The sequence below is a fragment of the Pongo abelii genome, chromosome 6 (assembly GCF_028885655.2).
Source record: "Pongo abelii isolate AG06213 chromosome 6, NHGRI_mPonAbe1-v2.0_pri, whole genome shotgun sequence".
NCBI classification, from domain to species: Eukaryota; Metazoa; Chordata; class Mammalia; order Primates; family Hominidae; genus Pongo; species Pongo abelii.
In genome coordinates this window covers 49,873,535-51,026,967 of record NC_071991.2, presented here as the reverse complement: position 1 = coordinate 51,026,967, position 1,153,433 = coordinate 49,873,535, and the positions used below count along the sequence as shown (strand labels likewise).

General features: G+C 39.3%; 4 protein-coding genes, 3 long non-coding RNA genes, 1 other non-coding gene and 3 pseudogenes across 21 annotated transcripts; 5 read left to right on the top strand and 6 right to left on the bottom strand.

Moving 5' to 3' along the window:
* Positions 1 to 21,198: 21,198 nt before the first annotated feature.
* On the top strand, positions 21,199 to 270,511 carry BMPER (BMP binding endothelial regulator). 2 transcript variants are annotated; one of them, XM_024250401.3, is made up of 15 exons: positions 21,199 to 21,919; positions 22,999 to 23,084; positions 53,698 to 53,797; positions 82,852 to 82,934; positions 86,732 to 86,822; positions 91,090 to 91,172; positions 162,383 to 162,482; positions 167,995 to 168,104; positions 171,303 to 171,443; positions 174,201 to 174,305; positions 178,147 to 178,192; positions 194,996 to 195,325; positions 201,901 to 202,237; positions 259,214 to 259,344; positions 269,114 to 270,511. In XM_024250401.3, the coding sequence occupies exons 1-15, from the start codon at positions 21,787 to 21,789 to the stop codon at positions 269,293 to 269,295; spliced, it is 2,058 nt and encodes a 685-aa protein (XP_024106169.2). In that variant the 5' UTR covers positions 21,199 to 21,786; the 3' UTR covers positions 269,296 to 270,511. The 2 variants fall into 2 exon arrangements, with proteins under 2 accessions (XP_024106169.2, XP_063582095.1); XM_063726025.1 differs by lacking the exons at positions 162,383 to 162,482; positions 167,995 to 168,104 and having other exon boundaries at positions 21,678 to 21,919.
* LOC134761703 (uncharacterized) lies at positions 48,676 to 49,449 on the top strand. The gene has a single exon (XM_063725811.1). It carries the CDS (start codon positions 48,676 to 48,678, stop codon positions 49,447 to 49,449), a length of 774 nt encoding a protein of 257 aa, XP_063581881.1.
* On the bottom strand, positions 208,370 to 212,447 carry LOC129060342 (uncharacterized). The gene is made up of 3 exons (XR_008526953.1): positions 212,198 to 212,447; positions 211,126 to 211,499; positions 208,370 to 208,989 (listed from the first exon to the last, which is right to left on the bottom strand). It is a non-coding gene; the product is annotated as an uncharacterized LOC129060342 (long non-coding RNA).
* Positions 270,512 to 294,742: 24,231 nt separating the features above from the next.
* Positions 294,743 to 295,767, bottom strand: LOC129060259 (histone-lysine N-methyltransferase SETMAR-like; annotated as a pseudogene).
* Positions 295,768 to 403,422: 107,655 nt separating this feature from the next.
* LOC112134555 (U6 spliceosomal RNA) lies at positions 403,423 to 403,525 on the bottom strand. Its single transcript, XR_002915956.1, has one exon. It is a non-coding gene; the product is annotated as a U6 spliceosomal RNA (small nuclear RNA).
* A 44,060-nt stretch (positions 403,526 to 447,585) lies between these two features.
* LOC112134320 (uncharacterized) lies at positions 447,586 to 875,127 on the bottom strand. Its single transcript, XR_002915759.2, has 5 exons — positions 874,929 to 875,127; positions 835,193 to 835,272; positions 665,806 to 665,955; positions 519,676 to 519,769; positions 447,586 to 451,915 (listed from the first exon to the last, which is right to left on the bottom strand). It is a non-coding gene; the product is annotated as an uncharacterized LOC112134320 (long non-coding RNA).
* NPSR1 (neuropeptide S receptor 1) lies at positions 761,910 to 995,430 on the top strand. 5 transcript variants are annotated; one of them, XM_024249779.2, is made up of 9 exons: positions 761,910 to 762,251; positions 791,229 to 791,361; positions 895,024 to 895,094; positions 927,823 to 927,916; positions 944,402 to 944,603; positions 951,535 to 951,611; positions 962,079 to 962,165; positions 965,679 to 965,859; positions 995,174 to 995,430. In XM_024249779.2, exons 1-9 carry the CDS (start codon positions 762,105 to 762,107, stop codon positions 995,280 to 995,282), a joined length of 1,101 nt encoding a protein of 366 aa, XP_024105547.2. In that variant the 5' UTR covers positions 761,910 to 762,104; the 3' UTR covers positions 995,283 to 995,430. The 5 variants fall into 5 exon arrangements, with proteins under 5 accessions (XP_024105547.2, XP_024105546.2, XP_002818110.3 ...); XM_024249778.2 differs by having other exon boundaries at positions 894,991 to 895,094; XM_002818064.4 differs by lacking the exon at positions 995,174 to 995,430 and adding an exon at positions 966,761 to 967,175 and having other exon boundaries at positions 894,991 to 895,094.
* LOC134761702 (condensin complex subunit 1-like) lies at positions 866,922 to 869,765 on the bottom strand (annotated as a pseudogene).
* Positions 995,431 to 1,030,989: 35,559 nt separating the features above from the next.
* On the bottom strand, positions 1,030,990 to 1,149,275 carry LOC100462595 (protein C-mannosyl-transferase DPY19L1). Of its 8 annotated transcripts, none has more exons than XR_008526949.2 (24): positions 1,148,886 to 1,149,267; positions 1,128,231 to 1,128,255; positions 1,127,538 to 1,127,625; positions 1,123,414 to 1,123,551; positions 1,121,177 to 1,121,297; positions 1,120,315 to 1,120,408; positions 1,099,787 to 1,099,844; positions 1,083,337 to 1,083,428; positions 1,079,251 to 1,079,350; positions 1,076,767 to 1,076,844; positions 1,067,604 to 1,067,690; positions 1,064,929 to 1,064,988; positions 1,064,319 to 1,064,399; positions 1,059,407 to 1,059,508; positions 1,057,232 to 1,057,303; positions 1,055,263 to 1,055,312; positions 1,052,098 to 1,052,122; positions 1,051,248 to 1,051,367; positions 1,049,674 to 1,049,848; positions 1,048,803 to 1,048,902; positions 1,047,526 to 1,047,651; positions 1,040,992 to 1,041,244; positions 1,035,289 to 1,035,402; positions 1,030,990 to 1,031,216 (listed from the first exon to the last, which is right to left on the bottom strand). XR_008526949.2 is itself a non-coding variant. In XM_063726024.1 (23 exons), exons 1-22 carry the CDS (start codon positions 1,149,181 to 1,149,183, stop codon positions 1,041,088 to 1,041,090), a joined length of 2,247 nt encoding a protein of 748 aa, XP_063582094.1. In that variant the 5' UTR covers positions 1,149,184 to 1,149,267; the 3' UTR covers positions 1,034,920 to 1,035,402; positions 1,041,051 to 1,041,087. The 8 variants fall into 8 exon arrangements, 4 of the variants coding, with proteins under 4 accessions (XP_063582094.1, XP_024105375.1, XP_054415302.1 ...); XR_008526950.2 differs by having other exon boundaries at positions 1,041,051 to 1,041,244; XR_010140848.1 differs by lacking the exon at positions 1,067,604 to 1,067,690.
* LOC129060341 (uncharacterized) lies at positions 1,048,849 to 1,067,662 on the top strand. Of its 2 annotated transcripts, none has more exons than XR_008526952.2 (3): positions 1,048,849 to 1,048,987; positions 1,051,592 to 1,051,789; positions 1,067,450 to 1,067,662. It is a non-coding gene; the product is annotated as an uncharacterized LOC129060341 (long non-coding RNA). The 2 variants fall into 2 exon arrangements; XR_008526951.2 differs by having other exon boundaries at positions 1,048,850 to 1,048,944.
* On the top strand, positions 1,136,444 to 1,138,580 carry LOC100462233 (zinc finger protein 737-like; annotated as a pseudogene).
* Positions 1,149,276 to 1,153,433: the final 4,158 nt, after the last annotated feature.

Sequence of the window (1,153,433 nt, the reverse complement as noted above, 5' to 3'; positions counted from 1 at the left end):
ACCCACTTGGCCCTCACTCACCACCAGAAGTTGTGGGTCCTCCCACGTGGCTGCATTCTCTGGCCCTGCCACAGCACTTTAACACCCACTGACATTTAAGGCCACCCCACCATCCCCCCACCAAACACACATGGAGTCTGTTGAAGGATCCTGCTTAATTTATCTTTAGGTTCCTGGGGCTGGTCACATGGTCAGGCACATAATACATGCTCATTAAGTGCTCGGTGAAAGGATAGGTGAATAAACCCATGCAGGCATGGGGTAATGTAAGAAAAAAGATGACACCTTCAACCTCTTGTTGTTCTCTAAAAGAAGCTGGAGGAAGAAACAGGAGGGAGGAAGCCCATTCAAGTTTCTGGCCAGCCTTTTCCCAGGGGCTGTGTCTCCTCGCTTGGTTTCAGGAATGTAAATACTGGAAGTATAGTTCAGATTCCTTTCACTGGTAAATAACTTCTTCCACTAAAAAAGAAAAAAAAAGGAAGACGGAAAACTGACAGTCATTGGAGGGGAGTGATTTTTGCTGGGCTGCCAGGGAACATGTTTGTGGCTGTGATGAGTATTTGGGCAAAGACCCTACACAGAGGGCTGGGATCACTTAAGGCCTACCCTATTTGGGGGGAGAATTTTTGAAAGCTTTTTTTTTCCTTGCGAGAAAGACTTACACCCCAGCAGCTGCTGTCATGCTACTGCCAGTTTAGTCCTGAGTAAGAAACCCCCAGGCTTTGACACAATTACCTCTCTTGCTCCTTCTCCACAAAGGCTAGAAATTGAGTCCCAGTCCCACAGTAAGGGGGATGTTCCTTCTAGCACGCAAGTGTCAGCTTCCCCACCAGGGGGCTGGAGCCAGCCTGGGGCTGACATATTTACCCAGGCCTCCAGGCAAGGCAGCCGACTGTGACGCGGAGCTGCCCCCTGCCTAACCTAAGCTGTCCTGCTGGCTTTCTTCTCAAGGATCAGGTAAGCCACACTATCTCCAAGCAACCTCCCCTCACAAAAGACTGAGATAGTTGAATTTTCATGGTGGGAGACTGGGAAATTGGGAATGGTTATTGATGGGAGAGGTGTATGAGATGGAGCTGGGAAGAAAGTTCTGGATCTTTAGTAGAATGAACTTTGCTCATTTCAGGGAAGCCCATGATATATGAAGGGGAATTAGGGGGTGGAACAGGACAAGGAAGGGAATTAGCCTTCACAAGAGCCTGGTGTGGTAGTGCTGCTTTATATGTATAATCTCACTTAATCTACCCCAATTCCCAAAAGACTTGCATTACTATCTGTGGTACACATATGCCAAAACTGAGCTTAAGAGGGGCCAAGAAACAGCCTCAGGCACCACAGTTATTAGGTTGGTGCAAAAGTAATTGCCGTTTTTGCTCTTAAAAGTGATGACACAATCGCAATTGCTTTTGCATCAACCTAGTAGGCATGGGGGCCAGGGTGTGAATGTGATCTGTTTGCACCAAGACTATGAACAAAGTATAAGGAGTAGGAAGATAGTTTAAAAATGAAATAAAATAGAATGGTGCTAGAACAGTTTAAAATCAGGTCAGCTTACATTTCCTAAGTGGCTTTTCTCTGCTGGGCTTCATCCCATTTAATCCCAATAAAACTACCATAGGAAATTTCAGTGGAAAACTGAGATTCAAAGAGATCACTCTACTTGTCCACAGTCAGAGGGCTCAGCATTCGCAGAGTCAAGACTTAAAATTTGGCGGCAGGAATTCTAACCACTGTGGTAAGGCAGGGAGGAACGCATGTCTGCTGTGACACACAGGAACAAGAGAAAAGGAGAATGGGACTGCACACTCTGATGAACCATTAGGAAAATAATGCCCTCTCAAAGGCGTCAAGTTAGGTGGGGCAGAATCCACAGGGTTTCAGAAAATAAGTGAGGGGAAGAGAGGAGGAGAGGAAAAGGAGCCTGGATGCCTGCTACAGTTCCTAGCACCTTCCCACTCTCCTCCCAGATCCCAGGGTAAGTGCAAGCTTCCCAAATGCCAGGATATTTTAAGCTCTGCTGTGGCAGTTTTAAACATGAACACACATTATTTGACACTTGTCTCAGTGAGAGGGGGTTTTATGTCCTTGCCCGTTGAGTCGATGTGGGCTTGCGACTTGCTTATTTATAACCAAGAAAATGCAGCAGAAATGACAGCAAGGTTTCTCAGGCTCGGTCAGAAGAGTCAATGCAGCTTCCACCTTTAGAGGCCTGAGCTTCTGTGTGAGAAATCTGACTACCACAGGGCTGCCATGCCTTGAGGAAGCCCAGGTCACATGCAGAGGTCATGCATTGGCTAACAGCCCCAAGTGAGGTCCCAACCAACAGCAACCATAAACCACTAGACATGAGTGAAGGATTTTCCAGATGATTCCAGTCCACAGCTGTCAGGCCACAACACCACCCTCAGCCCTGTCTTTGTTTCTTCTCAGTCCAGGCCCCAGACATCATGGAGCAGAGACAAGCTATACTACTGTGCCCTATTAGGATTCCCAGCACACAGAACCCACGAACATAACAAATTGGTAGTTCGATGCCACTAAGTTTTGGGGTGGCAGCAATCGTCACCAGAACACCATCTCACTTCATTTATTTTTTTGGGAGGAGCTATATTCCCTCCCTCGTCCCCCAAGGTGGGAAAGACAAGCTTTTACTTTTCAATAAACTGTGGTGGATACACATGGTGACAGTCCTCCACAGTCTACGTGGGCTGATTGCAGTGGCATTCTTTCATGAGGATGCTTTCAGCCTGGCTAAAATGAGCCAGCTGCTTTACAACTGTCCCTCCTATCTGGGTTACCAGGTCCCACTCCCAGCCTCTTGCCCATTCTTCACTTCCAGCTGACGGCTCCTCACCCCTCCCCTGCCTTTCCCATTGGGATGGCAGATGCCTTTCTTAAGTATTCAGCCCCCAGGGCGAAAGCTACCAGTCAACTCTAGAGCCATTTACGCAGTTCATGGTAGTTCACGCCTCCATTCACCACAACCCCTGGAAGCAGCTACTGGCTCCTGGAGTCTCGCCTTTTGTGAAAGTGGCTGAGTATGAAACCACTGCAGTGAGAATCTATCTGGCTTAGGTTCTATCCTACTGGCGCAATTCCACGGTGGTTAAAATTCTTCAAAGAGCTAGGTGAGCTCATTTCTCCTAAATTAGTGCCTGATAGGAAATCTTTCATTTTCCCAGCACAAAGTTCATTATGGTGCCCCAGTGCTCACTTATTATTAGCATCCCTTTCAGCTACTAAACAGAGAAGAAAGTTTAGAGTCCAAATCAGGCTTTTCTTGCTCTCTTTTATCTTCTTTTTTCTGAGTTGACGCTGAAAACTAGCATCTTCCCTGCATGATGTGCCAGTAAGATTTTGGATCTACATAGATTAACATCTTTCTACTAACAGTTAGTGCCCTCACCACATTACATTAACTGCCTGAGCCCAAGTTTCCTTATCTGAAATATGCAGATGTTAATTCTTACCCAGGGTTACTGTGAAGATGGACTGAGATAACACTGATAGCCAAGCCTGCCAGAGGTTACGCTAGTTGAAGGAGGTGGTCAAAGATCTTACTATTTTTCTTGTGGTTGCTATTGTTTGTGGTTATCTTTCAGCAAATTTGATTGGCTCTACCTTCCAAATAAACTCCAAATCTAGCCACTTCTTACCACCTCGCCTGCCAATCACCTGGTACTCTCCTGTCTGGTCTCCTGATTTCATCCTAGGTGCCTTGTACCTCTGCACACAGGAGCCAGAATAATCTTGTTAAATCTTGCCATGTCATCAATCCCAGACTACAAACCCTTCAATCACTTCCCTTCTAACAGTTTTTATAAACGCTCGTTTCAAAACTTGGCCTACAAGTTTTTAGCTGTGGCCTACGAGTCTGTGCAAGATGGGACTCTTAGTACATGTATACCTTGACCTTTTTCTCCTCTTTCTTCTTCTCTCTCCCTTTTTGCTATTCCTCAAATAGCACACACCTGCCTTAGAAACTTTACACTTTCTGTTTCTCAGCCAGAGAATGTACAGCTTGTGCCTTTACTTCCCTCCAGGCTTGCCTCAAATGCCATCCCCTCAATGAGTTCTTCCCTGACCGTCCTATTTAAAATAGTTTCCACTGCCTCTTTTCTGCTTTAATTTTTGGCAGTTGGTCACTTTTTTTTAATTTATAAGGCTTAATTTATTGTGTATTTCCCCCAACTAGAATATAAGCCCCATTAGAGCAAGGATTGTTATCTCTTTTGTTCATTGTTGTGTTTCCAGTACCTAAAACAGTACCTAGCATATAATAGAGCCTCAAGTTTAAGGTGGAATTGACCACAGAACATAGAACTAACTCACTTAGCTGTTTGCTAATGTTTTATCTTTTTTTTTTTTTTTTGGGGGGGAGACAGTGTTTCACTTCTGTTGCCCAGGCTGGAGTGCAGTGGCACGATCACGGCTCATTGCAACCTCGACTTCCCGGGCTCAGGTGATTCTCCTGCCTCAGCCTCCTGTGTAGCTGGGACTACAGGCGTGTACAACCACACCTGGCTAATTTTTTGTATTTTTAATAGAGACAGGTTTTAGCCATGTAGCCCAGGCTGATCTCAAACTCCTAACCTCAAGCAGTCTGCCCGCCTTGGCCTCTTGAAGTGCTGGGATTACAGGCATGAGCCAGGGCCCCTGGCCCTGCTAATGTTTTATCTTAATGCAAATAACTCCTGTACAATCACTGCATCATCAACAGTTTTGTTTGACAACATTGCCACTGTGCTGCCCTTTTCTAGCTTGAGAACATGCTAGTAATAAATGCCGTGAGTAAAAATCCAGCTGAAGTCAAAGGATGCAGAAATAATAAGGCCTGGGTCTTCTACTTGTTGGTTTAGAAGGCCCCAAAGAACCAAGGGGAGACTCTCATTTTCAGGACTGGCTATATAATTTGCAGGGCCTGGTGCAAAAAGAAAATGTGGGGATGGCCTCTTGTTCAAAGTTATTAAGAATATCAACACAGCAGTGGTAAAGCAGTAAACCAAAATGAGGGCCCTGTGACAGCACAGATCACACCACCAAAACGCTGGTCCTGCTCATTTTCTACAACTGTGTACACACACACACATTTGCATCCAGTAAAAACAATCTTAGCAGATTTGCTTATTTAATGAACTTTATCCACATTATCTCTTCAAATTGCCAGGAGGCTGGAAAAATTAAGGGTTTTCACCATGCCAAAAGTCCACTGGTATTCAGGCTTCAAAATTTTTTTTCTTTTTTTTTTTCATTTTTGTTTTCAAAGGGATTGTGAGACAACTGCAGTTTTAGTGCAGGAAGATTAAAAGTTATCTGAATTATTGTCCCTACCCCTTGGGACAATACATCACAATCTTACTGTGCAGACAGTGCTAAGTGCTGAAGACAGAAGTGTTCAAGGAGAGGAGCAGAGGGAAGCAGGAGTTCCTGCTTCATTTCTGGTCCACTGACTATTACCCATGGTCTCACCATCAGCATCAGCAGCAATCTTTGGCTTACTGGTTTGCAAATATAGACGAGCCTAAGAGAGTGAGGAGGAGGCTGAGGCATGGCCCAGGGTGGAGGCAGAGCCTGGGGACCAGAAGCCATCAGATAATTTAGTTAATGATGGTGATACCTACTAGACTATGCTAAGGAATTACTGGGCAAGTCAGCTCCCTTCCTTGGAATTTATTTTCTTCATCTTTCAAAGAAAGACCATACTGTTCAGAGGTTATTTTTGAATATTAACCAGACTTCAAACATTCTCTTGCATTTTGATTTTTTTGGAGTTAGGGATTATAAAAAACATAAGCCACTGGGCCCCTTTATTTACATTTCCCTGAAAAACAAAGAGAAGCCTTTTGCGTATTTTCATAACAGGTCTGTCTCAACATCTTAAATTAAAAAATGACCTGTTCTTTGGCTCTGAATATGGTTTGGATGATTAAGTCTGCTTCTAGGCTCTCCCATGAATATTTTTAAAAATGTAATTGCAAAAATCACAGTTGAATGTAAGGAATATGTAACAGAAACACATTATTTAAACCCTAAGGTTTCCAGATTTTTAGAAAATTCCGAAGATGAGATGATTTGGCTACCAAAGTTTTAAAAGTATTAAACGAAAATATTGAAACATTAGTTCAACATTTCAATGCCGATTTATCACAAAGCAAACGGATTTGAGCCTATGGAGATCTTTCTTGCAAGACTTCAAAGTCTTTTTGTAAAGTTAACTAAAATAAATCCATACACTATTTTAAAAATTCTATCTACACTTAAATCTTAAGATGAGTTGCTTTTTGTAGGTCCGAAGTAACTCATTTGTATGAGAAGACATATGACCATTTATATTTACAAGAGTAAACTTTTCTTCGCTTTCATTTTTGTCTTTGATATGGGCTGTTAACAACATTTCAAGGTAGCTTGGCTTGTAGTGATTGCTTAAATGTGTTCATTAAACTGTGGGCATCAGTTTAATATGAAGAAAAATGTCACAGGGTACTAGAGCCTGGTATTGACATAAGAATTCTGTACTCAGCTAAACATGTTTGGTTTCTCTGGTTCTACACCGGGTTCTCACAAAAGTAGAACCAACTTTCATTTTGACCATTCTGATTGTACCATTGTCAGAGGAGGAAGAAAACTTGCTCTAGGAGTGGGAAACTGGGGCAGGAATTGCCTTGTTCTGTACAACCTTAACAAAATTGCTGCACTTTTTAGGGAAGGCTAGCCGAGCACAGGAATTCCTTTCCCTGAAGAAAAATCCACAAGAGAAGCTGAGTTATCTGTGATTAAGGAATCAGGCTAAGTTGGGTTACCTTAATGGCCCCCTAGCCTGGTTCATCTATCTCTGCCAGGCCAGCTCTCCCTGCATCCCAGAGCACAAGACCAGTTTCTATCCTGGCTCAGGCTGTGATTCTCCTTTTTTAAGATTCTAGGATCTACCAAGACCCTCCTCTTCTGATCTTCATATTCTTTCTTTAAATGTGTTAATGTTCTCTCCTCAGGTCTCCACCTCTCAGTCTCCTTGAGGGGATTTTATATCTCTGCTTAGATTATGTATGGCTCCTATAGAGTTTTGAAGGCTCAGAGGGTCACCTGGTCACCCTGTTTCCAAGTTCAGATGAGGGTTGCAGGCAGAGGGTCCCACTTCTGTACCTGAGACATGCCTGACAGGGGTTTTAAAGACTTCATTCTTGAATTATGTTAAATTCGGGTCTAGACCCCAAAATAATCATTGTTTTTGAAATAAAACCTATTGGGTTGAATCATTGGATATTGCCAATATTCAACTTTCTTTTTTTTTTTTTTTTACAAATATGGTCGATTCATATGGCTTTACCTAATATACCTAATACTGCAAAATGTTTTGAGACATCAATGTAGAAATATTGAAAGACTTTTGTTTAATCTTTTTATTGTATGTTTCATGTCCCCTAATGCTTTTCCCTGTACCCTGCATACCTGTACTAAGACTACACATCCTCACACATAAACAAGCACACACATGACTTATTCTTCTGCGACCTTCTAGAGTTAAGAAGTCAGATGACAATGAGGTGACACATTTGCATGAATGAAAGGCTCAGGAAGTTCTACTCACAACACTCTTGTCCTTTGTTCAGGATATCCACCCCTCCTCAGCTCCACACCCCCACTTCTAAGCTCTGCCAGAAATCATGTTATTAGCTTCAAAGCGATGAAGACAACGTCATCCAACAGGCTTGGTGGCAGGCTGCCTGCATATGGAACAAGCCCCAACTTTGAGTCACAGAGATCTGGCTTCTGCATTTGATTTGATTATTTCTTGGTGGGTGATCTTGGGCAAGTTACTTCGCCACAGTGTATTTCCATTTTCTTATATGTAAGATAGGGATAATAACATCTACTTGATAGAGTTGAGGGGGCCAAATGAGATAATGTATGTAAAGTGCCTGAAATGGTGCCTAAGACATATATAATAGGTGTTCCAAACTAATGTGAGAGCAAAGCAAGAAAATGGAATTTCCTACTTCCTGGACCTTCTAGCCTCCATACCTACCCATATTGCATGTGGCTCAGAAATCAAAGAGCTGCTTAACTTGGAGAGACACGTGGCCTGGGACAGTGGGTGCCTTAGTGGTAGGCAGTTAGGTGAGTGAGTCATGGCTGGCAGCTGCTTTGGGAAAGGAAACTTATAGCTCAAGAGGCACAGAAGTAGTGTTGTGGCATTAGTGACATTTGGACTGTTCCCTCAGGGTATTTAGGATTTAGACATCCCCTAGAGGCCAGTACAGTCTCACTAAATTTTCTGCCATGATGGAAATGTGCAAAAATCTGCACTATCCAAAATGTGGCTACTGAGCACTTAAAATGTGGCTAGTGTGGTGGAGGAGAGAATTTAAAATTTAATTTTAATGCATAAAGTCATGTGTGGCTGTTGGTTACAGTATTGGCCATCTCAAAACTAGGCAGAGGAAACAGCAAAAGTGAATCATAAGAGCAGAAAGTCTTGGAGCAGACATGGGTCATCTGCTGGTGATATAGCTTGGCTGAAGCATAGGCTGTGGGAAGGCAATGGGAGAGAGATGTGAGGCCAATTCTGCCAGCTTAAAGAGTTTAAATGTTCTTTTCTAGGCAATAGGAGCTACAGAGGGTTTGTGAGCAAGGGAGTTACACCATGTGGCTCTACTTCAGTGTGGTTAATCTAATAGGAGGTAGGGGAGTGGAGTCTCTCTGATGAGACCAGATAGAGGCTGGAAAGGGAAACACTTAGAAGTCTTACTACAAAAAACCAGGTGGAGCTCTCACAGCATGCTGGGCATTGTGCAAACAGCTCTAGCTTGTTTATTGTTGGTTAAGTTGCATGCCTTCAAGTAAGCACAAAAATAAAAATCAGAATCAAGATGTTTGTTTTTTAATGGGCAAAGCCCATTAAAAATGTATTTGCCTTCACTATACCACTGTTTTAAGTCTCCTGGGGGGAAGAAAGGAAAGCCGGCTTCCTCTGGCACCGTAATGAGATAGATGACAGAACTGACACCTAGATTGGGCCTTGATGTTAATCTGGCTGGATGTGGCTTTTCTCATGACTTGATAGGACTCTTTTTTCTTTCCACATGCATTTCTGAATGAGACCTCCTACTTTGTTTCCAGACCCAAAGCCTTCTACCGTCTTACTGCCTTGATGAAAGCCCAAATGATGCCATTGCAGAGCCCAGTAGTTTGATTATTTGTGGACCAGTAGAGTTATTGTCTGCATTTGAGGAACTCTCCAGAAAGGTAGAGATACATTTTCTCCTTGAGATCTCTTCAATTTGCAGGCAATTACATGATGGCTTCCTCTCCCCGATCCCTTTGATAATCTTCCCTTGAGGGGCACTTCAAGAATCAGGCTGCCTGGGTTGGAACCCTGGCTTACTGTTTGAGTTTGTGCAAGTTACTGACATACCACCTGCCTCACGGTCTGGTTTTAAAGACTTAGTGAGTTAAGGTACCCAAAGTGCTTAGAGCTGTGCAAGACACTTCCTGCATATAGGTTTATAATTATTATTACTAACCAACAATTATGTGTACACCTGCCTTGACCTACCAGTTTGCAGTGCGGTACGGGCAGGAGTACTCTAAGGTGGGAAGAAGCAGCAACTATCAAAAGACCATTTACAATATTTGGGTGTGAATCTAAAGGAATTGATAGCCCAGTACTGCGGCTCAAGCCTGTAATCCCAGTGCTTTGGGAGGTCGAGGTGGGAGGATTACTTGAGCCCAGGAGTTCCAGGCTGCAGTGAGCTATGATTGCACCACTGCACTCCAGTTTGGGTGACAGCTGGCAAAGAAGCCATAGAAATGCTAAAAATGCAGAGGAGTTAAGCTGGAAGGGAAGGGGAGAGGATATCTTTCCAGGAACTGGAAAGCACAGTTTTTATATGCGTGGGAGCAAAATTTGCACTTTCAGGCAGATGACCCCGGCTTAACCACTGTCAGGGGCGCAGCAGGCGCTTCTTGAATTGCTGCAACCGGGGCTGTGCACTCCGGCGGTCCCAGTGCTGCCACCTACAGGGTCTGCGAGGCAGAGCGCGCCGCCCTCGTGTCTCTCGGAGTCTGGGTGCTGGGCAGGAAGAGCAGGACCAATACGCTCTTCACCAGCCGTGCCATTAGCTCCTTTCTCTCACAGGCTTTGAATGCATCTGCCCCTAGACACAACAGTTCTGGGACACATTTCTAAACATTATTACTAAAAGGGGGGATAAAGAAAGAAAATAAGACAAAGTTCCACACCCAGAAGAGAAAGTGCACATCGACATGTCACCATGTGCTGGGTGATGAGTTGGTGGTTTGGCATACGTTATTGCATTTAGTCCACAAAATAGATATCATCAATATTGTCATCCACGCTACAAGGGAGGTTAAAGAATCCAATACACAATTGTTTGGAGCCCGGGCCACTCCAATTCTGAGGTCTGTATATGTCAGAACACACTACTTGACTTAAATTATTTTTCTATCTTTCCTAAGTATAAAAGCACACATAATTAAGTTGACCAAACACGATCTTTGCACATGGTAAATGCCTCTTACCTTGACCTCTTGCTTTAAAAGCTGAGACATTTCTAATGGAGATGTTTTAGCAGATATAGTCAGTTACATAAGTGAGTCAGCTTCTTCTATGCCAGGGCCTAAATCTTTGTCCATTAGTACATTATTTTTTATTTATTCAAGCCAACTTGAATGAATTAGTGTTGGAGATAAAAATACCAAACAAGCTGCCCTTTCTGGCTTTTACTAACTCAAACTCTCTATTAACTAATTGACATCTGGGCACACTTGTACTACAAATTAATCATCCTATGGTAGTAGCAGTGCTTCTCAAGCTTTAAAGTACACACCAATAACCCAGGAATCTTGTTAAAATGCAGGTTTGGATTCAACCAGTCTGGAATGGGGTCTGAGATTCTGCAATCTCCCCAGTGATGTAGACGCTCCTGGTTCAGGAAACACATTTTGAGTTTCAAGGAGTTAGAAGATCTTGAAGTTCTTTTGAATCAGCAAAATAAATTTTAGTTGGTTTGCATATTAATTAACTATGCATGCAATTAAATTATAATTTATTACTAATTATATTTTATTGTTTTCTAATGCTTTGAAAGTCAGTAAACTGTATATTCCACTTGCATATGTCATAATAGCAAAGACATGGAATCAACCTAAATGCCCATCAATGATAAACTAGATAAAGAAAATGTGGCACATACACACCATGGAATACTATGCAGCCATAAACAAGAATGAGATCATGTCCTTTGCAGGGACCTGGATGGAGCTGGAGGCCATTATCCTTAGCAAAGTAACAGACGAACAAAAAAGCAAATACCACATATTCTCCCTTGTAAGTGGGAGCTAAATGATGAGAACACATGGACGCATAGATGGGGACAACATACAATGGGGCCTGTCGGAGGTTGGAGGGTGGGAGGAGGGAGAGGATCAGGAAAAATAACTAATGAGTACTAGGCGTAATACCGGGGTGATGGAATAATCTGTACAACAAACCCCCATGACATAAGTTTACCTATGTAAGAAACTGCACGTGTACCCCTGAACTTAATATAAAACAACCTTTTTTAACCCATTACGACATTGAAGTTACCAGAACATTCTATTCTTTCATCTAGGCTGGATTACCATGTGTTATCTTTAAGAACTCTGTGGCTTGAAGGAATTTTGCCTTCAATCAAAGAGTAATTTAGGCACCATGAGAATTACTTTCCAAACTATAAGGGAAAGTAATGACTATACTAACAACAAGTTGTCAAAATTAAACTTCCAATTTTTCAGGTTTTTCAAGCCCACTCTTTTGCCCCTGAGGGAATTAACTGCACAGAAGACTAGATGAGGAGACACTGTGGCCCACTTTAAAACCAAGATGGCAATCCCATATCACCTAGATCTTGGGGGTTCATTAATGCTTACACTTATCAGTCTCCAGATGTTCATGGGCAAAAAGTAACACATTCGCAGATGATACAGAGCAAACACTTATTATGATGCCCAAAGAACAAAAGCTATTGGTAGCAGTGAAGAATAAAGTGACCCACAAATAGGCTGCTATTTACTTGTTTGTTTTGTCTGGGGCCCATTTAATTGCATCTGTTCGCACTACAATAGCTAATGCCCAGCCATTATTTCCATCACAAACCTCACTGGGAATGAGAAATGCAACAGAATGAGATCCTTCTCATGAAATTGACTTTTTTCCTCCATCAGTTAAAATATTCAGCAAAGGTGTTGGGTTCTCCCCAACTCCTTTCCATTTACACAAATAAAAAATATATATACATTTAAATGGTTAAAGGCCATTTTAAAAACATAAATGGCTGCCTTATATGTTTTAGAGAATATAGTGTCTTAAATTAGAGAAGTGGAAACTGTGGGACTTTAATGTGAACAAAATGAATGTATGGCAAATTTAATGGGAATAAGGTACCTGCATGCATGCAGTAGTTTTCAATAAATGTGTATGTATTGAATTGAAGGGCCTTAGGATTGATTGCTAGGTTTGCCTAGCAAAGACTGACACGGACTGTGAAGATAAGGGCAGGCTCCAGCATGGAGAAAGAGGCTGCTGACATCCATGCCCTGTGATCTCAGGGATCCAGCAAGGCCAGCCTTTCCTGCTCTCTTTCTTCCTCTGCAGTTCTCGTTCTAGTGCCTAAAAAATGTCTACATATAGCCTTAGTCCTTTAAGTGGAGGCATTGCTTATAACAGATGCTATAGTACCTAGATGTTGGCTGTATTGATTTTGCAATATTATTATTATTGTCAATAATATCTATGCTGACCAACATTTACTCAGGGTCACCCATGTGGCAGACTTCAGGAAGAGAGGAAAACTCCTCAACTCAAGTTTTAAAAATCCAGGGGAAGAGCTGAGGTCACATTCCAAATCCTGGAACAATAAATGTGGTCAGAGAGATGAGAGGCTGTGATTGGCCCAGCATGGACCTTCCGACTTCTGTGTTTGCTGGAAGTGTGTTTGGGAATGGGGAGTACAATGATTGGCAGAGTTCACTAAGACCACACATTTTGAGGAATGTTTCCTAAAGAAGGTGCATGCTCTTCTGGAAAAAAATCATACACACCACAGCTTTGGGCAAGTTCTTAATTTATTTGAATTTCAGTAGGATTGTCTGTAAATGGAGAAGTTGGATTAGATGCTTTTTGAGGGTTCTTTAATATCTAAAAGTCTCTAGTTTTGTTGCCTTCTAAAATATAACATTATATAAAATAATTTCATATTCATCCCTGACAAGCAAGCAGAGGTGATACTATCTCATCATATTGGGTGGGAAAATTGAGGCTCACAAAGTTAATTAACTGGCCTGAAATCATTAGAATGTCAAGTGGCAAAATTAGGACTAGATATTAAGTCACTGGATTAGTTCCAAAGAATTCTCTTGGAATGCTTCCTACATTAGTGAAATTAGTTTTATTCATTCCTTAATGACCACTAACTGATCCAACTAGTGGTTAGCTGCTATAAAGTAAGCTAGGGTTGATGAGATAGTTTTGATAAATTAAATCTTGGGCATTTGAATTTATTATTTTGCTGCCTTCTGAGATATTCTGAAGTTGTTCATTAATGTGATGTCTTTCTAATGGGAGATACTGTAAAGCATGACTCAGGGAAGGAAAAGCTACTCAGAATTCAAGCTGAAGGAGACTGCTTTTAGGAAAACATTGAGGTAAAACATGGGAGGAACTGATTATGGTCTTCCAGCTCCCAGACACTTGATATTATACCACAAGGCTGATAGCGGTCAAATAAGTCACTGTTGTTTGTTTTAGGATTTCTCTAAATAAATATTTATAACACACGATCAATGAAATCTAGAAAGTCAATGGGATGTGTTTTATTTTTAATAGACCTACTTTAATTGTACATTCTCTCATCTACAAATATCTATTAAGGTAACTAAGAAATAGCTTAGAGGTCCTAATGGTTCGCTCTCTTTGTTATTCTACATTATATAAGTTTAGCATCAAAAACATTAAGTCCAAAAGAGAAAACAATCTTTAATTAAGAATTACAAAAATATAATTCAAAAGCCTTAATACACATGCCTTTGGTCTGCTAGTTAGTGAATTTATTCTTAGTGAAATAAATATGAGTATTAGAAAGATGTTCACTGAAGCATCTTTTATAGTAGTAAAAAGTTGGAAATGACCTAGGTGGGAGATTATTTAAGAGGATTATAGTACCTTCATCACATAGAATATGATATAGTTGTTAAAAATGATACTGTCAAAGACAAAAACATTCACAATAACTTAACCAATAAAAGCATGAGCTCAGGAATTAGCCTACCTGGTTTCTGATTCCAGCTCAACCAATTCCCCATTGTGTGAACTTGGACAATTTCTTACCTTTTGTGTTTAATTTTGCTTGTGTATTCAATGGGGCTGATGATAGTACCTACCTCATAGTACTGCTGGGTGAGATGAGGTGATGTATGTAAACTGTTCAGCAAAAATCCAGACACAACGATAAGATTATAAAACAGGAGAATGTTTTGTTTTTGCTAATCTGTATTTCCAACTTTTTGGCCAAATGATTATATGTTAATTTGGTAGCAAATAAGAAAATATGAAAGTTTTTTATTTAAACATGTTTTAAAAATTTTAATTATGGTAAAATAAATGTAACATAAAATTTACCATCTTAGCTGTTTGTTGTTGTTGTTGTTGTTTGTTTTTTGTTTTTTGAGATGGAGTTTCACTCTTGTTGCCCAAGCTGGAGTGCAATGGCGTGATCTCTGCTCACCGCAACCTCCGCCTCCTGGGTTCAAGCGATTCTCCTGCCTCAGCCTCCCGAGTAGCTGGGATTACAGGCATGTGCCACCATGCCTGGCTGATTTTTGTATTTTTTTAGTAGAGACAGGGTTTCTCCATGTTGGTCAGGCTGGTCTCGAACTCCTGACCTCAGGTGATCCACCCCGCCTCAGCCTCCCAAAGTGCTGGAATTACAGGCGACAGCCACCTCACCCCGCCCATCTTAACTGTTTTTAAGCATACAATTAGTACTGTTAAATACTTTCACATATTGTGCAATCAATCTCCAGAACTCTTTTCATCTTGCAAAACTAAAACTCTGCCCATTAGACAACTCCTCATTCCTCCCTCCCTGCAGTTCCTGGCAATGACCTTTCTTCTTTTTGTCTCTGAATTTGCTACTGTAGGTGCCTCATATAAGTGGATCACGCAGTATTTGTCTTTTGGTGATTGGCTTATTTCACTTAGCATAATGTCCTTAAGTTTCATCAATGTTGTAGTATGTGTCAGGATTTCCTTCCTTTTTAAGGCTGAATAATATTTCATAGTATATCCTCACCACATGTTGTTACTCATTCATCCCTTGAGGGGGACACTTGGGTTGCTTCCACATTTTGGCTACCACGAATAATGCTGCTATGAACATGGTTGTACAGATATCTGAAAGTTTTTTTTTTTTTTAAATAAAGAACATTGGAAGTTCCCCTAAATGTTATAAGATAGATGTAAATTACATAAGATACTTATATCTTGTAAGATATTTTTCTTGGCTCTGAAAGTGCCTGAAACATTAATAAATACAAAAATATGTTAATTAATTAACACAGGTAGCTATTTACTGAGCACTTATTTCTTGTCTTTGGTATGTGCTAAATGCTTCAGACGATTTAAGGTTTAGCTGCCAAGTAACAAAACACACACACACACACACACTAACAAGCATTAAAACAATGTAGGTGTTACTTTTCCCCTCACATTCAGGAAAGCCAGAGGCATTAGCCCAGGCTTCCATTGCACTCCATGGTGTCAGAGTCTAATCTCATTTCTTGTCTGCCATTTGCCAGAGGCATTTTTCCCAAGGTATCCCCAGGGGAACGATTTTGCTGGAGCCTTGCTTGCATTATCATGTCTGTATTCCAGCCATCAGATTGGAGGAAGAGAAGAAGAAAAAGCATGGCCTTCCTTTAGTGACATTTCTCCATTTCTATCCCATTGGCCAGAAGTTAGTCATGGGATCACTACTACCTGTATGAAAGACTAAGAAAAATGATCTTCATTGCTGAGAGCCATATACACTGCACAAACTGGGGGGTTCTATCTTGAGAAAGAAGGAAAGACTAGATGTTGGGAGACAGCTGGGAGTCTCTGCCAGAGCAGCCATACATGTTAAATATCAACCTGGTAGTATACATCCCTACGTAAGTAAAGTTGAACTGTTTCTGAGTCTATAGATAATCTTGAATGATAATTCTGCAGTAATGTTGATTGCTCTCTCCTCTGTTGATGTTTACTCCAACGAGATCAACTTAAAGTCTTGAAGCAGGAGAGCTTAAAATAGAAGAGCTAGTGAAACCTAGAACAATAGGAGTGAGGCATTAGCTTAGTATTCTGGTACCCTGGGTTGGTCTTGAGATCTCCTTGGCCAGCCCTCACTTCGGATAGATGGGGCTGCAGCTTTGGTGCCATTGAAGCTGGTGATTAGGTAAGCTTGTTTTGGGGAGTGACTTCTGGATGGAATGTGGAGAAGAGAACTTTTTTTCAAAGATCATTATCTATGAATTGGCAACACTGGTGCCTCCCTGACAATGAAGCCAAATTTATATCTGATTTTTATAACTTCCAATATCAAAATGACTTATGTATTCAGCAAGCCCCTGAAGATGAATCAGTACATAGAAATATTTTGGAGGTTTTGATGGAAATTGTTAAAATCTTTGTTTTAACTATGTAACTTCATTTTATTTTAGTTGTATGACTAGAGAATTTGTGACACTCCAAACCAGTTAGTTTGGCTCATGGACATTGAAATGAACGAGTACTGTGTGAAACAGCAAACATTACTCCATTACTCACAGCATACCATTGTCCTTGAGGCAGGGATTGGGATGGGGTCAGGGCCAGGGAAAGAATAAAGGGGGCTTTTGAAGGGGGCTTTATTTATTACAATATTAATTTTAAAAAAACATAGTAATTTTGTTATTTCCATGCAAGTGTGTTTAAAAATGTCACTTTCCTATCATCCTCATCAAAATGCCCTGCTTTAGAAATAAACTCTGTAATAAGTACAATTATATAAAAAGAATCTTAAGGCTACAAAGAATGAAGAAAAATGATTAAGTAAGAAAAGATCAGGCTAATGATTTAATAATTTAATTTTAATAATTATCATTTATATAAATCATACTATATCATGGGAATGATACTTTTATCATTGTCCCCACTCCCTTCTATCTCCTCCAAAAAATGTCATTTCTGAGTGTCTTATTTTTTGGAATGGCATTAAAGCCTCAGGCAGAATCTAGAGGACTTCTCACCAGCTTCAATGGTACCCACCCCTCTCTGAAACTAAGCGAACCTGTAGCAAAGCCTAGAAGAGAAGTGCAATTCTTCAACGTTTTAGCCGAGTGACTTCAGAATAAATTCAGTTTAACCAGTGAGCTAAGTTGTGGTCTGCTTTTTATGGTGTTACAACTTGTATTCTTGGTACCAGTTTAGTTCAATAAATATTTGAGTACTTATTTCACCAACTCTGTAATTTTAATTTGCATCATATCTAAAATATTCAGTGGTCCTTTCCTATAATTCTTATGACTCATAATCTAAGAAGGCAAAACATTTATAATGGTAAACATCATGATCAGGGAGCCAGAGGAACCCTGTTTAAATGGATTATGCCATTAACTAGTTGTGTGACTCTGGGCAAATCATTTACTCCTTAGTCTTTAGATTTCTCATTTTTAGAGTGAAAGGGGCAGGGAGTTGGTTTATATGATGTCTAAGATCTCCAGTGCTTTAAATAAATAGTTAAAGTGGCATTTCTACTTTCAACCCAAGAAGAATCATATAGCCATAGCTAAAGAGGTTGAGAATAATGATTCATGTAGAGAATCCACTCCATCACCTTCAAACACATGAAGGTGGAAATGGTGCTCTCCAGTATTACATTGACCACATGTTTAGATTGCTGAATACACCTGCAGAAAAAAATTCCATTCTAAAGAAATGCAGTCTGGTTGTTTCAAAGAAAAATTAGGCACTTACTCTATGGTAGATTTCCTGTTGGTCACCCTGGAGTGAATCCTTCAAGAACCACCTGTACATTTCTCCTTATCTCCAAGCCTCCCAACAGCTCCAGCTCAGTGGGCAGATAGGGCCAATGGAATTCTTGTTCCTTGTTCTCTTTGTAAACCCTGAGTCTCTCTGCTGTTACTCCCTGCTGTGCCCAGGCTGCCCTTCCCTCACTGGAGCCTGCCTCTTCATTCAAAGCTCAGTTTGGAATGCCACCTCCTCCAGGAAGCTTAATCTCCTCTTTGAAATTTCCACGGCATAGTATCTTCTCTTCTTACCTTCACTTCTACCTTTTACTGTATTCATTATAAACATAGTTTATCCCCCTTACTAGACTGTAAGATCCTTGGTAGCATAATCCTTTATCTTTATCAAGTGTAAATGCCTTTTTTAAGGTGTAACTTTCTCAAGTTTATGAAATACCTTGCACCCTGCCCTAGTGGTAGGTATCACAATCTCTTTACCCTGTTTCCTTTGGGAAGGGTCTATTGGTTTCTATTTTTAGGAAGCTGGGTTGATGTGATTTCTCTAGAAGCATCTTTCAGACTTGAATCCATGTGACTAAGTTGTATGTTCAGTTGAATTTTTCGGTGAGAATTTAGCATCATAGTTTTGAGAGGAGATGAAGAAAGTTGCTCTTACCACAGGCCTGGCCCCTTTTAATCTGATTAGGTTTCACAGTTTATTTTCCAGAGAAAGAGATGAGACAGAGTTTTGTCTAATTGAGACTGGGACAGGCCCAGAGTTAAATATTGGTCTTTGGGCCCCATCATCTCTTTCCCCTTGAAAGATGTCATAAGCAGACCCAAACACACATATTTTTTTCCTCATTTTGATTTCAGCCAAAGCCATTTTGGGATTTGGATGGTACCACTATTTATTTAGTTAAACTGTGAAGGCAGATCTATGTGCTTTTCAGTGCAGGCATTCTTTTTTCTTTTTGACCCAGGAATATCTCCGTTTTGTGTAGACAGAGACCAGTTGTTAGCTGATAGACTATCACTTGAAGGGGTGGTGGCAGCAGTAGATGCATGGGAAAACATCTTGATAAGGCCTTGGAGAAAAGGCTGCTCTTTCGGAAGCAGGGCCCATTTGCCAAGAAGGCAGCAAGGAAAATCGCTGGTGGCAGAGGCTTGTAACAAACAGGAAGAAGAGACAGGTTTGCCAAAGGCTTCTGTGCATTTTTCCCCTTCGCAAACTTTCAGACAGATGAAAATGTTTTTAAGGTGGTTTTTGGGTTTGCACCTACAGGGAGAGTTCCAGTGCATTCCAAAGCATCATGCTGCACATTATGGAAATACCACGCACAGCTAGATTCTGTCATAAAGAAATTTGTCATGCAAATTCTGAGGATGTTTGGCTGGTGTCAGGGAGGGAAGGCATATCAAAGTAACTTAGGCACACTCTTCAAATGTCTTGCAATTTCATAGTATGCATTTATCCAAATTTATGGCTAAGGCAACAAAAGGTCTCCCAGCTTCCTTATTCTTCAGCTTTCCATAATTAAATTATGATAAACAACTTTATCTAAAAGCCTCATCCAGGGACAATCTTTTTAGATAGAGGAGATAGTGGTTTCAACTGATTGTACTTATCTGCAGCAATAAAGTTTTCTATTTATTTGATTTTTAATTTTAATTTTATTTATTTTTTAATGAGTCCCTGGGAAGTAAGGCTGGATTTAGAGATTTTTCTCTTTTTGCATATTATCTTTATGATTAGTAAATACATAAACACACTGGTTTCCGAGAAGCTGTCTGGCCATGGCTTTATTTGGGTGGGGGGAGGGAGGGAAGGAATCACACATCAGCCTTCTCTTTCAATTTAAATTTTACAGTAAGAATCTATTTTGGGAGGGAAATGGAGCATGCTAAGCTAATGACAGCTTTCCCTTCTCTTATTTTTCCCACGTCAGAGCAACGTGCTCGGATCAGCTCCTCCGTGTGTCGCGATGTTGGCAATGTTGCACTAATTAAGTGAAGTCTCCAAATCACTCGAAAAAACGAATAAAATAAACAGTCAACGAGGCAGGGAAGGGTTAAGGTGAAGCTAGATTAAACCTGTCAGCAAACAGACTCATTTATTTTCAAAGCTATAGTTTCCACAATGGAAACAACCCACTTTGCCTGGAGACCCTTAGGTCCGTTCCGTGGGGACCCGGTTTCAACTCTTGGACAGAGGAAGTCGGTGGTCCACCGTAAGCTCAAGGACAGCTAGCTGATCGTCAGGTCCCAACACTTGCCAAGCGTCCCTCACTCCCACCTCGCGCCTTCGTACTTTGGTTACAAAAATTATCTTTGCGATTGCACCCCTTTTGAGTAGAGGGTGCCACTGCGTGGGCAGGAGGCGACGATTCAGCAGGGGGATCACAGGAGCTGACTCCCGGACACCCGGTGTTCCAGAGGCGAGAGGGCGCAGCCGGGCTGAGGGAGCGACGGAGCTCCGAGCTGCAGAGGCCGCCGCGCGGCGGCCCCAGCCAGAGATTAGCGGCGGGGAGGGGGTCCCTCCCTCTTTTCGGGTGAATGAATGATTAGTCAAACACCACCTCCCCGCCCCGGTCCGCCGGAGATTGGAAGAGAAGAGTCGCGGAGCGACTGTTCATTTTTTAAGGGCGAAAGGCGTTTGCCTCGGTACGTTTTTAAATCGACCTTGTGTGTGTTTCAACTTCGGTCATCCCTAGTGTCAGGACGCGCAGACAGATAAGCACAGAACACAGATCTCTAAGGCCACTTGCCCCTCTGTCCGCTCAGCCCCCTGAGTTCGCTGTCGCGCCCCCGCCAGAGGGAAGCAAAGCAGGGCATGAAAAGTTGCGGGGGCCCTACTGCCCCGGGTGTGTCGCTCCTTCCCAAAGCTGGGGCACCTGGGAGCGAGCAGGGTGGTGGGGCGCCCCTGCGTCCCGTTTGCTGCTCCCTGGCAGGATTGGGGCACCCGGGCCTGAGCCCTAGTGATGCGGCATCCCCGGGGCTCCCCCAAGAAAGGGAGGAGGCGCCGCGCTCGCCCGACAGTGGAGACGTGCCTTCCCGGCTCTGGTCCGCGCCCCGGGGCCGTGGCCTCCCTGGAGGGACTGGGGAACTGGACGCTGGGCCGAGAGAGTTCCCGCTGCAGCTATCGCGCAGTCCCTCCTGCGCCCGGGCGCCCCCAGCGGGTTCCGGGAGGCGCCCGGTGAGCCCACGTCTCTCGCGGCGGAGCGAGCGCGCTCCGGGCGGGCCGAGAGCCGGCGGGGCTGGCAGGAGGTGGGGAGTGCGGGAGTGGAGGACGCTGCGGCAGCGACAGCGACAGCCCCCGGAGCAGTAGCGGCAGCCCGGGCGGCGGCTGAGCGGCAGTGCGCAGTCAGGAGCTCCGCAGCTCCTCTCAGTCTATCTCCGGCGGCCGCAACACCCTCTCCTTCTGGCCCCCTCTCCGGCGCGGAGGGGCTGACTGCTAAGCCATTGCAAGCAACTCCCTCAAAAAAAAAAAAAAAAAAAAAAAGCCGCATCGGAGGAGCCTGGCCGCAGGACCCCTCCTCCCCGGGCGCCCCCCACCCCTCGCCTCTCCCCCCGCCCTCCCTCACACCCCCCCGCCCCCCAGCTCCCGGGCGCCCGCCTCCCTCCTTCGCCGACTGTCTCCCGACACGCCGGCTGAGAGCCCTTTTTGACTGCGAGCTGCGGCAGCTGAGCAGAGGCGGCGGCGCGGGACCTGCATTCGCCAGGGATTCCCTCCAGGTGACGATGCTCTGGTTCTCCGGCGTCGGGGCTCTGGCTGAGCGTTACTGCCGGCGCTCGCCTGGGATTACCTGCTGCGTCTTGCTGCTACTCAATTGCTCGGGGGTCCCCATGTCTCTGGCTTCCTCCTTCTTGACAGGTAGGGGAGGGGGCGGGAGGGACCGGCCCTCCGGGACGCCGGTTTGGTACCTGGGAAAGGTGGCGCTGGCTTGCCCCGGGGATGGGAGGGTGGGGAGCGCGCACCTTGGCGCTTGCCCTGCGCTGGTCGATGGGGATGAAGCAAAGCCGCCGGGAGGGCTGGGAAGGCTGGGAGTAGGTGAAGAGGTTGCGGGCTGAGAGGCTGTTGCCTTCAATGTAGTAATAATAGACATTCTTCTATTTGAATTTGAGAAATTATTTTATTTATTTTTAATGTTTTCCTTAACTTTTATTTTAATCTTTATCTCTCTCTGTAGAACTCAGGAAAAAAATTTGTGCAGTTTTCCGCACATCTTCCTTTCTCATCTTTGGGGTTCCAATACATCCACTGTGCTAGGAGTGCTTTTTAAAGCACTGGCTCTCAAGACCTTGAATTTAAAGAAACTATCATTTAAAAAGGGCACTAATAGCCGGATATAATAATTATATGTTTTCAGGCAGGTGAAGACCTCAGCTGCTATCCTGAAGGACATACTTTACTGACACCTGGTGCAGAAAAGAAAATATCGAGTCAATTTCTAAGAGAAGGGAAAAGAGGATTGCGTTTCAAAAAGTGATTTAAACCTAAGACAATGCGAGACAGATCCATAGAAAGGCCTGTTCATTGTCACAGTTCTGAGTTTTGGTCAATTTAAAATCTGCCCCAATTTGAGGTTTTTTGTTTGTTTGTTTGTTTGTTTTTTGCCTATGGGGCTGTGTGCTTCGTTGAAATATCTTCATAAAGGAGGAGCGTTATTAAAAATCCAGTGAAATACTTGGAATTGTGCTTAGACCATCTGAGAACAGATAATTTATCTCTATATCATAGTCTTTTCTTTTCTGAACCTGTTTAAATAAAATTATTGAAAATGGAGTTTGGGGGGAGGGGTTTTGCTTTGGTGAATTTAATAATTTAAACCACATTAAGAATTCTGAAGTTTGGGTAAAGGTTTCAAAAAGGATTAGTGTAAAAATGTTAAATGTTGAAATCATGCTACTAAGCTAACTTTAAATGAAACATTTTTTCCCTCTGAATTTCAGGTTCTGTTGCAAAATGTGAAAATGAAGGTGAAGTCCTCCAGATACCATTTATCACGGACAACCCTTGCATAATGTGTGTCTGCTTGGTAAGTGTGGAGATCAGGTAATATGAACTCAATTGCTCTCTCTGATAAGGTGAATCCATTAAATGTGGTAATATAACCAGATCTTACAAATTGTCTTTATCATTACAAAATTGCACATAACTGTACATAGTTTGTGAGTTGAATCCAGTTAATTTCTGAGTTTTATGGACTTTGGCAATTTCCATTTCATCCAGCTGGAAATTCTTATCTTTGACATCATCCTTATAGACGTAAATTTCAGATAGGCTTTGTATGACGTCTCAGTGAAAATTACAGTTTGTAATATCTGTTTCCAGTAATGATTACTACAACCAAATCCTTGGGACAACAAAACTTTCTGTGTTGGTTCAGTCATCTAAGCTCAGTGGGAAAATGATGAGATAAGATTTAAGTATGAAGGTCAGGAATAAGGTATGCGACAAAGGGAAAGAGAGGTGACAGCCACAAAAAACAAACATGAGGACAAGATGTAATTCTGGATTTCTTTCTTGGGTTTCTTTGCCTGTTATACCCTAAACTCTCAAATACTGTCTTTATTTCTTATTTGGAAGCGTCAGTGGGAAAGGACAATTCCATCCTTAACAGAGAATGACGCTTGGCTGTCAGCTGCTTAGTTAACACTATCAGTGGTTAGAAGACTTAAAAAATAATTTGTTTCCATTTATTTTAGTTTAGTAGTTAATGATAAGTCTAATAAGTAACCACTTGGGGGAGATTAAGTAATGTGAATAAGAATTTCTGAGATGAAATATAGACCTACAAGATAAACAGTTTTGCTTAGGAGTGTTTTACATGCCAATCACTTTTGGCAAAATTTGATTAGAAACTACACATGATAAAACCTTGTTGGAAATACATTAGGGCAGTCAAATGCAAAGCCCCAAAATGATAGAGGACTACTTGTTACTAGATCAGCATGCTGTGTGGAACTGGAGAAGGAATTCATTTCGGTTTAGGCAAAAGCCAAGCCATCTGAGTCTATACTACCTAAACTTTTTCATGACAAGAGTTGAGGTCAATGTTTTGAAGTGATAAATGGGTGAAGGTAAATGGCTGTATCAAATGATTATCAGGTTCGGAAGACTAAGGAAATCAACAGAAACAAGTAAAAACACACTGTGTTTGCTGACACAATAAATATTGCTGCCTAATAAAACAGAGCTGAGAGAGGGTGTATTATGATTGCATATTTATGGGTTGCCGTGTTCATTGATGATCTTTTACTAAATAACTTGTTGAAAAGAAGCTTTCAGTTTAAATTTTGACTCAGTTGTAGATTTATAAATGCAGTGTGTGTGTATGTGTGTTTAATCTTCCTTTTTTATTTTTCTTACCTGTATAATGTGAGCAAATTATTTTATCTTAATCTATTAAGATTTCAGAGGAAATTACTGTGACCAAGTAATATTTAAATATGCTGAGAGCTTCGCATATAAATATATTGTTTTTCACTTCAGCAATATTACTACTTATAAAGTTTATGTATGTAGTTTGAGTTTTGTTAACTGTTCCCAAATAACATTATGAGAAATTCTCCCCATAGCATTCCCCCCTTTTCAGTACTCCTACCCCTGCTAAAAATAGTGCCTTTCTCTGAAAGTGGAGACTTAGTGATAAGAAGATAGATGTTAGAGTCCTGCAGTTTTGAAGGTAAAGAGTAAATCTGAAAAGATGCATCAGTTGGAATTCAAGTGGGAGTGATATTTATTACAGAAAAGTATCAATTAAATTCAGAAGGGCAGTAGGTTTATTTATGTCTTCAACATTTAAGTAACAGTTGTAGGTATCTGCCTTGGGTGAGTGCTGTCAGAAATCCTTTCTAAATATGTAATATTAGGACTTTGGCTATTAGCTTCACCCATTGCAGAGCTCTTTCATTGGCCGAAAGGCTCAGTGATATGTTATTATGACCTTTGCAGGGGTTTAGAATTATGGGGTCCAAGTTGTCACAGTCATTGCTGCTTCCTAAACATTTGTGATGACTTGGTAAAATGGAGTAATAATAGATGGATGATCACTTATCTCTTTGTATAACACGCTTGTACATTTCCACGAACCCACTGCAGTTCATGGATTTCAAAGCACTCCAGACAGCCAGGAAGCTACTTGGCATTTTTGTACCTAGGCTGGAAGGTAGACATATTTAGCAAATTGATAATAATAGCAATGGTAAACATTTATGTTTACTATTTTTATTTTATTTTATTTTTGCTTGTAGGGCCTCATCTAAGCCTGCATTATTTCACTTAAAACTCCTTTGGGGCTTTTACCTTTATTTTACAGATGAGGAAACTGAGGCGTAGCGGACTAAGTAGCTTGTGAAGGTTGCATTGGAGTAAATAGTGGAGCTGAAACTATCTCAGTTTTGTCTGCCTCTAGAGCACATGCCTATAACCATAAGAAACAGCCTATTTGTTGAGTTAAAGATGTGAGAAAGTAAGGAGAAAATAGAAAGAACGTCCAAATTATTTTACCTTTTGGCGTTCCTTGGGTTATTTTGTTTTTTCTTTTGAGTCTTTCGGGAGTTCAGTTAGTTGACATTTGTTAATCGCATTATATGAAGGAAAATCTCGTGACAATTTCAGTTGACCTGCAGGGAGCGTTAGTGGTTAGCTGGTTTTATGTATGTACATTAAGAGGGTATGTAATAGTCTCAACTGTACTTTGGATAAAGAAAATAGTCATATTTAGTTTGTGTTGGTCCAGCCTTTTGGCAGAAAGTTACCTAAGGCTGAGTATAAGCTCATATCTTATTTCATAACATGTACAAAAAAAAAAAAAAAAAAAGAAAGAGAGAAAAAGCTAACGTCAACGTATGCTTAAAAAAGATGTAAAATGTTACAGTTGGGAGGAAATAGGTGGCACAAAGTCCTGTATATAATTACAGAGTAAAAGCTTAAAAAACCCCACAAAAATCAACTTGGCCTGATTTAAACTTTTAAGCTGTGAAATGTTTCAAAGGTTGGAGTGAGCTCATTTCTGTGGAGTTTTTGAGGATGACAGTGGGTGCAGTGGCCACTGTAAGCAGAGCCGAATAATTTTATTCTCATTTATCATCCTCTGCGTAGACCTGAGCATCTTGCCAGAACCAGTCCCAGTCCAAGAATAACTGGTTTGTTAGCTGGTGATGGAATCTCGTTTTAAAGTGTGTGGCCCAAAAAGCTTCAGTTCATCTATTTAAGGGGGTAGGTGAGAAGTTGGATCATGGTCCTAAAATCTAGGGAACTGGGTAGGCAGTTTAGATTAAACTGCATGTGCTTTATTGTTTAGTCAGAAAGCAAAGCATAACTTTTCCCCACCTTACAAAATGGTCTTTTATGGGGCCGAGGAAAGGAGGCCAACACTTATTACTGTTTTTGTATGATATTTTCCCTGCTTTCTTGCTAGAATTATTTTTCCCATAATGTCTAGGAAAACACGTTGGTGCCTGCCCTGGAGTACAGCTGAGAAGAGAGCCAGCCACACCTAGATAAATGAAATTGAAGCCATTCTCTGATCTTTGGGACATCCCTAGGTCCACCAAGCACACATGAGAAGTGGTGCTTGATCTTCTCAGCCTTTTCCACCTAACTGTAGAATAGGAGGACATGGCGGGAGCCAGTGAGTTGGGCCCAGTACTGGAAACCTGAGAAAACTTTGGAGGCTGGGACTCAGAAAACCCGAAGTCAGAGCTTAGTTTGGCATACATTTTGTTCAGCAAAAAACATTATTCTGAGGTTGAAATTTCCTCTTTAAAATCCAGAGGTGCAATGTAGAAATGGACCCTTTGCTCATAAAAAGCAGCATGAAATTCAATGTTACAAGAATCAGGGCTCCACCTGTCTTGGAGCCAACCAAATAGTGAAGACAGACAGACCTTGTCTGCTGTCTTCTACTTTTTTAATCACAAAAATCTAATATCGCCGAACAAGGAGCTCCCAGCATCTTGGATTCTTTCTGGTGCCTTATCTCCATAAAATCCTCATGTTCTTCATTGTTCAAATTAACTGGCTGGAGAATAGATATCTATTATCTAAACAAGTGTTAGGCACATGTTTGAGGATAAGGGAGATAACATTGCATGAGGATTCAATTCATGTGTGTGTGCATGTATGAAACAGAGAGAGAGAAGATATAAAGTAGGCCAGATGTGTTCAGAGAGGTACTGCACTCAGTATATGCACAAATACATAGATTGCCATGCATTTTCCAAGTTGTTTCAGGTCATTTCTAGACTTTGGATGCTCACTAAGGAAGCAATCAGATTTATTTATTTTTACTCTGTTTAGAAGGTGATGTGACCAATTACCTTTCAACAGAACAATTTTTAGGAAAGGTAACAGTTAATGTATAGGATTGTGTCGGCAAATTCACAAAGACTAGTTCTGAGAGTTATTCTTGTCCATGCTTTATTCAGGCTCAGAGAAGTACAGCAAATCTCGTGAGATCACACAGTTACTAAGAGACAGAACTGGGATGTGAAGTCAGTTCCTTCTTTGCTAAACCAGAGTTTCCCTCTGCTGGAAACGTTTACTACTTAAAAACTTCTACAGATACCTTCAGAGCTTCAGAGAGTCCTTTCAACCTGCACAGAGCTAATGTAGGCTCTCTATGGAGGCAGTTATAGTGGTTTTGATCTTGCAACCCAAACCGTCTAGAATTTGGAGAGCCCTTCCAAGAAAGACATGGGTTTTGGCTGGCATCATAACATTTTGGCAAAGAACTTTGGCCCAGACATCAGACAGTCTTGGGTTAAAATCAAACTGGTGGTGAAGTTGAGACAACTACCTCACCTTTCCAAACCTCAGTTTCTTCATCTGGAGAGTGGGATGGATGTCAACATCTAGTTCACAGAGTTGCTACGTGAATTAAATGAGATGTAGCACATAAAGTTTGACCTGGGGCTTGGCATAGAGTAAACACTCTGGAATGATTTTTTATTGCTGTTGTTGATGATGGCATTATTTTAAAAATTCTTATTTCCTCACATGGAATAGGATGCAAAGTTTCAAAAAAAATGATAAAAGGGACGACGGACGAGACATAGGGATAATGATGGCAAACCCACCCATTGTTATGCATGAACAAGGTTTGTCAGAAATGTTTAGTGAGTTTTTCTGTCCCTCCAGGCTTGGACTGGGCTGATCTAGGCTGCTTCCTTATTGGTCCAGTGATCCCAGTGATATTTGGGCCCTGGTGTAAGTTTTCCCCTCACTTTCCATTAAACATAAAAAACAAACAAACAAAAACAAACAAAAAAACCCAACTTTCTCTGGAAGAGGGGCCTGCTTTCTTGCAGAGTATTTACATCTCTATGCCTGTGGGGTCACCTTCACTTGTACTTTTATTGGCAGAGAGATTGGGTTGGGACTTGGGAGCGCTGTAATTCTGGAAAAACTGCCTAGTGGCCTGGCATCATGGGGATTTTCCTGGCCCGCTTTGTGGAAGGCTCTCGACCCCTTTCCAGACCTGAGTATGTTTTTGTTGCCTACTTACTCACTGCTCCCCTTCCCCATCCCATTTCAAACACTGTTTATTTTGTTTTGAGGCACTGGACTTGACTGTGGGTATCAACAGTAAATTGTGTTTTAAGTGTAGGAAATAATGTTGAGGAAAGAGAGCCCTTCCCCAGACTAGAATGCAAATAGGGGGAGGGCAGTAGAATAGGAGATAATGGGAAAAGTCAGGCAAGGCAAAATGATGGAAAAAGAAAACTAGTTAATATGAATTTGTTGGGTAAATAAAGGATATCAGTTTTTCACACCCTCTTCTATGGCCCTTCTGTATAAATGATGATATATTGAGTCCTTTGTGCTATAAAAGAATATGAGTAACACCACCTTTCATGGCAGTGGAAGGTCAAGTGTGCTTGTTGAATTTAGTGAAGATCAGCAAATGAGCTGGGTGTATATTTTAAGACCTGTTGATTCCCAGCTCTAATTCTATAAAACACCACTCAAGGCACTAGGGATAGCAGGTTATAAATTCAATAATGTTATTCTTTCTCCTTCTTTCCACACTTCATCCCCTCTTCCATTTTATTTTATTATTTTTAGCCCTTTCTGTGTTTGAAGCATTGTGCTGGCTGGGGACCTTTGAGGAGACAAAGACCAACAGGACAGATTCTTGCCCACAGCCTAATGGGGGAGACGAACACATATATAAATAAGAAATTTTATAGGAGTGACAGAAAAGCACTGTAATAGACTCAAACCCATGTACTAAGGGGGCTGCCAGTGAATTCTGACTAGGGTATCTGGGACCATGATGTGGGAGGAGAGATGATCCATGTAAAGCCTTGTTGGAGGAAGGACACAAAGAGAGTGTGCTTGGGACTGTGGAAATGGCAGCGTCTATTGTGCCCAAAGCTGTGATGGAGCTGCAGTTAGAAATCTCCATGGGAACCAGCATGGGGAGCATCTTAAATGTAATAATAAGGATATCGGTTCCATTCATGTAACTGGGAGGAGCCATTTAATATTTTTGTGCAAACACATGACACAATAAAATAAATTTTATATAAAGGTCTCTAGGAGCTTTTGTACGGGATATACAGAGTGTGAAGAGGCTGAAGTTTGGATAACAGACTGCAGGGATGTTGTGTGGTCAGGTGAGAGCAAGCAGCCTGGAGTAGGGGTGGGCAGTGGGAATGGAAAGAAGGTGTTGGGATAAACCAATGTTGCCCAGTCTTTTGAATTTCTTTGACTACATTCCAGTTCTAGAGTATTTACGTGAATACCAAAGGTATTGAAAAAAATAGAATATTTTGATAGAAAGACTCCAAACCATGCCCAACAAGACACAGTTGCTAAAATGCAGCAGTAATTACAGTGGAGTGATTGGTAGCACAGCCACTTTGCTTGTCACTTGGTGTCTCTAGAGCAGGGCACTGCTACTTGAATAGAGTAGTTCTCTTCCCAGAGCTCACTCTCGAAATTATATTTGGGGCACCAGCTCTCTCCTCTTACTCACAGTGACACCCTGCCTTACACTGCTGCATGATCCATTTGGTAAATTATTCAGTCTGGTAGGTATGTTCATGATAGTAACGTATGCTCAGTTTTAGCAGAATTTTTTTTTTTTTTTTTTTTTTTTGAGATGGAGTCTCGCTCAGTTGCCCAGGCTGGAGTGCAGTGGCATGATCTTGGCTCACTGCAAGCTCCGCCTCCCAGGTTCACACCATTCTCCTGCCTCAGCTTCCTGAGTAGCTGGGACTGCAGGCACCTGCCACTATGCCCGGCTAATTTTTTTGTATTTTTAGTAGAGACGGGGTTTCACCATGTTAGCCAGGATGGTCTCGATCTCCTGACCTTGTGATCCGCCCGCCTTGGCCTCCCAAAGTGCTGGGATTACAGGCGTGAGCCACCGTGCCTGGCCTTTAGCACAATTTTTATACATTAATCAGGATTGGGTGGCTCACCTTTAAAAAGTGCACCAACGTGCCATGACATTGAGAACCACTAGTCTTGCAGATGTGTTTTGGAGCCCACGTTTATAGCCTTGGCAAGAAAATAGATGGCAGAGGTGAGAGATGGGAAAAGCTGAAGGGAATTTTGAGAAGTCTAGCCAATGTCACAGACACTGTAGGAAGAGAAGGGGTCATATGGGTGAGCGGGTAGTAATCAGTTTAGATGTAATGTGTTGGGCTTGATAGACCTTCAAGGTAGAAAAGCCATGTAGGCTCTTAAAAGATTGTGAGTTCAGTATAGAGAAATCAGGACTAGAGGTTAGCAATTTGTTACCTGTCTGCATAGAAATAAACTTCAAAACTTTGAGAATAAATTATTTGCCTTGGGGAGGGGTCTAAATTGAGATTTTAAAAAAATGGGCCTATAATATTAACTAGAAGAAGGGTTATATCTAAGAGAAGGATAGAAAAGGAGAAACCTATGAAAGAGATGGAAAAATTATAGAGACAAGAGGAGAACCAGGAAGGCACATGCCAAGGCAGAAGACTTTTGAAGAAGACAAAGACTAGTGGCATTAAACATTGCAAAGAACTGGAAGATTCTAGGAGATTGTCAAAGAAGGAACTTTCTCATCTTCTTGGACTATTTGAAACAATGAACAATGGTCCCTTCCCCCCAGACCCTGCGTATTTGCACATGGGATTGAATTGATCATAGATGAGATTCAGTGGATCCCCAGCTGGCAGGAATCCAAAACTAAGATTGCTGTAGGGATTTTGAAAATTTAATGCAAAAATCACAAATTTTCCAAACTTTGACTTTAAAAGATCTTAACAAAAGTGAATAAATACCACATGAAATTTTAAAAGGTACCCAAACAAAACTAATTTCACGGATAACAGTAATATGCTTTTTGCAAACGTCATTGGAATGTTTCTATAGTTAAATGTAAAATGGACCAGGCCACATTGAGGGATTTTTTATTAGGAATAAAAGCAACAATATAAAATAGTCTGACTAATATAAAAACTTACTATTATAAACTTTTAAGTTTGCTCTATTAAACTGTTAATGATGCTTTAAAAATATTATGATATAATTTAATGTCTTAAATTCTAGGTCTTCAGGTAAGATATTTTCTTTTCTCATGAAATGTTTAAAGCCCATTTTGTCAGTGAAGTGCAGCTGTGGTGTGGGGGCCTGAATGTATGTCTGAATGTACGGGTTTGAGTCTCACCTGGTTGCCTGGTAGCTGTGCACCACTGAGCAGACACCTTACCCTCTCTGAGCCTTCCTCGTGAAGTCCGGGACAAGTCTCAGTGGTATGTGCCCTTCAGCCAACTTAAGTGGTTGGCTGTGGGCATTAACTGGGGTGATGGGAATGGGTTAAAGGCCAAGATGCATGTGAAAGCTGTTTGTGAACAGTGTAAATGAAATTGTTATTAAGGGCAAGAACTTGAATAGAAGAAAGTGAAGTGTATGCCATAAACCACTTTTCAGCAACTACTTCAGTGAATATATTCTTTGGGAATGATAGCTTAGTGGTTCTCATTTCTACCCTTTAATAGTTGTATGGCTTTATGTAAATTGCCTAACATTTCTATATCTCAACATCTCTATCTTCATCATGAGGCTCTTGTCAGAATTGTAAGTTACAGCACGAAAAATTCTCAAAACATGGTCTGGGCTGTGGTCAGCACTTTAGAAATGATAGCTACTTCCACCATTGAAGTGTCATGGAATGACTGCCTTTGCCATACTTTAAATTAAGTGGACTGTATTTATGGCAATTTATTGTCAACACCTATGAAATGTGTTTATTCTGAATTTTTCTCAGGGTAGACAATGGAAGGTCAGAAGAGGTGACTGCTGCTTTTCTGTTAAAGATGGGAAACCCTGGTACTGTTTGGGGCTTAGGAAGATGGGTTGCTCCTCTATTTTTTCTTTTCAAAGCTTCACCTGCTTAACTCATGCCAGTTTACAAACAACGAATCACAGTGTTGTTGTCTCAGTGAGGCCCAGTTGTCCTCTGCAGTCCTTGCCATTAAATCAGGAAGTGGCAGGTAGGAGGCAAAAATGTCAAACTAGTGACCAGTGGGCCTGCTGAGCCTGAAGCTTCTGAGTCCTCTCCATTTTAAAGAGTGTGATGTGGCCAGCATCCTGCTTTCCAGCAAACCACAGGCACTAGTGCATACCTGTGGGATCGGGCCTCCTTCTAGAAAGGGCAAGCCCAGATGAACTGGTGTGACTGGATTTGGACATGTGGGCCCTGCACATTCATACAGCCTTCTGTGCTTGGGACTAGAAGTCCTGCCAACTCCTCTAAGAGCCTGCTTCTTCTTCTTCTCGGTAATAGCATGTTCTGCCTTGTAGTGTAGTGAGTTGGGCGAATTCACATCTTAAGGGATGGTGTCTTAAAGTGTAAGAACCTCGTCGTGGTCATCTCCGTCAGCTCCATAGCTTCAGCAAGAGGTCCACAACCTTGGGACTTGAGTGGGAGTTAGACTGGAGTTTCCTGTTTATAGTTGGGGTTGTTAACACTTGGGATAGCTCCCCCCCAGAATGGAACTCCAAGTTCCAAAACATGATTCTCCCAGAAAGTTTATCACAGAAGGTCAACCTCCTCTATAAAAGACATCCTAAATAGTCATTACATAAACACTGTCTTTTTTTTGAAAGGAATGTAATCACATTTGAAAATATAAGATCATATTGATATTTACATCTGCTCTTATTTGTGATAAAAGGAACATTCCCTTTTATAGAAGCAGACTGTTGTCAAAAGCAGAAATGTCCCCAACAAGGCAGGAGGTATAGACAAGGAAGGTTCTGGGACGATCTGACTTCCACTTTCAAAAAGTCACAATGAAAAATGTCTCCCGATCCCTGGAGCTGGCATTCTCCAGTCACTTCCAGCCCCTTTCAGTGAGGCTAACTCTGAAATCTTGACACAAGCCTTCATGTTTATATTAGGTTTTGGATGTTAGCTCCCTTGGCTTCTGGGAGCTGACTCTGTTGAAAATTATGTTTTTCTTTTAAGGACAAAGGCTTTATTGTATGTACACGTCGTGTAGTGTAATGAGCTTTCTTTCTTTTTTTTAATGTTAGGTAATGGGTGGTACTAACCTACCTCTGCCAAATGAGAAGTTCAAAGATCTGTAAACTGACGGGCAATTATAAGGTTTCACGCAGGTAACTCAGCAAGAGAAAATGAGAGGGCGGGATGGGTGGCATCTTTACTGACCACAGCATGTCCCCCAAATGCCCTGCTTCAAGGGAATAGACATAACATGACTCTGAGTGAGGATCTGCAGATAAATGATGGTACCCAGAGACACTTCAAAGAGAAGGATAGAATACAAATAAGGAAGATAATGATCATTGCATTTTAACTTATGAAAACACACCTTTCCAAAACAACTCTTGTATTCTTGGTCACATATATAGTATTTGACCAGATGATTTTTCATGGCTGCTAATGCTGTCAGCATAGGCCAAGCACCCTATTTTTAGACTCTGTGTGGTCAGTTGGCCACTCTGGTGGCACTACTGGCCTCTTTGGCTGTGGGTGACCTCAGAAAGGCTATTTTTAGTAGGGACAGCTTGGCCCATGGAAAGGAGGTATGAAAACCCAAAGCTGCTCTTCCATTTCTTTGGGCCTCTATAAGAAACATTTTTAGCATCTTTTATTTTTATTTTTATTTTTTGTAGAGACAGGGTCTCACTATCACCAGGGCTGGTCTCAAACTCCTGGCCTCAAGTGATCCTCCTGCCTTGGCCTCCCAAAGTGCTGGGATTACATTAGTGAGCCACCACACCTGGCCAAGATCTTGATCTTAATTTCTTCCCCCTTTCTCCTTTTAAAAACCTATTTTCTGAGGTTCCTCTTTGAGGCATGTCTACGGACTGTAGCAATAACATGAATGAATGACATTTTCATTCTTCGCCGTGTTGATTGCTCCATGTCTTATTAAGAGATACTGGGGGATCCAGTTTCCATTATTTTCTAATTGAACAGCGCCATTTGTGCCAAGATACTAAAATTGCTCCCCCTTTGCTCAGAAGGCAGAGGCTGCTCTGCATCAGTGGCCTGTGGGGCTTGCAGCTTCTGCCTCCAATAAAGCCTGCCTCATTCTGTTCCTTTACTGCCCAGAAATTCATGAATTCCAGAGACACTCACAGCCTGCTGGGTCTCTCCTGCTTTGTGGATTTATGGTGTAAAAGCAGTAGCATCAAGACATTCACATAACAGTGTTTTTTTGGTCTCAGGGGAACACTATTTTCCTGAATGAGAGAACATGAAAGATGAAGCAGATATTCTCTCACTTGGGAGCCGCTATGCCAAAACAGTTAAGGTCTTGCCATGGGCTTGTGTTTATGCCCCTTGGGGAGAATGGGGCCCATTAGACTTGAGTTGTGGTAATTTCCTGTTTTCAAGCACATGTGAAACAATGATTCTGGTGCCCAGTGGGACCCACCAGAGGTCAGCTAGCTGCAGCTCCATTAGCACATAGATGAGTACCAGGATGAAATTCCTTGTCCCTTAGAGGTGACTCAAATCAGAAGTTGTGGAAGAGCTGGCTGGCAGGGAAGGGGGCAGGAATCTACCCTTTTTGTGCATCTCATTAGTCTGGGGTGGCTTCTGTTGGAGGAACCAGCCCTTTTATCTCCCTGCTGGGATGTGCTGGAAATGCATGTACCAGATGGTGTTGCTTCCTTTTCCTCCATGGGTGCATGTGTGTGTAGGGGAATTGTTAAAAACTGTGAATTTTTTTTCTGTTTCATGTAAACCATATACTGACCAAGGGCAAAAAAAGTTTTCTTAAGTTACTTTGCATGCTAATGGGTCATGTTACAGAAATCTAGAGTCCCCAGATTTTAGAGTTATGAAATTTGTGATAGTTGTCTGATGTTGACCTATAGGAGCAGCAGTTTTATGTGGTTCAACCTAATGTATGCTTTGAGGACTTTTAGACTTTTTCAAGGAAGATATTTATCCTCCAGGTTATTGCAAGGGATATATAATCCTCCAGGTTATTGCAATGTACCTGAATGAGGGGGTATTTAAATTGAGTGAATTTGCACTGGGTTCATAAACTAAAGCCGAAATGTGGTATCATAGTAAAATGCCTCTCAATCTGTGAACCTCCAACTCTGAATTAATGGGCTGTTCTGTATATCCTCAAGACCCCTCTGAGGGTGGTGGGACAGTGGGGGAGGGAGGGGAGAAGCAGCGCTTAGCTTAGGTGGGGAGCACATGGTAGGAGCTCTGCAGGAAATGTGGGAATGGCATTGCAGGACTGGAGTAGGCAAATGATTGATTGATGGTCATTAAACTCAGCACACATTTATTGAGCATTTATGTTAATAATATCCTGAGGCACTGCAAGACAGGAGCAATGCTTTTTACATGAACAGAAGGGGATTAAATTATGGTTGAGATAGTTTTGAAGTTAGATGTCTTTTATTGCTTTAAAGTTCTTTGAAAATTGATTAACTTATGCAAGCCAGAGATATTAACTCTTGTTTGGAATATTTGATTAGTCAGAGCAACCTGTTAGTCCTTGACTGTGCTAGATTTTATAAGATTATGTATCTGTGTACATATATATATGTATTTATATAACATTTGGATAATGGTTTTAGTTTGGAAACTACCCTGTATCATTAGAATCTTAGATGAAAGTGTGAATGAATGTGTGATGAAACTAATAGTTGTGTATGTGTGCTGGGGGCCCATAAAATGGAGCCTGAACACTAGTGACAAGGGACACACAATTCTGTTGCCCGATGTATCCCCTTCCCTGAGCCTCTGCCCCTTCCTGCCTCAAGTAGCCAATTTGGCTACTTGTCTTCTCTCACACAGTTGTAGGTCGTTAACAAGCCAGTGGTTAGAATTCTGCCTTTAGTTTCTTCTGTTCTCCCACCAGGGACCCAGCAGTGGTGGCTCTCAGATTTTAATGTGTGTAAGAACCACCAGCGAAGGCTAAAAAATGTAGATTTCCTGTGTCCTGGTCCAGAGATCCTGATGGAGTAGATCTGGCTGGCTCCTGTGCAGACAAGGGAAACTCCATTTTTTTTTTTTTTTTTTTTTTTTGAGACAGAGTCTTGCTCTATGGCCCAGGCTGGAATACGGTGGTGCGATCTCAGCTCACTGCAACTTCCACCTCCTGGGTTCAAGTGATTCTCCTGCCTCAGCCTCCTAAGAAGCTGGGATTACAGGTGCACACCACCATGCCCGGCTAATTTTTGTATTTTTAGTAGAGACGGGGTTCCACCATGTTGGTCAGGCTGGTCTCGAACTCCTGACCTTGTGATCTGTCCACCTCAGCCCCCCAAAGTGCTGGGATTACAGGCATGAACCACCGCATCTGGCCAGAAAGCTCCATTTTTAATAAACCCTTCCAGTGACTTTTATGCAGTGGCCAATTTTTGAAACACTCTTTCCACCTGACATGTAATGGAAAGAGAAGGGTTTATGAATATAAACATAAACATATATGTTTATATTTAAATCTTGGTTAGGTACAGTTGAAATTCTGTTATTGGTGTAAAACTTTATAATAGGTCAACTATCATTTACATAATGTTGCTTTCGTGGAACTTTTACACAATTATCTTGCACATTAGGTGTCTTTATTGAAGTGTTCTTTTCCTATTCATGTCATCTTTATCAAACCTCCTTTAGTCACCCAATCAGAATGAACTCACTTGTTCCTTGAAGACTTTATGTTGGTTACTTTTTTATTATAACCCTTACTCCTCTCTCCTCTAAATTTTTATTGATTAGTTACATGACTTTCTCTTCTACTGGACTTGAAGCTTCAGGGTAGGAATAGCATCTAATTCTCATGATCAAAATATCTAGAACAGTGCCTTGCAAACTTTAAGTCTTAATAGATATTTTGTGAACAAACACTGTATTCATAAGCTGGGGATAGTCCAAACTTCATTTTCCCCAAAGCCACCCTGTGAGGTAGGGCCGGCATTCTTAAGAAACCAGTTTCATAGTTGAGCTCACTAAGGCTCAGAAAAGAAAAAGCAAGGCGAAAGTCCTACAGCGAGAGTTGGGACTGCAATTCAAGTACCAGAATTCTGTCCAATCCCAGGCAGACTTCACAGAGCTCTCTTTCAGAGAATGCCACCTAACCACAAGGGTTGAGAGAATACCCCCCGGGGTCAGTGAGAGAGACCCAGCAAATAGCTTCCCTGCGGATTATGTTTTCAACAGTCCTTGCAGTCCAATTAGGTAGGGTCCTGCCTGGTGCCTTTGGGTGGGACAGGCTGACCTGCTGGGCTGCTGCCAGTCTCTTCATGGGATGGATTCCCACAGGGATACACTCTGTTTCCTGTGGTCTTTCTGGGATGGGTAGCAGCTGCAGGACAAAGCTGATGTGACATTATGTTTGTTGCTTCTTCAGCGTTGGCCAACTAGATGGAGCAATCTGACACAAAACCCAGGGTTTTATGACTGACCTAGTGGGCCAGCCGCATCTGGAGGAACCAGATGCAAACAACGCAGAGTTGAGGGCCAGGTCAAGCGGGATCCAGCTCCCCACTTCACCCCAACCCCTTTGACTCCTCAAAACCTCTGCAAGAAGCTGTTTCCTTCGGCTGGCAACTTACAGCCAGCAGGTTCCTTCCTTGTGCAGAATAAAGCCATTCTGGGAAATTTTAGTTTTCTGCTCTCCCTTTTGCTGCCCTGTTTCTGCCCACACCTTTCTTTCCCTGCTGAGGGAGAGTGTAAAGTCAAGCCAACCAGGCTCTGATTCCCATCACCTTCACAGAATTCCGGTCATGTTGCTGGACAGTTTCCCATACTTTAAATGGGAATCCTTTAAACTTAGTTTTTTTTAATTAGCCTGGCATTCCATTGTTCCAGGGATTCATCTCCATCCTTATTATTTTTTACCATGTTATTTTCTTTCTTTGTCATTAGTGCAGAAATTCCATGATGTCACCATTCCCCAAGTTTCATGTCTAGTTTTTCTCAGTCTCAGCTTTTAATTCTTGAGTTCAGCCTGATACTGAAATATACAAAAGGCATTACAGCAGGCTGGCTGTTCCTTCTCCACGCAGCATGGCGGTTAGACATTTGTAGGGACGAGCTAGTCCAACTCACCTTATTTTGTTGTTGTTGTTCTGTTTTGTTTTGTGTTAGGCTTTTAGAATCCTGAAGTCATGGTTTTTAGTTTCGGTCTCTAGTGATAAGCAGAAAAGAGGGATGAGGAAGGGGCTTTACTGGCCCAACCAGAAATAGAAACTAAGAACCCATGACTGTATTCTTTCCCTTGGACACCCCTCAGTGTGCCATGTGGAACTGCTGTCTAGGCAAAACTGGATGATCTGGTGGAGAGCTGGTGGAGACCCACCTGTGATCTTGATCAAAGGCTCAAGAGAAGGATTGCTGGGGTTAGCTAACGGGCTAGCTTGGAGCAGTGTCAAGTGTTCAGGTGGGTGTTAGTAAATATTTTTTTTTTACTAATGATGATGTGCTGATATAATTTAGCCTGGTGAAGATGATGCCCAGGGGAAACTTTAACAACCTTCTAATATGTGGGAAGGAAATATTATGTTGAAAGTACAGAGAGGAGTACTAATCCCAAAATTGCAACACATTGCTAGCTTGTTTCTCCATTGACCTCTGTCTCTTACTCGCTTCCAGAGTGAGTCCCAAGATGGTTGTGGGGTCTCTTGGCTTCTCTGCTTCTTGGCCAGTGCCTGCCTGTATGTGTAGACTCTTCCCTAGATCCTTGAATCTTAGTTACCCTGCTGTAGATGAATATCACGGTCCTAGCTTTGAGCCACATTTTTTGGCATGAGACATTATAAGAGGCCTCTGACTGTGGACTCTGTTCACTCCCAGGCTTTGGCTTCAGGACTCAGTATAATAGAGAAGAAAAACTTAAACTGAGAGATTTTCCCTTTCCCTTTTTTTCTATTACTCCCAAGTGTTTAATGTCCCCTCTGCCCCACATACCTATCTGTAATACTCACCCAGCCTTTGGTCACTAAGCTCTAGTGGCTCTATGCCCTCTTCTGTGGGGACATTGGTCGTACAACTTTTCCCTGGAATTCTTAGCTCTTCTAGCCAACCAGAATTTTCCTAAACTTAAGTCAAATCAGATTTCCTCTGAGACGTAGGTTGGAAGGTGTGATAATTAGTAGTAGTGGGAGTAAGGAGTGGCCAGCAGTAGTCTAGGCAGCCTCTCCTGTGAGCCTCAAATAGTGGGTAGCAACCCTCCCATCCTGGGGTATCTTGGTCCCTAAAATACCTGGCACAGTGGCAGGTGCTGATAGAAGGTGACCTCTGGTCGTCACTGAATTAATGTAATGACCGCAGCCAGGGTCACTTACAGTTGTTCATGCACATATTTATGTGTCTGTGTGGGTAAGGGCTCATACATATGGCGCTCTCTCAGCGTTTGTGTGATGGACTTATAAGAATTATGTTTTATTGGTGTATTTTTCTTTTTGGTGGATCTTCCTTATCTTTTCAAACTTTAAATATTGGAGGGTCCCAGGATTCAGCCAAGACGTTTTCTCTATTTATATTCATACCCTGAGCAATTTTATACAGATCCATTGCCTAAAACCACTGGTATGCTGATAGTTTCCACATTTATGTTCCCACACCCCCACCTCCAGTCCAGCTGCATCTGTCCACATGTCTACCTGGTGTCTCCACGTGGATGTTGAGCAGGCATCTCAAACTGAAAATGGCCTGAATGGAGATCTCCTTTGTCACCACTCCTTAAACCTAGTTTGCTCCAGCCAGTGACATAAGCTGCATGGCTCCATTTTTTCAGGCCATCCATCAACCATGGGGTCCTGGATTCGTCTTTCTCTTACATCCCATGTTCAATTCATTAGCAACTCTTGTCAGTATGGTCTTGAAAATACGTTGGATTATTTCTAACTACCTGTTACTGCTCTTGACTTCGGACAATATGTTATCAACCAGTGACCATTTGAAAGTATACAAATTATTTGACATACTTGAGCAAAATCTTCCCGTGGCTTCTCCTCTCACCCGGAATCCAGACTGAAGAATAACCACTGCCTACACGGCCCTGTGCGCTGCGACTCCGGACGCCATCTTGGCCTCAGCTCCCAAAGCAACCTCCCCTCTCACTGTGCTCCAGCTGCGGGCTGGGCTCCTCCTCACTCCTACGGGATACCCAACCCCCTCTCCACTGGAGCTTTGCTCTTTCCAGTGCCTGGAGCACACATATCCAATATATTGACGTATTCTCCTTCCTTCACTGAGGTGTAGGAGTAAATGTCTCCTTAATAGAGCGTCTTTTCTTTCTTTTTTTTTTTTGAGGGGGGAGGACGGAGTCTTGCTCTGTCGCCCAGGCTGGAGTGCAATGGCGCAATCTTGGCTCACTGCAACCTCTGCCTCCCGGGCTCAAGCGATTCTCCTGCCTCAACTTCCTGAGTAGCTGGGATTACAGGCACGCGCCACCACCTAATTTTTGTATTTTCAGTAGAGACAGGGTTTCATCATGTTGCCCAGGCTGGTCTTGAACTCCTAACCTCAGGTGATCCACCTGCTTTGGTCTCCCAAAGTGCTGGGATTACAGGCGTGAGCCACTGCGCCTGGCCTAAAGGATCTTTTTCTGATCACTGTTCCCAACAGCCTCACACCTTGTTATTCTGTTCCCCTGTCCCGCTTGATTTTCTCAGAGCCCTCCCCAGTGCCCATGAGATCATGCGTGGGTGTGTTCCCTGCAGGCGTCCCTGCTAGAACGTCAGCGCTGTAGGGACATGGCCCTCCCATGTTCATTCGTACCCTCAGTACCTGGGACAATGCTGCGCTCATTCAGTGCATATTTGTTGGGCAAATTCATCTTTGCTATTGGGTTTAATTTTTTGATTTGGTAATTTGAAGATCTAACTATTTCTCTTCCCCAAAATAAATGATGAACTTTTCTTTGTACTCTAAACTTTGCCTTTTCTGTCATGATGACTTGCCCTTTCTATAACTTACATTATTTTGGGTATCATGTTTGATGGTGGGAAAACTAAACAAATCCACAGAAAGATGAAAAGTTGTCTCCAATGAGCACTAATGTAATCATAACAAACTGTGCAATGAGCAATATAATTCTAGAATAAAATTATTTCCTATAGAAAACTGTTTTTTAAAAATAGATATTACCACTCATGGTGGACTTGGTAGCATGATAATTATTGGTTTTAGAATGTAAGTTAAAATCCAGTATGTTATGTTTTATATTTTACCTAAAACATAGATGAAAGACTAGCAAAGTGTGTTAAATATTACAATTTCATAGAGCAAGAAAATCATGGCACAAGATAAGCACCCCTTATTTTCCTGTGATATATGTGAAACAAACTGTTCTATTGCTCAAAATACCAAGTGAGGTTGCTATACTTCACTTGGAGCGCACTGGAATGTCATCAAAGAAGGAGATTCATTTGTGAATTGTCAATCCCAAAATGCTGACAGATGTAGGTCAAATTCTGTCTCAGTGAGATAATTGTATAACAGAACTTTTTAAAGGCTCATTTCAGTGGGCCACGTAGTGTCTAAAGAACAAAGAAACTTTGGATGATTTCAGGGAGTTTGTGGCAGTGGAATTTGGTCAAAACTGACAATTCCTGCCTCGCGTCTGAGCTCTGAGCTGGTAACCAGCACTTCTCGCCCCTCGTGTTGCAACATGGGAGGTGCCTGTGCTGTGTTTATGCTTTAGTCTCTCTCCCTTTTGGATTGTAAGCTCTTTTAGGGCAGAAGATGTGTCTGATTCATATTTTCTGTTCCCATCAAAACCTGGCATAGTACCTGGCCTGCCGTAGGGGCTCAAAAATATTAGTTAAACAGATTCGTGGATTTTTGGTCAGATAGATCTGAAATCTGCAGTGATTAACCTGCAGAAAAATCCAAGTTTATAGCCCCATGCCACATGTTTCTAATAGCCATTTGTTTTTCTGCAGAAACTTTTGCCTTATTTTAGATATGCTAAAGCTTCTGGAAGCCGTTTTGTGATGGAACCCTTGTTAAAATTAATGATTAAGGGTTCTAATTATGGTTGATATTTTCCTTTAAAAAATGGGGACATGTTGTGAATCCCTTCAGCAACAAGTTTATGTTGATAATATTTTGTGTGTAATTGGCCACTCTCATTTCTTTATAACACCTTAATCTCAGAAATGCATTATGTGCAAATCTGGCTTTCTTTGATGGTTTAATGAGTTTGCAAATGGACACTAGTGGATTAAAATTACATTCTAAACCAAGGAAATAAATCTGTGGCTTCTCCAGTTTTTTTCTGACATCTGCATGTGACCCTTGGGAAAGCTTTGGTGAAGAGAACACAGTGTTAATGGCCTTGGTGAATGAGTCAGACAAACCTTAGCTCACAGAATTGCCTTCACACAGGGGACGCTGTCCAAGGCTGACATTTTCAGTTCTGCGAACTTCTAGCCAGCTAGAGAGCTCCTATTCCCTTGCTTCCCTACCTGACATTACTTGGGCTAACTGGACAACCTCTGTAGTTGGTACCAATGTAAATATAGCCTGGGAGCAGAGATCGTTCCAGCAACTGAGATGGCAACCCGCTCTTACTGTTACCCAGAGGGAGGACTGCAGGATCCAGCTCTAAAGCTGATCTGCTTTTCGTCCCAGGGGTACCTTTGAAAGGCTCTGTGATTGCTGGTGGTCAGGGTCAATTGTGCAGATGTCTTTAAGAGTGTCTCACTGGTGACCAGAAAGTTACTTTGTCAAAATGACAGATGGGCTGTGAGCGGCTCCTCCGCCCTGCCTATTCCCATGGATGTCAGCTCCATTTACTTGTCAAGATCAGGTATTTTTGTAACTCCCAACAGCGCGTGGGCTTTCACGGGGCAATCCGTGAAAAATCTTCTGTTTCATTGGCTCTGTGGCTTGTTGTTGACCCACAGGAATGAGGGACACCTGAGGACCTGGTGGGTTCACGGTAGGTACGTTATCCAGGAAGGAGACATGTGCTGATGACAAGAGTGACAACCTTCCAGGGCTGGCCTCACAAAGATATGGTTTTGCAACCACCAATTGCCAAGGGAATCTAAGACATTTTGTTTCTGTGATTTGTACGTGCTCACTCTTCTTCTACCCTTGACAGAGAGTCATTTCTTTACATAATTAAAAGGAAAATTGAGTCATCTTTCTTTTGATACCAGACAGCCCATCTTCCTATATTGCAGTAAGTCAAGAAAGGGACCATCAAAATAATATCTCCAGCTATCACCTTCTTTAATGTCAGGTCTCGAGCTTTCCTATGGAGTTACCTAATATTATTACCACTTTTAAACTCTTTACCCCCACTCCCTACTCCCTCCAAAATCCCTGTTAACCTGGCCAGAAGATTCTGCACTGTCACCCCAGGACTGGAAAGCCCCACTAATGCCTTCTGAGCCCCAGATCCTACAGGTAGTTGGAGTTGGACCCCCAAAATGTGGTTCATCATCTTCTACTTAGTTCAAAAGAACTCACCAGAAAGGTATAAAAATATTCATAGAATTTCATCGCCCCTTTCCTTTTTGTTTTCCTTTTGTGCAGAGGAAGAAGCAGATTTATTATTCATCATGTGCTGAAGGGCGCCCAGCAGTGTAAAATAACCAGAGGTGTTGAGGAGGCAGCCGGGCCTCCTGCGTGCGAAGCCGCATTGCTTTTCAGGGCTTCCTTCTCCCTCACCCCTGGCCTGCAAATTCTTCCCAGGAGTCTTTTGGAAGTGTTCTCTGCAGCACTGACCCCATCCCACATCCCAGCTGTTGGAGTCTCTTCTGTTAGGAAGAGAGAAGGGTTGACTGAGGCATTTGGGCCCAGTAAAGGCAGGACGCCACCATGAACCCTCTCGGTTCACACGCCTGGCAGAGTGAGATGCAACCTCCCTGTTGGTTTTTTGGTTTGCTTTTGGGAACTGAGCACGGTGGCAGAGCTGCATCTGTGGCAGGGCCCATGGGGCTCGATCCCTGGCTCTGCGTGTTCCCTCCATTCCAGTTACCCAAATGTGCTGTTGCCAGCAGACCCTTTGCTTATACGATGTGCAGTCTAATAAAAAACAGGCAGTGCTACTCTCTTTTGGGCTACTATTTTTATTTGGTGGTTGTTTTTTTTGTGTTCTGCCATCTCTAATGTTTTGGTTCTATTTCAAAATATGATTAAACAGAATGAGGAGCTGTTTGACACTGCCCTGTTTTAAATCAGACTTCTGCTTGAGCAGCCAGGACACTCTAATGGCCTGTGTTTCTTTGTTCTGTGAGTTTCTTGAAAAAGCCAAAAAAAAAAAAAAAAAAAAAAAAAAAGCCAGACCTAAATCCTTAAACAGAATAGGACCCAAAACAATCCCTCCAACAAACTAAAGCCCATTAAAAAAAGTGGAAGAGTTAGGTAACGTAAATATCAGAAGGGCCTCCTTATTAATCCCCCATTGCCTCTGCTGGCACGTGTCATATTTTCAAGGTATAGGATCAGGAGAACACTGTCATTTAGTGATGTATTAGGGCCATATATCATCAGAACATCGTCTTTGTAGGGGATATGGGTACTAAAAGACACGATTCTGGCCAGACAGAACCGCAGGGGGTCTTACTTCTTTCCTCCACCCCCCTGCCTTTTTCTTTAATCTCCCTCTGTTTTGTGTTGCAGAGAAGTGAATTTCTTCATGGGATATGACTTGTTGCAAAATAATCGGGGGGCCCCAGTGGGCTTCATAAAGTCTTTTTAAATGTTTGGGCTTCAAGGGCAGCTTTGTTCAGAGTTTGCACTGTGAGCTGGGCCAGAGGAGGCGGTGTTTGCCAGGGCCTGGGTCTCTGGGGTAAAGACTCGTTGAGCCTAGACAGGAGGGAAAAAGAATAACACTCCCAGATGGAGTGCAATGAATTGCGTGATGTTCTTGCAAGACATTTTAACATTAAGTCTACAAAATTATGGCCGTGGGATGCTGCAAGCCTCCCAGGAGAGTACACCCTTCTGCTCAAATCAAAGAAGAAATGAGAGGACTTGGCAGGTTCGGGTCCAGGTTTTGGTCAGCCTTGCAAATGACCAGGCACTCAGCGACTGGGACTTGTTTTGAGTTTTTAAGTCAGAGACTTAATCTGTCTTTCCTAAAAGGCACTCTTTTTACTTCTGTGTTCAAAATGAAACCATAAAGCACCAAGGTTTATAAAGGTCTGAAAATGGGGTGCTTAACAAAGGCAAACATTTAAATTCTTAGCTGAAAGGGAAAGGTGGCTCATTTAGCCTCTAAATGAAGCTATATAGCATAGTGATGAAATCATAGGCTTTGATATCAGAGTCCTGGGTTTGAATCTCTGCCCTGGCTAGCTATGTAAACCTGGGTGAGCCGTTTAACCTCTCCATGCCTCAGTTTACTTACCTATAAGATGTGGTGGGAGGTAAATCAGTGCCTTCTTCAGGCTTGTTTGCAAAGGTTAAATGACAAAATACACAAAACATGTTCAGCATGGTGGGGCATATAATAGATTTTCTATAAATGTCAGGTGTTATTATTCTTAATAGTTCAGCAACCTGCCTGGAAAAACAGTATGTTACTTCATTGTTTGGTTAGAGATGGATCAGCTTTGTTTGTGGCCCTGACTATGGAAGGGATTTGCAAAAGCAGTGGAGGTTGGGCTTGCAGAAAGGTCTGGAAATGCCACTTTACATTAAAGGCTTGAGGTATATTGTGCAAAGGCCACAGTTGACACCTCCCATCTGTTGGACTAAACTCAGTTGGGAAAGAGGTCTTGGGTGAAACCATTTCTTTCAGCTGGGGAGTTTGGGTTCTTTTCCCTTTCAGCTTCATGTTCTTCATTGTAGAAATGGTTTTCTTCATGTTGTCTTTCTATTTTTTTTCAAGTTCTGTTGAGTTGAGAGACATGACCCAGAGCCTTGGACTTGTACACTTAGGGTTTGTGGCTGACCAAACTGCCTTTTATTTTTTTCTTCCAGATATTTCTGTGTAAGCGTTATGGGGAAGTTAATTTTACTATCAGTAATGAAGAATGAGCAAGCAAAAGCTTAATTAAAATAATAAATCATCAATCAAATTTAATACTGCCATTGGCAACCACTGGGCTATCTCAGGGCCCCCCTACCCATGCTCCATTATTATTTTCCAAGAGACTGAGAACAGACTTTGTCCAAAGGAGACAGGCTGGAGCAGGTACAAGCTTGCATTCTCTCCTGTCTGTGAGTTCATGCTCGTTTGCTCAGGATTTCCCCTGACCGAATGTTCTAGAGAGGTCATCACTTCATTTTACAATTTCCAATGATCAGAACTGCTGATAAGCAATGAAATCTCACTGGGTTCAGTGGCTCACAGCTGTAATCCCAGCACTTTGGGAGGCCGAGGTGGAGGATCACTTGAACCCAGGAGTTTGAGACCAGCCTGGGAAACATAGTGAGACCTTGTGTCTACAAAAAAATAAAAATAAAAATAAATTAGCAAGGCGGGTGGTGCATGCCTGTAGTCCCAGCTACTTCTGGAGGCTGAGATGGGAGATCGTTTGAGTTTGGGAGGTTGAGGCTGCAGTGAGCCATGATTGTGCCACTGCATTCCAGCCTGGGTGATGGAGCAAGACCCTGTCTCAAAGAAAAGCAATGAAATCTTGCCCCTTTGGGTCTTTGGTTGCTGCCAACACACTTCTTCTTTCAGCTTTTGTTTCCGTCTCTTCATTCTAGAACCTTGGCTTAAAGTCTGGTCTGCTTACCCAAGTCCTGGGTAATCCCTTCCATGGCACCTCTCATAGGTTACCTTGTACTAGGGCAGAAACGTGGCAGGAGACCTCGCCTGTTTGGCCCAGGTGGCCTGTCCAGAAAATTTGCAGACTAGCTTAACTACGTACTAGTCTATTCCTAAAGTCTTAACAGCCTATTGGAGCTAACCTAATTTGAATATGATACTTCTGTACATTTTAGTGCTGTGCCTTACAAACTAACCTTCCCAGCTGATCCCATAAGCCAGGCTGGGAACTGAGTTCTGTTCCCAGGTCCACTGCTAGCTGCCTCTTTGAGGGACCTGAGACAGCCTCATTGTGTGCCATTTCTCCATCTGCAAATCTTAAGAAACCTGTGAGGATTAATGAAATAATGTCTACAGAGATCTTTAGAAGAAAGGTGCTACGTAAACCTGAAGTATTAGTCTTCTGTTTATGAGAAGTGGTATAATATTGCCTGGGAGAAATTGTGACCTGTGTTCAAAAGGGCTAAAAAGTTCTCTTTGGCTCTTTGGGATCTGGAATTGGGTTACAATGGGGATACTTCAAGGAGAAGTTGACCTCTTTGACTTCATACATAGAGAGACTAGAAATTCCAATGAGAATATACATGCTGATGTGGGATCAGCTTCCCTTGCTCCCTCCTCCTTGGGGCACTTGAAACAAGACATCCATATTCCTAACAACAAATTCCTATTTGAGCCATCTTGAGACACTCCACATGGAACACTATTGTGTAAGTTCTCTGATAATAAAAATTTGAGTAAGCATCAAAGTGTCCTATTTGTGCTCAGCAATGGTGATGGCTTTCGAATCAAGGTGAAGTTCTCTTTCGTGCTTCTCACTGTGCCAGAAGTTACATGGCAGTGTTTGTGTGATCTGCTGTTGTCTGTTGTCTTATTTTCCCCAAGAGCTTGTAGGTTTCTGGAGACTAGGAACCTTGCTGCATGATTTCTGTCTCCCTCCCGCAGCAATGAGTATAGTGATACGTGTGCCAAGGCTTTGTTTTTCAGCTTTGGAGTCTCCACTGCTAAGCAACTTTCCCTCTCAGAGTCACCAGGCTGGGGCATCTATCCCAGGAAATTGGCTATTTGGGATGAATGTGGGTCTACCCCCAGGGGTATTTGTATTTTGGCGGGGAATTCTTGAAGGCAGGAAAATCTGTAAGCTCCTCCCCAAAAAAGACTACCGGGATGGAATAATAGGGGACTCCGCCGCTTTATTCCCAGCAGTCACACTACCTGGCCCATGTGCTTCATTGACATATTGAGCATTGTTCACTTGGGCAGAAAAAAATACCACAACCTCACAGTCTTCTTGGTTTCCTGAAAAAAGATCTGTCACTTTGAATTTGCTAGTTTGCCAAATGACAGCTGTTTGCCTCCCAGGCAGGCTTTGCTGTCATCAGAGACAGGGATGGAGGGAAAATAATGCCATCGTCTAGGGGAAGGGTCTTGTGTTGATCTGCCACCTTCAACATGGCTAACCAAATGGACGATCAGCAGGCAGACACGAGGTATTTTCATTTTCACTCTTATTTCAAGAGATTTGTGATGGTGTTTCATAGTCTAAAAATGAAGGATCCGCCCGCAGACATTTCTCCTTCCACTACCCTCATCATATTAGCTGCTGCGTTTTCCTCTCCAGATTTTGATTCTATTATTTTTTATTATAAACGAAAGGTCAAGGAATACTTTTCGTATTCCATATTAGTATTGGTTCTGGAAGAATCTTTGAAAAAAAAATACGTTCAAGACATTGGGGCTTGGAATAGAACACAAGCATCTCAAAAGCACGTTTTTCTGATTGAGGAAAGCACACAAGAAGGTTTTACAGTGGTGCTCTGCTGTCTTCTCTGTACCCCTCCGCCCTACGCTCATGGGAGAGCTCATTTCCCTCTCCACCAGACACTGGGAAATACTCCCAAGGCTCTGGCGATCTCAGGGCTGCAATTCCTGAGACCGGGGACTCTGTGCTGCCATCTCGTGGCAAATCTCAGACACAGCAAGGTGGCTGCCGGAATCCTGTTTGAACTTGGCTTGCGGCGGGAGCTGTGGTTTGGCTCAAATCCTTATAGAGCTTTGTTGCCAGTCATGTTGATTTTTAAAAAATGTTTTACTCCCTATGCCCCCCTTTTAGTTTTTCATGTTGGCACTTCATTTAATGTGCCTCCAGAGGCTACGTTTTGGGTTTGGATGTATTTGATCAATGTTAAAGAATCGGTTAACTATCTTCCTGAAAGAAGGCGGTAATGCAGACAGACGCCTTTGACCAAAGGTAGACCACTGGCTGGCAACCCTAGGAAGAGGGACACACGGGAGACTGAGAATGAAAGATGCAGTGAGGTTTATTGCTCTTATTCATTGGTTAGGTTTTTTTTTTTTTTTTTTTTTTTTTTTGAGTATTCTGACCTTTTCCTTGAGTGTATTTTTGCTACCATTTCTCTTGTTTAGATCTGGAGAGACTCAAACTCAAGCTGGGATTTGGGGAAATGTGTTTGAGGATGCCAGTCTGGCTTTCAGAGGCATGATAGGCACATCTCTGTTGATATCCAAATTGGGACAACTTTCCTTGTTACCAGAAAACAGCTGGTGTCTGCAGACCCTCCCATGGTTGGCCATGACACAGGCCCCTGGAGTTGCTCTGCTCACGTTAGAGAGTTCCTGTCTGGAGCTACCAGGAAGGCACCAATCTCCCCTGGGGCCTGAGGGCAGGATCATTATTTTGTTCTCTTCTGCATTCTGAATGCCTAGGAAGTCGCAAAGTAAGGCATTTAAATGACAGGCCTCTATTTGTATTCCAGATCTGTGTCTTGGGTGACCCTGGGCAAGTTTCCTAACTTTGATCCCTCCTCTGTAAGATGGCCATCATTGGGAATTTTTGGTGAAAAAAATGCACATAAGATTCTTAGCACAGAGCCTGAACACACAGAGAATGAGTTCAGTAAGTGTGAGCCAGTATTAGAAAATGTTTCTTGAATGAAGATGTGAACGGAATGAGCCCTGACCTTGAGTCACAGTGGTGACACGTAGTGCATGTGGGGATGAGGCAGCCCAGGGGGTGAGGGAGTCCTGAAGGCATGGCTTTGCGTGTGCCACTTCTCACCAGAGCCACTGGCTCAAGAACAAGTGTTTTTGTCTCTTGGCAAAATTGGGAAAGTGAATGGAGTGGTCTTAATTAACCTGTGTTTGAATTTACTCTGTAGCTGCTGGACTCAATTAAGAAAATGGAGGAATCAAGCTCTCACCAGCAATTCCCTGAGCTTTTAAATTTTTTTCTTGGAAGGCCCAGGATTCCAAAGACTACTCCACATTCACACCAATCAGACACCAGGGCAATGATCAGATATGGCAGTTCTGTACCAATGTGACCGTTGATAGAATATTTAAAAACTCCCAGTGTAATCAGAGGGGGAAGAAACCCACTAAACCTACAGCTAGGGTTTAGGTTTGTTCTATGTGTGTGTACAAAAAAAAAAAAAAAAAAAATCCAGATGTGAATCTACAAACCATCTGGTTGGAATAACTTTTGTGCTGGACTGTAATTACAAGCTATTTATTATGAATCTTGGGATCCTGTTATGGATTTTGACTGGCTCCCAGGTTTCTAAGTCAGCAGAATTCCTATATTTAAGCGAGTGTGTGCCTTCCTATTTATCAGATCCCAGATTGTGTCATCACTTTGACTGCCCCGAGAGCTTTGAACTCTCTGTATCTGAAGATTCTTCCCTTCAGAGAGGAGATGCGCTTGGGAGTGGCCCTTGGCTAAGGCCGCAGCCAGGTTGCAGCCAGTTTTGCTGCATGCATAAAGCCATATAGTCCTGGTAACAGAAGCTCTGTTAATGAAGTTCTTTCACAATTCTCCTGGGGTGGGAGAGTCGGTATAAAATATAGCTTGCAAGAACTACGCTTTTCAAAACGAAGTCACTGTCAACAATACCAGCAGCATACATACCTGGTGGCTATCTTTGATGACTTCCGTGGGAGTTGGGAGAGATTATTAATTTTTAAAAAATATGTCTCTTTATTTTGAATGGTGACCGTAACAATGTATGACCTTTGTAGTTTAAGAAAAAATTATAAAAATAAATCTAAGGGCTGTGCCTTATAGTTAGCCTTGATGCCACCATTATCATGGAGAAAAGGGGGTGAGGGAAGGAGTTCTGTGGAGCGTGAGGCCAGTATGCTTGGCTTCAGATTGTAGGTCTGCTGTTCACAAAGGGACTGTGGACAGCTCCTTATCCCAGCTCAGCCCCAGTGGCCACAGAAATACTCTCCCCTGACGGCAGTGGTTCTCAACCCTAGCTGAACATTGGAATTACCTGGGAGCTTGGACAAATACCCATGCTTGGTCCTTAGATTAACCAGATCTGAGCTTCAGGGGGTGGGAGACTGTGGCAGTCTTTGTTAAGAACTCCACAGGGGGTTCTAATGTGCAGCTAAGGATGAGGGCCACTGTCTCACAGGATTTTAAGAGTAAATGAGGTCAGTCCCTTGAGGGCACTTACCATGTAACAGATCCCAAAAAAAGAAAGAGAGAAAGAGACAGAGAGAGAGAGAGAAGGAGAAAGAGAGAGAGAGAGACTGGATGACTCAGGTCACCCTCCCATCATAAGGACAACCAGTAAATGAAGAAACAAAACAGCAGCAGCAGCCCCTGCAGGTGCGGGGTGCAGGTGGCTGTGGATTGATGTCCTTTCTCTGGGTGTCAGACAAGTCCTAAGACAGTTTCAGGAGAATATTCACCACATTAATTCCAGTGTTCCTTAACAGAAATGAGTGTCGTTTTCTATATGTGCCATTCAGTGGACAAGTTTGAGCAACACCGGTCGTGGCTTATTGTTTCTGTGCCTCAGTTGGCCTTGCAAAAGCCACGAGGGCAGGGAAATAACAGGGCTGATATGGAAACAGCTGTGGGCAGGGCAAGGCCCAACCCTCCCTGTAGAACTCACTTTCAGGCAGTCGTGACTGTGAGTCAGAGGGAATGGGGTTCTGGGACTCACAGATGTTCTGATCTTTGAAAGGAGAGGGGATGGCAACGTGGATTTATTTTAGAATTAGACCCTGGGAGCATCTTAAGCTCTGGAATTCCCAGGGAATTTCAGGGCAGCATAGAAGGTGGACACATTTTATTTTGGAACTGCCTTGGGGTTGGACTGTGGTGCACGAGCTTGGCTTGGGCTCCCAGACTCCAACACACACACACACACACACACACACACACACACACACAAGCTCGCAGGCGCATATGCACATGCACATGCACACACACATACACCTGCAGGCTCGCATGTGTCTCCTTGGTTCTGAGCAAGAAATAGTGAGATCTTCAGAGTCTCATGACATGGAGGTATACTGGGTACACTTGAGAATCTTCTCAAATTTGTTATCAGGGCTGAGTTTGATTTTCTTCTTTATTAATACATATTCCAAGAGAGTTCTAGGTTCATTTCAAGGTGAGCAGAGCCGGCCAGTTGCTCCTCTCCAACCTGCCCCCAGATGAGGCACTGGTAGTGCTTGCTGTTATCCAGGGAAGGGCATAGGTATGCACACATTTATGTCTTCATCTTGAGTTCCATCTCTCCCTCTGGAAAGCTGGGTAATCTTGGAAAAGTCAGCTACCTTCTCTGAGCAGCAGTTTTCTTGTTTGCAAAATGGGGATAACGATACTGACCTCACAGAATTTTAGTGAGAATGAAAGCCACATCACGTGGCATGTGGTCGCCACTTGATAAATCTCACATTTTGTTGAATTTTTTGAGACAGTATTTTTGGTTCAGGTGCATACAATCCATATACAAACAGGCATATCCATCATGTTTGTATCTTCTTTAAGACATTTTAACAGCTAACCTTTCGGGAAAAAACCAAAGATGCAAATGTTCACCACACGTTCATTAGCATAAGTGCTAATATAACACAGCTGTCCCACAGCTACAAAACACTGACGTCCATGTCTCTGCTTGGTATGTAGAATATTATTTTTTCTTTTACCAAGCCGATCCAATATTCAACTTTGTCATTATTTGAGTTGGAACTTTAGATTGCTGCATTTTAATGCACTCTACTATTAAGGATTGTTGGACGGCCATGTGAAAATATTTTTGTTCTCACGATGCAGTCCTGGCCCAGGTAGCCCAACAGGCAAAATATGGTTTACACAAATATTATTGTTTCTGTAGTGTGTACTAAAAAGAAACCTTAGAATCTGAAGGAGCGGGAGAGAACTTCTCCCTTGGCAATCGGTTATCTAGGTGAAGCTGGCTTTGTAAAAGAAGGGACTTTTCATCTCCTCTCATCTGACTCTGATCTCCAAAGTCCTGTGTTCTTGGATGGGTATTTCTGTTTCAGAGATAGCAAAATCCTATTTGCTCTCACAGCGTTTTCTTGCCAAGTGAAGGCCAGATAAGAGTGGGGCTCGGAAAACCTCTGTGGTGTGTTAGGATTTGGGGAATTCTGTTTGATGTTTATTTCAAATGTCTCATGTCTCTTTTTGTCTAGAACAAGGAAGTGACATGTAAGAGAGAGAAGTGCCCCGTGCTGTCCCGAGACTGTGCCCTGGCCGTCAAGCAGAGGGGAGCCTGTTGTGAACAGTGCAAAGGTGATTGATGTCTTGGCCGTCTTCTCTCCTGGCTGCTGCTTCAGGCATTTTTATTTCTCTTTCTCTCACCTTTCTTTTCACTCAGCTCTTGGCTGGGGTGCACATGGGTGGGGAGGAGAAGTAGGGTGTGTGTGTGTGTATGTTTGTGTGTATGCGTGTGTCTGGGGCTGGAAGGAAGGGGGCTCTCCTGGAGGAGGGATGAAAGTATGTGAGCATCTTCATATTTGGTTTATTTTCTAAGGCAGGTTGTTAAAATGTCGTAGAGAAGAGTCAACCACCATGCCCCTGCATATTTGTACACGTGCACATGAGCATATTTTGTCAACAAGTTTCAACACTCAGTTTTTCCAGGCTCCACACTCACCCTGCCCACCTCTGCCAGAGAACTCTTTTAGCCTGTATTTTATCATTTTGGTCCTCATTAAAATTTTCCTTTCCTTCCAAATTAGATCTAAGTCCCTCCACCTGTCTTTGAAGCATCTCTAACGTCTCCTTACTCCAGCCTCATTTTCCATCACCCTCCAGCCCCATGCTCCATCTGGAATGTGCTGTTCCCAGTCTCACCTCTCTCTTGGCCTTAGTGCGGGTCTTTTTTCCCAACCTGTCCAGGTGCTGCCTGTGCTCAAGGTGCTCAGCCCTCATCTGCCACGTTCCCCTTTAGATTTCTATGGCCTCCAGAAGCCCACATGGATACCGCAGTGGTGTGATTTTCCCCCTCTGTGGTTTCATGTAAATCGTCAGCTCCCTGGGGATTTCACACCGTGTATATGTCAATAGCGCTTCACAGTGTGGGGCCACGCAGGAGGCAACATTAGCCCAGTGTTCAGGGTGTGGGCTCTGGAGTCACCCTGCCGAGTCAGAATCCAAGTTTACTGGGTGGCAGAGTGTTCCCCAAATTTCACATCTACTTGGAAGCTCAGAATGTGACCTTGTTTGGAACTAGGCCCTTTGCAGATATAGTTAATTAAGATGGAGTCATGCTGAATTTGGATGGCCCCAAATCCAATGTGACTGGTGTCTTTATAAGAAGAGGAAGAAACAGAGACAGACAGAGACACACAAAGAGTGGCAGAAGCTGGAGTGATGCTGCCACCAGCCTAGGAGTGCCCAGGGCCACCAGGATCTAGGAAAGGCAAGGGGTGATTCTTCCCAAGAGCCTTCGGAGGGAGCATGCCCTGCTGACACCTTAATCTTGGTCTTCTGGTTTCCAGAACTGTGAGACAATAAATGTCTATTGTCCTAAGCCTCAGGAAACTCATCCACCACATTTCCATGTGAGTAGGGGGAGACATGTACCCTTTCTTGATCTCATCACCTCATTTGTTAAGTGAGGACAGCAGGTTGGGCATGGTGGCTCACACCTGTAATACCAGCACTTTGGGAGGCCAAGGTGGGTGGATTACTTTAGGTCAGGAGTTCAAGACCAGCCTGGCCAACATGATGAAACCCTGTCTCTACTAAAAATAGAAAAATTAGCCAGGTGTGGTGGTGGGTGCCTGTATTCCCAGTACTGGGGAGGCTGAAGCAGGAGAATCACTTGAACCCAGGAGGCAGAGGTTGCAGTGAGCCAGGATTGCACCACTGCACTCCAGCCTGGGTGACGGAGCAAGACTCCATCTCAAAAAACAAAAAAACAAAAAAAAAAAAGAGAAAAAACGAGGACAATTGTGTTGGAGGGACCAACATGGAAAGATGCATTCACCATACTGCATGTCAACATCTCTCAGGTAATAGAAGCATTACTGGTGCCCTTCGCATGCTTGACAAGCTTTCGGTTTGCTTCTCCATGATTGGTTGTGCAGAAGGGAGCTTTCTTATGCTGTAGTGTGTAGCCTTCTTTCCTTCTTGACCTGCTAATTCCTTTATCACCACTCTTTCCTCCTCTTATCTTAATCTTTCAAGGGAAAGAGATACCCAAGACAAACACATTTCCTGAACATTCTTTTTGGGCTTAAGATGATAAGCCTCTTCTAACCAATCTGGACCCAAGAATAGGCCAGTGAGTGCAGTGTCCTGAGTTCTCTTTCTGATGGAAATCCCAGCGCATTTGGGGGGAGGTCAAGAATCTTGCCCTGCCCTAAGGTGGACCTTCATGACGGGGACTTTTGAATGGGTGATAGAGTTTGGCTTTGTGTCCCCACCCAAATCTCTTCTTGAATTGTAATCCCTATATGTCAAGGGAGAGACCAGGTGGAGGTAATTGAATCATGGGGGTGGTTTCCGCTATGCTGTTCTCTTGCTATTCACAAGATCTGATGGTTTTATAAGGGTCTCTTCCCCCTTTGCTTGGCACTTCTCCTTCCTGCCACCTTGTGAAGAAGGTGTCTTGCTTGCCCTTCACCTTTCGCCAAGATTGTAAGTTTCCTGAGGCCTCCCCAGCCATGCTGAAGTGTGAGTCAATTAAACCCCTCTCCTTTATAAATTACCCAGTCTTGGGCAGTTCTATGTAGCAGTGTGAAAATGAACTAATACAGTGAGTCTGACTTTTCAGGGGCCCTGGGGTGGATGTTAATATGCACCCTTTGTTTTCTCTCTTTCTACCTCATAATACAGTGCTTGTCTCAAGGGTTTTAAGGGACACAGTCCTGTTCACTCTTAAATACTGGAGACTCCCAGTATTTTGGTGAGTTTTTTTTTTTTATTGGAATTGTAACTTATGCTCATAGGAGAAGCCTCAAAAAATAGTCTAAACTGTGAAAAAGCAGGAAAAAAATACAGTCTCACCATCCAGGAACAACAATTGCTATCATTTGATATATTTATTTCTGTATTTTCCCATGTAAAAGTGTTTACAGGGTTGATATATTGCTACCCATATTGCATTATTTATATTTTTTCCTACTTAACATTAGGGCATAACATCTCTGTTATTGGGACATATTGTTCTTAATAGATGCATAAGATTCTGTTGTAAGAGTGTACCAACATTCATTTGGTCGTTTCTCCACATTTTTGGGCAGTTAGGTTATACCTTGGTTTTTAGCTTTGAATGTGAGTAAAGGCAAGAAGCTAAAACCAAAGAGCCTTGTGTAGTAAAGGAATAAGGACTGGAGGGAGACCCTTGGGAGGGCATTCCCCGAGGCCCCTCAGATCTGAGTGTTCACCCAATCTGGGTTTGGCCTCCCAAGGAATCCCAGTAAACCTCTCTGTAACTCTTTTGCATTCTGCATTCATATAGGAGAAAACAACAACAACAAAACAACAACAGATCAGTGGGTAGCAGAAATTCTGAGACAGCAGTAGCAGCTGCATTTCTGATAAGTCCTCTAACAAGAACCTGCATGCTCATGCTGAAGCTTTTGACTGTTCTTGCTCAATGAGAGTGATTTACTGAGGAATCATAGTAATGCAGAAGTTTGCTGATAATACTTTACTTTAGAACTAAATAATGTCTAGGCATGACTATCTCAGGGTCAAAGAATTTATATATATTATATATATTTATATATAATAGAATTTATATATATTATGTATTATAGATTTATATATAATAGAATTCATATGTATTATATATTATATATTTATATATAATTTATGTATATTATATATTTATATATAATATAATTTTTGTATATTATATATTTATATATAATATAATTTTTGTATATTATATATTTATATGTAATTTATATGTAATATATTTACATATAATTTATATATTATATATTTATATATAATATATTTACATATAATTTATATATTAAATATTTATATATAATGTAATTATATATAATATAATTTATATATGTTAGAAATAAAAATATAATTTTAATATAAATATATATTTATATTATATATATTTTTATATATGTAACATAATACGCAATGGAGTCTCCTTAGCAAAGAAATGGAGCCTTGTTTTTTCAGATCATTTAACAGTGGTTCCCAACCTTTTTGGCATCAGGGATCAGTTTCATGGAAGACCATTTTTCCATGGACCGGGGTGGGGGGATGGTTTTGGGATGATTCAAATGTATTACATTTATTTCACACTTTGTTTCTATTATTATTACATCGTAATGTGTAATATATAACTCACCATAATGTAGAATCACTGAGAGCCCTTAGCTTGTTTTCCTGTAAGTAGATGGTCCCATCTAGGGTTGATGGGAGACAGTGACAGATCTTTAGGCATTAGATTCTCATAAAGAGTGCACACTTAGATGACTCGCATGTGCAGTTCACAAAGGGTTTGCGCTTCCATGAGAATCTAATGCTGCAGCTGATCTGACAGGAGGTGGAGCTCAGGCGGTAATATGAGCGATGGGGATCAGCTGTAAATACAGATGAAGCTTCGCTCATTTGCCCACCTCTCACCTCCTGATGTGTGGCTCAGTTCCTTACAAGGTACAGACCAGTACAGGTCCGTGGCCCAGGCAGGGGTTGCGGACCCTTGACTTAACACATTGTAACAGGAGCACTGATAGACTGAATTCTCCTGTATTTTGAATGGTATCTGCATTCAGAGGTAATACCTTTTGCAATTTTTAAAGCTGCTCACCAGGCTGTGTGGTCAGGTCTCTTGTGGAGGTGCACACAGCGTGTACCTAACATAGTGCAGTGGGTGCCAGGCAGAATGGGTGCAGGGTATGACTCTATCAGCAAGCATATGGGAAGGTGAAATTTAGTATTGTTCGTGGATGACCAATAGTGAAAGCTTACTAGATGCTTCAGGTTACCCTTGAATATTGTTTCTTGTTTGTTTGTTCTTCCTTTTACTTGAGGGAATGTGTATAAACAGTGTTTCTCAAAATGTAACGGATCACAGAAGCAGCAGTTAGAATGCAGATTCCTGGGGCTTGCCCAATATAATAGTAGTCAGCAAGATGATCATCCTTTTCATCAAAACAGCAGCAGGTAGTACTCCTGGTGGTACTTGCTTGGAGCCAGGCACTGAATCCTCACAAGGTCAGCCCCACTTTACAGATGGAAAAATGGTGACACTGAGAGCCTTAGTGACTTTCCCAATATCACAGAGCTAGTAAGTGACAGAGATGGGAGACAGACCCATGTGGTCTCACCATTAGGCTTGCAGGCCTGCTGTATCAGCAGCACCTAGCCTGGGCCCCTGACTGTATATTTTTAAGCCTCCACTGAGACCCTTATGCAGACAGGCTTGAGGACCACAGCTATCAGACAAACAACGGAAAGGAAAAGAGAGGGTCGGCCTCCCTGATGGAGAAATGAGAACCACATCCCACAGCTTTTAGGGGCTGATAGTCATTACCTATCCTGGTCAATATACTTGAGAAAAATCAAGCATGAGACCATGTAGGTGTGAGAAATCTCTTTACCTTTTGTAGTGGGAGGCCATGTTTTCTCTCTGGCCCTTTGCTGTCTTCTTATTTTGAAAATCACTAGAATGATTAAAAAAGAAATAAAGGAAAACAGCAGATAATGACCAAGAAAACATCACTCTGATGTTGAAGTGCTGGGGAATGCTTATTGGAAGTCTATTCCAGTTATTCAATTGTGTAAGTAAATGGGAGTGGGGGGACTTGAACCCCAAGAACTGGCTCACTTCCTCCCATGATTTGTTGGAACTTTCTTTTCTTTTTCCCTTCTGACTTCTCTCTCTTTCTCCTTTCCTTCCTTGGCACAGTTATGTTTAATTTTAAATTTAATTAAACACTACATTAATATATTAATGTACTAAAAAAGTTAAACAAGAAAGGAGAAAGAAGTTCTTTCTGAGCCTGTGAAACCCACTCTGCTCAGAAATAACAACTGTTACCAATTTATTGTGTGTTTTCCAGACCTTTTTCAGTTTATTACATGTATATGTAATTTTGTCTGTGTACTTTTATTTTTACATAAATGGAAAGAAATGGTCTTTTGCAGTTTGCTTTGGCCAAACCACCCCCCCACCCCGCAATATCAAAACACAAAAAACCTAAAAATCAACAACAATGTGACTTAGGAATTTTCCCAGGCCAGTTCATGCTTTTTCAACTCTTGTATGGATTCCATAGTATAGATATAGAGTAATTCATTTAACACCTCCCTATTGATAGCCGTTTAGATTTTCAGTTTTTGCAAGCTGCAGGGAACCAGCTTGTCACTCCTGTCAGGCCCATGTGTGTCTGTTTCTTAAGGACAGAGACCTAGAAATCACAGTGTTGGGAGAAAAGGTGTGCATGTGTCAAATTATGATGGACATTTTTACTAAACGTCTCCAAAAAAGACAAGGCTATTCTCTTTCCCTCTTCCCTGAGAGTTTTTAAGCCCTTTCTCCATAAAAGATGATAGGGAAAGCTGGTGTCACACGTGGCAAAATTTAGACCTGTTTGGATATCTTTGCCTTCCCTCATTTCCATTCCATCTAATGGATTCCCCCACTTCAGACTGCAACATTCACACTCCTGACCCAGTTCTCTCCTGCTCTGAATTTCCCCATATTACCAGGGATATGTTCCTCCCCCTTTTGGTGGTTTGGTGAGAAGTGGTATCAAGCTCCATTTAAAGAGCCTAACTGAGTGCCATCAATTGCTGTTGTGTTTTCTACAATAAAGTGTAGAAAGCACTGACAGTTGTCAACAAGTTAACACTTAAATGGTAGTGTTTTCACAGAATTTGGTCCAGTATTGCAGAACTTCAGTGACAGAATGGACTAAATTTAGAATATAGGCTAGATGAAGAATGTGGGGAATGTTTTACTGGCCTCTTATTTTTAAGAATGATTTTTTTCTTCTATTTTTATTTATTTTTTAATTAGTTATTGTTATTATTATTATTATTGAGACAGGTCTCGCTCTGTCACCCAGGCTGGAGTGCAGTAGCGTGATCTCAACACACTGCAACCTCCGCCTCCTGTGTCCAAGTGATTCTCATGCCTCAGCCTCCCAAGTAGCTGGGATTACAGGTGTGTGCCACAATGCCCAGCAATTTTTTTGTATTTTTAGTAGAGATGAGGTTTCACTGTGTTGGCCAGGCTCATTTCCAACTCCTGGCCTCAAGTGATCCACCCACGTTGGCCTCCCAAAGTGCTGGGATTACAGTCATGAGCCACAGTGCCCAGCCTAAGAATGATTTTCTCAATGGGAAATATTGTTATCATCTTTGTTATCCTAATCATAAAACATATTCTGCATTAGAAACCTTTGAAATAGCTCAGAAATTTTTAATTTTTTTGTTTGTTTTGAAACTTCTAATACAGGGAAAGTATGAGAGAAGAAGGCATGTTATCATCTCATTTTTTTCTTGGTTAGTCTCTTAAGAAATTTGGGTTATTTAAAATTCCTCATATTCTATAGTTGAGTTTCTATTTATAGTTTATTCTATGTGTACTTATCTATGTGAGCTACTTCTATAATTAATGTGCATAGTTTATTTGTAATTACATGGAACGTCATTTTATTCCTTTGAATAATTATAGAAGTTTATATATATCATAAATTGGTCTTTACTACTATGCTCATTCTTTATGGGTCTTCATAGGTCATTCCTATTCTTTAAAGGCCAGGATGCTGATCAGAATACAGGTCCTCAGAGATGACATTGTTCCCGCAGGCAAACATAATTTTATGACAGAGTCTCGCTCTGTCACCCAGGCTGGAGTGCAGTGGCACGATCCCGGCTCACTGCAAGCCCCGCCTCCTGGGTTCACGCCATTCTCCTGCCTCAGCCTCCTGAGTAGCTGGGACTACAGACGCCTGCCAACACGCCTGGCTAATTTTTTGTATTTTTAGTAGAGACGGGGTTTCACCGTGTTAGCCAGGATGGTCTCAATCTCCTGGCCTCGTGATCCGCCCACCTTGGCCTCCCAAAGTGCTGAGATTACAGGCCTGAGCCACCGCGCCCGGACTTTTTTTTTTTGTTTTTGGTTGAGACGGAGTTCCACTCTATCACTCAGGCTGTAGTGCAGTGGTGCAATCTTGGCTCACTGAAACCTTTGACTCCTGGATTCAAGTGATTCTCTTGCCTCAGCCTCCTAAGCAGCTGGGATTACAGGTGCCTGCCACCAGGCAGGCTAATTTTTTTGTATTTTTAGTAGAGACGGGGTTTCGCCATGTTGACCAGGCTGATCTTGAACTCCTGATCTCAGGTGATCCACCCGCCTCGGCCTCCCAAAGTGCTGGGATTACAGCTGTGAGCCACCGTCCCTGGCCAGTGTTACTGCTTTTATCTACCAAGAGCTCTCATCCTGAGGCTCATGAAAGCTGTGGCATCCAACTGTCTGTCCATGTAGTATTGTTGAAGCACTGCGGATTGTGAGGTGTGATTATCTGGTTGATTTTAAGACCTTTACCTCCATCTGTTATCTTCATGAAGTACCAGAAGGACTTATGTTACCCATAGCTGGATACCAAGTTATTTGGTTTATGCTCACCACTAAGTCTTCACAACAGTGAGGTAATTTCTGTCTTATTTTGCATATGAGGAAAATGAGGGCCTGGGGAAGTTCAGTCATTCATCTGCCAAGGTGTTAGTGACCCAGGATCAAGCAGAGGGTGACCATATCCTCAAAGGCTTGCTTCATTAAGGGGACACAGAGAAGTACCATCTGGTTGGGAAGTTCTCTGGGGAAGGCATGCCTGAGTGCAGAGGGAAGGTGTTTTAGTCCATTCCCACATTGCCATAAGGAAATACCCAAGACTGGGTAACTTATAAAGAAAAGAGGTTTAGTTGATTCAGCATGGCTAGGAGGGCCTCAGGAAACTTACAATCATGGCAGAAAGCACCTCTTCGCAGGGCAGTAGGAGAGAGAATGAGAGCCAGCAGGGGAAATGCCAGACACTTATAAAACCATCAGATCTCGTGAGAACTCACTATCATGAGAACAACATGGGGGAAACTGCCTCCATGATTCAATTACTTCCCACTGGGTCTCTCCCATGACATGTGAGGATTATGGGCATTACAATTCAAGATAAGATTTGGGTAGGAACACAGCCAAACCGTATCAGAAGTGAAGGAGGATAGCTAGCAGGCAAGAAGTCAGGGATGTGCCTGGGAAGGCTTTCCAGAAAAGCAATGCGTTTTTATGAACAAGTAAAAGGTAATCACATTCAAAAAGGGCTGCTCTGCACAAAGCTCCTGGGTGAAGGTTCTGGCACACACAAAGGCATGACATAGGTCTTAGTCATTGCCTGCCACTCAAAATCACCTGGGGAACTTGTTAAGGTACCACTTTCTAGGCTTCCTTGAATTAAACAAATCTGATTTAAAACAAATCTGTAATAAGTTTTTGTTTGTTTGTTGATTGTTTGAGGAGGAGTAGAGGGGTCACACAAAAAGATAACAGAATCCTATCACGACTTTTATTTATTTTCCTCCAAAAAAGATGCTGATATTGAAAAGGCAATGGTAGGAGAGTACATCTGCTTAAGGACAGAAATATGAAAACTCGTAGTTCAAACGTATTCTTAGAAAGGCTTTGTGTGTGCATGCATTTGTGTTCCTGTTTTCTTTAATTGCATTGCTCATATGTTCCATTCGTTTATTAATTTAACAATTATTTGTGAATCCACGGGCCAGGTATTTATAGAATAGTGCTGCTTACCAAATTGTCCTTAGCTTTTATGAAGCCAGAATATTCTTTAAAACAGAAAAGTAAGTAAATTATAACTAATTTCTCTCAGGCAAATATTTCAGTGTGCTTTTGAGATTATTTTTATGCTAATAATAATTACACATTTTTATCCAAATAGCCTAACAACTGGGCAGAAGATTAATCTAATTTGAAAAAACTCAATATTGTTTGATGAAAACAAATGAGATCATCGGGAGTCAAACAGATGGTTTTGGCAGCTTTTCTGTATTTACTTGGACTGAAAATCACCCTTTAATGTAGGGTTCTTTCATGAACAATAATGTGTTTGTTATCTGAATATATGTTTGCTATTAGTAGATCATAAATGAATAAGGTGTGTTTCAGACATTTATAGGTCAAGTTCCATCTTCTTTCCTCATATGGAGCATGAAATATTAATTGTCCACAAGAGTTTGATGAAGGATTGAAAAAAAAGTCTTTCATTTGTCAAGTGGAGTTTATTTTCTGTAACCTTTTCTTTTCTTTGATTTTTCTGTGTTTTGTCTTGTTTTTCTATGGGTTATGATCCCATGGGTTGCATTTTTTAATAGATTAACTTTTATATTTGATTTTTAAAATCCTATGATGTCTCATGAAAAGAAAAAGGCAAAATATAAATATTTGCACATCAATTTCCAAAATGAGGTCAACTGCCCTAGGTTCTGATAAATAAGAGTTAAAGAGCAAAACATGCATGGTGAAATTTAAGAGAATTGAGCTCATGTCTATAGACCAATTACTGACCAATGTAAAGGGGGACTATGAATAATGGTAATAGATTAAGCATTATTAATTATAGGTTGCCTTTTCTATAGTACAAGGTCATGAATAAGGGACCTCTTCTCAGTGCTGCTTTGGAATGACCTGGAAGATGATCATGCCTTTCAGAATATTGCTATGTGGTTGTTTTGGAGGGAGCCAGCTACTTACCATATATAGAAATAAACATTAAAAAAAACTCATATATGAAAATAATGACGCTTTCTGTGTTGACAGAGTGAATTGTTTTATTGTTGAAATGTTTTAAGATGGAAAGATTGAGTTAGCCATGTGCCGATCTGGTTGCTTACTTTTAACCAAACTTAGTTTGACAATCATAACCGTGCATTGTCTGCTGCTCAAACAAAAGAATGGTTCTTTCCTCAACCTCTGCTTTCCTTTCTTTTAGACATGGCCAAATTCTCTGGTAGTTATTATATCTAATCAACCTGGATGCTGTTTGCCCCAGGTTTTGCCTCCCAAGTAAGAAATGAGTTGCCTTCCCCTAAAAGGTCTGCTAATCATGTAAACTATACTGTGAAAGAGTTTTAGAGAATACTTTGGAAGAGAAAACAATCCTCCAATCTTAGGCTTTCAGAGATAGAGTTGTATTCAGCCCTGAGGTGGTGGTGATTACTCTTCTGATTTAGCAGATGGGAAAACTTACATGATGAGAGAGATTGTACAATTGCTCAAAGGCAGAGGGGGTCTTCTGACTCCCACTGTCCCATTCTTCTTGCTTGGCATATAATATGGTTTGTCTCTGTGTCCCCACCCAAATCTCATGTTGAATTGTGATCTTCAGTGTTGGAGGAGGCACCTGGTGGGAGGTGATTGGATCATGAAGGTGGATTTCCTGCTTACTGTTCTCATGATAGTGAGTGAGTTCTCACGAGATCTGGTTGTTTAAAATTGTGTGGCACTTCTCCCTTTGTTCTGTCTCCCGCTGGCCATGTGAAGATGGTGCCTGCTTCCTCTTTGCCTTCCGCCATGATCGTAAGTTTCCTAAGGCCTTCCCAGCCATGCCTTCTGTACAACTGGAGGAACTGTAAGTGAATTAAAACTCTTTTCTTTATAAACTACCCAGTCTTAGGTATTTCTTTATAGTAATGTGGGAATGGACTAATACAGTATCATACTGCCTGTGAGATAAGCAGGAAGGAGGGGAGATGAGTTGTGATGGCTCTAGAGATAAACGAGAGAGAAAGAGAGAGAGAAAGTGAGAGAGAGAGAGAGAGAGAAATGAACTCGGCAGTTCTTCACCCAGGCACAGCCCCCTTCTCCCTCTAGGACTGATTATAGTCTGGGTGGACCAACAATTTCAAAGAAAGTATGTAGGCAGAGAGGCTTTTGGAGGTGACTGACAACATGTAGCTTAGGAACCAGTGGCTTTTCTTACTAATTGTCCTTTATCTGGGAACCCTCAACTCAATTTTTTTTTCCTCACTAGTACTCATGACTGCTTATTACTGCAGCAGTGTTCCAGTGAGACAATTGAGATGAGCTTTGCTCTTATGTGTGTATGTGTGTGCTTGGCTGCATACAATATCTTAAATAGGTCATGCAATTACACACTTAAAAGCACCCAAAAATATCTATAGTAAAAGTAAGTTTCCCTCCCACTCTTGACCCCAGTGACTTTGTCCTGGAGACAATCTTTGTACCAGGTTCTTGGGATCCTTCCAGAGCCAGCCTCTGCATACTTTCTCTCTGTGTGTGCATATTTCATTTCTTTGTGTGTGTGTGTGTGTGTGTGTGTGTGTGTTCCATTTCTAACCAAATACAAGTCTATAGCTTTACTCTTAGCTAATTTAATGCTGAGACTCTAACCTGTCACTTAAAACATCTTTGGAGATGGCATTCCCTCCCCAGCATTGAGCTACTCACTTCCCGTGCCACTGTGGTTTTTTTTCCATGATTTTGCGCTTAAGAGAATTTCTCACATGCTTCTTGATGAAAGTTGTTAGATTCTGGAAAGCTTGCATAGACATTTTAACCTATGCAGTTTAACTAATTTTATCCACCTGGCCTCAGAAATTTGAGTGGAGGTTGTTAATGCATTTTTCAAGACAAGAAAAAAACAAGACAAAAAAACAAGAGGGATTTCTTTCCCCTGCTCTTTTTCTCTAACCAAAAAAAGACGCATAAAATGTTACAGTTCATAGATTGGCTACCCATAATATAAACCAGGCTATTTTGGCATTTCAATAAAAATGACCCTACTTGTTTAAAAGGACCTTGTTAACATTAAAATCATACTTCACAAAAAGCTGTTTTTGTTGTTCAAATTAGTAAGGAAACTTAGAGATCAGCTTTCCTTGTCAAATTTGTCTCAACCCATTTATTCCTGGGCTTTGTTTTATAGATTTTGTAGACTTTTGGAAGGCAGTTTAAGGGGCAAGTTTGTGGTTGCCTTTAAGTTAGAAGATTAGATTTCTAAGGCTTGCTGTGGACTTCTGGTGCATCCATTTTCACTTTCTAAAGTGGGCCAAGTTGCAAATGTTCCTGGCCATGGTGGAGGAGGGTGGTAGTTCTGGTCTCCCTGATGTCTCATATGCAAAGTGCCTGACAGCCATATCAGAATGGGGGTAGTCTCAGAGGCTCCCAGACTCACAGAGCTTCCTTCTGCTGCTGATGGCCAGTGTACTAATTTTCTATTGATAGACAACAAGCTATGACAAACTTAACAGCCTAAAATAACATCATTTATTAACCCACAGTTTCTGTGGGTTGGGGCTCTAGGCACAGCTTAGCTGGGTCTCACAAGCCTGCAATTAAGATGTCATCTAGGGCTGGTCTCATCTGAGGCTCAGGGTCCTCTTCTAAGCTCGTGTGGCTGTTGGCAGAATTCAGTTCCTTGCAGCTGCACAGTGGCCTCCTTCTTCAAAGCCAGCAAGAGAGGACCTTTATGGCTTGTAGACCCTTTTTAAGGCTCACTTAGTAGGTCAGGCCCACTCAGGATAATAACTCAAGTTACACCTGCACAATTTCTGGTTACAGCCTAATCACGGGAGTGACATCCATCACATTCACAGGTTTTGCCCACACTCAAGGGAAGGATTGCACAAAGTAGGTGTATCAGGGGTTGGATACATCTTAGAATTCTACCAACCATACCTAGAGCAGCTTTGGGACACATGGTAAGTAGAAGCATCTATCGAGAATGATACTTATAGCTAGAAGATAGCTTGCCGAATCAGTGCACATAGTACAAGCTAGCAAACGCTTGCTTGCTTTTGGCCATTCCCTCTCCTCCTCTGGTTAGGTGGCCACCAAGCCCTGCAAGATCTGGGTCTTGCTCTCCCCTGTCTCCCCATCTTCTTCTGCACTTCTCCTGGTGGGATTTTTTTTTTTTTAGATGGATTCTCTCTCTGTTGCCCAGGCTGGAGTGCAATGGCAGGATCTTGGCTCACTGCAACCTCTGCCTCCCAGGTTCAGTGGATTTTCCTGCCTCAGTCTTCCAAGTAACTGGGACTACAGGCATGCACCACCACGCCAAGCTAATTTTTGTATTTTTAGTAGAGATGGGTTTTCACCATGTTGGCCAGGCTGGTCTTGAACTCCTGACCTCAAGTGATCTACCTGCCTTGGCCTCCTGAAGTGCTGGGATAACAGATGTGAGCCACTGTACCTGGACAGGAGGCTTTCTTCTGTTTCTCTCAATGTTTTGTGCTCACTTCCTGCTGTGGAATTTTGAACATACTCTAACCTTTGCTTGGAGTGCTTTTCTACCCTATGTTGTAGAGCTGACTGACCCATTTTTTAGATTTCACTTTGGACATTCCTTCCTGGCATCCATGGGTACTTGTTGTACAATTAAGTATCTTTTCTTCTTAACACTAACCTCAATTGTGATTCAGCATTTTGATTTTCTGGAACTCCTGCTAAACTGGAAGTTTTGGGAGGGTAGGGATGATAGTATTTTCAGCTCTGATCACTGTGCCTGGTACAGACTGGCTGTCCCCTGAATATATGTTGGATAAAAGGGAATAAGAGAAAGATGGGAAAATTGGAACTAAGTTTCAATCTTCCTAGTTCAGCATGTGTCTCATGATGTCATGAGCATATTTAGTGTAGTACTGTTGACTCACATTAAATGATTGCAACTGTTCCTGGCCATCGTGGATGAGGATGGTAGTTGAAGTTGAGTGAGAGTGATAGGGAGAGAATGAGAATGGATAAATAGGGATGAAAAATTACTGAATGTCTACCGAGTTCTAGGCCCTTGATATTTTATTGTTCCTTCTTTGAATTCCATAGAGGTTAAAAAAGATAATTAAAACCGCCACAGCTTAAGTATATTTTCATATGGTAGTGGCTGTAGTATAGTATAGTACTAATAAACTTACTGGTCACCTAAATGTCATTTTTAGTAGATCTTTCATTGTTTTGTGCAAAGCCACCAGTAATATTCTGCAATTAGGACTTCAGATTTCCAAGGTACCATAATTTTGATGTGATTATCTGCTTTCTTTTATAACATCATATAGAATGAACCTTTAATGTAGCTTTGGGTTTTCTGCAGCTGCTCTTAAAATGATTCTACGACTGCTTATAGCGTACCTATCATGAAGAGTAAACTGCTCAGCACTTTAAGATGATTTTTCCCCCTCCTGTCTTGTAGTATATTTCACCGTGAGAATAAAATCACAGTGATGCTTATCATCTCAAAATGTTTTGGAACCAAAACATTCTTATATCCTCTGAGGCTTCTAATGACATTGTTTCATGGAGGACCATAAGGCTGAGAGAATAAAGTGAGGTATTCTAGGTAGAAACTTGGGGTGCATCATCAGAAACCCCGGGAAAGGAATGATTTGACACCGAAGCCCCTGCAGCCTGTCTAGGTTCTCTTTTATTTGCTGCTTAAATTCAGCAACTCTGAAACTGAAAGTATGTCCATATATGTGACATGCATCTATTGAGGAAGATGCATGAGTGTGCAGGCATCTGATTGTTATTTTAAAAATGATCATGATGCTGAATGGTAAATGTTCCTACTGGACTTTGATCAGAGAATACTCTTGTAGTTTCTTCAGAAGTTGATTCCTTTTTTTTTCTTCTTAGAATTAAATGTTCTATATTTCTTTTGGAGAGGAACCTTATCTTAGAGCTAATGTGTGTTGACTTAGAAATCTGTCTGCTAGAGAGATTGATGTTTAACAAGACTAATATGATAATGAAGGTGAACAATGTACATTGGTATGTTCATGAACTTGAGTGCCTCCTTCTCTCAGTATGAGCTTATTTACACCAGAGCCAGCTAATTATGTTTCTAGTAGGTTGGTGGTTGGAGGGCTGAAGATGTTTATCTGCAGACATGCTTGGGCATTGACTGGGTGATGCTGAACACGTGAGGCAGTCCTCTGTCTGAGAGTGTCCAGGCATTCTCTGAACCTGCACTGTGAGTTTTTAATATGTTGGGTTCCGGGAACTGTGGCATGGCCACCTTGATGAGGCTGTGAATGCAGAAGCAAGGCAAACATCTTCAAACCTCCAGAGGCAAGGCCACACAGAGAAGCTGAAGGCAAAAGTCTGGCCTGGTTAATATATTCAGACATCTAGACAGGGAACTTCTAAGCCTCGCAGCCTGAGCATTGTATAATAGTCATAAAGACCCTCAGTTATTTGAAGAATGAAGTGAAAAGAAGACAGGACTTGGAAGTAGATGGGGAATCAATTATTGACTCTGCCACTTCTAGTTACTTGACCTTGGCCAAGACATTTCTTTCAGAACCTTTGTTTTCCCCTTTGTATCATGCAGGGGCTGGACTAGATTAGTGGGTCCCGAACCTGCTTGTGTCTTGGAATTGCCAGGACTGCTTGTAAAATACTCAGATGCCTGAGCCCTACTCCAGACCAAATGAATCATAATTCCCAATGAGTGAGGCCCAGGCAACTGTGTTCCTTTTTATGGCAAGACACACATAACATAAAATTTACCATTTTGATCATTTTAAAATATACAATTTGATGGCATTAAGTACATTCACATTGTTGAGCAACTATTACCACTATCTATTTCTAGAACTTTTTCATCATCTCAAACTGAAACTCTGTACCCATTAAACAATATCTTCTCTTTCTCTCCTCCCCTCAGCCCTTGATAGCCTGCATTTCACTTTCTGTCTTTATGAATTTGCCTATTTTAGGTACCGCATATACGTGCAGTCAGACAATATTTGTTCTTTTGTGTCTGGCTTCTGTCACTTAGCATAATGTCTTCAAGGTTTATCCATGTTGTAGCGGGTATTAGAATTTTATTTCTTAAAAGGGTAGATAATAGCCCATTGTATGAATATACTGCATTTTGTTTATCCACTCATTTGTTGGTAGACATTTGTGTTGATTCCACTGGGCATCTATATTCTGAATTAGCCCCCTAGGTGGTTCTGATGTTCAGCAGGCTTGGGAGCCCCTGGAATGAATGTTCTCCTGGTTAAATGATGTGTTGTATATACCAAGTTTAGGAGAAGGAGAGCTGGACATAATGCCATAAACTGAAAATATGTGACTGTTAGTATGCTTAAGTATTTTTATCTAGGTATATGGGATTAACAGCATGACCTCTAATGCTAATAAAATACCCTAAACTCTACCCGAAAGTTCATGGTCTCCTGTTAGGAAGATAAAAGGTTTCACAGAGCCACTGGCATCTAATGTTAAAATATATAGTACTATAAACCATGATGTGCTGAAGTGGTTATCTTCCCAACACTGTTTTTGTTGATATCATGTTAGTTGCCAGGAATGACCACGGTGGAAGTATTCATACCTTGGAAATCAGAATGCATTTCAAAGTCAGGGCTTTTTCCTCTTAGAGAGCTGGCTGTTAAATATGGGCAGCACACCACTGACTACAAGCCAGGTGCTTGATACTTCTCTTCTTTTTAACAAGAGTTACTAACGAAAGAAATATAATTTAAAAGTATAAGCCTTTGTTGATAAACTAAAATTCAGAAATCAATGGTTGCTCTGAGGTTCAGGGAGTGCAGGAGATTCCAGTACAGCTCCCATGAGTGCCTGCTTTAGTTCCAGCTTGGATGAGGTGTGGGCTTATGGTGTGGAGGTTTCTCCTCATTCCTCTCCTGGTGTGATCCCATGGGTCAGTAGCTGCTTTTCTTGACAGATATTTGGCAGTCTCTTCCACAGTTCCTGCCCATAGGTTAAGGCCTTTATCAAAATTTTCTTTTTTTTTTGAGATGGGGTTTCACTCTTGTTGCCCAGGCTAGAGTGCAATGGCGTGATCTTGGCTCACCACAACCTCCGCCTGCTGGGTTCAAGTGATTCTCCTGCCTCAGCCTCCTGAGTAGCTGGGATTACAGGTGCCTGCTACCACACCTGTCTAATTTTGTATTTTTAGTAGAGACAGGGTTTCTCCATGTTGGTCAGGCTGGTCTCGAACTCTCGACCTCAGGTGATTCGCCCGCCTCAGACTCTCAAAGTGCTGGGATTACAGGCTTGAGCCACCGTGCCTGGCCAAGGCCTTTATCAATTTTGTCCTGTTTTTAGAATGGGCGAATTTTTCTCTTTAATGCACTTATCTACCCATGCTTCAAATGTAACAAAGAACCCCTCTGATCTCATGGCATGAAATCAGAGGCAGCCACACAGACTTCCAGAAGACTCTGTACAATGTTGCGCTGTTGAATCAGACGTTTCTTCTGCTGGCTGCACAGTTCTAAAATCATCCCAAGCAAATGAGTCTCAGCTCAGACTTTCCAGCAAAGAGCCTAGGTAAAAGAGGTGGCAGATAAGAAGAAAAATATGGGTGCAGGAATGTGTGTTTTCACAGACCCCCTAGGAATGCCCTTAGTCCTTGGACTACTCGTGGAAAAACGCTTCCCAAAAGTGTACTTGGCAAACATAGGCCGGCTTCATCCCACAGTGAAAGAGGCTTCTCAATGAGGCATAGATCAAGTCTGATATTTCCATATAAGTAATTTTTAAAATGGTCTAAAAAGCACCTAGCAGGGGTATTTTGTAGACATAGACAAGCTTATTCTAAAATTTGCATAAAAAGGCAAAGGACCTAGAATAGCTGAAACAATCTTGAAACACAAGAATACAGTGAGAGGAATCGGTCTACCCAATTTCAAAGTGTGTAGTACAGCTACAGTAATAAAGACAACATGGCATGGACAGAAGGATGGACACACAGATCGGCAGAATAGAACGGAGAACCTGGACTAAGACAGAAATATATCCACCTGATTTTTAACAAAATGCCAAAGCAATGTGATGGAAGAAGGCTAGCTTTTTAAACACATGGCGCTGGAGCAGTGAGCTGTTCATAGACAAACAAACAAACAAACAAACAAAAAACACAAAAAATCAAACACCTCAACTAAACTTTATACATCATATGATTAGGTCAAAATTAATCACAAACTTAGATGTGAAATGGAAAACTGTAAAACTCGTAGAAAACGTATGTAGGAGAATATTTTGGACCTAGAGCTAGGCAGAGTTTTCAGACTTGACACCAAAAGCACTGTTCATAAAAACGAAAAATTGATAAATTTACCTCATCAATATAACAATCATTTGTTTTGTGGAAGCTTTGTGAGGATAACAAAAAATCTAATTAGAAATAGGCAAAAGATATGAAGAGACATTTCATCAGAGTATATACAGGTGGCAATGAAGCACATAAAAAGATGTTTAACATCATTAGCTATCAGGAAAATGCAGTTAAAACTACAATAAAATATTAATTAACCTATCAATATAGCTAAAAATATAAACATCAAACCCTTGGACAACATGGGTTTGAACTCTGTGAGTCCACTCACACGCAGATCTTTTTCAATAAAAATTATACCCAAGTGTCCCTGCCTCTCCTGTTTCCCCTTCCACCTCCTCCACCTCCTCCACTTTGTCCACCTCTTCCACCCCTGAGACAGCAAGACCAACCACTCCCCTTCCTCCGCCTACGTTAATGTGATGAGGATGAAGACACGTATGATTATCCACTTCGACTTAATGAATAGTAAATACGTTTTCTCTTCCTTATGACTTTCTCAATAACATTTTCTTTTCTCTAGCTTACTTTAGTAAGAATACATGTATAATACACATAACATACAAAATATGTGTATATCAACTATGTTATTGGTAAGGCTTCTGGTCAGCAGTAGGCTATTAGTAGGTACGTTTTTGGGGAATGAAAAGTTATATTGAATTTTTGACTTCAAGAGGGTTGATCAAGGGTCAACTGTAGAGTGATAACACCAAATGGCTGGCAAAGACATGGAAAATCTCTCATACATTGCTGGTGAAAATGTCAAATGATTGTTTAGCCACCCTGGAAGTCGGTATGGCAGTTTCTTAAAGAACTAGACATACACTTACCACATGACCCAGTAATTGCACTCTTGAGCATTTTTGCCAGTGAAACAAAAACTTGTGTTCACACAAAGTCCTGCTGTGATGAATAAATGTTCATCACAGCTTTATTGGTAAAAGGTAAAAAACTGGAAACAACCCAGATGCCCTTCAGTAGGTGAGTGGTTAAACCAACTGTGGTATATCCATACCAAGGAATGGTATGGATACTCAGCAATAAAAAGGAACAAACAATTGATACATGCAACAACTTGGTTGGAGCTCAGGAGAATTATTCAGAGAGAAAAGAGTCAACCTCAAAAGGCTACATAGTAGATGATTCCTTTAATATTCTGGAATAACAAAATTATAGAAATGGAGAACTGACTAGTGGTTGCCAGGGATTAGAGACAGAGGCAAGAAGTAGACTGAGTGTTGCTATAAATGAATAGCCTGAGGGAGTCTTGTGATAAAACAATTTTGTATGTTATGTGGTTACAAGAATGTACACGTAATAAAACTGCACAGAAACACACACACACCCAGACAGACACAAATGAGTGCATGTAAAACTGGTAAAATCTGAATAAGCTTTGTGGTTTGCACAATTGTCAATTTCCTTGTTTTGCTGCTGTCCTGTAGTTATACAAGAGTTAACACTGGAGGAGGTTGAGCAAAGGGTGCATAGAACCTCCCTGTATATTTGTTTGCACCTTTCTGTGAATCTATATTTCAGAATTAAAAATAAAAGATAAAGAGTGATGGTGGAATATTTTTGACAATTTTTCCTGATGAGCCCTGAACACTCTAGTTAATCCACCAGAAAGTTTACATTAAGTAATATGTTTTCTAAAGTATAAAAATCATGCAGGATAATGCATTAGTGACACAGATGGTGTTTCATACGTGTGTGGTAGATAATGCATTTATTCTTTACACTGTCACTGATGTCTTTGAAGTTACTCTGAGGAAACAGAGGGTTCTATTCTTGATTTTTTGTCTATAGCCACCGTAATTTTCCTTATGAGGTTGTTGGTTGTTTGCTGTCTTTAAATAAATCTTATTTTCTTAGGCTGCTACTATGCACCCCAGACTAGAAACATGTTCCTATTATGAAATGCATTAAGGGAGAAAAATCCTTGTTGCAACTTTTTGTACATCACCCATCATTCTTGTATTTGCTCTCTTCTTAGCATAAACACTTCTAAATATGGGAGTGCCTATTGCTCAGGGCTGAATCCCATTGCAAAACATGTTCTTATTATGAAAAATGTATGAATTCACCTGTGGATGTTTGAAGTTGATGCTTTGAGCCCTCATCATTTGTTGCTTCCTAATGTTGAAAGGCCCAAGGCTTAGCATAGTTGGTAGCCAAATGTAAATACATTTAGAACAGAGTTCAAACATAAATCCTCAACATCAGCTCTTACCACTCCAGCCACAAAATCTGCATGTAACCTTAAATACTGGCTTTGTACCACCATTGGAACATCCTTTTAAAGTATCATTGAAAGGCAGCATGCCATCTTCCCCAGGGACAACATTTTTACTACTGAAGCTATCACTTTCTGAGCTCCTTCTTTGTGTCTAGTACAACTCAAATAGTGAATGGAACGTGGCTTTTAGAGTAAGGCAGAAGAGTGGCCATTTGTTCCCAAAGTAATTGCACTTTTTTGAAGCTTGGTTCCCTCATTTCTAAATACTGGGGGTAAAATGTTATCTGTTGTGGAGTTAGATGTGCTACCTTTGTGTTATGAGGTCCTTGTTATGTGTTCTATAGTGCTAATATGGTTTGGCTCTGTGTCCCCACCCAAATCTCACTTTGAATTGTGATAATCCCCATGTGTCAAGGGTGGGGCCAGGTGGAGATAATTGAATGGTGGGGGCAGTTTCCCTCATACTGTTCTCTTATGGTAGTGAATAAGTCTCACAAGTTACGCTGGTTTTATAAAGAGGAGTTCCCCTGGACACGCTCTCTCTCCTGCCGCCATGTGAGAAGTCCTTTTGCTCTTCCTTTATCTTCCACCATAGTTGTGAGGCCTCCCCAGCCCTGTGGAACTGTGAGTCCATTAAACTTCTTTTCATTACACATTACCCAGTCTCGTGTATGTCTTTATTAGCAGTATGAGAACAGACTAATACAAGTGCTTTTATGAGAATAAAATTAAGTCCTATGTGAAAACTCTAAGTTCAATGCCTCACCTATAATAATTATGCAATTATTTAAATTTTCTTTCCTTTTTTCCCTTTTTCCTGTTGGAAGATTATTTGTATAATATTTTTCAAATTGTTTTTGGTACCTCATCTTTGGAGGTGGCTTTCAGTGACATTTTCATGCCTTATAATCTCACAGGACTGTCTCTCCTGGTGTAATATTATTTTCCTTCTTTCTCCATTTTTGTTCAGCATGAGCTCAACTTAGTTCTTCCTTCTTTGCCTGTTGAGAGGCAATGAGGGCTGACTGCTTGACAGTGGGGTGCTGAGGATAGGATGGTTTTTGCAGTGGGATTCAGCCCTGAGCAATAGGCACTCCCATATTTAGAAGTGTTTATGCTAAGAAGAGAGCAAATGCAAGAATGGTGGATGATGTATAAAAAGTTGTGGCAAGGATTTTTCTCCCTTAATGCATTGCATATTCCCTTTATTGTATTAATTATATGAAAAATTCAAAAGCATATTTTATTGACTAGAATCCCAGTTTATTTGTGGTTCATAGAATGTATTGTATTACCTTACGGTCAATGGCAGATACTGTATCTATTATGATACTATAAAGTTATGCGACTGAGCCACAATTTCATCACTTTACAGTCTCCAGTAAACTCAAAGATTAGAAATCCAAGCAAGTCATGTGGAAGTTTTTTTTTCTTCTTTTATACTGGTGAAGTCAGTTGAATTTGCAAGTGATTCACTGTATTCATCTGAAATTTCTGCATATTTGGGGTTTATTCATTAAATCATCAAAAATTAAGTGAAATAGCTTTCTATCATTTTTTCTATGGTCAATTATTTCATTTCAATCATGTATTGAATTCCTAATTGGAAGCAAAACTAAAAAAGCAATGAAAACAATTTTGTGGTGAGGGAGCACACACTACTATTTAAGAACTCAGTTCATGGGCCTGATTCTTTCTCTTGGGACTGAGGAAATGGTTTGGCTATAAAATTCCCATTAGCCAAAAATAAGCACAATTGCCTCCAGGATTCATGGTAGGTACAGCCTTGAAGAGTAATAAAAGCCTGTTTTAAATGAAGTCTTAAGGATACTGTTTAAGCCCTAGAATGGATAGTCAGATTTTATGTTTATCCCTTTTGATTATACTTCCATATGTTTCTGGAGAACAGTGTCTGAAAAGTGGTTCATTAAAAAAATTGTATTGGGCTGGGGTAATTTGGGGCTTATTGACCAAGTCCAGGGGAGCAGGGGTGCCCTATCAGGTGGCCTGGAAGCAGCAGAGCATGGCAGACCTGTCTGCTCTGTTTCCTTGTGCCATGTGGCATGAAATGACTTCAAAGACTCCCAGTTTGGTTTAATTTAAAGAAATATGACTGTTTGTGTGCTTATTAAAAAAATAGTTGCGAATAAACCAGTAGTTAGGGAATCAAAATAGATTTTGAAAGGAAAAGGCACTCTACTGAAAGTTCACTTATCTGAATAGCTCCAAGAAAGCTTTCCTGTTTCTGGAAGAGGAGTTGAATGGGACCACATACCCAAGAGACAACAGGAGATCCAGTGAATGTCACCCTTTCTATGTTCTATTTTTGTAGTTTGTAGGAATAGCTGTATGTTGGTGCCTACTATTTTTTACCAATGAAATTAAACATTTATCAAGTCCTTCCCACAAACAAAGGGACTTGGAATTCACATTGTGCATGGAGAAAGAACACAGGAGCATACCCTGAGTGGAGAAGTTTCATGGAAGGCTTCCTAGAGACTATGATTTTAAGCTGAGTCTTGAAAAAGGATGAGTTAGGCAAGGAAGGAAAGTTTGGGTGACCTAGGTTTCCTTGTGGGGTAATGGAGAAGGAGAAAATGGATGAGATTCAGGCTTTTCAATAAGGGACCAGCATGTGCAAAATCGCAGGTTGAGATCTTCTGGCCATGTTTTGGAGAATTCTAAGTACAGCTTCTCTGCAATGGAGGTAGTACAAGTTTGGGAACAGCAGAATAGAGGATGAAGAGGTGAGTTGAGGCCAGGACCGGGATATCTTTGATGTTTACAGTAAAGGTTCATGGTTTTCAATCCTGGCTACATGTTAGATTCCTCTTCCACTTCCTACGTTTGGAAACTCTGATCCAATTTGTCTAGAATAAAAGGGCTAGGGGTGGGTGCCTGGTCTATACCTCAGCCAGTCTGTGCACCGTTCATCATTGTGAATGACATGAGCAGGCCAGAAAGAGCACACGGTGACAGCCGTGTAGGAGGATGGCTTAAGAAAGGTCCCTACAACAGCCAGGAGAAACAGTCAGTGAGCCTGTTGCAATAGTCCAGGCAGGCAAGAAATAACCAGCAGCTTAGCTGAGGCTGGAGTAGAGAGGTTGGAGAGGTAACTGGGAGAGAGCATCTAGAAGGTGTGGGAGGGCATTGAAGAAGGAAAGCCTGGTCAGCCCTCCACAAAGACGCTCCAGACAATAACGACTGAGTGTCTTTTGCTTGGGCCCTTAGAAGGCAGCTGTAGCGCAAGAGAGTAAAGTTTTAGTGGAGGGACGGTGGGGTCAGAAGCCAGATTGCCTTAGTTGAGGAACTTGAACATGCATTCAGAAGCTTGTGAGTTCATTGTGAAGGTAACCCCAGGCAATGACATGGAGTTCTAGGGATGAAGGGAAAGAACTGGAAAGGTAGGTTGGAGGCATGTTGTGAAGGCTTTGGGTACCAGGGGGCAAGTTATTCATAATGGTAAGATCCAGTTCTTTGCCATTTGACTGATGTTAATGTGAAAAATGAGAGGATTAAGACTAAATGGGAGAAACTAGGCACAGCTAAGGCTCATTAGAAGGCCAATGCCATTTTTTATGGTCCTGATGATTTTTAACAGCTATTTTAACAACAGAATGATGAAAATGTGTGGTATTCTTTCTCCCTTGGGATAATGTGGCCACTGAAAAAGGTCAGAACTAATAGGAAAAATGAGTTTTATTGCTTAACTGTGGATTCAATTAATTTGTGCTCTTCCTGTTTTCATTGCCCTGTTTTCTCAGTTGGCTAAGCCAAGCTTCTCTACAAGAATATGAATGTTAGGACAAATACTCTGGAGTTCTTTCCCACCCTGAAAATAATTAACGTAAAAAAGCCAAAATATATACCAAAGAAAAGTGTAGCTGGTTTAGGCTCATTGTTGTATTATTTTAGATGTAAGGAGGAACCATATTGAGCTTTGTGTGATGGTTTAAATCAGGGTTTTTCAGCCTTGGCACAATCAAAATATTGAGCTGGTTAATTCTTGGTGTGTATTGTAGGATGTTTAGCATCATCCCTGGCCTCTACCCATTAGATGCCTATAGCATTCCATATCTTCCAGCTGTGATAACTCAAGATGTCTCCTAATGTTGCCCAGAGTCCCCTGGGTAGGGCTTAGGGTGAAAGGCAAAATCACCCTCACTTGAGAACTGCTGGTTTAAAGATATGGTAGTGATTTTATCAGAAAATTACCACACCTCCCACTGCAGTACTGATGGTTTTATTGAAGCTTATAAAATCTCAAATGCTTTTTGTCACTAGAAGAAAACTAATGAATGTTTATAAATCCCTTGTAGGGAGTTTCTTTTAAATATTTAAAGAAAAAAAAAAGCTACTTTACTGGTTGCTGCATATTTACCTGACCAGTCATCTAATTATTCCAGTCACTTACTCTTTTATTTAATTACTAGATCTGCTATGATTTAATTTTATATGGACAAATCCTAGTTTTATTCCTGGGCCATGAAGTCCTCAAAGCAAAGGATATTATGCTGAATTAGAAAATGCTAAAATAATACTAGCAATTTAGACCTGGATGTAAAAATGTAATTTTCACATGGCACCTGGATTCTAGTGTTAGTTTCATATCTAGTTTCTTCTAATTTGGAGTAAGCCTTTTAGCCTTTTTGTGCAAATTTTCTCATCTGTAAAAAGAAGGAGATAAACTATAATATCTGTAAGTTTGCTTCTATTCTAAACGTCAACACTTGAATATATTTATATTATTTCATTGAGTTGTTCCTCCTGCTCCCATAATATACCTCTCAATGCAATTAAACCCATAATGTGTCCCAGAATGTGGTCCATGGTGCTGGTCTACAATAAGTTGTGTACAAAAATGGACAGTAAACAGAAACGTTTAATATAATTTGGTAGTGTATTCTGTGCCTATTACATGTAGTAATAAAAGTTGGGCTTATATTTTGTCTCTTTGAAATTCAGTTTTTTCTAGTAAGCCACTTTTGTTATATTTTATAAAAGTATCAGTCCACACTGGATTAAAAAACAAAAACAAAGGCTGGGCGCGGTGGCTCATGCCTGTAATCCCAGCACTTTGGGAAGCAGAGACAGGCAGATCTCTTGAGGTCAGGAGTTTGAGACCAGCCTGGCCAACATGGTGAAACCCTGTCTCTACTAAAAATACAAAAATTAGCTGGGCGTGGTGGCAGGTGCCTGTAATCCCAGCTACTCAGGAGGCTGAGGCAGGAGAATCACTTGAACCTGGGAGGTGGAGGTTGCAGTAAGCCGAGATCACGCCATCACACTCTAGCCTGGGAGACAAGAGCAAAACTCCATCTCAAAACAAAAAACAAAAAACGAAAACAAAACTGGTCTCTCACTAGAGGGAGTTTGGGAAGCAATGCCTGGATGTATGATGGAAAATTTTGTGTGCATCTCTTTCTACCATGGCCAATAAGAGATAGTATATTCCATCTCTCTGGAATTTAAATAAAAATAGGGCAAGATATTGTCTGTTTACCCTATTAGCGTAAAGTTGGTGGCAAACAGAATTAATTGTAAAGAAATTTATCTAACAGAAAATAAGAAGTCATTTATTTTTGGAGTACATATAAGGTTTTCTTTGATTGTACCTATATCTGAGTCTTCATTTAGCTCGTTAGTTTCATGAATTAAAATAACATGTTTATCTTAGAACATAAACCCAAAGAGCGATGAGAATGTCCTTTCTTTAATTATCTTTTTTTCTGAGAGTCCTTACATATGAAATCCATTCTAATGCTTGATATACTGAAGTCTCCATAAGTAGTTGATTGTAGTGAGGGTAGGTGAAGAAGGAAAAGGTGTGGATTACATATACTAAAGAGATTTTCACAGATGTTTTGGAGTCTATTCAGTCACTCAGATTCATCCATCATTTGAGAAAATCTGTTATATGGACTCAGATGTGATAGAATGACACATAAACAAGGGTGGTTAAGCAATGGAGTGCTTCACAATGTGACCTTCATCCAATTTTCCAGTATTATTGTCCAATCTTTCTTTATGTGGTAAATTACGGTGGAGGAACAAGGCTTCCCACTGACAGTTATTTGAAGCAGAAAACACTGTTGGGTTCCTTGCACTGTGGACCATTTATTCCAATACCTTTTATCCCATAAAGAGTGGAATAATCCAGACAGCCTGGTGCTCCTCCTGGGAGCCCTTTGCATATGACCTGGCATTGCTTGGGAATAGCCTCTTAACCCTGGCCCACATGGATTTTGTAGTACACTTCCTCCTCTAAAACAAAAAAGGCAAGATCTTTGCTTGCACTATTAGCAGCAAAAAATCACCCTTTCTTTCAGTTTTTTTAATTCAGATAATGAAAATATATAACATATTCAGAAACTCCACTGGCAGACTTGGCAGGCGTTTCATATTTACTTGGACTTAACATGAATTGGATTTGGTTCTCTGATTTCCCCGCCTCCATCTCTCGGAACAAGTTATTTATTATCTGAATGAGTCTGTGTTAGTGGATCAGACATTCACATGGCACGTCTCTTGTAAGTGCGTTTGTTCAGTAAGATTTATGCTAGCCCAAATTGTTTTATATTGGTTTTCATTGTTGAAAATTTACTGTATTCATTCTCGATTTGGCGTAAGTATTTGTAGTGTGCTAGGGGTTCCTGTGGTTGAACATTTTATCTCTGTAACACTTCATGCAAAGGAAATTAAAAAATATATAGTGAAAGCATTTCCCTAATGTGTTTCCAATCAGCTGTGTACTTTAGTAATTTCATTTGTAGGAACTACAGAGCAGAGTATTACTGAGCCCTTTTCAATCATTCATAATTCTTTGGGAATTCAGATCATAGTTCCAAGTTTATGAAAACATCTATTGAATTTTTTCTAAGTCCTTTGTTATTCTGCTTGAATGTATTAACAGGGATTTTTTTTTTTTTTTAACCACAGCATTATCTAAAAGTTCTCCTGGAAGGAGTGAGTCTCTTTTCTGTCTTGGACAAGAAAAACTTGATGTGAATTGAGGTTGATTAGCTTGCCAGAAATCAGTCATTGAAACAGAGAGCCAGGTCCTTTTATTTCTGCATTATCACGTGTGTGTTCCTTCTTCTGTACTTTTTGTATTAAGCAATCCAGACTATGTATTGGTAAATCTCTTTGCCTAGTGGGCTTCTAAGGATACAGTGACTATAGGCATCGCCAAGTGCATCTTCCTAGATCATGTAACCCACAGTGTGGAAGGTTATTTGTAGAAACTGACTCAAGACCTAGGCTGTGATTTCCACACTATTGTTTCTTTGGCCTTTTTCCACAGAGACTCAAGCTAACTGGCTTATTTCTTCTTTTGAGGATCTCTGGCCTTTGACTTCTGTTTCTGCCAATTAATAAACATGTGATAATCCATACTTGGGTAGTTTCAGATTCGCTTAGTCTAATTTACTACCTAAAAGTAATATAAAAAGTAAGTATGAAATCATAGCTCTTAGAATTGGAGGTAAGAGTTGGAAGGTTTTATCTAGTGAAGACAGTAGCTCATCAACAATCTTAGATGGGTATAGAATTTTGCGTTCAAGTCCTATATTTTAATTTTCTGCTTTTATTTTCTATCATGTTTTAAGCTTCACTTTTGATCTTGAGTTAATTTAATCTCATGTAAGATCCCTTTTCATAGCGGTGTTTTTAGCTCTGTTACTCCTCATACATCATTAGGCATAAATCAAGTCACGAGGTTATACATTTTGGCCATGAGAGTTCATCAGTCTATGACTTTGCACTTGATAATATAATCCAGGAGGTTAATCTTCTCAGTAGTCAATGAATTAATGTAAGTGAATGTCAAGTGGATACTTAGAAGGCTTAGTTGTGTTTTGGGGGAAAAATAGCCAAAGAGCATGGTGGTTCTTGTGATCGCTAATCTGGGCTTAGAGAACATAACTTATTTTGCTCCAAAAGGTAAAAGAAACCCATATCCATTCTTGGCCTTTCTTCCTGCTTCTGTGTCTCCTGTCTAGGTTGCACCTATGAAGGAAATACCTATAACAGCTCCTTCAAATGGCAGAGCCCGGCTGAGCCTTGTGTTCTACTCCAGTGCCAGGTAAAGTTCAATTATTTCTCTCTCCAGTAAAAAGGAATCCATAGAGTCCTCTTTAGTCACCCCTTCACACAACATAGAACAAAACCCTAAAAAGGCCAAACAGAAATGAAAAAAACAATGAAAAAGCAACTGTATCCTTGTGTGTACTTACTGTGACATTCACCACAACGAGACAGGTGCAGCATAGATATTGTGTAGAACTTGCTTCCAGAAACACACAGCGGAATTGTCCACCATTGTTAAATTGTGCCTGGGAAAACTCCGGGAAGATGCACGTGTCCTTGGGGAAAATTCATGTCTTCCTGTGAAGTCATCTTTGAGCAAAACATGAATTCCTCTTAGCAGAAAGGGGGTATTGTTAAAGGATGTATGTTTCCCTTCTTTGATTTAGAAAGATTTTGAACTGGATCCAATCTGTAAACTATTACATTGAAGCAATTAGTATACTGTAACTCGATGATTTCAACCTGACAAATTAAAAAACCACCAATTCAGCAACTAGGGAGTCCACTGTGGCTGATCCTTATTGAACTCTGAAAAGAGCAGTGATTCCACATGGCTCTAACCCCATCAGGTGTTAAACACACCAAGATAAACTAAAGCAGAAATGAAAAGCCTAAATTTTCAAACTCCTCCTTTAAAAAAACAAGCAAGCAAAAACTTTTTATAAATAATCTGTCACAAATTATGCTCATCTAATTTTGACAAAACTTAAAAATTCTTCTTTGTAGAAAAGGCGCTGTTAAATCATTTTATCCCTAACCCCATTTCGTTGTCCAAGGATATGCTTTTGCATGTAAAGGAAATTGAAAGGTTAGTATAATAATGGATATTTCTCTTCACTCTTATCTTAAGCATAGTGACATTTAGTTTACTGAAATCTAAATTTTAGGTAGTTATGTTCCTATTATATGCCATGACAGGTATGCTCATTCGTAAGACCTTCAGCTATTTATTCAGTTAAATATTCAGCTTATTTATATAGGAAATCTGTTGTTTGTTAAAATAAGTAGTAGGTAAACACATATAAATAATACATTATTAAGTCAACAAATATTTGCTGGATTTTTATTCCAGGTTGCAGGTTCAATCAGTGTCATACTGCAAAGAGATGAGAGAAATAAGTTTCCATAACATCAAAATCCCACATTTGTTTCAAAATTTATACCACTTCACCAATGCCCTGCCTCTTGACCAGCAAAATTTCTACTCTTTGGTAGAGCACTAAGAAAACCAAAGCCATGGTTACAGTGCTAAACAAGACAATCACATATCCTCTGGAGTCTAGCATAGTATTCCTATGTAACAGTCAGAGGTTTTGAAGATCCTTAAGTTGCATGGACCAGCCATGGGTGAATTTTGCTGCCTTTGGATGAAGACTTTGTTTAAATTAAGTGGAAGCTATTATATGGGAGGGACTATTTTGTTGACTGAATAACACATTAAGCCATTATCCATTGTTAACCCTGAAACTCCAATTGCCTAGCATCTCTGGTCAGTAGGGCCCAGAAAGAGTGATGCAGGAATCTCTAATTACTGTTGAAAGAGATCTTAAAGTCCAGCAGCCTTGGAAGTCAGGAGATGCTGACCTGTAAAATGAGGAAGAGAAAGTGGGTGTTACCTATCCAAGAGGAAGTTTGCCTTTCATTTTTTCCTCCTTTCTAAAACCTTGCCTGTACCCTGCTAGCCAGGATAATATTTTATTCAATATGCAGAAAAGCAACCTGCGGTGAAGGGACCTACCAAAGGCTGCTCCTTTGCTCAGCTGGGACCTTCCCTTTCCTGACTTGCTTCCTTCTTTAGGTATGAGACCTCATCTTGGAATGCAGGAAATTACCATTTATTGGCACCTGTCAGGGAAGTCTTCTTGCTTCTCTGCAGAATGACACAATGGCAACCTCTCTTTGCATGCTCTTCTTTTCTCAGGGCACAAAATCAGTAGCAGAGGATACAGTGTAGGGCAGTAGGTGAAATATGGATTCTGCCACTCACATAACTTGCTACTTAACCTCACTGTACCTATAAAACAGAAGTAGTTTTAACTACCTATAAAACAGAAATAGTACTCTCTTCAGGGATAGTTGTAAGCAGAAAGCCAAACTGTTAAAAATGCTTCTGGTAGAGTGCCTGCATGGACTGGATGCAACAAGGTCTCAGACAGATGACAGGAAGTCTAATGATCTGGCCTAGTTCCATTTGAATTGAATTCTACCTGTTTCTTATATCTTCCTACCAAGGGAGCTCTGATGGTGAGAAATTTACCTTTATTTTCCTGCTTTTAATTTCTTATGGGAAGAGGAAAATTTGAAGATCATGGACAGGAAATTCATGCTGGGAACTAACCTGAATCCTCCATCTGGATTGCAGATACTAAAGAAAAATCGATTTGGGGCCATGCATAGCTTTTTGCATTGCTTCAGTTATGTAACTAAAGCATGGATCTTTTTGTGATGTTATATATTGCTAGTACTTTAGTTGTTTTTTTCTTTCCCATGTGATTTAAGCCATAACCAATTCTCCAGTGAGTGGAAACCTCAGGCCTGACACGATATGAAAATATTTAGGATGTAGCCCTCCTTGTTGGGTTGAGATGATGTGGTAGCAGACACGATGTAAAAAAAATGACCTAATTGTTAATTTGTTATATTTGTTTTCATCCTGTGCCACCCATCCCATCACAGACAACAACAAAAACCAAACCGAAAATGAAACACAAATCCATTTACAAAATGGGTAGAGAATCTGGAGAAAGCCCTTCAAAGGCCAACTCTGAAAATTAATTCTAAAAATATTTCAGTTGAAATTAAGGTGATATTAGAGTCCCAATATCAATTTGCAAATGACTCACTTAATGGTTTTTTTTTTTTTTTTTTGAGACAGAGTCTCACTCTGTCGTCCAGGCTGGAGTGCAGTGGCGCAGTCTCGGCTCACTGCGAGCTCCGCCTCCTGGGTTCACACCATTCTCCTGCCTCAGCCTCCTGAGTAGCTGGGACTACAGGCGCCTGCCACCACGCCCGGCTAATTTTTTGTATTTTTAGTAGAGACGGGGTTTCACCGTGTTAGCCAGGATCTCCTGGTTAGCCAGCCTCGATCTCCTGACCTCGTGATCCGCCCACCTCAGCCTCCCAAAGTGCTGGGATTACAGGCGTGAGCCACTGCGCCCGGCCACTTGATTTTATTATTAAGCCCTAAAGTCCCTATTTTGACATATATAATGTGAACTTAAAAATAGTTTTGTCCAATCCCTTCCTTTGATGCTTGAGGAAAACTGAGACCCAGGCTCTGTGTGAGGCAGAGTGACAGTTCTAAGATTGCAGAGCTGGCCTAGTTATTTCTAGAAGGTTGGTAAGGATTTAGGATCTCCAGGTGCTAGTCTGGGTTAAGATGCTTATACGCTGTGCCTCACCATTAATGGCTTGACGTGAATAACAATGATAGAAAGTACAGGAAGTGTGGAAAACCTAAAACAATTGTGAATGAGCAGCTAGATTCTGTTGGGTACTTACTGACAGCAAGAAGGTCTTAAAAACTAGATTTAAAAGGAAGCAAGAAATTAGGGCCAAAGAGAAAGTAAAGACAGGAGAAAATAAGAGGTGACAGATTTGCACTGAGTTCTACAGCATTGATTGGAGTGAGCCTGGATCTTACCTCGTTGGTGTCTCATACCTCTCGCCCTGACACCCACCAAGCCTTGTGGTTTTTGTGCTTGAGCACTTCTCCTACTTAGGTCACTTTCCAAAAGTAGTAACTCTGGGGGAATTCTGGGCTGACTTTGCTTGTGGTGTTCTGTGTTTCAGGAGGGCGTTGTCACAGAGTCTGAGGTGCGCTGTGTTGTTCATTGTAAAAACCCTTTGGAGCATCTGGGAATGTGCTGCCCCACATGTCCAGGTAACGTTCTCAGGAAGGGGAGGCTGGAAATCTCTGTGTGTTCTCTCAGGAATGCATGAATATCCCAACCCCTCTTGTTGGAAATTTTCCTCACTTTACATCTGTGTACCTAATGGGTTTAGAGAGAGAGCTCCTTTGCGTAGAAATATCCGCTTGGCCGCCTGGGTGTGCCCAGCATGAATGCAATGTGCTGGAGGTCCTGGCATGGGGTTCTCCAGGCTCCGAGGCCTGCTTTCCACTCCACAGGGCCACAGGTAATGCTTATTTTGGAAGAAAAGGCTGTGGCTTTCTCTGGCTTCCAGAAATGTCTTTTTACTGCTTCATATTGCAAAATCCTGGCCAGAGCTCGCCGTGGTGATGAGGTGACCAGATGTTTTCTGAAAACTGAGAGCTGTGTCCCTAAGTGAATTTAGCTTAGGGTTTTGCTGGTCTCAGTTTTCCATGTGGTTCAACAAGGTGGACCCTCTGTCTTTTTTAGAGGGCCCTGCTTCCTAGCTGACAGCAAAAGGATCTTTCCTTTGCAGCGGCTGGAACGTTTCCTTTTACTTTTCTGAACAGGATTACAAAGGCCTCCTGCATCTTTTCCTGCCCTTACATACAAGCCTGGGGCTTTTGAGGTGAGAGATTTTTTTCTGATCTCTTAAGCCACTGGCCAATAGTCTCCAACAGGTGTTCTGCATTTTGGGTTTTTTTTTTTTTTTTTTCCTGAGTGCTTTTCCTCAAGAGTGGTGATACGACTACTGCTTTGCTTTTGAGGTTAATCTCCAAAGGGCCTTCTGTTCTTGGAAACTTCCTGTGAAGTGGCTAAGGTACCACTGGACGCTCTGCAGAGATGAGCTCCTGCTCCATTCTCAGGCACCTGTCACTTTCCTCCATGCAGTCTCAAAGACATGGTCCCTTTCAGAGTTCAGCCTTTTCTCACCCTTGAATGACAAGGATAGCCAGCTTCCACTTACGTCTAATCCTCCTCAGCTCCCTGGGCTGTCTTTATTCAGCCTCTTTTTCACACTGGGATTTCTGTAAAGTTTGTATTGTTCATGAGCTTACATGAAAGCCAAAAACTGGTTGAAAGTAAAATTATTTTATCCATTATCCAGTTGTTTTGTGTCTATCAAGCAGAGACTGCTTGAGTGCTTTTCCCTCTAAATGCATTGAAAGGTTTGTATTGCCTAACCGTATCCTTAAATGCCTACAGGAACTTTATTCAATGAGATCAGTAGTTGTCCAAGCTGCACACCAGAGTCACCGAAAATCCTTAAAAAAATCGATCTTGATCAAGCTGCATCCCAGACCAATTCCATCAGAATCTCTGAGGAACACTCGGGTCTGAGATCTCCCAGATAATTTCTATACACAGCCAACCCTGACATTGATAACAGAGCATATTTTATACACCACATAGATTTAAAAATATCATAACTCTTAAATATGAGTTCAGTTGTGTTGAGTAGACTGTTGCTTTATTATTATTTTTTTTATTTTTATTTTTTGAGATGGAGTCTTGCTCTGTCGCCCAGGCTGAAGTACAGTGGTGTGATCTCGGCTTACTGCAACCTCTGCCTCCCTGGTTCACGCCATTCTCCTGCCTCAGCCTCCCGAGTAGCTGGGACTACAGGCGCCCGCCACCATGCCCGGCTAATTTTTTTGTATTTTTAGTAGAGACGGGGTTTCACCATGTTAGTCAGGATGGTCTCGATCTCCTGACCTCATGATCCACCCACCTCAGCCTCCCAAAGTGCTGGGATTACAGGCATGAGCCACTATGCCCGGCCGACTGTTGCTTTATTGACACAGAATCAACTCAGAGCTGCCCTCTCCTCATAACCATGGGATCCGTCATGGACCAACAATAATGAAATGGAACACTTCAAGCCCAAGACCTCTCACCCTGTAGAACATTCTCCTCACTTAGGAGATAGTCATATTTTCAGGCTGCCTTTGAAACTGTGGGTACACAAACAGCAGAGCGATCTGTTTCAGCAGTTGAAGTTACATTTGAGCCATTGCTTCTTCCAGTCTCTTTTTGGTTGAGTTTCTAGGAAGGAAGGGGCTGAACTCCATGACTGCTCATATTACAGAGCTAAGTCCTCACAGCCATCCACTGTTTACACAAGAAGAAATTAGGCCCACCGAGAGTAAGCACCTGCCTGAGGTCCATGAGTGAGTAAGGGCCAAAGGTGGGGTTGGGATCCGGCCCCTCCTCTTTTCTGGCCACCATAGGGCACTACCTCCCATGCCTGCACACACCGCGAGAATTGAGAAGCTTAGGTCCAGGTGTTCTGGGAGGCAAATCTTTAAGAATTGGCATGCCAGTGCCACCCACCAGCCCCCTGACACTTGGGCAGGCTCTGTGTCCTTAGTTACGGGATCATGAATCAATTTCATTCCCTCTCCTTAATTCCAAAGGCCAACTTTTGGGATGCAAATTGGAGGATCCAGAAGGAACTGTATCCACAAGGCATTATCTTTTGTCTTGTGAGGGAGGCTTCAGGCAAATCTAGGGAGGGAGAGTCAAGAGAAGCCTTGGGTATCTTCCTTGGTCACTCAGAAAGACTGGCATTGATCAGGGAATGATATTCTGCGTAATGACAGACACGTAGTCTGTGGTCAGTTTCTTCCCGAAGCAGATTTTAGGGCATTCTTGGTCGACTGCTCCTTCCATTTCATTGGGCTCTTTGCTCAGGAATGGTGGGTTGTGATGGAAACAGTTTGCATAGAATTTTCATTTAAAATTCCCTTAAGTGGTCAAGTGTAGATTGTTGTAGTTAATCTGGCAATCTGTGTGAATATCAGTGGTGCAAACCTGTATGAAAGAATTAAAGCTGCCTTGTTGGAAGTGCACCTTAAAGAGAGATGAGTGGACATCTGCCATAGTAACAGTGCTGAGATACAGCCACTAGGAGGGCCCCACACTTACCAAGCCTTCCGGCATCACTGAGAATACCAAGGAGCTGGTTGATCGCTAACTCTGCATGTCAGTAGCACACAGATCTTATGCCTGGGGCATTTTTTAGACCACAGTTTCACTTGGTAATGCAACTTCAGGCTCAGTAGCACTTGTCTGCGTGTCTTCCATTTAACAAAGGGCTCTGTATCCAGCTTAAGATGAATAAGGTCAGTGGCCAGATCAGGTGGATGTAATGCCCATTCTTCTTTGTTAGTAACCAGCTGCTCCAAGAGCTTGGTGGGTTCTGCAGATGGCTTTAGCTGGCAGGCCTTGAACACTCATTCTCAGGGGTGTGGAGCAGTCTTTCACAAGACCCTGCTTTGGCTAAGTTTTGCCCACTGCTAGCTTTGCTCCCAGCACTGTCTTCCATGGAGAAAGTGACCTCAGTTGTCCTGGTCCAGCACCTTGTGAGGTCAGTCCTGAGGAAAGTAGCTTTGCTGTTAACTCATAGTTATCCCATGGCCTGTGTGATGTGGGGCTCCTGTCTGGTCTGTGCATCATACCATTTATGACCTCTCTTTGGAATCTGGCAGTGTCCTGGGCATCTTTCTGAATAGGGAACACCTCCTGGGTTTTGGTCCTATTATTAGCTCAAACTTGGAGGGGGCTACAGTCCCTTTAACAGAGAGCATGGGGCTGAAAACCCATGTGATACCTCCTGTCCTGCCTCTGCCCTTTCTTGCCTTTGTACCTGGCCCTCTGAACAGTGCAGCAGATGGGTCAGAACTGATTTTGAATTCTAGCTCTGCCACCTGCCAGCTGGGGTGAGTTACTTTCCCCTCTGAGCCATGTTTTCCTTATCTGTGAAAAGAGTGATGAAAGTCCCTACTTTGTAGGATCATTGGGGATGTGGAGTGAGATCGGGGTACCTAGGACGTGGTAGAGACTGTGCCATTCTTAGGTACTCATTGAATGGGGACCCTGGTGTCATCTGCTCTGAGCTCATCGTTGACTTCTCTCCCTTGGCCTTACATCTCTCTCCTCTGGCCCCCCTGGTTTTGGTCCCTCTGGCAGTGGGCAGCATGATCACCATGCAACTCCCGGACCCCATGCATGGCTCTCTATGGTGCACTGCTCCCCCTTGGGCTGACCTGGGTTCCACTGTCTTATTTGTTTTCCAGCATCTTTGGGGTTTCGGGTCCCATGCCCACCGTTTGCCTCCATTTTTTTCTTTTCACTATGCAGCAATCTTGTCCACTGATTGAAGAGGACACTCAGCTGTGTGGAGGTGGGCACTGGATGAACTGTGGATAGAAGGATTGTGTCAGGTTGAACAACAATGGCTGTTGCCCTAATTCTAAACTCTTGTCTGCTTTCCAGGGTGTGTGTTTGAAGGTGTGCAGTATCAAGAAGGGGAGGAATTTCAGCCGGAAGGAAGCAAATGTACCAAGTGTTCCTGCACTGTAAGTCCTGCTGTGGATGTTCCCAGGGTGTCCTTTGGGCAAAGCCTGCTTGTACTCACCAAGAGCACCCCTGGTCTCTACAGCCTCTCCCTCGTCTCCTCTCTGGGGAAAAGTCAGTCCCTCCTGATGTGGAGCCGAGGGAAAAGCTCATCCACCTGGCTCAGCGCTACTGACATTCTGGGCTGGGAAATTCTTCTTCATGGGCCTGTCCTGTGCATTGCAGGGTATTTAGCAAGGTCCCCTGGCTCCACCAACTGGATGCCAGTAAACCCCTCCAGCTATATCACCACCAATGTCTGCAGACCACCCAATGGGCCATGGAGGGCAAACTTGCTCCCGATTGAGGAACTCCGCTCTGAAGCATGAGGAAGAGAGGCTGCCTTTCCTCCACGTGCCTCCTTTTTAGGGGGAAAGCATGGATTTTCTGTTCCTCAGGGGCTGAGGAGCTTCTTGCTGAGGCAGCTGCTTGGTTCTTCGGTGCAGCCAAATAAGAAGCATTGGGGACAAACACAGCTTGCTTCTGTGCATCCTGAGGAGTGAGAACCTGGTTTAAGGGCTGATCATTTACAGGTTGCAGAGTGGATAGGAGGAAATCGCCTGAAATGGTGGGTTCAGGGCAGAGGAGGAATCAGTGAGACAAAGTCACAGGCTTGTCTTTCTAAGCATTGCTGAATTCTAAGCCATATACTAACGATCTCTCCAGCATGCTTAGATATAAAAAAGAACTTGGCACATGCTACAATTGTAAAGGGATCTTTTTAATTAATATATGTTAAATTTAGGGTGAAATCAGTGGTGGTGGTAGTGACAGGGAATCTAGTCTTAACCAGCTGCTCCAAGTTATTTACAGTAGGGAGTTAGTACAACCATCTATTTTTTTAAGCTTTTAATCTGTTATAATAAAGAACATACATTTTCCAAGTCACTTGTGACTCAGTATGCATCTCAGAATATTAAAAGAAAAATACATGGGGAACTCTAGCATCCTAATTTCTTTTTTTTTTTTTTTTTTTTTTTTTGTAATTATTATTATTATTATTATTATTATACTTTAGGTTTTATGGTACATGTGCCCAATGTGCAGGTAAGTTACATATGTATACATGTGCCATGCTGGTGCACTGCACCCACCAACTTGTCATCTAGCATTAGGTATATTTCCCAATGTTATCCCTCCCCCCTCCCCCCAACCCACAACAGTCCCTGAAGTGTGATGTTCCCCTTCCTGTGTCCATGTGTTCTCATTGTTCAATTCCCACCTATGAGTGAGAATATGCGGTGTTTGGTTTTTTGTTCTTGCGATAGTTTACTGAGAATGATGATTTCCAATTTCATCCATGTCCCTACAAAGGACATGAACTCATCATTTCTTATGGCTGCATAGTATTCCATGGTGTAGATGTGCCACATTTTCTTAATCCAGTCTATCATTGTTGGACATTTGGGTTGGTTCCAAGTCTTTGCTATTGTGAATAATGCGGCAATAAACATACGTGTGCATGTGTCTTTATAGCAGCATGATTTATAGTCCTTTGGGTATATACCCAGTAATGGGATGGCTGGGTCGAATGGAATTTCTAGTTCTAGATCCCTGAGGAATCGCCACACTGACTTCCACAAGGGTTGAACTAGTTTACAGTCCCACCAACAGTGTAAAAGTGTTCCTATTTCTCCACATCCTCTCCAGCACCTGTTGTTTCCTGACTTTTTAATGATCGCCATTCTAACTGGTGTGAGATGGTATCTCATTGTGGTTTTGATTTGCATTTCTCTGATGGCCAGTGATGGTGAGCATTTTTTCATGTGTCTTTTGGCTGCATAAATGTCTTCTTTTGAGAAGTGTCTGTTCATGTCCTTCGCCCACTTTTTGATGGGGTTGTTTGTTTTTTTCTTGTAAATTTGTTGGAGTTCATTGTAGATTCTGGATATTAGCCCTTTGTCAGATGAGTAGGTTGCGAAAATTTTCTCCCATTTTGTAGGTTGCCTGTTCACTCTGATGGTAGTTTCCTTTGCTGTGCAGAAGCTCTTTAGTTTAATTAGATCCCATTTGTCAATTTTGGCTTTTGTTGCCATTGCTTTTGGTGTTTTAGACATGAAGTCCTTGCCCATGCCTATGTCCTGAATGGTATTGCCTAGGTTTTCTTCTAGGGTTTTTATGGTTTTAGGTCTAACATTTAAGTCTTTAATCCATCTTGAATTGATTTTTGTATAAGGTGTAAGGAAGGGATCCAGTTTCAGCTTTCTACATATGGCTAGCCAGTTTTCCCAGCACCATTTATTAAATAGGGAATCCTTTCCCCATTTCTTGTTTTTCTCAGGTTTGTCAAAGATCAGATGGTTGTAGATATGTGGCATTATTTCTGACGGCTCTGTTCTGTTCCATTGATCTATATCTCTGTTTTGGTACCAGTACCATGCTGTTTTGGTTACTGTAGCCTTGTAGTATAGTTTGAAGTCAGGTAGCGTGATGCCTCCAGCTTTGTTCTTTTGGCTTAGGATTGACTTGGCGATGCGGGCTCTTTTTTGGTTCCATATGAACTTTAAAGTAGTTTTTTCCAATTCTGTGAAGAAAGTCATTGGTAGCTTGATGGGGATGGCATTGAATCTGTAAATTACCTTGGGAAGGATGGCCATTTTCATGATATTGATTCTTCCTACCCATGAGCATGGAATGTTCTTCCATTTGTTTGTATCCTCTTTTATTTCCTTGAGCAGTGGTTTGTAGTTCTCCTTGAAGAGGTCTTTCACATCCCTTGTAAGTTGGATTCCTAGGTATTTTATTCTCTTTGAAGCAATTGTGAATGGGAGTTCACTCATGATTTGGCTCTCTGTTTGTCTGTTATTGATGTATAAGAATGCTTGTGATTTTTGCACATTGATTTTGTATCCTGAGACTTTGCTGAAGTTGCTTATCAGCTTAAGGAGATTTTGGGCTGAGACAATGGGGTTTTCTAGATATACTATCATGTCATCTGCAAACAGGGACAATTTGACTTCCTCTTTTCCTAACTGAATACCCTTGATTTCCTTCTCCTGCCTAATTGCCCTGGCCAGAACTTCCAACACTATGTTGAATAGAAGTGGCGAGAGAGGGCATCCCTGTCTTGTGCCAGTTTTCAAAGGGAATGCTTTCAGTTTTTGCCCATTCAGTATGATATTGGCTGTGGGTTTGTCATAAATAGCTCTTATTATTTTGAGATACGTCCCATCAATTCCTAATTTATTGAGAGTTTTTAGCATGAAGGGTTGTTGAATTTTGTCAAAGGCCTTTTCTGCATCTATTGAGATAATCATGTGGTTTTTGTCTTTGGTTCTGTTTATATGCTGGATTACATTTATTGATTTGCGTATATTGAACCAGCCTTGCATCCCAGGGATGAAGCCCACTTGATCATGGTGGATAAGCTTTTTGATGTGCTGCTGGATTCTGTTTGCCAGTATTTTATTGAGGATTTTTGCATCAATGTTCATCAAGGATATTGGTCTAAAATTCTCTTTTTTTGTTGTGTCTCTGCCAGGCTTTGGTATCAGGATGATGCTGGCCTCATAAAATGAGTTAGGGAGGATTCCCTCTTTTTCTATTGATTGGAATAGTTTCAGAAGGAATGGTACCAGCTCCTCCTTGTACCTCTGGTAGAATTCGGCTGTGAACCCATCTGGTCCTGGACTTTTTTTGGTTGGTAAGCTATTGATTATTGCCATAATTTCAGCTCCTGTTATTGGTCTATTCAGAGATTGAACTTCTTCTTGGTTTAGTCTTGGGAGGGTGTATGTGTTGAGGAATTTATCCATTTCTTCTAGATTTTCTAGTTTATTTGCATAGAGGTGTTTGTAATATTCTCTGATGGTAGTTTGTATTTCTGTGGGATCGGTGGTGATATCCCCTTTATCATTTTTTATTGCATCTATTTGATTGTTCTCTCTTTTTTTCTTTATTAATCTTGCTAGCGGTCTATCAATTTTGTTGATCCTTTCAAAAAACCAGCTCCTGGATTCATTGATTTTTTGAAGGGTTTTTTGTGTCTCTATTTCCTTCAGTTCTGCTCTGATTTTAGTTATTTCTTGCCTTCTGCTAGCTTTTGAATGTGTTTGCTCTTGCTTTTCTAGTTCTTTTAATTGTGATGTTAGGGTGTCAATTTTGGATCTTTCCTGCTTTCTCTTGTGGGCATTTAGTGCTATAAATTTCCCTCTACACACTGCTTTGAATGCATCCCAGAGATTCTGGTATGTTGTGTCTTGGTTCTCGTTGGTTTCAAAGAACATCTTTATTTCTGCCTTCATTTCGTTATGTACCCAGTAGTCATTCAGGAGCAGGTTGTTCAGTTTCCACGTAGTTGAGCGGTTTTGAGTGAGATTCTTAATCCTGAGTTCTAGCTTGATTGCACTGTGATCTGAGAGACAGTTTGTTACAATTTCTGTTCTTTTACATTTATTGAGGAGAGCTTTACTTCCAAGGATATGGTCAATTTTGGAATAGGTGTGGTGTGGTGCTGAAAAAAATGTATATTCTGTTGATTTGGGGTGGAGAGTTCTGTAGATGTCTATTAGGTCTGCTTGGTGCAGAGCTGAGTTCAATTCCTGGGTATCCTTGTTGACTTTCTGTCTCGTTGATCTGTCTAATGTTGACAGTGGGGTGTTAAAGTCTCCCATTATTAATGTGTGGGAGTCTAAGTCTCTTTGTAGGTCACTCAGGACTTGCTTTATGAATCTGGGTGCTCCTGTATTGGGTGCATATATATTTAGGATAGTTAGCTCTTCTTGTTGAATTAATCCCTTTACCATTATGTAATGGCCTTCTTTGTCTCTTTTGATCTTTGTTGGTTTAAAGACTGTTTTATCAGAGACTAGGATTGCAACCCCTGCCTTTTTTTGTTTTCCATTTGCTTGGTAGATCTTCCTCCATCCTTTTATTTTGAGCCTATGTGTGTCTCTGCACGTGAGATGGGTTTCCTGAATACAGCACACTGATGGGTCTTGAGTCTTTATCCAATTTGCCAGTCTGTGTCTTTTAATTGGACCATTTAGTCCATTTACATTTAAAGTTAATATTGTTATGTGTGAATTTGATCCTGTCATTATGATGTTAGCTCGATGTTTTGCTCGTTAGTTGATGCAGTCTCTTCCTAGTCTCAATGGTCTTTACATTTCGGTATGATTTTGCAGTGGCTGGTACCGGTTGTGCCTTTCCATGTTTAGCGCTTCCTTCAAGAGCTCTTTTAGGGCAGGCCTGGTGGTGACAAAATCTCTCAGCATTTGCTTGTCTGTAAAGTATTTTATTTCTCCTTCACTTATGAAGCTTAGTTTGGCAGGATATGAAATTCTGGGTTGAAAATTCTTTTCTTTAAGAATGTTGAATATTGGCCCCCACTCTCTTCTGGCTTGTAGGGTTTCTGCCGAGAGATCCGCTGTTAGTCTGATGGGCTTCCCTTTGATGGTAACCCGTCCTTTCTCTCTGGCTGCCCTTAACATTTTTTCCTTCATTTCAACTTTGGTGAATCTGACAATTATGTGTCTTGGAGTTGCTCTTCTCGAAGAGTATCTTTGTGGCGTTCTCTGTATTTCCTGAATCTGAATGTTGGCCTGCCTTGCTAGATTGGGGAAGTTCTCCTGGATAATATCCTGCAGAGTGTTTTCCAACTTGTTTCCATTCTCCCCATCACTTTCAGGTACACCAATCAGACGTAGATTTGGTCTTTTCACATAGTCCCACATTTCTTGGAGGCTTTGCTCATTTCTTTTTATTCTTTTTTCTCTAAACTTCCCTTCTCGCTTCATTTCATTCATTTCATCTTCCAGGGCTGATACCCTTTCTTCCATTTGATCGCATCGGCTCCTGAGGCTTCTGCATTCTTCACGTAGTTCTCGAGCCTTGGTTTTCAGCTCCATCAGCTCCTTTAAGCACTTCTCTGTATTGGTTATTCTAGTTATACATTCTTCTAAATTTTTTTCAAAGTTTTCAACTTCTTTGCCTTTGGATTGAATATCCTCCCGTAGCTCGGAGTAATTTGATCGTCTGAAGCCTTCTTCTCTCAGCTCGTCAAAGTCATTCTCCATCCAGCTTTGTTCCGTTGCTGGTGAGGAACTGCGTTCCTTTGGAGGAGGAGAGGTACTCTGGTTTTTAGAGTTTCCAGTTTTTCTGCTCTGTTTTTTCCCCATCTTTGTGGTTTTATCTACTTTTGGTCTTTGATGATGGTGATGTACAGATGGGTTTTTGGTGTGGATGTCCTTTCTGTTAGTTTTCCTTCTAACAGACAGAACCCTCAGCTGCAGGTCTGTTGGAGTACCTGGCCGGCCGTGTGAGGTGTCAGTCTGCCCCTGCTGGGGGGTGCCTCCCAGTTAGGCTGCTCGGGGGTCAGGGGTCAGGGACCCACTTGAGGAGGCAGTCAGCCCGTTCTCAGATCTCCAGCTGCGTGCTGGGAGAACCACTGCTCTCCTCACAGCTGTCAGACAGGGACATTTAAGTCTGCAGAGGTTACTGCTGTCTTTTTGTTTGTCTGTGCCCTGCCCCCAGAGGTGGAGCCTACAGAGGCAGGCAGGCCTCCTTGAGCTGTGGTGGGCTCCACCCAGTTCAAGCTTCCAGGCTGCTTTGTTTACCTAAGCGAGCCTGGGCAATGGCGGGCGCCCCTCCCCCAGCCTCGCTGCCGACTTGCTGCTTGATCTCAGACTGCTGTGCTAGCAATCAGCAAGACTCCGTGGGCGTAGGACCCTCTGAGCCAGGTGCGGGCTATACTCTCCTGGGGCACCGTTTCCTAAGCCCGTCGGAAAAGCACAGTATTCGGGTGGGAGTGGCCCGATTTTCCAGGTGCCGTCTGTCACCCCTGGAAGGGGAACTCCCTGACCCCTTGCGCTTCCCGAGTGAGGCAATGCCTCGCCCCTGCTTCGGCTGGCGCACGGTGCACTCACCCACTGACCTGCGCCCACTGTCTGGCACTCCCTCGTGAGATGAACACGGTACCTCAGATGGAAGTGCAGAAATCACCCGTCTTCTGCGTCGCTCGCGCTGGGAGCTGTAGACCGGAGCTGTTCCTATTCGGCCATCTTGGCTCCTCCCCTAGCATCCTAATTTCACCAAAGCAGAATCATATTTGGATCATCATAAATCATAACATTTGTCATTTCTCTACATGTCTTTTCGAAAATCTTTCCTCCTTCCTTCAGCACACATGCACCCAACATAGAGAATACAGATTAGAGGAAATATGACCAAGTGTGATGGCTTTTGTATGGGGGAGAAGGAGGTAAAAAAGGAAGGGAGGGAGGAAGAGAGTATATATGTATATCTCTATATATCTAGATATAAAACATATGTAATATACATAATATACATCGGGTATATAATAATATATAAAAAATACAAAGTAATGTACTCACGAAAATGAGCATGAGCTTGCATATTCCAACTCAACCTCCGTGTTGTTCCTCTCCTGCTAATTGTGACTAAATAGCTTTATTTTTTATTTTTTTATTTTTTGAGACAGAGTCTTGCTCTGTCTCCCAGGCTGGAGTGCAGTGCCACTATGTCAGCTCACTGCAGCCTCTGACTCCCAGGTTCAAGTGATTCTCCTGCCTTAGCCTCCCAAGTAGCTGGGATTACAGGTGTGTGCCACCAGGCCTGGCTAATTTTTGTATTTTTAGTAGAAATGGGGTTCCACCATGTCAGCCAGGCTGGTCTCGAACTCCTGACCTCAAGTGATCTACCCACCTCAGCCTCCCAAAGTGCTGGGATTACAGGTGTGAGCCGCTATGCCTGGCCTAAATAGTTTTATTTTTATGTAAATGATTTATGTAAATAATATTTGTCATTAAATATTACCCATTTCTCAATTTTATTTCTTCCATGCTGTAAACTATAAAGCTTTCTGACAATTTTTAAAAAATAATCTTATGCTTTTGGGAGTAGACTGAGGAAAAACAAGGCATATTTCAATAGGAAATTATAAATGTGCATCTGAATGAATTGCCTTTCCAGGTAAAGGTGTGCCAAGGTCAGGCAGCTGAGCCTCCTTGGAGAGGAAATTTAGAAGGTGGTAAAGAGAATGGAAAGTTCCTACAGCTGTACCAATGACAGCCAGCCAGAGCTATCCAGTGGTGGAACTGGAAATGAGCTTAGAGATGATATGTACAGGGGTCACCAACCAAAATATACTGCAGGCATTCTGATTTCATATGTTTTTAAACACAATGAATGATGAATGAAACACTAAGTTTTTCTGCCTAGTGAGTTCTTGCCAGACCTAGAGTCTATTCCTTTCTCATATCCTTATATTCTAATTTCATATATTCCTGTATTCTGTCTAGTTTTCTGCACTGCCATCCTCAGCACTCAAAGGGCAACTAATGACTTTGATTATGTTCCCGATATCAGCCTTTAGATTAATAGAATAAATGGGAGAGACAATGGAGTTCTTGCTTGAAGGTAGGACATTTGTGTGTCAGCTTGGGTATGGGGAATGTCATAAGAGCAGTTTTTCTTTTATGAACACACACATTTGAGGTATAAGCTTTTTTGTAGCTTGTTGGTAAAATAATCTGGTTTTTAATATTCTTTCATGTTTGCTATCTTTTGATGGAGTACACTAAAAAAAAAAAAGTAATGTCTTGGCAGCAAATGGCCCTCTCTTGAGAATGGTAACTGTGGAGATGTTCACTTTAGAATGGAATATTCCAAATGCATGGCCTGGAGGCATGGAGTTTAGGAGGCATGGAGTTTGCCAGTGTTGCCCAGGCAGCCTGCTTGGAAGCTTTGGCATGTGAGGTGTGTGCAGGTGTGAGGTGCCATCTTGCATGAGAGGGCAAAGCTGGAGAAGGGCTTTAGACAGGACCTGTGCAAGGCCAAATGCCCCACTGAGGAGGCTACCAGAGGGGTGTTCATAATGTTAGGCTGCAGCTTCCCCTGTACAAATGAAGACTGCATATAATAACCTGTTGTGCTTTGGTAAAAATAGAAAGATGTATATATAGAGAAATATAAACATATTATGCATTTGAGCATGTATATAATATTTATGTGACTATATATTTGTATATCTCTATATCTATAATTGCATGTATCTATATACACATATATAAAAATATATAAAAACATGCCTATAAATACAAATGCAAACATACACATTTCTCAGATACTTCTCAACACATTTCTAACATACACATGTTTAAGATTGGATGCCCCAGAAACAGACCCTAAGATAAGTATATATGTGTAAGTAGTTTATTTGGGAGATGCAGAAGGCTCTGGCAGAAGAGTGTGGAGGGGAGACAAGGATAAAGAAGCAGCCAGTTGAGGGAATGTCACCAAGTGCTATGGTCTGAATGTCCCCCAAAATTCATGGGTTGAAACTTATTCGCCATTGTGGTGGCATTAAGAGGTAGATTATTTAGGAGGTGATTAAGCCACGAAGTCTCTGCTCTCATGAATGGCCAAGTGTCCTTATATAAGGGCTTGAGGGAGGAAGTTCATCTCTCTTGCCCTTCTGTCACTCCCGCCATGTAAGGACACAGTGTTCCTCTCCTTTGGAGATTGCAGCAACAAGGCGCCATCTTGGAAGCAGAGACAGCAAGCCCTCACAGACACCAAACCAGCCAGCACCTTGATCTTGGACTTCCCGGCATTCAGAACTGTGAGAAAAAAATTCCTCTTCTTTATAAGTTACCCAGTCTCAGATATTTTGTTATAATAGTACAAATAGACTTTGACACCATGTGAGCTACCATTGTGTGTGACCAGAGCTTAGACTTGCTGGGGAAAGTCTGGAAGCCAGTGTAAAATTCATACCTCAGAATGTTTTCACTGAAGGAGTGAGAGAACTGAAATATCTACACACCAACTCCAACCAGGGTTTGGTTGAGGACTGCTCCCTGGAGATCTTGATTGGGTAGCATTTCCAGCCTGCCCCTCAAGTGGCAAAGTGGTCTTTAGCAGCAAGAGAAGAAACACAAAAACAGATACTTCTCAACTTACGGTGGAGTCATGCTCTGATAAATGCATTGTAAGTTGAAGATATCTTAAGTTAAAAATGCATTTAACACACCTAACCTACTGAACACCGTAGCTTAGCCTAGCCTGTCTTCAGCATGCTCAGAACATTTATATTAGCATATGGTTGGACAAAATCATCTAACACAAAGCCTATTTTATAATAAAGTATTGAATAGCTCATTAAACTTCTTGAAAACTATACTTAAAGTGGAAAGCAGAATGGTTGTATGAGTACTAAAAAGTACATATTCTACTGAATGCGTATCGTTTAAGTCAAAATATCATCACGGACTAACTGTACTGGCAGTTAGAAGTGTGGGCATGTGCACACACCCAAGTGGTAAGGGTGAGAGGATGTGGGTAGGGCAGCGACAGAGTCAGCTACAACATATATATGTGTGCATATGTGTCCATATATATGCATGTAAACATCTGTACATTCATATATTTGTGAATATGTATACGTATATGTGCATAAGCATATGCATACACGCACATGCATACACACGTTTGGAATACTAAACCATTAGCTTTTTCCCAAGCCTATTACTCTGTTTTGCCTCCAGTCCTTTGCTCATGCTGCTACCCTGTCTGTAATTCCTTTCTTCTGCTTGTTTACCTGGTGAATGCTTGATCTTTCCAAGTCTGTTATCGCCACCCCCCTGCAACTGCCTGAGAACTTGATTCCCCCAAGGAGAAGCAACTGTTTTCTCTTTTGTATTCCTGAGGCTCCATGGCTCTCATTTGCTGTAGCTTTCCTGCCATCTTTCCCTCCCTCCTCCTCTGTGCTTAGCACCACTGGCAGGTGCTCAGCAATGTTGGCACCCTTCTTCTTTCCTATTGCTGTCTTTTGATGTAGTACATTAAGAAAGAGTAATGTTTCCTCTTCCATCCTGAGACTTCTGCCCTTCCAAGCTGGCTAGCCTATTCTCGTCTGGGACAGTAAATCTGGTCAGATATCCCCTTATCACTAGCTTACTGTTTGCCTTGGGGGCACACCCTAGGGAGTTGTGTGTGTGTGTGAAGCATCCCTCGGGGGTATTATCCAGCTCCAATGGATGAACTGCAAACTCTTCATGGTGTTCCCACTGGCAAGTGGCTTGTATACGCCATGTGGCTTGCATTTGAGGTCCAACGCACTTAGTTACACTCTCTGAATTTGTGAAAATCTGTGTACTGATGTTTTTGTGATGTGGTGATAGAGGCAGACCACCAGGAAGACACTCGTCTTATTGAGATGGATTCCTAAGATAACGAAACAAATGCCTCACACATGATTGTACATCTTGGTTTCAGCTGGTCCATCTCTATGGCATTCCAGACAGTTGAGAACACGATAACGTTTGAGGATTATCTGGAGAGGATTTCACAACCTTTTGCTCTTATCCATTCCAGAAGCAGACCTAACATTTTTAGGTGTGACTATCGTCGTGACTCACTCAGAAAACGCGGTGCTTTCTTATCATTTGTTAAACTGCATCATCCCTGTTTACCCATTATAGAAATAAAAGAGCCAAGAGAATCACTTCTTCAGAGTCCCGATATTCATCAGTGGAGTGACAGCTTGAGTTCCGTTAGCTGTTCCATATAGTGCTCTGAGTCATACCAGAGTGCATTCTTTATGAGATGTGTTCAGTGCTAATAAGCACTATATTCATGTTTAAATGGAAAGAGGATTCTTTCCTAACACCGAAGCAAAGAATAGTTTATAAAGTATACTGAGTTGGTTAAAGCACACCTTGGCTTCCTACCTGCTTAACTGTATGGCAAACAGCTTTGTGTGCCTTTGTTCAGTCAACTTTTCAGGAAACAGGATGGTGGCAGTTGGCACAGACATTTCTGTAAAACCTGTCTTCAATGTTGTGAGACTAAAGACCAAGGTGCCAATAAGAGATGTTTGTGTTCTTTTTACCAAACTATTTTAAGAACCCTAGGGGTTCAGTGTTCCTGGAAATTGCTTATGGGAGGGAGTATAGCCCACAGAGTGGTAGGATGCTTTTAAAAGAGCAGCAAGTCCTCTGTCTGTAAAACCAGCCAAATTAACCGGCCAAGATCAATTACTTTTGCTGACAAAGGCGTATTAAGTTCAGAGGATTTTTACCAATAAACATGGGTTGTTAATGGGCTGTCTGTGATGAAGGAGCTGTGCTTTATTGGCTCTTAGAAGCCCTGAAGTCCATAAACACCTTTGCTCTCACTTACACTTTAGATATTGCAAAGTGCTGTCTCCCAGGGAAAATGAAACTCCAAGGAAGCGTATTTGAAGAAAGCAAAGAAAATGGAGATCCTCATGGCTTCCCTGTCTCTTACACTGGATTCTTGAAGATGTTCTGAGCAGCCAGGCAGGGTCCAGCCTCTGTTAACCTCTGTGACCTCATCACTGACCCTCATCCTTGTCCTCTCTGCTCTGGCCACTCTGGCCTTCACACAGAACCTCTCCATCCTTGCTACACAAAGGGAGGACTCCCACCAGCAACGTGGGCCTCCCCTGTGAGCTCATTAGAAATGCAGCATCCCTGTCCCTCTTCCAGGCCCACTGAATTGACATCTGCAGTTCCACATGATCCCAGAGGTTCATTTGCTAAATAAAGTTTGAGAAGCGCTGGTCTCATATCTCATGGCTTTTACCTAGGCTGCCTTTTCCTTTTCTTCCCATTTCTCCTCCTTCCCATCGCTCCTATACCTAGACAGTCTCCGCCCACTCATCCAGCACTGCAAAGCCCAGACATTTCGTCTTTAGGGAAGCTTGTTCTGATTCCCAAGACCAGATCACTTCCTGTTGGGAAACTCTTTTATAGCACCCCATACTTTACACTCCAAACATCTAAAATGATTTGTAATTAGATATTTTTGTTTGTGATGGTTTTATTTAACTCCATCCATTAGGGTAAAATGGTGACTGTATCTTCTGTGCTTGGCACATAATGGGTATACATAATAATTTGCTGAATTCATGAACAAATGGATGCTGGTTTTTACTTTCCTTCTTTTCCCCCACTGCTTCTCCTCTCTCTCTGCTACTTTCCCCACCCACACCAAACATTTAGTCTTTACCAGTTCGGCAGAGAATAGAGAGATGCACGTCATCGTGGATGAGCTCAGAAAGGAAGAGGGATTCATTTCAGCTGCTGTAGAGCTTATGATAAATTGTTTGGTATGGAATGTGTATGACTTCCCTGAGAATGTCTTGTTTGAAAAGTGTTCCTAAGCCTCAAAGATCCCCACAAGTTCTGGTGGCAGGAAGCTGCGGTGGCAGGAAGCAGTCACCAACAATCAGGGCCACTCACTGTGGCAGAGCTTTTAAAAGAGGAGAATCCACTATCCTCAGAGTTGACCTTGCTCTGAAGTATATGGGAGACATGACTGACCTCCTCCTGTTCCAGTGTCTCCAGCTCAGATCGCAGTTCTCTGTAATAGAAAGCAAAGAGATGCCTCATCATTTCTGTGGTCACATGGTGCCCAACTGTGCTGTTTCTCCTTTGACATGGGGACTTGGGAACTTCGATGCCTGAACCCTCTCTCATGCCCTCTGCCTTACTTGCAATAATATGTGCAATTTGATGCATTTTAGTCATAAGCTGTCATTATATCTTCCCTGTCCACAGGGAGAAATTTGGCTACATCTGGGCAATAAATTGGAGAATTGAGCAATTATTGAGCAAATTAGATCAATGTGGGCAGTTTATCTAACTAGTGTGGGCCAAAAAGCCCCAGAGGAGTTTTCAAAACTAGTCTGAAATATTGGTGTAATTGCTGCAGTGTTCCATTTTGCACTATGGATGTACCATCACCCTGAGGACAAAAAGGTCTTGATTTTGAACAGTCAACTGAAAAAAAAAAGTTTTCTTAAAGGGCTGGATAGCACTTGGCCACTAGGAGGGGCCTTCAACTTGCTTAGAAAAGTAGCTGGTGTTCTGCTTGTTTTGTGACTGGACAATGAGCTTGTGAATCTTGGTGTTTTATGTGAGAAAGAATCTGAATAGTTGTGGTTTACCTGTCAGCCAAGGCTTCTAGCGGAAGGTCTATTGTAATGCCATTGTCATTAGATTGAATCCATAAATGCACAACTATTGTTATGGGATATCAAATTCTGGTTTCTTGAAAATACCACCAAAATGACCTGTGTATAAGGCAAAGCTGAATTAATTGCCTACCATAGTCATTGATCATTACCTAGATAAAGCTTTAGTAGCTTTTTGGAAGAAAGAGGGCAAAGGTGGGATGAGGTTTTAGAGGATCTGGCTTAAGAGGGGTCATTCAGTGTGAGGGCTTGATTTGGACTGGGAAAATTTCATAGTATGTTAGTTTAGAGTTGCAGAAAACAGTAAGGCAAGAGCTTCAAATCACATCTTAAAACATTCAAGAGCATAGTTGAGTTATCTGTGTTACTAGACTGTACTTTCAGCAAGTTGAGTACTTTTAGCAAGTTCTTGAAACCAGTAGGGGGCTCAATTTTTTTTATATTAAAAATATTGGGAATAATTGTTCTATATTTTAAATTCTACCTCATCCTGGACTTAAATGTTTTCAGGACAAATCCTAAATTTTAACCCTCATGTATGTTTTTATTTTAATGGCTTATAAGATTCCTTATGATTATTTCTTTATATAATTTGTTTGTAGCTGAAATATTCTGTAAAGCTGTTTTTCTACACAGGGAGACACTGACTTCATATTGAGCACAACAGGGAAAAAAGTTGGAAAAGAAAGTTTTTCTTTGACATTTGAGCATTTATATGAAAATGCATAGTTTGAAAAGAAATCCACAAATGATTTATTTACAGAGGAATTATTGATAATAGTTATTATTACTGAATGTGTACCCTGTGCCAGGTACATATAGTATATAATGTTAATTTTCACAATTGTTCTGCAACCTAGGAGGTCTTAGCTTCTTTTTTGTTTAAAAATAAACAAACAAACAAACAAAAACCCAAGCTGCTGAGAAGTTTAATAGCTTGCCTAAAGTCAAAAAGCTAGCAAGAACTGAAGCCCTAAACTGCCTGATTATAATGCTACATGCCATTTTTGTCTGTCTATCCTCTCCCTGTACCAACCAGTGTAATTTTGAGATATTATCTATAATTGTTGTTGGATATTTGAAACTGGGAAATGGCATTTGAGTCTATGGAGTGAAGAACGACCAGCCATTTTGAGGGAGAAATAATGGTGATGCAAACGTTGGGGAAAAAACTCCAAATCTGGTACAAGAAATATTAACACAATAAAAGAATAAATTACGCTTCCTCTCTCCAAAGTTCACACGTCTAAGCAAGTTTAAACTCATACCAGATTTCAGCCTTGGGCATTGAGGCTAAGCATTTGTCACCATAATGCCAGTGTGGATGAAGAACACATATCTGTTACCCTCAGGTAAGTTGGAAAATTGAGACATAATCTATAATGCATCTCCTTACCAAGAAAATATGCATAAACAAAGAAAATGTGATAGTTTCTGGGCAGAGCCACCCTCATTGCCTCAGTGCCCAAAAATAGATAAAAATAAATGTTTATCCAGCCGGGTTCAGTGGCTCATGCCTGTAATCCTAGCACTTTGGGAGGCTGAGGTGGGTGGATCACGAGGTCAGGAGTTCGAGACCAGCCTGACCAATATGGTGAAACCCTGTCTCTACTAAAAATACAAAAATTAGCTGGGCATGGTGGTGCATGCCTGTAATCCCAGCTATTCAAGAGGCTGAGGCAGAAGAATCGCTTCAATCCGGAAGTGGAAGTTGCAGTGAGCCGAGATCATGCCACTGCACTCCAGCCTGAGCAACAGAGCAAGAGTCCGTCTCAAAAAAAAAGAAGTGTTTATCCAGTGGGCTTATCTCTCCCTTGCAGTGGTCCACTGAAGTTTAAGCATTAATTGTGATAGCTTTCTTGGAGATTTTATGGAGGAGTTGGGTTCACTTAGACATAGCTTTCAGTGTTCTGTGAATGTAACTTTATCCTGCTGGTAGATGGAAGGAGAAATTGTGTCATTGCTTTTGAAGTTACTTTCTCTTATCTGTCTAAGAAGCAGATGTGTTTATAGATTTGAGTGAAATTTGGAATAGGGATTAGAGTTGGTAGAAGAATTAACTCAATTGCTTAAGTCTCAGTTCGTTGTATCCTTGAAAAGATCATTCCTTTAATTTTCTTCTTCATCCTTTTATTTTCTCTAAGGTCTGTCAAATTATGAATTCCTTTTATCCCCTAAAAATCCTAGAACAGATATGGATTTTACTAAATGCTGAAGACTTTTTTTAACTATCTGTCCATTCCTCTTTCCATCTTTATCTCTGTCTTGCCTGTACAGCCAGTCAGTCCTTTGTTAGCTTAACCATGTTTGAGTGTCTGTTTTGTGTTACACACTATGTTAGGCCCTGAGCATTCAAAAATGAAGAGGAATTCACTTTTCCTTTTCAGCCAGATACAATCTATTGACTTGTGAAAATAAAACCATAATGCAGCCTTTCTTGTGCCATATATAAAGCATTGTATGATAATTTCAAAAGGCTAGATATATTGAGAAATGAAAATAATTGTATAACTCAAGGATAACTACTGTTAATATGATTTAACACATTTCCTTCTAACTTTTTTCCTCCATATGTACATATAATTCTGTAGGTAGTTTTATATCCTTGTTATTTTCATTTAACATTATATTGTGAATATGTCTCCATTTCATGAAAAAGTTGAGAATACTTTTAATAGCTACATAATATTTCCATAAAACCATAATTTCATCATTTTGTGTTATTAAAAATTAACATTTTCAGTTTTTACTATTTTGAATAATGTGACAGATATCTTTGAAAATTAATCTTTTTTGTTTCTCTGATTATTTCTTTGGCTAAGTTCTATAATTAGTGGGTCAAAGAATCAAATATCTTAAAGGGTGTGTGTGTGTTACTGAAGTACTTCAAATCAGTGTCTTAATTCCCACTCCAATAAGCAGTATACAGGTGTATACTATATATTTCCTGTACCATAACTATTTTCCGTTTGGGAATCTTGTTTTCATGGCATTTGGCTTCTGAAACTGAGCATTTTCTATATGTTTATCAGCCATTTGTGTTTTTTTCTGTAAATTGCCTGTGTTTTTATTTCTAATGTTTCTATTGGGTAGTTAAAGTTTTATTGAAGTTTATACGTGTATGAAGGATCTTAATCCTCGGCTAGATATGTTAAAATGCATTTAAAAACACTGAAACTGCTTTGTGTGCCATTTGACCTTAGTATGCATATGGCATGGTAGATAATTACATAGTTTGCTAAAATCCCACATCTTCTTCCAATCTTTACCCCTCAAATCTTGATCCAAATATATTAAAAAACAGAAAAGTGAGTCAGCATTGTCAGTTCCCACATTTATTTTGTCCAAGACTTTCCATTATTTAAGCTTCTCCTTTTCCATCTCTAACTCCTTCATTTTGAGATTGCAACCTTCTGTACCTGCTCCCATACTGATATGAGTCATTCTTTTGAGCTTCTATAGTGCTTCCTCTTGTACTCATGGCTCTGCAGCCTCCTAACCTCCCTAGTCTTCTCTCTTTCCTTCTTGGCTCAGAAAGAGAACTATCCAGTATCCCCCTACTCTCCAAGCCTGGTTCTTATTTGGGCTCCTCTGCCCATCTCTTTCTACTTTTCCTAGGATGTTGTTCTGGGTTTCAGATTTTAAATTCCTAGTAGACATGTATAATGTACCTCACAGCTTGAGTACAGTGTCTTACACATAGGAAACAGTGAATATTTGGCTAAATAACTAGTCTTATACCTGTTGATTTGAGTATCCATGTTCTTGAAAATGAGTTATACAATCTAGAACTTTTCTACCTTCCTACTTGAGTCTTGATGCCCATCTTGAAGGCAGTAGGAAAATATTCACGGTTTTAATGAGCATGGTTACATGAAAGATTCATGATAAATCTGTAGAGGAAGAGGCTCCAACCACAACCATTGCAAAAAGCTGGTAAGGAGACTTAAGAGTAGCTATGTAAAGAGGATGGAACGGGGGATGAGCTCAGGGGACAGCAAGTCTAAGAATGTATCATTCTGTGTTGTGGGAGGACGAGAATGGAAATATTCATTAATGAAAATAAAAGAAATATCCTTTTTTTGTCAACAAAATAGGATAAAATATTAGTCTCAGAGTACTTTAGGACATTTCCAGAACTGTCTGATCTTTTTCTCCATTATTAGCCAGATAACTTCATTTAAACAGAGTTTGGTACCTCTGGGCCTGTGGCTTTCCTTGCTCCTTTGTTCGTTTGTGCTTCATGGCTCCCCTCCCCTCCTGTGCCCTTCCGTTCCTTCTCCTTCCCTGCCTGCTTCCACTTCCCTGTCCCTGGTCCTACTTGAGCTTCCCCTCTTCCATTCCCATCAGGCGCTCTGCACGATAGCCTGGTATTAGTAAAGTACCATGAGTCATTTTCATTGCTATCTTGGTCTCTCCTCAAATAACTATCCCAGAATTTTGCACACACTAGATATTCGGGAAATATCTTTTGAATGAATTGATTACACATTTTGGCACCTTTTAAATGTCATTCAAATGTTCGATTTGAAGGGTGGCAGTGCTCTTGTGGGCCTGTGAATGGCTTCAATTACCACCATTCCCTCAGAGTGGAATTTTAAATGGTACCACTTGTTTGGTGTGTGAGCTGTGATGTGTTTGCATCTCAGGGAGCCACAATCCTCCCTAAAGATTGGAGGGTACTGAAACACAAACACACAAGGAGAAGAGTACTTCCTCTGCACCGTCCAACATTCCCTTCTCAAGCCCATCTCTGAGCCTATACTGAGTCATACGCAGTGACTCATCCTTCTGAAATCCACCTAAGATCTCCAGCTGTGGTTTAGAAGAGCCAACTTGAAATACTGAGCAGACTTTGTTGTTTGGAGAGGACACGGCCTCCGTGATCTGGGTGCACCTTCCATATAAGGGGCCCCATGGCAGGTATAAGTGACCAGGAGTCAGCTCCAGTGTCAAACCTATCTATCACAGAATCCTACTACTTTTTTTTTTTTTCCTCTTGTGCCTCTCTTCTGTTCTCTGTGATACACAGAGTCAGACAATGTGATCATCATTAACCACATTATGTTCCAGATGTTAAATTACAAAACTATGTGAGGACTTTTTAAACCTCTGACTATTGCTAGAATTAAACAACAGGAAAAAACTTGATATTCATAATGAATAAAAAGGAAAACTATAGTTTATCCATGCCATTCTCTTTAGGCAAAAGGAGGAAGGTACCTGTTTCATTTTTGGCTTGATTAAATATAAATGTGTAATGTAGTCAAGCGTTAACAAAAGCAATTACTCACTATGAAGGAGTATCTTTTGGTCATATTTTAAGAACTAACATTTAATAATAGAAAAGTTACTTTTTAACTTCAAAATGAATATGAAAAATTACTCTCACTACATTATTCATACTGATACATATCTTAATTTTTTTCATGCTGTCATTTTATGAAACAAGTGTTTAGTATCCTTTCACATATTGGATTATAGGGCTGTGTTGACTTTAGGGATCTTTTCCCCACCAGTTGGGGTGATGAATATGATTGGCAAATGCTAGGAGTGACTCTTTTTTGACATTGATGGGAAATGCATTTCTTTTCAGTGTCAAGTTCAAGAACAGGAGAGGGAGGGGACTCTTGAGAATTTTGGGTTTTGTTATTAGGTTTTCAGCATCCATAATATTCATAAACAATAGACACAGCTGTCTTTAATAACTAAGCCCACTAACTGAATGGACAGAACATATGCCCAGAAAAACATTAGATTGTAAGAGAATTTTTTTTTCCAACACAGAAATTTTCAGAGATTGAAGCAAGATTTCATTTATAACCAAACTGTGTGTTTATCTCAAACTTCTATCATTAAGTAAAATAATTTGACCAAGGTCTAGGAAAAATGCAGTGAAGAGTTTGGTATTTTTAAAAGTTTTGCCTTTGCTGTTAGATTGTTCTGATTGGCTTTAGGGCATGATGATGGATTCTATGTGCCATGGGGGGATTGTTGTGAACAAAAGGCCACTGTCCTGGGAGTGAGGAGACCTGTGGTCCCGTCCTACCTCTACCGTGGGCTAGTTATGTCACCTGGAACCTTCCCACTTACCTCTTTGGGACTCAGTTTCCCCATCAGTAAAATAACGACTTGTTAGAATCTTTTCAGTTCTACAATTCTATAATATCCCAATTCAGAAAGGGCCTTTACTTTCCCAGGAAGCAAATTATCTGACTGACTCTAAATACCAGTTAATAGAAAACTTTTTTCTTATAGGTCACTGATACATTTTAAAATGTACATCTTAAAATTTACTTTTGAATTTTTATACTGTAAAATTTACTCTTTTTTGGGACATGGGAGTTTTTATAAATGCAGTCATATACATTTTTAAATAGTCAATATTATCATAAATTATATTTAAAGATGCAAAAAGTCTTTACTTATGATTGTGGCCATGGTACAGCTTATTGTATTAAAAAACTAAAAAGACTCTTACATAATAAAGTTTCTCTGAAATACTAAGACATGTATGGTACCTCATATGTATCTAGGATAAAGAGCAAGAGGCTCTCATCCATTTTGGAGGACATGAAGTTCTTCACTTATGAGACGGATTTGTGGGTTCTGTTTGCAGAAATACAATTAGAGGTGGAGGAAGCTTTCCTTTTCCTCCTGAAAGCAAGGAGAAGACAATAAAATAGGACAATGTTGAGAGCCAGGATGAGACCTCCTGTTGCAAGGCTCTATCACGGATGCTGCTGAATGGGTGGACCTTATATTTCTATGCTTGTTATACAATCTTATATTCCTAAACTCAGAAATGGAAAGGCATTCCAGTAGCATGATATGCCTCCACATTAGCATAAAACCAGGCCATGTAAGATTGATGATTTTTGGAGGAGCTTTGAGGTTCTCTAAGGAGACAGAGTCCCCTGCTGTTTTTGGCAGCACTGGTTCCATGAGGCCTGTGCAGATGTTAAGGTGTTGCTTCCTTCTCTGTGTTAATCCTTGTTGCTTCCCCATTTCAGGTATTGTCCAAATGTTGTACAAAAGAGGCTTGAATTTTCTATGAGTTGGGGTCCCATGTTCAGAGTCTTACAGTCAGGGGCCGCCTCACAAGTTCCATATATTCTACCTGGGATCTGGCCCCACTGAGGCCAGGGTGCCCTGGTGGGTGGAACATGGTTTCTGGAGTTGGTCAGACAGGGATTCCATTCAGCTCTGCTCCTCGAGCAAATAAGTGTACAGCTCCAAGCTTCACTTTCCTCATTTATAAAATGGGGGTACTGCTTCTTGGCAAACAATACCCAGGAACCTTCTGTTCTCTTCCTCCATCTCTAACATGGTTGCTGCAGCAAATAGGACCTATGAAGCTATTTCATGCATAAAGAGCTTTATGCAAAACAAAAAAGTTAAGATCCCTTGCTTCTCAATGTAGAAATGAGAGTCACTTTCAGTAAAACTGTAGGGCTTTGCAGCCCCAGAGAGTCCCACCCCCATTTTTTTTTTTTTTAAATAAAAGAAGTCCCAGATGGTTGTGAGGATTTTATGGAATAATACATGCTGTGCCTGCTAGCCAGCATCTACTAGGTGACTCCTTTTCCTGCATAGCTGAGTGATTTTTAGCTGTCATATTTTTTATGGTTACCTGCTTAAATTCACTCTTTAGGATACTCACTTTTATATCAAACCCAAATATTTTAAGCCTAAGTTTTCTGGTTTGGTTTACTGAGGAGAAACCTACCAAATGGCTTCTTGCTGTCAACAATTATTGCCCTTCATACAGAAGGCTATGCATAGGGAGATAGTGTTTTGCAGTCTGAATCATTTCTTCATGTAAGTAGCGAATGCACTTTATTTAATACCTGTTTATGATGGGAATGTCTACCACCATTCTAGTAATATTCTAATCTTGCACTGTCTGGTAGAAATATGGTGTGAGCCACATATGCAATTTTTAATTTTCTGGTAGCTGCATTACTGTAAGTTTTTAAAAAGTTGAATTAATTTTGCATTAAAATAAGTTTAAAAAGGTGAGTAATTTTCATAATACACCATACCTAACCCCATATACCCAAAATATTATTGTTTTAACATGTAATCATTATAAAAATATTAATGGGATATCTTACATTCTCTTTATTTTTGTACTAAGACTTTAAATTCCAGTGTGTATTTCTCACTTACAGCATTCTTATTTCAGGCTAACCACATTTCCAATGCTCAATCGCACATGTGGCTGGTGGCTACCATATTGGACAGTGCAAGTGTAACCAATCTTGAGGGATAAGGAAGGAGCAGGTCTTATGTTCATGCTCAGCGGGACCCTCCCTCCTCCCTCCCACTTAATGCCATCACATCCCATGTTGATATTCTCTACCCAGTTGGTACTGATATTGTGTGGAGAGATCAGGATGAAAGTGAAAGTGAAAGTTAATTACCCGCCAGAGTGATCTTTTCTAAGTGTCATGTCCCCCTCTGCTTCAGATTTTCTAATGGCATCATCTATTATTTTTCCAAGTTAAAGCCAGAGCTCCCCTCTGCCCTCAACCTTATCTTCCAAGACTCTCCCTCTGATATGGTTTAGCCCTGTGTCCCCACCCAAATCTCATCTTGAATTGTAATCCAAGTTGTAATCCCCACGTGTTGAAGGAGGGACCTGGTGGGAGGTGATTGAATGATGGATGCAATTTCCCCCATGATACTCTCGTGATAGTGAGTTCTTACAAGACCTGGTTGTTCGATAGTGTGTGGCACTTCCCTCTTCGTGCTCTCTGTCTCCTGCTGCCTTGTGAAGAAGGTGCTTGCTTCTCCTTCATCTTCTGCCATGATTGCAGGTTTCCTGAGGCCTCCTCAGCCATGTAGAAGTGTGAGTCAATTAAACCTCTTTCCTCTATAAATTACCCAGTCTTGGGTATTTCTTTATAGCAGTGTGAAAACGGAGTAATATACCCTCGTATACTTTTTCCAGACCCTCTGGGCTCCCTGCTGTTCCTTGAATGTGTCAGACATGTTCTCACCTCAGTTCTTTTGTATTTGAATATTTGAATGTTCTGCCTGGAAGACTCTTCCCCAGATGCCCTCGTATCTGACTTCTTCAGCTCCTTGAAGGAAATGAAGGAGCCAGATATGCTTGAATGTCACCTGCTTAGTGACGTTTTTCCTATTAAAATGGTAACCCTGCTTCGCTCCTAAATCCCCCTGCCACCAGGTACTCCCTACTAAACTGACTTGTTTATTTTTCCCCATTGCTTATTTATCACCCGCTGATGTGCTTTTTTCATTTTGTCTTTCTTTTCTTTCTCTGCCCTGGTAGAATACAAGCTCCATTAGGACTGGGACATTGTTTTGTTCATTGCTGTATCTCCATGACCTAAAATGGAACTTAGCACATTGTAGGTGCTCAACAAATATTTGCTTAGTGAATGAATGAACAAATACCAAGCATTTGATATTTCTAAAGACACGAAATTCCAATCACAGTATTTATCAACAGTTGATTAACATTTGGGAAAGTCCTGAATTCCATTCTATTACCCAAGATAAATGGAGTTACCTTGCTCAGTTTGGAAAACACTATCAAACTGTCTGTGCGTTATCCTTGTTCTGGTTTGGAAAACTCTCTAATGGGCCCTTCTATGGTGTCCAGGTTAGCTAGACTTTGGTGGGAATCTGGTCATTGCCCTCAAACACCAGTACTGCTTGCTTTTAAATGGTGACTTGTTGGAATGTCAGAGCAGACTCTAATTTGTGAGTTCTTGAATGCTTTTCCTTCTTTGGAAGTGAATACTCTGGAATTCTCAAAACTTAGGCCCTCTCAAGTTGAAGATTTACTGGGGGCAGATTGGATTACCTCCTCTAACTTTACAAATCCACAAACACTTCAAACAAACCTCTCCCGTTCAGTTTCAGCAGACTCCCCGAGAACGTTGTGAACAAGAACACAGGGTCAAGGCTGAACGGTGAGCAGGGCTGTTGTTGTTGGCTGGATCTGTGTAGGGAGCAGCCCTAACCATGGCTTTGTGCAGCCAAACAGTGTGATGTGATCCCCCGGCTGCCGAAGGCCTGGCAGACAACAGAGTCTGGAGCAGTGGCTGACCTGCTCATCAGAGGAGAGGCCAGTCTAATTTAGAAGCCAAACAACTTTCTTTTGTCTTACTTGTTTTTCTTCCAAGAAGGTGAAGTTTTGAAGGCCTCAGCAGGAGAGAAGCCTCTAGTGTTGGGAAGGCTGTCTCAGGATTTCATGACTTGCAGTATGGAGGTGAGCAAGGAGCTCTCAACATCTCTTTCTTCCCTGCCCGCGTGCTCTGAGCCCCTGAACCTAAAGCTGGCAATGACCGTAAAGAGATTTCATGCGAAGTCATTCTTTCTAGCAGTGCGGTGCTTCGCACCATTCTCTTACATGTTCCCAGAGAGGAAATTAAACCCTTGTACACAGCTTTAGAGTCAAAATTCAAAATGGCAGTTTCTAGGTGCTGGTTCCCTTTTGACTTCACTTTACCTTCCTGGGCACTGAGGACTCCATGAGCTTTGTCTTCAGAGATGTGCAACTTGGTGAATGAGAACTTAGAATTCTAAGTCAAGAAGATCTTGCAGCTAGTTTAAAAAAATGGTAAGGTAGCTTTGAATTAAACCCAACAATTTCAAGCTTTAAAAAGATGTGTTCTACCCATAAAAATAATCAGATATAGGAAGACTTGTTTGTGAACTTTATTTTTAGTAGGAAATAATTTTTGTATGTTCAAATTTTGATTAATGTGGAACAGGCTTTACGTTATTTACTGGTTTGTACTGTTATAGCATTTATAGAAGATATAGTTTGACCACAACTTCTGAATTCATTCAGATAAAGTATATTTTGCCTCATATCAGTTTCTCCTTTCTCTCAGAGCCTTTCCTTCTGGGACCTTCAGTCCAGAGCTGATAATCTAAATAAGAGGGTATCCATACTGTTGGCTGCTCAGTTTCTGACCTTCCCACGATCCTAGTTGAATGAGTCCAAATGAGTTTGAAAGGCTGGAGTTGAATTCTGCATAAACCTGAGGCTTGGGAATGATGACAAGGCTTGAGGGAGGGCAGGGAGGCCATAGAGAGCACATCTTATCCTCCAGGCTTTTCTTTCTTACCTTCCCTCAATTCCTTCTTCTAAATACCTCTTTGATTTCTCCCCCTCCTCAGAACTTAAAAGGCCACCATACTCAGAAATGAGGTGGAGACCTCATCAAACCCTCTAGGGGAGAGTGCTGTAACCAGAGCCTAATGATCAAAATAGAGTTTTATATTTGTTTGTCACAATTTGGCTAACATCTGTGTTCATTTTTCTGACCTACTAAATGGCGCATCTGTAATTCTTTTCTCCAACAAACTCATGAATCACGTAATAATCACATGTTGAGTGCACAGGCTGGAGAAGAGAAGGTGAAAAGAAGGGTTAGGAACAGTGTGACCAAATTATGTTCAAAAAGGAGCTATGTGGTTCAACCATCCCAAGTCTCTAGTGTCCTTGTGACTCTGGCATGTTTTAGTGTGGGAGTGCAACCATTCATTCATTCATTCATTCATTCATTCAATGTTATAAAAGAAAAAAAAGAAATTTGGACGGTGGTTTTAGATGAAGATAAATGAAAGAGATGATCCTGGATTGAAAAAAAATACTATAAAAGATATTAGGACAGTTGGGGAAATTTGAAGGTTGACTATACATTAGATGATAGTACTACATTAATATTAAATTTCCTGAGTGTGTATTATGTTGTGGTTATAAAAGAAAAGAAAAATATTTTTAACCCTAAGAGATACAGTCTTAATTAGGGGTAAGGTATCTACAAAGGAGTCTTAAATGGTTCAAGAAAAAGTCACTCTTTCTCTCTTCCTCTCTTTCTGTCTCTCTCTCCCAGCAGAGAGAGGGAAAAGTATTAAAGTATTAAAAAATATTAAAAACTGCTGATTCTAGGTGAAGGACATTTGGGTGTGCATGGTACCATATTTTAAGTTTCTGAAGGTTTGAAACTTTTCAAAATTAAATGTTAGTGAAAAAATAGAAAGTTGTTGCAAAGGTATTTCTTGTCATCTTATCGGCCAATGGGATATAGCCCATTTCACCATTAAGTATGATGCTAGTTGTGGATTTTTTTGTAGATGCCTTTATCATGTCACGAAAGTTCCTCTTATTTTTAGTTAGTTGAGTAGTTTGAACATGAACAGGTGCTGGATTTTGTCAAATGCATTTTCTGCATCTATTGAGATGATCATGTGGTTTTTGTCCTTTTTTGTATTAACATGATGCTTTATATTAATTTATTTTCATATTTTAAACCAATCTTACATTTCTGCAATAACTCTCACATACTATATCTTTTTTATATATTGTTGCACTCAATTTGCTAGTATTTTGTTGAAGACTTTTGTATCTATATTCATAAAGTGTTTGATCTGTAGGGTTTTTTGTGATATCTTTTTTTTTTTTGTATCAGGTTAATAATGGCTTCATAGAACAGGGTGGGAAGTGTTCTCTTATTTTTTGGAAAACTTTGTGAAGGATTTGTGTTAATTGTTTAAACATTTGATAGAATTCAACAGTAAAGCTACCTGGGCCTGGGCTTTTCTTCATGGGAAGTTTTTTGAATACTTATTAAATTTCTTCATATGGCATGAGTATGAGTCTATTCAGATATTTAAAATTTTTCTTCTTGAGTCAGATTCAGTAGTTTGTGTGTTTCTAGGAATTTGTCCATTTCATGTAGGTTTTCTAATTTGTTGGCATACAATTGTTCATAATAGTCCCTCATAATCTTTCACTTTTCTACAGTCAGCAGCAATATTCTTGCTTCAATTCTGATTTTAGTAATTTGAATCTGCTTTCTGTTTTTTTTTTTTTCTGTTCAGTCTAGTTAATGGTTTGTCAATTTTGTTGAAATTTTAAAAGAAACTACTTTTGGTTTCATCGAATTCTGTTTTTCTATTCTCGATTTCACATATTTCCATTCTAGTCTTCATCATTTTCTTTCTTCTGATGACTTTAAGGTTTAGTTACTATTCTTTTACTAATTTCTTAAGTGGAAGGTTAAGTCATTGAGTTGAGATTGTTTGCGTTTTTAAAATATAAGTGTTTACAGGTATGCATTTCTCTCTAAGTACTATTTTGGTTATATCCCATAAGTGTTTTTATTTTCATTCATCTAAAAGAATTTTCTAATTTCTTTTGTCATGTCTTTTTTTACTTACCAGTTTTGGGAATGTGTTGTTTGATTTCTATGTATTTTTGAATTTCCCAAATTTCCTTCTTTTATTGACTTTCAATTTTATTCTTTTGAAATTAGAGAACATATTTTTATTATTTAAATCTTTAAAAATTTATTAAGACTTGTTTTATGGCCAAATATATGGTGTATTGTGGAGAATGTTTTATGTGTATTTGAGAAGAGTGTGTATTTTGTTGTTTTAGAGTGGAGTGTTCTCTGTAGACAGATGACCTCTGACTTAATGACTGTTCAACTTATGATTTTAGGACTTTATGATGGTAAGAAAATGATACACATTTTGTAGAAACTGTACTTCTAATACCTATACAATCATTCTGTTTTTTACTTTCAGTATAGTATTCAATAAGTTACATGAGATATTTAATATTTTATTATAAAATAGGCTTTGGGTTATATGATTTTTCCCAACTGTAGGCTAATGTAAATGTTCTTAGTATGATTAAGGTAGGCTCAGGCTAAGCTATGAAGTTTGGTAGGTTGTATTAAATGCATTTTTAATGATTTTCAACTTATGATTGCTTTATTGGGATATAATCCCATCATAAGTTGAGAAGCATCTTTGTATCTGTTAGGCCTACTTGATTAACAGTGTTTTTCAAGTCTTCTATTTCCTTGTTAATATTCTGCTTAGTTGTTCTATCCATTATTGAAAGTACAGTATTGAATTCTCAAATTATTTTTGTTGTTTCTTTCTTCAATTCTTTCAGTTTTTGCTTCATATATGTTAGGCCTCTTTTAAGTGCATATATGTTTATAATTATTATGTCTTCCTGATGGCCTTTTATTATAGTAAAATGTCTTTCTTTGTCTCTAGCAACAATTTTTGTCTTAAAGACTTTTTTGTTTGATGATACTATAGTCCTTACTGCTCTCTTTCAGTTACTTTGCATAGTATATCTTTCTTCTATCCTTTTACTTTCAACTTACTTGTTTCTTTGAATCTAAAGTGTGTCTCTTATGGACAGTATATAGTTTTATCCTGCTTTAAAAAAAATCAATTCTGCCAGTCTCTGCTTTTTGATTGGAATATTTGGTCCATTTACATTTAATGTAATTTTTGATAAGATAGGATTTTTATCTGATGTTTTGCTGGTTTTTGTGTGTCTTATGTCTTTTTTGTTCTGCATTTCCTCCATTACTATCATATTTTGTGTTAAGTAGAAATTTTCTAGTATACTATTTTAATTCTAATATAAATTTCTAGTATAAATGTGTGTACACACACACATATACACACACACACACGTATATACACACATACATATATGTAAACAAAAAGAGAATGTTATTTTTTAGTGGTTGACCTGGAAATTCTGGTTAACATCCTAATTTAAGATAATCCAGTTCAGATTTATACCAATTTAATTTTAACAATACAGAAAAACTTTGTTCCAATATATCTCTATTTCTCACTTCCTTTCTACTATTACTGTTATACAAATCACATCTCTATGTATTATAAACCATCAACACAGTTTTATAGTTTTGTATTATGCAGTTTCCTTTAAATCCTGTAGAAAAAAAATTAAACACTCTCTTTTATATTTACCTATGTAGTCACCTCTAATGGCATTCTTTATTTGATTAATGTCTGCTTATTTCAGCCTAGAGGAGTCCCTTTAGTATTTTTATGTAGGGCATATCTGCTAGTAATGAATTCTGTTAATTTTTATTTACTTGGTAATGTCTTAATTTCTCCTTTGTTTTGCAACAACAGTTTTGTTGCATGTAGTTAACATACATGTTGATTTATAGTTTATTCTTTCACCAGTTTGAATATGCTCTGTCCTTAGTGGTTTTGATGATGGATCAGCTATTTTATTGATGCTCTCTTGTATATAATGAGTTAGTTTTCTCTTGCTGCTTTCAACATTTTCTGTCTTTCCACATTTCGCTATGATGTGTCCACATATGAATTTCTTTCACTTTATTCTGCTTGAAGTTTATTGAATTTCTTGGATGTACAGATTAATGTTTTCATTAAATTTGGAAATGTTTTGGCTATTATTCTTCAAATATTCATTCAGCCCCTTTTTCCTGTTTCCTTCCAGGATATAATCTTTGGCATGTTAGTACACTTAGTAGCGTTCCACACATCTCTGAGGCTCATTTTTCTCCACTCTTTTTCCTTTCTGTTCCTTGGACTAAATAATGTCAAATGTTTTGTCCTCAAATTCATTTATTCTTTCTTCTGCCAATTCGATCTGCTGTTGAACTCCTGCAGGGAGTTTTCATTACAGTTATTCTATTTCTCAATTCTAGTATTCTAGTTACTTCTTTTTGATACCTTTTTACTGGTATTCTTTAATTAGATGTGATTCTTATACTTTTATTTTTCTTTAGACTTTCTTTATTTAGTTCTTTGAACATTTATAATAGCTGGTTTAAAGTCTTTCTCTAATAAGTCCAACCTCAGGGCTTTCACAAAGACAATTTATATTGCTTACTTTATGTGTCGTCAAGTAAACTTCCCTGTTTTTTTGCATATCTCATTTTTTGTTTTTGCTGTTGTTTTTGTTGAAAACTGGATGCATTTATAATAACGTAATATAGCAAGTCTGAAAAATCGTATTTTCTCATTACCCCAGTTTGTTATTGCTGTTTGTTTCTGTGGTTATCATTGTTGCTGTTCATCAAGTGACTTTCTTAAACTTATTCTGTAAAGTCTGTATTCTCTGTCTTGTGTGGCCAGTGACTCTGCTTGGTTAGTTCAATGGTCAGCTATTGACTGGATAGAGATTTCCGTAAATGTCTTGAACCAGTACGACTCCCAACCTTTGCTAAAGGGCTCTGTATGAGGGGCATGTTTTCAAAATTCCAGTGGCAAGTTTACAACCCTGCTTATCCTTCACTTTTGGATTGCACAGAGCCTCAAGATTAGCCAGCAATAAGAGTTTTGAGCCTTCTTAGGTGTTTCTTGGGCATGCATGGTGCCTTGCACAGTTATGTGACCTTCTGGATCCCAGGGTTACGTAGGAGCTTCTCAAAGCCCCCTATAGACATCCTTAAATATTTTAGTCAGTATCTTGTTAACTCCTGCTTTAATGCTGCTTCAGGTAGCTGCAATATTAAACAATTATCACTGATAGTTTTTAACAAATGCACTGGGGTTAGGACAGAGTGACTCTGAGTGAGAGATAAATAATGACAAGTTCTGAGAGTGGAGCTTTTCAGCAAGCTGACAGGTAAAACAGTGACAGTACCCTGGGGATGGGACTTTTAGGGAGCTCTGAATCCATTCTTCTTTCTCTAGTGGCTTCTAGGTTGGTGGATTTCAAAGCTACTATGATTGTTAAGCTATTGCTTTTTAAATCTATTGTAACACTGGGTAGAGAGGGACAAGATTAATGTAAGTTAAAATATCTCAAAGCTTGTTATTCTCATTGAGATTCTCTTATTTTTTCTCAATACACACCTCAGATTTTTGCCTTCTTTTAACTTTGAGAGCTCTGAGAATGTTGACTTTTTAAATTTCTTTTATTTTTATTTTTAGAGATGACGTCCCACTCTGTCATGCAGGCTGGAGTACAATGGTGGGATCATAGCTCAATGCAGCCTTGAACTTCTGGACTCAAGCAACCCTTCTGCCTCAGCCTATTTTATTTTTTGCAGAGATGGGAGTCTCACTTTGTTGCCCAGTCTTGTCTCAAACTCCTGGCTTCAAGTGATTCTCCCACTTTGGCCTCCCAAAGTGCTGGGATTACAGGTGTGAGCCACTGCTCTTGGCCTGACAATGTTGATTTTGATAATTGTTGACAGTGTTCTTAATGCTTTATGGAGGAATGGCTTTTTGGAAGTCTTTACTCTACTGTTCTAGAAATTATAAGTCCTTCAAAATCACTTTATGTTATTTTTGCACTTATTTTATCAATTATTTAAGTGCTAGGAAAGCTCTTGAGGTTAAATCTTTCCTTGTGTTCTTAAATTTTTTCCTAAGATAATACATTTAAAAAATATACTTGCTAGCTCAATGGATATTAATATTCTTGAATTTTTTGTAATGCCTTGGCAATTTGCTTTCCACAAAGATTCTCTTCATTTACATTGTAGCCATTATTTGTAAAGGGGTATTCCTCTGCATGCTTGACAACTCTAGATATTATAATATGTATTACTTTACTATTATGAATTAGAAAATATCGAGTTCTAATTCCACCCTTTGTAAAAAAAAATTAAATAAACTGCTCTAACAACTAAGATAATGGCCAAAAATATGATCGAAATAGGAATTTTTTTTCTAAAATAATTATTGTATCTTTTTTCATTTAGAAATCTATACACAATGCTAATTTCACTTTAAAAGCCTTAGAAAAATAAAGATAAACTATGAAGAGTTTTTAAATTCTGAGAGAGATTTTGGTTTATGTCTTCTTAAGGACTAGGTTTTACTGTGTATTACTGAATCCCTAAAATTATCTTGCATTTTTGGCTAGGTTTTAGTGGAAAGGAAACACCTTCCTAAACTCTATCATTTGCCAAAAAAGAGGAATAATAATGATAAAACCAGAAAGCAAAGCCTATGCAAGCAATCAGAGCAAAATTTGATGTGTACTCCAGAAGTCAAAATTGCTAATTTGTGATATTCTCTCTTGAGTGAAGCTGCTGCTTCCAGGAGCAGGAGGTGCTTTTTAGGAAGCATATTGTGCTTAACTAGCAATAGGCCAGTGGTTTGACAGTTGAGCTTTGCTTAGTCACCAGGAACCCTCAGGAGATAATGCTATTTTACTTGCAAACAGAGATGTTTCAGTTATGGACGTCTGTGTATTGTAGTTTATCTCTTTCTCTTTGCGATGCAATTTGAGAGAAGTTCATGAATTTGGTGGCCATAGTTTGATCTGTAGTGCAAATTAGCATAGCTATCAAAGTAATCAATCTGTGTTTTCGTGTGACTGTTTTTCTCTACCAGAAATGGAGAACAGGACAGAATGAAGGAGATTTGAGGAGCACGTCAGGCTAAATGTCTCTCATTCACCTATTTCAAAGTGGATCAGCCCCTCTCTGCCAATGCACCTTCCTAGTATAATTTTCTGAGAATCTTTTTCCAGGTTAGGTTAGAATTCAGTGAATGGCAGAATTCAATGAGTGAATGAGGGCAGTAAACCTTGCCTTCCCATAACTAATTCAATGGATTCCTTAACATCACTAAAATAAGATAAAATCATAGGACCTTAGCATTGAAAAGGACATTGAGATAATCTTAGTGATCTTGGGCAAGTTGCTTAATCGTAGATGAATTTTCTTATTTATGAAATGAGGGGATTGCGATAGTCAATGATTCTCAACTTTTCCTATACTTTGCTCTTAAGGGGCTTTGAATCTTTAGGCATATTGTATTAAAATCAAAATTTTAATTTTATTTTTAAAGGGATTTCACATGCACATGTACATTCCTAAGCTGCCAGATAATAAATGGTGAAAATACAGGCTTCTACCCACCAGTATTGCTTAGTCTCTTAAATTTCTCTGGAGGTAATCACAATTGACAGATTTTTCTGTATTCTCCCACAGATCGTCCATGAATTTACAGCCATAAGCATGCTCATTCCTTTTACCTATCCTTACAAATGGTAGTATTCTATATGTTCTGTTCTGTGTCATTTTTTCACTTAATTATACATCTTGGATGTTGTTCCAAATCAGTGTGTATAAGAGCTGCCTCATTTTTTTAAATGGCTGCATGTTATTCCATTGATAGATACAGGATAATTTACTCATAGATATAGGGGTAATTTATTATGCATGTAAGTATACATTTTTCTAATTTTTTCTATTATAAACAATGATATAATTAGTATAGATTTGAATCTGTTTCATTTCTGGATATATTTCTTTAGGATTAATCCTAGAACTAGAGTTATTGGCCTTTTGTGACATGTGTGACATTTCTCAATTTGTCACTGTTGATTCTGTAGTAGTCTTTTCTCACGCAGATATTTTAATTTTAAGTTGTTAAATTCAACCACTTTTCTTTAACACCTTCTGGATTTAGTGTCACTATTAGAAAGCCTTTCCCACTTTGAGATAAAAAAAATTTCCCAGTTTTTTTTTCAATTATTTTGATGGTTTTACATTAATAATATGTTTCTCATAGTTTTATGATTTTCCAGAATTTTCCTGATATTTTTGAAGGAGGTCATGTTTGGACTTTCCATATAAATCAACATATCACCTAACAATAATAGTAATTTTTACTTCTACTGATATATGTTTTAATTCTTGTAAAACTGCTGGATAGCCCCTCAAGAATGACATTAAATGTTACCGGTGTCTTTCTCAAGTTGTTCCTAACTTGAATGGCAATGTCCCAATGTTTCTCTATCACGCACGGGACTGGCTTGGAGTTGATATAGATAGCATCTTGTTAAGCAAGTATCCACTCAGCCCTACTTTCTTTTTTTATTTACTTTTTTTCTTTTTAATTATTATTTCTTTTGAGAAGGGCCTCACTCTGTTGCTGAGGCTGCAGCGCAGTGGTGCAATCATAGCTCACTGTAACATTGAACTCCCGGGCACAGGAGATTCTCCCACCTCAGCCTCCTGAGTAGCCATTGTGCCTGGCTAACTTTGTACATTTTTTGTAGAGATGGGGTCTCACTATGTTGCCCAGGCTAGTCTCAAATTCCTGGCCTCAAATGATCCTCCTGCCTTGACCTCTCAAAGTCCTGGGATTATAGGTGTGAGCTACTGTACCCAGCATTTTTTTTTAAATTTTAGATGATCCTTCTACTTCAGCCTCCCAAGTAGCTGGGACTACAACCATGTGCCACCAAGCCCAGCTTCAACCCTATTTTATTAAAAGTAAAATTAACATAGTAAGACAGAATTTTTGAAAGTGTCTTTATTATTATACTTTTTCTTGAATGCATATTAGAATGTTCTGAGATTAGACCTTATTCTTTCTGAACTATTAGGGGCCATGAGATTAAATAACCTTCATAAACCTACTCAGATTATGTTTTATAAGGGTGCTCTATTAGTGGAAGGGAGGACTTGCTTTTGGGGAAGAGTCTCCGCTTGTTCTAGTAAGGACCACCTTGGCAGTTGCATACAAGACTGGTGTATTGGCCTTATTGTCCACCTCAAAATGCAAGTAGCAGACTTAGCTGTTGGGGAATATCATTACTACACATATAATAAAAACTAATGCTTAATATGAAAAATAAATATAATTATGGAAAAGAGTATCCTGTGGATAAAACTGTATAAATGTGAGAGAGAGGTGGCATTCTGCTGCTCTTTTGGAAGAGGGGAGGCATCCTTGGATAAAGGAAAGAGATACAATTTAAAAACAAAAAAACCATTGTCAACTAAGGCTAAGATTTCCAAGTCTCCTCTTTTGGCTTGTTCAGCAAGTTTCAGGCTTTATCTCTAGACTTCTCAAAACATTTTTCTTCAACAGCATCACTTTGCTTGTGTCTCTAGGCTTGTACTGTGATTCTGTGTTGACTAGCTACTTATACATAAGAGCAAGAAAGTGACCGTCTTATATTTTTGTTGAAATAAGACAATGATAGAAGGAAGGTGATCTTCTAGGTAATTAGGATGAGATACCATGTTTTTCCCAGCTTCCTCCTTCCTTATGCCAGTGTCAGTGGGTTAAACAATTACTTCCAGCTCCAAATACTTTTATTTATCCACTATCCCTCATATGTCTTATAAACCACACTCTCCTTCAAACCTGCCATGTCTTCTCACCTCCAGGACTCAGAACATGGGATGTCTTATGTTTCAAGTCATTTTCTTCTATTCCTTTTCTATTCATTTTTGAAATTTAGCTCAGATGTCATCTCCTACGATGTCTTTTCTGGTCACCCTAATGACTTACTCCTTCCTCTATATGTAGTTTGAGCATAGTTCATTATTAACACCTATCACATGGTTGTGTAATTATGTTTTTAGGAGTGTAGATGAGATAGTCAAAAGTAGACTTGTATGGTTTAACTTATTAATTTAGTTATGCATACATATTTAAAATCACTTGTTGTATGAGATGATATTTAGGGAACATTGCCATTTTCCATTCTTACATTTTGTAAAACAATTTCATTCACACTAATCATATGCAACTTTATCATTAATCTTTGACATCACTTGTGCTACTCTTTGAATCATCAAATATGATTTTCCAAAGTAAACCATCTTCATTTCCATTTAGGTTGCTTGAGATCCAGTATTTTTTAAATCAATGCATGATTGCTATTGTCACAAGTATCCACTGATATAACATTAGGGAGACTGGTTTCTCCTTTCACCTCTAGGGTTATATTCATGAGTTTCATAATGTAACTACATGCTATACTACTTCTTAATATGATCTTTCAAAGGTTTGCATGGGATGATATTCTACATTTATGAAATCTGAACTTTTGCTCTAGGAATAATTGTCATGTCCATGTTAAATTTCTTTTCTTTTTTAATGATTCCATTGGGTGACTGTGCTTAGTGTTAATTGATATGTATTCAGCCTAACAGGTTTTTCTGAAATAGTGATTTGGTGTTCAGAGTTAAATAATTTAGAAAATGCCTTTTTAATTTGTGAGATTTGTGAATACTTGAATTTAAGAGGAATTTCCTTTTCCAAAGTTTAAGTTCTGGTTAAAAAACAAAAACCTCCTCAATTTATTTTGGGCATATATGGTGTTTTCTCTGAGAGTGGAATTTGTCTTAAGTTTATTTTTATACAGGTCCTGATTCTAGTAAGGCTACCTGTTAGAAAATAAGATTACTGTAAGCAGCAACCTGGGATCTAGTTGCAATACTTCTTAGACTATAATGTGCCTAGTAATCATCTGAGGATATTGTGAACTTGCAGATTTTGACTCAGTAGGTCTGGGGCGAGGCCCGAGATTCTGTATTTCTACCAAGTTTCCAGGTGTTATCAGTGTTGCTGGTTCATAGGCCATACTTTGACTAGCAAGGACGAGGAATAATGCTGCATCTTTAGGAATTTATTAGAAACTTGTTTGGCTTCCTGTAAAGGTATCACTGGAAGGAAATAAAAAGCATATTTTGTATATGCAAAATTTCACAATACTCCACTGGGCTCACTCATCTTCATACCGCTCTCTATGGAAGATGAGTAAAAATTTCCATTAAAGGAAAACTTTTAAACCAGAATATAAATAGGGCTTTGCTGCTTTCAGTTGGTCAGGGCAAAAAAAAAAAAAAAAAAAAAAAAAAAAGAAAGAAAAAAGAAACAAAGAAAGCAAATTTACGCTGTACCTTGAAATTCTTTTGAATAAGAAGAACAAGCACATTCCAGAAACCTGGACCCATCTTAGAAAAGACCATTACTTTGCTAGGATTTTTACATTGTTGGAGACGTGAAAAATGAAAGCCAAATTCAAATTGCAGCCCAGAACTCAGTGCTTGAGATTTTTAAGCCAGTAATATTTTCCCTGTAAAATCTCCTTGGAAAGGCTTTCAGATTTGAGTCAGCTAGGGTGAACCCATTTTCTGAAATTTTGTTTCTGGAAGCATTTAATTGAAAAGAAAAACCCCAAGAATGCATCCAGAGTTGAATGTCATGCAGCAATTGGGAAAGCCTCAAAATAGCAACAATGAGAATAAATGAAGCCAAATGAAATCTGCAAATTATTAAGATAAAATTGGTAAGGGGCATAGAAACTTAATAAGAAGGAAATAAGAGAAATCAGTTTTCCAATACAAACTCTATACCGAGAGATTGCACAAAGGAGAATAGGGAACAAGAAACTTCTGTAAGCTAAAAAGATAGCAGAGGCTAAAATTTCACAGAGACTAGATGACTCTCATTTCAGTTTGATTTCCTATGAGGGATTTCGTGTTTAAAAATCTCATTTAAATTGTAGTCTTCAATGCAACCTCTTACAACTTCTAACAAAAATAATCCCCCCAAACATCAAAGGATATACTCTCAAGAGTTCTGAAAACTGGGATAGGTAGAAACCAAATGTTGGTATCCAGAAGGAATTGGCATTAGTCATAGGGCAAATAGGTCTTAGTTAAGGAAACTGACTCACTTTTCAGTTTATCACATATTTAATTTTCCTTTGTTTAAGCTGTCTGCCAAAAAAGAGCAGAAGATATTTAGTAATTCCTGTTCCTTTTCCTATTACCTGACACACACATACTCACAGAAAACCAGACACAATTTTTTTCTATACCCCTTCTTAGAGTGCAGTTGGGTGAGATGGAGAGGTACACACCATCTCAAAACCTGGGAAAAATAAAACCAAAGAAAATATCAATAATACTAATAGAAGAATTAAACCAGCATCAACCTATACCAACAAACTACTCATATAATAATAACACCAAATCAAATGATTGAGGAAATATGAACAAAAGCTTAGAAAAGACTCATGAAGGAAAATCAAAGATATCAATTATAACCATAAATCTAATTGGGTTAAATAATTAGTTAAACAGTTGTCTTCAAAGACAATCTCAAGTGGAATCAATGTGAAAACTCTAACCATCTGTTGTTTCTATGTGATATTAAAAAATATAAAAACCTACTAGCTCACATGTTTTTGAAAGGGCAGCATCTTTTGTACCATTGTTTTGGCTGTCAGACTTCTGGAATCCCCAGATGTTTCAGCCCAGAAACCCTGGCTCAACAACAGGCAGACATTGCTAAAAAGACCCAAAGATCTAAAACTTGCATGCAGAACATGTACTCAATCCCTTCTGGGCTCCAGCAGCCCCAGCTCATCTCTGCTTGATGCTTCTCAGGTACCATAATGGAATCATGATCATACTCCACTAGCCCTGTTTCTCTAAAGTTCCCTGTCTCAGTCAGTGGCACAACTCTCCATTCTCTTTAAAGCCAGAGGCTTGGGAATTACATTTGGAACCTGCTTCTTCTGTCCTGTCCCCCACTCACTGAGTCCTGTAGAGTTTGTATCATCAGTATTTCTTGAATCTGTGGCTCCTCAACTCTACTACTTCCACCCTAGATCAAGCTTCTATTGTCTCTCAGTTGATCTCCAGCGAAGGCGTCCTAACCGATCTCCTTCTCTGTACTATAATTTATTTTATCTTTAAAATTTTAATAGTGAGAGCTCTTATTTTGCATTCTTTTTAAAAATAGCTCTCTTGAAATATAATTTACATATCATAAAATTCACTTGATGTAAGTGTACAATTCCATGATTTTAAAAGTAAATTTAGAGTTGCGAAACCATTACCAAAATTCTACATTCCTTGAGGGTTGATCAGACATAGGTTTGATTTTCTACGAAGACTCCGTCATAGTTGGTCTCATGAGCTTCCATCAGGAGGCACCTAATGCCTGGTTGTACCTATTTTTGTGAGGTTAAGTTTGATTTGTGGGTTCAGGTGTTAGCATGACCCACCCATTTTAAGTTTCTCATCAACCTTCCCCCTATGAGTTATAGCAGCCATCAATGGTTATTGCCTACAGCCAGACCGAAGCTGCTATGAACTTTTTTCCTCTTTTTACCCAAAGAGCTTTTAAAAATGAAAATCTAATCATGTCCTCCTTCTGCTTAAAACATGTAAAGTCTTGCTGTAGCTCCATCTTCTTTCCCTCACCACTTAATAAATACAGTTTTGTGGGATTCTTTCATTGCCTCTTCTCTGATTACTTTGCCCATCAGGGTAAGGACTTCTCTGTAACTGCTCATCACTGAAAACCTAAAACAGTGCTGTGAAATACTAGAGCTCATTTACTACTTATTGAATAGATGAAATCAGTGGATAAGCAATTAATTAAATGAAAGGATGATCATAGCACCTATAAAAAAGGCACATTGTGGGTTGCTGTTTTCTTCCTTCTTTAATGTGGGGACACATGGGAAAGGCAAGTAGAGGAGATCAACCCAAAAGGAGGTGGTTTTGGAAGATTCTGGGTGTTTTTGACAATGGGTCAGTGAGGTCAGAGACGTGGAGCAGCACAGAGAAGAGACAGCAGAGGAGAAACTTCCTTGAATGCATACTAAGGCATTAATACTGAGAGAGCAAAGAGAGGAGAGATATCCTTCAAACAAGATGTCTGTGCCCTGTGAATGCGTGCGAGGCCACCCTGTGTCCCATTTCAATGGCCTTGAAGGCATCATTGTGATGTGATAGATTCCAGCCTATCAAAGCAGTCCATTCATCCCTGTAGGTCTGTTGAGTCTCCTGGTCTTACTGTACGATACTGTGCCTGGCCAGGACCGTGGAGTGTGGAATTTCCTCCCCATCTGGGGAGATTCAGGCCCTGAAAACATCTATAGTATAAGAGTTCTTGTTTGGGCAACTTAAGATTTTATAGGAAATTGGGGAATTGAGGTTGTAAGTAAACCTCGAAAGCCTTCATAAATATTTTATATGTTCACTAAATAAAATAGTGAAGTCAGCACAATAGAGAGAATATCTGTATATTTACACACCTTTCATTAGGAAGGATAGGCATCAAATGATCCATTTTCTTTTGTCATTAATTTTAGCTTACTGGCATATTTTTAGTGTTTCCCTCATTTTAAAACGATGCTTACAAACTTGTTTTGTTTTCTTACCTGTAATATGCACACTCAGTAGGGTTTCTGCCCTCTGTGATGTCCCTTCTTCTAGGGGGGAGGCTGAATATTGAATACTCTTGTGATTTCATAATAAAGAGTCTCTCATTTCATGCTTCTTATGTTATGACTGGATGTATTCTGAAGATTCATCCAAATGTGGATTGAAATTCTTCTAGATAAAAGAACAAATATACCAAAGTAAAGGTGAGTCGACTGTTACACAGAAGTTAAGAAAACTGGATTCTGGAGCCACACTACCTGGGTTTGAATTCAAATTCCATCCCTCTTTTCCTGTGTGACCTTGGACAAGTTACTCAACTACTCTGTGCTTTTGCTTCCTCATCTGTAAAATAGAACAATAATAATAATACTTCACAGTGTTGAGTGAAGATCAGATGATTTGTTAAAAGCTCTTAGAAGAGTAACCTAATACAAAGTAAAATGTATAAAAGTGAAAATTGTTAAGATTGAAGTTATCAATGAAGTAAATCTATGCCTATGAGAATTCCACCTATGGAAATTTGAGGTTAGGGAGGGATGACTACTGTTCCTAATAGCTGGCATATGCACATGGACACAAGCAGCCCCACAGTTGCTGCCTGTGACAGAGCTTCCAACTTTCTGTTGGTGAGATGAAAAGAGCAGAAAGCAACAAAGCTTGGTCAGTTGTAAAAGGGAAAATGCACATTCCCTGTGCAGTTGAGCACATGAAAAACTTGATCTGTCAGAGTAATATCAGTTTTTCTTCATTGTCTGCTAATTCTGTCCAGAAAGGACATCTGTTGATGGAGCCCTCAAAACTGGAACAATGTTATGGGACTGAAGAATGGGGCATATTTCCTGAATCTAGAGCTCCTGGACCTTGTTCTGAGCAATGTGGCTCACGCTGAGAGATCTGAGCATGTGCCTCCACCTCAGCCACAATGCTCCTGAAAAATAGCATATGTTTTAGGAGACTGTAGAGTAGCATTTTTGGAATCGTGACTTTGGTTCTTCATTCAAATAGGACATTGGAAAGCTAGTACAAAAGACAGACAGAGAAAGAGAGAGAGAGAGGAAGAGAGAGAGCAAGAGAGAGAGAGAGAGACTGAGAGACAGAGAGAGACTGAGAGAGAGAGAAGCACTGTCAGGTTTTAAGGCTTTTACAGAAAACTCCATCAGGACCACAGTCTATCCCCAATCCTATGTATTGTGCTGATGAAAACTTTTGGGTGGCATTTATCATTTATCCCACATATATTTTATCCTCTCTCCAGGAAAATAATGCGATGTTTGCCAATTACCTTACTGAAATAAAGAGACAGCACAGCTGCACAGCTCAAAGATCCTTTGATCCGTAGTAACTAACTATATGAAACAGTCTTGAGAGGGTTTGGGGCTGTGATTGGTTCTTGAATAATTCTTGCAAGTGCCCACAATCCCTTTACTTTCTTTCCCAAATGTTCAAATCTACCTGTGTAATGCAAGGCCTGAAAACTTTCTAAAGCAAATGGTTAAACTCAGTAGTCTGAAATTTCCAAAATTCACCTTTCCCTTCTCTTTTAAAATTAGGATAGTACTGATCCTTGGCCTGTCTCTGGGACTTTTTCAACTCTTTATGATTTCTCAGATTCTTGACTGCATTTTAAGATCACACCTGCAATTTCTTTTTGTTCCTGGGGTGGAATTACTGAATTTGAACCAATACTTGAATTTATTTTAAGTGATTGGATTGTCTTTTTATCACCTCACCTGTATTGGATGTTAAGTTGTTCATAATATATCAACCTCTGCAGTTCCTAATTTTACAGTTTTATTTGAGTAACTCCCTCATACAAAACACTTCAGTTTGTTTTGTAACTGCCCTGACAAACCCATTTTTCCAAAAGGAAAAACCTTTTTCTGTGGGGGTGGAAGCAATGGGACCATTTATTGTTTAACACACATTTATTGTAAACTCGGAATTTTCAGGTAAAATGTTGGTGTTAGTCAATGTTGTTGTTGTTTTATCAGAAGGAACACAAATCAACTTGGTTTTAAATCAGAAATCAACTTGATATTAAACCCACAAGGAATTTGGGGGACATTACTGAGTTTGGGTGAAGCATGGCCTCTTTAGAAACTAGAACCAGGAAATGGAAAATTGTCAGCATTTTCTTGGAAGGCCAGTCACACCAGATGGCTTTTTTTGTTGACTATGCTGGTTCCATAGAGTGAGTTAGGTAGTGGTCTCTGATGAAGACTGATCATCTGAACTTGAGGAGAGTCTGGTTCGGTAGGTGTGTAGTGGCTTTCAGAACCAAGAAATTTTAAAATGCTGCCTTGTCATGCTAATGATGAGTGTATTGGTCTGTTATGAGTCACACTTCTAGTAAAGACACACCCGAGACTGGGTAATTTATAAAGGAAAGAGGTTTAATTGACTTGCGGTTCCTCATGGCTGTGGGGGCCTCACAATCATGGTGGAAGGTGAATGAGGACTCACGTCTTACATGGTGGCAGGCAAAAGAGAGCTTGTGCAGGAGAGCTCCCATTTATAAAACCATCAGATCTCATGAGCCTGATTCACTATCATGAGAACAGCATGGAAACGACCCACCCTCATGATTCAATTACCTACCACTGGGTCCCTCCCATGGCATGTGGGAATTATGGGAGCTACAGTTCAAGATGAGATTTGGATGGGGACACAACAAAAATATCAATGAGCCATGTTTGAGAGCCATTGAATTAAACAGTTATTCTCAAACTTTAATCCCCTGAGTGCTTTTTAACACACACATTACTGAACCTTCACCCTGAGTCTCTGTTCAGTAGTTCTAGGGCAGGGCGTGAGAATCTACATTTCAAGGAGTTCCCAAGTAATGCTGAGGCTGCTGGTCCATGCTTTAGGAATCACTTATCTAAAGGGAGAGCCAGCTGTTGATTGGCATAGAAGCCTGAGTGTCTTACTTATTGTTTTCTAAATTTTCATCTTATCACCACCTGTGTTACTCTCTCCTTGGGAGATCCCAGGCTCTTTGGTGGAGATCCCTCCACCAAAAATACGTAAACTTGTCCAAAAAAAAAAAATAGCCCGTAGTTGAGTTTTGTGAATAAGTATTGGGCAAGGGTGCATTACTTCAACGTGGCCTAAAAATCCACTACTTATCCTGTCAGTGCTGCCATCCAAAACCAATGTCTGTGAGCTGAGCTGCATTGATTGAATTTGAAGTCGTCAGCCACCACATCCAGTTTTTACCCTTCAACTTTACTTGCTAGAAGAAAATAGAGGACCTAATGGTTTGAAGGCTCTAATTATGGGCTGTAGAAAAGTAGGTGACTTCAAAGAGGAGATCTGGGAACATAAGGAAACGTTTTCTCTCTTAGCAACCACATGGAAACCTGCTTCCTCTGTCCCTCTTCACTCCAACTGCTCTAAAATATAAAGAGAAGTTGCCCCTTTAGCACATATTGAGAAGCTTTATATGGTTCTAGTCTTTCAAAGTAAAAATGGGCAAGCAGATATCTAGCACTGAAGGTAGACTTAGTTTTACAAGCTTCAGATCCTCATTTAGAAAAGCTGTACATGAATCTTATCGTCACCTTCAAAAGGGCCTGGCAAAATTCTGCACGCCTCGCAAAAGTTGAGAGATGAAACTGGACACCAAGACGAGTCGGCTGTGTCCCATTTTTCATTTCCAGTCTGAAATGTGGCTTGCACTTGGTGAATGCTTCGAGTTTCTGATCTTTTTAACACAGGTCTGCCTTGACTTTTCTGCCTTGACTTTATCACAAATAATTCCTGAGATGCTTCATGCTGGAGAGGAACCATGTTACAGTGGAATTTTGCCTTGGAAGTTGTCTCACTTTTCCCATGTAAATCTGGAAGATGAAAGACAAATTTCCAGGAGATAAAATCACAAAACAAAATGGAAAAAAAGAAAGAAAAAAATAAAAGAAAAAAAAATGTGGTTTATGTCACATGTTTCTTGCCTCACCTTGGAATTGAAATGGGCTGCTTGCCTTGATTCAGAGTGGGGTTTGCTGCAGCTGTGCAGCAAGAAATACCCCAGTACCTGATATCCTTGTAAAATCTTCTTCAGTGCTTGGGATGGGAAAAGACAACTGCAAGTTTCCAAAGGACTGATGAGCAATAACCCCACAGATGTATGACTTGCTTGACAACTTATTTAATTACTCCCTGGAAGATGATGATCTTTGGGGAATGAGCATCTTGCTTTGGAGATCGAATTGCCTGCAGGATTACATCACTGTGTCTAAAATGTAGCTTTGGAGAAACTGAAAGAGAACATTCCTTTCTTCCTTCAGCTTCCAAACAGTTTGCATACAGTGGAGGCTTAGGTTCTAATTCTTTAATAAATCACACCATATAGACAGCTACAATTCAGAGGAAACTGTACATGTTAGCAGGCTAGGAGCCATTCTCTTGTCAGAGGGCCAGGATCAAGGGCTTCACTACCTAAGACTGAATCTCGTCTCAGTACCTCCAGATTTTACTTCTGGGAATCAAGACACATTAGAAATATTTTTTCCCTCCTCTGATCTGCATCATTTATACGCCCAACCTCAACACAGTCCTTGGAGAATGAGCTCATGCAGCCTTCATAGCAAGCTGCCTGATGTTGCTGAGTTTGGTCTCCTCTTTGAAGTGATGATGTCACAGATACAAAAGCATCTCTCTCATATCTGATGGAGTTTAGGCAGCAAGGACCATTCATCTGTTTACTTATTCATTTTGCAAATACATGTGGAGCTCTACTGTGGGGCACATCTTGAGTCACATGCTGGAGTACCATTGTGGATGGGACAGACGTGGCTCCAGCTTCATGGAGCTGTAGTGAAGAATGGAAGTCAACACACTAGCAATTACAGAGTAGCATATAAAGGACTGTAAAGAGGTGTGAAGTACTTCAGAAGCTCTACACATGAGTGATTGGTGCTCCAGAGGCTAGGAGAATGTGTCACCCACACTTCACAGGAGGGGATCTGGCTATAGTTGGGGATGGAGGAAGCTGTTCTGTAAGGTTTTTTTAGAAGATTTTTTTTTTCCAGGCTGAAATCTGGAAAATGCCAGAGGAATGTGGATACACCAAAGGAAAGAAGGATTTGAAAGGGAAGTGAGGGAACAGCATGTACAAAGGCTCAGGGCCCAGAGGAAAGATGAAATGTCCCAGTAAGTGATTTAGAATGAATAGAGTGAACAGTGGAAGCAAGACGTAGGGTAAGAAGGCAGAAGATTTCCTTACTGACTTATTTTATCCTGAGGGCAGACAGGAGCCACTAAAAGATTTAATCCATGAAAAAATCTGATCAGACTTCCCTGCAGTATAAACCGTGGATATGGAAGTAAAATAATGGCAAATGTGTTCAGTGTTTCCTGCCTACTGGACATCTGGTATAGAAATAAGTTGGCAGTTAGCTTTAAGGGATGGGGGCAGGGTCTTACCTGGAGTTACAGATTTGGGAGATCTTCAACCTGTTTCACATCCAAAGGTGTAGATGACAATCACCTTTGGAAGTATGTGCAGATCAGAAATGATTAAATTCTAGTGGTAAGAATTCCATGGGATGCTTGCTGAAATGAAGGTTCCTGAGCCCCACTCCAGAGATTTTGATCCTGAAGTTCTGGGTACATCATGGGAATCTGCATTTTATCCAAATTCCCCATGTGCTTCTAATGTACATGGTTTGTGGATCAGATTTGGAGAAAATAAAACATAGGAGTAAAAGGTGAAGTAGTCCTGGGAGAGAATTTGAAGAGCAGGATGACTGTACTGAATTATACAGGATTATTTCCTTAGGGAAGTGTCTGCTGAGTCCCAGCAGACAAGAGCGCTAGTTAGTAGTGGACAAAATAAGGATAGGGAAAGCAATTATGAGCGTACTTTGCAGGCAGCTTGGGGTCTTTCAATGAGATTTAACAGGACGAATTTCTTAACACACACATGCACACACACATGCACACACACATATGCATATGTTATAGGGTGTGTGTATAAAGAGAGAGGCTTAAAATAAATAAAAGGTTAGTTTAAGTGGCCTTCTCCATTCCAGTTTCTTAACTGCTTTATAAATACTCACAACTGATGTAGGAGGAGATGCTTCACAAACCTTGATGCAATAGAAAATCACTGACTTGTAGAAGAAATGGCTTTTTATTTGGACAAAGTTAATGGAAGTACGAGAAGAGCATTTTTTATAAGTTTTGAAACTTTTGGAAAAATATTTTAGGATGCCTAGTTCTTTAACTGAGTTATAACCACTGATGTTTGTTATCCCATGAATTCTTTGGCAACACTGAATGATCAATTGTAATGAAAATTTCCTTTATCTAATTAAGTGAGACTAATTGTCTTATGCCACTGTTGTAATAACATGGTTTTAAAAAAATATTCTAAATATTCCCTCAATTAAAAGATTTTAATCTGACTTACTGAATTCAAATCTAATCAAAATGAGTAATTTTTATGTAGTCATGATGTTGTAATAACATGGTTTTAAAAAAATATTCTAAATATTCCCTCAATTAAAAGATTTTAATCTGACTTACTGAATTCAAATCTAATCAAAATGAGTAATTTTTATGTAGTCATGACCCTAAGAAGAAGTATTTATTGGTCCTATATATGCCAGGGACTGTTTAGGAAGGTTTAAAGCAAGATACTTTGCTTAGTTTTCACAGAAACCTTTGCATTACCACTGTCAGATGAGGCAATTGTACCTATGGTCACACAACAATTAAATGACCCAGCTTGAATTGGAACCAAAGTCTGGCTCCAAAGTAAATTATCAAAGAATTTGTGGGAGAATTGTGACTCATATTCAGTTTCTAATGCTTTACTGAAGGCAACAGATTACCATCTTTTCCCACTGGCTTATATTCATGGGATAGAAACATAAAGGATATCTAGCAGGTATCTTCTTGATACCTCATTCCTGGGGAGATGATTATCCTAAGAAAATACCAAGTTGTCCAAGCTCTACTCATCACTTCGTACTTGGTGCCTCCATCCATCTCTCCATCCATTGAATATTTATTGAGTGCAACATGATGCAAAATCTTGAAATGTAGCAGAAAACAGAGATGAGTCCCTTCTCTCGGGGAACTTATTTTCTTATGGACTGTGCAGACTCCTGCACTGTGATGGCAGTGATGAAGTTCCAGTGACCAACAAGTAGTATAAGAATTTGTGGTGAAGACCTTTCTCAAAAAATTTAATAATTGTTCTGCTCCATGGAGCTTATCAATCATGGCTTCTGGAGGCATCTTGGCTTCATGAAAGCTGTCCCAGTTGGGTAGAAATTCCCACAGCCCTTTCGTCACATGATGGGCCTTTTAGGAATTCTTTCCAAACTACAAGGTTCTGGAAGCTGCTTTAATTTGGAAAATATTAGACTTGAAACTAAAACAATTCCCACTTAGTAAGATTTACTATCTTTGCCTCATTTTGCTGGTGATGCTCTGCAGGGGGCTTCTTCTAGGGATCATTTCTCATGTTTTGCCTTCCCTCGTCCTGTGCCAGCTTTGGGGGAATTCCCAGTGAGGAATGTTGCTCAGGCAACCTCTTTCCCCATTTCTACAGCCTCTTAGGGCAGAAAAACTCTTGAATCCACATGGAAATGGAGACTTTAAAATATTTGAGACTTTAAAACATTCAAGGAAGAATCTGAACTTGTTCATAAAAGTTTTCTCTGTCAGGAAACTTCAACTCAGTATTTAATTCAAGTCTTTTTTTGAGGCTCTACAGGACACATACTGAACCCTTGTTACAGGCAACTTTCTGAGTTCTACTGCTCAGCCTGGAATAAGAAAGAGCCTGTGAGGGTAATTTAGATTTGGCTTCACTTAACAAGATTATGACTTGTTGAACCAATCCCTTTAAGGTTTGCCAAAAAAAAAAAAAAAAAAAAGGAAGAGGAGAAGAGGCAGAAAAGGATTTATCATATTGGCAAAATGTTCAAGCAACGCCTTCCTTTTCCCTGCAGTGACCCAGAGTTTGTCTCAGATACAGTAGTTGCCTCATGCTCTCCAGGGTGATGCTGTGACGGATCATCCTTCTGGGCTTCCTGTTGGAAGTAAAAAGCGGACAGTAACATATCTCCTGTCATGGAGGTTGACACATGATCTGAGGGAGTTTAAGCCAATTGGGAATGCTCTTTGAAATGAGCAGTAAAATGAATTAAGACTATTTGAGAAGGCTACAGGGAAGGGTAGAACCTGAAGAATCTTGGGCTCCATTGTACTCGAGAAACATCTTCTCATGAAAGTGGCATCGCTTTGCACATAGCCAAGTTAATCTCCTTCACGTTGTAGGCCTTCAAATTTTCCCAAGTGACACAGAAGAAACAATGGCTTTGTGATAGATAACTTGTTGACCCTGCTCATAGCAGGATCCACTGCTGTCACAGTGTGTCCTCTAAGGCTCGTCTTCATACATCTTGGGGAACCCAGACTCTTCAGGTAAGAAATGTTCTTATTATAACCCTGGACTGTGAAAGAAAGAGGTCTGATGGCACTAGGGTGACAAAGATTTAGCTTACTCAGTGTGGGAAATAAATCTAGTGTCACAGGGTTGTGTGCCTTTCTGTGTTTTCTTGCTGAAAGAGGAGAACCACTGCCACAGTGGCTGAGGGATGTTAGTCATAGAATCTGCTCCTCTGAGCTATCTGTCCTTCCCCCATGCTTGTCCTGTTCTCTGTCTCTCTCCATGTTTCTGTCTTTGCTGTCCTGAGTACATTCCTCCCAACTTCCAGTATCCTTTGCCAAATGTTTAAATCATATTCAAGTCTCCTGAGGAGGGCCTAAATGTATGAACTCCAACTCCTATTATAGAAATCTGACATAAAGATTGGATAAAGAGAAAGTACAGGAGTTTCCAGAGAATACTGGACTATGCCTCCTCCTGTAACACTTTCATAGGAATTGTGTGGCTATCATAAAAAACATTTGAAGTGTTCCAAGTTATGTTTAGAATCCATTTGTGATCACTTGGGTTTAATTAGTGATTTTGCCTATTTTATTAAGAGGGAAGTTTCTTTTGTATGTCTTTATTCACTTAATGAAGCAGACCACTGAGAATTTAAGATGTAAAAGAATGTTGGTAGACTCTGTCTTCTGTTAAAGTATGCCAAAGTTGAAAAAAAAACAGCCTCCCTTGATTCCAATGGTTATTTTTCAAGAAGAACCATCTTACTACCATAGATTAATGGAAATTGGATAGAAATCCTAGTCTGGATAAGATAAAAATCTGACGAGTATTTTACTTTCTTTATTTTTAATGGATTTTTATTTTTTCAGTTAAATTAATATGTGTGGGTGGATCACTTGAGGTCAGGATTTCAATACCAGTCTGATCAACATGGTTTTGAAACCCTGCATCTACGAAAAATACAAAAATTAGCTGGGCATGGTGGCACGTGCCTGTAATCCCAGCTACTGGGAAGGCTGAGGAAGGAGAACTGCTTGAACCCAGGAGGCAGAGGTTGTAGTGAGCTGAGATTGCACCACTGCATTTCAGCCTGGGTGACAGAGCGAAACTCTGTCTCAAAAAAAAAAAATTATATATATATATATATATATGTATATATATATATATATATATATATGTTGGGGAGGGGTATGGTAAAAAAAAAATCAAATAGTGCTAAAAGTTTATGATGAAACCAGTAATGTCCTATTCCTCTAATCTTTGTTTCTCATAGGTATCCTGTTCCTCATAGGTGACCAATTCCAATGCTTTTAGCTGTTTCTTCTGATGTCTTTCTCCATATCACTCAATTCTATGCATGTACTGCTCTTTCTTGATGTATCAGTTTAGATATGACCTGTAGACTTCCTATAGTGGTAGAGAGGAATTATTTTAGCTCTTTTGCATTTTATTCTCCTTACTGACCTCATTATCTTGATATGTCACATTCTGATACTAATGCTAATAATAATACAAATCCTGAATATGCAAGTGTGTATCAAAATCCCAGGCTCTGCACTCAGATTCTCATACAGTAAGTACAAGGTGAATTCATTTTATGCAATAAACTTGTTTTTAGGGAGTGACTTGGATAATTCTGATGCAGGTACCCAAAGAAAGAAAGTTTCTCAAATAGGAGAAACTTGGGCTTAAAGTTTTGCTCTTGATTCTTTGCTAGGTGTCAGGTAATACAGAATTTTCAGAATTGTCAAGGATATAAATCTGTAGTAACTTGTAAGCAATGATTCAGGAGTTCTATCTTAATGAATAAATAAAAGGAATCTGTAGACTTCACGCAAATTTTTTGTATATAGTCATATAATTGCTGTTTATAAACAAGCTTGAAAGTGGTTTGTTCTTCCTTAAACACAGCAAACATGGTCCTTCCAAGACAGTTTGCCATAAACTTTAACTTGACCTTTTAATCAAATGATTTGTAATATTTTAAATGATATCTGAATTGCTTCCTTTGATTTTTAAATATACATTTTCATTTGCCTGGGAGGCTGTGGGGAAGGAAGTAGAGGGTAGGTTCTGCAAGTTGAAGTTCAATCAAGCACAGGGGCAGGCACACAGGAGAAAGACCTCCACAGCCCAGCTTCAGGCAAATGGTGGGTGTCTGGGGCCTGAGATGATATAGAGGATCCCAGGAGGGCTGAGCCTTCTTTTAGGAGCCGAGAGTGCATGGTATTCACACATCCAGCAAGGCAAGTGTCAGATCCTCTTTAGGAAGTTCTAGCTGCAAGAAGGAGGATCTACCCTTTAGTCTGTGATTCAGGGGCACAGAGAGCAGTGGTTGTAGGTCTTGGATGCTAGGCAATTAAGTGTTCAATGACTAAAGGAGTGACTGAGGCAGAAATCCAGCCTTAAAGCATGAGCCAGTGTGGGTGAGAAGAGATCAGGAGACTCAATTAGCACTTAGTACTCATTACAGGTCTCAGGCATGTTTGCTCATGAACCAGATTTGTGGAATAGCAGGGGAGCCTGGAGTGTGTTCTTGTGCTGCATTCCTAAAAGGACAAGCGCTGGATATAGAGCCCCAGGATATTTTTAAACTGCCTGTTAGTTTTTTGCATTTATTCAGAAGGTGGAACAGGTCTATCAGTTGACTTGTCCAGCTCCAGCTCCAGGGAGTGTGTGAGGGCAGGGTCAGGGCAATGAGTTGGTCTGGAAGCTGATACCTGTGGTCAGGAGCTGTCAGGATGAGGGCTGAAGAACTCTTTTGGAGTTTCAGGAACAATTCTGGACTCCCTACTTTGGGTTCAGCATTAGAATAGTCCTTTGTGGCCTGGCATGGTAAAAAGGATAATTCGGGATCCAGTCCCTCTGGTGAGCTGGGATGAGGGTAATGGGGTTGAGACTGGGTGATCCTCTTTCTTTAGCCCTGATTAGTCTGGAAACTAGGTTTAGGTTGTGGCTCTGGGGAGCTGGATTTGGATCAGTGGTGGGGAACAGGATTAGGGACAGTCAGGGGGATGAGGCAAAAGGATGACTTTATTGGACAACACAGACATTCAACTATCATCATTGTCATGCATCACAGGTTTTCCATTGGATTATTTCCTCTTCGTGGATCAACTTAATGCAAAGATTAAGTAGGTTTTGCAATGAGGGGAATATGGAAACTTCTCATGCAGTTTTCTTCGGATCAGACCTCTAAGCAAGCAGCTGAAAAGCCATGTTGTTGACTTCAGCACTCCAGGTCTGATTCTTTTAGTTCCTGGGTTACTTAAAACAATGACCGTCTTCTGAGGATGCACTGCTTAAAGCATACTGGGGAAGGAATAGCGGGCTTCTCAGGGCCATCAGATTGATTACAAGAATTCAGAGTTACTAAAATGAAAATGGCCACTGTGTTTATTTATACAAGCGCTTTGTTGGTCTTCTAAGTTGAAGTTGATGACAGATGTGTTTTTAGAGAAAAAGTGCAAACTCCAGAGACATAAGCATCTGTTCTTTCTCAGCCTTGCCTCTTAGGCTCATACTTCATTTTTTACCCACACAACAGGCTTTATTTCTTTCTACTGAATACCTGAAAATGTGGGTGTAAATGATTAATATGGATTCTTGATAGTTTTACTGGAACAAAACTCATGTTTTCTGGCTTTGATGTCCCATATTTGGCTGGCTCCGTGGGTAGCTATTGACTTCCTCTTCCTTGCCTTGTAGCCTATATGGCATCGCAGTCTGCAAAGTGAGCTTGCTAATGTAAGTGGTGATGTATGGTGTTTCCCTGGGACCGTAGAGTTCATTTGCATGACCCAAATGTGCTGCTAAACTTTGGTTTGCTTATCATGGTTATGAGAATTACTGCATGGAGGTAGACTTCAAGAATGTAAAAGTCAAAACATTTATATAAGTCAGCAGTTCTCAAAGTGTGGTCAGTGGACCCTTGGGAGTCCCCAAGACAGTTCCAGGGGGTTCACAAGGTAAAAACTATTTTTATTATAACACAAAGACACTATTTGCCTTTTTGACTATGTTCACATTTGCTCCGATGGTGAGTAAAAGTGCTGGAGTCAGCACAGAGCAAGACAATGACATGAAGTGTACTAGTTGTCATTTGTTATTCACCACTGTGTACTTTCAGTAGCAAAGAGAAAGAAAAATGCCATTTTTCACTTAAAAATCTCCTAGATGAAACTAAAAATTATTAGTGTTTATTAAATCTTACTCTTGAATATACCCCATTTAAACATGAGAAGTATGCAAAAAAAATTGATTGCATATTGAAATTCAGTGAATGTCTAGGGGAAAAACACTTATGTGTTTATTTGAGTTGTGAACTGAACCAACCGCTATTTTCATGGAATTCCATTTTTACTTGAAAGCATGATTTGACAGACAAATTATGGTTATTAAGAATTGAGTACTTGGCAGACATTTTCTCAAAAAATTTTTAAAAAATGAGCATGTCATTTCAAGGAAAACAAGTGGCAGTATTTGTTGCCAGTGATAAAATTTGAGCTTTCAAGTGAAAATTCAAATTTTGGAAAATTTTTATCTCCTTTGTGAGCTTGACAGCTCTATAATACTCATATAATTCTCTGAAAAGATGCTATTAAAAATGTGATTTATTTTTGATATTTTATAATGAAGTATACCAATATTTGAAAGATCTGCCCAAAACAATATATTCCACATGACTGATGCATGCTGTTACAAAAAATAATGCATGGGTAGAATATCCACTCAAAGTACAAGATAGAGCAATACATTTTAATATAACAGAGAATGGTTCATTGATATGGTTTTATATTGGTATAATATCAAAGAAGAGTACCCACAATTATATAAAATTGATATTAAAATCCTCCTCTATTTTAAAACTACATTTCTGTGTTTAGGTTGGGTTTTCTCTTGATGCTACACCCAAAACAACATATTGCAATAAACTGAATGAAACAAATAGGAAAATCCAATGTCTTTTATTAAGCGAGACATTAAAGAAATTTGCAAAAATTTAAAACTATTCCGTACTTCTCACTATTTTTTTTGTTTTGGAAAATACAGTTATTTTTCATTAAATTGGTTATTTATGTTAGCATGAAGTGGGTTTTTGTTATTTAAAAGGAACACTTAAAAATTTCTCAGTTTTATTTCTAATATAGTAAACATCAATCTGTAGATAAGATATAACTCAAGTCAACCAAAACTCTTTGGTAGGTTCAATAATTTTTAAGAGAGTAAAGGGATCCCGAGATTAAAAAATTTGAAAACCAATAGTCTAAGCTATACTTTTCATATGTGATGGCATCAACTAAGAATTCATATCTAGTTTACATACAGTCCAAATCATTTTTTCTTTTTTTCTGTTTTTTTTTTTTTTTTGTAGCATTACCATTGTCCTTTGGTTTCTTCGTATTTGTCCAGAAATGTCCATAAGATGTCTTTGCTGGTCCTCAATCTTGATGCTCCCAGATATGCACATTGTGTACCTAGGAGGAGGCACTAACCATGGGTTCTACTCACCAGAAGCAGAATAGAGGAGCCTGTGTACAGTAAACACAAATTGCCAGTGTCTTTTCTATCTGGCCAACTCCTCCATGTGGAGAGATGGACAGCTAAGCTGAAGACATGGCAATTAGCATATTGCCATGAATGATTTAGGCTGAATGATTCTACATGAAGCCTTTCTTATCTAAAGACAGAATTAGAATTTGGAAAAGTGATTATGAGTTTATGATGAAGAATATTGTCATCATGGAATATTAAATGGACAATAAAATGTTAATTATGAAAAATGAAAAGTGCATGCTGAGATTTCAAGTAGGGAAGATAGAATACTCAATGGTATTGCAGTCTGTCAACAAAAACTTGTGACTATTTCTTAGAAAAAAACATTGTGCTAGACACTGGGATATGGTGGTGAGCAATTGACACAGTCTTTGACTATAGATATAAAATTGTTTGTGCATGTTGTGCCAAATTTGAAGATCAAAAGTGAAAATGAAAATAGATGATTGGGAAAGCTGGTTCAAACCTCTCATATTTTTTCAAATTAATGTCTTTTGTTGATATTATTTTAATTTCAGCGTTGGGGGACCAGGCTAGAGATGGGAGTGAAATTCATGCAATTCAGCAGTCTCCACCCCTGCCTCATCAGAAGAGCATGGCCCACATGGAGGAGAGGCAAAAGGAAGGGTGCTAGTTCTTGCTGCTCCCAGCTTGTCCTTGTCTAATCCTAAAGCTCCTGCTTTACTGTTTTCCTTGTTTACTCAGCTCCTTGACCCAAACCAACCCAGTCTCAGCCTCACTTGTGGCCCTATGAGGTCCCTGCTAAAGAGACCTACATGGGGTAAACAAGTTTTTTCTTTGGATCTTTATTTCTGCCATTGCCACCTACTGAGGATTCTATAAGGGATCTATTTGTTTCAAATGTATCACTTTTTTAAGGCCTCCCAGAGACAGGACTAAAAGGCAAAGTTTGCTAGGCTGAAAAAGACAGGAGAAAGACCTGGCTAAAATATTCCTCAGGATAGCCTACAAATACCCCTTTTAAAGGCGAGGAAACCACATATCCCACACAATATTCCTGGGGAATTTGTAGCCAGCTATGTTTTCAGAGGATGTGGGAGGTAGAGTTTTTATACTATGGTTATTTATAAATATTCCAGAAATGCTAGACATTGGTAGGGTGACCTGGTTTATAGAATTGGAAAAGGGCCATGTTGAAACCCAGAATTCTTTTCTTTTTTCTATAGTTAAATGAATAAAAGTTCCAAAAATTCAATTCAGTCCTGAGCAGGAATCTTGATGTAGCTTGTATTGACAAGAGTGGTTTTTGGAATTCATAAAAATATAATCTTAAATGGAATTAGAAGACCATATTATTTGATATCATATATATATAGATGGGAAGAAAAAGGTTTTGGGGCATACGATCGATTGCTCAATATATAGACTTGTTTAACTAATAATTGTCAGCAAGAAATTTGCCTCAAGGAGGAAGAAGCATACAGCTATAGATCCTTAGGAAAGGCCTATAGTAGTAAAATTGAAGTTGATCAGCATTTTCCAAATTGTGTTTCCCTTTATATCACACCAGAATATGTTCAAGTGCCATGGCAAAAGGGTTCTATGGTCAAATAAGTTTGAGAAACACCATATCCTGTATTTCCCCAATGGAATATCCATATTTGTTAAAAGATTTTAAAAAGCCCTCAATGAAGGAACCTATTTAACTTTGTTTAACCCAACATTACTCATTTCTTTGTAGAAGTCTTGTGTCATGGAAGCACTGTTAACATCTTATTAAACAGGGTTCTCTGAAGTACTAGTTTAGAAGATGCTGCAGGAGATTATTGATAGAAATTACATTGATTTTTTTTTTTTTTTGAGATGAGGTCTTCTCTGTTGCCCCAGCTGGAGTGCAGTGGTGCAATCATAGCTCACTATATAATCTGGACTTCTGAGCTCAAATGATCCTCCCACCTCAGCCTCTTGAGTAGCTGAGACTACAGGCACTGCCACCATACTTGTCTAATTTTTTATTTGTTGTGGAGACAGGGTCTCGCTATGTTGCCCAGCTGGTATCAAACTCCTGTTCTCAATTGATCCTTCTACCTTGGCCTCCCAAAGTGCTGGGATTATAGGCCTGAGACACTGTGCCTCTCCATACATTGATTTTTTTGATGGAAAGATTTGGCTAATCTGAGCTACTTGTGTCTCTGAGGAAGACTGAGGTGAATGTTGGCATGTGTCAGTAAGGAATTCTCAGTCTTTCACGTTAGGTCAAGTCCTTCATGTGGACAAAAGGACAGCCAGGCTGGGAATATGACAATTAGCTGGAAGAATTCTGTGTGCAAAAGTCACAGTTATCTATTTCATCCTTCCTTCTAGACCTCAGATGGATTGTGGTTACTGCATCCATCAATGTTGTTTTTTTCTTTCAGAAAAGACATTTTAAAAATGGTAATAGTGGCCTACTATATCTGTGGGGTTGCCTCACACGTTAATAGGGAACACCAGTCTATTTGTGTCATTGGTAAAGGATGCGTGTCAGCATGTGCTGTATTTCACAGTGAGATGAAATGATTATCCTCCAGCCTCCAAACAAACCCCTCCTTAGGAAAACAAACACTTGCAAGTTTATTTTATAAAATCTGTGTTGAACTTATATAAATATATTGTGACAGCAGCTGTCATACCGCATATATCAAGAAAATGCTTTGAAACTTTATGCAAATACATGGGTGATGTATACACTACTGTACACCCCAAAGACTACCCATGTGTTCTTGGTGCCAAGGAAAACACAAATGTTCTCCTAACTTTTCAGAGGAAAAGTCACCACAGCTCTGTACCTTTCATAGCCCCGTTCTCTTGGCCATTGAAATATACTTTGACTGGCTAAACCCAAAGACAGTGAGGTGGGGAAGAGGGTGCCAGAGGTTCATTTTTAATTGATAACACTTACAGAGCAAGCACTGTGCCGGGCACTTTAAGCACATTGTTGCATGTAATTTTCACAACAGCTTTGTGAGGAAAATAGCATTGTTTAGAGATAAAATAACCAAGACTCCAGTTAAATAAACTGCCCAAGGTCACTCATTTATCATTTTATGGAGCTGCATGGCATTTAAAATTAATTTGACCATATATTTACATACACATATAAATATATCTTATATATATAAATATATCGTATATATGTGTGTATATATATATAAAATAGCTAACATTTATTGAGCATTTACTATGTGTCAGGCACTGAATCAAAAGCTTTACCTCAGTTGTCCTATTCTTTGCATGAACTCTATGAGACTGAATACTATTGTTCTTCCCAATTTACAAATGAAAAAATTGAAGCTTAGGAGAAGTTAATTAACTTTGGTGCAAAGTAGCAAGGAATAGAACTGGGAATCTGAAGGAGCTCTTAATCCGATGAGTTTGCTCCCTTAATCATATGTGTTTCCAGCTTTCCTCCTTGATTTAGAATCTGGAACTATTTCCTGGTTTGTATTGAGTTTAAGGCATAGATCTTCTCGTGTCATCAGGAACTGGGGTTTCCATAACATTTTAAAGTCATTATTTTTCCTCAAAGTTTTGATTCATCACCCATTATCTGGAGTATGGTATAAGTTCCGCATGCATGGATATTGTTATTTCTACAAATCGAATGATAGAGAAGATTTGGAGTCTTCAAGAGAATTTTGGTGCAGACACCTCACATATAAGTATTGGATGAAAGAAATGTCCTCTTTACACAGATTTATAGCTTTTTGCTCATACTATTGGGCTACATGGGTAACTGTGTACCCTTTGGAGTTCGGAATGTTTGAGAAGAGAATCCTTTAATATTTTTACCATGAACAATTTTGTTTCAAACACTGCTCCTTTCATTCCCAAGTTTTAAGAATGCTTCTGCTTTTTAAAGTAAAATTCATCAGACCCTCCAAGAAATATTAATGTTGAACACTTTGCTCTAGTGGTTGCCCATTTCCCTACCATGGCATGTTTTATTAGTGTTGGAGTGAGAACAACCATTTTCCAGTAGGACTGATTCTAGAGAGTGGGCCACTTTTCATCTCACAGTTAGAGGCTGGGAGGATTTGGGAAAGAGGGAACAAGAATTAATTCTCAAGGTGGCAACAGGCCAAACCAGGTCAAAGGCTCAGTAGATCATACTCTTTGTCCTAGACCACTGGAAACATTTTCCTAAAACAAAAACACCAAATGGTCATTGTATACGGAAGTCCACACAATGCATTTTAGGCAAAGTATATAATATAAATGGGAGCTATTTTCTACCTCAAGAATTTTTGGAAGGAGGATGGAAACCTTTTGTCTTAGAGTTTCATTCACAGAGTCCATAAACACTTATCAGGTAGCCACTTATAACACAAAACATTTAATGTGCCATCTAAATATTAAGAGAAATACTTCACTGAAAGGACAATATCCATAATTCACAGACTTGGGAATGTGCAGGACATTCTTCACATCAAAAATATGTTCAGCCACTCGGAGCTAGCAATGTTCTGATCATGAGTTGATTATGCACATTAAGTTACTTGTTTATATCAGTTCTCTGAACTTGGCAACCACATGTAGTACCAATGGATGAGGCTCTTTATAAATAATATAGACCACCTTAAGAAGTGATTTTCTGGATTTCCTGGTTAAAAAAAAGCTAAGTGTTCAGCCTTTAGTGTGTAAGCTTTCACTTAATCTGCCTATTTTTAAGACACTACCATCAACTTTAAGTTAGGCTGGTAGAATAAAATGATGATCTTTCTGAACTGCTATGTCTCTTAATTCTAGACATTTGCCCCAAGAATATTCCCCTTCAATACTGGTCTTTGAAGAGAGCCCTGGGCATTTTCTGAGGGACTTGCCCTTGGCCATTGGCCACAGAAGCCTTGACATCTCTTTTAAGTAGATTGGGCATTCCTGGATTTCTAATCAAAGGTGGCCTTCCACTTGTCTTCCATTGTCTTCACAGGATTGTCTTTGGTTTTTAGTGCGACATTTAGGGTACTTCTGGTAGGCCCTTAAACTTCTATCCTTCTAGTTATGGTCTTGAAAAAAAAAAGTCCTGAACTGCTGTCCTTTTCTGTATCATTATCTGAAACAGGGTACTAACTAAGAATGTTCAGGTAGAATTTTCTTCAATTTAACTGGTTTAGACTTGTGTTTCTCCATCCTTCTTGAGAAAGACCTTTGGGCTTAAGCATGTTGTCACAGTTACAGAGCTGTTGTCCACTCAGACCTCACCCATGATCATAAGCTTTCCATCCAGCCATGGCCTCACTGAGGTGCGACTCCCTTCTGGCCTCTCAGCATGTTTTGGCCAAGATTACAAGACAATGCTTCTGAACCTGGCCTAATATTATTCCAGGAGAACTTCAATTTAATATAACTTATTGGCCAAACACTTCTTCTTTCTGCCTGGCCAATACGTGAATCAATTTGTCAGAGAATATGCCTTGTGGATTTGTGCTATACTGCCAAATGCTGAGCATTGCTGACATAGATAATCTTTTGGTAGGAAGATGGAGAGTCTTCCTAGAAAGTTGGAGTTCATGATAGAGGAAATGCCACTTTCCTGAGCCGGAAAAGATTCTCTCTTTTGCCATGTCTGTCTGCTGTTGTTCCCTCTGTTTGATGTTGCCACCATTTTCCCAAGCACTTTGGTTCTCAGCCTGGCACAGCCACTACTTCCACCATCTTTGCACATTTCAGCTAGTGTCCTGGAGGCCTCAGATGACAAAGCAGTGTGGAAGTCTCCACTGAAGTGGCAAGGGCAAATATCACTTTCCTTTTTCTGTGTTTTACTCAATTATAGGACACCTAAATCAGTAGGGCCTATACTTGAATCTCACAAAGATTTTAGTTAAACAATTCTTTTGTGCTTTTACTTTCAGTAAAAGATTTCTTTCTTTCTTTCTTCTCTAGGACAATACAGGCATCTGTGGTACTGAACTTGGGATGATGTGAGTGACAGATGCCAAGTTATATTGGTGATAGCATGTTCCTTCTGTCAGGCACAGTCAGTAGGTGATTCTCTTGTTGTTCATCTCTTCCTCCCTCAGGGTGGATTTTCTCTCAGGAGAAGCCGACGGGTGAACCTCTCCCTTTCGCTGGACCTGCCTAGACATGTCAGAACACTAGCTTTGGCTCATGCTGGGACCCACCACCACAGCTGCTGCCAACAGACTGTACACTTATTTTTCTTTGATCATATATGGCCTAGATTAGGATCGTCCCAAGAGCTTGCCAAGATTGGGTTGCAGCCTGTCTCAAAACACAAACTTAAAATTGTTTGACAAGACCAATACCCGGGAGCATCATGAGTTTGAATGAATAGTGCCGGAAACCTCTAGTCCCTCTGCACAGTGTACCTTGATGGAGGCCACGGAGTGTTTACTATAGAACTTCACGACATTGTACTTACAACATTTTAGATTTTGTTAAAATTTTAGGAAATTGCCACCTGATACAAATTAGAGAACTGCACATAACAATGGATACCAAATAGATATTTTGGATTTTTTTCATTTAAAGACCATAGTGTCTGACATACAGAAACTCAAATATATATTGAAAGCGTGAACAAAAAGGATGCCGTGACTTCAATTGCTATTTAGAAATTAAAATGAAGTTTAAATGTAATCTTATTTTTCCATAGCATGTTCAGGCATACTAAGGAAAACCTCAAAGACTTCTGAGTATAATTTTGTCAATACAGTGAGAGAGATTCAGGTATATCTTAATTAAGAGTCATTCATGTCAAGATAACAGATATTTTTTGTACCTCAAGGAACCTCAATGGAGCACAAACATTTTTGAGTTATTTTCAGCTTTAACTGACAACCCAACAAGAAGGCGTTTAACTGAAAACCAAACACTTCTGATGTTACTCTGGCCTCACTGTGTGGCTAGGCACTGTGGAAGACAGAAGAAATATTAATGAATATGGCTTCTGCCCTCTGTGAACTTTCAACCTAGTTTGGGACAAACGATAAACCCATATGAAGCATTGTGGGAACAAAATAAAACAATATAAACTATTTTAGGTAGCCAGAACTTAAAGGTCAACAGAAAGGTTTAGGAAAACAGTTCATTGGTGATGTCTTGGGTTTCCGTCTCTGCAGTTCAGTATTTGTAGAAGTCTTGAGCAGTCAAAGGCCTCCCTTCGGCTTTCTTCTTAGTGCCTATCCAATGTTGTTGTGATGTAGACAGCCTGGGGAACATGAAAAAATGCCCTTTCTCCTGCATAATGGTGTTATTTCCTTCCTTTTAGGAATGGCTCATAACTCATAGGAGGTGTGAGTTCTAAATGATTGTTCTTTTCATCTCCCTGGAAGTGGGCCAGGCTGTAGATAAAGCGTTTGATGTGTCAGCAGTAGGCTTGTAACAGCTTTGACTACTTCCATGATGATGAAAGTTTGAACTTTGATAAAAATGGCAAGAAAAGGAAAAGGGCTCATTTTCTTCCTTTCACTTTTTTTTTTTGTTTGTTTGTTTCTGGGCAGCAGTTGAGAAACATCCTACCAGGGTGGTCTGCGAGGTCTCCAGGAATCTGAAATATCAGGAGGTGTTCTCCTGTGGATTTACTTGTTTATTTATTGATCGTTTCAGAGAGGGAACACCCAGGCTCAGAGGCATGGCAGGAGCTGGCTGTCAGGGCCCTTATCAGTAGGCCCCGCCTCTCCTCCAGTTTCAGCTCAGTTAGCCCTGGAAGGGGAAAGACCTTGCTGGGGGCAGATCACTGAGATCACTGAGACCTTGCTGGGGGCAGATCACAGCTGTCATTCAGTACCTGCTTCCCCACACCACACAATCCAGGGCTGCAAATCTACTCAGACTCCCAGAGCTTTGCCTCTCCTCTCGGTTCCCAGGGCATTTGTTCAGAGATCTCATCTGAGCTTGGGCCTATAGGGTGGACTTATCTTCCTCATTCTAAAATAGACAAAGAGGAAAGTAAAATATCTGTTGGAATTTTTACTTTCAACTGGACACCCAGAACCAGTTGGAATTTGCCTCAAATGATATCGCAGTCTTTCATCAGTGATTTGTGTGTCTACTTGAGTGGAAAGCCTGAGTTGGTAGAAGGAGAAGAATTTCTAAATTTTCTTTTTCAAAGAAAAAACGTAAAAGAAAAACAAACACATGAACAAACAAACAAGGAAAACTGCCATTCAGCTAAGTGGCAGGAAGAGCTAAGATCAAGGACTCCAAGGGGAAGATGAGGCCAATTTTGCCTTTAAAAATGAGACTTAAGCAAACACAATAACCAAATCCCCTTTTCAAACGTGACCGGGCAGTGTGGCTCACACCTGTAATTGTTGTGCTTTGGGAGGTTGAGGCAGGAAGATTGCTTGAGGCTGAGAGTTTGAGGTCACAGTGAACTGTGATTGTGCCACTGCACTCCAGCCTGGGTGAGAGAGACATGTTGTCTCTTAAAAACAAACAAACAAAAAAGGAATTAGTGGAACTATGGTAAAGACATTTCCGTCATGTATTTATTTAATACTCTAATATTTACTTTATGAAATTATGATCTTTGGCTCTGCCCCTATATGCAGTTGAAGTTCAACACTGTCTCCATAGCCAGGCTGGACCTGCTCACTTGTGCAGCTGTAGAAAGAAGGCATCTAGCTGTGCTATCCACAGGCTGAGGCCTCGCAGTGCCTGCTCTGTAACCCCTCCACCGAGACCAGTTGAGGCATTTTTCTATAAGAATCTTGAAATATAGCAAACATGGTTAAACTCTTTGGGAGTCATCTAGCTGACCATGAGAGGACATTGATGTCCCTACAGGGCTCTGTAGCCTGGGCCAGAGGGTGCCTGACCGAGTCCCACAGCTTAGTGGGAACTTCAACTTAAGGGGTTGGTGCTGGCCAACAAGACTGGCATAGTGCTCCTGAAAAGACCTGTTGGCAACAAGGACAGTTTTCTTACTTCATTAACACCGAAAGTTGCTCCTGAAGCTGTCCATCAGTGCTTATAATTTGCCTATGACAAAAGGAGAGGGCGAATAAGACGAAAACATTGGATTGTCTGGTTTGAATTTCACCTTCTAACTAGACATGGGTGCAGGAAGAAGAAAAAATAAGTGGATGTGAACTTACTCAGATCGCAAGCCATATGACCAGGATTTAAATCGAGCTTCTTGGCTATCTTTTCCTTTTGGAAAATATTGGAAACACTAGCTTTTTTGGTGAGGTGTGTTGTAGTCACATTAGGCCTGAAATATGACATTTGGAACTACACAGAGAAATTAAATGTCATTTATTTAATAATAATTAGGGTAGGCAGAATAATGCATCCCCTGGCCCCAAGATGTCCATGTCCTAATCTCCAAAACCTGTGAAGGTGACCTTACATGCCACAAGAGACTTTGCAGAAGGAATTAAGTTAAGGACCTTGCGATGGAGAGGTGACCCTGGGTTCTTTGAGTGGGCTGCCCACTTGCAATAGTCTTTATAAAACGGAAGCAGGAGGGTCAGAGTCAGAGGAGATGTGATGACGAGCAGAGAGTGCAGTTAGAGGGAGGTCTGAAGGTGCTGCACTGATAGCTTTGAAGGTGGAGGAGGGGGCCATCAGCCATGGAAGGCAGGCTGCCTCTGGAAGCTGGAGAAGGCAAGGAAACAGATTCTTCTCTAGAGCCTCCAGAAGGAATGCAGCATGCTGATACCTGGATTTTAGCCCCGTGAAACTGATTCCAGACTTCTGACTGTAAGAAAATAAGTGTGTGTTGTTTTAAGCCACTCCATTTGTAACTTATCATAGCAGCAATAGAAAACTTAAGAAAATGATATAAACAATAATAACAATAATGCAATTATACTTAGAAACATTAATTGGTTTGCAAAATAAGAGGAATTTGTTTCAGGCTTGGTTCTCAAGACAGGGCATTAGTTCATAGTTCTCTTAATAGGTTGTGAAGTACAAAAGGGTTTTTGTTTTTGTCAGCCCCATAGACCCTTTCTCAGGGGTCTTTGTTTGCTATTTTTATGGGACAAAATAAGTGTCTTCATCGAGCTTGCTGACATGTTCTTGAATATCTATGTATAGAATCAGAGTTGAGTTTTATTTCATCACTTGGATACCAAAACTCATATGTAGCCATATGTCCAGGTTTTGGGGGTCAGAAAGCTTCCAAGATCCTCACGAATTTTTATGATAAAGCCTGCATTGGTTTCAGCACAGACTCCTTGGAGAAGCACAGTTCTACCCTGTCAGCTCTGATCACAGCTCTGTCTCCACCCACACTGCTTCTCGCTGATCTCTTCCTTCACAAGCCTGAAGAAAAGTGGCTTCCAGCCACCAGGGAAGTGAATTGAGGCCTGTTCTTCTCTCACTGAGAACTGCTCCACTTGAAAAATGGGCTTCATCCTTCAGAACACTTGTCTTGAGCACATGTTAGAAGCTATGATGTGTGCTAGCTGCTGGGGGAATGAATAAGATAAATAAGCTTTAAGTCTTACTTACTGGAAGCTCATGCCAGTGAAGCATTTGGCAAAGCACAGTGCCTTGGACAGAGGCATTGAATTCATCCACGAAAGTTATTAAAAATGCACGTTCCTGGACTGTGGTTTGAGGAATCATTGGCCTAGTACTCTAGTTCTCAACTGGAGGTGATTTCGTTTCCCAGGGGACATTTGGCATTGTCTGGAGACATGCTTCATTGTCACAGTCAGAGGATGAAGGGTGCCACTGCCATCTAGCAGGTAGAGGCCAGGGATGCTGCTGTACATCCTACAATGCATAGAATAGCCTCTGAAGCAAATAATCACCTGACCCCAAATGTCAGGAGTGTGAAGGTTGAGGAACTCTAATCTAGTGGGTAAGACACACACACACACACACACACACACACACACAATTATACCACTGTGGTGTATACATGCCCAGATGTATCCTACTATAGTGTGTGTATATGTATATGTATATGTATATGTATATGTATATGTATATATGTGTGTATATCTATATAAATACCTCTGTTAATGTATTTAAAGTATTATATGCTCTGGGGCAGTAAGTGCACTGCCCTCTAGCTTTGTCTGAGAAATCTAGGGTGGGCTGAAAGCTGAGTTCCCACACTTGGCAGCTCAACAGGAACACATCTTGTATCAGTCAAGGTCTCATCAGGAGGCATAAACCATACCAGTTATTTGAAAATAGAGGATTAAATATAAAGAACTATTAACTACGTAACTGAATGGCAAAAAGGGAATTCTAAGTTATTGTGGCGATGCCACCTACTAGATGAAACCACCACCTCTGGGGTCGGGGAACAATGGGATGAGAGTAGAATTATTAAAACTTAGAGGAGGGGCTATGTGGAACTGAAATTCAGACTTCTGAGGAGGGGGTGCCAGCTGGCTGGAGTAGAATGTTGAGAAGAAGCTGGTTTTACTTGCATGAAATGTTGGAAAACCTCTAAACTGGGTTCAGTTGCTGATGTGGGAAGGAAGGGCTGCTGCCTGGTGAAGAAGCATTAATGGGGACAGGAGGCCAAGGAAAACAAACAGAAGGAACCAGTCCCTTGTCTGGTGCCCCTATAGGCAGAGCTTATCTTGAACTAAGCTAGCAAAGCAGAAATGTGGCATGCAGAGCCTCAGCTTCAGCACCAGAAGGCAAAGTGCGAATTAGGATGTGTGGATTTGGAGTCCGGAGACAATAGCTTAGTGACTGAGATATAGTTGCAGCTTTAGTAAAATAGAGATGCCTGGGTTCTGCATCAGAATCTTGGACATGAAGCCGTCAATAATTTTTTTTTTTTTTTGCAAGAGTCCTATGGGTGATTCTGACCCACTGTCTAGATTGAGCACCCTGAATAGAATGAGGAGCCACTCAAAGTTTTAAAGCATGGAAATGGCCCATTATTATTTGTAGATTCAAAAGCAAATTCTTTCAATTGAGTGGAAGAGGCGAGTAAAGGGCCTGTGTTGGTGGATTATAAATTAGCTATGGGGATGGTGAACACTTTGTCTTCTTCCTAAGAGCAGGAAGAAGTCCCAGACTTTCAGATTTCCATATTAGGGGCATCTTGTTTAAGATGTAAAAGAGGGAGAGAAGGAAAGAGGGGAGGTGGGAGGAGAAGACAACATAAAAGGAAAAAGCCCTGGAGGCAAAAAGTGGATGCATAATTGGGATTTTATCTAAGTAAATAACAAAAATGTGGACAATATATTTTATCTAAGCCATTTTGATAAAAAGCAGACATAAAGCTACAACCAACATCTACCAGGGAAGACACAAGAGACGTCTAGAAGGAGAGAAAGTTCTGGCCATCGCTTTGATTATACTTCACACTCCAGCTGAGAAATTGTGCTGTGGTCTTTGGAAGGAAAGGCCCTATTAGATGGAAATAACTCAGCTTGGATGTTAGAACTAAATTTACATTTCAACCCTGCCACTTACTTGTTGGGTGGCAGATTTTCTGAGCAATTTCCTTAAGGCTTAGAGGCTCATTCTCTGCTGTAGGGGTGACAAAAGCATGCCCACAGGGTCTGGAGACTTACGTAAAAAGATAAAAGTACCTAAGCACAGTACCTGGCACAACCCAGGCTTGTCACTCACTACCTATTGGAGGTGTCCTCTCTCCCCTTGTCTACTCTGCTACTGTCCCCTCAGTCTGCCACCTCATCTGCTGTCCCTCTTCTGCTTTGATTTGTAGATTAGACTATTCTTTGCAGACCAAGAACAGGGAAAACCAAATCCGAAAATCTTTACTTCAGGAAGTTAAGTGTCATGCTCTGGAAACTTAGCCAGATACAGTTCTAGGCCAAAGGAAGGCATGGCTAAGGACATTCATGTTTTTTGGTGAAGCTTTTTGACCCAATTTGTAATTCAGAGTGGTTGCTTTGCTCACATATCAGCTTTTCATCACAGACTGATGTGATGTAAGATTGTGGACCACACTTAAATCCTTTGCACTCAAGATGTGTTTCTCCCCTACAGTGGCCCTCCAACTTCTCTCTCTTTTCTTCCCACTTTCATCTCAGAAGCAACTCTAGAGAAAAAATAGAGAACTCTATTTTTTTCCCCAAAGAATTTGGCATAGGAAAAATTGCTCTAGAATGTGGAAGAGTGTAGCTGAGTCATTGTAACAGGTTAGCACTGCACTACTCTGCTCCCAGCCTCTTGCTGGGAGCCAAGCTCTGCTCCTGGTTGGGAGATGAGTGCCACATCACATGCTACAAGGTGGTTTTCAGCCCTCAAGTCTCACTGGGCACTCAGCTGTTGGAGAAGCATCCTGTACGCACATGGCTGTTGTTTTATTGCCTTGAACTCATCACTATATTCAGGAAGATAGGTTTTTATTATGCCACAAAACTGCTGCTCTAGGTAAACTTTTACATAAAGCAATTGTGTTCTTAATGGAATCATCCAAAACAAAAATAAAGGGGCAGAAATAGACTTGGCATAGGTTTCAGATCTTTTTTTAAAAAAAATAGCTAATTTTTGAGAGAAGCACTTGGATATGCAATTTGAACAAATGACCATCTCTAAAGAACAAAATTACCTTTCTAAGGAAAGGCAGATGATGAAAATTATGACACACAAGTACAATGAAAGTTCCTAGCATTTCTTTTCTTGCTGACCAGATAAGAATACAGTCATTTGTCCTTATGTATTTTAACCACTTAGGAATTTTCAAACATTTAACAAATACATGAGACATAGTTTTCAACTATGCTTATAGGCATCCTACCAGCTTTACATGCTGAAATTGAATGTTGCTTGTTGATGTATTAACACCAACAAACAGTTAGTACCTAAAATGTGCAAAACACAAGGCTAGAATGTGTAAAACCCAATAAAACACAACGGTAAGTGGGTGAGACAGCCCAGAACTATGCCTGGGCTTAGTTGTCATCAGCATCCTGTAGTTAAAGTGATCTGAAATACTCATTCAGATTCTAGAGCTCATTCTATGTGGTAGCTCTGCCTTTCATTCACTAATTTTTTACTGAGGTTTTGTTTCATTGCTCTTCTGAAGGATAGAAGGCACAGAGGACTGGCCCCTACCTCCAAGACAGTTTAGCTTGGGAGTAAAGTCAATGTCTCCTTAAGGGATTGAGCCTTTATGTATGTGCCAAAGATTATGTATTTGTGTGCCCCAAATACAGGAGTATAGATGAGAACAGAGACATAGAAAGATGAAGGAGGTTACTAGGAACTGAAGGCTCTAGAAGACTTCACAGGTGAGAAGAGGCTTGAAATTGACCTTGAATGAAGCAGGATTTTGAAAGGGGTTAATGATGGGGGTGGGGTTGTGAGAGATGGGAAAGAGGTATGTTTAACGAAGATGGAAACCATAATTTATGTTTGGGGGCCATAAAGAAACTCTCTCTTTATGCTGGAGTTGGGAGAAAAGAAGATTGGAGAAGAGATTATGGAATGTTTTGACAAAATAGGCTAATGAGATAATAAAGAACTGATGCATCTGAATAATGTAACAAAATGTATTTCTTGCTTATTTCACAGTTCATTGCAGGGATCTGGCAGGTAGACTTCCATGTGGTAACCCAGGGAACCAGACTCTTTCAATTTTTTGTAAAGTTCATGATGCCTTCTGCATTTAGCTGGCCATCCGTCTAGTAGAGAGAAAGAGTGAGAGCATGGAGAATTGATGTAGACCTATAAGTGTTTTGTATTATTTCCATCCATCTCCCATTGGCTAGCATTCAGTCATATGGGCACATCTCACTGCAAGAGAGTCTGGGAAATGTAGCATAGCACTGTCAAGAGAAAAAGGCAACCGATTTTGGTGAACACATGATCTATATTATATTGGCTTTTAGCTCGAGTGGGTTGAACTTTATCCTGGACGAAGTGGTAGGTCATCATCAACCTTAGCAGGGGTGGGGCATGCTCATGGGTCATATACACTCCTTAAAGGGGATGATTTTTGTCTTATATTCACTGCTGTATCCCCAGGATATTATAGGCCTTCAACAAATGTTTGATAAAATAATGGAATGATGGATAGATGCTGGAAAGAAGGCCTGGTCACATTGAACCTTCCAGGATGGATTAGTGAAAGAGAGTTGAGGCAGAGAAGCCAATCAGAAAGCTACTGTGATCATCTGATAGTACATTTACAGTAGGAATTTGTTCAGTTTTAGAAGCAGAAATGTTTACTTCTGTGATTTTACTCTCTTAGCCTACAGCATAGCCACAGATTATAGTTTAATCAGATTCCCTGCTGAGTTGAAATCTTAGAAGCAGGTTGTGAGCTGCAACTGTGTTCCTAGGAAGGGCCTGGACTTTCTTTGGAGGCATTAATTGGAATGCAGCCTCTGGACTTGGGCTTTGCCACAATACTGCAAACCAAACAAAATAAAACTTGACTAAACCAGCAAACCCAGATTGGAGTTCAAGTTACTTTAACGGACTCTTGGGAAGCACAAACTGCAGTTGTATTATGTACGCAAAATTTGCTCTTTGACCTTATTGTAAGGAAAATTACTTCAGTACACATAATCTTTTGCCAGCTTTCCAAAGCATTGGATGAGTTACTCTTTTGCAATTGTGCAATATTTTTTAAATTTCAATTTTAAAATATGCTTGAAAAATAGATGCTGATCCAACAAGAACACAGAATATGAATGAAAAGAATGTGTTCTCTGTGCACCTACAAGAGGCCAGTACATAGGCAACCTTGTGTGGCCCGAGGCTTCAGGATTTTAGGAAGTTGCTTGCAGATGAATTTCTTTGAAATTAAAAGCTAAGGGCAGCATCTTGGGTCCTCCCTCTTGTGCTTCATGTCTAAGCTGGGGCTGACCCCAGGGCCTGGCCACGATTCAGGTTACATGCTCCTGAAGTCTGATGAAAGGCCTCTAACTTTAATATTATGCAGAGTTGAGTGAGGAATCTCAGAGCAGCCTGGGATTCTCGGGAGATTTTTAGTGATTCTTGTTGATTTGGAAATAATGTAAAAACAACAGAAGAGCTTTTTCTGGTATTTTCGCATGTTCTCTATTGGTTTGGGGGAAGAATCCAACATTAAAGAGGCGAAAAAAATAGCAAATATTTTAAAAGATATATAACATGCCCTCCCCTTTTCATCCATCCCCACCAAAAAATAAACTGTTGTAATAAAAATGGCAAGAACAGGAAGGGAAAACAGAAACAACAGGCGGCCGCAGTGTGCTGTGATGGGAACGGACAGGTCCCTGGTGGCTGAGGCTAACTCTGCTGTGGCCAGAAAGGAGTGGGGAAGGTGTGAGGAAATGCATCATATGGAATCTTTCCCTTGCGGGGTCCACAGCTCTTTGAGCTGTGAGTTTCTCGTTTCCTGAGGCCTCTTGAGATATAAATTATGCACTCAAGACAAGGAACCTGCAGGTACTAGTTTGGTTTCTAGCTCAAATCCCAGAGAAGCTAATTCATTGAAATTCCATTTGCTGAGTGATCTATTTACCAAATTCACTGATTTTCTTAAAAAAGAAAAGAAAAGAAAACCTCAATTATTTATACATTTTCATAGCAATTTCTATTGCATAGGATAGTTTTCACATCAGCTTTGCCCGTTTGTTGGACGTAAATCAACTGGAAAACCTTTTTATTTCTACCCCAGCTTTCTGAATATGAAGTTACAACTTAACTGGAGCTGGGGAAGCAGGCACCTCTGGTGAGGGATAGGAGGGGAAGTCGTCAGACTATATCCTTAGGCAAGGAAGAGGGGATGCTGAGGTTAAACCAGGAGGGCAGTGGATGTTGGAGGTGTGGAGTGCTGGAGAACAGAAAGGGTCAAGAATGAGAATGAGGGAGCAGGGAAAATATTCAGAGACTCCAAAACTTCTCCAAATAGGTTTCTGAGACTCTGCCAGTTCTTCTCATATCAATCTTTATAATCTTGTAATTAATTAGTGAAAACAGATTCGGATAGCTTGGTGAATTCAGTGAAATAGTTCTTCTGAATATGGGCTTTCAGTATATCCATTTTCAGCAGGTTGGCCACTTCATCTGCCTGGAACCTCCTTGAGCCATTTTAGCAGCACCTTCCAGCTGTGGCAGATACTGAAGCCTTCCTGGAGGAAGATGTCTGCAGAACCTGTAGAAAGATGGGTGTCTGGAAGATAGGAAAAGTGTCAAAATGCCAAAGTGTTCATTTGCTTGCTTGACAGGGTAGAAAGAGAAGGCAGTGACCTATTAGGATGGTCCACTCATCCTGGTTTGCATGAAACTTTCCTGGTTTTAGTACTCAAAGTTTCCAATCCCAAGCAAACAGAGACAGTTTTGGTCATCCTATACCTACTGTAAGGGTGGTTTGAGATGGAAAAAAGATAAAGAAAAGTGGTGGTGGGTGAGAGGAGGTGATGCTGGAATCACCTCCTCAAAGACAGTCTTTTTGCAGCTGCAATTTGTAAGGCCTACAGGGAAGATCAAAAGATGCTTGGGGAAAATCACATGGGCCTGAGCAGTCATTCCAGGGACCTAATACTAGGGAATGGCCTTAGGTTTGTTCTAGATATCTTGGTTATACAATCTACATGCACTTACTTTTCTAAATATGCTTTTTTTTCTCTCTTTTCTTAGGGAGGCAGGACACAATGTGTGAGAGAAGTCTGTCCCATTCTCTCCTGTCCCCAGCACCTTAGTCACATACCCCCAGGACAGTGCTGCCCCAAATGTTTGGGTGAGTTACTATTTTCAGGTCAAAGAACAATGTAATTTCTTCTCAAAGTTTCTGCTGGGAGTGTTTATCCACGTTGTTGTTTTGAGATTCTCAAGTTGTCCTATTTTGTGGCTTGTTAGAGACAACTACCTCTTCTAATTACAGAAGTGGAAGGTGTGTACAGTGTTTGCTTCTTAACGGAGGCCTCCAGGGAGGCTTCTCTCTTGTCCTCACTTGCATCTGTAACTGGGTACACCAGAAGACCTGGGATAATTCTCCCCTGTGGTGAGAAAGTGTCGAAGAAACTATCTTTAATAGGGCATATGCCTATTAACAGGAACATGTTTTAAAGATATTTGAAGTAAACCCATAGAGGAATATAGACTAGTGTTACTTTCAGAGTCAAAACCATGCAGGAAGAAACACATGCAAGAAAATGAGAGTTTTGGAAGGAAATAGTGAATAATAGCCAACAGAAAGAGAGTATGTTCTCTTTCTTATTGAACATTTAATAGGTATTAGGCACCATGCTAGGCACTTTATATTTTTTTTCTCATTTTATCTTCTCAAGAAGCTGTGAAATGTAGGTACTAAGCATATAATTCCTATGTGTAATGCAGGTGCTATTGTTAGTTTTATTATACTGAAAAGGAAGTAGATTCCTAGATGGTAGCCCAGCCAGTGGGTTGTGGATTTGATATCCTACCACAAATCTGTGTGATTCCTGAGCCCAGCTCTAACCTGCTGCAGCTCACCTTCCCTGGTGTCACAAGAGGGCTGCATGCACGGTGCCAGCTGAAAAGGGACAACTTATGATGGATATTTTCTAGAGCAGGAGGTTCTTTGGCTTTTGCTTATATGCTACCTACTTCTTCTTCTTCTTTTTTGTTTTTTTATTTTTATTTTTATTTTTTTGAGACGGAGTCTTGCTCTGTTGCCAGGCTGGGTACAGTGGTGTGATCTTGGCTCACTGCAACCTCCACCTCCTGGGTTCAAGTGATTCTTGTGCTTCAGCCTCCCAAGTAGCTGGGACTACAGGCACGTGCCACCACACCCAGCTAATTTTTGTATTTTTAGTAGAGACAGGGTTTCGTCATGTTGGCCTGGATGGTCTCGATCTCCTGACCTTGTGATCCACCCAACTCAGCCTCCCAAAGTGCTGGGATTACAGGCGTGAGCCACCACGCCCAGCCTATGATACCTTCTTAATGATTCCTGGGCCCTTGAGCTAGTTGAGGTCAGACTATTAAGTTTCAAATAAATATGGTGGCTTGAGCCACCACGCAAATACAACAAAAGCTCCAGCAACCTCCTTAGAATCTCCAGGGATCCTTGAGGGGCTAATATTTTCCCTAATTGCCTCTGGCTTGGTGTTTCTGCTCCTGCTATTTCTCTTGATTTTCTTTCCTTCCTTCCTCCCTCCCTCCCTCCCTCCGTCCCTCCCTTCCTCCTTCCTTCCTTCCCTCCTTCCTTCCTTCATTCCTTCCTTCCTTTCTTCCTCGCTTTCTTGCTTTCTTGCTTTCTTTCTCTTTCTATCATTTTGTCCTTTTAGAGGCATCTCCCCTCAAGTCTGTTTACATCTGTGATGGAGAGCAGATTTCCCTGAGGGTTTGCAGGCAATAAGAGTGATTATTTTACACAGAAGCATATTGAACAACATAAAATGGGATATTAAGCGCTCTCATTCTTAAAAGGTCTTAGTTGTTTTGCCTTTGGGAGAATTTTACTGATTGTCCCTTCTATTTGAGCTCCAGCCTCCTGTCAGTTAATGCCCATGCCTTTTCCTCAAATCCTCTCTCCTTTCTTTCAGAGTTTACTGTCTTCAACTCTGAAACAACCTGTTGATTTATTTTTCTCTTTCCCAAATTAGCACAGCCATACCATGAAGTCTGTTTTTTTATGAGCAAGTTGACAAATAAAGGTATTTTGTTAAACTAGTAGCTTTCTCCTCTTTTATGGCTTCTTCTGCTAACTTCATCTAACAATGCTTGCCTTCCTGCTACACACACACAGACACACATACACCTGCTACACACACATACACACACACACACGTTTAAAGTAAATGTGAAACAGAAGAACAAAGAAGAATTGCTTAGACATGCCTGATTAAAGACATTTTCACTTCTATGTGTTCTGTTTGGGTTGCCAGTGTTTGTCAGTGTCCCTAGAATAGGGTTAGCCAGTTCAGTGTGACACACATCATCATGCTGTGGGCCATGGTTGAAGCAGTGGCCACTTAAGCAGGAAAGCCATTGCAAAGGAGGTGGTATTTGGGTCTGGCCCCAAAGATAAGTAAGCTTGATTAATGCTTTGAAGCTGGTACTGTGGATATGCTGGGTCAACTCAGAAGCTTCCCATATGAGCAACAGCTATTGTATTGAATGCAGGTTTTTCTGTTCATTTATGGTTATAAGGCATACTACAAAAGGAACAATACGTTTTGAGAAACTTGAAAATCTCTTTTTTGGTTGGGCTAGACCCCCGTGGAATGACATGGAAATGTCTTAAGTCAGGCTGTACACAAAGTCTCTGAACCACTCCCTTGAATGTTTTATCTTATGTTGGACCATGATGACTTTGGGATTAAGGTAAGATTTTATGCTCTTTGAGGGTAAAAACAAACATCCCCACACAACAAGAAACAAAGACAAAAAAGCAAACAAACACTATGATGCTTTCTAGATGCTGAAATCTTAGTCTAATTATGATTGGGTGCTGTTTTGCTCTTAAATTTTCCCTTGGGCAGGGTTCGTTCACATGATATACCTCTGCCTTTTGCATTACAACATTCCTTTCCTCGTTTTCCTCATTCTCAATGGAGAGTCTCAGCACAGGTCAGTGTACACAGAGCAGCACCCAGTGCACTCTAATTGACACAGCCCAGGTTCATATTTGAATTATATCACCTCTAATAATCATAATACATACCGTCTGCCATTTATTGAGGGTGTGTAATGAACATCAGGCACTGCTCCAAGGGCTTTATATTTACAATTTTAGGTAAAATTTTCATTTTAGTGAGGAAGAATTTAAGCGATTGGTCACATTTGTTCAGGGGGATAAGCACATTGAAGAGTCTGTTTGTCAATCAGTCAATAAATCAATTGAGCAGTAGACCCATCCAGCCATTCCTCCACCTGTGGAACAATATTGCCTGCTATAATGGTAGTATAGGCAACAGGCTATGGGAATGCAGAAAGGGGGTTAATAACTCTAAGAGGTAGAAGGGCCTCTGCAGAAACAATGTGGAGCTCAGCCATGAAGAAGGTGCATTTTGATTGGTGGAGGATGAAGCTTCTACACAGAGCTCTGTATCTATCTATTCATTTATCTTCTGCCTTTTGCCAGCAAGGGTTTAAGACCACTTACAAAATACATGAAGCACATGTAGATAAAGGATAGTAAAAAGGCAAACCAGATTATCACAATTTAAAAAAATTACTCAACTGAAGCAGAGATGTTTTAGATTATTAAAGGACAGAAATACATCTCTGATGGACTGATTAAAAGGATGATAATGTTTAAAGCAGTGAAAAATGACTTCACCATCATTTTTATCGTAAATACAAAAAGTAACTGCTCATTCATATTTCTTATTATAATGTCCTAAAACTACGGTGCAATTAGACAGAAGTGATTATAATGGGATGGGCAAAATCTATGTGATCCAGGCTGTGCACAGCTTTCTGATGCTTCAGGGTAAACCTATTTGGGTTCCTTAGAGGAATATTTAGGGAAAGAATGAATTTTTTTATTTTGCAGATAATCCTTTCATTTAGTATGTCAGTTCTTAGGAAGTTCAAGAGACTCAAGATCTGGGTGTGCACATAATACCTGTGTTAGTTGGGGAATTAACAATCATCATGCTAAATCATGCCTAGCCATGAAAGAGTTTTTGGTTGTATGCTTTAATATTAACACCATAGTTAGAGGTAGTGACATGGCAATGTGGTATTGATTATGCCATTTTATAAGTGAAGTCAGTGAGGCCTGGAGAAATCATACTCAATGGTCACGAGGGAGTCCATATGTAAGATCCAAATTATAACTCACTTCCACCTTTTGAGGGCCAACAAGTTTGCTCTTGGTGGTGAGAACCAAACTAATGATTTAGTTCTGCATCTATATTGTATCCTGGCCTTGAGGTTGGCTATGACAGGAAGATAGCATGTTTTTCTTGACTCCTACTAACAGTTATTCCAACAATTCTAATTCTGAGAACAGTATTTAGTATGTTTAGGTATTTTGAGCATTTCATTGGGCCTACTGATAAACAGAAATTGCTATTAATCTTTTACAAGAAGAAAGAGTGGTATGAATAGAAATTTGGTCAGTGAACATGAATTAACTTAGTCTTTAATTAAAGTAACATTGCAGAGATGTTTTAATGTGCTTCAAAGAGTAGAAACTCAATTATTAAAAGAAAGGAGGAAATTAGATTGTACTCTTTATTTGGGATTGCTGTTTTTGTCCTTTTGTTCACCAATCCAGTCCTTACATTAGGGAAAACCAAGCCAGTTCTACAGAGATACTATGCCTATGAAAGGCTGGACACTCGACATGTGCCTCTGTGTGCCCTTTGAGTTAGCTTCACCCTTTATTCCTTTATGTAATTTCATAACTGAAATGCTATCTTAGTCTGTTTAGACTACTCTAATAAAATACTATAAACTCTGTAGCTTGTAAACAACAGAAATTTATCTCTCACAGTCTTGGAGGCTGGGAAGTCCAAGAACAAGGTGCTAGCAGATTTGCTGTTTGGCTCATAGATGGTGTCTTCTTACTTTGTTGTCACGTCGTGGTGAGGGTTTTCTCTGGAGCCTCTTTTATAAGGGCACTAATCTAAGTCATGAGAGCTTTGCTCTCCTGACCTAATCACCTTTCAAAAGCCCCACCTCCTAATACCATTACATTGGTGATTAGAATTTACCCTATGAATTTTGTGGAGACACAAATGTTCAAACCATAGCAAACAATATTTCATTAGTTCCTTTCGCTCATTTGAGACCTTCTTGAGATCTTGATTCCTCCTACCTCCACCCACCTCCCCCACTGCCCATACCCAATTTTTAGATAATTTTACTCATTCTTTAACAAGCTCCTCAGGCATTATAACTTCTAAGAATTCTTCTCTGACCTGCCAATTCCCACAGTTTCTAGATCGTCTTTTTTCCAGAACTTACCTTACTGTTGTATTGAAACAGCCTTTGATGAGTTTGCCCTTTCACTAGACTGTGAGCTCCATGAGAGGAGCTCATGTCTTAGTGATTTTAGTTCACTGTGATGAACACATTATAGATTTGTTGAACTTACAAGCTTCATTGTGGAATCACTCTTTTTTAACAAACATTATCCAAACTAATGACTCCTGGGGATCCTTTAGGCCTGTCTGACCCAAGGCTCTATTTTTGTGCTCCAGACTTACCTGGTCTTATGAGAATGTATAATGGACCTATGATGGAATCGCTGATGACAAAATGGGACATCCCCGATTCTGTCTTACTTACACTGTGCTTCTGTTTCTCTCTAGGTCAGAGGAAAGTGTTTGATCTCCCTTTTGGGAGCTGCCTCTTTCGAAGTGATGTTTATGACAATGGATCCTCATTTCTGTATGATAACTGTACAGCTTGCACCTGCAGGGTAAGGCAGTTCTGAGAGGCTGTGGTATAGCAATGATAGGGTTTGGGTTTCAGTGTTAACATCACAGCCATAGCCAAAGCCAATAGTGTATTACATATACACCATATACACCATCGTTAATGCCATTTTACAAGGAAAATCACACTCAAGGTCACCAAGAACTTACACATAGGATCCACACTATAGCTCAATCATCTTCTAAGGACCAAGAAGTTAGCTCCTTGTAGTGAGAATCAGGCTCCAAGGGCCTGTTCTGAGGATTTTCTAAAATCAGACAAATACATATGGCAGTGCCCTCTGGCTCTAATTATCCAAGATGAATTCTCTAACACACCTGGCAATAAAAATTGCTTTTAATCACATTCAAAAGAAGAGAAAGGCATGGATTTACAGTTCATCACAAAGATAAACCTGGCAGTTTAGGAAGAGAGTATTTATGTGTTGTTTATTGTATCATGTCTTATTTGAAGCTTTGCTCATTTTTCTCAAAAGGCAACCAGAAATCTAATTACTGCTAAAGAAAGAATTCCACAGCTTCAGAATTTTAAAGGGACACACATCACACATTCATAGAATGTACTTATGCAGTAATTTATTTTGGAAACCAAGAAGAAATACATTTATCAGGGAGGAATTTAGGATTATTCATTAGTGAGTTAATGAATCACATCTGTCTGACAAGTTTAGAATACACTTTGGTGGTGATGGTTGTTGTTGTTTGTTTTTAATAGTTAAAGGTCTGGAGAGGGAAAGAGGGGAGCTCTACTCAATGTCAGCTATGAGTCAATAGCTGGGATTAGAGCTCAGTAGTTCTTGATTACATGCTTTGTTCAGTAGCATACACCACTTCAGGAGGTGGTTGGTTAAGGGCTGAACTGTCCGTTCCCCTGAGCACCAAACATGGAGTAATTCCTAAGCCTGAGAATACCTTACCGAAGCTTTTTCCTCCTCCCATGGTTTGTGTTATCCTATGCTAAACGTAGAGCACCCCCTTCTTGCCTTGGCCTTCATCCTCAGGACTTTTCCTCTCCACTAAGAATTTCGCAGGAGATAGCTTCCCCTTGGGGATACTGAGCCTTTGATGAAACATATCACATTCCCAATTCCCTTGCTCACAGGAAAGCCTGGCATCCCATGAATAGGAGTTAGTTATACTTGCCATGCTTTGGGTTCATGGGTTCCTTGAGAGATGATTAGGTAATACATCTCAGTGTGTAGCAGGAAGTATAATTAATACTCTTCCTCCAAAAGGGTGTTTTACTAGAGTATGAATTCACAGTCATCTTGGGGATATTAAATGCTTGAAAAATCAAGCTGCAATCATTTTGATTAATCAGTATTACTTTCTGTCTGCTTTGAGCTTCCCTTTTTAGCATCCCCATCCAGTGTTTCTTATGATTTCCATGGCAGGTGCAGGAACCTGTTGAATACGATTTAATACAGTTGGCTCTTCGACAATGTGGGTGTCGGGCATTGATTCCCTGTACTATTGAAAATCCATGTCTAATTTTTGACTTCTTAAAGACTTAACTAATATCCTACTATTGACTGAAAGCCTTACCAATCATATAAACAGTCAATTAACACATATTTTGTATTTTCTATGTATTACATACTGTATTCTTATAACGAAGTAAGCTAGAGAAAAGAAAATGTTATTTAAAAGATCATAAGGAAGAGAAAATATATTCACTATTTAATAAGTGGAAATTGATTATCATAAAGGTCTTCATCTTCTTTGCATTGTGTAAGCCGAAGAGGAGGAGGGGTTGGTCTTGTCTCAGGGGTAGAAGAGGCAGAGGAAGTGGAAGGGGAGGCAGGAAAGGCAGGCACACTTGATGTAACTTCTATTGAAAAAATTTCTGAGTGTAAGTGGACCCATGCAGTTCAAATCTATGTTGCTCAAGTGTCAATTGTAGTTTTCTGCATGCAGGATGGTTTCAGATCTCTGTGCCTTCAAATTTGACAATTTCTCTACCAGCAACGTTATTACCATCTTTAAATTTGATTAGCAGATGCTTCTTCATCCACAACAGCCTATCTCAGCTGTCATACAACCTGAGAGGCTTTCCTGGCTTACCTGGATAGGTAACTTTCCCCTTGTCTTTGCTATCTTTACACCTTTGCTAGTTCTGTTTGCCACATTATAATTGCAATTTGCTTGATTACACAGTTATCTCCTTTCTTACATTGTGAAGAACCCCTTGAGGACAGGAGTACATTTATCCATCTCTGTATTTGTATTCTCATTGCTTAACACAGTGCTAGGTACCACAGTCTAATGATATGTACATAAAGCATGCTCTCTCTCTCCACACACGCATACACACACATACACAATGAAAGCAGGGAGATCTATGGTGAAACATGCATTGTTTGAGAGCTAGGGAGTGCCCTTGTTTTTAAACAGGAAATCAGGATATGCAGTTTGACAAAGGATTATTTTTTTTCCAATTGAAGTTGGTTTATAATAATTTCTATGTGCCAGGTATTTTACATTTAAGAGGCACAGTAAACCTGAGAAACAATAGGCAGAAGAGCACTTTTTTTTTGAAATCAAATCATACTTCTTTAACTTACAGGTGATATAAACTCTTCACCTTCAGTGGATAAGTGGCCTGGTCAAAGTCACTCCACTACATTAGAGCTCTGGAACGCAGGTCCAGTTTTGAAACTGCTGGTTCAGTTCCTTGGTGAGCACAGAACACACTTGAGGAATCTTGTCCTGAGGTGGTGCCTTTGCTCTTAACTTTTACCCTCTGACCAAAGATATCGTACCTTTACGTTAAGCTCCAAAAGGTGGCATAAAGCCATGGAGGAGACCCAAGAGAGCACTATTAGTGCAGGTTGCAAAGAGGTAGAGGGCAGGAAGAAGGAAACTGGTGGTTCGTGGGGAGCTGGGCAGTCTTGCCACATGCTGGTGGAGTGGGCTCATCAGTCTCTGGAACGTGAAATCATAAATCCTTGGGAGGTAGGGGTTACGTGCCATAGTTTCCATAGTGCCCTCATATTCTAGTCTAGATACTTAATCAACAAATCACATTTTGAAGTGAATGAAAGATTTATTGCAATAAATTAAAATACGGTACCTTACAGACTTTGACACAGATAGTTATGGGTTATGAAAGGAAGGCCAGGTAGGATGTTTGGTAGAGGTGAAAATCATTTTTAATTTCTATTTTGCCTTTGGGCCCCCAGGACTCTACTGTGGTTTGCAAGAAGAAGTGCTCCCACCCTGGTGGCTGTGACCAAGGCCGGGAGGGCTGTTGTGAAGAGTGCCTCCTACGAGTGCCCCCAGAAGATATCAAAGTGTGCAAATTTGGCAACAAGATTTTCCGGGTATGTCATGAGACAGGCACATGGGAACTCCTGTATTACTACGCTGACAATTAAAAAGCTCCAGACATGAGGCAGATTGGGTTATCCCATAATTTCTATATACATATACAAATGTATTTGTGTGCATATATTAATAGAATGTATTTATATTACCGTATGTTTTATATATATATATAGTTAGAATCAAGTGCAGATGGGGCAGAGAATCAACCGTCTGAAAGATGTTTTTCTTGACTATGTTTTTGCTGAAATATGTTAAGCCTGTAAAACCTGCCTGAATATCTAGGAGTACCTCGTCTCGTTGGAGATGCCCAGTGACACTTGTCAAGGTGATGATCTTTGTCAAGATCCTGATGTATCTATACAGCTTGATGCTTTTAGGAATTTTTCACAAAGCTACCTTTGCAAAGAAAAATTTTCTCATTTGGAAGATATTCAGATAAGGATGTTAATAGTGTGTGTAGTTGAGCCAGGTGAGAGAGCTCTGCCCAGCTGAATGGAAAAGGTTGTCTTTTGGCCATCTGTTACCAATCTCAGGTGTATTTTACATTATTCTCTGAGGACCCCAAGTGGGAAACAGTGCAATGGCCATTTAAACTTCAAAATGCAAGATGGTTGGCTTTGTCCAAAGTACCTCCTATCTAGTCCATTTTCCCTAGGGGTGAAAGGAGTCAAATCACTCTGTACCGAAGCTGTCACCTCATGATATCCATGAGAATCAAGACCCACATAAACAAGTCAGTTGTGGTAGCTCTGCAGGCTTGCTGCACTGAGCCAGACTTCCTATCACACTGAAGTAGTTGGAGGGAGAGGTCTTGGTTCTGATGGAATAGTAAGAAGACATGAGGTGTTGCATGGTCTCACTTATAAGTGGGAGCCAAATGATGGGATCACATGGACATGGGAGGGGAACAACACACACTAGGGCCTGTTGGGGGGTAGGGTGGACGGAGGGAGAGTATTAGAAAGGATGGCTAATGCATGCTGGGCTTAATAACTAGGTGATGGGTTGATAGGTGGAGTAAACCACTATGGCACACGTTTACTTATGTAACAAACATGCACATCCTGCACATGTACCCCAGAACTAAAAATAAAATAAAATAAATTAAAAAAGAGAAAACAATTGAGGACAAAAAAAGACATGAGGTGTCATGCCCAGTGAAGGGGGAGGCATGTGTGTTGTGTTTACACCAGACTTTCAGAGATGCTCATATGTCCTCTTGATATAAAGTCTCCTCCTCCTCTGTCTCCAGAACACCCAGATGAAATAGCCTCACTCTCACCATGGTGCTGTGTGCAATGCACTTTTGCACTTTCTTTTTTTTTTTTTTTTAGGATGGAGTCTCGCTCTGTCGCCCAGGCTGGAGTGCAGTGGTGTGATCTTAGATCACTGCAACCTCCACCTCCCGGGTTCAAGTGATTCCCCTGCCTCAGACTCCTGAGTAGCTGGGATTACAGGTGCATGCCACCATGCCTGGCTAATTTTTGTGTTTTTAGTAGAGATGGGGTTTTGCCATGTTGGTCAGGCTGATCTCGAACTCCCGACCTTGTGATCCACCCTCCTTGGCCTCCCAAAGTGCTGGGATTACAGGCGTGAGCCACCACGCCTGGCCGCAATAAACTTGTAAGTCACCTTGTAAAAATGGTTCCTTTAAATGACTGAGGCTTAAAATAATTCATGGAGACATGGGTTCCTAGAAATGTGTACTCAGAGAACTTAGAACAGTCAGGTGTCCTTTAAGGCAGGTTCAGTTAGGTCTTTCTCTCTTGAAAGGCACTAGAGGGTAGACAGTTCTTAAAATAGCTTCAAAAAGTCAGGACGGGAAAGAGGCGGGGGAGTCATCAAATATCTCAACTGTTTCTGTTTTTAACAAAAATCTGCTGCTTGGATCTGCAAGCTCAGGAAGGAATCCTTGTTTTGTTTTCAGCCCAACTCTGTTGTCTGTGATCTTTTTTACCCACAAGCAAGGATGCACATCCCTGCCTGTCCTCCAGAGGTACAAGGGCTTTTTGTGGTATTTGGCCTTCACAGATTATACCTTTCATGAGTGAAAGAAATTCCTCAAATAGCTCTTTCTGTCGGAGCAAGGATCTAGTCTAGGAAATGTGTCCCAAAATGCTGCCCTGCATTTTGAGAGGAGAGGACTAGATAGGCAGGGACAGGATATCCGTGGCACTTGGAGTCTTCTCTCTGAGCTCTGCATTTTCAGTGGCTTGCCCATCAAGTGTCTGTCTAAGCACTGGGAGTCGTTTGAGTTAGCCTCTCTTTTATGCATGTCCCGTATGGGCCAGAACCATGGCACATCTGGTAATTAACCACCTCTGGACATCTCAATTAACTATTGGTGCTTGGGACGGCTTAAATATTTTAGTCTTATCAAACAGGAAAATTAGATTTCTGTCATTGTATCATGTATGAAAATTCATGCTTGGTTTTCCCCCAGGGTGGAACTAAGTAAACAATGCATGACAACAAGTCATAAATATGACTTGGTTAAACACACAATAATTATTTTTATATCCGGGGGGGGGAACACACACACACACACACACACACTTGCACACAATCTGAAATCTTCACTAATCTTTATCTTAAATCAGTTGGGTGTAGACAGACACCTGAGTCATTTAGTCTAATGATGGCATCCCTCACTCAGGGCAAGAAATGCTTTCCTCCATGGAGAGATTACAGTCTGTTGCCTCAATTCCTGTCAGCCTCCAGCTGCTGACAGGATCCTGTGCCCTCTCTTGTAGGATGGAGAGATGTGGTCCTCTATCAATTGTACCATCTGTGCTTGTGTGAAAGGCAGGACGGAGTGTCGCAATAAGCAGTGCATTCCCATCAGTAGCTGCCCACAGGTATGTTTGGAACACAGATTGACTTTACCTTAGTGTCCTGAGAAATGTCCTGTGTGTGGCACCATTGCATGCCATCTTCCAAACACAGACTCCAGCTCCCCCAAAGCCTGTACATTCCTGACTAGCCAAATGCCCCTCGCAAAGTTTGCTCATTCTTCTTGCAGATTTTATCCTTGCATGAAAATAGCTCTTGCTTTGCTCTTGTCCCAATTCTGATTTCTTATTGACATCTCCCATTCATTCTGTAAAACTTCTCCAACTCCTGCAAGATCTCTTTCTTTGTTTTCTTTTGCCAGGTTTTGTTTAACATCGTAACTGTCTTTTGCCTTTTCATCTTTTCTCTCCCTTGTCAAATCAGAGCTTTCCTCTTTTAGCCATTCAAAGTAATATGTGGTTGTTTATTAATACTTCCCCAAGGGGGTTCTCCTGCCTCACAGCACCCCCCAATTTCTTTGCTGAAGTTTTCTCTTTCTAATCCTGGCCTCCATTGTAGCCCCAAATGGAAATAGCGTCCTTATGGAAATATCTCTTTTCAAAAACCCATAGCTCCAGCACACTGAATAAAGCAACCATTATCTTCTAAAGCATGAGGTTCATTGAATTCACCTCAGCAACTTGAAACCTTTTAAAGTTTTATACATTTTGGGAAAATGTCAAACCTATTCAGCACCTTCCCATGAATGAAAAAATATATCCATATATTCAGGACATGTCCTCCCTTCTCTGTTATAGACAGCTTTTAATTTTATTCACATCTGTTATTATTATAAACAAAAGTTGCTGTTTTTACTTGACTGCCAAATAAGGCACAAAAAAACAACAGCTGTTGCTATTGCACAACTGAATAAAGAGGAGAGGAAAAAAAGAAAAAAAAAACCCTAATTAGTCTTGCTTTAAAAAGCCTCAGACATAAAACTGAAAGCCTCCCATAAAAGAAAAAAAAAAAGAAGATACAATAAGTAGACTTGAACACGGTCTGCTTATAAATATTCATTGGGAAAAATGGGATCACATCATTATGCCAGTCCTCCGGGAACCCTCGTTGCTAATGAACTCTTGCAGCACATGTTAGTAATAATGGGCTTCCTTATTCTACAAGACAAAAACAGGATGCTGTGCCAACCTGGTGGCTCAAGTAACTAGCCTCAGCAGGCCGCCATGGAGTTTCCAGCTTCACTTGAATTCTGCCACTTGTAGCTGGATTGATAGTTTTCACTGTGCTCTTGCTGGGGGAGGGGAGGGCGGGGGGAGGTCAACGTTCTTTATGTCACTGGTGTCTCATTAGCCTTTCATCATTGTGGACCACATTTGGGCCAGGGGCATCCATCCCTCCAAGCAGAGGCCTTTCCCTGCCCCACCCACCCCCTCCACGCCTTGTCAAAGCTTGTTGGTGCCCCTGCCAAGGCCCCTGCCTCAGGGGCCACATTTCTGTTTCTAGGCTTCCTTCCAACCACTCCTCCAGTTCACACTTTCCCTTCTCAGGGGCCAGCAGGAGGTCTTTGGAAGATAACTCAGCTCTATCTACCATGGAAATCTTGTGAAAAACTTACTTCCCCTCCCCTACATTGCCTGGGAAAATTTTGAAAAAAAAAAAAAAGAGAGAGAGAGAGAGGAGGAGCTTGTATTCCCTGTTCTGTCTTTCCTGGCTACTGCATATCTCTTTTTCCAGATGTAAATGTTTCTTGTGGGAGAAGGGTTTCATGATTGGATTCCCTGTCTATCCTGCCCCCCCTGCCCCATCCTGCAACTCCCCCAGAGGCAAAGGAGTGCCATTTGTGAGAAGGGCTATGAGGGCTGCAGTGGGGACTGGGTCATCAGGACACTGTCATCTCTCCATCTCTAATACGTACTGAGATTTTATAGTCACAACACTAATCTCATTTAATGCTAACATCACCCCTCTGAGGTGGGTGCTATTTCTAGATCCTGCTTATGGAAGAGCCTGCAGCATGACCAGAGTCTTACAGCTAATTGCATATTACACAGGTGCTCTGACTTTACAGCTTGTACCTGATTTATTCCCCCATCTAATTTAGTGATATCATCACTGCCACTTTCATTTTCTGAAGATGAGAGATGGAAGTTTCCACTGAGATGTGGATGTCGGGAATCGTAATCACATTTGGTTGGGGCCTTGGCTTTAAGGTGGCTCTGCCGCGTTGGGATAAAGCACCTTAATCCTCTTGGGGCCGTCATTCCCTGGGCCTGAGCTGACCTCATTTGGCTTCATCTGCAACTGCTTTCAGTCTTGAGAAACCAAAGAGACCCCTGTGCCAAATTGCAATTGACAGCAGAGCTCTAGGCAATGAAAATATGTTGTGATGCCCCCACACTATGGGATGGCTGGCTGGGGCTGAGTTTTAAGTCTCGCTCAAAGTTGTCAAAACCTTTGATGTATCATTTTAGGCCTAGCTGATGCAAAAACAAATCAGACCTGATTAAAGATCTTCAATACTTAACCAGAATCCTTTAAGTCAATCTTTTTCTTTTTGAGTACTTAAGCCTACTGTTGATGGAAATGACCAGTAGTGAGTGAGTGAATGAGCAGTGTGTGAGCCATGTGGCTTTGACATGAGCCTTGGCAACCTCTCCGTGGTCTCTGTTTCCTTACTTCCCTGTAAACAGGGGATAAGGACAACTGCATGTGGAGGGTTATTGTGAAATTTAAATGATAAAGTATGAAGAATGCATAGCACTCAGTCTAGTGTATAGCAGATAATAAATATTAAATTAGCTTCAAGAGAAAGGACTCAAGGAGACAAAACTGCAGTGGGAAGAAAATGTCCTTTAGGGTCAGACAAAATTAGTTTGATTTTTGGTTCTACTACCCTTGTGTTGCATGACATCAATTTCTTCACCTATAAAAAGGGAAATACTCAGCTCATAAGGTTCTCGTGCATCTTAATAACAGTGATTATAAAATCTCTAATGTTCATTAAATCTTAAGAGGTCATAAGTGTTAAATCCTTATCACTAACCCAACGTTACCACATAAGTAAAATATCGAATAAGATGTTTGTTATATAGCAAGTGCTCCCTAAATGTTAAACTTCTTCTACATTTCTTTTTCTCTGTGATTAACCACTGAGTCAGAGATAAGACAGCTGATTTTCTGATATGAGTCCTGAGAATACGTCACCTCTTTTAAATGTCATGCATTAAAAAAACTTAAAAGATGTGCAATGTAGGAAATTGCAGTGTATTTCCAGAAAGGTAATGGAGAACTACTCAGTGTTTCAAAATTCTCAGCTTCCTTGGCTTTGAGTGCATAACAGTGATTCAACATGGATAACATACCAGTTTCTGAAACAAGAAATCTGACTGAATTTGATCTGTAGCACAGATATTGCCCATATCCATAGTGCTGATGATTCCTGAGCTTGGATTACAGTTTATTGTTTAAGCTTCTCCAATAAGCAAAGACAGAAAGAAGGTCTTGTAGGAATCGATAGGTTGACAGATAATTCTCATTTTTATGTGTGTGCCCTTGGTCTCTAAAGGGCTAGATTTGGATATCAATGAAAAGGTTGAGTCCAGACTGTCTTCATCTTCCTTCCATGTGAGAAAAATCACACTAGTGAGCCCTTTAGGTATTATATTTCTTGGAGGATAAAAAACAGGAAAGCTTACTGAAGGACTTTGCCTGGCCTTAGAACCTGATACTTGAAACTTCATTTTCACCATCTTCATCACCATCTGGGCGTTGAGTTCAAATACAGCTTGGACTGATTTCATTGGTTTATCTTGTATTAGATTTTAAAAAGATATTTGTCCTCAGCAGATCCTGTTTTTTTTTTTTTTTTTTAAACATTAACTTTGTATTTGTGTTTCTTCTGATTAGGGCAAAATTCTCAACAGAAAAGGATGCTGTCCTATTTGCACTGAAAGTAAGTTTATTCCTTTGAAAATGTGCTATTAGTATTTGTTTTGCATCTTATAGTGCAACAAGAAAAATAGGGGTGTATGTTTCCCACACATTTTATTTTTGTAGGTATATATAGGATGGGATCATCTCACCTCCCTACAGCCACTTTAAGTCAATTGTAATTCTCCCACAGAAGTACAATTGAGACAAATATAGATACTTCCATCAGAATTTGTTGCTATGAGAAATTAAGAAGATAAATGGTTTGATTAGGTTTTAAAAAGGACCAGATAACTTAATGTGCATTTTAACTGCTAATAGCATTTGTAGTCATAGCGGTTAAGATAATGCTATCCGGTAAAACCAAACATTATACAAAGTCTAGGAGGGGCTTTCCTTCTCCCATTATAAAGCCAAACAGCTGCACTTCCTGCTCCCTCACCCCACCCCCACCTCATCACCACGTCACCTGGGTGCATCCAGTCTTTCTGTTGGCAAAGAGAAAACAAGAAGTCATCAGGCTGATGGTTTTGCCATCCTATTATAGTCACGCGTCACTTAACAGGATGTGAAATGCCTTCTGAGAAATGCATCCTTAGGCGATTTTGTTGTTGTGTGAATATCATAGAGTGCACTTACACAAACCTAGATGGTATAATCAGCTACACACCTAGCCTATATGGTATAGCCTGTGGCTCCTGGGCTACAAACTTGTATAGCATGTCGCTATACTGAATATTGTAGGCAATTGTAGCACATGGTAAGTATTTGTGTATCTAAGTAGAAAAGGTATAGTAAAAATACAGTATTATATTCCTATGGGACCACAGTCCTATATGTGGTCCATCATTGACCAAAATGTTGTTGTGTGATTCATGACTATTTTTAACTGTATTCTTGAAAGTTTCTTCTAAGCATGGCCTATTCTGAAAGCCGTCTGAAACTGTACTACTGAACATACAGACAGAGCATAGCAATAGCTTCATATCATCCCCACATGTAGACACATGCCTAGATCTATTAGCAAATTGCCATTTTAGTCCTCCTGAAATTCATATGGTTTTGAGATAGCTTCCTGGAGTGTTTTACTGAAAGAGAAGTATTAGTAATGTTACTGTCAAATTAGTTCCCATGTATGATAAGTAGGATTAACAAAGTCATAAAGTCTATCAGTATGTTTTCGGAGCCAGTTATGTTTACAGAAGTGGTCTGGAAGACAGTTGAAAGCAGCTTTCACATGGGCACAGGTTTGTTCTTTCCACTTCTCTAAAATAGAGTTTATATTACTAGAATTACTAGACTCTGTTTTTTTTTTAATAGATTAGTGCCTTTGGACAATTGATATGCAGAGTCACTATATGTATGTGTGTGTGTATTTATATAAAACTATTAAATACAATATTTATCTACTATATATGTTACTATTTTTAGAAGCAGAGAGCTATTAAACAGTTACATATTGGATAAAATGCTGATTGAATGAATGAAAATGTAATTATAGATTTAATAAAAAAAGGTTTACTTTAAAGATAATGAAGTACATAAAATAACTCAAAGGAGGCCAATGAAGTACGACTTAGTAGAGAATAATGCAGGAAGACAAATTAGCTATGATTAACACACCAGTTGATTTAAAAACACGTGTACAATCTAGTGCATTTAATCATCCTCCCAGAAACCCTGAGGAAACTTTGTTTATGGATGGTTCAGAGGCTGCCTTCCAGTTAATTCCTTTCTGGATGAGCAGAATAGAGTCTACATTGATGAAGTTTTCCTCTGTATCCATGTAAATGCAGATGTTTGCATTTCCCCATAAAGTGTCTTCCAGTTGAAGCAGAGACAGACCTCATAGGAATGCCTCTTATTTTCCAGTTAACTCTTTCAATTTGCATGAGCACAGACTCATTACATCTGCCAATCACATTGCTGTCAGGCAGGATCACTGCTTACCAGCTTCATAAAAACATATGACCAGCCAGGCGCAGAGCCTCATGCCTGTAATCCCATGCCTGTAATCGGGAGGCTGAGGAGGGTGGATCACTTAAGGGCAGCAGTTTGAGACCAGCCTGACCAACTAGGTGAAACCCCATCTCTACTAAAAGTACAAAAATTAGCTGGGCGTGGTGGTGTGCGCCTGAAATCCCAGCTACTCAGGAGGCTGAGGCACAAGAATAGCTTGAATTTGGGAGGCAGAGGTTGCAGTGAACCAAGATCATGCCACTGCACTCCAGCCTAGATGACAGAGCAAGACTCTGTCTCAAAAAAAAGAAAAAAAAAATTACCAATCTTGTAAGAAACAGTCTAAATCTTGAATTATCTGACTTTATTTTGCAAGGATCAAACAGGTGATTATTGAGATAGTTGAGAGAAAAGCTACATTATGTTATTAGTTTATTCATTATGAGCTGGACTTTCCATATCTAGAAAACTGGTGACATTGTAAAGAAAAAGAAAAGAATACAAATGGAAGGAAAGATATTATAAAATAGAAGCAAGCTTTAAACTGGTTATATTAAGTACCATATTGTGTTAACCATGTGAGCGAATGAGCTCATGCCTTCTATCACTGAGAGAGGCAATTGGCAAGGGAGAAAGCCAACCAGCTGGAGGGGCACCGGGAGGACAGTGACTCTGCACCTGCATAGAGCAGGTCAGTCAGTGCTGGAAGAGCCCAGGCATGTGGTTCTCTGTCCAAGTCTCAATTATATCATCAGATGGCTATTTCTCAATTTCCTTTGGTGTTCTTTCCATCTGTTTACTCTCTCCTCTCCAGCAGTTCTTCCATCATTGCTGTAAAACGCATTCTATTTGGTGAGGCTTATTTGTTCAGATTGAGTTAAGAGATGGGATGACTTCCAATTTTTAAGCAATGCCCAGTTTTTCATAACACATTCAGGTAGATTTATTCTTATGTCCTTTAGCTGTGGCTTCGAGACCTCCTACTTTGAAATTTCTTTGTCATTATATCCAGGATTCAGAACAAACTTTTGGGCACATTTTTAACTCCTTTGTAAATTGTGAAAGCTCTGTTGATATACGGATTTCTAGAGTAGAGAAAGCGAGGATGAAACTACAAAAAAGTCTAGTGTTTTCTAAATCCAGAAAAACAACTAATTTATATCTTATTAAAACACATACACTCTCTCCCTCTCTCTCGGACGCACACACACACACACACACACACACACTCTCTCTCTCTCTCTCTCTCTGTCTCTCCATGATGTTACTGCAGAGTTTTCAACCTCAGTCTTACTGAGAGTTTGGCCAGATCATTCTCTGTTGTGGGGCTGCCCTGTGCATTGCAGGTCTTTAGCAGCACCCCTGGCCTCTAACCACTAAATGCCAGTAGCATCCCCTGCAAGGTTGTGACAACCAAAAATGTCTCCAGACATTGCCAAATGTCCCCTGGGGAGCAAAATTACCCCTCATTGGGTGCCACAGGCATTCCAAATAGAGGAAACAGCATGGGTGAATGCAGACATGAGCACCTGTGATACTAGTAGCAATAACTGACCCTTGGCACCTGTGGATTAGATGCAGTAGGAGAGTAAAGTGAGACTAGAAGCCTCTGGGTTTAATTGAATATGTTTCTGTATTTTAATTCTCTAACCCTGCAAAAAATTATGAAGGCCTAATTATATCTTGAATGATTTTAAAAAGTTACTATCTTTGCTTTTGTTGCTAGGAAGCTAAAAATAAATTTGTACTCCACCTCTAAAAGCATGCAGGTTTTGAGTAATAAGTTTACTCCTGACTTCATCATATATGTCCACTCTTAACGTGTTTTCAACTATTAACTTTGTATGTCTGTAAGCTACTTCCAGCCCTTCTCTGAAAGGAGGCAAGAAGACCTCCATGCACACATACATGCATACATCAATTAAATGGATTGATTACAGAGCTGCACATACTTTCCAATTTATTTTGGTTACCAGTGGTAGCTAAATGAGTGTTGCATTATTTCCAACAGTAGTGGCATTACATTGTCTGTTTCTAAAATCCCACAGAATTTCTCCTTTATTGCCTGGGTTAGTCTTAATCTTCGTAGTGTTTGGGGGCTGTCTCAGATCCCTGAAGGGAGTAACGAAGAGGAAACTTGAAGTACATGTATAGATAGAACATTCTTATGGGCCTCTCCTTACAACAGTCAGCAGTAATGGTAATTTACAATTATGTAAGTAAGAAATAATAGAGGAGGCACAACACCATTGTCCTCCCCACAGTAGGACAGTTTTTGCAGGGTTGGCCTGAAGGAGCAATGATGATTCTCTCAAAATAGGGGAAGGAACAAAGGTCCTCTTAAAATCAGACCTGAAGGAAGTACGAAAAGCATTGCTGTCTTTTCATAACGTGGAACAGCCTCTCTTTCTCCCTTTCCAACTGAAAAGAATTAGATTTGATTTTGATGATTTATTTAAAATAAAATATTTGAAAGCTTTATAAAGCTTTCTTGTAAATGCTGTTTCTTGCCAAAGTGTGAGGCTCTAGCCTTAAGCCAGTCTGGACTTGCCTCAGCTGGGCAAACATGAGCACGGGGTAGGTGCCAGGGAGGCCACTTGCCTGTTTTGTGTGTAGCATTTTGTTTATGCAAAATGTTGTTTTACTGTGTGTTGGCAAATAGTAGGTGGAATCTTGACCTAACCACCCAACAGAGACCTGAATCAGATAAATTCTTTGCTGGCAGGATATCTGTTTTCTGACATGGAAATAATACATAGGGTCAAAGTTGTCACTAATAAGAAAGGTGCATGTGAGGTGTATATAGAGAAAGAGAGGGAGAGAGGGATGGAGAGGGGGCAGAGAGAGACTGAGATTGACAGATTGAGTGTATGAGAAAATTTAATCTCTCAGCCATCTACAAAAGCAGAGACAAAGGCAGCCCAGACGTGCATGCCCAGTCCCTGGTGTCATAGGTTCATTAAGCTGTACCTGTAGCTTCATCAGACCTAACCATCAGAATCCCAGCTTAAAACACAAGTTCACGATTACGTAACACTGAGGCTGATTGAATATGCCGAGCACAGATGTGCATTTAATTGAAATAACCTCAACTACATGTCCCACAAGTAACAGGAAATATCAAATTTCAGCAGCTCAGGGTGAGAGGAGGCTCACAGTTGCCGGGTGACTTTTTAAACCCCCCAGGGTTAGTTTCCAGCTGTGTGCAGGCTGCATTGGTGTGCCTGCTCTCCTAGGAGCCCTGCCTGCTGCCTACACCCACCGCAGCCACTCGTTTTGGCACATCTGATGTAAGCCCTCTGGGATGCGTACAGGTAGCTCCAATTAAACAGAGTGGCTGTAGGAGGAGGAGACTATAATAACAATTTCATTTATTTCCCTAGGAAAAAAACCATAATGAAACAGTAACCTAGGGGCCCATTTTATGAGAAATCTCCACTGACAGAGGTTCTGCAAATTAGTGATTCTGTGTTTGAGCAAGGTTTCTGGCCTCCAGGGCTATAAGCAACTCCAGGTCCCTTAACACCAAGAGTCTGTCCTTAACTCAGGAAAGCAAGGAAATTCGAAACCAGAGCTCAAGATGATTGTAGAATAAGAATTTGTGGTGTTGACTTTAGCCCTGCGAAGGAGGTGTTAAGCTAAGTGGCCACTGAAGTTTCTGCTCCAGCATCTGGAGTCAGGCCTGACACTTCCTCAGGCCCAAACAGCAGACAGGGATGGCAAATAAAACCGACTGTACCACACATGGTGGCTGGGAGATCCCACACCCGTAGAAGCCACGCTGGAAGGAGCATGAGGAAATCAGTTTGTTTTCTGTTTTATATGCTGTTCTGCTCTAAGGGATACTGTTACTTTAATTTTTCTTGCTGTAAATTAGTACAGAGTTGAAGGAGACTGAAGTTATTAGGAATCACCTTTTCTCTACCATCTATTGTCCATTCCCACAGGGTGTTAGTACTCAGTAAGTCCTTGATAAGTGATTATTTGATGAATTAACAATCACCACCGTCATCATCCACAGATAACAATAATAGCAATAATAACAACAGTAGTACCAGCAGCAGCAGCAGCAGCTAATATTTATTTGGCATCTGCCGTCTCTAAACACTATCTTGGGCAGTCTCATTTGGTTTCATTTGATTATCACAGCCGTCTTGTGGTCAAATAGTGCTGTTAGCTCCATTTTACAGTTGAGGGAACTGAGGCTTAGAGGTTAAGAAGGATGCTCAAGATAATTGTGGAGCCTGAATTTCAACCAGGTAGCTGGCCCGAAAGCTTGGTCTGGAATTACTTCCCTTAGCTTCTTTGTCATTTTGTACAGTTTGATAACCAGTTGAAGTTAAGAAGGGGAAGAGAAGGTCTGGAGGGCTTTGCAACTTGTAAGCATTGGAGACTGGTGAAGGACCTTAAGAGGAATTTCCAATTAACAGTGTTGTCCCTCCAACCACACCTTGGTGGAAATGGAGACTCAAGTCCCCAGGCTTTCTTCTACTGTGGCATCTCCGTCTTTCTGCTCAAGAACAGAGAAGTGGTGGTTGGTATGCTCTGAGCTCACTGACAAATCAAACTGGCTTGGTTTTCCATTTTGTTTGTTTTCCATGTCTACTAGTTTTTCCAGTTTTTTTTTCTCATGGTAATTCAAGTTACTGGGGTCAAGTGAAGATCTCCCCAGATTTTCTTTTCAAGTACATATAGTTTTGAACTTGAAATAACTCTGTATATAATTTTCACCAGGAATGGGTAAGAGCAGAGTTGCCCTGCCTTTGGAGCTCATCACCATTTTAGCATCAGGAAATTTGTAAGTGAAGGGACCTTAATATGAGGTCAAACCTCTCACTTCACAGGTGAGGAGACTGAGACTCACAGCAGTACTATCTGAAAGAGCTGGGATGAGGACTTGCATATTTTTAAAAATCTCCTGATCCAGTATTCATTCTGCAGGCCTCCCTGGATTTTTGCTTGGGAAAGCTATTTTTAATACAGGTGTAGCATTATGACATAATTCAATTAAAAGCTAGTTTCTTGCTTAATTTCCAAAGAATGCATTTTATATAGAAAAAGATATGTGAATTCATTATTAGACATCTGGTACAATGTAGCCAAGGCTGCCATGTTGAATCTCAGGAAAGTTGCAAGTATCCAGTTTTGACTGAGGGTATGTGTGACGGAAACTCTTTGGTAATGATACACCTAAAATACAGCTGAACGACAAAACAAATGAACAATAGAAACCCCAAGCTGTGAAACTTAAAAAATACGCTTGGTGGGAAGTACTGTATAACTAATTATACATTACTATATGCAGAGCTGAGGCAGATTTATTTCTCTTTGGAGGTCACATCTCCTATGAGCAAAATAAAAGCAACAAAAATTGCTCCTTCTGCCGCCTCTGCAATTGCTCCTATAACTAACAGCGACTTATTGAACATTAGTCCATATCAGTCAGGTATTGTGATAAATGCTGTCCATTTTGCCATTTAATCCTTACCATGTTCCTATGAATTAGAAGCCGTCGTTAGCCTGAAGGTGAAAGAAATTAAATAGTTTGTGGTCAGCTAATACACTGGCCTACGAGACTCCAAAGCCCAAACTTTTACGCACTATTCTCTGTTCTCTATTGACTGCATTTGTATTCATTTTGGAGGTTCGCTTCCAAACAGATATGGGGTTTGCCAATTACTTTTTTTTTACATGACTAGTGGCTTCTACTCACAAGTGGTTGTATTTACTCACTTTTAAAAACTTACCTACATTTATGAGATCACTTTAAGCTCTTCAGTCTCTTGGGTTACAATACTTCAGTTGTAACCTTTGCTGGGAGTATGGAGAGATGACTCATTAGCTGTGCTATGCATGGCCCTTTGATGTGAAATTCATATTCATGAATGCTGTCATTCTTTCTCCTTATCTCTGTTCCCTTCCGCGTTAGTAGTCTCTGCCCTCACTCATTGCTCCACCCCTCTTCTCTGACTTCCCATATCCTTCTTTAGTGCAAGTATCTGTCGTTTTACTTTTAGCTTTTTCATCTTGTAAACCCACAGCTCCACTTTCATGGTGCCCTTTCTGTACTTTCTCACTCTGGTTTCAGATTTGTTTAAGCTTTGAGGTCCTTAACATATCACTTCTTAACAAGATGCTAATGTGGTAGATCTCAGCTTCTTGGAGAACACGTTCTTCTTTCAAATTACTGCATTTGAATTTTGTTAATAGTTTCTACCTTTGACTCCCCCAGTTATTTGAGCTGGGAGTTGGATGGAGGGGCTAATGGCTGTTTCCAATCCCTATTTGTTGACTGAATTCTGGCGCCCCCATATCCCAGCTGCACAAGATTTGAGCCTTAATGTTATTTCTCATACTTTTGGCATTTCTCCCCCATGTTGCTAATCAATCATCAGGTTTGCTTGATTGTGTCTTTGTGATGTTTTTCAAATAAATACTTTCCTTGCCATTCCCATGGCAGCTGGACACTAATCCTATTGCTTGCATGTAATCTCCATCTCTCTTCTCCTTCACCCCTTTTTGCACACCCTTGTCGGAACCCAAACTTGGCTTTCACGGAAACCTGCACCAGCTTCCTTCACTTGCGGTTGGTTTCCCAGAGTTTGTTTTATAAAACACTAGTGCTGAGGGATAATAATGAGTAATATTTTCAAAACAAGGTTCTGTGATTAAATACACTCAGGAAATGCTGGGTCAAGTAAACTTAAATGTGTTTCCTTACTGCAGAATTCTCAGAGCCCTTAATATGCTGATGTGCATGGTGAAAGAGGTTGGAGTATAGAGTGCCGCCCAAACTAATTTGAGTGGCAGAGCTTTTTTTTCTTTTTTTTTTTTAATTTCTACTTATTTTGGCAGAGCAACAGGCAGGATTGATGTTTCACAGGAAACACATCAAGAAATGCTGGTTGTTTGGGATACATTTAAACTTCTCAGGCTGGCAATAAATCTCAGGCCAATTTATTTAGACAACTTGGGTGTCTCGTATCTCCCGAAGCAGCTCTGCACTCTGGTCCGATTGGCCTCCTGATCTTCTTGTATAAGCTGCCCTCTTATCCATGTCCGTGACTTTATTTACATTCTTCTTTTGGCCTAGAAGGCTTACTTCATTCTAGCCCCAAATCTGTATTTTATGTCTTTTATAGACTACCTCAATTTACATTGTCTTTTCAACAAATCTATGCTTTCTAAGTTCGTTACAGTCTTACTCAAACCCATTTTAGCCAGCACTAGATAACTATTTGCTAGATTTGCATAACATTTATAATAAGGAAATGAATAATGACTACTCTGAGTATCTCTTATGTTCTTGGCGGCTTTGCAATGCTATCTTTATAATCACCCTGCAAGGTAATTGTTCTTAGAGTCATGTTATAGGCAAACAAATTGAGGTTATGTAGGTAGTTTGTGCATGATTTTGTAAGCCTTAAGTGGCAAAATCAGGATTCAAACACAAGACTCTTCAAAGCAATAATATGCTCAATGTCTGCCAAGCTCCAAGGAGGCTTTAAAGCTGGAAGCCAGGTTAACTTGGAGTTGTGAAACCCATCTCTTTAGCTCAGATATACAGTTCTCTCAATTGATAAATAAAAACTTCTGGCTTAAATAGAGAAGAAGATGTTTTAAGGTCAGATCTTGGATAGTGAGAGTGGCAAAAATGCATCTTCTGTATGAACTGCATATTAACATTCAGTGAGCTTTTGGCATTCTGGAAGGTGCTCTGGAGGACATGAATGAAAAGTTGATATGGACCCTGAGCTCAGAAACATTTAATGTAGTTGGGGAGATGAAATAGAGACACATTAAATAAGAGAATCATATATTATCGTTTATAATTAGCTTATAGATAGGTGTTCCCAGACTCCTAGGACAGCATTGATCAGTCTTTTGACAGGGTCTCTATGAACCTCTACATTTGAGAGGATTCGAGTGTCTACACATTTCTTCAGATTATCAAAGAGCTCTGTGACCCTAGCTAGTTAACAAGTTTGCAGGATGCTGTGGGGAAAGGAATGGCCTTGAAGCCACAGTGTCTTGGGTTGGATTCCATCTTATAACTATTGGCCAAGTAACCATGGGCAACAAGGCAACTTCTTCAAACTCATTGCTAAAAAATTAGAGTATGAATATACAATGTGCACAGACATAGTGAGGATGAAAGGGGATAGTGAGGATGAAAGGGGATACTGAAAATACAGAAAGCATCTGGCATGGTACTTGGCATACACTAGTTATTTTATACTAGCCACGCTGGATTGCTAAGTGTACTAGTTACCTATGGCTGCAGATGACAAATTACCACTCACTGGTTTAACACAGCACGAATGCATTGTTTTACAGTTCTGGAGGTCAGAAGTCTGAAAAGGGTCTCAGGGGGCTAAAATCGAGGTGTCAGTAGGGCTGTGTTTCTTCTGAATGCCCTAGGGGAGAAAATAGTTTTTTTTGTTGTTGTTGTTGTTTTTTTCCTTTTCCAGCTTCTGAAGGTTGCCCACATTCCTTGGCTCCTGACCCCTTCCTCCAGCTTAAAACTTGCAAACAGCAGGTTGAGTCCCTTTCACACTGTAAGGCCCATGCACCTGCCTTCCTCTTTCGCTAAGGGCCCTTGTGAATACATTCACCTCTTTCAGAAGTGCCCATCTTGAGATCAGCTGATTAGCAACCTTAATTCCATTTGCAAACTTAATTCCCTCTTGCCATGTAAATAACATAGTCACAGATTCTGGGCGTTAGGAGGTGGACATGTTTGGGGGTCCATTATTCTGCCAGCCACTCTTGGTCATATTAGGCATTAGAGGTAAGTTCTTTTCCCATGTTGTTCTGATTCTGATTTAGCTTTTTGATTTTAACAGTAATTTTTAGTGGGGTAGGTTATCTCTATTCAAATGGAGAAATTGGACTTCCATGAATTTGAATTTCTCAGCTAGCTTTCTTGGCACCAGACATAGATCCCCCATAATGTTCCTGACTTTTCAGAATTTTTTTCCTAATGGTCTCTTTATTCTGAGAGCATTCATTAATTATTCAGTTAATCGATTAGGCGATTTTGGTTACCTGCTGTATGTGTCATTACACTGAACTATTTTAGTAAGTTCAGTGTGGGCAATTTTTTTTCACCAAAATATGTTCTCAAATTAATTAACTAACTCATTCATTCAACAGATATTTATTGATACATAATATGTGTTACAGCAGTAATATTTTTTGAGTAATTAAAAAAAGAATCCATGTATTACATATATACCATTATATTTTGCTTAATGGTAGGAATATGTTCTGAGAAGTGCATCATTAGGCAATTTTGCCATTATTCGAACATCATAGAGTGCACTTACACAAACCTAGGCTAAATGGCACACCCTATTGCTGCTAGGCTACAAACCTGTACAGTACGAATACTGTAGGCAATGATAATATGATGGCAAGTATTTTTGTATCTAAATACATCTAAACATAGAAAAGCTGCAGTAAAAATACAGTATTATAATCTTATGGGACCACTGTCACTCATGTGGTTTATTGTTGATGGAAACGTCATTATGAGGCATGTGTCTACCTGTAGACCCTTCTGTATACATGGCAGTGTGCCAGGCACTGAAGGGTACACATAAAACTTACATGGAGTTTAAGGTCTGGCTTAGAAGTTAAGAATATGCTAAAACTACAAGCTAAGGAAGAAAATGATATATCATAAGCAGGCTATGGGTTTGGTACACCATATTTTTGACCCCTAAAAGGAAAAACATAGTGTGACTACAAGATAGAGTATTTGAAATTAAGACTGTCCCAGAACATCTGGGCTATGTGGTCAGTTTTGCTTTTGAAATTTAGAGGAAATAGACGACTTTGGCTGAGGCACCAGGGGCATTGCTGTGGGAAGCTGGCATTGGGCCGGGAGCTGAAGGATGCGTGTACTGTGAACTGTGAGGGAATGCTGGGCAGGCATGGGCCATTGCAGGGCCCAGGTGAGGGGGGGCCAGCACTGGGCTCCATGGCAGAGGCCTGGATGGTAGCACTGGCTGTGGGTTTGGACGTGTTTTAGGTGAGATCTTGTAGTTAGGGGCTGCTTACTTTGTTTGCTCTTTTGTTTCAAATTGGTGAGCTCATGGAATTATGGAAAACATGTGAAAGCAAATTCATAACATTTAACAATGTACCTACACAATATTTCTTGAAATCAGTTTTTTATGTACAGATCGGTTACTATTTCTGGTGGATTACAGGTTGGTGGAAAGTGACCTACTCCTCTCTTTTCCACCCACACCCCCATACGTGTTAGATTGTTTCCCATTTAAGAGGCCAAGGAAGGCACCCAGGTGCCACGTGGTGGATCATGTGCTGACCCTTAGGTCCCTTTTGGCCCAACAGCTCTCAGTGACATTCTGTGCAAGATGGGGGGCTTCTGAATGGAGAAGTTCGAGTCCTTCTGGGTCGCACCACAGCCTCTTTCTATCAGAGGCCTCCATCACTGTTCAGGCACGGCCTAGACAAACAGCCTTTCCTGATTCTTCACTCAAGCTTGGCATCATCACGATGCTTACCTTTCTGGGATTCCTGGAGCCCCTGCATGACACAGTGACCTCATGGGGCCTGTTTCCCTGCAGTTTGGGCTGAAAAGATTTAAAGCCATGTTTTTTTATGTGTTGAGCTTCCTCATGGTTGGAGCATTATTTCTGGAAATGCAGTGATCCGTATAGTAGCAAAGTATGATGAGCTGGAGAGACCTTTTTCTTTGCTGAAGTAATGGACTAAGGATAGAAGTTCCATTCTGTGCTTTCAAAGTGAAAAAACATTTTAAAGACTGGAGAAACCTTACGACATGTTAAGTAAAAAATAGAAAATCAAATTTCGTGTACAGAATTATCGTAACTATGTTCAAATAAATACATGCACAAAATTATAAACAGTGGCTGTTTCTTATTGGCAGAAACATGAATGATGCTTTTTTCCCCCTTCCTTATGCTTTTATGTTTTTGTTTTGTGGTGTTTGGGGGGAGTAGGATTAGAGTTTACTCAGTTTCTATTATTTTTTTTTTAGAACATGTGATTGTATAATTTTCCCTTAATTTTCTTTGACAGAAGTTTTGAAAATAATCACTGCTCTCAGAAGAAAGGCATTTCATTGGAATAAATACATCCATGACATAAATAAATGTACCTGATGTGGTTAGGAGAAAAGTATTGGCACTATAATTTCAGAGGCAGTGTGACTCTTATTTCTTATAACAATCTTATTAAGGTATGGAACATCAAAGTGGTATGTCTTTAATCCAGTATTTTTTAAACTTTCAAAGCAAATATTCTCTTTCCAAAAGTATACATAGTCATTGTAAACAATGAAATGTAAGTGTAAATAATAGTGCAAATACACATAAACAAGAAAGAGGAAAAGAAATGTCACACATAATTCTATTACCTTAGAGAAAAAACACTCACCCCTATTATCTGGTTTTGTACACTTCTGATCTTTTTTCCCCCTTTACCTGTGCATTTGTATCCATATATTGAAAACAACTCAAAACAAAAATGAGATCTAATGGTTCGATCTACAGGACTATGAAAAAATGTGCCACCAGTCATAAGCTGGCATCTTTCTCCCCATCTTCTGACTTACGCATATTCAAACAAGGTTAGTTTCAGGATGGTCTGTTTCTGTAGCCTCCCTCCCTCTGCCTGTCATGCCAAGCTTTCCAAAAGAGTGTGACTGGACATCTGGACGTGTTGGACTGAAGCTCATTTCACTGGGTCCACTGGAAAAAAATTATATGAAGATGCTGTGTTCATTTCTGTCCCCTAAGTGTTCTCGAGCCTTTTCCTTTTGCAGCCAGGCAGATTCTTGTAACACTGAGAATTCTCACTTACAGACACTCTCTAGTGCACGTGTTCACTGCGCCTGCAGGATCTGGCATAGGGACCTTGAGGTGCCAGGAAAAAGGGCCAAGGTTTCAAAATTATTTTAGTTCATGATACAAATGTCCCCAAATGCAACACATGGTTTCCAGGCATCTTCACAGTCATGATATTTTGTTGGCCTTGTCAATATTGCTGTCACACAGAAAAATCATCCCGATTTCCAAACCCTTCTCTTCCATAAGTTAGGGCCTCTTGAAAAATATCTTTCCTGACAGCCCTGTTCACACATGTTTTCCCTTGCCCAGAGTCTCCCTGGACATTCTTCATTGCTTCCCGCCCAGCTATGAGCAAGCTCAGGCTTCCCCAGAATCACTTGAGGCAGTAGATCTTCTGTTGCTTCTATGAAGACTTGCTTTGTCATGTAATTGGCGTTATCTACAAGTGCCCACAGTTTGACTCTAAAAAACAAAACAAAAAATAACAACAAATCAAAAACAGAAAAGCATAAGAAAGAAAATAATGTCACTTATGGCTCTTCCACCAAGGAATAACCACTGTTTTCAATTTTGGGGTGTGTATGTTTTGGCGGGGGTTGTGCATATTAATTTTAACATAGTTAAGATTATCCTGTACATATAATTTTGTTTCTGATTTTTCACTTAACATGTCATAAGCATTTCCTCAGTCATGAAGATTATTCACAAACTTTTTCAGTGACTAGATCATAGTTCATTTTATGGATTCTATTACAAAGTGCTCAGCTGTTTGTTTAATATTGGGAGACAATCTGAATACCAATTTTCTGATGATGCATCCATGATCAGCAGGCATGTAGAAGAGTGTTAGGGTATGTGATGAGTTTTCTGCAACTGTTAGCTATTAGTGCTTTAATTAATGATAATTTTAATGTAATTGGTGTCCCTGGTACAAGGAGAAGATTGCTACAGGAGAGTATGGGCAGCAGGTCGTGGACATTCCCTGTGCTTGCTCTCCACTGAGAGAGGACTTCCTCAGGAGTATAATTTCAAAACCTTAGGAGGTACCTTGGCCTTTCCAAGCTGAGGTCCATCTGTAGCATGCTCAAAAGCTCAAAAACGTTGGTTGGTCTGGGCACTCTTGCTGAGAAGGTGGAGTTAAGGACCTGGAAAAGTCCTTCTCTTGACTGGGTGCATCTGGTCATCAGGTTACTGTGTAGTCCTTTTGTGGCACATGTTGGTATTACTTCCGAACTGTCATTCTCCTGATGCCACTTGGGGTACCAAAGAACTGCCTTGTTCTCCCTCAACCAAAAAGCGACATTTTCATGGCCAGGGAGAGATTCCATTTCATGGCCAGGGAGAGAGAATGTGGGGGGAAATGTGAGATAGGATGATTTTGGAAGTAATCACATGGAGAAAGGACTGATAAATGCACTCTGAAGAGGTTAGATAGCTGGGAACTAGTTGAGAAGATACGGAGTTAGGAAGGTGGGAAGAGGGTAAAATGTGAAGCAACACACCGTGTAAAATTGGAGTCAGGAGGAAAAGCGACCAAGAAAGGAATAAGAAAGGAACAGAAAGGGAGGGTGAATTTGAGTATTACTGCTGAGCTTTCAAAATGTGTCTCTCCTACCTACTTCTTCCACCCTCCACCCTGAGGAGTGCCTTTTATATATTCTTTAAAGTATTTGTTCATTGAAATTCTCATAAATGCCAAACTTTTCTTTTACAGTTTCTATTAAATGTTGACAAGAAAAACTAATTTAGAACAAGAAATTAATTTATTAAGTTCCAAATGTATGTGCTTTGTATGGAGTCATATGAAATTGACATATAAAATGACATAATATATCATAACATAAAGCAACATTACTCTCCAAACACTTTAGAAATTAAAAGCAAATGTTTCCATTGGATCCCCCTGGTGCTATCAGATCAGCTGGCACATCCTTCCTCTGTCTTGACTCAATTCTTCCATTAGATATTCTGAGAAATTACTTATATGACATTCTCATATTCTTGACCTGGTATTTTTATTCTGGTTATTATTCTTGATCTGGCTATTATTCTAGTGTTGAGTGGAAATTGTGCTTTTTATTATTATTTTTAATTATTTGGGCTACTATCTCTAAATGGATTCCTCATTTCCTGATTGTTTCATGCCTTTTTGAAAACAGATAAAATATATTTACATGCAGAACAAACGAACGCCAAGATTTGTTTTAAAAAATAAACAATATTTAATTTTCTATAGAAATCTTAGGGCTGCCCTAAAGTGTAAAACTTTACTTTGATCTCATAAGTATTTGAATTAATGATATTTCAGAATGATGACTTTACTGGAATGTCTTAACTGTACTAAATTACATTTTGTAACTTATTTTTCATCCAGTTTTAGATCGTGGTCCTTAGATCAAAACATAGGAATTTTTGGAAAACATATAAAGACTATCTGTAAATATTATTAGCAATTTGCTTCCTGACACTATTAAACTTGTGTCTGTTTGGCAGTTCTATTGATTTATCCTATGTAAATACAAGGGTGTTGAGTATCAGTTTTCCTTAAGAGCATGAGAAACATTTAGTACACCATGTTTCTAATTTTTTTGAATTAGTTAAATGGAAATCATGCTAATGTCTTGGTGTATTGACATTGATGTTGCTGCCATTTGTTTATTTATATACTTACTTTGCTCTTGTATGTGTGGGTTGTGAAGTAAGGCCAGTTCTTAGTTATCTTAGTTCAGTTTCTTCATTCCCTACGTTAAGACCGTGGAAACATATCTAGGCTACAAAATAGGCGTGCTTTGAAAATTCAGAGGTTTTAAAATGACTTTCAAGTATAAAAGAACCAGAAGTATTCTGAGTATTCTGTGAGGTTTGGCACGAACCTTTAAAAATAACTTTTTTTTTTTTTTTTAAGTTGATTTCCCTTAGTGCATCTCTGCTAAGGCCTCCCCTTACCCAGCAGGTGCCCCTGATTTCTCTGTGAATCCTTGGCTTGGTTTGTGACCCGGCTTTTGTCTCTCACTCCTCCGCAGAGCCCGGCGTTTGCACGGTGTTTGGAGATCCCCACTACAACACTTTTGACGGTCGGACATTTAACTTTCAGGGGACGTGTCAGTACGTTTTGACAAAAGACTGCTCCTCCCCTGCCTCGCCCTTCCAGGTGCTGGTGAAGAACGACGCCCGCCGGACACGCTCCTTCTCGTGGACCAAGTCGGTGGAGCTGGTGCTGGGCGAGAGCAGGGTCAGCCTGCAGCAGCACCTCACCGTGCGCTGGAACGGCTCACGCATCGCTCTCCCCTGCCGCGCGCCGCACTTCCACATCGACCTGGATGGCTACCTCTTGAAAGTGACCACCAAAGCAGGTGGGGCGTCTGTGGCCTCCCTCTTGCTCTAGCCTCCGCCTCACTTACCCGTTCAGCAGCACTGCTCGGTTAGAGCACTCAGGAGATGTGGTTCCTCCTCCGAGGAAAAACCCAAGGCAGAGCCAGGTTCCAACTGCGGGACTTGCCTCATCCCCACTCACAGGGAAGGCACACCCTGAAGATGCCACAAACAGCTGGAGACATTCGGACCATATGGAGTCTTGCAATTGGATGCCAGTCCCACCAGTCTTGCAATCTTCCCACATCCAGGACCTTTCCATCCTCTGTCTAAAAATAGCAGCTGTACTCTCCACATAACCCCTCTCTCAAGTTTTGTTGCTCTTTTAGGCCATCGATGCCTAGCTTGGAATCGTCAGTGTCTCCCAGCTCAGCTAGCTATATGCAGTTTCACATCTGGGAGAAATAGTGTTTCTGTGTTAGCATCTGTCCAAGTCTTTGCAGCGGAGTCCTCAAAAGTAAACAGCTTAGTATCAGTGATGTTCAAAAGAAACATAAATGTCCACAGCAGAAGGGCTTGTTCTTGGCAAACTCTGGTATGCAGGAGTAGCCATATCCCACGTGGCTGTTCTATGCCACTGAGGCCCCTTCTTTCTCAGCAGCGCATGGTGCTGTAGGCTCACTGGTCTCTGCCTTTTCACTCCAAGAGCAGATATATTCCCCCTTGGGCCAAATTATTTTTGACTGCCAGTGGTCCACGAGGCTCAAACTCTTGTCTGTTGTTTGCTACCTAAGAACGGCATTTTAGAAGCAGAACTCAGTTCTTGAATGTCAGCCCCAGAGCATAAATTCAGCTCATTTTCACACTTTGTATATCATGTATGGTTCCTTCCATGGTACCTTTGGTTAATATATATCTTTTGTCAGTTGGATATTGCACTGCCTTTCTCTTGGCATACTCTGTTTTTTTTTCAAAGCATGATACTTTTAAGGAAATCAGTGTATTTCTTGATGTTTGCATTGATAAGAATTTAACAAGTGTGAAAGTATCAGTTGGATTCCCATTTCTTTAGGTAATGAAACATTTGACAAAGCAGGCACTTTTCAGGGGCTATAGAGACTGTTTTTACCATACCTTCAGAACCCTGGCAATTACTTCAATTCAAGCCAAAAGGTATTTTGATAAGTTGATTTGAGCTTATGGAATGCCAGCTTAGCTAAACAAAGGCAGGAAACCAAGAAGCAGCCCAGGGAACTTTTAGTTAGAGTATACGTTTTCAGTGACAGAATGTTAAGTATTAATATACTGGAACATTTTAAAAAGGGGAAAAGGTTCCTATTCTTTATTTCACAGTTGTGAGAGATCTACTCATTCAAGTTTAGCAGGATTAGTCCTGCTCAGAAAATTCACACACCTGCTCTTATATCCAAAAGACATGGCGTTCTGTAAATGTAGGCCCCAGGACATTCCTTTCAAGGAGGCAAAGTTTTTTGGCTCCCTGTAAAGTGTGCATAAGATGACCCATTATTACACGGCACTAATTAAAAGCACCTTGACTATTTGCAAGCTAGCTGAACACAATAGATTCTACTGATACGGAAATTATTAGTCAACCACAGCCTAGTTCTCAAAGAGATCTTGAGTACTTTAAGATTACTAACAGCCTAAGAGGTTCGATAGTGTTCCATTCGCAGCTGACACAACCTTATGGAATAAATGTGCTCTTTACAAAGATTCCATGTTATAAAAATGAGCAAAAGGATGAGGCTAAGAGAATAATAATAGATCATAAATGCCGTAATTAGATTAGTGAATTTAACTGTTCTGTGCCTTGAACTCAGTTTTACAATTTCTTTTATTTTTTTCCATCTCTCTTTCAAAGATGCAAGTAATTTTCATGGCACTCAATACCCAGCTGAACAATTTCCTGTAGCACACGAATCACACAAGCCCTCTGCTTCCTAGAGAATAATTCTATTCCTCTGGGCATTGAACTTACTTTACACTTATTCTTTGAATGAAACAATTCTATATCCAGACAATGGTGTTTTCCACCTTAGTCTTTCCATCTCAGTTTGAACTACCCTTTAGGGATATTATCTTTTTACCACCTATTGATTATGTATTTAAAATATCACAGCATTTCCTTTGAGTGTTCCATAGATTTAAAAAAAAATTTATAAGCTCATGTGATCAAAGGGCACTTTCTTCAAAATAGCAAGTTTCTTCAAAAACTCAAGCCTGCAGCTGGAAGATGGGAGATGGGAGGAATGACTCTTTGACCCTGTGGTTTATGTACTCCGCACTTACGATGGGATCATTTGGCAGGGTAACACAGGTGGCTGTGTAGTTTGGGTGGAATTAGGCTGTAGTTGCTTAGCTAATATAAAAAGCAGGGTAGAACTAAGGCTTAGTAGCTCAAGAGAGCATTGCCCACTTCCACCACACACTCCCACCCCAACTCTTGACACTTAGCAAATAATTTTAAAATATTTCCTTTCTACCATCTGTTCACTTTATCAACTTTACCTGAAAAGATTACGTCACATCTACCTGAAAGCATTAACACATGGAGAGCATGGCTTTTTACTTTATTTTTAGTAGAGCTTTACACTTGGTGAACCCAGAGAATACATCCTACCTTCCCCTTTCTTTGGTGTAAAATTTCAATAGAAAAACTATCAATTTGTAAACCTCACTATGGTATAGCTACAAATTTTGTACCTCCTCTCTCCTTTTTGCACATTCTCTCTCCTTTCAGTGGACAACAGCAAAAGCAACAATAACAACCAGGAAACAAACAACGCAAAACAACAATATCCACAAAATTAAACAAAACCCACAAAAAACCGAACTAGTGGTCTGGAGCTAGGTCACCTATTTGAAGGGGGAAGAATAAGTTGGTAAAGCACTCACTAGTAAGAAGGGAAAATTGGAAGGCCCTTCCTGCAGTGGAAGGAATGTGGCTGCTGCTCGCATCCCCAGATGAGACATATGCTTCAGCTTTAGCCTTCTGACTCTGCCAGTTATTGCTACCCAATTTCCCATGCAGAGAATGGAAAAACTCATCCCAGCTGCAGGAAGGACTATCACCAGCCTCTCAAAGCCTTCCATGAAGTTTTCATCTCGTAAGATGCCTATTTAAAATATTATTTGGAAGAGCAGTTCCCTCAATTACAACTTATTAGGTTTTTTTTTTTGTTTTGCCTTTCACTACTGTAATCTACTTTGTATGGATTTTGCTCATGTAGAGGGTAAAAATATCCATGCAAACACATATGTAAATGATATAGCCAGACAAAGGCATCTGTAGTAGAGTAAGTCATCCCTTCACAATGTGAAGCCTAGCATTGGTCTGTGAAAAATCTTCTTAATGTAATAATAACAAGGAGAAAAAGGAAGACAGGAGAGTGAATTACAAATTATTCTCTTACTTTGGGGATCGTGTTTTATGAGTGGGATGTCATGAGTTTTGAGAAGGGTTTACTGGAAACACGGCAGATCTGCATCTTTCAAAGTGTATGGACCACCAGTCCACTGCAAGGAAAGAACACAGTCATTCACTGTGAGTTGAATTCCCATGAACTCAGTTGCCCCAAGTCTCAAATTTAGTATATCATTGTCAGTAGTAAAGACATTGGAAATCCCTGGTGTGTACATTCTCAACGATTTGTGGTGCTTAGAAGAACAGTATTTGCCTACTGTCTAGGAAAGAGATTTGTAGTTTGGAAAATTTTGCAACATGGAAAATCTTCAGAATTATGCTGTAAAAGTTAGACTTTGTATGGAATTGATTTTCTCCCCTCATCTTTCTTGCTGGGCAGCTGCCTGGCTACAGGCTTGTGAGGTCAAGTTTCTTCAATACCTGACAGAGTGTATTACAAATCATCTTATGGTTTGCTTGTCTTCTTTCAAAATGGCTGTTTCAGTGTCTTGACAAGCATGAAACTCACAATGTCTTTGGCTTCACAGATTCAGTGTATCACTGTTACCAGGGTAATTCATTTATTTACTGAGTACATACTATGTGCTATATAATGTGTTAGATGATAGGGTATGAAGAAATAGAATTCATTTTCTATGATAGTTGTAGCTGCCAGAGTTGACATGGTCTTCTCACAGAGATCCACATGGGAGGTCAGCCCAGCCTGTGGGTTTCTAGCCGTATGTCCCTTCTCTCATACCTGGTCCCATCACTGTCTTCTCCTTATCAAATTATTCCCCAAAGAGACTTTCCTATGGCTCTCTGTCTTCTTTATCTAAGTCTATTTAATTTCTTTTCTGAACTCAGACTCTTCTCTCAACCAAGAAATCTCTAAAATTTTTTTTTATCTAAGCATGTTTCTATTTCTTCCATTGACCGTACAGTGATTTCCCTATGGGTCTTTCCATTTATTTCCTGAGAAACCCAGTTTTAGACTGTGGGTTATTCTACCAGTATCTCTCTTTGAAGTAACTCTTGTGGCAGTTGTATGACCTACTCATAGGAATGCTATCTGTCAGCCTTCTCTCCTCTTGGACTACATCCAAACTTTGGGTGTATTGGCTTAGGAGTCTTACTTCTGGGTGTTTCTTCATGATCTTCCACACATCACTCTGATGTTGCTGCCTTATGCCAATTTCATATCTAGACAAGATCGTCTCTCTCTCTTCTTCCCTCCCACACTTCCTCTCACTATTTCTCTTGTCCCATCACCACCTCATCTTCCAACTTCTGAACATTTGCTCATCAGCTTAATCTTGATCTTTCAGGAACAAAAAGCCTTTCAGGAGGAAAGTCATTTTGCTCTTTCCAGTAGCTCAAAACAGGCAAAATGAAAAATGTTTTTGTCAGGATCACAAGAGGAAAGATTTAAAAAAAAAAAAAAAAAAAAAAAGGCCGCATGCAGTGGCTCATGCCTGTAATCCCAGTGTTTTGGGAAGCCAAGGTGGATGGATTGCCTGAGCTCAAGAGTTCGAGACCAGCCTGGCCAACAGAGTGAAACCCCGTCTCTAAAATACAAAAAATTAGCTGAACATGGTGGCTGGCACTTGTAGTCCCAGCTACTCGGGAGGCTGAGGCAGGAGAATTGCTTGAACCCGGGAGGTGGAGGTTGCAGTTAGCTGAGATCGCACCACTGCACTCCAGCCTGGGCAACAGAGCAACACTGTCTAAAAAACAAACAAACAAACAAAACACGTGGACACATGGGGTAAGTGGGCAGAGACCATTCTGTTAAAAAGAGGCTTCCTCAGTGGGTGCCAGTCTTTGGAGACAGAGAGTGAATAAGGAGAAGTCCCAGGGCCGAAATATACCTTGATCCACCGTAGATGTTTCCTGGTGTCCATGCCACAGGTGGCCACTTGCATTCACTAGTACAGAGTTCACCCATTCACTGGGAAGACTCAGGCACTGCCAGGGTGTTGCCAGAACAGTAAGAAAACACACATTTGAGACATAAACAAAAACTCTGACTAGAAAAGTTTGTCATTTGTTTTGGGTTGAACCTCAGAAGACTTTTCATGAAGGTCTCTCCTTTCTTTTATGGGTGGTATCTTCACACACAGTGTCAGAGTGGATATGACAGCATTTCTTCTTGACCTTCTAGTCAGATGTATCTATGCTGTGTGACAGCATAACATGGCTGTTCTACCTGTGACATAAAAATTCCACCATTCAGAAGGGTCATTGGCCAGTGTGGCTCCTGGAAGTCTTGGTTCAGCATGTCTGGAGGTATATGCATACTTTCAGATAATTTCTTCAACATTTTAGATAGCCAACTTAGGAAACCAAGAAGGGGCTAAGTTCTCTACATTCTGGAGTAAAGAGAATTTCCTTGATGAACCAGCAGTACTGGCCTGCTGATATATGCACAAGAAGAACTCTTGCCCATGGCCTGATAGCCTCCACCACCACCTGAAATGTTGAACCTTTTGAGCAAAACCAGAAAGGAGGCCTGAGGAATAGCAATTAGAAGGGTTTCACAACAACTCAACCCCAAATCCCAAGAAATGTTAATCAAACAGTGTCCATGCCTCAGGAATGGTTGTAAAATAATGAGGGAGCAAATGTTTTCGTTATATCAGTGTTGCCTTTGAAGGGGATATATTCAGAAACTAAATATTGATTGCTTTAATATTCTCATTGTAGGAAATGATTTGGAAATTTTCCTTTGGCATTGGGGGAATAATTACATGGTGGAATTTCTGGCTGTAAATAATTGCATTAAAAAACAATCATCTTTTTTTTTCCATTTGCACATTGTAGTAGTCATTAGATAAATGAAGGCATGATTTGGACCAACATGATTACTTTAGGAAAAGGGAAAAATATAAACCCTAGAATAGGATGATCAAGGGATAGTCATCTATAGGTCAAACCAGGGGTACATAGGATGTTATCAGGACAAACTTTATACTGTTTAAAAATTCTAAGCTCCAACCAGCAAATGACTCCTATAGTTTCACACATTACTCACTATAGTGAGATTAAGAGGTAACCAAGAATTTGGACCAACCCTTGGTGCTCCTTGTTGGAGGACAGTCAGTCATATGTTCTGTGTAAGGATGTATACATTTGGGAATTATTAGTGCGTTAATGAGTGATTTATTTCCTTTTCCTCTCCTCCTCCTCTAGGTTTGGAAATATCTTGGGATGGAGACAGTTTTGTAGAAGTCATGGCTGCCCCGCATCTCAAGGGCAAGCTCTGTGGTCTTTGTGGCAACTACAATGGACATAAACGTGATGACTTAATTGGTGGAGATGGAAACTTCAAGTTTGATGTGGATGGCTTTGCTGAGTCTTGGAGGGTGGAGTCCAATAAGTTCTGCAACAGACCTCAGAGAAAGCCAGTGCCTGAACTGTGTCAAGGGACAGTCAAGGTAAAGCTCCGGGCCCATCGAGAATGCCAGAAGCTCAAATCCTGGGAGTTTCAGACCTGCCACTCGACTGTGGACTACGCCACTTTCTACCGGTAAGTACAGTGTTCTGGGGGATGGGTTTGGGTTGCAGACCAATAATAGACTTGACCTTGGAACATGGTATATGAAATCTCTTGTTGTGCAGGACAAAGGCTCAAAACCCAGGGTAAACATCGTCTTGCTGTCCAGGAGCTGATCTCATCTTGAATCAGCCCCATTCTATGTCCCAAATTGGGAAATTCCAAGAAGTATTTCAGAGCGATGTCCTCCAGGCAATTCCATGCTTTTATAGGTCTGCACGTTTACTGGAAAGCTGGCTACACTGCAGAGTTTTCCCAGGTGTTAGCTTAACTCTAAGATTGAGGAGGGCTTCCCAAATTCTGGCCTAAACCACAGTAGTACAAGGCAGAGCTGGTTCCCCTAAATGAAATCTCAAGTCACTTGGCTGCCTTTGGGTGTTTGAATGAGTCTGGTTATTCTACCTGAGGAAGAGTTTAGGTCTGCCTTATGGTCTAGCCCAAATCAAATGTGCACATGGAAAATAAGGAAGCAAAATGAGAATTCTTTGGATCTTGGCCAACTGTGAGACTTCACGTCCAGAATCAGATGACAGTAGAAACAGGGCTTGAGGATGGAGGGAGGAAGGACTCTTATTAAGGATCAGGACTCCATGACCTTTTCTAACTCTGTTTAACCCCCTTCCACGCAAAGCAACTGGTTACAAAGGAGACTTGGATTTGACTTCCACACTGCAAGGTTGCGTTTCTGAGTTGATGAGTTTGGCCTGGGTGTACTTCCATTTACTACACAATTCCATGGGTTCAAGAGCTGTGGCTGCCTATAACTTTAACCACTGTGAGTGTGGGAGGAAACACAAGATGAACACAGCCCAAAAGGCCTTGTTTAAGTGATTTGCCTGTGCCTCTTAAAATCAGAAAACTCCTGTGGTCTGAAGCCACAGAGAGGTTATTTTTACTCTTTAATGGCCACCAGTTTATTTCCACTAGTTCTCATTAAATATGATTTTTTTAATTTGATCTTTGGACATAAAAGATAAAGTTCTATAAAGGCGGCTCGAAGTGGGGTGGAAAAAAGACTGTCACTGTCATCACAAATCCCCGAACATGGCTGCATGTGCCAAACCATTTGGCTCCAAGTCATGGGTTTAGCTCCTTCAAGCCATTTTCCTGTTATAATTTGAATTCTCTGGGTCCCTTCTTTCTCCTCTCTGAACCACCCCTAGACTGACCTCTTGTCTAGTGAAACTGAGGGATCTTAACGTGAGACTTTGCAGTGAGTTAAACAGCTAGATAGACAAATCTGGCTTTATTTGGAATCTAAAAACCCTCACTTGAAGGTCTGATGGAAAGCAGTAGAATATAGCAATTAAGAACTTTATGGTGCCCCAGGATTCAAAATCCAGCCCAACTATGCAACCTAAAACAATGACCTAAGCTCTCTAAACCTCACCTTACTTATCTGTGAAGTGGGGATAATGAAAGAACCTACCTTGAAGAGTTGCCATCCAGATTCAGTAAGATTATGAACATGAATGCATGTGCTTAACACAATACCTGCACATAGTCAGTGCTCTATAATTGCTGCCATCATTTCTTCCATGATTAATTAAGTAATGAAGAAGAGTAAGATCTCTTTTGGAAGCTCCTCTATCCTGTTTGCAAATTTGGATTGGGCCCTTCTCTGCTTAAAATAGAGTGGAAAGGCTGTGCTTCTCCCAGGGCCAAGCAGCCTACACCTTTGATTTTTATCCCATTTCAAAGGAATGTATTGAAAACAAAAATTGGAGAGAAGGTCTGAAGAGATTAGTTCCTTTTTTGAATATCTATGCCTTTTGCCTTCGGTGATTTATTTAGTGTTTTGATTTCTGGACTGCAACAGAAACATGATGAGCGCTTCAACAGAAGTTATGAATGATGACTTGGACACTTATGAATAAAGAGCATTGGATTCCTTAAGTGGCCAGGCAAATGCTTCCCTTCTGCCCTTAATGATTCTACAGCATCTACAATGGAGGATGCTTATCTGTGTAAAGGGCTTGATGCCCTGAGGATGCTTATCTGTGTAAAGGGCTTGATGCCCTGAGTTGGGCAGCTCATGAGAATGCTCTTGGGATCTTTGTGCATGGAGATTTAGAGGCCAGGATGTGGTGGGAAGCGGGCTTGTGCTCTCCTGATCAGTGTCATTGTGTCATGGTAGAGTGCCCTTCCACAGTGGGCCACTTCTTCCCGGATAGGGCGGAGGAGCTCAGGAAGGAGAGCTGGGCAATTCTGCCTGCCTCGCCCTCTGCTGGTGATCTCACAGTCCAACAGGAGGATGCACCTTCATGAATCTGAAAGGGAGAGTGACCAGTGTTGGCCAGATCCTGTTTCTCACCCTTATTTCCAAGGGCATGTGTGGCAGAAGAAGAAAATAAACCAGGTGCAACGTCGAAAGATATTCTCTTCTCAGGGGAGCTCCAGAAAGGACCTAACCTCAGGGTTTCTAGGAGACTTTATGGAGCAATGGACTGAGAATGAGCCGTGGGGAAGGGGACAGCAAGCTGGACTCCAGCCCAGCTCTGCCACTGTTAGCAGTGTGCCCTGGTGGCTAGCTGAGTTCAACATCCTTTATCGAAAGAACTGATACACAGTAACTACCTGGCAGGATTGCTCCTCTGAGGACTGAGGCCAGTGGGGGGTACAGCGCTGGCACACGGTAGTCCTGGCACAGAGCGTGCTGCTGTCCTGTGTCCCTTACTTTCTATGGAGAAACTTGCCCCTGGATTGGCCGTTTACCTTTCTGATTGTCCACATCTTCTCCTGATGTCATCACGGAGGACTGATTACATAAATTCCCCCTGAGGAATCTGTGGAACAATCTCAAAATGAACTGTTTCTCTTTTGCGACACTTCCTCCAGGTAGTGTAAGTGACAGTTGCATTGCAATCATTTAAAAAACTATTGTTTTTTGTCTCATGAGAATGTCATGTGTTCATTGTACTTGTAAATAATGTTGAAAAAGTAAGGCAAAATCAGCAATCATATGACATTCCACACATGTAAATTTTTGCTGGTACATTTGATATCATTGGTGGAATTTCTAAAATGAACCCAAAAATATAGTCAGATCTGTGGCTGTGACACATTTTTTGAGTCCTTACAGGACTAATGAGACTTGCGTTGATATCATGGATGGCCATATACATAAATTGCATTCGAATTTGATTTATTTTATTTTCCCGCCATTCTCCAACAGATATCTGTATTTTCCTTTAAGGACAAAGAATGAAGTAGCATAACACACCCAAATAACTTTCTGAGCACCACTGTCTTGTAACAGAGGGAAGGGAGAATGCAAATAGAGTATTTTTTCTGAGAAAATATTATCCATTTTGGGTTTTCTTACTTTTATAACAAATCCCACAGGGCAAATTCTATGATAATTATGAGATAGTGCTTCTTATAAGGTCAAAATAATAATGACAATGTCTCTGAATTAGGTTTTACTTTTGAAATGTCTATGGTTTATTTTATTTATTTATTTTTTTGAGACAGAGTCTTGCTCTGTCACCCAGGCTGGAGTGCAGTGGCACAATCTCGGCTCACTGCAACCTCTGCCCCACAGGTTCTAATGATGCTCCTGCCTCAGCTTCCCAAGTAGCTGGGAATATAGGCACCCACCACCACACCTGGCTAATTTTTGTATTTTTAGTAGACACAGGTTTTCACCATGTTGGCCAGGCTGGTCTCGAATTCCTGACCTCAGGTGATCTGCCTGCCTCGGCCTCTCAAAGTGCTGGGATTACAGGTGTGAGCCACCGTGCCCACACTGCAATGTCTATGGTTTATAACTCCTATTTATTTTGGTCTTTTATTCAATTTAACATTTTTAATAGTAAACTGTCCAGTGTATAAGTACTTGAAAAACTACCACTTTGTAAATGAATGAGAAATTACTTCATAGTAATCAATATTTCTTTATTTTTTCTGTTTTGGGAATTTTTTTAAGCTTCACAAATCAATTTGACCCATTTTGGCTAATTTGGCATAAAAATTCGATATATAATTAAGTTCCTTTCAATCAGCATAGCTTGCTTTAATTAACTAACTGAATATGTTTGGGTACAAAATAATTTAGTTACAAACTGCAGAAAAGTTTTAACTAAATGCATTGATAACACGTCTCAAGTCTTAGCTTTGCTAATTGACGTCTCAAATTAGATAACCCTCTTTAACAATTTTTTGCATTATCCTTTATTAGTGCATTACAGAAATTCCCAGGAGCTAGAGAGGCAGTGTACTGTGTACCCACCTGGAAAAATTAACTTGAAGTTGTTTAGATTATATTTGGATTCAAATGTAGGCTACCTCGAAGAGAAAAAGTGTTGGGTGTGTTCTTGCCTTCTTTCTCCTTTTTCATCTCATATTCATCTCTCTCCTCCAGCCTCATATTGTTTCTCCCTTCATGTCCCAGATGCCAACCGAGCAATCCAAGAGGAATAGGCAAACTCCTACCACAAAGGCTCTCTGGAGATCCTTAGCGGCCAGTATCAAACCTACCTTCCCGCTGTGGACTTAGGCCACAGGATAGGACAAGCCCTGGGCAGCCTAGGGCACAAAGAGAGGCCAGGAGATGAGCTAGGCCTTTGTGGGTCAAACTGGGGAAAGTGTTTTATTCTTTGTGCCTATGAAATACCAGCAATGGGCTTTTTCCCTAACTCCACTCACATCTTGGAAGAAATTGTTGCAAGTAAGTATAACTTGCCCACAAAGCAGAACTCTTAAGTTAGGGCGGGACTGCATTTCAGAGAAGTCAGAAAAATGAATGTGAAGTGCAGTGAAGCCCAGACATTTAGAGACCACAATCATCTCAGGACTGTTTTCCTCTCTGCACTCTCCTTGATGGGGTATCATTCACCAGGGCGAAAGCCCTGTTCACTTGTTCAGTTTGGGAAAGTGTCTGGGGATTCCCAGTCTAGGAAATGTTCTTTTCCTTCCATGCAGTGGTTTTTACAGCTGTAAGGAATTGAAGTCATGCCAGAGGATTCACAGATGTGTCCTTTCCTGTTGAGGTACTGGGAGGTAGGAGGTGGGAGGTCGTGCGGGAGAACACTGGAACTCTGACAGGACCTTTGTGTTGGATATACTGGGATCCTGGGACTGCCAGTGGCTTGCATCCAGGGGAAGATCACAGACTTCCTGAATGACTGATTGTATATGTTCTTACAAAGGAGACTGATCACTTATCATAAAGCAATAGAAAATATACAGGCAAGGGGTACAGACTTCATGTGTTTGTGTATGAGAAAAATCATATAAAGCTAAATGCTATTCTATAATTAAAATCAAGTCAATTTCCCCTACTTCAAAGAACGACATGCTTGAAAACATTTTTGTTTACATCTTGTAATGACTTGTCAAGAACTGCCATTAGAACTAGGGTCCTAAATCAAATGAGATGTTTTATTTTAAAGTGTGACATTATATGCCTTTTATTTTTCCTTAGCTGACTCAACTGTTAGGTCACACTGAGTTCGTAATTAAGGTATGCTGACACCAGGTGGCAGTAGACACCGCAGTTGCAGCACTTACCACATTTCAGTCCTTAAAAGTCTGTTTTTAATTCACTGTGTCTACAAACACGATGAACATTCTTGCCTCTGAGTTCATGTCATTCTCCTGCCTCCCTAAGATGCCTTCACTTTCTACATTGATTTAACCCACTTATGCCTAGTGTTCCATTTTTGGAACTCTAAGCATGTAGGAGTTATTTACATCCTACTGCTCAAGGTCATCACCAGGGTCTGATAGAAAAAATTAAAAAAAAATGCAATCTCAGGCATGAATTAAGCTGAAGACACAGCTCCAGTTTCATCCTAGACTTTGGAAAATGCTCTTTAGTTTTTTAGTTATTCCAATTGTGCTCATTATCATTTAACTCATGTTCTATGTTGCACTGCTTCTTATTTCTTCAGCATTGGATTTTAAGTTCTCTGGGGAATGGGGAACCTCTTCTTTTTTGACCCTTTTGTATTTCACCCAGCTCCACCCCTAGAAGGGCTGCTCCTCCTAGCCTGCCTTTCACTGAAATCCTCTCTGATCTCCTTGTGACTTTTGCTGTCCCCAATTCTGAGTTCATCTTAGGTCTTTATCCCCATGCACAATTAGACACTTACAGTCAAAGTGTGCACACTTCTCTGTCTTTTCATTTAATAAACTGGTCAGGGTGAGTAGAGTCTTTGGTCCACCTTTGATGCTTCAAATGCTGTGAGCACTTCTTATTGCACAAGTCTATTTGCGACTCCCAGTGGTAGGCAAGATGACCCTTCTGAATTTCTCCATCCAGCTCTGCCTGTTTATAATTCACAAGTCTCTTGGACCTCCTGGTTCCTCTTCTGTCCCTCAGGTAGTGTTTGGGCTTGTCATCTTCTTATGAAATACTCGCATCCACAGATGTTTCTGCCCTGACCTCTCTCAGTTTGCCTGAGGCCCTCAAACTAGCCTCTTCTTGTATGGTGTTACAACAACTGGACCTCCAATGGGGTGATTAGTCCTTTACCCTGGCGTCACTCAGCAATTTGCCTAATAGTCGCATCCCTTTTGCCTTGTCATTGGCTCTGAGCCTTCTGTCAGGCTGGACTCAAATCTTTACGGTGATTTCCCTTCAATCTTTCATTTGTTCTTCTCCACCTCACCCACAAGTAGGCTTTTTCCTGTTTGATCCATCCAAGTCACCCAAAACAAGGATCTTAAATAGCTTTCTAGCTACCTGGATTTTAGCTTCAAAATCTGGTCAGTCCAATTTTCTTGGAGCCAAAGTAAAAAGAAAGACATGAATTCATTCAGAAAGGTATGAAAATGTATGGAACATCATTTTATCCAAGTCTAAAATTCTCTTATGTTTAATTTTTCATCTTGAAGAAAGACAAATACTGTTTCTTTAAAAAGAGAAAATATAGAAAACTATTCATATCTTAACAGATTAACCTTTGTGGAGAGATTGAGTCAACTGTATAGTTAGCCAACTTCAAAGTTAGAAAGAGCACAGTCCACACAAGACTACTCTCACTTCTGACACCACAAGTTTAGAGGTGATCCCAGAGCACTCTCAAGGTCAGGAATTTGCTAGAAGGAACTCAAGTGGTAATACTCATGGGTGTGATTTATATTTATACTATAGGAAAAGGATATAGATCAAAATCAAAAGAGATACATAAGGCAGAATCGAGAGATGTCTAAACATGGAGCTTCTGCTGTCCTCACCTCATGGCATCATGGGCTGGCATTAACTCCTCTTGTCCACAATATCCACTGGGTATTGCCAACCAGCAATGCTCACCCAAGCCTTTGGTGTTCAGAGTTTTTATTGGAACCCAATCGCATGCCACCTGCATGGATGATCTTATCTTCTAGCCCCTCTTGGAGGTGTAATGTGCTAATGCTTTTGGTCTTCAATTTCTCTAGATGTTGGAAATGTTACTGCATAGCCCAAAGCCCCATACTAAATCCTATTGTTAGGCTGTCTAGTGACCAAATGCCTCAGGCAAAAACACACTCCCGTCAGGCAGGACATTCCAGGGGCTTAACGATTGTCTCTTTGTGGCCAAAGGCAGAGGGCAAGACCAGACTCTCTTTGGGCAAGGTTAATTCTTTACTGCATAACCTTCCTAGCTCAAGGTTAAATGCCATTTTGATTTGATTTTATATATTTAGCTTTAAGTTTATTGTAAGCATAAACATCCTGGAATTTTATAGTGTTTCTCCTCAGAAAATTACATTCTGAGATGCAATTAGAAGAGACTTTTGAGCACAGATTTGAATAAGTGTCACTGTAGGAGGTAAAACACTAATTATTTTGTAGCATCTCTTTTGGCTGCTTAGGGGACTTCTCGATTACTTCTTAGTAAGCAGGAGGCAGAATGGTGTAACTTAATTATATTTTCATTATTTATGGGTATAAAGATCTTTGCATGCATGAGAATGAGGCTGACATGAGTACTGTTTTCCTCATTTTACCGTGGAGCTAATTGAGGCACTGAGAGGGGAAGAGACTCATTCCAGGCTGCCCGCACAGCTGAGCAGCTAGCCTGACAGGCACACCTGGTCTGGGGGCTCCATCAGAGAACAGTCAGAGTGTGCACACTTCTATCACTGTCCACTCGGGTTTTCAAATATCCTGCTCTGCCATGAGCTCTCAGAGGAGGAGTTTATCAGTTATTTAATTCACTCCTTTTTACAGCTTTCAGCTGAACACCTGCTACGTACTAGGTTCTGTCATAGGGATGGCGATTTGGGACTTAACAAGAGAGACAAAGCTCCTCCTTCAGAAAATCATTGCCTAGTGTGGGCAGACAGCTATGCATGAGAAATAAGGCCATTCCTGACTGCAAGAAGAGTAATGGAGGGAATAGGGCAGTGTGACGGGGTGGGCCTGGGGGTGGCCGATTTTGAGGTAGGTGGACAGGAAAAGACTGGGTGGGGAGCTCTCCCTTGAATGGAACGTGCCCTCTGGGAAGAGCCAGTGAGGAGGCAGGCAGGGGAGCAGCGGGTCCCACACTGGACAGGGCAAGGCCTATTTGAAGGCCGCCATGACTGCTGCTTTTAGAAAACGACCAGTACAATGGTACGAGTGAGTGTGGTACAGGTGTCAAGTTGGCTTTGCGCCAGACTGCCTGGGTCAATTTCTGAGCTCCTTAACTTACAAGCCCTTGCTGTTAGGCAGGCGAGCTCACCCACTGAAGCCCCTGATTATTCCCCCATGTGTAAAAGGGGATGCGGAGAGGACCTACCCCATTGCTATGAGGGTTTGTGTGAGGGTTGCATCAGTCATTCCAGATAAGGCACTTATCCAGGCCTGGTACAGAGTAAATGCTCAGTCAAGGTCAATTTCATTATTAATATAATTTTATTATAGAAGCCTGTTCTGTGTGGTGTTTACCTACCTTCAGAACGTCCTATGCTATCTGGTGCCAGTACTTGAAGAGGTTTTCTTCTTTATTTTACATGGTCATTGCTAGACTCATTCGGAATAACTTCTTCCCGTTCTGTGCAGAAATTGATACTGTTTCCTAAAATGAAATAAAAATAAAAATAAACACTTTGGAATGAGTTAAAATTTCCATAATGCGCTTTTCATAAATTATTTCAATGGATAAGATTGAACTGAAGGGGAAGGTGCAGAAAAGATAATTAATTCCATAAGATGAATATACAACTCTGAACTTGAGAAATAATCAACTCGCCCTCGGTGTGCTTTACAGGGTGGAGGCTGAGAAGGAGCTCAGGTGTTTTGTTGTTTGTAGGGGTAGAATTCAGGCTGTAGGAAAAGAAGAAATACATGACAAATTTTAACTTTTTTGATGCTCGTCTTCCTTGCCTTTGTAAACAGTAATTTGAGTATAATTTAATTTTATGTGATAATTCAAAGTTAATGTTGGTGTGTCAGTTGCAGTTAGGACCACCTTTTCTAGGAGACCCTTGAAAGGGGAAGGGACTTCTGAGATCTCCTTGGTATTTCTATCTTTAATCTTATGTCTTTTTCTTTTGGCTTCCCTTTGCCCTACTGCCTTCTCCTCATTGGATGGAGAAAATAATGTTAGTTCATTTTGTATGCAAATGAAGTATTTAAAGATTCTGAAAGAAGACTCAAAAGTTCTCTCCTATGAGAAAAGTGAAAGAACTTGAGGACATGAGCTGTATTTTTTCCCTTTTCCCAGGAGTTATCAGACAGCTCAGAGCCAAGTTTATGACCCATTTCTATCCAATATACAGAACTTCCAGGCATGATTTTTTTTTAAATTAACCTCAAGCCTGGTTTTATTTTTATCTTTCCTGTTTCTTTCCTCTCATTCACATTTCATTTTATTTTATTCTGCAAGTAGTTTTGTAAGCTGACTTAAATCCTTTCTGGAACAAGTTGGAGAGTAAGTGACAGTGGCCATTGGCAAAGGATCTAATGCTTCTGAATTTCCTTTCTTTTTTCATTATGAAATAGAGATAATATCTTCACCCAACTGGTTCTCATGAGGCTGGATGAGGTTTCATTTGTAAATCCCAGATGGAATGACCAAGGTGTCTCTTTCTCCTGGTCACATCACCAGCAAGGTCTAGTGGCTCTTGTGAGAACAGGCCTGAGTGCTGTGGTTTCAGGTTGCCCTTTGAAAAATCAGGATATCCACCTGGGTGCCAGAACTCCTTGCAAGCAAGAGGACCTGGGGTGGGTGTCCTCAGAGGTGGCCCTGTGTGGGCTGGTTTCCATCAGGCCACATACAGATTGGTTGGAGCTTTAATGCATTATGAGGCCAGCATTGTGACTCAGTGAAACCACATGGGCAGGCACAGCATCTTGTGAAATCAGCTGGTGTTCTGGCAGCAGCAGGGGCCTCTCAGAGAAGGCACACTGGCCTCTGTGCTGTTTTGGGAGCAGTATCAGGGCTTTGGGCTCGGGCTCAGAGCTGTGCTGGGTTTGACGGCCATCCAGGACTTTGTCCGTTTCCCAATCAACTTGGCAAAAATTAAAATTGATGGGGGCATGTGCAAATACGAAATAAGAGTGGAGGCTTTTGCATTCCTGGACACTCCAACACATTGTACTCTGTTTATGTGGAAATCTGAGACTCAGTCTCATTTTTCTTCTGACTTGGCAAGTAAAATGAGCAGCAGGGCTGCTGCACTGTCCGTGACACTTGCACACAGAGATTGAACAGTTGTGTAGCCGAGACCAGATATTCAGAAGTGTGCACATTTAAAAAAAAAGACTTGGGGGTTGGCAGCTTTATTAAGGAAGAAAGTGCTGAGAAAATGATATTCGTGTATCCAAAGGCATCTTTTCTAGATTAGTGGTTAATTATTCATGTCTAGGAGTCCAATGAAATCAATCAATAAATTAAAATAGGCACATATTACCTATTACCAAAAAAGAGCATAGATTCTTTTACAGTCATGATTGATTGATTAAGTAATGACACCAGGCACTGTTCAAGGTGCTGGAATTGGAAAGGAGTCCTCCAGGGAATGAGAAAGGAGTCCTCTAGCTCACAGAGCTTGCAGGGCAGGTTAATGAATGAGCAAAACGAGTTACCAGGGATGTGGAGAGAGAGGGTTGTGTTTTCTGATAGAGGGTATGCTGGATGCTATGAGAAATGTACTCTGCCTGGGGGCTGGCTTCCTGGAGGAGGTGACTTCTAGGCCAAAACCAAAAGCATATGTAGGGTTTAGCTGGACAAAAAGAGGAGCAGGAGGAACAAAGGAAGAGAACAAAGGAAAAGATTCCAGCTACAGAAGACTTCATGTTCACAGCCATGGAGGCTAGGGAGAGCCTGGCACAGGCAGCTGAGAGACTGTTTTGTGAGGTGGTGCCATAGGCTTCAGGTTATGTGGACAGGAAATTAGAAAGCAAAGGCAGAGGCCAAATTATTACAGTTTCATGCACCAGCATTCACCAGACATGGAGGGGGCACGCTGCAGTGTTTTCCACCATTAACTATGGGCAGGTTATACTGAACAGGGGTTTAATAAAGCTCAGGACTCTTCATTTGCTCATCATTCATTTATTTCTCAAGTAGTTTGTTATACCTATTACATAGTCTATGTGTCAGGTCCATAGTTTTCAAGCTTTAGCATGAAATGGAATCACCTTCAGAGCTGATTCAGTGGGTCTAGGTGGGGCTTGAACATTTGCATTTCTAACAAGTTCCCAGGTTGATGCTGGGGTTCGGGAATCACATCTTGAGAACCATTGTGCCAGGTGAGGAAATTACAAGAATAGTCCAGGATCATGTGGGTCCCCACATTCCTTTTGGTCACCAAGGGGACTTAATTTTCTGAGTCCCTGTTTACTCAAAGAATTTTTTTGAGTCTTTGAGTGAACAGGGCTCAGGTTTCTTTTGTACAATCAATTGCTAAACATTAGAGACAAGAATCCAATGTGGGTCCCTGGTTAAAAGGGTTAGGAACTAATCTTATGGCCACCTAGATAGACCAAAGTGGTGATTTGAGCTCAGTGGCATTTTCTTGGCCTATAGTGGTTTAAAGTATACTCCTGATTTTTTTTTGGAAGAAAAAGGGCACTGGTTTTACTGCCTCCTCGTTCATGAAGTCATGCCCAGAGAAAGTGCTGGACTTACTTGGCTGGGTCGTAAAGGGAAGCCAGAATTAGAATCCAGAGTCAAAGTTCTCCTGGTCGCTGAGATGCTTTCCATAGAGAGGCCAGTGTGGGGAACCACCCTGGTAACTTTTAGATGAATTATCCAGGACCCAGTAAGGGAGGGAGGAGAAAACACTGGATACATGTGGCTTTGTTGCTGGACAGAAATGAAGCCCAGTATTCCTGTGCAGAGCTGCCCAAATTCTCTCCCACCATGCACAGGAGGGAGAGGCCCGGAGCCAGGAGTGCAGGCCCATGCACCCGGAACAGCCAACAGGATGTATCTGTAAAAATCTGCTTCCTTTTTACTGGCTTCAGGCTTTTAAAGAGTCTGGTCAATGGGCACAAAGAGTAGGGAAATATATGATTTGCAAGGAAATGGGGAAATCTGGTGATGATACTGGAATTAATCATTCTTTTAACATGAAAGAGTTGTTCTTTATGATCCTTACCATCTTACCTAGTGTTTGGAGTTTAAAGGAGGGAGAGAGAGAGGGTGAACTGGTTTCTTCATTGTATCTCCAGCAAATGGCCCATCTGCGAGCATGAAGGTAGATGCATTTGAACTGCTCAAAGAACTTGGGACAGAAGACCTTTCAGAACCCCTGAAAGCTTTTCCATATGAAGAGGAAACCAGGAAATTGAAGTCTTCATTTTGTCTTTGTGATCAAAGCCAGGGAGGAAGGATATTAAGCAGATACTGACCTGTAGTTTTGTGGCCACTACTAGGATTTATTGACATACATAGCAACTAAGGACTGCAGGAAAGCTGAGGTTTGTATTTACTTCAAGAGAAAAAAAGATCAGATGTCTGAAAACAGAGGGCTATATTGCTATAATGAGCCCATTGCCTTTGATAACAGGAGGTAATGACAATCACATTAGCTGGCATTGATTGAACATGTGCGACGTGCCTGGAAGTCTGGGAAGCCTAATTTGTATTCCAGTGCCAATAATAATGGACAGAACAATAATAAGGCCAGGAGTAAGAGCTTACACTTTTGAGTACTCACTATGTGCCTGGCAGCAGCTAAGGGCTTTCCCTGCAGGTGTTGTTCCCCGTGTGGATGAGGAAACTGAGTTACAGGAGTTACCAACATTGTCCAAGGTAACCAGGCAAGAAAGAGGCAGAGCCAGGATTTGAAACCAAATCTGTTTGACCTGTGCAGCACTTGTGCTTTTGACCATTACCACCATAATCTTGTAATAGCTCTTGCTGGCAAGCCATCCTCACCCCCAAATTTTCTGTGTTTTCTAAACTATGCTAAAACACCAGGAATTTGCAAATATTTCTTGTGCTATAATGTATTTTCATTTTGAAGGATTTTTTTCTTGTAAAAGATTTTTGTCTTTTCAACAAAATTTTCTGTTTAGTTCTATTTTGACAAAATTGTCAAAATTATTTGGAAATAATATGCTGTGGTTTATGTTGACTGAATTTTAAATCGATTTTATCCGTCTTTTAAGGAGAAATTTATGGATTTCAAAATGGTGGCCATTCTCTACTCACATTTTTGTTTCTGGTCCACAGTATTAATTCTTAAGATAATACACATTCGTGTCTCACCCTGCTATAGAAGGCTGAATTCATCATGGAATTAGGATTTTTAATTCCAATGTCATGTGCTTGTAAACTATTTCTTCCCTTTTCATCTTTTGCTTTCAAGGACCATTTAGTAACAGTTTCTAAAGAAAGAAACTGATTTTTTTTTTCACATCTTGCTTAAGACGTTCTCAATTGATATGATATTAGCAACTCAGTGATTCTTGACTTTTGAGAAGCCACAGTTTGTTTTTTTTTTCATTGTTTGTTTTTTTGAGATTCTGAGAGAGTTGAGTCTCCTTTTCCTGGAAAAATGCACTCCTACCTTTGCATACAACAGGGGATTCTCTGCCTGGGGTGCAGGTCAGTGGACACCGGGTCAAGAAATTCTGTTTCCTTCCTCCCTCCCTCTCTCTCTTCAATTGTTATGTAAATATTTTTTGAGCCCTATTAAATGCTAGGCACTGTGCTCTGTGTTAGGGTTACAGGGGTGAGATAAACAGCATGGTTCCTGTCTTCATGGAGTTTATAGTCCAGTTAATGAAGAAGACATTCAACCAATATCCTCAGAAATAAACATGTATCTATGCTATGATATGTATGCTAAGAAGGAAAAAAATTTGTTGTGTAAGAAGATCTTATACAGGAGGGTCAGACCTACTATGTGTATGTGTGTGGGGAGGGGAAAAGCAGATGAATCAGAGAAGGACCTCCATGAGAAAATGACATCTGGGCTGAGCTAAAAAGGATGGGTAGGAGGCAGTTGTCCCAGAGGCAGGAGGAAGGGGTCTGGCCAGGGAGTGTTGTACTGCATTCGTGCACCTCCAAAGTGCCGACGCAGCCAACCCCTTCTGCTGCCTGTGCACCCATCCCAAAGGCTCTGTGTGCTTCCTGTGCTGTACTCTTCCAGCATAATAAGATCAATTTCACAGAATCTCACCTGTCTATGATTCATTCATGTGAGGGGTCAAATCATTTTTCCCCTGAAGACAAATCCCTCTTGTGGAGTTTTAAAGTGGATTTTCTCTTTGCTCTCAAAGGGATTCTGTTACTGGATTCATTATATCTGGTGCAGTGGCCTTAGGTTCCAATAACTGTTCTAGTTTATTTGACTTGCTATGATAAGCTTGGAGTCAGGGCCATGTTCCTTTGCAGAATACATCTGGGGTGAGGAGGATATGCTTGCTACCCATGTACACACACAGAGACATACATGCTCAGACATGGCCATACTCCCCAGCACACATTCCGTAATGTCACCACACTGGCATGAGGTTTAGATCCTTACTATTCAAATCACCACCCTTGGACCTGCAGCATCATTAGCTTGTTAGAAATGCAGACTCCCAGGCCCCACCCCAGGCCCCCTGATCAGAATCTGCAAATTTGACAAGGTCCGGACATGATCTTTGTACACACTACAGTTTGAGCAGTGCTGGGTTGGTTTTCTCCATTTCCAGTCTGGCCTAGTCTGTGTTGTTGAATAGTTTAGTCCAAATGCTTCCACTTAAGGCTTGGGATCACATTGACACTTTTAATTATCTATATTTTAGTAGAAGCATCACGACATTTTTTTCCCATGCAGGAGAAAGGAGTCCAGGTAACTGTTTTGTGGAATAGATGGAATGTGACTCTAATGTGCAACAGATGTGTGTTCCTGCAGGGAGCAAAGGCACACCAGTCTCAGGCGCACGGCACCCCTCATTTCTGCAAAAGGCATTTCACCTCTTCACGGACTGTCACCTCTGTGTCACTGGCATCCTTCTTCATTAGTTGCATCAGATGGAAAATCTCTTAACAGAATTTTTAAATAATCACTGGATGATGCAGAAATAAGGCAAGAAAATTGTGCACTAATCAGTGAAATTGCTCACAGTTATGAGTTGTAAGGTCACTTGTGTCTGCTTTGTCCTTGGTCCTTCACAGACCTTGAGCCACAAGAGGCCAGTGAAAGGCAGCCCCAGGCATTGGTGGCTCAAGAATTTGGCCTTTCATTTCCCTCCTGGACCCTTTCATCCCTGCTCTCTGATTCCTGGGGTCTGTCCTTCAGTTCTTGGGAACTGTGACCGACTTCCTGCCATGCTGATCCATGTAGCCACCCATTTTCTTCCATAGGCTGTCTTCAGGACTGGGTAAGAGGCCCTTCCCATATCAACCTCAGGCCCAGGACCCCCTCAGGTGGTAGAGAGTCACAGCTCAGGGCAGCGTGCAACAGGAGCCCACGTGTGTGGCACTGTCAGTTTCCTTTGCATTTTGATGGCATCCCTTGTTTCCTATTTGGCTGCAATAGGTACTTTTACTCACCTTGTATTAATTAGATCTTTTTCTAGTTGCCTATGAAGAAAACCCATTAAAGTGGTTAAAGTTGTAACCCATTTCATTTGTAAAAATGAAAATTAATTGACTAAGGTAACTGAAAAGCCAGGGCGAATTTCACTTCACACATGACTTGATTCAAGGTTTCCATGAGGTCCCCCAGGTTTGCCTTTTCTCCATTTTTTTGCCACAGCTTCCTCTGCATTGGCCCTAGTTTCAGGTAGGGTCATGGTCCTCCTCCCAGTTCCTCATGGTTATAGCTTCGGAGAAATTAGACAACAGAGCAAGTCTTTTCTCCCAGAAACCCCAGCAAGCCTCATGCTCCTCATTGGTTCTGATTGGGGCTGTCGCCATTTCTAAACCAATCACCTTAGTTGGGGAAGTAAAATGAGTTGCTCCATTTAGACCTGGGGTGGTCAAACTTCCGCAGGCATCACATTCATCAGGAGGGTCTGTGAAGATGCAAATCATTGGCCCCACACCCACAGTTTCTGATTCAGCAGGATGGAGGTGGGTGATGCTGCTGCTGGTCTGTGGACCACACTTCGAGAACCACTGGTTTAGACCAATCAAGGCCCCTCCTAACCACATACATAGAGTGGAAGAGAGGTGTTCTTCCCAAGGCCATTCTAGAGACTCTTACTTGAAGAGTGGAGAATGGATATTTCCCTTTCTCCTTATTCTAGAGTATTTGTGGCACTCTTATTTAACCACAGCTCCTGCCAATGTGAGAGGAGTGACCTCTTTGCACCAGCCACTCTGCTAGGCTCAGGGGACACATTATGATCAGGGCTGAGTTTGGACCCTCCTAACTTAGAGTGAGGGTGTGGATGAATAACAATAAGCAGACACATACGTAATATATGAGGTGATTGCCACAAAGAAACACAGCAGGGGAGGAGATGGAGAGCGAAGCTGGGCTCTGGGGGCTGTTTCTCATGGTGTGGTCAGGGAGGCCCTCTCGGATAAGGTGCCCTGTGAGCTGAGATCTGGAGGAAGGGAGGGAGTGTGCCATGCTCAAGTTTGGAAAAAAATGCTTTCTGAGCAGAGTACAAAGCACTTGGAGAGTTTGAAAAATACAAAGGGCCACTGTATCTGGCACTGAAGGATCCTCTGGGAGAGTGGAAGGGCAGATACAGCGCTTTACAGGCTGTGGGATGGGGGCTGGATTTTACTGTGAGGAAGAAGAGAAACTCCTAGGAGACATGAACAGCACTTCTGGGAATAGGGATATGAAGTATGATGGAACAAACATGGGTATAGAGAGAATAAGCTGTGCCCTTGTTTTCAGTTAATGCCCAACTATCAAAAAGCTAGTGTTGGGCTCTAAGTGGACCTGGCACTTCTGCTCCCAGGTCCTTTTAGACCTGTGGCTGTCAAACTTCAGCAGGCATCACATTTATCAGGAGAATCTAGATGTTTCCCATAACCATATGTTTTGAAACCTGGTATTCTACAGGGGGAGTGATACATTACCCCTCTGTTTTCCAGTTGGTGCCTGTTGATGCCCAGTCTGAGTTCCTTTCTAGCTAAGTCCAACAGAAGATTGTTTTCCTCCGAATTTAAGCTCCAAGTGACTCCCCTAGCATCATATGCACTTGAAGCTCAGCCATTTCTCCCATTCCTCCTTGAGGCAGAGGGGGAAGGGGATTGCTATTGAATTTTGCCTGGGAAAAAGTTTTGGAAGCACATAGATTTTTAAAATAGCTTCTCGTTAAAGAAGAGAAAGACATGAAAAAGTAAGTCTGATTAAAATACAAGGGTAGCATCAGGGGAACATGTTTACAGGTTTGAAGGGCTGCTGTAAAGGGAGGCCTCTTGTGACCTTCGAGAGAATGAATCAAAAAGGAAAACAGAGAACCAGTCTTCCTCAGGGTCAAGCTCACCCTGGAGGTGCAAGGGCCACCTGTGAAGCCCAGTGTATCCTCTCCATGTTCAGAAGCATTAGTGACTCTCTTTATTAGATCAAGTTCACACTACTGATCATGGCCTTCAATGCCCCATGCCACCTGGCAACAACTTATGTTTGGAGATTTGCCCATTTTTACCCACATTGTACTCCATCCAGTCTAGCAGTCCCCAAATGCACTTGGTGCTTTCCACTGGACAGGCCTTTGTTTATGTCTTTCGTCATTTGCTTGGGCTGCTGTTCCTTGCTTCTCCCTGTTCCAGCCCAGGCTAAGGACTATTTCTTTCTAGAAGCCTTTTCTCCAGCGAAAATTGATGAGTCGTCCCCCCTTTCTCTCTAATGCTTCGGTTATTCTGTTTTATGCACTAATTCCGTTTGGCCTTAGATATACTACCGTGATTCCTCTCTATGACAGCTTCCCTCAAGAGAGATAAGCTCTTGAGGAAAGAGGCCATTTGTCATTCATGTTTATGTTCCTCCCCCTCCCAACACACCCCAGCATACGCTGGAGGAAGTCAGAGGGGATGATCAACAAAGACACAGCGAGTTGTGTTGAACTGAATTCTAACTTTGGCTGCATAACAATGATTGCAGGGTGTTTAAACCTTGAGACTTGTCAAGCAATGTTCATGGGTTATTTTTTTTGGCATTTTGTACACCTCTCCTTTTAGGACACTTGGATTGTAGCTTTACTGAGCTCAGGGCCATTTTCCCATTTTTTTCTAGAAATTTCTAGAACCACCTCTGAAAAAGAAAAATGTGGTTCAATCCAACCAAACAGTCTGACTCTAGGGTTGAAACATGGGTGTGGCATGATGGCTGGTGAAGCCCCCAAATGAACTCAGACACATTCTGCTCTTAGACATGCTTAACTACCTGGCCTCTGGTAACAAACTGGCCTCCCCTCTGTCCATTGCTTGGGTGAGAGAAAGGACATGAGATGACACAATCATGGATCTCCCAACCTGACAAATGGGTGTGAAATGTGTTCAGAAACACATTTCAGTTGAGGAAGGGAAAGTGGAAGAAATGACTCATCTATTTTCAGAGCTAAATGATTCCCCGAAATGCTCCTTACCCCATACATGTAGTTTTATTTGCTTATTTTCAATGATCTGTCTTCTGGATTTATTTTAAACAGAAATTGCCTTCAATATAGAAGCAATTGGCTAGGAATGTGTGGTGTGTGTGAGAGTAGGGTCTCTGGTGAGGAGGAGGCACGTGATGCTGTATACCAATGTGTCTACATGTTCTGGGCTATTTGTGAGTGTGCTGGTAGAGTCATGTTGCTGCCAACTGCTTGTCCTTTGTATCTCATCTCATTGATGAATCACAACTGGAAGCATGACGTGCACAATGGAAGCTGTCAGGGCCATCATGTTGCATGAATTCTAAACACATTCCTTGCACATCAGCAGAGGCTGGCAACAGGTTGTGAACATGCCAGTGGAATCATACATGCCTTCATGTCCTGCTCTGGACTTCCTTAGGAAAGGTCTAAGAAGACAGGTTCAATTTGAGTTTTGTTCTTCTTCCCTCTAGACGATGTTGGAAGAAAACTAAAAGCACCTGAGGGCCTGTCAAAGTCAATCACATTTATTCTTGGAAACCAAGTTCACCGTAGAGGGCCAATCAGGGTTATCTGGACTCTAAAATGATGAGAACAGTTTGATCGTCAACTCACAAGTCTTGTTATTTTTCCAATGGAGGATGAAATAATTTTTGATAGGTGGATTCCTTAGCGAGGATGAAGTTAATCCTTTTTTGACTTTTTGACTAAGAGACAATTTAATGTACAAGTGTATATTTACTTCACAGTTCCAATTAAGAAAGGTAGCTGTGTTCTTTCCAGCATATCCATTTTGCCTTGAAGTAAGTTAACTATTTTTTCCATTTGCACTGGGGACACATCTTCTTTCAAACTAACATGGCCCATGAGTTGGAGGAGCATTGAAACAGTGTTCACTGATGCCCTTTACTGGATCACGGGAATAGAACCATCAGATTTTAGACGCATTTTCCCAAGGTGGCCCAGTCTATTCTAGGTAAATAAGCATTGGATTAATATTCAGGCCTTAAGTGTCCCAGCCCCCAAAGCCTGTCTTCCAGATGGTATTGTTGATCCTTAGCAAAACAACACTTGCGCCACACAAGACTAGATGCACAAGCCTTATGCCAAGTCAGGAGCTCGTCTCAGTCCTGAGTGGGAGTAAACAGAATGTGATCTGTGTAGCTCTACTAGGGGCACACTCCAGACATTTCCAGGGCAAACAGCTAGCCTAGAAAGGGGACTCTACGTATCCAATGTGCTCTTGTTGGGTTCGTATTTTTATTAGGAAACACCTTAAGTCTTTTACTGTTTGAAACCTTATAGGCATAATTAGGCATGATTGACTTCATCCTGCCTTTCATACCCTCTACTAGTTACCTACTCTGTTGGTTTATCCAAAGTGCACATATCACTTTTCTTCCATTTGCAGGTCATACATTTGGATAACTTCCCTGACTTTCCTTGTCTGTAAAATGAGATGAATAAGAGCTGCACTCTGGGTGGTTGTTCAACCCCAGTGAGAAAATGAATGTGGAGCATGGAGGCATGGTGACCTGCATGTAGACAGGGCTCAGCCAGCATTGCTCTCCTTCTCTCCTTGCCATTCTCAATTCCCAATAGAGTCTGAGGACCTCATTCCCCCAAGCCTGCTCTACAGCCACAGACTCCTAAGCTGTCCGCTTTGCCAGATTCTATCTGCTCCCAACCTCTGCCTGGTGAGTGCCACACGCAGATGCTGCCTTAGGCTCTTTGGGCCTTTCATCAGAAACCTTAAATGGCCCACCTTACTGGCAAGACAAAATTCCAAATTCTTTAACTTGACATCTAAGGTTTGCTCTACTCTCTACCTTGCCTACCTGTTCAAATAAACTCTTTGTTTCTCAAACCTCTGGTCCAGTCAGGCCGACAGGCTTTGAGTATATAAATTCCTCTGCTGTGCCTCAGGCCATTTTTTCTAGAATATTCTTTTTTATCTTTCCAAGTCCTACCCACCTTTCCATATCTAGCTCAATTTCATGACGTTTGTGCGGTCTTTCTTGTTCACCAATCACACATGCTTTTTCTTTTCTTCTGAACTCCTACGTGAGTTGTGAATAGACCACTCCATTGATTTGCTTGTTAACCAAACTGTCTAGCTTCTTGCGTGGTCTTTAATCAGAATTTAGGTCCTCTGTTGCTGTCCTTTCTTTGGCTTATTTCCCATCTCCTCAACCAGAGGGTGTAAATGCCACAAGGATGAGGACTAGATCACATTTGTATTTCACGTCTCCTAGTGTGAGGTTCCTGGCATTGCAGACTTCCAGTAGTTGATTTAATGCAGGAGAAGTTAATCAGAATTAGAATAAATCTTTTCTTTATAGAATTGTTTTTAGCATACAGAAACTATGGGTGTGGCAACTCAGCACACAGCATCTTAATCTCAATTGGGAGATGCCAATTTGGATGAGCATATTAACCGAAGAGCATTCGCAAACTAATTTGTCACTGTATCCTCTGGACATTAGAATGCTAATTCTCTCAGATTTTTTAATTTCTGCCAAACCTCACAGAGTAGCTCTGACTAACATCCTCCAGGGACCAAATTGGAACAACGGCAACTGGCTAAGCGAGTCATTTGGAGCGTTATGTAATTTGGATTTCGAGTTAGGTTTTTTTTCGGAAGTAAAATAGAAATCTGACACCAACTGAGGCCCAGGTGTTTTTCTCCTCTCTTCTGTGTTCTGGTCTTTAAAAAATAAATCTAGGGCAGCTTTCTATGTTTTAGGATTGTTTCTCCAATGAGACTGCTTTTTATTTCATGTCATGTCAGTTCCTTATCTGGTAGAGGCTGTGTGACATATGAGGTTTGGTGCTCTATGTATTGGGTTTTTTGGTGTGTTGAGGTCTGGTTAAGGGCTAAAATGAGAACCTATTGTCAAATCATTTGGGCTCAAATCCTGGCTTCACCATTACTGTATGTACCTAAAAGTATGGTTTAAATGTTCTAGACCTCAATCTCCTTATCTATAAAATGCATATAATCTAATATCCACCTCATCATTGTAACCGTTATATGAGGTATATATTTAAAGTACTTAGTACGATTTTTAAAAATGCTATGCATGTATACTCATTTGCCAGTGTTGAGTATAGGAAACAGCACAAAACAAAACAAATAAATGCCTTTTCAGATTACAACGTGGATCTGCAAGACTTGTAGAGATTTGAAAATATTGATACCAGTGAGAGGCCTGCATTGATTCCATAAGTCCAATTATTAACAGTGCTATTGACGGGTTAATGGAGATTGTTTGTCTTTCGATATACTGATGCCTGGCAGATTAGACCTACATGGGGGTTGTACACTTCTGTTTTTTTCAGTGTTGTGAAATGAACCTGGCTCTGTAGAAATGGACTTGCATCATAACCTTAGATAAGCTAAGGAGGCATGTGGAACCGGTCTCATGAATTGTTCCCTCATTGTGAAGTCAACTCATTCCTGGAGCCCACAGCCCACTGGCTGAGGTCACACAGTTTCCATGTTAATTTTCTTTCACTGTCTTCTCTTGGTCACTGATCTTACTGGGCAGTGTTCTTCACAATGCTAGAAAGCATTATGACATACTGAGTGACATACAGAGCATGTGGTTGCTGTTGGCTCTCTTACTTAAGGGTGGATGTTCCATGTTCTTACAAGTCCCTTTGGTGTATCCCTGTAAACTTTAGCATGGATTTTGATGATGAGAATGGAGAAAATGAAACTTTTTGGACTACATTTTTCTGTCTGTATGTTTTTCTGAAGTATTTACACAGGAAATAGAAAGCACATGCATTATTTAATGCTGCTTTTCACCTGATGCCAAATACTTGGACTGCAATAGGAAAACCCCTAATAGTCCCCATGGATTTTTGAATGTTCCCAAACATTAAATACTTCCTGGAATATTACATAGGTCTAATTTTCACCCTAACGTATGCTACCAGGTGCTTTATTCTTAGTCTAAGCCTACAATATTTCTTGCAAGAGACGGGGTGGTCATGGAAGGGGTTGGAGGATGATTTTGAGATGGATTCTCCAGAGAAACAGAACCAATATGATATGTGTATATGTGTATAAAAGAGATTTATTATAAGGAATTAGCTTACACAACTACGGAGTCTGACAAGTCCCGAGATCTGCAGGATGAGTTGGCGAGCTGGAGACCCAGGAGGGCTGATGGCATAATTTCAGTCTGAGTCTGAAGGCTTGAGACCCAGGAGAACTGATGTCATAGTCCCAGTCCAAAGACCACCAGGCTTGCAAGACCCAGGGAGAGCTGATGTTTCAGTTCAAGTTCAAAGGCGGCAAAAAGCCAGTGTCTCAGTTGGAAGGTAGGCAGGCAGGAGGAATTCTCTCTTACTCAGGGGAGGGTCAGCCTTTTTGTCTTTAATTGACTGTATGAGGCCCACATCCATTAGGAAGAGCAACCTGCTTTACTCAGTCTACCAATTTAAATGTTCATCTTATCCAAATGCAACCTCAGATAAACACCCTGAATAATATCTAACCAACTATCGGGCACCTATGACCCAGTCAAGTTGACATATAAAAATTAATCATCACAATTGAGATATGAACTTCTACCTTGTTTAATTTCTGGGTCATCCAACAGCTCTCCTATTAATTTGTTATACTTTCTCAGGTTTCTCGACTGGTATAATAAATAAAATAGTAAAAAGAGGTTAGCTCAGTGAACAGTTACTGAGTTCCCACTGCCTGTGGGTACCAGTTAGGCTCTGAGGGAGAACAAAGATGAACTAATTATGATTTCTGCCTCAAGATTAAAACTTCCTCCATGCCAGATGCCTGCTGCGAACCTTGTTTGAGAAATTCGTTTTCTTTACTCCAATTTATTCTAAGTATGTCAGCACTTAAAAGGTTTCTTTGAAAATTTGACTTTCTTGAGTATAACCAGTACCAATGGGTTAGTTCTATTCCACTTGCTCTAGCTTCTTTTTGATCCTTGCAAAATCTCTTTCCCCTTGAGAATGGGCTGCTTTTTATTCTCCTTGTTTTTAATGTTATAGAGAATCTTGCTGACAGTCACTATACAGCAAGGGGGGAAATGCCATCCAAGGAAAACCCTCAGCTGTCCTAGAAAGTTTTCAAATGAAGTCATGCTCCTGATGAGATTTTGAAGCAGCGACCTGAATTTGAACTGTGTGTCAAGGTTTCCGCTGGCACTTGAGTGCAGTGGACTTTGCTGGGCGTGTATCCATCCATTGGCTCTGCACTGTAGTTTGCATTTTTATCATCTTTGGTCTTCTCATGGGCAAAGGACACCTGGCTTTATAAGCACAAAGGACATATTACCTCAAATTGTGGATCCCAAGCCAGCATGTTCCAACAACTTCCCTGCAGGCTGCTCCTTCCCCACCCTGCTTTTCCCACCTGCTCAGTGTCTGTATTTGTTGAAGGTGAGGGTACGGAACAGGAGAGAGAGTAGGAAAGTGGATTCACAGGTTAGCGTTTGCTTCCTGTTCTGTTTGATTAGTGTAGCACTGAGGGTGAGTGCCAGATTGCGAAGCCTCCAGAGGGTTCAGGAAAGGATGTAGTGATGAGAACAACAGCTGGCCTGCTCGTCTGGAATCACAGAAGTAGTGTGTTTGTCACTTTCCTCATCACTGTTGTATGTGCTTTCAGACTTTATATACTGTGTGTTCCTGTGATATTTGGAAGAATCTGTATGAATGGATTTAGGATGGAAAGGTTTAGTTGTGTCGTAGGGAGATCCGGGATGAGCTGCCTCTGGGAAGGGTTTTCTATGGAAGCCAAAGGTGCAGGCCTCAAGCCCCAAAACTATTCTTTCCAATCTGGATCAGACTGTTTTTTAATTTATAATTTTTAATTGGAGTAATAAATGCATTCAAACTGAATAATCAGACAAAATTGTGAAGAATTATGTATGGAACAATTGATACTAATTTTAGGATTGAGAGATTGATGTAGGTCTCTGGGGTTAAAGTCTCTCAGGAGAGATTTACATGAACTCAAGAACTTGTGTGGAAAGATAAAGATGGCTTTTGCCCTTAGAATGTTTCCAAGAGAAAAAGTCCTTCTGGTTCAGTAGTTTTCTTTTAAGTTCAATGGCTGAACCTGCTTTGAAAGCAAAACAAGGAAAGTAAATGCTGGGATTTCCATAAGAAAGATTGATGCTTAAATTAGTTTTCAGTGACATGGTCCCGTTAACAACTCATTGGAAAAATTATTGAGGAGAGACAGCTTTTTATTATTTTTTCATAAGCGTTTATGGAATCTCCTGCTGTTTCATAGAATTTCAAATAGGAAATGAGAGACTCAGTAGCATAATTTTTTGGTTCTAGATTATTAGCAGAGGCTTTGTCCTGGTGAGCTGTACCTAAGGTTTTGCCCATCAATGGCCCCACATCAACGATTTTTGTTCAAATTTAATTGGCTCCCCAGTTACCTTTTCATGAATATGGTTTGTCTGCACAATCGATCAGATGGACTTTGCTGTTGATCCAATTGGGTTGTCAAGACTTTGTTGATTGGCCGAGGCTTGAATGTTACAGTCATTTGGAGGCAGTTGGGTGGTCTGTGGAAAATAAATCTGATTTGGGAATAATCAGGTGGAGTACATCTGGATTCAAGACTTTGGTTTGAATCTCAGCTGGCATTGGAATATGATAAATAATTCCTCGGTAATCTGTGTGAATCTCACAGGCTAAGATTCTTTTCAATCCTATAAAAAGAAAACAATTTAAGGCAAAATTATGGTCTGTGGGAATTGCTATCAATTTTGAAATGAATCTAAAAGAAAAAATAATTTTTTTTTTCTTTGAGATGGAGTTTCACTCTTATTGCCCAGGCTGGAGTACAATGGCATGATCTTGGCTCACTGCAACCTCTGCCCCCCAGGTTCAAGTGATTCTCCTGCCTCAGCCTCCCAAGTAGCTGGGATTATAGGCATGCACCACCATGCCTGGCTAATTTTGTATTTTTAGTAGAGACGGGGTTTCTCCATGTTAGTCAGGCTGGTCTCGAACTCCCGACCTCAGGTGATCCGCCTGCCTCGGCCTCCCAAAGTGCTGGAAGAAAAAAATCTTGTATTATCTAAATGGTTACAAAAGAATGTACATGTCCATTGTTTTCTAGCATTTATAGAAACTTTTGTATAAGTTTTGTTTAAAATTTTAGGGGAGTTTACAAAATTTATGAAATTCTTCCTGTTAGCAAGTTAAAATTCAAACTTATTGAGCTCAAAAATGTGTTACACATGTATTATGAATGCTACAGGAAATTAGAAAACATGGACAATGAAGGCCAGGCGCGGTGGCTCACACCTGTAATCCCAGCACTTTTGGAGGCTGAGGCGGGCGGATCACGAGGTCAGGAGATTAAGACCATGCCGGCTAACATGGTGAAACCCTGCCTCTACTAAAAAAATACAAAAAATTAGCCGGGCGTAGTGGTGGGCCCCTGTAGTCCCAGCTACTCGGGAGGCTGAGGCAGGAAAACGGCGTAAACCTCAGAGGCGGAACTTGCAGTGAGCTGAGAGACGCCACAGCACTCCAGCCTGGGCGACGGAGCGAGACTCTGTCTCAAAAAAAAAAAAAAAATAGACTGAAGAAAGTAAAAATCACTTCATCCAGAGAACCGGTGTTTTAATTTTGAGGTATACATGCATATGTATACACACATACACTTATTTTACAACAATCAGGTCATATTGTGTATACTGTTGTAGCATGTTTTTTCAGTCTGAGAATAAATTATTCACATCCTCACTCATCAGTAAATATTCCTTTACAGGATCATTTTAAATGCCTGCATAATATTTTATTTTTTCTTTTTCTCTTCACATATTAAATACCTATTAGAACTTATTGTGCACCAAAGTTTTCATTGATTTACAAATATTAACTCATTTAATATGAACATAGATGTGACATAGTTTATCTAATCATTTTGTTAATGTTGAGCATTTAAGGTGATTCTAAGTATCATTGCAATGAACATAATTTGCAGTTATAGTTGAGCTTAACCTCATTTCTTTAAGATAAAATTTTAGAAGTAGAGTTTCTAGGTCAAATGGCATGCACATTTTAAGGCGCTATATATATAAAATATACAAAATATAAATATATATCAATATAATATAAAATATGTGAGCAAGCAGCTCATGGCATGCACCCTGCCAACACATTTTCATTAATATAAACAATAAAAAACTCAAAAAGAAATTCTTTTCAAAATGATAGGTAAAAATTGATTTCTCATTTCTAATGATATTCATCTTTTTTCTATTGATTTTTGAGAGTTCTTTTGGTATTAAAGATATTAGCCTTTTATAGTATGCTGCAATATTTTTCCCTTTGCCACTTGCTTTGTTTCTCTGATTATAGTAGTTATTATCATATGCAAGTGTTACCTTTTTTGGTAGTCAAATATATCTTTTTTTGTGGTTTATAGATTTTCCCTTTCCATTTATGCTTATATGGGGCTGACTTGCCCCTAGATTAAATAAAAAATACACATAAATTTTCTTCAAGTTACTTTTATAGTTTCATTTATTTTATTTTATTTTAAATCTTTTATCTATCTGGAATTTATTTTGGCCGGCATATTTTTTTTAAACCATCTAGAATGCTTTCAGTACATAGGAGCAAATGTCCATGCAGTTTTACAAATTTTATAATAAAATATGAAACTTTGGGCCTAAAAATAATAAGTTTTAAAACTTAACATAGATTAAGTTCTTCATCATGCGCCGGGTAGTGTGCCACAGGCTTTGTATATATATTTCATGGGCTTCTAGTAGTAAGTGTGATTTAAAGTGTCCCATGGTTATCAAAGTCGTGTAATGGTGACCAGTTATCTTCGCAAAATGGCCTGGGACATTGTTTGGTGAGGGGTGTAATTACTCAACCACAATACTGGTTTTATTTGTAAGTTCCTTCTTGTCTACTGCCATGGTAGTCTGAGTGATGTTTCTATCTCTTGTCTTTTTCCTGCTAGTTTCTTCTTCCAGTGGTTTTAAGTACAGCTGTTCCTGTGATTGAGAGTATTGGTGCCATCTTCCCTCTTACTGACAGCATTTATTGACACAATTGGCATTGTTATTGCCTTTCTGCTTTTAATCTAGAGGGAGGGAGACAATTCCTGCATAATAAACTTGGGTTTCCATTTTTAGGCAGCTGTCTTCATGTGGCCATGTGTTTCACCCCCTTCCTCTTGTAATTTGCACCACAAGCATCAACATCTGCACATGTTTTTCCAGGATCTCTGGGAGTTCACCTCCATCCCTGTGGGGGCCGAGGCCCCAGGAATTTAACCCTCAGATTGTGCTGCTGCAAGTTCAGCCAGCCAAGGACCTATGCTAGTCTACTTTTTGGCCCTGGGTGTGTTCAACAGTTGCTGTTTATAGATTCTCATCATCCCTTTGTATGTCTGTTCTTCGAACCAGATTTGACACATGAATTGTTAATTCATGGACTCTTGCTCATGTTAGCACTGAGGTTCTTCTGCAGTTTGTTGTATTGATTGACCATTAATAAAACCCAATTCATAAATTCGTTCAAAAGTATTTACTGAGTGCCTTCTAGTTCCCAGGATCTGTGCTGGGCATTGGAGATGCATGTGCAAATAAAAGAGGCAGCTTTGTTTTCATCACAATTACAACTTAGGGAGGAAAAATATATCAATTAATTATACAAGTAAATGTCATTGCAAACTGTGATAAGTGCAAAATGTCATAAAGAAAAGTGGGAAGATTTGTGAGCTACTATTATGTAGACATGATGTGGTCTTTGGCCACAGGAAGGCATCCTGAGGAAGGGAAGCTTGAGCCGCCATCTGAAGAAGAGTGGACACAAATCAGGAGAGGGCAGTGCAAAACTCCAGTGCAAAGGCCCTGTGGTAGAAAGAGGCAACACATAGTTCTGAAACTGAAAGAAGACAAGGCAAGAGCAGAGGACAGGTGGATGAGTTGAGGTTGGAGAGATGGGTCCAGGCCAGATTTTGCAGGCCACCCACAAAACAGTAAGAGAGAGTCAAGGAAATGTGTTAAGTGGAAAGGCTGTCATTTACTACGTGTTTTTAAAAAGATTATTCAATTAGCAATTACCAAGTAATAAAATAATTCTTAATTTTCACCAATGAATGGTTCAATTACTCAAGAGTGAATTAAGTGCATACTATATAAAAATGGCTTTAAACTTGGTGCTTCAGGGGTTACAAAGCTGAAGTAGATATCTTCCCTCCAGGTGCTGGAATTCCAGTAGAGGACATTAAATGTGTACACAAATGACTTTAATACAAGTAAGAACAGTACAGATAAACTAGTGCAAAAGTATTTAGAAATACAATGATTATTTTAGGAGCAAGATAACTAAACTCATGAGACAATAATCATGGCATTGGTTCTTTAAAAACTAAAAAACACTAGTGTTACTTAGATATAGTTCACACACATATATAATTCATCCACTGAAAATATATAATGTAGTGGTTTTCATTATTTTCACAGCTACGTGCATATAAAACACAGCTATGTGCATATGTTCAGTTCTGGAACATATTTACTACCTGTAAAAGTAACCCTATATGTTTTAGTAATCACTCTCCTTTTCCACCTTATCCCTAGCTGTTGGTAACCACTAATCTACTTTCTGTCTGTATAGATTTTCCCATTCTGAACATTTCATATGAATGAAATTATATAATATGTGGTTGTGACTGGCTTCTTTTACTTAGCATGTGTTCAAGGTTCATCCATATTGTAGCATGTATCAGTAACTCAGTCCTTTTCATGGTCAAATAATATTCCATTGTATGGATGTACCACATTTATTTATCCATTCATTGTTTGATGGACATTTGAATTGTATCTATTAATACCTTTAGACTGTTGTGAAGAGTAATACTGTGTACATGTATTTGTTTGAATATCTGTTTTCAATTCTTTAGGATCCATACCTAGAAGTGAAATTGCTGGGTTGTATGGTTATTCTGTTTAATTACTTGAGGAACTGCCAGACAGTTTTCCAAAGTAGCTGCTGTTTTGCATTCTGAGGGTTCTGATTTCTCCACATCCTTGCCAACACTCTGACTTTTTAATTAAAGCCATCCTAATGGGTATGAAGTGGTATTTTATTGTAGTTTTGGTTTGCATTTTCTTGATGACCAATGATGTCCAGCATCTTTTAATGTGATGGCATTGGTTCTCACATTTAAACATAATAAATAACTCATTCCCTTTTAAGTTGATAAAAGAATGAGATAAAAAAATGGGGTTGAATGTAAACTACATGATGGTAGGGACCTTCTTGTCTTATTTATGATTGTAATCCCATTACCTAGTAATAGGCAATAGTAGTATACAATAAAACATTGGGTGGCTGGCTAGTTGGCTGATTGACTACTGACCTCTTCCTTCTAGTAAATGTAGGAAAGAAAAGATTTCTGAAACACAATGAGTTTTTTTTTTCCACCTGCCTTTCCTCTGCCTTGTTCAGCTTATTGACTCATTCCCATATTTACAAAGAAAGAAACTTGTAGGATATTAGATCTTTAAAGAAGTTGGTGTTTCAGAGCTCTGGGACAGTTCATTTTCTCTGTCTCTCTGAATGACTCATTTTTCAGAATTACAGAATTGTGGAAGTTAATAGAGAATTGTGAGACCCTTAGAGATTAGATTTTTAAATTAAACGTTTCATTCTTTTTACCTTTTCAAAAACTATTGTCATCTTCTGTGAATTGTTTATTTGTTTTCATGATTCTTAACAAAATCAAACAATAAACAACCAAACAACAACAGCAATAATAAAGACCATCCTGGCTGGGCGCGGTGGCTCACGCCTGTAATCCCAGTACTTTGGGAGGCTGAGGTGGGTGGATCACCTGAGGTCAGGAGTTTGAGACCAGCCTGGCCAACATGGCAAAATTCCGTCTCTACTAGAAATACGAAAATGAGCCTGGTGTGGTGGTGCACACTTGTAATCCCAGCTACTTGGGAGGTTGAGGCAGGAGAATTGCTTGAACCTGGGAGACAGATGTGCAGTGAGCTGAGATCGCTCCACTGCAACTCTAGCCTGGGTGACAAAGGGAGACTCTGTCTCCGAAAAAAAAAAAAGAAAAAGAAAAAGAAAAAAGCAGATTGGAATTCTTAAGTCATTCTTTTTCCTTAATGGGTATTATTATTGGTACATAGACAATAACAATTATTAAAGGCTAGAGGGGCAGAGTCTTAAGAAAAATCAATGTAAATCCATATCCCCCAATCAGAACCTCATCTACACCTATGTTTTTGGAAATTATTTATAATACAGCAAAATGTTGGAGCATCAGTTATGCCAAAAGTCAAATTGCTTCATTCATCAATGGGAAGCTACCTCAGAAACTTAGTGTTTCCAGATATAAAGCTGTGTTATTTCCATTCATCACAGTCATTTTTATAAGACCACCAGGATCAAAAGTACTGGGCTTACATTCCTATGAGGATGTCTTAAGGGTCCCTAGAGTCAGAAGCACTGAACTCAGCTGTCAGGAGGATATATCACGAGGTCATATCTTGTCCCAGGCCTCTTCTGGGTAAAAAAGTAATAATAGAAAACAGACAAAAAAGCTGTTAGGTTGATGATCATTCTTGATACTCAGTCTCTCTAGGGAGAGACAATAAAACAATTATCCTCTCAACCCCAAAACCTTTATGATAACTCGAAGAAACGTACCTAAAGTGTTGTTATGATTGTCCTGTTTACTACTATAATTTTTTCATTCTTGTCAGCTGTTATTTAATACCTTGGACACTGTGGGTCTCTGAAAAGTTTTTGCATAGCGTAAGCCAAACCTGCTTCAAAAATCGTTTTTCACCCAGAAACAGAAGGTTGGGATAGAAGAGGTTCTGCCAATTTGGCATCAGAGAAGTTGCTGTTAGGCCAGTTAAAAAGACACTCTGTTAATGTAATAAGCGCAGGCCATCCTAAGGGAATGGAAAAGCATTTTCCAGAACTTTTATTTCTTGTGTTAAAGATTAAGCATAAACCTCTGAAAATCCCTGAGAACTAAATTTCTACCTTGAATACATTTCTTTGTTGTGGCTTTTCCTAATTTCCATTTACTTAACCAAGCTTTGAATTTATTTATTCCATTTCATTAAAACAAAACAGACCCAGCGTGGTGGCCCACAGCTGTAATCCCAGCACTCTGGGAGGCTGAGGCGGGCGGATCGCGAGGTCAGGAGTTCAAGACCAGCCTGGCCAACATGGTGAAACCCCGTCTCTACTAAAAATACAAAAATTAGCTGGGCATGATCGTGCATGCCTCTAGTCCCAGCTACTCAGGAGGCGAAGGCAGGAGAACCGCTTGAACCTGGGAGGTGGAGGTTGCAGTGAGCCGAGATCATACCACTGCACTCCAGCCTGGGCAACAAGAGCAAAACTTCATCTCAAAAAAACAACACAAAACAAAATAAAATCTAGGGTTACAAAAGATAATTTAAAAGAAGGTAGCTCACTCTTTATGTATGATACTGTTCATTTTTGCATCTTCTTGTTTTTAAAATGCAAGGCCTTCTATGCTCAAAAAGGGGGAGCATTTCCAAAGCAGATTCCCTGTGTCTAGGAGGGCGGTCACTTGATCTGGGATTTATTGCCATGAAGGGGAAGCATTACCTTGGATGAGTGGAAAGACAACAGTGCCTAAGTGGCATGTATGTGGTATTCAATGAAAATTTTCTGGATGGATGGGTGGGTGGATGAATGAATAGCATGAACATGATGAGTATGATATTTAGTTTTGTGTGCCAATTTGGCTAAGCAACCATATACAAATAGTCAAATATTATTCTAGATTCCTCTGTGCAGGTATCACTTAGATGAAATTAATATTTAAATTAGTAGACTTTGAGTAAAGCAGTTTCCTCTCTGTAACATGGATGGGCCTAATCCAATTGGTTGAAGGCCTTCATAGAAAAAGGCTAACCTCTCTCAAACAAGAGGGAATTCTGCCAGCAGATCACCATCATGAAATGCAGTATCACCTCTTGCCTGGGTCTCTAGCCTGCCAGGCTACTCTATAGATTTTGGATTTACCAGCTCCCATAATCTTGTCAATGAATTCCTTAAAATCTGTCTCTCTCGCTCTCTCTCTCTCTCTCACACACACACACACACACACACACGCACTTGATACAATGACACATATACACGCACGCTATTGGTTCTGCTTCACTGGAGAGCACTCGGAAGAACTGAATAATGCAGTAAGTTCAGGAGAACTTTCTGGATGAATATATCCATCACTGGCTAGGACTACTGAGAGTGAAAAACAACGAGGGATGTGTGATACAAGCTGAGTTAAATGTTAAGATTGCATGTGCCAGGGTACCCACGTAGTACCCACAGCAGAGGAGGGCAATGCTGCTCAAAGGAACCAGATGGGCTGAACATCTTTCAACCAAACACCAACATTTTTTTTACATAGTTGAAATCATGGTACACATGTTATACATGAAATTTTGTATTCTGCTTTTTCTCCCTATAGCGCATTATTAAACATTTTCTTGTTATACTACATAAGCTTCAAAAATACTTCTAGTGGTTGTAAAACATTTCATCATGTTTTCTACTGTTGGACCTATGTTTCCAATTTAACATTATAAGTAATGCTACATGGAACATCTTCATGCACATGTGCTTTCTGATCTCTTGTTTCTGAAGGATAAACAACCAGTAATGAGATTACTGGACCAGACAGTAACAACATTTTGTTTTTCTAAAGGAAATAGAAGGCAGGAAGTAGAAAAATCAAGAAGAGAAACTATTATAAATAGAAAACTTCAAAAGATGAAAGACAAAAATTCAAATAGACCAGTGATCAGAAAAATCATAAATGGATTAAAGCTCTCTATTAAAAATTGGAGACCCTCAAATTGAATATCTAGGAAAAGTAGTTATATATGGTTAAATGTGGTTTGCAAGGGGACTACCTAACAGAATGACACAGAAAAATTGAAAGTAAAGGTGTGAAAACATATAACCTAAAACCAACCAATGAAAGTTGTTATAGCAAGAATATCACATGAAATAAAATTAAAGGTAAAAAAGTGAAAAAAGTGATATTAGAAACAATATACTAGGAAAATATTATAATCATGTACATGCCCATTCCCAATAACATTGACTTCACATTTACATAAAAAATTGTCCACCTTGCAAGGATAATTTGACAACTCTTTAATCATAAGGGCAGATTTTAACACACTACTCTCAGAAATGGATACCTCAAGCTGAGAAGATGTAAAAGTATAAAATATTTGAACAATTGAAATTGTGTGATTTAATAGACATATTTAAAACCCTGCATTCAAGAGAAGAATACACATTTATCAATGACTACATGGAAAATTGTAAAGACCAGTCAGACTCCAAAAGTCTCAACATATTCCAAAGATTGATGTAACATACAATACAATTAAATTTCAATTTTAAAAAAGAAAAAAAAAAAACAGATGATTATTTTGAGTAGTGTTTTTTTGTTTGTTTGTTTGTTTGTTTTTTGAGATGGAGTTTTGCTCTTGTTGCCCAGACTGGAGTGCAGTGGCACAATCTTGGCTCACCACAACCTCCTTCTCCCGGGTTCAAGCGATTCCTTTGCCTCAGCCTCCTGAGTAGCTGGAATTACAGGCATGCGCCATCACGCCCGGCTAATTTTGTGTTTTTAGTAGAGACAAGGTTTCTCCATATTGATTAGGCTGATCTCGAACTCCCGACCTCAGGTGATCTGCCCACCTCAACCTCCCAAAGTGCTGGGATTACAGGTAAGAGCCACTGTGCCCGGCCATTTGGAGTAGTTTTAATAGTAGACCCCAGTTGGATATATCTTATTGTCTGTGATTAGGTAAATGAGTTTTAAAAAAGAATATTATACACTGATTAAAGAGAATGAACTAGATATACTGATATGAATGTGCATAAATTTTGGAAACGTAATAATGCATGAAAAAATCAAGCCCAAGAGCAATATATAGTGTAATACCATGTATGTAAATTCAAAATATAAAGGAATATCACATATAATTCATGGATATAATTATATGTGGAAAAATTATGTTATTTAATGTTATATTAACAATTAGTTATTTGTAGGTAATATATAATTATTTAATATATTATTTAATTACATAAATTAGGTTTATATTTACTTAATGTATACTTACAGATTATTTAATATATTATATTACTAAAATAATAATTAAACAAGGAATAGTTATTTGCCTTTGGGGAAGAAGGGAAAATAATGGAATTAGGGATGGAAGAGGCCAAAGAGATTTCTACTATCCTCTTCAAAATCTAAAATAAATATAGCAAAATGTTAACATTTGTTAATTCTGAGTGCTGGCTACATAGGTATTTGTTGTATTACTGTCTGTTCTTTTCTGTTTGAAATACTTCATTATGAACAAAAGCTTAAGTTACTTGCCAGGGATACATAGCTGGTAGTTGATATTTTAGTTTCAATATTTTGGTTTCCTTATTTTTTATTGTTTAAAAGTACTTAATGTTTATAATTTCAAAGTGAATTCCTTCCATTTTTCCTAGGTTTATTTAACTTAAAAAGTGACTTGAGTTTTAGTCTTCCACTCTTGAAGTTTATTCTGTTTGCATTCTTACTTTTCTCCTTGACCTCTTGGGAGTTTTGGTCATGATTATTAAACAAGAAAGGATTACAGAGACAGTTTTCATTGGGAGAAGCTTGCATATGAGAATGAAATATAAATCTACTGTTATTATTGACTTGACTCTGAGTTACCATTAATTGCTAGCCTCTGGGCATTATCCAGAACTTCAGAAAGAAAAAGCCTTCTCCTCTTACTTTTCAATCACAGAACAATAATGTTTCTTTAGTATCTCTGATGTGCCCAGTATAGTGCCTCAAATCCAGTGCATTGTGAAGGACCAAAGAAATACAGAGCAAAGGCCACGTGTGGTGGCTCATGCCTGTAATCCCAGTACTTTGGGAGGCCAAGGCAGGAGTATTGCTTGAACCAGGAGTTCAAGAGCAGCCTGGGCAACATAATGAGACCCTGTCTCTACGATTTTTTTTTTTTTTTAATTAGCTGGGCATTGTGGTACATGCCTGTGGTCCCAGCTACTTGGGAGGCTAAAATGGGAGGATTGCTTCAGCCCAAGAGTTGGATGCTGCAGTGAGGTGTGATTATGCCACTGCACTACAGCTTGGGCAATGGTGGGGTGGGGTGGGCTGGGGCAGAAACCTGTTCTAGACTACTGCCTCTCAAAGCTTGTACACAAGACTCTGCTGAACAGATTAGTAAACTGTAGATATCTGGGCTCCAGGACCCACCCCAACAGATTCTGCTTGAATAGGTCTGGAATGGAGCCCAACAATTTTTATTTTCACCTAGCTCCTGGTGATGCTGATGCTGGTATTCCACAAATCACACTTTTAGTAGCTTGGTTTTAGAGCAGAGCTTCTCAAACTTCCAAGCACATTCAAATCATCTGAGATCTTGTTAAAACAGAATGCAGCTCAATAGGTTTTGGGTAGGGCTGAGGTTCTGCATTTCTAACAAGTCTCAGGTGAGGCCAAGTCATGGCTAGATTTTGAATAGAGGGACCAGGGGTTATAGAGATCAGTTGTCACCTAGATCTAGAGTCCTTAGTGAATTTGCCTGCACAAAGACACCAGTCCTGTAGAGCAAAAGCCAGAAGAAATATAGACTCCTTTTGTTGGAGAGAAATCATTGTTAACAGGGAACCTCTTGCAGCCTTGTTAGCAAGGCAGATAGCCCTTTGCTGGTTGAGAATTTTGGTTTTGCATTGGTCTTTAAAGGACAATCGTGAGTCAAAGGCTTTGAGAGAGAATACTACAGTTCTTTTTTCCTCATGCTTTTAATAACAACCAAAGTTGTTCATTTTTCTCTGAGTTTATGATAGGTACATAATGATGATTTTCATCCAAGGTCTGAAATAACATTTTTTTAAATCAGTATTTACCTGATTCTTGTGCAAAGGTCAGTGGGAAGATATAATGCTCTTCTCAGAGTCCATAGAAGCTCTTCAGATTAGTTCTTATTTCACATTCATTAATATAATATTTCTTTATAGAATATGACATGAATGGATACAATTTTAAGAGCTCTATATCAGCCAGCATTTCTAAAGTGAACTAAAATTATTTTATTGCAAATTTAGAGGGAGGAGGCTTATATGTTATCCCCACAATTTTATTTCTAAAACAGAGGTGGAAGAAAATCATTAGACTGTAATGTGCTACAGTCTAATGTGTGTAATCATTAGTGTGTAATGTGCAATTTTAAGGTTGGAAAAGCTATTTAGGTTGTAGAAGAACTAAAATTATGTATCTTAGTTTTTTCTTATAAAAACAGGAGTTTACTGGCTATAATATGCTTCCTGAAGAGAATTAGAGGCCAATCCTATCTTTTAGCACTAAGATTAGGTCCTTGTTAGCTGTGTTCAATTGGAGTAAATATCTAGATCATGAACCAAGGACTCCTAGAGATGAGGGCAACTCCTGGGGTATATGTATTTCTTGGGCAGAATTGCACATTGGTGTCACCTGGGAGTTTTCTGATGCCCTGGCCACACTCAGCACAATTTAATCAGAATCTTCTAAGCTGTGGCCTGGGCATCAGTGCTATTTAAATCTCCCTGATGATTCTAAAGTACAGTCAGGAGTGAGAACCAGCAGTGGAGAGGCCTGGTCTTCTTTCACATCTGAACTCCACTCTCATCTCCTGGATTATAGTTCTAACTTATGATTTTGCTCAGTTTGAGCCAAATTCATGGATGATTGGGCGTCTTTCTTTCCCTTAACTTCTACATTATCCTTCTCTGTTAATCAAACACATTTAGATTCTCCTAAATATGTTTATATTCTAAGAATAGGGTTATTCTTTAATTTGAAAGCATCATTTTTTTCATAATTTTCAGCTAATTAGGATCCACGTTAGATTTTTGTTTGTACTTAAAGGAATGCATGTAGACGTCTTTTGGGTTGAGACTATATCTTTTAATCTGTCTCCTTTCCCAGGAGGATGCTGAATTAATATATCCTTTCATTTAATTATCCATGGTACACAGCATATAATTTAATGCCTGGCACATAGAGCGTACTCAGTAAATCTTAGTTGAATGTACATTTTCCCTTCTCCTTTAACTCTGGTGCTCAAATATTCAATTAGTTCCTGAATGTTGTAGACATAGGCCCTCAAACATATTTAAATCTATTTCCTGGGTTGCATTAGCAACCATCATTGTCTTGGTGTAGCTCATTGTTATCTTTTCTGTTTTCCAACTGCTCACTCTCCTCTTTCAGGTACATCTTCTCCCATGATGAACTAATGTAGCCTCTACCTCCACATCCCAGCTTCCTCTGTGCAGCCAAAGTGATTTTTAAAATTAATTTTCTTCCATGTATTGTGTTGTATTTTATTACATTATTAATACATAATTTAGACCTTTTTTAAAATATAAAAATAAAGTCTGTTACATTAGCCCAGAAAATATCTCTCCATTTACACAGTACATTTTATTGTTTGCTTTTCATAGGTTTTGCATTGTAAAGTTTATTTTTTTGTGACAGTAACGGATTAGCATTGTGAAGTGGGTCTTTTTGTATAGTTTAATGTCTTAAGCAGTTATTAATGGCATATAGGAAAACTGTTTTTATAGCTGTTTTTTTGAAGTTTCTCAATTACAGGCTATCATGTCATTTGCAAGCAAGTAAAATTGTGTCCTTTACTTTCTAAAATCTATGCATATTATTTGTTTTCTTGTGTAATTTTAGAGATTATAACTTTAAGAATAATGTTAGTTAATAGTGGTAATGAAAAGCATCCTTTTTTTTGAATTTACAGACATGCCGCTAATATTTCATTGTTAAGAACAATTTTGGCTCTCTAAATTGAGATAGACTCTTCACAGTGTTAAAGAAACATTCTTTTGCTTTAGTTTAACATGTTTGTGAAATTTTAAAACCAGGATTAATGTTAAATTTATTGTATATTATGTTGCATCTGTAAGTATCAATACACAGCAGTTATTTCATCTATTAATGTGAAAAATTAGATCAGTAAATATCTTGAGATCAAACCAACCTTGCATTCCTAAAAAAAAAACCCAGTATTTGGTTATGATATATTATTCTTCTAATATACTGTTGAATTCTGTTTAATTATGTTTTATATGGTATTTTTGCCCTTATATTTGTAAATAGATAGTCTATAGTTCTCTTGTCTATGCTCTCCTTTTTACATTTTGGTAAGCCTGTGGTCTCTTCCCACACATGTTCAACTACTTATGCCATATAGAATTTATTATAATTCTTTAGTGGGTAATGCCATTTCAGGGCTTAATGGCTTTCTATGTGCTGTCCTCCCTGGTGTTTCCCTCTGTCTCTCAGTATTTTCATATCTCCATTGTAATATTGATCATATGGTAATAAAATTATTTTTCTATTTGTTTCTCTCATTCTATTTTAAGTCTTTGAAAGTGGAGATTTTGACATTTTATTTTTATATCACTGGTTCTCAGCTTCATGCTTATGAAATGCTAGTTGAATGCATGAGTGACTAAAGGAAACTCATACATACATTTACTTTACCTTACTGCAGGGCTTCCTAAGGATACTGTAAGTTGCTCAATAAGCACATTTTTTTCTTAGTCATGTGTCTTTCAAGTGGTCTGACTATGCTCCTATGCAAGGCCCCAAGACATGTGTTGAATTATTCATTCAATATTCATTCAATATTGTTGCGTTGCTTAATGTGGCATTATGGTGGCACAGCATTATATTTAGATACAATGGAGGACAGGATTGTGAAGACATGGATCATTCTTCAATAAGGTTTTCTTTTCCTCTGAAATGTATCCAATTAATGGGAATGGGAGCATTTGCCATTCCACAGATGAACACCTGCAATGTGCTAGTAACTGTGCTGGATGCTGGAGATTTGGCAGGAAATTAAACAAACACAGTCCTTCATGGCAGCACTTACATTCTATTTGGGGAGTGCCACCAAAAATAATCAACTAAACAAAATAATTTCTGACTTGAGAGAAGGAGATGAAATGGGAGAATGGGTTCATTTTAGATACTAGTGGTCAGGGAATGAATGTCTGAGCAGGTAATATTGGCCTGAAATTTGAAAAGGATTGAGCCACCCCTTCTCCAGTTAGCCTGGAAGATTGTTCCAGGTGATGAGCATGGCATTTTTAAGGAAAAGCAGGAAGGCCAGCCTGGTTGAAGGTAGTGAGCTAGGGCTTCTAAATGGAGATGAAAGTGTAAAGCAGGAAGAGCATAGCACATCTGGGGACTTGTGGACCATGACTAAGGCTTAGTTAGATTTTACTTTAAATGTGATGAGATATTTGTGGAAACTTTTGATTAAAGGAGTTTTATGATCTGTTTAATACATTTGAAAGAACATTTGGCTGCTATGTAGGGAAGAAGAGTTCTGTTCCCCTACACATTATTATAAGAAATGGTTAGACAAAAATATTTAACTGGCTGCTGTGTCACCAAGAAGGCATATGATGATGTTTGTGCTGTAGTTGGAAATATATAGGTGAGAAATTACAACTTTTCCTATTGAGTCTTAATAAAATCTTTTTCAACCATTCTGCTTTTTCCTCTTTCCTCCTACTTTCTTCCCCAGTGCATGGCTTTCAACCATTATCTTTATATGGGTAATTCACTTTACTCACCTTTTAAATTTCTTGTTCCACATAATACTCCTTACCAATCTCATAGCATCATTAACTGCCCCAGTATTATATAGACATAATGGTAGATTTTTATACACCTGGAAAGAGATAAAAGGTAGTTTAGAGTTTCTATTTTTTTAAAATAAAGTCCAAATTGCATCCTATGAGTGACTAAGCAGCATTATTAAGAGCCATTATAAAACAGCAGACAGCCCAGAGGTACTTACAATGATAGCAATGAAACAAAGCAATCTTTAAATTGATTTAGCAAAACGCTTAGTTACTATTTCATGGTAGGCAAAACAATAATAAACCTTAAAGGAGGAATCATCCTAAGACACTATGAAAAATAAAACCAGCATGAACTCATTGGTTGCTGTCAGCCCTTGTTTTTATGGCTTGTATATGAATGTTGGTAAGAGAGAGTGAGAGAACCTGTTGATGGGCTTTTGGCTGAAGTTGGATGCATGTCAGTAGGGATGTCTAAGTCTGTCAGTCAGTAGTCATGGTCTTTGTTTTGCAGAGAATCACATTTTATTTACTGTACAGTAGGAACACTCTGGCTCAATCCTGTCTCCCCTCTCCAATGTAGACACAGTGGTGTGATGGAGCTGGCTTGTATTGTCTCCCTACCGCCAATTGTTAGAATCTCTCCCCATCTGTGTGTTTAGTGATCAGTGATGCCATGTTGGTACTGTAGCTTAGAAGCAGCCACACTGGGTATTTACACCACATAAGTCAGCATGCACTACCAAACAGGGGTCCCCTCTTCTCCCTGATCCCACCAAGAACCAGTTGTTGAACATTTACCACCACACCACTGCCTGGATGTTCCATCAGAAACACTGTGTTTAAATACAAACTCATCATTTCTTCCCGCCCCACCCCTCTCCTTTCTACTATCGGCTTCTTCTGCATCCCTCTAATTTCTTGGCAGACTTTAAATCCAAGCTTGAATCTCCAGATGTGTCGTTGACTCTTCTTTTTCCCTTTTGCCCCAGTGTGAGACCCTTTTTCAGGCTCTATACATTCTCCTATCTCTATGCTTTATGTCACCTCTCAATTTCTACTGGTGTTCCCCCAGGTAAATGGTGTCTTTCCCTCTTGTAAAACCTTAGTTGGATCTTCTGAAATAGCTGCTTAATCCCTACATAACTTCTTTTCTCCACCTCTTCCATTCCATCCAAAATATTTTTATTAGCTCGCTTTCCTGATATGTATTTTGAATTCTGTCACTTTTCTGCTCCAACTGTCAATGACTCCTTCTGATTACTTAAATAATGTTTGTGCTTCATAGTTTGGCATACAAGGAAGTCCATTAAATAAGCAACACTTAACTTTCCCATTGATTTCTCGTGATGTCTGTTCCCCTTCTTGATGTTCATGGGTCCCCAAATGGAACGTATGCTGATTCAAACAAATGTATGTCTAAAGTATACATTTTTCTAAAAAGCCTTTTTTTCCTCTTTGCCTGGGTAAAACTTATTTTTTTCTTTTAGATGTAACTCCAATGATGCCACCTCCTCAAAATCTTTCCTAACTTCTCACTTCCTATCCTCCATGCCAGAATAATCTATTTCCTTGAACTCCCTTGGTAATGCTAGACTGCTTTTTGTAACACCCATTATTTTCCTCCTTCATTACAATCTATTTTGGCACATTGTGTAGTTTGGAGTAAGTACCCTGCCTTACTCATCTTTGTCCGTTGCTCAGACAAATGGCACAGTGGCTTGCTCAGTAGAGATTTATTAAAAGAATTAAAAAAAGGAAAATAATGTTTACACTTAGGTGGAACAGCCTTTAGCTGCTGGAAGTAAAATAAATAAAAGCAAAGGAAGTAAAAAATGACATGATAGGAATACTTCTGAAAGCCCCCCAAAAGTTTAACTTTTAAGTGGAACATTTTTATGTTATATAATGTGTTTGAAGAGGATGTCACATGGAAGCTGAAATAGAATAGAATAATTCTACAGTGTAACAGAAGGCAGGATCTGAATAAAGGGCTGGAAGTTATAGAACACATTTTCATTTAATATATAAGAAAACTTCCTGAGAGATAGAAGCTGTAATTGTCTATCACAGGAATGAGATTCCTAAAAAGCTACCGAGCTCCTATCACAGACATGATGCAGATGTATGACCATCTGGCAGGAGTATTATAAAAGGAATTCCTGCAGGGAGTAGATATTCCCTAAGGTCTTTTAAGACTCTATGATTCTATAATTCTCTGACATTTTGTGAGTCATCTGGCCTATTGGGTTTTTGAGCCCTCACAGCCCTAAACCACAGTAGGTTGCCATGATTGTTGCTATTAAGACTTTTATTGTATAGTGGGAACATAAAAATATTTAGGAAGAAAAAGTCTATAAAGGTTACCCCTTCCCCCCCAAAAAAAATGGCTTCTCAATTTCAGGTCCCCTGCTTTGGGGAAAAATGTTCTATCACCACTCTTAGATCACAAGCTTAAAATCTAGAAAACCTGCCATATTAAGGACGGGTATGGTGGTTCACGCCTGTAATCTCAACACTTTGGGAGGCTGAGGCAGGTGGATCATAAGGTCAGGAGTTCGAGACCAGCCTGGACAATATGGTGAAATCCCGTCTCTATTAAAAATACAAAAAAATTAGCCAGGTGTGCTGGCGCGCACCTATAGTCCCAGCTACTCTGGAAGCTGAGGCAGGAGAATCGCTTGAACCCAGGAGGCAGAGGTTGCAGTGAGCTGAGATTGTGCCACTGACTCCAGAGGTTGCAGTGAGCTGAGATCATGCCACTGACTCCAGCTTAGGTGACAGAGTGAGACTCTGTCAAAAAAAAAAAAAAGAGAGGAAAGAAAGAATGAAGGAAGGAAGAAAAAGAAAGAAAGAAAGAAAGAAGGAAAGAAAGAAAGAAAGAGAGAAAACCTGCCATATTATAATTTTGGCTTAGTTTTATTTCAGTTCCTTTGCCATGAGTCCCCAAGGGCATGGACTGAACTGGGGAGTAAAACCTCATTCACTAGTGGCTTTCGTCTTGTCCCTTGTCTGGAGTCTTTCCTCACCTGGAAACACTATTTGCAAATTGCATTCAGCTCTGCCCACTTCTTTGCTAGATATTTGGATTGGCATCTTGGTCTTCCTTCCTCCAACTGCTGATCTAGAGGTTACCTCTCCCTATGTTGTCGTATATGAATATAAGGACTTCTACATTTTTCTTTTTCTTTTTTTTCAGGAATTTGACTACTAGCAATGATAAGTGAATAGGAGGGTAATCTTTTCCCTGCTTTCTTGACCCCATCCTCTCCTGTTTTCTTCTTGATATTATGTCACCAGTTACCCAAACCCTCCATCTCTTTAGCTTCAGCATCTTATCTTGGGCTTCCTTCCCCCCTTTGATGCAAAATGTGTTCAAGTCTTCTTGATTCTGTCTCGCTGTCTCTCTCTGTCTTCTGGGTTCCCTTCAAATTATCTCCTCATTTCTCTCCTCTGCTCTGACAACCTACTGAAAGAATGGTCTTTCCTCATTGCCTCCCATATTTTCCACCTGCAATATACTTCAGGATGATTGCTGGCCCCACCACTCCCATAAAAGTATTCCTGCTAAGACCACCACTGATCTCCTAGCTGTCTACTCCAGTTTTCAGAACTTACTTCCCTCAGTCTGTTAGTAGTAGTTAAATCCATGGAATGCCTATTCCTCCTTCACTATGAGGCCATTTAACCCTCTAAATCTCATTGTCATCTTAGGAGTCGCTTTATCTGGACTTGACTATATAAACATCTGTAAGTAATGCATTCAGAAAATAGGTTTTGAGCATGTACTCTAGATCAGGCACCGCACTAGGGCTGGGGAAAATTGGTGAGCAACACCTGCCAGCCCTGGGGCATGGTGGAGTAGATGGAGTGAGGGATCGTGCCCATGGGGATGCAGTTGCAGGGTGTGATAAGGGCCATGCAAGAATGCCAGGAGAATGTTTAAGAGCAACCTTATCTAGTCTGGGGATCTCAGAAACCTTCCCTGAGAAAGCTACTCAGCTGCATATTGAAGGAGGAGTGGATTTTAACTAGGAGAAGGGGGAGGAAGAACACCCCAACTAGAAGGAACAGCATGTGCTTTAGAAGGTGACCTGTCTTAGGGGAGAGGGCGAGGGCTCAGCTTTGAATGCTGTCTTTGCCACTTATTAGTAATGTGATGGTAAAAAGAGAAAATCATGCGATGCCTTTGGGCCAGTGTTCTGGGTCCTTTTAGGCAATTATCTCTGCAGTTGCTCATAGAAAACAGGCCTCACATTCCAACTCTCGGGGGCTCATCTGAGGGTGCTCTCGTTCTAGCAGAGGGTGTGGGGAAGCTGGCTTGGAGGGGCAGGCCTGTGGTGTTTATGATTTGGCTTTAGGGAATGTCTGGTCATGGAGTCCTTTTTCTGGGATTTGAGGATGGTGGTGTGCCAGCCCCACTGATGGGTGGGGGTGGGCCTCTCGGGACGGGTAGCACCCTGTTTAGGTCCAGTGGACTGAGCTATCCCTGGGCAGCCAAGGCTGCAAAGGGCATTGAGTGTGAAAAGACCCTTTCTTGTGCAGTGATGGGATGTGAATGCTGGTTTATTGTGGAGCCAAAAGGCATGGCAGATGCTTGATGCAAGGCCCCCGGCATCTGAAAAAGTTCACCACTGTACCGCATCCTCCAGGGGCAGCCGCCTCTGCCTCCCTTTGATTAATGCACGTAGTGGAGGATTTGTGCCTTCGCCTGTTTGTGAGACTTGGCAGCCATCCACTGCCTAATGTGAAAAAGGCCTATGGAAGGATCAGCCCCTTTGAAGCAGGGAGCTGGTGGTGGCTGCTGCGTGTGGCTGGGGTGTGGCCTCCAGATGCTAGAGGCCTTCACTTTCATAAATTTTCCTCACTGCCACTTGTGACTCCACACTCCCAATTACTGCCCTCTCTGGAGGTGGCCATGGCCGACATAGGCAAACCCAGGCTGGTATTGTTTGGCTGCCAATGGGAAGACTAGAGACAATGCGGGGGCTGGCATCCCGGGGATGGCACCCTAGAGTGATAGGAAAGAAAGAACAAAGTTCAATTCCTGCACATCCTTCAAACTCTGAACTTCAGTGGGGGTGGAGATGGAATGCTGCAATTTCTGTTTTGCTTAGTTCTCTAACCATTTCCATTTCTGTGCATGGATGAATTTTGCTCTTCTCTTTAGGGATTTATTGGTGAAGGGGAGAATACAGATTTTCATTTACCTTCTATGAGAACCCTAAGGAAGAGAGATTAGGCAAGGAAAGGAGAAGTAGAAAGGGGTAATAATGTGCCCAAGATAACACAATTGAGGTTCAATCTTGGTGTGGTGATCACTTACCTTGCTGCCTCTTCGAATAGATTATGCTGTGGGACACCTGTGTAGGCATGTTTTCTTCTCCTCTAGGGCCCAGACATGAGAAGCAACATTGAAGAAGGCATTTGCTCTCAAGTGTCAGCCCTGTACTTATTGGAGCCCGAGAGCTAGTGCCCCCTTAACATGTTGCCCTCAAGACTCCTCCTTGCATGTTGCCTGGCCCAGTTCTGCCCTGCTCTCCCCACCACACCCCAAAGGCCCCAGGATCGAAGCCAGGTTCTTCTTTCTTTCTGCATTTCCCACAATGCCCAGCCCACAGGTTGCACACAATGGATATTCTCTTGGTGTTTGTTGAGGGGACTGGAACAACTTCAAAGATGGTGTGTGTCTATGTTGGGAATAGAATTATGATGAGATGAGCTCACCAAAAAGGAGACAGCAAGTTTCTTTGGGATAAAGATCCCTCTCTCATTTCTGGGCTGGGAGCTTTTAAAATACATATACTGCCTAGTTTTGGGGCTAGCTGAGCCCTGGTCAAGTTCAAATCTTGACAGAGTCATAGAATATTAGTACTGTGGGGACCCCATCATTTTACAAACTAAGAGTCAGGCTTACCCCAAGACGTTGCTTAATATTGGCAACACGCTGATACTTTTGGCCCCTGATGGTATTACCACCTCAGACTTGGTAGATGTGAAATGTGTATATTGAAATATGTATATTGCTCTCTGACATAGAGTTCCTTAAACTGTGTAGGTAAGGGCACTAGGGAAATCTTTTTTTTTTAAATTTTAATTTGGTCTCTGACCCCAGTTCCTGATACAGAGCTCCTAAGACCTTTGCAATTAATTTCCTGAATGGTAGGAGTGACAGCTGCAGAGCTCCTAAATCCCTTGTAATTTACTTGGTGATAGGAGCATCTTTTGTTCTAATGAGATGATCCTTGAGGGGCTCCTGGACAGCCTCAGGATGGAGAGGGGCTCCATTGCTAGAGGAACCAACCATGTATTTAGAGAGTTGAACTTTCAGCCTCTCCCTTTAGCCTCCAAGGAGGGGAGAGGGGCTGAAAGTTGACTTGATCACCAATGGCTGGTGATATAATTAATCAGGTCTATGTAATGGCACCTCCGCGAAAACCCCAAAGGTCAGGGTTTGAGGAGCTTCTGGATAGCTAAACACACAGGGGTTCTGGAAGGTGGTGTGCCTGGGTTCTGGAAGGTGGTGTGCCTGGAGAGGGCACAGAAGCTCTGCATCCCTTCCTACACCCTCACCCGGTGCATCTCTTCCATCTGGCTGTGCATCTGTATCCTTGGTAACAGCCTTTGTAATCAACTGGGCAACTTAAGTGTTTCCCTGAGTCCTGTGAGTCACTCCAGCAAATTAACTGGATCCAAGAAGGGGGTTGTGGAAACTCTGATTTATAAACCGGTTGGTCAGAAGCACAGGCCACAACCTGGGACTGCGATTGATATCTAAAGTGGAGAGCAGTGCTGTGGGACTGGGACCTTTGCTGTGGGATCTGACGCTAACTCCAGTAGATAGTGTCAGAATTGAGTTAAATTTCAGGACACCCAGTTGGTGTCCGCTGGAGAACTAGTGGTTAGTGGGGAAAAGTCCCTACACGTTTTGGTGACTGAAGCGTTCTGTGTTGAGTGAGCGTGTGGAAGTAGGAAAAACAGTTTAGTTTTTCCTTTAGTGGTAAAGAATGTTTCTCTTCTGCTTAGGTGAAGGGTTCCGACTCTCTTGTACTTGAGATTCTTTTTAGAGACAAAAAAAAATGTGAAGTTTGATGTAGTACATAGGTGAAATGAGATTTCGCGAAAAAGATAAAAAAGATTGAAAAAGGTGGACGGAGCAGAGGCTTCTTCCTGGTGGTGGCTCATCTTGCCCTGTCCTTTCCAGGAGCCTGCCTCAGATGCACTCACCCTTCTTGGCAGGCATCAGGGGTAGGTGTTTAGGATTACACAGGGGTTTAGTTCACCAGCCTTACAACTGTTTTACAGTAAGCATGACAGTGATGAATTGAGCACAAGTTTAAGAGAAAAGTGATTGATTTTCTGCCAAGCACCATTTTTGTGTTCTTTTTTATCAGCCAGCCTCCAAAAAGGTGAGTTGTTTGATTTAGAAGCAAATGCTGGAGTAAGAATTATGGTTACTTCATGCTCAAACTCTCGGCCACTAGAGGGGGGTCGTGACAAAGCTTCCCTCTCCCTGGCCAGCTCCTGAGACCATCTTGCAAGATTTGCCGGGCTCTGCTAGGATGGGGCCCAAAGTGAAATGAGGAGTTATCTCTAGAAGAGTGACAATTCAGCAAATGTCTGTTAATCATGGTCAGTTTTTCCCTCCGTGAAGCCAGTGTTTCCTACTTGAGCAAAGATAGCTTAACTTCCCAACAGGAGTGTTTCTAAGGGTTACTGGTTCTATAGTCTCTGGCTTTGGGCTCCTTAAAGATTTGACCCCTGGGTATAGAGAAAATAGCAAAATGGTGCACATCTCTTCCCCGTTATTAGATGGGTGAGAATTTAACTGTGTGCATGAAGATTATACTCTTCACATATGGTCTGATATATGGCCTTATCAAGGGAGAAAATATTTTAGATTCCAGACATGCGTGATAGCTGTTTGGTCACTGCTAAAAGCGTACCTCTACTAAAAGCAAGTATGTGGAGCTTCTTCCAAAGCTGGCATCCATGGAAAATCCTAAGAATTGCTACTCTCTTAAAGGAGGTCTCTGTGTCCACAGATGCCTACATTATTCCACAAAAACAATCCATAGCTTCAGAAGAGGGTCAGAGGTGAATGATCATTTCTGGAGCTCCTGTGTGCTGCTGTGCGCATAATGCCATTCACCTCCTGGAGAAAGTTAGGAGGATTTAAAAATAAATATTTTTAGTAATTGGAGAGCATCTAAATTAGGTAAAAAGTGTTAGAATGTATAAGTAAGCAATGTATATGAGGTAGGGACAGTGGGCAGGCAATCAAGTAAGAGATTCACTGTGAATCATGAACAAAAATGGTTTGGTAGGTTTTTCTCTTGTTAATTTGGTTGTTGGATTTTTGTTCTTGACAAGCCGGGAAGCAAGCAGTTGACAGGGAGGGAGGAACACAGAAGGCAGGAAGTTGAAAATACAAGGCTGAGCAGGAGAGCACAGGAAAGTAACTGAAGAGTCCTTATGAGCAGGGACACATTGACTGATTCTGTGTGGCTCCTGATGTCAGACCTGAGAGTTAACTGGAGATTATGAGGATTTGGATCCCTAGAAGAAAGAAATGTCATAACCAGCAGATCTGCTGAGCTGCCCTGCAAGAAAAACCGGCCCCCTGTCCTGTGAGGTCTCAGGAAGAGGCTGCATGATTCTCTGTCAGGGACTTTGTTTGCTTTATATTGTTTTTGATTTTGGGAGGTTGACCACATGACTATCAAATCTAAGATCTGGTGGTTTGGAAATTCTGTGCCTCTACTCAGGCACCTCCCTTAGCTTAGAATTTCCTTTTTCTCATTCGTAATAGTTGTTATGTCATTTGGAGTTTGGTTCTTAGTATTTGCACAATCCCGTTTTCTTGGAGGAGCCCATCTCTGTTAGCCTCTGTACCTTGTTTAGTGCCTGGAACAAACAGAGCTCCATGAATGCCTTCTTTTCACTGAGGAGTGGGCTAACAATTTAACTTGAGTATAGGGGGATGAGGGGAGAATTTGGGAAAGCTGAACTGGAGATAACTTTTGTATCCACAACCAGAGAAACAGGCTGGACTCCCGTTCCAGGTATCCCCCTGCCCTGTCTCCCCAGATCAAGGTTATGAAATCCACAAGCTAACGAAAGTGCCTGGACTTGCTGTTCTGTCCTGGCAACCCATAGAACCATAGAACCTGGAATATTCTCAACAATATTTAAGCCAGCATGGACAGTAGCCACAGGGATGCCAAACTGGGGCTGGCCCAGGAAAGCTGTGGACAGAGCAGCAGGAGCTCCCTGCTGGCTGGCTCAGCAGGCTAGCCCTGCCCTTTCATTGACAGCTCAATAAAACAGCCTCACAGTTCCCAGGATTGAAGCTTCTGGCCATGTTTTTCATGTGACAGTGGTGTTTTTTGTACCCCTTCGATGGAAGGATAAGAATGAGTGTGTGAACGTGCCTGTATAGGGCTGAGGAAAAGAGCATGATATTGGATGACATTGTTTTCGTAGGCATAATGTGACATGGATGTGCCTTCCTACCTTGGCTACTACCTTTAGTTGTCTCCATGCAACTCAGATTAGGGAAATTAGGGCACAATTTCAAGGATTAAAATGTGAGTTTTTTAATAGGCTTGTGGTAGCTAACCACACTTCTGCTCACTCAGCTAGGACTCTGTCTTCCCTATCTTCTCCTTCCCCTGTTTTCCATTGATGCCCAGGCACCAATAAGCCTAAGATGCCTTCACTCACTTCTATGACCTTCCTAGATATGTGGAACAAGGAAAGCCATATGACCAAATGGTGGTTTTCTTGCTATCTTCCTTGCACTGTTGCGTTCTGCCTCAATCCTGCCATTGCTCCCAGGAAAGCTGACCTTCAGATTGACAAACATTGTCCAGCTGAAGACCCTTTGTGGTGGCAGAGAAAACAGCCAGAACACTGGATATCTGGCTCCGAGATGGAGCTGGCACCTGTCACTCCTGGCTTGCCCTTCTGTTCTCCAAGAAGCAGTGTGGAGGGTGCCCAATGGGTAATACATCTGTCGTTCAAAACTGTGCCTGGGAAGCAGAGGCACTTGCCTCTGTCTGACAGGCATGGCCCTTGTGCCAGAGAAAGCAGAGAGCAGAGGGGAAACCACTCGGATATGCTGTTGCTAGGAAGCATAGATGTGTTTGATGTTTTGATTTTAGCAGTATTGGAGGTTTGCCTTTTTAATAACATGAGAAACTATAGGTTTTTCTTATATCAAATATATGCTTTATTGAAAATGCGTGGTTAAAGCAGAATCCTCTCATCAAAGCCTTTTTTTCCGCCAGCCATTCAATTAAAAAATATTCCTCTGGAGACAGGAGAGGAGTGCAATAAGTTCAAAATGAAAATGACAGCAGAAAGGTTCTTGCAGAAGCAGCTTAGTTCAGAGGTTGTTATGGCCAACAGCCCCCATGGCCTTGGCCATATTAAGCAGTGGCCACAGAGTGGGAGCAAGGATGGAATTCATGCCCTTCAGAGATCAGTGTCCAGCTGTCCAATCCTGTGGAAACTTGGAAAAGGTCATGAGGTTACTCTCGTTCACTCTTTGAATGATTCACTGAATATGTACTGAGCTACGTGTTCATGGCACTGTGCTGGGGGGCTAGATAAGCCAGACACAGTCCTTGTCCCCCAACAAGGAAAGAGATGATGTTTCAAAGGATCTGTGCAATAAGAAAGGTATGAAGGACATGGGACCTTATAGGGAGTGGCTAATTTTTGGGGGGCCACTTGGCAAGCACCACTGAGGAATTTGAATTAAGTCTTAAAGGATAGACATTAGATTTTTCCAGTGGAAAAGACCTGAAAGTACCTTCCAGTCAGGAATAGCCAGGTGGATGGAAGTCCAAGGGTTGATGGGACATTCTATGATTTGGTAAAAGAATGAGTGGGGAAGAAAGAAATGGAGTTAGAAAAGTAGGCTGAAGTCTAGGCTGCTAGTAACCTTGAATTTGATGCCAAGAAGTTTGAATTTTTTTTTAGGTGCCCAATCAGAGGTGAACTTGGTCCTAATCTCAGTACACCTATAAATCCCTCTAGGAGGACAGAAATGGATTCCCTGGTGCTAATGGAGCTGCACTCTTGGCAGCACCATCTAATAGCACTCTCTTCACTGATGGTAGTGTTCTCAATCCACTCTGTCCAGTATGGGGGCCACTGGCACCTGCTGCCATTGAACATTTGAAATGTGGCTAAAGATACTGACAAACTGAACTTGTAATTTTATTTAATGATAATTAACTTAAATTCCAATTTAAATAACCACATGTGTCTAATGGTTTCTGGTGTGGAGTTTTCAGGAGGCAGTAGCTGTAGTTTGATGCAGGAAAATAGTTCTGAAGGCTTCTCTGCAGATGAGTTGTGTTTAATTGGATTTCAGGGAGGGAACTGACCACAGGTCAGTTCTGATCCCACTACTGTGCTGAGTGCTATGAGGAACAGGGTTAAAACATGCCTTCAAGGAGTCATTGAAACATGACACACAAACATCAAACATTGAGAGAAGGGAGGTAGTGGATGTGTGACAACGTGCTGTCCAGCCTGGTGCCAGCTCCCTGGGCTCCTGCAGCAGCTCTGGGCCTTCTCTTGCCCTATTGTGGCACTGAGCAGCTGTGTTAACCACACAGAGCAAGAGTCCTGCCTGAACCTCTTGGCTGCCAGGCAAGATGCCAGGAATGGGGCAGATGAATCAGGAAACCATTTCTAGATACATTAATTTGAAGCTCCTGTGACAGACAGTATGCTTTAAGGGGATTGCATGAGCCTGATTCCTTTGTTATTTTGCCAATTCCATTACAATAGAAACCCAGTCAGGCAGGCACTCTTCACCTGCAGAGCTTTCCCGGAAAAGCTCAGAGTAATGCAACCTGTGTTTTCCCACTGGAGCACACTGGGCAGCCATGTTTCCTGACCAGCTCACCATCAAACAGAACATAAATGTGACAGAACAATGTCATGAGAGCAGAGATGCCAAAGCCATAAATCTCAGTCACTCCCAGAAGTGATAAAATTCTGCTACTTATTCTATAAAATGAATATAAATGTAGACTATGGGTGCATACTGATTAAGAAAAGGACAACAATCTTCCATAAACACAGAAGAACTCAACTTCACTGTGTCATAAATTAGATTTTCCTCACACTGAATTATGAAGTGCGATAAACACGAATTGAATAGTTGAATAACAATTGTTTTGTCCCTCCCTAAAATTTGAAGTGCATTTGAAGATGCTTTTATTTTTCTCTTAATAAATTCCTTTGTAACCAACAGAAGCATGCAAAATTATTCCATTATCTATTCCACCACCACATTAGTAGACCAATGAAATTCAAGTGTGAGGGCAACGCAAAGTGAATCCAGCCGAAGTCTGTACCAAGAGGCTGCCAAAGTACAGATTGGGCAGATTTTAGCTGGAGGAACATTGAATAACTAAGACCTACAAATAGACGCTCTCATTTACTCCCATTCTTTACTTTCCCACTACCATTCTGAAATTCTGATTTCAATATTAATATCTTTCATGATATTCTTTTGTGTAGTATTAAAAGTAAACTGTGATGTTTCCCTTTTTAGAAAAGCGGTATGTATTCACAGTGCCTGCCTGACTCTTTGGGTTTCTATTGTAACAGAATTGGCAAAATAACAAAGGAATCAGGCCTATGTAGAAAATACAGGTAAGAAAATTAAGGAGAACCGCAATCCACTACACCGAGCTGTCCATTGGATTTGGTCGTTATCTGTTTTCAGTTATTCTTGTTTTCATTGTGTGATGACACGATGTTGAATCACAATTTTGTTATCCTTCTCTCTTTTTTCAGTTAATCCTTCCCAAACATTTCCTCATATTTAAAAATATATTTCCAAAACATCATTGTAATGGCTGTAGGGTGTTTCATCACAGAAGTCACCTGAATTTATCTAGCTGGGCCCTTATCATGGACAATTTAGGTTATTTCCCTTTTCTTTTTCTATTTAAATAGCATTGTGATGAAAATTCCTAGGTTTGAAGCCTACATTCACGGGCATTACTATTTCCTTAGGTGTAAAATTTTCATCAGACAGTAAGAACCTTTCTCTGGGCTGTGTATAAATATAACTCAATTGCTCTCTAGAAAGATTTAATGTAGTTACTGTGAATATGGGTTCTGAGATCAGAAAAAAACAAGGTGTCAGACTAGGTTTGCAGTTCTGGATCTATGATCAGCCCTGTGACATTGAGTAAATTACTTAACTTCTTCAAGCTTCAGCTTCTGTATCTATTAAATGGAGCAGTGAAAATCTCTGCCTCACATCCCATTGCCATGTGGACTGGAGGAGACATTCCCTGAAAAACACTCTGTGTAAGAGCTGGCAGTTTCACAACACTGCCAGCGGGGCAGGGGAATGGCTGCTTCTCCATTCTGTCACAAACTCTGTTCATTATTTTATGTAAAAATCATCAACTTGATAAGTGAAAAACAACATTTATGAATTTTAACTTCTGAGACAAAACACATATTTCAAGCCTATAAAAATGCATACAACATTTTCAAGTAAAGGTCTGGCCTGGACAAACATTTTTTTCTCATACATTGTTCCCCATGAGTGGTTGATCATATAAAAAGCTCAAATCTTCCTTAGTTTTACAGGAAGGCATATCATTGATTGTGTCTGTGGAGACAGAGGGCCTGTCTGTGGGTGAGGTGGAGTATATGTACACAGTGGTTATTAAATATGTGCTTAAAACATTTTCTCTCAACAGTCTCAATGAATTGGATTTAGCTGTCTATAATTTATCTTCAATTGTGTGAACAGCTTCAAAAGACAAGTAGAAATCAAGAGAAAAGAAGGAAAGCATTCACTAACAATCCCCTTACCCAAACAAATTACATTTTATTTGTTCATTGTCCATGGAATTTTACAGAATTACAGTAGACATTCACTCAAATCCGAGGACACATTTCCTCACACTGAGACCAGCCTTTTCCCATATGTGTGCCATCATTTTACCAGGTCCATGAGATGCCGTTCCAGCCAGGTCTTGGCAGTGGGAGCTGTGTATACAGAAAGAGACCCACCCCCATGGGCCAGGCGAGAGGATAGGGAACAAATTCTACTGGGAAAGTGAAGTAGGAATGGGATTAGAGGTTAGAACCTGGGGCAGCCAAAAATGTCGCTGTGAAGTCTGAGCGTAAATATGATGGGTGTGGGTTATTCTGAAATGAAAGTTGAAGCAACAAAGGGAAATGACATTGAGGGAGATTCATACACTGGCATTTAGACGCCATTTTAAGGACAAGCTTTATTTGGCTTCTCTTTGGAATTCCAGAGGCTCTACCCAGTGTAAAGACAGTACTGTGTGTTTAATGCCTGAATGCATTTGCTAGTGAAGGTGATTTCCCAAGATTTCTATAATAAAAGTGGAGAGAAGTATTAAGAAATACAACCTTGAGCCAGGCACAGTGGCTCATGCTTGTAACCCCGGCACTTTGGGATCCCGAGGTGGGTGGATCATCTGAGATCAGGAGTTCGAGACCAGCCTGGCCAACATGGTGAAACCCTGTCTATACCAAAAACACAAAAAATTAGCCTGGCATGGTGGTGGGCACCTGTAATTCCAGCTACTTGGGGGGCTGAGGCAAGAATATTGCTTGAACCCAAGAGGTGGAGGTTGTAGTGAGCTGAGATCGCACCATTGCACTCCAGCCTGGGCAACAAGAGCAAAACTCCGTCTCAAAAAAAAAAAAAAGTACAACCATGATTACTACAAAGAAAGAAAGATCACTTTTTCTGTCCTGGTTATCTTGTCTTAGGTATCACTCATCAAATAATCTCTCAGTCCTTGACATGGAAGGAGGCTCTTTAGGTTTTACATCTGTTCCTCTTTTGTCTCTGTTTGTTCCTATTTCCCAAAACTGTGCCCTTGAGTGTTGGGCTGCAATAACTTTGTGGGTTCACTGTGGGTCTATTGCTCCTTGAATCTGTTTTTTGCTGTTTAATTCCTGTTTAGAGCAGATAGTGTGTCAATTTTCTACCCAGAGCTAGCTGACTGCTCTCGACAATCAGTTATGCACAGGTCCCACACCATGAGAAAATGACATTATTAATGTCCAGCGGCAGTGTCATGATCACTTTTCAAGATCGTAAGTACAGCTTATACTCTTGGATATTATTTTTTCTGTGTTCAGCCTTGAATAGCTTCTGTGAGGAAGGGAGTTTGCTGAATAAGGTTATGAAAAATATAAGGATAGTTTAATTTTATTAATCTTGGAGGCCTCTTGCATAAATGTTAACTGGAAACTGTTAGGCAGTAAATTTGCTGAAAGAAGAAGATGAGATTGTTGTGTGGTATAATAAAAAGGACACTACTTTCAAAGCTGGGAGATATAATTTAATTTGCTCTTTTCCACTTAAAAGTGCTGACTTTGGGCCCATGTATTTATTTGTAAAATGACCCTTCATTTATGGAACAAGAAACTGCATTATGCCTTGTTTACCATCCAGTGACAGGCTCCGTGTGAAAGCATTTTGTAAACTGTAATATACACTAATGTAAGGCCATTATTATGTCTTTGTGGTCAACATGTTTAAAAATTTGTTAGTTTGCATTTCCGTTCAATTTATGTCCTGGTCCATCATTTCCATATTTCAGCTGCAGAGACCTTGATTCAATCCTGTTCATCTTGCAGTCTAATTAGAGGCCTGAAATGTTTGCTTTATTTAGAATTTGTCACTTTACATTCTAAAGAATGAAGATTCAGTGTTCCTTAAAAGACTAAGATTCTAAGATATTACAGAAGTGAATTCTAATTGTCTGTCTTCAGAAAGCCATGGGATTTTGTGTTTTCATCAAGTTGGTTACCATTTTTGGAAACATTGCAGTAAAGTATATTAGTTTTATATCAGTGCTCGTCACAAGATGGAGATGGTATTCCAGTAGGGTAGCCATTAGGCACATTGGGCTATTTATATCTAAGTTAATTAAAATTAAAGCAAATTAGAAACTCGGTTCCTGCATTGTGGTAGCCACATTCCAGGTGCTTAGTAGCCAAATACGGAGAGTGGCTTTGTACAGTGGAGATGACAGAACATGTCTATCCTTACAGCAAGTTCTTTTGGATAATCTTGCTCTAGAGGAAAGGAAATCTAATATCACACTGTTCAGAGGTATCCAGCACTTAAGTTCCACGCAGAATTTTGCCAATTTAGATTTCCAGTCTAAAACAGCAAATTTTAATGGGCCAATCATGTTTCCCCATCTACAACCTTTTCTGAAGTTATATTTAGGGTGTTTATGGTTTGATGTTTTTAAATGTTTCTGTCTCTCTGTTGGGTCCTATAGGTCCTGTGTGACAGACATGTGTGAATGTCCAGTCCATAAAAACTGTTACTGCGAGTCATTTTTGGCATATACCCGTGCCTGCCAGAGAGAGGGCATCAAAGTCCACTGGGAGCCTCAGCAGAATTGTGCAGGTAAGAAAGTCCTGATGGATCTACCCATCAGAAGTTTACTGCAATGCCCAAGATGGCAATGGAGGAGACTTGTGGATGCTGACATGAGTGGCCACGTGCCCCCTTGCCAGAGGAAAATCCCTTCCAATAGCCCATCTGGATTGCTACTTGATAAAACACAGGGACTTCCCACTGGGCAAGGTAGATAGCACTTAAGATAAATGCTTTGTGATAAGCATATTTAAGCAATTTAAAGATTTCCACTGTTGCAAAATCCTCTTGACCTCAAACTACCAGCTGGATATACTTAGCTCATGGATGGTTATAGCTGTGGATTAGGTTATGTGTGAAGCAAAGGAGATTCAGGACAATTACAGTCATTTAAGGTCTTCAGGATAAGCAAGATACTTTTTTTTAGAGATTATTATACAAAGCCTAGTAGAATTTTTTTCCCCTCTGAGAGATTTCTGTAATAGTTGTTGCCTCAGGCAAGTTAATTAGCTTATTTGATATCTGTAAAATGGACTTCTTTATTCATCCAAGAAATATTTGTTAGAAAGTGGCTAGGTACTGGGCATTGTGCTGACACTGGGTACTTTCATGAGTATAAGAGATGAAGCCCCAGTCATTGACGCAGTGGCAGCCTAGTGGGAGAAACAGACAAAAACATAACTCTACAATAAAAACTTACAAATTACAGTAAGTATGAGGAAGGAAACAAACAGGGCAGAGTGATAGAAAGCCAATGGAGAGGGCTGAGATGGGATGAAGAGGGAGGCTTCTCTACAGATGATATTTCAGCCTAGCCCTGAAGGAGTGAAGGGAATGAGAGCAAGCATTCTATGCAGAGGAAACATGTTTGATGGCATAAGGTAGGAGAAAAATTATTAGCATGCTCTCAAAGTGGAGAGGAGCCAGTGTGGTTTGAGCCTGAGGTGGGCTAGGGGAAGAGGGGTGCAAGAGGAAGGTGGAGTAGGAGCAGGAGCTGAATCACGCAGGACTTGGCAGGGTTTTGAAAGAAGTCTAGCTTTTTTTCCAAGAGAAGTGGAAGCCTCTGATAGCTTTTAAGCAAGCCTCTTTCTGCTTTCCAAAGATGACCCTGGATACTAGACAGAGAATAAATTGGAAGGGGACAAGATTGAAACCAGGGTACTAGGCAGGAAGCTATTGTGATAGTCCTGGTGAAAAACTGATGGTGGCTTGAATTAAGATGGTGGCAGTGCATGTAGAGAGGAAGGGAGAGAGTCTAGATTTTAGAAATTTGCAATTTTACAATAATACCTGCTATCTAGTTACAAACATTAGTGATATATACTTGGAGCATCTCAAAGAGTGTCCAACTCATAGAAGATGCTCAGTCAAGGGTAGCTGCTGTTGTTATTTAGATTTGAAGGAGAAATGACTGAATAGTTGTCACCTCATTCAAGGACTGGCAAATTTTTGTTTTTAAAGGGCCAGATTTACCTGAAATAAAGAGACTGGGATTTTCAGCATGCTACCCTAGTCTTAATAGCCTTAGCTCACATCTCAGAAAAGAAGGCCACCCGTGCCATTGCTGACTCCACAATGTCTACATTGGTTGAAGATAAGAGTGGTCACCTGGTTAAAAGAAGCATCCAGAATTGCCTTGAAGCTGTGATTGCAGTGTACAGACATTGTGTTCACTTAGACCTGTGAGTTATAACCTGGCCGGACATTGGAATCACCCTGGGAGCTTAAAAAATAAACCAGGAACCTAAGCCTGTACCCTGTGCCCTGATGTCTTTCTTCAATTGGCCTTGTGTACCTTTTAAAACTCCCTAGGTGATTCTGACCTGCAGCCAGTGTTGAAACCCCTGAGTTAGTTTGTGTGTTTACTTGGGTGGCTGTGGGAAGGTAGGATGATGGATTTTTGGGGGTTGCTGAAGCTTCCTCAGCTGCCCCTTGGTGCAGTCACCAGTCTGTGTTTTTTGAAAAGCACCAGAGCCCTTTCACCTTCCTCTGACTCCATTTTGGTTGCGCCCCCTCCTCTGCAAACCCAAGTCCAATCTTTATATCAGAGTTCACCTTCCACAGCAAGTGTGCCACTCTATCAATGGTGCCCTTCTCAGAGAAGTATTGATTCGATAAAAATAATTCACTTAAGGTGTGGCTGAGGCTGCTGAAAGGTGAGGCAAATGTCTGACCTCTAATCTAATTGATCAGTGCTGGGTAGAATATGTGAGGGTGAGGTTTTTGAGGAATTGGGTCCTTCCAGCCATCTTGAATACTCCTAGCTCCCTTTATTTTGAATCCCCTTTCCCTTGAATCTACCGGAAAATGAATAAAATAAATGGAGTCAAGCTTGATCCAGCCATCCATCCTGGTATAATGCAAGGCTCAGCAGAATTCGGTTAATTTTATTAGCTGTGGTAGTGCTGTTGTTGGGATCATATTAGATACAGGATATATGATCCTTCTCTTCCTGGCCCAGAGCTATACTTAGCACCATTTCAGTGCACATGTTGCATTTGAGGACTACACATTTCACGTCAGCATCTTCATTTCAGGGACTGAGTCTCCGGAGCTAAAATTACTTTTCTAATGGAAAAGGAATATGGCTCCTGAAAGATTCCATTTACCTCTTCTTAGTGGAGCCATCTGGGTGAAGTATAACTCCATCGAATGAAGTTCAGTGGAAGGGGAACGTTTTAAACGCACAAATTCTCTCACACATACACACACACACATACACACATGCACGCACACAGATTATGAACTTCCACAGACTGACAGTTGGTACATGAAGAAATAAATTTACACAGATCTGTAGCATCTCTCAGTAGATTCAGTTCAGATTCATGTAAAATATTGAACACTATAAAAGCCCTCTTTACTTGTTTTTAGCTCCCAGGTCCTTTGACTCATGACAGCACTTAAGGCCACATAAGACAAAAAGGAGAAATCTTCCAGAGCAAAAAGTTTGGAAGTTGAATATATAAGAAGTCAGCCAGGCGAGAAACTCTAAATGAACCAGTGACATTCTAAAGTCTGGCCTGGATTTTAACATTGTCATGACTATAGACACAGTAAGTGCCCGCTTCCTATGGCACAAAGGTTCTAAACCTATGGAACCCTAATTTAGCATGGGAATTACTAAATTACTAAATAAAATGTAATATGCTAAGGGCTATAGTGAAAGTATATAAAAGTTTAATAATAATCATTTATATTACTATTCACCCTTTTTAAGCACTTCCTTTCCCCCAAGGACTATATTAGCATTTTATATTATATTTTATCTTGATAATGCCGATAATACTTTATATGGTAACGTTATATTACCCACATTTTACTCAGAGGGTCATTGAGACTTAAAATAGTTACGTAATTTGCTGAAAGTCGCAGAGCTAGGAAGCAAGGAAGCTGGGAGTTGAACCCAGGTCAACTTGTATCGTTGCCCTGTCCTTAATCATTATGAGAACACAGAGACCCAAGAGCACTGTGGAAAAAGAAGAATGCATATTTATGTGCTTATATTAGTGTTAACTAATTCATCAAAATATGTATCTAAATCTTAGTCACCTTAGTGACGTTCCAATTTCTATTTGTTTGTTCCCTATAATTGGTGGTTGTTACTTGGTACCTTCTGACTCTAAATTTGTTGTGATTTTGTCTGCTGTATCTTACATTGTCATCCTTAGCAGAATGTCTGCCACCTGCCTATAACTGATACTAATTGTCACTGCACATTCAGTAATACATTTTATACATGGAAAAGGTGCTGGAAACGTGGGTGTTTTTGTCTTTGTGTAGCATAATGGATGGTTTGCTGGGCTATGTGAACAGTTTTCTCCCTCCTTGTTTGGCTCTGCAAACCCCAGATGGTTCTACCTCCTTCCCTGCAGCAATTCTACCCTAATTATATACACTGAGTTATTTCTTGACTGACTGGATGCCTTCTGTAAAAGTTCAAGAGATAAAGTCAGGTACTGTGACCTTCAGCACCCCATAGGGGGATGTGGAGATGGTTGAGTTCCAGAAGGCACAGAGCCATGCTGATTGAATGTATTGATAAAGCCGGCACATAATGTTTTTATGTTTCACCTATAGCAGTTTTAATGCCCCTTTGAGAATAAATGCACTCTAACCCTAACTACTTTGGCAGATCCCTGTTTTTTTTTTTTTGTTTGTGTTTTGAGATGGAGTTTTGCTCTTGTTGCCCAGGCTGGAGTACAATGGTGTGATCTTGGCTCACTATAACCTCCGCCTCCCAGGTTCAAGTGATTCTCCTGCCTCAGCCTCCCTAGTAGCTGGGATTACAGGCATGTGCCACCACGCCCGGCTAATTTTGTATTTTTAGTAGAGACGGGGTTTCTCCATGTTGGTCAGGCTGGTCTTGAACTCCCGACCTTAGGTGATCCACCCGCCTCAGCCTCCTAAATTGCTAGGATTATAGGCATGAGCCACTGCGCCCAGCCACGTTGTTTTTTTAACTTTTTAACAAAATAGATCCTTTAAAATACATGTGTGCCCATCAGATCACACCTATGTTTTAAGAAATGATCTTATGCCTTTTACAAGTTTGAAAAAACAACTGAATTCACAGAGGGTAAATGAGGGCTCAGGTCAGTGTTAGTGTTCTAGGATAATCTAAAAGCTGTGCTGAATTGAAGGCAAATCTGATGATGTCACTCCACAGCTTAAAACCCTTCCAAGGCTTCCGTTTGCCAAGGTTTGTGGGGTCATTTGTGGTCTCTGACCCTGGCTTACTTCTCTGCCTCTATCTCCTACCACCTGCCCTCCTCAAGGTCCATGTCTCTAACCCACCAAACCAAGGATCCACCCTTCCCTGATTAAGCCACAGTGCCTTGCTGTTGCCTGCACCCCTACCTTTGTTCCTGCTGTTCTATGTGTCTGGGAAGCTCTCCCTGTCATTGTCTGTCTGACAAGTTTGCTCACTTGATACTTACACAGGATCCATTCTCTCAAGTCTTCCTTGATCTCTGCTCAACTCTCAGTGTTGACCTAATGTGTTTCTCTCTTACTCTTCCCCTGTACTTCGTTATTGTCTGATGTGATACGTCTTATATTTTGTTAAGAATCTATTTACACATCAGCTTTACCTATTTGGTTGTAAGCCTAACCTCCTGTAACTGGAGGACAAAGATGATACCTGATCACATTTTATTCCCCAGGCTTAAGAGACTGCCTGGCACATACATACTCAGCAGATGTTTATTGATTTAATTTGAATTGAATTGGATATGGTATTTATAGGATGAAGGATCATACGAGAGAGACAGATCTTTTTTTTTTTTTCTCTAGTAGTTTTCATTTCCGGCAGTCTACTTTTGACTTGTAGACTGTGAGGGACATACCAGTCCTTAATAGTAGAAAGGTAAGATGCCTTAGAAGAAGTTGAAAGGTAGACTAGAAGAAAGAATTGAGAGGTCAGAGAGAGGAAAAGATGTGGGAGACTTCATAGCTATAGAATAGTCAGGGAAACACAAAGAATGTGGTGGGAAAGAAGAAATGCTGCTGAGAAGTTTTTATACTACCAGGAATCCTTGCAAGACTTAAAGGGGAGCAAAGCCTCTAGAGGGCAAGGTGAGTTGAAAGAGGGCAAGGTAAGTTCTGAAAGCAGCGAAGTGGAAAATGAACTCAAGACTGGCCAGATGAAATCCACACTAGGAAAAGGAATGATGGATTGAATATCATTAATATGAGATCCTCATCCAGGAGGCATGCATTGAGCTGCTCCCCCGTGCCTGTCCCTGTGCCAGAACCTTTGGTTACAGAAGATAAGAATCCCGCCCTCAGGAGACCAGGCCTCAGCGATACACTCTCTTCAACTGCGGGTGCTTGTCACAGTGACCCCCAGAAACTTTAAAATCAATAGCTGCACAGGCACCACTGCAGATTCAGGGCAAAAACCTTCAGGGGTGGGCTGAGAAATAAATATTTTTTAAAAGCACATCAGGGGACTCTTATGAATATCTCTGATTAAGAACTATAGCTGTACTGTAATTAGGGGATTAAAGCAAATAAGCAAATAACTATAACGTTAAAAGTACTGTGGGTTGCAGAGGAGAGAAGGCATCTTGGGGGGATATCCAGAAACCTATTTGAAGTGGGGGACATCTGAATTAAGATAAAACCGATTAGACTGGGAAAAGAATCAGAACTAATGGTAATAGATTTCAGAGGTCTCTAACTGGAAGTCAGAGATAAAACTGTAGTAATTGAGGAAAAGAGAGATAGAAGAGAAAACAATGTCGGGGGGAGATTGCAGGAGGTAATGTGAACATTTAGTGCCAGGAAGTGGGTAAAGAACCCCGAGAGAGAGAGAAGGTGTTCTCCAGGAGTCAGCAGAAGAACCAGGAGAGTTCACTGTCATAAGATAAAATGGACACAAAGACCAAATATTTTACAGAGTGGTCTTGGGAAAATGGGAGTTGCCAAGATGTTGGTGGATATGGACATTAGTGAAAACTTTGGAGGGAACTGCTTCAGTCAAGGGGTGGGTGAGGAAGATGAGCTGTCAACATTAATGAATTGCAGAAGACTAGGCTAAAATGACTGTAAATTCTTCCACAAAGTCTGCAGGTGAAAGGAAGGAGAAAATAAATCTGATAGTTTAGGGAATATTTGTTGTTGTTGTTGTTGTTGTTAAATAGATAGGGAGAAGATTAATGTGCTACGACAAAGAGTAGGGCAAGTTCTGAAAGACATGGGGCAGAAAAGAAGAATGGCAAATCCAGGATGGGTGCAAATGGCAAGAGGTAGTGAGGGGTAAGTTAAGGGTACTCCTGCAGATGACCTACCTCCAACACTGAAAGAGGATGAGTGCTCTGGGATGGGGAAGTGCTCCAGTAGGGCTTGAGGTAGAAGAGGATGGGAAATAGTAGGACCTAATTCTACTTTGGAAATAGTTTTCTTCTCAGTTGCTAAAAAGGAATGAGTCTCTGAGTGACTGAAGCGTGAATGTAGGGTTTGTTTGCAGGATCAAGTATCAATCTTGGCCACTCATTAGAATTGCCAGTGTAGGGCAGGGTCGGAAGGAAAGGGGGAGTGTTTTGTTTTGTTCTCTTAAATTACTGGTATCCTGATCCCACCTTGAGGGGTTCTAATGTAATTGATCTGGGATGAAGTCTGGGCATCAGGAAGTTCCCCAGGTGATCCTAACTTCCATTTGTTACCACCATTAGTCTACCGAAGCATAACAACACATGAATACAATTGCTCTGTGTAAATATGATATTCAGCTTGGGTGTTTCCAAATCATTAAGCAAATGCAATGTATAGAGTATTCCGTTAGTCACTGAGAAGAGAAAAAAAGAGGACTTTGAAAGGATCAGTGAAAAGTCAAAAGATTATCAAAGAAGCCTAAATTGAGAGATTTAAGGGAAGGGTTATGTCTATCCACCCACTCACTCATCCATGTATCCATCCACTCAATCTCCCAATAGTCCTCTGAGTACTAAATGTTAAACACCGTACTCCTGCAGAAGATAAAGAAACAGAACAGTGTTACCCTCTAGTAGCCTATATTTGAGTTGGTGTGTGTATGTAGAGAGAGAGAGAAAGAGTATGAGAGGATAAAACTGATGACTACAATTTCATGTTGTAAATGCAGTGATGAGATAAGCAGCAGGTGCTCTTCTTATCAGTCAAGGAACATCCATCCCATCCACACAGAAGAGGTGGGAATTCAGTTGAAAAGGTTGGGAATTCAGTTGAAAAGGTTGGGAACTCAGTTGAGAAGAGTGGAAGATGGGGTGAATGGTGGTGACATTCACCAAGCTAGATAATGGCACCAGATCAAGGCACTGGAGTCCACCATGCATGAGGGAGCCCATTGATGTCATCTGTAGAGAAGAGCAAAGGCATGGATCACAGAACAGGGTAAAGAGGGGGTAGAGGACAGATCCTGAGATGCAAATGGAAAATTCCAATCCCCTCTCTGTTGTGGTTATGTCTGTTTCATAACAGCTTTATTTAGCAAGTATTTGTTGCTGGCTTCCATATCTAATGCTCGCCAAGTGCCAGAAAATGTGTGGGCTAGAGATGCAGTGAGGGACCACACAAAACTCCGCCCTCAGGGAGCTTACATTTTAGTGTTGGAAGACAGAGTAAATATGATACGATGTCAGGTAGTAGTATGTGTAAAGAAGAAATAAATAGGGAAAAGAGGTAGTGAATATGAAAATGTTGTTTTGAATAGGAAGTTACCTTTGAGAAGGCACCTCAGAAAGCTGAGAGTGAGCCAGGTGTAGGAATCAATAAGGCATAGATTATATGGGATGTTTCAGTATAAGTGACCAGTAATTAGCTGCTACTAACTCATCCCTCTGCTGGTGTATCAGACAGCAGCCATGTCATTTACCTCTATCCCCAAAGCATCTTGTACAGGGCCTTTGTTCAAAGCAGGTGTTTACCTAGAGTCAATGGTTTAGTTAACAGTTGAGGCAGGGATAAATAAATAATGCGCCAGTGCTTATTATGAGTCTATACAGAAAAATGTTCATTATAGAGTCAAGTAGTTTAAAGTTGGTTTTATTTAGATGTTTTGTTTCGTGCAACTCGGTTTTTGAATAGTAAGAGCTGATGAGAAGTCGTTGATTACTCCCTGGATAGAATGTGACTCTCTCATTTGTTTCTAACCAGTACAATGGATATTTGAGAAGCCTTCATAGAATTTATTTTATGGTGCTTATTAACTTTCTTTTACTTAAATATGATCAAAGATCAACATTTTGTGGCAACTCTAAATGCATAACTTGAAAGACTCAAAGTGAGGTCCATTTGCTGGCAAACCAGTTCTATCTTTAAATTTTACAATTACATGATTCCTCACCAGGTATTATTCTGCAAACAGCATAAACAATAGAGGCATTGAAGCTGAGAATGTCTTCCATTGTTATTACTTTTGTTTAAAGGAACTTTAAATGAAGATTGAATTGTTATTGGTGTTCTTGGAGGGTCCCTGATCTAAATTCCTACTTCTGTCAACATTCCTATTCTTGAGGAATGAGGGGCAGCCCCTTCGACTGTCACTGGATGTAACTCAGATGGAAAAGGCTGTGTGTCACAAAACTCCCAGAATGTTTGCATTATTTTTTTCTGACAAGTCTAGTCATGAATTTTTAGGATCTCTCAGAATTTCATCAAAATCACTTTGCCTCTAAGTCAATAAAGATAGTAAATTGGCTGTGATGTGGCAACATCATCATTTTTATATTGTTTGACCCAGCCAGCTGCTGTCCTCCCTGCAGTCACACATCTGACTTTTCTCTATTTGGCTTACCCCAATCTTGCTCCAACATGCCTTAAATTTATTAATTTAACACACGATTACATTGATTAAAATATGTCACACATTCCCAATATCTGTGGTAGGTTTTTTTCTCTGTGGGTAATTTCATATATTTGAATATTGATGTAGTTGCACAAAATATTCCTATTCATCACAGCTCAAAAGCTGAAAGAACTATTTGCAGCAGATGTTTTATACTATTTAGTTATTTGTACAATAACTAAATAGCCTTAAAGATTTTCCTATAGCCTTACACATTTATAGTTTATCTTATCTAAGAATAAGATAAATTCTTGTTCAGATCTACCTGCGTTTGTTTTTATAGATGTAGCTGATTCCCAGAGTGTTTGAGGAATGTTGGGTGTTTGTCATGCTCTTGTTAAAATGCAAATCTGATCCTGAGCTATGGAAACGTCTATGCAGTGTCATGAGCCTGCAAGAACGGCATCTGGCTGAGGGTGAATTAATGGGGTCTTTCTCCATGTTATGCCTTTGTCTCCTTCTCTTTTTCAGCCACCCAGTGTAAGCATGGTGCTGTGTACGATACCTGTGGCCCGAGATGTATCAAGACCTGTGACAACTGGAATGAAATTGGTCCGTGCAACAAGCCGTGTGTTGCTGGGTGCCACTGTCCAGCAAACTTGGTCCTTCACAAGGGAAGGTGCATCAAGCCAGTCCTTTGTCCCCAGCGGTGACCTTTGTTTCGATCCTTAAGACTTTGAAATCTGGTGACTTTGACACTGAAGCGGAAAAGCCAATGAAGGACTGCAGTATTTGTGTGCCTGATTCTGTAAACACACACACACAGAGTATATATGTGTATATATATAGATATATTCAAAAACATTTCATCATTTATATAAACTATAGGGAGATTATTATATGTATATTTTTTGCTGTAAGACATGTATTGTTTCTAGGATCCTAACCTGTAAGCCATTGAACATGTTGTATAAATACACCAGGTGTTTTTAATTTAATAAGGTGGCATGCAGATACATTGGATAGTGTTAGCATCACATACATTTGTCATTTTTAAGGAAGTTTTCTAAGAGCTCTCAATTGCCTGCCTGTATTAATTTTAGTTTTGAGTCAGGATTTGTAATGGAGTGGGAAATGTGTTTCTCTGGAGAAGGGCACATTTATCTAGGGGCATTTCAGGTTTCCAAAGAAAGGAGTGTATGCCTGGGAAAGACAGCAGGAGATTGGTGACCGGCCCTAATGGTGCATGAAAAGCGAGTGATAGGCTGTTAGAATGTATTAGGTCATGGGCTAATATTATTTCCAAAATTGATTGGCTGGTTGCCAAGAAATATATATTTGTCACTAGGGCATAACCAAAGAATCAAGTGATTTCTTGCCATCCTTGCATAGTCCTCAAGTCTTCTAATCATCCATGTGTGTATGATGGATGTGACCATTTATATGTCATGTGTTGAGATTAAAGGGTGTCTGGATGACATGTTAATTTTATTGAGCATGAGAAGGTATTTGAAGAAACTGTTGCACAACATATGATGAAATTTTGATTTCTCTGAATCTCAGAGTAATTTAAGATGGGCAAATCCAATGAGTTGATGTAACCCATCTACATTTTGTGGCTATTTCATGTATAAAATGAAAGGCTTTAGTTATTTCTAGAGGAGTCCCATCCAACACTATTTGGTGACTGTTAATATGTTATAATTATTAGACAGTGGAAAAGCCTTTATTGACTAATTGATTTAACCTCAGTCCAAAGAACAGTCTCTATACTTGCTCTCATTTACTGATAGGCTGCTGCTAGTTACCATTTGATTGTCTTGACTTTCGTCTTCAGTTGAATTGGTGAAAACATCAAGAAAAACAAAACCCACTGTGTCTTAAAATGTTCTGCATTGTAGTCAATAAATGGCTTAAGATGTAAAACAATGCGTTTTCTCTCTCAAGATGTCCTGTGTTATACTTTATAATTTGTTGTATCAACTTCAGATTCATTAAATTTTAACAGCTTTATTTAGTTATAATTGTTGTATCTTACAACAGTATATATAAAGACTATTATTAATAGACAAAAGCAAACCCACGTTTTTGACAAGCCAGCATGTTGCCAATGCTTGTCAAAGACATTTATGTTTCTTTTACATTCATGACAGCTAAAGTATTAACTTGGATTTTTTTTTTTTTTTTGACTGGAAAATCCCTAGTTGTTTGAATTAACTGAATAAAGTGCAGGGCATAATAGTGACTGGCTGGGGGCACTGGGCCTTTGGTTTTTTTCATTGCTGTGTTTGGATACTAATCACCCTCGTATCTGCAGCCTGAGGTAGTCAGGTCATTGTTTCAGTGCTGCCCTTGGAAAGAAGACTTTGACTTGGGTGCTCTGGGATCTAAGTGTGGTTTGTGACTTTATCCCCATTATTTAAGCATTTGGGGGTCTCACTTTTGCTTATCTGTAACACAAAGAGGCCATGTAGTATAGTGAGCAGGGTTGAGAATCGGGAAAACTAGACCCCTGCCACTAACAGGCTAGGAGACTTTGGGCAGTAATAGGAGGCACTAAGGGCTTGCAAACACTTTCCTACTTGTAATCTCATTGATTCCCTGCTCTGCCCTGACAGGAGGGGTAGGGAAAATCAGTTGACGTTGCCTGGTGGTTCCTACCTTCTGTAAAACGAACAGATTCCTCAAGATTAGCTTTAACTCCCTTTTCAGTTCACTGTAGGTTCTCTTCTGTGAAAGAGGGCAGCATAAGGGAAATGATGGAGAAGGGAGAATTGTGGATGGTTATTTATAGCTCATGATTCATCCAAGGACTGAGTTACTATCCCTATGAGGCTAACCGGCCTCTTTCCCAACACTTAATCATGGCAGCCAGGGTGGGTGAATGATGAAAGCTCTTCTGCATGAGCCAGTTTCATCATTTTGGGTGGGTTGATTACAAGTTTGTGTGGCATTCCTTTTTCTGGGGATTAGCTTAATCTCTGTACATTTTTCTCATTTCTAATTGAAGAAGAAAGGGAGGGCAGAGAGGACAGAAAATTACTTGGGTTTACTAATTCAAAGAGGCATCTCTGATGGGAGAGGGTGAGGAAATCAGCCGAATGGTTGGCCTGCATATTCTTTTTTAGGCCACAGGCTACAGCTGAGCAATGGCTTAGTCTAATGATTGGGCACAATGAGGATTTACCAAGTGCTTCAATGACAGCAGTCCTGTTTTATTCACATGGGATGTTTTCAATTGGTTCTTCAACTAAGCTCTTGCAGAGTGAGATGACTTGAAATAAAAATGTTCTATGAATATTGAATTTGATGAGAAACAAGCACCCTCAGTGAAGAACAAGAATAATTATGATTCTAATTGCCCATAGTTGATACTCAGTAAAAGTAAGTTCTCTCTTCTCTCCGTCTGTAAATAGGAATATTTGAGGGTCCTGACCTAAAAGTTTTTAGCTGGGAAGAAAAGATATCTCTTTGGCATTGACAAGAGCAATTTTTGTTAAAACTGTGGTACACTAAGAATCGCTAACTCTTCAGGTTAAAGGCCTCACTCAATGAGTCAATGAGTCTTAACTCATTGACTGCTTCCTGACCATCAGACCATCCCGTATGAGGGCATCTTTCAATAAGAACGAGAAAGACCTAGGGGGTTGACTAGCTTCTCCCAGCTTTCACTGAAACACGGATAAACCATTTCAACTGGAAAACTCTTCCTTGTTATGAGATATTTCAGACATACAAAAAGGCATAGAGAAAAATGTTGCAAACACCCATGACTACATTACCCTAATTAAGAAATATAACCTGGTAAGTAGTCAATAAATTTTTCTTGAATCAATAAATAAAACCTGATAAATGCTGTCTCATGGTTGCAACAGCTGTTTGTGGATTTGTTCAGTTTGAGCCTGACTGCATTTCTCTTCACTTTGCCACTCTTTGTCATTCACATTCATCTGGATCTGACAAGTAACAAGGACATGAGCTGGAAAGCTCTTGGAGTGGGAGGAGGAGACTGCCTTCAGGGATAGGTGCCAAGATATTTTAATTAGCGATCTCCTCCAAACATAACTCAGGAGCAAGCAAAAATAATCTCTGATTCTACATCCTGGAGTACAAGCCTTTGCAAAACTTGAGATTTTAATTCTGAAAAATGACAAGTTTCAAGTGGGCCAGAAGGAAACAACAGGGAAAAGGAGCAAATGCTGATGATTATTCTGACGCTGAGTTAAGAACCCGGACATTCATTTCTTTAAGGGGCTCTTTCTGGCTTTACAGTCATGTTGCTACACTGGGTTTATTTAAACCAGTTGAATGACACGAACATGCATCAGATCCATTTTTATTATGGTCCCCTTTCAGATTAATTTGAGCAAGCTAGCTTGGAAAAGGTCAATGTGGTGGAAAAGCATGAGAAATTTATATTTAGAGAAACTTGAAAAGTAGGAAGGTGTTTCAGGTAGGGGGAGAGCAAATCCCCTGGTAACAAATAGATACATACCTGGGGCTGCACCATAAAAGGTGCAGGCTGAAGGGCAACGGTGAAGCTTGTGGGTGTGAGATGTGGCTGGGAGGTGGGAGTGGGGTCTTAGGAGGCTGGGGTCTCAGCTCCTTGTCATGTCACATGACTAGGTCACATCTGTCTAGGTACTGGGCTAAATAGACTGAGGTGCTTGGAGCTAGATGTCACATCTGGGGAATCTTAGGTCCTGTCCAACTGCCTTGAGAGTGGAGGAGGTGCCAAAATCTCCATCGCACATTCTCCACATGGCTCCCTGGTGGGCTGAGGCACCAGATGGGTAGGTCCGCTCCAGCTATGAGCGGTGTTAAGCAATAGAGTGACGTGACCAGCCAGGCCTTTGTTTCAGTGAGATCAGTGACAGTGCAACGAAGGTGGATTTCCAGTCAAAAGACCACTTGGGAGTCCCCTGAGATAGTCCAGGTGAGAGATGATAAGCCCCAAGACCATGAAGTAGGAAGTAAAAAGGGGAGAAGTTTGTGACAGATTGGATGGTGGATAGGCCAGTCTCTGGTTTGAGTAACTGGGTGGCGATGATGGTGCCAATTTCCCACAGAAGGAACACTGACAAGGGAATATATCTACAAGAATTTCTACTGTCAGTCAAAATGTTTTCTGCTAAGCTATATTTGCTTTAATTCAACAGACATTCTGAATATTAGGTTTAAGACATGGTCCTTCCACACGCAGTCACGGTGCAGGATGAATGGCTTGTGGTGAACTAGAAGGCCATACCAGTGGCCATGGGAGCCTCAGGAAGCCCCATTTGAGGTTTTCTGTTTGGGAGAGTGTCAAGAGTGCCAGAGAAAGTGACTACTGAGATGAGTCTTGGTAGAGGACTAAGTAGCCTTTACCTGTGCAAAGATGTGTGTGTGTGTGTCTGTGTGTGTGTGCATGTGTGTGTGTGTGTGTGTGTGAATTGTCAGGAGTGGAGTAGTCTGGGCATTTAAAGAACAGGTAACTAAGCAGATAAGGAGGGAGACAAACAGGCAGTGTGGGTGTGCAGGGAACAACAGGCTTTGGGTACTGCTGAGGTGTAACAGATTCACAGAACTTTTTTGAGCTGTGACAATGCAACTTACACACCCTGGGAGGCTTTTTCAGGCTTCTCTTGGTTTCTAGTGGGATCCACACAAGTAGGGCTTGAGACATTTTGTTATAAGACACCTTGCCTCCTGCACCAGGCTGTGTTTGTGTTTCCTTCATCTGTCTTTTGAGCATCTAGAGAGGGAAGGGAAGGAAGAGGCTTCTAACAAGAGTGTTCTTTCTGACCTTCAGTCTTCCACTGCATGAAGGAGAGGCATTGGGTGCTTTAACAGAACTGCTCCAAGGTAAATACATTTCACCACTGCTTTTGTTGACTTGCTTGACTGTGGGCTGATGGATGGAGGAGGCTTAGAGTCTAAACAGCTGGTCCTGCTAGTGTCACCAGCTCGGGTCACACCTATGAGTAAAAGGCCAGGAAACACAGCTTGCCCAGAGTTCTGTTGGGACAATTCTGTCATGTTCTAGCCACTTTGTGTCATAACCTAGCTTAGGCCTTAAAAACTTACATAAGCTACTTCTCTGCTTCTTCCAACTGGAACTTGGCTAACTAAGTAATTCCCCTGAGAAGTTTCTTCAGCTGTGAAATTTGGGGCTTAAGGAAATGTTAGTGGTGATGAAAAAGATTCACCTTTGCTCCAAGAGCATAAATACCATTTATCATATTGTCATTTTCACCACGTTCCTATATGTGAGTTAAAGAATCAGATCCTGAACATCTCCTTCTGGCTCCAGTGGTTAGGGGGGCACTGGGGAGGAGAAGGAAGTAGCAGACTGTCTGGGTTCCCTCCATGCCAGCAGGCTGCCTTGTGACAACGTGAGCCTGCAATGTGTTCCGGTCTGACCCCTTGAGGGCACTTCTGTGAAGAAGGCGGTTCACAGGGTCCTCTCTACTCAGTATGAATTCCCATTTTGCTCTTGAAGACAGTCAGGCCAGGGGGATTCTGTCTTCCTAAACTTATTTGCTCACTTCACTATTTCTGAGAACAAACTGACAGTGAGAAGAAAATGAAAGCTGGAAGGAGAAGAGAAGATCAGGTTTATCCACAGCATCTACCATTCCAGACACACCTCAGGAACCTCAGACAGAACACAGGACAACTGTCTTGATCGCACTGAAAAGCATTCTCCATTCTATTTTATGGGATGATGTTTGAGGAATATCTGCTTTCATAGTCAGAGCAATGCAGCCTAAGCAATGTCATTTCCATGATGATCCACACACTGTCCTGATCCTGTGATTTTCTGAGACGTATTTGAAAGAATCTTTCTGATGATTTGTGAACATGCAAAGACACCCCACTCCACCAGGTCCTGGCAGGAGAAGTTAGACCCCAAACCAGGGTTGACTTGCCTGTTGAGAGCACAGTAACTCAGAGCAGGATTGCCTCACCCTTTCTTTGCTTTGTCATGGAGGTTCAGGCCATAGAACAGTTGGGTTGCTTTGGTTAAAGAAAATAAAGATGGCAGCTAGAAAAGCCTCCCAGCGGAACCAGAACGTCCAGCCGAGCTGGGAGGTGTTCGCTGTGCCTGGACTGCTCCGGAGGGTCAGAGTGGATTCATCAGTTTCTCCCTCTTCTTTGGGAATGGTCAGCAAAGAAGAGAAGGCATTTTCCATACAAATGAAATTATGTCCAAATCTGTTATTTATTTCCTTTGGTTTTAAGTTGGGGGAAAAACTGTAAAAATGTCAAAGAACAATATGGTGCACATTTTAATTTTTTATCGTAAAAATCTTGGTAAAATAAAAATTGTTTTCTAAAATTTTGGAAATCTTGTTTTCTTGGATTCAAATTCTATCCAATTTAACGTAATAATTGTGAATTATTTTTACAAGCTGCTTTTTTATAAGTAGGTTTCCAGTGCATATATTCTGAATGCAATTTTGCAAAGCAAAATTTGTTTTTCTTGAAATTGGTTCCATGACTTATTGTTCATATCATTAGCCCAATTTGACTGTTTTGTGAGAGCAAGTGTATTGAAATGCTTGTCTAAATAATGTATATGAATATTATCAACCCCACATCACTTAACATGTGTTATCTTTATAGCAGTAATGCTTGCAACTTCATTTGTTTCTGCTTCTCTGAGCCTACGTACACAACTCTTTTTACTATGAAAGAAGAGGCCCAGTAGGAGACAGGGAGAGACTGTGAGGCAAAAAGCAAAGATGCGTCAGATACAACCACAGAGATATTTTTGCATCACAGTCTGAGAGGAGCTGCTTCACGCAAGAGTCATGCAGATGTGGCTTTATGTATGTCACCTCCGAACAACTGGAAGGAAATAAAATCCAGTTCCAAGACTCATCCTATGAACTGCCTGGTCTAACCCACATTGTTTTCAGGAATGTGCCTTTTGTGACACATGGCAACAGGTTGCCCTTGTTAAAAGCAGCCACTGAACTTCATCAAAGCTGTGATCTGTCATCCAAATGTCTAGCCTGTTGTGATGGAGGCAGATTTCCAGATGGCCCAGCCTTCTAAGTGCATGGGCTGGCTTGATGTTGGGGATGGTGAGAGCTGGACTCCGACTGATGCCTGGACCTTGGGCAGTGAGCAGGTCCTCCAGGCAGGCCTCCACAGCCCATGGGTGTGGGTGTACACGTGCCTGGGGAGGAGTCCCCGATGAATGTCCAGTGATCCTGTAGGACCGGCCTCACTCTGCCTGCTCATGCTCCTTCTCTGGTAGATGGGGACAAGGCTTCCCTCACCAACCATAGGGTCTTAGCATTTCCAACTAGAGTCTGGCAATTGGAATAGAGCATTCAGGGCCAAGAGCAATTCTTCCACTAGGAGAAATGGAGCCCAGTGTAGCTCCCTGAGCTTTCTCACAAGGAATAGGAAAGAATTGTCACGTCAGCTATCAGCTATTGTGTCACCCTCCCCTCTGTAACTGCCGTCTTCCTCCAACCTTCAGCTTTGTCTCTTTTGACTCTCTCTTCCTTGCCCCAAATGGTGTTGTCCCCTGTGTCTCTCTGCCATCTCCCATACCCCAGTTCCAAACTGGCCCATCCTCCTGGCAGCATTTTATGCTCTAGTTCTTTCCTGGCACTAAAAGAAATATAGCTGACCTGGATGCTACTCCCTCAAGAGTCAGTTTGCCAACAATATCAGTGAATATTTTCATATTTTTGTCTTGGGTCTTCTGGCATTAAACCAATGGTCTTGTTTCAATGTGGCCATTTTAGGCACCATATTAGATCAGAAGGGGTAATATTTAGAGAAAAGGTGGGCCTTTTGATGCCTGCAGCAATGTAGGCACAGTATAGACACTACCTAGTAGACTGGCACTGAGGATTGGCTCTCTTTGCCACAGGCCATTTGAAAACTTTCTGGAAAACTCTTTTTTTTTTTTTTTTTTTTGAGACAGAGTCATGCTCTGTCGCCCAGGCTGGAGTGCAGTGGCATGATCATAACCTCTGCCCCCCGGATTCAAGCAATTCTCCTGCCTCAGCCTCCCGAGTAGCTGGGCACCCACCACAATGCCTGGCTAATTTTTGTATTTTTAGTAGAGACAGTGTTTCACCATGTTGGCCAGGCTGGTCTTGAACTCCAGACTTCAGATGATCCACCTGCCTCTGCCTCCCAAAGTGCTGGGATTACAGACGTGAGCTGCCATGCCTGGCATGCAAACCTCTTTTAATTGTAGAATATTCTTTCCATTTTTAGGTAGAATGTCTAGAATTTTTGATATCAAAAATTCACTGATGAAAGAGATATTGTTCAACTTACTTTCTCTTTTTTTCTGACTCATATCCCCCCGCCTCCTGAAGAGAAGGCTCAACTCTTTCCCTACAGCAAAATCAGTGAATTTTGTAAAGCTTTTCATTACAATGGTCTGGGAAGAAATTCCAGGGATATGTGACATCAACTTTGTTGTGTATCTTAACATAGTTTAAGCAAACGGTTTTCCAGTCCAAAGATAATACAAAAAAAATTTGTCATTCCTGGGCAAGATGGCTTATCTCTCATGCTGACTCCAATGGATTTTCAGGTATTGTTTGTATTCTGTGTCTGGGACTGTAAGGTCATCTCCAACTCTGTAGAAAGAGGGCTGTGAGCTACTGGCAAGGCCTGCACAAGAGATGACCTGTTCTATGTGCCCTCCTACATGTTGCTGGATGCACAGACAATCTGAGAGGATCTGACTTATTCTGCCCCACAAAGATCACGCTGTTAGCATTCATAAAGACACTCTAAAAAAACAAAACAAAAGACACATATACAAAACCAAGCAGAAATTTACTATCCCTTTAGGAGTCTTTTGGATAAAATCTTATGTTCCATTTGACCTTTTGTTTGAGATACAGAAATTCCCGACTGTGAAAATGTAGTGAACCAGCTCAAGCTGCTTGTCAAATTGCAGACTGGAAACTTCAGCTTACAACAAACTGGTCTAATTAAGCCTTATTAAAATCGGTGCCCCGGGGTGAATTTTTATCCCTTGCATAAAGGATGACATTGCAGATTTCCACATACAATGCAGGCGACTCTGATGCTTTTATGGGTGAATTTTCCAAATGGGGATAGCAAATGTGCCACGGACAGCATCCCTGAAGCACATGAGGATATATAACTGCTCAATAATTGCAGCTTTCATTTGAGTAAATTAAATGGTGATGAAAATAAAAGCCATGTCCTATCTCTGCAGTGTCTCAGAAATCTAGGCTCAGGCTGGAGGCAGAGGTTGGAGGCTGTCAGAGAGCTAAGAGGCCTTCTGGGGACATGGCACTTGGCCTCCTTGCCTCCCCCAATTGCCTCCCATTTCACTTTTCTTTTCTCCTCCCCTAAAACCTCAGAGGGGATCTTAACAAGGGGAAAAGACTCCCAACAGACAATGTCTCTCTGCAGAGGTGGCCATGCTGACTTTCGACAAGTCTTCCTTCTAATGTGGCTGCTCATCTGCTGTGAGGACATCACATCTACTGGAGCTTAGAAACAAATGAGAATAGCGTGGAAAAGCTGCCGTCACAAGACAGGTCATCACAAGACTGCTGTTTGCTCTTTCCACTGTTCATTGCATCCTCTTCAGCTCCTCTTCAGGGTCAAGAAGAAGTCACCTGCCAAGGGAACAGTAGGAGATGGAGATGCATTGTATTGGTGGAGCTGTGAAGGTGGAGGTGCCTGGTACACCCTGACACAGTGACCTTGGAAGACAAGTAGCCTGGTCTCTTTTGTATATTGTGTTCTGAATTCCAGATTCAAGTACTTCCAACTGCTTCCTTGTCATCTCCACTTGGCGATGGAATGAGCAGTCCAAACTTTCATATACTCGAAGATAAACTCTTGACACTGTTTGGGTTTTAAGTTTATTTTTGGAAGGGGACCCAGGGAACAATAGTGACAGACTAGGAAGAGTAAAATGGAAAGAGGAAAATCCATTCCAAGGAAGTATGGTAGAGCTGGTTACTGCTGTGGATACCTGGGGGCTTAGTTCCAATGGGTGGTCTTTTAAAGGATATACAGGTTAAGCCTCAGCATTATCCATCTGCTCTAAACCCTCATTGGTCAAAAACTGCCCCTGAGGTGTTAACTTCCTTGGTCTTCCAGGCTTACACAGGGACCTGAATGGCTGAGTGAGCTTCTGGAAGAGTCCCATGGAAAGGCTAAGAAACTCTGGGGCAAAAGGAAAGAAATGCAAGGTGCAGCTGAGGCCACGGTGCTGCCAGGCTTCACCCACTGCAGCTTGTTGCCACAGCAACTGCTGGAACAAAAAGGTGGGTGGTGAGGATGTGAGAGGGTGCAACACCTGGGAGTCATCCTTGACTCTGCACTTTCTCTTTACCACTCATCAGTAACTTCTATTGACTCTGCTGATAGGTCTCCCACTTCATCCTTGTTTCCCTTCTCTTTCCCCCACTACACATCAATGCACATGCACATGCAGCAGCTAGACTAAACCTTTAAAAACTCATGTTTTTTTCTCCTCTCAAACCCCAATGGCCACTCATCTCACTCAGAATAAAATCTAAAATCCTGTCCAGGATCTACAAAACTTGCATGTTTTAGACCTTTGCTCCCTTTTTGCTATGGTTTCAATGTCTTTGCCTCCTCCAAGATTCATGTTGAAACTGTATCCCCAAGGCAACAGTATTAAGTGGTGTGGCCTTTAGGAAGTGATTTGGCCATAAGGGCTCCAACCTCGTGAATGTATTTGTGCCCCATGAAAGGGCATTGAGGGGTGAGTTTGCCCCTTCTGTCTCTTTTCTCGTGTGAGGACATAGCATTCACGCTTCCAGAGGATGCAGTGTTCAAGGTACCATCCTGGAAGCAGAGACTGGGTCCTCAGGAAACATCGAACTGCTGATGCCTTGATCTTGGAATTCCAGCCTCCAGAGCTGTGAGAAGTAAATATTTGTTATTTATAAATTACCAGGCTGAGCTCTGTTATAGTAACACAAGCAGCCTTTCTGATCTCATCTTATGCTTCTTTTCCTCTCTCTCTCTCTTCTCCAGCAACTCTGGCCTCTTTGCTGTCTTCAGATTGCCAGGCATATTTCAAGATCTTTGCATTTGCTGTTCCCTCTTCCCAGAATGTGATTCCTTCAAATAGTCATATGGTTCAGCCCCTCATCTCATTCAAGTCTCTGCCAGATCTCACCTCATCAAGAAGTTCTTTTCTGATCATCTTATCTAAAATAGCACATTTTCATCCATCCGTCCATTTCCTTTCCCTTATTTTTCTTCCTATCTAAAATATTATAGATGTATTCGTTTGCTTTTGTCCTCTTTTCTCTCATCTGAATGTTAGTTTGTGACAGCGGGGGTTTTGTTTACTGACATATCTCCAGTGCCTAGAATAGTGTTTGGCATACAGGGCAAGACTCTACTCAACAAGAATCTGCCAGAGGGCAGGGTCACACATCAATCTAATCAGATACTCTTTTGTGAATACACAGAGAAGATGTCAGTGGAAGAGCAGATGGTCCCAGAGCTTGGCGTGTATCCTGAAGGATGCTGTGCTCTTGATCTTGCCCCCCATTCTTCACATTTTGCAGTGCAGGGGCCAGGATGGCAGCATGGCTAAGAAGAAGATGGCAGTCATGGCCACCTCAAGTCCAGGTATCCCCAGCTAAAGCCCCAACACCACCTAGGGGGACCTGAGAATATGTGCCTCTTTCTCTTTACTCCAAGACTGACTAATAGAGCCATGGTGTCTATGAAAGCATTTTGGAGAGCTCCAGTGACTAGGCTTCTCTTGGCACAAATATGCAATTTCTCCTGGGGAGACAGCACATGTGCTTTTCTGTAACTGGAGTACATTTCAATCTAATAGAGAACAGGAATATAATCCAGTACTAATTTTAGATGCCGGATTCTTGTACAGAACCACACTTTCAGGAAGGGAAAGAGGAAAGGCAAGTAGGTGTATTGGAATTAGGCTGGGGAAGTAATTACAGAAGAATGTGAGGACCTGCCTAACGACACTAACACTTTCTGAACCAAGGTAGTGGTCTGCTCTAGGGATGGGAAAATATGTATGGTCTATGGGCCAAATCTGGCTGACTGCCTTGTTTTATTAAAGAAAAAATAATAATATTTTATAGGAACACAGCCATGTTCACTTCTTACAAATTGTCTAGGACTGCTTTTGTCCTGCAAGGACAGAGTTGAGTAGTTGTTATGGACATAGTATGGCCTAACATGTTTACTATCTGGAACTTTACAGAAAGAGAGTTTACTGACCCCTGGCCTAGTGGAAAAAGCCATGTACTGGGAAACTGATTGATCTGGATTTTGGTTCTGCTATGTAATCTGGTATGAGCAACTGGTCTACTCTCAGTGAGCCTCAGCTTTTTAACCTTTAATATGGTGCATAATTTGGGTTAATTTACATAAATCCATGCTCATTTAAAAGTTTCTAGCCTGAAGAAAAGACTTAATACAAACTGGCTAAACAACGATAACAGACAAAATAAATGGACATGCCTTGGGAATTTACTGTGTACTCTGTCAATTGCACAGATTTATTGTGACAATAAGATGAAATAACAACTGGGAAAATCCTGAAACCCTGAAATTCTCTCCCAGTGACCACTGAAGCTAAAGCCCGAACTAGACCTCTGCCATGTGCACGCAGCTGTACTTGGGCATCAAGAGAGAGGCAATGGTTCCACAGGTGGCCCTTCCCTGACTTGGGAAATTGAAGTAAAGTTTAGAACTGCCCTTACCATACCTTCCATAGTTAAAAGGAAGGCTAAGGGAGAGATTTGTTAAAGAATACAAAGTTACAGCTAGACAGAAACTCTGGTGTTCCATACCACTGTAGGATGACTGTAGTTAATATTAACATATTTTGTAGTTTCAAATAGCTAGAAGGAGGATATTGAATATTCCCAACACAAACAAATGACAAATGTTTGAGATGATAGCTAATTACCATAATATGATTACTATACATTATATGTATCAAAAACACCATTATGCATCCCATGAATGTGTACAATCATTATGTGTGAATTTTTAAAAATCATAAAAAAGATAATAAAATCAGAAAAAAATAAAGTTAAAAAAAGATGGAGTTTTTAGATTATTCCAAATCAAAGAGGTAACAGGGAGGAAAATAAAAATAAGTGGGTTAGGGGCTGCGGGGGGCATCTGAAGCCCATTTGTCTTCCTGGTGCGAGTATCCTCAGGGACTGGTCTCTTAAGATGTGTTTGTTGTTATTGTTCAGCTATGCCCATCCTTTTTCTGTATCTAAGACTTGAAGGATTCTTCATTTTATTCTGTTTTTTGTTCTGCTTTTCCTGCTGAAAGCATCCCTGCCTACTCTTGGTGGTATCAGTGAGGTTCCTGCAGCCAAGGCCAAGAACACGGGATTTAGAGTCAGAGAAAATTGCCTTTATACTCCAGGATGTCTGTTAACATTGAGTGTGACCTTGAACAAGTTGCTTAATCTTTTTGAACCCCTGTTTCATTGACTATAAAATGAAGACAATTCATCCTCATTAAATGGTTGTGAGAATTTTAATGAGATTGGATATTTTCCCCCACCACTCCCTTCTCTGCCCTTTATAAAAATAGATGGACCACTTACAAATTAGATGTTTTAAAGTCTGAGGCAGCCTCTCTTGTCATTTCCAAGAGATGAAACTTGGCAGGCTAAGTGCCTGATTTTTAAAACTACTTTGCTAATACATATATATATATATATACACACACACACACACACACACACACACACACTATGGGGGAGTTTGTCACTCACTTCTTTTAAAACAAGCTCCCACAGGTCTAAGAATGTTTAAAACAGAAATGTATTTAAATGCAGACACAGATCACTGAAGGACAAAATCCTCACGGACAGTCAGGTGAAAGACTATTTAATCAAAGAGCATATAGTCTGGAATCCCTAGATGTCTTGGGTTTTCTCTCCCTTCCATTTTTGGATGAAGACCTGTGCCAGGAGAATCACAGGGAAGCCAAAAGTCCCTACCTGAGTAAATTTAAAATTCCCGATATAGAAATACATCATTTTTTGTTTGCCAAATAACATTTTTACCTCAAAGACTGTGGCCATAGGGCTGTGATCTGAAACCTCTGATAGGGCATGGTCGTTCTTTGGGTCATACTATGTACATCTCCCATTTGGGGGTCCCTTGTCCCTTACCAGCAAGCAAATTGAGGGTTAGAGAGGTGGAGTGCACTGCTCAAATATATGCAGCTATAATAATCCTATAATCCCTATGTGTCGTGGGAGGGACCCAGTGGGAGGTAAATGAATCATGGGGGTGGATTTCTCCCATGCTGTTCTTGTGATAGTGAATAAGTCTCAGCAAAGCTGATGGTTTTATAAAGGGGAGTTCCCCTGCACATGCTGTTTTCCCTGCCGCCATGTAAAATGTGCCTTTGCTCCTCCTTTGCCTTCCACCATGATTGTGAGGCCTCCCCAGCCATGTGGAACTGTGAGTCCATTAAACGTTTTTTTCTGTATAAATTATCCAGTCTCGGGTATGCCTTTAGTAGCAGCATGAGAACGGACTAATACAACAGAGTAAAACAACTTCTTTATCGTCACATCAACTCCCTTCCCCCTACATCCTTAATCCCTGGAAACCACTGATGTATTTTGCATTTCTTTAGTTTTGTCATAAGAATATTATATAAATGACACAGACTGTTCATATTAACATTTTAACAGTTCAAGCAAAGTATAGAAACCTGGCCCTCATTTAAGTCCCTTTGCTGTCCCCCATTTATAATTATCTTAAATATTTTTTCGGCACACTTGGAGAAACACATTAGACAATATTATAATTTTCATTTCAACTATCAAGCACAATTTCCTTCTCCAAGGGAAGGATAGTTACATTTAGTCTTTCCATTGGTTTTTCTTCCTTCCTGATGTTCTAAGATTTCTTTTTTTTCTGCCATTCTAAGACAAATTTTCTTAGTGTTGTTTTCATCTGAAAATGTCTTGATTTCTTCTTAATTCCTGAAGGACTTTTTCCGCCTGGAAATATAATTTAGGGTTGATAGATTTTTGTGTGTATCTTTGTTTGCTTGCTTTTTCATCATTTGAAAAATGTGCCACTCCCTCCAGGTCTCCATGGTTTCTGATGTGAAATATGTTGTCATCCAAATTGCTTTCCCATGTAGGGATTATGTCACTTCTTACTTTCTGCTCTGCAGAATGTTCCTTGGTCTTTTATTTTCAGAAGCTTGGCTAGAATATGTCTTTGTGTAGATTTTCTGGGACTATGCCGCTTGAGATTCACCCAACTTCTTAAATCTGAGTTTATATAATTTGCCTTGGGAAATTTTAGTCATTATTTTTCTGCACTTTTTTGGCCCCACTCTTTCTCCTCTCCTTCTGGGACAATGATGCCATGAAAGTTAAATATTTTGTTATAATTTCACAGGTCCCTGAAGCCATGTTCATGGTTTCCTCAGTCCATTTTTTTCTGTTTTTCAGATTGGGTCATTTCCATCGTTCTATCTTAAAGGTTATTGATTTTTTTCTTATGTTCTGTTCATCTGCTATTGATTCCACCTTTTAGGTTTTTTTAAGTTTTGTTATTGTATTTTTCAGTTCTAAAATTTCCATTTAAGTTTTCTTTATATCTTCTATTCCTTTGCTAAGGTTTTGTAGTTTTTCTTTTGTTTCAAACATGTTCTTAATTGCTCATTGAAGCATTTTTAAGATGCATATTTAAAAATATTTGTCAAATAATTCCAACATCAGTGCCATCTCCGTTGGTATCTGTTGATTGTCTTTTCTCATTTACTCAAGATTTTCCTGGTTCTTGATATGATGAGTGACTGAGTAATTTTCAGCTATATCCTGGAAATTTGGGGCATTATTTTATGAGACTCTTATTTAAACTTCCTGTTTTAGCTGGTCTATGAATTTGCTAGTGCTGCCATAACAAAACAACATAGCCTGGGTGGTATGGTATTTTACTTTATTTTCTCACAGTTCTGGAGGCTGGAAGTCCAAGATCATGGTGCTGGAAGGGGTGGTTTTCATTGAGGTCTCTCCTTGGCTTGCAGATGACTGCTTTCTTGCTGCCTTTTCACATGGTAGTCCCTCTGTATATGTGTACCCCTGGTGTCTATGTTTGTCCATAATATCTTTTTCTTATGAAGACACGAGTCAGATTGGATAGAGGCACACTCAAACAGCTGCATTGTCACCTAATTTACCTCTTAAAAAGCCCTATTGCCAAATATAGTCACATTCTGAGTTTCTGGGGGTTAGGGCTTTAACATATGAATTAAGAGAGCCACAATTCAGTTCATAAATAGCTGTCTTCTTCTAACACTGCACTGGTAAAGGAAGTAGAAATGCCTCCTTGTTATTGGAGGTGGAGAAGTGCATGTTTCCCACCCAGCCTCCACTGACACCCTTATGGGGGCATCTTATTTCTACTGCTGGGCAGGAGTAGAAGTTAAGGCTCCCCTCTAGGCCTCTGCTGACACCACTCTGATGAGAGGGGACACCTGGTTACTATTTCTCCCATGGCCTCCACTGACTTTTATCAGGGAGGTGCCCCTATTACCACCGATGGGGAGGAAAGTCCTAGTTCCCTACCCAACCTTCTCTGATGCCACCCTAGCAGGAGACTCGGGCACATGTTACAGCACATGGTGAGTGTAGAAGTCTAGACTCCTGGTTGGTTTTTGCAGATAGGATGGAGGTGGGTCCCATCTTGTTTTCATGGTGTCTTTCTAGAATAGGGCAGTTATTGTCTAAACATTTTTTGTCTTGGTGTTCCTTTCTTGGTCTAGGCTAGAGAAATAATGCATTTCTTGGAGCTTTTTTGTCTATACTCTGTGGTGTTTTTGTGTTGCTAATTTCTCTAGTTTCTCCAGCTCCCAGCCTAGGATATAGTAGGCAAAAAAGGAAAAAAAAAAAAAAAAGCCAGGGAACTAACCATTGTGCCATTCCTTGGATCCCAAGGACCGTAGCCAGTCTGCCTTCTTATGGTCACATTTTAGAGTTTTCTTTTGTTTTACATATGATACCCAGCCCTTCTAGTACTTTCACAGTTCTATTTTTTAATGTTTAATCCATTTGGAAGCTATTGTAGTTCATGGTGCTGCTGAACCACTATTTTGACAAATGTCAAATCAACTTATCAAGGACCATAAAAAACCCTCTTGCATGTTGGTTTCAATTGAACCCTTTTGCACGTTGGTTTCAATTGCACAGTATTTTGTAGATCTGTTTAAAGAGTAATCCCATTTTTATTTTAAAGAGTAACCCTGTTTTTATATACGAGAATACTGAGTCTAAGCACTGAGTATCAGTGCTGTACATGCAGTATCTCATTAAGTCTTCTCAATAACCCTGTGCAATAACATTTTCATTTTGCTAGCAAGAACATTTATAACCTTGCCTATGGCCACATATTAATTAGCAACTGAGTTGGGGATCATAATTTAAGTGTTCTAACTTCTACTCAATTTTTCTTTCCTTATGTGTACAGAAGCCAAAACACTTTTTCTCCTAGGATTACAGATTGTTTAGAATCTGCTAAAATTAGATAAACAAAGCACTGTTACTGTATATCTATCACCAGAAACATGGCAATGCTTTAGAGAGATATGTTTTCAACATCCTTCTTTGTAATATATTTGTTACAGTGAGGTATTTTTAATAACTTGCCAGCTCCCGTCCCATGGGAGAAAAAAACAGCAAGCATGAAAAACCCACATCATGGAAATAAAAACAAAGAGGCATTTTAAATAATAGCCTGGATATCATTAAAATGTTTTTCCTTTATTACATAGCATTATAATTGCTTTAAATGGTTATGGTTCAAAGGAGAAGAAAAATATGCCCCTTTCTTGCTATATGAAGTCCCCCACTCAACTTCCCTTTGAGAATCACCTTTCTAAAGTTAAGTGAATGGAACCTAAAGGAGAGATTAGATGAAGAAAAGAATCAAAGTACTTCTGAAATAGTGCAAACCATCATTTCCATGCAAGCTGGAGCAGGAGCAATTTGGAAATGGAGGAACATGGGCTGAATATCCCACAACCCATGACAGTAGTTGAAATAATTTTCAAAGAAAATTTAACAATGACACAACAATGTAGCTAGAGCTTGAAGAGAACAGAAAGGCAGAAGAAGGGGTCTTATGAGCTGTAAGACGTGGCATTCGATTTGAATAGCAGGCAAAGACTCAGGCTCTTGGCCTGGAAATCACCCATGGCTAGACCAAAAAGGAATCTTCCATTTAGGTGGTTCTCACAGGTCTCAGAGCTATTCAGAGGGTGCTCAGCATCCTTGGAATCTCCCAGTGCAGCCTGACAGGAGTCTCAGGCCTAGGGCCTCTCATGTAGAGGAAACAATCATGTTCTGGGAGTGTATTAGTTATCCACTGCTGTGTAACAAATGATGTACTCCAAAATTTAGTGGTGTAAAACAACAACTCTTATTATCTCACAGAAACTGCAATCAAGGTATCACCCTGGGAGTGCAGCAGATTTCAAGCCTCAGTGAGGAAAGATCTGTCCCCTAGTACATTCACATGGTTTGGCCGCATTCAGTTCCTCATGGGCTGTTGCACGGAGAACCTCAGTTACACAGTTGCTTTCTGTTCCTCACTATGTGGGTCTCTCCATAGGACAGCTTACAGCAGTGGTAGCTTGCTTCATCAGAGCCAGCAAGAGAAGGCAAGCACAAAAGTAGGCAAGAGTCTTTTGTAACCCAATTTTGACAGTGGAATTCCATCACTTTTGCTGTATTCTCTATGGTAGAGGCAAGTCATTAAGGTCTAGTCTATACTCCAGGGGAAGCTTGCAAGGGGCAGGGATCATTGGAAACTATGTCTGAAACTGCCTCCGCAGGGAGTGGAATATTAGTCAACAGTACTTGTCTAAAATAATTAGACTCAGTCAAGACAGTGCCTGTAAAGGACATAGGGATCTTCAGGTACAGGAAACATCTAAAATGGAATTGCTAAGCTGGCAGCAATTCCAGAGCGAAGGCTCTGCTCTCTCTTATGGGCTGCATGATCTCTTAGGGCATCTCTGCATCTCTGGTCTCTTCTGTTATTCTCAGCCAATCGGCTATTTTTGTTTATGGAGTCTTGTGCATGGTCCATTGAGGCCTCTGTGCTGGGCTGCTGCTTACTCTATTTGCCTTCTAGATTCATTTCCATCCTTCTCCATCCTAATCTTGCCCCAGAAGTTTGTACCACTGGGCTCCTTTTCCTTCCGGCTTCAGATTGGCTTTGTCTGTTCCAGCTAAAGATGGAGGAAATAAAAAGAGCAAGGTCTTATTCCTCAACTCCCTTCTTGTCCCTCACCTGCAGATCACAGCTCCTGCCACATGGCTCTCTCTTTGCTGTTCTACCTGCGTTCTAGTGACTGCTTCTCTGTTGCTGTTTCAGGCCTTTTGGTGGTGACAGTGTCTGCCGTGACTAGACCTGGGGTATCACATGATTCCTTGTAGTTTTCCCACCCCCACTCACACCTTTACAAATAGCCTGTTTTTAAAACTGTCCTCTAATACATTTGAGCATGCCATCTGTTCTCCTGCAGGGATCCTGATTGAGGTAGCCTTCTTTGACCCTGAAGTCTACCTCTTGACATTAGGGGGTCAGTTTATTTTACCTATCTCAGTTGCTTGATTTCACTTTTAGATTTCCAAGAGAGGAATCTAATTATTCAAGAAAAATTTTTGATTGCTTATGCCACTTCTGGGTCAAGGTCCATTCCTATTCTAATTAACTGTGGTTATTGGCTGAGGATGAGATGGGGGTCCCAGGTGTCTTGGGAAGTGTAGGTTGCCTCAGAAATGCATATGTGCTAGAAAACACATTACTCTCATCTCTAGAGTATGATGAGGGGGCTGTAAAATTCCCATCTAGATAAAACCTTGCTTTCAGCTGGGTGCGGTGGCTCACACCTGTAATCCCAGCACTTTGGGAGGCTGAGGAAGGAGGATCATGAGGTCAAGAGATGGAAACCATCCTGGCCAACATGGTGAAACCCTGCCTCTACTAAAAATACAAAAATTAGCTGGGTGTGGAGGCACGTGCCTGTAGTCCCAGCTACCTGGGAGGCTGAGGCAGGAGAATCACTTGAACCTGGGAGGCAGAGGTTGCAGTGAGCTGAGATCGTGCCACAGTACTCCTGCCTGGGGACAGAGTGAGACTCTGTTTAAAAAAAAAAAAAGCTTGCTTTCAGTGGCATCCCTGATTTGAGCTCACAAACCCAGTCTATCCTTTCTGCCTGGAGACAAATGCACAGTGTAGTCCTTGTACAGTCACTGCTCCTCTGATCCTGCTCAGGAATCAAGGACAGTAGCTGTGTAGGTGTGCTATCTTTGTCTACAGTGAGGAAAGGGAGAGTGTGACTGGGGATACACCTTACCTGGAATTACACAATTATCAAATGGAAGAATTAGGATTCAAGATCAGGTGAACCTGTTGTTAGTATTTACTTTATCAGAATATTTCTCATATTTTTTTACACTGATGGTCTACTTCTGGAAAAAAATTATCAATGCTTAGTCCCTCCAGGGTGTTTTTAGGTTAGCATGGAATAACACTTAATTGTGAATAGATGATGCCACACTGTTGTAAATTTAACAGAAAAGGTGGTTTCCTGGGACTTTTGACATCTCACCAGGTGGCAAGTAGACTGCCTATTTTGGGGTTTGCTCTTGTCAGATAAGTAAAGAGAGGGCCATCTCTTTGCTATGGTTTGAATATTTGTGGCCCTCCAAAAATTCATGTGTTGAAACTTAACCACCAATGTGGTGATATTATGAGGTGACACTTTTGAGAGGTGATTTGGTTGAGGGCTGAGCCCTCATGAATGGGATTAGTGCCCTTATAAATGAGGCCCCAACGAGCTGCATTATTCCTTCCACCATGTGAGAATATGGTGAGAAGATGCCTTCTGTGAACCAGGAAGTGAGCTCTCACCAGAAACAAAATGTGCTGCTGCCTCAATCTTGGAATTCCTAGCCTTCAAAACTGTGAGAAATAAATTTCCATTATTTGTAATATCTATTTTATAGTATTTTGTTATAGCAGCCTGAACAGACTAAGACAATTGGTACCAAGAAGAGGAAGAAATACCTCTTCTACAAAATACCTAAGGGGAAATTTTACGTATTTGTTACAGTGCTGCTAAAATGTGGAAGCAGCTTGGAACTAATAATAGGCAGAGGCAGGAAGGGTTTCTAAGTGAATACTAGAGAAGCCTACGTTGGTGTGAAGGAACCTTAAAGGGTGATTCGATTGAGGACTCAGAAGAAGAGTACTGTAGTGAGAGCCTAAATGTTCCTAGAAAATGCCTAAGTGGTTGTGAACAGAATGTTTGTAGAAATATGGACAGTGAAGGCCATTCTGCTGATGTCTCAAGTGGAACGGAGGAACATGTCATTGAAAACTTGAGGAAAGGGGATCCTTGTTATAAAGTGGCAACAGGTTTGGCTGAGTAGTGTTTGTCCTAGAATTCTGTGTAAAGTAGAATGTGTGAGCGATTGGATATTTAGCTGGAGCTATTTCTAAGCAGAGTGTTGAAGCTTAGTTTCTTTTGACTCCTTATAGTAAATGCAAGAGAGAAAATTGATTTAATGATAGAATTATTAATCAAAAGGGAAGCAGAATACAAATATTTGGGAAATTCTTATTCATATTGAAAGGAATGAGAAAGCATGTCTGGGAGAGAAAACTGAGGGTGTGAAAAAGTGACCACTTGATAAGATTAGTATGGATAAGCCATCTGAGCAGAGCCAGGACTTATTGTACAAGATAATAAAAGAGTAACCTGGAAGGCATTTCACACATCATGTTGCTGCTCCTCCCATCATAGGCCCAGAGTTCCAGGGCCTGGGAGAAAAAACAATTTCAAAGGAGGGGGCATGGGCACTTGCAGGATCTCAGCGCTTGCTACCAGGCACTGCCTCAAGGCTCTGTTCTCCATACTTCATTGCCAAGCTTCTTGGTTGCCCCTGGTGCAGCTCCAGCAGACTCTGGTGTGGTGTGCACTGCACCCAGCAAAGATGTGGAGGCATGGCTGCCTTCACCCAGATTTCAAAGGATGCCCTGCTGAGCTGTGGAGCCCAAGCAGAGATTTGCTGTGAGGGCGAGATCACTGTAGAGAGACCCCACCAGGGCAATTCCTAGTGCAGCCACAGGGGTAGGGCCACCCACTGTGACCTCAGACCCTTAGAGTCACTGGTGCATGATTCCCACTGGGGGTGGGAGGACCACAGCCACGTGATTCAGACACAGAACCCCGAGGAGGTGGGGCTGCTGCAGAGAGCCACCATGGGGGTGTGGCCACTCAAAGCCATGGGGCAGGACCACTGCCACAGAGAGTTGGAAGGTGGGACCTCCACCTCAGTGGACCTAGAGGGCAGTAAAGCATCCAGTCAATGAAGGCTATTCTTGAGCTTTAAGGTTTTAGACTTGCTCAGAACCTGTTACTCTCTTTCTTTTCTGTGTATTTCTTTTGAAATGTGAATGTCTATCCTATGCTTAGAGCCTCACTATATTTTAGAAGCACATAACATTTGATTTCACAGGTTCGCAGCTGGGAGAGAAATTTGCCTCAGGATGAATCATACCTTGAGTCTCACCCGTATCTAATATAGATGAAATTTAGCTAAGACTCTGGATTTTAGACTTTTGAGTTGATGCTGGAACAAGCTAAGATGTTAGTGACTAGGATAGAATGCATGTATTTCACATGTGAGAAGGAAATGGATTTTCGGGGACCAGGGGCAAAATGCTGTGGTCTGAATGTTTGTGTCCCACACCCCTTCCCACCCCCACCCCCAATTCATATGTTGAAATCTAAGCATCAATGTGATGATATTAGGAGGTAGGGCTTTTGGGAGGTGATTAGTTCATGAGGGTGGAGCCCTCACGAATAGAATTAGTGCCCTTATAAAAGGGGTTCCAGAGAAAAAGCTGGCTTGTCCCTTCTACCATATGAGGACACATGGTGAGAAATTGCCATTCTATGAACCAGGACCTGAATACTTACCAGACACCAAATCTGCCTATGCTGTAATCTCAGAATTCCAAACCTCTAGACTTGTGAGAAATACATTTCTGTTTCTCTATGCCACCCAGTTTATGGCATTTTGCTATAGCAGCCCAAATGAACTGAGTCACTCTTTTCCCTGTGAATTAGTGGAGAAGGTTTGGCACCAAACGTTCTGAGTCCTGAGGATGAGATGAAAGATAAACTTCAAGCATCTTTTATCTGGAAAGCCCTCCCTCATTCTCTGAGTTGGATGCTATTCTCTTCCACTCCCCAACAGCATCAACTAATATCTCCAATATAGCCTGTGTCATTCTCCAGTCTAATTAATAAACTTGTATTATATCAGAAGCTCCATGAGGCCTGGTATTATGTTTTGCTTATTTCTGTAACACCAAGACACCAAGTGGAGTCTAGCAGATATGTTTAATGAATGAGAGAGTTCATCTATTCAGGAATTGAGCCCCCAGGGGCTCTCTACAATCTTATACCCCAGGGCTGCTCAAATAGAGTGGTCTTGAACATCCCAGGCAAGAAAGCTTCCAATTGTGACATCACAGTGGTTAAGTCACTTGAAAATTTGACCAAATAAAATTAACTTTTCAAATTTTGTAATAAAAGAAGAAAGAATAAATGATTTTCCTAAGGTACTAAAGACAGAAGTTGTATAGGTTTCATTAAGTAACATGGCAAACACTATACAGTGCTTGGACAATTTCAAAGATGGGCAAGTTATATGGTTTGGCTCTGTGGCCCCATCCAAATCTCTTCTCAAATTGTAATCTCCAGGTGTTGAGGGAGGGTCCTGAGGCAAGGTGACTAAATCATGGGGGCAGTTTCCCCCATGCTGTTCTCATGAGAGTGAATGAGTTCTCATGAGATCTGATGGTTTCGAGGTATATGGTGGTTCCCCTTTCTCTCTATCTCTCTGGCCTGCCACCATGTGAGGAAGGTCCTTGCTTTCCCTTGGCCTTCCACCATGATTGTAAGTTTCCTGAGGCCTCCCCAGCCATATGGAACTGTGAGTCAATTAAGCCTCTTTCCTTTATAAATTACCCAGTCTTAAGTAGTTCTTTATAGCAGTGCAAAAACAGACAATACAGCAAACCACATTTTGTAAGCCTCACGCTGTCATCATTACATAAAGAGAATTGTGAAAAGACTAAGTAGAAAGACAGAATGTAAGAATTTTAAAAAGTATGTATTATGGAGTTACAGACCTCAATTAGACTTTAACAGCTATGTGTGTTTGGGCAAGTAGCTTAACTTTGAGCCTGTTCTTCTAATGTAATGGGAATAATGTTATCTAAATGTAATGGGAATAATGTTATCTAATCTCACTGGAATTATTGATTTAAATTGTATGTGAAACACTTAGCTTAGTGGCCAGCACATGGTATTCATCAACAATTGGTAAATATTAATGTTTTATAATTATAAACCATCAACCATCTACTTAAGCCAGATAGTCTAAATATATAAATGTTAAAATGACAGCAAAAGATCCTGCCCAGTGTCCACCAACGACAAGTGAGTTTCCTCCTCTAAGGAAAGCTGCTGGAAACATCATAACCCTCCATCCCCTAGGAAAGAAGGTAATTGTTGGAGGTTTCTCCTGTAAGAAATATTCCTCCTGCCACCACTAGAGCAGACTTCATCTTCTTTCTCTGGGTGTCTCATGGGAATTTCTCTCAGTTACTGCAGAACTCTGTTATGCCACTTCAACAAAAGGCTTTCCCAATAAACATACATTTCCCTTTGATGTGGCTCATGACTTCTCTGTGCCTACAAGATGTTGAAGCTTCAAAAGGCATCTCTGTGTCTGTTGCTTCAGTGTTTATTGTCTCAAGGGGCCCTCAGATGATTTATAAACTAGGTTATATTTAAGAGAAAAAAAGATATTTGTAAAATCCACATTTGGAATACTACAGGACTTCTATAGGATATTTTAAGTTTTAGGAGAAATCAGAAACCAGATAACTCCAGAAAAGAACTGAATAAACCTGTCAATATCACCTGTCTCCCATAACATCACAGTAAGAAACCAGTCCAGAGATAATTCTATTAGGTTGGTGCAAAAGTAACTGTGATTTGGGGCCAGGAATCTTAAATCATTGTAACTAGGCTCAAACACATCCTTATTAATCAAAATAGGAATTATTACAATCAACACATTTTTGCCACCAAGAAATAAGTTTGTTTATTCCTGTGGCATAAAAATCTGTGCCTTGGGATTTGACAAACTCTTGGAAAGCATTTTCTGCATCCTGCTGGTTGTAGAAGTGTTTTCCCTGCAAGAGTTGTCGAGATGCTGGAAGAAGTGGTAGTCAGTTGCTGAGAGGTCAGGTGAATATGGCGGGTGAGGCAAAACTTCATAGTCCAATTTGTTCCACTTTTGAAGCATTGGTTGTGCCATGTGTGGTTGCGTGTTGTGCAGAATCGGGCCCTTTCTGTTGATCAATACCAGCTGCAGGTGTTGCAGTTTTTGGTGCATCTCATTTATTTGCTGAGCATACTTCTCAGATGGAATGATTTCACTGGGAATCAGAAAGCTGTAGTGGATCAGACCTGCAGCAGACCACCAAATAGTGACCATGACCTTTTTTTGGTGCAAGTTTGGCTTTCGAAAGTGCTTTGGAGCTTCTTCTCAGTCCAACCACTAAGCTGATCATTGCCGGTTGTCATATAAAATCCATTTTTCATTGCATGTCACAATCTGATCAAGAAACGATTTCTTGTTGTTGTGTAGAATAAGAGAAGATGACACTTTAAAACGACAATTTTTTAAATTTTTGCTCAGTTCCTGAGGTACCGACCTATTGAGCTTTTTCACCTTTCCAATTTGCTTCAACTGCTGAAATACTGTAGAACGGTTGACGTTGAGTTCTTCTGCCACTTCTCTTGTAGTTGTAAGAGGATCAACTTCGATGATTGCTCTCAATTGGTCATTGTCAACTTCTGATGGCCGACCACTATGCTCCTCATCTTCAAGGCTCTTTTTTCCTTTGCAAAACTTCTTGAACCACTACTGCAGTGTACATTCATTAGCAGTTTCTGGGCCAAATGTGTTGCTGATGTTGCGAGTTGTCTCCACTGCTTTGCGACCCATTTTGAACTCGAATAAGAAAATTGCCTGAATTTGCTTTTTGTCTAACATCATTTCCATAGTCTAAAATAAACATGAAATAAATAGCAAGTAATGTCATTAGCCAAAAAAAAAAATAAAGTGAGAAATGCTCATTAAAATGATGTATAGAAGAGCTATACACTAACCACATTTATTTAAGAATGTACTCCAATATCAAATGGCAGATTCTAACAATGCAAAAACCGCAATTACTTTTGCACTCACCTAATATGTTCCTTTATCTGGATTTGCATGTATTTTCTGGGATAAAGAGTAACAAACAGACTAGTATATTAGTGACACAATTTACTAGCTACATAATATTGGACAAATTACTTGACCTCTCTGAATCTTACTTTTCTCATCTGTAAAACGGGTATTTGGAAACATGCTATGATATTTGAGGTTTTCTTCAGAAAGGGAAGATACACTCTTCAAAGCCAGTCCTCCTCTTTTCCTTTGCAGTGCTGGACTATTCTTGTACTTTATCAAATATTTCAACTTACAGAGATGGCCGGGGCTGGGCAGAGAGCTGTGGATGTATAAAGAAGTAGGCTTTGCTACAGTGAGCCAGGTCATTGTCTAAGACTTTGATGTTAACTTTTAAAAACTTTTAAGAAAAACTATAATTTCAAAATTTTCTAAAGTTATTTGGGGAAAAAAATGTCTACAATCTTCAAAAACAAGCTTAGATTTCTTCAGGCATGTAGGCTTCATTCCCATATTATTATTTAGATAGTAATTAGACAAACATCCCTGGTATGTTAAATAATTTGAAAAATCTCAGGTGACATGGATACACCAAAAAGAGAAATTAAGTGATATTAAAAAATAAATGACTGGAATTTTGCCCCATGAAGGATAGAATATTGGGAACAGACCAATGCTTCTTCTAAAACAAGTAATAAATCAAGATGAAATGTAAGAATAATTGGCTTAAAGGCAATGGAGATCTGCTGAAGCCATGAGGACCTGAAGGTCTGAGGCTTTGGAGAGGGTAGAACCGCAGGGAGGTGAGCTGAAAATGCGCTGCTGCTTTTTTCCTGTGGCCATTTGACTGATTATGGACAAGAACAAGAGGCAGAGAATCCACCCTTGCTCAAGTAAAGAAACATCTTTAGGTGACAGAAACATGAACAGGGCTTTGTGTGGTCTTAAAGGTTTGGAATGAAAAATTGGAGACCTGGGAACCTCAAACATCATCCAGCTTCCCTCTCAATAAGTCTGTTAAATTCTGAAGCTCTGTGAGGCAGCAGGCTAAAAATCTAAGAAGAAAACATTTGAACAGAATTTTCTTCAGTCTTGTGCTGAGAAAACAAAGAGTAGAGTTTAAGGCCTACTAGTGGAACACACCAGGCCCTCAGTTAATAGCCTTGAAGAGCTATATGGTAGAAACAATGGCAAATCAAAAGTAGACTGAGCTTTACAAAACTTGCAAAAATAGCTGATATTCATCTCAGTGCCTGATTGGATTACAGGGATCAGCTTCTTCCTTTCTCTTCCTAGAAAAGGGAAGAATAAACTTTTTTTGGAGCTCTATGTTTAAAAGATAGATGAAAAGTTTGATAATTTTAGCAAAGAACTGAAAATTATTAAAAAATTGGAAATAAAAATATTAAAAATTAAAATATTCTGGAACTTAAGGAATTCAGTATCTGAAACTACAAATAGACAGAAGCAGATAGGCGTGACAGAAAACAGGATTAGTGAACTAGAGTAGGTCATTAGAAAATATTCAAATTAAAGCACCAAAAGAAAAGAAAATACAGTCATGTGTCAATTAATGATGCGGAAATGTTGTAAGAATGTTCTGAGAATGATGGAGATCCATTCTAAGAAATGCATCATTAGGTGATTTTGTCATTTCACGAACATCATAGAATGTACATACAGAACCCTAGACGGCAGAGCTTACTACATACTTAGACTACGCGGAGTAGCCTATTGCTCATAGTTACTGTACTGAATACTGTAGACAACTGTAGCACAATGGTATTTGTATATCTTTACATATCTAAGCATAGAAAAGTTCCAGTAAAAATGGGGTATAAAATATTTTTTAAAAGGGTACACCTGTGTAGGGCACTTGCCATGAATGGCACTTAAAGGACTGGAAGTTGCTCTGGGTGAGTGGGTGAGTGGTGAGTTACTGTGAAGGCCTAGGACATTACTGTACACTACTGCAGAGTATAACACTGTACATTTAGGCTACATTAAATTTATTTTAAAAATTTCTCTTTTTTCAATATTAAGTTAACTTTAGTTTACCATAAATTTTTTGTTCCATAAACTTTTACATTTTTTAAAACTGCTTGACTCTTTTGTAATAATGCTTAGCTTAAAACACAAACACATTGTACAGATGTACAAAAATATTTTCTTTATTTCTATCATTATTCTATAAACATTTTTCTATTTTTAAAATTATTTATTTGTTATTTTTAGCTTTTAGAAATTTTTGGTTAAAAATGAAGACAGAAACACACACATTGGCCTAGGCCTACACAGGGTGAGGACCCTCAATATCACTGTCTTCCACCTCCACATCTTGTCCCACTGGAAAACCTTCAGGGACAATTACACGCATGAAGCTGTCATCTCCTATGATAATGACGCCTTTTTCTGGACACTTTCTGAAGGACCTTCCCCAGGCTTTTCTTGAGGAGGTGTCCATGGTGGTGTGCCTGGTTTCTTTTTTCCATCATAGATTTTCCATCATAGATTTTTTTTCCATCATAGATTTCTGTGACTAATTCAGAGAGAGGGAGACAGGAGTTGAGACACTGACTAGGTGTGAGGGGGTTTGCTAGGGCTCTAATTCACTGCAAGCAGGCTTGAATGAGCAAAAGGCCTCTGGGAAATTCTCTGAAATATTTATGGCTTGATTACGTGTATATTATGGGATGGCATGGTTACTGAACTTCCCTTGATGGTTGGGGTTTAAGCCTTTTTATTTGGGGATTAACACCCCTTGGAGAGCAGGGGAATTTGGAGGTCTGCTGGCTGTGCATATAATGTGTCCCTGCACATCTGCGCCCTCAGTAAGTTCTCATATTGCCATTAGAGCATCCATGAAAAGAATCCAGTGTTTGTGAGTCAATGTCGCTTCCATCCCTCCTCCAATCTGAGCAGATTGAATGATGTCAAGTTAGGAAGGGTTATCTGAGATCAAATGTGGAGGCTTAATTATCACAGACAAAAACCACTAATGAGGAAACAACATTATCTTTCACAGATGAAGCTGTTTTGATGGAAACTAATTTATGGCAAGTGTTCTAATCTCCAGGCTTCATCACGAAGAGGCTCTGTCCTCACCGCTTTCTCCTTCCCCCTCCCCTATCACTTCTCTGCTCTCATTAACTCAGTCTCACAGGAAATCAAAGAGAGAAGACAGTGCTTTCCACACCTTTTACAGGAAAGGAAATGGAAGCAATGAAGTTGCCAGAATTGCTTCCAGGCAAGATTGCCAAAAACAATGTCTTCTTTGGGAGCCCCTCACTTTTCTTTTTGGCTCCTGTTCCCTCATACTTATACCTCTCTCTCTCTTGCTCTGCGTCTCCCTGACCCTTTCCTTCTCTCTCTCTCTCTCTCTCAATCTCTCTCTTTCTCTCCCCTCATTGTTGACTGCTACCTCTTCTGCCTTGGCCTAATTCTCTTCCATGTTCCTTATTTATAAATAAGGGTCTTTGGGGAGGGCCTGACCAGGGCTGGGGCGCTGGCAATGTAGGTTCAGAGCAGAGGTTTTCCTGCCCACACCTCGGGAAAGGATGAGTAGCCTTCAGAGGGTGGGCAGGGGGAGAGGTTATAAGGTTTAGAAATCAAAGCTACTTGTCAGCAAGACATCCAGGGGGACTTCCAGGTGCCACAGGGGGAGTTAGTAAACAGCAGGAAGTGACACGCAGCTGGAAATATCCCTCCCACCTCTGCTTTTATGTTGCTTCTTTCTCTGCTGTTTCCCTGAAGTGATTCACAGTAAACCCACCAAACCCTGCAGCACAGGTGGGACTGGCCAAGGCCACCCCATTGCATGCATGTCCAGCTCTGGAGAGAACCTTCAGGGATTAACTGACCAGTGGCCCCTATGAGGCAGGAAGAAGGAGGCTGGGGATGTCTGGTCTCAGGGGCTGTGGCAAAAGAGGAAGGAGAGAACTGAGTCAATCTAGGGCCAGGCATTGTGTCTGTTCTGCCTGACTGATGCCTCCAGAACACAGGCCAGGTCTTTCCCTTTCTGTATCCTCATTGCCTTCACATATTTTGACATACACAGCAGGGACTCAACACAGAGTCCAGTGAAAGAATAAAGAAATGAATGAAGGAAGGATGCATTTCTTCCTTAAAATGATGTATGCTAATGTTTTACCTAATCCATGTCGCTCTTTAGCAGTTTGGGCCCCAGGGTGTCGGCACGGGGGCTCCCTATCCCCACACTTTATGCTCACTGTGTTGGGAACTGTCAGAACCAGGGCAACCACTGCTGTGTGTGTGTTCCCAGAAGCAGTGGGCCAGGCCGAGGGCAGGAGTCCAGCAGGACAAGGAGCAGAAGCCAACAGTCTGAGCACAGAAAATGTAGAGCGTGCTGGTGAGGGCTGGTGTTCTCAGCCGAGGCTAGCTTGGACTTGCAAAGTACCTGGGGCAATGTCACTGATTCTGCCATCCTCAGGCTGCCTGACCTTGGGCTGGTCACTCATTCCTTGCCAGATGAAGCCATCCAGTTGTAGCAGCAGTGACAACACAAAGCTCACGGAGGGGCCAAGCCTGGGAGGGCAAATATGTTTTATGTCATGAGCTGACACCTTTCAATTGGTCGTGGCTGGCTGGAAATTTGGGTTGATTCTGCAGGTCAGTTCTTGACAGGAAAGGGACCTCTAATCTCCTAGTAGGGTCTGCTGTTGGAAATGAGAGATGGGGTCATGAGACTGTGAAACAAACGGCCAACTGTGGATTCCAGCTGCCGGGTCCACCTACAGTGGCATTGGCAAATATTTCAAACAACACATAATTCTGTCCTTGATGAAATGACACATTGTGAATGGTGAATCCATCAATTCCACTTTCCCTTAGTGGTGGGTAGAGAGGCAAGGAACTCTGACAATAATCAGCCTTCCATGTGGAGCTAAGATCATCTTCATCTGCAGAAAAAAAGCACCCTGGAGATGGATCCAAGAGGGGCAATGCTCAGAGTTCCACCAAACAGGCCTAGGCCAGCACGTCCCACAGCCCCAGGTAGGGCGCGCACTGTTTGCATGGAGTCTGATTACTTATCCAGGCCACCAGGCTGGAGCCAGCTCTCCCTGCTGCACCAGTTCTGCTAACACTAGGCACTCCCAGGCCTTGTTGTCATTACTTGCAGATTGCTGAAAAGTGTCAGCTTTAACTTTCTTTTTTTTTTTTTTTTTCCATAGACCAAATGAATAGGCTTCCGGGGGAGAAGACCGAAGTGCAGCTCTGTTTTTCCAAGCCCATGGCATGGCTTGCCAAGAATGAATTAAACGTTTCCACAGAATCATTTGCTTTGTTTCTAATCGGCTCTGTGAAGTATTTTCCTTCTTCCCAGTGGTTTAAGAGGGACGCATTGGCTCCCTTGGCCAAGCCCCTCAGGCTGGGGCTTTTGGGAAAGGAAGAAATGGAAAACCATGAGAGGCCCTTCAAGAAATCTAAGGGTTGAGGATGAGCGTGGCCTAGCACAAGTAGATCATCAGAAAACACAGGGAGCTGTTCTACCAGGGCTATGGTGACGGAGATGATGGGGGTGCGAGGGTCTCGGGGTCATCAGCCCTGGGGTACAGCAAAATCAACAGTGGTGGTCCAGATGCTAATTTTGTGGCTTGCTCCTACTGGTAGGTTATGGCCAGTCATCTTCAAATCCATATCTGCAGCTCAGTGGAAAGACTTCCTAGGGTAGCCCATGCACTGTGATCTTCCTCTGAGTGGCCTTCGGGCTACTGGTTGCTGTGGTGACCATCTGCAAATTCCTTGGCAGGTCTGGATGCGGCACTGTTGTTGCAAATGCTTCTTTTCTTTCTGTTCTGGAAGACACCATGGGTTCTCTTTTCCAATCTAATTGGCTCCATGCTGAGAGTGTAATAAAAGCCTCTTTTTCTCCAGGAGTCTAAGACTCTCTTTTGGAATGAAAGAGCACTGCTTTTCATGTTGAATTGCTTCTTTGGTTCATCTCTCCATTACAGCACACTCTTTGAGGACTTGTGCAGCCCAGTGAGAACCGGACTGGAGGCCAGCCTCAGTGTCCTGGCTTTGAGCCACAGCCCACTTGCTCTGGGGATCCGTCTCTTCCTGAGATTTCACATGCTGTCTCCATCAGCTCAGGATTGTCCTCCCTTGGGACATTGCTTCAGCTGTTGTTCTTTTATCATGGCTGATTTGTGTTTTTGCTTTTGTTTTTGTTTTTGTTTTGTAAGAAATTGACTGTTATTTTCAAAGTATCCAGGATCTGTCTTTCCTCCAAACTTCCTCCTTCTCTCCCATGAGCAGATCATCAATCATCACTGGGCTTGTCCTACCACCATTGCATACCAAACATCTACAAATAGCAGAGGGCCCATGCATTGGTCAGAGCAGTGCCCTATGACACTTAGACATGGCATCATTCCCACTTATGGCACTCATGGTGGACTTGACTAATGGAGCAACTCTTTCCTGGTGAGCCTCAGAATCCGTCTCAACACCATGCATCACACTGCTGCTACCAGTCCTTTGGAGCTGGTTTTTAGGTTAAAATCTTTTTGCCTTCCCCAGCTTAGGTTCCCCATTGCATCTCCCCTTCCTCTAACCAACATTACTGTGAATGCTCAGAATTAATAGCTACTTAGTGCTAGCCCACCCATGAAACTGATGCTGATAAGATGTAGATTCTGCCAGGGACCTTGTAGTTTGTTGCAGCTACACCAACAAGATGTAAGCATGCTTGACTGAGGTTGAAGGAGGTGCTGGACATACCTCTATTAAAGACAGAATGCATCCTTTTTCAGAGTTTATGAATGTGCCTCTTCTTATATTCATTTGTCTCTCACTGGCCTGCAAGGTGAAAGGCCTAGGAGTTGTATTCCAGAATTTACTGTGAGATGGAAAGAGAGATTTAGCTTAGGATCCCAAATATGCAGGAGCATGAGATGCATTGGGAGCATGATTCTGCTAAATGATAAGGGATGGAAAAAGGAATCCTCTGCTGGGACATAATTAAATGACTTGAGAAGATGGTTAATGGTATTAAAATGAAAACTTTTAGCTCTAGACTACTAATTTTAATTCCACAGTGAAAGGTATCGTGCTGTTGCTGGCTGCTGAGAGAAGAGAGTGACCAGAGCCCACTGTAATACCATGGAAACAATGTTGTCTCAGACAGAAGGGCTGGCTTCAAATCTTTGCTCTGCCATTCATCAGCCTTGCCCTTGAATCAGACCCTCACACTCTCTCAACTTCTGTTTTCCTACCTGTAAAATGGGTGCAATAAAATGTGCTGAAGAGATCTGTGATGAGAATTATGTGAGAAACTTTGTTTATTTTGACTTAAAGGGACCTAGCACGCCTGGCAGCATGTGACTGTCAATTATACAGTGAAATGGGTTAATGAGTTAGTTTTTATTTCTTCTTTTTTAGGAATCTGAATTGAATCTGGAAATCCATATGCCCTTTCATCTCTTCTTTTAACTTCAACTCTATTTTTCTGCAGGGATTAATAAAGGTTTCTTGTTTTTAGAGCTTTGGTGCCTAGATCTGTAATGACAACTGAATATTATGGGTGTACTAAGTGAGAAGCTTAAGGGGCATCTGATTAGAAATTCTCTAGACTCTTATTAGGCTAGTCTGGACCCGCTGGTCCAGGAAACTCTAGTTTTGTGGGATGTTAATAGTTATTCCTCCAAAAATAGAATGCAAATTCAGATGTTTTTGAGAAATCCTGGGTAAATAAAACAAAATAGATTTCTTTGTTGCAGTTTTTCAGATAGTTAAATGAGCCAAGGTGCATTGTGAATCTCCAGCATGGGGCCATGTCACATGCATTGTCTCCCAAACATGTTTGAACATGTTCCTCATATTTTTTGTGGGATATTTTTAGAGACCAATGGTCCATGGCATGCTTTGACAAGTACTGTTCTGATACTTTTTATAAATTTGAAAAAAAGCTTACATTCTAATATTAAGTGCAAAAGCAAGCTACTAAATGTCATAAACTATGAAATCATGATTATGGTAACATGTATGTAAGAGACTGGCAGGAAATCTATTAAAATATTAACCTGTCAACTAAAAGAGTAATCTTGGGGAGGGAGACTTACAGTTTTTATATTTATTTTGCTTCCTATATTTTCTAGTTTTTCTACAATGAACATGTATTGCCTTTATAGTTCAGTAAATTTACTTTTCTTTTTTCTTTTGGTTAAACAATCTCAGAAGGGATCATTTTCTTTCCACCTACAATGTTAGATCCACCTGAATGAAATATGCCTTTCATTGCATCCTGAGAAGACGGAAGAATCATAAAAAGCCTTCAGAAGCCCTTGAGGAATTTTGAGGGCAGTAAAAGCAAAGACTGTAAACCAAAGAAAAATACACAAAGATGTAAGAGCAGTAAGAGCAAAGTGGGGACAAGGGATATTGAGTATCTGAAGGGAAAAATAAGAAGCATAGCCTATCCTGGAAAAGGAAAGAAATGTCGTGATAAAAAACAACTGCGGTTTTTGTGAACACCTACAACGGTAAGGAAGAGGCCAGCCATAGCCCACACCCAGGTGGCTGACAAGAGCTCGCCAGATCACAGGGCCACCTTCCTGCCTGAGAGCTGGATGCCCTCTGCGTCTTCCTGGGATTTACAGCACATGGGATCTGTTTACATGTGGTCTCCGCAGACTCGTGTCAAGATCCTAAGTCAGTGAATCCCGAGGGAAGCAAAAGGCAGGGGTGGAAGCATGGAAAACAGGTGTAAACACCCTTTTGTAAGCCCCATGGAGGGGTATAGGCTTCAACAGGGAGCAGTTTAATATACTTTGGAGATTGACTGTTTGGGGTTAAGTGTTGGCTCTACTACTTATACTTGTGTGGTTTTAGATGCTTTTCTTAATCTCTCTTTGCTCTGGTTTCTGTAAAATAGTAATAAGTATCCTATTTAGTTATTTTGAGGATTAAATAGATAATTCCAGCCCTCCATATCCCTGGGTTTCTCATTTGTAAATTCCACCAACTGTGGGCCAAAAATATATGGAAAAAAATGGAACGTGTACTCAACATGTACAGACATTTTTCTTGTCATTATTCTCTAAGCAATGTAGTATTCAGCACTATTTACATGGCATTTGCAGTATATTAGGTATTATAAGTAGCCTAGGGATAATTTAAAGGATATGGGAAGATGTATGTAGGTTACATGCAAATAGTACACCGTTTTATATAAGGGACTTGAGAATTTTGGTAACTGAAGGGGCTCCTGGGACCAATTTCCCATAGATACAGACAAATGACTGCATATGTAAAAGACTTAGCAGTGAGCCTTTTATAAATGGTTGCATTAGTATTAATAAAGAAGTAAATAACACCTGTAAATAGTTACCCAGGGTTTCCTGGATTACAGCTGCTATGGTCTGAATGTTTAAGTGCTCCCAGAATTTATATGTTGAAACCTAGTCACCAATGCTATAATATTAAGAAATGGGGCTTTGGGAGGTGATTGGGAATGGCATTAATGCTTTTTTTTTTTTTTTTTTTTTTAAAAAGCTTGAAAACTAGCACAGGAACAGAAAACCAAACATGTTCTCATTTGTAAGTGGGAGCTGAACAATGAGAACACATGGACACAGGGAGGGGAACAACACATACTGGGGCCTGTCAGGGGGAGGGGAGGAGGGAGGAACAGCATTAGGAAAAATAGCTAATGCATGCTGGGCTTAATATTTTGGTGATGGGTCTATAGGTGTAGCAAACCACCATGGCACGTGTTTACCTATGTAACAAAACTGCACATTCTGAACATGGACCCCAGACTTAAAAAAAGAAGAAAAAAGGCTTGAGCGGGCCTGTTTGCCTCTTCCACCATGCGAGGACACATACAAGTTACCATCTATGAGGAACGAGCTCCCAACAGATGCTGATTCTGCTGGTGTCTTGATCTTGGACAACCTCCAGAATTGTGAGCAATAAATTTCTGTTGTTTATAAATTACTTAGTCTGAGGTATTTTGCTATGGAAATATGAAGGGACTAAGACAATAGCATATGAGAATGTTATCCTTATTTCTGGACTTCAAATTACTTATAAAATGTATGGCACTATCAGTCAGATACAGGCCATATTTAGGCAACACTGAATGAGGAAAGTTACTTACTTGCCCATTCCCTTCTGGAGAGTGGGACACGATTATCAATTGTGTTGAAATTCCCCTAGGTGTTATATGAGGTATCTTTAACTTGAGACTTGTATTAGTCAGGTTTTGATACAATGATTCTGTGTAACGAAGAATCCCCAAATAGCAACACATACTTGTTTCTCATTCACAGGTCTATGAGTCAGCTATGACTCTGTGGTGCTTTGCTGGCCTCAGCTGGACTTGGCTTCAGGCTGCAGGTTGGGTTCATATCTGATCCATGGGGCTCTCATTCTGAGACTCAGGCTGAAGGCCACCTGAATTCTACTCTTCTCACAGTGAATGAGAAGCTCATAAGAGTATATGAGGACAGTAGGAAACTCGCCATGTGTCTTAAAGTCTCACCTTGGAACATGCTGTCTCCATCTATGTTCTATTGCCCAAAGCAAATTATATGGCCAAGTCCAATGCCAGTGGGATGGAAAGTAAGTACACTCTGTTTACAGGACAGTCACAGCAGTGGCAAAGCGGGAAGGAGGAATTACGCACAAATAATAAATACTGTTTATATACCACAAGGATCTATAAAAATAACAAAAGAATGAGCTGAGAAGGACTGAACTCACATTATGGAACAGACATAGAACAGTTTGGTAAACAATAAACTGCAATTGCATCGTGTTTGTGTATTCTAAACTCACAACCCAAACCCCTTCAAAATCTAATCAGACAAAACCAACAAATTATCCATAAAGATGCATGTGCACATGTACCCAGAGGAGTTATGGTGCAAAGCACATACCCAGCATTAACCATGACACCCTTCTAGTCTTACTTAAAAAACCCCTCTCACAAAGGCTCTGGAGAAACCCTAGCCAGAAAAGGCAAGAAGAAAAGGCCTGGGTCAGTTCCCAGCTCACTTATAAACCTTCCTGATCCAGACAGCGCTTGGGTCAGAGCTGATCTGCCCCTGATGCGGAATTTTTAGTCTCTGCTATTGTTTTCAGTTGAGCGCAATCATCAACTGAACACCTTTTATGCTGGTCCTTTCTGTCATTTTTGGCTACTGCAAACATATATACATATTCAGGGATGTCAAGTGGAGAATTTCTCTTTCAAATGTTCGATACATAAAACAGTGAATGACTTATCTGCAAAAGAACCTGCTGTGGAAGCCAAGGGACTACAGGTGGGAGGCAAATGAATTCTGACCAGCACTTTCAGATGATTTCCTCACACTCAGCAGTCCTTTATCTGTGATTACTTCCTGTGTCCTGCTATCACTTTCCTGCTCCTCCTCTACTTTTTTATCTGCCCCAAAGCTAGAGTTTGAAATTGTCTAATAATTTCATTCACTTATACTTACATTACTATTTACCATCTAAATGAGTTAATTGGCTCCACATGGAACACTGACATTCTCTTTCAGTTCCCTTGGGAAAGGTTTTTTTTTTTTTTTTCTTTTTCCTGGGCAAAATCATGTGCCAGTTTTATCCTTATGGGTTGAAAAGGCACGTATTCCACCCTGGGAGGAGGCCATTCCCTGTTCATGGAACCTGCCTATCCTGGGTGTTCACTGGAGAGGCGGTGGACTAACCCCCTTCTCAGTTCAGGGACATACTCGGGCTACTTCTTTTCCAGCTGTTAGATACACGGGAAGATACTGCATCTCATGGACTAATGGATGTTCAAGTCAGCTCGTGAGGGTCACATCTGTTTTATGCAAGCAGACAAGGTGAATTATTGAACTAACAGCTTTCTCAGGTATGGGCTGTGCGGTGTGATCAATTATGTATAATGTGCACTCAGGCAAAAAATGAGGTGTTTCAAGGCTGCTGGAGCCATTCCACCTTCAAACAAGAAAGAGCAAGCTGGAGGCTTTTGTAGTGTCTTACACTCACCCATGGTGGCTGAATTGATAAGAGACACATCAGACTTCCCAGGGAGAAACAATGTGGTCTCCTCTGTTTTGGAGTAGTGTTTGTCCTCTCCAGATCCCTTTGTAATTTTTGTCTGACTTTCTTTTGCCTGGCATATAGTGCATGGCACAATACAATAACAGGGATAATAACAGCTACCATAGCATTGAGTGTGTTAGGTGTATAACTTGGTGTGCTATTATGGTATGAAATCCTCCTAATGAACCTGTAAGGTAGGTCTTTGATAAGCCTCATTTTACAGTGGAGAAAATGGGACCTTAGAGAGGTTGCATGGCTAGTGAGAGAAGTCCTGCCTGCTTGGCCCTAGAGCTTACATATTATACACCACACTGTACTTCTCTTAGGCACTTAGTCTATTTTAATTATTGTTGGTTGAGCGAATAAATGAATGCATGAATATATGTCAGAATAAAGAGCTTCTCAGGGGGGATATGAAAGAAAATGTCCTCTCTAAAAATAAAAGGAGGGTTTATATCTCATTTGATTCCTAAAGAAGGAGAACAGCAGTGCCCCTTGGCCCCTGACTGTCTGCTTTCGGAAGAGAAGGCAGAGACAACCAGAAGGTGCCCTGGTTTACACCCCAGCTCTTTGCTCACCACTGTGTCCCAGAACCCAGCACAGTGCCTGGGACAAATCACAGGCTAAAAATATTTGATAATTAAATGAATGAATAAATTTGATGATGTATATGATAGCAGCGATTGGTTTCTGGCACCGATAAATAGCTCAATAATGTATTTGTGCCAGGGTTGGAAAGCGAAAAAATGCAGGGAGAGAAAAAAGAGAAAGTGACAAGAGTGCTCTTGACAGTGGTGCTTGCGTAGAGCTGAGGGAACAGAATTAGCCAGGCAAATGCTTGGGGTTCCAGCTCCGCTAGTTTATCTACCCTTGCCCAAGCCCTGGCCCAGGGAGGACAAATGCTACTGTGTGCTCCTTGGAGCTTTAGAAAGGCCCACAGTAAGACAAATAAGTGATGTTTGGCCCATTTATTCCTCTCTCCCTTCTTCCGTCACTCCGTGTCTTCCTTTCCTTCCATCTTCGTTTTAGTTTAGGAAATGTTCCATTTTGGAGTCCCATTCAAAGCTATATATATAATTTCCAAGCCCAGAGTCATATTTGAATATCTGAATGATGGCATGTGACAAATCTCACTTTCTGTTTTGAAGAAAATTAACTTTAGAAAGGTTTCTTTCCTGTTTTATATTGGGGGTGGGGATCATTGGGGAACCCTCAAAAGACTTCTTACATGGCTGACAACTCTTGAAAAGATATATATATTTTATTTTATCTTAATGAGCAGGACACATATGGAGCCTATTTCCCATCCATTTCACATGGTTTTTCTGATGAATAAGTGTTTACATACTTGGCAGAGTACCCTGGGCATTTGGTTGACCCCAAAATATTTGAAATATGATTTGAGTTGTTTGTCCAACCCTCCCTGTCCTAGTGAGTAATTGATAATTGATTTTTTTTTTTCAGGGGCTTGGAAGGGGAAGAGTAGGTGTCACAAGTAGCTTTGACTTTGAGAAGTCTGGAGGTCATGTGGTTGACTTTGATTTTTATTATTGTTGTTAATTTTTACATGATGGCCAATTTGAAGTAGCATATGTATCATTTTACCAAGATTTGATACTTCGTAGCTCTGTCACTGTAACTATCTGAGCCTCAGTTTCCATTTTTGTAAAATGAATACCAAATGCTTATTCCACGGGTTGTTTTATTGGATGAATAGCCAGTGCCGAGCACCAAACCTGATGTATAGGCTGTGGTCAGTGAACGTTTCCTTCTTCTCTCAGCTGTTCAAGCCCGTTCAGGCCTGGGATCAAGTGCACACAGTGCTCTCCTAGATTGAGAATGACCAAGCCAGCTGAGGATTTAAGAAACAGAGGGAAGGTGGTGATGTATATGTGCTCTGTGTACACTCAGCACTTGTGAATTGCCTATTAAGCAATCAAATGACAGAATAGTGAACTAGATTAATGAAAAGGCAATAAAAAGAGAAACTCAGCACTGTTCATACATTGAAATATCATTGTGTCCCTCAGTACCACAACACCGGGTTGAAATGAAAGCCCTTATCACAAGAATCTCTTGTACTGAAAAGACCTGGGTTTGAATCCTGCCTCCACTACTTACACCTGTGAACTTTAGTAAGTACTTACCTCTCCAAGTCAGTTTGCTCATCTGTGAAATGTAGATAGCATGCCATGACATTGTGGGAAGAGTCAGTGTTATATTCTCTCAGTGGAGGGCCCATAGTAGGTGTTCAGTAAATGCTACTTACTCGTTTCTCTTCCTCCTCCTCCTCCTTGTCCTCCTCTCCTACCTCCTTTTCCTTCTTCTCCTTTCTGTCTAGTAAAATGGAAATAATCGTAGCATCCTTACCTGTGGAGTTATTGTCAGGATTAAATGTAAAACATTTAGACTAGTGCCTTAAACACATTAAATGCTGCATTGGTTGATGTTAACTTATTTTCATATGGCACTTCTATGATGGAGACAAGGCAGGGCAAGTCTATATAAAAATCTTTTCTGATTTGTCTCTAGACAAGAAATCTAAATAAAAGGAAATAAATAGCTCATGTAACTTAGCTGCTTTTTTATTTTAGGGCATTTGATTTTTGGATTGTCTTTCTGGTGCATTTTAAAGTTGGTCAAATTAACTTGGAAATATTTAAATATGCATTTAAATATTTTTATGGAAAACATTTTCCATACTGCCCTCGCCAGACTCTTCATTCTAACACTGATCCCAGATGCCACTGATATTTTCAGCTCAGAATAGTGGTTCCTTTATTTAAATGCGTTGACTAAAACTCAAACATGAGGAGACACAAATGAAGAAAAGATGCGATGTCCACAGGGCATGACCTAGATGACTTCCACCCACAGTGAGGAAGACTGAGCCATTGGTATGTGTGATTCCCTGTGTGTTTGATGGTGTGGCTTTGCACAGCTGGCTCCCAGCCACAGCCACACAGACTCTTTGCTATTAGTGGGTGTGATGAGAAGGAGGGTTGATCTGGAGTCCCTGGTTCTATTTCTTCCAGGCTGTGTAATCTTGGACAAGTCAGTTGGGCTCAGTTTCCTCTCCTGAAATTGTTCTCAAAAATGCCCACCTCAGGGTCCTTTCTCAGTTATTTCAATGGAACAAATACAGGGAAGCACACAACAAGCTGTAAAGCATCTTAGAAGCATGGGGCCTGTTTCCACGATGGTTAGTGTGGGAGTGGAGAAGCAGCTGGAAGCGCTGTTTGCTCTGTGGATTGCTTAGGTCTGTGCTTGGCCTCTGCTTTGTGTCCTCTTCTGGCTTCCATCCTGCTGGTGTGCTTCCAGAACCGACTGCAGTTCCTCCCAGCAGCCACCTTCTTCCTTCTGCCAGTGTAGCTCTTCTCCTTCTGGGGTTCTTTGGCTGAGACTGGGCCAGTGAGCAGCCGAGACTGGACATGGGTGAGAGCTGGAACATCTGCTGCCTCTTTTGGAAGCGGGTAAAGAAAAGGGTGAGAAATATTTGCAGTGACTCAGGCAAGGCTGAGGTGAGGCAGAGGAAGGTAGCAGGGACAGGATCCTAAGAAACTGAGACTTCCTCCATAGGACCCAGGCAGGCATTGTGAAGGAAGAAAATGGGGAGGGAAATGTTTAGGGTAGTGCTAAAAAAGACCACACTTTTGTCTCATTCCTGCTCCAGAATCAATACGAGTCACCTGGTGCCCTTATTCTCTTCTTTTCTTCATTCTTGTTTGACCTGGTTTTGTGGACCTTTATCAGCAAAGGCTAGCAGTGTTCTCATGGTATTACATGACATGGTTGAATGATAATCATTTTGGAGCTCTGTGTGGATGTGACAGGGAGCATTCCTAGTACACACAGGGGTTGACTTTAAGACCAAAATCTGTAGGCCTTTACCCCGCATATCACACCAACTCAGACTCAACATCTCTAATCCACCCTCTCTGACTCCTTACCCACCCACCACTCCAATCAAGCCAATACCTTCCCTTGTCTGCCCTAGGCCACTCACTTTCCAATTGCTCCTCTCACTTTTCTCCTCCTAGAGTCCCCCTTTAACTCATTCTCCATAAAGCAGTCCACAAAGAATGGTCTTTCAGAAATGTAAATTAGAACATATCACTCTCCTGCTCAAACTCTCTGAGGACTTGGAGTGAAAATACAAGCTCTTATCCTACCTCATAAATATCTAAATAAATGCTGCCTGATTTGTCAGCTCCTAGCAACCTTGGAAATGGGGCTGGTCCACATTGGGATGTGCTGTGAGTATGACACACTCACCAGATTTAGATGACTTTGCATGAATAAAAGAGTGAAAATTATCTAATTAATAATTTTTGTGATGATTGCATATTGAAATAATAATATTTTGAATTTGTTGGGTTAAGTAAAAATCTGTTTATTTGTTTTTGAGACAGATTCTCCCTCTGTGGGCCAGGCTGGTGTGCAGTGGCACAATCTTGGCTCACTGCAAACTCCTCCTCTTGGGTTCCTGTGATTTTTGTGCCTCAGCCTCCTAAGCAGCTGGGATTAGAGGCGTGTGCCACCATGCCTAGCTAGTTTTTGTAGTTTTAGTGGAGATGGGGTTTCACCTTGTTGGCCAGGCCGGTCTCAAAATTCTGACTTCAAGTGATCCACTCACCTCAGCCTCCCAAAGTGCTGGGATTACAAGCATGAGCCACCATGCCCAGCCACCAAAAATTTATATTTTAAATTAGTTTTACCATTGTTATGCATGTCTATATCTAGATAGAAAGATAGACAGACATATAGATGGTAGGTAGATAGATTAGATAGATAGATAGATACATACATACATACATACATACACACTAGAGAATTTTAAGTTACACATGTGGCTCACATTATGTTTCCACTGGACAGCACCAGTCTAAGTGATCTAATGGCTGCCTGACTCTAACTTGCCTTCTGCCCTCCCCCTGCTTGCCCTCTGAGCTCAGTCACTCTGCCCTTCTTCCTTTTCCCGGGTCAGGCAGTGTTCATCCCCACCCTGTGGCATTCCTTTTCATTGTTTACTCTGTCTGGAAGGCTTCCCCTCATTTCAGCCTGGAAGGCTCCTTCTCTTCTTTCAGAGTTCAGCTCAATGTCACCTGCTCTGAGATGTCTATCTCATAAAAATGGCTACGCTATCATTTTTCTTACCATAGCATCCTATTTCTTGTCTGCATAGCACTTATCATGAGCTGATGGCTTCCTTCCTTCCTTTCCTTCCTCCCACCCTTTCTTCCTTCCTCACCTCCACAATATAACCTCTATAAAAGCAGGCACTTTTTCTTGTTCATTATTGTGTCTTGGTGACAAGAATAGTTCCTGGCATGCAGAAGGCACTAAAGCAAAATTTGTTGAATGAATAAATATGATTTTGAGTCATGGATGCTGTCAAGACAAAATAGCCAGAGAGGTATTTATTGAGCACATCTTATGTGTCAGACATTGTAAGAAAAACTATATATATCCTATCTCATAGATATACACTAGCTATAGATCTCATAGATATATGTTCTGTTTCATTTGGGGTCTGCAAACTGTATTCCATGAATCTAATCTGTTCTGCTATGTGGTGTTGTAAATAAATATTTTTTGGAACATGGCCAAGCTCGGTTGTTTAAATATTGTCCACGGCTGCTTTTGTAACACAACACATAGTAGAGCAGTTGCTAGAGGGACCATATGGCCTGATATTTACTTTCTGGTCATTTACATTAAAAGTTTCCTGATTTCTAAGGTAGATAAGGGGTGACCTGAAAGGGCTATATTCTCCCCAATAAGTTCATGATTCTTCCAAATGAACATGAAATCAAAGTAAAATCCCTGTGGTTCAAATGCAGCTTCAATGAAACTTTCTCAACCTCCCCTTGAGACTACATTGTGTCCTCAAGTACCTTTATGGAGACATGATAGACATGTGTTGGCAAAACCAACCCAACACTGTGAGTGAGGTATAATGATGCTCATTTGGCAGATGAGGTGACAGAGATTCAAACTAGTTAAATACAGAGCTGGGATTGAAGTCCTGATCTGCCTCATTCTGTGGCTACAGCAGTTTGAGAAATCCATACAGAATATCCTCCACACTTCCACATGCACACTTTAAAGAATTACCCTGAATGCCGCGACTGTCTTAGTTTTTGCGTCAGCATGGGTAATTAGTGTCAAGTCCTGGAAGACCAACTATAGAGTGTACCTGGCTCCTGTGCAAGCTATTAAAGAGTCTGAGGAGCCTATATCAAATCAGAAAATAGTAATGATCTCTGGCTTCGTTATAATAGTAAGCAAATGAAAACGATGCTTAAAAATTGTTCTGAACTTGTGTGGTGCGCACTTTTTTCTTTGCATTTTTTTTAAGTTACATATAAAAATTTTCCATGGTTGACCAAGTTTGCCTTGATTTCAAGCCATTGCATTAATGTCTGTTTTTATTTTTTCTAGCCTCCATTTCCTCTCATTACCAAAATTTTTTTAAAAAAACCTTGAATTGAAAGAGAGTCACTAAGATAAGCACAGTGTGGCTTAAAAAATTATTTGCAATAGGAAAAACAGATTTCTGTGATTAGTTTGTCCCCTCTAGACTCTGCCTCCTCCCCACAGTGTGTGGCCCTCTTCCTTGGCCCAGTTCAGCTTCTGATGTGATATCCTAGTGACTTCTGGGTTGTCCACAGGCATCTCACCCAATTATCCGTTCCTACTTTCTGATCCTGGCACTTGCCTAAGAAATAGTTCTGAGAAGCTGAGTCTGATTGACCAGAGCCTGGGGCCCATCTCCCTGGCAATCTTGAAGTCACAAGTGACAACATGAATGTGAGTCCTTACGTTGACCAAAACGAGGGAGAAGAGAGAAGAGACGCTGTAGAGAGCAAATTCTCATCTACGTGACTCAACTTCTCTGTTTCTGACACATGAAAAGTGCATGCAAATACTTGTTAGTAGGGTGGATGGGTGGGGGAACGACTGAATGGATGGGTGGATGGATGAGTGGAACAAAATGAAGAGTTAAGTTTGGTTCACCGGGACTTTGTTAGGTTTGGGGTGGGATGAGCAAGGGGGATATTTTAATAGTTGTTTTAGTGTGCTCTTTTATATCTTTTTCAGTCAATTCTAAAAAGCATAAAATATCATCTGCTTGGTCTTCCATGACTGAACACATTAGCCAGTGTTGTTTATTTTGTGACACTCAAGCAATGAGCTGTCAAAACCAATCTGCCCGTTTAATCGATTCTGGCTTGTTTCCGAAAAGTGAAATTTAGCCTTTTACTGTTGTTAGCTATTATCTAATTAAATCTGAATTTTCACAGGTCATGCTAGATCACAAATAGTGATTCCACTGCACTAACATTTACAAGCTGTGAGTAACTGAGCTGTGTCTATGGTAGCACTTGACTTGGGATACTCTTTAACCTCGGGCTACCGACATAAGACAAAATCAAGTTACAGTCGCCAGGGAGAGTAAGCAGTATGGGAAAATGCCCAAAATAGCTCTACTTGTTTAAGATTTCCTTACTTGATAATTGCAGCATATAAAATGTATATATAGAAACTTCTTGGGCTGCCCGAATTTACTTGTTTCAGTTAGCACACCCTTTTATTTAGGCCCCTGCTAGCTCCATGGCTGTGCCTCAGTTTACAATAAGAGTAAACTGCACCATGAAAGAAAGCCAACCATATGCTGCCACTGCAGTATGGGTGTGTGTGTGTGTGTGTGTGTGTGTGTGTGTTTGTGTGCATGTGGACATTCGAGTCACAGAGCCAATTAGGAGTGCCTGGAAGCATTGGCACCCTGAGGATGTTCCAGCCATCTCTGGCGCCATGCTTATTCTGCTGCTGTCCCTACCACAAAATTGGCTTTCAGTACCATACCTTGAACATCAGGAGAGGGTCTTTATCCTGAAATCCTGGGGCCAAGATATTAAGAAAGTCCTTTATAGTTTCATAACTGCTTTTAGGAGGCAGTGTGGCTTTATTCCTTCTTTGATTGGGAAATGGAGGGGGTTGTTCATAGGCTAGAACAGAGGAAACAACTTATCCCCCGAGCCCTTTCAACCATATGAGCTAATGCACTGCCATGACTATGCCAAGACTATGATTCAAAGAAACTACTAGGAGGCCTGGTGCAGTGGCTCACGCCTGTAATCCCAGCACTTTGGGAGGCTGAGGGGGGTGGATCACTTGAGGCCAGGAGTTCAAAACCAGCCTGGCCAACATGGTGAAACCCCGTCTCTACTAAAAATACAAAAATTAGCCAGGCATTGTGGCACATGCCTGTACTCCCAGCTACTCAGGAGGCTGAGGCAGGAGAATCGTTTGAACCTGGGAGGTGGAGGTTGCAGTGAGCTGAGATCGCTCCACTGCACTCCAGCCTGGGCGACCGAGTGAGACCCCATCTCAAATAAATAAATGAAAGAAAGAAAGAGAAAGAAAGAAAGAAAGAAAGAAAGAAAGAAAGAAAGAAAGAAAGAAAGAAAGAAAGAAAGAAAGAAAGAAAGAAAGAAAGAAAGAAAGAAAGAAAGAAAAAGAAAGAAAGAAAGAAAGAAAAAGAAATTGCTAAAGAAGGCAGTGTGGAAGCCAGACTGTGAGACTGTGAGGCATGCAAAGAAGGTAGTTACATGATGGCACCATTTTTCTCCTCTGTTCTCTCTGAGAGCACAGGCCCTGCCTGCAGGCTGCAACCCATGTCCCACACTGGAACCTGATGATGTCTCCATATCAGCTCTGACCTTCCATGCAACAGGCAGCATCAGGTGTATGCAGGGTGGAGCTAGTTTCCTTGCAGTGCCCTGAGTTGTGGTTCTATTTAAGACTCAGCTTCCTCAGTCAGCAACTGTTGGGCAGTGAATTGGCTGTGTCAGTCTTGGCCCTAGAAGTGTCATATTGAAGTTCATTACCACTATTATGATAAACCAGCTTTTGACTTGAGATCTTTTAGGGTGGGTACTCTTTTTCAAGCGAAAACCATGCCCAGCATTATTGGAGGGTGGTGATGCACCTGTCATGCTGTGGTCAGTCTGATCACACTTGAAGGGCTGGGCTCAGCTCTATGCACCAGTCAGAAAAGGAACTGCAGTGGGCAGATGAGAGGGGCTAAATGCTGGTGTGTGTGGCCTGGGAAACAGCTTTGGAGACGGCGTGTATTTCGTGTGGTCCAAGAACAGAAATGTGACCTGTGATCCGGATAGCTTAGGGACACAGAGTCATCTCTGGCATTTTTCAGTAAACAGGAATGTTTCTAATTGGAGGGAACTACCTTGGAAGGTAGAAATCTCTCATTCAATGTCTCAGCAGAGACCAGAGTGGGAATAGTAAGAGAGAGGATTCTTAAGCCAGGTAGGTGAACTAAGGTCTTAGGGATGATCCAGGTATTGTGGGGCCTGGAGTTTATACAATTTTGGGATGCTGCTGAAACTACAAGAATCCAGACACCCAACTAGATATGCCAGTGAATATTTATTTATAATGAGAAAATAAGTCACAGTACATTCCTAGGGCCTTAGAGATTCGTGATTCTTTCCTCTGAGCTCTTTTTAGGCAATTTACCAGGAGTGCATTTACCAGAAATGCTTTCTCCTTGTAATCTGTCTTCCCATCTTCATATAGAACATTCTACAACTCTCAGCAAAACCCTCAGCCCCCTAATGGGCCTCCAAGGAGGAGTTCTGAAACTTAAACCTCATAACTTCATGTTACATCTTCCTGAACTGAGCTCCCATCTGGGCTTAGAATTGTGGGCATGATCAGAAAGTAGAAGAGCCAGGCCCTTCTTCAGGGAGTTCAATGGGCAAGTCACAGAGGGTGTAGGAGTCTGAGAAGAGAGCACTAACTCTGGTGACGTCCCTTCCAAGTGTTTAACACACTCTATGAATTTATCTCCTCTTCTTCAGAATATTAGTCAGGGGTCTCCAGAGAAGCAGAACCAATAAGATATTCATAAGAAGAGAATTAATTTTGGAATGGGCTCACATGATTATAGAGGACAAGAAGTCCCACCGTATGCCACCTTCAAGCTGGAGAGCCCGGGGAGCTGATGATGTAACTCCCAATCTGAGGTTCAAGGCTGAAGGATGCAGTTGGGAGAGTTGCTAGTGTATGCTCGTAGTCTGACACCCCTAGAACAAAGAGCTCCAATGTTCCAGGACAGGAGAAGATAATGTCCCAGCTCAGAAAAGAGAAAATTTGCCCCTCCTCTACCTTCTTGTTCTATCTGGTCACTCAATGGATTGGACAATGCCTGTCCACATTGGTTAAGTCGATCTTCTTTACTCAGTCTAGTGATTCAAATGCTAATTTCTGCCAGAAACACCTTCACAGACACATCCAGAAGTAATAATTAATCCAATATCTGGGCATCCCATTGTCCAGTCAAGCTGACGCATAAAATTAACATCATGGTTGGTTAGCTCTACTTCATCGTGGAGGAAGTAAGACTTGGAGATGTCAAGATTCACACCTGGACATGTCTGATTCTGTGTTATTCTCACTTGGTGCTGCTAAACCCTTTCTACTGGGGAAGTTTTCATCCTGGGGGGAAGGACAATGACCACTTCTCGAGGACAAACTGGGTTCAGAGGGCAACCCAGAATATCTACTGGATGTAAGAGTTAGACTGTGTTAGTCCATTTTCACACTGCTATAAAGAAACACCTGAGATTGGGTCATTTATGAAGAAAAGAGATTTAATTAACTCACAGTTCCACATGGCTGAGGAGGCCTCAGGAAACTTACAATTGTGGTGGAAGGGGAAGCAGTCACGACTCTCTCTCTCTCTCAGCAGGTGAGAGAAAGAAAGAGAGACAGAGAGAGAGACCTAGTGAGGGAGGAGCTGTCAAACACTTATAAAACCACCAGATCTTGTGAGAACTCACTCACTGTCATGAGAACAGCATGGGGGAAAACCACTCCCATGATCCGATTGCCTCCCACCAGATCCCTCCCTTGACACATGGGGATTATGAGGATTACAGTTCAACATGAGATCTGGGTGGAGACATAGAGCCAAACTGTATCAGAGACACAACACACACATCAGCATTAGTGCCATGTAGATATATACATGCTCTTGGCTCAAGAAAGAGACTTTTAAAACGAGAAGGAAATAATTCTTATTTTTACCCAAAGGAACATGGTGCTGAGGCTGCACTAATGACAAAATTACCGATGAGATCTATGGGGAGCTCAACTTTCGTTCAAAACAACAGTTTTGAATGGGGTCTTGCAGTTTTTTCTCAGAGCTGCTTCTAAGTTTTCTCTGAACTCAAGGGAGAATTTCTCTGATTATCTGTGCCTTACTCTCTCCATTCACAACATTAGTCCTCAGCTCTCCTTTAGGGTCATTATGAAGAAAAATGTGAAAGGGATTTAGCCTTTAATAGGCCCATTTGGATACAGATCACATATGGCTATAAAAAGTCACTAGTATTAGTTTTGTTGTTATTAAGAAAATTGCAAATAATAAAAACACCAATTTAGCTACAAAAAGAATCTAAACTTCCTTTGATGGAAGTGAAAAAATATACTGCTTTTCTTTTTCATTATGAATATTCTAAAAGTAATTCATGTTTATCATAAAAAACATTTACAGTACAGATAAATCATAAGGGAAAAAAATCACCCACAATCTCACCTCCCAGATACAATAAACCATTGACAATATTTTCATAAATTCTTTCCTTGTCTCCCTCTCCTACACGTATACATATGTGCATGTATGTGTCCATGTGTGTTTGTGCATGTAAAACTAGAAAAAAATACTATAATCTTTTGTAACTTGCTCATTGGCATAATGATATACTGTGAACATCTATTCATTTCAGTAAAATCTATTTACTCACATCTTTTTAAAGTGGCTGAATTAATATTCCATTATTAACAGATCACAATTTCAAATAATTTTTGCTGCTGGAACTTAAAATATTAACCATTCTATACAATGATGCAATCAATATATTTCCTGGTTCATCTGGTTGTTTTCTTTAGAAGCATTTCTGGAAGTAGCATTATGAGGCCAAAGGGTATATGAATTCTAAGGTTCTTGATACAGACGTCAACCCTCCCTCCAGGAGGCTGTTCATTGCTACTCATATCACAGTGCTTGAAAAATCCGGTTTCCCCATATCCTTGACAGTAATAGGCATTTTCATTCTCTCAAAACTTTGCCAACTTGCAGTGTATAAATCAGTATTTTGTATACATTTACATTTCTTGCTTAGTGGTGAGCCTAAATATTGTTTTTCATGTGTTTCTTAGCCATTTGTATCTTGTCTATTATAACTTATCTATGTCCTTTGTTCACTTTTTTTTCTAGAATACTTTTCCTTAATCTTTCCTGAGAAAGTATATTCACAAACACTTTGTTTACCTTATGTTAGGATATGGAGGTTCAGATTTCCTTAAAATACAATTTCCCCTACGTAGTCTCCCCTCACTGAAGAAAGACAAGCAATAACTTTTAGAAGCAAAAAGGGCTGGCAATATGATTTCCACAAAGCATATTTACATATTTAATATTTTTACTAGCATTTTATCCCTCAATTTTAAAACATGAACTAACTCTCTCTATCTCTTTGGATGACCTTGTGCTTTCAGTTTGGGTCCCTGAATAAACAGGCTACCTACCTGTTATGATTTTGAACCCCAGGGTCTTCTGTCATAATGTATCTATCTGTGTATGTGAGTGGGGGAGTCGGGAATAAGACACTGTGTCCAGCAGGTGTCGGTTTATATCAACAGCTGGAGTGCTTCCGCAACCCAAGCATCTACGATAACAGCACAGAAAATTTGTTGAAAATGACAGAGCCTATATTTTGGTATTGGAATGAGAACTATACACATAACTCACTATGAAGACAATTCAAGCAAAATTACATTACAAAGTATAAATGACACATGGTGGCTTCTGATATAAATTTCTCAGTCTCCACCAAGAATTGTAAAAATCTCTGCTCTGGTCTGATCTGCCCTGTCCTTCTAGAATTCCTCTGTCTCTTCAGAGCTCTTTTGTTTCTACTTCTCCTGTCCCCAAGTTGGTCTCTTTCTTTTTTCTTTTTCTTTTTTTTTTTTTTTTGAAATAAGAGTTTTGCTCTTGTTGCCCAGGCTGGAATGCACTGGTATGATCTCGGCTCACTGCAACCTCTGCCTTCCTGGTTCAAGCGATTCTCCTGCCTCAGCCTCCCAAGTAGCTGGGGTTACAGGCATGTGCCACCATGCCTGGCTAATTTTGTATCTTTAGTAGAGACGTGGTTTCTCCATTTTGGTCAGGCTGGTCTCAAACTCCAGACCTCAGGTGATCAGCGCTTGGCCTCCCAAAGTGCTGGGATTACAGGCGTGAGCCATTGTGCCTAGCCCAGTCTCTTTCTTTTATCAGGGCCCCTTTTCCTAGTCACAGCATGCTTTCATCTCCACAATTGCCGTGTTAATCCTTATCCATTCATTCCTGAACTGGAGCAGTTAAGGACACTAGCATCTCTAATGCTCTTTGAAGAATGATTGTCCTGGTTATTAGAAACATTACTTCATGGTCCTCAAGCCCTCTGTCCCGATGAGGACACCACCTGCCACCCAGTGTTTCAACACTACTGCTTCACTTTCTGCTCATGCTGTGGCAGCTTTATAAGCTTCAGCAGGAGTATTTCCAGACTGGGGCCTGGTTGAAAATTATTTCTTCCCTTGTCATTATTTAAAGGTATGAACACAATGTGTCACTTCATTGAAACAGCCTCCCTGGCTTCTTAACCATGTAACTCTCAAAATTGTAAAGGCTATTTATACTCCAGGGGTCTGACCAATATTAATTACATATTTATAACAATAACAACAAAACCTAAAAAGACCTTTTAAAGCCTCTAGTGAGCTATGTATAGCTAGTATATTGGAAATGTTTATCAAGGCCCCACCACTTATCTGAGATTTTCTGTTTCCCGTTGGTAATCTGTTAGCTCATACAATTTCAACTGGGATCAGACATTCACTGACTTCCTTTAAATGTGATTTCCCCCAAGCTGTCATGAATATGAGGCAAGTGTGTCTAATAGATTTCTACCAAAAGTATTTGAGGGACATCAGAGGATTTACAGGAACAAATTCTAGTTGCTAGTCAGAAGTTTCTATTCCCAGTACGATTTCTCCACCATCCTCTAAACCAGAGAAAACTTTATCAGTATATCCCTCCTTATGGGACCTGGCCTCCTACCACTTTACCAACTCGCTTCTCTTTCCTCTCTTCTCTCCTCTCAATTTCTGGGCTGTCACTGTTCATTAAACATTCAAGACTTCTGTTTCACTAGTAAGCAGAGCAATTTGTCTTTGCCTTGCGCCAACCTTCTCCTCCCAGACTAGGCCAAAGCCTTGTGTTTCATATTCGAAAGGGTCATTTACAAGAGAGCCATTTTGTGGAAATTAAGCTCTCTCAGTGCAGAATTGGTGACAGTCACTAAATATATAAATTGCATCTCTGCTCCCGCCAAATATGGAGCAGTGCAGCCCTTGGAGTTCCCATCTTGCTATCAACATCCACCCGTGCTCCTTTCCCATCCTTTCCCTTCACCTTTCTCTCTCCTTTTGTTCCACTAATACAGCCAATTTTGCAGCCTTTCCCACTTTGCTGAGAAATCCATAGACCCAGGAATCTGACCCCTTTCCTTACTCTTGAATAGCAGGTGCTGGGCCAAGATATTTAATGGCATTCTCCTCAACATGTGTGATCACGTGTTATCAGCCAACACCCACTTCTTTCATTTCCCTTTCCTCTTGCTCATGGGATTTCAAGAACTACTGGATGCAATCCAAATGGTGCAGTACTACCAGGCCTTCTGCAGGTTTGTTTTTCTCTTTCTTTGACCTGCACCATTTAGTTATTGCTTTAGGACACTGCATGGTTTATGTAGTCTCACAGAAGTGCTTCACCTCATTCTTGAGAAAATCCAATTTGATGTTTGATGTTCAGGAGGAAACCTTAGTCTTTGCTGCCAAGTATTCTTATTCTGTTATCCTTCAGAAAACTCATACATCATCTGGCCTGGCCCAGTGCTGTTCACCCAATGCTGTAATTGCACTGTGATTACCTGCACTGGCCCTCCTGCCTACCTTAGGTGCGATCATTTCTCATGAACATAATCTATTGCTGTCATTGAGGGCTTGGAGGAGATTCATTTCCACTGTCTCCTGTGGCTTCTAAATAAAATCTTTTAAGCAAAGACTAGACAAAAAGGAAGGCTGAGGACAGTGATGAATCCCTGTTTCCCTCCTAGCTAACATGTTCCCCTCCCAGCCCAGGACCCATGCATTAGGAGTAAACAGATCACTCATATCACAATATTTTGGTAATAAATGGCAATGTTCACTATAGTGTGATTGAAGCATTTGTTAAGAATGATACTGCTAAATAAAAAATTCTCTCTCAATTCACTTAAGATTATACTGACCTTTTTACAGAAAGTCAGACTAATCAACCTGACATCAAGCACACAGCCAGGAGGACACTGACTCGGTCTGAGATGCCTGGACTCTAGTCCCATGTTAATGCATCTTGGTCTTCCTTACACCTCAACCTCAGAGAGCTTACCCCAGAGTACCTACTAAAAATGGATCTCAAGACTGTTTAGTGGAGGTTTATGCCATTATTGGGTGCTTCTATGTACACCAAAAAAGCTACTGTCTTTATTTTTTAGGAGAAGAAAATATACAAAGAGATTCTAGGCATAGAGTTGGAGGTGGGAAGAGTACATTCTGGAAAGGGAAATAAACATGACCAGGAAGGATAGAGTGTGAGGAGGCCTCCTGGGCTGGAATCATCAATGAGTGGCCTGTGGACCAGCAGCATCAGCATCACCTGGGAGCTTGTTAGGAATTCAGAATCCCAGGCCCCACCTCAGATTTCCTAAGCCGGAATATGCATTGATGCAAGATCCCCAGGTGATTCCCATTAAAGCATGAAGAGAATAATGTTCTAGGCAACCAAATCCCCAAACATACATATATGAGGCTGTATATAAGTCACCTGTAAAAGTTAAACCCTCAGCACTCTGCCTGGTAAATGTTGTATGTTTATAGGGGAAGAAAGGACCAGGGGAGGAGGTAGGAAATGAGATATATATATCTTGCTGTACACAGAGAGGAGCACCATGAACTCAGAGTGACATATCCTGCTTAGCCCAGGTAATGTCAGTGAAGTGAACAAAAACTCATGCTGAGCGCCATGTGAACCCCTCACAGCAGCCAGTGCAGGGGATGTGACAATTGACCCTTCACAACCTCGCTATTCCTTATCTGATGTGTAGCAACACAGGCATTAAGGGAAGTAACTCCAGCTTCTGTGTTAAACCCTGATTGGGCAGATCCGGTGCTTTTCCAAGGGTAGTTCTCGGGCCAGAAGCATCAGCATTACCTGGAAAATGTTTAGAAATGCAAATTCTCTGTTCTCATCCCAGACCTACTGAATCAGAATTTTGGGGGTCAGTTTCTCCAGGAGATCCTAAGGCACACACACACCTGGAGAACCAATGGTCAAATACCACTGACCATTTGGTTCTATTACACTAATTCACCATTACCCTAGTGGGAATTAGGAAACCAAGCCCTAAGCCAATGAATGACAATGGGATTGGTTCATGAGTATGTATGGGATCCCAATACAGACCAGAGACTCAAGTGGAAGGTTATTTGGGTTTTCTGAGGAAAGCTTCATAACATTTAAAGAGAAACTTAGGAATAGTTTCTCTTCCTCTAGATGATGCTGTGGACCCATATAGAGCAAATATTGCTGCAGCCATCTAGTTGCTAGCCTGAAGGGAGCTGGCACAGGATGAGGACAGAGGAAAGGGAATAATAGGCGAATGGCATGGAGCCTGCCCACCTCTAGATTACACTTAGGTAAGCCATTTAATTTCTTTGCTTCAGCTAGCTCAAGGTGGCTGTTATTTGCAGCTCCAAGCATTTAACTGACAGCTTCGATGCAGTGAATAAGCTGCATTGGCCTAGTTTTGCTGATGATCTCAACCCTCTTCAAACACAGAGGTGTTAGGCAAACTATTTCATAACTGGCAGAGTCCAGGCACTGACCAATGGGAAGAAATGATAGCTGGGCACTTTATTGTTCATTGAGAGGAGCTCATCAAAAATCAAAATTCCTTCTAATTACTCCTGTAGCAATTATGGTACCTCTTCTACAATGTACCATCAGGGCAGAGCTTGATTTTTTTTTTTAACTCCAATGGGCCATTTTTGCCTTTCTGAAGTCCTACAGCTGGCTGGCAATCAAAGGGATACTTCTCACTGAGACTTTCCTTACACCCTAACTTTACTACTCTTTTTTTTACCTCTCACTTGTTCTATACATGGAAAAGGAGTAGCTAGTATTTGTACCTTTTAATAAATCATCAAATATGTCCTTCAATTCTCTTCCTTTCTTTCCTTCTTATTCAAATTTAATAAAATCTTGATAAAAAGTTTAAAAATTGATAAAACAAAAATTGTGTTAAAAGATTTGTTAAAATGAAATAAGTCAGGGCTTAAAAAGTTTATACTAGAAAATGCAAATATGAAGTATTGACTTTTTTCAGGATTATTTTAGTGTTGAATTGATCTTGTTCCAATTCTTTGGAAATTCTTTGAAAACCTAATTCTTTGAAATTGTTAATTCCTGTATAGAGTATTTATATGGTAATAGCTATTTATTAACTAGGAATATTTGACTTACCAGAAAAAAATGCGTATTTCTTAAATCATGTAGTATGGGATTTTAATGTACTCTGTAAAAAGTGGTTAGTTTATTAAAATCAGGATCAAGAGCCTTCAATATAATTATCATGGGTACTATTGTGTGTGAAATGAGACATATGCATTTTAATATAACTTACGTGTTAATAGCTACTGGTAATGGCTAAACCATGATAGTCTGAAACTGCAATCTGTTTGCTAACTCCTGTTTCTCCTGTCCGTCAGAGGCATGTATTTGCACTTGAGTTTTAGACATGAGCACTGAAGATACTAATGATTAACAACTAGATCTCTTCCTTCTGGAAGAAAACAATACTGAATATATCATATCCTAATTGTCCTCAAAGAGAAATGTGATAGTAGAATTCTACTTTAATTCAGACATGAAGGTAACCCTGAAGATATCAATAACTATATATGGGCTCTACATGTGGCTGGGCAGAGCTGAGTGAATTATGGTGGTGACATTTTCACTACCAAATACTGTGCCTTACCCCTAAGCAGCCAGTCATATATTCTAGTCTCATCAACAAAGTCTTATCAGAGGGTTTGTTAAGAAGATATCTTTTGAGATTCAATATTAAGTTTTAAAAAACACAGTAACTTAGTTTTTAAAAGAAATTATAAAATCACAACAATAAAATTCAGGCTGACCTAGATTAACAACACATCAAATCATAAAATTACAACTATAAAATTCAGACTGACCTAGATTAATAACACATCAAATTGAGATCCTATGATTTATTGTGATCTGATAGCCTATAACTGATGGTCCTGCTGTGTCACTTAATAGGTGATTTCAGAGGTAGGTTTCCTAGCAACATTACAGCTGGTATCAAGTCTCTTAGAATGCCTGACCAGGAACCATAAATTAGTCCAGCTCTTTGAGTTGTTTCTGCTCTTAAGCTAGCAGGGAGCATGATTGGAGTTCTTGGTAGTTCACTTTGGGAGCCCTCTGACAGCTGAAAACATGGCTTTTCACTCCTATTGTTTCTTGTGTTGCTAGAATCTTGAGCAGAAAAGTCAATTCTTTAATCTCAAGGAATCAGAAAAACTATCTTTTTATATTTTTAATGATTAATTCTCCGTTGCATCTTCTATCTTATTTCTCTTAAGTTTACTTATAATGCATGCATTGGCTCTCTCTGGTCTGTTCTCTATGTCTTTTAAATCTATCCTTTTCCCCCAAATTCTGCAAGAACAAGGCAGCCTTTAGATTAACTGGATTGGTAGCTTCTATTGTTCAGCATATCGCTCCGGAAAATTTGGAAATTTGGAAATTTTTAAGCAATTGTATATATCATCTGAATGTAATCATGCCTGGTCTTGGGTTAGCGCCTGTAAATTTATGCAGTTTCCTTCAAAACCTGATGCTTTTTCTAACATTTTTTTCATGTGTTTGTTAGTTCAGATCCTCTGCTCAGCATACTCCAAGCTAGGAATAGACGTGCAAAAGGATTTTTAGGGAAATGCCTGTGAAGAGTAAAGAAGATGGAACCAGAGAAGGTGCAAAGTGCCTTATCAATCACAAGATCTGATACCTATTCAGGAGAGAGAAGGAAGGAGAAGCCAGTGGGAGAATCCCAGACTAGAGCAGAGGTCTAAGAAGGTTTTGGCGAGGCTGCTAGTGAGGCTGTTAGCCAAAGTCACCTATTAAGGGTCCCTTGTCTTGCATGAATGGGGCTGCATTAGTGCATAGTCACTGGCTGGAATAGCCTGTGGGCAGCAGCTGGGACCATCACACAACAGGAGATCTGAGTGGTACATTTTCATGGCCACCACAGGGTGTCACTTAATCTTAACCTGTATGTTTCCTTTGATCTAGTAGGTCCTACCTTGCTGGAGGATTTCTCTTCGTTTGCTCAACCTTACGAAGTGAAGTGCCATGTCACTTTGTTCTGGTCTGGAAAATGAAGTGGCTTCACGCAGAGACTGTAGTGATTCATTATTGTCAAACAGTTCAGGTTCAGACGAAGGAAGAAGGGAAACTTAGACTCTGTTTCTAGACATTGTCTTTTTAGATAGCTTTGTCTATTGGGGTAGGAAGAGAGCTAGATTAAGAGGTACAGCACAGTGAGATTTTGCTATACTGAAAAATTCATTTTTCAAACCAAAGTCAGCTAGGACAATGTTCCCTCTTTGACATGTCATGACTGCGGTAGGCATTCCAGTGTTTTACTAAGTATGCTCTCTGCTCCAGGAGTAAGCTAGGAGTGAATGCTGCAGTTAGCTGCTTCCCATGCTGGTCTTGGTACACTTTTATTTCTCAGCAACCATGCGATAAACTGCCTTCACCTCCAGCTCCTGCTCTCTGTGGCTGGGGGTGTTTGGGGAGTCCTGTGGAAAGTCCTACTCATTTCCTGTCCACACATGCTTCCCTTTGTGAAAGGTGGATCCTGGATTCTCCAATCCCTGTCCCAAAACAATCTTTTTTCCACTGTGTCTTATATTATATTTGTGGTATTTTGATGCCATCATTCTCAGTTTCAAATTGATGTAGATTATCTTTTCCTTTAATGTAACAAAAATCTGTATGGAGTGCAAATTGTTTGGATTTGACTATAGTCTGCTTTCTCGTATCCATTTGCACTGATGATTGATTGGTTTGCACAGAAGGTCGAAGAGGAAAATGGTAAAAAACAGAACTTGGATTCTGTGCATACTTTGTGTCTGGTGGATTTGTTGGGTCAGGGAAGATGTGGTGAGAGAAGTCAGGTTGCAAGGAGTGATGGCTGCTTCTGAAAAAGAATTCACCCTGCCTGAGTGTAGGTGGCAAGTTGAACCAATCACAGGAACAGGATGTTGGAGGCAGCTGGGAGCAGCAGGACAGGTACCATGTGGCCAATGCTCCTACATCTGTTCCAGCCCAGTCATTCCAGTAGGATATGTGCAACTCAGAGGAGGAAGTTGTAGGTGTGAGCTGGAAGCGTTCTCTCTGTAAACTTAACACATCATGGTGGGCACCAAGCAATTAAAGCACAGCAAAAGGAAAAACAGCATTCTTCTTGTTGAAAGAGAGAGGCTCAAGAGGTTGATGAGCCTCCATGACTCCATGGAACTGATGTCAGCCATTCTACCATTGCCAAATCCCAAAAGTTACTGTCTGCTCTCTGCTGAGAAGCTTTCCATACTTTTTTTTTCATACTCTATGTGCCAGTCTTTCTTCTGAGCAGTCCATCTTTCTTAGGGAATCTGACTGACCAAGAAAAGTTCTCTGTGCTTTTACACTTGACCCAGGTCCTGGGGAGGAGAGGAGAGACCCTGATGACAGGGCAGCAGATCTCTCAAAAAGCAAAAGTGTCCATGCAAATTGGGTGCAGTGGAAACCATCACTCACCCCTATTGCTATTTCTCTGCCCCACAGTGGGTGTTTCTCACTAGTCAGGGTGGGAATCAGGGGAATCAATGAGAATCACAGCTGATTTCCTGGTGAGTTGCTATTGCCACAGTGAGACTGTTTTCTTTGAGAAACAATACAGATTAGTTTCATAGAAACAGCACATTTTCCTCCTACTAAAATGATTTCCCCCTACTCTGATTAGGAAAGTTTACCTCCTTCCTCAGGGCGCTTTTATAACACAGGCTCCCCACTTAACTGAGATTGGCCACTCATCGAGCTCAAATAAGTTCCCCTGGAAGCAAACCTCTCACCTTTCGTGGGCACCACAAGTTCATCTCCCCACACGATGGGCTAAACCCATGGGATGGGGAGAGCTGTGAGTCCAGTCAAAGTTGACTTCAACGCTTCCTACTTCCCTTCCTGTGCCCCTTTCTCCCTGATCAAATCCTTTCTCCATGGGGCTCTACGCCCCCCACCCTCCCCATAACGTGTTCTTATGGTTCCTTTGATGAGAACAACAGCCAAATAAAATTTAGCATAAAATCAGCTCATTGGAACTTTTACATTCTTCAAAGAGAAGCACAAGAAGAGACGTTCCAAGGAGAGTTTCTAAATGGTAAAACAATTTCTGACACTGCCTCCCTTGGGAACCTTCTGGAGGCTCCTCTATACTGCTGCTTGGTTTGCTGCTCATCTGTCAATGTGGAAGGCCAGACCCCCTGAGAGGAAAGCGCGATCCTGGAGTCTTGCTCTTGTTAGCAGCTGTAGGGAAACTCCTGTTTCCTGTCTCCTATCTCCACCCTTCTGAGGAACCTCAGATTCAACTTCAACTAAACATAGGGAGCACCTAGTATGTGCTGCGTGCTTTCACCCATCTTTCCTCACAGAGCCTTCCTAAGACATTTTTTAGGTTCTGGAGTGGTGGCTGAACATTTCAGAGGTTAGGTAACTTAGCCAAAGCCACACAGCTAGTGAGGACTTAAACCAAGAGCTCATTCTAAATCGACAACTAAAGCAGCCTCCTCCACTTTCTCCATATCTTAGAATTATTGAAATTTAAATGTATCCTTTAATGTTAATGAAGATCTTGCTAATAAACCATCCAGGTTCTGAGCTATGCTTTCTATCAGTTTCTCAAAAGAAAAATTTCTTAAATGTTCCCACTTCCAGCTGCTATGGAACCTCATGTCTAATCTTAACATTCCAAGGAAAAGAAGGACTGCAGGGAAGACCCTAAAGTGTGCCTGCTGCCATTCCTGTCTTCAGAAGGAGTCCCACGGTTCCAATCTCTTTACTTCTTCTGTTTCCAGATGACCCTTTGAGTAATAAGCAGCTCATGTCACACAGTCTAGTTGAGTGGTTCCCAAACATGGTTCCATAGATCGATTGCATAAGAATCACCTGCAGCATTGTTTTTTAAAGTACAGATGACCAGGTCCCCTCCTGAAGATCCTGACTCAGTAGGTCTGGGGTGGGGCCTCCTCAAGTGTTTTGATGCACAATCACATCTGGGAGCTTCGGGGCTGGTTGAAAAGATGAGGCACAAAGTTGGAGACCAGAGGTTGGCCTTGGCATTACAACTGCTCTCTGCACTCGGTGCACTCACTTGTGAGCAGGGACTGAATCACACTTGCCTTTACGTACTCTCTGAGGCCACATATGAGAGCAGATTGTGTCATGGGTATTAACATGCATGGAGAACATGCCACACAAATAAGAGCTTATTTCTATCCCTCTATATTATAGGCATTGCCAAGAAAGCATCTAAAGTGTTTACCAATTCAATATTTAATATCCATCACGTTTTTACTGATGTGGGTGACTCCTTCCTCATAATGATCAGAGAACAATCTCATTCCTGACATCTCTTAGGTGACTTCTCCTGTCAGTACCTAATCTGTTGGATCCCTTCTGACTCTAAAACTTTATAACTAGCCCTTTCAGCTTTAATTCCAATTTTTTTCATGACCAAGTCTTCTAAATTATGTTTGACAGTTGATGCAAAAATTATAATACTGCCTGATGTGTTTCTAAATATATGTGAAGGGACTATTTGAAATAATTATAAACAGAAGAGGGTAAAGGGAAGTAAAAGGAGATAAGATTTCTGTATTTTATTTGAACAGGTAAAAGGTTAACACCAGTAGACTGTGATAAATTCCATATATATAATGTAATAAAGCAATCACTAAAATGGTATACAAAGAGATGTACTAAAAATTATTACAGATGAACCAAAATGCAATTCTAAAAAATTTTCAAATAACTCACTGAAAGCCAGAAAAAGGAAACAGAGAAACAAAAAGCAGAACAAGCAAAACAAAAAATAAAATGCCAGACTCATGCCTTAACATATTAATAATTATAGTAAATATAAATGTTCTAAGAACACCAATTAAAAGACAAAGGTTGTCAGAGTGAATTAAAACCATGACCCAACTATTTACCACCTACAAGAAACTCACTTAAAATGCATTGATACAGGCAGAATTTAAAAAAAAGAAAGGAAATATATATATTGTGCTAACATTAATCCAAGGAAAGCAGGAGTATATATTTTATTATACTTTAAGTTCTGGGATACATGTGCAGAACGTGCAGGTTTGTTACATAGGTATACATGTGCCATGGTGATTTGCTGTACCCATCAACCTGTCATCTACCTTAGGTATTTCTCTTGATGCTATCCCTCCCCTAACCCTCCACCCCCTGACAGGCCCTGGTGTGTGATGTTCCCCTCCCTGTGTCCATGTATTCTCATTGTTCAACTCCCACTTATGAGTGAGCACATGCAGTTTTTGGTTTTCTGTTCCTGTGTTAGTTTGCTGAGAATGATGGTTTCCAGCTTCATCCATGTCCCTGCAAAAGACATTAACTCATCCTTTTTTATGGCTGCATAGTATTCTATGGTATACATGTGCCACATTTTTTAATCCAGTCTATCATTGATGGGCATTTGGGTTGGTTCCAAGTCTTTGCTATTGTGAATAGTGCTACAATAAACATATGTGAGCACATGTCTTTATAGTAGAATAATTTATAATTTTGGGGTATATACCCAGTAATGGGATCACTGAGTCAAATGGTATTTCTGGTTCTAGATCCTTGAGGAATTGCCACACTGTCTTCCACAATTGTTGAACTAATTTACATTGCCACCAACAGTGTAAAAGTGTTCCTATTTCTTCACATCCTCTCCAGCATCTGTAGTTCCCTGACTTTTTAATGACTGCCATTCTAACCGGCATGAGATGGTATCTCATTGTGGTTTTGATTTGCATTTCTCTAATGACCAGTGATAATGAGCTCTTCTTCAAATGTTTGTTGGCCACATAAATGCCTTCTTCTGAGAAGTGTCTGTTCATATCCTTTGCCCACTTTATGATGGGATTGTTTGTTTTTTTCTTGTAAATTTGTTTAAGTTCTTTGTAGATTCTGGATACTAGCCCTTTGTCAGATGGATAGATTGCAAAATTTTTCTCCCATTCTGTAGGTTGCCTGTTCAGTCTGAAGATAGTTTATTTTGCTGTGCAGAAGCTCTTTAGTTTAATTAGATCCCATTTCTCAATTTTGGCTTTTGCTGCCATTGTTTTGGTGTTTTAGTCATGAAGTCTTTGTCCATGCCTATGTCCTGAATGGTGTTGCCCAAGTTTTCTTCTAGGGTATTTATTGTTTTACATCTTACATTTAAGGCTTTAATTCATCTTGAGTTAATTTTTGTGTAAGGTGAAAGGAAGGAGTCCAGTTTCAGTTTTCTGCATATGGCTAGCCAGTTGTCCCAACACTATTTATTAAATAGGAATCCTTTCCTTATTGCTTGTTTTTGTCAGGTTTGTCAAGGATGAGATAGTTGTAGATGTGTGGCATTATTTCTGAGGCCTCTGCTCTGTTCATTGGTCCAGATATCTGTTTTGGTACCAGTACCATGCTGTTTTGGTTACCGTAGCTTTGTAGTATAGTTTGAAGTCAGGTAGCATAATACCTCCAGCTTTGCTCTTTTTGCTTAGGATTGTCTTGGCTATACGGGCTCTTTTTTGGTTCTGTATGAAATTTAAAGTAGTTTCTTTTTAGTTCTGTGAAGAAAGTCAATGGTAGCTTGATGGTGATAGCATTGAATCTATAAATTACTTTGGGCAGGATGGCCATTTTCACGATATTGATTCTTCCTATCCATGAGCATGGAATGTTTTTCCATTTGTTTGTGTCCTCTCTTATTTCCTTGTACAGTGGTTTGTAGTTCTTCTTGAAGAGGTTCTTCACATCCCTTGTAAGTTGGATTCCTAGGTATTTTATTCTCTTTGTAGCAATTGTGAATGGGAGTTCACTCATGATTTGGCTCTCTATTTGTGTTTTATTGGTGTATAGGAATGCTTGTGATTTTTGCACGTTGATTTTGTAACCTGAGACTTTGCTGAAGTTGTTTATCAGCTGAAGGAGATTTTTGGCTGAGACGATGGGGTTTTCTAAATGTACAATCATGTCATCTTCAAGCAGAGACAATTTGACTTCCTGTCTTCCTATTTGAATACTCTTTATTTGTTTCTCTTGCCTGATTGCCCTGGCCAGAACTTCCAATACTATGTTGAATAGGGGTGGTGAGAGAGGGCATCCTTGTCTTGTGCCAGTTTTCAAAGGGAATGCTTCCAATTTTTGCCTATTAAGTGTGATATTGGCTGTGGGGTTGTCATAAATAGCTCTTATTATTTTGAGATATGTTCCGTCAGTACCTACTTTATTGACAGTTTTTAGCATGAAGGGATGTTGAATTTTATCAAAGGCCTTTTCTGCATCTATTGAGATAATCATGTGGTTTTGGTCATTGGTTCTATTTATGTGATGGATTACGTTTATTGATTTGTGTGTGTTGAACCAGCCTTGCAGCCCAGGGATGAAGTCTACTTGATTGTGGTGGATAAGCTTTTTGATGTGCTGCTGGATTCTGTTTGCCAGTATTTTATTGAGGATTTTCACATTGATGTTCATCAGGGATATTGGCCTGAAATTTTCTTTTTTTGTTGTTTCTCCGCCAGGTTTTGGTATCAGGATGATGCTGGTCTCATAAAATAAGTTAGAGAAGAGTCCCTCTTTTTCTATTGTTTGGAATAGTTTCAGAGGGAATGGTATCAGCTCCTCTTTGTAGAATTCAGCTGTGAATCCATCTGGTCCCGGGCTTTCTTTGGTTGGTAGGCTATTAATTAACTGCATCAATTTCAGAACTTGTTATTGGTCTATTCAGGGATTTGACTTCTTCCTGGTTTAGTCTTGGGAGGGTGTATGTGTCCAGGAATTTATCCATTTCTTCTAGATTTTCTAGTTTATTTGCATAGAGGTGTTTATCGTATTCTTTGATGGTAGTTTGTATTTCTGTGGGGTAAGTGGTGATATTGCCTTTATCATTTTTATTGTGTCTATTTGATTCTTCTCTCTTTTCTTCTTTATTAGTCTGGCTAGCAGTCTATTTTATTAATCTTTTCAAAATCCAGTTCCTGGATTCATTGATTTTTTGAAGGTTTTTTTGTGTCTCTATCTCCTTCAGTTCTGCTCTGGTCTTAGTTATTTCTTCTCTTCTGCTAGCTTTTGAATTAGTTTGCTCTTGCTTCTCTAGTTCTTTTAATTGGGATGTTAGTGTGTTGATTTTAGATATTTTCCACTTCCTCCTGTGGGCATTTAGTGCTATAAATTTCCCTGTAAACACTGCTTTAGCTGTGTCCAAGAGATTCTAGTACATTGTGTCTTTGTTCTCATTGGTTTCAAATAACTTATTTCTTTCTGCCTTAATTTTGTTATTTACCCAGCAGTCATTCAGGAGCAGGTTGTTCAGTTTCCATGTAGGTGTGAGATTTTGAGTGAGTTTCTTAATCCTGAGTTCTAATTTGATTGCACTGTGGTCTGAGAGAATGTTTGTTATGATTTCCATTCTTTTGCATTTGCTGAGGAGTGTTTTACTTCCAATTATGTGCTCAATTTTAGAATAAGTGCAATGTGGTACTGAGAAGAATGTATATTCTGTTGATTTGGGATAGAGAGTTCTGTAGATGTCTATTAGGTCTGCTTGGTCCACAGCTGAGTTCAATCCTGAATAGCCTTGTTAATTTTCTGTCTCATTGATCTGTCTAATATTGACAGTGGGGGTGTTAACATCTCCTACAACTATTGTGTGGGAGTGTAAGTTTCTTTGTAGGTCTCTAGGAATTTGCTTTATGAATCTGGGTGCTCCTGTATTGGGTGCATACATATTTAGGATAGCTAGCTCTTCTTGTTGCTTTGATCCCTTTACCATTAAGTAATGCCCTTCTTTGTCTTTTGATCTTTGTTGGTTTAAAGTCTGTTTTATCAGAGACTAGGATTGCAACCCCTGCTTTTTTTTGGCATTCCATTTTCTTGGTAAATATTCCTCCAGCCCTTTATTTGGAACCTATGTGTGTCTTTGCACATGAGATGGGTCTCCTGAATACAGCACATTGATGGTTCTTGACTGTTTATCCAATTTGCCAGTCTGTGTCTTTTAATTGGGGCATTTGGCTTGTTTACATTTATGGTTAATATTGTTATGTATCAATTTGATCCTGTCATTGTGATGCTAGCTGGTTATTTTGCCAGTTAGTTGATGCAGATTTTTTCATAGTATTGATGGTCTTTACAATTTGGTATGTTTTTGCAGTGGTTGGTACTGGTTTTTGCTTTCCATGTTTAGTGATTTCTTCAAGAGCTCTTGTATAAAGCAGTCCTGGTGGTGACAAAATCTCTCAGCATTTGCTTGTCTGTAAAGGATTTTATTTCTCCTTCACTTATGAAGCTTAGTTTGGCTGGATATGAAATTCTGGGTTGAAAATTCTTTTGTTTCAGAATGTTGAATATTGGCCCCCACTCTCTTCTGGCTTGTAAGGTTTCTACAGAGAGATCTGCTGTTGGGTAACCTGACCTTTCTCTCTGGCTGCCCTTAACATTTTTTCCTTCATTTCAACCTTGGTTAATCTGACAATTATGTGTCTTGGGGCTGCTCTTCTTGAGGAGTATCTTTGTGGTGTTCTCTGTATTTCCTGAATTTGAATGTTGGCCTGTCTTGCTATATTGGGGAAGTTCTCTTGGATAATATCCTGAAGAGTGTTTTCCAACTTGGTTTCCATTCTCCCCATCAATTTCAGGTATACCAATCAAACGTAGGTTAGATCTTTTCACATAGTCCTATATTTTTTGGAAGGTTTGTTCATTCCTTTTCATTTGTTTTCTCTAATCTTGTCTTCACACTTTATTTCATTATGTTGATCTTCAATCTCTGATATCCTTTCTTCCGCGTGATTGATTCAGCTATTGATATTTGTGTATGCTTCATGAAGTTCTCATGCTGTGTTTTTTCAACTCCATCAGGTGATTTATGTTTTTCTCTAAATTGGTTATTCTAGTTAGCAATTCTGCTAACCTTTGTTCAAGGTTCTTATCTTCCTTGTATTGGGTTAGAACACGCTCCTTTAGCTTTGAGGAGTTTGTTATTACCCACCTTCTGAAGCCTATTTCTGTCAATTCATCAAACTCAGTTTCTGTCCAGTTTATTTCCTTTGCTGGGAGGAGTTGTGATCCTTTGCAGGAGAAGAGGTGTTCTGGTTTTTGGCATTTTCAGCCTTTTTGTGCTGTTTTTTCTTAATCTTTGTGGATTTATCTACCTTTGGTCTGTTTTTTGGCATTTTCAGCCTTTTTGTGCTGTTTTTTCTTAATCTTTGTGGATTTATCTACCTTTGGTCTTCGATGTTGGTGACTTTTGGATAGGGTTTCTGTGTGGATATGCTTTTTGTTGATGTTGATGCTATTCCTTTCTGTTTGTTAGTTTTTCTTCTAACAGTCAGGCCCCTCTGCTGCAGGTCTGCTGGAGTGTGCTGGAGGTCCACCCCAGACCTTGTTTGCCTGGGTATCACCAGCAGAGACTGCAGAACAGCAAATATTGTTGCCTGATCCTTCCTCTGGAAGCTTCGTCCCAGAGGGCACCCACCTGTATGAGGTGTCAGTATCACCAGCGGAGGCTGCAGAACAGCAAAGATTGCTGCCTGTTTCTTCCTCTGGAAGCTTTGCTCCAGAGGGGCATGTGCCAGATGCCAACCAGAGCTCTTCTGTATGAGGCATCTGTTGACCCCTGCTGGGAGGCATCTCCCAGTCAGGAGGCATGGGAGTCAGGGACCCACTTGAGGAGGCAATCTGCCCCTTAGCAGAGCTCAAGTGCTGTGCTGGGAGATCTGCTGCTCTCTTCAGAGCTGGCAGGCAGGAACGTTTAAGTCTGCTGAAGCTGTGCTCACAGCAGCCCCTTCCCCCAGGTGCTCTGCTTCGGGGAGATTGGAGTTTTATCTATAAGATCCTTACTGGGACTGCTGCCTTTCTTTCAGAGATGTCTTGCCCAGAGAGGAGGAAGCTAGAGAGGCAGCCTGGCTACAGTGGCTTTGCCAAGCTGCGGTTCAGTCTGCCCAGTTCGAACTTCCCAGCGGCTTTGTTTACACTGTGAGGTGAAAACTGCCATTCAAGCCTCAGTAATGGCGGATGCCCCTACCCCACCAAGCTTGAGCCTCCCAGGTTAACTTCAGACTACTGTACTGGCAGTGAGAATTTCAAGCCAGTAGATCTTAGCTTGCTGGGCTCCATTGGGGGTGGGATGCACTGAGCTCGACCACTTGGCTCCCTAGCTTCATCCCCCTTTCCAGGGGAGTGAATGGTTCTGTCTCACTGGCATTCCAGGGGCCACTGGGGTATGAAAAAATCTCCTGCAGCTAGCTCAGTGTCTGCCCAAACAGCTGCCCAGTTTCAAAACCCAGGGCCCTGGTGGTGTAGGTACCTGAGAGAATCTCCTGGTCTGTGGGTTGCAAAGACTGTGGGAAAAGTGTAGTTCCTGGGCTGGAATGCACCATTCCTCACGGCACAGTCCCTCATGACTTCTCTTGGCTAGGGGAGGGAGTTCCTTTAATCCCACGTTTTACACTGCAGAGAAAAAGCTTTCTTTTGCCCCAGGGAGATGTCATTCTGGGTCCTCTGTCTGCAAGTCTTTCCCAAGGAGCTTCCATAATCATCATTATCCACCTGGTGCTAAGGTTACTCCAGTTCTTTTCAAACTTGAATGTGCATTCGAAGGGCCTGGGAAGCTTATCCTTCATCAGCTTCTCAAGTCCTGTCTCCCAGTAGTCTGGTCCAGTGGGGCTGGGTTGATGCTTGCACTTAGCAGGGGCTCCAGGGAATGCTGTGCAAATGATCCAAGGAGCAAACTTTGGGAAACACCATGCTACACCTTCTGTCCTGATCAAGCTGATATGCATTCATATTTACTGTCGTGATCAAGCTGATATGCATTCATATTTACTGTCCTGATCAAGCTGATATGCTTTCATATTTACTCACTGACATGGAATTCACAGCATCTAGAAGGGATTACCCTGAGGATGACCTTTTCACTATTGGTGAAGAAATGCTTAGCTGAGTGCTACAGAGCCTTGCTACTCAAGGTGGGACCTATAGACCAACAGCCTTTTCTCATCTGGAAGTTCATCATGGATGCTGAATCTCAGGTCCCACCCCAGAACTTCTGAATCAGGATCTGTATCTTAACAAGACCCTCGGGTGGCACATGTGCTGATTAAGGTGTAAGAAGCACAACTGTAATGGCTGCAACATGGGTTTGGTGTGAGGCTGGTTTGAGTTTTATTCTTTGTGTCATAATTTATTAGTTGTACAAGCTGGTTTCAGTGGTGTCACCTTTCTGAGCATCTCTTTCCTCATCAGTGAAATGGAAATAATAGAAACTGCAAGCATTGATTTACTCTTTACCACCTTCATGGATATATTGTCTAGGAGAATTCCTGACACAAAATAGTGTTCAATAAATGTCAGCTTCTTAGCACTCTTTCTACTTAATTAAGTAACAGTGTCCAAAATTTACATGGGGAATATGGATATTGCTTAGGAAACCAGATTATTATTTAAACACTGCAGGCAGACAACTTAGATATAAAGAATTATGCAAGAAAGTACTTGAGGGAACTGAAGGACTGTCTGCAAAAAGCATGCCAAGAACACTTCTTATGTGACTAGAGAAAAATAAAGAGAGATATGCAAGGAAAGCCTCGGAAGGATGGATTACAAAAGGGTTGAGTGCATCTTTCCAGTGGATTCCACAAAAATTCAATGGTGTGAAACTGAAGGCTGAGAGAGGAGGTCAGTTAGGCAACAGCGATAGTTTGCCCATGACTCTCTGGAAGGTGACTGAGAGATGGCAGTTACACTAAGAATGAATCAGAAAGAATCTGTCTTTCACCAAGTCTCAGCACTGACAGAGTCAGGGCAAAATCTGTGGGAGTGGTGAGCTTTGGAGAGAGTCTGCCAACATGTTCAGAGCCATTTCAGGAGAGCAGGGAAATGGGAGGTTGCCACCATGGGGTAGCACACACTGACAGTGTCACTTTTGTGCCCAGAGAGGCACTAATCCTATGGTAATTATGCAGTCTCTAAAATCAAGCCACTGAATTGGAATCCCCACCATGCCACTTACCATCTGTGTACTTTGGGCAGGTTACCTAACCTCTCTGTGCCTCTTTTTATTTTCGATATGTAGCTAATATAGAATATTTACCAAAGAATCAGTATAAAGTTTACATCAGATAATGCATATAAAATGTCTGGCACTGAATAGTTTAGCAGAATTTTTATTGAGTTATGATTGTAAAGACTCTATAACACCCACAGTTATAGGCAGTGAATGAGGACTCAGACGTGGAGGTCAGGTAAAAAGTCCATGTCTCCAAATAACCTTGAGGCACTCAATGTTTCACATGTGTCAAAGTGATTTCTGTTCAAACTTAATACAATTCTAGAATAATGGTGCTTGCCCTATCATTTAGACATCCCCAAAGAGTGCTCAGAAAGGGGAATGTATACCCAATGATTGCCAAGAAAGCTAATTACCCAATTCCTGAAAAAGTGCACTGGTAAAGCTGCTCCAGGTCTGTTATCTCCATTACTTATTAGCAGGGCATCATGGAGAGAGAGCTTCCATCTCTGTAACTCACGCTTCCTGCTGGCTATTCTCATGGTGCCACTCCACTCGCAGAGGAGGGAACCGTCCTTGAGGTTCCAGGCCCTCCTCCTCCAACGCCCCACCATGTGGCTTCGCCTGCCTGCAGCTTCTTCCCCCCACTCCTGTTCAGATCTAGGCCTGGTAGTCTGCATTCTCTGCTAAAAAAAGCCACCTTATTCTTTTAATTAGATCCCTCTAGAAAACATCTAAAGAGCCACATACTCAGCTGCTGTCAAACACTGAATCTGAGTCTGTCTGATAGTAAAGAATAATTTGATAAGCCATCCAAAAATAGATCCAACCAAACACTATAGCCATTTCTGTTAGGTGGCTTTGGAACTTAAGCCAATGTTGTATCATGCAAAAGACACACATTCAGCTTTTTCAGATAGAATTAATTTGCTGCTTCATATATGCCTTTTAATTTTTCACTTTTTGGAGGGCAACACATGATGTATCCAAAGGGCAATGACATCTCTGTCTCTGGCATCATTGCCAGCATCATCCTTATCCTTCTGATGGTGACCATTTATTGAGTATCAGACACTCTGCTAGGAATTTTTGCATATAAAATAGAAACTTCAATGTAAAGCAATTTACTTCTTAATAAATCTTTCAGGGCAAATATTTGCAAAATAATAAATCTTTCAGGGCAAATATTTGCAAAAAATGGTTATAACTGTTTAACTTGTTGTTAGAAAAATAAATATAAATGTACTAAGTCTTGGAGGACATCTACCAAACCTAATGATTTTGGCTTCAGCTTGTTATCATAGACATTCTTTTTGACAATAGTGAGATAATAATGGAAATTATGTATTAGGGTCACTTGTATTTCACCATGATAAATAAACAAACAAACAGAAAATTATGTACATACACCTATTCTCAGTCACAACTGGAAAGCAGGATCCAGTCACTAAGATATAAGTTAGAAACAATCACGTTCAGAAGACAGCTCCATTTCTCACTTCATGTTTATCAGTCACATAACTGTCTGCACCAAACTGACCATCATATTGTTGTTAAAGAACAAATTCAAGTTGGGCATGGTGGCTCATGCCTGTAATGCCAGCGCTTTGGGAAGCTGAGGTGAGAGGATCAATTGAGGCCATGAGTTTGAGAGAAGTCTGGGTAACACAGCAAATCCTGTCTCTACAAAAAATTTAAAAAATAAAAATAAATAAGAACAAATTGAGTAAAGACATTGGTAACTCAGGTCAATGCATCTTCACTCACGTTATACCAAATCAGAGGCTAAGGAAGGATCAGTATAGATGACAGTAGTGGGAACCTACATCATCTTCTGGACAGATTTATTCTCAAGGTGATAAGAAAACTTAACAGTGGTCGAGGATATCAGAGTCATGGTTAAAGGCTTCCTGCTCCTTCATCATGTGTTAGCTTGAGTACCTCCAGCCTACCCTTTGCTAATGAAACAAGTGGTGTAAGTGGCCAGGGTAGGGGGACATTCAATAAACTGCCTGGTTTGTGGTTTTGAAGACATAGAGGTATGTTGTCTAAAAGAGGAAGAATTACTCTAGGCTTACTGAGTTAGGTCTAACAAGTTAGTGAAGAGAAGGGCTCAACAGAGTGTCAACATTTTGATGTCAGAAAATCTTTACTAGACATGTTAAAATTTGAACTTCTTAATCACAAGTGTTATCTACAAAAAAACAAGATAAGGAACTTGGGTCTATAAAGTTCCTAAGCTTTCCTTGAATTATAAAGTTGAGAAGAATGGGTCTTCTAGATTATCAAAGGTGATCTGGGCTTCCATGATCTTTTTTTTTTTTTTTTTTTTTTGAGACAGGGTCTCACTATGTCACCCAGGCTGGAGTGCAGTGGTGAGATCTCGGCTCGGCTCACTGCAAGCTCCGCCTTCCAGGTTCACACCATTCTCCTGCCTCAGCCTCCCAAGTAGCTGGAACCACAGGCACCCGCCACCACGCCCGGCCAATTTTTTTATTTTTAGTAGAGACGGGGTTTCACCATGTTAGCCGGGATGGTCTCGATCTCCTGACCTCGTGATCTGCCCACCTCGGCCTCCCAAAGTGCTGGGATTACAGGTGTGAGCCACCGCGCCCAGCCTCCATGATCTTATTTACCAGATTTATAGCTAGTTCCCTTAACCTGCCTTTATGCTCAGTGACCAGTAAATGCAGGTCCTCCCATAAGTATTTATTGTAAGTGAGTGTTTAGAGAGGATAATAGTTTTACAGTAAAATTTAAATTTAATATAATTCTAGGTGCACCTTGCTGATTTCTAAATTGTTTCATATATCACATCCTCAAGCTGGCCTGGGATTAGTTGATTTACTGATGACAATTTTCAAACCAATAAATGGAGTGATAATAAAACACCACCAGTAAAATTGGAACATTTCTCATTCTGTTCCAATCTTTAGTCCCCAAAAGAACCCCTGGTCCAATTATGAGTATAGATAAACTCCAGGGCAGATATAGCTAAGATTACATTGAGGGGAAGATCCCCGCCTTTCACCAGTTCAGGATATCAATCCTCAGAAGGACTACTGCTGATATGTAGCCACATTTCCCACATGCGCCAGAAGTGTTACCATTCAGCAGAGCCAATTTATGCATGGCAGTCATTCCATCCCTCAAGGACTCCACACAGAGTCCTGGGAAGCTGCTCACCAGGGACATTTTCAGCACTGTGAGATATGTGGAATACTCAGCTGACATCAAAGATTGCTTTTACTGATGGCAAGGTTACATCACAATATTGAAACAAAGCACGTTTAACTTCTCAAGGAACTGAAACAGCACCAGAAGGAAAATGCTCCTGTGGCATAAGCTGAGGGACTTGGCTTACATTTGCTTAATGCTTACATTCCTTTAAACTTACATTGTCTTTAAGCTTTAATATAAGGGTTGGCCAGCCTAGCCTAACTCCAAAAATATTTCCCATTATAGCCCAGGATGAAAAAAGTGTCTATGCCACAATATTTAAAAGAACAAGGAGGTTAGATATCACAATAACACAATGTTAAAACCCATTTTGAAAGAGTTAGCACATTAGGACCCTTCTTTGGGATTCCAACTGGACAAATTTCAAAAAAGGCATTGTAATCACTGGGAAATCCTTGCACTAGGGAATGAACTAAACATAGAAGATTATCACTGTATGTGTTAAGTCACTGAGGTTGAACTAAAATTATAGCAGTTTAATGAGTATTCTGACTTGCAACTCTTAAATCCGGGCTATTTGAAGGCAGATATTTTCTGTTTCCTGAAGCCCTTAGGTTTCACCTATGCTCATAGTTGCAGGGTTTTTGTTGAGGTGTTCCTTCTGACTGTTTTTAGCCTTAGGGATCATTTTGTTTCTTTGACTTCCATCTTACTGGATTAAACCTGGATCCTTTCCCTTCCTGTGCTTTAAGCTTGCTACACCATGTTGATGGTGTGTGCCTGACCACTTCATTTTGCTTCAACCTGAGATGCAGCCGGTCTCTGTTCTGTACACTACAGGTGCATGTAAACTCCCCAAAGATACTACAGTCCAGCCAAGATCCAGTGTCCCCAAACTGGAGATCCAATAATTGGCCAGGAAGAGCATCACTTGTAAGCCTCATTGTATGTGCGATATTGGGATTGGTGCAGCAGAGGAGACAGTTTCACTTGGCTAAACTGTGCAAAGGGAATCTTGACAAGATCTATTGGAAGAAACCTGCCAGATGTAGGAGGATGGAGCTTCACACTGGAACCCTGACTGTAGGATGGAGAGAGAACTGCATCTGAGAATACATCCACATAGGAAATAGTATTGCCTGATCAGGGAATTACAAACACATTCACAGTTGGTGTGGAGGGTTTTTATGAAGGGGCCAGGGAGGAACCAAAGAAGATAAGACTAGAAAAATAGTAGCAGATGGTGAGTGAGCTAAGCTGTTCGGTGGGGTTTTGACTTGATTTTGCACTTCAGAAAATACAATGTATAAGGGCGACAGGCTTGGAATCAAATATATTTCCTGGTAAAATTTGTGTAGTGTATGATGAATCTTCCAGAGATCTTAGGGATATATATGACTTTACAGGAATATAAATGTCACAGATTCAAAGCAGCTATGAATATAGTACTCTCCATTCCATCTCCCATCAACAACAGCAAAAATGTCCACATTTACTTTTCACAATATGACTGCTCCACAAATAACCATGTTAATTCCACCAGTACCTGTTGTGATGGTCGCACTGGACTCTTTTGGGAACAGTTGGCATCTTTTGCCCACTGGATTCCTTTTTCTATCCCTGCTCTCCTTTTTATATTGCTTTCACTGCAAGTTCTCTGAACAATATTTTGAAGCTGTGACCTTTTAAATATGATGAGCATTCAAAAGTTTTGCCTTGATTTAAATTCTGAGCATGAGCCAGCTGTTTTTACCTAGACATGCTGCGGGGTATGAAAAATTGCTAGAACAATTTAGCTATCTCCAGTTGGTGTCAAATGACAATAAGTGAATTATACTTTTTGTCTCTCAGTGTTTTTCCATCTTTTACAATTCATACTATGTCAGAAAAAAAAAATCAGAATTTGCCCCTGCTATATTTTGATGCACTTCCTGAAAGATTATCACCCAAATAAGTCATACTCTCAGGGAGGTGATGTGGTCCAACTTATTCTCATAACTTACAGTTTGGATTTATTCTCCCTTTGCTCTCTTCCAAGTTATTATTTTACTGGCAGTAAAAAAAAATGGTTCCATCTAGCTATCAGATAATATTTTGGAACTAGCATCATTTTCACTCTCATAAAGGGCAGCTTGAAGTGATCAGCAGGATTATCAAAGTAGCAGTGTTTTGTCTTTTTATAAATGACTGGAAATGACTGAAAGTACTGACCAAGGGATTTGGGGACTCAAGTAGGGCAATGAATTATGATTTAATCTTTATTTTGAAACTGATTATCTTAAACTAATTTCCACTTCATATCAAGGATTTCAGAGAAAATAGGATATGTTTTACATAAGATTAGGCAACTGGCTTCAGTCAAATAATCCTGTATAAAGCTGGTTACATTTCTCGAAACACATGTTCCTTGTTACTGAAAGGAAACATTTGCCTTTAGTAGAGTCCCTGATTGTTGTTAATCTTATTACTATTATTGTCGTCAAGACTATGGAGTGTGTGTAAATATGTGTGTGTGAGTGCATGTGTGTACCTAAGCTGAGTGTACTCCACAAAACCTTGGCATGAAATAAAGGTGAAGATGGCCTTCCTGTGAGTTTATTCATAAAGTCCATGAGTCTTTAGGCAGAGAAAATGACTGCATACATCCAAGCTGAGAGTAGGTCTTGCACATGAGAATTGTGACAAGAGACATATCCTTAACCTTGCATGTAGTATGCCCTTGCTAAGCAGTGAAATTGCCGTGAATTTGGAGAGAACCTGGTGCTAGACCTCTGTGCAAGAATGTACTAGGAAAGGAAAGATTCTGGGTATGGCATGGAATGGTACCACACTTATTGCTGTTGTACTCAACGAGCTTTTGTCTCAGGTTCCTTGTAAGAATCTCAGAAGGTGACTGAAATAAAAGATTAGACACACAATACTATAGAGATGAGCTAAGGCAGCATGGCCTGCACTTGGATGTCTATGATGAATTGCAACACTGCAACCTGGCAGGGTCTTCTTTTGTCTCAGCTAGAGCAGTGTGGACAGAAATGGCAGAAAGGACTATGAGAAGTTGGAATTGACATCAGCGAAACTTCAGACAGAGCAAGGCTTTCCCACAAAGTCGGCACTTACTGCCTGGAGCAATGGCAGAGCTGGGTGATCCAAATGGTTGGCAGGCAAGGAATACCACAGACCAGGAAAGAACTGGAATGGCACCAGTACAGAAACCATCACAGGCATGTGCTTTGGGTTTAAAGAGACAACATTACAATGAAGGAGATGGTATAAGGCAGTGGTGTAGAGATATCCCTTCTCTGCTAGAAAAGAACCTCCATGGCAGCCATGCAGAAAGGGGCAGGTCACCTTAAAAGTCTGCCTGTAGGTGGAAGAGTGGGTGGGTGCAGGCAGTGGGGGAATGGATTGGAGTGTGGAACTCCAGGAATTCTGAAGGTGAGACTATTGTTGGTAACCTATGCGCTCTCCATCACACCTACTTAGGTCTCAGATATGTAAGAACTGGGGAACACAGATTACCTTATTAGAATTCATACCAGACAGCCATAGGGTGAAAAGACTGAATGCTCTCCTTCCCCAGTTTCAGTCCCCAACATTTGGTCTCCCCTTGGATGTGTACATGAGATGAACCTCTTACTCTCCTCTAAGGTCCCGTTCTCAGCTCAAACTGAGACCCTCTGTTTATGGGCAACTCATAAAGCAACTCCTAGTCTGATTTTGAACAGCCTGCAAAGACTTAAGAAGGCACCTCGGAGACCCCTTGACATAGTGGCCTCAATACAACCATATTCTAACTTCCTTATCACACAGCCTAAGAAGAAAGTGTTTTTAGGTGGAGAGGAAGGTAGACTCACTTGATATGAAAGCCACTGTCCTCATCCTGACTTCTAATTCAAGTTCCAGTTTCTTATTTTGAAATTCACTTAGCATCTCCATCTGAAAGCCCATTATCTTTACACACTCAATATGTCCTATTCTTAACACATTAACTTCTCACTTCCTTTCTTAGTTCTTATTTTTTCAGTGGAACATCCTTCCATTCTCCCAACCTCCAAACTTGGAAATATCTTCCATTCCTCCCCTAAAGCTCTTCCATAAAACAATATGTATTTAAATTATTCTGACAATCTTAAAATGGATGAAATCTCTTGTTCTGTATTGCCATTGCACCACCATAATCAAAGCATCCATCAGCTGGCTCCTGGACCAGAGTGATTCTTCCCCTACCCCGGTATGTCACTGACAGCTCTGCCTGTCCCTCTGCTGTTCATAAATGTAGCCATTGCCTGGCTAGTCCAGTCTTGTCTCATCTCTCTGGTCAGGCTTTTTGGTCTTCACTCCCAAATAATGAAATTCCCACTTCTTAGTAAATAATCTCAGCTTTGCCCAAGGCCTATGCAGATCCAATGCATTTCCACATGAACAACCTGGCAGCTCCTTCTCCTCTTCTTCCTCCTATCAGCCTTGCTAATTTCTACCATCGAGCATTATAAAGTCTATTTTAATTCTTGCCATGTTGATAAAGTGATCATTAGAAACTTTAGCTGCTACCAACTTTGAATAGTTCTGAGCTACACATTTTTTGGCTGATAGTGGGCATGCAATAAATACTTGAAGTAAACTACATTCTATCCTATTAACCTCAATCTCCTTCATGTGTGAAAGTATTGCCCTTTAAACTATAGTATAAGGTCTTTGAATTTAATAAATGCTTGCTGGATTGGATTTACTGACTCATGTTGGAAAAATAGACCAAAGAATTTTAACTTTTAAATCTATGCTTGGACATGATGTATCAAAAGCATTATTTAGACACAAAGGAATTTTAAGCAAATATTTCTCTTCTATAGTATATACCAGAGGAGGATAATCAATGCGATGACATTCTTTTTCCTTTTAGGGTACATGATACTCCTTTAGGAGTCAGGGCAAAATCTGTCATTTTTATCTGACACTGCATGAGAAGACAGTTAAAGGAATGGTTTCTACTTTCTGGATTTCTACATTCTAGTTAAGAAAAGACTAATGTAACGATGAATGACTTTGGGCCAAAATAGATGCTATTGGATGTGTGCTAGAGGAATGCACAGAAAGGGTTATCAGTGGGTACCAAACAATCAGAGATGGTCTTGCAGGGAAGGGGCTGTTGATAAGAACTTTGAGTGAAGGGGCATGCTTTCAATGGGAGAGTTAACTCTGGAAGGGTCACATTATCTCTATGAGGGCTAACACAAGTCCCTGTTTCTGTGTTTCAGTGTCTCCTAGAAAATGAGGAACAAGAGGCTGGGCGCGGTGGCTCACACCTGTAATCCCAGCAATTTGGGAGGCTGAGACAGGTAGATAACCTGAGGTCAGGAATTCGAGACCAGTCTGGCCAACATGGTGAAACCCCCTCTCTACTAAAAATATAAAAATTAGCCAGGTGTGGTGGCAGTTGCCTGTAATCTCCACTACTTGGGAGGCTGAGGCAGGAGAATTGCTGGAACTTGGGAGGTGGAGGTTGCAGTGAGCTGAGATCACACCATTGCACTCCAGCCTGGGTGACAACAGTGAGACTCCGTCTCCAAAAAAAAGATTAAAAAAAAGAGGAACATGGGTGAGATTATTTTCAGGGCTACTTGCAGGGACCCAAGGTAGGGAAGGTGGGCATCATGGATTCCAGAATGGAGGAGGGAGAGTGATCACAGCACCATAAGGGGCTGAGCGAGTCTGAGCAATGTCGCTGGCTGTGGTCAGGGCAGCTCTTCGAATAACAGCTGGCCTTGAAGAGGGAGATGGCAGGCACCATGGGTTCAGGATATTCCTGCCAAACAGTTAAAAGTAGGAGGGGCTTTGCAGCTTCTCTTGTTCAGGTATAGCCCCTGACGCTGAAGTCCTGAGATTCTAGGAATTTATCTGTAAGACTTAGCTACCATGGCCTGGAGTTGTAGATAAGTGTATGTACTAAGAGGAAAGAAGAAATTTTGCCTGGTTGGATAATTAAAACCCATTTGGAAGAGAAGAGTAAGATAAGGTCACACTAACTACATATCAAATGCTCAGTAGCCACATGTGGCCAGTGGCTGTTGTATTGAATAGTGCAAATATAGAATATTTTCTTCATTGTAAAATTTATATTGGGCAGGCTGTGCTCTAGATTCCACAGTGAGTTCATTGTGAGTCTAAGAGTGAGATGAGAAAAGAGGAAACACTTGCTCTCCCCAAACTATCTTTGATATTATGACACTTCAAAGATTTCCAGAACCTCTCAAAGAATGTCACAAATTATTTTTAAGTTAATACATTCCAATTCAGGCCAATTAAAACAAAAAAAAGATGTCACATTCTTTTTCTTTCCTGTGAAGAACAAAACTTTTATTGTTCACATCTTTTCTGAAGAGCTTTTTTGAGCATATCTAAAAATAGAACGTGTTCCAGGAGCTCATGCACACCTTGGGGACAGCACTGTGCACTTAGCTGCTCAGTGTTGCTCAGGTACTGCTGCACTGTCCAGAGATCCTTTAGAATTTCTCCCTTTGGATCTTCTGCCTTTTCCCTTGTGACTTTCTGGTGCCTTCTGAGGAATGGGATCCACAGTTGGCTGGCGTGCAACAGCATTCCAGAACCCAGGGGACATGGGGGTATAAAGTTGGCATCTTGAGGGGAAGCTTCTCACCTGGCCTTGGTTTGTTATCAAAGATAGAAATGCGTTTTCAGCCATCTGTCCTTTCTAGGACTAAACTCCCTTTTCTTATCATATAGCAATTTTGAGAAAGAAGATTCAGAACACAACTAAACACACAACACTTCAAATTCCAAGGACCTAGAGAGGGCCTTAGAGAGCTGTGCTTTTTTCTGAGACAAATCCCCACCCCGACCCCTGACACCCCAGGATGACTAACACGGAGCCATGAGTGGAGATGCATCCGTAAGTAGGTGATGGCCTGAAGATATTCCTTAGGACTGGAGGAGAAAACCATGGAAGCAAAATGTGGTTCCCAACCTCCCAGCCCCCTCAGTAGCTGCTGCCTTCCTCTTCATTCTAAACCTCAGGCAGACCTGCTGCTATTTCACAATGCAGAGGCGAGAGAGTCACACACTGGTAAACATATCTTCAACCACAGAAAACATCACTTTATTTGGTGTTCCATTTGGCTTATTACAGGACAGAGGAAGGAGTGAGTCACATGGCTGAGTTTTCTTCCATGCCACGCATCAGCATACTCTTCAAGCTTTAAGCACTCTCCTCAACAACTTATTTACACAACAATAATATTGTGTTCAATGTACAAAATGAGACTTCAAAGATGCTAAGATAAATAAGACATGGTCTCTGCCCTTGAAATGTTGAGAGATTACTAAAGAAGAGTAAAATATCTGACATGAATGTCATCAATTTTACCTCTCTTAAGCAGACCTTATTAATCTATCATTTGTTCATACAAATATTAATTGAATGCTTATTATATGCTCAGATTGAGCCAGACATTGAAGATATCATGGTGTAAAAGTCAGATAAGGCCCTCACCCTTATGAAGTCTGCATTTAACATTTTCCCATTGAGCTCAAATATGGCCTCAGAATCCTTCTCAACACAGTGCTTGGGGCAGTACCACTAATTCCTTAGCCTGGTAGAGAAGAAACCCAATATCTCTGATCCATGGACTGACAGGAGAGATAGATTCATATATTAAATGATGCAATACCGAGTGGCAAACACTACACCATAGATACACGATAAGTTGTATGGGATCTTACACAGGGGGTGACCTAACTTTAACCAGGAAATTCGAAGAAACTGCTGAGAGGAAATACGATTTTCCAGGGACTTGCAGGAAGTGTGGGAGTCCATAAAGCAGGTCAGAAGGGGTGGGTGATCAGTGGGGACAGGGCAGAGGGAGGAGCAAGAGCAGAGCCCAAGCAAGAAACGGCACAGGTGATGTTCAGGGAGCATACGATGAGAATCTCCATGCGGGCAGAGGATGAGGTGATTAGGTTCCACTGTGAAAGGTTTTTTATTCTATTTTGTGGACTTGAGACTTTATCCTGGTGGCAACCAGGGGCCCAGTGAAGAACTTTAAGTGAAGAGCTTTAAGTGAAGTGAAGAACTTTAAGCATATAAGAGCACAGGCCATGAGCCAAAGAGCGTATGTTTAAATCTCTTCTCTTCCTCTTACTAGCTGTGTGGCTATGGGCTGGCCAGCTCGCCTTTCTGTGCCTCAGTTTCCTCATCTGTAGAAATGACAATACCATTCACCTCATTGTGATAATTAAATGAGGGGATATGTGTAAAATGCTTGGAACATTGGCATGTAGAAGTCATCTATGTGGATTATTTCTGTGCTGTTTGGAATTTGGAAGCTGAGGCGCAGAAAGCAAAAATAATTTACTCAGGACCACCATGCTGCTTAACAGCAGAGGCTAGATGCCTATCCATCATACCAAAGTGCTTTGAACATGAGTGTTATCAAAATCCATCTCTCCCAATGGATCCTAAAAGATACGTTTTCATGATGAAGAGGAAATTCATTCTTTTAAAAACTCTTTGTCATTTCTATTTCCCCCTTTTATCTTAAGATGCTCCAGCTGCTTCCCATATTGTGTTCCACCACTATGTTTTCCTTTTATTTTAACATGCACCACTTCAATTTCCCAAAACACAGTGTAATTTATCAATAAATAAATAAATCTGGGCAGAAACACAAAGCACATTTTTCTCCAGGAGCATTCCCTATTCACAAGCACAGGGAGAGAAAATTCAGTGGCATCTTGAGCAAACCTATGCATCAATACACACATTAAGCAGATCCCTGTAAGAGACTGTACCAGCTCTGTTGGAATACTTTGCTTATGATTGAAAAAGAAAGCTCATCTTTGAAGACTGGCCAGATCTGTCTGATCACTGCACCAGTCCAAGGCACTTAAGGTTTGTAATCCTTGCTACATTTGTAGAATAAGTATTTGGGCTATTAAATTATTCAAGGAGGCATTTCCTAGATTTCTGCATATGATCACCCAACTCCTTTTCTCCCAGATGAATCAAATAATATCTGTGGCCAGAAGCAGAGGCTTTTACCACCAGGTTGAACCAAATTAGGCTGTGTCTTCCCATATACAAAGTGATCTGGGTGATTGGGATTGGGGTCTTTGATCAGGAACCATAAAAAGAGTCGAAGTGGACTGAAGAGAAGAAAGTGATATTTTTAGTTGTAAATCTTTGGGCAAGATAAAGGTTGCTGAGGTTTAGTACATACAGGTCTTAGAACTCTAGGATTTTTCCTTTTGTGGGAGGAAACAGCTGAGACTTTTTTAAGGGGAAGGGGTGTAATGGGATATATATTTGGTATATTCTAGTATTTTCTAAAGGAAGAATTTTATGAGTGGGGTGGAAGCTATAAAACTTCATGGGTCCAAGAAGCAGTGGGATTCCAGACCTATATTTGTGTGAGGGGTCTCCATCAGTATTGCTATATGCAGTGCACTTGGCGTGCCGCAATGCCCTGAATCACCAAGGTTGCAGTTAGTCCAGTTGGGAGGTGGAGCCTCATGCCCAGTGCTTGGTTTGAGCAAACACAAACACTAGCAAACTGCCAGGTGTCACAGAGCTCTGTGGGGTTCAATGCTGGGACCCATTAGGATTTTTTGAGGACATTGTTTTTCTTCATTTTTCTTTTTAAATTTTAAAAGTAGAAACAGAATATATACCCAGTAAAGTACAGAAATCTTAAGTGTATACCTCCATGGATGTTTAAAGAGTGACTTTGCCCATATATCACCTGTGTCAAGATATGAAACTTTTTCATTGTGGCAGAATTCTACCAAAAGAAATACTAAAAGGAGCTTATCGGGAGGAAGAGAAATGATCTCAGATGGCAGCAAGCTAAGGCAGGATGGAATGAATGGCTTGAACACAAGGAGGAATGTGGGTAAATTGAATAAATATATTTTCAGTGACAATAATAATAATATCTTGTGAGAGCTTAAATAAATGTCGAAATAAAGGACATGACAATAATAGCACAAAATGTTGGAAAGGGTCAAAGAGTTGTGAGGTCCTTGCATTATCTGGAAAATGGTAAAGGTTCTAATTTAAGGTAGATTCTCTTAAATCAATGATACATTCTGGGAGAGTCACTAAGAGAAGAAGGAAAGAATATGCAACTAACAAGCTAATCAAAACAGAAATTGGAATTTTTTAAATGTTTGATTGATCCAAAAGACAGCAAGAAGAAAAAAGGAACAAGCATAAGATGAGACAAATAGAAAACTAATAGTAAAATGGAATATTTAAATCCAAATATGTTAGTAATTGTATTAGATTGAGACAAACTAAATAAGTTTCATATATATACATATAATTTATTTTTATGTAGATAACTTTTAATTTAATCTTTACATAGTTTATTATGAAACTTGATATATATAATCTTGTGAGATTATATATAATGAAATATATATATTATTCAATATAAGATCTCACAAGAATAAACTTTAAATATAAGAATATAGGCTGGGTGTGGTGGCTCATGCCTGTAATCCCAGCACTTTGGGAGGCCGAGGCATGTGGATCACTTGAGGTCAGGATTTTGACACCAGCCTAGCCAACATGGTGAAACCCCATCTCTACTAAAAATACAAAAATTCACCAAGTGTCGTGGCACATGCTTGTAATCTCAGCTATTTGGGAGGCTGAGGTGGGAGGATTGCTTGAACCTGGGAGGCAGAGGATGCCATGTGCCATGAGCTGAGATCATGCCACTGCACTCCAGCCTGGTGTATTTTTTTTTCTGTGTTCATATATATATATACATATGAACACAGAAATGTTAGGGGAAAAATGGGAAAAGAAAAACATGTAAACTGTAACCAGAAGAAAGTTGACATCACTTAACTAACATCAGACAACATAAATTTTAAGGCAAATAATATTACTAGCAGTAAAGAAGACATTTATGATCATAAAAATTTCAGTTTAACAAAAAGATATAAATTTGTATGCACCTGTTAACATAGCCATATTATACATCTATGAAAAAGAGCAAACTGCCCTTATATGTAACAACCTAAATCAATCTCATGGAAATAATGTTTACAAAATAATATATACTGTATAATTTCACATAAAGTTCAGAAACTGGCCGAACAGCCACATGGTGAGGCCAGTCATTGACTTAAGAGAATCCACCTTAAATTAGCGCCTTTACCATTTTCCAGGTAATGAAACGAGCTCACAACTCTTTGATCCTTTCTGACATTTTGTGCTATTATAGTCATGTCTTTTAATTCTACATTTATTTAAGCCCTCACAAGATATTATTATTATCACTGAAAATATATTTATTCAATCTACCCACATTCCTCCTGTGCTTGTGACACCCATTCCATTCTGCCTTAGCTTGCTTGATAAGCTCCTTTTAATATTTCTTTTGGTACACTTCTACTGCAATGAATGGCTTTAGTTTTTGCTGAACAAAAAATAAAATTATTTTTATTCTGTAAGCATGTCATTATCTTGTCTGGTGGCTTCTGTTGTTTCTATTAAAAATTCAGATGTTAGTCTTATTGCTGCTCTCAGAAGTCATGCGTCTTTCTTACCTGGCTGCTTTTAAGATTTTTCTCTTTTTCTTTTGAATTTAGCAATGTTATTATGAGATGCCTAGGTGTATTTATCCTGGTTGGGTTTAAAGAGATTCTGGAATCTGTAGCTTTACATTTTTCATTTATTTCAGACAACGCTTGGTCTTTTTTTTTTTTTTTTTGCTTAATTTTCTCTTCACTTCTTAGATTTCAATTATACATTTTAGACATTTTCACTATATTCCATTAGAATGTTAATTTCTTTCATTTTTTCACTGTGTGTGTGTGTGTGTGTGTGTTTGTGTGTGTGTGTAGGCGATTCAATCTAGATATTTTCTACTGACTACCTTCCAATTTTTTAATCTCTTCTGGATTGTGTAACCTGCTGTTACATTCATTTAGTGAATCCTTCATTTTAGCCTTGCATTATTTTTGGTTCTAGAATTGTCATTTGATTTTCTTCCACATATTTTAGTTCACAGGAACTAATTATCTTTTTCTTGAACATATTAAGCCTAGTTATTTTTAAAATCCATGTCTGATAACTCTGATATCATAATTACCTATGGTCTGTTTCTATTTTATTTGTATCTTTTTCTCTTGCCTTTTAGTCACCTGGTCTAGTTTCCCAGCATGCTATTAATTTGAATGCTAGATATTATCCATGAAAAATAGTATGGGACTCTGGAACATTTTATCTTCCTATAGAGTGGATTTAATATTTTTCTGGCAGGCAGGTAGAATATAGGAGGATCACCTTAATCTAAGCATCCATTGCCAGGATTGAGGCTTTTCTTTTTGAGGGCTCATATATTTTCTGTTTGTCCTTACTCCTAGGGTATAGCTCCTTGGAGTGATCGCAATAAAAGCCTGGGACATTTACAGTGGCCTGACCTCCCTAGCAGGCTCAACTCATTTTCATCTCTCTGGTTCCATGAGGCTGTCTGAATTTCTGTTTAGCGTTTTAGACTCTCAGATGATGCTTATTACTGTTTCTTAGCACTGCCTCTAGCCCCTCCCCAACTCTTCCTGGCACATGCACCACTGAAGAACTGACAAATGTCATAATAGGAAACGATATGCATTTGGGGCTCAATTATGTATGGTTTCCATTTCTCCAGGATTGTGGCCCTTCAGGTCCCTGTCACATTTGTCCCCCTTCAGCATGGCCACAGGGTTTATAAAACCGATTTTTGTTTGGCCTCTATGCCCCATGACATGAATTGGCAAATACCCCAAGGGGTGGTAAAATAAAATAAAAAACACATACCAAAAACTAATTAACTAACTAACTAACTAACTAACGAAACAACAACAATAAGAAAAATACAGCTGTTTCCCATCTTTCTAGGATTTTTTTTTAAGTCTTAGCTGCTTGAACTGTTCATCAATGACTTCAAACAGAAAGAGTTATTTCTGTGTTTTATCCAGTTTAAATAGTTGTTCTCAGTAAGAGGATTTGTCTGCAAAAACTACTCCTTCATAAATGGAAGAAAAAGATAGTTTGGGAGGTGGGGCTGGAAAGTATTAGTGTCCAGGCCCCACCCCACAATAATTAAATGAGAATCTATCGATATGGGAGTTGATATTTTGTTAAAGTGCTGGAAATGATCCTCTTATGCAGTCAGATTACAAAACTACTGATATAAACAAGCCATATAAAATTGACTGAATATTTGAGATGTTTTTAATATAGAGTTGGATAATTTAATGTCATGTGCAATCCTTACTGCCTCCCTCATATTTTTGAATATAAAATAATAACCTTCTGATCCAAAGATAATCCATCCCACCATGCCATTGCGATCCTCCCCTTCTACCAACTCTGGAAAGTTATTATTCATCTTCAAGCTTTCACCTTTTCTTCAGAAAATAGATACACTTTTGTAATTTTGTCTTAAATATCTTATACATTTCTAAATATATATGTTTTACACATACATGGATATATTTATACACATTTATGTATACTTATACATACCACTGCTATTGCAAATAGAATTTTTCTTTACATTTTCTAATCTATAATTGCATGTATCTATAAGAACTATTCATCTGTGGATAGTGATCTGGTATTTGGGCCTCTTTGTTGTTATCTCATAAGCCCCAAGATATTTTTTGATAAATTCCATTTCCAAGTATCTAATCTTATTGCTGTAGAAACAATTTTTTTTCCTTCACTACTAGACACAGTTCTGATACATGCTTTCTGTTTTGACATATTGGCTGGAAATTCTAGGTCAGGTTGGCAGAAGAGGATCTATTTTTTAGAGTGTTATATTATCAAATGTGAGTGTGATTGATGCCTAAAATCAGAATGTAGTTTATTCATTTTTGATATAAAGCATTGTAAATATGTCCTACAATAATAAGAAGAATGTTGTTCACTTTATGTTTGCATGTTCTCACCCCCAATTCTCAAAGCCCACTCTATTAGAACAGAGATATCACAAATAAACTTTCAGTTAAAAGAGAGCGAGAAAAAAGCCCACTCTAAGTAGGTTATGACACCACCATCTTCACTGAAATTACTTTTTAAAAGTCACCAATAACCTCCACCATGCTAAATCAATTTCTCAGTCCTTATCTTACTCAAATTATTAGTTGCATTTGACAAAGTTGATCACACTGTCTTATTGAAACACACATCTTCAGTTGTCTTCCAGGACATTGTACTGTTCAGATTTTCCTCCTACCCACTGTCAGAGCACCATCTTTTTCCCATCCTCTAAATACCGAAATGCCCAAGGACTCATTCATATCCCTCACTCTCTAGGTTATCCTCTGTTGCGAGTTGAATTTTTCTCCCTAAAAGATATGTTGAAGTCATAACTCTCAATACCTGTGAATGCTCGTGAATAGCTGTGAGTGTGACTTTATTTGGAAATAGGGTCCTTGAAGTTATTAGGATGGGCCCTAAAGTAACATGACCGATGTCATTATGAGAAGGATATTTGGGCAGAGCACACAAGTAGAATGCCATGTGATGAAGGAGGTGGAGACTGGAGGATGTAGCCTCTGCAAGCCAAGGACTGCCAAGAATCAATGGTCACCATCAGGGTCAAGGAAGAGGAAAGGAAGGATTCTACTCGGACTCTCAGAGGGAGCATGGCCCTGCTGATGCCTTCATTTCAGCCTTCCAGCCTCCAGAATTGTGACCATGCATGCGCCACCATGCCTGGCTAATTTTGTATTTTTAGTAGACAGGGTTTCTCCATGTTGGTCAGTCTGGTCTTGAACTCCCGACCTCAGGTGATCCGCCCTCCTTGGCCTCCCAAAGTGCTGGGATTACAGGTGTGAGCCACTGCGCCTGGCCAAGTTTCTTTTTTTCAAGTCATCAAGTTTACAGTAATTCCTTAGGGCAGCCCTGGGAGACTAACATATCTTTACCCCCTTAGCTTTAAAAACACTGGTAGGGAAAATTCTAAAATGCTCTTTAATACGCCCAGCCTTTAGTATACACACACCTTCTTCAGATACTCAAACAAAAATTTGCTGATATAATTAACTTCCCAAACCAGTTGACCTTAGGATAAAAAGATTTTGCAGGTAGGCCTTACTCAATTACATGAGCTCCTTAAAAGCAGGTCATTTTCTCTAGCAGGCTTCAGAAAAGGAAGTCAGAGATACGAAGAATGAGAGGGATTTGATGCACAGTCACTAGCTTGAAGATTGAAGGGGCCGTATGACAGGTCTGCAGGTGTCCTCCAGGAGTTGAAAGTATCCTCTTACTGACAGTGGTATGAAGTAGTGACCTCATTCTTACAACCACGAGGAACTGAATTTTGTCAACAACAAGAATGGGCTTATAAGCAGATTTTTACCCAACCTCCCCACCAAGACAAGAACTAAGCTCAGATGACAACTTGATTTCAGCCTATGAAACCCCAAGCAGAGAACTCAGCCACACTGTGTCATTCTGACCTAGAGGGCTAAGAACAAGTTCACAGTTCAATTGAAGTAACTTGTTACATGGCAAGAGCAGACCAACATGAATACCATCTATGTGCTGATGACTTAAATGTGTATATTTAGCTCAGCTTCACTCTTAACCTCCAGTCTTATGAATCTTCATTAGTATGAATAAAACAGAAATTTTGACTCTCTCCACTCATCAATATCTATTTTTGCTGAATTATATAAAATCAACCAGACATCACGGCCATCTCCTTGGAATATGCCCTCTGCATTGCTGAGGAAAAGATGGGAACTATAGCTTTTGTAATCTCTTTGCTTGAATGGTCCCAGTTTAGAATTTTCTAATGAGAGAAACACGCAAGATTAAGAAGGCAAGAAAAAAGATGAAGCCATTATCCTCTGCAGACAGTTACAGACTGACAGGGGGCAGATGGGAGATTCACAGCATTTTTCTGGGGAGCGTTTGAGAACCAGCCACTTCACTCCTAGAGCCTCAGATAGTTGCTTGAAATTTCATAGAGATTTTTGAGACTTGCAGCACTTTGCAGTGAGTTTTTGGAACCCCCTGACTTCTCAGTATCAGGCTGAGCTCTTCAGTATCTGCTCCACTGATCTCCAGTATAGACATCCTTGTTCGCTCTTCTCTGACTCTTCCAACAGTGGAGTAAGGTCTGGATTCACACAAGATGCCCCTTATACCTGGGTACATGGGGAAGCTTGTGTTCTTATAACCAAACCTTCAATGATATCTCAGTTCACCCCCAATGCCTGCCTTCCCCAACAATGAAAACGGCATTTTTACTTACAGAGGCACTCATGCCTCAAGGCAGGGTTCATCCCTGATTCCTCTTTTTCCTCTTGTCTTCCATGTGGTGCATCCACATTCAGAAAGCAGCCAGATGGATTTTCTTTTAAATTAGGAGAAGGTTCCATTTTTCACTGTAAGTTCTTGAAGAACATTAAAGCATTTCTCACACATAATCCCTAGAAGCTGTTCACAATCTCCTGACTCTCTTCCCCCAGAAGCTGCTGCAGAGACCCTCTCATGCCAATTCTTTAGGTTCTGTGGCTTTTGGAGTCCCACCCCCTGTGGCTTCTCTCTCCCCCTCTCCATACCATCTCTGACTTCACTGCTTGACTTCTCTCTTTTTCAGCTCAAAAGAATCTTTTTTTCTTTAAAAAGAGGGCATCTACTTGTACAAATATAACATTCTCTTTAGCAGAGACAGATGAGTGCTCATCTGTTAATACATTTTTGTGCCCTTATATAATGTTCTCAGGAATTTTGGTAGCTTATCTGACACAACCTGGCTTAAAAAAAAAAAAAAAACTATTTTAGTTATAAAAAGTTTTAGAAAACTTCAAGCATATGCAAAACTAGAGAGATTATAATGAACTTAAATGTGCCCATTACCCATCACCCACAGAGCTGTTTCCACAAGTAACAGCTCAAAAGCAAATTTATTCTTATTTTATCTGTACCCTCACCCGCTTTTCCTCCCACCTCCTGATCATGTTGAATCAAACCCTAAATGTAACATTAATTCACCTGTAAATATTTCAGCACATTATTCTAAAAGATAGGGATTTTAAAAGTATTATAATACCATTCTCATATTAGAAATAATTAACAATAATTGTAATATAATCAAATATCCAAAGTTGATATTATCCAATTTTCATAGAAAATACTTTTGCTAATTATATATATGTTTTTTCTTTTAATTAGAGTAAACAAACTAATTGTTGATTTTATTGGGTTCCAGATAAGGCCCATGCATTATAACTAGTCAAATGATTCTTAAATCACTTTTAAGCTATGATTTATCTCTTTGTCTCTTTAGTTTATGTAATTTTTGTTGTCGAGTGGGAAACTACATTTTTCTCAGTATGGGTTTTTCTCATTGTAAACCTGTGGAGGCCTTTGAAATGCTTTTCTGTCTTCTATATTTTCTGTGTATTGACTGTAAAAGCTAGAGGTTTGTTCAAATTTATTTCAGCTTTTTTGAACGTTTGGGTAACACCACTGATTAGATGGTGTTATATATATATATAACAACTGTCTATAAATCAGGGCTTCCCATGACTCCCTCTTATGTTTGATAATTTGGTATAATGGCTCACAAAATTCAGGGAAACATTTGACTTCCTAGTATCAGCTTATTGTAAAGGATACCATACGTGAATAACCATTGGGAAGAGCTTCACAGGCCAAGGCATGGAGGCGGGGAATAGAGCCTCTGTGCCCTCTCGGTACATACCACTCATCCAGCACATCCACGTGTTCACCAACTTGGAAGCTTTCAAACCCCATTGTTTAAGGGGTTTTGTGGAGGTTCCATTACATAGGCATGCTTGATTACATCAATGGCCATTGGTGATTGAACTCAATCTCCAGCCTCTCCCATCCCTGGAAGTCTCAAAGTGGGGTAGAAAATTTCAACCCTCTCAACATGTGGCTGTTTCTTCTGGCAACAAGCCATCATTTGGAGGCTCTCTAGAGGCCATCCAGGACCACTTATTTAGCATAAATCAGGTATGATTGAAAGGGACTTGTTATGAAAAACAAAGACGCTGCCATTATCTCCACCACTTAGGAAATCCAATGGTTTTAAAAGCTCTGTGTCAGGAACTAGGACAAAGACCAGATATATATTTCTTACTGTCATAAACAAACAGCTACCACCATATGTATTATGAGAATAGGGGCTTTAAAATAGGAATTGGGGTTTACATCTTTGTGAGTGGAGCTGGAGGGAGGGCTGGAAGTCAGAAGGACTTCAGTTAGGAAATCAGAAAAAAATTCAAGAATGACTTGGGCCTGCACTTTGGGTGGGTAGACAGGTGCTTGCAGCAAAGTCCAAGAAGCCACGATGACTTTGAGTTACCCGGAATGACCACAAAGTGGAGGAGCATGGAGAAGTTTGGGAAGCCACCACTAGTGGATGTTTTTTACTTCCAATAATATGGTTTTGCTTCACATGCTCCTTCCAAACCTCAGTTTCTTCCTTTGGCAAAGTTTAATCTAGAAAATATTAGGAATTGTATTGTGTCCCTTGAAATTTGTATGTTGAAACTCTACCCACTGGTACTTCAGAATGTGAGTGTATTTGGAGATAAGGCCTTTAACGAGGCAACTAAGGTTAAGTGAAGTCGTACGAGCAGGTCCTAATCCAATAGACTGGTGTCCCTAAAGAAAAGAAAGAGACACCAAAGATGTGAGAGCCTAGAGAAGAGACCATGCAGGATACAGTAGGAAGGTAGCCATCTACAAGCCAAGGAGAGGGGCCCTGGAGAAACCCAACCTGCTGGCACAGTAGTCATGAGTTTTCAGCCTCCGGAACTGTGAAAAAATAAACTTTTGTTGTTTAAACCACCAAGTTTGTGGTATTTTGTTATGTCAGCCCTAACAAATTAATACAGAATAGATGTTTGGAAATGTAGTTTCCAGCTTTAGAAGTAAGTGTGGTCATGGTGCTGAGTTGACAGCAATAATACAACAGATTTTTAGCATCCTCCAAAGCTGACCAATGAGGGAGTCTGTGTGTGTGTGTGTGAGTGTGTGTGTATGTGTCTATGGGGGAGTGTTTGTAATGATACATTTATTAATTTAACAAAAATTTCGTATTTCAATATTAATGCTTGAGTTGTAACACATTTGTTGGTGGAGGCCTCTTTAAATTGACTCTTTCGTTCTTTTGAGATGATCTAAGTGGTCTCTAAGAGCTTCCTTGCTTTTTAGAATAAGACAGTCCAGGATTATGTTGTACATTTACTGTTCCAGAGCTGGAATAAATTATTTCTCAAAGGAGCCCTGATTTCCTTTAGTGTGAAATGGTAATGAGGAAACACAGGCTGGGTAATAGGGGTGCTTGTTACTATTATGTTGGTAATTATTTCTATGCCTTTTTGGTGGACATAGATAGAAAATAACAGATTATGAGTTCATGCCAATATTTTTGACTTATGTTTAGGACTACAGAGTCTTCACATACTTTATTGGCTTTAAATCTGTATCTCCTTTCTCCAACGCCGAAAAATTGCTAGTTCTTAACGTTGAAGATACTATTAAAGCTGTGGGTGACCTGCCCAGACTCTACTTACTTGGCTGGTGCACACATTCCTTGGAGTGGTGAGTATTAGCAACAGATAGCTCACAGATACACTCTTCTCTGAGAAAGTATCTTGGATGTGAGTCATGCCCCTTGAGAGCCACTATATTCTTCTCCTGGAGTCAGCCTGCAGTCAATGGCTGACTAATACTGTATTTCAAAACACCAACCCTCTTGACTCACGGGTTAATGTGGTGTTTGTTATTGGGGGCAAAAATATTACATCTCCCAGATCTTCATAGTAAACTATAGCCTTTAATGCTAAAATTGTCCTTGTCTTTCTTATTCCTCTTGCTATTTTTTCTGCATCTGTTTGCTTTCTCTTTTATAATTGCATTGGCTCATGTGTCCTTAAACATTTTTCTTTGGTTTGCTCATTTTCTCACTTAATTTAGTATTCAAGTTCACCTTCTCAGGGAAGCTTGACGGTCTGGCAGCACTTCTGATCTTTTCTCCAGCTTTATCTTTCTTCATAGCACTTGCCGCTACGTGAATTGACACTAATTTTTTTTTTTTTTTTTTTTTTACTAATTTGTTGTCTCTCTCTTTCTTAGAATGCAAACTTTGTGGAGGTAGGGATTATGTTTTCCTTCCACCCTATCCCCAATCCTCTGGCAAGCTCATGGCACAGAGTAGGTACTCATAAACATTTGTGGAATGAAGGAAAGGTACTTGTCTAAAGCATAAGATATGAGCGCCCTTTCATGAAAGTCCAGAAATATGAGAAAGCAGAGTAAAGGGACTTAGAATCCAAGACAGAACTAATTATATAATGTAAATATTTGACAAGCATCAGAGAAAGGAAGTCTGGGGCATCTAGTCTTGTGATGAGAGGATGCCTGCCTTTGAAATTGAGCATGTCTGTGGGTCTTTGAATCCTTTTCTCTGAACAGGTCGTAGTTGGGCAGATGGCACAGCCAGCATGCCTCCATGACTTGCCAACCACATTTCTCATGGACCCCTTTGTTGGACCTGAATGTGTTCAAATATTTGGGGCTTCTGTAGTCACCCTTTCATTTAATATCCAAACAAAAGAGCTTGAACTTTCATAAGACAAAATGTGGTAACACTTTGCAGACATTCAAGTGTACTTTTGTGTTTAGATTGGTGGGGAACTTGTCCTGCCATTTCTTGCTATGAAGTCTTGTGAACATTTGAATTCTGTGTCACTCCACAAATGATATTCCAGGATCTTATGGTCAGCCCTCAATCTCATGCTGCCTAACTGCAAGTAAGACATCTCTTTTTCTTCATCTTCTCAAAGAACCTCCAGAATATGATCTTTGTGTGATTTTTTACTGAAGATTTGAGGGTGAAGGGAGTTCATATTTACAGGTATTATTACAACAAAGTTCAAGAAATGCCCTCATATTAAGAATCCTCTATTGTTGTTCTAATTAGTTCATTGGCAATTTCCCAATACAGGACATTTCTCATGGGCTATGTCCCTACATAGGCCTTAACTACTGTCACATTGCAGGGATATGTTCATTCTGGATCATTTTTCTTATACCTGTGTCCCTTATTCCAGACTCCTAAGTCTTATCTTGATATGCCAGTGGACAACTACAAAATGCCTATTATTCTTTTTTGCAGAGCAATTTAATTCTCTTTGTTAATGCTTCTCCATTATTGGCTAGCTTGAAAAAAAGGAAGGTTTACTCTTCTCAAAAAGATCAATCAAGCTATTTTCTTTCTTTCTTTATTTTTTAAAAAAAGCAAATCTTTCCCTATGAAAAATCATTCTGAATTTCCTTGTCATCTGCTTAAGTCATAGTTTTCTTTTAAAATAATTATTTTCTGCCTGCCACATTATCATATTGTGTCAGATTCTAGTCAATTATTGTAAACCTTAAAGCGATTCAAGGAGAATTTGCATAAATGTCTGCTTTGATTTTAACGTGTAGCTTTTAGAAGCCATACTGCATTCCATTTTCCCAGGGGGTATGATGAGACATCACTAACGTACCCAAAGTTCTTGATAACATTTGTCAATGTGGTTTTACTACTTCTTGGGTTAATTATGGTAACTAATAGGCTTCCAGAAAGTCACATATTTCTTAGCGTGTTTTTTGTGCATTGCCATAGTCTCACCATTTTTCAAATCTACTCCATATCACCATGTCCCTTCTGTCATGGGTTAAATTGTGTCCTGCAAAAAGATATGTTAAAGTCCTAACCTTAGATGATATGGTTTGGCTGTGTCCCCACCCAAATCTCGTCTTGAATTGTAGTTCCCATAATCCCCACATCTCGTGGGAGGGACCAGGTGGAGAAAATTGAAATGTGGGTGCAGTTTCCCCCATCCTGTTCTCATGATAGTGAGTTCTCATGAGATCTAATGGTTTCATAAATGGCTTTTCCCCTTTTTGTTTCACTTCTCCTTGCTGCTGCCATGTGAAAAAAGATGTGTTTGTTTCCCCTTCCACCATGATTGTTAAGTTTCCTGAGGCCTCCCCAGTGATGCAGAACTGTGAGTCAATTAAACCTCTTTCCTTTATAAATTACACGGTCTCGGGTATTTCTTCCTAGCAGGATGAGAACGGGCTAATACACTAGGAGGTATCTGTGAACATCACCTTATTTGGAAATAGAGTCTTTGCAGGTGTAATTGAATAGGACTCTGAGAGAAGACATTCATGTGTAAAGCCACCCAGTTTGTGGTAATTTGTTATGGCAGCCCTAGGGGAACTAATACTAATGTTGATTTATGTCGGACATCTATTCTTGATTAGCTTTGCTTATTTGATTAAGGATTTAAAAGAAAAATGTTCATTTTCACTTCCTTTTAATACAGTGATTTATGCTTGTGTTTTGAATTATTTTCTTATTATTATTCTAAGCGCCTGACTGTATTCTCCTAACTTTTAAACAGTTGAGTAATTAATACTGCTGTGATGAACACACACCAGTGACTGAACCTGACAAAGATTTATTTGCCACACATGAAAAGTCTACTGAGATCAGCCAGCCCTCCTCCCCATCAGATGAAATTGTGTCATCTGAAACACTGGCCATCATGGTAAGAAGTCATGGAGTAAGAAGAGATGGAAGAGACACAGTCTCTTAACTGCCTCCGTCCAGGATAGAAATTTTGTCTACTCAGAGTTCACTGGCCAGAAGTAGTTTCAAGGCCCCAACATGACCTCAAGATAAGGTATCAAATACAGGGGACAACTTGGAAAATTCAATTAATAACATCTCTTCTGCTACTGTTTCCTTGGTTATTTTTTTTCTTCAAATATTGTTAAACTCCATAAAGCAACAGATTTTTCTGTGAGCATAGCTTTGCTATATCTCTTATGTTTTAGAACATCTTCAGCCAGTATCCCTTCAACTATGTATTTTGTCTCCAGTTACATGTGTGGTATTATCTACTATGGTTCCACGGGTCTCAGGTGCTCTGTTCTGTTTTTTTTTTCTTTTTCCTTGGCACATAAGTTTGAATAATCTGGCCCATCCTTAAGTTTGCTGACCTTTCTGAATGTCAGCTGAAATCCTAGGGTGTTGACCAGTGTCTTTCCCTTCTGGGCAATCAGAACTCTAGCATCTCCCTAGCTCTCTGCAACCTCAGAAATCCCTGTTAGCTTTTCTACCAGGAGCTGCCCTCTGCTAGGCCTCTAGAGTTTTACTCAGTACCTGTGCTGTATAGGGTTCTGCCTAGGATAGGGACCCCCTCCCTAAGCCTTCTAGGGATCCTTCTCAGAATCCCCCTTCTCTCAGACACATGATCCACAATCTCAGACACTTTAGTGGTCCAGTGTCTGTTTCCTTCCCCCAGCCGTATTTGGCTGTACACTGAGTCTCCACTTCCATTTAGAAAATGCGGCAGGAGAAACCCAGGATGCACGTGGTGCTAACCTCCCATACGTCCCTTCTAGCCAAAATCACAGTGTTGTGCAGGCTGCTCCCCAGCACCTGAAATTGTGCCAACACACACTTTATCCAGCTTCATAGTTGTTTACCACAATACCAGCAAAAGTCTGTTATCACATACATCTTAAAGTACGATGTTCTCTCGGCCGGGCTCGGTGGCTCACGCCTGTAATCCCAGCACTTTGAAAGGCCGAGGTGGGCGGATCACGAGGTCAAGAGATGGAGACCATCCTGGCCAACATGGTGAAACCCTGTCTCTACTAAAAATACAAATATTAGCTGGGTGTGATGGCATGCGCCTGTAGTCCCAGCTACTGGGGAGGCTGAGGCAGGAGAATTGCTTGAACTCGGGAGGCGAAGGTTGCATCGCGCCACTGCACTCCAACCTGGCGACAGAGCGAGATTCCATCTCAAAAAACAAAACAAACAAACAAAAAACCCAAAAAGTGTGGTGTCTTCTTTTTCATAATTTTCCAAAGAGTATAATTCTACTTTTATGTATGTATGTATGTATGTATGCATGTATGTATGTATGTATTCTTTTTAGAGGCAGTCTTGCTTTGTTGCTCAGGCTGAAATGCAGTGGTGGTTCACAGGCATGATCATCGCGCCCTACAGTCTTAAACTCCCGGCCTGAAGTGATCCTCCCACGTCAGACTTCCAAAGTGCTGAGATTACAGGCCTGAGCCACCACGCCCAGCCAATTCTACTTTTAATTGCTTATTTGATGAAATAATTTGTTAGGCTTTTTTTTTTCCTTTTTTTTTAATGTTTTATAATTTTAGTATTTGCCATCAAATAATATGGCCTATACATTTACAACTTTTTGAAATGAACAGAGGCTCATTTTTGGCTTAATAGACAATCAGTTTTAAGATAATCACTTCACAGTTCCGTAAAATGATTATATAACCCTTGTAAAATTTAATGTTAATTTATTTAACCATTTCAATTATATTACTCCAATTTTCTATGTCCTTGCTTGATTTTGGTTTAGTTAATTACTCAAACACAAATAATATTGTGTAAAAGTTTCTCATAATTATTGTGATCTTATCAATTTATTTTCCTTTTTTGTTTTACAGTTTTTGCTTAATATATTTTGATGTTATGTTATTGACTGAATGAAAGTTTCTGCCTTTCATTCTAATTTCATATTTTCATCCTATATTTTGATTATTATGAAATTATCTTTGTTGTAATCATTTTTTCTTTGACCTGTAGATTGGTTAAAATGAATTTTGCTATTTTTGTCCTTTTTATTGTTTATTTTGCTAGATAAATTATTGTAGATCTTTTTCTAACTTTGTTATTTTGTTTTTAGACTTGTTAGTATAGACTGAGTATAGTTCAATTTTATTTTCTAAAACAGTCTGAGTGTCTTTGCCTTTTGATAGATGTATGCAGCCATTTAGGTTTCAGTTTTAACTGGTATGTTAAATCTGATATTGTCTTGTGCTCTGAGATATATATATAGTATGTTTTATAACATTCTTTATTAATGGCTACATGATGTTACATAGCCTCTTTTTGTTGATGTTTGCTATTTATTTTCAATAAATAGTAGTTTGTCTGCTTTTAAACATTAATTTAGAAGATACACATCCATTTAAAAGTTCCGCTTGTGGTTATGTTTAGGTCAGAAAAAACTTTTATAGTAGACACCAATGGAAGTGGGGACTGGCTGGTTTATAACACTTTTTATTTTAAGTATTAATGTATTGTCCTCCTATAGTGACCTAGTACAGAAGTTCTTAATCAGGGTAATTTGCCCCCAAAGGGTGCTTGTCAATATCTGGAAACATTTTTAGTTTTCAGAACCTGGGGAGAGAGGGTTCCAATGACATTCAGTGAGAAGAGGCCAGGAACATTGCTAATCGTCCCTCGATGTGTAGGACAGTCCCCAACAACAAAGAATTATCCAGGCTCAAATGGCAATAATGCAGATGTTGAGAAACCCTGATCTAGTTAAATATTTTTATTTTACATACAAAGAATTTGAGACTCACAGAAGTCAGACCTCCTGTCCAAATTCACTCCACTAGTTAGTGCCAGAGTGAAGGCAATAACCCAAGGCTATATAGCCTTTTCTACCACAGCACTCTACCTCCTGAACAGAGGTTCTTTTAAAACAAGCCACTCCTGTGGCTGACATATGATAATATGTTAGATGCACTTGCACAGGGCACCCTTTTTCACTGAAAGCTAGCAGCTGTAGTTTTTTTTCCCCAGTAAATCTGAGACCATTTCTGCTTATTTGGCTTCTCAGCTGAATAAGATCAACTAAAATGTGGGTATTGCTATAAGACTTCAGTAAATGAGAATAGCCACATGAGCAGCAAGCACTTTTGGTTTTCTGCAAAATATTAAATGTGTAATCTACAGAATTTGAGAGGAGGTAATCTACTAAGAGTTCATCCCATTCCACTGCACATCAGTCATGGCCATGCAGACCGATTCTGCCTGGACAAATCAAGGGAGGGCAAGCTTAGGATTCTCAGATGCTGGTTGTAATGGTGATTATTACAAATACAAGGTAGAATAGAAATTGCAACTGCTATTATGGCGACCATAAGGTAACAATTGAATTTATGTTAATAAATCAATCAGGAAAGAGTTTGTCAAACAGAACAATATGGGTTTTGTTGAGAAAGTGATTTGGAAAGGGAGTGAGGAAGGTATGAGGTCGGGAAGTGCTTTAGCATGACAAGGGATGCAATTAAATTTTCCAGGCTCTAAAACAAGCCCTGCCTCCAGGCTCTACAAAGGAGCCAACCCACTCTAAAGACGCTAAATTCCTGAACCAGAATTATTATTCCTGCAGGGAAAATTGCAAGGAGAATTTTAAGAGTTAGTCAAGGTGGCCGACTCAACTTTATAGTTAGTCAATGTCTGCAAGCTGGAGAAGGAAAAACCAAATGGTTTCTGGGAACAAATCAGCTAGGAGGAGGATCTTTGAGGCATTGCCTATCACCCAAGGGAAGAGGAGAAGAAAATACTCTTTATTTAGATCAGCATTACAGATGTGGACAGAGATAAACAAATCATCAAAATTAAAATAAAAATGAATTTTAGTTTTGAAAACTATATGGAAATTTCTAAAGTGGACTTTTGTTCTATAACTAATTTTTTAATTCATCTCTTACCTCTCGACCTGAGTTACTCCCCACTTTTTCTGTCTTCCAACTCAATTACTTGTACTACCATCTACAGAGTTGCTCAATCCACAGACTTGGAGGTGGTTGTTGGTTTTATACTCCTTCAGATCCTGTCACAAGCTATCTAATATCAAATTGTATGGACTTTGTCTTCTAAAAGCATCTGAATTGTAAGCACTTGAGATGTCTTCAGTGCTGTGATCCGGGTTAAGTCCACAATAATCGCTTATTTGGAAAACCATAGTCATTTTTCTGTATCCAACTCTTTACTTACTTCTAAGTTATTCTCTACACAACAGCAAGAGTTTTTGTTTGTGTGTTTGTTTTAAACAGCAATCAAATTCTGTCACAGCCCCCTTTCTGGATATGGCCAAAAGCCCTCTGGATAATTGGCCTCTATAATGATAATAATACCTTGAATTTATGTACCATTATCAATTCATCCTCAAGCAATGCTATAATGGTTGTTTCATTGATTCTCATTCTGTGAATGAGGACATTGATTTTTCAGAAGGTTAAGTAACTTACCTAAGGTCACAAAATTAGGAAGAATTATGATTCAAGTCTTTGATGTTTTTAAGAGTATGCTGGCTGCTATTTCTCCTTGTATTTGGGAAAAAGAAATTGCTTCTTTCCTCCTCCTCACAAGAAAGGCTTTTTATGTTTTCCATAACTCACCCTTCCCACAAGCATCAGGCAGCATTCTATTTCTTTTATTTTAACATTTTGAATGTAAACTGGTTGTTGTGGTTAAATTTTCCACAGTTCTGCATTATTATTTTAAAAAATAACAGAAGGAACAAGAAAAATGATTATGTTATTTATAAGCCTAAGCTTCTCTAGTTCTTTTTTGTACAATAAAACATAATTCTAATTTTTGTTAAGCAAATGAGGTTTAACAAAGACTATTAGCCTAATAATGAAAAAGTGTAATTTGAAATACTTTATCTTGTTTTTCATATAAATTTGGAACTTTATTATCAAAAAAATAGTTTTGAATGACATTTTGCATTTCACATTCAATTAAATTCAATGCAATGCATTTAATATGCAAATGGGCTGGGGAGGCAGTAAAGGAAGTTGGCATTCAATAATAGACCAGAATTGGAGCCCAAAGCCCTGTGTTTGTGTTTACCACCTACTACTAAGAGCCTATGAAATTGTATAAGACAACTGTTGTCTCTAAATTTAAGCTGAACTGATGTGAAGAATGGGGGCTAACTCCTACCCCAAAAGGTTATTGTGATGATGAACAGAGACAACACATGCCCAAGTGTCTGCCATTGTGCCCAGGATGTAGGAGGACTTGGAAAGAGTTTACCATATCTGAAGTTTAATAGATGTACTTACAGAGCCTGAAGGGGGCTTTAATAAATGGGTTACATGGGAAAGATTTCATGGAGTATATTACGTTTAAGCTACCTGTTAAAGAATGAGTAGAATTGCAACAAGTGGAGATGAGTGCTAAAAATATTCCAATAGAGTAAATGGAATGAACAAAGGCAAAAACATACCTAGCTCTGATTAGGAGCTACTTGTGGTGAGGGTTGACTTGGCATAAAAGGTTTACAGAAGGAGAGATGAGGAATTCATTGGATGATTAGATTGGGATATTTTATTTTAATCAAATCTGAAAACATCATCCACTCTAAGATGCACTACTATTCTACACAGCACTCAGAAAGAAAGAACACAGCCAAGGAAACTGCTACTCTTAAAGTCTTTATTTCATCGAAGAATTCTTTTAGAACTAGACATCATGTATTATTCTCATGCATAAATAGAAAAGAAAATAAAAGCAAAATAAATTGGTTCAAGAATGCTTAAAATATCTTTCTATTTGGCATCCTGGGTCATTGAAGTCCTGCATTTTCATATAGTATCTGTGTGTACCACCACCAAAAACACAGTGATGTGGCATTTCTTAAAGGAGGGCTTCACTGTTGCCGCTGGTGTTTTTCCCAAGCTGCTCAAGCCAGTTCTATGAATTCTGATGTGTGTCCTCAGGCAGTGGCAACCACATCATAACCACATCATGACCGTCATATGGCCAGCGATTTTAAGACAAACAGATTTCAGAGATGTTAATGCGAAAAAATAAAGTGTGGTTCTTAGAAAATCTTTGAAATTTGGTGGCTGCAAAAGGCCTTGCAAAAATATTAGGCTTAGAGTTTGTACTTGAATTTGTAGCCAACTGAAAAGTACAAAATGCTTTTGAATCTGTTGGGTGCTTTGGGTAAATCATCCTGGCACCAAGATACGAGGAGATGGGAAGGTCGGGGAGCCACAAGTTCTGCTGGCTGGCGAGAGATGAAGATGGTCCCAACCAAGGGATCAGCTGAAACAATGGAAAAAAGAGACCATGTTCGTAATACTTCCCTTCATTTTTCATAGAGAAAATCTTATCTATCTTTAGGTTAAATTTTGTTTTTCAGCAATCAGATGCTGGGCTCCTGAAATAGGGATAAGAAGATTTATACAGTAAGAGAAATCTGGGAAGCTCCATTTATCCAGACTGGTAGTCTGATTTCAGAGGTTGCACTCCACTAAGCAGTAGGCTCCACATGACTCACTAATTTATTTTATTTTATCAGCAGAGTAGCAGGATCAGCTTTTGTTAATTAAAAAAAAAACTTTTTTAAAAATTAAAAAAGGTAGACGTAAATTTCAGCTTTTAGATGGGGCGCACATTCTCCTGTTCACTGTCGGTCCTAACACAAATATACCTGGCCTGACCACTCCATATATTTATTTTTGCTGCTCAATATCTGAATTAATTTACATTTCTGACCCCTGGCACATGGATTGATAGCACTTGACATTTCCTTTCTTCACAGGAAGATATTTCAAATCTTGCTCTATTCAAAGCACAAAGATAGAATCACTTTACCATCACCCTCCTGAATGACTGATTAGTCCAAGTCAGGATGGAGTATCAGAAACAATTGGCCTCTTTATAGTAGACTTCCACCTTCATCCTGCTTAATTTCTCTTGGGATATTTGATGCTGTTTCTTTCTCAAAATGTTTTTTCTCTTTCCTTCTTATGTTAATTGAATTAATATTAATGACCAAATTTGACCAAATTAATATTAATGACCAAATTTACCAATTAATCTTTTATTATTATTTTTTAATCCTATGTGTTGAACTCATCATGCACAAGGAGTTTCCAGGATAAAACCTTGGAGGTCCAAACCCAAGCAGAAGGAGGTTTACAGAAGATCCAGGGATGGCTCCGACGGATGCAAGTCCCTCACTTTCTTATGATGGCGTATGATCAGTCACCATCGTCTTGTCCCAACTGTCTCCTTACTTCCATTGGAAGGAAGTTCACTCATTTATTCACAGTCTTTTGGCTTCCTGGTTGCCACTATTGGTTTCTTAAACTTACAGTTGTGCCTGACTACATGTTTGGGGGCAAACAGTTCTACCCATTATTTTTACTGTCTCCACACTTCAGACATACTGATGTTTGAGCCATAAAATATGCAAGCAGAGAAAAAGACAGGAACACTTTAAGCATAAAGACGGGATCTATCGTGCAGAACTCATGACATTAGCAAGGTTTGAGATTCATACCTTTTTCTGTTCCTACCACACATCGAGAAGAACCAGATGACCTGAGAAGACAGAACCCTGAAGAAGAGAAATAAGGAGCTTCAAGGCTTGAGGAGAAGAGAAGGAGGAAAGAGAGGTAAGGTCTTAAAGGGAGAGATTTGTGTCACTGACTATGAGCAAGGTGGCCACATGGAGTCATGGAACAGCCACATGACTCAAGATCAAAGAACCTGTCCCCATTAAAACAGTGACAAAATAAGCAGAAAAGAGATGATTCTACTCCCCAAAACTCAGTTCTCTGTGGATTCTATATGGATCACAGACTATGACATGAACATGAGGCAAAGGTCTATTTCATACACTCTGTAGTTGTTTTGGTTTTTGTTTGTTTGTTGTTATTTTGAGACAGGAACTTGCTCTGTTACCCAGGCTGGAGTGAAGTGGCATCATTATGGCTCATTGTGACCTCAACCTCCCAGGCTCAATTGATCCTCAATCCTCCTGCTTCAGCCTCCCGAATAGATGGGACCACAGGTGCCTGCCACCATGTTCAGCTAATTTTTTGCATTGTTTTTTGTAGAGATGGAGTTTTTCCATGTTGTCCAGACTGATCTCAAACTCCTGGGCTCAAAAGGATCCACCTGCCTTGGTCTCCCAAAGTGCTAGAATTACAGGTGTGAGCCACCACACCCTGCTCTCTGTGTGTGCTTGAGCAACTACTTCACTATTCACTTTAGAGTGCTGTGATTCCATATATTTCTCTCTATAGAGCATCATTAACTATAACTAAGTCTCATCCACAAGGGCCAGAAGTGCATCTCCCACCTGGGCAGTCAACAGAAAGGGGGTTAATACCAGGGACTTAAGGTAAATATGCAAGTAAGCTAATATGTCTCTGCCTACTTGTTTTGTGGAGTATTTAGAGTCTTTTCTAATACTCACTAAAAGGTGACTGGGGTGTAGGCCTGGGTTTCCTCCTAAGTTGAGAGCTCAACTGACCTCAGAACATCCACTGGAGATCTTAAAGGGAGACTTCATTGGAGGAATGTAACTGTCAAGGACTTGATGAGCCATTCATCCAAGTATTTGACTTTTAAAGAAGGAGGGCTACCAGACATTCAGGACCTTCCCAAGGTTATTCTTTTCAGAGTGGATAGAAATTCACTTTGTGCAATCTTCAGCCATATCCTGCCTTGTCAGTCTTCTCTGTCATTTTAGGACAATTTTGGGGAAATCTGGCACTGTCCTTTTCTGAGGTACTGACCCATTAGTAGAGCCTTTTGGGTGTGTGTGACCTTCACTCATGATCTGTATAGATCTTCTAACTGCAAAACCTTAGAACAGTGAACCAGTCTCAGCCTTCATGTACCCATGGTCATGACATCCCTCTAAGCAGCTTTCAAGACGGTATAAATTTATGCTTCTTCTTCCCAATTCTTATGACCACTTCTAAAATTCCTTGTTTGGACCTTTTTCCTTATGCTACTGCCAAATGAATATGAAATAAATTTAAGTCAACCAGTCAGTTCAGAGCTTAAGGAGAAATGCTGAGATGCTTCAGGTATAAAGTTTCTCTAGCTCTGAGTCTGTGACTCTCCTGAACATATTTACCACCCATATGGAAACACTTGATGTGATAAATCATGCATTTACTCCTTCACCATATATTTTTTCTGAGTGCATAATGATAAATTGTTTCCAACTTTTAAGTTATTTAACTCAAGCAGGCATTGATATTTCCAACTTTTGAGTCTTTAGTGCATGCTAGGCAGTGAGCTAGGTACCAAACATGCAAAGATGGATATGGCTTTGTCCCTGCTTCTGAGGAACCTGCAGACTTACAGGGAATACTGAGAAAATAAGAGTTAGAATTCTGTGTGATGCATTCTGCCAGAGTGATGCAGGGGAGGAAGTGTGAAGACAGGGGACGGGGCACCTAATATCTCAAGAGCCTGCACTGACAAAAAGGAAGCATCAGGACTGCTTTTGATCATGATCACATAAAGGCAGAAGCAGAACAGAATTGGGTTGCTGTGTTTTTTGGTTCTGGATTTAAATCTCTTTCAGTGGATAGTTTTACTCCTGGATTCCTGCAGTACAGGTTATGCATATTGGTCCCTAAGTCAAGCAGTTTCCAGAAGACAAGCAAGACCTTGTGTATCTTGTACCTTTATAAGGTCCCAGGAAGCATCAGAAACACAATATGACTTTGGAATGTGGTTCTGTTTCACTCCTAATTATAAACCTAAATAAGGACAGAGCTCTTCTCTTGACCAGATCATCTATTGTTCTGGGAATCTGCATTCCTTATGGAGGAAGAACATCTAGGCTATTCTTTACCCACACTGATGTGTCTCTGCTTTGTAAAAAAAAAAAAAAAAGTTGCTCTTTTGATTTTTACTCTACCTTAGAGAGGAAGTAGATTGGATTTTCTTCTAGATCAACATGTGTGACCTGCACTCAGAAACATTTCCCAGGAGGGAATATGGCAATGAATGTTGACTTCACTGTCTTGAGTCATTATGTCAGTGACTGATGTGATTCTCTGCAGGGTTTGTCTCCCTGAAGGAAAACCCAGAATGGACATAAAGATACCACTTGAGACAAATGTCCTGTCAGTTACAGAGACACTCCTGCAAATATATATACACATATATATCCAAATAGAAGAAAACAGAATAAAACCTACCTAAATTTAGCACCCTGCTTATACCCAGATATTGTTGAAAGAAATAATTCTCTTTGGTGGATTTATTATCCATATGTTTACGATGTTTTAGATTTAATCTTCTATATTTAATTCTGAAGAGCTTTTTTTAGCTAGAGTAAGTCCCAATAAACAACTGGGAAAATGCAAAATGATAGGAGAAATTTATTTCTTGTTCACACAGAGTTCAAAATGAGTGTTTGTAATTGGCAAGCAGCATTCAGCAAACCAGGCTCACTCTTGCTGCTTTGAAATTCACAGTGTAACCTACAAGAGACTCACAAACAGGAAAAGGCATAAAGGATGATGCATGGATGGTTTCTTGGGGATAGGGTAGAAGGTAGCCCACATTACTTCTGCTCACATGTCATAGGCTGGAATTCGGTTATGTGTGTACATGACTGTAAGAGAGACTGGTAATAAAAGACAAATAATCTAATACCAAAAATACATAACAAGTATGAATACGCACTCTTTGGAAAAAATATATTGAGCAAATAAATATATGAAAATTCCTAAATTCTTTCATAATTAAGTAAATGTACATCAAAATAACAATTCAATTTCTTATCTCTTTGACTTAGAAATTTGGTGTGAGCAGTTACGAGGCATTCCTCCCCTTAGGTGAAGTAGAAGATTTAATATCTTGCCTCTTTACATATTTCCGCCCTTTAGGGATAAAAACCTGTGAGGATATTGTAGTTTCATTGTTTAATAATTCTTTTAAATGAAATGTATTAGATAAATTCTTCCTGAGTCATGGTTTTTGGCTTTAAACAATGGACACTGATGCTGGGATAACTTAAGAAATTGAACTTGTTGTGATTATATCACACAGCTTAGAATCTCGTGGGAAGTCTTATAGAATAATCCTGAAAGGATAGATAGCAATTAAGGGAAGTTAGGCTGTAGGAAATACGGCCAAGTTTACACCACAAGAAAAGTCTCAAAATGCTGTCATTTGTGCTGTCACCCCTGGACAGGTGAAACTACTAAATGGCTGAACTTTCAACATCACCACTTCTGTGAATAATTCTCACTGTTTCAGTGTCTTTCCATTGGGAGCATCAATTGGGTTAAGCTCCTCTCTAGCTGTCAGGGGTATGGAGAGGGAGCAACTGGTCTCATTGTCTTCGTGTGTATTGAGAAGTGAACTTCCGCCAGTTACTCCCTTTATCAGCCCCAAAACCGCATGCATCATTTCCCTTTCCAAAGACAATGCTGTCGTCTTACTCACTGCTTCCTGAATAGAAAACATCTAAAGTTTCATCAAGTGTTGCACCTTACTCCGAATCTAGGATCTTGGTGGTGCTCACTTCTCTTCTGTTTTTTTTTTTCATAATCATTCTTGATATTCCACAAGTATAAACTATATCGTGACGTTCAACATTAAGAACCCTGGCTAAGGGAAATAAATGGAATTTAGGGGAAATAAATCCTGGCTAAGGGAAATAAATGGAATGGAAATAAATGGAAAACATATATACTTGAGACATAAGGATTCAGGCAGGCCATACTTTTAGGCAAGTGATCATGAGGCTGTGGCTCCCTGGTATTTGCATGTTCTTGCTACTCTACCCAGTTTATTTTCTCTTTCAATTCTTCTTTACTTTCTATACATCAGCTGGCTGGTGCTCTTTAGCCAACAGAATGAACTAAACCTTCATTTCTGAGCAATCTGAGGCCCTAGTAGTCCTTTCTGTATAGCATTGCTGTGGTTTTCTATTAACTTTTACTATTGTGTTTAGTAACATGAGGGCATCAACTGAATTTCATCCATATTTCTCCCTAACCATAGTGTGCAAAAGCATCTCAATATTTTCTAGATAACTATGATCAATAATTGCAGGTAATGCTGTAAGCTTTTTTTATGACCGTTTACTTAATGGCATGAAGTATACCAAATTCAATGGAATCACTGAATCTTCCAACTCAATGAATCATTGCTGAGTCTTTTAATAGAAGCATTACTGGCTGGGTGTGGCGGCTCACGACTGTAATCCTGACACTTTGGGAAGCTGAGGTGGGTGGATCACTTGAGGCCAGGAATTTGAGATCAGCCTGGCCAAAATGGTGAAACCCTGTCTCTAAGAAAAATACAAAAATTAGCTGAGCATGGTGTCAGGCACCTGTAATCCTGGCTACTTGGGAGCCTGAGAAAGGAGAATTGCTTGAACCTAGGAGGCAGAGGTTGCAGTTAGTTGAGATTGCACCACTGTACTCCAACCTGAGTGACAGAGAGAGACTCCATCTTAAAAAAAAAACAAACAATAAAACATGGAAGCATTACTCTTTTAATGATTTTGTTGATGTAACAGACCAGAGTAACCATTGCCTTAGAATGGGGAAGTTCCCCCTAAATAAATTGTGATACATATCTGCAGATGAGATGAAATCTTGGTGTAAAATGCAGTGCTGTCGCTGTCAGGTAAAAGTGTAATGCTTTTGGTTATTCATCTTTTGTGGGAAGCAGTAAAGAAAACATTTGTCACTTTAATAATTGCCTACCACGTATCAAGTCTATATCCTTTGTTACAGTTCCCAGCTATAATTAAAATAATTCCACATGATCGACCTTGTAATACAACTTTTACACATATGACTTTAGATAATTGGGGCTGTGGGGAGAAGAGCCAGCCCTTCAGGTTTCAAGATAAAAATTGCCACTAAACCCTAATTCACACAGTGACGCAGTGTTGTTTTTATATTATTTGACATGAAAGGAAGAGGGAGTTTCAGGGCTCCTACTTTACCCTTCTACTATAATATCTTCATTCATGGATTTGGAACTTGGTGTAGGAATTTTGCTTGTTGATTTTCTTTCCACCTCTGCACTGAAGAACAGGTAATATAGCTACAGAGTGAGATTTGGGTCTCACTAGACTGTGGTCTACAGTCAAAACTATGTATTACTTGATCCCAATAAGCTCCCCAAAATCTCTTGAGAAAGAATAGAAGGTAGATACCTCGTATGTTTTATGATTATGATTGTAGTATCCTCTCTCAAATTTAAACATTCTGTTCTATTTAAGGAGTTCCAGGTCTGGGAATGGATGAGTGGCCATTATTTTCAGTTGTGTAGATTAAAATCAGCTTTAATCTAATTTTTAAAATTGATTTCCTTCCTCTTTAAATAAGCAACCCTGAAAAAATTTCTATAAATATTTCTTAGTTTGTCTATAAAATTAGTAGTTATTAGTTTTTTTGTCATTTATTATGGTAAATTTTAAATATAAAGAAACAAAAAAGTTTTCCGGTGAACACATGTATATCAACTACCTAGATTCTACCATTAACATTTATCATGTGTTTTATCACAACTCTATTTCTCTATTCTATCTTTCTTTAATCTGCTTTTCTTTTATGCATTTCAAAGTAAGTTGTAGACTTGGTATACATGCCCCTAAAAGTTCAGCATACATATCAGTCAGTAGTGTGAAATATTTGTTTATAGACTTTTTAAGTTAAAATTTACGTATAATAAAATGCACAAAACTTGAGTGTACAATTGGTGGGTATTGACAATTACACGCACTTGTGTAACCTCAATGAACATTCAGATATAGAATCTAAGTCCTCCATACGTAAGATTTCCCTTCTTTAATTTTGTAATGGCCTCCGGAGCAGGTTAAGCTACAACTTTAAGTATGGTATGGAGATGGTGAGAGGTGGGTATGGGTTGCAGTATGAGGAGATTTGACTTTCTCTCATTTGGTAACAACTCAGGCAAGGGAAGCCACATCAGTCAAGCAGAGGGGCTGCTTCAGCCGGCAAAGAGTTCAGAATTGTATATTAGAGTTCTCCAGTTTCCCCAAGTTCTCCATTAAGTCCAATTCTTTCACAGAGAGATTTTGAGAAGCTGCTGATGTTATAATTCAGCAATATACAAGATCTAACTCGAATGGTATTCAGCCACCTGAGCCCTATAGCTGCAACCACTGAAACGATTTTAGCAAGACAAAGGTACTTTTGGATTATAGTCCATGCCTTGAACTCAGAATTTAAGAGTGTGAGCTTCAGGCTGTTCAGAACTATTAGATACGGACATCATACTTACTGAGCTTGAATTCTTTATTCTCTTTATGAGATTACATGATAGTACAATTTTACATTTTTAAATTATGCTAAAATAACTTTAAAAATAATGTGGTGCATCTCACATATACTAATTTGACATCCTACATTTTTCAACATAAATTTAAATAATTGCATAATAACTTTAATTATTTCCAGCATATTTAAAATATTGACATTTTACAGTAAAATTATGTTACTCTTTTAATACAGCAGTGGATGCAAAATATCATAACAACTTGATACCCTCCATCATCCATATCAAAAAATAAACAAAATGATATCAACAATCAGAAATTTCATGTAGTTTTTTCCTCTTCAAAGTCATATATCTGTTATACTTGCCCTCATAATTTTATTATAATGTAATTGCATCATAATATTTTTACATGTGATAAAATTATATTACATTAATGTTATCAATAAAAAATTTCATTAACAATATATTATATTAATATTTATTTACACAATAAATTTTTAATTATAATATACATATGATAATTAATGTCAACTACATTAATATTAATATCAATGTAAGGTAATTTTACCATAATGTTATCAATTAAAATTTTTAAATTGATTATTCTATCATACTTCTCTTTAATAGCAACAAAAATCCAATTTAAGCTATGTTTTAAGCTTTCCTGTGAGGAGCCAGTAAGCATTAAAAATAGTCTTCCACATTTTGTTATCATTATGGTATTTTTAATAAGCTATTAATAAAGGCAACACACATAAATTGTGATCTTAATAAATACTTATTTTTGGGCTTCAGGATTGTGGGTAAATTTCTCTTTGTTTTTCTGTATTCTTAAGTTTCCTTAGTGAACATATTTTACCTTCACAAGCAGGAAAAATACTTAAACTAACATCAAATCATGTAGCTAGCATATATATCAAGAGTTATAGGAAGAAATGTACTAATTTGCAAACATGTAAGATGAGTTGGATTTAGGGCTAAGAATTTAAAACAGTTCCTACGTGTTTTTAAATTGTAAATTCAGAGATAATTATAACAATCAAAACTAGTTCTCAATTAACAGTCTTTTTTTTTCAAGTAAAGATATTGTGTTAAGCTTTTAATTCACTTTTTTAACAAAATAATAAAAAAAAAATCTCCACTTCCCTAAAGGGAAGTGTCTCTTAAGAGACACATCTCAGAAAACAATAACAAAAACAACCTCCATTTGATAAATTATAATAAATGATTGCTTCACATAATGCTTAACAATTGTTATTGAAACCAACTGGTGATTGGTTAATGGGAAACTGGAATTCAAATAGTGTTACACTATCACAAGAACAGCATGGGGGAACTGCCCCTGATGATAATCCAGTCATCTGCCACCAGGTGTCTCCCTTGACATGTGAGGATTACAATTCAAGATGAGACTTGTGTGGGGACACAGAGCCAAACCATATCATTCCACCACTGGCCCCTCCAAAATCTCATCCTTTTGACACTTCAAGACCAATCATGCCTTCCCAAGAGCCCCCCAAAGTCTTAACTCATTTCAGCATTAAATCAAAAGTCAAAGTCCAAAATCTCGTCTGATACAAGACAAGTCCTTTTGGCTTATGAGCCTGTAAATCAAAAGCAGGTTAGTTACTTACAAGATACAATGGGAATACAGGCATTTGGTAAATGTTCCCATTGCAAAAGGGAGAAATTGGCCAACACAAAGGGGCTACAGGCCCATGCAAGTCCAAAATTCAGTGGGCAGTCATTAAATCTTAAAGCTCCAAGATAATCTCCTTTGACTCCATGTCTCACATCCAGGACATACTGATGCAAAGGGTGGGTTTCCAAAGCCTTGGGCAGCTCCTCCTTCATGGGCTGACATTGAGTGCCTATGGATCTTCCAGACACAAGGTGCAAGCTGTCGTGGATCTACCATTTTGGGGTCTGGTGGACAGCAGCCCTCTTCTCACAGCTCCACTAGGCAGTACCCCAGTAGGGACTCTGTGTAGGGGATCCAACCCCACATTTCCCTTCTGCACTGCCCTAGCAGAGGGTCTCCTTCAGGGCTCTGATCCTGCGGTGGACTTCTGCCTGGACATCTAGGCATGACCATACATCCTCTGAAATATAGGTGGAGGTTCCCAAACCTCAATTCTTGACTTCTGTGCCCCTGCAGGGCCAATAACACATGTAAGCCACCAAGGCTTGGGGCTTGCCCCCTCTGAAGCACCTCTTTAGGAAGCCTAAGCTGTACTGTGGCCTCTTTTAGCTACAGGAGCTGGAGTGGCTGGGATGGAGGGCACCAAGTTCAGAGGCTGCATACAGCAGTTGGGCCCTGGGCCAAACCCACACAACCGTTTTTCCTCCTAGGCCTCTCTCTGGGCCTGTGATGGGAAGGGCTGTTGCCAAGATCTCTGACATGCCCTGGAGACATTTTTCCATTGTTGTGGTGATTAACATTCAGCTCCTTGTTACTTAGGTACATTTCTGTAGCTGGCTTACATTTCTCCCCAGAAAATGGGTTTTTCTTTTCTATTGCATCATCAGTGTGCAAATTCTCCAAGCTTTCATGCTCTGCTTTTCTTTTAAACATAAGTTCTAATTTCAGTTCATCTCTCTCAAATTCAAAGTTCCACAGATCTCTAGGGCAGGGGCAAAATGCTGCCAGACTCTTTGCTAAAGCATAGCAAGAATGAACTTTGCTCCAGTTCCCAAGAAGTTCCTCATCTTCCTCTGAGACCACCTCAGCCTGAACTTTATTTTCCACATCACTATCAGTATTTTGGTCAAAACCATTCAACAAGTCTCTAGGAAGTTCCAAACTTTCCCACATCTTCCTGTCTTCCGAGCCCTCCAAACTATTCCAGCCTCTTCCCATTAGCCAGTTCCAAAGTTGCTTCCACATTTTCAGGTTTTACAGCAGAACCCTTACTCTACTTGTACCAATTTTCTGTATTAGTCTGTTTTCACACTGCTATAAAGAACTTCCCCGAGACTGGGTAATTTAATTGACTCAAAGTTCCACATAGCTGGGGAGGCTTCAGGAAACATAAAATCATGACAAAAGGCAATGAAGAAGCAAGCACCTTCTTCACAACGCAGCAAGAGAGAGAAGAGCTGAGAAGGGGGAACTTCCAAACACTTTTAAAAACCATCAGCTTTTGTAAGAATTCCCTCAGTATCACAAGAACAGCATGGGGGAAATTGCCCCCATAATCCAATCACCTCCCATCAGGTCCCTCCCAACACATATGGGGATTACAATTCTAGATGAGATTTGGATGGGGACACAGAGCCAAACCATATCAATATTAAACATATTTAATAACTGGCACACTACTGGTACTGATGATATAGGAGTTAAGAAGAAATTACTTAGGTGGATAGTGAGGGTATGGGATTCCTTGGTAAGGTTTTCCTTTCAATGAAAAACAGCCCCCAAATCATTTTCTTTTCTAACAAAGAAAAGCCTGTAAAATCGAGCTGCAGACATAGACAAGCAGGCTAGATGCTTTCACAGGTGAATGCCAGCAGCTGTGCCAATAGGAAAAGGTTAACTGGGACTATGCATGTTCAAAATTGCAGGTCCATCTTCCATTCTCTTTGCCAGCCACGTGTACAGTAAGGAGCAGACAAGATGGTGCCGGCCAAATGGAAAGTCTATTTGCATAATAAGATTAGGGTGGGATGGCCAAACTTCCTTGTGCACTATGTAAATGTCACATCTAATGAAACCAATCTGTGGGCCCTATGTAAATCAGACATTGCCTCCTCAAGCCTGCCTATAAAATCTGGAGCACCCTGCCACTGGTCGGATTTTCCTTTTAGAAGCCCCTGTCTCTTAGAAAGGAGAGAGCTGTTTTTTCTCTTTCTTTCACCTGTTAAACCTCTGCTTCTAAACCCATTCGTTGTGTGTGTGTCCATGTCCTAAGTCTTCTTGGCATGAGACAATGAACCCAGGGTATTTACCCCACACAAAAACACCGCTTCACTGACTGGATGTAACTCTGAATCAACCTGGAAGAGAGGCAACAGCATCTAGGCAGCAAGGCATTGATTATTAAGTAACCAGCATGGAAATCATTTAATCATCAGTTTGCCTCTAATGTTGCTTATTGACTAGGATCAGCCTGACTGCCACCAGAATGGTATAGCGTTTATATCAAGTTTTTTGGTTTATTATTGCTGTTGTCATAGTTGTGTGTGTATGTACATATGTGTAAACACACACGGTTATTTGAACATTTTCCAAGTTATATGTCATACACACTTATTGAATTGTTATACAAATTATTTTAATGATCTCTCAGTTGGCAACTTGATTAGATGTTCTTTCAATTTTTTACAGTCAAATTGACTGTAACAAAAGAATTTGTTATCCAATCATTAAATTCGTTAACTTTCTCAAGATTTTATGTAGGCTTAAAAATGACAGGTGAATATTCCTATCACTTTTTCACCCTGAGGCACTTGTTTAACCCAAAGGAATTTGGAACAGTTTGGAAAATGAAAAGAAATCATTGTAGTGTTGTTGACAATGCAATATTTTATCTTATCACAAACCTTTTGAACATGTTTTAAAACTAAACTTTAGAATGAGTATGCAGCTCATTTGCTTAATGGGGTGTTCCTGTCATATAACCACCCTGGTAAAGTCAGCTCTTCTTGTGAACTACTCAGCCAAATCAGAATTATTTTGTGTCAGAAAGGAAATATAATTTAATTTTTCAATTCAACTTAGTGTGTTAATGTATGACCTTATGAAAAATCATCTCTACCTCTGAGTTTACATGAAGATAGAGGAATTAGGCAGACAAGCTTGCCAAAATTTGTCACCTAGCTAAAGTATTTCTTTCTGATGCACTTTTTGCTTTTTAGTCACAAATCTTTCCACAGGGCAAAGAATTCTTTACTTTCATTACAGAATGGAAGAAGCAGGTCAACTAACATTCAAAGACAACCCAAAGTACCCAGTTTCTAACACCACACTTTGATCTATGAGGTAGGAAAATACTATTCAGATAAGCTTTCTGCAGGTTTATGGTGCCTTGATTAAAGGCAGATTAGATTCTAAAAATTATTCTATTTGTCCCTTTATTTTATAAAAGTATTATTGCTATTATTATTACTATTACAATTATGTGGTACAACATACCATAGTAAGAAGTTTGGGGATGGGATGTGAGAGGTCGGCCTTTATTTTATAAGGTGGAGGAAAGATCATTAAAAAAGAGAATATAAGAAGTGATGCCTTGACCACCAGTTCCATTTCAGGCAAATCATTTTAGGAAAAAGTACTTGTGAAAGCCAGGGACTATAGGTGACTGAACTCTTTGGGCAGTCTTAGTGGACTCCCCCACTGTGAGTCCATGTATGCCCCATGCTCAAGTTCACTTTCTATGGCAGGAGCAGTGATGTCACACAATGCATTGTCTTTAACAACTGCATTTTTTAATTTTTAAAATTCAGTGCATAGCTTACTACAGAATGCCACCAATTGCAAAATTAGAATGTGTGAATACTAAGAGTTTGCTTTAGGTATAGTATTAATTAATTCACTTAATCAACAGCAAGTTCTTCCTTTCCCCTGAAAGTATTTTGTTTGGATTCCACTGCCAGTATCTTTTTTTTTTCTATAAGGATTCTTTATTGTGAAAAATAGAAACTCATTTAGACTAGCGTAAGTATAAAAATGAATGTTTTAGATGAATATTTGGAAATTTAAAGAACCAAGAAAAAAGACTGGAGGATAAGGCTTATAAAACATGCAAGGTTCAAGTGATTATAACTATATAGCAAACAAAGAAAAAGAAAAAATAAAGAAAGACAGAAAGAACCTAAAACATAGTCAAGGCCATTGCACAAGAATGGAATTTTTAGCACTTAGTACAACAAGATTCTCAGATTGCTGCTGCTCCTGCTGTAACACTGAAGATTCTCTGACTATTATGAAAAAGTTTTTGATCATTTCTCTACCCTTATGCCACTCCTCAGGGAGTCAAATTCCCAGGCAGACACATCTGATTGTAGACCCTAAGTCATGGGCCCACAACCCTTGCTAAGAAGTCAGCGGCAGAGTTCTGCTTCTTCATAAGACTTGCACAATTGGGTGACACTCCAAAGCAGTAATGGTGAGCGTCACAAACAACAAATGTTCACTATAGTTAACATCAGCTATAAGGCATGAACTAAAATGTAGATAGTTTCATTTATTGCTCCGATATTTACTGAGCAGTTCTAGAATATGAAGCTGTGTTACGGAATGCAGATAAAATGAGCAAAACTGGAGATGGTTTCTGCACTCACAGAACGCTAGGGCTTAATAAATTATTATAGGTAAAAAGCAATGTTAATTTAAGTATACATTCTTATATATTGTAGGGTTAAACAAATGATCAACAATCAAACAGCCAGATAGGATGATGGTAATTTGTGCTGCAAAAATTAACAGAAATTGAAACTTGACAATTCAAGACAATACTAATCATACGATGAAAATAAATTGGGAGGAGCCAAGATGGCCGAATAGGAACAGCTCCAGTCTACAGCTCCCAGCGTGAGCGACGCAGAAGACGGGTGATTTCTGCATTTCCATCTGAGGTACCAGGTTCATCTCACTAGGGAGTGCCAGACAGTGGGCACAGGTCAGTGGGTGCGCGCACCGTGAGCAAGCTGAAGAAGGGCGAGGCATTGCCTCACTCGGGAAGCGCAAGGGGTCAGGGAGTTCCCTTTCCTAGTCAAAGAAAGGGGTGACAGATGGCACCTGGAAAATCGGGTCACTCCCACCCGAATACTGTGCTTTTCCGACGGACTTAAAAAACGGCGCACCAGGAGATTATATCCCGCACCTGGCTTAGAGGGTCCTACGCCCACGGAGTCTCGCTGATTGCTAGCACAGCAGTCTGAGAACAAACTGCAAGGTGGCAGCGAGGCTGGGGGAGGGGCGCCCGCCATTGCCCAGGCTTGCTTAGGTAAACAAAGCAGCTGGGAAGCTCGAACTGGGTGGAGCCCACCACAGCTCAAGGAGGCCTGCCCGCCTCTGTAGGCTCCACCTCTGGGGGCAGGGCACAGACAAACAAAAAGACTGCAGTAACCTCTGCAGACTTAAATGTCCCTGTCTGACAGCTTTGAAGAGAGCAATGGTTCTCCCAGCACGCAGCTGGAGATCTGAGAACAGGCAGACTGCCTCCTCAAGTGGGTCCCTGACTCCTGACCCCCGAGCAGCCTAACTGGGAGGCACCCCCCAGCAGGGGCAGACTGACACACACACGGCCGGGTACTCCAACAGACCTGCAGCTGAGGGTCCTGTCTCTTAGAAGGAAAACTAACAAACAGAAAGGACATCCATACAAAAACCCATCTGTACATCACCATCAACAAAGACCAAAAGAAGATAAAACCACAAAGATGGGGAAAAAACAGAGCAGAAAAACTGAAAACTCTAAAAAGCAAAGCGCCTCTCCTGCTCTAAAGGAACGCAGTTCCTCACCAGCAACGGAACAAAGCTGGATGGAGAATGACTTTGACGAGCTGAGAGAAGAAGGTTTCAGACAATCAAATTACTCTGAGCTAAGGGAGGATATTCAAACCAAAGGCAAAGAAGTTGAAAACTTTGAAAAACATTTAGAAGAATGTATAACTAGAATAACCAATACAGAGAAGTGCTTAAAGGAGCTGATGGAGCTGAAAACCAAGGCTCAAGAAATACGTGAAGAATGCAGAAGCCTCAGGAGCCAATGCGATCAACTGGAAGAAAGGGTATCAGCCCTGGAAGATGAAATGAATGAAATGAAGAGAGAAGGGAAGTTTAGAGAAAAAAGAATAAAAAGAAACGAGCAAAGCATCCAAGAAATATGGGACTATGTGAAAAGACCAAATCTACGTCTGATTGGTGTACCTGAAAGTGACAGGGAGAATGGAACCAAGTTGGAAAACACTCTGCAGGATATTATCCAGGAGAACTTCCCCAATCTAGCAAGGCAGGCCAACATTCAGATTCAGGAAATACAGAGAATGCCACAAAGATACTCCTCGAGAAGAGCAACTCCAAGACACATAATTGTCAGATTCACTAAAGTTGAAATGAAGGAAAAAATGTTAAGGGCAGCCAGAGAGAAAGGTCAGGTTACCCTCAAAGGGAAGCCCATCAGACTAACAGTGAATCTCTTGGCAGAAACTCTACAAGCCAGAAGAGAGTGGGGGCCAATATTCAACGTTCTTAAAGAAAAGAATTTTCAACCCAGAATTTCATATCCAGCCAAACTAAGCTTCATAAGTGAAGGAGAAATAAAATACTTGACAGACAAGCAAATGCTGAGAGATTTTGTCACCACCAGGCCTGCCCTAAAAGAGCTCCTGAAGGAAGCGCTAAACATGGAAAGGAAAGACCGGTACCAGCTGCTGCAAAATCATGCCAAAATGTTAAAACCATTGAGACTAGGAAGAGACTGCATCAACTAACGAGCAAAATAACCAGCTAACATCATAATGACAGGATCAAATTCACACATAACAATATTAACTTTAAATGTAAATGGACTAAATGCTCCAATTAAAAGACACAGACTGGCAAATTGGATAAAGAGTGAAGACCCATCAGTGTGCTGTATTCAGGAAACCCATCTCACGTGCAGAGACACACATAGGCTTAAAATAAAAGGATGGAGGAAGATCTACCAAGCAAATGGAAAACAAAAAAAGGCAGGGGTTGCAATCCTAGTCTCTGATAAAACAGACTTTCAACCAACAAAGATCAAAAGAGACAAAGAAGGCCATTGCATAATGGTAAAGGGATCAATTCAACAAGAAGAGCTAACTATCCTAAATATATATGCACCCAATACAGGAGCACCCAGATTCATAAAGCAAGTCCTGAGTGACCCACAAAGAGACTTAGACTCCCACACATTAATAATGGGAGACTTTAACACCCCACTGTCAACATTAGACAGATCAACCAGACAGAAAGTCAACAAGGATACCCAGGAATTGAACTCAGCTCTGCACCAAGCGGACCTAATAGACATCTACAGAACTCTCCACCCCAAATCAACAGAATATACATTTTTTTCAGCACCACACCACACCTATTCCAAAATTGACCACATAGTTGGAAGCAAAGCTCTCCTCAGCAAATGTAAAAGAACAGAAATTATAACAAACTATCTCTCAGATCACAGTGCAATCAAGCTAGAACTCAGGATTAAGAATCTCACTCAAAACTGCTCAACTACATGGAAACTGAACAAACTGCTCCTGAATGACTACTGGGTACATAATGAAATGAAGGCAGAAATAAAGATGTTCTTTGAAACCAATGAGAACCAAGACACAACATACCAGAATCTCTGGGATGCATTCAAAGCAGTGTGTAGAGGGAAATTTATAGCACTAAATGCCCACAAGAGAAAGCAGGAAAGATCCAAAATTGACACCCTAACATCACAATTAAAAGAACTAGAAAAGCAAGAGCAAACACATTCAAAAGCTAGCAGAAGGCAAGAAATAACTAAAATCAGAGCAGAACTGAAAGAAATAGAGACACAAAAAACCCTTCAAAAAATTAATGAATCCAGGAGCTGGTTTTTTGAAAGGATCAACAAAATTGATAGACCGCTAGCAAGACTAATAAAGAAAAAAAGAGAGAAGAATCAAATAGACGCAATAAAAACTGATAAAGGGGATATCACCACCTATCCCACAGAAATACAAATTACCATCAGAGAATACTACAAACACCTCTACACAAATAAACTAGAAAATCTAGAAGAAATGGATGAATTCCTCGACATATACACCCTCCCAAGACTAAACCAGGAAGAAGTTGAATCTCTGAATAGACCAATAACAGGATCTGAAATTGTGGCAATAATCAGTAGCTTACCAACCAAAAAGCGTCCAGGACCAGATGGATTCACAGCCGAATTCTACCAGAGGTACAAGGAGGAACTGGTACCATTCCTTCTGAAACTATTCCAATCAATAGAAAAAGAGGGAATCCTCCCTAACTCGTTTTATGAGGCCAGCATCATCCTGATACCAAAGCCTGGCAGAGACACAACCAAAAAAGAGAATTTTAGACCAATCTCCTTGATGAACATTGATGCAAAAATCCTCAATAAAATACTGGCAAACTGAATCCAGCAGCACATCAAAAAGCTTATCCACCATGATCAAGTGGGCTTCATCCCTGGGATGCAAGGCTGGTTCAATATACGCAAATCAATAAATGTAATCCAGCATATAAACAGAACCAAAGACAAAAACCACATGATTATCTCAATAGATGCAGAAAAGGCCTTTGACAAAATTCAACAACCCTTCATGCTAAAAACTCTCAATAAATTAGGTATTGATGGGATGTATCTCAAAATAATAAGAGCTATTTATGACAAACCCACAGCCAATATCATACTGAATGGGCAAAAACTGGAAGCATTCCCTTTGAAAACTGGCACAAGACAGGGATGCCCTCTCTCACCACTCCTATTCAACATAGTGTTGGAAGCTCTGGCCAGGGCAACTAGGCAGGAGAAGGAAATAAAGGGTATTCAATTAGGAAAAGAGGAAGTCAAATTGTCCCTGTTTGCAGACGACGTGATTGTATATCTAGAAAACCCCATTGTCTCAGCCCAAAATCTCCTTAAGCTGATAAGCAACTTCAGCAAAGTCTCAGGATACAAAATCAATGTACAAAAATCACAGGCATTCTTATACACCAACAACAGACAAACAGAGAGCCAAATCATGAGTGAACTCCCATTCACAATTGCTTCAAAGAGAATAAAATACCTAGGAATCCAACTTACAAGGGACGTGAAGGACCTCTTCAAGGAGAACTACAAACCACTGCTCAAGGAAATAAAAGAGGATACAAACAAATGGAAGAAAATTCCTTGCTTATGGGTAGGAAGAGTCAATATCATGAAAATGGCCATACTGCCCAAGGTAATTTACAGATTCAATGCCATCCCCATCAAGCTACCAATGACTTTCTTCACAGAATTGGAAAAAACTACTTTAAAGTTCATATGGAACCAAAAAAGAGCCCGCATCACCAAGTTAATCCTAAGCCAAAAGAACAAAGCTGGAGGCATCACACTACCTGACTTCAAACTATGCTACAAGGCTACAGTAACCAAAACAGCATGGTACTGGTACCAAAACAGAGATATAGATCAATGGAACAGAACAGAGCCCTCAGAAATAATGCCACATATCTACAACCCTCTGATCTTTGACAAACCTGAGAAAAACAAGAAATGGGGAAAGGATTCCCTATTTAATAAATGGTGCTGGGAAAACTGGCTAGCCATATGTAGAAAGCTGAAACTGGATCCCTTCCTTACACCTTATACAAAAATCAATTCAAGATGGATTAAAGACTTAAATGTTAGACCCAAAACCATACAAACCCTAGAAGAAAACCTAGGCATTACCATTCAGGACATAGGCATGGGCAAGGACTTCATGTCTAAAACACCAAAAGCAATGGCAACAAAAGCCAAAATTAACAAATGGGATCTAATTAAACTAAAGAGCTTCTGCACAGCAAAAGAAACTACCATCAGAGTGAACAGGCAACCTACAAAATGGGAGAAAATTTTCGCAACCTACTCATCTGACAAAGGGCTAATATCCAGAATCTACAACGAACTCCAACAAATTGACAAGAAAAAAACAAACAACCCCATCAAAAAGTGGGCAAAGGACATGAACAGACACTTCTCAAAAGAAGACATTTATGCAGCCAAAAAACACATGAAAAAATGCTCACCATCACTGGCCATCAGAGAAATGCAAATCAAAACCACAATGAGATACCATCTTACACCAGTTAGAATGGCGATCATTAAAAAGTCAGGAAACAACAGGTGCTGGAGAGGATGTGGAGAAATAGGAACACTTTTACACTGTTGGTGGGACTGTAAACTAGTTCAACCCTTGTGGAAGTCAGTGTGGCAATTCCTCAGGGCTCTAGAAGTAGAAATACCATTTGACCCAGCCACCCCATTACTGGGTATATACCCAAAGGACTATAAATCATGCTGCTATAAAGACACATGCACACGTATGTTTATTGCAGCACTATTCACAATAGCAAAGACTTGGAACCAACCCAAATGTCCAACAATGATAGACTGGATTAAGAAAATGTGGCACATATACACCATGGAATACTATGCAGCCATAAAAAATGATGAGTTCATGTCGTTTGTAGGGACATGGATGAAATTGGATATCATCATTCTCAGTAAACTATCGCAAGAACAAAAAACCAAACACCGCATATTCTCACTCATAGGTGGGAATCGAACAATGAGAACACATGGACACAGGAAGGGGAACATCACACTCTGGGGACTGTTGTAGGGTGGGGGGTGGGGGGAGGGATAGCATTGGTAGATATATCTAATGCTAGATGACGAGTTAGTGGGTGCAGCACACCAGGATGGCACATGTATACATATGTAACTAACCTGCACATTGTGCACATGTACCCTAAAACCTAAAGAATAATAATGATAAATAAATAAATAAATAAATAAATAAGAATGAAGCTGCGGACCCTTGCAGTGAGTGTTACAGCTCTTAAAAAAAAAAAAAAAAAAAAAAAAGAAGAAAACAAAATGTGTAAGAAATACGATAGCAATCACATCTAATATAAATTAGATATATGCATAGAGAGATAGTTAGAAAAGGTACTGAAAGAAAATATACTAACATACTGAACAGCAGAATGAATTATTTTTGTTTTCTTCTTTGTACTTTTCTACCATTAAAAAATGTTTTAACATTAAAAAAAAAAGAAAATAAATCACTATTTCTAGGTATTAAGGGAATTCCAATTTTCTGTGTTTGTATAAATTTTGATTTCACTGAATATCTTACCAAAATTCAAATAGTCCTCAATTATGTCTTTGTAATTTTAATAACCTTTACTATCTCACTTAACATATAGCATGTAAGGCATTTTTTTCTTACTGTTAAAGTGAAAATTTGTGAAACTGTGACTCCCTTACCCTAAATATACCCTGCCACATCTTGAGAATTATTAATCTATTTGATTGTGCTAAGTTGTGCTGATTCTGTACAGGTATCTGTGTAGTGATCATGTGATTAAGACAACCAAGACAGCTGCCAGTGCTCACACAAAGGTGAGACAAAAGAAGGAGTGAGACGAAAGAGAGAGTAAGGGCTGGGAGTTGTCACAGGTGATTAGAGGCAGTAATGGGCACCCTTCTGCCTGAGAGGGACAGGGAGGAAAAGGAGCTTTATAGAAGCAGTGTTGGTTGAGGCAGCAATCTATCCTAGAGCATGATGTAGATGTGCTAGCTTACCTGACCCAAACATAGGATTAATATCATTAATATCCCAATATATTATAATATTTAGAAGATATATTAAAAATGTCAATTCAAATATGTAAAGTATATCAATTTAAAATGTATAAAGTATTAACACATAATTAACAGAAGAAATACACATAGACAATAACGAATTCAAATTATTCTATTCATTAAAAACAAAATAATTATTCATCGAAATAAAGAGATATTCTCACTTTCAAACTGGAAGGCACATTTAGAAATGATAATAAACAGCCCTATGTATGATGAATTCAGACAATAACTCTTCTTCACTGTGGGATGACATGAGATGACACACTCTTCCTGGAAGACAAATATATGACATATCATTAGTTATCAATCTATCATATTTTAAATGCTTATATTGTTACCTAAGTACCTTAGTTCTAGAAATTTACCAAAGGGAAACAATGAAAGATGTAAACAAAAATTTTAAACAAAATGTTCTTTGTAGATTTATATATTTTAGCAAAAAATTGCAAACAACTAAATGCCAAAATCAGAGAGTGGATAAATGAATTATGTTGTGGTCAAATAGGACTTTATGTAGCTGTTAAAAGTCAGACTATTGAAAGTCATTTAATGACATGAATAGTGTTTATTGTATAAGTTTAAGAATACAGCATATAGACACTAACAGTGAAAAATCTGAAAAGAAAACCAAGAACATAATTTTATTTCCAACAGAATAACAACGAGTAAAATACTTGGTAATAAACTTAACAAGAAGGAAAAACTACAAAGCATTGCTGAAAGAAATTAAGGAAGACATGAGTAAATGAAAAGATACTCTATGTATGAACTGGAAGGCAATATTTATAAGTTGACAATAATACCCAAAGTGATCTATTCATTCAATGAGATCCTTATTAAAATCCCAGTGAAATTTTTTGCAGAAATAGGAAAGCCTATCTTAAAATTTACATGGAATCTAAAAGAACCCTGAAAAGCCTAATAATTTGAAAAAGAAGAAAGATATTGGAGGATTCACACTTTCTGATTTTCAAATTCATTACAAATCTACAGTAGTCAAGAGTGTGGTATCAGTACAAGGACAGACATATAGACCAATGGAATAGAATTGAGAGCCTAGAAATAAACCCTCACAAATATATATAGTCAAATGATAACAAAAAGAGTGCTGTGTCCATTCAGTGGGGAAAAGGCAATCTCATTCTTTTCAACAAATATTGCTGGGGATGCTGGTTATCCACAGGCAAAAGAATGAAGCTAGATTCTTACTTTACACCATATACAAAAGTTAACTAAAACTAGATTGACCTACATATGGGAGCCAAATTTATAAAACTTATAACACAAAACAGGGGAGTAAATCTTCATGAAACTGAATTTGGTAATAATTTATTGAATATGACACCAAAAGCACAGGCAACAAAAGAAAAAATATCTGAATTAGACTTCATCAAGATTTAAAAAGCTTTTATGCTTCAAAAAACACTATTCAGAGAGTAAAATGACAACTCACAGAATGGAAGAAAGTATTTGCAAATTGTCCATCTGATAAGGGATTAATACCCAGAACGTATAAAGAACTCTTACAACTGAAAAACATAAAACCACCCAATTTAAAAAATGGGCAAAGGAGTAGAATAAACATTTCTCCAAAGAAGGTAAGCAAATGGCCAATAAGAACATGTTCAACATCACTAATAAATTAGGGAAATACAAATCGAAATCACAATGAGTTACAACTTCACATTCATTAAGATGGTTACTATTTATTTCAAGAAAGGAAAATAAGAGTTGGCAAGGATATGGAAAAATCTGAATATTTGTGCACTGCTGGTGGCAGTATCAAATAGCGCAGCCACTTTGGAAACCACTATTGTAGTTCTTCAAAAAGTTAAACAGAATTACCCTATGACTCCACAATTTCATTTCCAAGTACATACACAAAAGAATTAAAGTCAGGGACCTGAACAGATATTTTTTCAACAACGTCCATAGTAGCATTATTTTTGTTTTTTTGATTTTTGTGGGTACATAGGTGTACATATTTATGGGTTACAGGAGATATTTTGATACAGGTATGCAATGCATAATAATCACTTCAGGGTAAATGGAGTATCCATCACCTTAAGCATTTGTGTTACAACACAAATATCCTTTGTGTTACAACAATCCAATAATACTCTTTTCATTATTTTAAAATGTACAATTAAATTATCTTTGACTGCAGTCACGTGGTTGTGCTACCAAGAACTAGGTCTTATTCATTCTTTCTAACTATTTTTTGTGCCCATTAACCATTTCCATTTCTCCCCTACTTCCTCACTACCCTTCCCAGCCTCTGGTAACCATCCTTCTACACTCTATCTCTGTATTAATCTGTTCTCATGCTGCTAATAAAGACATTCCTGAGACGGGGTAATTTAAAAAGAAAGAGAGGTCCATCAGACTCACTGTTCCATATGGCTGGGTAGGCCTCACAATCATGGTGGAAGGTGAAGGAGGAGCAAAGGCACATCTTCATGGAGGCAGGCAAGAGAGCTTGTGCAGGGGAACTCCCATTTATAAAACCATTAGATCTCATAAGACTTATTCACTATCATGAGAAGAGCACAGGAAAGACCCACTCCCTTGATTCAATTGCCTCCCACTGGGTCTCTCTTATGACATGTGAGAATTATGAGAGCTACAATTCAAGATGAAACTTGGGAGGGGACACAGCCAAACTATATCAATCTCCATGAGTGCAATTGCTTTAATGTTTAGCTTCCACAAATAAGTGACAACATGCAGCTTGTCTTTCTGTACCTGGTTTGTTTTACTTAACATAATAACCTCTAGTTCTATCCATGTTGCTGCAAATGACAGGATCTTATTCTTTTTTATGGGTGACTGTATTCCATTGTGTATATATACTACAATTTCTTTATCCATTCATTTGTTGATGGACACTTAGTTTGCTTCCAAATCTAAGTGGTGCAATAAACTTGGGAGTTCAGATATTTCTTCAATATTCTGATTTCCTTTCATTGGGGCATGTACCTAGCAGTGGGATTACTGGATTGTATGGTAGCTCTATTTTTAGTTTTCTGAGGAACCTCCAGACTGTTCTCCATAGTGGTTGTATTAATTTACATTACCACCAACAATGTATGAGTGTTCCCTTTTCTCCACATCCTTACCAGCATTTGTTATTGCGTATCTTTTGGATATAAGCCATTTTAACTGGGGTGAGATGTTATCTCATTATAGTTTTGATTTCCATTTATCAGATGATCAATGATTTTGAGCACCTTTTCATATGTCTGTTTGCCATTTGTATGTCTTCTTTTGAGAAATGTCTATTTAAATCTTTTGCACATTTTAAAATAGGATTTATGAGATTCTTTTTCCTATTTAGTGATCTGAGCTTCTGCAAGTTTTGTCTTCATTTTGTTGATTGTTTCCTTCGCTATGCAGGAGTTTTTAAAACATAGTAGCATTATTCTCAATAGTCAAAATGTAGAAACATCCCAAATACCCATCAACCAATAAATGAATAAATAAAATATGGCATATTCATATAATAGAATATTAGTCTTAAAAACATTGAAATTCTAAATTGAGCTGCAGCATATATCAACCTTGAAAACATTATGCTAAATGAAATAAGCCAGACATAAAAAGAAAATATTGTATGAATAAACTTATATGATATATGTAGAGTAGGCAAATTATGTACAGAGACAGCATAATAGAAGTTAACAGGGCCTGGGTGGAATGGATAGAAAAGAGATATCATTTAATATGCACAGAGTTTCTGATTAGGCTGATAAAAAATTCTAGAAATGGATAGTGGTGATGGTTGGACAACGTTGTGAATGGACTTAATGCCACTGAATTGTAGACTTTGGATGCTTGAAATGATAAATTTAGTATCGTGTATTTCCCAGAATAAAAAATTCAAAGAAAGATAGCAAATAAAAATATACATAAAATATTATAATTTGTTTTTTATTCAACTTTTTGGTTTTAAAGAATTATAAATTCATAAGAAGTTTCAAAATTAGTACAGAGAAGTACCTTGTACCCTTATTCATTTCTTTCTATGATTATTTTTACATAACTATGGTACAACATCAAAGCTTGGAAATTAGCATTGTTACAATGTTTCTTTACAATTCTATGCCATCTTATCACATACACAAATGTATGTAACCACAAAGAAAACAAAATACAGAATTTTCCATTACCATGAATAGCTCTTTTTTGCTACCCTCCTACAGTCACACTCACTAATTCTCTCAATCCTCATTACGAGCTATTGGCCAACACTAATTGGTTTTTCATTCCTATAATCTTTTTAATTTTGAGAATATCATATTAATAGAATCATACAGTATGTGTCCTTTGGAATTGGCTTTTTCTCACTCAACATAATATCATTGAGATCTATCGAAGTTGTTGTATGTATCAACAGTTTTCTCCTTTTTCTTACTGAATAGTATTCCGTGGTGTGGACACACCACAGTTTGTTTAACCATTCATCTTTTGAGGGATATTTAACCATTCACCTTTTTATTGTTTTCAGTTTGGGGCTATTGCAGAAAATTCTGTCTTTTCTTTCAATCTACTTATATTGCTGTATTTAAAATAAGGTTCTTATAGGCAGCTTATAATTTGGTCTGCCATTTCATGTTTTTTCTTTTTTCTGTCTTTCTGTGGATTGAATATTTTTTAACTTATTAATAGTGTATTTTAGCACATCTCTTTATATACAGATTTAAAGTAATTTCTCTAGGTGTTTTGTTATACATACATAACTTATTAGAGTCTATTGATATTGACATTTTGCTAGTTCTTGTAAACTGTAGAAACCTTATTTCACTTTAAATTCCTTTACACTTTCTTGTTCATAATGTAATTGCCTTAACTATTTCCTCCAAGTATATTGATAACCATATAAAATAATGTTATAGTTTTTGCATCAAACATCACACAATTTAAAAAACCAAAGAAAAGAAAAGTCTATGGCACTTACTCATATTTACACTTGCCATTTTTCAAATTTTATTTATTCATTTATTTTTTTGAGATGGTGTCTCACTCTTGTTGCCCAGGCTGGAGTGCAATGGCACAATCTCTGCTTACTGCAACCTCTGCCTCCTGGGTTCAAGTGGTTCTCCCGCCTCAGCCTTCCAAGTAGCTGGAATTACAGGCACCCACCACCACACCCGGCTAATTTTTTGTATTTCTAGTAGAGATGGGGTTTCACTATGTTGGGCAGGCTGGTCTCTAACTCCTGACCCCAGGTGATCCACCCGCCTCGGCCTCACAAAGTGCTGGGATTACAGGAGTGAGCCACTGTGCTGGGCCCTGCCATTGTATTTTTATTCTTATATGATATTCCTAGATTACTTCTTTTACCCTTTTCTTTCTGTTTCAAGAATTTCCTGGTACCATTTTATTCCCCAGTAGATCTGTAGTGACAAATTCTCTTAGTCTTCCTTCATTTGAGAATGTCTTGATTTATCCTTCATGTCTGAAGAATAATTTTGCTGGATATGGAATTTTGGGTTAACAGCTCTTTTCTTTAAATATCTGCAAATTATTGTGTCACTTTCTCTTATTCACTTCTGATGACAAATCTGCTGTCATTTGAGTTGACTTTCCCCTGTAGTCTAGTTTTCAGAAATTTAAGTATAGTGTATCTTGATGTGTAATTCTTTGGATTTATCCTAACTGAGATGAGTCAGCTTTTTACATCTACATTTATGTCATTATCAAACACTATAGTCTGAATCTGTCCCTCAGAATTCACATGTTGGAAACTTAATTTTCAGTGCAACAGTGTTGGAAAGTGGGACCTTCTGAGCAGTGTTCGGTTAATGAGGGCTCTACCCTCATGAATGGATTAATGCCACTACAAAAAGGGCTTATGGGAATACATTTCTTCTCTTGTGCCCTTCTGCCTTTTGCTTTGTGAAGACACAGTAAGAAGGACATCACCAGATCCTGGACTTGATCTTGGATGTCTCAACCTCTAGAACTGTAAGAAATAAATTCTGTTCTTTGTAAATTACACAGTATCAAGTTTGTATTTCTGTTTTAGCAACACGAAACAGAGTAAGACACCAAATTGGAGAAATGTTTGGTCATTTCTTTGAATATTGTTTTCATTCCCTTCTGTTTTCTATTTTTTCTGGAACTCTAATGAAAAAAATATTAGATCATTTTTATATCCTACAGATTTCTGAGTCTTTGTTAATTTTTTTCCAGCTATTTTCTCTTTGTTATTTATATTAGGTAATTTTTATTGTTCTATTTTCCAGTTTACTGATTCTGTCCTCTGCCCTCTTTATTCTGCTGTTGAATCTACCCATTGAGGTTTTGTAATTTGCTTGTTATATTATTTAATTCTAAATTGTTCATTTGGTTCTTTTTTATATCTTCCCTTTATTTGCTGAGATCTTATTCTTTTTCATTTGTTTCAAGTGTGTTTGTAATTACTCATTAAGCATTGTTTATGATGGCTGCTTTAAAATCCTTGTGAGATGATGTTAACTTCTGTATAATCTTAGCGTTTTCATCTGTTAATTGTCTTTTGTCATTCAAGTTGGGATTTTTCTTGTTCTTAGTGTGAAAGTGATTTCCTATTGTATTCTGGACATCCTGGCTATTATGTTACAAGATTGTTGATCTTATTTAAATATTCTGTTTTAGAAGTCTTCCTCTGACACTAGACAGGTGGAGAAAGAGGTCTGTCTCCCTTTGTTCCTGTCAGGTGTGGTGAAAGTTCAGGTTCTCCTTTGGGCCTCCATTACCACCCCAGGAGTGGGCGAAGTTCCCGGTTACTTTCCACTGGTGATGGGATTTCTGGTACCATGTATTTCCTCAGCTGTCAAGGTCCCCATGTGTGCTGCCATTTTCTCTCTACTTATCAGTCTTCTTATGTTTGCTTTACATATAATGTCCATGGATTTTTACTGTAATTAGTGAAAAGAATAGGTTGAACTGCATCTACTCCATATTGTACCTGATCTAGACATGCTCATTTATTTTTACAAAACATTTTTGTGTGTCTATCTATCCACATATACACATACATATGCACATATTCCATATATAAAATAAATGTTTAGTGCCTTGTTTGTGTGTAAGTATATACACACACACTATATATAATATTTTGGCATATTATATATTACAGGCTTGAACTAGTATTTTAAACCTATGTCCTTTTTTCCCCCTAGTGCCTAACGCAATGTAAGGATTTAATCTGTTTCTAAATCAGATATCATTTTATGGTACAGGAATTTTTGCACATGCAGTGACCCCAGACTTTTCAAATTATGAATGACTTATAAAATTAATTTCATATTAACTTTCCATATTCCTCACATTCCGTCAAATTAAAAAAAAAGGCAAGGCGCTATTATCTAAATTGCAAAAGATACTAGCTTATGACTGATGGTCCAAATGAATCCATTAACCTGCTATTAGCAAGAGCAAAGAGAGAATGAGAGAGAGAGAGAGAGAGAGTAAGAAGCAAGCATCTTTCCACTGTATGATCCAAGGAGACAGTCAGCTTTAGATGATTTCAGAACAAATCCATGATGACTCACAATACTAGGATTTTTTCCTGTTGTGGGATTATTTCCTTAGCATTCCATTTTAACTAATTACTCATTATCCATATATTCTTTAGCAAATATTTATTATGTACTATATGTTGGACATTGAGCTAGCCAGGTGCTGGTGATATAGGAAGAAAACAAACCTTTTTGGAGGTCATTATGGTCTAGAGCTGTTGTTCTCATACTTTAGCCTATCAGAATCACCTGGAAGCTTGGTAAAACACAGAATGCTGGGCCATATCCCTTGAGTTACTGATTCAGTAGTTCTGGGTGGGGCTGAAGAGTTTGCATTTCTAGCAAGTTTCCAGGTGATGCTCTTGCTGCTGGTTTGTGGGCCACATTTCAGAAACACGTGTCTAAAGCAGTAATAATCAGATTTTAGTGTGCCTAAGAATCACCTATGGCATTGCTTAAATAATAATTTCCTGAACTCAGTTCCTGAAGATTCTGACTCAGTAAATCTGTAGTGGGACCCAAGGATTGGCATTTTAAAGAGCACTCAGATGAGTTTTTTGTACCTAGCTTGAGGATCACACTTTGACCAGTATTGGGAAGTGTTGGTCTAATGTAGAAGCAGGCATAAAATAAATATTCATAAAAAATTATTTAATTTGAAATTTTATAAGAGCTAAAGAATTATAGATGCTTTGAGAGTTGAGAGGTGACCTCAGAGGAAAGACTATTGAAGTTATTTTTGAGAAAGCAGCAGACCAAAGCATGATGGATAATCCCCTTTTCTTCAAACTGGCCAAGAAAAGAAGTATGAAGGGAAATTAATCCTCCCATTTTTAAAAGTTTTGCACTGATATTATAGCAGCTTGTTACATGGTTATAAGTATGGACTCTGCAGTAAGATATTACTTCTACTTCTACCAACTTACTAGCTATATGAACTTGGGCAAGCTGCTTATCATTTCTGTGCCTCATTTAAAAAAATCTGTGAAGTGGGATAATAATAGTTTATAACATAGTTCTATGAATATTAAATAGGTTTAAAAATGTAAAACACTTAGAAGGATGCCTGGAGGATAGAAAAAGCTCAGCTCAGTGAAAGTGAGCTATTATCACCATGGGCAGCAGATTGGAATCCATTTGTTAAAGCAGCATTGTGTTACATACTCATGCAAAAGCTGCTCAAGGGAGTTCTCTGGCAGTCATTTAAAGCTTTACTTTTATACACCTTTCATATTGAAAAGGAAGAAACCTGATGGCATCTTCCTTCGTGAACAATAGTTCAGAGTACAAGTCCAGAGGGCTTCCCAATAGTCAGCTTCAATGTTAAGAGCTATGGACCAGGATCAAGCTTGTAGACATTTTTAAGGCTCCCAGAACTTTGTCTGCACATGGCTGCTTCTGTGATGTCTTCTGTGATTTTTAGTGATTAGTAGAGATCCTCTAAAATATAAAGGCCTTATAATATCATCATTGATGTATCTAAGGAAGGAGGACCTAAGCAGACAGACAATTATACCTACTCCACAGGTATAATTGGCTAAGAGGTGCACTGAGGGATGGAGGATAATAGTAGCAATTATGAATGAGAAAAAGGAATTCTTCATCATGGAATGTAGGGAGAGAGTAGAGGTCTGAACCTCAGGAGTAGACAGAGCCAAGGCCCATCTCATTGTGCTATAGGAGGAGAGGAGACTCCATGTATGCTTTTTGATATTCATGTCTCCACTACATTCTGGCTTCTTTTGCTATTGTCTGGTCAATGGAATCTGAGCTGAAGGAGTGTGTGTCCCTTTAAAGTGGATGCAGTTAAGCGCCTGCTGTGCCTCCTGCATCCTGTCTCCCACTGTACACTGACTCTTTGAATCCAAGGTGGTGAAATGACGTAGAGGAAGAAATCTGAATCTCTGAGCCAGCACTTGGGGAACAGTCATTTGACCAGCATCAGTCCATGACATGAGTGAGGAAGAAAATTATTAAGTAACTGAGATTTGGGGAGTGTGTGATATGGCTATTTGCCTTCTCTACTCTAACAAAGGTAGAAATTGATGAGTTTAAGTGGAACACTGCCATAAAAATCCCCAAAACAGGAGGTATCAGCTGAATAGTTAAATGGCCACAAACAAGAAAACCGAACCAGAGGCCGGAAAGACCATGATTCTTGCCACACAGAGAGGCAAAAGAAAATTGTTGTCTGTGATAACTGAGGGGGTGAGTCACATGTCTTCTGACTCTAGACATGGTTAGAAAGCATTTCAGCTATTCATAGTGGTAATCTGCATTGGCTATTATGGGCTGCAGTTAAAAAGGTAAGGTTCTAGAAAGATGAGCTCCAGAAGAATTGGTAGATGAACAAGCAGAAATGAAAGAGAATAGTAATAGAGAAGGTTAAGAAATTTGCCAGTGTTAGAAAAGCCAAATAACAAAAGATAAAGTATAGAAATGCTTGAGTGATGTTATCTCTCAAACTATTAATAAATAGTAACTGGTTTAATAATAATAGTAAACCTATTAATATTTTGCAAGGTATGGTCTTCCCAGGGATTGCTCCAGATAGACTCAAGATAGTGGCCATGAGATTGAGAGAGGGAGAAGTACGGGATGAAGGAAAAGTAGAAATATGTGGACATGAAAAAGTAGGCTGACCAATAAACTGAAAGCCCCAGGTTCTAGGGAACCCCTCATCTCTGGTTAAATCAGGAAATGTGTTCACCCTGTAAAAAGCCATGTCTAGGAAAGCATTTTAGGTCTGGCTACTGACACAGGGCACAGTAATGAAGTGGGAGGGGAATCACTGGAAGCAAATCAATTTTAAATCTACTAAGTTTTTTTATTATTAAAAAATATTAAATGTTTCATGAATTTGCATGTCATCCTTGCTCAAGAGCCATGTTAATCTTCTCTGTATGGTTCCAATTTTAGTTTATATGCTGCCAAAGCAATCACTGTCTACTAAGTTTTTGAGGAAACCATATTGCTAGAGAAACTGCAAGCCTGAGCAGCCTTCAATTGTTGAAGACTTACATCCATCTTGGACCTCCAAACATTCATAAGCAGGAAGCAGGCTTCGAAAACTGTATGGCCCCCAAATGAGGGCTTGCTCCCCAACCCCCACTTTAGACATGGAGAAGAAGAATAATGGACAAGGAGGCTCCTCCTAGAAGGATCCAAGGACCCCTGAGGTTGGTGGACAATGGACTTCCAGCACAGATTAGAATCAGAACACAACCAAGGACACTGTCTCCCCAATAGAAACTCTTCCTATGTCTGCCCAGATTAATTCCTTAACTGTGATGGACCAAGAGCTGTGGCATCATTGCTTTCCATTTTTTGAATGAAAGTTATGATGCAGTAATCCTTTCCCTGCTCCAGCAGGTGGGAGAGCAGCAAAGAGGGGCCAATAATTTGTCATTTTGTTCCTAGGTTGCCAGACCAAGAGGAGCTACATTTGGGTCTGCAAAAAAGAACCAGACATTGCCACAAATCCTGGGCTTGAGCTGAATGCAGGGACTGGTGGGTTTCTGTATTGTGTCCCTTGGAGAGGGAGTGAAGACTTCTTATGCAGTGCCTCTCAACATATTCTAACCTTCCTGCCTGCTAGGCTTGCCATGTGATGTGTTCCAGACAGTAAAATTTAAGCAGAAGTGACTTTCTTACTGCTGGGCTAAGGTAGTTATGTGCTAGTGTGTCTCCCCACAATGAACCTCCCACCTTCCTCCCACAAAGCCCAAGGGATACAGTTGAGAACAAATTAGAATCCAAAAGAAGGAACCACAAAGTGGAAGAAACCTGGATGCCTGAGTCACTATGTGGGGAAAACACCAACTAAAAAGCTTTATGTGATCCACATTTGATACGAGTGAGAAATAAATTTTTGATTGTTTTAGGCCATTGATATTTTGAGATTGCAACAGCAGCTAGTATAAGTTAGCCCAATGCTTTAGGAAAACGTCTATTTGTTTATCTAATCTATGAAGATCACTGACTCATTACTCTGTTTTGTTTTCTTAATGAGCACAATATACCATGTGGATAAGAGATAAGGGGAAGGGGTGGAGGGGGGATTTGGAGCCAGAAGACAAGAAGTTCTCTCTTTGCCTATTCATGGGTATTTAGTAAATTAACATTTCCATGCTGGGCCATAAAACTCATCATGATTATTTTCCCTGACCCTGCTCAGAAGAAAGCAATCTCCAACTGTATACTCACTGGCATTTTGCTTTCAGGGATACTGTTTTGTAATTGGGCTGGGTTCAGTCCTCATGGTCTGAAGAGAAAATGATACACCGTGCTTTAATAAGAGATGTTCTGTCTTTACCGCAAGACCCAGCCCGCTGTTTGTAATAAACTCTGAAATCTGTGCTTGACAAGTACTGCTTACATAGAGAGCCTGTCATGAAGTATAATAGAGAAGATGTAGCCTGTTAAAATGACACAGTTTGCTTCTATCTTCAACAAAGGAAACTCAGATTCTGGTTTTAGAAGGGACCGGCACCTTCTCCTTTCCCTGCCAGATTTTCCTTCTACAAAGACTGGGGTCCATCTGTGAGCCCTGTGCTTCAGGTCAAGAGAAATTCAGTATGTGAAAGCATTTTGCAATCTGTAAAGCTTAAATATGCATGCGCATTGTGAGGCAATATAGTATAAAGGAAAGCAGAGGTTTAGAAGTCAGTCCCACTCATTTTAAATCCTGGGTCCACTGCCCTCTAGCTAGGTAATGGTTGCAATGTTTCTCAACTTCTCTGATCTTCAGTTCCCTCCACTATAAAATAAGACCTATAAGACCTACTACTTAGGGTGGGAATAAAATCAATAACATGTGAAATACCTAGCTTAGTGTCTGGTACATGTCGGTTCTCAATAAACTGTAATTCCTTCCTTTCCCTTTCCTACCCACATGCTGTCCTCAGGGTAGAACACACAGATGATTCTTTCTCATGCCCTGCCTGCCTCATTACATTTCTGGATGTACGGATCGAGACTTCCTGACTTACGATTGCATAAACTCCATAGCAAGTATCTTTGGCTGTGTTAGTGCAAATCCCTTGAATAATGCCCCAGTTCTCCTCTACCGCAGACTCCATTGGATTAAGAAAGAAGGCAACAGAATGGAAAGAGCATTCAACTTGGTGTCAAGTCCTGGGTACAGATCTCTTTTCCAGCCTGTGCACTGTTGGTTAAATTAGAAATCTCTCTAAACCTCAGTTTACTCATATGGAAAATGTCAGTTATAGCTTCCACAAAAGAACTTTGTGACATAAAAAAACCTAGCACAAATATAAGGTATTTCAGTATGCTTCCATTATATGTTTGCTTACTCTTATTGTCCTATGTGTTAATCCTGCCAAAAAGCCTTGTGTCCCATATGTCTTCTCCCAGACCTACCGAGTTTGTAAGACAAGGTAGGTGCTTTGGGCGTGCATCCATCCATGGTATCACTTCATCTATCTTTGCTCATGTTGAAGAATGGTTTGGTTTCAATGCATGCTGCTTTAAAACAGCCTCATCCGTGCAGACCGCAGAGAGAAAGTTCTATCTTTCTGTAAGATTCTTTTTGAACATTTGTTTCAATTCATCGACAAATTCCAATGTGCTTCATATATTTCAGTTAAGGTTTAGTGAAGTCTTATCCCAATTCTATGCTGGCGATTTTACAAATAGAAAATCCTGAAAGTTAATATAGCAGATATGAAATACAACGCATGGATAAGGTGTCTGAGATATTGTTACCGGGGGAGTCATCTGTTTGAATTTTCTGACTTGACTTAAAAAGCCTAACCACCTTGATGTTTGTTTAAACTTGAATTCGATTCCATTAGGGCATAACGTTACCATTGTCTCACTTATATGTTAATAGAGTTTTGTACATTTGAGAATATATTTTCTTATAGTTGGAGGCTTTCGGACCTCTGCTTTATTTCACAGCTGTCTACACTTGAGGCCACGTTTTTGGACATCTACTTTTAATTTTCATGCCTTCTGCTTCTTTGGAAACAATTCATGTTTCTCCTGTGAAGCTATATGGAAGCTCATTTGGGGGGCATGGTACAAATTTCCAAGGAAGAATACTGAATTTTGAAAAGAGAGTAAAATAACATTATGGAAATCTTATGTTCCAACTCTGCTCTGACTCATTAATTCTCTCCGTGTGTTGCCTCGATGATCCAAATCCTCTACGTGCCTTCAAACAGGCTCTGCTCTCCTGCATTCGGTTTGGTACCTGGGCACTTTTCCTCTGCTGCCCAGGGAGTTTTCCCCAGTCCTTGGATTTTAACACAGTGTAAGCTCATGTTCAACTCCTGCTGCTTCTTTTTTTCCACTTGGGTCTCGTTAGCTAAATGGATCTTGCAAAATTTATCTCATGCCTTATTGCAACTGTTACCACTTTGCTCCAAAAATATTTTCCTCCTATTCAACTACTTTGTCACTCAGGCTTATTGTTATGTTGATATATTGTTCACTCCCGTGCCTCCTTAACATTCTCATATGTTGTACAGAACAGCAAATGCATTTGATGTTGTGAAGCTGCAGGCCTGTGCGGGGAAAAAAAAAAGTTAATTTCTAAATTTATCACTCTAAGTGAGTGCTTTGCAAGTCTATTCTACCATTATTTCATTTCTTTTGCTTCTGTTTAAGAAGGCAAGAATTGTATATTTCTGGGGACTCATGAAATTCTTTTATACAATGATATTCCAGAAAGAAAAATGTTCAATTATCTGTTTCCTTCCTTTACTTTCTCACGTGTTTTCAAAAGCTTTGTTGAAGTGCTGAGAATATATGCCATGAAACTTAGCAGGATTTATTTTAAATGCCTTGAACCAGGGAAGCTTTAAACTCACCACTTTGAGAACAATTCCATATGCCATTAAGTTTTTACTGAGGGGAATTATATCAAGTACCCTCAATTTTAACTTTTCTAATTTCATTCTGTTATTTCTGGCTAGAAATTGGAGGAATTTTACCTTGCTGTTTGTTCATAGAATTTTAGAACTGGAAGGAAACTTAGAGAATGTCTTCTCCATCATCCTGATTTTTCAGACACCAAAGCTCAGAGTAGCTGAGTGGATTGTCATTGTCACAAAACGGGTCTTAGCAGAACTGGAGCCAAAGCTCAGGTCTTCAGATTCCCGGCCCAGATCTGTGTCTTCTCTGATGCCCAGGGATACACTGAGGATTTTCATGTGTTTTTTTGTCTAAGTTCTGTGAAGTTTTATCTTAGAATGTGTCATTTGGATGTGCCTCAGACTCATAAGGCCTTAACTGGTTTAATTCTGCTTTTTAGGGATAGGACATTTGAATAGACAAGGCTGAGAGGTATAGTCATTCATTCATCTGAGCCACAAATGGCTCATTTTGGTGACCTGGCCCAAGCACTATTCCTCATGTTTAGAAAGCTCTTTATAAATATTGTTGAAGAAACGATAAATGAAAAATATTCCTTGTTTTACTATTATGTTGTGAACTGTAAGGCAGAAAAAGAAGAAAAAAAGATTTACTGCTATCAGTGAAAATATAATCTTGAAGCTGAAAGCACAGGTGGAAATAACAGTGTAAGAAACCATATTTAATTGCCAGAATGAAAGTGCTATAAAAGTTCAGAAATGGAAAACTAGTAGAACCAGTGACTATAAAAATATAAGAAGTGTGCCATAGAGCCTAAAGTATAATAATAATAATAATAATAATAATAATAATAATAATAAAAAACTTTCAGTTAAAAAAAAAAGAAGTGTGGATAGAGTAAACACCAGAATATGTTGTGTAAAATAGGGAATATGTCTGAAGTTTGGAAAGCATGTGTACATGACAGATAAAATAATTAGAAATAAAGAGAAACACCACTTTCAACAGAGAAAATTGAGGGAAAACATTAGAGAGAGAAAGAAAGCAGAAATTAATTTAAGTACACTCATAAATAATTGATTCACAGGTTAATGGTTCTTAAAAATGTAAATCACTCTATTGTGTGGGTTTTAAGAGTGTCTCACGAATATACCTCGAGGCCTTTGACTCACTGCTTAAACCTGCTAAGTGGGGAGAATAACTTATAACTTTCCCAATGAACTCTTTCACTAAAATCTAGATTCTCGTTAATTCTTGTAAGTGAATTGGTAAAGGGAGCAAATGCATTTCTTTACTATTGATTCAAAACATAAGGTGATGACTTAACTCAATAAATAATTTAGATTTTTTCATTAATTAGGTATCTCCTGAGATAAGACTGAATATTAAAAAGCATCAGTATTGAGGTTTGCACTCCTTTAGAATTGAGCTTTGGGTTATACGTGAAGACATTAAACACCCCGCCTGTGGTGTTTACTTCATTATTCCCATATGAAAAATGAAAAAATTTATTCCAGTACCTGCTTCTCTTTGGGATTAGAGGAAAGGCATTGGTGAAACTCAGAATGCCTGGGCTTTGATTCTGGCTATATATCTTAAACAATTAAACTTCTTGAGAACACAATTTCCTCATGTGCTAAATTAGAACTATATTACAAGGCTACTTTCTGTCAAGATTTATGTATTAAGTAAGGTTCTTAGATTTCAAGTAGCAAAGGAATTTATTGAAAGACAGTATTGGAATCTAAAAATAAGTCACAGAACCAGGCTTCAGAAGAGATGACCCCGGAAGGTCTGAGGCTTAGAGGAGCAATGGGCGACAGCTCCTTTCTTCAGGATCCTTCCACTGGATGCACGTAGCTGCTTTGTCACAGAGCTTCAGGTGCAGCTTCCTGGAACCGAGTATCCGATTGGAGGATACTCAATCCGATTGGAGGATACTCAATCCCTGGATAAGGGACAAGCCTCTAACCCAGGGTAGGCCAATCCAGTGCTCTCTCTCTAGAAGCTGAGTTTGAGGAAAGGGGGCTGAGATAATAGGAAGGTAATGACACGTATTCCCAGGAAAGTCAAGTCTGTAGAGCTTAAGCACCAAGCACCAAGTCCAAGGTCTTATCTCCCAGTGACTCTAACATTTTTTTTCTCACCCAGGATACATACACTTTCACTAGAAATTGTAATCAGATTTTGCTTTAGGGAATTCTTCTTCTTTCATCAGATAAAGGCTTTGGAGATGCTTTAGTTATCTATTACCACAAAAAAAGCAATCCCAAACTTGGTGAAACGGGAGCGTTCCCTGATCCCCCTGGCAGGATGTGCACGGCGGAGGGGGGCGGGGTGGAAGGGGGTTGGCTCACCTATTCAATCACCCGGCTGCTCAAGCCGCTTGCTGGAGGGGAAGCATGCAGACGGACAAGCGAAGGAGCCAAAGTGGGCATGTGTTACAGTGTGCCCTTTTAGCCTTGCCCTTTGTGGACTGCTTGAGTGTTAACCAGCTCAATGTACCCTTTGCCTTTCTGTAAGGCAGAGGGCCAATGTGACAGCTTTCTGTATCCTGAGCTCTTGTCCAGCGTCCCAGAAAAATTGGGTCACACACGGACTGGAAGGATGAATGCGAAAGTTTTTTTTTTTTTTTTTTTTTTTTTTTTAATAGAGTTTCTCTCTGTTGCCCAGGCTGGAGTGCAGTGGCGCCATCTCGGCTCACTACAACCTCCGCCTCCCGGGTTCAAGCGATTCTTCTGCCTCAGCCTCCCAAGTAGCTAGGATTATAGGCACGCGCCACCACTCCCATCTAATTTTTGTATTTTTAGTAGAGATGGGGTTTCACCAGGCTGGTCTCGATCTGTTGACCTCGTGATCCGCCCACCTCGACCTCCCAAAGTGCTGGGATTACAGGCGTGAGCCACCGCGCCCAGCTGAATGCGGGAGTTTTACTTAGTGGTGGAGGTGGCTCTCAGCGTGACGGGTGGGAGCCAGAAGTAGGGGATGGAGTGGGAAAATGATCTTCCCCTGGAGCCTTGCCCTATCGCCGCCAGCCAAACTCCTCTCTGCGTTCAGATGTTCCTCCTCTTCTCTCTGCAGCGGCCTTCTGCCGTCTGCTTGCTTGTATCCTCCTCTCCTACCTGTTGGTCTGCTCTGGAGTCTGGGGTTCGGGGTTTATATGGGCACAGGATAGGGGGTGTGGCAGGCCAAAAGGCAACTTTTTGGGCGCGAAGACAGGAATGCCTGTTCTTATTGAGGGCCACAGGTATCTAGGCTTGAGGGTGGGGTCTTTGCCAGGGAACCGCCCTCTTCTACCCACTATTTCCCTATCTCCTGTCTATATCATTAGTGGTTGGAGACAAAAACCATGTCATTATTTATGATTCTTTAAGTGAGGAATACGGGCAGGGCTCAGTGGGGACAGCTCATCTCTGCTTTTCATGGTGTCAACTGAGGAGGCTCAACTGGGGCTAGAGCATCCAAAATGGCCTCACTCACATTTTTGGGAGCTAGAGATGAGTCAGGGAGTCCACATGTATGGTTAGGTTCTTCTCCTGTTCTATCCTGTTTCCTCATCCCTTTAAACTAACCCCTATCTCAGACTCTTCCTCTAGGGAACTCAGACTAAGTTCCTGGGCCTCTATATTGTCTACTGTACAAGAGAGGAGCTGGGCTAAATACCCTGTTGAACTCCTTCCAGGTTTGAGGTATGAGGCTTGGGATTTCATGAATTACTCTTTCCAGCCCCCTCTCTCTTCCTCCCTGAGTGAAGGGGGAGTATTTCCCCAGATCCTGCAATCCACAATATTGGTAGGCAGTAGAAAGTTCACAGCATTTCAGGTCACACAGACATAAATTTACTTTTAACCCTGGGGCCTTGCACCTGCTATTTAATTTCTCTGGGCCCCAATTTTTTTGTCAGGAAAAATGGAGATATCTGCGTCTATCTCAGAAAATTGCTATGAAAATTAACTGCAATAAAACATTTGCAGCACAAATAGAGGATCTGGTACATAGAAGCTGCTTAATGAATATTATTCATTATTTCTCTCCTTTTGGCAAAAGTGTCACCCTTCTGGGACTTTATTACATTCCCCTTGGAACAGAATAGATCAAAATTTCAGTACAGTGCATTTTCACATGATGTGGCTTGACTTGTAATAGTGTTTAAATGTTGTCCTTGGGGAGTACAGTGATTTGTTGTAAAGTGTCAGCAGCTGAGATCTGACCTCACCTCTTAACCCACGACTAAAGTAGGGACCCAAAACCCAAGATACACTAGTGTTTAAAGAAATAAAAGTTATGAAATGTCAGTGTTTAGTTTCCAACAAACTCACAGAATTCAATAAGGAAAATATATGAGAGAATGGATTTTCCCCTTTTTCACATTCATTAAAAGAAACTCATAGACCATACCAATATCTCCCTTACCTCAATTTGGACTGTGCTGGTTGTTATGGCTTGGCTGTGTCCCCACCCAAACCTCATCTTGAATTGTAGTTCCCATAATCCCCATGTGTTGTAGGAGGGACCAGATGGAGATAATTGAATTATGGGGGTGTTCCCCCATCCTGTTCTCGTGATAGTGAGTGAGTTCTCACAGGATCTGTTGGTTTTATAAGGGGCTTCCCCCTTTGCTGAGCATTCATTCTTTTCCTTCCTGCCACCATGTGAAGAAGGGAGTGTTTGCTTCCCCTTCTGCCCCGATTGTAAGTTTTCTGAGGCCTCCCCAGCCCTGTGGAACTGTGAGTCAATTAATCCTCTTTCCTTTATAAATTACCCATTCTTGGCTATGTCCTTATAGCAGTGGGAGAACAAACTAATACACTAATTTAAAGTAAAAAACTATTAAGACTCCAAGTTGGAACTTCATTGCATGGTTTATTTGCTCCTGAGTCAATAAAACCTCAAGACTGAACTTTCAAAATGAAAACCACAAATTCATTCTCTTATCTTACTATCAGCCTCTCAGCTTTCACATTCACCAACTGATAAGCCCCTTAAAATTCTTAGGTTTTAAATTTTCTGCCAATAAAAAGTGAGCATGACACCTTTCTCTCTACAGGTAGCAAGCCACCACTATATTTCAATGAGGATTCACACTGCATGCCTCCATGGCTGAATTCATCCAATTCTTAGTACCATGGTGAAGGATGTGCTTTCAGAGCTCTTTTCTATAATCTCCTGGAGACACTACTTTCTCACTCACACGGTTTGCCTGCCAATTTGGGGCTCCTTCTTTCATTAGAGGACCACAAACTCTGATTGTTCAATTAATTTTACATAAGATCAGCATGGGATTCTCAAGAGTGTTCCAGAATCATTTGTTAAGCACCATGCTTCACATACCAGATAGCAACTTGAACCCACTTTTAGAGCATGTTCTTTTATTGATACTCCTTGAAGAGTTGCTCAATGTATTTATTAGATAGCACGCACCAAGTGAGATTACATGCTGATCTAAGAAATAATTGCAATAACAGAGAATGTACTGATAGGGGGAAGTTTTTCTATATTGTATACATTCCTAAATTCATAATTTAAGGAACCCCATGATTCTTAACTCTGCTTTACATTAAAGACAATACACAGAGAAATAAACTAAATGGGCAGTATGTCTAATTTAGCCTCACTAATAATCAAATAATTACTAACTAAAATAACTACAACATTTGTGTCTATCAACTTGGCAAATGTAAATTGTAAGAGGAGAATATGTAAAAAATTGGTACACTCATTCACTTCTGATATGGGTATAAATTCAGACAAACATTGTGGAGGGCAGTTTGGCAATCTGTGTCACAACTCTAAAAAGATGTGGGAAAATCCAGTTCCATGTCTAATAGAAACACTAAGGAAATCATCAGAGACATGTTCAACAATGTTTTGATAGTGATGTTTTTGAAATTATTATCCTTAACAATAAAAGCAAAAAAGGAAATGGCCAAGAATAAGAAATCAGTTTAGTAAACTATGGCATGTCCATTCATTGAAATACTATATACCTGTCAAAAATGATTTTCAGAAAAATAGATGAGAAAAATAATTGTTACAAGAAAAAATTGCATAAAGGCAAAATGTAGTGGCCGTTTATTTAAAGTAAACAGAAGCACATTTATGTGTAGCTAATAGGTTGGTGCAAAAGTAATTGTAGGCTTTTGCCGTTACTTTCAAAGGCAAAAAACACAATTACTATTGCACCAACTTACTATTTCGGTGTATGTATGTAAATATGTATCTATATGTATGTATTTATTTATACATGGTATATGTGTGAGAGTGTATATGTAACATATTTTCTCTTTCCTAGACCACTGTCACTAAACTGGTGTGTTTGTGCTTCCACTCTGTGTCATTTCAGTTAATTTCCACAAACAGCAAGAGTGACCTTTTTGACCAGATCATGTCACTGCCTTGCTGAAGATCTCCAGTGGCTTCTTCTAGTGGCTCCACTTAGAATAATGCAAAACTCTTTACAAAGACCTTCAAGGCCATGTATGGTAACTCCTTTCTATCTTCCCGGCCTTATCTCTTTAACTCACTGAACAATATTCTGTGCAAAACTGTTCTGATAATGTGAGTGAAGTTATTGAGCTCCAGTTGCAGCATTCTTCAGGTGTGTTGAGTCACAGATAGTTAAGAATGTTAGGCAACTGGGGTGAAAACTCACTCAGCTCATCTCCTCTGTTATCAAGGAGTCAGAGATGATCGAAGTGGAGAAGGAATGGGGCTGAAGGGAGAAGAGCAGCCACAAAGCTTACCATCTTTAGTCTCAATTTGCTCCTTTGGCTCAGGGGGATTGTTAAAATCAGGTTTTAAAGATCTCATAGGTCTGTTCTGAAAATGCAACCTGGAGCAATTTCCTTAATTAAATCTTTCTGCTCTGGGTAGAATATTATTTAGCTAATGTTATTTCTATTTCCACAATTTCCCTGACATTGCCAAATAAAGCGTTAACATAATAAAATGTCATTTTGATTTTGTTTTATAATGCTCCATTTATTCTATTATTGGGCTTCTTGTCCACACAAGACCACCTCATTGAATATTTGCAAAACAAGGAAAGTTGAGAAAGAAGAAAGTTAGCAGTCATTTTTCCTATGATAAAAATAATATATTTGGTACAGAAGTCCTAAAGAAAAAGTTAAAATTTCCCATAATCTCACCAACTAGAGAGAAACACATAGGTACATATGTAATTCAGTTACATATTTATGTCTGTGTCTGCATGTCTATATACACACATATATCTATTCTAACATGATACCTTAAATGCCTGTATATGTGTTTGTATGTATATATGTATTATATATATCTCTTACATGTATGTAAGGTATGTATATAAGGTATGCATGTTTGAATAGATATAGACACACATATATGTATATAGACATACACACATATATATATAGGCTCATGTGTGTAAGTGTATATGTATATCAAAACAGCATTATGTGGACACATTATAGCAACTTCCCATTTACCAGGATATAACATTCTCCATGGAGCAAATCCAGTCAGTTTCTATGCTCCTAGGTCACCAGTCTGATTTTTTAGCCTCTTCTCAACTTTCCTATATTTTCTTAGAAGAGTCTTCTTCTAGATTCCGATTATAGTGAATAAGACACATAAAGAAAAAAGGCTTGGCCAGATATTAATATCTGAGGCTAATGTTTACTTGCATAACTCTGAAATTTAACCTTTGATTCAGCCAAACTAGGTAAGCTCCAGAATTCCCCACCTCTGGCATTTTGCTGTCGATTCACCTTCTCCCTAGATGGACTTCTTCATCCATTTTTTGTGTTTAAATCCTACTTGAGTGTTTAAATCCTTTCAAATGATACTTTTACATGGCTGTCTTTTCTGACCTGAGTTCCATGCCTTTTCTTTGTATTTTTTATGGGACTTACTCTATCTACCAGGTGCCAGTAGCTTCTCTACTTGCCTTACCTACTCCTCCACAACCATGGTGAGAGCCCTCTGACACTCCAACAACATAACCAGCTTAACTGATGGGGAAACCAAGCCTCTATATTCCAGGGTTCCTTTTTTTATGTTTAAACATTACAAGTAGTGTTGAAAAGGAACAGGAAAAGGAATTTCCAAGGAGAGGGACAGAAGTTTCAGAATCCATCCAGCTAAGGAGAGATGAGAACCTGGGAGACAGGACCAGAGAACCACATACTTTGTTTCTTTTACTTTTATCCTGGCAGATAAAATAGGGGAAACACAGCAGAGAGGCCGCTAGCTGGAAATAAAAGAAGAAAGAACTTTGCTGAATTCCTAGCCTCTGAGTAACTGGAAAAGGAAGAAATCCATCATTGGAAGCACCAATTTACTCAATACTTATGACATGCCAGCCTTAGTACTAAGTACTCAACATATATGACCTCATTCAACCTTTAAAAAGAATGGATCATCATTAATCCCATTTTAAAGATGAAGTAACTGAGGTTCAGAAAAGTTAAGTAACTGTCAGTTTCTTAGCTTAAAAAAAGCAGCAAATTGGGACTTAAATGTAACTTTATGAGCTTCTAAGCCCCTACTCTTAGCCATTTTCTTACACTGACTCCCAGTGGAGATGGTAAGGGCAGAGGTTTGGCAATGTTTCCTGGGAAGAGTGGGTAAGGGAGGTAACCCAATCCAGTGACCAGCCTGGAGCGGGACACCCCACCTTGTTGCAACATTGGAGTGTGTGTGTGTGTGTGTGTGTGTGTGTGTGTGTTTTAGATGAGGACAGGCTGAAAGAGAGAGTCTCTGTTGCATTTCTGCCCTGATACCTTATCAAAGAAAACAACTACTTCTTGAGGACATGGCCCAGGATACACTGACTATGGCCAGTGAGAAGAAAGTGTGGGACTCAGCTGGACCCACTGACAATGGCTGTCAGGTAATTGGCCACTTCAACAGGGAGAGGAACTCTGGCCATGGAGACAGGAGAAATTGAAGTGTCACTAATATAGGGAGGTGCCAGCCCATACCTGAGCCAAGAGCCACTGATGGTGTGAAAAATTGAGGTGGGGCAAGAGCCACAGGCCCCATAAAGCTGCTGGAGAGAAGGGACTTGGGGTAAAATTCTGGTTTCTGACACAAAGTTTGTGAAGGGGGAGCTCCAATCACTGGTTTTGTCTTATTATTACCAGTTAAACTATGCTTCTCCATCCTTGATCTTTGAGCCTGTTTTGCTGACAGGATCTATGTAAATATCTCTATTAAAAGAAGACAAAAACCCCTATCCTCCCCAGGGCTTACTTTGGAATAGAAGAGAACAAAGATTCCAGTGTGGCCCCCTGCCTGTCTTCACTGCCTTAGGCCTATAGTCTACAGTCATGGTTGGGAGGAGGGAAGCCCATATACTTTGAACTGATCCCATCCTAAACATTTGATCAGAGATTTAAGAAGTTTCTAAAGGAAAGCTAAAGTGAAGAAACAGGAGACTATTCATGTGATTCAGGAAAACATAGTAATAATTCTTTCACTATGAAACAGAAGAGATGGGAGAGGATGAAATGCAGGAGGATAAGTTATCATCCCTAATAAATTAATAAGAATTTTGGACTTTTCTTTTGGTCGGCTGACATGACAGGGATTTGTGGCTCTAGGACAAGGAGAAAACGGAAGACAGGAGAAATATCTTAGCAGAGAGAGTAAAGGTGGGACCCCAAACAGTAAAGACTGTTTGGGAAGAAGATGCTACCAGTGAGAGTCTGTTTCTAATTGTAAAAGCTGATGAACTTAAACAGTATCATTGTATGGTATTGCATGTAAGTTGTTTCTTATACTGTGTTTTTGTAGCATGTATGAATTTCAGAAGCTATAAAGTCAAACGTGCAAAAAAAATTCATTTTTCTCTAAAATGAAAATTAACTTTTCCCTTGAATCCCTGTCACCTGGACCTAGAAACTTAGTCTTATTCAATTTCATAACCAAGAGAGGAAAACCATAGTTTTACTATATTTTGCCTCTCCCTAGATGTGCATCTGTGTTTCAAGAGGCTAATGGAGCCCCAAAGCATCAGGAGAATAAGGACATTTACATCCATTGTGACTGCATTGGTCTGCAAGTAAGAAGAACCCTAATTAATCAGTGACTAATGGGATATAATTTTTCTTATATATTAAAAAGACTAGAGTCAGAGGGTCCTGGTCTGATATGATGGCTCCCTGATGCTATTAAGGACCCAAGCACTTTCTATGTTTCTGCCCAGCCATCACCAGCATCTTAATTTTGTTCCCACACATGTCTCATGGCACTAGGTGACTGCTCCATCTTTGGCACTTGTTTCCATTCCAGGATGAAAGAAGAGGAAGTACAAAGGTCCCCAAAGGCACATGGTAGCTGAGTCAGTACCTTGTGGGAAAATTTTTCCAATTTATGCTTACATCTCAGTGGCCTGAATAATATCAGATGACCATTCCTACTTGGAGAAGAGTTGGAAAATGTAATTTTAAAAAACTATTTCAAAACAAAATGGTTGTCTGATTACAAAGAAGAGAAAGTGGATATTAGGCAGGCAACCAGCAGTGTCTTCCACAGGTGTTACACTCAGTCTGCAACAGCATTTTTTGAGATACAGTTTCTCAATTCCCCAGTCTCCATTTTCACTGACATTTACTTTTCTTCTCCATTGAAATGCAATGGTCCAAGAAGATAATGGATTTTGTGCAGAAGACTGGGTGGATGGAAGGAAGATATAGTATTGCTGATTTGGGCATCTAACACAAGAGAAGACAAAAATGCCCATGTTTCAAATACTCTTATTTGAGTAAGTAAAGCCTCTCTAGTGTTTAGGCCATACTCTACTACTGTTACTCAGGCCCCTGGGTACTCCAGCAACATCTGCAATTTACTGTAGGCTAGAGTATTGCTAAATCCCATGGAAAATCAATTGCTTGCTACTCTCAAATAACTTTTAGTGTTTAATCAACCCCATAACCTCTAACAACACTCTGTAAATTCTCTGTCTTTGAAAGCAGAATCTTGACTATATTCTTTTCTTCTGGGATGTGAGTTCCTTTGGTCAAAGGGACAAACTCATCACTCATTTTCTCCAGCTATATAAAAGCAGGTTTCTAGATAATTTACAGATAAATTAAGGCAAGTTTTTTTCTGCCCTCTGTCAAGATAAAGACCTGATTGAAAAAGACATAAAATTACCGTTATTTTTAAATGATTATCAGTCAACATATTACCCTGTACTTTCCTTAAGCTACTGTGTCTGTTATGTCAAAGGAAGACTCTGGGGTCAATAAGTTTGCTGTGTGCTTCAGGAGTTTCTCTTGGGTTAGTGAATTATTTAGGCTCCTTTAGGATCTCAGGCAATCTGTTTCTCCAGACATCCTGCATTGTTTGCCAGGAGCTTAGAATTTGCAGCAGCTTTAGAGAATCCTCCCTAACACACTGGTGTCTACAGTCCCTGGTCTATGACACAAGGGAAGTCTCCTTTGTGAACACCCCCATAAGTCAGGGAATAGATTCAAAAAATATTCCTTCTGAGCGAAAACTCTAAAAGAAATAGAATTTCTCTGGGAGAGTTTGGGGAGCTGTGAAGATTTGAGAGACCCTAAAGCGGCCATCGTTCAACTCATTTGGGTCACAGACCTCTTAGAGAATCCTATGAAATGTATAAATCCTCCACCCAGACAAATATGCAAATGTTCCTGGGGCTCACTTTTTGTGTGTATTCTTCCAGGGGGAATCAAAGAACTATTTAAGCTCAGGCTGAGAACTCTTGCTTCATCTAGACAATTCTTGCATTAGCAGAAAGTGTGGCCATCTCTTTTCTATAATGACCCAATTTGGGGTGCAGGAAGGAAGCAAGGGAAATGGGAGTAGAAGCCAAGACTGGGGAGACTAGAAACAGAAGACCCTATAATGTCCAACCTGACCTCTGCCCTCAAGTCCTCTAACCTTCAGAGTTAGGGATTTCACCCCCTCCTTTAGTTCCTGTCCAATCTCTGATGTGTAACCAAGCCAGGCACCTGGTCTTGCTGTTTCATGTGGGATCCAGGTCCAGGAACCAGGCCTAGAAACAAAGCTTTTGTCATACTCCTATGAATGGAAATATATATTCTATATATATTTGGAAATATATATTCTATATATATGAACAGAAATATATATTCTATTTGTAGGCATGAATCATTCATCTTTTGCCCCATTGAAATTTTAGAGTCCTGACCCCAAGATACAAATGGGTCCAATTTTTGTTTATTTCTTTTTTTCTAGCCTTATTTGTGCTGTTGGCTTTGCTCACAGTCTGTCCAGTTCATATTGTTTCCAGGAGAGGAGAAGAAGTCAGCAATGGGAAATGGACTTTTCTTAGGTCCTCTGGAGTTTTTCAGGCTCAAGTTCATCAATGAGATAAACGGCTTTCTAATCCCTTTGTATTATACCTTTTATCTTTTTCTTTGTGAAATATTTTGTCAGATGCTATTAGATACGAGGTCACATTTCCTGTTTTCAAGATGTTTGAAATCTAAGGGAACAAAGAGAAAAATGGAATAAGATGTGCATCTTCAGACAGAGATAAATGGTAATAAGATGGTGATATACAGAGTTCTCAGAGGAAGAAAACTCGCTTTGAGCCATAGGGAACAGGAAGCCAGGGATTTGAGCAGAGACCTGAATGATGGTCTATTTCCCACAGGACAACCATTCTCAATTTTTTTGTTTAAGAGACCTTTGAGAATCTCATGAAGATAGGGGAAGGCCTCTGAGAGCTGTGGTAAAGCCAGCTAATAATTAAAAATCAAGGTCCTGAACTGTAGCCATAACATCAGGATAGCCTGGGCAGGTCATTTTCATGATGTATCTGGATAACCTCACCTATAAAGCAGAATTGAAGGAGATGTGACTAACAATAACTCAGGCGTCTACTTGCTTTAAAATTCTATAATCCTATAATCTAGTTTATTACCCTGTATAGAGCCATACTTATTGTTCCAAAGAGATTGAATATGTTTTTATCAAAAGAAAAATAATTCCTGTATCTCATCCAAAAATCACAAAATTATTGAAAAATGTATGCTACCCACACTGGAATTTTAAAGACCCTAACCTTTCTCAGCTTCTAATTTAAGGGGTTCATGATAAATAATGAAGGCCAAACTTTACTGAACAATGAATATGTGTCAAGTAAATTGCTAAGTGCATTGCATGCATTATATCATTTAATCCTTGCATTAATTCAATGGATAAAGTGCTATTGTTATTATTACATACTATATTATTATTCTTATTTTACAGGTTAGGAAACTAGGGGCTGCGGATACTAGGTTACTTTCTCAAGGAATCTCAGTCTGATTTGAACTTGGGCACTCGAATTCCATAGCCCAGGTACTTCAATCACTGCCGTGGCTTGTTTTACTACTGGGGTGAGACTTTTTACTGGTGACTTATAATGTTTCCTGGGCCACAGATACTTTGAAAATTGAATGAATTCACAGTCTGCAAGCTTGCATATAGAAAGTTTGCACAAATGCACACGTGCACACACACTCATATATACACATAAACATGTGCACATACATATATATTTTCCATCCATTTTAGGATCCTAGAAACTCTTTTGAGGCCTGTTCTATGGAGTTCAGTCTATGCTTCCCTACTGAAGGCCAGAAATAGCTGGAGAAGACTGGAAAGATTGGTCAGGATTAGTCTGGACAGAGACAGCTCGTCCAGTCTATCTTTGCAAAGGATAGAGAGCATGACTGTTGGTTGCCACGCGGGTGGGGTCGGCCGGAGGACTCTGATGCAAGAACAACCTACCCCAGGGATCCTGCCAGCCTGGTGATGTCGCTGACGTGTCACTGCTCATGGGGCAAGGACATTGGGACTGATTTTGCCTGTGGAAACAGGATCATCTTTCTCCAGTCACTCTTTCTTTGCCACAGTCCTTCTTAGCTTGTCCCCAAATATAGTGCCCCCTCAGGGGTGACCTAGGCCTTTCAAAACCAGTCTAGAAAATGACATTAGATCTGCTACCCTCCATTATAGTGAGACGTATAGTCATATTCAGCGAATTAAGAACAAACATTTTAAGAGTAAGCATTCTCAAATGATGTGTAAAAACTTCAACGCAGTTTGCTTTTCCACTAAAAAGAAAATCTGAGAAGGCAAGGCGGGACTGTGGGTCCCAATAACAAGGGTACCTCCTATCCTCCCAGCTCACCTTCTCCCCTGGCTCTCCCTGAATTTCTGCCTGACCCAGATGCGGCCGTCTTTACGAGTGAAAGGTGACGCGCTGTGTCCACTAGAGGGAGACTTGATCACATTTATCCCCTGGCTCTAGCAAAGAATTGGAACTTGTTTGCAGCGGCAGCTCCTTGACCCGGTTTGCTATGCAAAGCATTTGAGTTCGATTAAAGAAATCCTCTGCTTAAATTTTCAACTCTCATTCCAAGAGGTGATGAGGATGCAGTAATGACTAGTGTGCAAATAAGGTAGTGACTTTCTCCAGCGCCCTCTGAAGTGCGTGGCTTGAACCGTCCTGGGAGGCGCCCGCAGTCCCAGGCCCTGGGAAAGCGCGGCTGCAGCGTCGCAGGTCCATGTGGACCACGGTGGACCCAAGTAGGCACCGCACCCTGCAGCCTGCCTGGCATGTGCCGTTTTTAGATTGTTCGGCCAGGCTGACTCACGCAGCTAAGGCAGGAAAATGTGCCCGAAGCGATTGCTGGTGGTATTCAAACAGTCCCATTTTATTTTCTATTTTTCTCTCCTCTGCCCGCCTTCAGTCCCTGTCCCCTTCCGTTCTCTCTTAGTGGCCCTTGGCAGTGGCCGGCCAAGCGGTTGGTTCTCAGAGATAAAGGAACTTCTGTCTCTGACCTTGTCTGAAGATTGCTCCCCAAGTCTGTGAATTTCCTGAGGGACGTACATTCAAATGATGTTTGGAATTATGTCTCTTCCATTAAGATGTGTAATACACATATATGCACAGGCACTTCGAGTTTTATTTTTTCTGACTTTAGAAATAATTTGAATTGAGTTTTCTTCGTGAAAGCAGAAGATGGAAGGAATGAGTGTCACAGACAGGTCCCCCACTGCTGTCCTTCCTTTAATTTAACTTTGTAATGGGCCTATGCATTTAGAGAAGAGCCAGGGAGCTGAGCTACGTATTTCTAATTTCTTGTATTTCCCTTAAAATGTATTATTTGATACAGAAGAGGTAGGATTGTCCTTACATGTCACTATCCTCCATATCTGAGGACACATTTGTAATTTAGTATCTACTTAAAAGCAAACTTGTAATATAAAAAAGTAGTTTTAAACCAGAACAAATTGTTATTTTGCCTTTTAAGAGAAGAAGCATATTTCATAACAGTGAGAAAATTGAACCCTCTGCTGCTACCTTTCCATTGCAGAGAGGTGGGAAGGGGGCACCCAGAGAAGACAGTCTGTGTAGGGGACCCCGATGAGTGTTTGGAGTTACAATGGTAAGCCCTGAGCTGAGTTTGGGAGTCAGGGCTGGAGAAAAGGGAACTGTTCTTCCACCGGATGAATTTGGATAGATATTCCCCGATGGCAGGTGGGGTGGACGGCATCAGAAGACCAGAGAATGGAGGATGAAGAGTGGTGTGTTTGAGAGATTTAAAGTAAAAACTGACCCCAAGATGTAAATTTCCTCTATTTCCCAAGTCATCAGTAAAGTCTGTACAGCACAAAGGAATTCTGCTGATCCTTCTTATTTTTTATGGAAATCAAGAAAAATGTCTAAGGCTCCTTTCATGTGTGTGCATTCTTTCAACTAATATTTATTAAAATCTGCTGTGAAGCAAGTTTTATTCTAGATGCTAGTGATACAGAGGTGAACAAGAAAATAAAATTCCTACTCTCTTAATCCTTACCCTTGAGTGGGGGAAAACAGATGGTAAATAAACAAAAGTAAACAAGGTCATTTCAGAGAGCAGCAAGTTCCATGAAGACTAACAAAATGGTAGGTGTTGCAGAGTAACTGGGCTGGGAGTGGGAGGGTATGTCAATATCCAACCAATAAATGAAAACCACCCCAGGATTTTTTTTTCCATTTTTAAAATTGTAGTAAAATACATATGACGTAAAATTTAGCACCTTCACCGTTTTAAACTATTAAATGGTATTAAATATACTCATAGGTTGTACAGTCATCACCACCATCCATCTGCATCATCCTTTTCATCATGTGAAACTGAAACTTTATACTCGTTACACGACACTCCCTGTTTCCCCCACTACCCATCACCTGGCAAGCACCATTCTACTTTCTGTCTCTAAGATTCTGTCTACTCCAAGTACCTCATATAAGTGGAATCATACAGTATTTGTCTTTTATCTTTTTGTGATTGACTTATTTCACTTAGCATAATATCCTCGAGGTTCATCCATTTTGGAGAATGTGTCAGAATGTCTTTTCTTTCGAAAGCTGAAGAGTATTCCACTATATGTGCATGCCGTATTTTGCATATCCAGTCATCCTTCAGTGGACACTGGAGTTGATTTCACATTTTAGCTATGAACACGGGTGTGCAAATATCTCTTCCAGTCACTGCTTTTAATTCTTTTGGATAAATACATACAATCACTTTGAGTTTTTTTTTAAAGACCTTTAATTCAGGGCATTTATTACAAAATTAGTAGAATATTGGAGGAGCAAAAGGGGAGATTTTGCCAGTGGGAGGCAATTGGGAGATTAAAAGGAAGTGGGGAGGGAGAGGCAGGGCGCGGTGGCTCATGCCTGTAATCCCAGCACTTTGGGAGGTCGAGGCGGGCGGAACACGAGGTCAGGAGTTCCAGACCAGCCTGGCCAACATGGTGAAACCCCTACCAAAATACAAAAATTACCTGGGCGTGGTGGTGGACACCTGTAGTCCCAGCTACTTGGGAGGCTGAGGCAGGAGAATGGCTTGAACCCGGGAGGCATAGGTTGCAGTGAGCTGAGATCGCGCCACTGCACTCTAGCCTGGGTGACAGAGCGAGACTCCATCTCAAAAAATAAAATAAGATGAAATAAAATAAAATAAAATAAAAAAGAAGAAAGTGGGGAGAGAGAAGCCACGTTTTCTCTTGTATTTGGTGGGGACTTCTCCAGCAGCAGCTTCCACAGACAGCAGTCCTGGGTTCCTGCTCACAGATGCAAACAGCAGCAGGGGTCTTTCACCTCTGCTTTTCCACCCCTGAACGTGATAGCAGCTTCTTCTTTTTATTCTCCAGATTCCTCCACCCAGAGATGTGAGGCTTATTTGCAGTTCTGTACACAGCACAACTGAACCTTTTCACTCAGGTTCCTTTCCTCTTCCCACACAGCTAGATGACAACTGTAACCTCCTCAAGCACAATCCCTGGTAGAAGGAAAGATCTAGAGAGATGCTAAAATAAGGCACAATAGGCCAAGTAGAGGGTTTGGTGCCGGTCTACACACAGCACGAGATCCTCAGTCTGCCTTCCTTAGCCTATTTCCAGATTGCTGGCTGGCAGACGAGCCTGATCCCACTGCCTTGCCTCTAACCTAGAGTTACAGTCATCTTCCCTCCAAGTCTGAGCAGCCACATGAACCCCAGATACTTACATCTGGGAGCACCCCAGTGACAAAGCCAGTGACAATGTATTTAATCTATATGTATCCATTATTTTGATAAATGTTTAAACATATTTATTTTTAAATTGCAAGAATGGGATGGGAGGAAGTGGAGACACTGAAAACAGACAATTTTAAAATGTTTTTCCATAAATGGTAGCAGAGAATTCAGGCAATAGTTGGAGCAGGACAGAAGATTAAGGGTTTTTAAGTTTGGAGATACCATGGTATTGTTGGAATAATACAAAAGGGCGGGAGAAATTGATGATGCAAGAATGAATGGAAAATGCCAGGAGCCTAGTTCATGAGATAAGAAGGGATGGCTAGAGAGGTGTGGAAGACACACAAAGCAATAGCTGCAGGGCACAATGGGAAAACAAGAATTCAAGAGCAGTAGACAATCTAAGCGAGAAGTAACAAGACTACCTACCCCAAGAATTCACAAACCTCTTGGGGAGGACATTGGACATTTAACAGGGAGTGGAATGATGGCTTGAGCAAATCTTATCAGATCTTATAAGGCAGGGTGACCCATTTTACATCTGGGTTCATTCATTCCTTAAGTGGAAACAGAACATTTTAAAGCTGTTTCTAATTAAAATTCTGTCTGCTTCACCTTAGCCTTTCCTTTCTTAGTCTTATCTTTCACTTTTTAACATATATTAATGCTTTATGTTCTAGTCAAATTGGCACATTGGAAGTCCTGAACAAATGCTTGTTGAATTAAATAAACACATTGGACTTATTTATAAGAGACTTGAGGTCTCTTTGGCCTTGCTAGAGCTCTCAGTTCCTGCAGCCCATGTTTTTCTGGATCTGCACTTTTTTTTTTTAAATGTTTGAAAGTATTTTTCTTTCCTCCTGCAATAGTCTCTGCTCCACCTGTTTTTCTGCTTCTCAAAATCTTATTCCTTCTTCATGTCCAGCTTAAATACAACTTTGTTTGCGAAGGCTTTTTGACCTTTCCATCTAAATGTGATATCCTGTCTTCTGCATTCCATAGAATTTTCTTTATCTGGATGATGTTTCTTATGCTGTGTCAGGATTTATGATTATTTGTGGAGTTGTTAAAATGTCCTCTACTAGACTATGAGAACATAGAGAGCAGTAACCACATCTTATTCACCTTTATTTACCTTGAACCACTTGGCACAGCATCTTGTGTGTAGGAAGTTTTCAACAAATAATAGATTAATTTGAATTTAATTTTCCTACCCCAGTGCACTCATTAGTACACTGACAAAGCCAACTGAGATCTTCTTGCAAGGAGGCCTCCTCCTTTAGCTGTGGAACAACCTGTTAATCAGCTCAGTCTGCAGACAGATACCTTGTTTTTATCACTCCACTTTCAGGATTAAAGATTTTTTTTTTTTTTTTAACTCCAACACCTCTCTCATATCCCTTGCAGAAATACAGATAGCTACAAAGGCACACACTGCATATATTCACATGTATGCTGTCTCAAATACATGTTCCTTTGCATGCTTAGGCATAAACACACACACACTGTTTCTGTTTACATCCCCAAACAGAATCCTGATTAGTTTTTTTTTAAATCAAGTTGATTGTGGTATAATTTCCATTTAGGAAAATTTGCCATTTTACGGGGTATATGGTATATTTCTATGTATTTTAATAAGCACATTGTGTTAGCTAGGGTTCTCCAGAGAAATAGAACCAGCAGGGTATGTGTGTGTGTGTGTGCGCATATATATATATGTGTGTGTGTGTGTATATACACACATATATATGTATGCCATGGAATTGGCTTATGTGATCATGAGGACCGGCAAGTCCAAACTTCATAGAGCAGGCTGGAATCTCTCAGGCAGCAGCTGATGCTGTGGTGCTGTGATCTGGAGCAGAATTTCTTCTTCCTGTAGGAAATCTCAATTTTGCTCTAAGTCCTTTCAACTGATTGATGAGGTCCACCCACATTATCAAGGATAATCTAATTTACTTAAAGTCAGCAGATTGTGGGGGTTAACCACATCCACAAAACACCTCCCCAACAATGCTTAGATTAGCGTTTGATAGCATAACTGGAGATTATAGCCTAGTCAAGTTCACACATAAAACTAATAATAACCGCCATACAGTTGTGTCACCAATACCGTGGTCCCCTCTTATCCTCCAGGGATATGTTCCAAGATCCCCAGTGAATGCCCAGAAACATGGCTAGGACCAAACTCTGTATATATGCTATGCTTCTTCCTATACCTACATACCTGTGATAAAGTTTAGTTTATAAATTAGGCACAGTAAGAGATTAACACAATCATTACTGAAAAATGGAACAACTATAACAATATACCAGCATCACTGCTCTTGGGCTTTGGGACCATTGTCTAGTAAAATAAGGGTTATTTGAACACAAGCCCTGCAATACCCTAACAGTTGATTTAATAACCAAGATAGCTATTAAGTGACCCAACAGGTGGGTGGTGTGTGCAGCCTGGATATGCTGGACAAAGGGATAATTCACATCTTGGGTGGGACAAAGTGAGGATAGTGTGGGACTGGAAGAGCTTTTATCATGCGATCAAAAGGGCATACAATTTAAAACTTATGAATTGTTTATTTCTGGAATTTTCCATTTAATATTGACCTAATGGAACTAAAACTTAGCAAAGCAAAACCTCAAATACATAAAGACTACTGTACCATAATCAAAGTAGTAGTTCATCCTTGTTGAGCTCCAGAAATTGATACTGCACTGGTGTTTTCCATGTAATTAAATGTCAAAACACTTCTTCACATTGTTCAAGCCAGGAATCCAAAAGTTATTCTGTTTCTTCCCCCTCCTTTCCTTTCAACACACAACCCATTAACGGGGAGATTTTCTGCCTCAAATCTCATGGAACATTACAGTTCCATCATTTCAAAGAATTTCGTCATACCTCTTTGTGGTGAATTATCTCCACCCTCACAGCCGCTACCCCGTTGGTCGCTCATCTGTTTTCTGTTCCTATAGTTTTGTCTTTTCCAGAACACCATATGAATGAATCATACAGTATGGAACCTTTTGAATCTGACCCTTTTGTTTAACATATGCATTCAAGACTCACCCATGTTGTTGCATGTATCAGTAGTTTGTTTCTTTTTATTGCTGAGTAATATTCCTTTGTATGGAAGTACCATAGATCTCAATCCATTTTGTTATTGGGAGAGGTATTTCTCCTATATTTCTCTAAATCAGGCATGCTTCAGAAATTTTAAAATTTATAGGTAAATATTTTGAAATACAAAAGTCTAGAACATTTTTCTAGATGTAACCCAATCAGAAATCAGTTATAAAACACACTCTGCCCCATGCTGAAATAGGTATTTGGTCTTGGAATAAGTGATTTTATGGGCCACATAGAGTCAAGGCCAAGGTGGATTCTAAAGGCATCAGTCATTATAATCTTATTGGCACCACAACACAGCCAAATGTTTTAGGACTGACTCAGTTGACACTAATTGTCATAATGGTTTAAGGATAAGCCATGAAATCAGGGATCAGGGAAGGGCTGGATTCCTGACCTGGTCATGAAGGTGCTAAAAGTCTTAACACTGTTAGTTAGACACAACAGATGGTCAGCCATGACAGACCTATAGGTTACAACACAGGTGTCAGTCAGTCTGCTAACAGGGAAGAGTGAGTTTCATGCACACGAACTGACATAATGGAACTCCCTGGGATGTGTGCTCAAGAAGTCAAAGGAAGTCCACTATCTAGTCTAGTCCAGCTGGGCCAGTGCCTCTGTACTTAGCAGACCCCTGGGCTGATGTGATGAAGCTCGTCCCTGTCTATGATGTAGGAGGAGGCCATATTTGTAGACAGATGATGGAATTTGAAGAAAGATCTGATTGTCCTATAAGTTCATTGCCAAAAATTGACTTCCTGGTTTCCACCATTTGTCTGCTGAGTGTTTGTCTGTTGCAGTTGGCACATATTCATCTATAAGTTTCTATGTATCCCTCACAGTGCTCGCAGATACAAGAACAAACAAAGCTGCCACAGTCTCTGCATTGATTGAGCATAAATTCTGTGGTAGAAACAGGCAACATCAAGTCATTGAACAAAGAACCAAAACAATTACAAACCTTGATAAGTCAAAAGAATGAAGGAGATAAGGTGATGTTTAGAAGATTTTTGATGGGTGGCAAGGAAGTCCTCTCTGAGGTTTTTGAGAAATGAGAGCCAGGAGATGAGTTTGGAGGGAGAAAGTTATCAGAAGAAGGAACAGTACATGCAGAGGCCCTGATGGGAAAACAAGCCATGTTTAAGAATTTCAAAGTTCCATGGAACTGGAGCAAGCTGAGAAAATGTAACAGGGGCATGGGACAGAGTCAGAAAGCATGTCAGATCAGCAACAGCATGTGGCCAGGATAAGGGATCTGGATTTCCTTTAGGGAAAGGGCAAGCCCTGGGAGGGTTCAGAACCCAGGGGTTAGATGCTCTGATTTCTGTTTTAAGAGGATTATTTTTGCCATTATGGGATAATTCATTCTAGTGTGACAGGATAGGGAAGGTGAGGGCAGTTAGGATGCAGTTACAAAAGTCCAGGTGAGAGATGACAGTGATAAGAGAGATAAGAAGAGAGATAGAGATAAGAAGATGGTGAAGAGATTTTGGAGGTGGGAAACCTCCCTACTAATGGATTTTGTGTCAAAAGGCAAGGAGAGGGAAGAAACAGAATAATTTTTAGATTTGTGGCTTGAACAATCTGAAGAAGTGTTTTGACATTTAATTTCACGGGAAAGATTGGTGCCATATCAATGTCTGAAGCTCAACAAGGATGAACTACTACTTTGCAATTGGAACATATGATTTATTATAGTTAAAGTTTTGGGAATTGATGAGATTAACTCAGAAGAAAGTGTCAGAGAAGAGAAAAGAGTCCCAGAGAGAATATTAAGGAAATGCTATACTTTATTCAGGAAAAGGAGAAGACCAAGAATACTGAGGACAGTGAGATATTAATAGGAACACCAGGAGAATGTGCTGAAAAGGAAGTCAAGAGAGAAGTGCTTCAGGAGTGGGACAGTCAACTGTGGGGCTGAAACTGCGGAAAGAGTGAAGAAAAGCAACTGCTTCCTGATTTTGGCAACATGAAAGTTATTGTTGACTTTGACAAGATTTGCTGGAGGGGCAGTGGGTGGCATTTCAGAGACAATGGAAGGTAGGAAAGGGGAGGTATGATGTACATGAACAACTCCTTTGGAGGCTTTGCTGTGGTGCTGAGAGGAGAAATGGAGAGTTCTTTGGGATCAGAAAGAGTTGGGAGGTTCAATTATAATTATTCAATTATAATTTAATAGTAATTATATGTGAAAAGTGAGATTCCTAATAGAGAGAAATGATGGCCCAGGAGAACAAAATGATGATGCCTTGGAGGAGGCAGAGGGAATACACATGGAGCATGGGTCTTGGGTAGGGAGAGGGATGGAGGGAACAAAGAGAAGGCGGATGCAGGTGCTTTGGGTGTGAAATTGGGGAAGTGAAGTGAGAGGCATCGCCATTATCTGAGAGAGGAAGGAGCCTAGAAGGCTGAAGGAGAGAGAAGAAGGTATGAAGTCATTTTTTTAGGGAATTGAAAGACTGGATAAATGTAACCGGATTGATTGGTACTAATGAGGGCTCATGTAAAGTATGAATTTTCAGTGAAACCATCATCTGGGTTGTGAGATTTTGTGCAGCTATGTTCAGCTGCTCTGGTGTAGGCAAAAGAAAGGAGGATAGCGGGCTCATACAGGGCTAGTGTTTTGTAAGAAGAAAAGAGAGGGGAGGAAGGGAGTAAGAATGTTAAAATGATGTGCCATGGATTCTAGGTTGAACAGTGTGGGAAGTAAACCCAAGGGGGGCATAGATGAACAGTGAGAAAGTGATGACACTTAATAGTCTACCTTGATCATATCTTCACCCTGGGAAGCAAGATTAAAGCTGAAGTTTTCAGGCTAACAGGACACATTGCCATGTGAAGAGAGCAAGGATCACTGCTGTAAGAACTTTATAACTTTATAACAATGTCCAGTTGTACACTGTCACGAGCACACTATTTCCTTGTAGATTACTCAAATGCTTGGAGAAGAATCAAAGCCCTTTGTTTGTATTTGGGGCAGCAGGGAAGGAAAAACCTGTCAAGACTGTCCCATTGAAGAGCAGTGGTGCAACCCTAACAGATAGAACAGAAGGAGGCAGCTTATCTGAAGAGGAGAGGAATGCTCAGGGCCTGAAAAGGAGCTTGGGTCTGAGAACAGCTGGGTAGAAACACCTGAGTAAGCTGATTCCACAGAAACCCTGGGAACCTGTGATTGAGGTCTCATTTTGTTATTGCTATTTATGCCTTAAAATAGCAATTTAGTTATATTTAAGTAACTCCAGCCATCTCCTCAATAGTACTTAACAAATGGAACCAGTTTCCCTATTAGAAAGGCAACATGCCATATTGAAAAGAATGTGGACTTCAGGGGCACATGGATCTGACCTTGAGTTCTGACTCTGCCACCACTTGGCTCTGTATTCTTAGGCAAGTTGTTGAGCTTCTGTGAATCATAATTCCCCGATCTATAAAGCAAAGCTGATAATAATGTGTACTCATATATTTATTCTAAGGCATAAATTAACTAAAGTAAGAACATAATTTTGAAAATTGCAAAGCCATATGCAATGTTAATGCAGTGGAAATGAATCCTAGTCCACAAACAGATGTGTAAGAAATACTGCTTTATAATTTTTTAAACATCATTTTAATCCTGAATCTGAGTACCCATCCACCTTTGAAAGGTTTGCACATTTAACTTCAGATATTATTCAATGCCATCTCCTCCCACTTCAATAGTTAGTTAAGAGGCCTGGGGTTTTCCATAATACCACAGCATTGCTTTGACACCTCAGGCCTCACTGGTTACTATGGAGACACCATTTGACTTTTTCAGGCCCAGCGCTCTCCATGGTAGGCTTGAGTAAGGTTCCACCTCCGCAGATGAACTCTGTAACCAGCCTTGCAGAGGAGACCCTGCAAGGGGGAAGGAACAGGCCTAGCTGAGGACCAAGCAACCTTTTCTCTTCTCGAGCCTTTGACAATGTTCCCTCCCTTTTCTTGCTCTCGAAAAACTTAAATCACTGTGATCAGATTCTGGGACACTTAATGTTATCTTCTCAAATAATTTTGGCTTTTATAAATTCAGAAAAGAAGCCATGACTCATGGGTCTTTTTGCTTTCAGCTCTACCCAAATTCCTAATATAAGGAAGCCCTAAAGGACCTAGATTCCCTGTGACAAAAATTAGGAGCAGGGCAGATAAAGAGAGGACAACTAAAACTATTTTAATCAATTATATCCCATGATGATTACTTTTGTTCATTTGCATGGGATCCTTGGTGTCTTGTTGGATTGATTAACTTATAAAGGGACTGACTAATTCAAAAACTTGGAAAACATCAGCTTTGGGAACAAATGAGGTATATGTGAAAATTTCAATTCTTTAAAGAAGATACAGTTTAAATACCAAACACTGAATAGGAGATATAGGCATAGGCCGACTTGCTAATGCAGGCACTACTTTCTCTCTCTTTGGGAATGCACTGGGTATGGAGGCATTACTTGGTGGATCAATACCTATTAACGGAACACAAAAATAGATACTTAGATGCTAACATTTTTAAAGAATGACTGCGGAGCAATGAAAAAAAAATGTTTTGTTGAGTGCCTTGTGGCTGTATTCAGCACACCAAGGAAATGAACATTGTTGGGACTAATTGTTGGAGTCGGTCCTACTTGACTAGATGGTGGCTCATTTAGCTAAGCACACAGCTCTACACCCCTGCCCCACCTTCCTGCACCTCCAACTTCAGCAGTAAAGTCCTTAATTCAAACATCGGTCTTGTGAGTTCAGAGCAACGGCAAGTGGAGTGTCATTGTGGCATGTGAACAACTGATCAACATAAAGGCTCTAAGGAGATACCAAATACCATTAGAAAAGGCATCTTCCAGAATTAATGTGTATTAATGAAAATTCTTGCTCATTACCCAAAGTTCAAAAAAGAACCATGAAATATTCTCTAGTTTCATTCCCTGACTCTATGCAGCTTGAATATACCACAGCCTTACAAATGATTACCCCAAATCTTCAGACAAAAGAAGTCTATTGAGGCACAAAAACCACCCTTTTGCCTCCCGAGCCATCCCTACCTACTCCTACAGCCTGTTTGAGTCTAGGCTGAAAGAGCCCAAAATTTACCAGTGTAGGAGATAACATCAAATAGCTAATGAGACAAAATTCTCATTTATATTTGGGGAATTTATTTCTATTTTGCTGTGAGATTACTCAACCTGCAAAGAAAGAAACAGTGTACATCACATATCCTTCAAAATAATTCAACACTCTTATTTTTCTACCTATTTTTTAAAGTGTGGGGTTGTATATAACTAAACCATTAAATATATGGCCAATAGTGCATTATTTCATGAGCCCATTGACAAAATGTTATTGAGGTAAGTGTTAAAAGAAAACTGAAGTCCACAGTGGTAAAGAAAATGGCCAAAGGTCACACAGTCAAGCATGGGAAAATCTGATTTAAACCAAATTGTGGCTTTATGATTACTAGGCATTTTAGAATGCTTCAGAATGCTTCTTTCAATTCCCTGTCCCTTCTACCTTTTTCTTAGTTTTGATCCATCAGATTTTGAATGTTACAAAAATATTCCACAGTATTTGCTGAAATAGAGTCAATCTCTTGGTTTCCTTATTGTTTCTGAACTGGTAGCTGGAGTCCTCACGGCTGAATTAACTAGGACATGAAGGCTGAACAAGTTTATAACTTCAGCCTTCATTTGACAACTTTGTGGTCTAATTTCTCCAGTTTAATTAATTAAAGCTCAAAACACTTCAGTGAGATCTGTGTGTTAACCCCAACTCTGAGAATAAATTATTAAAAGAAATGGATGCTAAAGAAATGATTGACACATGTGCTAAGTCAGCACAAACAGACTTTAAGTCATCCTCTACCCCTTACCTTGCTGAAATGTGGTGTCTGGGTGGGAGAAAGGACAGCATAGTTGGATCCTGCTTCCTAGAAACAGTAGAGACTCAGGTTTATCTGTGACTCCTCAGCCCTGTGTGACCACCATTTTGCTCGGTCCATCAGCACTTCTTTCTGTAGGTAAAGCCCAGTCCGGTCTAGACCCCATAAGCATTCTCATCATCATTGTCTTAACTACCATCCTAAAATCCCTTGTCCTCCAGTCTCCAGCCACCTGCATACTAATCACATATGTACCCTTCAATAGACACCTTTCTCCGTTACTAGAGGAAGACTTGAAAATGTGCACCTCTTTCCACTCCAAGCACACGTCGTGCAAGTTTAAGCACTTAATGGCTCAGCAATATTTTAAACTATCTTTTCTGGTTTAATGATCTTGTCCTCCACCCATTCCCAGCCACTCATATCCAGAAAGAAACCTTAAACATTGTTTCTAATAATAATTGCAGAATCTCAATCTCCATCGTCACAATTTCTGACCATCTTTACTTCCCACATTTCTAGCCAACTCCCTCTACTACTCTTACTCAAATAATTTTTAAAACCCCCAGTAACACTCAATCCATTAACTTTAATACATTTTCTCTGTCCATTAACCTCCTCTCATCCCTGCGCCATAGTTATCCCACTAAGATGCCATGACTTGTCATATATTGTTCATCTCCACTCTCAAGAGTGCATTACAATCACTAGGAAAATGCCAGCCCTGGTTATATCTCCACCTACTCAGTGCTTGCTTCAATTGACTGAGTGTGGCTGGAGAAAGACATAAAATCAGAACACCTCATCTTACTTTAAATTTATGACCACAAACCTGAGGTTTGTGTTAAATCATGCTCTTGTTAAATCATGCTCTCCTCTTCCCAAACACACTATGTAGTCACACTTTCTTTTCTCAAACCTCCCCACATTTCTTCTGCTTCACTCTTAGATGAGAACTTTAACTTTTTTCTGCTGACAAAATAGAGTAATTTAAAATAGAGATCAAGGGACTGCTACATCCCCTGCTTTTGAAACTCTACATTGCCTCTTTCCTGTTAAAATGATGAACTCTAAGGAAATCTCCTTTGGGGATTCATTGTCTCTCAGCTACATGTGAAAGTTGCCTCTAGAGTCATCCCCTCTCTGCCCTACATCATCTCACTGTATTATTTTCCAAAGGTATAATTTGCATGCCACAAAATGCACCAGTTTACAGATTACAATTCATTTGTTTTTAATATTTTCACAAAATTGTGCAAATATTACCACCATATAACTTCAAAATATTTTCTTCATCCCCTAAGGAACCCTTTGCCCATTACTGCATTCCTGTCTCCCCAGCCCCTGGAAACTACTAATCTTACTTTCTGTTTCTATGAAACTTTTTTGTTCTGGAAATTTCATATAAATAAAATCTTATAATATGTGGCCTTTTGTGACTGGTTTCTTTTACTTAGCATAATATTTTCAAGATTCACTCATGTTGTAGCATGTATTAATAATGCTTCATCTTTTTATAGATGAATCCCACTGTATAGATATACTATGTATATTGTGTATCCCACTGTATAGATATATTACCTATACTATGTATAGGTACCTATTCATCAATTGAACATTAAGATTGTTTCAATTTTTTGGCTATTATAAATAGTACTCATATGAATGTTCGCATACACATTTTTGTGTAGATAAATGCTTTAAATTACGTTGGGTATGTAACTAGGAGTAGAATTGCTGGCCCTAATCTATGTTTAAATTTTTATAGAACTTCTAAAATGTTTTCTGATGCAGCTGCATGATTTTACATTACCACCAGCAGTGTGTGAGGGTTCTATTCTATCCACATCCTCACTAACACCTGTTATTGTCCATTTTTTTGTTATAAATATTCTAGTGAGTGTGAAATGTTATCTCATTGTGATTTTGATTTGCATTTCCTTAATGACTAATGATGTTGGCATATTTTAATGTTCTTATTGGCCATTGATATATTCAAATCTTTTTGCACATTTTTAAAGTATTTGTCTTTTTATTTTTGAGTTGTACAAGCTCCTTATATGTTCTGAACACTAGACTCATCAGCCATAATTTGCTAGTATTTTATCCCATTTGGGGGATTATCTTTTCACTTTCCTGATGGTGTCCTTTGAAACACAAACGTTTTTTCTTCTGATGAAGTCCAATTTATATATTTTTGCATGTGTTGCTTGTGCTTGTGTCATACCTAAAAAACCACTGTTTAATCCAAGGTCACAAAGATTTATGCCTGTTTTTCTTCTAAGAGTTTTATATTTTTCTTCTTAACTTTAGGTCTTTGACCACTTTGAATTAATTTTTATACAGGCAATGAGGTAAGGGGTTGACTGTATTTTTTTGCATGTGACTATCAAGTTATTACAGCATCATGAGTTGGAAAGTCTTTTCTTTCCTCATGGAATTGTTTGGTAACTCTTGCTGAAAATTCTTGAAAATCAATTGACAGGGAATGTAAAGATTTATTTCTGAGCTCTTTTTTTTCGAATCCACTGATGTGTGCGTCTATCCTCATACCAGTACCACAGTATCTTTTTTGCTGTAGCTTTTTAGTTAATCTTCCCACTTTCTTCTTCTTTTTAAAAATTATCTTGACTATTTTGGATCTCTTGCATTTTAGTTAGCTTGTTAATTGCATGCCAACTATTTAGATAACCTAAATGAAATGGACAAAATCCTAGAAACAACAAACTGTCTGAAGTGACTCAGGAAGAATTAGAAAATCTTGACAGATCTATAATAAGAGAGACTGAATTAAAAACCTCCCAAAAAAGAAGAGTCCAGGACTGCAAGGCTTACAACAAAAGAAAAAAAAAGCTGCTGTGATCTTAATAAAGTTTACATTAAATCTGTAAATAAATTTGGGGAGTCTTGCCATCTTAACAATATCAAGCTTTTCAAACCGTAAAGATGTACTTGTCTTTCCACTTACTTAATTCTTTTCTATATTATTGTAAATGAATTTTTCTTAATTGAATTTTTAGCCTGTTCATTGCTAGTGAGTATAAATACAATTGATTTTCACGTACTGATCTTGTAATCTTGTATCTTTCTCCCTTGCTGACCACATTTATTAGCTCTGACAGTTTGTGTTTGTGTATGTGTGTGTGAATTCCTTGGGATTTTCTATATACAAGATCATGTTATCTGTGACGAGAGATAGTTTTACTTTCTCCTTTCCAAACTGGATGACTGTATGTATTTATTTTTTATCCCTGAATTATTCTAGCTAGAACTTCCAATTTTTTTTTTTTTTTTTTTTTTTGGACAGGCTCTTGCTGTCACCCAGGTTGGAGAGCAGTTGGTATGAACACCACTGACTACAGCCTTGGTCTCCTGGGCTAAGTGAGCCTCTTACCCCAACCTAAGTAGCTGAGCCCACAGGCATGTGCCACCATGCCTGGCTATTTTTTTATTTTTTATTTTTTGTAAAGACAAGGTCTTGCCATGTTGCCTAGGATGGTCTCAAACTCCTAGACTCACACGATCCTCCTGTTTCAGCCTCCCAGAGTGTTAAGATTACAGGCTCAAGCCACTGTGCCTGGCCCGCTATAATCTTGAATAGAAGTGGTGAGAGCAGACATTCTAGTAATCATTATGACTAGAATTTAGGAAGAAAGCTTTCAGTTACTCACCATTATGTATGTTGCTATCTTTGGGTTTTTAATAGATGCCCTTAGACAGAGAAAGTCTCTTCTATTTCAAATTTGTTGGGTGTTTTCATCATGAAAGGATGTTGGATTTTGTCAAATGCCTTTTCTGCTTCTATTGAGATGATCATGAGTTTTTTGTCCTTTAGTCTTCAATATGATATATTACATTGCACTTAATATGTTATCTTACTCCCTTCGGTCTTTCAGGGCTCCTGATGAGAAATTCTCTGTTAGTGTTATTCAGGATCTCTTGTACATGATGAGTCATTTCTTTCTTGCTACTTTCAAAATTCTCTCTGTCTTTTGGCAGATGATAATGATGTACCTAGGCGTGGATTTCCTTTAGTTTATCCTGTCTGGATTTTTTGTGTGTTTTTATTTCAGTTTCTTGGATGTGTATATTATTGCTTTTTATGAAAGTTGGGAAGTTTAAGGCCATTATTTCTTCAGAATTTTTTTCTGTTCATTTTTCTCCTCCCCTTCTGGGACTCTCATTATACATGTGTTGCTATACTTCATGGTGTCTCACAAGTCTCTGAGGTTCTGGTTATCTTTCTTCATTCTTTTGTTGTCGTTTCCAAGACTAGACATATTAATTGAGCTATCTTGAAGTTTGCTGAATCTTCTGCCAGCTCAAATCTACTGTTGATCCCTTCTAGTAAATTTTTCATTTCTGTTATTATACTTTTCATTTCTGAAATTTCTATTTGGGTAGTGTACAATAATATGAAATTGCCTCCTACATGAAGATGCAAGTAACCACCACTGTAACTGGGATAAAAAACAGCCTATTTCTATTTTTAAATAATTTTTATCTCTTGATTGATAATCTCTATTTGGTGAAAACTTCTTCTCATATATATATATTTTTACTTCTTTAGAAATGATTTACTTTAGTTCCTGGGACATAGCTAATTTAAAATCTTTGCCTAGCAAGTTGAAACCTGGATTTTTTCAGGGGCAGTTTTTTTTTATTTTTTTAGTTTTTGTTGTTGTTGTTTTCCTTTTTGAGATGGAGTTTTGCTCTGTCACCCAGACTGGAGTGCTGTGGCACGATCTCGGCTCACTGAAAACTCTGCTCCCAGGTTCAAGCAATTCTTCTGCCTCAACCTCCTGAGTAGCTGAGATTACAGGTACGTGCCACCACTCCCGGCTAATTTTTGTATTTTTAGTAGAAACGGGGTTTCACCATGTTGGTCAGTCTGGTCTTGAACCCCTGATCTGCCTGAACTCGTGATCTGCCCACCTAGGCCTGATCTGAACCCCTGAACTCGTGATCTGCCCACCTAGGCCTCCCAAAGTACTGAGATTACAGGTGTGAGCCACCGCGCCTGGCCCAGGGGCAGTTTTTATTGATCGCTTTTTCCCTGTGTCCTTTCCTGTTTCATTGAGTGTGTCATAATTCCTTGCTGGAAGCTGGTGATTTAAAACAGTTGTGTATTAGTCTGTTCTCACCTGCTATAAAGAACTATCTGAGACTGGGTAATTTATAAAGAAAAGAGGTTTAGTTGACTCCCAGTTTTGCAGGCTGTACAGGAGTCATGGCTAAGGAGGCCTCAGGAATCTTACTATCATGGTGGAAGGCCAAAGGGAAGCAAGCATTTCTTCACATGGTGGCAGGAGAGAGAGAGAGCGAAGGAGGAGGGGTAGACACTTTTAAATAACCAGATCTCAAGAGAACTCATTCACTGTCATGAGAACAGCGAGGTGGAAATCTGCTCCCATGATCCAATCACCTCCCACCACGTTTCTCCCCCAACACTGGGGATTACAATCTAACATTAAATTCTGGTGGGGACACAGCCAAACCATATCATTCCACCCCCAGACCCTCCCAAATGCATTGAGAAAAGGCCATAGGAGCACATAGAGTGGGGAAGCTCTCTGCAATAAAGGAAGGGGCCCTCACCAGAACCCACTTGGCACCCTGATCTCAGACTTCTAGCTTCTAGAACTGTGAGAAACAAATGTCTGTTGTTTGAGTCACCCAGTCTATAGTATTTTGTTATGGCAGCCTGAGAAGACTAAGACAGCTAATAAACTCCTTCATGGAGTGTATACTCCTTGAAGGAAGGACCTTGTGAGTATGGTTTATTGCACTATCAGCCTGGTACATGAGAGGCACAGATTCCTATTTGTTGACTGAGTACCGGCAGCCTGGAAACATGCTGCGGTTTTCAGTCTTTCATGTTCTTAGACTGTAATCACTGGCTTCTGCCCTCCTACAGTGGGGACTTGCATTTTGCACTCCCTCCTTCTGGTGGGAAGACTAACTTTCAGCCTAAGTATAAGGTCAAAAGGATCAAGGACAGAAGCTCTAGTTTTACAAAGCCCTGAACCACAGTAAACACCCTGTTGGTGGTGATTCACTTCCTGATCACACCACTGATGCCTTGTGACTCTTTGATCCATAATGCATGTTCTGGCTCCTGCTCTCTGCCCAGTTCTGCAATAATACGAGAGCTAGTTCTTCTGATTATAGTACAGCGTGCCCCTTGTGGGTACCAAAATTTTTTCTCCTGCCTTCTCTCACTGCGTTTAATTCCCAGAAAAGAGCCTTCTCTATCACTTGATTTTTCTACTGCCCTCAGTGTAAATGATTAGGGTTCCACTAGAAACTAAGTAGATGACTATTTCTCATACCCGGTGTTAACCTTTAAAGCCATTTCTCAGGTGGGCAACAGTCTGTGGGCATTACTTCTGTGGGCATTACCATCTTAAAATACAAACATGACCCTTCTCAGGGGTACCCATTTCTGTGCCATTTTCTTGGGTTCCTGGACAGTTAGCCTCCCATACCTGGGTTTCCATAGTGGCTTGACAAGACTTCTAAGGTGGCAGACTTGGTGACAGCAGTAGCTTTTCCCCAGACTGCCCACCACCTTCATGCATCTCTTCACTGTTTTCCGCAGGAAGCAGGACGGCCATTTTCAGAGAGGCCCCCAAATGTCCCACAATTTCAGCCAGTGCTTCCACAGTGGTTGTGCAGGTAATGCCACCATGGAGACTTCTGCTACCTCACTGCTACATTGCCCTTGTGAATGTAGATCCCCACTTGTCAATACATTTTCCTGTAATTTATGGTTTGGAGTTTTTCATTTGTTTATTTTGTCTGCTTTTTGTTTTTTTTCTATAACCTCATATTAGAAGTGATTTATTGTTGTTGTTGTTTCTTTAATTTCATACTAGAAGTGAGGCTCAGAGTTCTATGAGGTCAATACCTTGTTTAGTTTCTGTTTGGGCTATAATTTGTTTCAAAATGGCAGACTGAACCACAATTACAGACTAATGTGTATAAGACCAATTTTATACCGTTTGGAATTTTAAAAAAGAAAATGACCCCTTCCTTAATGCTAGAAGTTTATTTCATATTCTTAAGCTGTGGAGCAGGTAGACAGGCAGATAGGCACATGCAAAATCTCACACTGTTGGGGTCAAGGACAGTTCTAGGTAGTGTCAATGCCTGCTTACTTGTCCATGTCTTCCTTAGGCTGTAAGTTCCTTAAGGGCAGGAACCTTACTTCTACTATGTCTCAACACTCAGCACTGCCTAGTGTATAGCAAACAGTAAATATCTGTTGCCCAAATGACTGGCTCAGCAAAAACTACATATACAATCATATATGTATCTTTTGCATATGAATTTTCCTTAGAATTCAGTGAGGGCTTAGAAGAAGCTTAGAGAAGGAAAGAGACCAAAAACATTTGCTTCTCCTGGGCCTGAGGAAATGTCAAATTGTTGACACTCTCCTTCTCACCCTCAACTTTCTGCCTTCCTTCTTCCCCTTCTGCTACTCTGGGTACTTTATTAGTCTGTCCTTCTGAGGCAATTCGCTCTAACCAGAATATTTTTCTTCACCTCCCAACCCAACACCAGTCAAAAGTCTGTGTCCTGGGTGCCCCTGCTCTCCTTGAAAGACACTGGGAAATGGTGATGTCACCTTTCCAGGTAATAGATTTGCATTTTCCTGGAATGCTTTGGGGGTCATAATGCTTTACCCCAAAGCAATTCATTTAATGGTGCAGCCACGGCCACCGAGGGAGTTATTTTGAGACAGACAATCCTTTCTTCAACTTGTTTTTGAAAGCCTACTCAATTTTATCCTACTTAATATGTAAACTCATTTTCATGTTCATTTGAAGGAGACATATTAGGTAATTATTCATTCTAATCAAAACATTCTTTCTCTATAATCTTAGCTGTTTTTGTTTTTTTTTAACTAAACACAGGATAGATTTTAAAAGTTGTTTAAGCCTGTCAAAGGAAAAGATAATAAACTAGATAAAAGAGACTCTCTTGGTAATATTAACGCCTCAAGTCTTCTTAATCTTTGCTACAAAATACAAGTTGTATTTCAAACAGCCTCAGGTTACAAGGACGATGACTAATGAATTATAGAGGAAGGTAATTAACTTCCTACATTCCCTGGAAGCTTGCTTTGTGAGAACCTCTCTGACACTCATTTATAGAAGACTGTAACTTCTGATTAGCATTGTTAGGAAAACTGCCCACTTCTTTTCTATTTTCAGGATTCTTTCAGACTGGGGGTGTAGCTCCAGCAGGCTGTGGAAATGCTGGAGCTGATCAGAAAAGGAAGTGTGAAGACAGTGTCAGAAGTCATTTTGCTATTAACCAGCAAAGGTGTTGAGGGTATGTTTTTTCAACTCTCTTTGTCATGAATTTCCTTATTTGTAAAATGAGGGGGTGAGACACAATGACCTATGAGTTTGCTTCTCTACCTTCCATTCAGTGATCTGAGCTTTCTCATCCAAGGCAAATAAAATATTGTAGTGTTGGGTGGTACGTGTGGGTTTAAATACATTTAAAACAAACCTTAACAGACTTTCTTACCTGGATAGCTTCCTTTTATGACTTGTTGGGCACTAAGGAAGGTGAGTGACAGGTTTTCCTTATGCAGTTGACATACCGAAAAACATCAATGTGTGGACTGGAATCAAAACATAGTTTTATTTTTATCTTTATTCAGAGGTGGTAGTCTTTTGCCTATGAGAATCTTTCTTTTTTTTTTTTTGAGACAGAGTCTCACTCTGTCACCCAGGCTGGAGTGCAGTGGCGCCATCTCAGCTCTCTGCAAGCACCGCCTCCCGGGTTCACGCCATTCTCATGCTTTAGCCTCCTGAGTAGCTGGGATTACAGGTGCCCACCACCACACCTGGCTAATTTTTTGTATTTTTAGTAGAGACGGGGTTTCACCATGTTAGCCAGGATGATCTTGATCTCCTCACCTCGTGATCCGCCAGCCTCGGCCTCCCAAAGTGCTAGGATTATAGGCGTGAGCCACCCTGCCCGGCCACCTATGGGAATATTTCTTTCTGCAGGTTCATGATTTTCCCCTCACTGTTAGGAAACAGTGCAACATTTCCTTAAGAAACAAATGCTCTCAATTCAGAGTTTATGATGTCCAACTCCTTGTGATCATCAAAATGACACAATTAACTTCAGGATAACACCTTTTTCCCTCTGCCAATTGGGATCCACTTCTCAGAACAGGGAGCAAGGTCCTGTTGACTTTCTCTATCACTTGTTGATTATTCCAAGCAAGGTCCCAGTGGGGAAGGCAGATGGGAGAAAAATAATAAGAAGCTTTGTGCATTGTGGGCCCCCGCAGTTGGTAAAGTGGACTGTGTCTTCCATAAAGTCCTCAGGAGGACCTCTTGAAGGCTTCCTGCTGGAACCCTCCCTCTTGCAGTTTCCTTGATCCAAGGGGAAACATATTTAATTTGAGTGGCCAAGGAGACTCCTTTCTCAGCCTTTGGTCACCTGATGTTGTGCACTTCCTAAAATCTTTTCCCTGTAGGGATCTCCTTACCCCTTCACCTGGCCAGATTGGGAGGAACTCTAGACAGCCCCACCACAGCTTCCCACCACAGCCTCCTCACCATGGGAAAGCTCATCTGTTGCCCCATGCAAACTCTGGGAGACCAGCCAAATCTCAATACATAATTTTTTAAGCCTATTCTTTTTCTCAACATTTCTGGAGCAGGCTGAGTCTACAGCCCATAGTTGCTTTCCCTTTTCTTTCTTGTGAGTCAGGCCCCAGTCTTCCGTGTCTCCCAATGTCAGGGAACAGCATGTCAACTCTTTCTGAGTGGACACTTTGGAAGCTACCCACTGCCTTGGAGGTCTTCGGGCAGGTGGCCCACTTTTGCCCTCTGACAGCCCTAGATATTCTCCCAAAGAGGAAGATGGGAAAACAGCAAGACAACAGGTTTTTCAAAATAAAATTATATATATACACACATGTAAATGTCTTTTACTAAACCTCTTCCTCAAAGCTTCCCTCTGATTCTTTTGTACCTTTGATCTTACTGAAGTCTCCAAAAATTGAGGGATTTTCATTAACTCTATCAATTCTGCATTGAGAAGTGGTGAACAGGTTCATCTTTCCCTCATTTTTGTAATCTGATATGTATTGTATTGGTGCTTCAATTGAAACCGGTTATAGAAAGAGTCTCATTCTAACAACCTGTTATAGTTATGTTGAGGCCATGGCTAACATTTGTGGTTAGAAAAACATATTTGGAAAGATAATGAATGAAACAATGGAGAATATTTTAATTGCCCTAATACAAACATATATTTCTATAGTTTTATTTTTGAGTCTATGGAACTAGACTTCTTTTATAGCTGTAATCTGATTGTACATGTGCTTTTGCAATCTATTCTTATAAAGTTATTCCTTACAAACCTTTTGTTGAATCATGCTTGGAATTTTAATTGGTGCATATTATCCTGTATATTTTGGTGCCGTTTATTCATCAAAGACTTTTCCAATGCCTATTTTGTGGCCAATGCTGACTTAGATACTAGAGTTGCAAAAGTTAAAAGAACTGAAATAAAACCTCTATTTAGGAGGCTGCAAATAATTCCAATGCAATACTGTATTTGCCATAGGACAGTTAGCTACATGAATTGAGGGTAGAGAATAAGATGCATCTATGTTTTTGAAAGGAAATTAGGAAGGAACCACACAGAAGGTGTTGGAAGATGGTGGAGGATGCGTGGGAGGCAGACAGGCAAGAGGAGGCCTCCTTGGTGGATGGAACAGCTTGTGCTAATGCATGGGCTTTATTTATGTCTGTTGGAAAAGGTGTGAATGTGTTTTTCTTCTCAAAACTGTCATTGAATTGTTCTAAGATTACTTATTAAATAATCCTTTCTCTTCAAGTATAGACTTATGTTGAAAAGCTTGCTTTATCATATATTAAGTTAATTGTGTTGTTTGGTTTGGTCTACATAAAGTCTCTCCATACAACTCCAGGGATTTATAATTTTATTTGGGGGCCAGAACCACACTTCTCCAAGTAGTGCTGCTTTTTAATCTTTTCAAGTACTGAATAAGCTAACCTGCCTTCACAGTTTTTTGCCAAGCAATTCTTTTCTAAATTGTACTAATTCTAATAGAGTCTTAAAGGAACCTAGTTCTCTTTTGATATTTTAAGACGGCAAAAATATTTTTGATATTTTGAAACACTTGGAGACAAAATTGCATCAAATGTTTAGCCCAAGTAATCACTGATTTTATTGCATTCATTGCAGAGGACTTTGGCTTTAAATGAAAATCTTACTCAAAAGGCTTGAAGCCAAATCCTATAGATTTCTTGAAAATGTTTTGTTGCTGTTATTGCTGGTGTTTTATTTAGTTTAGGTTAGTTTCTTCACACAAGCCTAAATGCACATACCTTCATGGTCTCTTAACTGATTTCAAAATATCTGAGCTGTTTTTTAAAGCATGAGTTTTAGTCTAAATCTTACAAATTGTAATTTGATCTATTGAGCAAAATCACCAGATAGTTGCCTACTTATATACTTTACATATGGAGTTATTCTTATGAGTATTTGAAGATGGTTAAGCCCTTGATTTTATGCTCTCTGTTGAGTTTGTATAGATTTAGTTACACAGATTATTTTTCTCTCCTTGCTCCTAAATCTCTGAAGAAAATATACACACACAAAACAACATACATAGTAGAGGCCCCATTCTGAGCCAAAGTTAAGGTTCATGGATGGCCCCCAAATACCTGATACGCTAATGGGGTGGGCCCTTAGGGGTTGCCTGATATGAGGACCACTGGTGATACGTGAATGAGGAGGAGAAGATGGCAACACACCCTGAAGTATGGTACAGATAGCCTGGAATCTTTCACTACCTTTGGAGAGTAAGAAGGATAATCATTTTCAAAAGGTTTATGCCATGCAATACATGGGCCCCAGCAATACTGCCAAAGTGACAGAATGGCTTTGGAACTTCAACTTGCTCTGGAGTAACTCCAGGCACAGATGTAAGTAAGCATTGTTGTGAGGCATATATGAAGTTACATCTCTAGGTGGCCTTGCATACAACTTACATGCATGTGTGCAGATGGGGGGAAGATTATGATATATGCCACATGACAGCAGACTCCACCCCAAGAAAACTCAGGTGAGACCAGTCTAGGGCTCTGTACTCTAACTGCATGTGGTCTACAGGGTCTCAAAGTCTTGAGAATCCCTCTGGATTAATAACCAGGGGAAATAACCTGTTGCTACTAATAATATGTGTTGATACACAGATCTGACAGAAGATGGATTAGATTTAAACACCATTTGAATAACTTACAGTTAGTAAATATTAACTGAACTACACTGAACATTTTCTTGAGTTCTGTAATTCTAAAAGATTTTGAAATTGTCCTAAAATCAAAACAAACAAATAGGTAACCCTAAATATTTTGAGAAACTGGCAGCATCATGTAGTAGGAAACTAATTGAATTGGACTCAGAGGGTGTTATTTATGTATTTATTCATTTTTATTCATTCATAATAATTGTACATATTTATGGAGTACATGTGATATTTTGATACATGTATACAATTTCTTTTTTTTTATTATTATACTTTAAGTTTTAGGATACATGTGCACAACGTGCAGGTTTGTTACATATGTATACATGTATACAATTTCTAACAATCAAGTCAGGGTAATTAGGATACCCATCGACTCAAACATTTATCTTTTTTTTTTGTGTTGGGACCATTTCATATGTTCTCTTCTAGCTATTTTGAAATATACAATAAATTATTGTTCACTTCAATCCACAGAAGGCATTATTTCTAGTACAGATGCTTCTTGAATTACGATGGGGCTATGCTGTAATAAAGGCATCATAAGTTGAAAATACGGTAAGTCAAAATTGCATTTTTGGTTTTTTTTAGACAGAGTCTCACTCTGTTGCCAGGCTGGAGTGCAGTGGCGCGATCTCAGCTCACTGCAACCTCCACCTCCCGGGTTCAAGCAATTCTCCTGCCTCAGCCTCCGGGGTAGCTGGGACTACAGGCGCGTGCCGCTCCACCCAGCTAATTTTTTTGTGTGTTTTTTTTTTAGTAGAGACAGGGCTTCACCATGTTGCCCAGGATGGTCTCCAAAGTGCTGGGATTACAGGCGTGAGCCATCACGCCCGGCCCAAAAACACATTTTATACATTGTAAAATATCTGTTGTTTGGTCTTATGATTGCGTGACTGACTGGGAACTATGGCTTAAGACAGCTGCATCACTAGCCCAGGAAAAGATCAAAATTCAAAATTTGAAGTACTGTTTCTACTGAATGTGTATTACTTTTGCACCATGATAAACTCAAAAACATCATAAGTAGAACCATCTTAAGTCAGGGGCTGTCTGTATAAGTTCTGTTGCTAACTTGAGACACTCATTTCACCTCTCTGATCTCATATGACTTATTTACAAAGTGAAGGACTTACAAAATGTGCCACGAAAGTAAATTATAGTCAGTCTCATGTATATAATTGGAAAATTCTTCAACAAAATACTAACAAATAGAATCTAACAGGGTATTAAGGAATAATGCATCTCGACCATGGAGGGTTTATTTTAGGCACAGAAGAAGGATTCAAGGTTAGGAATTCTGTTAATAGAGTTTATTGCATAAATATTTTAAAGGAGAAAACCAAATGATTGCCTTTATAAATTTCAAATTGTATTTGATACTATTTAGCTACCATTCTGATAAAAGAAAACAAACCTCTGTGGATTGTAGATCCCTTTTTATCTTGATAAAATCTAGAAATCAGTAACAAATAGTAATGAAGGACTTAAGACATTTCTATTATAGATAAGACTAAGAGAAGGATACCCACTGGGGTAGCTAGTCTGCAAAGGTAGCACTCAATGGACACTCCTCCTGGTATAATGCCCATGTGTAGTCATTTCCATATTGAATCTGACTAACCTGTGACTTCCTAACAAAGCAGAAGATTTGTTAGCAGAAGTACTGTGGTGGCAATCCCAAGGTTATACCTTAAAAAGACCTAACACCACATACTTTTCTGTGCTTAGAAGCCTTATACCACGTAAGACATTAAGACTTCTGACTACTCTTCTGAAAAGAGAGTCCACGGGCAGAGACTCTGCAGGGTGAGATGCCATGGGGGGACAGAAGCACATGGAATAGCACCTATAAGCCAGACATGTGAGTGATGAAGTCAAAACATTAAGCAAAACCTGCTATTTTATATTTCAGTGCCTGGGCTGTAGCCTGATTAGCCAGAGTAATTAAATCATCATGGCATAGGTACAAGATTAGGTAAATAAATTAGGTAACATAACAGAGCATCCTGACACAAACTCAAGTACCTAAGGGAATCTAATATATATCTATACATATATATGTGTATATTTACATATGTAAATATACACATATATCTAAATGAGAATCAAATTGGTGGAGACAACATGAGTCATGCATGCAATAAATGTTGCTTGGACAATTGGCATGCAGACGGACATAAGGAAAAATGTAGACTTAGTATCCCATCATAAACAAAAATAAACTTCTGATGCATAAAATATTTCTATTTTTTTAATTAAACTATTTAAATACTAGAGGAAAACAGGGAAATATTTTCTATAATCTAGGGGTGGGAATGCTATTATAAGCAATTAAAACCTCAGAAACCATAAACTAAATGATATAATGAAATTGACTACAGAAAAAATAAAAACAAACTCTTTGGCATGGCAAAATCACACTACAAACAAAATTCAATGCCAGACTGGGGGAAATATTTGCAACCTGTTTGACAGATAAATGGGCAAAATACTTACTATACAACAATTTTACAATTGAACAGAATATACAATTTTATTCTTATAAATCATTGTGCAAATGATGAATATTCCATAAAAATATGAGAAAAGGCTATAAATAAGCATTTCACAGATGTGGAAAGCAAATATCTAGTAAAATTATTAATAACATAAAATGCAAACTATAATGAGATTGTATTTGTTTATTTGTTTATGCCAATATTAAATGTTTTGAAGAGTAAGAACATTTCCTTTAGGAAATGGTCACTCTCAAATTTTTCTCTGGGGTTCAAATTTTAATATCTCTTTCTAAAAATACTTTTTATTGAAGAATAACACACATAATGAATAGTATTTAAAACTGAAATGTCCTTCTTCATAAAGTATCATCAAGCAAGCATTTGTGTAACTACCATAAAGCCAGGAAATAAATAGCCAGCATCATAAAAGCCCACTTTCTGGCACTTTTTGAGGTAACTAGTATTCTAATTTCTAATACCATAGTTCAGTTCTACCCATCTTTGAGTTTTATATAAGCAGGCTTATTCTTTTATATGTGCCTCGTTTTGCTCAATATTATGTTTGTGAGACTTACTTTTGCCATCACATGTAATTGCAATTCTAATGTATTTATTGTTGATTAAAATATCACTCTGTGAATATACACAATTTACCATTCTAGTCCTAACATTTGAGGTGTTTTCAGTTTTTTGGCCATTATGTGTAAGGATGCTGTGGACATTCTTGTATATGTCTTTGTGTCTCTATACAAAGCAATTCTATCCAGTTTATACCTAGGACTGGAAGTGCTTACTCATAGGGAATGACTATGTTCAACTTTATTAGATAATACCAGACTGTTTCCCAAAGTTGTTGTACTAATTTACATTCCTACCAGCAATGCATAAGCATTCAAGGTGCTCCACAATATTATCAACACTCGATAATATTGCTCTTCTTAACTTTAGCCGTTTTGGAATGTGTAGAGCTTTAGTTTTCATTTTCCTTATGACTAATGAAATTCAGCACCTTTTCAAATGTGTATTAACCATCTGAGTTAGTTTTATAGACAAGGGCTTGTACAAATACGGCAAGTCCTCAAATAACATTGTTTTATAATAACCTTAAGAGAAAAAAAAGTCAATTCCCAGCTGGGGTCACTGTCCATGTGGAGTTGACATGTTCTCCCCATGTCTGCATGCATTTTCTCCATGTCCTCCAGTTTCCCCCCACATCTCAAAGATGTGCACGTTAGATGAATTGGCGGTCTAAAGTGTCCCAGTCCGAGTGAATGTGGGTGTGGGTGTGAGTGTGCCCTGCGATGGGATGGTGTTCTGTCCAGGGTGTATTTCCACCTTGCACCCTTAGCCCCTGCAGAGGCTCCAGCACCTGAGACTCTGAACTGGAAAAAGTGAATGAAGTTATCTTGTTTTTATTAATCTTTCTTAAATGTATGTGTAGCTCACATTTATTTCAATGTTTAATATTAAATGTATTTTGGTCTTTTTTTAGAAGTTTGGTGATTTTTTGTGATCAGTAATATGCCAGGAACTGAACTCTTACTTATATCAATTCACCTATGGTAAAATTGGTTTTGTTATATTTTATTTTTTGTTTAAAGTCACAGCTTCCATGATCCTATCAAAGACATTAAGTGAGGGCTTATTACACCTTGTTCATTTTGGATTGTCTGTTTTTCTTATTGAGTTATCAGAGCTCATCAGATATTCTGTATACAAGCCCTTTGTCTTAACAGTGTTGCAAATATCTTCTCCCATTCTGTGGTTCTTTTTCTACTCTTTTAATGCTTTTAATGGTGTCTCTACATAAAATTCTTGGTTTTTTTTTTTCTTTGAGGCTTTCACTCTGTCACTCTGGCTCTAGTGCAGTGCTGTGATCTTGGCTCACTTCAGCCTCAACCTCCTAGGCTCAAATGATCCTCCTGCCTCAGCTTCCCCAGTAGCTGGGACTATAGGCATGTGCTACCATGCCTGGCTATTTTTTTTTTAAATTTTTTGAAGAGATAGGGTCTTTCTATGTTGCCCAGGTTGGACTTGAACTCCTGGGCTCAAACAATCCTGCTGCCTTAGTCTCCAAAAGTGCTGGAAATACAGATGTGAGGCATCTTGTCTCATCTTAGCTTTAATATAATACAAATATTTTCTCATTTACTCCATGCTTTTTGTATTTTACTTAAGAAATCTTTTCCTGTCACAGGTCATGAAGGTAATCTATATTGTCCTTTAGAACTGAGCTGTCTAATACATTAACAACTAGCTGCATGTAACTTCTACGAATGCATCGAAGTTAGGTTAATTGAAATAAAATAAAATGAAAACTTTAGTTCCTTGTTCATATTAGCCATGTTTTTAAGGGCTCCATAGTCACAGGTATAGAACATTTTCATCATTGCAGAAAATTATACTAGTCAGATATAATAATTTGCAGAACAATTTATAGAGTAGAATTCTATTTTTAAAAAAACAAGTATCAAAACTACAACACTATCTGCATGTGTCCAAATTTGTATATGTATATAAGAAGTCTGGAAATAGATACATCAAATGCCAACTAACAGCAAATTGGAAGGCTTTGCGTGACGCACAAAAGCAAATAATAAGCAAACATGTTGCAATATCTGTCTGAATGAGAGTTTAAAATGTACGTATCTTGGTTAATGAGAAATACATTAGAAATTTTTTTACTTTTTATTTTTTAATTAGAAATATCAGTTTGCAGAACTGTTGCACACAATTTTCTTGGTGTGTATTGTTCAGATCCAAGGGTGTCATTTTTACGTGAACAATAAAGAGGGCTGTGCAACCCTGTAGATGAGAAATCACATATCTGGAAAAAAAGGCCTTTTTCAGTTCTGCTGCCAAAGTAGCCTGGAAGCAGGTTTCATCTTGTCCCCAATACACGTGTGGGACAGCCTGAGGCTTATATTTGGTGTTTAATGTTATTTTCCATTAAAAGGAAATCGAGATCCTTGGAGAATGGCTGACTCAACATCTTGGGGCTTGAAAAAGTCAACCTGGGAGTAGAACATCTTGTTTTTGCCAGAATGTGAGGATTCTATGAGAAAATCCCTGAGTATTTCTTTTAGGAGCAGGCATGCACCAAGTTGTAGCAATTCCATCAAAAAGCCTAAAAACAAATGAAATTTAATAAAATGCACTGGATGATAGGTATAAAACAAAAATTAAAATATAATCATATGTGACTGTTCTTGTTAATTACAATGCCTATGGGATAGTTGATATAGATGAATGAGTGTTGTTCCTATGAAGTATATATTGAATTTTTCTTTACCTATGTAGGCAAGAATGGGTAGATTAAGGAATTGTGAGCAAGCAAGATATTTCTGGGAAAAGAAGAGATTTTATTAAGAATCAGAAGGACAGGGAATAACCAGGTTGTTCCAAAGAGTGTATCAATATGACAGACAAGCAGAGGGAGAAAGCAGACTCCTTGGACTGGATTCTCATCTCCTGAATTGAAAGACCCTAGATAAGCCTTCTAATAATATGTGATTAAAGCATACCCATGTTTCCAAAAATGCTAACAAACTATATCAAAATTGTGAATAAATTTGAGAGGAAAATGAGCTTTGCAATTCAGGCCAGGGAGAAAAAAACAATCTAAAATTTTGTCTTTGTTTTGTTTGAAGACATGAGCTTGAAAAGTCCATTTATAAGAGAGGTTTTATTGGAAAAAGAGGGTGTTTTGAGGATCTATCTAGATTTGAGAGACCCTGGAAGACACAAGCAAGTCTCATGCCATGACCAGGGATCAGTTAATTAGGTCAGAACCTATCATCCTAACAGGTTTGTGTGAGAAAGCACAGTATTGTTACTTATCTATCAGGGTAAGTAAAAAGTGTAGAAACAAATTTTGAAACCATGCTGATACTCTGTTTTGAAGGTGATTGAACAATTAAAAGGGGTTGATAAATTAAACTCTTGATTGTACTGAGATGGTTTAGAGAATTTTGTTAATTACATTTAAATCAAGTTTTGAATATTTAAGATATTTCATGAAATGTAGAAATAAATATTTGTGATGTTTGAATGTTTGGAAACATTGTGTTAAGTAGATTTACAGATTTTAATAAACTGAATGTTAAATAAAGAAGCACAAGCCAGGGTCAGTGGTTCACGCCTGTAATCCCAGCACTTTGGGAGGCTGAGGCGGGCAGATCACATGAGGTCAACAGTTGGAGACCAGCCTGGCCAACATGGCAAAACCCATCTCTACTAAAAGTACAAAAATTAGCCAGGCATGGTAGCAGGTGCCTCTAATCCCAGCTACTCAGGAGGCTGAGGCAGGAGAATCGTTTGAACCTGGGAGACGGAGTTTGCAGTGAGAAAGATGGCCCCACTGCATTCCAGCCTGGGCGACAAAAGCAAGACTCAGTTTCAAAAAAAAAAAAGAAGCACAAATTAAAGTATTTTTCATGTCCAGCCTTGGTGTGTTCATAAAACAAAAGCTTACTTGTGACCAAACAAAAGTACAGTTAAGAGATATTTGGAGGGAGTCTCTTTGTGGTGATGAGACAGTTTTTCATCCCAGTTATGGTGGTGGTTACTTGCATCTATATGTAGGAGGCAATTTCATATTATTATACACTCTCCAAATATAAATAAAAATTTTTAATTAATTAATCAATTTTTTTTAAATTTATTTTTGAGACTGGGTCTCCCTTTATGGCCCAGGCTTAAGTGCAGTGGCGTGATCTTGGCTCACTGCAAATTCCATCTCCTGGGTTCAAGCGATTATCCTGCCTCAGCCTCCTGAGTAGCTGGGATTACAGGTGTCCGCCACCACTCCTGGCTAATTTTTGTACTTTTAGTAGAGACAGGATTTTGCTATTTTGGCCAGGCTGGTCTCAAACTCCTGACCTTGGGTGATCTGCCCCCCCAAGTCTCCCAAAGTGCTGGAATTGCAAGCGTGAGCCGCTGTGCCTGGTCAACAAATAGTTTTTAAAGAGAACCTGTAAAACCTGAAGAAATCCAAATAATGTCTGTACTTCAGTTAATAGTATTATATTAATGCTGATGTCCTGGTTTTGATGTGTACCATGATTATGCAAAATATTATCATTGAGGGAAACTGGGTGAAGGGCACATGGAAATTCTGTACTATTTTTGAAACTTCTTGTGAATCTTAAACTATTTCAAAATAAAAATATCATAAAAATATATACAGAGATATTAGTAACTTCATAAAGAAAAGGCATAGGCTGTTCTAGTGGTGCAAGCACGTGCATCCCTTTGCCTCATTTGGATGCTCTGCATGTGATCTCAGGTATTGGCAAGATGTCAGATAGATCTTGCTGAGTTGGCTAGTCCAGCTTTGTTATTTGTTGTTGCTATTAAGACTATTATAGGATTTTAAGACTATTATAGGATTTAATGCAACAGGAAACAGCTATAAGCATAGATACTACAAAACGGTCATCTATGTTTATATACGGCAATTCTGCCCTTTGAATGGTGCCTCCTTATAAACTAATCTTCAGGCATCTTCCTAGATCATGTCTTTCCACATAAAAGCTTTTCGCTATTAAAGTTGCCACACTCTCATTTAAAACCACTCATTTCTTCTCCTTGCACTTAGAAAGCAAATGAAGCTCCGCACAATGCTTCAATGACCTATAAAATCTGCCTACTGTTGACATTTGTAATCTCGTGTTGTGCACTCCCCCTCTTCCTCACAGCATCATAGATACAGAGGCCTCTTCGATGTTGCTAGAACATACCCAGCGTACCCCTGCCTGAAGGGCTCTGCATTTGCCGCTCCCTTTCCCATGCAGTCACACACTATCTAAAATGACCTTGCTTGTCACTCTCTCTCTCATCAACTAATATTATTTTCTATATCAATGTATTTATTTTTTTCTCCCTGTCTTAATTCAGAGCCTAGCATATAATTGTTGCTCAATAGACATTTTTTTGAATAAATGCATGCATTAATGAATGAATGAACGCTCCTATTAATGGTGCTTATTCTGGGAAATATGACTGAGAGTGAGAGGACTCATTCTACTTCTTACACTCCAGGCCAATATGATATTCTTATACCAAGTATAAGCTAATTTTGTAACCGAATTTTTAAAAAATACATGCGCATACACGTTTGTACTTAGAATAGATGAATTCAAAGGTAATTTCCATCTTCAGCATTTTATGTTATGTTTTCCACATTATTCTCTTAAGATATAAGGAAGAAGTATAGCACAGTTTAAATGGTAAGGTGTCAAGACAGAATCAACGTATTCCATTTTTCAATTATGAATTACTGCAAAAGCATGAATCAATGTCAGTATCTAAGAGCCTTCCAGATATCCCTTAATATAGAGATTAATGTGTGCACCTGTGTTTTCACCCTTAATTCCTATAAAGATTAGGTCAAGAACATCAATTCTCTCTGGCCACCAATCAGGCTTTGGAGAAAATAGAGGCAATATCATTTTGGAGGGAGGAAGTGGGCGGTGAAGCAGTGTGACGAATGTTTACAGATGGATTCTCCCCTTCTCCATCTGGCCTCTGCATATGAGAATGCAGAATATGTGCTCCTGTTTCTTGGCCCTCACTTTGAGGGTAATTACTGTTAACTTTGAATGATCTGACTTATCTGTTGTGAGGTAGACAGATAAGGGTTCAAAAGGAAAAATTATTAAAATTTTGGTATGCCCTTCCCTTTTTTGTAAAGTATTTAGGAAGCCATCAAAGATACAGAAAATATGCCAAGACAAGATAAAAGCAGAAGAAAAGGAGAATGCCAAGAGGGGCATGAACATGAAATGAAACCAGAAATGAGGGTTGAACACAATTTCTGTGTCTCTCGGACACCTACACTCTTGTAAGTAGGGTGTATACATTGGCTGTAACATTTCTCAAATCCAGTTTAGAAATGAAAACTAGATAAATTATACCTTTTGCAATATTTCTAACATAAGTTATATCAAAGAAGTTGTTTCGTCAATTCACATCTATTCCTGATAGAAAAGCAGAAAGGACTTTCTCCTGAAAGTCTCTGAAAAATGGGTGTTATTCTTAATCTCATTTTTGCAGGGTATTTAATCTCATTGCTTTTATTTACATGAGGCACTTGCATAATTCCAAGATGCAATTAGGTTAAAACAATTCTATGGTGATGAGGGTGATGGTGGGTGTGGAGCGGGGTGGAGGTTGTGAAGGACACTTTAAAATAAATACATGTACCTTTAAAATAATCACATGCATTTTCTTTTCTTCAGTCGTTCCAGGATGGGAATTGGCAGGAGTACTTTTTTTTTTTTCTGTACCAAATTAGAATCTGCCCCTAGGACTGAGGAAAACAGAGATGGGGAGAATGATAGTTAAAAGCCAATAAGAATCATTTATTTCCACCTCACTGGTCAGACATATTTTGGGTGTATGAGTCAGCACAGTGTGAGAGGAATGTTTGGGCTAGACTTTATCAGAAGTTATGTAAATTTTTCAGACTGATGAAAGCTATCCTGGCTAGTTATTTGAGGCTTTGGGTAGAATCAGGGCTGAAAACGTTGTGGAGCTGAACTTATTTTGTGACCGGGACAGCTCTGACTGGGCAACTTCTCTGTTCTGAAATCCCCTTTCTGGAGTTAATAATATTGTTTTATGCCTAAATTGCTTAGTTTGGTCAGAACCTATGTTTTGTCAACTCTGAAATATCTGACAAAAGATTTCAGCCTTTCAAAGCAGTCTTCCACATCAGATCAGACACTCAGGGCATTTGCTGGCTGAGAGGAGGTTAATGAACTGAGTGCATTCTATGTTCTTGAATGTATGTGATTCTTAAGAGGAGAAGGCAAAGATCAAGCTGTATTTTCTATCCTCAGAAAGCACAGAATCTGGTGGCAAGGACAGGCATGGATACAACTCTCACAGAGTAAAGTAGATTGTGATCATTGCAGGACAAGCACGGAGATTTGGGGGCACTGAAGAGAAGAATGAAATTGTAGGGAAGGTTCTTGTATGCCTCTTTTATTGAGGGGCCTATCATTTAGCAGACACTTTAGCAGGCACTCAAAATATGCTAGACAGATGAATAAATAGAAAAGATATCAACTGTGCAAGAAAGAGTAGACTATGAAGATGTAGAGATAAGTAGAAAAGACGTTTGAGGCAGGAGAATTACATAGTGGTGAAACAAGCTTGGTGAGCAACAGCATCAGCTAATACTGGGTGAGGAATATTGGCCTGGAATATTGTCAGAACAAGACAGTATTCTTGGACCCATTAATTTTCAAAGAAACATCTGTATTTCATAGTCAAAAATGAGTTTGGGAGCACATATAAGCCCTTGAAAAATAAAGACGGACAAATGCGGTTAGAAGATTGAGGTTTGTTAATATAAGAAATATAAATAGGATATTGTAATGTAATATATGGTGTGATGTGATGATGTGATATAAAGCCAAGGTTTTCTAAGGAAGACTACTGTGCCTACCATATTGCTGCCCCCTACCTTTGGCAGGCATGGGGAGCTAAAGATAATATATCATCATGATGCTTGCGCAGCAAGATAGGGGTAATGGAGGAGGGTTTAAGGAGGAAGCTACTCATAAACGTGTGAGTAGGGTTAGAGAATACCAATAAGGCATGGTGAGGACCTGCAGCTGTTAACACTGAGGAGTCATTGCTGCCCTGAGAGCTGTCCAGGCAAGGGGGTGGAGTGGTTAGAAAGAGCTGTGGCTGTAGGTGAGGAGGGAAGACAATCCCCAGACAGGACCCGCAGCCTTCCGGAGAGGCGCATACCACTGTCAACCTGCGACCCAACCGAGACCCAAGGAAATAAATCCCCAATCCTTCATGCCTCCCTATTTCCTACTGGTGTCTCCTACTGTGCAGATGTCTTCTCCTAAAGGACAGGGAGACCCATGATGTGGTCCTTACAGTTCAGCCTCTTGGAGCACAGAGCAAGGCAGAGAAGGATGAAGAATGACTCGAGGGGAGAACAGAGCAAAGTCACCCCACCCGGGGAAGGAGAAGGTCAAAGCTCTTCTTGCTGATGGAATCTTGGGAAGTCTAATTTATTTACCTCATGATACCTTCAATTATCATGGCATTGTCTGGGTGAATTTATGGACACCTCATTAGAGCTTGAAGGGGCAAACTTCTCAATTAAATAGGCTTGTTATAATACAGAATTAGCTCCAATCTCTAGCTAATTGAATCTCCTTCATTTGAAGCAGTCCTATCCCATAAACAGTCACAGCTATTATTATTTTCTCCAGTATCACTGACCTGCATATGCAGAAAATCACTATGTAGGTGGTTAAAGTACCAGATACCATGCATGCTTCCCAGGACAGGTGACTCTTGTTAAGACTGCAAATCTATTTGTCTCCTTTATTCAAAAACAGCATTTGCACACCAGCACTCTTAAATCCCATACATTCTTCCATGCTTCTAGGAGAGAATGAGTCACCTAGCTTTATTTACAAGTCAGGCTGTAAATAAACTTGGAGACATACATTCAGATGAATGCTCCTGAGGTCAGTATCATATGCCGGATGTGGGAAGGGTATTTTATATTATAAAAATGTTTTGCTAGGAGAACAAAGGGAGTGGAGGAGGATTGTTAAGCCTCTGAGAAAGTGTTACTCATCTCAGAGGCCTCTAGCTAGGATACAAAGAGAGAGAGAAAGTCATGTGGTTAAAATAATATTCTTACTCTCAGAGAAATTCACTCTAAACCAGTTTGACTATCTGTATACTCAGGGTGAATTCTAACCACAAACCCTCTCGTACAAGAAATGTCATAAGACTCTCTTCAGAATAAATACAATCTGACTTTGAGCTTCTAAGATGCTGGGCTACTAGGACATAAAATATCAACCTGTATTGATACACATTCTCCTCACTCTCAAGAGTGCACAGTCTGGACTTTAGTCCTCTGTAGGGACCACAGCCAGCCCACTCCTCATCAGCCTGCCAGGGAAGGAACATAGGCCCCAGTATTTGGGGAAACCCCTGGCTTCCATTCTCTTCTATGTACTGGGACTCTCTCCAAGGCACTCACCTCTCTCTCCTCCTTCTTCATGGGATAGCCTCAGTGAGTTTAGATTTCCTTAAAGACTAGGAAGAAAAGCTGCCCTCCAGCAACTCAGATGTAGAGTCCTGCTAAATTGGCCAGAGGCTGGTGAAAGTAAAAATACTATAGAAAACAAGGCCAAATACCTCTTATCTTTTCCAAATCTCTCAAGACAGAAAGAACAAATCCAAACTAATAGCTAAAGAAGTTATGGTGCCATGGTGGGCTTCCCCAAATCCCTCCACTCATGGTGAGCCCTGGAGTGACGGTTTCTCTACAGCTCTGAGGAGCAGGCCTGGAAGGCACTGAGATAACCCCTGTGGCTACACAGAAGTCTCAGACCTGCTCCTTGAGCTCACTGTCCACCAGGCAGCAGCCATGCCCACGACTGCAATAGCTTGGAGAAATGCCACAGTGGAGGAGGTACAGGGAGAGTGAAGAACTGCCTGGAGCAGGAAGCTTGTCAAAGAGCAGCAGAGATGGAGGAGAAAATATTTGGACTATGTTTGATGTCAACGACTAATGCAGGTTGGCTCAGCAGGGATGGGAGCGCAAAATTGTCCAAAGCAGAACGTCTTGCATAGGTTATTCTCAAGCAAGAGAGAGCCTAATATCTTGTGGGAATAAGAGGTGTCACTGTTCAGGTTCCCTGCGAAGACCCTGAAACACATTTTCATGCAGGAAACTTGTTGGGGTATAGTCAATACAGGATTTACCCTGTGAGGGAACACAACTAGGAAGCAAGATTGGACAGAAGGAAAAGTTAAACTGCAAAGCAGTTGCCAAAGAGGCCTCAGCAAACCACATGGCAGCTCTGGAACAGGAGAAGCCCTGCAAAGGAATGTCAAATTGAGGCAAGGAATCTAGGCTTTTGCAAGCCCTAAAAGGGCAATGATAAGATGAAGGTGATCTTGGAGAGGGGTCATAACCTTGGAAGAGGAAGTTTTCTTTGGCTGAGGGCAATTCCTGGAGAGGGACTCAGCTATGAGCCCTTGGCAGGCAACACTCCTGAGAGCTGGGGGAATGAGAGCCTCCGTCCTGCAGGAGGAGAGCTGGGCGTTGCATTATTGCATGTGCCACAGCAGCCACAGTCCAGCATTGCTCTGTCATGTCTGGCAGGGAAAGTGAGGATGATGCTTTCGTTAGGGTGGGCTAGACTATATTCCTGTAACCATACTTTCCAGACACCATAAAGATTTCCTTTTGTGCCTATCACTCTCTCTGGAGGGTTGAGTAGCTACTTGTGATAATTTAGGAGTTCAGGGTCCTTCAGTTTTCCGAAGTTGTAGTAAAAGGCAGAGATGGAGAAGACAGGATCACGCTAAGGCTTTAGGGTGCCATTTGCACGTTGTGTACCTGGCTTCCTCCTACTTTCCACTGATGGGATCCATTCACCTGGATACAACTTAATTGTGGGACTGATGGGAAATACAGTCTTCCACATGCCCAGATAGAGGAAGTGGGGTTAGTGAGCCTCTAGCTAGTCTTTGGTTCAGGGATGTTTGCCCAGTGTCTCTGTAGAACAGGATCATTGGGTAGCATACACTGGCTAGCATCTAGTATCAAACAGAACAACTCAGGATTTTTCATGTGTTTATAAAAATTGATATTTAAAAATCTTTCAGATTTGTGTTTTCTCTAGCAACACTGACTTGCTCTAAAGTTATAAACATCTTCTTAAAAATGAAAAGCTCATCAATCATACAGTGTAAATTATATATTGAAAGTAGCAAAGGAATGTTTTTAAAGCTGTCACCAATGCTCCACTCCTGACTTATAGTTGCATATTTTTTTGACATCTGTCAAACCAGTAGGACAGATCCTGGGTAGGGGCATGAGGAGTGGGGGAAGTTTGTCCACAGACTCATCAGTCTTCACAAGGTGGTTGAACATTATTCCAAGGGCATGGGAACTGCCTGAAGATTTAAGTAAGATGGTAACCCACTACATCTTATCTGGAATATGATTCTGCATACAAGTAGGCAGCCTGGTCATTATCTGGACAGTCATTCAATTGCAGTGTGTGCCAGAAATTTATTTGTGGCTTAAATCAAGATATCAGGCACATTCCTATTTATAAAAGTTTGACTTAATCCCCCCAAAATTTTTTTTGCATAACCATCTTACTTGAGCTACTTCCAGAATTAAATTTGATCAAGTGAAACCACCTCCTTTCAAGAGAGAACTTCCAAAGTATCTGCTTGTCACCCAGTCCTCCTAACTCCCTTCCCCCTTCATCAATGGGTAGAGTTGAAAGTTTGGCCCACTTCTAGGACAGCCTTTAGGAATCTCTTATCCTACTGTAAACTGAAGACTACAAAGCTCTTCCAACAGTGACTTGATGGCAGAAGAGAGGCCAGGTGAGCCTGTGCCCTGCTTGATGGGAGGCAGCAATGATTTCTGAATCGTAGCTCACACAAAGTCCTCGATGATCTGCTTTCTCCTGTGGGTCAGACTTAACTGAAAATAAATATGTAGCAGGAAGACTTTCCATAACTTTTCCCTCCTTTCTCCCACTCCCGAGGCATTCTGATTGGGGAAAGCATTTCATTGATGTTCTTTATTTTTCTGCAGGAAATGAATGCCTGAGAGCAGGGGCTCCAACTTAGACATATTCTGTGTGCCACAGTATTCGGCAGAGCTCCTTGTCCTCTGCAGAGGATCAATAACAATTTGTTACAAGTACAGGTGAGGGACCCAGGCTTGCCCCAAAAGTATTTGTGGGACCTCATGGAGTAGATCACTTAATATGTTTTGCCCTCAGCACTCTTATCTGAAAGTAAAAGACGTTGGATGTTCTTTAGGCCCCTTCAAGTGCTCACTCTCGTGAATCCAACAATTTAGTTTTTTAAGGTGATTGTGGTGCACTGCTGTCTCTGGAGTTAGGAAGATCCTGACTCTGCTACTCACAAGCTGCATGACCTGGACAAGTTATTTAATCCCCCTGAGGAAAACAATTTCAATTTTGCCACTTCATGTTGAGGAATGAAAGATATACAGAGAAACATCTCAGCACAGGCATGCAACAAACACAGGTTTAATATGTGAGACAAGTAGTAATAATATAATAATACTAGAAGTCTGCAAGACAGAAAGTTCTAATGCAAAAAAAAAACATGATGTTGGTAGGAACACCTTCTTGTTTTAGGTACCGTCTAGGGCCAGGCTCTGGTGTAGACACTGGGGTTAAAAGATACATAAGTTTTGGCTGGGCGCAGTGGCTCACACCTGTAATCCCAGCACTTTGGGAGGCTAAGGCAGGTGGATCACGAGGTCAGGAGATCGAGACCATCCTGGCTAACATGGTGAAACCTCATCTCTAATAAAAATACAAAAAATTAGCCAGGCGTGGTGGTGGGTACCTGTAGTCCCAGCTACTCAGGAGGCTGAGGCAGGAGAATGGTGTGAACCCGGGAGGCGGAGCTTGCAGTGAGCCAAGATCATGCCACTGGACTCTAGCCTGGGAGACACAGTGAGACTCCACCTCAAAAAAAAAAAAAACAAAAAAGATACATAAGTTTTTTGACAAAGCTGACAAACCTATGGGTTGAATCAATTATGATGAAAATGCAGCATTGCTTTTTATTTGGGATGCTTCCTTCTGAAAGCCAATAACATAAGGCAAAAGTGAAATGAATCTTGAAGTGTAGCTGAAATGTAGAGACTGTTTTATAGAGAAATAAGCCAGAAAAAAAAATGCACTTTTAGATATTTGAAGAAGATTTTGTAAGGCCTACCCTGGCCTACACCTACACCATCCGTGAAGCTGCACATGTTGATATGTGTCTACATGCATGTGTTTGGGTGTGTGCATGTGTTTGCATACACACACACACTTGCCCCTTTCCAGCAAACATTCTCAGGCTTTGCAGATGGGCTGACTAACTCAGACGGCAACAGCATCAGCATCATCTGTCATCTTTTCACACCAAAAGCAGTAGAATCCATTGATGTGATGAGAAAACACATCTCTCAATCAATTCTGGGTAAAGGGTAGATGCCAAATAACTATATTTTTAAAATTGGGAACACTGTGTGCATCTTCCAAGTGATGCTGGTAAAAGGTTGACTCACTCATAAATACAAGGTTGCAGCTGGTACTAAGGGATGGATTTTCCCAGCAAGGGACCCCTAAATGACAGCTGCCTGCCAGAAAAAGGCATGTGAGGCACTGAGCTAATTTCGCTGTGTACCCTCTTTTGCCCTTTCATTTGGTCAAGCCCTGGAATGTTAATGCAAGCTGAGAGACAGCAAGCCACACATGGCTTTCACATACAGAAGGGCCAGGCATTGGAACCCACATTTTTGGACTGAATTGATGAGGATTATATATGAGGTCTTGGGAGATTGCCATCCTCACCACCCTCCATCTCTGTAGAGTGTGAGAATCTGTGGATCTCATGCCTTGGGGCCTTCAAATGGCTAGATAACATTTTGAGGCATTAATTTATTTTGTTTGGCTTCACTGCCTCTGATTTTCTTTGTTCTCTCTTCCTCATGCAGGCAGGTTGTTTGTTCTGGGCTTCATTGGCACAGATAAGGTAAGTGACAGGGCAGAAATCAGAAGTCACAGGCAAGAATAGCTGGCATTTTCCTTATAAGCCTTCACAGAGGGTTTGAGGGTTTTTGAAAGAAGTAAAGGTTTGAAGGGTGGCTGAGGCAGAGTGAACTGAAGAGGCAGAAAACAGAGTGGGACTCACCTGTGTCCTCCCACTCAGTCCACAAAAACCAGGGCTGCAGCAGGAGAGAGGCAGGGAATATAGGCCTCCTGGAGCATGGAGATCAGCCTAGCTTTCTAGCAGTATCCTGGTGAGGAGCCATGATTTCAGAGAAGAATGCCATATGCCAGATGGATTGTCTCCGCAGGTAGGACCACAGGTGTCCTAGGCTGGTTACCCAAGGCCCCAGACAAGCAAGGACAATGTATCTTCCCAGGTGTGCCCAGGACCACATACCAGATGTCTCTACCTGCCACTCGACCAATCCACCTGACTCCAGGAATCATGGCTTAACCCCATGGATTACTGAGGTCAAGTTTCACAAGATGCCTAGGATGAGGGAAATGCTAGAATAAAAATTGGGCTGAACTCTATAAAATAAAGAGATGTACTTTTTTTTTGCACACCTGAATTTGTGAGCTGGCATTCCTACCTCCTACCTATGGATAATGAATAATTTCCAGATTAGCTGTTGGTCTTTGTTGTCTGTTTTGAGGCTGCTCTAGGAAACTCTGGGGCTGCCTCTGCACAGCTGAAGAGGAAGCTCCCACAGGAGCTGGAGGAGTTGTACCAGGACTGAGAACTCTGCTGCATGATGCTCCATTTTTTCTCTTCCAAGCAGTGCTTGCTGTTGTCAGTCAATTAGGACTGTGCATCCTGAGGATGCAATGAATCTCCAATTGCATCATCTCCTCCAGTCTTTGTGGCTTTCTCCTTTGACTTAGTATCTTTGGTCCCTGTGATATCAGGGCAGTGCAAGAGTGCCAGGTGGGGGGATCTCAGAGCCTAGAATTTTTGTGTGTAGGATACAGAGCTTAGGGATCCAACTCTCTATCTGCCCTCTCCTCTCTCTCCTTCCCTCCTTTTCTCTATCCCTTTTTCTCCCCTCCCTTCCTGTATTCTTTACTCTATCCCACTATCTCTCCCTTTCTTCCTGCTTTTCATATTACCTTTTTTCACATTCATTGAGGCTCGCAATAGATCATACTCGTTGTTCAATGCTGACAATATAATGAGGAGCACGGTGGCCATGATTTGTACTCTCTTAGTCTATATTTTAATGGGAGAAATCTAGAAAAGTGAACAAGAAATTATAGTCTTAGATCACGAATGTTCACATATAGCATCCAGTGCTAAGAATTCCATAGGGTGGGCAGCAAAATTTTGTCATAGGTGGTGGGAATCAGAAAAGGCTTCCTAGAGGAAATATTTGCTAAGGAAATGTTAGCCAGGTATAAGGAGTTGGAGGTGGAAAAGGAGTGTTAGGAGAGAGGGAAAATGTTAGAGCTAGGGATAGAAGAAAGACGTTCGGTGTTAGAGGAACTGTATTGTTTTAAAAAATCGATTTAACAAACCTATAGTGTTTACTATACCCAACTATATGGAGTAGATACTATTATTATCTGCATTTTAAAGAGAGGGGAAAGGAAGCATAAGATTAAGAACTTTGCCAAGAAGTTCAGAGTGGCTTTCCCTGTGTTAGGGTAATGGTCTGCACCACAGCCTCACAGGCACTATTGGATCAGGAGCCAAAATCCCGAATGGAAAGCAGGCAAATAGAAACTACCACGATGGCAACTCTGTGGAGAATTAGCATGCTGTGGTCTGGATCACTAGGCACTTCTCGGTCCTCAGAGTCAATTCACTTCAAAAGTCTTTGCTCCAGGCATTTCTCATTTCCCTGAAACTTCATTTACATCAACCATTTGCTGAGCAAGGCTTTTGCACAGAGAGAATTTAAAGGGAAGTGGCTGTCAAGCTTCCACCTACATTATCATACATTTTGAGTAAAAAAATTCCTAAGAACAGCTCTTAGTAAGTTACAGATACATCAGGATCCTCCCATGAATTAATGAAATGAAGCATGTAGTTGGGAGAATGATAACCAACTCAAAAATAATTTATGTTTTTAATTGGGTAGTGGTTGAAATCTACCCAACAGTTACAAATTTATTCACGTTGCTTTGGTCTCATAGCTTCACTTCCTTCCCCTCTGCATGGAGCCGGGTCCTACTGTATACTCCCTACTCCTCTCAGCTCTTTGTAAGCAGGAATTGGGTTTTTAATAGCCATCAAGGGCCATCTTGAAGTCTTAGAAGGCAGTTGAGTATTATAGGCCACAGTTGCACTTTGATGTGATGATAAGCATTCATTTATTCCTTCATTGATTCGTTCATTCACCCAGTGTAATCAAGTGCTAACTCTATGCCAGTTCTGAAAATGCTTGCTCTGCCATTAGCTAACAATTGAGCTCTAACATAAATATATGTGTGACGTGCCATCTGTAAGTGTTGGTAAGGCTTTTTCAGAGAAGGAGAATGTTGGGTTGGCCCTTGAAAAAGAAGAAAGGGTAGCATAACATTCCAGACAAAAGGAACATGCAAAGTCATGGAGGAATAGGCCCATGCATCCATAAATCCAGTTCCACCCAGGACAGAAATCCTACTAGAGTTCCAAACCCACAAGCCCATGAAGTCTGGCATGACAGCCATCATGCAGGCGCAAGCTCTGGGCATGCTTGAACCCGCTATTATATATCATCTTTTCATCATGTAAAACTTGGCTCAGCCATCACTCACCAAAGTTAGGAAGCCTTCTCTGACCCTTCTGGGTTGTTTTAGACATACCCCTAGGAATTTCCACAGAACCCTGGGAGCATAATTCTACTACAGTGCATTGTCTTAGATAATCTATAAGCAACTGTCTCCTTTGTGAGACTGTGAGCCCCTATGTAACAATTTCCAATACACAGTTAATCAATGAGGTAATGCTTATTAAATGAATGAATGAATGAATGAATAAATAGATAATTTTTGTTGACTGCCATCACTTGACCCTCACTGTTAAAATGCTAGAAAAATCTGCCCACTGGGCATACTACTATTCTGTGGCAATTTTGTAAAGATTTGGCCCCGGACATCTGTGATTAGAAATTACAAAGGAAGCTGAAGGTACGAACAAGATTCCTGGTAGAACACTCACCCCAGCCTTTTGGCTCTTGCATTCACAATTCTAGGCTTGAATTTAGAATGAAGTGAATGGAATGAGTCCTGTTACATGCTAACTGCATTCAATTGCAGTTCAATTATAATTTATGAATCACTTTGGTCGTCATGGGCCATTATCGTAACCAGATGGCATGGCCTTATTATGGCACCTGAAGGCATTCATCTTGCAAAAATGGACAGTCAGACACTAAGTGCCTGTGGAGAAAGCCATTCCCAACCTGTGTAGGCTAGTGGTGATCTCTGATTATTCTCAGATTATGTCTCTAGATTTACATTATAATTTGTATTCCTTGTTTAGGAGGATAATGACAACAAGTCCTGTTATAGGATTTGCATATATCTTTTTAACTTTCCCAGTTTGTTTCAACATCCTTCTTACTTTTATCTAAGACTGGGAAGATTTCCTTCTCTTTTGCTTTTACTTGATCAAATTTTTTTTTTTCCTGTTTCTTTCTCAAAAATCTGTTTAGAGTTAGGTATCAATTATCTTGTGCCCTAAATTTTATTGTCATTTTAAAATGGAATGTTTTGTGGGATTTTTTCTTGTTTAAAAAAATCTGCAAGAACAAAAATGAAATTTATGAACTATCTAATAATATACATCAATGTTACTTATTTAAAATACTTATTTAAAATACGGTACAATTTCTGTATTCACAGAAGGAAAACATCATTTAATTAAGAAATAAGGGTCTCTGAGAGTTGTTTTCTCTCTGTAAATATTAACAGATGATTTGAAATTTACATTCTGCCAGTTGATATTTCTAACTAAGTGGCTTTGCTGTTTGAAAGACATGTCTTGTTCTGTTATCAGTTAAGATGTTGCATTCTGAGGGTCTTTTTGCATTAGGCACTTTGCAATCACATTGAGCATGTTCCAGGAGGCCTTGTTTGGTTCTAAGGGAGAGAGGCTAAGCTTAGAATCCCTCAGGTGACGGAACTTGTATTTACCTTGGCAGGGAGCTCAGCACCATTGCACGTTATGAGAACAGGGACTGGAACTCACTCAATTTCACAGCCTCCTCTAATGGCACCTGCTTCTCACTGCACATCTGCTAAATGCTCCTCTCTCTACCAACTGGCATCGTCTTCTCCTGCTCTTTTTCCTTCATCTTACATGCATACATTTTAAATTTCCATGTTTTCACCTCAACATCATGAGTTTGCTTTACCATCTACTCCTACTTCTAACCCAGGGTTCTAATTACCTATATCCAAAATCCCAAGAATAAAACCTGAGTATCACAGCCCACCTTTCTGAGCCAGATCTCACAAGTCATTGGTCACAGGCCAGCCTCTACGTGCCTCTTTGGGTATAATACTCAGCCTTGCTCTAATCAACTCTGACAAAAGCGGGGATCATATAATATAAACATGACCTATTCAGGCAAAGGGGCTGCAGATGGCAAAGTGCCTTACAACAGGGAGTGGCTGAAAGTTATCCTTAGCATTTGTTTAGGCTTGAAAACAATGTTTGCTTGGGCCTATATAGTTTTGTTTTGTTTTGTTTTGTTTTTTAACATAGGAAATGAGAACACATGTCATCAGTTACCACTTTTGATGGACTTCAAAGACTTAAGATTTTCCTCCAAGTAATCTCAAGAAACTCACCCAGAGAAACAAACTAGGACTCAGCGCTGACCTCCCAGCAATCCCAGTAACTTGCTTGAAAGTGAAGGAAGTGGATTTCAAACAAGCATAAGCCAAGAGAGGATTTGATGCCCACATAAACCAGGAAGAATGATGTTACAGCTGGCCTCAGGAATGACAGAATTAGGACTGGGGTGATCTCTGCCTGTCAAGACTCCTGGCCTCCATCTCTGGCCTCTGCATCACTGTGTGTTGGTCTAATTGGTCTCAAACCGGCTTATCCTGCATGGAGCACTTTCTCCAGGCCACGTCCTTATAGATTCACAATCAGAGAAGACAGAGGCTTTCAAAAATCCTGGGGAATAACTCTGATTCACTTAGCTTGGTCACATACTGTATCAGAGTGCTCCAGAAAAATAGAACCAGAAGGACGTGTGTGTGTGTGTGTGTGTGTGTGTGCGCGTGCGTGCATGCATTTGTGTGTGTAAAGAGATTTATTTTGAGGAATTGGCTTATATGATTATGGGGACTGGCAAGTCTGAAATTTGTAGGGCAGGCCAGCAGACTGGAAACTCAGGCAGAAGTTAATGGTGCAGTTTTGAGATAGGATTTCTTCTCTGGAAAATCTCAATTTTGCTTTTAAGGTCTTCAACCAGTTGATGAAGCCCACCCACATGATTGAGCATAATCTCCTCACTTAATGTCAACTGATTTTAGATGTTGATCACATCTGTAACATATCTTCACAGCAACATCTAGATGATTGGCTGATTAAATAACCGGGTACTATTGCCTGGCCAAGTTGCTACATAAAACTAATCATCACAGAAGCCCATCCTATGCTCCAATTAATGGGGCAATGGGAAATTGGGTACTATGATTGGAACAGATGGGATTATTTGTCCACGCATACGGTCATATGTGGGGACTCTGTTAACAGAAATGAGATTAGTATATATAGGAACACCTGTAAACCCATAAACCACCTCATTGGTCTATACATGGGTACATGATATGGGAACTCATTCCTTGTCTGTTTCTGGACTCAGTCTCCACAGTGCCACATGGATGGGCACAGGGAAGTGAAAATTGAGGCTGGCCTGATTTAGCCAATTTGTAAGGGTAACACAATTTCAATTTGTGTTTTACTTTTTTTTCATCCTGCCTTCTGACAACAACTTTCATTCTTACAATCCCCAACACTTAATGAAATGTGCAGGAGAAACAACACAAATGAATTTATAATATGAGGTATTTATTATTAATAGATAATGCATATAAAAATAATCAATTCAATTAAATGCTGACACAATTTCCAAAGAGTTTTTGTGATTCGTGCCATCTTCCTCTTCATTTCACAGAGTTATTATTAATTCATTCCAAAAATATATTTTGAATGTTGCAGTAACAGAGATGATTCTAGGTCTGGAACTACAGTGGTAGTGAACAAAGCAGATGAGATCCTGCTTTTGTTGAGCCAGGATCTCATTTAGTACATTTGCATTTAGTAGGTTAGGGGAGGGAGGTAAAAACAAAAACAAAAACAAAAACAAAAAAACAAGCAAACACTCAAATGCATAATACAGTTATGGTGGTGGTGTCTCCTGAAGACAATAAAACAAACTCCGTGATGGAGCACAGTTAGTGGGAGCTGGGCTACGTTTCGTCAGGTAGCCCGAGCAAACGGCCTCCCTGGGACCACATTTGAGCCAAGATAGGAAAGGCAAGAAAGAGCTTCCCATGAAAAGACACGGCAACTCCATCGACAACCCCATAAGTCCATTTCCACATGTGAATATATACATATGGAAGCTTCTGAGTACTCAGAGTTTCTGCTTCCTCATATCTTTTTCTTACATATTGTCTGGATGCTGTCAGTGCTCTTATGTATGCTTAGATTCAGCTCCTGCTACTGCTAGCTCTCCCTGGGTTGTGTTTTTGAAGTTCATCCTTCTAAGGGAGATAACCTGATTGGCCCCACTCACCTCTTCTCACAGTTGCTGCCATCCAGTAGAGTGGTTGCCCTCATCACAGGCACACCTTTAGTCCAGTCAACTATGGCAGAGGTGGAGGGACTTTCACATTCAGAGAGGCTATGCATTCAGCATGGGCCATGGGTGAATTCTTTTAGTTAAAAAGTGCTCTTGAGTGCAGACACCATGACTGAAATATCTGGAACTATGCACCCACTACGTGCCAAATACCAGATTAGAGATAAATAAGATATAAAGTTCGCAATGACTGGGGAACTCCACAAAGCATCACTATCAACACGAAACCGTCCTGACCTCCCACGTTGTCCTAGCGGCCTCCATATGTATTTCTATCCTGGCAACTTTTCCCCTTTATTGCTCATTTTTCTGCATATCTACTTCATTCTACTGGAAACTGAAACCCATAGAGTTTAAGTGAATTGCCCAAGGTCAGGGTCCTAAGTCCTGGACTCCCCATTCTGTGTGTATGGCATCCCATCACACCAATCACTCAGTATCTGCAGTGCTCTAAGACAGTGATTCTCAATGGGAGATGGAGGGTTGCGGGGGGCGGGGTGGGAGCGTAATTTTGCCCCACAGGAGATGTTTGGCAATTCCAAAAATATTTTTGTTTGTCATGATTTGAGTGGTGGTGATTCTATCAACAATCAATAGGCCCACATCAGGGATACTGTCAGACATCCTGCAATGCACAGGATAGCTCCTCACAACCAAGAATTACCCAGCTGAGAATATCGCTTGTACTGAATATCAATCCTGCCCTAGGGAATCCTAAGCAATTGATAACCAAGATGTCTTATGATGACATTTTGACCTCTCTCTTCCTTCCGCACTCCCCAGATCATTAATGGCCTCTTAGAAATGGCAAAGTTTGCTTGCTAGGCAGAGAAGAATCCTGATTTTGAACCTGATTCGCAAAAGAAGCTGTCACTTGACAGTAGAATCACAATATATCACTCCATGGTCATTCATCATCTTCCTCATCTTTATTGTTATATACTGCATGAGTCAATAGCACCTCCATTAATATTTTGCATAGCTATGTTATACATTTAATAAAATACATGCTCTTTAAAAGTCATAATGTCCCAAAGGACTTGTATAGGATACCACATAATTTTTCTTGAAACTGGGATCTGCCTTGGAGAATGACTTCAATTTATTTTCCAGAAATATTGACATAAATCACTATTTCAGCGAGTCTGATCACCAGACTGTTGTGGACTGCGATAAATGTTTTCCAGCCTGCAAAACTTTTACCGCAGGAAGTTTTTATTTTTAAAAGCTATAAACTGAAACGATGACCCTTGACAGGCAATGAGACCTATAACCTTATATGAAGTTCTGATTTTTGCTATGTTTTACCCATTAAATTAATAATTGAATAAAGAAAATATGTTAAATAGTACCTGTTTCAGCCTAGTGTCCTTCAAAGTAGAATCTGAGGTAAAGGTTTATGAGGAGTTTATTTGAGAATGTGACTGCAGAGAGGAGAGGCAAGGATTGGGGAAATGAAATGTAAAGAGGGAAATCCAACACAAGCCTGCACCATGAGTTGGCCACCTAATGAGTGACTGGTCACCTCATACCGAGAACCTCTGGGAAACACAAAATGCATCTGAGACTCATCAGACTGGGTAATAAAGAGGGAAGCATTTGTCTGTCCACTGCCAGCCATCACTGGTCAGGGTCGCTATACAGGGTGTCTGCTTTCCCAAATTTCATTTGTGAGTACTAGTTGTCCCAGAGATGCCCAAGGATAGACAGTGATGGGGGGCATAAACAAGAAAATAGTAGGCTGCACCTGCAAGAAACTTGTAGAAGCCTGTGTAGAATCTTTCCCTGTAGAGGTAGCTGCAATGAGAGGTAAGGCCTGGAGCATATGAAGAGGTAAGTGAGAGGTGTTAGAAACAGTCCTTTAATGAAGATCAAAAATAAGCTTAGCCATACTATCCTTACATGTATAGTGTATATAATGAATATGTAGATGTCTGAGACATTTTCTACACATCCACATATGCCTATATATTTCTCAATACATACCCCTGTAAGTATAGATGGATATGCACACCCTTACACATATGTACACATATACATGGACACATACACATTATATACATCTGTAAATATTTAATTTAAATAGCTACTTATACACGTGTGAAACACTTGTATCATATTTGATAATGGTAATGATAGAAATTTTCAATACTTTTCTCATCTACAGTTTAGTGCTACATAAGAAATAGGGCTACTCTCATTTTGGCTTCATTGGAAGGGAACACCATTTGACCTTGTAAGCATGGCTATACTTATTATTGGAAGTGCATGTCAAAGTGTGTCCTTCCAGTGGTTACTAGTGTCTTATTTTCTTTGGATAAGATATTCAAGATTGACTCTTTTAGCTGTTTAGATTTAAAACCTGACTACTTCTGTTTAAATCCCATCTACACGGGCGTCCTAGTTGTGTGACCTAAGGCAATTTATTTAACCCTTCTGTGCCCCAATGTCCCTACCAGCAAAATGGAGACAATCATAACATCTACTTCATAAGATTATTGTGGGAACAAATGGGTTAAACATGAAAAACACTTATATTGGTGCCTGGTACATAGTAGGAGCTTTAGCAGCTCAGCTATTAATAACTAATATTAATAAATGTTAGCTATCATTATTATTTTCACACATGCGTACTGAAATGGTATGAAAGGGGGTGGGGGGAGAAAGGGGATGGGATTAGTTGGCCTAATTTTTCTTAGTCATTTCCTACCAATAACCCATGTCGAATGTATTTGTAAGTGACAAAAAACACTTTGAGTTTCATTTTTAAAGTACATTTCTTGTTTTCAGTTTTATTTAGAGAGAAACATGTAAAGTATTTTAGATGGCATTTAACATTTTATTTGAGAATTGCTGACTCAGACTGAGCCAGACTGGGGAGCTATGGAATGGAACAGAGTCATTAAAGTAATAATTCAAGAAACGTTAAAAGCAAAACATGACAAGTGACTCTTGATGAGTGGAATTGGAAAATACATTTGTAGCCATGTGGCCAACTTAACCTGGGTAGAGGATAGGAAAACCCTCATATAAGGCAAATCAAAAATATTCCCTATACATCTACCATGTGCTAAGACCTTTGGTAAGACTGTATATACAAAGATAGGTAGAAAAGTCTCTAACTCAAGAAACTCATAGCCTATAATCTGCTCCTTAGTCTTTATACTGAAAGTATAAACCAAGTATGTGAACCAAATGTATAAGCCTGTTTTTAGGTTTAAAACAAAGCAAAATAAACAAATCAGCCTAAGATTTGTCCAAGTAGTCTCATAAAACATTGAGCCAAAAGGATTTGACGTAAAGAAATAATCGAAGAAAGATTTTATGAGGTTTTAGAATTTGTTCTTACATAATTCAATCAAAACCGATATTTTCTGTGTAAATGCAGTTTCAAAAGGACATGAGAGTGAGACTCACCAAAATAGTCATTATTTCAATTACCTGTTGCTATAATAAAGCACCCCAAAACTTACTTACTGCAAAAAATTATTTTATTATCCCTAAAAGTTCTTAAGTTGACTCAATTGGGCTGGGTGGTTTTCCTGGTCTATGTGATATTGACTTTGGCTATAGAAAGATGAAAGATGAATGGGGCTAGAACACACAAGATGGTTCATTCTTATGGCTAGTAGTTGTTGCCTATTGGCTGTGAGCTAGCTGGAGCTGTAGAACTTACCGACTCCACGTGGCTTTTTCACATGGCTTGGACTTCTCCTAGAAAGATAGATAGATTCTGAGTGAGCAACATAAAAATGGGCATCCTAGGAAGAAGAAAGCTGAAATGCCAGTTTTCAATTCAGAAGACCAAAATGTCACTTCCGTTGTATTCTATTGGTCAAAGTGTCCATAGGATCAGTCTAAAATCAAGGGAAGGAAAAGTAAGTTTCTCCTGCTGATGTAAGGGGGGACATGGGTATACAGGAAGGGGAGGATTTGGGGGCTGGTCAATTTTAGATACCGGCTACCACAGGGATTTTAAAAGTAGAATTGTAATAATGAGGAAGGTCTTGGCATAAGACATATTACTACCGGCACTGGTGGCTTTATAGGAACTATGTTAATTTCAAATTTAAATGATGAATGCGGTGTACTTTGGTGTTCTTGTTGTTACAGAGTAGGATAGTGTGTTAACCTCCACTCAAGACTTGGTTAAAGTTCTTATATTTATTATTTTCACTTGGTTTGTGTGTTATTGTCCATCTACCATACAAACCATCAATATTAGCAAGGACAATGTTTTAGGCCCAATAACTTCCAAAGCCCTGCCTTGCTGATAAGGTGTGTGATATAATCTTGTTAATCACCTTGAGATTTCATGATTTTTGGCTAACCATGCCCTGTTCCTAGCTCACTATTAGACATAAAAGGCTATGTGGGAGCCCTGAGCAGGCCTCACCCCACTCCTATGGAGAAGGAACAATAGTACTTGAGGATGAAGGTGGATGGGAAGAGGATCTAGAGAAGAATGGGAAAGAGAATTATAAATGAATAAAAGTTGTAAGGCTCTTATAACTGAAGCACAGACATTCTATCTGTGTGAGGACAGATATATCCCATTAATTGAGCACCTACTATGTGCCAGACAATTTGCCAACCTCTTTACAAAAAATCATTTCCATTTTAAAAGTAAGATTGCTAACCTTCACAGTTTAGCAATCTTCAAAGGTCGTAACAATAATAAGTAGCCAAAGCAGAATTGTAACCCCTGCCTATTCAACATTCAGAACATCAGATTGCCTTTTCCTGTAGTTATGAAAAAGCGAACACCAGCTTAAATATACAGTTAACCTATCAGATCTAGCGTGTTAATTTCAATGTGTAGTCATCTGCAGTGACTCAGTATCAGCCATATTTGAAAGCTGGCAGTGACTGAAAATGCTCTTGATAGCTCAGAGCCATGAGTTTGACAGGGAAGATTCAACAGCTGGTACCAATTAGAAACATATAAAGTAAGACTTTTGGGAAACCTAAAAATAAACATATCTTTTGTATAGCTAACCATAGTTTGGAATGGGAATCACTTATCGAATCAAATAATTGGCTCTCAGTGTCTGTAGCAAGTTAATTACCTAAGGCAAATGAGACACAGCACTCGCAAGAGAATTGTGTCTGTTTATCCTGTCAAGTCATGCTTCTAATTTTGAGGCATCTTTCTTCCTACTCTCCTTTTTACTTAAAGGCTAGTGGCGGATTGTATACTTATGATTTAAATTGACATAAATAATACAAGGCAAAGGTCTGATCTTCTCTTAATAGTAGCGATGTGAGGGAAAACATAGAATGATATGAATGAGGCACTTCATATTATCTCTGTTCCATGCTGTATAATGTCAGCTTAAGTACACATAGTCATCTCTTTCCAGGGATATTGGGGATAGAGAAGAGATCCTGCATCAGAGTCCTAGATCTGTCACTGCAATGTAACCTTGAGGAGATACTTAACCTCTCTGAGCCAAAGAATCCTTATTCAGATGTAACTAACATTTATTTTCCCATTTTGTAAGTGGCAGCATATTTTACCTACATAACCTCATTTACTTACTGTATGCATCCTGCACACATTCTGGCATGCTGTAGATTTTTCAGAGAAATAAACTAAGGTTTAGTTTTGAGGTTAAAATAAAGAACTGTGGTGAGCCATCCCCAGATTCCATGCACTGCCCATATGGCTAACAACCATTGTAGTGGGCTGGGGTCTTCACCCTGGTAAGGTTAGATGATTGTGATTTCAAATAAGGAGCAATCAGCTATCAAGGATGTTCAAATGTTAGTTTCTAGTTAGTGAGCTTCGCTCTACTGGCAACCATCAACTACTTAGATTTAACTCCTCCCCTTCTCCATCATATCCAGTCTCCATCAGGGCACTTTGATTCTCTGTTCTAAACTTGCTTTACTTTTTTCTTGTATTCTCTACTCCTGCCTTAGTTCTGAGAGTGTCTCCTAGACCTGTGCAAAAGCCTTTCCTGGGCCCCCTACTTCTTTCTCAACTCCCTCCAAATTATTCTCTTTGCACTATTGACTTGTTAAAAGCAAAACTTTGGACAAATTGCACTTAATAGAGTTTGATCAAAGAATGATTCATGAATTGGGCAGACTCCAGAACAAAATCAGGTTCAGAGCAACTTCAGGACTGCCACCTGGTTGCATAACATTTATAGACAGAAAAAAGAAAGTGATGTGCAGAAAATGGAAGTGAGTTGTAGAAACAGCTGGATTTGTCCCCTTCTTATATTAAAACATGACCTCCAATGTTGGAGATGGGCTTAGTTTGAGGTATTTGGGTCATGGGGGCAGATCCCTCATGAATGGCTCAGTGCTGTTCTCACAGTAATGAGTGAGTTCTAACTCTATGAGTTCATATGAGATCTGCTTGTTTAAAACACTGTGGAAACTTCCCTGTCTTTCTTACATTCTCCTTCTCCACGTGATACACTAGCTCCCCCTTAGATCTCTGTGATGATTGTAAGCTTCCTGAGACCCTCACCAGAAGCCCAGCAGATGCAAGCACTGTGATTCCTGCACAGCCTGCAGAACCATGAGCCAAAATAAACCTCTTTTATTTATAAGTTACTCAGCCTCAATGCAAATGGACTAAAAGAGAAAATGGGTACTTAGGAGTAGGCACTGCTATAAAGACATCTGAAGATGTGGAAGCAGCTTTTGAACTGGGTAATGGGCAGAGGTTGGAAGAGTTTGGAAGTCTCAGTAGAAGACAAAGATGAAAGAAAGTTTGGATCTTCTTAACGACTTGTTAAGTTGTTGTGACCAAAATTCTGATAGAGATATGAATAGCAAAGTCCAGATTGATGATGTCTCAGATGGAAATGAGGAAGTTATTGGGAACTGGAGCCAAGGTCACCTGTGTTATACCTTAGCAAAGAACTTGATTGCATTGTGTCTATGCCCTAGGGATCTGTGGAAGTTCGAACTTAAGAGTAATGACCTAGGGTATCTGGCAGAGTAAATTTCTAAGCAACAAAGCATTCAAGAAATGGCATGGCTGCTTCTAAAAGCCTATGCTCAGACATAGGAACAAAAATTTGGAACTTGTATTGGAGTTAAACTCCAGTGCGTGAAAGCAGCTACAGGGGCTCTGCACTGCAAAGCCATAGGGGCAAAGCTGCCCAGGGACTTGGGAGCTCACCCTTTGCACCAGTGTGCCCTGGATGTAGGACATGGAGTCAAATATTATTTTGGAGCGTTAACATTTAGTGTCTTCCCTGCTGGGTTTTGGACTTGTGTGGGGCCCATTGACCCTTTATTTTGGCCAATTTCTCCCTTTTGGAATGGGGATATTTACCAAATGCCTGTATCAACATTGTATCTTAGAGTTAAATAAGTTTTTAAAAATCTTACAGGCTCATAGATGGAAGGAACTTACGTTGAAAAGAGAAGCAGAGTGTAAAAGTTTAGAAAATTTCTAGCCTTGACATGTGGTAGAGAAAGAAAGAGCCTTTTCAGGTGGCAAATTCAAGCAGGCTGTGGGGCAATCACTTGCTAGAGGGATTATCATTACCAAAATGGGACCAAGTGACTATTAAGTAGGCAATGGGTGAAAGAGCTCAAATGCATTTCAGAAGTTTCGGAGGCAGCTCCTCCCATCACAACCCCAGAGACCTAGGAGGAAAGAGTGGTTTCAGGGGCCAGGCCTGGGGTGCTGCTGCCTTGCTTAGCCTCAGGACACTGCTCCCTACATCTCGGCTACTCCAGCTTCAGCCTCAGCTCACAGAAGCTATGGCTACCACTTCAGAGGGTGCAAGCTATAAGTTTTGGTGACTTCTACATGGTTTTGGGCCTACAGGTACACAGTACAGAAGACTGAAGAATGCTTGGCAGCTTCTACCTAAATTTCAGGGAATGTATGGGAAAGCCTAGTTATCCAAGAAGGAGTCTGCTGCAGAGACAGGACTCACACATGGATCTTCTACTAGGGCAGTGTTGAGGGAAAATGTGGGGTTAGAGCCCCCGCATAGGGTGCCCATCAGGGCACTGCCTAGCGGAGCTGTGGCAAGGGGGCCATTGCACTTCAGACCTCAGAATGAAAAATCCATAGGCACACAACTCTAATCCATAAGTGCAGCCACAGGGGCTATACACTACAAAGCCACAGGAGTGGAAATGCTCAAGGACTTGAGAACCCACCCCTTTCACCAGTATGCCCTGGATACAGGACATGGAGTCAAATATTATTTTGGAGCTTTAACATTTAATGTCTTCCCTGCTGGGTTTTGGACTTCATGGATAGCTGGTGCTGTTCTCACAGTAATGAGTGAGTTCTTACTCTATTAGTTCATATGAAATCTGGTTGTTTAAGAGCATGGCACTTACCCCCAAATTGCTGTCTCTCTTGCCATATGACACACCAACTCCCCCTTTGCCATTTGCCATGATTGTAAGCCTTCTGAGGTCCTCACCAGAAGCTGAGCAGATGCCAACAGCATGCTTTCTATACAGCCCACAGAACAATGAGACAAAACAAACAAATAAAAACAAGAAAAGCTCTCTTTCCTTTATAAGTTACCCAGCTTCTGGTATTCCTTTATAGCAATGCAAACAGACTAACATAATTGGTTATAGCTGGGCACTTGCCTTATTTGAACCTGCTTTGAACACTTGACTGCCTGTAGTTGGCTGAATCTTGGCTACTTTTTACAAGAGTAGGTTGCAGTCTGTTTACACATCGTGTTTGGCAAAACTTTAGGCCAAATTTAAAATATGTATGGAAGCAGCTTCAGGCCAAACTACATTGAACTATTTCTCCCTTTTGGTCAACTTTCCAATTTTGAAAGATTAGCCAAAACTTTAGGCATTGACATCATTCTCTGTCACTATTATAAATGGACTTAGTCTCATTATGGAATTCACAAGTCATATTTGTCTCAGCTTCCATCTGTTTTGGAGTCTATCTGTGTCCTTAAAATTTCAATTTGATTATGTGGCAGTGAGCACAAGTGGCTCTATTTCAGTTTGGTCTGGTCTACTGGGGCATAGTGAAGGAGCTCAGTCCAAAACAATGGCCTCTGATAATTTTGTTTAATATTCCCCCCTTTGGGACAGGTTTTTGTCTAGGTGAGAATGTGACCACAATTTAGAGCTTTAGTGCTACTCTCAGTTACCACCATTTTAGGGTTCTGGTCTCAACTCATCATTCATGGATTATTCTGTTCTCATGATTATACATTTCTTTGGTTTTTGGGACATTCTACAGATGGCTGCATGCAAACATTTAAAACTTTTGAAAGAATACAGTGCGCCAAGGAGACTACTATTATGACTATCAAGACCAAGCATTAGTTGTATGTATGCTTCATAGCTAGGGTCCCTATGAATAAAACCATCCAAAATTGAACAAATCAAAGAATGAGCCACATTAGGAGTCTACCCATTTTAACCAAGCAGCCTATTGATGAACTCTGAAACTGAGCCTCTATAATACACAATGTGTTCATCCATGTGTAACAAGAAGTGTCAGCAACTGTGTAGATTCCTCCTTATTCAGCTACCATGTAATCTAGAACTATTCTATTATCTACTAAACGTTTATCAAGAGAATGTAAAGAAATCTGTTGTGCAACTATAGCCTTTGCAGTAAAATTTTCTGTGGAGACTATTATGAAAAATACATTTTTAATCATTGCCTCATTTATATTTACTCTAAGCCATGAATAAAAGGACCTAACAAATAATGCCCACCTAGAAAGTTGAAGGCCTCCTGTCAATGGTCTCTTAAACCTTTGACTTAAGTAAACAGAAGTGGACCAATGTTTTGTTTATGACTGATTTTGAAGCAACAAATGTCTCATTGAAATGCCTAGCCTATATTTGCCCTTCATCTTCCATCCATAAAGTGTAAGTTTGACCATGCATTAGGTTAGTTGTGAAATCCTCTGCAAATAAAAGTATACCACATGGGTGAACACAAAGCTCTTTCTTTACCAGTTGTTCATAGATGCATAAACAATAAAAAGATAAGGAGGTAAGAGTTTTATAATGGAAGAAAAGTCTTTATCCATGATCTTAGGGAAGCTGTCCATGTCCAGGTTGCTGTCTGTTTCTGGAGAGAAACTTCCATGATTAGCTTTACCTAAGATCTCCAATGGGTGTACAGTTCCAAGAGTTTGAAGGAACCCTCTGAGATGTGACATTCTGGACCCCAGGTTGGAAGCCCTGAAGTCTTGCTGCAATGTGTATGGCAAGGGCAGTCTTTCTCTGATGCCATTTCCAGAATACCCAATCTCTGAGTTCTAGATCATGAAGGGTCTGAATGTCCTCAGTGGGTAGATCATGAAAGCCTTCCTTTACCTGGTGAAAATACACTTTGGCATAATTCATTAAAGCACTTCAGCATTTAGTCATGTAGGGACATGGGCTTGACAGTGACTACTTTATAAGAGATCAACTTATGTTTTCCACTGGAAGTGTATCTAATTGTCATCAATCTATAATACTTTTGACCAAGATAATCTAGTTGATTTAATTAGCTTTGCCTAATACTATTGTATCTGTAATGCTTTATTTAACTATTTTGAAACTTTTCCAGTGAAACAAATATCTCTATTGCAAGAGATTCCTTCAGGAATGCCCCATGAAGGAAACACATTTTCTATAAATATTTTAGCTACTGTTACAGCATTGACCCTGCTGCAGAGGAGTGCTTCTATACAACCATAAAATATGCACTTAAAATGGCAATTGAACAAAATCCCTCTAGAAATGTTCAAATGGCCCATTAGGCAGCAGAAATATACCTAAAATTTTTATTGTCTTCCTAGGATTATGGGTTTGACAAACCAAACATTGGTCATATACCATTTTAGCAATTTAGAACAGTCACTACACTAATTTTAAAAAATATATATTTGTATCATTTTATCTCTTCCATCATGAGACATGGAGTACAGAGCTTTTGATAATGGAAGTTTTAAGAACTCAGAAAGGACCATGTGGCCATCCAGGATCTTCATGAATCCACGCTTAACATTGGATTTATTTGTTCTTAAATACCAATTTTGTTTCTCCAATTCAGGTGCATGGCACTATTTATTAAATTAGTTTTTATAGGTCATTTAACTTGGATCATGAAGTTCATTCAAGATGCATATCTTAACAATTTCAGTTCTGGCTGACTTAGCATGAAAATCTGCCAAAGTACTTTCTTAGTATTTAAACTGTTATTGTCCTGCTTGGGTTAGCAGTTTTATAAACCAGTCAGTCCTTCAGTAGAGTTCTGGGAATTCTTACCCAGTCCAAATAATATGATCCTAAAGTTAGAATAAAACTGTATTCAGGAGTGCTTAACAATGTCCTTTCCATTTTTTCCAAGAACCACCTTGTAGACACAACACTTTAGGATTACAGTGTTTTCTAAGGAGCTTTCAGAAAAAGCACGAGAATCAAACAAACAATTATGGACAACAAGATTTAAAATGATCATGGATAAAGACACAATTGACCAAAAAATGGTTGTTTCTGTGGCCTACAATAATTTAATATAATAACCATAATTATGACTGACACATACAAGACGTATCTGAATTTCAGGAATTTAATACAATTTTGAAATACATATTAGTTACATTCATATAACTGTAACTCAAAAAAGGTTAAACATTATTTATTATTTGACACTGCTTCCCATATAATTTAGTGGTATGAACGAAGTCTGTTTATTACCTTTCTTTTGGATGCTTCAGAGACCCTCAGTAACATCTTGAGTGAGTTTGAGATAAAAATACTTGATTTTTGATATTGAAATTCTATTTTGGAAAGTTTGTCAAATATGCCAAAGGTTAAAACACTTGATCAAAGTAGAATCACAAGTCATTGTGAAATAAAACTAAGTGACAAAAAATGTTAAAGGCACAAAGCACAAGAAATTGTCTTGATGAAACATTGATTTTTCTTCTTAGGCCAGTTACCTAAAATGTAAAGAAAAGCTTCTCATAATTTTCTACTGAGAACAGATCAATGCTCCCAGAAAACCCAGTTGTTCCAAAACAGGTGCCCAAACTCTAGCCTTACATCAGGGTACTTTTGATACTACTAATGCTCAATTTTTAGAAAAACTTAAAAATAATTCCCTCTAATTTTAGCCAGCTTGATCACAAATAAAATTCCTTTCCTAAGACTGATCTCTTACAAACTTCTACAACCTTTTCTCTTTTTCATTTTGGAAGAACCAATCATTCTACTTTAAGACAAGGTTACCTATTTTTCTTTTTCCATAACTAAAACACACCTTTTATGTAAGTGACACTTAACAAAAACACATCTTACTTTGTTTGCATAAGAAGTTGTTTTAATTACCATATTAGACTTTTTTAAAACTCAAGCTACATTAATTTCTAGTGAAAACCTAGGATGTAAGCAATTTTAAACTGCAGCATTCAATTCTGAACTATCAGCATTTTGTAGGTAAAAAGTATTTTATATATTTTAGAGACATATTTCCTCCTAACACAATTTTTATAGCTTTTACTAGACCCAGATATATTTAGCTTCTCTATGCTATATAAAAACAAGAAGTCAAAGTATATAAACTTGAACATGTTTAATAATGTCTCAATATTTTAACTTAGAAATGACTCAGACATTTAATGAGTATTTATTAAATTAACATGATTTTAAGATTTTCAAATTTCTGAAAAAGATTTTTGAAATGATGACAAGTTCATTTATAAATTTTTATGTCATTTACATTCACGTAATTTACTCATTATTAACAATGATATTTGAATTGTTCATTGATATGGTTTGGCTGTGTCCCCACCATAATCTCATCTTGAATTGTAGTTTCCATACTTTCCACATGTTGTGGGAGGGACCCAGTGGGAGACAATTGAATAATGGGAGTGGTTTCCCCCATACTGTTCTTGTGGTAGTGAATAAGTCTCATGAGATCTGAGGGTTTTATAAGGGGAAAGCCCTTTTGTTTGGCTCTCATTCTGCTCTTGTCTGCCACCATGTGAGATGTGCCTTTCACCTTCCACCATGATTGTGAGGCCTCCCCAGTCACGTGGAACTGTGAGTCCATTAAACCTCTCTCTTTTCTAAATTGTCCAGTCTCCAGTATGTCTTTACCAGCAGTGTGAAAATGGACTTAAATAGTAAATTGGTACTGGGAGTGGGGTGCTGCTGAAAAGATACCTGAATGTGTGAAAGCAACTTTAGAACTGGGTAGCATGCAGAGGTTGGAACAGTTTGGAGGGCTCAGAAAAACACAGGAAAATTTGGGAAAGTCTGGAACTCCCTAAAGACTTGTTGAATAGCTTTGACGAAAATGCTGATAATGATATGAACAATGAAATCCAGGCTGAGGTGGCTCCAGATGAAGATGAGGAACTTTTGGGAACAGGAGCAAAAGTGACTTGTTATGTTTTAGCAGAGATCTTTGCAGCAGCCCCTCCCATCACAGGCCCAGAGGCCTAAGAGGAAAAAATGGTTTTGTGGGCCAGGTCCAGGGCCCTACTGCTGTGTACAGCCTAGTAACTTGGTGCCCTGAGTCCAAGCAACTCTAGCTGTAGCTAAAAGAGGCTAAGGTACAGCTCAGGCCATGGCTTAGGAGGGTACAAGCCCCAAGCCTTGGCAGCTTCCACATGGTATTGAGCCTACAGGTGCACAGAAGTCAAGAATTGAGATTTGGGAACCTCCACCTAGATTTCAGAGGATGTATGGAAATGCCTGGATGTCCAGGAAGAAGTTTGCTGTAGGGGTGGGAACCTCATGGAAAACCTCTCCTAGGGCAATGCACAAGGGAAATGTGGGATTGAAGCCCCCACACAGTGTCCCCACTGGGGCACTGCCTAGTGGAGCCGTGAGAAGAAGGTCACCATCCTCCAGACCCCAGAATGGTAGATCCACCAACAGTTTGCACCGTATACCTGAAAAAGCTGCAGACCCTCAATGCCAGCCCACGAAAGCAGCCAGGATGGAGGCTATCCTCTGAAAAGCCACAGGGGCAGAGCTGCCCAAGGCTGTGGGAACTCATCTCTTGCATCAGTGTGACCTGGATGTGAGACATGGAGTCAAAGGAGATCATTTTGCAGCTTTAAGATTTGACTGCCCCACTGGATTTTCGACTTGCATGGGACCTGTAGCCCCTTTGTTTTGGCCAATTTTTCCCATTTAGAACAGCTGTATTTAACCAATGCCTGTACCCCCATTGTATCTAGGAAGTAACTAACTTGCTTTTGATTTTATAGGCTCATAGGCAGAAGGGACTTTCCTTATCTCAGATGAGATTTGGACTGTGGACTTTTGAGTTAATGCTGAAATGAGTTAAGACTTTTGGAGACTGTTGGGAAGGCATGATTGTATTTTGGAATGTGAAAGGGACATGAGATTTGGGAGGGTCCAGGGGCGGAATGATATGGTTTGATTATGTTTCCACACAAATCTCATCTCAAATTGCAGCTGCCATAATTCCCATGTATTGGGGGAGGGACCCGACGGGAGATAATTGAATCATGGGAGTGGTTTCCCCCATACTGTTCTCATGGTAGTGAATAAGTCTCATGAGAGCTGATAGTTTCACAAGGGGAAAGCCCTTTCACCTGGCTTTCATTCTGCTCTTGTCCTCTGCCTTGTGCAATGTGCCTTTCACCTTCCACTATGGTTGTTAGACCTCCCCAGCCATGTGGAACTGTGAGTCTATTAAACTTCTTTCTTTTGTAAATTGCCCAGTCTCTGGTATGTCTTTATCAGCAGCATTAAAACAGACTAATACATTAATTAAACAAAGTTAGCCATTGAAGGGGTTCAGGAAATATCACTCCAAATTATGTTGCTTTGGTATATTATTGCTACCAATAAGTAAGAAGAGCAATGCTTTTTGAATTCCCCTTCTCTGTGTCAAGACAGGTTTTTCAAAGGAATTCAATTGTCATCAATCTGTTCCTTAGTGAGTTTCAGCAATCAGAAAAATTTTACTCTTATTACAGGAGAAAAGACTTCATCACACCCAGACAGATCTTGTCACAAACCATCGCCCATTATTATGACAGCTCATTCATCTTTCCCAAAAGACATTTACTCTGAAGAATTTCTTATACCACCTCTCCATTTTACCCATGCCAGCAGGGGGTTAAGTCAAGGGACTCATTCTTTTCTTGATTGACTCATCTAGTTATTGTCCTAAGTGACTGTTAGCTAGGTTGCTCTTTGTAATCTTACACTTTTTGAATTTTCAAATTCTTCAAACTGGGGTAAATAGTGCAGACTGGTTTGGGGCTCTGCAGTGTTGGGGGACTAACATATTTACCTTTGGTCCATCCAAACATTGGTAGATTTAGCCTTGTTTTAACTTCATCACTGGCTGCTTTACTTAAAGAACCATCTAAAATTTTTACCCCAAATTTTCATTTCCAAAAGGATGGCTTATTTAAACCAAGGTAGAAAATTCACATCTCAAAAGCACAGAGCTGAGACTTCAGGCCTACATACCATCATTTGTCTAAACATAAGAAGGAGGGTATATTTAAATGCTTTAGGACAAGATGGCCGGGAAAATCACTGTAAACAGAGACAAGACTAGCTATGTGAATTTAAACCAAGGCTTTCTTCATTGTAAAAGTTTCTAGTGACACAATCCTTTCTCTATTCCAGAGGAAGTACAGAGAGGTGCAGAGAGTCAAACAGCCTTACAAATGGAGATTTCGTTTACAGATGGAAGTGTGTCTCTTTATCCTTTATACCTTGCCTACTGTATAGATACAAGTGTAAACACTTATAGAAGTGTTTCAAAATAGCCAGCTAAATACCAAAAAGGTGTATTTTGGAGGTGTGTTAGTTCAATAGGTGGTCTTTTTAACTTAGCTTCTGTTTCTTGGCTAAAATTACTAAGTTCAGAGTGGAGCTAATAAACGGAGCAAAGAAAGCATTCTCTATGCCTGGACAAACATAAATGCTCTGAAAAAGAAGCCAGCCTACTTTACCTGAGGGCATACCTTTTATGAACACTTTCTCCAGCTTTTTTTTTTTTTTTTAACCTCTGGGGTGGTGTTACCAGTTGAGGATGTCCAGGTTTTTGGCATTTTGAACAAAGAATTGGACAAAACACACAAATAAAGCAAGGAAAGAACGAAGCAACAAAAGCAGAGATTTATTGAAAACGAAAGCACACTCCACAGGATGGGAGTGGGCCTGAGCAAGCAGCTCAAGGGCCTCACTTACAGAATTTGCTGGGTCTCAATACCCTCTGGAGGTTTCCAATTGGTTACTTGGTGTATGCCCTATGTAAATGAAGAGAATAAAGTCAAGTTATAAAATCATTTACTTGGTATGCACCCCATGTAAGTAGAGAAGATGGAGTAAAGTTGCAAAGCCATTCACATTCCTGTCATTGCTGAAGTGTTTCCATTCGGTTTAGTTCTAGGAAGTCCTTAGGTTCCCTGACTCCAGGTCCTATTCTCCTGCCTCATTGGGATAATAACTAAGCCAAAGGTTTGCAGTTTCAATTTTTAAAAATCCATTTGTTGCTTAAGCTTTTTATTTACCTTTTGTAAAGAGTATTTTAAAAGAGAGAATAAAAATATTAGGCCAGTCACGGTGGCTCACACCTGTAATCCCAGCACTTTGGGAGGCCAAGGCAGGTGGATCACCTGAGGTCAGGAGCTCAAGATCAACCTGGCCAATGTGGTGAAACCCCATCTCTACTAAAAATAAAAAAATTAGCTGGACATGGTGGCGAGTATCTGTAATCCCAGCCACTCGGGAAGCTGAGGCAGGAGAATCACTTGAACCCAGGAGGCGGAGGTTGCAGTGAGCTGAGGCTGTGCCATTGCACACCAGCCTGGGTGACAAGAAGGAAATTCCATTTCAAAAAAAAATTAAAATCTCTTTAGAAACTTCTGCACATCAATAGGTGTCTTGGGTGAGCCTAATTTAAGAGACCTCAATTTTAGATGCACTTCTTAAAGTGCAGTGTTGTTCATTTGGAATGCCTCACTGTAATTTTTAATTATCATTAATAACATTTCACTGTTTTTGTAAGCATTTGCTGCTTACAATATCTAATACTTTTACATGTAAAGGTAGGTGTGGCCAGAAGATAAAACACCCAGATCTTCAGAAACTAAGGATCCCATTTTTAATTGAGTCTTGGCTTTTGTTCTTAGATATGCTTAATCAATATAGCCAGTAATATTCCTGTACCAGAATACACAAGAACAAGAAACAAAGGGGATAAAACAAAAATCCCTGAGAATTTCCAAAAGCTGGAAATTCTTATTTACTGCAGAAATTGTCATTTACTACCAGTATCTCTCTGACCCAGTCAGACATCTGAGCCCTCTAACTGGATTTAATCCAAGCAATTATTATATCTAATTTTATCCTAGACCGAGTTAAATTTTTGCCATGACTTCCAAACCCCAAAATTTGCTCAAACAAACTCAGATAGCTCAAGACATGAAAGAAATGAACACAATGGGCCTGGCAGATACCTGGCTATTTTATGCCTCTTTGCAATTATCTCCATCCAGAACCCTAGTGTTACCTACTTCAAGGAAGAACTTTTGTCATCCTTGAAAGATCAGCTACCCCATGAAGACTTTCCTCCTTTTCTTTGTTCTCCTCCTTACTAACATCCCACTTCCCCTTTTACACAAATCTACAACTCACCTGTAATTTACAATTTATAGGGTTACAATGAGAAGTTAGCTCTAACTTGCAAACAAGGGAAGCAAAATGATTCTCTGAGAGAATCATCTCGTCCCTTAACACTGACACATAAAGAATCAAGGCAGAGGAGTTCAAAGACATTTTAAAGAGATAGAATAGTTTCCAAGCTTGAAAGATTGAGTTATAACAAATCTGAAGCCCTTGGGGCCAGACTTGCTTTGGAATTTAGATAGTTGTGTTTTTTGAACACAATAAATATGCCATACGTTATGTAACACCCTCAGCATAATTTTATGAAAATCATCAATGTCTGTGCAATGAAAGTATGAATCCCTCACTAAGTAGGATAAATAAATAGTATAGCTTCACATTCTTTCGTGTCAGAGTTGCTCTCAATTTACTAAAACTGTTGACTAAAAGAGTCAATCTCTGTGTAATCTTTGAAGGATTTATTCTGAGCCAAATATCAGTGACCATGGCCCAAGGCACAGTCTCAAGAGGTCCTAAGAACATGCGCCCAAGGTAGTCAGGCTATGGCTTGATTTTATATATTTTAGGGAGATATAAGACATCAGTCAATACATGTAAGGTATATATTGGTTTGGTACAGAAAGTCTTATCAGACTTAAATTTCCACTTCAAGTGGAAATTTTCAGGTCATATGTGGATTCGAGGATTTTCTGATTGGCAATTGGTTGAAAGAGTTATTATCTAAAGACCTACAATCTGTAAAAGGGAGTGTCTGGGTTAAGATATGGGATTGTGGAAACCATGGTTCTTATTATGCAGCTGAAGCCTCTAAGTAGCAGGCTTCAGATATTAATAGAATAGATTGTAAATGTTTCTTATCAGACTTAAAAAGGTGCCAGACTCTTAGTTAATTCTCTGCTGGATCAGGGAAAAGACTTGGAAAGGGAAAATAATTTGCTACAAAATGCAGATTTTCCTCACAAGAGACAGCTTTGCAGGGCCATTTCAAAATATGTCAAAGAAATGTATTTTGGGGTAAAATTCTTTGATTTCTTTCAGGGCCTGTTATCTGTTATGTTGGTGTCTTATTGCTACAAAGAGCCCACTTTGTTAGTTTTAAGATCTCTGTTAATGGTGGTCAGTTGTGCCTGAATTCCAAAGGGAGTGGTTTGGCTGTGTCCCCACCCACATCTCATCTTGAATTGTAGTTCCCATAATCCCCAAGTGTCATGGGAGGGACCTGATGGGAGGTAATTAAATCATGGGGTTGTTACCCCCATGCTACTGTCCTTGTGATAGTGAGTGAGTTCTCGCAAGATCTGATGGTTTTATAAGGAGTTTTCCCCCTTTTGCTCAGCACTTTTCCTTCCTGCTGCCATGTGAAGAAGGATGTATTTGCTTCCCCTTCCACCATGATTGTAAGTTTTCTGAAGCCTTCCCAGCCATGGTGAACTGTGAGTCAATTAAACCACTTTCCTTTATAAATTACCCAGTCTTGGGTATGTCTTTATTAGCAGCAAGAGAATGGGCTAATGAAAGGAGAAAAGTAAAATGAGACATGTTTGACACTCACTTCTCATCATGGCCAGAGTTATTTTTTAAGGTTTGTTTGGAATGCCGTTGCTGAGAGGAGGGGTTCATCAGTCAAGTGGCTGGGCTTAGGATTTTGTTTTTAGTTTACACTACTTTGAGTATTTAGAGCTTTGCGAACTTCAAAATTGTGAATAATATGTTATGAGCCTGAATATCACTAAGCAAAACAATTATCAATCAGAAGGGAGAGAAGTCAACCATGCAAATGAAGAAAAAGAGGGAGAAGCAGGGACTACCTGTGATATATGTACAGTGAAGAACTGTCTAGCAAGAGGCAGATTTTGCCATATTCTGAATTCATTGCCGAGGCTGCCACCATTAAAAATACATGTTGGACTATCTCAGCCTGAGAACATTAAGCAGTTTACTCATCCAAACAGCCGTATTCTAGTCCCATACTCTCCCATACCACTGGATGCTTGTTAATTTTGGCATATATCAAATATCTGCCAAAGAGAATATTTTAAATAACGTTAAGAATTCCTACTACTGTGATATCTGAGAAATCAAAATATTTTAATTTCAAATATATTTTTGACTTATTTTGAGATAGCTTTCAGAGGGCTAGCAAACAGAAATGGCCCTGAAAAACTGTCTTTTGCAGGGGAAATTTGCACCTATAGAAAATCTGCATTAATGCAGCCAGGCCTTCCTTTGTCTGGATCTAGGAAAGATGAACTGAGACTCTGACACCTTTAATGATCTTCAGAGAAACATTTACTACCTATTCTCTCTGAGGTTTCATCTACCTAACAAGACAACTTTTGCTAACCAAGTCTCTTCTGTCTCTCCTGTCTTGTTACTAAAACCTGATTTACTACTACAACCTGTGTTTGGCCATACTCTGATCCCACATTCTTTCTGTAACCCCAAGATGGTGAATAAACCTCTTTGGTGAATAAACTCCTTTGGAGGAGTGGGTCTTCCTTCTCAAGGCTTCAGTGCCACAAAAAACTATGATCAACTAAATTTGTGTGCCTTTTCTCCAATTAATCTGCCTTTTGTGACTTAATTTTTCAGTGAAACTTCAGAGGGCCAAGGGGAACTTCCCCCTTGTTACAGTCTGACATGGTGAGTAGGATGATCAAAGCCCCACTCTTCTGGAAGCCACAGTGAAGGAAACCCACGACCTGGTCAGCCAGGGTAAGGGTGAAAACTTCTTAGCCAGGCTCCCAGCCCCTCTCTCTGTGCAATCTGGTTGAATGAATAGTAAAATTCATTGTTTCCTCTACAAGATTTTTATTATGAAAAAAGGATTTGTGTGCTACTGGTGTGCTACTAGTCTTGATGTAGCAACTCTGGTGTACTTTTTGGTAATTTGTAGTACGAATATTCACATTGTTTGGGTTCTTTCCTCCAAGAAAGTTTTCTGTTGTTGTTGTTCTGTCCTTGTCTTTCTGTGTTGTTCATAAACAGGGGTAGCGAATAAAGCTCTGTGTTGCCTTGTTTCGTGTTTTTGTGAGTTTCATTTGTGACCAAGTGGGAGCACTCTCTCTTGGTCCTCACCATCCAGTGGGGATGCTTTTCAGGTTGCATCAGGTGGTCAGTCTGAAAATGGCTGGGAACCTGAGGGTTTTTTGTTTTTGTTGTTGTTCTGAATGTGTCAAGTTCTCAGAAGGATTTCTCCCAAGGAGTCGATCCATAAGGGCTTTTGTCATCTCAACCCTTGGTGCCTGGATAGTGCTGGGAAAGTCCAACCCCAGGAGGGCCTACCCAGTGTCACAGATTAGTGGATCTGTGACTGGCAGGCCCCCACAAACTTTTGGGTTACCAGAGGCAAACATCATCCTTAACTACCTGTGGCAAAAAAAAAAGAGTTTTTTTTGCTATCTTAGCCTATTTCTGGGAGCATTTAGCAGGGTTGAGGGTGAGGAGGGGTTGGAATTAAAATTACATTCTAGGCTTTACATGAAGAGGCTTTTGGATTGAGTCACTATTAGAATAAGCACACTATTCAAAATTTTAATTGTCAATGGCCAGAAGATGAATCCTTTTAATTAGACTCCTAAATTATAAAAAAACAGAAAACCCACAATGATTTTAGAGATCTCTTATTCTAAACAATTGATAGACGAAATTTTTAGAAAAGATGTAATAATGACATGGCTAGCCTTAAAAATTACCTTGACCAAATTAAAAAGCACTAAGCTGACCTAAAACTAAGTTAAAATTATTTGTAAGCTCTGACTACCTGCTTTAGATTCTCTGTGGGATTAACAATGAAGGCAGTTCCTACCTTGTAGTCTGGTAATTGCCAGATTACATGGCATGAGTTTGATTCCCTGTCAGGGAACCAGTTCTTTTGTTTTGATATTTGTGTGACTTTTGACTTTTTGGCGTACCCATTCATCTCTCTGGAGATGCCTCCTGTGTCTTTGGTTAAGTCATAACTTTGGTTAAGGCTTATTAGTTTCACTTGGGAGGTACTTTTGGTTAAAAAATTCAAAAGCCAGAAATACAAGCTGTTGGTCTTGACTAAAATATGATATTAAGAAATTCAAAAAAAAATTTTTAAGAGCTCTCTGGTTAAAAGCCAGCTTAATTAAAAGCTTCTATCCAAGCTATATATATATATATATATATATATATATATATATAATATTTTAATACACACACACACACACACACCCCCCCCCCAACCTGTATATATCAACCTCTTTATATATATAAAGATCTTTCTTTTTTCTCTTTTGTACCCTCTTTTAAAATATTTTTCATTGACTGAAATCTGAAAGTATGTGCTTGGTCCCTCTGTTTTCTTTCTTTCTTTCTTCCTTTCTTTGTTCTTTCTTTCTTTCTTTCTTTCTTTCTTCTTTCTTTCTTTCCTTCTTTCCTTCTTTCCTTCCTTCCTTGTTTTCTTTTCTTTTCTTTTTTTTTGGACTCTTTCTCTGTCACCCAGGCTGGAGTGCAGTGGCGTGATCTTGGAGCACTGCAACCTCCACCTCCTGGGTTTAAGCAATTCTCCTGCCTCACCCTCCCGAGTAGCTGGGATTACAGGCACACACCATCATGCCCAGCTAGTTTTTGTATTTTCAGAAGACACAGGATTTAACCATGTTGGCCAGGTTGGTCTCAAACTCCTAACCTCAGGTGATCCACCTGCCTCAGCCTCCTAAAGTGTTGGGATTACAGGCGTGAGCCACCGCACCTGGCCTGTTCACTTGTTTTTTTAACCGTCATTCTCCCATTTACTTCTGTCTGTGTCTCCTTTCTCTTGCCACCCTTATGCCACATGAAGGGACCTACAAAGGAAATTTCTTACAGCCTAGGGTCCCTCAAGGAAAACAGAAAAAAATGCCATAAGCTCCTCTTTTTTCAGGAAAAATTTCTGTTTTTTCTTGTGGAACCACAAAATTTGTAAATGCACAGATTCCTTTTAGGTCTAAAACTCTACCCTCTTTTGTATCACATTACCTGATCTCTTTGGCTTTGAGGGATACCAAACATTACTTTGTATTGTGAGAGAATTTGACCTTGTGTATAGTGGCTGACTGAGAACTACAGGGTTAGAGGTGGCTGACAGCAGTTGTTTGCAATAAATGGCTAATATTACTAGAGGCTACTCATTTATTTGTGTGCTTAGATAAGAAAGGACATGATTTAAACACCTAGGGAAATATCTACAAAACAAAGTGCACTCTGAAAGCATTGAGTGGCCTGGTCCCCTGGCATTTCCCTCTTTTGGGGGACCTGGGAATCAGTGAAATCTTTTATTTTAAAGGTCTAAATGCTCCGCCTTCCAACTGCACCTGCTTTTTACACATTTAAATTATTGGGCCCTAAAAACTCCAAGTACTTTGTTGGCCTTGTTCCTTAATAGGCTCTTCGCTGAGCTCAGTGGTCTAATTGGAAAACAGAAACTAAATTAAAAGCTACTTATTTAAATGAAATTGGTTTCCTTATAAAATCCTATGGTAAATTTCTATAATTTTGTTTTATCATGGCATCCACTTTTAATCTTCCTCTAACACACCCAAACTCCTCTTGAAAATGCTTAAATTCTCTTCTTCGGTGTTTTGAGATGTAAATTTCTATCCTGCTTTCTCTAAAACTCAGTAAGGGCTTGGGCCATGTGAGACAAATAACTTTTAACTTGTTCCATTTACAAAGGCAGAGTTTGAATCCAACTGTCCTTTTAAACTAATGAGTTTTACCAGTCTCATATCTAAAATTCTAAAATCAAAACTGTGAGGTTTTTTGTCTGTCTGTATTTTATGTGTACATGTATATATGGTGTACATTATGTGTTGTGTCTGCATATATGTATATGTCTATACATATATTTATATATAGTCTACAAATGGTACCAAATTAACTTAAAGATTAAATGAGTACTCATAATAAATTAACTAGCCCAAGTGCTTTTCGCATACATATGACTTTATTTATCTTTGATAAACCTCATTATAAAATTATTGATAAAATAAAATAGAAACATCTTCAGAAGTTAATTGAGACATTTTTGCCTGGGTCTATTGGTCAGATGGGGCTAAACTGTCTCTGACAGATGTTTTAAGGTCATAAGCATTGCTTCTATATTATTTTTGATACTTGCTTAATTTCTCTGTGAGCTAATGTCTTTGGATTTGAGCCTTTAGATTTTGAGGTCTAGACAAGTGGCCATGGTGAGACCTGGGGATATCTGGGCCCCATCCTCCCTAGTCTAGCTGTGTCTCTTGGCATGCTGAGAGGAATTAGATCCTCCAGGCATTGTCTTCACAGCTCTGTCCTTTGTTCTGAGCTCTACATCTGGTACATACTTAAAATTGCTTACTTCCTAGGTTTTTCACTAAAAATTAATTACTAAGATTTAGCATTGTGATTAATGTAAGTGATTAAAACTACTAGATGTCAAAAAATTCTATATGCAAGGTGTACAAGGAAAGTAGAATGTGTTTTTGGTGATAGGGGTTATAAGAAGGCAAGGGAATATGGTTTTTGTTCAAGGAAAAGTAATTTTTGCCTGGTTTAGAGGTTTATAAAAGTTGATTTAAATGGAAAATATTTTTAAATGCTAGATAGAACTAAATGGATATAGAAACTTGGTAAAGAAAGAGAATGGGAAGAATTGTAAAACATTATAAAAGATTTCTGGAAATCTTACCTTCTGGTCAAAACTGATTGGGATGGGATAGATTTGTTTATAAGGCTTTATTCAAATTAGCTTTAGTATTAACAATATACTAATGTAAAGGTAAAATTTGGTTTTTCTCTTTTGAACTACATTTTTGTGTCGTATTAACAAGAGATACCATGGAATACTATGCAGCCATAAAAAATGATGAGTTCACGTCCTTTGTAGGGACATGGATGAAATTGGAAATCATCATTCTCAGTAAACTATCGCAAGAACAAAAAACCAAACACCGCATATTCTCACTCATAGGTGGGAATTGAACAATGAGAACACATGGACACAGGAAGGGGAACATCACACTCTGGGGACTGTTGTGGGGTGGGGGGAGGGGGGAGGGATAGCACTGGGAGATATACCTAATGCTAGATGACGAGTTGGTGGGTGCAGCGCACCAGCATGGCACATGTATACATATGTAACTTACCTGCACATTGCGCACATGTACCATAAAACCTAAAGTATAATAATAATAATAATAATAATAATAAAAGAAAAAAATAAAATAAAATAAAATTAAAAAAAAAAAAAAAAAAAAAAAAAAAAAAAAAAAAACAAGAGATAGTAAAGATTTTTGTTTACCTTTTGAGTAAAATGCAAAAACAAAATAGGAATTTGGAATTTTGATTTTGGAAATTTGGTCAAATATAAAAGATTTAAAACACATGCTCAAAATAGAATCACAGGTCACTAGAAAATAATAGTCATTTATTTAGCCAAAGTGATACACCTAACTGAGTACAAGGTACCTGGGAGTTTCCTTATTCTATTTAACTTTTTACATTAATCACACTTATTTTAACTATAACAAGTATCAGCTATTCTACACAATTCAAGGTGCAAGGATGTCAATCTTAATAAAATTAAGAAAATATAATTAAGTATAGAGCTTATTCAAGCATGAAGCTTCAGGAGAAGCACTGAGTCCAAATGAATAGGGTCAGTGTTTCCAAAGTGAAGAGGTTAAAATTTCAATCATATAGGCAGAAACAGAGAAGTTCCAGCAGTATTAAACATTTTTATACTATACCAGGTATACACACCACAGCAATCTGAATGACTATAGATTGATATATTCCAAGGAATATTACTTTATTATTTCATGAGGAGAGGTAGTGATCTGAGGGGGTCTTATCTCCGGCATCTTAGGTATTAGTTATTTCTAGAAACAGGATAAAAAAGTGTAGCAGTCTGCAGTTGTATGCCACGAGGCTCAGGATATTTAATGTTCCAGCAGCTTTAGGTTTAATTTACTTTAAGTTTGAATTATTTAATTTCACATTTCCCTCTTTCAATTGAGATCTTTCAAAGACAGCATCACAGATAAACTCAAACAGTTTTGGCTTGAAGGAAATAAAAATATTTTACCCCAAAATATATTTCTTTGAAATATTTTGAGATGGCTGACCAGAGGGCCTGCAGACAGAAGTAGTCCTGTAATGCTGTCTTTTGTGGGCAAGATTTTCATTTGTAGACAAAATCTGCATTGATGCAGTCAGGACTTCTCTGAAGGCCTTCCCTTGTCTGATCTAGAAAAGATTAACTGAGAGCCTGACACACTCAAAGATCTGAAAGAAATATTTGCCATCTATTCTTTTTAAGATCTGTTACCAGTGAGATTTCATTTACATAACAAGACCATCTTTGCTAGCCAAGCTTCCTCTTCTCTCCCTACCATAACCTGTCTTGCCACTGTAATCTGATTTACCACCATAACCTGTTTTGGGCCATGCTCTGAGCCCTTTCTGTAACTTCAATCATGATATGTAAGTTTCTGTATTCCTTGAAGAAGGGGTAATCACTCTAACTCTTCCCGATGTGCACATTAATAATAAATTTGTATGCCTTTTCTCTAATTAATCTGCCTTTTGTGAGTTGAGTTTTTCAGTGAACCTTCAGAGAGAAAAAAGAAAAGATATCTTTTGGCCTCTACAGGCTCTTTTTATGTTCAGGAACTTAGTCCTACATTGCTAGAAAGGCTCATTCATGGAGTGTTCTGTCTTATGGCAGCAGGAATTTATCAAGCTATAAAATTGATAGGGCATAGGACAAATTTAAAGCAGCATGAGGAAAGTGACTTTGTAACCTGAGACAGGCTACCAGACTACATCTTTAATTAATGCAATTTATTTGAGTAACCACTATTTTAGTTTCTTTAGTTGCATATTGACTCCATTGTGAACAAATGCCACAGCAGCAGTGAAGACAAAAACAGGACAAAACACAACAAATGATTATAATTCCCAGAATAAGTAAAAGCTTTTGCCACCAGTTTTCACAGTATCAAAACCAACTACTTACCCAATCACTTGGAGAGACTGTTGTATCTAAAAGTTTAGTTATTTGGGTTTTTATATCAGCCATTACTTTAGTGATGTTATCTGATTCATCTGGGATACAGGCACAAAACTTTTATCTTTGTGCATGTTCCCTCTTGGGCTGCAGTGATTATGTCTAAAGCCACACTGTTGTGTATTAGAGCCTTTCTTCATTGTTTAGTAATGAGATACACATGAGACTATTACTTAGGGCCTTTTTAATATAATTGGTTATGGCCTCTACACACCAAATGAAATCCTCAGTAACCAGTTGCAGGAGAAAGACAGAAGCTAAATGATCACGTCAATAGAATACAGAAAAATTCCAACAAGATTGTAAATGAGGAAGATTTTCAGGTTTTGAAAAGGTATGAACTTAGCCTGCTATCCAGGAATAGCCCCAAAGACACCATCCTAACCATCTTGGGGGTAGCTAAGCCCGTAGATTGATTGTGCACAACCAAGATGTTTCATTTAGAGATAACTAATAAATAGTCATGGTACCCATTCAGTGGCATGCCAACCAGTACTTTGTCATATAATGTTGTGGGTACACTGTTCTTTGAGTATCTATCCCACATCACTAGTGTTACTGGGCCATGTATCGTTGCAGTGATATTTTTTGTTCCCAACATAAAGGGGTGAGCTAAGTGACCAAAAGAGGGGAAAAGCCATATTAAACCATCCCAAATTTGTTATACTATCACAGAATTGAGTTGTCCTAACTCTCGGTTGTGTTAACACCAGTGAAAAGGCTAACAAACTGGTTTCTTTTACCAAAAAGCTCACCTTATGCCTTTTGCTTTGTGAAGTATTATGAATAGGTCAGTGATGTACATCATCTTTAGTCATACAAGTACTAAGCACTGATGACTATTATAGAAAAACAAATATATTTATAATACTCTATCCAATTTTGTCCTTGGAGAGAAGATATCCACCATGTAGGTCACAAACACTAGAGAGGAGCATGAGGCCACATACCAGCTTTAAAGATTATATTTTCTTTTGCTTACATCACAAAGATTCACATCCTCTTTTCAGAGATAAACTTTTTTCTCCATAACCAAAATTTTGAATGAGAGAAAAGGTTGTAAAAACTCTAATGAGTCATTTCAAACAAAATCTGATCCTCAAAGAAAAATGAAAACCATGAATGTGCAATTAGCAGAATCTCTAGAGAATAACAAATGAAATTCCTATCTCACAGTAGAGCTTTAATACCAATCCCATCAAGTTAAAAATGTGTGTGGCTCAAATACAGTCTGAATCTTCAACCAAACCTAGGAGGATTTGGACCAAGAGGGGCCTTATCAGAGATCCCTGCTGACTTTGGTGAGGTCAGGTGAATGAAGTCATTTATGTTGAATGTCACTTTGTAAAAAACTTTCCAAAATCTAAGTAAGAGTTGCCATGATCCCTACTTCTACGTTCTCTGGATTGTCACAAAAACAAACAAAACCCTTTTGCAGGTTAAAGTATCTGTGGAGGGTTGGGGGATCAGGGGAGAGCGTTGGTAGTCTCCCTTACAGAAACAGGAAATAAGGGTCATTTTCTGCTGCTGCTGTCACCACCATATAATGTCATAGGACCTCTTTGACTTTCTGTTGTCTCTCGACTACTTTAGCCCTAGTGATATCTCAACTACCAAGGCTCATGAGGTCCCATAAAGGAGGGTGAAGTTCCATGAAAGAGATTCTCTTTCTTCTTGTCTAGGCTCCCCAGCCTGGGGCACTAAGTGCCCATTCTTTGAAGAATCCCATCAACCATTTACCCCATGGCCACTTTAGTTTAAAGTCTGTCACCTTAGATGTGCTGTACTTAAGTGCTTCAGGATGTTCTTGGGAAAAAACTTCATGACCTTTGTTTTTTATCTCGATGCTAAGGAGCTATTTCTCTTTTAAATCCTTAAAAGAATTTTAAATTCCTTAAAAAGATCTTTTAAATCCTTCCCATCTACCATACTTAGAAAATAAATCTAAATTATTTCAAGGAACTTAGGGTCTTCAAAGACTCAGGGAAATTTCTATATTTAACCGTTATCTATTCTTCTCATGTCTGCGGAGGAAATGAACATGAGAAGAGTATTTCATTTCCCTTACATGCCCAGAAATATTGTTTTATGCATAATCCCAGCAGGAAATAGCTAGGCTAGTCAAATTATTATAATTTGAAGAATACTTAATAAAAGGATGATTTACAAAGTATAGCAAGTATGTCAAAAAAATCACAAAGTATTTTAGTTATTTATTGCTGTATAACAAATTACCCGAAAACTTAGTAGCTTAAAACAACAAACATTTATTACCTCATGGTTTCTTTCAGGCAGGTATTCCAGCACAGTTTAGCTAGTTGTCTCTGGCTCAAAGTCTCATACAAGATTGAAGTCAAGCTATCCTCCAGGGATGCAGTCTCACTGAAAGACCTGATGGGATTAAGTGGCTTCCAAGCTCATTCACATTGATGTGAATAAGTCTTGATCCCATGAGGTAAAGTTTTCTCCACAGGGCTGTTCTAGGTCATAGCAGCTGGCTTTCTCCAAGGCAAGTGATCCAAGAGAGTGGCCAGGGCAGGAGTCAAAGCCTTTTTATAACCTTATCTCAGAAGTGACATCCTAGCTCATGTTCTTTATTCATTTGTTAGAAGTGAGTTAATAAATTCCACTCACATTCAAGAGGAGAGAATCACACAAGAGTGTGACTACTGCAAAGCAGGAATCATTGAGGGCCATCTTAGAGGCTACCTTAGTTGTCCAGGCTGCTATAACAAATCTATCATAGACTGGGGATTTAAACAACAACAAACATTTATGTCTTACAGTTCTGAAGGCTGAGAAATCCAAAATCAAGCCTCCAGAAGATTTGGTATGTGGCAAGGTCTCACTTTTTGGTTCATAGATGTCCATCTTCTCTCTGTCCTCACATGGTGGAAAAGGTGAAGGGGCTTTCTTGGGTCTCTTTTATAAGGGCACCAATCCCTTTATGCACTGCACTGTCTTGGCCTAATTACCTTCCAAAGCCTACCTCCTAGTGCCATCACATTGAGGGTTAGGATTTCAACCTATACATTTTGAGAGGACATAAACATTCAGTCCATTACAGAAGCTGCCTACCCCAAAAGGGGTGGTGAAGTATTCTAGGATTCATTGCTGCTGAGTTGTTTTCATTCCTAGGGCAAAGGAGGAAGGGGTGAGAGAAGTTTCCAGAACCTGGATGATTAGATCCATGTGAGGATGACAGTCTTGAGAGACATCCTTGGGTCAAGGGAAGAGGTATTCTGACATGACCCCCAAGGGGAGGAGCTAGGAGAATAAATACCCTGACCTTCTTCTTCTCTCTCTCTTCATCTCTTGCTGGGTCTTTCAGCTGGCAGAACCCAGTGAGTTGCCATGAGGCCAGAGAGCATAGTAATGCAGTTCACACACGTCAGCCTGCCAAGGCTGAGAGTGGTTACAGAGTGGGTCTGCAGGGGCAGACAGAAGACATCCAGCATATTATGCTTCTGTATCTGGAAAATTTCCTCCCAGGGAATCTGTGTTTAAAAGATTGATTTGAATTATTTGGTTTTTAAAGTATGAGTTATATTAATAATTACATTACAAATTCCAAGTCAGCAGGGATGAAGATACATTCGTCTTTGAACACACTGCATGCACTACCCTGCCTGTGTTAAAATAGGTTCTCAAAAATCACAGCCATATTATTTGAGAGCTGGATGGAACCTTACAGATATTTATTTAGTAAACACTCTTATTTTAGGGATGAGAAAATTGCTGAGATGTTAAGTGAATTGCCTAAGATCACACAATGCTAAGCCCACATGTTCCAACACTATCTATAATTTACTAATTCCTTAACAGTAATGATAATAATAACAAATTACAAGTACATAACATTTTATAGCTTACAATGAGCTTCCACCCACCTCATCTCCCTTGACTTTCACAATAATCCTGAGATACTTGAAAGGTAGATGTTATTATTTTCATTTTACAACTAAGAAAATGACCTACATAAAAGTTAGCTATTTTCAACAGAACAAAAAGTCACATAATAAGCACAGAAAATAATCTGAAAGTTTGGGGGTTTTCAGACTCAGCCATTCAGTCCCATCAGATAGAATCATCTTCTCTAATTAGCTAAGGCAGTCCTCTGATACAGGCACTGAGGGGCCACTCAATGAGAAACCAAGATGAGAACATCCTGTATGAAAGGGGTGAGTGCAGAGTGAAGTGGATCCCCATGGACTTCTAAGGGGAGAAGGGATATAAAGTCCTGCTAAGGGGACTTCCTTCTCTACCACTCATGGAGCTGTTCCTGTACTTCCTGGTGACACAGCTATGGCGCTCTCCAGAAAATAAAGCCTATATCCTCTTAGGGGAATCTACACAAAGAGCGCACACAGAAAAGCTCCAGCAAGATGTGGGGCAAAAGGAGGTTCTTGGGCACAACCCTGTGGAAGATGAAGCTTATACCATTGTTCTAGTTATCTATCGTTATATAACAAACCCCAAACCTTAATGGCTTAAAACAACAACTCTTTTTGTTATTATAGTTCACAATTTCAGGGGTCCAGAATTTGGGCAGGGCTCTGTTGGGCAATTTTTCTGTTTCACATGGCAATGACTAGGTTGATTTAGTGGTAGTCAGCTTGCAGCTGGTCTGGTCTGGAGGCGTCAAGAGACATCACTCACATAACTGATGTCTCAGTGAACAGCCTGAATGCTGAGCTCAACTTTGCCCCCATCCCAGGTAGTTTCAGGGCCCTCTATAAGGTATCTCCAGTAGGGTAGCTGGATTTCTTACATGGCTTCTTGAGACTCCCAAATACTTAGGAGGAAGTTGTTAGCCTTTTCTCAGGAACTAGGCCTAGAAGTGCCCTAGCATTAGTTTAGCTGCACAGTCTCTGTCAAAGAAGTTACAGGCTGGCCTGATTCAGGGAGTGTGGTTAAACAGGCTTTGCCATTTGTTTAGAAGAACGCCAAAGAATTTGTGACCATCTTTAATCCATGACAACTTTCCCCCATAAACTGCTCCTATTTTCTAAATTCCAATGCTTTTATAGTTACAATTTAAAGGAAATAACTAAGACAGAAACTGGGGTAATTTTTAGTTCTAGTAACATACATTTAATTGCAAAAATTTAAGACTCAGTTGGAGAGATAAGTTGAGACCACTGATCTCTCTAGTGTAACTGGTGTGAGTCTTGCTTCATCAACCTGAGTTTAAATAACATGTATTCACAATCTAAAATATGATTTTTTTTTTTTTTGAGACACCCAGCCTAGAGTACAGTCTCGGGTCACTGCCATCTCCACCTCCCAGGTTCAAGCAATTCTCCTGCCTTAGCCTCCCGAGTAGCTGGGATTAAAGGCTCCCACCACCATGCCCAGATAATTTTTGTGTTCTTAGTAGAGATGGGGTTTCATCATGTTGGTCAGGCAGGTCTCAAACTCCTGGCTTCATGTGATCTATCTGCCTTGGCCTCCCAAAGTGTAAAATATGATGTTCTTAATCCTCCCAAACATCTACTTAACCTTGTGTATTAGTTTGTTTTCATGCGGCTGATAAAGACATACCCAAGATTGGGTAATTTAGAAAGAAAAAGGTTTAATTGACTCACAGTTCCACTTGGCTGGGGAGGCCTCACAATCATGGGAGAAGGCAAGAAGGAGCAAAGTCACATCTTACATGGATGGCAGCAGGCAAAAAGAAAGAACTTGTGCTGGGGAACTCCTCTTTAGAAAACCATCAGATCTCATGAGACTTATTGACTATCATGAGAACAGCATGGGAAAGACCTGCCCCCATGATTCAATTACTTCCCACTGGGTCCCTCTCATGACGTGTGGGAATTGTGGGAGCTACAATTCAAGATGAGATTTGGGTGGGGACATAGCCAAACCATATTACCTTGCAGTTATTTACAGATTCCCCATTCCATGTCTGGCAGATCAGCTCATCATCTTTGCCAAGGGCTTCTCCAACTTCTATGCCATCAAGAAGGACAAGCTGGAGCACGTGGCAAAGTCCAACTGCTGATTTCTCCCACTGCTGCCTCCCAAAAGGGGGGCCCCTCCACTCAAAAAAGAGTCCTAGGCATGCTTATTATATCCGTTGTTCACTTCTCTCTGTCAGGAGCTTGGGGTTATCCCTCTAAACAAGATTCTACAAGAAGCTTCTGCTGCTGTCACATCTCTAGTCTTGATGCTTTCACCAAGATCCACCACCTCCAGTGATATCTTTGTACACATTATTAAGGACATTCATTGCTGCTATTTCAATCCCCATGGTGCTGTAAAGAATAGCTCTCCCTTTCTAAGTGAAAAGGACAAAGCTTCCTCCTTATTTTTTATTCTCACACAAGATGTATTCCATCATGAAGCTGCTCAAGTGCCAAATGTTGCCATGCTTTTCATTCTTCTGCACAGAGCCATGAACCCCAGGATCCCTAAAACAGAGAGAGAAGCTGGCACTGGATGCATTTCAGCACCTGCCGGGCTGCCTGTTATGTCCAGATTTCCACTCACAGGCTTTGCTTTGAAAGAGCTGCTTCACAGTTTCCAATGCAAGGTCATTGTTGTCTGCTTGCAGAATATTCCTAATGGGCACCGAATAAAGCTTACCAATGTTGCTTTTAATTTTTTGGAAACAAAACCATTAAATTAATTCATCTTTGTTATCAATACAATACATATTCATGATAAAAACTGTGGAGTTTCCAGATAAGCTGTTTGCTTTCCAGACAAGCTGTTGCTCAAACTCTCTGTTTGAGAGTAGAGATAATGTTAACAAGAGATAAATTCTGTTAACATTTTGGCAAATGTTTTCTCATATTTTTAATTGTGTATAAATGAATATGAATATATTTGGACCATATTATACATTGTTTTATAAACAGCCTTTTCACTTGACAAACTATCTTGAACATTTTCAGTATTTATAATAAACTTGAAGATCATAATTTTAAATGGCTGCATAATATTTCATTTTGTGGATTCCAATAGACTATTTCACCACTTATTTATTGATGAAAATGTAGGTTGCTTTACTTTTTCACTCTTATAAATAATACTATGTGGAAAATGCTTATAAATGTATTTTAAACTACACATCCATTTTTCCCTTAAAATCAGCCCCAAATCCCTTCATTTGTAATTGTTGGGTCAAAGAGTTTGCCAATTTTTGGAACTTTTGATACAAGTTCCATTGTAAAAGGGGTTCAAATATTCTTGGGCACTAGCAACATATACAGTAGGCATTATCATAATTTTTAACTTTTGTCACCAGATGAAAAATTGCACTTTGTTGCTTTGTATTTCTTAAATATCTGGTTAGATTGAAACTTTTTCCATATTTTACTGATCATTTTTATTTCTTATTTTGTCAATTATTTTTTCACTTATCCACTCAAAAATATTTATCAAATACATAACACGTGTCAGATAGATTACTCCTTATCTCTTTTTCCAACCATCTGTTGGGATACTTCTAAACGTTTTACTAATTGCATCAGCTCTTATATAGTGAAGATATAGCCTCTCCTAGCCTATACCTTTTTCCAATTTTGCTTGTCTTTAATGATTTTGTCTTTTTTAATATACAGACTTTATATTTTAATGTAACTAAATACTAAAACTTATTGTGTGTGTGTGCCTGTGCGTGTGTGTGTGTGTGTGTGTGTCTTTATACTTAGAAACGTCCTTACTATGAATGAAGAAATGGAAGAGAGCGGAATGCTTAGAATCATTAAGCTGATGTTATGTCCTCAAAGATTCTGTTATTAAATGAAATGGATTATTGTGGCCATAATGATTTGGAATATAGTTCAAACATTATTACAACCTATTCTAAAAGCTGTTGATTTCTGATAGCTTGACAGAATCTGAGATTGATGTAATTAATATTAAGAACTTGTCTATATCACATATTTGAAACCACAATTACATTTGGGTAATGTCTTTACCTTGTCAAAATCCCTCTGGCAGCCTCATCTATTTCTAAATAAAATGAGAAAATGGAAGAGAATAAAATTACATTTATAGTATTATTGATTATAGAAATAATGTATTTTAAACTTGCAATTCTGAGCATAATCTTCTCATCATGTAAATGCCACTACCCAGAATGCCTTCCATGACTGTAGCATGGATTATGTGACCCTTGAACACTTTGTCATATATCCTCATTCTTCTCTTTCCAGTCACATACAGAAATGGTGACTTAAAATTATTCAGAGATTTGTGGAATTGCTGGTTTAATGTTGGCCTCTTCTATAACACAAACTCTGCAAGGGACACCTGTTTTGCTGATCACTGTATCCCCAGGACCTAAAAGAGTGCTGCAAGTTGCTTGCAACGCAGAAGAACTGAATCAATAAACGAGCAAATGGACCAAAGAGGTCCATTCTATGTGGGCGTGGGCTTTCTGTCTTACCTTTTGAGTCATGTGGAAGGAAAAAGTGGGAAAGATTGATAGTTCACTTTTCTGCTTTATTTAAAGAGAAAGAAGAGAGAATGACACACTAGTTTGCACTGTCATTGTAACTGGCAGCAACTCTAATTAGACATGGGTCGGGGAAAGCCACAACCTGAGGCCCTGAGTCAAATCTAGCCATGCCACTCATTTACACATCATCGATGGTTGCTTTCTGGCCAACTGCAGAGTTGAGTAGTTCGTCTGGATCACAAAGCTTAAAATTTTTATTACCTGACCTTTTACAGAAAGTTTGCTGACCCCTGCATTTGACAAGTGAGCACACTCAATAACTTGATTCCCAATAGTTATATTAGCATTACTTTGCCATTGAGGAAATCCATGACTGTGTGGCTTGAACCCTGTGTGGACCTATCTAATGAACAGGTCAGTGCTAACTTGCAAGCCCAGGATGCTGCTGACTGGGAGAGGCTGGGGACAAATTTAATGGATTCCTTCCTGGATCCGGACAGAAAGGAGAACTCTATGCAGGGCTGTTAACTTAGCACTGCCTAACAGTGTCCAGCAATAAAAGTCCAAAGGTTAAAAATTCCACGTACTACATTTCTGATCATTTTAATGTGAGAATTTCCTTCTCTTATAGAAATTTGTTGTTCATGAAATTTGTCATTCAAAATTTTGACAAAACTGTCATTCTCAAAATAAAACATTCTATCTGCAAATACCAGGGTACTGAGTGCCATACATAAGGGGTTGTCCTTCTAGTTCTAAACACTGGTGACTTTTCCCGTGTAGGAGACTTCCTCCTCCATCTCCTGAATATATCCACTAGAGCTGCTAAAACCCTACCGCTTGTTAAGGATTTTAGATAACCACTTCCAGTGTTGGACATCATGATAGGATAGCAGAATTATGAAATGTTACCACCATCCCACCATTGAAAATAGGTGAGACCCATGTGGCACAAGACCCAGAAAAGAAACCAGGGGAAAAAATCAAAAAACAAACAAACAAACAAACAAAAAAACCAAAAAAACACTATGTAGCTGCCTGTTAGCTGTGCTTAAAAACCTAAATAATGATGTTTGACTCTGGTAGATTGAGACTGGACTGTGTGGCTAAGTCTAGAGATTTAAGGCTGTCTTCCTTCTTTTCATTTGAAAATGCCCATCCACCTCCACTCCCTAAACAGTCCCGGAGGAGATGAATGTAGAAAGAGACAGAGCAAGAGAAAATCCTGTGCTAGCCTGGACCTCAGCACCACAGAAGTCCGTAGTGGGGCAGGAATGTCAGAGAAGAGAGCACAGGAGGGAAATGGCCCTGGGGTATCTGAAGTAGTGGGTATCAGGTCTGATTCCTACGTGGGCAACCTGGGTGTAGAAGGGGAAAGAAAGAATGAACTCCCTCTGACCTTCTGGTGCCCAGTGATTCCAGCCACTAGAAACAAAACCAGGAATATATCCTGGAGCTTGGCTTTTGAGACCAGTATTCCTCCTACTTGCTGAGTGGGCATGGGGAAGAGTTAAGGAGACAACTTTACCTCGCATGGATGCCCATGCTATTGGTCAGGAAAAGGCTACTTCTTTGGGCTAAAGTTGCAATGGGTAAAAACAAAAGGAACTGGGTTTGATTTCCATCTATTACTCACAGAGACCTCATGGGGCAGGGTGGCTTACCAAAGACAGAATTCAGATCCCCTGGATATCTAACAAATGCTATGTTTACAGCGCCCCTTTAGATGGGAGGAAAATGGGACACAGGACTAGGGAATCGCTAAGGTCCTTTCTCGCTCTGATTGTTTGATAGCTGAAATGTAGGTAGAGACAAGGAAACTGCCTTTAGAGGCAGGTACACTGAAGGAAGAGAAATTGAACACAAAGGGGGAAGAAAATCTACAAAAATCAGAAACTCAGAAATCAGAGCAGCTTATGACCATGGTGTATTAGAATCTTATATATTTAAGTAAACCCTGTGGGTCCACACATCAGGAAAATGAAGAGCCATGTTCAGAAAACCTGGCTTAAGGGTGGGGGAGATTGGATAACATAGGTTAGCTTGTCATCAACTTTGAGAAAATCTCCATTTGAACTTTTTGGCATTCAAAGTTAATTTCAGTTAAGGAAGGTAAAGGAATTTCCTCCTTTAGAAGCATAGTTTTCATGGATAGTACTTGCCAAAAGAGGTTCAAAATGAGATTTATGGTATAACTACTCCTAAGTAGCAACCAATAGCTCACCAACAGCGGACCTGAAATAATTATTTTTACCCAGGAATCCCATGTTTCTTAGTAACTATTGCCAGTAGCAGGGTGCCTCTGTGAAACAAAAGAGCTATGCAAAATACATTTTTAAGGAAGAAGGAGGGTGATGAGGAGGAGGAAAAGAATTGTATGTTTATCTTATGCAGGCAAAGTTCATTTGGAGTTGCAGTTCCTGTTTTCCTTGTTTTTTATTTTTTTAAATTTTATTATTATTATACTTTAAGTTTTAGGGTACATGTGCACAACGTGCAGGTTTGTTACATATGTATACATGTGCCATGTTGGTGTGCTGCACCCATTAACTCGTCATTTAGCATTAGGTATATCTCCTAATGCTATCCCTCCCCACTCCCCCCACCCCACAACAGTTCCCAGTGTGTGATGTTCCCCTTCCTGCGTCCATGTGTTCTCATTGTTCAATTCCCACCTATGAGTGAGAACATGTGGTATTTGGTTTTTTTGTCCTTGTGATAGTTGGCTCAGAATGATGGCTTCCAGTTTCATCCATGTCCCTACAAAGGACATGAACCCATCTTTTTTATGGCTGCATAGTATTCCATGGTGTATATGTGCCATATTTTCTTAATCCAGTCTATCATTGTTGGACATTTGGGTTGGTTCCAAGTCTTTGCTATTGTGAATAGTGCCACAATAAACATAGGTGTGCATGTGTCTTTATAGCAGCATGATTTCTAATCCTTCGGGTATATACCCAGTAATGGGATTGCTGGGTCAAATGGTATTTCTAGTTCTAGATCCCTGAGGAATTGCCACACTGACTTCCACAATGGTTGGACTAGTTTACAGTCCCACCAACAGTGTAAAAGTGTTCCTATTTCTCCACATCCTCTCCAGCATCTGTTGTTTCCTGACTTTTTAATGATCGCCATTCTAACTGGTGTGAGATGGTATCTCATTGTGGTTTTGATTTGCATTTCTCTGATGGCCAGTGATGATGAGTATTTTTTCATGTGTTTTTTGGCTGCATAAATGTCTTCTTTTGAGAAGTGTCTGTTCATATCTTTTGCTCACTTTTTGATGGGGTTGTTTGTTTTTGTTTTTGTTTTTTGAGACAGAATCTCGCTCTGTCACCCAGGCTGGAGTGCAGTGGCATGATCTTGGCTCACTGCAACCTCCACCTCCCCGGTTCAAGCAATTCTCCTGCCTCAGCCTCCTGAGTAGCTGGGATTACAGGTGCACACCACCATGCCTGGCTTTTTTTTTTCCTTTGGTATTTTTAGCAGAGATGGGGTTTCACCATGTTGGTCAGGCTGGTCTCGAACTCCTGACCTTGTGATCTGCCCTCCTTGTCCTCCCAAAGTGCTGGGATTACAGGCGTGAGCCACTGCACCCAGCCTTTTCCTTGGTTCTAATGGGGTACTGGGAGATCAGTGCCGCACACCCCTCTTCTCCTGCCCGCCCTGCTCCACTGACTTCACCACTGCACAGAACCTCCGACTAGAATTCTTCCTTGTAGCGTACCTACTCCAGCTTGGAACCAAGAGGCAGCCACATCAGTTTAACTATTTCTTAACACCGGAGACAAGGGTTGTATTTTTAAGGATTAGCATTAGTAAATTAGAGCCAAAAAAGAAATTGAAAGAAAATGTGATTAGTTTGGAGCAAATAGTTGTGAGAAGCAATCTGTTATTTAATTGTTCACAGTCTTCACTTATTATTCCTCCTCATTAGCCTGTCTGAAGAGCTGGAACCTCAGGGTATCTTTGGGAATTTCCCTGTTTCTGCTTCTGTTACCTCCTCCCTTTCCCCAGGGTTGGTGCTGGAATTAGTTAAGACTTTTGTGGCTCTTGGGATGGGGCTGTTGGAGGGGTGAATGTAGTTCTCTCTGTCAAGCAAGGTTTTCAAAAAAATCCTTGATTAGCGGGAACCTGATATTCATTACACACAGAATCATACTCACTTGGAGAAGCAGCAGCTGTTAGAGTGTCACAGGCTAGGAGCCTTTGATCATCCAGGCTGCTCATATGGGCAGAGGATCTTCTGGAAGCTGTCAATTGGGTTCTCTTGCATAAATATATCTTTTTAACAATGCCTGTTGAGATTCTTTAATTGGGGAATTGATAATAGAACAAAAAGATTAATGTAAAATGATTCTAGAATGATGCCCACATGAAGTTTGCTATAACAAATTAAGCAGGATTATGCAAATTAAGAGATGTATTAACTTTAGTTTTCATTTATAATGATAATGTATGATTATAATAAAGCACTTTTATATATACGGAAAAATATATAAAATTTATCTGCAAATCCATCATGTTTAGATAATCACATTAAGATCATATATATAGATTGTCATAATCTATTTTGCTCTTTTTCATTCAACACTTTAGCAATAGCATTTTCTCATGTAATCAAAACCATTTGAAAATATGCTTTTGATTTCCAAAAACCGTATGGAAACTACCATATGGAAAATATCATAATTTAAAAATAATTATCTTACTCTTGAACATCTGGAATGTTTGCAAATTTATTATAAATAAGGATGAATTTTTTACACATTCTTCTTTCAAATCTATGATTATAACTTTAACCTGGGGTGAAATTATGTAATCAATAGTTATGAATTTAAATAATTTTTTGGAAATATTGTTCTAAATTTATTTTCAGTGAGGTTTTCCCAATTTGTTAAATTGCTTTTCAGCAAGATTTGACCAATTCGCATTCCTAACCTCACTCACCTAAGAGGGCCAGCCTTTCTACACCTGAATATTATTATTGCATTCATAAATACAATAACTGCTGGCAAAAAAAACCATCATGTTTTAACCTGCATTTCCTTGATACACATAAAGATTGAACATTTATTTTAAATAATCTAGTTGTATTTTTCTTTTTTATTTTGAGACGGAGTCTCACTGTGTCGCCCAGGCTGGAGTACAGTGGCATGATCTTGGCTCACTGCAACCTCTGCCTCACGGGTTTGAGTGATTCTTCTGCCTCAGCCTCCTGAATAGGTGGGACTACAGGTACATGCCACCACATCTGGCAAATTTTTGTATTTTTATTAGAGATGAGATTTCACCATATTGACCAGGCTGATCTCGAACTCCTGACCTCGTGATCCACCTGCCTATGTTGGAAAAATTTCCAACATAGAGAAAAGCTGAAAGAAAATATAATGATCAACTATATACCCATTGCCTAGATTCAATAATTGCCAACATTTTGCTTCATTTAGCCTGGGCTCAGAGCCACCAGATGTCAAAGCTGTTTGCAAAGTTGTCCTACGCAGGTATGGCTGTCTTCTTCTGGGGATCCCTGGTTGAATATTGTATTTGTTCAACTCAGGTTAGGCTCTAGAGTGGCCTCTGCTGCTTTCAGGTGTTTATTTTCCAACTTCATGTCAACTGAAATCTTTAGTAGTCTCTGTCTTGTAGCCATGCTGCAGAAATTGACTCTGCATGATTATTTGTTCTCAATGTTGGCTTCTTCTTGTTCTTGTTCTTTTTTTTTTTTTAAATGTGAGAAAAGATATTTAAGTAGCCACTAGTCAGGTACAGTAGTGTGTGCATGTAGTTTCAGCTGTTTGTGCTGGGACTGCATGTGAACACCACTGTATGCACTGAGGCAGCAGGGCCACTTGAGCCCTGGAGTCTAGAGGCTGCATTATGATCACACCTGTGGTAGCCACAACCTGGGCAACTTAGTGAGATCCCATCTCTTAAAAAGAATATTAAGCCACCACCATTATTCTATGGGAAATCTGGAAATGTCTATCTTTCTGCTGATTTGTAAATCTCCTTTATACATAAAGAGGATCAGCCAGATATCACAAATAGTACTCTTTCTGCTTATCTTTTTCTTTCTTTTTCTTTTTCTTTTTTTTTTTTTTTCGTTTTTTTGAGACAAGGTCTGGCTCTGTCGCCCAGGATGGAGTACAGTGGGATAATCTTGGCTGATTGCAACCTCCACTTCTCAGGCTCAAGCCATCCTCCCACTTCAGCCTCCGAAGTAGCTAGAACTGCAGGTGAACTACCACCACACCCACTCATGTTTGTATTTTTTTGTAGAGATAGAGGTCTCGCCATGTTGCCCAGGCTGGTCTCTAACTCCTGGGTTCAAGTGATCCATCCATCTCGGCCTCCCTAAGTGCTGGGATTACAGATATAAGCCACCACAACCAGTTACTCTGTTTATTGTTTCCTTGTAAAATTATGTTAATAATTTAACACATCGGACTTTTAAAATTATTTGTCAAATTACTGTCAGATGTCAAATTAATGGGTAATTTTTGTGATATTTTTTATTTTTTACATGTGTCAGAAAGCATTTCCTGCCCATAGATTAGGTCACTATTTGGCGAGATTTTCTGCTGATTTTCTCTCTCTTTCACTTATAATCTTTTAAAGGATCTGAAGTATGAGTGGTCTATAGAATACAGCAAGAATCTTCAGAGGCTTTTTCCCCCAAGTAGTTATTTTTCCACACATTTGTCACATAAAAAATTGCTTCTTCAGTGATTTATGATCTTTCTTTACCATACGATTAAGTTCTTATTAACGTATACTAGGGTCTATTTCAGAGATATGCACAGGGTTGTAAGGTTATTTATTATGGTATTATTTATAGTCGTGTAAATTGGAAAAAAGAAAACTTAGATTTTAACTTAGCAATGATGTTACCACTGCCCAATGTAATACTATGTTGCAAAGATAATGTTACAGAAGTGTATGTATTGATACATAAGGTTGTTTAAATTGTATTGTTAGGGACAAATGCAGTTTTTATATGTGTATGTAGGTATGCCTATATGTATAAGCCTATGTTTTACAACATTTATTTCTGGCCAGGCATGGTGGGATTACATGGCCTGTAATCCCAGCACTTTAGGAGGCCAAGGTGGGCGGATCACCTGAGGTCGGGAGTTCGAGATCAGCCTGACAAACATGGAGAAACCCTGTGTCTACTAAAAATACAAAAAATTAGCTGGACGTGGTGGTGCATGCCTGTAATCCAGCTACTCGGGAGGCTGAGGCAGGAGAATCACTTGAACGCCGGAGGCGGAGGTTGCGGTGAGCCAAGACTGTGCCATCGCACTGCAGCCTGGGCAACAAGAGCGAAACTCTGTCTCAAAAAAAAAAATTTTTTTTTTCTGAATATTTACATAGAGACATACAGAGGCAAAAATCTGGAAGAATACTTTCAAGCTGAAACTGTTATAATCTTTGAGAGTTGGAGTTTTGGTTAGATTATTATTCTTATCTATATTCCTTGATTTTTCTACAATAAATATGTAAAATATTTGGAAAGCAATGTTATTTTGTTTCTGTGAAGTAATCATAACTAGATTAACATTTTACTAAATTTCATTCCTGTGTATAGGATTAGATTCTGCTTTGGGTACATTTATAATCATACTTAATTAACCTCTGGATCTGAGGAAAAGGCTTAATTTAAGGGCTATTTTTTGTTCAACCATAGAATTATTATGATAATGAGAAATAATAATTCACAATGAAATTGTCTATTTAAAGCCTTAGCCAGGCACGGTGGCACATATTCGTAGTCTCAGCATTTTGAGAAGCTTAGGCAGGAGGATGACTTGAGGCCAGGAGTTTGAGACCAGCCTGTGCAACACAGCAAGACCCATCTCTACAAAAACAAAAAACTACAAAAAGTTAGCCAGGCATGGTGGTGCTGGCCTGTAGTCTCAACTACTTGGAGTGGGTGCTGAGGTGGGATAGAGTGAGCTATGTGATGCACTCCAGCTGGGGCAACAGAGCAAGACCCCATCTCAAGACAAAAAAAACTTTATCACTAGGCCAGGGGGTATGTATCCTCACCAATTTTGAGTGGAAGAGACATAGCCAATTCAATTGGTTTTGGGACTTTAGGGTGATTTATCTTCTCAGACTTTCCTGGTACATTGGGAGTGGGTCTCTTGACCACCGCTCAGGATAGGTGCTGGCTTCTACCATTCCAGCAAGATCCTTGTGTTGGGTTTTCATTAATTTTTTTTTTTTTTTTGTCAGTGAAGATACGTCTCCAAGAATAGTTTTTTCAAGGTGAGCCCTCATATATCTAATAATATCATTCTGTTGTCTTCACATATGGAAAGAAACTTAGCTATGCATAAAATTCTTGAGACACAACCTTTTCCCTTCAGAATCCTGCAGCTGTTGCAGCCTTGTCTTTTAGTGGAATTGGCTTCCTTTTTAGATAGCCTATAATTTCTTTCTGGCAGCTCTTAAGAAAAAGATTTTTATTTTTTTAAACAAATCCATCTTATTCAAATATTCTGTGAGTATATATTTAGGTGTGCATCTATGTTTCTCAATTCTGTCTGGTACAAGTATAATACTTTCTGTCTGCATAAAACAGAATTGGACTTTTTTGGTTCATGTATTTTTCTTGATGTACTCTCTGCAATTACGTGTTTGTTGCTTCTTTACAATGCCCTGGTTTCTTCCTTAATACCAACTATAATTATACATTGAGTCTATACTTTTTGTTGGTTGCTGTTGCTTTTGTTTCTTTTGTCCTCCATTTTTTTGTCTTACCATTTCATTTGCTTTGTCCTTTCTCTGAATTCTGGGAGAGCAGTTAAAATTGTCTTCTGTATCAACGATTGCAGTGACCTTAGCATCATTTATACTCTATCAGTGCTAATGATGTATTTATGGCTTCCTCTTACATATTTATTTTTCTGGGATTAATTTCTTACAGGATCCAGCTTGATTTTTTTTCAATGTTTTTCACCGCTTTTTAACTTTGTTGTCTTTCTTTAGAAGTTCTGTTCTTTCACAGAAGTCAAGGTTTTCTGATGCTATTCAGGAAGCTTTTTTTTTTTCCATTCTAGTTCAAGTAAAGAATCATGTAAATAATGAGTACACATGGACATACGAGGGAAACAACACATGCTGGGGCCTTTTGGAGGGTGGAGGCTGGAGGGTGCGAGGAGGGAGAGGATCAGGAAAACAACTCGTGGGTACTAGGCTTAATACCTGGGTGATGAAATAATCCATACAACCAACTCCCATGACACAAGTTGACCTATGTAACATATCTGCGCTTGTACCCCTGAACTTAAAACAAAAGTTAAAAAAAAAAAAGGAATCACATTCAGAGACTTTCTCTTAAGTCTTTAGCATGAATGAATTCTGCTTTTCCTTTTACTGCTCTGTTTTTATTTTTGTTTTGTAGTTTCTCCATAGGTGCCATTATTTATCTCATGGTAGAGCTTACTGCAGAGAGGGTAATTGTTCTTAGCCCCAACATCTGTTCACTGAGGTGCTGGTTTCATGCTTCCCTGAGATCTACAGCTGGATGGAAGCTTGATGGCCATGTTTCTAATCTAATTCTTGGTATCCAACTGATTCTCATATTTTGTGATATTTCTAAACTGAATTGAAAAGTTTTTCTAGACTGCAGGTTACAGACTTAGGCTACAAGCTGTCAAAGTTTGTTATTTGGCTAGCACAGTATTTTTGATCTGTTTCATTTTATTCTTAAAGATTTGGTATTTTTCTTATTAGTTTAAATGCATGAAAGGCAAAGATATTAAAGGCACCGTTATTTGAATTTTTATGTTTATATACACATGTTTCACCACTACTCAGGTGAAGATATAGGCTTTGTGCCTCTTCCCAATCAATAACTCTCTTTCTAGCAGTAACCACTGTTCTGACTTCTTTCTATAATCGGTTTGCCTGTTCTTGAGCTTTTCCAAAGTGGACTCATATAGCATGTACTCAGTTGTGTTTGGCACTTAGAATTCACCATTATCTTAGGGATATTCATATATTTTGGCACATTTAGCAGTAGTTTGTCCTTTTTCATTGCTGTGTAATATTACATTGTTAGGAAATGTCACAATTTGTTTCTCGTGTCTTCTGTTGATGGGCATTGGGGGTTTCCACTTTGGTGCTCTTATGAATAAAGGTGTTATGAACATCCTTGTATGTTTTTCATGTTGGATATTATCATTGACTTCTCTTTAGCATATACCTGGGAGCAAAAGTGATGCATTGGGAATGTGTGCACAGTAATTTTATTGCAATTTTTAATTAAACTTTTAATTTTGAGATAATTGTAGATTCACATGCAGTTGTAAGAAATAATACAGACAAATCACAGGTACTGTTAGCCCAGTTTCCACCAATGGCAACATTGCAAAAGTATACTACAACATTACAACCCAGATGTTGACATTAATGCAGTCAAGATGCAGAACACTCCATCACAGAAAATGTTTCTCGTGGTGTTCATTTGTAGTTGTCACACCTACTTCCCTCCCACTTCTCCCTCCTTAGACCTTGGCAACCACTACTCTGTTCCCCATTTCAATAATTTTTTCATTTCAAGAATGTTACATAAATGAGTATGCAACTTCTCGAGGTTGGTCCTTTTTACTCAGCATAGTTCTCTAGAGATTCTTCCAAGTAATTGTGCTTGTTGATAATTTGTTGCTTTTTATTGCTGAGTTGTGTTTCTTGGTAGGGAGGCACCACAGTTTGGTAAACATTTGCCTACCAAAGGACATCTGAGTTGCTTATGGTTTTTGGCTGTTAAGAATAAAGCTGTCGGCCAGACGCAGCGTCTCACGTCTGTAATCCCAGCACTATGGGAGGCTGAGGCAGGCAGATCGCAAGGTCAGGAGATCGAGACCATCCTGGCTAACACGGTGAAACCCCGTCTCTACTAAAAATACACACACACAAAAATTTAGCCGGGTGTGGGTGGCGGGCGCCTGTAGTCCCAGCTACTCGGGAGGCTGAGGCAGGAGAATGGCGTGAACCCAGGAGGCGGAGCTTGCAGTGAACCGAGATCACGCCACTGCACTCCAGACAGAGCAACACTCCGTCTCAAAAACAAACAAAAAAGAATACAGCTGTTATGAGTATTTGTGTACAGATTTTTGCAAGAATGTACATTTTTGGAGAATAAATGCCCCAGAATGCAATTGCTGGGTTGTATGGTAGTTACATATTTAGTTTATTAAGAAACTGCAAAACTATTTTCAGGAGTAGTTGTACCATTTGAAACTCTCATCAGCAATGTACAAGTGATCTAATTTCTCCTTGCCAGCATTTGTTGTTGTCATTATTTTTTATTTTAGCCAGTCTGATAAATGTTCAGTGCTATCTCCTTATAATTTTAGTGTGAATTGCCCTAATGGCTAATGACATGGAACATTTTTTCTTGTGCTTATTGCCGTTTGCATATCCTCTTCAGTGAAATGTCCCTTTGGGTCTTCTGCTCCTTTTCTGTTTTTTAACTGTTGAGTTTTTTAGAATTCTAGATACTATTCCTTTAACATATATATGGTTCGCAAATATTTCCTCCCACCCTGTAGCTTGTCTTTTTGTCTACTTAACAGGGCCTTTTACTGAGCAAAAGATTTTAATGTTGATGAAATCCAGTTTATCAATTTCACCTCTTATGGGTCGTACTTTTGGTGTCAAATCTAAAAAGTCTGCCTAGCACTAAATCCTGAAAATGTTATCCTGTTTTTAAATAAATTTTTATTGTTTTACATTTTACATTTAGATCTATGATCCATTTGAGTTAATTTTTTGCACAAGGTGTGAAGTTTAGGTCGAAGTTCAATTTTTTCACTTATGGTTGTCCAGTTGCTCCAGCATTATTTGTTTAAAAAGTTATCCTTCCTCCATTGAATTGCCTTTGCACCTTTGTAAAAAATCAGTTGGAAATACTTGTGTGGATCTGTTTCTGAGTTCTGTGTTGTACTCCATTGTCCTATGTGTCTATCCCTTTTCCCATAGCATACAGTGTTGGTTACTGTAGTTACTGTAGTTATATTAATATAATACATCTTGAAATTGGATAGACCAATTTCTCCTACTTTTTTCTCCCTTTCCAAAAATTATTTTAGCTATACATGTTCCTTTGCCTTTTCACATAAATTTTATAATAATCTTGTCTGTATTTAAACAAAATTTTGTTGAGATTTGCATAGGAAATATGTACATCATTTTGGGGGCAATTGACATCTTCACTCCATCAAATCTTCCAATTCATGGGCATCTTCATCTCCTCATTTATTTACATATATTTATATTTATTTCATCAACATTTGGTGGTTTTTAGAGTATAAGCCTTGCACATATTTTATTTAATTTACACCTAAGTTGCCCGGGTGCGGTGGCTCACGCCTGTAATCCTAGCACTTTAGGAGGCCAAGATGGGCAGATCACTAAAGGTTGGGAGTCTGCGACCAGCTGGCCAACGTGGTGAAACCCCGTCTGTACTAAAAATACAAAAATTAGCTGGGCATTGTGGTGGGCACCTGTAATCTCAGCTACTTGGGAAGCCGAGGCAGGAGAATCTCTTGAACCGGGGAGGCAGAGGTTGCAGTGAGCCGAGATTGCACCACTGCACTCCAGTCTGGATGACAGAGTGAGACTCCATCTCAAAACAGAAACAAAAACAAAACAAAAAATTTACACTGAAGTATTTTATTTTTCTAAGCCAGTACTATCTTATTTGGTGTTGTGTGTTGAATTTCAGTGCCCAACATTTGGCCATTTGGATTTGTTCATTGGTAAATCTTTTTTAATATTATTCTCTTTTCTCTCTTTAAACAAATCTTTCAAATTTTCAAATTCTTTTTTTTTGTTATGTTTTCATTTTTATACAATTCATGTTACAAAAGTTGCCAAAATATTACAAATAATTCCTGTATACTCTTCACCCTGCTTACCTAAATGATAACAAATTTCTCATAATCACAGTACAATTATTGAAACCAGGAAGTTAGCTTTGATATGCTACTATTCATTAATCTACAGACTTCTTTCAAATTTTTCCAACTGTAAAAACTTAGTATTGTCCCACTACTGCTGTTTTCCAGGATCCAATCTAGGATCCCACATTTCATTTACTTTTCATTTCTTCTCTAGTCTGGAAGAGTTCCTCAGTGTTTCTTTCCTTTCGTGGCCTTGACAATATTAAAGGGTATTGGCCATTTAGTTTCACCTCTTATAAATTTATATGTAAACACACACATAACACACATATATACTTTAACTTAAATATAGACACACTTATAGCTAAATATAGAGCTCACAATCAATAATAAAGTAATTGTCCTTTGGTTTTATTTTATGGAAGACATAGGCTCTGTGTTCAACCTCAAGAATTCTGCTTTTTAAATTTTAGGAGAAAATTTAAAATATCAGTCATTGATCTCCTTTCTTTCTTCTTTCTGTCTGCATCCTTCCTTCCTTCCTTTTTTCTTTTTGTGTTTTCCTTTTCCTTCCTTCATTTTACAATATAGATCATTGCTTTAAACATATAAAAGATCAATCAATTTTGATAAGACAATTCTACTCATCTATACATATTTAAGTGGATATATTGTCTACTCTCAGTCTTCTTTCAGGTATATTTCCTTCATTTTTGATTTCCTTCATTTATTTTATTTACTCTGTTACATTGTTCAAGAAATGTTCCTGTGTTTTATTTTTTTAACTTTTGAAATGGAAACTTCCAACCATACAGAAAAGTAGAGAGGATAGTATAATGAACTCCCAGGTACTCATCACCCAATATCAATTATCACTGTATTTTTCTGAATCATTTTAAAGCAAATCTCTACATATTATTGTACCCAGAATTACTTCAGTATGTGTTGGTAATAGAGATTATTTTTACCATAATTACCATATCATATTATACCTAATAAAAGAAGCAATACTACTTTTATATCACTTAATATTTAAATTCCATAAAGTCCATATTTAAATTCTCCAATTCTCTCAAAATATCTCTCTTACAATTGGTTTGTTTGAATCAGCATCCATACAAATTTGACCCAATGCATTTGGTTATAATTCTAATTGTCTCTTTCTCTCTCTTTTTTATTTTAATGATGCCCTTGTTTCCTTTTGTGAAGCCATTGATATTTTGCAGAAACAAAGTTATTTATAGCATGGAAAATTCTACATTCCATAATTGATTCATTGTATGATCATAGTATTGTTAACTCGTTCCTCTATCTCTGTTTATATAACAAAATACCACAAACTCAGCAGCTCAAAACAACACACATTTATTATCTCACTCTTTCTGTGGATCAGAAGTCCAGGCATAACCTAGAGAGATCAACTTAGGGTTTCACAAAGCTGCCATTAATGTGTTGGCCAGGTCTGGGTTCTTACCTGAGGCTCAGCTAGGGAAGCATCTGCTTCTCCACTTGTACGGTTGTTGATAGCTTTCAATCCCTTGCAGCTGAAGGATGCATAGCAGTTTGCTCTGTTGAGAAGTGTAAGAATGAGAGATTTTGGTTGCAGGCAATAGAGGCCAACTCTCAATAATTTAAACAAAAGAGCAATTTATTGGCAGGATTTCGGTGGTTAATAGGACTGACAGAAATCCTGGAATGAAGATTAGGTCAGAAAAAAGGTAGAAACCAGGGCTACTCTCTAGCTTCGTGCACCAGGAATTGGTAACAGTCACATCATGGTGCTGATGCTGGAGGGAAGGAACTCCAGCTATGACTTTTCATCTCAGATTCTCTGCTCAAGATTCAAACCCCAACATCAGAGCCTTAGCCTGGCTTGGAAAGGTCAGGCAGGGCACAGTGATTCACATCCTCACCAATCTGGCACACCACAGGGAAAAGAAAGTTTCCTAAAAGGTAAAAGGAGTGCAATTACTGAAATGAAAATGAGGGGAAACAGAGTTGCAAAAAACAGCAGAAGTCTGCTACAAACTTTTAACTGGCTATCTTAACTGTAATTGGAAGGAGCCATGCTGTGTGGCCTTGCTGAGTTGTCAGGGGGAAGCGTAGAGAATCAGTGCTTCCCTCTGGCATCCTTTGCTCCTATCTGTCTCTGCCAGCAAGTACCATTTTTTAACAGCTTGGATTGCTTTATCAACAACCAATGCTACCAGTTAACATCCTGCCCTCTGTTTTATCTGAGTGCACTTTCTAGTGTCCTTTCTGTATTTGGGGTTGTTACATATTCAAGATGGACTCTTTTTTTTTTTTTTTTTTACTAATTTTTAAAAATTATCATATAATAATTATGTATATGTATGAAGTACAATGTAATGTTTTGATCTATGTATACACTATACAAAAGAGTCAATCAAGCTAATTAACATATTCATCCACCCCACCAGCTTACTGTTTTGGTGGTGAGGATGTTAAACGGTTATGATATATCTTTACATATCCATGTTTGTCATGTATGATCTACTGTCTGTGATGGCCAATGAGATCCTCAGATCATTTGATGAGATATCCAGAAAGGGTGCTCACGTCTCCCCTTCTCCTTCTTCAGGACAAATGTCACCTCCTCAGAAAGTCTTCCTGTGCCACAGTATCTAAGTAGATCACTGCATCTATCACCCTACACTGCTTAGTTTCTTTGTACCCTTTATCACAAGCTGACAGCATTTTGTTTATTTATGTAAGTGCTGATTTTCTGGCTCCCTCCATGAGCGTAGCCACACGCTCCTTTTTCTTACTTTCTATCCCTGGCATTTAACACAGGGCCCTGCACATTGGAGATGATCCTGTGACTTGAATGCATGAATGAATGAATGAATGAATGAATGTGTGAGTGAGTGAATAAGGTAGGAACAAATACTCAGTTTTTAAATCACATTTCACCCTTTCTCTTAGTAAGACAGTTTTAGTTTTAAGTCTCTGGTCTAACACAAAGAAAAGCAACACACTCTACAATTCAATTTGGAAAGCCAGTTTTAGTTTTTAGGCAAATCATTGGTTTTGTTCAAAGAATTAATACATAAAACATAATACATAATATATAAAAACATAATGCATAAAACTTGAGTTCCTGGTATAAAATGCAGGATTGAAAACATTTGCATGTACTTGCTGAGGTTATGCTGCCCTTCTATGTTTTATAAACTGCTATTCATCCCTTTAAACCTCCTGTTTTTTCTTTCTAAATGCTGCAATAATTTGAGTTGTTCACTATATAATCATAGTCAATAAAATAATTTTGACAGATTTTCTAACTGCACTCTGCACTGATTAAAATAAAAATAAAATGCTCTAACATCTTGGAAGGGTGAAATGTATTATATATTATTCGTTACTTAAAGGCAATAATGATTGTGACTTTAGTCCCACCAAATCACTGTCTCATATGGTTTGGCTGTGTCCCCTGTCCCCACCCAAATCTTTTCTTGAATTGTAGCTCCCATAATTCCCATGTGTTATGGGAGGGACCTGGTGGGAGATAATTGAATCATGGGGGCAGTTTCCACCATACCGTTCTCGTGGTAGTAAGTCTCACAAGACCTGATGATGTTTGTAAGGGGTTTCCCTTTTCACTTGGCTCTCATTCTCTTTTTGCCTGCTGCCATATAAGGCGTGCCTTTGTTCTTCCCTTGCCTTCTGCCATGATTGTGAGGCCTCCCCAGCCACGTGTGAGTCCATTAAAATTCTTTTTCTTTATAAATTACCCAGTCTTGGTTACATCTTTATCAGCAGTGTGGAAACAGACTAATACACCATCTCAGCATACTTCCATAGATAAGGTGAAAATTGCTCACTGAAATTTAAATGGTGCTGCTCGACCTTTCAGGAGACAACGTAATGCATGTGGCTGATTCCCAGCTACCCACTTTACTGGCATCCCTTACATTCAACATATAGACAGCTGGGATGTCAATGGAGCAACACAAAACTGTTTATGTGACAGGTAACTTCAGCTATGGTTATATACTCTCATGTTAAGGAATCCAAAGATGTGAAAATACAAAATTGTAGAATAAATCATAAATTCATTTTACAAAGGATAACTTCTATTGAAAACGGACTTGCTGCAAGAACTTCCACCTTCTCAACAACATACTACCTAAAATATGTTTAGGTAATATGTTACTAACTTGCTGGAGAGGAAACTTATAAATGAGAAGGAAAAATGCATCTACTAAATTATTAAGAAACCATGAATGTCACAAGTTAAAGGCTATTCATTCTAGTCAAGTAACATTATTTGAATATGAACTAGGTGCCAGGCACTATTAGAGTAAAAAATCAGATGTGGGAATCAATCATGGGCTGTATATATCAGAGACACTTATGAGAAATCTATGAGATGAATTTAGTAATATCATATGCAGAAGTAGGTAATAAGTTAATAGTAAAGTTTGTTTTGTTGGGCTATACCACATAGAGTCCATCTAAAGCCCAACTCAGAATTGCTACAGAAGACTAAAAAGAGGCTGCTCAAACAGAAATAGACTGAACTCTAACAGATACCCCATTTTGTTGCAAAAAAGTTTGGATTTATGGATGTTTCAAACCCATGTGTCTTACATTCTTCTTTCTCCCTTAACATATGATAAGAGGTGAGAAGGTCCATCTATTACTGAGCCCAGATATGTAAGTTGATGGCATTTTGTTATATGCTTTGTGTGCGTATATGATATGTGCATAGAGGCTCTAGGAGAGGATGTAAGTTGAACTAAGCTGTATCGTGGGTGTGAGTGCAGGTGTCCACATGGATGCACACACTTGCTAAATAGCTTAGGATATTCATGTTCATCCAGAAATGATTCAAGACCTCCAGCACAAGTACCAGATGTCACAGGGTTCTCAGGGTGACAAGAAGCAGAATAGATTGTTGAATGAGGTTGTTCAATTAAGGAATTTGTTTTGTTTTACTTTCGTCTATTTCATTTTGCTTTGTTTTTCATTCCTCTTAAGCCTCTTTTGATAAAGGCTCCCACTGCTTACTGTGGGTTGTGAGTTCTTATGGCTATAGGAGATACCTTTATAAGGAAGAGATTAGAAAAGATGTTTCAAATTAGAGACAAGTTTAATCAGTATAAATCTTTTAAGTATTTACTCCATGCAATTAAGCTTGAAACATCCCACCACCTCTTTAGTGCTGCTGGGTTATAATTATGACAATTATGATGGAAAGACAGAGGATATCAAGGTTATTTTTGAATGGGGGTTTTGGGGAATGCTTCCTGGAGGATTTTCCTGACAGAGACCTCTCATTGCATTAGAGCTGAAATGTTTTGTGCAATTTGATTCAAAAACTCATTTGATGTTAGAACTGGAAAGAAAATTATAGGCAGAATAGTATAACCCCTATAATTTTTAATAATGAAACAGAGCTATAGGAGGGAATAATGGCTTATCCATGATTACAAGTAGTTACCAGTGGAGTTCTGATATTCTCTGCTATCATGGACTTCACAGCTACGTGGAATTAAAGTGAAAACACTGGTCATGGAAGGAAGAGTCTGGCATCACTGGTGGCTTCCTCATTTTGTGTGGAGGGCTTTACCTAGGGTAGTTCCAGTGCAATTCATTTCTGCTGGTGCATATTCAGAAAAGAGGCTTCTGAATATGTCTCAAGAGCTACTTATGTCAGGATCCTAATTTTACCAGACTTACTTCTCTAACAAATGTTGCTTTGAAATTATAACAGATATTTTTGCAGTAATTCATCCTGTGTTCTTTTCATCAGCAAAAATTCTTGAATTGTAAATTTTAGAATAATGAAGATACACCCTGAGAAGGAAGACTTATGTTTTTGTCTGGCTGCTGAATTAATGCTTTCCATGAGAGAAAAGCTTTAAGTACTTACAATGCTTAGCAGGGCTATTCTATTCTTTCCCTCTTTTTGTTTTTTTCATTCATTAATTTACTTTATTTTTTAAATGCACACCCTAGTTTGCTCACATGTGCAAAGCACTATGGTGGGTAAAGCATAATAATGTTTAAATATTTCTGTCAGAAAGTGCCTAGAAAGTTTTCAAAACATGATAAATATTCAATAAATGCATGTTTACATCTCAAATTTTCCCTAACATATAGCATTTGCTCATAGCACAATTTTTATTGCCTCCCTTTTATTCTGTTTGTTTTTCCCTGAAATTTACTCCTGAAATCTTCAAAATTATTTTATGGGTTCTTATATAAGATTTTATATATATACGTATATGTAGTCAGAATACATAATTATATAAATTATTACAATATTAATACAGTCTAATGTCTGCCAAACTATACATGTTATTATTATTTCTACCTTAAATGAGAGACTGATCAATAATTGAATTCATCGATTTTTTTCTTTTTTTTTTTACAAAACTGTGGCTTAGCAATTTAAAGAAAAATAATCACCTTGAAAATGAGAAATTAGATAAACCTAAGATTTGGAGGAGATTAAGTTTTCATGTGTCAATTCTATGCCAAAGTTTTTGGGAATCTGGATGAATGAATAAATTCCTGGGAGAATACAAATGACTAGAATTGACTCAAGAAGGAGCAGGAAGCTTGTATCAATCAATAAGCTAGTAATACAATTTTAAAAGTTGCTCATGGACTATTTCCAAAGAGATGCTAGACTTAGACCATTTCGCAGATGAACTTTCACATTGTTAAGGGGTGTATTATTTCCGTGATATTTAACTGCCCAGAACACAGGAAAATATAGCTTTATTTTGCATCTGTAGCATAACTCCCATGCCAAAACCTGAGAAATACAACCCAGGCAAAGATCCATCTTGCTTATGAATATATATGCCACATTTTGGAATAAAATACTAGTACATTAAATTCAGCTGTATACAAAAAGGAAAAAAAATCAGTGAATAATTCAGGGTTTGTTAAGTAACGCAAACATAATTAAAACTTTAGAAAATCCATTATCCTAGTTATCCCATCAGTGGATCAAAGGTGACAGCCTGAATTATCAATCAACTTAGTAGCTACTAAAAAAAAAAGGACTAGGTAAAATTCATTATTCATTCCAAAAATTTTTAAAAACTCTTAATAAAATAGGAATCTAAGAATATTGTCTTAACATATGAAAGAATGTCTCTTTTCAAGCCAAATCACGAAAAGCATACTCCCATCATTTCTCCCAAGTCCAAGGTGAACAATAATAATCCAGCTCAGTATGCCATTTCACAGAGGCCACATGAGGTTTCCATTTTATGTCAAATTGGAAGGCTACTGAGAAAGGTAAGAAGAGAAAACTCACAGGAAAAATAGCAAATGTGCCAACCAATGTCTTCGGTCTTCCCTGATAAAATTCTCTCTGTTGGGTCCCTTGATCATGTGTCAATCATAGAATTGTGTTGGGCAGGGAACAGAATTATGGGAGAGAGCAGGCAAAGTCCTGCTCATGTAATCTTTGTAATGGTCACTTTCACTCTTCAAGACAACTTCAGTGGGGACTTTACCTAGGTAGAAATAAGAGAAAGAGTGAGCTCACATTTTCACGATGCATACTGTGGGCAGGGTGTCTTCTCAAGGCTTTACGTTTGCTAACTCCTGGAATTCTCAGAACAACTCTTATAAGATAGGCATTATGATTGTCCTTATTTTACATATGAGAAGATAGGTTATTTAGGAAAGTTAATCACTTTGCCTGGGACCTCAGAAATGTCAAGTGGCAGAATGGGGGCTTGATTGTAGGTGGTAACCACACCTTGGGAGTCTGGTGAAAGCACACTTTATTCTCTGAAGGCAGAAAAGGAGGCTGTTCAACCCTTTAATGCCATGGGGTAAAATGCCTTTTACTAGACATTGAGAAAGTAGGAGTTTGGCCATTCCAGTTGTGTTATCCTGAACACTCCCATTTTCTGATCCTCCCTTTTTCTTCTTTGAAAATTTTAATAACAGAATGAGATGACATTTCATAGCATTATGGCCTTTAAGTTATAATTTTGTTATCTGACAGATGCCCAGAAACATTGGGTAAGGCCACACCTCAGATAGATGACAGTTTATCCTACAAACGTAGATAAACAAATACACACCTGGACCTCCAACAAATACAGGGCTTCCCAAGCCAGATCTAGTGATGTAATATTTAACAAATATTTGTATTTAATACAAATAGAATTTGGTAAATGTCAGAATTACTAGGCGTATTATTCTTTCTCTTCTTCAGAAACGGCTCTTATTTAAGAGGCTGCAAAAATATTTAGATCCTTCCCTCAGAAATATGTCATCTGCATTCATCTGCATTCATGTACATATGCATTCATTTTTCATAGAACCACAGACTCACCCAAACAGTTCAGCTAAAAACTTCTGCTTTGTGTGTTTTTGAGAAGTTATGTATTTTATTTCTGAGATGATATAATTTTGGATTTTAATTCCTTTCCTCTTTACCAACTGTTCACATTCACCCTTATACCCACATGTGTTTCTATGTGCAATAAATATAACAACACATATACTGAAAAATGTTGCTTTGTTAGGTTGTTATCCAAAATAAAATAATATTAAAAAGGAAAACCTTATGGCAATGCTTATTCTCAACCCTACTAAAATAGTGACTTGTTTTACTTTTAGGATGATGATTTTTACTAATACTTATGTTGGTCTTCTCCCTACATTTAACATGTCAGTGTTTCTATTTCTGATATAACCATTGCATTATTATTTCTCATCACAATATTAATACTTTGCCATGAATTAAGTTTTGACACATATATTTCATCCCTATGCTTTTAATTTATTCAAAAATTCTATAAATGTTTCATAAATGTTAGTCCTATATATTAGTACTGTCTGTAACAAAATATAATGTAACATTTGTCGATCAAAATACAAAGAACAACAGAGCTGAAAACTATAAAACAACAACAAAGAGTTGAGTTTATTGCTTGCCTGTATATTAGTTTGCTAGGGCTCCTAAACAAAGTACCATAGACTGAGTGGCTGAAACACCAGAATTTTATTTTCTCACATTCAGGAGGCTGGGAGTTCAAGATTCAGGTAGGATCGCTTTCTTCTTTTGTCTCTCTTCTTAGCTTGTAGATAGCTATCTTATCCCTGTATCTTCACATGGTCCTCCCTCTGTACCTCATTCTCAGTTGCCTCTTTAAAGATCCTCTCTCCAAATATAGTCACATTCTGGGATATTGGGGGTTAGGATTTCAACACATGGTTTTATCTGGGGGTAGGGGAGAGTACAATTCAGCCTGTAACACCTGGAAATGGAGAGAGTGTTCACTCTAGAGTAAGGTCAGTGAGTCACTCTGATTAAAAGTGGAAGGGTTAGACACAGGGTAAACAAAGGAAGTTTCCCTCCAATAAGGCAGCATTCTGAAGGGCATTTTTCAATTGGTCAAGGAGAGGACTCTGGGTCTTCTTTGAGATGGGCTTGCAATTGATCTGGTTCACACCACAAAATCACAGGCACAGGTCTCAAGGAGGGTTAGGCTTCTAGGGTGTAGTGTCTTGACTAAGGCACTTTCATATCCATATGTTTGAGACTTGGCAATTTTTTTTCTCTTACATGTTAATGTAATTTTTGCAATTTCCTAATTGTAATTTCCTAAGGAAGTTTTGCAATTTCCTAATACTTGCCAAAACAAACTATCAAGACGACTTTGGCAAAAAGTAAACAGTCCTTCTGTTTTTCCCCACAGCTGAACAAGGACTGGGAAATCAATTTGAAGTATCTAGCTCAGACTCCCATAGCATAGTGCTCTGATTAATTCATTTCCTTTTATTGGTATTGCATAGTTCCAGAACTAAAGCTCATAGCACGCAGCAGTCTTTTTAATTTACACTGACAAAACCTTTGAAGTGGAGACTCTGATAGGAAATTTAAGTGGAAGAAAAAAGAGAGAGAGACAGACACAGAGGGAGTTGTTTTATTCTCATTGACTTCGTCAGAATTTTGTTTTCAAGAACTTTAATTGTAATTGAAGGCTTGAAATGTCACTGGGGATTCATTTTGCAAGATGGAGAACAGGGGAAAAAAGTAAGGAACCTATTTTTCAGTATGTTGATTGAGCATAAAGAATTTTATCTTCAGCCTTGACCCTCCTTTGTTCTTTCCGCATTTCCTAAACTCTGGGGTCAATGTTGCAACGGTGAAGAATAGGGTCTCTGTTGTACTGTTTTTGCAGAATCTTTGAGCCAAAAGTGTAACGTGCTTTTTAGGAAAATTTAGGTGGTAAATAAGATGCATCCTTACAACAGGAAAAGATATCCCCAGCTGCCTACCTAGCATCAGTCTTATGCATAGTAAGTGATGAGCAAATATTTGTTGATTGATAGAATTCTAGACTTTGCTAACACTTGTCCAGTGGTCTCTTCTCTTGGGTCTCAATGAAACTTGCAGCTCAAGGGAAAAGAGGAGATGCAGAAATAAACATGCATGGTATTCTGAGCAAATACAGATTTATCCTGCAGTGGATGGCCATCTCTGCTAATTAGCCCATCAGTTAACAAGGAAAACTAGAGGAAGAGTCCTATAATTATTGATGTTTTAAATTTAAGTTCTTTATTTTTTCATAAACATTTTTGGATCAAATAAGCTAGTATAGTCACCAGCTACACTTTCCCATTTGGAAATGTTTAGCATACATGTGACTTAAAAGCTCCAACTTCTGAATCAAATTATCTGTGTTTTCATTTCTGTACAAATACTTGAAATGTCCTGAGTAGAAATGTTTGAAAGGTCTTGAAGACTCCAGCCAGGGTCAATCTAGTTCAGAATTTCAATGTAGACAACTTGCTTGATAAAGGAATCAGGTGCTTTACAACTGAGCTATGGGACCCTAGGACAAAGGTTAGCAAGTGGGAGTCAAGACCAATTTTCTTAGCTTTTCAGAGCCTTGATGCTGTTAAAGGAATTCCTGGGGCAGGCAATAGCAGGGATAAAATCAAATGAAAATAAAATGAATCAGATTTTATTTGAGCCCCCACATGATTATCTCTGGAATCACCCTTGTTGTTATAGATACATTTTCTTCTTTGTTTGGCATGTTTTAGCCTTCTGCCCTCCACTGTAGAGTCCTCCAAATCTGGTTACCATGACAACACATAAATATAAATAAATAAATATTTTTATATATGTATGTATGTATATGGGTATATATATGAATTTTATTTTGGCTTGGAATGAGGGTGGAGGGGGAATCCAGCCTGCTGCAGCCAACCTCCGTCTCCAGCCAATACTGGCACATGGGAAAGGTCATCGTGTGGGCAAACACATGCCAATCAGAATAGCTATTTCCAACACTCCAACAGTACCCTTTAAACGTTTCATTGGAAAAGCAGCTTCAATAGAATTGAAAGTCAGTATGTTAGTAATTCACTTTTTGCTCCTAATTTGGGGGTAACATGGTCTTTAAATATTCACATATATAAATATTTATTTTAAATATTTAAAGGATTCCTTCCTGTTTCAGATGGGTGTTGGTATGGCTTCTTTTCAGGTTAACCTGCTAATGTTGGAGACTGCCCATGTCTACACTTCTATGAGTATTAATTAGAAAAAGGAAATAAGTAGTTCTGATTCATCTAAAAGAAGTGTTCTGCCATTGCCGTTGCAGTAGTCAGAGACAAACACTCTGAATTAGCAAAGCCATAGACTTAGAAGTCTAACTGGGTCCTTCTAGTTCTAGATGATGTATTTATTTACAGGTATTCAAGGGACATAAAGTAAGATAGTTACTCAAGATATATATATATATATATATGCCTGGGATTTAAGTGAGGAGGAGGCGTGATCCTGCTGAGGGTTGTCTGCTCACCTAGGATCCAGGGTGATGAATGGAAGCATAAAGTTGTCCAAAGGATATTTTTAAAGAAAACAAAACAAAATATGCCCCATAGGTGAACCAAACTTGATGTGGTTTAGAGGAATAGGAACTGTGTCTGTTCCCTCTTCCCATGGTGGGGGTCAGGGGTTGGGGGGTGTGGGGCATACAATACAATACAAGTAGCCCATGGATACTTCTTAACACTAAGTGTCAACTTGATGGTTAATCCTAAGTGTCAACTTGATTGGATTGAAGGATGCAAAGTATTGTTCCTAGGTGTGTCTGTGAGGGTGTTGCCAAAGGAGATTAACATTTGAGTCAGTGGACTAGGAGAGGCAGACCCACACTTAGCCTGAGTGGGTACCATCTAATCAGCTGCCAGCACAGCTATGATAAAAGCAGGCAAAGGAATGTGGAAGGACTAGACTAACTGAGTCTTGTGGCCTGCATCTTTCTCCTGTGCTGGATTCTTCCTGCCCTTGAACATCAGACTCCAAGTTCTTCAGCTTTTGGACTCTTGTACCTACACTAGTGATTTGCCAGGGACTCTTGGGTCTTTGGTCACAGACTGAAGGCTGCGCTATTGGCTTCCTTACTTTTGAGGTTTTGGGGCTCAGACTGGCTTCCCAGCAACTCAGCTTGCAGATGGCCTATTTTGGGACTTCACCTTGTGACCGTGTGAGTCAATTCTCCTAATAAACTCCCCCGAATATATTCATTTATCCTATTAATTCTGTCCCTTTAGAGAACCCTAATACAATTCTCAAGAGCAGAGCTAAGTATTTGATTATTTTTCTGTGTTTTGCTGTTGGTTTAAGGTTTGCTGTGATGCCACTCTGCAACTGATTTATTTCAAGAAGTTCCAACTTATACCTATGGTTCTGAGCATTCAATCTTCATGCTTTGTACTCACCTTAAGCAACTCACAGGAGCATACTAGTGGGAAACATTTAATCTTTTTATCTTCATTTATAAGATGTGCTTTTCTCTTCCCTTTAAACATGGAGAATTTTAAAGGTGATGCTTCTAAAATGGTGAGCTACCCACATTTGCTCTTCTCCAAGGTACGAATGACTTATCTGATGCATGAAGTTAATGAGACTTTGACATCCATTTGGCCAGGCTTACCTGAGGGCTGGTTCATGATATAAAAAAGATAACATAGAACCATCTCTTTTTTGGCCCTCTCCATTCTGCTGGGTCCTGATATTTTAGCACAGACTGTGATCCTCAGCACAACTAACTGAATAAGCAGACTCTGCGTCTGTGTACACCCAAGCTTTTCTTCATGTTTGCACAAAGTTGTGTGTCTGGTCTAAACTTAGGAGAAGAATGTAGGAAATATCCGTTATGTTCCTGGGTGTTCTCCATTTGAATATTACCCAAGAAACCATATGTTTAGGAGCTGTTGGGTCTTCATGAATGATGATGCTTTTATCTGCATTTGGATGTTCTGCTGTATTGATTTTACAATGGATAGAACCTGGCTAGAAGGAGACCTAAACCCTCCATTAGAACATAAAGACTCCTAGGAGTCCTCAGAAATAGTGTCTTACTCCCCAAACAGCAAAATCCTTCTAAATATATCATCAGCAGAATGGGAGTGCTATGATTTGAATGATGGTATCCCCTCCAAAATGCACGTTGAAACTGAATCTCAATGCAACAGTATTAAGAGGTGGCCTCAGGCGGTGATTAAGTCATGAGGGCTTCACTCCCATGAATGGGCTTCACCCCATTACAAAAGGGGTTGAGTTTAAAGGGAACTCTCTTGCCATTCTGCCCTTTCTTCCAAGTGACGACACAGTGTTGGTCCTCTCTGGAGGATCAGCAACAAAGCACCATGTTGGAAACAGAGGCAGCCCTAATCAGACACCCGTCCTACTGGCACCCTGATCTTGGAATTCTCAGACTCCAGAGCCATTAAGAATAAATTTTTGTTCTTATAAATTACTTAGTCTGTGGTATTTTGTCTTAGAAGCAGAAATGGATGAAGACAGAGAGGTTTGGCTGTAATTTCCTACTCACCAAAATTGCAGAAGAATGGTTGTTCAAATCTAGAAAAAAGACTTTTGAGAAGAAAGTGTGGACCCCTCATTAAATGTTCAGCTTTCTGAGAACTAGTCATATGTTTTATTAATAGAATTGGACAGAGATTTGGGAGTTTCTATTTATTATTTATAAGTTATATTCAAACACACCTGTATTATCAAGGCTTTTTGTGCCTGGTGGCAAAAAGCAATGGAATGGGGATGATTATTAGAAAAATCAGTGATTTCTTTAGAAATATCAGCCTTAAAATGAAAGAAAATAACTCCCAATATACACCCATTTAAAATGTTCTGCAATGCAGGAATTTTATCTGTTTTACTTTAAAGGATGACTGGGTCTTGTGATTGAGAGCAGAAGAAAACCTAGGGAGGAAACCAATGCTCTAGAAAGGAATGTTTTTCTTATGCCTTCCAGAAGCAATGATAGCATGAACAATTGTACATCAGTCATCAGGTCTTACAAAAATTACACAGAGGCACCCCCTGCTGGAGGGAGGTGCTACTCAGCCAGGGACACTGCGGGAAAACAGAACTGTCTCTTGTATTTTTCCTACTCTTCATGGACAGAGGGAAAGCAGCACAGAAGAAAATGACTCTAAGGGAAGAAACAATCAGAAAGAGATAACAGCAGAATTCTCAAATATTTGAGCTGAGAGAAATGCTCTCTTCAGATGCCTGGGAACCTTCCATGTTGAGACACTGCCAAGTTACTGAACAAGCATTGTTCTATCTTAGATGAAACATTTCCCTTTGCCAAGCTATTCTGCAGGTGAGGAATATAATGATGATGGTTGAGGGCTCAGGCTACACAAAGTGTGATACTCCCAGGAAGGAGTCAGGGCACTTTGCCCAGGGTTAAATGCCCTAGAAGGAGCATGAGAGATGCCATGGTCCAAACCCGTTTTTCTGAGAAGACAGCACTTGAAGAGAATAAATGATGGCACAAATGAAAAAAAAGTGGTGGGACCAAAGGTAGAATACAGAGGTGCACATTGGGACTGCAATCTAAGTGTGGTTTTAGATCCTCTCAGCATATGAACAAAGTTGAAGAACTACAAATGATAGCTTGTGGGAAAGAATGCACACGAGGGCTGTGGTTCATCTGTGAACTATTGCAATCCTTTTTAAGAGCAGTATTTACAACGAGTCCTAAAGGGCATTAAGGAAACTTCCTTGACAGCTGTTAAGAATCAGAATAGGGAAGATGAAGAGTTCAGTAGTTCAATGTTTGCATTATAAATTTGAAAATTAATGCACAGCTATGGGGATTCCATTCCAAGATGGCTGAATAGGAACAGCTCTGATCTGCAGCTCCCAGTGTGATCGATGCAGAAGATGGGTGATTTCTGTATTTCCAACTGAGGTACCTGGTTCATCTCATTGGGACTGGCTGGACAGTGGGTGCAGCCCATGGAAGGCAAGCCGAAGAAGGGCGGGAGTATTGCCTCACCTGGGAAGCACAAGGGGTTGGGGGAGTTCCCTTTCCTAGCCAAGGGAAGCTGTGACAGATGGTACCTGGAAATATGGGACACTCCTACCCAAATACTGTGCTTTTCCAATGGTCTTAGCAAATGGCACACCAGATTATATCCTGCACCTGGCTCGGCGGATCCCATGCCCAAGGAGCCTTTCTCACTGGTAGCGCAGCAGTCTGAGATTGACCTGCGAGGCAGCAGCCTGGCAGGGGAACGGGTGTCCACCATTGCTGAGGCTTCAGTAGGTAAACAAGGCAGCCCAGGAAGCTCGAACTGGGTGGAGCCCACCGCAGCTCAGTAAGGCTGGCTGCCTCCATAGTCTCCACATCTGGGGGCAGGGCATAGCTGAACAAAAGGCAGCAGAAACTTCTGGAGACGTAAAATCCCTGTCTGACAGCTTTGAAGAGAGCAGTGGTTCTCCCAGCATAGTGTTTGATCTTGGAGAATGGAAAGACTGCCTCCTCAAGTGGTTCCCTGAACCCCGCATAGCCTAACTGGGAGACACCTCCCAGTAGGGGCCAACTGACACCTCATAGAGGTGGGTGCCCCTCTAGGACAAAGCTTCCAGAGGAAGGATCAGGCAGCAATATTTGCTGTTCTGCAATATTTGCTGTTCTACAACCCCCACTGGTGATACCCAGATAAACAGGGTCTGGAGTGGACCTCCAGCAAACTCCCACAGACCTGCAGCTGAGGGACTTGACAGTTAGAAGGAAAACTAACAAACAGAAAGGAATAACATCAACATCAACAAAAAGCACATCCACACCAAAACCCTATCTGTAGGTCACCAACATCAATGACCAAAGGTAGATAAAACTACAAAGATGGGGAGAAACCAGAGCAGAAAAGCTGAAAATTCTAAAAACCAGAGCACCTCTACTCCTCCAAATAATTGCAGTTCCTCACCAGCAACGAAACAAAGCTGGATGGAGAATGACTTTGACGAGCTGACAGAAGTAGGCTTCAGACAAACTTGTGAAGTTTAACAAACTTCTCTGAGCTAAAGGAGGATGTTCGAACCTATTGCAGGGAAGCTAAAAACCTTGAAAAAAGATGAGATGAATCGCTAATAAGAATAAACAGTGTAGAAAAGACCTAAAATGACCTGATGGAGCTGAAAACCATGGCATGAGAACTGTGTGACACATGCACAAGCTTCAATAGCCAATTCCATCAAATAGAAGAAAGGGTATCAGTGATTGAAGATCAAATGAATGAAATGAAGCGAGAAGAGAAGTTTGGAGAAAAAACAGAAAAAAGAAATGAACAAAGCCTCCAAGAAATATGGGAATATGGGACTATGTGAAAAGACTAAATCTACATTTGATTGGTGTACCTGAAAGTGATGGGGAGAATAGAACCAAGTTGGAAAACATGCTGCAGGATATTATCCAGGAGAACTTCCCCAATCTAGCAAAGCAGGCAAATATTCAAATTCAAGAAATAGAGAGAACACCACAAAGATACTCCTCGAGAAGAGCAACCCCAAGACACATAATCGTCAGATTCACCAAGGTTGAAATGAAGGAAAAAATGTTAGGGCAGCCAGAGAGAAAGGTCTGGTTACCCACAAAGGGAAGCCCATCAGACTAACACCGGGTCTCTCGGCAGAAACTCTACAAGCCAGAAGAGAGTGGGGGCCAATATTCAACATTCTAAAAGAAAAGAATTTTCAACCAAGAATTTCATATCCAGCCAAACTAAGCTCCATAAGTGATGGAGAAATAACATCCTTTACAGACAAGCAAATGCTGAGAAATTTTGTCACCACCAGGCCTGCCTTGCAAGAGCTCCTGAAGGAAGCACTAAACATGGAAAGGAACAACTGGTACCAGCCACTGCAAAAACATGCCAAATTGTAAAGACTATCAATGCTAGGAAGAAACTGCATCAACTAACGAGCAAAATAACCAGTTACCGTCATAATGAAGGATCAAATTCACACATAACAATATTAACCTTAAATGTAAATGGGCTAAATGCTACAGTTAAAAGACACAGACTGGCAAATTGGATAAAGAGTCAAGACCCATCGGTGTGCTGTATTCAGGAGACCAATTCACGTGCAGAGACACACATAGGCTAAAAACCAAGGGATGGAGGAAGATCTACCTAGCAAATGGAAAGCAAAAAAAGGTGATTCTAGTCTCTGCTAAAACAGACTTTAAACCAAGAAAGATCAAAGAGACAAAGAAGGCCATTACATAATGGTAAAGGGATCAATTCAACAAGAAGAGCTAACTATCCTAAATATATATGCACCCAATACAGGAGCACCCAGATTCATAAAGCAAGTCCTCAGAGACCTACAAAGAGACTTATACTCCTGCACAAAAATAATTGGAGACTTTAACACCCCGCTGTCAATATTAGACAGATCAACAAGACAGAAGTTTAACAAGGATATCCAGGCTCTGGACCAAACAGACCTAATAGACGTCTACAGTACTCTCCACTCCAAATCAACAGAATATACATTCTTCTCAGCACCACATCACACTTATTCCAAAATTGACCACATAGTTGGAAGTAAAACACTCCTCAGCAAATGTAAAAGAACAGCAATCACAGCAAACAGTCTCTCAGACCACAGTGCAATCAAATTAGAACTCAGGATTAAGAAACTCACTCAAAACCACACAACTACATGGAAACTGAACAACCTGCTCCTGAAAGACTACTGGGCACATAACGAAATGAAGGCAGAAATAAAGATGTTCTTTGAAACCAATGAGAATGAAGACACAATGTACCAGAATCTCTGGGACACATTTAAAGCAGTGTGCAGAGGAAAATTTACAGCACTAAATGCCCACAAGAGACAGCAGGAAAGATCTAAAATCGACACTCTAACATCACAATTAAAAGAACTAGAGAAGAAAGAGAAAACACATTCAAAAGCTAGCAGAAGGCAAGAAATAACTAAGATCAGAGCAGAACCGAAGGAGATAGAGACATGAAAAACCCTTAAAAAATCAATGAATCCAAGAGCTGGTGTTTTGAAAAGATTAACAAAATGGATAGACCACTAGCAAGACTGACAAAGAAGAAAAGAGAGAAGAATCAAATAGATGCAATAAAAAATGATAAAGGGGATATCACCACTGATACCACAGAAATACAAACTGCCATCAGAGAATACTATAAACACCTCTATGCAAATAAACTAGAAAATCTAGAAGAAATGGATAAATTCCTGGACACATACACCCTTCCAAGACTAAACCAGGAAGAAGTTGAATCTCTGAATAGACCAATAACAGGCTCTGAAGTTGAGGCAATAATTAATAGACTACCAACCCAAAATAGTCCAGGACCAGACAGATTCACAGCCAAATTCTGCCAGAGGTACAAAGAAGAGCTGGTAACATTCCTTCTGAAACTATTCCAATCAATAGAAAAAGAGGGCCTCTCTAACTCATTTTATGAGACCAGCATCATCCTGATACCAAAGCCTGGCAGAGACACAACAAAAAAAGAGAATTTTAGACCAATATCCCTGATGAATATCAATGCAAAAATCCTCAATAAAATACTGGCAAACCGAATCCAGCAGCACATCAAAAAGCTTATCCACCACGATCAAGTCAGCTTCATCCCTGGGATGTAAGGCTGGTTCAACATACACTAATCAATAAACACAATCCATTACATAAACAGAACCAACAACAGAAACCACATGATTATCTCAATAGATGCAGAAAAGGCATTTGACAAAATTCAACAGCCCTTCTTGCTAAAAACTCTCAATAAACTAGGTATTGATGGAACATATCTCAAAATAATAAGAACTATTTATGACAAACCCACAGCCAATACTGAATGGGCAAAAACTGGAAGCATTCCCTTTGAAAACTGGTACAAGACAGGGATGCACACTCACCACTCCTATTCAACATAGTGTTGTAAATTCTGGCCAGGGTAATCAGACAAGAGAAAGAAATAAAGGGTATTCAATGAGGAAAAGAGGAAGTCATATTGTCCCTGTTTGCAGACGACATGATTGTATATCGTCTCAGCTCAAAATCTCCTTAAGCTGATAAGCAACTTCAACAAAGTCTCAGGATACAAAATCAACATGCAAAAATCACAAGCATTCCTATACACCAATAACAGACAACCAGAGAGCCAAATTATGAGCGAACTCCCATTCACAATTGCTTCAAAGAGAATAAAATGCCTAGGAATCCAATTTACAAGGGATGTGAAGGACCTATTCAAAGAGAACTACAAACCACTGCTCAATGAAATAAAAGAGGACACAAACAAATGGAAGAACATTCCATGCTCATGATAGGAAGAATCAATATTGTGAAATAGCCATACTGCTCAAGGTAATTTATAGATTCAATGCCATCCCCATCAAGCTACCAATGACTTTCTTCACAAAATTGGAAAAAACTACTTTAAACTTCACATGGAACAAAAAAAGAGCCCCCATATCCAAGACAATCCTAAGCAAAAAGAACAAAGCTGGAGGCATCATGCTACACGACTTCAAACTATACTACAAGGCTACAGCAATCAAAACAGCATGGTACTGGTACCAAAACAGAGATATAGACCAATGGAACAGAACAGAGGCCTCAGAAATAACACCACACATTTCCAACCATCTGATCTTTGACAAACCTGACAAAAATAAGATATGGGGAAAGGATTTCCTATTTAATAAATGGTGCTGGGAAAACTGGCTAGCCATTTGTAGAAAGCTGAAACTGGATCCCTTCCTTACACCTTATACAAAAATTAATTCAAGATGGATTAAAGACTTAAATGTTAGACCTAAAGCTATAAAAACCCTAGAAGAATACCTAGGCAATACCTTTCAGGGTATAGGCATGGGCAAAGACTTTATGACTAAAACACCAAAAGCAATGGCAACAAAAGGCAAAATAGACAAATGGGATCTAATTAAACTAAAGAGCTTCTGCCCAACAAAAGAAACTACCATCACAGTGAACAGGCAACCTACAGAATGGGAGAAAATTTTTGCAATCTACCTATCTGACAAAGGGCTAATATCCAGAATCTACAAACAACTCAAACAAATTTACAAGAAAAAAAAAACCCTCAAATTGTGCAAAGGAAACCAACAGACACTTCTCAAAAGAAGACATTTATGCAACCAGTAGACACACAAAAAAATGCTCATCATCATTGGTCATCAGAGAAATGCAAATCAAAACCACAATGAGATACCATCTCACACCAGTTAGAATGGCGATCATTAAAAAGTCAGGAAACAACAGATGCTGGAGAGGATGTGGAGAAATAGGAAAAATTTTACACTGTTGGTGGGAGTGTAAATTAGTTCAACCATTGTGGAAGATAGTGTGGCGATTTCTCAAGGATCTAGAACTAGAAATACCATTTGACCCAGCAATCCCGTTACTGGGTATATACCCAAAAGATTATAAATCATGCTACTATAAAGACACATGCATGCGTATGTTTATTGCAGCACTATACACAATAGCAAAGACTTGGAACAAACCCAAATGTCCATCAATGATAGACTGTATTAAGAAAACATGGAACATATACACCATGGAATACTACGCAGCCATAAAAAAGGATGAGTTCATGTCCTTTGCAGGGACATGGATGTGCTGGAAACCATCATTCTGAGCAAACTATCACAAGGACAGAAAACCAAACACCGCATGTTCTCACTCGTAGGTGAGAATTGAACAATGCGGACACTTGGACACAGGGCAGGGGACATCACACCCTGGGGCCTGCCATGGGGTGGGGTGGGGGCAGGGGAAGTGATAGCATTAGGAGAAATACCTAATGAAAATGATGAGTTAATTGGTGCAGCAAACCAACATGGCACATGTATACCTGTGTAACAAACCCGCACGTTGTGCATATGTACCCTAGAACTTAAAGTATAATAAAAAAAAAAGAAATTTAATGCACAGCTTCAATAGCAATATTTCCTAACCCAGATACCTCTGTTTTCTGCTGTGTTTGCTGTATTCACCACTGTTCATGCAGTTCTTGATACATTGCCTGCTGTACAAAAACTCAAGAATATTTGTTAATGAAGAAATGACTCAGCTGGGCATGGTGGCTCATGCCTATAATCCCAGCACTTTGGGAGGCTGAGGCAGGTGGATTGCTTGAGGTCAGAAGTTCAAGACCAGCCTGGCCAACATGGTGAAATCCCATCTCTACTAAAAATACAAAAATTAACCAGAGGTGGTGGTGCATGTCTGTAGTCCTAGCTACTCAGGAGGCTAAGGCAGGAGAATCACTTGAACCTGGGAGGCAGAGGTTACAATGAGCTGAGATCATGCAGTGGCACTCCAGCCTGGGTGGCAGAGCAAGACTCTGTCTCAAAAAAAAAAAAAAAACAAGAATGACTCTCACAATTCAATATTTCACTTTTTCATTTCCCATAGTAGCTCTTTTTTTGTTCTAAGTTAAAGTTGAATTTTTCTAAATAGTAATATGGAAATAATAATACATTTCGGATTCTTTACTGCATCTAATTTTGAATTACCCATACCTGCATGTTTGATGGAGCTGGAACTATTCAGATTTCTATTCATTGGGATACATTTAACCCATATTACATGCTTACAAAGCAAAGACATCAAACAAACTCTTTTAGAATATGAGATGTTAAAGAAAAACATGATCTCAAATCCTAGGCAAACGCAGTGCAGCATATGAATGTCTTGGGTAGTAGCTTTCATGTATAGCCGAAGAGCATTAGGCATGTTGCAAAGTTCTAGTATCCATTTCCAACAATTTCCTTTTTATCAATTCCTGTGATCATCTCTGAGAAGCCTCTAGTATAATGTGTCTTCTGCTAACACTACTGGCACAGCATTATCCACAGACTTTTTATGTGCTAATCCTAGCCATAGACCTTGGGTGATTCTTTCCCTTATCATCCACTCCCTGGGTTCTTTGGTGTGGTACTTGAAGAATAGAAGCCTCAGAGAAGCATTGCTTCTGAGGAAGAACTAGATATGTGGAGAAGGTGTAGTATGTTTGAGAGACAATGCAGTGAAAGGAACGAATGAAACAAGAGGTGAAAATTAAGGATCTTGATAAAATGAAAGCAAAAAAGACACCTGACTGGTCTTCTGCTAACTGTCCCTCCCATCCATTAAAGAGACTACATAGAGAGGAGCATAAGTGACAGAATAATGTGATTTTAAACATTCCACACTGTCAAAAATATGAGTGGGAATAGAAAAAGAAATCAGACTGCACTCATGTAAAACTACTACAAAAAATCAGTAATAGAAGTCTCTGCTGATTAAAAGCCTTTTCATAAAAGTATTCATGAAGCTGACAAAAAGGTATAACACTCCAAACTGCCCAAAAAAGTTTGTGTATGGGAAAAAATTACTTTGACTCAGAAAAACAATAACTAAGAACAGGAATGGAAAGACAACAAGAATAAATTAAAAGGAAGTTAATTGAGCTCAGGAAAGAAATAGAAGAAAACTATAAATTTATGTCAGACATGAAAACACATGGAGAACTAATGCAAAAAAATCAGGAAGCAAAATTTTACACATATTAAGTAAGGAAAATACAAGCAAAATAATAATCATAAAACAGACTGTAACTCTAAGTTGATGATCAAATAGAATCAAATATAATGAGTCATTAGAGAAAATAAAAAATCACCTTGAATCAGAAATTCTAGGCTGGGTGCAGTGGCTCATGCCTTTAATCCCAGCAGTTTGAGAGGCTGAGGCAGGTGAGGTCAGGAGTTCAAGACCAGCCTGACCAACATGGTGAAATCCCATCTCTACTGAAAAAAAAAAAAAGTACAAAAACTGGCTGGGCTTGGTTGTGCACACCTGTAATCCCAGCTACTTGGGAGGCTGAGGCAGGAGAATTGCTTGAACCCGGGAGGCAGAGGTTGCAGTGAGCCGAGATCGCGTCACTGTACTCCGCCTGGGTGACAGAGCAAGACTCCATCTCAAAAAAAAAAAAAAAGAAAGAAAGAAAGAAATATTAAATCTAAAAGCAGAAATGGACAAAGAAGAAGAGAGAAATATAAAAGAGTTGACTGAACTCAGGAAAGAAGTGGAAGAAAAAGACAATTTTCTGAAAAATGAAGAAATAAATTGCAAGTAGCCAAGAGATAATAGATTTGAATGGCCATGTGTGGTGGCTCATGCCTTGAATCTTAGCACTTTGAGAGGCCTAGGAAGGTGGATTGCTTGAGCCTAAAGTTTCAAGATCAGCCTGGGCAACATAGTGAGACATGTCACTCTCTCTATATATCATAAAGGAAAATTTAATAAAAGGTATTGAAGAAAGGTGAAAAACAATCAAGAAAAAAGACATAACATAGAGAAGAGAGTTTTGGAAAAAAGTCAAAGAGAAAGTCATAGAAATGGACAACTGTTAGAGAAGCAGTAATATTCATATTATCAGAATACATAAAGAAGAAAAATAATGGAAGAGAGATAATAACTGAAGTTATTATTCACAAAAACTTTCCATACACAGTGAAATGGTTCCTTGTGTACCTGAGAAGATTAAAGCTGAATGACCAACTTCTGGATATCTTCTAGTCCAATTACCAAAAATACAGATAATTTCCTCAAGTTCTCCGGGAAATGGATAATTTACAAAGACAAAGGAATTAGACTAATTCCTTTTAACATCCACTTGTAAAGCAAGGAGACAATGGAGCAGCACTTTCAGAAAACTCAGTGAAAGAAAATGTGAACCGGGGATTTTACGTACAGCCAAACTGTCCTTCACACATCAACCGATATACAGTTTTTAACATACAAGAATTTAGGAAATACTGAGACAATCATTCCTTCCTAAGTAGATCTTCCTAATCTACTGGGGAGATGAGCTTCATCCAACAGAGTGATGACTGGGGAAAATTCAGACAAAGCATTGATATGAGCATTATAAAATATATATATAATAATATATATATAATATATAAAGTATATACACATTTATATATCAGTGAGCATTATAAAATATATAAATAAGATAAAGCATTATAAAATATATAAATAAAATAAAGTTTGGAATAAGTATAGAGAAGCAATATCCAAATGTTATATATTATGACAAAGTAGAAATAAAGCATTTATTAAAAATAGAAGGGAGAGGGAGCCAGGCGCGGTGGCTCACGCCTGTAATCCCAGCACTTTGGGAGGCCGAGGTGGGCAGATCATGAGATCAGGAGATTGAGACCATCCTGGCTAACACGGTGAAACCCCTTCTTTACTAAAAATACAAAAAAATTAGCCAGGCGTGGTGACGGGTGCCTGTAGTCCCAGCTACTCGGGAGGCTGAGGCAGGAGAATGGCATTAACCCGGAGGCAGAGCCTGCAGTGAGCCGAGATCGTGCCACTGCACTCCAGCCTAGGCGACAGAGAAAGACTCCATCTCAAAAAATAATCAATCAATCAATCAATCAATCAATCAATCAATTTTAAAAAAATAAATAAATAATAAAAATAGAAGGGAGAGGAAACTAAGAAATACATGAAGGTATTGTTATATGTTAATCGGTGGTATTTACAGATTCCAAACACCAAAACAAAAAAACCATGATATATCAAATAGTAAAGGTTAAATAAGAAAAATAAGGGGGGGATTAGGACATGTAAAAAACTATAAATGCAAAACTAGTTAATAAAACAAAATTACAAATATTCCTAAATTCCAAAAACTAGAATATATATCTAAAATACATAAGCACATAAATATATAATATTTATATAAAAAAGGAAATACATGGAAAGTATATATTTACATCATCTATCTATATTCACATGTCTATAAAGAATACACATCTTATATAGAGAGAAGCATACAAAATAAAATACATATAATCATAAAATATTTTGATAGTGAAGATGACACGTATTGGTCATAATAAATCAACTTACCTATTACAAGAATAAGATGCTCAATTTAGTTCACAAAATGTACCCCAACTCTGTGCTGTATTCAAGAGACACAAAGTAATTCAGAAAAGCTAAAAATAAAGAAACAGACTCATTTATACCAGGCAAATGGAAACAAAAAGAGCAGGGTAGCAATCCTAATGTCAGAAAAATAATTGAAGCCCAAAGACATTAGATGTGACAAAGAAGGTTATTTTTTTTAACACTAAAGGCTACAATTCACAGTGAAGATAAAATACCTGTGGCTATCTATACGCACAAATAAAATAGCAATGATTGCTATTTTTTATGAAACAAAACTACAGGGAGGACAAGGAGACATACTTAGAAATACACTAATAATAGGAGACTTTAATATACCTCTCACAGTATAAGATAGATCAAGTTGACAAAAAAAAATGAGATAGACAATTTAAACAACATAATTGATTGAGCAGACCTTGTGGACATACATCAAACCCTACCATGATAATAGAGTATATATATTCTTCTCAGGTGCACATGACATGGATCACGTGTTAGGGAATAAAGAACATGTCAGTAACTCTTAAAAACCAGAAATATTATAAGTCACACCTTCTGGTCGCAAGGCAACAAAACTATAATTTGCTACAAAAACAAAAGTAACAACAAAATGAAAGTCTCTTCTATCTAGACCTTAAAACAACTCTTATTATAGTAGAATGATTTATAATCCTTTGGGTATATATCCAGTAATGGGATTGCTGGGTCAAATGGTATTTTTGGTTCTGGATCCTTGAGGAATCATCACACTGAATGTTTATTGCAGCACTGTTCACAATAGCAAAAACTTGGAACCAACCCAAATGCCCATCAATCATAGACTGGATAAAGAAAATGTAGCACATATGTACCATGGAATACTATGCAGCCATAAAAAAGGATGAGTTCATGTCCTTTGCAGGGACATGGATGAAGCTGGAAACCATCATTCTCAGCAAACTAACACAGGAACAGAAAACCAAACACCGGCCGGGTGCCGTGGCTCATGCCTGTAATCCGAACACTTTGGGAGGCTGAGGTGGGTGGATCATCTGAGGTCAGGAGTTTGAGACCAGCCTGACCAACATGGAGAAACCCTGTCTCTACTAAAAATAAAAAACATTATCCGGGCGTGGTGGCGCATGCCTATAATCCCAGCTACTTGGGAGGCTGAGGCAGGAGAATCACTTGAACCTGGGAGACTGAGGTTGCAGTGAGCTGAGATCTTGCCATTGCAGTCCAGCCTGGGCAACAAGCGCGAAACTTTGCCTCAAATAAATAAATAAATAAAATAAAAAAATAAAACCAAATACCACATGTTCTTACTCATAAGTAGAAGCTGAACAATGAGAACACATGGACACAAGTAGGGGAACATCACACACTGGGGCCTGTCAAGGGGTCGGGGGTTAGGGGAGGGAGACAGCATTACGAGAAATACCTAATGTTGATGATGGGTTGATGAGTGCAGCAAACCACCATGGCAAGTGTATACCTATGTAACAAACCTGCACATATATCATCCCAGAACTTAAAGTATTAAAAAAAAAAATTCTATTAAAAACTCCTGGATGTAGGCCAGGCATGGTGGCTCACACCTGTAATCCCAGCACTTTAGGAGGCCAAGACCAGGAGTTCGAGATCAGGCTGGCCAACATGTTGAAACCCTGTCTCTACTAAAACAAATACAAAAATTAGCCGGGTGTGGTGGCACACGCCTGTAATCCCAGCTACTCAGGAGGCTGAGCCATGAGAATTGCTTGAACCCAGGAGGTAGAGGTTGCAGTGAGCTGAGATCAGGCCACTGCATTCCAACCTGGGGGACAGAGTGAGACTCTGCCTCTAAAACAAACAAACAAACAAACCTCCTGGATGAAAGGGAAAACACAAACTGAAATGACAGATTTATGAAAATTCCTTGCTCTAAACACATTTTTCAATAAAAATGAGAGAAGACAAATAAATAAATTAAATTTTCAGCTCAAAACACTAGAGGAAAGAACAGCAACATAAATAAAAATAGGACACAAGATCGTTACCAAAATATTTCAGTTCTGTTTTTAAAGTTGCAAATGGAGGTGTCAGAGAAAATTTAGTTCTGAAATGCCAATCTGATCTTCTAATAATTTTTACTTTATGTCTTTGTTCCTCAAACCACCGCAGCAATGGCATGAGCAACATTTTCTCTAATAGTACTTATGGTTCTCAGCCTTTTCTAGTAAGACATTATCAGATGTGCCCAGGAAGGAATGACTCTTCAGATCAAAGAATGTATGAATGATGACATTTTTGGGGGTATTTGCAATTAATTAAACTAGTATGCAATGGCTTCTAAGTCAAAAGGAAGAAGGGATTCCGAAGAAAGCCTTTTCCTCTCTGCAATTTTTTTTTCTCTACTTGTCTTGTAAGATAGCAAAGAGTCAAATGAACCTTTTCATATACTAGTTGAACTATCCAGGATTGAAATGACAACCAGATCAAAACTATCTAAGTGTAGTTATAAATTACAGAAGGCAGAAGCAATGTCAAATATAGACATGAGCAACATCATCCAATGCAGAGTCAAAAATAATTGTACTGTCTGTAATCCCAGCACTTTGGGAGGCCAAGGCGGGTGGATCACGAGGTCAGGAGATCAAGGCTAGCTTGACCAACATGATGAAACCCCGTCTCTACTAAAAATATAAAAATTAGCCAGGTGTGGTGGTGAGCGCTTGTAATCCCAGCTACTCGGGAGGCTGAGGCAGGAGAATCGCTTGAACATGGGAGGCGGAGGTTGCAGTGAGCGGAGATTGTGCCACTGCATTCCAGCCTGGGCAACAGAGTGAGACTCCGTCTCAAAAAAAAAAAAAAGATTTGTACGTGCCTGATTCAGCACAAGGAATTCATTGTGTCCGAAGATTTAGCCTGAGATCTTCTTGAAGAAAAAAATCATATTTGAAAAAGTCATTAAGTTGTGCATTTCTCAGTTAACTTTGTCTTTGTATAAGTAACAGGAGGATACACTGGAGAAGGAACGAAGGATGGGACAGAGTGAGGGAAAAAGAAAAGAAAGAAAACCTCTTTATATTAATTCCTCTGCTAGATGCTTTTGTGTATATCATCTTATTTAATGTGCATCCAAATAGTGTAAAATGATGTTATTTACCCTCTATTTTATATTTTAGGGAAATGACTCTTTTAGAGATTTACAAGTTTATTATACTAATAGATGACTGAAGTGCAATAGAAGTTCATATTTTTCTGAATTCAAAGCAAAATCATCTTTATATAACTCTGCCTTTGTTTTCCCCTGTTCCTCTCATTCTTCCTTCTTTCACTCCATAAATATTTCCTGACTGACTGCCAGTGTGCCAGGTACTGTTCTAGGCATGAGGGGTGGAGCAATGAACTAGACAAAGTCCTTGCTCTCATAGAACATACATTTTAATGGAGGAGACTAAACATGAACAGATGTATAAAAAGAAAAGGATCAGATTGTGATATACAATACGAAGATAATTAAGCTAGTATAATAAGAGAGGGTGATTGCATGACTGCTTTAGATTGCAAGGCAGGGCAGATTGCTCTGAGAAGAGGATGTCGCTCCAAGGACAGATGTTAACAAGGAATGAGTTTCTGTGTTTGAGGAGCAGAAAGAAGGCTAGTGGCTCTGGAGTGTAGGGAATGGGAGAGAACGATCTGAAATGAGGTCACAGAGGTTAGTAGCAGCCTGATTGAGTGAAAATTTGTAAATTGCAGTACAGAATGTGGGTTCCATCTTGAGGATGGTGGAAACTTTTAAACTGGAATTTAAGACCTACTTTAAGTCTTGACATATCACACTAGAGCAGTGGGATCATAATAATGCAAACTTTAAATCCTCCCCAATCATCTTCAACCAAGTGGATCATCTAGGATAGCAAAGGAAAAAAATCCTATAGACTATATTTTCAGCAAAATGATGGGCAAAGATTGTTTAATATCTTTATGGGCTCCAAGTTGCGGAAAAGGGGGGAAAAACACTGCACACGGATATAGACAGGTCAGTGCTGTGATAGTCTAAAGGGCTTATCTTTGCTCTCAAAATTATCTGGCAAAAACTTCCTCCCAATGGGTCTAAGCCTCACCTCACGGATACAGAATCAAAATGGAGCAAGACAATAATTATGCGATTAAGGGAGAGAGACGCCTAAAAGAAACAGATCCCGGTAAATACTGAGCAAGAAAATCATTCTGTCTAAAGATGAGAGCATTTCCCAGGACGGCAAGGCCATTGGAGCTCTAGAAAACATAGGATTCCAAACACAGAAAACATTCTTGACCCAGATCCAGCTTTGAGAGAGAGAGAGAGAGAGAGAGAGAGAGAAGGCTGGCAAGGCAGTGAGACCATGTTCCAGTCCTTTTGGTAGTAGTAAGAAGCTCTTGAGCTATGAAGTTGTGAAACCGCCATGACCCATCCCCTTTCTCTCACAGAAAAATCTAGTTGTTGAAACATGGAAACCAAGAAGGAATATGATATGACCCTGTACAGAATCACAAAAAGAAAAGTAGATGTAAACATACCAGATGACATTCTGATAGATAATGAGAGCATACCAGAAACAGGACCACAAAGCAGACAAAAAGTGTAACCATATTCCTAATGATTCAAAAGACATTTTAAAAATGGGGCTTTGAAAGAAGGGCACATATCAGAACCAGAACAACTTAGAAATAATATGATTAGGCAATACAAATGAAATGATACAGTTAGGCAACAAATATGAAATGAGAGACTGACATACACAGAAAAGGAATGAAATTCTGAAATAAAACACAAATAAGAAGGTATATAAGATAGACATCATGGAAAACATAAGGGCAACATGGGAAATAAAGGAAAAAGGTGAAAATTGGGAAATAAAGGATAAAGGGAATTTTTTTCAAAAGAAATAAAATGGATTTGAGGGAAAGTTATACATAAAAAAAAGTCTATTAGTTTCAAACATTGTGGAAGACAGTGTGGCGATTCCTTGAGGGTCTAGAACCAGAAACACCATTTGACCCAGCAATCCCATTACTGGGTATATGCCCAAAGACATATAAATCACTCTACTATAAAGACACATGCACATTTATGTTTATTGCAGCACTGTTCACAATAGCAAAGACTTGGAACCAACCCAAATGCCTATCAATGATAGACTGGTTAAAGAAAATGTGGCACATATACACCATGGAATACTATGAAGCCATAAAAAAGAATGAGTTCATGTCCTTTGCAGGGACATGGATGAAGCTGGAAGCCAACATTCTCTGCAAACTAACACAAGAACAAAAAACCAAACACCGCATGTCCTCACTCATAAGTGGGAGTTGAATAATGAGAACACATGGACACAGGGAGGGGAACATCACACATGAGGGTCTGTCGGGGGTGAGGGGCTAGTGGAGGGATAGCATTAGGGAGAAATACCTAATATAGATGACGGGTTGATGGGTGCAGCAAACTGCCATGGCACATGTATACCTATGTAACAATCTTGTACATTCTGCACATGTATCCCAGAACTTAGAGTATAATAAAAAAAAAAAAGTCAAGGAAAGAAAATCAAATATTCATATAATTGGTGATACTGAAGCAGAGCTGTGGAAGACAATAAACCTTAAAAAAACTCAATTTTTTCCTAAAATAAAAGAATTGAAATTTTATATTCAAAGGGCACATCATACATCTTGGAAACACAACCCCAAATACAGAACAGAGAGATGTACCCTAGTAAAACTAAAGGGATTTAAGAAAAGAACTGAGAATCAAGGCAAAGAGCCATCCTATTTAAAAAGAAAAGGAAATCATATTTGGATGATATCCTGACAGTCTTTTTTTAATAGAGATTTCAAAAATACAAAACAATGAAAAAAACATGTTTAAGGTATTTATTGAAAAATATGAAACAGAATTTTTATTGTCATTAAAAATATCCTTTAATTATAAAGGCCACATACAAATACTTATGAATATGGAAAGATCCTGTGAAGACTGATCTGATGAACCTTTCCTGAATAATCTGTTAGAGAATGAGCATTAGACAAAGTCATGTGACTGGAGAAGCTTCAATATAAAGTCTGGGAGTGATCATCGAATAAATTTAACTATGGAACTCAACTAAAACACAGGTATCTGGTAACAAAAATAGGTAAACATTTTGTGCTCTAACAATATAGATATAATAAAATTAACAAAAATGTAGGATGTGAGGGGAAGGTTAAGTGAAATGTAAGTACTTATTGATTGTGTTATGTGTATTAGCTGGGAGTAAAAGAAAAGCATTTGAAGCAGACACACCTAGTTATAGAAGTTAAATTATGTTTAAAAGCACTCTCGTTAACACTAAGACAATACTAGGTGACTAAAACAGTATAGTGAGGGAGAAGGAAGGAAGGGAGAAAAAAATTACAGTAATTTCACTCTTGGTCATAATGGGGAAATGGGAATCTGTGAGTTTATCTAAAGAAAGAGGACTAAGCATATTCTGTAAAGGTGTTAGTAACAATTAGAATAAAATTAAATTTTCTTTTTTATTTGAACTTTTATTTTAGATTCAAGGAGTACATATGCAGTTTGTTACACGAGTATATTGTGTGACGCTGAGGTTTGGATTACAGTTGAACCCCTTACCCGGGTAGTGATCAAAGGACTTCATCAAAGAGTTCTGAAAGGAGTTTTAACCTTTGACCCTTCTCTCCCCCGCTTGCCGTTGCCAATGTCTATTGCTCTCATTTGTATATCCATGTGTACCCAATGTTTAGCTCCCATTTATATGTGAGAACAACAAAAACAAAAACAAAAATAAACAAAAATATATGTGAGAACCTGTGGTATTTGGTTTTCTGTTCTTGCATTAATTTGCTTAGGATAACCTCCAGCTGCATCCATGTTGCTGCGGAGGACATAATTTTATTCCTGTTTATGGCTGCATAGTATTTCATGGTGTATTTCTACCACTTTTCTTTATCCAATCCACTGTTGATGGCACCTAAGTTAATTCCATGTCTCTGCTATTGTGAGTGATGCTGCAATGAACATATTAGTGCATGTGTCTTTTTGGTAGAATGATTTATTTTCCTTTGAGTATATACCCAGTAATACGATTGCTGAGTCAAATAGTCCTCAGATTTAAGTTCTTTGAGAAATCTCCAGATTGCTTTCCACAGTGGCTGAACTAATTTGCATTCCCACCAGCAGTGTATAAGCATTCCCTTTTCTTTACGGCCTTGCCAACATTTATTATTTTTTGACTTTTTAATAATAGCTATTCTGACTGGTGTGAGATGATGTCTCATTGTGGTTTTGATTTGCATTTCTCTGATGATTAATGATGTTCAGCATTTTTTCATATGTGTTTGCTGCCTGTATAACTTCTTTTGAAAAGTATCCATTCATGAATTTTGCCAATTTTAATGGGGTTGCTTTTGTTTGTTGATTTGTTTAAGTTTCTCATAGATTCTGGATAGTAGACCTTTGTCATATGCATTTGCAAATATTTTTTCTCATTTTATAGTTTGCCTGTTTACTCTGTTGATAGATTCTTTTGCTGTGCAGAAGCTCTTTAGTTTAATTAGGTTCCCCTTTCAATTTTTGTTTTTGTTGCAATTACTTTTGAGGACTTAATCATAAATTATTTGCCAAGGCCAATGTCCAGAAGGGTATTTCCTAGGTTTTCTTCTAGGATTTTTATAGTTTTAAATCTTACATTTAAGTCTTTATTCACCTTGAGTTAATTTTTTGTATATGGTCATAGTAGCAGTTTAGTTCCATTCTTCTGGATACGGATAGCCAACTATCCCAGCACAATTTACTGAATACAGTATTTTTTTTTACCCATTATTTATTTTTATCAACTTTATCAAAGATCAGTTGTTGTAAATGTGTGGCTTTATTTCTGGGTTTTCCATTCTGCCCCATTGATCCATATGTCTGTTTTTATATTAGTACCATGATGTTTTGGTTATTGTAGCCTTATAGTATAGTTTGAAGTCAGGTAATATGATGCTTCTGGCTTTGTTCTTTTTTGCTTAGAATTGCTTTGGCTATTCAAGCTCTTTTTTGGTTCCATATAAATTTTAGAATAGTTTATTTTTCTAATTCTTTGAAAAATGACATTGGTATTTGAAAGAAAAAGTAGTGAATCTGTAGATTGCTTTAGGCAGCATGGCCATTTTCAGGGTATTGATTCTTCAAATCTATGAGCATGGAATGTTTTTTTATTATTTTGTGGCATCTGTGATTTATTTTAGCAGTGTTCTGTAGTTCTTCTTGCAGAGATCTTTCACTTTCTTGTAAAATTAAAACACTTTCTACACACACACACACACACACACACACATACAGACCACACACTAATACCCCTCCTGACAAAAGAGCAAGGAAAACAAACACACAGTGAAAGATTTTTACTGTATAAATAACATACATTATATTATCTCAGATATTAAATAACAAGATTTTCAGACTAAGCAAAACCCAATGCTTTACATTACTCCTGAAATGTATCTAAAATGAATGACTCAAAAAAGGTTAAATACAAAAGGATGCTAAAAACTGTACCAGAAACATTTAAGGAAAAAGAAAGTGGAAGTCATAATTTTTATATTAGACAAAAATAGAATTCAGATCAAAGAACATTAAATAAGACAGAAGAGAGGGACTTTACACTTCTAAAGTCTAAAATTTATGATGAAGATAGAATAGTTATTAAGAGTTATGCACTTAGTAACACAGCATCAACTTGCATAAAGCAAAAACTATAGGAAAAGAAGAAATACAATAAACACACTGAAAATACAGAACTTTAACCGTATTTTCAGAGTACTCTCACAGTTCAAAGACCAAAAAAATCCATAAGGATACGAATATATAATGAATAATAAACCTATTTTCAATCACATGTGAAGCAATTATGAAACTGATTAATGAATAGACCTCGAATAAAACATCGGTAAATTCCAAATTTTATATGTGTATGTATATATATGTACATATGTGCATATATGTATATGTGCACACACATGCATACATACACAGCATTCTCTGATAATTATGCAATAAACCTAGAAATTAACAATAAAGTAAGAAAACAAAAATGACCTACCACATGGGTATGAAAAAGAAATAAATGACTAGCCTGGTAAGAATTAACACTTTAGAAAATGAATGACTGTAGTGCTTAGTTTGGAGATAGAGAAACAGGATTTGCTGATGGATTGGATATGGTTAGGTACTATAGAGAGGTACCAGGACATCAACTAGATTTTGGGCTTAAGAAACTGGAACTAGTTGGGTCGGGCGCAGTGGCTCACGCCTGTAATCCCAGCACTTTGGGAGGCCGAGGTGGGCGGATCACGCGGTCAGGATATCGAGACCATCTTGGCTAACACGGTGAAACCCCGTCTCTATTAAAAATACAAAAAATTAGCCGGGCGAGGTGGCGGGCGCCTGTAATCCCAGCTAGTCCGGAGGCTGAGGCAGGAGAATGGCGTGAACCCGGGGGGCGGAGCCTGCAGTGAGCCGAGATCCTGCCACTGCACTCCAGCCTGGGTGACAGAGCGAGACTCCGTCTCAAAAAAAAAAAAGAAAGAAAAAAAAAGAAACTGGAATTAGTTATTCAGGTGGGAAAGACTGGGAGAAAAGATAGTAATGATAGAAAAAAAGATTCTATTTTGATCGTGTTAAAAATGAGCTGGTTATTCAACATTTATTTGAGAACTGAATATATTCATCTTCCACCCCAAGAAGCCTATCAAATATTCCTTTTGAGCACATCCAATAATCTCCCTGAAAGGAGTTCTGGTCAACGCATTTTGTTCCATTTCATTACTTTTCCAAGACAGTCTAGAGCTGCAATATTTCAGTGCCCCATGTATACTACTGACCTCAGTAACTGACCATTTGTCCCACTTCTTGGTCTAACTCTCTGACTGCACTGGTGACAGATCGGTGATTGGAACTCAGGTTTCCTGACTTTTTATCCATTTCCACGATTGTGGCTTCAACTGAACACAGGCAAAACACAGACTTACTTTAAACAACTGTAGAGCATCAGCTCTTGCTAATTGTGAAGCTCTCTTTCATTTTAAATACCAAACACTTTATCCAAATATATGTGCAGTTGCCCTTCCTTCCTAACCTTGGCTTTCAGCAGTTGCTTTGACATTTATTTTGGAGATGTAAAGACTCATGTTATGTATATGCCAGTATTGGAAACGGTAAGCTAAGATACATGTCCTATTCTCTCCCACAGCTTGATACTTTTTCTGCTTTTCTCAGGACAGAATCACTTGGGTTTTATTTATTTATTTGATACTTGATTACATCTTATCAAATCCAATGCAGATTCTCATTCCAAGGATCTGACTGAAGGTCAAGAAAAAAAAGCATAAGATATAAAAGGAAGTTCACAGGACGATTACACAGGACACAAGTCAGACTCGATAATTTTCTTAAAGACTCCGGTGGTCTACATTGGGTCAAGAATCTAAGCCCATTACCCAGTCAGCATGAGCAAGAACGCAGAGAAAAGGACAGGAGCAGGTCATTACCACGTGTTCTGCCCAAAATAAATCATAGAGTTAGAAGGAAGCTTTACAGATGATCTAGTATAGAATCTGTTGACTTTATAGAACTAACTTATATTTTACAGATAAGATACTTGAGCCCAGACACTTAACCTAGTAAGAGGGTGGAAATCAGAATCAAAGGCCAACTGAGCATCATGTTTTCTGCTGGGTCCGATTTGGATTGCCTAACTATTATCACCACTGCTACTGAGCTACGAGACTTATAGCTTCCCTGCAATAAAGGAAGTGAGTGAAAGAGACAGGTTGATTGGACTGGGTGAGAGAAAAATTGAAATGGAAAAGAGAAGAGAATAAAATTTATTAAGTATGAACTATAGGGTATACTCTATGGTATATATTTTATAGATGCTATCTAATTTAACATCGCATAGATCCAGTTGGGTAGGTATCATCCCTGATTTACAGGCTAAGAAACTGAATTTAAGAGAGATGACATAATTTGCCAAGCCATAGAGCAACGCATTTGTTTCTTGGCGTGCCTATTACATTGTTCATTGTTTTGACCCTTTCCCATAAGTAGTGTGTTGTTTCCAGATTTTTTTCTTTAATTGATGTTTAGTCTAGTATGAGAAGTTTCAGATTAGGAAATTAATTTAGTAGCAAGCAATACAAGTAGCTTAAGAATCAGTTCGAAAGTCTGAATTAATATAATACATTTTAGAGCAGAATTTAAAGAAATATACACATATAAGAAGTGTTGGAACCCATTTTGAGTCAATTACTGTTTTTCAAATTTAGAATTACTTGTTAAATTTTAGAAGACTTATTGAGACTCTGAAGAAACGGACATTAAACCTATTAGCTTACAAAAATAATCAATATATTTTCAATACTCAAGAGTGTGATAGTCTCTCCATGTATTCATTTCCTTTCATGTCCCTCAGTAAATTTTGCAGTTATATATGTCATATATATTCCTTTTAAAATTTATTCCTAGTTTTTACATACATTATTGCTACTATAACTGGATTTTTCTTGTTATAATTCCCATTCAATTTACCTGAAGTATGGGAGATATTAATTTTTCATATTTTAAAATTATAATCTCATTTATCATGTGATTCCTGGAGGTTTTTTGGAAGGAGAATTCTAGGGCTAAATATAATACAACCTGCAAATGATGATAATTTTGCCTATTTGTCACCAGATATACCTCTTATTTCTGATTATTTTTATGTAGTTTTGGTTGGAAATGCAGAAACAACACTAAATGACTCATGCTGAGAGAATTCATCTTATTCTTGTTTCTGGATTCTAAAGAAATACCTCTGTTGCATTTTAAACAGTGATTGCTGGCTATTGGACTAAGGTTTTCTTAATTGGTTTTATAAATACTGTTACTTTTTTACTCATGTAACCAACTAAATAGTTGTCTTTTTTGACCAAATAATGAGATATTTGTAGATTTTCTAGTATTCAATCCTCTCTATGTTTTTGGAATGAAGCCAGCTGAGGCATACTGAATTACTTATTTAAAATATTACAGAAAGCAAGTTGTGATTATTTTATTTACGACTTTTTTAACAGATGAAAGAACTCTGTAGTTTTTCCATTTGGGAACAAAATTATTAATTAATTTTATGTCTTTAAATGAATTTGAAACATTATATCTGTTTTTACATGGGGCAGTTTATAACAAAATATGTGCTTTGGAGAAGATTAAATTCACTTAAACAGCTTGGAAATTTGGGTACTTTTCCTTGAGAGTGTTTTTAACTTCTTCCTCAGTTTTTGATCTTTTTTATGTTTTCTAGTTTACTCAATTTTTAGAATTCACATTTTCCTAGAAAACAATTCATCTCATCAAAATTTTGTGAATATATTATCAAAATATTGACTACTACAGACTCATAAATGCTTTCAATATCCTCCTAATAACTTATCTAATTATTCATTTCTAATTTGGTGTATTTATGTCTTTTTTCTTGTATAAACTTGCAATTATGCCATTTTTTGTCCTTTTTCTAGTGAAACACCCTTAGATCTGTAAATTGTAATTTTATATTTTCAACATATTATTTCTCATAATAATTTTTCTTCTTCCAGTTTAATTAGATTTTACCATTATTTTTAAATTTTGAGTTAAATTGCAATGGATTTGCATTGCTTCATTTTAAGTAATAATGGAAACATTTAAAACCAGGAATTTTATTTTTAACTACCAATTGGCCACAATATGTAATTTTTTTATATGACTTGTTTTCACTATTTGTCTTTTGATTTTACATTTGCCCTCAAAATGTGGAATGTGTTTTATAAATATTTCCTCTTGGGTTGATTAATTTTATTTACTTAATTTTTTTTTTTAAATGATTGAAAGTGTATTTGATAAAAACAAATATTCAATACTTTTTTTATCTTCCTTTTTTTTCTTTTATTATTATTATTATTATTATTATACTTTAGGTTTTATGGTACATGTGCGAGTTGGTGGGTGCAGCGCACCAGCATGGCACATGTATTTACTTAATTTTTAATAAACTTTAAGAATGCTTTTTCTATTGTGTTACAGAAATGTGTTTCATATAATTATTTAATATAATAGTAATTGCATTACATAGTTTGCAATTTCACATAGACTCAGAAATTTGTTTGAAACATACCTCATTAGGAACACACATGCTTTTACTTTTGTTCGTATTATGTAAACAGAGCATTGGAGTCAAATGGCAGGCTTTAAAGTCTGGCTGAACACCATTGCACTAAGGCCCTCCCATTCTCTTGCTATGGACTTTCACTCATGTTTACTAAACACCTCTGAGTCTCAGTATTATCATTTGTAAGATGGGGTTAATTATACATATACAGTCATGTGCTACATAATGATGTTTGCTCAACAATCAGTTGCATATATGACAGTGGTCTAATAAGATTATGCTACCATATTTTTACCGTACTTTTTTATAGTAAATGCATTTAGGAACACAAACCCTTGCCATTATGTCACAATTGCCTACAGTTTTCAGCACAGTAACATGCGGTACAGATTTGTAGCCCAGGAGCAATAGGCCATACCATATAGCCCAAGTGTATGATAGGCTATATCATCTAGGTTTGTGCAAGTATACTCTATGATTTTTGCAAAACAACAAAATCACTTATTGACATTTTTTCAGAAAGTATCTTTGTTCTCAAGCAATGCATGGTTGTATCTTTAGCTAAGATGATGAAAGTAAAGCACTACGCATAAGCCCTGGTGCAAAGCAAATGTGCAAATAGTCATTCTTTTTCTTGTTTGCTGTCTTAATCACTTAAAAATTGTAAATGATGGGGTAAAGTTTTCCTTTAATAAAAAAAGTTTGTTTTTCCTGATTTCTCCATATTCTAAGATTTTTGCTTTATATGTTTCAGAAAGTATATATATAAATTTTGTTTTCCCCTTATCAATGCAAATTAAACTCTATTCAGTTAGTAATATTTAACTTGAGTTGTCTTTTTGCTAGTAGTAATATCATTGTCCCTGATTTTCTCTGTGGTCACTTAACGATTTTTTTCTTTAATAATTTTGTGCCATTTTGTGTTACCTATATGTTGCTTACATGTAGATTTTTAAAAAATATAACTTTTTGTCATCTATTAGGGAATTTTTAACCATCTACAATTAATGTCACACAATGTGTTTGGTTATATTTTTGTGAATTTATATTTCTGTTTTTAATTTCTTGCTCATTTCTTTTTGTCCTACATATGAAACATCTGTCCTCCTACCACTAGTGTTTTGAAAGTTATAATCCCTATGTGTGTTAACTTTACCTTTAATAAAAGTCCAGCATATAATACTCATGATTGAGAGGCTAGGCCCTGTGTTGCACACCTATAATCTCAGCACTTCAGGAGGCCAAGGTGGGAGGATCACTTTAGCCCAGGGGTTTGAGGCTGCAGTGAGCTATGATCACACCACTGCAATCCAGCCTGAGAGACAGAGCAAGACCCTATCTCAAAAAGAAAAAGAACAAATAAATTGTGATTGAAAATATTGTGAAGGAAGTAGCACCCATTCAAATGCTATCATATAGGGAAAGAAAATTAGCAACTTTTGAAAAAAAATTTTAATCATAACTTTTCCAACATATTACAGAGTCTGTGATTACAATTTAACATTTAAACAGGGATTTCAGACATTCAATTATTACATTCCTACACTCTTAAGAATAATTTGTCACATTTTTAATGCTTTATAATTATCTTGACAATATTTTGTTTCAAGAATGAATTTAAATGATTTTTTTAAACTTCCCAATTTTTAACAAATAAATTTTGGTTTTTACATTAATTCTTTTATTCTATTAACCAAAATATGTTTGGTAATATTTTGAAAAAAAAACATAATTTTTTTTTTAGATTTAAATGAAAAAGTTGCACAGAAGTGATACCATGTCTGCTATAAAAATTGGGAACCAATGTTTTTTCCTTTCAAAATTGCATTAATTTTGCTCCTTGTTTTGTAATTTTTTATACAAAGTTGAATCCTAAACCAATACTAATTCTTTCTTAAATAATTAATTAAAAAACATTTTTAATTTTAAAAGTTTTAGAGCATTTTTAGATTTACAGCAAGATTGTGAAAACAATACAGAATAGTTACATACTTTACAGCCAGCTACCCCTATTATTAACATCTTCCATGATATACAGTTAACCCTTGAATAACACAAGTTTGAACTGAGAGGGTCCACATATATGTAAATTTTCTCCTGCGTCTGCCACCCCTAAGACAGCAAGACCTACTCCTCCTCTTCCTCTTCCTTTTCAGCTTACTCAATATGAAGATGATGAGGATGATAAGCTTTTTGATGATTCACCTCCACCTAATGAATAGTAAATATATTTTCTCTTCCTTATAATTTTCTTAATAACTTTTTCTCTAGCTTACTTTATTGAAAGAATACTGTATATAATAAATATAACAAACAAAATATATGTTTATATACTGTTTATGTTCTCGGTATGGCTCTGGTCAACAGTAGTATACTAGTAGTTAGGTTTTGGGGAAGTTAAAAGTTATAGATGGAGAGAGTCTCCAAGATGGCCAAATAAGAACAGCTCCGGTCTGCAGCTCCCAGTGAGATCAATGCAGAAGGTGGGTAATTTCTGCATTTCCAACTGAGGTACCTGGTTCATCTCACTGGGACTGGTTGGACAGTGGGTGCAGCCCAAGGAGGGTGAGCCAAAGCAGGGTAGGGTGTTGCCTCACTCAGGAAGTGCAAGGGGTCAGGGAACTCCCTCTCCTAGCCAAGGAAAGTCATTAGGGACTGTACCATGCACTCTGGCCCAGATGCTGAGTTTTTCCCACTGTCTTCGCAACCCACAGACCAGGAGATTCCCTCCAGTGCCTACACCACCAGGGTCCTGGGTTTCCAGCACAAAACTGGGCAGCCATTTTGGCAGACACTGAGTAGTTTTTTTTTCATAATCCAGTTGCACTTGGAATGTCAGTGAAGCAGAACCATTCACTCCCTGGGAAAGGGGCTAAAGCCAGTGAGCCAAGTGGTCTGGCTTCGTGGGTCCCACCCACAAGGAGCCCAACAAGCTAAGATCCACTTGCTTGAAATTCTCGTGCCAGCACAGCAGTTGGAGCCCGACCTGGGACACTAAGCTTGGTGGGGGGAGGGGCGTCCGCCATTTCTGGGGCTTGAGTAGGTGGTTTTACCATTACAGTGTAAACAAAGCTGCCTGAAAGTTTGAACTGGGCGGAGCCCACCACAGCTCAGCAAGGCCATTGAGACCAGACTGCCTCTCCAGATTCCCTCCTCTCTGGGCAGAGTATCTCTGAAAGAAAGGCAGCAGTCCCAGTCAGAGACTTATAGATAAAACCCCCACGTCCCTGGGACAGAGCACCTGGGGTAAGGGGCAGTTGTGGGCATGGCTTCAGCAGACTTAAACGTCCCTAACCAGGCAGCTCTGAAGAGAGCAGTGGATCTCCCAGCATAGAGTTCAAGCTCTGATAAGGGACAGACTGCCTCTTCAAGTGGGTTCCTGACCCCCGCATATCCTGACTGGAAGATACCTCCCAGTAGGGGCCGACAAAAACCTCATACAGGAGACCTCTGCCTGGCATCTGGCGGGTACCCCTCTGGGATGAAGCTTCCAGAGGAAGGAACAGGTAGCAATCTTTGTTGTTTTTCAGCCTCCACCAGTGATACCCAGACAAACAGGGTCTAGAGTGGACCTCCAGCAAACTGCAGCAGAGGGGCCTGACTGTTAGAAGGAAAACTAACAAACAGAAAGGAATACTATTGACATCAACAAAAAGGACATCCACTCAGAGACCCCATCCGAAGGTCACCAACCTCACAGACCAAATGTAGATAAATCCACAATGATGGGGAGAAACCAGAGCAAAAAGGCTGAAAATTCCAAAAGCTAGAATGCCTCTTCTCCTCCAAAGGGTTGCAACTCCTCACCAGCAAGGGAACAAAACTGGACAGAGAATGAGTTTGATGAATTGACAGAAGTAGGCTTCAGATGGTGGGTAATAACAAACTCCTCCATGATGAATGAGCATGTTCTAATCCAATACAAGGAAGCTAAGAACCATGAAAAGATGTTAGATAAGTTGCTAACTAGAATAACCAGTCTAGAGAAGAACATAAATGATCTGATGGAGCTGAGAAACACAGCATGAGAACTTTGTGAAGCTTATACAAGTATCAATAGCTGAATCAATCAAGCAGAAGAAAGGATATCAGAGATGGAAGATCAAGTCAATGAAATTAAGCAAGAGGATACGATTAGAGAAAAAACAGTGAAAAGAAATGAAGAAAGCCTCCAAGAAATATGGGACTATGTGAAAAAAACCAAATCTACATTTGATTGGTGTACCTGAAAGTGATGAGGAGAATGGAACTGAGCTGGAAAACACTTCAGGATATTATCCAGGAGAACTTCCACAATCTAGCAAGGCAGGCCAACATTCAAATTCAGGAAATACAGAGAAGACCACAAACATACTCTGTGAGAAGAGTAACCCCACGCCACATAATCATAAGACTCACCAAGGTTGAAATGAAGGAAAAAAGTTAAGGACAGCCAGAGAAAAAAGTTGGGTTATGAACAAAGGGTTACCATCAGACTAACAGCAGATCTCTCAGTAGAAACCCTACAGGCCAGAAGAGAGTGGGGGTCAATATTCAACATTCTTAAAGGAAAGAATTTTCATCCCAGAATTTCATATCCAGCCAAACTAAGCTTCATAAGTGAAGGAAAAATAAAATCCTTTACAGACAAGGAAATACTGAGAAATTTTATCACCATCAGGCCTGCTATACAAGAGCTCCTGAAGGAAGCACTAAACGTGGAAAGGAACAACCAGTACCAGCCACTGTAAAAACATACCAAATTGTAAAGACCCTCAATGGTAGGAAGAAACTGCATCAACTAATTGGCAAAATAACCAGCTAGCATCATAATGGCAGGATCAAATTCACACATAACAATATTAACCTTAAATGAAAACAAGCTAAATACCTCCTGGCAAACTGGATAAAGAGTCAAAACCCGTCAGTGTGCTGTATTCAGGAGAACCATCTCACGTGCAAAGACACATATAGGCTAAAAATAAAGGGATGGAGGAATATTTACTAAGCAAATGGAAAGCAAAAAAAAAAAAAAAAAGCAGGGGTTGCAATTCTAGTCTCTGATAAAACAGACTTTAAACCAACAAAGATCAAAAGAGACAAAGAGGGACATTAGACAATGGTAAAGGGATCAATTCAACAAGAAGAGCTAACTATCCTAAATATATATGCACCCAATACAGGAGCACCCAGATTCATAAAGCAAGTCCTTAGAGACCTACAAACAGACTTAGACTCCCACACAATAATAGTGGGAGACTTTAACCCCACACTGTCAATATTAGACTGATCAATGAGACAGAAATTTAACAAGGATATCCAGGAATTGAACTCAGCTCTGGACCAAGCAGAACTAATAGACATCTACAGAACTCTCCACCCCAAATCAACAGAATATACATTTTTCTCAGCACCACATTGCAATTATTCTAAAACTGACCACGTAATTGGAAGTAAAACACTCCTCAGCAAATGCAAAAGAACGAAAATCATAACAAACAGTCTCTCAGGCCACAGTACAATCAAATTAGAACTAAGATTAAGAAACTCACTCAAAATTTCACAACTACATGGAAACTGAACAACCTACTCCTGAATGACTACTGGGTAAATAACAAAATGAAGGCAGAATAAAGATGTTCTTTGAAACCAGTGAGAACAAAGACACAACGTACCAGAATCTCTGGGCCACATTTAAAGCAGGGTGTAGAAGGAAATCTATAGCACTAAGTTCCCACAAGAGAAAGCAGGAAAGATCTAAAATTGACACCCTAACATCACAATTAATAGAACTAGAGAAGCAAGAGCAAACAAATTCAAAAGCTACCAGAAGACAATAAATAACTAAGATCACAGCAGAACTGAAGGAAATAGGTACACGAAAAACCCTTAAAAAAATCAATGAATCCAGGAGCTGGTTTTTTGAAAAGATTAACAAAATTGATTGACTGCTAGTAAGACTAATAAAGAAAAAAAGAGAGAAGAATCAAATAGATGCAATAAAAAATGATAAAGGGGATATCACCACCAATCCCACAGAAATATGAACTACCATGTGAGGATACTACAAACACCTCTATGCAAATAAACTAGAAAATCTAGAAGAAATGGATAAATTCCTTAACACATGCACCCTCCCAAGACTAAATCAAGAATAAGTCTAATCCCTGAATAGACCAATAACAAGTTCTGATATTGAGGCAGCAATTAATAGCCTACCAACAAAAAAAGTCCAGGACCAAATGGATTCACAGCCAAATTCTACCAGAGGTACAAAGAGGAGCTGGTACCATTCCTTTTGAAACTATTTCAATCAATAGAAAAAGAGGGAATCCTCCGTAATTCACTTTATGAGGCCAGCATCATCCTGATACCAAAACCTGGCAGAGACACAACAAAAAAAGAAAATTTCAGGCCAATATCCCTGATGAACATCAATGTGAAAATCCTCAATAAAATACTGGTGAACCGAATCCAGCAGCACATCAAAAAACTTATCCACCATGATCAAGTTGGCTTCATTCCTGAGATGCAAGGCTGGTTCAACATATGCAAATCAATAAACATAATCCATGATATAAACAGAACCAATGACAAAAACCACATGATTATCTTAATAGATACAGAAAAGACCTTCAACAAAATTCAACAACCCTTCATTCTAAAAACTCTCAATAAACTAGGCATTGATGGAACATATCTCAAAATGGTAAGAGCTATTTATTACAAACCAACAGCCAATATCATACTGAATGGGTGAAAACTGGAAGCATTCCCTTTGAAAACTGGCACAAGACAAGGATGCCCTCTCTCACCACTCCTATTCAACATATATTGAAATTTCTGGCCAGGGCAATCAGGCAAGAGAAAGAAGTAAAGGGTATTCAAATAGGAAGAGAGGAAGTCAAATTGTCCCTGTTTGCAGATGACATGATTGTATATTTAGAAAACCCCAATGTCTCAGCCCAAAATCTCCTTAAGCTGATAAGCAACTTCAGCAAAGTCTCAGGATACAAAACCCATGTGCAAAAATCCCAAGCATTCCTATACACCATAACAGACAGAGAGCCAAATCATGAGTGAACTCCCATTCACAATTGCTACAAAGAGAATAAAAATACCTAGGAATCCAACTTACAAGAGATGTGAAGGACTTTTTCAAGAAGAACTACAAACCACTGCTCAAGGAAATAAGAGAGGACACAAACACATGGAACAACATTCCATGCTCATGGATAGGAAGACTCAATATCATGAAAATGACCATACTGCCCAAAGTCATTTATAGATTCAATGCTGTCCCCATCAAGCCACCACTGACTTTCTTCACAGAATTAGAAAAAGCTACATTAAATTTCATATGAAACCAAAAAGGAGCCCACATACCCATGACAATCCCAAGCAGAAAGAACAAAGCTGGAGGCCTCATGCTACCTGACTTCAAACTATACTACAAGGCTACAGTAACAAAAACAGCATGGTACTGGTACCAAAACTGAGATATAGACCAATGGAACAGAACAGAGCCCTCAGAGATAACAGCACACATCTACGACCATCTGATCTTTGACAAACCTGACAAAAACAAGCAATGTGAAAAGGATTACCTATTTAATAAATGGTGTTGGGAAAACTGGGTAGCCATATGCAGAAAACTGAAACTGGATCCCTTCCTTACACCTTATACAAAAATTAACTCAAGATAGATAAAGACTTAAACATAAGATCTAAAACCATAAACATCCTAGAAGTAAATCTAGGCAATATCATTCAGGACATAGGCATGGCCAAAGACTTCATGACTAAACACCAAAAGCAACGGCAACAAAAGTCAAAATTGACAAATGGGATCTGACTAAACTAAAGAGCTTCTGCACAGCAAAAGAAACTATTATCAGAGTAAACAGGCAACCTACAGAATGGGAGAAAATTTTTTGCAACCTATTCATCTGACAAAGGGCTAATATCCACAATCTACAAAGAAGTTAAACAAATTTACAATAAAAAACAAACAACTCCATCAAAAAGTGGGCAAAGGAAACCAACAGACAGTTCTCAAAAGAAGACATTTACGCAGCCATCAAACATATGAATAAAAGCTCATCTTCACTGGTCATTAGAGAAATGCAAATCAAAACCACAATGAGATACCATCTCACACCAGTTAGAAGGGCGATCATTAGAAAGTCAGGAAACAACAGATGCTGGAAAGGATGTGGAGAAATAGGAAAGCTTTTACACCGTTGGTGGGAGTGTAAATTAGTTCAACCATTGTGGAAGACAGTGTGGAGATTCCTCAAGGATCTAGAACCAGAAATACCATTTGACTCAGTGATCCCATTACTGGGTATATACCAAAATGATTAGAAATCATGCTACTGTAAAGACACATGCACATATGTTTATTGTGGCACTGTTCACAATAGCAAAGACTTGGAACCAACCCAAATGTCCATCAATGACAGATTGGATAAAGATAATATGGCACATATATACTACAGAATACTATGCAGCCGTAAAAAAGGATGAGTTCATTTCCTTTGCAGGGACACGGATGATGCTGGAAACCATCATTCTCAGCAAACTAACACAAGAACGGAAAACCAAACACCGCATGTTCTCACTCATAAGTGGGAGTTGACCAATGAGACCACACTGATACAGGGAGGGGAACATCACTCTCTGGGACATGTGGGGGGTGGGGGGCTAGGTGAGGGATTGCATTAGGAGAAGTACCTAATGTGGATGATGGGTTGATGGATGCAGCAAACCACCATGGCCTATGTATACCTATGTAATAAACCTGCACGTTCTGCACATATACCCCAGAACTTAAAGTATGATAAAAAATGTTTTATATGATAAAGTTTTCCCCACCCCAAAGTCTTTAATCTATTTATAATTTATTTTTGGATGTGATTGTCCACATCATTTACTCAATATCCACAGAAGTAGCAATATTGTTTACCAATCTTCTCCCTTTCTCCCATGAAGTATGGCCATAAAAGAATTCTCATAGAAACTTAAGAAAGTTTCTACTTAAGAAATTCTCATAGTTACATAAGAAAGTAGGTCTTATGACCCTCATTCAGACCAGTCCTATCTTGTACCTAGAGTCCAAGAAGAGTCTGAACAAACAGTCCTTTCTAATAAGTTTATTTTACCACAGGACCATATGCATTTTTCCTCCAGTGACAGTTTTGCATGATTGTTCATAAAAATATACAGTTTTCCCTGGGTCTTTGGGTCTTCATTTCTAACATCTACTGTGTCATGTAAAACTTTGGTTGAATAAATTTGTTATATTTTTATCTTAGTAAAAAAAAATTATAAGTGGATTTTCCACCGCACAGGGCGTCAGTGCTCCTAACCCTTGTGTTGTTCAAGGATCAACTGTTGTTCAAGGATCCAGGCTGCGGCAGTTTCTCAGACTTTCCTTATTGTTTTTCTTATAACATTGATGGTATAAAGGAGTACCAGTTGAATAGCTTTTACAATATCCCTGAATTGAGATTGGTCTGATGCTTTTCTCATGATTAGCCTGGGGTTATGGGGTTTGGAAAGGAAGACTACAGACACAGAATGCCATTCTCATCACATCATGTCAAGGGTGCACACTCTCAGCATGACTCATCACTGCTTATGGTAACCTGGATCACCTGGCAGAGGTAGTTTTTGTCAGGCTTCTCAACTGAAGAGTTACTCTTACTTCCCCCATTTCTATGCTGCACTCTGGAAGGAACTCACTGTGTGCAGCCCACACTTAGTGGGTGGGGAGTTATGTTCTATCTTCTTGAGGGAGGAGTATCTACATAATTCATTAGGATTTCATCTTTATAAATTTGCCTCTTTCCTTCAATGTATTTATGTATTTGTTCATTTATTTATATCTGTATGGATTCATTGATATAGATTTTACATATAGGGTAATAATCCAATACCACTTTGTTTATTTTGTGGTTTAGATTGTTCCAACCCTGAACATTGAAAGTTCTTTCATTTGGATGCTGTCCCTTTGACACTCCCTTCAATGTGAGTCTTTTTTTCTTTCTTCCTTCTTTTTCTCTTTTCCCCTTCCTTTCTTCCTTCCTTCCTTTTTTTCTTCCTTCCTTCCTTTTTATTTTTTTGGTGAACATTTCTTTCTTTCTGGTACTATAAAATGCCCCAGGCTCAGTCTGCATATTTCTAGCCCTTGTCGAAGAATCAGCCATTCCTCTCCAGAGCCCTAGTTCCTTTTACTGGAAAATTGTATTAGAAACCAAGATCTGGGTGCTAGGTATGCTCACTGATATTGAGATGCTCTTATTTCTAGGCTCTCTCAGCTGACAGAGTGAGGAAACATATGTGTGTATACTAAACCATGTATGTATACATATCTATAAATATTTCTATATGTAACAATCTACGTCAACATTAAGCTAAACATGAGTTCATATTGATGTCTCTAACTCAAATCCATTACTACATTGGTCATTCTAGCTTCTTCCTGTTGTTTGTCTGTGACTTTCCACTCAAACAGTGAAAAATCTGGTTTCCACTACCTGGCGTCTATTTATATGCTGTTTAATTCTTTATATATGTATGGTGGTATCAGTATTGCTAACCTGTAGCTTTGTAGGAATCAAATTTATCTACTAAACTACAGTGTGTATGTGCAGGTTCATTTGCATTTAATCTTAAAATTCTAGCATTTTCAAAGTTACTTGGTTCAGAAATTCTTATTCCTACTCCTTTCAGTGAGATTATTTCATACATATGTAATACAGTTAGATTGTTTTGTTATATTTTGCATTTCATCTTGGGATATGCTGACCTCCCAAAGGATTTTTTAATTGCATACATTAGTGTTCATTCTTTGTGCTACAAAATTCTACAGATTTTAATAAATGCATAATACATTACAATATAATACAGAATAATTTTACCATCCCAAAACATCTCCTATGCTTCACCTATTCAACACTTTCTTCTTCTGCAACTCTGGAAACCACTGATCTTACTGTCACTACTGTTTTACTTTTTCCAGACTGTCACATAATTTGAATCCTACCATATGTAGACTTGTAAGTCTGGCCTCTGTCACTTAGCAACATGCATTTAAGAATCATCCCTGTATTTTTGTGGCTTGATAGCTAATTTCTTTCTTTTTAAATTATAATTTCATTTACCTTTTATTAATACCTAATATTTTTACACATTTATTGAGTGCATGTAATATTTTGTTACATGCATAGAAGGTGTAATGATCAGTCAGGGTATTTAGAATATGCATTACTTCAAATATTTATCATTTCTATGAGTTAGGAACATTTCAAATTTTCTTTTCTAGCTATTTTGAAATCTACAGTGCATTGTTGCTAACTGTATTCACCCTACTTGGTTATCAAACAGTAGAACTTTTTTCTACTTGACAGTACATTTATACCCATTTGCCAACTCCTCTTCACTCCCACCTCCGACCCACACACCATTCCTGGTCTCTGGTAACTATCATTGTACTCTCTACCTCCATGACATCAACTTTTCAGTCTTTCACATATGAGTGAGAGCATGCAATGTTTGTATTTCTGTGCCTGGCTTATTACAGTTAACATAATGACCTCCGGTCCATCTTTGTTGCACAAATGACATGATTTCATTCTTTCTTAGGCCAAATAGTATTCCATTGTGTAAATATAGATATACCAGATTTTATTTATTCCATTCTTCCATTGATATACACTTAGATTGATTTCATATCTGCTATTAGGAATAGTACTGCAATGAACATGGGGGTACAGATATCCCTTTGATATACTGACTCTTTTCCCTTTGGATAAATACCTACTGGTGGGATTGCTGCATTGTATGGTAGTTCTATTTTTAGTTTTTTGAGACATCTCCACACTGTTTTCCATGGTGGTTGCACTAATTTACATTCCTACCAATGGTGTATAAGAGATCCCTTTCTCCACATCATTATCAACATCTGTTATTTTTAAAATAATACTCATTCTAACTAAGGTAAGATAGAATCTCAGCGTGGTTTTGGATTTGCAGTTCCCTGATTGGTGATGCTGTGTATTTTCTATAAATGTATTGGCCATTCATATGTCTTCTTTTGAAAAATGTCTATTCATGTGTTTGCCCACTTCTTAAAAGGATTATTTGTATTTTTACTACTGAGTTGAGTTCCTTATGTATTCTCAATATTAGTCCCTGTCAGATGAATAGTTCGCAAATATTTTCTGCCATCCAACAGATTGTCTCTTCACTCTGTTGAGTGTTTCCTTTGCTGCATGGAAGCCTTTTAGTTTAATATAGTCTCATTTGCATACCTTCGTTTTTGTTGCCTGTGCTTTTGAGGTACTAGCCATAATATCTTTGCCTAGACCAATGTCATAAAGTGTTTACTATTCGTTTTTTTCTAGTAGTTTTATAGTTTCTGGTCTTATGTTTAGGTCTTTAATCTGTACTTAGTTAATTTTTTTATATGTTGAGAGACAGGGGTCAAGTTTCATTCTTCTACATATGCATATCCAATTTTCCAGCATTGTTGTTTATTGAAGAGGGTGTCCTTTCCCCAAGGTATGCTCTTGGCACCTTTATCAAAAATCATTTGGCTGTAAATGTGTGGATTTATTTCTAGGTTCTCATCCTGTTCCATTCATCTATATGTTTTCATACCAGTACCATACAGTTTTGCTTACTAAAGCCTTGTAATATATTTTGAAGTCAGGTAGTGCGATGTCTCCAGCTTTATTTGTACTGCTCAGGATTGCTTTGGCTATTTGAGCTATTCGTTGGTTCCATATGAATTTTAGGATTTTTTTTCTATTTCTGTGAAAAATGACATTGGTATTTTGATAGGGATTGCATTGAATCTGTAGATTGCTTTAATATGATTATTTTAACAATATTAATTCTTCTTGTTCATAAGCATAAATTGTCTCTCCATTTGCTTATGTCCTTTTCTTTTCATCAGTATTTTGTAGCTTTTCTTGCAGAGGTTTTTAACTTCCTTAGTTAAATTTATTTAGATGTGGGGTTTTTTGGTAGCTATTTTAAATGGAATTGCCTTCCTGATTTTTTTCTGACCTAGTTCATTATTTGTGTATAAAAATGCTACTAATTTTTTAATGTTGATTTTTGTATCCTGCTATTTATTGAATTTATTGATCAGATCAAAGAGTTTTTGATAGAGTCTAGGTTTTTCTAAGTATAATATAAGATCATGTTATCTGCAAAGAAGGACAATTTGACTTTCTCTTTTCCAATTTGGAGGCCTTATTTTCTTTTTTTCCTGCCTGATTGTTCTGGCTAGGACTTCCAGTACTATGTTGAGTAGGAGTGGTGAAAGTGGGCATCCTTGTCTTATTACTGTTCTTAGATGAAAGGCTTTCAGCTTTTTCTTATTCAGCATGAAGTTAGTGAATTTGTCAGATAAAGCCTTTATTATGTTGAAATAGGTTCCTTCTATACCTAGCTTGTTGACAGTTTTTATCATGAAAAGATGTTGAATTTTACCAAATGCACTTTCTGTGTTTATTGAGATAATCATACAGTTTTGTCTGACATTCTGTTGATGTGATTTATCACACTTATTGATTGGCATATGTTAAACCACCCCTTATCCTGAGAATAAATCCCACTTGATCGTGGTATATTATCTTTCTGATATGCTGTTAGATTCAGTTTGCTAGTAGCTTGTTTAGGGTTTTTACATTCATGTTCATCATGGATATTGGCCTGTGATTTTCTTTTTTGTTGTATCTTGGGCTCAGTAACAGGGTAATGGTGGCCTCAGAGAATGAGTTAAAGGGGATTCTCTTCTCTTCAATTTTCTGAAATAGTTTGACAAGAACTTGCATTATTTCTTTTTTATAAGTTTGGTAGAACTTGGCAGTGAAGCCATCTTGTCTGGGACTTTTCTTTGATGGGAGACTTTTAATCGCTGATTTAATCTCTACTCATCATTGGTCTCTTCAGATTTTCAACTTCTTCCTGATTCAATCTTTGTAGGTTGTATCTGTCCAGGAATTTGTCTATTTCTTCTAGGTTTTCCAGTTTGTTAGCATATTGCTGTTCATAGTAGTCTTTGATGAACTTTTGTGTTTCTGTGGTATCAGTTGTAATGTCTCCTTTTTCATTTCTAATTTTGTTTGAGTCTTCTTTTTTCCTTGGTTAGTCTAGTCAGTGGTTTATTCATTTTGTTTATCTTTTCAAAACACCACCTTTTTGTTTCATTAATCTTTTGTATTTTTTTTAGTCTCTATTTTGTTTAGTTCTGCTGTTTTATTATTTCTTTCCTTCTACTAAATTTGGGTTAGGTTTGTTATTGCTTTTCCATTTTCTTAAAGTGCACCATTAGCTTGTCTATATGAAATCTTTCTACTTTTTAGATGTAGATATTTATTGCTATAAGCTTTTCTCCCAGTGCTACTTTTGCTGTATCCCATAGGTTTCGGTACGTTGCACTTAAATTCTAATTGGTTTCAATTTTTAGAAATTTTCTCCTTAATTTATTCCATGACCCAGTGGTAATTCAGGAGCATGTTGTTTAATTTATATGTAGTTGTACAATTTCCCAAGTTTCTCTTGTTATTGATTTCCAGTTTTATTTCATTATAGTCTGAGAAGATACTTCATATTATTTTGATTTTTAAAAATTTCTTGAGATTTGTTTTGTGTCCAACCATGGTCTATCCTGGAGAATGTTCTATGTGTTGATGAGAAGAATGTGTATTCTGTAGCTATTAGATAAAATGCCCTATAGATGTCTGTTAGGTCTATTTAACGTAACGTGCAATTTAAATCCAATTTGGGTTATTTTCTATGTAAGATCTGTATAGTGATGAAAATGAGGTATTGAAGTTGCCACCTATTACTGTGTTTGAGTCTATCTTAGTCTGTCTTATCTAACACAAGTATAGCTACTCTTGTCTCCTTTGGTTTTCATTTTCAGAGAATATCTTTTTTCATCTTTTTACAGTCTATATGTGTCTTTACAGATGATGAATTCCTGTAGGCAGCATTTTACTGGGTCAGGCTTTTTTTGAAAAAGAAATCTATACAGCCAATTTATGTCTTTTTTTTTTCTTTTTTTTTGAGATGAAATCTTGCTCTGGTGCCCAGGCTGGGAGTGCATGCAGTGGCGCAATCTGAGCTCACTGCAAGCTCCACCTCCCAGGCTCACACCATTCTCCTGCCTTAGCCTCCCGAGTAGCTGGGACTACAGGCACCCGCCACCACGCCCAGCTATTTTTTTAGTAGAGATGGGGTTTCACCATGTTAGCCAGGATGGTCTCGATCTCCTGACCTTGTGATCCGCCTGCCTCAGACTTCCAAAGTGCTGGGATGACAGGCGTGAGCCACCATGCCCAGCCCAATTTATGTCTTTTAAATGAAAAGTTTAATCTGTTTACATCCAAGGTTATTATTGATACTTGAGGTCTGAGTCCTGTAATTTATTAATTGATTTCTGGTTGTTTTGTATTTTCTTTTTTTCTTTCTTTCCCTCTTACTGTTTTTCATTGTGATTTGGTGATTTTCTTTAATGGAAATATTTCAGCCCTCTCTTCCATATTTGTGTGTTTGCTCTACCAGTGGGTTTTATACTTTTATGTATTTTCATAATGGTGGACATTATTCTTTTGTTTCCAGGTGTAGGGCTCCTTAAGCATTTCTTTTAAGGCCAGTCAAGTGGTAAGGAATCTTCAGCTTTTGCTTATCTGGGAAAGACTTTATTTCTCCTTCATTTATGAAGGATAACTTTGCTGGATATAGTATCCCTGTCTGTCAGTTTTTTCTTTCAGCATTTTTTATTTATCATCCCATTCTCTCTTGGTCTGTAAGGTTTCTGCCGAGAAATCCACTGTTAGTCTAATGAGGTTCCCTTGTAAGTGACTAGATGCTTTTCTCTTGCTATTTTTAGAAATCTCCCTTTGTCTTTTAACAGCTTGCATATAAAGTGCTGTGAGAAAGACCTTTTTGAACTGTATCTATTTGGAAATCCCTGAGCTTTCTGTACTTGAATGGCTAAAACTCTTGCTAGATTTGGCAAGATTTTGGCTATTCTTTGGTTAAACAGTATTTCTATACATTTGGTTTTCTCTTTGCCTTCTGGAACACTAAAAATGTGAATGTTTGATGGCTTTATGGTGTCTTGTATGTTATGTATACTATTTTTTTTAAATTTTTTAAAAAGTTTTGTCTGACTAGGTTATTTCGAAAGACCTGTCTTCATATCCTGAAATTCTTTCTTTTGTTTGATCTAGTCTGTTGAAGATGTTGAATATATTTTTTATTTCATTCAATGAATTCTTTGGCTCCAAGATTTCTGTTTGGTTCTTTTTAGTAATATCTATATCTTCAGTAAATTTCTTATTTATATCCTGAGTTATTTTTCTAATTTCCTTGTATTGCTTATCTCTGTTCTCTTCAATCTCATTGACTCCTTTAATAGTACTATTTTGAATTCTTTTTCCAGCATTTCATAAACTTCTTTTTCTTTGGAATCTGTTGCCAGAGAATTATTGTGTTCCTTTGGAGGTGTTATATTTCCTTATATTTTTGCTTGTTATATCCTCACATTGTTATCGGTGTACTTGTTGTAACAGTTACTTTTTCCATTTTTGTTTTTGTTTTTTTTGAATTTGCTTTTGTAGGGCAAGACTTTTTCCTGGAGATGTATATGGTGTTGGATAGGTAAAGTCCTTTGGCTTTGATTCAAGGTGCATGCAGTAGTGTGGTCTCTACATAATTTCTTTGGCTGTAAACATCATCGTTGGTATCTGTGATTTCCTCAATGGCTCAGTGTGTGGTTGTTAATGAAGGCTTTAGTGAAGTTTTGCTAGGGATGAGAATGCCAGGTAGGCCAGTTCTCAGGTCCCAGTGGTGGCAGTGGGCAGGCCTAGAGTGTTTGTCCTTGGGCCCCAGGGTGGCATATGCCAGCACTGATGTTTGTGGGTCCAGGTAGGCTGATTCCTGGGCCTCTAGGCTGCTTGCTCAGTTTTTGGCCATGGTAGTAGTGGGCCAGGTGGGTGGAAAGGCCCTCAGGCCCCTGGGCAAAAGGTATGGTGTGGGCAATGACAGCAGTAGTAGTAGGACAACCCTCTACCCACCAAGTGGTCCACACTGGTGTTGGTGGTGGCTGCATCAGGCTGGATATGCCAGTCCCCAGGCCCACAGGTGGCACATGCAGGTGGGTGCCAGCTATGGTGGTAGTAGTGGATTAAGTAGATCTGTCCTCAGGCCCCTGGGAGCAGTGCTCAGGTGCCATCAGTGATTGGATGGGCAGGGAAGTCTCAAGGCTCCTGGACAATGTGCACAGGCACTGAGGGAGGAAAACCTGGCCTGGAAGGCCTATCCTCAGGTCCACCAGTGGTGCATGTGGATGCTACCTGTGGTAGGCAGGGTCATCACCAGGCCTCTGGTGGATGGCTTGGGTGGAACAGCAGTGGCAGCATTGTAGCCCTGCTGCTAGAGAGGGCAAGTTTGATTTGAGTGGCAGCAGTCATAGACAGGCAGCTGGGGAACATGTGCTTCTACTCCAACTGGTGGCTACAGGCAGGAAAACCCGTCCTCATGGCAAGTCCAAATGTGTGGTGGCCTCTCTGCTGGGGGGTTGGGGTCACTGCCATTGGGGCTGTCTTTGATACTCAGTGGCAACAATGTGCAGTAGTGTCAGATTCAGGCATGGGAGCTTGTTCTCAAGAAGTGTGAAAATGTGTGGCAGACCCACTGCCGAGGGTGGCAGGGTTGCTGCCAATGGCTCATGCTTTAGTCCTGGCAGCAGCAGCCAGCAGTGGCAGTGGCTGCAGGCAGAGGATGTCAATGGGGGCACCAGGGATATGGGGGTGTGGGGGTTCTTGGGCCCCAGGGCAGGATGCAGTCTGGTGGGGTCTGGGCTTTTAAAATGGCACCATGCTATAGCTGCTTAGGATTCAAAGGGTTTGGGGGATCCAGGTTCTTCACAGAACCCCCTCTCTGAAGCAGTGCTGTTGTATGGTCTCCAGGCAATTTCCTGTGTTAGTCTCAGGGTCTGCAAGAGTTGAGGGGCTCTTTCTTGGCTAGGATGGCAGGAGTCCATGATTTGAATGTGACGTATGTGACATTCTGGGGGTCTCTCACTCATTCCCCACATAGGGAAGACTCTCCAGGCTTTTAGATAATCCTGGCTGACAGGCTCTTTCATTTCCCTCTTCTTCCTTGCTTTAGGTGTTACTTGTTGCTGCTCTGTTGAATTCCAGTGTTCTCTCTTAGATGATCTGGCCAAAGTGTGGTTATCTACTGCTATTTTTGTTCTTTGTGAAGGAGGTGAGTGCCAGATGCTTCTACTCAGCCATTTTGGAGCCATCAACATTATCTTATTTATTTTTAATTTCTGAATACTCTTCCATTGTATGGATGTACTACAGTTTGTTTACACATTCACCTACTAAAGGACATCTTGGTTTCCTCCAGTGTTTCATAATTATGAATAAAGCTGCTATATGCAGTTATGTGCAGGTTTTTGTATGGACATAATGTTTTCAAATCCGTTGGGTAAATACTTAGAGTGCAATGGCTGGATTGCATGTTAAGACTATGTTTAACTTTGTAAGAAACTGCCAAACTGTCTTCCACAGTAGCTATACCATTTTGCTTTTCTGCCAGCCATGAATGAGTGTTCCTTTTGCTCAGAATTTTTATCGATTTTGGTATTATCAGGGCTTTTTTCTCCTTTTGCATTTTAACTATTCTGATATGTGTGTAGTGATATCTTAGTGTTGTTTCCTTATATTTAAAGATGTGTTTGAGATGTTTATTTTTTCACAATTTAATTTTTTTCTATATGTATGGAATTCAGAACTTTTCTTTTTAATACCTAGATTCTTAGTTATACTTTCAACAAGTCAAGTGTTATTTAGTTACGTATTAGTGTTTTTGCTTCTATTCCAACTGTTATGATTTATTTCTCAAAGAATTCATAATTCTGAAATTGTATTTTTATTCATTATCCTCCTATTACTATCATCTTTAACTTCCCTCCAATTTTTTGTTATTTTCCCCTGCATCATAAGGCAGCTTCTCAAATTTGACCTTTATATCCCTGATTCAAGATTCTGAATTTCAAATTCTGTCTTCTAATTGAGGTTTTTAAATTCAGGTGCTGGATTTTCTTGTCTAGTTTCCTTATAGCATTCATCTCCCTCAACATTTCTGTTTTTCTTTAATCCCTTCTCTTGTAATGGCTTCACGTTCTCATTTTTTTAAAGCTTGGTTTATTTGTAAAATCATTACTTTTTTTGTGGTATGATTCTCTCCAAGTCTTTAAAAGGAGATGGATTTAGTGTTTGACGGCAGTCAGGTTTTGTAGCGTGGCTTTCCCTTTACCTAATTAGTGATATACTTAAAAATACTTTTACTTCTTCTTTTTTTGGAAAACATAAACCATTGGTAGAATATACAAAAATATTTGATGTAGGATGCTTTGTGGCATTTCCCTCCTCAAAACAATACACAAAGCATCAAAGCATCACAAAGCATCACAAGTTTCACTTGCTTTGTCTAACTCATTGTTTTCTGAGGGTTGCAATCTCTGAAGCTACTTGACTAAGAGAAATTTTGGAGTGGGTAAGGTGCAGTGTCTCACTACTTCAAAATAATAAGTTATTGTAGTAGAGAAATGGATTTCCCATTTGAGGCTGAAAAGGCTTGAGTTTCTGATTCACAGGCAAAGATGTTATGCGAGAAATTTTATATTCTTTATTCTTCAGGAAAGAATATTTACTTTACCTCAGGTGAAAACCATATGCCAATCTCTCTCTCACATTCTAATTCTCATTTATGTTTCATACAATTTTAATTAGTGAAAATGCTCCCTATGGTCTGGCAATATGTTGACTGTCAGACCTAGTTTAAGATGTAGTTACAAATTATCATCATTTTCTGAATTCCCGTAGGTATTCCATTGGGAATTGGGAAAAATTAAACATAAAATGGCTGTCTTAATGCTATAATGGCCAAAAAATTGCATTTCAACACAAATTTAAGATGTCTTCTTACAAGTATATCTTATGAGGCAAAGAATGCTTGAAAAATACAGAAGAAAAAGTATAAGAAATCACAGTAGATCATAAACAGATTATGTCATCAATAATTGTCTTTAATAAGTTAAATTTATAATATATATTATAAATATGTAATATAAATAAATCTGGATCTCAGATTTTAATTTTATTTATATAGCTCTATACAAGCATTTTTATGGTTTTCCCAGAGACTGAAACAGATTTTGAGATACATAAGGAGAAAACAGAAACAACTGCATGAGTAGTAATGAATAGCAATTTAGAAATCATAAAGTAAGACTTTAAAATAAAAAAATTAGAGGCCTCTAGACACCACAGTTCACTTACAGAAATTATTAGGAAATAAGATAAAGCTCTTTAATCCATTTTTTAAAGCTTATAGAGATAATAGAGATATAATTTTCATATAATAAAAACCTGCCCATTTTAAATTTGTAGTTTGAAGACTTGGTAAATGCATATAGTCATGCAACTACCATGATTATCAAGTTTAATCACATTTCTGTCACCCAGAAAAATTCCCTGATACCGCTTGATAATCAATACAGGCCACCAGCATTCAACTTGGAACCACTGGTCCGCTTCGAGCTATTAGTTTTACCTCTTCTAGAACATCATATAAATGGAATCATAGAGCATGTAGGCTTTTGTACCTGGCTTATTTCACCTAGCATGATGTTTCTTAGTTTTCTCTGTATTATTAGTGTTTCAATAGCTTGTTCTTTCTTTACTGCTGAGCAGCAGTTCAATGTATAGATAACTTACATTTGGTTTATCCATTCAGCAATTCATGGACCTGTGTTCTTTTCAGTTTGGGGTTATTATGAATAATGCTATGATAAACATCTGCATACATTTGATTAGTGGATACAGGTTTTTATATCTCTTGGGTAATAGAATCATTGGGTCATATGGTAAGTTTATTTTTGACTTTTTGAGAAACTGCCAACATAATTTTCAAAGTGGCTGCATTGTTTTAAATTCCCACTAACAGCATATGAGGGTTTCAGTTGCTCCACAATTTTCCAACACTTGACATTGTAAGTCTTTTTAGTTTTAGCTATCCTAAATGTGAAGAATACATTCAAAGGCTAACAGCATGTTTGTATGGCTCTTCAAGCTTGCTAGGTTCCCTGGAGTCTCACTTAGATGTGTGCTGTTTATCAGTCAGACAGGCATACATGAAGCACTTCTTATCTGTACTTCTATAAATCTCTTAGCTCTCATTTCCAAAATCTTCCTGTTAAACTTTTCACTGCTCTGAAACCAACTCCAAACTGACCCTACTCTCTGTGCTTACTAAAGCTGTGGATTTTAGTTGTCTGTTTGTGGAAGGTATAGAAATGACCACAGTGTAAGACCACAAATCATTCTTAACCAATGAAGTATCCGTGATTCCTGACTAAACAATTTCAAGTTGTTGCCTACCTTTAGTCTATTACCTGTGCCCTTAAATTTTATTTAAATTTTTTTCCAGCTTATACTCATTGTCTTGAGAAGAGAATCATCCCACACCACACTACCACTACCAGAAGTAGCATCATTTGTTCATTTTTGTGAAGCAGGAAAGAGTTGTGTATATACACATACACATGTATACATGTACATACATAATAGAATGATGCTAAGTGCCAGATTGTATCTGCCTTAGCCTTGTCAAAGAGCATGGCTGTGGCTAGAGAAGTATTGGAACTGGGAGCTTTCAGTGCATAACCACAGGTTTTATATACACCTGGTAAGGGGAAAGAGTAGACAAGGGTAAGTCACATTAAGGGTGAGTTTCATCCTGCACTTGAGAAAAGAGTAAAGGAGGATATGAAGAATAAAAATGATTAATAATTTAGTTATCAGAGGATGTATTACATGTTATTTTAAAGATAATGATAGTCCATTACTGTCTTCAGTTATGATTTTAACATAAAAGAAATGATCAAAAGTAAAATTAACAATGAAGAGAAAGTTTCTTTGTCAGATATTTGAAGAGGCCAGAGGAAGAAGTTTATAAAACTCTCTTTTCTGTCAGTGTAATATAAGTAGACAAAATAACATCGTGGCTTGGAGGATTGAAATCAAATTAAGATGAACGTGCCAAATGCTTGATACTATTTCCAGGTGTAAAGGTGCCAAATGCTTGATACTATTTCCAGGTGTAAAGGACAATAATTAGGCTATAAATTATGATAAGATTTTGGAGAGGTGTACATCAATAATCACTTAGAATTACTTCTAATATACAAGGTGCGACCATGATGGTGATTATAATTCTTTCTTACCTTCTCTCAGCAAATTTTGTTTATATTAATCAATTGATGAACATAAAAAGCACATTCTGTATTAGAATTTTTTTTAGCTACTTAAGATCACTAGAGTGTATTTTATAGCCATAATATGGGCTTTATGATGAAAAAAATTGTATAGACAAAACCTTATTATATCACTACTTATATTATCTACTGAGGACCACATGTTAGCCTAGCTATTATATTCCGTGCCTTTCATAAAAGCAACTCTATTTCTGAGTTAAATGAGTCTTCATGCATAGCCTAAAAATGAACAAATCACTATGCACCCTGAATACTCTTGGAAGGATAAATGTTGCATGTAGCGCAAACAAAACAGGAAAAATCGTATGTACAGCAAAAAATTGTCCATAAGGATAGATGTAAGCAAATCTAAAGGAAGCCATTCAAAATGGGCAGAATGATGACTCTCCCACTCATATTTTCAGAGTTCTTTTGTTGTTTAAAGCTGGAGTTCTATTTTCTCATGTATATTTACAGATTTTTCATTTAGTTATATTAACAATACACCTAATTCCAAGTGCTTTATACGTTTTGAAACATTTTCACTTAATTTGTTTGATCACAACAGTTCTGCTATTCTCCTCATTATACAGATGGCTTTCAGAGGAGTTAAATAAGATAATTAGCGTGTGGCTACATTAGTCATGATTCTATTTGGTAGCAAATAGAATTTGCACCCAGGGATTTTTTTAAGCCAAGTCAAATGTCCTTTCCATCTTCTATGCTGAGGATATCTCTGAAGAAGATACAATTTCTTTGACAGTCAGAAAAACAGAGATGTTCAGAAACATCAACATGAGGTATCTCTTTTCTTAATTGCTTTGTTAGATCCAGACACCCTAGCAAGAAATTAGCCATCCAAGTAGTAAGTTCTGAATAAACATCCACAGCGAGGGGAGGTCATTTAGAAGATTCACACTTTTGTTTCTTCAGTAGTCATATGCCACATAATGATGTTTTGATCAACGATAAACCACAAACATGACAGTGGTTTCATAAGATTATAATACCATATAACTTTTCTATGTTTAGCTCTGTTTAGATACATATATACTTATTATTGTGTTACAGTTGCCTACAGTATTCAGTACAATAACATGCTATACAGGTTTGTAGCCCGGGATCTCTAGGCCATACCACATAGCCCAGGCGTGTAGTAGGCTCTACCATCTATGTTTGTGTAAGTGCACTCTGTGTTGTTCCCACAAAGACAAAATCACCAAAAGATGCATTTCACAGAATGTATCACCATCATTAAGCAACACAGGACTGTACTTTATGTGTCCCAATTTAACACCCTTTCCACTGTCTAATTTCTGTTATTGTTTTTCCATCATGTATGTTTTATTTTCCCTCCTACTGAACTATAAACTTACTGGAGGCAGGATTTATATCAATTTTGTCATGAATCTCATGTAGCACTTACCAAAATATGTCACACGCTGTAGTTCATGATAAATGTTTGTTAAATGAATTAATTATACAATCCTATTCTTGTTGTTTGTGTATTATAATTATATTTCTTTGGTCTATTGACAAGAACTATCAGCTGGATGTAAAGTATGAAAGTGGAGCTTTGACATCCATTAATGAATAAAGGCGTATGGTTAAGCTAAGAAGGTGCCATACGATATGGTGAGGGCCAATAATGAACTAATGCGAATGGTATATGGAAAAAACATTAGCTATGTCAGGGGAAAAAAAGTAAAGAAAGTGAGGGAGAACTAGGGATTAGCAAGAGGAAGAATGAAGTCAATTTAGAAAAAGCTAGAAAAGACACTAGTTAGACTTACCATTGGCTAAATGTCCAAGGGAACTCAGGAGGATGGGGCACCCACGTAAGTTATCCTGGGAGAGCATTTTTTTGTCTGAACCTAAAGGGAAAATATTATTTTTTCTTTTATAGAGACAGAGTCTCTCTCTCTCTCTGTCGCTCAGGTTAGAGTGCAGTGGCAATATTATAGTTCACTGCAGCCTCGAACACCTGGGCTCAGCCTCGAACGCCTGCCCCAGCTTCCTAAATAACTAGAAACACAAGAGTGCACCACTACACATGGCTAATTTCTTGTAGAGACAGGGTCTCGTTATGTTTCCCAGCCTGGTCTCGAACTCCTGGCCTTAAGTAAAGAGGCTGGCCCCTCAATGTGCTCACCAACCCAGGTAAGTACAAGGTGTGTGTGTGTGTGTGTGAATGCTAACATAAGCAGATTGCATTAAGGATGGAAATACATGGGAATACAAGGGGATAAAACTTCCTAATAATAACAATAATGGACCAGTCATCATGTTAAGCCCCGTGAAAATAGGTCACTGAATATGTTATCTGTTTATGATTTACATAAAACCCTTTATTGTAAGATCTTGAATGTATAAATTCACAGAAGCATTTCTTTACTCCCACCTCAGCCTCCTAAAATGCTGAGATTACAGTCATGAGCCACCATAACCAGCCCAAAAGGAAATTCAGAAAGAGTAAAACTTCTTCACTGGCCAGAGCATGCAAGGTATCATTCAGCTACGCTCCACGTAGAAGCAGAATGGAATGAAGACAAGAATTATCTCTCCTTTATTGAAACAGATGAAGATCAACTCAGTAGCTGTGATTTCAGCCATATGGAACAAACATTAAAACAGATTGCAAGAAATAAAGAAGAAAATTCTAGCTGAAAACAACAACTGCAAATAGAATAGGAAACCTTTTCCAAGTGCTTAAAGAGAAAAAGATGGTTTCCTTAAGAGCCAATCATACAATTCCTCTCTGGAAGAACTTGGTGTCTGTGACAGGAACACCAGCACTAGGTCATAAAGATGAGGCTGCGGGGATAATGCTCATGGGTAATAAAAATGCTTTGCCCAAGACATTTACCAGGATGTTGAAGGTGAGTGAGCTACACAAAGGGGGATGAAGATTCAGAGAGAGAACAGCCCTGGATATTGGTGGGAGATTAACACTGGTGACAAGAATGAGTCAAGCTCTTTTAAGCCCAGGGATGTCTAATATACAATTTTAAGTAATTTGCTGTACAATTATAATGAACCTTTAGCAAAATGTGTTAAACATAAGTTTGAGTCTAAGATACTTTGAGGAGCTAAATAATTGGGGGCTATTCATTTTGAGTGGTGATGGATTATACAAAAATGTAGGAATAGAATAGATTTGTCTTTCTTTTATATAGGAAAAGAAAGACAAATCAGAAACATTTTAACAGAAGCTAGAAATTGGAGTCAGGGGAAACCGGAGAAAATACTATATACTGCTTTGTTTCCCACTATATCGTTACGGCAATTGGAGACAATTTTATTGAAATCTTCATGGGCAATGCGACCCAAAGAAGTGAAGAACTAGTGAGGTACACAAGAAACTCAGAAAAAGATGGACTCATTCGTTTACTACCTACTTGCTTACTGCATGAAGTACAGTTTAGTCATGGGGGATGGGACTTATACTGAACTAACCATGCTAATAAGAAAATTGTGAAAGAAACTAAGGAACACCTGGTTTATAAAGAGAGTGTCTGGAAACCTAATTTTCCTGTGTATATCACTGCCTGAAGGAAAGCCTAGCTTAAGAATCAATGGAATAATAATAAATCGATGGAATAAATAATAAGTTTCTTCCAAAGAGGTCAGAAATAGACTGAAGTTATGGGACCACATTTAGATCAGGTGGGTCTTCACCTCTCCAAAACTATTCATCTTTCTGTCAGATATTAATAGATAAAGAAAATAAGGAATAAACAGGAAAGTATGGGTGAGTTTCCTGGACTTTTTAAAAGACATTTTGATGTATACAGAGGCAATAATTGAGCCACTCCAAATTAAAACACATCTTGCTAACCTCCAGTTATCTAAGCCCAGACAGACTGGCCCCCCAATGTGCTCACCAACCCAGGTAAGCACAAGGTGTGTGTGTGTGTGAATGCTAACATGAGCAGATTGCATTAAGGATGGAAATACATGGGAATACAAGGGGATAAAACTTCCTAATAATAACAATGATGGACCAGTCATCATGTTAAGCCCCGTGAAAATAGGTCACTGAATATGTTATCTGTTTATGATTTACATAAAGCCCTTTATTGTAAGATCTTGAATGTATAAATTCACAGGAGCATTTCTTTATTTTTATTTTGTCTTTTAGACAGAATCTCTTTGTGTCACCCAGGTTGGAGGGCAGTGGCGTGATCTTGGCTCACTGCAACTTCTGCCTCCCAGGTTCACACGATTCTTCTGCTTCAGCCTCCCAAGCAGCTGGGATTGCAGGTGTGCACCACCATGCCCATACTAAGTTTTTGTATTTTTAGTAGAGATGGGGTTTTGCCATGTTGGTCAGGCTGGTCTCAAACTCCTGGCCTCAAGTGATCTGCCCACCTCAGCCTCCCTAAGTGCTGGGATTACAGACGTGAGCCACCAAGCCTGGCCGGGCCTACAGGAGTGCTTTATTTATTTATTTATTTATTTTTATTTTTTTTTTTTAACATTACAATGTGCCTGCGATTTTCCTTTCAGATCACAGTGTCTATCTTTGGCTTTTTAATACTGAACGGTAATAATAGCTATTATTTATTAGGTGCATACTAATTGCCAGGTGCCTGTGCCCACTGAAACTTATTTAATCCTCACCAATAACTCTATGAGGTCACTACTATGATCCTGTTTTTTATAAATGAGGAAACTGCAGCTTGGAGAGTTTATTTCTTAAGATGAAGTGTTAGCAAGTGGCATACTACCAATGGAAGCCATAAAGACTTGACACAACCCTTCATAACAAGAAAAAAATAAGGGAAAAAGTGGTACTAGTGAAAGATACCTGGAAAAGGCCAAAGTGGTACTGGCAAAGCTGCTACTGAAAGAAAGTCCTTATTGTCTCTTGGGTGTCAAGAGGACACTGGGTAATGTTAGTTCACTTTTCCACAGTGCCCTATCACAGCACAAACTTGGAGTCATCAGTGTCAAAACCAAGATTTCCTTGAAGATGATGAAGGCACCTAGCATCTGAAGCAGTACTTGTATTTATTTTCTAAGCCCATTTGTCTTTCCCAAAGGTTATATTCATTGCAAAGAATCACAGGCAGCAAGCTGCACACTGCACTAAACACCAAGCCTCAGGTCCTGAGCACAGAAGCTTGGGGCATAAGTAAACTGTAGCTCGATTAGCCCTTACAAGTAACCTAATCAGTTAGAGTTTTTGTTTTAAAATATTTTCACACAGCAAAATACTCTGGGATAGCACTATGTTTTTCGTTCTAAATAAACTCACTAGTTCAGTAATTCTCCAATCAGTTATCTCAAATTGGCCCAATATTTATTGACTGCTCCCCTTTGTCCAACAGATGAAGCCGGCTGCACAAAAAGGCCACTTATCCAAGCCATCTCTAAAGACATGGCTTGCCTAGAAAATTAGCACCAGGCCTGGCCTGGTACAGGTAATTAGGTGAGGTGATTGCTGAGATTTTAGTTCCACATATTCAAAGTAAGTCTCATCTAACTGAAAGTGGTTTCCATAGAGGATATTTTTAGACTCCATTCAGGTCAAGTTTGACAGCAAATAGTATTTAATCAAAGGAACTGTTGGGTCAAGGAAAAAGTCAACACAGAATTTGAAGTCTCTCACTTCACAGATATTTTTATTCCCTTGGGATAAACACATTAGCAGTCTTTTCTGATTTCTTATCAGAAGAGACTGAGCACTGAGCATGAAGGGCTTCTCAGAATTCAGATACTTATTTCTGTGACAGTACTTGAAGTTCAGATGATGGAATAGTAGATAGCGGCCCCCGGCCAGAAAAGCCTGCTTCTGGGAAGAAAAAAGAGGGTACTGTGTCTCAAAGCATTGTGAGCTTCAAGTTCAACTTCAGAGTTTCAACCCTTCTCTTTGCACAGGAAAATAATTCAAAAATAGAGAACTAATAAAAACAAAAGGGAATCTGAAATTTTAACTAACTGTTTTATAATCTGGCCTTCCAAGGCCTGGTGTACATCAAATCTCTGGATTCATTTATGCCCAGGATGTGCCTGTGAATTTACATCAAAACCAAGGCCGTTTGACAAACGTTCATTGAGAGCCTATTCCATGCCAGGCCCTTGGGGAAATGAAAGGGCACAGGGCAGATAAAACAGCAGCTGGCTTTTGAATAAGAACAGGTGGATTGTAGTGCTAACGTTGTTTCATTACTGTCCAAATGTCGTGCATGCTAAAACTGCTCTTTTTTGTTGCTGCATTCATTTTCCTATCTCTTTTTGCCATATCCTTTTGTAACAGAGTGTCTCCTTTCCTCTGATCAACCTCTTCCTCACCTCCTCATTGTACAATATTTTCCTGGACAGGTCCACAGAAAAGATGCGTGAATCACCACATGCCCATCAGAGCTCTTCCCTGGAAGTTTCTAATTAGAGGTGAGGGTACAGCAGCCTATCACATCTAGAGTCTATCTGCAAAAAAATGTTCTTAGAGGGACAGGCAGGGGCGAATGAGGAACCGAGGGAAGGAGCTATCATCCCCTAGTAGCATGGAGAGTCCTTAGGTTCTGTCCCTGAGTCTCTTGATCCCTGCAGCATTTCTTTGAGAATGTCTCTATAGGATATAGAGGGACTAAAAGAGAGACTTCAAATTGTGTTGACTTTTTTCCTGGCCCAGGAGTTCCTTTGGCTATCTCTACAGGATCTTCCCCAGGTTGATGAGCCAATTCCACTCTGGCTCCTAAGTCCCTCTTTTCCTAAGCAAGGATTGATTTCATATCTCTAGACACTGAAAGAATCTTAACTAGTATTATGACCTCAGGACAATTATTTAAGCTATTATTGCTTCATTTTCATTTTCTATGGGGTTAAAAGACATACCTAATGGTGCTATTGAGTATTAAACTAGATTATACATAGGAAACACTCCACATACAGTAAATGCTCAATAAGTAAGAGCTATTTGCATTATTGTTACTACTAATGCTGACAAGAGGAGGCTCTGGAAAAGAAACACCAAAGGTTCCTATGATGATATAGTAAATTGACATAATCCAATTTACTCTTTGGTTTCATGGGTATCTGGTCAAAATAAATCTATCACAGGAAGTGATCATCTCTGGAAGAGCTAATATGTATCTGGTCTGAGGATAAAATATAAAAACCAAATCCTAGATTTGGGGACTCAACTGACATGCTGCCCATAGGTGAGGAACAGTTGGAGATCCCATAAGCAAACCTCAACCAGGTGTCATGGAAAATTATGTTGGAAAGATAGGATAGGCCAGGCTTGATTTTTGAGTAAAGGGAATTTGGTCTGCTTTTTTTTTTTTTTTAACCAGGCACATGCTGTAACTCAGTGGGATTAATTTAGTTTAATGAAGAAGCAAAAGTGGCCTGACACATGATCCAATAAAATGTTGGTGATAAATCTTTGTTCCGTTCCCTCTAAGAACCTGGAGGCCAACAGTGACATAATTAAATGTGCAAACACTGATCTGTCATATTTTGATAAATCCTTGATGTTCCATCTCTGAAGACCCTGCAAAGGTTAAGTCCCATGAGTTCTCAAGCCAGTTTCAGTGTTTGAAGAAGCTGCCTTGTCTTGAGAAGCAAGTCTCACAAACACTATGGCATGTTGTCATGTATTCTCTTCAGTGTTTGAAGAAGCTGCCTTGTCTTGAGAAGCAAGTCTCACAAACACTATGGCATGTTGTCATGTATTCACTTATTTAAGTCTCAAAATTCTATGATGTAGTTATTTATATATCTTTCCCATTTTATAGATATGGAAACAGAGACACTGAAAAGGTAAGTGACTTTTGCAAATTCATATGGCTAATAAGACAAAGACTCAAACACAGACAATCTGGTCTAGTTCATGTTATTAGATCCTATACAAACCCACTCAACTACCACTGCAGCTAGTACTACCGCAGGGAAGTGAATGAACTCTGGAGAGATTGAAGTGGATATAAGTGATTGGCTAAGATTTGGAAGCAACCAAAGTGTCCATTGACAGATGACTGAATTTAAAAACATGTGGTGTGTATACACAATGGAGTACTATTCAGCCATAAAAAAGAATGAGATCCAGTCATTTGCAGCAACATGGATGGAACTGGAGACCATTATGTTAAAAGAAATCAGCCAGGCACTGAAAGACAAACATCATGTGTTCTCACTTATTTTTGGGATCTGAAAATCAAATCAATTTTACTCATGGACACAGTAGAAGGATAGTTACCAGAGGCTGGGAAGAGTAGTGAGGGGTTGTGGGAGAGGTGGGGATGGTTAATGGGTACAAAAAAAAATAGAAAAAATGAATAAGACCTACTAGTTGATAGCACAACAGGATGACTATAGTCAATAATAACTTAATGGTATAATTTAAAATAACTTAAAGAATGTAACTGGATTATTTGTAACTCAAAAGATAAATGCTGGAAGGGATGGATACCGTATTCTCTCTCATTTGCTTATTTCACTTTGCATGCCTGTATCAAAACAGGTCATGTATTTCATAAATATATACACCTACTATGTACTCACAAAAATTTTAAAAAATTAAAAATAAATACAAAATTAAATTAAAAATAAATGATTGGGGATAAGAAGTTGTCAAAAAATGACTTTCAGTTTTGCAGTTTGTGCAAGTTGTTGGAGAAAGGCATCACCCACTGAGATGAAGAATATTCTTTCTCCCTGCTAATACTCTCATTGCTCAGCCTGAGGCTTAGGCTCCTGTGAGTGTCGGGGTGTGAGTGGAGTTGTGGAGGGTAAGCCAGATGCACTGGGCGAACACTCTGGACTTGAGATATTTGTCCACCCAAGTCTATTGAGCTAAATTAGATCAGCTTTGTATCCCACTTCCATTTTGAAAGCAGGAACCATGAGGTCAAAATATCTTCTAGGTTTTGCAAGGCATGCTGGGCTGAGAACTTTCTGCTGGTGACTCCAGAGCCTGGATATTGAATGAGGTCTACTTCCAGAAACATATACTTCAAAATGCACATTGGCACTTAACATTTTTCCATCTCTCCCCTCGTATATTCAGACCATCATCTATCTGTTGTAACATTTGCCATGTCCTGGCTACCACTTTTGGCCTTTGGTGGTCTATGTGACAGTTGCCATAGTCTGAGAATCCAAGAATAATGGGTCTTCTTTTTCTGAAATTATTTTTGTACCTTTTACATATGCTGCAAAAGTTTCATTTTAAGAACTTGAGGTTTAAATTCAGCTTAATTTTTCCATCTGGTTTATCTCCATGTGTTTAGAAAATGTTTTTATGTTTTAGAAATCCAGGTTATAAGAAGAAATGACTAGTTAGTTCAAGAGATTTCCCTCATTCTCTAAAAAAGGCTAGTTATTAACACAAACATGATCTTATTAGGGGAATTCAGGTCTTTTATGATTTAACCTTAGGGTACAGATGGCAAACTTAAGTGCAATAAATACCAGAACCATGCAGAATTCTTAGTTCAGGTTCTTGGAATTCATCCACAATTTATTTCGTCAACATTCGTCCTATTCTATACTTGGCATCAAGCTGAGGGAGTTGTGTCCCCAGATGTCAAGAAGGAACATGCAATCTCGTGAGAGTGAGAGGATAAAATGCTTAAGACCCTCCAGTGTATCTCAGTCATAACCTAAAGGGAAATGAGCTCTTGTTTGGGGACCAGAGGAGAGAATCAGACAAAGAGGCTTCTAGATTGCTCTGCTGGAGTTGTTGACTTAAGGTCCTTTCTCAAAATTCTGAATCAGAGTCCCAAACAGAATAAAATTTGGCTGGGTTCAGGTTCAGTTTTAAAGATATTTTGAATTCTGGTTCAATAGCTCTAAAAATATATTTCTTCTGGCTCAAACTGGTTTATTACTTTTGTTGAAAAATGTCCAAGTCATTGAGGGGAAGAACTGAACACTTGGGTTTGTTACGAGGCTTCTAAACAGACAGGGAGTGCGACTGCCTTTGTGTTTACAGGACAGGTTGCATCAAGCCCCTGGTGGGAATGCAGGCATCTAGAAAAGGGAGAACGCTAATCGGAGCGAGCCCATTGGAGCCCATTGTTGCTGAGTTTGGCGTACTCCCAGTGGGCGTGAAAAAGACGGGGGGGGGGGGGAAAGGCAGCCAAATGAGCTGGCATAGAACATCAAAACTGGCTGAGGAATTTTAAAAGGCATAAAGGGTTTTTAATCAGGAGGCAGTACCCTGAGGGAGATCAAAAGCTTGTTAGATACAACTGTTAAGATGGAATTTAGTGGTAAAAGGGCCATTTGGATAATTAAAGCCTCATATGTGATTTTTATTGCCTCTATCCTTAGAAGCCTCTGAAGAGAACAAAAGATCCTGCTTATATTGATGGAGACCTGTCACCCTGCAGACACCAGCACAGAGCAACGTGGTTTGCAGAGGAGATGTTGGCTGCCAGCTGTAGCCCAGAGGTAACAGCCTGGCAGCCCACAGGCCCTGTTCAACCTATAGAGAGGTGTTTTCTGCCCACACAATAGTTAAGATTTAGACAATTTTGTGGGGGAAAAAAATACAGTTCTGTGACTTCCCTTGGGAAACCTGAAGACCTGAAAACTCCTAAATTCCCACTTGGCAACTTTTGGCTGAATCTGAGTAGCATCTGTTCCCTTTAAACTAGACGTGGAGTCTCCAGTTTATCCCACACCTAGTGTTTGTATTATTGCTTATTTTATCAACAATAGTCTCTATATCCTTATCTGCATAAAAAAATGGGAAACGAAACAATGGAAAAACTAAACAAATTGCTGTGTTGAGCTAACCAGGCCAGATACTAATCAACAGTGAAATCACACCCAACTCCCTTGGCTCACCAATGCTCCTCCTAATGATCAGGTAGCTTTCCTTCAGAGTTGTCTTCAGGGAGGGAATGTGCTGGTCAGGCTGGTCAGGCTGACATGAATATCTATTTTGTTTGACAGCTATTCCTTACTGGAAATGAATAAATTGTGATTCTGACTTACTCATTAGTCTTCAGTACTTTATTTTTTTTTTTTAGCCTAAATCAGCATTTCTAAATCCAATTAACTGTGATACATGCACAAGGGTGTTTTTATGAGCCTACGTGGCAGGGGGCCAGGCCCTCAACATCAGTTAATGTAGGAAGGTGATTTCACTCTGAAAGGGTCTTTCTGTGTGGCCAGCCAACTTTCCATGGCCTAAGTCCCAGGTTCATGCTGTGCCACCTTTTCTCCATCTGAACCTCAAGCCCTTTCTGAAGCTTAGAACGGGGTTTTACATGTTGCAAAGTGATAATGTAACATAGTAAATGCAATGCAACAGAGTAAAACAGTAAATGCAGAATGAGTGTTAGCAAGTATGATGATCATGACTATGATTACTGACATTGCTGTCACCTCACCCTTGTATCTTAATTAGGCCTCACTCCTTTTTATTAAAGTTCCTGGTATTAAAAGATTATAATTCATTTGATATGGGTTGCTGAAGTACAGTGAATTCAATAGACTGTCTCCAATTTTTAACTAATTTAAAGCTGCCCTGAAATAGCTCCTTTTCCCATAGGTGTCAAAATGTGCTTTTCTACTTACAATCATTACCTTAAGAGGAGAAGGAAAGAAGATCTTAAATGTATTGAGCACTTACTCTCTTTCAACATCGTTAGATAGAAAATAAGTCTGCGATAGTGTCTCCAACTTCAATTCAACACAGGATACTCTCTCTGACCTAGACCTTTACCTCTTCAGAGATTTAAAGGCTGTGGGAGGGCAAAGAAACAAGTTTCTGCATCTTCAGGTTTACCTCCAGCCTATTTTTTTTTTTCCAGGGCCTTGTCCTAGTTTGGACTGTGAATCAGGGCAAGTTCAGAGGCATTGAGAAGGATGCATTGAAGCCAAAAGCAGAGAAGAAACAATATCAGGTCATATCCCAGGGAGAATCTAGGAAGTAAGACAAATTATACCTCTGGAGGAAAAAGACGGGTCAGGGCCTAATGCTAGCAACACAGCAGGCAAAGAGGAATTTAAATGAGACTAAGAACAGAAAGCATAGCAGATGGCAGCTTGCCATTAGCAAATCTGAGATATAAAGCAGTGGGGTTATCACTGTCAAAATTTGCTAGTCCTACGAGCAGCTAGTTGAGTATCTTAGAGCAGATTTGGATGCCTGGACTTAGGAGACTTCAGTGATTCTTCCTAAGGAAATGTCAGTGGCAGGGGTCCTGGGAGAACTAATGCAATGCTTTAAGAATAAATGGAGGTCCAATATGAGGAGAGCAGGCAGTGGAAACAATCCAAAGGAACCAAAAAAGAGGTCCGGGAGGTTCATAGACCCAGGGACAGGGATTGGGAGGGCAGGCATAGATGGAAGTAAAAGTGGTAGGAAGCCAAGGAGTGAAGAGCAGATAGAGAAAGGAAGGGAGGAGGATGGGCTGGCATTTAGAGTGGTTGATTCAAAGGCTGACTGGTGTGCGTGACTTACTTTAGAGATCTGCAAACAGGACAGACTTACAATGCCATGAGAAGAGGGAAAGGCACCAAGGTAAGCATGGAGGACCCAGGCGAATACATAATGATCCTTTTCCAATCCTTCATGAAGCTGAGCACAGGATGGACAGATGAAATGATGGCGAGATGACAGGATAGATGGATGGAAAGCCCACACAACCTGTCCTGACTATTTAGTGCATCTCAGACTCTGTTGTTGCAAGGCATTTCCTGCGGGGACTTCTCTGAGCCTCACTTCCTTCTTCTGCACTGTGACTGGGACATAAGTCTCAATTATTTTGTGTTTATTAAACCAGCGTTAGGGCACATCTGAGAAAAACACGAGCCACAGACACATCTGTGGGGGCTCTACAGAAGAGATTTTTGGAGGTTTAGTATTATATACATTACCTTAAAGCAAGGGGGTGGGTATATGGGGCGGTAAGTAGGAAGACGGATAGGTAGACAGTAAGGTGCATAGTTACATCTCTGTGAGACTTTAGTGTCCAGTAAATCTACATTTTTCATAAGATGACCATCTGAAGGGAAAAAAAAAGGAGTAAAGAAGAGTCAATATGTAGCTGCCTCTGGGTAGGTGAGAATGTTTGGTCTCATCATGTCTTTGTTCTGCACCTGAGAGGCTAAGCTTGTAATGGGCATTACCAGTGTGGAGTTTTAGAAGCTAGACTTAGATTGTAGATCTAAAGTTGCTATTGACATGTCCTTGTCTAGGGGAGGCCAGCAAAGAATTTACTTATGAATAATCTGTGGGGGCAGCCTGAGGGCTTTTATCTTTCCATGGGCTCTGGCTGATGTTAGTAAGAGCTATTCATTTGGAAGAGGGTGTTGCAGTGAATCAGCCTCCTGGCCTTTTGCCTAAGAATCTGGGGGGTCCTGATATTTTTATTTTCCTTTGCACATCTAACAAGATGGCTACCACATCTTAGGTGTTCAAGAAGTGACATTCACTTCCAGATATTCTTGGTGCTCCTTGGTGGAGACAAACCTGTGTAAACTGTAAGGCTCTGTTTTGGGGACACACTGGGTTCTGCCAGTGCTCTGAATGCAAAGGCACAGGTTTAAAACCCTTGACCACTTCCAGTGGCTACAGAATAAAACTGAAACTCCTTATACACATTGGCCCTCTCTGCTAATCCAGTCTCCCACTCTTTCCTTACAAGCTGAAGGCACCAATATCCTTGTCTCACCATTTCCCAAACACAGCCCTTCTTTCCTGCCTCTATACTTCTGATCACACTTGTCCCATTTGGAAAGATTCTCCAATCTTGTCTTCCTCCACCTGCCCAAGGCCTACCCACTGAAGTCAAAGCTGCTTTTCCTCACTATTCACCCTCCACTCTTCTCTCTGCTTCCATTACACTCTGATTTCACCTTTCCCATATCCCGTTTCCAGGATGCTTGTTAAAACACATTGCTAGTCCCACCTCCAGGTTTCTGATTCCATAGGTGTGGAAATGTGCATTTCTAGTGAGTTCCCAGGGGATTTTCATGCTGCTCTTCTCAGGACCACACTAGGAGAACCACTGCAGAAGATGCACAATAATAAAATAGAAACAGCCTGGGTTTGGACTCAGAGCTTTCATCCTGGTTGTGCCACTTGCTACTGGTGTAACTTTGCACATTCTAGGCCTCGGTTTCTTGTTCTGTAAATGGAACCAACACACGATTGTTTTGAAGCCTAAATTAAATAACATGAAAATGCCTAGCGCAGAGTCCTCTGCACAGAGTAGAAACTCGGTTATTGTTAGCTCCATAAAGCAAATGCAGTTTGTGCTACTCATAAAGACAATTTTCTGCTTTCTTTCTTTCTTTCTTTTTTTTTTTTTTTTTGTGGCTATGGCAAATGTGTCCTTGATGGAATCAGTTGATGAATTATCTCTTATGTAACCAAAAGACTGAGAGGCAATGTGGTCAGCCTGCTCCGAAGGCCGGCACCTGATGCTTCATCAGCTTGTAGTCTGGTCAATATAACTTTGTTTCCACAAAAGGTCTTATAACTGCTCCTCTTGGTTCATCTTTCCCTGGTCCTCAATAATAATAATAGTTATAATGATAATAATAGTGATTGTTCCAATTTGAGTAGAAAGATACAATCCACAGGATACTTTGCATATGCTACAGTATTTAAATCTAACAATGAGCCTGAAGGAAAGATTATCTCTCACTTCCTAGAGGAGAAAATTGAGGTACAGAGAGGTTAAGTGTTTCAAGTTCCCAAAGCTACTATCAAACAACTGTCATATTACCCTTTGGGTCCAAATTTGAGTCATTCTGGGCAAAACCTACAATGACAGCAGTTATATTCCGTAACCTCATGTAACACACAACCCCTTTCCTTTTTCCACTGTCAAAAGTAGATGAAATTAAAATTAGAAGTCATAATAAAAATTAAATGAAATGGCCCGGCACGGTGGCTAACACCTGTAATCTTAGCACTTTGGGAGGCCAAGGTGGGTGGATCACCTGAGGTCAGGAGCTCGAGACCAGCTTGGCCAACATGGTGAAACCCTGTTTCTACTAAAAATACAAAAATTAGCTGGGCATAGTGGTACACGTCTGTAATCCTAGCTACCTGGGAGGCTGAATCTCTTGAACCCAGGAGGCGGAGGTTGCAGCCAGCTGAGCTTACACCACTGCACTCCAGCCTGGGCAACAGAGTGAGACTCAGTCTCTAAATAAATAAATAAATAAATAAAAATGAAATGGTTTAAGACAATGCTATATCATTCTCTGCACAGAAACAAGACACTTTGTTGCCAAAACTGGATGGTATCTGAATCACAGGTGAGGGAAATTCCCTACACAAGCTCAATCAGGCCTTATTGTCTGGGCCTCTGTCTTTTTAGCACTTCATCAAAATACTCTTGTTCATCCCCTTTGTTTGTTTGGGAAACCTCTTCACAGTCTTGAAGAACCCAAGTCAATCACTACCTCTTCTATCAAGCCTTTCTCAGCGCCCCTAGATAGGGGTAGAATTCCCTTCTGTGTGATGCCATGGTCTATGTTACCCTTGGAAGATGGGGTAGAGATTTATTTATTACTTTTTCCTGTGCCTCATAATGGTGTAGGGTCCATGTACTCGATGTTTAATGGAGTTGCCTTTAGGAAACTGCCTTTTCCCCAAGGTCAGCCATATGGTCTGATTAAAACTTAACCACTCTCAGTTCCAGGGATAACAAGTTGTCTTTAAAAAAAAAAAAAATCAATGCATTCCATATCCAGCCACCCTGTTGGATTCTGGAAGGGCAGATAGTTCAATTCAGGTCAACAAGACAGGGGAAGACATTTGCTTCTAGAAGGCTCCAGAAGTGATTGAAATTTGTTAGCTCTTCTGGGAAAGCCAATGGAAAAATGGGCTCTCTTCCTCTAGAATCCCAACCCTCTTAGGTAACCACCTGGAACTCTTCCAGGCACCTCAAACTCAACACCTACCAAGCAGAAGTCACTACTTTCTACTTTGCTTCTCCCCCATCTTTCCTGGATTCGTGGATAGCACTCAGACCACTCGTGCACCTGGAACCCTCTGGTTACCACAGGCTTCTCTCTTTCTGACCCCTTAACTATTCAGACAATAACTTGCCATTTGTTATTCCTAAACATTACTATAATTTCTCACCTTATTTTTTTAAATCTACACTTTATTTTTCCTCTTTTGGGCCCCTTCAGGTCTTGCCAAAACTATTTTAGAGCTTCCTGTCTGATTCCTTTTCTTTCAGCCTAACTCCATTCAATCAGACCTCAACACTGCATCTAGATTCAAGTCTGACTATAATCCACTGCAGCTCAGAATGGTTCTGTGGGTCCCCATTAGATACAGGATAAATCTCAGCTCTCTGAAAATGATATGCAATTCTCTCCATGATCTGGCCTCTCCTTACCCCTTCCCAACTCTACTCCCTAATAATCTACACTAAGCAATACTGAATATATACCATATTCTTTCTTGTCCCAATGTCTCCCCATGCTGAGTCTTCCCCTTAGTGCCTTTCCTCTCCTTGTCTATATGACTGACACTTTGTCTTTCTCCCCATATCAAGTCAAGTACAATATTAGCTTCTCTATGAATCCTTTCTTGATGTGGCAGGCAAATGTAGGATCTCCTCCTGCCTATGTGTCCAGTGATTCCAACCTTGAGTAGCCTCAAGTTTTTCTGCCTACTAAAGTCACCTTTGGTTTATAATCAATACTGCAGCCCTCCCTCATCAAACATCCTAAAATTCCCTGCAGAATGAACTGTCATTTGTATTTCAACAATTGGGTCTATATCTGTTGTGGACAATCCTTCTACCATCTCCTCTCCTTATTGCTTTCATCAGTTGATTTTCCGGTTCTTCCCCTTCCTTTTGTAATGACATTGGCAGGTAAGGTACAGTCTTACCTTCCATCTCAACTCCTGTATTCATTTTTAGGAATTTCAGTGTCTGTGTGGATGAGCCAGTTAAGCCTTTGTGTTTTTAATTTCTTTATCTTCTTGTTTCAAATAACTTTCCATCCTTCACTTTAACCACACAATTTCAAGGTCACACTCTGGATCTAAGCCACTGCTGGAATTACAAATGCCTTACCCCACTCTCTAATCACAACCTTGCAGCCTTCTGGCTCAATTGCATAAATAACACTGTACTCAGTCTTAACCTACACCCTTTATATTGATCTCCGAAGTACATAGAGCTTAGGAACTGTAGAAGAAAATGTACTGGGCTGGGCACGGTGGCTCATGCCTGTAATCCCAGCACTTTGGGAGGCTGAGGTGGGTGGATCACCTGAGGTCAGGAGTTGGAGACCAGCCTGGCCAACATGGTGAAACCCTGTCTCTACTAAAAATACGAAAACTAGCCAGGCATGGTGGTGGGCACCCATAATCCCAGATACTCAAGAGGCTGAGGCAGGAGAATCACTTGAACCCGGAAGCCAGAGGTTGCAGTGAGCCAAGATTGTGCCACTGTACTCCAGCCTGGGCAACAGAGTGGGACTCTGTCTCAGAAAAAAAAAGAAGAATGCCCAAAATGTTTTAACTTAGAGAAAAAATACCTGTTTACAAAGTATGAAGGCAATTTCTCTTATTCATTCCTGAAACCATTGTCTTCTAACATAAAGTCTATTCTCTCTTCATTTTCTTCTATATCCAATTTGGGTAACACTACTCTGAGCTCCGTATCCATTCTCCCCCCTCATATGTGCTTTTACAAATCCAGAAATCTGGATGAATTTAAAAACTGCCACCATTTGGTCTGCACTCACAGGCCAGTATTACTGGAAAAAAATTACCTGGGCAGGCTGAAGTCTCTCCACACTAACCATCACCAGCTCCAAATGGGCTTTCTACCATACCATATGTTCTATTCAGTTCTAAGTGATCTGCCTCATTCACCAGCAACTATTTCACCTCTCTTCCTCTTCAAACCCCCAACCCTCCTCTTGCTACTGTATTTTGAGCTTGCAACATGTACTTCTTCTTTCTACTGAAAAAACCTGAAATCTTTAAAAGAGCTCTTCTTCATGGTAACAGGACCAATTCTGAAGATCTGTCAACATCTTCTGGCAGTTTTTCTTTTCTCCACAGTTTCTACAGATAAACAGTTCTTCCTTTCTCGAAGGCTGGCATGCCCCACTTGAGATCTAGACCCCTGCCCTGTCACCTGAACAAGTCCTTCTCTCTTTTAATTCCTCCTTCTTTTTCCTTATACCTCCCCACTGCATCTTTATGATTTCCCTACTGGATCATGCTCTGCAGTACTGAGATAGCCTTTAATATTTCCCATCTTAGAAACAAAGAAGAAAGAAAGAAAGAAAGAAAGAAAGAAAGAAAGAAAGAAAGAAAGAAAGAAAGAAAGAAAGAAAAAGAAAAGAAAAGAAATATCTGTGGCTCAACAGTAAGCTTCACCTATTGCCGCATTTCTCTCATCCCTTTTGTTGCCAAAGGTCTTGAAACCTTGTCTTGATACCTCCTTCCATTCAGTTGTGAAACAGCCCTTTTCTGAATTTTGCTCCTGACCACACTGATACTGTATATGAAAGATCAGTGGGACTCTCCAAATTAAATGCATGTTTCTCAGTTTCCATCCTCCTTCACCTCCGAGCAGGATTGCACACCAGGGACAACTGTCTAGGGCTTCAACACATTCTCTCTTGGTTTACGGGGCATATTCCCAATTTTTCTCAGATCTCTATGGCCTGATTTTTCTTTTTTTCTGAGTCTTCTAATTGTTTCTATCCCTTGAATGTTGCAGAAACTAAAATCCCCTTGGATCACAGGTATAGTTTGCACGTTCTCATATTTTTCACTCTGTCTCTCTCCCCATTCTCTAGGAGATTGCATTTGTTCCCCCTTGACTTCCCCCACCATATCTATATTCTTGACTTTCACATTTATGCCCCTCTTAGAATATTATTATTAGATAATCCTATTGATTTAACTTCTAGAATAGGACTAGAATCTATTCTCATTTAGAATAAATTACCATCACCTTTTACCTGATCACTGACATCATATTGCATTGTTTCCTCTGCTTCTTCTTTTGCCCAATTTTCACCCAATCTATTCTTCAAATGGCAGTGAGAGCGATCTTTGAAAAGCATAAATTGGTTTAGAGTCATTTAGCTCCTCATTTATTTTATTTCAGATAAAATTTGTATTTCCTACCTTGCCCTGTAAGGCCTCTTACATGTTCTGGCCCCCGTCCACCTTTCTAATCATAGTTTGTGTCATCCTTGGGCACAAGCTACAGCCACACTGATCTTCAAACACACCAAGCCTGGTCTGACCCAATGACTGTACACTGTTATACTCTTGGTCTAAAATGCTCTTCCCAACCCCTGCAGCATGGCACCTCCCACTCAGTTTTCAGGTTCTGGAGTAAATATAACCTCTTTGGGCCATGACAACTCCTTTCTCTTTAAATCAGCATCACACCCACCTCATTATTCACCACTCTGATTCCCTGTTTGTTTCATTCTTAGCTTTTTCCTCCTTGCAATCACGTGCCTGTTCATTGCTTACTGTAGGTCTCCCACACTGGTACACATCCCTGCACAGTACACTCAGCTCTGAGCACAGTGGCAGTATGTAGGGTCTAACAATTTACAGTCAAATCTTAGCTTTAGCATTTACTCTCTGTAGAAATTGAGTAAGGTTTGTATCATCTCAATGTCATAGTTTCCACATCTGTAAAATGAGAATGATCAAATGTAACCTTATTGGGGTAGTATGAAGACTAAGTAAAAGAAATATGTTTACAGCATTTAGAACAAGGGTTGGCACAGAGTAAATACTACTGTTACTACTATCTACTGCTATCACTTCTGCTAATGATGATATTATTGGTAGTATTCAATAAAATTGGTAAACTAGTGAATAAAGGTTTAGATTTATATTATTATTCAACCATGATGTGCCAGGGAACATGGTATTTGCTATCACATATGCTCTATTTTTAAAATTATGTTCTGACAACAGCTTAATGAAATAGATAGCATTGTACCAATGAAAAGTTATTCAGACAATTTCAATATATCAAGAATTAATGTATTAATTATATTGTTATATTAAGAATATAATTTTCCTCAAAACACATAGCACCAAAGTGATGGAACCAAAATTTGAAACCAATTTACCTCCAAGTCTGGTGCTATTTCCAATAATCTCCTGTTTATAAGCAGAGCCAATCTGTCTATAAGAACTACCTAGAATCTTTTAAAATAGAGATTCCTGGTGTCATACCTGGAAACTGAGATTCTTTACTTCTAATGTGGAATCCTGAACTCTGTGGCACTTTCAGAAGCACTTTGGTGCCTCTGAAGTGAAGTTAAAATGGAAATCACTGCCTCTGTCTGTGGTTCTATGGCTTTGCTCCTTGGCTCCACAGTGATGGTACAAGCCCATTCAGTGAGTCACAGAAGAAGCTAAAGAGGTCCTCTTGGAAGGCCTTTCACTTTCATAGTCACAACCTGAACTGCCACACATCCTGGCCTGAATGTGGCTGAGGATGAGCTTGTGGCTGCTTCACCAAAACCCAACACGAGGGGCTGGAAAATACTACAGTATCCCCATAGTGGTTTGTTTGTTATTATTATTATTTTTTCTAATTGTACTTTAAGTTCAAGGATACATGTGCAGAATGTGTAGGTTTGTTACATAGGTATACATGTGCCATGGTGATTTGCTGCACCTATCAACCTGCCATTTAGGTTTTAAGCCCTGCATGCATTAGGTATTTGTCCTAATGCTCTCCCTCCCCTCACTCCCACCTCCCAACAGGACCTGGTGTGTGATGTGCCCCTCCCTGTGTCCATGTGTTCATTGTTCAACTCCCACTTATGAGTGAGAACATGTGGTGGTTTGTATTTTTATCTTAAATCTGAAGGTAAATCTAAAAGCAACTTCCAGAAAGACTTGGAAGAAATGGCTTTCTTTAAATTGCATAGGAAAACAGTGATAGAAAGATCAATTTCCAATTGGTTCATTATGTTAATTTGTTAGACACCCCAGGAATATAGTTTGTTGGGGAAAGGTTTAGAAAACATGATCCAGAAGAGGCAGACAACCAAAACCATAGGGAAGTGTTTACAGAAAGCTCCATGTTCAACTAAATAGAGGACCAGATGTTACCACAAACTGCTCCATGTTTGAAAACTTCTTCCAAGGGCTCTGGCCAAGAAAAATAATTGACATCTTCTTGCAAACATGGGTAGTTCATAGTGTTGGCAATTAGGTACCCGATTTTTTTTCCTTTATCATGCAGAGTTATCACTTCTCTCAAGCCAAGTAGTAACAGATTTGGCCACATTTCAATACAAATTTGGAAATGTATAAAGAACATTGGGATTATAATCCCCAATGATCCTCTCAGCTTCTGCTCTTGCTTCTATGACCTAAATTATGAGCAGAAAAGAAAAAATAAACTTTTTATCCTTAACCGTATGTAAATCCAGAGACAATCCAGGGTGGGCTAGTGAAAACTTGTTCTGGAAACATGAGGTTTCCATGCAATTAGTTATTAAATCCTTTGGGAAAGAGTCAGACTAGACATGAGGGGAGGAAGAGCTCTCAGGCAAAGATTCAGGATCAGTGTCTGAGAGGAAAAAGGGAAACAGTGTTTGATGTTCAGACTTCTGTGCCCAGCAGGGTACACAACCCATTGAAATGGCCTAGGGCTGCAGTGGGTAACATTTTCAGACTCTATTTGTCTAAACAGTCTAGTCTGTGCTTCTGTAACAAACAACCCCCAAAACTCAATGGCCTAAAATAAAAGTAGAAAATAAAGTTCTAGTTTTTCTTCATATTAGTTGGCCAAAGCAGGTTGACAGTGATGCTCAGCTCAGGAACTCCAACTGATACAGCCTCCGTATTAAAATATATTTCCCTGATCAACTCAGTAGAGGACAATAACATGATGTGCCTTGTACCAGCTCATAAATTATTCTACCCAGAAGTGATGCATGTTATTTCCAACCACATTTAGTTCAAAGACCTTGTTACAGGGCCACCCCTATGTTCAAGCATGCAGGAATCCTCCATGTACCTGAAGGTGAAGGAGAACTGGATATTAGCAAAAATTAGTAATGGATACCATATAGATCAAAAAGCTTAGTGTCTGGAAAGAAAATCCTGCTGGCATTCAAGGGAAAGTAAATGAATAGGTTGGCCATTTGGAGGAGGAGGGATTGCCTGGCCTTTGTCCATAGCGCAGAGCAGAAGCTGTTTGCGTTAAATAAAATGGTGAAGGCACAGATACTTCAGCAGCAAGAGGCTCTTCTTCCAACCAATACAGAGTCTGTGACTGTGCACAAATCCCTGTTGACGTGGAAGAGGCAGGAATGTGAAGGCCATGGCCTGAACATGGGCAGTCAGGTGCAAGTTCTCTAAGGGGTGCCTTGAAGGGATTGAGTAGGGAGGCAGGAGTTCTAAAAATTACTGCAAAAATGAAGTTCTGGTGCTCTCATAATACTAAAGGCTGACATTGATTGATAAGTCAATGTCTATGTGGCTGCACCTTGTGGCCAAGGAATTCAATGGCACAAACAGAGACTGGAAAAGCAGACAAGGACCAGAACATGTAGAGGTCTTGCAGGCAAAGGTAGAAGAGACAAATTTTATTTGAAATGCCATGAGGAGCTGAATGACTCTTAACAAATTTATGCTTTTAAAAGATCACTCTCACTGTTGTTTGAAGATGAATTGGGTGAAAATGAAGCAAAAGAAGAGGTAGAAAAAGAATTACGATATTATGATAATGGTCGGGTGAAAGGTGATGTCAACTTATTCTAAGTGAAAGAGTTCTTGCACAAATTTGGAAATTAAATCAATAGGATTTGCTCATACAGTGGGTAAAGGAGGGGAGGGGAATGAAAGATGACTTCCAGGTTTCTGACTTGAGTAACCAGAGAGGTAACGGTGTTGTTTCTTTGCAATGGGGAAAGATCAGTAGAAGCCTAGAGATTAGAAAACATCAGAAGTATAATTCTGAACATTAAACATGTAATGGTTATGATAAATTTAAGTAGGAATATTAAGTAAACAAGTGAATATCTAAGAATAATGCTCCAATTAGTGCATAACTGAGGAAGCCAAGAACACTGAGACAGTATTGTCCTAAACATTTTAATTTATGTATTCAATATGTATTTACTGAGTGGCAGAAATGTGCTGAATACTGGAAATAAAGAGGTAATAAACAACAGGTTCTGGCTTTATGAACTTCACGTTCTAATGCATACCCTTTAACCATCGGAAGCATCCCCATGAGGATGGTGGTATTAACATTCCCAGTTTATCAATAGGGAAACCAAGGCATGAGGAGGTATGACACAGCTAATGAGAAGTGGGAACTGGGATTTGAAGGTCCTCAGCATGACTCTAGAGCACAGGCTTTCAAACCCTGAGCTATGCTGCCGCCGCTGATGCCTGAGAAGGACAGTTATTCTTTTCTGTTCTCAACATATGCGATAACAGCACTTTGGAAAAGGAGGGTAAAAAATATAGGTTGAGTATTACTGTTAAGTCAGATGGGAAACACACGTAATCTCAGTGCCAAATGTCCAAGTGAAATAACCCGAGGAGCCTCAAGGCTTCAAAATTTCTCCTACCTCTGTCTGTTCCTTGCAGAGATAGCTATCCTCCTTCCTCAGATTGCGAAGTGCAAGAGTCTGCTCATCCCAGGAAGATACAAATTGGGAGAACCTGGCTTCAGCCTCCAAGCTCATGTTAAGGCAGTGCAGGGAGCTAGCACCCAACGGCAAATATTTGAATCCCACTCCAAGTATTAGTGCCCAGCATGCTGGGCAAGTCACACAGCCATTTTGAAACGTAGGTTTCTCATCTGTAAAATAAGCACAAAAAATCATATTTTCCACACAGGTTTATGGAAGTTTAAAAGTGATAATGGCTGTAAGTAGAGTCCTGCAACACAGCATGCCCCCAATAAATTATTATCCATAGTGTCAAATGGGCCTAATACTCCTATTTACATAGGAATTAATTACATAGGGCGTTAGTAGGCACCAATTTAAGGAATCCACAAGAGAAAGGATTATCTGTGGAATGGGCAGGTGATTACAGGATTACACAGACTGCCCTGCCCCTTCTCTTTTGGCCAAGTAGAAAGTACTTATCCCACTTTTCTCTCTAAAGTTTGCTTTGTCAGGCTTCTAGCATTTACTTTTGTTCTAATCACATTTTGTCTAATTAACATCAAATTCCAATTTATAATTAGTACAGAGAAAAACATCCACCAGACAAAACTTCTCCTAATCCCCAGTGGTGTGTGATTGAGGCGGGTATTTGCTGAGCCTGGGACATGTCCTGCCAGCCCAAGTTTTAATCAAGGAATGTGGAATCTCATATATATGCAACCAAGTTACCATGATTAAGAGAATTTTCCTTCAAAGGCTATTGGTCCCCTGAAGGAAACATACCAAGCGCTACCATAGAGGGAATTCAGGACAATTTGCTCTCAGAGGGCTCAATTATTTCTAAATATATTTTCAAATAAATGAGACTTACTTAAACCATTTGTCACCATAGCAACAAAGCTGGCAGGATTGGTAGGAGTTTTTGCTTCCACCAACTGTGAAACATGCTTGTTTCTGGCAAGTCTGTAGAAAAAAAAGTCCTAGATTGAATAAGAAAGCCAATAAATTAATGAAGGCTAGCAGGAAATTAACAAATAGAAGAATGACAAGAGTATTTGCGAAGACATACAACCTTACTCTGAGAGTTAAATAAATAATAATAACAATAGAAGTCCATCACAGAGCAACTCATTATGCTCTCAATTTGGTTAGCTTTTAAGTAAAATAACTTTCTTAAAATACAAATGCTTTTCTCTAATAATAGGTCCTAGCCTATGTGGTGCCTGAAAAGCTGTAAGGCCTGAAGATCAAAGGACATGAATTTTTTTTCTTGGTTCTGATGCCAATTAGCACTGTGGATTGGGCAAGATATTGAGCTGTTTCCTTTTCTAATCAAGGAAAAGATATTTGGTCCTATTACTCACTTTAAAAAAATGAAGTAAACACTAACTTTTTAAACTTCTATGTGGCCTTTAAAAATGCCTTTCCCTGCTCTCATAGTTGCAGTTTACCTATGTACTTTTTAAAGTTCTAGGAAATACATCAGGTGTTCAGAATCATGGGCTACACACACGGGTAAGGCTCTCACTTCACACTTGTCCTTATGGAGGTTCAAGCATACTAAAGAGGAGGGAAGATTGACCATGGTAAGGCATTTATGAAGAAGGCTAGAGGATGGATATTTACATTTATTGAGAAACTTTGTATTTATCGGCACTTGCATACATTGTCTCCTTTAATCCTTCCATTCTCATAGGGATTATAGAGATGAAGACAGAGAAAGTTTCATCTATTTGCTCAATGTGCCACCACTAGCAAGTGGTGGAACTGGAGCTTTAATTCATGTCTTCTTGACTCCAGAGTCTAGACCCACCAGGCTGACCATTTTTTGAAACCATCTGGTTCAAAGCCATAAGGTAGTGGGAAAAGGCACTCTCAGGAAGTCAAGATCTGAGCTTTTAATTCTACCAATATCATCTACTAGCTGTCTGACCTCAAACAAGTCCATCCTGCCCTTGGGCTTTAACATCTTTATCTACAAGAGACTGGTTCAAATGCAGTGACCATTTCTCAAAAGAGTGGGCAATGTCAGATGAAAGAGAATGAGAAAAGTGTTCCAAGCTAGAGGCAGAGGGTTAGAGTTTCAGACCCATTGTGGCCATGGGGAGTTACTGCAGGGAGGCAGGGTGGGGACCATCTGTGGAAGAGCAGGTTCAGCCTTTTGAAAGCATGAGTTGGGTAGCACAGGTTTTGAAAAGGTTCTTTCAGCGTTCATAACTGGAAGTCAGATACTGACATAAAATAAGCTAGAAAAGAGCTTTCTGGCAACCAAATCAAGGATTAGCTTGAAAGCAGCAGGCTGCATTCAGCTGTCTCTGTATGTCTCTGCAGGTGAGTGACTTTCAACCAGACCTAGTGTCCAGACTTGAGAAAAGCAGAATCTACTATAGAGGAGACCTTGCTTAAAGATTTCAATATTATCTTTTATGAGGCTTCCTTTTCAAATCACCTCCTACTGTATTTATAGGGAAATTACATTTTCATTGGAATCACATCACTATCTTTTCTATCCACCCCAAAGGAATAGTCAGCTTCAGTGAAGGGAAGAAAACATACCCAGCCTTCATCTCACTTCTGGCAGGTTTTTCATTTAGGTTTAGTAACTTTATCAAACACAAACCCAGCCCTGGCTCCCTAATTTGTGAATTGGAAGATAAGTCTTAGATATATTTTTTGGATATCATCTGTGTTAGTCTGTTTTTGCATTGCTATAAATAAATACTTGAGGCTAGGTAATTTATAAAGAAAATGCATCTATAAGTTGGCTCACAGTTCTGCAGGCCTATCCAGGAAGCATGGTGCCAGCATTTGCTTGGCTTCTGGCGAGGCTTCAGGAAGCTTACAATTATGGTGGAGGGCAAAGGGAGAGCTGTTGTATCAGATGGCCAGAGTTGGAGCAAGAGAGAGAGGGAAAGTGCTACAATCTTTTCAACAACCAAGTCTAGCATGACCTCATTTTCACTCATTATTGCAGGGAGGGCACCAAGCCATTCAAGAAGAATCATCCTCCGTGACCCAAAATGTCCCACTAGGCCATACCTCCAACATTGGGGGTCACATCTCAACACAAGATTTGGAAGGGACACACATCCAAACCATATCATTATCCCTCTGAGTACAAGTAGAAGAGGGAATTTCTGCTTTAAGAAAAATAACATAGTAGCAAGGTCACAGATCTGGAGTCAGCTAGGGCTGGGTCCAATCCTGACTGCCTCACTTACTAGTTGCATGACATTAATAAATTATTTAATCACTCTAAACTTCATTCTTCTCCTCTGAATGAAGTTAGGGAAATTAAACTAACAGTTGTTCAGTTTCCAAGGAGTTAGCATGGAGATTGTATTAGTCTGTTCTTGCATTGCCATAAAGAAATATCTGAGACTGAGTCATTTATAAAGAAAAGAGGTTTAATTGGCTCGTGGTTCTGCAGGCTGCATGGGATGCATGATGCTGTCATCTGCTTAGCTTCTGGGGATCCCTCAGGTAACGTACAATCATGGCAGAAGGTGAAGGAGAAGCATGCACGTCACATGGCTGGAGCAGGAGCAAGAGGAGGGAGGTGCTACACACCTTTAAACAGCCAGATCTCACAAGAACTCTCACTATCAAACCAACAGCACCATAACGATGGTGCTAAACCATTCATGAGAAATCCACTCCCATGATTCAATCACGTTCTGCCAGGACCCACCTCCAACACTGGGGATTACATTTTGCTATGAGATCTGGGTGGGGACATAGACCCAAATCACATTAGAAATAAAAGGAAAAGACAAAGCAAAGGATCAAAAATGAGAAACTTAGTAAGAACCTGTGGAATAAGACTCAAGGCACCATGGTATTTCAGGGCCGGAACACTAATGGTATTAGGAGCCTGGATATCAAGAACTGTTCACTGTTATAGATAGATCGGCAGGAACTGAGAGCCCAATCTCTAGCCAGCTGCAGAAGTTTTGGCAAGCTGGTGCAGTGACTCTTCACATTGTAACCAAATCACCAAGACAAAGGGGGAGAAGAAGTCAATTCTCAGACTCTGAGAAGTAACAGCATCTAAAACAATTGCCTCAAATTCCATGATAATAAAAAGAGGACTATATGAAGGAGTTCAGGTGCATGGTGCTTTCTTTGTAACACTATTTCAAGGTGGATTCCAAGGGCTACAAAGGTGGGGAAGCTACACAAAGCCCTCCAATCCTTCTGCGTGTTCTTCCTTTTGCTTTCATTCCAAGCATTCTGGCAATGACACTCTCACTGCTCTGACCATGGCATTCATGCAAGCACCCTTTCACCTGAACCCACGAAGGAAGAAGGAAGGCATTGTGAGTGATGCCTTTCTGAAAGTAGCAGAATTGAAATGAGCAGAAATGAGCAAGAGTAATTCTTCCCTCCATGGGAGGTGGCACTGTCATGCACTCGTGCTTCCTGTGTTTGTGCTGGGCTAAGACACCACCAGTCTCCCTCCATGTCTATGGCACATTGTCCTCAGCACCTGTACTCTGTGCCTGGGTGGCAGAGGCATAGATGTCCAGTGTCCTTCACATAAACCCAACCAGTAGTAAACCAGATGTATAACTGAGAAAGGAACTTGGAACCGTATCTGTGAATAGCCAGGGATTATTCTCTTCCATATGGCTGTGCCTTATACTTGCATAGTTAATAACCATACATCTAGGCTATTTCCAAATGGTTTCTTTAAAAAAAAGAGGTATTACTTTGTATTTTTTAACTTTTGTTGCTAAAATAATTCAAAATCTACAGAAAAGTTATAAAATTCCATGCCTGTATCAAAACCTCTCACGTACCCCATAAATATATACATCTACTATGTGCCCACAAAAATAAAAATAATAAAATGACTTAGAAAATAATATAATATACTCACATGCTCACTTCACCCAGACTTAGTTGCAAGAAGCAAGAATATGTAAAGAACTCCTACACGCCTTTCACTCTGGTTCACCACCTGTTAACATTTTGCCACACTTGCTACATAACTCACTGTCTCATATGAAATCTCCTTCTATATATGTATATATGTGATATATACACATATGATTTATCCCTAAACCATTTGAGAGTAAGCAGCAGGCATCATGCCTTTTTACTTGTAACCTTTACTGTGTGTATTTCCTAATAACAAAATATTCTCTTACATAATTACAGTATGGTACGATATCAAGAAAGTTAATATTGACACAAAGTTATTGTCTAATCCACAGTCCATATTCAAATTTGGCCTGTTAGCCTAATGATGTCCTTTATAACATTTTTTTCTTGGTTAGTTTTCATATGCTGCCTTTATTTGCCATATCTTTTTAGCCACCTTTAATCTGGAATTGCTCATTCATCTTTCTTTGTCTTTCATAAATGACATTGGCGTTTTCAGAAGTTACAGTACATAGTACATTTCTGAAAATGTTTCTCAGTTTCAGTTTTCCTGCTAACGGCAATGCCCTTGTGGGCAGGATGATCACAGAAATGATATTGCGTACTTTTCCGAGCATCACAGTGGGAAGCACAGGATATTAGTTTGCCTCACGATTGAGGTGTTAACTTTGTTTACTACATGATTTCTCCTGCTCCTCACAATACCGTGTGAGCGTATGGATCCGTGGCATTCAATCCTTTTTGCACATTAGAATCATCTTGGAATTATATGACAGTAATGACCATAATCTTGAATGTCCAGCCTTCACCCTAGATTGGTGATCTCCAAACTTGGCTGTACATTGCAATCAGATAGGAGGATTTTTTAAGTGCCGATGTCTTGTTCTCACATTCAGAGATTCTGACATATTTCATTTGGGTGTGGCCTAGGCATTAGAATTTTTTTTTTTGAGACAGAGTCTCGCTCTGTCGCCCAGGCTGGAGTGCAGGGGCGCGATCTCGGCTCACTGCAAGCTCCGCCTCCCAGGTTCACGCCATTCTCCTGCCTCAGCTTCCCGAGTAGCTGGGACTACAGGTGCCCACCACCACGCCTGGCTAATTTTTATTATTACTATTTTATTTTCTATTTTTTATAGAGACAGGCTTTCACTGTGTTAGCCAGGATGGTCTCAATCTCCTGACCTTGTGATCCGCCCGCCTCGGCCTCCCAAAGTGCTGGGATTACAGGTGTGAGCCACCATGCCCGGCCGCATTAGAATTTTGTAAAAGCCCTCCATGTGACTGAAGCCAAGGAGGAGAATCACTGTGTTAGATTGATGATGTCATGTTTTCTGAGGGTGGGCACTGGAATGTTTTCAAGTCTCTCCAGGGAAGCGTGTTGTGCAGCCACGGGTGAGAACCACAGGTGTACACCTGGAAAATTAGTACCTACATGTCACCAGAGGAAGCCTGGGGCTACACTGGCTTTCTCAAGGTCCCACAGCTGACTCGTGGTGGGGCCAACACAGGCTTTCTTTCCTGCTGACAGTAATTCTTCTCTGAATGAGGCAGAACCCAATTAGTTAATAACTATTTCACCTGGAAGGGAACCAGAAGAGGTATTTTTCCCTTCTCAACCCAGGGAATCTCAGAGAAAAGTGAGTAGTTACATTTAGGCTATTCTGTTACTGAATATATCCTTTCTACTCAAAGTATGATCCATGGTGCAGTTACATGGATCTGAATCTCAGGCCCCACCTCAAATCTCCTAAACCAAAATCTGAATGGCAATAAGGTCTCCAGGTGTTTTAAATGCAAATTAAAATCTGAGAAGCACTGGGCCATACTACCTGCCGTAATACAGAGACTGACAAACTTTTAGGCTTTATGGGTCACGCTGTCTCTGTCACAACTACTCATTCTACCTTTATAGCACAAAAGCAGTCATTGACAATATGTAAATGGGTGGGTTTAGATGTGTTTACAATAATAAGTAGCAGGCTGTATTCAGCCCATGTGCCGTAATTTGCTGACCTCAGCACCAATGTGGTGAAGCAGGATTGAGAGAAATGATACGGGCTCATAAAATTGGGAAATTCAGACCCTGGATCTGACACTTACTAGGTTTGTGACCTTTGACAAATTACTTAACCCCTCTGGGCCTCATCTGCAAAATTGTGTAAAGAAAATCCTATTGCATTGGATTGAAAATGATCAAGTAAGAGGGCATGTTAAATGTCTGGCTAGTAGAAGACACTCAGTGAATGCCAGTGTCCTTCTTTCCTTACAATTCTCTTTGTATATAAATTCAGTAAGTCTGGCAGTGTTTTCAACAGGACACCACAGCACAAATAAACCAAACGTACTTCTGTCCAAAACAGCATTTTAATTTGGCTTCGAAGGTTCTCTTATTTGTATTTGATTGTGAGAAAGTCTGACCATCTAAAAACTTCCAACATGTCTAATTAAATGATGATACCACACTACAGAAGTCGAGCCTTGAAACACTAGAAACCCATCACCTTTATCCTTCTCCCTTCCCACATTGTCCCTCCCCTTTCCCCTTCTGTACAGTTCATTCTCTCTAGAAGATGAAAGGCCCCAGCCTCAGCCAACCTCTTTCTCTAAGTTCAGGTCTGTCTGACTCATAACTTCCCTGAGGGAGAGAAGAAAAGAGAAGAAAATAGAAAGTGAAATGATTTTGCTTAAAAGACCTTGCTGAGTTAGAGTTGGGGAAGGTGGTAGTTCTGGTTTAAGGATGAGATTTCCAAATACTTTTAACAGGATGATTCAACAGCAGAGAAAATTGTCAAATACGACTTATGCCATGCTGAAGATGGTCTATCAGGCAATGATGATAGCAATTAAGGAGGAGGTAGTCAGTGAGTAGTGACATCTATGATGTGCATAACCCTAAACTAACTATAAAACAAGGGTCTAGGCAGGAGACTGGCGTCTTTTCTAAGCAGCTTGGAAATCAGCAAGAAAATATAGTTCTCATTTTAGTTGTCAACAAATTGGTAGCTAGAAGCTGATGGACAAATACATATGGAGGACCAGAAAAAAAAAAAAAACTTGGAAGATGCAAGGAGAGTGATAAAATGAAATAGAGTCATATCATCTTACAGACTTATAGTACAGATAACCTCCACATAGAATCCCAGAAATGTGGCCCATGCAGGATAGTGTTTGATTAGCAAGAGTTTATAATTTTGTGACATATCTAATTTGTTATCAGAGCGACTCTAGTACAAGAAGCCCTGGGGATTTCATTTGGAATGATAATTTGATCACCCTTATGGTTCTTTTCTCTCTGACTCATCCATTGAAGCAATCAAGAAGATGTAATAAAGATCTGTGGATCCCCAAAAGAGAGCTATTCAGACTTTCAGAAGACTGGAGAGTAGGCAATTGGGATAAGAAAATGGCAAGCCCTTACATCTTATCATACACAAAGAGAAAATGCACCTGAGGAATAACTGGATGTAAATCCCTACCAGAGGTCTACCTTAAAAAGGTGTGGACTGGATGAAAGAGTGGCTGTAAGAGTGAAAAACATTGACCTTGATTCATAAGTGTACCAGAGTGAAGGCTGTGGATCTCACTCCATATTTATACTTGGCCTGTATGCTTTCCTGTCATAGTGGACAGGAGGTGTGGGTGAGGAGGTCTGCATCAATGACCTCTAAATTGCACATAAATGAAGAAGGTTCTTTGGCATGGCTGCAATATTTCATTGACCCTCTTGTATGTATGAATAAACAAAACCCAGCAGGTAAAAAGATTCAGCATTTCAATAGAAAAGGAATAAAATTAAGAAATTACAATAAATGTCAATTTTTGTAGTTAATGTTTTCAGTTAGATTCCAGATTACTGACTGTAGGTAGAAAACGTTAGAAAATAAATATTCAATGTTCAGAAAAATTGTTTCAGACAATACACTTCATCGATAACTTTAAGAAAATACTATGCAAGTAATGACTAGTAAGTTGAATAATGAAAGAAACTCAAAAAATGGCAAAAATTGCACTCAAAACATTGTCTCAGAACTAAGAGGAAAAAGATAAAGATAACAATATAATGATAAGCAAAATGACAAGAGACTAGGAAAAATGATCTAGGACATCCAGCATACATGATATAGGTAGTGCAGGAGGATAACATTGAGCACAAAGAGAAGCAAAATAAAATAAATAATTGAGTAGAAGTTATCCAAGATGAAAAAAAAATTGAATCTTACCAGGAAAAGGACATCAACTATCAGATGATAATAATAATAAAATCACCTATAGAGAAAAAAAATCAAGATAGAACCAAAACTTTGTTCTTTACCACACTGAATACTAAATACAAATGAAATTTTTCTATGAGATTTTTAAGGCAAGTCTTGCATACATACCTTTTAAGGGGAAAAAAATCTATACTCAGCCAATCTATAATTGATTTATGAGATCATTAAGATATTCTGAGATATGCAAGAACTTTATAAAATGTTCTCCAGTGAGACAGGTAATTGAGCCAGCTGAAATAAATAAATAGATAAAATAACTAACTCAGGAAAAGTGAAGACGTGCTATAAACATATAGATATAAAATAATGAAACTGCTTAAACCTATATTTAATGTCTGTCTTAGTCTGTTTTCTGCTGCTACAAAAGAACACTAGACACTTGGTAATTAATTAAAAACCAGAAGTTTATTTGGCTCATGGTTCTGGAGAATGGGGAGTTCAAGAACATGGTGCCAGCATCTGGTGAGGTTATTCCATGGCAGAAAGGTGGATTGTGGAAGCAAGCACATGAGACAGAGAGAAAAAGGTGGCTGAACTCCCATGATAACTAACCTATTCCTATAATAACAATGTTAATCCATTTATAAAGGCAGAACCCTTATTACCTGATCACCTCTGAAAGATCCTACCTCTTAATAACGTTAGGATGATACTTAAATTTCAACATGAGTTTTGGAGGGGACATTCTAACCATAGCAATGTGCAATAATTGTTATTAATATGTTTTCCTCCATAAGAAGCATGGCTTAGTTGGCTTCTTTAAAACTAAGATGTTAAAAAAAATTAAAAATAGTATATTATTTTAAAGCAAGCAAACAGACTAACAAAACAAAATACTTTAGTGTGCATTCTCTGTTTCTACCACCACAATCTAGACTAAGTAGCCATGTTCTCTTTTTAACAGCTTTAATACAGCATAAAGGCTGGCAAAATGTCAAAAAATTTTTGAAAACTAATACATGTAATTATTGCCATTATTAATAAGGGCATCTGGATCTAAAATCCTCATTTATCCCAATTGTGATAACTAGGAGAAGGACGTAAAAAATAAAATGTAGACACATCTTACAATTTGCAGCTTGCATAGTGAACGTTAATAGACATTATTACCAATCACAATATGGAAAAAGGGCTAAGAGAACTTGATTTCCTATTGAAACAGAAACATCAAAATGCTAATTACATAATTGCTAGTAAATAGATATTTAAAAGATGCCAGAAAAATCATCAAGGCAATATGACAAAAGCTATAAATTGGGAAAATGTCTTGATATCAATTTGTATACTTTTAAACATCCCTTAATTACAGTAGTTCAAGAATTTTGCTATTTTCCATTTGAATACTCCGTATCAAGTAAGCTACACATAACAAGATGTGCCCCTCTTGGTTGACAGGTATGTCTTTCAGGCCTACATTAAAAACTCTATTTTCATTTATTATAGTCATGCAACCAACAAGCTTTCCTGTCTGATTTCTCAAGCAGCAGCAATTTAGGAATGACACAGCTAGAAGCAACAAGAAATAAACATCAACAGCCTTAAAGGGAGAGAAGTATGCTAAGCAGTAAAAGCAGAATGAAAAATGAATAGGAGGCATAGATGCTCTCATAGCAGAGCAACCTCGGGGCATTTAGTGTGAGGCAAATGCTCAGTCCCTCACTTACAGGTGGAATAAAGCGTGTCATCATTTTGTGGTAAGTTGAAGAATGGTCCCCAAAAGATGTCCACGTCTAAATTTCCAGAATTTCTGAATATGTTACCTTACATGGAAAAAAGACTTTGAAGATGTGATTAAATTAAAGATTTTGAGATGAGGATAATATTTTGGATTAGTTTGGTGGGCCCAAAGAAATCACAGGGGTCTTCACCAAGAGGGAGGCAGAAGAGTTAGAGAAGGAGAAGTGAGGATGGAAAAGAGAGATTTGAAGATGCTACACTGCTGGCTTTGAGTATTAAGGAAGAAGCCACAAGCCAAGGAACGCAGGTGGCCTGTAGAAGCTGGAAAAAGGCATGGAAATGGCTTCTCCCCTACAGCCTTCAGAAAGATTGCAGCCCGACCAACACCTTGATTTCAGGACTCTGAACTTCAAAACCGTGAACAAATTAATTGGTGTTATTTTAAGCCACTACATGTATATTGATTTGTTACAACAGCAAGAGGAAACTAATACAATACAACATTATATTTAAGTGGCCCATCTTGATTCACCAATTTATAATGAAAAATTCACATTTCAAGTTCATATTATAATAATTCCAGGTCCCTGTCTTGCTGATTATGAAAATCTATTTTTCTCTTTCAATCTCCTTTTTCCACATCAGGGCAAAGAATCCCAGGGGTGATTACTTAGTCTAAAAGCATCAGATCTTGTCACTAACACTCCTGTCGAAGACACTAGAATGTCTGGTCAGTCTGCCCAAAGGGAACATTATCCACAGCTGCTGCTACTGTTACAGCCACACATTCATGCAGCAACAATAGGAAGTCCAGAGGCTCAAATCCAGATCCAGTCAACTGCTGAAACACAGAGGGTCATGGCCACCATCCAAAGTAACAGTGTTTCCTCAGGATACAGGAGAAAATGTCTGTCTCCTTAGCATCACTCTCAGATACGGGTGCTTCATGCCAGCGTAAACCTGGGTTCCCAGTGCTCCAGTTCTGCAGTGATGCAGCTCTTTCAGCCTGTGGACATGTGGGTATTCTTCCAGGCAAATCCACAGCATCCAGGCAGCTAGATTCGGAAGGGACATGACCTGAGCCAAAGGCAGGCCCCAGACCAGCTCTTCCTACAATAGATTTGATCTTGGTGTAGAGCCTGGAGCCCCGAATCAAGATGTCCCCCACTTAATGGTCTATTTCCTTTTGGAGACCCCAGTGCCTTCTTCCGGGTGGCCTCAGTCAGGATCACTCAGTCCAATGGATGTGTTTAACTAACTTAGAGCTTGAAAATAAAGATCTTTAGCCCTCCCTTCTTTGAAGAGACTCCTCCCTCATATCCATTAGTAAAACACAGTGGTCTTCTGCCCCAGCTACCCAAGAGTGAGAGCCCTGGGCCTGCCTCAGGGTCATGCTAGAGACTTATTCTAAATATAGGATTTACTATTAAATGTTCTTTCTCTTTGAGAAAAGTTATAAATTTCTGTCTCATTTAGCTTCTCACTTCACATATTTGACTTAATAATGATGACCTTGAATCACTAAAATAAAGTTAGTTATGGTCTGACTTACTGAGGGTCTAACCAGTCAGTAAACCAACCAGTGACTTCTGTCTTTGATAACCATGGTTTGGAATAAAGCCAAACTTTTCGATGTCCCAGCATCAAACTTTCTCAAGGAGCCTGTATTAATCAGTTCTCATGCTGCTAATAAAGACATACTCGAAACCGGGTAATTCATAAAGAAAAAAGGGATTTAATGGATTCACAATTCCACATAGCTGAGAGGTTTCACAATTATGGCAGAAGACAAAGGAGAAAGTCACATCTTACATGGTGGCAGGCAAGAGAGCTTGTGCAGGGGAACTCCCATTTATAAAACCATCAGATCTTGTGAGACTTATTCACTATCACAAGAACAGCACGGGAAAGACCTTCCCTCATGGTTCAATTACCTCCCACTGGGTCCCTCCCACAACACATGGGAATTATGAGAGCTACAATTCAAGATGAGATTTGGGTGGGGACACAGCCAGATTATATCAGAGCCCATACAAAAAATTGTTGGGAACTATTCTGGACCTGTCAGATTTTATCGAAATTCCCATGTCTCCTTTGACTCTACTGATTTGGATCTGAGAATGAACTATATACAGTTTTTTTCATACCTGAGGGCTCTTGGTATGAAAAACTCTTGGCCATGAACTGTTAGCCATTGAGACTATTTTGTGGGTTAAAAGCCTCATGTTACATTCCTGTTACATACATTTAAAAAGTTGTTCCTGCTCCCCTTGGGTGGCTGATAAATATGTAAAGAGGCTGGGACAGGATTTTCTATTCTAGGGTGCTCTTGCCTCATGCCCCTTCCATCCAGGCAAGTCTGTCTGTGGATTTATCAAGAGCCTGGGACAGGGATGGCTACATAATTTTTAGGATTTAGGGCAAAATGAAATTGTAAGGCATTCTGTTCAAATATAAGGGTGAGTAAAGTGTCATTAAAGGTATAAATGAAGCATTTTTCTTTCTTCTGCAGCCCATCATGGTGTTTCTATATGCTATTTAAAGTCATTTAAGCAAAAGACAGTCAGAACTTTTAATTATTAACATGAATTTAAGTATACATCTTTATATTGTATGATGCCCATTTTAAATGCAAATATTTACACATTAACTCATAAGTGGAACTATAAAAATAATCCCAAATAATACTATCATCCTGGCTCGTCACTGGAAGATGCTTTAAACTGGCCAGAAAAGACAAACACAGGCCAGGCTTAAGGAGGTTGGAAATAGGAAGAAAGTGTCTCCTAGGTATGGAGGCTGTTAAGGGGGTGCCACTGAGCACAAGGTTTCTCCCAGGGTGTATATAGTCCCTCCCAGTTGCCTGTGAGCCCCACCACATGATGTGGGACACCTGTGCCCTCACTCAGGTCTGATGGCTCCTAGATTCCCCCTCTTGCCTACAGCTGGACCAGTGTGTCATGCCTTGGCCTATGGTGGGGTCTAGGGATGTACATCCAGGTCTCTCACCTTCCCACAACATGCCACACCAATCTATAGAAGATTGGCAAAACCCAAAGATCTCCATGCTAGGATGTGCTTGGTGCTTGGATTAAGGATAGGTGAGAGGGGACTTTAGCCAAGACATGACCTCTGGCTGGCCACACACACCACGGGGCAAGTGGGAGCAGGGACAGCACCTCCATGCCCACACTGAGATGCCATGGGGCGCACACAGCTGACCCCAGTCATTTTTATACAAGTGCCCAGAGCCCAAGAGGGGAAGGAGGGTGGCGGCAGTCAGGGCAAGGAGGAGAAAGACAGGTATAATTAGGGTGCCAAGGTTTGGAGGGATGGGAGTCTGAGAATCAATACGGGGGAAGTGGGAGGTGGGGAAGAGGAGAGTGGAGAGGTGGCAAGAATCCACACTGCACACAAGTCTAAACTTGAACACCTTGGTGTATGCCCCATGGTCCCATTTGCCTTCACTTACAAACCACAAATTATTAAAAAAATAAAATTATTAAGAATCTCAAAGTGGCGGCCACACACTAAGTGTGGGAATCTTCTGAGTGGGACCCTGAACAACCGCACTGGTGGCATGCTGACATGATTTTGGTCTGTGTCCCCACCCAAAACTCATGTGGAATTGTCATCTCCATTGTTGGAGGTGGGGCCTAGTGGGAGGTGATTAAATCATGGGGACAGATTTCCCCCTCAGTGCTGGTCTCCTGATAGTGAGTGAGTGCCTGCGAGATCTGGTTGTTTCAAAGTCTGTGGCACCTCCCACCACCCCTTCCTGTTCCAGGCCATGTGAAGATGCCTGCTCCAGCTTTGCCTTCTGCCTTGAGTAAAAGTTCCCTGAGGCTTCCCTAGCCATGATTCCTGTACAGCCTGCAGAACCAGGAGCCAATTAAACCTCTTTTCTTTATAAATTACCCCACTCGCACATTTCTTGATAGCAGTGTGAGAATGAATATACATGTCCATGAAGCCAGCCCTGTCTGGGAGATCTGGTGCCTTTGCTCCTCCTATGCTCCTGAGCTGTCATCTATCATCCTTACTGTTGATACTGTGTCTTGTGAGTGATGTGAAATTACTGTGCCCTTGCACAGCAGGATCTGTCTTTACTTTTCCTGGTTCCTAACTATGGATAGCTATCACACTCTTTCTCAGTATTATCACCACCACTGCCATGACTTAGCCCTTGTTTTGGCTTCCTACTCTAGTAGGAAAATTTAGATATTACTGAAGAAAAGCAGTTAAGTTTAGAAAAATTTATATTTTTCTAAAAAGAACTATTTGTATTTCCTTTTCCTTTTCTATACATCCTCAATTCATATTCTTTGCTAATTTTCTATGATTGTTAGTCTTTCGTTATGGCTTTTTAGAAACTATTTTGTCAACTATGCTTTTGTTTCTGATTTAATTCATAAAATATTTCTTTACAGCTTCTTGTTTACTTTTGACTTTACTTATGCTGGTTTTTATAATAAGGAATATTTTTAAAATTGTATAGAATCAAATTTATTAATCATTTTTATATTCTGATTTTATTATACTCAAATATTGTTTAAAATTTTCTAATATTTTTTCACATAGACCAATGGAGCAGAATAGAGAACTCAGAAATAAGACCACATATTGGGCGGGGTGCGGTGGCTCACGCCTGTAATCCCAGCACTTTGGGAGGCCGAGGAGGGCGGATCACGAGGTCAGGAGATTGAGACCATCCTGGCTAACACGGTGAAACCCTGTCTCTACTAAAAATACAAAAAATTAGCCAGGCGTGGTGGCGGGTGCCTGTAGTCCCAGCTACTCAGGAGGCTGAGGTAGGAGAATGGCGTGAACCCGGGAGGCGGAGCTTGCAGTGAGCCGAGACGGCACCACTGCACTCCAGCCTGGGTGACGTCTCGCTGGAGAGACGGTGCTGGAGAGGATGTGGAGAAATAGGAACACTTTTACACTGTTGGTGGGACTGTAAACTAGTTCAACCATTGTGGAAGTCAGTGTGGTGATTCCTCAGGGATCTAGAACTAGAAATTCCATTTGACCCAGCCTTTCCATTACTGGGTATATACCCAAAGGACTATAAATCATGCTGCTATAAAGACACATGCACACGTATGTTTATTGCGGCATTATTCACAATAGCAAAGACTTGGAACCAAGCCAAATGTCCCACAATGATAGACTGGATTAAGAAAATGTGGCACATATACACCATGGAATACTATGCAGCCATAAAAAATGATGAGTTCATGTCCTTTGTAGGGACATGGATGAAATTGGAAATCATCATTCTCAGTAAACTATCGCAAGAACAAAAAACCAAACACTGCATATTCTCACTCATAGGTGGGAATTGAACAATGAGAACACATGGACACAGGAAGGGGACATCACACTTCGGGGACTGTCGTAGAGTGGGGGGAGGGGGGAGGGATAGCATTGGGAGACATACCTAATGCTAGATGACGAGTTAGTGGGTGCAGTGCACCAGCATGGCACATGTATACATATGTAACTAACCTGCACATTGCACACATGTACCATAAAACCTAAAGTATAATAATAAAAAAATTAAAAAAAAAGACCACACATCTACAACCACCTAATCTTCAACAACCTGACAAAAACAAGCAATTTTTATTCTTAGTGTTAATCTGTGTCCAATTTATAAATTATAATTTATCATAGTTATGTATGAATAGGGAAAAAATAGTGTATATGGGGTTGACACTATTCACAGTTTCAGGCATCCACTGGGGGTCTTGGAAAGTGTGTCCCACAGATGAGAGGGGACTATTGTAAATGTAATGTGGTGTCATGAGTAGAATTTTGGAACAGAAAAAGGATGTTAGGTAGAAACTAAGGGAATCTGAATAACGTGAACATATAAACTTTAGTTGACACAATGTATCAATATCAGTTTATTAATTGTGACAAGTGTGTCATGCTAGTATAAGATGTTAATAATAAGAGTAACTGGGCTAAAAAATACAAAGAAAATCCAATCCAATTAAAAAATTGGAGGAAAAAACATGAAGAAACACTTCACCAAAAAAGACACACAGATAAAAAATAAACACATATTCAACACCCTTGCCAATTAGGGAAATGCAAATTAAAAATGACAATGAGATATCATACACATGTGTCAGAACCACTAAAATAAAAAGTAGCTACAACAACAAATGCTGGGAAACATGCAGAAAAACTGAATCACTCATACATTGCTTGCAGAATGTAAGATGGTACAGCCCACTGAAAACAATTTTCTAAAATAAACATGCAACTGCAGATGACTCAGCAATTGCATTCCTTCGCATTTATACCAGAAAAATAAAAATCACATCTACACTAAAACCTGTGCATGAATGTTTGTAGCAGCATTTTTTGTAACAGCCCCCAATGAGAAACAATCCAGTTATCCTTTAATGCATAAATCTTAAATGTGGAGTTAAGTAGTACTCCACTCATACCACGGAGTACTACTGAGCAATACAAAGAAACAAATGATTAACACATACAAACACCTGAATGAATCTCTAGAGAATTGTGCCGAGAAAAAAAAGTCGACCACAAAAGGTTACATGTTGCATGATTCCATTAATATACCATTCTTGAATTGTCAAGATTGTAGAAACGGATGAGTGGCTGCCAGGCATTAAGGAGGGGATTGGGATGGGAAGGAAGTGGATGTGGTTATGAAAGTATAGTATTAGAGATACTGGAGTGTTGGAAAGTGCCATGTATCCTGACTGCATCTATATGGATACTCTGGTTGTAATAGTGTACTATAGCTTTGTAAGATATTACAATTGGAAACAAAGTAAAGAACATATGGGATCTCTGTATTATTTCTTAAAAAAGCATGTGAATCTATAATATTTCAAAATAAAATGTTTAATTTAAAAATATGTGATGACAGTGCATTGGTAAGGGTATTTTTGTATATTTTTTTCCAAGTTTTATTTAATTTTTAATTTTTAACTTTGTGAGTATATCATAGATGTATATGTTTATGGGGTCCAAGAGATGTTGTCGATCACACATACAATGTGTCATAATCACATGAGGGTAAATGAGGAATCTATTACCTCAAGCATTTAACCTTTCTTTGTGTTCCAGATAATCCACCTATACTTTTATTTTAAAATGTAAAATAATTGTTGTCTGCAGTCACCCTGTTGTGCTATCAAATACTAGATATTACTCATTCTATCTAACTATATTTTTATATCCGTTACCCATACCTGTAGCATCCTCCCCACTGCCCTTCCCAGCCTCTGGTAAACATCCTTCTACTCTCTATGTTCATTAGTTCAACGGTTTTAATTTTTAGCTCCCACAAGTAAGTAAGAATATGCAATGTTTGTCTTCCTGTACCTGGCTTATTTCACTTAACATAATGATCCCCGGCTTCATCTGTGTTGTTGCAAATGACAGAAGTTTATTCTTTTTTATGGCTGAGTAATAATCCATTGTATATATGTATCACATTTTCTTTATCCATCCTTCTGTTGATGGACACTTAGGTTGCTTCCAAATCTTGGCTATTGTGAATAGTAAAGCAATAAACATGGGAGTGGAGATACCTCTTCGACATGCCGATTTCCTTTCTTTTGGGTACATACCCAGCAGCGGGATTGCTGGATCATATGGTAACTCTATTTTTAGTTTTTTTGAAGAACCTCCAAACTGATCTCCGTAGTGGTTGTACTAATTTACATTCCCATCCATAGCATATGAGGATTCCCTTTTCTCCACATCCTCGCTAGCATTTGTTATCACTTGTCTTTTGTATAAAAGCCATTTTAACTGGGGTGAGATGATATCTCATTGCAGTTTTGATTTGCATTTCTGTAGTGATCAGTGATGTTGGGCACCTTTTTATATGCTGGTTTGCTATTTTTATGTCTTCTTTTGAGAAATGTCTATTCAGATCTTTGGCCCATTTTAAAAATTAGATTATTAGATTTTTTCCCAAAGAGTTGTGTGAGCTCTTTGTATATACTTGTTATTAATCCCTTGTCAGATGGGTAGTTTGCAAGTATTTTCTCCCATTCCATGGGCTGTCTCTTCACTTAGTTGATTGTTACCTTTGTTGTGCAAAAGCTTTTTTAACTTGTGATCCTATTTTTCTGTTTTTGCTTTGGTTGCCCATACCTGTGGGGTATTACTCAAGAAATCTTTGCCCACTCTTGGCTTTGAGAGTTTCCTGAATGCTTTCTTTTAATTTCATTTCATTTTTATCTATTTCTTCTCTGGCCTTTATTATTTCTTTTATTCTACTAATTTTGGGGTTCATTTGTTCTTGCGGTTTTAGTTCTTTAAGATGCATCACTAGGCAGTTTATTTCAAGTTTTTCTTCTTTTCTGATGTAGGCACTTAGAGCTATACACTTAGAGCTACACACTTTTCTCTTAGTACTGCTTTCACTATATCCCATCTGTTTTCATGTGTCGTGTTATCATTTGTTGCAAGAATTTTTTTTTTTTAGATGAAGTCTTGCTCTGCCACCCAAGCTGGAGTGCAATGGTGTGATCTCGACTCACTGCAACTGCTGCCTCCTGGGTTCAAGTGATTCTCCTGCCTCCTCCCAAGTGGCTGGGACTACAGGCGTGTGCCACCACACCTGGCTAATTTTTGTATTTTTAATAGAGATAAAGTTTCATCATGTTGGCCAAGTTCAAGTTCTGTTCCTGAACTCCTGATCTGTGATCCTCCCACCTCAGCCTCCCAAAGTGTTGGGATTACGGGCATGAGCCACCACACCCTGCCTTGTTGCAAGAAATTTTTTAATTTATTTCTTAATTTCTTCATAGATCCACTGGTCACTTAAGAGCACATTGTTTAATTTCCATGTGTTTGTATAGTTTTCAAAGTTCCTGTTATTGATTTCTAGTTTTACTTCAGAAAATTATGGTCAAAAAATATACTTGATACAATTTCAATTTTTTGGAATGTTTTAAGATTTGTTTTGTAGCCTAGCATATGGTCTAGCCCTAAGAGTAGTCCATGTGCTGAGGAGAAGAATGTGTATTCTGCAGCCATTTCATGAAATGTTCTGTAAGTATCCATTAGGTCCATTTGGTCTCAAGTGCATATTAAGTCCAATGTTTCTTTGTTGATTTTCTCTCTGGATGATCTGCCCAGTGCTGAAAGTGTGGTGTTGAAGTCTCCAGCTATTACTACTGTATTGGAGTCTATCTCATTCTATAGCTCTAATAATATTTGTGTTATGTATCTGGGTGCTTCAATGTTGGGTGCATATATATTTACAGTTGTTATATCCTCTTGCTTCATTCACCCTATCATTATATAATGATCTTCTATGTGTCTTTTTATAGTTTTGTCTTAAAATCTATTTTATTTGGTATTTGTATAGCTATTTCTGCTCTTTTTTGGTTTCCATTGGCATGGAATATCTTTTTCCATCCCTTTATTTTCAGTCTATGTGTGTATTTATGGGTGAAGAGTGTTCTTATAGGCAACAGATCATTGGGTCTTTTTTTTTCCCATCCATTCAGCTACTCCGTGTCTTTTAATTGGAGAGTTTAGTCTATTTAAATTCAATATTATTATTGATAAGTAAGGACTTACTCCTGCCATTTCATTGCTTGTTTTCTGGTTGTTTAGTGGTCCTCTTTCCCTCTTTCCTTCCTTCCCATCTTCCTTTTAGTGAAGGTGATTTTCTCTATCAGTATGCTTTCATTTCTTGCTTTTTATTTTTTATGTATATGTTGTACAGTTTTTAGTTAGAGGTTACCTCGATGCATGCAAATAATATCTTATAATCCATTATTTTAAACTACTGACAATTAAACATTGGTTACATAAACTAACAAATAAGTAAAGAGAAAACTAATAAAAACTCTACCCTTAAAGTTTGTCCCCATGCTTTTTAGCATTTTGTTGTTTTCATTTATATCTTATTGCACATTCTATTTTTGAAACATTACTGTAGTTATTGTTTTTTATTGTTTTTTTCGTCTTTTTACTCAAAATATGAGTAGTTTATAAATCACAATTACGTTGTTATATTATTCTGTGTTTTTCTGTGTGCTTACTATTACCAGTGAGTATTACCCATTCAGATGATTTCTTATTGCTCATTAACACCCTTGTCTTTCAGATTGAAGAACTTCTTTTAGCATTCTTGTAGGAAATGTTCGGTGTTCATGAAATCCTTCAGCTTTTTTTTGTCTGGGAAAATCTGTATTTCTCCTTCATGTTTGAAGGGCATTTTCACTAGGTATACTATTTAAGGATTTTTTTTTCTTCATAACTTTAAATATGTCATGCTGCCACTCTCTCCTAGCCTGTAAGGTTTCCACTGAAAAGTCTGCTTCCAGATCAATTTTTATTTTACATTCAGTGAACATGTGTGCAGGTTTCTTACAAAGGTATATTGCATAATGCTGAGATTTGAGGTACAATTCAACCTGTCACTCAGGTAGCGAGCACAGTACCCAATAAGTAGTTTCTCAAGCCTTGTCCCCTCTCTCCTGACCCCCTCTTATAATCCCCAGTGTCTATTGTTTCCATGTTTATGCCCATGTGTACCCATTGTTTATTAATATATTCTACTCATAAGTAAGAATATGCAGTATTTGGTTTACATTTTCTACTTTAGTTCACTTAGAATAATGGCCTCCAGCCTTATCCATGTTGCTCAAAAGGACATGACTCTCTTTTTTATGGCTGTATAGTATTCTATGTATATACTACCACATTTCCTTTATGCAAACCAGTGTCAATGGGCACCTAGATTGATGCCATATCTTTGCTGTTGTGAATAGTGCTGCAGTGACCATATGGGTGCATGTGTCCTTTTGGTAGAACAATTTATTTACCTTTGGGTGTATATACCTAGTAATGGGATTGCTGGGTCAAATGGTAATTGTTTTAGTTCTTTGATAAACCTCCAAACTGCTTTCCAAACTGGCTCAACTAATATATATTCCCACCAACAGTGTATAAGCATTCCCTTTTCTCTGTAGCCCCACCAACATCTGTTGTTTTTGGACTTTTTAGTAATAGACATTCTGGCTGATTTTAAATGATATCTCATTTTGGTTTTGATTTGCAATTCTCTGATTAGTGATGTTGCACATGTTTTCATATGTTTGCTGGCCACTTACATGTCTTCTTTTGAGAAGTGTCTGTTCATGTCCTTTGTCCACTTTTTAATGGGTTATTTTTTTTTTTTGCTTGTTAATATAAATTTCTTATAGACCCTGGATATTAGATCTTTGTCAGATGTATAATTTGTGAATATTTTCTCCCATTCTATAGGTTGTCTGTTTCCACTACTGATAGTTTCTTTTGCTGTGCAGAAGCTCTTTGATTTAATTAGGTCCCACTTACCAATTTTTGTTCTTGTTGCAATTGCTTTTGAGGACTTAGCCATAAATTCTTTGCCAAAGCTGATGTTTAAAGGATGTATTCTATGTTTTCTATAGTTGGAGATCTTACATTTTGAGTCTTTAATCCATCTTGAGTTAATTTTTGTGTATGGTAATAGGTAGTTTCATTATTCTGCATTTAGATAGCCAGTTTTTCCAGCACCATTTATTCAATAGATACATCTTTCCTCATTGCTTATTTTTGCCAACTTTGTTGAAGATCAGGTGGTTGTTAAGTCTGTGACTTTATTTCTGGGTTCTGTATTCTGTTCTATCAACCTATGTGTCTGTTTTTTTATCAACACCATGTTGTTTTAGTTACCATACCCTTTTAGAGTAGTTTGAAGTGGGGTAATGTGATACCTGCAGCTTTGTTCTTTTTGCTTAGGATTGATTTGGCTATTCAGGCTCTTTTGAAGTTCTATATGAATTTTAGAATAGCTTTTTCTTATTCTGTGAAAAATAACATTGGTAGTTCGATGAGAATAGCATTGACTGTGTAGGAAAAGAAGAAGTAAAACTATCTTTCTTCACTGATGATACGAATCTATACCTAGAAAACCCTAATGACTCTGCCAAAAGGATCCTAGATCTGACAAATGACTGCAGTAAAATTTCAGGATACAAAATAAATGTACAACATCAGTAGCATTTCTATGCACTAATAATGTTCAAGCTGAGAGCCAAATCAAGAATATAATTCCAGCTGGATGCAGTGACTCACACCTGTAATCCCAGCACTTTGGGAGGCCGAGGCAGATCAATCACCTGAGGTCAGGAGCTCGAGACCAGCCTGGCTGACATGGTGAAAACTGTCTCTACTAAAAAATACAAAAATTAGCTGGATGCGGTGGTGTGTGCCTGTAGTCCCAGCTACTCAGGAGGCTGAGGCAGGAGAATCGCTTGAACCCGGGAGGCAGAGGTTGCAGTGAGCCAAGATCATGCCACTGCACTCCAGTGTGGGTAACAGACAGAGACTCCATCTCAAAAACAAAACAAAACAACACCTAGGCATTCATCTAAGGAGCTAAAAGATCTCTACTAGGAGAACTACAAAATACTGCTGAAAGAAATAACAGATGACACAAACAAATGGAAAAATATTCCATGCTCATGGATTGGAAGTATTAATGTCATCAGTAAGGTTGAATGGAAAGAGACACTCTCATATGATGTTATTGGGAGTGTAAATTGGTACAATTTCTATGGAGAAAATTTTGGCAGTACCCACCAAAATTTTTTATATATATATAACCCTTTGGCCTACCAATTACACTTTAAGGATGTTAGTCTATAGATCTACATGATCTACATATTTGTATCGCGTGTGAAATGATTGAAAGACAGATTATGCAGTGTGCCAATGTTTGTTTGTTTGTAATAAAAATGGAAACAACTTGAATGTCTGTACCTACAATATTAAATAAATTATTAAATTGATAAATTTAATAAATTATTAAATTGATAAAATGAAACAGTAGTAGAAGATACAAAATATAATCAGTAGAGTCAGTAAGTTCTATTTTACTGCTATGAAATAATCCTTAAGATATATTGTAAAGGGGAAGGTAGAAGGAAAACTGAGAGACAGTGTTGAGAGGAAGACTTCCACCTGGGGATTTTGGATGAGTTTATATTATTCAGCTTAGGCTAGGCTATGATGCAGTAACAAGTTGAGAAGTCTGATGCAGGTGTAAGACCCTGCAGAGTAGCTCTCCTCTATGCAATGACTCAGCAGACAGGCTCTTTAGCCATTTCCACATTTGGCTTCCAGGTTTCTGCAAAAGAGAGAGTATATGAAGAACTCCCATCCACTCTTCCCTTTCTTGGATTGGAAGTGTCATCTTACTTTGATTCATAGCCAATGGAATAGTATTAGTCATGCGTCCTTAATTTAGCTGCCAGTGAACCTGGGAAATATAGAGATGTACAAGTAATATTTGGTGAGCAATGCTGTATCTGCAGCAGTGTTGCTGTTCTGCCTTTTCAAATACATAAATCACACTGATCTTTTTAAAATAAAAGGATTTAAAATGATATTGAGGTTTTTTCCTTTAAATGTAAAAAAAGGTTAGTGTTTCCTGAAGGGTTGAATATGGATGTGAGTATTCTCTATCTTTTTATCAACAAAAGAAAAAACTCTGCTGCATCATTTGGTCAGGAAGAGCTTGGAAGCCAGAAGCCAAGTTTATGAATTGCCCAGTTCCAAAGGAAGACATCTAGAGACAGTCACAAGGATAAGGCAAGAGAAGAATTGTTGGTCTTAGCAACAAATTAAATAACATACAGGATAAAAATTGTGTAATGTAAGTTGATCCACTTTCCTTATTTTTTTACAGTTTTGCAATTTCTGGAAATTGCTTTTGTAATTTTATTTTTGATACACAGCTGTCCTAACATCTACTCTTAGGAAAGGTTCAGATGTAGTCATGTGTATGTCAGTGTGGACCCAGAGCATCACCTCTGCCACAGACTGCACTGTAATTCTCATTAATTATTTCAAAATGGAAGCTCCTGTAACTCCTTAGAAAAATTTCAAGCACCAGCAAGTGAGTATAGAAAGTATTTTGAAGAGCAGGAGGTATTTCCTGAATTGAAAACATGTCCATGTGAAAACCTGCACATGAATGTTTATAGCAGCTTTATTCATAATTGCCAAGACTTGGAAGCAACCAAGGTGTCCTTCAGTAGGTGAATGGTCAAGTAAACTGTGGTACATCCAGGCAATGGGACATTATTCAGCACTAAACAGAAATCAGCTATCAAGCCATGAAAATACAAGAAGGAATCTCAAATGCATATTATTAAGTGAAAGAATCCATTCTGAAGGGGTTACACACCGTATGATTCCAATTATACAACATTCTGGAAGAGACAAAATGAAGACAGTAAAAAAATCAGTGGTTGCTGGAGGTGAGGGGGTATGGAGGGGTGAATAGGTGGAGCAGAGAAGAGTTTTACAGTACGCAACTATTTTGTATGATACTGTAGTGGTAAATACATGTCAGTATACATTTGTCAAAACCCACAGAGTGTCCAACACCAAAAGTAAACCTGAATGTAAACTATATACTTTGGGTAAAAATGATATGTCAATGTAAGTTTATCAATTGTCATAAATGTACCACTCTGGTTTGGGATATTCATAGGGCTGTGTGTGTATGGTGGAAAGGGTTATGTGGAAACTTTCTGTTATCAATTGTTTGGTGTCTCCTTCAAATTCAAATATTGAAATCCCAGTCTTCAATATGGTGACATTAGGAGGTGTGGTCTTTGGAAGGTAATTAGGTCATGAGGGTAGAGCCCACATAAATGGGATTAGTGCTCTTATAAAAGAGACCCCAGAGAGCTCTCTCACTCTCTTCCTGCCATGTGGGGTATGAGAAGACAGAAGCATACAAACCAAAAGTACTCTCACCAGAGACTGAATCTGCCAGCACCTTGATCTTGGACTTCTCTGTCTCCAAAACAATGAGAAATATGTTTGTTTAAGCAATCCAGTCTATGGTGATTTGTTATAGCATCCTATACCAAGATGCGCTTTATACTTTCTGCTCAATATATAAGTAGGAAAAGTATTTTGAAGAGCAAGAGATATATCCAAAGGCCCCTATCTTTATATCACTGGCAGCTACTTTGCTAAGGTCTTCCAACTCAGAGCCCAGGCACTTTGGCTGTGGGATTATCACCGATTATTTTGCTTTATCTACTTATTAATGTCAGCTATGTCACCTGGAGCACATCATTTAACCAGTTTCATGTCCCCTTCATGGGATTGTTGTGATGACAAAAGAGCGCATATTCTGATAGAAGAGCTTACTAAATTGTAGCTATTGTGATTTTTTTTTCATTATTTAATATAACCCAGAGGAATTTCATGGGGAGTAGAGAAATTTGAAAACAAAAAAGAGAACAGCCAATGTTTTCCTATACCTGCCACACACACATATATACATACAAATTTTCCTGTCTGGTAGCTGGCTTATTTAAAATCCAGTGCATTTATGGAAAAGCCTTCCCACAGAAAAACATTACCACATGTCAGATCTGATGGAATAGTTACGAGTTCAGAACCATAGCACCTTAGCCCTGTTTTCCAGAGATGTTAATCTGATCATCAATTTTTATAAAGAAGCCAAAGAGAAAAAATAACAAAGGAAACAGAAAAAAAAAGTAAGTGGGGAAGGAAAACATGGTGTGGATTTTTGTGCATAAATAATAAAAGGATGGTCTTCATGAACAAAGAGAAATGATGTGCATACAAATAACATTTGCTACCTACCAACAATGTTGGTTTTTTTCCTCATTAAACCTTTTGTTGCTCACTGAAACATTTTTAAGTGTTAAAGTTTTGGATATAAACTTATTTTTAATGCTTACTGGTTATACTCCTTCAGATTTGCATTTATTTTAAATATGTTTACTATACTCGATTTTAAATACTGTGATTTTGAAATCAGGACTGTTGTTTGACAATTGCGTTATTCATGTTTATCCATTACTTGCCCCAACAAAGCCTCATCTTGTGCATAGGCAGCCACTTTCTGAAGAGGTCCTAAACTTGCCTCAACCCAGCCCATAGACTGAAAGACCCCATCCTCTGTCCCTGACAGATGCAGGATGCCACTGCTCTGGCTTCAGGCAGCAAAAGAAATGATGCTACTTACATTGAGCTTTCACTCTAATTGGAGGAGAAAGACAATAACAAATAATTGGGAAATTTTAGATAAAGTTCTATGAAGAATGTAATAGAATACAAAGGGGGACTTTGGCAGGAGAAGGAAGCTTCTTGAGAGAGTAGTTAGAAAAAAATTATGAAAAACGACATTTGAGTAGAAACTTGAATGACAAAAATACTTCAGGGAAAAGTCTTTCAATAAGAAAAGTTGAATTGAAAAGTCACCAGCATGGCACATGTATACGTATGTAACTTACCTGCACATTGCGCACATGTACCATAAAACCTAAAGTATAATAATAATAATAATAATAATAATAAAAGAAAAAAATATGACTTGCTGAAGGCTCAGATGATCATCAACATTTTTAAGCAATAAAATATTTTCAAATTAAAAAAAATAAAATAAAATTAATTCCAAAAAAAAAAAAAAAAAAAAGAAAAGTCTTAAAGCAGAAATGAGCCTGAGCAGTTCCAGGATGAGAAAGGCAATCATGGTGGCTGGGAGCACAGGGAGTTATGTGGAAGTGGTGTAACATAAGGTCATTTAGGGTTCACAGACCATGTTAAGAGCATGAATCCTGTGCTAAGTATAAACGAAAGCCATTAAAGAATTTTAAACTGAGGAGTAAGATATATTATAAGGGATCCCAGGGTCAAGAAATATTCAAAAGACCAGGAAAGAGATTATAGCAATAGACCAAGAAACTGAAGATGGAGAGGTGAACTGTTAGCACTGGAAACGGTGAAAATGGTTACTCAAGGAATATGTTTCAGAATGGGATGGTAGAGGCACCAGGCAGAGGGACAAATGGATAATTTATAGTGGTAATATTATTCAAGAAAAGATGTTGAATTTTATCAAGTGCATTTTCAGAACTTATGAGGATAATATTTTGACCATTTTTCCCTTTAGATTATCAATAGGTATTTTAATATTGATCAATTATTTTATTTCTAGAATTGTGTCCACTTGTTCTTGCTGTATGAATTTCTTTAAAGTACTACTACATTTCTTTGCTATTAATTTGCTTATTAACTTTTTACATCGATACTGTGATTCACTTATTTTTTAATCTTTGTAGGATTTTTGAAACAATATTTACACATGCTGAAAAATTTATAAATTTTTATTTTTTTAATTAGGATATTTCCAACTTATTCCTTTTATTTTAGGAATGGAAGTAAAAGCACATGTATACTAATTCTGTCATTGCTTATTTAGAAGAGAATGAGTAAATGCTATCTATGTCAATAGAAATAGAATATTCTAGATTAGAATATTTTACATGGCTTTAAATCATCTGTTCCTTCATGTTTTGGCAGTATTTCCTTATGAAACTATTTAAACCTGGTGTTTTTTGTTTAGATGTAGTTCCATTGTGACTTTTGAAATTTCTTCTGTAGCAATTAGTCTGTTCAGGACAATTTCTATTTTAAAATTATTTAAAATTTATATTTTGCTAGAAATGTATCTCTTTTATGTAGATTCTCAGATTTATTGCATAAATTAAGTTTCTTATTATTTTAATTTTTTCCATATTTTAAAATATTTTTCTATTGTCTTATTTTATATTTTTTAATTTTTGCACTTTAAATTTCTTATATTTTGTATTTTATGTTTCTTATATTTTACACGTTTATATTTTATTTATATATCATTTGTTTTTTTTTCACAACTAGCTCTAGGATTTATGTGTTCTACCCTCTATGTTTTCTAATGTATTATTTATTTTTATATTTAATTAAATTCAGTATTTAAGCTTTCCATATATTTTAATATTTTCTTTGTCTTCTTATTTCTGGCTAAATTCACATATTTTCATTCTTTCTTACTTATTGATATAAGTATTTAGTACCATACATTTTTTTCTCTGACAATAGTTTTAACTGTATCCATAATTTTTAAGCTGGTTGTTTAATTAACATTTTAAAAATGTTCTGAGTTTTTAATTGAGTTTATTTTAACACAAAGTCCTTTAAGAGAAATTTTAAAATTCCAGGTGTTAGAGATTCTTGTTTTTACTTTTTCTATTTTTGTACTTAATTTCTAGTTTTATTAAACTGTAATTAGATAGTATCTGTACATTTCTAGTTAGGGATGAAATTGATGTTTTATCTGTGGTCTAATGTATGGTCAACTTTTGCGACTGTTTCATGGACTCTGCTTTCTAGCTCAGGATTCAACATTAAATAGAAATATTTATTAAATTTACAATATGAGATAGAAGTAATTTATTACTTAACTAATATAGGCTTGTTTATCTTTATATAGTTTTAACCCACTTGAACTATTGTGGACTGAGAGCGGTGAATTGAAATTTCTATCTAATGATGTGTTTCTGCCCATTGTTCCGTGTATTTCTTATATGTTTTGCTTTATGATGGTTGATGAATTCTTCTTTGGTACATGGATATTTGTAAATGATAGATTTTACTACTGATTATAACTTTTACCATTATAAAGTTCCTTTCTTTTCCTCATTTAATTATTCTGGTTTGAATTCAGGCCTATGATATGTTAAGACCTGAAATTCTTTTTCCTCTGCATTTGTCCCTGATGTCTTTGCCTATTCATTCACTTTTTTCCCTTTCATAGTCATTTCATTAGGTGTTTCTCTTATTTCCGGCACAACTTCAGGTGTTGCTGTGTGATTCAGTCTGAGCATCTTATTTTCATACATTCCTTACTTCATTTTTTTTTTTTTTGCTTTTACTATGTATCTCATTGTTTTATCTTTCAATAAGTGGTCTTCTTTGTCGTATGTGTGTTTCTTTCTGATTATTTGGGACGTTTGTGTTTTTCTAGAAGCTGTATTTATAATTTTATATCATTACTTAATTTTCTATTGACATAGATAGCATTTACTCATTCTCTTCTAAATAAGCAATGACAGAATTAGTATACATTTGCTTTTACTTCCATTCCTAAAATAAAAGGAATGAGTTGGAAATATCCTAATTAAAAATTTTTGAGGGGAAAATTTAAGATCTGTTTTTCAGTCAAATAAATCGAAAGTTCAATGTTTTCAAAGGAAAGTACAAGTACAAGGCTTAAAATGAACAGGGTGGGGTCTTTTCTCAGCATATGGCTTTGAGAACATGTAGGCTAGTTGGGATCTTCAAGTCCAGATTTTCCATCTTGTGTTTCAGTTACATCAATATTCCTGGGCGGGAAAATTTAATTCAGCTTGATCCTTTCTTGATCATAAGATGGCTTATAATGGGTTTCGAATTAATGGCTTTCTACAATTGGCAAGGATGAGAAGACCTTGTGACAGAAGAATGTTAACAAATAAAGACTAAAATGAAATGGAAGATTTCCACTGGCATCTTTCTTTCCCCATTTCTCCAGCGAACTTGTGGTAACCTCTAAGAAGTTTATTTGGATATTGTTGAGTGAAAAAAGGAATTATAAAACAGAATATGTAAATAAATCTACACATATAATAACATGTGTAATATTGAATGTACCATAATAACCAACAGTTATTGATCACTTTCCATGTATTGTCTTTATTAATCTGCCAAACAACATTATTAGCAAGGTCCCATCAACATTATTACAGATGAGAGAAATTAAGCTTAGAGGACTTGATTAGCTTTCCCAACATCATTCATCCGTTAAATAGGGAAACAAAAATTTATATTGAGGTCGCCTAACAACAAAGGGAAATTAAAAGAAAAATAGAAAGGATGGTATGTATATAAATGCAGAGTTTTCTAAACTTTCCATTTTATAATTCTCTATTTGATTTCTTACAATGTGTAACATTATAATTATAAAATGAGACAAAAGTAGTAATTTGAGACATTTGCAGAAGCACTGATTATCTTACCAGTCAAATGTATATTTACTTAATAATTATTTTTATTTTTGCTCTCTGCCCAAAACTTCACCCCTCACTTAATAAAATAAATGTCAGGAACACACTCGTAGTGTTTTTGTTCGAGAGCTCAGCTTTCCAGGTAGAACTGTCCATTGTTTCAGGTCTGACTGTTTTTCTCTTTGACAGAGATTTGAATAAAACATTGGGAATTCTCCCAGAATGGCTTTTAGTGGTGAACACATGCCAGCTGTGCTTTCAGTCACAAAGTTGCCTTTGGGATGCTTGCATTCCCAGCTGAGCAGAAGTCCCTCTGCCTGCTCCCTAAGCTCACAATGATGGTATTTTACAGGAAGCAGGCTAAATATAACATTTCTCCAAAATATTTCTATTAAGGTTTATTTCTAGCTCCGAATACACATTTTATGACTATTTCTTTGACTGTCATGAGTAGTATGGTTTAAAAGAAGATATTTCCTTTTTATGTGTGAGTCTGCCTTTTCATTACTTCCTTTATGGAAGATTTGTAGACACTGTGTCCTTAAAAGTATGTCTCCGAATTCTCCTAGCTGCCCTTCTGGGTATATTTCCCCTGTCTAAAGAAGTGAGCCTGAGGTAAGGATAGAGTTGTTAGGCCTCCAAGTTTATCAATTTGATTGTTCCATAGAAAAGAGCACAGGGCACATAGAGGATGTGTTTGCCTAGATCTAAAGGGATGCATGTCAAGTTCAGCACTTGATGAACACATGACAAGTGATTGTCCTGCCATTATGATTAAACACTGATAACACAGTCAGCCACAGATATATATGAGGATGTGTGCTTCTCCTGTGTTAGGAGGGAAATGATTTTGACACCACAGTGGGAACACTAATTTGCACACTACTGGTGAGTGACACCCTTCCATTGTCCACATTTACCCTAAATCTTTGAGAAAATGGTTAAAAATCTCCAAATATAATTGTATGTTAGTCTCGTTCTCCTTTAGTTATATATTAGGTATCATGAAGCTATGTAATTAGGTACACAAACATTCATAGCTTTTATTTCTTCTTGAATGATGAACTTTTTAATCATTATGAAATTCCCTCTTTATCTCAAGAAACACACTTCTTGAAGTACATCTTTATAATATTAACATAATATCTCCAATTTAGCTTTTAGGGTTTGCATGACTTATTAGCATTTTATTTAATTCTTTTAGTTTTAACCTATCACTCTTTTGTATTCAATATGGAAATCTTTGCCCTTTAATTAATTATTTACTCTACATGTTATCCAATTTTTTTATAAGATTGGGTTTAAGTCTATCATTGTACTACTTGTTTTTTATTTAAATCCTATTTTTATTTTTTTCTATTATTTTATATTCTCTGCTGTTAATTAACTGAATATTTCTTATATTGCATTTTTTCTCCTCCATGGCTTTTTGGCTATTCATTTTTAGTTTATGTTTTGTTTTTTAGTGGTTGTTCTAGAAGTTACAATAAGCATCTTCAACCTTTTGACAATACTACTTCACGTATAATTTAGGAAATTGGACAACATTATATTTTCATTTACTTCCTTTCTTCCTTTGGTTTATAGTTGTCATACATCTTATGCCTATGTATACAATAAACCTCCAACAGCATTGCTATAAATTTTGCTTTAAATAAACAATTGTCTTTTAGAAAATATTTTAAGAAGAAAAGAGCCAAATCTCTCTACTTATTTTTCATTTCCAATGCTTTTGATTTTTTTTTTTAAAGGTAGATCTCAGTTTTCATGTCATGGCATTTCCTTTCAGCCTCAGAATTTCCTTTAGAATTTATTTTAGCACAGGTCTAATAATGATGAATGATTTTAGGTTTTGTTTATCTAAAATGTATTTATTTCTCCTCTACTTTTTGAAAGATATTTTTCTGGATACAGAAGTCTACGTAGAAAATTTTTTTTCTTCTCTTTCAGTACTTTGAAAATGTCATTCCATTATTTACTGGCTTATATTGTTTCTATTAAAAAGTCAGTAGTAATTCTTAGCATTGTGCCCCTGTATGTAGCATATTTTTTCCTCTACTTATTTTTAAGATATTATTTTCTCTTTATTTTACGAATCTGTTATTTATCTTTTATTTTAAACAAGTTGACTATCATGTGACTAGGTGGGGAGTGAGAGAAAGAAAAAGACAAACAGAGAGATAAATAACTGTTTGTGATTGTGTGTGTGTATCCTATTTGACATATATTGGAATATTGGGCATATAGGATGACATTTGCCATCAAATTTTGAAAAATTGAAGCCCTTATCTCTCCAAATATTTTTCTGCCTCTTTCTCTTTCTCCTTTTCTTCAGAAAATCCCATTTCACATATGTTAGACCACTTGATGCTTTCCTCCAATAATTTAGGCTCTGTTTTTAAGTTTTAGTTTTTATTTTCTTATGGCTTTTTTTCCTGTACTTTGATTTGGATGATGAGGCTTTTCTTTTTCTTTTTTTCTGGTAAATACCACTTTTTCTTTTTTTACTTTAAGTTCTGGGATACACGTGCAGAATGTGCAGGGTTGTTACAAGGGTATACATGGTTTCCTGCACCTATCAACCCGTCACCTAGGTTTTAAGCCCCATAGTCATTAGCTATTTGTCCTGATGCTCTCCCTTCCCTCCACCTACCCTGCCCTCCAATAGGCCCTGGTATGTGTTGTTCCCCTCCCTGTGTCCATGTATTCCCACGTGTTCAAACCTCACTTATGACTGAGAACATGCTGTGTTTGGTTTTCTGTTCCTGTATTAGTTTGCTGAGAATGATGGCTTCCAGCTTCATTCATGTTCCTGCAAGGGACATGGTCTCATTCCTTTTTGTGGCTGGATAGTATTCCATGGTGTATATGTACCACATTTTCTTTATCCAGTCTATCATTGATGGACATTTTGATTGGTCCCATGTCTTTGCTACTGTGAAAAGTACTGCAATAAACATACGTGTACATGTATCTTTATAACAGAATGATTTATATTCCTTTGGGCATACACCCAGTAATGGGATTGCTGAGTCAAATGTTATTTCTGGTTCTAGATCTTTGAGGAATCACCACACTGTCTTCCACAATGGTTTAAAGAATTTACATTACCCCCAAAAAAGTATTGTTATTTCTTCAGAGCCTCGCCAGCATCTGTTGTTTCTTGACTTTTTAATAATCGCTATTCTGACTGGCATGAAGTGGTATCTCATTAAGGTTTTGATTTGCATTTCTCTAATGATCAGTGATGTTGAGCTTTTTTCATATGTTTGTTGGCTGGAAAAATGTCTTCTTTTGAGAAGTGTCTGTTCATATCCTTCACCCATTTTTTGATGTGGTTGTTTGTTTTTTCCTTGTAAAGTCAAGTTCCTTGTAAATTCTGGATATTAGACCATTGTCAACTGGGTAGGTGGCAGAATTTTTCTACCATTGTATAGGTTGCCTGCTCTCTCTGATGATAGTTTCTTTTGCTGTGCAGAAGCCCTTTAGTTTGATTAGATCCACTTTGTCAATTTTAGCTTTTGTTGCAATTGCTTTTGGCAATTTTATCATAAAATCTTTGTCCATGCCTGTGTCCTGAATGGTATTGCCAAGGTTATCTTCTAGGGTTTTTATGGCTTAGGGTTTACATTTAAGTCTTTAATCCATCTTGAGCTAATTTTTGTATAAGGTATAAGAAAGGGGTCCAGTTTCAATTTTCTGCATATGCCTAGCCAGTTTTCCTAGCACCATTTATTAAATAGGGAATTCTTTCCCTATTGCTTGTTTTTCAAAGATTGGTCAAAGATCAGATGATTGTAGGTGTGTGGTCTCTATTCTGTTCCATTGGTCTATATGGACCAATATATAGACCTATTTCTGAGGTCTCTCTTCTGTTCCATTGGTCTATACGTCTGTACCAGCACCACCCTGTTTTGGTTACTGTAAACTTGTAGTATAGTTTGAAGTCAGGAAGCATGTTGCCTCTAGCATTGTTCTTTATGCTTAGGATTGTCTTGGCTATGTGGGCTCTTTTTTTGTTCCATATGAATTTTAAAGTTTTTTTTTTCTAATTCTGTGTAGAATGTAATGGTAGTTAGATGGGAATAGCATTGAATCTATAAATTACTTTGGGCATTATGGCCATTTTCACAATATTTAGTCTTCCTATCCATGAGGATAGAATGTTTTTACATTTGTTTGTTGTCCTCTATTATTTCCTTGAGCAGTGGTTTGCAGTTCTCCTTGAGGTCCTTCACGTCCCTTGTTAGCTGTATTCCTATGTATTTTATTCTCTTTGTAGCAATTGTGAATGGGAGTTCATTCATGATTTGGCTCTCTGCTGTCTATTATTGGTGTATAGGAATGATTACGACTTTTGCACATTGATTTTGTATCCTGAGACTTCGTTGAACTTGTTTATCAGCTTAAGGAGTTTTTGGGCTGAGATGATGGGGTTTACTAAATATAGGATCACGTCATCTGCAAATAGATACAATTTGACTTCCTCTCTTCCTATTTGAATACGCTTTATTTCTTTCTCTTGCCTGATTGCTCTGACGAGAACTTCCAATAATATGTTAGATAGGAGTGATGAGAGAGGGCACCCTTGTCTTGTGCAGATTTTCAAAGGGAATGTTTCCAGCTTTTGCCAATTCAGTATGATATTGGTTGTGGGTTTGTAATAAATAACTATTATTATTTTGAAATATGTTGCATCAATACCTAATTTATTGAGAGTTTTTAACATGAAGAGATGTTGAATGCTATTGCAGGCCTTTTCCATATCTATTGAGATAAACATGTGGCTTTTGTCATTGGTTCTGTTTATGTGATGGATTACATTTATTGATTTGCTTATGTTGAACCAACCTTGCATCTCAGGGATGAAGCTGACTTGATTGTAGTGGATAAGCTTTTTGATGTGCTGCTGGATTCAGTTTGCCAGTATTTTAGTGAGGATTTTCACATCGATGTTCATCAGGCATATTGGCCTAAAGTTTTCTTTTTTTTGTTGTGTCTCTGCCAGGTTTTGGTATCAGCGTGATGCTGGCCTCATAAAATGAGTTAGGGAAGAGTCCCTCTTTTTTTGTGATGAGAACATTTAAAATCTAGTCTCTTAGCAATTTCTAAGTATACAGTCTATTCTTATTAACTATAGTCACTATGCTGTACAACAGATCTCCAGAACTTATTTCTCCTGATTAACTGAAACTGTACCCTTAAATAACATCTCTTTATTCCCCTAACCACCTCCCTTTTTGAAGCCCCTATTAACTATCATTCTGCCCTCTACTTCTATTAATTCAATTGTTTTATTTTAAGATTCTACAGATAAGTGAGATCAAGAAGTATTTGTTTTTCGTATCTGGCTTATTTCATTAAGCAAAATGCCCACCATTTTCATCTGTTTTGTCTCAGATAACAGTATTTCTCTCTTTTCTGACTACTATTTCATTGTGTAGTGTGGCTACTGTTTCATTGTGTATACGCTACATTTTTTAAAATTTGTTTATCTGGTGATGGACACCCAGGTCGATTCCATATCTTGGCCATTGTAAATAATGCTGCAATAAACATGAGAGTGTAGATATTTATTCAACATACTACTTTCATATCCTTTGGCTATATACCCAGAAGTGGGATTGCTAGATCACATGATAGTTCTATTTTTAACTTTTTTAGAAAACCCATACTGTTTTCCCTAATGAATGTACAAATTTACATTTTCACCAACAGTGTACAAGGGTTCCCTTTTCACCAAATTCTTGACAATGCTTGTTGCTTTTTTGTCTTTCTTAATAAAAGTCATTCTCACAGGTGTGAGGTGATAATCTCATTGAGATTTTAACTTACATTTCTCTGATTATTAGGATGTTGAACACCTTTTCATATACACTGGATATTGTGAAATTGGATTACAAGAGTGAAATAAGGTGAAATAGGGGTCCAATTTCATTGCTCTGCATGTGAATATTTACTTTTCACAACACCATTTATTAAAATGATTGCTCTTTCTTCATTGTGTGATCTTAACAACTTGCTGAAGATCAACTGACTGTAAATGTGTAGACTTATTTCTGGGCCCTCTATTCAGTTCCATTGGTCTATATGTCTGTATTTAGGCCAGCACCACACTCTTTTGATTTCTGTAGCTTTGTAGTAGACTTTGAAACCAGGCAATGTGTTGCCTTTAGCTTTGTTCCTTTTGCTCAAGATTGCTTTGGCTATTTGGAATCTTTTCCAGTTTCCTAGAAATTTTAGGATTGCTTTTTATTTCTTTGAAAAATTTTGGAATTTTGAGAGGGATTGCATTGAATTGGTGGATCAATTTGGATATTATGGACATTTTTACAATGCTAATTCTTCCAAGTCATGAACATAAAATAACTTTCCATTTATTTGTGTTACCTCAATTTCTTTCATTAATGTTTTATAGTTTGCAGTGTACAGAGAGATCTGTCATCTCCTAGGTTAAATTTATTTTTTTTATTTTGATACTATTGTAAATGAGATTGTGTTCTTGATTTCCATTTTGGATAGTTTGTTGTTAGTGTATAGAAATGTCACTAATTTTTGTATGTTGATTTTGTGTCTTGCAACTTTATTAAATCCACTTACTTGTTCTAAAAGTTTTCGGGGAGTCTTCAGGGTTTTTAATATATAAAATTATGTTATCTAAAAATGGAGGCAATTTAATTTCTTCCTTTCCAATTTGGATGCCTTCTCTTCTACTTATTTCTCTCCCCTAATTTTTCTGGCTAGGACTTCCAGTAATATATTGAAGAGAAGTGGTGATAGTAGCCATTCTCTCTTGTTCCTAATCTTAGAGGAAAAGCTTTCAACTTTTCACCACTGAGTATGATATTAGTTTTGGGTTTGTCATATATGGCCTTTATTGTGTTGAGAAATATTTCTTCTAAAGTAAATTTGTTGAGAGTTTGTATAATGAAGTGGTGTTGAATTTTGTCAAATGCTATTTTTGTATTTATTGAAATAATCATATGGTTCTTGTCCATTCTGTAATGTGGTGTAGCACCTTGATAAATTTTTGTATATTAAAGCATTTCGAATCTTAGAATAAATCCCACTTGGTAATAGTGTATTATCCTTTCAATACACTGTTGAATTCACTTTCCTAATATTTTGTAGATAATTTTTATATCTATGTTAATTAGGAATTTTGCCCAATAATTTTCTGTTCTTATAGCTTCATTTTCTGTTTTTAGTACTGATATGGGAGTGCTGGGAAGGCAAGAGCATGGCCCCTTTAAATGATATGGAAAGAGGGAAGAGAAGTGCTGAGTAGAGGGAGGGTGTGTGGTCCCTCGCTAGGGCTCCACCCCCATGGACCTAGGTGAGGACAGGCACTCCTGCCTTCTTGCCCAAATGTTGCAGTTTCCAAGACCTCCCTGGCCCACCATTCCCCCAACCTGTGCCTGTAAACCCCCGGAGACCATAGCAGGCAGATACACAAGTGGCTAGACGTCATGAAGAAGAAGATACAAGTGGCTGGTCATTGAGAGCAGGCCAGAAGAAGAGCATACCAATGGGCACTGGCAGGCTGGCAGGCCATCAACTGGTGGAATGACGTGGAGTTTGGCTGGAGTCGTCGAGGAAGAGTCAGGCCCGCTGCCAAACTCCAAGGGAAAAACATCTCCCTTCTGGTTCTCCCATCTGCTGAGAGCTACTTCCACTCAATAAAACCTTGCACTCATTCTCCAAGCCCACCTGTGATCTGATTCTTCCAGTACACCAAGGCAAGAAACCCCGGGATACAGAAAGCCCTCTGTCCTTGCAAGAAGGTAGGAAGTCTAATTGAGCTGACTAACACAAGCCACCTATAGATGGCAAACTAAAAGAGTATCCTGTAATACACACCCACTGGGGCTTCAGGAGCTATAACATTCACCCCTGGACACTGCCGTGGGGTTGGAGCCCCACAGCCTGCCCATCTGTGTGTACTCCTAGGTGTTTGAGCAGTGGGGCACTGAAGAAACGAGCCACACCCCCATCTCACACCCTCCGAGGGGGTTAGGGGGAAATTTTCTTGTTTCAGTATCAGGGTAATGCTTGTCTCCTAAGATGAGTTTGGAAGTGTTCCTTCCTCTTCAGTTTTTTGGGAGAGTTTGAAAAGTATTGGCATTAATTATTCTTTAAACATTTGGTAGGCCAGGCACTGTGTTTCATGACTATAATCTCAGCACTTTGGGACGCTGAGACAAGAGGATCACTTGAGGCCAAGAGTTTGAGAGTAGCCTGGGCAACATAGTGAGATCCCATCTCAAAAAATAGTAATAATAACCAGGTCTGGTGCTGTGCACCTGTAGTTCCAGCTTCTTGGTAGACTGAGGCAGGGGAATCACTTGAGCCTGGGAGGCAGAGGTTGCAGTAAGCTGAAATCATGCCACAGCACTTTAGCCTGGGCAACAGAGCAAGACCTCATGTGAAAAAAAAGAAAAGAAAAAGAATAAAAATTGATAGAATTAGTGAAACTATCAGTTCCTGGGCTTTTCTTTGATGAATGACTTTTTATTACTCATTAAATCTTTTTACTTATTATTAGCCAGTTCAGATTATATTTCATCATGATTCAGTAATGGTAGATTGTATATTTCTATAGATTTGTCCATTTCTTCTAGGTTATCCAATTTTGTGGGGTGTAATTGTTCATAGTAGTTTCTTATGCTTCTTTGCATTTCTGTGGTGTATCAGTTGTAATGTCTCCTTTTTCATTTCTTAGTCTAGCTAAATATTTGTCCATTTTATCTTTTCAAAAAGCCAACTCTTAACTTTTGATTGTTTTTCTCATCTCTATTTTATGTATTTCTGCTCTGATCTTCATGATTTCCTTCCTTCTACTATTTTGGGGCTTAGTTTCTTTTTTGCTAATTTCTCTAGGTGTAATATTAGGTTGTTTATTTGAGATCTTTCTTCTTTATTGAGGTAGGCATTTATTACCATCAACTTCCCTTTTAGAACTGTTTTTGCCCCATTCCATAAGTTTTGGTCTATTGTGTTTCCATTTTCATTTGTCTCAAGATATTTTTAAATTTCTCTTTTTATTATTTGGCCCATTGGTTGTCTAATTTTTATTTGTAACTTTTCTGAATTCCTTCCTGTTACTGATTTCTAGTTTTATACCATTGTGGTCAAAAACTCTACTTGATATGATTTCAATGGTCTTAACTTGGTTAGGACTTCTTTTGTGGCCCAACATAATCTATCCTAGAGAATGTTGATGTGCGCTTGAGAAGAATATGTATTCTGCTGTTATTGGGTGGAATAACTTTTACATGTACGAGATCCATTTGGTCTTAAGTATAGTTCAAATCCACTGTTTCAATGTCTGGATGATCTGTTTATTGTTGAAAGTGCATTTGGGTCAGTCTTTAGGCCACTGTTTTTTTTTCTGTAGTGGCCATTATGTTGATGCAACATCTATGTCAGCTTTCTTCTTTTTCTATTAACATTTTTCTTCTGGTTATGGGATGCCTGTTCCTGTCTCTTCATAGGTCTAATATATTATTTAGCTTAATTCTAAACTTTGCTGATACAACATTGTTAAAAGTCTGGATTTTGTGGTCTTTCGTCTTATCAAGAATTATTTTGGGACTCCATTATGCTGTGTCTAGAATAGATTTTACGATAGGGCTTAATTAGCATTACTCCTAGGAGTAATATTTTTGTTTCTCAACTTAATGCCCAGGTGTTCAGTGCAATGTCACTACTTTGACTGGTCAAAACTCCAATATTTTCCACCATTATGTGGACTTCGGAATATCTATGCATCTCACAGCCCTTGAATATCATCATTCTGTCATGTCTTGGAGAGTCTCTTATTGCACACAGCTAAGCATTTGACCAAAGACTCAAAAGGATCACTATGTAGTTTTCTGGAGGTCCTCTCTTGGTCACCTCCTCCTCAGTATACTCCCCTGCAAACATCGGTCAATGCAGTAGTCCTTGGCTCCAATATTTGTTTCCTCTGTCCAACCAACTTGCTGCAATCTGAGCGCCTCTTTCCACTGTGAGGAAACACTTTCATATATTGTTGGTAAAAGTGTTAATTGCTAAAAATCTCCATGGAGAACAATTTTACTAGTCATTAAATTTTAAATTGTAAATATCCTTTGGTCTCCAAATTCCACCGGTGGGAGTGAAACTCAGACACTCAAAATTATTGACATGTATACGTGTAAGATTACATTTTGCAGCATTGTTTGAAATAACAAATGAATGGAAAAAATCCAGATGTTTCTATACTGGGCACTACTCTTAAAATTATTATATCATCATGCATTACCACACTATTCAGCTTTGTAAAAGAAAGACGGCATTCTCTATGTACTAATATGGAAAATGTTTCCAGATTAATTTCATGAAGAAAGCCAGGTGGAATACAATGCATGGAATATGTGTATAAAAAGGAAGGAAAGAATAAGAATCTCTATTGGTAGTAATTTGCATGTACATAATAAAACTCTAAAATAAAAATTATAGCCATTGGGAATACATGTTAAAATGGGGCAAAATGTGCAGATAAACACTTTTCCATTATTCACTGTTATATGAACTTTAACAATTTAAATGATGTGAAAATTGCCCCTATTCAAAAAAATTAATAAATGCATTAAAAGAAGTATCATAAACAACTAATTAAATCCACAAAGGATACATCTAAGGATTCCCTGGGATCCAAGATCCCCAATTTGAGAAACTCCTATTGTACAGGTTTATTTATAGAAATACTTATACATTGGAAATATTCACACAATACAAAACTGAAAGTTAACTTTTTTTATTTTATTATACTTTAAGTTCTAGGGTACATGTGCACAACGTGCACGTTTGTCACTTGGGTATAAATGTGCCATGTTGGTGTGCTGCACCCATCAACTCATCATTTACATTAGGTATTTCTCCTAAGGCTGTCCCTTCCCCTGCCCCCCACCCCATGACAGGCCCCGGTGTGTGATGTTCCCCACCCTGTGTCCATGTGTTCTCATTGTTCAACTCCCAACTATGAGTGAGAACATGCGATGTTTGGTTTTCTGTCCTCGTGATAGTTTGCTTAGAATGATGGTTTCCAACTTCATCCATGTCCCTGCAAAGGACATGAACTCATCCTTTTTTATGGCTGCATAGTATTCCATGGTGTATATGTGCCACATTTTCTTAATCCAGTCTAGCATTGATGGACATTTGGAGTCGTTCCAAGTCTTTGCTATTGTGAATAGTGTCACAATAAACATATGTGTGCATGTGTCTTTATAGTAGCATGATTTATAATCCTTTGGGTATATACCCAGTAATGGGATTGCTGGGTCAAATGGTATTTCTGGTTCTAGATCCGTGAGGAATTGCCACACTATCTTCCACAATGGTTGAATTAATTTACACTTCCACCAACAGTGTAAAAGCTTTCCTATTTCTCCACATCCTTTCCAGCATCTGTTGTTTCCTGACTTTTTAATTATCGCCATTCCAACTGGTGTAAGATGGTATCTCATTGTGGTTTTGATTTGCATTTCTCTGATGATGAGTGATGATGAACATTTTTTCATATGTCTGTTGGCTGCATAAATGTCATCTTTTGAGTAGTGTCTGTTCATACCCTTTGCCCACTTTTTGATGGGGTTGTTTTTTTCTTGTAAATTTGTTTAAATTCTTTGTAGATTCTGGATATTAGCCCTTTGTCAGATGGGTAGATTGCAAAAATTTTCTCCCATTCTGTAAGTTGCCGGTTCACTCTGATGATATTTTCTTTTTCTGTGCAGAAGCTCTTTAGTTTAATTAGATCCCATTTGTCTATTTTGGCTTTTGTTGCTGTTGCTTTTGGTGTTTTAGTCATAAATTCTTTGGCCATGCCTATGTCCTGAAGGGTATTGCCTAGGTTTTTTTCTAGGGCAAAACTAACTTAAAGTTAACTTTCCATCATACTACCAGAGTTATCTCCATGGATAATTGCCAGCTTTGTGTATGAGTGGCATGTGTATGTGCTCCTATACATTGTGTATATCTAGAAAGTTTTATGGGTGCTTAACAATATTTGAAATTCCCCTCATAATTTTTATTCTCCTCTGGATTTATACTTCTAAAATAAATTTTAGTAATTTGTATTTTCAAAAAATATTAATACTTTAATTTAGATTTTCAAATTTTCTATAGGGATTTATTTGTAATAGCCTCCTATCAACTTTTAAAACGCTGTGCTTGATGATGTATTTATTTCTTTTTAAAATCCCCAAGATGGTCTATTACTGTTTTATCTTCTCTTAGCTTAACCATCACTGAGATTTCTAAGTATTTTTGTTGCACAATTTTCCATAATAAACTGCTATATGCATTTATTATATCCACTCTTAGTTTTTGTTTTTAATTTATTAATATTCTTTATACTATTATTTTCTTTCTCTTTTCTTAAATTTAATTGGTAATTAGTTTTAACTTTCTTGAGTTAAAAAAGTTCATTTATTTTTGTATCTAATTCAAATTTTATCATTAAAAGGTATTAAATATTTTTATGACTTTTTTATATTGTATCATCATTCATTAAGAAGAGCATCTTTAAATTCTCTGGATGATTAAAATACTGGTTTAATTGCATTGTGTCAGATGAAATTTGTATACTTTTCCACTTTGAAAAAATTATTAAAGGTTTTTTTGTGACCCATGGCAAGATTAATATAATTCATTTTCTACTTATAAAATAAGATATTTGATATAAATACACTAAATAAAGCCTTACAATTTATAATACTCATGCTTAGTATTTCCTATTTGACCTTCCATACCCTGGAAAATGACTTTTAAATTTTTCCATTCTAATTGCTATTTTATCAATTTAATTTTTGAAGGCAATTGAAGATTCCTTGCTATGTAAATTATTAGATTAAGTACCTGCTTCCTTAGGAAATTAATCTCAGTGAGAATAAGCAGTACTTTACCATGAAAGTAAATTGTCAGATGCCTCAAATATTGAGAACACTGCTTTCATGATAATTATATTCTATCCTATGTATTCCACATTTTGACCATATTTTGTTACAATCTGACTATACATTTACATAAAAATATTACTATATCCTAACATATTATTAATTTATTTCAAGTAAACACTAAAAATCCCAACATAAGGAAAATCTTAAAAATGATGGTCCTGAGAATTTACACATTTGCATAAATGATCAATTTTTCTTAACAGAGATTTTAAGAAGATGACAGAACTACAAATGGAAATATACTGCAGTTTCAAAGCAAACAAAACAATTTTTTGTATGGATGACAGAGAAAGGACAGATGGTTCATGTCATTCATTCCAGCCACACTACCATTCACAGGGCATTTTCTTCAAAAATGACAGCCATTAATACAATCACTTCTACCTTTGTTCATTATGTGAATTTTCTTTGTCAAAAAACTAAACATTAGTTGAAGCAACAGAAAAAGCCAATTCTAGATTCTTTTAAAAATAATTGGGAGGCCGAGGAGGGTGGATCACGAGGTCAGGAGATCAAGACCATCCTGGCTAACACAGTGAAACCCCCTGTCTCTACTAAAAATACAAAAAAATTAGCCGGGCGTGGTGGCAGGTGCTTGTAGTCCCAGCTACTCAGGAGGCTGAGGCAGGAGAACAGCGTGAACCTGGGAGGCGGAGCTTGCAGTGAGCCAAGATGGCACCACTGCACTCCAGCCTGGGAGACACAGCGAGACTCTGTCTCAAAAAAAAAAAAATCATCATCATCATCAAGTGAATGGTGAAAATGGATGGCTATTGATGTACTTACAAGATGTGTAGGCACTGGCTAACAAAAATGTGTTCTATATGTCTTGCCAGGATTATTGAAACTTTTCAACACTGGTTTCTGCATTGATTAAAAAAAATAAAGCCTGGTAAAAGGCTCCTTCATAGAATTATACAATATTAAATGTAGGAATACTAGAGGTGATCTGAAATGTATCAGTTAGGTTCATTACAGGAAACAGATGGCATATCTAAAATAGGATACTTCCAGGAGAGTTTTTAAAAGGCACTAATTGCAAAGAGATGGGAAGCATATAGGGAAATGATGAGGGATAAATGCAGTACCCCAGAGTTAGTAATAGTGAGAGGCAGTCACCACCCTTAAGCCTGAAGGTGTAAGGAGAGGATGTGGTTACCTGCCTGGAAAGAGAGAGTCATATAAAGAGTACCAACTGGAGAGGAGTTGTTAACTCAATTGAGGGACATGGCCAGCTCAACAGTAACCCAGAGAAAGAGCTGAGGAAATAGATATTCAACGTCAATCTCCTCCTTTTCTCCAATCTACTGCCATGGCTGCCCATAGGCCAAACTCAGTTGGAAATCAGAAAGTCAAGGGACCTCTGGATGCTATTTTTACAGTTCAACCTCCCAGATAGAGCTAGATACAGAAGGGTGAAGGTGTACGTATAAAAGGCAATGAAAATACACAACACATGACCCAGTTGTCTAAATTTTTAGATGAAAACATTGAGTCCCAAGGATGAACTGACTTGCTCAAGTTCAACTGCAAACTAGAATCAGAATTAAAACCAGATAAATATTCTCAATATGTTCCCCATTTCATGGAAATCTGCTGCCTTCCCACTTCTAAAATATCTTGCTTAGAGGAACAGTCATGATTGGAAGGAATCTATGAGACTCCTGGGTCAAAATAGCAAAGTGAACACCTATAGTCTTTTCTCCTTTTGTTCTACTGATTAATTGCTACATTATAAACCACTTCAAAAATGATGGCATTGAGGGATTCCTGCTATGATGGCTGACTGGATGCAACCAGGAGGAACATCTCCTACTGAGGAACTGGGACATCAAGAAGACTGGCACACTCTTAGCAGAACTTCAGAGGGAAGGTATTGAAAGTAGTTGTAGGGAAGACACAGATGCTGGGCTGAAGAGTGAGGAAGCTTGGAACCCTGCATGGGACTACCATGCACCAGGACTCCTTCTTGACCCCCAATGACTCCTGCGGATGGCATGAGTTGAACAGGCAAGGAATAACGTGCCTTCACTGTAGGACTCTGGAATTCTGGCAGGAGGAGACTCTGTGACCACTATGGACACTTGAGTTGGCAGGGAAAGCTGCTTAGGGAAGCAGTAGGGACAGAACTGCAACCAGGGTAGAGCCCAGAGGATTTGGAGACAAAGCATCTGTAGTGGAGCATGATCAGGCATGCCCATCCCCCTAGGCTCGACTTGCTCCCATAAGAGACTTTGGACTTAGGGGAACTGTCAGACCTGAATTCTGCAAGGCAAGGCAGTCTTGCCCATGAGACAGGGCCTGTAAGGCCTGAGCACCTCTGAGTCTGCTGGCCTCTCCCAGTAACCAAGTCTGGCTACACCTACTTGCAGTGCAGCCCCAGGTTACCTCCTGGGGGCTGCATCATAGCTCCTGCACTGGCAGACTGTGCCTGACTGGCAGAGTGCTCCAGCAGAGAGGTTCCAGCAGAGCACCGTCCCCGTGCTCATGGACACGTACCAGCCTGCCTGTGCCCTCCCCATAGTGCAGCCTCCACAATGCTGCCTTGCCGGCAGGTACTCATCCACAGCCAACCCACATCGCTTTGCCATCATGTGTGTGTACAGACAGGCCAAGCCTTCCCTTCCCCTCTAGAATGTATGTGTGTGTGCACCCTGCCATGCCACTACTGCTGATGTGAGTACATCATGGCTCCTCCCTCCCCCTGCTGCATCACCACTGTCATGAAAGCACTGGCAGGCACAGAGCTTACCAGCCCCATCCCTCCGGCATCTCACCCCTGCACCAGGGTCACCAGCATGAAACTAGGCATGGAAAATAGCAGACCCACCCCCAGCCCTGAGCAGCCACTGCCACCAACATGAACATAAACAGAGGGTGCACACAGTCCTGCACTCACCAGCGCACTGCCCCTATGCTAACACCACCACCAATGAGAATGTTCACACAGTCTCTGGTGGGGACCCTCAACCCTCGATCCATACTGCCACCACTGCTGCTGTGAAAGCCCACAAGGAGACTGGCACCCCAGCACCTGTAGCACCCTGCTGCAGCTGACCAGTTTGTACACTGTGCACTGCTGCTGCTCCTCCTGCTGCTGGCACATGGAAACCAGGATAGGACACATTACCACCACCCTATGAAGCATTTTGGCTGGCACCACCCATTGGAGTGTTGTGACCAGTGGTCTGGGAGCACCTTGGCCCCTCCAGCACTACAGGTTCCTAAACTTGAGGAGCCAGAGATCAAAGCCAGGCCAGATACCAGTCCCTGAGAGTTAGAGCACACAGTCCCGGAGTCCTGAGCTGAGCTTTGGCCCCCTAAAATCTAGTAATGAAGCCAGTTGACTGAACCTACCTTATACCACAATCAAATCCCTAGGGTCATCAAATAGAATAAAAAAAATCCAAAGGGTAGAAACTTGAAGCACTGAAGAAACATCAGGCCACAAAGATGAGAAAGAACCAGTGCAAGAACTCTGACAACTCAAAAAACCAGTCTTTTATCCAAATGACCATGCTACTTCTCCAGTAAGGGAAACTAGTTCTTAACTAGACTGATATGGCTGAAATAACAGAAATAGAATTAAGAATATGGATTGGAATAAAGATCATCAAGATTCAGGAGAATGTAGTCAGTATAGAAAATAATTTAACTGACCTGATAGGGCTGAAAAACACTATAAGAATTTCATAATGCAACCATAAGTATTAACAGAAGTAGATACCAAGCTGAAGAAAGAATCTTGGAGCTTGAAGACTGGCTTTCTGAAATAAGACAGTCAGACAAAAATAAAGAAGAAAGAATGAAAAGGAATCAACAAAACCTCTGAGAAATATGGGATTATATATAGAGACTGAATCTATGACTCAATGATATCCCTCAAAGAGATGAGGAGAATGAAAACAACTTGGAAAACATATTTCAGAACATCATTCATGAGAACTTCCTAGTTCTCTAGAACAAACTAGCTAGAGAGGCCAATATTCAAATTCAGAAAATGCATAGAACCACTGCAGAATATTTCATGAGAACATCATCTCCAATACATATAATCATAAGATTCTCCAAGGCTGAAATGAAAGAAAAAATGTTAAAGGCAGATAGAAAGAAAGGAAAGGTCACCTAAAAAGGGAAGCCCATCAGACTAACAGTAGACCTCTCAGAAGAACCCCATAAGCCAGAAGAGATTGGACGCCTATATTTAACATTCTTAAATAAAAGAAATTCCAACCCAGAATTTCATATTCAGTCAAACTAAGCTTCATAAGTGAAAGAGAAATAAGATCCTTTACAGACAAGCAAAGACTGAGGAAATTCACTATCACCTCACCTACTTTGCAAGAGCTCCTGAAAGATGCAGTAAATATGAAAAGGAAAGACCATTACCCACCACTACAAAAACACACTTAAGTACACACACCAGTAACACTATAAAGCAACCACATAAACAAGTTGTCATAATAAACAGCTAACAACCTGATGGAAGAATTAAATTGACACATATCAATACTAACCTTGAATGTAAACATGCTGAATGCTCCAATTAAAAGGCATAGAGTGGCAAAGTAGATAAGGAAGCACGACCCAATTGTATGCTGTCTTCAAGAGACCTATCTTGCCTGTAATGACACTCCTAGGCTCAGAATACAGGGATGGAGAAAAATCTACCAGCCAAATGGAAAACAGAAAAAAAGTAGGAATTATAATCCTAATTTCAAATAAAACATACTTTATCAAAGATCAAAAAAGACAAAGAAGGGCATTAAATAATGGTAAAAGGTTCAATTCAACACTAAGATGTAAGTGCCCCAAATATGTATGCATCCAACACAGGAGCACCCAAATTTATGAAGCGAATTCTTAGAGACCTACAAACTAACTTAGACTCCAACACAATAATAGTAAGAGACTTCAACACCACACTAATAGTATAAGACAGATAATTGAGACAGAACATGAGCAAAGATATTCAAGACCTAACTCAACACTGAATCAAATAGATCTGATAGCCATCTACAGATCTCTCCATCCCAAAACAACAGAATATACATTCTTCTCAACTGCACATGGCACATACTATAAAATTAACCGTACACTCAGACATAAAATAATCCTCAGCAAATTTTTAAAAACTGAAATTATACCATCCAGACTCTCAGACCACAGTGCAATAAAATAGAATTCAAAATGAAGAAAATCACTCACACATAAATTTGCATGGAGATTAAACAACATGCTGCTGAATTACTTTTGGGTAAATAATGAAATTAAGGTGTAAATCAAGAAGTTCCTTGAAACTAATAAGATCAAATATAAAACATAGCAGAATCTCTGGGACACAGCTATGGCTGTACTGTTAGGGACATTTTTAGAACTAAATGCCCACATAAAAAAGTTAGAAAGATCTCACATAACAACTAGAAGAACTAAAGAAGCAAAAGCAAACCAACCCCAAAGTGAGTAGAAGACAATGAATAATCAAAATCAGAGTTTAACTAAAGGAGATTGAGACATGGAAAACCATTCCAAAAATCAACAAATCCAGGAGCTCGTTTTTAAAAAGACATTTGAAAGATAGATAGACCACTAACTAGACTAGTAAAGAAGAAAAGAGAGAAGATCCAAATATGCATAATTAGGAATGACAAAGGAGTTGTTACCACTGACCCTACAGAAATACAAATAACTACCAGACTATTATAAACACCTCTATGCACACCAACTAGAAAATCTAGAACAAATGGATAACTTCCTAGACACATACACCCTCCCAAGACTGAACCAGGAACAAATTGAATTTCTGAACAGACCAATCATGAGCTCTGAAATTGAATTAGTAATAAATAGCCTACCAACAAATAAAGCTCAGGACCAGATGGATTCATAGCTGAATTCCACCAGACGTACAAAGAAGAGATGGCATCATTCCTACTAAAATGATTCAAAAAAATTGAGTAGGAGGGACTCCTACCCAACTCATTCGATGAGCACAGCATCATACTGTGAACAAAACCTGGCACAGACACAACAAAAAAAGAAAACTTCAGGCCAATATCCTTGATGAACATTGATGCAAAAATCTTCAACAAAAACTAACAAACAAAATCCAGAAACATATCAAAAACCTAATCCACTACGATCAAGTAGGCTTTACCCCTGGGATGCAAGATTCATTCAACATATGTAAATTGCAAATAAATAAATGTGTTTCATCATATAAACAGAACTAAAGGCAAAAACTGCATGATCATCTCAATAGATGCAGAAAAGGCTTTCAACACAATTCAACATCCCCTAATGTTAAGTGTCTCTACAAACTAGGTATTAAAAGAGCATACCTCAAAATAATGAGAGCCATTTGTGACAAACCCACAGTCAACATCATATTGGATGGACAAAAGCTGGAAGCATTCCCCTTGAAAACCGGCACAAGAAAAGGACGCTCTCTCTCACCAGTCCTATTGAACATAGTACTGGAAATCCTGGCCAGAGCAATCAGGAAAAAGAAAGAAAGAAAGGGGAACCAAATAAGAAGAAAAGAAGTCAAAATATTCTTGTTTGCAGATGACATGATTCTATATCTAGAAAACCCCATAGTCTTGGACCAAAAAATCCTTAAGCTGAAAAGAACTTCAGCAAAGTTTTGTGATACAAAATAAATGTACAAATATCACTAGCATTCCTATACATTAACAATAGCCAAGCCAAGAGCAAATCAGGAACTCAATTCCATCCACAATTGCCACAAAAATAATAAAATGCTTAGGAATAAAGCTAATCAGGAGGTGAAAGATCTCTGCAATCAAAATTACAGACGCTGATCAAAGAACTCAGAGATTACACAACCAAGTGGAAAGGCATCCCATGCTCATGGATAGGAAGAATCAATATCATTAAAATGTTCATACTGCCCAAAGCAATTTACAGATTCAGTGCTATTCTTATCAAACTACCAATGACACCCTTCACAGAACTAGAAAAACCTATTTTAAGATTCATAGGAAACCAAAAAAGAGCCTGAATACCCAAGGTAATTCTAAGCAAAAAGAACAAAGGAAGAGTCATCCCGCTACCCAACTTCAAACTATATTACAAGGCTACAGTAATCAAAACAGAATGGCAGTGGTACAACAACAAACACATAGACCAACAGAACAGAGTAGAGAGCTCAGAAATAAGGCTGTACATATACAACCATCTGATCTTCGACAAGCTGACAAAAACAAGCAATGGGGAAAGGACTCCCTAGTCAATAAATCGGGTTAGGATAACTAGCTAGCCATATGCAGAAAATTAAAACTGAACCCCTTCCTTACACCATATATAAAAATCAACTAAAGAGAATTTAAATGAAAAACCAAAAGCAATAAAAACCCTAGAAGACAGCCTATGCAATACCATTATGGACATAGGAACTGGCAAAGCTTTCATGACAAAGATTCCAAGCAATCACACAAAAGCAAAAATTGACAAACAGGACCTAATTAAACTGAAGAGCTTCTGAACAGCAAAAGAATCTATCAACAAAGAGACAATATACAGAATGGGAGAAAATATTTGCAAACTATGCATCTGACAAAGGTCTAATATCCAACATCTGTAAGGGGCTTAAACAAATTTATAAGATAAAAACAACCTCGTTAAAAAGTGGGCAAAGGACAGAAACAGACACTTTTCAAAAGAAGACATACATGCAACTAATGAGCATATGAATGAAAGCTCGACATCACTGATCATTAGAGAAATGCAATTCAAAACCACAGTGAGCTATCATCTCACACTAATCAGAATGGCTATTATTAACAAGTCAAAAAATAACAGATGCTGGTGAGGTTTCAGAGAAAAGGGAATGCTTATACACCTTTGGTGGGGGACTGTAAATTAGTTCAAGCATTGTGGAAATCAGTGTAGCAATTCCTCAAAGAGCTAAAAATAGAACCACCATTTGATTCAGCAATTCCATTACTGGGTATATACTTAAAGGAATGTAAGTCATTCTGTCATAAAGACACATCTACGTGTATACTCACAGCAGCACTATTCACAATAGCAAAGACATGGAATCAACCTAATTGCCCATCAGTGGAAGACTGGATAAAGAAAATGTGGTAAATATACAGCATGGGATGCCATGCAGCCATAAAAAAAATAATGAGATCATATTTTTTGCAGAAACCTGGATGGAACTGGAGGCCATTATCCTTAGCAAACTAATGCAGGAACAGAAAAACAAATACCACATGCTCTCACTCATAAGTAGGAGCTAAATTATGAGAACACACGGACACAAAAAGGGAAACAACAGACACTGGGGCCTATCAGAAGGTGGAGGTTGGGAAGAGGGAGAGGAGCAGAAAAAGTAACTATTGGCTACTAGGCTTACTATCTGGTTGAGGAAATAATCTGTACATCAAACCCCCATGACATGGGTTTACCTGTATAACAAACCTGCACATGTAACTTCTGAACCTAAAATAAAAGTTTAAAAATAAACAAAATATAGAGGCTGCTATGACAAAAAAAAAGATGACATTTAACAATTACACTTTTATTGAAGTATATTCTGGATTCTATGAGTCAGAAATTTAGACAGGAGCAGCAAGGGGTAATTTTTTTTCTGATCCACAATATATTTGGAGCTAGCAGTGAAGAATTGCTGTTAAATAGTAAAATGGCTGGAGGTTGTAATTATTGGAGGACTTCCTCCTTAATGTGTCTACTACAAGACTGAGGCTGAGGTAACTTGAAGACTAGGCTGAGTGGGCATCTCCATACGGCCTGTCTATGCAGCTTCTCACTGCATGGTGAATAGATTCTGAGAGAGACAATCCTGAGAGGGGACATTCAGAGAGTGGGCAATCCAAGAAATCAAAGCAAAAGTGGCATTACTTCTTCTGAACTAGACTTGAAGATTTCACCGTTTCTCCCCTGCCAAATTCTTTTGGTTACAAGTAAATCACTAAATCCAGTCTACCTCTTGAGATAATTGCAAGCCCTAGATGCCAGCTCTTAATGGGAGAATGACAAATTAACACTGTAGAAGAGCATGCAGTCTAGGAGATATTGTTGTGATCCTCCTGAAAAATGCAATTTGCCAACTCCTTCGAAGACCACATTTAAATAAAAGCAAAGAAATTTAAAATTATGAATTGATATTGAATAAAGGCATGGAATTTGAGAGTCATCATCTGAGGAAAGAAATACTAACAAATTTTGGGAAGAAAGAAACTGAATACAGGAGGGGTAGCAGATGATGTAAAGTAGATAAAGTTACATCTAGCACAGTTGATCCTTGTATAACACTGGTTTGAACCATGCAGGACCACCTATATATGGATGTTTTATTCAATAAACATATTTGAGGTTCGTAACAATTTGAAAAACTGTGACAAACTATGAAGCCTAGAAACATCTAAAAAATTAAGAAAAAGTTAGGTATGTCATGAATGCATAAAATATATGTAGATGCTACTGTATTTTATCATTTACTACCATAAAGTACATGCAAATCTATTATAAAATTTAAAATTTATCAAAACATGCATATAAACACCATACATGTAATGTTTTTTAACGGGCAAAATATTTAAACAGACAGTTCACAAATGAAGATGTATGTAAACTCATAGAATGATGCTCAAAATTTTTATCACCATGGAAATGCAAATTAAAACTGTAATGGATAGGACTATATACCTACTACAATGACTACAGTTAAAACACCAACAATCCTATGTTGGCAAAGATAAGGATGGAGGTACTAGAAATCTCACATATTGCTGGTGGGAATGTAAAATTACAAAATTATTTGGAAATTTCTAATAAAGTTAACCCTATACCTACCTTATGACAGCAATTTCATTCCTAGGTATTTACTTCAAAGAATTAAAAACATTTGTGCAAGTCTTTTACAAGAATGATCATAGCAGTTTTAATTCACAATACTCCAGAACTGGCAACAATCCAAATATCTGTCAATAGATATTTAGCAAACAACTTGTTGTATGGTCATACAATGAAATATTACTCAGCAACAAACTGGAATGTGCTTCTAAAATATGCAACACATGAATGAATCTCAAATTTATGCTGAGCAAAAGAAGCTAGGCAGAAGAGCACATACAGGACAATTCCACTTATATGAGGTACTAGAACAGGCAAAATTCATCTGTGGTGTTAGAAATCAGAAAAGTGGCTACAGCTAGTCAGAGTGGGGCAGGAGTTGACTCTAGGAATTTGGAGACTGATGGACATACATATTCTGTATCTTGTTTTGGGTAGTATTGCATTGGTATACTCAATTGTTAAAACTCACCAAACTATAAAACTCTGAATGTTTCACCATGTATGAATTAAACGTCAATTGAAATAAATGAAGAAAAACCACCTAATTTCCAAATAATAATAATACAAAAAAATTTCTCAAAAAGAAATGCCTTTAGATAGTGCCTTTATGTGAAAAAGTCCACTGAGAACCTAGAACAATAGGTTCTAACCTCAGCCAAACTATCTTTTAAATAAATAAAGGCTCTTTTATATATGAAATGATTCCGAAATGTTTCTTTCCTATCTTCATGGTCAGGAGTTAATTGAAAATATGCTCTACCAATTAAAAATCATTAAGAAAGAGAAAGACTTAGTATCTAAAAAATACAAATCCAAAATGGGAAAGTAATAAAAGCAAATTTCCAAAGTAATAGTTTTACGGAAGCATATATAGCAGTACAGACTGGAGGATAATGAGAATCCCAAGCAGTGAGTGTCTGGAAAAAGGGTATATTCTTTAGACATGTGATTTAGAACAACCTAAGAAGTTGACAAATATTAATTGTGTATGAAAAAATTAAGGCAATTAATCTTATAAGACTTTAAGGAATACAGCCCCTATATGCCCAAATAAAGAAATCCAGAATGAAGTTGTTGGGGTAAAAAGGACTGCTGGGCATTATAGATTCTTTTAAAATATAGACTGAACGGTAAGTAATCTTAAATGTCATTTTAAATACATTTTTCTCTTGATTTTGGATCATCTGGAATCTCATATTTCTATCGTTAAAAAAAGCCCTGAAATTCAGCAAATACTTGTTTCAAATCCATTTCATTTCCCTCTGTTTAATCCATGAAAAGACAAATTTCATACCTTCTTATCAAAAATATAATTTTATGTAAAGTACGATCTATTGTTATGAAGATGACTTCTCAGCCTATTTACCTAATAATGCACCCTTCCTTATATATATATATATACCTAGAGAGACCTTATGTATATATACCTTCCTTATGTATATATATTAAGGAAGGTATATCTCTATGTGGTACTAGAGAATTGCCTAAAATCATGCTTATCTAATGTCCATTATATTTCTCAGTGATGGGGTTTGGGTGAATTTTTAAAAAATTCTCATCTTCATACTTTTTTTAATGCTTGGATTTTTACAATGAGAATATATCATTTCTATAAAGACAATAAAGAAAGCTCTAATAAAGGAATATTCACCAAAGCTGGAGAAATGTATAAGAGCTTAAGGCTACCTTGGGTACTGTTATTTAAGCAGGGAAAATTCAGAAGCCAATTAGAAGCATGAAGCTGGCTGCTTACCACGTTCACTGCTATACCTCACAGGCTTGGCATTTGCCTTTGAGGCCATGACCCCCTCTCCCTCTGATTCCTAATGCCCATCCTTGGAGAGAACTGTTGTGACGACAAAACACTACAGCCAACATACTTGGTGCAACAGAAATACCTGCTTAGTTGTTTCAATCTCAATTACAATAGAAGAGAGATACAACCGTAAACTATTTAGCCCTCATGCACAAGCATGAGGGCTTCCATCAGGTATCATCCTAACAATGATTAGATGAAGATAGGAATAAGGTTTTAGACAGTCACTTGGAAAAGCCAAGTCCAGGAAAAGATGAAAGAAGTGCAAACAGGGAAGGGAAACGATGTCACAAACATTATGTGCTCATTCACTCATTACCTTAAGTCCATTACTTTTTGGCTGTCATTTTTTGAGAAACTGATACTGTGCCTGGTGTTAGATGTGCCCGGTAAACAGGGTAAACTCGTTCCTTGTCCACTTGGCACTTCAAATTATTGGGCATGGGAGAGACTGATCATCTAAATAATTGAAAAATTGGAGTCAGTGCTTTAAAGAAAACAAACTGCTTATGATTAAAAACAATAATAATAACAGTGTGGTCAGGGAAGTTCTGTCTGGGAAGAGGTAATCATTAGAGATGAGAACTCCAGGGTGAGAAGTGAGCTGTGCAAAAAGCGTGCTGTTCAGGGATTTCCTTGAGGAAAGTGCAAAGACTTCAAAGTGGGAAGGGATTTGGTGAATTCAGGGACCTGAGAGAGGGCCAGTGTGGCTAAACAGCTGTGAGGAAGGGGGCAAGTGACCCTTGAATCAATGACAGAAGACAACTCAGACCAGCAATAGTACTCGGAGTCAACTTCTGAGTTGCACCATTCGAGAAACAGAGCTCAGGTTTCATTTTAGATGTTATCATAGAGGGCATTTTCTCACAGCCTGCTGTGGTGAATGGTAGTTCTCCAAAAGACACGTCCTCTGCAACCTGTGAATGTAGCCTGATTTGGAAAAAGGGTCTTTGCAGGCGTAATTAAGTTAAGGATCACAAGATGAGATAATGTTAAGTTATAGCAAGCCCCAAATGCTATGTCAAGTATCCTTAAAAGGGAAGAAAACATACGGAGAAGGTCATGCAAAGATGAAAACAGGTATGAGAATGATGCTGCTACAAGCCAAGGAATGTCTGGAGCCCCCACAAGCTGAAAGAGGAAAGGAATGCTTCTCCCCTAGAGCCTTCAGAGGCCGTGTCATCCTGCTGACACTTTGATTTTGGACTTCTGGTATCCAAAACTGGGAAAGAATAAATGTATACTGTTTTAAGCCACCCAGTTTGTGGTAATTTGTTATGGGAACCCTAGAAAATTTAGACAGTTGCCAATGTTTCCATCTGTTTTTCTTTCTCAAATTCTTTCTCTCTCAGAACGACTTGGAAGCACAGACGATAAGATGGAAAGAAAGGGATGACAGGTCTCCCTAGAAATAAGAGGTCAGGCTGAACCCACGTACTCATCGTGGTTGCTCTAGAATTGTCCAACGGGCACAACCCAAGGCCACCTAGCCCTGGTTATAAATCCTTCTTCCTCTGTGTGTTTCAAAGAGATATGGCAGTCTTTGCCTCCTGCAGATGCTTGGCCTTCTAATGATACTTTCTTTTTAATGTTCTGTGATCCTGGTATTCTCTTTCAGTTATTATTTAAACAATTTCCATTAAATCTCTCAGGAAAATGGTTTTTGCTTTTTTATTTGTTCTGTTTCATAAACCTTCCCATCTTTGACTTTGGACTTTCAGATTTACCCCAGGAAGAAGTATTTCAGCTTCAGGATCTTAGAGCAGAGTTTTCAACCCCACTTCATCTGGAGTGGCACCTACCTCCCCAAAGGAACAGAAATCACTTTTAATGCAGCCATGGACCATTCTCTTTGAAATTTTCTCATTCCTGCTCACTGGCTTGCAAGTACTCTGTGCTCCTCAGGGAGCCCATTAAAGAATACTTCTCTCTGCAGAGACACGAAAGGATCTTCAAGGCACATCTTCTTAGCTTCCCGTGAAAGCCACAAGTTACCCAGGACAGAATTGCCTTTGCAGAATTACAGGGAAGGGCTGGGTGGGCAGAAAGCCCCCTCCTCTGGTAGTGATGAGAGTGGGTTTTATCTGCACAGGAGACTGTGTCTGCCTGCCTGGAAGAAGGAGTCTCACCCAGAACGGGGCTGCACACAGTCAAGGGCAGAGTGAGCAAAGGACAATGATGAGCCAGGGAAAGATGGGGAGGAACATCAGAAGTTGTGGCCTGGGGTATGAAGCCAGGACTCCAAGACGGAGAGAATGAGAACAAGAAAAATGAGACACATGCAGCAGAAAAGTTGCCACAGACAGAACACAGAAGAAGGTTGCCGCCTACAGCTTGAGTCTTCGGTGGCAACCCCTGTGTCATGGCGGTGAGCCAGCTAGACTCCAGGCATCAGAGCAGAAGCCAAAAGAAGTCGAAAGTCCACATGTCCTTTTCACCAAGGCTATTGGCATGCATGTCAAATGACAGTGGCTTGCCCATCTGCCTTCTCTGCGTGACAAACCTGCACCAGAAGAAATGTCAGTGCCTTAAATGGAATGGAAGCTTTAAGACAATGTAATAAAATGTAAACTCACCTAATTGTCCTCAGACATTGTTGGACCAGTCTGTAGTTGGAAACACAGAATGCCATCAATCCAAACCTCATCACAGACAATATTCTCAAATTGTTTATTTTGATTTTACTACTTAAGTTCCTAAACTTTGCTGCCCATCAAAATTAGCTGGGAGAACTTACATCACAGATATTTAAGCCTCAGCCTTATCTGAATTCTTGGGAGTAGGGCCTAGAAATATACATGTTAACAAATATTCCTCAGGTATTCTGGTGCTGTATGTCCAGTGGGGACTGGGTTTTGGGACCCTCTTCCCCTACTGGCATAGCTTTGGGAGTGAGACTATTTCACACCCATCCCCTGGCCTCATACGTGGAACATGGGAGACACAACAAATTCTTTTGGGCCTGAACTGAACTAGTAAATGCATATCAGAAGTTTGGTAGGATGCTGGGTGGGGGGACACTTGCAGAAATAAATCACACAACCTAAGGCATAGTTAAGCTGAGCATTGAAAAATACATAGGAGGTTGAGAGGCACACGCAAAGTAGAAGATAAAGAACTTTCCAAACAAGAAGCCTTTACAAAGGGCTGTGGAAAAAGGTGGATGACAGGCAGCTGAGGGTGGGCTAGTGGGGAGATCCTGTTCTGTTCTTTCTCTCTAGGCACTAACATGCTTTCTGTCTTAGCCAGAAAGAGTTTCTGGCTGATTGTAGGAAGTAAGCAATCTATGACACTGTCTTACTGCAGAATCTACTTTTTAAAATTATTTACCTTTTGCTTTCAGCCCCATTCCTCTCCCTATTGTCCTCCTTTGCACTGGCCTCTGACTTTTCAGAGTCAGTTTCCTCTCTCTAAATCTCAATGGTCCTCTCCCGCAGACTCCAGCTCTACCATTAAGGGATGGGAGGAGAGGGGAAGTGAGAGTGAAAAGGGGAGGAAGGGAAGAAAGAAAGGAGAGAGTAAGGAAAAAAGAAAAGGAATGAAGGAAAGAAATTAACCTTTACTGGGGCATCTCTTTTGTGCAAGGTGCTTTCCTAGAGGATATCTTGGTTAATCCTCATGACAAGCTTGTGAGGTAGCAATTATTAGCACCAATTTATATATATACACACTGAGGTTGAGTAATGTCTTACTTCATTAGTGTTGCTATAAAGGAATACCTAAGGCTGGGTAATTTATTTTAAAAATAAGTTTATTTGGAGGATGGTTACGCAGGCTGCACAAGAAGCATGGCACCAGCACCTGCATCTGGTGAAAATCTTGGCTGCTTCTAATCCTGACGGAAGGTGAAGGGGAGCCAGCATTTACAGAGATCACACGGCACGGGGGGGAAGTGAGAGGGGTGGAGAGGCTCCAGGCTCCTTTTAACAACCACTTCTTGCAAGAACCAACAGAGCAAGAACTCATTCATTACCTCAAGGATGGCACCAACCCATTCATGAGGCCCCTCCTCCAACACTGGGGATCAAATGTCAGCGTGAGATCTGGAGGGTCAAATATTCAAACTATAGCAAGTAACTTGCCCAACATCACACAAGCCTTTTGCATCTCCCGTGTAGGTGCCTGCTCAAATGGTTTTCCAAGGTAGGCATAATTTTAGTGATTAACTCTGATTTTGTGGTAAGAAGTGAATTTGCATTTTCAGGTTACCAGTGGTAATTATTAAATACTAATGTTCCATTGTCTCAGAATGCAAGATTATGGGATAAACATTTTTAGGGGGAGTTCCCTGTTGATAAATATATCCAAGGAAAATTTTGAAGGCTTATCTCTATTCAGAAGCAATTGTTGTGAAGGAGAGAAAATTCCCAGTAGAGGTTAGACTTATTTCACGGTTTGAGAGCTTCACGCTGGCTGGAGTCAGAGTTCCAGTGAAATTCCTCAGAGAGCAGAGTATACAAGGTTCCTACAATCTCAATCGACAATACTGAATGAGCTCTGTTTAGAGAATGACATGTTTCTCTTTAAGAAAAAGTTTCAGTCTTCCAATTACCAAATATAAAATGGGAGCAGCAGGATCAGCCAAAATATTGTTTGATGTTGAGTGCAGAATGACAAAGTAAACTACATAGCCTCGCCCCTGAGAGTGAAAGTGATCAAACATAAGCTCACGCATCTTGCCGCTTGCTATCACTGCATGCATTATGCCCTCACCGTATTTCCACAGCATTCTGCCCAGACCTCCAAAAGAGTAAGAATCATGCCCACCCTGATCACTGCTTATCTACCTGTCACACATATCGAGCTCTCGGCAATTATTTTTAACTTATTTCTTTTTTATTAACAATGATACAATGAATAAATGATCATGTGCTAATTGTGTCTTCACTTCTAAAGATGACACTACCAAGTTCAGCAGAGAAGGATTGCTCTGGAAGGATTTCCCTTTGTTAGTGCAGGGTTATCCATGGGAAGTGGCTTCCCACCCAGGAGTGACATTTTCCAACCCCGTTCCATCTAGAGATGATCACAATCATGTGAATAGTTATGTGAAGAGTAGGAAGTGGAATTCATGGGTGCCTCCCCCAGGCTCCCTTAAACTTTCTGTCAGTTGGATATCAAAAATGATGAGGCCCTTGGCGGGGGCTTGCAGAATCCCAAATAAAGGAGATCTTCCTGTCAAAAAGTAATACCCACCTCAGGTCATTAGGTACAGAAGAAATAAATGTCTTTTGCATTTGGGATTGATTTGTTAAAGAAGCCCAGCCTCCTAAAATTCATAACAATAGGAACATGCATTACAGGTTCAATCCATAAAAAGCACCAATAAGGACTCCTCTCCACAGGACCCTGCCACCCTGCTGGAATTTTAGTTCAAAACTCTGTATATCAACATTAATTTGTCCTAGCTCAAAAGTTTTAACACTGGAAAGTAGTTTGAATTTCACCCACGTGCACAAGAAAGCCTTTAAAGGGTTTTAAGGAGGAAAGTGGCATGATTAGGTTTGCATTTCAGAATGACCACTAGGGCAAGACCAAAAGCAAAGACTAGGTTGAATGCTGTCACTGGAATGTAGGGTCCTAGTGATATAAACAGAAAGTGGGGGTGTATACAAAATAAGTCCAGAGAAAGAAAAGGAGAAAAGGCACTGAAGAAGGAGGGTGTGTAAACATTTGAGAGACAAAAGAGCCTGCTAAGGAGACTAGAAAATGTGTCTAAAGAAGCATGAGGAAACCACAAGGATGCTTTGCACAAGGAAGGGAGCCAAGGAAAGTGTCTTTCCAAGAGTGAGTTGAAAATAGAGTCAGTGTAAAGGCCAAATGAGCCATGTACAAAAAGGCACCTGTGGGATTCAACAAATGAGAGCCATGTCCTTGGGGTGGCCAGAGAGGGGAAGCAGGGACTAACCCGCATTGCCATAGGTTCAGGAGTGGATGTTGCATGAGGATATGGAGACAATATTCCCAAACTTTTTCAGGGGGTTGGTTGTGAAAGGAGGAGAAGTAGAACAGGCAGAGGAAACATAGGTAGAAGAAGTTATTGTGCTTATTTGTTTGTTGTTGTTTTTGCTTTTGATTTGAGTATGAGAGGATTGTTTCCATGCCATTGAAGGAACATGCAGGGAGGAGAGAGAGTAAGCAATGGGAAGGCTATGGACAGAGGAGGGAAATAGTGGTTGGCAGGCTCAGGAACTTCTTTTATGATAAAGATGAGAAGTGAAAAAGAGGAAGTGAAAATGGAAGTAATTTATGTTGGGCAGATTAAATGTAAATGGATAATGAGAGCCAGGAATGTATGCTGTCTGCAGAAGAGAAAAGAAAAAACATCTATTAAGCCTATTAGAATTTCTATCAGTTGAATGGAAAACAAAATGTCCCTACCTGAGGGTGACTCAGAGGAGGTATATACATGAAAATGATCTACGTAGATTCAGAGTAAAATTCCAAGAAATTGCTTGACCCTCTAATCTAGTGGTTCAAAACATGGCCTTCAGAATCAGAGAAACAAAGTTTTGCATTCCAGTTTCATTTAGTAATAACTGCAGAATCTTGTACAATTTGCATGCCCATTCTAAAACACCAATTCCTAATGCATGCTATGGGATAATACACACAAAACAATGACTATTTGGGGTAGCACATTACTAGTTCAAAGTACTTTCAACATAATCATCAGTATCTGTCTAAAGAGCTCATGAAGCTATGACCTTTATGTAACAAGCACAGAAAAGCAGGGATTACAGGTAGTGATGGAGAGACAAATGGGGTAGTGTCCGACAGTATTCAGGAAATGAACAGAGATTTAAGCAATAAGGAAGTTGATGCCTAGGGAGGACAGATATGAGTAACTCTGTTTATCAGTTTTCACACAGTATGCCCACATATTTATAAACCACCCACCTTTGCTATACAGAGCCAGACTTTTTTCTATATCTGCCTCATTGAAGCTGGTTGCAGTCAGCTCAAGGCCATGTCACATAAAGTATTGCTCGTGTATTTTTCAATTTGTAGGGTTAGGGTTTTATCTATAACAATATTTTATTACAGAATTGGCTTCCTGATACATTTCAACCACCATTTGTAACTTACATGGACCCCAAAATAAATAAATAAATATATAAATAAATAAAAATGGAGAAATGGGCAAACACCAATATTACCACTATTGTCAAAATCCCTATTACTTCAGGAAATTTAAAAAATATTAATGCACAATGATAGCAATTATAATTATCTACAGTATATAATTATCAATACTCATTGATATTAACAGATGAAAGCTGGAACTTTCTTTTTCATTAATAGAAGCACAGTAGTTTTTACATTAATATTAAAGATAAAATGTATGTGTGTTTTGCCTCCAAGCTAAAGCTTCGGAGCCCATTACACTTGTATGGCTGGGGCAAATTGTATCAGAATGCTCAGCTGACCTGGAGACATGGGTGTGTAATTGAAATGGCTTCCTACAGTGCAGATAAAATCAGTGACAAGAGGTTCATGCTAGAATTTATCCCGGCAATTTTCCTAATTACGTAGATAAAGGAAAATCCTCAAGTGTTGATGTTTGAGGGGATGATAATGAATCAAACCTCTTCTCCACTCCCATCTCTAGGTTAAGAAATCAGACAGCATAGACAAATGAATTCAAGGGCCCGATTACTGACAAAGCTGATAGGAGAATGCAGCTCAGAGCTAGTGCCAAAGGAGCATCCTGATCCATCTACTCCGTTCAATGCTCCACTGGAAACAGAAATTAAAATTGCCAACCTGGTCACTAACATAGCAGGATGACCTCATAGTTTCCAAGCTAAGGCAGAAGCCTTACACATGGCAGAGGATGAGAGATGGAATGTTCTAGGTGGAAGAGTGTCACACCTGGGATGCCTCAGTGCTCCTACACATGACTTCTCTTTCAAGCAGAGTAGCCCGGCCTTCCTACTTGACAGCTCAGAGGAGGAAGCAGGCATTGCCAGTCCTGCTAAAGGATAGCAGCAAAATCAGCACAACATCACTTCTGTTACCAGAAAGGGGTCCCAATCCAGACCCCAAGAAAGGGTTCTTAGATTCTCACCCAAGAAATAATTCAGGGCAAGTCCACAGATAAAAGTGAAAGCAAGTTTATTAAAAAAGTAAAGGAACAAAAGAATGGCTACTCCATAAGCAGAGCAGCCCCAAGGGATGCTGGCAAGCCACTTTTATGATTATTTTTTGATCATATGCTAAATAAGGGGTGGATTATTCATGAGATTTCCAGGAAAGGAGTGAAGAATTTGCAGAACTGAGGGTTCCTCCCCTTTTTATAGTATAAAGGGTAACTTCTGGATGTTACCATGGCAGTTGTAAACTGTCATGGCCCTGGTGGGAGTGTGTTTTAGCATAATAATGCATCACAATTAGCGTGTAATGAGCAGCTAAGAAGACCAGAAGTCACTTTTGTGGTCATCTTGGTTTTGGTGGGTTTTGGCCAGCTTCTTTACTACATCCTATTTTACCAGCAGGGTCTTTATAATCTGTATCTTGTGATACCAGTCTTACTGACCTCCTATCTAATCTTGTGAGTAAGAATGCTTAACCTCTTGGTAATGCAACCCAGTGGGTCTCGGCCTCATTTTAATCAGTTCCTATTCAAGATGGAGTCGATCTGGTTCAAACACCTCTAACACTTCTATTGTATTCTACTGGCCCAAGCAATCATGCCAGCCCAGATCCAAGCTGGTGGAAGAACAGACTCCTTGGCTCAACCAAGGACTGGCATGTGGGTACAGAGAGGGAAGGAACTGATGGTAGGTAAACCGTCACACACTCCGTGGGATATAAAGGTTCCTCACAGTTGCCTCTGCTTACCAATTTCGTGTTTACCTAATGTTGGATGTGTTTCCATTAATTAATATTGCTCTAGGCTCTGAGTGTGAAAAGAAAGAGAGAACTGGCATGCACAGCTTTAGCAAAATTCTCCCCTGCTATGGATTCTTACTGCTCTTCACTTAGATAATGATATATGAAGCTTGTTATGCTCTGGCTATTTAATGAAAAATGAGTCCCATGAAAGGTGAATCAGTAGATCCTGAAGATTTATTTGTAAAAAGAGCCTCATATTCTTAATGCTTAAAATAACCTCTGGGGTTTGAAAAGCTGTAAAAAAAAATTAACTTAGTGTGCTATAATAACATATTATGTAATAATTTCTATATTTGTAAAAGAGTGTTTTCTCATTTATAATTTCATTTGACTCATGACAGTCCTATGAGAAGCATAGATACAAATGCTGTTGGGCCTGAAATAAAAACTTAGGCCTTCTCCCTTTAAAATGAAATATTTTGTTTGATGGTAAAAATAATAAGTGTTTTTGTAGAAAATCAAGACAAACAAAAAGCTTTAGAATTAAAAAAAAAAAAAATCCCCCTAAAAGTACATCTTAGAGACAAGCATTATTACCTTTGTGATTTAACTTCCAACACACTTTTATCTGTTTCCCCTCAGTTACCAGCAATAAAAAGATCGTAAAACCTTCCAACATAACATATATGGCTTTCAATTGTAATCATACCAAAGAACAACAACCATGTATAACTTGGTTTTCCCCATCAATAAACACTGTTCAAAACACAATTACTAAATAATATTTTAAATCTGACTGTATAAATAAACACATTATAGAATATTTAGAAGGTACAGAGAAGTAATATGAAGTTTATTTTAAAATTATCTGTATGGTCATTACCCGTAGCCAACAATTGCTATCTTTTTGTTGTGTTTCCTTTCAAAAATATTGTATCTAATATAAGTAAGGGTATTGAAAGTGGCATGTACAAACCTATCCATCTACATGTCTCTCTCTCTGTCTATTTAATGAGTGTCTACATACACACATTCACTATACATATATATAAACACTCAGTGTATATGTATATATATATAAACACTCAGTGTATAAGTGTATATATATATATGTATATACACACACATTTTATATATACAACATTGTGATCATAGTGTGTACTGTTTTGTAACTTTCATTCACTTTTATTGATCAACATGTTAAATATTTTCCCATGCATGCCTTTTATAACACCATCTCACTCAACATGTTATTATGAAAATTTTCAAACATTTAGAAAAGTGTCAGGAATTTTACATTGTACACCTGCCACCTATATTCTTCAATTATTGATACCAATTTGCATTACTCTTTTGCTGAAAATCATTCCTAGGACTCTATCTGGCACTTCCCACTTGCTGTGCAATCGAGGTAGGTGAGCTGCAGTACACACTCCTGCAGACAGAAAATATCCTCTGGCAGTACAGAGCTCATGTAGACAAGGGGATATGGGTGGGGAATTGACAGGGTGGGCTGCAGAAAGAGATTATCTCTAGTAAATGGCTCAAGGTCAATGCTCTATTAATTTACCTTTCATCAGGTTTCTTTGAAGCCTTTCTCTATAGCGTGTGTAGTCTCTGACTTTCTTAAGGCAGTTGCAAGGGAAGGGTTTACTGATTCTAATACCAGTTACTGTGAACCCCCTAATCTGCCAAAATTCATTGTACTACAAAGAAATTGTTTTTGTTCTTAAGAATGATTTGTATTGAATTTTTAGCCTTTATGCACCTAAACTTTCAAGTACCTTCCTATTTGAGAATGCAATGAGCCACTAGAACAGTAGAGATATACATACTAATAAACATTGGCCATGAAAAATTCAGCACTCAAGTTCTTTCTTTTTCTTTATACGTATTATACTTTAAGTTCTAGGGTACATGTGCACAATGAGCAGGTTTGTTACATATGTATACATGTGCCATGTTGGTGTGCCACACCCATTAACTCGTCATTTACATTAGGTATATCTTCTAATGCTATCCCTCCCCCCTCCCCCCACCCCACAACAGGCCCCGGTGTGTGATGTTCCCCTTCCTGTGTCCAAGTGTTCTCATTGTTCAATTCCCACCTATGAGTCGGAACATGCGGTGTTTGGTTTTTTGTCCTTGCAGTGTTTGTTTTTTTGTCCTTGTGATAGTTTGCTGAGAATGATGGTTTCCAGCTTCATCCACGTCCCTACAAAGGACATGAACTCATCATTTTTTATGGCTGCATAGTATTCCATGGTGCATATGTGCCACATTTTCTTAATCCAGTCTATCATTGTTGGACATTTGGGTTGGTTCCAAGTCTTTGCTATTGTCAGCACTCAAATTCTATGATTGTCTCAGTGCCTGTGGTCTAAGTGGTACCCAAGCATCTGCAAAGAGATAGAAACAGAATGCTGAGCTGGCTTTCCTGGGGTTTAACTCTTACCAAGTGAAACTGAGGAATTCCAGAAAAGAGCTCAGCTTTTCACCAGGCAGTGAGATTCCATGCACCCTCACTGAGCAATAAAATGTTCTTAACCCTAACACCCTCATATGAACTCCTCTTTCTCTTGGGTGGGGAAAAGGGGAGAAGAGCTTCAAACTTTTCCTTAAGAAAAACAAGTTATAATTGTGAATGTTAAAAAATCATCTTAAACACTGCTGTTCCTGACTTTATTTCATTTGAGTCTCAACATAACTTTGTGAGGTAATGGAAAATATCACCCATTCCCCCTGTTTGAGAGTAGGATTTGGAGGTTGAGATAGTATTCAAGCCTAGGTCTTCTGACCCCTCACTCCCTCTTCCTTCCACTCCTCTACTCTTATCTCTTCTTAGAAGCAAAGATAAATTTGGTCAAGAGAAAAGACTAAACAAAATAACAGGCAAAGCAACTTTATTAAGAAACCCCTCATTTGACAACTTTCTTTATTCCACAATATGAGGTCTATAAAATGTGTATTGCCTTCAAAAAATTTAAGAAGTTCAATCTTCCTCCTTTTCCTTATGCAACTCCCTGCAAATTGAAAGCTATTCTGACGAAATGATTGAAGGGAGCAGTGCACTTGCATCAAGGTCTCTTAACTCTCATTCTGCTAAAATGAAATTACGATGTAACTGCCCACCTGAGAAACTTTACACAAAGTAATGAGGCAGGACTCATTAATCAGCAGGGCATTGTTTACCCCAGGCTGCTCTTGGCTCTCTGAGGACCACCTCCTCAGCCTTTGGGCCACGGGGGAACTTCAATAATTTTCAGTCATAAAAATGAAAAATCACTGCATGGAAGTGAGATCAATGAGATCTATGCAACTAATATGAAGCAATTTTTTCCCCTCCCAAAAGCACTCAGATGAAAAGAAAGGACTAAATCACAGAGTTTCCAAAGAGCTGTCTCTTCTTTTACACAAGACAGTCTGAGTTCTTGATTTGCACTCAGAGGAGCCTGTCATTTGGCCAGTGTCTACCCTTCATGTAGCGTTCCATAGAGATCTATGAAAATGTTGGTCTGGAAGAACAAGGGATGTTGACATATTTGGGTCAGATAAATTTCGACTCATTCTCCTTTATATTTTATTTTATTTTATTTATTTACTTATTTTTTGAGATGGAGTCTCACTCTGTCACCCAGTCTGGAGGGCAGTGGCATGATCTCAGCTCACTGCAACCTCTGCTTCCCGGGTTCAAGCAATTCTCCTGCCTTAGCCTCCCAAGTAGCTGGGACTACAGGTGTGGACCACCACACCTGGGGGACTAATTTTTGTATGTTTAGTAGAGATGAGATTTTGCTATGTTGGCTAGGCTGGTCTCAAACTTCTGACCTCAAGTGAATTGCCCAGCTTGGCCTCCCAAAGTGCTGGGATTACAGGTGTGAGCCACTGCACCCTGCCTCATTCTCCTTTAATTAATAATGTATATATTACCTTTATGGTGGCTGGCCTTCTTAATGTGGGTATTTAATTGGCTTTTGAAAGACTAAAAGTTCACACCTGTACATCTGGCACTCTGCAGTTCTTCTTTCCAGCAAGTAAAAAAGCATAGAGGCAGATAGAAAGGTAGAAATTCTCAAAAAGTAGGCTTTCCCCCCAATATGAAGCAAATATGGAAACTCAGGTTTCACTATGTTTTCTAAAATTCTACCCTAATATACTTAGATTTTACTGTTTATTTCTCCTGATCTTAATGAAGAAAGCTCTTGAGATTCTCAGACCTGTCTATTCATCCAAGGACAAAATTCCAGGAATTCTGCAGGTTTGCCCACAGGAAATTATGCAGCAAATCAAGGAGAGCAATTGTCGTGATTTCACTCGGAGATCAAAGGAGCACCTACCAAATTTTCTACCTTATTGTGTTCTAGGATTCTCTCTAAATCTACAGCATCAAGCCTTTCCTCTGTTTGAATTCCTAGTCAACATGGAAAATTTAGGCAAAGTCTAATAATATTTCAGGGGGTGATTTGGCCACCCTGGTCACATGGTTGTGTTTTCTCACCTGTAAAATGAGCCAACTGTGTTAATGTATTGTGCTTCCTTCCTGACATCTGCTACCACTGACATTCCCTTCTCATGTTACTGTCTACATCTTTATTTTAATTACAGCTTGTGCTGCTGACATTAAGTGATTTTCAATTAGCCTTGGTGAATCACACAAAGTTATAGCAAGAGAAAAAATTTGAAGATTACCTAGTCAAACCTCTTTCTTTTTGTAAATCAAGAAATGAAGACTCAGAAAATTAAGTAATTTTCCTAAGGAGACATTGCCTGTTTTTGACAGAAACTCTGTGCTGATCTCTGACTCAACACTGCAGTCTTCACTCACACATTACTGGTTCAAAGTATTTTTAGCCATTGGGCTCTTCCTGCTAATTATATATTACGAGGAAGGCAATATATAAAGAGGATAAATTCAAAGCAGATGTGGGGCCCAGAGACTCACCTGTTGGTTGCCATACAAACGGCCAATAAGTGCATGAAAAGATGCTTAACATCAATAATCTTTAGGGAAATGCAAATCAAAACTACAATGAGATAGTACCTCACAACCATTAGGATGGCTACTATTGAAAAAAACAGAGAATGACAATTGTTGGCAAGAATCTGGAGAAATTTGGGGGATGGAGCCAAGATGGCCCAAGGAATGACTCCAGTCTACAGCTCCCAGCGTGAGCGACGCAGAAGACAGGTGATTTCTGCATTTCCAGCTGAGGTACCAGGTTCATCTCACTGGGGAGTGTCGGAAAGTGGGTGCAGGACAGTGGGTGTAGTTTCCCAAGCGTGAGCCAAAGCAGGGCAAGGCATTGCCTCACCCGGGAAGTGCAAGGGGTCAGGGAATTCCCTTTCCTAGTCAAAGAAAGGGGTGACAGATGGCACCTGGAAAATCAGGTCACTCCCACCCTAATACTGCGCTTTTCCAACAGTCTTAGCAAACGGCACACCAGAGATTATATCCCACACCTGGCTTGAAGGGTCCTATGCCCATGGAGCCTCGCTCATTGCTAGCACAGCAGTCTGAGATCAAACTGCAAGGTGGCAGTGAGGCTGGGAGTGGGGCACCTGCCATTGCCGAGGCTTGAGTAGGTAAACAAAGTGGCCAGGAAGCTCGAACTGGGTGGAGCCCACTGCAGCTCAAGGAGGCCTGCCTGCCTCTGTAGACTCCACCTCTGGGGGCAGGGCATTGCCAAACAAAAGGCAGCAGAATCCTCTGCAGACTTAAATGTCCCTGTCTGACAGATTTGAAGAGAGTAGTGGTTCTCCCAGCATGCAGCTGGAGATCTGAGAACGGACAGACTGCCTCCTCAAGTGCATCCCTGAACCCCAAGTAGCCTAACTGGGAGGCACCCCCCAGTAGGAGCAGACTGACACCTCACATGGCCAGGTACTCCTCTGAGACAAAACTTCCAGAGGAATCATCAGGCAGCAACATTTGCTGTTCACCAATATCTGCTGTTCTGCAGCCTCCGCTGCTGATACCCAGGCAAACAGGGTCTGGAGTGGACCTCCAGCAAACTCCAACAGATCTGCAGCTGAGGATCCTGACTGTTAGAAGGAAAACTAACCAACAGAAAGGACATCCACACCAAAACCCCATCTGTATGTCACCCTCACCAAGACCAAAGGTAGATAAAACCACAAAGATGGGGAAAAACTGAGCAGAAAAACTGGAAACTCTAAAAATTAGAGTGCCTCTCCTCCTCCAAAGTAACGCAGCTCCTCACCAGCAATGGAACAAAGCTGGACAGAGAATGACTTTGACGAGTTGAGAGAAGGCTTCATACAATCAAACTACTCCAAGCTAAAGGAGGAAGTTTGAACCCACGGCAAAGAAGTTAAAAACATTGAAACAAAATTAGATGAATGGCTAACTAGAATAACCAATGAAGAGAAGTCCTTAAAGGACCTCATGGAGCTGAAAACCAAAGCACCAGAACTACGTGACGAATGCACAAGCCTCAGTAGCCGATTTGATCAACTGGAAGAAAGGGTATCAGTGATGGAAGATCAAATGAATGAAACGAAGTGAGAAGAGAAGTTTAGAGAAAAAAGAATAAAAAGATATGAACAAAGCTTCCAAGAAATATGGGACTATGTGAAAAGACCAAATCTACATCTGATTGGTGTGCCTGAAAATGATGGGGAGAATGGAACCAAGTTGGAAAACACTCTGCAGGATATTATCCAGCAGAACTTCCCCCATCTTGCAGAGCAGGCCAACATACAAATTCAGGAAATACAGAGAATGCCACAAAGATACTCCTCGAGAAGAGCAACTCCAAGACATATAATTGTCAGATTCACCAAAGTTGAAATGAAGGAAAAAATGTTAAGGGTAGCCAGAGAGAAAGGTCGGGTTACCCACAAAGGGAAGCCCATCAGACTAACAGCTGATCTCTCAGCAGAAACTCTACAAGCCAGAAGAGAGTGGGGGCCAATATTCAACATTCTTAAAGAAAAGAATTTTCAACCCAGAATTTCATATCCAGTCAAACTAAGCTTCATAAGTGAAGGAGAAATAAAATACTTTACAGACAAGCAAATGCTGAGAGATTTTGTCACCACCAGGCCTGCCCTAAAAGAGTTCCTGAAGGAAGCACTAAACATGGAAAGGAACAATCAGTACCAGCCACTGCAAAAACATGCCAAATTGTAAAGACCATCAAGGCTAGGAAAAAACTGCATCAACTAACGAGCAAAATAACCAGCTAACATCATAATGACAGGATCAAATTCACACATAACAATATTAACCTTAAATGTAAATGGGCTAAATGCTCCAATTAAAAGACACAGACCGGCAAATTGGATAAGGAGTCAAGACTCATCAGTGTGCTGTATTCAGGAAACCCATCTCACGTGCAGAGACACACATAGGCTCAAAATAAAGGGATGGAGGAAGATCTACCAAGAAAATGGAAAACAAAAAAAGGCAGGGGTTGCAATCCTAGTCTCTGATAAAACAGACTTTAAACCAACAAAGATCAAAAGAGACAAAGAAGGCCATTACATAATGGTAAAGGGATCAATTCAACAAGAAGAGCTAACTATCCTAAATATATATGCACCCAAAACAGGAGCACCCAGATTCATAAAGCAAGTACTTAGAGACCTAGAAAGAGACTTAGACTCCCACACAATAATAATGGGAGACTTTAACACCCCACTGTCAATATTAGACAGATCAACGAGACAGAAAGTTAACAAGGATATCCAGGAATTGAACTCACCTCTGCACCAAGTGGACCTAATAGACATCTACAGAACCCACCACTCCAAATCAACAGAATATACATTCTTTTCAGCACCACACCACACCTATTCCAAAATTGACCACATACTTGGAAGTAAAGCACTCCTCAATAAATGTAAAAGAACAGAAATTGCAACAAACTGTCTCTCAGACCACAGTGCAATCAACCTAGAACTCAGTATTAAGAAACTCACTCAAAACCGCTCAACTACATGGAAACTGAACAAACCGCTCCTGAATGACTACTGGGTACATAACGAAATGAAGGCAGAAATAAAGATGTTCTTTGAAACCAACGAGAACAAAGACACAACATACCAGAATCTCTGGGACACATTCAAAGCAGTGTGTAGAGGGAAGTTTATAGCACTAAATGGCCACAAGAGAAAGCAGGAAAGATCTAAAATTGACACCCTAACATGACAATTAAAAGAACTAGAGAAGCAAGAGCAAACACATTCAAAAGCTAGCGGAAGGCAGGAAATAACTAAGATCAGAGCAGGTCTGAAGGAAATAGAGACACAAAAAACCCTTCAAAAAAATCAATGAATCCAGGAGCTGGTTTGTTGAAAAGATCAACAAAATTGATAGACTGCTAGCAAGACTAATAAAGAAGAAAAGAGAGAAGAATCAAATAGACACAATAAAAAATGATAAAGGGGATATCACCACGGATCCCACAGAAACACAAACTACCATCAGAGAATACTACAAACACCTCTACACAAATAAACTAGAAAATCTAGAAGAAATGGATAAATTCCTCTAGAGATACACCCTCCCAAGACTAAACCAGGAAGAAGGTGAATCTCTGAATAGACCAATAACAGGCTCTGAAATTGAGGCAATAATTAATAGCTTACCAACCAAAAAAAGTCCAGGACCAGATGGATTCACAGCCAAATTCTACCAGAGGTACAAGGAGGAGCTGGTACCATTCCTTCTGAAACTATTCCAATCAATAGAAAAAGAGGGAATCCTCCCTAACTCATTTTATGAGGCCAGCATCATCCTTATATCAAAGCCTGGCAGAGACACAACAGAAAAAGAGAATTTTAGGGCAATATCCCTGATGAACATCGATGCAAAATCCTCAATAAAATACTGGCAAACCGAATCCAGCAGCACATCAAAAAGCTTATCCACCATGATCAAGTAGGCTTCATCCCTGGGATGCAAGGCTGGTTCAACATACACAAATCAATAAATGTAATCCATCACATAAACAGAACCAATGACAAAAACCATATGATTATCTCAATAGATGCAGAAAAGGCCTTTGACAAAATTCAACAACACTTCATGCTAAAATCTCTCAATAAATTAAGTATTGATGAGACATATCTCAAAATAATAAGAACTATCTATGACAAGCCCACAACCAATATCATACCAAATGGGCAAAAACTGGAAGCATTCCCCTTGAAAACTGGCATGAGACAGGGATGCCCTCTCTCACCACTCCTATTCAACATAGTGTTGGAAGTTCTGGCCAGGGCAATCAGGCAGGAAAAGGAAATAAAGGGTATTCAATTAGGAAAAGAGGAAGTCAAATTGTTCCTGTTTGCAGATGACATGATTGTATATCTAAAAAACCCATCATCTCAGCCCAAAATCTCCTTAAGCTGATAGGCAACTTCAGCAAAGTCTTAGGATACAAAATCAATGTGCAAAAATCACAACCATTCCTATACACCAATAACAGACAAACAGAGAACCAAATCACGAGTGAACTCCCATTCACAATTGCTTCAAAGTGAATAAAATACCTAGGAATCCAACTTACAAGGGACGTGAAGGACCTCTTCGAGGAGAACTACAAACCACTGCTCAATGAAATAAAAGAGGATACAAACGAATGGAAGAACATTCCATGCTCATGGCTAGGAAGAATCAATATAGTGAAAATGGCCATACTGCCCAAGGTAGTTTATAGATTCAATGCCATCCCCATCAAGCTACCAATGACTTTCTTCACAGAATTCTAAAAAACTACCTTAAAGTTCATATCGAACTAAAAAAGAGCCTGCATTGCCAAGTCAATCCTAAGCCAAGGGAACAAAGCTGGAGGCATCATGCTACCTGACTTCAAACTATACTACAAGGCTACAGTAACCAAAACAGCATGGTACTGGTACCAAAACAGATATAGACCAATGGAACAGAACAGAGCCCTCAGAAATAATGCTGCATATCTACAACCATCTGATCTTTGACAAACCTGACAAAAACAAGAAATGGGGAAAGGATTCCCTATTTAATAAATGGTGCTGGGAAAACTGGCTAGCCATATGGAGAAAGCTGAAACTGGATCCCTTCCTTATACCTTATACAAAAATTAATTCAAGATGGATTAAAGACTTAAATGTTAGACCTAAAACCATAAAAACCTTAGAAGAAAACCTAGGCAATACGATTCAGGACACAGGCATGGGCAAGGACTTCATGTCTAAAACACCAAAAGCAATGGCAACAAAAGCCAAAATTGACAAATGGGATCTAATTAAACTAAAGAACTTCTGCACAGCAAAAGAAACTACCATCAGAGTGAATAGGCAACTTACAGAATGGGAGAAAATTTTTGCAATCTACTCATCTGACAAAGGGCTAATATCCAGAATCTACAATGAACTCCAACAAACAAGAAAAAAACAAACAACCCCATCAAAAAGTGGGCAAAGGATATGAACAGACACTTCTCAAAAGAAGACATTTATGCAGCCAAAAGACACAGGAAAAAATGCTCATCATCACTGGTCATCAGAGACATGCAAATCAAAACCACAATGAGATACCATCTCACACCAGTTAGAATGGCAATCATCAAAAAAGTCAGGAAACAACAGGTGCTGGAGAGGATGTGGAGAAATAGGAACACTTTTACACTGTTGGTGGGACTGTAAACTAGTTCAACCATTGTGGAAGTCAGTATGGCGATTCCTCAGGGATCTAGAACTAGAAATACCATTTGATCCAGCAATCCCATTACTGGGTATATGCCCAAAGGATTATAAATCAAGCTGCTATAAAGACACATGCACACGTATGTTTATTGCGGCACTATTCACAATCGCAAAGACTTGGAACCAACCCAGATGTCCAGCAATGATAGACTGGATTAAGAAAATGTGCACATATACACCATGGAATACTATGCAGCCATAAAAAATGATGAGTTCATGCCCTTTGTAGGGACATGGATGAAGCTGGAAACCATAACTCTCAGCAAACTATCACAAGGACAGAAAACCAAACACCGCATGTTCTCACTCATAGTTGGGAACTGAACAATGAGAACGCATGGACACAGGAAGGGGAACAGCACACACCAGGGCCTGTTGTGGGGTGGGGGTGGGATAGCATTTGGAGATATACCTAATGTTAAATGACAAGTTACTGGGTGCAGCACACCAACGTGGCTCATGCATACATAAGTAACTAACCTGCACGTTGTGCACATGTACCCTAAAACTTAAAGTATAAAAAAAAAAAAGAAAAAAAGAAACCAACCTTACAAACACCTTAATTTAGGATCTCTAGTTTCCAGGATTGTGAAACAATAAGTTTCTTTTGTTGAAGTCACTCTGTTCGCGGTATTTGTTATTGCCACCCTAGCAAACTAATACAGCCTCTTATGCCAAAAAGTGATAATGAGATCTTTATGTTATAGCCCTTCAGATTATTATTACTTCTCTTCTGGATTATTTAAATTATTCTTCAGTTCATCTGTATGCTGTTGTAATAATATTTCAGAAATACAGATCTGATCTTGTCAAAAAAAATAAAAAATAAAAAATAAAATCTCTCTCTGCCAATTCTAAAAGAAAAAAAATGTGGAGAAATTCAAACATTTGTGCACTGTTTGTGGGAATGTAAAAAGGTACAGCTACTGTGGAAAACAGTAGGGTGGTTTCTCAAAAAAATAAAAATATAATTACCATATGATCCAGCAATTTCACTTGTGGATATATACCCCCAAAATTGAAAGAAGGGTCTCGAAGAGATATTTGTACAACCATGTTCATAACAGCATTATTCACAATAGCTAAAACATGTACCAACCCAAGGGTCCGTCAGTGGATGAATGGATAAGCAAAATGGGGTGAATACATAAAATGGGATATTATTCAGCCTTAAAAAGAAAGGAAATTCTGACACATGCTACAACATGGATGAAGCATAGGGACATCATGCTAATTGAGATAAGCCAGGCACAAAAACACAAATACTGTATGACTCCACTTATATGAGATACTTAGAGTAGTCAAAATTTTAGAAACAGAAAATAGAATGGTGGTTGCCAGGGCTGGGGAAGGGAGGAATGGGTAGTTAGTGTTTAATGACTATAGAGTTTTAATCTTACAAGATGTAAAAAGTTACAGAGATGGGTGGTAGTGATGGTTGCACAACTTTATGAATGTATTTAGTGCCACTGATTTGTATACTTAAAATAGTTAAGAGAGTAACGTATATGTTATGTGTATTTTATCACAATAAAAATTCTGGAAAAATTAAAAGAGATGCATTAGTCACAACTGTAGGCCCATGTTAATGCATACTGACTGGTCCCAGCGCTACCTTGAGAGATCTACTCCACATAGTTTGTAAACCAGCACACTTTACCATGTTAGCAAGGCTAAAGATGGGAGAAAGTTAGTCATCCAGCATTTCATCCAGAAGTCCTAGAAATTGGAATATACAACATTGCTTGATGGAGGACTCATGTGTAGTCACTGATTAATTGCAGTATCAATTTCCATGGAAAGAAACTACATAAAAACACAGCTTAAGTTAATGCCTTCAGCTAAGCAGAATAAACTTTAGCTAAACAGAGTAAACTCCATGTGGTAAATAAAAACTTTGCCACAATTTTATACAGTGGAAAGCAGAAAGTGCTAGTAATCCATGGAAAATGGCATTTGAAAAAAATTGAAGTTTGACGTGTGTGTGTGTGTGTGTGTGTGTGTAAGTGGAGGTGGTTCTGAAAAGCAATGAAACCCCAAGACACATCACTTAGCAGATGGAAAGAATGAAGAAGCTGAATCATTGTTATTTTCACTCACATCAAAACTGTACTTTCTTTTAGTAGAGAAGGTAAATATAGGAAGGAAATGGTCAGAACATCTGGAAAATCACAAGTAAATAGATTTGAAGTTTAATGTTTTCTACTTGTGCATATTCTGATTTCTGCCCTGGATGTTCACCCCTTTTCCTCTGTACCCTAAAGACAATATCAATGGGCATATCTAACATTTCTCTTTGCTATGGTTTGCATGTATGTGTACCTCCAACATTCATATGTTGGACCCTAATGCCCAATACTATGGTATTCAGAGACAAGGCCTTTCAGGCAGTGATTAAGTCATAAGCACTCCACCCTCATGAATAGGATTAGTGGTCTTATAAAAAGAGGCTGAAGGAAGAATCTTAGTCCCTTTTCCCCTCCTGCCCTTTATCTCTGCAATGAAATGGCATTCACCCCTTCCACTATGTGAGGACACAACAACAAGGTGCCACCCTGGAAGCAAAGATTGAGTCTCAGACACTGAATCTGCCAGTGCTTTGACCTTGGACTTCCCAGTCCCCAGAACTGTGAAAAACAAGTTTCTGTTATTTACAAAATTACCCAGTCTAAGATATTTGGGTATAGCAGCAAGGACAGACTAAGATACTCTTCAAGCTCAGTTTATGATGCACAGTACAAATCATGACACCATAGTTAGAACATCAGCGATACAGACCTGGTTGGATCATGTTACTCTCCTGGCTCTAGAAAATCATTAATCCTTAGAAGTCTTAGTTTCTCATCTTTTAAATGTCATGAAGATTTGAAACTGCCTTTCAAAATTATGACTGAGACAGTGAAAGAGATCTAACTTAACCAACTCTATCTTGCTTCTAACATCCGAGCTGTCTTTGTTCATTCCTGGGCATAGGCTGAACTAACTTTGGGAGAAACTTAGTTTATAGTTTAAAAAAAGATGGCAACAGCCCTTTCCCGAAGCAGACCTCCTTCTTGCCTGGGGTCTAGATTGTCTTTGTAGGACTAACATTAGCCACAAGATTAGAAACTATGCTTTAAGAGTCATACAGCTGGAGGCTACAAGATTCTGACCCTCCCCGAAACTGCTCCTAAGATCAGTGCTTGAGATATTTTGCACATTCTGCACTTGATGGATCAGCTGGCACCACCCAGATCAATAAACTAGCTCATCTGATCTTGTGCCCCCTCCCCGCCCCGGCCAGGAACTGACTCAGCGCAAGAAGACAACTTCGACTCCCTATGATTTCATCTCTGACCCATCAGCACTCCTGGCTCACTGGCTTCCCCCCAGCCACCAAGTTATCCTTAAAAACTCTGCTACCTGAATGCTTGGGGAGACTGATTTGAGTAATGATAAAACTTTGATCTCCCTCACAGCCGGCTTTGTGTGAAATATTCTTTACTGCAATTCCCCTGTCTTGATGAATCGGCTCTGTCTAGGCAGCAGGCAAGGTGAACCCCTTGGGCAGTGACAGATTTTTTTTTTTTTTTACTCACTTTGTTGCTAAATGCAGTAGCTAGGAATTTTAAGTTTACTGTTATTATTAGTATTTCTGAGAGATGCAAAGATGACTGGAGGTGGTATGTGGCCCCAAAGACTACCTTATTTTTCTAGAGCTTACACAAGTTCAGAGAGGAAGCCTTATAATGAGACTCAAGGAGCAGTTTTCCAATCTTCTCCAGAATTGAGTAGCTTACTGGGAGCTATCAAATCATGTCATAGGGTGACATCATATGTTTATGCATCTAGGTACAAAACCACACAGCCAAGAGAGAATCAAATATTCTTTATCTCCAGATCATTTGTTTCCTTCCTCTCATTGCTTCTTGTGAGCATAAAAAAATTCTCAGGGACATAAAATAGATTCCACATCAAACTGACTTGTATTATTTTTTAAAAATATATTTTATTTAACCAACACCTATACAGCCTTCACTATGTGGGGACTATTCTTAAAAGCTCTGTGACTGTTAACTTATTTAATGTTCAACCATATGAGATAAAATATTCTCTTTAACAGATGAGAAAACTAAGACACATCAAGGTTAAGTATGTTACTCAAGGTCACATGGTTAATAACCAATAGGGTAAAAAATTCAAATCCAGACATCTCACTCCAAAATTCCTGCTCTTACCTATTATATTATGCTGCATCATTAAAAGTAAAATATGACTTTTTAAAAGTTCTTTGACATTGCATTAACTGGAAACTAAAATCACCAGCCACCAACAATGTACTGTGGGTACTTTGAAGCCGACAAGCAAAAGGTAGAACAATTTTTCTAATCTCCTTTTGACGGCTGGAATTGTATAAGTATTTCATCCTCTTCATGTTGAGTATTAATCGTTAGCAAGTGGATGCCTCCTGAAAATTGCATGGGATAAACTAAAGTGGGTTTTACAGACAAAAGCTCTATTTTAACTGCACTCTCTGGATTAGCAGAATGGTGAATGAGTAGGTCTGGGGCTACAGTAGAATCTCTTATAAGGAGGCTTCCTTCTAATAGGTTTCTCCAGATTTTCAGAGACTGAGCAGAAGCTGCACTCAGTGCTATGAACATAGAGCTGCAATGGCTATTATTTAGAGGTGGTCCCTTTCATATGGCTAAGAGGGGACTTGTTTTAAGCAGCTGAATCAGTCCTCTGAAACCTGCAATGCCTGCTTGTTTTCTTTGCTAATATTAAAGAGAACTGCCCCTTCCCACCATGCTGGTGTGGGAGCCCCAAATCGTACGAATAAAACACAATAAGATATCATGACAACCATGCCTGAATTGAAGCGCATACAGGACATTTCTGATGAAGGGAGTGCTATTTCTGATGGCTCCATTAACATGGGCCTTTGTGACAGGGATGGGTTCTTGCACCATCAGCCGAAGACCAAAGTAAAGTCAATGTCATTGTGAATAGGTGAATTTTAGTTCCTCAAATGAGCCAGCTGTAGTTATTCTTTGGAAGAATATACATAATCCTGGTAGTTGTATTTTCCTTCAGGCTATTCAGGAGAAAACAAGCTATAGTCTCATTGTTGGAGAGAGCAGATATGCAATTTAAGCCAGCTACTCCCTCCCATATCCTCCAACAAGCAAGATATCCCTTTCCTCTTCAGAACCAAGGAAAGCCCAGATAGAGAAAAGCTTCATTCACATAGAGCTAAATAAAGACTGGGGGTCAGCATTTGTTAGACATGTGGAGGGAGCAGGGGAGAGTTGATGGGGCAACTGTTACCATATGGAAAGAAGTAGCATGTCCTGTGAAAGGAGGTGAGAATGAAGAGGTGAAGAAGTACAGAGGACTGTAGAGAGGGAGAGAGCTGGTTGAAAGAGGGAAGGTCCCACATGGGACCCCTTCCAAAGACCTAATGAGCAGGTCTTGTCTCTGAGTTCCCTCTCAGTCTCTCACTCTCCTTACAAATTCAAAGGTATGGATAGCTAAATAAAGTCACAACTCCCAGTCATCAAATTCAGTACTGGTTTATGATACTTACTTAAACCCTGTAATAAGAAAAGTGCTGTGGAGTCATTAGCGATGGAGAAAGTGGGGTGTTGGAAAGACTGACCTTTACATAAAGCCTTGATTTGTTGTATTTGCCAATTTTCTTAGTGTAAATGTCCTAATCATTGTTGTTTTCAAGCTACCAAGGTGTTGTCACTAAGTGCAGGGTTTGTAAGAGGTGTCTACAGCCATTCTCTCCTGAGCCAGTACAACCTGGCCACAGCATACCACACCATGGGGTTGGTCCACGTTCCCTTCAGATCAACAGCTTACTTCTTCTACTTAATTGAAAAGCTAATAGATCATCAGATGATGAAACACACTTGAGAGACTACAGACTATTTTCCTTGACATTTTTCTTCATCCACAGGTTACGAAAGGATGAATATAACTCAGGTAATGACCATGAAAATGCATGGTGGTTGAAAGTCTTTGTTCAGTGTAGTAGTACCATGATTCCCTGTGTTCACACAGGCAAAGTGCTGAACACTGCACTTGGCCTCTACAATACCCATGTACTTATATTCACTCAAGTGAAAAATAAGTCAAGGAATAAACAAAATACTCCCTTATTCCTGGAAATGGCTACTAGAGGCAAGGTTGGAGAAGAGCACTTATATCTGTGGTCAAGTGGGCTTTTAAACAGGAAACTCCTTGGTAGGAAAGGGTCTGAGGGGAGTAGCCACTTCCAAAATGGAAAGCATGGAGGAAAGTAAGAGTCCCTGCTGTCTGCCGGAAGAATGGGTCCCAAGGGAGCTTAGAGCAAGGAAATGATAGAAGAAAGTGACCCAAACTAAGTAGATATCTATCTTAGTACAAGCTGGACCAGAGCAGAGCTCCTGAAGCTTCCTGTAGATTCTTGATCCTGCTAAGAAGTGAGAATTACAATGTGGGAGAGCAGAGGGAAGTGTTGCTCCAAAGGGCAGCTTCACCCAAGAGGGAAGGGAGAGAGAGACTGGGTGTGTTTCCTCTATATAACTCACCAATCAAATCAGTTACTCTGGGAAGCAGGCTTGTAATGCTTATGGATGTCCCTCCGTATGAAGGGAGAGAACAGTACCAGCCCCCTACCCTTCCACTGCCTAGCTCATTTTTATCTTAGTCTATTGAGCTTGACCATTAAGCTTTTGGTCACCGATGAATATGGCTGCTCCCTCATGGGAAAAGAGTGGCCCAGGTCTACAGGACAGACCTGCTTCACCTTCACTAAGCCCGTCTCCAGCACTGACCTCCGTCTCTGTGTATCCTCGTGAGGGTGCTGATGGCCAATTGTAATTTGCCTCCACCACATTCAGAAACTGGTCAGAACAGCTAATTAATTAGGACAACCCCAGGGTCATTTGGTTCCCAAGGCTGAAAATTTGTCCTCTATTTTATTTCTCATGCCAAATTACATCCAGAGAGCATATCAGAGGTTTTGAATAAAAATGAATGAATAAAATGCCAAATAGATAGATATCTTGAATTTGATTACTAAAACTGCTCCCTTAATCAAATTTCAGAGGGAAATTAAAGTCCAAAGATTAACACTTTTGTTTGTTAAAGTCCAATATTTATGCCTTCTAATTTCATATTCTGCTCATCTCAGGTAAAGGGCTTATCATACAGCCCTTAACTTCACCTGTAATGGCTTCCTGCAGAACACTCTGGATCAAGTAGTGGGAGAAACCACTCATACAGCTGACTTACCTCCCTCCAGCTTCACAGATCCCATGCAGAAGTGCTACACCCAGAGTTCCTTGACTTGGCTCGTTGCTACAACACGTCCACATGCTTTTTCACTTTCTGTGTCTCTCGTGCCCCTTGCCAACTCCCAGTTTTCTCCTTCTTTATTACCACCCCTTCAAAATTAATAGAATTAGGATGGAGTTGAAATGTACAGATGTGCAGTTGCCTCATCTTCAGTTTCTAGGTAGTCACAGACTTCAGTAGATATTCCCAGTTGTTCAGAAAGAACTTGCAAACTGGACTTTTGATATACTGCTGTATCTGTTGTTAAGAAAGAGTACAACCCCAAAGTTTCTTCTTCTTTGCTTTTGGAAAAGTACCACACTCTGCGGTTCATCCCCCTGACAGGATGAGCTGATATCTCCCAATTGGAATCTACTCCTCTTGCCTTCTAGCTATTTCTGAGCATTAAATATGTTAGAACCAAAAACAGAAACGGTTGCACCATGCTTCATTAGAGAACCTTGATAACATTGTCCTCAGGGACCACACCACATAATGAGACCCATTTGGTTTTAAAACATTACTTTATGAACAAGGAAAGTAGTTTTACTCACCTGAAACTATGGTATCAATTTTTTTTATTTCTGTAATCATTAAATGCAACTTTGATGAATAATTTCTAACATTTAAAATGTGGCTCCTGAATCTCTCTTCCCATTAAAAAGGAAAAAAACTAGTTTTGAAAATAACCATCCCTCCCGGCTCTATTAGTATATAGTTCAGTTTTTAAATAAATGCTTTCACTTAAAAGTAAAGTGTGCATATTAAAGAAAATTTGGATACCCAGAAAAGTGGACAGAGGAAAAAAGTACACATAGTCCCATTATCCAAGAAAAATCATCATTAACATTTTAATGTTTTCACTTATGATTTCTTCTTAGTTTTTATGCTAATAAAATATTTCCTCAGATTGAAAGTAGGTCAATTACCCATAAATTAAGCTATTAATTTAATGTAATGCTAAATTGCAATTCCCTATTAGAATGCAATTCGAACATAAATCCCCATGGGTTTCTTTTAGAACTTGATTAGTTCACTATAAATTCAACCTAATTAATAAATTAATAAGACTATGTAAGAAAAAATTTTGAAACAGCTAATAAAGAAGTTGCCTGGCAAAATGTATGAAAATTTAAAATGCATGTATTTTTTCATCTAACAACCCAATTTGGTGAAGCTTTCCTTAACATGTACCAGGCTGGTCTGCAAAGATATATGTCAAAGGGTGTTTTGGGGTGGTTTTGTTTGTTTTGTTTTGGAACTGCAAAACAAAGAGTTGAAGTTATCACACTACTCCACTCATGAAACATTAACTGCCATCATCCACACATGGAAGGACCATGTCTTGTTTATTTTACACAGGATTGATTCTTGTTCCATGTTTCTTTCCTTAAAATCCCCAATCTTCATTCCCTTTTTCCTCCTTCCCAAGTAATCATATATCACATTATGATTATACATTATTTAGGATTTTTTTATCACAAGGAATAAGGCAATGAACATCATACCCCATGAGCTTTCCATTATGGACCTCTGAAAACTTTAACTGGGACACAGGATAGTATATAAGAATATATATTCTTGTCTTCCCAAAGTACTTTTGAATTGCTTTCCACGTTGTCTGTACCATTTTTCGCTGTCATCTACTTGTCCATGTGGTTAATTTCCTTTCATTCTTTCCAATACTTGTCATTAACTTTTGTTAATGTAATGAGTATAATGTAGTGGTTCACCACTGTCATAATTCACATCTTATTAATAGTAAGTTTGACTATCACTTCATATACTTAATAGCCATTTAATTTTTCACTTCTGAGATTTGAGTATACACATTCTTTGTCTACTTTTCCTTTTGGTGTTTTGATTTTTCCTGAATGATTTGGAAGAAATCTCAAATATTCTAGATTCTAATCTCTTGTCAGTCTTAGTTTTGACAGGTATCTTCCTCCAATCCATTGTCTGTCTATTAATTTTGTCTATGGTGTTTTCATTTGATAGAAATCTCCATTTTTGATGCAATAAAATCTTAATTTTTCACATTGTGAGTTATATTTCTAAGGTCCTTTTTAAGAATATCTGTCTGACCTGAAGTCAGAAAGATAACCTCCTCTACTTTTTTCCTGTTATCTTTATTTTGACCTTTAATATTTATAATTTACTGGAATTAATTCTTGTATTTTGAATGATATATAGCTCTTTACACATGAGCTTCTATTAATAGTATATCTTCTCCCTCATTGACATGGTACCATCTTACATTAAGTTCCCCCAAATACATGGCTCAGTTTCTGACTGTCCATGGAATTATATTTACCTGCTTGTACCTGAACCAGTAGCCCACCTATTTTTTTTCCTTTATGACAATATCCTGGTATTAGGGCATATTCTCTGGTAGATTTAATCCTCACTACTTACTTTCTAAAAATGATTTGGGGATTTTTAAATATGAAAAACAATATAAGAAGCAAATAGAATTAAAAAATAAGAAATGAGTAAGAATATACAAGATCAGAGAGACAAATTTTTAAAAATTGACCTAACTGGCATGTATAGAACATTGCATCTAACAGTGGCAGAACAGCATGGGGGAAACCACCCCCATGATCCAATCACCTCCCACCAGGTCTCTCCCCAGACATGTGGGGATTATATGATCGAATTACAAGTTGAGATGAGATTTGGGTGGGGACACAAATCCAAACCATATGAAAATCAACATAATTCTATACATTAACAGAAAAAAAATAAATAATTATTTCAATAAATGCAAAAAAATTAATGAGGCTAAAACCAAATTATGATAAAATCTCTTAGCAGATAGGGATATAAGAGAACTTAATTTGACAAAGAATATCTATCTCCCAAAAAAACAAAAAAATTAATGGGACTAGGGTTGTCCTCCTACTGGAAATCAGTAGGTGACTGTGCCTTCCATGATGTGGTTTCTGTCAACCACCTCTACTCTTTTTCCAAGTTTTATACCCTTTGAGAGGTTCACAGCGAGGAGTATTGACATTGTCAGAAAATGATGATTTAGAAAAGCGGCAGGATTCCATGACCTGGAACGTTTAGTGCATAGAGTAACTAGCTTCAACCTCTCTGAAACCACTTGACCAAGAGGCAACCCTTGGGCATTCTCTTTCCTGGGAAAGGTCTAGAGAACAATAAAGGTCTAGAGAACAATAAAGGGATATTTCCAGCATTCTCTGCAGTGGGAGATAGAGAAGGTGCTATGGTTTGAACATTTGTCCCCTCCTAAACTCATATTGAAATTTAATTGCCATTGTAACCATATTGTGAGGCGACACCTTTAAGAGGCATTTAGTCATGAGGATCTACCCCTCAACTCCTCTGGCCAGCCCATCCTTGCACATCACGTATTGCCTTAGCTGCAGGCCTTTGCACATGCCAGTCCTACGCCCAGAATGGTCCCCTGCCTCCCTGGAGGCTCCTTTACCTGCCAGCCTTCTTTTCTTGACCTAAATTTCCCTTTCTCTGGGAGAGCCTCCTACCCTCTCCTCTAGGCCATTCACTTCTTCCACATGCCCCATGGTGCCCACTCTTTCAGCTGGGGCAATGCTCATCACACTGCATAGTAATTGCTCAGTTAAAAATTGCTCAGTTGAAACCTCTTTCCTTTATAAATTACCCAGTCTCAGGTAGTATCTTTTTAGCAGTGTGAGAATGGACTAATACATAGAGTGAGTTCACTTCCTCTTGCTCTCTGTCTTTCTTGCCCTCTCTCTGCCGTTTCACCATGGAATGATACAGCAATGAAACCCTCACAAGATGCTGATACCTTGATAGTGGACTTCCAAACCTGCAGAACTGTGAGCCAATAAATTTATCTTCATTATAAATTATCCCAACTATGGTATTCTGTTACAGCAGCACAAAACGGGATAAGACAGAAGGGAAAAAAGTTCCTTCAGTAGAGAAGTTCTCCCCTAGAGAATAAGACTTGAGAATACTCAAGAAGCCCTGGGCATGGATAGGACTTATCCAACATGAAAAACCAAGCAGGGGAACAGGAGTAATTGAACTGGTAAGCATCCTTCATGTTTTATTATATTTATCCTTCATATCTCAAATTAGGGTTATGGTTATATAATGAGGCTCTGATGTACTTGAGAAAGCTATGCCGTATGGTTCTTATTGAATTGCCATAATTTCCTATGAAATGGTTCTTGAAAAGGCTAAGATCTCCCTGGGTTTAGAAATGTACAGCAGACTACATTGTTCTCTTTACTGTGGGTACTTGAATAGTCTAGGAAGTCAGCTCTTCATCCACAATGGAAAAATAAATATTTCAGTACCCAAGTTTTTATGGAAAATTTTAGTTTGATAAAATTATTCTATTCACATACCTCATCATGAAAGGAAATGAACAGATTTTTGATGAAACTTTAAAAAATCATTCTCTAACCTTATTAAGAAACAAAATGCAAAAGTGTATTAGGAATTTATGCTCCCTCTTTATGTGAAAGGTTACTGTAGACAATACCATAATAAGAAAAGTCCAAATGAAAGAGAGCTGGAAATTATTCTAATAAATATTCAGTTAGCCAAATATCACAATTGCCGGATACATATTTCCTTTATTTTTTTGGTAATAAAAACTGAAATAGTAGCTCAATGAAAGTGTAAATCAAAATGAATGGTTTTGAAAGATTGCCCAGACACTTTCTATCATAGAGGTCACAATTCATAAAAAGAACATGATGAAAACACGTTTTCTGTACTCAGCATGACAATTTGTCTTAATCCCTTATCTTTGAGAACAGAATTTTAAAGAAAATAACATTTTTGATGGTTGGCTCAGTCTTCATTTTTGTTCTGGGCAATATTTTATTAATGACTGAAATGTGGACAGCAATGTTATGGTGACTTAAGAACCCTCGCTTGAGTGTTTAGAGAGAATTAGTCTGGCTTCCCCAATCCATGAAGTAGAAATTAGTGTATCAGACAGTAGAACCAGGGTCTAACATGGACCACCATATTGAATGAGAGCCATTCCCTATCAGCCAGCCACGTGCTTATTTGGTTACAGATTCAGTGGAAATTAACAATGGTGCATGACGTCTAATACAGTTAGTATAAGTCTTAGGTTAATACAGTATCAGGGAAAAGTAAGGCCATATTTCCAAGGTGTGCTGAGCCCATCATAGAGTTTAGCTGCATTACAGGGTTCCATTCTGGATCCAACTAAGAACTGAGAGATCCAGAAAAACTGGAACAAGTTCAGTGATGGATACCCGAAATGGTAAAAGTATCAAAGTATTGTCACATGGGGAGCTGTTTAAGAAATAAAGGGAAGATAAGATCTATGAAAGACATGATGTGTGTCCTCATATACTTGAAGGACTGTCATGCAGTGAAAGAACAAGATTGATTGCCATTGCAGAGGGAGGCTAGCTGCAAATCTGTGTAGAGAAGAGCTATGAAGGAATAGTCTGCCTAAATTGGAAGTGAGTGCCCCATGATTGAGAAGTTCAAACAGACAAGCATCTCTCATGGATGTTTGGGGATGGCTGGGTTAGAAATAGTGGGCCTGAGAGTGTGCAAGGATTGGATAAAGATGACTTAAAGTGTAAAGGAGGATATGCATAGGTTATATGAAAATACAACAGCATTTTATATAAAGGACTTAAGCATCTGAGAATTTTGGTATCCACAGGGGGCCTAGAACTAATTGCCTGTGGATACGAAGGGGTAATTGTAATGATGGCAAAGTGTGTGGACTCTGAAGTCAAACTGCTGAGTTCAAATCGTGGCCTTAGTTCTTTATGCGAAATTGAGTAGGTTACTTGTCTTTCTATGCCTGTTTTCACATTTGTAAAATGGAGATGACAATATTACCTAATTCACAGTGTTGCTCTGAAAAATAGATACAATCACAAAATGTTTATAATCCAGCTTTCATAAATATTGCATGTTAGTTGTTACTATCCAGTGGAGGAGAGAATGATTCCAGTCCAAACTTCCCCACGTGTATAAGAGATCAGCACACATCTTTTCCACTCAGACTGACTTACAGTTGGATTAAAAACTAAAGAGGGTGGCTTCCTTGGGCTGACTCTAGGTCGCTGTTTGGGCCCCTCCTGCCAAGGGGCATCTTAGTGGGCTCTCCCACTTGCAATGGCAACCCATTCCAAGCCCCAATAACTGTGAACTTCTCACCACTTCTTAAATAACTCTGGCCAATTGTGGACGATCTGTGCTTGTGGGACCCTACCCATAGGGCTTCTTCTATGAGGCAGGCTTTGCCTTGCCTCCTCTTCTTATTCACGTGCAAATGGTTACCCAAGTCTATGACTCCTGTGAAAGGAAAATACATCCTGGGGCCCCAAAATCACTAAGCTAAAGAGAAAAGTCAAACTGGGAACTGCTCAGAGGAAACCTGCCTCCCATTCTATTCAAAGTTACCCCTCTGCTCACTGAGGTAAATGCATATCTGATTGCCTCCTTTGGAGAGGCTACTCAGAAACTCAAAAGAATGCAACCATTTGTCTGTTATCTACCTATGACCTGGAAGCCCCCTCTGCGGCTTCAAGTTGTCCCACCTTTCCAGAGGAAATGTTCATCTTGCATATGTTGATTGATGTCTCATGTCTTCCTAAAATGTATAAAACCAAACTGTGCTCTGACCAGCCTAGGCACGTGCTGTCAGGACCTCCTGAGGCTGTGTCACAGGTGCGTGTCCTCAACTTTGGCAAAATAAACTTTCTAAATTAACTGAAACCTATCACAGATATTTGGGGTTCACACTCCTCATGTCCCCCAGGCATTTCCTTGTCTGGGCTGCATGGCTCTTGTTCATAACTATTACAGGATTTATCTTGTGGTATTTTGACTGTCATTCATAGTCTTTTCAGCTAAACCAGGGATCCCCAACCCTAAGCCATGGACCAGTACTATCTGTGGCCTATTAGGAACTGGGCCACACAGCGGGAGGTGAGTGGCAGTGAGCGAGCTAAGCTTCACCTGTATTTATAGCTAGTCCCCATCAGTTGCATCACCACCTGACCTCTGCCTCCCTCCTGTCAGATGAGTTGCAGCATTAGATTTTCACAGGAGTGCAAATCCTATTGTAAACTGCACATGCAAGGAATCTAGGTTGCATGCTCCTTGTGAGAATCTAATGCCTGATGATCTGTCACTGCCTCCTATCATCCCCAGATGGGATCATCTAGTTGCAAGAAAACAAGCTCAGGGCTCCCACTGATTCTACATTATGGTGAGCTGTATGTTTTTTCGTTATATATTATAATGTAATAATAATATAAATAATATGCACAATAAATGTAATAATGCACTTTAATCATCCCTAGATCATCCCCTGCCTGTCCGTGGAAAAACTGTCTTTCACCAAACGCGTCCCTGGTGCCAAAAAGGTTGGGGAACACTGAGCTAGACTGTGAGCTCCTTGAGGGCAGTGACGGTTCCATTCATCTCTTTTTCCCCAAGATTGGCACAAAGTATGCGTTCAATAAACCTATTAACCTAAAGAAAGTAAATCTGTTCAAATTTTCAGTATATCATATTTTCAACTTATTTCGACCTATCCCCATTAGCCTAAATAATTCTTCAGAGCAAGAATAATGTTTTTTAAATATCTATAGCCCCAGGATTGCCAAGAACATGGTAGGTGTTTAATCATTTGCAGAGTAAATTAAAGGATGAATTTATTTGGAATATAAGCTTCTTATTAGCATCTAGAGTAAATCGGTATTTCTTGTTCAGATTAATAGTATAACAATCACAATTATGTAGCATCTTATAAGTAGAATGTTTAGTTGATGCTGTAAATCAGCAGTCATCTAGAGATCCTAACTCTTGCTCCTCAGGCAAATTGTGACTGGGGAGCAAGAATTAGGCAAATTATTCACTGAGCTTTTAAAATTCTTAGGTTCCACCTCAATCTAATGAATCAGTCTTTAAAAAATAAGTTTAGACAGATACTTTGTTTTGTTTTTCCAAATATCTCCAAGATTAATATGAAATAGGGGTTGAGAACCATCCTGACCCTGTAACTGGCAAGCCCTGTGATCTTCAGCAAATTTTTAATTTCTTTAAGCCCCAATGTCCTCATCTGTAAAAGGAAGATAATTATTATGCCTACCTCCTAAGGTTGCATAATAATTAAATGATTTAATCTCATAAGAACTGTTGAACATGGTACCCAAAATACTGAAAGCATTGTTATTATTGTTTCATTGGTAACATCATTTCTATTGAAGTATAGGCCACGCCACCACCACCTGTGAGCCATTACTGCCATATCTTGGCCAAATATCATAACTGCAGGTTCCTGCCTTTTGTATTTCTATACAACAATGCCTAGCTTAACAATGGGGACACATTCAGACAAATTCATCATTGTGCGAACATCATAGAATGTACTTACACAAACCTAGATGGTAGAGCTGATTACACACTGAGGTTATATGCTATAGCCTGTCGCTCCAAGGTTACAAACCTGCATAGCATGTTACTGTACTGAATACTGTAGGCAAATGTGACACAATGGTAAGGATTTGTGTATTTTCTCTGTTTCGACATTGTGAACATGTCTAAACAGAGAAAAGGTACAGTAAAACTGTGGTCATATAATCTTATGAGACTAACATGGTAATATGTTAACTAACATTGTAATATGTAGTACATTGTTGACCAAATGCCATTACGTGGTGCAAGACTGTACTTGAAACTAGACCAAACTGCTACCCCAAATTAAACCTATCAAGAGAAAGGAAATTTATAAAATTCCAATCACCTTTCCCTCTATCAATCAATCTCTGCTATCAAAAGCTAAAATTTCCCCAGCTATTTCTAAGCATAAAATTATTTGAGCCTCATTTAGGCTTGAGTTTACTGCTTCCCAGAGAAGAAGAAAAGGAAACAGAGAAAATACTGTACAATAAAACTTCCCAAGTGTTTCTTATCCTAAGGGGGAAAAGATGGCTTGAGAAAACTTACTTTGTAAGAAATTGTTTTGAAAGGTGATTTGAGTATGTTCATTAATATCCTTCATATTATCCTTCTAAATGTCCTCGTAAGTCTTATAACTCTAAATGTCTTTATAATTTCTAAATGATCTCTGCAGTGTCCATTTCCAGGGAATAGAAAAGAGCCAAATGAACACATTCTGTGCAGATCATAGCTCACACAAACTCTTTAAGTTTAAAACCCAATTTATATACTAATATGAGGGAAAACAGACAAATATTTGTAAGGCAAATAAAAGCTTAAGGTAGGAAAAATTAGCATTCTTGAAGAAAAAAGCCCAGGAATTCCTGTATTTTCCTAAGAGAGTATAGGTGGGAAGAAAGCAATGTTCCAGCATTGAGAAAACATCAACAGAATGTCTTTGAGACAATGGCAATACAATGCCTACTGCATAGCTCATCTTCACATATATTATCACAGATAATCTTCCCAATGACACTGGGGGTGAGGGGGAATAGTTTTATCCCAGTATTACAGATGAGGAGATGGTGATGCACGAAGGTGAGACTTTACAAATCCACACAACTGTTGGGAGGCAGAGCCGCGTGAGACTCAACGCATGGGATGCTTCATTTCATGGTTCAGCTCCTTCTGTTAAACTATTCTGTGTAGCACAGAGAAGAAGCCCACGACTATCGAAACCATTGCTAATTGAAACAGAATATTATAATTCATGTGTAAGAAAAGCTTCAGAAATGAGTGCAAGGCTCTGATGGAAGTTTGCTGTGTGGGATGCTACCCTGGGCTGCCTGTGGAGATGAATAGCTGCGCCAGAACAGATTTTTATTCATTTGGAGGTCGTGAATAAAACAGTTTTAGATTTTGGAGCAGAAAGAAATTGGTTAGGGGGTAGGGGGTGATTTTTTCCCTTAGGTCTTCGTATTTTAATAAGTGGGAGGCTTTTTTTGTATTTTGTTTTTTGGGGTTTTTTTTTTCTTATTCTATAAAAAAAGGGGGTCCCTAGGACTGCACTGTGACATTTCTTCTATTTTGTCAGATAAGGGGAACTCAACAGCTTTTTCACTCTCCCTTTGTGTCACAAAAAAACAAAGCATTTCAACCAAAATATTTGATGTTTTTCTACCAATTTCCTCAGAATGTTATTATGTGTGGATAGGAAACATCTCCCCTGAAAGCTCAATGCTTCCCCTTCTCTACATAAGCCCAGGTGGGTAGGAGGTTTGGGATGATGCTAGGGCTGTGAGCAATTAATCACAGATTTACTGCAAAGTCCTCTGAGTTCGCTCTGTGATTTGGCTTCTTAAAACTTACATCTCACAGAGTTCTTACGGGAAAAACTGGGGGAAAGGACACAATGAACCCCTCTGTGAAATTTTACTAGTTTTAAGTAAAGATTTTGTGCCAGGCACTAAGTTCAGATCTTCACATGTGTTGTCTCATTTAATCCTTAAGACAATGGTTATTATCCCCTTTTAATCGAAAAGAACATTGAGCCCTAGATAAGTCAGTTAGCTTGCCCAAGGCCACGCAAATCCTGAGAAGTGGAACCCAGTGTCCCTGATCCCCGACCTCTGTACTTATGCAATGTAAGGACTTAGAGCCAAAATGCTTGGCTTCAAATTCTGGTTTCATAGCTGTGTGAATTTGGGCAAGTTTTAAAATTTCTCTGTGCCTCAGTGTCATCTCCAAAATGGAGAATAGGGATAGGAACAGTACATAAATCACAGGGCTACTGTGAGGGTAAAAAGAGTTAATATAATTTAGGTGCTTAGATCTGAGATTCCCATCCCATGTACTAATATGTTCTAGGGCACTGCAGTCAACTTGCAAAGGGTTGTTGGAACATTTAACATTTTCAAGGGAAATGTGGGGATAACTGACATCTGTCAGTCATTGAGTGAACTACTAGCTTGAGGTAGTTCAGTATCAACATTAGATCACACCGCATTCCTTTCGATGGCAGTATATCTTCACAACACTGGGTTTTCAGCTATTGCTGTGATGAAAAGCAAATACCATCCCAAAATCAATGTGGAGCCGGAAATGAGGGTGGAGGTGTCAGATCTTGACTCCAAGGTTCCAGACATTGTACAGCCCCCAACAGGTACAGACATGCCAATTAGTAACTCTTGTGTTACTTAAGAATGTAATAAAAGTATTATCTTTTCTTTCAATTTATGCATATTATTTTTTCAAATTTCTACCAAGTTGTCAGGACATAAATATGTATTAAGTGGTTGAGACATAATTACTTAATAAATGGATATGATGGGTATTTCTTTTGGCCTAGATGTGCTATGAAGAAATTACTATTACTACGGATGCCATGAAATGAGAACGTTCAGAACTTCTGGCTTGGAACAATTCCTGGTTGCATAGTCACTCTGCAGATGGCAGCTGTTATCAGCCCTCATGCTGTACTGAGTCTTATATAAAGCTTTGCCAGTTCCATATGATGAATATAGCTAATGTTTGTGTTTGCAAACTGCCTAAACAGGTTGGGAGAAGAGAGAGGCCAATTTTTACAGAAAAGGATAGGGGTTTAAGGCAGACATGTGACTTGTCCTAGATCACTAGGCTCACCTTATGGTGCAATGGTGCACCCAAACTTCTAGAGACAGGGTACTTGTTTCTCTGAACCAGGCTGGTTCCTCAGAAAAAAGAAATGACACAAAACAAGAAAACATTTTCACAACAGTCATAATTCTTTTTTTTCTTCCCCCTGCCCCACTAAGAGAGTCCAGTCTCTTCCTTTCTTCCATCATCAATTTATTTGAAAAGATTTTATTTAATGATCTTAATGAGAGGATCACTCTGCTGATTGGGAAGATAGCCAGAATTAATTTTCTTCTCTAACTGCAAAGCCTTAAAATAAGATCTTAGCATGTCATTCTAGGATTCACGTTTCCATCTGTTACTTTTACCTAGGTGAGATTCGTGCCATGGAGACAGGAGCCTTCTGCTACCTCTCAGGAGCCGTGGTAGGCTCTTGTGAGACCTGACCTGGGGCAATGACCAGGACATCTTAGTGGACCTAGTTCTCTTATTACAAAAAAGCAACAGGAAATAGCATGCAGAAAAGATTCTTTCTGATGTAGATTAAGTGTACTATTGGAGGCAGAGCCTTTTCACAGACTGTTTCAGGAAGCTGCTTTCAGGGATTTGTGTTTTGTTGTTTATATTTTAATTTTTTCGCTTTAAACATTTAGAGTGCTGGTTTATCTTTAATATTTTTATAGCACCCCCTAGGATCATCCCAGGGGAATGCTTTATAATAGCTGCAAGTAATTCAGCTCTTTTGGCTAGTTAAGGGATTCCACAAAAAGTGTTCTGAGAAGATGAGGTTCTCGGTGCCCTTCCAGTGTCCAGCATTAAGCCTTTAAGCCTCTATCTGTATTCATTGACCCCTGCCACTCACTAGGCACCTTGTAAAGGGTAGGCTCTAACAATTTATGTTCACAGACTCAGTGCTGAACTGCCTTAATCTACTCCTCAAACCCTCCTTTCTTGCCCTCAACTTACCTCCTCTTGAGCTCATTCTTTCCCAGTACCCTGAGTCTGATTCTGCTGCACTGTCTGTGGCTGTTTCCTTCCTAGCTATGAATGTGTTTTCTATCATAAGCTAAATAAAGTGCTGACTTTTCACCCCAGCAACACTCTGAAACCACTTAGAATAAACGACTCTCAGGATTTGAGCCAACCCCCATAAGCTTTCCTTCCATGGTACCCACTGTATTATCTATTATCAGTATGATTATTAACATAGACTTTTTTTTGATTTGTCCCCCCATTGGAGCCTTACGTTCTAGTGGGTCATAAAAGGATAAGTATATCAAATTTCTAGAATTCTTGCAAGAATTAAATGGTATGCTGAATGTAAAGCATGTAGCCCAACTTAGCAAGCTCACAACAAGTGTAGCCTTTTTTGTTACGAGAAGGAACCTCACCTCTTCACTCAGTGAGAACAAAGGGAAACATAGAGACTGTGGAAGTCAGAAAGGCCCCCAAAAGTGTCCATGCTCTTGTCTCTGAATCCTGTGAATATGCTACAGTACACAGCAAAAGTAAATTTACATGTGTGATGAAAGTTATGAACCTTAAAATAGGAAGGTGAGCCTAGATTATCAGGTAGGCCTAACACAATCAAATATATCCTTGAAAGCAGAGAGCAGGCTGGCCATAGTGGCTCATGCCTGTAATCCCAGCACATTGGGGGGCCAAGGCGGGAGGATTGCCTGAGTTCAGGAGTTTGAGACCAGCCTGGGAACATGGCTAAACTCCATCTCTAATAAAAATACAGAAATTATCTGGGTGTGGTGGTATGCACCTGTAGTCCAGCTACTCCAGAGGTTGAGGTGGGAGAATTTCTTGAGCCCAGGAGGCAGAGGTTGCATATTCATCCCCAGAGCCTTCAGATAGTCCTTTCAGTACCCTGATTTTAGCCTTGTGAGACTCAAGGCAAAAGACTCAGCTAGGCCATGTGCTCTAACTATTTACCTACACAACTATGAGCTCACACGTTTGTGTTGTTTTAAGTGCTGAACACTTGTGGTAATCTGTTACTGCAACAATAAAAATCTAATACAGAGCCTGTATCCTGGATTAGGTCTGAGTAGGAGAATGACTTCCAAAGAAATGCAGAATCATGTCACTATTGAGGATTGCTCCTCAGAGGCTGTGGTAGGTGATGGCAGCACAGCAATAGCAGCAGCCATAGGAAGCCATCAGTCACAACAATACTAGACTTAAGGGCTGAGGGACTCAGACAATGACTTTACAGGGGGACTGCAAAAAGTTTGTGGAAAAATGGAATTGATAAAAATAAAAAATATATATTTTCCTTCTTAAGATAAACTACATCAAGTTCAAGACTCAATATATTGTAAGTGATCATACCAGCCATGTAGTCCATCCCTAAAGAACAGAGGACCCTGGGATTTAACCATGTTAGTGCAACCTTTTTTACTCTATTAACAGAAGAAAACTGGGTGGCTTTTTCAGATCTTTCTTCAGATAAGGAAATAAAAAGTCAGAAGGAGCCAAATCAAGACTGTTGCACGGATGCCTAATGATTTCCCATAGAAACTCTCACATGATTGCCCTTGTTTGATGAGATGAATGAGTAGGAGTATTGTGGTAGTGAAAAGGAATTCTCTGGTGAAGATTTCTGGGCATTTTTCTGCTAAAGCTTTGGCCTTTCTCAAAATATAATAAGCAGATGCTATTCTTTGATCCTTCAGAAAGTCAACAAGAAAAAATGCCATGCAAATCTCAAAAAACTATTGCCATGACCACTGTGATAGTTTTTGCTCTTGACCAGCAGAAGCTTTTGCTTTGACTGGACCTCTTCCACCTCTTGGTATCCATTGCTTTGATTGTGTTTTGTCTTCAGGATAATACTGGTAATGTCATGGTTCCTCATTTCTTACCATTCTTTAAAGAGATGCTTCAGGATCTTGAATTTCCTTTTTAAAAATTTCCACTGAAAGCTCTGCTCTTATCTGCAGCTGATTTCTTAGTAAGAATTGTGTAAGCTGGACCAACTGAGATGTCTATAGTGTTAGCTATTGTTTCTGCTGTTCATGGTCAGTCCTGTTCAATTAGGGCACAGACAAGGTTAATTTTTTTCTCACAAATTGATGTGGATAATTTGCCACTGTAGGCTTTATCTTCAACATTGACTTCTTCCTTCTTAAAAAAAGTTATCCATCTGTAAACTGCTGATTTCTTTGGGAAATTGTCCTCATAAATTCTTCATAAAGCATCGATGATTTCACCATTCTTTCTCTCAAGTTTCACTATAAATTTGATGTTTGTTCTTGCTTCAATTTTAGCAGAATTCATTTGCTCTGACAGAGGCTCTTTTCAAACTGATGTTTTATCTTTCTTAGTGCATCAAACTAGATTCTGTTCATACATGTTATAAAAAGTTAGTACCAGTTTATTTTGGTGCAAAATATTTTTGAAATTCATGCATAATTTTTCCATGATATGCATTTTTCATGAACTTTTTGAAGACCCCACATAATTTGAATCATGCTGCTGGCTACAGCCAGGAGAACTGTAAGACCTCTCGCACTAGGGATGAAGCATAAAGAAATGGAGAGGCAGCATGCCAGCTATTGGGACCCAGCCAAAGGTCAGTATTTTGTGCGGTAGCAGCCAGGAATGCATGTGTTGCTGCTAAAAATACTAAGATTAATTTAGCACGGGTTGATATGATGTGTCCATAGTGTTACTAACAAACAGATAATGTTGGTTTTTCTGCATTTTTTTGCTTCTGCACAGATTTGGTGAGCACCACAGTTAGAATTTATAAATGACTGACCCTCCAGTCCTTGATATTAGGTTGGGTCAAAAGTAATTGTGGTTCTTGCCCTTGAAAGTAATGTCAAAAACCATATTTACTTTTGCACCAACCTAATACTTATTTAAAGGGATTAAACACAAGTGTTCCTAAGCTCAGAGAAGTTAACCTCAGGGAGAGCTGGAGACTTCAAATACAGTCAGATCTGGTTTCCATGTCTGAGCACAGATGCCTCCCACAAAGTGTACTTCTTACCCTCACCCTAAAATATAATTCACAGCACAACAATCTCTTGCCTTTTATGTAACTACCTCTTTCCCCCAGCCTATGGTCCAAGAACATCACAAACATAGTATTCTTATTTTCTTTTATAAGGAACAATATCAATATCTGCTGGAAAAATAAAGATATCCACAATCTGACCCCTGCCAATCATGATTCTGCAGTGGAAGGTAGGGATGGGGAGTTGAGTCATGGCTCCATCTTTCCTATATATTGTTTTCTGTCTGAAATGTAATTATTTCTTCCTCATGTTACTAACTCTGAATCATCCTTCAGAATTTAACTCAAAGACTTGCCTCTTGACAACCTTCCCTCACTATACCACCATTAATTTATTCCACAGATATTGTGATCCTTACTCAAAATTCTGCAAGTGTCAGAGAGATAGAAGTGAACAAAAATGAAGTAATCTCTACCTTCATGGAGTTTACAGTCTAGTGGTTGAGTCAAACATTCAACAAAGAATTCATATATAATAACAGATTGTGATAAGGCTACTATGCCAGAATAATGATGTAGCAATAATTTAATAAATAAATTACCCTGTGCCTTTCTTTTTCTGTAGCTGACTTATTAGGAAAAAAGTATAAAGGTAGTTTTTCTCTCTCTCCCTTCAAAACACATTCAGGCTTTGTGTAAGGTAGGTTAGGGCTCCCAGGCCCTGGAAGTGGAGCAACTAAATGGGGATAGGGTCCTGGCCTCTGTTCTGGAAGATCTAGAAAAACATCATACAATAGAACTGTTATATCAGTTACATATGTAGTTTTACATTTTCTAATAGTCACATTAAAACAAAAAAATTAGCGCAATTTATTTTGATAATAAATTTTATCCAATCTCAATATTGCAAATAGTATTTCAACATGTAATTAGTATAAAACCATTAATGAGATATTTTACATTCTTTTTTCACATCAATTTTTCAGTATCTAGTGTTAAAATCACAACACATCTCTATTTGGACTAGCTACGTCTTTCTTTAAAGTTATTTTCCTGTGGTAGGAAGACCTTTATTTGAACTGGTTTGTGGTAATTCTGAGACATAAATACTAACTGCCAAAACTTGGTATCCTAGCAAAGACCCTGGTGATCAAATCTTTCAGTGATAGAGAGGCATATCTGTATTCCATTTCTGGATCAGTAGTTGATGAAAGGTAACCCTCAAATCCAGCATCATTTAGCAGAAGCAGCCAAATTAACAATACAGATCAAGGGAATAGAGCCCTTCTCTCATTTTCCAGGCTAAATAAATTCTCATTCTTGGTAAATGGAAACTTTGAACTGTAGTATATGCTTTAGAATATAATACAGATGTGACATTTCTTACACTCTGAGTGTGATAGAGAAATTCATCCCTGTTAGACATAGAGGAAAAGTCCATTCTGTTTTGAGAAAGTATAGAAGAATGCAGATCAAGCGTTGGCAAAGATCTCCTTGAGGAAGTGACATGAACCTGTGGAGAAGGCAGCTGTGTGTAGAGATGGGGGATGAAATGTGCTCCAGACAGAGAGAGCAGCACGTATAAGTGCCTGGAGGTAGAAAAGAGGTAGAAAAGAAAAAAAGTGCCTGACTTTGCATGCTTTAGAAGCTGCAAGAAACCCAGTGGAGGTAATTAAGAGGAAGAGTAGAAGGCCGGGCCCAGTGGCTTGTGCCTGTAATCCCAGCACTTTGGGAGGCCGAGCAGGAAGATCACTTGAGGTCTGGAGTTCAAGACCACCCTGGCCAATATGGTGAAACCCTGTCTCTACTAAAAATACAAAAATTAGCTCGGCGTGGTGGCTCATGCCTGTAGTCCCAGCTACTTGGGAGGCTGAGGCAGGAGAATTGCTTGAATCTGGGAGGCGGAGGTTGCAGTGAGCCCGAGATCATGTCACTGCACTCCAGCCTGGGTGACAGAGCTAGACTCCATCTCAAAAAAATATACAAATATAAATGTAAATAAATAAAAGGGGAAGCGTTGCTCAACTTGAACTGGAAGGTGTGAGAGGAACCAGATTATATGTACTTATGGGATAAGTTAAAGGTCTTGAACTTTATTCAAACTGCAGTGGGAAGATGTAAGCATTTAGAGGATCAGAAAGGTGATCAGATTTATGTAGATATTCACTCTAGCTGTCGTGAATGGGTCGGGGGGTGGAAAGAGTAGAAGAAAGGAGACTAATAGTCTAGGCATGATTAGAACAAGGACAATGGGAAAGAAAAATTTTGAGATCAGTTTTACAGTTGAAATCAACAGGACTTGGTGATGCATTGGATGTGGAGGTTGGGACTAAGGAGGTGCCAAGGATGATGCCCAGATTTGTGGCTTAAACCACTTCATAAAAAATGAAGAATCTGAGATGTGTAGTAGGTATAGAGCAGACTCATAGTTCAGTGTCTTGTTTTTGTGCTTCTATGGTGCCCTGTGCATATACAATTAAATGGTTTATTTGTCTCAAAATGCACCCATGGGCTTCCTGACTTCATATCTTTATATCTTGACTTTTTATCTTCAGCAACTACTTACCATGCCATCTTGCACAAATCTGATATAGATTCATTTAAACATTAATTATATCCCATTTTCTTCTTGCTTTGTGATATCAAAATCCAAATCCATATATTGGCATACAACATCTTTCATTAACTACCCTCCAGCTACCTGTGCAGCCTCATGTCTTACCATGCTTCTTCACACACACCTGGTGTGTCAGCCTCACAACCTCTCCCACCCTTCAATGCCCCAGTCTCTATCACAATGTCCTGACTTATAAATCTTGTTCATCTATTTGCCATTCCTCACTTCCCATATGAACCATGCTAAAGATTACTCCTCTTCAAAGACTTCCAAAACAACCTCAGGCTGGATCCCCCACAGAATCCCTCAATACCTTGTTTATTCTCTAATCAGTGCAGCAGTCCTTATGATTCAGGATCAGTTTGCAGGTGATTATCTCCTTAAGACTGTGGGCTCCTTGAAAGCAGGAGCTGTGTCTTGTTTATCTCTCAAATATTGATACTTTGCATTAGACTCAACAGAAGTCTATTGAAGTAAGAATAAAGAATATAACTAGAAGGAAGAATTATCCCTGGTGGATAATAAAAAAAAGTCAGAGAGTCAGGATAAAAACACAGAAACATCAGTATCCTGATACTTAAATGAGGAGTGCGAGGAAGTAAATGTTGCCCGCAGAAGGAAATCTGGAAATATTTAACGAACTTACATATGACTTTTGACTCAGAAATCTCACTTCTAGGAATTTACCCTGAAAATAAACCTCCAAAAATATGAAAAAGTATATGTGTGTGGTTATGAATTATGGCATTATTTGAGCAACAAAAATCCTTCAATAAAGGATTATAGTATCCCCACACAGTGGGCTATGATGCATCTATTAAAGAGGAATGTGGTCGCTGCAAACTCATAGCATGGTTCCTAGGGCAAACTTTTAAGTGAAAAAAATATATATATAGGACAATGTTTGTTGCACCCTACTTTTTGGGTAAGAAGAAAGGAAAACAAAGATATTAATTGTTTTTAGTAAATAAGAATTAAGAATATATGTGTATATGTTTATATTTGCCAAAGGAAACATAGAAACAATGACCAGAAACTTATGAAAATGGTTACTTCTGTAAGTAATCTGATAGTAGCTTTTCTTTTATTTGTGACCTTTAGGTTATATTAATGTTTTACATGTATTCAAAAATCAAATTAAATCAAAAAGAAAGAAGTACATTTTAAAACTGAATACAAGCAGAAACAAATGAATTTAAATATGTATATATATACATACATGTGTATGTGTGTGTGTATACATATATGTGTGTGTATATATAATTAATAACAAAATTGCCCATAAAAATGTACTTCAAGTAACTCTTGGATCAGAACTCTGACTATACAGCTTTAGTATAATACATAGTACTCTAAGAACAAAATTAACTGCCAAGAGAGCTTACATTTCACTCGGGCTCAATTTTTACTCAGGTAATTAAACTAAATTTAGGTTTACTGCTATTAAATGAAATGGTATTATAAATTTGAAACTATTATATGTATATGGCAAGTTAAAGCAAATAAGCAAATATATTAATGTTATTAGGAAACAGGATTTTAATAAAGAAGAAATACATGTACAAAAAGATAAGATAAAACTTTGTAATAGAAGTATCAGTTGGCATTTATAATTCTTATTTCCTACTTCTGACGTCTACAGGATCTAGAAGCAATGACATCCAGGTAGCCATGAACATAGCCAGTGCCTGGATTTTACCATTCCCCCTAATATGAGCTAAACTTTTTGGAGAATGACTGAGTCAAGACCTGGGACAGAGAATGTACAGGTGAGTCTGAGACATCCTTTGTAGTGGAAACCAAGAAAGCATTCAAAAACTAATGGGAACATGTTCAAAGGACCCAGGAGTCAGATTAAAAAGAGTTGCAAGGATAAATTCAGGAAAATATGAGCATCAAAAAAGATGGACTGTTGTGGTTTGTAATATATTGAATAAATAAAAATCCTGAGTCCCTACTGATACCATCTCTCCACCTCCAAATAAAAAATAATACAGATAAAAAGGGAAAACACGAAGGTTCTTCTATACAGAATACTATGAGATAACAAGTGGAGAAGAAATGGTAGAATTATAAAATCACTATGTTTCAACCCTCAATGTAGTAATTGATTTAGGCAGGCTTTATCAATGGATGCTAAAACCAGTAGAAGTGGGAGAGATTCTTCCATGCCAAAGTATCATGTGACTGCTTTCTTACTAACTGCAAATGGTGAAATTTATCATTACAATGGAGAGATCTTGTGGCCACCATCTTAATCAAATGATGAAAGTTAGCATAATGAATAGTGCAACAACCTGAGGTGATGGAGCTCCTGATGTAACTCACTATACATAAGTAACATCAGCATGAGGAATTCTTACCCACAATGTTTAACCAAACCTAATCAAGCTTCTAGACATAATTTCTAATTTACCAGAAATATATACAAGAACAAATAACACCACAAGAAAACAACGAGACAAATCTAGAAGTTGGAACATTTTACAAAATAACTGGCCTAGGCTCATCAGAAAATGAAAACGTCATGAGAAAAAAAGGTATGGAGACTTAGATATAAAGAAAGAGAGTTGACTACATGCCAGCTACTATGTCAAACTCTTCATTCATTTTATAGAATCTTCACTACAACCAGGATGCCAAGGCAAGGAGAGTTTAAACAACTTGCCTAAAGTCACATAGCTGTTAAGTAGTAGAGGTGCTCAATCTGCTGAGTCTGTCACTCTGACCAAACTGCCTATCCATAGTTTGGTGACGGCATTTATTTAACTGATTATATGCAATACCTAGGAGTAACCACAATAGGCAGATAAATGTTTAGGTAATGTTCTCTGATAACAACAAAAAGTCAATGAAGTTTTCTACTTATTGTATCTGCTGAAAGGTTAGCATTGAGTATCAGGGTATACTTACCAAAGATGTCAGTGAGCAAGTAGTAGGAAAACATCAGCAGTTGAGTAAAGCAACAAGTGAAAATGGTCAAATTGGTAAAAGTGGTTCATTTCAGATGTGTTATGTTAGAAAGTCAAAAGTGCCAAAATGTCCCTAATGGACTCCACCAATTTGAAAGATGTTTTAGTAACATCTGCAGATCACTATTTATTTCAAGTTTTATTTCTTTTCAAGTAGTTCATTCTACAGCAATCAAAATACCCTTATTAATTCCAGGTTAGTTTACCACTCATTGGCATTATTTTTCTTTGTACTATTTAATATTTCCTAATTTAAAATACTAACAGACAGTTTTTAGGTAACTTTTCATATTTAGTCCATTGTATCATTTAATATGGTACTATAGTTTCAGCTAGATCCTCCTCTATGTCTACCAGATAAAACAAACAAATAAAATCAACAGAAGAAAAAAACAAAAAGGAAAATGAGACTTTATATCCAAGTAAAATATATCAACTTTGATTAGACCCTGATTAAAAACACAATAACAAATGACATTCTTGGATAACTGAATGAATTGTTAGATAGTCACACACCACATAATGACATTTCAGTCAGCAATGGACTGCTCATATGATGGTGGTCCTGTAAGATTACATTACCATATTTTTACTGTACCTTTTCTATGTTTAGATACACAAATGCTTACCATTATGTAACAATTGCCTACAGTATTCAGTATGATAAGATCTGTACAGGTTTGTAGCCTAGAAGCAATAGGCTATACTGTATACCCTAGACGTGTAGTGGGCTATACCATCTAGGTTTCTGTAAGAATACTCTATAATGTTTACACAGTAATGTAACCCCTTAGTGACATATTTCTCAGAACATATCCTCGTCATTGAACAGTGCATGACAGTATACTGAATATTACATAATATTGGAGAACTATTAGTTTTCTTAAATGTGATAATACAGCTAAGTGGGCGAATGCCCTACTTTGGGGGAGTTGCATGAAGGAGTATCTAGGAATGAGATATTTTAATGTCTGTAACTTACTTTCAAATAGTTCAGCAAAAGTGATCACAACAATAACAGACACACAGGGTGGGTAGAAAGCAAATGATCAAAAAGAAACAAGTTTTGAATCTGGTTGTAGGGCATTGTACTATTCTTTCAAATTTTCTCTATGGTTGGATATTTACAATTACAATACATGAAGAAAAATCAAAGAAGTTAGGATTACTCTGTGGCATTAAGTTTATATAAAGGTCAAGGTAAGTAAGATCCAAGAAAATCTTTACCAAAAAGGTGGTGGTGTTGGCACCTGGAGACAATTGAAAATATGCCAACACTTACATGGTGAGGGTAGAAGTCAGAGCAGAAGAAACTGGAAAAGGACAAGGCAGCCTGGGAAGCTCACTCGCTCCAGAGAACAGGCAGTAGAAAGAAAAAAATGGGTTGAGTAGCTAGATCAAGTACTAGGTAACTGATTTTTAGTAGAAAAGACAGCATCACAGTAATATTAAAGGACTTTTGAAAGAGATGATAATAAATCATTCATTATTCCACCACTCTCCCTTGTATTAACTGTATATGTCACATTCTACATTCAAATTTTACTAATATTGTCATCATGCTATTTTATAATCTACTTGAACTATACATTATGTCAAGTAGTTTCCATATTTTTTTAAAAAGTCTCCAAAAATGCTTCATATTTCATTATGCTTTTATACTATGATTTATTAAGCCATTACTGTATACTGGGGATACAATGTATATAATAATGTACATCTTCCCTCTAATAGATTACATCTTTGATATTCGCAAGAATGAAATAATTTGTGCGGAGTGTGTGAGTAGTTTTGTGTTTGGCCCTTTGGGTTTTGAGAATCTAATCTTACTGCTTGAATGTAGAGCCATAATGACAGAAGGGGCCATTAATTCTTCATCCAATAGAGGAAGGACACCAGAACAAGGCCTGATCCAGGCAGAGCTCATGATCTTGGATGGGGATCTGGGAAGAGACTGGGTGTAAAAGCTGAAAAAGCAGAGCTCTAAGCACCTAAGGTGAGGCCTGCTTAGTTGAACTTGGCATTTGGGAAGTGTGGGAGTCCTCTCTTCATTCAGGCATCTGGACTAGAGAGCATATCACCGTGTAGGATTTCCAATCCTACTTGCAATTTTAAATATGCATCACTTAGCAGTGAAAAGTAGAAGTGGACTTTTGTCCTGGGTGTGAAGACCAAAGTGATTTCTTATAGATCTCAAGTCATCTGGGAGTTCTGACACAGTATGAAGAAAACTCTGAAAAAGAGAGATCCAATGTTGTGCTATAGGTGGTGGAGGCTTGAAAAATTAATTGGAAATAGATGTGAACCCATTTGCATGGACTTCTATAATGAAAATCACGAGCATCAGATGGTAGCTTCTGCCTGATGCTTCATAGACTCTGTACAAGCAGCGTAATGGGAGATAAAGGTGAAGTTGTCCAGGGAGTAAATATTAGGGTAGAATCAAAATTGTGAGTTATCTCAGGAAGCGAGCATTCTCAGCATGTGAAATAGTAGGCCTGGCACTTACTACAGAGTGCTCCCACTACCACTTAAAGAAGGTGAAGACAGCTCCAGACAACTTTTGTCTGTACCCACATGCATGGGAAAGAAGCCAAGGAATGTGCTTTGTAGCCTGCAAATGCATTCCACTGAAATGCCTTCCTACACTTTACAGCCAACCAACCTTTTCCTCACAGAATAAAACAGACCCAGCATGAAGATTGCCGTTCCCTTTCGTCTAGGACAGCATATTTGAACAACTACCCATCCCCACCCAAGGCCCCATGACAGGCAGCTGTGCATATTTCTGGAGCAGCATGTATACAACTTGCAGGAACCAAAGTGGAAAATAGGGACCAAATCCTCCAAACACCTAAAATCTGTATTTGGATTGCTAATTGCTGCTTCTGACCACAGAGGTACAGACAAAGATATGAGTGGCCATTTCCCCATTGTTGCAAACCCCTCTTTCTCTAGCTAGAGTGACTTTCACAGGATTTAAAAGACCAGTACCCTCTCATCCCTTTCTTTATTTTTCTTTTTCCAACTTTTGGAGTCAGACATGAAACACTAAGATACTGAAAAACAACTACACATACAGGGAAAATTGGAAAGGGATCATGCATGTTTAGAGAAAACTGCAAACTCAGAAAGGCCTGAAAATACTTTAAGTTTACACCTCAAGGTAATCATTGGCACAAATACAGTCAATGACAACCCACAAAGCAAAACAATAAAAAACTTTTTAAAAAGCAAACCCTGAGGAAGAGGGAGAATCTGATTTGCTATTAGATAACTTATGAGGTTACAATAATTAGATAAATTATTAGATTCAAATACCCACTTTTCAACAACAAATTACATGGCATACAAAGAAACAGGAAATATGGCACATGCAAAAGAAGCAGAAACTGTCCCTAAAAATGACATGATGACAAATCTACCAGACAAAGGCTTTAACAAAAATGTCTTAAAGATTCTCAAATAACTGAAGGAAGATGTGGGGAAAGTCAAGAAAACAAGGTATGAATAAGTTCAAATATTAATAAAGACAAAACTTAAAAAGAAAACAAAGAGAAATTCTGAAGCTTAAAGGTATAAAAACTAAAATAACTAGAGAGACTCAAATGCAGATTTCAGCAGGTAGAAGAAAGAATCAGAGGACTTGAAGATAGGACAATAAAAATTATTGAGTATCAGAAACAAAAGGATTAAAGAAAAATGAACAGAGCCTAGGGTCCTCTGGGATATCATCAAGTGGAACAATATATGCATTGTAGGGGTCCCATAAGAACAAGAAAGGAACAGAGAGAATATTTGCAAAAATAATGACTGAAAACTTCCCCAAAGTGAATAAAGACATAAATAAAAGCATTCAAGAAGCTCAACAAACTACAAGTAAGATGAACTAAAAAAATATTCACACTGAGACACATTGTAATCAAACTTTCAAAATACAAAGACAAAGAAAGAATCCTGAAAGCAGCAAGGGAGAAGTAGCTGGTTACATATAAAGGATCCTCAATAATATTATCAGCATATTTGTCATCAGAAACTTTGGTAAAAAGAAGACAGTCGGTCAATACATTCAAACTACTAAAAAACAAACAAACAAACAAAAAAAGCTGTCAACCAAGAATCCTATATCTGGCAAAACTGTCCTTCAAAAGTGAAGGAGAAATTAAGGCATTCCCAGAAAAGCAAAAACTGAGGGAGTTTGTTACCAGTAGAACTGTTCTGCAAGTAGTGCTTAAGGGAGTCCTGCAAGGTGAAATAAAATGACGTTAGACAAAATTGAAAGCTAGATGAAGAAGTAAAGATAGTAATAAAGGTAAATGCATAGGCAATTATAATAGCTAGTATTTTTGTTTATTTTGATTAAGACATTTATGTCAAGGGATAAGTGTGCAATAATGCAGATATGGTTCATTTTTCTAAACAGAAAGGTAGAACAGGTTATACAAATATCACATAGTTTTACTGGAGAACTTTCAAGGTCGTTAAAGGTTTTGAGAGTTATGGCAGATACATAGCAAATAATAGTAAAGAGCAAAGAGTATGAGAAAAGCAGCAGTCAGCAACATGTTAGCAGTCAGTCATTGATGCTTATACAGGCCCATAGAGTCCAAACAAAGAATCTGGATTTCTGAACATTATACCTTTATGTCTTCTCAAGAGAAACCACAAGTCATCTTTTTAAAATTCTTCATATATGTGCAATATTTCATAGCATTGGAACACAAAAGTCAAGCATCCAAAACCTTTAAGCAGCATAAAAAATAGCAAAATGACAGAAATAAGTCCCTCCTTATTAGTAATTACTTTAAATGTAAATGGATTAAGCTTTCCATATAAAAAACAGAGATTGACAGAATGGATTATTTTTAAAGAAACACATGATCTAACCATATGCTGTCTACAAGAGATACTTTACATCCAAAGACACAAATAAGTTGAAAGTGAAAGATCAAATATTGTATTTCATGCAAATAGTAACCAAAAGAGAGAAGAGGTGGTTATACTAATATCAGATAAAATAGACTTTAAATTTAAAAACCTTATGAGAGACAAAGAAGGACATTATAAAAGACTCAATATGGCAATATAGCAAGAATATATAGTAATTATAAACCTATACACACCTAATGACAGACTGTAGCATAGAAATATATAAAGCAAAAACTGACAGAATTGAAGGGAAAAGTAGACAGTTCTACCACAATAGTTGCAGATTTCACTACTGTACTCTCAAAAACTGATAGAACAATCAGATGAAAGATAAGTAAGAAAACAGAGGACGTAAACAACACAATAAACCAATTAGTTTTAACAGACAAATACAGAACACTACCCAACAAAAAAAAATACACATTCTTCTCAAGTGCATATAGGACATTTATATGTTAGGTCACAGATAAAATCACAGTAGATTTGAAAAAGACAGACATGATACTAAGTATCTTCTCTGATGACAATGGGATGAAGTCAGAAATTATTAATATAATTAAAACTGGAAAATACACAAATTTGTGGAAATTAAACAGCACACTCTTAATCAACCATGAATCAAAGCATCAATTACAAAGGAAATTAGAAGATATTTAGAGGCAAATGAAAATGAAAACATAACATGCCAAAAATGCATGGAACATAGTGAAAACCATGCTAAGGGCAATATTTAAAGTTATACATGCCCACACTAAAAAATAAGAATGATCTCAAATCACCAACCAAACTTTATGACTTAAAAAATGGAAAAAGGAGAACAAGTTACACAAAAGCTAGTAGAAGGAAAGACAAAATAAATATTAGAACAGAGATAAATGAAATATAGAAAAGGAAAACAACAGGGTAAATCAATTAAACCAAAAGTTGGTTATTCAAAAAGATCAACAAAATTAAAAAATCATTAGCTGAATGGACTAAGAAGAGAAAAGACTCAAATTTCTAAAATGAGAAATAGAAATGGGACATTACTATTGATTTTACAGAAATAAAAAGGATTGTATTGTAGTACTATGAAAAATTATACACCAACAAATTGTATAACCAAAAGAAATGGACAAATTCCTAGAAACATAAACCATACCAAGATAAATCATGAAGAAATGGAAAATCTAAATAGACTTATAACTAGTAAGAAGATTTGGTGAATGTGACCAAACATTTAAGGAAGAACTAATACCATCCTTCTTAAACTTTTCTGAAAAGTAAGGAGAGAACACTTCCTAAATTATTCTGTGAGATTAGCATTACCCCGATGCTATAGCCAAAGACACTACTAGACAGAAAAGAAAACTACATTCAATATCTGCTCCGGATGTTGTTGCAAAAACCCTCATTGAAATACTAGCAGCCAATACTAGGCAAAGTGACCTAGAGATTCAATGCAATCCCTGTTAAAATCTCAATGACATTTTTCACAGTATTACAAAACTCCATCCTAAAACTTATCAGACATCTCAAGTAATCTCAAATAACCAAAACAATCTTGAAAAAAAAAAAACAGCTGATTTCAAAACTTACTACAAATCTACAATAATTAAAACAGTATGGTACTGGCAAACAAACAGACATATATATAGACCAATGGAATAGAAGATAGAGCCCAGAAATAAATATATGATTCACTCATATATGGTCAATTTTTGAGAAAGGTACCAAGACCATTTAATGGGGAAAAGACAAATCTTTTCAACACATGCTGCTTGGAACAGTGTATATCCACTTGCAAAAAAAATGAAAGTGGACCGTTACAACATATACAAAAATTGATTCACCATAGATCAAAAACCCAAATGTAAGACTTAAAACAATACAATTTTTAGAAAAACATATGGCAAAATTTTCATGACATTGGCTTAGACAACGATTTCTCGGATATGACACCGAAGGCATAGGCAACAAAAGAAAACATAGACAAACTGGACTTCATAAAAATTTAAAAATTTTTGTGCATCAGAGGACAGTATCAGGCCAAGCGTCGTGGCTCACGCCTGTAATCCCAGCACTTTGGGAAGCCGAGGCGGGTGGATCACCCAAGGTCAGAAGTTTGAGACCAGCCTGCCAACATGGCAAAACCCCATCTCTACTAAAAATACAAAAATTAGCCAGGCATGGTGGCGGGCACCTCTAATCCCAGCTACTTGGGAGGCTGAGGCAAAAGAATCCCTTGAGCCAGAGAGGTGGAGGTTGCAGCAAGCCAAGATTGTGCCACTGCACTTTAGCCTAGACAAGAGTGAGACTCTGTATCCAAAAAAAAAAAAAAGGCAATCCACAGAAAGGAAGAAAATATTCACAAATTATATATCTGATAAGGAATTTATATCCAGGAATTAAGGATATATAAAAACTCTTAAAACACAAAAACAAAGAAACAAAAAATCGGATTAAAAATGGGCAAATAGCTCAAATAGGCATTGCTTCAAAAAAGATATACAAATGACCAATAAGCATATGAAAAGATGTTCAATATAACTAATCATTAGAAAATGTAAATCAAAACTACAATGAGATACTAATTCATACCAATTAGGATGGCTACTATAAAAAAAATAGAAAATAGCAAAATAGGAAAGAATCTGGAGAAATTGGACCCTTGAGCACTGTTGATAAGAATGTAAAATGGTACAGCTGCTGTAGAAAATAATATGGCCATTCCTCAATTAACCATATAATTATCATATGATACAGCAATTTATCTCCTAGGTATAAATCCAAAAGAATTAAAGGAAAGGTCTCTAAGAGATATGTGTACACCCTTATTTATAACAGGATTGTTATAGCCAAAACATCGAAGCAACTCAAGCAAGTTGCTGTTTATATTTATATATTACCAACGTATGGTAATATATAAAATATAATATTATTCAGCCTGAAATAGAAAGGAAATTCTGACAAATACTATAACATGGATGAAGCTTGAAGGCATTACACTAAGTAAAATAAGCCAGTCACAAAAAGATAAATACTGTATGATTCCACTTATATGAGGTACTTAAAGTAGTTAAAATAATAGATACAGAAAGTAGAATGGTAGTTGCTGGGGGTTGGAGAAAAGGAGGAAATGAGTTTTTATTTTAATGGTAATAACTTTTCTGTTTTACATGATGAAAAGTTTATGTAAATGGATGGCGGTTATGGTTGCAGAACATTATGAATGTATTTAGTACCACTGAACTGTACATCTAAAACTGTTTAAATGGTAAATTTTATGCTATATATATTTTAACACATTTGAAAAATTGGGGAAAAAAGAACACTGATAAAAGGGTCAGGAGATCTCATTCACCTGTAATAGTAATTGGAGAAGCAACATATAAAAAAGAAAGTAATAAAGCAACAGTCAAAAAAATAGTAGAAGAAAATGTCCTAAGATGTAGTTTCCATCTTTAGATAAAAGCTCTCTGAAGCTTCCATCTTTAGATTAAAAAGACACTGAGAACTTGGCAAAATGATGAGAAATGCACTTGCCAAACTTAATCAAAAACCTGTTTGTGAGGGAGCCTAAGAAATGTAGTTTGCAAGGTTGCCTCCACAGATAACCAGTAGAGTAGAGAAAGAGTACGAAATGGATCTCAGAACAAATGGGAAAACAGGCACAATGATTATGTAAGATTCACTTCATAAGTAAAAGTATAATTCAGTATTTAAAGATTGGTTACTTTAATTCATCATAAAACTGAATCAAAGAATAAAAACTGTAAAAAAGATACTAAAACGATGCTTGAAAAGTAGCAATAAAAGGATAAAACAACTATATTTAAATTAAATACTAGAGACTCTTCTACTATAGATAAAATATAGGTCTTTATGATTGACTTATTCAATAATGCTTTGAATATTTTGGCCAATGCAATAAGATCTTTGCTCCTACCAAAAAGCAAAACAAGAAAGCAAATAAAAAAATTAAGAGGTATAAATATTATAAAAGAGGAGGCAAGGTTACTATTATTTTCATATGTTGTCATTTTACACCATAAAACATACAAATAACCAACTAAATAACCATTAGAGTGGATAAATGAATTCAGTAAGTTGTTTAATTAAAAAGCAGTATACAACAATATATTAGCAATAACTAAGCAAAATTCAATCGATCACCCTTAAATATATTCTATATTAGTGAATTTATTTATAAGAAACATAATGCAAAAAATACCAGAAGATCTTCCTGAAATACCCAACAAGAAAACATGAATAACATTGGAGAAACAAGATACATTGGATTGAAAGTCTCTATGTGTTATGGCCTGAATGTTTGTATCCTCCCAAAATTCCTACGTAGCAAGCTCTAACCCCCAATATGGCTCTATTTGGGGGATAATAGAGCCATATTGGTGGTTAGAGCTTTCAAAATTATCCTGGGTGGGAGTAATTAAGGTTAAATGAAGTTCCAATAGAATTAGTGTCCTCATAAAACGAGACACCAGAGAGCTCACTTACTCTTTTCCATGTACACACAAGGAAGAATGGCCATGTGAGAACACGGTGAGAAAGTGGCCAACTACAAGCCAATAACACAGCCCTCGCCACAAACTGAATTTGCTGGCAAAAACTGAATTGTAGCTGTACCTTATCATGGATTTCCAGCTCCAAAACTGTGAGAAAATAAATGTCTGTTGTTTAAGCCACCTAGTAGTCTGTGATACATCGTTATAGTAGCCCAACCTGACTAAAACATCATCATAAAGATTTTGGTTGTTCTCCAATTAGCCTATAAATTAAAATCATTTCAATTAAAATGTCAATGAATTCTGTTTTCATTTAAGTGTCTCCTACAAACCCCATTCACAATTAATTAGAGAAAATATTTTTTCTTATATAAATCTGGACCAAGAAAACATGCTATCCTAACATGAACTAACACATGTTGATCACATAGTTACATTAGAAGAAAGGCTGGCACATAGTAAGGACTTGTAAAATGTTAGTTAGTATCATTTTATCATTGTCATCTTCCTCATTATTATTTCTCACTTTTGGTAAGTATTTAAAATATTAAGCTATACTGAGATAAAGTGGGAAAACTTTGACTTAAAAAAAGTCAAAGTTGTGCCCTGTGACAGAGCAATTTCATCTTTAGGAAACTATCAATAACATGCAATTAGACTAATGGACAAAGACTGTAGCTTTGTTTATAATGGCATGACATGGAAACATTCCAAATACTGAATAAGGAAGCAATTTTGAATACATTAGGGCATATCCATAAAATGGAAACCATTTCAGCAGCAGGGTCATTGTCAGTCACAGTCCTGTCAGGGAATTGGTTATGCAAGTGACAGAAGAACCAAGAAGCCAAACAGGGGATGAGGAGACAATGCACAGATTAGAACAGTGGGAAGCTGCCAATACCCCTGAGCTGGGACTGATGACAGGAAGGAGTAGTGTTACTGAACCTAGAAGTTCAGGCCCTTCTGTGGGAGCTGGGGTCCCATTAGGCACCTAAGTAAGGTCTCACTGGAACCTGGGGCCAAAGAGAAAAGAGGTGTCCTTCTCTCTGGAGTCAACTAAGAGGCTCAGTTGTTGTCAAAAGTAACACTCAAAGCAAAGAGGAAGGCGAGGAAATATGCTGCCTTATCCTTTCCAATCTTCCACCAGCTTATCCCATTGGTGAAGCTGCCTGGAAATTAGAGGCAAGGGAGTCTGGAAAACATAGTTCCCTGTGATTCAGAACAGGGCAGGAAAGTGTGGGGGATGAACCTGAGAGAAAACAAGAACTAAGTTGGCAGAGCTAGTGGGTGATACTTACAGATGAGGTGAACATATTCATGATATACTTGCAGGAAAGAAACAGGCTATACCCGTTTATATTACCTAAATAGGCATATACATAAATATATAAGCACATAAAAATGTCTAGAGAATATAAACCAAGATATTAATGTTAATATTATCTGGATGGTAGTATTTTTGACTTATCTGAATCTCCTGATTATTCTAAAATAAATATATATCAGTAGTGACTTAAAGTAATAAAAAAAATTGTGTTTCTGTGTTTAAGGAAAGAGCAATTTGATTGCCGGCTCCTTGAATACTGGATATGAAAGTGAGCTATCTTTATCATTTTTAGAGCCTCTATTTTAGAGGAGAAAGCTTAAACGTGTCTACCAACATGAAATACACAACTGAATCTATTGATGGTGCCCATCAGACAAAATGTTCAATATAATTTGACTTCTGCTTACCCTTTTCTACTCTCATGTACAATGGAAATAGAAGGCATATTACATCTGAATCCTTTTTATCTCTTTCAATAATTCATTTTGAATCATCTCCTTTAAGAATTCCCTTCACATTTGCTTATTTTAAAATAATGTTAACTTCTATAATTCAGACAGTTCTATTTTATGGTTTTCATTGTCCAATATCATTTGTTTTATAACAGGCATTCTATATCCATTTATTTTTAATTTTGTCTCTTTCCCTCTCGACACACTATCCATGGTATTTGAGTCGTATCAGAGGGTGGACCTCGTTTGGAAGGAAGATTCTGATGCCAACTTGAAATGATAACAAAAGAAACACTTACTTCTCTATCAGTCAGCCAGTTCTTTTCTCGGCTGGCCTTGGTCAGTATCCAGTCAGGAGACAGTGACCACACCAGTTATTTTTACAGAGAGAATTTAATTTGAAGAATAGTTAATCAGGTATTGGAGAACTGAAAGTGCAAACATGAGACACTGAGGTAGTATAGAGGTTGTAACTGCAGGAAGATGTAACTACCCCCTTGAGTTGGAAGGGCAAAGAGAAGGGACTGCAATTATTAAAACTGAGATGCTTAGAGAAGGGGTCCCAAGGAATTGGGATGGAGACCTCCTGGAAGGCATTCGCTGCCTGATTGGTGCTGGGGTGATTCTTCAGGGGCCTGTAGGAGACTTCTGTGGAGCTGGCCCTCAGACCTCTGAGCAGCAGCCCCCTGCAGCCTCATGCCAGAGCTACCATCCCTGAGAGGATACCATGAGGCAAGCTCTCAAGGCAAAATGGAGAACCACTGCTCCTAGAATTTACTGCCACTGCCAGGGTGAACAACTACTGCTGTGGTGTTGCTAAGGTGACCAGGAAAAGACACGAAGCAGCAAGTCCTCTCTCTCTCTCTCACGCATCCTCCCTCTGGAATTCCCTAATGGCAGAGCCTAACGAGGAGCCCTCTCACAAAGCTGGAATGGGGTTCACAGAATGCTTAGCCCTGGCTACAAATGTTGGGTACGTAAGGGTGGTCTGAAGCTGAGAAATGTTAGCAAAAATCCGACACACAGCTCCTGTCAAGAGTGTCTGGAAATAATAGAACTCGGTGACTATTTCCAAGACTAAGAGGAAAATGGGAGACCCAATAAGGGTAGAATAGGCTTGGAATAAAAACCGTGGGAGTTGTTTACTGTAATTAGTAATATAGTAACGCAGGTCACTGTGCCCCAATTCAGCCAGTGCTCAAGGGAAATAAGCTTTGTGCATTCTGATGCTGAAAAATTCTCGAACCTTATTTATTCAGCTCTCTGACTATCCAGCTGACCATGCAGCTTAGGTAGTTTTTTTCCCTCATTTTCTATCATTAGTTCCCATCGAACCAGATAACAAGTTTGGATTCTTGAATTTTGACCCTGAAAGCTCTTGCTCAGGTACAAAGTATGTATATTCACCCTCTGGCCTTTTAAATTATATACCTCTCTAACAATAAAGTGGCCCATAGTATTCTATCTTTGTATCACGTTTTCCCACAAGACTGGTGCTGGTCTTAGAGAGGCCTATCCATCCATCTATTTACCCATTCATCAACTCATTCAACATGTGGTTATTTATAACCCTCTGTGTTTGGCATTGTTCTAGACACTGGTGACACAGCAGACAGCAAAACCAGTCTCTGCTGTGATGGAGCCCACATTCTAGTGGGAGGAGAAGGGGAGAGGCAGGAGAGAGGCAGACAATACACGAATAAATACATCATAGGAGGTCATGGAATAAAGGGCCCTATCAAGAATAACACAGCATATGAGAAGGCAGAGAGTGACAGAGATGGAGGAGTACAGAGTGATCAGGAAAGACTGAAAAAATGACAGCTGAGCAGAGATCACAATAAGAATCTTAGGAACATCTATGAAAACAGCAATTGCAGGTCAAGGGAAGAGCAAGTGCAAAGGGGTGAAGCAAAACCTGTGTGGCATGTTGAGGAGAAAAGCAAAGGGCCAGTGACACTGGCAGGACATTGGCCTGGGGTCAGAAGGGGGCTGAGATCAGACAGGGAGAAGGTCACATGGGGCCATCTGAGTCATGTGAAAAACTTTGCAATGCCTCTAAGTGAAATGAGAAGCTACCCGGAAGGGATGAATAGGATACAGAACACAGTCGATTTAAACTTAAAAAAGAATTATCCTGGCTACTGTGTGGGTAAGTCATAGACTCTACAAATCAGTCAATCAGAAGAGATACAGTTGTTGTTTGTACCACTAAGAAATTGAAAAACACTGCTAATTAAATCACTCATAAAGTTTCCTTATGACTCAGGAAATTTCTACACCCATTTAAAGAATTGTTTCTAAATTTATTTAGACTTAGATTTTTAATCATGTATCACTTTTGTGCATATGTAGAAGGAAAATATACATGAAACTAATTGGTTAAAGAATTCTTAAGTCTTTTCATATTCAGAGTCCAGCCCTTCTGAAACACTCTTTCAATTCAAAGTCATCAAGGAAACCAAGATATTCATTCATCGTTTCATGCATTCATTCATTCAACAAATACAATCAAGGGCCTACTTTGCAGCAAGCACTGTTCTCAGTGCTGAGATGCAGTTGAAAATATGACAGATGCAATCACCAACCTCACCAAGCTTACAGGCCAATAGACAAAATGCAAGAAAAGAGAAGGGCAATAATCACAAGGAAGAAGGCAACATCTCTGCAAATTCTCCATCCTCCTAGAGCACTGTTCATAACAGGATCCTTAATGTCAGACAATTGGGTTTGAATCCTGACTCTCCATTTACTATTTATGTGTCCTTGAACAAATTATTTAATCTCCCTGGTCATCAATTTTTTTCTAATATCTACCTCATAGCATTGGTATTAGGATAAAATAAAATAATGTATGTAAAACACTTAATAGAGTTTTGGCTCTCATATGGAATTCACGGTTGCTACATGAGCATATTTTTTTGCATTTAAATATGCTTTATATCGTTCCTAAATTAATTCCTATGCTCATGATACCTTAGATTCTCTGAGCACAACCATAGTGCCTTATTCCTTCCTTCTGTAACCCTTGAGGGATCTTCTAAATGTGTTACACATACGCAAAGTTGTAATAATATGACTACTTTGTTTTCTCACAATTATTCATTGAGTTGCCATCTTGTTTTCCTTCCCGTAATTCATAAGATCTCAGAAAAAAAGCATATCTTTCTAACAACTGTGTAAAAGAATTGTTCTTATTTGCCATTCTTTCTCTTTGTCAGAGATAAAAATTGAAGAACTGGAAGGAGATTGAAATACAGGCTCAAAGACACTGAAGGGCATTACTGCAAGCATCTAATAAATTATTGCAAACATGTAAGGAATAATCGCAAAAATCTAAGCTGATTAGGCGGGGCACTGTGGCTCATGCCTGTAATCCCAGCACTTTGGGAGGCCGAGGTGGGTGGATCACGAGGTCAGGAGATCGAGACCATCCTGGCTAACACAGTGAAACCCCAGCTCTACTAAAAAAAAAAAAAAAAAAAAAAAAAATACAAAAAATTAGCCAGGTGTGGTGGCAGGTGCCTGTAGTGCCAGCTACTCGGGAGGCAGAGGCAGGAGAATGGCGTGAACCCAAGAGGCGGAGCTTGCAGTGAGCTGAGATCGCGCCACTGCACTCCAACTTGATTGGATTGAAGGATGCAAAGCATTGTTCCTGGGTGTGTCTGTGAGGGTGTTGCCAAAGGAGGTTAACATCTGAGTCAGTGGAGTGGGAAAGGCAAACCTACCCTCAATCTGGGTGGGCACAGTCTAATCAGCTGCCAGCAAGCCAGAATAAAAGCAGGCAGAAGAACATGAAAAGATGAGACTGGTTTAGTCTTCTTGCCTACATCATTCTCCCGTGCTGGATGCTTTCTGCCCTCAAACATCGGACTCCAAGTTCTTCGGCTTTGGTACTCGGACTGGCTTCCTTGCGCCTCAGCTTGCAGACAGCCTATTGTGGGACTATATGATCGTGTGAGTCAATACTCCTTAATAAAATCACTTTATATATACATCTATCCTATTAGTTCTGTCCCTCTACAGAACCATAACTAAAACAAGCCCACATCGTTTATTTGGTTGTCCCGTGAGTCATTATAATGAATGGTTCTTGATCAGTCTGAGGCATTCCATGTCAAGGGCCCCTTAGCCCTGAAGCCAGAGAGGCTGGTGATCCTATTATTGCAATCTTTGTACTAACAGAATTTAAAGTATCTGTGGACTGGTCATCTTTCTGGTAGTATATTTAAAGGTTTGATTAAGCACTTTTTCTATTTCGAAAAGCCTAACAGAGATGAAGAAAATAGAACTATAATTGTTCCTATTTTTTAAATCATGAATGATGTAAATTGTTTCTTTGTTGATGTTTTCTTGGCCATAAGCTTCTTCAAAGAAAGGTGGATAATCTGTCTCCAAAATGTCATCCCATTCTCTTTCTCTTGTAAATTCTACACCTGACTGAAGACCTCATTTGCCATCTGGCTCATTTGTGAGATTCCAAAAAAAAAACCTGGAGCTACAAACTGGAAAAAATACATCTTTTTATATGTATCCTCTACTAATATGTCAGCATAGTGAATGTATGACCAGCAATATGTCCATGTATGTAAAGGGGCCATTCTGCTACCTACCAACCCTCTGTGTTCCAGAGTCTGTAGATTGCTAGAGATCAGAGCACACAACTCCAACATAAACAGTACTCTATGGTTTCAATATGTTATAAGAGCTTAAGGTGTCTTTGAACTCTGAAATATTTTTAAATAGATGCTAAATATATATGTACTATTTGACTTATTCTCTTCTAAAAGATATTAAAATTATAATGAGAAACTTGAGGTGATATGAATCTAGAAAATGATCATAAATTGTTAATGATTAAAGTTCCATTACAAGCAAATCACTGAAAAACAATGAAGAGATTAATACATTCTTATCCAGGCAACATATGGTCTTTAAAATGAATATATAAAAATGTTTTGTGTTTATACATTTCTAATTTTTCAAAATATTCCAAGCAGCTCAAATTAATTCTTGGCATGTGTTGCCTCTTAAGACATATTCCATCTTTTGAGTCACAAAATAAAATTAATTTTTTTCACTTGAGGTTTTAATTTATGTGGATAATCAGGTGTCAACTGTTTAGAGAAAACCCATTTCATCCAAATTATGGGTAAATGGTATTCTAAGATAACGTTGTATGTTTCTTTCAAAAGTCCTGCCTGTCCTACTTTCCACCCAATTCCTTTCATGTCCTGATCTATGCTATACATTGATTCTTCCATTTTTAACTTTCCAAGGAATACTGTGAAGCCAAGGCTAGAAATGCCTGGTACAAGTTCACACAAGGTTCCCAATTTTCTCTGAAATTTTCCAATCTACTACATATATTTATTGACAATGATAAAGATAATATCTTTTATTTACTTAAATGTCATTCAATTGTCTTGCACTATCGTGCTTTCACAGTACTTTCACACTGATTACCTTATTTAATTTTCACATCAACTCTGGAACAGGCAGGGCAATAATACTATATTCATTTTTATAAATTACATAGTTGTTAAGGATTGCTACTCAAAATACAACCCAGACCTGCTAACCCACAGCACACAATGTTTTCCGTGATGTCGTAGGTGGAAATAATTTGAGTTTTCATATTGCATGTACCTCAGTTGGAATTCTATTTCCACTCTTTACTAGCTAGGTGAATGTGACTTTAAGTAAACTTCTTAATACCCTTTTTGTGCCTCAGTTTCCTCATCAGCAAGGTAGAAATAATAAATACATGTATAAAATACCTGGCACAGTTCTCCACGTACCATAAGTTTTTAACAAATAGTTATTGTGAGAATACTACTGAGTACATAGACAATACTCCATAAATTCAAGTTTCTTCTTCTCCAGGTAGATGACATCATGGGTCATTGAAAATGAGACTGTCACTAAATGAAACATTTTGGGAGTAAAAAATATTTACAAATTGAGCTGAACAATTACCAATAATAAGTTAACATTTATTGGGCACCTATTATCTGCCACACTCTGTCAATTCTGAAGGGCTTTATCTGTAAAGCTGGGTGCTATTCTTATCTCCAGTTTTTACAGTAAGAAAACGAGGCACAAATAGTTAAGTAACAACCTAAAATCACACAACAAAGAGTAACAGAACTAAGATCATAATCAGTAAATCTGTTTCCAGAGTCCTCCAACTATAGGTCAATTTCAATATCAAATGCTTTGTCCAAATGATTATAGCAAATAAATAAAGCCAACTCTTTATAGAATGAAGCCCTGTTTCATCATGTACATTTGTAATAATTAGTTTCTGTCTGTGTGTCATTTCACTGTCTAAACTTTGTAAACCAACATTATCAATACCTTGACCAAAGGTAAAACATTACTCTGGAGAACAAGTAGGTCAACATCTATTTTTTTAACCATAGACCTTTTTTCTAGCAATTTTTAAACTATCGACTAAAATTCTGTCTTTAAATATTATGACAAAGGAAAGAAAAGTTTCTCTCAAGTCAGTTGAGAGGGTATCACACCAATTTCTTGCTCAAAAATCTTCAATGCCTTTATTTTTCCTACAGAATTAAGTTCAGATTCCTTAGCCTGTCACTCAGAACCCTTTACAGTCAACTACTTAGTTTTTAAGTTTTATCTCCCTCTACTAACAGTCTGAAATCTACACTCTTCTACTTTTACTTTCAAATTGTTGTCTCTTCCATGTTTCTGTAGTTATTCTTATATCCAGAATGCCATCTTGACTTTCTCTATTGACCTTACCCATTCTCCAAAGCGTATACAAAATGAACAACCCTTCTGTGAGTTTTGCCTTTTTCCACCATCTTTGAGGGGTCTTTGCCTCTGAATTCTGGGAGCACACCAACCACTCCCATCATTTGATGTGTATCCTCACATTGATTGATCACCTACAATGTTCCAGCTGCTCTAAATGCATGTTAGTATTCAGTCTTCACTAAGATTTATTTTATTTAGGAAGGAATCAAAGTTGAGAGACCTAATTTTCCAAAGATATTTAGTTATTAAAAAGTAGATTGGAGCTCTCTAGACTCCTCCTCTCTGGGCAGGATGTCTCTGAAAGAAAAGCGGCAGCCCCAGTAAGGGGCTTATAGATAAAACTCCCATCTCCCTGGGACAGAGCACCTGGGGGAAGGGGCAGTTGTGGGCACAGCTTCAGCAGACTTAAACTTTCCTGCCTGGTGACTCTGAAGAGAGCAGCAGATCTCCCAGCACAGTGCTTGAGCTCTGTCTGCTAAGGGACAGAATGCCTCCTCAAGTAGGTCCCTGACACCCGTGCCTCCTGACTGGGAGAAACCTTCCAGCAGGGGTCGACAGACACCTCATACAGGAGAGCTCTGGCTGGCATCTGGCAGGTGCCCCTTTGGGAAGAAGCTACCAGAAGAAGGAACAGGCAGCAATCTTTGCTGTTCTGCAGCTTCTGCTAGGGATACCCAGGCAAACAGGGTCGGGAGTGGACCTCCAGCAAACTCCAGCAGACCTGCAGCAGAGGGGCCTGTTAGAAGGAAAACTAACAAACAGAAAGGAATAGTGTCAACATTAACAAAAAGGACGTCCACTCAGAAACCCCATCCGAAGGTCACCAACATCAAAGACCAAAGGTAGATAAATACAGGAAGATGAGGAAAATCCAGCACAAAAAGGCCGAAAATTCCAAAAACCAGAACACCTCTTCTCCTCCAAAGGATCACAACTCCTTGCCAGCAAAGGAACATAACTGGACAGAAAATGAGTTTAATGAATTGACAGAAGAAGACTTCAGAAGGTGGGTAATAACAAACTCCTCCAAGCTAAAGGAGCATGTTCTAACCCAATGCAAGGAAGCTAAGAACCTTGAAAAGAAGGTTAGAGGAATTGCTAACTAGAATACCCAGTTTAGGGGAGAATATAAATGACCTGATGGAACTGAAAAACATAGCACGAAAACTTCCTGAAGCATACACATGTATCAATAGCTGAATTGATCAAGTGGAAGAAAGGATATCAGAGACTGAAGATTAACTTAATGAAATAAAGCGTGAAGACAAGATTAGAGAAAAATGTATGAAAGGGAACAAACATTCTCTTTTTTTGTTGTGTCTCTGCCAGGCTTTGGTATCAGGATGATGCTGGCCTCATAAAATGAGTTAGGGAGGATTCCCTCTTTTTCTGTTGATTGGAATAATTTCAGAAGGAATGGTACCAGCTCCTCCTTGTACCTCTGGTAGAATTCGGCTGTGAATCCATCTGGTCCTGGACTTTTTTTGGTTGGTGAGCTATTAATTATTGCCTCAATTTCAGAGCCTGTTATTGATCTATTCAGAGATTCAACTTCTTCCTGGTTTAGTCTTGGGAGGGTGTATGTGTCGAGGAATTTATCCATTTCTTCTAGATTTTCTAGTTTATTTGCATGGAGGTGTTTATAATATTCTCTGATGGTAGTTTGTATTTCTGTGGGATCGGCGGTGATATCCCCTTTATCATTTATTATTGCATCTATTTGATTCTTCCCTCTTTTCTTCTTTATTAGTCTTGCTAGTGGCCTATCAATTTTGTTGATCTTTTCAAAAAACCAGCTCCTGTATTCACTGATTTTTTGAAGGGTTTTTTGTGTCCCTATTTCCTTCAGTTCTGCTCTGATCTTAGTTATTTCTTGCTTTCTGTTAGCTTTTGAATGTGTTTGCCCTTGCTTCTCTAGTTCTTTTAATTGTGATGTTAGGGTGTCAATTTTAGACCTTTCCTGCTTTCTCCTGTGGGCATTTAGTGCTATAAATTTCCCTCTACACACTGCTTTGAATGTGTCTCAGAGATTCTGGTATGTAGTGTCTTTGTTCTCGTTGGTTTCAAAGAACATCTTTATTTCTGCCTTCATTTCATTACGTACCCAGTAGTCATTCAGGAGCAGTTTGTTCAGTTTCCATGTAGTTGAGCGGTTTTGAGTGAGTTTCTTAATCCTGAGATCTAGGATTGATTGCACTGTGGGCTGAGAGACAGTTTGTTATAATTTCTGTTCTTTTACATTTGCTGAGGAGTGTTTTACTTCCAACTATGTGGTCAATTTTGGAATAAGTGTGGTGTGGTGCTGAGAAGAATGTATATTCTGTTTATTTGGGGTGGAGAGTTCTGTAGATGTCTATTAGGTCCACTTGGTGCAGAGGTGAGTTCAATTCCTGGATATCCTTGTTAACTTTCTGTCTCGTTGATCCATCTAATGTTGACAGTGGGGTGTTAAAGTCTCCCTTTATTATTGTGTGGGAGTCTAAGTCTCTTTCTAGGTCTCTAAGAACTTGCTTTATGAATCTGGGTGCTCCTGTATTGGGTGTATATATATTTAGGATAGTTAGCTCTTCTTGTTGAATTGATCCCTTTACCATTATGCAATGGCCTTCTTTGTCTCTATTGATCTTTGTTGGTTTAAAGTCTGTTTTATCAGAGACTAGGATTGCAACCCCTGCCTTTTTTTGTTTTCCATTTCCTTGGTAGATCTTCCTCCATCCCTTTATTTTGAGTCTATGTGTGTCTCTGCACTTGAGACGGGTTTCCTGAATACAGCACACTGGTGGATATTGAGTCTTTATCCAGTTTGCCAGTCTGTGTCTTTTAATTGGAGCATTTAGCCCATTTACATTTAACGTTAATATTGTTATGTGTGAATTTGATCCTGTCATTATGATGTTAGCTGGTTATTTTGCTCGTTAGTTGATGCAGTTTCTTCCTAGCCTCAATGATCTTTACAATTTGGCATGTTTTTGCAGTGGCTGGTACTGGTTTTCCTTTCCATGTTTAGTGCTTCCCTCAGGAGCTCTTTTAGGGCAGGCCTGGTGGTGACAAAATCTCTCAGCATCTGCTTGTCTGTCAAGTATTTTATTTCTCCTTCACTTATGAAGCTTAGTTTGGCTGGACATAAAATTCTGGGTTGAAAATTCTTTTCTTTAGGAATGTTGAATATTGGCGCCCACTCTCTTCTGGCTTGTAGAGTTTCTGCCAAGAGATCAGCTGTTAGTCTGATGGGCTTCCCTTTGTGGGTAACCCGACCTTTCTCTCTGGCTGCCCTTAACATTTTTTCCTTCATTTCAACTTTGGTGAATCTGACAATTATGTGTCTTGGAGTTGCTCTTCTCAAAGAGTATCTTTGTGGCATTCTCCGTATTTCCTGAATTTGAGTGTTGGCCTGCCTTGCTAGATTGGGGAAGTTCTCCTGGATAATATCCTGCAGAGTGTTTTCCAACTAGTTTCCATTCTCCCCGTCACTTTCAGCTACGTCAATCAGACGTAGATTTGGTCTTTTCACATAGTCCCATATTTCTTGGAGGCTTTGTTCATTTCTTTTTATTCTTTTTTCTCTAAACTTCTATTCTCACTTCATTTCATTCATTTGATCTTCCATCACTATCCCTGATGAACCTCAATGCAAAAATCCTCAATAAAATACTGGCAAACCGAATCCAGCAGCACATCAAAAAGCTTATCCACCATGATCAAGTGGGCTTCATCCCTGGGATGCAAGGCTGGTTCAACATACGCAAATCAATAAACATAATCCAGCATATAAACAGAACCAACAATAAAAACCACATGATTATCTCAATAGATGCAGAAAAGGCCTTTGACAAAATTCAACAACACTTCATGCTAAAAACTCTCAATAAAGTAGGTATTGATGGGATGTATCTCAAAATAATAAGAGCTATCTATGACAAACCCACAGCCAATATCATACTGAATGGGCAAAAACTGGAAGCATTCCTTTTGAAAACTGGCACAAGACAGGGATGCCCTTTCTCACCACTCCTATTCAACATAGTGTTGGAAGTTCTGGCCAGGGCAATCAGGCAGGAGAAAGAAATAAAGGGTATTCAATTAGGAAAAGAGGAAGTCAAATTGTCCCTGTTAGCAGATGACATGATTGTATATTTAGAAAACCCCATTGTCTCAGCCCAAAATCTCCTTTAGCTGATAGGCAACTTCAGCAATGTCTCAGGAAACAAAATCAATGTGCAAAAATCACAAGCATTCTTATACACCAATAGCAGACAAACAGAGAGCCAAATCATGAGTGAACTCCTATTCACAATTGCTTCAAAGAGAATAAAATACCTAGGAATCCAACTTACAAGGGATGTGAAGGACCTCTTCAAGGATAACTACAAACCACTGCTCAATGAAATAAAAGAGGATACAAACAAATGGAAGAACATTCCATGCTCATGGATAGGAAGAATCAATATCATGAAAATGGCCATACTGCCCAAGGTAATTTATAGATTCAATGCCATCCCCATCAAGCTACCAATGACTTTCTTCACAGAATTGGAAAAAACTACTTTAAAGTTCATATGGAACAAAAAAAGAGCCCACATTGCCAAGTCAATCCTAAGCCAAAAGAACAAAGCTGGAGGCATCACGTTACCTGACTTCAAACTATACTACAAGGCTACAGTAACCAAAACAGCATGGTACTGGTACCAAAACAGAGATATAGACCAATGGAACAGAACAGAGCCCTCAGAAATAATGCTGCATATCTACAACCATCTGATCTTTGACAAACCTGAGAAAAACAAGAAATGGGGAAAGGATTCCCTATTTAATAAATGGTGCTGGGAAAACTGGCTAGCCATATGGAGAAAGCTGAAACTGGATCCCTTCCTTACACCTTATACAAAAATTAATTCAAGATGGATTAAAGACTTAAACGTTAGACCTAAAACCATAAAAACCCTAGAAGAAAACCTAGGCAATACCATTCAGGACACAGGCATGGGCAAGGACTTCATGTCTAAAACACCAAAAGCAATGGCAACAAAAGCCAAAATTGACAAATGGGATCTAATTAAACTCAGGAGCTTCTGCACAGCAAAAGAAACTACCATCAGAGTCAACAGGCAACCTACAAAATGGGAGAAAATTTTTGCAATCTACTCATCTGACAAAGGGCTAATATCCAGAATCTACAATGAAGTCAAACAAATTTACAAGAAAAAAAAACCAACCCCATCAAAAAGTGGGCGAAGGATATGAACAGACACTTCTCAAAAGAAGACATTTATGCAGCCAAAAGACACAGGAAAAAATGCTCATCATCACTGGTCATCAGAGAAATGCAAATCAAAACCACAATGAGATACCATCTCACACCAGTTAGAATGGTGATCATTAAAAAGTCAGGAAACAACAGGAGCTGGAGAGGATGTGGAGAAATAGGAACACTTTTACACTGTTGGTGGGACTGTAAACTAGTTCAACCATTGTGGAAGTCAGTGTGGCGATTCCTCAGGGATCTAGAACTAGAAATACCATTTGACCCAGCCATCCCATTACTGGGTATATACCCAAAAGATTATAAATCATGCTGCCAGAAAGACACATGCACACGTATGTTTATTGTGGCACTATTCACAATAGCAAAGACTTGGAACCAACCGAAATCTCCAACAATGATAGACTGGATTAAGAAAATGTGGCACATATACACCACAGAATACTATGCAGCCATAAAAAATGATGAGTTCATGTCCTTTGTAGGGACATGGATGAAGCTGGAAACCATAACTCTCAGCAAACTATCACAAGGACAAAAAACCAATCACCACATGTTCTCAATCATAGGTGGCAATTGAACAATGAGAACACATGGACACAGGAATGGGAACATCACACACCGGGGCCTGTTGTGGGGTATTGTGGGGGGAGGGATAGCATTTGGAGATTTACCTAATGTTAAATGACGAGTTACTGGGTGCAGCACACCAACATCGCACATGTATACATATGTAACTAACCTGCACATTGTGCACATGTACCCTAAAACTTAAAGCATAATAAATAACAAAAAAAAAGAGAAAAATAAAAGGAACGAACAAATCCTCTGAGAAATATAGAACTATGTGAAAAGACCAAATCTACGTTTGATGGGTGTACCTGAAAGTGATGGGGAGAATGGAACCAAGTTGGAAAACATTCTTCAGGATATGATCCAGGAGAACTTCCCCAGCCTACTAAGACAGGCCAACATTCAAATTCAGGAAGTACAGAGAACACCACAAAGACACTCCTCGAGAAGAGCAACCCCAAAACACATAATCATCAGATTCACCAAGGTTGAAATGAAGGAAAAAATATTAAGGGGAGCTAGAGAGAAAAGTCGGGTTACCCACAAAGGGGAGACCATCAGACTAACAGTGGATCTCTCTGCAGAAACTCTACATGCCAGAAGAGAGTAGGGGCCAATATTCAACATTCTTAAAGAAAAGAATTTTCAATCCAGAATTTCATATCCAGCCAAACTAAGCTTCATAAGCAAAGGAGAAATAAAATCCTTTACAGACAAGCAAATGCTGAGAGACCAGGCCTGCCTTAAAAGAGCTCCTGAAGGAAGCATTAATATGGAAAGGAAAAACCCATACTAGCCACTGCAAAAACATACCAAATTGTAAAGACTATCAACACTATGAAGAAACTGCATCAACTAATGAGCAAAATAACCAGCTAGCATCATAATGACAGGATCAAATTCACACTAACAATATTAACCTCAAATGTCAACAAGCTAAATGCCCCAATTAAAAGACACAGACTGGCAAATTGGATAAGCAGTCAAGAACCATTGGTGTGCTGTATTCAGGAGACCCATCTCACAGACAAAGACATACATCGGCTCAAAATGAAGGGATGGAGGAGAATTTACCAAGTAAATGGAAAGAAAAAAAAGCAGGGGTTGTAATTCTAGTCTCTGATAAAACAGACTTTAAACCAATAAAGATCAAAAAAGACAAAGGAAGGGCATTATGTAATGGTAAAGGGATCAATGCAACAAGAAGGGCTAACTATCCTAAATATATATGCACCCAATACAGGAGCACCCAGATTCATAAAGCAAGTTCTTAGAGAACTTCAAAGAGACTTAGAATCTCACACAATAAGAGTGGGAGACTTTAACACCCCACTGTCAATATTAGACAGATCAACAAGACAGAAAATTAACAAGGATATTCAGGACTTGAACTCAGCTCTGGATTGAGCAGACCTAATAGACATCTCCACCCCAAATCAACAGAATATACCTTCTTCTCAGCACCTCATGGCACTTATTCTAAAATTGACCACATAATTGGAAGTGAAACACTCCTCAGCAAATGCAAAAGAACGGAAATCATAACAGTCTCTCAGACCACAGTGCAATCAAATTAGAACCCAGGATTAAGAAACTCATTCAAAATTGCACAACCACAAGGAAACTGAACAACCTGCCCCTGAGTGACTACTGGGTACATAACGAAATGAAGGCAGAAATAAATAAGTTCTTTGAAACCGATGAGAACAAAGACACAGTGTACCAGAATCTCTGGGACACAGCTAAAGCAGTGTTTAGAGGGAAATTTATAGCACTAAATGCCCACAGGAGAAAGTAGAAAAGATCTAAAATCAACACCCTAACATCAGAATTAAAAGAACTAGAGAAGCAAGGGCAAACAAATTCAAAAGCTAGCAGAAGGCAAGAAATAACTAAGATCAGAGCAGACCTGAAGGAGATAAGAGACACGAAAAACCCTTAAAAATATCAACGAATCCAGGAGCTGGTTTTTTGAAAAGATTAACAAAATATATACACAGCTAGCCAGACTAATAAAGAAGAAAATAGAGAAAAATCAAATAGACACAATAAAAATTGATAAAGGGATATCATCACTGATCCCACAGAAAGACAAACCACCATCAGAGAATACTATAAACATCTCTATGCAAATAAACTAGAAAATCTAGAAGAAATGGATAAATTCCTGGACACATACATGCTCCCAAGACTAAACCAGGAAGAAGTTGATCCCTGAATAGACCAGTAACAAGTTCTGAAATTGAGGCAGTAATTAATAGCCTACCAACCAAAAAAACCACAGGACCAGATAGATTCACTGCCGAATTCTACCAGAGGTACAAACAGGAGCTGGTACCATTCTTTCTGAAATCATTCCAAATAATAAAAAAAGAGGGACTCCTCCCTAACTCATTTTAAGAGACCAGCATCATCCTGATACTAAAACCTGGCAGAGACACAACAAAAAAAGAAAATTTCAGGCCAATATCACTGATGAACATCAATGCAAAAATCCTCAATAAAATACTGGCAAACTGAATCCAGCAGCACATCAAATAGCTTATCCACCATGATCAAGTCGGCTTCACACCTGGGCTGCAAGACTAGTTTAACTTATGCAAATCAATAAACGTAATCCATCACATAAACAGAACCAATGACAAAAACCACATGATTATCTCAATAGATGCAGAAAAGGCCTTTGTTAAATTCGGCGCCGCTTCATGCTAAAAACTCTCAATAAACCAGGTATTGATGGAATATATCTCAAAATAATAAGAGCTATTTATGACAAACCCACAGCCAGTATCACACTGAAAGGGCAAAAACTGGAAGCATTCCCTTTGAAAACCAGCACAAGACAAGGATGCCCTCTCTCTCCATTCCTGTTCAACACAGAATTGGAAGTTCTGGCCAGGGCAATCAGGCAAGAGAAAGAAATACAGTGTATTCAAAAAGAAAGACAGGAAGTCCAATTGTCTCTGTTTGCAGATGACATGACTGTATATCTAGAAAACCCCACTGTCTCAGCCCAAAATCTCCTTCAGCTGATAAGCAACTTCAGCCAAGTCTCAGGATACAAAATCAATGTGTAAAAATCAGAAGCATTCCTATCCACCAATCATACACAAACAGAGAGCCAGATTACGAGTGAACTCCCATTCACAATGGCTACAAAGAGAATAAAATACCTAGGAATCCAACTTACTTACAAGGGATGTGAAGGACCTCTTCAAGAACTACAAACCACTGCTCAAGGAAATAAAAGAGGACACAAACACATGGAAAAACATTCTATGCTCATGGATCGGAAGAATCAATATCGTGAAAATGGCCATACTGCCCAAAGTAATTTAGAGATTCAATGCTATCCCCATCAAGCTACCATTAACTTTCTTCACAGAATTAGAAAAAACTACTTTAAATTTGATACGGAACCAAAAGTTAGGCTGTATAGCCAAGAAAATCCTAAGCAAAAAGAACAAAGCTGTAGGCATCACACTACCTGACTTCAAACTATACTACAAACAGCATGGTACTGGTACCAAGACAGATATATAGAGCAATGGAACAGAACAGAGGCCTCAGAAATAATGACACATATCTACAATCATCTGATCTTTGACAAACCCGACAAAACAAGCAATGAGGAAAGGATTCCCTATTTAATAAATGGTGCTGGGAAAACTGGCTAGTCATATGCAAAAAAACACAGAAACTGGACCCCTTCCTTACACCTTATACAAAAATTAAGCCAAGATAAATTAAAGACTTAAGTGTAAGACCTAAAACCATAAAAACCCTAGAAGAAAACCTGGGCAATACCATTCAGGACATAGGCATGGGCAAAGACTTCATGACTAAAACACCAAAAGCAATCTCAACAAAAGCCAAAATTGACAAATGGGATCTAATTAAACTAAACAGCTTCTGCACAGCAAAAGAAACTATCATCAGAGTAAACAGGCAACCTACAGAATGGCAGAAAATTTTTGCAACCTATTCATCTGAAAAAGGGCTAATATCCAGAATCTACAAAGAACTTAAAGAAATTTACAAGAAAAAAAAATCCCATCAAAAAGTGGGTGAAGGATATGAACAGACACTTCTCAAAAGAAGATATTTATGCGGCCAAAAAACATATGAAAAAAAGCTCATCATCACTGGTCATTAGGGAAATGCAGATCAAAACTGCAATGAGATACCATCTCATGCCAGTTAGAATGGCGATCATTAAAAAGTCAGGAAACAACAGATGCTGGAGAGGATGTGGAGAAATAGGAAAGCTTTTACACTGTTGGTGGGAGTGTGAATTAGTTCAACCATTATGGAAGACAGTGTGGCGATTCCTCAAGGATCTAGAACCAGAAATACCATTTGACCCAGCCATCCCATTACTGGGTATATACCCAAAGGATTATAAATCATTCTACTATAAAGATGCATGCATACATATGTTTATTGCAGCACTATTCACAATAGCAAACACTTGGAACCAACCCAAATGCCCATCAATAATAGACTGGATAAAGCAAATGTGGCACATATACACCATGGGATACTATGCAACTATAAAAAAGGATGGGTTCATGTCCTTTGCAGGGACATGAATGAAGCTGGAAACCATCGTTCTCAGCAAACTAACACAGGAACAGAAAACCAAACACCGCATGTTCTCACTCATAAGTGGGAGGTGAACAATGAGAACACATGGACACAGGGAGGACATCACACACCATGGCCCGCCAGGGGGTTAGAGGCTAGGGGAGAGATAGCATTCAAGAAATACCTAATGTAGATGACAGGTTGATGGGTGCAGCAAACCAACATGGCATGTGTATGCCTATGTAACAAACCTGCATGTTCTTCACATGTATCCCAGAACTTAAAGTATAATTTTAAAAAAGTAGGTTGGAGATTCATATTTAAAGTGAAACTAAGCCAAAATTTGTATTATTTTTCATAATAATTTCTAAAATGGAATCTAGGTTTTACCTTTTAAGCCAATCTGATCAACTTCTCATGGCACTACCTTGAGAAAAACTCTAAGGTATACTAAGACACAGTGGGTCTCAGTGCCATAATCCATCAGTGAATGTGGGGACAGGCAGCAGGCACAGAGAGTGAGGAGTGTGCCCAGCTCTGACATAAAGAACAACAATATGTTGATGCAATATCAAGAAGTTGCTTCTCTCCTGGGCTTCCCTGTAGCCATTATCAGCTATTACCCAACTCAGATACTCTACAGTCATTTTCAACATTTTTCTTCCTTTCTGTGTCCCATTGCCAAGTCTTTAAAAGCCAGGCACTCATTTTTCAAGCCCCCTTTCATAAGGCCAGGGGTTGCTGTATAACGTAGTTCTTACCAATAAGATGTAAAGAGATAATTGCCATCATCTTCATGAGCATCATGAAAATATTTTCCTCTCTGAACAGAGAAACAGATGAAGAAGAATGTCTTCCTCTACCACCAGCATCCTCCCCCACCCTCCGCCCTGTTTTTTTGTTGTTGATTTTTGTTTTTTGAGACGGAGTCTCGCTCTGTCGCCCAGGCTGGAGTGCCAGTGGCGCAATCTTGGCTCACTGCAACCTCTGCCTCCCAGGTTCAAGCGATTCTCCTGCTTCAGCCTCCCGAGTAGCTGGGATTACAGGCACCCTGCCCCCACTCCCGGCTAATTTTTGTATTTTTAGTAGAGACGAGGTTTCACCATGTTGGCCAGGCTGGTCTCCTAACCTCAAGTGATCCTCCTAACCTCAAGTGATCCGCCTGTCTTGGCCTCCCAAAGTGCTGGGATTATATGCATGAGCCACCACACCCAGCCTCCTCCCCGCCTTTTTTAAAACCCATTACCATCCTTGCTTTCTGATTTGGACTGGCATTGAAGATATGATTATTAGGAATCTGACAGCCGTCTTGTGATCATGAAGGAAGATATTAGCAACGTGATAAAAATAGCGTAGAGGAGGATGAAAGGAGTCTGGATGTCCTGGGGAATTGTTGAGCTACTAAACCCACCCTGATATTGCCCAGCTTCCGTTCTTCGTGGTATAAACAATGCATGGCTTTGTGGTTTCATCTACTGTGAGTTAAGTCTTCTGCTCCTTGCTATCAAGTGTATGCTAAAACCAATACACCAGCAAATGAGATGCAGGAATAACTGCCTGTATGCTCTGCCATTTTTGCGACGTAGACACCACCTAGAACAAGAAAATTATTGCATCTCTGAATGACATTTTTGTAAAGCTATAGAAGCAAAAACACAAGTTTAAAAGACCTAGATTTTAATTATTAGAGTCAGATTCTTGAGAAAATTTCTGATGGCCTTGAAGCCAACAGTTTATACAGTGAAGCAGGACAAGGAGAAATCTATTTGAGTGTTGTTTCCTCCCTGCACACAGAGAAAATCAGAACATTTTCTAGAGAGGATTGGGAATGGAGAAGAAGACAGGAGATGCTAATGTTGGGCTCTGCTTCCTGGCTTTCCCTTCCTACAGGGTTGACCCATTGATGGGGTGGATAAAATAGGCTTGGGGATCTGAATGTAGAAAGGACTTGCCCCACACTTCCTGCCTAGAACTCAGAGATGAGACGGCCTTCAAGAATGCCTTGCAGCAACGTGGGTAGACAGCATTGGGTTCAGAATAGGGGCACAGCATAGCCATAGCAAAACCAACTCATCTCAGGTCTTGGAAGAGACTTTAAAAAGCTCCCAAGCTTCCCCCAAAAAGGAGCTCAAAGGACAGCAGAGAATTAAGAGCTGGAATGCAGCAGGAATTCACATCCCCATATCAGAGACTCAGAAAGTGATTATGTCAGATAAATGGAAGAAAAATAAGTAGAAAGAGAATCATTCAGGCAGACTGAATTTAAAAATAAATTACCCTGAAATGAGAAGTTAAGAGTTTTTTCGTTCTTGTCCTATATAGAACAAAAGATCTATGTTAATTTATCTTGTAAAGAAAGTTTTGTTTCATGCATCCGAGTTGATAATGTAAAATTTAAAGTTGCTTCAGACAATGTGACAACCCTGAAGTATAATACATTAGGACTCATCTCTCTGAATGAACAGCAACTTTGCAAAAGAGGAAACAGGGCTGCCTGTTCTATTACTGTCACGTCTGATTTTTATTTGTATATGACTTGACCAGCCTTTATAGCTCTCACCACACAGCATTTCCGTGCTCAATAATGGACCTGTTCAAAGGAAGCCACATCACTCCACTTGATTTGCTTCTGATACCAGTTCCAGGGGTATCAATCTGTCTTGAGTAATGTCTTATTGTTGACAGAGAGGCTTCTTGACTCACTGTAGGTGACTTTTTATGCCCTTTAAAGTTCTGAAAAGCCCATAAAGAGAATGTTTAAATTACAAGTCATACACAACAGAAGAGAGTCTGGAGCAGCCACACAGGCAACTGCATAATATTAGAAGGACTGTGGACATGGAATCAGACTACACAGTTCTCATAGCCGACTGGGTATATTACTCTTTCCTCAATTTCCTCATATGTGAAACAGTAAGGCTAATATCTACCTAGCATAGTTTTCTGAAGATTTTATAAGAGATCACATATATAAAGCACTTAACCTTGCTAACCCATAGAAGAAATGTAATAAATATCAGAAAAAGAAGAGATTTTTTTCTCCCTTCTTTTGTTATTTCATGCTATAAATTTTACCATTTTCTGGGTTTAAGTACAATGTGTTTATGCTAAGGTTTAACACAGTGTCTTCATCTTTTAGTCATTCTAATTAATTTCAGCATTGACTACACCCAGTGGCCCCTGTAGATAATAACAGGACCAACCACTAAACATTAAACTCTCAAGCACCCACCTGTAATCACTTAAACAGCTAGAGGTGGCTCCACTGATCGTCATTAAACAGATGTTCATTCTGTATCAAAAGTGTACCAATATCATCCTGAAGCCCAGAAAATAGAAAAGAAGATAGGACAGACTCTGTTACCCAGTGGCAAAAATATGACGGGCCTATATGAGGCTAAGATAAAGGATATAAAACTCAAAACCAAGAGTGATGAGCAAGGAGACTGTGTTAGACTGTTTCAATAATTAAGGTGAGAAATGATGGTGGCCTGAAGTGTGATTTTCATGGTGGAGATGGGGAGAAATAGATAGTTTAAAAACTGTTAAAAAGGAGCATTGGCAGAACTAATTAATTGAACAGATGCAGATAGCAGGTAGGCTGGGTGGGGGGAGGGAGGTGTTACATATGACAACATGACATATTTTATTAATACTAATTGAAGGCCTCTATGGCGGAATCACTTACTGAGGTGACTTGGGAGATACAGAGAGGTAAAGTCACATTCCTGGCTCCCAAGAAATGTATAGTACATTTAAAGGGATAAGACATAACAACATCTTTTTAGTATCTGCTCTAGTTTATTATTTTATTTTTTAGGGCCCTATTCTGTTCTCAAAAAAATTAAAAAAGTAGTAAGGATGAAAAGGGGTAGGGCATCTGGGAAAAACTTTGGAGAAGCCTCAGGAACATCCCGCTTGAAACCTCCAGCCAATTATTTTAGTCTTATAGAGAGAGTGGATTAAATGAATAGGTTGTGTCCCTGTTTTTGAGAAGCCTGGGTGCCTCGTCTAAGAGCTATTTTCATTTCCATAAAAAGGAAGAGAAATTGCAGTATCTAAAAGTAGTGTTTGAAAGTCACTCCTTAAGAATTATATTGAGTCAAAACAGTTTCATTTAAAGCCCTTAATATTTGAACATTGTTATTTATTTTTGCTGTTTGGATTTTTATGTGCATGTTTGTGTATCTATGAAAAACTGTTCCATTCATGTCTCAAATGAAATAAAAGAAGATGGCTGTGATGTATTAGTATGGGTTCTCAATTTCTGTCCTAGGTAAGATGAAAAGCATGAAGATGCCTCCTTCAATCCCAGTCATGGCCACAGTCTCCTTGTCATACTCATATAGGCTCTACCTCAAGTTGTGGGCAAACTTCTGTACCCGCCTGTCATGAAACTGTGCTTTTTCTATGCTATCTCTAGGGCCCGAAGACTGTATGGACAGCTGCAGACCACCGCATTCTGGAAGAGGGGCCAGATCCATTGTGGAGTATATTTGGCATTGAGTTGATAGAGAATAAAGGAGAAAAACTTCCTGAGTAGCTCCAGTCTTACCAACCCAGCTTCTGTTTCAAAGTGAATTCATGATCAACCGTGGTCTCACCTGGAGTCATTAGTCCAGAGAACATCCCAACAAAGAAGGTGTAGGAAGTTTTCCTAAACCTAATTTATAGATCAAAAAACAAGACAGAGAGAGAACAAAGTTAGGAAATAAATGGGAATTTGGAGGAGCCCGGGTCAAGCAGAAGTAAGCCCAAGAATGCAAGGGAAAGGTCTGAGGTATAATAGTACAGGTCTGAGACAGGAAGAGCTACTGAATAAGCAGAGCAAGAAAGTGCAGAGGGCAGTAAGGAATCCTTTCAGACGCTTTTCTTCTACTCCAACCCCAATTAGATACACATGGGCATTGGTAATTTTGCCTTCTGAATCTCTGGGATAATACTTCAACCACATCATTTGCCCTGGGGAGAGGGTCTTTGAAATTAGCATAATAGCTCTGATTTCCTGCCAAATGGTTAATCAGAAGGCGACCTAATACATAAAGAGCAGGAATCTATTGTTCTCATAGACTCCTTATGCCTTGGATAAGACATAATTCTAACTTGCTATTACCCCCTTCTCTGATTTTACACTAACTAGGGATATAACAGCCACCTCAAACGTCCTCAGATAGTCCACATCCCAGCAATAGCCGACTTCGCCAAATTGGGGCAGAAATTTCACCTTTATCTCACAGAGTTCAATGAATGTGTTGCCAAGGGACATTTTGAGTGCCAGTTCACTAATTTTACAGAAACTCTGTAATTGGTTGGAATTGCTAAGGTCAGGGATTGTACATTTCTTGTCACCTTCCTTCAGAGTGCTAATTTCTGTTTTCTCTCTCGGATGCATTCTATAGATCAAACGGCAGATGCATTCTCTTGCAGTGGTGAATAAAGGCCATTCTTGGACAGGCCCAGTTGCTCTACTAAGTTAGAAGGAATCTCCTTTTTAGCTGACATATAATCAATCAGCATGCATTCAGTTTAGAGCAATGACTCTTCTGTAAGTGACAAGAGACTGGATTTGTTAATTTTGCTTTTGGCAAATGTACCTTAATATGGATATTTCTAAGATTCTTGGCAGCAATATAATTTAAAACATAGTTTAGTGTGACAATACAAGAGCATGATGTTCTGATTCTGATAAAATTTTGTCACATATGAGAGAAGGAAGAAGAAAAAAAGGTTAGTAGTTCAGATAAGAGAAAATAATTGGCTGAAAAGCTTTTATATTTGAGAATGATATAAAAGTGGAAATTGAAATCATTGACATGAACTGAGAACTTTGAAAGACCTTTCCTCTGGAACTGCAATTGCCCAGCTGTGCCTGACATGATCCCATCTGAAGTCAGGGGTCATGATATAAACCTCTCATCTCTGATTTTCCGCTAACCAGGGCTCCAATGGACATCTCAGACTTCCTCAGAACCCCTACGCTCTCCAACAGCTGACTTTGATACTTTGCTTGTTATGAATCAGGGCAGCAATTTGATCACCTTCTCATATAGTCCAATAAATATGTTGTCAAGTAAAGTAAAAAGATAGCTCAAGAAATTTTTACTAGATATAATTGCATTTGGATCACATCCAACTATGCATGAAAACAGCGCAGATATCACCTAAGACTCTTACTAATGAAAGTTCCCCAGAAAATATCTTAGTGCAGTGATTCTCAAAGTTGTGGTATATATCGGAATCACCTGGGGAACTTGTTAAAATGCAGAAGCCCAGGCTTTTGTCTACTTGATGAACCTGAGCCTCTATTCTTTATTAACTCCCCCAGGTAATTCTAAAACACCTCCAAGTTTGAGAACCACTGACGTAGTGTTATAGAAAGTAAGTAGAGAAAAGGATGAGCTGTAGATAAGAGGGCAACACTTTCTGCCCCTTTTCCCACTGCATGTAGGAAATGTTTGAGGAGTGGTTTAGCTGGATGGGAAAGCAAGTGTCTTTTTTCATCACTTTTCACTGAGCAGGCAGTTTCTTAATTACAGTGCCTTCTCCCTCTGACTCCATGCCCATACACACATTATGAATCCGAGGGCCCGTGGCCATGCAGTCATACAATAGAGACAAGGACCAATTTACTTGCCAACTAAACATGTAGGGACATGCTGTCTATCCTCAACACAGATAAAACCTGCAGGTGCTCTTCCTTTGTTGAGCCCAGTGCTTCTCAACCTTGGCTGCACATTACAATTGAAGAATGTTTCAAACTCCCTATTGCCCAAGCTGTAACGCAGTCTAGTTACAGCTAAATTGGGAGGCAAGCACAGGTTTTGGTGGTTTATAAGGCTTCCCAGGTGATTCAACATCTAGCCAAAGTTGAAAACGACTGTCTCTAATTCAGATTCTCACGAATGAGGCAGATTCATCCTGCATTTAAGAGAGCAATCTGTAACTCTAAGGTTACTTCTTCTATTGTGTAGTCTCATGATTTGGTATCAGATTAAGTAGTTTAAAATATGAGAAAATGTACACAAAGAAAAGTCCCAGAGATCTGATTGCCCATTCCTTCTCCTTTCCTACAGTCTTCAGTCTAGGTGACAATGCAAATATAAATCTGCTCTTTTCAGGAAGAAAATACCCACCACACCAACATATGGAAATAGAAAGGCTGTATAAACCTGATTCTCTTATAAGATGTGTAAAGAGAGAAATGAGAACAGCACATTTGAAATTCAGATTTAATCAAGAAGTCTTAAACTCAATAAAAAGACAACTCAATTTTTCAATGGAAAGATTTTAGTAGATATTTTTATCAAAGAAGATTTTAGTAGATATTTTTATCAAAGAAGATATACAAATAACTAATAAGCACCTGAAAAAATGCTCAACGTTATTGGCTATTAGGAAATGCAATTCAAAACCACATGAAATAACACTTACTCATCACTGAAATGGCTATAATCAAAAAAAACAGACAATAAAAGTGATGTCAATGATGTGGAAAAACTGAAACCCTCATTATACATTGCTGGTGGGAATGTAAAATGGTGTGGCCACTTTGGAAAGCAGTATGGCAATTTCTTAAAAATTAAACACAAAGTTACCATGCAAATCAGCAATTCTACTCCTAGTAATCTCTCCAAGAGAGATGAAAATGAAAGATGGCCAAAGACTTGTATGTGAATGTTTATTATTGATAATACCCCCAAAGTGGAAACAACTCAAATGTCTTTCAACTGGTAAATAGATAAACAAAATGTGATATAGCCACAAAATGGAATAAGTTACAACAATAAAAAGTAATACAGTACTGATATAGGTCACACTATGCATGAACTTCAGAAAATTATGTGCACAAAAGAAATCCAAAACAAAGTCCACATATTTTATGATTTAATTTCTACAAAATGTCTAGAAAAGATAAATCTACAGAGATGAAAAGCTGATTAGTGGTTGCCTGGGACTGGAGTGGATATAAGGAATTACTACAAATGGGCCTGAGAGATAATATTTGTGTGAGAGAAATGTTCTAAAATTGGATTGTGGCGATGGGTGCACAACTCTGTAAATTTACTAGAAGTTAAGTTGTGTACTTAAAATGGGTGAATTTTATGATATATACATATCATAATAAAACTATTTAGAAAAACATGTAGAATTGACTACAATTCTGCAAAAATAATGTAAAAATTTAAGTAGATATAACATGCAAAAATAAAGCTTATTACTTTGGAAAAAATTACTTCAAAAATATGAAAATAGTTGAAGCTGCAGGAATTTTTTTTAAAAAGCAAACTCTAAAATAATAATATTGAGCATTGACTATATTCCAGGCATTATTCTAAGTGCTTTATATCATTTTGTCCTATAAATGAGCCTCTAAGTTTGATGTTATGTTCCATTGTACTAGTACTGAAACTGAGGTCTAACTAGAGATAAAAGACTGATACTAGAATAAGAAGACAGATTAAAAGGAAGATGGTAGTACTAAAGAAATCATTTGAGTAATTTATAGTGCTGTTGCATAATTGTAACTGGTATTAAAAAGAATGAAGAAGAGAATAGAGACCCAAATCTAGTGTTGATCAGACGAAGATGAAAGACATTACAGACAATGCAGAGAAAAAGGAGAAAGAGATTAAGGTGATCAGAGAATAGATGATAGATAGACACAGATGACATAAAATGAGGAACAGAGTAGGGATAATTAGTGTTCTTGGGGTGCAGAGGAGAATCAACATAAAAATATTAAAGATATTATTTAAAATGTCTTTTTAGCTGAAGAGAATTCTAAACATAAATAATACTATCGTTAGCAAGAATAAATATCAGGCAATGATGTACCACAACTGCACTGAGCACACATCAGCTCCTTGAACCATCAAACAACCCTAGGAAGCATGCACTATAATTTCCATTTTACAAAGGATCCCTGGAGCTAAGATGACTAGATATCTCATTTGCTTAGGACAATTCTGGTTTACTGCATGTAAACTACCTAAAATTCCATTTTATTCTCAAATTTATAAGTTTGGACAATAAATGACATGATCACCCTATTTTGAGTCTAAGAACTACAAGTGGTAAATTGCAGAACCAAAACTTATTAGAGAAGTCTCCAAAGCCTTTATTCTTAACCATTTTATTATACTAAATCTGCAGAGCTAAAGTGTTAATCACAAAGCGACAAAACTTGTAAAAAATAAGCCATTATACCAAGAAATTCTGCATTTCAAAGATAAATAAACAACTCTATATGCATTCAGTAGAAGTAAGTCATTTAAAAAGGAAAAAGATATTAATTAATTTTATAAGTAAATGAAAAATAGTACTCTGGATTTCTTCTTTACAACATTAAATGCCAGAAAACAATGTCTACAAAGTCAAGTTAGAATTAATGGAAGCTCTCAAATATACAAGTAGTTAAGAATCAAGAAGTCAAACAACTACTTAAAGACATTGTCCAGCTAATTTAGGTAGAAATCAAAATTTAGACCTCACAAACACATAAGTAAGATACAGAAGTACTCATAGTGGGCAATGAATCCACTTTAATATCAAATTATGTAACAGTTGATCTGGTAAATATCATGTCTAGACAAAGTATACATGTGATGTTTCTTGGAAGACAATATGCACCATATCTAACTTCCATCCTGCATCAAAAATTCCACTGGTTTGAGGAGAGGCCAGGGGAGCAGAATGGGAAGAAATGCACATGAGCTGCTTTTCCCATTTTCACAAGGGGAATCCAATAAATAATGTCTTATTCCTGTTGTTGATAAACTAGCAGTCTGAAATTTAGTCAAAATTTTTAAGTTGTAAAAATATACATTAGTAGAGCAAAAAAAATGTATTATCTTTCATGTTGCAGAAGAAAATAGAATTAAAGAAAACCTTAGAAAGATAACATAAAGAAAAAATGCAAAGGTAACACTAAAACTAAAGAAAATATTTTAAATAGCAGTAAAAGACAGAAAACAAAGGTAAGAATCAGGAAGTATATAGAGAGACCAAACACAGGATGTTTAATACTAAATACAAATGGTTAAATCGCTTTCTTATTAAAAGAAAGATAGCCTCATATTAAACAAAACAATAAGTAAAATTTATTTACAAGAGACACCAAACGCCAATAATTACAGAATATAGAGAATAAAAGAATCAAGAAAGATATGCAAAAGAAACTAAAATATAATACAAATTTAAAAATACAGTATAACAGCTATTTACCTAGCATTTACATTGTATTTAATTAATCTAGAGATGATTTTAAGTATATGTAAGGATATGCATAGGTTATATGCAAATACTACACCATTTTATATAAGCAACTTGAGCATCTTGGATTTGGCATCCACAGGAGTCTTAGAACAAATCCTCCATGCATACCAAGCAATTTGTCTGCTTATCTGACTTACTTAAAGAATCCTGATTTTATAGAGCATGGCCATATTCTCAGCCTCCCTTGCAAACAGGAGAAGCTATGTGACTAAGTTCTGACCAATGAAATATAAGTGGAAGTTACTGGGAGGGCTTCCAGGAAAGTTCCTTTAAGAAGAGCTGAACTCCCTTTTGTCTTTCCCCTTTCCTTCTTCTACTGGCTGGAATGCAAACACAATGAAGCTGAAATGTATGTCTTACAACCATATGGTGACCTTAAAGATGGAAGCACTTCATCAAGGAAAACAGAGCAAGAAGATACGATGAGCCTGGGTCACTGATGATATCCTGGAACCACTTCACCACCCCTTGACTCATGTTACCACTAATTCCCCATTGCTTTCCTACATTAATTCAAGCTTGACTTTGTAAAAATTATTTTCTGGCATATAATGTTGTAAAGAAAACATTCAGGATACTGTTTTTTTTATTTACTTACTAAATTAATATAGTATTTCTTTATTAGTGACTCACTTTTACTGAATGCATGTAAAACTTGTTTATCCTTGAAATGCAGGATTTCTTGGTACAACCACTTTTTTTAAAACTAATTTGTTTCTTTATGATGCACACTATAATAGCTCTGCAGATTTAGTATAATAAAAGGGTTAAGAACAATAGCTTTGGAGACTTCTATGACTGAAAGTTTTGGTTCTGCAACTTACCAACTCTAGTTCTTAGGCCCAAAGTAAGGTGATCATGTTATTTACCTTGTGTCTTCACCACAATATCTTGACTCCATCTTACTTGAGGGAAAGACAAACAAGCATTCTGTTTTGTTTAAATTCCTCTTTTTTTAGGGTCTCTGTACTTGGACTAAAAAGCAATTATTAACTGATACCAGCTCATAATATTAGTTTATAACAAATCAAAATCCAAGGTGAAAAAATTATATGTGAGAGAGTATTTTTACTTGATGGTTGACATAATTCCACATAATCATGTGTGTCATGAATCTTTTTATGACAACAATACAGCATCAAAATGTACAGTGTAGACCTAGAGGAAACACAAAGAGAAATACAGGGCCCCAATAACAATGGAAAACATAAACAAACTTTTCTGTGCCTTTGACAAATTAGGTAGACAAAAGCTAAAAGGTAAAGAAATGAGATTCTAGAGACTTCAGTAGAACTAAGAGTACCTAATAAAATGCTTCTAAAAATATGTGTGTGTGTGCACGCACACATGTGCGCACACACGCGCATTTGTGAAATTATCTTATAAATAGAATTCCAGGTATTTTTTCAAAAACTGAACATATATATATGTTTTAAAATATTTCAAAAGATACAGCTTGCCTTCAAAATATAATTCAAGAAATAAACAAAACTTGAAATTAAACTGAACAAAAATATAAACATTTGGAAGTCACTTCCAAGTAATTCTTAGGTCTAAGAAGAAATCAGACACACATTGTATTTATTGTAGGAAATAATGAAAATGAGAATAACAAATATCAGACTCTCCAGGTCACAGCTAAAAGCAGATTCAGAGGAAAATTCATTGCCTTAAATGCTTCAATTATAAATACGAATAAGTGAAAATAAATGTTAAGTATTCAATCCAAGGGTTCGGATTTTTTAAAGACAGCAAAATTAAGAAAGAAAAAGAAGGAATTGATGAAGATGTAGTAATAGCAATTGTACTTCAATAAAATATTTTGAGGAAATAATCAGACAAGAGCTCAAGAATGTTCAGTGCTGTTTCTGAAAACTCAGAAAAAACTTTAATCTTTATTATAGGGATGATTGAATAAATCATAACACATTTCATGTTAGCAGAACAAAGAGACACTAAAATATATACCTTAATACAAAAATCTACAACAAGTGGAATTAAAAAGCAGAATGCAGAGCTGAATATAAGTATCACAACTGGGCACTGAGGAATACATTAGCAGTTAATATAAGTTGTGTCTTTACATCTTCAGGTATTTAAAGGAACCACAGTTTGGTGTTATAATTAGAAAAATACAACCCTAAAAGTATGGACTGAGAAATCATTTTTATTCTAGTGTCCTCCTTTAAGTAGAACATTGCATTCCATTTCTTTAGGGACTATATTTCTTAATCATTGTAACAGGTATAACCTCTTGTACCCACTGCAGCAAGCAATTACTAAATATAATATACCACATTTGTCTTTTCTGCAGGATCCCAAGAATTTCTCTGCCCTCAAAGCAATTTTCTGTTTAATGCTATGCTGAGGATACTGTTATTTCATACTAATGATTTAGAACCCTCACCACCATATCAGAATTCCAAGCCAAAACTAAGGTACTGTGAAAAGTTAACTGGTGTGGAAAGTCAATGGTCATTTCTTATCTTATTTCTCTACTTGAAGAGTTATTCCTTACCAAGAGCTCTCCGCACCTTCACTATGAGGAAATATGCACCCACTTTAAAGAAATATTATGGGAATTAAATGTTGTGACATCTTTCAGGCACCCAGCACAGTGGTGAGATGGAGTTCCCCCTTTACCTTCTCCCATATTCTTTCTTCATCCTATCTGAGTAATTACAACTCCTCCAACCAATCCACTTTTACACAGTTTTTTATAGAATAAACATCCAAATGCAGCATCTGTGATATATCTGAATTAAATAGTGGGTGCAACAACATGGCTATTTCAAGCTTAAATGTCAGCTCATTTTTTTTGAAAGCAAAGTCATGGGAGTGAGTGTCTGTTTACACCTAATGCTGAGAAATTTAATCTCTGCAGGCTGTGACACATTCTGATATCAGAGGATCAAAATCCCACTGGTGGAAGTTAATTTCCTTTGCTCTACAATCCACACTTACCATTCTGCACTCAGGTGGGAAAATAAAAGTTGTGTTCTTCATCCAAAGTTACTAAAAACACCCAAGCCCAAATTTAAACCTCAAAACTATGAGCTCTGCTTCCTCAGAACTCAAAAGAATAGTTCTCTTTGCTACTCAGAGATTAATCACGCTGCCTTTATCACCTACTATGCTTGTGTTATTTTACTCTTCTTTTGTTATTTAACCGAGAGCATTTGTGTCTATTTTACCCAACGAAACCATGAATTTGCATGTGTCAGGGAAGCTCTGGCAACATCTGATACAACTTATTCCTCGTATATTAATTGCTTAATACAGTTTTTGTGATTGAATTTTGAGCTAATAACATGTTTTAATTCAATACAGCGTGCATTTTTAAACACTCTGAGAATGTCCGAAAACAATTTGGCACTTAGGTATGAAGAGACTTTATTCAGGCTGGGCGTGGTGGCTCACGCCTGTAATCCCAGCACTTCGGGAGGCTGAGGTGGGCTGATCACAAGGTCAAGAAATCGAGACCATCCTGGCCAAAACAGTGAAACCTAGTCTCTACTAAAAATACAAAAATTAGCTGGGCGTGGTGGCGTGGGCCAGTAGTCCCAGCTACTGGGGAGGCTGAGACAGGAGAATTCCTTGAACCTGGGAGGCGGAGGTTGCAATAAGCCGAGATCACGCCAGTGCACTCCAGCCTGGCAACAGAGCGAGACTCCGTCTTAAAATAAAATAAAATAAAATAAAGAGACTTTATTCAAAAGGATTAGTGCAAGAGGGAGACTGGACCATTACAGTAAGGAGAAAGGGGCTGTTGTAGTTTGGAGAACATTCTTATCATGAGATCTGCAAGTATCTCAAGGGTTAGGAAAAAAGAGATTCTCTTTCATAGGAAAGAATAGACAAGGCTAGAAAGAACCAGGTGTGGAGAAGTACCATGACAGGAGTGACACGATCTGTCAGTAGATGAGGGAATATTTTACCCTGAACTCTGCAGCGTACTCCAGGGAGAGGCTGTGAAGGAGGAGCTGTGTGCTGGCTGAGGCTGAGGGCGGGACAAAGTTCAGCCTAGGAGAAGCAAAGAATCTTAACCAAAGTTGGTTTAGCCTGCATTTTTTTCTGATTGATCAGTGGAGACAAAACAGCTTAGCTAATATCATTTATGAGACAAACAAAAGGAATTTAGAGGGTCTGCGTCTGGCCTTGTTATAAGTGTTGATGGCTATTTACTCTGTGTTGCTACAAAAATATATGTGAAATTGGGTAATTTAAAAAGAACAGAGGTTCATTTGGTTCACAGTTCTGCAGGCTGTACAAGAAGTATAGTGCCAGCATTTGCTTCTGGTGAGGGCCTCGGGAAGCTTACAATCATGGCAGAAGGCAAAGTGGGAACAGGAACACCACATGGCAAGAGAGGGAGCAAGAGAGAGGAGGAGGTGCCAGGCTCTTTGAACAACCAGATCTCACGAGAACTCAAATCAAGAACTCACTCATTACTGCAAGAACAGCACGAAGCCATTCATGAGGGATCCACCCCCATGACCAAAACACCTCCCACCAGGCCCTACCTCCAACATTAGAGGTCACATTTCAACATGAAATTTGAAGGGGACAAAACATTTGAACTATATCAATGCCCACAAGGCAGCATTGGTGAGTCTAATTTAAGTCACATGGGGAATAATGGTTAGCTGCACGAAGCCCTTTCTGGAACACAAAGCAGTGGGGGCATTTATTAACCTTTTCTGTTTTCCAGGATCACAGGGTTCTGGTAAAGTTCAAACTTGTCAGAGGATACAAGGAGAAAAGGTGCAGTGTCTCCATTCAGGAATTTGGAGACTAAAGAAAGAGTCAAGGAAAAATTGTTCACATTTTTAAAAATAGTAATGATTAAGCAGAAGACAAGAAGGAAGACAATTAGATCTCATTTGATTTCCAACACCTTCATGATGCAGGCACCACAGTCTCTCAGTTAACAGATGAGAAGAAAGAGGCTCAGAACTGTTAAGTAAATAATCCAGAGACTCACAGACAGGACGTAGCAGAGCCAAATTTGAATCCAGATCATTTTGACAGCCCAGGGCACAGTTCATATATGAAAAGGCCAACTAATCAAATGTCAGCTAACAAATGCATCACTGTGGACAGTCAGGAAATACCTGCAAACTCCAGAAGTTTCTCATTTACATAGCACTAAGGGAAACTTTTGGACTTTCCCTGCAATGAGGCAGAGTGTCAATCCCTACTGAGATGGACCCCAATAACCATTAAAAATACATATATAAAAAACAAGTTTAAATATTTTGCCTATAACTTTTATTCCAAAGCTTATGAACTCTCCTCTTTTAGCATTACAGGAAAATGATGTATTTGTTCAAGGATATAAAAATTGTGGCCAGGGCTCCCATAGTGGATGTATGAAGCAGGAAGCTGGGGGGATCCATGGAACCTTGAGCATTCTCTTCCAGAACTCTCCATCCCTGCTAAAGCTAAAATGCCTGTCTCATGGGCAAAGCTTTTCACACTAGAAAGGTCAAAACTTAAAAATGTTCTTACCAAGTATCTCCCAGTAGTACGTGGCTGATATGAGACTGAGGCAAAGGTTCTCCTAGCAGAAAAGAAGGGACTCAGTAACCTGGGAAAGGTGACCTTCATCTAGAAAAGGAAGAGACTGGATATTCAGTTTTTACAACACAATTTGTTTAAAAAAAAAAGAAAAGAAAACAAGAAAAATAAAGGCACAGCAGGGGGAGAGGCTGAGAGATGAAGGTGAAGAATACAAATAGGTTTCAAAACAAAACCAACAAAATCTCTTCCTATACAATGATCAAAATATGTCAAGATAATATTTCACATAAAAATTTGTATATACTTTCCCTCAGGGTTTAGAAAATCCTATTACTTGTAGCTCACGTTCTCCCTTTGTCAAGCCCAAAGAGGTGAATCTTTAGTGGGGGTAGGCTTTGGAGGAAGATGGTCACTGTAGGGTGTGTCATTTGTGAGCCAATGGCAGAGGCCTTGTGAAAGCCAAGTCAGCTCCCAGCTGTCCTTTTATTGGCATCTGTCCCTGGCCCACAGTGAACAATGGCCAACACATCCTCACCAATTGTCCATTCCATGTAATTATCTATGCCCTTGGATTTTAGGAAACTCCTTACATTCAATTCATGTGATCCCTGACATTGGACACTGGTCTTACTGAACGTTTGTTTCAGCTAAGACTTTCAGATCTCCATTCTACTTATAGGGAGGACATTGTGCATGTCTCAATAGCTACTAGAGATTGGAGAGTGACCAAAATGATGTTGGAGGAGTTGTTTCACTGACTACCACTGGGCAATGTGCGATGCCTTCTTCCAAACTAAATGCTGGACTTAATACAACAGGAAGAGGTAGAGAGTCTGAGTAGAGGAGAACTAGACAGGTACCAAAGATAAAGGAAGATTTTTTTACAGGTGAAACTCACCAGATGCCACCTCTTTTCCAAAGCCCCATAGCCTGAATGTGCCCCAGCAGCATAAACAGTAAACTACACCTGGTAAAGCAATTTCATAGCAGTTTGTGCAAATTTCTCTTTTGATATCTCCAAGCTTTGGTTCAGTCTTATTATGATGCCCCAGTCTTAGAACCATTGCATTCTCAGGTACAAGAATTAAACTGAGAGGACCATGTTTCTGAGGTCAGAAAGGTAGAATGAATTACTGAGCCAACCCAAGGGCAGAGAAAATCTAAGAGATGTATTTGGAGTTTTGTAATCTACACACCCTTCTTGTCCCAGACATTCTGCTTTCAGGCTCATGTTGGACATTTTTAAGTAAGGCTATATTTAATTTTTGAAATGTGATCCAAATGTGGTGTTTGACAGTCTCCAGAAAGGATATTGACTATGACTTCCTGTTGCCAAGAAAAAGAGATGGCCCAAAGATAAAGAAGTTGGAAAGTTCCCTCCTTTTCTCTGCTCCCCTGAGACTATGGGTGCCCCATGGCTTAAACTGGGTCTTGAAAAAGTGAAACACACAAAGAATGTTCGGCTTCCTGTGCATCCCATGAGTGCCAGAAGCATCCCTCAGGGCTGAAGGCCAGGCAGGACCAGATAATTAGGAAAGTAGCCTCAGAATGAAAACTGCTGGGCAGGCAGCAAACATACAAACCAGAACCAGGAACCTAGAACTGCTCTCCTCCTAGGGTATGGATTTATTTCCCTGGATGTGTTGTAGAACCAACAGGCTCCTATGCCTGCTGTGCAGTAACAAATCAATTACATAAACAACAATGTTTGCAGCAGAGAAAGTTTAATGACAGCAAGGCACCGAACAAGGAGATAGGAGGAGCAAGGAGATCCACCTCCACAAAGACTTCTGGGTTGGTGATTTTTTTTTTTTTTTCTTTTTTTGAGACGGAGGCTTGCTCTTGTTGCCCAGGCTGGTGTGCAATGGCACGATCTTGGCTCACTACAATCTACACCTCCCAGGTTCAAGTGATTCTCCTGCCTCAGCCTCCCGAGTAGCTGGGATTACAGGTGAGTGCCACCATGCCTGGCTAATTTTGTATTTTTAATAGAGACAGTTTTCACCATGTTGGCCAGGCTGGTTTCGAACTCCTGACCTCAGGTGATACACCTGCCTCAGCCTCCCAAAGTCATGGAAACTGCCTTCTTTGGTGAGTCAGCTTCTCATGGGGTTCTTCAGACCAGTTGGTATCACTGGGGTCCTTTAGATCAGCTGACATCAATAGTTTCATTGGTATGCAGGACCTGAAAGAATTTCTTAAAGAGAAAACAACATTTTATAATGTTCAAGGTGTTATCTACAGAATGATTATGGTGAACTATAATATTGTAACAGGGTTTACTTGATTCTAGGACAATAAGCACCAACCAACTGTAAGGAAGCAGGTAAGAGAGCAAGTTGACCTCATGATTAATGCTGAATGTGCTGCAGGCTTGGTTTCTTTTCATTTCTTCCACTCCTTTCTTCCCTGATTAATTTTATACAGTTTACAGGGACAGTTTCAGATGCACGTTAGAACTACCTGGGGTGCATTTCAAAATCCCAATGCCCAGGTTGCACCCTGGAACAATCTCTTCAGAACCTTCCAGGGTGGCATGCAAGCACCCCAGGTTATTCCAATGTGCAGGGAGGATTGTAAAACACCCCAGATTATTTCAATGTGCATGGAGGATTGAGAACCCCTATCCCGGCAAGCAGTAAACATGTAAAATACTGGGCTTTGAGAGGGTTCCCAGTCTCCACAGGTAACACAAGGTGTGATGCACAATTTATTGCAATCTCTTAGTAAACTATTCACTTGTGTCAAGGGGTGGCAAGGAGGGGGATGCTGGGCTGCCTTTTGTAATAGAGGTAGCAGAGACCAGAGCTCTCAAACCAGAGTAGAATCACGGTGAGGGAAGCTGTCAGCCTCGCCATGGCCAGTACCCCCAGTACCACTGGCTATTCAGGGCAAAGATTCTTAACTGTACCATCACAACATGCTAGGGTTTGTAGTTGCTCTTATCAGTTAATATCTAATTAATAAAGTTAAAGTCCTGTTTTTGTTAAATTAGAAAAGTTTCAAGGTTATCCTATAACAACACGATACTCATGAGCTTGCACTCTGAGTCATTCATTCAACAAATATCTATTTGATGCCAAGCACTGAGCTTGATACACAAAGGTACAGTGGTCAGTACAACAGCAGTGGTCCCTGCCCTTACAGAGATCATTGTCTATCAGAGAACAGAAATATTTAGACAAAGTATTAAATAGGGATGAGCAATATGATGTATGAGGAAAAGGTTACCAAGGGGATACAAACAAAAGGACTCTTAGCAGAGGTAGAAAAGCCCTTTCTTGCCAGGAGACCTGTGTGATAAGTAGGTATTGAGTGAAAGAGTAAAGTATGATGTTACAACTAATGATGAGCAATTGGCCAGGATTAGGAGTCTACCTCCAAAGCTGTAAAGAACCACCATCCTTGAATGAAATTAATAGTCGCTACAATAATTAGCTATCATAATATTGTAGTATAGCTTACTTCCCTACACATTATAGAGAATTCATCAAATCTCAGTGATACATGGGAGAAAATTTTCTAGGCATATGTATCATATTAGAGGAAATGTCAGGAACCATAGAACTGCTTTTAGAAATATGTCAAAAGGTAGTAATCACATTTATCTTATACCTAAAAGCCAGTGGATTGAGGCATTTCAATCCCTCCCTGCCCCAGTCAGGTGACTCCACCCCATGTCACCCAGTTCATCCTTCTGATGACTCCATCAACTTCAACATGCTTTTCTGGGATCATGCTTCTCAAACTTAGCAGAATTTGGAATCATCTGGAGGGTCCGTTAAAACACAGATTCCTGGGCCCCACCCCCAGAGATTCTAAAGTAGTAGGTCTGGGGTGGGGCCCCAGAATTTTCATTTCTAGCAAGTTCCCAGGTAATGATGCAGATGCTGCCAGTCCTTGGGCCACACCTTGAGGACTACTGCTCTATAGCACTGATCCTTGAGAGTAAATTTCAACAAATTTGCAGCCAGCTGAGGTTCTGCTCCATTTATCTCCTCTGACTGCAATATCCAGAGAAGCTTCTGAAGCAGCATGCAAACTTGGAATCTGCTACCCCCATATTTTTGTATTGTAACCCTTAGAACAGAACTCCCAGGAGCAGGGTCTCAAGGTATTGGCTATTGAAATTTGTGAATAACCAGCGATCTCATCATTTTCTTATTAAAGAGACTTAACCTATATAAAAATGATGAGTTAGTTTTTTTTTTTTTAATGTAACAAAGTTAAATATAACTTGCTGTGTAGACTACTGGTCAATAGATTTCTCAAATCATACCAAAATTTGTATTTCTTTAAAAAATCTTTTGATATTTGTGTCAAGGTCATCTGACATCCTCCATCCACCCCCCCCCCCCAAAAGAAATGGTTCATTTTGGAGCCAGGAATGTGAAAAAAACATTTTATATTCACACATGAACCTTTCTGGATATAAGATTTTAGGTTTGAAGATATTTTTTAAAATCTCCAAGTCATTATTCAATGGTCTTCTTGCATCCAGTATTGTTATTAAGAACTCAGATACCCATATGATGCCTATTTCTTTGTAAAGGTTCTGTTTTTTCTCTTTGAAAATGTTTAGAATTTTTCCCTTGTCCTTGATATCCTTACATTGTACTGTTACTTGTCTAGGTTTTCCTTTTCTTCTCTTGTTTCACACCTGCTATATCCTTTCAATTTAAAGTCTTACCACTTCCTTTAATTCTGACAAATTTTCAATAATTATTCCTTCAAATAATTTTCCTTAAATTTAAAAAAATATTTTATTATGAAAATTTCCAATCATATAGAAAAGAATTATACAATGAAAACTCATATAAACACCACTTAGATTCTATCAATTTTTTTTTGCATTGTCATGGACCTATCACTCTATTCAACTTTCTATCCAACAATTATTTTAGGAAATGTTTAATGCATTTCCAAGTAAGTCAACAACATCAGTAAGGTCCCTTCAAATGCTTCAGCATGAATATCAAGTAAATGCATACTACTATTTGTTTATATATTTTTTATTTTGTCTCCTTAAGTAAAAGTTAGGTACAATAAAATACACAAATCTTAATTATGCCATTCAATGCATTTTGACGGATGCATACACCTGTGTATCCTAGGCCCCTATCAAGATACATAACATTACCACCTCCTCTGAAAATTCTCCGTGCCTCTTCCCAACCTCCAAATCCAGCCCCATAGCCATACCCACAGATGCAATTACCATGCTTAAATTTTCTACCATAAATTAGTTTTGCTTATTCCAGGGCTTAAGATAAACACAATTATATAATACACATTTTTAAGGATTTTTCTTTCAGCCTAATGACTTTGAAATTAACTCATGTTGTGGCATGTATTATTGCTTTGCTCCTTTTTATTGCTGAGAAGGATTCCATCGTATGGGTATATCCTGGTTTATTTACCCATTCTCCTACTGATGAACACCTGGAATCTTTCCAGTTTTTCATGAACAAACATAAACCACAATAGTGGTACCATTTTTTCCTTCCACTAGCATTGTGTGAGAATTTCAAATGCTGCATGTCTTTACCAACTTTTGGTGTTGTCAGTCTCTTGAACTTTAGTCATTCTTGTGAATGTGTAGTAGCATCTCATTGTGCATTTCCCAGACCATTGTTCTTGAGCACTTGTACAAATACTTGTGGCGAATTCTCATAGTGTCCTTTGTGAGGTGTCTATATTAATTTTCCATTTTAATTTTTTTGTCTCCTTATTGTTATTGATATATCTTTGATATCAGTTCTTTGTCAGATGTGTATTTTATAAATGTTTTCTCCCAATATTTTCTGTACATTTTGACATCTTTTCTTTTTTTAAAAAAAAATACACTTTCAAAACATCTTTTGATTATCATATTTTAATTTTAATGAAGTCTAGTTTTTCAAATTTTGTTGTGATTATTGCTTCTGCATCCTATCTAAGAAATATTTGCCTAACCCCAAGTTGTAAAAATATTCTCCTCTGCTTTTTTATAAAGGCTTATAGTTTTGAGTCTGTGATCCACTTCAAATTAATTTTGGCCATGATGAGAATCATAAGCTGATGATCATTTCCTTTTTCATGTGAATATCCAGTTGCTTGGTGCCATTTGTTGAAAAGACTTTCTATTCACCACTGGTTAGTTTCGGTACCTCTGTCAAGAATCAGATACCTATATAAGCAGAGATCAATTTTTACATACAAAATGTATTGTTCCATTGTTCATCAGTCTCCACTGTCTAGAATTCTGTAGCTTTATATAAAATCTTGAAGTCAGGTAGTTTAAGCTCTTCAATGATATTCTTCATATTTTTAAGTGCTTTGGATAATCTAGATTTGTTGCCTTTCCACATGAATTTTGATATCAGCTTGTTAATTTCTACTAAAAATCTTGGATTGATTATTAGTGGAATTTTACTGAATCTATAGATCAATTTGGGAAGAAGTGACATTTCTAGCAATCCCGAGTCCTCCAGTCCCTGAACTGGCATTCCTCTCAATTTCCTCATGTCTTTATTCATTTCTTTCTGCTATGTTTTATAGAGATATTTTATGTCTTTTGTAAATGTATTCTTAAGAATTTTACATATCAAAATTTCGAGAATTTTTATGGATTGTAAATAAAATTGTTTCATAAATTTTGTTTTCCAATCTCTTCCATTAATTTTTAACTCTCCCACAGGGACTCAGGATACAAATGTTCAGACATCTACCTTTATTGCACATATTCCTTAACTGTTTGTCCCATTTTTTCATAATATTATCACTTTTAATGTCTTCTGAGAGTTTTTCACATGTCTTTTATCTCATTCATTCTCTTCTCCAGCCATTCAAAACATCTATTTAGTAGTTTTTTCAGCTGTTTATTTTTATACTCAGTATTTCCTGTTGGTATGCCTAAAATACTTAGCTCCACTCTTCCCTGTTTTCTTTTTTTTTTTTTTTTTCTTTTTGAGACAGGGTCTCAGGTCACTCTGGATGGAGTACAGTGGTGCCGTCACAACTCACTGCAGCCTCGACCTCTTGGACTCAAATGATCCTCCCACATCAGTCTCCTGAGTAGCTGGGATCACAGGCACACACCACCGTATCCAGCTAATTGTTTTTATTTTTTGCAGAAATGGGGTCTATGTTGCTTAGGCTGGTCTTGAACTCCTTGGGCTCAAGTGACCCCAAAACTTGGCCTCCCAAAGTGCTGTGATTATGATTGTGAGCTGCCATGCTTGGGCTTCCTGGGTCTTTTTCGCGAGCTGCCTCTTCATTTGTAAACATCTAGCCCATGAAGTGGTGTGGAGGATAGACTTTAAGGTGACCCCCATGATATCTGAGACCTGGTTTTCACACTTTTCTATAATCCCTTTCTCTTGAGTGTAAGTAGACTATGTGACTTGCTTTCAGCCAATGGAAACAGGACATATACAATGACATGTGGAAACAGGAAATATACAATGACATGTGTGTGATTACATAAGAGTATTGTACTCATCTTGTTAGAATCTCTTTCCCCTTTGCTGGCTTTGAAGAAAGAAGCTGCCATGAGTTCTATGGCCATAGGAAAGGAATTCTGCCAACAGCATGGGAGGACCTAGAGGTGGATCCTTCCCCAGTTGACACTGTGATGAGTTCCCAATTGCAGCCAACACCTTGATTTCAACTTAATATAGATGGACAAGAAGAAACACTCAGTGCCAGCTGCCCATCCACACATGTTTCGATCTGCTCCCCTGCTTCCGTGCCCCACCGACCCAGCTCTAGGCCAGGCTCCAGAGTTTCTGCTGTGTGGTAACCACAGGCCAAGGAATGAGCCACCTGGACAGTGTGTGCAGAAAAAGACACAACTAAAAAGAGTTCTATCTCAGCCTATCTCCTGTTCATAGCACCTGTCCTTTGCCTGCTCTAAGTTGCCATTTCCCCATCCAAGCTCCCATCTTTATCAAACTGTGACTCAGTCAGCTTCTAATCTAACTCCAGGATTTTCTCACAGCTTTTTTTAAATAAGCTTATATAACACACATACAGAAGCATGCAGAAATTATAAGTGTATATAGCTCAATGCATTTCCACAAGTGGAACACCTACAGGTTACTATCAGTCCAGTCAATGAACAGAATATTACCAGCATCCAGCATCATTCATTTGCATTAGTGTATGTTTTCCACTGTGTAGATATACCACAATTTATTTTTCCATTTTATATATCAATTTATTTTTCCATTTTACTATTGAATGGCACTTATGTAGCTTCTAGTTGGAGGCTATTACAAACAGATCTGCCATATTGACTGTAACTTTTTTTGTTAACATGTGTGCTCATTTGTGTCGGGTATTTTCTTAGCAGTGAAACTGCTAGGTCATAGAGCATGCATACATGTTCGGCAGTAGATGATACTACTGAGCAGTTTTCCAAAGGGGTTTTTACCAATTTGCATCACTACAGTAGGGTATGCTAGTTTTTCCTCCACATCCTCATCAACATGTAGTATTTTCCATCTTTATCATTTAAGCTGTTCTAGCAAATGTCTTCTGGTTTTCCTTTAAGTCCTGCATTTCATCAATGACTCTCTCATTTTTATGGAATTTCTACAAATGAGTTCAGGTGAGAATGTGTATTAGAGTTCTCCAGAGAAACAGAAACAGAACTAGTAGGAGGGGTGTGTGTGTGTTTGTGTGTGTGTGTGTGTGTGTGTGTGTGTGTGTGTGTGTGTAGGGAGAAGGGAGAGAGAGAAACAGAGAGAGAAATTTATTATAAGGAATACAATATGAAATAATCACTCACACAATTAATAGAGACCAAGAAGTCCCAAGATCTGCAAGCAGCAAGCTGGAGACCCAGGAGAGCTGATGTGTAGTTCCAGTCTGAGTATGAAGGCCTGAGAACCACGAGAGCCAATGGTGTAGTTCCAGTCTGAAAGGTGGCAGGCTTGAGACCCAGGAAGAAGTGATGTTTCAGTTCAAGCCCAAAAGCCAGAAAAAAAACAATGTCCCAGCTTAAAGAAGTCAGGCAGGAGGAGATCCCCCCTTTTCACAGAAGAATTAGCCTATTTATTCTATTCAGGCCTTTAATTTGAATGGACGAGAGCCATTCACATTAGGGAGGGAAATCTGCTTTACTCAGTCTGCCAATTCAAATGCTAATCTCATCCAGAGCCACCTCACAGACACACCCAGAATAATGTTTAACTATCTGGGCACTTCATGGCCCAGTCAAGCTGACACATACAGTTAATCATTATACCATGTTAGTTTGTCTTCTTGTCCGCTCAACTTTCTTTTAACTACTGTATAGTATTCCATTGTGTTATATACATGCATAGTTATACTTCATAAAAATGAAAGGGCCGGGCACAGTGGCTCACACCTGTAATCCCAGCATTTTGGGAGGCCAAGGCAGGTGGATCACAAAGTCAGGAGATCAAGACCATCCTGGCTAACATGGTGAAACCCTGTCTCTACTAAAAATACAAAAAATTAGCCGGCGTGGTGGCAGGCGCCTGTAGTCCCAGCTACTTGGGAGGTTGAGGCAGGAGAATGGCGTGAACCCAGGAGGCAGAGCTTGCAGTGAGCCAAGATCGTGCCACTGCACTCCAGCCTGGGCAACAGACCAAGACTCCATCTCAAAAAAAAAAAAAAAAAGAAAACAACTGTATGTATTATTTTGCTTAATATTATGTTTGTAAGTTCCATTTATGTTATTTTTGGCTGCAGATCATTTTCTTATTGCTATATAGTATTTCATTGTGTGACTACATGAAAATTTATTCATCCAGTTGATGGACGTTTGGGTGGTTTCCAGTTTGGGATGATTCATTGATTTTGACATCATGAATATTTAGGTTGCTTCTGATATGTTTCTTTAATACGTTGCAAAGGCATCATTTTGCATGACTGCTTGTACACATACATAAATGTTTCTCTTAGGTGGCCACAGGTTAAACAATGGTCTATCTGGATCATGAATGGAGAGAAAAGGAAACAACCAGAAAGCTCTCTCTCCCCACCTATTCTCTGTCCATGGCATCTGCCACTTTCTCTCACTTTGCCCCTACCACACTGTGACCTAACCAGCTTCTACCTTCTCCCAGGAGTTCATCACAGATTTCGTCTTATAAACATTTTCTTGAAGTAAAACATACCTACAGAAAAGTGCATATGTTTTAAGTATGTAGTGCAAAGAATTTACGTGAATTGAGCACATGTAAGCAACCCAGATAGAGATGAAAAATTATTAGCATCTAGAAATGGAACAATGTATTAGAGGATATGTAACTCCAGCTTTACTAAATACTGCTGAATTGCTCTTCAAAAATTACCACATCAACTAACTCTCACCGGAAGTAAAGATGTACACCCGTTTCCCTTCAATCTTGTCAGCACTTGGGGATAGCCATACGCTAGCTTTCACTATGCTAATAGGTAAACATTCTTACTGTTTTGAGTTATTTTCCTTAATTTTTAATATGGTTGAGCCTATCTTCATGCCTATTTGTTAGTTGGAATATGCTGCAATTGTTTTGCTATTGAGTTGTTGTCCTGTTTTGAACCTTTCCTTAAGAGCCCACAGCTTATCCAGTTTTCTACACAACTCACTTCTGTTTGCTGCCCTTCATTATAGACTTAATGCCTTCTCATTGCTAGAGCACTGTGCTCTCCTTGGGGCTCGATGGTTTATAATAAAGCTTTCCCAGGAGATCTTATGGGGGCCAGGTTCTTCAGTGGTGGCCACTAAAGCTACTACCTCTTATTCCAGGTGTCATAAACCAGTGGCTGGACCTGGTTGGTTCACAGAGTGTTCTCAATGTGAGGAATCAGGTATTATGCTTGGTTGTCACATGAGCAGCTTAGTTCCTATTGTTTTATACCTGGCCTGCTACCCTCATTCATGTTACCTTCATGCCCCATAGACATTTGAGATTTGATGCAAACCAGTCTGTTACAGTAAAAGCACCACTGTCTAGGAAGTTCTGGAGATGGGTTGTCAGCTCATTTACATCAGCAGCTGCGGGATCTTGGGCAAGTCATTTCACCTATTGGAGCCACTCTCTGCTAGAATAAAGGAGAACATAAAGATAACTTCCTTGCCTATCTCACAAGGTTGTTTGGGAAACTGAATGAAAGAACGTGTAAATGTGCTTTGCAGGTTTTTTGTGAAACAGGAGCAGCTCTTAGTATTCTCGCCTAGCCCTGTCTGTGGTGCTCAGGATGCTGCATTACCTCCTTTCCACCCTTGCCCTGAGTATTGGTCCTAGGTAGAAACTGAGGTGAATATACTGAAGGCAGTAAGAATCTTCACCAGGCCCCTCCCAGTCATATCACAAGGTGTTGTGGCTTATTGACAAACACAGACCTCATGTTTCTCTGAGAACCGCCCTGTGAACACCTAGATAGAACTAAGGGTGTGAAATACAAATGTACTATTTGCCTACACTTACGGAAATAAGAGCACACGACACAGTAGATGGCAAGGTGAGGCTTTAAGTCAGAAAGCAACCTCAGCTGAAACAAATGCATAATTATAATTTGATTTCAGAAGTGGAAACATGACCCGAATTCATGCACCTACTGATTAGTCCAAATTCCTGTATTGTTGAAGCTGGAGCAGAAGTGGGGGTCCACTGTGGAAGTAAGGAAAAGCATAACAGAACAGGGGTCCCATCCAGGAAGCCATGTCGATGGCTATGGGGAGTTCCACCTTGCTCTTGGGGTGGGACCCTGGCCCTGGGTGGGACTGTGGGGTGATGAGGGTTGTGCTGCACTGGCTATCTGGTGGTAATTGCCAAGGAGAGAGCAGCACGTAGATCCTCCCTGTCATCAGGCAGAGCTCTTCAGTGAGGTGGGCTCAGGGAGGGCTCTGTGCTTCTGTTCAGCAGAGCTGCAGCTGCTGCCCAGCTCTCAGGAGGCAAGCTGGACTCCCTCACTCAGCTGCAGGAGCAGGGACAGTGAGGCTCAACCCCGCCTGAGCCATGCCAGCCAACTTCACAGAGGGCAGCTTCGATTCCAGTGGGACCGGGCAGACGCTGGATTCTTCCCCAGTGGCTTGCACTGAAACAGTGACTTTTACTGAAGTGGTGGAAGGAAAGGAATGGGGCTCCTTCTACTACTCCTTTAAGGTAAGTTTCTTGCCTGCGATTCTGAACACTGACTTATAACAATGAGACTGCTGGAACTTAAGAGTGTCAATTGAAGTATCATAGCCAGTATTGTGAATGAGTGTTGTTTATTTTCTTTACTAAAAAGGATTTTTAAAAGTCTGAAGTGCTAAAGCAACAAGCTTTAGTGTGCAGAGACCTAGATTGTAGTTTCTTAGGAATACGGGTGGCGTTTTTCTTTCTGATGCTGCTGGAAATGTGTGAATAATGAGTAACATTTATGAGTGAATGATTTTTACTTTCCCCCTTTCCTTAGGTGAAAGCACTTTTAATTAATCCTATAGCAGTACTTGAAATGTCTGTTTCTAGTAGGGGTTAGAGCTATGAGTTTTTTCCTAGGAACACCAGAGATGCGGAAAGCTCACAATCCCCAGGACAGTGACTGATATGATGAGAAACAACATTGAATAAGGCAGGAAGGACGACACTTTCTTTGATGATCCTTTTCATTAAACATCAGTGAGAAATATATTTATTTGAGGGTAGTTGATGATGCCACCATTTGCAACAAATTACCTCCTAGAACAAATGAAAGACAGAGAGTTTGGTGAGTTTCACCTTCAAAGTATCTAAGGGCCACACTGAGGAAGGATCTTCATTAAGCTAATACTCTATTGTTTCTTATTCTGCAACAAGATCTTGTGGACAGAAATGAACCACACATTTGGGAAAACAATAGTTTCCTGCTTCTTGCCTCAGAATGCTGGTAGTCAGGTTATTTCACACCCTGTCTAACGATATGTTTAGTCATTGCAATAATTCACAGGTCTCAAACTGGTCCTTTCCACTGAAGAAAAAAATACTTCAAAAAGATTCTAGTTGTTACTTTGTTGGGTTTTGTTGTTGTTGTCGTTGTTGTTAATCCTCTGTATGTTCTTGAAATGATTTGGTTTTTACACAATGAGGTAACATTACTGTAACGTCCACCTCCCTACTGGAAGTTCACTTCTTTTGCAAATATTCAGAATAAAACTTTCAGCAGGGTGCTGTCCCAGGAGTCAGACTTAAACTTCCAGGGTCCTAATGATCCTGCAGCAAAGCAGAACCTGAGCAAACCACTCCTCCACTGGCTTCAGTGAAACCCTGTTCCTCGGAATCACCTCCTAATGCATGTGCACATACACAGCCCAGCTGCACAGCTCCATGATGTAGCTTAGAAAGTAAAATTAGAGTTTGTTACCACTTAATGTTGACTGAATAATCCCCTTCATGAAATCAGCCTGCAGACCCAGAAAGTCTGTCTTGGCAGGCTTTGTGCACCCAGGAAGCACAGGACTCCACTCAGTATTGCTGTCTGTGTAGCCTCTTTGATATTCTTAGAACATGACAGCAAGCAGAATGAAGACAGGCCCTCCATTGCAAAGGGGATAAAATCAGCAATAAGGTGGTTATTCTGAGACTCAGGCAAGAATCAATCTCAGCTGAAATCTCATTTGCCATTTTTTGAATACAGCACCTACAGGGATATTTGGAATATGTGAAGAAACAAATCCCACCTTGCTCTCTATGAGTGTTTGTCCTCTCTAGACTAGCGACATCATCGCCAGACACTAAAGAGAATCACAGCATCTCTAGCTGATTCCTGTCGATATATTTGCAGCAAAACGGCTGGACCACTGCACAAGGAGAAAAGCAGAAAGACAGGAATTGTGTCTGGTCAGGAGCTTAGAATGCTCAGATTCATTATTTGAGAGATACATGTATTGACTAAAACCCTGTGATTTTTAGTTACACAGTGATTAGTGGTGGTATTTGTGAGAACTTAGCTTACATTTCTCAGTGTAACTTTTTTTTCTATGATCCCCTTTGAGCACAAGCAATTTTAATGCATTGTTGATACAGAAATAGTTCTGATGCAAGCCCTTGTTCACTGCAATTCATTTTATCTGACATACTTCTAGAAAAGAAATTTGAAACCATGCCCCCTTTACTGTCTCCCAGATGTATCCCTTTAATCCCCATTGCCTTCATCAAAAGCAGTAAAAAAAATAGCATGAAAATAAAAATAGCAGCAGCAGTAAAAGTCACAGAAATAACAGCAACAACCATACATCTCATTGACTTTGGGCATTCTTGGTGCCAAGAGTCATAGCAAGACTCACTTAGCAAGTGACTTCTGTGAAGTATCTCATTTAATTCTCACAATCCATGGTATATCTTTCCATCCAGACCCGCCTTCCATCTTCAACTGTTTATCTCAATTTTACCCAGTCTATAAAGCTCAGCTTGGGTTGCTTCCTCCATGAAGCCCTCCTTGACTCATCCCTCCCTGAGCTTCATTAGTATCACGGACTGTACCTCTCTTCTTGCCACTTAATGCAGCTCTGTCTTAAACTGCTATTTCCATATGCGTTGGCTGAATGTGTTACAGTCCTCAAGCTCCTTGAGTAAAATGAATGCCTTACATTTGTTTCATATTTTCTCTCAGGACCTACCACTATGTTAGTCATACTCAATAAACATTGACTGCATAAACAAATTGTGATGTGGTTTTTCTTCCAATTACCAACATTTTGTCAAATAAGCAACAGAAAGCGTGTATTCCCTGTGACAGAGGTGGGTGGGGGCTCTCATTAACCAAGTTTCCACCCATCAGCCCCTACCCTGTCTGGTCTCTATACTCACCCAGGTCCCTTTCTGCAAGCATGTTCAGCTTGTCCTTAATCCATTTCTAAGCCAGTGAGAACAAAGTCGGGTCTAGATTCCAGTGGGTGGGGTATGGAATTAGCTGAGGCACCATGAGCTGGTACCAACTACCTGGTCCAGCCCTGGGGAATCCGTCTCTATTGCATGGCAGTCTTACCTAGTCTCAGCTGTCTTGCTCAGTCCACTTACCTAGGCTCCTGACTTCGTTTCCCATCTCACATTCTAGTTCTTATCCTCTGAACCCCAAAGCTCTTTCGGGAGGAGACAAAGCACCCCGTCTAGATCTTACTGGCACTTCCTTCACAGGCTTAGAGTCTGTTCTTTCCTCCCACCTCCACCCTTGAATTCTGGCTTCTGCTCTCACCACTCTAACCTACTCTACCTTCCTAAGCATGTGAGGCTCTTGGAAATGAGCAGGGAGGTCTGGGGTGGGTTCACCCATCCCATCTTCTACCATGGGCCTTGTGTAACTAACCCTACATGGTCTTGGGTTCAAGATTCTCAGCTCAGACCCTGGCTCCCTTCACAGTTTCCAGTTTTGTGTACTTTTAAGATCACATCCAGCTCACCTCTTCAAGACCTAGGTCTTGGCATTAAGGAATTATATGCGTTTCAAGAATCTACCAGAAGTTTTCAAGGGGAAATGGGAACAGCTCATCAGAAAATAAATGAGGTATCTGAATATAAGGCTGTCCAAATGCAAAACAAATACAAAACTCTTCACACAGAAAGCCCTTAATTTTGCTGGTGAATTCACCAGCAATGTTTCCTGAATCTCTGACACTTAATGAGAAACCTAATTAGAAGTAACTGGGAGGCAGACCTGTCTTGATTAGTGAATTACCTAAATTATAAAATAATATAAATGAAACTTAGTTTTATTACTCATAGGTGAGCGCAGAAACAAGAACTAAGACTGCTAAATATCACCTAACAACAATCTTTTATTGCACCTCCTTCGGTGGATAGTTACAAGTGATACACAATTAGTCTAACTATTGTTTATATGTAAATGGCTGCTTCTAAGTGCTTGAGGGTGATTTGACACAGTTTGTTCCCTTTGTTTGTACACCCTCCCTGCCACACTGCCTTACTGTTAATTTTCTTAACACACTCTTCCTCCATTAATATAACAAGAGCAAATTTCAACTCAACGCATGTCCCAATTATCTCACACTATGCTTTTGCAAGGGAGCTCAAATTAAGAAGCTTAAGTAGACCATGCTTGTTGTCACTACATTTCAGTTGACAACTCATTTCTAAGACCTTCTTCTACCTATCAAGTACTGGCATTTTCACCTGTGACTGTCATCTCAACGGCTCACACCTTTCCAGGGCTTGCTGTTCTCCCTTCCTGCCCTGGCCCCAGGACAGTGTCAGTGATGTCCTTCCTGGAATCCAGAATCCCTCATGTTCCATCCCCCAAATGTATCTCCTGCAATTTGTAACAAGCGGTCTTGCATTTACATCATGCATTTTTTATTCTTTTCTAATTAGTCTCGCTCAGTATGTTCAATTTGAGTTTCTACAGTTGAGTACTGTGGCTGCTCCTAAGGGAATTACTACTAGTTTTGCTTGGTTAAATCATTATTAAATATATTATTCCTTCCTGCCAGTTCTGCTACCCAGACCTAGTGCTCTGCTTTCCAATCCCTGACCCTGGGTAAACTCTACCGTGCAGTGTGTCCAATTTCACTTCACGTAAATGAGAAAGGCTGAGGATGGCACGCAATTTCCAAATTATAGACGCTAGTATTTGAAAAGGAAATCTTCCTCAGCTAAATTTCTCTTTGCATTACTAATACATCTGATGGCAGGAAGCATAATCTTAGCTAATTCAGAATAAACCTAGTCATTGCAGAGCTTTTCAGCCCAAGAAGACTTTTCACATTTTCTGGCTTCGGGAAGCCATCTAACTCCAGGGGCAGTGCTTCTGTAGTGCATTTCTCTCTCTCTCTCTGTGTGTGTGTGTGTGTGTGTGTGTGTGTACGTGTGTGTGTCGGTAGTGCATTTCTCTGCGTGTGTGTGTGTGTGTATGTGTGTGTGTCGGGGGGGGACAGTGGGGGTAGGGAATGGAAGGTGAAGACAGTCTGATCTAGGGAGGGATCTGAGCAAGTTGGCATCAGCTGAAACAAGACCTGTCTGTCCCTCAGATGTGGTCATCCTCATTCTGGACTTTCACCTGGGTTCCCATCCGACCTGTGTCAGGCCCACACTGCTTTCTGGGGTAATGTCCCTTGGCCACATTCTCTCCTGGTACAGGGTGCTTGAATCCCTGTCTCTCAATCCCAGCTATAATTTCTGCCTCCTTCCTAGGAATAGAAAGTTTGACTGCTACCAACTTTGGGCTGCAGAAAACAAAATGGAGCATCTCTGGCCCTCTCTCATCCCACATAGCCACCTACACTATACAACTTCCACCTCATGATAGATGGGAAAATCTGGGAGATTGTCCTTCCCTGGTCCCTAAACTGTAAGTGGACCTCAGCGACCTTCCAATCCTGTGCTCCCCAAATGTAGCAAATGTTCTCTCTTCCTCCCCTTTTTCCTGCTAACCCTTGGAGGGGGGCAATCCAATACCCTCTTGTCATTGTCTCAGTTGCCTCACATCTCCCTGGCATCTGACACCACTGCTGTGCCATCAAACCCTTCCATCGCCCTCAGCGACCCCCCTGTCATGGGGAAATTGATGACACAGTGTTCCTCCGAATTTATTATTCCAGGCTCTCTGTTCTGAATGCTCAAAAGTCACACCCTCTTGCAACAGAAAAACCCATTTCTCTTCCAGCTGTTTAAGATATCCTCAAGGAGGTATTTTGAAAGCCCAGTGCTGACTTGTTTCTCTCTGTCTGCATTGATAGAGTAAAGAGTGCACTCTGAGGACAGTAGGGCTGCCTGGGATGGTGGACAGTGCATCAAAGAAGTGGAAAGAAGTGCATCCATTCATGCTTCACAATGTCGTTCTGCCATCCTTGAAATAATTTCCTGTTGATGAAGTAAGAATGTTTCAAGCCATGCACTCAGGTAGATAAGAAATCTAACCCTATTTTTCTTAAGTAAACTGAGCTTCTCTCTGGACCTCTCAGTCCCCCAAGTAAACTCAGGCTTTTGAGCTTTCTCCATCATTTCAATGAGTCAGTGTGGCTCAGAGAGCAGGCTTTACAGCCAGACTTCTGGGGTCAAATCCCAGTGCCACACCATCTAGCAGAGCGACTTTGGGCACTTCCACCGGTGTCTGAGTTTCCTCATGCAACAAACAAAGCTAATAATTGCATGTCCTGTAGAGAGTTGTTGTGAATAGTTAAGTGAGAGAATGCTTGTATAGCCTTAAAGAACAGTGAGCGGCCCCCAGTAGTGTTCATTATTCATAATTAGAGTCCCAGGAATTCGTCATTCCACTCTTTTCTCAAGACAACTACTGAGAGTTGAGGAGGCAGCATTAGCTGTAAGGAAGAAGTTTCGGAAGATGCTGAGAGAGACCACTGCAGGTGGAAGCACTTCAGGACAGCTTTGAAATGCAGGTGGTCCTCAAGCAATGGTTGTGAATTAAGCTGTTTCTTTTCTTTTAAAAAAAAATGAGACCATGAAAATGTAGAGTAAGATATAGATATAGAGGGAAAATTTCCATTTCTTACTTTGTCATTCTGATATTATGTCTAGCTATTATCTAAGCAAACTTAATGGCCCACTACATGAAAGGCTATTTGCAGAAAGAGCAAATTATGCCCTATCTGGAGAAAGAAAGAAATGGCTTCTTCTCTGATACAAAGATTTTCCAGGCCACAGATGGCAAAATCACCCAAGGTCATGAGGAAGTTGTAAGGAATAATCAAGGTTCTTGTTTTCCCACTTAGGCAATATTGATGGCTGCCTAAAAATGATAGATCTATTACTCTTGTCAGCACTTTACAGTTTGCAATATGATTTCACAATATCACCTTTGAACCTCCCATCAGCTCTAGGGGGATTTAAAATAGCACTCTTTTTCTTTGAGCAGATATGAAACTAAAGTCTGAGAGAAGTTAAAGGTGTAAACTTCCTAAAAGTTAAGATAAGGTAAAAATAAAATAAGAAAGAAAAGAAAGAGAATTCTGAGCTGATTTTGGTCTGGATAGGTTAAGCTCTCCAACAGTAAAAAACAAACCCTAAATCTCCATGGTTTAACACACCAGAGGTTTATTGTTCCCTCATATCACAGTAGCAAACAGTTCAACTTTTAGCTATACCTTCTAGAACAAGTGGCTTCCAGGGGAGATGGTAAACTTTCTCTGGTTGGCTTTGGCCTGAAATGACACATGACTTTGACTGAGTTCCTTTGGCAAGAATTAGTTACCTCGATGGGCAAGAGAAATGCCCCCAGGGTCGAGGGTATAATGCATGGCTTTAAAGATTTGATCCTTACCTTCTGGCAGATAAAACCCAAATCCTTGGGCCTGGCCTACTGGCCTTTCACATTCTGACCCAATCACCTTCTCTACTCCTCTCTTCACATCCTGGACCATGTTGTATTGACTGTCTTACCATAGTCTGAGGATACAGGGTCCTGTTTACCTTTTCTGGAAATGCCTTTCTCACACCTTTTTCTTCTGATACCATGCTAACCTTAATTGCCTTCTCTTCTGGGAAGGCTTCAGAATAATTCAGTAGTCCAGCATCATCACATCACTACCCTTCTGCTCCTAAAGCACTTAGAATCTCTGTGCAACATGGTTCTCCTCTTGACATGCATGTTGACCTACATATACACACACACATGCATACACACAAGCCATGAGCACATACACATGGACACATACAAATACACAGTGACAGACACACATGCCCACACACACACACAGACTAGATGTCAGTTATTTAGGGACACCTTTAGATCCTACTATTCCTAGTACAGTGACTGACACATAGCAGATAAAAGGTCAATAAATATTTTGTTGAATGAAAGAGTATATCAAGAAATAATCTGTAAAACAAGTTTACTGCTAATATCTCAATAAGTTCATGTGAATGAATTTGGGTAGATAAAGTCTTAATCCTTATTCACCAACCATTTGGCTTGAATTTATAGGTGTCATAATTTGGGATTCGTGACATCACAGTAAGCCATGTTCTATATTATTTAGTACTGATGAGGAATAATGATGATGCTATCGGATTTTGGGAAAAATCAGTAGGATTGGTGAGTAGAGGCACTACAAGAGCCTGGAAAAGGGAAAGGGAAAGAGAACAGGTTTCTGTAACCCAGGATACCATCTGGTTGAAACAATACTTAGTTTCAACCTCCTTCTCACTTTCCCAGCTAAGTACTCACTCTCCTAGTCTCCCTTACAGTTAAAGGTAGCACAGTTTGGGAAGCTTAATTGGAAGTCTCTGAGATTTCTAATAAAGGTTTTTCCTTTTCTGATAAAAGTGGAAAGATATTACTGGCATTCTGATGTCCCCCCGACTCGAATTCAGACACAACGCATGGAGCTGCAGCAGTCATTTTGTGACCACAGGAAAAAAAAGCCAAGGGAATCTTAGCAAATTGAGTTCAGCAGCAACATATCTTCAGATTTCTTATTATACGAAAAAAAAAGTTAAATATTTGTTTAAGCCACTGCTAAGCTGAATACTTTCCTAATTGATATAAATACTAAGTGTAATATGACATTGACAGTATTGAAGCCAAGATCTTAAAATGTGGCCCCCAGAGAGTCAAGCAGACATTGCATTATTACACATTTGGAGGGTACAGAGGCTGGCTCTGCCCATGGTTTTTGTCCTGTTATTATCTACATTACAAAGAGATTGAACAGATTCTTACAAAGACTGATTCGGACTAGATTGTATGGTTTTGAGTAACCAAGAAAGTAAAAGTTTCTCCCCCGCTCAAAGAAAAGGGCCTTACATTTTTCACATGATTCTCTACATTCCGGATAATAACAATGCCATTCACTTATGTAATTTTATGAAAAAATACTAAAACCATTCTGAAAACATCAGCTCAAAAAACTACCCAAAACATTTGCTCATTTTTTCATGATGGCTCAATAAGAAGATTTTTTTATTCTCCTCCAAAAAGCATAAGGAATCACATCCTTTCCCGACAGCTTAAAACATCCAAGCAAAATGTGAGCTGGAGCCATGGGCTCTGGATCTGGCAGCCAGTTTTATGCTGTGGGACCCTCAGCACACCACAGGGCTGCTCTAGCCCCAGGCATTTCTGCCCTGGGTGCAGAACAATAGCCACCATTCCTGCCTGGATGGTGAAGTAGGAATGGAGCCAGTTCTCATGTGGGAGGAAGAGTTTTGAGAGACAGGAGAAAGCGGGGTAGTCATGGAGGAGTTCTGCTTACTAATCTGTGACAATCCTCTCCAAGCCCAGAGAAGGTGGGAGGTAGGGGAGGACTGATGCTCTTCCCCATCAAAGGCCAGTCTCCCAGACTCTCCATTCATCCAGCTTCTTCACCCTCCTGGCCATTTACACTTTCCCCGCCTGTCCATTTACTCAGATTCTCCACCTTTCCAGACACTCCATCCTCAAAGACTCTCCACTCACCCAGGCTAGTCATGCACTGCTAAAGATAAATAAAAAAGAAACTTCCTGGGACTCTTTCCTCCTTCTAAAGACAGGAGTAGGTGGTTGGAAAGGAATAAGATGCAATCATAACTTTGACAAGACTCACAAGAACCCTCATGAAGATTCGTTGCCCTCTCACAAGCCTCTCTTTTCCCAGCCTTATCTGCTTGCCCTCATCCTTACCAGGGCATTCAGCTTGGACTTTGCATGCTCAGTTTTAAAAAACCATTTCTTTCTCCCCCTTTCTCACCAACCCTCTTTTATCTCATCAGAACTTCTTTCTTCAATAAACTGATTCCAAGTATTAGCAAAAAAACCATTCCGAGTAAAAGAGTTCTGAGTTCCATTCCTCAAGTGTCTCTTCTTATAACCCCCCTAACGCATGTTAGGGGGGTTAATGTTAATGTAAAATAAACTCCTACTCCTCATGCCCTCTGGACAGAGTCTAAAGGATTCTTGGAGTTCCTTAAAGAAGCCAAAACACTTTTGCTGGGCTACAGCCACGATTCGCCAAGGCCTCTGAATTAGACCCAAGATATCCCCACAGCACTCAGAATTCCATTCACATACAGATATTGAACGAAGGTATTCACACAAGGAGCATTATTCACAAGTCATAATTTAATAAAAAATGAAAGGGAATATTGTGAGTGCTCAAATGCAGGTTTCTAATCTTTCACCTATTATTGTAGACTCTAACCCTTGGCAACACAGAACAACCCATGCAGATAGAAGATATTCTTTTGGCTAAGAATACATTTATTCCCTTTCCAATGTATTTAATCCCTTTTCAGGATTTTTGGTCTAGGTTAAGATTAAAATGCAAAGGGTATTCAAGAACACAGAAACTATCAGCCTAAAATAAAACTTAGAATAATGTAATGAATGCAATTCTATCAAGCCACTCAGTCTTTTCTATTGATTATTTCATTCATTAATCAGGTTAAGCTAGCTTATGCTGAGGAAACAAATAACTGGATATTCTCAGTGGGTTAAAATCATAATATTTTAATGTTTGTTTCCTACTCATGTCCCATGTCCATCACAGGTGGGGACTCTGTGTATTGTAATCTCTCAGGGAACCAGCTGATGGAAGCCCCATGTCAACACAGGCTTCCATAATACTGAAGTCAGAAGAGCAAGAGCTAGACAGATACAAAGTAACGAACTTTGCCCTGGCTCTCATAAGCTTCTGCCCAGAAATAAAACACATGACTTCCACTCACTATTCATTGGCCAAAGTAAGTTCATGGTCACGTCTGATGTCAGTGGAGCAGAGAAATGTAATCCTCCTGCTGGGAAAGGCAGGGAATCTTGGTGCTCAGTAATGTCTAATGCAACTACTAAAGCTCTGAGACAGGCATTATCCTCTTTGATTTAGAGAAAAGAAAAGTGAGGCTCTGAGAAGATAAGTTCACATAATAGTTAATAATCCAAAATTTTAACCCAGATATGGGTTAAAATTATAACCCAGATAACGTGCATGCTCTTTCCACCATATCAGAACTTCCCAAAGGTTGTTCCACAGAACTCTAATTATGAGAGTTCTTAAGCAGTTGTCAGGGGGATGTGGAATAAAGATCTTGGGAAGCACCACATATTATACATCATTATATACTTAGAGGATGCCTTCACCTATTTAACTCTCTGAGAAGTCTTATGGTAAATAAACTTGTTTATGGTGGCTCACGCCTGTAATCCCAGCACTTTGGGAGATCAAGGCGGGTGGATCATTTGAGGTCAGGAGTTTGAGACCAGCCTGGCCAACATGATAAAACCCCATCTCTACTAAAAATACAAAAATTAGCCGGGCGTGGTGGCAGGTGCCTGTAGTCCCAGCTACTCAGGAGGCTGAGGCAGGAGAATTGCTTGAACCAGGGAGGCGGAGGTTGCAGTGAGCCAAGAACGCACCACTGCACTCCAGCCTGGGCGACAGAGCGAGACTCTGTTTCAAAAAAATAATAATAAAAAGAAAAAGAAAGAAAGAAAAGAAACTTGTTTAATTCTTTAACATGCATTTTCCAAATCTATTTGACCACAGAGCATTACAATATTACCTCTAATAATGATCACTGGCACACACTTCAGAAAACACTCTGCTACATTATGTGCTTTCCCGAAAGAACCTATCAGATAACCTAACAGAACTAGCTCTTTGAGCAGATGAGGCCCAGAGAGGTAAAGTGACCTTCTCAAGGTTACATAGCTGGTAGATGGTAGAACAAGAACAAGAACTGCAGTCTCTAAATATCCAAGTTGGAACTTCTGCTCAGCTGTTGAGAGGATCGTGAAAAAATGAGAGTGTTTTATAAACTGGAAAGCGCTATTCGAATTTAAGATAGCATTAATTCTCTAGGCGAAGCATTACTGAAATACATAGAACACGTGGAAGGACATGCAGTGCTTCAAGATAGGAAGATTAAATTTAGTGAAGATGTCAATTCTTCCCAAATTAGCATATAATGTTTGAAACAATTTTAATCAAAACTTCAATGTGATTGTTTTAAATTGATTAAATAATTTGAAATTTTCATTTTAAAAATAGGTGAGAAAAGCTCAGAAATTTGAACACAAACAACTATGGGGAAGAAAGATGTTTCCCTATTAGTTATTAATAAATGTATATCCACAGTAAGCAAAACATTACAGAACTAGCAAAATGATTGACAGATGGATCAATAATAACAAATAGTTTGCCCTGAAAATAAAGTCCTGGCACATATATGAACTTAATGTTACAAAGAAACTACCATAATTAGTAAAAAAGGAACTAATATTTTTGCAACAAAAGTCGTGGGTGAGTAATAGTTCTTATATAAAGTTGTAAGGTAAATCTCAGCTAGATTGCGGAACTAAATTTTCACAAAATAGCCAGAAAAATTATATAATGATGACACTAATTTTAGGATTAGCAAGCATTACTCAAGCCTAAAAACAAAAATTTAAAGGGAAACAACAAACTAAGAAAATTATTTGCAATAAAAATAAATATATAATATTATAGCTAATAGTATATACATTAATCATATAAAAATATAACATGGTTAAAGTCCTTAATACATAAAGAGCCCTTGAGGGAAAATAAATAATATTTCTAATAGAAAAATGGGCATGGGAAATAAAAACAATTTTAGATTAAATACAGAGTTAAAAGAATGTGTGAAAAAATATTGTTTATTAGTGGTCTGAACAATACAAACTCAATAATTCATCATAATATGAGATATATCAAATAAAGATGAAAGGAAAATAATATATAAAGCACAGAACAGTTCTGTAAAACTTTGTGGGAGAGTAAATCAGAACAACTTAACCCAATTTTTCTGGAGAACAATTTGGTAATATACAGCAAACTTAAATGATGTATTCAGACATTGCTTAGTAATTCTACTTGTAGGATTATACCATAAGTATACTAAAGAAACATTCAAAGACAGAAACAAAGGCTGCATTAAGTTGTTTTATTAAAAAGTAAGTTTCTAACAATGGAATAACAAAATTGTGATATAACCATAGAATCGAATATTAAGGAATATTATGCAACTATAATAACCATTTCTCTTTGTGCAATGTTAAAGGTTTTTAAAAGCACAATAAATATAATATATTTCAAGTTTTATATATACTCATAAAATATAGAAGAAACAAATACCAAGATGGAAAAGTAAGAAATTCCCTCTGAAAGTTACTTTGCAGATGATTTTTATTTTATCTTTGTGTAAAACCTTACTATATCTTCTAGAGTGAGCACGTATTACATTTATTATTCTAAACAACAAAATAACCATGTAAGATACACCATGCCACCTCTCAAATAAATTGTGTGCATTGTATTTCCATGAGAGTAAATAGGAAGAATCTATTTACTCTGCAGAAGCCCAGAAATGAACCCAAGCAAGCAAGGCTTGCATGACCCAGAGAGCACATTAAGGGATCCAGAAATGCAGGCAAGGGAACAAGACAGCTAATGAAAACCAAGGCAGATGACTGGCTGTATGAATTGACTGCACACCAACTCATTAGCCTTTTACATTTTGCTACCCAACCACCCAACTTAGCTGCACAGAAAACAAAGCTTGCAAGAGTAGCAATTCCAGACTCTGTAGCAGGAATCCTTCTGCTGAGCCTCTCTCATGCCCCCTCCCCTACTGTTCTCATCTCCCAGGATGTTCAACTCTATTCCCTGGTCCTTACATCTGCTTCTGCTCATCCATGTGTTCGCTCCTCCTGGTTTCTTTTGGCTACTTGATTTTGAGCCTCCCGCATGGATTTTTAAATATCAGGTCCAAGCCAAAGTGGGCCCCCAGGGGAAAGTTTCTCAGACACTTTCCCTTTTTATTAGTACCTCCTTCCTGAAGGTTTATTATTTTAATTATGTGGATCATCAGGAATAATACATTCTGGGTATTTTTATTATATAGTAATTACTTTGGTTCCTACGACATTGTAGAGATTTGGACTTAATTTGCTCAAATGTTAGTTTTCCATATTTCAAGAGTCTAGAGCTTAAATAGCAATTTAAATGTTAATCTCGTTCTTGTTATATAGCTGACATTTCATTCGTTTATTCAGCAAATATTAATTACTACATAGACTTGAAGCCCAGTGGGTTTCCAAATGATTTCTAACATCTGTGGTTTGCTATATTATGGGAATTCAGATGGAATCCCAGAATTTAATTGTTTCAAAGCTTTCAATACATGCTATTAGTGGTTAATTTGGAAGTCCTCTTGTGATCCAAGAACAAATTGCAAGAAGAGATTCACATTAAAATGATTGCAGAACATTGGCATTTCTGTTTCTGGTGAAATTCAAGGATTCACCAGTAACCAGAAAACTGAATTCGAAAGTAATGCAAATGCAGTCCCACATGCCAAGCCCTGATCGAAATGAGAACGTTTAGGATGTGGGAGATTAACATTGTTAATAAAGCATGATCTACGGCCCATGGTACCCATGATAAAAACTCTAAACCAATGACTATGTCTTTCCGGTCAGAGTAGAAATGACTAATGCAGTTATTCAACATATCCTGGAGACTAAACTGAGAAATCAATGTCAGGCAGTAATCCAGAGTCTACTGAATCGCTTTCCTGTACAGTCCCAATCTAAAAGTGCTAGTATTACATTCCGTCACTTGTAATGATGGTGTTGAGAGGTAAGGCAAAGGCAATTCAGGTGAAGACAACTGAGGAAGATAGCAGATGGACAAGAATTTCTCCTCTTGGCAGCACATTCTTCTAACTCAGGACAACGACACAGGCCCTGGACCCTGTCCCATTATTGAAATAATTGGCTTCCAAACCGAGCTCCAGCTTCTCATTGTAAACTTTTCTCTGCTGTTACTACCTCAAAAGTGCCTGAATGGCCACTATCTGTCCTCACTAACCTGCGGTTCTCACTCTCTGCCTTCACTTACGCTGTTGCCAGGCACCCTACTTCTCAGCTTGGCTACTTCTACTCATTGTTTCAGACTCAGCTCGCATAACAGTCTCTCTAGGCTATACCTGTTGACCAACAATGACCAGTCCCTCCCCAGGTTCTCTTACATGTTCCTTATTTGGGTTTCTACAACATCTTTATCATAGAAGTTCACAGAAGAAATGGATAAATTCCTTGACACATACACTCTCCCAAGACTAAACCAGGAAGAAGTTGAATCTATGAATAGACCAATAACAGGATCTGAAATTGTGGCAATAATCAATAGCTTACCAACCAAAAAAATCCAGGACCAGATGGATTCACAGCCGAATTCTACCAGAGTTACAAGGAGGAACTGGTACCATTCCTTCTGAAACTATTCCAATCAACAGAAAAAGAGGGAATCCTCTCTAACTCATTTGATGAGGCCAGCATCATCCTGATACCAAAGCCTGGCAGAGACACAACAAAAAAAAAGAATTTTAGACCAATCTCCTTGATGAACATTGATGCAAAAATCCTCAATAAAATACTGGCAAACCGAATCCAGCAGCACATCAAAAAGCTTATCCACCATGATCAAGTGGGCTTCATCCCTGGGATGTAAGGCTGGTTCAATATACACATCAATAAATGTAATCCAGCATATAAACAGAACCAAAGACAAAAACCACATGATTATCTCAATAGATGCAGAAAAGGCCTTTGACAAAATTCAACAATGCTTCATGCAAAAACTCTCAATAAATTAGGTATTGATGGGACGTATCTCAAAATAATAAGAGCTATCTATGACAAACCCACAGCCAATATCATAATGAATGGGCAAAAACTGGAAGCATTCCCTTTGAAAACTGGTGCAAGACAGGGATGCCCTCTCTCACCACTCCTATTCAACATGGTGTTGGAAGTTCTGGCCAGGGCACTTAGGCAGGAGAAGGAAATAAAGGGTATTCAATTAGGAAACGAGGAAGTCAAACTGTCCCTGTTTGCAGACGACATGATTGTATATTTAGAAAACCCCATTGTCTCAGCCCAAAATCTCCTTAAGCTGATAAGCAACTTCAGCAAAGTCTCAGGATACAAAATCAATGTACAAAAATCACAAGCATTCTTATACACTAATAACAGACAGAGAGCCAAATCATCCCATTCACAATTGCTTCAAAGAGAATAAAATACTTAGGAATCCAACTTACAAGGGACGTGAAGGACCTCTTCAAGGAGAACTACAAACCACTGCTCAATGAAATAAAAGAGGATACAAACAAATGGAAGAACATTCTATGCTCATGGGTAGGAAGAATCAATATCATGAAAATGGCCATACTGCCCAAGGTAATTTACAGATTCAATGCCATCCCCAACAAGCTACCAATGACTTTCTTCACAGAATTGGAAAAAACTACTTTAAAGTTCATATGGAACAAAAAAAGAGCCCGCATCACCAAGTCATTCCTAAGCCAAAAGAACAAAGCTGGAGGCATCACGCTACCTGACTTCAAACTATACTACAAGGCTACAGTAACCAAAACAGCATGGTACTGGTACCAAAACAGAGATATAGATCAATGGAACAGAACAGAGCCCTCAGAAATAATGCAGCATATCTACAACTATCTGATCTTTGACAAACCTGAGAAAAACAAGAAATGGGGAAAGATTCCCTATTTAATAAATGGTGCTGGGAAAACTGGCTAGCCATATGGAGAAAGCTGAAACTGGATCCCTTCCTTACACCTTATACAAAAATTAATTCAAGATGGATTAAAGACTTAAACGTTAGACTTAAAACCATAAAAACCCTAGAAGAAAACCTAGGCATTACCATTCAGGACATAGGCATGGGCAAGGACTTCATGTCTAAAACACCAAAAGCAATGGCAACAAAAGCCAAAATTGACAAATGGGATCTAATTAAACTAAAGAGCTTCTGCACAGCAAAAGAAACTACCATCAGAGTGAACAGGCAACCTACAAAATGGGAGAAAATTTTCGCAACCTACTCATCTGACAAAGGGCTAATATCCAGAATCTACAATGAACTCAAACAAATTTACAAGAAAAAAACAAACAACCCTATCAAAAAGTGGGAAAAGGATATGAACAGACACTTCTCAAAAGAAGACATTTATGCAGCCAAAAGACACATGAAAAAATGCTCATCATCACTGGCCATAAGAGAAATGCAATCGAAACCACAATGAGATACCATCTCACACCAGTTAGAATGGCAATCATGAAAAAGTCAGGAAACAACAGGTGCTGGAGAAGATGTGGAGAAATAGGAACACTTTTACACTGTTGGTGGGACTGTAAACTAGTTCAACCATTGTGGAAGTCAGTATGGTGATTCCTCAGGGATCTAGAACTAGAAATACCATTTGACCCAGCCATTCCATTACTGGGTATATACCCAAAGGACTATAAATCATGCTGCTATAAAGACACATGCACACGTATGTTTATTGCGGCACTATTCACAATAGCAAAGACTTGGAACCAACCCAAATGTCCAACAATGATAGACTGGATTAAGAAAATGTGGCACATATACACCATGGAATACTATGCAGCCATAAAAAATGATGAGTTCATGTCTTTGTAGGGACATGGATGAAATTGGAAATCATCATTCTCAGTAAACTATTGCAAGGACAAAAAACCAAACACCGCATGTTATCACTCATAGATGGGAATTGAACAATGAGAACACACGGACACAGGAAGGGGAACATCACACTCTGGGGACTGTTGTGGGGTGGGGGGACGGGGGAGGGATAGCATTAGGAGATATACCTAATGCTAAATGACAAGTTAATAGGTGCAGCACACCAGCATGGCACATGTATACATATGTAACTAACCTGCACATTGTGCACATGTACCCTAAAACTTAAAGTATAATAATAATAATAAATATTTAAAAAAATTTTTAAAAAGAACATAAAAAAAAGAAGTTCACATTGAAAATTCTGGTTGACATACCTGCCTCCACCATCAGACTAGAAGCTCCTTGTCTTAGCCTCCCTTATATCCCCAAAGTATGTTGAACTTTGATACTAGATTCTCAGAAATGTTTATGGGATCTGATTGTACAGATTACAAACCAGTATAATCATGTCTCCAGCTCCATGATTTTCAGGAGAGTTTCCCACTTCTGGCCTGAGTGTCATTTCTACACCAACATGTAAGCCAAGGCTCTCTCCTCAGGGTAAATGCCTTTCCCTCTGCTATACTAATGGGAGTTCACAGATTGACTCTCAGTTCACAACTACTTGGAACAATCGTGGTCCACAGCCCCACTCTCCAATTCAACAGGCCTAGGCTTCAACTGCACCTCCCATCCCATCCATGTTCTCTATTCTTCATGAAAGACAGCCTCTATCAGCTTGTCTTGCCAGTCTCCAGACAGGTCTAGAGGCATTGCAGAGGATGCAATCTCTCTCCATTCCTGTTCTAGACCCTTGTTAAAGTGATATGAAAAGACTTACAAAGGTAGTAAAACTTGAGCTAGCAACCAAATTTATATGTAGCTTTATACAGGTTTCTTTTTTGTGAATATTTAAAAAATCTTGTCATACATATTTTCATAATTGAGTGTTATAGCTGATGACAATCCTGGGTAATCCGGGATAGAATCCCCATAGTTCATGGTAAAACAGTTAGAAAATGTAAATGCCAACAGGAGGTCGTGATGACAATAATTCAACTGTATTTGCAAGCAAGCCTCCCAGTTGGGTTACTCAGGGGTTGATGGCAGGGGAGTGGAGGAGAGATAGATTTTAAAAAGGGGCATCATCAGAAGGAGATGGTTGTTGGGGAGAAAAATGGCAGGCCCTCCTGAACTAGCCCAGTCCTACCTTCAGGCCTCCTTGTTGACCTTGACTGGTTATTGACCACCTGGCATTGCTTCTGTAGCAGCAGGTAGGGTGAGATGTGGGAAGAAGTTGGGGTGACCTCCTGAATGACAGATTACCAACTGTGCAGCTACTGCCCAGGGGTCACCAAATCCTCACATCATGTCTCATTCTCCAAGTCTAATTAAGCAGCTTCAGGAACACAGAACTTTGCTATCTGCTCCTACCTGTTTCACTTAAAATCAGGTGCCCATGTATGCCTCTGTGTTACACTGTGACTGATCCCTAATAAAATAGAGATTTTCAATCTTTGCATGTGATACTGCCAACTCACCTAAGCAAATTAATGAGGTTTTGAGTAGGCCTCAGAGCCTGGTGCTGTGAATGATGGAAGCCACACAAGTCTCAGTGACAGGGCAGTTGAATTTCATTGTCTTCTCACTGAGAAGTGACACCAAATCATTGAAACCTTTTTTCTTATACTTTATTTCCTATCTTGGAAAATAGCAGATATTTGCTCCTTCCTGTGTTGGATATATTCATCTTCAACATCACATACATAACAACCTTCCTAAAACAAACCCTGAAAACATGAGGGGCACAGAAAGCTTTGTGACTCCCAGGACAGCTGATGTAGCTGCATCTGGTGTGACATTTATCACTACTGTTGTGTGGAGGCCACATGTTGCCATAGAGTCCCTTCATTTCTCCAATGCATGGACCTTATGCTCAGTCCTGGGGGAGACAGTCATGAATCCAACCCAGCCCCGGAAACCCAGCTTCAGGCAAGTTTTGGCTCAGAAAGAAAATGAAGATTTGTCTCTCCCTTGAACATTGAAAGTAAATGAGGCAACTTCACTATCTTCAAGCCAAAATTGGGGCAGAAAACTACTAGAGTAAGCAGGGCATGGTCTTTCCAGTTAAGCAAAGCTACATTCAAATCCCAGCTCCATCACCTAATGAGCCAGTAACCCAGGTAAATAACTTCTCTGAGCTTCATTTCCTTACCTATAAGATTGAGGACAGTGATAACTCATTGGTCAGGTTGTGATGGTTAAGTGAGCAATATGTAAGCCTTCTTAAATGATGCTTGGCACATGGCAATCAATCAAAAATATTTATTGTGCACCTACTACATACATTACAAACTCAGTAAGCCATGTACTGGATTAATGTGATTCCCTCAAATTATTTCATTCCCTTTCACCCTATAATTGTTAAAGATACTTAGGCTTTTTGTCTTCCAGTTTTCAGCACCTAACTGAAAAAGGAGATCATTATTCCTTGGATCTGGATAAATCCAGACTAGCCTGACAGATCCAGAATCAACTAGAGTAACTAATGTCTTGTATTTCCTGAGATAATTCCCATTTCAAATAACCTTTTCTGTGATTCTTGTAAGTAGCCTTGCACTTGTCATCAACCATGTTTCCATCTGACAGAGATTTATTAAGCACCTTCTATGGGCCAGACAGTTGCCAGGGGTGGAGTTGTGACCCAGGCTTAGTGCCTGCCAGCATGGGCATCCTTTTGGCTCTGGAAGCATGGCTTATGGAGTCACATCCCAGCTATCAGCCCTGTGGCAGCATCACCATCATCAAAGGAACCCTGCAATTCATCTTTCTAAATCCCAATTTGCAATTCTCCAAGTCTGCAGAAAACTGATGTCGCTGTGTAGCCTGACTAACTTGAGGTTAAAAGCCAATCAGTCATGTGCCAGCAACCACGTAATTGAGCTGAGAACAGGCCAATCTTTAGTTATTGGAACATTTTAAATACATTTCTTTTTTCCACTCAGTATTGGACCATCTGGCTGGAATTTTGCCTCACATCACCACTAGGGGGCATTTTATGCCCAACTATATTCTGCAATAGTTTGGGGATGGTGTTGGGATACCATCAGCACAGTGTGGTGGGGGGTGGGTAGGGAGAATGCTTCTTAGGCTTAGTGAAATTCCGATAGACTGGTACCGAAAATAGGGTGAACAGGGTGAATTCAAGCATCACTCTGAAAAGGTAGTGAGTTAGTTATCACCCCTCAAATGTACATATGTAGTCCACAAACCTAAGGGAGGAGATAAACCAATTTTTATTGCATATCTACTATGTAACAGGCACTGAGCTAAAAATCTCCATCTTCATCATCTTATCTACCCATCACAACTATCCTGAGATAGGTTTTGTCTTCATCTTCATTTTACAAATAAGAGGTCAGAGAGGTTATCACTTACAACCTATCACACATCCAACAAGTAGCAAAAACTGAGTCCAGGTCAGGTTGCTTTCAAAGCCTATCAATTTTTCTTCCATGAGGCTCACCTGGTTGTGATATTCTCACTCCTCTGAAATTGTTTCCTCAATCCCCATTACCATGACTCTCCAGATTATCCTGGGATTTGTGTGTGTCTCTGTGTGCCTGTGGGTGGGGAGGGGGACATGCACGCGTAATAAGGCTGTGAATAAAGGAGCAAGCAGCTGACTGTTTTCATACTTAATGACCCTTGTACTACTCAGTGAAACAGGATTTAAACTTGACTGAGTATAACTTATACACTCAACCTGTTTTATTCTCTTGTAGCATCAACACCTTACACTGTGTCTGGCACAGAGTAAGCAATTAACAGATATTAGATGAATTCATAAACAGATATATCAACATGGCTCTTAGGAAGACCCCAAAAGCATTTGCCCGAGGAGGCTTCCTACATCTGGAAGCATTCTGAAGCCCATGGAGTAAGGTGAAATTATCTTCCAACAGAAAACTCCAAAAGATGTGGAGGTGGGGAGGGTTTGATTTATAGGATTTGCTCAGCCTGCCCTAGAGACATCAGTCAGTCGAAGGAAAATAGACCCCAACCTGTTTACAGAGCTCCTTGGACTTACCATCCCAAAGCATAGTCCAAGAACAAAAGCCCAGTCCAAGCGATCACTAACTCACCAGCCCCGGGGAATGACTTCCAATTCACTGATACATCAAACCAGGGTGATTTGATATGCAGTGCTTGTCACTCTGAACTTCCAACAATGCAGATCTGAGCCCCGGGACTACTTTGAAAAGACTGGATCCCTTGGCTCGGATTGTACTCTACAAACATGAAGAAAGCAGCCATTTTCTGCCCACTGGGGACCGGAAGGCTCTTCCATTAGACAGAAACTTTATTTCTGGAAATGTGAACTTTGCTGCCAGAGTCATAAATGCCGACTCTCTATGTGAAAAGCAGACCATTTACTCACTTCAGCATTGATTTTCTGGAAACATGGCCTGCCTGTACTTACATGAGGAAAGGAGAACATGAAAGAGAGATATAGTCTGAAAATGTAACATTGACTTCCAATGCAAAACTACCCTGAGTTCACTTATTTTATTGTCTTCCTCTTTCCAGTTCTCATCCAAAAGGCTATCAGAATGTAATTTCAGTTGAAAACGCTTCCATATCAGAAGTAGAAAATAGGGAAGGTCGATAACTTTCCTATTCCCTTCCACCTGCTGGAAAACTGGAGGAATGTCCATGAGGTGTAGAGTAGGTAAGACATTCTAAGGGAGGGGCTGACAGATTCCTCTGTTCTCTGACAGGAAGTAAAGGCCTTCCTGGGGAGGTCAGTAGAGAAGAGACCAGCCCCAGGGGATTCCACTACTCAGAGTCCATCCACTGAGACTGGGGCTATCTCCAGTGAGCAAATTTCTGTGGGAGGTTCACTGAATGCTGCAGACCTCACAGAAGAGGATTGTGGCCAGTGCCTTCTCCCAGCTGAAGGAGTGTGGACAGCTGGCTAAGTAAAACTTGGGCGAGGCCATGGATGGTGCCAGTGAAGACAGAGCCTCAGTAAGGAAAACAGTCCTGTATCTACTATCTTCCTCACATTCCACCCTTGCCTCTTTCTTTGGCTGCTCCCAGACATTGTTCTCACCTCTCCCACCATGGAGACCTGGATTTCTGATCTGGCAAAGAAACATCACAAGTGCTTTAACTTTTCTCTTCCTTCTTCATCCAAGAATGAAAGTTCAACAGAGACCGATACAGTTCTGGACAAATGCAGAAATAAACCATCCCCCAGCACCATCCAGACTCAGAAAAAATGCTGGATATGATACAAGGCTTTGCAATTCTTTTTTTTTTTTTTTTTTTTTTGACAGAGTCTCACTCTGTCTACAGGCTGGAGTGCAGTGGCGCCATCTCAGCTCACTGCAACCTCCGCCTCCCAGGTTCAAGCGATTCTCCTGGCTCAGCCTCCCGAGTAGCTGGGACTACAGGCACGCACCACCACGACCAGCTAATTGCAATTTTTAAAGAAGAAATTGCTTTAAGGCATCAACATGCATCTCTTTATGAAACAGATTCCCTAAAAGAAACAGGAGTAAATCTTGGAAAATCTCTTATTTGTATTCTCAGCAGAGCTTGAAAGGACATTGCATTAAGAAAAGGGACATAGTGGCCAGGCGTGGTGGCTCACGCCTGTAATCTCAGCACTTTGGGAGGCCGAGGCGGGCGGATCATGAGGTCAGGAGATCGAGACCATCTTGGCTAACACAGTGAAACCCCGTCCCTACTAAAAATACAAAAAATTAGCTGGGCGTGATGGTGGGTGCCTGTAGTCCCAGCTACTCGGGAGGCTGAGGCAGGAGAATGGCGTGAACCCGGGAGGCGGAGCTTGCAGTGAGCCAAGATCGCGCCACTGCACTCCAGCCTGGGTGACAGAGCAAGACTCTGTCTCAAAAAAAAAAAAAGAAAGAAAAAAGAAAAAGAAAAAGAAATTCTTACAAACCTCACTGTAAACAATGGAAAGCAGAATATGATCTCCTAAAAAGAAAAGTATGTTATACTAGAATATGCTAATAATCTAAATTTTAAAATCACACATTATTTTAACAGAACCTGGGGTTGGGGAAATAAAATAGTTTTAAAGCCTTTTAATTAATTTTATTTCTCAGTGTGAAGTCAAATTTGAATGATTTTTAATGGTTACTTAAAAATTAAGCATTCAATGTCTTAAATTTTTCAAAAGTTAACATGCAATAAAAGCCAATAACTGTTTCAAATTACTAGTGAACAAATTAAAATAAAAACACGAATGACAAAGAAAATATTTTTAAAATACAAAAACAAACTTTAAAAACCTTGTAAGATCTTACATATCAGTTACACAATAAATTACAATGAATCAGTGTCATTATTAAAAATAGACTCTCAGTTTAAGTCAAAAACAAAAATTATATTCTACTTACAGGAGAAATACTTGGTAGCAAATGAAACAACATAGTTAGAAATATATAGATAAACAAAGATATACCATTAAAATAGAAATATGATTCAATCAAGTATGGCAAAATTAATATTAGGAAATAGTTCAAGGCAAAAAGAGTTATGTAGGAAAAGAACAGTAAGCCCTCACTTATCATCTGAGTGTTTTGGTAAGTTCTTGGAAACTGTGACTTTAAGCGAAACTACATATAATAAAACCAGTGATTTTTCTTTTTCTTATCAATGGCATAATGTTGAAGGAAATGATGTTATTCAGGGCCTGCTAGTTCGTTTCACTTAAAGTTACAGTTTCCAAGAGCCTATTGATGATGATAAGTGAGGACTTACTGTAAGTTATGTAATTGAAGATGAAATAGACATAAAATCACAAGCCAAATAAAAATATTTCATTAAAATGTGTAAACAAAAATTATTAGGAATAAAAGGTAAACTTTAAAATTAGTATAGAAATCATTTAAATAATAATATTCAAAAGTTTTATTTATAAGTATAAACTGAAATGATGCTATTACTAGTCAGAAATAAACTAATCCTAATACTAAATACAAAATGTTAAAATTGATCACAAATGAGACAAAAAAATCAAAAATTGATCTTATGTAGATAATTCATCATTATAAAAGTAATTGCAGAAATGTTATGTAAAGAATTGCATAGCAAATATTTATGAAGCTCACATGATATGACCATAATAAATAAACCATCAGAGAAAACCTTATTGATTTTACACATAACGAGAATGCCTGCTATCATATTATAATCTGATCTTTGTTCTGAAACTTCTAACCAATGCAATAAAATGGGAAATATAAATAATCTTTGAGAGTTGGAAAGAAAATTATCATTTGCCATTGATATGATAGTCTCCACTAAAAATACAAAAAACTTAATGAAATGACAATTAAGGTTAGTGAAACAATTTATATCTTGGCTGGCTTCAAAGTAAATATATGAAAGTAAGTTATTTTTATATAAACCAACATTACCCAGTTACAGAAATACAATGGTGTAAATGAAATATGTCATTTAAAATAGAAATTTTAAAATATAAAATACCTAGGAATAAAAAATGTGAAGAAAACTGTAAAGCTACCCAGAACCACTAAAGAGAGCATCATGGCATAACCTAGTCAAGTTTAAGATTTGTTTCTCCCATGTCCCAGCATTTCCATACCTAGAATATGTACTAGGGAAAAAAAGTACGGTACCCTATAGCATTGTTTCTGATAGCTTCAAACTGGAAACCACCCAATTGTCTATCAAATACATGGGATCAATAAATCGCAGCATAGTCACACCATGGAGTACCATATACGAATAAAAATGAAAAACCTGCAGCTCTTTGCAATCACAAGAACGAATCTTGCAATCATAAACCAAAGAGTCAAGACAAAAGAAACACATGGCATAAAACTACTCTATAAAGCTGGAAAACAGGCAGCACTCTTTATGGATGCATATGTAAGTGGTAACAGCAAATATTAAATAAATAGAAATCAGGTTAGAGGTAATTTCTAGAAGAGACAGAATAGAGTTTTACATGGGGCACATGAAGGGCTTTCTGGTGTTGATAAAGGTTTTTTTTTTTTTTAATGATGTTGGTAATAATTACATGGGCTTTTACTCTATGATTACTAAGTAATGTGTATGTATACATATTGTGCACTTTTTATGTTGTATATTTTGTGTCAGGCAGATCATCTGCATAGTCCTAAACTCCTGATTTCTTCCACTTCTTGACACAATCCTTTGGGACCCTTTCAGCTCTTCATTTTTTAGGCTCAAGTTCTGCCCTGCCTCCATCCCCAGACCAAGTCCCAACCTGAGGAAGAGTTGGGTCTCAATCTTCCCTTTACTAGGATGGGAAATGCCAACATTCTTTTTGGTTACCCATTCCTGGAGGATGGTTCCAGCTGGCAGGGGCCATAGAAGATTGAAGCACAGCTGTATTTTCCTGTCATTTGGGGAACAGGGGTGAGGAGGGAACTTTGCCCCTTTGACAGTTTTAGCTCCAGTCAACTGCTGTTAACTTTGACCTCAGGACACCCTTCACCCCACATCCATGAACACGTTGCAACATCAAGCAACTACAAGGTAAGAAGAGGTATGCAGGGCCTTGTGGATTCAGTTTCTTCTCCCACGTGGATGAACAGCAGCAGCGGAAGAGATAGCACCTCTTTTCCAGCCGGACAGTGTGCTGAAACACTTCCTCGGCCTCCTAGCAGTGCCAAAGACATGTAGGGTGGCCTTAGCCAGAAAGGTGAGGCCATCCCAGCCTCCAGCATGGGGTTGTGGAAGTAGATATAGGTGACCCACTAGAGCTGTGAACTCCTTCAACTCTAGCGTTGAAGTACCATATTCAATGAGCACAGTTCTGGAAAGGTCTCCAGGGACCCCCACATCACATCATGAACTAACCCAAACCTCTAAATCCCCTAAATATTTCAAAGCTGAGAGAGAGAGAGTAATTCATCTTTAGGGATTGATACAGACTGGGCTATGATATTTGGAGCCCACTCACTGGGAACCATGGATAGGGTGATTATATAATTGACTATCCAACCGAAGACAGTTTTTGAGAGAGAAAGGGCAATTTAAATAATTATCTTGGGACAGCAGTTGACAACTAGGACTGTCCTAGGCAAACCACGTTACATAATTATCCTAGCCATGGACCATACTTTGAGAAGCACTTTCCAAAGGCCTCCACCATGTGCAGCTGCTCATAGCCAAGCTCATGCTACACAGATGGAAAAGCTTCTGGAAAATTGGGGTGCTTCCCTAGAAGACTCAGAATGTTAACAAGGAATAGGGAAGAAGGAGAACTACTGAAGAGCTTGGCACAGGAGGGCTGGCCCAAAAACTGTGTCACAGCACTGCCCTGGGCCATTCACACCAAAGCTCATTCCAGAGACCAAAAGTATTTGATGGCCTTCTGTCATACCTTACCTGCCAGGCCACCTGCTTGATGGGCTCTTTCCTGAACCTAGACACCCCCAGGGCACCATCATCCTGCCTGATAGAATATTATATTAGAACAATTTGAGGAACATAGACACATTATCCCCAACCCTGTCCCTCAACTGTTTCATCTGTCAGCACCATGGTGTCAGTGAGACCTTCTGATGGAGACTTCCAAGCCACCTGGCTGCTTAGGTTAGTCTGCAAGTTGTTCCAGTGCTTTTTAAAAGAGAGGTCCTCCAAATTAAAATCACTTGTTTATGTCCCACTGCTGGCACACCACCTGAATGGGAAGTGTCAGTCTACGACATCAAAGGCCTCTCCTGCTGTATCTGCTACTGACAGCACTGTTGTCCATCTATCTCAAAGGAGAAAATTCTCTTACAAAAATTCACTCCCTCCACTCAGTACAGACCTTTGAATAACAATTAGTTTTTATTCTTGATGCTTTATCACCCATTTCAAGACTGCTAGAGAAATGAGTTATGCAGGATATGACCCCTCTAGTCATCAAAGAACCAGAGAGAAAGTGTGTGACTTGAAGCTGAGCAAAGATGCTGCCCTCCAAGTGGGAGTGACATATGTATGCTGGACACGATATATCTGCAGAGCTCTCCAACCCTGTTATCCTCCCACTGTAGTTGTGCAGCCCTCATCCTCCCCCAACATCACCACAATGCCTATCCTCATTTCCACAGTTCTGCAGTTCCAAGGCCCTGACCTCCACCTAGGATCTCAGAAACCAATCTGTAAATCCAGGATGGAGAGCCTAAATATCAGATTGATAAAGTGTAGGACTCATGAAGATGCTCATAAAAAATTTCTTAGAAGGCCAGGTGCGGTGGCTCACAACTATAATCCCAGCACTTTGGGAGGCTGAGGCGGGTGGATCACTAGGTCAGGAGATCGAGACCATCCTGGCTAACACGGTGAAACCCCGTCTCTACTAAAAAATACAAAAAAAATTAGCCAGGTGTGGTGGCGGGTGCCTGTAGTCCCAGCTACTTGGGAGGCTGAGGCAGGAGAATGGCATGAACCTGGGAGGCAGAGCTTGCAGTGAGCTGAGATCATGCCACTGCACTCCAGCCTGGGTGACAGAGCGAGACTCTGCCTCAAAAAAAAAAAAAAAAAATTTTCTTAGAAGGACTGTTAGATTAATAGCATTCCTGCTTTTTTTCTTTTTTACTAATTAATCATTTAACTTAATCTGTTTCATGCTGCTATGACAGAATACCAAAGACTGAGTAATTTATAAAGAAAAGTAATTTATTTCTACAGTGCCAGGGTCTGGGAAGGTGCTGGTATCTGGTGAGGGCTTTCTTGCTGCATCATCCCATGGCAGAAAGTGAGAGGGTGAGAGAGGGACAAGGGAAGGGAACTGAACTCATTCCTTTATCAGTAACCCACTCCTGCAATAACTAACCCACTCCCACAATAACAACATTAATCCATTCATGAGGGCAGAGCCTTCATGACCTAGTCACTTCTTAAAGGTTCTACCTTAACTCCATTGCTCTGGGGATTAAATTTCAACATATAAACCTTGGAGGACACATTCAAACCACAGAAACATTCTTCAGTAGAACTTTAATATTACTGTCTTATAAAATTCTGTCAAATGAACAAAAGATAACCCATAATTACACTACCCTAATATGACTGCTTTTAACATTTTACTGTATTTCAGCGTTTTTGCTATGTATATAATTTTACCAAGTTGTAATCATACCCAGTATATGATTTTATCATGTTTCCCCACTTACCATTATATTATAGGTATTTTTAATATTGCTACATAGTCTTCATGGTTGTCATTGTTAACAGCTACGCTGTAATAGTTCACTAAATTGAAGTGCTTTATTTACTTAGCTACCCTATTATCTTTAAACAATTTCTAATTTTTTTATAATAAATATGGACATCTTTGTGACAGGGGTGTTCTTTTTCACATCTTGACCTACTTTTCACATAGTGTTACAATTACTTGACCAAAGAATACAAACTTTTTGTCTCTTGATGTATATTTCCAAAAGATTTTTAAAAGGTGCATTAATTTACTCTGCAGCTGGCGTAAATGAAGACCATTTTGTCATTGTTTTCTTGAGAGTAGAGCTTCCAAAGTAGGGATATGGGGCTAGGAGGAAGAAATCCAGCCTGGGGCATGCATTCTGTAAAGAACCCCGGTTCTCACTGGTACACTGGTTTTATTTTTCTCTGTTTCTTGCAGACTAAGCAATTGATAACTCTGTGGGTCCTCTTTGTTTTTACCATTGTTGGAAACTCTGTTGTGCTTTTTTCCACATGGAGGAGAAAGAAGAAGTCAAGAATGACCTTCTTCGTGACTCAGCTGGCCATCACAGGTAAGTAACTATGCAAGTGAGAGGAGGAAGCTGTATGTGAAGTCCCTATGGCTTCCTGCTTTTAATGAATTTTATAAAAAAAAAAAAATGTAACTCATTGGTCAATTTGGGAATAATTTCTGAAAGAATATAAAACCCATGTTTGAATATTTCCTCTGGCATACTTAACACATATGAATGCCTCTAAGATTTCATTATAAAAGTAACTCACTACACTAATGGAAATATCATTATCAGTACCACCAAATGGTGCTATAGGGTTTCCCTGTTTTTATACACAGTAGCCTCCATAGTTCACTAAGGTGATATTACCATATCATCCTGCATTATAAGCTTAAGGAATACATCCCAGAAAATGTACCAGCACTATCTCTATTCAATTATTAATGTTAAGTCTTGAGTACTTTGCAGATTAAAGCCTGTGGACATTGCTTTTGAAATGCAAATGATGTGTAACACCACTACTAGGGGTAGTATAATGAAGTCATATAATCTCAAGGATCGGGATGCTTAAGTGTAGACTTTGGAAATGATGATTCAGTAGAAGAGTGAGCACAGCACACCTAGTAGAGGAATGGTGAAATATTCTCAAAGAAGAAAATGATCTGTGAAAGTAAGAGCCTCATAGACATGAGTAGAGCTCATGTTCAAAAGGAAAAGAAAAACACAACCAGGGAAAGAGTCCTGTTCTACAGGTCAGAAAGAAAGTGAGAAAATGAGATTCACAGAAGGTCCAGCATAAGCCACGCTTGGAGTCCTAAGCTCTGGGAGCAAGATGGCTGTTATATTAGCTTAATTTGGATCAGACTGTAGAAAAAAAGTGCAAAAAGAAAAATTTAAATATTAAATGCTTATAAGGAGTGATGGTAAATGACTTTCAGAAAGGGCTGTTTGGTACATTTCAACCTGTACTGTTATCTCAGCTGTAGTAATGGTAGTGGAGCTCTTTGGAATTTAGTCTTGAGCCATAATATTTCAAAAATATATGACACTGTAACTTACAAGAGAACCTTAGCCATACATTGTTGGTAACCTGAAATTCCCCTTTTTCTTTCTAACAAAGTATAACAAGCCCACCTGCTTGAGCTGGGCTGCAGTGGCCAGGGTAAACATCCAAGGCACCAGTGAAAAATACAGAGAAGGTAAAAGGAGCAAGAGTTCTGAAGATGGAACCTGGGATGGGGGAAAGTTTCTTCAATCTTTCCTACTAACAGGAACTCCAATTTTTCACCCCTATAATTTTAGAAGTAGAGGTAATTAGGATCATCCAGCAAATGCTTAGAGGCAAATATCCCTGGATGAGGATGCCACAACTTATTTTCATTATATTTATTTGATTACAGTGTGGTAATGCATGTTGTATGTAACTATGTATTCTTTCAGAATGAAACGATTTAGAGGTGGCAAGAATATCAGCTTGAAATTTAAAGTTTTTTCATAAACAATAAACAAATGATAATTGAAAATTCACTACGTATTATCAAAGAGAAAAGTTGTATGTTCTATTCTAATTCATCGTCGTTGTATTAATCTGGGCTTAATTTCATATACATCTCCTAGACAGTGTTTTTATTTGTTAATTATTTCCAGAAAAACTCTAGGGGTCAGGTCAGAAGCATTTTAAATGAAGAATTCCTGAAGTGAAAAACATTGCTAAAGGTCTAAGATTGAAGCTCAATGGTCTGAGATTGAATTTATATGTTATTGAAATTTCCTTCATACACATTTCACCATGATCACAGATCCTTTGGTAAAGGAGGTGAGAATACATACCTGAGTCTTGAGTATGCATATAAAAGTTACCCAGGCATCAACTGAGGAGCCCTGTGCTTTGAGACATATATAAAAATCTGGTTTGAGTCCCCCATCATATGTCAATGTCCTCCTTAATATTTCTTCAAATTCTGTGGAATTTATATTTTTACTTCTCTTTTGCTTCTTGCTTCCTCCTTCCACTAAATTCTTGCTCTCTCTCACCAGTATCTCATCTTTCTGAGCTCCTCTTTTTTTGTGGTTGTTTCATGCTGTCCCTAACAAGGCACTCAAGGCACCCTCCTTTCCTTTATTTTCTTTAAAATCATCCACAAAAGTATGACTTTCTATGTTTAAAGGACTTTTCTGAATATTTCAGGTAATATAATGATATTGTATCATAGAAAAGTAAATATCTTAAGAGCAAATATTTCATTTTCTCAGAACATTCAGCTGCCATCAGAAATGTTTCATTTTGATCATGCCACTGCACTCCAGCCTGGGCGACAGAGTGAGACTCCAACTCAAAAAAAAAAAAAAAAAGAAATGTCTCAGTTTTACCTTGCTTCAGCCTCACTATTCTGCTCTCTCTTCTAAATGTCTAGTATCTTGTGCCAAAAAACCTTAATACTTTCCTCTGTTTTTGTTTTGCTTTGTTCTTACCACTACCAAACCATGATCTCAGAGACCCCACAACTTCCAAAAAACAAGTATCAGGCTTTTTTTTTTTTTTAACAAAGGAAGTTACTCCCTAAAAAAGAACCCTGGAACTAGTTACAATGATAAACAGACAAAGAAAAATACATATTCATATTTATAGTTACATATGTCATGGCTAAAAATAAATTATTCTAAATTGTATAAAACTATAAGATATACAGTGATAACTCAACAGTATGTTGTATTAGTCTGTTCTCACACTGCTATGAAGAAATTCCCGAGACTGGGTAATTTATAAATGAAAGAGGTTTAGTTGACTCAGAGTTCTGCATTGCTAGGGAGACCTGACGAAACTTATTAATACAATCATGGCAGAAGGCAAAGGAGAAGCAGGTACCTTCTTCACAAGCAAGCAAGGTGGAGTAAGCGCAAGCAGGGGGAATGCCAGATGCTTATAAAACCATCAGATCTTGTGAGACTCACTCATTATCACAACAACAGCATAGGGAAACCACCCTCAAGGTCCAATTACTTCCACCTGGTCCTGCGCTTGACACATGGGTGTTATTACAATTCAAGGTGAGTTTTGGGTGGGGACACAGAGTCAAACCATATCATATATTACGTACTGTGCTTGCAAAAATTTCAAACTGGTTTTAGGCCAATACTCCTACCTACAATAATTAGAAAAGCTAGACAAAATTTAAACATTTGTTAGAAGGTATCACATAGCTGCCAAAGACAACTAAGACTCGAGGGGCCAAGATTTCATAGAGCAGAAAATTGTATGAGATAAATACATTATTTGACACCACTATCCCCTTAAAGTATTAGCTGATTTAAAAGCAGAAACTGGAAGGCTGAAAACCTGAGTAGAGCTTTGGGAAGTTTCATTGGACTGATGGGGCAAAAATTAATCTGCCAAAGCATAGTGGCTTTGATAAATATTCCAGGGTTTCTATTGGTACTGCTGAAAAGATACAACCTACAAGTAAGAGTGAACTAAAAATGGATCAGCCCTCATCAAAAAATGAAATACAACCCCAAACCTGAATGAAATCAGATGATCTACCTCTGCATGCATACAAACCATCTGCCAGTGCAAAAATAAATCTTCTTTAGAGGAAAAAGGCATTATCCCATCATCAAATTAACTACAATTTTCCATGCACAATGTTCAGCACTTGATTAAAAAATAACCAGGAATGCAAAAATACAAGAATTGATGAAAAACAAGGAGAAAAATAGATAACGAAGAGTTGCACAAGAGATCCATCTATTGGCATTATCAAGATACAGAATTTACAACTGTTGCTCATCTGTTTAGAAACTACAAAATAAGATTAAATGTTGAATGTCCTATCTCCAGGCTTTTGATGCACCTGCCCCCTTAACATTGGAGCTTGAGCACAAAAAGAACTCCCTTTCCACACAAAGAACTTGGTGTAGTGGCAGTTCCTCCACTCCACGCCTGGATGTAATTCCGGCCATTCAACACACCTGCCCCAATGGACTAGGAGTTTGAGCCACCTCTTCCTCCCATGCAAAGACCTTGTTGTGGCTGCAGTTTCTCTGCTCTTTCCCCAGACATATCACCCAACTCGAGGTGCACCTGCTCCTCCAGATCAGGAGCTTGAGCTACTCCTACATTCCCCAGGAAAACTTTGTGGCAGCAGTGGTTTCTCTCCACCTTGCTGGGGCATATTTCCAGGCATTTGGCACACTTGATTGTCTACATTAGAAGCATGACCTGCCCCTCCCTGCAGAGATCTTGGTAGAGCAAAGCTCTCTTCACTCGATGCCCAGACATATTTCCAGGCATTTGAAGCACCAACTTTTCTAGATTAGGAATTTAAGCTTCCCCCACTTCCTGTGCAGAGAACTTGGGACAGTGGAGGTTTCCAGACTCTATGCCTAGGCACATCTCCAGGCACTTGGCAGCTACCCACCAGACCCAGCCTCAGAGCTAATGCTTCTGCCTGCCATTGGGAGAACTGCAGGAGAGCTTGCTTAGTCTATCCCACCCATCTTGGCCCCCACTCCAGAACTAAGCAGGGAGCTCAGACCACTGTGCATTCCACAGATCAGCCCATTGCCCAAGTCAACAGAACTTCTCCCAGTAAACAAGAATCAAGTATACATCCATTTGAGTCAGCTGCAGCTGAACTTTATCCATAAGCATCACCTACTGGCCTGGAGGTTGAACTGCACAATACAATAAGAAATCTGGGGCCAGGCATGGTAGCTCACGCCTGTAATCCCAGCACTTTGGGAGGCCAAGGCAGGCAGATCACGAGGTCAGGAGATCAAGAGCATCCTGGCTAATACGGTGAAACCCCGTTTCTACTAAAAATACAAAAAATTAGATGGGCGTGGTGGCGGACGCCTGTAGTCCCAGCTACTCGGGAGGCTAAGGCAGGAGAATGGCATGACCCTAGGAGGCAGAGCTTGCAGTGAGCCAAGATTGTGCCACTGCACTCCAGCCTGGGTGACAGAGCCAGACTCTGTCTCAAAAAAAAAAGAAAGAAAGAAATCTGGGCAGGGCATGGTGGTTTATGCCTGTAGTCTCAGCACTTTGGGAGGCTAAGGCCGGCAGATCACTTGAGCTTAGGAATTCGTAACCAACCTGGGCAACATACTGAGACCCTCATCTCTGCAAAAAATTTTTAAAATTAGCCAGGCATGGTGGCGCACACCTGTAGTCCCAGTTGCCAGGGAGGCTGAGGTGGGAGAATTATTGATGCCCAGAAGGTCAAGGCAGCAGTGAGCCAAGATCATGCCACTGCACTCCCGTCTGGGTAAGAAAGTGGGACCCTGTCTCAAAAAAAAATAAAATAAAATAAATGGAAAAGAAATCTGATGACATAAGTACACAGCACTGGAAAATGTAATAAGCCTCCCAAGACCTCTGCCACCCCAGCCTTATAGGAGGCAGTGAGCCTGCTCACATACTCAGTACACAGCTACTACAACCAGCATTTGGGAAAGCCACCATACAAAGACTATCCACTACCAAGAAATGCTTATACAGACTCGTTGCCACTGAAAGCACCTAGAACCAAATCCAAAGGACCTTACGTAACATAAACTATAGACATCTCCTCAGAAGAGGAAAAAAGTCACATCCAAATAAAAGCAAATTAAAAAAAAAATAAGGAGAGATAGCTTATCTGGATGAGAAGGAACCAGAGAAATAACTCTGAAAGTATGAATAAAATAGAGGGCTATAACACCCCCAAAGGAGGATCACACTAACTTTCCAGTAATGGATTCTCACCAAGATGAAATATTTGAAATATCAGGTAAAGAGCTCAAAATATTGATTTTTAAAAAGCTCAATGAGATCCAAGAGAAAATTGAAAACAAACACAAAGAAAACAATTCAGGACATGCAAGAAGAGATAGATACCACTAAAATAAAAGAACTGGAGATTTAAAAATTATTGAAGGAATAACAAAATAAAAGTGAAAGCTTCAACAATAGGCTAGACCAAGTGGAAGAAAGACTTTCAGAACTAGAAGACATCTTTTGAATTAAACCAGTAAGAAAAAAATACAGAAAAATGAATTTTAAGAAATGCCCAGTGCCTTTGAGAAATATGGGATTATGTAAAGCATCCAAACCTACAATTTATAGGTATTTCAAAGGGTGAAGAAGAAAAAGTATGGAAAACCTATTTGAGGAAATAATTCTGAAAAGCTTCTTTGGTCTTGGAGAGATTTAGAAACCCAGATACAAGAAACTCAAAGAACTCCTAGAAGACATATCGTGAGAAGAACATCACCAAGACGTATAGTCATCAGACTATCCAAAGTCAACATGAAGGAAAAAATCCTAAGAGTGCCCAGAGAGAAGTGTCTAATCACCTATAAAGGAAATTTCATAAGACTAATAGTGGACTTCTAAGCAGAAACCCTACATGCCAGAAGAGATTGGGGCCTATTTTTAGCCTCCTTAAAGAAAAAATGTGCCAGCCAAGATTTTCACATCCTGCCATGCTAAACTTTATAAATGAAGAAGAAATCAAGTCTTAACCAGACAAATAAATGCTAAGGGAATTTGTCAAGACTAGACCAGACTTACAAGATATGCTCAAAGGAGTTCTAAACATGGAAACAAAAGAACAATACTCATCATCATAAAAGGACACACAAATACAAAGCTCACAGATCCTGTAAACCAACAACACAATTGAAACTCCAAGACAAGTAACAACACTGTGACAGGAACACAACCTCACCTATTAATATTAATCTTGAATGTAAATGGCCTAAATATTCCACTTAAAATACAGAGTGGAAAATTGGATTAAAAAGAGACTCATCCATCTGCTACCTACAAGATACCCACTTACTGACTTAAAGACAGCTATAGACTCAAAGTAAAGGGGTGGGAAAATATATATCATGCAAATGGGAAAAAAAGCAAGCAGGAGTAGCCATTCTTATATTAGAAAAAACAGACATCAAACCACCAACAATAAAAAAACAAGACAAAGAATGGCATCATATAATGATAAAAGGTTCAATATGACAAGAAGATTGAACTATTGTAAAGTATACACGACCAACACTGGAGAGCCCAGATTTGTAAAAATTACGGCTACATATAAGAACAAAGATTAATAGAAAAAAAATAGTGGTCTTCAATACTCCACTGACATCAGTAGACAGATCATCAAGGCAGGAAATCAACAAAAAATCTCTGGACTTAGTCTGGGTACAGTAACTGACTCTTGTAATCCCAGCACTTTGAGGGGCTGAGGTGGTACGATTGTTTGAGGCCAATAGTTCAAGACCAGCTTGGGCAATATACTGAGACCCAATTCCACAAAATAAATAAATGAATAAATAAGTAAAAGTTAATTAAGCATACTAGTACATGCCTGTAGTCTAAGCAACTTGCAAGGCTGAGCTAGAAGGACTGTGTGAGTGCAGGAGTTTGAGGTTACAGTAAGCACCATTGCAATCCAGCCTGGGCAAAAGAGTGAGACCCTGTCTCCTAAAAACAAAACAAAATGAAACAAAACAAAAAGAAAGAAAGAAACTCAGGACTTAAACTATATATAGACCAAATGGACCTAATAGACATTTACAGAACATTTCATTTAATAACTGTAAAATACACATTCTTCTCATCTGTGCATGGAACATTCTCCCAAATTGACTTTATTCTTAGCCATAAAGCAATTCTCAATAAATTCAAAAAAATTGAAATCATACCAAGTGTTTTCTTAAACCACAGTGGAATAAAATTATAAATCAAACCAACAGGCACCTTCAAAAATACACAAGAACATGAAAACTAAGCAATTTGCTCCTGAATGACCTTTTGGTAAACAATAAAATTAAGACAAAAATAAAAAAAATTTCAAAATGAATGAAAGTAGAGATACAACATATGAAAACCTCTGGGATACAGTGAAAGTAGTTCTAAGAGAAAAGTTTATAGAATTCAATGCTTACACTAAAAGATAGAAAGATCTCAAATTAACAACCTAACATTACACCTCTAAGGAACAAGGAAAGCAAGAACAAGCCAAATCCAAAGTTAGCAGAAAAAAAAGAAATATAACAACAAAAATCAGAGCACAATGACATGAGATTGAGATTTTTAAAAAGATACAAAAAGTCAACAAAACAAAATGTTGGATCTTTGAAAAGATAAATGAAATTGGCAGCCTTCTAGCCAGATGAAACAAGAAACAGGAAAGATGATTCAATTAAGTACAATCAAAAACGATAAAGGTGATTGATATAGTTTGGATGTGTGTCCCAGACCAAATCTCATGTTGAAATACAATCCCCAGTGTTGGAGGCAGGGCCTGGTGGAAGGTGATTATATCATGGAGGCAGATTTCTCATTAATGGTTTAGGACCATCCCCCTTGGGCACCAGCCTACTGCCCTCATGATAGTGAATGAGTTTTTGTGAGATCTGGTGTCACTCTCTCTCTGTTGATTCTTCTATGGCCATGTGGTGTGCCTGCTCCCTCTTTGCTTTGCCTTCCATTATGATTGTAAGCTTCCTGAGGCCTTCCAAGAAGCCAAGCAGATGCCAGCATCATACTTCCTGTACAGCCTGCAGAACTATGAGCCAATTAAACCTCTTTATAAATTACCCAGTCTCAGTTATTTCTTTATAGCATTGTGAGAATGGACTAATGCAGTGAAATTACAATTGATACTATAGAAATAAAAAAAATCATCAGAGATGACTATGAACACCTCTGTGCACACAAACTAGAAAACCTGGAAGAAATAGATAAATCCCAGAAACATACAACCCCCCAAGACTGAACCAGGAAGAAGTAGAAATCCTGAATAGACCAATAGCAAGTAATGAAATCACATCAGTAATAAAAAATCTTCCAACAAAAAAACCTCAAGACCAGACAGATTCACAGCTGAATTTTATCAGATGTACAAAGAAGAGCTGGTACCAATCTTACTGAATCTATTCCAAAACATGAATTGAAGCAATTCTTAACTGTTTCTATAAAACCAGTATCACCCTGATACCAAAATCATACAAGGACACAACAACAACAACAACACAAAAAAAACACTGCAGGCCAATAACCCTGATGGACATAGTTGCAAAATTCCTCATCAAGATACCAGCAAATCAAATCCAACAGCACATTAAAAAGATAATACATCACAATCAAGTGAGTTTTATTCCAGGGATGCAAGGATGATTCAACATATGCAAATCAATAAAATCAATAGACATGATTCACCACATTAACAGAACTAAAAACAATAACCATATGATCATCTCAATACAATAAGGCTTCAATAAAATCCATCATCTTTTGATAATAAAAACCCTCAACAAATTAGGCATCTAAGGAACATACTTCAAAATAAGAGCCATCTATTACAAACCTACAGCCAACATTATACTGAATGAGGAAAAACTGAAAGCATTATCCCTAAAAACTGGAACACAATGAGGATGTCCACATTCACCACTCCTATTCAACATAGCACTGAAAGTCCTAGCCAGAGCAATCAGGCAAGAAAAAGAAATGAAAAGAATCCATACTGAAAAAAAAGTCAAATTACCAAATTATCTCTGTTCAGTAATGACACGATTGTATACCTAGAAAACACTCTACAGACTCCAAAAGACTCCTAGACTTAACAAACAACTTCAATAAATTTTCAGGATACAAAATCAACATATAAAAATCAGTAGCATGTCTATACACCAATAGTCTCCAGGCTGAGAACCAAATCAAGAACTTGATCTTCTTAACAATAGCCACAAAAAATAAAATAAAATAAAATAATAAAACACCTAGGAATACTTTTAACCAAGGAGATGAAATATCTCTACAAGGACGACTACAAAAAGTGATGAAAGAAATTGCAGATAACACACATGACTGGAAGGGAAACATCCCACGCTCATGGATTGGAAAATTTAATATCATTAAAATGACCCTACTTCCCAAAGCAATCTACAGATTCAACACAATCCCTATCATATTACAAATGTCATTTTTCAGAGAATTAGAAAAACAAGATTAAAGTTTATATAGAATTTTAAAAGACCCTGAATAGCCAAAGCAATTCTTTTCTTTTTTTGAAATGGAGTCTCACTGTGTCACCAGGCTGGAGTGCATTGGCACGATCTTGGCTCACTGCAACCTACACCTCCTGGGTTCAAGAGATCCTCCTGCCTCAGCCTCTTGAGTACCTGGGACTACAGGTGCCCATCACCATGCCCAGCTAATTTTTGCATTTTTAGTAGACACGGGGTTTCACCATGTTGGCCAGGATGGTCTCGATCTCTTGACCTTGTGATCTGCCAGCCTCGGCCTCCCAAAGTGGTGGGATTACAGGTGTGAACCACTGTGCCTAGCATAGCCAAAGTAATTCTAAGCAAAAGAAAAAATCCAGAGGCATCACATTGCCTGACTTTATACAACAAGGCTATAGTAACTAAAACAGCATGGTACTGGTACAAAAATAGACACATAGATCAATGAAACAGAATAGAGAAAGCAGTTTAAATGCCACATACTTGCAACTAACTTATCTTTAACAAAGCTGACAAAAATATACAATATGGAAAGGACACCTTATTCAATAAATGGTGCTGGGAAAATTGGCTAGCCATATGCAGAAGAATGAAACCTTACCTATGACAATATACAAACATTAACTAAAGATAGATCAAAGACTTAAATGTAAGATCTGAAACTAAAAATCTTAGGGAAAAAACCTGGGAAAAACTCTACTGGACATTAGTCTAGGCAAAGAATTTATGACAAAGACCCCCAAAACAAATGGAACAGAAACAAAAATAGGCAAGTGGAACTTATTTACATTAAAAAGCTTCTGTACAACAAAAGAAATAATCAACAAATAGACAGCCTATTTGGAGAGGAAGTATTTGCAGATTATTTCTCCAACAAATGACTAATATCCAAAATATACAAGGAGCTAAGACAAATCAACAAGAAAGAACAAACAACCCCATTAAAAACTGGGCAAAAGACATGAACAGACATTTCTCAAAATTAGAAATACTGGCAGCCAACAAACACATGAAAAAATGCTCAATATCACTAATCACCAGAGAAATTAAAAGCAATACCACAATGAGATATCATCTTACACTAGTCAGAATGGCTATTATTAAAAAATCAAAAAACAATAGATGCTGGCAAGGCTGTGAAGAAAAGCGTAGACTTACACACTTTTGTGGGAATGTAAATTAGTTCAACCACTATAGAAAACAGTATAGAGATTTCTCAAAAGACTTAAAACAGACCTTCCATTTCACCAAGCAATCTCACTACTGAATATCTACCCAAAGGAAATGAAATCACTATATAAAAAAGACATTTGTGCTCATATGTTCATTGCAGCACTATTCACACTAGCAAAGTCAGGCAATCAAGCTCAGTCTCCAGCAATGGTTGATTGGATAAAAAAAAACTGCGGTATATATACACCATAGAATACTATGCAGCTATAAAAAAGAATGAAATCATGTCCTTTACAGAAACATAAATAAAGCTAGAAGCCATTATACTAAGTAAAATAACTCAGAAACAAATAAAATATGTTCTCCTTTATAAGGGGGAGCTAAACAATGGGTACACATAGATAAAAAGATGGAAATCGTAGACACTAGGAACTCCAAAAGAGAGAAGGGTGGGAGGTGAATAAGGGTTGAAAAGTTACCTATTGGTTACAGTGTTCACTATTTAGGTAATGGGTACACTGGAATCACAATCTCCACTAGTTACAATATGTTACAAGACACCTGTGTCCTACAATATGCCTGGTAAAAAACTGCACACATATGCCTAGAATCTAAAATTTAAAAATAATGAAGATTGAATGTACTAGAAAGGAATAAAACAAAACATTTAGGAACTGACAGTTACAACTGAAGCCTACAATACAATAGTTAAACTTAGCAGCAAATTAAATGTAGCTAAAGAAGAAATCATTGAACTGGAATATAGGTCCGAAGAAAATAATTAGATTGAAGCATGAAAAAAGAAAGGATGAAAAATACAAAAAGAAAATGAAAAGCACATGGAAGTAGTGAAAAGGACTCCCAGAAAGAGATAAAGCCCAGACTGGATAGAAACAACACTTAAAGATATAATGGCCAATAATTTTCCCAAACTCTTTAAAGACATCAAAGCACAAATACATAAAGCACCATAAAGGACAACAGCAAGCAAACAAACAAATATAAAGAGAATTAAAACACATGAAATGATAAAACTAAGTAAAAGCCCCATAATCTTGAAGTTGAAATGAAAGTATTTATGCTAGCTCATGATATATTTTATGCTTAACAGGAGTTTTTAAGGATACATACCAAAATGTTTACAGGTAAACTGATAACATGTCTGGGATTTACTTCAAAATAATTTGAGGGTGGGGGTGGGTTGAGACGTATAGATGTGACAAAACTGATATTGATAACTATTGGAGGTTGGTGGTGAGTACATTGGATTCTTTATATTTTTTATACTATTCTCTCTACTTTTATGTAAGTTTGAGATTTTTTTCCTAATAAAATTCAAAACAAAAATATACATGATTATAATGAAACAAAATAAAGAGATTTGGGTAGTTAAAGATGTTAAAGTCCTTGGATTGCCTGGATGTAGTAAAAGTACTAATTTCTATTAGATTTTAATGTCAAGGAGTTGTGTTAAAATCTCTAAAGTAATCCTCCCAAATTATGAAAACTAACATTACTAGCAAGCTAAAGAAGGTATAAAATGCAGTATTTGAATATGCAAATATATGTTTATATATAGAGTTATTCCCCAGTATCCATGGAGGATTAGTTCCAGAATCCCCTGCCAATACAAAAATTCGAGGATGCTTAAGTCCCTTACATAAAATAGATAGTATTTGCATATAACCTACATACTTTAAATCATCTCTAAATTACTTATAATTTCTAATGCAATGTAAATTCTATATAAAAATTGTTATACTGTTCTTAAAATTTGTATTATTTTATTATTGTATTGTTATTTTATACTTACTTAATATTTTTAATCTGCAGTTGATAGAATCCATGGATGTGGAACCCACAGATACAAAGGGCCAATTATAATACATACATATTATATAAAATCAATCTAAGGAAAGTTAAGACAGGAGAGAAAAAATATTAGAATTATTAGAACAAGTAAGACAAATAGGCCAGTACACTTAACCTCAAATATATCAGTAACTGCATTAATTGTAAATGGACTAAATATTCCCATTAAAATAACAAGATTGTCAGAGTAGATTTTTAAATTACCTATTTTAATTTGTTTATAAAAGGTGTACACCATAAATAAAATGATGCAGGTTAAAATTAAAAGGAAAAGGATAGTAAAGTAAAATGGTAAAAAATAATGAAACAAAACAAAACACAAAGTAAAAGTAAGCCAATGCAGCTACATATGTGTATCAAAAGTTTATATATTTGCTGTGATTGTTGGAATCACTTGTAGCTTTATCTGTGTCTTAGAATTTGCTTTGAAAGGAATACAAAGACAGGAGGGCTTCTAAAGCTAGTAATGTTCTATTTCTTGATCTTGCTTGTAGTTACGTGGGTGTGTTCCCCTTGTAATAATTCACCAAATTATATACTTATGATTTTGTGTACTTTTCTTTATATATTTTATTTCAATACAAAGTTTATTTACAAAATATATCACATTAATCCAGGGCAGGGGTTGCAATCTCAAATGGCTTTAGGAATCAAGCAGGTAATGTAAACATGTAAAAGAGCCAAGAGGAAGAGACAAAATGAAAACAGAGATAAAAACCAGAGAATGAATGCCCTGCCTAAAGACATTAAAATCAATTTTTGTCAAACACTGTGCTGATCAAACAAATCACACATGCAGGCCAGATTTGACCTAAGGGTGACTTTCTTACAACAACTGATATACAAAATTTAAACATCAGAATTTGAAAAGTGTGCCACTATAAAATTCTAGCCCACCTCTGAAGTATGAACCCACCTTCAATTTGTGAGGTAGAATATTAATCTTTACTGGTGGATTGTGAGAAGTGAGGCCAAAAAGTTGGGGAGGTTAACATTTACAATGGTTTAGACAAATCATATGTTTGACAAGGTTTAAAATCCCTTCTGTTCAAAGAATATCTTATATTAGGATTTTCTTCTCCTAATGTGTTTATTATTGTTTTTATTAGTATAATTTTTAAAGAAATCTGAACTATTACATGCCTCAGAGACCATAACAGTGAGAACAAAAATACAACGGAAAATTTTCAAATGATGGAAAGTGCAACCCATATAACCTGAAATCTTCGTGATTTTCAGATGACCATCTGATTAAGGAGAAAAGTCAAGATAAGCACATATTCATATCTGCTTATTTCTAGAATTGTTCTATCAGAAGACCATGAATTGGTCATATGAGGGGAAGAAACACTGACATGATACTGGCTCTATTAGGATGATATTAAAAGAGGCTGCTGGCTCAAGCTTAGCATGGATGAGTTGTTCTCACATAAAGACACTGTTATTGACCAGGTATGGTGGCTCACGCCTATACTCCCAGCACTTTGGGAGGCTTCGGTGAGTAGATCCCTTGTGTCCAGGAGTTCAAGACCAGCCTGAGCAACATAGTGAGACTCTGTCTCTACTAAAAATTTTTTAAATTAAAAGTTAAAAAATTAAATGATGTTGCTATTATTAGTGCATTCCTGCAATGCTAACATGCTTTCATAAATACAGTTATGATTTATGTTATAGGTGTTTTATAGGTGTTTTATAGGTGTTTTCCTATTTTATAGGTGTTTTCCTCTTAGCCTCAAGAAGGGAGATGTTTTAGTCTAAGGACTGTCATAACAAAATAATATAAACTGTGTGGCTCAAGCAATAGAAATTTATTTCTTCGCAGTCCTGTAGGCTGAAAGTTTAACATTAGGGTGCCAGCATGGTGTGGCTCTCTTCCTGGGTTGCAGATGTCACCGTCTCGCTGCATCCTCACATGGCCTTTCTGCAATGCCTCTGCACAAAGAGAGAGAAACAGCAAGTTATGTGGTGTCTCTTCTTGTAAGCTCACTAATCCTATGGAATCAGGGCCCCACCCTTGTTACCCTTAATTATTTCCACAGAGGTCATACGTTCAAACACAGTCACATTGGGAGTTAGGGATTCAACATATAAATTTTAGGGTAATACAAACCTTCAGTCTGTAACAGGGAACAGAGGCGCTAAAAGAAATGTAGTAGTAGCAAAAGGTGGGGGTGGGGAGATAATTAGGAGCTTCATATGTCTTGCTAAGAAGTTCAGGCTTTGCTTTTAGCACAGTCCCTCTTCTGCTAGCTTTGTTCAGGCCACCATCACCTTTGATGCAGATTACTACAAAAGCCACCCAAGGTGTATAAAATGAGAAAACACATACTTAAATTAACCCATGGCCAGGTTTTGCTGGTAACTTGGGAACACAGTAAGGGAAGGAAAATAACTTTGTTGTGGAGAGGGCAAACCAAGGAAGTTCAGAAAGACATAGAGACAGTGGAAGCTCAAGAAACCGGAGGTCGTCCCAAAGTCATAAGGTGGATGTAATGAGAGCACCCGAACAACAGAGCTGGAAGGAAGGAAGGAAGGATATGTTTAGGAAGCAAGATATTCCCAGATGAATATTGCAGAGGTAGTATAACTCAGTGCAACGATTGCACTGAGTAGCCAAGGTAGGGTGGCAGGGAAAGTCACTAGCAAACGTGGCCACAATAATGGAAACTAAACTTTGTGTTTACCATGCACCAGGCTCTGTGCTACATGCTTTCTGTAGATTATCTGATTTAATCCTCACACAGGGATTTAAGCCTCAAATTTTTTTCAGAGAAGACATACAAATCCCAAGTAAGAGCATGAAAAGATGTTCATTAGCATTAGTCATTAGAGGAAATGCAAATCCAAAGATCAGGGAGATACCACTTCACACCCACAAGAATGGCTATTTCCCTATAAAATAATATACTAAATCACTCTTTAAAACATAACATTTTCCACAAACTCACCTCTTTGAATCCACATTTTGCTTTGCCAGTGTTTTATGTTATTCAGACATGAGTTTGAATCTCAGCATTTCTACTTCTGAGCCCTATGACCTAGGAAAAGTGACAATTTCTCTGAATGTCAATTTCCCAATCCAAAAAATGGGAATACCTCTTGGAGTTGTGGTGAGGATTAAATAAGATAATGAATATAAAGTGCCTAGTACAGTAAGAGGCATGTTATTGTTCAATAAATGCTAGCTGTGAATGCTACTGCTATAGTTATTTCATTCACTGTAAAAATGATTAATTTAAACTCTTTCAAGTAACTTACTAAAGAGTGAAAGTTCTCCAAAAGGCTTGAATTTCATTGCAAACCTATTTCCTTGTTTTGCTCTTTTATTCAGGACAATAAACTTTGCTCAGGTGTGTCTTTGACTCTCAAGCATTGCTTTAAAGAATGACCAGACTTTGTCATATAACATTCTTAAAGGAGTTCAGGACATGCCACTCCAAAATATGCTGCTTTCATATATTGATTATTTTGAGCTGATGGCACTTCAACAGCAAATGCAAGAGAGGCTTTCTCTGAACTCAGCTGCCTAAAAACAGATCCTCCAAAAGAAATTCAACTGCCATATATCCTCTCCCTGGGAGTTTTATTAATCAGGAAAGATACACTTTTATCACAAAACAGGAAACTGGAAGTCAACACCACCTACAGAAAAACTTTTTCATAAACTGTTATATCTCCCATTGATTCTTCTAAAAACCCATTCATCTTTCCCCAAAATCATTTACTCCACCCTAAGTGGCTTACATCACCCCTCCCCACCCCCTGTTAACACAGTATGTAAGCTCTCAAATCTTATCTCTTTTAGGAGTATTCATTTTTTTCCTGTGGCACCCCATGAACATAATATTAAAATGAATATGCCTTCTCTCTTATTAATCTGCCTGTTGTCAGTTTATTTCATAGACACAGCTATCAAACCTGGGAGAGTACAGGGAAATTCTTTCCTCCCCTATATCCTTAAATCATAAGATTCAACTGACATCATCGGTGAAACAAACATTCGGAAAACTAAATTCAGAGACATTATATCTGGCTTTTCTGTGGGAGAATAATAAGAACTAACAGGCACTGTCGGGTAGGGCAATACAGATGTTTTTCATTAAATGATGCTTTTCACCATGACCCACATCTTGAAAACAGCTTCCTAATTAAAGACCAGTAGTCTTGAGTGATTCTTTGAAGAACACGTTTACTTCCATTTGGTCTTTTCTTATCTGCTGGAATTAGATTCAGCACACATAACATAAAATCCAAATAATGCTGGCTTAAGTTTACAAGGATTTATTTTTATCTTATTTAAAGAAGTCCAGAGGTAGGTAATCCAGGGCTCGTGCTGCATTTTCTTATCATTGGGAACCCAGGCTCCTCTGTATTTCTACTGTATTAAAGGACTGTCACCCTCAAGTTCAGCTCATGGTACAGATGGCTGTTGGTTCAAGATGGCTGCTAGAACATCTGTCATCACGCCCAAATTCTAGCCAGCAGGAAGTAAGAAGGGAGGAAGGACAGAGGGGCCCGTATCAGCTCTTTGTCCTCCTCTTAATTGGCATTGCTAGAATTCCCACCCATTAGTTTTTTCTTGCATCTCAATGGCAACGTCTAAGTGAAAAAAAAGCCTGGGAAATACTTTCATTTATTATTATTTTTTTAACCCAGGCCCATTGGCCAGAATAAAACCAGCTTCCTTTTCCTAAGGAAGAAGAAGAAAATAGAATTAAGGAGCAGTCTCTGGCATAGCTTGTTCTCCATACTTTTACTTCCAACCAGAACTGAGAAGTTTAGACAACAAATCTCTTTTTGTCTACCCATTCCCTGCTTTGAGAATGCTTCCTCCAGAGTGCTATGCTCTCTTCTAATGACCTATTATCTTGGCAGGCTGCACTTTTCACACCCTCCATAGGCTGCAGTGATCCATTGGATGATTGTCCCATTATGTAGATAAGTTCCTACTGGCTGTTTATGCTTTTCTCCCATTTTTAGGCTATTAGCAATCCTGCAATAAACATTCTTATAATTAAATTTGTATGAGAATTTTGTATTATTTATTTAGAAAAAGTTTATAGAAGTGGACTTACTGCATCAAAGAATGGCATTTTTGTGGCTTTTGAATTGTCTAATGTCTTTTTTGGTTACCCAAGTTAAAAGATGATGGAAAATGTCGGGGTACAAATGCTCTAGAATCCGCTAGCATAGACCTACACTAAGTCTCGTTCAAAAAGGTCCCTGTAAACAAAACCCTAGTTGACTTGCAGTAGCTACAGAATCATAATTGGTTTTTTGAGAGCAGAGATTCTCTGTTCCTCCCTTAGTGATACTTAGCCAGCTACTGGTAATTTGCTTATTATCAAAAGGAGCGGCCAGGCACAGTGGCTCACGCCTGTAATCCCAGCACTTTGGGAAGCCAAGGCGGGCGGATCACGAGGTCAGGAGATCGAGACCATCCTGGCTAACACGTGAAACCCCGTCTCTACTAAAAATACAAAAAATCAGCCAGGCGTGGTGGCGGGCGCCTGTAGCCCCAGCTACTCCGGAGGCTGAGGCGGGAGAATGGCGTGAACCCGGGACGCGGAGCTTGCAGTGAGCCGAGATTGCACCACTGCACTCCAGCCTGGGCGACAGAGCGAGACTCCGTCTCAAAATAAATAAATAAATAAAGCATTTTTTTCTTTCACTTTAGCCAGGGCATCAGAGAAGAATCCACACCTGATTGTCTTATTTTCCCCCCTACAATGCCCAGAGCAGTATTCACACATTCATGAAAAGAAAACACATCACTTAGAACATTCAAATGGAGGACGTGTTTTTATTTTGCTCTTCTATGTTTTACCTCCACTTCTCCACAATTTTGATCCCTTTAAAAAATATCTTAACTAATTATTCTCTATACATTCTATTAGGAATCTTGGCTGTAGACTTAATCTTGAGGTTAGAAAGAAAATAGATCTTGAAGCCACTATTTTGGCACATTCTGTAATTCTTACAATTTCCATTCTAACAATTTTCTGGATGAATTTAATAACCGTTTATATTTTATGAGCTAAAGTGCCAATTAAAATTTATTATTCATTTATCATCTTTAAGACTTACTTGTCTGTTTTATTCAAATGCAATAAAAAAGGGGAACTAATGAGAGTAACTCCCGATGAGTGTTCAACAAAGAAAAGAAAGAAAACATATTTTTTGGCACACGTTCATATCATTTCTTTTTTCTGGTAGGGCCAAATCTTCTCATATTGGGAAAGGAAATTAGCTTTGCTTCAAAGCACTTTCTGAAGAGCAATTTACTAATGAACTTAGGAATTCTCTGCCCTCATAACCCCCCTATACATTACCTGAATGCAGAGAAACTTGAGACGTTCAGCAAGGGAGGTGAGGCCAGGAGTGTTGAGGGGTCCAGGTCCATCTGTGGAGTTCACTGCCACTTTCCTGTGTGGATTTCAGTCCTTGTTTTCCTGGATTTTGAGTTGCATTCTCAATACAATATTTTTATTTTTATTCATAGTGAAAATATTGAAGACTGAATTTTTTCTGAATTCATACAATTTATACGACATGTTATTTTTTATTTTCTAAATATTTTACTGTTGAAGTAGTTACTCTTTCACATAAAAAACTAATAGTTTTTGCTGTCTTTTTTTAATTTCTAGGTGACCTTTTCTTTAATATTTTGTAATTCACATGTAATTTTATTACCTTGTAGTCAAGGAATATTTCTGAAAGGATTTCTGCTCTTTGGAACTTATTAAGAGTGTTTTTGAGGTTTAATATGTAATTATTATCTTAAAAATATTTAATGTATACTAAAATGTAAGACATAATTTATGCTGTGGAATTAAACAAAGACCATCCAAATGAGAACAAGCAATGGCTATTTACTCAGAGTCTGTGTTGTCAGAGACTCAAAAGGCTGAGTGGAAAAGCTTCACAAGGCGGAAAAAAAGGCAGGGCCTCAGCTGTGCTCTGATTGGAGGCTGTTGGCCTGGGGAAGTTGACCTGAAGCACAGCGTCTTATCTGATTGCTTAAGGGTGCATATTTACCTTTCTCCTATTGGTCCTAATTTAGAAGGGAAACAATTAAAGGAGCTATCAGTTATGAATCAAGTTCTGGGTTTGTTGGGCTAATTGCTATGGTGGTATTGTTTAGCTTCCTGAGCTGGTTGCTGCAGGTTGTGGATAAGAGTTCTATTTTATGTATATGGTCTGGCCATTGTCTATATGTTCAGTCTCTCAATGCATTATTTGTGCTTATTCTTTTGAATTTGCCTTTACTAATTATGGTCTCTATGTTGTCTCTTTATATATATAGATACATATTTTTTGCCTGTTTAACATATGATAGATGGCTAAAAGTACTATTAAAAACTTTCACACTTTTGGTTGGATGTGGTGGCTCATGCTTGTAATCCCAGCACTTTGGGAGGCCAAGGCGGGCAGATCACTGGAGATCAGGAGTTCAAGATCAGCCTGGTCAATATGGTGAAACCCCATCTCTATTAAAAATATAAAAATCAGCTGGGCATGATAGTGCACGCCTGTAATACCAGCTACTCAGGAGGCTGAGATGGGAGGATGGCTTGAATCCAGGAGGTGGAGGTTGCAGTGAGCAGGGATCACGCCACTGCACTCCTGCACTCTAGCCTGGGCAGCAGAATGAGACTCTGTATCAAAAAAAAAAAAAAAAAAGGAAAAGAAAAGAAAAGAAAAAAAAAAGCCTTTCACACTTTCTCTAGTCTTTTAGTATTTTTTATCAATGTTTGTTTTACACATTTCAATGGTTTATTATTTGGTTCCTAAAGGCTCCTGATTAGCATATCTTTAATGTATGTTTGTGTATGTATGTTGATATATCTCTCTCTCATACACACACATAAGTCTTTTCATTTATTAGCTTTGCTTTAAATTTTGCTAATGTGATATTAATATTATGTTTATCTTCTTTTTATTGCACTTGTTTGCCAAGCACCGAACTAAGCATTTTAAATAGTATCTCATTTTTGTAACTGTTTTGACATTTATCTTCTTCATTGTGACTTTACTTGAAATAATTATCAATGTGTATTTCTATATTTGAGTGTTTCAATACTTATCAAGAGTTTTCTTCCCCATTCTTGGTTCCTGTGTTTTGACACAGCTCTCAATTTTCTGTAGTACTTTGGGTAGTATTTTTTTTTTTTCAAGAAGTCACTGGATAAGATTCTAAACACCTGGCATTTCTGTAAGAGCCTTTTTCTTCACTCCACAACAATAATGATTTAGATGGGTATAGAAATCTTGAATTCATAACTCAAATCTCCATAGATTTTGCTCCATTTAATTCTGGTATTTTATGTTACCAAAAAAAAATCTAAAGTCAGCCCAAGATTTCTTTCTTGATAGGTTATCCGATTTTGTCTTTTGTTTCTGATTTTTTTTTTTTTTTAGATTTCATGCTTTCACCAGGTTATGTCTATTTATTGGTTGTCTGTTATATCAGTTCTCTGAGCTGCCATATGCTCTTTTGATCTGCTGATTAGTGTGAATTTGTAGATTATTTTCTTTATGTCTTTGAATACAGATTACTCACCATTTATTTTAATCTTATCTTCAGGAACTCTGTCTATATGTTAGTAATTTTGGCCTTTCTGTCATCATTTAAATATCTTGGTCCTATTCTTCTACATGGGAAGAATAATTTATACTTTATTAATCAATAATTTGATTTTGATTCAATGATTAGCAGTGCTAATTCTACTTTTTATTGTTTCTAAAGTATCTTAAAGGTTGCTTTGTCTATGAAAAGTTTTAAAACATTCTTCCTTTGTATTATCTGGTGCCTTTTTATTTCTGTCAGCTTCTTGGTGTTTTCCTTCTCACAACCTATCTAATGTCTTATTATCTCGTCTTTCACCTTTAATTCCATACTGTCAAAGTGTCCCCAAAATGTAAAAAGAATGCAAAATATGCACTAAAATTTCAGTGTTTCTTGAGCTAAAGTTTTTTTGAATATATATTCTTTTTCTGATACTTTTGTGCTCTTTTTAACTCAATGCTAGGAAATCTTTCCCTGTCTCATATGTTTCACCCATCTACTGAAAGTTTTTTAATTGGCTAACATCTGAATAAATGCACATATCTTTTATTTGGATTATTCCTACACTAGCTGCACAATGCCATCATTGTTTCCTCTGCCAAGAAGAGCTGGGTGGGTCATGTTCATTGAGAAAATCAGTTTCTCTCAATCAGGAGAAAAACGGCATTGTCCTATCACTATGTGAATAATTCAACTAAAAAGAATAACTGTTCTCCCAGTAAAGCTTTTTCTTTCTTAGAAAAATTGGGTTTCTTTATATTCCATGCCTTTGCTTCAGAGCACAATATGTGACCTGGGAAAGGCATTTACCCTTGTTAAACCTTCATTTTCTCATTTCTAAAATGATAAGGGATATCTCCATGATCTTTAGGAAGCCAGAACCGATCTGGTTCTAATGGTCCTTTGATTCTAATTAGAAATTTCCAACTGCAAAAGTTGAGGGGAATTCTTACATCTTCAGAAGCCAACTAATTAAACAACTTTTGCTGTAATGAGTGTCAGTCACCTTTATGAATCAGCTTGTCACTTAGAAATAGCTGGCTTCTGGCCCATGCAGAAGGAATGTAGACAATAAACTATAGTAACAAGCTGACTCCCATTCTCCTGTTGTTTCCCTGCCTCACTCAGTTTCCACAGTCAACTTAGGACAATTCTATACTGTGATTATTTACTCCTTCTTTGCTTTCGTTAATTCAACAAACAGTATTAACCACTTACTATGGTGAGGCATGGTTCCAGGTGCTAAGTACCCACAGTGTATTTGATTACAAATTACAGCTAAAATAATAAAGCAATAAAAAGGATAATTTTGCTTTCATCATGAAAAGCTCAGTGATAGAGTAAGCCTTAGACTTGATTTGCCTCAGCAATGCAGCAGTGGTAGAGGGCAGAGGAGAAGTCTCATCCTAAGCCTTGCTCCCAAGGCTGGTTATAGGATGCTGTATTAGTTTGCTGGGACTGCGGGTAACAAATACCAAAGACTGGGCAGCTTAAACAACAGAAATTTACTTTCTCACAGTTCTAGAAGCTAGAAGTCCTCTATCAAGGTGTTGCTTAATTTTATTTTGAGGCCTTTCTCATTGGATTGTAGATGGCTGTCTTCTCCGTTTTTTTCACATGGCTTTTTTTCTGTCCATGTGTGTATCCTAATCTTCTCTTCTTATGAGGACACCACCAGTTATACTGGATTAGGGCCCACCCAGAATTATCTTTTTTTCTTCATTATCATCTTTTTTTCTTCATTATCTCTTTAAAGTCCCTATCTCTAAGCATGTCACATTCTGAAGGACTGGAGGTTAGGACTTTAACATATGAATTTAGGGAAGATGCAATTCAGCCCATAACAAATGCCTGCTAGTAACTCATGGGAACTCTCTTCCACATGCAAAGAGATAGAATGTGATTTTTACAAGTTTTATTAGAAATATAGGAAAGAACCCTTCCCAGCAGGGCTTGACAAGCCTGTGCATGTGCCTCACTGACATAACTAAGTTATAGGGTCATATTTGAACTAATCCATGGAACAAGACATGCAATTACACTGATGAGCTTAGGCTGAAGTCAAATGTCTCACTCCTGAAAATTCAGACTTCCCCAAAACACATGGGCTGAGCAGGTAAGATGGATACTTCAACTGAAAGCCAGGGTGCTTAACAAAAGCAGGAGAAATAGATGTTGGGGAGGTAATCCCAACGTCCAATGCAAATGCTATGAGGGAAAACGACAGAGTCCCAAACATGCTGGAGCTTATAGTTAGAGGAAGGAAAAATTAGATTTTTCTCACGGCTTTGGGATTGGGGCACCTGGCAGTCAGCGCCTAGATTCCAAAGCAGGTCAGAAGATGCCTCTGCCCAAGTATTGGAAACCTTTTGAATATCTTTGAGTATTAAAAACATTTTAACACTGCCTGAGAAAAGTAGTATTTATGAAGTTATACATTTAGCCTATCCCGTTCAACTCAGGGGGACGTACACAGATCAAATAAACTGCAATTCTGTTTCCCTCCCTGATATTCACATAAGAAGGTGAGTGGTGAGCACTAACCTTCAGGACCTTTAAAGGTATCATTACTTTCACCCTTGCACCAGCTTTTTGAGGTAAATATTCCCATTTTCTAGGAGAGGATAATGAGGCTCAGAGAGGGTAAGTGGCCTCCCCAGGGTCTTCTAGCTGAATTGTAACCAGCTTGATCTTGATCTTCCTTTTGAATTCCACCATCTTGCCTGTGATGGAAAAAGGAATAAGGAGCCAGGAGTTGCAGGGTCATTCTTCCCCTCAAGAGGTTTGAGAGTCACTAAATATCTGTTCAAAACACTTTTGAGAATTTGACTGCCTCATTACCTTCTCAGGAGTCCCTGGGGGAAGTTACACTTTTAGGATTCCCAGGAATAGAGTGACAAAATATAGCTACCACAACTTGGTCCTGTGCAACTGTGCCCTTGCTCAGCAATTACTGATTCCATTCTGACTGAACTCTGCCAAAAACTCTTAACATTAATAACTATTACCTGTTTCCAATTTTAATAATTAAGAGTTTTACAACTTCCGGTGACTCTTAATTCAGGTTTCTTTGGCTTACTGTTCTTGGACAATAACAGTATGGTCACTGTTACACAGACAGAAGCTAGACATAGTCTGTATGGCTAACTCCCTCATGTCCTTCAAATCTTTCTTCAAATGTCAGTTTCTTTTGGGGCTTTCTGTGACCAACCTGATGAATAGAGCCCACCAGCCCCAGACCACAGCGTTCCTGACTTCCTTTACTCTGCTTCACTTTTCCCTTTTTCACAGCAATTGTCACATTCTATTCTACTATAACTGACTTATTTATTGAATTTACCATTGATTGTTTGCGTAACCTCACTATAATATAAGACAGGGATCTTTGTTTTATTCTCCAAGAACTTAGAATAGTAGTTATTCAATTAATATTTGTTGAAGCAATGAATGAACCAAATGAATGAATGAAAGATGAATATAAAAATATTTATATGTCCTAACACTCTACTAAGCATTATGAGAGAATATCCACCAAATAAAAGATGAGAAAGAGAAACCATTATTCTCCTGTAGCAGGGCTAACAGAACATGAGCAGATGGCAAACATGAGATTATCAGCACCTTCTGGGCTAGTTCCTGGAAATCAGCTGATTTCCTGCTGCTTCCAAAAATTCTTAAAGCTTTCAGACTCCTGAGCAAGCTCCTGCAAAACACCTATTTTGGTGCTGCAAGCACCTGCAGTAGCTCTCTAGTCATTCAGGTACTTGTTGACCTTAGGAACTCAAGCCATAGCTTCCATGATTTTCACTCCCTGATCCCTCCTCAGTCTCAAATTGCTGTATCCAAAACCCTTCCTACTTGCAATATCTTAGAAAGGCCACCTTCTGACCAAATCTGAGAAGTTGGGTAGGTTTGTAGAGGATGAGTTTTTGGATTATTCCCAATTCTTTTGATCCTCACCCCAACCTCCTAAGACTAAAGCTACAGTGGCCTCCCTTTAGGGAAGAAAGCAGAGGAAAGGAGCAGAGGAATTATTTTCTGTGAATTACCTGTTTCTAGATTCTAATATTAGTGACTAAACTGCCATTTGCACTTCCTATATTCCTGTTTTAGCAAGAGCTAAAAGAGTTTCAAAGAAGGTAAATTGTATTCTAAGAAGAGAATTCAGAAAGTCCTTTCCAGAATAGATGAATCTTAAATGGTGGCCAGGTTTCCCAAAGAGATAGGTGGGGAAGCCATTCTAACCTAGAAAACAGGATGCCTAGAAGTATGCGGTGTTTTCAGAAAATGGTAGACACAGGCTTCCTTGGCTAGAGAACAAAGACTTCATACAGGACTAGGTTCATAAATATAAGCACAAGAGCCCTTTATAGCATCAGGGTCTAGTGATTCTCAATTATTCTGCCTATAAGCATCAACTGCAAGAATAGTTAAAATTCTATTGAAGAGAAGAAACAAGTTTCCTGCTGTGCCAGAAACCCTTAAGAAAAAGCAAAGGAATTTCACAGAGCTGAAGATCAAGCACCTGAGAAACAAGTTTGCCTCAAGAGATACTTCCAAAGGCAAGTTGGAAGCTTATTGATGAAAAAGCGAAACACTATCACAAGGAGTACAGGCAGATGGGACAGAACTGAAATTCAAATGGCTAGGATGGCAAGAAAAGCTGACCACTTCTATGTACCTGCAGAATGCAAATTGGCATTTGTCATCAGGATCAGAGATATCAATGATGTGAGCCCAAAGGTCCAAAAGATGTTGTAGCTTCTTCGCCTTTGTCAGATCTTCAGTGGAAGCTTTGTTAAGCTCAACAAGCTTAGCATGCTGAGGATTGTAGAACCATATATTGCACGAGGGTACCCAAACCTGAAGTCATTAAATGAACTAATCTACAAGCATTGTTATGGCAAGATCAATAAGAAGAGAACTGCCCTGATAGATACCAATTTGATTGTTTGATCTGGCTTCATCTGCGTGGAGGATCTGATTCGTGAAATTTGTACTGCTGGAAAACACTTGAAAGAAGCAAATAACTTCCTGTACCCCTTCAAATTATCCTCTCTATGAGATGGAATGAAGAGAAAAACCACTCATTTTATAGAGGTGGAGATGTTGGCAACAGGGAAGACCAGATTAATGGGCTCATTAGAAGGATAAAATAAGGTGTCTGCCAAGATTATTTTAGTAATCTTGTCAGTTAATAAACAGTGACTACTTTCAATTTGAAAAAAAAATACATAGTTAAAATACACCTACACACTCACACCAAAGATTCTGATTTAATTGGTATGAAGCCAAACCAATACATTAGTACTTTTCCAGAGCTTCCCAGGTGATTTTAATTTGCAGCCAGTGCTGAGAAACACTGAGATGATGCACATAAAATGCCTAGCCCAGAGCCTGCTCAAGAAATGTTAGCTGTTGCTCTCTACTGTCATTGTTTGGATGGTTGAGACTTGGGCCCAGGCTTCCTAGGGGAGTGTTCCTCCCGTTGCCCCACAGTTCCCTGTAAGTGGTGGAAAAGGAGACCCTATAGCAGCACTTCTCAGCACCAGCTACACATTTGAATCAATAGAGGAGCTTTGCAAAGTTTGCAAGAGATGGCTGGGTCTGTCTCTAACCAATTAGAATTTCTGGAAGTGGGACCGAGGTATCCCCATTACTTACTTTCCCCATTAACTATTCCACAAATATCCTCATATGATCTGATCTCTATTTACCCATAATGATTGACTGGTATTTCTCTTTGCCATTTCAGTATTCACAATCTGCTTTGTATTAAAGCTGCTTGTTTACGTTATCTCTCCCACTGTGAACCACTGCAGATCAAGGACTGGATTTGTTTTGTTTTGTTATAGTTTTTATACAATTGCTTTCCCCTTGCACTCAGCATACAGCAAAGCTCTAACACATGATATATACTTACATAATATTAATTTAATTAATCGTCAGAGACCATAGATACTCAACTATAAGACTTTCCTGCCTTCTCCACTCTACTTTTCCATTTTTCATGTTTTCTTTGTTGTTGTGCTTTTTTATGCCTTCTTCACACTGTAGCCAAAGTTATTTTATTCAAAATTCAAATTAATTTAATTATGGAAGCTGGGTAATGAGCCTAATAATATAGACACAGTGGTGCAGTGAGCATGCAGTTTGTTACAATGTTCCATCTATTTTTCTGTTGTGTGAAGGCATCCACAATTTATAAAGTACCTGGTGATTCAAAAATTAAGAACCACTGTTCTAGGAGTAGGTTGAGGCCAGACTATGGAATCTTCCAACATCCAGGAGCAGGAGTTGGAATGGAATAAATTAGAGCACTGGGTCATCCCTGAAATCCTTGAGCAGAGGAACAACCTAAACAGAAATGTATTTAAGCTTATAAGTCTAAATAAAAGTTGGGGATTTAAAAAGGCTACTTAATTACTTCTGAGAAAAAATCTTTTATTCATTTCTCATTGGGCTTCCATAATCACCTCAGCTCTGTCTGAAGTTTCCTTTCTTCCATAATTATTTTTCTCTCTATTTTCTTGATCTGATAGCCACGTGCTCATTTGGGTAACCGTCAAAAGACTACATTTCAGTATATTAATTCTCTCACTGAATGGTACAGCTTGAATTTCCTGCTGCTAGTTTTATTAAAATCTAAATGGGGGGAAAAGTCCTCTACATTATCTAGGAGATCCATGTGAGCTGCCCAGCTCCATTAGCTGTCGTCTGTTAGAGGTGGATTACAAGCAGGTGTAATCTTAAGGACACCGCCCTTCTGTGATTGTTAAGAAGGAACACAGACTGGGCAGAGCGGCTACTGTTCTGATCAGGAGCCACCACCACTGGTTCCTACAGCAAACAGAATTTCAATTGTCAGATCTGTCCTGGAGGAACAATAGAATACAACTGTGAATTAAATAATTTAGAAACCAAGGACATAATCTCACTTTTCTAAATGAGTTTGCCTCTTTTAGGAGTCAGCATATTCGTAGTTTTGCTAGCACAGTCCTGTGATGTAGGGGGAAAATGCCCAAAAATATTCTAGAAAAAACATCGACAATTCAAGTTAAAATGTCAGATGGAGCAGCCTCTAGAATTCCTCCTTTGTAGGCCATCAGTAACCTCACTGAAAATTAGAAATTTATTATTTATAAATAATAATATAATATTATGCATATTTTAAATATTAATGATTTAGGTCAAAGGCAGAAGGTGAAATTTCTAGGTGTCAGAAATGAAGGCCAAATCTTTAGTGGGAAGGCTGTGGGAGTTGAAGCTCTGCAGAGCACAGTAGGGATCCAGATGCAATATTTAGAGGCTGGTGTTTTCACTCTCCTGTGCAGAAGTCAAGGCTCCAACTCTAGAGCATGGAACTAGGCTTCCCTAATAAGCCTATTGCTGGCAAAGCTCTGCATAGTCCATGACTGGCAGATGGGAAATCTGGAAAACTAACCATCTGACCTAGGCCCATCCCAGGCTGGTCCCGGGTCCCTCCAGAAATCTCAAGAAATAGGATCTCAAACCCACAGGGCACTATGTGCGAGACGCCACGTCCACTGGACACATTCAGGGAACATCATTCACATGAACATGTGTCCCTGTTCTGGTCATTGATTGCTGTGTAACAAATCATCCCAAATATTAGTGGCTTAAAACATCAGTTTATTGCCTTTCATATTTCTGAGGATCAAGAATTCAAGTGGAATACAGTGAGGTGGCTCATCTTTTCTCCATGCTGTCTGAGACTCAGCCAGAAATGGCTTGACTGGCACTGTTGGCACTGGTGCCAGCTGTCTGCTGGAAGTCTGGCAAAGATCGCCAGGCAAGTTCCTCAGTTCCTACTCACTTGGGCCTCTCCAGAACTCCCTTGCTGGTGCTACCTGGGTTCCAAGAGGACCAGGTGAAAGCTGCAAGGATTCCTATGACCCAGGTTCTGAAATTATGAAATGTCCATTCTGCCACATTCCATTGGTTGAGCATGAGTCCCAGCTCCAGCCAGGGTTCAAGGAGAGGGGACCACACAAGGGTGTGAATAATATGAAACATGGCTCATTGGGGGCCATCTTTGGAGACTAGTGACCACACGTCTGGAATTGTGCAATGGGCCAGTACTTGGCTGTGGTTGTAGAAATCCCAGTGTAAAGCCTAAATAGAAACATGAGTTAAGAATAAGTCAATCCAATGGTGTACTTCAGAAGTGACCATAAAACTTTCCTGTAGAAGGACTTTCACATATTAGAGCATCTACAAAACTCCCTCAGTTTCCAAAGATGATAGATCTCCTGGAAGATGAACTTGAGGAGAGGGTAGGTGTCCACTATCAGAGCTGGGCTCTGAGCTCCAAGCTGGGCTCACTTACCTAGTGGGGGTCTATAGGTTACTCATCCTAGACCCAGTCAATTGCCCCTGACCTGCCTCAGGAGTGAAGCAGAGCCAGGGTCAGGGCTAGGTGGGTAGGTGGGCTGCCCCGGACTTAAGCTGTGCATTGAGAAGTGCCATAGATACCAGGAACCAAATGAATGGAGATTTGCTATTATTTGGAAGGATGTAAGACCATAAGCATATCTATAAGAAATTGTACCAGGATCACAAATCTCCCATCTCAGCCCAGCAGCAGTGATCTCTGGAAAGAAACACCACCCCACATCCCAGGCTGGTATACTTCACAGTAATGATGTGTGCCCAGATTAACACAAATGACAAGTTCCATCATACTCCCTCTATCTGAAGGAGGATTAACTGAGCACACCTGATGTGAGAAAGAGCATGAGAGGAGCCTGGCTGTCAGAGCAGGATTTCTGCACTGTGGCAGGTTCTGCTCTGCCTGGCTGATGCTTCTGAATACAGCAGAGATATGATGGCCTCATAATTTAGGTTGCTTGAAAGGCGGAGAAAGAAAAGTTACCCAGTTTAGTAAAATCAGGAAACTCAAATATGGAAAGGCTATGCTATCCCAAGCCAGCATTGCTCTGGAACTAAGCAGATGAGAATGTGAGTCCAGAAAGTTTTTCTCCCAAAGAAATTCTCTTTTTGACAGCCAATCAGGCCCAAATGGTTTATAAGGTAGCCCAAGCAGCAAAACATTTGAGTCAGAAAACCCTCACATGCTTGGCACCTCTACCAAGGAATTGTCAGTCAGCCCTACAGAACCTTCTGTCTGGCCTTATCTTAAACTTGTGGCAGAAGTAATGCCACATGTTCACAATATCCCATGGATGGGGTCATGTGATGTGTTCAGGTCAATGAAATGTGAGTTGAAGGGACTATGTCACTCCCAGACTGAGACTGTGAAAAGCCCCTATTAGATGGTTGTCTCTCTGCTTTGAGCTGTGAGTATGGAGGCCACGTGTTGAGATGGTAGAGTCCTCAGATCAAAGCAGCCCTAAATACAAAATAGCTGCATTTGGAGCTTGTGTGCTACTGCAGATACCATAAGCCTCGCCTATTCTGTTACTCCAAAGATGTGCTGGGTTCATCTTTGTAGCTAGCCCAGGGGCACCATGATGCTCAGGCTACCATATGGGAGGGCAATCCATGAGGAGCAGCACCTGGGTGGTGAATACCACCTGGGAAGCTGAACCTCTGTGTTCAGCTTGGAGGTAGTTAGCAGATGGAGTTCTAGGATGTACTACCATGAGAAGAAAGTCAAGGGAAGACAAAAGTCAGAATGAGGGAGATGGTATTCGTTAAACTCAAAGAAGGAAGGATAAAAATCTTGGGGAAAGAGTGGAAAGAGGGTGGCCTCCAGAGCTGAGACCACCAGGATGTACAACAAATTATGCTTGGGATGAGCTGTCCAGGACTCAGTATGCAAATGGGTGATCTATGCCTCAGTGCCCACTTATTGGAAAACACACCTGAGATGAAAATCATGCTCTAAACTCTGTCACTGGAGAGTCTTGCCGCTTGGACCATGAGATAACTATAACAAAAGCACTGCCATTCATCTTCCAAAAGAGGAAATGGACAGACATATAATTACTAGCCCATAAAATGATGGCAAATAACACAGCCCTCCAGACACTATACTTGGTGCCATGGAAAAATTTGAGCATTACTGGGAAATCACTGCCTTCCGACTTCAACTTTGACTTAAGAAGAGCAGAAGTGTGTACATATTGGGAGCAGGATCAAGACACAGAGTTTCTGGTTCAAATCCTCGCTCTCATGCTTTCTATTGGGAGATCTTGCAAGTTAATTGCTTGACTTCTTTCTGCTTCAATTATTTCATCTGTCAAATAGAGATAAAAGCAATTCCTTTTTCATGAGGTTAGTATGAAAATTACAGTGGATCATGAAGAAAAGTTCTTAGGGCCGTGTCTGATACATGAGTCCTCAATGAATGATGCATTCATTGAATATTATGATTTTACCACGATTTTTTAAACCTCTGGCCAGGTATCCCCTCACAATCCTTTATCTCTCCTCCTCCCTAAACATCCAACACAGGCCACTTCTCCCCTTTCTACACCTGCTGTGCAATTCCTGCCACTTTGGAATGGAAGCATCACAGCTTAAGGGTCCTAGTTCTTTTCTCAGCCTTGGGTATCCCAAGTCTCTAACTTGCCACTGCCATTATCTGCTTTACACTAAGACTAGAGTGTCAGGGGCAGATTACATGGAGTCCTACAGTCCTGCTCTGCTAATGAGTGCTTCCCTTAGAGGTGAAGAAATGAGGCAGTCCCTTCCTTAGAATGCTTTAATAAACACCAGAAATTCCTCACTGCCAAGGACATTTTACTCACTTACTTTCTAATGTCTAAAATTCTAGAAGATAGGACACATTCATTTGCTAAAATACAAAATTTCCAGGGAGAGGATGTATAACCAGTCTTTTTTGTTTGATTGTTTTTTGAGACAGAGTTTCGCTGTTGTTGCCCAGGCTGGAGTGTAATGGCGTGAACTCAGCTCACGCAACCTCCGCCTCCCAGGTTCAAGCGATCCTCCTGCCTCAGCCTCCCAAGTAGCTTGGATTACAGGCATGTGCCACCACACCCGACTAGTTTTGTATTTTTAATAGAGACAGGGTTTCTCCATGTTGGTCATGCTGGTCTCAAACTCCTGACCTCAGGTGATCCGTCAGCCTCAGCCTCCCAAAGTCCTGGTATTACAGGCATGAGCCACTGCGCCTGGCCATATAACAAGTCTTATCAGTCAGTATACCTCAGTATAAATTAATTTATCAGGCTCCTTTTCTAAAGGGTTAGATGAGGGGGAAATGTACGATGGTGGAAGACTCAGGCATTTGAGAAGCAATTGAGAGGGAAAATGATCCAAATGAGAACCCTGGGACCCCCGGAGACAGTCACTAAGGAGTTACCAGTTGGCACAGAACTTCTACTTCTGCTCCCAACTGGCCATGCTCAAAATGAAGCCCAGTAGGGTCTTCAGGGACTCAACTTGGAAGAGGACAGCTTCCAAGCCTAGGATTGCAGAATGTATAATGGTCAGTTGAGTGCTGCTCATCAGTGAACAATAGCTAATCAGTGTGCAAATTCAGCAGGCCTGAGCTCCATCACCAAAGGCATTTTCATGAGGACACATCCTGCTTGGAGAATTTTGAGTGCCATCAGACAAGTCAAATGGCTGCCCTCCTCTTTACTCAAAGGATCTGGAATCCCCTGAACCAGTAAAAATGCCATTGTGACCCTTCTGGGTGCATAAGCACAGGAATAAACACAATAGATGGGCAAATCCAACTGTACCTTATCCTGATGACATATTTTAGGGCAGCAGTTTTTAACTTTCTAGTTTACACTCTTAAAAATAATATTGAGAACCCCAAAGAATTTTTGAGGATGCAGATTAAGTTATCTCTACAGATATTTATCATTTTAAAAGTGGAAAATTATTTAAAAATATTATTTATAAATTCATTGTAAATAACAATAATAAAATGTTAACATAAATGTAATACGCTAGGCTAAATAACTCATATTTTCCAAAATGACAAAAATGCAGCTTGCATTGTTCACATTTTTGCAAATCTCTTCGATGCTTATTTCCATTCAGCTGTGATATCATTCATGATGCTGCCTCTAGAAAACTCCACTCTACACACAAGAGAGAATGAGAGTGAAAAAGACAAAGGACAGCTCAGGATTGTTGTAAAAATAGTTTTGACTTTGCAGACCCCCTGAAAGGGTCCCAGAGACCCACAGGAGGCCCTGACCCTACTCAAAGACCTCTTTTTTTAGAGGATTGTTTTAGGTGATTGGGCTGTTCTGATATGATCCATTCCTAGGCTTCTAAACACCTCAGGCAAGTCTCCAGGGCCCAATAGGAAGGTCAATACAGCCTCTTCCTGGTTAAGGGTAGACCTACCTACATTGAAGATCAAGGACTCTTTGTGTTTGTAGAATAATTATGGACTAGCAAAGGATAAAGCAGTTGCAGGTTTCTTTGCTGAGCCTCTGTGTTTGTGAGTCTGGAACCCAAAGGGGCAGAAGCTGAGGGGCAGGGACTGAGAAGTAGCAGGATCTGTCTCTTAATAGCTGCACCAAAAGGGAAAGTCATGACATTTTTCTGAGACTTCCTTTGTAATATGGAAATAAAGTCCAAGCACTTCATGGAGAGTACCTTATTTAATTCAAACACATAACATAGAAAGACTGGGAGATAATCATCTTTCTCTGTTTTACAGATGAGAAACCACATACTCAGCAAAGTGCCCAGTACACAGGAAGTGACAGAGTCCTAATTTGAAGCTGTGTTTGTTTGATCTTAAAGCCCAGGCTTTTCTCCGTCCTGCTGGCTTGGTGAGAAGGTGTCCAAGGTTGGCAGGCAGCTGAGAGAAGTGGGGGATGGACTTTTTTCTGGAAGTTTATCTGGAGCTAATGGCATGTGGTGACTATGCCAGGGGTGTGTGAGCACTCAACACCTAATAACTGCCTGTAGGAGGATTAATAGAAAGTGGAAAAACAGAACAGCAACCTGGCCAGTTATCAAAGCAACCCAAGGGACTGTAAATACCCTCACAGTATATGCTGTGCATGAATATATGGACCCTGCACTTCTCAACAAAGGGAAGGAGGGAGGCTTTTTCCTTTTCTCATTTAGACACACAGACGCCTGGCATAATTTGCTGCAAAGCATTTTTCTCTCTCAGGACTTAGGAAAATGGAGCCACAGGTTAGCAAGCTAGATTGGTCAGAGCTTTAGTGAAGCAGCAGGTGACCTAGAAAAGATCTTCCCTAGGAAAAATGCAATAACACACTGTCCCTAGATAATGATGACATGCTGTCTCTATGCACTGCTAAGACATTTCAGAAACATTATGGGAAATAAGAAATGGATTTTTCATACAGCTGGCACCTTACTAAATAAATATGTATTTCATACCTGTTTTGTTAATGAGGATTGAAACTGTATTCCCATATTGCTGCCAGAGTATGTCCCTAAATGACAGAAAGATTGTTTCCATTCTTTTATGCAAAACATCTAGATGGACTTCCAGTTCGAGACTGTGTCTGGCTAACAGCCCTCAGTGCAACCTGTCTCATTTTCTCACTTTTAAAAGATGGGAAAAAATGAAAACTCATTATTATGGAAAACCACCAGTGACAGACAGTCTAATGTCAGAATCAGAGAGGAACTGACACTAATTGTAAGGCAGATGGAGCTGCATTAGGAAACATCAAGCCCTCCACGCCCATGCCACACTTAGTTTCAAAAAAAAAAAAGGAGCCAAGGCTGGACGTGGTGGCGCACGCCTGTAATCCCAGCACTTTGGGAGGCCGAGGCGGGTGGATCACGAGGTCAGGAGTTTGAGACCAGCCTGACCAACATGGTGCAGCCCTATCTCTATTAAAAATACAAAAATTAGCCAGGTGTAGTGGTGGGTGCCTGTAGTCCCAGCTACTCAAGAGGCTGAGGGAGGAGAATCGCTTGAACCCGGGAGGTGGATGTTGCAGTGAGCCAAGATTGCACAACTGCACTCCCGCCCTGGGCAACAGAGCAAGATTCCGAGAAAAAAAAAAAAGGGGAGCCAGACAAAGGCAAGGCAGAAGCATGGAGCCCTATGTGTCAGGATCTGGCCCACCAGACCAGGGGGTGCTGAGCTGTAGCTGCTACTAGGCTGTGAGGCAAGCAGAATGTGGACTCTATACCAGTCTCCACTTTCTGGAAGGGAAAACAAGTCCCATGGGGAAATATGGGCAGGATGTAGGGGCAGACATAAGATAAGATGCAATGTGTAGTTCCCCAAATAAAGCCCTGAATATGTGAGTTGGGAGAAGTTCTCTGAGTAACAGTGCCATGTTGAGAGTTGTGTGTGATGTGTGGGGTTTGGTGTGTGTGATGGGGGATGGGGAGTGAGTGTGCATGTACTTAACTGCAGTATATAAGAGTCCTGAAGAGTCAGGCAATTGAAGGAGAAGAAGCCTTCCGTTGGCTAGAGACCCCATCAGAACCTTGGAGTTGGCCTGGAGCTTTGACCTGCCTCCAGATGCATGTCAGGAAAAAGTCTTATTTGTTCACTGTACAATGAACAGAAAGCAGGGGCAAGAGTAATTTATTCACATATCTGCTTCTAAACATCAAGTCTGAAAAGAAATCTGGATACTATTTTTGAGAAAAAAATAGACAATCCATAAATAATTTTGGAACTGTATAAGTACACTTTATATATAAGTACACTTTATACCAAGAAAAAGGAACAACATCTGGAAGGCTCAAAAGAAAAGGATATCTCTGAAAAAATATATATATATATATATAAATGCCTCAGTGACTAGAAAAATATATCTCAAGGAAATGTTTTATTGTCATGCAAAGTTGTAGGAAGACATAAATAGGAACAGTGTCATAAGCAAAAAGGCAGGGAGGGTAAAGGAATAGGATAGTAAGAAAGAACAAGAATGATCAAGGAGCAATGCTTGAGGCAATAACGATCAAAACAGATGTAATTCATGATGCATAACATCCAATCCATTCCTGGAAAGAGAATTTGAGATGCATTTCCAGAAAGTCAAAGGAAAGGATAAGGAAATGAAAACAACGAAATAGGAATGGAAGACAGCAACGAGTGTTCCTGGAAGAGAAACAGGAATAAATGGAAGAGAAGCAGAATCAAACCTACAATAGAAGAAACCCTTCCTGAGCTTAATAAAAGACGGAGGAGGAGTCTTGTGTGAGCAAATTCCCAGGGCTCACCATTTTCCAGGACAGTAATTAGAACGAGACCCCACCTCCCACCTTCAGCATCACATCTTGCCAAAGCATTCTTATTCATTCTCTCAACTAATACTTATTTCATTCCAACTGCATGCCAGGCCCTGCAATTATAAAGGTTAAAGAAAAAGGCCCCAAAGTTTCAGGTAGCACAAAATTATGTATTTATAATATGCACAGTGACTTTAGATTTCTTTGTAAAAACAAATATATCAAAACATTGTGGAAAAACATCTATAGTTTTAAGAGAATAGTTTGTGGCTCAGGAATTTCATATGCCACCAAATTTTTGTATGAAAGCAACAGTTTTTAAAAAGATGACATTAATATTAAATGCTTAAAAATAGTTAAAGGTGTTCCAGAACCAATGGAGAGTTGGAACAGAATTAAAGTCCTAGGACTAAAGAAATAATGGTATAGAAATTCTGAAATTATTAAAATATAGATAAGCATAATTGGTACAATGTAGCTATAAACTGAAATGATATTGCAAACATTATACCAGGAAAAGAATATAAATGTATACATCCTTAACTCAACCATTCCTTTTATTTTAGTTTAGTTCAGTTTAGTTTAGTTTAGTTTAGTTTAGTTTAGTTTATAGAGAAGAGGAGGGGGAAGAGGAGGGTAAACAATTCCCAATGAATTGTTTAAGGATGGGTATAATAGTTTCTAAATGAGGGTGTAATTTGCAATATTTGTTACAAAGTGAAAAATGTTAAAGAATTTAAGAATAAAACAATGATGGAGTTGCTTATATGGACAAAACATATCTATAATGAAATACAATAGAATAATGTGGATAAAATCCATCCATAGGGTAATAAACTGTAATATGTGGTATATGTAAAAAAAAAACCGAGTTATAATCCAATACTATAGTACAATTCTACTTTGGAAAAATATGTCTGTATGTGTATAAATAGAAAATAAGGTCTAGAAATCTCTGCAGCTAAATGTTAACAGTTGTTATATCTGGAGGAAAAGATTTTGCATGCTTATTACGTTCTGTTTATATTAATTTGTTTGGGGCTCATCTGGACCTTTTAGTTGTTCTGGAAGTTACATGTGAAGGATTTCAACAAGGCTATGGTATATTTAGATTTGTAAGGGTAGAGGCAGAATTGCAGGGGCCACTATGAGAGAGAAGGTAATTGAAGCAAACCAAGTGAGAGGTGACGGTAGTCTAAATCCAGACAATGGCAATAAGATGGACAAAAGTGGGCAGACTTGAGCTATTCTAAGATGAGGAACTGATGGTGTTGGAGATCCATTAGATATGGGAGTGTGGCTGCAGATAATGACAGTTTCGTATGTTGGCGTCAACATGGATGGAAGTGTCTTGAGTCACTAGAAGATCAGTCTGGGAGGAGTTGGCAAGGCCTCTTAGAAGAAATCATGCCTCCTTTGAGCTTTAAAGGATAATGAAGAGTCAGCCAGCTGGAAAGGTGAGGAAGGCCATTTTAGCCTTAAGTGAGTGCCCCATTATTTGATCTATGTCACAGTGGCCTTTCCCAGCCAAATTGCAAACAGTCACCAAATTCGAATAAACATTTTTAAAGGGAGAGGAAAGCACTGCTCCCTCTGGAACCTGTGAACAAATTAAGCCAGAGCAAATCCATCCATCCTGGCTGCAGCAATCCCCAGATAATGCTGCTCAGTGCTAGGCTGCTTGACAGAAAGGGGTTATTCTCTGTTATGTGCCTCATTTACTCACGAATGGAGAACTTCTGGGAATCCAGGATCAGCCAAGCACAGCACAGTTACTATTTCTAGGAAGATTTCATTTGACCCCAATTACTTACAATAGCAGAGCGATGTCCCATTATCCAATAATAATCACCATGACCTTCACTGGGTCTAGGTGTCCTTTCCCCAAAGACCTGCTTCAAAATATCATCTAACAGATTGGAGCTCCTGTCAAAACAAGAAGACTCATCACACTGACAGGATCTCCCTGAGGACACCAAGTGCCTAAGAATTTGAACAAAGCATCCATTCTGTGCAGAAGGAAGGGGGCACAAGATTTCTAAATAGCAAAAATAAATAAATAAATAAATAAAGATGAATTGTAATGATCTATGTTTAGCAGACATTTGAAGTAGAAATAGGTCACTGGGATTTCCATTTCAAATCCTCATTGAAATTCTTTACCAAAAAATTCTTTTGCACTTGATCTATTCAGGCTTTTTTTGAGAGGGGGATCTCACTATGTTTCCAAGGCTAGACTTGAACTCCTGTGCTCAAGCAATCCCTCCATCTCAGCCTCCGGAGCACCGGGGGCTATGGGTGTGCACCCCCACTGCACCCCGCTCAGCACTTTTTATCAGCTATAATTTATAACAATAATAGTGATAATAATTATAATAAAATAATATGAATGTTTGTTACCATTTGTCAGGCTCTGTTATGAATATATCACTATCTTTATAACAATCACATGAAGAAGCTAACTCAATTTCTACAGATGTCAGAGAGAAAAATTATCCATTTGGTTGAACTGAAACCCATCTACCTTCCACACTGAGTTAGTCTTTTATTTTAAATAAATATGTTGTTATCAAGAAAGGATATCATCCATTATACTTTCACTTTCACCTTTGCTTTCAAAATCACCCAAACTTGAATTACTAGCTCATTTCTCCAAAAGCATAATTAATATTGACTTTCTTTTTATTATCTCCTATAACTAGATATTGAAAACAGCTAGCATAAAGGAAAACTTCTGAACAGTGTAGCCAGTTATTCAGAAAAATAAACCTGAGAACTCTAGAGAAAGAATGCATGTTACATAAGTTTCTCCCTAGAGTTTGGCAGCCTTTGTTCATAGTTGGATGTAAAGTTATTCATTTCTACCGGTAAGCCCACATAGCTTTACTTCCTGACATCTGTTCTCTCCTCCCAGGATCAGGAAGGTTTCTTCCTTCTGATAAACTGTGAAACATTTGTGGGGAAAAGCTAGGTTCAGAGAGGGAGAGAAAGATGACAGCCTGATTTCTAGATCTGAGGTGGGACCCAGGAAGATGGATTTGTTTTAACTCCCTCTTCACGCCTCATGTGCTTTTGGGACAATGCTTTGAGAATCTCTGGAGTGGAGTATCTGGTGATCTGTGCATTGTGGTGAAGAGGGTGGAGTCACAGAGTTTGGGGTCAAATCTCAGCTCTACGTCTAATCAGCTGGGTGAAATTGGCAGGTCAATTCACTGGCTAAGCCTCACCTTACCTGTTTTTAAAATGGAGAGTGGTGATATAAGAAAGTGCTTAGCATAGTATCTAGGTTACAGTAGGTGACCAATAAATGGGAGTGGTAACTATCATCATTACATTACATGAAAAGTACAAAACAACTATTATCATAGTATGTAGCAAAGTCCTCATTTTGTTGGAAAAAAGTAATTAAATAAAACCCCAAATGTCTGTAGCCTGTGGGGTGGGATGAGGGAAATGTTCAATGGTAATAGACAGCAAAGTGTTACCAAGCTACCCAAATGGATGACCCATTTAAATTTCTACATGGAAAAGGAGCAACAAAGGAAAGGGACCTCTGCAACCCTTCTAAGTACCCACACACACACAGACACACACACACTCACACACACACAGACACACCCACACTCACACAGACACACACACACACTCACACACACATAGAGCTCTCAGAACACTGCTGCCAGAGGGTGAATGCAGATACAACTTTCATAACCACTGCTGAAATCACATATATTCCAAGAGGGGAAAATACTTGTAAAACTAAAACTTATTAATTAAGATACTATAGCCAAAATGGATGTCACAAGGCATGTTTGAATATCCATAATAACATTTATGTAAAATTTACTATGTCCCATCAACCACCCCAAATCTTCTACCAGAATAAGATCACGCTATCTTGACAACCACTCTAGTAGGTGAGTGTTGGTTTTAAGACATCTGCAGTTGAGGATACTGAAGGACAGAGATACTAGGTAATCTACCCAGGCTGCACACCTCACTGACAGTGGAACCAAGACTCATACATAAGTTCACACATCCCAGCGCCTGTGCTCCCAAACACAACCCTCACACAGAACTGCTCCTGTAGTTAAGAACATAGTGAGGTCCCCAGAATGTGGGAAAAATATAGAGAGACTGTTTTCCGCCCCATACCAGCTGTTATCACCAGATTGCTAGTAAAAAGGAAATGGATCAAGAGAATGAGAAGACAAGCCACAGGCTGGGAGAAAATATTGGCAAAAGACAGACATCTGATAAAGGACTATTGATATGGTTTGGCTGTGTCCCCACGAAAATCTCACCTTGAATTGTAATAATCCCCATGTGTCAAGGGTGATACCAGGTGGAGATAATTAAATCATGGGGGCAGTTTCCCCCATACAGTTTTTGTGGTAGTGAATAAGTCTCAGGAGATCTGATGGTTTTATAAATGGGAGTTCCCCTGCACAAGCTCTCTTGCCTGCCACCATGTAAGATATGACTTTGCTCCTCCTTCACCTTTCACTATGATTGAGAGGCCTCTAAATCATATGTGGAACTGTGAGTCAATTAAACCTCTTTCCTTTATAAATTACCCAGTCTCAGGTATGTCTTTATTAGCAGCATGAAAACAGACTAATATAACTATGGTAAAAAATACACACAGAATTCCTAAGACTCAACAATAAGATAACAAATAGCCCAATTAAAAATGGGTAAAAGACCTGAACAGACACCTCACCCATAAAGATACACAGATGGCAAATGAATATATGAAAAGATGCTCCACATCATATGTCATCAGGGAATGCAAATTAAAGCAACAATGACATAGCACTACACATCTTTTAGAATGGCCACCATCCAGAACAATGACAACACCAAATGCTGGTGGGGCTGTGGAATAACAGGATTCCTCATTCACTGCTGGTAGGAATGCGAAATAGGACTGTCACTTTGGAAGAAAGTTTGGCAGTTTCTCACAAAACTAAACATACTCTTACCATATAATTCAGCAATCACACTTCTTGGTATTTATCCAAATGAATTGGCAACTCATGCCCACACAAGAACCTGCACAAGAATGTTTATAGTAGTTTTATTCACAACAGCCAAAACTTGGAAGCAACCAAAATGTCCTCAGTAGATGAATGGAAAAACAAACTATAGCACATCCAGACAATGGAATATTATTCAGCACTAAAAAGAAATGAGCTATCAAACCATGAAGATATGAAAGAAAATTACATGCATATTACTGATTGAAAGAAGTCAATCTGCAAAGACTACATACTGTGATTCCCAAGTATATGACATTCTGGAAAAAACAAAACTATGAAGACCGTAAAAAAAAACTGGCACCTTTCAGGGATTAGGGAGGGGGAGGGATTAATCGGCAGAGCATGGAGGATTTTTAGGGCAGTGAAACTATTTCATATGTTATTATAAGGGTGTATATGTGTCATTGTACATTTGTCTAAACCCATAGGATGTACAACACCAACAGTGAACCCTAATGTAGACAATGGACTTTGGGTGATGATGATGTGTCAATATAGGTTCATCAATAGTAAGAAATGTACCATTCTGGTAGGGGATATTGAGAGCGGGGAGTGGGGGTTGTGCATGTGTGGGAGCAGAGAGTATATAGAAACTCTGCACTTACTCGATTTTGCTGTGAACCTAAAACTGCTCTGAAAAATATGGTTTATTTTTTTAATGATGCATATTTACCAATTATATTTTAATAAAGCTGGGAGATCAAAAGGAGTGGAGGCTATCTTCAAATACATGTGAAGACTTTTACAATTCATTTATAAACAGGATCTCCAGGAGGGTGATCATGTTTATCTTGTTCACTTTTTAAAAAGTCATTTTGAAAAAGCCATAAATTCAAAGGAAATTACAAAAATAAAGAGGTCTGGTGTATTACTGACCAAGTTTCCCTCAATGGTTTTTGCATCACATTTAGCATAACTCTAGTTTGATATCAAAATCAGGACATTGATGTATGTACAATGTGTGTATAGCTGGACACCACTTTGCTACCTGGATAAGTTCATGTAGCAACCACCACAATATCTTGTTCACTTTTGTCATCCGGTGCCGATCATGATTCTCAACAATACGCTTAAGTGACTCAGTCAACAAACAAATAAGCAAGTGAATGAACAGATGACTGAATCCATGACATCAATAAAGAGCATGGGGTTCTTCTGATTTGCATATGCACTCAGTCAATCTCACAGATCATTTTTATTTGTATAAAGTCTTGAGCTGAGAGCAGTCTATTAAATACAAGGATTGGGAGCACCTCACCACACTATTAAAGTGCCCTTTCTTCCACTTCAACTTGATTAATTGAGCCTATGTAAGTTTAACTGCCATCCCCCCAAAGATCTTTATTGAAGTAATATAACATAAAAATGGAGGAAATGATTTTTTAAAAATCCCTGATGATAGGAAAGAGTGCTATCCATATGGTTAAAAAAAAACCTGAGGCTTTCAAGCCAGATTCAGAACAGGTGAGATGGAAAGCCACCATCTGGGAAGAAAAACAAAAAAACTGCCTTTAGAGATGGGAAGAGATACCCATCAAAACTTCATTCTCAATCCCCAAACCAAGAGCTGGAAATAAAAGGTGTACAAGGTGCCAGTTACAAAGGAAATGCACAAGACCCTGTCGCTGGAACAGGGTATCAGAGCATCCTCCCAATCTATCCTGGGCCAAGGAGGCATGCTGGAGGCGGGCTGGGCTAAGCTGGGTACATGATGTGGGGTGCATGCTGGTAGAGCCAGTTCCCACCTGAGCCAGTGATGCTAACTAGAGAGGCGTGCAGTGCTTCAGCCCCCGACAAAGCTCAGAAGCTCCAGGTGGAGAAAACGCTCTTGCCTTGGTCTTTAAAAATAACTGGACTTTGATCTGGCCAAATGGAAATGGAGAAAATTCTCCCCCTCCTCTTGTCTGTTCACCTGAGGTTTTTCAGGAACCATCCAAGCAATTAAACAGGAGTGACATTATCTCTGAAGAAAATAATTTCAGTTACCAGTTTGGTATTATGAAAGACCCTTGGGAATAATCCCTCTGCTGGGCTTCAGACCCGTGATAGTTATACGTACTGGTTTTCTTCTCACAAGAAACTGATGGGCATGAAGACTGCAGTGACTGACCTGTCTCTCTGCGTTTCTTCTCACATAAGCTGCAAATAGGAACAAAGAGAGAAGATTAAATGTCTGTAAATTTTCATTGCAGCCCCTTTTTGTTTAGAAAGCATTTCTGCTTACCTTTTATATTTCTATTAAATAATAGAGAGAAATTTACTCCTCCAGCTCCCAAGAGAAGAATGAAAATTAGATTAGAATTTATAGCGGACCCACAATTTCTGACCTAAGAACATTAATACAGGAATCCAAACCCATCCCAGCTCTTCTTTGCTATAGTCATCACTCACCCAGAAGTTCAGCTCTGAGCAAACCCCTTCTGAGCCTCTCCCAGGAAGCCTTATCAACCCACAGTCCAGAACCACCTTGATCATTTGAGAACCTCACGAAGGGTACTTGCAGTGCTAGTGATGCCTGCAGACTGCTTGGCCTTGTACTTGAGATGGAGTGAAGACAAGGGAAACCCCTTGATTGTTCTTGGTTTTCCCCTTTGTGCCTTGAAATTTCCATCTCATTGTGAATAAAAAAGTCAAAGCATATTCAATCCCAGAGAGGGTTTGAATCCCTGAATTTCACAAGATTGAAAGATCATGAAAAAATTGACCACCCTCTGGAAAGATGAGAAAAATCAAAAAGATCAATGAACACATACAAAGAGTCTGTATCTATGACTCTTATTGACAGTGACTAAAGAATTTATCTGAGTAATTTATCTAATTCAACTCAATAAGGAAACAACATAATAAAATATATAACTGAAAAAATGAAATTATCAATTTGGAAATGATATGATTAAGAATAAAAAACAAGATTGTTTTTGAAAAATCATTGGGCCTAATAAGACATGTAATTAAAGAAGATGATTATAAAACCAACAAATATAAAAAGCAACTAGCTTTTCTGTACCCTATCAATAACCAATTAGAAAATACAATTTTAAAAAACAAAAGATTAAATATTCAAGAACAATCAAAATACAAAATGCATATGAATAAATTTTGCATTTTGCATACAAAATGCAAAATACAAAATGCATATGAATAAACTTTTTTGTTTGTTTTGGGGACAGAGTCTTGCTCTGTCACCCAGGCTGGATTGCAATGGCACGATCTCGACTCACTGCAACCTCCGCCTCCCCAGTTCAAGTGATTCTTCTGCCTCAGACTCCCAAGTAACTGGGACTACAGGTGCCCACCCACCACGCCTGGATAAATGTTTATTTTTTAGTAGCAATGGGGTTTCACCATGTTGGCCAGGCTAGTCTGGAACTCTTGACCTCAGGTGATCTGAGTGCCATGGCCTCCCAAAGTGCTGGGATTACAGACACGGTGAGCCACCGTGCCTGGTCATGAATAAACTTTAAAATAATTGTGATGATTTACATGACGAAAATTGCACAAGTTTACTGAGTGACATTTTAAAAGTTTAATAATTGAAAATCCATTCAATTTTCCTGGTAAGGGAACAGAATTAATGGTCAGAAACAAATCAAATATACATAAGAACCTAGGATTTTTTAAAGTGCATTTGAAGTGAATAGAGGAAAAAGGGATCATGTCTCCAGCACACTGATGTTCCTGCTTTTCTGAACACACTTAACTCTGTGTTGCCTGAAGACCTCTGTACTTGCTGTTCCCTCTGGCCTGAATAGTCTTCCCTCAAAGCCTGTTTCTGATCTCTGCTCAATGTGCTTTTAAAGGATAGCAGTGTCTTGGGGTCTTTATAACTTTGGGGCTTATCTATGGCTAGCAAATATAGGACATAGGTGTGCAGAGTATGCAAAGCAGGAAGGCTCTCAATGGTTAAAAATCTGTTTATCTGGTTATGTTTAAAACAATTGGATGTGTAAAAATTTGAGCGTGGTGCTAGTGGGCATTTAAGCTAACAGATCTCAGCCTACTGTGAAGAAGTCATAAACCCAGGAGTAATATACAGAAGCCATTCTGGCTCATTTGCATGACACACCCCACCTGATTCTCAAGCTCCTCCTCCTTCATTTTTTATTATAGCAACTATCACTCTGTGACATTATAATCTATATCTATTTGGTTTTGTGTCTGTTATCTGTTTTTCTCATTAGAATGTTAACTCCATGGAGGCAGGAACCATGTCATCCTTGTTGACTGCATTTTCAGTACCAAAAAAAAGTGAGTGCCTGAACAGAATGGAAACCTAATAAACATTCACCAAAGGAAGTAGGAGAGGAGAGGGGCAGGGAGAGAACATACTAAAATAGGTTAAAGTTTCCAATATAGCCATGAAATTATTTTTAGGAAAAGAATTTCAATAACTTGCATAGAAAAAGATTTTTTAAGCATGATACCAAGGCAGAAATCCTTACAAAAGACTAACATATTTTACTGCAAAATAAAAATTTACAAAATTTAAATTGTAAAGTTAAGATTTTTTAATACAAATAAAATTATAAACAGATTTAAATGCTTAGAATATAAATAGTATTTACATAACTGATCAAGAGTTAATATACTCACTACAAAAGGACTTTCTACAACTCAATAAGTAGAAGATAAATACTTAATACAAGAATAAATACAAATATAGGAACAAGTAAGACACACAAAAAATGCAATTCACCAGTAAACCTATTTTAAATGTTTAATTTTGCCAAAAACTAAATAAATGAAAATAAAAATAACAATGAGTTGCCAAATTTTCCAATAAGAAAGTAGGTTTTAAGAATTGGTAGTGCATTAGGCCATTTTTATTAAATAAACCTAAAATGGTATCAACAAAATATTTAAAAGTATCCCTGGGTTATATTTTGCTTTTTGGTACTTTCTAATTATTCCACCAATATGTACTACTTATATAATTCAAAGAAGTGATTTTACATGAAAAAATAAATAGTATGGTAAATCGCTGGCTCCTAGAGAGTGGGCCAATCTTGGAAAACAATGCCCCAGTGCTGAGAACTGTGTAGGTAAGTTGCATCTTTCAGTAGCACAAAGGAGAGACTGGTTTTTCACTACTTTAGATGAGGGCCAGGAGCTGAGGGGTTAATAGTGCACAGATAAATCTTGAAGGACAAATGAAGTTTTCCACATGGCCAAAGGAAGGAGAAATTATAGGCAGATGAATAGAACATGTGAAAAGAGAGGAACACAAGACAGCATGGGCCAATGTAGCATCATAATAAAAATAAGCAACACGAGGCCAGGCACAGTGGCTCATGCCTGTAATCCCAGCACCTTGGGAGGCCAAGGTGGGCAGATCACCTGGGGTCAGGAGTTCAAGACCAGCCTGGCCAAAATGGCAAAACTCCATCTCTACCAAAAAAAATTAGCCGGGCTCCACGGCATTCCAGCCTGGGTGACAGAGTGAGACTTCAACTCAAAAAAAAATAAAAATAAAAATAAAAAAGCAACACTTGGAATTCTCAGTTTGTAGAATTCACAACTGATACTAAAAGTCTATCATGTACCAGGGCTCAGGTTGAAATTCACCTCACTAGTTATGAGTTAAAGACAGGGTTTTTGATGAGACTTGCACAGAAAATGTCAGCAAGGAAAGAAAGGACACATTTCTCTGATCTCGCACTCTGGGGAATTCTGGAACAGGTCATGAGTGTACCTTCTGCGAGAGGGGCCCAGCTCCCTTTTTCACTCATCAAGAAGTTGTTCAACTTTCTAATATATCAATAGATAGAGCAAGTTTACCAGTGAGGGGAAGCTAGTGGTGGGGGCAGGAAATGGACCACTTGGGCACCAGAGGGTATGATTTTGATGTCATTTATTTAGCTGCTTAGGAAAGCCAACCACTGCCAGCTTAAGATTCAGGGAAAGTTGAGATCAGGTGCAACCCCACCTCCTGACATGGGGAAAACTCATTGTCTTCACTCATTCATCATGCAGGCAACCTGGGGAGAATTTCCAGGGTTGCTTTTGTACTGCCATATTTGTGACACCAGAGCTCTATGACATTTCATTAATTCTAATTTTACCGAGGCTGGATTTGACTCACCCATGCTTGAAAGGTAGGGTGTATAACACATCACTAAACAAGCAAATGAGTCTGTGGACCACCAGCAGTCACATCTCAACTAGACTTCTCTTAAGGTATTTATCAGCACATATGCATGCTGACTCACAAAATGAGTAGCCACAAAGGGGTGCTAATTCCTAATGATGGTAGTGGCCATTAAGAGTGAAATTGGTAGTTCTTGGACAGAAAAGAGAGTTCTGGATAAATGACAAAGAAGAAAAATATTAACACATCTAAAAGCTTGAATGTGAATAAGTACAGCATTTGGAAAAAGTAAAGGTGATTTGTGAAGCTGTTTTAATAATTTCTTGAACCAATTCAACAATTGCTCATCAACTTAAAAATTAGACAAATGAATGATGAAACGGTGGTTAACAGAGTGTTAACAGGTCACTGACTCATTTAAGAATCCATGCAGGCCGGGTGCAGTGGCTCATGCCTGTAATTTCAGCACTTTGGGAAGCCGCAGTGGGTGGATCACGAGGTCAGGAGTTCAAGACCAGCCTGGCCAACATGGTGAAACCCCATCTCTACTAAAAATACAAAACTTAGCCGGGCATAATGGCGGTTTCCTGTAATCCCAGCTACTGGGAGGCTGAGGCAGGAGAATTTCTTGAACCCGGGAGGTGGAGGTTGTAGTGAGCCATGATCATGCCACTGCACTCCACCCTGGGTAACAGAGCAAGACTTTGTCTAAAAAAAAAGAAAAAACGAATCCTTGCAGAGCAAAAGTACTATCAAGGCTTTGGAATAGCATATCCTGCAAAATAAAAGTTAGTTCAAATTTCTAAGAAATATTTTTCTTTGCAGAATTTCGATTCTCTTTGTGAAGAGACAGCTTTTCATAATCACACCTGTATATAAATGTGGACTCAATAGGAATAATTAACATCATTCATCACTCTTGGTCAGTTTTACTATAGAGATGTAACGCAATATTTTTGTGGAGATTCTTTTCATGACAAAGTACACTCTTATTGCTATTTAAATTACATTATTTTTGCATTTATAGAATCTGTGTGGAAGTCACAGTTTTTCCATTATAAGTTATGGCCTTCTATGGGATAAAATTACATGACTTTCCAGAAAATGGAGTCTCACAACTGTCTTGAGATATTTCTCTTATGAATGCCGAGGACTACTTTGGTACCACTATAGAAAACTGGGAGGGGGAAGGGACAGAGATGATATTCAGGAGATGGACAATGAGGTCGTCTTTAAAGCCATGCAGAGGTTAGGGTCACAGAGGAGTCATAGTCATGGGAGTGACAGAATCAGATTGGTGTTTTACAAATATTCCCCTGGAAATGAATGGAGGACAAATGGAAAAGAAACCAGATTGGAGGAGGCAGGTTGACAACTTACGAAACTAATTTAATAGCCCTGAAAAGATGATGAAGATCTAAAGTCAGCTTCAAATCCAGTGGTCCTCAACTTTAGCTAGATATTAGAGATGGCTGAAGAGCTTTTGAAACAACAGATGTTGAGTATCATTCCAGATAAATTGTATCTGAGAGTGACATCTGGGTATCAATTTTTTAAAGGTCCCCAAATAATTGTGATGCAAGGTGAGAATTGAGAATGCTACTCTAAACCAAACAAGGCAATAAATGTGGATACATTCAAAAAGCATTTAGGAAACAGATGATGACTGATGGATGGGAATGGAGAAACAGGCAGGGCTCAACTTCCAGATATGGGTCTTGAACAGCATGGATGATAGGGTCAAAAATATTAACACATTTCAAGCTTTGAAAAAAAACACTAAGGTATAAGTTCTTCAAAATCTAACCTGCCCTCTCCAAGCCCACAGACTGGGAGTGGCAATCAGCAAGGAAAACCTCTATTACTCAAAAAATAATCTTTTCTATGGTTGGGAAAAGCAAGTCTTCTCAAAAGTCACAAGAGAAAAAGCACTTGACTAAGGGTGCTTGTTCTGAAGAGAGATCTGGATGTTGAAATAGCAGCATCCCATTATGTGATATTAGATTGATGATTTCTTCAATACTGAGATGGAGCGAGTGTCCTCAGAGGACAGTGTTTCTCAAGAAGGCGGTCCAAATGACCACAAAGTTTGATAATAATTAACAGATTTCAGTCTCCATGAAAACCCATGTTACCTGCAAGTGTGTTCTCTGTCACCTCCTGCTGTCCTTATATTTTTCTCTCTTAGCTTGCCCTCTTGGCTGTACTTTTTTCTGAGATGGTGTTATGCAATCTCCCCACAAAGGACCTCAGTAGCACTAGGCTTACACCACCCTTAGAGTGAGTAACCAGTCACTATGGCCATGGATGGACTACTCTGGCCAGCCCTAGGTCATAAGATAACCCTGGTTGAGGAGAAAGAGAGTCACCACCACCTAAATCATGTGGATGAAGACCTGGTTGGGGGAAAGATAATTGAGATAGTGTTATTAGAAGAAGAAATATTTTTAGGGTAGGCAAAAACAACAGATGATGTCTAAAACCTCAAGAGAGTCTCTCCACTCCCTTGGCCCTCATCAGGGTCATGCACCCAAGGAATGATTCATGGGTGACTGTATCCCCTCCCTGGTCTCCATTCATAGCCATGTGTGGAGGTAGAGATGACCATGCTGGAGAAGAGACCACCCCAGAAGACACAGCTAAAATAAAGGCAAATTTGTTGTGCCATTCTTGGCAGGGCCGTCTCTCTTGTTTATTATCCTGGAGCCCTCTTCCCCTCCTCTGTTTTGCTGACCTTAATAAATGAACACATCAATTTATGTTTGGAAATACATCTGTTTCTACATACCTTATGCCTTCCCTCCAAAGAATAAATTAAGTGATTAGTAGAATATAAGAGCTGAAAATGTGAGAGCTACCTGCTCAGAATCCAGAGAAAACAGAATGGGGCTTATGAAAAGTAGTGCTTAATTAGTTAGTTTCAAAAATCCTAAAACAGTGTTTTCAAATGTTCATTTCTTTGAAACAGTAGTTAAGGTTTTGATACTCTCCCCTGGGAAGTCATCTAAAACTGCTGATAAAGCTTTTGGCAAAGAGCTTTTCATTACAGGGCTATTTATAACAACAGAAAACCGTAAACAACTTAAATATCCAGCATTGAAAGAACAGTTAAATAACAGATGGTAAATCTACACAAATAATATTATGTTCCATTAAAAACTATTGACAATAAAATTTTAATAATATAAAAAAGTCTCAAAATGAATAAAAAGCAGAATAGAAAATTATATATGCACCATAAACTCCAGCTATATAAAAAAGTGAAGCCTCACATTAAAGACAGGGATAAGAAGGATCACTTAATAATGTAAATAAGAGTTGTTTTGATGGTGATAAAACATATATGATTGTCATCTCCCAACTTTCTGCTTTCCTCTAGTTTTTATATTTTGGGTAAGAATAATTTACCCAAATAACTTACCCATGTTTAGTTCTCAGTCTTCATCTTGGTTAAGCTGTCAGCAGAATTTGACACATCTGATCACTCCCTCCTCCCTGAAACACCCTCTCTGTCCTCCCTGTCTCCTCTAGTCTTTATATAATACAATATAATAAAGGTGTCTATTTATGTGTTTGTCTGACACACAATACTATGAATTCCTTTACAGCAGGTACTATGCTATACTCATCTTCATCTGTTTTTTTCTCTCCTTACCCAGATTTTAGTCTCTATTGCACATCCTCGACTTCCTTCACCCTGCCTCTTTTCATGATATTACTGGCAAAACTACAACCCTGGTAAAATCCCGCTTTTTCTCTCTTTGTATCCACACCAGCGAACAAAGCTGGAAACAAACACACACATGCACACAGCCACCCTACCTACTCTCCTTGCTTACTTACTTACTTAATTTATTTATCTATCTATTTATTTTAGAGACAGCATCTCACTCTGTTGCCCAGGCTGGAATGCAGTGGTGCGATCACAGCTCACTGCAACCTGGAACTTCTAGGCTCTAGTGATCCTCCCGCCTCAGCCTCCCAAGCAGCTAGGACTACGGTCATGCAGTACCACACTCAGCTCATTTTTGTATTTTTTATTTTTGTAGACATAAGGTCTCGCTCTCCTTACTTTAATAACCTAGAACTCAAATAAGTCACAGATTCTATCCAGCAACCATATGCTTATTCCCTTATGGTTCATTGAATTCTCCAAAAATTATCTTTAGAATTTTTTAAATATTCTCAATTTTCATAGGATAAGAAAGCAGTATTTCATCCTACATCTCGCACTGCCCTAAACTCTTTCTTACCTTCTCTCTCTTCTAACTTTCAGCACCTCCTCTTTCGTCCTCTCCTCCACCAGATGACTTTGTTTCTACTCCACTGAGAAAGCTGAAGCAACAGAAGGGAATGTCCTCACTCCCTGGCCTCTCTATACCTTTGCTGCCAACATCAGCATTCATATCCCCTGCCTCTCACCTGAAAAGTATGAGTAAATTCTCCATGTGACAAGGTTAAACCATCTTCTCATGTTTTAGACACCACCACCTCTTACCTACTTCAGATCTTCGCTCCAAAAATCTCCCCCCAACCCCGATTAAGTTTTCTCTTTCTGCTGATTATTAACATCAACATTTAGCATGCTGTTCTTTCTCAAACACTGAAAACACAAACGAAAAAGAAGATTATTCATCCCACTTTTCCCTCCATCTTGCACTGCATTTCTTTACCACCCATTAGAGGAAAACTTCTTGCAGTAATTGTCCATACTCACTATAGTCAATTCCTCTTCTCCCATTCCCACTCAAATTGTCTAGCCAGGCTTTTGCCAGTAAAGTGGCTCTGGTTTAAGTACCCTTCAGTAACTTTCATATTCTAAACCGAGGGTCAATTATTTGAACGGACAGTAGTATTCAACACAACTGGCCACTCCCTCTTCTTGAAAATACTTTTTTACTTGGTGTCTAGCCACCAAACTCTCCTGGTCTACTTCAATCCTATGAACTGCTTCTTCTCAGTCTTTTTTATTGGTTCCTTCTCTTATTTCTGACTTTATTAATATTTCTTATATAAATAGAGTCCCTACCCCTCAGATCAATGCTTGGCTCTCCTTCTGCACTTAGGGACATCATCATGTCTTGGGGCTTTTAAAGTGTCTCTACACGGATGACCCCTGAAGTGATATCTCCTTCCAGGAGTTCTCCTTTGAACTCAAGTTTCCTTGGTCCAACATAGACTATGTTTACTGCCTACATCCCACCACTGGAATGGAAACTCTGTCCAAGGAAGATTTTTATCTGTTTTATTCACCACACCTAGAGAGGTGCCTGGCACATTATGGACATTTAACAAGTGTTTTTGAATGAAAGGATAAATAAATATAAATAAATGGGAAATTGGAGCATTATGGTTGAAGGCTAGGAGGGAGCATTTTTGGAGGCATAAAGAGCCAAAATCAAACCAAAGCATCTTGAACAAGAAATTATAAAATCTTGCCTTTTGTGTACTATACTATCGTCATAGAATCAATTAGGCAATACCTTCTTTCACTATTCTCTAGAAGATTTTGTAAAAGACCAAAATGAGATGTTTCTTGAATGCGTGGTGGAATTCACAGGTAAAACAATCTGAGCCTGATGCTTTCTTTCTGGGAATATTTTACACTAACAGATTCCACTTCTTTAGGGTTACAAAGACAATTAGGTTTTCTATTTCTTCTCAAATTATTTTTGGCAAGTTATTTTTTAGGAATGTGTGCATTTTATTAAAGCATTCAATTTACTGACATAAATGTGTCAATAGAGTTATTTTTTTTTCTATCTCTACTGTACCTATAGTTGAATGTCTGATGTTTACATCAAATAGTTTGTTTTTGGCTTCTTTTTTTTTCTTGTAATTTATATCACAAATACTTTTTCAGCTGGCTTGATTGATCCTTTCTATTACATTTGAGGTTTTTATTTGTTCCCTGCTTTTGTCTTCTTCATCTCCTTTCCTCTGATTTAAATTGATTTATATACCATTATTCTTTTTCTAACATCTTTTTATTTTAATTGAGGTAAAATTTATGTAACATATCATTCATCAAATTAACCAAGTGTACAATTAAGCGGCATTTAGTACATTCAAAACGTGGTCAACTATAAAATCTATCTAGTTCCAAAACCCAAAAGGAAACTTAATAGGAAACCTCATAACTATTGAACAGTCACTTCCCCACGCCCCCCTCCAGCCCTAGCAACCATGAATCTGTCTATGAATTTGCCTATTATGAATATCTCATATAAATGGAATCATAGAATATGTGGCTTTTTGTTTCTGGCTTCTTTCACTTTGCATAAGATGTTTAAAGTTCATCCATATTGTAGCATGTATCAAAACTTCATTTTTTTATGGCTGAAAAATAATACTCCATTATTACATATTATGTTTTATTTATCAGCTCATCCACTGATGGACATTTGGGTTGTTTCCAGCTTTTGGCTATTGGGAATGATGCTGCTATTAACAATCAGACATAAATATTTGTTTGAAACCTGGTTTCTATTCTTTTAACTATATACCTAGGAGTAAAATTGCTGGGTCACATGATAATTCTATGTTTAACTTTTTAAGTAAATACAAAATTGTTTTCTACAATGACTGCATCTTTTTATATTCTCACCAGCAATGTACAAGAGTTCTAACATCTCTACATCCTTGTCAACACTTGTTATTTTCCTTTTTTAAATTATAATTATCCTAGTGGCTGTGAAATGGTATCTCTGTGGTTTTGGTTTGCATTTTCCTAATAACTAATGATGGTGAGCATCTTTTCATTTGCTTGTTAGCCATTTGTATATCATCTTCAGAGAAATGTCACTTAAGTTCTTTGTTCCATTTTTTAGTTGCATTGTTTGTCTTTGTGTTGAGTATTAAGAGTTCTTTATTATTCTGGATAGTATATTCTAATCATATTTACAATTTGAAAATATTTTCTCTTGCTCCACAGTCTATCTTTAATTATAGTGTCCTTTGCTACACACAGTTTTTAGTTTCAATAAAGTCCAGTTTACCAATTTTTGTCCTTTGTTGGTTACCCTTTGAATTATATATGTTTCCTCCTAGCCTTCAACCGTAATGGTCCAGTTTCCCACTTATTTATTTTTATGCTTTGGTATTATATTTAAGAATCTCTTGCCAAATCCAAGATTATGAAGATTTACTCTGTCTTCTAAGAGTTTTAGAGTTTTAGCTCTTATATTTAAATGCTTGATATATTTCTAGTAAATTTTTGCCTATGGTATGAGCTGGAAGTTTAACTCCATTCTTTTGCATATAGATATCCAGTTGTTTTGGCACTATTCATTGAAGAGCAAATTTTTTGCTTATTGAATGATCTTGGCATTTTTTTCAAATGAGCTATAGATGTTTAGGTTTATTTTAGGACCCTCAATTCTATTTCGTTGCTCCACGTGTCTATTCTCATGCCAGTAGCACACTATTTTGATTATTGTAGCTTTATAATAAGTTTTGAAATCAGGAAGTATGAGTCTTTCAACTTTGTTTTCTCTTTCAAGATTATTTTGGCATTTGGAGTCCCTTGTACTTTTACATAAATTTTAGAATTAACTTTTTTGTTTCTGCAAAAAAAAAAAAGCGATTGGAATTTTTGGCAAGTTTGGCATTTAATCTGTAAATCACTTTAGAGAGTATCGTCTGTGTATTAGTCTGTTCTCACACTGCTATTAAAAAATAACTCAGAGTGGGTAATTTATAAAGAAAAGAAGTCTAATTGGATCATGGTTCCACAGGCTGTACAGAAAGCATCATGGCCTCTAGAAAGGCTTCAGGAAACTTTCAATCATGGCAGAAGGTGAAGGGGAAGCAGGCATATCTTACATGACCAGAGCAGGAGGAAGAGAGAAAGAGATGTGGGAGGCACCACACATTTTAAACATCCAGATCTCATGAGAACTCTATCAGGAGAACAGCATCAAATGGGGAAATCCATCTCCATGGTTCAATCACCTCCCACCAGGCCCCATCTCCAACACCGGGGATTATAATTTGACATGAGATTTGGGTGGGAATACAAATACAAACCAGATCAATCTGCTTAATACTATTAAACTATTAAAGACATTAACACAGAATGTCTTTCACTTTTATAGGTCATTATTAATTTTACTTAGCAATATGTATTGGTCAGGGTTCTCCAGAGGGACAGAATTAATAGGATATATGTATATACGAAAGGGAGATTATTAAGGAGAATTGACTCACACAATCACAAGGTGAAGTCTCACAATAGGCTGTCTGCAAGCTCAGGCTCAAGGAAGGCAGTAATGGCTCAGTCCTAGTCCCAAAGCCTCAAAAGTAGGGAAGCCAACAGTACTGCCTTCAGTCTGTGGTCAAAGGCCCAAGAGCCCCTGGCAAACCACTGGTGTAAGTCCAAGAGCCCAAAGGCCAAAAAATCTGGAGTCTGATTTTCAAAGGAAGGACACATCCAGCACGGGAGAAAGATAAAAGCCAGAAGACTCAGCAAGCCAGCTTATCCAACTTTCTTCCACCGGCTTTGTTCTAGCCACACTGGCAACTGATTGGATGGGGCCCATCCACATTGAGGATGGGTCTTCCTCTCCCATTCTACTGACTTGTGTTAATCTCCTCTGGCAACACCCTCACAGACACACCCAGAAACAGTACTTTATGAGCTATCTAGGCATCCTTCAATCCAATCAAGTTGACACATAATATTAACCATCACACAATGTTTTACAGTTTTCAGTGTATAAGTCTTACACCTCTGTGGTTACATTTATTCTAATTATTTAATTTTTTCATGCTATTGTAAGTAGAGTTATTTTCTTAATTTCGTATTTGGACTGTTAATTGCTAGTATATAGAAATACATCTGGTTTTTATGTGTTGATATTGCATCCTGCAACTTTGTTAAACTTGCTTCTTAGCTTTGACTGACTTTTGTGAATTCTTTAAGATTTTCTACATATAAATATTATCTGTGGATAGATAATTTGCCTCCTTCTTTCCAATCTACGTGCCTTTTATTTATTTTTCTTGCTTAATTGTTTTGATTAGAGCTTCCAGTAAAATGCTAAATAGAAGTGCTGAAAACGGGCATCCTTATCTTTTTCCCGATATCAAGAGAAAGTTTTCAGCCTTTCATCATTAAATGTACATTAGCTGTGGATTTTTTCATAAATGTTCCTTTTTATATTAAGGAAGTTTCCTTCTATTCTTAGCTTGTCGAGCAATTCTTACCATGAGAAGGTATTAGATTTTTGCCAAATACTTTTCTGCATCACTTGAGATAATCATGTTGAGTATTCTCCCCTTCATTCCATTCATGTGGTGTATTATATTAATTGATTTCCATATATTGAACCAACCAACCTTACATTCCTGGGATTAATCCCATTGGTGATAGTATGTAATCCCTTAAATACGCTGCTATGTTTGATTTACTAGGGTTTTTTTTTTTTCAAAAGATTTTTGCATCTATATTGTAAGGGATATTGGTCTATATTGTCTTTTCTTCAAGAAACTTTGTCTGGCTTTGGTATCCAGGTAACGCTGGCATCATAGAATGAGTTAGGAAGTGTTCACTTCTCTTCGATTTTTTGGAAGATTTTGAAAAACTTTGGTGTTAGTTCTTTAAATGCTTGGTAATGTTCACCAGTGAAGTTCTCTGTCTTAGGCTTTTTCTTGTTTGGTGGTGTGATTACCGATTCAATCTCTTCACTTTTACAGATCTGGCCAGATTTTCTATTTGTTCTTGAGTTCATTTTGGCAGTTTGTGTGTTTCTATGAATTTATCCATTTTATGTAAGTAATCTAACTTGTTGATGTACAATTCTTTATAGTTTCCCTTTATAACCTTTTTTATTTCTGTAAGGTCCATAGTGATGTCTTTACTTTCATTTCTGATTTCAGTAACCTGAGTTTATTTATTTATTTATTTTTGCTTGGTCAGTCTAGCTAAATATTTGTTAATTTTGTTGAGTTTTTTCAAAGAACCAACTTGTGTTTTGTTGATTCTATTAGTTTTTTATTCCCTATTTATCTTTGCTCTAATTTTTATTACTTTCTTCTTTCTGCTAGCTTTGGGTTTAGGTTGCTCTTTTTTAGTTAATTAAGGTATAAATTTATTCTATTGTTCAAGGATTTCTCTCCTTTTTAATGTTGGCATTTACAGCTATAAATCTTCCTCCACATATCATCTTCACTGTAACATATTTTTAAATGTGCCTTGGGGTTGTGTTGTTGTTTTTACTCTTCTTCAGGTATTTTAAAACTTACCTGTGATTTCTTATTTAATACACTGGTTGCTTAAGAATGTATTGATTTCCACATATTTGTGAAGTTTCCTGTTTATCTTCTGTCTTTAACTTCTAGCTTCATTCCATTATGATTGGAGAAGACACTATGTACAACTTTTAAGTATTTAAATTTATTGAAACTTGTTTTATGACCTAACATATGGTCTATTCTAAATAATGTTTCATGTATACTTGATGAAAATGTGTATTCTGTTATTGAGTAGACTGCTATACAGATGTCTGTTAGTCTAGTTGGTCTATACTGTTGCTCAAGTCTCCCATTTCCTTATTGATCTTTTGTATGGGTTTTACATCCATTTTTGAAAGTAGATATTGAAGTCTCCAACTATCATTGTAGAAGTGTCTATTTATCTCTTCAAGTCTGTCAATCTGCTTCATATGTTTGGGGCTTTTGTTGGTGCATATGTGTATATAATTGTTATATCTTCTTAATGAATTTGCCTTTTTATTATTTCATAATATCCTACCTAGTGTCTTATAATAATATTTGTGTTAAAGTCTATTTTATCTGATATTAGTACCAGCTCTTTTTTGGTTACTGTTCTCATAGGATTTTTTTCTTGTTTTTTTTTTTCTTTTTTTGAGATGGAGTCTTGCTTTTGTCACCCAGGCTGGAGTGCAGTGGCCTGATCTTAGCTCACTGCAACCTCACCTGCTAGGTTCAAGCGATTCTCCTGCCTCAGCCACCCAAGTAGCTGGGATTACAGATGCCCACCACCAGCTAATTTTTGTATTCATAGGACTTTTTTCATCCTCTTAGTTTTATCCTATTTATGCTCTTGAATATAAAATGAGTCTCTTTTAAGCACCATATAGTTAGATGATAATTTTTATGTATTCTGCCAATCTTTGCCTTTTAACTTAGGAATTTAATCCATTTACATTTAAAGTAATTGCTGGTAAAGAAAGACTTATTTCTGCCACTTTGTTATTTGTTTTCTATCTGTTTATAATTTTTTGTTTCTCAATTCTTCTATTACTGTCTCCTTTTGTAAATGATTTTTTTTGACTGGCATGGTGGCTCACACCTGTAATCCCAAGGAAGCCAAGGTGGGTGGATCACCTGAGCTCAGGAGTTCAAGACCAGGCTGGCCAACATGGTGAAACCCTGTGTCTACTAAAAATACAAAAATTAGCCAGGTTTAGTGGCGGGCACCTGTAATCCTAGCTACCCTAGAGGCTGAGGCAGGAGAATCACTTGAACCTGAGAGGCGGAGGTTGCAGTGAGCCAAGATTGCATCATTGCACTCCAGCCTGGGCAACAAGAGCAAAACTTCATCTCAAAAAAAAAAAATAATAATAATAATAATAATAATAATTTTGTCTAGTGTACAGTTTTGATTCCTTTATTTCTTTTTCTGCATGTTTCGTAGGTTTTATTTTTCCTTAATAGTTACCCTGTGGGTTATAATTAACATCTTGATATTATAACAATCAAATTTAAATTAATATCAACTTAGTTTTGATAGTTTAAAAAACTCTGCTTCTTTATAGCTCTGTCTCCTTTTATATTATTGTCACAAATTACATCTGTATATATTGTATGCCCATTAACATATGTTTTATAAATGTGTTTTTTAACTAAAGGGGAAAATAGAGGCATTACAAACCCAAAATAAAATAACACTGGCTTTTATATTTACCTGTGAAGCTAACTTTCCTGTGTTCTTTATTTCTTCTTATAACTTTGAGTTACTGTCTAGTGATCTTTCATTCCAGGCTGAGTACTCTCTGTAGCATTTCTTTTAGGGCATATCTACTAGTGAGGCATTCCTTCAGTTTTCCTTCCTAAGAATATCTTTATTAAATTCTTTCATTTTCAAAAGACAATATTACTGGATGTAGAATTCATTCTTTTAATTTGTTATTTCCATAGGTTATTGGGGAATAGTTGGTGTTTGGTTACATGAGTAAGTTCTTCAGTGGTGATTTGTGAGATTTTGGTACACCCATCACCCAAGCAGTATACACTGCACCCTGTTTGTACAGCTTTATCCCTCAGTGCCTTCCCACCCTTTCCCCCTGAGTCCTCAAAGTTCATTGTGTCATTCTTATGCCTTTGCATCCTCATAGCTTAGCTCCAACTTATGAGTAAGGACATACAATGTTTGGTTTTCCATTCCTGAGTCTTAGAATAACAGTCTCCAATCTTATCCAGGTTGCTGCAAATGCCATTAATTCATTCATTTTTATGGCTAAGTAGTATTCCATTGTATATGTATGTATATATGTGTGTGTATATGTATATACATATACATACATATATATATATATATCCCTCTCTCAAAAACAGTTTCTTTATCCACTTGGTGATTGATGGGCATTTAGATTGTTTCCATATTTTTGGAATTGTGAATTTTGCTGCTATAAACATGCGTGTGCAAGTATGTTTTCCATTTAATGACTTCTTTTACTCTGGATAGATACACAGTGTGGGATTGCTAGGTCAAATGGTAGTTCTACTTTTAGTTCTTTAAGGAATCTCACACTGTTTTCCATAGTGGTTGTACTAGTTTACAATCCCATCAGCAGTGTAGAAGTGTTCCCTGTTCACCGTATCCATGCTAACCCTTTTTTTTTTTTAATTTTTTTATTATGGCCATTCTTGCAGGAGTAAAGTGGTATTGCATTGTGGTTTTGATTTGCATTTCCCTGATCATTAGTGATGTTGAGCATTTTTTCATATTTTTGCTGGCCTTTTGTATATCTTCTTTTGAGAATTGTCTATTCATGACCTCAGCCCACTTTTTGATGAGATTTTTTTTATTGCTAATTTGTTTGAGTTCTGGATATTAGTCTTTTGTCAGATATATGGGTTGTGAAGATTTTCTCCACTCTGTGGGTTGTCTGTTTACTCTGTTGACTGCTCCTTTTGCCATGCAAAAGCTTTTTAGTATAATTAAGTCCTAACTATTTATCTTTGTTTTTATTGCATTTGCTTTTGGGTTATTGGTCATAAAATCCTTGCCTAAGCCAATGTCTAGATCCAATGTTATCTTCTAGAATTTTTATAGTTTCAGGTCTTAGATTTAAGCCCTTGACCCATCTTGGGTTAATTTTTGTATAAGGTGGGAGATGAACCAGTTTTATTCTCCTACATGTGGCTTCCTAGTTAATCCAGCACCATTTGTTGAAAAGTTTCCCCATTTTATGTTTTTGTTTGCTTTGTTGAAGATCAGTTAGCTGTAAGTATTTGGGTTTATTTCTGAGCTCTCTATTCTGTTCCATTGGTCTATGTGCCTATTTTTATACCAGTACCATGCTGTTTTGGTGACTATGGCTTTATCATATAGTTTGAAATCAGGTAATGTTATGCCTCCAGCTTTGCTCTTTTTGCTTATTCTTGCTTTGACTATGTGGGCTCTTTTTTGGATCCATATGAATTTTATCATTGTTTTTTCTAGTTCTGTGAAGAATTATGGTGGTATTTTGATGAGAATTGCATTGAATTTGTAGATTTCTTTTGGCAGTATGGTCATTTTCACAATATTGATTCTACCCATCCATGAGCATAGGATGTGTTTCTATTTGTTTGTGTCATCTATAATTTCTTTCAGCAGTGTTTTGTAGTTTTCCTCATAGAGGTCTTTCACCTCCTTGGTTAGGTATATTCCTGAGTATTTTATTTTTTTGCAGCTATTATAAAAGGGGTTGAGTTCTTGATCTGATTCTCAACTTGGTCACTGTTGGTGTATAGAAGAGTTTCTGATTTGTGTACAATAATTTCATATCTGGAAACTGCTGAATTATTTTATCAGTTTTAGGAGCTTTTTGGAGGAGTTTTAGGGTTTTCTAGGTAAACAATTGTATCATCAGCAAACAGCAACAGTTTGACCTCTTTAACAATTTGGATGCCCTTTATTTCTTTCTCTTCTCTGATTGCTCTGGCTAGGACTTCAAGTACTATGTTGAAGAGAAGTGGTGAGAATGGGCATCTTTGTGTTGTTCCAGTTCTCAGAGTGGATGCTTTCAACTTTTCTCCATTCAATATTATTTTGGCTGTATGTTTGTCAAAGATGGCTTTTATTACATTGAGGTAAGTCCCTTATATGCTGATTTTGCTAAGTGTTTTAATCATAAAGGGATGCTGGATTTTGTTGAATGTTTTTTCTGAATCTATTGAGATGATCATATGATTTTTGTTTTAAATTCTATTTACATGGTGTATGACATTTATTGACTTGCATATGTTAAACCATCCCTGGTATGAAACCCACAAGATCATGGTAGACTATCTTTTTGATATATTGCTGGATTCAGTTAGCTAGTATTTTGTTAAGGATTTTATCATCTATGTTCATCAAGGATATCGGTCTGTAGTTTTCCTCTTTGGTTATGTCCTTTCCTGGTTTTGGTATTAGGGTGATGCTGGCCTCATAGAATGAATTAGGGAGGGAGTCTTCTTTCTCTGTCTTGTGGAGTAGTGTAAAAAGGGTTGGTACCAATTCTTCTTTGAATGTCTGTTAGAATTCTGCTGTGAATCCGTCTTGTCCTGGACTTTTTCTTTCTTGATAATTTTTAAATTATAATTTCAGTCATGCTGCTTGTTATTGGTCTATTCAGGGTATCTAATTCTTCCTTATTTAGGCTATGAGGGTTGTATTTTTCCAGGAATTTATCCATCTCTTCTGGTTTTCTAGTTTATATGTGTAAAGGTGTTTATAGTAGCCTGGAATGATCTTTTGTATTTCAGTGGTGTCAGTTGTAATATCTCCCGTTTCATTTCTTAGTGAGGTTATTTGGATTTTCTCTCTTCTTTTCTTGGTTAACCTTGCTAATGATCTATCAATTTTATTTACCTTTTCAAAGAACCAGCATTTTGTTTCATTTATCTTTTGTATTTATTTTTTGGCTCAATTTCACTTAGTTCTGCTCTGATCTTGGTTATTTCCTTTCTGAGTTTCATTTGTTCTTGTTTCTCTAGTTCCTTGAGGTGTGACCTTAGATTGACTGTTTGTTTACTTTCACACTTTTTGATGTAGGCATTTATGGCTATGAACTTTCCTTGTACTATCCCAGAGGTTTTGATAGGTTGTGTCATTATTATCATTCAGTTTGAAGAATATTTTAATTTCCATCTTGATTTCACTTTTGACCCAATGCTCATTCAGGAACAGGTTATTTAATTTCCATGTATTTGCGTGGTTTTGAAGGTTCCTTTTGAAATTGATTTCCAGTTTTATTCCACTGTGATCTAAGAGAGTGCTTGATATAATTTCAATTTTCTTAAATTTATTGAGGCTTATTGTGTGGCCTATCATATATCTTGGAGAAAGTTCCACAAGCTGATGAATAGAATGTCTATTCTGCAGTTGTTGGTAGAATGTTTTGTAAATATCTGTTGAGTCCATTTGTTCCAGGGTATAGTTTAAATCCATTCTTTCTTTGTTGATTTTCTGTCTTGATGACCTGTCTAGTGCTGTCAGTGGAATACTGAAGTCCTCTACTACTATTGTGTTGCTGTTTATCTCATTTCTTAGGTCTAGTAGTAATTGTTTTATATATTTGGGAGCTCCAGTGTTATGTGCATATATATTTAGGATTGTGATATTTTCCTGTTGGACAAGATCTTTTATCATTATATAATGTCCCTCTTTGTCTGTTTTAACTGCTGTTGCTTTAAAGTTTGTTTTGCCTGGTATAAGAATAGCTAATCCTGCTCATTTTTGGTGTCCATTTGCACGGAATGTCTTTTTCCATCCATTTATCTTAAGTTTATGTGAGTCCTTATGTGTTAAGTGAGTCTCTTGAAGACAGAGCAGATGGTTGGTGAATTCTTATCCATTCTGCAATTCTGTATCTTTTAAGTGGAGCATTTAGGCCATTTATATTCAATGTTAGTACTGAGATGTGAGGTACCATTCCATTCATTGTGCTATTTGCTGCCTGTACACCTTGGTTTTATGTTTCTTTATTAATTTTATTTTTGTTTTATAGGTCCTATGAAATTTATGCTTTAAAGAGGTTCTGTTTTGATGTGTTTCCAGGATTTGTTTCAAGATTTAGAGCTCTTGTTAGCAGTTCATATAGTGCTGGCTTGGTAGTGGCGAATTCTCAGCATTTGTTTGCCTGAGAAGACTGTATCTTTCCTTCATTTATGAAGCTTAGTTTTGCTGGAGACAAAATTCTTGGCTGATAATTGTTTTATTTAAGGAGGCTGAAGATAGGGCCCCAATCCCTTCTAGCTTGTAGGGTTTCTGTGGAGAAATCTGCTGAGTTTAATATAATAGGTTTTCCTTTATAGGTTACCTGGTGCTTTTGCCTCATAGCTCTTAAGATTCTTTTCTTCATCTCAACTTTAGATAACCTGATGACAATGTTCCTAGGCAATGATATTTCTCAATGAATTTCCCAGGTGTTCTTTGAGCTTCTTGTATTTGGATGTCTAGGTCTCTTGCAAGGCCGGGGAAGTTTTCCTTAATTATTCCCCCAAATATGTTTTCCAAACTTTTAGATTTGTCTTCTTCCTCAGGAAAGCCAATTATTCTTAGGTTTGGTCATTTAACATAATCCCAGATTTCTTTGAGGCTTTGTTCATATTTTCTTATTCCTTTTTTATTTGTCTTTGTTGGATTGGGTTAATTTGAAAACCATGTCTTTGAGTTCTGAAGTTCTTTCTTCTGCTTGTTCAACTCTATTGTTGAGACTTTCCAGAGCATTTTGCATTTCTATAAGTGCATCCATTGTTTCCGGAAGTTTTGATTTTTTTTTTTATTTCCTTAAATTGGGCTTCACCTTTCTCTGGTGCCTCCTTGATTAGCTTAATAACTGACTTTCTGAAGTCTTTTTCAGGTAAATCAGGGATTTCTTCTTGGTTTGGGTCCATTGCTGGTGAGCTAGTGTGATTTTTTGGGATGGTGTTAAAGAATCTCGTTTTGTCATAGTACCAGAGTTGGTTTTCTGGTTCCTTCTTATTTGGGTAGGCTCTGTCAGAGGGAAGGTCCCTAGGCCCTAGCTCAAAGCTGTTGTTCAGATTCTTTTGTCCCACAGGGTATTCCCTTGATGTAGTACTCTCCCTGCTTTTTCTAGGGATGTGGCTTCCTGAGAGCTGAGCTCTAGTGATTGTTATCTCTCTTTTGGATCTAGCCACTCAGCAGGTCTACCAGGCTCCAGGCTAGTACTGCCAGAGTCTGCCCAGAGTCCTGTGATGTGAATCATCTGTGGGTCTCTCAGCCATGGATACTAGCACCTGCTTTGGTGCAGGTGGCAGGGGGGTGAAATGGACTCTGTGAAGTTCCTTATTTTTGGTTGTTTAATGCATTATTTTTGTGCTTGTTGACCTCTGCCAGGAGGTGGTGCTTTTAAGAGAGCATCAGCTGTGGTAGTATGGGGAGGATCAGGTGGTGGGCAGGGCCCTAGAACTCCCAAGAGTATATGCCGTTTGTCTTCAGCTACCAGGGTGGGTAGGAAAGAACCATTAGTTGGGGACAGGGCTAAGTGTGTCTGAGCTCAGACTCTCCTTGGGAGGTCTTACTGCAGCTGCTGTGGGTAATTATGGTGTGGTTCCCAGGTCAATGGAGTTATGTTCCTGGGAGGATTATGGCTGCCTCTGCTGTGTCATGCATGTTGTCAGGGAAGTTGGGGAAAGCTGGCAGTCACAGGCCTCACCCAGCTCCCAAGCAACCCAAAAGGCCGGTCTCACTCCCACCATGCCCCGGAAACAGCACCGAGTTTGTTTCCAGGCAGTGGGTGAGCAGGGCTGAGAACCTGTCCCAGGCTACCTGCCTCCCAGCTGTGAAAGCAAGTATGGCTTTAGTACTTCCCCACCTGTGGAGTCTACATACCAGATACACAGCCTCCCCCAAGTTCTGTCCAGGAGACTTCTAGTTTGGTAGCAATTGTTACAAAGTTCAGATGGAGGTTTCCTTCTCCTTGTAGCCTTTTCCCAGTGCTTCTGGCAGCATTCCCCGAGAACCCCTGTGAGGCAAGGCAGAAATGGCTTGTTAGGGGACCCACAGAGCCCACAGGGGTTTCCTGCTGCTTCCTCTACCCCTGTATTTCACTTGGCTCTCTAAATTGACTTAGCTCCAGGTATGGTCAGAATATTCTCCTGTCATCTAGACCTTTAGGTTACCTAGTGATGGTGTGTATTTGGGGGTGGACAATCTCCCTTTCCCACTTTCACAGTTTGGGCACTCACAGGATTTGGGGTGTCTCCTAGGTCTTGCAGGAACAATCTGCTTCCTGCAGAGGGTCTGTGGGTTCTCTCGGCTTTCCTGATTTATTCCTGCAGTCATTCTGGAGCAAGAGTTCATGAAGCAAGACTCCACATACTGCTCTGTCCATCTAAGAGACAGCTGCAATCTAGTCCTGCCTCCTGTCCACCGTGATCCTCTGTAAATCCTGGATATGGAATTCTTGATTGACAGGATTATTTTTCTTTCAGCACCTTAAATATGTTATCCCATTGCCTTATGGCCTCCATAATTCCTGAAGAGAAACCTACTGTCAATCTTATGGAGGTGCTCTTGTACATGACAAGTCATTGCTTTTTTGTTACTTTTAAGATTGTCTCTTAGTCTTTCGTCTTTCAGAAATTTAGTAATATGGTGTCTTGGTATGGATATCTGTAAGTTTCTCCTTCTTGGAGTTCATCAGGCTTTTTGCATGTGTAGATTTGTGTCATTTGGGAAAGTTTTGGCCATTATTTCTTTAAATATTCTTTCTGTGCCTTTCTCTCTCTGCCTTCCTCTGAGATACCCAGAGGTGAAAGCTCAGGGTCTTCTCATGTCTTTTTCAAGAGTTTATTCAGTCCTGAGTATGCAATTTGATCTCTTTGATTTACTTGTACATATTGGTGCCTTTGAAAATTGTTATTTCCCCATACATCTTCTTTCCTAACCTCATTCTTCCTAGGATTCTTGATCTATTGTTTGTCCTGACTGTTATCACTTGCTCCAAGCTGCTGTGGACAATTCCTTTGGCTTTAAATATTTTTAGCAAATGTGGTTCAGAAAGCTCTATGACCCTGGGAATATTCCAAGCTAGGTAAAACAAAGGCACACTTTGAACTGATCCTTCAGGGAGCTGCCAGACAGGTCAAAACACACAACCAAAACTCTTCAAGAGTAAAGTCTATACTGTCCCCTGTGACATTAGCAAACTAGAACAGTATCTTCATGGCCACCATTACTCTGGGGAGGAGGGGTGGCAAGCAGGCAATTTTAAATTCTCTAACACCCTCTTACCACAATGCAGCAGCTTCTTTCTTCATTAAGCTTCCCCTGGTTGTTGTTAGTTTTTCACTGTGTTTCCTAGTTCTGTGAAAGTTGATTCTACCAGTTTTTGCCAGCATTTGTTGCTGGATGTATGGAACCTTAGAGTTCCCTACTCTGCCATTTTTGGCAAAATCAATTGCACCTTTTTTTAACTTGTCAAATTAGTTGCTTAGATAGTTTATTTTCACTTTCTTCTTCTCTAATATAAGCAGTTAGGAACCATAAGTTTTTCTCAAGGATTTTTTAGTTTCATTGTCTCACAAATTATAATGTGTTATTCTCTCAATCTCTCTCCTTTTTTTTCTTTTAGGTTTGGGGGTGCACATGAATGTTTGTTCCATAGGTAAACTCATGTCACAAGGGTTTGTTGTACAGATTATTTCATCACCTAGATATTAAGCCCAGTAACCAACAGTTATCTTTTCTGCTCCTCTCCCTCCTCCCACCCCCCACTTTCAAGTAGATCACAGTGTCTGTTGTTTCCTTCTTTGTGTTCATAAGTTCTCATCATTTAGCTCACACTTGTAAGTGGGAACATGTGGTATTTGGTTTTCTGTTCCTGCATTAGTTTGCTAAGCATAATATCCTCCAGCTTCATCCATGTTCCCACAAAAGACATGATCTCATTCTTTTTATGATTACATAGAATCCCATGATGTATATGTACTAGATTTCCTTTATCCAATCTGTCATTGATGGGCATTTAGGTTGATTCTATGTCTTTGCTATTGTGAATAGTACTGCAATGAACATTTGTATGCATGTGTCTTTATGGTAGAATGATTTATATTTCTCTGGGTATATATCCAGTAATGGAAATGCTGGGTCAAATGGTAGCCCTGCTTTCATCTCTTTGAATGGCCATACTGCATTCCACAATGGTTTACACTCCCACCAAGAGTGTATAATTCTTCCCTTTTCTCTGCAACCTCACCAGCATCTGTTATTTTTTGACTTTTTAGTAATAGCCATTCTGATGGATGTGAGATGGTATTTCACTGTGATTTTGATTTGTATTTCTCTAATAATCAGTGATATTGAGCTTTATTTCATGTGCTTGTTGACTGCATGTGTCTTCTTTTGAAAAGTGTCTGTTCATGTCTTTTGCCCACTTTTTAATGGGGTTGTTTTTCTCTTGTAAATTTGTTTAAGTTTCTTATAAGTGCTAGATATTAAAACTTTGTCAAATGAGAGTTTGAAATATTTTCTCCTATTCTGCAGGGTGTCTTTTTACTCTGTTGATAGTTTCTTTTGCTGTGCAGAAACTGTTAAGTTTAACTAGATCCCACTTGTCAATTGTTGATTTTGTTGTGATTCCTTTTGGTGTCTTTGTCGTGAAATCTTTGCCCCTTCCTGTATCCAGGATGGTATTACTTATGTTATCTTCCAGGGTTTTTACAGTTTTGGGTTTTACATTTAAATCTTTAATCCATCTTGAGTTTATTTTTGTATTTGGTGTAAGGAAGGGGTCCAGCTTCAATCTTCTGCCTATGGCTTGCCAGTTATCTCAGCACTATTTATTGAATCAGGAGTCTTTTCCCCATAACTTGTTTTCTTTCTCTCTCTCTCTCTGTTTTTTTTTTTTTTTTTTTTTGGTAGATGGAGTCTCACTCTGTCACCCAGGCTGGACTGCAGTGGCATGATCTCGGCTCACTGCAAACTCCACCTCCTGGGTTCAAGCAATTCTCTGTCTCAGTCTCCTGAGTAGCTGGGATTACAGGCACCCACCGCCATGCCTGGCTAATTTTTGTATTTTTAGTACAGACAGGTTTTAACCATCTTGGCCAGGCTGGTCTTGAACTCCTAACCTCATATCAGCTTTGTTGAAGATTAGATTATGTGTTATTTTCATTACTATCTCATTATGATCAACAAATCTATAATTTTTATTATGATTTCTTTTTGGGCAACTTTTAGTTAGAAGTGTGCTTTTTAATTTTCAAAAGTACCAGGCTTGTCTAGTTATATTTTTGTTATCATTTTCTAGCTTACTTTCCTGTATGTTTTAGTTTTTTTGAATAAGATGAAATGACATATGGTCTAATACATAATAATCTGATACTCTTCTATGTACCCTTGAATACATGTGTTCAGCTGATTTGAGAAGTATTAGTTTATATGTTTACATTAGGTCAAGTTTGTTTGCTGTGTAGTTAAAATCTGCTCTATCCTTGCTGATTATTATGATGTATTCCATCTTTAAATAAATAAGAGAACTTGCTAAAATCTGAAGTTCTGGCGGTGGATTTATCTTTTTCTCCCATAGTTCTATTATTTTCTTACTTTATTTATTCTAATGGGCTTAGAATTGCTACATCTTCCTGGTGAATTTAACTAGTAATCAATATACAGTAGCTCTATCTCTAGTAATGCTTTTAGCATTAAAAAGATTTTTGTCTCATATTGATATCACTACAGAATTTTTCTTAATTAATATTTGTCTGGTATACCATTTTATTGTTGTTTTAAAATTTTATGTTTTTATGTTTTAGGTGCTTCCTTTTTCTTCTTTTTTGAGAGCAAGTCTACATGTGCCTAACCTTGTATCTGGTAGCAGTGGGCCTCAGGATAAACCGGGCAGGAAGAGCAGAGGAAATGGGAAGGACCCCAATTTTGCTGGGTGACTTTCTGGCACCTAGCAGGGATTCAATAGATGTCCATTGAACTGTCAAAATGAATGCAGATGGCTGGACTTCCTTCTAGTGTTACCCTTGGACCCAGATGAAGTCTCCCCATTCCTTCTTCCTGTTTGAAACACTAGTTGTCCCATTGGGAATCCCTCATCCCCAAGGCCTTCTGCTTATGATGAATAATCCATCAGATTTGTGATTCAAAACAACATCCGTCATCTCTGTAAAACCAGTTCCCCATTCTAAAGCTGTGACATTGTTTGACAAGGGTATGTATTATTTAAAACCAGGACTTTGTCATGTTTTCAGTATCTGAGTACAGTTGGCCCTTTGTATCCATGGGTTCTGCATTTATGAATTCAACCAATTGTGAATTGAAAATATTCAGAAAAAAATGCATCTATACTGAACATGTTCAGACGTTCTCCTTGTCATAATTTTCTAAACAATATAGTATAACAACAACTTACATAGCACTTACATTGTATTAGGAATTAAAAGTAATCTAAAGATAATTTAAGTTAGGTTAATATATGCAAATACAGCATCATTTTATTTCAGGGATTTTTGTATCCTTGGAAGGATATCCATGGAAACCAATAACCCCATATATACAAAGGGACAACTATATTGGCATCCTTTACTGATTATAGAAAATTCCTAGTCACTACGATAGTGCCTCTTTCACATTCTCTTTATTGTCTTCTTCTGGAACTCCAGTGGGATTTTTGTTGTACTTTCTCATCCTATTCATTATGCCTCTTCACTTCTCCTTGATCTATCTCTTTGTCTCTTTCTATTGCTTTTTGAGTAATTTATTTGGTCCAATCCTCAAGTTTACTATTTCTCTTTTTATTGGTTCCAACCTTCTAATCAACATATTCATTGAGATTCTAACTTTATTACAATTATTTTTTCATTTCTAAAAGTTCTATTTTGTTCTTATTTAAATTTATCTAGTCAATTAGAGAATTCCTCTTTCATCAAACTTGCAATTTTCTGCCTAATTTCTTTTAATATATTATCTATCAATTTATTTATTTAGAGATAGGGTTTTGCTCTGTCACCGGGGCTGAAGTGCAGTGGCATGATCATAGCTCACTGCAGACTTGAACCCCTAGGCTCAAGCCATCCTCCCATCTCAGCCTCCCAAGTAGCTGGAACTATAGGTGTGCACCACCAAGCCCAGCTAATTTTTTTTTTTTCTGGAGATAGGGTCTCACTGTGTTGCCCAGGCTGGTCTTAAACTCCTGGTCACAAACAGTCCTCCTGCCTTGGTCTCCCAAATTGCTGGGATTACAGGTGTGAGCCACCATCTCCGGCCTATTTTTAAATATTATATAATACTGTTTATCTGATATTCCCAATATATGCAATCTTTGCACATCTGATTTCTATGTGTACACAGGTGTTCGTGTTTATACAGTTGAGTTTTCCAAAAGCCATAGTACACTCATCAGAAAACGAAAGTGAAAAGACAAATACAATCTCAGTATTATTATAAAAATAGTTTTTGCCTAATGGATTCAGAGTCTTAGTGACCCTCAGAGGTCCTCAGACTACACACTCAGAACCACTTCACTAAAGCATCCATCGATATAATCAGTTATTTCTTTCCTATGCCTCCAAAATGTTTCTACCTCGATACCAACCTTGGAAAAATTGAGAAAATGAAAGCTCAAATTGTTTTCCATGGAGCTTAATTTTCTCTGGAATTCTGATCAAAAAAGATTGCAAGCAATAAAAGAATCAAATGTAGCTGTATTCAGTAGTCCTCCCTTATCCACAGTTTCACTTTCCATGGTTTCAGTTAATAGTGTAGTAGAGTAAGATATTTTGAGAGAGAATGACCCCATATTCACATAACTTTTATTACAACATATATTTATCATTATCATATGGTATCAGTATATTATTGTTGTTCATTTTTTATGTGCCTGATTTATAAATTAAATTTTATCATAGTTATGTATGTATGTATAAGAGAAAACATGGTATATACAGAGTTCAGTACTATCTGCAGTTGGGACTCTTCCAACATATCCCTCACAGATAAGGGGGGACCTGCTGTAATATTTTTGCTTCTTAACCAAGTGTTCTCCCTCCACCCATCCCTGTCTTAGCATTTCTATCATTACATAATTCTCTATTTGGAAAACTGTATCATGAGGTTTTCACTGCCACAATGCAGGTTAATTAGGAAATGAGAAAAACAAAGTAGCCTATTTCTTGGTCTTGAGTTTCAAGTGATTTAGAAGGAAAAATGAAAACCAGGCTACCTGGATCCAAGAATGGGAAAGAGTGAGGAGTATGCAGGGAGGAGGAGACAAGAGCTTAAACATGGCCGGGCATTTCTGGCCGGGTGCGGTGACTCTTGCCTGTAATCCCAGCACTTTGGGAGGCCGAGGCAGGTGGATCACGAGGTCAAGAGATTGAGATCATTCTGGCCAACATGGTGAAACCCTGTGTCTATTAAAAATACAAAAATTAGCTGGGCATGGTGGCACGCACCTGTAGTCCTAGCTACTCAGGAGGCTGAGGCAGGGGAGTCACTTGAACCTGGGAGGTGGAGGTTGCAGTGAGCCAAGACTGCACCACTGCACTCCAGCCTGGCGACAGAGCAAGACTCCACCAAAAAAAAAAAAAAAAAGAGGCATTTCTAAGAGAGAGACCTTAACCCTAGGGCAGACACTGAAGAGGATTTGGGGCATGAAATAGGAGCTACAGGTTGGAGAACATCACGAGCAAGGGCATCTGTAACCCACCCTACCCGCTTTCTCAAGAGACAGTCCAGAGAGCGAGTAAGGCACAGGGGCCCTCTTCTGCATATTGAAAGTGAGAAGAAATGCCTAGGTGAGTGTCTAGGCAGAGAGCTTGAAACAGCCACTTGTGGGTCTCTGCACCTGCAGCCTGGTGCAGGGATCAGAAGAATGTACTTATTCTGTGCAACAAGAGCCATGCCTTTGTGACAAAGCCTGTGGCCCAAGGAAGCCCTGCATTTGGAACAAGGAGTACCACTTTGATCTGCTGACAGCTAAGTGCAAGGTGGAATCAGAGATATCTTAATAGATGCCAATGATAAGAGATGACACCAAGAACCAGGCATCTTAGACACACACACATACACACAAACACACGTGCGCGAGCGCCCGCGCACGCGTGTGACTGGATACTGCATGAGTTTTCTAAAGCTTAAGGATGACTACAAGGACAAAGAGTAAACACTTAATTGACTGCAATTAAGTTCTGATATCCAGCAGAGTAGGAGTTTTTACTAGCAATTAACTTCAGTTCTAGAACATGACAAATCTTATTTTTATTATACAACTACAAACAAACATGTAATGAATGCTCAGATTCCAGGACCCTATACCTGGGGTGATGGGTGGGACGAGTTAAAGACGGGATCTGGACACTGCTGTCTCTCTACCTTCTTTATATGGGACCATATCACAAATGAGGCTCACTGTGGCTCCAGTCATGTTTACTGTGCAGCAAGGCTTTTGGCCAGAGAACGCAATTGACATGCATAGAGCTGGAGCTCTTGCCAGCTCACAGCAAAAGGGCCTCTAATTCAGAGAAAAAGGAGTTGGACCTCTGCCAGTCATGTACCTGTTATGCTTTCATATAGGCATCAGTTAGACCCCGATCTCAGTCTGACAAACCAGAAAATATAAAACCATCAGGATCAAGGCACACTTTTTACTGGGAGTGTTAGCCTGGTAATGGAGAGGAATGTTATTGCTCTAAGCATTCGCATAATATCTATTGATCAAACCTCCGTGAAGCTGCTATTCTTCATGCCAGCGTCTGGCGGCAAGGGAGGACTATTTCAGGTCTCACCATCACAGCCACTTCACACTCAGGCCATGCCACAGTCACCAGCACAGCTTGAGATTGGGGCAGGAAGTCCCCAGGGTGACCAGACAGAAAGCAGCCTCAGGAGGGGGCCAGAGCATGAGACTAGGGGTGGTGGCAGCTGGGTTTTATTTACTCTAGGCTGTGTGACCTTGGGCAAGCTGCCAGCCCATTCTGTTCCTCTCTGCATGCCATACCACCTGGAATTCCTACATTACTAAGTCACTCCTGGGCCAAGGTTTGATGTCCTTATTAAAATGCTGTTGAGAGAGTAAGTGCCTTCGGTCACTAGCCCTGGAGAACGAATTCACCAGTTTGATTTGTTTACAACTGAGAACTCCTTCAGTTTGTGTGGGTGAGGTGCTGGGGGAGCAGGTGGAAGAGGCTTTGCTGGAGTGGGGGAAATATCCTGCCTGGGAGTGGGATCAGGGGAAGGGGGCGTATTTGTCAATCACAATAGAATCCTAGACACGTATGTCTGGGAGGCATAGCATAGGCCATTGCATTCATCTTCCCCCAGTACCTGAATCTCTGACCAATGGAACTGAGGATCTTTACTTAACAACTTCTAGTGATGGGATAATCACCTCCTTCTAAGGCAAGCTACTTGGAAACTCTAAGATATTACTGAGAAAAGACCCTGAGCCCAGCCTTGAATTAGTCCAAAGTCTAATGCTTCTCCCAGGTGACAGCCCTTGAAAGAGTGTGTGATGGGCACCATGCCCCCCTGAATGGTCTCTTCTCCCAAATAAATAATACCTGGTTCTCCCTCTGCAATGTTCACGCCCAAACAAAGCTGAGCCTCTGTGTGGCCACTCTCAGTTTGATGTTGTACCCCAAACCTTCAACCTCAGTCTTAATGTCTGGGAATGGGGGAATGTGTGGAAAATGGCATGAAGCAGAGTACACAGCAAAATGTCTTAACATTTCTCTTGATTCTCTAGCTCCTTATCTCTTTTCTTAAAAATCTCTTTCTAAATCTTTCAAGGAAAAAGGGAAGGGGGTAGGAAGGGGAAGTGAGGAGAAGTAAAGGAAGATGTTCATTATTGGGAGCCTATAATGTTCCAAACACTTGGGACATTTAATCTTCACAAAGTATACCCATCCTAATTTTATAAGGTTGAAACTAAGACCCAAGATATCTAAGTAAGTTGCCCAAAGTCACAAAGCAATTACTTGGCAAACAATGGATTCAGATAATGACTATATCATAGGCCAGGCCCAATTACACTCAAAATAATTCACGTCTTCCTGAGAGGCAAGCCCTGGGGGCCGAAGAGGGGGTTGTTGAATAAGGGCAGAAAGTGCAAGGGAGACAAGTTGCCAATCACAGCTTGGCCCTGATTATAATAACTGATACAATTAAAGTTCAATTTCATATCCTTAGAAGGTTTCCTTCATATTCCAAGGCTGATGAGAAATTCCCATTCTAAGAATGGGGATCTGTTGAATGTTTTAAATTCAGGCCCTTAATTAAATCTTTTTAGATGACGCTTTCTGTGTTTTGCCGTTAGTCTTTCATTTCTATCCAATATTGTTCCCGGACCAAACAGGGTCGGGCTGCTGTTTCTTGTAGCCCAATAACGAGATGGAGATAAACTGGGGAGGAAGAGAGGTTTTTCTTTTTAAGTATATAAAAACATTTATTCATTACAAAACAAGGAGACTGGCAAACATATATTCCAAAGTGAAAGCAGCTCAACGCAGTTCAGTTAGGCTAATTTAAGAGAAAGGCCTTGCATTTTAAAGATCGTGTATGTATTTTTGTTTTTCAAAAAAGGAGACAGGCAAATATTTTACAAGAGGAACAGAATTAGAATTCTAGGTCACGCTACAAGATACCCTGCACAGGGAGGACAGGAACAGGCAAGATGACTTCTTAGGATCTGCGCCTATGAACTGATGCTCTGAGAATGGGGGTTATTTTCTTGGGTGTCCCGTCTTCTGTCATCTAGGCTAAAAGATCTTCCTCACTTGACTCATCACTTGAGAAGATAACTTTGGGTTTCTTTTTGGAAGCTCGCTGCTGGGTGTTTGGATGCCGATGGGTAGTACGGAGAGGCTCTGGTGTGACAAAGTCATTGTCTGAGGCTGCAGAAGCCAGAGGCTGGTGCCTACAAACAGTGGATGGTTTCTTGGCTGATGGGCCTCTCTGGCTATCTGTTTGGTTAATCTCAAGCTCCTCAATCCCATCCAAATCTCTGGTATGACAGGCCTGAAGCTTTTGCTCAAATTCATGTATTTATAGCCTTGCCCTCAGGCTTGGCCCCATGTTGCAGCTTGCCTACAACTGACAAAAAGGCACTGAAGATGGACTCATCTGACAGTTTATCTCCAAAACAGTCAAAATTGCCAAGCATCTTGCGAAGGCCTTGCTCTATGAGGGGCAGCTGTGACACACAGTAGGCCAGGTCCTGCTGCACCTGCTCAGTTCAGGCTATGTGGAACTGCTGACACAGCTTTTCCACCAGGCTTTGTCTGCTTGTCTTTGGTGATGATGTAGGAGAAGAACTGCTTCATAATGGTGTGAAAAGGCACTTCCTCCACCCCCAGCTCAGGGTCTGACAGGTGGCTGACGATATCTGGAAGGAGATTATAGATTGCATTGCCCTTGTGGGAGAGCTCGTTGAAGAACTTCTTGGCCAGGGCAGCAATCTGAGGCTCAGGGTCGATAAGCAGCACAGCCATCTCACTCACCTGCCCCTTTACCTTCACCATGTCCTTGAGGATCAGGTGAGTCATCACCAGCCCCACTGTTTTCCACACTGGCTGAGCAGGGTCCCGAAAGTGAGCATATAGATGAGGAGTCCAGGGGTCCACCAGACTGGGAAAGCGGACGGCCAGATCCCCAGTGGCAACCATGAGATTAGACTGGACAATGGGAAGTGGAGACTTTTCTAGCATGGTGAACAGAAGATGAGGCTGGGAGTCACAGAAAGTGGCACTGATCATGCAGAACTTGCCAAGGGCAGGTGAAGCAGCTGCAGAGAGGTCTGGGTTGCTATAGAGGCCTGAGTTGTTGCAGACTTTAAGCAAGAGTAGAACAAAGGCAGCCAGCGTCTGTTTGCCATCCAACAGTTCCATCTTGCAGAAGCCACGGATTAGTTCTGCCTCCGTGTCATCTGCTGCCCCAACCAGCCCCAGCTCCTCCTCTATGGTGGTCTCAAAACTTGTATTCTTCTCCTTGGGATCTTTGGTCTTATGCTCCTGTTCTTCCCGGAGAACTCAGCGCTGACAGAGCTCTCCACTCACTGCCTGCTCCAAGTGGACCAGCTGCTGCAGAGCCACATCCCCGGCCAGGGACAGCAGGTTCATCAACAGGAAAGTGGGGAGCATTGTGGGAGACTCCTTCGGGTCCTCCTGACTGGTTCTCTTCTCTTCTAGCTTCTCCAGGGCCTGTTTTGCACAGCCCTGCCATATCTGGGCACAGATCACTTTGGGACTCTCTGCCAGTTGGTAAATGAGGGTCACTGCCACCTCTTTGAATGGGATCCAGAGTGGGTCTGGTGGACAAAGCCTTTTGGGACTGTCTCCCGCAGTCACTCAACCTGTGTTCTTGAGGCAACCGGAAGTGGGGGGTGACGTTTGCCCAGAGAAGTCTTTCTACTGTCAGAGATGTTGGCAATGGCATGGCACACCTGCTGGGCCAGCCGGGTAATCCTGTGGAAACTTCAGAAGAGAGTTTTATTTTCTGCAACCAGTGACGGGGAGGCCTGGAAATTATTGCCAGACCAACTTAAAATTACAAAGTTTTCCGGAGCTTATATACCTTCCAAACCATATGTCTACGTGTAAGGTGTGCATTCATCTAAAGATACAAATGGTTAACTTCTTTTAATCTATAACCAAGGTGTGAGTCCTGAAGACCTTCCCCTGGAGCCTCAGTAAATTTACTTAATCTAAATGGGTCCAGGTGCTGGGGGGATTACCCTTATCTTGTCTCCTGCTAAATTACAGAGGTTTGGGGAGTTCTTCAGACCTCCAATAAACTTGTTTGTGGAGGCCTAGGGAGTTTCTTCAGACCCCCAGTGAAACTTGTTTAATCCTAAATGGGTCCTGTTAAGAATTCCTTTGTTATTTTGTCATGCTTTGAGTCCCAGGAAAGGCCTAGGTAAAACTCTTGATGGGCTTTTTTTACACTCCAGCCTTCGTATAAGGGCACTGGCTTTTAATATTTAACTTAACCATTCAGTCAGTACTGAAAGAGTTGTTAGTGACACCTGGCCTGCCACAATTATGAGTGTCCAGAATTTTACTAGACATTTGGGGGAAGGGGAATGAGAAGCCTGAGTTAGGAATCTTCTCCATGAGTCTCTCACAATCTAGTTGGAAAAACTAGTAAATTCAATGACATATCAAATGATAAGTAAATGACAACCTGTGGTCCTTACTTCATGCCTTTGCATACACTGCTCTCACTACCTGGATGCCCTTTTCTCACCTGGTCTTTCTAGCAAAGCACTACTCATACCTCAAGACACAAAGCTGAACAGGCACTCTGTGAAGCCTGCCTAGTCCACTTGGTTCCTTCCCAGAAGATCTTGCCAATCATCCCTCTTTTGGACAGATATCGTGCAACACTGTATTTTACTTATTTCACATCTCCCTGAAACACTAGAATGTGAGCGATTTGAAGATAGGAATGGAGTTTCTTTCCTTGCATTCTCAGCACATGGCATTGTGTCTGAAAACAAATAGTCAGCAACCAATAGTAATTGATGAGTGTTTAAAGAAGCACTACATGGAGTGGCACAAATCAGGGTCCTCCAGGGCAACACGATGGGGACTTCACAGAGTGGGTGGAGCTTGTATTGGGCCTTAGAGGATGACTAACATTTGGAGATGCTGATGCTGCCAAAAGTAGAAAGATCAGAAGGAATAAAAGGCCAGAAATATGAGAATGTCTTCCCCAGTGTTTCATGGTGGTCCTAGATTCAAATATCCCACCATGTCACAACTTTGAGAGGAGGAAAATACTTTCACCAGGAAGATAAATGCTGTTCTGAATTACAAACCCAGGTGAGTGCTCATCAAGAACAGAAGACCAGCCAGGTGTGGTGGTGCATGCCTGTAGTCCCAGCTACTCAGGAGGCTGAGGTGGGAGGATCACTAGAGCCCAGGAGCTCTGGGCTGTAGTGCGCTATGTGGATCGGATGTTTGTACTAAGTTTGGCATCAGTATGGTTACCCCTATCCCAGGATCAGGTGACCACTAGATTGCCTAAGGAAGGATGAACCAGCCCAAGTTGGAAACAGAGCAGGTCAAAATTCCCATGCTGATCAGTAGTGGGATTATGCCAATGAACAGCCACTGCACTACAATGTGAGCAACATAGAGAGACCCTCCCTCCGTCCAAAAAAACAAAGAAGGAAACCTGCAATCTGAGCATTTTGGGAGGCTGGGGAAGGAGGATTGCTTGAAGCCAGGAGTCCAAGACCAGCCAGGGCAACATGGCGAGACCCTGTCTCTACAAAAATAAAAATAAATTAAACATAAATAAAAAATTATAAATGAATTTTAAAAAGAAAGAAAAAATAATAGAAGGCTTTGGGGATCAGGGCAGCCCAAAGGGATTCCTGTTGTTTCAAACACAAAATAGGCATGAGAGACTTAATCTGGATCTCAGACCAACACTAGAAGAAAACTTGGACATTCTGAAGCCTTTAAATTCATAAAACTTTGACAGTTTTATGAACATTTGTTGAAACCTTGCCATGTCCAAGAAGGTCACCCAGGATCAGAACTTCCACCCATCTCCTCTTCTCCCCCTATCCTTTTCTGAGGTCTACACCCTCTTTGTAGTAGGTGGTCAACTGGACGTAGGACTAGGTTTATCAAAACTTGCTCTCGGGAAATAAAAACAAGACAAGAAATACAATATACACAAGAATGCATGTTCTTGTACCTCAGTAGCTATCTCTGAATAGCCTGTCTCTAGATTCTGTTTGATGTAAGAGTGGTTGCTTCTAGGAAAAGAACTGAGTGACTAACAATTGTTGGAGAAGGGTGCCTTTCTTAATTTTAGTTTTTATTATTTTTATTGAAGTATGAAGTTCAATCCAGTGCACACAAGTATCAGCTGACGAATTTTCACAAACAGAAGATACCAGTGTAACTAGCACCCAAATCAAGAAATGTTACCATCTGCCTCTATGCCCCCTCCTGCCAATTCCCAGTACCACCTCTTCCCCTGACCAAGAGTAAGCCCTGAGGCCCAGACAGGCTTCACCTAATTTTATACTTTATTTTTTCTTTTTATGAACAGCTTTATTAAAATATTCACATAACAATACAGTTCACCCATTAAAAGTATAAAACTGAGTGGCTTTTAATATATTCACAGATATGTATAACCATCACCAAAGTCAATTTTAAAATATTTTCATCACCTCAAAAAGAAAGCGAATACCTTTTAGGTATAACTCCCACCCCACAACCTCCGTAACCCTAGCCAACTGCCAATCTACTTCCTATGTCTATGAAATTGCCATTTCTCTACATTTCATATAAATGGAATCATGTAATATATTATCTTTTGTGATTGATTTATTTCACTTAACACTTTCAAGGTCCATTTTTGTTGTAGCATGTATCCATATTTCATTTTTTATGGCTAAATAATATTCTATCATATGGATATAGCACATTTTGTTTATCCGTTCATCAGTTGATGATTATTTCAGTGGTTTTTACCTTTTGGCTCTTAGGAATAAAATGCTGCTACAAACATTCATGTACAACTTTTTGTGTGGACAGTTTTGTCTCTTGGGTATGTAACTAGGAGCAGAATTGCTGGGTCATATGGTAACACTGTGGTTAGCATTTTAAGCAACTGCAGTTTTATATTCCCACCAGCAGTGTACAAAGGTTTCAGTTCCTCCTCATCCTCACCAACATTTGTTATTTGGGGATCGTTCATTACAAATACATAAAACAGTGGTTACCAGAGTCAGTCAGGGTGGGAGGGAGGAATGCAGAGATTTAGGACAAGGATATAAAGTAGCAAATATGTAGAATGATTTAATTCTTTACATAAATAGAACCTTACAGTATGTATTCTTTTGTTTCTGACTTCTTTTGCTCAGCATTAGATTCAGGAGATTCATCAACATTGCTGCATACAGTTGCAGACAGCTTACTATCCTTATTGAATGGTGTTCTACTGTGTGAACATACTACAGTTGATTTTTTCATTCCACTAGTGGTGGGCATTTGGGTCATTTCCAGTTTAGGGCTACTATGAATACTGCTGCCTTGAACAGTCCAGGATACCTCATTTTGTGAGCTGCTTATTTTTATTATTTGTGCTACCTGAATTTTGTATTACGTGCACGTATTACTTTTTTTAAATGTCCTAAAAACACCTTTAAGGGCTTTTAAACTAGGATCAGAAATTTAGCTCCGTCCCTACTGACAACTAGGCAGAAAAAAAAAAATAATAGTAATAGCTAGTATTTACTGAATGCTCACTGAGCCACCTCTTTGGGGAAAAAATCTTTTCATATATGTTTGCATTTAATCCTCCAAATTACTCAAAGCCATAGGTATTCTCATTATGCCCATGTTAGACCTGCAGAAACTGAGACTGAAGGAGGTTAAATAACTTGTGCAAAACCATACAACTATCAAGCAGGGAATCACAGTACAAATACAGGTCTCTGACTATAAAGCCTGTGCATTCACCCTCCAATTACACAGCCTCTGATTACACTCAGCTGGGAGTTCAGGGAGCCTGCTAGACATGGGGAGGAGAAGCTGAAATGAGAGCACCTGAAACTGCCAGCTCAGTCCAGCTCAACAGCTCGGATTGTTCTCCCCACCGCCCCCCTACTTCATGTCCTAATTAATCAAATGCTCTTGAACATGAAAGAGAGTGAGATTGGATTTTTGTTAAGGTGAAAGAAAGGAATCTGTTCCCATCTGGCACCTTCAAAACTCTCCTATTCAAGCCAGCAGGGAGCATTTAGTGCAACCTACATGGCAGTTTAATAATTCCCCAAGAATGCCGGAAGATTAAGCAATGTCACAACCGATCTGGATCCACCAGCACTTGAGAATAATGGAAAGAGCAGGGGTCTAAGGTCTAGGGCAGTGGTCAACAAACTTTCTCTGTAAAGGCCCAGATATTAAATATTTTAGGCTTTGCAGGTCCTATGACCTCTGTGCCAACTACCCAACTCTGGCATTGGAACATGAAAGCAGCCATGAGCAAACAGGCATGGCTGTGTAACTAAAACTTCATTTATGGCACAGATATTTGAATTTCATATAATTTTCATGTGCCCAGGCATATATTTCTCTTCTAAAAAAATATTTTTTAACCAGTAAAATATGTAAAAGTTATTCTTAGTTTGAAAGCTGCACAAAAATAGAGGACAAAGTCTAGAGACCTGAATTCAAATCCTCTCTCTACCATTTGTTATTTCTGTGGCTTTCGACATATTACTTACATTCACCAAGCTTCATTTCTCTCTTGAGAAAATGCGCAGAGCAGGTGCCACGCATTCAGGGCCTCCCTTGTGGCTGGCACTGAGCCACATGCTTTATATGCTTTACCGAATTAAATCCTACAATAACCACAAAAGGCTGAAATTATATGATTGCCTTCTTCAGATAGTTACGATGATTAAGAAGTTATGTCTATAATTGTGCCTGAGCTGGCCTCGATAGTTCATTGAGTTTGATGCTTCCTGTTGTATGCAAAAATTGCCATGTTGGTTCAGTGAGAGCATGCCTGCTTTTTCTAATACCTGTGATGTTTTGAGTACCTATATTTGTATTGCACTTAGAGTGAATAATTATCTAATTATATTATTCTATTTAATTACAATTGCATCAAGCTCCAATATACAATCCAAATTTCACTGAACTGAAAGTTGAGTGCACACTTCAAATAGTCACTCCTTCTATTAGGTTGGTGCAAAAGTAATTGCCATTACTTTCAGTAGCAAAAACAGCAATTACTTTCGCACTAACCTAATATATATGTGCACGGTAGGCAGTTTGGCTCAGGTACACTTATTCAAAACATTGCATTAAGTCAGATAATACATGTTAAATACCTAGCACACAGCCTGGGATGCAGGTGTCGGCCAGTGTTTGTTCCCCACTTCCTTAGTGACAAAGATTAGGCTTAGCTACTTTTTGGGAAAGGTGAGTGCCACCAGAAAGATGAGGCCAAGGCCTTATCAGACACACTGGAACACAGCCTTCCCAAGGAATAAATCCAAAATATTTTGTGTGTGAGTTCTGGCTCTGAAGCCCAGCCTGTTCTTACACTGACCCCCCAGTTTCTGCCTTGATCAGCCACCCACTAGGCTGGGCATTGCTTCCTCTCACTCTGCTATCTAGTGACCCAACCTCGGCCCAACCCTCCAGCTTTCTTCTGGCCATGCGACTGTTCTGCTAGTCTGCTCCGCATATCTGCTCCTACCTTCTGATGCCTCCTCTGAGCTTTGGCTCCATTCCCCACTCAGCACAAACAACTCACTTTGCCCCAGTATGGGGTACAACAGCTCAGACTCTTCTAGAGGTCTAATCCTGGACAGCTCGTTTGCTTTATAAGCACAATCTGGAAAGAAGAGTTTCATTGCTCTGAGCCCCTCAGGAAGCAGAAGAGTAGAGTGGTGAAGAGAGAATTCATCCTCTGGAATGACCCTAACTGGTGTTTCAATCCCAGCTCCCCTCCATACTAACACTTGGGTGAGTTACTCACCAGGTCTATGCTTCAGTTTCTTCATCTGTAAAATGGAGGTTGTAAAAATATCATCTACCCCATAGGGTTATGGTGATGATTAAATTAGTTCTTCTATAGAAAGTGCCTGCAGCAGTGGTTAGCATGTGGTAGGCACTTCGTATGTGTTATCTGTTATGTCTGTTTGCTCTTACTAACATCTATATTTCTGAGTCCTAGACCTCCCCAGAGAGTGTGAAGTTCATGGTGTTTCATGGGAACAGATGTAAGCCCACGTGCTGAATCTCTCTCTGAGCTAATAATTAACAAATACATTACACAGTAGCTTACCAGGAAAGCCTATACTGGTCTGAACAAGAAGAAACTTGCTGAACAATTCTAAAGCTCACTTTTCAATATAACAGCAGCCCTTGCTCAACATGTTGCCCATATCTTCAGTATTGTGCAGAGGTCACAGCCATCATATTCTGCCAGCTCTTCCCCTATGGGTTGAGCAACCATATCATGTGTCTTCCCAACCAGGACATTTTTCATTTTTAGCTTCTTGTTTTGACATAATTTCAGGTTTACAGAAAATCTTCAAGAGTAGTACAAATACCCCCATGTACCCTGTACACATATTCATGAAATGTTAATATTTTCCATATTTGCTTTATCATTTCCTCTATCAGTCTATCTATAATACCTACCTATCTACCTATCCATCCATCTAAAAATGTCCCACGTAATCAGCTAATCTGCTTTAAATGTCACCAATTATCCCAAGAACATCCTTTTTAGCACAAGAAAACCCTGAATCATGTATTGTATTCAGTTACCATGTACGTTTAGTGTTCTTTAACTTAGAACAGTTCCTTGGTCTTTCTTTGTATCTTATGACATCAACATTTTTAAATAGCATAGGTTAGATAATTTGTGGATTTTCTCTCACTTTGGGTTTGTGTGATGTTTCCTTCTGAATAGATTAAGGTTATGTGCTTTTGAGAGTTATACACCAGGAATGATGCTTTGTTCCTCTTAGTATATAATCAGCAGACACAGTATATCAATTTGCCCCATTACTAGTGATGTTATTGTCAGATTTCTCCACTGTAAAGATACTATTCTTCCTTTTGCAACTGACAAGTATTTTAAGAGTACATAACCATCCTGATACTCCTTAAACTTTCACTCACAGCACTTAGCATACAGTGTAGATTCCTGTCTGAATCAATGCTATAAAGGTTTCCAAATGATGATTTTCTAATTTCATTATTTCTTCTATACTTATTAGTAGTCTCTCTACTTTAAGGAATAAATTTCCCTTCCCTCCCATTTTTAAATTTATATCATAGGTTCTTCTTTTATTCTATGGGTTATAATTTGTTGCCATAGTTATTTCTTTTTATGCCTAGATTGCTGACTGGGGTCAGGAAGAGCCCTACAATTTGGTGCGTGTTTCTGTTGACGTGTTTCTCAGCATTTTTTGGCATGTCCTCACTTGCCAGCACAACATGATGTTTCAGGCTTATCTTGTTCTTTTCCCATCCCCAGGCCGGGAATCAGCCATCTCCAATGAGCCAAGTAAACCTGGGCATATTTAAGAGAAAGGGCCACAGGCATAATCATGGCGGTTATAAACTGGAACTGATCTAGAAATGCTGGGTCATATTCCCAATCTACCACTAGATGTCCTTCCACACCTCAATAGTTCTTCACAGGAAGCAGTCCTGGGGCATTTGGAAATGGTGGGATATTTGGAGTTATCACAAAGACTGGGTCAGCAGGGGTTACTTCTGGCATTTAGTAAGCACAGTCCAGGCATGCCAAATTTCCTGCACAGGATCATCTATCCTAACACAGAATTGCCCCATAAGTAGCAATCCTGTTAATAAATAGTGGCCCGATCCCTGAACTAATCTATCTTGTGTTCTAGTCTCTCAAGGATTGGCTTAGTTCTTTTCACCTTATCCGCCATCAGTTAATTTAATCACCACTGTTTCCATAGTGAGAATCTAATATATTAGATTGATCAAGTGTGTTAATCAAATATATTGGATTAGCTGGCATGCGTTATAGCAAATAAAATAGCCAGTCTTCATTTTAGATCTAGTTTAAACAAAGCCTCTACTTCTTATGTGTCAATTTTTGCAGAAAACATTATTCTAGCAAGTTGGCGAGGAGCCTAGGACTTATGTTAAGACACACCATCTCATCCCCAGCTCTTGCAGTTCTCTGTCTAGTTATTGGCCCTATTCATTGCATCAGCACCAACAACAGGTACCCAGATTTTATAGGGCAAGCATTTTACTAAGCATTTTACACAAACTATCTCATTTAACCTTCACAGTAGCCCTATAAATCAGGCATTCTTATTACAATTTTACAAAGAACCTGGGATTCCGTGTGGTCAGTAGCAAGCCCAAGATAGCACAGCTCTCATGTAGCAGAGCCAACATTCAAAATCCCACAGTCGGGCTCCAGTAGCCATGCTGTGTACTGCCCATGCATGTAAGAACATACCCAACACAATGAAAAATAAGAAATGAAATAGAAAGGGCATGGAAAATATTAAATCATAACTGCAGAGGAAAAAAATCAAATTTAGGCTTTGAGTTACTGCAAAGTTACTGCAACCCATCATATTTTATTTTGTGCTTCCTAGTTAGTGGCTAAAACTAAAGGCAAAACTGACTAAATATAATTTGTTGTAATCTTGAGGGAAATGCACAGCAAGATGTTTCTTGATCAAGAAAACTGATACTATGGAGCTTTATATTCAGTACTTTGATGAAACACCACTAAAATGTCCTCAATAACATCTCTACAAAGAATCAGTGATTCTTACAGACCTCTAAGAGGAGCCAATGTGATGCCTAAGCATAGGCATGTAGGCTACTTGGCAGACAGACTCAGCATAGCAGTCATCATCACATAGTAATTTCCAGCATCCTAGTAGCTTTCTCACTGGCTTTAGTTTTTAATAAATGGGATTTTTGCTAAGATCTTACATTATGCAACAGAGGCAACCACAAAGACCATCCCTAGAAAATGAAATGATCTTGGGCCCTTTCCTCCCTTACCTCCTGCTTCACACTGTATTCTTTGGGAAGCAGATGCTGAAACAGAATCAGGTATACAAAAATCTGGGGAGAAGTCACACCTGTGAAAGCAAAGGGAAGAAGTAAGATTGGGCTGGAGGACCCATCAGAGCCTGACATTAACCTGACAGTCTCTGACAGCTCAGGAATCCTTTAGGATTTCCATGTTGGGTATAAATGACTAGACCCTTCTGCTAGAACTTAGTCATTGGTAGAGGTTGTACCAAGAATAGCATGATCCCAGCTAAAAAGCTGAGGCAAACCCTGAGGAATCTAACAGCTGGAGGATGTCAGCAAACCATATGCCTCACAGCTGGACAGCAAGGTCTTTCTTGAAGGGGGATCTGAGCAGCATATCTCTATGCCTGCCTCACTTCCCTATGTACAAGCCTGTACCTGATTGCAGCAGAATGAGATGAGAAACAAATATTTTTTTGTTACAATTTGCCACTTCCATCTCAGCCTGCTACCCCTTAGCTCTCCTCGGGCAAAGGGAAAAAGACATTTGAAGAGCCTGCCTCTTGGATAAGTGAAAATGGAACTCTCCTCTCCTTCCCTTGGATTTCAAAACATCCCAGATCATTTCTGTGAATTCTTTTTATTAGGAAAATAGCATCCTTTAAAAGAGAAGACAAGTTGTCTATGTCTTATATTTAGAGTCAGTTTGAGCCCCATGTTGTGCAATGATGCACATCTTGTGCAATGATAATTACATGCTACCATGCCTCAAGAAATTTCCCCTTAAGTGGAGTGAGGAGGAGAAATAGTGGAGGCTCAATGCCTTGCTTTAAGAAAACATTTGTTTTTGCTGAACCTGATGCTTGTGCTTATGAGCACAGGAGTTTTTCCTGGCCCAGCAATAACCAACAACTCAGGTAGGCCACTTGCCTCATTCAATGAGCTTCTTGGTTTCTGAATACAACAGAGGCAAAAAGAGTAAGTTTTACGAGGACTTGGGTTTCCTTAATTAGACAACAAGCTTTTTATTTGGTTGGGGGGACTAATAGAGAAAGGGCGACACTAGTGGCATTTGTAACTTATTAAGACTAATTGAAAATCTCAGGACCAAAGCTTTCTGTGAAGAGAGTGCTCTAATGAGAATAAATGTGATGATTATTTACCTAATTGAGCAGTAATGACTGAGGTGCGAGCCACTTCCCCAGAATTAATAAAGAGCCAGGGAGTTGACAGTTTAGACCATTAGGCTCAGCTGGTACTTCATCTTGGCGAAGGGCACAGTGCCAGAATCATATTAATACTGTAAAATGAGCCCAAAATATAGACATATACTTTTGGAGAAATAATTTTAATTGGCTAAGTACCTGACATCAGGTTGGGCCACTCAGTTCTATCATTAAACAAAGTTTCACACAAGTTCTTCAAGACTTGTGCCATTTACAGTGTTCTCAGCATTCAGTGATTAAAAAAGAAAAGTGGAAGAGGGACCCTTATCAATTTCAAAAATAGTTTTTTGTGCAACCAAAAGCAAGCAAGCTATTATTACATACACACACTCGCTTTAAAAACAACACTAAAGACGTTGAGTTGAGCTGGAAGCATTGCATACTCTGAGATACACGGTTGATATTGTTACCCACAGTGTCCCTTCAGGAAAGCCAGAGGTCATCTGTAACACCACAATTAAGGATAAAAGGATCTTATATTATCACAAATTACAATGTCTTCATAAAAATTGTGTTTATATTCAATATCTCCCTTATTCAGTGTGACAAATGTTCATGTACGAGTCATCTCAAGAAAAAGAGTTACTCAGCTTGCTACGTATTCATTATTCCATGGCTCTGCTATGCAGGGGAAAGTGCAAACAGCAACTGAGAGCAAGCAGGAATCTAAGACATGGGACTCAACTTGCCCTTTACACAGGGTGAATCCTACACTAGTGACCTTTGTGTGTTAAGGAAGTTTGCAAATATGTTAATTGGACAACATTTCTTCCTTTATCTAGAAAGCACTGAGTATCTTGCCAGGCACTATGAATAAAAGGTAAAACTATAAACATGAGCAAGGCACAGCCACTGCCAATCAGAAGCTTACATTCTAGCAGAGATCTTAAAATGCAGGGAGCTCTTTTAGAAATCAGATTAGGGATCAAAATTTCCAATCACACTCTTCCTTCCAGCATCTTGATTCTGTAATCATTATTTTAATCTTCATTGAACGAGATGATTAATGTGGTTCCATCTGCTGTATGAAATCACCCATGCTACCGTCAGCCAATCAAGCAACAGCAGTAATAATGTACTACTTCATTTAATGGAAATTTACCAAGCTGTTACTATGTAATATCACAGTTTTAGGGCCTGGAGAGGTAGAGCTGAACTAAAAATAATAATCTCTGTTATCCCATAGTATAGTGGAATAGGAAAGAAATACAAAAAGATAATAATGTGTTCATGTATTATACATACTATAATAGTAGAGTAGGAAGATACACAGAACTGGGAATAACCAAGCCAATCTCAGTACTCAGAAAAGGTGTTATAAAGGAGGTAACCTTGAATTAAACCTTGAGGAAATGGATATTCTTCAGGTAGAGGTGTATAAAGAGCTTCCCACACCAATGGAGCAGCATAAAGAAATGGCATGGCAGAGTGAACAGTTGGGTATTGTCAAGGAAACTCTCTCAACTGCATCTTCTTCACTGCCTCAACTGATTACTCAACGCTCTCCATTCTCTCAGCAAACACCCTAACTAAATTCCCATGACTAGCACGATATTATTAGACTTAACAAACCTGTCAATTTATGCTTTCCCTTTAGAAAGACTTGACTTTTGTTTTAGTGAACTGCAATAGAACGAAGCTCAGGAGATGCAACTATGAAAGATGAAGGAACATTATAAAAATCTCTGCAATGAGATTCTGCCTTAGATTGCTTTGCTGGTATGTCAACTGATTACTCCAATTTAAAGAAACCCAAACTGGAAATTATAAAAGATAAATTAGGGGTGCATTTTATGCAAAAAAGAATAAAATCAAATCAAAGTCTTGGCTCTACATTAAAGAAATGATAAATGCACGTTGGTTTTTATCAAAATGTTTTAGGGTAGATTTGTATGTATGCTTTATTTCTTTAACCAATGTTTTAATCAGTTAAACAGCTGCTATTATTAATGTGCTGGTTGAAAGTGTTTTTCTTAAAGTACGAATTTAAAATAGAATGAGAAAAGATCAGACTCGAGAAGAAGGAAAGTCACAGTAGGACATTTGGAATTTATTCTCTAGACTAGAGGTCTGCAAACTCCAGCCTACAAGCCAAATCCATCCTGCAGCTTATTTTTATAAATAAAGTTTTATTGGAATACAGCCAGGCCCATCCAGTTACAGAATTGTCTATGGTTGCTTCCACTCTACAATGGCAGATTTGAGCGGTTGTTACAGAGACTATATGCAAGTGTGCAGGAGAGTTTAGACCATGCCTACAGGAAAGGTATGAAATACTACCTTCCTTCCTAGACACTTCCCCAAACAAAAACCTTAAGCCAGTGTGGGACCAAACACTGTTGCCCCACAGAGCACTAATAAAGGCAGATAAATGACTGAGAAAACCCTATCCCTTGGGGACAGAGGCCAGAAATGGCAACACCAATACATTGGAAGTCTCCTACTTCTAGGGAAGGGCATGAAACTCTCTCATATGCAACACCCACCACAGATACAAGGCAGGAGTTTGATTTTCATGGGGAGAAGGAATTGGAACACTGAGAATGCCCAACATCTAAGGCCCAGGCATACTGGCCTATGTGGGTCTGTGGCTGAACTGGGACAAAAGAGAAGCCCTAAAACCACCAGTAGCAAGCACTGAGTAACAAGCAGCAGCAGTATTACAGCAAAACAGGTGCAGCTGAAAGCAGAGAGTGGGGCATTAAAACCCTTCAGCACCTCAGCTACTATGCTAATAGAAAATCCAAAGAAAAATTTGAAGCCCATAGGAGGCTGAGGATGACCCTACTATCAACAAAACTCAAGTCTAGCTAGACTCCTAAGTAGATTGATTTAAAGCCCCACTCTAACAACCTTAAAGAAGTGTGCCCATTTCCATGCATAAATACTATGTATCTCAATATTTGATGATACTCTACACAAAATGTTTGCCATTTAATCAAAATGTATGAGACTCAAAAAGAAAATGCAACCCACTGTTAACAGCCAAAGCAATCAACAGAACCAAACAGAGACATGACTCCAATGTTGGAGCTATTAGACAAGGACTTTAAATAAAATAATTACAATGAATAGGAAAAATACATTAAAAATACTTCATGAAAGAGGATATATGGATGGCAAAGAAGCACTTTTAAAAATGTTCAACAGTTTATACACTATTGATGGAAATGTAAATTAGTTGTTCCACTGTTGGAAGCAGTTTGGAGAGTTCTCAAAAAATTTAACTACCATTTGAACTAGCAATCCCATTACTGGGCATATACCCAAACAAAAGCAAACTGTTCTCCCAAAAGGACACATGCACTCATATATTCATCATAGCACTATGTATATTCACAATACCAAAGACATGGAATCAACCTAAATGCCAATCAATGGATTGGCTAAAAAAATGGAATACTATGCAGTCATAGAAAAGAATGAAATCATGTCTTTACAGCAACATAGATGCATCTGGAGGCCATTATCCTAAGTGAATTAATGCAGAAACAGAAAACCAAATGCCACATGTTCTCATTTATAAGTGGGAGTTAAACCTTGGATACACATGGACATAAAGATGGCAACAATAGAGGGGAAAAGGAAGAACTAAAGCAAGGGATGAAAATCTAGCTATTGGGCACTACGCTCAGTACCTGTGTAATGGGATCAATCATACCCCAAATCTCAGCACCACACAATACACCCATGTAATAAGCCTGCACATGTACCCCCTGAATCTAAATTAAAGTTGAAATCATTTCTAAAAAAAGAAAAGAAAAATGAACAAACTGAAAATAAAAAGATGTTCAACATGATTAGTCATTAGAGAAATGCAAAATAAAGCCATGATGAAATATCACTACATATCTAGTAGAACAACTAAAAGAAAACACACTGACAGTCCTGAGTGCTAGCAAGTATGTGGAACCACAGTCTGTCTCATACATTGTTGGTGGGAGTACACAGCGGTGCAGCAACATTGGAAAACTGCTGGGCAGTTTTTTATGAAGCTAAACATATATTTACTTACTCTGTGGCCCAACAATTCCACTTCTGAGTATTTGTCCAAGAGAAATGAAAATTTATATTCACACAAAAACCTGTACATGAATGTTTATATCAGCCTTCTTTGAAATAACTAAAAACTGAAAATAACCCTAATATATTTCAGTGAGTGAATAAACATATTGTGATACATTTATACAATTTAAAACTATTCGGCAATAAGAACGAACAAATGATACACACACCTTAGAAGAATTTCAAAGGCATTATGATGAATTTTTTAAAGATAATTTTTAAAGGTTGCATATTTTGTAATTCCATTTATATAAGATTCTTAAAATCACAAATCTATAATGATAAAGAACACATTAGTGTTTGCTAGGAAATGGGTGGGTAGGGAGTGTGGCTATAAAGGGATAGCACAAGGGAATTTCTCGACAGTTGTAGAACTGTTCTCTATCCCGACTGTGGTGTTAGTGACATGACCTTATATGTATGTGAGATTAAATTTCATTGATATATGAAATGCTTGTAAAAATTGGTGATGTCCAAATAATTCTATAGTTTAGTTAACAGTATTATACCAATGTCAATTTCCTGGTTTTCATCATTATACTGATATTGACCAGGTAGAGTGTACATGGGAAACTTCCATCTTATTTTTGCAACTTTAATATGGGTCTTAAATGATTTCAAAATAAACACTTTTAAAAATTCTCCCTACTAAATAACCATAATTAATAGGTTAAAGTTTCCAGGGGAAAAAACTGGACAACATAGATGAACAGTTGAGTGATTTCACAGAAAGATAAAAACTATAAGCAAGATTCAAGTAGAAATGTGTGGGGGAAATAAATCACAATAGTAATTCACAGATTTAATTCTAGGAATCGTAGACTTTACACAGCCAGAGGAAGAATTAGGTAATTTGAAGATAGATCAATAAAAATTGCCCAAAGTGAAAATCAATAAGAAAAGGACAAAGAAAGTGGATGAGGAGAACAAAGCATTTAAAAATGATGGGAAAATATCAAATGGTCTAAAATATATGTCATTGAAGTTACCGAAGGAGAAGAGAGAATTGGCAAAAGAAATCTCTGAATGATAGCTAGAATTCTCCAAAAATAATGAAAGCATCAAATCATAGATCCAAAATTCTTAAATAACCTGAAGCAGAATAAATTTTAAAAAGCTAGCTGTAACTTATCCAAAGTACCAAATAAAGGTAAAGAGGAAATTGAAGGAAGCCAGTGGAAAATATATGAACATATTAAATCAGCGAAATTCTTGAATACAAAATTACAGCTAGATAGAACTAGAATAAGTTCTAGTGTTCCATATCACTGTAGGATTACTGTAGTTAACAATAATATATGGTTTCAAATAACTAAAATAACACTGAATGATCCTCACAAAAAAATGATAAATGCTAGAGATGACAGATATGCCCGTTACTCTGATCTGATAACTATATGTACTGAGACATCACAATGTAGCCCCATGAATATGTACACTTATTTTGTCATTTTAAAAATTAGATTAATATAAAGAGGTAAAGACAAGAATTATAGCTGACTTCTTGTCTGAAGCAATTAAAGCCAGAAGATAAAACACATCTTCAAAGCCAGCTGGGGGGACAACTATCACCCAGAATTCTACATCTAGCAAAAATACCTGTTTAAAATGAAGATACAATAAAGACTATTCAAAATTTTTGTAATGGGAGAATTCCTTACCAGCAGACCTGTACTTTAAGAAACATTAAAGAAAGTTCTTCTGACAGAAGGAATGTGAAACCAGACCAGAAATTTTATCTACACAGAGATGTGAAGAACTCTGAAAATAGTAAAAGTAAAGATTAATATTAAAAACCACACTTTTCTTAACTTTAAATGACTCTAAAATGTAATTGACTACTTGAAGAAAAATTGTGGCAGTGAGATTTATAATCCATGTAAAATTTAAATGTCTGATAACAATAGCACAAAGTTTATGAGGAATTTGAATGTCTAAGTCTTCACAATACGTAAGAATTTGTATAATATTATATAAAACATCTAATACTCAGTCTTTACTTACTGCAGGGAAGATCAATTTGGCAGGTCCAGCACTGGAATTACCATTTAGATTAGTTAGGAAACTGCGGAAGTTCAAGAAAGAAATCATCAGTACCTAGAGTATGCCAAGTAATAGTAAGAATACAGAGAGGATTCAAATTTGAGATCTACTTAATAAGGTAAAATAAGGAGGATTTGGTGACTGAGTATTGAGATGTTCTGAATGTGAGGTAGAGGGAAGAGTCTACTATGTATTATGGGTTCCTGGCTTGGGTGTCCCTAGCAGATAGTGGTGCCATCAAGTGAGTCTGAGGAGAGAGGAGGACAGAATCATTAATATGAAAAGTTAATGAGTTTGGATTTTAACTGGGGTTTCAGGCAATGTACATGTAATGTTATTATTGATGTGTTTGGATTGAAATCTACCACTGGTTTCTTGCTTTTATTTGTTCCATCTATATTTGTCTTCCTTTTTTCCTTCTATTTCAGCCTGGATTAATTGAGCTTTTTATGATTTCATTTTGTCTCCACTATTGGCTTATTAATTATCCCTCTTTTTCTATTTCTTTTAATGTTGTCCTAGGCTTTACAATGTACATCCTCTCTACATTCCTACAGTTATTTAACATACATTTCTTCCTTGAACTTCGGCATAGTTTCCTAATTAAATGGTAATTCCAGTATTGGACCTAACAAATTGATCCTCCCTGCAGCAACTAAAGAAATCTATTTATAATACATGTTTGGAGACATAAACATTCAACAACTCTCACAGTATAAAAAAACACAATCTCTTTTAATTGGCATGTGAGACCCAGAAGTCTGGATTCTTCTTGTTTCTGCAGACCCATTTTTGCCACTTCCTAGCTCCTATTTAGGCTTCAGCAACAACAAACAGATGTTTAATATACACAAGCCAAGTAGTTTCTCATCTCCATAACTTTGTTCATGCTGTTATATGTGCCTAGAATCAATATTCTGCATTCCTTTCTCACCTGACCAATCCTCACTGAAAAGCTCAGCTATTGCCTCATTCTTGACTTCTTCCCTGTCCACCTGCTTTTGTGCTCCAACTGGAACCCCATTCATGTTTACAAGAAACCCTCAAAGGACAATAAAGCCTGTTGTGACTCTACTTCAGCTTTTCTGAGTATTAAAATTTCCTAAGATCTTTCACAGGACAAATTTTTAAAAGCAAGAGTAATACATGGAGGTGATTAAACCTTTAAAGTGTACCCTTTGTTTCCAAGGTCTTGTTAATTATCATTTAGGAGCAGTTTATTTGCAATGTGCTCAATTACTTTGGTAACTAAATAGCTTTTTACTGATCAGCATTGAACATCATTTGCTTAATAGCAACTAACAAATGCAGTGGCAGAGTTCCACCGATAGTCTGCTTTCAGAAATAGGCTTATTTAAGATTGAGCTCCAGAGGAAAAATAGATTCTAACAGAATAGATTATTGTTATTTACATAACCACTTAGGTCTACAGAAACAAAATGATCTTTCCGTTTTTTAAAATTAAGGAATCCGTAAGCCAAAAGAGAATATCTAAGTAACTCCCAAGTCCATTCCGTTCATTCATCCAGTCCATTTGTGCCATGAAAATCTTCATGACATTCCTATTTGATCAATCACAACCCACAGCTCTCAATGACTGCTCACGTCTGACCTTCTCAGTAAAGACTTCTCTTATAGCCTAGAACAGTCATGGGATTTTTCCTCTCCAAGCTTTTGACACTTTGGATTATAGATCCCATGTGCTTGCCAATGCTTTTTTTGTTAAGTATAGAAAAATAAAAAGCAAATACAGACAGGCAAAAGACTCAGAGGGTCACATAACCTTGTATGGTGAACTATACCATGTGAATGGTCAAGGAAAGTTTCTGGAGCATGGGACATATTAGCTAGGTGTTGAAAGAAAAATAGGAATTCAATAGGCTGGAAAATGGAAGGAGGGTATTCCAAGCAGAGGGTATGCCTATCTAGATGCACAAATGTATGGTCAATATGGTGTTCAACACTGAAATGCTACATGGGGACCTGACAAGGGGTAATTGTGTTTGTTTTGTGCTGCTGTGATGGAATGCCACAGACTGTATAATTTATAAACAGAAATTTATTAGGACACAGTTCTGGAGGCTGGGAAGTCTAAGGTCCAGGTGCCAGAAAGTTCAGTGTCTGGTTAGGTCATTCTCTTCCAAGATGGTGCCTTGCATGCTGCCTAGATCCTCACGTGGCAGAAGGCCAAAGGGAGAAAGAGGATGAGCCCATTCGCTTTTTATAATGGCATTAATCTATTCATGAGGGCTCAACCTAAATGCTTCCCATTAGGCCCCACTGTCACATTGGGAATTAAGTTTCCAACACGCCGATTATTGGGCACACATTCAAACTGTAGCAGTAGGCAAAGCCAAATCGTGGAAGCCTTTTATTCTAAGCTGTGGGACTCAGCTTTATTCTGTTAACAGTGAAGATGCAGAAAGGGCGAGATGCAGTGGCTCATACCTGTAATCCTAGCACTTTGAGAGGTTGAAGTGAGTGGATCACTTGAGCCCGGGAGTTCAAGACCAGCCTGGGCAACACAGTGAGATCCCGTCTCTATGAAAATTTTTAAAAAGTAAAAGTTAGCTAGGTGTGGTGTCATGTACTGTTCCCAACTACTCAGGAGGCTGAGGCAAGAGGATCACTTGATCCTGGGAAGTTGAGGCTGCAGTAAGCCATGATCACACCACTGCACTCCAGCCTGAGTGACAGCAATACCCTGTACCACTTCCCCACCAAAAAAGATGCACAAAGGGGAGATTTATCTCCCTAGTTTTCTAAAGGAGTAAAAGCAACTTCTGTGGGTGGAATAGCCCTATAAGTAGAAGGGGCCAAAAGATAAAAAGGGCAACCAAAGAAGGGAATGAGGGGATGAGAAGAAGACAGGGACTCATGTCTGCACATTACAGAATAAAGAAGAAAAGACACAACATCAATCTAAAAAGAAATAAATGAAAACAGTAAAAGGCAGTGTTGAAGGCAGTCAAACACTGACTTCTATAGTATGGGTTAAAGCCTAGCTTCACCTCTAACTTTCTCTGAAATCTTAAAATGTTCTAACCTTTCTTATTTTGTTCATCTATAAAATGGAGATTTTATCTCAGTTTGTTGTGAGATTAAATAAGTTAATGATTCTAACTCTTTAGAACCTTGCCAAGGATATAATAACTGCTTAATAACCCCTCACGATCATGTTCTGTGTTCTAGGGAAGTCAGGTTAAGGATAGTAATTCTCTTTTAAATCATGAAGTCTACCTAGAGTTATGTAAGATGTCACCATTGGGGGATGCTGTGTGGTAGGCACATAAAACCTTTCTGTACCGTTTATTGTAACTTCTTGTGAGTCTCTAATTATTTCAAAATAAAAAGTTTTATTTTGTTTTGTTTTTCTTAAAGCCTTTTCAAACCACAATGGCAATTCATTCAATCATGTGCTCAGCACTTGATGCATGCCATACCCTGAGCTCCTTCTGTTCTAACATTAATAAACCTCATCTTCCAATATTCAGAAAGCAATTAACCAAATGACAGTGTGACTTTCCATTTTTACTATTGCTCTTTGGCAGAAACATAGCAATAAAAATAAACTATTGGAAATGAAATTATGAGTATCCTAGATTAATCCCCAAAGTTGCAGTTTCTTTTGTTGTTCAGCTGTTTGATTTTCTAAGAGCCTGAACCCAGCCAAGTGCATACGCTATTTCTGAGTAGAGTTCTGCCCAGTTCTCTGTCTGACTAGAATGGCACAGAAACAACAAATCTCTCATAAAGCCTAATGGTGCTTCTCAACAGAGGCATGCTTCGAATTCTGAGCTGAATAATTTAATACTAGGGTACAGCCCATGGGTAGTACAGAAAAGAGTCAATACTTGCCTTGTCTTTGTACAACCAGGATGTATGTCTGCATGACAATAATAAAGACTCAATTTCAGCCCCCATTCACCCTTCCACAACAGCAGGGGCAGGGCACCCTAGAGCATAAATAATCTGAACAACCCTGTGTTGAGGGCCTGCTGAAGATGCTTAACATCCCTGGCACCATCCACTAATTGTCTCCATCAATCACAACTTGACAGTTACAAGTAAATTGCCTGTGTTCTCCCCATATTCCTGCCTATCTCATTGTGTAAAAACAGCTCTACCTCCATCTGCTAGTCACTACCAATCACTCTTGCCAAGATGGTGACTCCTCTTCTTGCCTGCTAGTCCCTAGACACAAAGAGTCCAAAGTGCCTTGGTGGCAGCCATAGCTTTTAGTTCAATGGTACCTTTGCTATGTTACCTGGCAGAAGTACACTTCCTTTGGTTACCAGGACCTCCAACTTGAAGAGCACAGAGGTGCAGATGAAGAAGCACAAAGCCCTTCAGTGGGTCAATGGGAGTGATGTTAACTGAGGCCATTTCTTCCTCTACCCCTTGATTCTAAGACCTATATATACTTCCTGTTAGGGACCCAACACCATGAAGTGGGCTCTGATTTAACACATATGCTGCACTTTAAAGGATGGGACCCTAACCTTTCAGAGCATTACCTTTAAGTGACACTTCATATGTTCCTTCAGCAGTTCATTCTAGGGCTCTAAAAGTACAGCTACTTCTGTCTGGTGTAGTACATAATACAAACAGTAGGTTCTAGGATCATGAGCTATCCTACACCCCCTTCACAATTAAGTGGGTCCCCTGATCACATACTATGTTGTATGGATTTCCATCCTTGTTTGGTAATCTAAAAGCCCCCAGATAATAGTTAGTTGTGTTGACTATGACACAGAGATCAGGAAAGGAAAGCTTATACCCAGAATAAGTGCATCATTGGAAGGATGGACAGCTGGCTGATGCAGGACAGAGGGGACCCAATGTAGTCAACTTGCCACAAATCAACCAGTCGAATCTCCTGAAGACCTAGTAACCTATTGAGGGCTCCTTGTTGGTCTCTCTTGTTAGCAAGTTGGACATTCAAAATCAGCAGTAGCTAGATTTGCCAGGATAATTGGTAGTCCATTGTATTGGCTAATGAGTAGTCTTGCTCTCTGCCACTGTGGCCACTCTATTCATGTGCCCATCATGCCAGTACTTAATCCAATGACAAAGCCTGGATAATGTCAACTGGACAAGTTATCTTGTCTATTTGTTTTTTCAGTGCTTCTTGTGTACTTGGTGCTTTCCGATTAGTGTTAAATGCATGACACAAAAATCTTCACACTTTGTGCCCACTCCCATAGTCCCAACCACATGTCTCTGTCTCAGACTCTTGTTTCTAATCTCCAAGTCCCTTTCATTCAGGTCCCTGTCCACACAGCTAGACTATTGGCTACTGTGCAGAAACCTATACATATATTCACACCTTAGGCCAATTTTTCTTCCACACAAATAGATAACCATATTCATTGCTTGCAGCTTCATTCATTGGGAAGACATTCCTTCTCCACTGTCTTCCAAGTCTACCCCATAATTCAGCTGTACTTCAGTGACCATCTATTTTTGCTTTACAGCTACTTAAGGAACTAACCCATTGTCAGCCAGGATTGGCCTTTTACTTCCCTTTCAGCTAGTCATAGAGAACCCCCATATAGCCATAAGTGTGAGCTATGCAAGGGCACTGGTACAACCCTGGTGGGTGACATGGAAGCATCTGTGCTACTTGCTCATGCAGCCTCCTCATGCCAATCTAATCCCATATGGGTTTGATCCCAGATGTGCCATTTTCATCTTCCAATAGAAGGCTGTGGGATACGTCTGAGTGTATGACTTAGTGCACTGGCAATAATCTAGCTCATAATGGTCAGTTCCAAATACATTTGGTGCCCCATTATCAGCCGTTCCATCTTGACCAAGGCTCAGCAACATTCTAGGAAGGGTTTCTCAAAAGGTGTATAACTTTATACTGAAAATGGATGGCATTGCTTCAGAGCCCTAGGGGCCTGCATTCTGATTCTTTCGCTTGGGCATCCATGAACTCCAAACTATCTTTCCCCACTAACACATTCAGCACCATAGGGTCAGCCAGATCATATGCCCCAAGTAGTAGGGTTGCTTATACTGCAGCCCATACATGCTGCAGAGCCCTTTCTTGCTCCAGGCCCACTCAAAGCTGTGAGACTTCTATGTAGTTCAGTATATGGGACCAAAAATATGCCTAGATGTGGAATGTGTTGCCTCCAAAACACAAAGAGGCCTACCAGGTATCTTGCTCTATTTATTGAGATTGAGAATGTAAGATACAGCAATTTAACTTTTACTTGAAAATGCAGTGGTGGGAGTGGTATTCTATCAGACTTTCACTACTGAACCACTAAAAACTTTACCCATGTGGCATGTTCCTGAATTTTCACAGGGTTTATCTCTCACCCTCCAGAGCATATGTGTCCTACCAAGGCCTCTAATGTATTAGACACTTCTTGTTGACTCTTAATGACATCTTTGATGTAAATGGATCAATGTGATATTCTACAGAATTTCAGATGGTCCATGTCTCTTCAGACCTTATTATGACAGATGTTTGAAGAGGTAACATAGCCATGGGCAAAGCAGAAAATGAATATTATTGTCTGTTTCATGTGAATATAGACTCTGATTTTTTTGGATGTGTCTTTGTCTGGTTTTGCTATCAGGATGATATTGGCCTCGTAGAATGAGTTTGGAAGTATTCCCTCCTCCTCTATTTTTCAGAATAGTTTGAGTAAGATTGATATTAGTTCTTCATTAAATGTTTGGTATAATTCAGCAGAGGAGCCATCAGTTCCTGAACTTTTCTTTATTGGAAGACATTTTATTATAAGATCTTGTTATTTGTTATTGGTCATAGTTCAATCTTGGTACATTGTATGCATCTAGGAATTTGTTCCTTTCTTCTGTAATTTCCAATTTATTTACAATTTATTTGACTCTTCTCTCTTCTTTATTAGTCTGGCTAAAGGTTTGTCAATTTTGCATGACATTTCAAAAATCCAACTTTTTGTTTCATTGATATTTTGTATTGTTTTCTTCATTTCAATTTCATTTATTTCTGCTCTGATATTTATTATTTATTTTCTGCTACTAATTTTGAGTTTGTTATGCTCTTCCTTTTCTAGTTCTTTAAGATGTATTATTAGGTTGTTTATTTAAAGTTTATCTTCTTTTTCAATGTAGGTACTAATAGCTATAAACTTCCCTCTTAGTGCTTTTGCTGTATCCCATAGATTTTGGTATGTTGTGTTTCTATTATCATTTGTTTCAAGAAATTTTTAAATTTTCTTCTTAATTTCTTCATTGACCCACTAGTCATTCAGGAGCATATGGTTTGATTTCCATCTATTTGTATAGTTTCCAAAGTTCCTCTTGTTATTGATTTCTAGTTTTATTCCATTATGGTCAGAGATGATGCTTCATATTATATTATTTTATTTTGTTTTAATGTTTTCAGGCTTTTAGTGATTTAACATATAGTCTACTCTTGAGAATGACCCATGTGCTGTGGAAAATAATGTGTATTCTACAACTGTTGTTTGGTCTATAGTGCAGATTAACTCTCGTGTTTCTTTACTAATTTTCTGTCTGGAAGATCTGTCCAATGGTGAAATTGTGGTGTTGAAGTCTCCAGCTATTATTGTATGGGGTCTATATCTCTCTTTAGCTCTAACAATATTTAATTTATATGTCTGGGTGCTCCAGTGTTGGGGGCATATATATTTACAATTGTTATATTCTCTTGCTGAATTGACCCGTTTTTCACTATATAGTAACCTTCTTTATCTCTTTCTATAGTTTTTGTCTTGAAATCTATTTTGCCTGATATAAGCATAACTAGCCCTGCTCTTTTGTGGTTTCCATTGACATGGAATATCTTTTCCCATCCCTTTATTTTCCGCCTATGTGTGCCTTGTGTCTTTATTGGTGAAGTGTGTTTCTTGTAAGCAACAGATCATTGAATCCTTTTTTTTTTTTCAATCCATTCAGCCACTTGATGACTTTTGATCGGCAAGTCTCAGAGTCTCATCCAGTCTTCAATGTACCTGGGTATTGCTGCCGGTTATTCTGAGCCCAAGGACTCTTTAGTTAGCAGGTGATGAATGCTGCCAGGACTATGTCCTTCCCTTCAAGGCAGTAGTTTCTCTTCTGGCCTAGGGCATGTCTAGAAATGCCATCCAGGAGCTAGGGCTTGGAAAGGGGGCCTCTCAGAGCTGACCAGTGCCCTCTCCTGTTGTGACTGTGCTGGTATCCAAGATGTAAGACAAAATCTTTCCTACTCCTTCCTTCTCCTTCTTCTCCTCTCCTTAAGTGGAAGAAAGGGATCTCTTTTGGAGCTGTGAGAATTGCAGCCTGGGGTTAGGGGAGGGGTAGTGCCAGAACTCCCTCAGCCACCCAAGCTGGTATCTCACTAGGCCATGTGCCTCCCCAGTGTACTGGCTCTGGGCCCAGTTCAGAACTAGAACTTGCTTGAAAGTTGCACTCCTTGTGGCCTAGACTGACTTTCAAGTGTATTTAGAGCCCTAGAGCACTTTAGCTTGCAGCGGTAAGGCTTGTGGGAATTCAAGTTCTGACCACCAGGATTGGTGATTTCCTTTTGGCTAGAGGTAATATAAATGCTGTCTCCATGGGGTGGGGCATCAGCTGAGTTTGGCCCAGTTTTCTTTTATGCTATAATAGGACAGAACTAAGTTCAATGCCTCACAATTGCTGTGCTTTTCTCCCCTGGCACCTAGGAATGCTCTCCATACCCTGCTGCCATTGCTGGGGGATGGGAGAGGGGTGGCGTTAGATATTTAAAACTGTTTTTTTTTTCTACTTCTTCAGTGCCTCTTTCAGCAATGTGAAGTTAAAACCAAGCACTATGAGAGCTCACCTGATTTTTGGTGCTTACAAAGCTACTTTTTTTGTGTGTAGATAGTTGCTAAATTAGTGTCCTTGCTGAGGGAGGAAGAGGGAATGATAAGTGGAGCCTTCTATTCTGCAACCTTGCCTGCAGCACTCTTTTGAGAAAGATTCTGGATTACGTGATAAATTAGTGATGTCTGTCATGGAGGGGTGAGGGGCAGTTTTTAGACATATAGCCTATTTTGCCATTTCTGCTATAAACATCTGCACAGCTTGTACAATCTGTAACTATAGAATTGAGTACAGATGACCTGCCCACAAGAGGACAAATGTCCTGACCTTGGCCTTAGTGCCTCTGTAATTCAACCAAGTACATTAATTAAATGGATAGATCATATACTTGCTGTTTTCCAAGGGTAGAAGTTGAAAGTGGAAAGGAGAAGAAAGCGAAGAAACCTGGGAGGAGGGGGACTAAGACTGGGCATAAGGAAAAATAAGAGGTCCAATTTGCAAAATAATGGGTGTAGTAAGGGGAATTTTGAAGTATTCTCCAAAGATAATGATTTTGCTTTTCTCAATTTTGTCCTCTTGATTCTCACACAGTACTTTCTTTAGTACAGACCTACACACCCCGAAAACTTCTGTTCTGGGACTTAAAAAGTCAACTCTATGATTAGCATGATTCCTCTTCAGTCATTACTGAAATTCTTCCTAGGTGGCTACATTTAAGTGGTAAGAAGCTGCAATAATATAAGTCAAAGAACTCCTACCTTGCTGTGCATTTCCTCAGTGGCCATCTGATAAAGCAGGAAGGAAAAAAATAAAAAATGAACCTCCCCAGGATTTCATTTCTATTGTGGCTTAGCTGCAAATTTGAAAAATAAAAATAAAAATAAACCCTGAATGTAAGCACTTGTATGTTTTTGTTAGATTCTTTCACAGGACTGGTCAACATCTTGACAGATATTATTTGGCGATTCACTGGAGACTTCATGGCACCTGATCTGGTTTGCCGAGTGGTCCGCTATTTGCAGGTATGTCACACCTTCCAAATGTGATGAGACAAACTGATACCAGAGTTAGCTTTTAGATTTATCATAAGGAAAATAATATAAAACCTTGCATTCCTATGCATCAAACTGCCCGCTTTCTCCTAGGTAGAAGGGCAATGAAAATTTGATTTTTAATGTATTTCCTTTGCTAAAAATAGTATCTATATAAAGAAAACACAAACGAGCAATGCTAAGGATGTAAAGCATTCGTATTTCAAATGTTAAATAAAATGTCTGGGTCAATATTAAGGATTTTGGCATATTGTGGATAATCTCCAAAAAGTTTGTTAATTATATTTACCTTTCACTTCTCAAATGAACTCAACACTGCCTACTGTTCTTTTTTGTAAACCAAGGGGAATTTGTTAGAACATAACTATTACCTATTGAATTATTGCCTAAATTATACTTTTTAAAGTATCTATTGGTATTTGAATTTCTTCCTCTCAAATTTCCTATTTTCCTTTTTGAATGATTTTATAACTGAGAGACTTTTTTTTAGTTTTTCTAAGATCTATTTTTAGATTAAAGATATTGACGCTTCAAATGTCAATCTGCTTCATTATAAGCCATATTTATGTATCATATGTATATTTGATTTAAAATATTACATATATACATATTTACATATATACATACTTGTTAATATGCATTAGATGTTTATAATATAGATTTAGACACTTCAACTAAGTCTGGAAGGAATGGATTATTTCATAACTGGTATTAGGTTTGATGTGCTGTTTCTGAGTTCTTAAAATTAATTTTTATTAATATATTTTTATTCTGATGCTAGTACTTCAGGTCTAAATTATTATAGCTTTATGTATATACAATGCATTTCTAGAAAGCTTTATCCTGCTAGATTCCATTTGTTAGTAGAACCTTTTAGGATCTTTGTATATATATTCATAAGTAAAATTATAATTTTTTTCATTGGTTTTATTATTTTCAGGTCATGATAATGAAGTTATTCCATATTCAGAAAATGAATATGGAATAGTTACAGTTACAATCTTCTTTTGTGCTCTGAATATAACCTTGAAAGTTTGGTATGTCTGAAAGAGCCTTTACCATTATGTACGGCTAGTATTTTCTCAGGGGAAATTTTTAAAAATATATTTCAATTTCTTTCTGAGGATATTTGCTTCCTTGTAAATAAATGCTTTCAATTGCTTATTATATTAGTAATCAATTGCTGAGACACAAATTATGACAAAACTTGGTGGCTTAAAACAGTAAACATTTATTATCTCACAGTTTCTATTAGTCAAGAATTCAGGAACAGCTTGGCTAGGCAGATCTGGATAAAGGCTTATCAAAAGGTTCAGTCAGATGCTTTGTGGTACTGTAGTCATCAGAATGCTTGGCTGGGACTGGACAAGATGGATCACTCACATAGGTGGTAAATTAGTACTGGCTTTAGTGGAATACTCAGTTCTCCACATGGGCCTCTCTATAGGTACATTTTAGTGTCCTCACAACATAGTATCTGGCTTTTCCAAGAATAACCTATTCAAGTGACCAAGGTGGAAGTGGCAATGTATTTTATGAACTAGTCTCAAAGGTCAAACACTATCACTTTCATATGATTATTTTGGTTGTACAAATCAACTCGGATTCAGTAAGGGAAAAGAAGAACCACAAAACTAGGAAGTAAGGATTATTTGTGACATGTTGGAGGTTGGCAACCACACTATCTTCATATTTTTCCAAAGCATTTGATAACCTATGGTTTCTCCTAATCATTAACTTTAAAATGTCTTCTTGATTTAGAAATATTCATGTCAGTAAAATTTTTTCTAACTGTATGTACAATAAATGTTAAGATAATACTATATATAAAATATGTCTTTTTACATAGGGAAAACAATAGAGAAAGAAATTCTGATAATTCTCTCTTCTATAAAGAAAGCAAGAAAATTGGCAAAAAATATCAGAATCAAATTTGTAAGACTCTGAAAATTAACCAAACACTTGCAATTACCCAGGGAGCATTTATTCAGGAAAATGGCTGAATCTCAGTGAGAAAAATGAGCTTTGCGGTGCTTTGGCTTACATTATTCTCATCCCCCAGTATCCAACTCTGTAATAGCCTTAAAAAGTAATAGCTCTCATTCATAGTGAAAACAAATTGTCTGGCAGCCGCTGTAGAAAGCAAAACAGGGATAGAGCCCTTTCAAATTCCCAAGAAATTGCCATTATTTGACATGTCTGGCAGTTCTCTGGAAGACTCCACTTGCAAGGCTGTCTTTATTTTACTTAAATCAGAACTCACCCACTGTGAAAAACCTTTCTCCTCTGGGCATTCATCAAAACAGTTACAGGCAATTGATTAACTTTGCTTATGACTAAGGTATTGGATAATAGTCAGGGAAAACAATAGACTAACCGAAGCTTAAAAACATAAGCTGAGTAATGAGATATCCATAGGGGATTTGAAAATCTCTGACATACTCCCAAAAATCTAGAAGACCAGTTATATGCCCAGGACTACGCTCATTCTAAGGAAGAAATAGAGAAGGCACTGAGCTGTCACCTGTGAATGACCTTGAGGCTTTGTGCAAGCAGGAAGTGAGGGCAAAGACAGAATTGTAAGTTGCCTGGCTAAACGTCAAAATCATGCTCCAACATTCACACAGACTTCCTCTGCAATGAATGGGGGAATTAATAGTTTCTAGAATTTAAGAAAATCTCTGTTTAGGACCTATCACCAAGATCATGGAGTAAGAGATATTCATCCCTCCAAAGCATTCAAGTATAGACAGCTATTCACAAACTAAAATAGCCCCGAGAGGACTCAAGGGCCCATTAAAGAATTTGCAGCAATATCGTGAAGGAAAAAATGGAGAATAACCACGCAGAAAGAATTGCTGGTGTGATTGGCACACCTAAGAGGCCATGATTTGGCTACGAACAAAGAAGAAAGGTAGAAGCTATCAGTATTAGACACAGAAAGGACCAACATTGTCTCTAGTGGCCTGCTTCACAGGAGACACTAGCATCTTTTCCCACTGAGTTACCAACGGTTATTCCTGCAAGAGAACCCCAGAGGGGGAGATGTGGCTATACCTTCCTCCTATCCCCCAAGAAGCAGTTGCTGTTGAGCTGCTTTGGGAATGGGGTCACCACCTCTCCCAACCATGTGTAAGCTCCAGCCCTGGAGCCATGGCCACCCTGGGAATGCCCACACTCCAGACTGATAGTCTGACTACACTGGGCTCACCCATGTTTTTAACACCACAGCCAGCACCATAGTAAGCTAGTTAACACTCCAAGCCCCAATGTTAAACTCTGCCTGCATGTGTCCATACTCCAGACACTGACTTAACCACCATAGAGAGCTAGCCCCACCCAGGCCTCAGAGCCATTATAATTCTGTGCATACTTGTGCTCTCATTCTTGTCTCCTTGACTAATTCATATGTATACTATTACCAACATTACAGCAGGGGCACCTGTGCCCTGGGCAACAGCTCAGCCATAGAGAGCTATGCCTTGCCCCAACCCTGAAGCCACTGAAAGACTGTGTTCTCAGCTCCCACACTACTTTACATGTGCACTCATGCCTCACATACTATACCATGCAGCAGAAGGGGCATCTGCACCTTGAGCACCAACATCATTACCACTCTAATCCCAGAGCCATAATCTCTCCATGTGAGCCCATGCATCAAACCTCAGTTTCGTGGCTACTCCATGAGTGTCGCCCATCAGACACTGGTGATACTGCCACTATGAGAGGCCCTACAAGCCAGATCTAGTACCAAGAGAAATATTCTCAGCTGCAGCTTCCCTGGTGGGGGAAAGATCAGAAGAACCTTAGCAGCCATCACCACTGAAGACCCTATCAATTCTTGCTGCTACTGCCAATATCCACTGCTTTGGCCACTGAGGATCCTTATGATCTTGTCAACTCTGACCTGAGCTGAAAAAGCTACGCAGAGACTACAAATCTGCACCATCACTGATGCTACCCCACCCAACAAACCCTCCCTCATAGGGTATGGTCTTTCCATAGTGAACTAGTTCATAAAATCTGGAAGGTGATTCTTTTTGGTTTTGTTAATGTTTATTTTTCCCTTATATTGATGTGTGTGCATTTGACTGCTTTACCAAATGCACACACATCAACATAAGGCAAAAATAAACATAAAAAACAGACATAACATCATCAAAAGAACACAGTAATTTTACAGTAACTGGCCCCAATGAAATAGAGATATATGCAAGGCCTGACCAAAAAAATCAAAATAATTGTTTTAGGAAAGCTAAGTGAACTTAAAGTACAGAGAAGCAATTCAATGAAATCAGTAAAACAGTACAACCAAAACAAAGAATTAAAGAGAGAGATTGAAATTATTTTTAATCAAATAGAAATTCTGGAGCTAAAAAACATAATAAATGAAATAATAAATGCACTAGACAGCATCAACAGCAGAAATTATCAAGTATACAAAGAATCTGTGAACTGAAAAACAGGTTATTTGAAAATATACAACTAAAGAAGAAGAAAGAAAAAAGAATGAGAAAAGATGAAGAAAACTTAAGAGATTTATGAGGCAGCATCAAAAGAGAAAATGTGCAATGCATTAGTCCATTCTCATGCTGCTTTAAGAATGTATTCAAGACTGGGTAATTTATAAAGGAAAGAGCTTTAGTTGACTCACAGTTCTACAGGGTTGGGGAGGCCTCAGGAAACTTATAATCATGGTGGAAGGGAAAGCAAACATGTCCTTCTTCACAAGGTGGCAGGAGAGAGAAAAATGAGAACTGAGCAAAGGGGGAAGCCCCTTATAAAACCATCAGATCTCATGAGAACTTACTATCATGAGAATACCATGGGGAAAACCACCTCCATGATTTAATTACCTCCCACTGAATCCCTCCCACGACATGTAGGGATTATGGGAACTAAAATTCAAGATGAGATTTGTGTAGGAACGCAGCCAAACTATATCATACGAGTTATAGAAGGAGATGAGAGAGACAAAAAAATAGAGATTATATAAAGAAATAATAGCAGAACAGTTTGCCAATTTGGGGAAAGATATAAACATACAGATGTACAAGAAGGTCAGAAGTTTCTAATCAGATTCAATGAAAATAAGACTACTCCAAGCCATATTATAATCAAACTGTCAAAAATCAAAAACATAGAGAAAATCCTGATAACAGCAAGAGAGAAGAGGCAAATCACATATAAGAGAGTTATAACAAGGCTAGCAGAAAATTTCTCAGCAGAAACCTTGCAGAACAGGAGAGAATAGAAGAACATACATAAGGAAGGAAAAACAAACTGCCAATCAAAAATATTTACCCAACAAAGTTGTCCTTTAGGAATCAAGTAGAGAGAAAGATTTCCCCAGACAAACAAAAGCTGAAAGAGTTCATCACCACCAAACCTATTTTCCAAAAATTCTACACAGAATTCTTCAAGCTAAAGGAAAAAAAAAAGAGCAAGCTAATTAGTGACATGAAAATATATAAAAGTATATCACTCACTGTTAAAAGTAAGTACATTTACAATACTCTAATACCATAATGGTGGTGTGTAAATCACTGATATCATTAGGATAAAGGCTAAAAGACAAAACTATTAAAAATAATAATAGCTACAATATAGGTATACCTCAGAGATATTGTGGGTTCAATTCCAGAATGCCTAAATAAAGCAAATAGCACAATAAAGCTAATCACAATATTTTTGTTTCCCAGTACATATAAAAGTTATGTTTACATTTTACTGTAGCCTTTTAAATGTGTGATAATATGTCTAAAAAGTATACATGTTAATTTAAAAATACTTAATGGCTAAAATAAAAAGATTAACACTCATCTGAGCCTTCACCAAATATTGGCCTTTTTACTGCTGGAAGGTCTTGCTTTGATGTTGATGACTGCTGACTTATCAGGGTGGTGGTTGCCAAAGGTTGTGGTGGCTGTGGCAATTTCTTAAAATCAGACAACAATAAAGTTTGTTGCATCAATTGACTTTTCCTTACATACAAAAAATTATCTGTAATATGCAATACTGTTTGATAGCATTTTACCCAGAGTAGAACTTCTTTCAAAATTGGAGTCAATTCTCTCAAATCTTGCCACTGTTTCATCAAATATGTTTATGTACTAGTTTATTTGTTATCATTTCAGCAATGTTCACAGCATTATCACCAAGAGAAGATTCCATTTCAAGAAATCACTTTCTTTGCTCATCCATAATAAGCAACTCCTCATCCATTCAAGTTTTATTAAGAAAGTGAAGTAATTCAGTCACATCTACACACTCCACTTCTAATTCTATTTCTCTTGCTATTTCCACCACATTTGCAGTACCTTTCTCCAGTGAAATCTTGAACCCATCAAAGTCATTCATAAGAGTTGGAATCAACCTTCTAAACTCCTGTAAATGTTGATACATTCACCTTCTCCCATAAATCATGAATGTTCTTAATGACATCTAAGTAGTGAGTCCTACTGGAAGGTTTTCAATTTCCCTTGTCCTGATCCAGCAGAGGAATTACTATCTATGGCAGCTATGGCCTTACAAAATGTATTTCTTAAATAATAACACTGGAAAGTCAAAATTACTCCTTGATCTATGGGATGCAAAATGGATGTTGTGTTAGCAGAAATGAAGACAAGTTTAATCTTTTTGTTCATCTTCATCAAAGCTCTTGGGTAACAATGTGCATTGTCAATGAGCAGTGATATTTGGAAAGGAATCTTTTTTTCTGAGCAGTAGATATCAACAGGGAGCTTAAAATATTCAGTACACCATGCTGTGAACAGATGTGCTGCCCTTTAGGCTTTGCTGTTTTATTTACAGAGCACAGGCACAGTAGATTAGTCTAATTGTTAAGGGCCCTAGGATCTTTAGAATGATCAATGAGCATTGGCTTCAACTCAAAGTCACCACCTGCATTAGCTGCTAAAAAGAATATCACCATGTCCTTTGAAGCTTTGAAGCCAGGCATTGACTTCTCCTCTCTAGCTATAGAAGCACTAGATGGCATCTTCTTCTAGTATTTGACTGTTTGTTTCCACTGAAAAACTATTGTTTACTGTAGCCACCTTCATCAGTTATCTAACCTCAATATTCTGGATAACTTAATGCAACTTCTACATTATCACTTTGTGCTTAACTTGCACGTTTATGTTATAGAGACAACTTCTATCCTTAAACCTCATGAAACAAACTATGCTAGCTTCAAACTTTTCTGCTGCAGCTTTCACATCTATCTCAGCCTTCATAGAGGTGAAGAGAGTTTAACAACTTGCTCTGGATTAGGCTTTGGCTTAATGTTGCAACTAGTTTGATCACATATCCAGACCACTAAAACTTTCTCCATATCAGCAGTAAGTTTTTTTCATTTTCTTATAATTTGTGTGTTCACTGAAGTAGTCATTTTACTTTTCTTCAAGAAAGTTTCCCTTACTTTCACAACTTGGCTAACTGGCCCAAAACTAAGCTGTTGGCCTATCTTGGTTTCTGACATGCTTTTTCTCCCTAAGCTAAGTCATTTCTAGATTTTGATTTAAAGTGAGAGATGTGTGACTCTTCCTGTCACTTGAACACCTAAAGACAATTTCAGGGCTATTTATTGGCTTAATTTCAATATTACTGTGTCTCAGAGAATAGGAACGTCTCAGGAGAGGGAGACAGATGGAGGAACAACCAGTTGGTGGAGCTGTCCGTATGCACGCAACATTTATCAGTTAAGTTTGTCACCTTATATGGATGCAGTTTACAGCACCACAAAAGAATTACAATAGTATCATCAAACATCACTTGATCACAGAGAGCCTTAATGGACGTAATAATAATAATAATGAAAAAGTTTGAAATAACCAAAATATGACACAGAAATGAAGTAAACACATACTGCTGGAAAAATGACAGTTAGACTTGCTCAACACAGCGTTGCCACAAACCTTCAATTTGTAAAAAAATGCACTATCTCTGAAGAACAATAAAGTAAATCAAGACAAAATGAGGCATATTTGTAGTGTATTAAGGGATATACTATATAAAAAATTTAAATTGTGACATCAAAAACTAAAATGGGGGTGGTAGAGTAAAAGTGTAGAGTTTTTGTATGTAATCAGAGTTAAGTCATTATCATTTTAAAATCGCTGGTTATAAGTACAAGACATTCCTTTGTAAGTCTCAAGGTAACCACAAAGCAAAACCTGTAGTAGATACATGAAAGATAAAAAGTAAGGAATCAAAGCATACCACTAGAGAAAAGCATCAATCACAGAAGACAGGAAAAATAGAAGAAAGGGAAAAAAATACACAAAGCAGAAAGAGTGCAAGACAGAAAAAAAAATACATGATAGCCAGAATACAATTATTAAAATGGCAATTTAGGGCACATATAACTGAAAGTAAATAGATGGAAAAAAGATATTCCATGTAAGTGGAAACCAAAATAGATGAGGGGTTGCTACACTTACATCACATAGAATAGACTTTAAGTCAAAAACAGTAACATGGGGCAAATAAGGTTCATTGTATAATAATAAAGGGATTATTTCACCAGGAAGAAATAACAATTGTAAATATATATGGACCCTACACTGGATCACCTAAATATATAAAGCAACTATTAATAGACCTGAAGAGAGAAATAGACTGCAATAAAATCATAGGTCTTCAAAATCCCACTTTTAATAGACAGATTATCTAGACAGATAATCAGTAAAGAACCACTGGACTTAAACTACACTTTAGACCAAATGGACCTAATAGACACATATAGAACATTTCACCTAGTGGCAGCAGAATATATAATCTTTTGAAGCACCCAAAGAACATTCTCCAGGATAATCATAGAGTAAGCCACAAAACAAGTCACAACAAAATTAAGACTGAAATATATGAATTATTTTTTCAGAAACAATGATATGAAACTAGTAATCAATAATAGAAGGAATTTCAAAAATGTTACAAACATGTGAAAATTAAACAACATACTCCTCAACAATCAATAGGTCAAAGAAGAAATTAAAAGCAAAATTTTAAAATATCTTAAATGAAAATCAAAACACATCATAACGAAGCTTATGGGATGCAACAAAAGCAAGTCTAAGAGGGGAGTTTGTACGAATAAATAACTACATCAAACAAAAGATTTAAAATAAATAACCTAATATTACAACTGAAATAACTAGAAGAAGAAGAAGAGTCGGGGTTTCCCTTTAGTAAAAAGGCAGAAATAATAACAATTAGAGAAGAAAGAAAACAAATGGAGACTAGAAAAACAATAGAAAAGATCAGTGAAGAGTTAGTTTTTTGAAAAGATAAAATTGACAAACCTTTAGCTAGAATAACTAGGAAAAAGAAGAAAACTCAAATAAAATTAGAAATGAAAGCAGAGACATTACAACCGATACCACAGAAACAAAATGCATCATAAGAGGCGACTATGAAAAACTAAATGTCAGCCAGGCGTAGTGGCTCATGCCTGTAATCCCAGCACTTCGGGAGGCTGAGGCAGGCAGATCACCTGAGGTCAGGAGTTTGACACCAGCCTGACCAACATGGAGAAACCCCGTCTCTACTAAAGATACAAAAATTAGCCAGGCATGGTGGCGGGCACCTGTAATCCCAACTACTCAGGAGGCTGAGGCATGAGAATCGCTTGAACTCAGAAGGTGGAAGTTGCAGTGAGCAAAAAAAAAAAAAAAAAAAAAGTAGATAACCTAGAGGAAATGGATAAGTTCCTAGACACACAAAAACTACCAAGACTTTGAGTATTGAAGGAATGGAAAATCTGAACACACCAATACTAAGGAGATTTAATCAGTAATAAAATGTTTCCATTCCAAGAAAAGACCAGGATCAGATGGCTTCACTGCAAAATTCTACCAAACACTTAGAGAAGAACTAATAGCAATATTTCTCAAAGTCTTCCCCCAAAAAAGTGAAAAAAGTGTTTACTTCCAAACTCATGTTACAAAGTCAGCATTACTCTGATAACAAAGTCAGACAAGATACTATGAGAAAATTACAGGGCAATAACCCTGATGAACATAAGTTTAAAAATCCTCAACAAAATACTAGCAAACATATTTCAATAGCATATTTGAAGTATTATTCACCATGATTAAGTGTAATTTATTCCTGGAGTGCAACTATAGTTTAACATACACAAATTAATAAATGTGACATGCCACATTAACAAAATGAAAGATAAAAGGCATATGATCATCTTAATAGATGCAGAAAAAGATCATGACAAAATTCAATATCTTTTTTGCAGTAAAAATGCTCAACAAATTAGGTACAGAAGAGAAGTACTTCAACAAATAAAGACCACATATAACAAGTCCACTGCTAACATCACAGTCAACAGTGATAAACTAAAAGCTTTTCTTCTAAGATCAGGAACAAGATAAGAATGCTCACTATTGCAACTTCTATTCAACATAGTACTGGAAGTTCTAGCCACAGAAGTAAGGCAAGAAAAAAAAGAAAAGAAAAGAGAAAGGCTTTCACATCAGAAAGGACAAACTTAAATTTTCTGTTTGAAGATGACCTGATCCTACATATATATATTATATATAATTTATATATAATATATAATATGTTATACATTATATTATATATAATATATAATATGTTATACATTATATTATATATAATATATAAAATATATATTATGTAAAATATATATATAATATATACATACAAAACACTAAACACCACCAAAAAACTGTTAAAACTAACAAATGAATTTACTGTAGTTGCAGGATACAAAATCAACATGCAAAGTCAGTAATGTTTCTATACACTAACAATGAACTATCCAAAAAAAAATATATATTTACAATAACTCCAAAAAGAATAAAATACGTAGAAATGAAGTTAACCAAGGAGGAGATAGACTTATACAAAAAAAACTAAAATATATTGATGAAAGAAATTAAACAAGACAAAAATTGGAAAGGCAACCTGTTTTCATAAATATACAGACTTAATACTTTTAAAGTGTCTATAAATCAAAGCTATCTACAGATCCAATGCATTCCCTATCAAAATCCCAACAGCGTGTTTTACAGAAATTGAAAAAAATTCAAAAATTCAAATTAAATCACAAAAGTCCCAGAATTGCCAATGTTAACTTGAGAAAGAACAAAGCTCAAGGCATCACACTTCCTGCTTACAAAAATATATTATGAAGCTACAGTAATTGAAACAGTGTTGTACTGGCATGAAGACAGACATATAGACAGATGAAACAGAATAAAGAAGCCAGAAATAAATCCATGTATGTATGGTCCACTGATTTTCAACAGTGGTGCCAAAAATAAACAGTGTGCCAAAAATAAACAATGGGGAAAGGATAGTCTCCTCAACAAGGTGTTGGAAAACTGGACATCTACATGAGAAGAGTGAAATTTAACCCTTAACTTATACAATACAGAAAAAAATCAACTCAAAACAGATTAAAGACTTAAATGTAAGACCTTAAACTATAAAATTCCTAGATAAAAACAGGGGAAATGTTCCTTGACACTTCTCTTGGCAGTGATTTTTTTGCATGAGACACCAAAAACTCAAGACACAAAACCACAAATAGACAAGTGGGACAACATTAAACTAAATAACTCTGGTGCAATAAAGAAAACAATGTATCAAATGAAAAGGGGACCTATGGAATGGGAGTAAATATTTACAAGCCATACATATGATAAAGGGTTAATATCCAAAATATATTAGAAACATCTACAACTCAATTTAAAAAATAGTACCAGGCATGGTGGCTCATGCATGTAGTCCTAGTACTTTGGGAGGTTGAGGCTGGTGAATGGCTTGAGCCCAGGTGTTCAAGACCAGCCAGGGAAACATGGCAAAACCCTATCTCTACAAAAACACACACACACACATATATATGTACATATATACACACATATATGTACATATACACACACATATATGTACATATACACACACATATATGTACATATACACACATATATGTACATATATACACACATATATGTACATATATACATATATGTACATATATACACATATATGTACATATATACACATATATACGTACATATATACACATATATACGTACATATATACACATATATACGTACATATATACACATATATACGCACATATATATGTACATATATACGCACATATATATGTACATATATACACATATATGTACATATATACACATATATGTACATATATACACATATATGTACATAAATATATGTGTGTGTGTATATATGTATGTGTGTGTATATATGTGTGTGTGTGTGTGTGTGTATATATACACACACATATTAGCTAGGCATGGTGGGTATGTGTCTGTAGTCCCAGCTACTCAGGAGGCTGAGGTGATAGGATTGCTTGAACCCGGGGCATCAAGGCTGCAGTGAGCCATGACAGCACCACTGCATTTCAGCCTGGGCAACAGAAAGAGACCCTGTCTCAAAACAAACAAAAAAGAAAACATAGGCTGTGTGCAGTGGCTCATGCTTATAATACCAGCACCTTGGGAAGCCAAAGCAGGAGGATTTGAGACCAGGAGTTTGAGACCAGCTTGGGAAACATAGCAAGACCCTGTCTCTACAAAAAGTAAAAATAAAAATAAATAACCAGGCATATTGGCATGGGTTAGTAGTCCTAGCTACATGGGAGGCTGAAGTGAGAGGATTGCTTGAGCTGAGGAGTTCAAGACCAGCCTGGGCAACATAGTGAGACCCCACCTAGGAAAACAAAAAGCACATGCAACAAAAGCAAAAATACACAAATGGGATTGCAGGAAACTAAAAAGCTTCTGCACAGCAAAAGAACTATCAACAGAGTAAAGATACAGTTTACAGAATGGGAGACTATATTGGCAAACTATGCATCCGATGAGGAGTTAATATCCAGAATATACAAGAAACTCACACAACTCAATAGCAAAAAACAAAAAATAAACCCAATCCAAAAAAATGGGCAAATGACCTGAATAGACATTTCTCAAAATATATATATACAAAAGAGGACATACAAATGGGCAACATGTATACAAAAATACGCTTAACATCCCTAGTCATCAGGGATATGATCATCCTCAGTCTAGTTAGAATGGCTCAGTCTAGTTACCACCTCAGTCTAGTTAGAATGGCTACTACAGAAAGACAAATGATAACAAGTGTTGGCAAGGATGTGGAGAAAGGAAACTCTTACATATTGTTGGTGGGAATGTAAATTAGAACAGTCACTATAAAAACAGTATGGAAGTTCCTTGAAAAATTAAAAATTGAACTGCCATATGATCCAGCAATCCCACTAATGGGTATAAACCCAAAAGTAATGAAATCAATATGTCAAAGAGACATCTGCTGTCCTGTGTTTATTGCAGCACTATTCATAATAGCGAAGATATGGCAACAATCCATGTCCGTTAATGGATGAATGAATTTAAAAATCGTGGTATATACATAATATGCAATACTATTCATTCATAAAAAAGAAATTGTTTCATCTGTGACAACATAGATGAACCTGGAGAACATTGTGTTAAGTGAAATAAGCTAAGCACAGAAAGAAAACTACTGCATGATTTCACTTATATGTGGAATCTTAAAAAGTTGATCTCATAGAAGCTGAGAGTAGAATGGTGGTTACCAGAAGCTGGTGAGGGTACGTGAAAGAGGGTGTGGGAGAACACTGGTCAATGAGTACAATGTTAAAGTTAAATAGAGGAATAGGTTCTAGTGTTCTATTGCACATCGGGGTGAATATAAAAAACAATAGTGTATTATATATTTCAAAATAACTAGAAGAAAGGATTTTAAATGTTCTCACCACAAAGAAATGATAAATGTTTAAGATGATGGATATTCTAATTACCCTGATTTGAGCATTACGCAATATAAGCATATATCAAAACATCATATTGTACCACATAAATATGTACAATTATTATGGCTCAATTAAAAATAAAATAAAATTTTAGAAAGGTTAAGAAAGGAATATTATGAACAATCTTATGTCACAGGTTTTATAACCTAGTTAAGATGGACCAATTCCTTGAAAGACACAGTCTATTATAACTCATACAGGGAGAAATAGGCAATCTAAATACTGTTAATTGTATTAAAGGAATTAATTATTGAATAAACTTCCAAAACAGAAAGCATCAAGCCCAGATGGGTTCACTGGAGTATTCTACCAAACATTCAGGAAAGAAAACTACACCAAGTCTCTACAGTTGCATTGAAAATATAGAAGCAGAGGCAATATTTTCTAACTCATTGTATAAGGTCAGCATTACACTAATACCAAAAGCAGACAAAAATATTGCAAGAAAAAAAACACATCAATGTATCTGATGAATATAGACGCAAAATTTCTCAACAAATATTAGCAAGTCAATCCAACAATTTATAAAAATAATTATACACTTGAGATAAGCCTAGGCAACACAGCAAGACCCTGTACCTACAATAAATACAAAAATTAGCCAAGCATAGTGGTGCATACCTGTACTCCTAGCTACTTGGGAGGTTGAGGCAGGAGGATTATTTGAGCCCAGGGGTTAGAGGCTACAGTGAGCTATGATCGTGCCACTGCACTCCAGCCTGGGTGACAGAGTGAGACCCTATCTCTTAAAAAAAGAAAAAAGAAGTATACACCACAAACAAGTAAGGCTTATCCCAAAAAAGTAAGACTGGCTCAACATTGGATATCAGTTAATGTAACCCAATATATCAATAGGCTAAAGAAGAAAAGTCACAAGATTGTACAGATTTTTAAAAAGTGTTTAACAAATTACAACACCTATTCATGATTTCAAAAAAAATTCAGTAAACTAGGAATAGAAAGTAATCTTCCTCAACTTGAAAAATAACATCTACAAAACAGCCTTCATCTGACATCATATTTAATAGTGAGAAACTATGAGCTTTCTTGCTAAGATCAGGAACAAAACAAGGATTTCCCTCTCACATTCCTTTTCATCATTGTACAGTAAGTCCTAGCTAGTGCAATGAGACAAAAAAGGAAATAAAAGATATACTAATTAGAGGAGAGAAATAAAATGTTGCAGGTGACATTACTGTCTATGCAGAAAATCCAAAATAATTAACCAAAAAAACTCTCCCAGAACTAATAGGCAATTAAAGCAAGATTACAGAATATGTTAATATACAAAAGTTCATTGCTTTCCTATATAACAGCAATAAACAAGTATAATTTGATACTAAAAAACAGTATTATCTGCATTAGCACCCCCCAAAATGAAATAATTAGGTATAAATTTAATAAAATATGTACAAGATCTATACAAGGAAAACTACAAAACTTGAATGAAAGTAATCGAAGAAAAACTAAATAAACAAAGAGTTATTCCATGTATACATAGGAAGATTCAATACTGTCAAGGTGTCAGATCTTCTCAACTTACTTTATGTAGATTCAACACAGTTCCAGTCAGTAACCCAGCAAGTTATTTTGTGGATATCAACAAACTGATTCTAAATTTTATATGAAAGACAAAAGATGCAGAATGGTCAGCATAATATTGAAGGTGAAGAACAAATTTGAAGGACTGATACTTCCCAAAGTCAATATTTACTACAAAGCTATAGTAGTTAAGACAGTGTGCTATTAGTGAAAGAACAAACAGGTCAATGGAACAGAATAGCAATCACAGAAATAGTCTGGTATAAATATAGTCAACTGATATTTACATAAAAGCAAAATACAATGGAGAAAATGTCATAATTTTAACAAATGGTGCTGAAACAAGAAGACATCCACACGCCTAATAATAAATCTAAACACAGATCTTATATCCACAACAAAAACGAACATAAAAGAAAACCTAGATGACCTTGAGTATGGTGATGACTTTTTAGATACAACACCAAAGGCATGATCCATGAAAAAAAAAAGAACTGATAAGCTGGAATTTATTAAAATTAAAATTAAAATTTCTGCTCTGCAAAAGGCAAATGAGAAGCAAACCACAGACTAAAGAGAACGTATTTGCAAAAGGCATATCTGATAAAAGATTGTTATTCAAAATATACAGAAGAGCTCTTAAAGCACAACAATAGGTAAATGAACAATCTGATTTTAAAATGGTCAAAAGAACAAACACCTCAGGGGGAGGAGCCAAGATGGCCAAATAGGAACAGCTCTGGTTTACAGCTCCCAGTGTGAGCGATGCAGAAGATGGGTGATTTCTGCATTTCCATCTGAGGTACCGGGTTCATCTCACTAGGGAGTGCCAGACAATGGGCGCAGGTCAGTGGGTGCGCACACCATGCACAAGCCGAAGAAGGGCGAGGCATTGCCTCACTCGGGAACCGCAAGGGGTCAGGGAGTTCCCTTTCCTAGTCAAAGAAAGGGGTGACAGACGCACCTGGAAAATCGGGTCACTCCCACCCGAATACCACGCTTTTCCGGTGGGCTTAAAAAACGGCGCACAAGGAGATTATATCCCGCACCTGGCTCAGAGGGTCCTATGCCCACAGAGTCTCGCTGATTGCTAGCACAGCAGTCTGAGATCAAACTGCAAGGTGGCAGCGAGGCTGGGGGAGGGGCACCCGCCATTGCCCAGGCTTGCTTAGGTAAACAAAGCAGCTGGGAAGCTCGAACTGGGTGGAGCCCACCACAGCTCAAGGAGGCCTGCCTGCCTCTGTAGGCTCCACCTCTGGGGGCAGGGCACAGACAAACAAAAAGACAGCAGTAACCTCTGCAGACTTAAATGTCCCTGTCTGACAGCTTTGAAGAGAGCAGTGGTTCTCCCAGCACGCAGCTGGAGATCTGAGAACGGGCAGACTGCCTCCTCAAGTGGGTCCCTGACCCCTGACCCCCGAGCAGCCTAACTGGGAGGCACCCCCCAGCAGGGGCAGACTGACACCTCACAGGGCTGGGTACTCCAACAGACCTGCAGCTGAGGGTCCTGTCTCTTAGAAGGAAAACTAACAAACAGAAAGGACATCCACACCAAAAACCCATCTGTACATCACCATCATCAAAGACCAAAAGTAGATAAAACCACAAAGATGGGGAAAAAACAGAGCAGAAAAACTGGAAACTCTAAAAAAGCAGAGTTCCTCTCCTCCTCCAAAGGAATGCAGTTCCTCACCAGCAATGGAACAAAGCTGGATGGAGAATGACTTTGACGAGCTGAAAGAAGAAGGCTTCAGACGATCAAATTACTCCGAGCTACAGGAGGATATTCAACCCAAAGCCAAAGAAGTTGAAAACTTTGAAAAAAATTTAGAAGAATGTATAACTAGAATAACCAGTACAGAGAAGTGCTTAAAGGAGCTGATGGAGCTGAAAACCAAGGCTTGAGAACTATGTGAAGAATGTAGAAGCCTCAGGAGCCAATGCGATCAAACAGAAGAAAGGGTATCAGCGATGGAAGATGAAATGAATGAAATGAAGTGAGAAGAGAAGTTTAGAGAAAAAAGAATAAAAAGAAACGAGCAAAGCCTCCAAGAAATATGGGACTATGTGAAAAGACCAAATCTACGTCTGATTGGTGTACCTGAAAGTGACGGGGAGAATGGAACCAAGTTGGAAAACACTCTGCAGGATATTATCCAGGAGAACTTCCCCAATCTAACAAGGCAGGCCAACATGCAGATTCAGGAAATACAGAGAACGCCACAAAGATACTCCTCGAGAAGAGCAACTCCAAGACACATAATTGTCAGATTCACCAAAGTTGAAATGAAGGAAAAAATGTTAAGGGCAGCCAGAGAGAAAGGTCGGGTTACCCTCAAAGGGAGGCCCATCAGACTAACAGCGGATCTCTTGGCAGAAACTCTACAAGCCAGAAGAGAGTGAGGGCCGATATTCAACATCCTTAAAGAAAAGAATTTTCAACCCAGAATTTCATATCCAGCCAAACTAAGCTTCATAAGTGAAGGAGAAATAAAATACTTGACAGACAAGCAAATGCTGAGAGATTTTGTCACCACCAGGCCTGCCCTAAAAGAGCTCCTGAAGGAAGCGCTAAACATGGAAAGGCACAACCAGTACCAGCCACTGCAAAATCACGCCAAAATGTAAAGAGCATCGAGACTAGGAAGAGACTGCATCAACTAACGAGCAAAATAACCAGCTAACATCATAATGACAGGATCAAATTCACACATAACAATATTAACTTTAAATGTAACTGGACTAAATGTTCCAATTAAAAGACACAGATTGGCAAATTGGATAAAGAGTCAAGACCCATCAGTGTGCTGTATTCAGGAAACCCATCTCATGTGCAGAGACACACATAGGCTCAAAATAAAAGGGTGGAGGAAGATCTACCAAGCAAATGGAAAACAAAAAAAGGCAGGGGTTGCAATCCTAGTCTCTGATAAAACAGACTTTAAACCAACAAAGATCAAAAGAGACAAAGAAGGCCATTACATAATGGTAAAGGGATCAATTCAACAAGAAGAGCTAACTATCCTAAATATATATGCACCCAATACAGGAGCACCCAGATTCATAAAGCAAGTCCTGAGTGACTTACAAAGAGACTTAGACTCCCACACATTAATAATGGGAGACTTTAACACCCCACTGTCAACATTAGACAGATCAACCAGACAGAAAGTCAACAAGGATACCCAGGAATTGAACTCAGCTCTGCACCAAGCGGACCTAATAGACATCTACAGAACTCTCCACCCCAAATCAACAGAATATACATTTTTTTCAGCACCACACCACACCTATTCCAAAATTGACCACATACTTGGAAGTAAAGCATTCCTCAGTAAATGTAAAAGAACAGAAATTATAACAAACTATCTCTCAGATCACAGTGCAATCAAGCTAGAACTCAGGATTAAGAATCTCACTCAAAACCGCTCAACTACACGGAAACTGAACAACCTGCTCCTGAATGACTACTGGGTACACAACAAAATGAAGGCAGAAATAAAGATGTTCTTGGAAACAAACGAGAACAAAGACACAACATACCAGAATCTCTGGGATGCATTCAAAGCAGTGTGTAGAGGGAAATTTATAGCACTAAATGCCCACAAGAGAAAGCAGGAAAGATCCAAAATTGACACCCTAACATCACAATTAGAAGAACTAGAAAGGCAAGAGCAAACACATTCAAAAGCTAGCAGAAGGCAAGAAATAACTAAAATCAGAGCAGAACTGAAGGAAATAGAGACACAAAAAACCCTTCAAAAAATTAATGAATCCAGGAGCTGGTTTTTTGAAAGGATCAACAAAATTGATAGACCGCTAGCAAGATTAATAAAGAAAAAAAGAGAGAAGAATCAAATAGATGCAATAAAAAATGATAAAGGGGATATCACCACCGATCCCATAGAAATACAAACTACCATCAGAGAATACTACAAACACCTCTACGCAAATAAACTAGAAAATCTAGAAGAAATGGATAAATTCCTCGACACATACACTCTCCCAAGACTAAACCAGGAAGAAGTTGAATCTCTGAATAGACCAATAACAGGAGCTGAAATTGTGGCAATAATCAATAGCTTACCAACCAAAAAGAGTCCAGGACCAGATGGATTCACAGCCAAATTCTACCAGAGGTACAAGGAGGAACTGGTACCATTCCTTCTGAAACTATTCCAATCAATAGAAAAAGAGGGAATCCTCCCTAACTCACTTTATGAGGTCAGCATCATCCTGATACCAAAGCCAGGCAGAGACACAACCAAAAAAGAGAATTTTAGACCAATCTCCTTGATGAACATTGAGGTAAAAATCCTCAATAAAATACTGGCAGACCGAATCCAGCAGCACATCAAAAAGCTTATCCATCATGATCAAGTGGGCTTCATCCCTGGGATGCAAGGCTGGTTCAATATACGCAAGTCAATAAATGTAATCCAGCATATAAACAGAACCAAAGACAAAAACCACATGATTATCTCAATAGATGCAGAAAAGGCCTTTGACAAAATTCAACAACCTTCATGCTAAAAACTCTCAATAAATTAGGTATTGATGGGATGTATCTCAAAATAATAAGAGCTATCTATGACAAACCCACAGCCAATATCATACTGAATGGGCAAAAACTGGAAGCATTCCCTTTGAAAACTGGCACAAGACAAGGATGCCCTCTCTCACCACTCCTATTCAACATAGTGTTGGAAGTTTTGGCCAGGGCAATTAGGCAGGAGAATGAAATAAAGGGTATTCAATTAGGAAAAGAGGAAGTCAAATTGTCCCTGTTTGCAGATGACATGATTGTTTATCTAGAAAACCCCATTGTCTCACCCCAAAATCTCCTTAAGCTGATAGGCAACTTCAGCAAAGTCTCAGGATACAAAATCAATGCGCAAAAATTACAAGCATTCTTATACACCAACAACAGACAAACAGAGAGCCAAATCATGAGTGAATTCCCATTCACAATTGCTACAAAGAGAATAAAATACCTAGGAATCCAACTTACAAGGGATGTGAAGGACCTCTTCAAGGAGAACTACAAACCACTGCTCAAGGAAATAAAAGAGGATACAAACAAATGGAAGAGAGTTCCATGCTCATGGGTAGGAAGAATCAATATCGTGAAAATGGCCATACTGCCCAAGGTAATTTACAGATTCAATGCCATCCCCATCAAGCTACCAATGACTTTCTTCACAGAATTGGAAAAAACTACTTTAAAGTTCATATGGAACCAAAAAAGAGCCCACATCGCCAAGTCAATCCTAAGCCAAAAGAACAAAGCTGGAGGCATCACACTACCTGACTTCAAACTATACTACAAGGCTACAGTAACCAAAACAGCATGGTACTGGTACCAAAACAGAGATATAGATCAATGGAACACAACAGAGCCCTCAGAAATAACGCCGCATATCTACAACTATCTGATCTTTGACAAACCTGAGAAAAACAAGCAATGGGAAAAGGATTCCCTATTTAATAAATGGTGCTGGGAAAACTGGCTAGCCATATGGAGAAAGCTGAAACTGGATCCCTTCCTTACACCTTATACAAAAATCAATTCAAGGTGGATTAAAGACTTAAACGTTAGACTTAAAACCATAAAAACCCTAGAAGAAAACCTAGGCAATATCATTCAGGACATAGGCATGGGCAAGGACTTCATGTCTAAAACACCAAAAGCAATGGCAACAAAAGCCAAAATTGACAAATGGGATCTAATTAAACTAAAGAGCTTCTGCACAGCAAAAGAAACTACCATCAGAGTGAACAGGCAACCTACAAAATGGGAGAAAATTTTCGCAACCTACTCATCTGACAAAGGGCTAATATCCAGAATCTACAATGAACTCAAACAAATTTACAAGAAAAAAACAAACAACCCCATCAAAAAGTGGGCAAAGGACATGGACAGACACTTCTCAAAATAAGACATTTATGCAGCCAAAAAACACATGAAAAAATGCTCACCATCACTGGCCATCAGAGAAATGCAAATCAAAACCACAATGAGATACCATCTCACACCAGTTAGAATGGCAATCATTAAAAAGTCAGGAAACAACAGGTGCTGGAGAGGATGTGGAGAAATAGGAACACTTTTACACTGTTGGTGGGACTGTAAACTAGTTCAACCCTTGTGGAAGTCAGTGTGGTGATTCCTCAGAGATCTAGAACTAGAAATTTCATTTGACCCAGCCATCCCATTACTGGGTATATACCCAAAGGACTATAAATCATGCTGCTATAAAGACACATGCACACGTATGTTTATTGCGGCATTATTCACAATAGCAAAGACTTGGAACCAACCCAAATGTCCAACAATGATAGACTGGATTAAGAAAATGTGGCACATATACACCATGGAATACTATGCAGCCATAAAAAATGATGAGTTCATGTCCTTTGTAGGGACATGGATGAAATTGGAAATCATCATTCTCAGTAAACTATCGCAAGAACAAAAAACCAAACACCAAATATTCTCACTCATAGGTGAGAATCGAACAATGAGAACACATGGACACAGGAAGGGGAACATCACACTCTGGGGACTGTTGTGGGGTGGGGGGAGGGGGGAGGGATAGCAATGGGAGATATAACTAATGCTAGATGACGAGTGAGTGGGTGCAGCGCACCAGCATGGCACATGTATACATATGTAACTAACCTGCACATTGCGCACATGTACCCTAAAACCTAAAGTATAATAATAAATTAATTAATTAATTAATTTAAAAAAAAAGAACAGATACCTCACCAAAAAATTATATAGAAGGCAAATAAGTAAATGAAAAGATGCTTATATACTTATGAACATCTTTGTTGTTAGGGAATTGCAAATTAAAACAACAATGATATAGCAATGCATATTTATTAGAATAATCAAAATCTAAAACATTAACAACACAAAATGCTATTGAGAATGTGAAGTAACAGGAACTTTCACTCATTGCTAGTGGGAATACAAAATAGCACAGCCACTTCAGCAACAGTTTAGTGGTTTATTCCAAAATTATATTCTTACCATGCATTCCAGCAATTGTGCTCCTGGGTATTTACCCAAATAAGTTGAAGACATATATTCCCACAAAAACCTGCATACAAATGTTTATATCATGTTTATTCCTATTTTCCAAACTTGGAAGCAACCAAGATGTCCTTTGGTAGGTAAATGGAGAAATAAGCTGTGGTACATCCATACAATGAAATATTATTCAGTGCTAAAAAGAAATGAGTTGTCAAGCTTATTTAAAGGTTACGTGTCTCATGCAAAGACATGGAAGAACCTTATGCATATTAGTAAGCAAAAGTGACAGTCTGAGAAGCTACATACTGTAGATTCCAACTGTATGACATTCTGGAAAAGGCAAAACTCTGGAGAAAGTGAAAACATTAGTGGTTGCCAGGGATTGGGGAGAGGGAGGCAGAGCACAGAGGGGGAACAAGGGGCAGTAGAACTACTCTGTACTATACTATAACAGTGGACACATGTCTATACTTTTGTCAAAATACGATGTATAACACCAAGAGTGAATCCTAATGTAAACTATGAACTTTGGGTGATAATGATGTGTCAATGTAGGTTCATCCACTGTAACAAATATACCACTCTTGCGTGGAAGCATGATGGTGAGTGAGGCTCTGTGTATGGGGGAAAGGGGGTTTATGGGAAATCTGTACCTTCTGCTCAATTATTAATCTAAAACTGCTCTAATAATAAAATCTACTTTTAAAAATGTAATAGAATTCCCAAGAACTGTGGGACAATTACACAAAGTGTAGCACACACACATAACAGAAATACCAAAAAAAGAAAAGAGCAGAAGAAGTATTTGAAGCAATAAAAGATGAAAAATTTTCTAAATTAATGGCAAACAGCAATCCACAGATCCAGGAAGCTCAGAGAACACCAAAGCAAAATAAATGTTAGAAAAAATGTACCTCTAGGCATATCATATTCAAACTGCAGAAAACCAAAGACAAAGATAAAATCCTGATAGAAGTTGAGGGAGAAGCTTACCGATAAATAAACAATAATAAGAATTTCCTCTGACTTATCAGAAATCAGCCAAGTAAGAAGATAGTATAATAAAATATTTAAAGTGGGAAAAGAATAAAAATCCCCTCAACCTAAAATTCTCTATCAAGTGAAATTATTCTTCAAAAGTGAAGAAGAATAAAGACTTTCTCAGACATACAAAAACAGGAAATTTCTCAAAATTAAACTTTTCTTACAAAAATGCTAAAAGAAATTCTTCAGATAAAGGGGAAAATGATAAAATAATAAGCACAAATCAATATAAAGAAAGGAAGAGCAATTGAGAAGGAATAAATGAAGGCAAAATGAAAGCTACTTTTCTTACTCTTAATTGACCTACAGATAGCTGCTTGACACAAAAATAGCAATAATGCATTGGTAATCATACTTAGGATAAGTGAACTGAATGACAATATTGAAAGAGATGCAGCCCAGGCACAGTGGCCCATGCCTGTAATCCCAGAATTTTGGGAGGCCGAGGCAGGTGGATCACTTGAGGTCAGGAGTTCGTGGCCAGCCTGACCAACATGGTGAAACCCTGTGTCTACTAAAAATACAAAAATAGACCAGATGTGGTGTCATGCACCTGTAATCCCAACTACTTGGGAGGCTGAGGCAGGAGAATCGCTTGAACCCGGAAGGTGAAGGTTGCAGTGATCCAAGGTCGTACCACTACACTCCAGCCTGGGTGACAGAGTGAGACTCTGTCTAAAAAAAAGGGGCGGGGGGTTGAATGCAAAGAGAAATACAGTTTAACTAAACAGCTATCAGTTAAAGTGAACTGAACTGTTAATTAAATGGATCTAATTGGCATTTATAGAATACTTCATCCAGTAATAGCAGAATATATCTTCTTATCAAACTTATATGGGATTTTCATCAAGAGAAACTGCATATGGACCATAAAACACATTTTAACAATGTAAAAAAATAGAAATTACACAAAGTATGCTCTCAGAACACACAGAATAGAACTAAAAATCAGTAACAGAAGGATAGCTGAAAATTTTCAAACTGGAGATTGAACAACACACTTCTAAGTAGTATATGAATTGAAGAAGATATCTCAAGAAATATTTTGAAATAAATGAAAATATAACATCATAGTTTGTAGGATGCAGTAAAAGCAGTTCTTTGAGGGAAATTTATAACACTGAATGGATATATTAGAAAAGAAAAAATATGTGATATTAATAATCTAATCTTAGGAAACTAGAGAAAGAAAAGAAATGTAAGCCTAAAGAAAGCAGAATAAAAGAAATGATAAAAATTGGAGCATAAATTATTAAATTGAAGTAGATTTTAAATTTTCTCTGCAGAATAAGTATGTGAGGTAATGAATACGTTAATTAGCTTAACTTAGCCATTCCACATGTATACATAAACACATCATGTTATACAGCATAAACGTATACTATTTTGTTTTTCAATTAAAAATTTAATTAAAATCAGAAAAAATTAATAATTAAATTTAAAACAGGAATTCAGTACTGAAAATCAATGAAACCAAAAGCTGTTTCTTGAAAAAGATAATAAAATTGATAAATTTCTAGCCAGGCTAATCAAGAAAAGAAGAGGGAAGCCGCAAGTTACTAATATCAGAAATGAAAGAGGGGTCATCACTACTGATTCTGTGGACATTAAAAGAATGATAAATAAATACTATAAACAACTCTATGCCCACAAGTTTGATAGCTTAGATGAAATGAACCTATTCCTTGAAAAGCTCAATCTGCCAAAACTCACATAAAGTGAAATAGATAATTCGAATAGGCCTATACCTCCTAAAGGAACTGAATTAATAATTAATAATCTTCCACAAAAGAAAACACCAGGCCCAGATGGGTTCATTAGTGAATTCTGTCAATCATTTAAGAAAAAAATGATAACAATTATCTGCAGTCTTCTCTAGAAAACAGACAAAAAGGGAACCATTGTTCCATGAGGCCAGAATTGCCCTAATTCTAAAACCAATGACATTAAAAGAAAGGAAAACTACAGAACAATATCCCTTATGAACATAAATGCAAAAATTCTCAATAAATATTAGCAACTTAAATTTTCATTTAAAGGTATAATCATGTATAGAAAGAATTATAGTCCGTGGCCAAGTGAGATATATTCCAGGCATGAAAATCTGGTTAAATATTTAAAAATCAATTAATATAATCTATCACACAAAAAAGATAAAGAAGGAAAATTATGTGATTTTTCCACCAATGGACACAGGAAAAGCATTTAACAAAATTCAACATCCATTTATAATAAAAACTCAGCAAACTGGAAATAGAGAGAAACTGCCTCAACTTGATTAACAGCATCTAAAAAAACCATACAGTTAACCTCATATTTAATGGCAAGAAATTAGGTGCTTTTGTCCTAAGACTGGGAACGAGGTAAAGATGTCCTCTCTCGCCACTCCCATTCAACACTGAAGTAGATGTCTTAGATAATTTAACAGGACAAGAAAAGTAAATAAAAAGTTTATGCATTGGAAAAGATGAAATAAAAATGTCTTTGTTAATAAATTTGTAATTGTCTATGTCAAAATCTGAAAGAATAGACAAGAAAAATAAAAACAAACAAAAAAGAAACTTCCAGACCTAGTAGGCAAAAATGGCAACATTGCAGAATAGAAGGTTAACATACAAAAGTCAGTTGTTTTTTCCAGCAATTACCAAGTTCAGATTGAAATTAAAAACACAATACCATTTATATGAACACCAAAAAACGAAACTTAGGTGTAAATCTAACAAAATATATACAAGATCTATTGAAGAAGACTATAAAACTGATGGAAAAAAGCCAATATCTAAATAAATGAAGAGATGTTCCATGTTCATGAATAGGAAGACTTAATATCATTAAGATGTCTATTCTGCCCAACGTGATCTATAAATTCAATACAATTCCAATCAAAATCCCAACAAGATATTTTATCAATATAGACAAACTCTAAAATCATATGGAAAGGCAAAAGACACAGAATAACCAATGTAATATTAAAGAAAAAGAGCAAGTTTGAACAACCAACACTACCTGATTTTAAGACTTACTATAAAGCTTCATAATCAAGACAGCATGGTGTTGGTAAAAGAATCAACAAGTAGATCAACGAAACAGAACAGAGAACCCAGAAACAGACATACAAAAAGATAGTCAACTAGTCTTTGACAAAGGAGCAAAGGCATTGAGAGATAGCCTTTTCAAGAATGGCTGTCTTAGTTGAAAGAGTGGTTGAACATCCACATGCAAAAAAAAAAAAAAAAAAAACTTAATGTAGACCTTATGCCTCTCACAAAAACCAACTCAGTTTAGATCATAGATATAATGCTCAATACTATTATATAAAACGACTAGAAGATAACATAGGAGAAGATTTAAGGGACCTAGGGTTTGTCTATGAGTTTTTAGATACAACACCAGGAGCATAATCCATGAAAAATGATTGAAATGTTGGACATTATGAAAATTTAAAACTTCACAAAGGGCACTGTTTAAGATAATGAAAAGACAGCCCTCAGAAAGGGAGAAAATATCTGCAGAATATATATTTCATAAAGGATTTGTATCCAAATGTGTACAAAGGACTCTTAAAACTCAACAATAAGAAAACAAACAACTGATTTCAAAAATGGGCAAAAGATCTGAATAAACACTTCACCAAGAAGATGGCAAGTAAACAGATAGAAAGAAGCTCAAAATCATATGCCATTAGGGAATTGCAAATTAAAACAACAATGAGACAACACTACACATCTATTAGATAATCACTAAAATTCAAAAAAACTGAAAATACCAATGGCTGATGAGGATGAATATTAACAGGAACTTTCATTCATTGCTGCCAGGAATTCAAAATGGTACAGTCACTTTGGAAGATAATTTAGCAGTTTCTTACAAAACTAAGCATGGTCTTACCATACAGCCCAGCAATTGTAAGGCTATGTATTTACTCAGTTGAGTTGACAACTTATATCCACAGAAGAATGTTTATAGTAGCTTTATTCATAATCACCAAAAACTGGAATTAAGATGTTCCTCAAAAGCTGAATGGATAAGCTGTGGTACATCCATTAAATGGGATATTATACAGTGATATAACAAAATGTGCTATCCAGCCATGAAAAGACATGGAGGAATCTTAAATGCCCATTGCTAAGTGAAAGAAGCCAGTCTGAAAAAGCTACATACTAAATGATTCAACTATATTACATTCTCAAAAAGGCAAAACTGTAGAAGAGCAAGAAACCAGTGTTGCCAGAGATTTGGAGGAGGAAAGAGATGAATAGATAAAAGCAGTGGATTTTTAGGACAGTGAAACTCTTCTGATATTATAATGGTGGATACATAACATTATGCAATTGTCAAAACCCATAGAACTGTCCAACACAGAGTGAACCTTAATATAAACAATGGACTTCAGTTAATGATAATATATCCATATTGGTTCATCAATTTTAACAAATGAACTACAAGCTGTTAATGACAAGGAAAAGTATATAGATGGGAGGGAGTCATAGGGAACCCCTCTGTGTTGTTTGCAATTTTTTGTAAATATAAAATTGTTCTGAAAAATAAAGTCTATTTTCTTAAAGTCAGTCCAGGGATCCTCCTTTATATGAATACAATCTGGCATTTTGCTAAGTAAAATTTCTCTGTTTCCAGCATTTAAGTCTCACTTCTCTGTGCAAGATTTTCTTTAGTTTTATATTTCCTAGGTCATTTCTGTCAGAATTAAGGGGTGGGGTAGTGAGAATTCAGACATATGTCCTCGAGCTGCCATCTGTTCTCCGAATGGTATCCCATATGTTGTTGATGTGTAGAGTTTTCATTGTTGACATTTATGAATTGACTATAATTGTACTTTGATTTCCTTCTTGACTCGAGTTAATTATGAGGGTGTTTAAATTTCCAAGTGGTATTTTTTTAAAAAACATGTTACTAATTTCTGCTTCATTGCTCATTGTTTTAAATATGTGATTTGCGTAAGTCCTACTTTTTAGAGCTATTGAGAGGGTTTTTTTTCTTGGTAGTTTAGTATATCGCCAATTTTTGAAATGTCTAGATATTTTATAGCAATGTGTATTATTCTTATGTTATGAAGTCTATTTTTTTCTATCTGTATATTTTTGTTTATTCTTCTGTAAAACTTTGAACGGTTTCATTATATATTTCGTGTTATGTTACTTGTTACATAGAACTTTGTGAATATTCTATTGCCATCATGCGTTGTATCTTTTATCAATATAAATAATCCTTTATCACATGAAATGCTGTTTGCTTTGAATTTAATTTGTCTAATAGCAGTGTTGTAATGAATGCCTTCTTTAATTTTTACTTGCTTGATATACCTTTGGCCATCCCTCTATTTCCACACTTAGATATCTAAGTGATGTGGTTTAAAATTTTTCTCTTTTAAACAGCATAGAATTAGATTTTAGGGAAGTTTTAAAATAAGTTATTTTCTTAATGAAAGACCTTAAGTCATTCACATGTATTGTGACAAATAGTGTTTTGGTTTGGTGTAATTTCAGTTACCTCATTTTAGTCTTTCTATATTAAGGGTTTTTTGTTTGTTTTTTGCTATTTACTTGTTTTTTCTTTTTATTTGATTATCAATTGTGGTAGGCTTGAAAAAAGCCCCCCGGCACCACCACCACAAAATCCATATCTTAATCCCTGGAACCTGTGATGTTACCTTATACAAGAAAAGGGAACTTCACAAATGTAATCAAATTAAAGATCTTAAAACTGGGAGATTATTCTGGTTTATTCCAGTGATTCCCACATGTAATCATAAGAGGGTGGTAGAAGGGAGTGTGACACACAGAAGAGGAAAAGGCAGAGCTTGGGCCGATATGGTCACACGCCAAGGACTGCTGGCAGTCACCCGAAGCCGGAAGAGGCAAGGGGCGGATTGTCCCCTAGAGTCTCTGGAGGAATCATGGGCTTGCCAAACTTTTATTTTTGCCCAGTAGAACTGATTTTGGACTTCTGGTCTCCAGAGCTGTGCGAGGATAAATTTATGTTTTTTCAAGCCATCGAGTTTGTAGTAATTTGTTCCCGCCACCATAGGAAACTAATTAAAATTTCTCCATTTTTATTTTACTCTATCATAGCTTATCTTTAACTTTTAGCTTTAATATATCTCTATCAAGGTTAAAAAACAAAAGAGATACCCAAAATACATAACAAAATTGAACATGATGTCTTTCTTTGTACTCTGTCCCTTCACTCAACTCCCTTAAGTTTTTCCTGAAATGTTCCATAGTCATATTTATAATTATTTTGTAAGCATTTCATGTGTTTCTAACTTCATTGCTTACCATAGTTGTTATTATTCTATGCTCTTCCCTCTTCTTGAATTCTTAATTTTAATTCAATTCTCAATTAGCTGAAGTATGCCAGGAAGAATATAAAATGTTATATTTTCTTCCTTCTTATATATCTGAGAAAATTGTTCTGTGCCTTGGCACAGAAATCATATTTACAAAGTTCTTGGATCATAATTTTTTTTCAAAACTCTGAACATGTTGTTATACTGTTTTCTGGCATTACTTTTTGTGGGAAAGATGTATGATAATTTAAGATGCATTTCTTTTAGGTAACCTTTAATTTTTTTTTACCCTGCCTTAAATGCCTGAAGATGGTTAATCTCTGAAATTAAATACTCTTTTGATTGTATCTCAAAGTCAGCATCCTTTTATCAACATTGACTGCTCTTCTGGACACTCTTGTTTGTGGCTCTTCCTCCTGCTCCAGATTCTGAACTGTGCTTGTCACCTCCCTCAAGAGAGCCACAGAGCCCCAAGATCCTTATAACCTCACCATGATGTTCCACCCCACAGGGTTCTGCCATTGTGTGCTTTCTTTTTCATCCTTCTCTGATGCCACCTTCTCCTCTGTTTGTTGCCAGTCTTAATAATTCTAAATTCATGGATCACAGGTAGAAACCCCAGTTTTGTCCAAGTAGATGATCGATTTTTTTTTTTTTCTTAAACATAGTCTTCCATTTTTCTCTTTCTCTATTTATCACCTTTTCCCAAGAGATAATTTTTTCTTATAGTTTTCAGGGGAGCCTTCAATTTCTTTTTTTAACCTTTTTTCTAACTTTTATTTTAAGTTGAGGGGTACATGTGCAGGTTTGTTATACAGGTAAACTTGTGTCATGGGGCTTTGTTGTACAGATTATTTCATCACCCAAGTATTAAGCTTCATATTCATTAGTTATTTTTCCTGATCCTCTCCCTCCTCCCACCCTACACCCTCCTATAGGCCCCAGTGTGTTTTGTTCCCCTCTGTGTATCTGTGTGTTCTCATCAGTTAGCTTCCACTTATAAGTGAGAATATACAGTATTTTGTTTTCCGTTCCTGCATTAGTTTGCTGAAGATAACGCCCTCCATCCATGTCCATCCACGTCCCTGCAAAGCACATTATCTCATTCTTTCTTATGAGCCTTCGATTTCTAATCATTCCTCAGAACCTCCTCCCTATGGTGGCTTTCACAACATTAGTGCTGAGATGCATTTGTGGAAATAACAAATAATAAAGAACCACAATGTGCTTGACTGTTATTTGTCTGAGCCAGAGAAAGAACAAAAAGGCACGAATTCAGAACAAAGGTAACTGCCAAGAAGAAAGTGAAGTAAATGCTCTCCATTAGACTTCAATCTACAAGTTACTCTTCTACTCCCTCTGGATTTGATCCTAATGTTACAAAGTGGAGATACAGCCAAGCCAGACTCTTGGTAGAAATGAGGCTCCAAGTTACCTGAAAAATGTCCACCTTGATCATCCTTTCAAATATGTTTCATTTAATCACATTCTAAATATGCTCTTCACATAAGAGAAATTAACTTCTTAAATCCCAATTTCCTTTTCTGCTAATTATGCAAAAAAAGATTGTACACAGATAATTAAAAGGTGTGGGTAAAGTTAATAAAAGAGACAGTGGGAAGGGGAGAGGAGACCCAGATCCTGAGCCTAATGAAGTGGATGAAAAAGGGGAGCTCTCTGATGGTGTCAGAGCTGATGATGATAAATGATCCTAAAACCGGAACCCTTCTATCATCTCTTGACTCCCACTGATAAAAAGCAAATGAACTTTTGTTTCTAATTATTCTGGAATGTCAACTGTGGCAGAGAAAATTAGTTTAGCTTTAAAAGTCAATTACAAACAAACGTACCATGCAAATGTCAAGGACTGATCCTGAAATATGGAGTTTCCAAGAGGCCAAGGGAATAAGTGAGCAAGAACTGGAAGCATTCTCACTCATCATGGCCAGCAGTATAAATTCTAGCACCAGGAACCAAACTCTGCTTCCTGGTGTGGAGATGAAAAGGGAGAGTTCCCTGGTCCATCCATCACAGGATATGGGACAGGGGTATGGCTCTCTGTTCAGCTGCATCAAGCTCAAACTCCTTATAGGAGGGGGGAGCATGCAGAAGGGTAGGTGCAGGAGCCAGGGCAAGCGCATTGAACTCTGGCCCCACAGTAGTGTCTGGGGTGAGTGCCTGTGGCTTTTGAAGTCCCAGTGTTATAGTGCTATTTTAACTCTGCCATCTGCAGATGGCTTAAGTGGTAACCAGCTCAGTACCCTCTTGGTACCCACATCCTTGTCCATAGTCCAGGAAGAGTCAGGTCACACACAGACTTGAAGGATGAATGCAGGGGTTTTATTGAGTGGTGGAGGTGTTTCTCAGCGGGATGGATGGGGAACTGGAAGGGGGATGGAATGGGAAGATGATCTTCCCCTGGAGTTTGGCTGTCCAGGGCCATTCGCCTCTCTGATTGTCCCCAGCTGAACTCCTCTTGGTGTTCAGACCCTCCTTCTCTTCTCTCCTTCTCTGCCATGCTGTTCTGCCATTCGTCTGCTCATCTCCTCCTGGAGCCTGGGATTTGGGGTTTATATGGGTACAGGATAGGGGCATGTGGCTGGCCAAAAGGCAACTTTTTGGGCACGAAAACAGGAATACCTGTTCTCATTTAGGACCACTGGTTTCCAGGCTTGAGGGTGGGGTCTTTGCTGGGAAACTGCCCTCTTCCACCCAGTATTTCCCTTTCTCTTGTCCATGTAAGAGAGTTATTTCCCTTCCTAACCCAACACTCACCCCTTCTTTGGTTCACCTCTCAGATTTCTAAATAACACAAGGTGCTATTCTTTCCATTATGTGCATTCCCTCACCTCTCTGAAGTCATAAGCTTCCTCTCATTTCTGTCTTTAGGTTGTGCTGCTCTATGCCTCTACCTACGTCCTGGTGTCCCTCAGCATAGACAGATACCATGCCATCGTCTATCCCATGAAGTTCCTTCAAGGAGGTGAGCTGGCTTTACCAGGTGCTCTTTCATAAAGAACTGTCCTTGAGTGAGGGTAGGATCATTTTCACTAATATTTTACTCTTAATAATAGTGATCTTCCTCCTCTTTCCTTCTCTTTCTTCTCCTCTCTTCATTCTCCTCTTCCACCTCTTTCCTCATTTCATGGGTCTGATTGTCTAAAAAGATGTGCAAAAGAAAACTTAGATGCCTGGAAAAATGCTGATGGTTCCCATGGACAGCCCAGAGCCACTAAGGAAGGTGGGTGGCTGACCCACTTTGTGACCATTCACCTTGATGATGATGCTTCCATCTTTTTCCTCTAGAGCAGTGTTGACATGCATACCTGTCCAAAGATATGAACTCTCCCACACTAACTTCTCATTTTCCAGAAACAAACACCTTATCCTCCTTATCCAAAACCATAGAAATAATTGGAAAGATGTTTTTAATTGATCATTGTATTGGGGAAAAAAAAAAAGGGAAACTCTCCTTGATCCAGAAATGGTTAGGGATCCCTAAGAAAAGGAAGCAGATGGGTCAGAGGGAAGGCTGAGACCACACAGCCCACAAAACCCCTAGGAGATGCTGAAGTGGGATGGGAGACCTTAAGAGCACTTCCTGAACAGGCTGCATAAACGTGGAGTGCAGGAGAGGACCCGAGGCAACTGACAAGGTGATTTCTGAAGTACAACACAGAGGATTAATCACGGCAAGTTTCCCTGGATTTGAAGAGACAGAGGGGGCCCTGGGGAGCAGTAATGCCCTAGAGGAAGGGTGAGTACATATTCACAAGACTAGGTGCCTACTGCTCCGCCCACAATCAGAGACCACTCTCCTCCGTACACCCTGAAAGCAAATACAAAGCCAGTGTTTAGCAACCTGTTCTCCCTTCCTCCAGATAACTTCAAAAACTGATAAAGAACCTAACAAAAAATCTTGACCACAAAAATGAGTGCAATCAAATGTTATTTAAAAAGTGACAAAATCCAAACTGTAGAAAACAGATAATACCTTTAAAATCTCGTTCCACACAATTTGGATCTAGGGAAGCAAATTTAATAGAAGTAGCAGAATTTTAGGATAAATATAATTAACATCATCAAGGATCTACAAGAAGTGGAGTGAAATAGGGTAATTTCATTTACTATTGACAGCGGTATAAGTAAACACATCTTATTGAAATATAAAATGTGCAGCCTTTTGATATGACTTCTTGGTATCTGCTCTGGAGAAACACCCACATGTGTGCATGTATACATACATGATGTATATTGTGGCATTGCCTACAATAGCAGGAATTCATTGCTAACCTTGGTGTGTCACAGTGGAGGAATGGTTAACTAGTCTATGGAAGAAGTTTCAGTACCTTATGTTTATTGATTGCATACTAGGTGTCATTCATGATTCTAACTGATTTATACATATTAAATATTTTAATATTCATAATATCTCTGTGAGGTGGACTCTATTATTATCTGCATTTTACAGGTAAGGCAACTGTTGTTCCAAGAGTGAAAGTAATTTGCCCAAGGTCACAGCTAGTAAGTGCAGGAACAGGATTTGAAGCCATACAGTCTGGGTCTAGCTCCAGCGCCCTCAAATGCCATATAGCCTGCCTCTCCATGTGGAAGTGGTAGAGCCATGGGCAGTAATACGCATCAACATGAACATATCCATATTGTATGCTGAGTGACAAAAACAATATGCACAAAAATCCAAGCGAATGATAACATTAAGGTCAAAAACTCAAAACAATGCTAGATACTGTGTACAGAAAGATAGAGAGGAGCAGAAAGAGAAAACACACAAAAGAAAACTCTAGGAAAAATAAAAAATTATTTGCAAAAACACACAGAACTTGACATTTGACCTCACTTCTAGTTATGGGATTAGACCAGTGGTATGACCACCACAGGAACTTATATGCAAGGCAGTAATTTTTACATGAAGAACATATCAATGTGTTGCGTGCAATTAAAATTAATTTATTTTGATCATGCTTGTTATGCCTACTGTACAGCATAAGACATATGAGTAACAATACTAAATTGTATACTTAAGAATTTGCTAGGGATCTGTTCCAAGATGGCCAAATAGGAACAGCTCCGGTCTGCAGCTCCCAGCATGATCGATGCAGAAGACGGGTGATTTCTGCATTTCCAACTGAGGTGCCTGGTTCATCTCATTGGGACTGGTTGGACAGTGGGTGCAGCCCACGGAGGGTGAGCCGAAGCAGGGCAGGGCATCGCCTCACCTGGGAAGCACAAGGGGTTGGGGGATGTCCCTTTCCTAGCCAAGGGAAGCTGGGACAGACTGTACCTGGGACACACCCGCCAAATACTATGCTTTTCCCAAGGATTTAGCAACCAGAAGACAAGGAGATTCTCTCCCATGCCTGGCTCAGCAGGTCTGGAGCCTTGCTCACTGCTAGTACAGCAGTCTGAAATTGAACTGCGAGGCAGCAGCCTGGCTAGGGGAGGGGTGTCCACCATTGCTGAGGCATGAGTAGGTAAACAAAGTGGCCCAGAACCTCAAACTGGGTGGAGCCCACTGCAGCTCAGCAAGGCCTACTGCCTCTATAGGCTCCACCTCTGTGGGCAGGACATAGCTGAACAAAAGGCAGCAGACAGCTTCTGCAAAATTAAACGTCCCTGTTTGACAGCTCTGAAGAGCACAGTGGTTCTTCCAGCATGGCGTTTGAGCTCCGAGAATGGACAGACTGCCTCCTCAAGTGGGTCCCTGACACCTGTGTACACTAACTGGGAGACATCTCCCAGTAGGGGCCAACAGACACCTCATATAGGTGGGTGCCCCTCTGGGACAAAGCTTCCAGAGGAAGGATCAGGCAGCAATGTTTGCTGTTCTGCAATATTTGCTGTTCACAGCCTCTGCTAGTGATACCCAGGCAAACAGGGTCTGGAGTGGATCTCCAGCAAACTCCAACAGACGCGTAGCTGAGGGACCTGACTGTTACAAGGGAAACCAACAAACAGAAAGGAATAGCACCAACATCAACAAAAAGGACATCTACACCAAAACTCCATCTGTAGGTCACCAATATCAAAGACCAAAGGTAGATAAAACCACAAAGATGGGGAGAAACCAGAGCAGAAAAGCTGAAAATTCTAAAAATCAGAGCGCCTCTTCTCCTCCAAAGGATTGCAACTCCCCGCCAGCAATGGAACAAAGCTGGACAGAGAATGACTTTGACGAGTTGACAGAAGTAGGCTTCAGAAGGTCGGTAATAACAAACTACTCCGAGCTAAAGAAGCATGTTCAAACCCATTGCAAGAAAGCTAAAAACCTTGAAAAAAGGTTAGACAAATGGCTAACTAGAATAAACAGTGTAGAGAAGACCTTAAATGACCTGAAGGAGCTGAAAACCATGGCACGAGAACTTCGTGAGGCATGCACAAGCTTCAATAGCCGATTCAATCAAGTGGAAGAAAGGATGTCAGTGATCGAAGATCAAATTAATGAAATAAAGCAAGAAGACATGGTTAGAGAAAAAAGAGTAAAAAGAAACAAACAAAGCCTCCAAGAAATATGGTACTATGTGAAAAGACCAAATCTACATTTGATTGGTGTACCTGAAAGTGATCGGGTGAACAGAACCACGTTGGAAAACACTCTTCATGATATTATCCGGAACTTCCCCAACATAGCAAGGCAGGCCAACATTCAAATTCAGGAAATACAGAGAAAACCACAAAGATACTCCTCGAGAATAGCAACCCCAAGACATGTAATTGTCAAATTCACCAAGGTTAAAATGAAGGAAAAAATATTAAGGGCAGCCAGAGAGAAAGGTCAGGTTACCCATAAACGGAAGCCCATCAGACTAACAGTAGATCTCTTGGCAGAAACCCTACAAGCCAGAAGAGAGTGGGGGCCAATATTCAACATTCTTAAATAGAAGAATTTTTGGTGTTTTAGACATGAAGTCCTTGCCCATGCCTATGTCCTGAATGGTAATGCCTAGGTTTTCTTCTAGGGTTTTTATGGTTTTAGGTCTAACGTTTAAGTCTTTAATCCATCTTGAATTAATTTTTGTATAAGGTGTAAGGAAGGGATACAGTTTCAGCTTTCTACATATGGCTAGCCAGTTTTCCCAGCACCATTTATTAAATAGGGAATCCTTTCCCCATTGCCTGTTTTTCTCAGGTTTGTCAAAGATCAGATAGTTGTAGATATGCGGCATTATTTCTGAGGGCTCTGTTGTGTTCCATTGATCTATATCTGTTTTGGTACAAGTACCATGCTGTTTTGGTTACTGTAGCCTTGTAGTATAGTTTGAAGTCAGGTAGCGTGATGCCTCCAGCTTTGTTCTTTTGGCTTAGTATTGACTTAGCAATGTGGGCTCTTTTTTGGTTCCATATGAACTTTAAAGTAGTTTTTTCCAATTCTGTGAAGAAAGTCATTGGTAGCTTGATGGGGATGGCATTGAATCTATAAATTACCTTGGGCAGTATAGCCATTTTCATGATATTGATTCTTCCTACCCATGAGCATGGAATGTTCTTCCTTTTGTTTGTATCCTCTTTTATTAAATTGAGCAGTGGTTTGTAGTTCTCCTTGAAGAGGTCCTTCACATCCTTGTAAGTTGGATTCCTAGGTATTTTATTCTCTTTGAAGCAATTGTGAATGGGAGTTCACTCATGATTTGGCTCTCTATTTGTCTGTTATTGGTGTATAAGAATGCTTGTGATTTTTGTATATTGCTTTTGTATCCTGACACTTTGCTGAAGTTGCTTATCAGCTTAAGGAGATTTTGGCCTGAGACAATGGGGTTTTCTAGATAACTTAAAGTATAATAATAATAAAATAAAAATTAAAAAAAAGAGAAGAGTTTTCAATCCAGAATTCCATATCCAGCCAAACTAAGTTTCACAAGTGAAGGAGAAATAAAATCCTTTATAGAAAAACAAATGCTGAGAGATTTTGTCACCACCAGGCCTGCCTTACAAGAGCTCCTGAAGGCAGCACTAAATATGGAAAGGAACAACCAGTACCAGCCACTGCAAAAACATGCCAAATTGTAAAGACCATCAATGCTAGGAAGAAACTGCATCAACTAACGAGCAAAATAACCAGCTAACATCATAATGATAGGATCAAATTCACATATAACAATATTAACCTTAAATGTAAATGGGCTAAATGCTCCAATTAAAAGACACAGACTGGCAAATTGGATAAAGAGTCAAGACCCGTCAGTGTGCTATATTCAGGAGACTCATCTCATGTGCAGAGATACACATAGGCTCAAAATAAAGGGATGGAGGAGGATCTACCAAGAAAATGGAAAGCAAAAAAAAGCAAGGGTTGCAATCCTAGTCTCTGATAAAACAGACTTTAAACCAACAAAGATCAAAAGAGTCAAAGAAGGCCATTACATAATGGTAAAGGGATCAATTCAACAAGAAGAGCTAACTATCCTAAATATATATGCACCCAATACAGGAGCACCCAGATTCATAAAGCAAGTCCTTAGAGACCTACAGAGAGACTGAGACTCCAACACAATAATAAAAGGAGACTTTAACACCCCACTGTCAATATTAGACCGATCAATGATACAGAAGGTTAACAAGGATATTCAGGACTTGAACTCAGCTCAGCACCAAGCAGACTTAATAGACATCTACAGAACTCTCCACCCCAAATCAACAGAATATACATTCTTTTCAGCACCACACCACACCTATTCCAAAATTGACTACATAATTGGAAGTAAAGCACTCCTCAGCAAGTGTAAAAGAACAGCAATCACAACAAACTGTCTCTCAGACCACAGTGCTATCAAATTAGACCTCAGGATTAAGAAACTCACTCAAAACCGCTCAACTACATGGAAATTGAACAACCTGCTCCTGAATGACTACTGGGTACACAGTGAAATGAAGGCAGAAATAAAGATGTTCTTTGAAACCAATAAGAACAAAGACTCAATGTACCAGAATCTCTGGGACACATTTAAAGTAGTGTGTAGAGGGAAATTTATAGCACTAAATGCCCACAAGAGAAAGCAAGAGAGATCTAAAATTGACACCCTAATATCACAATTAAAAGAACTAGAGAAGCAAGAGCAAACAAATTCAAAAGCTAGCAGAAGGCAAGAAATAACTAAGATCAGAGCAGAACTGAAGGAGATAGAGACACAAAAACCCTTCAAAAAATCAATGAATCCAGGAGCTGGTTTTTTGAAAAGGTCAACAAAACTGATAGACTGCTAGCAAGACTAATAAAGAAGAAAAGAGAGAAGAATCAAATAGATGCAATAAAAAATAATAACGTGGATATCACTACCAATCCCGCAGAAATACAAACTACCATCAGAGAATACTATAAACACCTCTATGCCAATAAACTAGAAAATCTAGAAGAAATGAATAAATTCCTGGACACATACACCCTCCCAAGACTAAACCAGGAAGAAGTTGAATCTCTGAATAGATCATTAACAGGCTCTGAAATTGAGGCAATAATTAATAGCCTACCAACCAAAAAAAGTCCAGGACCAGACCAATTCACAACTGAATTCCACCAAAGGTACAAAGAGGAGTTGGTATCATTCCTTCTGAAACTATTCCAATCAATAGAAAAAGAGGGAATCCTCCCTAACTCATTTTATAAGGCCAGCATCATCCTGATACCAAAGCCTGGCAGAGACACAACAAAGAAAGAGAATTTTAGACCAATATCCTTGATGAACATCAATGCGAAAATCCTCAATAAAGTACTGGCAAACTGAATCCAGCAGCACATCAAAAAGCTTATCCACCATGATCAAGTCAGCTTCATCCCCAGGATGGAAGGCTGGTTCAACATATGCAAATCGATAAATGTAATCCATCACATAAACAGAACCAATGACAAAAATCACATGATTATCTCAATAGATACAGAAAAGGTCTTTGACAAAATCCAACAGCCCTTCATGCTAAAAACTATCAATAAACTAGGTATTGATGGAACATATCTCAAAATAGTAAGAGCTATTTATGACAAACTCACAGCCAATATCATACTGAATGGGCAAAAACTGCAAGCATTCCCTTTGAAAACCGGCACATGACAAGGACGCCCTCTCTCACCACTCCTATTCAACATAGTGTTGGAAGTTCTGGCCAGGGCAATCAGGCAAGAGAAAGCAATAAAGGGTATTCAATTAGGAAAAGAAGAAGTCAAATTGTCCCTATTTGTAGATGACATGATTGTATATTTAGAAAACCCCATTGTCTCAGCCCAAAATCTCCTTAAGCTGATAAGCAACTTTCGGCAAAGTCTCAGGATACAAAATCAATGCGCAAAAATCACAAGCATTCCTATACACGAATAAAAGACAAACAGAGAGCCAAATCATGAGTGAATTCCCATTCACAATTGCTACAAAGAGAATAAAATACCTAGGAATCCAACTTACAAGGGATGTGAAGGACCTCTTCAAGGAGAACTACAAACCACTGCTCAAGGAAATAAAAGAGGACACAGACAAATGGAAGAACATTCCATGCTCATGGATAGGAAGAATCCATATAGTGAAAATGGCCATACTTCCCAAGGTATTTTATATATTCAGTGCCACCCCCATCAAGCTACCAGTGACTTTCTTCACAGAATTGGAAAAAACTACATTAAAGTTCATATGGAGCCACAAAGGAGCCTGCATTGCCAAGACAATCCTAAGCAAACAGAACAAAGCTGGAGACATCAAGCTACCTGACTTCAAACTATACTACAAGGCCACAGTAACCAAAACAGCAAGGTACTTGCACCAAAACAGAGATATAGACCAATGGAACAGAACAGAGCCCTCAGACATAACACCACAGTTCTACAGTCATCTGATCTTTGACAAACCTGACAAAAACAAGAAATGGGGAGAAGATTCCCTATTTAATAAATGGTGCTGGGAAAACTGGCTAGCCATATGGAGAAAGCTGAAACTGGATCCCTTCCTTACACCTTATACCAAATTAACTCAAGATGGATTAAAGACTTAAATGTTAGACCTAAAACCATAAAAACCCTAGAAGAAAACCTAGGCAATACCATTCAGGACATAGGCATGGGCAAGGACTTCATGACTAAAACACCAAAAGCAATGGCAACAAAAGCCAAAATTGACAAATGGGATCTAATTAAACTAAAGAGCTTCTGCACAGCAAAAGAAACTACCATCAGAGTGAACAGGCAGCCTACAGAATGAGAGAAAATTTTTGCAATCTACCCATCTGAAAAGGGCTAATATTCAGAATCTACAAAGAACTCAAAACAAATTTACAAGAAAAAAAAAAACCCCATCAAAAAGTGGGCAAAGGATATGAACAGACACTTCTCAAAAGAAGACATTTACAGCCAGCAGACACATGAAAAAATGCTCATCATCACTGACCATCAGAGAAAGGCAAATCAAAACCACAATGAGATACCATCTCATGCCAATTAGAATGGTGATCATTAAAAAGTCAGGAAACAACAGGTGCTGGAGAGGATGTGGAGAAATAGGAACACTTTTACACTGTTGGTGGGGCTGTAAATTACTTCAACCATTGTGGAAGACAGTGTGGCGATTCCTCAAGGATCTAGAACTAGAAATACTATTTGACCCAGCAATCTTATTACTGGTATATACCCAAAGGATTATAAATCATGCTACTATAAAGACACATGCACACGTATGTTTATTGCGGCACCATTCACAATAGCAAAGACTTGGAACCAACCCAAATGTCCATCAATGATAGACTGGATTAAGAAAATGTGGCACATATACACCGTGGAATACTATGCAGCCATAAAAAAGGATGAGTTCGTGTCCTTTGCAGGGACATGGATGAAGCTGGAAACCATCATTCTCAGCAAACTATCACAAAGACAGAAAACCAAACACCGCATGTTCTCACTCATAGGTGGGAACTGAACAACAAAAACACTTGGACACAGGGTGGGGAACATCAGACACCAGGGCCTGTTGGGGAGTGAGGGGCTGGGGGAGGGGTAGCATTAGCAGAAATACCAAATGTAAATGACAAGTTGATGGGCGCAGCAAACCAACATGGCACATGTATACCTATGTATCCAACCTGCACGTTGTGCACATGTACCCTAGAACTTAATGTATAATAATAATTTTAAAAAAGGAATTTGCTAACTAGGTAAACCTTATGTTTAGTGCTCTTAACACAAAAGGAAAAAACTAAACAAAACAATACTAAAGGAGGACAGGAAGAAGCCTTTGGAGGTGATGGATACATTCATGGCATTGCTTGTAATGATGGTTACAGGAATGTATACATATCTCCAGACACATTAAGTGGTATGCATTGAATATGTATAGCTTTTTATATGCCAATTATACATCAATAAAGTGGTTTAGAAGTTAATTTTAAAAATAGAAAGTATACTTGTTTCCTGGGTTTCTTCTCGGTCATTTGGTGTGTCTGTTTTGTGAAAGGTTGAGACCTGTACCAAGTCTTCTGGGCACTGTGCAGCCCTAGTTATTATGATAGGGGAAGCAGGAAATTGATGAGGCAGGGGAGATAGGAGAGACATTTCATGACATAGGTATGCAAAAATGTGTCAATGAAGCATCAAATTCTGTAAAATATTTGTAGAGATTTATTCTGAGTGAAATATCAGTGACAATGGACAAAGCCCTCAGGAGGTCATGAGAATATGTGCCCAAGGTGGTCAGGGTGCAGCTTGGTTTTATACATTTTAGGGTGACATGAGCCTTCAATCAAACACATTTAAGAAATACATAGGGTTGGTCCGAAATGGCAGGGTTGGGTAGGGTGGGGTGGGGTGGGCGAAGCTTCCAGATTATAGTTAGATTTAAATTTTTTCTGGTTGACAATTGGTTGAGTTTATCTAAAGACCTGGGATCAACAGAAAGGAATGTCTGAGGTAAGATAGAGAATTGTGGAGACCAAACTTCTTATTTGCAGAGGAAACTTTTAGGTTTCCTCTTCAGGGAGACTATGTTGTAAAATGTTTCTCATCAAACTTAAAGTCTGTGTTGATGTTAACGCTGGAGAGGTATAATGAGACACATCTGAACCCACACTTCCCATCATGGCTTGGAACAGCCTCCCAGGTTAAATCTTAAAAGAGCCTTGGCTGAGGAGGAAATCCATTCAGATGGTTGGGGGGCCTTATAACTTTTATTTTTGGTTTACATTCATGGATTTGTGATACATTTTTCTTTTTTTCAGACAGAGTCTCGCTCTGTCGCCCGGGCTGGACTACAGTGGCGCGATCTCAGCTCACTGCAACTTCTGCCTCCCAGGTTCAAGTGATTCTTGTGCCTTAGCCTCCCGAGTAGCTGGGATTACAGGTGTGCATCACCACGCCTGCCTAATTTTTGTATTTTAGTAGAGATGGGGTTTCACCGTGTTGGCCAGGCTGGTCTCGAACTCCTAGGCTCAAGCAATCCACCTTGGCCTTCCAAAGTGCTGGGATTATAGGTATGAGACACTGCGCCTGGCCCGTGATACACTTATTTATCCACCTATTTGTTTATGCCTAGCCAACTTTAGAAAGGATTGAATGTGGTGGACAAAAGGACAGCGACGCCAAAGTATTTTAAGGTGAAGAAATACAAGTGAAGGAAAAATAAGTATAGGAAATTGCAGGAGGGAAGTCCCAGGAAACTTGTTAGAGGTACAGACTTGAGACCCATAGCCAGAAGGTGACATGATGAATTACATGTTTCACCATATTCACTAGGTTAAAAAATTAGCTGTTTGCTCGTGGAAAATATGTCTAGTTCTGGGAGACACTGTGTAATATCATGAATAGTGTCCTAAATTATCAGAAAGCCAGCAATTAATATTACAGTGCTTTTCTAAAGATGTAAAACAACTTATTCCCTCACTACAAAATTAAGAGAGGCTCAACATAAGGTGCTTGAAAAATCCTCATCATCAATAGCTTCTGGGAAAGATGAAAGCTTAGAAACACATTAGCCAGCTCCCTTCCTCTGCCCAGTCCCAACGAAAGTCACTGAAGAAATGTAAAAACAGAGGGAGACCTGCATCTGGAATGAGAGCCAAGGAAAGAAGCCATCCAAATACCAGAAACTTCTAAGAATTCCCAGCATACGAGGGAGCAGATGAAACACGGAAGCCAAGTGTATAACGTATAATTCAGCCCCCGGGAGAACTCCCTGGCCTTGTAGAGGATGAACTGATACTCACAAGTTTATAGGGTGAGGGCAGCCGGTGAGAACGGGACACGAGAGGTTCCAGGAAACCCAACGCGGGAGTCATTTTAGTGCCGCAGCTTGTCAGAATTTAAAGGCAGCTGAGAGGCAGGGTTCGGAGTTTATGCGGCTCAGCTGAGAGAAAGCCGTAGAAAGAAGAGATTTCCCCGAGAGTGGCAGGGCTCTCTGGGAGAGTCATGGAGCAGGGAGAAACCAGGAGGGAGTCAAATGTAGCTGTGCAGGCACAAGGCAATGGCCGCTTAACTGAGGGGAGGCCATATTTTATTTATTTTTTACTGCTATTTACTGAAGCAGTATTTTTCTTAGCCAGCAACTCCAGAAAAGTTGACAATTTTAAAGCTCTTCACCAAAAATGAATATGAGAATAATTAGAAAAATATCAAAATAATAAAGAGAAATATGCAGTGTTATATTAAAATGTAATATAAAACTTTGATAATTAAAACAATACTGGAACCAGAATAACACATATAAATCATACAAAATTTCAAATCAGTTGGCAAAAAATGAATTAGTATACGATGTTGAAATAGCTGTCTGGCCTTTTTTCAGAATATTAGATCACCATCCACCATAGCTAATAACAAAGTAAATTTTATTTGGATTGAAAAAATTAACACTTCAAACATAAAAGGAGTAAAAGAATATTTGGGTAACACCTTCATAATTTCAGTGAGGGAAAGGCCTTTCCAGGAACCATATCAAAAGCAGAAGCAACAAGGAAAATATAGTTTTTTACTACATAAAAATTTAAATTATTTATGTAAATAATAAATATCCATAAACAAACTTAAAAAGCAAAATTATAAATGGAAAATATTTTTATATAACAGGCAAAGAAAAATATCCTTTTTATAAAGAAGTCTGGCAAAGAAATAAAAACATTCTAATTGAGTAAATGGGCAAAGGGCATAAACAGACTAACAAGAAACAAAGAAACATAAATGAGACCAGTTGCTGTGGCCCACGCCGGTAATCCCAGCACTTCGGGAGGCTGAGGTGGGTGGATCACTTGAGGTCACAAGTTTGAGACCAGCCTGGCCAACATAGTGAAACCCTGTCTCTACTAAAAAAATACAAAAATTAGCTGGGCGTGGTGGCACGCACCTGTAATCCCAGCTACTCAAGAGGCTGAGGCACAAGAATCGCTTGAACCTGGGAGGCGGAGGTTGCAGTGAGTGGAGATGGCACCACTGCACTCTAGCCCTCTAGCGTTGGCAACAGAGCAAGACTTCGCCAAAAAAAAAAAAAAAAAAAAAAAAAAAAAAAAAAAAAACACTCCATAAATGAATAGAAAATGTATAGAAATGTTCATTTTGACTACTAATTAAAGAATTGCAAAATTGAACATTTGGATACAAAATTTTACCAACCACATAACAAGATTAAAAGGAAGAATTATCCAGCTGTTAGGAGAGTATAAGGAAATCGGTACTTTTGTTGTTATAGTGACAGCCATAAATACTAGGCACTTTTGAGGGAAATGTAACAATATTTGTCAAAAGTTTATAAATCTTCTGTTTCTAAGAGTTTATCCTAAGGAATAACTAGAACTGAGAAAAATAGATGAATATAAATTATTTATAATAAAAAATGGAAAACAACTTAGATAATAATGGGCTATTGATAAAATTGGAGTACGGTATAACCATCGGAAAAAATATTATTTATCAGTGCTTTTCCAATTGCACTTCCCACACTGACCCCCAGAGGGCTCATTTTGCTGGCCTGCTCCAGGGCAGATCTGGGAGCTGCTGGCTGTCTCAGTTTCAACCAAAGATACCTGAGCTTTCAACACTTTCCTATGCTGGGTTCGAGATAAAATTATATTTGAAGAAAGGATCTTACTACCTGAAAAAAAATGCCACTTGTACAAGTTCATATTTCTTAACAGGAAAAGATGGTCATAACAGGCTTTTCAGAGGAAAAAAATTAGGTTACAAGGTAGCATCTGTATCATGATCTCATTTCTAAATGTGTAATCTATGTATTATATATGCATGCATTATCAAAATTTAAGCTTGACGTTTCTGGTTGGTGCCACTATGGATTTTTTTAGTTTTTGCTTATTTTTATTTGCTAGTGTTTCTATAATCAATGTGTGTAACATACGATTTTATAAAAAGGTAAATGAGTTAGGTGGAAAAGAGGAAGGCTAAGCGACAGAGAAGTGCAGAAATGGACAAGAGCACATGGAAAATGGAGTCTGACTTTCCAGGGGTAAGAAACATGAGACAATCTACCTTATATGCAAAGCTGCATTTCATCTGTTCGATCCTGGATCCTTCAGCCTTGAGAAGTCACTCTTCATGGCAAATGGGCTCAGCTGCCTGGAAGGCCATCAGTCTCCCTGCTATGGCAGCTGCGTCACAGCCTAAGAGAGTGGGGCTTTCCCAGTGTAGCCCCAGCACCAGTATGAGAAAAACAGCTCCAAGCCTATACCCTGCTGGGCCTTTGGGGAAACATCTTCGGAGACCTTGGTAGAATTGATTCTAAAGTATGATTCTATACTCTCTTCCCTGTTTATCCCTCTCAAAAGTGAATGCACTGTTCATCCATCAAGTGGAAACTCTGTGGGGCCCAGGAGTCACATGCTGCCCTTAAAAGTGCCCTGGGACCTACAGAAGGAGATGACATTAGAATTCTAACCATTGAAAGAACAAGAGCACAGGGGGCAGCTACTAATGTCACTCAGGACCATAGAAACCCATCAGGCTTCACACCCCCACCGTCAAGAATAACCCCCTCCAGTCCTATCACCTGCCCTCTTCATCCCACCCTGCTTCTTTCCTAATCTGAACTCCCACTGCTTCTCTCCATGCCTGGTTTTTCTCTATTCCTTTAGGGACCAGCTCCCCTATGCCATCAACCTCCTAATGGGAAGCTCCCTCCACCTCCTGACTCCTGAGGTGGCTGATTCCCTTAAGACATCTCAAGAGGATGCTCCTCAACCTTCCTTTTTAGGTACCTCATGGCCTGGTGGTGGGGAAGACAGTTTCCTACCTTTCTGGACCACCTCCAGGCCATTTCTCCTTCAGTATTGCATACGCATGCCCGCTCTGTTTCTCTGATGCTCATGCTATCGGTCTAGACTACCTTCTACATCCCCTCCCCCGTGTCTGTGCCCATATGGCCATGGCCCTCATCCAGTGAAGATGTTGACACTATTCTCGTCTCTCTTTCACCTTTCTTACTGTCCTAATCACAGGTGACTGGATGTCTACATAAACTAAGTCTAGTGAGAGGGCTTCACATGATGACTCACAGAGCTTGACATGTTCCCTGCATTTGAGAGCACTGTGGACCAATGACTACATCACACCTGAGAATGTTGAAGAGAAGCCGGTTGGCGCTGTGGTCCTAGCCCAGGGGGCTGATGTAGAACTGCATCACGAAATTTGCCTGAGGCTGTGTTAAAAAAGATCCTGCCCCGGACATTTCTGCCAGAGAAAGAGGCCTCCCTGGAGGTCACCAGGAAGGGTGGAAGGTCACTGCCCAAGTCAAGGAAGTGGCCACCAGCAAGACTCCACAGGAGAATTTCCAAAGGACCCAGAAAAGTTCCTCAGGGGACCAAGAATCAGCTTTGGATGCAGCCAGGCACAGAGAGCACAAAGCCCTCTGATGACAGCAGCTGTCAAGCAAGAACTCTGTCTTCTTCCACCTCCTGGTTCCCTGTACCCCAGCTCCAGAGAGACCCCAATGTGGATAGCAACCTGGGGGAGGAGGAGGAATAGCAGACAAGGATAGAAAGTGGAAGGGCTGGTACCTCTGCTGGACTTCCAACTTGAAGCAAGCCCACCTAGGGAGAAAAGACTTAACTTGAAATCTTCTTGGGAATTTGGGTTTTTTATTGTTATCTAGGATTTTAATTACTAATTTTCATGTAATTATTAAATTAACTAATGTTTACCACTTAATGTGTCAGTCACCTAAAAGTCATCACTAACATCAAGGGACTCAAGTTTCCAAATGCAGGCAGGAAAACTTCTCCCCCTGTCCCCAGTGGATTACCAGTTGCACGTAAGGAACAGGAAAGACCTTAATCAGATTGCTATTATAGTTCTACACCAAGACTCCTGCTTGCTCAGTGGGCCAATAACAACTCTTTTCTACATGAATCTAATATCTCTTTTCAGTGCGTACAATTCAGGAAGAACAGAACCCTAGATATTATTCTCCTAAATATTTTGGGTTTGGATTTTAATAGAGTCCCTAGTTTCCTCTAGATTTTTCTCACTTCTTGTAGCTCAACCACAGTCAACACACTGTCGAACAACACCACCTGACTCTACATTCCAACCTCACCCAAAGACACACAACTGCTTTCCAAGTTGAAAGTAGGGGAGCAAGGTGGCCTCTTATTTCTGGAAGAAGGTCCCAGAGCCACTGAGCACAGAAAGCCCAGCTAGGTGAGGGATTAAGACGAGAGCTTCAACAACAGCTTGACAGAAAGCATCACATCATAACAATGGGTGTATTTTAAAGGTACTTGTTTATGTATTAATTGTCTCTCTCCAGCCCCATCATAACCTGCTGAGGTGGCAAGAGCAGGTATTTTTTATACCAATTTAAAGAAAAGATGAGGCTGAGACTGCATGGTTTAGCCAAGGTCAGAATATTGCAACTAAAATCCAGTGTGCAGACATAGCTACCAGGTTTCTGGGCTGGTTTTGAATGCACCCTACTCTCCAGAACAAAGTTCAGTGTTCTTTCTCTGCCTTGTAAGTCCACCCATGTTCCTACCAAAAAAAAAAAAAGAAAGAAGTTTCCTTCCCATTTGGCAAATAACTCTCAAAAACTGTCCCAGTGCTTTGCAGTGCTGGATACAGTGAAAAGATGCCACGTGGACCAAAGGCTGTAGCCCTGCCTGGTAACAAGAGACTGCATATGGGTAGACACAACTCAGCATTTGCACCGCAACTTACCAAATGTACATGGTACAAACTGAGCTCCCTAGTACTGCAGGAATGGATGCGTCAGCATCTCAAGTCAGATGGGTAAATCAGGAAAGAAAAAGCACCAACCTTAGGCCAGGCAAAGTGCTGGCTTCTGTTCAAGCTTCCCTTTGTAATCTTCACATTGACTCTGTATGGAGATACTGTCTCCCTGTTTACAGGGAAGGAAACTGAGGCTCTGGGAGGTTCTGTGAGGTCCAGGGTGGCTGCCCCACAGTGATCCTTTTCTATAGCAGACTCCATTGTGCTCCCAAAAATGCTTGCCACATACCCAGACATTCCTCTCTTTTCTTTGGGCAGAAAAGCAAGCCAGGGTCCTCATTGTGATTGCCTGGACCCTGTCTTTCCTGTTCTCCGTTCCCACCCTGATCATATTTGGGAAGAGGACGCTGTCCAACGGTGAAGTGCAGTGCTGGGCCCTGTGGCCTGACGACTCCTACTGGACCCCATACATGACCATCGTGGCCTTCCTGGTGTACTTCATCCCTCTGACAATCATCAGGTAAGAAGCTGTCAGGACAGGACCACACGGCGGGGTGGGGCGGGGGGACTTTCCTGTTTCTCCAGCTGCTGCTCTCCTCCCCTACAGACCATTTTTCCTAGTGCCCTTGGGGGAACTGACCAGACCACAAGATTTTGTGTGTAGCTACCATAGGCTAAGCCCAATTTCTTCAAAGTAGAGTAAGGAGAAGGGAATTAACAATTACTGGGTATATAGGGCAGGCATTGTGCTAAATAGCTAACAATTATCACATTAGCCACAGTATAACCCTGTGAAATAATTTCCATTGTCCCAATTTAATGAATAATGAAACTCAAGCTCAGAGTGGTTAAGTAACTTTCTCAACATCAAACAGGATTGATATCCAGGTTTTTCTGATTTCATACCATATTATTTCTTTTATATCTCACAGCCTTCCAAATATAAGGCAAATTACCAGTTTCAGGGATTTTGTAAATGAAAAGATAGACATACATGAAACAAACTGAACACAAAACTCAGTATGCACTAATATGCTAAACTGTCTATGCAGTGGAGTCAGATAATGGATTCAGGTAGGATAAGGGAGAAGTGGGGAGGAAGCAGAGTCTGTGATGACCAGAAATCGGAGTGAGTGTAGAGGCAGAGTGGACAGGTACACAGTGCCAATGGGACAGAAGTTGGCAGTGAGCTCCTCTCAGTGACTGGGGGAGGCTCAGTTGTGAATGACCTTGGCAAAAAAGTCATAGGATGTCCTTTGTCCTGCAGCCAATGGTGAGCTATAGAGGGTCTTTCAACAGAGATAAGCACAACAACCTGGTCAAGGTAGGGTCTCACTTGGCCATGCCATGTGGCAGGATCACCCTCTGAAATGGGCTCTGCATGTGTAGATGGGGTGGGAGACTACAGGAAGAGACCTGGTACATTGTGTGTATCCTTGAGCCATGATGATGCTGCACCTTTTGGGTATGTCTAAGCCTGCCACAGTGTGTCATATAACATATTGTAAGCAAAGGAAGATCATCAGCCTTTGTTTTTGATAGTGTAAAGAGAGCTGTGATAAAAATCCTTGTACTTAAAACTGTACATGAGTCTCTGGTTATTTCCTCATAACTCATTCTTGTGGAATTACTAGATCAAAGGTATAGATCAAAGATGATGCACATTTTAAAACTTTTGATGCATAGTCACAAGCTGCCCTTGAGAAAAGCTGTATTGCTTCTTGGCCTGTTAGCTAAGATCACTTGTAGAAAAGGTATATTCTGGGCAACACCATACAAGGGCTCTTGATTTCTGCTCCCCTGATCCAACAGAAGGTAGCACTATTACCTTACTAAATCCTTGCCAACCTAAGAGTTTAAAAAGTATTTCATTGTTTTAATATGCATTTCTTTAATTACTAAGCTGGTTGCATGCTTTTCAAGTGTTTTCTGATACCGTGGGAGTCACCTTTTCTTGCTCATTATTCATCTTTAGTCTAATAAAATACTATAGCTGGGAGAAACGTTATCCATCATATGGTCAAACCCCTGAATTTTTCATAACAGTAGAATTAAGGCTAAAAGAAGCTAACTGCCTTGCCCCCGCCCCCTCATCAGAGATTGAGATGGGCAAGCACAGAGTGGCCTTTCCAAGATGGGGTGTTGTCCAGTCATCTCTGCTGAGTGGACAACTTAACACCAACACTTTATTTTGACTTATTGCCCTCCACTCCATTAAGCTGAGCTTGAGAGAAAGTTTGAAGGAGAAAAAGTTATTTAGACAACCAGCCAAGGTAAGTCACAGCACATGGGAAGGGGCCTATGGCAGAGGAGACAGGCAAGTGAGCCACAGCAGTCAGAGAGCATTTGGAAGAAAGCGGCTTGTGTCATCCTGAGCAACTGAGGCATCGATTTCAGTGGCAGTGCATGTCCTGGCTTCACTGCTGATTGATTTCCCATCAGCTCAAGAAATGAGCTCCAGCCAAAGTCCCTGCTCAGCAGAGTGGATGCTGCAGCACGTGGACCATGCAGCTCAGGTTATCCTGTATCTATGATTTCCCCATTAATTTGGGCTGCTTTTTCCACCAGGACTTCTCCTCAAACTTGCCTATGGGCTAGCTAGTGTGTTTTTTTCGTGTCCTTGAAAGGGCAAAATACAATGTGTTTGCTGATTGAGGGAAATGATTTCAAAAACTGGTTTCCCTCAGCTCTCACCAAGCTAAAGCCTCTGTAAGGCCTGATCCTAGCTCCTTGCTTCCAGCCGTGACAGTCATGAAAACTCAGCCATGACCTCCAGCCATCCTTGAGCTTCTCTGAAGCATTTCCTACCTGACAAGAGGCTCCTCTTCCATCACCTTCCCTCTTTCGTGGCTCCCTGCTGCTGAAGAAAGAACTTCTGTCTTGGGGACTAACATCCTCCACCTCCTTCAGCAACAACTATCTTCTCAAACAAGACCAGGCCCTGGGGGGGAGTTTTGTGAGGAACTTGTTTCCAACTAGTACCTGGCATAGGTGCTACAATTTCATCTCAGAGATAAGGTTCAACTCTTATTCTTTCTTTATTACCTATATTCTGGCCCCCTGGGCTGAATTCTCTGAGTAAGGTTAAATTCCTCATTTCAAGCTTAAATAGACAAAGAAAACAGCTCAAGGAAAGTGTTCACTCGTGTTCACCATGCCTCATTGTCCTTCATGCATGCTACATATGCTACATTTACCAAATTGACAGAAAAAAAAAAGCATATCTTAGTTGTATTATTTTGCATTTCTTTCATTACAAATGAGATTAAATATATTTTATATGCTTATTGTCATTTTTGTTTTTTTTAAAGTACTTATTAGGTTGGTGTAAAAGTAATTGTGGATTTTGCCATTGAAAGTAATGCTACTTTTCTTGTTTAAATGTTTTTATTTTCTCTATTCTCTATCTTTAGAAATTATTCATACAATAACCTTTTTCTTTCTGCATATGTTGCAAATATTTCTCCTAATTTGTCATTTGCCTCAATATTGAGTATGGCTTTATTTTGTTTTTGATTATTAAAAGTAGTGATTGACATAATTAAAAAAAAAAGAAAAAGCACAAATAACTAACTCAGCGGCTTTTCTGCCACAAATACCTCATTGTTTTACTTATTGCCCAGCTTCGTATGCATTTAAGTATCTGCTAGGACAAGATCTACTTGTTTTTTTCAAAGATTCCCTGGCTGCTTCATGGTGAGCTGCTGATGCCTCACCTGCACTCCCAGCTCCAGCCATGGAACAAACACCCCTCTGGCCCATGTGCATCACTCCCATGCCTGAACACTCTGCCAAACTCACCTTGCCTTGTTTCAGCCAACTAGTTCACATCCCTCGTGTCTCATTTCCAATACCAACTCCACAGTAGAGCTTCTCTTGCCAACCCTGGACCAAGAGGCACCTCAGGTCCTCACTCCCTAACCTCAAACCTCACTTTGTCTATGTCGTCGTCTAGACTTCATGGCAATGTGACTGTGTCTCATGAGTGCAGGGACTGTGGCCTCTTCATTTCTGGATTTCACATCCAGCACATACTAAACAGTTGGTGAATATTAGATTGAATGAATAACGCAATAAATTGCACCGAACAACATATGTGTCATGTCACTCTCTCTACTCTTTCTCTCCCTCTCTCATTCTCTCTCTCTCTCTCTGTCTCTCACACACATCACACACACACAAACACAAACACACGTGTACACGTACTGCTAATATAGAAATTTCTGGCTATCTAATGCCTAGATCAGTTTTTGGCATATGATAGCTCCTCCATAAATATATGTGAGAGGAAAGAAGAAAGGGAGAAAAGAAAGAGAGGGGGGAAGAAAGACAGGGAGGGAGGGAAAGAGAGAGAGAGAGAGAGAGGCAGTTGTATTGTTGGTGGCAAACTGTCATGAGAGCTGTGTATGAATAAAGATGTAGCTGTTCCATCATCCACTAAATCAGGCTCCCAGGAGTTGAAACCATAGTGACTGACAGCAAAGGCAATACATTGTTTTTCTGGGTCAAAACAACAGGAGTTGTTTTGAAATTCACTTGACATAACTGTCTAATTGTTGCTGGGGAGGTTATTAGCCCTGGTGTAATTGCTTTACTTTAGCTGTGCTTATTTTCTTGCTACCTAATTGATTTTTCATTCTCTTATCATTTTCATCTCTGTAAGATAAAGGTAGAAGCAGAAGAGATTCACAACCGACAATTGCAAAAAAAAAAAAAAAAGTGGAAAAAGCACATTAGTCATGGATCATTGATTTGTCATATGTGAGAAAAATTCATTTATTTTGCTTAGGAAATGGGATCACATTGTGGGAAAGCCCCATGCCAGGTTGGTGCAGCCCTGTGGATAGAATACATGGCCATGGTGGGTAAAAGTGCCCCAGGGACCTGGCCAGCACTGTCCATGGGCATAAGTTCCAAAGTCAAAGAGGATCACAGGGCCCACAATAAAAGTAGTCATCAAAATGAATAAAGAGAGATTGTAAGGGTCTCCACTAATGCTGAAAACCTGGATGGAGAGGAAGGTACAGATTATGGAGTAATTTTGCAGGGACAATCCACAAAACTTATCTGCAATCTGATTGATCAGATAAAGGAAAAAGGAAAAGAGACAAAGCCAAGTGTGGTGACTCACACCTGTAATCTCAGCACTCTGGGAAGCCTAGGCAGGTGGATCTCTTGGGCCCAGGAGTTCAAGACCAGCCTGGCAACATGGTGAAATCCTGTCTCTATAAAATATACAAAAATTAGCTGGGCATGGTGGCGCACACTGGTAGTTCCAGCTATTCAGGTGGCTGAGGTGGGAGGTCAAGGCTGCAGTGAGCTACGATCCTGACACTGTACTCCAGCCTGGGTGACAGAGCAAAACCCTGTGTCCAAAAACAAAAATGGTGACAAACAGCAACGCAGATGTCTCTTTGATGCTTGATTGCTATGCTCCAAGAAGTAGCCTGATTTGGCAATAATACCCTAGTTATTAGGTGTTCGCCATGCTAACAGAAAACTCATACTGGTTCTCACTCATCTGATTGGCCCTAAGTAAAAAGAGGGGTGACTTAGGCCCAAATCTCTAAAGCATAAGACATTTCTTAACTTTTCCCCTGTGTTCATGGTTGATAACCATAAATATTTGAATTATTGGTCAATTAAATACTGGGGTTGCAATTGACATAACCATTAACTTTCCGTGGTGGGTGTAACCATACGTTGCACAGTATTTCACTTTCTGGGGAAGAAGTTTCACTGTTCTAGCAAATATTCAACTTAGGGTTGAACTCACTAATAACATTTTTCTCATTTTTTCTTTACTGCAGGCATACAAATTGCAAAAATAGTCCCTGGGCAATTATATAAGAAAGAATGGAGATGCTCCAAAAAAGTCCCTGAGCTTTCCTGGAGCACTCGGAGGGGTTCACTCAGCAAGAATGGGAAAAGGCAATAAGAAGCAGAGATTTTAACATTACCATTAATTAAGTTATATTCTAAAGATCATTAAAAGCAATTAGTGCTTTGTCGGCTACTGCAAACTGAAGCTCTGATTTTTTTAAATAATTCTCAAGAGGGAAGATACGCAGTTTTAAAATAAAGCATTGCTTTGTCCCAAAGTTTTTAGTCAAGGTGCTTAATGTCAAAATATCAAGTAATATTAAAGAAGAGTAGTTTTTATATTTATCAAAGAGTACCTAGGATATAAAACTTGCTGACACTTTTGAATCATTAACACTTTGTTTTCCTGTTAGGCACAGATTAAATCACGTAAGAATTGGTGTGATATAGTGTAAAAAATAGGCAAAAAGGAGGAGAAAGGAAATTAGTCTCTACTAATTTTCCAGCACTGTACTTGACACTTTAAATATTGTCACATCTGATACTCAAAAAGTTTGAGAGGTCTGTATTGCTAACACCATTTTGTAGAACCTCAACTGAGGCTCAGTGTAGTAGTTATCTATTACTGCATTACAAATCACCACAAACCTAGTGACTTAAATCAAGATACATTTGTTATCTCACAGTTTCTGTGGGTCAAGAATCTGGCCATGGCTTAACTGGGTCCTCTGCTCAGGCAAGGCAGCCATCAAGTTGTTGATCCAGGGTAGGGGTCATCAGAGGCTGGACTGGGAAAGGCTCTTTTCCAGGCTCCCTCAGGTCCTTAGCAGAATTCATTTTCTTGCAGCTGCGGGATTCATGGCACCTTGCTTCTTCAAAGCCAGCAATGGGTAGAGACACCAACAAGACAGGTGCTACATTCTATGTAATCAGTCCCATCCCCTTTGCCACATTGCATTGATTAGAGGCAAGTCACCTGCTCTTCCCACACTAAAGGGGTGAGGAGCAACAAAGCCATGAATGCTAGAATCAGGGATCATAGATGTCATTTAAAAGACTCTCTACCAGCTCCTCCTTGTACCTCTGGTAGAATTCGGCTGTGAACCCATCTGGTCCTGGACTTTTTTTGGTTGGTAAGCTATTGATTATTGCCACAATTTCAGCTCCTGTTATTGGTCTATTCAGAGATTCAACTTCTTCCTGGTTTAGTCTGACCATAGAGCCTAAAGTATAATAATAATAATAATAATAAAGAAAAAAAAAGACTGTCTAAAGTCAGGACTGTACAACAGGCAAGTAGTATAGGAGACCCAAGTTTTTCTGACTCTAAGGCCTGTTTTTGGATTCTAATCACAGCTCTTCCTCAAACCATTTGGGCTACCTTGAGGAAACTGCATAACTTTACCAGGTCTTAGCCTCTTCCCTTAAAAAAGAAGTAACTCCATCCAATGGATCCTCATGGTCACTTTCAGTTGTGATTCTATAAACAGCAAGTATAGGGGGGCAGGCATGGTTAAAAGATCTGTCCCTTCACACCTTGCACTCGGGGAGGTGGGAGGGGTCTTCTCTGTGTCCTCACAGTAGGGATCCACCAGCCACTTTAATACTACCTTTGGTTCTTTCTGCAGCATCATGTATGGCATTGTGATCCGAACTATTTGGATTAAAAGCAAAACCTACGAAACAGTGATTTCCAATTGCTCAGGTAAGTCTCTACTCTGCATGGCCCAATTCTTGGCTAATTTGCTTCTCCAGAGGTTTTCTTCTAGCAAATGTGAGCTAGGGACTCCTTGATACACAATCATACAGGATCATATCAGGACTCAGCCGGCAGACCAGATCCACCAAAGGCTGTCACCGGCAGGCTCTGTCTTCCCCCATGTGACCTCCCTGAAATCTAGGATAAGGAAGGGGGCACTTTGGACCTGGCCAAGCTATGCCAGAAGAGAGTTAGCCTTTGACCTAGGATCCAAGGGTTACCCCCAGCCTCAGGTCTGGCAAAGAAGCACCTTGGAGGACACAGATATGAAAAGAGAGACTATCCAAGGAGGACATCACACCTTCAGCAAAGATGAGGATAGGCTTTTCTGATTGGCTTGAATTTTCAGATACATAAAGCTGCCATCTGTCCATAGAACAATCTTGGACCCTAAGCCAGTAAAGGCACGGTGGTCCATGCTTTCCCAGCTGACACACCAATTCGAACCAGATGAAGCCTAAGACCACCTACTACAACTCTTCCCCAAATTCCTTCTCAGTAAACCTGAATGCAGAGCCCCTTGTACGCAATAGACTCTGAGCCCTGGAAGCCTACCCTGCTTCCCAGGAAAACATTACTGGACCTGAGCAAGGTCAACCTGGAGAAAACACAGCAAACCAAAGGACCAAAAGAAGAAAAGGCTTCTATGTTCTGTTGTTATAATGTGATAGCTCTGCAGAAGAAGACTGACTCCGCTCAGCTTCTACACCCCTCCAATTCCTTGTGCACAGACATACACACAACGTAGGCCCATATACACAAATACACACACCTTCACACACTCAGTCTCACACACACTAACAATGCATACTCACACCTATATGCACTCACACAAGTACAACAAGCTATACCACAAATATCTGGAATAAGAAGAGCTACTTTCTGTTCCAGATGTGCCACTAAGAGCTATGCCACCTGGCAAAGTTATGTAATCCCTGGGCTCCAAGAGGTTAAAATAAGGGGACAGACTGGATTCTCCCTAAGCACTCCTCTTTTCGGACTGTGAGCTAAACTTTTGTTGGACCAAGACAGAGCTTGTTTTCTCCCTCTTAAAGCTACTTTTTCCAGTAAGACTGTGAGGCCACCAAGAGGATGCACAAGTATTATCGGGAACTGATAACCTGTGTCTCTTTCCCTAGAAGTATGAGTGGAGATATATAAGTCTGGGTTCTTCACCTGAATTCAGTTCAATTCTTCTGTGCTCTTCTGCATGTCAGGAGTGGTACAAGGGACTGGAAATGACAAACGAATGAATAGCATGGTTCCTGACTATAGGCAGCTTACAGTCTAGGGCCTTGGGTCTTGGCCCTGGCTACACAGTAGAATTGCCTGGGGAGCTTTTAAAATGCACCAAAACCCAGACACCATTCCCTGAGAGATTCTAATTCACTCCGTCTGGAGTGGGGCATGGACATTATTATTTTGGAGAAGCTCTTTAGGCATTTTTAATGTTCAACCAGGTTTGACAATCTGGTCCAGTGAGACACAGAGTCATAGGTGGCTGACCTTCACACTGACTGACCAGTGTAACCAAGAGATGTGGTTAGGCTGCTTGGAAATTTTCAACCCACGAAGACCCAGTCATTCAGCTTGGGGCTAATTCCGGCCCCCATGCAGATCCTAGTGCTTCCCTTCCACTGGTGCAGTCTCCACACCCTGGTTTTTCTGGAAGAGCAAAAGCAATCAGAGAGAATAAACACAAGTGAATTCATTCTATTCAGTGCAATTGGCTTTGGTTAAAAGTTAGAATATTTGTCTGAAAAAAAATTGGATGAAGGCATCCTTCCTCTATCAGATATCAAATAAATGCAGTAAGTACTATAACTATAATACTAAAATCATTGAAAGAGAACTATATGGAGAGGGAAATCCAACAGAACAGAAATGCTAAAGGAAACCTCAGGAATTTAGAATGTGATGAAGTGTTTTAAACTGATACAGAAATAGAAACTGTTTAATTACTAATGTTGAGACAACTGCTCATATGGAAACAATCATATATTAGATTGTTGTATCGTATGCTACAAGGAAATACACTCCTTATGAAAGGAAGAACAAAAGATAGAATGAGGGAGAAAGAAAGAGTGAGAGAGAAAGAGTGAGGAAAGAAAAGAAGAAAAAGAAAGAAAGACATAAAGAAAGAAAGAAAGAAAAAAGACAGAGAAAGAAAGAAAAAAAGAAAGAGAGAGAGAGGGAGGAAGGGAGGGAGGAAGGAAGGAAGGAAAAGAAAGAAAGGAAAAGAAAGATGGGGAGAGGAAGAGAGGCGGGGGGGGAAAGAGAAAGAAAAAAATATAAGAAATATTGTTTATAATCATGAAAAATTGAAAAGATCTGAATATCCTACAATGAGGGAACTGAGTATAATAATTATATAGCCATACAATTAAATACTATAGCTCTAAAAATTATTATATAGAGTGTACTTATTGCCATAGAAATATTTCTCCAATATATTACATTAAGAAAAAGAAAGCAGTATGGTATCCCTTTTATAGATATGTGCACATATTTTTACTTAGCAGAATATATATGTGCCTGTATAGATAGATGATAGCTAGAGAGAGAGGGAGATGGAAAATATCAAGAAGCTAAATGTTATCAATGTTATTGCAGTTATCTCTGAGTGGTCGAATTTTAGTTGATTTTTATTTTCTTCTATTTTCCACTTAGCCATGTGTTAAAATTTTCTAAATTACCTAAATCATACAATTGAAACAATAGCCCTGTGGTAAACAGCCTGAGTAAACAGCCAATATTATCCTAGATGTATATATGTATATTCATTTTTTAAAACCATCAAGTCAGGCCCCACAAAACATATATTTGCCATGCACTTATCTGTATAAGTGTCATGCTTAGATCCTCTAAGGCCCACTCAAAGCCATGGTTCACTCATCTCTCAACACATACAGACGAGTCAGAGGGACAGACGGAGAAGCTCCTGTCTGCCATTGCTAGGTCCTTTCCTTGTGTTCTTCCCTTTAACTCATTTCCTGTTTGCCCCATTTCACCCATGGCCCATTGCCCATTTCCCATTTAACCCATTTCCAGTTTGAGAATACTGCACAGGCAGTGAGTTGCACTTTTTTTTCTAAACAGTAAATGGTTAATCCACAACTCTTCAAGGTGGTGTTATTAACCGTCTCTCACAGACAGAAGACAGACTCAAAGGTTAAGCAGTTTGCTTGTTTTCACGGGTAGCATGTGACACAACTGGTATCCAAATGCACACATATCGAATGCACACATAAAGACGAGACTTAAAAAATTAAAAACACAAACTCAGGGTCTTGGGTGTGGCTTCCTTTCCTGGACACTCCCTCCAGAGCTCTGCCTTCAGAGAGCTATTCCTACCTCATCTCCTGAAGGTTTTGTTTTGATATATTTAAAATCTAAAGGCTGAGTCATGACTGGCAGTGTGGAGACCAATTTTGTGGAGGTAGCCAAGGTCTTCCTGTACTTTCAGACGAATCAGATTGGTGTAAACCCCTGTCTTGTGATTTCTGCCAATTCCGTGGGTCTGACATGCTCCTCCCTGCTTGTCCCTCTGAGCACTCACTCTCACTGTCTCACCTCCTACAACTCTCCTGTTCCCTCCACAGCAGCACCGCCCTTGCTCACCACCTTCCTCAGCACGCCTCCCCCCAGGGAGGCTGAGTTCCTGGCTCTCTCCAAAGTTCCCATGTCTCCTGCTACTACATATGCCAGTCCTTGCACTCTTGGGCTCCCCTGACTTCCAGTCCTTGAAACTGTACAAAGCCACTTAGAGCTGTGTTTCCCACTGATATAGAGTATGCCATCACTCCCTCCCAAAGGTAGAAATGGCTACCGCCACTTTTTATTCTTCAATATAGTTTTATATCTCCATCATATCTATTTTTTAGTTACCGTTAGTGACCTCATCCTGAAATGAGGGCAGCTGGTATTCTCAAAAGCTTATATGTTCTCTATATCTTATTCGTAAATGGAATGCAGTTGATTTCCCATCTGTCATTACAGCCAAGCAGCTCTGGAGTTGGCAGGTAAATGGGATCTCCAGCTGGGTCCGCATGCCAGGATTATTGCTCATCAACAAGGGGACATTAGCCATGATTAGTGTGAACAGAAGCTCACTTTGTAAACACTGGCTGAAAAACTCAAGCCATCCTTAGTGCGAGAACCACTCTTCTTGCTGACAAATATGTCTATTTTCTCCCAGTCAAAGGCTGACAGAAAGGCAAAGAAAAAGAACTGTATCATAAATTATCTAAATATTTTCCCATAAACAAGCAAGGAGGGCAAGACGTGGAGGAGATGGGGTTTCCAATCCTGTATGTTATCTTTCATAAATGAGCATACTATTGATGTCCAGGAGGATTTACTTGTACAAACTAGAACATGTACTGCATGGGAGCAGGAGATTGGGCAAGTGTACCCACGGAACAGACAAATTTCTTGTTATAACTACGTCTAGCTATTGTGGCTTGGCGGATATGATCCATGCTATATCCAAATTCCATATTTTTAATTAAATGAGGCATACTAGAGTAAAGAAAAAAAGCAATGGATTAGGAATTGGGTTAGAGCCCTATTCACTTTCTAGCTTAAAAAATTTAAGAGAAGCCCATTAACTGCTGTCCATATCAGCTTCTTCATCAGTAACTGTGAATAAAATGGCTTCTCTACAATTGACTACATTTAATAAAAGATGTGCCAGAAAAACACAAAGATACAAATAAATGAAGATTATGACATGTTCGTGGATAGTAAGGTTCAATATCATAAAGACGTTGAATCTCCCCAGCTGATCTACAAGTTAATAAAGTTCCAATCAAAATTGAATTGAAACATTTTATTGAGCTTCACAAGCCTATTTTAAAATAGACAAGGAAAATTCAAGAGCCATGAGTAGCCTAGACATTCCTAGAGATGCAGAACAAGGTAGAGAAAGTTTGGTTTACCAAATATTGAAATGCATTGTAAAGTCAGAGTGCGGTATTGGCACAATAGACAAATGGAAACCTCAGTTTCCTTGCCACCTGCTGCCTGCCCACAAATCCAATGCTACATGTTTCAGGTTTTCATTAAGACAGCACTGCATATGAGGTACCAATCTCTACTTTAGAAGGGAAACACTAGCAGCTGTGTAAACCCAAAATATCAGTAGCCTTAACCACATAGAAGTTTGTGTCTTAATTAAAATCCAGTTGGCAATAAAGACCAGAGGGAAAGGCATTGTTCCACACAGTCATTCAGAAATTCAAGCAGGTGGAGATTCTGCCACGCTTAACAGAGGGCTGCTAAGGTACTCCTCAGCACGTCCCTCCAGCAGGCAGGGGCGGGGGAAGAGAGAGAGTGGAGGACTGCTCAGGAGAGGTATCTGAGCCAGGTTTGGGGTGGTAGGTATTGACTCTTCCCAGCGTCCCTTAGGCAGATCTTAGTCACATGACTACACACTGCTGGAAGGCAGGCTGGGAATTGTAGTCTAGTTGTGTGCCCTGGGGAAACAGGAATGGGTTTGGTGAACAGCTCATCTGTCTTTGCGTAATTATTTTATGCTGTCAGGGCTCCTGCTTCTGCCTGAGCTGAGGTGCTGAGGTACGGAAAGGGCTATCTGGTGGGTTAGGTGAAATCTTCTCATATCTAGCTACAATTTGTGGTTGGCTCTGGGCTAAAAACCTCCTGAAAAGGAATGCAAAATACTTTCCTACTTGAAGGTTCAGAGATATGCAGGCTTGTCCAGCTAATGGGGAGAGAGGGAGCACCTCAGATGACAAGAAAGGGACAATAAGATCCCTGAATGTGAAAACATTCTGGAGAATACGGAGTCAGGCACAATGAGTGTCTTAAGGTCAAAGGGACATGTAAGTTCTGGGTCACAGAAGAACATTCCCACCTAACCACTCTAGCCACTTGTCGGCATCTAGATAGGAAAACGCTATGTGGGGGGCTAAAGAAGCTGAAACTTTGGGAGTTCAAGAGAGTCTGCTGCAAGCTCCTGGAATAGCACAGCACAGAGGAGAGAGGCCATTCCCTTGCTTCCTGGCAGAAGAACTTGGAGAGCAGGTATTCCCAGGAAGAGCAGCAGTGCTGAATAACCCGCAGCCCAGGGACAGAACTGAGGCCCTGAGAGGTGGAGCAGAAGAGCAAAGCAACTGCCCAGGATCAAGAGCAATAATGAAGAGGACTCACAATGTGGCTTTGAAGTGACTGTGGCTGTGGAGCATCTGGTGCCCAGCCGGAGCCCCTCAAGAAGCAGTCATTGGCAAAGAGGAGGTCTTGGTGAAGTGACCTGGGGCAGCCCAGGGCAGCTGCAGCGAGCCTAGAAAGCAGGATCCAGACAACGTCACCATAGAAGCACAGGCAGTGGCCTGGGTGGATCCTGGAACACTGAGACACCTCCTTGGGTCTCTCAGAAAAACTAGAGGAACAAAGACACCCTGGGAAGAAACTGACTACAGTCCTGCAGCTAAACAGATGAGACCTAATGCACTTAAAATACTGAACTGATGAGTTCAGGAGGTATTCAAGCTATATTAGTAAAGAGAATGTTACTGTTCAAAATGAATTTCAAGTTTCAAAAATTTTAGAAATCAGGAAAAACTACTAAAAATAATGTTGAAATTTTTAAAAATCAACCTAACACACAAAGTTTCTAATATAGGAAGCATATTTATTTTAAAATATTGCCAGTTAGACTTCCTTGTTTCTAAACAAATCACCTGCACTCATTATAGGTCCACAGATGAATTCCCCCCACTACCTCCCAGGAAACAATTCTGCTTCCATTTGAAATCCCAAGGTACCAATTGCTCCCACTTCAGGTGCACAGCCTACATGAAGAATGGGTTTCCAGTGGCTCTGTAAGAGGCCTGTGGTCTTGGGAAGGTGAGGAGCCAGAAATGGCCATTTGGAGACTAAATTTTCAGCATGTGTCCCCATTAGGGATATACTGTGGAACTAAAACAGTCCACATCAGTGTGCTTCTCCTAGTCCCAAATCGAATGGACGTGCCACTTTCAGGCTACCCAAGTTATTAATGCACAGTGACAGCTGAATTTAACTGCTTTTCACTGCAGCTCAGCGCCAAGGCCTGAGTAGAAATAATCCTTTTATCTCCCAATAAAGGAGAATTACCGGCATTTTGTAGCTCAGCTCTCTCTGAAGGGCCATCTTTAGAAGCTAGAGGCTTTGCATTTCCTGGAATGGTCAGATTAAAGATGCTTTTCACTGATCTCTGGGCAGGTAGATGATTATATTGTCACCCAGTTGCCCTGTGGGAAGCACTGCGGGTTTCCATTTTAAAGGGATTTCAGAGCGCAAATGTCATTCTCGAAAACTTTTCTGAAAGACCAACTTAGTCTTCAGAGCCATACTGTTTAGGGGCCAGCTGTTGCCTAGGAACAGCCAGTGGGGACGCTTTGAAAGAATATAATTTGGTCTGCTGTCTTCTTTACTTGCCCCCCATGGGTATAATCTCACCCAGATCATTTTCTGCTGTACATAATTCTTACACAGATAACAACCTTGTATAATAGACAATCAAATGTAATAATACCTTCTGTTCACTTCCATAAAGATGGCTCACCTTCCACCTGAAATACTGTTAAAACTGCATTCATCTCAACTGACAAGACATCCAACATCCCAGCATGGGGCTTGGTTCCTTGAATATATTATTTTATGTTAATCTTCAAAGTAACTGTGAGTTAGGTATTCTACATCTCAGTTTTTAAATGGGGTAACTGAAGCCGGGAACTTTAGACAATTTGCCTAAGGTTACAAAGTTTTAGTAATTGGTAGAGACAGAGGATGCATTCCAGTCTGATCTTAAAGCCTGTGTCCTTCCCAAGATCCCATCCTAGAAATCAAGGTTTCTCAACTTTGACACCTTTGGCATTTTGGACTGGATAATTCTTTGTTGTGGAGGCTGCCCTGTGCATTGAAGGATGTTTAGCAACATTCCTGGTTTCTGCCCACTAGACGCCAGTAGCACACATGCACACACAATTGTGACAATTAAAAATGTGTCCAGACTTTGCCAAAAGTTCCCTGTAAAGCAAGATCACCCCCAATGGAGAATCACTGCTCTAAATGTTCTGAAGCATTTGCTTTCTTACAAGGCTGAGGTTTCGTGGTCCCATGAAATGCACAGAATAATTTGAAGACCCTAATAGTATTTAGGAGTGGCCTTACAGGGTATGTTTTAAGAAATATGAATTAATTATAATTAGCATTTTTTCTTCGTACCTAAAGAGCCCCTATTCCTGTTACTCTTGAAAATCATTTGTCCTCTGCAATGAGTAAATGTTCACACTGCAAAAGCACTCAGAAACTTCAATGGCCTGTGGCCACCTCAGGAGTTCAGCTCAAGCTCCTCAGAAAGACATTCAAGTCCTCCCCAGTTTGCCTTCAGTTCTCTTCTCCACTCTCAAACCCCACGCATTTGTAGGCTACAGCCAAGCAATATGACTCACTGTGGTTAAAACGCATCCTACATTTTCTTGTTCCATGTCTTGGCTGAGGATGTTCACTCTCTGCCTCCCACCTCTCCTAATCCCACGCTGCACCCCGCCTTTGTCTTGGAATCCTTCTTATGTCATTTGGGTTCACTTGATGCTCTCTGCATCTCCCACACAGCCTCCCCAGCACAGTGGTGGAAGGATGGGTCTCTCCTCTGTCCACAGTTGGTTTCTATCTGTCTTAGTCCATTTTCTGCTGCTATAACAGAATACCACAGACTGGGAAATTTATTTTTTTTAAAAAGAGATTTATTTGGCTTATGGTTCTAGAGGCTGGGAAATCCAAGAGCAGGGCACTTGCAACTGGCAAAGGTCATCCCATGGCAGAAAAAAGAGGCCGAAAGCGAGCACACAAGACAAAGAGAAAGTCAAGCCAAACTCGTCCATTCCATCAGAAGCCCACTTCCACAATAACACAATAATAGCAATAATCCATTCATAAGGGCCAAGCCCTGGTGGCCTAATCACCTCTCAAAGGCTCCACCTCCCAATACTGTTATGACAATTAAATTTACACATGAGTTTTCACAGGGACATTCAAACCATAGCAGTATCTCGCTCATCTCAACCAGTTTTATGGAGAGTGTGTGATCTTTCATCCTGGATTGAAAATTCTTAGAGAACAAGTACTATATTTCAGCCCTTCTAGTCAGCCCTTATCTCTTAGCCGATGTGCTATACTTGTGGGGTTGGGCTAGATCAGATTGGAGGTGGGATTGAATGAATATTGCAAAGGTAAACATCTGACTGGTTTCCATGGGCATTAAAATAAATTTCAAATGTGAGAGCTGGGCAGTGCAGTGAAGACAATGGAGCACAGCAGTTTGCCTTTCTAGTGCACAACTGCCCTACTCCATGTGACTTTGACGCACTAAGTGGGCCTCTGACCAGGGCCACCACTAGGGTTGTGCCCATTGAGCCCCACTGGGTGGCTCCTGGCTGAGAGGTGTGTGGGGCTGGCATTCTCTTCATATTTCCCTCACTGAGTGTGTGCTCTACGCAGGCCTGTGCTTATCAGAGCAAGGGCCCTTTTTCCGAAACTTCACAAAGGTGGCATATGGGCTGGTGGAAGCCCTGACAGTAAAAACTCTTCCATGAGGAAAGGGACACCACAGCTGACATTTTTATCCCCAAATTTACAGGTAATCACTACTTTAACTAAGGCCTATTGCACTTGATCCTGCTTAGCCTAATCCCATCTCTTTGTTTTACCACTGCTTGACTAATGAGAGGTGGTTATTGATTCATTCAACATATTTGTGTTAGTCATTGAATATGTGTACAGGCTACAGGAGTGCAAAAAACAAAACCCCTGTCCTCATCAAGCTTGTATTCTAGTAGATTCTTATATTCACCCCTCAGTGTTCACCATCAGACAACAGCCCACATATGAAAAAAATGTATATCCAAGCTCCTATTTTGGAGAGTTCTGATACCCCTGGCTTGAGGTTTTCTTGAGAGTGTTTTGTTTTGTTTTGTTTTTTTGACTAATGTATTTGTCTGGGGCAACCATTTTAGAAAGCAACTTTGCCTAGGTTGCTAAAGTCGCCGCATGAGTGTCTTAGCATAGCCAGGGCTCAGAGAGTAGCACTCCTCAGGGAAGGCCTCAGCTCCTGCATGGTCACATGGTCTAATTTCAGCTACAGCTGTTCAGGCCATCTGACCAAGTCTCTTGAGAGGGTCTGAGCATTCCATACCATTTGCATATAATATTAAGGTGTAAACTGAGCATTCTCCAGAAACCAGCCCAGAACCATCTTTAATCTAAAAATTTCCAAGGAAGGACATCTGGGCATGAATGCACAGGATATAAGTGAAAACTGGAGTCTAACCTTTAATGTTCTTATTGGCAGAAACAGAAACTGTCACATCTTGAACACTTCATCTTATTATTCCCCTCTTGTATCTACAGATGGGAAACTGTGCAGCAGCTATAACCGAGGGCTCATCTCAAAGGCAAAAATCAAGGCTATCAAGTATAGCATCATCATCATTCTTGGTAAGCAATGTCCCTCCTTGAGCTGTAAAGTGGTATGAACATCCCAAAAGCAAGTTTGCTCCTGGGACCTGGTGGCAGAAAGGAATTTGCCAACAGGAACTTCTACATCGGTCTGCTTGGAAAGGAATGTGTGAAACTCTTCAGCCCATTCATGTTTCCTTCAAGGGCTGACATTTGGTTCCTAATTCCTCTCCTTATGAATACAGCTGCCTGTCAAGGCTATGGGTTGAATAATTTGGAGAAAATCTGATTAGGATCTAACTAGCTGAAGTGGATGCTCACATCACCAGCTAACTCTGTCACTTCCTTTAAGATACACTCTTCCCCAGGGCTGGGGTTCACAAGGAAAAAGAAGATAGAAGTGGCTTTCCACCTTATCTGAATATTTAATGTTAGGTCCACTACAAATTTCTCCCTTATGGCACCTTACCTGCCCTTCCACCCTCCTGTCTTCTGCCCTTTCCTTTTCCTTTGTCTCTACTCTTAAGACTTATAAAGTTACCTTGTACTATTTCCTGTCTGAAATACTCTGCTCTCCGGTGGTGCCCTGGCTTACTTCCTAACCTCATTTGTTCCCCAACAATGCCACCTCCCTGAGGGCTCCTTGATAAGTCTTTTTAAATATCCTTTTTCTAGTCTACTCTGCCTTATTTTTCTTCTTGGTTCCACCTCACACTATAGGATATAGATTGATTTTCTTATAGTCTGTCTCCCCTGTTAGAGTAATAAATCTATGAGGGCAATGACTTTGGCTTTTGTGTTACTTATATTATCACCAAGACCTAAAATAGGGTCTCCTACACACTGCTCAATTAATATTTGTCGAATGAATGAATGAATGAATGAATGAATGAATGAACGAAACTATGCAAGAAGGAAAGGGATTTGTGTATATTCTTTTTTATTTAGCTTAAATACCCCCTCCTTGCCTCTCTGGCAGCTCTTGAAGCTCCGAGGAAGCATAGATCTCCCATTAGCTGCATGTCAAAGCACCAGAACAGTCTTCTCACCTTTCTGAAACACAACTGCAAAATGCCAAACAGACCACACGCAGCATGACTCAGCCAGCAGGACGTAGGCACAAAACAACACTGCAGGCGGAACTGGGATAAAACATATACAACCCACCAGGGCTCAAAAACTTTCTCAGAGGCTTCTGAAGTAGATCAAAGACTCCTCTGTCTTCTCAGATAGTCAGAACCACAGATGCACGTTCCCTGGATGTGGAGTTGGAAAATGTATGTTTACAAGTGTGTCCCAGAGCCAGCATAGCCCTTTGTCATCAGCAACCATACTCCAAGGCCCTGTGGGATCCCTTCAGTCAGCAAGCAGGGACACCCTCTAGAGGGTCAGCAAATATTGACAGCCTTATCAGACCAAAAGGGCCCTTTCTATAGCAAACACTTTGTAATGTCCCTTTCCCACTTTGAAATAAAATGCCTACTTATACTACCTACCATGATAATTAAAACATTAATATATTGCCCAAAAAATAATATAAAAGAGGAATAAGAAAATAATCTAAAATAAAACAATACTATTTTTATTAATTAAAATTTGTACCAATTTTAATGTGTAAAAACATAAGCACAGCTACACTAGAAGAATCATGAAGCAGTCACACCTACACCTTGACATAATTGAAAACCAATACAAGTGTATTTTCATGGAGACATAAAAAAATGTAAGCGGTATTACTGTCAGTGACTTGATTTTCTGAGCCGGCAAAAAGAAAAAATCCTTGTAAAATTTTGAATTAAACAAAGTAATCTTTCCTCCATTTACAACAGAATTGCATTTCTACAAATTTCAATATTTATTTAAAATATCTGTGTTTATGTGTAAAACAAAGTCAGGTTTCTAGACTGGGATAACTATACAGAGGGTTCTCCTCTACATGAATGGGCATTCAAAGTAGATACAAACCTTTGCTGGCTGGGCTGCGTGTACCACGCCAGAGGACTGGTATCCCTGTGAAAACCAGAATCCTCCAACCCGACTTACACACACATGCAAACACCCAAGCACACAAGACCATTTGTCCTCTTAGTGCCCCAAATACTGTTCAGGGCCAGTGTTTGGGTTAATTAACCAGGATCCAGAACACTTAGTGGGTTTTGTGTTTGAATTGCTCCTCTTTAATACATTGCCAAGGTCTAGGGTCGAGAGCGGAACCATGAGTCAGTTTATCATTCCAAAATTCCCCACAAGTTACAGAATCTGCATTACAGAGTTATGGCGGAAAGCTTGTCCCTGCATGCAGACAGCCGAGGAAGCCAAACTTCTACTCTGAGAAAAAATTATGTGGATGAGAAAGTGGGAGAAGGAGAGTGGAGAATTTATGGTGAGAAAATGAGAGATGCATGTGTTTCAAGTCAACTTATGAGTGTTTAGCTCTGTGTCATAGTCTGTGCTCTCCAGAGGAAAATTAGAGAGAGACAGAGAGAGATTTATTAGAAGGAATTGGCTCAAGTGATTACCGAGGCTGAGAATTCCCAAGCTGTGCAGTTGGAAGCTGGAGACCCAGGAAAGCCAATGGTGTAGATTCTAGTCCAAGTCTGAGTCCAAAGGCCTGAAAACCGGGAGAGTGGATGGTGTACATTTCAGTTTGATTCCAAGTGTGAAGGCAGGAGAAGACCAATGTCCTAGCTCGAAGACAGGCAAGCAGAGTGAATCTTCTTTTACTTAACCTTTTTCTATGACTCAGGCCTTCAGCAGATTGGATGCGGCCCACAAACAGGGGAGGGCAATCTGCTTTTCTTACTCTACTAGATCAAATGTTACTCTCCTCCAGAAACGTCTTCATATGCAGCCGGAATAGTGTTTAACGGAATATCTGAGCACTCCGCAGCCCAGTCAAGTAGTCTCAAAATTAACCGTCACACCTGAATCCCCACCTTTCATCCATTTCTTTTGAGAATTTGGAGCCAAATAAACTGGTGTCTCACACATAACTATGGATTTAGAGAAGGGTATAGTGTGGGTGTTTTCTGGAGAGGCCAGCTTAGGGATGAAAGAGAACACTGTCATTAAACTGGGGTGTGCTTAGAAAATATTGTGATCACCTCTTCTCCCTGACATAACCTAAAACCAGTAGTCACTATGTGGTCAAAATGCTTCCTGTTCTTCTGTCTTTTCCTAGAGAGTCTTCAAAGTATTTTGCTGTTTTTTTCCTGATCCCTGTGTTTGATGAGAGGCTATGGCCATAATCACTTGTTCCTGGGGTTTCTATAAAGAATCCACAGCAGTAGAAATTTGACCCTTCATTATGGATAGAGAAGCTCTACGACCTTTGCTCACTTTTAGGAACATGTCTGTAAGATGTGTCCATATGTATATGTGCATGTGTTTAAATGAATATGACATCAATGCTCCAAACAGCATCAAACTCCAATATTTCTAAGAAATTCCAGGTCCCAAAGAACCTCACAGGTAAAAGTCCAGTTAGGACCAACCAAAAGAGACCCCTCAACTGCTACCTGCTGTGATGCTAATGGCTCTCTTCTCCCCCAGCCTTCATCTGCTGTTGGAGTCCATACTTCCTCTTTGACATTTTGGACAATTTCAACCTCCTTCCAGATACCCAGGAGCGTTTCCATGCCTCTGTGATCATTCAGAATCTGCCAGCATTGAATAGTGCCATCAACCCCCTCATCTACTGTGTCTTCAGCAGCTCCATCTCTTTCCCCTGCAGGTAAGGGGAGCTCTTACATGGGTCAGACACACTGACGGCCATTGCACTGGGATTCCGCCAACATGTGGGTTTCTCATGTCCAAACTCTCCAGCAGGTTACAGAATCCCCCTTTTATAGATGAGAGGCTTGAGAGTCAGAAATATTCCACTAACATGGCTGATTCAAACCCTGGCCCAGGCCACAGCTGATGTGCTTTTTCCTATACCACAACATCTCCTATAGAAACCGCCTTAATCATGACACATCTAGAAGACCTTGCTTTTGTTCAAAGCATCTTCACATGAATTGCCTCAATACAATTCTATGACAATAATAGGACATGGAGCCTTATTACCATTTTATAGATAAACAAAGTAAGTCTCACATGGTTAATGACATCATTGAGGTTGTATGAATAATTAGCAGAGCTGAAATTAAATCCCTCACACAGTTATTGTCATTCTTCTGTTTTTCTGCTGTTTTTCAGCTGTTTTCCTGCATAAGCCACAGAGGGTAGGTGGAGAATTCCATAGGAGATATAAGAGGAGAACGATTTAAGTCTTAGGCTTAATGCCAGTGGTTGAAGTTTATATCTTGCCATTGCTTATTTGTAGCGATATGTGACCTTGGGCAAGTTATTTAACATCTATAAACCTCAACTTCTTCATCTGTAAAACGGGGCTAATAGTAGTGTCTACCTGTTGGCCTGTGATGTCTCTGTCCTCTGGGCTCTGGTGCTGACCAGTGAGAAGGAGAGCTGTGAGTCATGGAGAATGAAGGTCAGGGTATTACATGTAAAGTGCCTGGCACAGTTGTCTGATCTTTAATACATTTTTCATAATTATTGTCTCTTCACATGTCTACTTGCCTTTTCATTAGGCCAAATTATTTCCCTCCCTGCTTTATTTTGACTTTCTCCAGGGAGCGAAGATCACAGGATTCCAGAATGACGTTCCGGGAGAGAACCGAGAGGCATGAGATGCAGATTCTGTCCAAGCCAGAATTCATCTAGACCCTAGGGCACTGCCAGTGCTAGGCTGAGCACCATCAGCTCTCCCAGGTCCTTGTCACCTGCTTGGGCATGTGCATGGAACCCGAGCCAACTTCACCCCACCCTCGTCATTACTTGGGAGATGCACAAGACAAATGTTCTAATGAGTGCATGCACTGCATTAAGTATTGGCCGACACAAACTCCCCAGTTATTCATGCCAGCCAGGAAGGAAACACCTTCCCTCCCCACCATTCCCAGCCCTCCTTCCCACTGGCCAGCACCTGAACCCAGTGAACACAGGCATCAGTGGTCCAGGGTCCTGGCCTAGAGCCAGTGAGTAGACAGGCAAGCAGAGGGGACAAAGGTAGCTGGGTTATACATGAATATTCTCATTACAATAGAAGAAAATAAAAGACTTAATTAAGCCTATACTTTTCCCCCAGTTTTGGATTGGAGGTTCAGTGCTTGTAGCCAAGAAAGTGTTTGTCCTTGAAATGCCAACAAATTCATTTCCAGGCATTGGCGCTTTGCACCTCTTCTGCAGATAGCCTTGGTTTTCAGATGGGTGTGCTGGCAGCAGCCAAGTGCATCTCCTATTCCATCAACAAATGATTTGTGGAAAGAGCATGCTGTTGGCCCTCCAGAACAAGGTGAAATGAAGGGATACTGGTTCTTATAGAAAACAAGTTGTGTTAAAAAAGTCATGGGCCCCTGACTTCCAGCCTCTGAGAGCTGGTCCCTAGAACACACATGTCCTTGAGGCCTTTTTTTTTTTTTTGACAGAGTCTCGCTCTGTCGCCCAGGCTGGAGTGCAGTGGCACGATCTTGGCTCACTGCGAGCTCCACCTCCCAAGTTCATGCTATTCTCCTGCCTCAGCCTCCCGAGTAGCTGTGACCGCAGGTGCCCACCACTACGCCCAGCTAATTTTTTGTATTTTTAGTAGAGACGGAGTTTCACCATGTTAGCCAGGATGGTCTCGATCTCCTGACCTCGTGATCTGACCGCCTTGGCCTCCCAAAGTGCTGGGATTAGAGGCATGAGCCACCGTGCCTGGCCTGTCCTTGAGGCTTTCTAAGACCTCTCACTCTGTATTTAACACTTGGGCCACTCTGGGCTCCATTCCTCACACCTCAAAGACAAGTCTTCCCATTTTTAAATCCCTGAATCCTCTCTTTAGTTAAGAGCTAGGTTCCTGCAGCTTTTCCAGGCTTAATGTTTCTCTAAGCTCTTTATCGTTTTTGCCTGTCGCAGCCTTTGTCTAGCACCTCGGCCGGGAAGTGCTGGTGGGGCTTATTTTGACAGATCTGGAGTTTGGTACTTATGAGCATAATCCAAGTGAAATATGACTAAATGTTTTCTAGTCAATTTCTCCCCCATCAGATTTTTCCACAAGTGGAAGTGAAATAATTTCATTTGGTCATATATACATCCCACCCCCGGCTCCGGGATGCACGTGAGCACCTTATTTTAGCTTCACGTATATTCTTGACATTAAAATCTCCTTGGCAAAATCCTCCTTCCCAGAATTATTCAGAGCTTAAATCTTTTTTTGTTTTTTGTTTTTTTGTTTTGGCAACTGCTAGTGGAGTCATTAAATTGTTCAGTATATTTTAATAGCACTCCATTCCTCATTACGGTGTCAACTCAAAGTCTGCGTGTTTAAGGTCATATGGGCTTTTTTTTTTTTCATAAACTCTTTTCAATTTGGTCTGACCTTAGGGAAAGTATCTCTTTAGGAGGAAATCAGACTCCTCACTCACCATCTCTCAGAGAATTAGTCTCTGAATTTGAGGAGCCTGAATAATCTAGTTTTATCTCTGCACAACAGTTTTGAAGGCTGCCTCTCTCTCTGTCCAATCAGCTAAACTTGAGCAACCCTGGAAGCTTTGAGCATTTGAGAAATGCTTTTCAACATTTCACTTTAAATCAAGACGTGCCACAGAAGACCCACGGAACTGTTGCTAAAATAGCTGCCTGCACAGGAGCCAATTAACAGAGCAAAATCTGGCAGATGTCCTACATGGCAAAACAGGAGGACCAGGTTCTTTTGACAGATGCTTTCAATCTTTGTCAAGTCTGGTCTGCAAAATACATTACATGCCTACCTCATCCATCAGTAGAGTCTCCAAGTGAAGGAGAGAGTGGAGTGAGGAGCGTTGTGATCTGTAGAAACTGTGAACATGATTTTTTAGTTGTTGTGATGCTGTCTCTCTCATTTCCCGAGAAGAATGGAGATCAATAAGATAACGGTACAGTTTGCTGCAGGATAATCTACCATTTAAATGAAACTTGCTTTATATTGGTATGGATTCTGGAATTGTCATTTCCATGTATTTGCTGAGCTTGGGGAAACATGATTTAAGCATTATGAAAACACTGGTAATTGGCCGGGCACAGTGGCTCACGCCTGTAATCCCAGCACTTTGGGAGGCTGAGGTGGGCAGATCATGAGGCCAGGAGATTGAGACCATCCTGGCTAACACACGGTGAAATCCTGTCTCTACTAAAAATACAAAAAGATTAGCCGGGCGTGGTGGCTGGCGCCTGTAGTCCCAGCTACTCAGGAGGCTGAGGCAAGAGAATGGCATGAACCCGGGAGGCAGAGCTTACAGTGAGCTGAGATCACGCCACTGCACTCCAGCCTGGGTGAGAGAGCAAGAATCCGTCTCAAAAAAAAAAAAAAAGAAAGAAAGAAAGAAAGAAAATACTGGTAATTAATAGTCTTGTGAGCTTGAACAAATCATTTCACAACTCTGGGCATCGATACTCTCATCTGCAAGATGGGGACAAAATCAGGCTGGAGCAGAGGATCTTGGTGGTTCCTCCCAGACACAGGGAGGAGTCTCTGAGATTGTGTCCAGAGACTGACAGCTTCTGGAATTCTTTCCCCAGGGGACCAATGACTCAGTGACTTAATGCTGAGTCATTTGCCCTTTAGAGGTGTGACTTCCCTGTCTATCACTATGAATGCAGAGAAATATCATTTCCCAACTGAGAAATGCAGTTTGAGCTCTTGGAGAAAATTAGAAGCTTAGTGCTGTGACGTTACTCTTTGTAGCCTTTGATGCCCATGTGGAATCAGAGAAGCCAGCAGGATGATACCTAAAATAAAGGTGCTTACTTCCTGCACCAAGATGTCAAAAAGTCTATGGTTATATTACTGCATGGCAACAGGGACAGGAGAAAATTTAGGAGAGCCAGAGTAGGTGTGCTTACTATATTCAGCCATACTATAGAAAATAAGTGTCTCTACTTTACTGAACTAAATTAAATATGAATGGTAAAAACTTCTCTACTTGCGGGGTACATGTGGAATATAATTTAGTTGAAGTTTACTTTCACTAAGCAACATCTGCCACCTTTTCCCCCAGAAAATGATAACACCTTTTTAATGACTTTCATTTGCGGATAATCATGAGAAAAAAGTGGCCCTTTTAAATCAGCCCAACACGCAGCTTAAACTTCCTAGCTTCATTTGGAAAATTCTGTATACTCATATACAGAAATGACCTTGCCTCTTCCAACTGCATTCACAGTGTCCATCAGAAAAGGCCGCAAGCCTGAGTCTGAGAGAAAAAAGGAAAAAAAAATATCTTTAGCAGGAAATAAAGTGATTCTGCTCTTCTAGAATTATCTTAGGTGAGCTACAGACCTGCTGGCAACTCCAATGTTTTCATCATCATTTGAATATACCTCATCTTATATGCAGATCGACTAGTGTTCCCTGAAGCTTTCCAATTGCATTTAATTGAAGGGAGAGGGCCGTAACTGTTTAGGTGCCAATCTCTGTGTTTTTGGAAACATGAAAAACCCATGCCTCATTTCTCTGCAATTGCATTTTAAGAATACATTACCCACAACAGGCTGGTCCAGTTAACATTTTAAAAGTGCAATTCCAGGCTTACAGAATGTTAAAGTGGATGGAGTCTTATATCATCTGGTCTCATGGTTTTCAGATTGCTCGAAGACTCCAAAGCTGTTCCAAGGAGGTGACTCAATATTTTTACACGGCCGGGCATGGTGGCTCACGCCTGTAATCCCAGCACTTTGGGAGGCCAAGGAGGGTGGATCACCTGAGGTCAGGAGTTCAAGACCAGCCCAGTCAACATGTTAACACCCCGTCTGTACTAAAAATACTAAAATTAGCCAGGTATGGTGGTGGGCCACCTGTAATCTCAGCTGCTTGGGAGGCTGAGGCAGGATAATCGCTTAAACCAGGGAGGAGTAGGTTGTAGTGAGCCAAGATCACACCATTGCACTCTGGCCTGGGCAACAAGAAGGAAACTCCGCCTAAAAAAAAAAAAAAAAAAAAATTCTTACACACAACAATAGCATAGAAATCGAAACGCGACTAAATGTAGTTAAATAGTTTCAAGTTCCTTGAATTATCTTGCATGCAAAATGTGGATTAAGATTAGTCATTGATACACCAAGAATGAATGTTACAATTTCAGGGTCATCACTAAAATAATAGAAATGCAAAAACGTATATCTTTCAGACTAAAAGAGAAGGAAAGCTAAGTGACAAGTCACTCAATTTGAAAGAAAGCAAGAAAAGAGAGAAACAGGAACATAAAACAGCTGGGATAAACAGAAAACACATAGGAAGATGGTGGATTTTTTTATCCAAACTTATTAGTAATTGTAAGTGCAAAGAGATTAAATGCCCCAGTTAATAATCAAAGACTATCAGACTGATTTTTTAAAAAATAAATAACTGTCTGCTGTTTACAAAAGACATGCCTAAAACACAAGGATACAGAAAGTTTGAAAATCAAAGAATGGATCAATGTAGTCCATGGAAATTGTAGCTAAAAGAAAGCTGGTAAGGCTATATGAATAAAGACAAAATACACTTTAAGGCAAAAAGTATTAGTAGAGTTAAACAGGGACACTTTGTAATGATAAACATTTTAGTTTAATAAGATGAAGTAATAATTCTGAATTTCCATGCATTTAAAAACTTGGCCTCAAATATATACTTTTAAAAGTTGTCAGAACTGTGAAACAAATAAAAAAATTCACAACCATAATGGGGAATTTTATCACACTTAATGCCAGTAATTAAAGCAGACAAAAATCAGGAACAATCTGGATAATTTGAACAACATGAGTAACACAGAAAGAGCACTTTACCTGACCACCCCTGAACAGACATTTTTTTCAAGCACACATGAAGCAATTACCAAAGCTGACCACATGCCAGGCCATAAAACAAGCTTCAACACTTCCACAAGATTGAATTCATATAGTCTAGTTTTTCTGATCACGCTGTAATTATGCAGGAACTCAAGAGTAAGAGGATAACTAGAAACTTCTGATAGGTTTGGAAATTAGGAAATACACTTCCGAATAACTTATTGCCAAAAAAGAAAGCATATGAAAATTAGAAAACAATTGTACTGAATGCTAATGAAAATATTATGTATTAAATATATGGGATACAAATAAAACAATACTTAAAGAAAAAAGAGAAGGATTAAAAATCAATAAACAAATTATCTATCTTATGAAGTTAGAAAAATTTACCAAATTAAACTCAAGGGAAGTAGAAAGAATAAAATAATAAGAATAGGAGTAAAATTAATGAAATAAGAAACAAACATAATAAAAAGCCTCAACAAAGATCAAATTCTGTTCTTGAAAAAAATTAAATTAATAAACCTCTGGTGAGACTGATCAAAGGAAGAAAAAGAGAGAAGGCACGAATAAACAGTATTTTTTAAATAATATCACTATAGATCCTAGAGTCAATCAAAAGATAATAAAAGGATATTATGATCAAGCTTATGTCAAAACAGATTGAAAATATAGATAAATGGGAAAACATATAATTGACCCAAGAAGAAACAAAATCAGAATAGTAGCATAACTGCTAAAGAAAGAGAATGTCTTCATTGGTGAGCTCTGCTAAAATTTAAGGACAAAGCAACACCAATTTTATAGTCTTCAGTAAAATAGAAAAAGTGTGACTTTTCAGATTATTTATGAGGCTAAAGAAACCTCAATATCAAATGCTACAAAGGTATTACAAGAAAAAAATTGCAAGTCAATTTTGCCACAAAAATACGTGCAAAAATTCCAAAAAAAAATTACCAATCAAGTTCAGCAAAACATAACAAGGCTAACATATGTGACAAAACTGGTTTCATTCCAGGAATGCAATGTTGGCTTACTATTAGAAAATCACTCAACTCATTACATTAATAGATTACAGGACAAAATAATATATTAACTCAACAGATGCAGAAAAAAAAGTTTGATAAAAATTTTTGACCTCCAATTATGGTAAAAGATATTCACAAACTTGGGATAGAAGACAATTTCTTAAACCTTAAAGTTTACCTGCAAGAAAGCCACAGGAAACCTATACTTAATGGTGAAGCTTTGAAGATGTTCCTTTTGAAATAAAGAATAAGTGAAGAATGCCAGCATCATCACTTCTATTCAACAGTGAAAGAGATCCTAGCCAATGCAGTAAAACAAGAAAAAAAAATAAGATAAAAGGTATATGGATTCATAATAAATAATAAAAACTGACAATATAGATATAAATATATAGCGGAATATCCAAAATAATATACAGATAAGTTATTAGAATTAATCAAGAAGTTTAATAAGGTTGCAGAATACAAAAATCAATATTATTTCCACATAGCAGCAATAAATAAAAATTTTAATTTTTAAAGTTTTGTAGAAATGAAGGGAAAGCTTCCTTTTTGCCCTTGGAGGCTTCACTGAAAAATCAAGTCATAAAAAGGCAGAAAAATAAGAGAAAAACATACAAATTTATTACTCCTATGCACACAGGGAAAATCGGAGAGATTGGCCAATACTTCATTGGGTACAGATGCTTGTAGAGCCTTCTTCTTAGGGGAAAGAGAGATGGGGAAGTGTGGATGATTTTAGGGGAATAATAAATGATTTTTAGGAATTTGGTGGGCTTGAAGAAAACGATGGTCCAGGACAGAGTCTGTTGGGCTCACAGAGCAGACTTTTGTTTGTCCAGGTTTGTTGATAGACTTTCATCTTCCTTTTTGTGATACGGGTTCAGTTAATGAAAACTCAGGGAAGGGACCGGAAGTCATTGTTTTCTTCTTTGGTAAGTCTAGAATTAGGCAGATAAGGAAACTTCATGATTGAGAGGCAGGAGGAGGGAGAGGAGAAACAATTGTTCTCCCTGGTAAGAGAACTGAAAACGGGTCCAGTCTTTATGTAGATAGGGGAGAAAATCTCTTCTAGCATCTGTTGATCTCTAAAGGCCTTTAATTCAAAATATATTATAATACCATGAAGCCATATTTTAGGGTAAAGTTCCATGAGCTCCTGCATTTGTTATTTACAATAGCCTTAAAAAATGAAATTCGTAGGAGTAAATTTATAAAAGGTATGTAAATCTCTATGGAGAAATTATAATACTATTGAGATATATTCTAAAAACTAATGAAATGCAGAAATATATCATGACTATTGTTCGGAAACTGAATATCCTAAGATAATCAATTTTCAAATTGATCTCTGAAGATTCAGTAGAATGCCAAGAGGAATTTGGTAGAACTTGGTAAGATGTCTCTAAAATTTATACAGAGATGCAAAGGGCCAAAAATAGCCACGACACTGTTCACTAAAAAGGAAAAAAATGGGAGACCTTAACTAACCACATATCAAACTTATCATGAAAGAATAATAATGAAAGCTGTGGTATGGGCACTAAAGTAGACAACTTAGCAAATGGAATAGAAAAGGAGTCCAGGGAAACATGCCCACATATAGGTAAACGATTTGTTTCAGTGGTAACATTGCAAAGCAGTAAGGAAAGGGTGTTGTTTTCAATTATATAAAAAACTGGACATTTATGTGGGAGAAAGTTTAAATGAAAATCTCCTGGATTATATGTCAAATTGGTTCCAGGTGGATTATAGACCTAAATTCACAAGACAATACGACGTTGAAAAAATAATGTGACAAAACACAAAACACTGTACTCATGAAGGAAAATATTGATACATTTAATTACTTAAAACTAGAAATTTCTGTTCATCAAAGTATAGTAAAAATGTGAAAAGACAAGCTACAGAATGGAAAATGACATTTGCAAAATATATAATTGACCAAGATCTAGTATTTGTAATATATAAAAACTACTGCAAATCAGTAAGAAAAAGATTTTAAAAGACAATAGAAGACATAGAAAAATGAGCAAGAATTAACTTCAGAAAAGAGGTTATCCAAATGGACAAAAAACATATGAAAAGGTGTTTAATCTCATTAAAAAGCAAGGAAAAGTAAATTAAATCACAATGATATATGAGTATGCATATTGGCATAACTTAAAACCTTTGACAATATCAAATGTTGGTGAGGATGTAGAGCATCAGAAATGCTTATCTTGTGTGAACTGGAGAATAATTAGTACAACTATTCTGGAAAATTACGTGCCTTAAACTAGTAAAACTAAGGATTTGTGTTTCCTGTGACCTTGAAATTCCACACTGAGTACACACCCTACAGAAGTGTAAATTATGTGCACCATAATAGATATGAAAAATATTTGTAATAGCACTAATTATAAGAGCCTCAAATTGGAGGCAAAACAAATGCCTATTAGCAGTAGAACAGATAAATAAATTCTGGTGTATTCATACAATGGAATACTTTACAGCAACAAAAAAATGAAGAAACTGCATATGCTTGCAGCAACATAAAAAAACTTTAAAAATATAATATAAAGGTCAAAGACAGAGACATTAAAGATACCATATGATCTCATTTATTTGAAATTCAAAACTAACCAAAATTAAATTATCATATTTAGCAATGCACACATAGGTAATTGTATTAGTCCATTTTTCACACTGCTGATAAAGACATACCTAAGACTGGGCAATTTACAAAAGAAAGAGGTTTATTGGACTTACAGTTCCACATGGCTGGGGAGGCTTCACAATCATGGCAGAAGGCAAGGAGGAGCAAGTCACATCTTACATGGATGGCAGCAGTCAAAGAGCAAGCTTATGCAAAGAAACTCCCGTTTTTAAAACCATCAGATCTTGTAAGACCCATTCACTATCACAAGAACAGCATAGGAAAGACCCATCCCCATGATTCAGTCATCTCCCACTGGGTCCCTTCCACAACATGTGGGAATTATGGGAGCTACAGGATGAGATTTGGGTGGGGACACAGATCCAAACCATATCAGTAATAAAACTGTAAAGCAAAGCAGGAAATCACTTTTTATAAGAGTCCAGATTGAAATATCTTTGTGGGGAGAGGGAGGAGATGTACAGAGAGGGGCTGGCAGAGTCTCTTTTTTGCTCTAGGTGGCAGGTTCAGAGTGTTCACTTTATTTTGGAAGCAGTGCAGAGAAGGGAGCCAGACTAGAAACAGGGAGGTGATCAACTGGGTCTTTGTTACATACAGAAAACAGCAGAGACAGCTGAAAGATCCTTCTCTGTGTTCAGAGCCATCATCTATCATTAGCATCCAGTGATAGCAGGAACATTGATACCAACATTTTTCAAAGTCTGCAGAAACGACTTAGCTCCTCCACAGAGCCTTGTGAGTCAGTTCAGAAGAAATCAATATCCATCTTCTGTTCTCTTCTTGCCTGCCGAGGGGACCTGGAATCCTTAAGCTTTTGCTCCTGGTTTCCCACTTCAATATTCATCCAAAGAGTCTCCTCCTGCTTGTTTTCATTCTTTCTGCCCTTCCTTGTCCCCCAGGGTGGAGATCTCAAGTGTATAATACCCCACTATGTGGTGATGTTAGCCCCAGAGCACAGCTGAACACAGCGTTCCTCAGGAGAGGATTCATCCTCTACATAGGGAACACTGGAGATATTGCTGCCCTAACTCCAAAGAACTAATCACCAAAGCTTGGGACTTTGGGCCCATGGTAGGCAACTGGAAGAGTTATCTGGGGCAAATGGTGTAACTCAAACATCATCATAACTATCTGACAGACTTTAAGTAGGCCAATTCAATGTTCTCAAACCTGGCTGCATCATGAATCACTCAAGGAATTTATTTTTTATCCAGATTTCTGAACCCCTAACCCCAGAGATTCTGACTTACTAGGTTCTGGGTAGAACATGGAAATCTGTATTTATAGCAACTCACCCAGGCGATTCATCCAGGTGGCTCTGGTGCAACTCTTCAGTGGGCTGATACTTAGGAGCATCCCAGGGGGTCAGAGCTCAAGTACCTCATGGCCAGGAACTGTGTAGACCTCCTTTGCTTACATCGAAGTGGTTTCCCCTGGTCCAACCGGAACACGAATGTTCTCCTGAGTCCAACTTTATCACTTCTTCTAACCGTCTAGATATCTGCTAGTAAAACTCAAGACATCTCTAATTCTTCCTCTTTCCACTAGAGATTAAATGCATTTTTTTCACATAAAGATGGACTTTAATCTCATGTAGTTATGCATGCATATAAATGCCCAAACAAGAGCCAAGTTGGGAAATATGGCCATGTGTTGATGTGATGTCTTGGAACAAGGAAGGACACCTCTGCAGAGGTGTTTTGAGGGCTATAGCAACATGCTGATGTGATACCTTATCAAAGTACTCTAGAGCAGCCATTCTTAAATATTTTGGCCTCAAAAAGACCGAACAAGTCCTTTCTGATTTCTTACGTGTATTGTACACATTGATATTTACATGGATATTTATAATCCATTTGTGTTAAAAATTAAAACTGAAAAAATATTTGTTTATAAGTCATTTACAAATAACAATAATAAACTCACTATATTAACATAAATATCTTTTATATGAAAATAACTATTTTCAACAAAATTTACTAAGAAAAGTGACATTGTTTTAACTTTATGCAAATCTTTTTAAGTTTGACTTAATAGAAGACAGATTTTCATATCTTCTATATTCAATCTGTTGCAATATGCTGTTTTGATGGAAGTATATAAGGAAAATCAGTCTTCACAAATATGTAGTTAGAAAAAAAAATATTTTAATCTGCCTCTGCACTTAATCTGTTGCATTATAACATGCCATGTAACCTCTGGAAAATTCCACTGTACACATGACAGAACAAAAATGAAAAAGGCAAGTAACATTTTGGTACTGTTATAAAAAGAGTTTTGACCTCACAGACCCCCAAGATTCTCAGACTTGGCCCCTCCTTCCCCACTCTCCCCACCCCCATCCTAGTTTTGGACCATGCTTTGGAGACTGAAGACTGCTTCTTCAAAGAAAAGCAGTATGCTCCTTTCTTTGCCAATGGAGAGCCATTGCTGTAACACTGTTCTCTTGGACACAAAGCTGAGCCAGATGAGGCAGGCAAGCTAAGGGACTGTTTGTATCCATTTGCAGAGCTAGTGAAAGCGCTAACTTATAGCCAATGCTGACTGGGGCTTCGTTCCAGGCAATAAACACCTCAACAGGTTCACTTGGTGATTAAACCCGCCTCTGCTGGAGGCAAGAGCCCAATGCCCTACTCACACTGGGGACAGGTGATTGCTTGAATTGAGGAAGAGAATACACAAGATTCACCTCAAAGTTGATGGCATTTGCCAGGGTTCTGAGTCTGAGCAACAAACAGCACTCACATTTGTCAGAATGAGCCTCTGAGCCACCTCCCCATGAACTTGAGCAGTTCCCCTTCTGAGAATATGTTTCCCTCAGATATCTGCTTGTCCAACATCCTTGCTTTCCTCAGATCTTTGCACACATGGTGCTTTCTAAGAGAGGCCCACCCAGACTACATTGTTTAATACTGCAGCTGCCAGCCCAGCAATCTGGATGCCCGACCATCCGGCATTTTTCTTTTGCAGTAGTATGTGTTGCTTTCTAACATACTGTACAATGTGCTTATTGGCTATTTTTATTGTTGATATCTCCCATGAGACAAAGATCTTTGTTTTATTCAATGTTGTATTCCCAAGGACAGAACCACACCCAAAATAGAGTGGATACCAATAAATATTAGCTTAATTAACACACAGGTAATATTTACACATGGAGGGGCAGAGGAGAACATCAGCTTCCTGTAAGCAGCCTAATCCCAAGAGAAGGGGAAGGCAGAGCTGAGCATGCTTGGTTTATTCTCTGCAAATTCATGATGCATGGTTCAGCCGTTCCTTTTCATCAGAGTGACTGAAGGGCAAATAGGAATTGGGAATGTGATATCTCCACAGTGAAAGAAGACATCAGGAATGGAAAAGAATAACCCACCCCTGATATCCCTAACAGTTTGTTCTTAACTCATTTGCATTCAACTCCTAAGCCCATGCTCAGTTTAAGCCTGTGGTGATCCTCAGAGATCAGAAATTCCAGCAAGAGCATTCTGCTCCCTCTTCAACAGGCACTCCCCCAGTGCCAACCATTGCACCTGCGCCCTTTGTTTCCTTATTGTTTCTCAGCTCCAAAGCCACCCTTCTATTCACTTCTCTTGATGGTGGGGCGAGTACTTTGCAAACCAAATTTCTCAGACTACCTCAATCATTGACTTCCTGTCTGCCAAAAGGAGATAGGCAGGAGACTGGAAACAAGCAAAAGCATAATTGCGGGAGTGGGAGTCGGGGGGTGGCAGTGGGCAGTTCTTCCTCCAAGCCCTAGCCTTGCCATCTCCTCAGTTACTAGCAGCTTCCAGGCACTATTTGTCCTCCGTTGCATGGAGCTCACCCCCAGAATCCCAGCATCAGCCCTGGGGCCTCCTCTGAACTCTTAGGATAACTCTACCCTTTATTTTTTGTTCCTCCAGTCTTAGGAATATTAGCAGCTTTCTGCAGTTAGACTCTCTATGTTACGCCTCCTTCCTGCTCTTTCATTCCTCCAATAGCCATGGGATCAGTTCCCTGCATTGAGTCTCTCTATCTAAAATACCTAATGTGGTTTCTCTTTCCTTGCCTGGATGGACCCTAACTCATACAGCTTCTCTGTAGATACTTTTGGGAACATCAGTGGACAAGTTAGAATTCATCCCCAGGGAGCTCTGATGTGGGTCAGAAAGTTTACTAGTTAAATTTCTGCAAGACTGCAAATACATTCCTTATTCCATTTCTCTTTCCTAAGTATGCCCTTCTGCATTGTCCAATATAACTGGGGTGACCATACACACCAATGCATCCAAGACAGTCCAGGGTTTTGCCTGTTATCCCAGCAAAATTATTAATATAGCCTCCTTTCTCTCTCAAAACTATCTAGTTTGGGTGATAAATTATATGGTCACTGTAAATATAGACCATCATATGTTCTACAGTGAAATTCAATGACGACATTAAGATACTACAGCAAGGAGGCATCAAACTACCTGACTGCAAACTATACTACAAGGCTACAGTAACCAAAACAGCATGGTACTGGTACCAAAACAGATATGTAGACCTATGGAACAGAACAGAGGCCTCAGAAATAATGCCACACATCTACAACCATCTGATTTGACAAACCTGACAGAAAAAAGCAATGCGAAAAGATTCCCTATTTAATAAATTGTGTTGGGGAAACAGGCTAGCCATATGCAGAAAACTGAAAGTGGACCCATTCCTTACGCCTTATACAAAAATTCACTCAAGATGGATTAAAGACTTAAATGTAAGACCTAAAACCATAAAAACCCAGGCAATACCATTAGGACATAGGTATGGGCAAAGACTTTATGACTAAAACACCAAAAGCAAAGGCAACAAAAGCCAAAATTGATAAATGGGATCTAATTAAACTAAAGAGCTTCTGCACAGCAAAAGAAACTAACATCAGAGTGAACAGGCAACCTACAGAATGGGACAAAATTTTTGCAATCTATCCATCTGACAAAGGGCTAATATCCAGACTCTACAAAGAACTTACACAAACTTACAAGGAAAAACAACCCCATCAAAAAGTGGGCAAAGGATATGAACAGACACTTCTCAAAATAAGACATTTATGCAGCTAACAAATGTATGAAAAAAGTTCATCATCATTTGGTCATTAGAGAAATGCAAATCAAAACCACAATGAGATACCATCTCACACCAGTTAGAATGGCAGTCCTTAAAAAGCCAGGAAACAACAGATGCTGGAGAGGATGTAGAGAAATAGGAATGCTTTTACACTTTGGTGGGAGTGTAAATTAGTTCAACCATTGTGGAAGACAGTGTGGTGATTCCTCAAGGATCTAGAACTGGTAATACCATTTGACCCAGCAATCCCATTACTGGGTATATACCCAAAGGATTATAAATCATTCTACTATAAAAACACATGCACACATTTGTTTATTGCAGCACTGTTCACAATAGCAAAGACTTGGAACCAACCCAAATGCCCATCAATAGACTGGATAAAGAAAATGTGGCACATATACACCATAGAATACTATGCAGCCATAAAAAAAGGATGAGTTAATGTCCTTTGCAGGGACATAGATGAAGCTGGAAACCATCATTCTCAGCAAACTAACACAGGAATAGAAAACCAAACACCGCATGTCCTCACTCCTAAATGTCAGTTGAACACTGAGAACACATGGACACAAGGAGGGGAACATCATACACTGGAGCCTGTTGTGGGGTGGAGGGCTAGGAGAGGGATAGCATTAGGAGAAATACCTAATGCAGACGACTGGTTGATGGGTGCAGCAAACCAGCATGGCACGTGTATACCTGTGTAACAAACCTGCACATTCTGCACATGTATCCCGGAACTTAAAGTATAATAATAAAAAAAAAAGAAAAAAAAAGATACTCCAGCAATAAAATACCAATTACAAGATGTTCCAAACTTGAATATAAACTCCTTCTTATCATGAATTTTCTGAAATTAAAATTAAATGATTAAGTTCAATGATTAATGTACAAAGATATTAAACCCCAAAGGAGTTGAAGTCCAAAATCATATTCTCTTCACCTTGTAATTAAAAGTTCAAAGAAAATTAATGTCCAAAATATATCCCAATTTCTTATCCAACTGCTTTGTTATATTTCTCAATGTTCCTAGGCCATGCAGAAAATGTTGGAGTTGAGATGTCCAAATATAACTTCTTTTTTCCTCATGAGCATCTTGAACAGATTATAAAATACAACAAAGAGAACAGAGAAGAGACTAAACAACACCCTTATTACTAACAAATGTGGCTTGTGCCTACAGGCAAGAAAGCCTGCTAACAATGAACTCTAGAACTGGTCTTCCCCACTGTGGCATAAACAGCTACTGTTCACCCATGCCTGTGTTTGTCCCCTCTTCCGGGCACAACTACACTACATCTTTCTCAGCCTCCCTTATGGTTAACTCTGTTCATGTCATTGAATTTTGGCCAATGGAACGTGGAAAAAAATTCTGCACAGCCTCCTAACATGGTCCATAAAAATTTCCCAAGTGTGTTTCATCCTTTCACACCCTCCCCTCATTTGCAAGCTGAATGAAGAGGACTCTCAGGGCTTAGAAGAGGGCAAAGCCACCAGATGAAAGAACACTAGGTCTCAGCATTACTGCATGGAATAGAGCCTGTTTCTTTACCACCAATCCTCATTGAACGGTGACATAAGTGAGAAACAAACATTTATTTTTGTTCAGCTATGGAATGTTTGGAAGTTGTCTGTTTCACTGGTTAGCCTATCCTGCCTGATACACCCACAAAATCCCTGGAAGCCCTGATGCAGGACAGGTTTTCCTGTGGCAGGAAGTGAACTGCTCAGGTGAGACAGAGACGCGGAAGAAACTTCTGACCCTATGGACAGCTCCCCCCATGAAAAAGAGGGCGAGGCTGAGCTGAGCATGCTCAGTAGAATCTTTCCACATTCAATCCAAGCAGCTTAAGCCCCTCTTTCTTCCCTGGTAGGAGTGAGGGAGCTTCTTTCCAGAGGCTAAAATAATCACACTGCCACATGGAAGGAAGCAGCTCCCCACTGAAAATGTGTTTTCTTTTTGTGCAGCTCTTTTCTTGATCTCTAGAAATCTTTCCCTTTGTTCCCCATCAGATTCTATATACTGTTTCTGAAGACACATCCCCTCTCAGCATCCTTAGCAGGTATAAGACAGAGGGGCACTACATTTCTGTCTTCTGACTAGCCCATGAATGCCAGTCATACGGTCCCCTTTGGGCAAGCTTGGGTGAGAGTTAAAGGAGAAACGGCCCTTCTTGACCTCTCTCCCCACCTGCTCCAGATTCCAGAGTCCATGAAGGGTCATTCTCAGCGGACATAATAAGGATCCTGGATGCATTCTTCTTTTTAACAATGATGTCATTTCCTCACAAATCACCAGGCTCTTCCTAAGGAAAGTTTGCACCCACAGCAATGCCCAGAGTCCACCTGCTTTACAGAACCACCTTCCTTCCCTGCCTTTATTTGAAAAGGAGAGAGAAAAGCTCCAATCTTCATCATAACAAAACTAATGCTGGGATGAATCCAGTTCAATGTGCTTGCCATGCTTGTAGTCCCTACTGAGGGACAATACCCTGCATAGTCCTGGATACTTGGACCAATGTTTTGTCCCATACGGCCTCCACCTCCCAACCAAAAGAGATGAGGCAGAGGTGGACGCCCATGGATTGGTCAGCACACTATGGCTGAGAGATAAGCCAGTTAACGGGAATTGAAACCCAAAGTTCATGATGTAGAATTCAAATGAGATAAGTCACAATGAACCATCTCAAAACCATGAGACAGCAGGACCCGTGAGTAAACGGAGGAAGTCAGCTCATGGAGAAAGGACAACAGCACAGTTGTAGACAGACATGCAAATGATGAGAGGATAGCAGAGGGACAGGAGGCAGAGCGCACAGCCTGGAGGAAACTATTCACAGAGATATCTTGGAACCTGTCTGTTGTTCAGTGCTTTCTTTCCATGTCTATGTTTATAATAAGCCCCTTTTTCCTTGACCTGACTTGGGTGGTCAAGGTCACTGTGCCTTGCCTGATTGAGACAACTCATTTCCACAATTGCATTAGATTGTGATAAGTGATCCAGAAAACCATGATCATATGGGCTTCTCCTCTTCCTACCTAAAATAGCAGATGCCTTGAGCTACAAAATTGGGAAAAGGGTATGAATAAGCACTAGATAGTTTTGCAAGATTTGCACTCTAGGGAGAAAGGAGAGTAAGCTAGGTGAATTATTGGGATATTCTTTAGGTTACTATGAGGTTTGGAGGTTACAGTTAGGAAAAAAAAGTTTCCTGCAGAAAAACCCATGCCAAATCGAAAAATTCTTTAGACTACATGGGAGGTCTTCAAGGAAATCATGTTTCTGGTTAAAAAAAAAAAAAAAGATTTTGACTTCTCTTCTTCTGGGGATGGGAGAACTAAAGCCAGGCCTCAGTGTCATCTTTCCACCCAGGAGCAAGACTGAGCCCTTCCACTGTGGGATGTTGAGGCCTGAATAAGACCCTTCCAAGCAAAGGTGAAAGAGGCTTTCAGCACAAGTACCCATAAACATGGGCTGCGGTAACATAGGAACCCAGAACCCTAATCATCAAAGCCAATGAATGTCTCTAAGAAAGGGAGTGATTGTCCTGACAGAGTTTTAAGAGCCAAAAGGCTTTGTGGACTCAACCTCCAAAACAGAGCAGATGGGAGGAGGGATGGTGAGAAGGCTTATTCCCAAGCCAAGCCCTGGAGAGGATGGCAAAGTGGCAGGTGGAAAGCGTGGTAGATGTGGAGTCCTATGTGAGATAGGATATCCCAGCTGATGCCTCACAAATCCTCGCACTTGCTGCCTCTCATTGCGCCTCCTGTTTCTATCTTCAGTAAAGGCTTGAGACTATTTGAAGCCCAGAAGCCAGCAGCTGAAGGGAACAGGCAATCGGCCAGGCCAGCTCCTCAGCCCAAGGAAGGCAGACCTGGGGCAATGCCCACTGGCCAGTAACATCAGAGGGCCCATTGGAAACACATCCAAGTCCCCGTGACTCACAACTGTCATAGCTGTGAAGTAGTGTCATCTTTTTTCCTGAAGATTTCCCATATCACCCCAGGAGCAACAGAGATGATTGATTTTTGCTCTGGAAATAAGTAATGGGTCACTGGGGACATGAATAGAACTATAGCTTTCTTAAGAAGCAATCTCTCTTAAGAAATTATAAAGCAAGTGGCTCCCCTGCTCAGTGGTGTCTGTGGCATTGTACTCCCAGCCTTTCAGGATAAGTCTAAAATAGTTTGGCACTCAGTTCCAAGCTCACCTATGGAAAAGGATGAACTCCAAAATCTGTAGAATAAATAAAATAATAAGGTATGCCTGCCCTAAATGGAGAAAGTCCAGCCAGTATTACTAAAAACTTTCAGTCTTTAAAATTTATAACATGGAAAGCTATACTATATTGAAGTATCTGAGTCTCCCCAAAAACAATGACGTTAGGGAGGAAATCAAATGAGAAGAATCTAAGATTGACAGTTCAACTAGCCAAATCGCCAAATAATCTGCAGGCACAGTGGGAGAGTGGACTGTTACTAAATAAACCCCTGGTGAATTTTCTTTATTAAAGAGCAAGAAGTCAGCCGGTTTCAAAGCCCCGGGAATGTGGGGATGTAGACCCTTTCAGCGATAGCCAAAAGTGAGAGTCAGGAAGGGTCTAAAACCTCTGCTCCCCCTTCACTAGAAAGCCAGCCCTGGGGAGGGAGGGACCAGGCAGCAGCCCCACTCTGCAACACACAGCCCTCTGTTAGTCCCGCCTGGCCTATTAGTCTCTCCCTTAGCCTGACCTAAGTAACTCTAACCCAAACAAGGAGAAAATCAAAGTTGGGAATTACAGCATTCCTGACCAAGAAAGATTGAGGGTCAACCTGCAAAAAGTAAGCCCCAAAGTCAAGGAAAGGGAATGAGATCTGGACACAGAGCTGCACTCAACATCTAGCATGACCCTCAGCAGGATGTACCACTGGGCACAGCAGTGTCTACACTTGTCCAGCAGAGATGGCAGGGTGAGCTTCCTCTTGGCAGAAGAGAGAAACCTCCCACTAAGGGAAGAAGGAGCTGGGTGCATGAGATTGGCCCAGTAAGACAAACCTTCTCCTCAAAATAAGAGGGGCAGCTCTCACAGTATTGTGGTCTTGGTCACTTCTGTTTGCCCCCTGAGTCAGTTTCCATGGACTCCCATTTAAACCCTGGGGGCAGGCAGGCAGGGTCACTAGAAGTCTTTGAGGCATTAGGACTACTCTGTCCCCCTCTGACAAAATATAACACAGATGGAGGAAGAGGTGCTGTTGACCCTCAAATCTCCAAAGGCCTGAATGGGGGTGTCCCAGAGCAACAAACTGCCTACTTGCAACAAGCCCACTTGCAGAAGACAGGACTTTACTTGCAACAAGCCCCCTTGCAGAAGACAGGACTTCGGCGGGAGAGGGGACCAACCACTCCTGAGGACCTGCCCTTTGCTGCCTCTCATTACACGTACTGTTTCTATCATTGATAAAGGAAAGATGTTGCATGCACCACTCTATTTAGCATTTAAGGTCAAGGTTCTGGGGAAATGAGTCCCACAACACTGGCAGGAAGAACGTCTACTCCATGACAGGGCTGCCACAGTATGGTAGCAGACAGGACTTTTCATCAATGACAGCCTCTGGAAACCATGAGGAGAAAGTGTCCTGCATAACCAAGCAGAGGCAAAAACCAGGGAAGCGTGGATTAGACAATGAAACGATTCAAGTGAAAGAACAAAACAATTCAAGGGGGGGAAATAAAGGCCCAGTCATTCATAGTACTGCAAAGTGATTAATCTAAAATGCAAATTTGATGACATCAGATCCTATTTAAAATATCTGCCTTTTCTCCATTCCCACACACCCTCTCTTATCAGACATAATGAACTACTGCTAGGATTATTGCAGTAGTCTTCTGACTGTCAACAGTCTCACCTCACTGCACTCCCCCACTTCCCCACTGCTTTCACAACAATCCGTGTAAATCTCCAAACTCATCAGGGCCCTCCTTACCTCTAGCAATGTTCCCCGACTTCCTATACCCTTGGGGCGAAAGTCTACACACATTATAGGCCTTATAACAGCCTCCATCCATTCATTCATTCATTTAACAAATATTTATCAAGTGCCAACTCCATCCCAGACTACTGTTAAGAGTGGTAGGGAACAGTAAACCAAAGACCAAAATTCCCTGACTTTAGAAAGTTACATTCTGGGGGCAAAATTTAGCACCCTTCTGTGTTCAGCTCTTCTTCATTCGGTGGTGTGGGCACAGGTTTTTACCAGCTCATGGAGACCAAGGGTGCACATCTCTTCCCGACTCTGCATTCAGTGATATTGCTTTGGTAGCTTGAAATCAACCTGGGTGGGAATATTTACACCGTGGAAATCAGAAGTCCCTACAAATAAGCAGACACTAGGCTTTTTCTTTTTCAAGAACAGGTACGTGAACATTTAGCAGCATACTTTTGTACCTTAGTCCAGGCTGCTCTCTGTGCCTAGAAATCTCTTCTTCTTGTCATCTGCCTGATGAATACCTACCCTCAATACTTACTTCAAATATCAAAGCAGTTTTGGACCCAAGAGGGAGAGCAGACTCCTCCTCCCTCTGAGCTGCCTCTGTACCATGCGCACACTCGGAACACCTTCAGCACTTACCTAGTCATGTGACTGTCACCCCACTGTACTGTAAATTTCTTGAAGCCAGGGATGAGTCAGACATGACTCATCAATATCCTCAGCCCCTGGTATAGTGCCTGGCCCAGTTCCTGGACCACTCTAAAATAAATTCCTGTTGAATAAATTTGGAGCCAGGAAAAAATATGTATCTTATTTTAACAGCTGTCATCAGACTTCATTTTAGGAAAGGAATCAAGTATGAGGTGAAATGAGCCCAAATTGTGGAAATGACCATAGGAGATTTAGGTATAGTAATATGTAACACTGAGATCTCCTTTTCTGATCTAAAATTATTCCATACCTACAAGATATTCACAATGTGAATGCCTTATGTAAATGGTTGGACTGGTGAATGTTAAGAAAAATGGCTGAGTTCTATAACTGAGTTAATGGGGTGCAGAATAGGGAAGACATGAGCAACAAGCACGGGGATCCCTAGACTGAATTTGCTCAGAATAAGGGGGCTGGAGCCAGAAGTGACCACAATTAATAAGCCCCCTGGGAATTTATGAAAATCTTGTGAGGCTCTAGATACTTCAGAATCCTTGGACTAGGGCTTTAAATTCATCTCATCTAGACATGAAAAAACAGGGTGGCCTAATTTGACAGCTTAATCAGGAAGAAGTGGGTAACATGGATGGATGGATGGATGGATGGATGGGTGGATGGATGGAAGGAAGGGTAGATGAACGGATAGATGGATATCTGAAAGCACAGGTTGTGAATGGCTTAGTAGTGGAGGTGGCAAATGAGATTATATTAGGCCATTCTTGCATTGATATAAAGAACTATCTGGGTCTGGGTAACTTACAGATAAAACAGATTTAATTGGTTCATGGTTCTGCAGGCTTTACAGGAAGCATGATGCTGTCCTCTGCTTCTGCTGAGGGCCTCACTAATCTTACAATAATGGCAGAAGGTGACAGGGAGCCAGTATGTCACATGGCAAGAGAGAGAGGGAGAAGGCACCACACTCTCTTAAACAACCAGATGTCATGTGAACTACCAGAGCAAGAACTCACTCATCATTACGGGATGGGGCTAAGACAGTCAGGAGGGATCCACCCCCATGACAAAAACATCTCCCACTAGGCCCCATCTCCAACGCTGGGGATTGCATTTCAACATGAGATTTGGAGAGGACAGACATCTAAGCCATATCATTTCATCTCTGGCCCCCAAATATCATGTCCTTCTCACATTACAAAATACAATCATACCTTTCCAGTAGTTCCCCAAAGTCTTAAGTCTTTCCAGCATCAAGTCCAAAGTCCTAAGTCTCATCAGAGACTCATTCTCCTTCCACCATCAGCCTGTAAATTCAAAGACGAGTTATTTGCTTCCAAGATACAATGGTGGCACAAGCATTGGGTAAACATTCCCATTCCAAAAGAAAGAAATTCACCAAAAGAAAGGGGCAATAGGCACCACGCAAGTCTAAAACCAAGAAAGACAGTCATCGCATTTTAAAGCTCCAAAATAATCCCCTTTGACTTCATGTCCTACACCCTGGTATGACGAGTGGGCTCCCGAGGCCTTGGGCAGACCCACCCCTGTGGCTTTGCAGGGTGCAGCACACATGGCTGTTCTCAAGGGTTGGAGTGGAGTGCTTGTGGCTTTTCTAGGCAGAGTTTGCAAGCTGCCAATCTACCATGTTGGTCTGGAAGGCAGTGGCTCCCTTCCCATAGCTCCACTAGGCAGTGTCCCAGTGGGGACTCTGTGTAGAGGCTCCAATCCCACATTTCCCCCTGCCATTGCCCTAGTAGAGTTTCTCTGTTGGGGCTCCACCCTGCAACAGCCTTCTGCCTAGGCACCAAGCTCTTCCATAATCCTCTGAAATCTAGGTGGAAGCCTCATTCATGCTTACATTCTGAGCATCTGAAGACTTAACATCACGTGACAACTGCCAAGGCATGGCTTGCACCCTCTAGAGCTGCAGCCCAAGCTGTACCTTGGCCCCTTTGAGTCATGCCTGAAGCCAGAGTGGCCAGGATGCAGGGAGCAGTGTGGCAGCACAGGGAAGCAAGGCCCTAGGCCTGGCCCCCTAAGCCACTTTTCTCCTAGGCCTCTGGGCATATGATGGAAGGGACTGCCCCAAGACTTCTAAAGTGCCTTCAAGGTCTTTTTCCCATTGTCTCAGATATTAACAATTGGCTCCCTTTAGATCAGGCTAATCTCCCTAGCAAGTGGTTGCTCCACAGTGTACTTGAACTTCTCTCCTGAAAATGATTTTCTTTCCCACTACATGGCCTATTTATTAGTCCATTTTCATGCTGCTGATAGAGACATACCCAAGACTGGGTGACCTATTCAGGAAAAAGGGTTTAATGGACTTACAGTTCCACCTGGCTGGGGAGGCCTCACAATCATGATGGAAGGCAAAGAGGAGCAAATTATGTCTTACATGGATGGTAGCAGGCAAAGAGAGAGAGAATTCCTCTTTATAAAACGATCAGGTCTCATGAGACTTATTCACTATCACAAGAACAGCACAGGAAATACTCCCCCCATGATTCAATGATCTCACACTAGGTCTCTCCCACAACACATGGGAATTCAAGATGAGATTTGGGTGAGGACACAGCCTAACCATATCAGCCAGCGTGAAAATTTTCCAAATTTTTATGCTGTGCTTCCCTTTTAAATATAAGTTCCAGTTTCAGGTCATTTCTTTGCTTGCACATATAAACATTGGCTGCTTGAAGCAACTAGGCCACTTCTTGAACACTTTGCTGCTTAGAAATTTCTACTGCCGGATACCCTAGGTCATCACTCTTAAGTTCAAACTTCCATAGAGCCTTAGGGCCTGGATAAAATGCAACCAAGCTCTTTACTAAAGCATAACATGGGTGACTTTACTCCAGTTCCTAATAACTTCATTTCCATCTGAGACCTCATCAGCCTGGACTTCAATATCTCTATCAGCATTTTGGTCACAACCATTTAGCTAGTCTACAAGTTGCAAACTTTCCTTCATCTTCCTGTCTTCTTCTGAAACCTCCAAATTCTTCCAATCTCTGCCCATTACCCAGTTCCAATGCTAGATCCACATTTTTAGGTACCTTTACAGCAATGCCCAACTCCTCAGTACTAATTTTGTGTTATGCCATTCTTACATTGCTATAAAAAAAAGTACCTGAGGCTGGCTAATTTATAGAGAAAAAAAGGTTTAATTGGCTCATGATTCTGCAGGCTTTACATGAAGCATGGTGCTGGCACCCACTTCTGGGGAGGCCTCAGGGAGCTTACGCCATGGTGAAAGGTGAAGGGGAAGCCAATGTGTCACATGGTCAGAGCAGGAGCAAGAGAGAGGTGGAGGTATCACACTCTTTTAAACAACTGGATCTCACATGAACTACCAGAGCAAGAACTCACTCTTCACCAAGCAGATAGGGCTAAGCCATTCATGAGGGAGCCATCTCCTACCAGGCCACCACGTCCAACATTGGGGGTTACATTTCAACATGAGATTTGGAAGGGACAAACATCCAAACCATAACAGAGATGAAAGCCAAGACAGCTGGACTAGGTGGGGCAAGCCAGGAACAGGCTTCAGAAACAGCCTAGGCAGGAGGCAGGAAGACAAGGCGGCAGGAAGCAGTGGAGAACAAAGCAGGCTCCTCATCATTCAACTTCCCCTGAGTGCAGCAAAGGGGCCTTATTGTCAGCCCCTAACTGATCATTGATAACTGAGGTTATAACAACTCATACCTGTAAGCGCTATGGTGAGTTAGAGCTGGCAAGAGCTGTAATGATACACAGTCTTCTCTTGAAAGAGGAGAAGACTGAGGCCCAGAGAAGTGAGTAAATTTCCCAACAAGCAGAGAGTTGAGACTGGAATCTGGCTTCCCACCACAGCCCAGTGCTCTTGGAACTAGAGGACGGTCCTTGCCAAGGTCCAGCTAAGGGGAGCCTTGGCATGCTGGCCACCACCAGCCCAGTGATGCTAGGAAAGTTGCAGTGCTTATCTATCTGTGTGCGTCTCCCTTTGCTCAAATGTAATGTAGAAACAATAATACTGCCTGTCAGGATCTTCTTGTAAGAACTAAATTACTTAATATTTTAAAACATAGTGGTGTCATATTTGAGCTCACATTACCCTGAGATTCACCCTACCATCAGGCTGCTACAAGGAATTCAAAGATTCCTGGGTAGAGACCTGATGAAAATGGGCACTGGTTAAAAAAAAAAGGAGGGATAATTTGGGGGTGGGGGTGTCATTTATGTTGTCCCCATGTCCTACCCCTGGAATTGTGCAAGGGCCACAATAGTCAGAAATGGATTGTTTCATGGGATGTTCAATGAAACCTCAGTTAAACTGTGAGACCATCTTGTCTTATTGCTTAAAACCACTGAAAGCTGAAAGGGTTGGATCTTTGGAGCTTCTGGGTAACATCCTCTGAGGACCCTAGGAATGGTGAATGAGGGAGGAAGGGAGTAGGGAGAGAAGAATTTAAAGTGAGCAGAGCCAGGCAAACTCTCCCTGCATGAGCAACTAACAGGAAAATGCAGGTCCCATGTGAAGTGCCAAGTTATAGGACCCCAGCAGGCCATGTTGGTTCCCTTTCCCCTTTCTGAACTTACTGCTCCATCAAGGCTAAGCAGACCATTGGCTCTCCCTTTTCCTCTGTTCTCCTGGCTCCCACTACCTCTGCTTTTTTCAGCAACAGATGTATTTTTCAAGGATCCTGCTCCTGGGAAGTACTTCCTCTATCACTTCACTTATCTCACCTGATGCACTATACCTAATTATCAGATTAATTGCCTGCTTCCACCACTGACCAGTTACGATCAGGTATATTCTATTTTCGTCCCTGTGGCATTATCACTCCAAAACAATAGTAGACACTCTTTGCATATTTATTGGATGAATGAATTAATGAATGAATGCATGGAACTCTTCATGACAATGAAATTCAGGCCCTAGTCCCACACATAAGTAATTAAAAGTCAAAGTGACCATACTGAGCAAGTTCCTGAGCCCTTGCTAGTAAAAACAGGGTCCCGGAGCAACATTGGTCTTTCTTGGAAGCTTATTAAAAATAGACTCTCAGGCTGAATCCAAACTTGCATTTTAAAAAGATCCCCAGATGATTCCCATACATTGAAGATTGAGAGGCCCTATTCTAAGGGGTAACGTCTTCCAGAGAGCTTAGCTGCTTCCAGCACCGTACCTCAAGGGTCTGATTCAAGGAATGAGATGGAAGGCTGCAAATGCAGGCAGATCACTAAGGTCTCTGGCCCTGGGGCTCCATCATCAGTCTACCCTCCACCCCAGATTGGCCTAGAGATCCCCAAGTGTGAGGCAAGGAATCAAGCGCTCCCTGAGAGGGTGTCAAGCCCCAGCACCTCCTGGAGGCCTCCAGCTGTGCAGAGTCATGCTCTTGGCAGCACCTGGCTGCTATTGTTAGGAGAGAATGAGGAGCTGCGGGGACAGTGGCACTGTACATGCTGACTAAAAGGCAGGGCTCCTATCTTCATTTGGAATGACAGACCCAATTCTATTTGGGAAAGAAGCACAATGGCCCTTTATTACAGGATTTCAATGGCAGGAACCAGCCAAAAGGACCAGGAAATGATTAAGAGACAAAAGTCAAGTCATTGTGTGTGCACCACGCTTAGCCTAGCCCTGAAAGCCCTATTATAATGGCCACTGTTCCTGTAGCCCTTCCTGAGCCCCACCACCCTCCTCAGAAACACTGTGGCTCCTTGGACACACTGCAAGGCCTGTTTGTCTCTCCTCAAGGAAAAGGGTGTAAAGCTACAGCAAACTTTGCCAGGGACTGGGAGGGATGGTGGGGCAGGGAGAGATGAAGGGGCAAAAGACAGGTGGGACAGGAGGTGACAGCCATAAACCACAAGCGGATCAGGGAAGGATGCAGACAGCAGAATTTGAAAATGTGGTACTGCAGCTTGGAGGAGAAGAGAGAAAGAAGGGGGCAGGGAAATATCACTGCTGTCCCACATCATGGGGCAGGATGTCAGGAAGTCCAAGTTCAAAACCCTTACCCCACGTACTGGCTATATGACTTAGGCATTTTGCTTATGGTTTTTGGATCTCATTTTCCTGGTCTGCAATATGCAGTTGCTGATATTAGCTGTATATAATGAAATTAACTGAAATGAAGCATGGGAAGGTGCTTAGCACAGTTCTTGACACACAAACTGTGAATTCTAGTTCAGAAAGAACTAGAAATTGCTTCCTTTTGCCTGTCAACTAGCACATACAGCACCACCCCAGTCCTGCCCATGTCACCCCCTGAGAAAGGCTTAAGGCATGATTCATCTCAAGATATCAGAGGTTGGTGCAAAAGCTATTGCGGTTTTTGCCGTTACTTTTAATACAACCTAATATTTGTATTTAAGTGGGGACTTCAAAAGAGTCAATGGCTTCTGTTTCAAAAGAAAGACTCTCTAATCATGGAAATGGTATCAGGAGGTCCAAGAAGGACCTAGGCTGATATCTCTCAAGTCACGACCGCTATGGGACCACTTTCCTACTCAGCCTCTGTCTGAGACCATTGAATATTATCTGAATCCAGCATTCATTGAGCAAGGTTAGAGAGAAATGCTCTGACAGCAGAAAAAGACTTGGAATGCCAGGAGCTCTGCTGCAGGACTCCAGCAGTGAGGGCCAGTGTGTGGCAGGAGTCACTGGGGAATCAGGCCTGGGAGCGTCAGGGCTGCAGGTCACATGGCAGAGCCTGAGTCCCCCATACAGACACACAGCTTGGGCCTGCCCCCCACTCCTGGACAGTAGACACCCATACCCACTGCTCCAAAGGAGTTGGGAAGTTAGAAGGTCTATGTTTGGTTCATGAACCACAAGATGGGGCCACCAAGATGACAATCATTCTGATAGCCAAAAGGATCTGGATCTCAGCATGGACCGTGGAGCCACTGAGCACTGATGAGCCACAATTCTCATGGGGTGGGGCCAGGAAGGTAATGTTCTGACAGGTGGTGGGACTCGGATGCATGGGGGTGTGGGGGTGGCAAGAGCACAGAGCCAAACTGAGATCAGAACAGTAGCCCTTAGGGCCCCTTATCCAAAACCTGACACAAAGAGGGTGGCCCACCCCTGCCTCCTTGCAGACAGTCTTGAGGAGAGGGCAGTGGAAGACAAGACAAGGGCTTCTAGAGAGAGTGTGGCAGCCAGGCCCCGGGTGTTGGGACAAGTGTCACTGCACTATTTGGGGGTCTGGGAAGGGGATGGAGGTCAGGGTCAGAGGCACAGCCTCAGAAAAGCTGGACGGAGCAATAGTGAGTGCCCAGGTAGCAGACTGCACACGCCTGATGAGGACTGGTCCACCCACTCCAGGAGTCCCAGGAGACCAGAGGCAGAACGGTCAGGTGGCTGAGAGGCGGCTGTCAGGGTAGGATTGGTGACAGATGTGGGAGAACATGTTGGTGCCCATTAGAATCATAAAACTGAAATGGCTGCAGAGTCACTAGAGTAATCCTAAAGCCTCCAGGGAGGCTCTGAGTCAGGTGCTCAAAGATGGGGTCCACATTCAGCTGGAGTGGCCACAATGCCAGTTGTCACTTCAAAACAGACACCCAGAAGAGGCAGCAGGGCCCAGCCCTTAGGAAAGAGTTGGAGAAGATGAATGAAGCAGAGCTGTCACCTAAAATAAAAGGCCATTTGTGGTGGTGTTAAGTACAAAGTGAAGACCTGAGGTGGGAGGTAGACTATATCTTATGAGAATGACTACAGTGAGGTCACACATTCCTTCCTTTTATGCAAATAGGAAGACCCAGGTCCCTATACATTTCAATAAGCCTTTCTTCTTTCCCAGGGTCATCTGTCTCCGTCAGCTCCAGGAGGCTGCCCTAACGCTCTGCCCTCAAAGAGAGAACTGGAAGGGTACTTGGCCAGGTGTACCTTCCTGGGCTCTTCCAAGGTGACAGCTCTCACCCTGTGCTGCAGGTGGCCCTGTGCCTGGTGCCACTTCTCACTGGTTACCAGGGCACATGGACGCCGGTGGTTCCCAAAATGGGTCACAGCAGGATGGCCTGCATCAGAATCACCAGGGAGGGCTATAAGAAGGCAGACTTCTTTTTCTTTTTCTTTGTATTTCTTTTCTTTTCTTTTTTTTTTTTTTTTTTTTGAGACAGAGTTTCACTCTTGTTGCCCAGGTTGGAGTGCAATGTGCGACCTTGGCTCACTGCAACCTCCACCTCCCGGGTTCAAGCAATTCTTCTGCCTCAGTCTCTCCAGTAGCTGGGATTACAGGCTCCTGCCACCACGCCAGGCTGATTTTTCGTACTTTTAGTAGAGATGGGGTTTCACCATGTTGGCCAGGCTGGTCCCGAACTCCTGTCCTCAAGTGATCCACCCGCCTCAGCCTCCCAAAATGCTGGGATTACAGGTGTGAGCCACCATGCCCGGCAAAGAAGGCAGACTTCTAAATCTAGAAATTCTGATGCAATAACATGTAGGAAAGAGTCCAGGAATTTGCAAAAATGTTTCAACTCCGCAGGCAATTGTGAAGCACAGCCAAATTTGGAAAATATTGATCTACACAAAACAATACAACTATCTAAATATTAAAAATGACTTCACAAAAGGTAGCTAAGAGTGTGTGTCCAATTTTGTAAATATATATGCAATATACTTTTTAGTATTTAATAAATGTATAACTCCGATTCTGTAAACACACACACTCATGCATGCGCATATATCTGAGTTGTAGGATGATAGAGGTTTTTCTTCTTTATTCCTTTCTCGATTGACTTTCTATAATAAGCACGTATTCTGTTCGTAATGAAAATATGATTTTGTGAGTGCTGGGGAGCAGATTATGACATATTTGGACTCCCAGAGTGACTTAGCTCAGACTCCGTGTGTGGGTTTCCTAGAAAAGCAATGCCTCCCAGAGAGGCGTGCTGTCCCCTTCCTTTCTTCTGGCGAGTGTTCGTATGTGTTTGTTTCAATACACTCTTCATCTGACTAGCAGACTGAATGGCTGGCTTTTGTAAATGAACACTCATTTCACTCGACTATATTAATATATTGACTTTTTTTTTTCCACAAGAGTTAAGGAAGAGATCAGGGCTGGGGGGCTGGGCATGCATTCAGGATAGGGCTCTAGTCAGCAGGAAATGAAAGAGCTGAGCAAGGAAACTGAGGTTGATATCAACATGGTGGGGAGGACAGGCTGCTGTGCGGAGGCTCCCCTGTGCCGCAGGTGGCCCTGTGCCTAGTGCCAGGGCTCTCACTGGGGACCCCAGACCCCTGTCAAGCCATAGCAGCATCATGCCAGGGCTGAGTCTGCTGTTGCTCTCCCTGGGGCAGGAGGGGAGAAGATCTGGTGTGAGTCCAGCGTAAGTGCTTTCACACTGGTGAAGAACAGGTTTCTGAAGTCAGAAAGAACTGGATTCAAAATCTGAGTCTGGCACTGAATACTTAGGCATGTTACTGCCCTTCACTAAGCCCAGTTTCCTCTCATCTAGTAGGGATGACAACAGTATCTATTCAATGGATTTCTTGATCATGACCATTGTCCAGCTCTCAAGACCCCATCGCCACTCACCCTCCTCAGGATGCAGTGACAGTGTGGGCCTGCTCTGAAGACTCAGGGTTGGGGCCAGATGGTTAGAGGAGTTGTTTGCTTTTTTCTCCCCTTCAGCCATTGAGACAATATTTGTTACCAATACTGAGATTCTTCATTCTCTGCTTCACTTCTGACTGGAGGCAGCCTGAGGGGAAAACTTTTCTGAGAGGGAGAAAACTGCTGGGAAGGTCCCTGGCTCTTGAGGGAGACTCACAGGAAGCGACACTGAGTATTAAGGGTCTGGATGTGATGTTTGGAACGGCTGCGGCCATCACATTCCAGCCTGAGGACACAGCCAGTGCTGAGAGAGTAAGACCCGGGTCTTTGCTGCCATCACCAAGCCAACAAATCAGCTGCCACTGAGGTGTGCCTATCTCACAAGTTCCTGGTACCTGAGATAATAAAGTCCTTTTTTAAACCAGCTTGAGTTGAGATTGCTCTGTCTTGAAGACAAATGTAACTGACACAGAAGTTACATTTTACTTTTAGAATCACAATTGATCTAAAACCTCTTCGAAGTGTGAAAGGAAAATAAATCTTGGAACCCCAAACCCACTAAGTCAAAGGGAAAAGTCAAGCTGGGAACTGGGTCACACAAAACTGCCTCCCATTTTGGTTCTTAAATGACTACGAAAATGAAAAACTACATACCTCCCTCAAATTTTGCGCAAAAGGAAATTCCTTTGCCATGTAAGTTGAATGCTTACCTTCACAGGTGTGGGGGACAAAGAACTCTAAGTCATCCCTCTGCCCACCTGAGACAAATGCATATCTGATTGTTTCCTCTGCCCTATTGTTTATGTTATCTTATATAAAAATGCAGATTCACTGAGCCAGACAAAAGCATGAATGACTCTTTTCCCCCTACATCCTTCCCACATGAAAATTGTGTATTTTTCAATATCCCACCTTTTCCCTTTTAAATTTGAAACCCTCAAAATTATCTTGGGAGAAAGGCGTAGACCTGTCTCCTGAGTGCGCGTCCTTAACTTTGGCAAATAAACCTCCTAAAATGATCAAGACTTGCGTTAGTCATTTTCCTTGATTGGCAGAAACAAAGTTGCCAATGTCTTCTACCTAGACCAACAATATATTTTGAAGTAAACTTTTATTGAACTATAGAGCACATACAAAACTGGGCACAAATCCTAAGTATACAGTTGGATGAATTATGACAAAGAGGGCACAACCTTGTAACCACCATCTAGATAACCCTACCTTCATCCCTGCTTGTGCCCTTCTCAGTTGCTACCCCTCCCACATCTTTAAAGGAAAACACAGTCAAGGTCAGCAAAAAGAAGGAAGGCCTAAGAAACTGCCCCATCCAAGAGCAGCCTCAGGAAACAGGGTGGCTGTATTCATTTCATCGGGCTGCCATAACAAATTGCCACAAACTGGGTAGTTTAAAACAACAGAAATTTATTACCTCGCAGTTCTGAAGGCTAGAAGTCTGAAACCAAGGTGTTGGCAGGGCCAAGTCCCCTCTGAAGTCTCTAAGGGAGGATCCTCCCTTGCCTCCCCGACCCCTGATAACCCCAGGTGTTCCTTGGCTCACACAGCATCACTCTAATCTCTGCTTCCATCTCTGTCTTCCATCTCTGTCTGTGTCCAAATTTCCCTCTTCCTGTAAGGAAACCAGTCATTGGATTAAGAACCCATCCTACCCCAGTATGACCTCATATTAACTAATTACATCCACATTATTTCCATTTCCAAATCAGGTCACATTCTGAGGTACTGGAGTTAGGGTTTCAACATATCTTTTTTGCAGATACAATTCAAACTATAACAACAACTTATATCACCTTAAGTTTATAAGGTGATATCCTGACGGGATCCTGGAACAGAAAAAGGACATTAGGAAAAAACTAAGTAAATCTTTTAAAGACTACGAACTTTAGTCAATAATAGTGAATCAAAAATTGGTTCATTAATTGTGACAAATATACCACAAGATGTTGGTAACAGGGGGAACCAGGTGTGGGACATGTGGGAAAGCTGTGTGCTAGCTTCACAATTTTTTCATAAATCTAGAACTTCTCTAAAATAAAAAGTTTTTTTAAGCACTCCAGGGTGAGAGTTCTAGGAGGTAGCAAAGTTTCTTGTACTGATCTCTGTCATGTTCTCAGCAGCTCATCAGTGTCTGAAGCAAGGTATGGATTTGAGCTACCAATAGATGGATGGATGGATGAATGAATGGATGGATGGATGGATGGATGGATGGATGGATGGATGGATGGATGGATGCATGCAAGGATGAATGGATGGATGAATGGATGAATGGATGGATGTATGGATGGATGGATGATGGATAGATGGATGGATGGATAGATGGTGTATTGGTGTGTTTTCATGCTATTGATAAACACATACATGAGACTGGGAGGAAAATGAGGTTTAATTGGACTTACAGTTTCACATAGCTAGGGAGGCCTCAGAATCATGGTGAGGGGCAAAAGACACTTATTACATGGTGGTGGCAAGAGAAAATGAGGAAGAAGCAAAAGTGAAAACCCCTGATAAACCCGTCATATCTTGTGAGACTCGTTCACTATCACGAGAATAGCACGGGGAAGACTGGCCCCCATGATTCAATTACCTCCCGCTAGGTCCCTCCCACAACATGTGGGAATTCTGGCAGATACAATGCAAGTTGAGATTTGGGTGGAGACACAGCCAAACCATATAATTATGCCCCTGGCCCCTCCAAATCTCATGTCCTCACATTTCAAAACCAACTGTGCCTTCCCAACAGTCCCCCAAAGTCTTATTTCAGCATTAACCCAAAAGTCCACAGTCCAAAGTCTCATGTGAGACAAGGCAAGTCCCTTCTGCCTATGAGCCTGTAAAATCAAAAGCAAGCTAGTTACTTCCTAGATACAATGGGGGTACAGGTATTGGGTAAATACAGCTGTTCCAGTGGGAGAAAATGAACAAAACAAAGGGATTACAGGGCCCATGCAAGTCTGAAATCCATCAGGGAAGTCAAACTTTAAAGCTCCAAAGTGATCCCTTGACTCCAGGTATCACATCCAGGTCACAATGATGCAAGAGGTGAGTTCCCCCTGGTCTTGGGCAGCTCAATCCCTGTGGCTTTTCAGGGTACAGCCCCCCTCCCGCTGCTTTGATAGGCTGGCATTGAGTGTCTGTGGCTTTTCCAGGCACACAGTGCAAGCTGTCAGTGGATCTACAATTTTGGAGTCTGGAGGATGGTGGCCCTCTTCTCACAGCTCAACTAGGCTGTGTCTCAGTAGGTACTCTGTGTAGGGGCTCTGACCCCACATTTCCCTTCCACACTGCCCTAGCAGAGTTCTCCATGGGGGCCCCACCTCTGCAGCAAACCTTTGCCTGGACATCCAGGTGTTTCCATACATCTTCTGAAATCCAGGCAGAGGTTCCCAAACCTCAATTCTTGACTTCTGTGCACCTGCAGGCTCAAAACCACATGGAAGCTGCCAAGCCTTGGGACTTCCACCCTCTGAAACCATGGCCTGAGCTATACATTGGCCCCTTTCAGCCACATCTGGAGCAGCTGGGACACAGGGTACCAAGTCCATAAGCTACACAAAGCACGGGGACCTTGGGTCTGGCCCACAAAACCACTTTTTCCTAATATGCCTCCAGTCCTGTGTTAGGAGGGGCTGCTGTGAAGCTCTCTGTCATGGCCTGGAGACATTTTCCCTGTGTTCTTGGGATTAACACTAGGCTCCTTGCTACTTATGCAAATTTCAGCAGCTGGCTTGAATTTGTCCCCAGAAAATGAGTTTTTATTTTCTATCACATAGTCAGGCTGCAAATTTTCCAAACTTTTATGCTCTGCTTCCCTTATAAAATAGAGTGTTTTTAACAACACCCAAGTCACCTCTTGAATGTTTTGCTGCTTAGAAATTTCTTCTGCCAGATACCATAAATCATCTTTCTCAAGTTCAAAGTTCCACAAATCTCTATGGCAGGGGCAAAATGCCATCAGTCTCTTTGCTAAAACATAACAAGAGTCACCTTTACTCCAGTTCCTAACAGGTTTCTCATCTCCATCTGAGACTACCTTAGCCTGGACCTTATTGTCCATATCGCTATCAGTATTTTGGACAAAGCCATTCAATAAGTCTCTAGGAAGTTCCAAACTTTCCTACATTTTCCTGTCTTCTTCTGAGCCCTCCAAACTGTTCCAACCTCTGCCTGTTACCTGGTTCCAAAGTGGCTTCCACATTTTCAGGTATCTTTTCAGCAACGCCCCACTCCTGGTACCAATTTACTGTGTTAGTCCATTTTCTCATGGATAAAGACATACTCAGGACTGGAAGAAAAAGAGATTTAATTGGACTTACAGTTCCACATGGTTGTGGAGGCCTTAGAATCATGGCAGGAGGTGAAGGCACTTCTTACATGGTAGCGGCAAGAGAAAATGAGGAAGAAGCAAAAGCAGAAACCCTGGAGAAACCTATCAGAGCTCATGAAATTTATTCACTATCACAAGAATAGCATGGGAAAGATTGTCTCCCATGATTCAGTGACCTCCCCCTAGGTCCCTCCCACAACATGTGGGAATTCTGGGAGATACAATTCAAGTTGAGATTTGGTTGGGGACACAGCCAAGCCATATCAGATGGTGGATAGATAGATAGAGAGAGAGAGAGAGAGATGATAGATAGATAGATAGATAGATAGATAGATAGATAGATAGATATTACCTATGGACATCCTTTTTTTAATACATATATATACTTATATACAATTTTCCTGTAGCTATCTATCTATATCCTTGATAGTTCTAGATTTAGATATAGATAACAGAGAATGCCTATGTGTAGGCTCTATACAAGACATTTCACCTCCATGAATTCTCATACCAGTTGGTATCCCCATTTTACAGATGAGGAGCCTGTGACTCAGAGAGAAAAGCAACTTGCTCAGAGCTCCCTACTAGCAGAGTGTCAGAGCTAAGTTTCTAATTCTAGTCTGCCTGGCTCTGATGCATGGGCTGTTCCACTACATCATGCAGTCTTCATAATGCTGCACAACTCTTCCTGCCTGTGCCCTCACTGCTCATCCCCTTCAAGTTACAAATGAGCAAACTGAGGTCCAGAAAGGTGTAGTGACTTGCCAATGTCATACAGGGAAACACCGGGTAACGAGTTTTGAGACTGGGACTTTGAATTAATGTATTTAAATCAAAAAATGTTTATTAACAATCTTACCTATCAGCCATGTGTGCACGGAAAAAGGAAGAGATAGAGAGAGAGACAGCAGAAAGCCAAAAGCCAAAAGTCTTGGGAGCTGGTAGATCGTGGATCTGAGAACTTTATATTTCCAGTAAAACATTGCCTATGGAAGGTTTTCAGTTGCTTCTGCAGTTTTTCCCTCCCACACCACCCTCACTCAGAATAGTGACCTAGAAGAGAAAAGAACAAAAGATCTTTGAACAGGTCATCTGTTTCCTGTCTCTAGCAGGGTGCTGGGGCATTGAGGGTTTCACTGTGTACTTAACAGGAAGCCTAGACCCTAGATCCATAGACTTGCTCTCTATCTTCTTTGCCTGAAAAAGTTCAATGCATTTAAGAATGTTGGAGCCATCCCCATTGACACCATCTCTATGATTGATTTTACAAAGGTCACAGCTATGATTCGGAGGCTGAAATGCCACTGCAACCATTTATCTCCTGTTCTTGCTCATGGCATTGACAAGGCTGGTATAAAATGGTGAAGTTAGCTCAAAAATATGAGGTTCTAGCCACTAGAACTTGTAAATGTTGTAAGGACAAAGAGTCTTTGTAGATGTGACTATGTTAAGGATCTTAACATGAGATTATCCTAGATTATCAAGGTGGGTCATAAATGCAATCACAAGTGTCCTTATAAGAGAACAGATGAAGAAGAGGAGAAGGCAATGTGACCACAGAGATTGGAGTGAAGTAGTCATAAATGAAGGAATACTGGCTGCCACTATAAGCTGGAAGGGGCAAGGGACAGATTCTCCCCAAAGCCTGCAGAGGGATCTCAGTCTTATTGGCACCTTGATTTCAGTCTTGTTATACTGATTTCAGACTTCTGACCTCCAGATTGAGAGAATAAATTTTTGTTGGCTAAGCCAATTAGTTTGTGAAAATTTGTTACAGAAGCCTGAGAAGACTAATGCAGATGGTAAGAGATGCATTCCATTAAAAACTGAGCAAAACTCTAAAGCAAATGTGAGTCTCCTGGCTGACAGCTACATCACTGCAGGAATGAGAAACAGTCTGGTGATGCCCATGTGTACATCTATGAAGAAAATGAAATCCATCAATGCTCTGGGTCTCTATCCAATTAAGGAGGAAGTTAGGGCTGAAAGAACCCAATGACCTCATTTTTCAGGTGAGGAAAATGAGATCTCGGGAGATCATTTAATTCATCCAAGAGCTATTATCTAGTTCCTCATGATTAACGCTGTGTTAGGACTCTGGACCCAGCTGAAAGGGCTTTGTTATAAACACATGCACAAAATTAGGTCATAATGACAAGAACATACTCAATGAAATTATGATTTAAAAAAGAAAAAATAAAGACAGGAATTGGAGAAAATACTATTAAAATTAGGAGATTAGAATCAAAGCAAAAAGCTAATGAAATGTACAGACACCCTCCTCAGAGTCAAGAGAATGTCTATAGTTAAGCTTCAACAAACAAACAAAAAAAGAAGACTGACCTTGAGCTTCCCAGGAGTCAATGTGAAAGGCAAGCAGAATCAGTTACTTTATTCTTAATATCACAAGGAGAAAGCACGCCATTTCCTCAGGAGCATCCAAGTGTTTTCTTGTATTAATTTTAAATGTCATTTCTCCTGTGACAGTTTACTTAGTTAACACCAGGAAATGTCATAGATGGTGAGTGCAATAATATTTTTACTGTGTCTTGCAGAGATAATGCAATAATGACTATACCTTGCAATGATCTTTGTTTGATGAAAGCCTCAGGCAAATAATTAAGACAATTCCAAAACGATGCTTCTGTAAATGAATGGGATGACGGTGTGCATGGAGAAATGGATGAACTACTTATCCATTCAAGGACCTCCCATTGACATTTCCCTCCATTGGGCATTTTCTAAGACCTGCATAGAAGTCAGTTTGAATTTGTTCTCTCTCTCGACAAAGGTCCGGCATACTGATACTCTTCCTCTGTTGAAAGTAGAACCTGTCTTGTAGGTGATGTCATTGACATTCTTTCATAGAAATAGTCACCTAAGCAATAAGGAAAAACCATCTAGCCTCCACAATGTGCACCTGGATGTAAAGGAGAAGTTTGTTTGTTTTTTTTTTTCCAGGAAACAAGGTACCTCTGTAGAATAAGCTCAATAGGCACCAACATTGTGATATGCTGGCCAATAGAAAAACATCATCTCAGGCTGTGATCACAGAAGTGTGAAGTCTACAAAACAGAGGAGATAAAGGCCTGTTGTTCTGCCCTGTGTTGTCACATTTGGATGTACCTGGAATATCATAGTCAAACCCACAAGCCATACTTTAGGAAGGTGTCTGTATTAATTACAACTCCTTCTGCTTCAAGTGACTTAAATTCACTTAGGCAACAGCTGTGCGTGGTGGCTCACACTTGTAATCCCAGAACTTTGGGGAGCTGAGGCAGGCAGATTACCTGAGAGCAGGAGTTCAAGACCAGCCTGATCAACATGGCAAAACCCCATCTCTCCTAAAAATATAAAATTTAGCCGGGCATGATGGTGTGCACCTGTAAACCCAGCTACTCAGGAGGCTGAGGCATGAGAATCGCCTGAGATTGCAGTGAGCTGAGATGTTGCCACTGCATGCCAGCCTGAGTGACAAAGTGAGACTCTGTTAAAAAAAATTCACTTAGGAAATAAAATAGCATTTATTGATTCAAATAATTGGACAGTCTGTAGTAGAACTGCCTTAGGCCCAGCTAAATCCAGGGGCTCAAGTGATGTTACCAGGGCTGTCTTGTGCCCTCCTTCCACCTCGTTCCCTCAGAATGTTGGCTTCACTCTCAGCAGCAGTCTCCCCACCCCACCCCCAGTAGACAAGAAGGTCACTGGCAGTCTCAAATTTAGACCCTTGAATTGTAATTGACAAACGAAGAGGAGTTTTCTGTTCCCAGTGCCCCTGGAGGGTATCTCATGGAAGGATTCTTATTGGCCTAGTTTAGTCCATGTGTCCACCTTCAGATTTATTTATTAATTCATTTATTCAATAAACCTTAATTTAATTTGTGTGGCATATACTGCTCTAGTGCTGAAGGTACAGCAGTGACAACAATCACTCTTCTGCCTCTTGAAGCTTAAGATTTTGAAATGTAACATTTCATGTGATGACATATGTGATAAAGAAGAAAAAAGTATGGTAAGGTGATAAGGTGTCATTGTGAGGGGTTCTTTCCAGATAGGATGGCAGGGACAGCCTCTCTGATGATGTAATATTGATATTTAAGCAAAAACCTGAAGGAAGTGAGAAAGTAAGCTCCATGAATATCCACATCTGGAGAAAGAGTAATCCTGATTTAGGAAACAGCAAATATGGAGGCCCTGAGATTGGAAGCTGTTCATCATACTTAGGAAACTGCAAGAAAACCCTTGCCTCTAGAGAGTCAAGGACAAAGAAGGGAGTAGCACAAGATGAGGTTTGGGGTTTGGGGTTGGCTGTCATATAGAGCCTTATAGACTATAATAAGGACTTTGTACTTTGCCCTGAGTAAGACAGGATGCTATGGAAGGGTGTTCAGCAGAACAGTGATGTGTTCTGATGCTTTAGAAGGTTCTACATGATGTTGTGCAGAGATTAGATTGTAGGGGTATGAGTGTCCTCCAGCCAAAGACCACCAGTCTGTAGTTTGGTTTTATTGATTTGTTGCAATAAGGAGAAGTGTGGAATGTCTTGGTTTAAAAAAATGGGTGTAACTTACTGCAGGGTTTAGGGTCCTGTCAGGTGATTTGAGAGTGGGGATGAAGGAAGTGGGGCTTTGGGTGCCATCAGGCTAATCCATAGCTGTGTATCTTAATCATTCTTATCTTGAAGGTGGGAAGAACAGAGTGAGGCTGAAAATTTGATTGGTAAAGAAGCAGCAATCACTCATATTAACCAAGCTAGGAAGATGTTTGGTCACTTTTGCATTTGGACAATGTTTTTGTTTTTGTCTTAATCCATCATAGTCACAGAGTGGCTTTGTTCGATGTGGGTGTTCTGTGTTTGAGTGCCAGGCAGATCCCAGTTATCAGGGGCTGCTTTTCTCTTCCTCAGAGAACAAGGGAGGGTCAGGGAATCAGATTCCTATCTGATGCTATGGATGCAATTGTCATCATGGTTTCCAGCAAAATCACAATATTTCAAGAGATTTAAAGAGGTATGATTTGGAGCATATTTTGAAGCTAGAGGTGGAATTTGCTCATAGATTGTGTGTAGAAGGCAAAGAGTTCAAGGTGACTTCTGAGAGTTTTTCTAAGTGATGAAATGGAGTTGCTGCTTATCAAAATGTGGTAAATTATGAGAGGCATACATTGAGTGAGGTGGATCTAGAGCACTCAGTTTTATTTATTTACCTATTTTTTTGAGACAGAGTCTCACTCTGTCATGCAGGCTGGAGTGCAGTGGCACCGTCACAGCTCACTGCAGCCTAGACCTCCAGGGCTCAAGCAATTCTCCCACCTCAGCCTCCCAAACAGCTGGGACTACAGGTGCGCACCACCATGCCCAGTGGTGTATGTTTTGTAGAGACAGGACTTCACCATGTTGCTCAGGCTGGTCTTGAACTCCTGATCTCAAGTGATCCTCCCACCTCAGCCTCCCAAAGTTCTGGGATTACAGGTGTGAGCCAACACACCGGGCCAGAGAGCTAAGTTTCAAACATGGTAAATGTAAGATGCCAGTTAGACAGCCATGGAGAAATACTGAACAGAGAGTTATATATATATATATATATATATATATATATATATATATATATAACATATGCAAGTTTCTGATATTTAGATAATATTTAGAGCCATGGGACTGGACATCACCTAAGGATTGAGAGTAGATAGAAAAAGAAAATGAGACTGGCCTGAGCCATGAGATACCCCAGATTTTAGCACCCAGCCCAGTGCCTGAGAAGGGACTATTCTGAGTGGTCATCCTGAGTTGAGTGGTATCCCGTATCTGCCAAGAGGATGAGGCAATATGATTGACAGATCCCTCAAACCCACATAGAAAGAGGTGATTTCCTAAAGCAGAGAATGTTGAGTCAAACAAATACCACTTGTCTACTTTGACATATAATGAAGAACTCCCATCTTTTGGTTATCATTGAATTATTTGATTGATCAGCAATCCTTATCTGCTCATAAGTGGTATGCTTATATAAGTTTCAGGAGTGTTAGTAGGATTGGAATACTTGTCATCTTGGTCTTGAGAACACAAGACTCTTCTCACATATTAAAAAGTAATCTTATTTATGTAATTATTTATTCATTTTTTTTTATTTTTATTTTTGAGACGGAATCTTGCTCTGTTGCCAGGCTGGAGTGCAGTGGCACAATCTCGGCTCGCTGCAACCTCCACCTCCTGGGTTCAAGCAATTCTCCTGCCTCAGACTCCTAAATGGCTGGGACTACAGGCGTTTGCCACCACACCCAGCTAATTTTTGTATTTTTAGTAGAGACGGGGTTTCACCATGTTGGCCAGGATGGTCTCTATCTCTTGACCTCGTGATCTGCCCACCTCGGCCTCCCAAAGTGCTGGGATTACAGGCATAAGCAACCATGCCCTGTGTGATCTTATTTTTTGTGTGTTATTTTTTGAGAAGGAGTAGGTATCAAGTGATTAGTGTTTCAAAGACTTATAACTCAGCTCAATATAAATCAGATGTTTTTAGCTACAGATCTTTTCGCAAGTGAAATGGGGCATCTCAAATAGGTGAGCCCTCTACCCTCATAGACAAAGAAGCCAAGACTGGACACCCACTCAGAGGGGATGTTGTGGAAGCATTCCAAGCAACCTGAGCTGGACAAAGTTACCCACAGTGATACAACTACTGTGTAAGACTGTGAGAACAGAGATCTGAGCACTTGTCCTCAGTTACTAACTGGATGACCTCGAGCAAATCACTTCATCCCTCTAAGCATCAGTTTCCTTTTATTTATTTATTTTGAGATGGTCGTGCTCTGCCTCCCAGGCTGGAGTGCAATGGCAGAATCTCAGCTCACTGCAACCTCCCCCACCTGGGCTCAAGTGATTCTCATGCCTCAGCCTCCTGAGTAGCTGGAATTACAGGCGTGCGCCACCACATCTTGCTAATTGTTTGTATTTTTAGTAGAGATGGGATTTCACCATGTTGTCCAGGCTGGTCTCGAACTCTGACCTCAAGTGATCTGCCCCCAGCCTCGGCCTCCCAACGTGCTGGGATTACAGGCATGAGCCACTGCACCTGGCCAGTTTCCTTATCTTTCCAACTAGGGATAATAGTGCCTTTTTCACAAGGCTGTTGCGAAAATTAAGTAAGATATTATTTGTGAGAGACTGTAGCATCATGATTGGCATATAACAGCACCCAGCAAATGTTAGTTTCTTTCCTCTTTTAATAGCCAACCTGCAGGGAGAGTTTAATTCTGGAAATATTTATGGACCGCTTATTATGACTTCTGTAATATTTGAACATGAATCATTGACAAGTCAGTCTGAAAACTGGCTGAGAGTCTGCGGGCAGGGGATTTGGAAAGGAAGGCAGTGGGATGACTCACCCTGCGGAAGAGAGGAATGTGTTTGCTCCTGAGGGAATAAGCCCCTAGGTTCTCTCTGGTAGGGGAAGAAGGCTGGAGCTGGAGGAGGCTGTCTGGGAGGTAGTGTGGCCTCTGACTTGCACTCTCAGCCTTAAGCCAATGGCTCACACAATGCTAGTGTGACTGCATTTTCTGCGAAAATCTGGCAGAACTGAGTTCCACAGGCTGACATGACTGGAACAAGAGGCTCCATTCATGGACTTAGAATAGAACCAACATTAGGGCAAGGGTGCTGGAAGCTTCCGGGGGCAGGGTGCTGGAGCGTTTGAGTCAAGGGCACTTATGTCTCTGACAAGTGAAGGACTTCAGCAGATCTTTGCTTTACCCATACGTTTTACAAGATGCCCTGAGTGCAGCTGTAGAGGGATTTCTCCAGTCAAGGATCCTTGACATGAATGCTCAAAAGATACATTCTTCCTCTACAGTGCAGTCATCAAGGACAGCAGGACAAGCAGATTTATCCTCACCCGAAGTCATAACCAGGATCAGTTTCCCCCCATTCCAGCTCTTCCAATTCCCCAAAGAGGACTTTCTGTAAGTACCTTAGGAGGAACACACTACAGAATAAACATCAGCAACCAACACAGGTGTGAGTGGAGACATTTGATCCCCAGCCCTGTCATTGTTGAATCTGGTGTGTCTAAAACCTCACGAAGGGGCAGAGGAGAACATGGCACAGTAAACAACCTGCCCCATGCCCCAACTTACACTGCTGGCAGTAAACAACCCTCACAACTATCTCCTCCACTCATTCCCAGAGATAGTGATATGTTGGTATTAACAACACATCTCTTTAAAAATTCAATTATATTTGCATCTATTTGACAGACTAGAATAATTACTATCTGCTGCTAAGGTTTCTCCTGCAGATGCAAGAAAAAAGTGACCTTACATTTTCTGTATGTCTGATTGTGGCAGCCAAGATTGAATAGGGAAATACAGAGGGTAGAAATCTAATTATATAACAGTATTGTGGTCATTTCTTTAAAGTTCTTATCTTTTGGAGACACATATTGAAATATTTATAAATACAATCATATGATTGTGGGATTAGCTTCAAATAATACAGGATGAGTATGATTTCATTTGCATGAAGTACAAAAGCAAAAAGAAAATCACAAACCCATCCTGTTGAGGTGAGGATAGTGGGGTGGAGGGTGGAGATAGTGACCAGTAGATAGGATGAGGTGGGTATCTGGGATTTGCATTTACACAAATGGTTTTGGGTTATGAAAATTCACTGTGCTTTAATTTTATAGCATATGCTTTTCTGTGCCTGTGTATATGTATACATGTGTATGTACATCATACTTCAACAAACCTTTTGGAAAATCATAATGTGGGAGGAGGGGTAACTGACACAGGGGTGGGAATGGGGAGTGACCAAAACAGGATTGTCTGGGTGTTCATTGCTGAAGCTGGGTGGTGGGCACGCAGGGGGTTATTTTACTAATCTCCTATTTGTGTCAATGTTTGACATTTTCCACAAGAAAAATTTTATGAAAGTATTCCTGAAGGTATTAAGTCTCATGTATTCTTAAATATTATTAGTTTTTTGAGCCAAGGTCTCTCTCTATAGCCCAGGATGGAGTGGAAAATGTTAATTTTTTAAAACCAAAGGCTCAGTACAACAGGAGTTGAAGCTCTGATGGATCAGAGAAGAGGATGGGTCATTTGAATATGAGCCAGAGGGCTGAGTGTTTTTGCAAATGTGATTTTTTTTGCCTACCCTGGTGAAGCCACTTTAAATTAGTAATTGTTATCATTTAAAAGGGAAACAGAGATATATGTTAGTATGTGCCAATATTTGTATTTATTTACTAATGTTATTGATTACTTATTAATATTTCTAGATTTTATATCTGTACTATGTACAAAATATAATATAAACATAATAATACACATTTGACAAAAAGCTTTTAAAGGAAGAGACAAAATATGTAAATAGATATTCTAACGTATTATTTCTACATGCCAATGGATCTTTTTTGGGTGCCTTCAGGGTATATGATTTGGAAAACATAATTTTTCTTTTCACAATAAGAACTTGCAACAAAGAAAAAATAGATTTAAACTACACACACACAAAATCTAAATTCCACTTTGAATATCATCTATTAGACACCAGGCTTTGCCCTAGGCATATATGAATATCCTTGGCCTTGAGGGGCTAGTAGTCCAATAGGGGAGAAGGCATATAAAAATAGAACTTCAATGTGATATGGTGGTGCCACCAAGATGGAAATGGGTGCAAGACATCTTGAGAATTCTTCCTGCAGGAAAGAAAACCTGAGAGGAGATTTGAATCTTAACAAAGAACCTGGCATGCAAATAAATGTAAGAAAGATATTTCCAACCATTATGGGTTGAATTGCATCTCCAAAAAGATATGCCGAACTCCTAACCCCGGTACCTGAGAATGTGACCTTATTTGGAAATAGGGTCTTTGCAGATGTAATCAAGTTACGATAAAGTCATTAGGGTGCATCTTAATCCAATATGACTGGTGTCCCTATAAGACAGGAAGAGTCACAGAGACTCACACAGAGAGGAGAATGCCATGTGAAGACACAGAAATACAGGGAGAATGCTATGTGATGACAGAGGCAGAAATTAGAGTTATGTAACTGCACACCAGGGAACACCAAGAATTGCCTGCAACCACAGAAACTGGAGCATAAGCATGGCCATTGATATGGTTTGGCTCTGTGTCCCCACCCAAAATCATGTCCAATTGTAATTCCCAGTGTTGGAGGTAGGGCCTGGTGGGAGGTGATTGGATCATGGGGGCAGAGTTCTCATGAGTGGTTTAGCACCATCCCTCATTAGTACTGGTTTTATAGTGGGAGAGTGCTCATGATCTGCTTTTTTAAAAGTGTGTGGCACCTCCCAACTCTCTCTCTTGCTCCTGCTCTGGCCATGTAAGACATGCCTGCTTTTCCTTTGCCTTCTGCCATGATTATAGGTTTCCTGAGGCCTCCCCAGAAGTAGAAGCCACTATGCTTCCTGTACAGCCTGCAAAACTGTGAGCCATTAAACCTCTTTTCTTTATAAATTACCCAGTCTTGGGTATTTCTTTATAGCAATGCAAGAACAAACTAATACAGAAAATTGGTACTTGGAGTGGTGCATTGCTATAAAGATACCTAAAAATGTGGAATCAACCTTGGAATCAGGTAATGAGCAGAGGTTGGAAGAGTACAGAGGGCTCAGAAGAGGACAGAAAGATGAGGGAAAGTTTAAACTTCCTAGAGACTTACTGAATGGTTGTGACCAAAATACTCATAGTGATATGGACAATGAGGCCCAGGACTCAGAAATGAGGAATATATTGGCAACTGGAGAAAATGTCACTTTTGTTGTGTGTTAGCAAAGAGCTAAGGATCTGTGGGACCTTGAACTTGAGAGTGATGATTTAGGGTATCTGGCAGAAAAAATTTCTAACCAACAAAGTATTCAAGATACGACCTAACTGCTTCAAACAGCCTATGCTCACATGCATGAGCAAAGAAATGACCTGAAACTGGAACTTATATTTAAAAGAGAAGCAGAGTGTAAAAGTGGAAAATTTTCAGCCTGGCCATGTGGTAGAAAAGAAGAACCTCTTTTCTGGGAATGAATTTAAGCTGGATGCAGAAATTTGCATAAGAGGAACCAAGTGCTGATAGCCAGGACAATGGGGAGAAGGCTTTGAAGGCACTTCAGAGAACATTGTGGCAGCCCCTCCCATCACAGGCCCAGAGGCCTAGGAGGACTGAATGGTGTTTTGGTCCAGGCCCAGGGCCTCACTGCCCAACACAGCCTCCAGACACTGCTCCCTGCATCCCAGCCAGTCCAGCTCCAGCTGTAGCTCAAAGGGACCCATTTATAGCTTAGGTGGCTGCTCCAGAGGGTGCAAACCATAAGCCTTAGAAGCTTTCACATAGTGTTAAGCCTGCAGGTGCACACAGTGCAAGAATTGAGGTGTGGGAACCTCTGCCTGGATTTCAGAGGATGTATGGAAAAGCCTTGATGTCCAGGCAGAAGCCTGCTGCAGGGGCAGAGCCTCATGGAGAACCTCTACTAGGGTAGTGCAGAGAGGAAATGTGGGGTTGGGTAGTGGGGCACTACCTAGTGGAGCTGTGAGCAGAGGGTCACCATCCTCCAGACCCCAGAATGATAGATTCACCAGCAGATTGCACCCTCTACCTGGAAAAGCTGCAGGCACTCAACATCAGCTCTTGAGAGCAGCCGCAGAGGCTGAACCCTGCAATGCCACAGGGTCGGAGCTGCCCAAGGCCTTGGGAGGGAGCCCATCCCTTGCACTAGTGTGCCCTGGATGTGAGACGTGGGGTCAAAGGAGATTATTTTGGAGCTTTGAGGTTTAATTACTGACCTCCTGGGTTTTGGACTTGCATGGGGTCTGTAGCCTTTTTATTTTGACCACATTCTCCCTTTTGGGAGTATTTACCCAATGCCTGTACCCCCATTGTATCTTGGGAGTAACTAATTTGTTTTCTATTTTACAGGATCATAGATGGAAACGACTAGCCTTGTCTCAGATGACACTTCGAACTTTGGACTTTTGAGTTAATGTTGCAATAAGTTAAGACTTTAGGGGACTGTTGGGAAGGCATGATTGTATTTTGAAATTTGAGAAGGACATAAAATTTGGGAGGGGGCGGGGTGGAATCATATGGTCTAGATATGTGACTCTGCCCAAATCTCAAGTCTAATTGTAATTCCCAGTGTTGGAGGTGGGGTCTGGTGGGAGGTGATTGGATCATGGAGGTGGAGTTCTCATTAATGATTTAGAGCCATCCCCTTTGTTATGGTATAGTGAGTGAGTTATCACGAGATCTCATTGTTTAAAAGTCTGTGGTACCTCCCACTTCTCTCTCTTCCTCCTGCTCTGGCCATGTGAGACGTGCCTGCTTCCCCTTCACCTTCTTGCATGATTGTAAGTTTCCTGAGGCCTCCCCAAAAGCAGAAGCCACTATGCTTCCTGAACAGCCAATGGAACCATGAGCCAATTAAACTTCTTCTTTATAAATTACCCAGTTTAAGGTATTTCTTTATAGCAGTGCAAGAATGGACTCATACAGCTCTGCTGACACCTTGATTTCAGAATCCTACTCTCCAGAACTGTTTGGGAATACACATCTATTGTTTTAAGCCAGTCAGTTTGTGGTATTTTGTTAGAGCAGCATTAGCAAACTAATGCGTCAACATAAGGAACACAGTTAGCAAATGAATAGGCACTGAAACAAGGTGTGTGGTGGGAATTGCCAGCCTTAAAAGTGGGAACAGTAAAGACAGCCCCCTTAAAGCCACTGGGGCACAGAAGGCAAGATCTGCTCTATAGACTTGCAGTTTGGAGAAGCCTGCAGGAGCCAGCCACACAGGACCCTAAGTGAGAGGCCACTGTCATGGCCCCAGTGAGAGGCCATGGATCCTGAGCCTAACCAGGACCGCAGAAATAGGGTGCAAGAGAGGTTGACAGCTGCCAGAAATATACAAGAGACAAAAGTGGCAAGATCTGGTGACTGGTTGGATGTTGGGGGGGACAACATAGTGGGAGAAACTTAGGTGGATGGTGATTTTGCAGCAAAAATGAGTAATAAAAGCCAGTTTGGGGAATAAAGGGAGTTTATGAATTCAGTTTTTGACATGCTGATTTGGGGAAGCTTACAGAATATACAAATGTGTTCAGCAGACAGTTGAGTGTATAAATCTAAAGCTCAGGGAGATGCAATACACAAAGATAAATGTTTGGGAGTCAACAGCATGGAGGCCATTAAGATCACAGAGAGTAGGCAAAGACTAGAAAAAGCAAGTCTCAAGGGGAGAACCCTGAGCAACATCATCATGAATGTAGTGGGCAGAGGAGCCCAGGCAAGAGACGGGAAAGTGACGGGCAAAGCTGAAAGGGCAGCACTAGGAGTGCAGGGTGTCTTGGAAGCTGTAGCATAGCATCAAGAAGATGAGCGTGGTCAATGTTGTAAAAAGGGCAGAAACCTGGGAAGATACAGCATAAAAAGTCCACAGATTAAAGACAGTAGATGTGATCGGTGGTGGTGTTAGCAGTCGAGGGAGCAGAAGGCAAGTGGCCCTGGTTCGGGTTGAGTGGTAGATGAGAAAGTAAACAACTTCTAAAAGATGCGTGGCAGAGAATGAAGGAGAAAGGGGATGTCACCAGAGAGAGATGGACCACAGTCAAGGGCAGAGGAGACTTCAGCAGCCTACAACTTAACGGAGACTCCTGGGAGACTTTGATGACATATGAGTGTCAGGATAAAGTGTTGAGGCAAGGGAGGAAGAAGAGCGGATAAAGCCTCTTGGGGAGCACAGATCTTAAACTGGGATGTATTTTAGTTTCTGCACCAAAAGGAAGGGTTAGGGTGATTTCGAGGCAGACTAATTCATAAAGAAAGCTGAGGGAGATCATTTCTCAAGGGATTTTTTGTATTGGGATTTTATTTTTTGAGACAGGGTCTCACTCTATTGCCCGGGCTGGAGTGCAGTGGTGCAATCACAGTTCACCGAAGCCTCAACCTCCCAGGCTCAGGTGATCTTCCCACCTCATCCTCCCAAGTAGCTGGGACTATAGGTGTGAACCACCATGCCCAGCTAATTTTTTCTATGTTTTGTAGAGACCGGGTTTCATCCTATTACCCAGGCTGGTCTCAAACTCCTAGGCTCAAAGCTAGCTTTCCAAGGTGCTGGGATTACAGGCAACAGCCACCACATCCAGACAGGATTTTTGGATTTTTTTTTAAGTACAGTCTGTGTTGAGAAAGGGACAGAGTGGGGTGGAAGTGGGGAGGGGGTAAAGATTTGGAACTGATCCAGAGGAGAACAAGAAAGCAAATGGAAGAATTTGCCCTGGGGCCCCTGTGAAGACTGCAGCCAATGCACCTCTGGGGGTGCTGTCTGAGGGGCTGAGTGATTTAGGGCCTTACTTCATCAAGGTGGGAGGAACTGGCTCCTCTCTGCTCCGCTCTCAGGCCAGTTGTGACTTCCCTGTTCCTCATGCCTATTCACAGCTTCTGTCCCCTGCACCCCCGCCAGCTTGACCCATAACCCATACTCCCTGAGCCCCCAAAACTACTTTCTCCCCACCCATTTTTTCATTGCCTATTGTTTCACCTCCCATCCCTGACTCAACTCAACCCTGCCCTCATGCTTCCCTTCCCTGACACTTCTCTCCACCTCCTTGGCCACCCACCCAGGCATCTGTGCCTAACGGTGGGTCAGACCCTCTGGTATGAAAGTGTTTAGAACAGAAATGGGGAAGCAGAAAATGAACAAAAGGATGGAGACAGTGATTGGAATCAAGCGAATCCTTGGAGGGTAGGAGTCAGGAATCTTTGGCTTCTGCTAAAGGAAACAGCCGGTGCTAGAGCAAAGGCTAGGTCCAGGCCATCTCCTCTCCCTGGCTTTGTCATCACCTGCCTGTGCTGGGTCATTTCCAACAGCACTCAAGCAGCCTCCAAACAAAACAGACACCATTTTTGCCCCGTGTGCTCCTTCAGCCATAGCCCTATTGCTCCCTTTTCCAGAAGGCCCCTGGAGTGATCATTACACACACAGGGACCCCATCCCTTACCCCTCAGTCACTCCCCAAACCCCGGCCATCTGGCATTCACCCTGCCATGCTTCAGAATCTATTCTTTCCTTTTTCCCAGGAAATTAATTCTTTTTCAGCCAGCTCTAGCTAAAGCATTTTTATGTCATTTGAGAAAAGGACTGACTGTTGAAGTAGGCAATTTCCAATTACACAGCTTGTTCATGACAGCCTGGTGTCTCACACAGCAGCCAGATGTTTGTGTTTGCTTCCTTTCTTTGGTCTATACCTGCTGCTACCACCTTTGGTTCCAATCCAAGCTTGCCCTCCCAGTCTCCTGGTCTTTATTTTCTGGTTGGTCCTCTTGTCTTGGATTCATAACCTGCTTCCTGGGGGTGTCCCCTGATGTCTTAAACAATTATTGTCTGTGTCAAAGAGACAAGACCTCTGAGCAGAGTCACTCATCAGCATCTTCTCCCCATTCCCACTGAATGTTCCTCTTTTATTTTCAAGTCTTTCCTAAGCAGATTTCCCTTTGGGGCACACTAGCCTATGGCAAAGCTCTCTGCTTTCTGTCCCCACGTCATTCAAGGTGCTCCATTGCTTCTCTGCCCCTGCTCATCCTGCATGATGCTCTGCTTAAAAGACAGAAGGAAGAATTGTGACCTCATCCCCATTCACACTTGCTGTCCTCAAGTTTTGTCCTTGGCTTCCAGAGATCACATACTTGTGACTTTCCATGTGAGCATTGACATGATCACACTTTACAAAATTTGTAGGACCATGGAGAGCTTTCTGGGGAAATGTTCAATTGTGGTGGGGCCACAGGGAGGAGGGGCAGAGCATGGATAAGAGAATCCAAGATTAAACAGAATCAGGGAAATGGCATAACGCAACCATTCTGGGCATTAAGAAAAACGTAAGAAGGAGAAAAAGAGCAGCAAGGTCACTTGGCCAGGATGGTGAAGATGAGCAGATTCAAGCACAAGGGAGAACTTAGAGAGCTGCTAATGTGGGCCTAGACTAGCAAGAAAGAGCGTGCTGGTGCTGGCATTTGATTTGGTTTCCAGTGTGGGTCAGATGAGATGGCATTGCAAGGCCGAATTGTGCAGGTGTGCTGTGGTCTTCCATCACACACCACCAGCTGTGGTCCCCTGTTGCAGGGTAAGAGCCCCCCAAAAGAAGTCCATGCACTAATCTAGGAACCTGTTATCTTACATGATAAAAGGGACTTTGCTGATATGATTAAAGTACGGACCACGGACTGGGAAGAGTACGCTTGATTATCCAGGTGGGCCCAAGGTCACCACAAGGGGGGCCCAAGGTCACCACAAGGGTCCTCATAAGAGGGAAGCAAGAAGATCAGAATAAGTAGGAGATATGACAACAGAAGCAGGAGGTCGGAGTGAGGTGGGGAGGGGACCCTGAGCCAAGGAATCAGGTGCTTCTAGAATTTGAAAAAGATGAAGAAATAGATTCTCCCTGAAGCATCTAGAAGGAACACAGCCCCACTGACACCTTGCTTTCTTCTGACTTCCAGAATTGTAAAAGAATAGAGTTGTGTTGCTTGAAGTCGCTAAGTTTGTAATAGTTTCTTTACAGCAGTAATAGGAAACTAATACACTCCCATACAGTGAAGGGGGGTTGATGGGTGCACATGGGAGACTTTGGGCCTTTGCCAAAACTTCAGGGGGCAAGATATGCTGCTGGGCAGATGTGTATATGGCAATGTCATCCCCTCCTGAGGCCTCACCCCTTCTCTCCAGGCCAGACCTCTCTGAAATCCTCCTCCAGGTTGGCAGTAATGCACTTATTAGTGCCAGTGAGGCACAACTACTCAACCAATCACCACACCTCTTAATTTAACCATGACCTGCCTCACTCTGCACTGTAGGGGACACTAGGGAGTCTGCTCTTCTTTCCTGACTGACACCTAGATAGAGCAGAGAGAGCCAGGGAAAGCGAATTCAGGCCAACAGCAAATGAAAGGAAGGCAACTCTCCAGGCCCAGACAGCCTGTAAGGTCAGCATCCAGCAACAATGTTCACTAACGACAGCCCTGCCAACTGTATCTGGCATCCTAGGCACATGCACATTGAAGGTGAAGAGACAGGGGACCTCTGGCTGCCAGCAGGCACTCTTTCTTTACTCTGTGCGGCCCATTCTCATGCTAAAAGCAATTTCCAAGCTACCTCCCTGCAGAGCATTAGCCTAAGAGGCTGAGCCCTGACAGTATCATCCTGATTCTTTCATTTGAAGCACATGTTCATTATACACTTTCAAATAAATCATATTGCCATTTCTAAAGGAGAATATTTATCTGGGCTCACGTGACACCCCAAGGTCAAGGACAACAGCACCACAGTCTCCATTCCATGCCAAGGCAGCACTAGAGTCTTCCTGTCAAGAGTTGGAGCATGCCTGCAATTGTATTAGGTTGGTGCAAAAGTAATTGTGGTTTTTGCCATGAAAAGTAAGGGCAAAGACCTCAATTACTTTTGCACAAACCTAATAGCTGTGTTCCTACCGTGCTCCTAAAATAAGGTCCATTGTATGTTCCAGGGAATATTAGTTTGTAGGCACCTACCCTGCTTGAAGTGGGCTGGAACACCAGGCTTTAGGATGGCAGTGGGGAGCCCCAGTCCAGGCCCCAGCAGGCTGTAGAAGGCAGTTGTCTGAGGCAGAGGTTATCTGGATGAACCTTTTGCCCAAGGTCCCCAAATTACTGCATGCCTCCTAACAGTGTAATCTGGGGCTACCTAAATCCATGTCAGCCAGTCGTCTTTTCACCTAACTGTCTAAGGTGGGTTAAGGGAGCACTGTCTAGTGATCATTGATTGGTCAGAGCCCAGGGCATCCACCTGGCCATATTTTATTAGTGGGCCGGGTTACTGGGCCTTAAAGGTCCATGTTCTTGTGCACTCACTCATGCATGCCCCTGCTCCCTGTGGTAAGCACACCTGGTTGAGCCTCCTTCTAAGGGGAGACTAGTCAGGGCTCTTTCTCTCCACCTCCACTCTGCCTGTAACTGAGGGGAAGATTTAGGCTGGTGTCTTAAAATTTCAGAGAAGGAGAGCGAAGTCTCTCTGGGCTCTCCTATCTCTGCGTTGGAAGTCGTTGCATCTGGCACTTAATGAATAGGTATATTGATTTCCATTTGGCTATTAATCCTTGTGTATAAGCCTCTCACTTGGTAATCACAGTGAGAGGCAGGCATGGCTGAGCCCAGAGCTGTTAACAGCTTCTACAGCTCAGAAAACAATGCCATCGGAGGTCATGTGGCAGGCCTTGGTCAGTGAGTAACTCTAATTGAAAGGAAATGAAATCAATTACATAGTTTGAGCGGTCCACACTTAATTCTGGTGAAATCACATTATAGTAATTGGGCATTATTGAAATGACTTGAACATTGGTCAAGTAAAGTATTGGCCACAACTCAATCATAAATCAAATCTATTTACCGGCTTGATAAATTTATTTACTGGCTTGATAAAGCCAGTAAATACATTTGATTTAGGACTGAGTTGTGGCCAATACTTGCCTAACCAGGGCAGATCCTCTGCGGTAGGCAAAGTAGTGGCCCCCCAAAATGTTCACATCCTTATCCTCAGACACTGTGAACATGCTGGTTACACAGCAAAAGGAAATTATGGATGCAAATAGGATGAAGACAGCTAATCCGGTGACTCAAAAACAAAGAAATTATCCTGGCTTACCTGGGTAGACCCAATGTAATCCCAAGGGTCCTAGTAAGTGGAAGAAGGAGGTAGATAAGGGAGAACCAGAAAGACACCAGCCTAAGATAGACTTGGCAAACGTTGCTGGCTTTGAAGATGGAGGACTGGAGCCACAAGCCAAGGAATATGGTGGCCTCTGGAAGCAAAGAAAGGCAGGGAATATCTCCTCAGAACCTCCAGAAGGAATGCAGCCTACTGATATTCTGATTTTAGCCCAGAGAGACCCATTTCAGACTCTGCTCTCCAGAACTGTAAGATGATACATTTGTATTGTTTTAAGCCACTGTGTTTGTGGAACACTGTGACAGCAGCACTGGAAGCAGTACACAGGAAACCGATATACTCTCTTAACCTGGGTTTCTTGGCTTCAGCAATATTTCCATTTTGTCTGGGAAATATTTTGTTGTGGGGCTATCCTGTGAATTGTAGGATATGCAGTAGGATCCGTCACCGCTACCCACTAAATGCCAGTAGATCTTCCCCTTCCCAAGTTGTAACAACCAAAAATGTCTCCAGACATTGCCCAGGATGGGGGAGTGGGAGAGGAGGGATGGGGAAAAAATCACCCCTGGCTCAGAACCGCTGCTCTAAACTAAGCATGGTTATGCATTTACTACACACTTTCCCTCACCCACTTGGGATTCCGGTCACTGCCCTTTTATATATGGGTGCTTCTGGTGGAGGCCTTTGATGCTGGTTGAAAATTAAGTGCCTAGGGAGGTAACACACAAAGCTGTAATCAGCCTCAAAGTGAGTTTCCATCATTTCAACCAAGCTGGTTTGAAGGGAGAGAGAAAAAGGAAACCAAATGAGCTATTAAGTAAAGAAAAGGACATAGAACTGAGATCTAGAAAGGTACAAGATTTTCTCCTTTTTTTTTTTTTTTTTGCCCACTTCATGCAATATTCTTCGTATCATTTGTCTTATGTGTAAGTCCCAAGCTGGGCTCCATGCTGCAGTGTGCAATGAGAAAAACATGATTTCTACTCTGAAAGATGTCACTGTCTCACAGGGAAGACTTGTACATAATTTTGTAAAACCTCAATACAGATAGAAAGGGCTATAAACATTTCATAGTCACATATTCTGAATCAAGGATCCACAATCTGGCTCCAAGGTATGAGAAAGTATAACAATGGGGCCAAATATTTAAAATCAAGACTGTCTCAGAAAACGTGGCCATGCCACCTGTAAAAGGCATATGCAAATTGCTACCAGAAGCTGCCCAGAACAGAGAACATGTGACTCAGGACTTGCATGGGAGGAGGAGGAGGGAACCACAATTCTTGTGAGAGAAACGTGTGCACAAAGACACAGGACAGGAAAGCTCCATATGGCACACCATTTAGAATTAATCAGTGATTTCAGATTGATGTGACCACTGGAAGACTTCAAGTATGCACCACTAAACTTGAGAAATAAGTAAAACAAAACAGGAAAAATTTTTATTTAAAAATAACAGTATTGTATTTTAAAACAATAGTACAGGTCAAGAGGTTCTTCAAGACCAGTACCGCCACGGGTTTAATCTAGCATCCTCTTTCTTGCTAATCACACACCATGTAACCTTGCATAAGGTACTTCTCTGTGTGTTTCCACATCTATAAAATGGGAATAATTGTGTCTACCCCAGGTTCATTGAAGGAGTCCTGTATACATGCAAAGCCCTTGGAAGAGTGCCTAGAATATAATAAGTGGTTTATAGCTGTTACTGTTAATATTATTGAAAATATTATTGTTAACAGTGCTTAAATAGTTGATAGGCTGCAGTTAACCTGCAGGACTCCTTGGTACAGGGTGGGGTGTTGGGTTCAATCCAAACAAGACACCAGCACACACTGGGTAGGGAAAGCAACTATGGCCTGGGAGCACTACCAGGGGAAAGGCAGCTGGTGGAGCACCTTGGAGGAAATTCAAGCCTCCTTGGCAATTAGGGAAGATTGATTGTGTGTTTACAGCCATGATCACCCATGTGCTCTGTGGTCTCAGACTTCCATGTCCCTGCACTTATCACACAGGGGCCCTGCAACATGGCAGTCACTGAGGACTCAGTCTGCAGTCGAGATAGACATTAGGGAGTGGTGAGGTTTGTGGTGAACCAAAGGTGCAGATGCCTTCGGAAGAAGGTCACCCCTCAATTTCAGCCAATTGTTGCATGTCAGAATACTAGCAAATCATCTTGTTTTTTCAAATATGAAAAGTAGGAATTCTGTGGAGAACTTCCTAGTTTAAAAATGCAAGAAAAATTAGCTCTTTGTCTACAAGCAAGTTGCAGCCTGCAGATCGCAGTTGTGAACCGCCAGATGAGAGGCTCATAATATAATCCTCTTGCCATGCCCTTTGATGTGCAAGCACCACTGGCAAGAAGTCTGGATACTTTTCTCGTAAGATTCTAACCAGTCCCAGAGGAAAAAAACTATTTCTTACTTTTCTCTGGAAGAATTTATACACTTATTAAAGGGTATTACTACCTTAAGACCACTTTTCTGCCACTTTTACTGCCTCAGTCTGCAGCTCAACAACCTGTTCAAGGGTAGGAGTTGGAAGTCATTTGCTATCCCCTTCTCCTTGCTCTCACAGCCAATCCATGACTGAGTATTAAGAATGGATCACTTTGGTATCTCATAGATCTATCCTTCCCACTCACATTTCAGGCCATGCCATCCTCTTGCTGAAGCCCTAACTGATGCTTCCTAACAGGTTCTCGTGTCTCTCCCTGACCAGGCCCTCTTACACACTCTGCAGAATTACCATCCACAGTGTACACTGGATGAGATTTTGTCACCACCATGCTTAGAACCACTCCTATCACTGACAGGTCAATATCTGAGCTCTTGGCTCAATACACATGTCCAGGGAGTGGCCAGTAATTAGTTGTGCCTGGAGTATTGAGAGCATCAGTGGCCGGGAACATCAGGCAAGATGTGATGTTTTAAAGAGCCTTGAATGCCATGCTAAGGACTTGGAACTGCATTGCATAGCCAGTGGGGAGCTATGGAAGGTTTAAAGCAGAGAAGAACCTTGCCTTGTCTAAATTCTGTAAGTCTCAGCACTCTGCTTCCTTCATAGCACTTATGGAAGTTTGTAATTATTTTGTTGACTTGTTTATTTTTTTCCATAACTTCCGCTAAATGTCAAGCTACAAGCAGAAATAAATTATGTCTGTTTGTCTGTTTTGTTCACATTTACTTCTCAAGTACCCTGTAACTCCCTGGAACATAGTATAAATTCCATAAAAAGTAATTGAATACATGAGTAAATGAAGGATGCATGCAGGAATAGATGAGTAGAGTCAACACAAAATTAACCATGGGTTTCATTCAACACATACCTCACTACTCCTGCCTATATATAAGATTCTTCTGAAATATATCAAGATAAAATGCAAATTATAGTGAAGCTTGGACGCAATAGAATACAGCAACAATGACTGGATCTGAATGATGTGCATCTTATTGAGCAGTGCACAGGGCAGAGCAGACACTAGCAAGTAATTAGAGGCATAAGACCTTCACAAGCGCACATATGCCAGAATTAATGGAAAAATCTGCTCATTTTTACTGGGGGCATAAATGCCAGGATTTGTTGTTCAACTCCACCTATAAGCATGTAAAATAGAGCTCACAGCCTTTATTAAGGTCTTCTTTCTTTTAATTCAAATAAATCAAGTTATTTATTAATTCAGACATACACTGAAATGTTATTGGGGTCTTCTGTGAATAATGAGATTTTCTCAATTGTCCAAAATTTTAATAACAAGCATGTATTACTTTAAAAATTAGAAAAACAATAAAGATTTAAGAAATGATTCTTGAGAATCAATTTATAATGCATTGTTTGAAGCCCTATAGTTGACATTTTTCAAATCCTTTCAGTAACATTTTGATCCTTAGAACTATAAATTTTTAGAGTAGGTGGAAATCTTGCCAGATCATCTGATACAGCTCCCTGTTGTTGCACTGGTAAATTTTTGACTAGCCAGGGTCCCTCCCCCAGTGCATGAGATTCTAAAGAGACTGTCAATCATGGAGATAGGTGGGGAGTCAGGGAATTCAGAGAGGCTAGAGAACAAATTCCAAATTAAACTAAACTCACAGAGTAAATGAAATATTTATTTCTCTGGAAACTAATTAATCCAGAAGTGTTCACATTACTCAAACAGGGATAATCAGACTATTTCTGTTGAGAAGAGGATTGTTCTCTTTATCTTGGCTCACAAGTCAACAGAACATGTGTGTTTGGAACTGTCATTCAAACTTTGAGTGATAGATCTGCTTGGCCCAACTCCTTGGACTTCCCAGAAGCTGTATTAAGCCAAAAAGTTGTGTGTGTGTGTGTGTGTGTGTGTGTGTGTGTGTTTGCTGAAGGTTTGGATTCATTTTCTGTCACATACATCAGAAGGAATTCTTAATAAATAACCACCCATAACTAATGCCATCTGTCCCCTTTGTTAAGATCTCCAAACATGAGTACCCTACAATATTCATGGGTCTCTCAATTCAATGATTTTTGTTTTTATAATAAGTGGTAGCAAAAACAAAATTACATTTAACTTAAACTTTCTGCTAAAATATAAAGTTAAGAACTTCTGTTTCCACCAGATATAGAGTAACAGGAACTGTATATATGTTCTTACGGAAATAACCAAGAAAAACAGACAAAAATATATGAAACAAACATTTTCAAGTTACTAGATATTAGGCAACAAATAGAGTGATTCCTGAGATGACTAGCTAATGAGGTGAGCCCTGTCATTGTCCCATAATACATTTTTCAGAGAGTTCACAGGCTACAGCATCAGGAGGAAAAGGCTCGATAGAACTTGACAGATTCCTTGAAGTCAGGAAACATAGCTGAGAGTCTAGAAAGATGAAGAGAGGTAGAGTTTGCAAGACAGAGTACCAAAAAGGCGAGAACTGCACAGAGAGTGATCTGTGGAGGTTCCTTTTCAAGTATTCAACAAAGCACTGATTAGCATATATTTTTAAGGAAATGACCTGAGGCTGAGGGAAAACCACCTGGAAGGATCAGAGAACAGTGTCCAGGGCACACACAGGATAGTGAATAGTGCCTGTTCTAACCAGCCAGACTGGAAAAAAACATAATTTGTGGTAGATTGGTGGAGTACTCAGGAAAGTCAGGCCTCAGTGGTAGGGAATACATAGCCCTAGACTGAGCACTGCTCTGGACCCACATAAACAATGACAAAATCAAGACCCGAAAGGATCAAACTGTTTCAGAGCAACTTGACTGCATCCCAGAATAAAATTCAAAGATATTTATAGAGATATAAAAATAATCAGCACCAAGTAGGGTACAATTCACAATGTCTGACATTTAATCAGAGGTTATCAAATGTGCAATGCAAAGAAGCTAAAAAATATGACCCAGAATGAGAATAGTCAATCAATAGAAACTGACACTGATGATGGAGCAGGCAGAAAAGGACATTAACGCATTTGTTGTAACTGTACTACAGTATGTTCACAAAATTGAGTAGAGACATAGAAGCCATTTTTAAAAGATCCAAATGAAATTTGAGGAAATGAAAACGATCATGTCTTAGATAAAAAATACTCTGGATGGCATCCACAGCAGATTAGAAATTTCTAAAGTAAAGATTACTAAACCGAAAGGCATAGCAATAGAAACTATTCAAAGTGAAACAATGAAAGTAAAAAGAATCCCTCCTCTTGTTCCCCCCAAAATGAAAGAAGCATCAGTGAGCTGCAGGGCAATTATAAGAGCAAAATACCTATGCAGTTGGAGCCTCCAAGAGACAATGGAGAGAGAGGTGTGGAAAGAAAACATATTTTAAGAAATAGTAACTGAAAATTTCCCAAATTTGATGAAAAGTGTATATCTATGGATCAAAGAAGCTCAATGAAACATAAAGAAAACTATACCAAGACACATACGATCAGATTGTTTAAAACCAGTGAAAAGGGGCAAATCCTGAAAGCATCCAGAGAATAACAATGTATTACACACAGAGAAACAAAGACGAGAATTACAGCAGATTTCTCCTTGAAAACAGTGAAAGTAGAAGGACAGTGGAGAAACATCTTTAAAGTACTGAGAAAAAACTGTAAACCTAGAGTTTATGCCCAGTAAAAATATATCCCAAAGCAAGGGCAAAATAAAGACATTTTCAGTCATACGATAGCTGAAAGACTTCATCACCACTAGACACGCACTCTAAGAAATGTTCAAGGAAGTCCTTCAGGCAGAATGAAAATGATACCAAATGGAAATCTGTATTTACACACAGGAATGAAGAGCACTGGGAATGGTAATAACGTGAACAAATATGGACTTTTTTTTCTTACTATTAAATATTTAAATTTTAAGTCCCTCTTTCTCACCTGGTCCTCCATGATCTCCAATTCTTCATTAAAGTCCTTTATATAAATGGAGATCAATCCAACACCTTTTACTCATCTTTCCTTTCAATTTAACATCCTTTTACTATTGATTTTTCTCTTCTCACGGGACTCACTTTCTGCATCTTCAAGACTTGTGCTGTTCCTCTTTCCACCTCCTTTAGCTTCTCCCCACCTTCCTGAACTGTGTAGCCAGATGTCCAAAACAAGCATCATTTGTGTCAGTAAGGACACAGTGGCTTGGATACCATCTTTTCCGTTAGAATCTTTTTAGTTGCTTATGAAAACTTGCACGTTAACTTTGTTCTGGAAAGTCAGGGTGCATATTAGCACATTAAAGTTTCTGAGAAAGTCATTACCAAACTATTCTATGTTATAGATCCCAGAATTTTCCCAACATATTGTCTACAAGATCCTTGGAACACAATTTGAAAATTATTAATCTCATCCTATGTCCTTACTTTATAAGAGAGAAAACTTAAGCCCAGAGAAGTAAGAAACTTGTCCAAGATCACACAGAATGTTAATGTCAGAGCAGCAGCTAATACTGAAGTCTCTAGAATAAGACTACTCTTCTTTCCTCAGTATTCACCCAGAAATCTTGGTATTCTTGAAATTTTCCTTAGGAATTTTCTATCTCTCCAAATCAAGCTCACGGCCTACAACTTTGCTTTTCACTATCAAGTATGATTGTTTCTTCCTAGCGTAAAACTCTCCAACTCTGTGAATTAGTGGATGCCTGGGCATTTGGACAGGAATCCAGTCGGGTCCTCAGGCTCTGCAGCTAGCTCATTGTGAAAATGCCATCTGAAAAGACAATGCTGTGCCTCCTCAGAGGTGGCAGTTCTACTTGGAATTGGCAGCTATTTCTCTGTCATCACTTAGTCACTTCTCTGCCTCAGCTCTGAAGACAGCCCTGGCTCTGCTGGGAGTGACAGACGCTGCGCTGAGCAGAACCCCCAGCTACCCCACCCAGCCAGGCCCACTTTAAGCAAAGGCTGAGTGAAAGGGGCAGATGTGGGGCCCAGACTATTTTGACAGAAGATTCACTTTCTCCCCTCCAAAAGACTATTTCATCTCCATATGTGTGGGTGAATTATTTCTATTCTCAATGAAAAGCAAAGAGGAACAGTAAGAAATGATTCCGGATAGCACCTGGGAGGAAATGCACAAAAAGAAAACCTCAGGGGTTTGCGATATTAAAAATGGTTAGTAATCAGACCCACCCAGCCCACAGATTTGCTCATTTGTGCCTGGCTTTGGGAATAAGGAAAGGGAAGGGGGTGAGGAAATGTTATTTTCTGAAGCTGCCTGTTATTTAAGCTAGATGGTCAGTGAATCAATCTTTAAAAAGAGTTCTGATTTTCTGGGTGGGAAAAACAACTGAATTAACACATTTGATTATGAACATGAAGTCTCCTAGGAACAGATAACCTAGATAAGAAAGTAAGACAAAAAGGAAATAAATTGTCCTGCATAATGAAGAGGAATCTAGGATTTGGCCAGAAGTGGCTTCCAAGTGACTGGAAGTGGGGGTGGGGTCTCTTGAGCAGTGGAGGAATGAAAGCGAGGGGGAGCAAGAGACAGTGCCCCACAGAAGGGCAGTGGGCAGGGGCCAGGGAAGAAGCATAGTCAGCAAGAAATTCCTTGTGGCAGAAATAACATGACGGCAGTAACTGTGACCCAGTGCTTCCAGTTGTTCCAAACCTCAGTGCAAGTCTGTGACATGCTGCGTCTTGAGTTGGCAGTGTCTGGAGGGCCTAAAGGAAAACAGGCTGCCTGCAGTGCAGGATGAGGAGGAAAGAACAGCCATAGGAAAGGTGCTGCTGCTGTGATCAAAGGCCAGCAAGAGCGAGCCATGCACCTGTGTCAGGATCCCCAGCTGTTTTTATTGTTATATTAAATGGAGGATTAAGCACTGAGAGCTGGCAGTAACTTGGTAAGAAAAATAAGCTCTCATTTAAACCTCACACCTGGGTGGGACAGAATCATGATGCCATTTTACAGACACAGAAACACAACTTGAGAAAGTGAATTCATCACCTAAGATTGCTTGGCCTTTGCCTCTAGAGCATGGCAAAGCCAGGCTGCCTACCCTGCCCCAACCCACTCCAAGACACGTGCTCTTAACCAGTCTGCTTTTGATAAAACTTCTATGTCCTTGAACTTAACTGTGGATCTCCTTGATGGTAGGGAGTGTGACTTACTCATTCTATAATGCCTGGTGCGTGAGATGCAGCAGGTGCTCAATCTGAGTATGTTAAATTGGAACACAGATGTGAAATGAAGTCCTACTACTTCTGTCATGAAGAATATTCCCCAGCTAGCTCAAAAGTTATTAATTTGCCTGAGGTCATATAGCAAGAATGTGATGCTCTATCATGTGACCCCTGTCAGCCCTAAGTAAACTCTCACTGAGGACCTACTATGTGCAGCGTAGAGCTAGTCAAGCAAATAAAGAGCAGACTAGAAGTGAGGCATTGCAGGCACTATGGGAGCACGGAGGAGGATTCCCAACTGAGTGGAAGGAAGAGTGGGTAAGGACTAGTTACTGGGCAGGTAACACCTGTCACCTGACCAATGAGTGAGAGATGCCAAGTGCCAAGTCTTCAGTGAAGGCAAAGGCTGAAGCAGGGAGGCATGGGAGGGAACAATGGCTTCTTTCTCCAGCTAAGGTGGGTCAGTTCTTAGAATTTCCAGCACAGACGTCCATCTCAATTGGTCCCAGACCTCCCTGCCTGAACTTGAGTCTCAGGAGGTGTCCACCCTTACTCTATCAAATATAATCAATTCAAGGGTCCTCAGCTCTTGCAAAATTTAAACAGCCTGACTCTTTAGGGCTGTACTGTCCCATATGGTAGCTACTAGCCACATGTGGCTATTTAAACTTAAATTTAAATTAATTGAATTTAAATAAAATTAAAAGTATTTCTCGATCACACTAGCCACATTTCAAGTGTTTGATAAGCACTTGTGGCTTGTGCCCACCTTACTGACAGCACAGTTGTAGAATGCTGCCATTGTTGCAGAAAGGTCTATTGGACTCCACTGCCCTAGGGCTTCTTTGCCTTCCCAGGCCTGGAACTCTGGCGTGGAAGTAAACAGCATTTCCTCTCTGGCCAGTTTCCCATTCTTCCCTGATTTTTAGTCTCCCCTGGTTCCCAGTCTGAGGAGTTTGAGTCTGGGCTGCTCTCTTCCGAGTGTTTCAGCCCCCTGCCCTGCTCACCTCTTGACCCTCATGGGTGACGTCAGGCTGCCACGCATTTTTCCAAGCTCTTCTCCCAGCCCATATTCCTCAGCAAGCTGTTTAGCTGAGTACTGTCTTGTTCTTTCCCAGCCAAGGAGTCTAAATGGCAGTTCTTTAAATGAAACCTAGATTTTCTCTCTCCAAGAGATGAAAGCTCCACCACAGGGTTTGAGACATGCTTCTGCCCCTTATGGGGTGATTCAAATAACTTTGGGCAAATCACTGAACCCTTCAGCAAAGCACAGAAATACATCAGAAGGACATGATGAAGTTTCCATAATCCTACAAAGTTCCCTTCATGGTCCTTGGTCTACATTCTCTTCTTGTGAGATGGTAGTCAGAAATCCTCCTGGCTTCTCCAGTGAAGGCATGCCACATTTTATCAAAGGCTCTACCTGTCAACTGTTTCCTTTCACATCACTCCTCTTCCCTGCCTTAACATGCCCTCTGGTCTGACTCAAGTCTCACATATGCCACTTGTTCCTCTGGGGACCCGTGGAGGCCTTGCCTTGCCCAGAAGTCATCCCAGGTGAGATGGTGCTCCTGACTTGTGGAGAGCTGAGTGACAGTTCTTGGCCAGGACAGAGGCTGCTCCTGTCCCATTGGCTCAGCTATCTTTTTGCTGCCTGTTTGCTGCTTCAGAACACAGTGTCCAGAGTCCTGACATCACTCCCTAACATTAGACCCACATCAAAGTGGATGTCTATTAAGAACGCTCTGCCTTCTCCAACCAGCCTCCTTAAGAAGGGAGACTTTCCACAAAGATGTTGAAAATCACAATGTCTATGTATAGGATCCCTTTGATGTTGAGTGCTGGGCATTGCATTGGGTTTCTTGTCCCTGCCTCTCACAACAACCATGAAAGCTCAGTAGTATTGATTCCATACTTTCCGATGAGGAAACAGCCTCGCAGAAGTTCAGGATTTCAGATAGTAAATGGCCAAGCTAGAATTAGAAGCCAGGTGCACCTGGCTCATGGCTTTGACCTTTCCACTGGCCCAGCCTCTCTCTACTGCTGATTGAGAGGGGCTTACTATGTTATGCCTTCAGGGGAATTTGCTTTCTTTTTCAGAAAGTACTGGAAATGAGTCTTAAAGACTGTGTTTCTAATGATAGGTTTATAGACACCTGGATAGGCAAGGAAGTCATATTTTGGGGCAGCAATCTGCTTGGTATCCTTCGGCCAACCTCCCAATGACCCTGTGTGGGCATCAGAGAGCCCCAGCCTCCCACACCTCTGCTTAGGGCCAAGCAAAAGGTCCTGAGTCAGAGCTAAGAGATGGAGTCACATAGTGCCCCCTACAGTAGGAATGCCCTCCAATTCTTTTCCACGCAGGGTGAGATCCCAAAGTCAGGGCAAAATAAGGGGCAAGGAGAGGCGGGGTAAAGGGAGAAATCAATAAAGGAGTCTGTTTTTCTTTAAAAAAAAAATCCTTTGCACAGACTGTGAATGATAAAGCCTTCTGGCTTGAGGAAATTGATTCTGGCAGAAATCTTGGTTCAGCTTGATTCTCTTGGTTCCCATAGGCATCTCTGGGTGACAATAAAAGCTCTGTGTCTGGAGCAAACATAGAGTCACGACAATTATTTGCAAAGTGAATGTCTAGTCATCTGGAAACAGAAATAAATAGAAATAAATTCAGCATGAGTATCAAAAGCAAAAGTCAAGGGGCATAAACACACTTAATTAGAAACACCTATATGCCCTCCTGTGTGTAAGCATACCCAGAGAGGTCCTGGGCTCTTTATCTGTCATTGGAGTATGGTGCTTTCCTGCCTGGGTGTGTGTTCGGCTGATGACACCATACCATTTCAGCCCCCTCCCCGTCTGCTGCTATCATGAGTAGGATGTCATTACATTTGGACTATAAACTTTTGCATACAGTACTTCAATGCAAATGTCCTAACAGCCATATGAGATTCTCATTATTTCTTGTACACATTTCACTCAGGAGGCAATGTGATTTCAAGAACATAATTGACTTGTGCTGGTTCACACAGCTAAGTGTCAGAGCAGATTCAGTATATCCCCAAGCCCACAATGAATGGGGTGTCTTGGTTAGGACCCAGGGACCAATTTTTTAATTTCAGCTGTACTACTAAATATTAGTGTGAGCTTGGAAAAATCTCTTTCCCTCCCAGAGCCTCAGTTTCTTCATTTGTAAAAAAGAAGATATTGGCTTCAATTTTGTCGGCAAACACTTTCTTCTAATACTCTGTGGTTTTATTATCCTACGTAGCCACTGCTGGCCTCATAAAAAAACTCACATCACATAAACAAACAAACACTATAAACAAACTCACATCACATGTATTATTCTGCAAATTATATACACATATTTTTGCTTAACAACATCTTCCTGAGTCATCCATGTTGTTGCCTATCGCTATTTTACCATTTTACATATTCGATAGGATCATACTGGATGATCATACTCAATGTCTTTATCCTCTCTACTATTTACTCCAGACACACATTCAAGTGATTTCTGGGTTTTCTGCTTTTTTGAACAATGCAGCTGTGAACATGTTAAACATGTCTCCTGGTGCATACATGTAGGAATTTTTCTGGGGTATGTATCTAAGGAGTGGAGATGCTGGGTTGTATTTATTAGGTAATGCCATGTATTTCCAAAGTAGTTACCCTCCACTGGGAGTAAAGGAGAGTTCATGATGTTCCACATTTCTCAATACTTAAAAATTTTGCCAATGTTAGGAGTTATATAAATACTGTTTCATTTTGCATTTCCCTAATTATGAATAGGTTGGGTTTTTTTTAATGTTTATGAGCTGTTTATATTTCTTTTTTGGTGAAATGTTCATGTCTTTGGAGTTTTTCTAAAGGGTTCTTTGCATTTTCTTACTGTTTGCAGTTCTCTATTCTCTAATCTTTGTCAGGTACTCAAGTTGCAAATATCTTGAACACATCATGGCTTACCTCACTCTCTTTTTGATATCTTGTTGTGAACAGAAGTTATTAACCATAACAGTGAATTTATTGATCTTTTGCAGGTAGTGTTTTTTGGATCTCAGGAAGTCCTTTAAGGAAACCTCCTTGAGAAGGTAAAGATATTATCCTATATTGTCTTCTAAGTGTTACAATATTGCTTTTCATGTTTAGATATTTGATTCATCTGGGGACTTTTGTGTATAATGTGAAGTAGGGACTCAATACCATTGTTTTTGATATGGATAATCAATTATTACAGCCTCATTTATTAAATGTATGTACACTTGCTCTCAAGCCATCTATTCTGCTCTATTAGTCAATTTTTAAAACATTCCTGTGCCAATACTTCTACAGGTCTTGTAATAAATCTTGACATCTTATAGGAAAAATGCCCATATCTCATGTTCTTCTGACTTTTTGTAAAAATTTTACATTGTCAAGCTCCATAAAAAGTCTTACTGAAATTTTGATTAAAACTTTAGATAAATTTGAGAAACGATAATTTTATATCTTGTTAAATTTATTACTAGGTTCTTGTTTACATTTTTATTAATGATTGCAATAGACATGCAATTTTCCTTTATTGCATTGACCCTACTGTGCTGTTGGTATTAATGTTGCAGTCACCTAAATAAAGAAATGAGTTTGCTATTCTTTTGATGTTTGTGTAAGACTGGAATAATCAGTATCTTGAATGTTCAGTAGGAAAAGCTTATAAAACTGGATATGTTGTTTTCTTCAAGGGAAGATTTTAAAAAGTTGTTAATCCAACTTCTTTCCGGGGGATGACTGTTACTTCTATTTCTTCTTGGATCAGTTCTGTTTTTTCTAGGAATGTAGACATTTTATCAAAGTGTCCAAATTTATTTTGTTTATAATATCCCCATTACCTGTTTACTCTCTGCAGCTTCTGTCATTTGCCATTCCTTATCTTTTATACCTTCTCTTATCTCCTGATTAAGGTTTCAAATAACCAACTGATATGGTTTGGCTGTGTCCCCACCCAAATCTCATCTTGAATTCCCACGTGTTGTGAGAGGGACCCTGAAGGGTGGTAATTGAATCATGGAGGCAGGTCTTTCCCATGCTGTTCTTGTGATAGTGAATAAGTCTCATGAGATCTGATGGTTTTATAAGGGGGAGTTTCCCTGCACAAGCTGTCTGCTGACATCCACGTAAGATGTGACTTCCTCCTCCTTGCCTTCGGCCATGATTGTGAGGCCTCCCCAGCCATATGGAACTTAAGTCCATTAAACCTCTTTTGTAAATTGTGCAGTCTCAAGTATGTCTTTATCAACAGTATGAAAAAGGACTAATACACCAACTTTGACTTTGTTGATCTATTTGTTTTCTGTTTCATCAATTTCTGCTCATTATTCCCTTCAAATTGGGGTGGGGGAACTATTCTGTTACTTATATTCCTGATATGGATATTTATTGATTTTTGGCTTAATGAATACATTTTAGACTAAAGGCCAAAAAAAAGTATTTCTAGAACTGCTTTAGTCATATTCCACATGCAATTTGTAGCATATAATTGTTCTATTTTTTCTCAAATTTTCATCATAAATTATGCATTAATATTTAAAACTGTTTCATTTGTGATTTCCAACTAAAGGATTTTCAATCTTTAAGGTTGTTTTTTCCCTCCCCAAGAATTGCCATTTGGCTCCAGGTATGATCAATTATTTCCCTTAACAAATACTGGGCACCCACATGTGCCAGGTACTGTTCTAGATGCTTAGGTTACATGTGTAAACGAAATAGGCCAAAAAGTCATGCTTTCTTGGAGCTCATGTTCAAGTTTTTTTGTTTTGGAGGCAGGGGTCTCACTTTGTTGCCCAGGCCAGAGTGCAGTGGTACAATCACAGCTCATTGCAGCCTCAACCTCCTGGGCTCAAGTGATCCTCTCACCTCAACTTCCCAAGTAGCTGGGAATACAGGCACATACCACTCTGGCTAATTTTTTTGTAGACACAGGGTTTTGCCATGTTGCCCAGATTGGTCTCAAACTCCTGGGCTCAAGAGATCTGCCTGCCTCTGCTTCCCAAAGTGCTAGGATTACAGGCATGAGCCACTGTGCCTGGCCAGGAGCTCATGTTCTACTGTCAATTCTTGGAAATGTCTCATATACCTGAATAGAATGTATACTCTTCACTTGTTGGGTACAGTTCTACATATGACTGTTGAGTCAAATTGCTTTTATTAGTCAAATCATGCATTTCCTTACTGATCTTTTTGCTTATTATCTCAATTTCTAAGGAGAGGTATATTAAAATTTCCTGGTGTGATTGTTCATTTGTCTATTTCTCATTTCTAATTACTATCCTAAAAGCCATATTCTTTTAAAAGAAACTGATGTTCAAGAAACATGCCCTATTTTACTAAGTCTGTAAAGGATGGATTATGGATTCCAGCGTAGTTGTCTCTATTATGACAATATTAATTGTGCAACTGTTGTCATCTGTTTTCCCTAATATCTACACCCAATAATAACACACCAGTCCCTTCCCATCCTTTGGGAAATCCCTCTTCCCAGAATTTTAATCAAATTACCAGAGTTCCTTGCTCCCTGTTCAGCAGCAAATGTGTCTATGGCTGGTCACCATAGTATCCTGAGCCACACACTGAAATCAGGTCAACGAGTCCCGCCCCAGGATGGATGTACCTGTCTTTATCATATTGCCTTCCAATAAATTCATACGGTCACTAGCCATGTCTGAAAGTACTTACCAAGGATATGCTATGAGGTTAATTATTGTTTAGCTGTTGACAAGGATATTTTCCTCTACGATATTTATCTCATCTGATGATGTCCTGAATTTCCTTGTTGTTTCTTCTCCATGGCTGGAAAACATAAACTGTCTTTTAGTCCTAAAAATAACTTTTATTGCCATCTGGAATTTACTGCATTGTTGAATAAAGTATGGTCTATTTCAAAAAATCATTAAGCAGTACTACTTTCCAGGAACTGTGCTAGGAGGCACTGTGGATTCAGAATGGAGTAAGACATGTTCTTTTTATGAAGAACACAATAGAGTGGGGGAAAAGTCATGTTGATAAATATGTGCATGGGGGTTATGGGCACGTGGGCAGTGGGAGGCAAAGCACTCAACCAAATGGCAGGCAGGCAGGAAAGGCCTCACAGAGGAGGTGACATTTGAGTTGCATCTGAAATACATACTAAGAAAAGCAAATTCCAGGAGGGGCAAAAAGCATCTGCAGAGAAGACACATGATTCCTCACACATTAAATTTTCAAAGTGATTTTTATTCTTTTTCTTTTCGCTGCTATATTCCCATTTCTTCTTCATACTCTAATAAGGGTTTACAAATACATGGCACCTGCACTGCCACTCTCCCCCTTTGCCCTGCCATTGGCAGCATCCATAACTGAAGACAGAATTCTTTCCCAAAGAGTCTACTCAACACTAGGTGCCATGATTAGAAATAATGTAGAAATTAATAATCACGATTAATAAAGTATACTTGATAGACACTTGCTTACCATTCCTACTTTGACTGGATGGAGACATGGAAACCTTGTTATTCAGAGGTGAAGTAGGGAGGGCAAGTTCTAAAATTGTTAGCCCTAGGGCACTAGAATCACTGGGGGTTAAAAAAAAAATTCCAAATCTCAGGCCACACATCTCTAAGGGTGGGAAAAAGGCTTCAGGATTTTTTGAAGCTCTCCAAGTAATTCCAATGTGCAGAGAAGTTTGAGAATTACAGCCACAGAAGTCTTTGTTCAAAAAAGTCAAATTCATTACCCATGTAAAGGGCTCGAGGGATTACCAAATTGTACTCTTCTGGGAAGAGAATTTTCCAGAGCAAGAGGGAGGCCTCTGAATCTGAAGTCTGGTCACTAAGCGGATACCAGAGTGAAGACCTGAGGAGTCTGGCAAAGAGCAGGATATCAGCAGCAGGGGGCAGAGCCAGAGGTGGCCTGCAGGCATCTTTCTTTCCCAGTTTTCATGACATGATGCCAAATCTACTTAGCAATGGCCATTTCTTATTTTCATATCTATTTTTTCAGAAATGTATAAGGACTAAGGGTGTCAGAGTAATCAGCATAACAACCAAACGAGCTGAAGTCTGCAAAATTCAACTCCCCCTGCCTAGATATTAAATTTGCCTACAGGAAAAAAGCCCACCAGGTACTTAAAAAAATCAATGAAATGATATTATGCTGCATTAAAAAGAACATGCCTATGAAACAGAATACCATGTAGTGCTACCATTTATTTGAAAGTCATTTTGACGACACTGTGCATACTTAGAGTTTTGGGTTAAAGATAATTGAGTATAGAAAACTACAGAAAACATTGCTTTGAAAGTAGATCCAGTATCAATGTTACCCTAATCTCTTCGCAAAAAAAGAAAACTATCTCTTAATTACACTACAATCAAATCGAGTCTTCAACTCTTACATATTCATTCAGAATTTTAAAATCTCTCTCACGGGAGGAAATGTAAAAGGAAAGTTTTCAAGACCTTTTTGTACCTTAAGATCCTTTTCAACTTCTAATGTAAAATGTATTCGTCCTGATACAATGCTGTGAAATAAAGACCAATTCAGGAATGTAATGAAGTTTAAAAGTAGCTCCTCTTTTTCTGCATTGAGAACAACTTTATTGATTCAAATTAGAAACTTCTAGTTGGGGGCAGGAGAAAAAGGAGGAAGAGAGAAGCAAGCAATCTGTGACCTAGCGCTGATTATTGGCTGACCTCTAATAAAGGAAGAAGATTTGGATTTCTGGTGCCAAAACAAAAGTAATAAAGTGGAAAATGAATTTTTGCAATCCCCACACATCATTGAATTTATCTATTGTCTTCTAGACAAAGTAATCCTACAAAAGGAAGTTCTATTTCAAGGATTTTCACTCCTTTTCCATCTCTGAACTGAAAAGAAACAAGGGGCAGTTTGCAGCTTCAAAATATTTAAATAACCTATAACTCATATCAGTGTTCCAATTAAAAATTACCTAATCTGTTCTTTGCTCCTTCCAAGTTTCATTGAAGCAGTGCCCTTTAACAGGCAAAGAAGGTACGTGGTAAAATTCAGCTCCTGGTAGAGTGTCCATCAACCAGCTCTGGCGGGATGTGCTGTCAGGAATGCAGCGCCCCCTGGAGGCCAGACATCCAGCCAGTCTGTTCCCATCGATTAGAGCAGAGACTCTCAAGTATGGTCCCTGGACGAACAGCATCAACACCACCTGAGAACTGTTAAGAAATCCAAGTTCTGGGTCCCCACCATAGGCCAACTGAGACAGAAATCTCTGTGGTGGGGCCCAGCAAACTACAGGCCTTCCAGGTGATGCTGATGCCTGCTAATTTTGAGAACCACTGTATTAGAACACCTCACTCCCCTCAAAGATGTCAGAATCAAGGTGTCATTGTGTTAAGAAATTAATTATACAGGAATGAACAGAGCTGAAATGTCTTTCCTACATAGAGAAAGAACCAAGAGTTGATGTTTGTATCAAGTAAACACACTGAGTTACAATTTAGAAAATGTTGATACCAATGTATTTTTTAAATACATTAAAACAGCTTTTAGCAACTCTTTAATTATTCCCAATATATAGTTTGAATGAATTATTGTGTCCCTTGATGAAAAGGATAAAGGAATGTAAGTGACTCTACCATAAATACAGGAAAAGTTTGGATAATCTCAGTACCTACCACTACCAACAAGAAGACCAAAGAGTCTACCCCCACTGTTTATGATCCCTCCCTCTCTTCTCAGGACTGCCATCTGACTCAAACCAGTTCATGGCTATCTGACTACAAAATGAGGCCGAACTTGATCACAATCAAGGTGGAAATGAAAATAACAATCAAGAAAAACACTTCCCTCATTTCTCATGATTTTTTATTTAACATATATAGTATATGTAAACAACTGGCATAAAATTCATAAAAATACAATACTCCTATGCAATATCACTTTACTCCTGATACATACTTTCATTTTCTCGTTAATATCACTGGCCTATTTTAACACTATATTTTTTTTGCCAAGCATTTTTAGAGGCTTATCTTTTTAAAGAAATACAGCCCCAACTTTGTTTTCGAAAATGTCATAGCAATAGCTATTTTGATCGCCTCTTTGCCCATCCTTACTTTCCTCACACTAAAGCAAAAATATTTTTAAATGCTAAAAATATGCAAAACACTGAGCTTTAATACTGTTTTGTCACGCCTATGGAAACTGCTATCACTCTGCATTGCCATCAAAGGTGCGGATGCTCCACAGCGCTGGGGCTGCAAGCTGTGGCCACGGCTGCATAGCAGGGACCTTCAGGCCTCTGCTCCAAACTGGCTCCCCTAATATATAGCCATATTTTGCTTGGGGTTACATTCATAAACACTGCTACAAAAGGATCCTTCTGGAAAAAGCTAATTTATACTACTTTTAATGGTTCCCAGCAAATGAAGCAGTTATAATAGTATTTTTAATGCTTTTTTCCTATACAGAATTTCTACTTATTACATGTGAACTTATTTGGAAGGAAATTGCTGGGGGTGAGAAAAATATAAAATAAATGTAAAAGAATAATTTTTAAAAATTGTAACTGCTGGAGGTACACAATCAGCCACACTCAGGTGAGCAACAATCACAGATAAGCAGAGCGCACCACCCTCTCCCTGCCCGTGTCAACTCCCATCCTCAGCCTCAAGTGTGCGCTGCCCATTTTCCTGGACTGTTGTGCATCATCGCTCAAATGTTGCTTTTAATCCACAAACCACGGGCTGCTTCCCTATTTTCTAAAACTAGCAAAAGCCTAAGAAATAAAAACAGTCAACCAGCAAATGAGAAACAGTGGCCACAAATCTGAAGAACGCTGCCAGAGTCCCTCTCCTGGGCCGCCTCCAGGGAAGGAGCATCCCTGGGAGCTGAGGCTCTGGGCGCTGGGGCAGGGCTGGGGCGCGGTGCTTCTCTGAGGGCACACTCCTCAGCCTTTGCAGCTGACTCACGTCAGCAAGCTGCTGCTTCCCCGGGACCAGGCCTGCCCTTGCGCTCTGGTAAGAAGGTAGAAAGGGAACAGCGGCTTCCAGGAGTGGGCACCAGAAACCATGCCTGAGAACTAAGGTCTCAAGGACAATCCACAATGAGGTTAATCTGCCTGTGGTTAAGAAAGAGAAGCTGTGTAATTAAATGTGTAGTCAGTCAGCCATAGTCACGGTTTGCTTAGAATTTAAAACCCTAAAACCTTTTCTCAGAGCTATGAGGTTTCATCGTTTTGAAGAATCTCATTTCACACAAATTAACTTCTAAGAAACAAAAATTCAAACAAGGAATTCAAAGAAGGTGTAGAAATTTTTCAAAATAAAAATAAATAGAAAAAAACTAAAGAGGAGGACGAAATATACTTATTCCTTATACTGAAATGATGGTTTTTAGAACCAAAATTATAAGGCTTAAGGCTTTGTCTTATTAAAGACAGGCAATCTTAAAAGTAAAATATAAAAACTCCATTTATCATTATTCTTTACATTTTTGACAGCAAAATTAGTCATGTTTTATTGTATCTTAATAGTAAAAGAAAAATTACCATGTACTACAGTCTACTGTTCCACTATAAATGATGTCTACTCAAATATACATTAGTTTCTAGATGTACTATATTTGGGGTTGTTCAAAATAGTTTTTCTTAAAACTATAATTAAACATGAAAAAATTTTAAAGTGGTTTAAAGGTATTAAAATATAAACATTTGAATAATGCTAAAAATGAGAAAAATACAGTTACCATTAATTTTTTTAAAACCAAGAATAAGTACTTGATAAGCAACTAAATGAGTAAACAGTATTTATTTGACAGAAAATGTGGGGAGGAGGAGAAGAGAGCGAGAGAGAGAAAGAGACATGATAATGTCACATGGCTGGAAGTTAAGGGAATTTCCTAACCACAAGGTCCAAGAGTTTGGATTAATAATGGGCAGGAAAAGCTTCATTAACAAGAGAACAGAGAACAAAAAGAGCACAAGAAAGTAAAACAAACAGATAGTTCTACATAGCAAACACTCCACGTCTGCCCCATCTACTGTAACTCAAGTTGATGACAGGGGCTGACAGGACCGAAGAACTTACAATCATCACTGAAATGTCCAAAAGACAAGAGCAAGAGGCAGAAAAATGAAGCAAGGGGCATTAATAATTCTTACACTATAAAATCAGCCCCTACATTGTCAGAATTGTCCTGTATTTTCATATCATCCTTGTCACAACCCACTATGTTTTCTTTATACAGGTAGCTTTGCTCACTTTAGCACAAATATTAAAGTCAAGTACAAGCATATACTCATTTGCATAGCAAATTTTAAAGGGTGCACTGAAATAGTAACCAATTGATAAAGGTGTAAGTCATTTTTATAATTAGAATGACATTCAAATTGACCAAATAAAACGTTTTCTATTTGAAAACAGTTACCTATAAAAGTTTTTGGGATATGAACAACACATGACTTAGCAAAACATTAAAACCATTACTGATGTAGTTCTCCGTAGGCAGCAGTTCATGTAGCAGTCATTCTTTTACAACTTCTAGGACTTTGTAAACACTGTTCTGGAATACAGTGGTGAAGTGAGGTTTGGAATCCTTCACCAAGAGGTTACATAAGGGAGTTTTCCCAGCATTGGCAGGATCTTCTACATCCCAAATTTCAGGCATACTGCAACCAGGCCTAGAAAAATGAATGTACACGTTAAAAATCAATATGCATTATATAACTGCAGAGAAAGCAGAGCACTTACATTCCTGACCTCATTTCCTTTTTTCCCCTTAAATTACTTTAGTTTTTAAACCATCCTGTTATATAGCTATTTATGTTTTTATAAGCTGCCATGACTCACCTTAGGACAAGGTCAATGCAGCAAAGGTGACTATAAGGAAAGAAATAGACCTGTAGATACATATATCCAGGTGTTGCGGAAAGAGACACCTCAGTTAAACTCTGCCTCAGCTACTTATCAAGAATGTGGTTCTGGGCAGGTAGCTTCCCTTGGTCTTAGTTTTCACATTGTAAAATGGGGAAATAAACACCCATGACATAGGTTTGTTGTGAGGATTATGAGAGATCAGGTATCTAGCACCATTCACACAGAAAAACGTATGACATTGATTTAAAAAATTATAATGAACAAATATGCTTAGTTCACAGGGAAGCTGCATTAATTGTATAGATGCTCCTCAACTTCCAATAAACCCATCATAAGTTAAAAATGCATTTAATACACCTAATCTACCCAACATCACGGCTTAGCCTAGCCTACCTTAAACATGCTAGGAACACTTATATTAGCTTACAGTTGGACAAAATCATCTAATGCAAGTGCTATTTTACAACAAAACATTGAATATCTCACGTAATTTATTTAATGCTGTACTGACACTGAAAAACAGAATGGTTGTATGGGTATCTGAAGTATACTTTCTACTGAATGCATATGGCTTTAACACTGTCATAAAGTCAAAAAATCAGTAGGTCAAAATATCTTAAATTGGACAGTCGATATTCCAGAATGAATCAATTTAAAGAAATTCTGGTAGTGTTGAGCATACATCTTAAACACATAATTAAATCTCAAAAGCAATATATCTTTATAAAGAATAGAATAAGTAAAATTAGCATCATATAACATTTGCCTAAATAAGTCCTTCAAAATAACAGTACCATTTATTTTAAATCAAGAACAGTTTTATAGATATAACTGTTGGATGCTGCTATCTACCTTTTGAGGAATTTTAAAAAACAGAAAAACACATGGGAAAATTATAGAGAATTGACAACTGCTCATGTTTTGTCATAACTGCTTCCCTTTTTATTTTTAAATAAGAGAAAAAAATTCCCAAGTCCCTCTTATGTTTAGTAGCAGTCCCTCCCTCACTCTCCACCATGAGGCAAACACCGTAGCAGGTATGTACATCATTTTCCCTTTTTAAATAACATCTTTAATTTATAATAATCAGTCATTATGAAAGTATCAAAATATTGACCTACATACATTTTAAGAAATGAAAGTCACCATCATCTCCAATAGCACTTCTCAGAGGTGACTTCTATAAACAATCCAGCATATATCCTGCTGGACCTTTTTAAAAAAAAAAAAAATTTCAATAGCTTTTGGGAAACAGGTGGTTTTTGGTTACATGGATAAGTTATTCAGTGGCAGTTACTGAGATTTTGGTGCACCCATCACCAGAGCAGTGTAAAGTGTACCCAATGTGTAGTCTTTTATCCTTCACCCCATTCCTCGCTTCCCCCAAGTCCCCACAATCCGTACCATTCTTATGCTTCGCATCCTGGTAGCTTAGTTCCCACTTGTAAGTATGAATATACTTATAAGAACATACAATGTTTGGTATCTGCTGTATCTTTCTCCAATGTCAGACACACATACAGACACAGATATCATTATATACATAGATGCTGTGATAGTCAGTATTGAGTGTCAACTTGATTGGATTGAAGGATCAAAGTGTTGTTTCTGGGTGTGTCTGTGAGGGTGTTGCCAAGGGAGATTAATGTTTGAGTCAGTGGACTGGGAGAGGTCGACCCACTCTCAATCTGTGTGGGTACCGTCTAATCAGCTGCCAGCATGGCTAGAATAAAAGCAGGCAAAAGAACTGTGGAAGGACTAGACTGGCTGAGTCTTCCGGCCTCCATCTTTCTCCTGTGCTGGATGTTTCCTGCCCTTGAACATCAGACTCCAAGTTCTTCAGTTTTTGGACTCTTGGGTCTACACCAGTGGTTTGCCAGGGGACCTTGGGCCTTCAGCCACAGATTGAAGGCTGCACTGTCAGCTTCCCCACTTTTGAGGTTTTGGGACTCGGACTGGCTTCTTTGTTCCTCACCTTGCTGATGGCCTATTGTGGGGCCTCACCTTGTGATCGTGTGAGTCAGTACTCCTTTATAAACTCCCTTTCATATATACATCTATCCTTTTTTTTTTTTTTTTTGAGATGGCGTTTCCCTCTGTAGCCCAGGCTGGAGTGCAGTGGTGTGATCTTGGCTCACTGCAAGCTCTACCTCCTAGGTTCACGCCATTCTCCTGCCTCTGCCTCCTGAGTAGCTGGGATTACAGGTGCCCACCACCACGCCCAGCTAATTTTTTGTATTTTTAGTAGACATAAGGTTTCACCGTGTTAGCCAAGATGGTCTCGATCTCCTGACCTCATGATCTGCCCATCTCCGCCTCCCAAAGTGCTGGGATTACAGGCGTGACCCACTGCGCCTGGCCACATCTATCCTATTAGTTCTGTCCCTCTGGAAAACCCTGACAGATGCTCTTGAGTTGTTTTTACAAAAATGGAATTATTCTGGAATTATTATTTTACTGAACAATAAAATGTGGCACCATTTTTCCATCTCAGCGCATAAAGATCTACCCTACTGTTTTTAAAAGCTGCTAGTTCTCATATGTATTATTTAACCAATTCTTTACAGACAGATACTTTAATTGTTTCCCATTTTGCCATTATAAAGCAATGCAGCTACAAGCAGTCTTGTGCGGCGCTCCCTTCTGCAAACTAAACCTCTAGAGCAGCGGTCCCCAATCTTTTTGGCACCAGGGACTGGTTTCCTGCAAGACAATTTTTCCATGGGCTGCAGGGTGGGGGCAATGGTTTTGGGATGAAACTGTTTCACCTCAGATCATCAGGCATTAGATTCTCATAAGGAGCATGTACCCTAGATCCCTCGCATGTGCAGTTCACAATAGGGTTCATACTCCTATGAGAATCTAATGCTGCCACTCATCTGACAGGAGCCAGAGCTCAGGCTGTAATGCTTGCTCACCCTCTGCTCACCTCCTGCTGTGAGGCTGGGTTCCTAACAGGCCACAGACCAGTATTGGTCCATGGCCAGGGGCTTGGAGACCCCTGCTCTAGAGGCAACATTATCACTCTGCCAAAGGACTGCACAATTTTTTTCTTACCTTCCCTTCATCAAACTATCCCCTAGAAATGTTTTGCCAATGAGTGTTCCCATGAAGAGGGTTCAAGTGCACACTTTTTGCATACCCTTGCTGACACCGGTTTCTACTGACATGGAACACCTATGATCATATGGCTGGGCATGGGTTTTCTACCTTTTAATTTTCTCATACACGTCAAGGCTGAACTGTTACAACACTGAGGGCCCATGGTGGCAGAGAGTGAGACACACAGAAAGTAGAGGACGACCCACAGTTTTCCTGAGTTCAACAGCTTTTAGGAAAAAGACAGGGCAAACAGCTGTCTTGGGGAGCTCTGTTTGCCTTGTGCAACACTATTTAGTCCTCATCTGAGTTTCCCAAGGTTTCCCCAGGCCAGCCATCTGCAAATAGCATTAGTGAAAATCTGAATAATTTCCTTCTAAATACATGTATTCTATGTCAACTCTATTATTGGAGTAAAAGAAAGCAGAGAACTGTAGTTAATTAAAAACTAATCTACAACTTGCATGCAAATATATTTGAGTGTTTATATTTAAACACAGTGTCAAATATTTAAGGAATAATCAAGCCATACAATTAAGCCACTTGTAAATGAGATCATTTAAACATAGTGCTCACCAATTGCCAGGCACAGATTAAGCACTAGATAAATATTGGTCGCTCTTCCCCTTCCTCTCCTAACTGAGTTCCCCATCTGCTTCCCCCATTCCGACATACTTTCACGTCCCAGCAATCTACAGGGGTTTCAGGCTGATCATAACTGAAATGGAGTGTGAAGGCCAAGGAAATAAGGAAGGTCCCAAACCTGGCAGAAAGCTTTGTCAAGAAACTACCTAAACACTAGATAAATATTAGTCATTCTTCACTTTCCTCTCCTATCTGAACTCCCCATTTGCTTCCCTGTCAGGACAGAAAGCATAGCTTTTGTTTTGTGTCAAGGTTGAAGCAGAGTGGACCTGTCCAAGGTTTCCTGACAGTGTGTCATCAGCCTGGCTTAGATCTTGTACTAGATGGAGTGTTGTTTTAATGAGTGGGGAAAACAGATAAGAGAGTCACTTTCGTAGCTTCCTCCCACTCAACTCCTGCTGTGAAAGACACAATAAATGGCAAGTCAAGGTCCAGATGGGGAAATCCAGCACACCCTCTTCTGCACCCCAACTCTCAGTCTGAGTGCTCGTAAGTGACCTTAAGTCAGTTCAATGTCTGCTGATTTTGTTTAGTGTGCAAAGTTTATTGCCATACTTCCTGAATTTGCCTTCATATCCCTTCTTGTGTGGGTAAAACAGTGCTCTGCCTACCCAAACATGAGACTGTTAGAGCTATGCAAATCCAGGGAGCTCTCCCAACACTCTACAGCACAAAGCCTCTGCAACTTTCACATATTCAAACTCTATGCAGGGGTCTAGGCGAAAAATGAACTCTCAAAGACTCACTGTTAGCTTGGAGAAAAAAGGTTACAAAAATAATTTTTATGTTCCAGTAACTTATAGTTGTTTCAAGACAGTGAAGCCCACAGAAATAAAGAAGATCCCAATTCTGGTAGAAAGCTATGCTAGGAACTGAGTTCTTCCTATTGCAAATGTCAGCCTACCATTCATTTCATATAATTTCCTGATAAGATCATCATGAGATGCTTAGAACTTTTCTGTCCTAAATTTATATAACAATGTTAAAAGTGAGTATGTGAATTTCATATATATATTCACAAACGCTTAAAACATTTTCTGAATTATTACAAAATAACATTTTCTATAAACCCTGACTGAATTCAAACCACCTAGCACACGTTCATAGGAAAATCATTCTATAATCAACAATTATTTTAGTTTCCTTGTGAGCAAAGCTGTAGATACTATGTCACAGAACTATTTTTCACTCACCACTCAATATTTAACAATGCTGTCTTAATACCATATGTGTCACTGAAATATATGGTGGGCAAGTATGATCAAGCCACAAATACAGCAATCTCTTGAACACTTGTGTTTAGTTACAGAGTAGTAAGAATTTTAAAAATATTATTATTCCATAAAATAGTTTTTATTTCTGATAAAATTGTTCCTGTACTGTGCTTTTCATGAAGTGAATGTTTTGGTACTTTTAAAGCAGGCTACTGTCACCTGGTGTCCAGTCACTTATGTGCCACATTTCTAGATAGCTTTAGATTCACATCTGCTTTGAAGATCTTACTGTCATTCAGAGCTATACTCAGCTTAGTAAACATCTCTGTGGAAACAGAAACTTAAAAACTATAAACCCAAGAGAATGTGGGTCACAGTAGAGTTATTTTCCCATTCAAATAAAATGTAAAACACTAGGAAAGAAAAGCTTCATTCTGAGTTGATGCTGACAGGGTATCCCATCCATCGACAGGACATGGTGTAGCACAGAGACCCAGTAAGGATAATGCGGCCCCTGGTGCTCAGCTGCCTGACTTCACCAAAAGAGACTCCCCATTACTTGGTTTCAGATCCTGGAAGTCTTTTGAAAGAAAATACATCCAACTTTAAATAAAAGTTTCTTTTAAAACATCAAAAGCAAATATGAACAAGTTGAGAGATTATCAACTAGTGCCAATAAAATCTCTTTAAGGTAGTATACACATACAAATCATTATTTAAAAAAAGGTATTTATAAAGACTAGAAAAGAAAGTCTCCAAATCATTATCTAAAAAGTTTTTTTAGGCCAGGCATGGTGACTCACGCCTGCAGTCCCAGCACTTTGGGAGGCCAAGGCAGGAGTAGCACTTGAGGCCAGGAGTTTGAGACCAGCCTGGTCAACACAGAAAACCCCATCTCCACTAAAAATACGAAAATTAAGCGGAGGCTGCAGTGAGCCCAGATCATGACAGTGCACTCCAGCCTGGGCGACAGAGTGAGAGCCTGTTTAAAAAAAAAAAAAAAGGAAGTTTTTCCATGCATACTTTATGTTATATACACACCCCCGCCCCCAGCAAAGCATGTGCCATGTGCTTGAATTAACCTTCGTGTCTTATGATTATAAAATGTTAACTGTGTTGATACTCACTTGGATCTTCTTACACACCATGACTCTTCTAGAATGTAATAGTTCACTTTTAACTTTATCAGTTCTCGCTTCACTTCTTCGGCTGCTTTCCGACTATACATTGAGTATACTATTTTCGTTCTGGCTCTTTAAAGAAAAATAATTGGGCATAAAATTTTCAAGACTAAAACGATACAATAACACATTTGGAAGAAAGCACTGAATTAGACTAGAAGACGATGAAGAAGAATCCAGTCAGGAGGAAATTCCCCATGAAGTTCCCGCTAAGGGGTATCAGTGAGGTCAAAAGCAGAAGGCAGGAGGAGGACAAGTCGTGGGAGAAGAGGGTGACCTTTAACACACCCCTACATTTCCAAACTTGGTCTCTTTGTGTTTGTTCACTTATTTATTTGTCTTAAATTCTTCACTACTCTATCACATATAAAAGTAAGGTATCTTGTGTGGGAACAGGGATGAACTATAACAAACACAACTATAGGACTACTGTGAAGCTGCAACAGTTCCAGCTTTGACATCAACAATAATTCACATTAAATGGGTCTTCGTTTTATTTCTAGATTTAAGAAAAACTAAACTTATTTAACAAAATTGGTCTGGAAATTAGCTTGATGAGATTGATTTTCTAATGAAAAAGCTTATTTGTGAATGTACATGCCATTGTTATGCAAAAGAAGATGCTAATAAGATTCACGTAATCACTTAGAAAATGAATAGCTTCACCTGCCTTAGAAACTGCATGAAAAATTAAATTAAAAAAAAAAATTTGGACAACACATCTCTAAATTATTTTTTAAAGTCTCAAAAAAATCTAAAAAAACATAAAACACCCAAGATCATTCTAGCAGGCTATACTGGTGAAAACCAGAATAAACTCCTCTTTGAATGGGATTCTATTTCAAATGACTTCTCCAAACTCAAGAAAAATCACCTATGAGAAAACCTTAATAAACACTCTAAGCTAAACTCTCCAGGGAGTTACAGGATGAAAAGGACTTGGACATTTTAGAGCCCTGTTAACCTGTGGGAAAGTGCTATAGTATGACTTCGTTTTTCTGCCTGGTAGAGAAGATAGCCCCCAAAGTTGTCGCTTTCCTGCCCTGTGAAGCTTTAACGGATTTGTTTAGAGCTTAGCAATCTTATCTCAGCTTTCTGCTCCCTGACTCAATAAGCCTCAGTTCATCATATCCTTTTGGAACATTCCTTATTACTTTGCTGGTGTCTTCCACTCACTGTTTGCATGGAAGGTTTGTTTTGATGATGTGAGACTGTGCACTGACCTCAAGCCTGCGTCTTCATAATGTGGATGATTCACAATGGGCCGAAGCGCAGAGAGCTTAACACTTGCCATCGTGGGCATGGCACCCGCAAACACTGCATCTGGAAGGCAAGAGGAAGGTCTCAGGAAGACACTCAGTGAGGGTGAGAAGGGGTCTCCTTCAAGTGTAAATCAATTATTTCACAGGTAACAGAGCGGAGGCCCAGCAGGTTCATGACTTCAAGATTCAATGGCAGAACTAGAATGAAGTCAGATGGCTGATAAAGTAGCAGTTGGCAGCCAGGCCTGGGTAAACTATTTTCCTTGGAAAACAGAGCTTCATCATCTCATCATTAAAGATTTCTTTCTTTCTTTAAAGAAAAAATCTTAGAAATCTTTCCTGAATCTAAAAAAGAAGTATCAAATGGACTAGGAAAGCTTTACAGTAACAAGGAGTTCTGGAAGATGATTTAGTATTCAATCATTTGATACTCAGATGACAACAAAGTCCCCCTTTCCACACATGAATAAAATGTCACATTCCATGAGTTTATTTCAAGAAGGAATGTGAAGGACTAATATTAAAAATTCATTAAGAAAATAAGCACAGTAAAAATTATTTTAAATGTGGCATTTATGACTGTGAATAAATTTTGAAAAAATTAAAATCTATAAAAAATGGCAGAATAAATTACTAAGAACATATGTATAACATTTCCCCTGCAAACCACTTAAACAGGATTGATATCTCCTTTGTTTTAGATATTCTAAAAGCAACATTGCTTAGAAAGAGTGAGATCACTGGAAGTAACTAGGGTTTAAGAGTTTGCAGTGGTATATACAATTGTGGGAAAAACAGCTAAATAATATGACGGTTTTTTTCTCTTTTTTACCTGGTTTAGTACTATATTTGATCCATTCTATAAGTTCTTCTTGAGGCAAATTGCTGAACTCCCCTACAATATTCCACTGGGTTTGCAGATTTGCTGAACCTTGTATTGACATTGCTGCTAATATAGCAAAAACAACAGCACCAGGATGTACTTTGCAAAAGAGCCATCCAAATAGCTGAAACCAAATTAAGAATACATTGGTAATTGTTAGTATAAGTAGTATGCATCTGTTATGCAAAACTTCTTCCCAGAGAAGAATATGGCCTCTGCTACAGTCCCAAATAAAGGATTAAATATCCTAAAGAAAAAGCCCCAAAATAATAATCTTTGGGATCAAAAGCATTCTACCATCAGCCTCATTTAAGTGGAACACAATGTAGGAAGCTCTTTTCTCAACCTGCTTTCTCTACTCCCAGATTCAAGTAAAGCAAAATGTGGGGCCTCTTGTTAAAAAATTAAGACGTTCAAAACAGCAGCAGCAAACATTCAATCAAGTTCAGGGTCCTTCTGAATGTGAGGTCCTGTGTGACCAGCAGGAATCCCACACTGCCCTGGGTGACACTTTCTATTAGGTTGGTGCAAAAGTAATTGCGGGTTTTGCTATTTTAATGACAAAATCCACAATTACTTTTGCACCAACCTATATCATCAATCATGCTGTGGGATAAGACTCAAGATTAAAGGCTTCCAACCAGCCTCCTTTCCTGTGCCAGCCTGAAGGGGTCAGAAAGATGGAAAGTAGTGCCTTTCTAACATAATACAACATTCTGATTGGGAACCTCAAGGCTGGCTAATTTTTTCCACATCCAAATAGTCCACACTCCATAACAACACTTTGTTCTCTTGATCTTTCTCCACATGTCTACAGAGCTAGATTTCAAGTTTCTTGAGGGCTTATAAACACTGGCTTTTGACTTTTCTGTCCACTACTCTCTCCTCCATCCCTAGAGTGCACAGTGTAGGTGCTTAGTGACTATCTGCTATGTCTAAGGGAGATGCTGCTGTTGTACCTAGGCTGGTTGACGGATGGAAAGGTGACACTATGGAGAAGCATAAATCTGTGAATACAGAACAAGGAGGCAGTTATCCAGGAAAAATAAACAGCAAACCACCAAGGAAGGCTTAAACTAAATTTTAAAAAGCACAAGTCAAGAATGTGCACACAAATGTGCACCAAATGAAAAAAAAAAAAGTAAGTTTGATACTAAAAAAATAACATATAATTTTTAAGCACTTATAACTTGAAATTGTTAGAATTCTTTGTGATATGAATGTCAAAACAAAAAAAGTTATTATTTGTACAATTAAGCTCTGCTTTCTATCAGCACCTGCAGTAATCACTCATGAACTCAGTCTGTACTAAATCGGTATTTGTTGTACACCAACTATTTTAAATCTTTAGAAAGATAGAAAATGATCAGCTTTGGCCCTTACCCTTTAAGAAAGATAAGTACAAAACCATGAAGAGCTTTAACTATAATCACTTAAAAGACTTTGTAATTCATTATTTTAGGGCCACTCAATAATAAAGGCTAAAATTATCATAGTAGCTATACTCCAACATAACATATTACCTGTCTTGAGCAGATCAGTGATGCCATAACACACATGTGTGGTGTCAAGAAGAGTTTTAGTCTCATAATTAAAATACCAAGGGCTGTATACGCTAACAATTGCAAGGCATGGTAAACCAGCTGAAAGAAAGAAGAAAATGTTTTTTACTCCTACTGTTTGTGAAGTTTAAGAATACTAAGCTGGCAATATGCACAAAGGGGTATGTTCTCCTTCGTAACAAAAAATACTACTAAGGTTTCTGAAATTTTGAAAACAATTCTTAAAATTCACTTTCAAACTGTTCCATTTTAGTGGAAGGCTAAAATTATAAAGTCATTGAGGCAAGTGTTTCTGTGATTCTCAGAGTCAAACCTGTGGTTAATAAAGCCCACATTTTTGAATCTACCTTGATGCTACCATCAGACCAAGAAAAGACAGTGGTAAAAGAAATGAATGCTGCCTCAAGATCTGAGGGCTCCACCTTGGAACTGCCCTCAAAACCAGACTGGACCACTAGGAGATGGGAGCGGTAACCAATCACATCTCTGAGGCCTCAAGCAAGGTGAGCAGAGAGGAAAGTGATTTCTAATCATGCAATAGACACCTCACACGTATGTCTAAATGGGCTCCAGAAATCAGCTGCCATTAGTGTAAAGATGATCAGAGCAGAACAAATGAGTTTCCTAGATAATTTTAACAAATGAATGGTCAGTGAATCTGCATGTAGCATTCTCATAAAAACACATAACAGGCTATTTTCAAGATGATTGCTGACAATTGCCAACAAAGTTAGAAACTGGAACTAGAAAGGAAAGTCCAAATGCATGCAACTTTAAGATAAGTAAAATTATAGTGATATTAAGTCTTTACCTCTCCATGATCAAACTGGTGTTTTCTGGAACGGAAAAAAAATATATTGCTATCAATTCATTATTGAAGCACTTACTTCATATATTTGCATTTTCATCTTGCAAATAGGAGTTTTACAACTTCTATAACATTCTCTCAGGACACACACAGGTAAATCAAAATAACCAAAAGTCACATGCCAAAACCGGTGCTATACTATTTTAAGAAAATTTATGAAGAATGTACCTAATGCTAAATGGCGAGTTAATGGGTGCAGCACACCAGCATGGCACATGTATACATATGTAACTAACCTGCACATTGTGCACAGGTACCCTAAAACTTAAAGTATAGTAATAAAAAAAATTAAAAAAAAACACACACACACACAAAAAAAGTTTATGAAGAATGACAATGTTGTATTATATCCTATTTGACTACGTGGGTATTTATTAGGACAACAAAGGCACACTGTGGTGTCCCAGCTCCCTCACTGGTGATACCCCAGCAAAGCATGGAATGAAAAAAACCTTTGAGATTTTCACTAGGCAACCAAGTAGAGATGACAAATAGGTGGTTATATGTGTAAATCTGAGTTCAAGGGAGAAGTCTGGGTCAGAGACAGAAATGTGTGAGTTGACAACACACACCTTCTCTTTCTTAAGCACTGATATGTTCTGAAGACCTAGAGTAATACCTAGCACTTAGAGCTCAACATTTTTAATGAATGAACAAGTGTATCAATAAACTGTTAATCCAGGTAGCATATAATCTGAGAATCTAGCCTCAAAAAGACTGATGTATTAGCAAACTCAGGACACATAAGGGGCTAGTGAAGGAGATGAAACAGTTCTTTCTTTATTCTTCTTTCACACCAAGTAAAAACTATCAGTTACCATTTGTTGAGTACTTACAATGTTAATATGCTTAGTACATTCCATTAACTCTAATCCTGGCAGCCAGGACTATATTCTGACTGACTTCAGAGCCAATATACTTTTTACTACATCATGCTGCCTCTATCCCACTGGGTCCTTGAGTAAAGAGAATATTGGCATTCATGTCTTTGATGGTTAAAATTTATGTCCTACTCTTCTCCTTTTTACACTGGCTTTGGTAGTTATGCAAAATAAAATGTCAACATGCTACTCCTCTTCCAAAAAAGAGCTCTGATCCTATTTGAACTGAAAACCCTATGAAGCTCAGTGGTTTCCTATAATTACTTTAATAGGTGAGTTATTACTCTTGAAGGGACAGTTTTGTTTCTGTGAAAAGTTCCACCTTCCTCTTCCAGAGTTGCATACTATAGCTGAAACTTTGTGGCTTCTTCCTGAGCTCTTCAAAAATAATTTCACCTCAAATGAAGAAAAATTTTGGCATTGTAAACCAGAATGTTTTTCTTTCCCCCTTAGCCCTCAACTCAAATGTTACAGGTATAAACATATACCTGTATATGTTACAGTAAATTGTTTCTAAATGAGAACAAGGATTCTATCAGGAGTATGTGCAATAATTTACCATTATGTTGGCAGAGACTTGGAGGTGAGGGAATAATACAAGGGTGTGTATATTCAAATTATAAAAGAAAATATAGGGCCAGGCGCGATGGCTCATGCCTATAATCCCAGCACTTTGGGAGGCTAAGGCAGGCAGATCACGAGGTCATGAGTTCAAGACCAGCCTGGCCAACATGGTGAAACCCCGTCTCTACTAAAAATACAAAAATTAGCTGGGCATGGTGGTGGTCGCCTGTAGTCTTAGCTATTCAGGAGGCTGACGCAGACAAATCGCCTGAATCCGGGAGGCGGAGGTTGCAGTGAGCCGAGATTGTGCCACTGTACTCCTCCTGCCTGGGTGACAGAGCAAGGCTCTGTCTCAAAAAAAAAAAAAAAAAAAGAAAAACTAAAAAAAAGAAAATATAGATACAAACACATTCGACAATCCTTCTCCCCCTAAAATCCCACAAAAGAATAAAAGTAGAGTTAAAACTACCCTCACTCCATCCTCTAATCCCACACTCTTAATAATTACAGGATTTATCTTTCCAGATCACTTCTATGCACAAACACATAAAAATCTCTAAATTTTAAACAGAAGTATAATTATCCTATACACACACACACTGGCAATTTTTAAAATTCAATAATGTATACTGGACCTATTTCCATAAAGATGGCCTAACAATCCACTCTATGATTGTATCATAGTAGATATTTTGGATGTTTCCATTTCTCACATAACACACAATACTACAAAAGGCATTTCTCCCCATCATCTCTGTATTTCTGTGAGCATCTCTAGAGGGTACACTTGCACTGGTGGAATCTGCAGGGCTAAAGGACAGGCCCACTATATGTTTTACTGTGTATTGCCAAACTTCCCTCCCATCTACTACCTCCCGCTCTTGCAAGCATTGGATATACTATTAATTTTTAGAAATATGAGAAGTGAAAAGGTCTTCACTTCAACCTGAATGTCTTTACCATAGGATCAAGACTACCTTTTCATGTTCATTAGTCACATGTAAATACTCATTCAACTACTATTCTTTACTATCTTGTGGGCACTGTATATAAACTGTTGAACAAAAATGATCGCTCCCTTCAGGAGATACAGGTCACACATCAACATTTAAGTACAAAGGGTGACAAACGGTAAGAGAGTAAGATAAAGAGTGTGATGGTGGAAAATATCAAGCATGCTATAGGCCTCCCTAACTCTCAGGTTATAAACAAACCCTCTTGGTTAATTTTGGGGTTTTATTTTTTTTCTATACATAATTCTCTGGTTCATCTGAAATTTATTTTCTGTAAAAAGTGAGGTATGAATCCAGTTTTATATTTCCCTGCTCATTTCCCAAAAGGCAGTCCACTGGTCCTAAAACCACTCACGTAATAATTTACTTTCCCTGCTGAACTGAAGTACAAAACTGTGTCCTTCGAGTGTAGATTATGTGCAGGGCTACTGTCAGACTGTACTGGACAACATCTGAAGGATGAATAAGTGATGTGCCGTGTTCTGCACAGACAGGAAATAAGAAGAAATGCCAGGAAGGGCAATGACCACAATAAAAACATCAATTATCAAATATTAGGTACACACATGTGAGTATACAATTAATACACTGTAAATATCTATTTAATAAATGAACAGAGGAGGTAATAAAATTCTTAATAGCATATTTACCTTACATGTGTCTGTTGTTTAGCTAAGACAGCCCACATATCACTAATAATCTGTAAACAGATTTTGAAACACTTTAGAAAAGCTATGTTGGGAAAAATGATATTTTAAATAAAGTATCTTCTAAACTGTAAAACTTTTAATGAAAATATAAGTATAGAGATAAGACATAACTCAGAAAATAATAATCACAACAACATAATCTTATATTTGTGAAGTATCTGATCAAAGCTAATATTCAACAACCCTGTTGGGTAGATCATATCATCCTCATTTTGTAAATGAGCAACAGGCTCATATGGATTAAATGATCGCCCTGTAAGTAGACAACTACTAAGAAGCACTGCAGTCTTGAAACCAGATCTTCTGGCTTCAAATTCACATTCAGTGCTGCTTCCACCATGCCAACGTTGTTGGCAACACCTCTTCTTAACAGTGCACACAGAAAACTGGAGAGCTGGCTCAGAGGCTGATAATCACAGCTGGAAGCATTCAAAACACAGTCACTGTGCTTTCATATTTAGCAATAACGAGGAGGTCATCTAATCTAAAATCCTATCTCCAGTACACATATTCTCTACAACACTGATGACAGGCTGTAATCCAGCCCTTAGAATCCACCAGCTGCTGCTTGAATCTATAACACTCTCCTTATCAGTCGAGATCAGTTCTGGTCAAAAGTCCTAACGCCTGGAATTGGTCATGATTCTAAGGAGCCAGATTATGTGTAACCTTATTTTCAAGGCGCAGGCTTTTACCATATTTCAAAGTAATTATCCGCTTTCCATCTGAATCTTTTCTTCTTTAAACGAAACAGCCTAGCTAATAGTTTTCATCATCTCTCACCACTCAGGTTGCTGTCTTTTGCATATGTTCTGGATGGCCAATGCTTAGTATTTTTTGAGTACCCACTAGGTGCAAATCCACATAAACTATATAAAAGTGCAAAGCACACACAAAGCCTAGCACACAGCAGGAACCGACTATTAACTGATTAGAGATTAAAAGTGCTGTCGGAGTACACAGCTCAATACCAGACATAGCCCAACGACAGGGGAAGGTGCAGAGCCCGAGTCTCACTCTTCTCTTGCTTTTAAGTGGACATGATGTGAGGCTCCTAACAACATCTTTGATCTTTCAGTTCTGTATGTTAAAATGGAGATAACATTTGTCTACCCCATAGGGCTGTCGAATAACCAATTTAAATACTCATGTGAAAATGTTCTATACAAAGCAGAGTACAAATATATAATATGAACAATTGTTATAATACAGAATATTCTACAAATAAATGACATTGTGTTAACACAGAAATCACTGGCTACAGATCAGGAAACTTTTAAGGTCTGTCATCTCTTTTTCCATCACAGATTAACTTCTGTTCATTCTCTTAAGACACATTTGGTTCCAGAGTGCACAATTCTTAAAGAAAAAAAGAGAGGGAATATCACACTTGCTTTGACCTTATTTATATCTGGGCTTTGAATTTTATTATCAAAGCCAACTTGGGGACCTAAACATTTTATCTAGTTCATCAACACATTGCAAATACTCTGTTTTTTCTTTCTGATTAATAATAAACACAATCCAGGAGTTATTGCACACTGCACATATCACTTAGAAAGGTATATTTTAAATATTTTAGGGAAATATTACATTAAAGGTAAAAGCCAGTAATAATTTACACAGGCAAGTTGTATCTGGGTCAATATGGTCTCTGATCATGCCTTCCAAAATACATGACTATCAGAACCTGAGCCATCCTTTTCCGATGTCTGTTTTATGCTAGCAGATAGAATATTTTGAAGCTATATAAATGTCTATCAAAAACTATCATTAAGAAAACAGAATATGTTACAGTAAGCCCATACAAAACGTTGTATCAGATTAATGTGGCCAAGTATATGCAACTACTATGTAAAAACAAGAAAATATTCTATCATAAGAAAGAGCTCTTAAGTGATAGACATACCTTTCTAACAATAGCAATAAACACTACAAGAACAACTGGAAGCAATAATGTCTTTGTGTATCTCAGTGGAGTCTGAAATTCAAAGAGATGTTTTGTTAGAAGGAAATATTTTAACCAAACAAAATTTCATTTCAAATAATGAAAAAGGTAAATTTATGAAAGTAGAGAAATATGAACATTCACCAATCTACTCACTGACTGCCATCATAAAAAGGAAGGTGCATTTCCATAGAAATGAACTTCCCCAAAATGCTGAGTTGAAACACTAAAAATACAGTACCCAAACACCTGTAAGTGTGAAATGTCACTGAAGAGATTACTGTTCACTTTTTGCATGCTACTTATCTAACTAGAGAGACCAACTTAATATTCATCTAAGGTATGTAAAGCTCCTTAAATGGAATAAGCTTTTCCTGTATATTTTGTGGGGGATAAAAATATTATCCTTGAAACACACACACACACAAACACACACACACTTTCTCAAGCATAAACAAAATAATGATCTATGTTTAAGAAACAAAAGACTATTACATTTTCTTTAGTAGCAGAAAAAAAATAGAAATAAGTTTAATAACAAAGCCCTACACATTGTGAGCCTGTGCACCTCTCAATTATCTCTCCACCCAAGAAACCACTGTTAAAATTTTGCTCTTTTATACTTTTTTTACTTTTATGTGTGTTAACTATGGGTTAATAAGACTATATCATTTTGTTTACTCTGTTATATATCTTAAGCATCTTTCCATGTCAGTATGATATCATATTAGGAAATAACATGTTAAATTTTCCCCTCTTCTCCACTGTATGGGTGTACCATAATTGGAACATATGTTCCCTGAACTGACACTACTCTGTCTCTACAGCACAGTCCCTGTGAATTCAGATACTTACAGTGATGAGGAATGGTATGCTGGAAACAGCTTTGCTATTTTCTTCAAATTAGCTTAAGTCATGCTATGCCTCAATAAATTATTTCTTTCATCACACAGCTTATGTTTAATACTCTCAGGTTGTAGCAGTATGTATGATGTTCTCAATAACGTTAAAGAACTTCTACCACATCCTAATTCTCTAATATTTGAAGGAGTCTTGAACCCCTATGAACATGCATTTCAATGTCTTGCAAGATATGCTTTCTTCATTTGTTTCAGCAGGTTTAACACTAAAACTCATATACCTTTGTCAGCCATTGTGTGTCAAAACCATTTGCTGGAACACAATAAATGAAGACTGACAGGCCACTGGAGTAAACAGTACCTCTGCAGAACACACTCAACTCCAAATGGCTGGTAGATAAAAGTTTCCTGTGTGGTGCCCTGTCATCCACTGGTCTGGAACTCTGGACACTGGGCTAACACAGTGGGATCATGAGGGAAACTAACATGTCAATAGAGTATTGTTGGCCAGTTTCATATACATACACATACCACTCTGAAGGAGGGTCACAGATAATATAATTAATCAGTACCACATGGATGGTGTTAAAAATGCACATATATACATGCTTGTTGAACTAAACCAGCTCATAAAGTATTGCAAATTAATATTTTATTTATTTAAATATTTACTTATTTAAAATATCAAAGTACTTTCCTTTGTATTATCTCATTTTGTCTTCACAATATCTGTTTATGGCATGCTACTAGAAACTAGTAAACTATAACACGAGGAATGAGAGTTGCTTGTTCAAGAACATCAAGCAAAATTACAGGCTTCTGTCTCACAATCCACTAAACTACTCTCTGCTTTCCTTCTAAATCTCTGAATACAGTTTTAGAAAGAAAAATGCTGTTGGAATGAAAAGCTTGGACTTGATGTTTCAAAGCAAATATCTATTTAAATAACCACAAAATGAGTGGAAATGTAAGAGTTTGAGAGCTTGACTAAATTAATGCTATCACTGAAAAATGGCAACTTGAAATGCGTCTGTGTTTACTCACCTAGAAAACCACTGCTAGTCTGAATGCATATTTCTAAATTATCAGAATGAGTAAAGGCCATATATTTCAGGAAGCTGCACCAAAGTAAATAGAAAAATCTTCCTCTAAGCTGCCAGATTTTCCTTTTCCTTCAAACTGAGATAACAGCACATAAAGAGTCTAAGAGGAGCACCCTTTATGAAAAATGTATGGGCCAAAACCTTAGGAAACAGAACTAGAAATCACATCTTACCTCTTTTTCCATAAAGTCAAACTCTGCTGCACAGGTATACAATAAAGTATCAAAATCCTTATAACTAAAGAATTTTGATGTTAATAAGTTGCCAATATGAGCCTGGTAAGAAATAAAGTTACCATTACATTAAGCCATACACTGCAATAATATATTTTAATTTCAATAGTATCTGAAAATAGTTTTTATTACATTATGGAGCCCACTGTTCCCACACCAAGCCTGCTTTTGTTAAAGAAGGAAATGCTATATCCTTCACCTTCACAGTTCCCTTCTCTTGCTGAATAGTGATAGCTCCAATGACACCCTACCTTCCACACTCATCGACATCCCAAAGGCTTTTTCCCTTGGGTTTTCCCAGCTTACTATGCTAAACCTGGTGAAACAGGCTGCACAGCATCTCCTTTGCTGGAACCTACCAGCAGCTCTGGGCTTGGGAACACATACAGACTTCTTTTAATCATAAAAGCACAAAGGACTACGGGGTAAAGAAAAGGAAATACGAATTCTGAAAAGGAGATTGAAAAGAGTACTTGAGTGAAGTAGAAATGGGCAGGCACTGGAATACAAGGTACTTTTTGACTGATAATCACCTCTCACATAATTATTCACATGTTATCAAGGATTCTCACTCACACTGCCACATTTACCTCCCACAAAAAGCCATGTGAGGAAGGTGGAATTATTTTCACTTTATAAATAAGAAAACTAGGGCACAAAGACATAAAACATTTGCCAAATGTTCAAGTTCATTATAGTCTAAAAAAGCAACAACCAAAGAAAAGAGGAGAAATTATATCTAGGACAAACCATGACTAAAATTCTATATGATATCTACATGAAGCAGAAGGAACAGGGTAAGAGTAGGAACTAGATGGTGGCAGGTATGTGATGAAGCGTTTCAAAATACTATGTCTTGTTGGGAGAAGAAATGTATGCTGACAAGCGTAAGAAATCAATAGGACGAATATACAGCACCTAAAATAGCATAAGAAAACAAATCCCAAACAAAATGAAAGAAATAAGTCCTAGTATTATGACAATTAGCATATATGTAAAGAGCATAAATTCACTAATTAAAGGACAGATGCTCAAATTGGACTTAAGGGAAAAAAATCTAATATTATATTGTCACCAAAAGAAATACTTAAAAGTATGTTAAAAGGTTGAAAATAGAAGAATGGAAGAAGATACACCAGGTAAGTTTAAAACAAAGAAATCTGTTAGCAATTACAATGTCTCACAAAACTGAATTTAAGCAAAAAATGTATGAAAAGAGACAATAAATATTATATGCTAGTAAAATTAACAAAAAAGCAAGATTATACAATATTGCCAACATATCTGCAGTTAAAAATATAGATTCAAAGTACACAGAATAAGAACTGACAAAAACTAAAGGAAGAAATAGAAAAGTTGACAGTGTTCATTGAAAATGTTAAACACTGCCTCCTTGAATAAAAAAGCCGACAAAAGTTAACATAAAAGGTAAATATAATCAATTAGCTCACAAACAGAAAATATAGACTTCACAAAGAGAATACACATTATCCTTGAACACAAGTGAAATATTTTTGAATATTCACATACCATGTAACAATAAATTCCAAAAATATGTATATATTTGATTATAAATCCAATAAAACTAGAAACTACCTAGAAATTGCTTTAAAAATTCTTGATTAGAAGTTAAATATCATAAAACTTAACCTTTAAAAAAATCACAAATAGACAATCTGTAAGATACATAAAAAAGTACTACATACTTATAAAGAAAATTTTAGCTTTAAAAGCATTGATCAGAAAATAAGAGGGGTAAAAACAACAGAGCTAAGTATTTCCCTCGGGCATCAGAAGACAGGAAACAAAAAGAAGTAAGAATAAGAGTAAGGACAGGAATTGGTGACAAAGAGAAACACAATAAAACCAAAGAGGACTAAAAAAAGGTATAACTTTAAAAATATTAAAACAATAGACCTCTAGAGCAAGTCTAATGAAGGAAATAAATGATGCAAACAAAAAGCAAAATGAAAAAGGGAGAAATAACTATGGACTCAACATAGTAAGAAGAATAGGCTACACAATTTGCTAATAAATTGTAAAACCTAGGTAAAATGGATACATTTCTGGAAAATCATAAAACACCAACACTGGCACAAAAAGAAATAGAAAACTTGAATAGAACAAAAAGCATTCAAATATCTGAAATAGAAATCAAGTATTTTCCATCCCAAAAAGCCCTAGACTGAGATGGTTAACATTGATGAATTATTAAACTTTCAAAAAAAAAACTTTCCTAAGTTGCCAGAGAGTAGGAAAAATTAAAAAAAAAGACCACCAAAAAAAAAAAAACCCCACAACAGCTCTTAATAGGAGACCAATATTAATTCCAAATCCAAATAAGGAGAAGTCAACCAAAGAACAAAAAGATCACTTCCCAAATATGCATATACACAAAAATTCCAATAAGAATTTTAACTGACTAAATTTAAAAAGCATTATCCATTTGATGACATATATAAAATGGGCAACATTCCTCTAAGGACATAAACTACCAAAGTTCACTCCAGATGAACTGGAGAGCTTCCTAATGAAATTGAATTTGTAGTAAAAAACCTACCCATAAAGAAAGCTCCAGGCCGTGAGGGCTTCACTGTCAAATTCTACCAAACATTTAAGGAAGAGATAATACCAATTCTACATAAAAATCTTCCTGAAAACAGGAGACAGAACACTTGCAAATAATTTTAGGAGATGACATTACCCTGAAACCAAAACCAGACAAAATCATTACAAGAAAACTACAACAAATATTCCTCATGAATAATAGATGAAAAACCTTAAAAATATTAGCCAACCAAATCCAACAATATAGAAAAGAAATACTACATTTGAGCAGGTGAAGTTTATCCCAGGATACAAACTAGATCAACACTCATATATCAAAAAAATGTGTCAAGTTCCAAATACAGCAGAGTGAAGAAATTGGTAACTCCCATTCTCCAAAACCACTTTAAAATTGGACAAAATTATAAAAAAAAAACACTCATATCCGGTTCTAGAGATTAACCAAAAGGAAGCAACAATGTGGGAAGTATTCATTCATAAAAAACTGAGAAACTCTGGGTAAAAACAGTGGGAGTCTGTGGCATTTTTACCTAGGTTGCTCCCATCCACCTCAGCACCACCCCCATCTCCCCCATACTGTTAGTCCAACAGTTCTTTTGAAGGGGGCGGGACAGAGTGTGGCTACTCATAAAAAGAACCTGTACTACTGGAACAGGCTGATCTGATTTGGGGCAGACAGCTAAAAACCTATGCTCAGAGGCACTATCAGTAAAAGTAGAGAACTCAGTAGGAAATAAAAGGCTGGGTAGCCTTGCCACTATCTTTCTTTAACCAATGTCAAAATTAAGAATTTATGAGCCAATGCCCTTGATCAACATTACGTATTTCTAAAAATACTAAAGTTACAACTAAGTTATTTCTAATTTGCAAATAACATAGTTTATAGCATCATTTTGGCCCTGCATAATTTTAGGCTATGACAGAAAATCACAATAATCGCTTTAACCTGAATTAATACCTTAACTGGTTCATGTTCCCCCAGTGAGGAAAACAGATTCCATAAATGCAGGACTAGGTTATTTCACTTGTCTTCCTGCTCACACTCTGCATACTAGCTGACTCATCCACCTTTCAGCTCTCATCTTCAGAGCTGACTTCCAGGATCCTTCCCTGATGCTCCTCCTGTGCATTCCTGCAGCACTCTGTACTTCATTTTTTATCATAGCCTTTATTACACTGTATTATAACTGCTAGGAATTGTTCCTATTTTCCAAATTTTCCACTAGACCATACCTTACTCAGTTTTGTATCTCTAGTATACTTTCCACTGTCAGGCACACAGGAGGTACTGAATGAATGAATGAATGAATGAATACATTTTCAACTATAGTTTTATAGTTTTAAAAATCTTTCCACAGATTGTAGACCACCCATTTAATGGTCCATGTGTTTTCAATCTTTTAAGCAAAAATAACCCTTGTTCTTATGAAAACCTATATGAAAGAGATTAAGGTTAAACTGTCCTAGGTAAAAGAGAGGCTAGGAGATGGGGGAGTAGACAGCCCTCAGGGAAGATTCCTGGGAAGTCCTAGGACTTCACATAACCCAGTTTCAAAACCATAGCATTAATCTAGTACAGAAAGAAGAAAATCACCAATAAAAATACACTATAGGAAAAAATAGTTTATTTTTTCCACATTGGTTCTTGTGCTGCTTTTTTAAATTAAATCTTTGATAGCCTCCTGACTTAGGGTGTGCTGATTAAAACACCAAAATAAAATAGGCAAAGCAATTATGGACAGAGAGAATCTTTAAAATTATAAGACAGACTTCTCCATTTTATCTTCCCTTCTACCCTAATACCAAAAACAAACAAAAATCTTCTCTAAATAAGACTAACTTGGATTACATTATCTATAAAGGCTTATAAAAGCCTTTTACAAGTAATGACTTGAAAACTGGGGAGAAAAAAGAATGAGACTATAATACGATCTCCAGTTAAGGCTCTGAAGATGGTGTCCTTACCAGTTACAAAGAAGCTAGAGAAAAATGACTGTATAGGGCTTAAAATTCGATCTTTCCTCTATTATCTACAGTTTTCCTGCTTTAAAATTTTAGTGACATAGAAGGACCAATAAAAAAAGAGATTGTTTTAAGAAACTAATTTTGGAGAAGGAAAATCTATATACAATTACATTTACTTTCTATTATATTAAATAAAATAACAGGTAAACAGACTTCATCCTAGAATTTCATTTAATAGTGATACTTGAATAACTCAATTTATTCTTAGCCTATTTGATTCTTTTCAAGTCTTTCAAATTTAAGCAAAAAATGCACTTACGTCATCTGCAATACCAAAAATTTTAGATGTCAAGTATTTAAGTATGACAGTTCCAAATAACCAAAAACATCCTTGAATAACCTAAAAAAAAGAAAACAAAAATAACTTTGATGCTTCATATTCCATAGACATAGGCTAGGAAGAAAAAAATAAATGCTTTAATCATACATGAAATACATATTGCTGTGTACAAGAGAAAATGCTAAAAAATGCATCTAAATTTAAAATCAAGCATGTCGCTCAAAAGCAAGGGGCAATAACTAAAAATAAAAATATAATCATATGATCTTATCAAAATTAATATATTTTATAGAAGATTTACACAACCACTGCAGTTAAATTCCCTTTAACAGTTTCTTATACATGCACTGTTTCTTAGACGAAACATGAGTAATAAATAAAACTGGAAATTTTTAACTGCATACCCAGGATTAACTTTAACTTGTTTCATAAAAAGGGCAATTTGGTACATTAAAATTGAGCCCTAAAATACTATAAAACTGTTGGATCCCCTGAGTTACATAGATCATTTTCTTAAAAGTAAAACATAAAACCAATGATATATTTTAGAGAAGAAAAAACATAAGCATTAAAATAGATTGATTCTCACCCATAAACTAAGTTCAGATACATTTATTTTCAGGAAATGTGGTTTCATTGCCAGAATACCCTGAGTAGAGAAAAATAACATAGTATACACAGTTAATACTTATAGACATAAATTCAAGTACCAAAAAATTCTTCTAAATAATAAGATTCTCAAGTATCTAAAATTTAGCACATGGTTGACTTTCCACATACCAACCACATGCTCATTTCTAGAGTCAGTGACTTCAAGGTATAGCCCTATTATCCTAAGTCAATTAGGTGAATGTGTGACTTTTTAAAGTTGAAAAAGGAATCACCATATGTAAATGTCTATGACTGATTTGACATATCTATCTCTGAGCCATGAAGTATATAACATTTTCAGAATTTTGGACAGTAGTCATACAGGCATAAGATTTTCCTTTAGCTAAAAATTACTGACTCTTAGGGTAAACAGCAAATGAAATGTTAATGGATCAACTAAATACTTCTCTGAAGTATTTTCAGGTGGTAATGCTTCCAAACTGTATTACCCTTGGGGAGCTAAAACTACTTCAAACATGGCAAAAATATGATTAGAGATCAAAACATAAATACTTGAAACCAAATTAAATCTTTTTGGAAGTTTCTAAATACCTGAGAATACAAAATGTGATACAATTCAGGTTTCAAAGTGATTAATTATAAATATATGCAAATGTGTGTTTATAGTTAAATATGCACAAACATGCTGTATTCCCTGTTATCATTTATTTTTATACACCAAAATATATGGGATATACATAAATATGCTTAATTCGTACCTAAGGCGCACCTCAGTGTGAAGCATCTAGCAGCATACCTGACATATAGAACTGAAGAGAAATTTCCTACAAAATGTACTTAAATTAGATTTTATTTATATGTAATATTTGATTCAATGGTTTCCCTGTCCATAGTACCAAGATTCATATACTTTATCCTGGGTGATAGCAGTACATGACAAAATACATATGTAAAATATACAACTGAGTACTTTGTCACCTTTCCTAATAATAAACAGAGAACACAGAACTGAAGAACTATACTTATTAATCCCAAAGTTATGATTTTTGTTGTTGTTGTTGTTGTTGAAAATATAGCATCATGCTAATTGCTAATTTCTGTAGCTAAGTATACTCAAGGCACAACCTGAAATGGGTGGCGGCCCATACTGGGAAGAGGCATATTTTTGAGAAATGGGTATTTTTTTTTTTTTTTTTGAAATGGAGTCTTGCTCTGTCACCCATGCTGGAGTGTAGTGGCGCGATCTCGGCTCACTGCAAGCTCCGCCTCCTGGGTTCACGCCATTCTGCCTCAGCCTCCTGAGTAGCTGGGACTACAGGCGCCCGCCACCACGCCTGGGTAATTTTTTGTATTTTCAGTAGAGACGGGATTTCACCTTGTTAGCCAGGATGGTCTCGATCTCCTGACCTCGTGATCTACCTGCCTCAGCCTCCCAAAGTGCTGGGATTAGAGGCGTGAGCCACTGCGCCCGACCGAGAAATGGGTTTTTAAATAAATATCATTTGTAAAATAAATGAAAATGGAGGTTTCAAATGTAATGGGTTCTAGAAATTAAGAAACCCCAAATGATCTGAGTAACTTAATTACTGAAGAAGTCAAATATATTCCAATTACGACAGTGCAATACGCTTTTAAAGTCATAGGGAAACTAAACCACATGTACCTTAAACATAAGGAGTAACAATTTTGCAAAACATTTTAATGGAAATCCACCAAAAATAAGGCAGTCTTTAAATTTCAGAAAACTTTTAGACTTACAAAGTCATCCTGCCAGCCGGGTGTGGTGGCTCACGCCTGTAATCCCAGCACTTTGGGAGGCCAAGGTGGGCAGATCACCTGAGGTCAGGAGTTAAGAGACCAGCCAGACCAACATGGAGAAACCCCGTCTCTACTAAAAATACAAAACTAGCCGGGCATGGTGGCATATGCCTGTAATCCCAGCTACTTGGAAGGCTGAGGCAGGAGAAATGCTTGAACCTGGGAGGCGGAGTGAGCCAAGATTGTGTGCCATTGCACTCCAGCGTAGGCAACAAGAGCGAAACTCCGTCTTAAAAAAACAAAACAAAACAAACAAACAAACAAAAAAAGTCATCCTGCCATATGTAGCAGAAAGAATTAGATGATCTTCCATCAATTTGTTCTAATTCTGTAAAAGAATCTCTCCATAATCTAAAGTTGTTCTTGGTAGTGATTTAGCAAAATAAAACTGAATCATCACCTTACTTAAACCATCTGAATAGTCCATAAAAGTAGACAAGGGGCAAAAAACAAAACAAGCCAAAAAAAAAAAAAAAGAAAAACAAAGTAACCAAGGCCTTGATCTTGAGCACAGTGGAATGAAGAGGGGTGGCTGTTATAAGACTGCAATGAGAGGAAAGCGGTTCAAAAAGTGGAGCAGGAGTAGGACTTAAAAATGGAAAGGAGGAAGGGAGAAGAAAGCATAGAAACCTTTCCGAAATGATACTAATTTTTCCTTGTTTTTTTTTTCCCTGTTTTAGAATTGAGTACTTGAACATCATCACATCTAGAATATTCAGTAAGACACTTAAGATGGTTCCTACAGAAAACCCTGATGAATCCTAAGCCAGTGAAGAAAAATGTGTTAAACTATTAGTTTCAAAAACAGCCATACAAGTGTTAAGGAATACTTACCCAAATAATTACCAAAGAAGAAGCATAATAAGAAGTTAATAACATTGAGTTCCCAAACATCAAAACAAAACAAAGTGCAAGAGAAATCTGGAAAAATCCAAGAAAAAAATATAAGTAATGCACATAAAACAAAAAACCTTTGTTTTTTATTGTGAAAATTGCACATGCCCATAATAAACAAAATTCAAACTGTTCAAAAGGGACTATAAGATTAAAACAGCCCATTCTCCATCCCACACTTCAAGCTCCCAGAGATAACCATCATCAACAGTCTCCTGTGCATCCTTCCAGACAACATGTATAAATTCTAGTTTATATATTTTGTAAAACCACAAATGGACACTTACCCCACAAGCTATACTATTTCTTGCTTTTATTCGTAATATGTTTCAGAGAGCTTTCCATACACATGCAAGCCAATCCAATACATTCTGCTTAAGAACTGGAAAAAGTATTCTATTCCATAGATGTACCCTAATTTATTTAACTAGTCCTCCGAATACTGCGAAACACTTAAGTGCCTTCCACTTCTATTTTGTTTTGTTTGGATCTTCCCAATACAAACACTGCTAAGATAGACATCCTTATGTGTGTACCTTATGTGCATGTCAGTACATTTATGAATAAATTACTAGAAGTGAAATTGATGGATCAAGGATATACACATTTTTAAATTCAATACAAATATTGACAAATTGGCCTACAAAAAGATTGTGGCAATTCACTTTCCCACCAACTGAGCAGGAGAGTTCCTATGGATATATGTTCTGGCAACACTGTATTATTCTTTTAAATATTTGCCAATCCAGTAGGGAAAAAATGTTACCTCATTGTTTCACTTTTCCATTCTTTTAACAGTAGATGAGACACAGCACCTTTTATTCTATTTGCTGGTTATGTTGTCTTGTGTGTATGTGTGAACTGCTTATTCCCACTGCTCATCTGTCTATTGGGCTTTCATTATTTTCCTTAACAGCTCTCTTCATATATTACAGAACATAGCCCCAATATCCAGAATCTACGAAGAACTTGAACAAATTTACAAGAAAAAACAAACAACCCCGTCAAAAAGTGGGTGAAGGATATGAACAGACACTTCTCAAAAGAAGACATTTATGCAGCCAACAAACATATGAAAAAAAAGCTCATCATAATTGGTCATTAGAGAAATGCAAATCAAAACCACAATGAGATACCATCTCGGGCCAGTTAGAATGGTGATCATTAAAAAGTCAGGAGACAACAGATGCTGGAGATGATGTGGAGAAATAGGAACACTTTTACACTGCTGGTGGGAGTGTAAATTAGTTCAACTATTGTGGAAGATAGTGTGACAATTCCTCAAGGATCTAGAACTAGAAATACCATTTGACCCAGCAATCCCATTGCTGGGTATATACTCGAAGGATTATAAATCATTCTACTATAAAGACACATGCACACATATGTTTATTGCAGCACTGTTCACAATAGCAAAGACTTGGAACAAACCCAAATGCCCATCAATGATAGACTGGATAAAGAAAATGTGGCACATATACACCATGGAATACTATGCAGCTATAAAAAAGGATGAGTTCATGTCCTTTGCAGGGACATAGATGAAGCTGGAAACCATAACTGTCAGCAAACTAACACAGGAACAGAAAACCAAACACTGCATGTCCTCACTCATAACTGTCAGTTGAACAATGAGAACACATGGAAACAGGGAGGGGAACATCACACACCGGGGACTGTCAGGGGCTGGGGGGCTAGGGGAGGGATAGCATTAGGAGAAATACCTAATGTAGATGACCAGTTGATGGGTGCAGCAAACCACCATGACACGTGTATACCTATGTAACAAAACTCCACTTGCTGCACATATACTCCAGAACTTAAAGTGTATATATATATATAAAAAAAACCATATATATGTATATATATGTATATGTATGTGTATATATATGTAAAATACATATATGTGTATATATGTAAAATACATATATATGTGTGTGTATATATATATATATATATGTAAAAGAACCTAGCCCCTTATCAAGTAAACATATTGTAAATATTTTTCTCAGTTCATTTTTGACCTTTGTAGTATTTTTTGTATTATGGTTATTTTCTAAATCTTGATGTTAGCAAATTTATCTTTCATTTCCTTTAGGTCTTTGGATTTATCTGTCATTTAAAAAGGGACTAAAAATAAAATAATCCATATTTTCTTCTAGAAGTTTTATTTTTGATCCATATATATCAATTTCCATGTGAATTTCAGAATCAGCTTATTAAGCTTCAAAAACTAAAATTTTAATTAAAATTACTTTATTCAATAACGTGTTATCTGTAGTTAAATCTGTTCAACATCAAATATTCAGATCCCAAAGCAATACATGTTTCTTCCATTTCTTTAAATTTTCTTTTACATGCATTAGCAAGTATAGTTTTCTTTATATAGATTCTGCATATTTTCTTGAGTTCATTCTGAAGCATATTATTTTTGCTGCTGTTGTATCAAGAATCTTCATATTTTGATTGTTTGTATACAGAAAAATTATATTGAATATGCATCAATGAATATGATTTCATTGTTTCCAGTAGTAGTTTATTTGGATTTCTCAAGTATTCAAAATGATATCAACTACAAACAATGATATTTTTACATTTTCCTTTGAATTATTTTTTAGTCAATTGTATTAGCTGACATTTCTGCAATAATGTTAAGTAATGAGAGAGGCAGTAGGCACATTTATCATGCTTCTGGCATTAATGGAAATAGGACATTTTTCTATTGCTTCATCATTTTATGTGATACTAGTTTTTGTTTTGAGGTGTGGGTATCTTAAATTTCAATGAAATATCCGTCTATTTTTACTTGATTATGGTCTTAAACACCAAAAATAGATGTTGACTTTTATCATATACCATTATAATATCAAAGGCAATTATTATGGATTTTTTAAACTTCTTAATGTGATAAATCATATTAATAGAATTTCTATTATCAACACATTCCTGCATTCCTGAAATGAGGCGCTTAGATACAAATTTAACTACGTAAAAAATCTACCTGAGCAAAACTACAAAACTTCAATGAAACTAATCAAAGAACTTTATAAATACATGAAGCGTTATTCCATGTACAGGAAGATTCCATATTGAAGGGATGTCAGTTCTTCCCAACTTGATTCAGCACAATCCCAATAACGAGCCTAGCAAGTTACCAATAAAGTGATTCTGAAGTTTATATGGAGATATAAACAACCCAGTATAGAGCCAACTCAATACCAAAGAAGAGCAAAGTCAGAGGACTGACACTACCCCACTTCAAGACTTACTATAAAGTTACTGTAATCAAGATGGTGTGATATTGGTGAAAGAAGACACGAACAGATCAAGGGAACAAAATATAGAGCCCAGAAATAGACTCACATATATAGTCAACTGATATTTGACCAAGGAGTAAAGGCAATACAGTGGAGCAAAAATAGTCCTTTCAACAAACGGTGCTGGAACAACTAGAGATCCACATACAAAAAAATAAATCTAGACATAGACTTTACACCCTTCACGAAAATTAACTCAAAACAGACAACAGATCTAAATGCACAATGCAAAACTATAAAGCTCCTAGAAGATAACATTGGAGGAAACCTAGATGACCTTAGGTATGGTGATGACTTCTTAGATAAAAGAACAAAGGTACAATTTATGAAAGAAACAATTGATAAGCTGAACTTCATTAAAATTAAAAACTTCTGCTCTGTGAAAGACAGGACAATGATTGAGAGAAGATATCTGCAAAAGACACATCTGATAAGAGACTGTTATCAAAAATATACAAAGAATTCTTAAAACTCGACAATAAGGAAATGAACAACCCAAGGAAAAATAAGCAAAAGATCTTAATAGACACTTCACCAAAAAAGATACACAGATGGCAAAAAAAAAGCATATTAAAAGATGTTCCACCAAATTAAAACAATGAGATACCATTACACATCTATTGGATGCCCAAAATCCACAGTGACACCACCAAATGCTGACAAGGATGTGGAGCAGCAGGAACTCTCATTTATTGCTGGTGGTAATGCAAACTGGAATGGCCACTTTGGAAGACAGTTTGGCAATTTCCTAAAAACTAAGCATACTCTCACCATACCATCCAAATATCACTTTCCTTGGTATTTACTCAAATGAACTGAAACATCCATGTAAAAACCTGCATACAGATGTTTATGGCAGCTTTATTCATAATTGCCCAAACTTGGAGTTAACCAACAAGTTCTTCAATAAGTGAATAAATAGACAGTGGTACATCCATATAATGTTAATAAAATGTTAGTAATAATAAAGATCGAAATGAGCTATCAAGCCATGAAAAGACTTGGAGGAAACTTATTTGCTTTTTACTAAGTGAAAGAAGCCAATATGAAAAGGCTACATACTGTATGGTTCCAAACACATGACACTATACAAAAGGCAAAACTACGGAAACAGTAAAAAGATCAGCGGCTGCCATGGGTTAGGGGGAAGGAGGGATGAATAGGTGGAGCACAGAGGAGCTTTATGGCTGTGAAACTGTTCTACAAGATACTACATGGTTGACACATGTCATTATACATTTGTCAAAATCCAGGCCGACTGTGGTGGCTCACATCTGCAATCCTAGCACTTTGGAAGGCCAAGGCAGAAGGATCCCTTGAGCCCAGGAGGTCGAGGCTGTGGTGAGCCATGTTTGCACCACTACTCCAGCCTGGGCAACAGAGCAAGACCCTGTCTCAAAAAAAACAAAACAAAACCACCACCCATAGAAAAGTGAGGCCTAACGTAAACTACGGACTTTGGGTGATTCTGATGTGTGATGTAGGTTTATCAATTGTAACAAATGTACCACTCTGGTGCGGGATGTCAATAGAGGGGTAGGTTGTGCATGGTTGGGGGCAGGGGGTATATGGGAACTCTGTATTTTCTGCTTAATTTTGCTATAAACCTGGCTGGGTGCAGTGGCTCATGCCTGTAATCCCAGCACTTTGGGAGGCTGAGGTGGGCAGATCACAGGAGGTCAGGAGTTCGAGACCAGACTGGCCAACATACTGAAACCTCATCTCTATTAAAAATACAAAAATTAGCTGAGTGTGGTGGCACATGCCTCTAATCCCAGCTACTTGGAAGGCTGAGGCAGGAGAATCGCTTGAACCCGGGAGGCGGAGGTTGCAATGAGCCGAGATCGTGCCACTGCACTCCAGCCTGGGCGACAGAGAGAGAGCTGTCTCAAAAAAAAAAAAAAAAAAAAATTTGCTATAAAACTAAAATTTCTCTGAAAAATAAAGATTTTTATTTAAGAAACAAAAACCACAGTGAGATATCACCTTATACCTATTAGGATGGCTACCATCACAAGAGCAGAAAATAAATGCTGGTGATTACATGGAGAACATAGAACCTCATGCACTGTTTACAGGAATGTAAAATGTACAGCTACTATGGAAAAGTTTGGCAGTTCCTTAAAAAATAGATTTACCATATGATCAACCCAGCAATTCCACTTCCGGGTACATACTGAAAATAATTGAAAACAAGATCTCAAAAAATATTTGTTTACCCATGTTCACAGCAGCATTATTTCCTATAGCTGAAACACATAAGTATCCCAAGTATCCATGAATGGACTGGATAAGCAAAATCGTGTGTGTGTGTGCGCGTGTGTGTGTGTGTGTGTGTGTGTGTGTGTGTGTGTGTGTGTACACACAATGGACTATTATTTAGCTTTAAAAAGGAAGGAAATTCTGACATGCTTCAACATAGAAGAAACTTGGAGACAGTAGGCTAATTGAAATAGGCCAGTCACAAAAAGACAAATACTGTATGATTTCACTTATAGAAAATATATAAAGTAGTCAAAATCACAAAGACAGAAAGTAGAATGGTGGTTTCCAGGGACTGGGAAGATGGAAGAATAAGGACTTTAATGGGTATACAGTTTCAGTTTTGCAAGATGAAAAATGTTCTGGAAATAGATGGTGGTGATGGTTGTAAAACAATGTGAATGTACTTAATATCACTGAACTGTATAATTAAAAATGCTTAAGGTGGTAAATTTTAAGTTACATGTATTTTACTACAATAAAAAATGGAAAAATAATTTTTGGAAATCTATATATTTTTTTCTTTTTATAACTATAAGAATTTAGGAATTTATAAAACGATAACGGAAGATGATAGAAAATAGTAAGTCATATAATAAACTATGTATCATTTATCCAAGGTAGGTTTTACTGCAAACTACATTGTGTAATTTTATAATTTTATAACTATAACTTTGAGTCAAGGCCCTCAGCCATAGTTGCCTATGTGACAAGCCAATTCTGAAGGCTTAACATTTAATCTGATTTATACTACAAAATAAAAACTATTTTAAATAGTTTGGGGAAAAAATAAGCCAAGTCTAAAAAATATATAATTACTGTCTAACTCATTCATGAACAAGGATGTAAAAATCCTATCAAAATGACAGCAAACTGAATCCAGCGACATGCAAAAATTGTGTTTAGCCCAGAAAAGCAAGTTTATTTAATGCTAGAAAATTAATTAATGTTAATTCATTATGGTAACAGATTGAAGAGGGGGAAATACACCGATTCATCTAAACAGATGTAGTAAAGCATTTCATGAAACTTAACATTTATTAATTTCTTTTTAAAAGTGCTCAAAGCATGATGAGGACATGTTAAAAGGAAAGAGAAGTCAGCTTGAATAGTTGGACAAGTGTGGAACAATTTGAGCATCAACATAAATAAAAATAATGGATTACGCTGCATTGACTAAAATCGATGTCATTTTCTTTTGGACACAAGACAAACTGGTAAAAGATCTGAATAGGAATTTACAACAATGGAAACATGAAGGGCGTATAAACAAACCAAAAGATGCTCAGCTTCATTATGAATCAGAGAAAATGCAAATTAAGGTTACAAGATACCATTTTACACAAACCAGATTGATAAAATAAAAAAGGATGTAGAATAACATAAGCTGCTATATATTGCTGCTGGAAGTAGTCCAATCATTTTAGAAAAACAATTCGGTATTTATAAAGTTGAACATGTACATAATTTACCACCCAACAAATTTACTACTAGGTAAATACCCTAGAGAAACTCTCAACATATGTGCCCTAAGAGATATGTGAAGAATGTACAGTATTATTTATAACTAAAATAAGAAGCTGGGGGGAGAGGAGAGAACCTAAATGTCCTTCAACAAGAAAATGAATAAATGAATTATGCTTTATTTATATGATGGAAAATATAAAGCAGTGAAAATATTTGAATTCTAGTTACATATAAGTAGCAGAAATCGGAGGGAAAAAATGGTATTTATAAAATAATGCCATTTGTATAAACCTTACAAAGAATGTGAACATTTAATAATAAAAATATGTACTATTTAGTAATCCACATATTGTAAAGTTATAAAGAAAAGCAAATTGATTACAATTCAAAAAGTCAGAATAGTGGTTACCTCCAGGAGCAGTGAGGGGATGAGCTCAGGGCATATAGGACTTAAAAGTAACGATAAGGTTCTATTATTCATTTGGAGAGTAGGCTCCTGGTTGTTTATTTTATGACTGTGTTTATAACTTCCTTACACATTATAAATGTTATTTTATATGTATAAATTATTAAGAAAATGAAAATAATGGGATATTATGAAAACTGTAAAATTATCAGGAAAAGAAAACATCAAAATTATAAAAACTAATGAGAGAAGACAAATGTTTGTTTTTAAAGGATAACCATTCAAGAACATCAACCAACCAGCTTTAGGGTCTTTGTTCTAGCTGTTCCACCAACCTAGAGATCAGTTTCTTTGATATCTACTTGGCTAACTCCTTCTCCTTCTTCCAATCTTTGTTCGACTCCCCCTTCTCAAGAAGACCTGCCCTGACCACCTCATTTGATTTTTCCATTCTCCTACCCCCGATCTTGGTGCTCCTGATCTGCCTTACCCTGACCTTTTCTTTCTTCTAAAATCTTTTTTTGTATTTTTTTTTTATAGAGATGGGGTCTCACCCAGGCTGGTCTTAAACTCCTGGGCTCAAATGTCCTCTTGCCTCAGCCTCCCCAGGCCACCATACCTGGCCTAAAATCCTTATCACCTTCTAACATCCTACATAATTTACCCATTTACTATGTTTATTATTTATCTTCTGTCTTCCCTCTTTCCCCCACTCTGTTAGAATGTAGTAATATGAATGCTGGTGTATTCCACATGCCTCGATAGTTGATGCTCAGTTAATGAACTTTTTTTCTTTTTTGTAGAGACATGGTCTTGCTATGTTGCCCAGGCTGGAGTGCAGTGGTGTGATCATAGCTCACTGCAGTCTCAACCTCCTGGGCTAATACAATCCTCCCACATCAGCTTCCTAAGTAGCTAGTACTACAGGCATGCGTCACCATGCTAAAATTTTTTATTTTGTAGAGATGAGGTCTGGCTCTATTGCCCAGGCTGGTTTCAAACTCCCGGCCTCAAGTGAACCCCACCTTGGCCTCTCAAAAGTGTTGGGATTACAGGCATGAGCCACCATGTCGGGCCCTTCTACTTCATTTTAACAGATAGCTCCTGGAAAATATATCAGCCCCATGTTTCCATTTCATAAATTATTTCTTTTACTGATAATGCATAAGTTGGGCTCCTAAGTAGCTAGTACTACAGGCATGCGTCACCATGTTAAAATTTTTTATTTTTGTAGAGATGAGGTCTGGCTCTGTTGCCCAGGCTGGTTTCAAACTCCTGGCCTCAAGTGAATCCCACCTTGGCCTCTCAAAAGTGTTGGGATTATAGGCATGAGCCACCATGTCGGGCCCTTCTACTTCATTTTAACAGATAGCTCCTGGATAATATATCAGCCCCATGTTTCTGTTTCATAAATTATTTATTTTACTGATAATGCATAAGTTGGGCACAACTTCAATCAGATAATATGACCCAAATTAAATTTTTGTGAGTGGTCTATCAAAAAGAGGTCTCTTGATTATATCACAATGTTTGAACAACATTTGTTTTAGTTATGAAATTGTTACAACTAGTTTCAACCATGAACAAATCAAATATTAATCAGGAGTTTTAAGGGCAAACTAAATGGAAAAGAACAATAAAAAATTATTACCATGTGTATATAAATGATCTTCCGTAATTTACATATATCAATGTACCCGACAACATATACTGCAAATAATGATGCAATCTGAAATTTAAAAAGAAATTAAAAGTAAAAAAGATAAAATGAATAGCTACAAGAATGAAGAATATATTTACTGTTGTTTCAACTGATTTATATCTACACACAGAGTGAGTTCTTCTGTTTTCCTTTTATCTGCCAATTTATTATTAAATATAGTCAATATATTAGTATAGAAAATATTGGTTTATTTTTCTGATACACAGCTTTCTCAATCATGTGAATTGTCTACTTTGTCAACTGTCCAAAACAATACTCATTTTAACTTCAGGTCAACTCTACTGTCAACACGTACAATTAAAAAGTGCCTTGTCCAATCAAAAAAGATGAAAATGTAATTATGACAACTAATACATAATTGGGGAAGGTACATTAAACTGAAAAATAATTATGCAATGCATGTGTGCATAAAAATACCTTAATTTCTGCTTGCTAGTCACTCTTTACAAGTATCTCCATTAGTATTCTTTCATTAATACAAATATTCAAGAGTTAGTTATAATCAAATTTATCAATTTCAAATTAAGAGTACTTTCGATGCAAAGGTATTTTTAACTTTCTTTTCCATTTGGAAGAAAATTGTATGTTATATATCAATAATTCTAAGAGTACTGGAATTATTTAGATGAATTAATTGATTAAATGATGGTATAGCATCTATTATATAGAGGTAATATAGCAGACAATGCCTCTATGCCCTTCCTCATAGAGAAAGCAATTCAAATTCTTCCTGTCCTACTACAAAAGCATAGCATAAACAGATTGCAAAATAGCTGAATACTTAAACATATAACTTAAGTTTCATTCATCAAGTTTTTTATCTCTAAATCGATCTACAACAAATTTTTCCATTAGTGAGAAAAACAACAAAGTTTCCCTTTATTCAGAGTTACCCATGGAGAACACTGCATTTCTTAGGGTGCCTGATATGACATAACAACTGTGGGGAAGTGTGTGTTATTATTCAACATAAGCCCCACAGGGAGGCAAAATACCTCCCCTGACTCTCACCTCCACAAAGAAGCAGGCAGTCTCCACTATCAGGAAGCAATGAGAATGCTCCCTTTTCACCCCAAGGGCTAAGCAACACACAGTACATTTACAGGGTAGAATTTTAAAGAGAGAAACTCAGAGACAATTTTAAACCACAAACTGATTGAAAATGTCATCAAACTAAGTTAGACAAAGGAGTCTACAAGACAAGATCAAAGTAAAAAGTAAGTACAAATAGTCTATTTTAAAAAATAATGATAAAACCAACTAACCTTACTGACACCTACTAAGTACCAGGTACTGTGTTAAGAATCATACACATTACTTCATCTGGTCCTATCCGCAACCCAATAAAGTAAGTTCTTTTATTATCTCTATTTCAGAAATGAGAAAACCTAAACTAAGAAAAGTTAACTATTTTATCCAAGTTAAGAGGCTAGTGAATAGAACTAGGAGTCAAATCCAAGTCTAACTTCATTTCCCAAGCAAGATGTTCTAAAAAATATTAAAAAGCAGCCAGGCGCAGTGGCTCACGCCTGTAATCCCAGCACTTTGGGAAGCCAAAGCGGGCGGATCACGAAGTCAGGAGATTGAGATCATCCTAGCTAACACGGTGAAACCCCGTCTCTACTAAAAATATAAATAATTAGCTGGGCGTGGTGGCACGCGTCTGTAGTTCCAGCTACTTGGGAGGCTGAGGCAGGAGAATCGCTTGAACCCAGGAGGTGGGGTTGCAGTGAGCCGAGATTGTGCCACTGCATTCCAGCCTGGGCGACAGAGCAAGACTCCATCTCAAAAAAAAAAAAAAAAAAAAAAGTAACTCTTCAACTGCTTTATACAAATATACCAGTACAATAAAAAAAAATTGTACGCAGGGAGAAAAATGAATATGTAATTTACTCCCTCTCTCAACAAGCTACCTCCATTTATAGTGGGCAAGAGTACATGGAAAGACAATAGATAAATTTCCAGACTGGTAGAGAGAATTTTGTAAGAGATGAACTGGTTAGCTATTTATCCTGTAATCCTATGTGTCTTTATTCTACGTGCAAGAATGTACACAACTATTCATAAAAGAAACACTTTAGGTAACAGAAATACTATAGTTAAGAGAAATACTTGAAGTTATAGCACTAGTCCTCTTTCAAGCACTTAACAATACTGAATAACAAAGATAAGCATTCTTACAAATTTGAGTTCAATAAATGCATTATGTTAGGAAGTAAATAATTAACAATCATTAATAAATAATCCTACATATTTCTCTACCCTGAACTTTCTTTTGTTCAACATTTCTAAAAAATGTTTTAGTGTTTTAGGACTTAGAACCACAGAATATCTCAGTTGTAATTTTATGCAAATGAGCTCACATAGTCAAACATGCTAAGCTTAAAACAGCTTAAAATATAATCACCTCACCTGAGTAAGAAGTACAAACTGAGCAAACTGCCAAGGAAGCATGAAAAATACATTGGAAATGCAGAGTGCAATCAAACTTCCTCTATAAAGTTTTGTAGCCCTTGAAAAGATAAAATAAGTGTTAGTAAGTTTAAACACGAAATAGTCTAGCATGGCTCCAAACTGCTGCAAATTAGAATCTCGAAATATATATGATCTGGTTATAACACAACCTAAACACAAAATGAACCAATGGGTTAGAAATTATACCTCCTGATACTCAATTACAACAATTTTCTTTGAAAGGTAAATACCCATTATTGCTAACAATAACACAGAGAGAAGGAGGGTGGCTGGGTCAGTATATCCATGAACATTTTTTTCAAATTATATTTTGGTGAATCCATGACTGAATATTTAAAAATACTGATTCAACAGATTCACTAGTTAGGAAGGCAGAAGATGCCTATGAAAAGATGATAGCAGCATATTCTAAGTGCTAAGTATTATGCAGACAACTACTGCAAGAATGCAGAATAAGAGGTAAGCGGCTGAGAGAGATTTTGTAAGCATGTGAGATAAAAAGTTGGGTCTGGCACAGGTAGGAGAACACAGAAAAGTTAAGTGGAGGAAAAGATATGGGGGCCATTCTGAAGCAATCTTTAGAGATCTCATTTTGGTACTGACTTGTAATTTAGGAGATTTTTAGGAGGGTAAGATGATTTTATCCTCTAAATCTGCGAGCCAACACAAAGCCCCCAAACATGTCCATTTTCACAGAAGTGGAGTGTGCATGTTGATATACTGAGGTGATGAGGTGTATGCAGCTCAGATACAGTAAAGACATTCTGGCCAGATAAACCTACCTGGAGCATAGAGCACCATTATGAAATGCCTTTCTTCACTTCCCCAAGTATCCCTTCTCCAAAGGACATCCCTCTCTGCTATTTTAATCCAACAAAAGTACTTTTAAACTCCAGATAACCTTTTAATGAGTTATGAAATCAACTTATGGAATAAAATTCAGCATTTAAAAATGGAGATCAGCAGAGTGAAACAGAATATATATGACTATATCCTACTTACGAGGGGTTCTATTCTGTGAAACTTTTGTTTCAGTTGTATGCATACATGTATGTGTATACTAAGCCACAGTGTAAAACATATTTCTTATTTCTTATAGATCATAATCCAAAAGTTTGAAAGCCGCTGTCTAAAATAAAGCATTTCTCTACTGCCTTTGAATACTAAATATGATTTTCATTTTACGGGTAACAAGAGACATTAAGATTTCCGAGCAGAATTTAATACCAATCTGGCAGTTGGATAAAGAATGTACTATGGGGAGATAGGAGTGAATAGAAAACAAAGAAAATCCAACTGGTGATCAAAATAGCTCTGACCCAAGACAACAGAAATGGAAACATAAATATTGCCAAGAATAAAAAAAAAAAAAAGCTAAGAACAACCAAGAAAAAGCTAAGCTGTGCTAGTATTCGGTGGGTATATAAACTGAATTTCTAAAAATGCTTAAAATTCAAAACTGGACAAAACCATTTTGTTAAAACATACCACTAACCTTATTTATAAATGATTCTTAGCATTAAGGAATAGTCTCTTTTCTGGTTTTATACCAGTATCCTCAGCACTGCAGCCTGCATCAACACTGCTCAGCTTCTTCTTGGCTCCACCAAGCCATCACCACCCACCACCTCCCTCTAATGTCACAATATGTCAACTATAGGTAGAAACCAAGAACTAAAGGAAATGGCTGCTCTTCCTAAGGAGACAATGTCAGTAATGAGGATGAAATATCAGAAGATGAAGATGGCCAATAGGGAGAAGGTTACTATCCTTCATTAAAAAAGACAAGACGTCTGCCAAAATTTCAAGAAAGGAGGTTTAGCAGGTTTTCCCTCCTAAAAAGACTGCAGTGTCCAAGAAAGCAAAATGAAAGCCCACACTTCCAAGCAACCAGTCATAGCCGCAGCAGGCAAGCAGGGAGCCATGACAACTAAGGGGCATAACCAGGAAAGCCGTTGCAATCAGAAGTGATAAGCTGCCGATGAAGATGGCGAGGAAGATCAAGACGGGATGGATCTGAACCAGGAGTGGTGAAAGCAGCAGCTGATTCAGCTTCAGATGGCCAGGAATACGAGAAAGGAAATGTCAACTAGAATATAAACAGAGACAATGAAGAAGGCTCTAAAGAGAGGAAAGTTCTCTCAAACTTTTCAGCAAAAAGTAAAGACAGGTATTAAGATGTGGGTAAGGCTGAAAAAGACAATGATAAGAGACTAAAGAAAACATAAAAAGCTTGTCACAGAAGCACCTGGAGCCAAAAACAGAGAAGAACCCAACAGAAGGCAGCTCTTGAAGGCAGGAAACAGCAACTGGAGAGGCCCCATCCTGGTAGGCAGAACAATGGCCTCCAAAAATATCTGTGTCCTAATCCCTGGAACCTGTGAACATGTGATGTTGCACGGCAAAGGGGAACTAGGGCTGCAGATGGAATGAAGATGACTAATCACCTGGCCTCACAGTAGGGAATGTATCCCGGATTATCCAGGTGGACCCAATGTAACCACAGGGTACTTAAAAACAGAAGAGAGGCTGAAGAGAAGGTTGGAGTGAACTGACAAAGAAGGGCTTAATCTAACATTGCTGGTTTTGAAGATGAAGGAGCCACAAGCCAAGAAACGCAGGCAGTCTCCCAAGAAATGTAGGCAACCTCCCAAGAAATGCAGACGGCCTCTAGAAGCTAGAAAAGGCAAGAAAATTGATTCTCTCCCCTCCCACTCTGTGCCTTCAGGAAGAGGGTAGCACCTCCAATACCCTGATTTTAAAACTTCGGAGCTAGAAAACTCCAAGATAGTAGGTCCCAGTTTGTGGTGACTGGCTACACAGCAACAGGAAACTAACACTACCTTCTATGGTACAGATGGACTAAAGGAAGCAGCGCTCAGTACCCGGAGCAGCATCCACACAGCTACTCAGGGACAGATCAGATCAGTGAGTGAAAAAAGAATCAAAGGTTTGCCTTTGCTGGATTTAAGACAGGAGCAGAGGTAGAAAAGCAGGAAGGAACTAGAGACTGATGGGCAGTCTGCTGTCTGCACTATACTGGAGAAAAAAGCCATGGTCAAGAATGTGAATGTGGAAAAACAGCATCTGTAGTGGTGAATCAAAGACTCTTATAGCACAACACTTCTTACAGAGATGTTTGAGAAGGGACCATTGCTCAAGGTGCCTCAGAACCAACAGGGCACAGTTAAAGGTTATGAATTCATAGAGGTTCACCTTATTTGAAGGTGCTAAAGAAGCTTTAAACTCTATAAAAGAGGAGTTTAGGGGACAGCAATACAGCTGGAGCTACACAGACTTTAAAAAGCTAATGCAAAAACATCACCCATCTCATGTTCTATGAAAGGTCTGTCTAAAGACACTACTACATAGGAGACTAAAAGCCACGTGATGGTTCTATACTTGCTGTAACAATCAGAGGGAAATAGATTGCCCAAAGGGTTTGGCATAACAGACTTCAACAAAGTTCTTCTGAATTCGGAGGATCACTGAAGGGAGTTATCAGTCTGAGTCATCTTCAGATTTTTATCATGCTTTGTTCCATTTTTCCATAGCCCCCATTTGGCTTCCTTTTTACCCTCTGGAGCAAGGCAGCTATATTCAATATTTGTCAGCAGAAAGGGAGAGAAGTGTGAATTCTGTGAATTATCCTTTGTCCCAAAGGATTCTATCTTACAGGATACACTATAGCATGACCAGCCTTTATCTTCTTTCTGCTCATTTTCAGGAGGTTATAGTGGTAACAGAAGAAGACTTGAGAAAGTGGAAATGACAGGAGAAGTGAAAGCAATTTGTTCCTTCTCAAGCAGTCACTGTGGACCACCAAGAAAAAGAAGGAGGAACAGAAGGCTGATAGAAGAAATGTTTTTGGTACTATTTTTAAGTTACACTCTTACAATATTGTTACTAATAACAGCATCATATTGGTTAATTATTTTATTATGTTCACTTTATTATGGAAGCTTAAGAAATTTTAGTTTAAATTATTTAATACAAAAAGAAATAAGGTTAAGTCAAAGTTACCTGAGAATATGAGTCACAAGCAACATCTGAAGAACAAGAAATGGATATGAGAAGCTTTCACGGAGAGGTGGTGTCCACATTACACGGGTACACTGAAAAAAAAAATTTGTAGTATAGTATACTTGCTAAATTTACTAAGACATTCCAAGTAAAAATTGCTATTTATAAATAAAATTATTTTTAACAAATAATTTAAACAGTGTGTTGTAAAACAAACTACTGGACTTTATTCCATAAACAGCAAAACCAGCATGTAAGAAATATTACTGACAGAGACACATGTGGCTTAAGATCATGTAAAGCATTAATATCATGAATTGTCAAGAAGAAAATACCAAAAAAGATGCAACTACATCTTAAAAGGAAAGGGAGGAAAGTACCAGCAAGAAAATGTTCTGCCAAATTTTAGAATATTTTGAGTTGATTATTTATCTATTGTTTGTCTTCTTTCCCAAGAATTTCAGCAAAACTATCCATAACCAGTACTTGAGAACTCTTTCTAGTCATCAATTTTAGTATTTTCATTCACAGTGCTGCTACAAAGGAATATTCCATTTTTGGTTTTACTTCTTTGCCTAAGCTACCCTGGGTTGCAAAATATTTAAAAGTAAGTGGTGGAATCAAATTAAGTAACAAAAGTCCTAAAATTGTTAAGTATAAACCTTTCTGAAAAGCTCACTTTGGACATAATTAAGCAATGTACTATCACAGTTGTAATAATGTCATTTTACTGTATATAGACTAAACATATTAGTAAGTTCATCCTTCCATCGACAGAAAACCACATAGAATTAAATGCAAGCAATCTGATATTATTAAGTCACACTAAAATAATGATGTCTTTCAATGCAAGCAGGGGTACCTAAAAACAGAATGACAAAGACCATGTCAAAAATAAGTGTTTCCTATATTTTCGCTGTACCTCAGACTACTGAATATTTCTAATGCTACTATAGAAAGACTGAGCCAATTTACTGCTCTTTTCAAACAAGCTCACCATCCTTTATGAAACTGACATACATATCTATTTATGAATGAACTACTCACACAAGAGAATGCTGAAAAGATTGAAAAGGTCCACTGATAATGTATACTGTTGTTACTAGAATGCAATTTTTAAAAGCTGTTAGTTTATTAGATTAACTGGAGAGTTCAGTATGATTGACAGTAAGATACATGGGCAAACTACATTTCATTGCCCTTTACCATGCTTTGCAGATAACGTCTGTCACAAATTGAAGGTTTGTGGCAACACTGCATCAAGCAAGTCTATCAGTGCCATTTTTCCAATAGCATGTGGTCACTTCATGTCTCTGTGTCACATTTTGGTAATTTTCATAATTTCAACCTTTTTCATTATTACTATATCTGCTATGGTGATCTGTGATCAGTAATCTCTGATATTACTATTGTAATTGCTTTAGGTGCCTTGAACCATGCCCAATAAGATGGCAAATTTAATGGATAAATGTGTGTGTTCTAAATGCTCCACCAATCAGCCACTCTCCCATCTGTCTCCCTCCCATCAGGCCTCCAAATCCCCTGAGACACAACAATATTAAAATTAGGAAAATTAATAAGCCTATAAGGGCCTCTAAGTGTTCAATTAATAGAGTTGTTCATCTCTTACTTTAAGTCAAAGGCTAGAAATGATTAAACTTAGTGAAGAAGGCATGTCAAAAGCCGAGAGAGGCCAAAAGCTAGGCCTCTTAGACCTAACAGTCAGAAATGCAAAAGAAAAATTATTAAAGGAAATTAAAAGTGAAACAACCTTATTGCTGATATGCAGACAGTTTTAATGTTCTGGATGGAAGATCAAACCAGCCACATTTCCTTAAGTCAAAGCCTAATCCAGAACAAGATCCTAACTCTCTTCAATTCTGTGAAGGCTGAGAGAGGTGAAGAAGCTGCAGAAGAAAATTTGAACTAGCAAAGGTTGGTTCATGAGGTTTAAGGAAAGAAGCCATATCCGTAAGATAAAAGTACAAGGTAAAACAGCAATGCTGATGTAGAAGCTGCAAGTTATCCAGAAGATCTAGCTAACATAATTGAGGTAGGTGGCTGCACTAAACAACAGACTTTCAGTGCAGATGAAAAAGCCTTCTACTGGAAAAAGATGCCATCTAGGACTTTCCTAGTCAGAGAGAAGTCAGTGGCTGGCTTCAAAACATCAAAGGACAGGCTGACTCTCTTGTTAGACCTAATGCAACCAGCGACTAACTTGAAGCCAATATTCATTGACCATTCTAAAAATCCTAGGACCCTTAAGAATTACACTAAATCTACTCTGCACGTGATCTACAAATGGAGCAACAAGCCTAGATGACAGCACATCTGTTTTAGCATGATTGACCAGATATTTCAAGCCCATTCTTGAGACCTACTGCTCAGAAAAAAAGATTCATTTCAAAATATTATTGCTCATTGACAGTGCACTTGGTTACACAAGTGCTCGGGTGGAGGCGGATGAGGTGATTAATGTTGCCTTCATGCCTGCTAACACAGCATCTATTCTGCAGCCCATGAAGCAAGGAGTCATTTCAACTTTCAGGTCTTATTACTTAAGAGATATGTTTCATAAGGCTCTAGCTGCTATAGTGATTCCTCTGATGAGTCTGGGCAAATGAAATTTAAATCTTCTGGAGTGGATTAACTATTTCAGATACCATTAAAATCATTCTGATTCATGGGAGGAGGCAAAAATATCATCATTAATAGGACTTTGGAAGTTTATTTCAACCCTCATGGGCGACTTAGATGGGCTCAAGACTTCAGTGGAGGAAGTAACTGCAGATGTGATGGAAATGGCAAGATAACTAGAAATAGAGACTGAAGATGTGACTGAACTGCTGTAATCTCATGAAAAAATTTAAAGGATAAGGAGTTGCTTCTTAAATGAGCAAAGGGAGTGGTTTCTTGAAATGGGATCTACTACTGGTTGAAGATACTGTAAACATTGTTGAAATGACAACAAAGGATTTAGAATATGACATAAACTTAGTTGCTAAAGCAGTGGCAGGGTTTGAAAGGACTGACTCCAATTTTGAAAGTTCTACTGTGGGTAAAATGCTATCAAACAGCATCACTTGCTACAGAGGGATCTTTTGTGAAAGAAAGAATCAATCAATACAGCAAATTTCATTGTTATCTTATTTTGAGAAATTGCCACAGCTATCCCAATCTTCAGCAACCCCTCTGTCAGCAGTTATCAACATCAAAATAAGACCCTCCATCTCAACAACTTGCTGAAGGTTCAGGTGATCACTGGCAGTTTGTTTATTTTGAGATGGAGTTCATTCTGCCGCCCAGGCTGGAGTGCAGCTGCGCAATTTCGGCTCACTGCAGCATCCACCTCCTGGGTTCAAGCGATTCTCCTGCCTCAGCCTCCCGAGTAGCTGGGACTACAGGCACCCACTACCACACCCGGCTACATTTTTTTTGTATTTTTAATAGAGAAACGGTTTCACCATGTTGACTAGGCTGGTCTTGAACTCCTGACCTCAGCCTGCCTCAGCCTCCCAAAGTGCTGGGATTAGCCACTTATTTTTAAATTAACGTATGTACATTGTTTTTTAGACATAATGCTATTTCACACTTAACAGACTATAGTACAGTGTAAACATAACTTTTATATGCACTGGAAAACCAAGAAATTTGTATGACTTGATTTATTACGATATTCATTTTACAGTATCTCTGAAGTATGCCTGTATAATCAAAATTTGTAAAGTCATCAGTCTCTGTACAAAAACACGTATTCAAACAAGCAAGTATTCCAATTATGCAATGTACAATTTGAGAATTTTCTTCATGCAGACGGTTCCCCCACATTTGTTACCCACATTCAATGACATTATCATTTCTCCAAAATTTGTTGCATTTAATAGCTATAGTCACTCAGTTCACCAAAACTGAATTACATCCTCTGAAAGTAGGGACAAGAAAACCCAATTACAGGACTGTAATGAAGGGCAAGGTCTTCTCCCTCCAAAATTCTGAGTACATGAATTCAAATGTCCATGAAAGTGCTTTCTATTGTTTCTCCAATAACACAATGTGTTTTACTAGGTCTGGTACAAACATAATTGCCATTCCAGATGATGCCACATAATTTGAAAATAGTGAAGAGATTTGGTTTAGTCATGCTTTACGTTTCAACAAATAAATATTTCTTTATCTCTAATTTTAAATGTAAAATAAAAAGTGTGACAGTTTAAAATGCCAAGGCATTATTTTGAAATTTGAGAGTTAAAGGAAATATATAAGTGAACTGCTTTAAAAAAGGGTTATACAAAGGTATGTTGTTTCTAAGTACAAGAAATACATTTATTGTGAAAATAAATTCAATAAAAATCTTATGATGCACAAACTTCTATCTAGTATATAATTTTTAGCACACATTTCATAACACTGATTATACTGCAACATAATACTGTGTAGATATTAATAGGCTTTTATTTTCTGCTTAATAATTTTTAAGCATTCACTGAAGAATCAATAACTAAGGAATCTCAAAAATAGCTTAATTTTCCAATCTCTATTTTCAAACTATTAACTTATAATATTGGGAATACAGTATGATCTAATTGATTTATCTTCGTAACTTCAAAATAAATAGAAGAACAACTGACTAGTGAGTTATAAATTGTGGTTATTATTAGTATCAAACAGACCATGTTTAAGATTTATGCCAAGAGTTTTTACTGGAGTTGCCATTTGCTGGATCAATTCTAACTTGTTACTATAATGTTTAGGTTTAAAACAAATTACCCACCTCTGCCTGCTGCTTTTCTATATTGATTATACTATTGCTTTATATTGCTTAATATTAACTATAATAATGCTTTAAACACTATATTTATGAGTGCTTCCTTAAAAGACTGCTGGCACCATGAAGGTTATGCTACCTCTCTTCAGAGAATGTTATAGGTGTTAAGAATCCTGCTGTCCACATAGTAACCATAAACATGCTAGGTTTAAGAGACATGGCTTGAATATCTCTTGTTTGATGCTACTTAGGGCAGTACCATTATTTAGGAAGACCCAACCTTAGTTTGGAGTAAGCTTTGTGCATCTCAGGGCACTGTATCTTGATAATAAGTAAGCCTGGTGGCTTTCTTGGAGTTTTGGTCTATTTTTGTACCATACACAGGTTGAGCATTTCTTATCCAAAATGCTGGGACCAGAAGTGTTTTGGATGTCAGATTTTTTCAAATTTTGGAATATTTGCATTTTAATTACTGATTGAGCATTGCTAATCCAAAAAACCAAAATCTGAAATGCTCCAATGAGAATTTCCTTTGAGAGTCATGTTGGCACTCAAAAAGTTTTGGACTTTCCGAGTATTTCAGACTTCAGATTTTCAGATTACAGATGCACAGCCTGTACTGATAAGCTGCTCAATTAACCAGTTACATATTTCAATCTGAACTTATAATACAATTTTAGCTCACACAGGATTTAATGTGTCAGTGATATGTAAATGCTATTTTAAACTGTACTATCTTTATAAAGAATTTCAGCTGGTTGTATGACAGAAAACATTGATCTTTTTGTCTCTGAAAATCTAAGATATCAGTATATCCTATCCAAATTTACAAAAAACCTTTGAGAAACTTTGTTGAAAAAGCGGTGAGTACACCTCCATGTTTCCATCCATTGTTGCAATGACTCGAACTTGACCATTGCTTATTCATCTAACACAGAAAATATATCTGGCAAGATGTTATCAGTATCAACTCTACCACCTTCATCATGTGGTTATAAACTACATTGCTCAAGGTTATCAACATAACCAAAATTCTGACTACAAAATGAAAGCATTAACCAAGATATATAGGCAATATAAATAGAAACAGAAACAAATGATTCAAATTGCACTGTCAAAATGATAATATAATGTGGAGAAATAAAAACAATTCAGGTTACTTCTAAATTGTTTAACTTTTATAGTCTGAATATACCTCCTTAGTAGAATACACTCTTAGGAGAAAAATAACTGGAGAAATACTGAACCATACTTGGTAGGATTGTTATTGGTAATGACATTAGTGTAGTAACTCTGAAACTATTTTGTGTGTATTACAGAATAATTTGTTTCTGGAACCTTTTTGTGTTTGAAAGGAAGTGTTCAGACACCAATGAGATATATCAAAAGGGCAGAAAATAGTGCCAAAATCATAAAGTATCTAGAGATTAATAAAATATGTGAAAAACATAAAACATTCCTGAGAGAAATTAAAGGAGACGAATATAAATCTATGTTTATGGATTGGAAGATTTAGTATATTCAGGAATGTCCATTCTAAATTAATCTAGAGATCCAAAACACAGCAAGTTGTGTATGTGTTGAAAGAGAGGGAAGTAGTGACAAACTGATTCTAAAATTTATATGGAAACACAAAGGACCTGGAGTAGCTATGGCAATACTGACGAAGAACAAGGTTGGAGATCTTCACTATCAGATATTGAACTTATAAAGCTACAATATTTAAGGCAGTGTGATACTGGCTTGAAGATAAACAGACTAATAGAACATAATTGAGAATGTAAAAATAAATCCAAAACTATATAGTCACTTTATTTATGATACAAGGCCCACTACAATTCAGCAGGGAAAAATCTTCTTTTTAACAAATGGTACTAGGTTAACTGGACATCCTATTTGGGGTGGGATAGGGGAGAAAGGAATCTGGAACCTATTTCATACTGTATACAAGATTCTAGACAGATTACAAACCAAAATGTGAAAGCTACACCAAGGTTTTCCTTTATATTTTCTTCAAGCTTCTAAAAGAAAATACGAGAAAATCTTTATGACCTACATAGTAGGCTAGGCAAAGATTTTTTTAATCAGACACAAAAAGGACTAAACATAAGAGACTGATAAATGGAACTTCATGAAAATTAAGAACTTCATCAAAAAACCCCAAAAAGATCTGTGTACACAAAGATAAAAATCAAAAAACCAAAAAAGATGAAAAGACAGGTTGTAAGTGGTGAGAAGGTACTTGCAGAACATATATTCTATAAAGAACTCCACAGAATTGACAAAGAGTTCCCATATATGAATAAAATAACCCAAGTATTTTTTAATGGGTAAAGACTTAGGTATTAAACAAAAGAGAATCTCTAAATCTGATAAGCCATATTAAAAGGTGCTCAATATCATTAATTATCAGGAAAATGCAAACTAAACCCATAATAAGGTACCATTTCACTCATCAGAATGACTGTAATTAAGAGGACTGCCAATGCCAAGCACTGACAAGGATGTATTGATAGAAGAAACTGGAATTATCGTACATTGCCAATGGTAGTGAAAACTGGTACAAGCACTTTGGAAAACAATGTGGATACATATCACAGACATATGTTGAGAGAAAGACATCAGGCATAAGAAAGTATGATTCCACTCAATGATGCCCCCAAATAGGCAAAACTAATCAATAGTGATAGAGATAGAAGAGTTTTGAAGGATGGGGAGGGATACAGATTGGACAGGAACAGAGGTGAGCCTGCTTGGGGGTTGGAAATAGTCTATGCACTGATCTAGTTCCTGGATACAAGATTGTATACATATGTAAAGATCCACTGAACCGTTAAAATATGCAAATCTTAATGTGTGAAAATTATATATCATTAAAATGTGGGGAGACTACTACCAGCCAAATTTGTGACAATGGGAGCATCAAAAAGAAATGCAATGGATTATAAAACATTGAATTAAAAAAACCCTATGCATATATAATGAAAATGGCAGGAGAAGGGATTTATCTTTATAGAACACCAGTAAATGTAGATGAAATGGCAGAATTAGAAAATTACCATTTGCAATGGCTAATGTAATAACTAATTCAGGCAAGGATCACCAGTGGATGTATAATCAGTTGATAAATGTTATGGGGGAAGAGGATATTCAGGTGTCTCAAAGTATCATCCCTCATTTCACCTATTAATTAAAAGAAAAAAAGGGCATTTTTATAATAGAGACATGACAGACACCACCTTAACCATGTGATTTAACTTAGTAAATTCAATAACAGGACAAATTGGTTTTGCATGCCTCCAGAGGTAATGCAAAGCAAAGGACACAACATCATATGTGCCACATTCTTCATTAAAATGTCTAATCTGGCTGGGCGTGGTGGCTCACGCCTGTAATCCAAACACTTTGGGAGGCCGAGGCAGGCAGATCACATGAGGCCAGGAGTTCAAGACCAGCCTGGCCAACATGGCGAAACCCTGTCTCTAATAAAAGTATAAAAATTAGCCAGGCGTGGTGGCACACACCTGTAATCCCAGCTACTCGGGAGGCTGAGGCATAAGAATCCTTGAACCCAGGAGGCAGAGGCTACAGTGAGCCAAAATTGTGCCACTGCACTCCAGCCTGGGCAACAGAGTGAGAACCTGTCTCAAAATAAAATAAAATAAAATAAAATAAAATAATAAAATAAAATAAATAAAATAAATAAAATAAATTAAATTAAAATAAAATAAAAAAATAAAATAAAAAAATAAAATAAAATAAATAAAATAAAATAAAATAAATAAAATAAAATAAAATAAGTCTTCTAATCTGAATCTATTAACAAGGAAACAATCAGACAAATCCAAATTGTGAGACCTCTACAAAATAATTAGACTCCGCAAAAATGTTAATGCCATGAAAAAACAAAGAGAAACTGTTTGAGATAAACTTTTCCAAATAAAATGACAACTAAATGCAAGGTACAATCCTTAATCAGATTCTGGATCCAACATAAAAGCATCAAAGAATTTATGGGAATAAACTATGAAAATGAGAATATGGGCTGTATTAAGGTATTACTGTGTAATTATTAGTGTTAAATTTCTCAAGTATGATAACAGTATTGTGATTATGTAGAATGTCTTGCTTTTAGGCAATATATACTGAAGTATTTAGGGGTGAGATATAATCATATCTGCAGCTAATTTTCAAATGGATTAGAAAAATGTCTGTGTCAGTGTTTGTATAAGAAAGACAGCAAATGTGTCAAAATATTGAAACTGGCAAATGAAAGTGAATCTAGAGCATTTCTCTAAGTTTCAATTTGTTCAAAATAAAAAGCTGGAGAAAAAACAGTAGAGAAAAATGCACTTTTGTTGTACTGCCTTTTTAGTACAAGATTTACAGTGAAACTAGATATAGCCCAAGTGAAGATACAGAACAGCTGTTGGCTCTACCATCACACCTGGGAACAATTGCATAATTTAGGTAAGGATCTGCCATAGGCAGAGAGTCTTTGCTGGAACCAAACAACTTCTAACCATATAAATAAGAATCTGAAAAAGGTTTAAACACAAAAATGAGTATTTGTTGTGACAGCCACCCCTCCCCCAATCTGGGACACACATAGACATACACACACATGAATCTGGCAGATAAAGAGGAGTGGGGGAGAGTCAGAACTCTGTGAGATCACAATCTCACACAGCGTTTGGTTTCGAGGCCTTGGCACAGCTGAATCTGGAGATGGATTAAAATTAACTAAAAAGCTGAAAACTAACCCCTTCCCAGTTTAAAGAGTGGTAAGACCAAAGGAATCATCCCCTGAGTTAAGCACTTGGAAAGTTGGAGACTGAGACAAAGAAAAAAGAGATCACTGTAATTCATTTGAAACTGGAAGTAAACTAAAACAAATTAAAACTATACTACTGCCCTGCTTGGCAGGGCTTCATGTGGGATCCAAATTCTCAGTCTCTCTTCCTAGGTGCTTGACATAAAAGAAGATGTTCCCTTTTTAGGGAAATTGAAGCAAAAATGATTATCTAGTTCAACCTTTATCATTCTTTTACAGAAATTGTCTTCATAAAATAAAAAGCTATGAGACATGCAAAGTAGCAGGAAAATATGACCCATTATCAAGAGAAAAAAACAGTCAATGGAGTTAAATTCCCAGTAATGTAGGTGTTGGCATTAGAAGACAGACTTTAAAATAACTACAATAATTAGATTTTCAAATGTATAGAAAACTATTAGTGAGATGAAGAGGTAGGAAATTTCAACAGAAAAATGGAGGCGCTAGGGAATAAATGGAAATTCTAAGAAGGAACGAAGGAAGAAAGGGAAAGAGAGGGAGGGAGGGAAGGAAGGAAGAAAGGAAGGCAAGAAGGGAAGAAGAGAGGGAGGGAGGGAGGGATGGAAATTTATCAGATAGTGATAATAGCAGACTGCATTCATCAGAATAAAGCACTGCCAACTCCTAGACATGGCAACAGAAAATACCCAAAGGGAGGAATAGAGAGGAAAAAAATGGGAAAAAAAGGAACAGTGTCAAAAATCTGTGAGATAGTATTTTTTAAAAGTTGAACATACATGTAATTAGAATCCCCAAAGGAGAAGAGAGGAAGAATGGGGAAAATAAAGTATTTAAAAAGAAGATCTTGACTAGAAACTTTCCAAAACTGATTAAAAATAAAAACCAACCCAGAAAACAAAAGTGTTCAATGAACAAAGCACGTCTAGGTTTACCACCATCAAACCAATAAAAACCAAATATATAATGAAAATCCTTGAACAACAGAGGAAAGACACATTACATTCAGAGGAACAATAATAAGAATTATAGCTGACTTCTTATAAACTGGTGGAAGCCAGAAGATAATGGAATAGCATCTTTGCTGAAAGGGAAAGCTATCAACCTATAATTCTTATTAAGCAAATATATACTTCAAAAAATGAAGGCAAGACAACATTTTTAGACAGACAAAAACTATTATTGGCAGATCTTTATCACAATGCTAAATAAAATTCTTAAAACTAAAGAGAAATTATGTCAGATGGAAATCCAGATCTGCAGGAAGAAATTAAGAACACCACTGAGATGCAAACTGAAATGCCCAGTTGTGAAGGATGACTAGGAGTTAATTAGGCACAGGTCAAGATGAGGGGCGCAGAGGCGTATACAAAGCATAGGAAACAGCATGTGCAAAGGCCCTGAGGAAGGAAAAGGAATAGTCCTTTCTGGAAACAAAAGAAAGAAGGGCCAATAGGGCTGAAGCAAAGCAATCAAAAATAGCCTGAAGAGTGATGTGAGACAAAATCAGAAATCCAGCTGGGCAAGGTCATAAAAGATGTTGTAGGCTACTTTTCCATTGTAGACTGCTTTTCAAATTTACATCAGCAGATATGCTGCTAAGATTAACACACTCTGTTTTTATTGAACTTTTGAAGTTACTGTAAGTTTAATAAGTTCATAAATCCATAGACACACCAGTGAATAGCCTTCATAAAATTATACATCTTGTACTTACACTGTTTCCCAAATTCATGTAAAACATAATTTAAATCATGTCACTCTACTAGTCATCATCCTCTAGTGGCATTCCATCCACTCCAAATAGACCCTATAATGACCTACAGAAATCTGCTCCCACTCCTACCTCCAATTATTAACTCTCTGACCTTATCCGCTATCACTCTCTGCTCCTCCTTGCTACTGCCCAATATTCTCCTCCTTTAAGGTAGAAGATTATCCCACATCATTCACATGATTGTTCACAAGGATAGGAGTCTTTGTTTTACTTGCACATCTCAAGCATCAAAAAGTACCTGGAAAGAAGGGACTTTCTTTCTTACCAACCTTACCAAAACCTTACCAACACTGGAAAGAAGGGAAGAAAGAATGAAAGAAAAACAAAGTAAGAGGTCCACAAATTGGCAAGAAAAGGTCTCTGCACCTTTGATTTGTAAAAGATAAATTATAGTGATGTCTTCTTTGAAATGCTACTCCCCTAAGAATTTCGTGTTTGGAGAGATTAATGGGGAATCAGGAAACTTGTAATCCTCTCTCTGCAAAAAGATCCACAATATTGATCTGGGCAATGATTTCTTGGATAAGACTGCAAAAGCACAGACAAGGAAAGCAAAAATAGCCAAATAGGATTGCGTCAAACTAAAATGCTTCTGCACAACAAAGGAAATAATTAACAGAGTGTAGAGTCAACCCGAGGATTGGGAGAAAATATCTGCAAACCACACCTCTGATAAGGGGCCAATATTCAAAATATATAAGGTACTCAAATAACTCAATAGCAACAAAACAACTCAATTTTTTAAATGGGCAAAGAATCTGAAGTCATTTCTCAAAAGGAAAGATACAAATGGCCAACAGATATATGAAAAGAAAAATGCTCAGCTTCTCAAATCATAGGGGAAATTCAAATTAAAACCACAGTGAGAAACCTACACCTGTTAGAAAGGCTACTATCAAAAAAGACAAATGATAAGGAGAGGATGTGGAGAAAAGGGAACTCTTGCACACTGTTGGTAGGAATGTAAATTTATACAGTCATTCTAGAAAACCATGTAAGTTCCCTCAAAAACACTAAAAATAGAATAGCAATCCCACTTCAGAGTATATACACAAAGGAACTGAAATCAGTACATCAGAGATATCTGCACTCCCATGTTCATTTCAGCATTATTCACAATAGCCAAGATACGGAAGCAACCCTAAGTGTCCATAAAGAGATTAATAAGGAAAATGTGCTATACATACACAACGGAATATGACACAGCCTTAAAAAAAGAAGGAAATTATGTCATTTGAGACATTATGAACGGAACTGAAAGAGATACTATGCTAAGTGAAATAAACCAAGCACAGGAAGGCAAATACTGTATGATCTCACTTACATGTGGAATCTAAGAGTCAATCTCACAGAAACAGAGAACAGAAAGGCAGTTACCAGAGGCTCAGGGGAGACATGGGTAACGGGGAGATGTTGATCCACGGATATAAAGTTTCAGTTGGGCAGGAGAAATAAGTTTTAATGATCTATTGTTCCACTTGGTGACTACAGTTAATGTATTGCATATTTCAAAATTGCCAAGAGATTTTTAGCATTCTCACCACAAAAAATGCTAAGTTGGTGAGGGAATAGATACGTTAACTTGCTTGACTGACTCTTTCTACAATGTATACATAAATCAAAACATCACACTGTACCCCATTGATATCTACAATTATTATTTGTAAGTTAAAACAAATATTTTTTTAAAAATACAAATAAATAAAATCATCTCCCTGCTGGGTAACCTTTAGCCAATCACTTAATGTTTAAGTGCTTCCATTTTTATGATATTGGGATGTTCACTACATACCTACCATATAAGAATAAGGATTAATGAGATTGTTTTCAAAGTGCTCTAAAAATTATTTTCCAAATCTTATATAAATGGCATAACTATTTCAATAATTAGGAACATGTATGCTTATAGTTTAGTCTCAGTTCAGTGGAAAAATATTTAAGAAATATGGGTCAGAAATATGTTGTGGATCATAAAAATGGTTTAATTAGATATGAACCTCAAGGCAATGCTTTCATTCACTTTGAATTACTTTTGGAGGCAATCCGTTAATTTACTTTGAAGTACTTTCAGAGGCAATCCTTTCATTTACTTTGAATTACTTTTTTAAAAAGTATTTATTTTTAAAAAACACAAAGTAAGGAATTTCCTCTTCATACGTGTGCACATCCTTATATATGTGAACATCTTTTACATAAAACAGCATCAATCATGCTTCATAATAATTTTTTTAATCTTATCATGAAAAAGCTAAACAATCCTATTTCACAAAAAAAGAATTTCTAACAATCAAAAAGTTGGAGAAAAATACTGTATTCAGGTTTTTCTTAATATACATTCATATGCTTTTCTATCAGCATGCCAAAACCCTGCACCATCAACACATGTTGTGTGCATCTTGTAAAAGAAAACATTTTAAAGGCAAAACAAAATTGCTAGCTTTCATCTTTGCAAAAATTCTCAGTTGTGACCGAATGAAACTTACTAAAGAAGCTTGATCAATGAAAACATCTGCATAGTTTTTATTATAGAATGTATAACCTCAACATTACTGATCATTATTATAAACCCTTTTATTGCATTTCACAAGTTTCGGATTTGAAGGTTTTAAATGTGTTTTAAATGATTTATTTAATAATCTATTAAGCTATTCATGCTACACATTTTATAACTATTTTGTTCAGGCAAAAATTTTCCCTTATAAAACCATATGAGGAAAAAGAAAATTTAAAAAAGTAAACCTATGCTATCTTCACATCTAGTGCACAGCAAACTAAATAATGGAAATAGAACTTAAATGCAAGTAACAATTCAGAACTATTCTTTGCAACATAAACCAATCACTCATGTGATCAAAGTAACTCTCCTAAGAAAGTAAGGTACAATTAGTAACCCACTAGCATTTCCAGTGAGCAATGCTCTACAAAAGCTCACTAAATACATAAATAGGTACTACCAGAGTAAATATTTCTGCCCATAGAAAAAGTATATACTTAAAAATCAGAAAAAAATAGGGTCTGAAAATCTCATTACCTAAAATGAAAATATGTTGAGTTCTCACCAATATTTTACCCAAAACTGCAGTTTATGCTCTCAATTTTAATGCCATTACCTGTATTTTCACAAGTAATTTTACATGTAAGTAAAATTATCTACTTGACTATTTCAGTAAAACTGAAATTCTAATTCTAATGATATTCAGTTTACCTTTTCCTAAAAAAGTGATGTCTAAGCATGCTTTTCAGCTACACCAAGTAGCTGAAAAGTATCAAAAAGACAATTCATCAGCCTGAAAAGCCAGTTGAATAATCTGAATTCCATTGTTAAAATTTAAGAAAACTTTGTAAGGAATGATGGTCATGCCACATGAGTATCAAAATTATAAGAAAACGTAAGACCAAGAATTAAAAACCATAGTATACACTGAGGGTAGCAAGACAGACCTTTGCACTTTACAAACAGTGGTCTTCCTGGTGGTCTAGGTTCCAAAATTTTGAATAACCTCTTTCCCCTGACACCTTATTGTTAACACACAATGCTTCCTTCTTCCATTATTAAATGGTTATTTCCCTGTTTCTTAGGTCATTCCCACAGAATCTGTGGCTCAAAGTGCTTCATGGTCCACACTATCACAATGTGCAGGATCCACAGTCAGGAAAAGCCAAATCTTTTTTTTTTTTTTTTTTTAAACACGTACTATACCAATTAACTGACATCATGTTGCAACCAGTTGTCAAATACTCTAGCTTTATATTTCTGTGATTCTAAATACTAAGAACATATTGGCTAAGTATCCATTAGTAACTCGCTGACTAAAAAGTCCAGCATTGACTCTGCATTATGTTTGGAGATGATTACTGTTATAGCACATGTTAAAACATGTGCCTACTCAAATACAGCAGGCACTGAGTGTATAAAATGCATGGAAGGACAAAGTCACTTCACACAAAGCAAGCTGACTTTTATTCTTTTCTCCCTCATACAAAATTTATCATGAAAGAAATCTAGACAGAGATGTATTAGAAATTCATTTACAACTATGATTAATCTAGAAACGTTGACATTCTGAATTTATAGTAGAATTTAAACTAAGTTAATTAGTCAATAACAGTAATAATACAAGCCAACAATTACATAGCAGCTACCATGTGCCAAACACTGCTCTAGGCATTTACACATATGAATTCACTTAGTCTCTGCAATAATCCTATGAGGTGGGTAACATCATTATGCCCATTTACAAAGAGGAAACTAAGGCAAAGAGAGATTAAATGACTTGCTCAGGTCACAGAGCCACATAGCAGTCAGGATTTGAACCCAGGCAACCTGGATCCAGAGTCAATATTTTTTACAATACTGTTGTCTTTAGAAAGCCCTTGAACACTCAAATATTTTGCAAAAAGTACTTAAAAGAGTATCAAATGTTAATACATTAAAATAAGAATATGCTGTGTAGTTTCTGCAACAAAAAGTTATCGTTATCCCTACAAAAGAAAGTTGTATCGATTACCGCCTACTTCCATTATAACTAAATCGTTAGCTTTCACAGTTTTAAAATTATACAAACAATTGATACTTGAGGGCAGGTGTGATGGCTTACACCTGTAATCCCAATACTTTGGGAGACCAAGGCAGGAGGATTGCTTGAGGCCAGGAATTCAAGACCAGCCTGGGCAACATAGAAAGATTCCATCTCTATAAAAAATTAAAAAAACTAGCTGAGTGTGGTGATAAGCGTCTGTAGTCCCAGCTACTCTAGAAGCTGATTCTGAGGCAGGAGGATCACCTGACCCCAGGAGTTTGAGGCTGCAGTGAGCTATGATCCACCACTGCACTCCAGACTGGGCAACAAAAAAAGACACTGCCTCAAAAAAAAAAAAAAAAACAACAGAATTGATACAGTTGATACACACCCACTATTTCATCAAATTACTAAGCCTTATATCACATAAGAAGTACAATGATCATGAAAAGTTAACTCAAACGAATGCTAGTGTTTACATTTTGAATCAAAATAATAAGATCAAACATTTAAAGAATGCCATTATAGATTAAATTTAAAGAAGAAAACTGCATTTCCAGGAGTAATTCTGAGAATAGTTTTTGATTACCTACCTCTCCATGATTGAAAAAGAAGCACAACACTGTAACCAGGCCTCCTAATCGGCTGCCACTGGAAAAGAAGACAACATAAATAACAAAAATCCAGGTCAATCCTAAGAAAAACCTTAAAATACATAATATCATAACCTCTGGTATTATACAAGATCTTATAGTCATACTAGAACTCTCCTATGCTTATTTACAAAATAGTTTATTTCCTCCAAAGGATCATTAGTCAAATTAATCTTGTCTCCTTTTTTAAAAATCATTTGCTACCTTCAAAATGTATAGACTCAGAAAAGCACGCAAACTGAAAGGGAATAGAAAATTCTTAGTAGTCATATTACTGTACATCACGCAACCTGATATTTCTTTTTATTTTCTTTAGTACCTCATATTTATTTATGTCCTTTAACATTTCTCAAACTGCTTTCCTTGGGACAGATGACATACATTAGGAAAAAGGGTGAGAGAGACGTGCAAGGAAAGGGATCCATGGTCATGAGGATGGAAAACCCCACACTGCCTACCTGCTCCTAGAAATTCACAAGGCACTTCCACACATTAAAGATTTAATTTCATATTTCCCAAATCCCATCCCCAAGCTACTTTTCTGCAGAATACACTTGAGGAATACCAGTTTATAAAGTTTTATGTTTCATTTGTTTTCAAAAACTGGAATAGAACACAAATATCAAAGTATGACAGTCTTATAACTCTAGGTAAGAAATTACAATGGTATAATCTGGTAGTTCTAACAATTAACCTTCATTTGCTCAGATAAGAGTGAAATATGTTCCCTACTGTCCCCCAAGTCTGGGTAGGGGATATAAGGCTATGTTTAGGTTTATTTCATCATGTTCTGCATCTTTACTCTTGAGGTCTTCTTACTCGTTTTAGCTCATGCTGCTTTCTCATTATTCTACCCAAATATGCTTCCTTCTTTTTCTCTAAGTATAGGTATACCACAGAGAGGTCAGAGAGGAAACAAAGAACCTGATGGTATAGGCATCAAAGGCCTTGTATTTACTCTTGTGATGTATGAATGAGGAAAAGAGGAAGAGACGCAATGGCCAGCAGGGATAATCCACGTAGGGAGTATCCAGAAGGAGACAGGTAGGGCTGGGACCCCAGCACAGGTGGCCTGTTTGCCTTGGCAAAACAGGAGGAAGACTGCATATTAGTGGTAAGTACTTTGTGGAGTTTCCATGTTCCCCACAGAGCAGAAGACACAGCCACTTGCTGCTAGAGAGAAAAGATGGCAGCATTAAACGTTTGAGGAAAGACAGAAATGTCTGAAATACCACTCACATTTCAGGAGAGCGGTAACTGGGGAAAACACAGTGCTGCTGGGATATCTTAGGGGAACAACTGAGGCTGCAGAACACAAATCTACAGGGTCAGTAATCATAAGACTGTGTGATTTTTGCTTACCGATTATCAGCCTAGACAGCACAAATGAAATATAAAGGGGCAAAGAAACTGAAGCCAGAAAGTGTCTGAAGTGATGGATCACTGAAACGAGAGCATCAGATAGAGGAGCTCAGAAAGCAGTACAGGCCAGGAAGTGGACGCCAGGGTTCTCTCCTGAAAGGTGTACCACATCTTCTTCAAAAGAGAAGCACACAGGCTAGGCCCAGGCTTCATCACAAGTGATTAGACATTAGAAAGGTTAAGACAGAGTTAATGGTTTAAAAAACAAATAAATACATTTTAGTGTTTTGAACTTATTCTAACAAGACAAAAAATATAGAAGTTTCTAGGGAAAAAAAAAGCGATTTTCTCACTACCCTCTTCCAATCCTATTCACCTAAGAACATTTTAGTATGTGTCTGTTCTTCCAAATCTCTCTAAACACACAAACATATATTTTCTATGTGATCATATTAACATCTCTCTGAAATTTGTTCCTTTTCTAATTATTCTAGCATAAAGATTATTCCTAATCAATATATGTAAAGTTAAAGGGATTCTTTTTATAGATGGCAAATACTGTATAGTACAAATATATTTATTTAGTCCATTCCATATTACTGGGCATATAAATATTTTTCAGTTTCTTGCTATAATAAAAAATGGTTAAAGTAAACATCCTCGTACATGTAAACGCTGGCGCGTTTGTTTCGGCAGGAGGGACCTAACTGTGAGACACGTGAGTCAAAGGATGTGAGCTGTGTCCGGAAGCACTGCAGCAGTCCACACCCTTGTCAGAGTATGCAGGAGGTCGTTTCTCCACCCCTCGTGCAGAACTCACGTGCTTTTCAAATTTTCTCCTTAGATAGGTGAAAACCCTTTTCTCACTACCTACTTGTATGCAGCAGCATTTTAGTGTTTTGTTTTGACAACATGCATTTTCTCTTCCATGAACTGCTTATTCATATTCTTGTCTATTTTTCTATTAGACTGTTTCCCTACTTAAAAATTAAGGTTATCAAACCTTTGACTGTCAAATGTGAAAATAACATTTAAAAGCTGTCCAAAAAAACAACCCCTTTAAGCCTTGAGAGAGATGTGACTGTGATCTGAGTCACATATGGTTACAACTTCCGTTCTCAGATTATAGATTAACTTGTTTTCATATTTTTCTTGTTCAGTATGATGACTAGAGAATTAAACAATGTCAGGCACAAAAACTTCCTGCCTTTTTTTTTTTTCCAGAGACTGGGTCTCACTCTGTCACCCAAGCTAGGGTAGAGTGGCACAATCATGGCTCACTGCAGCCTCGAACTCATGGGATCCAGCAATCCTCCTGCCTCAGCCTCCAGAGTAGCTGAAACTACAGGTGTGACCCTGCCTTCGTAGTTAATAATCCGTTAAAGATTAACTTTCCCTGTGTTGTTTTACTTTGCTTAGATCAGACTATAGAAAACCCATCATTATTATACTCTCTGTAAAAAAAAAAATGTTAAATGTACCCTTCCCCAAAAGAAATACCACCTATAACCAATCAAACTGCTGTGACTATGTGCCAACCTGTATGAATAATGTTGTATTCCTGCTAAAAATGTCTCTGCCTCTGCCTATATAAATGAAACCTAAACTTCCTTACTTCCAAAGTCTGACTTCATTCCTTTGGAGTTGGTGTTCCTGAGTGGTCTACCCTCACACTTTGTGCTTGAATAAATGCTCTTTAGATTCTGATCCTTTTGATTATTTTAAGTTAACACATATGTGTGACAAAGTATTCTGATATAATTTGCGGTGTATTCTATCAGAAAGAATTTTTAAACTTTTATGTATTTAAATATGTTGATATTTTCCTTTACTTCTTCCGCACTTCCTGTCTTGTCTCTAAAGGTCTTCCACACCTTAAAACTATAGTCTCCTAAAATTTCTTCTAATATTATAAATTGCATTTTCCACTTAGCTCTTTCTCCCTAATTTTGTTCTCTTTGAAATAGCCAATTATATTAAAATCATTTATCACGTAAACATCCCTTTTACCAGTGAAATGAAATTCAGCCTTTATCTTAATTTCTTACAATGCTAGACTCTGTTCTATTTCATTCAACTGACAATTCTGTATTTTTTTTTTGTATCACACTACTTTTATTACTGTAGCATTATGGTAATTTTAATACACGATTTTAAAAAGCTCCCCACCCCCCAACTACTCTTATTTTTAAGATTTTTTAGGTAATTCTTACCAATTTATTCTTACATATAACATCTGAACCAGTCTCCCAACCCTGTTCCCCCACCCAAGTAAAAATTGTCAGACTTCTGATCAGAATGACATTAAATTTATATATAATTTGGGTTGGGAAGGGCTGTCATTTATATGATGGCCATTCAGTTGCACAGTACATCTCTTTCCATTTACTCAATTCTAACTGTATTCCTTTAAATAAAAATGGTTGGGGTCAGGCACAGTGGCTCATGCCTGTAATCTCAGCACTTTGAGAGGCCAAGGCAAGTGGATCACTTGAGGCCAGGAGTTCAACACCAGCCTGCCCAACATGATGAAACACTATCTCTACGAAAATACAAAAAAAAAAAAAAAAAAATTAGCCGTGTGGTGGTGCACGAGTGTAGTCCCAGCTACTCAGGAGGCTGAGAGTCAAGAATCGTTTGAACCGGGAAGGTGGAGGCTACAATAAGCTGAGATTGCGCCATGGCACTCCAGCCTGGATGACAGAGTGAAACTGTCTCAAAAAATAAAAATTTTTTTAGACAACCAATTTAAGAGTCAAGTACTAAAAGTTAAAACTTCTAGAAATACAAAGAGAACATGATAAAATCTGATCACAGTAGAAAATTTTAATTCTTTCATAATCTAACAGGTCAAGTAAGCTAAAGGAAACATACTAGAGATTTGAAGGAGATAATGAACAAGCTCAATGTTGTGACTATACAGAGATTACACATCATTTTCTTATGTCACTGGAACATCTAGTTGCAAAGGCACCTCATTCTCTGATTAGAATCTAAAACAACCTAAAACACAAGAAAGATGAGTTTTTTAAAAAAAATGACACTTGAGGAATTTAATGTAAAATTTCCTTTTAAAAATTCCCTGGAACAACAAGGAATCAAAATGGAAATTTAATAACTTTAATTTTCTAAATGGCAGAGTAAAGGTAGAGAAAGAACAAAAGACTCACAAATCCAATTCCCTGGCCGGGCTGGGTGGCTCATGCCTGTAATCCCAGCACTTTGGGAGGCCGAGGCGAGCGGATCACAAGGTCAGGAGATGGAGCCCATCCTGGCTAACATGGTGAAACCCCGTCTCTACTAAAAATATAAAAAATTAGCCGGGTGTGGTGGTGGGCACCTGTGGTCCCAGCTACTCGGGAGACTGAGGCAGGAGAATAGCATGACCCAGGAGGTGGAGCTTGCTGTTAGCCAAGATCGCGCCACTGCACTCCAGCCTGGGTGACAGAGCAAGACTCCGTCTCAAAAAAAAAAAAAAAAAAAAATCCAATTCCCTGACCAAATCTCAGGATGAGGTTTGCCTAAGAAGTCGCATACCCTCACTCAGTTGCCATACAACCTGGGAGGCTCTGAGGTTGGACAATTTCCTGAGGGCAGAGCCACGGTGACAACATTCCTTTTTCACCAAATTACTAAAATACAGGTTATGGTCCAACATCTTCCATGAATATGGGCCCAGCTTTACTTAACTAACAAAAGAGGCCAATTTTTTTCTATACACTTTTGGGAACTGCAAAGCTAGAGGAGGATAATAGAATTTATTTATCTCCAAGGATGTTCTGAGTTAGAAACACTGTGAAATGATGTGACTTGAAACAAATCTAAAATGGTGTTCTCCATGTCCACCCTCTCATCCCAATCCATAGAGGCTACTAAGTCCTTTTATTTTGCTAAACAGAAAAGATGCAGCAATCAGAATACCTAAAATTTTTTAATTTTTTTTCCACTATAGTTGATCAGTTGATATTTTAGCATTCCCTAGTGGTTAAAAAAAAAGTCTCTTCTGCAATATGACTGTCAGAAAATATGAAAGCTCCTACTGTGCAAATTTTAAAACATTCTAAGCTTGCTAAACATTTACCACATTTACTTATACATCTCATTCACCTAAACCTTGATTTTTCTTAGATATAAAATGAAGGGATAATTAAAAAGAAAAGCTAAAAAGGACCTAAAAATACTTTCCAGTTCTAAAATTTAAGAATTCTATAACTCTCTTCTTTCCTACCTATTACAGTTGTATAGATTTAAATCAATTATCAAGTTTTGATAGGTTTCATTAATCATTGAGATTTTTATCTCTATTTACAAAAATGATGAACCATCCAAAGTTAAACTTTTGAAGACAGAAAAGCAGAGTTAATTCAAAACTATATTAAATAACCCTTACGATTAAGTTTTCTTATTGTATAAATGCTTAAGAAAGAGAAAATGGAGAAAAATTTGGAAATAACCAAATTAAGATAATTTCCAATCTTAAATTGGAGACTGAAGGCTTGGGCACCTTCCTAGCCCAATGAAGAAATGCCAAGCAGGCCTGGTGCAGAGCTGAGAACCTTCCCCTATACTCATGGTGGCGGTGGGGGGTGGGGGGGATTCACTGGTTACTAAGTAAAGAGATGGGGAAAGAAAGATGAGGAATGAGGATAAGAATCGGGAAGGGTGAGAAAAGTTCTCAGCTTGGTCCTTTCCAGTCTGTTTCAAGCAAGTGATTAACACCATTAATTTAACTCTCTATCTGCCAGTTCTAACAGAAGTTATTTACTTATTAGATTGTGAACTCCTCGATTCACCCATGGTGCCTAGCACCAAGCCTTGTCCATGAAAGAGAGTGAAAGGGTATCTGAAAACAGAACTATTCAATCAAAAGACTGCTGGCATTCCTTTTTTGAAAGCTTGCAGCCAAACACACCACACCTCATGTCATTGTTGCTCTTGGTACTGGCCCCAATACCAGGCAGGACCATGTGTTCAGGTGAGCCTCTGCTCTGACCCAACCACCACACTCCTCAACTCCTATGCAGACCTCTCCACTGTGTGCTCCAGGCCCTTCATTCCATGGTGAACAACTACCTATCCAACAACTGCAGCCTCCTCCCAGATGCTTCCTCCTTCTCCTGCCTGGAAATATCACTCTCCTCTGAACAAATGCTTCCCCTGGAGCCTCCCTCCTAGTAACCCAGAGTCTGTCCACTTCCCTCCATCCCACCACCGTCATACCAGCTCAGGCTCCCATCCTCTTCCCCTGGGCTGCTACAGCCTCCGACACCCCCCACCCAAAGCCTGCTCCCTCTACGCTGCAGAGTGTGTTGTCTTTAACAATGAATGGACCCAATCCCACTCCATCCACACAGCCCTTCAATGGCATCCCACTGCCCACAACGTCAAATCCAAACACCAAAACATATCCGAAATGCTTTGCAGGATCTGGCCCCTGCATACACCTCGGGGACTCCTTTCACTATTCTTCCTACTACCCACACTCTGTTCTCCAGCTGCACTGTCCTCGTCACAGTTCTCAAATGATAAGACCACACTGACAACAGTGTGCAGAGCAGCCTGGAAGCAAGACTGGTGGGGAGCAGAGCCACATGAGCTGATGCAGAGTCATCCCAGGGGGATGGGCTGGCAGAGAAGTGGAAGGATGCCAGAGATACTCTGAAGCAGGACAGTAATAATAGGATTTTGTGACTCCTTGGATTACAGAGGAAAGAGGAAAGTCATGGCTATCTCTTAGAGGTCAGACTGGGCATCAGAGTAGACAGAAGTGTCATTTGCTGAGAGAGTGAAGACATAAAAAGGGGAAGGTTTTGGAGAAAAGATGCCAATATTGCCAACCAATAACTTTCATCAATTTATGCATACTAAATAAAAATACTTATCTTTTAAATATTCATACACAACTGTTAGACCAAATGGGTTTGATTAAAGATATGTTAGCAGGCCAAGTTAATATTAATTTAAAAAAAAAAAATGGCCAGGCACAGTGGCTCACGCCTGTAATCCCAGCACTTTGGGAGGCCGAGGCTGGCGGATCACGAGGTCAGGAGATCAAGATCATCCTGGCTAACACGGTGAAACCCCGTCTCTACTAAAAATACAAAAAAAAAAAAAAAAAAAAAAAAAAAAAATTAGCTGGGCGTGGTGGCTGGCGCCTGTAGTCTCAGCTACTCGGGAGGCTGAGGCAGGAGAATGGCGTGAACCCAGGAGGCGGAGCTTGCAGTGAGCTGAGATCGCCCCACTGCACTCCAGCCTGGGCGACTGAGCGAGACTCCGTCTCAAAAAAATAAAAATAAAAAGTAGCTGGAAAACTTGGAGATGGTAGATTCACAGCCTATTTAAGATGTGTTTTTTGGCCAAAAATCCAGCATGTATAAGCAGTAAATGCTTGCTTTTTGAAAATAAAGAATAAGAAACTATCATGCAAAATAATGGAAGCAAAACTGGCATAAAATTTAAGAAATTCAACTTTTCCTTAAAACAGGTGGAGGGCAGTGGAAGAGTGGAAAATTAATACAAAACGCTATTCCATTCTGCTACAGAGCCTAAGAATACTTCATAGGCAACTTGGTTGGATCACGGGAAGAGAAGGTAGGAAGATTAACCGTGTTAATGATGACTATTCACTCCAGATGTAAAGGGGGACATCAAGCAAAATTAAAAAGGGCTTTGACATACAGACTAATCATCCAGGCCCTCAGGGCTTCTGGAACATATCTAGAAATAAAGCAGCTTAAAAAAATCTCTCAGATATCAAAGAAACCACTCTGAACCTCCAATGACCAAAGAAGACAACAGAGAACAGAAAATCGGAAGATGAAGGTATTGTCCTCTGACTAGCTCGTTCCTTATGTGGAAGAAAAGGCATTTTCTGCTGACTACTTATGTCTACAAAAGGACGTCCAGGCTTTTCTCACAAAAGCTCAGAAACAATGGAGAACTGGGTAGAGACAAGGGCAAATATTCAAAAGAGAGGGAGGAGATCAGGAACAGATCAGAGGGGCCACAGGGACTCTGGGCAGCCCCCATTAAATGTAGAGAAGTTCATGAAAAAGATCATTTAAGTTCTCTTCAAAAAGCAACCTCAACGCCAGAGAGGGGATGAAGTGAGGAAAAGGGAACACTGACCCTGCCTCAGTGAGTGTGTGCTCAGCCCTCACGCATAAGTGTCTGCATATGACGGGGGGTGAGGGGGAGGAGGAGTCACTGGGTCTGGGTGTCACTTCTGCACTGAGGTGAAGAATCAGATATGTCTCCTGGACTCTGGCCACAGGCAGAAGCAGCTGAGGCTGGTAAACTAAAAAGCAACAAGATGAAAGGAGCCTGGGTCTCCCCAAACAAAGCAGTTTACACTCTCATCATGCTGTAATAAAAGCCAGTAGTCAGTTAGGACCCATCCACTTTGCAATCTTCCAACCAGCTCCTCATTCTTAGATACAAATGTCAAGCTAGGAATCAGCAGGCTGTGGGGATGGAAGCTTCCAATGTGAAAAATAGAAACTAATACAAATTGAAGGGGGACCTAGAGGTAACAAAGATAATGCAACAGGCAGAGAAATTTTCAAACTCAAGATTCTTTAAGTTGGAAATCTAACAGAAATGACAATAAAATGTAAAAATAAAATAAGGGAGAAAAACCCTGAGAAAATTCGACTTCAAGAAGTCCAACATCCAATCACTAACTTTCAAGAGAACAGGAAAAAAGAAATGGAGAAGAGAAAGTCATTAGGGAAAAAATACTAAAAAAAGTTTTCCTCCAAAGTGAAGAAAGTAAGTGCCCAGATAGAGTTCACAAAGTATGCGATGAGAAGGATGAAATAATATCTAACACATCATGACCTTTTACAGGACTAAAGAGAGAAAGATGAACCCAAAAGCTGCCAGAGGAAAACAACTAGCCACACACAAAAGGAACTAATGGTAAAATAGCACCAGACTTTTGAAAAGCTACACTCCATCTTAGAAGACAGTCAAACAAAGCCTTTAAAAGTCTGAGGAAAAATAAAAATCAACAACCAGGTAAACCAGTAATTGAGTATAAAAATAAAAAAGGAAATGTTCAAACATGTCAGACAAATGTATTTTAAAATTATGTCTGCGACTCTCTTGGAAATTACCTGAGGATATGATCCTCAAAAGGATGAAACAGACCAGAAAGAGACCAACTTGGGGTCCAAAACACAATGAATCCAATGCAAGAGAGGAAAGGGGAATTCTCAGGATGGTGGTGAACAAAACTCCCAGGGAATCGCTATACGGAAGCCCAGGGAAGGACGGGTCTAGGATGGAACCAGAGACAGAGGCTCCAGGAGGGAGGCCCCAGGGGATAGGAGTGGGAGAATTGAAATAATGGATTTTATACATTTGACAAAGTATAAAATAAGTGTTTACAGTTCAGTTGTAGATCTGGAGAGGAATTAATCAGCATACAGAACACCAAGGAAAACAAAATATTAGCAATAATTAACCACAGGAAAAATTTTAAGTTACCAAATAAACAATTATTTATACCACTTAATTCAGTAGTAAGCAATATTTTTACAGTCATAATAATGTAACTGTGGACTATGGTTTTACGTATTAGAATTGCTGAGGTTCCAAAGATCTGAAAGTGGCTTTCCCTAAACAAACGGATACATGGGGTGGGGAAGACAGATGGGGCAAGGGACCACTGATGTACTTGATTATAAAAAGTTGAATAATGCCAAAAGATATGCATGTATATACAAAGCAGTGAAAATTCAGTTTAAAAACATACTAATAAGTAACAGACCCATTGTAGAGCGCATTAATAGAAAGAAAGTTGTTCAATTAACTTATCTGGAGACCTCTTGATCTTTGCCAAAAAATACTTATAAGGAACAAATCATAAAAATGTTCCAGATAACATTAAAACAGCTGTTCATATTCACCACCAAAAGAAATAATACAGTATATTTTAACCTTGGCTTGAAAACCATTAAAGAAAAACCTTCCAAAAAAAAGAGAAACTTTCCATACTGAAATTACCAACTACAAACTACCAGATCATGCGAAGGTATGGAGTTACAGTCATCTTACCTGGAGAATGAGAAGTCGGGGAAATGTGTAATCACAAAAGCAGACATTTAAGAATCCGCCCCACAACATGCAGTATGTTACCTTTCCCTCCAATGTGTCGTTAGTTCAATAAATGATTCTAAGTAAAATTAACTGAGGAAACTATTAGAATAATTATAAAATTACACATATGACAGATAAAAATGGAGCACAATAAGATCCTGAAAAATGGCAATATTAGAAAGAGTAAACTTCCACCTATCAAACCAAAACAATGCATACAGAAATATCAGCTGAAGAACAGCAAAATCCTGGGAACTCAGAATCCTTCGGAAATGAATTATTACAGAGCAGTAATGTTCTGGAACATGAGAACAGAAGAGAACAGAAAGTCTAGATCCTTCTTAGTGTCATGTATCTTTAAAACATTTTAAGTAAAACCTTTTATGAAATATAAATACCACTTACTTTGGAAATGAAATAAACACTTTTTTCATTATGCAGGATCTTTAAACAAAAATTAACTAAAGCTGTAGACAATTTAATTGCTTTGGAAAGAACACTTAAAATGTATTCTCAGACACAGTAGAGCACACGTTTTGGAGCCATTGTCGATACTCAAATCCCTACTCTGCCAGTGACTAGCTCTGTGACCTTGGAAAAGTTTTTAATATCCTTGTGTCTCAGTTTCCTCATCTATAAAGTGGTTTACTTATCTCATGGGAAAACCATATGGATTAAATGAGCTTCTGATAGTAAAGAGTTTAGACTAGAGCCTCGCACATAAGCGTTATACATGAACTGAATTTCTGCAATCAAAAACAGTCTTCAGTGAAGACTGGAATCTGCAGAGGGAAAGCTTCAGAATGAGTCCATTGGAAAAATACTTCCTAAATTGGTAAACGCTAGTAAAGCTTATGTGATAGATAATATGTTTTTATTGTGCCTTTCATATATGGCAACCATAAGCTAAGTTTTTCTTTCAATATTTTATTATTAATTAATTTATTCAATCAAAAAATATTTTGGAAGGCAAGCATTCTTCTGGGTCACTTGCAAACACTACCTTATCCCATTCTCACATAGAAGACAGAGTCTCTTAAACTCATTTAGGTGTTCTCCCCTCTACTCAATCACTTCTTTAAAAATCTTCTATAATCTTCCATTTCAGTTAACCTAATAAAACACTGCACCTCACAACCCTAAAAGACCTCTGTTACTTTATATTTTCTTTTACATCTAAAGGCAAACCAAAGAACTGGCAGTCACTCTAAGTTCTGCTCACATCATTTATTCAAACTATATAAAAACTGAACCTTAACAGATTCCACCCACAATTTAGAGCTTCTATACAGCTTTTTTTGGTCTTCTAGCCTTAATCATGACAGCCTAAGTTTGCCAGACATCTAAGGAAGGCACCTAACATGGAAGGTAGAGACCAAAAGATGTTTAAAAAAACAAGCTACGCCGGGCACGGTGGCTCATACCTATAATCCCAGCACTTTGGGAGGCTGAGGCGGGTGGATCACCAGGTCAAGAGATCATCAAGACAATCCTGGCCAACATGGTGAAAACCCCTCTCAACTAAAAAATACAAAAATTGGCTAGGCGTGGTAATGCATGCCTATAGTCCCAGCTACTTGGAAGGCTGAGGCAAGAGAAAATTGCTTGAACCCAGGAGGCAGAGGTTGCAGTGAGTCAAGATCGTGCCATTGCACCCCAGCCTGGTAACAGAGCGAGACTCCAGCTCAAAAAAAAAAAAAAAAAAAACCACACACACACACACACACACACAAACTAGAAGATGCCTAGGTTATTCTGGGAGGGTAAAAACATCATTAATACCCTTAGAGAGAATATTTATTGAATCCATGAAACAAAAATAAAATACTATTTTTTAAAAAGGAATGTTTATAGAACAAACAAAACTTCTTGGAATTAAAGCATGATAATGAAAAATAAAAACTCAGTAGAAGGGTTGGAAAAAATAAGAGTGATAAAATGTTCTAGAATGTAGAACAAAGCCAAAGAGCTTAAAAATGGGGGGAAAAAAAGAAACTTAGACGACTGGAAACTACGAACATCCAAACAATAACAGCTCTGAATCAGAAAACAAAAGGAATAAAATAAGTAAAGAAATAATTCAAGAAAATTCTCAGAAATCAAAGGCATGATTGAAACAACCCATCAAGTGTCCAAGAGAACACATGAAAGCAGATCTACACTGAGACATATTGCTCTGAAATTTCAGAACCATAGAGACAAAGAAGATATTCTACAATCTTCCAGAGACAGGAAGGGGAAGCAAAGGTCACATACAAAGGTTTAGAAATCTGAATAAACTTAGGAACATCTGAATAGCACCGTCTGAAGCAACCAACAATGTTTTCTTTTTTTTTCCTTCTTTTGAGACGGAGTCTTGCTCTGTCGCCCAGGCTGGAGTGCAGTGGCACGATCTCGGCTCACTGCAAGCTCCGCCTCCCGGGTTCACACCATTCTCCTGCCTCAGCCTCCCGAGTAGCTGGGACTACAGGTGCCCGCCACCACGCTTGGCTAATTTTTTTGTATTTTTTAGTAGAGACGGGGTTTCACTGTGTTAGTCAAGATGGTCTCGATCTCCTGACCTCGTGATCCACCCACCTCGGCCTCCCAAAGTGCTGGGATTACAGGCGTGAGCCACCGTGCCTGGCCAGCAACCAACAATGTTTTCAAGTCTAGAGTTCAACACTCGGCCAAACAGTGAACCAAATACGAAAGCAAATAAAGACATTTTGCAAAGTTTCATAAAATGTTTACTTCCCAGCCATCTACTCTCAAGACCTACTTACTAGAAAATGAGGTCTACCAAAGAGGGAAAATAAACCAAGAAAGAGGAACAAACAGGATAAGGGCACAGGGGATCCAACAGGGGAGAGCAGTCAAGGAAATCCCAACAGGATGCCAAGAGGACTGAAGTACACAAACCATGGAAGGTGGCCAGTCCAGAACCAAGTACTGACTCATGCCCAAAATCTCCACATTTTATTTGTGTGAGCCTGGATGAGCCTGGACCAGATTCTTGTCTGTATTTTATCTTGGCTCCACATACTTTACTGCTGGCATCAGTTAAAGACACTTATGTCACTCACAGAAGTTGTTCTGCTTTGATATGCTCCAGAAAGCCAGGGTAAACAGTGGTGAATTTAGAAAGAGGGAACAGCTCTTCCCCTCATGATATTTCTGCTGGATATTCAGTACCTGGCCACTACATTTCTGCCAGATGTCCCTACCGACTGAGTCCCACATTTATCCCAGGACTGGCTCATGACGTTGCCTACTGATGTCCTGAGGAGTCAGGCTCCTGGCTGAAAACCTATATGGGATTTCTCAGGCCTGGCCATATGCAAGGCTTTGCCTGGCAGGCCTCACAGGGAAAAGAAGCCCTTCACACACCAGGCTTGGTGCAGAGCCAGTGTACTGTAGTCTCTCAGGGGAGTTGCAGTCAACGACTCAGCCACTTCTGGGTGATAAAGCTCTTCTTATATTTGCCTTCCTAGCCCAGGCACCTTTATTTCCTGGTCCTGTTCTCTGCTGTGGCCTGGCGGAGAGGGGCTCCCTGAAGAGGCTGCTCCCCACTCTTGACTCAGACTCTGCACTCTTTGGCTCCTAGCCCTTCTCCTTTGCCCCATCACCCCAAGAACCATAAACTGCAGGAGCCTTTTGTTCCCTTTTGATGGGGGTGAGACATCCTGATCCTCACATCTCACTTATACCATTACAGTAAATGATTAAAGGCTTAACTCTCACTTTTGGCTTGTCGCTTTAACCAGCCACTCCAATACCTGGCAGCTCAGCTGCCTCCTGACAGCCTCAGAAAGTTCCCTCAGGGAACCTAAAGACCATGATTCAGAAATTCTCTTCTTCTGGGAACTTTCATCTAACAATGGCATAGTGTCCTCCCCTTAAGCAGCTAGGTTTGTGCCTGATACTCAGTTTTTCAAAACTAAACACACCATATTTAAGGGTATACACATGAGTAGCACAATCATAAAGAAAAACAAGAGAGATATTGGTCCAAAGGTTAGGATGCCATTTCCTCTGAGGGTTGAGGGAAGGAAAGAGAACGCATTAAGAAGGAATTTTAAGGGTATGAAAGCTCTGACAATTTATTTTTTTTTTAATCTGTGTCATGAGTACATAAGTATTCATTTTACTAATCTTTAAAAATGTATATAAAGATTTTACACAATTCCACAGTCATAACATTTTACACATAAAAAAGTATTTTACTGGTTATTTATTTACTGGGTCATAGATAATACACTCATATGATAGCAATGCATAAAATAAAGTAAAATTTCACACAGCTGTTTCTTATAAGATCCTCAATATAAACTGAAGGGATAATTTACAAGTAAAGTTCCAGTAAAAGTATTGCATGGGATACAATAAACAAAAGTCCAAGTAGGCAGCAGTGACTGGGCAGCTGTCAGACAATAATGAGACACTCCGCACGGGCACTGTTCTGTCTGCTCCAGGATGACTCATCAGCCACACTCATTGCCCACTGTTTTCTCCAGACCTCCTCAGATGGCGCTTGATCTAGAATGGAATCAAAGGCTGAAGAGCCTAAAAATCCAGTGGGTTATTTTGGGGGCAACCTCGGATAGGATACTGAATGGGAAAGAACTCAAAGATTCTAACATAAGATCTAAAAATCAACTTAAGTACTTTTATAATTCTACCATATTTCTCTTATTTTAGGCAAAGGAATTTTTGTCTATCCTTCAGCTCCAGTTTTAAGGAGAGTAGTAGGAACTCTGAAGACAGAGGCAGCAGTAATCAGGGGAGAACGATACAAAGAAATGAAGCTCAAAAAGACAGCACCAGAGTCCTCTCTGACCAGCCACAGCCCTGGTCTGTGAAAACCCTGGGTGGTTTCAGGCATCATTTCACCATCCTAAGATTCAAAACAAATCAAGCAATCAAAGGCAGGGTTGCTAAGTAAGCAGCTGCACAAGCAGAGTAGTGGGAGAGGTGAATGGGACCAGGGCCTCGCTGCTGGAGAGAGGAGGAAGGGGTGGGAGACTAGATGGGGTAGCAAGGGGACCCAAGGGAAGTCCAATTAAAAAGTTTTGTTGGCCAGGCATGGTGGCTCACGCCTGTAATCCCAGCATTTTGGGAGGCCGGGGTGGGTGGATCACCTGAGGTCAGGAGTTTGAGACCAGCCTGACCAAAATGGTAAAACCCTGTCTCTACTAAAAAAATATATATATATATACACAAAAATTAGCCGGGTGTGGTGGTGCGCACCTGTAATCCCAGATACCCAGGAGGCTGAGACAAGAGAATTGCTTGAACCCAGGAGGTGGAAATTGCAGTGAGCTGAGATCGCACCATTGCACTCTAGCCTGGGCAACAGAGTGAGACTTCGTCTCAAAAAAAAAAAAAGTTTTGTCTTAATTTTGTCATGTGAGAGAGAAGGTAAGGGATGAACACATTCTGAGGTGGATGGGAAGGAACCAGGAAAGCAAGCCTGAAGGACAGCGACAGGCAAAGAAGAACTGGCAGCCAGTAGGGATAAATCTAACACCTACAAAGGAATGAGCCTTAAACAAAGGCACTTTTTTCGATGATTCTCTGATTCCACCAGGCCTCTGTATCCCAGTATTGTACTCCCTCTTTTATTTCAGCTAGTCAGAGTATTTCTGGCACCCTTTTCAAAAGAGAAAGAAAAATCTCCTGCTTAGAAACCCTGTTATTGTTTGCACTCATCCTTATATAGCAGTAAAATTTATAATAAACTTTATATACATATGTATTTTTCCAGAGAGCTGTTAAACATATACATTATTTAACAGCTTAATATACTATCCAATCTATTCTTCCTCAACAATGCACCATAACCTAGCTAACCCCGAACTCCAAAATAATACTAAAATCACACTAAAGCACAAAGAATAAAAGTTTTAGTATCACCCGCTTGATATCTGCCTTAGAGTCCAACACCAAAAGTTTTTTGTATTTATCAATAAGAGAACCTTAAGCATATATGAATTTCCTCCAGAAGAAACTATGGGCAAAGTTCTAACTGCCCAACAACCAATGCTCCTTCTTACTTGCAGAACAGAGATTTCCACACACAGGGTCTTAAGAAACTGGCCTTCAGAAACTGTTAGTCTGTGGCTAAGAAATATCAGGGTATCTTATGAAATAAATAATGGTAAGTATAAATCAATACAGCTTCAAAAAATAATTAACAATGAGTATTTTAAAAAAATACTAAAATACTGAGAATTCCAGAAAAAGAATTATACCATGAGTAGGCTGTGTTTGCAAAACAGATCTCACTTCATCTCCTCAAGTTAGAGCTTGGCAGCATGGCTCCATTCACCATTTGGCTGTTTTCTATTTTCCCTTCTTCCATTTCTGGTGAAATGGACTGGCTTACCTGGCTTCTAAAAACTTATATATTATTTCAAAACAAATATACTTCTGAATTTAAAATGTTACGGTCAATCTGCCTGCAAATTTCTAACCTGCTAGACAAATCTCAACTTTTATTTCTCAGTATATAATACAATTTATTTTTTTAATCCTAAAAACAACTTTAGATATCCTCCTCTTTATTTTTAACCCATATTTTAAGAAGTCTGCAGCTTTATCCCTCTCATAAAATTACAAGGGTGACTAACCATCAAGGAAGAAAACATTAAGAACTAACTAGTAATTTGAAACCTCTAAATGTACTTCAGGTCAAAAAACATACAAAAATGCAATGAAAAACACTGATAGAAAAGAAGTGATAAAAGACTCTATTCAAAATAATATACATCAGGATCAATTTTGGAAAGAACCTTCAGTTAACGATGCCTTTGAATAGAGCTAAAGAGATGGTTCCAGGTTAAGAAAAAGCCCACAAACACAAAAGGAAAGCTGGAAAAATGAAAACATGTGCTGCTAGTGCAGACCACCATGGGGTCCAAGAGTTGGGTAACACAGAAGGGGCCAGCTAAAGCACAAAGCAGTCAAGTGGGCGGAGTGAAACAAGCTATAGCCACTGACATTGGAAGAACCAGAGACAGACATCTGGAAAGACCCAAATGCTCTAAGGTAAAAGCTGCTCCCTCATGCTACCTTAAGCAGTAGTCTACAGACTTTTTTACACCAAAACTACAGTAAGAAGACTTTACACAACTCAGCACACACATGTGTGGTGTGTGTGTGTGTGTGTGTATATATAGCAAATAGAAGTTTCTCTAAATAGTATCTATCCTTATTAGTGTGGTATATGATATTATTTACTTTGCAGTGTTTTTTTTTTCTTCATCTAAAATGAAATGGGCTCAACCCACTGAACCAATTTTAAAACTCTCTAATAAGTGACGCCCCGCAATTTGACAAACACTGTGCTGAAGTAGTCACTGCTTGACTTTGGGGACTGGGGAAAGTCAAGTGTTCCATGAGATCATACTTCAGCTTCAATCCTGTTCTTATACTGGTCAATTTTTGTATTTATTTTACTTGCTTTGGAATAGGTTTCAACCCAGTCAGTTACTAAGGCCTTTGACCATCCAGCACAACCACTGTTCCAATCTGAATCCCCCACAACACTCCCTGAAGAACATGCATCCCAGCAAAACTGATCTGCTTATTACCTTTCCACATACTAGATTTTGGTCTTTGCCTCTCCCTGGTATGCTTTTATCCTCATGGTTTATTTCCACCTATCCAAATACCTCTGATTCTACAAGGTCACACTAAAGTAGCCCCTCCACGCAGAACAAATTTCTACTGCCTCTGGAGTTCTAAGCACTTAATTTTTCCTTCCTATCTTCCATTCACACACACCCTGCTGCACTCCCATGCTCTCAGAGCCCAGAGTTTTAAGAAACTACTTGGTATGAATAGTGTGTGTTGATTGAACAACTGAATATGCATCTCCCATGTAGACAAAAAACTGCCTACCAGGCACCACAGGGTTAGGTCAGGTCAGGGCCAAAACCACCAAAAACCCCTCAACCAAAACCAGAAACTTTTATTCTCTTCAGTAGATGTTGTGCCTTCTGCCTTTGAAAAAACAGTTATAACAAGCATTACAAGAAAATATGAATGCTTTCTTTAACGGATGTTTACAAATTCTTCTTTCAATTAAAAAAGTAGCCAGGCATGGTGGCACACACTTGTAGTTCCAGCTACTTGGGAAGCTGAGGCAGGAGGACTGCTTGAAGCCAGTGGTTTGAGGCTATAGTGTACTGTGACCACATCTGTGAATAGTCACTGGACTCCAGCCTGGGCAACAATATAGCAAGACCCCATATTTTTTTAAAAAAAGGGTAGCATAAGTGCAGATTAGCAGCTTAGCAGTAATGCCATGTTTCATATTTTAACTTCTCTTATTTAAAATCTAATCTCCCAAATGTAATAAAGCTACCCATAGACAGATGGGCAGTACTCAGCAAAATGAACAGACACCACCAAGTTTCTCTCCCTCTGGCTCATTACAATGCAAGCACACAGGCCCACTTTCCCTCAAGTCAGCCTCCTTTTCTCATTACCATATTCTTTTGGTTTAACTTATTTCCCTGCGTCTTGTTTCAAAAACAAAATCTTTCACAATCATCTTTTAATCATGCATTTTTATTTTAGTCTCCCCAATTAAACAAAAGAATTTTCTTAGACCTAAGTCAGAAATAGTAACATCAAAGTGTCTTAAATCTATATGCAAATATATTTTACATTGATCTTCTAACAGCTTCCTCATTTGACAAATGCTTATCAAGTAACTGCTAGATACTCAAACGGTGGGCTAGAAACTCAACACATCTTTGAGATACTAAACTGAAAATGCCACACTTCCAAAGGAAAGGAGATAATGGGATAATAGCAAATTCAAACTCATTATCCCAAATTGAAAATCATATACAATTCTCATAATTCTGTACTACAAAGAATCAATAAGCAGCAAGGAAGAAAATTCTAAAGATAATCTCAAGGCAAAATACTTCAAACATATATACAGTATAATAAATTGGCAAAAAAATAAGAAGAAAAGTAAACATAAAAAGCCTTAAAAAATTAGTCTTTTAGTTTTAAGAATGCTGCTCAACTGTAAAGTAAATCAGGTCAGATATTAAATATTGTACAGAAGACAATTCTAAATATTACATAGAAGATACTTCTGTTTCAACATTATTAAAGAGCTATTAATATCATTTGATAATGAGTGGTCTTTTCCCTTATATTTTATGTAAACAATATATACTGGATGGAGCTGAAACAACCTACAGCCATTGACATTGGAAGAAGAACCAGAGACAGCCATCTGGAAAGACTCAAATGCTCTAAGGTAAAAGCTCCTCCCTCATGCTACCTGAAGCAGTAGTCTACAGACTTTTTTTACACCAAAACTACAGTAAGAAGTAAGACTTCACATATCTCAGCACACACACGTATACACGTACATACAGCAAATGGAATATACTGTTCCATAACAATATATTTGATATTCCATAGCAATATATGGAATATATATTGTTTATGCCCAAATGCCTATGAATATTTAAAATTTATGCCAGGCACTGTGGCTCATGCTTGTAATCCCAGCACTTTGGGAGGTTGAGATGGGCAGATCACTCAAGCCCAGGAAGTTGAGACTAGTCTGGGCAACATAGCAAAACCCTGTCTCTACAAAAAATACAAAAAAATTAGCTGAGTTTGGTGGCATGCACCTATAGTCCCAGCTACTCAGGAGGCTGAAGTGGGAGGATCGCTTGAACCCAGGAGGCAGAGGTTGCAGTGAGCAGAGATCACAATACTGCACTCCAGCCTGGGTGACAGAGTGAGAACCTGTCTCAAAAAAAATAGTAATTAAATTTATCAAGTATTCCCAATTCTATTTACATCTCTAAAACTATCATAAGTATGATGGGCCATGGCAGTGGTGAAATCATGGAAATAATGAATGATTTTATGATAAAAAGATATTTTAGGATATTTTCATAAAACTATAAATTAAGGATTAACTATTAACTAATCAACTATTTTACTTTAGTATATCTTATAAACACATACTAAAATATTCTTACCTTAAATATGTGCCATATATGAAGAATAATGCCATCATTAGTCCATTTAAAATAAAAATTACAGCAACATAAAAGCAAGCAGGATCTCCCAATCCTTTAAAAATAAACAAAACATATGTTCTAATCACATTAACCCAAATTACCTTATGTGTCTAGCAATTTATATTAAATTGTGTTCATTTTGAAAATGGTTGCCAGATACATTAAATAGTTGCCTTGGTTCCCACATGAAAACCCAACACTACTGCAGAACATAGATGAGATCAGGGTAATTAACAATGATGGTTTTAAAACGGGGCTGCAAATTCACGGATACACCTCCTCTGCAGGTATGGGGTCTATAGCCCCCATTTTTTAGTTTCATTGGGCTTGTGACTCTTTCAACAGAGTATGGCAGAAGCAACACTATGTGACTTCTGAGGCTAGGTCATAAGAGGTCATAAGAGGTCCAGCTTGGAGCCTTCAGCTGCCATAGGAAAAGCCTTACTACTACTCTGAGGTACTTTGCTTTCAAAAAGCCCAAGTCACCCCGAAAGGCCACATGTAGGTGTCCCAGCTGACAGTTCCAGTTGAGCTCAGCCTCACAGTCCTCCACGCCCAGGAGCCAAAATGTGAGCAATGCAGCCTCTCAGTTAATTCCAGCCTTCTCAGACATTTGAGTCTTAGTAGCAGAGGTCCCTGAAATCATGGAGATAAACCAGCCCCGCTAAAGCCTGCCCAAATTCTGGACTTGCAGAATCTATATATGCATAATAAAATGGGTGTTGTTTATACCACTAAGCTTACAGTGTAAGTTTATTATGCTGGATAAGTTTATTATGTTACAACAGATAACTGGACAATATTACAGAAAGAAACTTACCTTCACAGCTTTCAATAGGACTGAGTCCTTCTCCTCTGGTAACCGTCCAACATATCTTGGTTTGAATACCAATCAAGTCCATTATTTTGGTATAAATCCGGTACCAGCTGGCCAAAATTACCTATTTTTAAAAAAATACGGAGGCATCTTAAGAAAATATACTAAACAATTTTCATTACTAGAATACTTTTGAGATACTTTGACAATTACCATATTTTCCCTTTCCATACCATCCACTTGGCTCCCTTTAAATGTAGTAAAACGAGGCTCAGAATCTTCTAGGCAGATTCTTCACTTGTCAGTTTTCAATTGTTCATCCATGGGTAAGGACAAAATATGGGCCAAAAAAAGGTGCTAAATTTATGTTTTTCAAAAGCTCTACAACTCTACTAAGAGACACAAAAGAAGATTTGCACAAGTAAAAGATACTGGGTCTACTGGAATAGACCGATTATTTAAGATATGAATTCTCCCTCAAATTAATTCATAAACATAAAATAATTCCAGTCAAAATTCCAAGTGTCTAAAATGTATCTAGAAAACAAGAAAATTAAAGGGAATGTTTTAACAGATATTAAGTCTTACCACTTTTAATAATTAAAATAGTGTGACACTGGCACAAGAATGGCTAGACAGATCAATATAACCATGGTACAAGTGGTGGCAAGCCACCCCAGATTTCCTCTTCTGGGCTGAGGCACTCATTCCTCCAGCTGGTTAGAAGACTGGTGCCTGAAAGCTTGAAGCTGTGTCCCTCCATGGGAACTGCCCATGGCTGAAGAAAGTAAATTCACTCAAGGTGACATCCCCTACCCAAGGGCAATCTGCATCCGATGACCAACTAGTCAATAGGGAAAGATACTAGGGGCCCTTATGTCAAGGCAGGACAACTCTGCAAAGCCATCCCAGATCCAGAGCTGCCCAGGGACTGGATGAGGCCTTCACAGTGACTGCATCAAAGCTCTCCTCTTCCTCCTGCCTCATTCTGCTTCATTCATCCCCCTTCAGGTGTTGGCCCGAAGGACACTCCCTCAACTACTTCCTGCATGCAAATCTCCATCTCAAAGTCCACTTCCCATGACCTCAACCTAAGGCAATACTGAGCACAAAATCCAGAAACACATGCAAGCATGTATGTATAATAATTTTGCATATAAAGAAAAAAGCTTACTTCAAATCTGTGGAGAGAGGATGGACACCTCATCAGTGTTAGGTTACACACAATACCATTTTCAAAAAACAATTCAAGTTTAGATTCCTGCCCCACACTATGCATCAAAACCAATTCCAGAAAAATTAAAAATGTAAATTAAAAAAAATTATGATTATAAAAATGAAGTTTTTTACATGTATGTATAAAAGACAAAAAAGATTCATAGATATATTTCTGTATAGAAAAAAATACAAAGACATCATACACAAAGCTAAAGGGCAAATAACTGGGGAAAATGTTTTATTATATAGCATTATATTAATATCCAGTATATAATAAATGAACTTATAAAATTTTAATAGAAATATAGATAAAAGGCATGAATTGGCAATTATTTTTAAAAGTAAAAATGCATTATATGTATATGTATGTGTGTTATATATACATATATAGAGAACACTGATATATATATATATAAAATCAATGAATGAAATACATCACATGACCAATTTCTTTGTCTATCCAATTAACAAAGATGCAGGTAAATAAATAGTTTCAAAAACACTGCTGGTGGATAGTTCAATATCTATCTGGAAGGCCTTTTGACAAAATCATTAAAGTATATATTCTATTGAACTAGAGTTCCACATCAACAAATTTATAGTTTTGCAAGGAGGATAAAGGAGAGGCCAAATGTCATCTCCACTTGCTGGACTGGGCTCACCTTCCCTCCACTCCCACTCAAGAAAGTGCACTCAATTACATGAGGAAAGGGAAGAAAACATTTAACAAACGACATGTAAAAGTAACAGCACTCCCTTGGTATAATCCCTACAACCACACCAAATCTAGTTTTTGTATTTTCTAAACAATGCAATCAAATCAACAGTTCCCCACAGAATTAAAGCCCCCTCCTCAAAATCAGTAATGATCTTTTTTACATATTCCTCCACAAGATACATATTTTCTTTTAAAAAATTAAATACAATTTAATATATTGAATTATATCTTAGATTTAGAATCAGCATTTAATACAAAAAAGTTTTACAAAAGTGAAAAATCACAATTGGAAAAAGTACCTTACCTCAGGGTAAAGATTGAATCTTTTTAATGTATTAATGACAAGGGGGTATTCAGTCAGTTTATCATTCATAATCATCCATACTCCATTCAAAAATGAGGGTGCTTCCACAATAGTCTTGAAATAGGAATAATATAGTCCCTGAAATAAGGATATGCTCAATTAAAATAACAAAAGGTACATAATTATGATGCCACTTCTAAGTAAATACACTGTTTTTGAAAAACAAAGCAATTAAGTAATAGCTATTAATACAATGAATTTCACAGGATTCTGATCACTGATAAATCCTAAAGTTGCGAAAAAACTATGTATTTTCACATACTTATCTTAATTGAAATAACTGAAGCAAAATAGCTTCAAAAAGTTTCAGCATTTAAAAAATAATACGACTCAGCATACTTCAACCTAGAAAATCCTATTACCCATACTAATAGCACTGTTAGAAAATGCTATCTTATGAATAGAGTGAGTGGTTTATTATGGAACTAAAATTTATCATGAACCAAGAAATCTCAAGCCAAAAATACTCCTCTAACTGCTTATTTTAATCCCCAAAATGACACTATCAGTCATTTTTCCTCCGGATTTACATGCAAAAATGCAAATGTGTTGAGAAGGCTACGCACTGATGTATTATTACATATGAATTTCACTCAGGTGCCACCTAATTTTACAGATTATTTTCCCTCCTATCAAGTCAGCATAAGGTAAGAACCCTGTGCGACTGGGGATAAGGGTGGGGAGTGGTCCTATTTTGAAGAAAAGAGACAGTTTTTTAGCTTGGCATACTACTTTGGAAAGATAGCAAGGGTGAAATAATATGTGAGACAAAAAAGCAAGAAAATACTAGAAGCCTAACGGGGAGTCTAAGTGGCAGTATGAGGCAAGACAGACCTACGTCTTGTATTTGCATCTTCAGTTTTCCCTGGAGCTGCCCTGGTAGCCAGTACCAGTAGCTGCCAAAGTTTAAACTGGGTTTAAGACTCAGAAATACAAAAGTGATATGCCTACCCAGAAATTTATTGAAAAAGAAAAAAATGGTCTTGATACTCTGATGTATTAGCTCTGATACCACTATTTTTAAAATTATGTTTCCTTGTGTACTGATTTGAATAGTGTCCCCTAAAATTTCATGTCCACCAGACCCTGTGGATTGATCTTATTTGGAAATAGGATTCTTGCAGACGTAATCAAGTTAAGATGAGGTCACACTGGATTAAGGTGGACTCCAAAACCAACACAACTGATGTACCTACATAAAGAGGAATACTTGGCCTCAAATCTACAGGCATACAGGGGAAAAGGCCGTGTGAAGATGGGTCAGAGACTGGGGTGAGGCATCAGCATGCCAAGGAATTCCAAGGATGGCCAGCAACCACCAGAGGCTGAGAAGAGGCAAGGAAGGACTCTCCCCTCCAGCCTTCAGAGACAAGATGCCCATCAACACCTTAACATCCCACTGCTAGTCTCTGGAACTGTGAGAGAATACATTTCTGCTGTTTTAAGCCACCTAGCTTGTTGCACTTCTTTATGACAGCCCTAGGAAACTATACCTTCCTTCTTTTGTAGGTTTGATTTTAGAAACACATGTTTAATTATAAAACAAAAATTTAAAAATCCCTAAATATCAAAATCAAAATGAAAGAAAGGAATGAACTATTTATCAACTTGGAAGAAGATTTCAACTAACATTAAGATACTGTAATTTTACGGTATATCCCTAGTGGACTATATCCTAAGGTTAAAATGGAGCCCAGGAATTCAGCAGGACTGGTTTGACAAGTTACAGGTCACAAAGACCCTGCTGATAATACAGCAATGCGGTAAAGAAGCCAGCCAAAACCTGCCAAAACCAAGATGGCAACTAAAGTGATTTCTGGTCATCCTTAGTGCTCATTATAATACATTAGCATACTAAAGGAAACAACTCCCACCAGCAGCATGACAGTTTACATATGCCATAGCAACCTCTGGAAGTTACCCTATATGGTCTGAAAGAGGGAGGAACCCTCAGTTCGAGGAATTCCCCTCCCTGTTACCAAAATACTCATGAATAATCCACCTCTTGTTTAGCGTATGATGAAGAAATAACCTTAAAAACAATCAACCAGCAGCCCTCACAGCTGCTCTGCCTGTGGAGTAGCCACCCTTTCATCCCTTTACTTTCTTAAGGTAAACTTCTTTTCACTTTACTCTGTTGGAGCATTCTTGAATTCCTTCCTGCCCAAAGCCAAGAACCCACATGGCCTCCTGGGCTGAGCCCCAATTCTGGGGGTTGCCCTGTGAAGAACCAAACTGCAAGAAAATTTTAAACTCTTTTTCAGTAATCACATTTTTAATTATACCTTTGGTACTTTTATTCCTAACAAATCAATAATTTGAAACCAAGATTCTCAAACTAAAAGATTAATATCAAATAAGTAAAAAAAAATCTAATCTTGTTTCCATTTAAAAAATTAATATAAATTCATGATTTATTTTCTCTTTAAAAAAATTTTTGTAGCCTAATTCTGTTCAGTAAAAAGGCCAAAATACAATGGCCAATCTAGTAGCAATGAACATCTGCCACTGACAGGAATGGTGGCTCATGGGAAAACTGGCTGATGCCAGGTCTGAGAAGAAAATGTCTTGTAGTACCTGAAAGTAAGGAAGCCATGGATACTAGTGAGGTCACATCAAGGGCAAACAAGGAGAGCTGCAAGGGCTTTAATAGCTAAAGACAGGAAAGTTTACAAAATATGTTAAAATCCATCATATCATAATGATACTCCAAAAGAAGGTACTCCATTGATCACTACAAGAAGATGCTAGGGAAGCTACTCATTTTTCTGAATATTGGTAAATAAAAAAGAATAAAGCATCTTTCTGTCTTTCCTCTAAGAAATACACCTCAGAGAGAAATCAAAAGGTATTGTGTGAAAGTTCTTAATAGAAGAATTATAGCTAATAAGTGCAAAGAAAAAAATGACAGACTAGGTACCACAGTTTGAGAAGGATAATGAAATAACTAACCTAGGCTGATGGCTAGGCTATAGGAGGAATCAGCATCACAATACCTAAAGCCAGTGATCAATCTTAACATCACAGAAAGTGAGACAACCAGATACGATGTGCCTCTTGGCCTGATACAATAGAAGTATACAGCACCACCCAGGAAGTATTCTTGCCAGAAAATAAGTCAAATCTTCTGATCCATAAATGTTCAGGAAACTTGGGATACAGGAACATAATTGAAGAATGCGGATTATTGTGGGTAATTCTATAGGACAAATCAGCTGGATTTCTCAACAAACAAATAGCAGGAAAACAAAACAAAAACAGGTAAAGAAATTCACATATTAAAAGACTTAAGATACACATCAACTAAATGCAATGTGTAGGCACTGTTTGGATCCTATTCAAACACATCAACTGTTGTTTTGTTTTTTTTTTTTAAAGTGCCAAACAGGGCATTTAAATACTGATTTCTATTTGATTATATTAAGGATATTGTTAAATGTTTTCCAGTATGTCTTGTGCCATGGTTTTGTGCCATAGTTAAAACAAAGTCTTATCTTTAGAGACACTTATGAAAGTGAGAAAGTATGAAATGATATAATGTCTGGGATTCCCTTTAAAAAGAGATAGTTGGCCGGGCACGGTGGCTCACGCCTGTAATCCCAACACTTTGGGAGGCCAAGGCAGGCAGATCACGAGGTCAGGAGATGGAGACCATCCTGGCTAACACGATGAAACCCCGTCTCTACTAAAAATACAAAAACAAAATTAGCCGGGCATGGTGGCAGGCACCTGTAGTCCCAGCTACTCAAGAGGCTGAGGAGGGAGAATGGCGTGAAGCTGGGAGGTGCAGCTTGCAGTGAGCCGAGATGGAGCCACTGCACTCCAGCCTGGGTGACCGAGCGAGACTCCGTCTCGAAAAAAAAATTAATAAATAAAAATAAAAAAATTAAAAGACATAGTAAGTGGGGGTGTAGATGAAGGAAAACTGACTGTGGCTGTCAGCTGTAGAAGCTGGAGCATCTACTCTTTCTACTTTGGAACATCTTGAAATTTTCCATAATAAAAAATCTTAAATGTTTTTAAATTCCTAAAGTACTATCATGAAATCCCAAACAAAAACTAACCATTTCAGTGCGAAAAGCCATCTCCCTTTCCAATGTTGAGAGGTGAGAAAAATGACGGTCATTTTCAAAGAGGTGTGTTATATGGCTCCTGGAAAAACAAAACAAAGCAACAGTGTTAAAACTTAACACTGTAAGTATTATTTTTTAAAGTAAGCTAAAAGCAAAAATAAAAGTACCAGTTAACTTGCAGATAATTTTGTAATAACACTCAAATACAATAGTATCTATATTTGTTTTCCACTCAGTAGGTATTGCATTTATACTAAAATTTCCCTCTATAAAACATCAAATTAGATTTTAAAATTAAAATGAACCAGAATATTTTAACTGAAGTACAATAAAAGTATAGATTAAACTGTAAATGTCATTGGGTTACCATTTTAGAAACATCTAATGAAATTCATATTTCTATCTAGAAGATTAAATAAATTAATCTTTCTCTCACCATGAACATATTAATGTTGAGTGGAGTCTCAAATATAGCCTCTTTAATAATGAATCTCTTTTTTATTAAACAATTATATTATTCTGACCCTGATTTATCAATTAAACTAGTTTTTCAGACTATTGTGTTACATGTAATATATATTCATACTGTTCATACTGAAATTATTCCTTTAAATGTGTGGGAAATAGCTTTAGCAAGTTATAAATGTCTGCATAAAATACCATAGGAGAAAAAAACAATCTTACCAGTGCAACACTGCTGCAAAAACAGCTGTAAGAAAAAAGAAATTTAAATTAGAATTTTAGCATAAACATGTTCACCTTACAGAAAAGCCATTTCAAAGATAAAGCATCTCAAATATTGAAATGTGTAAAAAAGAATACTGGCTCTTCAAAAAAGTCCCAGGACTATGTTTAAAATTGTGATTGACTGGCTCATAAGGGAATTAAGCATAGAGCCACCATTTTTATTCACTCACTCATTCAACAAAACATATGAGGGCCTAATATCCGCTAATAGACAGAAACCATTAGATGGAAACTATTGCTAATAGAACTGAGAGAGGAATGGAATCAACAGGTAAGGATAACTTAGAATAAAGAAATATGGTGGCTGAGGGGTACAGGATTGGGGGTGGGAGAAAAAAGGGAACTACCACTTCTGATATATTGCTGCAAGGCCTGAAATTTTATGACAAATCTTAACCCGTGTTTTTAAACAAATTTAAAATGAAATGAGTAAAGGAGAAGAAAAGTTAAAAGAGAGAAAACAAGCTAGTAATAAAATCAGTCTCATATGAGAATCAATACCTTGCTATCTGTCCAAGCAGAAAGAACATACTAAGATGAACCTGGAAAACACCATTCAATTTTCTTATCTCACAAGATACAGCTGATGGCAGGCTTCTGATTAAATACCTCTTAACTAAGGAATCAAACTATGAAAATACTCTTAGAAATGAAACCCAAGTCAGGTACAATGGCACATGCCTGTAGTATCCATTACTGGGGAAGCAGAGGCAGCATCATCTCTTGAGCCCAGGAATTCAAGGCTGCAGCAGTGTGCTATGACTGTGACTGTTAACAGCCACTGCACTCTAGCCTGGGCAACATACTGAGACTCTGTTTCTCAAAAAAAAAAGAAAGAAAGAAAGAGAAAAAGAAGAAGTAGGAGGAAGAAGAAGGAAAAAGAAAGAAGAAGGAAGAAGAGGAGGAGAAGGAAGAAGAAAGAAGGAAGAAGAGAGGAGGGGGGAAGAGAATGAAAGAAAAATGAAAACCAAATAGATCAGATCTTATTGTTTTATTCTTAAAGTCAGTTATATTTTTTCATTTAAAAATCCATTTTGCCTTGGAAATACGAATGGTTACTTCTAGAAAATTGAAGTTACAAATATCTAACTTAGTTTGTCATTTGACTTTTTTTAATAAGATATATTGATCTTTTGAAATTTTAGTTTTTTTTCTTATTAACAAATCTACCATTTGCTTCCTTTTAGTTTCTGTCTTTAAAAACTTTATCTGCCAGGCTCATGACTATAATCCCAGCTACTCGGCTGGAGGAAGTAGGGGGATCAGCTGAGGACAGGAGTTTAAATCTAGGCTGGGTAACACAGCAAGATCCGGTCTTTACAAAGCACGAGCCTATTGTCCCAGCTACTCAGGAAGGCTGAGCTGGGAGGATCAATTGAGCCCAAGAGGTTGAGGTTGCAGTGAGCTATGATCACACCACCGTACTCTAGCCTGGATGACACAACAAGACCCTGTCTCTAAAGAAAAAAATAATAATAATCCTAACATAATAAAATTTGGTCTTTATTTTCACAATGATTCAACTATCATTTTCTGAATAAATTATTTTTCTCCCATTGAATGTAAATGCAACTTTTATCATACTGAAGACTTGCCATGCTTCTACTTTGGTAACCACTCTGAGGTTATAATTGGATTTTCACTTATAAAATTAATTTGGGAAGAATTTACATGTTTACAATATAGAGCCTTCATATCCATAAATGTGGTGTGGGTATATACCTATGTTGTATATATAGGTATGTGTATATATACACAACATATACCTTCAATTGTTCAAACTGTTTTTCGATAGTCCTTGAGAAAAATTCTACAGGTATTGTTAACATATGCATTTCTTATGAAGTTTCTCCTGGGAATTAAACATTTTTTTCCTGCTAATATTCATAAAATGTTTTTTATTATACGTTATTGGATATTGTTAAGGCATTTATTTTTGAAGAGTATTTATTTTGCAATGTATTTATTTTTGGTTCATTTACTAAACTGTTAATTCATATAGTTTTTTAAACTTACCTTCAATTCTCCATTTTATTGCATTTTATTTTATTTTTGAGAAGGAGTCTTGCTCTGTCACCCAGGCTGGAGTGCAGTGGCGTGATCTTGGCTCACTGCAACCTCCGCCTCCTGGTTTCAAGCGATTCTCCTGTCTCAGCCTCCCGAGTAGCTGGGATTACAGGTACATGCCACCACGCCTGGCTAATTTTTGTATTTTCAGTAGAGATAAGGTTTCGTCATGTTGGCCAGGCTTGTCTCAAACTTCTGACCTCAGGTGATCTGCCCGCCTCAGCCTCCCAAAGTGCTGGGATTACAGGCATGAGCCACCACACCCGGCCCTAATTCTTCATTTTAAACAATATTATTTACATATAATAATTTTGTTCCTGTTTTATAATTTTACTATTAGTTTCTTCTTCCTGACAAAAACAATAAACTTCTAGAATATTACTAAACAATTCTGGTAAATGGGGGCACTCTTGGCGTTGGTGGTATAGTGGTGAGCATAGCTGCCTTCCAAAGGGGGCATTCTTGACTTCTGCTGACTTTAACAGCAATGCATTTCCTATTATGCCATTAAGTTGGCCTTTGACCTTCACAATTCTGGAGTGCTAACTAGGATTTATCAGGTCATCATCCCTCTATGTCCTTAAAATACCTTGCTTTCTCAGAATAAGGACGGGAGATGCAAGAGGCCTCTGGTGCCTTTTAGACAATACACAAGGACAACACTTGGAGTTCCTGACATTCTTTCACAGTCTCCAGGGTCCATTCATCATCTGCCCAATGTTTTGAATTCCTTTTTTCATTTCAACTTAGTAACAATAATGATGAGAACAATGGAGCTAACACTTGAATGCTTATTACACACCCAACACTTTGTAAGTACTTTGCTAGTACTAGCCAGATAAATCCTCACAACTACCTTATGTCATATGTACAAATATTTCCACAGTATACAGACTAGAAGCTGAGGCACAGAGTAGCTGAGTAACTTGCGTAAGAATGCACACCAGCTAAACGCAGTAAGGGAGGCTGGACTCAGGAATTCTGCCCTGCACTGCATGGCTGTTGTAGAAAGAGGATGGAACAGATGAAACAAAAGCCTAGGCCTACTTACCCTAAAGTATTCCTACTCTCCCCTCCTTCTTACTTTTTTAATCTTAAATATAAAAGAAAAAAATGCTGCAATTCATCTGTTGATATAGGAAGTATATTTTATAGAGGCTATTAATTTTATATAAAATTTGAAGATATATTTTACTTAAAAATTGAAATACTTTACACATATGTATGTCACTTGAACATGAAAGTCCCAGTAAAGCAAATACTGAGTTGTGAGCATATAATTTAAGAATAAAAACGGAAAATGACAAAAACTTCTGAAGGCACCCCTAAAGAGCTTTTCTTGCCTTCCTGCCTACAGAAAATAATATTTTAAATGATTTTCTCTAAGTTTATTCCAGTGATTATCGACGTTTTTGAGTGTAACAAAATTGATAATCCATTTATTTCCACTTAAACACATATGCCATTTTTTTACATTCTAAGGAACCAAGATAAATATGGCATTTTAAAAAATCAGAACATAAAATATATTTTTAAAAAATCCAGACCTATTCTATAAGAAAAAGGTGTTCAAGGAAAGGTTTGCTATGTAATCTAATTCAAAAAATCACAATCCTTATGGCTGAGAATTTTGTAAGGTTCATAATTTTGCTGAAGCACAAAAATTACCTACAATCTAAAGCTAAATTAGACTCTCCAGGATGCTGCATTAACTCTTTCTGATTAAAGAAAATTTTCACCAGACTATATGACACATTGTATCAATTTTCAGTCTTACGGGATTTGAGAGGACTCTACTGAAAATTATTCCTCTCCTGTTACTAGACTCTTGTTTAAACAAAACAGATTGTAACTCCCTGAAGGTAGAAACAACGTTTACCAAACTTTACTACAGTACTTATTAGCACAAAGCTGAGCACGCTCAAGTGTTTGCTGAATTAATGCATAAAGCTTGATATAATTAAGGGGAGGAATGAAATAATCCAAAATCATGTCCTAATAACCTCAATCGAATATATTTTGATACACACACACACACACACACACACACACACACACACATGTGTCATCCTTTTTCACCAATGGAGCCCCCACTTACTTTGTGCAGATTAGACACCTGGTCTACAGGCAGCCAGCTCTCTGCCCTCTCGCAGTGGGGCACGAGTCCCAGGTCCCGGTCCTGGACGCCTTGGTGCTGGGGGCAGGACGGACACTCCCCTCGGAGAGGTTTCCCTGTCCCCAGCCGGCCTGCTCCCTGTGGCCGTTTCCTTCCTGCCCCAACTCCCTGGAAGCCATCGTTCTTCCCAGCAAATCTAGTGTCCTGGGCAAGTGGGGAGGGGAGTTCTCCCACCCCAGGCCCCCATGTCTGGCCGGCAGAGAGCAGGGCAGGAGGAAAGGACGAAGACACTGAACAAACCATCCTCCAAGCACCCGGGCCCCACCTGCTCTTACCCCTTCCCCTCCTGGTTACCCCAAGCCAGGGCCCTTCCTAGACGCCGTCCTGAGGGTCACTGGGAAGTACGAATGCTGGGATCTGTAATTTTAAGATTCCCCAGTTGAGTCTAAGGCAAGCTAAAGTTTGAGACTCACTGTCCTTTCTCTTTCTCCTCCCCAAGGTGCGAGGGCGCCGTGAGGCCAGGGTGGGCTTCTCCACGTGCCTCTCTGTAACCTGCAGGCTGCTCTCCCACAACTGCAGCCACCGAGGTGTGTTCCTGACCACAAATCAACGTTCCCATCCAGAAGTTAAAAGAATTACTTTTTTTTCCTCTTACACATGTACTTCATAAATAGTATTTGCCTTAAAATTCATAAAGCACCTTCACAAACTTGACTTTCACAATAACCTTGTGAGTATTTATCAGCATTTTACAAATGAAAGAGTGGGCTTCTAAGAGGCAATTCCCTCCAAGGCACATAGCTGTAAGTGGCTAGAGATGGCTGAACCCAGGTGTCCTAATTCCCAGCTTAAGCTCCTTCCACCGTGACAGAGCTGCCTCCTTCCCTATGCTGGGCATTTAATGACCTTGTCTTGTAACAATATTTATATGAAGAAATATATTCTTTTTCTTTTCTTTTCTTTTTTTTTGAGATGGAGTCTTGCTCTGTCACCCAGGCTGGAGTACAGTGGCTCGATCTCAGCTCAGTGCAAGCTCCGCCTCCCGGGTTCATGCCATTCTCCTGCCTCAGCCTCCTGAGTAGCTGGGACTGCAGGCATCTGCCACCACGCCTGGCTAATTTTTTGTATTTTTTTAGTAGAGACGGGGTTTCACCGTGCTAACCAGGATGGTATCGATCTCCTGGCCTTGTGATCCGCCTGCCTCAGCCTCCCAAAGTGCTGGGATGACAGGAGTGAGCCACCGCACCCGGCCGAAGAAATGTATTCTAAGTCCAAAATGATACGCATTATCATGTTGAGTAAGTGAAAACTTAAAAATTCAACCTACTCCTAAATTGAGGTTCATCTGTACCTAAAGCATGCTAAAGACTTGGCATTACTAACCCTCAAGTGACAAAATGACATAAAAAGAAGTTAAGGACATTCCTTAAATCTATCTGGATAAAGTTTTCAAATCAAGCTTGACAAGTTCTATTTCCAATCCCTTCCTAACATTACTAGCCATTTCTCACTGTTACAAGGGTTCGTTTTGAGTTTTAAAGTTTCTTTCTGGAAGCTGAAGTCATCATTATTGGTTTCCCTGCCCCATAAGTACAATCCATCCTAGGGGGTGAAGTCAATTTCGAAACATACACCTCTAAGCATCACATCCCCTTGCTTGAAAAGCCCCATGACTTCCCATTACACACAACATGTAGCCCACACTGGCCTATTTCCAGTCAATCTCACTACACACCCTTCATTCTAGATGCACCGGGCAACAATCCCCTAAAACCGCAAGTGCTTTAATGATTCTGTGCCTTTCTTCCTGCCTTAAAAATCTGTAATTTGTCCTTCAAAATCAAAAGAATTCAAATGTGGCATTTTGTATTGCTTGTCCAGCTATCCTAGCTATAATACTACTATTACAGCACCTAAATAGCTAGTTACACACATACCAGTTTCCTCGGCTAGAATGCAACAGCCTCAAGGCTGAGTCTGTGTGTAATTCATCTTTACACTACCTAGTATCATGCCTGGCACTTCGCTGAGTTAAACGGTTAAATTACTATTAACTACAACCATATAAGATAAATTATAGAATGCACTCAATTAAACAAAAACCTTAACACATAAAGATACTTTCTCAACAATCCAAATTATTTGAAGCATTCCCATTACATGAAGGTAAATATCTATTTTTATATATACAATACAATTAAAGTACCTGGAATCAAAGCCCAGTTTCTGTATAGTGAACAAATGAAAAGACATTCTTTAGGATCCAGCTTGAGAAAGAGAAAGCAGTCACAGATCCCACAAGCTCAGCTTCTTCCTCCTTCTAGTGCCTAGATTTTTGTGTGGATTGCTTTGTGTAGCTTCAAAGCCAACAAGTATCTAAATGCCTATTAGATGCACAACACATTTTCCTAGGAACCAAGTACATTAAAGAAACATTAGCCAACATCTTTGCCCTTAAAGATAAAATCTTTGAGAGATAAGATTTAGGTACATAAAATAATAACAGAACACATTAAGCACTCAAGCAGATGGCATAAAGTCTAAGAACTATAAGAAACCTGAGAAGGCAGATCAGTAATGACCTTAGAGCATGGTTTACTAAGATGGTTAAGAAGATGGGGGGTGGTGGTGGGAGGAGCAGCCTCAAGACATGGATATAACTTAGGTGTGGATTTATGGCAAACAGCCAGAAAAGACAAATACAATACAGCCAGATATTGGACTTGGATAAAAGAATTCCCACCACTTATACTGATGATATAGAATATGAGTAATTATGATAATAATGTCTAATATTTACTGAAGGTCCACTCATTATATACACAGTACATCAGGATTTCAGCACTCCAAGAACAGCAAGAGCCAGATTTTTCCAGCTAGTAGGCCTGGAAGTGCCAAGAATAAGAAAGCCAGAGTCCCTGGGGCCAGTAACCTCCTGGTTTTGAAGATACCATCTATTTACCCCACTGTGCCACACAAATATTACCATTTTCTTTGCATGCCATTATGTGGAAGGTTGAGAAGCACTGACCTTGGTCAACAGAGAAACCAAGCAAGTTTCAGAGACAACATCATAATGCAGCAATAGAGAGCCACAGTGGTCCAAACTCTGGTACTGCATTAGAATCATCAGTGGCACTAAAGATAAGAGGTGTCTGAGTATAAATCCAGGGCCCCTAAATCTGAACTCCAGGATTTTTTTTTATATATATTCACAAGTGCTTCTGACATACAGTCAAGGTTGATTATCATTGGTACAGAGAATGACTGGGGCACAATCTAGGTAGTTCTTCACAAAATGTAATGTGAGAATCAGCTTCTTGCTACTCCCAGTGTCCTGGAAACCAGTAGTAATTGTATCACCTGGGAGTAGCTGGAAATGCAGAGTCTCAGGTCCCATTCCAGACCTCCTGATTCCCAATCCACATTTTAACAAGATACCTGAGGTGATTCATAGACACTTTAAAGAGCAGTGTCTCAACACTGACAGCACACTGGAATCACCTGGGAGCTTTCCACATTACTATGTCTGGCATGGGGGCTGGTGATTGTGCAACCAAGGTAAGAAAACCGACCTAGGAGGAGCTTGTTAAGACTGCACTTCTGGGCCCCCACTCTCAGAGATCCTGATTCAATAGATCTCACTTGGGGCTTGGATATCTACATTTTTAACACATCCCTGGGTGACTTTATACAGTCCAAACTTTGAGAAGCAGTGTCATTATGTCAGAAGGTCCAATGAGAAGAATATAGTAACAATCCAGGAGTAAGATGACCTGGAGACTAGTGATGAAATGGGCTTTATAAGGAAAAGGGAAATATATTAGTAAATTCAAAAGATAGGCTGAGGGAGAGGTTGGCAAAATGTGATAGCTGAAAATAATGATTAAGAAAGGGAAAGAACTCAAATTCTTTTACTTCCCTGGTAAGAAAGTCATTCTTAAGAAGAACTATTCCTGGACTTCCAGATCTCGTCTCCACTGCTCTGTGTCCTCTGCTTCTAGAGGCCCAGCCTGTGTGGCCCTGTGACCTGCAGGTATTGGGAGATCCACAACTAAGATGCCGGGACCCCCTTGAAGCCAAAAATGGGGCCATTGCTATTTAGAGATGTGGCCATAGAATTCTCTCTGGAGGAGTGGCATTGCCTGGACACCGCCCAGTGGAATTTATTTAGGGATGTGATGTTAGAGAACTACAGAAACCTGGTCTTCCTTGGTATTGTTGTCTCAAAGGCAGACCTCATCACTCATCTGGAGCAAAAAAAAAGACCTTTTACTGTGAGGAGACATGAGATGGTAGCCAATCCCTCAGTTATGCGTTCTCATTTTGCCCAAGACCTTTGGCCAGAGCAGAACATAAAAGATTCTTTCCAAAAAGTGATACTGAGAAGATATGAAAAATGTGGACATGACAATTTACAGTTTAAAAAAGGCTGTGAAAGTGTGGATGAGTGTATGCTGTACAAAAGAGGTTATAATGGACTTTATCAATATTTGACAACTACTCAAAGCAAAATATTTCAATGTGATAAATATGTGAAAGTCTTTCATAAATTTTCAAATTCAAACAGACATAAGATAAGAGATACTAGAAAAAAACCTTTCAAATATATAGAACATGGCAAAGCTTTTAACCAGTCCTCAACCCTTACTACACATAAGAAAATTCATACTGGAGAGAAACCCTACAAATGTGAAGAATGTGGCAAAGCCTTTAAGTTCTGCTCTTCCCTTACTATGCATAAGGGAATTCACACTGGAGAGCAACCCTTCAAATGTGAAGAATGTGGCAAGGCCTTTAAGTGCTCCTCTATCCTTACTACACATAAGGTAATTCATACTGGAGAGAAACCCTAGAAATGTGAAGAATGTGGCAAAGTGTTTAAGCACTTCTTTCCCTTTACTAAGCATAAGATAATTCATACTGGAGAGAAACCCTAAAAATGTGAAGAATGTGGAAAGCCTTCAGTTGGTTCTCAAACCTTACTAGACATAAAATAATCCATACTGGAGAGAAACCCTACAAATATGAAGAATGTGGGAAAGGCCTTAAGTGCCTGTCTATGCTTACTACACATAAGGTAATTCATACTGGAGAGAAACCCTATAAATGTGATGAATGTGACAAAGCTTTTAACCATCCTGCAACCCCTTTTCCACATAAGAAAATTTGTATTGGAGGGAAACCATACAAGTGTGACAAATGTGGCAAAGCCTTTATTTCATCCTCAAACCTTAGTAGACATGAGATAAGTCAGGTGGGAGAGAGACCCCACAAATAAGAAAGCATGTCAAAGCCTTTACACACTCCTCTACCCTTACTAGACATAAGATAATTCATATTGGAGAGAAACATTATAAGTTTGATGAATGTGGGAAAGTTTTTAACCAGCTATCAACTTTTACTAAATGTGAGAGTTCATATGTAACATAAACCCTACAAATATAAAGAATGTGACAAAGCTTTTAGGAAGTTTTGAACCCTTCTTACACATAATTCCCACTGGACAAAAATCCTAAAAGTTTGAAGAATGTGGCAAAGCCTATAACAAGTTTTCAATTATTTTTTCTTTCTGAGATGAAGTTCATGCTTGTCACCCAAGCTGGAGTACAATGCCATGATCTCAGCTCACTGTAACCACCACCCCCTGGGTTCAAGCCATTCTCCTGCCTCAGCTTCCTGAGTAGCTGGGATTACAGGTGTCTTCCAACATGCCCAGCTAATTTTTGTATTTTTAGTAGAGATAGAGTTTCACTTATTTTATTTTTCAGAAACTCCAGCTTAGAAAACACCAGAGAGTTTATACTAAAATATAATTTTGCAGATGCAGTAAATATAAAAAAAATTAATTCAAAATTGTTTGTGTATAAATATCAAAGATTTTACACTAGAATAACTAAGGCACTAACACTTCAGACATTACACTAAATCAGAGTGTTGAATATAAAAACTAATTAACTACTACAGTTTTCAGATAAATGATTTGTATGTAACTTTAAAAGGAGTAGATTTTTGGAAGCATTGTAATTACGTTGAAAGTACACTTGTGTTGAATTTATTAAAATAAAATGTTCTGGCTTGTGATTCAAAAAAAAAAAGAAGAACTATTCCCTAGGTTTTAGATGACTTTCAAGTTATTCAGCCTCTCAGAGTCTCATTTTCACCAAGTATAAAAGTGAAGGGTTGGCCGGGCATGGTGGCTCATGCCTGTAATCCCAGCACTTCGGGAGGCCGAGGCAGGTGGATACCTGAGGTCAGGAGTTCAAGACAGCCTGGCCAACATGATGAAACCCCATCTCTACTAAAAATACAAAAAAATTAGCTGGGCGTGGTGGCAAGCACCTGTAATCCCAGTTGCTCAATCCTCAGGAAGCTGAGGCAAAAGAATCGCTTGAATCCAGGAGGTGGAGGTTACAGTGAGCCGAGATTGCGTCATTGCACTCCAGCCTGGGCAACAAGAGCAAAACCCTGTCTCAAAAAAATAAAAAAATAAAAAATAAATAAAAGAGGGTTTTTTCTTTGGTTGTCTCCATCCCTAGCACTTAACGACCTTGAGTAGCTACCTACAGCTGTTATCACTAACACGCTGGGCTTTGTACTCTCCCAGGTGGACTGCACAGCTATTTTCTGAGAATTTTGTTTTCATTTTGATTTTCCTGCTCCCTGAAGTACAAAGCCTTGGTAGGTTTGGCAGTTTTAATTTGTTTTCTATTTTGAATAGGGAAAGAAATCTATTTTGAATTGGAAAAGAAGGAATGTACTCTATTAATAGAGATATTGAGTTTCAAAGTGAGAAGCAAGATTGCTTTTAAAATTCAGTCATGAAGGCCGGGCTCCATGGCTCGCGCCTGTAATCCCAGCACTTTGGGAGGCCGAGGCGGATCACCTGAGGTCAGGGGTTCGAAACCATCCCTGGCCAACATGGCGAAACCCCGACTCTATTAAAAAAAAAAAAATACAAAATTAGTCGGGCATGGTGGCACATGTCTGTAATTCCAGCCACTTGGGAGGCTGAGGCAGGAGAATCGCTTGAACTTGGGAGGCGGAGGTTGCAGTGAGCCAAAATTGCGCCATTGCACTCCAGCCTGGGCAACAAGAGTAAAATTCCGTCTCAAAAAATAAATAAATAAAAATAAAATTCAGTCATGATTTGAAGAAACTACTGCCCCTAGTAAGATCGAGAAATCAGGGGTCTACATGATGATGGTTTTAAGGACAACTTTAGTTAATCAGATCTCCTCCATATATTTTGCATTAAGCAAAACTGTGCTTTCCAACAGTTAAGAAAAAATTAGAAAGCTTAATTAAAATGAAAATGTCTAACATCTGTTTGTCAGTTACAGTTTAGAGAGCCCTTTCACATATTAAGCAAAAATGATCCAGGGGTGCCTTTGAGGCAGATATGGGTCTTATTTTCCCATGAGGCTCAGGGGCACATGACTGGGATACAGCAAGGCCTGGAAGAGAGCTGGGTTTCTCTGACTCCAAGCTCAGGCTCGAAGATGTTAAGCACATTCAACGAAGAGGATGCACTAGCACACAGGAGGAATGCCTTAGAAATCACAAGAGCATCAAGGACAAAACGGTTTATTTTAAAGTGAATACAGTATATGAAAACAGGAGAGCATGGAAAGTATATATCACCATCCCAAAGCGGAATATAATTAGGCTTCTAAACAGAGAAATACACTAAGTAAATGTTCACATATTTTAAATATGTATATATGTACAGATATTAAATTAGGCAATACTTAATACAACAACTACTTAACATAAGTGTTTTGAAGACAATAAATTCGAATTTCCCTTAAAAGTCTTATCCTCACATAATATGAATACAAATGTTACCAGAAAAGGGTCCTGATCCAGACTCCAAGACAGAGTTCTTAGATCTTGCGCAAGAAAGAATTCGGGGCAAGTCCAAAGCAAGTTCATTCAGTAAAGGAATTAAGAATGGCTACTCCATAGGCAAAGCAGTTTGGGCTGCTGGACTAAGGATACTTACAGTATTCTCATACTTATAGTTATTTTTTGATTATATGCTAAACAAGGGGTGGATTATTCATGAGTTTTCTGGAAAAGGGGTGGACAATTCCTGGAACTGAGGGTTCCTCCCCTTTTTAGACCATATATCCTAACTTCCTGACATTGCCATGGCATTTGTAAACTGTCATGGCACTGGTGGGAGTGTCTTTTAGCATGCTAATGTATTACAGTTAGTGTATAATGAGCAGTGAGGATGACAGAGGTCACTTTCGTCGCCATCTTGGTTTTGGTGGGTTTTGGCTGGCTTCTTTACCGCGTGCTGTTTTATCAGCAGGGTCTTTGTGACCTGTACCTTTTGCTGACCTCCCATCTTATCCTGTGACTTGGATGCCTAACCTTCTGGTAATGCAGCCTGGTAGGTCCCAGCCTTATTTTACCCAGCCTCCATTCGAAATGGAGTTGCTCTGATTCAAATGACTCTGACACAAACATTTCAAAATCAAACAGTAATCTACATTAGTAATTTTCATAAAGTAACTTTCTCCTTATTAAAAAAGTGCATTTTATTGTTTTAAGAACAAATGGCTAGATAAAATACACAACCAAGATAATATGATCTGCTTCTGAGCATGCATAGGGAAGCTGTAAAACTTTAGTAAACCTAATGGAAAAAGTGTAGAATCTGCATCTCTCCACTAGAGTAAAAAGAGAACCACACACACCTACAAAACACATCCTGGCCCACCATATTCAGCAAGAGACATAACAAGTTCATTAACTGATAACCCTTTCCAATGGTAAGATATGCATTCCCCTCAAATTGTAAGCTTCCCTTGGGTATCACAAATCTTGCTTGTCTTTTAAGTGACTAAGAAAACTGTGACAGTTTTTTACTATTTTACTGTGTTGTTATATCATTGCCAAACCAACCAACACAAAAAAATTCAGATTAAATAGTTTTCAAAAATAATCATATATAAAAAAGGCCCGCAGACTGACAGGTTGACCATAAAGATATAAAAGAGCGATTCCCCCAAATAACCAGAAGCCAGTAAAGCAGTGATCTTGCTAAAAGAGCTCTAGGGTCTTGGGACACATGAGGTCAACTTCCCACTAATGTGCCTTTGACAGATGCCTTAGACTTTAGATCTGAAACCTACAATTTTACACGGATGTAATTAACAAAGCCAAGAGACCTCAACTTCAATCCCAAACTTCACCTGCTGAACTCAATAATTACATTGGGCCATTCACCTGGCCCTACTTTAGTTTTCTCACCAAGAAAATTCAAAGAGGTAACCTTTAATTTCTACATTTTTATAACATTCCCATGGATATGAAAGATGAGAAAAGAGTGAGAAATAAGGTCTCATTTTCAAAAAACAACAACAACTTTTTAAACTTAGCGGAAAACAATTACATAAGAACTTTATGATTAATATGAAAACCCGCAGAAAAAGATTCTGCTGTTGACAACTCCAACACTGAAAAGCTATATTATAAAAAGTAGTGATTACTGTTAGGAAATAGGAAAGGTATTTGCCCTAAGGGCAGAGTAGTAGTACTTTGGGCAAATTTTAGTATTAAAAATATGAATAAAGCCTCACTCTTCTCAATTACAACAATCTCCCTAAACTAATAATTTGTCTAGGTAACAAGTTTTCAAAAGTAACTGGTCAAGTGACTTATAAACTGTGTTTACAATTAGCGCTACTGTAAACTAGTAGATAAAATCACACGTTTTCATGATCAGTACAATAAACCACACTAGAACTTCTGTAAGTGGCCTTGGTGACAGCTACGCTATTATGTTAACAATTGCTGCTTTAATAAAGTTAAAATTACAAAATGCCATCCAAACACTCTTTATGTGATAGTGATCGTGCTGAAAAACATACCTGACAATCAGCTACAAATATGGAGAAAGATGCCAGAAAAACACAAACAGCTATTAAGAGCTCTCAGGAAAAAAATAATAGTGAGAATGCAGAGAAAATAGAAAGCAGTATTAAAGCACAAAATCATGCTACAATAGTTGTAGATTTATGTATTCTGAAAATAAATTATTCCGCTTTTTAAATGTATTTATATTCAATGATTCTTGATTGAATTATGAAAGGTCCTCCATGGAGAACTGATCTTCCCTATGACATAAGACTGCCCTTTATGAGATTAAACAACATCTGGACCCAGATATAGACGTAATTTTTACTAGCTTTGATGACTAGTCACCATTATAACTAAACAGTTCTAACAGTAACTAAATAAAACTAGCAGCCTCTTCCCCTGGAAGAGTAATGTCCCAATGGTTTGGCTAAAGTACACGCTGATGGCAAAAGAACTAGCAAAACAGGAATTCAGGATTAAACATATGAATAATAAAGCCTAAAGCTACCCCATTTGGAAGTATGTACACAGGTTTACAGTCTCTATGACAATGTAGATTTAGTCAGTCCTCCATATCTGTCAATTCCACATCTGCAGATTCAACCAACCTCAGATTGAAAATAGTAGGCGGAAAAAAAATCCATCTGTACTGAACACATGCAGATATTATTCCCTAAACAATACAGTATAACAAATATATAAGTAACATTTACATTCTATTAGGTATTCTAAGTAATCTAGGCATGATTTAAAGTATCCAGGAGTATGTGTATATGTTATAGGCTAATACTATGCCATTTTATATCAGGGACTTGAGAATCTGCAGATTTTGATATCGGAGGGAGGTCCTTGAACCAATCCCTCAGGGATACTAAGGAACAACTGTGCCTCATTAGCATGAACTTTAAGAAACATTAATATACCTAACACACTCATTAAGAGAAATTAATACAGCCTAATAGGATAAGTATTTACAATGCATAACAGCCACTGTTCAAATATTAGCGACATCCAAATACCCATATGTACATAAATAAAACTGTATGTGCTTTCAGTATTGATGCCATATTATTGGCCAAAAATCAATCACAAATAGATAACATATGCTTATATTTATATAAACTAAACTCATCTAATTTGTTATTTGGATGCTAATGAGCATCACATATTCAGAAAACTTCTAACTGTATCTGTTAATAATAAAATATGTTTAGGTGATTATAAACATTCTTTAGAGTTAGCCAGAAGTCTATTTTAGAAAGAAAAAAAAATGGCTGTAAACATTAAAGAAATTCTTTAAAATCCCAAATTCCCATTGGCATAACCTCTATGAATTAATATAAACACACTCTCACAGCTGGTGCTCAATTGGGTCTATGTGTCTGTTTGAAAGCAAGCACACCAAGATGGCCTGCGTCCCTGTGCCTCATGCTTCCTTAGCTTTTCTTGGCCCTTATGCCACCCCTAATATGCTCTTTCTCCTTGTTCCTGTATCTCTAAGTATGACCCTCTTTTCCTTCTTTTTCCTGGAGAAGGAAGAAACAAGAAAACTAACATTTATTGAGCACAAAATGTTAGGGTTTCTCAGAATTGGACTCTAGGGCTTCATTTCTTTTGCTGTACTGTCCCCCTAGAGGAGATGAAATATAGCATACTAGTTAAGAGCATGAACTTAGGAAACACATTGCCTGGGTCAAATCCTGGCCCTTCTACATTCTAGGGGTGACCTTGGACAAGTTACTTAATATCTTTGTGCCTCAGATTCCCCCCACGTGGTAAAACAAGCACAGTAATCATAGTGTCATGGTGAGGACTGAGTTAACAGTTAAATTAGTTCATCTAAAGCACTCAGAATAAAGCCTGGCAAAGAGTAAGCCCCCTATCAGTATAAGATGCTATTGTTCCCATAAGTATGGAAATAGAAGTTCAATGGGAATACTAATTCAATTACCATTAATGTGAAAACCACCTATTTGCTGATGACTCCCTGTAGTATGTCTCCACTCAGACCTTTTCTCTCATATCCCACCACTGATTGGCATTTCTACTTGGACATCTCACAAATGTCCCAAAACTAACATGTCCAAGATGAAATTCTTGACCTTTTCCTTCAAACCCATTCCCTCATCCATACCCCTAGTCTTCAGTCTTCACTATCTTGGTGAACGCCAGCATTATTTACCCAATTAGAGAAGCCAAAAATGTACAAAGTATTCATAACTCTTTCCTTTCCCTCAATCCAAGCCCAATTCATAAGTCCTATCATTTTCACCTCCAAAATACAACTCAAATTGACCAATTTCTCTCCATCTCCACAGCCACTGCCTTCATCTAGGCCAGCAACCCTCTTGCCAGGTCCCTGAACAGCCTCCTCATGGGTCTCTCTGCTTTTGTCCTTGTAGTGCAACCACCCATCTTCCCAAGAGCAGATTTCTCAAAGTAAAAATTTAATCATGTCACTCTCCTCCTGTTCAGCATTCCTCAATGGCTTCCTGTTGCACTGAGAATAAAACCCAAGCTCCTTTTCAAGATCTGGCCCATGCCCATCTCACTTTGATGCACCTCCACCCTCTCTTCTTTCAACATGCTAAGCTCTGTCCTACCTGTAGCGCATGCTATTCACAATACTCTCTCTTCTTCTGTTCAGCTGACATCTTTTCTTTCTATCGGTCTCAGCTTTAAGGCTACCTCCCCAGAGACCTTTCCTGACCCTACTTAAAGTAGGTATTTCCTTTTTTTTTCTATCTCAGCTTGTTTCTTTCCTGCAGTGCACTCATTCACAATGTGCAATTATTTTCATTTATTTACCATCCCCCCTTCCAGAATGTAAGTTCCATGAAGGTAGAGGTGACAAGAGTCTCATTCTACATTTTAGCCCCACCAATTAGCATCTGGCTTAGTAGACGCTCAATGATATGGTATGACTGACTATGAATGAACTTACTGTGCTATTTTACATGTATTATCTCATTTATTCTTTACCATAATCAGACAAAGCATTTATTATCCCCATTTTAAGGGTAAGAAATATTAAAGGAGTGTAGAACAGCTTGAATGCAGAAACAGGATTCAAATGCAGGCCAGTGTTGAAATGGCTATGCTGCTTCTACCACACCACATTGCTCCCCCCATCTAGTCCCCAACAGCTAGATTCAACTCTCTGCCTCCACCCAGTTTCTGACCACTTCTGCCTCTAAGAAGTCGCAAGTGTTTCCTACCATATGGGCTTCAAGGTTCTCGTAAGCTGTAGAGAATAAAAGCTGTGGTCCCAAATGACACAATTTTGCCTCCCAGGGTACAATGGCCAAAATCTGGAGACATTTTCATTGTCACTACTGGGGAGATGCCAGTGGCATGTAGTAGGTGGAGGCCAAGGATGCTGCTAAAATCCTGCAGTGCACAGGAAAGCCCCCACAACAAAAAAATTATCCCACCCAAAATGCCACAACGCTGAAGTTGCAAAGCCTTGTCAATAAGGAACCAGGTTATAGCAGGTGTACCCTTGCCATTGACCACAGGAACCAGGTGGGTAATGGGAATGAGTCAAACAGGACTAATGCAAAGGGGGGAAAAGGTAGTTTTTATCATCCACTTTTTCCATACTCAGGTTCTTTTTTTATTGTTTTGTATATCGTATCTCATGTTAGTCTTTCACCACAGACATGCTTTGTTTGCATGTCTAATGGGTCTATCTTTTACTACTACAATTGTTTCCTGACGGAGCACTGGCATACATAAATAGATCAACAGACATATAGACTTATGCATATATGTACTGAGTTGCATTGTGGAAGTGTGAACAGGTTTAATACAAAATGTATTGTTACAATGTTGGCTGTGGTCAAAAAAGTTTGGGAAACATTGCCAAGGTTCTTCCTATGTCACAGCCGCCTCTGCATGAGGAAGCTATCAGGTTGAAACTTCTAAAAATAAACACGTCAAGAACCCCTCTTTACAAATATTACCACTAAATAAGTAGCAAATAATGCCCCAAAATAAGAAAAACATATATTTATGAAAAGAGACTTTTCAACCACGCTTAACCCTGCCCAACGGTGGAAAGACCATGTTGGAAGGCAGTGAGTTCCTCATCAGTGATTAGAACCTATGGAGGAAAGCCCCAGTCAGTTTCTAACTCTTGAAAATGTGTGTTTCTGTCACGGAGCTTCAAGTTACAAAATTACTTTCTAAATAGAAATGAATCCATTTCTGTCTAGCTTAATATTTAGTCGTTATTATTGTTCTTTTTTTCATCAGTTACAAATGAACTCTTGATGAACAAAAGAATATGCAATGCAATGTGGAAAACCAAACAGCTATTTTAAAGTCCCACACTGAAACACTGTATAATGTCAGCTCAAGTCTCATTCATTCTGGGAGGGGGGAAGAAAACAGGAAATAAGGCAGCTTTCAAAAATGTCTAAACTCTGCTCCTCTCTGAAGGATCTGAGTGGTTTTTTGACGCTGTGGCAGGGCATAATCATGGGGAAGAAATAGGTCTGACATCAGTTTATGAGGGTACAGAGCCAGAGAAAGAAGCAACCCAGGTCCAATCACTCAGCAGAATCATCTCTCAAGGTGCCCTGGGGCCTCATGCAGAGAGTTAACAAGGACAGAAAGTCTCTAGACCTGGGTCTGTTCATCCAACTTCCATACATCTGATGGCCATGGTCCAGGGTACACCCAAAAATACAATCCACCACATTCACTGTACCTCCTTTCAATGCTCAAAGGGACAAGTCAAGCAACGTGCTATACTGTTACATTAATACAAAACTGTATTTAGGTATGGGCATTACTAAATCCAAAGATAAGTCATCCAAATATAAGTCATGCATCCACCCAAAGAAAATTCAAAGGAAACGCAATCAAAAAAGAAAATATGTAGAAAATAGCAATAAATATCATTATTCTAAGATTTGTTATTGTAACATCCCTGAAGAAGCAATGCCATTCTATATTTTACTACAAAGTGGTTAATGTTTATATTAGTCATTCAATAAAAATGCAACTCCATTCTGTCATCAGATCTCAAATCATCATCACACATTTTCTTTTATTACAACTACAATGTGTCAAGTGCTCTAAACACAAAGTATCTTCCCATGTATCACTCACACCTTTTAGTTATGATCCTTAACAGATCCCTGTGGATCCCTGTGGAGTAAATTCGCCATGTGATAACCCCCACTAGCAGAGAACGAAAGACTCACAAAGGAACCTGAAACTTAAACCAAACTGAACCGCTGTGTACTAGATCTGAAGGCTCTTCCTCATCCACTGTATCGTGCTGCCTCCCCAAGGTGAGCTTTTCTAACCTGCATACTAGCCAGCTTTTCAAGCTTGCTACTGAGGAAAAAAAAAAGGGGGGGGGGGGGAATGTGCTGGAAACAAACAAACAAACAAAGAAAAACAAACTTGGTTTTTCTAGGCTTGAATCAGCAACGGGGGAAAAAAAAGTACCCTAAGAACAACCTTCTTGAGCCCATTAAAACATACACACAGAGATGACTGGTTTTTTATGACTGAGTGGCTTTTAGTGGTGGCTGTGATCTCAGGGGAAGCCAAGTTGCTGTGTCCTATTCCTTGACTTATACTGGACCCCAACTCCTGGCTAAGGGAACTTTGAGTCACCAAGGGAATCTGAAAATATACTAAGGGATAAATCAACAGTAATTAAATAGTTCAGTAGCCAAAAGCCCACTGAGGCATATAGAAAAAGCAATGTAACAGCATTTCACTAGTTGACTTAGAAAAATTAGGCCTGTTATCCAAACTGCTATAACTTGCCTTATCGAAATGTCAACCAGGAAACAAAGGAAACCTGAAGTCAGTCCGAAACATACGAATGCTTCAACTTCGTTTTTTTTTTTCCAGCACATCATTACACATCATCCATTTGGTGCATGGCAGAGGGAGCAGAGGAGAGCCCTCCTCACCAAAGGTTCCCAGGCCAGCAGGGAGGATTAAGGCTCGGGCGCCCCAAACACAACACAACCTAGAAAGTGACGTGTCGAGGGGAATCACAAATAAAGTGCCACCGGCGGCGTTTGCGGCCAGGAAGAAAAAAGTACGCTAAAATTTAATTATAAGTTTAAGCAACTCTCTAGGACATGGAACGTGCGTTTGCTTTGAGCTCCACGGAATCGTTTCCAAGCCAAAGCAAACCATCCTGGCGGTCAGAGGCCGAGATAACGGGAAGGCGGCCAGTCGTACCAATCAGCAGCGCCCAAGTCTCGTTAGCGCAGACCTGCCGCCCGCGGCCAGGCCGGGCAGCTGTTGATCCCCGGGCCATTCTTTTAAAGCCCAGGCAGAGCGCGGGTGGGAAGCGTGCGAGGAGAGCTGAGCTAGGAAGTTGGGGGCAGCAGAAGGTAAGAACGTCCCAGAGAAAAAGTCAGAGAGGGCTGCAAACTGGCTGGTCCGGCCGCCGGGGCTCGGCGCGGCGGAAGCGGGAGGAGAGGGGAAGGAAGGGGAGGGGAGGGGGCCCGCGCCTCAAAGTTCCGCGTCCCGGCGGCGCCCGCGTTCGGGCTGCTCACCTAACAGGAGCGTGGTCCAGGTCCGGCCGCGCCCCGCGCGCCGCAGGCCCAGCGCCCAGCGCAGCCGGGCAGCCAGGCGCCCCCCAAGGCCGCCCCCGGCGGGCGGCGCGGCGGGCTCGGCGCGGGGCCCCTTCCTGCCCGCGGCGCCCTTGCGCCCCGGGGACAGGGGCGCGCGCTCGGGCCCGGGCTCCCCGGCGCCGACGTCCGACGCCCCCCTCAGCGGCGACTGTGAGGCGCGGGGCGGCTGGGGCGGCTTGGGAGCCGCCTCCCGGTGCTTGTTCCGCGCCTGCAGGACCATCTTGGCATAGTCGCGCCCGCTCGCTGCGCGCGCCCGGACGGCGGCCGGAGAACGGCGGGCTGGCTGGGCGGCTGGGCGCAGCTCACTCCCCAGCGGGCGGGCGGGCGGAGGGCGGGCCCGTCCCTCCCCGCGGGCCGGGAGGCGGGGAGATCGCGGAGGCCGGGCGGCTGCTGCCTGCCTGGCAGTACCGCCGGGAGGCGGCGCCGGACTTGCGAGCCCGCCGCCGTTGCCGCCGCTCCGGTTGTCACGGCGACCGCGGAACGCCGGGGGGCGGGGGCGGGGACACCCTGCGAGCGGCCGCGGCCCCGCCCACGCCGCCCCTCTGCGCCGGACGCGCGCTCCAGACCGGCCAGCGCGCACGCGCGGACTTCCGGCGCAGGCGGGGCCCGACCCCTCTGGCGCCTGGCTACCCACGCCTCCTCGGCGCCCGCGCGGGGCTCGGCCGGTGCGAGGACGCGGGGGCGGACAGCCTTCCCGAGGCGGCCGCCCTTCCATTGTGGGAATGATGGGGCCGAATGAAGAGCCCTCTCGGGATCAGGGCGCTGATTCAAGTTTCGGAGCCTATGAAGGCTGCGCGTGGAGCCAGCGCAGGCGAGACGCGGCGGGGCAGGGAGAAGGCACCCGGAGCGGCCACTTAGGGGCGCTGTGCGTGCGCCCTGGGCGCCTGGTCGGCCCCGCGGCTGTGAAGCGCGCGGGTGGCGATCAAGTCACCGTCTCCGTTTACTCCCCACAGTGTGGTCGCGCAACTTGGAGCGCAGCCCCTCACTCACCGACAAGAAGAACGGGCGCGACCCGATTTAAAATAGTAACAGAGTATTAAAATAGCAGCCAGGAATCTCATGGGGAGCTGATAAGGGACGAGGCACAAGTGTAAACTGAAGACCAGGGTAGGAGCCAGGCTGAAGGTGATAGGATGGTTTGGCTGGAGCAGGAAAGATTATCACTAAGTACATTCAGTTTGTTACACTTGCTGTAATCTTGATGCTTAATAGAAAGCAGGAAAACTTTGCGTTGATAAGATAGGAGATTTTAGTCGAAAATATGTTTTCTTTTACATAGCAGAATGCACGAGTAAATTAAACCCGGGAAAATTTAGAAACCCAGGTAGATCCCAATTCTCCCTCCACTCCTGCATTCTTTGCACAAAGTCTTACAACCGCATGGATTACAACTGGGAAGTTCCTTTCCTGGCCGTGCTCAGTGGGCTTGTTCCAAAAAGTTGTCTTTAAGTCCCAATGTTGTAAATCAAGGCCCATCGTTCTGCTTATCTCTATTGTATTTCAGGGACTTCACGTGGCTTTCTCGCTCTTTATGTTTCTTTGCCCAGTGATTTCTTTATTAATTTGTTCACTGTTAGCCTTTTTAAGAGACAGTGGATTATTTTGTAAAGGGAGGGTGTTTGCCATGCTAATTAATACCCACTCATACCCTGTCTAGTTTATGAATTTGGATTTTCCAATGTCTTTAGTGGAGCAAAGAACAACTATTTTTATACACTGGTTTAAAAAATAATGGTTGAAAGTAGGATGCAGAAGGCTTGGATTCTGAAACATTGTGTCAGCTGAACCCAGTGCTACCTCTGGGATTAATGTTGAATTTATTCAGTTAAGAGAAAGCTAATTCAATGCCTATTAAAGATAATACGAATAACTGGCCGGGCGCCGTGGCTTACGCCTGTAATCCCAACACTCTGGGAGGCCGAGGCGGGCAGATCACGAGGCCAGGAGTTCAAGACCAGCCTGGCCAAGATGGTGAACCTCTGTTTCTACTAAAAATACAAAAATTAGCCAGGCGTGGTAGCAGGCGCCTGTAGTCCCAGCTACTCGGGGGGCTGAGGCAGAAGAATCGCCTGAACCCGGGAGGCAGAGATTGCAGTGAGCGGAGATACGCCACTGCACTCCAGCCTGGGCGACAGAGCGAGACTCCATATCAAAAAAAAAAAAAATACAATTAACTTGATGGATTTTTTTTTAATGATTAAAAAGACGCATGGAAAAAGAGGTTCAACATTTCAATTATTAGATTGCTATGTGTCTACTTTATGTGATAGGCCCTGAATTCAGGAACTGCCTCCCTTAAGCTGGTACCATTTGTACCAGGAAAACACTTGTTGAATGAGTAATTGAGTGAATGAATGCAGTTCCGCAAGTGGTTGTCAGTTCCCCTTCTCGGCTTGGCAACCATGCGGAGAATCCCAGAGAGGGGCAGTGTGAGTTATTCGTTTTTTGGTTTTTTTGTTTTGTTTGTTTGTTTTTTTCTTAAACATGGTCAATTTAGATCCAGGTTGCAGCCACTACATTGACCCATACCAGCCTTGACCAAGGTATTATACCTCTTTGAGTCTGGATTTCTTCATTCTTAAAATGGGGGCAACAAAAACATCTAGTTCACCGGTTTGTAAAAAATAAGACAATGTATGTAAAGCATCTAACAATTACATATATCCAAGCAGTTGCTCAGTGAATGTTCAAATTGTCTGGATGTTGGTAGTTGCTCAATAAGTGCTCAAAGTAGTGGATGACGTTTAAGGAGAGTGGCAAACTCCTGTCCTCCCAGAACCTGAGGTTGACATTCCAAGTTGGGGTATAGCAAGGGGAGAATGCTACCCTGAGCGAGAGAGCAAGAACAGCCACGTGATCTTTGAGCCAGGCCTGCTGGGCTTCAAGCTTCTCAGCTCTCTGGGCAGTTGATGTGCCTGAATGGTTTCCTGCTTTCCACAGATGCTTTACAAATGTTGCCCATCTCATGGGTCCTTAGGCCTGGATAAAATAGTAGGCAACTCCTTGTGCCCCCTCCCAAAAGGGAGGTATTTCACACAGGAAGGGTGGAGGAACGGAAACCAGAACAGTCATGGAAGATTATATGCCAGATTTCATTTTATCCTTAGTACGACGAGATCCACAAGAGCAGGGAATGCGAATGCAGTTAATTTCTATCTGTATCTGTAGACCAGTGCCTGCCACCCATAGCAGTGGATGCTAAAAAACAAAAAACCTCTGGCAAACTGAAAGCTGCATGTTAAAAAAACATTTTGTACATGGATGATCTATGAATGCATCTAAGATTATAATGAAATTAAGCATTAAAATTACCAGCTTTAATGTGCTTTTTTTCTGGGCGTTCCAGATGCACCAGAAAGGTACTTCCTGCGTGATGCTATAGAAATACTGGGTCAGGGCAGACAGATTTTTAAGGACAGGAACCTGAAAGAGCAACCACTTATAAAGAATTGCTGCCCTGGCCCCTGGAGTGCAAGCCGAATCTTTTTCTCACTACAAGCTACACTTTGGGCATTGAAATAAAAATGTTTAATTAAAAAGACATATCTTTTAAACTTTGGGGATGGAGACAGAGGAGATTATAAGGAGGAAATGAGCATAAAATAAAAAGCAAGAACATAAAATTATAGAAAAAAACAAGATGTGGAGAAATAAAGCTTAGTGATAATAAGGTATAGGAATCAGGGAAACATTGTCAGATGGGCAATGAAAAAAGTAAATTTGGTCAAGGGAAGACTATGTTGGGAACCAGTTTTCTTATGTCTCCACATTGGCATTTTAAAGGCCCCATTTAGAACTTCTAAATATTCCCCTTTTCCTCCTACTTGCTCTCCTACCCATAGAGTGACAGCTGAATGAGAAATCCATGACATTTATTTGTCATTTCCTTGAACTAGGTCACTTGATCACTGTATTGGAAAAGTGTCCTAGGGTCAAGTTCTAGAATCTGATATTTGGCTCGCTAAGCAGTTGCTCATTCCAAGAGAGGAACCTGCCTAATTCCAGCACTCTTCTTGGAAACCTAAAATGGGTGCAACAAAATATGTCTGTAACATTCTACTTTCCAAAGCTCCAGCATTAACTTGACACTATATTATAATGTATCATTTTAGTCTGGTAAGAACAAATGTAAATTGCTACTCTATTGCTCTTCACATTTTATCTTCTGTCTTTCCTGGAGCTGACCTTGTAATTTAAACTGTTCATGCTCCAATGAGTGTTCCTGAGAAACTCAGAGTTCATTATTAGATCTAGTTATAGTGCATCATCAAGAACCACTCTGTTGCAGAGAGGCCTGCCTCTTTAGAATGTAATTCCTGTTGTTGAGGGCTTACTATGTCTTTAGTAGATATTAGAGACATTTGAAATTCATATACATATATCCCCAAGGGCTTACAGTTTCATTGGACAGGCAGCGTAAGCTAGAAAAAAATATATAGCGAAATATGTGATTCAGATTTCCAAAGGGAA

What these genes read in the sequence shown, in the direction of transcription:
- NPSR1 (XM_024249778.2), top strand. Translation starts at nt 762,105, where the DNA reads ATGCCAGCCAACTTCACAGAGGGCAGCTTCGATTCCAGTGGGACCGGG. An exon ending in CATGAAGTTCCTTCAAGGAG is followed by an intron (nt 927,917 to 944,401) that starts GTGAGCTGGCTT and finishes TTCTTTGGGCAG; the next exon opens with AAAAGCAAGCCAGGGTCCTC. An exon ending in TAGCATCATCATCATTCTTG is followed by an intron (nt 962,166 to 965,678) that starts GTAAGCAATGTC and finishes CTTCTCCCCCAG; the next exon opens with CCTTCATCTGCTGTTGGAGT.
- LOC100462595 (XM_024249607.2), bottom strand. Translation starts at nt 1,149,183, where the DNA reads ATGGTCCTGCAGGCGCGGAACAAGCACCGGGAGGCGGCTCCCAAGCCG. An exon ending in AGTTTGTACTTCTTACTCAG is followed by an intron (nt 1,076,845 to 1,079,250) that starts GTGAGGTGATTA and finishes TTTAAATTTCAG; the next exon opens with ATTGCATCATTATTTGCAGT. An exon ending in CTTCTTTGGTAATTATTTGG is followed by an intron (nt 1,064,989 to 1,067,603) that starts GTAAGTATTCCT and finishes TTCTCTACTCAG; the next exon opens with GGTATTCTGGCAATGAAACC.
- LOC134761703 (XM_063725811.1), top strand. Translation starts at nt 48,676, where the DNA reads ATGGCTAACCAAATGGACGATCAGCAGGCAGACACGAGGTATTTTCAT.
- BMPER (XM_024250401.3), top strand. Translation starts at nt 21,787, where the DNA reads ATGCTCTGGTTCTCCGGCGTCGGGGCTCTGGCTGAGCGTTACTGCCGG. An exon ending in TTGGCAACAAGATTTTCCGG is followed by an intron (nt 171,444 to 174,200) that starts GTATGTCATGAG and finishes CCTCTCTTGTAG; the next exon opens with GATGGAGAGATGTGGTCCTC. An exon ending in GAAAGTGACCACCAAAGCAG is followed by an intron (nt 195,326 to 201,900) that starts GTGGGGCGTCTG and finishes CTCCTCCTCTAG; the next exon opens with GTTTGGAAATATCTTGGGAT.